Source organism: Furipterus horrens, unplaced genomic scaffold (assembly GCF_987537825.1).
Source record: "Furipterus horrens unplaced genomic scaffold, mFurHor1.1.pri manual_scaffold_6, whole genome shotgun sequence".
NCBI lineage: Eukaryota > Metazoa > Chordata > Mammalia > Chiroptera > Furipteridae > Furipterus > Furipterus horrens.
The window spans coordinates 28,942,175-30,073,024 of NW_028327176.1; the positions used below are offsets into that span (position 1 = coordinate 28,942,175).

Sequence of the window (1,130,850 nt, forward strand, 5' to 3'; positions counted from 1 at the left end):
TGGGCTTATTTATATAAATAAGAGTTAGGTTCCTCAGGTGGCTCATCAATGGTATAACAAAATGACATTGAATGAGATGACTTTATTTGAGGACCTGCTGTGTAACAAAGAATCGGTATTAAAAATACTTAAGAACTCCTATAGAAAAAGACAGCCCAAGAGGAAAAGTGGTGAAAGATGTGAATTGGCAATTCAAATAAGACAAACTACAAGTCAGTAAAAAGTCAGCGTCACTGCTCATTGGTAATATATTAAATAATAGTGGGATACCAGTCCAAAATTTTACTTGTAGTCAACAAACAACACTTATTTGTCTGAGGAAGTCTTATTTTTCCCTCTGTTTTTGAAAGATATTTTCACTGGGTATAAAATTCTGGTTGGCACGTTTATCACCCTCTACCTGCAGCACTCCATCACCAATAAATTTAAACAATAAATTTGCTATAATATTCTAATCTTTTAAAAATATTTTATTTATTCTTAGAGAGAGATGAAGGGAAGCAGAAAGAGGGGGAGGGGAACATCAATATGTGAGAGAAACATCAATTGGTTGCCTCTCATACACACCCTGACCAGAGGCCAGGCCACAGCCCAGGAATCTGCCTTGACCGGGAATCAAACTGGTGCTTTGTGGGATGATGTCCAACCAACTGAGCTACACTGGTCAGGGCAATATTTAATCTTTGTTCCTCTGTATATAATGTCTTTTTTCCCCTCCCTCTTCACTGTTTTCAAGCTTTTGTTTTTATCCTTAGCTTTCAAGACTGTGAATATGACATGCTTGCTTTGTTTCTGTATTTATTCTGCTTGGTGTTCTCTAAGCTTTAAAGTTAACTTTGGAAAATTCTCAGTCATTATTTCTAAAAATATTTTTCTGCCTTTTTCTTTCTTCTCTTTCTGGGATTATAATTTACATGTATTTTAGACCATCTGATATTGTCCCACAGACTTTGCATGCTCTGTTCAGTTTTTCTTTCATTTTTTTGATGTGTGTGCACATGCTCTACTGTGAGTAATTTCCTGAAAATAGATTTTCAGTTCAATGATTCTTTCCTTGACTATATCAAGTTTACTGATGAGCCAACTAAGAGCATTCTTCATCTCTGTTACTGTGTCTCTCATTTCTAGCATTTCCATTTTATTCTTTCTTATCATTTCCATCTCTCCACTGATACTACCCATCGGCTATTGTGTATTCTACATCTTCTCTGTTACAGTCTTTAACATATAAACTAGTTATTTAAAATTCTGTGATTATTCCAAGAGCTGTATTGTATCTGAAGCTGATTAGGTTGATTGCCTTGTCACCTGACAGTGTGGTTTTTAACGTGCTTATTTGTATGTTTCATAACTTTTTATTGAAAGATGGGCATCTTGCATGCAATAGTGAAAATAGAGGCAGATGGTTTTTATGCCTGAAAATAAGCATGCCTGTCCATCAGCTAGGCCTTTAGTATAGGGGTTTGAGTCCATTTATTTAGGAGATGCTATGTGGCAGACACTGTTGGTTGTTGCCCCAACAGTAATCTTTTTTTTTTTAATGTGTTTTATTGATTATAATATTACATTTGTGCCAATTTCCCTTCCCTCTGCTCCCCTCCACCCGGTGGCCCCCCTCCCTCCAGTTGTCCCCCCCTTTTAGATCATGTCCATTAGTTGTGCATACAGTTCTTCTCAACCTCTCTCTGTCTATTCCATTCCCTCCTTTCCTTCCTAAGAAAACTCTAGTATCAGTAAAGCATTGGGTGACAATGCCTTTAGGGAAGATAGGGCCTTTCTCCAATTTCAGCAGATGAGTCATGCGTGGTTTAAGCTAATCATGGAAATATGATTCCCCCTTACCAGTGATTGGTTTAAAAGAAGGTATGTGCTCCAGTCCACATGAATGGTGTTAGAGTGAAGACTACAGGAGGAGTCTGAGAAAGATGTCCCTACATGATAAAAGAAAGAGAGAGAGAGAGAGAGAGAGAGAGAGAGAGAGGTATCTGGAAGAGGTGATAGTCCCCTTCACCTGGTCTACCTTTCTGCCATGCTGTTTGAGGCTCTGGAAGCCATCTTGTAACCATAAAGGGGAAAACAAGGGAACCCAGCAGATACGACCAAAACCCCTGACGCGGTCAAACTATTGAATGTGTCAACCCTGGAATCACCTATCTCTGGATTTTGTAACATGAGAAAATGAAAAATTCCCTATTGCTGGTCTTAAAAAGGGAGATCAGTCTGAGAGTGACCCTGACATGTTCTCCCAAGGCACCCAGTACTGGCCCCCCAATCACACCTGTCACACTGAATGGTTATGGCTCCTCCCTAGATTGTAAGCTCTGTAGGGCGGGGACCACACCTGTCTTATTCCCCGCAGCGTTCCTGCATGGAGCCATGGACCTCACATGTGGTTAGTGCACAGTAAAGACTTGTTGATTAAAATATTACCATCTGCAGAGGATTGTAAGGCATACATGTAAAAAAATGTGTGTGCATCTTCACTAAGTATCAAATAATTCTCCACTAAAGCTCAAGGGAGTAGGATGGAATCACTGGTGAAAGGTTCCCAGAGGAGGTGCAAGTGAGCTGGACCTTGGAGGAATTGTACCAGAGGGGAGAGGACATTTCTGGCAGGATAGAAGTCAAGGTGTCAGACATGGGAACAGGAGCAAGTGAAGTAGCAAGGCTGGACCCGAGGTTTCAAATGAGGTTAGTGCTGGAGGGAAAACTGCATTTGTTGTAGAGAACCTTGAAGGTCAGGCTAAGGGGTTTGAGCTTTGTTCTGTAAGGAAAAGGAAGCCCTCTAAAATTTCTGAGTGTACCAGTGGCGTATGCAGAGTCAAGCTTCTGACCATTAAACATGAGAAAGCATGGGGTGAACTGGAGCAGGTGGGACGGAGCCAGGATGACCAGAGGTGGCCATAGAGATATTCCAAGTGTCAGCAGGTGGGGGTATTTGCTTGAGTGATAATCCCTCTCCTGCTTTTCCCTATGATTATAGAATAAACACTGTGGTTAGTCTATAAAGCAAAAACAAAAAGTGACTTTAAAAAGACCTGTAGAAAAAAGAAAGCCAGGCAAAGATCATTCCTCGCTTTGACTGTAGAGACAGAAGCTCCAGAAGCAGGCCCAGAAGGAAAGGATCTCCACGTGGTTCCTTTACCCACAAATCTAACCTCTTTAGAAGCCATCCCTTGTGGCTGAGGCTGTGAGGACAAACTTGGTTCCTCTTCGCAAATTCAGTGTCATTCATTGTTTGTCACGTTTTCAACCACAAGATAACTTGTCTGCTGTCCTTAAAAACGGTGACTTCTCTTCAAACTACAAAGTTAGGGTCAAAACAAAAGTGCATGCATGTGCTTTTCTCCTGAAATGCCTGAGGAGGGGCAGAAGGAGATATTTAAGATTTTCTTAAACTCCCACAGCACTTTAATTGTGGTGTCAGCCTGAATCTTTCTAACACCTTTCATGTGAGGTGATCAAAGCAATTTTATCTCTCAGATTTCAGTAAAGAGGTGAGATTTATTATACATTTGCATCAATGCTACCAACTCATATACCTGACAGCATGTCATCTTTTATCCCCAAAAATGAAGCCTTAAAATTCTACTGTCATAAGGTTTCTAGCTGCCTTGCATTTTAGCATTCCTGCCGAGTGTGCCGAGAGAGAAGGCACCTCGAACTCTGCTGACCCGATTGCGTCAAACACATCCTTTGTGTGCTTCGTACTAGGCCTCAGTTCATTTTGACAGTAAGGTCTGAGGTTTAAGAAATTCTCCACAGGAAAAACCTCAAAACATGGACTGTACCTTCCACTCACATCTGAGCCACATATCAAAACCTGCCTTCACAGATCAGCTCTTCCTGACAGAAAGGAAGGGATCGCTCTCTCTTCTGACCTAGGAACTGGCTGAATGCCCGGATACTGGCCATACCGTCCTTTTCCCTCCTGTGAACCCTCGCTGTCCATTTAGGAACATTCTCCCCACATTCTGGGGCTCAGAGTCCTTGGACTGTCTCCCCACGATATCCCAAGAACCTTCAACAGGGCTCAGCTAGCTGGGATCCACCCCTAGAGACCCCAATTTGTGAAGTCAAACTTCTTCACTACTAAGGAATATACATATTTTTAAATACTGATGCCCAATTGAATTCGAACTTCTGGGGTTGTGGTGGGGAAGGCTCAGACATCAGTTCAATTCTTACAACAACCCAGGTCTTTTTAATGTATAGCCAGGGTTCAGAACCACTAGGTAGGATAACTTCTAAAGTTCTATTATCTTTAATATTCTATGATTGTAGAGGTGCTAATGAATTGCTAGGGTACACTACTCCCCTCTTTCTTCATTGACAGAGACCCTGGAAACATGATGAATACTCCCAGGACAGCAAATATTGTTGGTGCAGTGGCTTAGTAGTTATGTACAATAAGGTTTAAGGCAGTACCTGGACTGAATGGCAAAGAAAGTTGTATCACCCAGTGGTATCTGCCACGAGCAATGGGAAAGAGAGGCATTCAAGACTTTTTCCCAGCCCATCCTAATCCAAAGAAGAGATCACACAGGAAGAAATTCAGACACAGAGGGAGATCAGTGCTATCCCGTGTTTCAGGTCTGCACTGCTGTGTAACAGAACCTTCTGAATCTAAGTAACTCAAAACAACAGCCATGTGCTCCTGACAGTGTGATGTGGACGAGGTTTACAGGAGATGGCTCATCTCTCTCCCGAGCAGTGGGAAGGGGGAGGATCCTGCCTGGCACTGCCCGATCCAAGATGACTTCACACTTCCATGTCTAGCACCCTGGCTGGAGAGGCAGGAATAGTGGAGAGGCTGACTACCCTCTCCAGCAGGGTAGTCAGACATCCTTACCTGGTGGCTCAAGGCTCTAAGAGAGTGAAAATGGAGACTATCAGGCATCTTAAGGGCTTCTTACAAAGCTCAGAACTGGCACAGCATTGTTTCTGCAGAATTCTCTTGACCAAAGCAAATTATGAGGCCAGCCCAGGTGCTAGGGGAGGAGAAAGGGCTCCACATGCAGGGAGGGGAGGGACTGTTGGGACCATCTTTCCAAACAATTCACCGTAGCCCTTACTCAGCTCACCCAACAGGTCCTGTTGTGTGAAGAGAGTATGTTGATATTCCTGATTAGCCATCCCTAATTTAAATTGTTTAAATATTAATATAACCACAACACATGCATATTATGTTCAGAAACACATGTTTACATTGCTGCCTTAGCTGATATCTAAATATTGTCAAATGTAATCATTCAGTAGATTATTACCTTCACCAGTGACTATCAGAAAGAGATAATATGGTTGAATTTTTACCCCACAGCCCATTGGAGGGATTGCATTTTGAAGCATTTAAGGATACAATGGGACAGAGGAAATTCAGAGTACAAAAGGAAGGTAGCTGTTTCTCCCACCCAAATTGGCAGATAGACAGTCTCATGGGCATTAGTTTCAGGATATTGAGCATAGCGACAATATTAAGAGCAGGAACCAGACCAGTGACTTAAAACCCAATTCTTCCAGGAAATTACAAGCCCAGTCCCACTCTGAGCTCCCCATTATATCCTTAATGCATCTGCCTCCTTCTAGAGGTTGTGTTCACTTGTCTAAGTCTTTTGTACCCCTTCACCTCATATGACCCCAAAGACTTCGGTGGGGATCTTTTTTATTTTAATTGCTCTTCAAATAGAACCCGGCCCTGGACTCTGTTCTTGAAACCATGTCAAGAATGGTGTGGCTGAGACCAACAACTCCAAGTGGAAAGATTTATGACCCAATGAGTTGGACCTGATTTCACATTGCAGTTCTACTGGTTAAAGTTCCAAGACAACTTCCTTTTGTTATTAAACAAAAATGAGACTTGGGGTGTTTTTTAAAACAACAAGACAATTCATATGAAGGCCACAAAGGTATAGTTGAAAGACTGCTTGTCCCATGAAGTTTACTGGAAAAAATATATGAATGATGTTGTAGACAGAACCACATAGACTATCCCCAATCATTTATCTGACAAGTGTTTATTGAGTACTTAATATGTTCCTGACATGGTGTTAAGAAGTGTAAAAACAGACAAAAATAGGACACCATTCTGGCTCTAATAGTCTGAATAGGAGAGGCAGATATTCAATCCATTATATTGCACATGATATATTAAGTACTCTAATAATAATGATGACAATAGTAAATATTTATATAGCATATACAATGAACCTGACATTGTTCTAAATGCTTTAACATATATTGATTCACTTACTTCTCAGAATAACCCTTCTATTATCCCCATTTCAGAAATGAAGAAGCTGTGTCCAAGCCAAGCCCCTAGTAAGTGGTAGAACTGGGATTTAAACCCACGAGGTCTGACTCTAGAGTTTTTTCTAGAGAAGATAGCTCCTAATTTGTCTGGTGGAGTTGGGCATCATCCTATTGAGGTAGTGAGTGATACTGCCATTTAAAAGGATAGGAAAACTTCCCCAGGTGAAAAAGAGACATTTACAAACTTGAGGGCAAACTTGGGGACTGATGAGAAGGCTGGTGAGCTGGGGTGTGATAGGGAGGTGAGTGGGGGGTGGGTATTGATGGTGAAGAGCCCTGCATATTGTGACCACAAAGGCCAAGGGTCCATTTGGACACCTCCAAGTTCCCCACATCCCCTGTTCGGAGAGTCACCCCTAATTCAGAACCATGTCCTCTAGACGGTATGTTGAAATCTGGAAAAGAGAGACAGAAACTAAGAGTCACAAACATCTGCAGGCACCGTTTCAGTGTGCAGAGTCTCTTAGCACGCATTTCTGGGTTGTGCTTCATGCTTTGCAGTTGAGAAAACAGACGTGGAGATAAATGACACCTGGTAAGTAAATCCAGAGCCAAGCCTCAGACCAGGTCTTCGGATTCCTTATCCAGTGCCCTTCCAACTGTCACCACCAGGTCCATCCCCATCACTGAACCCAAACATCTCCAAGTGTCTACTTGGCTAGTCCTGGGTCCAGAGGGCCACTGTCACACAAAAAGGATAGCTTGGGACATTTAGCCTGCTGCTACTCCAGGGGAGGCAAAAGCACCCTCAGTGAACCTGACATAAGTCTTGTCATTATTGCAGTCACAATGTGATCTGCAGGTCTTGGTGTCCTCACCTGCAAAATAAATGGTGTTTAAGATGATTTCCAAAGGGCCCATCCAGCCCAATCTTTGTCTGCCTTCATCACTGTCAACATGTAGCTTCATTCTTTTAGTCAACTGCTGTTTTTGGCCATCGCTGCGTGTCTAGTTCCACTCTAACAGAGCTGAGTTGACAGACTGTGCCATTAGAGATGGAAGCTCAGTGTCTGGGACACAGCCTCAGGCACGTCTGTATTCCAGCTGAGTTCCCCTCTTCAGCTGAAGCCAACCTTGAAGCGTCCAGCATTTCCATGTCCCACTGTGGGACCTGCTTTGTAGCCTGAAACAAGATACGTGTCTCCCTATTAATATCCTCACACTGTCTGAATGCATTTTAAAGGCTCACCGTGCTCGGCAACCTGTGGGCCTATTTTTGTTATTGTTGGTGGGAGCTGTGCATACTTGACTTAAAAGTTAGCACCAAATGCAGCTTTATCTGATCAGGGAAGCAAACATGAAAGCAGAGAAGGAACGGGTAAATTTCCTTCGCAGAGCAGACACCCCTGGATGCATTTTTCATACAGGAGAGTTGCATCAACTTGAATGAATGGCAGCAGCGGTTTTCAGCCAGCGGAGTGAGTGCCAGTGAGGTCACGGAGAGAGCAGTGGGCACTGCAAAGATCACACCTCAGACTGAGTCTACTGGGCCCAATGAAAGGGACATATGGCAGTGACCACATTAACTGGATTCCCTAATCCCCTCCTCTGTTTGTACAGGGCTCTTAGTTTTCAAGGAGTCTTTACATTCCTTAATTCATTCGACCACCTTAGCACCAGGAGGTGACAAGGGCATCAGTAGTCATCTCCAGTGACAGGAAGCTGATGTTTGGCAAATGGCCAAAATTAAATGGAAAGGAATGACAAGAACCCAAATCTCCTAACTCCTAGACCAGTGCTCTTTGCTCTGCACCATGCTGCCACAATCACTGGGGCTCACACTTGAACTTCTTGAAGGCAGAGACTGCCTTACTCATCACTATTTGCCTCAGGACTTGGCATACAAATTCAAGAAATACTTGTTGAATTTCTTGAACTCTAGCTTGATGAATGAGACTGGCCTTTAAGAATTTATTGAGTAGGGATAGGTAAAAGTTTAAGTCCCTATGGTGCCTGCCAGGTTCTACATGATCTGATCTCTGTTATCTTCCTGACTTCACATCCTTCTGCTTCTCCCATTGCTCTCCTCAATCTGGCCACTCTGGACTTCTTGTTGTTCCCTAAATATGCCAGACATAGCCCACCTCAGGGCCTTTGCACTGACTGTTCCCTCTGCCTAAAACACCCTTCCCCAAATGCCCTTATGGCTAACTTCCTCATGTCCCTCAAGTCTGTGTGCAAACATCACCTTCTCTAGAAGGTCTGCCCCCAACACCTGATCTGAATAGGTAACTCACCCCCACTCCAGTACTTCCAATTGCTCTTACTTTGCTCTGTTTCATTCACTGGTATTTTTTGCCTCCTATCACACTGTATACCCTTCTTATTATTTACAATTACTATTTATCATCTGCCTATAAGCTCCAGGAGTACAGGGATTTCTAATTCAATGATGTATCCCAAGGGTCTATAACAGTGTCTGGCACCCAGCAGATCCCCAATGAATATTACTGAATAAATGAGTGAATGGATTTGCAAAGTCACAAATACCCTTTTATTTCATAAAGAGGTTTCTTTCTGGTCTATCCAAGTGTATGTAAGTTTAACTGTGATGTAACTGACTTTTTGGTGCTGCAGGGTGATTGGGGAACAGAGCATCTGTCCCCTTATTTTTGTCAAGGGGTAAAGGAGCAGCTGTGGCCTGAGTCACTGATCAAGCTTCCTTTCCCATTGGACATGGGCCTTTTGACTCTAGAGAGAGATCTAAGAGAAACAGGGGCACAGATAGGGAAAAACAAACAAACAGAAAACATCCCTCATGGTAGATTTCAAGAGGGGCTCTCAGAATCGGTAAGGCACACCATCAAGGGTGCTACCTATTCTAGATATTGAAGAAGGGACAGAATGTGACACCAGATCTACTGATGTTCTCGCATAGGAGCCAGGACGGGGATTCGGAGCAGATGGACAGGCAAGGAGTTCAATGGGCAGGGCTTCTTCTAGCCCCAGGCCCAAGCCTAGGTGGAGGGAGGAGGGGTTTTTCTTAAAATTGTGGAATCTCACAAGCCCAGGTACAGACTGGCAGGAGAGCTGACTTCAAGTGCCTAGAACATCTGTATGGAGCAAGCTGGAGTCTTCACGGTAAGGGGGCTGCCAGGGTCCTAGGCTAGTCATCTGGGCAGGTCCCATGAAGGAGAGGAGCTGGAGCTCAGGAAGAAGGCTAGTGCCTTGCTCTGCTACCAGGCCAGCAGGACAGGCTGGCCTGGAGACCCTCAGTATCTCCTCCCTCACCCATGCCTGGTCTGGGGGCCGGGGACAAGCTGAGGTGAAGAGGGAGAGTAGGGTGATGGGGGAGAGCATCGAGCAGCCCCAGCTGTTAGAGAGGGTGTCTCAGCAGGGCTGACCCAGGTGCCCAAAGAATTCTGCTGAGAGAATTGGCTGAGTCTGGTTGGTCTCCATTTAGCAAGGCAGAGGGAAGGGGCTGAGGGCTGGGTCGGGGGCGAAGCCTGACGTCACTGTTTCAGAGCTGGGCGCTTGTTGCTGTGTCAGTTTCCTCGCTCCCTTTCCTCAGTGCAGGGCTGAAACAGCTCAAGGAGAGAGGACTCAGGAAACCTGCACGCGCCGTGCACACCGAGGGCCTTCTGGCCCAGCCGCGCTCTGGAAGGACCCACAGGCTGCTTTTCTACTCCCTGCCCTGACCAGGACCTGAACCCAGGCAGGCCAGAGGAGACGAGGCTGCAGCAAGCCCTCCACCTTACAGCTGGGTTCCTCCCCCCACCCCACTTCCCATCCCCCACCCCACCCTGTGCCCCTCCAGAGCTGGTTTATTTGAACTAAGAATTTAAATGTAAATATGCAACATCCCTTCCCCTCTTCCCTCCACTCAGCGGGAGGGAGCGTGTGTCCACCCCTGTCAGCTGCAGCAAGAATGCCCTGTGTGCAGAGATCCTATCTCCACCGAAGAGAGCAGAAATATTAGACGTGGCTAAATAAGAAAACACAGATTATTGCTGGAGACCCCTAAGGCCTACTTTGTCTGTGCAATAGTTTGTTTTACTTTTCACAGAATTTATTTTGGCTGCAGCCAGATTGATGGTGATTATATCTGAAATCCCTCCCACATATCTGTCACATAAACACTTCATTTAATTCAGGTTTGTAAAGAGCTATGGGCCAACAGGGAGCCGGTTTTCCGATTAATTAACAGACGCTAATGCTGGGCATCTTGTCCCATGGCCCAGAGGCTGAGGGTCCGAGAGGGCATGGCAAGCGGCCCTCGTCCCTTTCTCAGGAGTTTGATCCCTTGGCCGGTGAAGGAAAACCAAGGAAAAGTTGGAGGAGGAAGAAGAGGGCCTCTCACTGTCTAGCTGGCAGAGGAGAAGGATTCCAGACTGTGGAGTGGGCCAAAGTTGCCCATTCGGGCACAGCCAGAGGAGGAGGGGGGATGTATAGGCATTTTGAAGTCGTTGCAAAATAAACCCCAGGCTTCCTCGGAGTTTCTGTCGATAGTATCGCTGGATCCGACACCTCCTGGGAAGGGGAAGGGCCATAGGAACCGACAGCTGGGGAGGGAGGCCCCTACTCAGGCAGCTGTGGGGGGACCTGGGCCCAGAGCCTTGGCAACCATGACTCTGATTCCCCGAGCCCCCCAGACTGCCTACTCCCCAGCGGCGGCTGCGGCCCTGCCAGCGCCGGGCAGGATTTCCTTCTGTCTGGTGGGAGCGTGCCCCTAACAGGCCGCATATGCCCGCCAGCTGTTGCTCTCATTTTGCCACCACAGCCCAGACAAGAAAAGCATTATTTCCTCCTGGCCTTCTAATCTCCAGGCCTCTCTAACTTCACAGGCCTGCTTTGGGCATCGTTAACTGGTGCTTCTCTGGGGTGAGTTCTCCTTTGCTCAGAAAAGGCTCCTTTATTCTCCCCCTCCCACTTGCCTTTCCCTTTGACGTGGGTTCCTCCACTAAGGGGCTGAGAGTATGCAGGACTTCAACGTGCACATTTGGTTTTGCAGAGGCTTTATTTACATCCTTACTGATTAGGACAAGGCTGTTCCATCTGCAGGACGGGTCCCAAGCCTGGGAGAATTCCTGGGATCATTGCAAGAATGAACACTTTTCCAGCGTGCTAACCTCTGGTTTATACATACCATCTCATTTAATACAAATACCACCCAGCTAGTTTTGAACCCCATTTCACAGATGAGGGATCTAGATGGACAGGAAAAAAGATGAAAAGCAAGAGAACTCGACCCAGCAGAGGGTGAACTAGCTCTGAATCCGCAGCTACCTGAATCCATGTTCTAATACAGTCCAGTGCTCTGCCAAAAGGAGACAAGAATGGGAAGCGAGACTTCCTTGCTCTTGTCTTTGCTGCGCCACTAACTGAGATGACCCGGGTCAAGCCCCTAGCCTGCCCTGGGCCTTGGTTTCCTTCTGTGTAAAGGAGGGGTGGGTAGCACCCCCAGGCCCTGCCTTCCAGGGCCTCCTGCCCTGACTCCTGCCCTGATTCCACTTCCAAATAACTGCAAGAACTGGGCCATCCCTAACTCTCAACCTGCAGCAGACCGGAGGCCAAAACCCAGCTCCAGCCATATCCAGTTACTAACCAAACACTTGTGTTTCTTCCCAACTGAAACTGAAGGTGCCTGTCACTTGGGGCTCTTGACCAAGAGAGCTGATTTTTTAACCCTTTCACAACCACTGTTTTTTCCCCAGCTGTGCATAAAACACAAGGCATCCATTGGTCAGATGTTCCTCCCTTCAGGCCTGGCCCAGAGACCCCTTTTGAAAGGAGAAAGACCTGCAGGAGCCCAAGCAGGACACACCATTTTTGACTTAGCCAGTCCTAATTTTTCACTTCTGACCCTTTTTGTAAATGTCACTTTGGAAGTGTGATTCCTATTTCACCATCCTTTTAAAAACAAAGGGTGCCATTGTCTAAAGGGCAGGAAAGGAGAAGCAGGTTTGGAGGGAGAGAGGAAGGGGACAGGAGTCAGCAGAGTCAGAGGTCATGTCATGGAACAGGACTGCGTGTTCCCCAAAGGTGGAGCTGGGGAGGGCTGGGCTCCTGGGCAACGTTCTCCCAACCTGGACTCGCAAAGTCTGCAAGGAACTCCCCACCTAACTACTTCAGAGAGTCTTTGAACATTAACTCCTTATTTCTCACGACTCCCCTCACAGGACCAGACTAAGATAAGAGTTGTGTTCTGCACTGAATTTTATTGGCTTCCAAGATTTTTAAAGCTCCACCCCCAGAGCCAAAATCAAATAAACAAAAATAAAACAGATCAAAAAGCAACCTTAGGGTACAGTACTATGGACACAATGAGGATCCAAATTCCGAAACTCCTGGGTTCACCCCAACTTTAAGGATGTGATAGTCACAGCCAGGAAACCAACACCAAGCCTGCGTGCTGGCCCCCGGGCTCAGAGGCCTAATTGTCAGACTGTGTTTCCAGATGCAGGGTTCCTGCCTTTGGCACGAACTTTTTCTATAACAAATCCACTTTGGGGTCATTCATCAGTGCATAAATACACACCTGGGAGGTGGGGGACAAGCCCCCATTTTTCTGGCTCTATAAATATGGAACTCACATTTCTCCATTGACATTTGCAGGGGAATGATCGATTAGCGGGCCTTGCACCATGGAGCAATTTCAAATAAACGAGAGTGGTCTGGTGCATGCTCCAGCTCTCCACGCACGCCCTGCAGAGGAAATGAGCCCTTCCCTTTCAGCCTCTTCCTTTTTAGGTGAGCAAAAGCAAAGCCCCAAGGCTGAGAGGGGTTCCAGCTTCAAGCTTTTGGCTCAATGAGTGTGTGTTTGTGGGGGGTGGGGGTATGGACCCTCTATTGCATGTGCTACTCAGAAAATGGGGGCATTAGAGCTCTGAGGGCTCCAAGACCATCTGGAGACCAAAGAAACGGAAGTGGGTGAAACTCCTTCTGGGTGACTTCGCAGCGTCACTGGCCATAGGGACCTAGGGCCATCTCTGTATGTAAGCCAAGTTGGTGGTTGTCCAAATGGAAAGATTTGAGAGAACCAGTAGCACTGTTGCCTGACCCAAAATATTGTCTGCCTCTGATACATGGTTGACACAATTGGAAATCCATTTCTTTGGGGTAAACATGCTACCAATTTGTAACATGATGGTGGTGCCCTGGGAGAAGGTGGGAGTGGATTGGGAGGAGGGGGGTATGGGCTGGGAAGAGGTGGGGTGAACTGGAAGCCAATAACGGGAAAAAAAATGCACCAGAGCTAGAGAGGACTCAGAACAGGTCCCAGGACTAGACCGGGACAGTAGTGGTCCCTGAGGGAAAGCAGCTCCAGGCCAGTGCGGAAGGAGGGTTGAAAGTCATAACGTGGAGGCAGAGTGTACCTGGAGTCATATTTTTTTTACACGTTTGGGATTGAAGGAAGAGGAAAGAACTTAACCTGTTACTATATAAGACAACTAAGTGAAGGACTTTGCCGAGCCTTCAAGACTTCTGGGGCAGCTCAGGTAATACGCTATATGTGAAACTACCCTCCACAGTTGAGGGGTCCGGGCGGATGACACCTTGGGTCCTGACTATTAACTGGGAGGAGTCCGTGAACAGGAGACACCTGAGCCTTGCCGGGCCAGCCCTCTGAACCTTTCCAACATCTTGTCTTCTCTTTAGACCTGCAGTGACTGGCTTCTCTGCCACCATCATGGCCCACCCCAGGAAGTGCAGTCTGGAGCCCCGGGTGCCTGGACCAGAATGTTGTGGGGGAGCATTACTGACGGAGCCTCCTCCTCCTCCTGCTCCACCCTCCATCAGCACCAAGCAGGTGTCTGGCACTCACTGACCTTTCTCTTGAGCTTTTAGAGGGAAAGACCAACGTGGTGAGGGGAGAGCTCAGTGGATGGTTTGGGGGGAGAAATGAATTTCCCCAAAGAGGGCACTCTTCTTGAGTCCCTGCAAGCTTCTGTGACAATGTCATCAAGTGGGAGGCCATGACAGCCTGCCAGACTGGAAGTGTGCCTTTGGCTCACCAGAGGTTGCGGCGGCTGAGCGGGCTGGGGGCATCAGGCCTGCCGTCAGCACAGGAATTCCAGGTATGAGTTTCTGTCATTCCTGAGACTCACACACAGAGGAAACAGAAGCCCCAAGCTGGGCACCTTCAGCAGGTGAGGATGCCATACCAGCTCCTCCCCAGTGCGCAGCTGGTCCCAGCAGCTTCCGCAGGACTGAGCCACTCACGGGAACTTCTGACACCCCGGCCCCACTTGACTGCTTCTCTCTCCAAGCTCAGCCCCACAGTCATCAGCACAGTCATCAGTCATACACACGGTTTTATTGTTTCGGTCCCTTTTCCCACATGTCACCATCAGATTTGCTCCTTGCGTACAGACACTGGCCCAGCCAGGAGGGTCTTTGTACCCATGGCAGAGATGGGGAGAGAGAGAGTGCGCAAGAGAGCTCAACCGAGTAATAAGAGACCTTACTGTTAACTCAATGGTCCAGTTTCCCTGCTGTAACTCCTCCCAGTGCACCCCCACCTCCTCCAGTCCGCTGTGCCTGGCCTTTCTGTCCGCCACACCATGCAGCTGTTTCAAGGACTTCAATCAGAACCCAACTGATTAGAAAAAATTGCTGAATAACCACGGTGGCCCTTTAAACAAATGTCATCATCCACAGACAACAGATACCAACACACACATATAAACATGTGTGTCCTGTCTCCTAGTCACTTTAAATAAATGTTACCATAACACAGCTCAGCTATGCAGACTTTTATTTTTAATCAATATTGCCTGAAGCTAGCGAATAAGGAAGGAAATCACTGGGAAATGCATTATTCATAAGCTTGCCGGAGAGCTGATGACTGGCGGTGATAAAGGTCCCAGTGTGAGCTGAGCGCAGTCTGATAGCTCCCTATCAGGTCAATCTATCCAGCCTGCTTCCTGTTTTCGGGAGCAGGGATATCAGCTATCATCACTTTTCTCTTCTCCCTCATTTAGGAGAGAGGGATCTCTGCACCTGTGGGAGCTGAACTTGCCTTTTGCTCAGGTCATGAGCCTTGGGGAGAGGGATGGAGCTGGCAGGGACAGGAATGGAGCTGGCAGGGGGAGGGATGGAGCTGGCCGGGAGAGAACCAAATTCCTGCAGGAGGAAACTGATGAGAACTAATTAGAGCTCTGTCCTCTGTGATTCCTCAACTCACACCTTCCTGTGAGCAAGGGAGAATCCTTCTCAGCTTTTGAGAATTCTAATTGGCAAAGGAAAATAATCATTAGACATTAATCGATATAGAGCCCTTGCCTAATGGAATTCTGGGAAAGGTTCTCAGAAGCCTAGGCATAGAACTAGGTAGGGATGGCCTGGCCACCTCATCAGTCAGCTTCTCTGGCAGAGACTGGCCGCCCAGCCTGGAGAAAGAAGGGTGGGGCAAGAGGAAGGGTCCATGGGGCAGCGAATCCTGTGGCTTTACTCATAGATTCTCACTCATGAAGTTACCTCGGGCAAGCTATGCCACCCTGTCAGGAAAAGACCCAGATTGCTTCTGCAGTGTTGCATAAGCTTGAATGGGAGAGAAAGGGAAAACTGAAGAGCAAGAAAAAGCTATCATATTCAAATTAAATTTCAAATAATTAACAACTCAGACTCATGCATAACTTATACGCATCTGAGAAATGTGTTATGTAAGTGAGCACAAGTTCCAAAGAGCATTAGCTTCTGCACTATCACACACACAGAGGATGGGAGGCCCAGAACAGTAAACACTCTGCCGTGGAAGACACAGAGATCGCTGGAAGAGGGGACAATGGGACATTTCTAGCCCTTCCAGGCCAGCTACAGCCATTCTCGTTAGACCTCTGGAGGGAAGTAAGAGTCAGCCATCTGGTACAGTCTGTTACAGGCCCCCATGCTACTCCCTGCCAGAACTCCTAGCAGGCTGGGTGCCTGGTACTTCTCCACAGCACAGTCCAAGTCAGAGATCAGTGGGTGCAGATCCAAAGGTGAGGTGGGGGCAGGAACAAGGTCCAAAGGTCCAGTCCTCTAGCTGCCCAGGTGGCAAGCTGTGGAAACCAAAGAGGGGTCAGCACCTTTCAGTTCTGGTTGAATGGGCTGAGCCGGAACCAGCACGAGACAGAGCCTAGGGCGGCAGCGCTCTGTCAGTGTTTAGCTAAAGGTGAAACCCCTGTTAGAAATAGCAAACCATTTTCGCTTGTGAAACATCTGAGGTTACAGATTTTGTTCTTTTTAATGTTGCTTTGATATTTTCATGCATTGTACATATGGGGTCTTAAAGGAGTCAACAAAGAGCCACAAGTAGAAATCTTGTGGTCCCACTTACCACATCAAGAAGAGTTATTATAATTCCCATGACTGACTGTATTCAAGCACACGTTCCTAGAGTGTGTGACAACTGTTCTTTAAATTGAGTTCCCTTTCCCCCTGCCATCTTATGTATGCGAGAGCAGTTACTGAAGGGAAGTCTTGCAGGACTCTCAAGCACACAGAGCATTTTACATGCATATCACGATACCCATTGGGAAGAGGAAAGAATATATCCGAGGAGCAAATAAGGTTCACAAAGCCCATGCATTGGACTCTTCACAAAATACATGTCCTTCAGCCCCTTGCCTAGATGTGGCATCTGAGAGGCACAGCCTGGCAGCAAGCAGCGCTAACAGCAGTAACACATGACCTGCCGACAGCCAAGGATGTGCTGTGGAAACAGTTATTCTGTCTGTTTCCTTTCTGGGTCATGAGGCTGGGCCCATTAAGCGTAGGGATGGAAAAAAGAACACACACTAATAACAACAAAAAAAAAACCCTTCTCCTTCTCCTAATAGGCCCATAGCGTATCCCCATGTTACAAAACAGCGTAGAATAATAGAATGTGGCATAAACAGTTATCTACTAAAACTCATCTAGTCCAGTGTTTTTAATACAGGGGTTTCCCAGGATATTTTTGTCTAAGAGATGTTAATAGGTAGATTGTATAAAAAGTATCCTGTGGTCAAATTAGTTTGGGAGCTATTTAATATTCCCCTATATATTCACAATGTACATAGAAATATTTGCCCTGGCTTGTTTGGCTCAGTGGATTGAGCATCGGCCTGCGAGCTAAGTGTCGCTGGTTCGATCTTCCAGTCAGGGCACATCAGAGAAGGAAAACTCTGACTCCAAAAAACCTCCGCTGCCTTGCGGCATACCTCTTCAGGGGAAAGGCTAAGGGAGTAAACCCCGACAGAAAATCCGGAGCCGGAGTCCCTAAGGCAGTTCGACGTTGTAGTCAACACCGGCAACTCCTGCGGCGCACCTGAAGCCAAGCTGTATTGACTCCGTCTTTCCCTTGGACCCTTCAGCTGCGAAGAGAGGGGGGGTCTGATGCATGGGCAACAGCAGACCCTCCATATCACCCTGCCCAGGCTCTGTAGCTTCAGCTTCACTGGAGAGGACACTCCAGCATCATCACAAGATGTCGATTCAACACGGGAGGAGACAGATACCGTGTCACTCCTGAGTTGGACTGCACAGCCATTCTCGGCGGTGCAGATAGACTCTTAAGAAGCTACACCATCGTCTCTCGAGACGGACGGCTGCCGACGGACATAGAAATATTAAAGGCATGAGAAGTACTGCAGTAGATACACCTTAACTCTGATTTATTCAGCATCTCCCAAATTTATTTAAGGAGGGAATAATATTCCCTTCAGTGTAGCCAATAGCATACTATGGAATAATGTTATTTTAGTTCAATATATATCTGTCTCCTTCCTCATCCTACACCTCCCCAACTTCCCTATCCCCACTCCACACTACACATATACACCCACACACATTTACCAAAATCTCCAAAAGATTAGACAAATATGTAAAAAAAGCCCTCAGAAAACCTGCCTGAATAAGACAACCTGTTGTATGTGGCAAAAGCTTTAAAGACCCCAATTTTTCACCCTTTCTAGTATCCACACCCTTTGCCACATAATTTTGCAGTTCCTTCCATAAGAGGTGTTTGGTCATGTGACTCGGTTTGGCCAATAGAAATGACCGTGTACCAGTTCCCAGCCTGGCTTCAAGGGGCCAATGTGATTGCTCTTGCTTTCTTCCACCTTGTAAATTAGCAGGAGAACATGCCCAGGCCAGCAGGCTGAAGGAGGAAAGACATGTGGAGTAGAACCCAGTCACTTCAGGTGCCCCAAACAAGAGCAGCCTAGATCTGCCAAAGGCCAGTCAACCACCAGACATGTGAGTGAGCCCAGCCAAGAACAAGAGAAGTGCCTGGCCGACTGCCAGCTGACCCCAGAAGGGTAAGCAATATGTATGTATTGTTGCACACCACAGAGGGTTTGTGGTTGCTTGTCGTGCATCATGCAGCAGTACTGAGGCAACAGATAACTGGTACAGTGTAGCAGAAGGAACTTGGAATTCGGAGCCCATTATATTGATATTCAAGTCCTAGCTCCACTGTCTTTCACCTGTGTGAACTCAAGCAAGCTGCACAACTTCTCTTAGTTTTAGCATCTTTGTCTACTGAACAAGGATGAGCTCGGAACATCATCATCAGGATTAACCAGAAATCACATATGAAAGTTCCTAAAATAGTGTCTGGCACATGATAGGTGATCAGTAAATGTTGCTTCCTTTGCCTGGAATCCTTTAGTTGGATGCACAGAACTTGCAGCTAAGGCTAAGTACTTTGGAGTCTTCATCTGTACGTGTGAACAGTCTGGAATGAGAGCTCAGCGGGACCCCCAGACACAGGGGCCGTGCCAGCGTACAGACTGTTGAGCATCACTACTGCACAACTTAGTGATACAGCGCCAACTTCTTTCCAATATTTCAACTTCTCTATCAATAGTCTTCAAAGTTGCTTTCAAAGGTCACAGAGTAACCCATTGAATGAACAAGTCATCATTTAGTCTACCATTTGTGCTGTTTTATCATTTTTTCCTACTAAATAAGGAGAAGATATGTATTGCCAAGATAAATGAGGTGGTGAAATTGTAAAATAACATATAATGAACAAAAGAATAGCAAAGAGAAGACAAAAAAATTTTTAAGTTGACATTCAAAAGAATGGCCCTGCGTTCTCAATGGACAGTTAACGCCTCAGCCAGAATCCTGTGGAAGAAGACGTGTGGGTAATATATTCTTGAAAACTGTCTATCCTGAATGGTTAGAATGAAAGTGTTGCTGTCTACAGGAAAAAGCCTCAGTTGTCTGAGAAATGTCACTTCTGAGATGCAGCAAAGCCAAATAGCTCAAATTTACCTGCAGATTCTTCAAGAGAGGACAAAGATGAAGCCCAGCCTTTTCAGGTTTCAATGTTTCTGATTGGTGAGATGTGGCTGTTAAATCATCATGATCTCCACCCCTCTGAACCTGTTTTTATTCCTGGTCCTCTCAGAACAGCTGCATGGCTCCAGAGAAGGGCGTCTGCCTTTCTCCAAAGCACTGTGTGAGCTCACAGTCTTCTTAAAATGCTGTTCTCCCGCCTCCACTGCCGAGCCTTCCAGTGGAAACAGTGGGTAAGTCTGAAAACAGCCACGGCCAACTGGTCACCATTAGCTGATCTCTCGCTCCTGGAGGAAGTCGTACTGGCCTATAGCGGAAGTCCATTTCCAGTTATTACCACAAGACAAATGGCTTTTAAATTACATCCTAAAAAGCTAACAGGCCATTTGTCTTTTTAAGTAATGGCACAGAAATACTGTATTACTGCCATCCTAACCCTACAGAGGGGTTCTGCCTTGCAAGGGGGAGTGTGGGTAGGTGCACAGGAAAGAGTTCCAAGAGGCAGAAACATCCAAAGTAGGGAAGGATTTGATCCAGAAAAGCTGGCAGCTTTTCTAGATCCCAGCGGGAGCATGCATACTGGCTAGACCTCTGAGAAGGCTTTTCCTGGAAGCTGTCTGGATCAACACAGAAAACGAGAACTGAACTTCTGGAATGGGAAAGGTGAGCCTGTGTGAGGAGCATAGAGTGGGGAGAGACAAAGCTGGACGATGACCATCACCGGGCCTCAACCACCAGCCTGGAGTCTGGACTTTCTCCTCCAACATGCAAACTCAGGAGCAACAGACTTTCCAAGGAAGCAGCCAGATGCCTGGCCCAGCAACAAGAGCTGCTCTGACTCTGAGCTCAGCCTCTGGGCTTCCGGCTTCCCTACTCACCACCCTTGGGAGATCTTAAAAGCCAGGAACTGCTACCTCCACAAGGCCAGGCATTAACTCTGTGACATGTTATGAATAGGGAAACATTAAAGAAAGAATTCAGGCATTCCTCCTCCATGCTCTAAAGCCTTTGTTTACCTTATTAGTCGAGGCCTGTCAGTTCCCTGTGAGCTGACAGGTCTGGAGGGTGAAGGAAGCTGTCACCGCATGGTTTCCACGCTGACGGTCTGTCTCGCCTCCGTTTCAGCACACAGCCTGCCTGGAGGCACCAAGTCACGCTACATCTTTCAGATGTGGTCTCCCTAGGGTATGGCATGAACAGAGCCCCCGGTCTGGAGCCCGGAGAGTCACCAGAGGGGCCTCTGGGTCTGCCAAGAACAAAAAGCTTTCGGGGATGAACCTATCATCTCACATAGATGCCTCATCTCCTTCCTAGGGAAAAGATGCTGCTTACATGTAACTTTCTCCCTCCTGTTTTTTGTAAGAGACCAAAGTCCTATTCTACATGGAAACAGTCAGTAGCTCTATTTAAGATGCTCTGGATACTAAGTTCACATCCCTCAAACTGGAGCTACAACTCGCAGATATGCTCATCATACAATTATTAAGCATCACCTATGTTTAGGAAAATTGATTTTATAAAGATGAAGACTTTGAGGGGAAACCAGAACAGAACAGGTCCATGGAATACATGGGACACTAACAGGTGCCACAAAGGAGGGTGGGGATACTAGATGAAAGAAGGTGATGGGATTAGCCAAAGAACGGATGCATAACTCATACAGACAATAGCGTGGTGACAATCAGACGAAAGGGGGAGGGGAACAGGTGGAGGAAGGCAAAGAGGAGGGAAATGGGAATATCCATAATAGCATCAACAATAGAAACAAAGGAAAAAAATAAAATGCAAAATTTGTATGCATTTTAAAAAAAATACAAAAGTTCAAGATATTTACCTCCTATGGAATCAATCTAAGCCCCTAGATTCCTTGGGTTTATGTTTCTGCTCTTCTCTGATATGTGGGATGCTTTGGTGAAAAGTTTTAAGAACCGCTTAACATGACAAGTTACACAATAGTTCCTAGTATCCAGTTTCCAACAAGTCTACAGCATATGTCTGTGTCTAAGTTTACAGCAATAACAAGAAAACAATATTTATATGCTGGCCTGTATTCTAAGCACTTTACATGTATTATCTTCTTTATATATGGATACCACCAATGAAACAAGACCTATTTTTATAACTGCTCAAAGAAGTTAATTAAGTGATGTGCCCAAGTTCATGCAACTTCAAGGTGGTTAAACCAAGATTGAAACCCAGTCCATAAGACACGAGACCTTAGCCATTCATCGACACTGACTATAAAATGAAGGGGTTGGACCAAGTGATCTCCAAGGCCTTGTTTAGCTATGCACTGCTAGAGCTAAAGCACAAGGAACATGATAAAATAAAGAGAAACCCTTTCTTATAAAAACAAATCCAAGATGGTCAGGTCACCCTTTGCTTATTCTCCCCTACTTTTTGGTAGGTAGGCACTTTGAACTCGCTGTACTATTAAAACCAAGTTAGGCAAAGTGAAATCCAGGAGGACAAGGATCCCAGGGGACCCCTGAAGCATACACAATGCTGACTTCTGCAGAACGGGAGTGGCTTTTAGTAGACACACTCACTTAAAACAAATGGAGGAAACAACAATCAAGTGACAAACATGATGTAAAGAAAGCAACACCACTGAAAAGTGGACCCAAGAGAAATGTCTGCCTTCCTGTGGGCTCCTAAGGGGTTCTGAGCAAAATGGCAGAAGATAGAAGAACCAGGTACTGAAAGCCCACCTTCCTTCCACTTCCAAATGGTACTACTTGGCCCAGGCTGCTGGCCCCAAGACCTTGCCCTCTGGGCCTGTTCTTATACAAAGCACAGTCAAGGCAGGCTTGGTCTACTGGATCAAGAGAGGAAGCTTTCGTGAGAAGATGTGTGCAAGGAAGGAGAGACCCCACAAGCCTAATGGTCAGCTGACAGTTGTGGATGGCAGCAGGGGCCACAGGCTTAGTCTTTGAAAACATAGTGCTTTATTAGCATTGCCTTGAAGCTTCCCTTCTTTCACCTGTCTCTGAATATCCCCCATGCCCACCCCTAAGAACAATTCTCAGCTCCAGCTCCTTCTTCCTTGCAGCAGCACAGGACTCCCCAAAGTACACAGCTCAAAATTAGGCTTCCAAAGGACTTGGCTCCATGTGCCCAAGGATGTGGTATGGGGGTGGGGGAAGTGTCTTTAAAATATTTAGCTACTGGTACAACTCGGGCACCAACCAATCAGAGCAAGGTTCTCACCGGACACCTTCGTGCTGAGTTCCTACTGCCTTTTAGTTTTAACCTTCAGTGAGGTCCCTCCATGTGGGCCAGGTGGTCACCCTTTCACTTATCTTCTGTGGGTTTCTCCTGTTGGCAGCACCAGCCTCTCTGCCCTGATTCTTCAAACCCCACACGGTTCCCTCAAGTCCTAGATTCTCTCCAGCAAAGGCCACCAAAGCACATGACCCACACATCACTCATTCCAACCTCCAAGCTGGCACCCAAGCCCTTCCCTCCAGAAAGTCCCTCTCCAATCTTTACTGGCTACATCCTCCCTGCTCCCCCTGAGCTCTGCCTGTGGCTTCCTGATTCCACTAATGCTTGCCTCTGTGCTAACCAATGTTGTTCGCTTGTCTTCCAGGACACTTTAGTCTGGAATTGGCATTGGATGTTATGAAGCTCCAGTCTTGACTGGACATTGCCCTACAGTGTTCAGGTAACTGCTTTTCCCATTAGTTCTGCCACCGCACTGAGGCTATACGCTCCTGGAAGTCAGGGAGCAGGCTTCAGGTTCATCTTGTAACCCCATGGAGCCCAGGGCAGGACTGAGTACTCTGCAGGTGTCCATCCGCCACCTAGCAAACCAAACTAGTACATAGCCTGATATGAGTACTGGCCCTGACACTGGCAATCATCGCTATCCTGGCGCCACAGTTTCCTCATTTGTAAAAAGAGAGGTTGGGCTGTGGGTCTCAACCCTGGCATCACGTCAGAGTCACCTGGAGACTTAGAAAAAAAGTCTCAATAGCCAGGGCCTCCTCAAGGGCTTCTGTTTGAATAGTGTTGGGAGGGGCCAAACATCCATCTTCTTCCTTTCTGTAAGCATTCCAGGTGATTCCAATGTGCAGCCAAGACTGAGAACCACTGAATTAGATCATCAAAAACAGTCCTGTGCAACTCTGTGGTTTGGTGACTAGAACTGAACTGGATGGGATCCCAAGTGAGGTCATCCTTGAGAGCGGGCTGGGTTTACAGCTCTTCCTGACTCGCATGTTGGGGAGCGGCCACCGACGGGGCTGCAGCAACAGCCACTGTCCCGGCTCAAGTCTGGTCAACACCTACTTCTGCTATGGCGGGTCCTGGGGCTGCTCTTAGGAAGGGCTTATTCCCAAAGACTCTTCGACGATGAATGAAAGGGTTAAGGCCTCCCCCCAAATCTGACACCCCCTCCCCCAACAAATTACGTGCTGTTTAAAGTGTCAAGAAAAGTTCAGGCTTTTTTGGCGGGTTGTGCCAAAATTCTTGCCTGAACATATTGGATTATAAAATATGTGGATGTGACAAGCATATCTGACAGATCAGTTTGCTTCATAATAAAATGATCTTTAGAAGAAAAACGTTTTTTCACTGTTGTGGTTTCGAATTTTTGGGTTGTTTTGTGTGTTTCCTGAGTGTTTTCATTCTTTCTTCCTTGAAATATGGTCCTGACTTTGAGTTGTGACATCAATTAAAAACTAAGCTAATGAAAAAGCTAAATCCATGGGGAGTACATTAAATGGCACTTAGGAAAGTTGGTTCCGGCTCTTTTTCAAAGCCAACTCTTAGACACCAAATCATGCTCAATTACAGACCTTCGTTTTTCCGTGGATATAAAAGTCTTTTTGTAACTCTCCCTCTTGTGGGGCTGTGTAAATGGGGCATATTCATATTCTTTCTTTCTGTCGCTCTCCCTCTCCTCCCCCCCCCCGCCCCCCGCCTCTCTCTCACTTGTTGAAACAAGCATAGTAATTGCATTACCAGATTTCCAGGATTAACTTTTGGTTCAAGGAAAAGAGCTTGGTTTGAGCATGTATCTGTAATTAGAGGTGGTAAGGTAATTAGCTACACACAGCTAGATTGTGTCTACAAGGGGCCTAGAAGACAGGTCTATTTGTTCTGTTTCATCCAACAACTTAATCAAACAGTGAGTGCCTTGCTCACAGGCCTCACAGAACAAATATTTGCTGATTGATTGATTCATCCAACAACTGGTCAATTCAGTTAAACCAGCTTTTTGCTGTCCGGTAAGCCAAGGAAAGAAAAATAATTGACCTAAGTCTTTCACTTTTCAAATGGCAGCTTTGCTGCCTTACAGAAATAACTGCAGAAGGGCACGTGGTAAAGCTGCCGAAACCCACTTCTTTCCCTCCTTTTAACTTCTTTCCAAAATAAGTAGCATTTAAAAATTAATAGGCTACAAAATGAAGCTCGTATGAAAAGCTATGGAAGACATTTATCACTTTGTCTACTAAAGGCCTGCTCCCCTGAGCAGCCTGCCTCCCATCACGGAGTGTCTCCCAGGCACTGACGCCAGTGCATCCTTCAAGCAGAGCAGCTGGACCTGTCAAGGCAGCCTCTCAACTGTCAGGAGAACATGCAGTCACATCACTGGGTACTTGCTGTGGACATGATGCCAACATCCGGATGCCCAGGAACAGCCAGACCAATGCTGGTGCCGTGCCCGCCTCACAGAGAAACCCTGGCTTTCTTTATCACTCATTAGCAGACTGTAAAAGCCTGGCCTGGCTAGAAGTTCTCTGCTCTGCTTGCCCTGCTCCATCGGTAGGAACTCCTGGTGGGGAACTGAAGTGTTTCGACACACTTTATTTTCCATTCTGGAACCACTGACCAAGGAGATTTGTCTCCGTTGGGCTCAGAAGAAAGAAGTTTGCCCCATGGCAAGGCAGGGCTCCAGCTGCACACAGAAATGCCTGCCCCAAGGCTCTCGGTGGAGGCTGAGAAAGGGCAGGGAAGCGGTTTTCCGTGAAAAGCAATTTAAAGTGACATGAAGTTAAAGGCCAGGAGTCCAAAATGGGCAAACAGCCATCACCTGTGAGTAATCCCCTGAGACTGGTCACATTTAAAAAAAAAAAAATCCATCTCACAAATCGCCCAGTGTTTAACTTGAAGTCCATTTGTTAATTTGGTAAACAGTGACATGATATTGACAATATGACTTTAATCCAGGCAGGAAGGAAGTATCAGGTGTCAGGCAACTTTAGGCCCCTTCCCAGTCCCTCCTCACCTGAGGGTCAGAGAGAGGGTAGTGACAGTTCAGAGAGCAGGTGGAAAAGCAGTGCAGGCAGGGGCACCTTAACCCTCGATGTGCCAGGACCCACTTGCTTGGGGGAGAGAGCGGGAGACGTTGGAACTCCTCCTCCTCTTAGCATTTATAAACCACTTCTCACATTTCCTAATGACCTCTTCAGGACTGTCCTTAGAGATAATTCATTTTTTGTGTCAACTGGGCTGAGCCATGGTGTCCAGTATTTGGTCAAACATTATTCTGGATGTTTCTGTGATTGTTTGTTTGATTGTTTAGTTTTTTAGATGAGGTTAACATTGAAGTCAGTGGACCTTAGATAAAGCAAATTACCCTCCATAATGTGGGTGGGCCTCATCCAATCAGTTGAAGGCCTTAATAGAACAAAGACTGACCTCCCCTGAGCAGACTGCCTTTGGACTCAGACTGCAATTCTTCCCTGGGTCTCCAGCCTGCAAGCCAACCCTAACGATTCTGGACTTGTATCTCTATCGTCATCTGAGCCAATTCCTTAATATATGATATGATATGATATGATATGAGATATATATATATATATATATATAATATATACATATAATAAAAAGATGATAGATAGATAGATAGATCCTATGGGTGCTGTTTCTCTGGAGAGCCTAATACAACAGTAGTCCTATCAACCTCATTTTATGGGTGAGGAAACAGATTTAGTGATAACAGGAACCAAAACTGGGCCACTGCAGTGTAAACTGATCACTTAGAGACGGTGCATTGGGTCATGTCTCACATGACAACTTCACCATTTAGAAATGTAAAAGCCCAGCGCTGGGGAAAAAAGAAGAGTCAAGGCTTCAGCCTCTGCCATCAGACAATGTCTTCTTCTTCTTTTTTTTTTAAGTATATTTTATTAATTATATTGTTACAGTAGTTCCATTTTTTTTCCCCTTTGCTTCCCTCTGCCCCTCTTCTCTCCAGTAATCCAACTCCCCTTAGTTCATGTCCATGGGTCGTGCATATAAGTTCTTTGGCTTCACCCTTTCCTGTATTATTCTTAACTTCCCCCTATTTTGTACCAACCGATTATGCTTCTTAATCCCTGCACCATATCCCCATTTCTCCCCTTTCCCTCTCCCAGCTGATAACCCTCCAAATGATCCCCACACCTATGATTCTGTTCCTATTCTGGTTTGCTTACTTGGATTTTGTCTTTATTTTTTAGATTCAGTTGTTGATAGGTGTCACTTTGTTGTCATTTTAGTGTTCATAGTTCTGATCTTCTTTTTCTTAAGTAAGTCCCTTTGACATTTCATATAATAACAGCTTGGTGATGACGAACTCCTTTAGTTCTACCTTGCCTGGGAAGCACTTCATCTGCCTGTCCATTCTAAATGATAGCTTTGCTGGATAGAGTAATCTTGGTGTAGGTCCTTGCTTTTCATCACATTGAATACTTCTTGTCAGTCCCTTCTTGCCTGCAAAGTTTCTTTTGAGAAATCAGCTGATAGTCTTACAGGCACCCCTTTGTAGGCAACTCTCCTCTTCTCTCTTGCTGCTTTTAGGATTCTCTCTTTATCTTTCACCTTTGCCATTTTAATCATGATGTATCTTGGTGTGGTCCCCTCTGGGTCCAGCTCACCCGGGACTCTCTCTGCTTCCTGGAATTGTATGTCTATTTCCTTCACCAAATTTGGGGATTTTTTCCTCAATTATTTTTTCACATAAGTTTTCAATATCTTGCTCTTCCTCTTCTTCTGGCACCCCTATGATTCAGATGTGGCACATTTAAAGTTGTCCCAGAGGTTCCCAAGCCTCTCCTCATTTTTTTTCAATTCTTGTTTCCTCATTCTGTACTGATTGACTGTTTTTTTCTTCCTTATGTTCCAAGTCATTGATTTGAACCCCAGTTTCCTTCCCTTCACCATTGTTTTTGTGTGGATTTTCCTTCGTTTCACTTAGCATAGCCTTCACGTCTTCTCTTATGCATTTGCCATACTCAAGCATATCTGTCAAGCCTGAGAGCATCTTTATCACTGGTGTTTTGAACTCTGCATCTGTTAGGTTGTCTATCTCCTCATGACTTAGTTCTCCCACTGGAACCTTGATCCATTCCCTCTTTTGGGCCATACTTCTCTGTTGTCTCATCTTGACAGGCTCCTGTGTTTGTTTGCCTCTGTGTCTTAAGTAGAGCTGTCACTCCTGTTATGTTGTAAGGGGCGGAGCCTTAGGAATTCATCAATACAAGGCGACCTGTTTCACCACGTTGTGGCACTGTGTGGGGGGGAGGGGTTTGAGAGGGAACAATGTCACTTGCTCAGAACTCGCCCCTTTTCCAGGCACCTCTCCCACTTCCGCAGCAGACTGGTGCCCTAGTAACTGTTGCCCTGGCCACCGTTCCCAGAGTGGGTGGGTCTAAGACTGTGGGGCCCCTTTAAAAAAGCGGACTCTGCTGAGAGACCGGCAGTTTCTTCCTCCACCCCAACCCCCACTGGTTTGTACAGTCAGAAGCAATGAGGCTTGATTTTCCCCGGTGCTGGGACCAGGAGCTGTTCGGTCTGGTGAGGAGCTGGGAACGCTCCCCAGGTGTCCCTCCTGACTTTTTAAAACGTGTGACTGAGCTTTCCATCAGCCTGCCGCTGCTGCTGCTGCTGCTACCACCACACCACATCCTCTCCACCCTGGCTCCGCCTCTCTTTCCTGTCTGGATGAGCATTTCTTCTTTATATCTTTGTTTGTTGGCCTTCCATGCAGTTTGATTTTCTGGAACTTCTGCTTGTCTCTAGTTTTGAGGTAGTTGTATTCTTTCTTAGTTGTAGAGGGAGACGCAGCATGTCTGTCTATGCCTCCAACTTGGCTGGAAGTTGACAATGTCTTGATGATATCACTTCTGTTCTTGAAGATTTCTGGTAACCCCCCCCCCCATGCCCATCACCCATCTCTTCTTACTCCATTGCAGATTGAAGCTACCTTCTCTCTTAATTTAAACCCATTTTCTTTGGTGCTATCATCCACACTAGGGGGAATCGCTGACTGTAAAGTTTCTAGAAGGAGCCCTCATGAAATGAAAGACAATTTTAAATAGCACATAGCACAATACTCATAACACAGAACATTAAGAGAGTAAAAAGAATTAAACATTTGTGTTCATGGTCTCCTGTAAATGTGAGCTGGGCTTTGTAAACTGTAAGGCATATACAACAGGATGAAGCTGAGTGAACACTCAGTTTCTCAGGTATAAGAAGTAGATCAGAAAAGCTTCAGGTGCAATGTTGAGACTCTCTGTGCTAAAACTTAGTTTAAGTGAGATGGTAAGAGACTGACTGCTCTGAACTTAACTAAATAAATCCAGACTCCTGGTTTACAGTAATCACCAAACCCTCTCCTTTCTTATAAGTCAGTTCCCTTCTTTTACAAAGGAGAACTGTTTGGGTTGCAAGAAACAGAAACCACCTCCCACGAACTTAAATGCACGACTACAGGTCTTGCTGAACCTGAGGGAGAGAGCAGTTGATCCTAAGCATGGGACTGAAATCAGGAAATGGAAGGTCCTTGGGGAGCCAGGGGACACTCTTTCTTCCTCTCCCAATGATTTCATTCCTGTCTCTCTGCTAACTTGGTCAGCATAGTGGATAAAGCCTCCTCACTTATGCTAAATTTGTATTTCTCCTTTGCTCAAAGGAGAAGTTTTATTCTGGCCAAGAATGGAATCTCTCGGTCCTTACTCCAGGCTTTTGGGTAAGGAATTGTGACTGTCCAGGTTTTAGCCAGGTGCATGGCTGGCAGAGGACCTATAGCTGTAGGCCTTTGTGACCCATGGTAGCTATAGGATGGAGACAGAAAGTCACCCCAAAAGTTGTCAACCACCCCAGTGTTTCTTATACCTGCTCTGCATCCACATTACCTGGAAAACTTGGGAAACATATAGGCTGGCCATGCCTCCACTAGCTCAGAGGCCTTGGAGCAGTAGCCTCCAGCTGCCAGCAGCCTTGTCTACTTTCCCTGGAAAGTTTTACGAGCAGGAAATGACAATCAGTACATTCAGCAATAGCCTCCTCCTCTCCCATCACTCTCCTTCCCCAGTGATTTTAAGCAATCATATAAAGTCCCCTTTTGGAGAAACCATTGTGAAATTCCATCAGGCAATACAGAATAAGAAATGGGGAATAATATGCACCAGCCTTTTACCACATGTCAAGGGCACCCCTCACTCACGAAGTGCTTCCTACCAGCTGGTCACTGAGCTAGGCTGTTTAACATGCTATTTAGTAAACCTCCTGCCATCCTCAGTCCCATAAGGTACATGTGTTTCAGTCTCATTTGACAGATGAACAAAGTGAACCTCAGAGAGGTTAAGTGACTTGTCCAAGGTCACTTAACCAGTCAATGACAGAACCACTTAGTCATATGTCTGTTTCCCCTCAGATCCACAAAGCCAGGGACAATACGTCCCTGCTTTTGCTCATCCAGTATCTATCCCTAGCTCAAAGCATTGTGCCTGACACAGGACAGTTGCTCAGATATGTCTGTGGGGTGAATGTAAAATAAGTGAATGGCAGCTTGACACTCTTTGGCTAGGCCATTCCATGTCTCCTCACTGGAGTTTCCCAACCAGCCAACTGTTGTTTCTCAGCAGGCCCTGATGTGTTACCGGGGGTCTGAGATACATGTCCTCTCAGCTGCTGGGGCAGCCAGAGACCTTAGACCAGCAGCTTTCTTGGCTGAAAGCAGCCTTGTTGATTTTCCTTAGGACGTCCAATACTTATTCTGTTCTATGTGTGGTATGATGTGGGAAAGTGAGCACAGTCTCATTTAAAGAGTAAAGATTGGCCCTGCTCATCCAAAGATTAGAAGGTGGGCTGTGAACCCACCTGGCCCTTTCTATGTCTCCTAAGATAATTAGGAAATTGCTCTTGCTCCTCTGTCTTGGGAGTCACTGGATGACAGTCCTCATGAGCCAGCAGCTTCTTTCTTTCCAGCAAGACACCTCGAGGCTTCCAGATTTAAACTCAGACCCTAGTGGTGGGGGCTGGGCAGGGGTGCCCCTTGTGCAGGGATGCTGACCCAGGAAGAGAGCTGAGGCTGGTGGCATCTGGCATTCCTCATGCCTGAATCTGGGCTTCCGAAACACTGTTCCTGCCAGGGGATTGTGCTCATTTGTACAGAATCTGAGACAAAAATTCCAAAGACATAGACTGGAAACCAAAGGCTCTATCCTATTAATCGGCTGCTCATAACAAACATATATTTAAAAAAAGAAGGGAAGCCCTGGCTGTTGTGGCTCAGTGGATTGAGTATCGGCCTGCGAGCAAAGTGTCACTGGTTCGATTCCCAGTCAGGGCACATGACTAGGTTGCACATCAGGTCCTCAGTTGGGGGTGTGAGTGAGAGGCAACCACACAGTGATGTTTCTCTCCCTCTCATTCTCCTTTCCCCTCTCTCTAAAAATAAATAAACAAAACTAACTAAATAAATAAATTATTTTTTAAAAAAGAAGGGGTCTTGGCCCAAACCCCAGTGACTCAGCCAGATCAGTTCAGATTACAAATAGAAACAATTAGACCTTATTATGTTTATTAGATTCCTTGTCTCTGGTTGGCTATTCAGTTTCTGCACTTACTTGCTAATTTCTGAGTCAAGGAATCAGGGATCTCCCCAGATTAGGAATAAACCACAGCTGGACAGGCTGCAAAAATCAAGCCTTACTTAGCCTCCCCTGCATCCTTTGTGTCCCCATCTCAGGGTGCAGTGGTGAGGGGAGGCCAAGGCCAGGGGAGGGCTGGGTGACAAGGCACAGCATCAAGTGTGTCAGCTCTGCATCCAGCAGGCATCGGTTGGAGGCCTGGCTAGGCCACTCACCAGCTGGGCGATCGCAGGAGAGGCAGAACTCATATTTGGCCATTTTTTAACTTGTCTGTCCAAGCACCCCAAGCCCTTACCTTCCCCAGCCCCTGATTTCAGTTCTCAAATTCCTATACCTATCACTTCTAGGCAATGAGCAAGCTGGCTAAGAGGCTGTTAAGAGGGGACACTCATATCGTGAAGTAGTGTGGGTTTGAATGTATATGGACAGAACTTCAGCCCTTTCATCTGTAAAGTGAGAAGGGCAATAGCCCCTGCCTGGGTTCTGAACCCATCAGGGTTCATTCTAGCTCAGATCACCAGTCAGCTGTGTAACTTTGGTTACTGAACCTCTCCTGGCCTCAGTGTCCTCATCCATTAAATGGGGATTGGCCTGTGGAGAGAAGTAATGAGGTTGATGCATTTCCTATTTTGTAAACTGCTAATTCTTGTCCTTTGTTCACTTTTCTTTTGGGACACTTATCTTTTGACTTGGAGGAGCTCTTTATATATTTTACACTTGAACCCTTCCTTATCAGCGTCACATTTTTTGGCCACTGATTTATAGCATGTAAAGTCCTTAGAATGGTGACTGACATTGTCAATAATTTTATTGAGAAAGGGTTCCAAAGTGGAAAGTTCTAGAACAAGGTGAGCCATTATTATTTTATTATTACCAACAAGGCCAAGGCTGGACCCAAAGAAGAACTCCACCTTTCTGGATTATTGGAACCAGGTCAAGCTGGCTGGAGGCAGAGGGTGGTGTGAAGACAGATGTGGCTGTCGGGACTGCACTCCAGACCTGAGGTCTAAATGTTGAGAGGAACCAAGATCTTGAAAATAAAGGGCTCTTCTTCAATCAGACTACATCCTATTTTACTGATATCATACAAAAACACACACACGAGAGAGAGAGAGAGAGAGAGAGAGAGAGAGAGAGAGAGAGAGAGAGAGAGAACAGTAGAAAGGCTCACAGGAAAGACCGTCTACATCAGACTTTTGGATAAAACTAGGAGAGCAGTTTACCTGAAGAGTCTGCACTGGCTTGAACTGAAACCAGCCCAAGAAGGACCGGGTGCCTTTGTGTGAACAAGGGTCACAGCTTGCTATCAAGAGGAGCCTCTGAGAACAAACAAAACAGGGCAATGTGGTTGCCAACGGAAGACCCTGTAGGACCTACGCTTTCACATTCACTCCTCGTTTGTTCCTCAAAGCATCCCTCAGAGGTGTCCAGGGCAGGTGTTCACAGGCCATTTCATAAACGGGGAAACTGAGGCTCAGAAGTTCCCCCTTTTATTTAAAACCAGTTAGCAAATGGCAGAACCAGGACCAGGATCTGGGTCTCTTGATTCCTATTCATAGTTATTCATTCAACAAATATTTCTTGAGGCCCTACTTTGGGACTGGTTTGTTCTAACACCTGGGCCTGGAAGCTTTCAGAGTTCCTCAGGCCTTTTCATGTTGGTCTAATGTCCCTTGAATTCCAAGGATCAGAGTCTCAGGCTTCAGTGACCCTTGAAAAGGACCCTGGCCAGAATGGCATGCCTCAGGGTCTCCCAAATATTCCTGTATCATACGCTAAGGAAACAGAACACTGTCCTATGGGTGACTCTTTGCCAAACAGCTGGGCCATAGCAGCTCTCAAAAGACTGAGCTCGAGGCCAAGCAGAATCCTCCAGTTTCTTTGCTAGCTTAAGGGGTTTGTGAGTCTAGGAAATGCCTCTGGTTTCACTGCCCCAGTTGAAAACCCTTGTATGCCTTAGTTCCTGCTAACTCAGCAAGATGAATACAGCCAGAGTTTGAGCTGGTGGGGAAGAAGATGCCGCTTGTCCCTAAAGCAAGCTCCCTGGCACACTAAAGTAGCCCCTCTCCCCCCGCAGTTCTGTCTCACTTCATTCCTCCGACAGCCCCCCAACCACCACCCCTGGCACACTGTTCAGGGATCTTAGCACAATGAGGCCATGAAGACCCAAAGCGTGCCCAGAATCGGCTGCCACATGGCACTCACAGCCCCCTTCGCCCCTCCCTCACCCTCAGCAGCGTCTCCCTCCAGATCCACCCCTTTCAGGAAAAGTCTAATCAGCGGGCCAGAGCCGTGGTAACTGAGCTCAGACACTGGATCGGATGTCCGAGGGGCCCCTGCCGTAAACTGCAGGTCACATAATTCAACTTGATCCCTCACTCCATCCTACAATTTAGTGCTCTGGGGGACACACGGCTGATGGTGAGAGAGATAAGTCCTTGCGATGGGGCTGTGAGAGGAGGGATGGCTCTAAAATGGAAAAGTTACTTCACATCCAAAGAGAAGCGACCTGCTCAAGACCTGGGGGGGAGTAGGGGGAGGCGGGGAGGGGTTGCCCTGGTGGAACCCGTCACAAGTCCTTGTTTTTCTCTCTGACCCCCATCTGGAAGGCTCGACCTTTCTCTCTGTGCTCCAGGCAACCTCAGAACTGTGTTGAGAGGTTTCCAATCCCCCCTTTTCTCATCTGTAACATGGGAATAGCTTTCTGCTTCAAAAATAAGATAAGAATACGCATTAGTCCTTGGAAAGAAGAATCCTTGAACTGGGCAAGAGGTTATTTTCCATCCTCATGACCACATAACCGGAGAGAAAATGCTTTATTTTGCTCACAGGCAGTGATATTGTTGAGTGGGGATGATGGTAGGACTGGGATTTTCACTAAAGGCATAGGGGTGGATAGCTAAGAAGACAATGTCCTTTGCCATGGCTTCAGAAGAGCCTCAAAGCAGCTCCTCCTGTTTTCCCAGGGAGGAGATGGAGGGCCCTTCCCACTCTGACCTTGCACTGCAACCCCAGGAAACCAGAAACAAAGGGGCAAGCTGGACAGTTCGACAGGCTCTCCTCCTTCCATCTGCTCACACCCTCCCAGCTCAGGGATCACCAGAGCCCATCCTCCCAGCAGAGGCCCTTGTCTTTCGCTGCTCTGTACCCTGGGGTGCCATTTGCCCATCACACTTGAGTCTGGGCTTTTCATTTGAGCAAATATTTCCCTCCCACCAGTTGTGGCCGGACAGGCCCGATCTTGGGGCTGCTGTGCAGCACCATTTAGACACGTTGCTAAATATTTCCAGCTGCCTGGAGGGCCCTGTTCTATATGAGGTGAGACTCTGTGAGGTTTCACCGCGCAGGCGAGGACAGCCAAAGGGCATTCCCTCGGCTTTTTTCTACTGTCCTCCATTTGATGAAAGACTTGTGGTTAAACCTTTATCTTCCATAAACATTTAGAACGTGGTTACCTTGATTTCCATGTCTCATTTTCATTTTATTAAAAAAATGGGGTTCTTGCAGTAAAACATCTGATACTGTGGATGTTCTGCAGAAAACAGATGTTTCTCCATGTAATAGACGTCGGCACGCCCTTGCGTGCCCACCAGGCCTCACACTCCCACTCAGACGCACGCACGCACACGTGTGTCTCATGAAGGGCCAGGGCAGGGTCGGGTCCCACCAGGCCACGAGGCTTGAGTCCCTACAGTCACAGGCCCTTTGAGCGAAGAAGCCAGAGTGGTAACAAGACCTGAAACTGTAATTAGGGGTTTCTTTGCTTCTGCGCTCGAGCGGCACATTCCCCTCCGCGTGCCCTCCATCCCCTGGCTTCCTCACACGGCCCCGCACTGTGAAGGGAGAGGCTCATCTGAGCACCCCGGCTCCCGCTGCCTCCGCAGGGGACAGGAGCAGAGCTTAACACTGAGCAGGCACGGTCCTTCCCAAAGGCGCACACAGGTACCTGCGGACCGCCAGATCGGCCTTTGGCAGAGCTGCCAAGTGGGCCTTTTTTCCATCTTTCTTGTCCTCTTTTTCTCACTACAGTCCTAGGCTGAAAGAGGCCCACAGAGACCCAGAGCCTTAAGGAAAGGCCCCAATTTTTGTTTCCTCCACCCCGAGCATTCACGTGCTCTTGCCAGCTTAACCTCTCAGACACTGGCACAGCCTGGTTCACTCATTTTCCCAGGAATTGTGTACCCCGCCCCCTTTGGATAGTCCCCTGGGACTGTCTGAGACACCCGAGGCTTGTTCCCTTACCCAGTGATAGTTGCATTTTCATTGAGACCCTGAAACATGAAGAATTATCAAGACCCAAAGGAATTAACTCCCAACTGCTGAATGTCTCGGGTGCTAACAAAGATGTTTCTGGGCAAGAGGGGACTCTGCTGTGCTAGAGGTGGCACCTCACTGCCCACACAGCCCTGCCCACAGGATGTTCCAGAACTTGCCCTGCATTAAAATGCCTGGGTTCCCTGTCAACCCCATGACCCCAGCAGATTCGCATCCCCTCTCTGGACCACAGGCTGGCTCAGGGAAGCTGTACTTCACCTTTCTGAGCTCCTGCAGTTCCTGTAAGCTCAAACTGTGAGCCAGTAATTCTGTGAAATTATTTCCCCCAAATTATCTTTATTTATGTCTATCCCAGCTTATTCCAAATAGAATTTGTGAGAGCTTCTAATAGTGCACATAAGAAAAAATGATATTAGAGCAAATGACTGAGAAATAAGGGTAGAAAAAGAAGATGAATCCAGGTCGCTACATAAACTCTTTGCTAAGGGGAACTATAAATTAGGCTGTGGGCTTCCCAGGTGCGAGACAGAGCAAGGAAGATAATACTGTCGCTACAAGAGTCACAGTGCCACTCAGGTAAAAAACAAACCAGTACTCAGAAGAATCACAGATATTCCCAGGAGTTGAGACTTCAAAGCAATTTCTCACATGGGTTCTAAAAGGGACGACTGAGATATATAGTAAACCGGTGGTTTTCACCTTGGAAAACAAAAACTAACGTTTATTTTTTACAACATAAAGAAACCAAACAGACAAAGAATCACTCTGGCTGAAGGGGGTTTGGGCACAAGGCCTCCGTGCTGCATGCAGATGCCAAAGCAGCCCCTAGCATCACTCCATGAACAGTTCAGTCACCCTGGGCCCCACATGAGTCACCGTTTCCACACCTTACAGAACACAGGAGCCTCCCAGAGGACTTGTAAAGTGCATGGAACCCAAGGCCCCACAGCAAACCGACTGCATCAGAATCTGGGGCTGGAGTCTATGGGGTGGCCCAAGTGTTGTTTTGTCCAGGAAAGCTTTGGAAACACTGCCATAAACCAACATCACAACTGACTGGCTGAACTAGACAATAAAACTCCATTTGAATGGCAAGCCCCACCCCTGGGTGTGCAGCAGTCATTGTACAATGGGGCTCAGACGAGGTCTTGGCCAGGAGAAAGTCAAGACAAGACAACACTGAGTAAGCCATCGGCCATGGGCTGCAGTGAATGACCTTGGAGTGGGACAGAGAATTTCTCTAGACCCTCCCCGGCAGCATCTCCCTGACAGCATCTCCTCAACCTCCACAACCACTGCCCTTTCCCACCTTGCCCCTCCCAGCTCTCAGGTGAAGCAATTATTGCTGCACTCCCCTCAGAGACATATAGGTATCAGTGGTGACAATGCCTGGTGGGTGATAAGGCTGCCCCTTTTAGGCAGAAGCTAAAGAAACACAAACCACAGGTGGTTTGGACGTGTGCTGCACCTCCCCATCCAGCCAACCTCCATGTCTAAGCCAGGGCAGGCTCCCATAAGCCTTGCCATCAACACGTCACCTCCAGTCCAAAAATTCCTTTCATGGCTCACTGATGGCCACGTATTTTGTGTGTAGTTAAGAGCTTGGGCTCTAGAGCCATATCTGGGTTCAAATCCCAGTTTTCCTACTTATGATCTATGTGCTCTAGGCAAGTTCCTGACCTTCTCAGAGGGCTAATTTCCTCATCTATAAAATGAAGGTGTTTTCTAGGCAGAATATGCTAGGTGTGCTGCAATAATAAAATTTCAGTGGATTAAAACAATCAAGGTTTATTTCTTGAGCAAGGCTCTGCCCCTTATGATGTAAGAGGAACAACAGCTCTACCTAAGACATAGAGGCAAACATACACAGGAGCCTGTCAAGATGAGGCAACAGAGAAGTATGGCCCAAAAGAGAGAACAGATCAAGGTTCCAGTGGGAGAACTAAGTGACAAGGAGATAGCCAACCAAACAGATGTAGAGTTCAAAACACTAGCGATTAAGACGCTCTCAGGCTTGACAGATATGCTTGAGTATGGCAGATGCATAAGAGAAGACATGAAGGCTATGCTAAGTGAAACGAAGGAAAATCCACACAAAAACAATGGTAAAGGGAAGGAAACTGGGGTTCAAATCAATGATTTGGAACATAAGGAAGAAAAAAACAGTCAACCAGTACAGAATGAGAAAACAGGAATTGAAAAAAAATGAGGAGAGGTTTGGGAACCTCTGGGACAACTTTAAATGTGCCAACATCTGAATCATAGGGGTGCCAGAGAAGAGGAAGAGCAAGAAATTGAAAACTTATGTGAAAAAATAATTGAGGAAAAATCCCCAAATTTGGTGAAGGAAATAGACATACAATTCCATGAATCACAGAGAGTCCCAGACAAGCTAGCCCCAAAGAGGACCACACCAAGACACATCATAATTAAAATGCCAAAGGTGAAAGATAAAGAGAGAACCCTAAAAGTAGCAAGAGAGAAGCAGAGAGTTACCTACAAAGGGGTGCCTATAAGACTATCAGCTGATTTCTCAAAAGAAACTTTGCAGGCAAGAAGGACTGACAAGAGTATTCAATGTGATGAAAAGCAAGGACCTACACCAAGACTACTCTATCCAGCAAAGCTATCATTTAGAATGGACAGGCAGATGAAGTGCTTCCCAGACAAGGTAAAACTAAAAGAGTTCGTCATCACCAAGCCATTATTATATGAAACGTTAAAGGGGCTTATTTAAGAAAACGAAGATTAAAACTATGAACACTAAAATGACAACAAAGTGACACCTATCAACAACTGAATCTAAAAAATAAAGACAAAATCCAAGTAAGCAAACCAGAATAGGAACAGAATCATAGGTATGGGGGTGATCTGGAGAGTTGTCAGCTGGGGTGGGCGGGGAGGGGGAGAAATGGGGAAATGGTGCAAGGATTAAGAAGCATAATTGGTTGGTAAAAAAAAGACAGGGGGAACTTAAGAATAACATAGGAAACAGTGAAGCCAAAGGACTTATATGCACAACCCATGGACATGAACTAAGAGGGGTGGGATTGTTAGAGGGAAGGGGGGTACTGGGCAGAGGGGAGCTAAGGGCAAAAATTGGAAGTACTGTAACAACATAATCAATAAAATATACTTTAAAAAAATCAAGGTTTATTTTTGAGCAAAGTAATCTACAGGTGTAGACCTCCCAAGGCCGTTGTCCCCCACATGATCTTGACTCAGTTATCCAGACTCTTTCAGCCAAGAGCCTCCCTCACCTCAACCAAGTACCAGCCCTGTCTGTAACATACTTCCACAATTGGAATAGGATTTGGGGCAGGGAGGTGGGGTTGTGGGGGCTTGCAGGACTGTTAAATGCTTTGACCCAGAAAGGATGCACATCACTTTCATTCACTAATCACTGGTCAAAACTGTCACATGGCCCTGCCCCCAGCAAGGAAGGGTGTGGGGAAGCATAACCAATCTGTGCCCTGAGCTGGAGCACAAAACATGGGGGTAATGCTTAATGCATTGCTGGTGATAAGGAAAGGTAACAATTCATGTAACCTTTGGCATAGTTCCTGGCATACAGGAAAGGTTTAATAAATCTTCAGTATCATTATGTTGGCCTTCCAGATGCTGGCCTCAGCCTGGTCTCTTGCCTTCTCTTGCATTCTGGTCCTGACCAGTGTTCTAAGAATCAGTGACCTATTTTCTAGCTTGCAACTTCTTTTACCCTCCCAGTTTGGTGTTTTGAAGCTTTTCCTTTCAACCAATTCCACTACTCATCATGAGATCTGCATCAGCCATTATAAAAACTCTGGATGCTACAATGGCAAGAAGCCATGGACAATTTACCATTCAATATATAATCACAAGACAGCACAAAAGAGTGCATGTTCCAGCCCTGGCTGGTGTTGCTCAGTGGATTGACCACTGGCCTGCAAACCTAAAGGTCTCTGGTTTGATTCCCAGTCAGGGCACATGCCTGGGTTGCAGGGCAGGTCCCCAGTTAGGGGCGTGTGAGAGGCAACCGATAGATGTTTCTCTTGCACCTCGATGTTTCTCTCCTTCTCTCCCTCCCTTCCTTTCTCTATAAAAAATAAAATCTTTAAAAAACAAGAGTGCATATTCCAGAGGTCATTAATTAATTTTTTATCAGCATTATTATTACATACAGCGAGTTCAAGATCAAGGGGCAGGTGGGGCTATGAAACATCTGGGGAACAAGTGACAATACTGGGTTTAAAACTTAGTGTCCACATCTACAACATGGGGCTAGCTAGTGCTCCTGCCAAGCTCGCTGGGCCACTGAGAGGCTGTTGAGAGGACTCAGTAAGAGCAAGAAGCCTGTTCCCTTGTAAGTACCATCCAAATACAAGGCATAGTGTATACTCTGACAGGTGCCAAGTGCCACAGTGTTGGCCTCAGAAAAACTCATCAGCAGAGTCCTCTGAAGATCTCAAATGCTTCTTTTCTGTCCCTTGGGATCTACCTCTTCAGAGAACTCTGTTCCCCACACGTTCTTACTCCTTTGATAACTGATTCACAGTCAGCATGCACAGCCTATTTTCTTCCTCCCTCCAGACTTGGGGCGGGGAGAGGGGAGAATGTCAGATTATACTGGGAAGTGTGTGCAGCTTTCCAGGGCTTTCCCCACTGGGACCCCGAGCTCTGGGGAACAGCTTACCGCTGCCTTAATCATAACAAGGCTCACATCACCATTACACAACTTTAATACTGGCTTTTATGCAGGCATCTGGGGATGGATGTGTGTGCTTGTGAGCAATTTGTAATGAAAAAAAGACTGACCTGTAGCAAGCTGGGAGAAGAGGGGCCCAGAGCACCAGGCATGGCAGACTCCATCACAGGGGCCGCCCCAGCCTCTGGGGACAGGGCTGCTGCCCTGGGATGTTGAAGGCATATTTGATTTCTTGTTAAGTCCCACATGGCTTCCATTTCCAAGTGCTCTGAAAAAGAAAGTAATCAGAGCCAACAGACCCATTGTGTCTTTCATAAAGACATTCTTAATCTAGAAGGAGGTGAAGGAAAGAAAACTTGCACTTGTGGAAGGCCTACTATGTGCCAGGACCATGTCAAGGGCTTCATTTATATGTGGCATCTCATAGGAGTCTCACAATAACCCACTGAGGAAGGTTTTGTTATTATTCTTTGTGGCAGATTGCAAAAACTATATTTTTTGACTAGGTTTTGGCACAGAAACCCCCCAGGTTTTATACCTCACCCCATCAACAGGTGGAGTTTACTTCTCCATCCTTTGAATCTGGCATCAACTGTCCTCTTGCCAGGGCAGCATTAGAAAACACAATGCAGGCTGAAGCTTCCCAAGTGCTTGTGCATCAGGATTTGCCAGGTCTTGCTGCTCTGTGCCATTTTATTGCTATGTGAGCCAGCACAGAATAGCCTCCTGGAGGATGAGGGACCACACAGAGCAAGATCCCAGCTGTTCCAGTCAACCCACACGAGGCCACAGGCACAGCTGTGAGTCCATCCCAGACCATTCAGCTTCCTCCACTGAGGCTTCTCAGACCTGAAGAGGTGTCCAGCTAACGTAGAGAATGTATTAAGTGCTTATTTGTAAGCCATCACATTTGGGGTAAGGTCATGTGCTGCATAACAAACATTTTGATCAATGGTGGACCACATGTATGACAGTGGTCCCATAAGATTATGATGGGGCTGAAAAATTCCTGTCACCTGGTGACATCATAGCTGTCTTAACATTGTGCACAACTCATTACTCATGTGTTTGTGGTGATGCTGGTGTAAACAAACCTGCTGCTATATAGCACATGCAATTATGTATAGTACCTAATACTTCATAATGATGATAAACAACCATGCCACTGGTTTATGTGTTTACTATGTTATACTTTTTATCATATTGTAGGACTCTTTCTACTTCTAATAAAAATGTTTTCAGTAAAGCAATATGCTGTGTTGCACCAACAGCAATCTCATAGGTCTCATGCTTACTGTGTCTCTTAATGGTACCACTTTCCCTTGTGTTCAATTTAATCTCATGTTGGTTTATAAATTTAGCGTAGCCTAAGTGAGCAGTGTTTATAAAGTCTACAGTCATGTATAATGATGTCCTAGGCCTTCACATGCACTCACCACTCACTCACTGACACACCCAGAGCCATTTCTAGTCCTGCAAGCTACGTTCATGGTAAGCGCCCTATACAGATGTACCGTTATTTATCTTTTACACCATATTGTTACTGTTTCTTCTCTAAGAACGTATGTGTAGGTGCACAAATACCTACCATTGTGTTACAGTTAACGACAGTAAAGTAACATGCTGTACAGGCTTGTAGCTTAGAAGCAATTAGCCTACACCATACAGCCAAGGTGTGTGGTAGCCTCTACCATCGAGGTGTGTGTGAGTGTTCTCCATGATTCTCACAGACTGATGAACTTGCCTAATGACGTGCTTCTCAGAATACAGCTCCATCTTTAAGTGGCACATGACTGTGGTCTGTTATTCAGTAAAAGCGATCTGATACGTTCCACGTTATAGGTGAGTAATCTGTGGCTCAGAAAGCTTCAGTCATTTCTCTAAAGCTCCTCCACTGGCAAGTGGCAGAGAGGGATCTGCACCCATAATCATACTCAGTGTACTGCATTACCTGTGTTCCCCCACACCCTGCTGGCATGTGGAGTGGCTCTCGGAGCAAAGTCTCCTGAGGTATGCTGACCCCCACAGTCACTATCACCGCTCCGTTTTGAGGAAAGAGGGAAACCTGCCCATTCAGTGGAGAATCGCTGCTTAGGTGGGCCTCATGCCTTGCAAAAGGCACAGCAGAGACCCAAAAGCTTTGATCTATGTGGCATTTTCATAAATAGAATCTAATTTCCCTGCTGCAAGGTAGCCATGTGCAAGGTTCTCTATTCCTCTGACTCAGGGACCCTCAGTTCTGGTCAGGTGTAAGTGATTTGAAGACAAACTTTGTTTGTATTTCTTTTATTGTGATAAAATACAAATAACATAAAATTTGTTATCTCAATCATTTTAAGTGTACAGTTCTGTGGTGTTAAGTACATTCGTAATATTGTACAACTGTCTCCATAACTATTTTTATCTTGTAAAACTGAAGCCATGTCCCCATTAAACAGCAACTCCCCATTCCATCCTCCCCACAGATCCCTGACAGCCTCCATTCTTTCTGTGCCTGATTCTGACTGCTCTAAGTACCTCAAATAAGTGGAATCACACACTATTTGTCAGTATGTGATTGTCACCGGCTTCTTTCACTTAGGCTGATATCCCCAAGGTTTATCCATGTTGTTGTGTGTGTCAGAATTTCGTTCCTTTTAAGGCCAAATAATATTCCATTGTATGTATGTGCCACACTTCATTTACCCATCCATCCATCGATGAACACTTGGGTTGCTTCCATGTTTTAACTTTGTGAATAATGCTGCCATGAATATGGATGTATAAATATCTTGAAGCTACACCTTTGAGTGTATCTTGGAATCTCTTGTTCAATAGTTGTACTAAGGAGAATAATTTTGGATGTTTGAATTTAAATCCTGAGAAAAATTACCTTTCTAGCCCAACATCATGTCCCAAGAGGAGCCTGAGTAAATGTGGACACACCAGGCTTGGGGAGCCCCAGTTACAAGTTCTCTTGCCCTAGAAGTCAGTTAAGTCAGAAGAAATCTCCCTGGCACAGTCCTATTATGTTTGCTGGTCTATTCTTTGGCTAACCTCTGTACTCCATAAAAAACATAAAGGGCAGTTTAGGAGTTCTTGTTGTAGAGGGAGGACAGCCCTCCTTTCTGATGGAGAATTGGTTTCACTAGAATTTTGAAATAGCCACTGTTGTATCTAGGCATGCTGAGGCTCCTTTTCAGATCTCTGGCTTTCCCACTTTGGAATGAGCCCTATGTCCCCTCCCACCCCCTCCACCATCAAGGTGCTCCGTGCTCTGGAGTTACATCTTTTCTTCTCCACCCGCTCCCTCTCCCCTCCATTCCCCTCCAGACCTACACAGTGGGCCGCCTTTAGCTGTTTCTATTTTGTTTCATTTCAACAACTTCTCATATCTATTTAGAATCCCCAACTATCCAGAAGCACCAGCACTTTTTCACTTGTCTCTCACCTGGAAATGACAGCAGAGAGTTTGCTGCTAGCAACACGGACTAGTCCATCAACAACATAAAGTAGATTCTAATCACATCTGGAATTTCATATATAAACTCACAACTACAGTGAGGAGGGAGCTCGTATATACTTTGGGATCCTTCTCTGAACCTGTTCAAAAATAAAATGCATAAAGAGAAAGACATCTTTTGAGATGATTTATGAGGTTCTGTAAGAAACCTGGAATTTATTCTTCAAAGCAATTGAGGACAAACAAATTAGCAGACATAATTGCTTTCAAGAGAAAATTGTATCTCATTACAAACTATTGGATTTTTTAAAATGAGCTCCTTTCCAGCAGGGAAAACATCTGGATTCCCAGGGGCCATGGGCCATGCCAGAGCCTCTTCCAGCCCGAGACAAAAGACAGGTTTTGCAGTTTACTGAGGAGCCTTGAGTGAGAAAGGGCACAGACCAGGGAAGTGTGGAATGCTGTCTTTTTAGCATTGTAAGGCAAATCTAGTAAGAGCTGTCAGTAGCAAGCAATTGTTTAAAATCTCAGCTCCAAGTACACTCAGCATGACATTCAAGGCTCTCCAAACCCTAGGTCTTGCCAGCCCCATTTCCCACTGCCTTTGCTGCCAAACCTTCCTGGTCCACAAGAAACTCTTCCACCCTGGGACAACTTTCTCCCCTTTCTTCGCTGATCTAGACCCCAGGCTCCCAGGCCCTCTGCAGAGTGAGCTCCTCCCCACTCCCTACAGCAGGCTCTGCAGCAGCACGGAGGCCACTGTCCACCTGATCTTCTCTGCCTGTCTCCCACCCACTTTACTTCTAACAGGGCACAAGCAAGGCTCGCCCACCACCATGCAGGTGAGACTGGACTCTCCTACTCACGAGCCCCTGTCAAGGCTCATTCTCTGAGTCTTTGGAGGACAGACATTTTTCTCAGAGGCTGAGCCCTATTTTGGGGTGGCCAGCCAGGCAACTTAGTGGCCCGATCTATCGGGACTGATAAACATAGCAATCATGTATCAAGGTGGAGAAAACTGCATGTATTTGAACTTTCCTCAGGGCTCTGAGTCTGGAATGAACACGTTGACATAAGAGCAGGTGGGGCATGCAACAGTGGGTGGTCTCAAAACTGCATTTAAGGACAAAATGAACTGGAGGACTTTTATTCTCCTGAGAAGGAAACTCAGGTTGGAGCCAGGACAGAAATGCTTCAGACCAGAGGAGAAACCGCAGCTAACCTGCAAGATTCCCCTCTGTGTCCTTTCCTCCATGGCACTCCACTGCTCCTCCAAATGTAAAGAGAACATGTATTTGAAGAGAATCCACTGGAAATGGTGCCCATTTTGTCAGCTGGCCCCGTGTACCTCCTGTCTCTAACAGTGGCCCTGCTGACACAGGAACAGGGGTCTCTGCTCCTCCCTCCCCCAACAACGGGTGCTGCACTAGGCCAGGCCACTCTCTTCTGCTTGTGGGAGGAGACAAGGGCTGCTGTCCACAGCTGGCTTGTGAGTTCCACTCTGCAGCACACCCTGCAGGAGAAGAGTGGTCATTCAGGGCTTTCAAAGTGTCCCATGTCCAGGTCAGAACTCTCCCAGGACATCCTCAGTCAGGTTCCCTCTACTTGCTGGTGGCTTCCAATGACCAGGTCAGACCCTTGCCCCTGGAAGCCCCCACTTCCAGCCTTTGCCTGGGCCCTGGCTTTGGGTCTTCCTGAAGTTCCTTCAAGGACAGATCACCACAGAGATGCCCTACCACTGCAGTCATTCTGAGCACCCCAGGGACAGTCAATCCAGAACAGAACAGAGGTTTGTGTGCTCTGCTTCCTGAACTGCCTGCCTTCCCCAGTAGAAAAAATAATTGTTTGTCTGTCCTAGAGAATCAGCTACTGCAATTGTTAGAACTGCCAGGGGCTGTCCCTCAAACCACATCTGGACCTTCTGTGCCCAGTGCCCGGGCTGCAGGCATGAGCCCCAAGGAGAAGAACCATGCCAGCCGGCAGCAGCTTCACCACCACATGCTCCAAATGCTGAAGCTCTCCAAAATGCTGGTGTTTCCAGAAAATTTAGAGGCACTGGGTGGTGCCCTCATTCTGGATCTCATGCTTCCTGCCCCAGACACTGACTCCTGTCATCAGTTCATGGTCATTCATAAAAACACAATCTCTTGGACTATATCAAAATAAAAAACTTCAGTGCATCAAAGGATACAATCAACAGAGTGAAGACTCAACCCACGCAATGGGAGGAAATATTTGCAAATCATGTATCTGATAAAAGGGTTAATATCCAAATATATAAAGAACTCCTATAACTCAAAACAAAAAACAAACAATCCAATTAAAAATGGACAAAGGACTTGAATAGACATTTCTCCAATGAAGATATACAAAGATATACAAAGAAAAAAGATGTTCAACATCATTAATCATTAGGGAAATGGAAATCAAAACCACAATGAGATACTATCTCCTACCCATGGCTGCTACCAAAACAAACATACAAACAAACAAAACCCAGAAAATAACAAGTGTTGGTGAGTGTATATACAGAAAGGAGGTGATGGAGACGCTTCCTCATTCCCCAACTCTCCTATTCTCCTCTCACTTCCCTCTAACCCTTTCCCCCTAGGAGAGTGGAAACTACAACCACCTCCACCCTTTGCCTGGTGGCCCTCCTCCTCCCCATTCGAGGAGCAATCCCTAACCTCTGAGGCCCCTCCCCGTCTGTTGTGAATTTCGCACACTCTCGCAGCATTCTATAACTGTCCTGGCGCCTTTTCCCAGCCCACTATCTGCCACTACGTGAAATGAGGGAGGGTGCACTCTGGTCTTAAGGTCTTTGGGCAACTTGAGGACAGGAGGACAGTGGAATCATCCTTTCCTGGATGCAGTTGTCTCCTCCCAATCCATAACTCATCATCATGAGGACCAATTCCCTAAAAAAAAAAAAAAGAACTAAAACTAAACAACAACAAAATACGTTGGCTGCTCTTCAGGAGAAATGTATACTTCTCCTTTAACATTGACCTATTTGGGGAGATTTAATAACCTTGGCCACTATGCCCAAATCTCTTCCTAGAAGTGATTCTTGATCATAGACCATAGAAGGGGAGGGATTTGTTTTGTTAGTTTTAACTATCACCCATACACAGATAAAAGCAGACTGGTTTTATTAACATGGTGGGTGGGTGGTGGAAATCCCTGATCCTCCAGTACCCTGTCCTCTCCTGGCAGAGCTCCTAAATAAGGCTGCCAAATTTAGCAACTAAAAACTCAGGACACCCAGTTAACTTGAGTTTCAGATAAAAAATAAATAATTTTTAATATAATTATGTCCCAAATGTTGCATGGGACAACTCTACCCCTGAGATATCTGCAAGGCCTGCTAGGATGCCCAAGAGCCTCGACTGAGCCCACTGTTGTGGGTCATGTTGGTTTCAGGGGAGGGGATCAAAACACTTGACCTATAAGATTCCTCCTTTCCCAGATCCTGTGATTTCTTAGATACCAGCACAACATCAGGGGGGTCACACAGAACATGGGTCATGATTCCTGCCTACAGAGGGACCCCTCCTCCTCAGGCCTCAGCTCCTGCTTAAGGCCCTAACTGTGGTAGCATCCACATCAGCTCAGCAATTGTTCTGCGCCTTGATCCCTCCTCAGATGGGGATTTTCAGATGAGCACCAAACTTGATCACGTGTTCTGGCTCTGCCTCCAGCATCTCCTTTATGTGCTTCAAGTTTTCTACAACCATCACCAACACTTCTGATGACCAGTGTGTAGCCAAGGGCTTTGTTAGGACATCAGACTCCCCTCAGAGCAACACAGACCAACCTTTCCATGCAGCAGGAAGGCCTCAGGCTTCCAGAATGAGAATCCTTGTCAGAAAAGTAAACCAGGGGGTCCCTTCTTAAAAGCAATGAGCTGAGGTCACCACATCAGGAAGAGAGGATGTATTTAGTTTGGCTAAAGTCAGGTCCAATGGAGAGTATCTGTGAAAACCATCTCCAGGCTTGGCTAGGGGATACAGACCAAGGAGGAAGGAGGAGCTGGGCAGGGGACCCATGGAACTGGGATATAACAGACACAGGGAAACACAATCTGATGAGGTACAGGCGCAGGAATGCCCCCGGCCCTGGTGCAATAGACACACTGAAGCAGGTATGCAGATAAAAAGATAAAGATGCTGACAGTAATGCTAGATTCACCTTCCAAACTCATCCTTCTCTCAAACTTAAAAGAAAAAAAAAGGAAAAGGAAAGGAAAGAAGGGAGGGAGGGGAGGAGGGAGGGAAAGAAGGAAGGAGGGAGGGAGGGAAGGAGCATCAGAGGGAGGAAGGAAGGAAGGAAAGAAAGAAGGAAGGATGAAAAATAATAAGAAACCATCTCTACTTTTGTTTCCTCTTAAAAAGAAGAAAGAAAATGCCTGGTTAATGTGGGCATGAGGCACAGAGCATCCAGCCAGATTAACAAGTGAATTGACAAGTAAATGAAGGTCCCTCCCCTGTTACAGCCCCCTCTACATTTGAAACCAGAATATCTGGCTTCGAATCCCAGCTCTATTATTACTTGTGCTATGGCCCTGAGCAAGCCCCTCATCTCTCCAAAGCTTCAGTTCCCTCAACTATAAATTGGCATTAATAACTGTATAAACCTCACCAGACAACAGTAAGGGTCAAAGGAGATGACATGTCAGAAAGGGCTTTTGGTAAACTCTGAAGTTATTACCAAGAACTAAATACCACAAATGCAGTTCCTACTTTTTGGCGGGGTACAATCTAGACGTGTACTGTTTGATATGGTACCCACTAGCCCTGTGGCCAGTGAGCACGTATGAAAATTGACACAGGCTGTGAGTATAAAATACATAGCAGGGAGTGTTGATGTAGATGGACCCCAAGAAGTCAATACAAAAATACAAGAATCAAACAATAAAATGTCAAGCAGCACAAGATCAAGGTCAAGAGGGGCACGCAACAATTTATGACTGTTCAGTTATTGCCTGACAATGGCAGTGATATATTAATACACAAATAGTAACCAACCAGTGTGTTTTGAAATGCAAACTAAGTGTGTGTGCATGCATGCATGTGCAACATGCAGGTACTGTGTGTGTGTTCTGGACCTCTGTTGATGAGAAGAGCAAATTTTTGAACTCTAAGCGACCTGTAGGACAATCCAATCCAAAGCCTATTTACTTCAAATGAAGAATCTAAGGTCCAAAGAAGGCTGGGATTTAACCAAGACCACATATAGCCCATGAATGACCCAGTATATATTTCATTAGACCACAGTGGGTTTTTTAAAGCATTTTTTTTTTAAAAATAAAGAGTGCCTAAATTGAGCTGCACAATAATTCTAGGAAATAACATAGTCACATTTGGCAGATGAGAAAACGAAGGCCCTAAATGGCTAAATAAGTACAATTAGTGGCATCTTTGAGGCCAGTATACTGACTCCTCAACCCCATGCTCTCCCTCCTACCACAGGATCCCTCTTCTATGTCTGGAGGTTGGTCCAATAACATGTACTGTTGCCCTTCCCTGTGCCCACCCTCCACACCTCTTGTTCAGGACACACCCTTGAGCATTCTTCAACCTAATTAAATAATGGAATCACACTGATCCTTTCTTCCAAGGTCCAGGGGCACTGTTTCCTCTCCACCCCAGTTGTGCTTGGGAATGTTGACTTTGGAAAACGGCACCAAAAACACTCTGGCTATAATTTCCAAATCAGAAACAGGTTCCAAATCCTTATTCAGCAGAGAGCAAGAGATCTCAGAAGGGTTCAACCTGTTTGGGCCATGAGAACCTAGAACTTCTCTACATATAGCCTCCAGGGACAAATGAGGTCATCCAAGTCATCTTAAATCCACTAGTGGGTACCTGCTGGGTGTCCAGGATTAGAGAAGAATAAAATAAAAGTCTCACCTCCTAGTCATTCAAGGTTCAAAAGAGGAGAGTCACAGGTAGGCTGAACTTGAGGCCCTGTGCATGGTCCCAGCAGGAAGGGGATGGACACTTGGGTCAAAGCCTCTGCCTATCATTTCAACTGTCAAAGCCAAAGAACCATACTAACTAACCCAAGAGAGGTGAGAAAGTAAACACACTCCTTGCGAGGTGCCTTGGAGGATAACCCCGAGAAAGCCCGGGCCCCACAAGCCATCACACAAAATTGCCTTGTTTTCCAACGTGTGTAGAATCTCCACATGCTCACAGCCTGATGTCTTCCTTCCTTAAGCCCCTGGTACCTTCTAGGACCTGGCCACTTCAGTGCATGCTCTTTGCAGGTCTGTGCGCCCACCTACCCCATGCATTAGAATAGTAAGTGTTTACGTTCTTTATTGTCCTCACAGGCCTTTCCAACAAAGTTACATTTTTTGAATCCTTTATTGCAGGCGAAAGAAAGGCAAACATGTGCAGTGTGAAATTCCTGACACATTCAGGATATACGAGGGACATTAAAGGCACTGTTAGGATTTGATGACAGCTGCCAAGAATCTTTTCTATAATCATAAATGAGATAAGCATGAAGCCATGAAGACGACATAAAAATCCTGGCACGGTCCAGGAGCAGGTGTTTCCCCTGCTGGAGTTAACGATCCTGCAGGAGCCTACTGCAGACGGGGAACATGCGCAGGCACCCCCAGCCTAGGGCCCTGGGGGCCGGGGAGCCTCGGGGTGGCTCACTCATTTTGATATCCCTTCTTACCCACACATTTCCCCCAGTGATGTCCCTGCCTGGAAAGCATGCCCTCCAGGGTGTTCACCTGTTGGAATTCCTGCCAGCTTCTGAGGCTCCCAGGCTTAGTCAGACCTTTTTCCTCTGGGGAAGACTGCCTTTGAACTTCTCCACTCCTGCTTCTCCTGTGCTTACTGTTGGGAGGGCTTGGGTAATGCATGGGGCACTCACTCCTAGCTTCGCAGCAAGGCGCACGCTGCGCATTAAGGCAGATATTTCACTGGGCTCCTGTTAGCCGTCTCCATGAACAGTTAGGTACTCACTACCTCCGCTGCTGTTTATTCTCAAACTACTCCTCCCTTCCCTCCAGAAGCACAATGCTCTTCTCTGAAACTTGCAAAAAAATTGGTATTAAGGACACTCCCCACTCTGGTCTTATCCCAGTGGAGACACTCAAGGGAGCCAAGCCAGCCTCAAAAAAGCTGTGAGGTCCTCAGAGCTTAACTCAGGGCACTGAGCTCACTGTCCCCTCTCCCACTCCTCTTGCCACCAATCACCCCCACCCCCACCCCATCACCCCTCCTACACCTGGTGCTCTCCAATCTCCTTGTTGCTTCATCCCATGGGAGAACTCTGAGGGGCTTGGGGACGGTGCAGGGAGCCAGTGAGAGACTGCAGGGTCCGGGCTCTACCTGAAGGTGAGACTCCAATAGTGTGAGGATGGGTCTTCTCTTCCTTCACTCCAGAGCTAAGGCAGGACAGGGAACACACTGAAGGCCCTGAGAGGACTCTGCCCACCTCCCTAACCCCTGGGAAAAAAGGCAAGTCAGACGGAGGGGGCATGGGCTCTTCAGTTTGCCCAGGAGATGTGATGGGGAGCGGGGCAGCCCCTTGTTACAGAGGACTGGGAGGCTCGGGACCTAGGACAGACCCGGCTGAGATAGCCTCACCTCCTACCCACTGCTCCCCGAGAGAACTCTAGCTCCAAGGCTCTCATGGTCATTTGGACCAAGCTCAGTGTCAGGGGAAACGACACCCTATATTTCAAGGACCCTCATTTAACTAGAAATTCATGGTTTGGCCTGGAACGTCCCCCTGAGCTCCCAGATAAACATAGGATTAGAGTCCACAGACACCAATATTCAAAAGAATGGGGCTTAATGGTGGACACCTTTGGGCAATGCCTTCTGGGAAATCAGGGGAAGCAAGAAGGCCTCCCATGGCTTTTAGCTTTTCCATCTTGATCGTTACCTGCATTCACCCTAGGACTGCCCACCTGCAACCATGGTGCCCAGCCCAACCCTTCCCACTCACCCAAGTGATTCTTACTTCACCCCAGTTCAACACATCCCTGTCTACACCACTCATTTGCTGCATATCCTCTAACATCTGTAATGCAAGAGCTTAGAATAGGGGAGGGAAAGAACCAGGGAGGACCCACATGGATAAACAGCACAGCAAACTACTTGACTACATGAGTAAGTGTGTGCATAGGGACAGCGTGGCCAGATGTGTGCCCAAATGTAGTTATCTCAGGGTGAGGGGATTATGGGTGACTGGAATTTTCTTCTTTTAATTTCTCTGTACTTCCAATAATAAATATGAATCACTTGTATTAAAATTGTACAGTTTGAAGGTGGCATTTGGTAAAAAGGAAAAGCTAGGACTCACTGAGGGGCCTGGGGGACAAGAATTTCTGAAACAGGAAGAAGCTAAAAGCAGTGGCAATGGAGCTGGCTGGCCCTGTGGCCTGAGTGATCTCAACGCTAGTGCATACTGTGAGGGCGGCGTTCTTCTCGGCCACATGTAAATAGCTGCATGGGGCAAGAGGCCCACTCAGAGCTCTTTGTGGAGAAGTTAAGGGCTGGGTGAGCTACTCCATGGCCCACCCTTCTACCAGGACTGCATGGCCTGGGTTGTGCTGCTAATGCCAAGCAGTGGGGGGCGGGGGGTGTGTGTGGAATTTTCCAAGCTGCCTCCTTTCCTGAGTCTGCATTCAGTGCAGCTTCCCTGAGCTGTGGCCGAGCCTCCAGATGTGTTTATGTGTCTCGTCACCTCCCCTTTCTTCCCAATGAGGCTTCACTGGACTACAGAAAAAAGAAGAGGAGCAACAGGAGCTGGGTGTCGCCCATTCCAGTTCTACAAATCACAGGGGACCTGGCTTCTTTGTTTTGGTGAGCGGGCCAGCTGTGAGCTCTTTGCTTCAGGGTTATAGGAATAGGACTGTTTCCCTTTCTGAGTTTGGTGCAGCCAGGGGTAAGAAGAGGGATGCCAGGCTGAGGACTCCCGGGGACTGGCCTCTCAGCTCCCATTTCTCACTGCTGTTTTTGGGAATTCTAGCTCCCCAACAAGTATCTAGGATGGTAGCTGCCTATCAGGGAGTGGCAGCTCCCTGAACACAGGCAGTTGGATGTCACCCCTGTCCCAAGGCCTAAAACTGCTCCCTCTCTCCTGGGAAGAAAACCCAGAGGAAACAGCCTCATCCTCGGGGCTCCCAGGATGGCCAAAGGCCCTTGCCCCCTCCCCCTCCCTGCAGCTTCTCACCGTGCCCAGGACAGGCAGTATGTGGGCTCCTCAAACCCTCTTTGTGGTTTAGACCCTCAAAACCATCCCAGTGCCAGGCCATAAACCCTGTGCTACCACCACTCACCAGCCCCCCAGAGTGATGCTGTCTATGCTTTTAATTCTGGCTTAGATTAACAAGTTCTAGTTCATGATTCCTGTGTCTGCACTTTCTTCACCTAACTCTATTGGAGTTTTTCAAAATGGTACACACAATTTTGTTAATGGGCCAAAATTAAGGTAAAAAATGACCAGGCACCAAAAACACACTTATGGAATGATTAGGCTGGATGGGTAGATAGACAGACACACAGACAGATGAGTGGCAGGCTTCTTTCATGGTGGTCTTCCCACAGCAAGAGCAGTTCTTCTGTGCACTCATCCAACAAATATTTACTGTGCATGTACCAAAGGCTAGCCATTGTTCTAGGTCCTTGGCATTCATCAGTGAACGAACACACACACACACTCACACACACACACACACCCCCACACACACACACACAACCTGTATATTTTATCTGGGGGAGACCTATAAACAATAAACATTTAAAAATAAGAAATTTCATTGTATGTCAGAAAGTGATAACCACTATGGAAACAAAAAAAGTAGATCAGGGTAAGGAGGATTGGGTTGAGTGTAGGCCAGCTGCAGTGTATATGGGAGTCAGAGTAGATCTCATTGAGATAGTGGCACTTCAACAGAGATTGGAGGGAGGGGAGGGAGGGACTAGGTAAAGAACATTCCAGGAGAGCGAACAGACAGTGCAGTTTGTAAAGTGGAGCATGCCTGGCATGTTTGAGAAACTGCTATGAGGTCAATAGGCTGGAATGGAGTAAACAAGAGGAAGACTAGTATGAGCTGAGTTCAGAGAGGCAGAGGTGAGATGGGTTGGCAGATCCTGTAAGGTCTTAAGGAAATGGGGGGATTTGAATGGTTTTGAGAAGAGGAATGACATGATCTGATTTAAAATTTAAGATTCCATGCCCTGGCTGGTGTGGCTCAGTGGACTGAGTGCTGGCCTGGGAACCAAAAGGTTGCTGGTTCAATTCCAGTCAGGGCATATCCCTGGGTTACTGGCCAGGTCTCCAGTGTGGGGCATGCAAGAGGTAACCAACTGATGTTTCTTTCACACATAGATGTTTCTCTCCCTTTCTTTCTCCCTCCCTCCCGACCTCTAAAAATAAATTTTAAAAATCTTCAAAGATAAAATAAAATTTAAGACTCTCTCTAGCTGTTGTTTTGAGAATAGAATGTAGAGGATCAAAGGTCAAAGCAATTAGGAGGTTATTATAGTAATTCAGGTGAGAAATGATAGCGGCTCAAACCAGAATGGTAGCCAGAGAGATGGCGAGCTTAAATAATTGGAAGTCTGGAGTTGCCATCAAGTGAGATGGAGATGGCTGTGGGCGGAGCAGGTTTGCAAGGTAGGAGGGGATGGGGCAGCTCAGGAAAGCATGTTGAGCTTGAAATATCACCCAAGTAGAGATCTGAAGGCTGGGAGTATAAATTTAAATTTGAACGCCATCAGGGATATTTGCTATGCAAAGCTGTGAGATCATCAAAAGAATTAATGTAGATAAAGAAAAGGACCAAGGACCGAGCTCTGGAGTACATCAACTCTGAAAAATCAAGGAGATGAGGAAGAACTAGCAAAGAACATCAAGAACGAGCGACTTGTGAGACAAGAGGAAAACAAAGAGAGTATGTTGTTCTGGAAGTAGGGTAAAGGATACACATCAAGGAGGCAAAAGTGACCGACTGTGTCAAATGCAGCTGATCAACTGAGTGGTCAAGGCTGACATTTAACCTCTGGATGCAGCAGTATGAAGGTCGACAAGAGCAGTCTGTTGAGTATTAGAGGCAAAAAGCTGATCAGAGTGGCTTTAAGAGAGAATGGGAGGAATCCACACATTTATGTCAAGAACACACAATGGAGAAAGGACAGTCTCTTCAATAAATGGTGCTGGGAAAACTGGATGTCTACATGCAGAAGAATGAAATTGGATCAGTATTAGTCAAAAGTCAACTATGGAAACTACCTAAAGGTCTATGGAAGAATGGATAAAACAATGTAATGCACACATAAACACACAAATGGGATATTATTTAGTCTTAAAAAAAAAAAAAAAAAAAAAAGAGAAAGAAAATCCTCTCCTTTTGACAACATGGATGGACCTGGAGGACATTATGCTAACTGAAATAAGCCAGACACAGAAAGACAAATACTGCACAATCTCATTTATATGAGGAATATAAAATAGTCAAATTCCTAGAAGCAGAGAGTAGATAGTGGTTTCCAGGGGCAGTGGGGGGATGGGGAGGAGAATGAGATATTAATCAAAGAGTAGAATAGTTCAGTTACGTAAGGTGAATGAGTTGTGGAGATCTAACGAATAGCACAGAGATGATAGTTAACAATGCTGTATTATACTTGAAATTTGCTAAGAGTGTAGATCTTAAATCTTCTCAACACACATATAATGGTACCTATAAAGAGGTAAGGGACAAGTTACTGAGCTTGATTACAGTGATCTTTACACAATGTATACATATATCAAAACATTAAGTTGTACCCCTTAAATATAATAATTTTATGTCAAAGCTCTCAATAAAGTTGTTTATGAGAGAGTAGGTGGAAACAAATAGAAGATAGTGCGTAGAGACAACTCTCTGAAGTTTTGCTGCAAATGGGGAGCTAACAACAAGTTGCAAGAGAAGTGGGCTCAAGAGAAGGTTTTTTAAAATGGGAGAAATAATCACATGTACGCAAATGGAAATGATTCAGGAGATAGTGGACCATCGAGGATGGAAGAGAGAAGAGGGCCCTATGGCTGGAGAGACATTCTTGGGTAAGTGGGAGGGAATAAGATTGGTGTGCAGGTGGAAAGGTTAGCTCTAGAAAGGCATGTGGGAAGTTCATCAAGTCACAGCCGAGGACGTGCACATGTGAGGGCAGATGCGGGGAGGCAGGGGGCTGTGGTGGTGAAGTCTACAGAAGTTCTCTTTTGATTACTTTAACTTTGCTGCTGAAGAGGGAAACGAGATCATCAGCAGACGGAGAGGGATACAGTAGGAAGGCATGAGGGGGCTGGTGCACAGTGGCCATCCAGGGCGGTGGGGGAGAGAGTGGGCAAGGGGAGTAGAGGATGATAACCTGGCAGCAAAGGAAGGCCTCCTTGAAAATTATGGGCATGAATTTAAAGTGAGACCGCTTGGCATGGTTGTATCTGTCTCCCACAAACAGGCGTGGAGTGAGGAGTTGGCTTTCACTTTGGTTGTGGTTTTGCCAAGGCAGTAATAAGGAAATGAGAGGTGCAAGAAAGTGATTACGATTGGCCATGGAGTTTAAGTGGCATTCTTAAAAAGAAGGGTTTCCATTTTAGTAAGTGGGAACATGTGAGGTCTTTTACTTTGCCAAGAGTGAGCTGTAGATGGAAAAAGACTGAACCTCACTGCCCCAGAGCCATCATTAGCTGAGGAGGATTTAATGAAGGTGACCTACCCCCAAACTTGCCCTCATGATCTGCTTGCCAAGAGGTGAGGCATAGCACAAGGGTAGGCAGCAGAACAGGGAAGACAGGGGCTGCCCATAAAGCACCCCATTCACCCCAAAGACACAGTCCTCCCTGTCTTCTCGGTGAGCCTGGCCTCACTGAATGTGGCCCCAACAGGCCCACTGACCTCATTCAGGTCTCTCAGTAGCTTCACCATGCAGCTGCCTGTTCCTGTCCTCCTGCTTCCCTCTATGGCTGACCTTTCCCTGCCCCATTCGTTATTTCTGGGATGGCAGCCCCTCCTCAGTTCCTAGCTCCCAAATTCCCAGGGATTTCTGAATCTCTGCTTTTGGCCCATATGACCAAGTCTTTGCTGTTCTGACTTAGTCAACTCTCCACTTTCCTCACCCAACTGGTCTGTCCCATCAAACATGCAGGCTGGACCTCTGCACACCCACCCTACCAGCCAGCCTCCTTCCAGCCTACTCAGTCCTAGAGTTTGTTGGCTCAGCCTTGCCCACCCTTTGGCAGATAGTCAAGCTCTAGACAATAATAACAGTAGAAACTACAACAATATGGCTACTGAGGAGATCAGAAACTAATCTCCTTTGCTCACAGCCATGTTCATGTTTCTAGAATCTAGCTCAGAGCCTTATATATAGTAGGTACATCGGGTTGACCTTATCCACAGGGGATAGGCTCCAAGATCCTCAGCAGATACCTGAAACCACAGATATTACCAAATCCTTTATTTACTATGTTTTTTCCTATATATATTTATAAACTAGCCAATTTCATAGATAGGAGATTTACTCTTACTATAGATCTTATCAATGTCAGCATGTGATTCTTTTTTTCTTTAAGTCAAGATTTCACCTTTTTACTTATAGGAAGCACTTTACAGCTTTTCTTTAGCATACCAAATTGACAGCATCACTACTCTTGTGCTTTGGAGCCATTATTAAGTAAAATAAGGGTTTCTTGAACACCAGCTCTACAATATTGCATCAATTGATTTGATAACCAAGATGGCTACTAAGTGATAAGTGGCGGGTAATATATATGAGTATAGTGTGGATTCGTTGGACAATGGGATGACTCACTTCCTGGGCTGGAGAAGGAGAGCACAAGATTTCATCACACTACTTAGAATGGCATGTAATTTAAAATGTATGCATTGTTTCTTTCTGGAATTTTCCATTTGATATTTTTAGATCAAAGTTGACCACAAATAACTGAAACCATGGAAAGCAAAACTGCAGATAAGGGAGGAAGACTACTGTACTACAGTCAATATCTGGGGAATAAAAGAATAAATGAGCACCATCTATCAAGTGCCTATTAAGTACCAGAGAGGACACTAAGTCTTTTTCACACATGGTCTAATTTTAATCCTCCCAATAACCTCCTTCAGTGCAGGAGATGATACTGTGCCAATTTTACGGACAAGGAAAACTAAGGTACTAAGGAGTCACATAGCGAATATGGCATAAACAGAACTAGAACCCAGTTCTGTCTCTTTTAAACCCACCAGCTTATATGGATCCAGCCCAGTGAGTCCCCAAGGTCACCCTGCCCACCCCTGCAGACAGAATAAAAGGTTGAGAACACCCAAGCCAGAGCCCTCCCCAGTCAAGCCACATGTTACAACGCATGGTATAAGAATGGCAAGCTCCTGACTCCCAGAAATGTCTTTGGTTCCCAGCCCCCAGCTCTGGAGGCCAGACTCCAACAATGGCCCCGCCCCTCCAGGCACCTCTGTGCAAGGGGAGCCACATAAGCATCCAGAGCTTTTGCAAGGACCCCAGAAATGCCTCCTACTGATGACTCCCTTTAATCCCTTCCCTCCCATCGTGAATTCTAGGCCATAATCTCATGTATGAGGTGGGACTTCAGTGATTTGCCAGTCCAGACACCTGAAATGGATGCAAAGACTGCTAGTTATCCCCAAACATTCATTCTCTCTTTCTTTATAATAGAACTCCCAAATTTTAGATGGGCATATGACTACCCAGCTTGTTATGACCATATAACTATGTTGCAGGCAACAGGATAACATCAAATGTAACACAAGCTTTTTCTAGATCAGTGATTTTTAACAGGGAGGGATTCCTCCCCACCCCTGCAGAAACATCTTGTTGTTGCAGCTGGGTGGTGCTACTGGTATCTAACATCTACTGGGATGTTTAGCAGCAGCCAGGGATGCTGCTAAACATCCCCCCCCCAAAAAAAAACAGCCCCTCACACACACAAAAAAGCTATCTGGTCCAAAATGTCAACAGTATCAAGGTTGAGAAATTCTACCCCTGATCATGCCCTTAAAAGGAATATACATATCCTCCTTCACCCCTTTCCTCCAGGCTATGAGTTGAGAAAAATTAGAATAATGTCCTTGGACCTAAGAAACAGAAACCAGATGCCTAGGAATGGTAGAGGCATCATAACAGCCCTAGACTGCTGATCTCCACTATTACCATGAAAAAAAAAAATAACCTTCTTTGTTATAGCAGCCTAGCCCATACCCTAACCGATACCTTGAAATGGCTTACCCAGTTGTTAAGTGCCAGTCCCTGCTCTTTGGTCCACACTCCCAGACCACCGTCTAGTGCTTGTCCAAGTCTGTAATCCCAGTATAAATAGGATTTCAATTTAGCATAATTCCTCCTCTCCTATTCTTTTTCTCTCTCTTTTCCTTTCTTGTTATAACTCCCTGTGGTAGACAGAATAATGCCTCCCCCAATGTTCTATATCATTGGAATCCATGAATGTTGTTACATGGTGAAGGGAAATTAAGGTTGCTAATTAGCTAACTTTAAGAAAGATTTTCTGAAGTGATCATTTGCTGCTCTTGTTATGTTTATGCAAACGAACAGGATAAATTAAAAATGGACTTAATGTAGTCCCTTTAAAGACAAGGAGGGTAACCTTAGGGAGAAAAGTTATTATTCAAGGAAAATCACAATGATCAGTAGTAGAGTATAAAATAGGGCAACTAACCGTCTTAAAAGTTTCTTCTCATTTAAAATATGGTTTCACTTGAAAATTAAACCATGTCTGTGATATCATCAAAGATATTCAAGTTGCACACAAATAGAATTTCAAGTGCTTTGCAACTGGATGTCTTCCCAATAAGACAGTCTTACAGATTTAGAGACTTGTTTGTGGGTTATGTTACATAAATTAACACGTGTTTTCTGTTTTCAAAGGACATAAGCCTATGATCGCATTACCTGAGTGACTGTCTGTACGCATAAGCCTGACTTAATCCTCTCTGCAACGCTGCCTCCTGAGACTCAATGGTTTGGCTGAACTAAATGGCTGGGTTGGTGAAGAATGGGGTGGTCTGTGGGCTTCACTTTAAGACTGGTTTCTCTTTTCTATCCTAATGGCTTGGACAGAAAAGGCCCAGAGGTCTGAGAGGGGGAAAACCTAAATTATTTACCTCAGCCCAAACTAAGTATAATGGGCAAAAGGGTTTTGGACAGGTGAGATGTGCCTAGCACACCTTCCTCCAAAGAAGCCTTTTTTTTTTTTTTTTCCTAATGTGGAACATTGAAAAATTAATCCTTGCCTTTTGTCATCTAGTAGTTATGGATTGAATGATGTCTTTTAACCCTTTTCACCAAATCTGTTGCCCCCAGAACACAACAAGGACACCAGCCTGTTAAACCAAGCACGCCGTTGACCGGAGACAGCCAACTGACCTGGAGTCTGCACGATCCTTCCCCATGTGGGAAGGCCACCCTCCCCTCCACACCCCCACTCTTATTAGGGTTTTCTGGACCCAAGGGTAGGTAGGACGACGACCATGTCCAGCTTGAAGCAGCTAGAGGAGCTTGAGACTTTCGCCCATTGTCCTTTACAAGATTACAAAGGGTCCTAATATTTGAGAGGGGGGGGATAGTTAAGTTTTACGAACCAGGGGTATGGACTTGGGGGGGATTGCTGGGGGAGGGGGTTGCTGGGTGGAGGGGAGCAAGGGGGAGAAAATTGGAACTGTTGTAACAATATAATCAATAAAAAACAGTTAAAAAAAAAAAAAAGAAAGTTTTTCTGGATCATCCAGGTGACCCTGATGCACGCACCAAGGTCCTTATAGGCATACCTTGTTTTATCGCGCTTCACTTTGTTGCATTTCATAGCAGTTGCATTTTTTACAAACTGAAGGCAAGATCCTCCTTTAGCAAAAACATCACAACTCGCTTTGTTGTGTTGATCTGGAACTGAACCCACGGCATCTCTGAGGCATGTCTGTATAAATAGAAGACGGAGGTGAGACAGGGGCAGAGTCAGCGATGCAGTGTGGGAAAGACTCTGCCACCCAGTGCTGGCTTTGAAGGTGAAGAAACGCCACAAGCCAAGGAATGCACGTGGCCTCTAGAAGCTCGAAAAGGCAAGAAAGCGGATTCTCCCGCGGAGCCTCCAGAACAGCTCCAACCCTGCTGACAGGTAGTTTAGTCTAAAGAGACCCATTTAGGACTTCTGACCTCCAGAACTTTAAGATAATAAATTCATGTTGTTTTAAGCACCAAGCATGTAATGGTTTGTTACGGCAGCCACAGAAAACAAATATTCACACTTTATTTCTTTCTCTTTCTTCCCTCTATTCCTTTTTCCAATTTAGCTTCCAGGGCTCTATTTATTGTCCATGAAAGTCTGAGTCAGTGTGGAGCGGAGACCAAGGTCCCGGTGGGCCTATGTCTAGGGACTCCTTAAAAGCTCCTACCAGCAGGACAGAAGGAGCACCTGAGAGAAGAAATTGGCCAAGCTAACCCAGAGCATGGGCTGGGTCCAGTAATTCATGCCTTCAGGACTAATTCCTTTTATGATTTGCTTCCAGAAACAAACGTTTCATCTGTACCCAAGATCCTGAGTAATCAGCCTCGTCCTGCTCTTTATGAAATCCAGGTTATTACTAGGATTGTCCATGTTTCCAAAGGGGCCTCTGCCCAAAGCCAAGGTGATAGTCATACTAACTGGAGGTGGAATTAGCCAACCCTCTAATTCCAAAGTGTTTAGCTTTGGAACACAAAAAGTTAAACACCTTCTTGCAACACATTGTAAACATGTCAGTGTGTTTAACATGTTAACCGTCCTCTGTTCTCCTACCCACGTGTTTAGAAAAGAAACAGGTTATGATGTTTAACTAGTGAATGGATGTATGTGCTCATAGCAGCTAACACTTTTTAAACACTTGTGGATGCTTAAAATTATGATGTGTTTAAGATTTGAACACGTTTGCTTTTCTACACTCTTAATCCAATGAGGGCTGGCTACATTTTTTTTCAAACAGCAAGGTTTTGTCCACCTTGTAAAGGCCAGTCTGCAATGAGAAAGTCCTACAGCTGCCAATTGCTTTATTTTTATGATTTTCATTTTTGCATTTTCTTTTATACACAGACCCCCTTCTCAGGGGAAAACAATAACTAGGAGAGTGTAAATGATAGTCCCTCTTTAAAGGATGTCTAGAGAACCATCTAAAGTGTTTTACTGGCACCAACTGAGAGGCTTAACTGACTTCACTGCACAGTTCAAAAAATGAAAACCAAAGAAGCTCCAGTGATCTCCCCACTAATTTCCTTCCTCCACTCGTGTCCACCCTCTTCTCCACACCCCACTTCCAACCAGCCCCTCTTGTAAATGGCATTTTATTTTATTTTGTTTTTTGATTGTAGCTGACATTCAATATTATTTTGTATTAGTTTCAGGTGTAAGCGTAGTGGTCAGACAATCATATACTGTACAAAGTGATCCCCCCAATATTTCCAGTACTGTTTTTTTTTAAAAGATTTTATTTAGTTAGTTTTAGAGAGAGGGGGAGGGAGGAAGAAAGAGAGGGAGAGAGACATCAAAGCACAGGGGAAACATCGATCAGTCATGTTTCGCACACCACCAACCGGAGACCTGGCCCACAACACAGGCATGTGCCCTGACCCGGAACCAAACTGACAACCCTTCAGTTTGTGGGATGACACCCAACCTACTGAGCCACTCCAGTCAGGGCTCAAGTACTCTTGTAATGGCCTTAAATGGCCTATGAGTCTCTGCCATTGGATACCCTTTCCTACCCAGGCCACCTGGCCTTCTTTTAGTCCTTGATATTTTCTGCCCCCAGACCTATGTTTGGGTATTATGCAGTCATTATAAATGTTTATGACAAATATTAATAACTTTAAAACTATAATATTTAAAGCAAGTTGCACATTTATAAAATCTCAATCCTGAGAAAAATGTATGTAGAGGAGAAAATTCTGAAAACATTTACACCAAAATTTCAACAGTGCTTTTGGGTTTTTTTTTGTTTTTTTGTTTTTGTTTTTGTTTTTGAGGTCATGTACAACTTATTTTCTCCTTTAAAAAATAAAAATGTCCAAAAAGAACAAAGATGACTTTTGTAGTCAGAAACCTCTGCTGATGATACTAGCATGCCACCAGACTGGACAAGAGTGATCTGGTAGTCATGGAGGACCACTACTCTCTCTGAGCACTTCGGGACGTGTGGCTGGATGGCTCCTGCTTCCTTGTGTGCTCCACCCTCAGGCATTCCTTTCTCTGAGTATTTGCCATGAGTGAGCAGCTAAGATTTCTGCAAAAAGTATGGGGACCTGCGGGGGCCATCCTGGACAATGAGGTACAAGGTTAGAGATGTCATATTGATGGATGACCACAGGCTTCTGTACAGCTCAGCCAGGAGACAATCAGAAGAAGGGGTCCAGTGTGAATATGAAGAAGTGCACCATCTCTCCAAGTGGCCAGAGCCAAGGAAAAAACAAAACCCTCGGGCAAGGGTTGCTCCGCAGAGAAACAGTGCTGGTCTGAGACCACACCATCCCCAAGATCAAAATGACTGGCAGCCAGTGCAGTAGAGCGAGCAGGAGATGGGCACATTCAAACACAGCTGAGAGAAGTGCAAACAGGTAAATGCCATGCTCAAAGGTGACAGGTAGTCTGTATTAAGTGGTAAAAACATTGTATCCTGTGGCCCAGGTATTGCCCTATGAAAGAATTTATCCTCAGGTAGGAAAAATAATAATCTAAATGTCTGACTTTATGAGATTTGCACAGTGGAATATTATGCAGTCATTAAAAATTGTGGTTGAGAAGAACAAGAAAAGGAGATAATACAACATAGTGCTAAGTTTAAAAAGAATATAAAACAGTAAATATAGCATAATCCAATTTCATAGCACATAAATATGTAATCAAGTAAGTATATAAATCAATGTTCCTAGAAAAATGCCTGATTCACAGAAAAATCTTATAATAAGATAGAATAACAGGTTATTTGCAGGGATGGGGGGAGGTTGACATGGGAAGATATTTATCTTCATTTTTCAGATTTTCTGCATTAAGTGTGTGTTACTCTTAACATAGGGCTTTGGCATCCAAAGTCATTATTCCAAAGTAGATTCTGCTGATGGAACCTGGTTCTCCCTGGAAAGGACCCTGTTGTCCTGTTCTTCATGGCCACATGTGCACGGTCATTGGAGAATATGAACTTTAAAAAGGCTACACAGATTTTGCAAGCTCTTCCCTGCTAGTTCAGGACTGGGTACAAAAGAATGGTTTTAAGTATTGAATAGGCTTTGAAAGCCAGGAATACGATTCCTTTGGTAAAATCATTTCTTCAAATCCTTTTGAAATGCTTTTGCTTCTGCTCATTCCATGTGCAAGCAACTACCACTAAAGCTCTTGCCTACTCATAAGTTTTAAGCCTACACGCTGTTCTTCCACTTACAGATTGCTGGGCTGTGCCAGAGCTCGCAGTTTAATGGCAACTGTCTTGAGGCCATGGGAGGCAGCAGGCTGGGGTAGGAAGGCAACAGCTTAGTACCCACCTAGATCAGCAGGCTCAGCACCGCTGCATGGCAGAAGACTGATTTCACCCTCCGCCAAGTCCAGGGCTTCTCAAATGCCCCTTACCCTCTGCTTCAGCTTGAGGCACAGAAGCAATTGGTGTTTTACTGATTCTGATCACCAGTTCCAATGTGTTTTGGGGGTATTTTCACACTTCCAAGGAATTCTCCAACACCAGCTGGGTGTCCTACATTTCAACTCTATTTTGACACTACCTACTTGAAAACAGCATCAGATAACACAGACTGAGGGCTCAGTCCTACAAGACTCTGTCTCACCTCCAATTTGGAGGCCAATTGCAAGTCCAGGTTATCACTTGTGCTCTGAGCAACTGGCTATAAATCAAAGGTTCCCATGACTCCCTTTCTTGGGTTTGATGAATTTGCTAGAGCAGCTCACAGTACTCAGGAAACCAGTTTACCCACTCGATTACCAGTTTATTACCAAGGATATTAAAGGAGATGAATCAACACCCACATGAAGATACATATGGGGCAAGGTATGGAGAAAGGGCACCGAGCTTCCATGCCCCCTGCAAGCCCTCCACACTCCCGAGTCTCCTCTCACTGTTCACCAATCTGGAAGCTCTCCAAACTGTCCTTTTGGGCTTTTATGGAGGCTTCAGATTACAGAGGAATGCTTGATAGATTGGTGATAGATTCCACCTCCAGCCTGTCTCCCTTCCCCAGAGGTCGGGAGGAGGGGTGAGACTGGAAGTTCAACCCTCTAATTAGTTGGCTGGTCCCCCTTGGGTGACCTACGGGCATCCCTAAAGTCACTCGTTAACATGAAAGACACCTTCATAGCTCTCACCACTTAGGAAATTCCAAGAGTTTTAGGAGCTCTGTGCCAGGAAATATGCATTTCTTATTGTACATCGCAATATCACACTTTTCAAACCTGCAAGGCTCCAAATTACTGAGCTCTCGGCCATCTTAGATTTCAGGCTGCAGACAGAAGAGCAGCATCTTAGCAAAGCCACACCCCCTTCCATCTGGCCCAGCAGACCAGCCAATGCCGGCCTGATTTCACCTGACCCTTCCAAGATGCACTTAAAGCAACAAGACACAGCCCAACACACACTCTGAACCTCTCCCACCATTTCTACAACCTCAGGCAGCACGTGTTCTCTTCTGAAATCAGGCATGTGTGACCAAATGTTTTTGCCACATACAATAAGGGTCACTCAGCAGTATCTGAGTCCTCATGGGCTGGGACCTCAGCTTGCTTTAGCAACAAGTCAGGGTAGGTAGTAAAGCACTTACAACCCAACAAATGCTGGCTTTGCTAGGTGACTACCTTGCAGGGGACAAGCCTCACTTGGCTGTGTACATTCTGTAAACTTAGTGTTTGAACCACCAGCTTCATTATCATATTAGTCAACCTTAATCATTTCCTGGTCCATGTTCCTAGAGAGAGATTTTCTCCACATTTAAATGCCTGTCTCAAGAATTAGCAAATAGTGGATGGACTTAGCTGGAGTAATTATATCATGTATTGGTGACAGAAGCCTTGCAAGGTTGGAGGAGCTGACTCCTAATACCCAGAGTTCCTACCACTGTCATCTCCCAGGTCTGGACCATCCTAAAAGACCAAGGTGGTGGAGTACGTGAGCAGAAGGGCAGATGAGCCAGCGGCCTGTGGAGTGGGATCTGAGGGCAGGGACACCATAATGCTCCCATGCCCTGCTCTTCAGGTCTCTCTTGCCCCTGCAGACTCTATGGTCTCCCATTAAGGTTTTAGTTCCTTTGGATTAACCCGTTTCCCCTTTTAAGTATCTACGCCCAAGCAGGACAGCTGCGAGGACCCATGGTGAAGACATGGCACCTCCTTATCCATGCTCCAGCGTCCCCTGCTCATCCCTTTGCTTGTCTCCAGCTCCTGTCCCTGGCTACAACTTCCACATACTGCCCCTCCCTACTTAGCTCAATCCCTGGGACCCCTCCCAGTCACCATCCTGAGGGGAGTTAATCTGCTCATCACCAAGCACCTCAGAAGGGCTGAAGCAACAGCTGCTTCCCAAGAGGAAGGGGACAGGGCACCAGAAAACTCTGAGCAGGGGTGAGGATGATGCCCCCCACTGCGCTCATGGCTATAAGGACTGCTGCAGGGCCTGGCCAGGCTCCTCGTCCTTTACCTTCTTCCTCCAGGTCCTGATCCAAAGTTCATTCTCAAGGATGCTGCCCATCTCAGACTACGAGCTCCTGAAGAGGAGAGACGGGGACACTCCCAGCACAGGGCCAGACATAAATAGTAGTTTAAAGGTGACAAAGGAAAGAAGGGGGAGGACAAGGGAAGAGGGAGAAAGAAGAGGGGGAAGAAGAAGAGTGCCCTCTTATTCCGGCCGTGGGCCTTTCATGCTGAAACCTAAGGAGGTTGGCCAGGACCACTCCCTGTCTGTGGCCTCGCCGTCTGGCCACCATCACTTAGCAGAGAACTCCTGTGTGCTCACAACCAGCCTGGACTCACCGCCTGCCTGCACTGAGGCTGTGTGCTGTGTGTGCATCAGGCCCGGGCCTGCACCTCCACTACAGAATGCTCCTTCTCCTGCTTCCCTGTGGCGGCTAATGGGCTCTTGCTGCAGCCTTGATTGATTGGGTGACAGGGTGGCCAGGGGCTGAGGCACCCTGGTGGCTCTTGCCGAGGAAAGGGGAGTCCAGGGCACATTCCAACCCTGTCAGCACTGGCTCAGCCCCTTAGTGGCGTAAAATCTCACGCCTGGAGCCTGTGAGCCCTGGTGCCAGCTGCAGTTTTATTGGTGGTCTGTGACTTCAAAGGCCTCTCTTCCCGCATGGCGGAGCCAGGCAGGCTGCAGAGCAGGGGGCCTGAGCCTGGGCACCGGGAGTCCCCCTGGACCTGTACCAGCCTCCCCTGGCCTGCCCGACCTCTTTCTTTTGTATTCACAAATACCGCTTTCCCACCTTACTCTGCGACCACAGCAGATGGAGAGGAGTTATGCTAGTTTAGGGGACTGTACGTTTGCAGGTGTGACATTTGGAACCAACATCTGTTCAATGTCCCAACATGTTTTCCTATAGAAAGCCCCTACAGTGGCAAGACAGGAGGCTGGGCTGAGGCCTGGGTAACCCTGGCATCCGCTTGACATGTTCGTGCTTCATCTGTTCGGGGGGTGACACGAAGGCCTGGCCACCTGCCTCCCTGTTCTTTGGGGGCTTAAAAAGATCAGTTATGGGGAGCAGGCAGAAACTCCCTCCTGTTGCTTAGTCCACACTCCTGGCATCCCTCTCTGGCAATCCTGAAACTCAATAAAGTGTATAAGATAGACTCTGGGTTTGGGGTTTCAATCTCAACTCTGACATTTTTTCAGCTGTGTTACCTTGGGAGAGTTACCCAACCTCTCTGTGCCTCATTGGGATTAGTTAATATTGATGATGTACTCAACTAATTCCTGTGCTCAGTAGATGCTATAGAAGTGTTTGCTTGTCATTACCACACATAAGCCTCATCTTGCTCGTTTGTTCCACATGAACAAGCTTGTCTGCCAATGAGAGGACAAGCTTCCAGTGTTCTTTCCTTCTCCTCACAACACACACGGACACACAGGCACACACCCCGTGGTAGCAGGAGCAACCCAGGGGTCAGATCCTGCTCTGCCTTTTGTTTGCTATGTGAAATTGGGCAAGTTATGAAACCCCTGCAAAACAGCTTCCTCATTTATAAAAAGGAGCTAAGAACAAGGTGCTTCCCAGAGCAGTATGGAATTTACATGAAATTTAAGGAAAGCTACCAGTAAATATCAGGGTCTAGATTGTAGCAGGCATTTAATGAATGTTCTAGTCCCTTGGCTGGGCACATGATAGCTCAATAAACTACCGAGCTGGCTTGAGGTCTGTTTACAAAGAATATGTGTTAAAGTGGGAGGTCGCATCAAATCACAGGCCCCGCCTTCCACCGTCAGCCACACCTCCCATTGTGCCACATTTGGAACACACTTAGACTCTAACTGTATTAGGGGGACTGATGGGATTGACCCCCTTAAGGGCAAAGACTGCGTCTTCTCCCTCACACTTGCCAGCAGCTGGTCCAGCTCCATACAAACGATGCAAGACACGCCCCAGCAGAAGTGGCCCTGGCTGTCTGAAACCCTGTCCAGGGTAAAATTATTGAGAGAAAGCTGAAGAAGGAAAAGCTGCCCTCAAACATATCCGGAATCTTGCTGGAGATGGAAACTAACAGGGATGGAAACATGACAGCAGAAAAATACAGACCGTTTTGAAGTCTGCCCACCTGGGAGTCAAGCCACATTGAAAATCAATAAGGCATCAAGGCTGGGAGCTCAGAGAGCCAACTGGATACCTGCTTGTGCCTACTTTAAAGCAGGGAAACCTTTGAAGTTGCAGACGACCAATAAAAATACAGCTGGCCTTTACAGCTTCAACTCCTCCTGCCTTCACTTTTCACCAAGTTCCTGAAAGCTGCAGCCAGAGTCGCCAGGGCTGGAATGTTGACAAGGACAGTAGCTCCTGGCATGCCCTGGCTAGGGATTGGCGATTAACTGTAGGCACACTGGCACCTTCCCAGGACAACCCTGTCCTGGGTCTGGCCCTCACAGGCCGTGGCTGAAGTCCCCCAAAACACTTTAGTGAGGTTCAGCTCTGTTAGAAGCAGTCTAAGTCATGGCCAAGGTGAGCCATGGGGAAGCTCTCGTACAGGATTCCTCTACTCTATTTAGTGTGTTCTCCCATCTACACCCTCATTCTGTGCTCTCTTTTTAAAGACCTGTAACACCCAGAGAAGGACACGCCTGCTGGAATGATGCCCTCCCTCAAAAGACAGAGCAATTAAAGGAGAACAGGAGCAACAAAAGTTACAAACGGCCTTAGAACCAAGTTCCCAACCCAATGCCAAGGGTTTAAGATGCTGAAATGGAGGCTCTTCTCACTGTTCTCACTTTTCTACTTATCCCTCGTAGGACATTCTGTGACCTTACTCTTCATTCAATAAGCACATGGGTTCTCAGAACAGGGGGCTCATGGTCCACTCAGGGGGGCAGGACTTACAGACATAAACCATCCAACAAGAAAGCTACAAAGCAGCCTTAGAACAAATGGAAGATATTATACCGTACAACATATAGGGCAATGTCAGGACTAATGACCAAACTGAGCTAATGTCAATAAACAGAGAACTATTAGGAAATTCATTAATCAAGGTCTTGTTTATACTCCTATTTGTCAACCAAATTATTTGTTTGACTTGTGGCCTCCCTGGTTTATTACGGCCATTTCTGTCATCAGCAGAGCTGGGCTGCCGGAATTTCACACATAGGCAGGGCCTTTGTGCATCTTAGGTATGCTGTCTTGCTCGGCCTTCTCAAAGAACCAGAGCTCTCATCTGGGGCCAAGGTCTGTCTTCAGTTAACAAATAACTGCTCTTTGTAATCCAGTGGATCACGGGGCTTTAATGAACTGATTTGCTAATCACTGTTTCCTGTTTCCAGAAGTTGACCTCTGAAGGACCCTCCTGTTCTTCAGGGATTGTCTTCAGGAAGAAACTAAGGGCTGAAAACACAACAGCAGGGCAAACAGGGGAATTCTCAGCTCTCTGAGGACACTGGGGATCCTGTCCCAGCTGAATTCAGTGTTGCCCAGCCATCTCTCATTGTCCTCCCCCTTCCCTCCATCTGTTCACTTGGCTCATACTCGCCCCTCCTGCTGCCTTTTCCTAACCCCCGCTTTTCAAGCTCCTCCTGAAAACCCTTTCCTGACCAAGGAAGCCAACAAAAAAGGGCTTGTCCCCACCTCGGGTTTTTGAATGCTTCAGTCCCAATTATCAATTATCATCTCTGCTCTGTTGCCTTGGCACCTTTCATACACAACTTTGTGAACTAGGCATTTCTGCTAGAAACGAGGGTGTAAATTCTCTGAGGACAAGCCAGCCTTAAGTGTCTCCACATCCCTCCCTAGCCCCACGCCCCCACCAACTCACACATGCACTCACCCATGTACACGTGCAATGGCGACCAACACAGGGTACTCTGCTCAGTGCAATTGTAACTTTCGTAAGAGGTTTGGCCTCCCCGTCCCTTGGTTAAGGCCCTGCCCACGAGCAAATAGGGAATGATAATTTCTTTATTGGTAAGGAGCAACTGCCTTCCATATTCTCATCTCCTAAATTGAACTAATTTCTGGAGTTTCCACCTTCTCTGAGCCAGTGCTTCCTGTTTGGGAAATAAATGTCAAATGATTTCTCCATTCAAAGTGACAGATCGCAGTAGGTTTTGGGGCAGCAGGCAGGGGAGCCTGCCTTTTGAAAAGTAGACATCCTTTATTACTTTGAAGGGAAAAAGGTGAAGGGGTCTTGTGGGGAGTGGGCTGAAGGGTCGGGTTTCTCTAGAATTACTCAGAGTAATATCTATCCTCCGCAGCCACCCTATGAATGCTGACACACCTCAAAAAGCAGGAGTCTGGAAAAAGTGGTCAGAATTTCTTACCTTCTGCAAAAAGCTACTGTGCAGTCTGTTCCTTTGTAGTTTGGGTTTTTTTTCCCCTTTAAATCAAACCATCTTGGAAAAATCAGAAAGCAGATGCACCCATAATTGAATTTGGCAAGGGCAACAGAAACCTCGTTATAGGTGTTACAGGCCCTCGCACCCCAATTAACCTGGGGGACGGAGGGTCTGTGGGCTTCTCTGCACAGATGTCTGGGTGCGAGACCCTCGTGGGCAGGAGGTATATATAGGTGCCCCGAGACCCTTCTGTAAATGAAAGGCCAGGACCCTCACCCAGCCCTGGCATGGAGTCCCTCTCTGATCTCGGAAGACTCGTCCAGGGGAGCACATAGACTCCACTGCTGCTGGTGGACCCCAGGCTGTGGAGCCCCCGGCCCACCCGAGTGCAGACTGGGCCCACTCTGCGCCGACAGCCTCAACCCGGTGCCGAATTTTACTATCCGCCGTTTACCATTCTGACGGGAAAACAAATTTAAAACACCTGGAAATTTATGTCTCTGATGGGTCGACTCTAACACTGTTCCATTATATTAAATAATCCAGGCTGTGTGCTTCAAAGGCCGCCCGCCTCCGGGAGGCCACCAGGGCGCAGGGCCTTGTTAACGGCGCGGCCCCGCACGGGGACCTGGTGACGGAAACCCCGCACCTGCGTCCGACTGGCCGGGAGCCCGAGTCGGATCTGCAGCCGGAGACGTCGGCCTCCAGAGCACGCCCTTCGGCCTGCACGCGCCCTTGGCCTTGGACGCCGGCCTTCCCCTCCCGCCGTCCGCACTTGCAGCTGGGGCAGGTACTATTATCACCATTTGCACTGACCTGGGTTCAAAAGGTTGAGGTTTCCCTTCTCCTGGCGCAGTTCACTCTCTCGCTAACTGGGAGCCCAGGTTTCCTCACCTGCTTAACAGGAGCTGATGTTGGGCAGCTGTTCGCGCGGCCACACCCCGCTCTCAACGCCACCCCCCCCACACTTACCAGCAAAATCTCAGAAACTAAGCGGAGAGAAGGCTGGGGTTGGGAGGGACACCCAAATACTGAGATTGGGTGGCTAGAGGGGGTCAGAAGAAACTGGGAAACCAGGATCAAACAGAGCTCTTCAAAGCTGGAGCAGCAGGGGCTAGGGGATGAGGGGAAGGGCGCTCCAGCATCCTGGGACCATGGGGAGGGGGCCCTCAGCGCTGACACTGTGCGGGGGGCGGGGGGGGGGGGTGCGGGGGCTGAGAACCGCCTGCCCGGAAGACAGAAGGGGAGGACGGTGAGTTAGCTGCGCTTGGAGTCTGAAGCCAACAGCCTGGTTTATGGGCTCACACAACGTCCCCCTTGGAAACCTCCAGAAAATACTAGAGGGGTGGAGATGGGCTCTAAGATGTTCTCACCCTGTGGTGAAGGCTGTGAAGTTTCTCAACATTCGTGCTCCTCGTGCTCCGCCTGCAAAGTGGGGGTAAAGCCTGCTGCTCCTACATGCACGACTGTGAGGACCAGAGAAGAAGTTTCCTGAAAGCTCATTGTAAACCTCAGGTTATAAAATGAGGTCATGAGGTTGCAGTAGGAAAAAGGGAGGCGGCAAGCCTTGCACCCCTAACCCCCCTCCCCACCCCCCGCAGCAGAAGCAGTTGGGTGGAGGTGCTCTCACTCCCAGCTTCATTGCCGCCCCCCTATCCTGCTGGTCGGCAGGGCCTGCTCCCCTCCTCCCCACATCTCCTCTAAGTGTCTCTGTCAAGTGATGGCTCCTTCCCAGGGTCAGTGGTGTCACCACCCTTCTCAGCCACAGCGCCAGGGCACAGGGACAGCAAGACAGTCTCTTCTTTGTACAACTAAATGGTTTACTAGAACAGGTTTGCTCATTGGCTTCACAGCTGCCACTATATGGATACAAGTCAATAATCCAGAGCACTTTGCAGCCTGACACCGCCGCCATCTAACTCTGGCCTTGAACAAACACGTCACTTTACCTCCTCAGCCTTGTCACTTTGGAAATGAGGGCATTGGGCTGCATTCTCTGAAACCATCCCATTCCTGCAATGGTTCTTTTTTAAAATATATATTTTATTGATTATGCTCTTACATTTGTCCCAGTTCTTTTCCCTTTGCTCCCCTCTACCCAGTACCCGCCTTCCCTCCAGCAACCCCCACCCCCACTTAGTTCATGCCCATGGGTTGTGCATGTAAGTCCTTTGGCTTTTCCATTTCCTGTACTATTTTTAACATCCCCCTGTCTATTTTGTACCAACCAATTATACTTCTTAATATCTGTACCTTTCCCCCATTCTCCCCCTTTCCCCTCTCAGCTGATAACCTTGGCAGCTCATTGCCAATCAGAAAATAAGGCAGTTGCTCCATTTAGAAAACACATCTATACAAATGGGTGCAACTGACATGCTTGGGGGGTTCGTTCCTTTTTTAAATAATAATGATAATGCTTTCCCTTTATTGCATGCTTAAGTCCAATGTGCTTGCACAGTAGGGCACTTCACAACCCCTTGAGGTAGGTGAGGCAGGTACTAATGTCACTGCTTTACAGATAAGTAATGCAAGGACAAAAAGTTCCATAAACCATGTCTTCTGCGTGTCTGCCATGGTCTCACCCCTATCCCGTGTTGCTGTCAAACAGTCCTCTCGCCAACTATAATCAAACTTATACCATTTGCTTGTTCGGGAATTTTATTTTTAACTTAAAGGCATACATTGTGTTCCTGATTATAACATAAAGATAAAAAGCATGATATAAAAGTCTGTTTGAAGTATGACCTCAACTTAGAAAAAGCATGTATGTCACACTCACATAGAATAAAATAACCAAAATAAAATGTATCAAAACTATGTATTAACTATGGTTATCTATGGACAGTGGAAATGTGGTTAACTTTTTTTTTCATTTTACCTGTCTATACATTTTAAGACCTTTAAAATGAGCATGTGTTAATTTCAAATTTTAAAACAAGATATTTTTAAAATAGACTTTTGGTTCAGCAAACCGTGCAAGTGTTAGCTTCAGCTCGGCCCCACCAGTGTCATCGTGAGTTTCAAAATGGCGCCCATCCCATTGGGAATGGCAATTACCAAGGGAGAGCTTGTGGTTTAGCACCCCAAGCAGAGCCCCAAGTTAATGGCTGTTAGCCATTACCATGGCCGATTTCTCAGGGATCACTCCAATTAGGATCTTCTCTGTGGCTTACAACACCGACCCTCTGACTTCAGACAAGGAGCATCTGTGGCACAGCTGGAGCAGCTGGGTTGGAAAATCAATCACTGCCCAACAACTGTGCAACTGATGGCCCATCAATCAGAAACATAAGGCATTTTCTCCATTTATAAAACACATACATTCTCTTATGAACCTGCAAATGGAATAAGCAGCCCCAGCAACTCCAGTCCTGGAAACATGGCAGTGCCAGTCACTCCTGCCTGTGGAGAGTCACAGATTGGCACCAGCCGATGAAGCACTACTCTTGCAAGAGTCTCAGAAGACCCGGGGCCCCTCACCCACTGGTTCTCAAAGCCCCTGGCCACCTGAGGGACCATGAGTCCTGCTGATACCCACACTCGGGGCTGGTATGGAGAGTTTTAATGGCCTGACAGCCAGTCATGCTATAATTCCCTGAGAATGCATCAGTCTTTGAATTTGAGACCTTCCAAAATGGCCATTTTCTCCTTCCTTTCTTTTCTTCTTTTCTTTCTACCCTCCTCTATCCCTTCATTTTCTCCTTTTTTCCTTCCTTCCGACCTTCAAACATTAAAGGATAAATATCTTTTCCCTAGAGCACAGCCAGGCAATGACCAGATCTATGGAACTTCTACATTCACCCACCCACATTGAGCTGAATTCTGGGGTGAGTTTACTTTCCCGCCATCCAAAAGACTTTGCCACCATGCCTATACAAGACATGGCTCACAATATTTCAGAGGTGCTCAGTGACTCTGTTTTGAATAAATGCACGAACAAAAGAACTCATATCCAAGTTCATTCACTTGGACAAGCAGCAAAACCAGCTCTCTTCCCTACAGAACACTCTGATACTATTGTCTAGTGATATCTCCCTCACTAGCCCTTGGAGTAAGGTGATAGTCACTGTGCTTTAGCCCTGAATTGGGGCAAAAAAATAGCACAATGCCTCTAGTCCCTACTAGAATCACTAATATGTCCCTCTGCAAATCATAATAATGATGATGAACGCGATATACTTCTTTGTGATTTATAGATGAATTCATTTGATCCTAAAAATCTTGTTCAATTAATATCATCCTTACCAATATGTATGAGGAAACTGAAAAGAAACTAAGGGGAAAAGATATTTAATGAGTGATGCGCATGGCACCGTGCTACATACTTTGCAAATGTGGGATTGTTTATTCTTCAGGACAACCCTGAAGAATGTAGCATATATGTACGCACGCACACACACATATATATATATATAATTAGCCCCAGGTTACAGATAAGGAATTAAGGCTCAAAATGGAAAAAGAGTCAGAGAGGTGTGGCAAGATATACTAAGGTCACATGGCAAGTGATGGAATGAACTGGGATTTCAGTCGAGGACTTCTGACCCCATATCCTGAAAACATTCCCACTGTAGTTCGTGAACCAAAGTATGGTAGGGGCATAGTTCTTAAAGACATATGAGCTTTCCTGGTTGGTTGATGGCCTGAAGCTCAGGACTTGCTTTCAGAAGCAGAAGGATCAGAAAACCCCAGAATGACCCAATCTGAAGTTCAAACTCGCCCTGAGAATAGTGCCCCATTATCTCCCCTATTCCAACTCAGCCCTGAGGCTGAAACTTGGGGTTCTGGAGACACTATTACTTGCATAGGCAACGTTAGGTCATCTCCTCTCAGTCCTTGCCCTGTCACCAGAACTGTGAGCTCCACTTGCTCCTGAGGGGATGCTTCCTGCCTCCACTGGCTCACAGAAAGAAAGGTTGAGCTGCCTCTGCCCAGGGCTTTAGGAGCCTTCTGTACCCTCTGAGAGCAAGGAACACATGCCATTGTGTGGGCAGGAGGGAGGCTATCGTGGGCCCCATTCCCATCTGGAGAGAGTAATAGTGGCATTACTACAGTGTCAGGAAATGCCAGGCAGCAGAACCAGGCTGCCAAACCACACCGTGGCTGGTGGTGGTGACCTGTGAATCAACGAGGCAAGCAGTGAACAGGGAGCCTGGCTGGGCAAATGGTGTTCAGGAGTAATGATTGTAGTGAGCAGTTGTTGAGCATTTACATATGCCAGGTGCGAGGGTGATTGACATTTTCTGTATGTTTCCCAGGGAAGAGATGAGGCCCACTGGGAAGAAGCTAAAGAGAGGCCGATCTCGGGTTGTAAAGGGAAGAACACAGTTATGCAGAGATACAAAAGGCTGCCCTGCTGGGCAGTGGCTCCTCAGCACTGGAGGAGTTCAGACATAGAGAGGACAATCTCTTGCTGTGATGAGAGACAGAATCATGGAATGGAGGAGCAGAGGGTAAAAGTTGAAGATTTTCAATGTCCTTTTCAAGAAAGAGGTTTCTATGATTCTGCTTCATGTTTTAGTCACATGCCTCCTCTCTTCCATCCCTCAGATCACGGACTTGCTGATGTTTTCTAGCTCTTCCTGGCAAATGCTGTGTTCCAGAAGCTCCTGGAGGGGCAGGGACATGAAGCCTCCTTTCCTCTACATCTGCCTGCAAAGGTTCAAGACCATGCCCTAGAACTTCCCATAGATAGGGTGTTGTTAGTTCCTGCTAGTGCAGGGCTTCCTGCACTCCAAATCATAGCAATATTAGATAATCATAAGATTATCAGGAGACCTGAACCACAGGGGTTTAGCCATGACTACTGGACACTGTCTGGAATCCTGTGACACTGTTTAACAGAGGGGTAAGTGTGGGGGGTGGGGGGGGGAGAGGGAGAGAGAGAGGAGAAAAGAGCATCCAAAACTCCATTCCAAATAAGCTTGCAAAAAAAATTCCAGACACATGAGGAAAACTAATCCTCTGAGAAAAAAACCTAAAAAAGATCAGCAATCAGTAAATGAATTTACTCGGAATGAAATGAAAATAATTGAGGAATCTGAAAACAAGTTTAGAATAAGTATGTTTAGGTAAAGGAGGTAAAAGAAATAAAGAAAGGATAGCAGTTATATTTTTTAAATTATAAAAGAGAAGAAATAAAGAACAGAGAAATAAAGTAAACAAAACTGAAATCTTAAAAATAAAAAATATAGTTGAAGAAATAAAATATTTAATAGAATAAATTCTATATGGGATTCATTTAAAGAGAGAAATAAATTGGAAGATAGCACTGAGACATTTGTTCATTATGTAGGGAGAAGAAAATGGATAGATAGATCGATAGATATTGCAGATAGATAGATATAGATGCAGTTTAAGAGACCTGAGGATAGAGTGAGAGGCTCAAACATATATGTAATAGAATGTCTATTAAGAAAAAGAATAGAAGAGCCCTGGCCAGGTAGCTCAGTTTGTTAGAACATCATCCCAACACACCAACCTTGCGGGTTCTGTCTCTGATCAGGACACAACCAGTGAGGACATGGATAGGGAGAACAACAAAATTGATGTTTCTCTCTCTCCCCCTTCTCCCTCTCTCCTTGCCCCACCCCCACTCTCAAATCAATAAATTTAAAAAAATTTTTTTTAAGAATAGAAGGAATAACAGAAGCTGCGCTCAAAGAGATGATGGTGGGAACTTTCCAAAGTCAAAGAGCTAGGACTTCTCACTTTGAAAGTCATAACTGAGTATGGGATACTCAGGATAAAGAATAACGCCTGGACACATCATAGTGAAACTGTAGACCGTGCAAGGGAAAACTGTTTCCTTTCCTGCTGGAACTCAGAGCGGAAATACTGAGGAAGGCTGAGACCTAGAAGTGGTAACTTCTCTAGAACAAGGAGCAAGACTGGCCCCAATACCAGGAAGTTGCTGCTGCCCTCATCCTTTGCAGAGAGCCGGCCCCATGTACGGAGAGGGCCCCATTCACCTGCAGCTCTGGGGAAACCAGGTTTGTCGGCACATCCCAGTCCAGAGCTACGGTAGCTCTTTCTGGCGTTTGTGATGGACATGGAATCCAGAACTTTTTGTTGCTGAAATAATGTCTTTCCCGGTTCCCAAAGAAACAGGTCTTTTGGAAGGCATCAGATTCCCTCCCTCACTATTGACAACTGCTGTTTTTCTTTACTTTGTAACTTTCCATTTTTCCCACAGTATGTCACTCTGGAAAAAAAAATGTGGAAATGGGGTTTCACATGTTTCAGACAGAGAGCAAACTCCCATTGGAAAAAATGAAATCTGCAACCTGGAGCTCCAAGCCTGAGTCAAAGTTTCCACTGAATCCAGATCTCTATTTGCAAATCTAGAGGCAAAATTAAGTTGTGCTATTCCAGCAAATCGCTATAGCCATTCAGAATGCTACTCCTGGCTCCTTGGCTGGATCGCAAACCAATGCAGAGGCAAATTTAATTACCTGTCAGGAACTAAATAAAAGGTTTGCTTCATCGAATACTCCCAGTGTGCAGGACAGTTATGAAAACAAGCCTGACACTCAATTGATTTGCTGTTTACAGAGGCCCAACGTGGCGCCGAGACACTCAAGTGAAGCTTTTGGAAGTTGGAATATTCTTTAATGCCTTTCTTTGTCAACCGCCCCCTCTTCCTGAGCTAGATTCAAAGCCATGCCCACCCCCAAGAGCTCTTGCATCTGTTCCTAAAAAATATCCCACAATCTTTCCTTTCCAAACAGATGCTAAGGCAAGCCCCACCCCATTAGCTCATCTTCATCAGAAGGCTCACCTCTCCCAGAGAACTTCTTTTCTGGGGTTCCTTGCCCACTCATAGAGACACCCCTTCTGCCGCTTACCCCCAGCAGTGCTGGCCATCAGCGAGTTGTAGGAGGAAGAGAACTTTGCACCAGGAAATGTTGGGGAGCTAGGCTACTTTCACCTCTGTTCCTCTAATTGTCCATTTTCCCAACTGCAACGTGAGGAACCCCACCCCGTCTCCTCCGCTGGTTGTAGCCAGCCTAACTGTGATGGTGGGTAGGAAACACCTGGGTCCATATAAGGAGAGGTTATGCTTGCAGTGGATACATAGGATGGTAGTTTATTGCCCGGAGCCGGAGGGCCAGAGGGCAGGGGAGGAGCAATTTCTATCTTGCCGGGACTTGGAGGTAGAAGCCGTGAGCCACGCAAGGAGAACACGGGGGCAAGGGCGGGACTGTGCTGCGAGCTGGGCAGGCGATGGGCAGCTCCCAGCAGGACTAGCTCTCTCCTCGCTCTCCTGCAAGGCTTTGCAGAAAGCAGGGCCAGCCCACCCCTGAAGAGGCTACCAACGCAGCGGTAGGTTGTGAAATAAGGGTTTCAATTTTTAGAAAGCTTTCTCCCTTGGGCCAAAAGCCGGCAGGGTGCGTTTGCAGAGCCAGACTCCGTGTTGCTGTGTCCCTGGGACAGGCTGCTGCGCCTCTTGGAGCTCAGCTCCCTTATCTATAATAGAGTCTGAATAAGCACATAACGTTCTAAAGTGAAAAATTTCTCACCTCCCTTTTCAGATGAATATTATTTGGGGACAACGCCTTCAAACCTTCTTCATCCTTTATTCCTTTTCTTTTTATACAACTTTTTGTCTCCATAATTAGCATCCTGTATGTGCCCACTGTGTGTTCATCAGAGTAAAGAATGTTTGTAATTCTAATATATATTAGAGACTCTATTATAAATATTTGAGAAATTATTACTATTTTATGTACTATGAAAAGTTTAATATCTAAAAGAAAAATGATGGAATCAAAGGAATAAATGCTAAATACCAGGTAACATTGTGACATAGGCTGTGTTCACTCTGTCATGACAACAACTTCATGAATGCTTTGTAATGAAGAACGAACTGAAGAATGACCCAAATAAAAATTTAATTTAAAAAAAAGCCTTATAAAATTATAACACTAAAATAAACCTTCTGGAAAGTAAAAATAATAGTAATAAAAATAAGAAATATATAAAGTGAAAAATTTTATGTAAACCATAATTGTACCATCATTTCTGTCCCTTTCACCTAGGAGCCTGGAGGTCTCAATGATCGAAAGAGTTCAAGTGTCCCTGCTCTGGCCTTAAGGAAGGATATGAAAGGGCATCCTCAAGCCGCTCCAGAGACAGTGCAAACCGGTCAGGCTCTGAACCCTGGGCCACTGGGCTGAGTCGGCCCATTTTTCCACTTAAAGGCGCCAGGCTCTTGGTGTGAATGTCCTGGACTCATAAGGGATGGAGTAAAGGAGACTCTCCCCATCATCCCCAAGTCCTGACACCAGCCATGACCACCACCTCCAGCATGTCCTGGGATCAGAGGGGCCTCCTGTCTCTTTTTCCAGACCACTTACCACTCCTTCCTTCCTGGTCCTGTCAAGTTCCCAGACAGGCTCTGGCAAGCGCTTGACACAGCCGGAACAGGGCCAGAGTCTGTGGCTGTCACCTTTGCTTGACCTTCTATCACAGTGGGGGTCACACAGAGCTCTGTGCCCCATCCCACCTCCCTGCCTTTGCTCTCTGTGTCTTTCACAGATCAGCGTAAAGTGTGTCTCCTCCAGGAACAGCTCCTTGACCTCCCTGATGGCCAGAGAGTGTCCTGAACTTGTGTGCCTGCAGCTCTCACTGTGCTCACTACTGGCACTGAGCAAGCAGGACAAGCCCTGTGGCATGTCTTCAGCTGTCACACTACTGGAATGAACTCTAGGGAGGAAGAGGCATGTGCCAGCTCCACAGGTCTGCATCCAGGCTCCCCTCCCCATTCCCACTCCCAGAGGCACACCAGCTCCCGACAGGCGACAGGTGACTGGGGTAGATGGATGGCACTGGAGACCCCCGGCCACCAAAGAAGCATCCTGCTCCCAAAGGCCTAGCAGAGGCTGCACACAGCCTCACTCCTCCCTGGGCAAACGGTGGGAGGCCCAGACTCTTCTAGCACAGCTGGCCTTTAGCTAATGATGGACTAGTTCGCAGCTTTTAGGCATCCTTTTGTTCCTTTTTCCAAGAGCAGGGAAAAGGAAGATGCTCCCTGCCACATCTTAAATGATCTGATTACCAGGAAGGCGCTGCATTTTAAATTTCTCTCCATGGTGGGTTTTTATTCTTTATTTTTTTCCCTAAACAGTGCTAATAAAATCTCTAACCCACGTGGCAGCCCCAGTGCTTATCAATTTTAGCTGCCCTCAGGCGGTGCCAGTCTGTTTATACTATAAATAAAGGCTGAAATAAGCTTCTTGCTCGGTGCAGGCTCCCTGGGGAGAGCAGGGGGCTGGAATCGGCCCCTCCCTGCTCCCTCCCACCCCAGTTGGGAGAGGGGTGGCCCAACAGGGGCTTTGCCTGAAGCCAACTTCTTTGGACTTGAACAAACCACTACAAGGGTCTACGAGCCATCCCTGGAATTCCGGTTTAATTATTTAGAAAGAGCGCTTTTGCTCCCGCCAAACCTTGCAGCTCCCCAGAGCCTGCAGAATCATTGTTCAATGCTTATTACCGCCGCGGGCCCCCCCAGCACCGAGTGGCAGAGACCTCATTTCAATATTTACCACTTAGATCACTTAAGGGCTGTCAGCTTTAATAACATTTTATCAATTGGATACTTATATTATTCACGGCTTCATAAAAATAACAAGACCTGCCTTGGCATTTCAATCATACCAGCGCTAATTTCAGTGACTGCTTGGGGATTTCGTTTTTATTAACATTTAGATGCAACGTGACTGCTTCTCTTCCTGGATGCGCGGTGCGTGAGGTGGCTACGCAGGCAGGCTGTGGGGGCGGGCGGCAGAGGTCTCTGCCCTGGGCACGCAGTCTGGGCATCAACAGGCCAGGCTTAGACACTTGCCCCAAATAGGTGACTCCTTCATGGTGGGCGGGGTGGCTCAGGCATCTGTCAGTGAAAAACTCTGCTCCAGCTCTTGACAGTCTGGCCCCCAGCCTCACCTCTTTCCTCCCCAGCTAGGCTGCAGATACAGAGAACCATCTCTTGTGCACGGTCCGCCGGGTTCCAGAAGGCAGCATTCTCTTCTGCACGGATTGGTCTGTCCCCCACCTGCCTGGCCCCTACACAGCTTTCCAGGCTCACCTCCAAGGTCACCTCCCCCAGGAAGCCTCCTCAGCTTCCCCAAAGCCTGTATCCCAGTGTGTCTGTGAGTGAACCGCGTCCTCCTGGCCCTCTGGTCACTTCCGGCACAGATTCCCACGTCCTCTTCACCCGCAGGCACTGAGTTGTGGCCTTTCCTGAAGCCACCTCCACTCTCCCTCTGGTTTCTCAGAGGCGCATGGCACACACCACCTGACTTTGCCTGCATTTTGCTCTCTGAGAAAAAAGCCTGCAAAGCCTCTCTTGTCTTGAAGGTGTTTGCTGTCACTGGTAACTGCAGGCAACTCTGAGACTTCTGTTAGTTGTTCATCTTCAGCAACAACTCTCAAAGATGTTCCTTTTAGAGAAAATACTGCCTCATCCAGTGGCCGCCCCACCTCCAAGAGCTCTTGGCTCCATCGCTAACTCCCTTTTGCTGCTCCCAGGCCTCCCATCCTCCTCCGGCCCCCTGTGCCCTGAATTTATACTGTTGTTGCTGCCTCTTGACTGCTCCCACTGCCCCCCATGGTCCCCTCCAATCCATTCTTCTCACAGAGGCCAGTTTTTATATCGCTCTCCTGATGAAAACCTGTTAGTGGGTTTTTGCTGCTTTCAGAACCAAATGCCAAATCCTCCCCTTTGCCCGGGTCCCACCTCGGCTCTGCAGCTTATCCACACAGCCCTCCTCCAGCTTAGTTCTCTGGCACGTGGGTCCGTAAGAGACTTCCCCCACCAGCCTTCTCTCCCTCAGAGCCTGAGATACCAGCACCCCCAGAATGCTCTCCCCTCCGCCCCTCCCAGGGTAATGCCAGTCCCTGCTTTGTGCTCACCCCAGAGAGACCTGCGCCGAGGCCCGCTCTAACCCTGGTTTCTCCTTCCAGCCCACCATCCTCTCTCTTGGTCCCCTTTGCTACCTCCATGGATCACAATGTGCAATTTTTTAAAAATAATTTATTTATTTGTTTGTTTATTTTATTTTTAGAGAGAGGGGAAAGGAGAAAGAGAGGGAGAGAAAGATCACTGTGTGGTTGCCTTTCACTTGCACCCCCAACTGGGGACCTGACCTGCAACCTAGTAATGTGCCCTGACTGGGAATCGAACCAGCGACATTTGGCTCACAGGCCATTGCTCAATCCACTGAGCCACAGCAGCCAGTGCACAAAGTCCAATTTTTAAAACTTCTTCGTTGATTTGCTTTGCTCAGTGAACTCAGAGACTGTAACTGGCACAGGGTAGTTGCTCAGTAAAAATGTGTTTAATGAAGGGATGAATTATCCATTAGCTTCCTCCCTTTCCTTTATGAGAATTCTCCACACTCAGCAACCTTGCCTTGCACATCATCTTGAGGATACTGACGAGTACACAAAGGGAATCAGATTTATATGAGCCATTTAGGTGACTGGAAAATGCCCAGACTACGACTGCCCATGGTCCACAGCTGGGAGTTAGGGACACAGGTCCTGGAAACAGCCTGTGCCCCTTGTCAGCTGCGCTCCTCAGGCAAGTTCCCTAACATTTCTGTGCCTCCATCTGTTCATCTGTGATTTGGGGTTTGTGATAACCTACTTCATAGTGTCGTTATGAAGATTCGATTAACTGAGTTAATATATGGGAAGTACCTAGAACAGAGCCTGGCACATGTAAGTGCTCCATAAATGTCATCCACTATTATTTTAAGTTCAGAGTGGCCATTTCCATTTCCCATAGAGACAATTGCTCCCACTCCCTAAACGCACACCACGCTGCTCCTTTGGGTGGCTGCTGACATTTGCTGTTGAACCCAGGGAGGCCTCTTCAGGGGAGCTAACTGGCCTTGGGATGGGGATGAGATGAAGGTTGATAAATCCTTGCTGCAGGCTGACCTGGCAGATCTCCACACTTGGGGATACGGGCTTTCTTGCAAGAAGATGTCTTATTCCTATCCATTACGTGAAGTTATACTTCCAGGATCCCCATAGAAGAAGCCTGTTGTTTGTGTGTGTTTTTTAAAGATTTTATTTATTTATTTTTTAGAGAGAGGGGAAGGGAGAGAGAATGAGAGGGAGAGAAACATCAATGTGTGGTTGCCTCTCACGTGCCTGCAACCCAGGCATGTGTCCTAACTGGGAATCAAACCAACGTCCCTTTGGTTCGCAGCTGGCACTCAATCCTCTGAGTCACAACAGCCAGGACTAAACCCATTTTTGTTTTCTTTCTTGTCTTGAAGACTTAAGGGAAGTTAATTTCTTACAACTACTCCCATGATGGGGTTTCCACATCTGCATGACCCTTGGGGATAACCAGTGAGCCTGGAGAGATAGTAAGGGGAGACTGGAGCCGGCTTCTCTGGCCACCCCACCCTGAAGATTGGAGGCCGGCCTGGCCTCTGGGCTCCAAGCATATGCAGCTATTCCAGAGCTGCCAGGCTCCATTTGTACCCTGCAGGCTGTACTGATTCTGTCAGTAAATTTGTCTATCGCTTGAAGTTTCTATTTCTATTAAAGAGATGTTAAATGCCTCCCCTGGTGGCAGGCTCCTGAGTTTCCAGCGGGGCAGAGCATGTGAGTGCATGTGTGTGTGTGTATGTGGTGGGGGAGTTATGTGAAGTAAGACCTGTCCCTTTTGACACTCTGTGTTGCCTGGGTTCTATCCTCCCTGATGTTCTAAATTGCTAGAGAAATGGCCTTGACAGAACTGCCCATTGACAGACAGTGACTGTTGTTACAGACGGAGGTGTTGATCCTTCTCCAGTCAACAGCTTAATTGGGTCTGTGGAGATGAAAGAGTTGTCTTTACTTTGGGAGCTAATACTTATAGGCAGTCCTCTCCCCAGCCCCTGCACTGGAGGTATTAAGAACTCCAGGGCCAAATCAAATAAAAAATTATAAAACTCACTTCTCCACTCTACAAAAATCACTGGCAAACCCAGGCAGAACCCTCCAGACTGCGAGGTGCCCCATAGCGCAGGCTCCTTCATGGCCTTATTGTCCAGCACGGATTTTGGCCTACAGTGGGTGCTTGGAAAACATTTGTTGAATATTGAAAGAGTGGAAAGTCTGTTCGATGGTTCCTTCTCTAGCAGGAATCTCTATGGCGTCGTGGTTAAGAGCTTGGCTAAGAAGTCAGACAGATCTGGAATTAAATCCTAGCAGCCTCACAACCTTGTGGAAGTTGTCTAACATCTCTAACCCTCAGTTTCAGCTGTAAAATGGGACAATAATACTTAGTCTATGGAGTGGTTATTCTTAAAGCCTGTAGCATAGTCTTCGCACCGAGAAGCATTGGCTACTGGGAGCAGAGATGGTGGCAGTAAAGGTGGAGGTGACAAATAAACCTCAGTGCTTCTATTTCTATAGGGAGGTCCCCTGGGACGATTGTAAGCTATCTCCTTCCACAGACTATTCAGTTCTGTTAAGAATGCATTAGGCTCCCTCATTAGGCAAATGAAAATCACAACCACAATGAGATAATCCACTTTATACCCACTAGGATGGCTATAATCAAAAAGCAGAAAATAAAGCAAAGATGCAGAGAGATAGGAACCCTCAGACATTGCTGGCAGGTATATTCATAGCCACAGCCACCACAGAAAACATATCAGCAGATCTTTAAAAATTAAACATAGAATTACTATATGATCAGGCAATTCCACTCCTAGGTATATACCCCAAAGAACTGAAAACGGGCTCAAAACAGATACTGCACATCAAAGTTCATAGCAGCATTATTCATAACAGCCAAAAAGTGGAAGCCACCCAAATGCCTATCATCTAATAAATGGAAAAATAAAATAAGGCCTAGCCATACAATGGAATAATATTCAGCCATAAAAAAGAATGAAATTTACAACATGCTACAACATAGATGAACCCTAAAAACATTATGCTAAGTGAAAAAAATGCCAGACACTAAAGGCCATATACTGTATAATTCCATTGAAAGGAAATATCCAGATCACAGAACTCCATAGAGATAGAAAGTACATTAGTGGTTGCTATGGTTACCCACATCCCCACACACAACTATGGGGTATAAGGAGAGAGTGCTAATGGGTAAGTGAAACGAGCTCCAGGGGTCTCCTCTGACGGTGGGAGAGGTCATCGCACCTCACTGGACAGCTACCGTCTCGCCATGGCTCGCCTGCCCCACTGGGTGCGTGGGGATCAGAGAGACGCCTCTCGAAAAGTGGGCCACAAAACACCCGCACCAGTTAATTCCAAGCAAACAACAAGAAAGAAGCCTCCGGCTCTTCGCCTCGCTAGCTGGAACATCAGGACCATGTGCCCCGGACTTACTGCAGACCTTCCGTGGATCAAGGGTGCCAGGAAAACCGCTGTCATCGATAGGGAACTGGCACGACTACACATCGACATTGCGGCTCTACAGGAGACCCGGTTGGCCGACAACGGAACTATCAGAGAAACCAACTACACCTTCTACTGGCAAGGGAAGTCTCCGGACCAACCAAGACAGCATGGTGTTGGGTTCGCTGTGAAGAACACGCTTGTTAACTCCATAGAGCCACCCACAGGAGGCACAGAGAGATTACTTACCCTCCGATTGTCAACAACTTTCGGCCCAGTCAGCATTCTTAGCGCGTATGCCCCAACCCTCTGCGCCACCACCGAAGAGAAAGAACAGTTCTACCATGCACTGGACGAAGCGTTATCCAAGATTCCCAGAAGTAACGCTCTCTATCTCCTTGGAGACTTCAACGCAAGAGTAGGAGCCGACCACATGGCCTGGCCCACCTGCCTCAGAAACTTTGGGAGAGGAAAGATCAATGAGAATGGTCAGCGACTGCTTGAGCTTTTGTGTCACCACGGCCTGTGCGTGACAAACACATTCTTCAAGTGCAAAGAGATCCACCAGGTGTCATGGAGGCACCCCCGCTCCCGTCATTGGCACCAGCTTGACCTCGTCATCACCAGAAGAACGGATATTGGCAGCACCCTCCTCACCCGCAGCTACCACAGTGCAGACTGCGACACGGACCATGCCCTCGTGGTAAGCAAGGTGCGCATAATGCCGAAGAGGTTGCACCACTCCAAGATGAAGGGTCGCCCACGCATCAACACCAGTTGTGCCAGCAACCCAGTTAAGACCCAGCAATTCATCAACAAGATGGAAGATGCACTCGGCGAGGGAGTGGCGGCAGATGACATTATCGAATCCAATTGGCCACGTCTCCGCGACGCCATATACAACTCCGCCATTATTGCTTACGGGAAGAAAGAGCGGAAGAACGCTGACTGGTACGAGGCTCACTGGGAAGAAATGGAACCCGTGATCGAGGCTAAGAGGAAGGCCCTACTGGCTTACAAGGTCACGCCCACTCCCAGTACACTTCAAGCTCTACGGGCTGCCAGGAACAAAGTCCAGAAGACCGCCCGCCACTGTGCCAACACCTATTGGCTAAACCTGTGCAGAAGCATTCAGGAAGCCGCCGATATAGGCAACGCACGAGGAATGTATGAGGGTATCAAGAAGGCAACAGGCCCAATCCCCTCCAAGATCGCCCCCCTTAAGTCCAAGACAGGTGAGGTCATCACTGACCAGGAACAGCAAATGCGGCGGTGGACCGAGCACTACCTCGAGCTGTACGCAACGAAGAACACCGTAACAGACACTGCTCTTAACGCCATCCCAGACCTACCAGTCATGGAGGAGCTAGACACCCCACCTACTGCGGCAGAGCTCGGCAAAGCCATCGACCGCCTCGCTTGCGGGAAAGCACCAGGAAGCGACGGAATCCCTCCAGAAATCCTAAAGAGCGGGAAACCAGTCCTGCTACAGCCGCTCCACCATCTACTCTGTCGCTGCTGGAAGGAGGGTTACATCCCCCAGGATATGAGAGACGCCAACATTATCACCATGTACAAGAACAAAGGAGACCGCAGCGACTGCAACAACTACCGGGGCATCTCTCTCCTCAGCGTCGTCGGCAAAGTATTCGCCCGGGTCGCTCTTGCCCGCCTGCAGACCCTTGCTTCCCGCGTCTACCCAGAGTCCCAGTGTGGCTTCAGAGCTGGCCGCTCAACAGTGGACATGATCTTCTCCCTACGCCAGCTGCAGGAGAAGTGTCACGAGCAGCATAAACCACTCTACCTCGCCTTTATTGACCTCACGAAGGCGTTTGATCTGGTCAGTCGAAGCGGACTCTTCAGCTTGCTACGGAAGATTGGCTGTCCACCACATCTGCTTGCTGTGGTCATGTCCTTTCACGACAACATGCACAGCACGGTGTCCTACAACGGCGCAACCTCTGAGGCCTTCCCAGTCAGCAGCGGAGTAAAGCAGGGCTGCGTCCTCGCGCCTACGCTGTTCGGAATCTTCTTCTCCATGCTCCTCCAATACGCCTTTAAGGACTGCAGCGAGGGTGTCTTCATTCACACCAGATCCGATGGCAAGCTCTACAACCTGGCCCGTCTACGAGCCAAGACCAAAGTCAAAGAGGTGCTCATCCGTGAGATGCTCTTTGCTGACGACGCAGCTTTGACATCACACTCCGAAGAGGGACTCCAACAGCTAGTCACTTGCCTTTCCCACGCATGCAAGGAGTTCGGACTAGCCATCAGCCTGACGAAGACGAATGTTATGGCTCAAGGCACGGGGACTCCCCCATGCATCACCATCGACGGATACACCCTGGAGATTGTCAACGACTTCACTTACCTCGGGTCCACCATCTCGAGCTCTCTGTCAGTCGACTTGGAGGTCAACCGGAGAATCGCCAGGGCAGCCACAGTTATGGCCAGACTGAACCGGCGAGCGTGGAACAATTCCAGCCTCACTGAGAAAACCAGACTGCGCATCTACCAAGCCTGCGTACTCAGCACTCTCCTCTATGGCAGCGAGACGTGGACCACCTACGCAAGGCACGAAAGGAAACTCAACAGCTTCCACATGAGGTGCCTGCGACGCGTCCTGCATGTCGCCTGGCAGGATAAGGTCCCCAACACCGAGGTGCTGAAGCGAGCCAATATGTGCAGTTTGCATGCAGTTCTTAGCGAGAGACGCCTCAGGTGGCTCGGCCATGTCAAAAGAATGGATGCAGGCCGTATCCCCAAAGACCTCCTCTACGGCGAGCTAGCAGAAGGCAAGAGGATGACAGGGCGCCCAAAACTGCGGTTCAAAGACATCTGCAAAAACGACATGACACAATGCTCCATCAATCTCAACACATGGGAAGTTCAAGCAGACGACCGCCTAGCCTGGAGGCTCGCGGTCAGGCAAGGTACGTCACGCGCGGAGGCTGCGCGCAACGAGGAGGCGGTCCAGAAAAGATCGAGGCGGAAGCAGCGTCAGCAGCAGCAACAACAGCCATCTGCCTTCACCTGTACCAAGTGCGGCAGGGATTGTCACTCCCGAATCGGACTGCACAGCCATTCTCGGCGGTGCAGATAGACTCTCAAGAAGCTACGCCATCGTCTCTCGAGACGGACGGCTGCCGACGACGACGGCTAATGGGTACAGGTTTCTTTTGGGGATGATAGGAACATTCTGGAATTAAACCGTGATGAGGGTTGCACATCATCATATATACTAAAGACCACTGAACTGTACACTTTAAAGTAGTAATATCATATGATATGAACCCTATCTCAATACAAACAGCAGCAGCAGCCTGTACTGGGCCCAGCACTCACTCCCACTGCATCCACATGCCCGTGCCCTGCAGGAGGCCTCGTCATCACCACCTTGTTGTCTGAGACCAGGACTGTTTTCAAGAAAAAGCCACTCTAGTATAGCACTTTTTCTAACACTTTACAATTTGAAAATTACCTTTTCATTTGATCCTTATACCTTATATTTTAAAATTTGAACAGTGCATCCTATAGCCATGAAGACAGGAATTATCATGGCTATTACACAGATGTGGAAATTGACATTCAGACACATGAAGCAATTTGGCAAAGATCACCCAGCATATAAGGAGAAGAGCTGGAACTGAACTCAAGCCCTCGAATGCCAACAGCGTCTATTTCCCCTCCCGACAATACACAATTTGGCCAACAATGCTTTGAGATCCTCACAAGGACAACCCGCTTCCAAACCATCCTGACTTATCTGTGACTTCAGCCCCCTGACTCACCCATGTGGGCAGAATTCCTGACTCTATCAAGTTCCGGGTTTCCACACTGCAACTCCTGCAGCCCAGAGCGACAGAGCCTCACACAGGGGACTCATGAAACAGGTCAGTCACTCAATTCCTGCTCCTCCCAGGCAAGGAGTTGACCCGCAGTCCCAGTCACTTATCCACTTGGATGACAAGATGCTTCTCATTCTTGCTTATTACACAAAGGCAGACTCCCAGGATCCCACAGCTTTCAGCAGTGACTGAACGTCAAACCAACATGGAGTGATAAGGGAGTCCCTGTTCTCAGTTGTTTCCTTCCTGCCCCATGGAAGTCCCACAGCATTTGGGAGAAGACTTCTCACACCGTTCAGAGACTTTTATAAACAGAGATGAATCAGGTGTTGGGAGTAGCCAATCAGCGGGTCAAGGAGAAAAAGCTGGATGTGAAGAAGCTAAGAGAAAGAAGGGCTTTAAGTTCCAAATAGCTGGGGAGTGAGCAAATGGGAAAAAGGGGAAACCCAGGAACAGAGGGAGAATAAACAGAGTGTGGGGAGGGAACCGTGAGGAACCCAGTCTGCCTAGAGCACAAAGATGAGTGATGTGGCTGAATGAGCAGGTGGGAACCAGATTTAAAAGGCTGAGGCCACCAGGCTAAGGAGGAGGCCGCTCCAACAGGCAGGGGGAGCCTCTGGAACTTGTGGAGTAGGGGCCAGATACGGGAGTTCATGTAAGTCTCCACTGTATAAATTGTCCATATGGAAAAGCCATTAAGAAGAAAAACACCTGCTCGCAGGCCTCAGATGTAGTTTCAGTGGGTGGCCAAGAAAGGTTTAAGTGACCAAGTAGGAGGTTGCTTTGTGAGGAGTGGAGCTAACGGGGTGTAAAACTTTTGAACAGAAACTGACTCTGAGATGTTGGGGAAAGGTCATGAAATGCGAATGCTCTTCTTCATTTGACCCCACTGATGCCTCATCGCAATAGAAGCTGATTCCCTTCGGCGCTGGTTTGATTCAACGTCACACCAGATCATTTCTTCTTAAGGCTGAGAGTGACCCGGAAGTTGTTGACACTTCCATGTGCAGCAGAAGTTCCAAAGTAACAACCTTGCCAAACTGTTGACAAGCCTCTAAAGACTGGGTAACCCTCTCTATCTTTAGAAATGTCTGGTTTTTAGAAACTCTTAAAGTCAAAATATGACTTCCTGAGGTCTCTACTCATTGAACTCATTCTCAATAGCCACTCAGTGATTCTTGTCTTCTCTGTATTTCTTATGTGACGCTGACTGGAGACTCTAAATCGTCCTAGTCATTTTGCTCTTTTCTCGTTTCTCCGTTTTAGAGGAGAAGTTAATATTTTGTGTTTTCTCTGAGATATGTCTGAACCTCCTTTCCATGGCTTAGCATTTCATGGAAGACTTTAGCACAGACATGGTTTCACCTCCTCCTCACCCCCAAGTGCTGCATCTGGCAGCATAGCTATGCACGATGACGGTGGCAACGGGGACCTGGAACTGCACCTATCAGCTGGGTATAGCAGGTTCTGGAAGCATCTAAAGGGCATGGAAACAACAAGCAAGCAGCCATCAAGGAGTCAATCCCACAGGGAGGGTCAAGGAAGATCTCCCCATGGGTCCAGAATGGACATCCAGGGACTCGCAGTACCCCAAAGGCCAGCAGGCAGCACTGGGGAAGTTTTGCAGCAGGTGGCCAAGCTGCAGGCCCAGGGCCCTAGTCTTAAGGAGACTGATATTCTGTGAAGGCCATCAGTACCAAACGCAGGCACAGAGAACTGATCTGCAGATCTGGGTCTGGGTGACGGCCTTGGCCTTGGCGAGGCTGCTTGCAAGCTCTGCCGGCTTGGGAGTGAATCCAAGGGTGCTGCATTGAACAAAATTCTGGTTCCTTTCTGTTTGTCAGGCCACAGCTCCGCCCTTTTTGCTCTAGACAGGCTGGGCTCATCAGGATCCCCTTCGCACCCTTCGTTCCTCAGTTTCCCATTCCTCCCTTTCTCTCACTCCCCACGCCAACAATCTGCAATGGAAAGGCCTCCCTTCTCTTCTCAGCTTCTTCACACTGGCCTTTTCTTCTTGACCTTGCTGGTGGGGTGCCCCAACACCTGATTCATCTAGATTCTGAGATTCTGAGACTGTTTGCAGGAAAGAGTTGCACGACCCTATTACCAACATCAGTCCAGGGATAGGAGGGAAGAGAAGGGGCATGAATGCAGAGTATTTCCAAACTAGCCACACGGTCAGCTGCTGGAATGCCGGCCAGGGTCAGAATGGGAAGAGCATCTGATGGTACTTGAAGCTGTTGGATCAGAGCTGCTTCAACCCCTCCCGCCAGAGCTCAAGACCAACAGAACAGACTGCGACACAGCCGAGCCTGTACCGAGGTGCGGGAGAGACCGCCAAGGCTGGGAGACAGGCGCCCTGGGCAGCCGCGATCCTCAGGTCCCCAACAGGAGGCTCTAGTCATTAAGCCCTACAAATCCTGCTGATACTCGGCTTTGCTCAGTTTCGGTGGTAGTATTATGCATTCAGGAAGCATTCTGCAGAAGCAATTTTTACAGGGAACAAAAAGAGAATTCCATCTGTTTCAGGTCAAAAAAAATGGGTGTGGGGTGGGGAGGGGAAGAGAAATGAAAAGAGGGTGGAAAAAGTAATAGAGAGATGGACTCCTGTAATAGTAACTGGCAAAACATTTGAAACGTCTTATGTAAATTTAAAACTCTCATATCACTACTTGGAAGGTAATCCTGCATGTGAAACCTGTAATAGAAACTGGCTGGTTTCCTGTGAATGGCTTTATTGTAAAAATCCACATTCTTAATGAGGCACAGGGAAGTTGGATGAGGCCACCAGGATGGGCCACGGCAAAGGAGGAGTGTGGAGTGTCCTGAGCTGTTTGGAGCTTGTCAAGACATTTGAGTAGGGTTTTATGCAAATATTACCAGCCCCCAAATCAAATCACAATTATTTAACCCATTATCACTGATCCAGAGTAATAACAGGCCCATTATTCTTACCAGCCCTCACCCTGCCAAAATGAGGGAAAAAAAATGAGTGTTTACTTTTATTATTATGCATCCTGTTATGAACCCCACTGTCGCTAAGTGCACACAGCACCTTTAACTAAAGAAACTAATTGCAAGCCACTTTCAATATCTCTTGTTTTTTAATTTAATGCCCTCAGAGAGATATAATTGGGCTGGAGGGAAGAATTTTCACTGAAGTCATGAATTTGCTATATAAATACAAACAAGAAAGACAGCTAATACAGTAAGGGAATATGGGATTAATTTTGAAATTGTCTGATTAGTGGATTGCTGCCCATCAATAATTGCCTTATATTTTCCCAAGGCCCTCTCTTTATTAGAGTCTGGCACCGCATCTGCCCACAGTCTGTCAATCAGCCCGCGCAGCTGGGAGGGTCTGCAGAGAGACCACAATTGGAAGCCTGCTGGGGTGCCTCGTTAGACAAAGCAATATATCCCAGACGTGGAAGTGCTGCCACCTCAGCTCGGCTGCGAACATCTTTCTGCTCCATCCTCCAGGGCTGGAGCAGGGCCTCGCACCAACTTGGTCTGGTTTTTTTTAAAGGAAAGGAAAAAGTTGCAGTTGCCTCTTTACATGCATTTCCCAGGCCTGGGCTCTGTTGGAGTTCGAGGTCACCAACACCTTCCCCCTCACAGTGGCTGAGTTGCCCAGTCATGTCATTAAGAAGAGCTTTGCAACAGCTAGAATTTCTAAAGCAACATCAGTGTCACAGGGGACAATGAAATGCGCTTCATACATTCAAAAATTAAGAAAGATAATCAGAAGGGTTACGAGCAAGTGTGCAGATGGTGGGTTTCTAACTTAATGCTTAAGAGCTGGAATGTTCCTCTAGCGCCCAGAAACTTTCCTATTTTTCCTCTCCAGGCCCGATGCTCCCAGGTCCACAAAGACTTGATAAGAAAGAGATGAGGAGGGTCTGTTGACTGAGCCCACCATAAACATCTTTTCAAACCACACACGCGCGCGCACACACACACACACACACACAGAGTTACAGCCCCGCTAATGATGTGTTTATGTCATGTCCATTTCCAGAAATATTTATGTCTCTCTATCTTGCCAGCAATCAGTCAAAATATACAAAATGTATTTGCATGTAAAGATGCTTCTTTTCGAATCAAAATATGATAATAGAACAAAGATGGTTCAGAGCATGCTCTTTTTTGTTTTGTTTTCTTGTTATCTACTGTTTTCCTTTTCTGTTTGGTAAACTGAGCATTTGTTTTCAATTGGGATTTTGTTCCTGTGAGGTAGGAAATAAGATGAACGGGAGCCAAGGGCCCTGTAGCACCAGGACGGGTATGTAAACTATTGAAGGGCAATTTTCTCTCCATATCCGGGTCCCCGCTCTGCCCCGTAGCCAAGAATAGCCTTGACGCGGCCCTCTAGTCTGCACTGTGGACATCTGCGTCTGCCCCTCAGTGGCAGTCCACTGGGCCCAGGGCCCGACATCTGAAGGACAGAGCTTGACCCCATCCAGTCTTGAGTGATAGGCTCACTTCTCTGCTAACCATGGAAACCTTAGAACCGCATCAGTTTCACTTCCCTCGCTTCCCATTTGGGCCCCAGGCCTGGAGATTGGCAAACCGCCCTCCTCTGTTGTGTCTTCTGCCTTAAAAAGCCAGCAAGAACAGGGGCCACCCAGTGCTTGGACTGCCCGTCACCCCCAGTGGATGCATCAGAGGCCCAGGGCACACACTGCTGTGGCCTTGCCAATGAGTGGTTCTGGGCCACTCTGGAAATGTCTGCCTCCTTCTGTTGCGGAGGAACTCAAGTGTATCCCATGGAGTTGTGAGAACTGAGAGCTAGAATGGGAGTGGAAGCACTTTTTAAGCTGTAGTCTGGAGCATTCTGCCAAAGTAAGGGATATTTTACTATTAATAATACTAGCAAACTTTTTTAAAAAAGATTTTATTTATTTATTTTTAGAAAGAGAAGGGAGGGAGAAAGAAAGAGAAACATCAATGTGTGGTTGCCTCTCACATGCCCCCACTTGGGGACCTGGCCTGCAACCCAGGCATGTGCCCTGACTGGGAATTGAACCGGTGACCCTTTGGTTCACAGGCCAGCGCCCAATCCACTGAGCCACACCAGCCAGGTCTAGCAAACTTTTAATAACCATTTATGACAATGGTGTGGAGGCAGCTGCCTTGGCTGCTTGCTTTGCTCTGGAGGAGCTGCTGGCTTAGGCCACAAGGACATGGCACTCCGCTCACATGAGTGAGCTTCCGGGGACCGGATGTGGCTCAGGATAGCAGGGAGTCTTCTCACATGTCTGTTTCTCTTTTCCAGTCTCCTGCCCCTTCAAGGCCCCTCATACATTGAACTTTTTGTCACTGAAACTTGAAGGACATCACCATTTCTCTTCCTTATGAATGACAACCCTCAGGAGAGCAAAGCAGTGGCCAAGTCTTCCCGTCCAGACCCTACACTGGCTGTAAGGAGCCCCGTACTGCGTGCCTGCTACTCCCCGAACATGCCCACCCTTCCTCACAGGCTGATCTCACCACCTCCTCAGTAGGGCTAAATCTTCCATTTGTTTACCTTCTTCCCTTGCTTGCCTTATTTCCCTTCTGCCCTAGTTAGAAAGCAATGTTCCTTGTCTCCTAGGTGGCCTGCCCCGTATCCCCAAAACACATAGCATGGCAGATCAAATGTAAAAGTTGCAACATGTCCATACCCTCTTTCTAAAACAATCAACCCTGGCTCAGACACAAAATGGAAAGAATATACTACAAGTGGGCCTGAGGCCATCAGTTTGCTATTTCTGGGTCCAGAGGCAGGCTGCCTGCCTGTGAAGGGGGCTGAGACAGCTGCATGCCGCCTTGACCCTGCCTAGGAGAGGAGGTGGCCGCCAGGACCTGGATCATGACTAGATCCATGAGATTGCCAAGGTCACTGTGGGACAGAGGCCATAGCACCAATGTAGAACTGGTTTTGGACTGGGAGGCCCAGGAAACCAGGTGGAGACTTCCACAAAAGTGCTAGACCAGGATGGGTGAGCTTGGGGATAGCTTTTCTTTCTCCAAGTGTTGGCTCAGTCTTTGGACCTCTTTCCCATCGACACTCACTCTTTGAGAATTCCATCCAGTCCCAAGGCCCTAATATTATCAATGTGCTGATGATGACCATATGTACAACTCAACCTCTGCCTGAGTTCCAGATACTAACGAGGACATCTGCTGAGTATCCCAAAGTTCACATGCATACCTCTTGTTTCCTGTACCAATCGGCTCTGCCCCCACCTCTCCCCTTCTCAGTAATAGCAGGGCTGTTCACCCATCCGCTCAGGCCCAAAACCTAGAGTCATTTTGGAGTCCTCACTTCCCCTCACACCCTGCATGCCATCCCTCAGGAAGTTCTGTTGGCCTGAGTCAAAAGATATCCTGAACTTGATGCCTTCTTACCACGTCCAGCACAGTACCTGTGCTCAAAGCCAGCCGACACCTCTTGCCTGAATTGCTGTAGCTGTCTAGCAGGTCACCCTGATGTCCTAAAATCATAAATAAAAACCATGTCCCTCCACTACTCAAAACCCTCTCCTGACTTTCCCTTGTGTCTAAAATAGACCCGAAATCCCTTCCATGGTCTACAACACCCTACCTGATGTGGCCTCGCTTTCCACCAAGCCCTCCTGGGATCCAGCCACATGGGGCTTCTTGTTCTTCCTTGAACCCATCATCCCGTTTCCTTTCCACGTCGTGTTCTTGCCCTGGACCTTTGTATAGTTCCCTGCCTCGTTTCACTGTAGCCTCCTCCCAAACGTCACCTTCCGAAGAACATCTCTCCTGTCTACAATCACTTATCCCACATCCCTGTCACTCTTTACACCCTTCCCTGCTTTGTCCATCTTCACATTAACTGACTGAAACAATGTGTTTTGTTGTGGTTGACATCATGGATATAAGATCCACGAGGGAAGGGATTTTGTCTCTCTCATGCATTGTTATACCCCCAGTGCCTGACCGATACTTGGCACATTAAAACCACTCAACAAATATTTGTTAAGTGAGTAAATTAGTGAGTGAATAAATAAGCAATAAACTAATACACCATAATCCTCGTTATCATGTGCACAGTAACTGTCATGGAATAATTTTTAAGCCTGTGTTTCTTTGTGGGGAAAACAACGGTCCCCAAAAGAAAGAAAAATACTTGGTTGAAGACAGGACATCACAAATCATAAAGAGAAGCTCTAGCTCCCTTAAGAAAGTGAAACCCAGATTGCCAAATGTTAGAAAAGGATGTCATGGACCTTCCCCACCTTGAGGGCTCCAAATCATTACTTCTTTCATCCCAGTTTGAATTTCTCAAAGCAGAGCTGTGACCAGACTGCATTACTTAAACAAGATTTAACCCAAGGCCTGGGCAAGCTGGAGGAAAGGCTTGTTGTATCGTGAGCAGGGCATGGGAGTTGTGGGAGGGCCACAGAACAGAAATAAGGGAGCACTCCAGATAGGACATCTCCCTGAGGGCGTCTCGCTAATGTGACAGGATGGGCCACCTCGGAAAGGACAATGGAAAGTCTGGGTGGAGAAGGAGGGGTGAGAAATGGAGGCAGGGATGCACTTGTGCTTTTACTTGATCAGTCGCTTCCGTCTTCCTCATCACTCATGCAGGAGAGAATGTCTAATTCCCATTTTACGAGCAACACTGTGATTGGAGGCAGGAATTGAAACCAGGGCTGCAGAACTGGCAAGCGGATACTTTGGAAACACCTTGTATCTCCCTTCCACCAGTACCTTCTGAATCAAGGTCCCCCTCTCCAGCTGGGGCCTAAAGAACATCACCGGGTCCACTCCCTTTCCATGGTCTTTAATAGTCTGCAAACACTTGCATAGACTTGCTTTAAAACAAATGGTATCACCTTGATCCCCCAGTGATTGTCACACCAGAATGGGGGTGGGCACGCACAGGGGAAGGAATGCTCTGAAGCAAAGCTGCTCCCTAACGATAAGGCCCAAACCTTGCTGGAAACATGACTGATGATGTGGTAAGAGGGCGCCGGTACAGCACTGAATGCAAACCAGGAATTCCAAGGTAACTGATTGCACATAAAGGGCTGGGGAACTGACTGCGTATTAAGAACACAGTTTCCATTTACTCACTTGGAACAGAACAATCTGTAGCATAAAAGGAAAGTCAAATTTGGCAGGGCTCGCGGGGAGCTGGGGAGGAGGCCCGAGCAGAGAGAATTCCTACAAGAGATCCTAACTTAATCAATCACTTGCTTCAGGAGGTAAAAAGCCTCCTTCAGAAATAGATCAAAAGAGCTATATCAGGCCAGGCGTGCACACACCGTATCAATCTCTGGCCCAAGCATGCGAGGCTGCAGGCCTCACCTCAGAAGTGTGCCCAGAGCATCCTGGTTTTATTTGCAAATGCACAGGAATGGCCTGCCACGCAATCCCAGAGCCAGGCTGATGGGGCAGGGGCCATGTGGAGTCGGAGTCCAGGACCAAATGGAAATTCTCTCAGCTTGATTTTCCTACTGATATCATTCCTGTGCAACATACACTAAATCCATCCTCAAACTGACAAATTAGAGGGGCCCCATCTAAGAGATGCAAAAGGGTCTGAGGCAAGAAAGAAGGCCAGAGCAGGCTTGCACCAAGGACAGCGGAACAGCCCCTTTGACCCACATCTGCTGGACCACGAACTGGACTCTCTGTAACTGAGGCCGTGCCTGGTGCCCATCCCAGTGCTCCAAAGAGGGTCCAGAGGCCAGCCTTTGCTCACCTCCCTGCACACATTAGCAACCAGGTAGATACATTTTTTTTTTAATTTACACAAAAAGAATTAACCATGTACTTTGTTATCCATCTTGCTTCTTTTCACTTTATATCATTCTCCGCTTTATCCTTCATCTTGCAGATATTTCCATATTAACTTTGTTCCCATGAAAGAATTAAGCCCTAATGCCCTAAGGCCACAATGTGTGTCATGAATGAACTTCTCTCCTATGCATTCAGAATGGTACTAGTCATGTACTGTCTTTAGAAGAATTGAGAAAATCGTCACTCAAATTGCTTTTTGTTTTCCAGAGTTTGGATGAGGATCCTGACTCAGAAAGGCTGACAGTGTCACGTGGACTTTTAGGTTGCCCCTGCCCTCTTCCCCCCATTACAAGCAATGCTGCAATGAATGTCCTTGTAACATCACTTGGTGAGCTTTCGTGAGTAGATCTGTAGGGTAAGTTCCTAGCCCTGGAAATGCTCTGTATCTAGATTTTAAGCTCCTTCAGAATAGAAAAATGGTTTTATCTCTCTTGCTCCTTTACCTCACGAAGTCTCAAAATCCTGTATGTAGTAGGGAGTCAACAGATATTTGTTGAAATGAATGAATGAAAAAGATACAGTCCGTATCCTGAAATGACAGAGCCATAAGCACGAAAGACTGCGATACCAAATGGTTTATAACAAAGCAGTCAGCGAAACAGTACAAACCTGGTAAAACTGCTGCAGGAATTCCAAAGGAGAGGGTTGTAACCTTGGATGTTTACCCCTTTCCTTGCCCCGGAATTTTACAAAGCATCGCTAAACCCACATCTTGTTCTAAGGGGTCAGCTATGGCTAGGTCAGCTCTGCCTTCTTACGGCTAGAAAGAACAAATAGGAGGAAGGAGACCTGGCTCAGAACGGGCTCCTCTTGCTATCTAAAACGTTATTTCCTAGGTGGGCTTGATTTTGGAACAAAATTTTCTAGTAACCTGACTTGTTTAATATGTTTTTCAAAGATAAAAAAATTGCTGTGATTTTGAATTTTATATTTTCCTCTCTAAAATAATTTGTGTCAGAGCTACAAAGGATACACCTCACTGATAAAAAGAGGTTTCCAAATTCATACGGCAACATGGACATGAGGATCCAAGGCATCTCTATGGGATTTGGGACAACTTCTTTTTTGGAGTGGGGTGGACAACTGCTTTTGACTTTGAAGATAGCTGATATTTTAGTAACATGATGTCACTGATATCTCATTCGTGTTCCAGACTAACAGGTGAGGCTTTACTGTCACCATTTTAAAGACTGGGAAACTGAGGTGCAGGAGTTGAGTAAGTACTTGATGGTCTAATCCCTGAAATGCAGAGCTGAGCTTGAACCTGGGTCTTTTAGTTTATTTTCTTGCCTTTGCTCCCAGGATCCGATTTATTGTGAAGCTGAAGCTTCAGGCCCACATTTAATCCCCTCCTTCCAGGATCCTGGAGGGGCCCTAACATTGGGTTTATATGGCCATGTATTTTTGTGAAACCTGCAGAAATAAGATATTGAACTATAGTTAAAAGCAACTGTCTCTTTTGCTCTCTGACTCATTTACCTAGTGCTGGGTGGCCTCTGAGCAGCATAGAGCATTTTTAGGGTTGGGCTATAAGGAAGTTGAGTTGGGGACATGCTTAGTTTGGGTTTGGTCAGATATGTTTATATGAGTCACAATCACTTTTATGTCGAGTTATTGCTGGCTGTCCTTGTGAAAAACTGAACCAAACCAAACCAAGAGAACCTTTAATTTTAGTAAAATAATACATGCACATGGTACAAATCAAATAGAGTTTAGAGAAAAGCTGGATAATATTACAAGATTTATAACAAAAAGAAGTCCACCCTGACCCAGATAACTACTTTCAATTATTTTGGCAATTTCTTTGGACATTTATCTCCGTATTTTTAAACAATATCCTCATACTTCAATTTTTTTAGTAAAAAAACAAACAAACTTGTGGACGTGTAAACTTTTCTTACATAAATTATTTTAATGTGATTTATTTTGATATAAGTAAATACCTAAATTTGGTTCTATATATTTATAAATAGTAAATATTGTATTAAACATTATAAGTTAATATTTCATAATATTCTTTTCATTTACCCATATTACACATTATGTACTAATTCCTTATATTACTAGACAAAGTTATAGCTCTCTTAAACCTATCTACTTCCTCTCTCCCATTTTAATTTTTAGTTAAATCAATAGTCTATATTTGATATGACAAGGATAATATTTTGCAAATATTAAGTGAATATATTTCCCTTCTCAAATAATTATACCCAGAAGAAATGCCAGCACATGTTCAGCAAAAAGATAGGTACAAGAATGTTCACAGCAAAATTATTCATAATAGTCTACTAAAACCTATCCATCAACAGTAGACTGGGTAAGTCGTCAGCAGCCGTCTGTCTCGAGAGACGATGGTGTAGCTTCTTAAGAGTCTATCTGCACCGCCGAGAATGGCTGTGCAGTCTGACTCGCGAGTGACACGGTATCTGTCTCCTCCCGTGTTGAATCGACATCTTGCGATGACGCTGGAGTGTCCTCTCCAGTGAAGCTGAAGCTACAGAGCCTGGGCAGGGTGATATGGAGGGTCTGCTGTTGCCCATGCAGCAGACGCCCCCTCTCTTCGCAACTGAGGGATCCAAGGGAAAGACGGAGTCAATACAGCTTGGCTTCAGGTGCGCCGCAGGAGTTGCCGGTGTTGACTACAACGTCAAACCGCCTTAGGGACTCCGGCTCCGGATTTTCTGTCAGGGTTTACTCCCTTAGCCTTTCCCCTGAAGAGGTATGCTGCAAGGCAGCGGAGGTTTTTTGGAGTCAGAGTTTTCCTTCTCTGATGTGCCCTGACTGGAAGATCGAACCAGCGACACTTAGCTCGCAGACCGACGCTCAATCCACTGAGCCAAACCAGCCAGGGTGAGTATATTGTAATATACTCATATAACTGAGTATTTTATGTATAGAACAATGAATGAATTGTTGTTACATGCAACAACATGAATTTCAAAAACATGGTATTAAGAAAAAGAAACCAGACACAGTATAGTATATGAATCCAATTGCATAACATAAAACAGACAAAATTAATGTATTTAATTAGAAATTAGTATAGTGGATGCCCTTGAGTGACTATAAAGAGGCAGGAGGGAGCTCTGAGTGCTTATAATGTTCTATTTCCTGATATGGGTCTTTTTAATATGGGTATATTCGTGTTTGCTTTTTGAAATTCAACAGTATGTACACTTACAATTTTTTGTATTATTCTATAACTATGTTTTACTTCCATTAAAAAGTTTATTTTAAAAACGTCATTATAGAAAAGATATTTATACCTCTATTATTAAATAATATGTTTTGATCTCCTAGCTTTTAAAGATTTTGTTATACTTAAACTAATATCTGTGTCTTTATCCCTTCTCCTTCTAACTTTCGTTATTTTCTTTTCACATTATGTTGGTTTAGAATATGTACATCCTTTTCTCTAATCAAAAATCCCACATTTGTTTCAGTCTGGTTCCACCGTTAAATAGATGCAATGCTTACCATCAGATTATTTTACTGTAGTTTTTCTATCTTCTCTGAGGTAACTAAAGTGCATGTTCTTGTTTATCAAAAAGGACAATGAAACATGTTCTTGCATGTTTAAAACCATTTTTGGGTTGCTATAATATAGTATTAAGGATGATAGTTTGGCTGGGAATAAAATTCTTGAGTCATACTTTCTTTTCTCAGGAAGTATGTTCTATTATCTTTTAGTCACTCCGAGGCTTGTTTGATTTCACTCCCAATAGATATTCATTTTATTTTGTTTTGCTTTGCCTGCTTTCCCCCAAAGTTCGTTTGAGTTTCGTAATTTTACGATTTATCTCTTGATTGATCATTCTGACTCAATTTTACCTGGCTGTACCATTTCCATATACAGATTCATACTTTTCTTCTAGTTCAAGAAAAAAAATTTGAAGCATATCTTTTTAACTATTTCTTCTGTCCATTATTTCTGTTGCCATATTTGAAGGCCCTACATTCAAATCCTTAGCTTGTCTACTATAACTATTATTTCCCCTCTAAGCCCATACACAATCATTTGTTCTCATTTCATTTTTATATCTGTTGTCATTTCAATTCTCCATGTTAGTCTTAAATAAAGATGTATACCCCAAGACACACTTCCTGAGGGATATGCAAGCCTATATAATTTTAAAAGCATCAACTTCCATATTCTCAATTTCCATATGTACTCTTTCAAAAATTGATATGCCAGAAAATACACCTGAGGTTGAGGTGTTTTTGTTTTCCTATGATCCCTTTCACAATCACTCTATATCACTGATGAAGTTGAAACCTCCTTTAATTAAGGTACTGTAGCTCTCAGTAGGGCTTCATGTCTTTTCTTGAATACATTTATGTTAAGTTTGAAGTAAGGCATTAGGACCTGAGTATTTTGCCTGTGTTGGCTTGTTCTGAATTTAATGTAGAATGAGGCAGCAACAGAGATGACAAATTTTGTTTTATCTCTTCCCATCCATAACTACCATCAAGAATGCATTGCCCCTAAGGGGGAGTCTTGTGAGAGCATGCAAGTGACAAATTCATGACAAGCTCTGGCTCTTATCTATCTTGTCTACATATCCATTAATCTAAGAACTTTAGTATTAATTTGTTTTAAAATAATATATTAGTCTGCCACAAATCCTTCTTTCTGAATCCCCACTATTCTTGGTGATGAAGTTTGGAGAATACTCTCATTCAAGGCATGGACCATGCTTTGGCTCATTTGTCTACATTAGCAATTTTCAACTGGTGTTCTATAAGAATTTTTAAATGCAATATCTGACTCTTTAGTTAGGAGCACTGACCTCTTTTCCCTTAGACTGTCAAATAAAAAAAATGACAACAGCCAATACAACAATAACCATCCAGTGTGAATGCCCTGTCTTAAACCATAACTATATAGGTCATATAATAGAGTTGCATTTTATTGGTCATGTTGCATAATAAGGTTGTGTCTGATTGGTTAATTCATGGTACCAGAAACCCTTATATACAAGTATAGGCACTTGATTTTTTAAAAAGTCACTTTGGAGCATAAAGGGTAAGTAATTACGATTATAATAAATTTTTTGTAAATCAATCAAAATTATAACTATCGTTTTTTGTCTGATTGGCAAAAAATATATTTTGGGGGGTGCTGAAGAACTTTAGTAATCAGTTTATGTGTGCTGTGAGGTAAAAATGGTTGAAAATTGCTGATCTACAGGATTTTGAGGAGAAGGAGGTAAAAAGTTCCACACTAATTTTCATTGCTTCCAGCAGACTAGTGTTACATCTAGAAACAAAACATACATCTAAGTTGGGGTTTTACATTTTCTTGACCACACATTCAGATTGGTGGGGGAAACATCTTCATTAACTCTTGCCAAATGATTATGAGGTGCTATACGTTGATATTTTTAATTTGTGTATATGTCAATTTACTGATCAATTATTCTTTTTCACGATGTAGTTTTTAGAATTATATTATAAAATGTATTTATGCACATTTATATTTATTTATATGTCTATATTACTGTTAGGTTTTAACAAAATTGTTACAGGTCCTACTTAATAACTATCAAGCCATGAAGACATGGGGGAAACTTAAATGCATACTACTAAATGAAAGAAGCCAATCTGAAAGGCTTCATACTGTATGATTCCACCTCTGTCATATTCTGGAACAAGTAAAACTATGGAGACAGTAAAAAGATCAGTGGTTGCCAGGGATTAGAGGGGAGGGAGAGATGAACTGGCAGAGCACAGAGGATTTTTGGGTCAGGGAAACGACTCTGTATGATACTACAGTGGTAGATACATGTTGTTACATATTTGTCCAAATCCAAAGAATGTATAACACTAAGAACTATGGACTTCGGGTGATGGTGATGTGTCAACGCAGGTTCTTCAATTGTGACAAGTGTAGCACTCTGGTGGGGGACACTGATAATGGGGAAGGCCATGCATGCGGGGGCAGGAGTTACATGGAAAATCTCTGTACCTTCTATTCAATTGTGTTGTGAACTTAAAACTGCTCTAATAAATAAAGCCTATTAAGAAGATAGAGCATCTATCTCTGTACAGGTGTGTAGGATAAAATGTTCCCAAAACATAGCCTAGAACATAATATCCTGAACTTTACAAAACCAACTTATTCACTTAGGGATAATTCCGCCCCCTCAGGTTTTGATGTGCCTTTCTAATAATATCAGACATATGATTATAAACATGCTCCTTTTCAATTATTAAATTACTAACTTATCTCTATGAAACAAGTACCAACTCTTCAACTCTGTCTACCTGTCTTGCCTATCCTAGGAAACTGGAATTCAGCACGATTATATTTTGTACACAAAGGCTATACAATTTCCAATTTTATGTTGCTCTTTTGCAAATCTCAGTTTAACTAACTTAAGTTACAAAAAATGAGATTTCTATAAATATAATAATTCATATAATGTGAATCTTAGAAAGGCTTTTTTTGTAAATTTATCAGAAATTGAGAAAGCAAATGGCTTTAGAGACTAGAAAATGATTTTTTTTTTCAAATTACATAGTTTCTAATTTCTTGGTTTCAACAAAATTAAGGGGAAATTTAATCAACTTATCAGTGCTAAATCATCAAAAATATTTTTTTATGATTACTACATGATTTTGTCATATAGCTTGAAAGGATTTCTAAACCTCAAGTGACATTTAAAAAAATAAAACTCGTTTTACCTCCATGTAGTTATTCATACCAATGAAAACTAAAAGGAGGAATAAAGTTAACGCCAAGCCTGTCTCATTCTGAAAATAAATCATTAAGTGATGATTTTCTAATATATTTTAAAATTTGATCACTATTTATTATAGTTTATAAGGTTTATTTAATTATATACTTCTAATAATTACAATAACTCCATCAGAGTAAAAAATTAATATTTATAAGCCTTATGAACATAGGAAATTAAAACTAATTAAATTTTAATTTGTATATTTATTTACTAAGAAATATGATAGGGTAATCAAAACTGTTCAAGCATAAGGATATTGCACTGGGATATGGAAGAAGTGGAAAGATAATAGAAGTTCAAGGAAAAAAGCAATGACGTATAATATTTAACTATTAAAAAGAGCTTATTCATGTATTTGGTGCACATCAAAGCATTGTGATATTTAGACATGAATGGAGTTATGCAAACTAAGTTTAATATGGCTCTTGGGTTGTAGTTTGCTGAACCCTGGTCTAGATTTAAGAAAATGATGGGAGAAAATGTTAATAATGCAAAAGAAACTTTAAAAAATGTTATGTCTGTAGCCACTGCATTGTGAAAAGCAAAAAAGCAAACAAACAGAAAACCAATTCTTCCAGTATTCAGAAGCTGTTATTCCAATCAGCAAAGACATGTGTCATGCAGGCCATTGATGCGTGGTAAATGAGTGAAGTTCCAACACCTCTTCATTGTTTCGGTTTTATTTGACGTGTTCATGAAAACAAAAATATCATTTGGCATTCATGTCAGAACTACGCTTGGAGAGCCAACTGTTCCCCATTTATCAGCAGCACACACTACTGGATTGAAATGTGCGATTCCTTGTTCAGTCCATCTCCTTGGGTCTCAGGGAAACTTCTGCAGCCAGCCTATGCATCCTTCTCGCTGCTGTGCACAGTGGGTTAGGTGCCACACTGGGGGCGGATGAGTTCCTCAACTCTGAGAAACACCCTGGGCTGTCCTGAAATCTGCAGGCAGTGAACCCTCTGCTGCCTTCTGCATGCTCTCCTGATTGAGTTCCCCAGCTTTTGTTTTTGTTTCTGTTTCGTCCAGATGGAATAATCTTTGCCTTTTAATCAAAGTACTCACATTTAGAGTAATTATTGCTGTATTAGGGTTTGCATCCACCAGCTTACTATTTGTTTGCTCCTCGTCCCATCTGTTCTATGCTTCTTTCACTCTTCTTTCTTGCATTTTAGAAGAAAATTAATCAAGTACTTTTTACGACTGTTTCCTTTAGATGAGCCTGTTAATTATACATTATTGTACTATTATTTTCATGGTTACCCTAGAGACTACAACAATTATTATAATTTTCTAGAATCTATCATAAATTTGTATGTTCACCAATGCAAGGATTATAGCACACTTTAATTTCCTTTACTCTGTTCCTGCCTTTTGTGTCATTGTTACGAATTTTATTTCTACATATTTTAAACACCTCAAGACAATATAAGTGTTTTATATTGTCACTGTTTATTCACATATTCTTATGGTCTCAGTATCAGAGTAATGCTGAGCTCATAGAATAGGTTGGGAAGCAGTCCCCTCTTCTGAAAATATTTATGTAGAATTGGTATTATGTCTTCATTAAATGTTTGCTTAACTTCCCCAGTGAAGCCATCTAGGCCTGAAGTCTTCTTTGCAGGAAGATTTAAACTACAAATGCAATCTCTTCAATAGGTTAGCATAATTCAAATAATCTTTTCCTTTTGCTTTGGCGGTTTATGCTTTTAAAATAATTTATTCCTTTCATCTAAGTTGGTGAATTAATTATGACATAAAGTTGTTCTTTTATTCTCTGTCAATATGAATAAGCTCTGTAGTTACCTAATAATGCCAGCTTATTTTCTGATTTTTCTTTTTCTAGTCATTTTGGGTAGAAGACTACCCTTCCCCACTCCTCAAAGAACCAGTTCTTGGTTTCATTGACTTCCTGTTGCTCTGTTTTCCATTTCACCGATTTTTGTTCTCGTGTATTCTTTTCTTTCTTTTGCCTACTTTGGATTTCATTTGTTCTTCTTTTTTCAGTTTCTTAAGGTAGAAGCTGCAATCATTGTCAGGACTGAGGTGAAAGAATCCCAAAGAGAAGGGTGACATGTTTCGTAAACTTTTCTTTTCAATCACTTTACTGATCCTAATGACCTTGGTATAAAAGGTGACGCACCAAAGCAGGTAAGAACCTGGGAAGCCAATCAGACCTTTCGGCAATCTCTTAGGCTGGGAGACAGATATCAGACATCACTACCTACTACTGATGAGGACCCTTGTATATATCTCAGGCAGTTAAGACTGTGGAACAGTAATGCTTTAGGCACATGGCAAAGTTGGAAATAGAAGAGTATGCAAAAAAGATCAACACCCAACTTCAAATGAGCTCATCTAAGATTGTATTAGAGTGATCTATGTCTTCTACTCTAACTGCCTACCAAGTGGCAGGTAAATCTTCTCTGGGAGAAAGCGGTAGCCGGAGCCTCAATTTATATCTATAATTTTCATATATAATGTCTAGCATTCAATCAAGAATTACAACACATGCTGCGAAGAGATAGGACCAACTGACTAAAACCAAAGAATAAAACAGACTTTCTCAGAGACTCACAGATGAAACAGTTTTGCAATTATCAGGCATGACTTCAGAATAACTGTGATATGTTCAAGACAATAAGGCAAAATGGAGACTTTCACTAGAGAACCAGAATGATGATGAAAGAAGACAATCAAGTGTAGGTTCTCAAACATAAATTGCTAAAATTAAAAATTCAATAGAAATTAAAAACGGAATAAGTGCAGAAGAAAAAAGATTACTAATTAACTAAAAGATGGGCCAATAGGAGATATCCAGAGTGAAGCAGAGAGGAAAAAGGATTGCTCGATGGATGTATACAAATGTTAAAACTTATCAAATTGTCTACAAATATGTGGAATTTACTACATGCCAATTATTCCTCAGTAAAGGTATATCACCTATAAGGGAACAAGAATCAAAGTAGTATCAGATTTCTTTTCAGTAATATCATTTTCTAGAATATAATAGAGCAATACTTACAAAGTCCTCAGGAAAAAAAAATCCTTTTATCTTGGAATTCTATGCTCAGCTAAACTAGTAATCAAGTAAGAGAATAGATTACCATTTTCAAGCATGTAAGTCTCAAGGTATCTACTTATTATGTACATTTTCTAAAGATAAATCTTAAAAATGTATTCTAGCTAAACAACAACAAGAAAGTACAAGAAAATACAAGAAAGAAGACTGAAGTTTCAAGAAAGTGACTCCTATCAAGGAGAGTTATAAAAAGAAATCCCAGGATGACAGATAAGCAGAGGCCTACAAAGCCACCAGACCTATTTGAACCTCAGAAAGGCTACCTTCAAGATGACAGGAGATTTTATCAAAAATGGTGAAGATGGATTTTTTAACATTATGGTGAATGTAATATTGTACAAAATGTAATGTATATAATGCATCGAGTGAAAAAAAAAAAAAAAGAAAGGTAATTGAGAGCCTAGAGAGGGCACTGTACCAGAACTGTGAAGCAACTAAAATTTAATATACTTCTCTCAGAGTATAAGATAATTCATTTGACATGACACTTGAAACATTCTCTGTCAAGAGTTAGTGACATTGGATTATGTTTCTTTCTCTGAGGTTCCAGTAATACTATTTTATTCCACAGTTCATAATACTTATACGGTCTATAATAATTTAACCAACTGCTATTTTTCCAATTTTTAGAGTCAGTTTACAGACAGAAAAACAAATAAACAAACACAGACAATTAAAGTTGCAGAGGATATAATGTCTTAAATCTCAATGTTGTAAAAATAATGAAAAGCTAGCAGATGCTGCTGGACGAAAATAGAGAGAAAAGGGAAAAGAAACTGGAGATATATATATTTCCTTACTGTATATAGTGGTGAATAAAACTATATATAGTCTAAAGTTGATGGGCAAGAAAGATATTTAAATATATTAAAGTGAAAAATAACCAATAGAATAATTAAGCTAATAATAAAAATTATCAGTCTTTCATTTGAAGATGAGGAGTAAAGAAATCTCTGACCCTCTTATGGACCAAATATTTGTGTCCCCTGCCCTCCAGTTCATATGTTGAAACTGCCCCCACCCAAATGTGCTACTAGGAGGTGGGGCCTTTGGGAGGTAACTGGGATTAGATGAGGTCATGAGAGTGGGACCTCATGAATGGGATCAGTGCCCTTATTCAGAGTCAAGGAAGAGCTTGCTTCCTCTCTCTGCCCGCCACTGTGTGGGCGTATACAATGAGAGGCTGGCCATCTGCAATGCAGAAGTGGGCTCTCTCCAGAACCCAACCACAATGGCACCCTGATCTCAGCCTTCCAACCTCTAGAATGGTGGGAATAGATTTCTATTGTTTATAAGCCTCTAGTTTATGCTATTTTATTATAACAGCTGGAGCTAAGACAGACTCAATAAGAATAAAAATGGGATAAAAACTCCATGTAGAAGGAAATCAGGCAATGCTTATGATCTGAACCTTAATATTTATAAAGAAGGGAAAGGAGGCCAAGAGACGATACCAATGGCTGCAGATGAAGCAGTCAACGAGGCATAGGAATACACCCCAAGAAGCAAAAGCAACCAATCTTTGTTTGAAAAAGGCTGAGGTCTGCAAACTGACTCAAGAATTCTCCATGACAACCTTTGAAACTACAGACACGACATTCCTGTAGGAAAAAAATTTCAGAAACTTAATGGGTGGCATTGAAGCTACTAATTCTAGTCAATTAAAATTTTGTAACATCTGAAACACACTTGCTCACAATATATTCCACTAGACCTTACATATTAGGGACTTCAGTGTTAGAACTTATCAGCCTGGAGCTTATTCAAAGCCTCTGACATCTTTCTCACATTTTCTTTCCCCATATACCTGATCCAGAAAAAACTGTGTATTAAAAAATGAGGATAATCAAAATAGGAACCAGATATGGTTCAAAACCCTATAAATATAAGAAAAATATTGAATAATGTACTTTAAGTGGGTAAATTATACATGAATTATATTTCAATGAAGCTTAAAAAAAAGAACTAGGAGATAAAATCATTGCAGGAAATAAGAAGGCAAAAGAGATAAGAAAACAAATTCAGTATATGTTTAAAAAAATTACTGTGGGGTCGTTGAAAACTGTGACCAGACAACTTCTTACAGGTTCAGAGAACTTAGTGAAAAAGTGGCCTCCATGATTCAAAAGTTCAAATCACAGAAAAAAGGACTGAAGGAAGAAATGATAAAACAACATAGGATAAGATAAAATGAACTGAGCGAGTCCAGGAGAGATGTAGAAGAAAAAAGTAATGACATTTGGAAATGGAAATCGCAGAAAAAAAAAATAGATATTGTTGAAAGCAAGCTAAAGAAATGGAAAAATAGAGTAAAATAAAATAAAAGAAAAATCAAATAGAAAAAAGGAATTATAGAAAAAAAAATAGATGGAAGGCAGATTAGGTAGAGTTAATGCTCATTTATGCATTCAGAAGACAGAACAATCAAGCACACAAAAAATATCCAAAGTAAAATTCAGAAAACTCTTCTGAAATAAAATATTTGAGTCTATGGATTTAAATAGGCATCCATCTTCAAGTAGGAAGAACAAAGATTAATCAGCACTAGAACATGCCCTAATAAAGTTAATAAATTTCAGTCAGACAGAAAATCAAATCTCCTCAAGGGAAAGAGATAAAAATCAGGCCACTTCATGCTTCTTTAAAGCAATATTCAATATTGTAAATTTTCACTGTCTTCAAAATGCTCAGGCATACTATGAACCAAGAATTTTATTTCCAGCCAAAGTACAGTTCAAGCATAAAGACAACATGTAGATGATTTCTAACATACAAATACTGAAAGAACACAGTTCCTAGGAATCTTTCTTGGAAAAAAACCCTACTGAAAATAGCTTCTGTTAATTAAAGGACAAATGGAGAATGAAAATAATTAAGTGCCTGATTTAAGAAGTTGGAAAAAGAACATAATAACATTAAGAACAAGAGAAAGGAGGTACCATAAAGATAAAAACAACAATTAAAGAATTTGAAAAGGGAGAAGTTATAGAACAAATAAACATATCCTAGGGAATGGTATTAAGAAAAAACAAAAAAGCAAAAATTCAGCAAAGCTAGTCAAACAATATAAATAAAAAAGGAAGAAGAACCTAAATATTAAAGATAGGTATGGAGAAATATGCATAGACACTGAAGAAATTACACATATATAAAAGAATACAATGCTCTGCTTTATGCAAATATATGTAATAGATAATTAGCTAGAAAATGTAAATGATCAAAACTGATCCCCCAAAAGGAAGAAAATACAAATAGATAAATTTTCAGAAATTTTTACATGTGAATTCTATCAAATCCTTAAGGAACATGTAACTCTAATATTACTTAAATAGTTCCAGAGTATTAAAGAAAGTTTCCAAAATCTTTTTATCAATTCAGCATAACATTAACACATTAACACATTTCAATTCTTAAATATTGTAAATAAAATATTAGCCAATAGACTCTAATAACACATCAATCAAATATGTATGATGATCAAGCAAGACTTACACCAAGAATGCAAAGATGGCTTAATATTAAGAACTCTATTATTATAATACAACTTAGACATATCAAAAGAGAAATACTGCATGAACATTCCTATGGATTCTAGAAAGGCATCTATGAACATTCAATAATCCTTTTGATTTCACAAAAATTTATAAATAAAATAGGAAAGATGAACAATTTCTTAACATGAAAAGTTTACACAAATAATTTCAGAGGGCAGAAACTATACAGTGAAACACCGAGTCCCACTAAAATCAGAACCAAAGTAAGAATGTACATTATTACCAGTATTACTTAACTGTGTTTAGCTAATACTAGTCAATGTCAATGGAGAAGAAAAAGGGAAATATGTAAAATCAGAAAGGAAAGGGAAGAAAACATTACTATTTGTAGAGGTGATAATATTCTGGCAGAAAATCCAGGAAAATCGACTTTAAAAATCTTTATTACAAGAGTATGCGAAGATGACTGAGAACAAAATTAAAACACAATCACTAGGTCTCTGGTATACAAACAACAATCATATAGAAAAGATAACAGACAATATTCATTTTATAAAACCAAGAAATATAATAAGATACCTAGAAATATATTTTAAAAATGTGCAAGATTCACATGAAGAAAACTTGAAAATACTGTGAAAGGTCATTTTAAAGAAGACAAATAGTAAGACATTCTTAGATAAAGAGATGACATATGATGGTAATTTTCTCCAAATAAATAGTTGAATCTAACTTCTCAAGGAAAATACCAACACCATCATTTTGGGAATAAAGCAAGAAAAGAGTAATGAGGGAGGACTAGCCCTACCAGATACTGAAGAGCATTATAAACATTATAGTAATTAAAACTGTTTAGTATCAGCACAAAAACAGAAAGATCTGTAGAACAAAATAATGTCCCAGAAATAGTCACAAATATAATGTAGGGATTAGTTTCTGATAAAGTTGGCATTTCAAATCAGTGAGGTAAAATGATATATTTAATAAACAGTATTAGGATAAGAGGGTAGCCATCTGGCAAAGATGAAATTGGATTCTCTATTTTACTTACACCAAGTTAAATTCTAGATAAACGATTTAAAAAGAAAAATAAACATAAAGGTAACAGAAATGATGTCTTTGACTTTGTAAAAAATTATTTTTTATGGCAAAATATTCCAATTGCACTATTTTGCATTTCCAAATACTCATTTAGTTTCTTTTATCACACCTACTTGATCATTTAAAAATATTTTCTCCTTATTCAAATGATTCACGTTGTCCAATCCCTTCTTTCATTTAAATATATTAAACACACTTATTTTATAATCTGTGTCTAATAATTCCAATATGGAAAGGCTTTGTGGGTCTCATTCAGTTCTGTTTTTCTCCTACTGTCTCTTACTCATAGTGGTTTATTTCTTGTTTTGGTTTCGTTTTGCTTGTTTGCTCCTAAGTTTTTAACTGTGATATCATATTCCTGGAACTTTTCTGAGAAAATTCTCCTTCAGGGAAGACTTGCATTCCCTTTAGCAGCTGCCAAGGGGGCACAGTCATTTGAAACAAAATATTCTTGACTTGAGGATTGGGGAATCATGCATTCAGTATGAAACTAGCAGTGCTAAGGAGTACTTTTATTTTTGATAGGTGCTATTTTTCTTCTTTTTTAGTTCTGAAGTATTTTCTAACTTTCACTTTGATTTCTCCTTTGATTCATGGATTACTTAGAAATATTTTTAAACTTTCAATCAATTACTGTTTTCTGCTACCCCTGATTACCTTGATGAGCATTTTGCAAGTGAACCTTGATCAGGACTACCTCATTCAGGCCTCTGGCTTGGACTGGAATAACCACTACGCACTATTAATAGCTCGGATGTTGTCTCTACACTCGGGAGCAAGCTCTTTGTTCTTTGTTTTCTGGTTTTTATTTTGTTTTTTTAAAAGTATGTAGAGGCATGTCTAATTCACATCTTACAAAATGATTCCAGAGGAAAATTCACAGACAAAACCTCTAAGCGAGGATATCAATGGTGCATTCAGTCACCTGGCCTCACCTGAAACAATAGAGCCCATTGAGTCAGCGCAGCCAAACACGCTTCCTCGGAGGACACAGGCTTGATTTGTTTAATTTCTGAAAGGTCATCTGCCCTGGGAAAGGGAAGAGGAATTCTGCATTCTCTTCCACAGTCTGTAACCTCATCCCTGACAGCTGCGGGGACACGTGCACGGGGAAGAATCTCTCCTTCTCCCCTCCTCCCTTGCTTTCGCACAGAACTGTGTGATAGCCTGGGGTGGGCTTTCCTTACTAAGCACCATGCTCTCCTCAGAGAGTTGCCTTGTGAAAGTCACTCTTTCTGAGCCCCCTCAGATCACTAGACATGGAATTTTTCCCATGTAGGTTTCATCCTTGGATTGCCCTCAGTTCCTCAACGAGTCCTGATGAATGTGCCTGTCCGTGGCTGACTCTGAGTCAGTTCCTATTCACACTGACTTAGACGTTCCCAACACCAGAAGGCAAAAATCAAGCCAAGCCCAGGCTCTCACAAACTTGTACCTTGACTGCTGTAGCTGCCTTGTCTCTTTGATTTCTATCCCTCACCACCCCAATGCATGTACACATGTCTGCCAGAGCAGTTGTACTCAAATGTCACTGTGCATATTTAAATGCTGGCCATCCCCTTTGCACCACAAAAAAATCTTCAGTGGATCCTCTTTCCTTAGAAAATAAGGTATAAATAAAGAGAACAAGGAATGGTGAATAAAAAGGTTAACATAATAAATATATAACTATATACTTGCTTTACTTTCTTTTATCTGCTTCTTTAATAGAGATGGAAGTATGTGAAGTAATTTTACCAATGCATTAAGTTTGTAACATGTATAGGTGTAACACAATACCATATTTAAATATAAAATATAACATAACAGTAAGTACAAAAAGAGGGAGAGGGAATACAATTATATAGGAGTAATGCTTCTAAATCTCAGTGGGAAAAGTTGCTCTAAATCTGAAGTAGGTTCTGGTTAAGATGTAGTTGGTAAGCCTAGAGAAACAGTAAGAAAATGGCTCCAAAGATATCACAAGTAAAGAAAACTTCGGACTAACATCTTTTTGGAATACATATTCAAAAACTCTCAACAAAATACTATCAAACCAAATCCAATAACATATAAAAAGAATCATACCCTGTATAAGTTTGCTAGGGCTGCTTTAACAAAGTATCAGTGGATGGCTTAATAGAAATTTATTGTTTCACACAATTCTAGAGGCTAGAAGTGTGAGATCAAAGTATTGTCAGGGTTGGTTCCTTCTGAGGGTGCTGGGAAAGAATCTGTTCCAGGCCTCTCTACCTTCCGGCAGCTCCTTGGTTTACGGCAGCATAACTTCAGTCTTCAGATAACATTGTCGCTGTGTGACTGCATATCCAAGTGTCTCCTTTTTATAAGGACATCACACATTCCGTATGACCTCATTTTAAGTAAGGTCCCATTCTGAGGTCCTTGGGGTTAGAACTTCAACATATGAATTTTGAGGGCACACAATTCAACCCATGACATACACCATGACCAAGTAGAATTTATCCCAGAATGCAAGGTTGGTTTAACACCTGAAAGTTAATTAATGTCCTATACCATATTAATAGAATAAAGGACAAAAGCCATATGATCATCAATATATGCAGGAAAACAATTTTACAAAATTCAATACCCCTTCATGATTTAAAAATAAAACACTAAAAAAACTAAAAATAGATGGGAACTTCCTCGACTTGATAAAGGGCTTGTACAAAAAAACCACAAGTAAATCATACTTAACAATGAAAGACTGAATACTTTCCCTTTAAGATCAGAAACATGAACGTCCACTCTCACCACTTCTATTCAACACCGTACTGAAGGGTCTAGTCAGCAATTAAGCATGAAAATTAAATGAAAGAATTCAAATTGAAAAGAAGGAAGCAAAACTATCTCCATTCACAGATGGCATAACCTTGTATATAAAAAATTCAAAGAAATCCCTAAAAAACCATTAAAGCTAATAACTGAATTCAGTAAGCTTACATGATAAAAGATCAATATAAAAATTCAACTGTATTTCTACATAATTGTGGTGAACATTCAGAAAATGAGTATAAGAAAATAATTCCATTTATAATTGCAGCAAAAGAATAAAATACTTAGGAATAAATTTAACAGAAGAAATGAAAAACTTAAACTCTGAAAACCAAATATTATTGAAGGAAACGAAAGAAGATCTAAGTAAATGGAAAGAAATCTCATGTTTGTGGATTGGAACACTGCATATTGCTAAGACAGCAATACTCCACAAGTTGATCTATAGATTTAAGGCAAAAAATCTCAGCTGGCTTCTTTGCAGAAATTAACAAGGTAATCCTAAAATCCATATGCAAATGAAGGGATCCAGAATAGAAAAAAAAAAAAAAAATAGACCTTGAAAAAGAAGAACTGAGTTGGAAGACTCACACGATTTCAAAACTTACTACAAAGCTCCAGTACTCAATACTGTATGGTACTGGCATAAGAATAAAGATCAATGGAATAGAATTTATCTACAAGTTTATAGAATAGAGCACATATGTCTATGGTCAATTGATTATTGACAAAGATGCCATGATAATTAAGTGTGGAAAGAATGGTATTTTCAACAAATAGTTCTAAAATAACTAGATATCCACATTTAAAAGAATCATTTGGAGCTCTTCCTCACTCCATATACAAATTTACTCAAAATGGATCAAAGACCAAAACATAAGAGCTAAAATTATTAAACTCTTAGAAGAAAATACAGGTGTAAATCTTCATGGCCTAGGATTAGGTAATGTCTTATTTTTAAATTTAATCCTTATTGTATTTCTCCCATTACCATTTAGTCCACTTATATTCCCCTCCCCCCAGCAATCACCACACTGTTGTCCTTGTCTGTATCCATGAGTCCTTTTCCTTTTCTGTTCAACCCCTCCACCCTCGTACAGCACCGCCTACTAGCTGTCATCTGCTCTCCATCCATTAAGTCTGTCCCCATTTTCCTATGGTATTTGTCTTTCTCTGGCTGGCTTATTTCACTTAGCATAATGTTCTCCATGTTACATCCATGCTGTTGCAAAGGGTAAAATTTTCTTCTCTTCTATGGCTGAGTAGTATTCCATTGTGTAAATGTCCCATAGTTGGTTCATCCCCTCATCTACTGATGGACATTTGGACTGCTCCCACAGCTTGGTGATTGTAAATAATGCTGCAATGAACATAGGTGTGCTTCTGTTCTTTTGAATTAGTGTTTTGGGTTCCTTCAGATATATTCCCAGAAGTGGGATAGTTGGGTTAAAAGTCAGATACATTTTTAATTTTTTGAGGTATCTCCGTACTGCTTTCCACAGTGGCTGCACCAGTCTGCATTCCCACGAACAGTGCAAAGGGGTTCCCCCTTTCTCCACATCCTCGCCAGCACTTGTTTGTTGATTTATTGATGATAGCCATTCTGACAGGTGTGAGATGTTATCTCATTGTGGTTTTAATTTGCATTTCTCTTATTAGTGACAGTGAGCATCTTTTCATATATTAGCCATCTGTATGTTCTCTTTGGAGAAGTGTCTATTCAGGTCCTTTGCCCATTTTTTAATTGAGTTGTTTGTTTTCTTGGTGTTAAGTTTTGTAAGCGTTTTATAATTTTTTTATATTAACACCTTATCAGAAGTATTGGTGAATATGTTCTTCCATTCTGTGAAGCTGTCTTTTTACTTGGCTGATGATTTCCTTTGCTGTGCAGAACTTTTTAGTTTGATGTCTCATTTGTTTATTTTTTCTTTTGTCTCCCTTGCTGGGGAGATATATCCAATAAAAATATTGTTACCAGCAATGTTTGAGATTTTGCTGCCTATGTTTTATTCTAGGAATTTTATGGTTTCAGGTCTAACATTGAAGTCTTTGATCCATTTCGAATTTATTTTTGTGTGTGGTTTAAGAAGGTGGTCTAGTTTCATTTTTTGGCATGTATCTGTCCAATCTTCCCAACACCACTTATTGAATATGTTTCAATATTGTATGTGTTTGCTTCCTCTGTCAAATATTAATTGACAGGTATGGGTTTATTTCTGGGGTCTTTATTCTGTTCCATTGATCTATGTGTCTGTTTTAATGGCAGTACGATGCCGTTTTGATTACTATGGCTTTCTAGTACAGTTTGATATTAGGTAGCATGATTCCTCCAACTTTGTTCTTTCTCAGGATTGCTGTTGCTTTGCGGGGCCTTTCATGGTTCCATATAAATTTTTGAAATATTCATTTTGGTTTTGTGAAATACGTCATTGGAATCTTGACAGGCATTGCATTGAATCTCTAGGTTGCTTTGGGTAGTATGGACATTTTAATGATGTTAATTCTTCCTATCCATGAACAAACACAGTATGTGCTTCCACTTATTTGTATCTTCTATTTCTTTCTTCAGTGTCTTGTAATTTTCTGAGTACAGGTCTTTTTCATCCTTGGTTAGGTTTATTCCTAGGTATTTTATTCTTTTTGAATAAATTGTAAATGGGATTGCTTTCTTAATTTCCCTGCTAGTTCATTATTGTCATAAAAAATGCAACTGATTTCTGGATATTGATTTTGTACACTGCTACTCTGCTGAATTCATTTTTCAGTTCTACTCATTTCTTGATGGAATCTTTGGGGTTCTCTATGTACAGTTAAGTATCATGTTATCTGCAAATAATGACAGTTTTACTTCTTCCTTTCTAATTTGGATGCTTTTTATTTCTTCTTCTTGTCTGACTGCTGTGGCTAGGACATCCAGTACTATGTTGAATAAAAGAAGTGAAAGAGGACACCCCTGTCTTGTTCCCAATCTTAAGGGGAACACTTGTAGGTTTTGTCCATTGAATATGATGCTGGCAGTGGGTTTGTCATATATGGCCTTTAACCCTCCCACTTTGCTAAGACTTTTTATCATAAACGGCTGCTGGTTTTTATCAAATGCTTTTTCTGCATCTATTGATATGATCATGTGGTTATTATCCTTCATTTTGTTTATGTGGTGAATCACATTTATTGAATTGTGAATGTTGTACCAATCTTGCATTCCCAGAATAAATCCCACTTGATCATGGTGTATGATCTTTTTGATGCATTGCTGTAATCAGTTTGCTAATATTTTGTTGAAGATTTTAGCATCTATTCCATCAGGGATATTGGCGTATAATTTTCTTCCTTTGTAGTGTCTTTATCTGGTTTTGGAGTTAGGATAATGCTGGACTCATAAAATGAGTTTGGGAGCCTCCCCTCCTCTTGAATTTTATGAAATAGTTTGAGAAGGACAAGGGTTCATTCTCGGAGTGTTTGATAAAATTCACCTGTGAAGCCATTTGGTCTAGGGCTTTTGTTTGTTGTGAGTTTTTTTTGTTACTGCCTCAATTTCACTAGGCATAATCTGTCTATTCAGATTCTCTGATTCTTCTGGATTTAGTTTTGGAAGATCATATGTTTCTAGGAATTTACCCATTTCATCCAGGTTGTTCAGTTTGTTGGCATATAGTTGTTCGTAATATTTTCTTACAGTCCGTTGTATTTCTTTGCTGTCAGTTGTTAATTCTCTTTCATTTCTGATTTTATATATTTGGGTCATTTCTCTCTCTCTCTCTCTCTCTCTCTCTCTTCTTGTTTTTTTTTTTTTTTGATGGGTTTGGTTAAAAGTTGGTAAATCTTTTTATCTTTTCAAAGAACCAGCTCTTGGATTCACTGATCTTTTGTATCATTTTATTAGACTCTGTTTCATTCATTTCTGCTCTGATCTTTATTATTTCCTTCCTTCTACTCACTTTGGGCTTCATTTGTCATTCTTTTTCAAGTTCCTTTAAGTGTGAGGCTGGATTGTTTATTTCAGCTTTTTCTTGTTTTTCTGAGATAGGGGTCAATGCTATAAATTTCCCTCTTAGGATTGATTGCTTTTCCAGTGTCCCACAGATTTTGGATTGTTTTTTCCTCATTTTCATTTGTTTCAAGGTATCTTTTGATTTCTTCCTTGATTTTGTTGTTGACCCATTCATTGTTTGATAACGTTATTTAGCTTCCATGTCTTTGTGTGTTTTACAGTGTTCTTGTGATTGATCTCTAGTTTCATAGCATTGTGGTCAGAGAAGATACTTGTATGATTTCAATCTCCTTAAATTTATTGAAGCTTTTGTGTCCTAACATGTAGTCTATTCTAGAACACATCCCATGTGCACTTGAAAAGCATGTATATTCTGCTGCTTTGGGGTGAAATGCTCTGAAGACATCAATTAAATCCATTTGATCTAGTGTATTGTTTAAGGCTGCTGTCTCCTTGTCAATTTTTCTGCCTGGAAGATCTATCCATTGAAGTCAGTGAGGTGTTAAAGTCCCCAACTATGACTGTTGTTAAAATCCCCAACTATGACTGTATTTCTGTTGATCTCTCCCTTTATGTCCATCAAGATTTGCTTCACATATGTAGGTGCTCCTAGGTTGGGTGTGTAAATGTTTATTAGGGTTATATCCTCTTGGTGGGTTGTTCCCTTTATCATTATGCAGTGTCCTTCTTTGTCTCTTACTATAGCCTTAGTTTTAAAGTGTATTTTGTCAGCTATAAGTACTGCTACCTAGTTTTGTTTTTTTACTTTTCAGTTGCATGAAATATATTTTTCCATTCCTTTACTTTTAGTCCATATGTATCTTTCAATCTGGGAGGTGTCTCTTGGAGGCAGCATATATATGGGTCTTGTTTTCTTACTCATTCAGCTACACTATGTCTTTTGGTTGGAGCACTTAAGCCATTTACACGGTTTCTTAAAATATGACACCAAAATCATAAGCAATAAAAGAAAAATAGATAAATTGAACATCATAACAATTAAAAATCTTGTGCTTCGAAGACCATTATCAAAAAAGTTAAAAGAAAGCCCACTGAATGGGTGAAAGTTTTTGTAAGTCATATATCCAATAAAGGGCTTATATATAAAATAAAGAACTACTACAATGTAGAAAAACAACCTAATTAAAAAATGGTCAGAGTCTGAATATACATTTCTTCAAAGGAGATATACATATGGCCAATAAGCACATGAAAAGATGCTCAATATTTATAATCCATGAGGGAAATACAAATTAAAACCACAATGTGAAACCACTTCATACCTACGAAAATTTCTATTTTCAAAACTATAGATAATAACAAGTATTGACAAGGATGTGGAAAAACGTTATCTTTGTACATTGCTGGTAAGAATGTAAAATGGTACAGCCACTTTATAACATTCTGGTATTTTCTGAAAGGTTAAACATAGAGCATCACTTAATCCATCAATTCTACTCCTAATTATATACCCAAGAGAAATGAAAACATATGTCTACACAAAAATTTTTACATGAATGTTCATGGCAGAATAATTCATTAGAGCCAAAAAAGTGGAAAACAATCCAAATGTCCATCAACTGATAAATGAAATGTAGTATACATATAGATTATTCAGCAATAAGATATGAAGTACTGATACAGGTTACAAATGGAGAAACTTTGACATTATGCTCAGTGAAAGAAGCCCGTTACAAAAGACCACGTATTATATTCTTCCATTTATATGAAAAGTCCAGAAGAGGCAAATCCATTCAGTAGATTAGTGGTTGCCTATGGCTGAATGTGTGGAGCAACTGCTAATGGGTACAGGGCTTCTTGTTGGGGTAATGAAAATGTTCTAAAATTTATCGTGGTGATGATTATACAACAGAACTCTGAATATACTCAAAATCATTGATATGTATCCCTTAAACAGTGAATTATATCTCAACAAAGCTGTTATCAAAACCCAAATCCAAATAAGAGCAAGGTAAATTTTCTGGAGGCAAACATTTTTATTGCAGATTGTTTTCTTTGGTACTGGCTCTGTTCACTGGGGCCAGCAGACTGTATTAGTGAAGAGTTGGCCAAAGCCCAAAGGAACTGTCTTCCACTGTGCTTTGCCTTGAGCAATTTATTTTTAAATAACCCTTTGTCAAATTAGACATGCACAGTCTGGTTTTGCCTATCCTCTCCTAGGGCTTTTGATGTTTTTATCTTGGGGATAGGGTGGAGCACAGAGGGTTATGTTTTCTTCTTTGAAAGATGTGATGGGTTAAGGGCCAATTAATTGTCAGCTTTAGTTTTCTTGGTCTTTGACTCATGTCCATTTTCAACTCCAACAGCTTCCAGTATCAATTACACAGGAGCCAAACTCTCCATGAGGCAGGGAGATCACCCCACTGCTCTGAATTTCTAATTTTCTTTCTTAAATGGATGTGCAGCCTCCGCTCAGTGTTCTTAAGAGTTCTAGGTGGGAGGGAAGTGATCTAAGAGAACCTTGTCAACAGTGAAGAAATAGAGAGCTTTTAGTACCTAGGGTACTCAGTGCTGTTACAAATTGTGAGGCCAGGGATACATAGGTTCTGGGGCTGGTTTCCCTGAAAGCTGGTTGGGTAGCCTGGAGTGGAGTTGAGTTCCACAAGTATAGAGTAAAAGTAAAGGTAACTGGGGGGAAAAGGGAGGGATGGTGGGCATTCACCATCTAGTGGATCAGGCAAGCTAATTTAGTTTGGAAGAACCTCATTCTAATCCTGCAGAGGCTGTACGGGACCTACGAGCTCCCAGATTTACCCTGCCTCACTGTGTCACCTGCCATACCCCACGGCCCCCAGGCAGGAGCTCCACAGGAAGCCTGACTGCTACTCAGTCACTGCAGCTTGCAGTGAGGCCTCTATCACCCCTGTGCAGTGGGTCCAAAGTAGCTCCAGCACAAGGGTCTGACCCAACTGGACCCACATCCTTAGACACTGTCCACACAAGTCAAGCAATAAAACCTAGAGGTATGGGAAATCAATACCTGGTAGAGTGAACTTCACCAGTAAAAAAACAGAGACAGGAAGGAGACAACAGATAAACTTTTCTTCCCTACCTTCTCTCTGCCCTTCCACTCTGAGTCACCATCGTTCTGTATAGTGTCTTCAAGGACGACCTGGTGAAGAAACTGCAGTGTTTTTTTTTTTTTTTTATGAGGCTGTACATAGCACTTTGTTCTGCTTTCTCATCCTCCTGGATTCACTCCCCGTTTTCCCTTTTTCTTCCCTCCCTGGGATTATAAACCTCAAGAAAACCAGAGTACATAAACTTTTTCTCATGGTCTGTTTTCCAGAGAACCTGAGCTAAGGCAGAGACCAAAAATGAATACTCTATCTGGAAGAATCAAGGTAAAACAATACAAGATTCAGGTCTGCTGAAGATGGGGTCAAAATCAGGAGGTAAGGAATGAGTAAAAGGGAGAGGAAGTTCCCAATTACCACGAACAGTGGTGAGTACTCAAGGCTGCCAACCTCGTGGAACTTCTGACCCGCAGGGGAAGATGCTAATTAAATGCTGTTATCATATACAGAAATGGATACTCATAAACTGTGTGCAGGTAGTGAAGTTGCGTGGTGCAGGAGAGCCGCCGGTAAGAGCAAACTTAGTCTGGGAGTTCAATAAGACTTTTCTGAGAAAATGTCATATGGGGTGAGATCCAATCACTGGAGAGAAGAGCAAAGGGATGGAGGCTGTTCCAGGCAAAATGAACGGCATGGCACCTCTGAAGGCTCTGAAGTGAGAGGGAACATGTGAAGCTTGGGGAACAGAGAGAACTAGTCCCACAGAGAAAAGTGCCTCTCAGCCTTGGCTTTCACTTTCCTTCAAAATCTAAGCCCTTGATAAAGAGTATATTTTACATCTTAACCCAGTACCAACACAGAGAAACAACACACAGACACATGCAAATGAAACAAAGCTTTATGACAATATTTATCCTTACTCTACAGGGTTTCTTACAATAGCTCTTAACAGTTAACTGTGCAAATACAGTATTCCCTCACTTGTTGCAGGTAGTATGTTCTAGACCCCCCGCGATAGGTGAAAATCCGCGAAGTAGGAACTTTACATTTATTTTAGTATTTATATACTTTAAGGCTTTATAAACCCTTCCCACACACTTATAAACCTTTCCCAGTCTCTTATTAACCTTTTCCACACTTTTATAAGCACTACTTATGTTCTTAAACATATTCTACACTCTTAAACCTATGTAACTTTAACAACATACGTATACAGTACCGCAAAATCCCGGGATATAACCAAAAATCTGTGATAAATAATTAAATATAATATTTTTAAAAATCCTGCGATACAGTGAGGCTGCGATAAGTGAACCGCGATATAGAGAGGGACTACTGTACCTTGGTGAGTAATACCATTTGAACAATGTTCACTGCAGCTCTGTGCACTGGTTTACACACCTACAATGAAACATATTAAGGTAGATATGGAGGTGCTGGTATGTGAAGATATACATGCTATATGGTAAAGGGAAAAAGTAGAATATAGATAACTGGATCCCAATTTATTAACAATCTTTATTTATGAAAGAGTATATACATAGAAAAAGGCTGGGGATCAAATATAAAAGGTCACTGTGTCTCAAATTACATGAGACTTTTGTTTTCCAACTTTTATATTTCATTTTTGTACTTTTTACAATATAATTTCAGATGTTTCTTGTGGGTGCTGCTACAGATAAAGCGACAGTCTATCCTACCAGAAATTCCTTTTTTTTTTTTTTTTTTTTTCCAAATGGTAGGAGTTCTTTCTTTCTGCTATATAGTACTCCATTGTGTAAATGTACCACCGTTTTTTGATCCACTCATCTACAGATGGGCACTTAGGTTGTTACCAGCACTTGGCTATTATAAATAGTGCTGCTATGAACATAGAGGTGCATAGGTTCTTTTGAATTGGTGTTTCAGGATTTTTCGGATATAATCCTAGCAATGGAATTGCTGGTTCAAAAGGCAGTTCCATTTTTAGTTTTTTGAGGAAATTCCAAACTGTTTCCATAGTGGCTGCACCAGTCTGCATTCCCACCAGCAATGCACCAGGGTTCCCATTTCTCCGCATCCTCTCCAGCACAAGTTGTTTGTTGATTTGTTGATGATGGCCATTCTGACTGGTGTGAGGTGGCATCTCATTGTGGTTTTTATTTGCACCTCTCTGATGGCTAGTGATGTTGAGCATTCTTTCATATGTCTATGACCCTCTGTATGTCCTCCTTGGAGAGAAATTCCATTTTTTTGATTAGTTAAGTGAGACCAAATTTAACTAAACTGTCATTTTGAGTTTTAGCTTCCTGAAATTATTTTAATGCTGTGAAGCAAAGAACTTGAGCAAAGATTAGGTTTGACTTTCACTGTGCCACCTTCTCCTTCATTGCCAAGAGACTTCACCCTGGGAAGCCGGTGGGCGAATATCAAATGATCAAAGAACCAATCACAAGGACCAGAGTAAGACGTCCCAAGGCTTGCTCCCTTGGGGGAAGTCATTGAGGGCCTGCCTATGAGGAGATGGAAATTCTGTCAGAACCGGGAAGCTTTCAGTAGCAGGATTTCATCCGTCTATTACTTTTGCAAAATACTGGCTAAAACAAGACTCTCGAAGCTTGGTGCTCCAACAACATTGGGCTCTTCCATCGCTCTCTCCCTCTCTACCTCTCCCCCATCTCTCCCTTTGCCATTCTGTCTTTAACTTGAGATTTTTCTTCTAGGATTGAGCTACAAAATACTTAGACATGTCACATTAGATGAGCTATATAGTTGTGATGAATTCTCTGGTATCAGAGGTTTCCCTTAGTGTTTAGATTAATAATACAATTCCTTTTTTAGGTTTAGACTTTTCTCCTTAAAAATATTTCTTGGGGGGTATTATACTCCTTATTTAGATTCTTGACATGAAGTGAGAGAATAGCAAATCCTTCCTGGGGGTGGTTTTTAAATTTATTTCTAAAAAGGTAATTTTTAGCGCTGACAGGATCAGAGTCCACTTATCTTACTCGCCCCCTAAATAATAAACCCAGCCTTCACGCACAGAATCACCCTCACCATATAAAATGAGTGGGAGGAAATCTATATCTCTCTTCCTGTGGAACAGACAGCTTTGGCAATGAGCCCAGTCATTCAGAAGTTCTCCACGATCTGTTATTTAAATCCAACTCATTATGACTGATTTTAGGCAGGAAGCCAAAACGAAAAGATTGACTAAATATATTTTTGGTTTTTCCATCCTGTCCCTTCTTTCCATCTTCTATTCTAACACAAGTGCTAATTTGGAGGTTAGGGTTGGATGTATACACACCTCAATACAAGCACTCCATGAATCCAAAACAAGCATTCCAGGGGTCTTGTGGTATCAAATGAGATGGGATGACACCATATTCTGAAGTAGGCAGCGGCCAGGTTTAAGCCCAAAATGTCTACGATGTTTAGCTTTAAATATCCTTTGCTGCAGCTTGCAATCCAACTCCTCTAGGCTACAGACACCCTCAAATGATATCATATTCATCTTTCATTTTCAGCAGTTGGCACAGGTGTCAAATAAATGTCTTCTGAGTGGAAATTTAGGTCTCTAGGTCCATGTTTCCTCTATTTTTTCTTGTATTTCATCCACACCATGCCAAGTCGATCGCTTCTCAAAGCCTTTCTATGTTTGCTTGTTCTTCTTTAGAAGTTTTGTTTATATTTACTCCATCTAGAATTTATTTTTGTGTATAGTGTGACAATATGATTTTGCCACTTTTAACATGTTAAATTTCTATTGATTTTGAGTTGTTTATTCTACTCTTATGTCTATTCCTATTAACCAGACTGTTTAAATGATGGCAGCTTTTGAGTATAATTTAGTATCTGGTGGAAAATTCCCCCATACTATCCAAGTAAGTTATTCTTTTAAGTTATTGATTTGACTTTTTCCACACACTCTTCTAAATAACTTTTATTTTTAACTTTAAATAAACAAACAAATACACAAACAAAAGCAAAGCCAATTGGAATGATTGGAATTTTGGCCAAACTATATATATATAAAATAATTTTTGGAGGACTGATCATTCCACAATCCCATGTCTTCCAATCCAGGAATATGATACACATGAATGCATTCTGCTGTTATTATTTTAACATTCATCAGTAAAGTTTTATAATTTTCCTTCATATTGATCTTATACAATGCTTGTTAGGCTATTTCTAATTTTTTTTATAAGTAAAGTTTTTAAAAATTTTTATTTATTTTTTAGGGAGAGGGGCAAGGAGGGAGAAAGATGGAGAGAAACATTGACGTGTGAGAGAAACATCAATTGGTTGCTTCTTGCACAACAGCCCCAACTGGGGACCTGGTCTGCAACCCAGGCATGTGCCCTCGCCAGGAATCAAACTGGCAACCCTTTGGTCTGCAGGCTGGTACTCAATCCACTGAGCCATACCAGGCAGGGTTACTTCTCCATATTTAGGATGTTGTAATAAAAACTTTTATTCCATCATATTGTCTAATATGATTAAGAAAAACTGAACTTTTTTGAACATTTATCTTATATTCAACCATTTTATTTAACTCTTTTATTGGATATTTATTCACCTAATCAATCAACACATATTGAGTGCCCATCAAATAAATGCTAGGCATTTTTCTACATGGGGGTGGGGAAGATACAGTCAGGCACCACACACATGTTATTAGGAAATACCTTTTGCTGTTAACACCTTCCTCCCCTCACAATTTTGAAGTGAATGAAGCTTTTGTTTTTCACACATAATGTGAAGCCCAGAGTAGGCCGTTCCGGGCTATTTTAGTGACTCCACAATGCCAAGATGGATTCCCAAACTTCCATCCCATTTGGCATGCACTGTCTGACCCTGGCACTGCCAGCATTCTATCTGCAGCCCACGCAGGAAGGAGGGCAAGGGCAAAGGATGAGAGAAGCATGAGGGCTGAGCCTTTCCATCTTCCCTGGAGTCCCATCCCATGACTTCCGCTGATAGCTACGGGCCAGAACTGTATCACATGGCCATGGTCACGTCCACTTAGTTACACTATTGCTCTCCTCAAAGCTGAATTCTCTTAGTAAGGAAAAAGGGGAGAATTTTGAATAGGCATCCAGCAGGCCCTGCCACGAAAGACAAAATTCCTGCCCTTACAGAGGTGCTCAAACAATTTATAGCTGAGTGTATTGGATTTTTCAACAACTCAGTCCTTCCTTTAATCCCTTTTCTGTTTGATTTCCTACTCATTTCATTGGTGATCTTACTCAGTCTCACTGCTGCGAGTACAGTTACATACTGGTGACTACCAATTTACTCTTCCAGCCTAGTCCTCTCCCCTGAACCTCAGACTGAAATAGCCACTGTCTCCCTGGCATTTCCACTTGGATGTCTAATGAGCAACTCAAATTAACCTGTCCATAATGAACTCCTTCACCAAAACTGTCCTCCCACAGCCTTCCTTCCCAGATAACAGATGTCAGCAGATGACAATTTCATCCTTCTGGTTGCTTAGGCTGAAACCATCCTAGACTCCTATCTGTCTCACATCTTACATCCAATACACCAGGAAATCCAACTATATCCATAAATCCACCACTTCTCACCATTTCAACCAGTAACATTCTGGTACAAATCACCATTATTTAATGCCCGCATTTCTGTGACAGCCCTTGAAATCATTATCCACAAAGATAATCCTTCCTTAAACTCAGTTCCCTGACATCCTCTTCTCTAATGATTTTATTCTTGTCCCCTAGAGCTGCTACTTATTCCCGTGATTGAACGTTCCTTACCCTTTGTAATTACCCCCAAACTGCAATCCCCAAAACTGTAGTTTCAAAGTTAAGGATCCTACTTGTGACAACTATTCTTTTCTACCCACTTTGTCCTCTAGTAATCCCACTCTAACATTCCTCCAACTCCACGAGGACCAACAATCCATTAATCCTACACTTTTTCACTGCCCCCCGCCCCTTACACTGTTACTTTTCTTCTCACTGAGCTTAATTTCCATGGTCAATACTTTCTTTGTCCACATGCCCTCAACTTCCCCGCCCTTCTATATTGCACTCATTTGGCAAACTCCCAAACCTGATCTACCTCTTCACATAATTGGGACCTGTGCCTACACGGTTTATGTGGCTGAAGAAAATATATAACTGATCCTCCATTCAACTGATCACTAACCCGAAGTGAAACATTTAACGCTGCCTAGAAATTATTGAATATATTCTATTTCCTGAGGTTTTTCACTCTCTCATCTTTAGTGGCATTTGATGATGTTGCTTTATATTTCAACGTGAAAAATAAAAGCAATCCAGAGACCTTTCATGAGCTCCCAATATGGTATTTCCCTACCTTCATCTGTGTCTATAGATTCAATTGTCTCTCGTATTCCTATCTTAGAACAATCACTTGTGCACTAGATTCCATTTGAACTCATCCACTTAGGAATAGTATCTCAGTCATTATACTGTCTCCTGTATCAAATTTTCATATTTTACTGGATCATTTCCATTTTGTATATTATTTTCTCTCTCTCTCTCTCTCTCTCACACACACACACACACAAATACAAAACCTGTCTCTGCACTCCTTTTTCCTTTTCCAGCTTCTGTGCTATTTCTCTTCCTGAAAAAATGGCCTATATTCACCATCTCCAACCCAACGCCTCCTACTCTCTCTTAAACCCACTCCAATAAGCCTCTCATTTATCAAAAACGCTTGTTAAAGTCAACAAAACACTTATCCTAGTTAGCTTCTGGTCATCTTTTACATCTCAATCAAAACCCACTGAAATATTTTTCTACTAGGTCAATCCATCCATTAAATGCTGTCACCATTATATCACTTATCATGGTTGTAATTTTATATTTTTATGATTCTTTGATTAACAATACTTTTTTCCTTAATAGACTCTAAGCTTGGGAAAAGGAGACCCCGAGAAAATACCAGCTCAAAGGCACACCATGGATTATTGGTAGAATAAGGATTAGGATTAGTTGAATATACTGACAACCACCAAGCACCATGGTACACAGGTACATTCTGGGGGTTACAAGATGAATGAGACATGCCCCTCTTCTCCTAGTATAGGCCTTATAGAATCTTCACCATGTCAGGCTTTTTGCTACACACACACACACAAACACACACACACACATTCATTATGCTGTACAGCTGAAATGAATAAGATGGTATGCGAGGTCTGTCCAGAAGGTATCCAGCCATGTAATGTAAAAATAAGAGACATTTATTGAAGAAGATACAAGAGACAAGACATATTGTACACAGGACAATGGCGCCTTAGTCCCCTTCAAAGTAGGCACCTTGGGACCTCACACAGTTTTCCCAGTCGCCATCAGCTGCCCTGTTGTACTTTCCTGAATCTCATCAATGGTCTGAAATCTCTTCCCTTTCAAAGGTCATTTTAGCTTGGGGAAAAGCCAGAAGTCACAGAGCACCAAATCTGGACTGCAGGGGGGCTGAGTCACCTGGATGATTTGATATTTCACCAAAAAACTGTGTATAAGACGTGATGCATGAGCACACACATTGTTGTGGTGAAGCTGCCAATCACTATTTGTCCATAGCTGTGGCCTCTGAATCTCCTGAATAGTTTTCGCAGAAGAATGTTCAAGCTTAACACAAAATCTGATGCAGGTTCGTTGCTCTACTCACTCAGTCATTTTTATTGTGATGACCACACAGTACACATGCTCACTCAATGGTGTCTACCACCCCCACTGACTAGTACAGTGAGGTAGTCATTGTTCACACATGCACATTCCAGTCCACTCTCCTTGGCTGCCAGGTTACATCAATGTCATGCAACTGTTTTTGTAATATTAACAATGGCTTGTGTTTTTCCAGACAGGCCTCATATTATATCCCATTTTTAAAAAGCATTTATTTGAAATTACATTGCAGGCTTCAAAATAAAACTCTTTGATGCACATGAATCACTCATCACTGACCTACAATTTATGAAACAGGAAAAACATTGGGAGGAGTGGATAGGGCGATCAACTCAAAGTTATAACATTAAGATCCACTGTTAGTTGAAGACTATCAAGCAAGAAAGAAAAACCATTTCAGAAATGAAATTGTTAGAGAAACAGAACTTGAGTAATACAACTTTTAAGGAACCTACGGCATTAAAAAGATGTATGTCCAACAGTTGGAACGCTGCATACATTTTTAATTTATTTTAATTCTTTAATATGTTTTATTGATTATGCTATTACAGTTGCCCCAACTTCTCTCCCTTTGACCCCTCCACCTGGTACCCACCTTTCCCTTTGGCCCATGGGTTCATGTCCATGGGTTATGCATATCAGTTCTTTGGCTACTCCATTTCCTATACTGTTCTTAATAGGCCCCTGTCTATTCTGTAACTATTAATTTATCCTTCTTAGTCCCTGCATCTTTTCCCCTTTTTTCCCTCTTCCCCTTCCCAAAAGAGCAAAACACCAGGCAGAACTGTCCATAAACACACCCAATTAATCACTCTGTAAGTGACTTACTACTAAGGAGGTCATGATTTATTACTCAAAATGGGGCACTTTGGAAATAAAAAGAGGCACTATTAAAATTTATGCCAGGACACTAAATGTTTACCAGGCCTGTCCCAGGCAAAAAAGTAGGATCCATCATTGTCTTAGTAACCATCTTCCGCTCATCACACACAGAGAAAACCAGCAACTCATTCAGTCATACAAATGATTCCTCGGCAAATTAACCATAGCAGCCTGAATGGACAAAACACCGATCCAGCCTGGGCTCTATTTATGTCATTTTTACCCTGAATGAGCATGCTAACACTTACCATCTTCACTGAATAAAAATAAAGAGTCACTTGCTTTATCTACTTGTTTTCTTGCCCTTTCACACTGATCTATATTCAGTCTTTAGGAAGGCTGTTTCTATCTCAATCTGAAGTTTCATCCTAATGCTTAAGAGAGAATATATACTTCTATGTTAAGCTAAGTCAAAGAGAAAGTCATTCTCCAAATTTCCAGAGGTTTCAGTCTTCCCCCAAAGCGCAGCTGGCTTATATGAAACTTGTACAAGTGTGTGTCACCCCTTCTTTTATCAAAATGACTCTGAGGTCACCAACTGAAACATCATAGGGAAAACAAAGTCACTAGCCACAATACTTTATTGAAGTGATCACTACATATATCCTTCTGAGAAATGTTCTGAGCCATCCACTTGATGGTTACAAATGTATCAGGGTCTGTTTTATTGGTATATTTTTGCTGGGTTTGGCATGGGAAAAATCATGAATCAAATCAGAAAGGACTGATTTTAAAAAATCTATAAAAAGGAAGAATGAAACACTGCATTATTCAAATCAAGAAGACAATTCCATACAAGTCCAGCAAGGCAAATTGGCAAGTAGAAGTGAAATAATTTCTTATACAAAATGCAAAAAGTCAAAGGTGAATTACAAAAAATAAAATATTGGTCAGAAAATCATTACTACATAAAGCCACATAAGGATGACTATTAGTTGTTTTCTTTAAAGGGAAAATATATCAAACTATTTATTTTCTACTTATTCAGAAAGAAAAATTACGGAAGTTCTTGGAAAATACTTCTGATATTAGGTGAATTCTTTCTCCTCTGCTGTCTAGAAGTCACAAACATTTGACCTATTCTTGCCAATATGTGGAAACGAGGAAATAAAGCGTTTGGCCTTCAGCGGGACACTTACAACACCCGAATGAGGTCCAGAGTAATCCGAGATCGGGGAGCATCGATGTTGAGTACTTGGACCTCCACTCTTTCTCCAGGGCCCAGTCCAAGACTCCTTCTCTTCTTCGTCTTAGAGAGTTTTGCTTCTGTTATATTTCGTATGGGAATCAGCCCTGCTATCCCCACTCCTATATCCACAAAAATTCCAAATAAAGTGGCATTCTCAACTTTGCCTGTAAGAATTGTCCCAACCTGCAGATCTTTCAAGCAGACTATGCTTCTCTTGAAATCGGGTTTAACAAAATCTACAAGGAAAGGGGAAAAAGGAGATTTAGTGTAAATAATAAGGTACTGTACTTCCCAGACACAACATAACGGAGTGAATAAGTATTTATTGCATCTCACTTATGTGCCCAGACCAGTATTGAGCATTCAAGGACACAAAGGAGCTAAAGACAATAGGTCTGTCTTCAGAGAAAATGCATCCTAGTTGGAGAAACAGCATTTACACAGTAAAAACAATTCAAGAAAATTTACTCACTTTGTTCTCCTTAAACTCTATCTTGCTAACATGTGAACGTAAGTGCTCTATAAAGGACTCTTATTTTCCTCTTTATGAGGAGGTGATTAGAAAATATGCTTGTCCAACGAATACACAAGGCTAACTCACAGATACTGAGAAAGTAAGATCCTTCGAGACAGAAGATTGGGAGATTTTACCCAGGGCCTGGATTCTCAAACTTTTTAAGGGTGGTAGAAAGTAGTACACCAACATTTGGTTAAATGTGGATGAAATTCAAATGTTCTCCTGTCTCACTTCCCTTTACAAATTTGGAGCTCAGGATTTAATTTCTATCCATTTTGAATATATTTATTCAATCAAAATTTATGGATTCTTGATTATAGCTCAGAAACCCAGCTAGTACCTGGTCTGTCTTCTTTTAATTCAAGTTACCCAACAGTTATTAACTCCTATTATTATCTCCCGGCCAGGCACTGCTCACCCCAGCATATATTTCTCTGTTCATTAACACCATCACCCAAATGGGGGGCATAAAGCATGCCAAGGAATCATTATGGCTCTAGTTAAAACAAAACAAAAACAAAGGTTTTATGAGGGAGAAGGTTAGAACTAACAGTTTAAATGGGGCTTTTGGATTATCTCTGGATTCCATTTATCCATGCTCCTCTCCACCCCCTTTCCTAGGATTACTGAATGTTGATTCTAGTAACAAAGAACACATTCTATGCTTGGATCTCCTTTTACTAAGACCTCATTTTCCCCTCCACTCATTCCATTTCCTTTTCCTCCTCCACAGCTGTTGGCTTTATCCTGATTACTTGTTGAAGCGATCCTTTACATTTGTAGTAACAACTGCTCACCTCTCTGTTCCCCATCCTCAGCCCAACCACACTGAAATCATGATTTTTTAACAAACTCACCTTCTTCCTGTAAAACAAAACAAAAGCCCTCTTTAAACCTCAAATCTCATTTTCCTCATAAAATAGGAATATGCTAACACTGGAACTGATTCTGTAGAATTTCACCTGACGCCAAAGCAGTGAATTCCAAAAGCAAGAAACTTAACTGTAATGTAATGTTACACTGTAATGTTACACTGTAATGTTGACTATGTCAAAGGAAAATGAAACCAAGTCATTGATCGGGGTCAGAAGTAGGATGGTCTCCGAGGCCCCATAAGAATCATTTTTATGCTTGAAAACTATCGTCCCCACTTTTTCTTGTAGAGGTCCAGCTGGTACAGATTCCCCAAGGGTTCCTGATTAGCTGCTTTGTTTAATTTTACGTGGAAAATCAGAGTCAGGAACTACTTAACGTGTTCCTGAAGACAGCCTGGGCCACTGACAAATTAGAAAATGCTCCAGGTACCAGGCAAACTTTAACACTTTGTTTGGCAAGGTACATATTCACTGCCCAGTCACCAGGCTGCTTATGATGAACCCAATTATGGGAACTAACTAGCAACAGAATGTTAATAAAATAGGACTATGTCACTGAAAAAGCAGAACACAGGATTAGTAGAAGAATGAGGCATCCAGACGGGAAACACTTTGGAGAAAACGGAGAACAGAGATGTAACATAAATACTGTAGTGCAGAAACATCCAGAATACTACCTGCCCTTTCAAAAATACGACTATCTGCTTTCCCCTTGGGGATGTTTCAAGCATTAAAACAAAAAGTTCTCAAACGTCTTGAAAACCATGACTTACACTAGGGCACAGGTAAGTTGCAAGGTGTGTTTAAGGAGCCCTATTTGAAACTTCACTTGTCACAATAATAAAACTGCAGTAACCAGTAAGCTCAGTCCAGAGCCCAGGTGTATCTGGTCTCGGCTCAACCAGGGGTGTCGCAAGGGGAGGGTCGCTACTTAGCTATTTGTGACTTGACTGAGCCATATAATGTGAGAGCTGACCTAGGCCCTGAGCCCATCGGCACCAACACAGAACAGTGAAGACGGACGACAGCTCTAGAGCATGAGCCAACCTGCTAACGCAGGGGTAGTAGGCACACCACCCTCAAACCCCACCCTTTTTAAAACCATTGCTCTACCTAGTATTCTTGCTAAGTAACACTTTGGATGGACCTCCTGGAGGCTTCTAGCCTACGTTTTTGGCATTAGTCTTGGTGTTTTTATTTTATTTTACTTTTCTCCAACTTTAAGAAAAAAATATTTCAAACTTACTGAAAAGCTGAGGTAAAAGCACAGTGAGCTTGCTGGCTGGGTATGTTTTTATAATTCCCTGAAACCTTTTCAAAGAAGCATGTCTTAAGTACCTCAACACAGCCTAACCCAGAATGAAAAGAAGCAAGCCCTAAACATGTATCATAAAGCTGGTTATGAGGCAAGTGCAGATTCATTCAAATCTCAGGGCTTCCTATTCAGATTTCCTGGGGAAACTGACCTTTAATTCTTCCTCACCAGGTCACTGCTCTCAACAACTGTGGCTGTCATACATCCCTCACCATCTACCTGTGTTGAAAGCCGAGAGCACTTTTAATTAGAAGGAAAAATCAACAGAGAAAGTATCTTATTTGTTCAATGTGTTCATTGACACAAAATCTAGGAACTCAGAAGGCTGTACTTCAGGAAGAAGATTCACTTTTCAGTTTGTGAACTGAATGCTCTACCTTGGACTTCTGGTTCCTATTAGATAAAAAGGGTTACAGAAGGCTCATGAAAAACGTGAGCCTCCAAGCACACAGCAGCACATGTATAATGCATTTAGGGAATAAGCAGGGAACAAGGACTCTGGAGACCTGGTTTCTAGCTTTGGCTCCAGACGCTAACTAACTGAAATGACTGTGAAGGAAGGTCACTATGTTGGTTTTCTCATGTGTAGAACGGGAGAGCAGTACCTGCTTTGCCTGTGACATAGGACTTGTGAGGGCCATAGGAGGTAACAGGAGCTATGCATATAAAAGGTGCTATTTTTCAAGGTCAGTTGTTTACCTGTCCGGAAGTCAAAGCTCTCAGGTTGGCTGAGCCCATCTATGATGATCTGTAAGGTCTGTACTGTTGTTTGTAATCTTTCTGCAATTTTCTCTATTCCTTCCTTGTCAAGGGATGGCTTTAGTTTTTGCTGCATTTCAGGCTTTCCGATCTCACACAGTGTTCCTCCAACGAATGATAAAAACCTGCAGGGGGAAGAAAAGCCCAACACTTTTTAATAATGCTACTTATTTTCTAATTTCCTTATACAGATCACCCTAACATTCAGGCATCTCAATCGATCAGTTTTTATTTATTAGAAATCCACTATGTATCCCATGATGTAACAGACAGATCATCTTAGGAAAAAACAGGAGGGTGTGGGGGAGAGATGGATTTCGGTTCTTATGCTACTTTCCAATGAAGCACTTGTTCAGAATCAGCATCAGATACATTTTAAAGTGCAATGTTCATTAGAGTTTAGTATCATAAGGACACCTAGATTTGCCTCATGTTCCCTAAAATTTCGGTTAGGAAAACGTATTTGAACTTAAATTATTCTATACCATCAATGAATTGATGATACAAAATTCCCGCAAAATACCCACAAGCACTGCCAGTTTTTGAAAAATGAATTGCTCTATTCACGCACTGTTTCACTGCTTTTTACCTTTGTGTGCCCACAACGCCAGTGTTGCCTGTGCAAGCACACCATCGGCTTAATCATTTTCAAACCCTATCAACAGTCAAGCCTCACATGGTCTAATTTACATCAAGTACATTAAGTATATTCGACATCAGCAGGAAGAAAATACAGCAGGGCATCTCTTAAAGAAAAACCAACTCTCTTCTAAAATGGAAGTGATGGAAGCAAATAAGACTGCAATTATATAATCTTAAAATGAATATTATTTTTATAAACTTTATACATTATATAGCTGCAATATTTACAAAATACAAGTATCTGCCTTTCTCAATTTCCCTTTGCTATGTTTCTATTTCTATTGTTTGAACAGCTATCTCTCAATTACCTAGCTTTTGGAGTTTAGTAATAAATTAGTTAAGAAAAATAAAAAAAAAACAATTAAAAGGTTAAGATGTGTTTTCCTTCCATTTCATTTGATGATTGGGCTGTAGCTCACTTTCTTGATATCCCTTGGCTGGGTATTTTTCTACGTTATTAAGGTTCATTTCCTATGATTAATGGCACTTTAAAAATGTCAACACAGTAATCAGACAGTGATACTAATGCCCTCAAATCCATTCCTCTAAGGATGTCTCTGGAATACAAGAAGGGAAAAAAGGAAGTGTTGGAAGCTTGTCTATGAACAGAATTGGGATGTATCCCTTTTGGCAGGCTGCTGCATCATCACAAAAGGAATGCTCGTGATTTCCAGTGGTTTTGCATTGTTGTGTTCAACCAGAAAGGCCTCTTCACCAACAACCCACTACTGATAACCTGGGATCTGGTGGCGGAAGCTCTCGCACCTCTCAGTTAACCACCGGTCTCTGGGTTCAAATGTGCAACACTCCTGCGTTTCCACAGCCATATTCTTGGTCAAAAACAGACTCCCCCCAGACTAAAAAATTCTCTTGAGAATATATTTTGGTTAATGGTCTAATGAGAAGACCAAGTAGTTGGTGCCTGGTCTCCTGTGTCAGGAAGGAGCCTCCATCCAAACCGCTGGCCAGCGACACACACACTGTTGCTCTGTGTATCCACGGTGTCCCCAGCCCACCAGAGAGGCAGCCAGTATCTGTTAGTGCTGATGGATGGGCAGTAGCACATAAGGGCCCTGGTGACAGGGAACAGCTGCTGATGCTTTGACTGATGGGACAGGTGGTACATGACAACTTCTGCCCACAGCCAACTTCCTTGCTCAACTTTCAGAAGAATGGACGCCCTGCTGAGCAGGCTTCTCTGGTATTTACTCTGCTGCCTTGATTGCTCTGCTATTGCTATTTAGCAGAACATCGTTCAAATCCCCAAGACTCCAGCCTACAGCCAACTGTTAAAGTGCCAAAGAAGTGTATTTGTGAGCTATAAATCTCTAACCCTGAATAGCATTTTATAATTAATATAAGTGACTAGATGGCAGAGACTTCTCAAAGCACTATACCAGTGTTGGTCTCAATGACAGAAGCACTGGCTCAGGAGGTTTAAGGCTGTGTAAGTAACTGCTACCAAAGTCACTTCCACACAAAGAATTCGGTTTATAGTGATTGCAGATGTAAAAAGAAGATTGGTCTGTTTAACCTGAATGCGTATTTCATATACCATTTTCGTTTTCACACACAGAAGCCTGAGGGAACTGGCAACTGAAATCGATGAAAAAGGACCAAATCGTGCTCCTAGCTAATGCTTCATATCAATCAAACCTATTTTGAAATGACTATGGAACAAAGTCAAATGCTTCTTAATTGTGAAAACTTTTAAAAAGTTACAACAGGGTTGCAGAAAAAGGAAAACAGCACACAAAAGGGAAGAGGGACTATAAAATGAACTGGTAATGGCATTCAGATTGACCTCTATGTGACTGGATTTCAAATACATTTGACTGTGAATGAGCGGAAACAATGTTTTTTTACGCTGAATAGCCACTCAAACGTGTTCTTTAAATACCCTTAAACGTTTATTCTACATATTCTGAATGTTTACCCTAGAACTGAGTGTGATAAGCAATATCCAATACAAAGTCTCATTTTAGAATTAAGTATAAGTAATAGTCAATACAAAGTTCCTTCTGGCTCAAAAGTACCATAGAAAAATACACTGTACTTTATGATGCTTGGACACAGAATATAAGTGGACATGTACTGATAAATATGCACCAAGCATGATGCTAGTGCTTGAGAGAGCTTCTCCTTTAACCTTGATAATAATCCTAAAAGGTAGATGTCATTTCATACAAAAAAGGAACATTGAGGTTCAGGGAGGTGAAATAATTTTCGCAAGGCCACACAGCTATTTTCACTAACTGAAGGTTCGTGCCGTACACATCAGTGTGTGTCTTTTATAACTGCAGTTATGTCAAAAATTAAATTTCAATATTTAGTTAAGATATAAATCATAATACTTTTGTACTATTTCACCAACACAATTTAATGGCAGATTGCTTTCAAACATTAGACTGTTAACAGTGATAAGTCCCACAAAGAAGTTATTATATAAATGTATTTAAGTAGACAATTCTCTCAAAAGCCAATGAGTTATTAAAGTCAAAGTCTCATTTTCTCCACTGTCTTTGGAAGGCTATTTCAGTTTGCTGAGGACTGCTGTCTGAGCTGCTGTTTTTATTTAATATGTAATTCCACCCATCTTACTTAAAGTAAGAAAGTGGCATAAATGCAACAAATAAGCACATCAAGTTCCTCTAGCATGCAACTGCACAAAGTTAAAATACAGAACTTGCAGCAGAGATCATGCATGTTTTTCAAACAGAATGCTTTATAACCCAAAACCGTTGATATTTTCAACAGAAAATTGCTACAAATGCACTCAAAGTCTTTGTAAGAATTTTTCCTGAAAAATAAATTCTCAAAATTCATAAGAGTTCAGATATAGCCATGCAGTTTTATGTAACATTTCCAGCATGGAGAAAACAATTTAGGAGTCCAGGACTTGGTTCTTTAAGCAACATGATACCCCGCAGAGTGCAGAAGACCATGACGATGTGACACCATCACTTAGAAATGACTTACTATTAGCCCATATGGGTGGGCCAGGCACACAGGATTTATAACTCCACAAAGAACCACACCACAAGGGCCAAGGTCTAATTGTCATCTGCTTTTAACACTTTTAAGAGAGACGTTTGTACTTGTTTATTTTTATCCATTAGTTTTACTCAGCCTTAAAGTAATTACATCAATAAACAAAACATTAAATTGCAAGAGCAGTCATTTTAGAAATAAACAGGTACAGATGAAGCAGGTCATATGTAATAGAGGCAGAGTTTCAATGATGTACAATGAGAGCTGATACCCTAGGAGAAGACCTGCCCTTCTTAACTGTGACTGTAGATTGAGCAGCGGGTCGCAAATGAAAATTCTGTAAAATAGTCTGTTACACTAAAAACCACAGGTAGTACATATTTTTAAATCTGCTGCAATTAATATTAAAGACTGACTATAACTTCGAACGTGGCAAAAGAGAAAAACCTGCTCCCTCTCGTACCCTGTCCATGGGGAGCTGACCGTACACAGGGGGGCAGGGAGCAGCACACATTTTGTTAAGAAGGGAGCACTGGCTCGACTGAGCGCACCTGCTGTTTCCGCAGTCAGCTGGAAGGGACAGCGAAGTGAATTGCACTGTAGCCATCAGTAATGAATCTTCTCAAACTTCTAACCTCTTTATTAAACTGAGACCCTGAACTGGGCCAGAACCCTTAAAAATCTTAGCTGGTGCAAAATTCATGAGCAATAGTAAGTTCAAGGAGAATGCATTTATGGAGAGGCCCCCAGAACCACCTACAGTGCCGTAGAAGCTAGTAGCTAAGTGAGGATAATATTTAAATAGCTTTTCTTAGCACATTATCAACCACAGAAAGTTAGAGTGAGTCATTTGAATCATTTTTCACAAGAACTTACAGCTGACTGGCTTTTAAAAATTTACATACTGAAGACAAACTTTTAAAAATTATAACCCTTTCTGCCCTGGCCAGTGTGGCTCAGCTGGTTGGAGTGTCATCCTCTACACCAAAAGGTTGGGGGGTTCAATTCCTGGTCAGGACACATATCTAGGTTATGGGTTCGATCCACGATTGAGATGCTAATGGGAGGCAACCAATCGATGTTACTCACATTGATATTTTGCTCTCCCCTTTTTCTCTTTGTAAAATCGATGAAATATATTTTTAAAAATTCTTTAAATAAAAAAAAATTTTTTTTTAAATGTAACCCTTTCAGAAAGGGTAATGGGGTTCTAAAAGTCCTTGAAGAATTTGATCTATAAGTATAGTTTTAAATGGTATGCAGCTAGCTGGGTGGCAGAGGGGGCGATTTTAGCGTCATTGGCTTGGTACCATTTGAAGTCTATGGGGCACCTCCTGCATCTAAAGACACTCCTGCATCTATGAATAGCAGGGAAAACAAAACAAAACAAAACCCAAGAGGAACTGGAAAGGATAAGCTACTGTCAGTTAAGGAATGCAGTCTGTCTTCCAAAAAGTTTGTAAGTATCAGACCGTTACCTCCTTCTAACTTCAGTAGAACTTATTGTTTCCTTCTTTTTGAGAGGTCTGCTATACATGTATGGAAACTGGATATTTGATGCATGTTACATTAATTGTATGTAGAACAACGCATCCTTAGAAAGTTGTTTTATTTTCTTTAAGCAATTTAGAACACAGAATTAACTTTGTAAAAAAAAAAAAAAAAAAAAGAAGCCAGTTAAAATGTGCTTACACAGACATCGAAAAGATTTATGTTCATATAGTTACAAAGAAAATAGTTAAGACCAATGAAATAGCCAATGTCACAAAGAATAAATAGCAATGGTATTTATGTGGCTTTTCCTATTTCAGAACCACTTATAGAATGCTATATTGTGTGATTATAATATAATTAAAATTATAATTAAAAAAAACCAAATGTATATGAGCATATATATATACAAAGCGGGAGACATCATGTATTGAAATGCTGTGATTACTCTAAAGATTTCTATAATCCTGTTTCAGGAATTGCCTTAAAAATAAATGTATAAGTAACAAAGGAAAAACAGTTTTCTCACATTTTAAAAAACACAGCTCCCCATCAAAAGAACCAAAAATTACTCTTAACAACCTAATATTACTCAGCTTGATCATCCTCTTCCCGTTGAGTCTGGCTGTTTCAAACTCACATATCACACATCCTTAAATAATAAAGATTTGTTCAAATCAAGGCTCTTCAACGGAATGTGACAAAATGCTGGAGCCAACTGAGAATAATTTAGAAAAGCATATCCAGCTTTCTTCATTAAGTATTTATTTACAGTGGAGGAAGATCTGTGAAAGTTTGATAACAGAGCCTCCAATATAATGACATTATATTGGAATAATCTCCCACTTATATCTGCTCTTTTAGAGGCAAGGTAAATAGAGACTCTGAAAGTGCTCATAAAGATGATTTCATTTCATTTTCTCAAAAATTTATTGTGGCTGTAGATGTGCAGATAAAGGACTCAAAACTCATATTAAGTGACCTGCCCAAAGTTACACAGCTGAGACCACCAGGCTGTAACTAAGGTAAAAGTTGTCACACATCACATCTTCATTAGCACTCCTTACCCCTTTAGTTTGGGGGGTTTTCAATGCAGACAGAAGATTTAGGTCCCAGATAAAAATTTGGCTCCCAGGTCCACTGCCTGGGAGCAATTTATTATTTTTAAAACCAAATTCAAAAGGAGAAGGTTTGGCTCCGTTCAAGGCACCAAATAAGAGTTGGACCAAATTAAGTTAGTGGTTTCAAAGGCTGCAGACTCTCTAACAGCTCAAAAACACTGTTTAGAATTCATATAATTTAATTTACTGGCTGTAAAGCCATAACGTGGATTAGTGCCTGTGAATAGTTGAAAGAGAAGGGCAAATAAAAAAGCGGTACCCAGAAACACACGGGCTAGTGCCGGCAGAGACAAAATGAACCAGCTCCGGCACATGATGGGACGAAGCCCACGTACTAGGGTAACAGGACCTTCTTCCTTGGGAACAGCCTTTTTACACTGGATTCCATCCTGTCAAAAAATCCTCCTTTCACAAAGTTGAAAATGCTTAACACCTGCCATCTCCATGAATACCCTGGTCATCCTCTGAATGGACAGAGCCATTTTTATTCCATCTAAAGAGCATGCAATTGAGGTCAAAGTAATTTGCTCATGGTGACACAGAGTCAGAAGACAGGCTAAGATTAAAATCCATCATTCCACTGGGGACAGGAAGGAGGGAGGGAAGAGGGAGATGAGAGACTAAATCGATATCCTACTGAGTTTCAGGCTCCAGACTGAGTGATCTAAACCTGAAGAAGAAAAGAGAAGAAGGGCAAATACTTTGGCGATGGAAGAGACAAGCAAGCATGACTTTTTGGCTGGCCTGCCACTCCCTCACGCCTCCCCAGCTGAGTGCTGATTGGCTGCTCCAGATGTGCAGGAAATCATAGCTCCACATAAGCTAATGTAGGTAACTTATCGATACACATCCTAAAACATCAGTTATCAAAAACCAGCAATGATTCTGCCTTAGTTTTCATGTCTGAATCTGCCAACTTTTGTGAGACAAGTCCAGACAAATTAAAGATCTTTCAAATTTGCAAATAATTTCTTAGGTCTGTTAACTTAATTGTCATTTATTTTACAGCATTTGTATTTGGGTTTCTTTTCCGGCAAGGCTCCCACAAAGAAACATGTTTTTATCATTGCAGAAGTTAGTTGGCATGAGAACGCAGAATATAGCTGCAGTGAACTTTGAATGTGGGGAGGTGTGCTAGACATACTCAGCAGGCTAAACTGACTTACCCTTCAGAAAAATTACAAGCCATGGGGCTTCCAGGTCACAGTTGAAACTATGGATATTAAATCTGTGAATGTCATTGTTCTACTCCTGTTGCTTTGTTTTGAAATAAAAACAATCTGAACTTTTTGCATTTCAGCTGCTTATTAACCAGAAAACTTCTTTCATTTCTGGGCAGAAAGCTAAAGTTGGAAAGAATGTAATAAAGCCTCTGAAAGCGATTCTAAAAGAAGGGTTCAGAGACACTAAATCCTTGAACAGGAATGGGCAAGAAACAGACTGAGCTGTGCTCACTCATTAAAGGGCTTCAGCATGGTCCACTAGTCCTGTCTGTGTGGCAGAGAGCAAGGGAAAGCCTCTAAAGGGCCTCCCCACCCTGTTGTCCCCCAACTGCTTTTAGCCCAAGAGTCCAGTTGGGTCCCTGTACCTCATCACAGAAGACTTGCGTATCTGTTGGGTTAATGCCACCTTTCCCCCCACAGCCTTATTGAGATATAAATGACATATACTATAATTTGAAGGTGTAATGATTTGATACACTTAAGTAGTTGCAAAATGATCACCACCATATCATCAGCAAACACTTCGATTTGGTCATATAATCACCATTTTTGTGGCGAGAACATTTAAGATCTACTCACTAACTTTCAAGTATATCGTCGTCGGCAGCCGTCCGTCTCGAGAGACGATGGTGTAGCTTCTTAAGAGTCTATCTGCACCGCCGAGAATGGTTGTGCAGTCCGACTCGGGAGTGACACGGTATCTGTCTCCTCCCGGAAGTTTGTACCCTCTGACCAACTTTTGGTTTTAAAAACCTAACACAAGTTTTTGTATATTAAGAATAAACAGTGTTCGGTTTTTGTGCAGAAGATCCTCACCTCTCCAAGTATATTATTTTGTTGGGTTATGTGATTACTTCTGTCCCAAACCTGTATTTTGCATTAATGGTTGTATAAGGCCATACCACCCTGAATGCGCCTGATCTCTTCTAAATTAATGGTTGTTTATGCTCTGAAAACATACTTTCAACACTGATTGTAAGGGTCAGTAATAGGTACATCATCAATAATAAAGGAAATATCACAGATAATATTGCAGTGCAGATATTGGCACAAACCATTCCTTGATACACATTTACCTAGTCTGGGAGAATGGTACTCCGTGTCACATTCTCGCTACATAGGCTGCTAACCAATTCTAGAAACTAGTGTTTTAAAATTTCTCCCTAATGGCTGAAATGGAAATAATGATTAAATACTAGCTAATGCTTTATCAAAATGAGTGCCAAGAGGCAGTCTTGACATTAAATTTCCTGGCATTTTTCACGTTGAATCAAGAACATAACAACTTTCAAGCGTAACTATCTGGAGTGAATCAAATTCTTAATGCAGCAGATTCGTTGGGAGAGTGCCAGGTCCCCCTGTGACATGTACAAATCAGCATAATGTGCAGCGCAAAGCACGACCTCCTGGCACCTTACTCAAGGAAAAGGGGAAATCGGATACTTGCCTTTAGCTCTCTTGATCAACCAAAATGGTAGGACAAAAACAAAGAAGCATGGGGAACAGCAGCCTCTAAATTATGTCTGGGCTTCAGTCTATTCAAAACATAGCAGCAATTTTACTCCTGGCCCATATTACCCAACAATGAAATCACTCACACATGAGGACATCATCATCGTGACAATTTCTGGATGAGAGCAAATGGTAAGTAATCCTCTTTCATGGTCTGTCTTTGTTTTCTAGTCTGTAAAATCTAGGAAGGCTGGACTCTGAACTCAATACTCTGTGGAGGCATGAGATTCAATGTGGGGAGGTCCCCAAATCCCTTCAATCCTCAAGGGATTCTGAAAGAACGACTCACTCAGCATGTGGGACAGGCACCAGCAGAAAGAAGGATCTAGATGTTCTGTCAACAGTTCTGCTTACACAACTGTATTGACCTCAGCCAGTTTAGACGACAGAAAAAATATTTAGTTTGAAGTAAAGCTAGACATTTCATTCTGCTCCTTGACAATTAAGATTTTCAATTCCTGAGTAGTTCCCTTTCCTTAGTGTTCGTCTATGTAGCCATATTTACCTTTTCTATTTATCATTTATTATATCATTAAACAAATATTGCAATATTAATCTGCATTAAGGGCTGGGGACAGAATAAACCAGATTCATAAGATCCCTGCTCTCCTGGAGTTTATAGTCTATAATCATAACTAATCTTAAATTTAATTGCTACTAGCCTAGCAAATCTGGCATGAAATTCTCAGATGTATTATTATTATTATTATTATTATTATTATTATTATTATTTTGCCAGGAAAGGATAATTGGAGAGGCTCACAGCTTTACCTTAACCACAATATCCTACTGGGTCATTCTTTTGACCATCCAAGTCTATTATGAATAGGTGGGGTAAAGTGAAGTACTGAGGCCTACAGAAAAAAAAAAAAAAGCTTTTTAATTATAAAAATTTAAATCTATTATTTTTCCCTTGCTTTTATATAAGACTGTCTCTTAAGACCCTTGATCTCTAAGATCAATTCAATTTTCTTAGATTCTTTATGGTTTCATTTTTTACTCAATGAATTCTGTTATCGGCAGTTTTATTCACCACACAGAATGTGGGAAACAGTGTGGTAGCACCTTAATAATATAAAAAAGGAATAGAGGTGATTGATGTCCTCGAGGAGCCTTCTAAACTAGGACGGATAAACGTTACAAATGACCACAGCAGAGGTCATTAATTAGTAAGTGCCTTTATGAAGTACAAAGTTGTTCAGACGAGAACGGTCATTTCCAGACAGGGGTATCTCATAAGGTCAAGAATGACTTCAAGACTTTTGGACTGAGAAATAGAAAGAATGAATTGCCATTTGAGATAAGAAGAGCTGCTGTTGGAGCAAGATTTGGGGGAAGACTTGAAGTTCAGTTTAAGGCATGTTATTTGAGACATCAAACAGGCAGCTGGATGCATTAGTATGGAGTTTGGAAGAATGGGTTGGGCTGAGGATATAAATTTAAGTCATGTGCTTATAAAAGTCTTTAAAGCCATGAGACTAGAAGAGGTCACTAAGGGAGCAATCAAAGTTTAGTTCCTTAACTTCTTTCATCCCATTTCCCTCCATTACAATGAGCTTCCACTTCATCCTCCAGTGTCTCTGGTATTCATATTACTTTTGCCATTCATACCCACAGTTACTGTCTTCCATGCCCTCCACCCAATCTGTTAGCAAATCACATTGGCTCTACCTTTAAAATATACCCAGAATCTGATCACTTCTCACCAATTCTTCTGCTATCCTCTTAGTCTCGGTCATCATCATCTTTCACCTGATTACTGCAATTCGTCTAACTGGTTTGTCTCCCTGCTTCTACTACGACCCCTTCATCTATGCTTAACATGGCAGACAACAGAATCCTTCTAACATGCAAACCTCAGCATGTCACTCTTCAGCATACAATCTGGCTATGGCTCCCAATTCACTCAGAATTCAGACCAAGTGCCTATAATAACCTCTGAATGGCCTTTTGACCTAATTTCCTATTTTTCATTACCTTACTCACTCTGCTCTACCCACACTGGCCTACAAGCTATTCCTTGAACATGGCAGGCCTGCTCCCATATCACAGTCTTTACACTGTCTGATCCATCTTCCTGGAACACTCTTTCCCAGATATCGGCATAGCTCACTCCTTTACCTCCATGAAGACTTTGCTCAAATGTAACCTTGTCAATGGGGCCTGCCCTGACAGCCCTACTCATACCCATAACTGTAGTAAATCCTAATCCCCATTTATCTGCTTTTTCTCTTTTTCCCACAGCACTTACGAGCTTTATTTTACTATACAACTGATTTATTATACTGGTTGTATATTGTCTCTGTTCTTGAGAGCAGAGATCTTTGCACATATTCCAAGGTTGCAGAACAGTATTTGGAATACAGCAGGCACCCAGAAGGTACATGCTTGAATAAATGAATGATTCTGTGAATGATTCTGTCAATTCTAGCCCCAGTTAATGAAAAGACAGTAGTGCCATTAACCAGTCATTATGGGATGAGAGAGAAAGGCCAAGTCCCTTTGTTTAATTATCTGTCTTGTTTTTGTGTGGGGCTGGTGAGGAGGACTGATGTGAGGAGAAGAGGGAGTTACAAACGAAGGGATGAAAGGAGGATACAAGCTTTGCTTTTAGATATATTGAGTTTGAGTTGAAAAGTTATTCATGAGAAAATCTCTTGCAGGCAAATGGAAAGGGAGAGCTAGAGCTTAGGAGAAAGGCCTGGACTAGAGATGTTGAAATGTAGGACTGGAACTATCAGTGGAGAAGTGAGAGATAAAGGTAGTCATGTGAGTAGATACCATCGCCCTAGGGAGCCTGCCGTACAAGAGGAGAAGGTAGCGAAGGTAAAAAACAAACAAACAAAACAAAACAAAACAAAACAAAAAAACCTTGAAGACTATCTACATTTAGAGGGCCAGAGAAGATAGAGTATGAAAACAAAAGTCATGGAAGGTCAGTAAGCTGACGGTGTCAAATGCGGCAGAATGAGTAAGTGGTTTAAGGGTGGAAAAAGGCCTCTGGCTTCACAGTCAGGAGGTCACCCGTTGAAAGAGTAATTTCAGAAGTGCGGGAAGGATGGAGGCCAAATCTGCAAGGGACCGGGGAAAAGCAAGCAGTCGGAATTAGAGGCAGGGTACTCTCCTGAGAAGCTTGGCAATGAAAAGAAGGAGCGATGAGAAAGAGGTTCTGGGGGAAATAAGATGAAAGGTGGTGCTGCGTTTAGCTTTTAGGGAGTGGAGAAAGGGGCAGCCTCGGGAACAGTGTGTCTGTGGGACAAGGGAGAGGAGCAAGTGGTGCAGACCTTAAAGACATAGGAGTCATAAAATTTTATAAAGCTGTCACCAGCGACCTCACTCCCCAAATGTTCAGGGGTGAGGCAAGGACACAGAGACCAAGACAGCGCCAAGGTGGAGTCCTCAGCAGACTGTGAGGCGTGAAGATGGGGAAAACACGAGAAGGAAGGGGAGCTGAGGAAGTGTGCGACACAATGCACCAAGATACGGAGACAATCTAAAAAAGCAGATTTTCGGGTAGCTTTGAATTTTCTTAATAAATACTCACGTAAATGTGAGAGGACCCTGAAACAAGTAAAAAAGATTGAGAACAAAATAGCTTCAAAGTACTATTGAAGGAAAATCTATCTATAGCAATAGCAAGTTTCTTAATCCCGTGTTCCCCTTATACCTTCTATAATATCGATTCTTTTACTATGTTTTTTAAATTGACATTTTCTAAAGACCTTGCATTATTCCCTACTCTCTTTTCCCTCCTCTCTCTTACTTAAAAACCTCTTCTGGCAGAGATAGGCACATCTCTAGGATGAATATGCTATTCCTGCTCTATACCCCACTCTTCCAAAGTGAGAAGATACCAAATATGATCACTGTCAAGCTGCTTATTTTGAAATGCACACACCTCATTCTAAAACACATAATGAAAGGGAATTCTTTTTAGTGCAAAATTCAGGCAATATCATATCTGCAGCAAAACAGCATAAAATTCTATACACTCTAAGTGAAAAATTCATTTCCTACAGATCCTTTAATAAAATAAATAGGCAAAGTTTCCTTTATTGGAGGAGGTAATGTTTTCTCCAGAGGAAAGGCAGAGTCTAATTTCAGCCACGTGACAAGAGAGACTAACACTCACAGCTAGCGTATTCCAGATACTTGTTTGCTTCTTTCTCTCACTCTTTTTTTCCTTAAGAGGCACACATATCACAAATCACAATCCCCTTGAAACTTTTCTGTGCTGAATACATACTGTCTTTAAGGGTATGATACTCTTAATCTGAAAGACCATTATGATTACATTTAAATACGGTTCCAAAACAGCCTTTTAATTGTGACTTGGTTAAAAGCTCAGACAATGGAGTATCATAGATGTGGAGCAAATCTTGGTTCTATCAGCTGAGCTCTGTTAGATAATTTGCTTTACCCAGCTGAGATTCTGTACTGAAGAAGTAGGAATAATAATAGTACCAACCCTATTAGATTGCTGGCCAGGTGGCCCAGCTGGTTGGAGCATTGTCCCATATAACACAAGGTGTGGGTTTGATCCCCTTTTGGGGCGTGTACGGGAGGCAACGAACAGATATTTCTCTCTCTTTCGCTCTTAAAATCAATAAAACACATCCTTGGGTGAGGATTTAAAAAAAAAAGGATGCTGTGAGGTTTAAACAAGGTGATGCTTCTAAAGTGCCTGGCAATGGGGAAGTACCCAATGAATATTTGTTTTTATTGGACTATTAACTACTGCCCAAACCTGACCCGAACTATATTTTCCTGTCTCTAACACTTAAAAAATCTCTTTTCCAATACCTACTGGTTGAAATCCTTAAAGATATACCCCAAATGTCACCTTCTGCATGAAACCTTGTAAAATACTCTTATCAGATGTGATCTCTTTCTCCTCCAAGCAGCCTTTGTCCACAAAGACTAATTATTGACTTCTATTATGATTATTAGTGAGTAAGTTTTACCCTATTTTGGAAGACTCCTTGAGAATATAAATCAACTTCTATTCATTTTTATATTCTTCAGGCCCCACCACAGGGCTTTGCACATTCTAAATAATGAATAAAATCATAAACAATAAAACTCATAGAGTAAAAAGTAAAATCATAAAAAATGTGAAAAAAATGGGGATCATTGAATTAATCTTAGAGCTCAGAGATCTTAAGAGAAGACCAATTTACATAAAAGCAAGAAAAAGAATAGGTTTACTTCATAAAAATTAACAACAGGGTGGGGATTGACTGTGGGGAGGGGAGTAGGCAGGACAGAGGAAAGCGATGCGGGAAAAATTAGGACAACTGTAATTGAACAACAATAAAATAAAATAAATTAAACATTCATAATTCAAAATCATGATAGCAGAAATAAAAGGTAAACAAACTAGAAAATAATTTTAGTCCATACGACAAATCACTTTAACATTTAATAGAAAAAAATTTTAATAGAGAAGCCCTACATGTAAATAACATTTTTAAAAAGTCTTTATAAACAACAAAGATAGTAAAAAAAAAAAAAAAAAAAGGTGCAGACTTTTTTTAAACCACTAAATGACCAATATAGGTTATAAAATTCATGGTCTCAATTTTCTGTAATACAAATGTGAGAGAGAACACAATAAATAAAGAAAAAAAAGACTTAATGGCTTCAGATTTTTCTGAGAGTGAATCATTTGTGTTCCTACTGGTTTTCTGATATAACTAAAAATGACATTTACTGCAACGAGACTTTTACAAAACTGAAGTCAAACCAATGATGGCCTAATCACATCCTTAATGGCCTTTTCTTCCTTGGTAAGACACTTAGGTAACACTATATGAAAGAATGAACTACCTATGTTGAGTGATGTCTACACAAGTTTACTTGAAAGTCAGAAATAACCATTATAGTTCCAAAGCGGATAATGAGGATGGTAAGCTTAATTAGATGAATTACCAGCTTTGTCTCCAGATTTTAAAGGAGAGGAGTTGAACTCCACGCAGAAGAAATTTCTCATGCAACAGTGTGCAAGGCACCTACTTCCGAGAGACAAGGCTGCTCCCAGAGGAAGCACAGAGAGGGGAGAAGTCACCAGTAAGACTTTTATGCTGTACACGCAGAAACGAGACTTGTCCAACAGCAGAAGTTAAAGATTTCTCAGGCTTGAACATGACTGGTGGCATGATAAACCAGTATGCCACTTGGCAATGTATATCAAGAATCACATAAACTGTCAAATCCTTTGGCAGAGTAATTTCACTTCTAGGAAACCGCCATAAGGATCATTACTAGCACTACTATTACTAAATTACAGTTCTATCACATGATATAGCCTTTTTTAAAAAGGAATACTCGGAAACAAAAAAAATCTCTGCTTATATCAAAAAGCATATAGAAAAACATATCCTCTCAAACAACAAACATTAAAAATACAATTACTATGAGACCACCATTTAGTTTATTTTCAATATTAAAAAATGAGTACCATGTGTTAACACAACAATGCCCACTCTAACCACTCCTATTCAACACAGCACTGAAGGTCCTGACCACTGCAGTAAACAGGAAAAATAAATTAAAAGCATGAAGATAACAAAAAATCAAAAGAAGTAAAGATTTTATCCATTTGCTGACAACTTAAAAAACTAGTGAGTAAAATTTAGCAAGGGTACAGGACACAGTTACTATCAAGATCAATTATATTTTTACATATTAGCAGCAAATTTAAAAAATGTTGAAAAACATAAAATACATCTAAATAAAATACATACAAGACCTGCACAATGGAAACTATAAAATGTTGTGGGGCGAAATGAAAGAACACCTAAATAAACAGAAAGACATAATAAGCTCATGATCAAAAAGACTTAATAAATATTAGGAAAACATCAACTGTCTCTACATTTACCTACAGACTCAATGTAATCCCCATCATAAATCCACCAGATTTTTTGTTTTGTTTTGTTTTCTAATGAAAATTGACAAACTCATTCTAAAATATGTAGAAAAATGCAAATCATCTATAATATTTACAGTAATATTTAAAAAGAACAAAGTTAAATGAAATACTATCTGACTTCAAAATTTATCATTAAGTTACAGTAATCAAGATAGTGTGGTATTGGACTTCCGGCCAAGATGGAGGCTTAGACGGACACGCTAGGTCTCCCTCTACAACTATAGAGGAATACAACTACTTCAAAACAAAGGATAACTAGAAATTCCAGAAAATAAAACTACACGGAAGTCCAACATATGAAGTTATAAACCAGCGGTGCCATTTGGGCAGGTAAGAGTTAAAGTGGGCAGTGCTGTTTGCGGTGGCACCCGGAGCGGCTGGCGGAGCGGCTGGCGGCGAGGAGTCCCAGTGGCCAAGCCCCTGGCTGTGCGCGACTCCGGAGCTGGGGAGAGCGGCTACGCAAGCCCCTGGCGGTGCGCGACCCCGGCGAGCAGTCCCGGTGGCCAAGCCCCTGGCGGTGCGCGACTCTGGAGCTGGGGAGAGCGGCCGCCGGATCGCCTTGAACAGTGAGGCCCAGGGGGGCGGGAGGACGGATCCCGGTCTCCTAGCTGAATAACTGTGTGAATCCATCTTGGACCCCCGCCCCCAAAGAAAGCACCACAGGGCTGCGAAATAGGTCGCGGACAAGCAGGCGCCGGTCGCTAATTTGTGACGCGTACACAGGCACTGCCCCCGACAGCCAGCCCAAGAAAACAAAAAGCATCTGTCAAAATGAGGCAGGCAACTTTAGAAATACCGGTAACACAACTCACCAGGCAGCAGATAGAGAACCTGACAGATGAACAGATAAGAAACCTGTCAGAGGCTCAGTTCTGGGCCATTGTTATCAGGTGGCTTACAGAATTCACAAAAGAGCAGGAAAAAGATATGAAAGAAGCGAAAAACTTTCATAACGAAAGGAACAAAACAGTATACGAGACAGAAGGAAAGGAAATAAAATCCAGAGTTCATTTCAACAAACTGGAATATGGAGAAGGAACAAGCAGTCAACCAATGCAGCGAGAGGTAATGGGAAGCAACAACGAAAGGATCAGAAACCTCTGGGACAGCTATAAAAGGCCCAACATAAGAATCATTGGTTTGCCAGAGAATGAGGAAGATGAACTAGAACTTGAAAAATTGAGTGAAAATATAATAAAGGAGAACTTCCCAGACTTGGGAAAGGGAATAGACCTGCAGGTCCAGGAAGCAAGGAGAGTTCCCAAGAAACTGGACCCAGGGAGAACCACTCCAAGACACATTATTATCAAAATGTCAAAAATTAAAGATAAAGAGAGAATCTTAAAAGCAGCAAGAGAGAAGAAAAGAATTATGTACAAAGGGGTCCCAATTAGACTATCAGCTGACTTCTCAAGGGAAACCCTACAGGCAAGAAGAAACTGGCAAGAAATATTCAAAGTAATGAAAATCCAAAACCTACAACCACGAATACTCTATCCAGCGAAATTGTCATTCAGAATAGAAGGACAGAGAAAGTGTTTCCAGGACAAAATAAAACTGAAAGAGTTCATTAGATCCAAACCACTGTTATATGAGATGTTAAAGGGACTGGTTTAAAAAAAAACAGAAACTAGGGAGATGAAACAAAGGCAAACTAAATAGGCAACGAGAAGGGAAGAGGAACTGTGGGTACGGGAAGCATATTGGGGGGAGGTCAACAGGGAGGGGGAATGGGGAAAGGGAGGGAGATGATATAGGAATTGGGGATCAAGGTAGGAGGGAATGGAATAGACGGAGAGAGGTTGGGAGGAACTGTATGCACAACTAATGGACATAATCTAAAAGGGGGGACAACTGGAGGGAGGGGGGCCACCGGGTGGAGGGGAGCAGAGGGAAGGGAAATTGGCACAAATGTAATAATTTAATCAATAAAACACATTAAATCTGAAAAAAAAAAAAAAAAAAAAGATAGTGTGGTATTGACAAACAGATTAATGAAACAGAAGACAGAGCCAGAAACAGACCCACACTTCAACTGTCATTTTCAACAGTCACCAAAGTAATGGATAAAGGCAAGTTCTGTTGTTGTTTTTCAAACATGGTGCTGGAATAACTAAATGTCCATAATGAAGAAAGAAAATGAATCTTGACCCCCTACTTCAATTCATACACAAAATGTAATTGCATGACTTAAGATAGGCAAAGGTTTCTTACATAGGAGTTGGATAGCAATAACTATAAAAAGATTGATAGATTAGACATCACCAAAATTACAAACTTCTGCTCATACTAAGACACTGATAAGAAAATAGAGGCAAGCTATAAACAAGGACAAAATATTTGTGAAACATACATTCAAAAGGGATTAGTGTCCAGAGTATATATTTTTAAAATTCCTACAACTAGTCCTGGCCAGATAGCTCAGGTGGTTAGAGTGCCAGCCCGATACGCCAAGGTTGTGGGTTTGATCCAGAGTCAGGGCACATACAAGAAACAACTAATGAATATAGAAGTAAGTGAAACAACAAATCAGTGTTCCTTAATCTCTCTCTCTCTCTCAAATCATTAAAAAAAAAAAAAAAATTCCCCCGACTCAATAATAAAAAGAAAAACAACTCAGTTAGAAAATGGCTAATTGATATGAACAGATAGTTCACAAAAGAAGTATACAAATGGCTAACAAGCACATGAGAAAGTGCTCAATGCCATCAGGGAAATTAAATAAAAAGAACATAAAAAACATACTACTACACACATACTAGGATGGCTAAAATTAAAAAGGCTAACATCAAATGATGGCGAAGATAGGAAGTTACCAGAACTCTTAAGCATTATTGGTGGAAGTACAACTACATTGGAATAAAGTCTAGAAGTTTCTAAGACAACTAAACATTCATCTTACCTTATGACCCAGCAAATCCTGTCCTAAGCATTATTCCAAGATAAATGGGAAAAAAAGTCAAGAACAAAAACATTGTACAAGAATGTTCCTAGCAGCTTTACTCATAATAGTAAAAAAGCGGAAATAGGCAAATTTCCTTTAACAGGAGGAATAAACTGTGGCATATTCATACAATGGAATAGTACTCAGCAATAAAAAGGTACTTGTACTTGTTACAATATGAATAAAAATCTCTAAACATGATTCTAAAGAAGCCTTACACAAAAGAGTACAACTCTTTGGTACTGTTTATAGGACATTCTAGATGAAGCAAACTAATCTTTGGCAGAGAAATATCAGAACATATGGCTAGCTCTTGAAGGCTAAGGCAGAGAGTGTGTGGCAAGAGGTATAAGGGAATATTTTAAGATGATGGCAATTTTTTTTTTTTAAACCTTGAGAGAAGTTTGGGTTATACCGATACAAGTATTTATTTACTAAATCTTTATGTGAATTTCACCTCAAAAGAAAAAAATAACTGTCCTTACTTGTGTGGCTCAGTTGGGTGGACATTGTCTCACAAACTGAAAGGTTACCAGTTTGATTCCCAGTCAGGGCACATGCCTGGGTTATGGGTTCGACCCCCAGTTGGGGTGTGTATGAGAGGCAAGTAATCAATGTTTGTTTCTCTCTCACATTGACATTTCTCTCCCTCTCTTTTGCCCTTCCTTTTCTGAAAATCTTTTTTTTTTTTTAAAGAAAGGAAAGTGTTAATGTTACGAGCGAAAGGGGGTTCTTTCACGTGCCACCTTGGTGTAAAACCCAACAACTAGTGTTGAGGAAAACGGGTCTTTATTTACAATATTCCAACCTGGGGAGGACAGTGAGCACTTCAGCTCAGAGCCCTGCTCTCCCACGGGATCCAGCACTTCCCTTGCTCCCCAAAAGGCTAGAAGCCAAAAACATGCCCAGAAGTCCCCCATCCCTTATCTGTCAGCTATCTCCTTCAGGATCTGGAGTACGATGTCATCAGCCTCTGTATAACAGTCCAGGAAAACATGTGCCATGTTGCACTGGATCATGCATGGTTCTCCCTTTGCCCTTTCAAAGCTGCATGATGTTCTCCCTTTCCTTGCAAACCGTGTGGATCTCCTTTCCTCCTCTCAAAGCTGCATGGTGTTCTCCCTTCTCGAAACCGCATGGAGAACTTAGCTAAAATGTCTGCTGCCTATTTTTAAACCCCTGACTGACGCAGTCAATGTGGTAACCAGTTCTGACCATTCACAGAACCTTACGCAGGCTCCGTGTGCTCTTTTTGTACCATGCCATGGTCCAAAACCCTTCCCATCTTCTTGGGGCCTTGGAAGAACCAAAGCCATCTGTGTAACAAAAACACTAGCCACTAGCCACAGGCATGTGAAGGCATCTTAAAAGCTGTTTCCTTTTCCCCATCCCCCAACCCACATGCTCTGGGGATTTTTGGACACCCCCATTCTGTAACATTAAGACTGATATAATTCTAGTTAATAATATTCATGCTGAACTATTAGCTGAAAGTGTATTGATGTCTGTAACTTACTTTTAAAACACATAAAAGAATAAAATTAACTGATGGACAAATAGGTGGACAGATAAGTGGAAAAACAAGCACGGTAAAATATTAATGATGATATCTAGGTATAGGTATACAGGAATTCATTGTAGATTTTTATTTTCAATTCTTGTGTATGTTTAAAATTCATAATAAAATGTTAGGAGAGCCCTGGCTGCTGTGGATCAGTGGATTGAGCGTCGGCCTGCGAACAAAGTGTCGCTGGTTCAATTCCCAGTCTGGGCACATGACTAGGTTTGTAATGGGTCATTTTTTACTCTTTTCCATTTTTTGCGTTTTACCCCAGTGGCAGGTTATTTTTTTTGCTCATGTATCCTAGCAACCTTGAGGCCCCCCTTTGCTAGCTGACCCTAGTTGTAGCCAAGGACATGAGAATAGTTCTGCGCCAAGTGTTTATCAGCTGAAGCTCCTTCTAAATTAGAAAGTGTGTGTATATATAGTTTCTCACACCTGTGTAGGTTTTTTTTGTTGCTATCTGGCTACCCCAAGGACATGAGTATAGTTCTTTTGCCTTTAAAAACCTTTTAGTCTGTAAGGCGGGGTGGCTCTCCCATCTTCTGCTTCTGAAAGTGGGAAGACTCGTCCCTGGCCAGGTAAATAAACGTCATAAATTTATTTCTAAATTGCCTCTTGTCCCCTTTGCTCGCAAATGCTCCATAACAGGTTGCACGCCAGGTCCCCAGTTGGGGGCGCGTGAGAGGCAACCGCACATTGATGTTTCTCTCCCTCTCTTTCTCCTTTCCCCTCTTTAAAAACAGATAAATAAAAATAAAATAAAATAATAATAAAAAAAAAATAAAGTAACCTTGTTAAAAAATAAATGAAAAATAAAAACAACTTTGAGAAAAAAATAAAATAAAATAAAATGTTAGGAGAAAAACAAGTACCAGTGTTTTGATGATGATAAAATATTATTTTTTACTTGTTTTGTTCTATTTTCTAAGTTCTCTATAATGTGCTATATATATAGCCTATAATTTTAAACATTTTTAAAAGAAAGAGAACCAATTACATTAATTAAATAATCAAATATCAAATATTTCAAAACAAATTTAAATGTTCACTTTAGAGTCAATGAAACTTAAAATAGCCACCATTTTTAAGCCCACCACTACTTAACTCACAAAAAGCCTTAAGCTAGTTATGTAGCAAGTCACTGTTTTTGAACTAATTAAAATGTGTTGAACTAATCAAATGTGGTATTAAACGTTTTTTCTTTTAAAAATGCTTTACATGACTGTTCCCTTGTGCTCAAACTCACTACCCAACCCCCGTCATTCTGGAATAATGTATGCTCTTCAAAAGTACATCGTTTCTCAGACTCTGTAATAACCAAGCAGGGCAAAGTTTCTTAAGAAATCTGAGGGTTGGCTGTTTACTTTCAAAAGGGCATTATCTTTAGATAAGCATGAGCTTTAAGCCAGGTGCTAGTCATTTGTGTCTTGTTAATTTCCAAAACAAACAGAGGAGAGTGCCATGCAATTTCCATTACACACACTTCACCATTAGTACCAGGGTTTATTGGCTTGACACTGCTCCAGGAATAATGGTTTCATTCCTCACTGAAATAAAATAATGTGCCACATAACTCAGAAATGCGGAACTTCTGAAAAATGTTGTCATGTTAAACATGGTTATATACTTAAAGTCTCCATTATGCCAAAACAAAGGCCATTTACTGTAGAGAACTTACACGGGGCATGGAGAATTCTCACATGTGCCTCAGACTTACCTCCTCGCTAAGTCATATGATTCCGGGTGAATACAAGTTTGGTCCAAAGGCTCTGGCCTCAGTACAACATTTGCTGCAGTTTTGCTCTTCTTCTTGCCCTGTTTCTCATTTGTGACCTCAACACCTGCTGGAGATGTCACAGCAACTCTCTGATTTGGGCCTGCTGATTCAGTTTGCTGACTACTGTAAGCATGTGAACAAAGAGGTAGGGGGCGGGGTGGTCAGGTTGGGAAGAGAAGAAAAGAATCTTTCATTAAAAAGGTGCTTATTTTTCTGCCATACACAAACAGTAACCAGACTCTAACCATTTACTTCACAAAAATTACCAGATATTTGTTTAAACACTGTTACTGGATTTTTGTTACTTAAAGCCAAAAACATTCCTAACTGATTCATTCAGCCTGTATAATTGGCATTCTAGAAGAAAAAAAGAGAAAAATGGAGGGAAATAAATAGAAAGGAGGGAAAGAAGAAAGAAAAGATCATTTCCCAAAGCAGAAGAAAAAGACTCATATTTGACATAGTGTGGAGAAACTTACATGATTTTATAAGTCAAGAGAAAAAAAATAAAACATGTTTCTTCAAAAGGAACTAGAATCTGGCATCAAATTTCTCATTGACACTTGTAAGATGCCAGATCACAATGGGGCAATGTCTTAAGAATTTTAAGAGAAAATGATTTTGAATCTAGAATCATATACCTAGCCAAACTAGCATTCAAATAGGAGAGAAAATTAAAATATTTTTCAGATGTAAGGAATAAAGTGCAACCCATATAATTAATATACCTTCTCTGAAAAGAGTTTCTTAAGGATATCTACTCCAGACAAAATCAGTTCAAGAAAAATGATAATGGGTGCTACAAGAAACAATGATAAGCACAGAAACTATAAGAACTTATTAAGTTAAATAATTCCTCATGAATAATGTAAAAAAAGATACATAAAAGTAGTCTGAAACTAAAATCCCAGATTAACACATCATGGAAAGGTAGAAGGTTGGGAAGGGACCTAAGGTTCTAATCTTCTTCTGGAGGAGGACAGACATCAAAAGTCAGTCCAAGTTAACTTTAAATATAATCACCAGAGCACAAAAGGGATACAACATGAAGTCACTAAGGGGAGATAAAAATGAGCTGGAAGAACAAGGAGAGAAGCAAGGAAAAAAACTGGTAAGTGCCATGAATGGCATGAAAGGAAAAAAAATAAGAAAGCATGAGGAAGAGAAAACATGTAAGAAGGAAGATTAAGTCCAAACATATCAATGAATATATTTTAATATATTAATAAATGATTGAGCAAAACCATGAAATCTACTTGTTTATAAGAGTCACAGAAATTAATTAAATGCCACAGAAAAGCCTGAAAATAAAAATGTTTTCTTTTGGTACTTTTACAGTCTCACTTTTTCCATTTAAGTCTATGATCCAACTAGTATTTGCGTGGGTATAAGGTACAAGATGCAACTATAGCTTCCCCCACACATACCAAGTTCCTGCAAGTTGTCATAAAACCGCTTGCTTGATAATTAATAATTTTACTGACTACTTGAAACATCACCTTTATTCTGTTCTAGTTCCATATCAAAAATAAACTGTTTCATTAGTATAGCTTTATAATGTATTGTACTATCCAGTAGGGCTGGTTTTCCCTCAGTCTTTTCCAAAATAAAGATTATTTGTCCATATTGCCTTTATTATAATTTTTGTCAAAAGAAGAAAAAATACAAATAAATGAACCAGGTAATCTCAACATAGGATATACATGAACGCTCTTCTTTCGTAAATGAGGCTAAGAAGTTTATCCAATTTTTTTGCTTTTGTCCTAACAGAATTAAAAAGCAAAAATTAGTTCTTAATCAACAGAACTGATCATCAATGCTTTGGTCAGTTATCAGTGATGAGGGAATGGGGAAGCCCAGCCATGAGTAGGGGAACAGCTGTCAATATGAACTGGCCATTGTGAAGTCTTCTTTGTCACTCACCTTGTACCACTCCTTCCCTCAGGGTGCTCCAATCACACTGGCCCAAGTTTCGTTTTCTGAATACACAATGTTAGGCCTGCCTTAAGACCTTGCACACATCCTGTTTACTTTTCTGTGTGTGGCTGGCTCCTTAATTTCATTCAAAATTTGGCTCAAGTAACTTTTCAATGAATAACGTGTAAAGCAGTTGTACTGCTCCCCAAGATAGTGTCACATCTCTCTGTTTTCATTTTTATAACACTTATTACAGCTGAAACTATTTATTTTACTAGTTTATTTATTGTCTGTCTCACACATTAAAATTTAACTCCAAAAACACACGGAATTTGCCCTGGCTGGTGTGGCTCAGTGGATTGAGCTCCGGCCTGTGAACCAAAGGGTCACCATTGATTCCCAGTCAGGGTTGTGGGCCAGGTCCCCAGTTGGGGGCTCACAAGAGGCAACCACACATTGATATTTCTCACTGTCTCTTTCTCCCTCCCTTCCCCTCTCTCTAAAAATCAATAAATTTAAAAATAGAAAAAATAAAAATTAATAAAAATAAATAAAATAAATAAAAACAGGGAATTTGTTGATTTGTTCACTGCTGTATTCTAGTGCCTAGCAAATATTAGATAGTCAACACATGTTGAATGAAGAAATGAACAGACACTTAGGATTTAGGCCAATGAGTTGGAAAGGAGGATGATAATAGAACCAAAAGCGTACACTTTAATAATCACCTGCAAAATTTTTGAATATAATCCTGGTTAATTCTGATGAAGCCAGCACACTGTTGGAAAGATTTTGGACCCAGTCCTTTCACTTTCTTCAGCTGTTCTCGGTTGATGAAGGGCCCATTTTTCTCTCGACATTCAATGATATTCTTGGCTCGGTTGGCATTGAGTCCTGCAATATGCCTAAAAAATGAGAAGTGTGGCAGTTATAATAGTTCCAAGAGTACTGAAAGAAAAACTCTCATCTGAAAAGACAATGATGTAAAACATCTGTATCACAAAAAAATTGCAATTATATATTGTCATATTCTCTAGTTAAATTAACAAAAAAGGGAATTAAATTGAAAGACAAAGAGAAAAAGAGTTGTCTAAGAGGACTGAAGCCAGTAGAGCCATAAAGATGTTGGTGCCCTAGTTATTACTGGAGCAAAGAAAAGGACTGTTCCCCACAGTATTTCTCCACTATTCACATTCTTTATATTTCTGAATCAAGTAGTAACTCTGCCATTTCCTGTTGAGTTTACAAGGTGAGTTAAGAGCAGAAGTTACAATAGCTACACTTGCATTTCCTACCCTATTTTTTTAAATCAGCCTGTTCCCACTAATGTAAGAGACTTGAACTATAGAAAGGTACTTATCCATGTCATTTTTAGTATAAAAATATGAAAACTATATAATTAGATAGTTTGCTTGTTGTTAATTAAAAGATTACTATTCAAGAGACTCTTAATTCTATTATAGAATTCCACATGTGGAATTGTGAGCGCTTGTCGCTATGGTAGAAAAGCAACACCTTAAAATGTAAGGGATATTTTCTGCTATACCCATTTCAAAGGGAAAATGTTCTGATCTTTTCCAGAGGTCCAGAATTTTATGCTGCATCAACATATTTGTGTAATAAATGCAAACTGAACAAAAATACAGCTCTTCCAGTAAAAAAGACAAAGTATATAAGATGAGATTATCATATGATGAAGATTTTGATATGTGACTTGTGGAATCAAGGTAAAACTGTGGTAACCATACTTGAACCCCCAGAATTTATCCTTTAGTTACTGCCAACTTTGACAGATGTATGCAAGAGACTAAAGTAGTGAAAAATATCTACTCTCATGTGGTGGGAAACAGCTTTTTGCCATGTTAACCTTATTTAAGTTCTATTAGTGACACTAATGCACTCAATGGTAACCATATGCTCTTTGCTTTAGATTTTCAGTATTAAAAATGATAATGTGAATCGTTACAATTCTTTTCTTAAATGATGTCTTCCCTTCTGACTGATTACCTAAAGCAATATATAAACTCACAGATTTTTCTATACTTAACAACTTCGCACATGTGCCCCCTTGTTCCACTGTAACTGGATAACCAGTTAAACCCAAGATTCTGTGATCTTCAACGACAGATTTCTTGTCTCACCTTAACAAAACTTCTGAACAAATGTTAATATCCACTCCCACAAAGCTGACACATTCTTCTACAACACTGTCCAGTGTTGCCTTGAGCAAAGTTGGGGATACATCGTGCTTAAAAGACAAAAGTCAAATATCAATAAAAATAAAGAACATAAAATTCTTAGACTATTCCATTATTTTGCCTATCTAGCTGGCTGAGGTACAGCATAGTAAATCTCATCATTTCTTTTAAACAGCTTGTTAGCAGATAGAAGTAAGCTGAACTTAAGGAATCTGTGTTTTCTTACTCTCTAAATTACTCATACCCTTCACTCAAATATAATAGCACCAGCGTTTTTCCCTTTTCTGAAATTCTGCTTAGAGCAGTGGTTCTCAAACTATAGCTTGCCAACAAAATCACCTGCAGGGCTTGTTAATCACACAAGATGCTGGGCCCCCACACCCAGAGTTTCTGATTCAGTAGGTCTGGGGCGTGGCCTGGGAATCTGCATTCTAAAGACTCCCCAGTAATGTCATTGCTGCTGGTTCCAGAAGCATACTTTGAGACATGCTGGTTTCTACCATTTACTCACTGCCTTGTAGTGTTAGCTTCACTTGCATATGTAGTCCCTTAGTTCCTCTTAAGAGAAGAAAGTTTACATTATAATAGGAAGCAGTACACTACTAGTCAATGAGTTTGACAGTAAATAAAACCCTCACATTTCATCAAATGGAAGATACTATTATTTATATGAAGCACTATTATTTTATGTACCACTAAGAAAATACACTGCTAGTTAACAATGATAGAATGTTTTCCCATTAATTCGACTTTTTATTTTTTAATATTAAAAGACCTCTTTTAAAGTTTTAAAATTATGTATGATGCAAAGATAAAAAAGAAAATATAAATAATCTAAGCTGATTTTCTTCATATTCAGCATTCAACTGTTCTGAATCACTTCTTTTCTCAGTCATAGATGTCCAAGTTTTTCAATAGAACATTGAGATTTTCTTTAAAGCATTAGATGTTCATTCTTTAAACTTTGATAGTAGTCTCACGTTAATCTTAACAGTAAGCATCAACAGAAGAGAACAAAGTTCCTATTCTTACCTTAAAGTTTTATTGTTAAATGATTTGTTAACTAAAATAGTGAAGTTCAAGTCAGTCCCCAGGGTTAACAATCAAGTGTCCACAGAACATACACCAGTATTGGAAAGTAAATATTTCTTGGCTAACTGAAGCCAGATTACCACAATGAATAAGTAGTTCATAATATATGATGTTATTCATAATTTTAAAATTAAAGATCCTCCAGCTGTTTTCCAGCTATGAAACTGGAGGTCAGCATCCTTCTCTTTTCCATATGTCTTAGAGAAAAAAGGATATAGGTTCGATCCCTTAAACTCTTAGGAATACAATATAGTAAATAGGGCCCCAAGGTGTTGTGATTACATTATCATCTCTTAGCAACAGTAGAAGTTTTTGTTCTGAAGGCTGAAGGGTAAGGTAGTACTTTTTATTTCAGAGAAAGCCTACTTGATAACTGTCCAGGCCATGGCTAAAATATTTAAATGTAATTTTAAAAATCTAATAAGCAAACATAATCATGAAAACGATCATAAAGAAAAACCTAAGACCCCACTGAGAATCTGATCACTATTGAGCTACAGCTTTAAAGAGACAGGACAGTCTAGCCCTGAACAGTATAATGGTATAATGGCTCAGTTGCTAGGCGTCAGCCTGCAAAGTAATAGGTTGTGGGTTAGATTCCTGGTCAGGGCACATGCTGGGCTGTGGGTTCAGTCTCAGCCAGAGCCCACTCGATAGGCAACCGACTGATGTTTCACTCTCACACCGATGTTTCTTTCCCTCTCTTTCTCCCTCCCTTCCCCTCACTCTAAACATAAAACCTTTTTTTTAAAAAAAGCAGGATAATCTTTTTAAGAAATCTAAATAGACGAGAAACAGTAAAATGGAAAGAGGACTTAAGAAAAAAGTGAGGGTAAGGGACAGATAACAATGTAGAGGCAAGGACAATGATAGCAACAAGAGAAACTATCTGAGGAAAGAGATCAAACCCTAAACACACAGGAAAAACTAAGAACAATGGTTGAAAGCCAATAGAATAAAGGCAAACACAACTCCACATACTTCAAAGCACACGAGATGCTTGAGGTAGTTAAATGAGTAGCAATCCATGCAGCAGGCATTCTTGGTTGTCTATCCTACCTCTAGCCTCTAACCCCTTTTTCTCCTTGCAAACAGAAGCACGACTGTGTTTCACGCCTCTACCCTACCTCTGTGAGGCCATATGGTTGGGGAAAGCTGGCCACAGCTCCAGCAGATGATAATGACTGGTTAAAACCAGTGGTTTTCAAATTGAGGGTTGTGACCAATTAGTGGGTCATAAAGTTAATTTGGTGGCTTGCCACCAGCATTAAAAAAAAAAAAAAAAAAAAATTCAAGGAAGAAATAGAAAAGACCACATAGAGAATGTTGTATATGTCCTTAACATGGAATGAACAGTGCAATAAAAAATGCAGCCAGTTGAGACCAGGAGCATGTGTTTTGTTCAGTGATATATCATTTGATTTTCTGATAAATGATGGTCATTTTGACCAATGATTGATGGAGAGGTTAAAGAATAACTTTTCAGAGTTATGAAGCAAAGAATCAAATAAAAGTATGACTTACGGCCAAGATAGAGGCCTAGACAGATATGTTCCATCTCCCTCCACAACTAAGAAGGAATACAACTACCTCAAAACTGGAAATAACCGGAAGTTCCAGAAAATCAAGCTGCATGAAAAGTCCAACAAACAAAGACATAAGGAAGAAATACTCATACAGACAGGTAGGAGGGGCGGAGCCGGGGTGGAGAGGACGTGGTGTGGTGCTGGCAGCAGTGGCGGCGACAGCGGCAGGCCAGTGGAAAGCACAGTCACCCGTTTTAAAAAGTCAGGAGGGACACCTGGGGAGCATACACAGCTCCTGACCAGACCGTGCAGCTCACAGTCCCAGCACCAGGGAAAATCAAGCCTCATTGCTTCTGACTGTGCAAACCAGTGGGGGTTGGGGCGGAGGAAGAAACTGCCAGTCTCTCAGCAGAGTCCACTTGTATAAAGGCCCCCTACAGTCCTAGAACATCCATAGACCCATACACTCTGGGAACGACAGCTAGGGAAACAGCTAGAGAGGCACCAGTCCCATATGGAAGTGGGAGAAGTGCCTAGAAAAGGGGTGAGTGTTAGGCAAGTGGCATTGTTTCCTCTCAGACCCCTCCCCCACATACAGTGCCACAACGTGGTGAAACAGGTCACCCTGTACTGACGAATTCCTTATAACGTAATAGGAGCGACAGCTCTACCTAAGACACAGAGGCAAACAAACACAGGAGCCTGTCAAGATGAGGCAACTGAGAAGCATGGCCCAAAAGGGGGAACGGATCAAGGTTCCAGTGGCAGAACTAAGTGATGTGGAGATAGCCAACATAACAGATGCAGAGTTCAAAACACTGGTGATAAAGATGCTCATAGGCTTGACAGATATGCCTGAGTACGGCAAAAGCATAAGAGAAGTGAAGGCTATGCTAAGTGAAATGAAGGAAAATCCACACATGGGCAACAGCAGACCCTCCATATCACCCTGCCCAGGCTCTGTAGCTTCAGCTTCACTGGAGAGGACACTCCAGCGTCATCGCAAGATGTCGATTCAACATGGGAGGAGACAGATACCGTGTCACTCCCGAGTTGGACTGCACAGCCATTCTCGGCCATTCTCGGCGGTGCAGATAGACTCTTAAGAAGCTACACCATCGTCTCTCGAGGCTCTGTAGCTTCAGCTTCACTGGAGAGGACACTCCAGCGTCATCGTAAGATGTCGATTCAACACGGGAGGAGACAGATACCGTGTCACTCCCGAGTCGGACTGCACGACCATTCTCGGCGGTGCAGATAGACACTTAAGAAGCTACACCATCGTCTCTCGAGACGGACGGGTGCCGACCTTAAAGTAAATCAGTTTAAACACTGAAGAGAAAAAAAAAAATGAAGCAAGCTGAACTACCAGGTTTGGAAATGTTAATAATGATAGACAAAATTGAGGGAAAATATTGACTCCCATCAGCAATCTTTAACTTGACATGAGTCACATTTTAAATAGAAAATCTATAAATCTTTAAAATAAATGTGACATTAAAACAGATTTTACAAATAAAAAAGCCAATAAAAATGACAGACCTTAGGCGTATTCATCGTAATAATGTTCTACTAGATGTCAGTCTAAAACCTTCAAAATTAAAAATCAAACAAAAACACTTGAAACATCCATACTAGAATGGCTAAAATGAAAAAGACGAAGCACACCAAGTATTGGTAAGAATGTAAAGAAACTGGAATGCTCAACATATCAACACGATAAATGAATTTTAGGTCAGATTTGCAAAGACAGTTCATTAGAAAATTTATTTTGTATGGTTTAAATATAATTTATAAAACTGAACCAGATATATTTACATAATCTAAAAAACGCATTATTATTCAATATAAATTAAATTATATAAAATGCAGAATAAATTCCTAGAAATACAGAAATTGTCAAAACTGACTCAAGAAGAAATAAAATCTGAACAGACCTATAAGTAAAGAGATTCAATGAGTAATCAAAAATCTCCCAACAAAGAAAAATCTAGGATGAGAGACCTTCATTGATGAATTCTATCAAACATTTAAATAATGAACTCTAATTCTTCTCAAACTCTTCCAGAAAATAAAAGAGAAGGAAACACTTCCTAACTCACTCTATGAGGCCAGTATAATCCTGATAGAAAAGCAGACAGAGATACTACAAGAAAAAAAAAAATTCCAACAAACAAAAATAACAAACCAATATTCCTTATGCATATAGGTGCAAAAAGTTTCAACACAATACTAGTAAACGAAATCCAACAGCAATTTAAAAAATTAAACACCATGACATACATATTATGCATTTAGTGTATGTGAACTCAAGAAGCAGATACATATTTTTTTCCGTTGAAAAACAATCTCTTAGCATTTTTAAACTTTTAGTTTTGCAACTCCTCAAATTTAGAAAAAATTTTCAAGAGTAGTGAAAGAATTTCCTCATTCAAATAAATACTTCAGTGTGTATTTCCAAATACCAAGGACATTGCCTTACATACTATTCACTGTATAACAGTTAAAATCAGAAAAATTATCATTGATATAATATTACCCAACGCACAACCCATACTGAAATTTCATCAATTGTCCCAATTCTACTTTATAGCATTTCCTTCCCAGTGCAGAATTCAATCTACAATCACACACCGAATTTACTTATCTTTTTATACTCTGTGCTAGGCAGCTTTCAAGATGGTTCCCAATAACCCCCAATTCCTGGTACTCATGTACTTGTATAATCCTGTTTCTTTGAGTCTACAATTCATTAATAATTCTTGTCTATAACAACTATCGCTAAGATTATTTTACCATTCAAATGACTGAGTTGTGTGAAAAACTATTTTTAATCTTGATTCAATAAAATTGAGTCACATACAGTAAGCAGACAATCAATAGTGTAGTTATGAGACTTCCAGCCATGCTAGAGGCCTAGACTGACATGCTCTGTCTCCCTCCACAACTAAGAAGGAATATATCTACTGAAAAACCATAAAGAACCAGAAGTTACAGAAAATAAATGGGAGGTCCAACAGTGGTAAGCACAGACACCTGTAATTAGGAGGAGGCGAGAAGAGCCTGGGGAACAACCCTGGCTACAGACCAAACACGTCAGCTTGCGATTCCAACACCGGGGAAGGCAGACCCCCATTGCCTCGGACTGTGAGACCCAGAGGGCATGGGGACAGAGGAGGAGGCTCCTGGCCTCTCAGCTGAGAGTGAACGGCAGGAATCCATCCTGGACCCCCGTCCCCACACAAAGTGCCACAGTGTGGTGAGAAGGGTAGCCTGGTTGTGAGGAGTGCACAGGGCTCCACCCCTGATAGAACAGGAGGTGCGACAGCCCCGCCCAGGAAGCAGGATGGCAGGAATCATGATAGAGATCCCAATCACACAGCTGACCAGAAAGGAAATATATGATCTATCAGACCAGCAGACAGAAAATCTTTCTTAGGCTCAGTTCAGAGCTGTAGTTATGAGACAGCTTACAGACCTAACAGAGGATCTTAAACAAGACGGGGAAGGAATGAAGGCTAGTCCTGCTGAAATGAATGAAAACACATATGAAACTAGTGGTGAGGGAAAGAAAACCAGGGATCAAATCAACAAATTAGTACATAGGGAAGGAACAAACAGTCAACCAGTGCAGAAAGAGGAAATGAAAAGTGAGAAAAATGAGGAGAGGATCAGAAAACTATGGGACAGCTATAAGCGGGCCAACATCCAAATCATAGGGTTGCCAGAAGGTGAAGAAGAAGAACTAGAAATGGAAAAATTATGTGAAAAAATAATGAAGCAGAACTTCCTGAACTTGGGGAAGGAAATAGACTTACAGGTCCCGTAAGCACAGAGAGTTCCAAAAAAACTGGACCCAGGGAGAACCACACCAAGACACATTATAATCAAAATGTCAAAAATTAAGGATAAATAGAGAATCTTAAAAACAGCAAGAGAAGAAAATTACATACAAAGGGGTCCCAATAAGACTATCAGCTGATTTCTCAAAGGAGACTCTGTAGGCAAGAAGGGACTGGCAAGAAATATTCAAAGTAATGAAAAGCAAAAACCTACAGCCACGATTACTCTATCCAGCAAAGCTGTCATTCAGAATAAAAGGGCAGAGAAAGTGCTTCCAGGACAAAGTAAAACTGAAGGAGTTCATTAGATCCAAACCACTGTTATATAAGATGTTAAAGGGACTTGTTCAGGAGAAGGAGGAGCAAAACTATGAACATTAAAATGTAAACTGTATCACAACAACCAACAACAGAAGCCAGGGAATCGAAACAAAGGCAAACAAAGTAGACAACGAGAGTGGGAAAAGAATTATAGGTATGGGGAACATTATGGGGGGGGGTCAGTGGGGAGGGGGAAGGGGAAAAGGAAGAGAGATGGTTCAGGAATTAAGAAGCATAGTAGGAGGGAGTGGAGTAGATAGGAAGATGTTGAGAAGAACTATATGCACAACCAATGGGCAAGGACTAAGTGGCGGGGACAACTGGAGCGAGGGGGATCTCTGGGTGGAGGGGAACAAAGGGAAAAGAAATTGGGACAACTGCAACAGCATAATCAATAAAACATATTTAAAAAATAGTATAGTTACTATATGTGCTCATTGGCTTCATGCATTCTAGTTTGGAACAAATTCACAAACAGCTTATATCTATAGATTAAATTAAATCTTTCCCAATTTTTGAATTTGAGGATTAAAAAATTTTATGTTTAAGTATAAATAAAATAGTATTTAGCTTTATCACAAATAGTTAGGATAAGTATTTTCAGCAGCTTTTATTTTGAAATACGTTTAATTGTATAAAGATATATACATATACACAAATATCTATGTGATGGGTATAGTCATGGTATTATGAAATGTATTTTCTACTGTGTATCATAATCACAGTCATGAAAAATAATGATCTAAGCCAATCATGGTGGTCCCATTCCACTTATTCAATTATGGCACATAAAAAGTATAAATCTGTTGGGGTTTCAGAAAGACTTCACTCTCTTAAATATAAACTTCTGTGAAGAGCTAGTCTTTTCTTCTTTTCATTCAAGGATGACTCCTGGAACCAGGGTAAGCACCGTAGTCATGTGACTGGGACTAACTTGAGGACACGGCTGACTCGCTGAGGATGGCAGGCAGCACACATGGAAAGACTCTAGTTCTTCAATACTCCTTAAGATTCTGTATTAACCAGTTCTAAATTCATCCCTCCTCTGACCTATTTGTAATATTTTCTTATTGTTTAATAAAGAACAATAAATTTCCTTATTGCTCAAATAATAAGTTGGGATCTCTGATGTTTTTCTAACTAAAGCAATCATTTTATCTGGGGGTTCGAAGTCTAGCAGAAAGATGACAATAAAAACAACTAACAATAACTGTACTATCAAAAACACTCAAGATTTTACTGCCAAAAATTGTTATAAGGCTTTATAATATTATCTAATTTAATTCTAACAATTGTACAAAACATGCATATGGTTTCATGTAGCATTTTCATATATAAGAATTTATTCTAAGGAAACAGCAAGACATACGTGAAAAGGTGTGTGTATGTGTGTGTGTGTGTGTGTTCAATCTAAAAATTTACCCAGAGGGGAATGATACAGATAAATTATAAATCAGACACAATATAACTATTGTAAGTCATTAAAAAGTATAAAGTAAGGTAGAATAGACATTTTACCAAAATATCTTGTGAGTGAAAAGGTCCAAGATAACATACTGATTTGAAATACTTTTAATTCCTGTATCAGCTAAGTTGTGAAAAATATTTCTGCAAGGATTGCTGTCATCAATAATCTCGGATTTGGCCTACATTCTCCCCCAACTTTTTGCTTAGGAAAGTACTAAAGAGTTACCACTATTCTCTAAAAGTAAAAATCATATATGTTTAGGAGAGGAAATGCTAAAAAAAGTTCAAATGTTGTCCCCATAATAGTGTCTTTGACATTAAAGCAGATGCATTGATTTTGTCATTGTAAAAACATTTCCTCGACAACTATTATGTATCAGACACCGTACTAGTTGTGCTAGGTGTTGAAAGTACAGGAAAAAGCATATGAACTACATGTCTTCAAGAAGCTCAGCTTACAGTTGCTGAAAGCTGAGATGTGGCACATCACCCTGCTGGCAGGCAGAGTATAACAGACAAGAGGACCCCAACACTGACTGTGCTAATTGCCAAGGGCTAGATGCCAGGAAAAATGAACTGTTCTGTTTTTTAAATGTTACCTAACTCCAAATTCTTGGGCAAGTTATCTGAATTGTATAAACAGTCTGTTTTGAACTCAAGGAAGTATTGTTTTGGGCCACTACATTTTTACCTAAAATTTATGAGAATTTTAAAAAGAAATATAAACAGTCATTTATGCTAGTCAGCTTTTCTGAGGTCAGAATCCACATTCTTATTGTTCCTCTACCACACAATCCTGAAGAACTGCTGATCCAAACTGCTCATTTCTTTTTTGTCCTGAAGCACTAAAATTATGTCACAATTATTTTTAAAAAGTCCTTCCAGATGAAACATTGTCTGTGGACTACAGCTACAGCAACATTTCACACTGCACATTCCATTTTAAATTTTAATTTTATTCCCAGGTGGTTTTCTGATGTAATATTGTTGAGGATTTTCTTTAGTAATTATCACTCATTCGTGTCCCTTCCTGTCTATTACTATTGCCAAAACACAAAAATGCAATTAGAAACTAAAGATGCAAAAAAGCTTTACAGGGAAAGCTAATTTCAAATAAAGCAAGTTTATTTCCTCATCTTGTATCTACTTTTCTTTGATTGACATGTGACAGTTTAAAAGAGTCATCCCAGAGAGTGTGTGTTGAATGACCCATGAAAGACGGAACTGACAGAAGAATGGGAAACATTTGAGAAAACAGAATATGTGTGCTTAAAGCATAGTTCCTCCGCCAGTTCTTCAAATCTTGTATACAAGAGGTCTTTATATGCTCCCTTTAAAGATTAAGGCAATGTTCAGGACCATAAAAGTACTGTATTTAATTTTTAAAAACTTTTGTGTCCTAGCTCTAATGGATCATAGGTATTTACATGTAATAGACAAATACTCTTTAAAATTTTTTCAAATATATTTCTTCATATGCACATTCTTTTAAAAACAAGTATTTTTTTATACTAGCAGAACATTTTTATTTTTTAAATGCATATACTATACAATGAGCAAGTCATTGTACCTATGGGGCTCTGGGATTAAGATAGCAAAGGGCATTAGCCTTTCAGCATTGGAGGAATTTTTCCAGATCTGGAAACATAAAGTATGGCCAGTGATCATAAGAGGATAAAAACCAACACCGGAAGAGATTCTCTTGGTTAATCCTCCTCTTCTGATAACACAAATGGAAGGAGTGCTGAAGACCTCTTTATTGCTAACTCAATATTTAAGCACCCAGTGTGCATTAACTTATGCCATTTAACCTTAATCTATTTAATTCAAGCCAACTTTACAGAAAGACCCCTGGGACAATGGTTGTCTTCTTTGTTCTGTACAAGACAAATGGAAACTAATTTTAAAAACCCAACCTTCCATCCTGACTCCAGGCTAGTGTAGCCCCCAATCATCAGACACGGATTTTCTGGGGGTCTCAAAGGAGTACACACAGTTGTTCAGCGAGGTCTCCCTGTTTTGGACAGACGGCCAGAACCCCTGTGTTCCCAGGGCATTGTATAACCTCTGATATCTTCACTCAGCTCACAAAGCTCCAGTAGCTTTTCCGGGCTTGGACTACATATGCGCACCTTAGCATCTGGTCAAAGACATTTTGAAAGAAACAAGACTCCTACTTTTAGCTACGATGGAGTAGTTAGTATCAGAGTACTTTCCCCACTATAAACAACTACAAAACTGGCAAAATACTTAGGAACTAAGTTTACATGTTAGACAACAGGTAGCACAGGACTATGATTCCAGAGAGAGGAACTACATAAGATGAGCCCCACAATGGCCCACAATCTCCATCTGAGGACACTTGACAGACTATGGCACAGGGAGGTGGCACCAACAGAGTACGGCAGTCTTACTGAGCTGGGGAAGTAGCTGTGAGTTCAGGACTGCTGACCTGACTGGAATTTTAAGAGTAAGATACTGAGAGAATGGAGCCTTGGAGAGTGGAACTACAGAAATTTGTATGAGACCCCTGAAGTGTTTGGCTAAATACTCAGCTGCATATACCGAGAACGCTAGAACAAGACTATGTAAGACCAGGCAGAAAACAGCTGCCTGGAAGTGGGCTATAAAGAGATTCCTGAGATGGCATGGAGTTGGGAGACACAGGATGTTCTACCAGTCAGTGAGATGACCTCACTGAACATGCAGATACTCTGTTGATACCCTAGAAAGGCCAGCCCTTAGAAGTGGGGCTATTCTAGTCCTAGAATAAGGGCTACTCTACTCATATCCTAGCGAAGTTTATAAAACAATCCTTATCCAGATGGAGTCACTGGTATATTCTATCAAACATTTAAGGAGGAAATTATACCAATTCTCTACAATCTTTCCTAGGTGACAGAAGCAACCTCATAATGGCCAAAATTTAGAAGCAACCAAGATGTTCTTTGCTTAGGTAAGAGGATAAATAAACCATGTTACATCGAGAAAATAGAATACTATTCAGTGCTAAAAAGAAATGTGCTATCAAGCCATGAAAATCTATGGAGGAACCTTAAGTGCATACTATTATGTGAAAGAAGTCAATCTAAAAATGATGTGTACTCAATGATTCCAACTCTATCACATTCTGGGAAAGGCAAAACTACACAGATGATAAGATCAGTGTTTGTCAGGAGTTAGAGGGGAAGGAGGGAGAAATCAGCACAGCACAGAGAATTCTAAAACTGTTCTATGATACTCTAATGGTAGATACACACCACTACACATCTGTTAAAATTGATAAAAATGTACAACATCAAAAATGAACCTTAAAATAATCTACAGGCTTTGGATGATAATGATGTGTCAATATAGGTTCACAGATTGTAACACTCTGATGAGGGATGTTGACAGTGCCTATGTGGGGGAAAGCGGGTAAAGAGCTCTCCGTCTTTCCATTCAATATTACTATGAACCTGAAAACTGTTCTAAAAATAAAGGTTTGTAAAAGTTTAAAGTTTATTTTAAAAAACAACAATCCTTACAAGATTCAATCTGATCTAATAGTAAATTAACTGATTTGCAGAACAAAATTCAATACTTTAAAAGAAGAAACAAAATTTATACTCTCAATAACCTGACACCCACAATGTCTATCATACAATAAAAAATAACTAGACATCTTTCTTTTCAACGAGGCGGTGGAGTGCCATACATAGAGATGCAGATCTCTGTGAAGACCCTGACTGGCAAGACCATCACCCTTGAGGTTGAGCCCAGTGACACCACTGAGAATGTCAAACTAAAATCCAAGACAAAGAGGGCATCCCGCCTGACCAGCAGCGTCTGATTTTTGCGGGCAAACACCTGGAGGATGGTTGCACTCTCTCGGACTACAACATTCAGAAAGAGTCTACCCTGCACTTGGTGCTTCGTCTGCGTGGTGGCATCATCGAGCCCTCCCTCCGCCAGCTCGCCCAGAAGTACAACTGTGACAAGATGATCTGCCACAAGTGTTATGCCCACCTGTACCCACGCGCTGTCAACTGCCTCAAGAAGAAGTGCGGCCACACCAACAACCTGCGCCTCAAGAAGAAGGTTAAATAAGGCCCTTCCATAACCTCCTCTGGTCTACAGGGCAGTCTTCTGCCTAATCCCTGTGACCCTGGGGCCTCAATAAAGTTTCCCTTTCATTGACTGGAGCAGTAAAAAAAATAAAAAATAAAAAATCCTAGACATAAAAAAAGCATGCAAATTTGACCCATAACAGAGTGGTGATTGAGAACAGTCAGTCAATAAAAATCAGCCTAGGATAACCCAGATGCTGAAAATAGTAAATAAGAACTTTAAGGCAGCTCCAGGACTTAAAGGAAAATATGGTCATAACTGATAGATGGGAAATAGCAGCAGAGAAATGGAAGATACAGGGGATTTTTTGTTTTTGTTTTTAATGGAAATTCCAGACCTGAGAACTTAGTATCTACTAAGTGAAAACTTTACTGGACAACTTTAGCAGCACACTGGAGGTAAGCAGAAGAAAGGGCAGATGAACATGAATAAAATTCAATAGAAATTATCCTATCTAAAGAATAAAGAAAAAACAGAGGTGAAAAAAAGCAGAGTCTTAGTGACCAGTGGGACAATAATAAAATATCTAAGTAAGTGTAATTGAAGAAGAGAGAATATGGTAGATAAATATTTGAAGAAATAATGGCTGAAGTTTCCCAAATATTTTTAAAAAACATAATATATAGATACAAATCCCTCAGTGAACTCCAAGAAGGGTAAATACAACACAATAAATCTAGGAATATTATATACAAACCATTGGAAAACAAAGATAAAGAAAATCGTGAAAGCAGCATAGAGAAAGGACACATTACATACGGAGGGAGAACAATATGAAAAATGGCAAAGTTCTTATCAGAAACAATACAGCCCAGGGGACAAAGAAATGACATCTTTACATCGCTGCATAATAAAAAAACCCAACAACTAACAAATACATGTATTTGTATCTTTCTGTATCTGTATCTTTTGAAGATAAAGAAAAATAAAGGCATTTTCAGGTAAATGCGAACTCAATGCCAGCAGACCTGCACTACAACAAAATCTAGTTAAACGGAATTTTTCAAGCCAAAGAAAATTGACACCAGATGGTAAATTTTGTGTGTGTGTGTGTCTGTGTGTGTTAATTTTACTTATAAGGCATATGGCCATTTAAAGCAAAATTATAGGACTGAAGTTTGGGATTTATATACATGAAAACAATCACACAAAGAATGGAAGGTGGTGAGGTGGTATAATATTAATTCTAAGTAGATTGAAAAGGTAAGAATATAAATTGCAACCTCTAGGGCAGCGATTTTTAACTGGTGTGCCGTAAGAATTTTTAAACCATGCATTGCCTGACTATTTAGTCAGGGGCATTGACGTCTTTTCCCTTAGACTGTCAGATAAAAAAATGACAACAGCTAACACAACAATAGCCATCCAGTATAAATGAATCAAAATTATACCTATTTTTTGGTCACATCAGCAAAAAAAATTTTTTTGATGTGCCACAGATAGTAATTAGTAATTAGATTATGTGTGCCATCAGATAGATGAAAAAGGGTTGAAAATCACTGTTCTGAAGTAACCACTAAAAATAATGTAAAGTACAGGTAAAAGTCAATAGAAAAATTAAAATGGAAAAACTAAAAATTAATTGATTTTCTGCCAAAATCAGGCATAAAAGGAAGAACAGAAGATAGAAAGGCAAATGGGACATACAGGAAACAAATAGTAAAATAGGAGACCTTAATTCAACCATATTGATACACTAAATGTTAATGAAGTAAATGCTTCAATGAAAAGGCAAAAATTATTGATCAAGATATAACTATATGCTATCTATAAAAGACATATAGTAAATACAATAGAAATGAATAGGTTGGAAGTAATAGGATGGCAAACATATACCATGCAAATATTAGGACTTTAAAGACTACAGTGCCTTATATTAATTAGACAAGAATGACTCCAATGCAAAGAATATTAACGAATAAAATGTGTATAGTCTAATTACAAAGCTTCAAAACACTTGTACAATTCAACTGCTAAGTGTTTACCTAAGGGAAAATTTTATAGTATACCCTCCCAAACCTTGTATGAGAACATTACAGCAATTTTATTCATTAAAAGTCAAACTAGGAACAACTCAGGTGTCCATCAATAGGGGAATGGATTTATAAATATGGTATGTTCACATAATGTAATACTATTCTTCAACAAAAAAGAACTACTGATTTCTGAAAAAACATGGATGAATCCCACGGACATTAGGCTGAAGAACTTGGGTACAATGAAATACACATTGTATAGTTTCATTTATGTAAATTCCCAGAACTGACTGACGTGTAGTGAAAAAATGGGAACAAGAGAAATGCTCCTTGTGTGTAAGAAGGGGAGCAGTGAACTTTCTGAGATGATATAATTGTTCCACATCTTAATAGATGAGGGTTATGCATTTGTCAAAACTCACTGTCCTGCATCCCTGCCCATTTCTATATGTTGATTATACCTAAAAAACAAACAAACTGGAAGTAAACGAAAACCCAATCTTAAGTTTATGAACTGTTGAGGCAGGTAAGCATTTTAGGAGGGAACAGTGATGTCCCAACTACAGATCTCTCTCTTTGCCTTCTTAGCTCTAGAGCAGGTGGCTGGGGTACAAAATAGAGACCACTCCTGGTTTTTGTTCTTTGGAATCTGATAGTAGATGTCCTCCCCAGATGTCTCACCCCCAGAACCTAAAAGGTCATTCTTTTCTCCTCAGTCTAGACAGTAATTTTCAAAACCAGATCATTCTCAGCATTAACTACAGGTTCCTCTGTAGTTAATGAAAAATGCAGTTAGATGGCACAAGCTTCCTCGTTGGCTGCTTGTTTGCTCCTCATTTCACAATTATGAACGTAAGATACTGATCCTGCCTTAAAAAGTTCCCCAGGATGATTAAGACTTAAACAAAATGTGTAACTTAGTTATGAATCATGAAACTACAAAATGAGTCTCTTCACATGCTATCATAAGAGACCAGTGTTCCAATTTTAATCGAGTCTGGCTTTCATTCTGTAGGTGCTCTATGTCCCCTAGTGGATACATGTCGATATGGTGGAGAGAAAGATAAGGGCAATCCTGGTTACGTAAAGGCCCATAAATCTTAAATGCCTGCCTTGCTCACATACCTTTCCAAAATAATGCCTAAATTACCATAAATTAAAAAAAAAAAAACTTCTGGCCAAGATGGAGGCCTAGGTTGACACACTCCATCTCCCTCCACAACTAAGAACGAATACAACTACCGCAAAACCAGAAATAACCAGAAGTTCCATAAAATAAAGCTACATGGAAGTCCAACGTATGAAGTTATAAACAAGGGGTGCTCATCCACACGGGTAGGAGGGGCGAAGCCGGGGCGAAGAGGTCAAGTTGTGCTGGCGGCGGCAGCTGCGGCGATGGTGGTGGGACGGCGGTAAGCACTGACGCCTGTAGTTAAGGGGAAGTGAGAAGCGCCTGGGGAGCACCCCTGGCTGCAGACCAAACCCGTCAGCTCGCAACTCCAACACCGGGGAAGGCAGACCCCCATTGCCTCGGACTGTGAGGCCCAGAGGGCATGGGGACAGAGGAGGCTCCTGGTCTCTCAGCTGAGAGTGAACGGCAGGAATCCATCCTGGACCCCCGCCCCCACACAAAGTGCCACAGTGTGGTGAGAAGGGTCACCTGGTAGTGACGAGTGCGTGGAGCTCCGCCCCCTATAGCATAGGAAGTGTGATGGCCCCACACAGGAAGGAAAGGTAAACAAAAACTGTCAGGATGGCAGGGATCATGATAGAGATCCTAATCACGCAGCTGACCAGACAGAAAATACCTAATCTAAAGAAGCAGCAGGTAGGAAATCTTTCTGAGGCACAGTTCAGAGCTATAGTTATGAGACAGCTTACAGAACTAACAGCGGATCTTAAACAAGATGAGGAAGGAAGGCTAGTCCTGCTGAAAAGAACAAAAACACATACAAAACAAGTGGTGAAGGAAGGAAAACCAGGGATCAAATGAACAAATCGAAACATAGGGAAGGAACAAACAGTCAACCAGTGCAGAAAGAGGAAATGAAAAGTGAGGAAAATGAGGAGAGGATCAGACTCTGTAGGCAAGAAGGGACTGGCAAGAAATATTCAAAGTAATGAAAAGCAAAAACCTACAGCCACGATTACTCTATCCAGCAAAGCTGTCATTCAGAATAAAAGGGCAGAGAAAGTGCTTCCAGGACAAAGTAAAACTGAAGGAGTTCATCAGATCCAAACCACTGTTATATGAGATGTTAAAGGGACTTGTTTAGGAGAAGGAGGAGCAAAACTATGAACATTAAAATGAAAACTGTATCACAACAACCAACAACAGAAGCTAGGGAATCGAAACAAAGGCGAACTAAGTAGGCAACGAGAGTGGAAAAAGAACTATAGGTATGGGGAACATATTGGAGGGAGGTCAGCAGGGAGGGGGAAGGGGGAAAGCGAGGGAGATGGTATAGGAATTAAGAAGCATAGTAGGAGGGAGTGAAGTAGGAAGATGTTGAGAAGAACTATATGCACAACCACCAATGGGCATGGACTAAGAGCAGGGGACTACTGGAGGGAGGGAGAGTCACTGGGTGGAGGGGAACAAAGGGAAAAGAAATTGGGACAATAAAGCATATTAAAAAAAAAAAACCATTAACACATCTGAACTGGACCACACCAATCTGTCTTGTATAATCATGTATAAGGGCCTGGGCTAAAACATAATTCCTGACTTATGACTTATACATGAACAAATGCATATGAATCAGCTAGATATTTTGACCTAACATAGTATAAAGAAATTGACATTTCTATTATATGTCTCTATTTTCAGAGACGTTTAGCTTAGTCATAAAAGTGGACTTCAGAAAAATTTAGGGTGCAATGATTCAGCCACAAGAAAGAAATTTCCCTTCTAATAAAAGTAAAACCGTGTGTAGAAAATCTGATCTGAAAGTATTCTGTGCATGTGTGTGTGAGAGAGATCCTTGTGCACAGAAATTTTGACAGTCTCATGTTTAAATTGTCTGAGGGAAGGGCCGGGGATTAGAGATAAAAGGAGGTACTAATACAGAGAAATAAAGAAGTTTTTTCCTTCCCAAATTGTGGAAACAAGGTTCCTTGTTAAAATACTCAGTAGTTAAGTTCTAAAGATCCATCTTCTCTCCCGGAATTCACATACATGTACTCATAATATGTGGCCACACGTGCAGCCACATACGAGTTGGCTTCCAGTCCATTAATGCTATGGACAGTACATTTTTCCCAGTTCGACCTGAGGCTGACATTGCTGGAGCAGCATCCACAAAATGTATTTCCACAGAGTTGGAGCTTTAATATGGAAAGGTAAGGTTCCCTTTTGTTTGCATATCCCCCATCTCTACATGACTATGGAAGGGGAGCGCAGGAGGAGCTCCACAGGGTATGAAATAATCACTCCATACTGAGCCTCCTGCATTGGTGAGAGTGAAGGCAGGGCTCTGAAACTCTGTCCCCAAGTCACTATACCCCCACTTCCTATTTTATTTTTATCTATAGTACCTGCTATCATCTGCTACACACAGGTTTGTTATATGTGTAAGTCAAAAGTCAGGTTGGCAAGAGGATATATGGACTTTGGAGTTCAGGGAAGAGATCTGTGGTGGAGCATTTTGAGTATGAACTGTATAGCGTGCAAACAGGAGGATCATAGCAAACATCTAAAACCTTGGGAGGGAGACAGACTGTAGGGAAAGGATCCAGCAGCCATCAAGGGACTGAAGCAGAAATGTCCATCTTATAAGCAGCTACATAAATGAAAAACTGAATATAACTCTTTTGCAGTTGCTATATGCAATTAATTCTGAAACTCATCTAAAAGGGGGGAGATGATAACTACCTATCTGTTTTATAAGTATTGCCTTCAGAATCCTTTTTATGTACATCTAGCCATTTTCTTTGGATGAGGTGCTTAATCGTTAATGACAGGTACTTTGTAATTAAATATTTGTGATAGGGCTGAATTATCAAGAGAGAATTCAGAATATGGTGCAATTATCATTATCACAAAGGGGCAAAGTATAAAGTGTTACAGAGAAGCTATACTAAGCTGTCAAAGTCCTTAAAAAATCCCTGTAGAAGAAAAATCCATTTTATAGTAATAATACCAGAAAATAATTATGTGGGGTGCTAATAGGTGTCTGAAGTTTTATAATGCAAACTTAATTCCTCTTCACACCTCTGTGGTTGCTGTTGTTATATTATTATCTCAATTATACAGAAGAGGAAACTGAGGCTCAGAGAGGTTAAGTTGCCCAAGGTCATACTGCTGGGGTGTAGCTAAGTACATAGGGTCCATCTCTTGAGCCCAAGCTTTTAAACACTCTGCCCCCGCTTAGGGTAGGTAAAGTAGTGTCACTTGATCTAGCAATGCAAATTCTAGCCATCTTGCGTGGGTTGCATTTTTTTAAGTAAAATTTTGTAACAATCAGGAACACATTTTTTGTTTGCATGATAATATTTTCTATTCATTCATAAGACTTACCATGACTAAAAATGTTCTGACAAAATAGATACAATTTTTAAATTCCGTATAGCATTGTTCTTAATACAAATCTTATATAAATGTTAAGTGTCTATGCAATAACAAAAAAAGGAGATAGATTTCTGAAAAACACTACATGGCAACTTGCTTTGACAGGGCACTAGTCTTTTCTATTATGAAACTATAATTTACTTTCTCCAGTTTCCCTCCCCTCTAATTTTTCTATCCTTCTGTCACTAAGAAGGATCAATTACAGCATTTTATTTGATACTCTGAAAATAATTATATTTTGCCAGCTCAGCTACAAATGACAGATGCATTTCTTTCTCAAAAGAAACACAGCTTCCTTAGAATGTTTCCATTCCTGGCGGCTCCTTCCCAGCAGCAGAACAGTAAGTGTGGAGGAGAGGACCTACGTAGGCACACGTCAAAATCTGAGGAAAGGGAGTGTGTCCCCACCATTGGCAGTTCTCCCTCTTCCTCCTTCTGGGAAACTATATTGGTCCTGATGAGGTCCTAATTTTGATCTTAAACAGTTGCATTTAAAAAAATGTAAAGGCAAAGATTTTTATGATTACCACTTCTCTTTTGCTGGCAAACAATATAGGAGGAAAAAAAAATAACGTCCAAAAGTCTTCTATTGAAATCTCAAAATCTTAAAACTGAAAGGCTTTCAAGAGATCTTATATAGTATATCACCCTTCAATTCATAGATGAGAAAGTCTAAACACAGAGAAACTAAACAAAGTGATTCAAGTTAGGATAGTCTGTGTTACTGTATCTCCTACCATGAATAAGAACTACAACTTGAATTTCCTCAGTTTGGTTTTCCTATAGCCACATTTGAAAAAAAAAAAAAAAACACCTGAGGGCACAAAAGGCAAAGTTGAAAATTACTAACTGAAAGACAGTAGAATGAGCACAGTGGTTCCCAAATGTTAGCTGATGGCAAAGTTTTCAGCAGTGAACAGCAAAATGAAAAAAACAACATGAAAGTTTACCAACAAGATAAATGTATGCATATGCAATTTAAACAATTGTCCTTTACTATATACAATAATTATGACATTCCTATTTTGGTGCTAAAATAGTCCTTCCCTTCTTCTTTGTGTGAGAATAAAAAAAAAAAAAAAAAGAAAGGAAATACATCAGTTCTCCATAATTCTACTACATTAGTTATCTACTGCAGTGTAGCAAATTACACCCAAAGCTAGCAGTTTAAAAAATACAAATATTTATTATCTCCTACAGCTTCTGAGGATCAGGAATCCAGGAGCAACTCAGCTGGGTGGCTCTGGCCCTCACGAGGGGTTCTCATGAGGTTGCATTCAATATGTCGGCTGGGGCTGAAATCCTCCAAACACATCAGTGGGCTGAAGGACCTATGTTGGCAGAAAGCCTGAGTTCCTCATATACTGTTGGCCAGAGGCTTCAGTTCCCCCTCTGGTCTCTCCTAGGGCTGCTCGTGACATGAAAGTTGGCTCCTGCCCTGGTGAGTGATCCAGGAGAACAAAAGCATGCAAGACAGAACCACAGTATCTTTTATACCATTACTTCTTCCATATTCTACTGGTCACAAAGACCAGTACAATGTGGGAAGGGACTACACAGCAGTGATTAATATTGAGAGGCAGGAGTTATTGAGCACCATCTTGGAGACTGGATACCAGGACCACAAATTAAAAAAAATTTTTTTTACTAGTTAATGACCTCAAAAGTCTAGAAACTACTGTAGTAAAAAGGATATAAAGGATCATTGTTCTACTTATAACTAAAGCATGAACTAGAAGTAGGGAGGTCACTTAATTTTCTAGGATTCGGTTTCCTTAGAGAATAAGGAGTTGGGTCTGATAGCCTATTAATACCTTTTACTGCCAATGTACTACAATTCTATACTAGAAATGATAATGATGGTGGTAATGTTAACAAAGCTGATAACTTGCCCAAGGCCACTAGGCTAGTAAATGGTGGAGCTAAAATTTGAACTTCAGGCAGATGGACTTCCAAGCTCATGCTATCTTAACCTTAGGACATAAATAAAAATGAAAGGTAGTAAGGAGACTAAGCAAATAAAAAAACACCTTGCTATTTAACTCTCATCAACTGTATAAGAGAACAATTTCATCCCATCCCTATGAAGCACTTCAAAAATACTAATTTTAATATTATGAAGTTAGGAAAATATAATGGTCTACTTCACGAAACCTGTCTCCCTATCAATTTGTAATACATTAACGCTTTGTGTAATGTAAAATTTCTATTGTGAAAATCATCATGCTTACTATAATGTTATGGTATCACTTCCAGATGACTTTGGTACAGAACATCTACAGTCAAGAAAACTTCTGTGCAGGCTCAAAATGAAGGTGAGGTAGTGGTAATTTTTAATCTTGGTATTTTTCTCTCCTTTGTTTTTTCTTTCTTCTTCTTTCTAAGAATTACTTTTAATTTCCCAGGGAAACTTTATAATAGTTGAGCTTTTGATAAATCCTATACTCTAATGTTTTTAGAGAGGAATAGAAAATACTATACAAATAAATGGACAAAAGGCCATACTCTAATGGTTTAAAGTTCTTTATCCTCTTTAAGCAAAGAAAGACAATAATATGCCTTTGCTAACTAGCATCACATCCAAGATAATTTCAATTATGCTTTTTCTAGATTTCCTCTGAATGTACTTCACAGTCCCCCAAATACTAATGCTCTTTTGCACCAGAATCAGAAGCCACTAGAGGAACTTCTTTGGTATCAGTAAGAAACAAGAGAAATCCATGATCCTGTGATTGCTCAGTGTGCAGTAAAAGCAACATTCTGGCATAAAATCCAGGACAGAAGTCAGTTGGAAAGAATGATGCTCCATAGATAACATTATACTCAACAGTAAAAAGCTAGAAGCTTTTCCTTCAAAATCAGTAATAAGACAAGGATGCACTTTCTCACCACTTTCATTGAATGTAGTATTAGAAGTCCTAGCCACAGGAATATGACAAGAAAAAGAAATAAAAGGCACCCAATTGGAAAGAATAAAATAAAACTGTCACTATTTGCAGATGTCATGATATTAGAAAACCCTAAAGACTTTATCCAAAAAATATTAGAATAAATGAATTTAGGAAAGTTGCAGGATACAAAATTGACATACAGAAATCGGTTATACTTCTATACACTAACAATAAACTAACAGAAAAATTAAGAAAATAATCCCATTTACAATTGAATCAAAAAGAATACCTGGAGACTTCAAGCCAAGATGGAGACCTAGAAAGACACACTGGATCTCCCTCCACAACTAAGAAGGAATACAACTACCTTAAAACTAGAGACAACCATAAGTTCCAGAAAATCAAGCTGCATGAAGTCCAACAAACAAAGATATAAAGAAGAAATACTCATCCAGATAGGTAGGAGGGGCGGAGAGGATGCGGTGTGGTGGTGGTGGTAGCAGGCTGCCAGAAAGCACAGTCACACATTTAAAAGTCAAGAGGGACACCTGGGGAGGACTCCTAGCATCAGACCAGACCACACAGCTCATGGTCCCAGTGCTGGGGAAAATAAAGCCTCATTGCTTCTGACTCTGCAAACTGGTGGGGGTTGGTGCAGAGGAAGAAACAGTCCGCTTGTTTAAAGGTCCCCCACAGTCCTAGAACATCCACAGACCCACCCACTCTGGGAACGACAGCCAGGGCAACAACCAGAGAGGCGCCAGTCCCATACAAAGTGGGATAAGTACCTGGAAAAGGGGTGAGTGCTGAGCAAGCACCATGGTTCCTTCTCAGACTCCTCCCCAACACACAGTGCCACAACGTGGTGAAACAGTTCGCCCTGTACTGACGAACCCCTAAGGCTCTGCCCCTTACAACATCACAGGTGCGACAGCTCTACCTAAGACACAGAAGCAAACAAACACAGGAGCCTGTCAAGATGAGGAGAAAGAGAAGTATGACCCAAAAGGGAGAACAGATCAAGGTTCCAGTGGCAGAACTAAGTGACGAGGAGATAGACAACCTAACAGATGCAGAGTTCAAAACACTGGTGATAAAGATGCTCACAGGCTTGACAGATATGTGCAAGTATGGCAAATGTATAAGCGAAGAAGTGAAGGCTATGCTAAATGAAACGAAGGAAAATCCACACAAAACCAATGGTGAAGGGAAGGAAACCAGGGTTCAAATCAATGATTTGGAACATAAGGAAGAAAAAAACAGTCAACCAGTACAGAATGAGAAAGTCAGAATTGAAAAAAATGAGGAGAGGCTTAGGAACCTCTGGGACAATTTTAAACATGCCAACATCCAAACCATAGGGCGCCAGAAGGAGAAGAGGAAGAGCAACAAATGGAAACTTATGTGAGAAAATAATAAAGGAAAACTTGCCAAATCTGGCGAAGAAAATAGACATACAAGTCCGGGAAGCACATAGAGTCCCAAATGAGCTAGACCCAAAAAGGACTATACCAAGACACATTATAATTAAAACACCAAAGGTGAAGGATAAAGAGAAAATCTTAAAAATAGCAAGAGAAAAGCAGAGAGTTACCTACAAAGGGGTGCCTATAACTATGAGCTGATTTCTCAAAAGAAACTTTGCAGACAAGAAGGGACTGGCAAGCAGTATTCAATGTGATGAAAAGCAAGGACCTACAACCAAGATTACTCTATCCAGCAAAGCTATCATTTGGAATGGAAGGGCAGATGAAGTGCTTCCCAGACAAGGTAAAGCTAAAGGAGTTCATCATCACCAAGCTATTATTATATGAAATGTCAAAGGGACTTACTTAAGAAAACGAAGATCAAAATTATTAACATTAAAATGACAACAAACTCACAACTACCAACAACTGAATCCAAAAAATAAGAACAAAATCCAACTAAGCAACCAGAATAGGAACAGAATCATAGGTATGGGGATCATCTGGAGAGTTATTAGCTGGGAGGGGGAAGGGGGAATGGTGAAGGGATTAAGAAGCATAATTTGTAAATGTAAACTAGATGGGGGAAGTTAAGAATAACATAGGAAAGGATGAAGTCAAAGAACCTATATGCATGACCCATGGACATGAACTAGAGGGGAGGGGGGTACTGGGCAGAGGGGAGCAAAGGGGAAAAAAATGGAACTACCCGAACAACATAATCAATAAAATATACTTTAAAAAAATACCTGGAATAAATTTAACTGAGAAGGTTAAAGACCTGTACTCTGAAAACTGTAAGACACTGATGAAAGAAACTGAAGACAACACATAAATTAAACGATATATCGTGCCCATGGATTACAAGAATAAATGTCATTATAATGTCCATACTACCCAAAGAAAATTACAGATTTCAATGCAATCCCTATCAAAATACCAATGGCATTTTTCTCAGAACTAGATCAAATAACCCTAAAATTTATATGAAACCACAAAAGACCCTGAATACCAAAGCAATCTTGATAAAAAAGAAAGTTGAAGGTATTACGCTCTCTGATTTCCAGCCATACTACAAAGCTATAGTAATCAAAACAGTATGGCACTAACACAAAAAACAGACTCACAGATCCAGAAATAAACCCACAGTTATACGATCAATTATCTACAACAAAGAAGGAAAGAATATACAATGGGGAAAAGACAGTTTTTTCAATACTTGGAGGTAGAAAAATTGGCCAGATATATGTAAAAATAATAAAATAAAACCAGATGACTTTCTAACATCATATACAAAAATAAGTTCAAAATGAATTAAAGATAAATACAAGTCCTGAAATCATAAAACTCCTAGAAGAAAAGATAGGTAGTAAATTCTTTGACATTAGTCTTAGTGATTTTTTTTTTTTTTTTTTTTTTTGGATATGTCTCCTTGGGCAATGACAACAAAAGCAAAAATAAACAAATGGAAGTACACCAAACTAGAAAGTTTTTGAATAGAGAAGGACACCATCAATAAAATGAAAAGGCACTCTACCGAATGGAAGAAGATACTTGCTAATGATATATCTGAGAAGGGGTTAATATACAACTCAAAAAAAATTTTTTTTTTATTAAGAAATGGGCAGAGAACCTGAGTAACCATTTCTAAAGAGGACATACAGATGGCTAACACACACATGAAAGGATTCTCAACATCACTAATCATCAGGAGACTGCAAATCAAAATCACAACAAGATATCACCTCATACCTATCAAAATGGCTATTATCAAAAAGATAACAAATAACAAGTGTTAGTGAGGATGTGGAGAAAAGGAAACCTTCCTGCACTGTTGGTGGGATTGTAAATTGGTGCAGCCACTATGGAAAACAATACAGAGGTTCCTCAAAAAATTAAAAACAGAACTAGTATATGACCCAGCAATTAATTCCATTTCTGAGTATTTATCTGAAGAAAACCAAAACACTACTTTGAAAAGATATATGTACCCTTATGCTCATTACAGCATTATTTGCAATAGCCCGGATATGAAAGCACTCTAGGTTTCATCAATAGATGAATGAATAAAGATATGGTGTACACACACACACACAAATGGAATATTACTCAGCCATGAAGCAATGAAATCTTGCCACTTACAACACCATGGATGGACCTAGAGGGTATTATACTAAGTGAAATAAGTCAGACAGACAAAGCAAATACCATATGATTTGACTCTCATGTGGAATCTAAAAAACAAAACAAAGCAAAACAGAAACAGATTCATAGATATAGAGAACAAACTGATGGTTCCCAGAGGAAAGTTGCTTGAGGGGTGGGGGTGGGGGGACAAAATAGGTGAAGGGGATTAAGAGGTACATACTTCCAGTTATAAAATAATGAAGTCACAGGGATGTAATGCACAGCATAGGGAATATAGTCAACAATATCATAATAATTTTGTATGGTGACAAATGGCTACTAGACATTGTAGTGATCACTTTGCAAGGTATATAAATGTCAAATCTCTATGTTGTACACATGAAACTAATATACTATTGTATGTTAACTATACTTTAATAAAAATATTAAAATTAAGTTTAAAAAAGAAAGAATAACGTGAAATTTCTCAAAAACTTGCCAGAGTACGAACATGAAAAATAGAGGGCAAAATAACATTGTCAAATCTGCTCTCCATTTTAGGAACTCAAGGTAAGACAAGTCAGCTTGGGAATAGTAGGCAAAGTTTTCATTACTTCTCACTAATATAGTAGAAAAAGTACTGGAGGTTTCGAGCATTCAAGAGTGACAGTCGTCTTTCAGATAGCTGGAAAGAACTTGAGAAAAACATTTGTTGGAATAAGTGGAATGTGCCTTGGCTTCTGTGGTCAAAATTTCTGGGACTCAGCTGAAACAAGATTCTGGCTTAAGACTTATATGGTTTTCATCACCCTATAAACATTAACATTACTGATGCAGATCTGTCGCTTGAAATATTTTACCCATATCCTCCACTGCAAGGAATTTTCTTTTTACCCATTCATCTCTAGTGACAAATTTGTGGCACTTACAAATTTAAAAGGCTGTCAAAATCTAATAATGAAATCTTGAGGGGGGGGTTATGTGGGGGCACAGATCAGAAAGAACCAAAATTAATTTCAGAGGATTTACTACATAGGTTAGGGGTCACAATGAGGTGAATTTCTCTCTACAATGTGAAATCTACAGAAGCAATATCTTCCCAGAAGTAAAAAAAAAAGTAGAAAAGGAATGAGTACTAACCAAGCCATGGAACAAAGTTAGAAACACATTACAGAAACCAGTGCACAGATAGCACAGAAAATCTCACTGCCAGTGACTTAAATCCACACCAGGCCCATACCTGTTTTAATAATGGCTATTACTGAAAGTCAGACACGCTGTTTAACTACTGATAACTCACTAGGAACATTTTCCATCTTAACAGGGACTAAATTTGAAGGTTTGAGTCCTACAACTTTTCTTCAGAAGTGTAACCAAAATGGAAAAATAGTTTTAAAGGAAAAAAAGGCCAGTTTTTTCCCCTTGCCCAAGTCTCTACTGATGTACCTACTACTAGAAAGTTCAATGGCTGGGAGCACATTTTTGGCAAGGCCTTAGTCTTAGATGTCTTAAAGAAGGACAGTCAGAGGAGGAAGCTGCAACATGGCATATTCATGAAAGGGACACAGTTGAGGAGTGAGTTCATGTCTAGAGAGGCTGTAGCCTGGGATATGTCAGAGATTGTATTGGACAAGACTTGGGGCATTAATTCAAAGGCAGGCTATAAAATAGGTGCTTCTGAGAGAGGTAAAGAGTTAACATACCAAAGATTAACTCCCAGCAGGCTGACTTCAGCACACTGCCATGGAAATAGCTCAGTGCTTAAGACAACCCGAGAAAGTAGAGGTGGTGAAATCAGGTCACTACTTCATAATGTCCCCAGTGCTGGACCTGCCAGTCCTGGAAGTGCAGTTCTCCCTATCATGCCAGGGATGGGCTGGCGGTCCCCAACCACAAATGCTGAGGTGGCAGAATGGAAGTAGAGACAAAAAACTCTGCCACACTCTATCTCAACTGAAGCTTTCAGCCCCTACATACTTGCATACCAGGGGAGGGGCTGACCCTTAATCTTTAACCTAAAACCTCAGGGGCTGAGGACTGGAATTCTCTTCTCAAGTTTGAGATGTGGCCCTCTAAATTTCTTGTGTACAGTTCCAGATGCAAAAGGCTGGGAGGCACAGGGCGTGTGAGCATGCCGGTCACGTCATTTGGGCGTGTTTGCGGCACATCACTGTTTTAGTTTCCCAGGGCTGCCATAACAAATGACCGGAAGCTGGGTAGCTTAAAACAACAGAAATTGATTTTCTCACAGCCGTAGACCCTACAAGTCTGAAATCAAGATGTCCGAAGGTGCTGAAGGAGAATCTGTTCCCTGTCTCTCACCTAGCTTCTAGCGGAGCCGGCAGTCCTTAGTGTTCCTTGGCTTGTGGCTGCATCACTCCAATCTCTACCTCATCTTCACATAGGGTTCTTCTTTCTCTGCGTGTTAGTTTTCTCCTCTTAAAGGACACCAGTGACAGGATTAGGGCCCACTCTAATCCAGTATGACCTTATTTTAACTAATTTTATCTATGAAGATCCAATTTCCAAATACAGTAAGGCCACATTCTGAGTAGACATGAATGGGGGTGGGAGGTGCACTATTCAACCCAGTACACCTCCAAACTCAACACAACCAGTATCTTAACTATTTATTCCACCTAGCCAGTCAAATATTTATTTTATCTTCCCTCACCAAAGGAGAAAAGAATTGTATGGTTCTTCACTAAGTAAACTACAAAGGCCCAGGGAAAAAGTTTTCTGAAATGTGGCATGTAGACATTCCCCTGTTTAAAAATAGTCACCTCTCTTTAGGACATCGCCATAAAACAAACTCTACTACATATAATAAAGCTCCATTCAGCTTTGTAATGGTCGTTTGCTTAAATAGGAAGAGATCACCAAGGCTTTTGTAAGAAACTGGAAGTTTCTGTCCTAAGAGATACCAAGACAACAAATAGAAAAACAAAACAATCAAAAAAGGAGAAACAGAGATAGAGGAAAAATTCCTCTGCTTAGTACTTTTGGAAAATGAAAGAAAGTGTTGCAGCTAAAAACATGAAAAAAAAAAAAAACCCAAAAACAATACCACAAAAAAAGATAGAGATTAAGAGAGTATTTTTTAGAAATTAAAAATGATTACAAAATAAAATATTCAAAACAAAATGATTAGAAGAAAACATTGAGGGTTCCCTTAAAATAACACAGACAACAGAACTCGAGACCTGAAAGTTTCAGAAAAGAAAGATAAGGAGGTTCCATCTGAGAGGTCCCATATCTGCCTTTGTGGAGTTCAAATATACAGCACAAGATATTCTCCCAGAGAAGGGCATCTTTCGGTTATAAAGAAACAAGTGTCCAGCCTTATGAATGGAAAAAGACAAGCACCTAAAACTTTGAGAGATGTAAAAAACAGGTCACTTTCAAAGATATGTAAATCAGATCACCACCAATAGTACCAAATTATATATGACAACAGAATAGATGAATTAAAATTGCTGAGAAAAAATTATTTTCAACCTAAAGTTTTATACCCAGGGAAATTATTATTCAAGTGTGGGAGTAAAATACCTTTAAATACATACAAACTCAGAGCATTTACCTCTCACATATCTTCAAACAGTCATCCTTAGTGGTAGAATTGTACTTAATGCTTTTCCTTCTTTTCTAACTTTCCGTGTACTACTACTGTAATAAATTGAATTTGCTTACTAAACACCCTTTCCCTAAAGAGTTTAAAGCAGAGATTACTTCTGTGATTTTCTTTCTTTTCCCATCACTTGTAAATAATTTTAAAATGGCACATCATGTTTCCTAAAAGGGATTCAAATATAACAGGTAAGTAACTTAACCTTCATGAGATTATTAAAAATTTCAGAAAGCGTATATATTTTTGTTCCATGTAGAAATCAATTTTCTTCTAATTAGAATCCCCCAAATTGGTTTATTTTGCAAAAAAAAAATTTGATATAACAGGCATTAGGTATATCAGCCCTGACTTGTGTGGCTCATTTGACTGGGCATTGTTCCGCAAACCAAAAGGTCACTGGTTCAATTCCCAGTCAGGGCACATGCCTGGGTTGTGCGTTTGATCTCCAGTCTGAGCGTGTACAAGAGGCAATGGACTGATGTTTCTTTCCCTCTTCCACCCTCCCTTCCCATCTCTCTAAAAATAAATACCTAAAATCTTTTTTTAAAAGTTATATATCAAAGTATTTACCATATAGCTTTGTTTTAATACACTTACACAATTATTGCAGGGATTATGTTCCTGAATAGGGTATGTAACAGTAACTGGGTATATCAGAATTATATATTTGAAGTCAACATAATGTTATATAAGAAATAGGTATATTATTACTTAGAACAGAGAAAAACATTTATGCCAAGTGTCCATGGTAAACACCAGTATTTCCTCTTTATATATTAACACACAATGTACAATTATAAACTGAAAATGCAGTAGTTTATTGTTTAATGAAAGTATAAAAATATCAAAACCTTATCTCCTTTCATTTGTGACATGCATAAACAAGAATGGCAACTGTCACTGAGTTCTCATCTTCGATAATATAAGCATCACAATTAAAGACTTCTAATGATGCTAAAGTATAAACATTTTGCAGACAACTTAACTATAAAGAGCAAAGACTTTGAATCCAAGCAGACCTAGCTTCAAATCTTGGCTCTACTATTAAGAGATTCTTAACCTATTTGAGCTTCAGTTGTTTCACTGATCAGATGGGGGGAAAACAGCAACTAGCTTTAGAGAATGGTGAAAATCATATCATAAGATTAATTTAAGTTTTATTATAAGCCTGGCACATATGGGCTCAAGATATGGTAATGGTTATGATCAACATCACCACTAACACCACTGTCATCTGCTGGATGAGCAAAGCAAAACCCACAAAACAAAAGCTGGAGTGAACCACTCTGCTGTCGGCAAAAGCATGCGGCGGCATCAGGCACAGAGCAGTAGAAATAAACTATTTGCATCTCAGAGATCTGGGCGGTTACACAAAAGTCTGGATCAGGCTAGGGCTAAGAGAGAGATGGGCAGAGGCTGGTGGTACACTGGGCAGGCTTGTACCCTCTCCTAAGGGCACTCAAACTTCAACTGTTTTTAAAATTCCAGTGCTAACCAAGCAAAACCCTGAGGGGAACTGTTTTTCGCCTCCTGAACGAGGACCATTATTCACACCCTCAAGCTGCCCTGCAAGAAACTAGAAAGCAGGATCCCTAGATTCCAAGGGGTCACTGTCATTTTTCTACATTTCTCATTTAATAAACCTGTTTTTCTCCCAAAGGATAAAAGTTACATATTTTAATTATAGCAAATTAGGAAAGTGCACAGGTGCATAAAGGAGAAGAAAATAATACATATAATCTTGTCACTCAGGGGCAACTCCTCTTAACCTTTATGAATTTTTCCTTCAAATTTTCCTAGGCATAGTTTTCTTCTGTAACTCAAATACAAATCTAGCTTTTTGGTTGAATATTTGAACATTTTACTTTTGATTTTCTGGCAACTTAACATTAAGTGATTACAGCTTATTCAAGTATATGAGCACACTTTAGTTAACCCAGTCTTTTTCTACTGAACAGATCTTTGCTTTCTCAGTGTTTTAATCACTATAGGTAACAGTAAGAGTAGGTTTATGCATAAAATTAAAAAATTAATGCGCTTCCTTAGGACACAATCCCCCCAAAGGAATTGGTCAAAATAAAAAAAGGACATTTGAAGGTTCTTGATACATGTTGTTGATCTGCACACTGAAATAGTTATATATCAATTGATATTCCTCCAGAAAGATAGAGGAATATCTTTTTTGCCTACATGTTCAGCAGCTATGGGTCTACGGGTATTTTTAACGCATATGTCAAATTAAAATACCAAAATTGCTCTTCATATATCATTAAAACAGGGAAAGGAATTTAAACTCTTACTCAAGAAGTGATTTTGATTCTAAATTAACGCCAATATAGCTTCAAACTTATATTATTTTTACTAATAACAGGTTGCAATGTATTGATCCTCTGAAATCCTGTATATTAATTAATACAAATGGATATGCATGACTTGATGTCAATTATCTAAGTTATTTGGAAGCAAAACCAGGGTGAGATATTAAAGTCCATGGATAATATTAAAATTTTCATTCAGCCAATTTTTTCAACAAACATCAACCCTGAATCCCCATTTCAGAGCTTAAGAACACAAATTAAAAGTGTATCTTACAGCAACTGTAATGGCTACTGTACAGCACTAGCTCTCACTCTCGTGGATACACCTCAGAACATAAAGTCTATCTACCTAAGAGTAAAGCAGCAGCAATGTGCCAGCAACAGTTAATGAAAACTCTATAATCATCCTCAGTCAGTTATTTCAATTAAACTTGCACGGGTGTGATCAGGATCTACGGTGATTATCTGTCCTAGCCCCCTGTCTTAAGACAGGTGAAACCAGGCATCACATAAGATGTTAAGGGGGTTAATAACCAGAGCTTTACACTTCCTAATAGATAGCATGAAGCCAAAAAAAAAAAAAAAAGGAAAGAAAGAAAGAAAGAGAAAACAAAAACAAAAACCCACAGGTCTAGGATACTAAATTTTCTTATTCATCTCATGAGACTGTTATACAGAAATAAACTATAAGAACACATAGGCACTTGAAAAACTAAACGTCATTGCCACTAGATAATGTTATAAATTGGTGCACATTTGAAGCACTAATTATCAATTAAGTTTAAAAAGAAGATACTAAATTCAAAGTTCCTGAAGGGCAGGATCATATATTTTGTGATTTCCATGTTATTTATAGCACACTGCCCTTGAAAATGTAAACAGTTATCTGTTGAGTAAATAAATAAAATTAATAAGCTATATTTGTATTGTATCATATGTAAAATATGTTTAAAATGTTTTCACATTATGAAGGAATCTGTAAGTGTTAGTAGCAACATGTTTCTGAATGTTTTAGATTCTCTATATTGGAAGCAAAAAATTACATTACTCCCAAATTTTTGTGCTCTGTAACATACAAGCACACTGCAAAATAAGTGCGTATATTGCAAAATAAGTTCTCAATCAGCATCATATCTTAAAATGAAGCACTGTCCTAGTCCATTAGATATTCAAGGAAGGGAACAAGAGAATGACTACATATGTCAATTAAAGCAATTACAGAACAGAAAGATGTTGGGATGAATATCCATCAAGTTAGGTTTAGAACACATAAGAAGCATCAGAGTTTTAGAGGGGGAAAAAAAAAGGCAAAAGTGCCCTATCTTGGCTGAGCAGCACTATTAAATTCAGATGCAGGGTTCTATTTAGTTTGGACAGGTCCCAGCCACAGAACAAAGTCAGTCTGTCTTAGTACCATAACTGAATTCTACAAGTTAACAGCTTTTCATGAAAAGCTGCCATTTCAAAATGTCAATCAAATCTGAGCATAAGTGGGAACTCCTGCAGAAATAACCAGCTGCAGGTTTGAAAAACATTTTTCACTGAAAGTGGAAACACAAAAGATGTTTGAACGGGATCTCTTTTCATTCCTGTAACAGTAGACGGCCATTTTCACAACATCAAGGACAGAAAACAGAGGACAAAATTGCAAATAATGTCTTGAAAGGGCTATTTGCAGGGGTGATGACTGATTCAAGTTACAAATGACAGAATTATTGGCAAATGGGAACTCATTAATATGAAATTGTTTGTTTCTCATTAACTGATCACAGTTTTAGACTATTCTTTTAATTGCACTTGAATGATTACGCCACGCAGAATGAAATGTAGTCTCAAGTTTTGACATTTATTTTCAACCTCTTTAAAGAAATAGATGATGGTATCACCTGATTTTAGGGAGGGGTGTGGGATTCACCAACTATAGTTTATGAACAAATAAAAAAGAAACATTATTTCACTTTACAGAACGTCAAAGATAATAAAAATACTGTGCATCCTTTCTTCCAAGAAAAAGTCCTTTGTAAGCAATGATATAATAAAGTGAAACTAAATAACAGAGTAGTAAATATGATATACTACACGAGTTTATGTGGAAAGGAGACAGGACTTAAGGACCTGCACACGAGAAAACGAGACTCTGCAGGTCTTCTACCATGCTAGGTCCTCCAACATAGCAACAAGATTAGTCAGAAAACAGCTTATTAAAACTGTTCACAACTTGAAGAAAGTGATACAACGCAAATGTCCTCCAAGCATTTTCCTTTTACACTACACATTTCAACAAATCTTTTTTTTCATTTGTTAGCAACTGATAGAATTTAAATTCATAGAAATGATGACTACTCTTAACACCAATGCAATTATCTGTGCAGTAGAGATAATATCAATATTGACTTTATTTTATAGAAATTAAAGGTCAAATGAAAACTGTAGTTTAAAAGGCACTACCTATAACATAAGGTTCTATTAGAAACATTTTGGGTCCCACAGTTAATTTTTATTTATTTGGAAGATTTAGAGAACCTGTTTGAACTTTGTTTTGTTATATATATTTATTATACCTCATATTGTTGTCACTCAAATATAAAAACAAAAATGTAGTATTTAGAAATTAGACTCCCACCCCCAAATATATGCTACAATCTGTTCAAGCCAAAAAGTGCTATAATATGGTATTGGATACTTCAGGAACACTAGAGTCTGTCTTCTCTTATTTTTCAAAAAAAAAGTTCAATTCCTCTTATTTTCAGATTGTAGACTTTCTCTGTTCCATTGACACAAAATTAACAAACAATTGTCCGAAATGCAGATTTAATTAAATTTTAGTAGTTATGATTTAATTAACATGCTTATCTGAAGCCCACATTGTGATTGCCTGGTTTCACATACCTTTATCTATCGGGGACTTTCTCTTGGGTTCATAATTAACACCAGCAAAGCCTTCAAATAAGTACCTAATAATATCTGTATATAAAATAAAGTAGATATAATAAAGCTCACTAATCCCCGTTAATCTGTCCAAAAGAGCCACAACTCATATTCAGCTATATACACCAATCACATTCTCCATTATAAAGAAAAACACCCTTCATCCTACTTTCAGTAAATAAATTCAGTTTTCATATATATGTTTCCAAATATGAAATAGTTAAGCCTCGGCACAAGGGTATTTTTTGCTTTATTTTAAAAACTTTTCACTTAGTACTGTAGCATGCATATATCTTCCTAAGAGAATATCCAATATTTAGTTCCAAATACTTTTAATTCTTGTGTTCGAACAGCTGTATGAGACAGTAGAGCTTGTTTAAAAAAACTGGTGGTGAGGAGGTTGGGCATGACTTGGTTACCAGTCGTCACCCAAAGATAACAGTTACTTTTATTGGGGTATTACAAATGCAAATGGTGAATGTGGTATAAACTGTATACTCGATTTTAGTTAGAATGTCTAAAGCTATCACACAAGGCATTCATCTGCGTTCCCTGTTTATGGGAATGAAATATGTAGTCATTTGAAGTCCACAATATGTATACTGTGTTTGTAATAACTGCAGATTTTACAAGCACATTATTCTTTCCATTAGGATTAAAACCTCACCGAATAGCAATTTGTGAAAGAATTCTAGCAGGGCCCAGAGCCCAGAACTCTGACCTCTGATGAGATGCTTGGCAGCAACAAACTCTGGGTCTAGGCAAAACATCTGGTTTGAGTTAGACTTCCTGAAAAAATAGCCTCTGTACTGGGGAAACTGGTATTCACTCAGCTTTGTATATATACTTTGACTGACTTCAACACTGCTATAGAAAAGAAGAAAAGAGAGAGAAAAAGAGAGAGAGAGAAGAAAGACTCAACTAGAATGCTTGTCAATCATGATAAGACTCCTTGGTGGCCTCTCTAGAATTAAGCTCTCTCATTAGCTAGAACAGTCCTTCTTTCCATATTCCTTATTTTTTCCACATTATAGTGCATGAAACATACAATAACTTCAACATGAATCCAAGTTTGTTATTAGCAAACACAACAATACATTATTTTTCTTTTAATCATTCCAGGGAGGAAATCATCAGTTAATTTTAAGTTCATTCTGTTTACATATATGGAGGGAAAAAAGACATAACAATAATGTTCTGAGAGCTCCTATAAATTTGGTAAATGTTAAAACTCCAAAGTTAAATAGCTTCTAACTGTTCCTTCTCTCTAAACATGATAGATTTATAGGTAACAGCAATATTTATCAGGAAGAGGTTCTTCTGAGCTTTTTGCAAATTTGATAAAAATCACAATTAAAAAAAACGATTCCTCTAATATACATACTAGAGGAAAAATGCTCGGGACTAATATGCAGACATGAAACAACATTTGGAGATAGGACATTATTTACAGGTCGTCCTGCCCATTTCATCTTCTGATTAGCAGTTTAGTAGAATAAATGTGGAAATCCATCCACTGCAATTACAATAAACCCATCAAAAGGGAACTATTAAATTACTTCACACTCTAATATACAGGGGTGGGCAAAAGTAATTTACAATTGTAATACAAATAAATAATACAATAATTAATAATAATACAAGAATATACTCTGTGATGCGTTTTCAGAACTGTAAACCTACTTTCTCTCACTGCTGCATACACACAGTCTTACATAAAAGACTGAAGATGGCCCAGAACTTTGAATGGTGCCACAAAGGAAACGGGCAATCTGTAGCTGAGTTGTTTTCTATAACCAAAGGTTAATGTACAGACCTGACAGAAGCGTAGAAGCAGGGCAGTCCAATGCAGTATTCCCTACCTTGACTGTGAGTTGATTTGAGTTTCTAGTAAAAGCAGAAATATAACCTAATTTATCCCATTGTCAATGTGTGAGATTAAAGTTGCATGGTATAATGACTGGGAGCATGATCCACTGTGAAGGACCTGGGAGAGTTTTGTCAATCTCAGGTGGTGGTAAATTGCTATTTTACTTTTCTATATATCGTCTCAATTTAATTATTACCTTTGTGAATAGAAGTGCAAGCTCATTTAAATTTAGTCTTTTGAAAGGACAGTGTGGAACAGAATGCAAATTAATGGCTGTACATTTCTTTAGGTATGAATTTACTTTTCTACCCCAGTGGCATTGCTAAGGGCTCTACTGAATGCTAGCTAACATATTATTCAACATCAATATCACTCTCCAACAATTATCAACAGTTTGCAAACTCCACCTTTACAATATTTTAGGGAGATATTCAGAAGTAACTATAATTATTTATACTCTGCTTATGGATTAAAAATAAAATTTTATTCATCAAACTCAAGCCAGAGTCTAGCTGAAGTTTCTCAGAAGCCTCATGACACACATGCACTTGTTTGTCACATGCAGCATAGTTTTTAATGTATGTCACATCTATTAGTCAGCAAACTATAAACCTTGTACAATCTCCACATTATATAATTTTTAAAAAGAACATACATATTTCTACTACAGAGTCTTATCATCTCTATTCTAATCAGACTCAACAAAATTGTGGAAAAGTAATAACTTTGCTTCTCCAAACTGTTCACTGAAACCGTAATTTTTATATATTTTAATATAAAATGTTCATTTACCAGCTTTGCGTAATATCCCATGTAGTTTAAATTCAGCACTTCTTTTCTCCACATTCTTGCAATCTTCTTTAGTAGACACACCATACAAACAACCCCTCTGCACTTAGCTCACTCTAAAACTAAATGTTTTTCTAAAATATATTCATTGACACAAAATAAGTTAATAAAAGACGTGACAAACTTCTCATTTAAATGTAATTTCAAGAGAATATATTGTGAAATAAAATGCAGATTGATATATTAAAATTTCTACAGACATACATTTTCTTTTTACTCAAAATGAGGATAAACCAAACCTGTTGTTGTCCTTCATAAAGAAGGCAGAGTCATTTTCTAAACTGTGTAAGAATGCATGCAGAATTATCATACATATTTATATGTAGCCATATTGTAGTTATATGGTGGTAGATTTAGAAATAAAGTTTTTAGAATATAAACTTGCCTGGGATGCCTACCTAAATTATTTTTGAAAGACTGCATTCCTTTAAATCTAACCATGTAACAATCTATATTTAAGTCAGAGCATAAACATAAATGTACCTGACTCGACACTTGTAGTTTTTTCATTTTGTCTGATGATTATAAAAAAGAATGTTATAGAATTCTGAAGGACACTAAGAGAAACTCCCTGAAGCAAAGGGAAGAAGACTCCTCTGTCATCATCCTTAGGAAAGAAGTAGCAAACAAAACACTTTCTTCCTGATGCAACTTCAGAATGTATGTAGTTCAATCCTGGACACACAGATCAAGAACACTAAGTATAACAATGAATACTAACAAAAAATAACAGTAGTGATTTTGTATTTTAGTAGTATTTTTACACTGGAATTAAATGGCAAATTTTCTTTCCAAAAAGCATAAAGAGCATTTCATTGCTAACCCCCTGCATTTTTGAAAGCTATGGCCACAAAGGCACATTTATAAAATAAGCCCCCACTTGTTAAAACTGTAACATTGCCACCATCACTAGAATTTCACCTTAGTGACTTAAATAAATATAAATAAAGTAATAAACACTATATGTTTTATAGAGTTCTATGAACCCGAAAAAAAAAAAAATCACCTTACAAAATAACCTCCTGGCAAATGCAAAAGAAAAGCTAACTTCGATCTGCCCGTATTTTGAGTTCCCAGAATATAAGAAGCAGCTAAGGGAAACAGCGTATTTAACTACAAGGCATTTGCTTATTTCATTTTCCACATTAGCTTTCCTGTAAAGTAAGGGGTTGTTGGGGGGGGGGGGGCTATTAAACAGGAAAGGATGAAAGAATTAGAGAAGGGCAATCAAGATAATAAAAAATATTTGGGAGTTTAAAACAAAATATCTTTCATAGTCTATATTTTACGATGACCTTGGCAGAAATCTTTCTACTAACTGAGGTTAGCTATTGAAAATGAGTTCTATAAGAATCAGACATGATGACCTGCTATCCTAGGTGGTCAAAATGCCCAGCGAGTGAGTTACTCCCTCTGCTTTCCTAGTCATTGCGTGTTGGTAAAACTCTCCATGCTGCTGCTGTCAGATGGTTGTCGTGTGAACTGTTTTATTCAGAACTGAGGAATAAAAATTTTAATGGCTAATTTCATATGAACAACTTTTAAAACTATATTGTTTCAGACTTGTTAATATACTAATGGAGACGTTGTAAAGTTTGATTATAATTTTCGAGTCATCACCTGCATAACAGCAATAACAACACTTATTTTAAATAACTCCAAATTATATACAGTTGAGTAAATTTAATTTGTTTTCATTTAAGGTCTTCTAAAGTTGAGGCCAGCATGCTGAAGGAAAATTATTAAACTATCTATAACCCTGTGTCAACATATGATGCTACTGGGAATGGTAAGTGAATTAATTTTCCAAGGAAAATTAATTACTTATGACTTACAGTTGTAAAAGCAAACAACGTAATTCTGGATTAGGGCACATTTAATTTCTGTTTGTAGTAGCGATTAAATTAATTTCATATAATTCATGGTATGTAATGGAAAGCAGAACAAAAATGTAATTCTAGACAATGACTGACATAGAAAAATGTACATATTTATGAAGCCGATCCGAAAATAAAGGTCATGGACATTAATCACTGGATAATAAAACAGTATTTCTAATGGTTCTATAACAATGAATTTTTAGCACAGGTTTTGAGAAAGTATCACCAAATAGAAAAGTCTAACACAGAGAAACAAAACAGATCTAATATCCTGTAACATTTCCTAAATCTCCTTCCTGCCCGCCAAAAAAGTAGCTGGAGTAAGGATTTGCACAACTTTTATTCATAACAATAATTTTTGCTCACATAATTGGGGCAGCTAAAATTAAATATACCATTAAATGATTTGGGAATGAGGTACTTAAAATTACAACTAAATTCTCTTCTCCCGACATCCAAACAGACAAGTGGTTCTAAACTGGACCATCTGCAATACATCTGACTGAATTATGCACCTGGGTACCACTAAGACAATAGATCTTGGCTAATGGAGCTCTAAGAATATATGCACAGCTGCATATATGAAAATATTCATCTCTATACTCCATCACTTCTTACCTGTTCCAATTAAGTCAGGTGTTAATCTTTTAATTTTGAATTCCAACTTCATAGTACAGCTCATGTGTTAAGATAAAAGAATTAAATCTCGCTCTAATACTAATTGTAATTAAATAGTTTAAAGTAGCCATGTAAAATGTCACTGTCCTGGTATATTAAAAAACAAACACAAAATCAAAACATTTCATATTCTGGTAATAATCCTAAGTATACTGTCACTAGCCACCTGGTGAAATCATTGTTAGTCAAATTCCCCTGACATTTGGAATCATCTGGCTATGAGAAAGCAAGCATTTTTGACACGTTCTTTTAAAGTAAAAATATTTCTCTGACTTAGGCTTTTAGAAATAAGTAGATGTGGACTTCTGATGAAAAATAGAATATGAACACATTCAAATAATAGAAAAACTAAATGCATACAAAATAAATTTTCCCCTTAAGATTTTATTTTTATAGATTTTAAACTAAAGTATTCCCTTTCCTAATTGCACCATCCATCACAGAAAAGCACTTACTGTTTCTGTATTCCTCTTGCTCTTAAAATATACATTTACATAGAGAAAATTAATTTATGTAATGCATTTGAGATAAAATTTTAAAATTACTAAAAATAGTCTAAATCCCACTATAATTTTAAACCTATTAAAGGAAAGAGAAATTGTGATATTACTCTGGAGTTTATGAAAATAAAAATTGTGGCACTGTAGTCTTCAAAGAGAGTTTTCTGAAGTGACTCTGCACTGGGAAAAGATTTGCTAAGGAGAGAAACTTTTCCACCTCTAGAGAAGCTGTGACTTAAGCATAATTAGCAAACGTTTTTGCTCTATTTTGAAGAGTAGAACTAAATGAAGGAATAGAAACCTCCCCTTTCTGACTTGTTTTTCTAAAACACAGGGTTACCCTTATTTCAAAATGGACCTCCCTCAGCTTAATCCAGATTGAAAAGTGGTCTCTTTATTAATGTCCTAGATAGGTTCTCTTTAGGGTAGAAGGCACGTTCACCTTTCTGCAGCTGGTAAAGCTACCCAGGAGGCTTTATTTAACATCACCTTGGACTCTCAGAGAACTCAAACCTAACTTTATTTCCTTTCATTCTTGGCTTTGACCTCAGAACAGCGTTTTAAGAAGACAGGGAGGAAAAAAAGAAAAGAATGGAAGAACGAAATCACATCCTTCTGGATCAGATCTATGTTGCCGCCCACTGCCTCCCTGCATTGATGAAAGGAGAACACAGGGAAAAATGAAAGGAAGGAAAGAGAACACAGGACGCTGTTCTGATTGGCAATAGAGTCTACAGGACAGGGGAGGTACACTGATACTCCCCCCTTAGAAAACATACAGAACAGCTTCTGCATACTCTCCACTTTGAAATGAATTTCAGAAGTCTCTTTAGGCATCTTTCTTTTAATAGAACCCACATTCATATTTCAGTAGAATGACTACAGAGGAACCACTAATTTTTTTATCTAAACTATGATGTTTTAGCAAATGTTACATATGACCAACTCTAAATCCACAACAAGCCTCAAATAGTAAAGAGTTGGTAATTATATGATGAGAAACAGCTTGATCACGGGAGAGGCGAAGCAGGCTGTCAACAAACAAACAGCTGTTTCATATTGACAACCCATAACCCCAGTGTGCATCCTAACAAACTGAGGAGCCCGTTTCTGTTGTTTGTTTTTAACTATCCTACCCTCTTCCTCTCCCATCTCCAAAATACTGAGTTAATGTAAACATTAGATGTGAACCACAACAGAAGAATCAGGTATACAAGGATAACAAGTAAAGCACTATCGACTTACAAAAAATCGCGTAGATAATAACTAACAGAAGTTTAAAGTGCACTTTCCAATTCAAGTTCAAATGCCTGCCTTTCCCGTGCTACGCGTCCTGTCGTTCCTGTAGTGTCTGAGGCGGCTAGGGCAACGGGCTGCTTCCTCATTCCTGGGTTACGACCACAGCAATGCCACCTCTCGGGTCCTTTGTTCCGAAAGCCCTCCCCACAGCTCCTTCCGTCCTCCCTTTTAGAAGGCAACGAACATGCTTATACCTGCCAGTGTGAAGCAAAGGACTTCCAAGGTCCTTTGTAAGTTGAAATTAAATGATTTTAGGAATACTCAAGCTTCGCATATGAATAACTAATAGGAATAAATAAAACCCCGCCAAAGTAAATGGATTCTGCTTATTTGATGGTCCCTTCATATGAAATAAAATCACTTTCACATTTGTACCTTCAGGCATTTTCATGTCTTTAAAAATATACATGGAATATATATATATATATAAATTTCCTTTCAACACTCAGAAAGCAAATAGGTAATATTTTATTTTCCAAAAAGGCATAAAGATGAAGAAGTAAAATTACTTTCCCAAGGTCACACAGCAAATGTAATTAAACTAAGGGAAGCAGAGAGCTCCATCTGGTGCCCTGAGGCTCGGTGTTCTTTTACACTGAACAGCACTGAACGGAGGACGGGGCCAGTGAAAACATCTAAGCAATTTCAATTTAAGGCAGTTCCCTATCCATATAGGAGCTTCACTTCTCAGGGCAATTTTGATTAAACACATCCTCAATTCTAACTACCCAGCTGCAAGGAGGGGCATATGTCAATAAGCACAGGTCTGTGCCACAGGTATGACTAACCTAGTATTTTCATCTAGAATACAAATTTCCTTTGCAAACTTAATGATAAAGTCAGGATTTCTTAAAAGAAGACACCTCCTGACACACCCTCAACTACAGCGTTCCATTTTATTTAAAACCATGCCCTCACCATCCAGCAGTTCCGGCCGGATGTCTTCTGCATTCTGCTGCCATCACTGGGTCTGTGTTCAGTTAATGCTACTCTGGTAGCATGCCTATAAGTTTGTTTTTTGAAAAACTCATAAGATTGCTTAAAAATCTGTCAACACATATCTGGGTAGGTTTCAAATCATAAACGAGAGTAGAATCACTTTTTTAAACGCCCCGTTGTATTTCACACCGTATGAAGGAAGGGGCCCCGAGGAACGGACTAGTGAACAACCTACGTCTTCAAACAGCAGCGCGTAGGAGGTTGGAAGGGAGATGAGGAAAGGGGCACAGAGCAGAGAGGACACAGCAAGAGAAAATGTAAGGAAGGTAGGGAAGAATGCAGGGCACATTTGGATGTAGGGCTTCTCCATTATCCAGGCTTTTAAAACAACTGTTTATGCTCTGCATTGGTTTGAGATGGGCACTTAAAAGGAGGAGGAGGTGTAACAAACTTTTTAAAACCAAGTCCCAATAATAATTTCAAAATCTCATTCTTTTAAAAAATAGCCAAACCATTATGAAGACAAATACACTTTCAACAAATCAAATGCTAGCTTACATGATGTCAAACACAATGTTTCTTGGAAATGTCCAAATCATAGGTTAATTCTACCAGTGAGAATACTTAAAAGTCTGAAAGGCTCAACCAGTGTTACACTTACAATTCAATTCCTTTTAAAATTAAATTTTTAGTACAATTTGGGATTGTGGATGATCATTACTAATCACCATGGCTGAAGCTATCTCAAAGTGGACACATTCTTACCAGGACTGACTGACTGCTCATGAGGATGGAGCAACAACTTAGCCAGGGGGGCCGGTGCCCCCTCCCTGTCCACCCTGTTTACATAAACCACAGGCCTGGACCTCCCTCCTCTACCCTGTCTTTACACTACACAAATAATGTTTCTCCTGGCCTTTGCCAACTCTCTGGGGAAGTGCTATGAGGCAATGACATAATTTTTAAAGCAAATTTAGGGCTCTTAGGAGAAATGTGGTATGCTACTCCAAAGAAGAGATAAACTATAATACTGACTATCATCCTTACTTCTGTGGAAACTTGTAACATTCCAGATATAAAATGCTTTAAAGAATTCTTATCAATTAATGCCTGCCTGGTTTCTGAGTCTTTCTGTTTATAAATAGATGATATTTGGGGCATCTGAAAAATGAAGGGGTCTTTCAAGACTATTGCCAGAGAGATGACCTGTTTTCCACTCTCTCTAGGCAGGCTCACATTACCAGATGATGCTGGATATGGCGCAATTCCAGAGAAAACATTTTTTTGGGTCTTTCAATGGCTGTTTATAAGTATACAGCAAGTGCTTTGTATCCAGAGAACTCATTAGACAGACGGGTCTTCTTTTGATTCCATTCTATAGGCTGTGGACTTCTATGCGGCATCACCTCCTCACCTCCTCTGATAATCAACTCCCACTTCCAAGCAAACACTTATCAGAAACTATTATGCATGAGATTTATTTTCTTTTCCACTACAGCATCTGTTTATAAGTGCACCCTACAAAAGACCTGGACAACAGGTGCCACACCTGGTATCTGATACCAGGTAGTTATCCTCATTTGCTAAGGGTCTGTATATTGATTTATTTTATGGAGTCCTCCTCTAAGGTATGTGTGGGCTGCCTGAAAACCATAAAGATGTTACCCAGTTCCCTGATGCCCTAACACATGGATTCCCACCCACCTCCTTTTTTTTCTTCCTTAACTTGCTGGCATGGACTGTTTAGATCATTCATATTTAGTAAATGACCAAAATAAAATGGAGGAAAACATTTCAAGTTTAAAATTGGACAAAAACATTAGTTTGGGGGAGGGGAGAATAATTTTGTAGATAAACTTCATGCTCTGGTGTTGAAATTAAGGTCCACAAATCAAAAAGCAGTCATTTCTACAGAGCTAGGCTTTTCCACCGCTCTCTCAGTGAATCACGCTGTGGTTAGTTGAAAGTGCTGTTCACATAATAAATTAACCACCTCATTTCCTTCATCACCAAAATATACATAGCACCCCTATACAGATTTGTTTTAATAAAAGTAATAAAGCAAGCCCAGAGGTTATGGCTGTTATGACATAATCACACCTCTGAGATTTAAAAACACTCACTTGCACATCATGCCTCAAAAAGTCTTTGCAAACCCTTCTCCAACAAAACCTAACTGCACTCATACCCTCTGGCCCCATGTATTCCAAATAAATAATGAAACAGAAGCCTTGTATAGGTCAGGAGAAAATTCTCTCTTTCAATTATATATTTGAAAAGAAAATACATCTTTTTAAATAATATTATACAATAAACAGCTTGGGTAGCCTGACCTGGATTAAAGGAAATATATCACCAGGGCCAACAGTGTACGAAGACAGCCAACTAGCTTACTATCTCACCCCAAACCAAAGATGTCTCCTAGTTAGTTGTTCAAAAAGATAACACATGTATTTCTTTCTATGAAACTGATAAACTTTATTCTCTACAAATCCCAGCAAATTAACTTTTCTTACTCTAATGATATTTAAAATTATTGAGAATACCCCAGAAAAAAATAACTCTCACAAATTTTTTCCTCAAAATATCTTTGCCCTTAGAATTTTTTCCATGATCCCCAGAGACAAAGACAGTAACACAACCATACAGAGCATCAGGTAGATTTGGTGGAGGAATGTGTCATGAGTGAACTCATATCCTAATTTAATGAGGCCAGTTTTCCTGCCTCTGCACCACATTCAAATCACCTGGCAGGCCAGGTGTATTTCTTAAATTCCATAAATCTCACAGTCCTTTCTATAATATCATAGATTTTATACATACTTGTCACTATAACAATGACGATAACTTCCCCTTGAATTTAAAATGTACTATAATCTTATAAAGAATTAAATTTAACTGTGCTATCCTTGAAGACAATTATCAACATCCACCCCCAATACATATACATAAAGGGATGACTTAATCAAGATTTCTAAACAATATCAGGTATCAGATATTCAGGATATAGTTTTTAAATTCTCAGAAGTAGCCCTCCTAATATTTACACATTTTTCTTCTCTTCCCTATTACTATTATTATCTAGCACAATCTTATATTTGTTTTCAACAATTCCTTCTCATATGAACATTATTATATTCCAGTAGTTTATTGTACTGAATAAAGAATTATATCCAGGATTCTCTCTTAGTATGCCAAACAGTTATCCACACATAATTACATACAACTATTCATCAAAACAGAAAGTTATATTTTTATGAATGCCAGAATTAAATACTTTTGGAATAATCTTATTCCACTATTTTTAGTCTATATACTATCCATCCACACACAACCAATATCAGTCCTAAGTAGTATACCAACAACTTCCTTAAGGCTCTGTGAAAAAGACAAAATTATCAAGAACTTCCATAAAATTACATTTAAAAATGTTTTAATATGCTTTATTGATTATGCTGTTACAGTTGTCCCAATTTCTTTTCCCTTTGTTCTCCTCCACCCAGTGACACCCCTCCTTCCAGTTGCCCCCCCTCCAGTCCATGCCCATTGGTTGTGCATATAGTTCTTCTCAGCATCTTCCTATCTACTCCACTCCCTCCTACTATGCTTCTTAATTCCTGAACCATCTCCCTCCCTTTTTCCCCTTCCCCCTCCCCACTGACCCCCCCCCATAATGTTCCCCATACCTATAATTCTTTTCACACTCTCGTTGTCTACTTAGTTTGTCTTTGTTTCGATTCCCTAGCTTCTGTTGTTGGTTGTTGTGATACAGTTTTCATTTTAATGTTCATAGTTTTGATCCTCTTTCTCCTAAACAAGTTCCTTTAACATCTCATATAACAGTGGTTTGGATTTGATGAACTCCTTCAGTTTTACTTTGTCCTGGAAGCACTTTCTCTGCCCTTTTATTCTGAATGACAGCTTCGCTGGATAGAGTAATCGTGGCTGTAGGCTTTTGCTTTTCATTACTTTGAATATTTCTTGCCAGTCCCTTCTTGCCTACAGAGTCTCCTTTGAGAAATCAGCTGATAGTCTTATTGGGACCCCTTTGTATGTAATTCTCTTCACTCTTGCTGCTTTTAAGATTCTCTATCCTTAATTTTTGACATTTTGATTAAAATGTGTCATGATGTGGTTCTCCCTGGGTCCAGTTTTTTTGGAACTCTCTGTGCTTCCTAGACCTGTAAGTCTATTTCCTCCCCCAAGTTAGGGAAGTTCTGCTTCATTATTTTTTCACATAATTTTTCCATTTCCTGTTCTTCTTCTTCACCTTCTGGCAACCCTATGATTTGGATGTTGGCCCGCTTATAGCTGTCCCATAGGTCTGAGCCTCTCCTCATTTTCCTCACTTTTCGTTTCCTCTTTTCTGCACTGGTTGACTGTTTGTTCCTTCCCTATGTTCCTATTTGTTGATTTGATCCCTGGTTTTCTTTCCCTCACCACTTGTTTCATAGGTGTTTTTGTTCATTTCAGCAGAACTAACTTTCATTCCTTCCCCATCCTGTTTAAGATCTGTTGTTAGGTCTGTAAGCATTGTTATAAACAAAGCTCTGAACTGTGCCTCAGAAAGATTTCCTATCTGCTGATCCATTAGATCAGGTATTTGCTGTCTGGTCAGCTGTGTGATTGGGATCTCTATCATGATCCCTGCCATCCTGACAGTTTTGTGTTTACCTCTGCTTCCTGGGCGGGGCTGTCACCCCTCCTACCCTATAGGGGGCGGTGCCCAGTGCTCTTGTCACTGCTGGGTGACCCTTTTCACCATGCTGTGGCGTTTTGTGTGGGCGCAGGGGTCTAAGACGGATTCTTGCCGTTTACTCTCCACTGAGAGATTGGGAGCTTCATCCTCAGTCCCCACCTCATCCAGCCTTCATAGTCCGAGGCAATGGAGGTCTGCCTTCCCTGGCTTTGGAATCGCAAGCCGACGGGTCTGGTCTGCAGCCGGAGCTGCTCCCCAGGTGTTTCTCGCCTCTTTTTACATACGGGTGTCTGTGCCTACCTCGATCCCGCCGCCTACACAGCTTGACTTCTCTGCCCAGGCTACACCCCTCATACCTGTCCAGATGAGCACCACTTCTTTATAACTTCATACATTGGACTTCCGTGTAGCTTTATTTTCTGGGACTTTTGGTTATTTCTGGTTTTGAGGTAGTTGTATTCCTTCTTAGTTGTGGAGGGAGACAGAGTGTGTCAGTCTAGGCCTCCATCTTGGCCAGAAGTCCAAAATTACACTTTAATAGATAATTTCACTTTAAAAGAAACATTCTATTCCAGTGAATTCCATTGCAACAAAGATTTTCCCTTGATAAAGATAGGATCACACTATATGAGTCATAGGTCCTTAGAAATACTGAGCCACACAGAACATTCATATATAATTGCTTCCTTGATCTGCCCCTGAAAGAATTATTTCCATATAGAGTATAATATGCATTGTAAAGGGGAAGAAAGGAATAACGATATGTGCTAAGTTAAAGAACTCTAGTTCTTTCATCAAGAGCAATCCTTCACTTTCCACAGTAACTCTTACTCCAACTACATGACTATTCTAATACTCTATGCTCCTAAATTCTCCAACACTTTTCCTGAAAAAAAAAAAAAAAAGATTCATTAAAAAATACAGCACTGGCTGGTGTGGCTCAGTAGATTGAGTGCTGGCCTGTGAATCAAAGGGTCACTGGTTTGATTCCCAGTCAGGCTACATGCCTGGGCTGCGGGCCAGGTCCCCAGTTGTGAACACATGAGAGGCAACCACACATTGATGTTTCTCTCCCTCTCTTTCTCCCTTCCTTCCCCTTCTTCTAAAAACAAATAAATAAATAAATAAAATCTTTAAAAATATATATATATGAGAAGGAAAACTCTGACTCCAAAAAACCTCCGCTGCCTTGCGGCATACCTCTTCAGAGGAAAGGCTAAGGGAGTAAACCCCGACAGAAAATCCGGAGCCGGAGTCCCTAAGGCGGTTTGATGTTGTAGTCAACACCGGCAACTCCTGCGGCGCACCTGAACCCAAGCTGTATCGACTCCGTCTTTCCCTTGGACCCTTCAGCTGCGAAGAGAGGGGGGGTCTGCTGCATGGGCAACAGCAGACCCTCCATATTACCCTGCCCAGGCTCTGTAGCTTCAGCGTCATCGCAAGATGTCGATTCAACACGGGAGGAGACAGATACTATGTCACTCCCGAGTCGGACTGCACAGCCATTCTCGGCGGTGCAGATAGACTCTTAGGAAGCTACACCATCGTCTCTCGAGACGGACGGCTGCCGACGACGACGACGACGACGACGACGACGATATATATATATATATATATATATATATATATATGCATACACACTAGTAAGTAACATTTCAGGTTTACCCAACAAAAATTTTAAGTGAGAGGCTACAAAATTTTATGGTGTGTTCATAAAAGACTTCTAAAATACAATAAATGAGTAAGTATCCTGATAATCTACCATTCATTCATTCAGAAAATACTTATTGAATATATATTACATGCCAGGTCCTGGAAGCTGTGGATACAGAAGTGAAAATGCCTTGCCCTCATATACATTCCATAAAAAGAGACAGTAAACAAAAGAATATTATGATATCAGAAATGTAAAAACTAGCTGTTTGGGGGTGGGGGGGTTAGGGGCCTGTAAAACTGTAGTCTGCTACTTCACAGAGAAAAATATCCTGATAGGGGGACAACCCCTCCCACTACTGCTTCCTTTTACTACTTCCCAGCCACCTGCCATCCCAGGAGCTTCTCTCTCCTGAACTCTTGTCCATTGCCTTCTTTAGGTATTTTGTAGGCAAGTTGTGGGTGCTCTACAGCATCTTCATCCTCTCCCTCTCTACTTCTATCTCCTTCTGATCAGCACTTAAATATTCAAATCTTGACCTCCTTAAAAAAATTCTTCTGTAAAGACTTGTATACACTTGTCTCTAAATGCTCACCTTTCATTCAGTCCTCAATCTATTTCTATCTGACTTCTACCTCCACACTCCAGTGGAATTATTCTTGTGATGGTCACCATTAACATTTTTAAAAATTAAACATAAAAGACACATTTTCAGTTTTTATCCTATTTTTATCCTTGTTGTGTTTTATAATATTCATTTTTGCTTCTTCATTCTCCCATCTCCCTTAGACGCTGGCAAGTCCTGATTTTCCTCTTCCACTACGTGTACTGTAACATGTTTTCAAATCACCTGGAAATCTCATTAAAATCAGATTCTGATTCAATAGGTCTCGGGTAGGGCCCAAGAGGTTTTCAGTAGCGTCTCTTGCTACTCAAAGTATAATCCTCAGACCAACAGCATAGTATCACCTGGGAGTTTATTAGAAGCACAGGATCTCATGGCCCACCTTACACCAACTGAATCAGTATCTGCACTTAATAAACCCTGAAGGGGTTTGCACATTCAGGCTTGAGAAGCATTAGATAACAATGGTTCTCAAACCTTAGCCATTAAAACACAGATTACAGTGCCCCAACCCCAAAATTTGTACTCCTGCAGGTCAGGGATGGGAGTGCAAGAATTTGCATTTCTAACAAGTTCTCAGAAGATATTGATGCAGCTGGTCCAGCAACCATATTTTAAGAACCAATGGTTCTTATCCCTGCCTATACATTAGAATCACCTGATAAATTTTAAAATTTGTTATGTCCAGGGCCCACCCCCAGAACAACTGAAGTAAAAATCTCTGGGAATGTGGCGCTGCTTAGGATTTTTAAAAGCGCCCTGCTTAATCTTAAAGTTTCTAATTTAGATAATTTAGGAGTGTGTTAACGGTGGCAGGGGTCAAAGAGGAGTGAGTGAAAAGAAAATAATTGCACAGGACAAATGCTAGTCATATTACAGTACTATTGTTATAACACATTATATTAACATTCCTTAAACATTTGTTCTACTCAACTCTGCCCTGTAAATAAGCACTAGAAATATAATCTACATGTTTGTCCTACGCCATATCTCTAAAATGACCATTTTAAATATTGGGAAAAAAACTAATATTTAATTCTTAAAATTCACAGAAGAAAAATCAATAGTTGTGAAATAAAAATATTAAGATAGGGTTAAAAGTATGCATTAAAGAGTATTTGACTTGGGGCAAAATTAGGGCCTTAATGATGAAAATGTGAAAGAATATTATGAAGAGAAGTGAAACCTATTTTTCATTTTTACTAAAAAATGCAAGATTTTTTTCTGATTATATAAATCCTCACTGTGAAACACACACAAATGAATAGGAAGTAATCAAACCCAACTGAAAGCCAAAGCTACTGAGATAAAATACCTTTATCATTTGACTAAGCTTTCCTGCATCTTTTAATAAAATTATGACTTATTTAACAAAAAGTTATATAATAAAATATAAGGGACACTGTGTACCCACCAAACAACTTAAAAAATAAAATATAAATATAGTTGAAACCCCTGATGTAGCCCTTCCAGTTCCCATTCTCCTCCCATTCCATGCCCTGCCTGAGGTAATTACTAGCTTAAATTCCACTGCTTATTTCTGTTCTTACGACATATATTAGAATTTATAAATAGTGTATAGTATTATTTTTCATATTTAAAAATTTAATAGCAATCATATAATACTGTACATATTTTTTTTCTCTCTTAATATTATATAATATGAGGTTTATCCATATTAATATATGTAGCTCTAACTGGGTTACTTTCACTCATATATAATATTCCACTACCTGCGTATACTAGTTTTTTTCTGTTTGCCATATGATGGACATACTATTTCTACATTTTTACTACTATAAATAACACTTCAATAAATTTCTTTTACATGTCTTCTAGTGCATATATGAGAGAATTCTTCAAGGCTATGTATATCTGGCAACAAAATTATTGAGTTGAAGAGAATCCCTGACTTCGATTTAGTCAATTTCCAATCGCTCTTCAAAAGGGCAGCATTAGTTCATGTACCTAGAAGTACGTACAAGATTCCCAGTGCTCCACATGGTTGCTAACATCTAAATTGTCAGATTAAGTTTTGACAACCTGAAAGGTTTCCCATTATGGCTCTAGTTTGCATTTCCACAATTACTAGTAAGAGTTATCATTTTTTTCTTATCTACACTTTATTGCATGTGTCTTCTCTCTGTCAATTGCCTGTTCATATCCCTTGCCTCTTTTTCTGTTGAATTGTGTTTCTCTTTTTCTCTTTATTTGTAAGAGACCTATATATATTCTGTATCCTTTATAGGTTATATGTGTTGAAAATACCTTTTCCTGGTCTGTGGATTTTCTATCTATTGTTTTCTAATTCAGAGATGTTTTAGATTCTAAGCCACTAGAATTTATTAATCTTTTCCTTTATAGTAGTACTTTTATTTTATTTTTTTTAATGTGTTTTATTGATTATAATATTACATTTGTGCCAATTTCCCTTCCCTCTGCTCCCCTCCACCCGGTGGCCCCCCTCCCTCCAGTTGTCCCCCCCTTTTAGATCATGTCCATTAGTTGTGCATACGGTTCTTCTCAACCTCTCTCTGTCTATTCCATTCCCTCCTACCATGATCCTTAATTCCTATATCATCTCCCTCCCTCTCCCCATTCCCCCTCCCTGTTGACCTCCCCCCAATATGTTCCCCGTACCTATAGTTCTTTTTCCACTCTCGTTGCCTGTTTAGTTTTGCCTTTGTTTCAATTCCCTAGCTTCTGTTGTTTCTTGTGATGCAGTTTTCATTTTAGATTTCATTGTCTTGATCCTCCTTTTTCTAAACCAGTCCCTTTAACATCTCATATAACAGTGGTTTGGATCTAATGAACTCTTTCAGTTTTATTTTGTCCTGGAAACACTTTCTCTGTCCTTCTATTCTGAATGACAATTTCGCTGGATAGAGTATTCGTGGTTGTAGGTTTTGGATTTTCATTACTTTGAATATTTCTTGCCAGTCCCTTCTTGCCTGCAGGGTCTCCCTTGAGAAGTCAGCTGATAGTCTAATTGGGACCCCTTTGTACATAATTCTTTTCTTCTCTCTTGCTGCTTTTAAGATTCTCTCTTTATCTTTAATTTTTGACATTTTGATTATAATGTGTCTTGGAGTGGTTCTCCCTGGGTCCAGTTTTTTTGGAACTCTCTGTGCTTCCTGGACCTGTAAGTCTATTTCCTTCCCCAAGTCTGGGAAGTTCTCCTTTATTATATTTTCACTCAATTTTTCAAGTTCTAGTTCATCTTCCTCGCTCTCTGGCAAACCAATGATTCTTATATTGGGCCTTTTATAGCTGTCCCAGAGGTTTCTGATCCTCTCATCGTTGCTTCCCATTTCCTCTCTTGGCATTGGTTGACTGCTTGTTCCTTCTCCATATTCCAGTTTGTTGAAATGAACTCTGGATTTTTTTTCCTCACCATCTGTCTCGTATGTGGTTTTGTTCCTTTCGTTATGAGTGTTTTTCGCTTCTTTCTCATCTTTTTCCAGATCTTTTGTGAATTTTGTAAGCCACCTAATAACAATGGCCCAGAACTGAGCATCTGACAGGTTTCTTATCTGTTCATCTGTCAGGTTCTCCATCTGTTGTCTGGTGAGTTGTGTCACCGGGATTTCTATAGTTGTCTGCCTCATTTTGAGAGATGCGTTTTGTTTTCTTGGGCCGGCTGTAGGGGGCAGTGCCTGTGTACTCGTAATGACCCAGCGACCGGCGCCGTTCGGCAACCTTTCTTGCTGTGCCGTGGTGCTTTGTCGTCACAATCCAGCGACCGGCGCCTGTCCGCGACCTATTTCGCAGCCCTGTGGCGCTTTCTTTGGGGGCGGGGGTCCAAGATGGATTCACACAGTTATTCCGCTAGGAGACCGGGATCCGTCCTCCCGCCCCCCTGGGCCTCACTGTTCAAGGCGATGTGGTGGCTGCTTTCCCCAGCGTTGGGGTCGCGAGCTGCCGGGGGTTCGACTGCAGCCGGGATTATTCTCCCCGCCGCTGTCCCAGGTGCGACCGCAAACAGCGCCGCCCCCTTTCGCTTTTACCTGCCCAAAGGGCGCCGCTGGTTTATAACTTCATATGTTGGGCTTCCGTGTAGTTTTATTTTCTGGAATTTCTAGTTATCCTTTGTTTTGAAGTAGTTGTATTCCTCTCTAGTTGTAGAGGGAGACCTAGCGCGTCCGTCTAAGCCTCCATCTTGGCCGGAAGTCCTATAGTAGTACTTTTAATATGTCTAGTTTTGTTTCAATCATCCATGATAATCACGTTTTAAACACTGTGAAAATACCTTAAGGTTTTAGAAATCCTAACTGATTTTTGTGCTGAGGTATAAAAACTACAAGGTAAACTAAAGGAGAAACTAAAATTGATCTAGATTCATTGTCCAAGGTCAATACAAAGAATAAACAAAGAAAAGATAAAGGAAATTAGGTATTTCATTGTTAGTTATTTAAAATATCATTGGTAAAATTTCTTCAAATCACACATTTCGTATTTCTTTTAAAGATAAGCAATGGTTACACACACATGGCTTATTACACTCAGTGATTTCTAAGAACCTGAGAAAACTAAAGTTGATACTTCAATAGAAGAAGTGTAATTCACCTAGAAATGAAAAAATACTCAGAACAGAAATTTTAAAACCTTAAATTTAAAAAATAACTAGTAAATTTTAGTACATGACTTTAGTTCTTACTCTCAATAAAAATCAAATACTTGTTTCTGTTCAGATATAGAACTAGATCAGTTATGGTCAGTCACAAGTGAATTAGCTGAATTGTAAGGCTAAGTTTGAGTTTCATTCATAATACCCAGTAAAGCAGAGATTCAAGTACAGATTATATCTTGGGGCTTAAAACTAAGGTACAAGATTGTAAAAACATTTTGGCAAGGAACTCATCTATGTGAACAATGATTGATTTGTAGAACAATTCTATGTTTCACCTTTATGTTTTATTTATTTCAAAATATTGCTTAGTATCGGGGGGGGAATTCAGTCAAAAGTCATCTGAGTGAATATCCATGGACAAACTCTTTTCTGTATCCCACTGTATGAAAACAAATAATTAACGGATTAAAATGTTTAAAAGAAAACTGCACTTTATAATTCCTACATGTTAACTACAGTTATATAAGAGTTTTTAACAGAGTAAAGTCACCACTAAAGAGTTGTTTTTGCTTTTACCCAGAACTGATCCCACACAGGAGGTGGAGAAATAAAACACGAATTCCCACCTTTAATGTTTTACCATGAAAACTTTCGGCTGGGAAGATGATTTTCCTTTTACAGTGACTCCTCATTATCCAAAATAATGAGGAATAAAGATGGCCTGGATATAGAAAAACCACTAAGGGTTCCAAAACCTCATTTTGGAAAACCATTTCATTCTCTAACATCATCAAATGATTTAACAGAGAGGCACAAAAGGAAGAAAGAGAACTGTTCTGTCTTTTCTACTTTCCTGTGCATGCTCATTAACCAACAGAGGTGTTAATGAGCGTGAAAGTACCTAAAAATGGTCCAAAGAAGAAATAAGCAGCAAGTAAATCCAACTTACTTAAGTTGTGCTCTCAGGCTATGACAAGGCCAAGCTAAACCACCAATCCTCACGTCCCAAAGAATTCAACAGAGCCAGCCCTGCATCACCCTGCTCTCACCCTGGAGTGTTTTCTTGGGAGTAACACCAAGCCACTTTCCAGCAAAGTCTATAGGGGTCAGTTAGGGATATGTTGTCATTCGACCGCACTGGCTGTCTCTCTCTCCAGAAATAATGACAGGCATGTGTTTTTAAAATCAGCTCTCTCCATTTCTAAGACAAGGATTGGAGTACTGTCTTTAGCATTTGAGCTGTTATTAAACCAAAAGTATTTTAGTTTCTATTGAAATAATATTATAGCTTCTATTATTTCATCTCTTTAACATTCTTTCTTTGAACAGCTTTCCTTTTTAAAATTAGCAATGTCTGTCCAGCTTCAAACTACATATAAGTATTAATTTTATACTAAAAGCATTTAGAGGTCTCAACTGAAAAGAAATTCAGTCTGACTCTGGTTGTACTGGAAGTCTATTCTATCAAGGCTTAAAATTAAGTGGCCCATTGGCAGGGATATGAAACTAGATATATATCTTACCACAAAATTTATTCACACATATTCTCTGTAGAAGGTTTGAAAAAAGAAGAAAAAAATCCCTAATCACACCAAGAAAGATATATATCAGTCACCGGTCAGATATTTTTTCTTCATTGTAAATGCATATCTATAATTTTAAAACATATATTGATTTGATTCTGTATCAATAATTTTATTGCAATTTAAAAATATTACATCAAGAGTAATTTCTCACATCATTAAATCCTCTCCGAGCCTGGATATTTTTTTCCCCTTTAATTAATTAATTAATTAATTAATTAATTAATTAATTTTTTTGGTTTTTCAATTACAATTGTCCCATTTTTTTCCCCATTGCTCCCCCCCACCCAACCCACCCCCTCTCCCGCAATCATATCCCTCCCCGTTGTCCATGTCCATGAGTCTTTTATACACGAGCCTGGATTTTTAATGGTTGTATAATATTTCAACTGATGGATATACCATTAACTCATTTAACTATTCTTCTGTTATAGCTGCTCCCAGTATTTTGCCACAACAGCAAACTTGTATATAAATTCTATCAGCAGTTCTTATTACTGCCTAAGAAGAGATCCCTAAAGGGAGAACTACCAGGTCCAAGGGAAGCATTTTTTTAAAGTGTATCTTGATAGGTATTGACTATTTGCTAAAAATAACCATTTGCACTTCCATTAGCAGTATATGTGAATGCTCATTGCACTGTATCCTTCTCACTTGCACAGATATTTATCATTTTATTACTTTACTCAATTGTTAGATTGATATAATACCCCCTTGTTTAATCTGGGTTTCTTCAATAAAGAGAAAAATTCATACTTCATCTATGGTAAATGGTTATGTAGAGGCTCTTTAAATATGGGGGTAGGCAAAAGTAGATTTACAATGGTTCCTATGGAAAAAGACATGCAGGTTATGATTATTAAAATTTTCCATATAAACAACTGTAAACCTACTTTGCCCTCCCCTGTATTTTATGTAAATGTTTTATAAAAACCTACATATAAATGTGTACAGATCAACAAGAGAACACCAAAACCTTATTAATAAAATACATAGTTATTATAGGTACATATACATTGGTAGCAAATATTTTCCCTAGTTCATCATCTGACTTCAAATTTGTGTTAAATTACCCAGCAAAACTACTCAGAGGTATATATCCAAGAGAAATGAAAACACACATCATAAAAATCTGTACACAAATATTCACAGTAGCATTATTCATAATAGTCAAAATGTGAAAATAACATAATTGATGAATGGATAAATAAAATGCAATCTATACATACAATGGAATACTATTTGCCCATAAAAAGGAATGAAGTTTCAATACATGCTACAGCATGGAGGAACCCTGAAAACATGCTAAATGAAAAGAAGCCAGTCATAAAAAGCCACATACTATATGATTCCATATATACAAAATATCCAGAATAGCCAAATCTATGGACAGAAAGTAGATCAGTAGTTGCCTAGGGCTGGGGAAAGAGGGGCGACGGAGAGTGACTGTTAATGGGTTTTGGGGGGAGTAATAAAAATGTTTAAAAAATGAGTGGTAATAGTTTCACAACCCTATGAATATACTAAAATCACTGATGTACTCTTTAAGTGGGTGAATTTATGTATGTGTGTAAATGTAGGAATGTTATTATATCTCAATAAAGCTATTTTTTAAATGCATGTACTACTACGCGGCAATCTATTAAGACTCCTACAAAAAAGCAAATATGCCTCTTGCTCTAATTTTTAAAAGTTTTTAATACTGCATATTTTTAAAGCTATGTTATTAGGTAATATACAATGCTCAGGGTAATTATATCTTCTTGGAAGTCTGTATCTGTCGTTAATCTAAAATATCCCTCTTCAATTTGTTTAATGCACTTTGCCTTAAATTCTATTTCTCTGATTAAATTGCTATGACCTTTTTTCTTTCATGAAGAATATTTTTCTTCATATTTCTAATATCAAAGTTGCTTTTTTTCTTTACAAGTATCCCTTGCACATATACAGCTTAGTGCTATATTTTATTTATTTTTTAATCTGAGGTTCTAGGCCTGACCAGTGTGGCTCAGTTGGTTGGGAGTTGTCCTGCAAAGGGAAAGATCACCGGTTCGATTCCCAGTCTGGCACATGCCTGGGTTACGGTCAGGGCACATACGAGAGCAACCAATCAATGTTTATCTCCCTTTCTTTCTCCCTTCTTCCCCCTCTTTCTCAAAATAAATAAATAAATAAAATATATTTTTTAAATCTGAAATTCTATTAGTAGGGGAATTTAATCCATTCATATTTACCTATTACTTAAATTTATTCCTGTCATCATATATTTACAATACTTTATTTTCTTGGCTCTGCCTTTGGTTAAACTTTCTGCTTTTTATCCTCATGATTTATATTGAATATCCTATTTGTGATTATTAGTCATATATTTCAGGTAATGCTTTTCTAACAAATTACAGTTATAGAATCTGTATCTAAATTCTTTTCCTGAAAAAAATATTCTAATACTTTATTACTTCTTTTTATTCTACCCTCACATGTTGAGCTGATCTGATCTGGACTGATATATTTAAAGATTAACATTACAGATTAAAAGAAGAACTATGAGATTCTACTTTATACACATTTTACTCTGCTTGTGTGTATTGTAGAGCTCTACACTGTTTCGTTACCTCAATACTGTTTCCTCACGACATGCCTTTCCCTTCTTTGGGAATCCCCCCTGTCCCCCGTCCCAGCACTTTGTGGTCAGAAGTACTTCCATAAATAATTCTTTCAAAAAAGGTCTGTAACAATCAGAGGAGATGAATCAATACAGGTCCAAAAATGTTTTATTTTCCTCTCACATGAATTGTTATTTTGTCTGAATATAGAATTATAGGTTCAAAATAATATTTCTTCGCAACTTCAAAACTACTGCATTTCTATCACTTGTTTTTACCAATAACAGGACTGATGTCACCCTATTTCTTTCCTTTGTAGATAAACTATGTTTGCTTTCTGGAAGCTTTTAGACAATTTGTCTTTATTACTAGAATCTGAAATTTTATAGGTCGGCATTTGAGTGCAGATCTTTTGTTACTCTTTTATTCAGTCCTCATTAGGCCTTTCAAAAGACTTGTCTATCTTCAGGTTAGAGAAATTTTCTCCTATTATTTCTGTAATTATAATCCCCTCCATTCTCTCTATTTAATCTTCTATCACATGAATGTTAAACTTTTAGAATGTCCTTTACATCCTAAGACTTTTTGTTCATGCTTTCTACCTTTTTCAGTGTAAGACTGAATTCTAAAAAATCTCTTAGTTCAGTCTTCCAATTCATTAATTTGCTTTTAGCTGTGTCTTCTCTATTTATCCTGTTTATGTGGGTTTTTAAAATCCTGACAATCATATTTTTAAAGTCTAAGATTGGTCTAATTTCACTCAATCCCATGTTTGTTTTATAAATGCAATAACCTCTCTTGTCCCTCTGTGAATATTAATTTTACTTATTTCAAAGTCTGTTGCCTATTCATTGCTTCATTGGGTGTTATTTTCTGCTTATTAAGTTTGGTGTCTCATTTTCTATCACAAGTTTTCCTCAAATGTTTAGTGGTTCTTGGGAATGAGATAATTTCAGAGATCCTATCCGGCTGCCTGCACTATTTCTGTTTACCATCATCTGCTTGAAGTGGTAACGTGGGGAACGTGGGATATGATGCCAGTTATCAGTGTAGGTCAGGAATTTGTCTTGCCAGCATCAGGCTTCTTGAGGTCCCTGACAATCAAAGGCTACGCGAGGATCTCCCAGCCTCTCTGGCCTCTGTGTTCTACTGAGTACATGAGCTTGGATTCACAGTATAGTGAGGGAGGAGTTACAATGGACCTACTCACTCTATATGCACCCCCTTACCTTATACAACAGGCTCCCTCCCCACTACCTGAATGTGTTTCTGGTTTGAGAACACTATAGATCTATATATTTTGAGGTGTGGTCCACCAGGTTTTACTTTTCTATGGATATGATTCCTCAGGCTTAATATCTTTCAGGGATTCCTAAAATATCCATCAACCGGTGGGACCCTTTCTTGTTTCTTGTTTTCCCAGGCTATCATCAATTTATTCATATAACTGTGGGTTTATATAGGAACACACACACACACACACCTTTTTTTATGGGGTATGGAGTTGAGGATATGCCAGTGGTGGTGGTGATGCAGTTAAAGAGTATCATGAGCTCGGCCTCCCATCTTGATCACTTTCTCAGTGTCATTATTTGCTAAACAGTCTGTACTCCAATGTTAACATGGCTATTTCTCTAAATCTGACACTTGCATATCTAACTCCTATTTGGCATAATTTCCTGTATTTTTTTACAGGCATCTCAAATGTAACATGCCCAAAACAGAACTACTGATCTTATCTTTACCAAGTCTGTTCCACTCAGGCACCATCCACATCAGGACCTGGGAGCAAATTCTTTGCAACTCCTTTCCCTCACTTTTTACAAAGTAAGACCTATAAAATAGATTTGACTTCTTTCCAATTCTACTGCTATCAACTTTGTCCAAGCCACCATCATCTCTCACCTGGACTAAATAACAGCCTCCAAATTGGTCCTATTGCTTCTCATCTTCTCCTCTAAATCACTTGCCCCAGCGTAGCAGAGTCAATGCTTAAAAATACAAACCTGATCATGTCATTCCCCTGCTTAACACTCTTCTATTACTTCTCATTGCTGTTGAAATAAAGTCCAAACTTTTTCACGTTAAATGCTATCTCTGAATCCAAATCTGGAAACTAGGTCTTTGCTATTTACTTAAAGACTCCTTGAGGCCAATAGCTTATTAGCCTCTTTGGGTTCTATAAATGTAACTTTTCCCTTTTCTTTGTTCCACTATCTTGCTGAGGTATTCCATAACTTTAATTCCTCTTAACTACAATGCCTATATCATAAAACCGCTATTGCTGTATTCTTTAGATTATACGTATTTCTGTTAGTAGCTAGATCAGTCCTTTCAGTAACTATCCTTCTCAAATGAACAAGTCCAGTTATAGGTTTGGATGCCTCTTAGTCCAACTTGCTATCATATGGGAATGCTCCCAGTCCCAATATGACAGGTTACTACAGCCTTTGCCAGTGTGATCATGGGTAAAAATCCTAACTACTCTGGGATGTAGCTTCTATTTCTGTCAAGTGAGGGGGTAAGTTTGTATGATTTTTAAGGTCTCTTTCATTTCTAGTGGTCATGGATTCCAAGACCTAATATAATAGTTCTTTAAGAAAGTGCAGTACCTGTCATTCCAATTCCATGAAAATTATACAGAGGGTAATATTCTATTTCAGGTTTAAGAAGGACTTTCATCAAAGAGGAAAATAATTCAATTCAAGGTTTCTAGAGACAACTATAAAGTCACTTTGCCAAGATTTAGTGCTGTCCTCAATTGCCCAATGATCACAGCCTCAAGAATTGAAAATAAAACAACAACAGAAGCAATATTTCTACTATCACTCCTACACAGTAACAATTGAAAGCTTTTAGCTCATACTGCGTAATGACCAAAAATTAAATATAATAAACGGAAAACAGAGAAAAAAAAGTCACGGCAGGTACTTTATTGATCCTTTAAGCTTTTTCCTGAAGGATCAATAAAGATCAATAGTTCATACTGGCTTACACAAAGAACCAACATATTCCCCTTGTTCCATTAACTCCTTCAATTTTATAATACTGTTAAAAGGAGAGGATCTCCATCCACATTAAGCTACTAGTCAAATCTAATGTTTTAATAGCCTTTAAATCTGACTACAGTCAATGCTAAGTCTGGATCAGAACCATATACATCAGAAAAAAAACAAATTCCTTCTTTCCCTATTAACTTATAACTACTAACTATCTTCCCCCAAACTTAAAACCTTTGAAAACTGGAATCTATTGCCACTATACCAAGTTTGAGTACTGTTCCTTGTATTGATGGACTTCATAAATTAAATGATCCACATTGCTTTACCTGATACATTCCAACTCCAATGTGTTTTGGCTCAATTTTCACCAGCTCAGCTAATGGATCTTGTACACGCCTTGCTATGGAAACTGAAAAAACAGAATCAGAAAACAAGTATGTTTTAATGTAAATAGTATCCAGATAATTACCTATGTTAGTTTCCCATTATGTAAGTACTTAATTCCAACCCTCTTTATCCCCCCCAAAAAGACCAACAATTTCTCTCTCTCTCTCTCTCTCTCTCTCTCTCTCTCTCTCTCTCTCACACACACACATACACACACACACACACACACACAAAATGAATGTAAAATTTCAGAACTGATTATGCTACCAGAACCCGTAGGCATTCCTGAGCACAAATAGAGTAAAAGGGTTATACATTTGAAAAAATAAATAAAACACTTAGTTGCTACACTTACACAACTACCTGTTCATTCTTTAAATACAAATACAGAATACTAGAGCACCTCATACTTTAAAGAGCAAGTAGATATTTGTTTTACTTTTAAATAATCCTGCATTAGTATAAACATGACATATACTTGTACAGCAAATATACTTATTAGAACTAGATCCTCATGATGAATAAATGATGAAATCATATGTTATTGCAACCAGAGACCAAGTCAGTTGGCTAGTTAAACAGACTTGTATTGCCTTGAACATAATTGTAAGATTATCCTGTGAAGTGATGTGAGTCACAACTGCTTGTCTCCAAACACACACACACTCCTAATCACATCTCTTTCTTGATCAATCACAACTCATGTTCAAGAGATTTGAAAGTTAACTTCAAACATTCCTTTACTTGTGTTATTTTACTTGGTCATCATTTATTTTTACCATTTGTTAATAAGATTTCCTATCAAATTTAGCTTCAGTTTTTAAGATAGATTTAGCTAGAGAAAAGAAATTTAATATGAATCTTAAGAATACTTCTAAAGGCAGATTTTGTTCCCCAAGAAACATAGTTTCATTGAGCCTTACATATGAAAAGCTTTCATTTTCTAAACACATGAAAACTAGTCAGTGTCACCTACTCATATAAAATGTTGGATGAGATATAAATTCATTAAGTGAAAACATTAAGACCATCAAAGGAAATCCCATGCCTGTTTTCATGTTAAACTGTTCAAGACCTGGCAACAGAAGCCACCTCTTACAAGTGATTACCAGACTCCCCCACCACATCTCCTCAGAGATAAGATCTACTGTGAACATCAAGTTCACCGCACGGTCATTGAAGTCTTTCTCATATCTTTTATTATTACTCTGAACATATTGTGACAACGGCAGCTTACAAAGCAAGCTTAGAGAACAATAACCTGTGGCCATACAATCTATTTCTCCCACAGAAGAAACTGGGGTTCCAAGGCTGGCACATACACTTTTCTTATCCAACATCACAAAGGGTTAAGGAAAACCAGGTTTTTTAATAAGCACGTTTGTAATTACACATTGAAAAGAGATGTCCCCAGAAACACATGACATTCTCTAAAGGCAAAGTAAATATTATTTCTCTTTTTTTTATTATTATTTATTTATTTATCTACTTATTTATTTTTAGAGAGAGGGGAAAGGAGAAAGAGCGAAAAAGAAACATCACTGTGTGGTTGCCTCTCACTCGCGGCCCCAACTGGGGACCTGACATGCAACCTAGTCATGTGCCCTGACTGGGAATCGAACCAGCGACACTTGGTTCGCAGGCCGACGCTCAATCCACTGAGCCACAGCAGCCAGGGCTTAAATATTATTTCTTTATTCTAGCCTTTATCTAAATATATACAATAAGAATCACTGAACTCAAACACATACACATATAACCAAAATACATTGCTGACTTAAACGTAACAGCAACAACCCATATGGTAAACTAAATTAAGGATATAAGCATCAGAACATTCACTGTGTAGGAAGAAAGTATCAGAAATTCAATAAAAGGATATCAATAATAAGCAAATCTCTGAATCAACCCTTTCAGGAAAACCCACTTTATGAAAACCAAAACTCAGAAATTGGGTAGAGCAATTGCATAATTTGATAAATGTAGATAGATTCCCATATTTTCAAAATTTATAAAATATACAAAAGGATTTTAAACTATTTTCTACCTGGTTCCCTTCAAACAAATTCACTGCCAGTGTCTCCTTTGTCCATCCTAATATTGCTAAGTGCAGCAACAATGGATTGGAATTAATAGTTTCCAGGTGACCTATTGCGCCTCTGGAGTTACAATGTTCCCCAACCTTGAAATCGATCCTAATATTTCTAGAATTGGTATTTCCCCTTCAGATTCTGTCCCCTCTCTATAGCATAAAACCCAAGCTTGGAAGAGATGGGAGGCAAGGAGAGAAATGGATTGAAATAAACATTATCTAAAAGTAGAATTCAAAAAGCAACATGCCCAGGTTTTGGAGAGAATATGGTGCTGTTTTCCTGCTGCAGGACGACCAAGAAAAGTTATGCAATGGACAGCAATAATGCATGTCTGCAGGGTGAGAACGATCAGGCTGACAACAGATTCCTGAAAGTAAGAGACAGACAGTTCAGGCGAAAGGACTTTTAATAGGTTAGTGATAAAGACAATAAAGAGAGAGGAAGAGTTATGACCCAACACTTGGGGCACATTCACCTTTTGTGATAGAAAAGAGAAGAAGAAAATAACAGAAGAGGCAGAAATGAATGCTGAGGAAAGAAAGCACAGTAATAGAGGGTAAAAACACTTCTGGAAAATGCTGAATGCAGAGTTACCATATGTCCCCAAATTTTTACTCCTAGGTATATACTCAAGAAAGTGAAGACATGTCCACACAGAATCTTGTATGTAAATGCTCACAGTGGCATTATTCATAATAGCGAAAAATGAAAACAACCCAAATATCTATCAACTGATAAAATGCATGAACAAATGTGGTATACCTATTACAATGGAAAATTATGTGGCAATAAAAAGGAATGAAGTATTGATACATGCTGCAGCATGAATGAACCTTGAAAACATTACACTAACTTAAATATGCCAGCCAGTCACAAAAGACCACATATTGTAATGATTCCGTTTATATGAAATGTCTGGAATAAGCAAATTTATATAGACAGAAAGTAGATTAGTGTTTGCCAGGGGATGGGGAGAAGAAAGAAAGGGGAACTGATTAATAATGAATATGGGGTTTCTATTCGGGGTGATAAAATGTTCTAAAATTGAACAGTGGTGATGGTTGCACAATTCTGAATATACTGAAAATCCAAGGACGTACATTTAAAAAGGATAAAGTGTATGCTATGTAAATTATATCTCAATGAAGCTGTTATATATTTTTTAAATGCAGTTTGTCCAAGTGTATGGCAAATACTATTTTGCCCACATATAACATCAGTATTTCTCTGTATTACTGCCACCATATGCCATTGTTCAGGAAATTCTAGTCAATGCAATTGGACGAGAAAAGAAAAAAGGCATGCCGTATTTTTCACTCCATAAGACGCATTTTTTTTTTCCCCAAAAGTGGGGGGAAAATGTCTGTGTGTCTTATGGAGCAAATATTGCATCACAGATGTGTATTACCTGACCTGTCAGCGGCGGTGACAGCTGTTAAAAGAGGAAGCAGTGCGCCCACATGAAACCCCTGGGGACGCTTAAATGTCCCACTTAACTGCTGAAGCTCAGAGCGTCTGGTCAGTATGAAGATAGCGAAGAAAGTGATATCAGTGATTGTGGGCAACTGAGCTTCATAAATTCTGACACTAGCAATGATGAGTTCTTGGGGTTTCCAGAAAACTAGAAGAGTACTTGAACCTTAAAGTCTCTCCTCATTTGTTAATGACAGTGATGATGGTTCTTAATACCACTGCTGACTGCTGTTCACTTTACATGGTTAAAATATTATTCTGTTATATTTTATTAAATATTTTAGTACATTTGGTTCATAATATTTTTTTCTTGTTTTCTTCCTCTAAACCTCGGTGTGTATGGTCAAGTGCGTCTTATAGTGTGAAAAATACAGTAACTGCTGAAAAGACAGAAACTAGATTATTATTTGCAGATGATGACCATCTACCTACAAAACCTAAGCAAGCCAATTGAAAACAACATCAGAACTAAAAAGATTTCAATCAGTTGGCTGGTTTCAAGACACACAGGTAAAAATTGATGCTCCTACCATATGTCTTCAACAGTCAATAAAAAAATATCATGGAGGAGAATCTATACACTCTGTGTGTGTGTGTGTGTGTGTGTGTGTGTGTGTGTGTGTGTGTGTGTGTACTGTCTAAGAGTAAGAAAATTAAAATGTGCAGAACCTGAATGAACATATAAACTTAACAAAATGTTAGTGTGTTTCTATAGGGTTGTAAAAGTATTAATTAAATTACTCTTAACATTTATATGGAAAAAAAGAAATGCCAGGCAGAGAGCAATTTTTAAAAATTAAAGCAAGTTATCTCATATGCCGCAGTAATTGAGAGCCTCGCACTGTGGCTGACTAGACAGACCAACGAAAAGAGGACAAAAAGTACATACAGGAACTCAGTTTTTAATAAATGGTATTTGCTGAATAGTAATGAAATTCAATAAAGGAAGACAGTTAATAAGTGATATTGAAACAAAAAGTTAAGTATTAGAGGAAAAAGTTATGTTAGAAACACCAGAAGCAGGAGAAGGGAGCCCAGGCTGAGGGCAAGGTAAGCAACCAGAGCTGCTCCGTGTGGCTAAGAGGACTGTACAGGGCACAGCCATAAGCAGCAGCCCCGAGAGCAACGTTTCCTCCAAGCAGCAACACTTCCTACTCCCTTCAGAGTATTTCAGCATCTGTCCTTAATAGTGTAGGTTTTCCTTACATGATGGGTGATTCATGTCTGTCCTACAGGGGCAAGGTACTAAAAAGATGACTGTAAGTGCTTTGCTCAAAGGGGAGGTTTGTCAACTGTGGGCTTCACTATAGGGCAGCCTGGCCATTTCCTTGTGTTGGGTCAGAACTCCCTAATCTCCTGCACAGAAAATTCAGCTCTCTCTCAGGTCTGTACAACAGCATGTAAGTAATTACTTAATCCCTCTTTTTGTTTCTGTAGGTATCTCTACTCTCATTTATAACCTCTGTCCTCCGGTGTACAGACCTTCTGCTTAACCTTCTCCAAAGAATAGATCTCTAGTCTTCTGCAAAGGTGAAGGAAGGACAGACTCAAAATGTGTAGGATGGGAGGTCTGTTTTAGTTTACTGGTGGGACATTCACATAACATAAAATTAATCATTTTAAGGTGTTAATTCAGTTACATATACTTAAACACTGTGCAAACCACCACCTCTATCAAATTTGAAAACATTTTTATCACCCCAAAAGAAAACACTATACCCATTAATCAGTCCCTCTTTATTCTCCCATCTCCTCAGTCCCTGGCTTTCTGTCTCTACAGAATTGCCTATTCTGGACATTTCATATAAATGGAATCATACAGTATGTGACCTTTTGTGTTGGGCTTTTTCACTTAACATGTTTTCAATGTTTATCCATGTTGTAGCAATTATCAGTACTTCATTGTTTTTTTATAGCTCAAAATAACATTCCATCACATGAATATACAACATTTTGTTTATCCATTCATTTGGTATGGACATTTGGGTTGATTCTAGCTTTTGGCTATTGTACCCAAATGCTCATAGCAGCACTATTCACAAGTATTTGTTGAGTACCTGTTTTCAATTCTTTTGGGTATGTACCTAGTAATGGAATTGCTGAGTTATATGGTACTCTTTTGAGTATGTACCTAGTAGTGGAATTGTTGGGTTATACGTTATTCCATGTTTAAGTTGGTTTAATTGCTTTTTGAACAGACTTTCAATCAATCCTCTCACTTCAGACCCCTCTGCTCTCCAAAATACTTATAAAGATGCTTTATACATTTCTTAAAGTTATGAGGTTTCCATGATCTATTTCAGGTTAGTTCTCTGTTTTCCATACAATGCTGTCTTAGTATTGAACTTTCTCAAGTTGGCTAGATCACTTATTACTCGGCCATCTGTTTTCCAGCTTCAAAGCGAATGTTGCTGTTATCTCCTCTCCCATTCTCTTTATCTTAGAGAGTTTATGTTTTCATTCTAACAAGTTACTGTGATTTTAATGAGATTTTAGAAGGGAGTGAAGAAATAACAGGAATACTTAATCTTCCATTTTCAATCAGAAATACATAATAAATATTTTAATGCAATCTACTACTATTCTATCCATCCAATTTAAATGCCCCTCATGTACATGGTATTTATTATGGGAAAATATAAGCATATATAAGGATATATAGGGATAACCTCTGTTTTCGATAAGTTGATAAACTAGCCAAGAAGATGTAGTAATAATATGAAGGTCATTTGCTTACATATGTTTAACACTTGTATGAATATTGAGGTTCTGTTATATTCTTATGTGGTAAAATTATGAAGAGTTGAAAGGTAAAAACCACACCCACAAGTAGGTCAGGTCTCCAATGAAGTATAAAGTCATCCCTGGCCTTAATCACTACAAAAGAGACAGACTCTCACTCAGAAAACAGGAATTGAAAAGGAAGTGGGCCCTAGAAAACCAAGAATGAACACTCTCAGCTTCTTTCAATATTAGACTCCAAGACCAGACTTTGAAGCCTAAAAATGTCTAGGTAGATGTTCTGAGTTGATATGGATCAAACACATTCATTGCCATGTCGGCAGAAGCTGAGACAAAGAAGGAAGGCATACCTGCAGTGAATCACAAACTGAAGAAGACACAACTAGATTTTGAAATCAGAGTAATTAGGACCAGATACCAATTCCCCTTTTTATTATTTCCTATTTTCACAGAGCCCTGTTGGAATGTATCAATCCTGTCTCACCTACAATACTATTTTAATATATTACTTTTTTGCCGACAAAAAGCCATAATAAGTAATATTTTGTTATAATAATAGAGTATTTTATTATTTTTATGGACTCGCTAGCATTTAATTTTCCTAGAGATGTTCTGAGCTGATTTTTCAATATACTCTAGAATACCATGCAGTGTTCTTTAGAAAGAGCATTCTTCCTTAATTTCCAACCAACCACTTTCTAACACGCCTGCCTATTCTTATACATATATATTCTAAATTTCCTTGGATATTTAAATATTTTTCTTGTTACAAATACAAGTCCAAAATGTCAAAATCTCATGCTTTCGTGGTGGTGCATAGCTTCTTACCTGCACTTCTCAAGTTAGGGTCCAGCCCTGGCATCTCTTTGTTAGCTTCAGGGCTGACACTGTAGATTGATGCTCCTGCTTCACTGACGATACTGAGAAAAAATGAAAGGGGAATATCATTTTCCAAACTTTTGGTCCAATCTAAGAAAATAAATAAGATTAGGTAAGGAAAAAAAATCTTGCAGGGCAAAGTGCTCTCTTTATATTTCAATGATATGTAGAGCATTTAATTTTTCATTAACATAAAGTGATTAAGCAATGTTTGCTTTCTTCACATAGGAAATACATGGATTTGAACCCATAACAAAATAATTCAGTTGTTTTCTTTCAGTAATAATGAGATAGGTTATAGATGAACACAATAGATACCCCTTTGATGTCAACTACAAAATTTTTAGAATACACTCTTGACTGACATTTATAACTCCCATCTGAATTAGTCATCCTAAAGCATCTTGAAAAGCACATGAACATGTGTGGATATGTGCATATGTGAATATACAGAAAATCACTGCCATAAACACTGCCATTGTTATTACCTGATTATAATTAACCATTACAATGTGAAAAGCAAAGGGATCAGACAGGTATTACCCCACTTCTTTTCAGGAGGGTCTGAAATCATCTTTTTAATAAACTGGAAACATTTCACTTCATGCAGATGTTAAACCATTTCATTTCATCATTTATTTAATCAAAGCACCACATATATTATCCTCTTTCTTCCTTTTTTGGCTCCAAATACTTTTCAAATCACAGTGGGAACAGTCTTACAGATGATATTTGATCGGTTGACATTTGTACAGTTTATCGAACATTTTAAAAATAGAGGTCTTCTTTATGACATCACATGCAAACAAACATCACCTACCCTAAGTACTCACAATTCCCATGGCTCTATTATGTAACCATCTGGGTGTGAAGATTCAAAAGCAGACTTGGTAGTGCTGATTTTTACTTCACTCTTAGAAACCTTTCTCCCTTTCTCTGCTCAAAATTGATCTCAATTATGGCACAAGTTTAGTGGATAACTTTTAATGTCTTGCCCCATTGTAACAATTTAACACTAATAAGTAAAATGAGAAAAAGTTAGTTCGCTACCCTTGCTTTAAAGAACTCTTGACTGAACTTTGACAATAACTATAAGCCACTGAAACTTGAGATTATTTTGGGGAAGGAGAAAATTAATTAATTATATATATTTTTGCAACCATGATCTACTATTCTAATTTTTTTGTAGATTTTATTTATTTTAGAGAAAGGAGAAGGGAGGAAGGAAGAGGCAGAGGGAAACACTGATGTGTCAGAGAAACATCAGTCGGTTGCCCCACACACACTCCTAATCAGGGACCTGGCCCACAACCCAGGCATGTGCCCTGACAGGTAATCAAACCAGTAACCCTTCAGTTCTCAGGCACTGGCCTGAGCCATGCCAGTCAGGGCTTCTATCCTAAATTTAATAATAGGAAAGATGAACACTCAGCAATTGAAAAGGAAGGCAACTTATCCTGTTCCTCGTCAACACAAACATCACTGTACAATAAGAGTTAACCAAGTATATATTAAAACACAAAGCACAAAAATAGCGCTTTACAGACACCATCGCATTTTACGCTTTTGAGATTTTTTTTTTTAACAGATAAGTAGTGTGCCAAACATCATATAGCTTGCAGGCAACTGAGCTAAATTTGAAAACTAACCTGCTTGATTCTAAAGTCTGAGCCCTTAACCAGCACAAATAACTTCTGATTAGCTTCACAACTTCTCATTAAAATGAAAACCCACATTTTTGTGCTAAGCAACAAATGTAACATTGTCTTAAGGAAAAACGACTTTCTTAAACAACAGATCCATAAGAACTCATTTCTCTCTTTTTTTGTTGCCTTCACTTTTGATTAAAAGGTAAAGTGAGTTTCATTTTTATATACCTAAAGTAAGAACCTAAAGCATAAAGAAATTTGAATATGCTCTACAATTTCAGAATCTGACTTTAAGATTAAGTGATTTTTCCCCAAAATAATATTCAGATTATGCTTATCTTCTACCATATAGTGATCAAAGGAAGAAATATAATGTCAAATAAAGCTTGAAATAAAGAAAAGTCTTAGTATCGCATAATATGATGTATAAACCAACATACTAGCAGTGATTTTTCAGATCCATTATAACAGCACTTTCTAACCTGGGGCCTCTGTACTTCTGGACAGAAAGAGGCAGGATTAATCAAAATTGTATACAAAATGTTTGTGCTTAAGCATTTTTTTTTCTAGTTTCCATTGATTACTTAAAGAAATTCATTACCCCCCAAAAGGTTAAGAAGTACCACCACAGGATAAGAATATTCGATCGCCAGTCATGGAAAATTTGTTGTCAAACACAAACCGACAGTCCGTCTAACAAAGTTTTTTTCTCAAAAAGTAGAGTAGCCATCAAGTGCAGTTGGATCTATTATGGAGAAAATAATATTTTTGAAAAATTTCACTAGAAAATTTATTTTCTATCATTGCCAGAAGCCTCCAAAATTACTACTATTAAAGTAAAGGGAACTTAAATGGAAAATAAAAATTCCAATTAACTGTGGCCTTTAGCAGCTGGGTAGCTAAAAATTTGCTGGGTGATTCAATGTCTCTTGGAAGCTATAATTCTCAGGACTAAGGGAAACTGTTGCAAAGAAAAACACTCAGATAATAAATATTCTTCCAAATACCATACTGCCAGTCTCTTAAACAGAGGAATACAAAACAGATGTGACACACTGCACCCAAAGATTTTACATTAACATTAATATTAAATTAATACAGAATGCAATAAATTTCATATGCTTTAGTTATTAAATAGCATGGATCAAATAAACAGTTCAGGACCAAGCACAGATCAGAATGCTTAAATAATCTAAATGAATACAAAAGCCCCAACACTGATTGCTACAACATAAAATATATAAGGATCTAAGAAGTATATGTGGCAAGAATTAAATGAAACAAATCAAGCTGGGAGTGGTGATGATTTTTTTCCAGGAGAAGTTGCTAAGAACAGAAGTTATAATGTCCCCTCTCTTACTTTTTTCATTCCTATATGGGGTTCAAAGATAGACATTCAGTAGAAAGTATAATAGATTTTATACACCCCTTTCTGTGTATTGGGAAACTATTTAAAAGTTATTCCAATTATCTCTAATATATTTTGAGGAAAGCAAAAATAAACTATGCAAAATATTCAGATATCTGATGATTTAATAAGTTTTATATTTCACAAAACAAATTTCTCTCAGGTGTAAACAAATTAGGCTCATAACCTCAGCAGTTTGATTATTTTATTTATTTTCCCATAAAGCAGACAAGACTCTGAGTAGAATTTATTATTTGGAGGGAATTTAACTGGTACAGCTGTAACCGAACGAAGGTTTTGAGTTTATTACAGTACCCTGAAGCCACTTCATGTTGCTAGTTCGACAAACATCTTAGTAGATACATGTGATATCTCAAACTTCATATACTCAGAAGTACACTTCAGAAGCTACCACTGGACTTACATTTTACCAGACATATATTAATGTGCTAATTCTCTAGAATTAAATTGGTACTTTTTAAAAACATTCAATCTAATTCAGCACTATTCCAAGTCTTTCTAGGTTTTTTAATTTAAAAAAATATATATATAAACCACACATTCACAACATGAAAGCAAGTAAAATGCCCACAATATACAGATGCATTTATTAGTTATAAAGTATTTCTTCTCTTACTCTCCTTGACTGGTTTTGGCTACAAGGTTATATTGGCCTGTAAATGAATAGGGAAATATTTCTACCCTGTTTTCTCTGGAAGAGTCTGCATAAGGCAGAAATAATTTGTTCTTGAAATTAGATAAAAATTGTCTGTAAAACTGTCTCAACCTGGTATGAGAAAATTTTAAAACACTGATAAAAACTTTAAAGTAGTAAGAATGAAAATTTTACTTTTTTCAGATAGTTTTAAATTATATATGTGAATAAAGTTATATATGATATATATTTTTCCCATTGTATATGTTTTTTAATTAATTGCCATAGTTATTTATGGTATGCCATTATATGCTTTTTAATCTCTCCTGACTCTATAATTAAGTTTTATTTTATATACTTTTAAAGTAATTTTTAAAATTTTATAAAAACTGTTTAAGTTAAAAATACTAATTTTTGTTACCTTAAGTAAAATTCAGTGTTACATAAATATTACATAAAACTGTTCATTTATCAATTTTTTTTTTAAACATATGTTTAGCCCTGGCCTGGTCACTCAATTGGTTGGAGCATCATTCTGTACACTAAAAGGTTGCAGGTTTCATCCTGCATCAGAGCACATACCGAGTTTGCAGGATTGATCCCCAGGTGGGGCTTTGTATGGTAGGCAACCTATCAATGTTTTTCTCACATCGATGTCTCTCTCTCTCTCTCTCCCTTCCTCTGTGTTGAAAATCAATAAACATATCCTCGCATGAGGATTTAAAAGAAATTTTTTTAAACGATACATTTAAACTAGAAAATTAGTATCTCCACAGTTTATAAATCTCTTCTAACAACACAAGTTGTATGTTGATGAATCTTTTAAAACCAGGTTTGTAAGTGGTTTTCTTACACTAACTATTCATTCTGACAGTAAAAGAATGGCAATTTCTTTTACCAAATTGAGATGGGGGGAATTCTTTTCATCAGACAGAAAAACTAGCTGTTTCTTTAAGTTGCTGGGCTAATATTTTTCACACCCATTTATCAGGTAACATGAAGCCTCTTAGATGAGGCTCCTTGAGGCCCTCTCCCCATTCCCCAAATAGGAAAACAGATTTTTTGTTTTTTTCTGATTTTTGAATGAATTACATGCTTCCTTATGTTAACAGGAGAATTTAATGCAAAGGTAATCCACTTAAATAAAAATATTTATTTAGTAAGATATCTAAAATCAGACAGGATTTATTGCTTAAACAAATAAAAACTGATGATTTTAATTCTTCACGAAGTACACTAAAATTCCTCTAGCTTTATCAGTATCTAGCAGCTTTCTTTTCTTCCTTCTTCCCACTAAAAAATATGTACTAAATAACTACTAAATGCATAGCTCATTTAACTAAAGTCTTAAAAGTAATTTATCTAAAATCCATTCTTCCAAGTTTTCAGACTGAGAAACATTCCTATGAAGAGAGGGTTAAATGGCCTATGTTTCGCAATGAGTTATAGAAAGTGCTAAAGCAGTCAACACAGACCTAAATTCTTTGCTCTGCATATGAGATAACCTATTCTGAGGTTTGAAAGAATAGATGCCTGTATTTTAGAAACAGGAGACAAAACCAAAAACCAAACCACCATAAATAAAAGGAGCTCTGGATTTAATGTTTAAAGGGTAAAGATTATTTCTAAGAAAATATCAAAGCAATTTTAAAGTCCTTTATTTAGTGACAAATTAACATTTAGGGGAATCTCAAGTGAGCAATATTTAGTGTCATTAAAAACTAAGGTAATCAGGCACTGATAAAGATGCAGGGAAACAAGCAAAATCATACACTGTTAAAGATGCTTAAACTGTACAACTCTTTTGGATGGTAATTTGAAAACACAGACAAAGACTCGCAAAAATTTGCATTCTTTCTGAACCAGCCATTATATTTTTAAGAATTTATATGAGAAAAACTTTAAAATATCAAAAAATGTAAAGTGCTATCCATCATAGGGCAGCTCTGACTGAAGGACACTGAAAAGCAAAATGCCTATATTTAAAGGTTCATTAAATGGAAAACTAACCTGTCACTAAAAATCATTGTTGCAAAACATTAAGAGGAAAAAAAATGGTTTCAAAACTGTAAGTCCAACTTTGATATTTTTAAAATATAGGTATATATGAAAGAAAAATAGGTTATGTAATGTTAATATTACTTAAATGAGTTAGTCCTTTAATTGTATTACTTTATTTAAAATTTTCTTTAATAACCATGTAAATGCAATTACCTGCATCCTTATGTCAACATAAATTGTAATTTATTTGTAAACATAACAAGTTTAAAATTTTAGTTTGAAATGACAATTGTTAATTATCCAGGAAATATGATATCACATATGGGCAACATTGTGTTCTTCACCAAACTTTCTTTTCAAGTTATTAAAGCTATTTTGAACTTAAATGTGGGTAAATATACTATTTGTTAGTAATAATTTCCAAACATGGCTTCTAAAGGAGATCTCAAACAATAACATTTTATGATATTGCTATAACATAAAAGAAAGGTGACTAAGCAGGAAAGTCAAGAATAAGTTCCCAATTTGTACACACAGGCCAGATAAGAAGCAAATGTGTGATAAAAATTTTTACAAGAAAGTACATACTATGTATCCTTAAGTTTCACTTGGTCGTTGGCCTCTGAATCCATCCCCCACATTATCCTTCATTATCACCAAGGCATAATCAGTTCATTAATCAAAACAAAAAAGATGTGAGGTGATACAGTAGGATACCAGAAAATTAATTGTGTGACAAACTCTAAAGGCAAAATACGGTGAAACAAAAAAAGAGAAATAACACCACCCTCAAGATTTCAATGGCACGAAATGAATTGACCTTCAGGTATGTAGCACTAGCACCATCTGGTGGAAGACCAGTTAGAAGCATTTCTCCATTTACCAACGTTTCTTTCTTTTTTTCTCCTTTTTCCTCTTTTCTTTCCTTTCCTTTCTTTTTTCTTTTCTTTTTTCTTTCTTTCTTTCATTCTTTCTCTTTCTCCTTCCTTCCTTCCTTCCTTTCTTCTTTCTTTCTTTTTTTTAAGTTCTAAGCTATCTTTCAAAAGATGAGCTTTTTCCAAAGAGGAAAAAGCCTAGCAATGGTACAGTAATCACAGAGGACTCATAACAAGCCCGGGAGAACTTAAAATGTCTGCTAAACAAAGGATGAGCGTATACCCAGATGGGCATCTTATCCACACAGTAATATTTCAACAGTACAGAATTCCCTCAGCTACTTTTCCCCTCTGTGCCTCATGCCACATCAGATGAAAAGAAATTCACAACTACTGAGTAGAACTTTAATTTGGAGTTTGTGGTTCCTCAAAGCCCCAGCTACCTACCTACCTATCCTTCTGTGCCATAAACACAAGAGTATTCAACATGAGAATCTGATTCTGCTAAACAGCATATGTTTATGTTCAATGATGCTGAGCTCCTACAATATACCACAATGTCTCAACATTATACTTTTAATCATTTTTAATGCTGTCAATGACAGAGATGACAAAAACTGGTACCTTCTAATGCCATCGTAGGGGATAGCAAATTAAACTGAAGGACAAAGAAGATGGAGAGCTTGTCTATTTGCAGGTTGAATACCTCCACTGAGGTGGAAGCAATATCTAACAATGAATGGAGCCAGCAGAAATTGTCCATCACCACAACCCCCCATAGTAAGCATCCTTTTTATTTTCTTTCTCCCTTCCCTTCACCTTCTTCTGCTTTCCTTTAAGAAAAATCCCTCCTTTCTTTTTTCTCCATCTACCAACATGAAGTTGTAAGTACTACACAACATCACCAAGGGAACTCAAAGAAAAAACAGCTCCCAGAGCAACCACAGGCCTGGTACACACCTGGTGTCAGACTAAGCAAAAGGGCAAGGACCCCGCTGACTCTGGGAAAAGAAAAGCAGGCATGAAGAGAACACTCACTAATGGTGGAAGGCAGTGGTGTATGTAAAGCAGTGCTGTAAACATTCCATGCTCACTACTAACAAGACACAAAACCTAGGGGGGAAGGAAACAAATACTGATCTAATTTTGAAATTAAAATCGTCCTTTGGTCAACATTTTGAAATGTACTGCTTTAAAGAGCATGGTATCAATCCACCTGCCATACCCCACTGACACACACACACACACACATATACACATCAAAAAGTGTGTTTCTCCTGATTCTTGCAATTAACTCCAAAATTGTCAAGTTTTTGTGTACTCAATTTGTACTTACATAAAAAGATTGTCTTCATTCATTCTTTCCAAATGCAATTCTATTCAAATATAAATCAAGAGTTGCATATACAATTGTAGTCTTCTTACAAAGAGAAAAGTTTGCTTTATTTACTCTTTCATACCCCACCTTTGTTGTTTTATTTTTTTGCCATAAATACATCCATAGAGTTTATCCACTAATAAATACGAGGAATTCAGATTGCTATTGCATATACTTTTTAGAATGAAACTTCTTACAAAATATTTTATTCCTTTATTATCCATCCAACAGCAGAAATCAAAATCAGAATCACCAATTTAGAAGACATAATCTAATATTTTGCTAATAAGTACTTAATAATATTTGGTTAGCCAAAAAGTTCATTTGTTTTTTTTCCATAAGATGGCTCTAGTAGCACTTAGTTGTCTTTAATTTCATTTGAAAAATTTTGTTAGATTGTATTGTATCAGGGTGTATTTTAAAAAACATCAAAATTGGTGAATTTTGGTGTAGCCATTTTAATACTGAAGATGGAAGAAAATATGCAACATTTTCATCATACTATGCTTTATTGTTTCAAGAAGGGTGAAAATACAACTGAAATGTAAAAAAAAACAACTGATTTGTGCAGTATATGGAGAAAGTGTTGTGACTGATTGAATGTATCAAAAGTGGTTTGCGAAGTTTCACGCTGGAGATTTTTCACTGGACGATGCTCCACGATCGGGGAGATCAGTTGAAGTTGATAGTGATCAAATCAAGACGTTAACTGAGAATGAGCAATGTTCTACCATGTGGGAGATAGCTGACATACTCAAAATATCCAAATCAACAGTTATTGGTGAAAATGAAAAATGTGTCTTATTTTATGGAAAAACTAAATGGACTTTCTGGATGATCCCATATAATACTAATTATTAAAAATGTAAAGAACAACAAAAAAGGAGAGAAGCAAAGGAAGACAATGAAAAATAAAGACAGGAACTAAGATATATTTTACCAGCAACTAATAGTCCAGTACTTTCTACCTACAGCTGAATAAAGTTTTGGAAATAACAATGCTTTGTGTTGTATTCCCTACTAGTCTTGTAAACATTACTGTTGACCTCAGGGAACTCATACATTTATTGGTTTTCACAGTCAGCTGGTTGCCTACTCCTCCTTTACTCCTTAGTCTTACATTTGTTTTATCCCCTCAGCCCGCCTAACCTCTGCTTTTCTCTGAAGTGACCGTATTCCTCTGCAGAAGTCACCACACGCAGTGAAAGGAGACACTATCCACAAACCGCATCAGTACATTCACCAACCAGCAGTCTCTAGGCTGGATCACTAAGCCCTCTTCTGGAGCAGCCTTAGCCTTCAGAACTGCTTTCGGCCATCCAGGTCATGCTGGGTAAGGGTCGGGGGACAGCCCTGACAGCACATGCCATGCATTGGAAGGCTACTCTCAATCAAATCCTTTTCTAATCATGATTTTTGAAAGTACACTGAACAGATGGAGGAAAGACTGAGTTGTTCAGCTCATCCCACTGCTCCATTTACTTCGTATCTACAGTCAGATCTTTACTTTTTAGGTCCACTACACATTTCTGGCTCTGCTATATTACACTGTGTAAATATTTAGAAAAAATAATTCCTTTCAAGGATCTAAACTTCCACTATCGTTATGGCAAATGAACCTGTTTATGCTATGTTCGTTGAGTAAGAGCAAGCCTAAAAGAACTCAGGGATTTACTACCATATGTGGTACACAAACATCACAATCATAAAGCTTCTCGTGGGGACGTACCAAGAACATGAAAGGCCAGTTTATTTTTACTCCCACTGCCCTGTAATTTTCTTTAACTCTACAACAACACTCCTTAATTCAAACCTTTCCTACAGCTACAGGAACGTGGTTGACTGAATGTACATAAACTGTACCAAAAACTGCCCACATCTCCATCTGAACTTCCTTGATTCTAGAGCAGTGGTTCTCAAACTTGATCCTGCATCAGAACCTGCTGGAGTTTGTTAAAACACAGATCGACAGGCTCCACCCCCCCAGTTTCTGGTTCACTAAGGGCAAGACCACTGGTCATGCTGATGCTGCAGGTTCTGGAACCACAAGTTTATGATTTTGTCCAGGTATAATTTACACTTCATAAAATTCACCCATCTTAAGTGTATAATTCAATGACTTTTAGTAAATATTGTACAACCACCACCCAAATCCAAACGCAGAATATTTCTGTCCCCAAGGATCCTTTGCGCCCATTTGTAGCCCTCACTCTGGCTGCCAGCCCCAGGTACCCACTCGTCCACTTTCTGCCTCTATATATTTACATTTTAGCTTACATTTCATATCATTGGAATCATAAAATATGTGGTCTTTTCTGTCTGCTTCTTCACTTAGAATGTTTTTGAGACTCATCCACACTGCACCATCAGCATTTCATTTTTATTGCTGAATAGTATCCCATTGTTCTAGATATACCACCTTCTGTTTACCCATTCACCAGGTGAGGAACTTCAGAGCTGGTTCCAGTTATGAGTAATGCTGCTATAAATATTCATCTATAAGTCTTTATGTGGACATATGCCTTGTTTCTTTTGGATAAATTCTTAGGAGTGGATATGCCACGCTGTAAATTTATGTCTAACTGTTTAAGAAACTGTGCAGGGTGAATGAATGAGGGTTCCAGTTTGTTCATTTTCTTGATAATACTTGTTACTGACTGGCTTTTTTACTATAGCTATATTAGTGCTTATGAAGTGGTATTTACTTGTAGCTTAATTTATATTTCTTTAATCACTGATGATGCTGAGCATTACTACAATGTATTGGTTGGCCTTTTCTAATCTTCTTTAGTAAAATACCTAGTCAAATCTTTTGTCCATTTTTCATTGGCTTGTTTATGTCTCCCTGTTATTGACTTATAAGTGTCCTTTACGTAAACAGAAATCCTTTATCAGATATATGATTTGCAAATATTTTCCCCAAATGTTGGTTTATACTTTCGTTCTCTTGATGGCCTTTTGGAACACAAAATTTTAAATTTTAATGAAATGTGAGACTATACTTTGAGAAACGGTGTTCTAAAACCTCAAGTTTAAAACAGAAAACAAAAACAAAAAAAAACCAACCTAACCCCCTGAAAAATATGACAGCTGAGTGGTTTCCAGCTGCATAGGCAATATGTAAATGTCACTCACAGTATCTGCTTTTCTGTTTTGTTTTAGCAAAGCCTATCATAACTATCATGCTAAACATATTTACTCTATTCAGAAGGAAAAGAAAACTTGCAATGAACTGACTTTAATACATGATGGGATGAATAAGTTCAGCTGCAAATGGGCCTGGGGGGAGGGGACTGGTGGCATGCTGGCATGAAAGAACATGGACTGCTGAGCAAGTGATTTCAGCATCACTGACACCACACTCAAAGATATAAGAAATATGTCTACCTTATGAATTAATGGGAGCAAAGATAAATGGCAAACCATGGTAGAGATTATAGAAAACAGAATACTACCTGAAAAATACACTTGATTTATTTTGATATTTTTATCTAATTTTATTATTCTTCTTTACCTCAAGACCTTTTAAAATAATTCATATACCAGTACAGCCCATTCTTGGTTGAAAGTCTATTGTACCTTGAATTAAGAGGGGTCAAAGATGGCAGCAAAAATTCAAATCTTGTCTAGGACCATATTCACAAATATATGAAACATACTTTAAGAATACACAAGATATGTGTAGAAGCAATAGTAAGAATATTCATTTCCAAGGTGAAACCCAAAATACTATGTTTACTCCTTAATGATTATCGATATAAAAAATGTAAATCATAAGATAAAGAAACTTATACGAATACTATTTCTATACCCATGACCACAGACATATTCTATAACTCTAGGGAAAAAGTATAACAATAGAATAGCTGAAAGATGAAGAAAACCTATTTAAATTTTCTACACAAAAAACTTTCTTTATATAATTCAAGTTGACCTAGAATCCTAAGCAAGCTTTGTTTGCTAAAGAACTACCAGGATTCAACTGCAAATGTTTTTAAATATTTATGTTCCAACTCATGGATCCTACTGATAACATAAAAGTGATTAGTCCTCATTGCCTTCCAATTGCTGGAGATGTATTTTATATTTCTACTAGTCTTCATAAATTATACTACAAGGAACAAGCCTGTTAGCCAAATACTCATTCTCCCTCTTCCACTGAGCCACTTAAGTAAGAAGAAGCTGTCCAAAGAGATGTCAACGGATACAGTTTCACATGTCTCACAACACAGTTTGGCTCCCAATAAAGTAACTTACAAGGCATCCCATCTAACCTCTTCACATTTTTTTGTAATTCCATATAACCAGAGTCACTGGAACATTTCTCCCAAATTATACCAAATTAGGCTATCATCATCTCTGTGATGTAACTGAACTTGAGATCCAAAATAAAGATTATGATCTGAGAAACAAAGGGAAGAGTTTACTCAATAGCATACAACCAATTAAAATTATCCAGAAGATTGAAAGGAAAGACTACACAAAATAATGATTTTTAGGCCTTCTTTTATACCAGAGTTCAAGTCCCTTCCTCAATCAATTTGATAGAGAGTTACTAGAGAGAACAAACTCATCAGGGTACCACTTCTCCCGTCCTTTATTTACAAATCAGTCCTCTGGTGCTAGAATACTAAGATGGCTCAATGGAAAAAAGGGAAGCAGCAGCAAGGACCTCAAACAGGAGGTCTTACTCTTGACCATTTAAGATCTGTCACCAGTGTGTCCATCTGCATGGCAATATGATCATAATAGAAGACCATCCTCAAAAATCTGCAATTTCCTTGTGGGATTCTTAGTAACAATGAGGAGTAAGAACTACCCCCAACCCTCACCATGTATCCAGTAAAACACACACACACACACACACACAAATTCACTAAAACCTTTGCTTATACAAACATCAAATTACATCATACAAAATAGGTACCAAAAAGAATGAGAACACATAAATACAGTATTCCCTCACTTATCGCAGGTATTACGTTCTAGACACCCCTGCGGTAGGTGAAAATCCGTGAAGTAGGAACCTTACTTTTATTTTGGTGTTTATATATATCTTAAGGCTTTTTAAATCCTTCCCACACACTTATAAACCATTCCCAGTCCCTTATTAACCTTTCCCACTCCCTTATTAACCTTTTCCACACTTTTATAAATACTACTTATGTTCCTAAACATATTCTACACTCTTAAACCTACGTAACTTTAACAACATACATATACAGTACCGCAAAATCTCATGATATAGCGAAAAATCCACGATAAATAATATAATATTTTTAAAAATCCCGCGATACAGTGAGGCTGCGATAAGTGAACCGCAATATAGAGAGGGACTACTGTACATCCGAACCTTCTGTACAAAACCAGTGTGGCGCTCTCAAAACTAACAGAACTGTACCACTTCGGCAATTCATCCATCTATGAACAAATGCCCTCAGTCCAATCCTGAGAAAAGGAAGAACGATCAGTGGTACCTGTCTTCAGCTTGTCTGAAAATCTTGACATTTTTCAGCAAGTAAAGGTTCCAAATGGCAGGTGTCAGAATGTCTTAGCCTCACATGTGGTGCCAGAAGGCAGGAAAAGCAGCAGCAGCATGTGGCCATGTCAGAGCCATACGGAAGCTACCTAGAGAGCACATTCTGAAAAGAGCAAACCTCAGACTTGCTTAAATCAATCTAGTGCCAGATGCCACTATCAGAACAAAGCTCTGGTGCCAAAGATTAGCTGCCCAGAAAAACATTCAACTCAAGGCTTTCACAAAAGGGAAAATAGCTGAGTGCAATGGCACCTGTCCATATCCTGTCTGTCTGATAATTTGGTTAAACTAGCTCCTTCGATGCAGAAAAGAAAAAGGCCACAGAATGCTTTGCTTCATCTTAAAAGTGGGTATTATTTTCTCAAAGTCATTTTCAGTTATTTTAAAGGAAATAAAATAAATCTCCTGTATTTGCCTAATACCTACAGCTTTCTGAAAGTGCTTTAAGATCTAATAAGTCAAACTACCTTCCTATAAGTCAGGTTCTTAAGTACCCTCTTCATTTTACCTGTGGGGTAAGAGAGAACCAAAAAGTTAAAATGTAATTAGATGGAGATCAACTGAAACCAAGACTTAAAAAAAAAAGCCCCCAAAACCTGGCCTCTAGACTGTTAGGTCAGATTTCTTTCTGTTTAGATACCTACCCTATGCTCAGTCCTCTACTTCCAATCATCTTTTCACAGGTTTCCTAATAATAAGAAAGCCTTGGGCCTTTTGAAAGTTGTTTATAAAGGCCAATCAATAAGTATATTTGTTCCAGAGGTTAACATAACATGAAGGTCTACTTTTTTCTCCTCAGACCTTATCCATAAAATACTAATGATTTCTGAGGAATACTCAAAGCAGGAGATGCTGGAGAGGCATAACAGTAAGTTATTTTAAGGAAGGTGCATTCACCATCAAGTCACCTGCTTAGATATACCAAACACTAAACAAACTAGGATTTGCTCAAATGAGTAGTCAGTACATGGTTAATGATATAACCCGTCCATGAGAAAGAAAATTCAGTATCATTTAGGTTTTTATAATTCATTGAAATATACAGGGGATCAGTAGGCCAAAGATGAATACTTCAAAACACTGTATATCCTCCCATATCTCAAAAGACAAAGCACAAAAAAAAAGAGGACTTTGCTTGGATTTAAGTTAGTAATATTTTAAAATAATATAATGTCAATGTGTGCACCTTTGGAACCATGTAGAACAAGCATGATGTTCTAATTCTCTCACAAAGAAACTTTTTTGTGCTCTAAACTTACTCCCTATGGCTACCCCATTAAACTTTATTTATTTGCCTAACACTTGTGCCTATTTTCACACTAAAACAATTCACTGGAGTCCACATTATCTTGTCTTGACTAAGCAACCAGCAAGTACTATTCATCCACTCTGTGCAGTTGCTCAAGTAATTTCTCATCTTCTATTTTCAAATCTTATTTTGAGGCCAATTAACACATATGGCATAGAAAGGGTAAAAGCAAACACCCACATTCATATAAGGACTAATTACTCCCACATGTATAGTCTACATTTTAAAAATCAAATATGTTAAATAAAACTAAATAAATAAAAATAAATACTAAATAAAAGTAAAATTTTCTAAATTAATTTCTTGTTCACCATTTATTCTGCAGGCTTTCACTTCTGTAAAACAAGTTATTTTGATATGATTATTAGCCACATCTATTGTCTTTTTTTCTACACATTTTGCAGTCTTGATTCCAGACTGCCCACGTTTTTCTGCTTTACCCACTGAAAAGTAGAAAATTTTGTTTTTTTTTTCATCGACATGAATAAAAACCAACACCAACCCCTGCCCAGGAGGTCTGGAATATAACAAAGATGAATGTTACTATAAAGAAAGTGAGGTGCTATTGTCATTGCCCAAAATCATGCAAATGGACAAGCTTTGTACTGGAATTAGATTTGGTACATATTTCAACAGAAATATAAGCAGAACTAGGATAAACCAGATATAGTTATCTCATAATTTTCAATGTCATTGTGAAGAGCCATCAATTTTTCACTCCACAACAAAGCAAGGGTACAAATAGGGCACTTAAATGTAAGCTGGCCAGTGACACTCACTGCAACAACTTCTTTGATGAAGCCAAAGCACAAAAGACCATATTTATTAAAATAACTGAACATTCTTTAAAACGTAAAAATAAATCTAAACACAGTCAAATCTCCCTTTACATCTCTAAAATCTTTTAATATCTCTTGATATCCCTGACAATTTTAAATCTTACCTGTTAGACTTTATTTTTTGGCAAATGTATTTTATCTCAACAGTACTTAATGTTGAGACAAAATTATGGGAGTGAGGATTGGGATGAGGGGAACCCTAAAACTAACAAATGAGTAAACATAACATCTGGTCTAATCTTACCTAAAAGTAATGACAACTCACCCAATCCTTCCTAAGAGTTCCATGCTCCAAATTCTTAAATCCTTGTCAGAAGTTATTTATGTAATTTTAAAAACGCATATACTAAACAAAGTTAGAAGGTTGTTCAGATATTTAGTCACACTATATATACTCTTGAAAATTAAAAACAAACATAAAAATAATACAAATTAGAAGAAAACTAAACCTGTGTTCTTGGGATTCCTTAAGAAAGGGAAAGAAAGTTACAGCTGTGACTTAATAAGGACTTAACACCACGTGTAAAGAAAATCTGCGATATAATCTGATCCTGAAGAATTTAAACTACAGACTTCCTGATTCCCCAGCGCTGGCAATCACCTCCAACAGCAACTCTGCACAACGGCTGAAAGAAATTTTAAAATTATTTATTTCCCTGAAGTTTGTCTGAAGTATGTAGTCTCCATTCCAAAGTAAGTTTTAAACGACTTGATGTTGTTCTGAAAATATATGTTATATCAAAGAGCTCCAATGAACTTTTTCTGTTAATTTCAACTTTTCTAACTCAAACATAGGAAAATTATAAGTAAAATTACAATCTCTACAGTAATATTAATGCACATCATACATTCAGAGTCATATTTCAACATCACTTTCATCTGAAAGTTAAAAAAAGCAAAAAACAAAGAGATGATAGAATACAAACCTAAGTGCGCCTATATTTATGTAACTGACTTTTATTCTGGAGTAAAACTGAATAGTGTTTCTTCTTTATGAGCAACTATAAACAGTGACTTGCTAAATGAAATGGATGATTTTACTAAAAATAGATATAAAAATGACTTAAATCATAAGTCTTCAAGAAACAAATTATTTATAATCATGGGCATTCATACACAATGATATGAAAGATGTTAACCTTTTCCCCATATTTAAATGAGAAGAAAAAAGAAAAAAAAGAAGGGAGAAAAGGGAGGAAGGGAGGACAAAGGAAGCAGATAAATGTTTTCAGGGAAATGAGCAAGCGCATACACACACATACATCTACGAGGATGGCAAATTCAGTAAAGTATTTTTTTACTAAAATATTTTTCACCAAAACATGTAGAATACAAACTAATAATGGCTTATAAAAAAAAGTAACAGAATGTAACCAATCGACCCTAAACAGGTCTGCTTCTCCAAACTTTCCATCCACCCTAATCTCAGGGGGATATACTGGTAGTAAAATGAATGTCTTTTCCTCTCCTGGAATAAATCACTATCATCATGTGCAAGTTTGAGAGTATCCATTTCTAATCTTATCTAGTGGTTAAAAAACAAAACCTCACTTATTAGAAACACACACAAAGAAAAAACAAAAAATCCCCTTTCCTTTTCTTTCAACTTACTTCCCAGACTTAGAAACCAGTCGTCTGTCACCAGATATTTTTCAAACACATATTTCAGTTCCAATTTGGCCCTTTAAATATTCCCCAATGTACTTGGTGAAACACAAATTTCAAAGATAATTTTTTCAGAAATAAATTAGCTAGCATGATGTGTTTTTATACTCTACCTTTGCTTCAAGCTTTAACTTCATTTAAGAATGCAAATTTTCCATTATATAGAGTTATACAACAGCACAAAAAATAAATTGTATCTGAAATTAGTCTATGCCACCATTTTCAATGCTAGGGGCAAACTTTTAAAGCAAATAATAATTCTGAGTTGGAAGATGTAGACTATAACATAATTAAAGAATGAAGAGATGTAAAATTTACACATTTTTACCTGAATCTACTGTCCTTATGGAAAGCTGTATTTTTTTGTCACAAAGATTAGAATTTACTGCATTAGCCCCCCACACTGTAATATCTATAGAAAAAAGTCTTTCAGCGGTATAAGAGTATTTTAGGTGAAGCTCCTAAGAAAAGACCTGCCAAGAAGCTTGAACTATCATATTAAATGGATCACAGAGTTTACAAAGTGCTTCAGATGTTCAAAGACATTCCCTGTGCTGCTATCACAATCACAGCAAGAGAAGACTTCACTTCAGGCACATGTCTAAGTCGTTTCCCTGAATTGTTGCTTGTCAAATTAAAATGTCAAAAATTATTCTATCAAATGCTGTCCCTGAGAAATCTAGCTCAACCCAAAGAGCAGCTACCAGTTAGTAAAGTCAGGCCTTTAAATGGGGAAATTTTTTTCTTTTTCTATTGATACCTGAAATTAGCAGGGTCCAGAAAGAAAAGTTTCATCTCAGCAGTTAGTTTAAGTGCTACTGATAGCTATAATCACATGCAGGCTGCAGTTCCTTGTGAAAGGCTTTTAAAATGACCAAATACAAAGAAAAAAGAGAAACACAAGTGTTTTCATAGTGAATGACTACCTAGGATTAGAGAGTTATAAAAAGCCAAGGTTACAGATCCAGATATATATAAGTGAACTAACAAACCACAGTCAACTGAAATCCTTGCTTACTCTGTGACAAGGTCAGGCATTCATCCCTTGGCACAATAACCAACTGAATTTCAGGTTGTAGAAGGTGCTTCAGGAAAATAAAATCCACCACAAATCACTTAATGCTTCTCTATTGCCTTGGATGAGCAAATAAAATCCTCTGAGAAAACATTTCCTGTTCATTTTGTTTTTTCCAAAAGCTGCATATCACTCTCAGGCTGCATTGTAGAAGAAATATTCATTCATTAGTAGCCTAATTACACAGATGTTCTTTGGCAACCAATGATATTGTATCTTTTTCACCCGAAAGTCCACATTAATTTACATAGTACAACATTTATAATTTACCCAGTGAAGTTAGTGTCATGGTTAGCTACTGGAAAGAACTATTGATTGTCCATGAAATTCCCCCCAAAGCTCTAAAACTTGATTCCAAAGGACAGAAATACAGGCAACAGGACAAACAAGCTCACAAAAATAAGGCTGTTTACATGAGGCATATACTTACACTTTGGCAAAAATCATTATATGACCTGTAGCTACTATTATTATATAACTTGTGGCTACTAAGTAACCAAAAGGTTCATTTTTAACTGTGCAAGGGACAGTGTTAAAAACAAAAATTCAATGGTATATGATGAGGTCTGTCCAAAGAAAGTCCAGCCATTGTTAATATAACAAGAACTTGCACATCAACGTAACCTGGCAGCCAAGGAGAGTGGACCAGAATGCGCATGTGTGAGCAATGACGACTTCACTGTACTAGTCATGGGGGCGGTAGACTCCATTGAGTGAGCACGTGTAGAGTGAGCACGTGGTACTACGGTACTGTCTATGGCCATCGCATTCAAAATGACCAAGAGAGAAGAGCAATGACTCTGCATCAATTTTGCATTAAGCTTAAACATTCCTCCACAAAAATTATTCAGATGATTCAGAAGGCTGCAGCTATGGGCAACTGGTGATTGGTAGCTACCTCATGACTACCGCCCACTCATGTTTTCACATATTGTGCAGAGCTTTTTGGCAAACTATCAAATCACCATGACTCAGCCTTCTTACAGCCCATATTTGGCACCCTGCGACTTCTGGCTTTTTCTAAAACTAAAATCGCCTTTGAAAGCAAAGAGATTTCAGACCATTGATGAGATTCAGGAAAATATGACTGATCAGCTGATGGCGGCTGGGAGAACTGTGTGATGTCCCAAGGTGCCTACTTTGAAGGGAACTGAGGCGTCATGTACAGTGCTTCTTGTATCTTGTATCTTCTTAAATAAATGTCTCTATTTTTCATAGTATCTTGCTGGATACCTTCTGGACAGATCTCATGTATTTTCCTTCTGCACTTTTCACAAAAGCCTCTTTGATTTGAATTACCAAACATTTCCCAGTGTTTCTGCTTTCTAAAGTCTCCATTCCCAGATACTAAGTTTCTTGTGGCTCAAGTGATGACAAACAGGTCATTTCCTATTCACTCCACTTACCTCATCATCAGTAAGACTGCTAGAACCCAGTTATGTTAAGAATTTTTTTCAACAGCCACCTTCAATTACAAATGTTTGACATGATCACAGACTTTCAATACTAATCCCCTTTTAAGCTGAAACACCCACAAAAGGGCCCTTTGAGACACACAACATGGCTATTTTCTTTGGATTGCCTTATCCTGCTAAGGGGCTGAAATACTACATTTGATTCCTTTCTCTCCTCCCCCATCACTATCATCCATCTCTTATGCAAAGCAGCATGGAGACCCACATACTTTCTTCAAGCCCTGAGTCTTGACAAAAGGGGGTTTCGGTTAAAACATTATTTTTCTAAGTATGGTTCTAAACCTGAAGATTGTTTAAAGGAAAAAAATTTTAATATAATTGACTCTCATTTTCCCAAGTGTTCTACCTACAGAATATATTCTCTTACTTTAACACACATTTACATGACCTAAGTATATTGAATTTCCAAAGCCCTACTACTAACCACAATTCTAGACTAAGAAACTTTCAATCTGGTCTGCTCAGGAAAATACCTATCACTTAACCCAATGTAAAGGAAACCTGAATCTATATACGATAGTCTTACCAACATATTAAATTATATTTATCTGTTGAAGATATATTTTTAAGTTTCAAAGAATAACACAATTTTCTGGCACATCAAATTCAGGCGTTTATATCAAAAACCTATACCGAAGTCTCTACTATTTCCAAATGAAAACCAACTTGTGTTTTAAACAAAAAAGTAATGATTCTGCTTTATGTATAGACGAATTCCTAAAAATCTGCTCTTAACCAGAATTTTCAAAGTCAAATTCCATTTAAAATGCATTTGGGGCTAAAAAAATAATAAAATAAAATAAAATAAAATAAAATGCATTTGAATGCAACAAGAGAACTTTGTAGCTAAAGGAACCACAAAATGAAATTGTTATAGTGCAAAAAATAAAAAATTCACGGTAAAGCAAATGACTACCCCTTCCATTAGAATTTGCATACATGAACAATTCTTTTCACTAAGCCTGTACCATACCTATGTTTATTGTGGAAACATAAACTTCCATGTTCTACTGTTAGAGAAAAGAAAGGTCGGTACCCCTTAAACTGTATCTAGCTTATGTTCCCAAGGATAATTTGGGAAGGACCTCATGTTGGGAAGAACAAAGCAAGAATACAATAACCACTTACAAATTACCCTTAGAGTACACCCCCTCAGCTAAAAGGAAGCAAAATCAGAAAGTGAGGAGAATCAGGATGCGTTACCTCAAAATATGCCACTTTGACAGAATAATTATTTTAATATGAAAGAATCTGAGATACAGAAGGTATAGAGGGGATTCTCTGATCTCTCCTTCTGCCCTGAAGCTGGTCTTAAGTCACTCATGTGAGAGGTGTCTTCCCTCTACTTGGAGGAAAGGAGCATCCTTATCTCCAAGGATGAATGGATGGCCAAGAGGATGCTAAACTCAGAGGCCTTTTCTAAGATTCCCCTGGTTTACTACCCTTTTGGTCCCTTATCACACTTTTCTACAACCTTCCCTTCTTCATCAAAGATAGTACAAAAACACTTAGGCTTAATCATTTCTTTGGGTCTTTCATTTCAGTATGAAGGGTCTCATGTCATATCAAACTAATAGTAAATAAATTTGTTACTTTTCTCTCTGTTTGATTTCAGGCCCAGCCAGGGACCTTAATAGAGTCAAGGATAAATTTTTTCCTCCCTACAAAGGAAAGAAATCATGCTCTACCTTCAAGCTCTTTCCTTCCTTGTCATTCCACTATTTTTCTATAACAGAGCTCTAGCAATGGTCATATCAACAGGATGGCTCACCAAGAGGTGGAGAAATCTTCTCTTTCCTCCCCCACATTCTTCGCCATATAAAACTACGTTGGGTCAAAGGCAATCCCCCAGTGATTATTTCCTATCATCTGCTGAGATTCCAGGCTCCAAAACTGCCAGGGTACCGATGAGAACATACCAGTAGTATGCAGTCTAGTTCCATAACAAGGCCTAGTTTACCTCATGAAAGTTTTCCTCCTTGAAAATGCTCCTTAATGAAAAAAAATACCAACACCAAAAAGTTAATGAAACAGTTTTAACTTAGTATTGAGACAGTTAGTTTGTGCTGAATTCTAAAGCATTTAAAAGTTGAAGAACATGAAACATATTCAAAAGAGGTGTTGCATTCTACTTCCTTACTATTTATTCTGTCTCCAAGTACTATGTTATGTATGATTTTTAAAAATTCCTTAATGCTAAAAAGCAGATGAACATGGATTAATCTGAATATAAATTCAGTCGTGTTCAAAAGATTTTTGCTGTTGTCTCCACCATCTCCAAACAAACGATCAAAGGTAAAAGTAAATTTCAGAGTGTTACAAGTAGGCATTTATTCCCTTAAGTCAAACTCTCTGGAAATACTGGCCATGTTTAAAAATTAAAGGTGAAAAAGCATGTGTGCTGGAAAAAGCACAAGGTTTAAAATCAGAGAGCCTTATTTGAATCCCCATTCCACTAGGTCTTTCATCCGTATCAGCCTGCAGTTCAGTTTCCTCACCTGTAAATGCAAATAATACTTCCAACCAAGAGATCAGTGTGGGAAATAAATCGAAGGTGTAAATGTACTTGAGAAGCAGTAGTAAAAAGATGGGATATTATTTTTTAAAGTTTGAATTAAATAATTTACTAAGATCTACTTTTATTAACTTATAAGAAAAGTACATGATGATCTACATAGTATAACACAAAATGATTTACAATGAAGTAAAAAAAAAAAAAAACACTTTCCAAATAAATCTCCTAAAGTCAGTATTTGAAGGCAAGGTTACTTCCCTTTCCCTCCCTTCCCTCCCTCCCCCTCCCTCCCTCTCTCTCCCTTTCCCTTCCCTTCTCCTTTTCTTTTTTTTTTTTTTAACAAAGGGACAAACTATTTGAGATTCTTACTAAGAGTCATTCCTAGTTTAGGAAATCACATTCTATAAAGCAGTGATCTATTGATGAAGCATATAAGCAGGGATAATTTGGTGTGCTGAGGCAGCATACTGGATAACCTGAAGTACTAAGTAATACAAATATAATGTCACCAAGTAATGGGTATGAATCGCAACAAAAAAAAAAAAAAAAAAAAATTGAAATGTGAGAAAATTTACCTGGCAATTCATGACAGGAAAAAAGAAAGAAAACAAAAAAAGATTACTACTACACATCATTTCCTAAAGTGCAAAAACACAATTCAGAAACACATGCCAACACCGATAACTATGACTTAGTTTATCTAACTTTCAGGCTAAAAGTAGGCAGAAAACAATTTTCTTAGGTGCTTACATAATCCATCACTGAAATGAAAACAAATATGCGCCACATTCTGGACCCTTCACAGCAAGAACACAATGCACGAGGATGTCGGAACTGTCTGAGACCTCTGGCTTCATCATTATGGAAATCAATAAATAGTCTGAGTCCAGGTTTCCAGAAGAAATACCTATTTTCATTACAGACTGTCTAGAATAAATGCTTTTTAAAGTGTTCCAATTCTCATTAAAACCACCTTTAAAATTATTAACAACTTCCTCATACCTTCAAATTTTATAGCACTACCATTTTCAAAGCATTATCAACCAAAATTGATTATGTCTTAGATTATGATCAGCTATGACAGACTACATTCTTTATCAAATATCCTTATTCAGTCCTTTTATCACTGGATGTCACTCTTTAATTTTAACAGGAATTGCTGTATCTCGTGAGAAAACATACAACTGAGCGAGATGACAAAGACACTTGGAGTTTAATAGTGCTTTAAGCTCAAGAACAGCAAATTCAGGGAGAATCTGGGCACAGAGAGAATGGATGAAATTACATCCTACTGGACACGAAGTGTGAAACCACTTCAGAATGAAAGGACACTTACTACTGGCTACTACTGAGAGTTAGCTCCGATAGTGCCAGACACTCTTATGTTACATATGTATTAATTTCGTTAATATTCACCACAACCTTGTTATTATCTCATATAACAGCTGAGGAAAATGAGGTACAGTGAGGTTAAGTAATTTGCTGAAGTTTATACAATTAGGAAGTGGAAGAGTTCTAATATGAACAGAGATAGTCTGACTCAAGAGCCCATATCCTTAACCACTATTTTGTACTATATTCAACATAGTACGGTTATCCCATTAATCTTCCTATTTCTGAGAGGCAGGTACTATTATTCTCATCTTACTAATCAGGAAACTGAAACTCAGAGAGAGTAAGAAACTTGCCTAAAGTCAGACAGTGAGGAAAGAGCAGACCTGACGGTCAACTCCCATGTGAATGAAATTTGTGCTCTTAGGTAGTAAGCACTGTAGATCCCGCCTACCAGGGAGGCGGTGACTCCATCCGCACAGCCCCTCACCAATCACTGTGATACCTATTTCTCCACGTCTGGCTTGTCTATGCAGACTAACTCTTTAAAGAATCCTCTGAATATTTATGTAATTTTCCACAGCACCTCCCAACTTACTTCAGCACTGCTGTATGACATTATTTTGAACAGAATGAATGGCACAACAGTATTGTACAGGAATTTCCAGACTCAGCTGAAAACCCTTGTCAGCTGAGTCGTTTGTGAGTGGGAGAGGGAAGACAGAACAGAGGGACAAAGAGGCCTCAAAGCCCCAGGTCACGCCTCTCATTTACGTTAATCCACAGCACCTTGTTTAGAAACCACAGCCAAGAATGAGGTAGGCAATAATCTTCCACTTCACATTTTTACAACATGCCTGGGGCTTCCCTCAGAATCAACCAAGAAAACATCTTTATGTTTTCGACAGACTATAAAGGAATAGGTTGGAAAAGAATAGATCACAGAATAATGACCTGAAATTTCTCTAACTAAAGGGCACAGCTGTATTCAAAGAACTAAATCTCTTTAAACACAAATATCTGATCTGATTATTTCGTTTACATTAATGAGCCAATTTACAAGGTGCCAAAGCATGTAGTTTTTAGTTTGTACAGCTAAAATGTTTATTTAAATCTCATTTTGCTCAGAGAAATGGGGGACTGGCACTTTCTCTACAGTTTTCTCAATGTGAGCTCCTAAAAATGAAGGTGGCTAAAAAAACTGAAGTAAGGACTAGATGGACCCTAGTTACAGGACGGCATGGGAAAAGGAAACAAAATGTTTAGTTTCCTCAAATTAGATACATAAAAATATCAGTTATTTCCGGAAAGATAGAGGGAACAACCTTGCCATGCCCCCATACTCAAGGGTCCTCATCTCTACAACATGGCGCCCTTTACCCTTACCATCACCTCCCCTTACAGCCCACCCTTCCAAACGAAACCTCGGTCTCCACTGGCCCAAGGAAAGAAAGGCTTTACAAAGCAAAACAGAAACAAGTTTCTCCCAGGGGGTCACCTAAGGAATTTATAAGGTTATCTTTGATTAAGCACGATACTTTCCTTTATTTCTTTAAATATAGTCAACATATGTGTACTATATTATTTTTATGTCATAATTCCAGTAACTGCATGTTTGCTGCTTCAAAAACAAGTTTTGTGATTTCTACTGACTCAGACACATACAATATGCAATTTTTTAAATTATGTATTCATGTTCTCTGGAATTTTAACTCTAGAAAGTTTTGATACCTCCATTTAATGTATTTTTCCTCCAAGACGACAGAATTTGCCTCTGCTGTAAAGAGCAGTGGAGCACTCTTCTAATACTTTTACATGTTAACTCACTTAATCTTTGCAACAAACTCATAAAGTTGTCCTTCATGTTTAAAAGATATATCTAGCCCTGGCCAGGTTACTCAGGTGGTTGGAGTGTCATCTCATACACCAAAAGGTTGTGGGTTCCATTCCCAGTCAGGGCACATGCATGAGTTGCAGGTTCGATCCCTGGATAGGGTACATATGGGAGGCTACCAATCGATGTTTCTCTCCCTCTCTCTCCCCTTTCCTCTCTCTCTCAAATCAATAAACACATCCTTGGGTGAGGATTTAAAAAAAAAAAAAAAAGATGTATCAAAAACGTGACACAGAAAGGACAAACGTAAAAGAATAAAAAACTGCATTCCAGGCGATTACTAGTCAAAAGAAAGCGTTTCCAGTAAAGGAGGGTGCAACAAGAGGTCAGTGGTGGGCAGTGCAGAGAAAACAGCAGCAGGCTCGGCAGTCCCAGCGGGACTTCTGTGCTGGTGCGGGGTCAAGTAAGGTCTGCAGGCACGTATGTGCTCAAGCCAGAAACCTGGTTTTATGGAAGAGCATCTGGAATACACAAACTACTGAAAATGACTCAGAAAAAAACAGATTATCTGAATAAGCCCATAACAAAGAAAGACAGTGAATTAGTAATAAAGAAACTACCCACAAAAACTAACAAATAAACAAAAACAAAAAACCAGGCCTAGATAGCTTCACCACTGAGTTTTACCAAACATTAAAAAATAGACAAAAAAATAATATGAGTTCCTCACAAAGTCTTCCAAAAAATAGGAGGAACACTTTCCAACTCATTCTGAGTATTCTGATACCAAAAGCAAACCAAAACAACACAAGAAAGTTACAGACCAATATTTCTTATAACCATGGAGGCAAACATTCTCAGCAAACCAAATCTAGCAAATTTAAAAGAATTATACACCACGACAAAGTAACACTTACCCCAAGCACGCAAGGTTGGTTCAGCATCCAAAAATCAATTAACACAATACACCATAGCAACAGAATAAAAACAAAACTCATACAATCATCTCCAGAGACAAAGAAAAAACATTTGACACAATCCAACACGCAGAAAAAAAACAACAAATGCAACATCCTTTCAGGATAAAAAAAAATGGGATTAGAAGGGAACATCCTCAACCAGAGAAAGGGCTTGTAAAAATAAAACTCAAAGCTAACATTAGATTTAACGGTTTAAAAAAAAAAAGTTAGATGCTTTTTTCTATGATCAGATTTATAGTTTGAGAAGCTATATACAGGCCTAAGATAAAGATTCTATTCTGGCCACTTCTATTCAAAATTGTATTGGAGTTCTAGACAAGGCATTTAGGTAAATAGATGGATGTATATATAGATAGATAGATAGATAGATAGATAATCAGATAAGTAAATAAATAAATAAGGTATCCATATTGAAACAGGAAAAGTAAAATTATTTTTTATCTATCACAGATGACATAATTTTATATATAGAAAATCCTAAGCAATTCACTAAAAAACTGTTAGAACAAATTAACATGTTGAGCAAGGTTGCTGGATAGAAGACAGGTTATAAACATTAGTTATATTTATGTACAGTTGAAACGAACAATCCAAAATTGAAATAAAAATTCCATTTACAATAGTATAATACCCAGAAAAAAATTTAGCACAAAAAATGTAAAATATTTACTTTGAAAATTACAAAATATGGTTAAAATAAATTAAAGAAGATCTAAATAAATGGAAAGATATCACATATTGATGGACTGGAAGACAACATTGTTATAATGGCAATAATCCCCAAACTGGTCTACTTGTTCAGTACAATCCCTATCAGAATCTCAGCTGACTTCTTCATAAAAATTGACAAGCTGTTTCTGAAATCCATATGGAATTGAAAGGGATTCTGAATAGCCAAAACAACTCTGAAAAAGAACAAAATGGAAAACACACTTCCTGATTTCAAAACTTGCTATAAAGAAATGACAATCAAGAGAGTATGGTAGTGGCACAAGTGTAGACATATAGATTAATGAAACAGAACTGGAAGTCCAGAGATAAACTATACTTCTTTGGTCAGCTGATTCCTAAAAAGATGCCAACCAAGATCATCCAATGGGTAAAGAATAGTTTTTTCAACAAATGTTACTGGGACAACTGAATAGCTGCATGGAAAAGAATGAAACTGGACTCTTACCATACATCATACATAAAAATTAACTCAAAATGGATCAAAGACCTGAATATAAAAGCTAAAACTATAGAACTCTTAGAAGAAAACAAAGAAGTAAATCTTCACTTGGCAAAGAATTTTTACATATGACCCCAAAAACATGAGCAACAAAAGAAAAAAATAAAAAATTAGACTTCATTAAAATTTAAAACTTTGTGCTTCAAATGTGATAATCAATAAAAGTAAAAAGACAACCAACCCATAGAATGGGAGAAAATATTTGCAAATTATTTATCTGATAAGAAATTTGTACTGAGAATTATAAAGAACTCTTACAACTCAGTAAGTAGACAAGTAATCTAAACTGAGTATGGAACCTGGATATTTATCCAAGGAATATATGCAAATGGCCAATAAGCAGATGCAAAGATGCTAGACATGGTTAGTCATAAAAGAAATACCACTTTATACCCATTAGGATATCTACAATCAAAAAGTAAAATAGCCCTGACTAGTGTGGCTCAGTTGGTTGAGCATTATCCTGCAAAGCAAAAGGTCACCAGTTTGATTCCCAGTCAGAGCACATGCCTGGGTTGCAGGTTTAGTCCCCAATAGGGGCACATTCAAGAGTCAACCAATCAATGTTTCTCTCCCTTTCTTCCCCTATCTCTTGAAATAAATAAGTAAAATCTTTATTTAAAAAAGTGAAATAATAAGTGTGGTGAGGAAATAGAGAAGTCGGGGCCCTCACATTCTGCTGGCAGGAATGTGAAATGGTGCTGACACTTTGATTAAATAGTTTGCCATTCCTCAACCCATTCCACATGTACTTACCACAGGAATTTCACTCCTAAGTATATACCCAAGAGAAATGAATGCATATGTCCACATGGACATCAAAGTTTATAGCAGCAATATTCATAATAGCTCGAGTGGAAATAACCCAAATGTCCATCAACTAATGGAAAGATAAATAAAATGTGGTATAGCCATGCACTGGAACATTATTCAGCCATAAAAGAAATAAAGTTCTGATACATGCTGCAACATGGATGAGCCTTGAAAACATGCTAAGCAAAAGAAGGCAGTTACCGAAGACAAAAGTGGATTAATGGTTGCTTAGGGCTAAGGGCGAGGAAGTAGGAAACACCAGCTAAAGGGTATGGAGTTTCTTTTGTAATGATGAAATGTTTTAAAATTGACACTGGTGATTGTTGCACATATTTGTGTATGTGAATATATTAAAAGTCACTGAACTATACATCTCAAATGAGTGAATTGTACGGTGTGTGAACTATAACTCAATAAATCTGTTATTTAAACAAAATAGATGAATCAAGACTTTCAAAAATAACAAAACTGAAAACAACCCAAAAATCCATCAACGATAGAAGATAAAAATATTGCATAATTATTATTCAATGTAACAGTGAAAATATATCAGTTATACATATAAAAATGAATGAAATTATAAAATAATCTTATTTTTAAAAAGCAACTCACAGAAGAATACATGCAGTATAATTCTAGTTATGTAAAGGAGCCATCATGTAAAATAGCAATAGCAATGGAATTATTAACAGAGTTCAGGAGAGTGAGTATCTCTGGAAGAGGAAACAAGAGATGTTAAAGAGAAACAGGGATCTTCAAAAGCACTGACAATGTTGTATGTCATAAGCTGAATGGTGAGGGGACAGGTTATTTAATCATTATTACGATTGCTAATCACAGGTCATTACTGCTTAAATAATATATTCTTTTTTATTTGTATGGTATATATTTTAATCTCTTTAAATGAATACATAACATTTGGTTTTAATCTGGAAAGCATACCTTTCACTTTTTGTATCCTCTGTAGCCCTATGGAAGTGTTTTGTGCATAGAAAGGTCATGTATGTATATAAATATACATACATACTCTTATGTACATACTCTCTGCATATATATATATATATATATATATATATATATATATATGCTGGTGGGGAGGGGTTAATTTGTTTTAAATCAATTCAAATTTTTTGAGTGCCAACATGGGGAAAATAATGAACGAGGTACTAGCCTACAGGGATGAACAATGATACTTCCCCAGGTATAAACAATTATCCAAGTAACAGCTACATAAATGGGTACAGTATAAAGAAGGCTATATTTTAAGTGTCATGGTAGAAATACATAGACAGTTTAATGAGATCACAGAGGAAGGCAAGATTAATTCCAACTGCAGACACCTGAGAGAATTTCCTGGAGGAGGTGACCTGCCCTGAAGTATAGATAAGTTTGTGACAGGCAGAGGATGAGAAAAGGCCTTTCATGGGGAGAAAACAGTATGAACAATAATGATTACTATCATATACATTTAGCAGTTATAATAAAAAACAGTAGCTTCTAACATTTATTGATTACATATGTGCCAAGTATTATTCTAAATATTTTTAAATGTATTACCGCATTTAATCTTCACCAAAATCATGTGGTAGATACTATTATTATCCCCACTTTAGAGATGAAGGGGCAGAGAGATTTAAGTAACTTGACTATGGCAGAAGGATGAAGTTGTAATTTGAACCAGGCTCTACAGCCTGTTTTCTTAACTACAAAAGAGGTAGAAGAAAGAAACCCACGCATGTTCAAAGAACAAATATTACAATTTACCTGGCATAAAGAGTTATTGATATCAGAGGATACTTCTTATGAGGGCAAAGGGCACTTAAGTGGAATCCACTGAAAACAGGAACCAAAATTTCATTGTACATAATAGAAGCAGGTCAGGGGAAGATTTAAATAAGGGTAGCTTGAAAAATAAAATATTGAAAATGGTTTTGTTTTAGCTTATATTTAATAAAATATAGGCTTATAAATTATAACTGTACTAATTCTTACAAAAAAAGAATAAACTGTTGATTCTATTTATTACTTTTTAATTGTATAATTCCTTAATCAGTGGCATCAATGGTGTAATGTGAAGACTTGGATTATGAAAACCTGAATGATGAACACCATATCTTGGGTTGAAACGGGAGCATCAAGAGATTATATTGGAAAAGTAGTTTGAGGCCAGCTCAAAAAGGGCTTAAAATCTCAAAGGAAGAAAACTGGCCAACAGAAGACACTGAAGGGAAGAAAAGTAGGGGAAACATTGAAGAGGGAGAACAACAGCATTTGATGACATTAGAATGCAATATGAAGCATAGTAAGAAATCAAAGATTACTAATTTTGTGGCCAAGGGAACTGCTAGCCCATCAACAAAGGAGGGGCTCATAAAAGAGCATGAAGAAAATTAGGTTTGGGAGCAAAAGCAAGGAGTTAAGTTTGGCTGAATCTGAGACAGCAGAGGGATACTCAAGAGACTGACAGCAAGACACTGAAATTTTGAGTCCAGATCTCTGGAGAGAACTTGAAATCAGGCAGGAAGGTAGACTTAGAACCCACACTGATGCAAAAGATAAAGTCCCAAAAGTGAAGGAAAAAATTACCAAGGAAAAGAAGATATACAGAGAAGACAAAGGAAATTAAGATAATATTTGGAGCATTGTCTAAGGTTAGAAGTAAGAATAGGTGCGAGGATGCAGAGAAAGAATGGTTACCAGAAGGAGAACTCAGATTAGTTCATAGGGGTAGAAGATACATCAGTATATGAAAAGGAGTCCAGATGAGCTGGAGCTTAGAGAAGGCTACTGAACTGGATATAAAATGCCCATTGGATAAGCTTTTATGAATCTTTGACCTCGCAGTGCCTAGCACAAACCAAGGTACTCTGTAAGTATTTGCTGAATATGAATAAGTAAATGAATTTCGACAGTCAAAGGGAGAGACAATTATTGAGTATTACAAGAAGATTCTTGACTATCATAGTAAGGATGAAAGTAACTGTGAAACTACAGGAAGATCTCAGGCTTCTAACAGTGGAGGGGAACTTAATTGAAATATTTGACTTGTGTGGAACGAGAGAAAAAGGATTTTGTTTGTACTCTAGAGTTTGGTGACAAACTTTCCCCCAACATATTAAATTCAACAGGACAGGTACATTTTACATTTTATACTTAACATAGACAAACCTGTCACTTCTAACTGAGGAAAGGTAAAGAGAAGGAAGTCAAAGGGAAAAATGAGAAGAAAGCAGTAAGAAAATGGAGAAGAGTAGAAGCAAATTAAACATGAAAGAAAAAAGCCCAACATGTTCCTGGCTTTCTTTAGCTGCTTCTCATAGCTCCCTGCCAAAAACCAGGAAGAAAAAACTGACAAGTCCCAAGATCTGAAAATTTTAGCAGAGGTCCCTAACATCCTTCCAGTCTTTTTGTATCCAATTTTTAAAATGACTGATTTTTTTTTTTTTTGGTAGAAATTTTAATTATTACTTTTATCACCAAAGTCTAAACTGCCTAAAAGTAGTATTTCATAACGAGAATCAGATACAGATTCCCCTAAAGGGCTTAAGAGCCAGCACCCCCACACAAACCAATAAAGGGCAGACAGAAGAAAGAAAATTGGTAACTGGGTTCCTTTCATATAACCAGTGAATTTTAATTCAAAATAAGCCTACGATCTGGAAGAGAAGGAAATCACAACCCTAGAAATTAGAGCACTTGGCTTGAATAAAAATGAACATCCTCAAAACATTTCCTATTGTACACTGAAGACAGTACTGAGGAGTCTTTATATCTATCTCCCTCTTCCAAGGTTTAACATTTGGGCCACATCAACATCTGAATTTTGAACCAATGACACTCCAATATATTACTGAGTGTAATTAAAGATGGAAAGTGGAATATAACAAGGGTAATGATGGCAGCATCATGATTTAAGCCATACACTCTGAACTGGGAGTTCGGAGAGTAGTCTATCAACTTCTCGTGGTCCCTTGTAGTCCTAGATTCATAAAACTCATGTTAAAAGGAAATATAAAAATGCCGTGAAGAGTAGAATATTTAGGTAAATGAGATAATTAAGTAACCAAAAGAATCAGTCAAAAATACACTGATCAACTGCTAGGCTGGTGACTCATTTGCAAGCTCAAATTGCTTATCACTAGAAACCAATAAATACCACTTAACGATCCTTGGCCATGTTGACCCTTATCAATCAATCTTTAAACTAACTTATAGTTAATATGTTTGAATGATTAAATATACAATATTGGGTCAATTCATGTGCTTTAACTATGGTAATAATTAGGATACACAAAACCTCAGAACCTTGAAAACAAAGTGAAAGCAGGAGTCACTCTGTCAACCAAAAAGGACTCCATAGCTCTCGCCCTTAGGAAAGATAAAATGCTTGCAAAATAAGATGTTGATGACATTTTACACTTGTCTCCCAATTCCTATGACCATGATGGGTCACATCAAATTATTAAAAGAACATATCTTATATGCAAGAGAAGATGCTATCAGGTGTGCAGGGGAGAGGGGGAAAGGAATTAAAGAAAAAGGTGGCATGAATGGAAGGGTATACATCTCCCAGCTCTCATTCTACTACTGAGCTGACCAAAAAGTTCACTTGTTTTTTTTCCTTAAGATGGCTCTACTAATGCTTAGTTGTCTTTAACTTCATTCGAAAGTTTTGTTAAATTGTACTGTGACAGCTGTCATATCAACATGCATTCAAAAAAACATAAAAATTGGTGAATTTTGGTGTAGCCACTTTCACACCGAAGATGGAAGAAAATATGCAACATTTTCAGCATATTATGCTTTATTATTTTAAGAAAGGTAAAAATGCAACTGAAATACAAAAAAAAAAAAAAAAAAAGATTAGTGCAGTGTATGGAGAAGGTGCTGTGATTGATTGAACATGTCAAAAGTGGTTTGCAAAGTTTAGTGCTCGTGATTTTTCGCTGGACGATGCTCCATGGTCAGGCAGACCAGTTGAAGTTGATAGTGATCAAATAGAGACATTAATTGAGAATGATCAACGTTCTACCATGTGGGAGATAGCTGAGACACTCAAAGTATCCAAATCAATAGTTACTGGCAAAAATGAAAAATGTGTCTTTTATTTGATGGAAAAAAACCATATGGACTTTATGGCCAATCCAATACCTACTTCCTAATTCCTAACTACCCTCTCAACCCCAGGTCAATTTTCCTAATGCCCGGGGTGAGCTGTATATGGTATGGCAATGGCAGGAAGAAGTGCTGCATTTCCTAGATCAACAAATGGGGAAAATGTACCTCTCCCATCCACTTCCTCAATCACAGATTCAAAATGCCAAATGAATTGCATACACTGCTCACTGCCCGCATATACTAGGCTCCCTTCAGAAGACCTCTGTAGCTCATTCTGTGTTGACGGATAGTCTGTCGCAAATATCTGCTTTCCTTGAAAAGACCTTTACCAAACTCCTCTGTCACAGCTGTAGTGCTGATTTCTTATATTTTGCAGGCCAAAGACTTTAGTTCAATACATCACCAAGGAGAAGAAGTCTGGGCTGAAATTTATTTTCCTGCCATATACGAATAAAAATTAGTTAAGCAATTAAGTATAAACAAAACTACAGCATATCAAGAGGATATGCTATTTTTAAAGCATTTTAATTCTACAAATGCATTTTAACAAATCCTAATTAGGAAAAAATTGTATTATAATAGACTTTAAAAGACTTCTACAAGTTAAGTTTATGTTAGTAAGTTGAAAATAAAGTATAAATATGAAAGCAAGTTAATTTCGTTTTCTAAAACATTCTGTGATTTCTATTTTTCACTATTCAAGACTGAGATAGTTCTATAGTAAAAACATTAGGAATAGACCCACAATCCTTGTGATTATCTAAAATGCAAAATGCTTTTAACTATTTTTTTCTGAAGTAGGGAGAAACATCCAACAAATATTTATGAAACAAAAACAGAATCAAGAGTTTCAAAACTTGAGTTACAAGAAGTTCTACCGCTATGTGTTCAGCCTAGAATACAGACAACAGCCTCTAAAACACATGTTTCGGGGAAATATTCCACAATACATATGGCAAGACTTCTCTGAGTCCTGTTTCCCTTGTTCCTCTTAAGACTCAGTTTCCTATATTACTATGTTTAAAAGCTCTTTCTTAGATGGTTCAATAAAGAATAAACAGGCTGTGAAGTTAAAGTAGTTAAACAGCCTCTGCATAAGATAACTGACATTGCCTTTTATTCTTTCTTTCACAGAGGTTTGATGAATTTTCTTTGGTAACCCTCTTCAATCTTCTTACAGCCAAGAGGAGTACCTCTTCACTCTTAATCATAAACATTGCATTGGACTGAAAAGAAAAAAAAAAAAAAAAAACCATACTGGACCCAAAGAAAAACACAAAAACAAACCATCTTGGGAGGAGCACAGCTGAAAGAGAATATGTTCTTAAATTCTCATGTACTCTCTTCTCTGGCTAATATTGCCACCCACTCACCCACGACCATCACCACCGCCACCACAACCATGTCCTCTCCACCCTACCCTGAAACAACTGCTTTAAATTTCTTTTAGTGCAGCAAGCCATAGCTTGTAAAAGGATGCAAACCAGCTGAAACATTTGACAGAGAGCGTTAAATACCAGGGAATTCCTATCGACCATTTTACTTTAAAAGGTACTTTGATGTTGGCTATCTTTCATGTACCTCTTTCATGGCACATTAATAAAGAAAACGAAGCTGAAGTAAATCAAGTCCCAAGGTCACATCTAGAATTACAGCACTGTAGGTACCTGATGAAATACGGATTAATGCTGCATGAGTAGTGAATAAATAAAAGCACCTCTACCCACCAATCAGGCAAGTTTTACAAGTGCTTCTGAACTTTATTCTTCAACTAGACCTGAGACATCTTTAATCCCCCATGCATCTAAAACCTAATTATCATAATGTGAACCCAAATGTTAGGATTCCTTCAAAATGCAAGTGCTGTGAAGCAGAAAAGTAATGGGAATTAAGCTGGGTGTAACCTTAGAAATGTACGGATGTGGGGAACTTGAAAGTGGTATTTCAATAAGTTAGGAGAGCATTCATACAAAGATTTAGCCACATAAAATACATTGAAATCAAAAGATTTCCCCACTCAAAAGAAAAAAAAATGTGTATATATATATATATATATATATATATATATAAAACACAGAAGGTGGATTCAAGAACTCCTTTTTGCAAAAATCAAATTTTGGCCAAAGAATCTTCAAGTCCAATATAACCAAATAAAAAGAATCTCAACAACAAAGGATTCTAGTAATTCTGCATTCTTCTAATGAAACTGAAATGACAGACAGAACCACAGTGATTCTGTACAACCTAAACAGTTCTAAGTTAAAAACAAAACACAAAAAACTTAAATGTTTCCCAATAATCAACTAAATACACATTAGAGGTGCTGGCCAAAGGTGAGAAAGAACAGCAAGCTATTTAATGCCAAAGAAAAGAGGAAAATATGACTAAGAATAGACCGAAGAGTTAATCTCAAGGTAAAATTTAGCCCATTAGAAATCTGTTGATAATGCAGTCTTATCCCTTATACATCTAATTTATTCTAGGAACTATGATAAAAAAAAAAAACAGCTGAAATTACAGCCTATAAATATTGATACATTCATCTTACATTCACCACATGTCTGTTCAGCCTAAGTCAAGATTGCCCTGGGCCCTAACCAAAGATGGTTCAAGTCCCAAATGGTCTACCTACAGTCCTATAATATGGTTCCTAAATTCATCAAGTACACTGTTTATGAAAAGTCTATGTATAATTATTTCACCTACTTATTTATAAGCATTAGAATATTAAAAACTATTTTATACTAAACTGATATCCTATGAAAGCAAATACTATTCATCTGATGTACGCTTTAAAATATAACAAAACTATGTATATATGAAATTGGTTAACTCCATTCTACTTTCAAAATTACATCAAAATGTTAATTTATAGGGGAGTCTAGGAGGACCTAAGACTCTACATAGACAAGTGAAGATAGACAAAAAAATGTAAAACAATTGTTCAAAATAAGGCACTGTTTCTTCCATTTCTAAAGGTTATCAAAAACACTCATAGAATACCAAAGTTCATCAATTGTTACCTTAATGCTGAACATGTTGTTGTTTAATTTATATTTTGTTATTTTATAGCAAATACACTTGTCTAAACAGAACATCTGTTTTGGTTATAATACACTGTATCTTTGGCAAGAACTTGTAATAAAACTAACAAAAACAATCAAGAATCTTTATTGGATCTGGCAACAAAAGCAGATTTATAACCAAAACCTTAAGACGAGAAATGACCATCACTGGGCTCTAGGCCAGTTCTAATCTAAGTCAATAAACAAAGATCTGCAAGAGGGGCTACAGTTAAAGGGGGCCGGGGGTGGGGGTAGGTTGGGGGAACTCCTGCAGATATTTAAATTGGACTTAGAGATACAGAAACACATGGGTTACAAAATGGGTAAAACATTTTATTTTGATCAAAAACTGTCAAATTGAATCCAACCCCAGTATTTTAAAACTAACACATACACACACACACACACACACACACACACACACACAATTATTCATTCCTATGCCTCCTTTTCAACCCACTTCATTATGGTCTATTTAAAAATATTCTGGCTGTTTTGGGGGAAAGAAGGGAAGGGTGTAGTCAAGGAACGTGTATAAATGAACCAAGGACATGGACAACAGGGTGGGGACTGACTATGGGAGCAGGGGAAGGAGGATGTTGGAGAGATGTAGGCAGGGCAGGGAGAACAATAGGGAAAAAATTGGTACAACTGTAAAAGAATAACAATAAAAAAAATTTTTAATAAAAATATATTCTGGCTATTTCAACAAAATGAATATCAATTATATTGATTATAAAACAATTTTATTTTTAAATTTATTTAATATCACAAATATCCCAGAAAAGAAGCCTTATAAACAAGAGTCTAGTGTCTATAACAGTCACAGAAATGGGAAGAGAAATATCAATAGGCAAAAAGGCAACAAAATCCCGGACAATCACAGTGCATTGTCTCAAGCCATCACTGTAGAAAGAAATGAGACAAACACTGTATCATCTTAACTTGTTATTAAGCATAATAATCAAACAGACATCCAAAAAATAATTGAGGTTGTCTTAAGTTCCAAGGCTAATTCAGGGCCTTCATCACTATTAGCAACTGCAGGAGGTGAGATGTTTAAATGCAAAGAAACTGATTTTACATTCCACATGTAAAATGGAAATTATTGCACTAGTCAGAAATCAATAACAGCAATTTTAACTTTACAACGTTATAAGCTTTAGCTAAGCTTAATGATTGTTAAGAACTAAATTTCTTTAAACCAAAACAAAAGAAATTAGGTCCAGGTGGTTCAGGACATGGGAAATCTGCTGCACGTTACTGTGATACAATCTTCTTGGTCAGGTTTCAAGGAAACCCCAGAAATCACCCCATCAAAATCTCTACCGAAAATTCCTTCTAGCATCACAAAAGTCTTTATCCCTGTTATAGTAAAGTTCATCTTGTTAGGTTAGATCCAACAACTCAAGTATTTCAAAATATTTTCTGATCCTGATTCTAATAAACCTCAATGTCCACAAACTTGAAAAACATGCCTCCATACCTTGACTAAATTACTGATCAAGCATTAACTAATAGAATGTCAGCAGCATGCCCTTAGAGACCTCACGCCAAACATCAATCCATTAGATAACCAACATCTTTTTGGTAACAACCTAACCAAATCTCTTAATTCTTTAGTTTCTCCATAAGGGTATCAAGAGACTATCAAAAAATATGCTAAAATCTATATGTATCTAGCAGTCTAGTTTTCCTAACGAAAATGAAATGGGATAAGACCCAAAATGTTTATTTATAAAAAACATATGCTGGCCTTGGCCAGGTTGCTCAGTTGGTAGGAGCGCTGTCCTGCACAGCAAAGGATGCAGGTTCAATCCCCAGGCACAGCAAGTACAGGAGGCACCCAATCAATGTTTCTCCCTTATATCAATATTTCTCTCTCTCTCTCTTTCTCTAAAATCAATAAACATATATCCTCAGGTAAAGATTTAAAAAAAGAAAAATAGGTATTTGACACAGGACTTGTATTCAGAATAAATGTAAAATACTCTTAATGTCAGGAGGAAAAATAATCCAATTTTTTAAGTGAGAAGAATATCTAGACAGATATTTTACCGAAGAAGATATATAAATGGCAAAAAAAAAAAAAAAAAAGCAAACTAACATGCTCAACCTCATTGATTGCTAGGAAATGTATTGAAAACCACAATGAGATATCACTGTATATCCCCTAGGACAGCTATATCTAAATGACTGACCACGCCAAGCAGACATAAAAGTATAAGGTGAAGCAGCAAGTGCTGATGCAGAAGCTGTAGCAAGTTTTCCAGAAGATCAAGCTAAGATAATTAATGAAGGTGGCTATGTTCAACAACAGATTTTCAGTCCATACAAAACAACCTTATATTGGAAGAAGATACATTCATTACTAGAGAGGAGAAGTCAATGTCTGGCTTCAAAGCTTCAAACGACAGGCTGATTCTCTGGTTAGGGACTAATAACAGCTGGTAATTTTAAGTTGAAGCCATGCTCATTAACCATGCCAAAAATCCTATCGCCCTTAAGAATTATGCTAAATCTACTCTGCCTGTGCTCTATAAATGGAACAAGTCCCAGATGATAGCATGTCTGTTTACAACATGGTTTACTGAATATTTTAAGCCCATTATTGAGATCTACTGCACAGAAAAAAAGATTCCTTTCAAAATTTCACATCTATTGAGAAATCACTCCTGAAAGGAAGTTAAAAGATGTGACAAACTTCAATGCTGTCTTGCTAGCAAAAAGATTATGACTTAATGAAGACTCGGATGATGGTTAGCATTTTTCAGGACTAAAGTATTTTTTAATTAAGGTATGTACATTTTTTTTTAGAAATGCTATTGCACACTCAATAGACTACAGTATAATATAAACATAATATTCACTTTATCATGGTGGTCTGGAACCAAACCTGCTTTTCTAAATTTTAAGGCAAAAGATTTCCATTAGCTTCACAATTAGGCATTTTTCACAAATGAGTTAAACCTTCAAGGCTCAAGCTATTCCCTTCAATTTAGTTAAGGCTCTGAAAAGTACATCAACTTATTCCAAGCGACTAAGTTATGATTACTTAAATTATAATTTCCTTCTAGTAAATGGTTGATACCCTACTGTGTATTTCACAGATGTCTAGCACAAACCCTCAATTCTAATGGGATGTGGCTATGTACTTATCCTTCAATGACCAAACCCCTTGGCATATATCTAACCTCAAAAACTGTATCCCCAAACTTGTACTGCAGATCCCCCTCCCTTTTCTCATTCTTCCATTAGTATATGCATACCACACCTGTCGCAGGTTCGATCTTCCAGTCAGGGCACATCAGAGAAGGAAAACTCTGATTCCAAAAAACCTCCGCTGCCTTGCGGCATACCTCTTCAGGGGAAAGGCTAAGGAGAAGGGAAACTCTGACTCCAAACCTCCGCTGCCTTGCGGCATACCTCCTCAGGGGAAAGGCTAAGGGAGTAAACCCCAACAGAAATTCCGGAGCCGGAGTCCCTAAGGCGGTTTGACGTTGTAGTCAACACCGGCAACTCCTGCGGCGCACCTGAAGCCAAGCTGTATTGACTCTGTCTTTCCCCTTGTATCCTTCAGCTGCGAAGAGAGGGGGGGTCTGCTGCATGGGCAACAGCTGGCCCTCCATATCACCCTGCCCAGGCTTTGTAGCTTCACTGGAGAGGACACTCCAGCGTCATCGCAAGATGTCGACTTAACACGGGAGGAGACAGTTACCGGTTATAAGCTCATCCGATTGGCGAAGGAAACGAGCGCCAGGGGTCTCCTCTGACGGTGGGAGAGGTCATCGCACCTCACTGGACAGCTACCGCCCGCCTCAAGCTGGGCAGCCCCCAGCCAATTAGGTGCCGTCTCGCCATGGCTCGCCTGCCCCACTGGGTGCGTGGGGATCAGAGAGGCGTCTCTTGAAAAGTGGGCCACAAAACACTCGCACCAGGCAATTCCAAGCAAACAACAAGAAAGAAGCCTCCAGCTCTTCGCCTCGCTAGCTGGAACATCAGGACCATGTGTCCCGGACTTACTGCAGACCTTCCGTGGATCAATGGTGCCAGGAAAACCGCCGTCATCGACAGGGAACTGGCACGACTAAACATCAACATTGAGGCTCTACAGGAGACCCGGTTGGCCGACAACGGAACTATCAGAGAAACCAACTACACCTTCTACTGGCAAGGGAAGTCTCCGGACCAACCAAGACAGCACGGTGTTGGGTTCGCTATGAAGAACACGCTTGTTAACTCCATAGAGCCACCCACAGGAGGCACAGAGAGATTACTTACCCTCCGATTGTCAACAACTTTCGGCCCAGTCAGCATTCTTAGCGCGTATGCCCCAACCCTCTGCGCCACCACCGAAGAGAAAGAACGGTTCTACCATGCACTGGACGAAGCGTTATCCAAGATCCCCAGAAGTAACGCTCTTTATCTCCTTGGAGACTTCAACGCAAGAGTAGGAGCCGACCACATGGCCTGGCCCACCTGCCTCGGAAACTTTGGGAGAGGAAAGATCAATGAGAATGGTCAGCGACTGCTTGAGCTTTTGTGTCACCACGGCCTGTGCGTGACAAACACATTCTACAAGTGCAAAGAGATCCACCAGGTGTCATGGAGGCACCCCCGCTCCCGCCACTAGCACCAGCTTGACCTCGTCATCACCAGAAGAACGGATATTGGCAGCACCCTCCTCACCCGCAGCTACCACAGTGCAGACTGCGACACGGACCATGCCCTTGTGGTAAGCAAGGTGCGCATAATGCCGAAGAGGTTGCACCACTCCAAGATGAAGGGTCGCTCACGCATCAACACCAGTTGTGCCAGCAACCCAGTTAAGACCCAGCAATTCATCAACAGGATGGAAGATGCACTCGGCGAGGGAATGGCAGCAGATGACATTATTGAATCCAATTGGCCACGTCTCCGCGACGCCATATACAACTCCGCCATTATTGCTTACGGGAAGAAAGAGCGGAAGAACGCTGACTGGTACGAGGCTCACTGGGAAGAAATGGAACCCGTGATCGAGGCTAAGAGGAAGGCCCTACTGGCTTACAAGGCCACGCCCACTCCCAGTACACTTCAAGCTCTACGGGCTGCCAGGAACAAAGTCCAGAAGACCGCCCGACACTGTGCCAACACCTATTGGCTAAACCTGTGCAGAACCATCCAGGAAGCCGCCGATATAGGCAACACACGAGGAATGTATGAGGGTATCAAAAAGGCAACAGGCCCAATCCCCTCCAAGATCGCCCCCCTTAAGTCCAAGACAGGTGAGGTCATCACTGACCAGGAACAGCAAATGCGGCGGTGGACCGAGCACTACCTTGAGCTGTACGCAACGAGGAACACCGTAACAGACACTGCTCTTAACGCCATCCCAGACCTACCAGTCATGGAGGAGCTAGACACCCCACCTACTGCGGCAGAGCTCGGCAAAGCCATCGACCGCCTCGCTTGCGGGAAAGCACCAGGAAGCGACGGAATCCCTCCAGAAATCCTAAAGAGCGGGAAACCAGTCCTGCTACAGCCGCTCCACCATCTACTCTGTCTCTGCTGGAAGGAGGGTTACATCCCCCAGGATATGAGAGACGCCAACATTATCACCATGTACAAGAACAAAGGAGACCGCAGCGACTGCAACAACTACCGGGGCATCTCTCTCCTCAGCATCGTCGGCAAAGTATTCGCCCGGGTCGCTCTTGCCCGCCTGCAGACCCTTGCTTCCCGCGTCTACCCAGAGTCCCAGTGTGGCTTCAGAGCTGGCCAATCAACAGTGGTCATGATCTTCTCCCTACGCCAGCTGCAGGAGAAGTGTCACGAGCAGCATAAACCACTCTACCTCGCCTTTATCGACCTCACGAAGGCGTTTGATCTGGTCAGTCGAAGCGGACTCTTCAGCTTGCTACGGAAGATTGGCTGTCCACCACATCTGCTTGCTGTGGTCATGTCCTTTCACGACAACATGCACAGCATGGTGTCCTACAACGGCGCAACCTCTGAGGCCTTCCCAGTCAGCAGCGGAGTAAAGCAGGGCTGCGTCCTCGCGCCTACGCTGTTCGGAATCTTCTTCTCCATGCTCCTCCAATACGCCTTTAAGGACTGCAGCGAGGGTGTCTTCATTCACACCAGATCCGATGGCAAGCTCTACAACCTGGCCCGTCTACGAGCCAAGACCAAAGTCAAAGAGGTGCTTATCCGTGAGATGCTCTTCGCCGACGACGCAGCCTTGACATCACACTCCGAAGAGGGACTCCAGCAGCTAGTCACTTGCCTTTCCCACGCATGCAAGGAGTTCGGACTAGCCATCAGCCTGACGAAGACGAACGTTATGGCTCAAGGCACGGGGACTCCCCCATGCATCACCATCAACGGATACACCCTGGAGGTTGTCAACGACTTCACTTACCTCGGGTCCACCATCTCGAGCTCTCTGTCAGTCGACTTGGAGGTCAACCGGAGAATCGCCAGGGCAGCCACAGTTATGGCCAAACTGAACTGGCGAGTGTGGAACAATTCCAGCCTCACTGAGAAAACCAGACTGCGCATCTACCAAGCCTGCGTGCTCAGCACTCTCCTCTATGGCAGCGAGACGTGGACCACCTACGCAAGGCACGAAAGGAAACTCAACAGCTTCCATATGAGGTGCCTGCGACGCGTCCTGCATGTCGCCTGGCAGGATAAGGTTCCCAACACCGAGGTGCTGAAGCGAGCCAATATGAGTAGTTTGCATGCAGTTCTTAGTGAGAGACACCTCAGGTGGCTCGGCCATGTCAAAAGAATGGATGCAGGCCGTATTCCCAAAGACCTCCTCTACGGCGAGCTAGCAGAAGGCCAGAGGATGACAGGGCGCCCAAAACTGCGGTTCAAAGACATCTGCAAAAAGGATATGACACAGTGCTCCATCAATCTCAACACATGGGAAGTTCAAGCAGACGACCGCCTAGCCTGGAGGCTCACGGTCAGACAAGGTACGTCACGCGCAGAGGCTGCGCGCAACGAGGAGGCGGTCCAGAAAAGATCGAGGCGGAAGCAGCGTCAACAGCAGCAACAACAGCCATCTGCCTTCACCTGTAACAAGTGCGGCAGGGATTGTCACTCCCGAGTCGGACTGCACAGCCATTCTCGGCGGTGCAGATAGACTCTCGGGAAGCTACGCCATCGTCTCTCGAGACGGACGGCTGCCGATGATGATGATGATGACCACACCTTCTAGTTCATTCTATTTTCTAATTCTTTCACTATCCTAATGAACAAGGTAATTAGGAAGCAAAATTAATTTCTATATTTGCCTGCTCAAAGCCATTTATATATTTCAGTTTTCAGAGTAGAAACATTAAGCATAGGATCTGAATTAGGAGCACAAAATTATTTTCCATTTTCTGCTTCCGGATTTTAAGTGGCCTCATATACCCATGATACTCCAGAATGTAGTCAATGCTGTGATTTCTAGCAGTGTTTCCACTCTCAGCATAAATCATGCCAATTGTAGTTGAAATACAGGCAAGTAGTAAAGATTGTTTTTAATTCTTTTATAGTTCATTAAATATATAACTCTAACCATGCAATATTTCCATTTCAGAAATCATCATTTATCTTTGGCAAAATAGAAGTCTATAATTTGACAAGTATAAGTTTCAGTATAATGGAAAAATAAAAAATAGCAAGTCGTAGATTTGCCAAAGCATTAAGCAGAGGGGAAATTTTCCATAATTGCTGCACACAGTAATTCTGCTCAATAGTCTTACAAAGAATTATCTCATTAAAAATACAGTTGACCCTTGAATAACATGAGTTTGAACTACACAGGCACATTTACAGAGAGATTTTTTTCAATAAACACTTGCATTGCTTTCGATCCATGGCTGAGAGTCTGCAAATGCAGGGTACCAACTTTATGCATTGATCTATGCCATTTTATATAGAGAACCTGAGTGTCAACTGATTTTTGTATCTGTAGGGATTTGAAACCAATCCCATGTGGATACCTGGGGACAACTTAGGTTTTTAGGGAGACAATGTTATATGTGGGTTTTCAACTGCATGAGGGTTGGAGACCCTAACCCTTGTGTTGTTTGAGGGTCAACTATAGCTTTATCCTTAATACTTAACAATTCAAAATTATAAGTAATTATTGAAATGGACCTATAAATACAGAAATATGCTTAATATGAAGGAGGCAGAGATAAATAAAATCTGTTTTCCTTATTTAAGAAGGTTTCAATGTAGGAGAAACCAGATACATGGGATATAAACACAAATGTCTTATAAGGAGCTAGCTATTCCTACATTTCAATAAATTCTACCATTGCTATACAAAAGAAACCACTATTTTTTACAAAAAGGGAAAGGAATAAAAATGCAGAAAATAAGAAGTATAACAATTTAACATTAATGAAAACAAATATTCAGCTATACAAAAAATAAAATGAGTGCCTACTATGTGCCAGAGGATTGAAAATAGCAAATCAGAGGGAGAAGATGGCGGAGCAATGAGGGGAGGCTGTGTTCTCAGGCTCCCGAGACCCGTCTGCAGTTTGGGCTAATTGCAGACAGAACATCTCAGTTAGCAGCTGGACACTGGCAGGAGTCGAGCCATGGAACTCCTGGATTAGAGAAAATCCATCTGGAAACAACCTGTTTAGTGAGGATAGCGGAGGAAAAGGGGACGAAACAAGATTCCTGACTGTGGTGGCTGCCCGAGCTGCGGCTGGAAGTATGCAAAGGCTTTTTGGCGACCACAGGCTACCCCGGAGAGGAGTCGGGAAGAGAGCGGATCTCTGCCCGCTGGCAGAGACGGGACTCGACCAAGTAGCATTGGCGCCGAAGGACAGGAGACAGCATGCTCCCGGGCAAGTGAGAACATAACTCTCCTTTATATTTTTCTATAGTGGACGGTGGAGAAGGGAGGAAAGTTTGGGGGTGATAGGCCATTCTTGAGGAGCCCAGGCGCAGAGGCGCGCTCATCCACTCCCCAACCCTACCCTTGGGTCGCGGGGGCGCACATAGGGAAGTGCTCTCATTCACTGGCCCAGGTGCGCGGGGCCGTGAGTCCAGGCGTCCCTCGGACACTCCCCAACGGACATAAGATCAGTCCCCCAACGGACACAGGGAGGGCCCACTGAACATGCAGAGGACCGTGCACAGACACCCCTAGCCAGCTCCCGTGGGCGCCAGGCCCCAGGCCGGAAAGCAGACCACTAGCACAGGCTCTGTTTGTGCCCACCCAGACCGGTGAGGGAAGGCAGGCGGCTGCAGCACGGGAACAGCGGGCGGCAGTGACTCACAGACGCTCACTTCCACTGAGCACTAGTGTCCGCGGCCCCGCCCTAAGAGGCGAGAGACCAACTCCCGGAGCTCGGCTCAGCGGGACTAAGGGCACGGGCACGTGAACGCAAAAACACCTCAGCCCGGGGACAATAGGTGCCAATCGCGGGGCAAGCCCTCGGCACGCGGGGACACCTCAGCGTGAACGCAGAAACACCTCCGCTCGGCCCAGGAACAATAGGCACCAATCGTGGGGCAAGCTCTCGGCTGCCCGCGCGTGCAGGGACACGCGCGCGGGGACACCTTGGCTGGCTCCAGCGGGCAGCAAGGGAACGCGCCATGCCAGCCAGTGCGGGCGCACACCATTGCGGCAACCGCGGGCGCACACCATTGCGGCAACCACGGGCGCACACCAGTGCTGCAAGAAACAAGAACCTCTGAACCGCCACACTAGACCAGCTTCGGACTCAGAAAAAGAAGGCGACACACGAAGGCTAAAACGGAGTAAAAACATCTCTTTTTTTTTCTCTCTTTCTTCTTTCTTTCTTCTTTACTCTTTCTTTTCTTTCTTTCTTCTTTTTTCTTGGGATTTTATTTATTTTTTACTTTTTTTAAATTTTTTAAATTTTTTTTACTTCTTTTTTCTTTCTTCTTTCTTTTCTTTCTTTCTTTCTTCTTTTTTTGTTGTTTTTTTCTTCCAAAAGAAAAAAAAACTTTATCTCTAACGTGTTACATATAACCTCTCCTTCTCATCCTTTCTCTTCAATCGTTGTTTGTTTGTGTGTCTAGTTTAGCCCCCCTATCACTCTAAATAATAGAATATAATTACTATATAAACCCAATACAATACAATCCCACTTTCTTACTATATTATGCATTTTTCCATCCTTTTCTTCTATTTTTATTAATACACAATGTAAATATTACCTACTGGCTTGCATAGTCTCAACTATTATTAATCTATCACCCCCTCTATCAAAAATTATATTTTTCCTCCCTAAAAACAACTCTTATCTATTCTTCTTATAGTATAAAAGCTCTAATCTCTTTATATTTATATTAATACGGGCTCGTTGGCAGACGATAGCGGGATAGAGGGTGGGGGATATTTTTTGAGGGTGTGGGTCTCCTGCCTGGGCTGTGTGTTTATGTTTTTAACAGCATCTCCACAAAAGAACTCAAGACAAAGTGGATAGAGTGACTCCCAACCAACTAGCCAGAAGGAAGATCCGACCAAAGAACATCTGAAATATAACCAGACAGCATAAACAAACGATATAAAGGGTAACTCAAGAACATCAGGCTCAAGATATCAAAGAGATTGCACCACTGAAACCCCCCAATCTCCCATAAAGAATCTCATACCACAAAGGAGGGAAGTCAAAGCAGACCATCCCCCCCCCAAAAAAACAAATAAATAAATAAAAACTAACAAAAAGAATCCTACATGGTAAGACGCAAAAATAACCCCTCAATGAAAAGAAAAGAGGAATCCTCAGAAAGAGAGATAGATGAAATAGACATAGCCCAAATGTCAGACATGGAATTCAAAACAATGGTGGTAAAGAAGCTCAATATACTCAACATCCTTAAAAACAACTATGACAACCTCCAAGGAAGTTACCAGCAGCTCCAAGAAAACTACAGGGAACTTGCAGAGAACTACACCAGCATAAAAAAAGACATAGAAACTGTTAACAAGAACCACGAAGAACTGAAGAATTCAATCTCTGAACTGAAAAACACAGCAGAATCAGTCAAAAGCAGACTAAACAAAGCAGAGGATCGGATTAGTGAGTTAGAAGATAATGTAGAGAAAAACTCCCAGACAATACAGCAAAATGAAAAAAGATTTAAAAAATATGAACAAGATGTAAGGGAATTATAGGATAGCATGAGAAGAAATAATATCAGGATCATCGGAATTAGAGAGGGAGAAGAAAAGGAGCATGGAATTCAAAAACTGATAGGAGAAACAGTGACAGAAAATTTTCCGAACCTGACGAGAGAAAAAGTGATACAAGTTCAGGAAGCACAGAGAGTTCCAATGAAGAGGAACCCCCCAAAACCCACTCTAAGGCATATCATAATTAAAATGGCAACATTTCAAGACAAAGAGAGAATCCTAAAAGCAGCAAGAGAAAAACAACAAATAACATACAAGGGAGCTCCGATAAGGCTATCAACTGATTTCTCAACAGAAACATTACAAGCCAGAAGGGAATGGTCAAAAATATTTCAAGCAATGAAAAACAAAGGCCTACAACCAAGAATACTCTACCCAGCAAGGCTCTCATTCAAAATAGAAGGTGAAATAAGGAGTTTCTCAGACAAAGGAAGACTGAAAGAATACATCTCCACCAAACCAGCATTCCAAGAGATGCTAAAGGGTGTGTTCTAAGAAAAAAGAAGAAAAGAACAAGAGAGGAGAGGAACAGAGGTACAAATGGCAATGAATAAATACACGTCAATAATAATCTTAAATGTAAAGGGATTAAATGCTCCAATTAAAAGACATAGGGTAACGGAATGGATAAGAAAACAGGACCCACATATTTGCTGTCTACAAGAAACACACCTCAAAACAAAAGATTTACACAGACTGAAAGAAAAGGGATATAAAAAAATCTTCCAAGCAAACGGACCGGAAAAAAAAGCCGGGGTAGCAGGCCTTATATAAGACAAAATGGATTTCAAAGCAAGGGCAATAAAAAGAGACAAAGAAGGACATTTCATAATACTTAAAGGAACAATCCATCAAGAAGATATGACATTGATAAACATATATGCACCCAACATAGGACCACCCAAATACATAAAGCAAATACTAGAAGACTACAAAAAGGATATCAACAACAACACACTCATAGTAGGGGACTTCAACACTCCATTATCAACAATAGACAGATCATCCAAGCAAAGAAACACCAAAGATATAAAGGCATTTAACAACACACTAAACCACATGGACCTAACTGATATAAATAGAACTTTCCACACCAAAGAAGCAAAATATACATTCTTTTCAAATGCACATGGGACATTTTCAAAGATAGACCACATGATAGGACACAAAACAAGCCTCAACAAATTCAAGAAAATTGAAATCATATCAAGCATCTTTTCAGATCACAATGCCTTGAAACTAGAAATCAACCTCAGAGAAAAAAATCAAAGACACCCAAACTCATGGAGATTGAATAACATGCTATTAAATAATGAATGGATTAACAATGACATCAAAAAAGAAATCAAGAAATTTCTAGAAACTAATGATAATGAACACACAACAGCCCAAAACCTGTGGGATACAGCAAAAGAAGTCCTGAGAGGGAAGTTCATAGCAATACAGGCATATCTGAAAAGGATAGAAAAATCTCAAATAAAAAACCTAACCATAAAGCTACAAGAACTAGAACAACAACAACAAACAAAGCCTAGGACAAGAAGAAGGAACGAAATCATCAAGATCAGGGCAGAACTAAATGACATAGAGACTAAACAAACAATCCAAAAGATCAACAAAACTAGGAACTGGTTCTTTGAAAAAATAAACAAAATCGACAAGCCTCTAGCCAGTCTCATCAAGAAAAAAAGAGAGAAGACCCAAATAAACAAAATCAGAAATGAAAGAGGAGAAATCACGACTGATACCTCAGAAATACGAACGATAGTTAGAAATTATTACAGACAACTGTATGGCAAGAAATTTGACAATCTAGAAAAAAATGGACAAATTTCTAGAAACATACAACCTTCCAAAACTGAATCAAGAAGAAGTGGAAAGTCTCAACAGACCAATAACAAAGAAGGAAATTGAAACAGTAATCCAAAATCTCCCTGCACACAAAAGCCCTGGACCGGATGGCTTCACAGGCGAATTCTACAAAACATTCAGGGAAGAACTAACTCCTATCTTCCTCAAACTGTTCCGAAAAATCCAAGAAGAGGGGAAAATCCCAAACTCTTTCTATGAAGCCAGTATTATTCTAATCCCCAAACCAGGTCAAGACACAACAAAGAAAAAAAACTACAGGCCAATATCACTGATGAACATAGATGCTAAAATCCTCAATAAAATATTGGCAAACAGGATCCAGCAATACATCAAAAAGATCATACATCACGATCAAGTGGGCTTCATTCCAGGGATGCAAGGATGGTTTAATATTCGCAAATCAATAAATACATCTCCTGAACAAAATGAAAGACAAAAACCACATAATCATATCAATAGATGCAGAAAAAGCATTTTATAAAGTACAACACCCATTTATGATGAAAACACTCAGCAAAATGGGAATAGAGGGAGCATACCTTAACATAATTAAGGCTATATATGAGAAGCCTGAGGCCAACATCATACTCAATGGACAAAAACTAAAAGCATTCCCCCTGAATTCAGGAATTGGACAAGGTTGTCCACTCTCTCCACTCCTATTCAACATAGTGTTGGAAGTCCTAGCCACAGCAATCAGACAAGAAAAAGAAATAAAAGGCATCCAAATTGGGAAAGAGGAAGTAAAAGTTTCATTATATGCAGATGACATGATAGTATACCTAGAAAATCCTATAAACTCCACTAAAAGACTACTCGATATAGTAAGTGAATTTGGCAAAATAGCAGGGTACAAAATAAATATACAGAAATCTAAGGCATTTCTGTACACCAACAATAAAATATCAGAGACAGAAACAAAAAAGAAAATACCATTCACTATAGCAACAAGAAAAATAAAGTACCTAGGCGTTAACTTAACCAAAGAGATAAAAGACCTGTACTCTGAAAATTACATAACATTGAAGAAAGAAATTAAGGAAGATACAAATAAATGGAAGCAAATACCATGTTTTTGGATGGGAAGAATCAACATCATCAAAATGGCGATACTATCCAGAGCAATTTACAGATTCAATGCAATCCCTATTAAAATACCAATGACATATTTCACAGACCTAGAACAAATACTCCATAAATTCATATGGAACCAAAAAAGACCCCGAATAGCAAAAGCAATCTTGAAACAGAAGAACACAGCAGGAGGAATCACAACACCAGATATCAAACAATGCTACAAAGCCACTGTAATCAAAACAGTCTGGTACTGGCATAAGAACAGACATATAGATCAGTGGAACAGAATAGAGAGTCCAGAAATAAACCCAGGCCTCTATGGTCAACTAATATTTGATAAAGGAGGTAGGAACATAAAATGGAGTGAGAAGACCCTCTTTAACAAATGGTGCTGGGAGAACTGGATAGGGACCTGCAAAAAAATGAAACTAGACCACCAACTTACACCACACATGAGAATAAACTCAAGATGGATCAAAGACTTAAATGTAAGCTGTGACACCATAAAAGTCCTAGAGGAAAACATAGGCAAGAAAATATCAGATATCTCACATAACAATTTCTTCACGGATACATCTCCTAAAGCAAGAGAAATAAAGGAAAAAATAAATAAATGGGATTACATCAAACTAAAGAGTTTCTGCTCAGCAAAAGAAAACATCAGCAAGATGAAAAGGAAACCAATCATATGGGAAAACGTATTTGCCAATGACATCACAGACAGGGGGCTGATTTCCAAAATATATAAAGAGCAGATACGACTCACCATCAAGAAAACAAACAACCCAATTAAAAAATGGGCAAAGGACCTGAACAAACACTTCTCCGAAGAGGACATACAGAAGGTCCATAGACACATGAAAAAAACGCTCAACATCATTAGCCATCAGGGAGATGCAAATAAAAACCACAATGAGATACCATTTTACACCAGTCAGAATGGCCATCATCAACAAATCAACAAGCAACAAGTGCTGGCGAGGATGTGGAGAAACGGGAACCCTACTGCACTGCTGGTGGGAATGCAGACTGGTGCAGCCACTATGGAGAACAGTATGGAATTACCTCAAAAGATTAAAAATGGAACTGCCTTTTGAACCAGCGATTCCACTACTAGGATTATACCCGAAGAATCTTAAAACACCAATTCAAAAGAACTTATGCACCCCTATGTTCATTGCAGCACTGTTTATAATAGCTAAGTGCTGGAAACAGCCTAAGTGCCCATCTGTAGATGAGTGGATCAACAAACTGTGGTACATTTACACAATGGAATACTATGTAGCAGAAAGAAAGAAGGAACTCCTGCCATTTGCAACAACATGGATGGAACTAGAATGAATTTTGCTTAGTGAAATAAGCCAGGCAAAGAAAAATACCATATGATATCACCTAATACAGGAAACTAAAGAACAACACAAACAAAAGAACTAAATAGAACAAAGAGCAGAATAGCAGTCAATAGGGGGGATGGGGGAGGGAGAGAAGGGGGATAAGTAAGGGAAGGGTTTAGTCAAAGAACATGTATACATGACTCATGGACATGGACAACGGGGAGGGATATGATTGCAGGAGAGGGGGTGGGTTGGGTGGGGGAGAGAAATGGGGAAAAAAGGGGACAACTGTAATTGAAAAACAAAAAATAAAAAAAATATATATTTTTTTTAACCTTTTAAAGAAAAAAGAAATATGATAATATAAGATATATGTACATATACATATATATGTGCATATATATTCATCTGGGCAAATAAAGTTCTGAATAAAACAAAATAAATAAATGTTCAATAATGCAAAAAAAAATAGAAAATAGCAAATCACTCTAGCAAATACTTAAACAAATGACATGTATAATATTGTAGAATTTCTTTTCACAAACACTTCCAACTTTAAACATGTATGACTAACTAAGCCTTAGCATAGTTACATTCCACAAATTAATTCCAGTTTTTTCCCTCCTTTGGTAATTAAGATATGAAGTTTTGGATGACCTTCCCATATTATACAGGGTGAAGCAAAAGCAGTTTTACAGTTGTTCATGTGAAATATAATAATTAATAATAATATAAGAATAAACTGTGTTTTCGTATACTCACAACTACAATCCTACTTTTGTCCCACTCTGTATGTAAGTACCACAGTTTATAAGATATTTTAAGGATAGAAAGAACATGGGTCAGAGGGGAGTTGCATGGGTGGGTCAGGGTGCTTTGGGTTTACAAATTAAGAGGTAAGTCATGGTATATGTTAACCTATGGCAGATAGGTCAAAGCAAAAAGTGTTGGAAGGGATAGAGGGAATGTGCTGGATGTTTTTCAGGATGAGTAAATGACAGGATTACAAAAATGCATGTCAGATTATATGTTCAGGAGGTGCTAAAAATTTCTGCCAGACAGAGCATGAACATTTCGACTTAAATACAGCTTGATAACTTCAAAGTGTTATATGACAAAACAACTTCCTCATAAAGCCACGCTGAACTGGCAAAATGATACAAGATGAAATCAAATAGCTGATTTTCCTAAAACTCACTGTAAATTCTGATTAGTTATTTGCATTATTTAAGGACTTCAAAAGCTTATAAAAATATTAGCAAATACACCCCAACAGTATATTAAAAGAATAGTACACTATTACAAAACAAAATGCAAATAAAATTGCAAAGATGATTCTACTGTAGGAAATCTACTACTACAATTTAGCATATTCATAGATCAAAATAGGAAAAAATTTCACATGATTATAGTAAAATTCTGAAAAACCATAAATGTTTTTCATCCTTGGATTTAAAACTTAATAAAATAGTAATTAATATTCTTAAAACACTTATAAATGAAGACTATTTTCTTTAAATGTTTTAAAAATACATAAAAGACAGTATTGAACTCAAGAGGGCCATTAGAAGCAATCTGATCAAAGTAGAAGAGGTCCACTATCATTATTATTAAATAGCTTTTCAAAGATACTGCATAATACCATTAAACAAGAGAAGAAAATTCATCATCTCAGCAGATGATATGACCATATACCTAAAAATCCAAGAGAATCAACTGAAAAATTAATTATAAACAATGAAAGAAGTGTGTACTATGGTTGGGAAACAAAATTAACATTTAAAAGATGCTCCTTTATGCAGATATAAAGTAATGTAATACAGTAATTCTTAATAGAAACACAAAAAGAGATAAATACAAAAGAAAGTTTTAATATTTAATGTATGATAATTATAAAGAAAATTTCAAAATGCTACTGAAAGCAAAAGCAGTCCCCATTTTATTGATAAAGGAAATTGAAGCTCAGAGAGGAAGAGCAACTCATACAAACTTTGGTAACCAGTAAATGGTAACAACCAAAGAAGTACCCAGATTTGTCTGATGCCAAAGCTCTCTTCCTCTTTCTCCTACAATCACTGCTGAAAGTTCAATAAAGGGATACCCTATCAGTAAAGTCAGATGAAATTTAAGAAGTCTTCACTATTTAATATTTTTTTATTTTATTTTTTATTTTTTTATTATTTTTTTAAATTTTTTAATGTTTTTTATTGATTATATTGTTACAACAGTTCCAATTTTCTCCCCCTTGTTCCCCTCCCCCCAGCACCCCCCTCCCCCAGCAATCCCCCCCAAGTCCATACCCCTGGTTCGTAAAAATTAACTATCCCCCCCCTCTCAAATATTAGGACCCTTTGTAATCTTGTAAAGGACAATGGGCGAAGGTCTTTGAAATTCTAGTTATAATTACTATAAAAGTACATAAGATATTTATATCAAATTAATGTGAATAAGTTTTTAAAAAGAAATCAGAGAATTTGCCTGAAATAAACCAAATCAGCTGTCAGGTCCTTGTGTTAGGTTCTCCAAAGCCCTGGGTGCATATATGCAGTTCCTAGAACAGGGAAAATCCACTGTAATCTCCAAACCAAGCTGAACAAGAAGAAACATGCGGGAGAGGAGAAAAGCTGAGGTGGACTTTTATTTTAAATCTGGTACTTCCCTAGACCATGATCCCATGGCACCTACTAAAACCCACTGTTACCCTGAGTTTGTTCTCCTGATAAGTTAATTACACTCCTGGCACATGGAATACTATACTACACACAAGGCCCCTCTTTTCTGCCCTTTCTAAATGGGTTGAAGAAGTCTTCTTCCTGTGTTGGCTTTTTGGTTTTTCTTTTGTTCTGCTGATGCTGTCCGTCACATACTCATTCGCTGAGTATACTTTGTTATTAGATTTCTCAGAAAGAAGTGGGAGGTGGCTTTTGCGTGTTCTCCCCTAGATATCGGGCTTTTGTAACTACCTTATCTCCTAGAATCAGACCCTTTAGGAATTAATATTGTAAAACGGTTTAGAAAAGGTAAGCAAGCTATTTGAGTGCCAAAGGGAAAGTGAGAAAACTACGTAAATGAAAGCAGAACTACTACAGGAACAAGAATGGACAAACGGGCTGTGTGCATCCAAAGCTATTCAGAAGTTAACTGTATGCCCACATAAAATGAAAGCTTGTGATAAAGAGACAAATAAGAAAAAAACTTTAGGAATGCTTTTAAATTGTAATTCTTACCTTGGTGCTCAGTTCTGAAGGCCAATGATTCATAGGCATCAAAACTTGGGGAGAAGAAGGCTAAGTTATCCAGTTCTGCTTATTAGCCCATAGTTAAAAGAGAGACCTCACACTGTGTAAAGCCTGGGAAGTCCCATGAAACCAAGGAAGCCCTAAATTACTGCTTCTGTGAGAGGTTTCAGGATACTGAAACTCAAATTTCTGCAAGAGACAGATACTTTACATATTCCTGCGAAGCTCTTGGGAACAGCAAGAGGTGGTCTGGGGGCAAACAAGACGTGTATCTTTAAAAAAAGGGGGGGGGTGACTAAACATCACGAAGAAATGGAGAAGTTCTTTTGACTCTCAAGGCAAATAAACATTCCTAACATCCTTACCAGTAAACAACATCCAGTGGTGCAAAGTAATTTTTCATTATCAGGTCAGCAAAGTAAGCTTCTGTTTCCCGGCAGGCAGTTCCATTTCCAATCACCACTGTGCTGCAGCTTCAGGGAAGGAACAGGAGGAGACACAGGATGAGCTCAAGGCATGCTTCCAAATCAATCAGAAGAAAATGTACAGAATGCACAAATACTATTGTACAACGTTCATATTCTCTCATTTATCCAAGCCACTTCTCCACTGTTTCACAAGGGAGACAGACACATGTAATGAAGAGACAGACACTGCCTCTTCACTTGGTATAGCAGTCAGTGGAGAAACATTTTACTGTCACACACCTCAAGAACAGTCAGTTTTCTTCCCAGCTAACAGGAACCAAATTTATAATAGACATTCTGACTGAATTACGTGATGTGTTGTCAAATAATTTCTGAAGCTTCTAACTACCACCAGATCCGTCCCTCAGATCCATGAGTAAGAAAGGAAAGAAGAAGGAAGGAAGAAGGGAGGGAAGGGAAAGGGGAGAAGTACAGCCCCAAATAGAAGAATTAAATGTTCGCTTTGCTCATATTACCCCCTTTGTTTAGTGAAGGTGGCAGAGGAAGGGAGGAGCGCTTCTCTGGAGTCTCCAAATGCAGAGCTCTCCAGCAATTTGCCCCCTGCATTGTTGTATGTGGCTCCTTCTCTCTCACCAAGGCACTCCCCATGATCCCTCCCTCCAAATTAGGGGCTTCAAAGGTATCTCTGATTGGCTGAGCAACCGAAGTACTTAAAAGGTTACTTATTTTCATACTTGAAATTCAGCAAAAGCCTTTTTATTTTCTCTGCCTCTTGGAAGCCTCGTCCACAATGCAAGTAAACCACATCAGTATGAAGTATCTGACCTTAGGAAAAAACGAAAAGAATAAGCCAATTTATAAGACATTAAAAAATATAACACACCAATGATTTAAGCCAGTTAAAACAGAAAAGGGAACTGGTTTGTCTTTTTAAATGCAGTCTGAATCATTCATATTCACTAAATCAGATTCTCCCTAAGCACTATGAAGTTTTGTTACTTCCAAAGTTACAAGGACTATTTTGCTACATAAATCCATTACTGATTTCTAATAATACTTAACATCAATAACAGTAAAAGCTAACATTAACCAAATATTTACTATATATCAAACGTGATATTTTTATTTCTTCTTTGGGTTATAAGCATGTGAATTTCTTTATCATGTATAATTTTTTTCAACTGCATATTTATGAATGGTGAGCTTTTCTGTACTGTATTTTAGTTAAAAATATACTTAAAAATTTGAGGGTAACTACCTAAAGAATAGAAATAATAATGAGCTAAGTGACCAACTTAGGAAGTTAGGAAAATAACAATAGAATAATCTCAAAGAAAGCAGAAGGACGCAAATGATAAAGCTAAAAGCAGACATTAATAAAATAAAATTTAAAAAAACAGAAGACCAATGAAGTTGAAAATTAAAAAGCACTTGTTAAGAAAAACTTAGCAATACCAATCAGGAAAAAGAAATGACTGAACATACAAATAAGTATATCAGAAATAAAAAGAAGATATTAAGTACAAATTCAGAACAGATTTAAATAATACAGAGAAACTATTATGAACTTTATGTTCGTTTAGATTAACGATTGAAATGGATCAATTCTTATAAAAATATTACTTAACAAAACAGACTGAAGATGTGTGTGTGTGTGTGTGTGTGTGTGTAAAATTTAAAAAGAATCATCCTATAAACAACGCAAACATAAGAAAAGCTAAAAGTCATATGATAGCTCAATAGATGCAGGAAAAAAACATTGCTAAAATATACTTTATTATAAAAATGCATAGCATAAAAAGAGCAACTAGGATAGCAAATTCAAAACCCTGCAAAATCCCAAATTATGAGCAAGTGGGAACAATGTGCTGACAACTATCAAGACCTTCATGCATCAACAGTTCTGTTGGAGGAAGCAAGATTACATCATAAACCTAAGATAAGAAGAATCCCAAAAATGCCAAAAGGTACTTTCCTGGAAGTTAAACACGTTTGTTTGAGAACAGGACCTAAAACTGTGGGGGAAAACCCCTGCATATTCTATTTATAGGTCAGTACAAAGGCTGCACAGTAAGTTAAGAAAAGACTGGAAAACTCGGATCTCTATGAACTCTTGAAAGTAACAAATAGAATATCCCTTTCAATATAAAACCCACACTGAGGAGAAAACTGGTGCAAATCATATCCACGCTGAGCAAGGCAAGGGTAGTATAAGCAAAGAAACAAAAGTCCAGATAAAAGAGAAGCAAGTGAAATGGAAGCAGATTCCAGAAACTCTCTCAGTTTACATAGATACAGAAGTTTTTTTCCCAATAATTTTTGAAAAAAAATAGAAGTGACAATTCTAGAGATACACAGCTAAGAAACCTTTCATGACTCAGCCTAAAAGTTGAGGGACACTAATTTTATGTAACATTAATCAACAGAAAAGAATCATAGTCAAATTTTATACAGAATTATTATTATAAAACAAGAAATAAAAGACTACTATGATGTCCTCATCTACAAAACAGAGAAGAACTAGAGCCTAATATATAAGAACAAGCTACAAAATAAATTATAGAAAATGAGAATAACAAGTCAAAATTAGAAAACCTCATAAATGAGATGAGAGAACTCAGGTATAAATTACATATGAAAGAAAAAGTTATTTCAGATGAAAACCTAAACCAAAAGAAACACAAGAATGAATAAATAGTAAATGTCTTAAGAGATACAGAAGGTAAAAATAAGGGAAATTTAAAAGATCAAAACAAGTTAAAAGGTGAAGAAGTTTACCATAGAACCATAATCTATTTTTTATAATTATCAAATGAAAATTCCAAAACTTGAAAACATAATAACTTAAATAGAGAACTCAATGGATGGATATAATAGCAGATAAGACAGCACAGCAGAGGATTAACTTAAAGCCAATCAAGAGAAAATAAAACAAAAGAATGGAAAATAGAAGAGGAAGTTGAAAGGTCTAATATACATTTAATTGGAATTTGAAAAGGAGATGCAAAAACCTCTATAAACCCAAGCAGATTTCATGTCACAGATAAAAATAATAATAATAACAACATCATAAGAAAACTTCTGAAAACCTTAAAGAGAAAATCTTTGCAGCCAGGGAAAATAAGATTTTTGGCTGATTTCTCAAGAGAAACTGTAGTAGCATAGATGGATAGATAAAACCAAAAAACCCCACATCAAATATATGACAGAAGATTTGACTTTGGGTGGTGGGCACACAATGCAATATACAAATGATGTATCATAGAACCGTGCACTTGAAACTTATGTGATCTTATTAAGCAATGACACCCCAATAAATATAATTAAAAAATTTAAAAATATGTAAACCTGAAACAAATGAAATGACATCATTAAAGTACTGCCAGTCCTGAATTCTAAACCCTCCAAAAATATTCTTCAAAAATAAAGGCAAATCAGAAACTTTTTCAAACAAAAACTGAGATGATTGGTCACCAACTGATCGACATTGAAAGTAACTGCCCAGCCCTGGCTGGTGTGGCTCAGTGGAAAGAGTGCCGCCGGCCTGTGAACCAAAAGGTAGCCAGTTTGATTCCCAATCACGGCACATGCCTGGGTTGCAGGCCAGGTCTCCAGTTGGGGGTGTGTGAGAGGCAACCACATATTGGTGTGTCTCTCTGTGTTTCTCCCTCCCTTCTCCTCTCTCTAAAAATAAATAAATAAAATCTTTAAAAAAAAATTTATAAAGAAAAAAATGATCTCATATGAAAACAAAGAAATTTAGAAAAAGTTAAGAGTAATAGGGTATATATATATGAGTAATAGAAAAAACAGTCACTGGCCAAAACAATAAAAATGCCCTGTGGTATTTAAAATATATACAGAATTAAACATCACACAGGCGCCACCATCAAGGAGTACCATCGCCACTATGAACGAGGATGGCTTCAACGCAGATGAGGCCCACATTATTGTTAAGGAGTTTATAGGTGGGGTTTTGGGGGGAGAAGATTCTAATCAGGACAACACCAACCAATGGGCCACAAGCACAGTGGAACAATCCTTAGCACATTTGGTTAAGTTGGGAAAGGCTTATAAATATATCGGAACCTGTGCAGTGGTCCAGAGGACTGTGTACGGCTTTCACACAGCCAGCTCATGCTTTTGGGACAGCACATCTGACAGAACCTGTACCGCAAGATGGGGGAAAGGAACCATGAACTCTATCATCAATGTTTCTGCCATTGTCATTGTCCTGTGACAGACTACAAATGTTTGGTCAAAGCCATAAACTTAAGATTTTTGTCAGTGTATCCTTTCTAAAAAGAATAAGTTACTTATTAATATGCTAATGACAAGTGTGCAATATGCTTCAAAGCTATCAACAAAAACAGTATTTTAAGCAAACAAGCTCACAATAAGTTGGCAGATTAGCTCATATTCTCCACATACAGAATATTTTTACAAAGCATGCTTTTTATTTATTTTTGCTATTAAAAATTTTACTATTAATGCTTTTCAATTTTTAATTATAAAAGTCATATAATCACATGAAAGAACATTTGGCAATAAAAATTGTTATACCCTACATTCTTACTTCCTTATAGTATTTCCCTGTGTATCTAGTTTTACATTATTGTAATAGTATATTTATAATTTTGTACTTTAAGAAATTTTAATTTTTACTCTACAGAATCAGTTCAACAGGAAAAATTTAATGTTAACACAAAGCAAACACAGAAACATAACATGACATGAAAACACAACCTTATATTTATACCAGCTTTTCACTAATTATGTCCCTAAGGAGGTAGAGAAATCCAGTCAGATAATAAAATTCTCTTCCAGCTTCAGAGATATTAACAGGGATAAATACATGAACAAAAACACTGCAAGGATAAATCTGGAGAAAATAATAATTAGCTAATACTTCTTAATTTTGTATTTCTTCTCAATTGTACACATGACTTGATAATTGTTCTTTTTTTCTCTCAATATTGTAGTAGCAACTACTATCGATTTGTTTATATTTTCTGAGAACTATTAAAACTTTTTAAAATTTCAAAATCTTGGATTTATATTTGAAGGAGAATTAAATCTGGTAACCTTGAATTCCCTTGTTAAAAAAAATAAGTTATGGTGTATGATGAAAAGTATCAGACTAACAGCTGCCTTACAATTCACACATTCCATGTGTAACAAACATGTATTGGGTGCCTGTTATGAGCATATTTCTCTGCTAGTCATTGTATTTATCAATCTGTTACTCAAATTCAAGTTTCTTTTGGCACCTGTTCAGTTGGACAATTAACATTTATGTTTGGGGGGGAGGTGTTTTATAAGAGAGGGAAAAAAGTGAATTTGGTTATCCATGTGGAAGTAAGCAAAGTGAAAGGACTTATTGCTGACAGAATCATAGCTGTATTTTAAGAATTGCTCCTAGCAAATAAAAAAATGCATAAAATATGCAGCCCTTAGTTAAAGGTCTTTTTAGCAGTCTAACTGTACAAGTAGTAAATTTTATCACTGCTTTAGATACTACCATCTGTAAATAATTTTAAATACTTATGTGGGGTTCAAATTAATTAGAATGAAGTGTAAATTAAAAATATACAATCATTAGCAGGTTATTGAAAAAATCTCAGGGCCTATGAAATGTAGTTAAATTTATTTAAAACATAAAAGATGTGAAATTAAGGTACACAGCTGGCCACCAAATGCGAAGTCAATCTGCTATTTAACCTTGAAAACAAAATAAAGTTTGCATATTACAGCTAACACTAACACATACAGGGAATGGAACCATGATTCACTGAATTTGGGGGGAAACAAAACTTTGGTATTAATATTAATAATATTAAGATAGTATTCTTGTAGGAATTCTACGTGCATGTTTAATAGTTTGCTGAGTAACAATAACTGTTCAGTGTTTAAGAAGAATATTAAGAAATTACAAGGGTAGAGTTCATTGCAGTGATCGGCATTTTTGGCTGGTGGGAAATTCTGTCATTACCTTTATGTTACTTTACACTGCTGGCTCTTGAGTCCTTCAGCATCACAGTAGTAATCAAAACATCTGTGCAGTTCAGACTCAGTTTGATTATTGTTATTGAAGCCTGATCTTAAAAAAATAATAACCCAAAATACCTTGTGAACTTGTTATCTCTTCTGTTTCTAGTTATAATATAATAAAGATGATCTTCCTGTACTATAAAAAGTGTAAATAGGTAAATAGATAAGATAAAATAAAAAATAAAATGTATCACACATAAATCCAACACAATAAATAAAAGTTGATGGGGGGCAGAGTTGTTAAAGGTCTGACTTCAGTTAATCTTCAATATCTTCACTGTGACATAGAGAAGAGCATAAATAACAGTAATATATTGAGGATTCTGGTCATCAAATAAGACAAATATGAACTTTGATTCTCTGGTTCCCATATCCTAGTACACGAGAAAATCTTTTCTAAGACTTTAAAATTAACATTACTTCCAAGTCCTCATGAAATATATGAAGTGAAACATATGACCAACCAAACAACGTTAATATAAAAGCTGAAAGATATGCTTACTGGTAGGAGAAATTATAGCTAATTTGCAACCGTGTTTGTAACCAGGATCCACTCCCATCAAGGTGCGCCCTGGAACTGGGCTGGTTAAAAGGAGCTGACGAAGGTTCCGTCCAAACATCATTACAGATTCCTTCTCTGCATCTGATGTTAGTTTGGCTCTTTAGAAACAAATAGAAAAAGAAAAAGAGACTGTATTTAGTTTTTCATTCACCTACATTTTCTTCCAGAAAAAGAACAGAATTCATTCTGTACAGGAGCATTTATTAGAACAAAATTACTTGAGAGAGAAAACATCATACACAAAATTCTATTGAGTCTATTTTTACTAACAGCACTAACATGGTATCCCAAATAACTTTGTGGTAGCAATCCTGCCATGTTCATCATACCTACACTCCTCTATCTGCTCTCCCTTATATACAAAATCTATCATGTGTAGACATCTGTGTTTATGAGACAGGTGTATAATGACTTGGACATCACATGAATCAAATTAAAGTTCATCAGCAAATTAAAAATATAAACATATTAGAATGATAAGTTATTTAACCATAACAAGCCTCCTTCACAATAATTAGTTTTACACCGTCACCTACACATACCTCAGTGTTCCCTTCTCGCTCTATTCCATTCCCTACATCCACCCCTTTGTCATTCTCACACTGATCTGATATGACTACGGATACCACTACCAGTCAAGAACCATGGCTCATATAAATAACATCCCAATTTTACCCAAAGAAGTTAGTAAAAGTCTAATTTTAAAATTTATTCTAGGATTAAAATATACACCTATAATGGACTTAAAGACAATTGTAAACTAAGTTTTACACCATTCAGCTACCTAATAAAACTTTTTATCTCCTCAAATTCCTAAGAAATTATAAAAAGTATGTCATCTCTATTAGATAAGGTTAAAAAAAAAAAATGCATGCCACTGGCCACAAGAAAATTTAGAGTTCAAAAGCAATTCAAAGGACATTTCATATTAGTTTTGAGATAGAATTATTTACATAACTGAAGGCACACACAGCTAACTAATGTTTGCTTTACTGGCTTGATTCAGTTCCCCAAGGCTTTTCTCTCATCTGCTCTAACATTTCACGGCCATTCTGCCTGCATTCAGCCACGCAACATGAAAAATATCATTATAGGTATTTCTAGAGCTTCACTTTTAACTTATTTATTGAGTGAGCATTTGTTGTCAGTCTTGTATAAGGTACCATGATCGAGCATGAGAGATACAAAGCTGAAAGGACAAGATCCCCACCCTGAAGACCACTGTCTAGTGGAAGAAGCAAAAATAAACATGCAAGTTTAAAACAGTAAGTGCTATTCCAATGGAACCACATAGGAAGGATAGCTAAATGAGGAAGACTTTCTGAAAGAGTTGTCTTCTCAGGTGAATCAAGAAGGGTAAGTAACAGAGTTAGAAAAAAAAAGGTAGGGAGAGTAGATAAAAGGCATGGAGAAAATACTCCAGGCAATGGAAGCAGCTCACGGCTTATTATGGTGGAAGCAAGTAATTTCATGCTAACATAAAAAATACCAAGACATAGGCAAGTAATTTCATATGCTAAAGTTAAAAGAAGTATCAAGACAAAAGGCAAAAAGATACCAGATCACAAAGGTTAAGTGCACGTTCTTCAAAGAGTTTCGATTTTTTCCTGGAGACAAAGATCCATGGAAGGATTTTAAGTCTCAGGGTATGAAATAATCAGATGGGAATTTTAGGATGAAAATGTGGAATATGTATTGGAAGATACAAGACAGAGATCCTCTATGACCCTGGGATAATAATTCAGACAAAAATGATGATGTCCTGAACTAACCATGGATACTAACTAACCCCTAGTAACCATGGAGATAAACAGGAGTCAAAATTCAAAATATAATAAAAAATGGTTAACTGACAGCTTAAAGAAAGAGGTAGGTGTGAAAAATGATACATGAATGAATGGTGATGACAGTCACAGAAATAAGAAATGCAGAAGCAGACTATGCATTGTATATAGTCTAATGAATAAAATGGCTGCAAAATAATATAGTCTATATGTTCACCTTTAATACATACACATGAATGGAGAAAAGTCTGGGTAACGATGGTAATGTCTAGGCAGCAAAATTATGTGTTTTTTGTTTTACTGATCCTTTCAATTTTTCTACATTAGGACAAATTTCTTTTTAATTAGAGAAGTAATTTTCTTCTCTAAAAAATCCCTTGGCAGTTTTCCCCCTCAACTGCTGTTCAGGTAATTACAAGTATTTCTATCAAGAGACATGTCTAGAGACAATGCATGAAAAACAACTTATGGAATGAAATAAGATATATATTTTTAACCACAGGCATTTTAGAAAAAGAGAAGGAAAGTGCTCTTGCTTGCCACTAATGGAAGTCAGAGAAGGATTATACATTAAACAATTCCACAGCAAGGTGCTATCATTAAATCTAAATGAAATTATTCCATAAGCAGTGAAGCTACACAAATTGAATATACACAAAAATGCCAAAAGTGCCACTAGACATTATATGCAACATGAAAAAACAATTTAAGTAAGTTTCTTTTTCACTTTGTTGAGAACAGAATCCCTTATTTTTACATGTGATGTCCCAGCACTCAAAATCAAGAAACGTTACTCCACACAGACTTAAAGTACGATTCCAAAAGAAGCAATATTTTTAAGGGACATCTGGGCTAAAAAGAGTAAATCAAAAGAACAAATGACTTTGATAAAAAAAGAAGTGGGACAAGGGAACTGTGTGTTCTTTTTAATAGTACCTCCTCACTACCTGCTCTAAACACCTCCAAATTCAATGACCAGCTCCTGTAAAAGAAAAACAGACCAACATTACAAAGGCTGCTACAAATCCTAGTGAGGTTGAAGAGATGACTAGAAATGTATAGTTCCCAGAACCCTTGCTGAAACCTATAAACAGATGAGAATGAAGAAAATCTATAGAAGTAGGAAGGAATGCATGAAGAAATAAATGGCTGGTTTCTAAAGACTGCCTACCAAGACAAAGGCCAGAGGGAAAGAGGTTTTTGCCCCGACATTACTTTTCTTTCCATCTCTTCCCCTAAAAATGATTCTGCACCTCACCTCTTCTGCAGTTCTGCTTTGTAACTCTTAGTCCTTCTGCTAGACCATATACATGATCCCTTTAATAATCTAATATTTGCTCAACATTGCTGATAATTACTCACCCAAACAACTCCCATTTGGAGTGAAAAACATATTACCTTTCTCTCTTTATAGTAATAAATTCATCATGTGCTCCACTAATCCCCTTATACATTTTTTGGCTCACTTTATCTCAAAAATCTGCTTCCAACTAACCTCTCCATTAACTTCTTAGTTTGTTTCTCCCAAGCCAAATCTCTCATCAATAAAATCCTTTGTTTAGCTTTGTTGTCAAATTGCAAGACTGGTATTACAGAACTGGAAGAGGTACATGGTAAGGGGTCAAGATTTGATAAGTATATTGTAATTAAGAGCTATGTTTTGTGATCTATGCATGTCAATGACTCTTTAGATTGAAACCTAGGCTTAATTTTAAGACTTTGTGATTGTGACTCAGTTCTCTGGACGGGTTAGTAGATCAACAAATATTTACCACATGTTTTAATGGGCCTATTATCATACATAATAATAAACAGTACACAAAATTAAATCAGGCAAGATGCATACCTGAACTCTCTACAGAGGAGAGGATAAATAAGGCGTTTAAAAGAATCATCCACTGAATTGTGTAAGATCTTCATTAACTCTGGCCTTGCAAAGCGACGTGGTCTCCACCTGAAGGAAAAAACATCTATACTAAAACTGATGTACCAATAACAAGACCAGGAAAGTGCTCCTGGAAGAGGAGAGAGGAAGGGGAACAGAAAGGGGGTAATAACTTTACTGAAGCCAAAGTAACAATCTGTGAGGAGAGACTGCAATGTCTGGAAATTATTAACAATGGCATCTGGAGTTATTTTTAAAAACCGAGTAACCATGGTCACACATAAAACTTAAGCGAGGAAAAAACTTCTCTATTCTGGGAAGAGTCTCCAAAGCATTAATAATAATGGTCAAGTCTTAAGATATAAGAAAGTTACCAAAAAAATTACTAGAGCACTGGTATGGACTGAACTGTGTCCCTCACAAATTCATATGTTGATGCCCTACCCCGCAGTGGGATGATACTTGGTGACGGAGCCATAGGAGATAATTCAGTTAAGATGAGGTAGTAAGGGTAGGGTCCTCATAATGGAATTAGTACCTTTATAAAAAGAAGTATCAGAGAGCTCTGTCTCTCTCCCTAATAAGTGCGAGCACAGCAAGGCCATTGTCTGCAAGCCAAAAAAAGTGCCCTCACCAGGAACCAAACCAGCCTGCACCTTGATCCTGAATTTCACGGCCTCCAGAACTATGAGAAAATAAATTACTGTTGTTTAAACCACCTGGTCTATGGTACTTTATTAAGGCAGCCAGAGCTATGACAAACACTATCCTCTTTTCCCAGTCCTTTATCTCTTTAAAGTCAAATTGAGCAAAGGAGAAACCCTTTTAACGCTTGCCTCTTGTCACTCTTGATCAGAACTTACTCCATTACTCAGTATATTCCAGGCAGTGTATCCGCATACATGCTGATGAATATAAATGTAGGGAAGTGATTGTTAGTGGACACTGGAGGGAAAAAACTGTAAGAAAAAACGCAAGCTAAAAATGACAAAGAAATTCAGCTCTACCCTTTCTGTGTTCTCATCCATTTACAGCATCTCTGCCCTTGCCCTTCAATGGCTTTTCAATAGGGATATTCTCACCTCCCTTACTTAATCTCAGCAAGAAAATTAACTAAATTTCAGTTAAGAAACATTTAAGAATTTATAATCTAATATATCAAAAGTTACATAATTACAACTAATTGAATCTCTTCCATAAAGGGTATTATCTGAGGAGAATATAGTTTTGTTTGTCTTTTAATTTGAATGAAAGTGCTTTTATTTTTTTTTTATTTTTTTTTTAAGTATATTTTATTGATTATATTGTTACAATAGTTCCAATTTTTTTTTCCCCTTTGCTCCCCTCCGCCCAGCACCCCCCTTCCCCAACAATCCCCTCTCCAAGTCCATGCCCATGGGTCGTACATACAAGCTCTCCCGCCTCACCCTTTCATATATTCTTCTTCTTCTTTTTTAAAATTAATTAATTAATTAGTTAAATATTTTAACAATAAAAAATAACAATTCCTCCCTCTCAGACTTAAGACCCTTTACAATCTTATAAAGGACAATGGATGAAGGTCTCGAGCTCCTCTAGCTGCTTCAAGCTGGACATGGTCGTCGTCCTACCTACCCGTGGGTCAAGAAATCCCTAATAAGAGTGGGGATGTGGAGGGGAGGGTGGCCTTCCCACAAGGGGAAGGATCGTGCAGACTCCAGGTTGGTTGGCTGTCTCTGGACAACGGCATGCTTGGTTTGACAGGCTGGCATCCTTGTTGTATTCTGGGGGCAACAGGGTTAAAGGACATCATTTAATCCGTAACCACTAGATGACAAAAGACAGGTATTAATTTTTCAATGTCCCACATTAGGGAAAAGAAGGGCTTCTTTGGAGGAAGGTGTGCCAGGTACATCTCACCTGTCCAAAACCCTTTTGCCCATTATACTTATTTTGGACTGAGGGAAATATTTTAGGTATCCCCCATCTCAGGCCTCTGGGCTTTTTCTGTCCAAGCCATTAGGATAGAAAAGAGAAACCAGTTTTAAAGTGAAGCCCACAGACCACCCCGTTCTTCACCAACCCAGCCACTTAGTTCAGCCAAACCATTGAGTCTCAGGAGGCAGCAATGCAGACAGGATTAAGTGAGGCCTATGCATACAGATAATCACTCAGGTAATGAGATTGTAGGCTTATGCCCTTTGAAAACAGAAAACACATGTGTTAATTTATGTAACATAACCCACATACAAGTCTCTAAATCTGTAGGACTGTCTTATCGGAAGGAAAATCCTTGTCCTTCTAATATTCACTGAACTTGCATTTCTATTCTTTATATTTTTATTCCCCCCCCACTAAAAAATTTTCTGTTTGTTTGTTTTTCCACTACAGTTGTCTCACTTTTTTTCCCCCTCTTGCTTCCCTGCACCCTGCCCCCCCCCACAGTCAGTCCCCACCCAGTTGTCCATGTCCATGGGTCATTCATACATGTTCTTTGACTAGACCCTTCCCCTTCTTACCCCTTCTCTCCCTCCCATCTCCCCCTTTGTTACTGTTAGTTTATTCCTTGTTTACATACCTCTGGTTCAATTTTGCTCATTTGTTTGTGTTGTTCATTAGTTTCCTGTAACAGGTGACAGCATAAGGTAATTTTCTTTTGTTGCCTGGCTTATTTCGCTAAGCATAATTCTCTCTAGTTCCAATCATGTTGTTGCAAATGGTAGAAGTTCCTTCTTTCTTTCAGTACTTATTCATTGTCATTTTCCCCCTTTGTACTCGTGTTCCTCTCTGTCTCTCTGTTTCTTCATCTTCTTAAAGCAGACCCTTTAGCATCTCTTGCAATGCTGGTTTGGTGGAGATGTATTCTTTTAGCCTTCTTTTGTCTTGGAAACTCCTTATTTCACCTTCCATTTTGAATGAAAGCCTTGCTGGGTAGAGTATTCTTGGTTGTAGGCCTTTGTTTTTCATTGCTTGGAATATTTTTTGCCATTCCCTTCTGGCTTGTAGTGTTTCTGCTGAGAAATCTGATGATAGCCTTATTGGAGCTCCCTTGTATGTTATTAGTTGTTTCTCTCTTGCTGCTTTTAGGATTCTCTCTTTGTCTTTGAATGTTGGCATTTTAATTATGATGTGTCTTGAAGTGGGCCTGTTGGGGTTCATCTTCATTGGGACCCTCTGTGCTTCCTGGACTTGCGTGACTCTTTCTCTTGTCATGTTAGGAAAGTTTTCTGTCATTAGTTTTTCAAAGAGGTTTTCTATCCCTTGCTCTTCTTCTTCTCCTTCTGGAATTCCTATGATACGGATATTATTACGTTTCATGCTGTCCTGCAGCTGTCTTAGAACCTCTTCAGTCTTGTTCAGTCTTTTTTCATTTTGTTGCATTGTCTGGGAGTTTTTGTGTAGGTTGTCCTCCAGCTCGCTGATCCGATCTTCTGCTTCCTCTAGCCTGTTTTTAATTCCTTCTACTGTGTTCTTCAATTCAGAGATCGTATTTTTCATTTCCTCCTGGCTCTTATTGATAGCTTCTATGTCCTTTTTCATGCTCACGTAATTTTCTGTGAGTTCCTTGTAGTTTTTCTGGAGTTCTTTGAAGTTTCCGCTGAGCTCATTCAGCTTCTCCATAATCCATGTTTTGAATTCCATATCTGATAGTTCGCTCCCCTCTATTTCATTTAGCACTCTTTCTGGGGATTCTACCTTTCCTTTTGATGGGAGGTTGTTTCTCTGTCTCCCCATTTTTTTGACTCCTATTGTTTGTTGGTGCTTCTTGGAATGATCTGCACTTCCTGGATCTGCCTCTGGTGGCGTCAGATCATGTACCAGTCTGGCCCTAGGCAGCCTGTTGGAGACTCCCAGGGATCTACTGCTGTTGTCTGTCTTCTTTGATTGTTAATCTATTCAATCTGTGATTAGCTGTCAGGCTTAAGGACTGTGGGTGTGGCAGCTTAATTCCTGTAGGCAGGGCTTTTGCTTCCCCTCAGGCTGACGCCACTTGGAGGGGAATGGTCTACCCGCAGTACTGGGGATGAGTCAGCACTGGGACCCAGTCAGCTGCTCCTCCAGTTCTCCCCTCAAAGCCACCGTGCCAAATTCTCCCCAAGTGTCTCCAGCCCTCATTGCCTTCCCTCTGCTTGAGCCCAGGGTAAGTGGTGGCCAAAATATTTTCGTATGTGATCCACTTAAGAGCTCTTTTTCTCCTGCTGTTTCTCTCCGGCTAGCAAGAAAGCCTGTGGCTTTTCGCTTTTCACAGCTGATACTATTTTACTTTCCACTCTGTCGCTGTAGGCTGGGAAGCCCAGCTGGGGGTTTAGACCCTGCCCTTCTCAGGGGGAATCCCCGGCTGCTGAGCTGTTTCTCAGCCCCTTCTGCTGCCACCCGTGGGAGCCCAGCCAGCCCTTCCACGTCTCCGCACTCCCTACCGGTCACGTTGTGATGTAGCGGCCTTTTCTGTCTCTCCGTGGTTATAAGACTTCTCTCCAGCTGGTGTTCGGTTCGTTATTCCAGATGATTTCTCTAAAATTACATTGTAAATCCAGACTAGTTCTAGGAGGAAGTTAGTGTAGCTTCCACTTACTCCTCCGCCATCTTGTTTCTCTGAATGAAAGTGCTTTTAGACAGGACATACATCCTTCCTTCCACCCAAATCCTTGTTACTCCCTAATGTCACCTTTACCTGAGAGCATAAGAAGTAAGGAGAAGTAGGATATAAATTAGACACACATTATTACTATTAATTTGGGAAACCCAATGTTAAGAGAGACTCCCCTAAAAAAACATCTGAGATGGATTTTAAGTAGATGAGTGGATGAAAAAGCTGTGGTACATTTATACAATGGAATACTACTCAGGTGTAAAAAAAAAAAAAAAGTAAATCTTAACCTTTTACAACAGCATAGATGAACGAACGACCTACAGAATATTATGCTAAGTGAAATAAGCCAGTCAGAGAAAGACAAGTACCATATGATTTCACTTACATGTAGATTCTAATGAACAAAATAAACTAACAAACAAAATAGAAACAGACTCATAAATACAGATAACAGACTGACAGCTATTAGAGGGGAGGATGTAGAGTGGCTAGGTGAAAAAGGTGAAGGGATTAAACAAACAAACAAAAAAAGAAATCCCACAGACATGGAAACGGGAATAGGGGGAGGTAGGAGATGGCAAAGGAGGGATAAATAGTGATGGAAAGAAACTTGACTTAGAGTGGTGAACACACAATACAATACACAGATGATAAATTACAGAATTGCACCCCTGGAACCTCTACAATTTTATTAACCAATGTCAACCCAATAAATTCAATTTGTTTTTAAATCGTGGTTTAGAAAGCAAGACAAAGGATAAAAATATTCTGGGAAGAAACCATAGGGCATAAAATGGCATAAAATATCAGGATTCAGGGGACAGCGGTGGTTTAGACAGATAAGCTAGAAAACATGGCAGATAATAAGAGTCTTACACACTACACTGTGCTCTGTAGCTTGGGCAGTCCTGGGTTATGGAACAAAATGCTAGGAAGATAGTCTTTTGAGGCTAGAAGACCCTAATGAAATGATTTTTAAAAAATGTGTCTGATGTCTGCTCGGGTCATTCTCTTTAAGTGCAAACCAACCTTTCCTCTTTGCTTGTAGGAAAAAAACAGAAACCCTTAATATCACCTACCCAATGTCTCTGGAAGCACCAATAACCTTCTTTAAACTTCAAGATCCTTCTTTGGTGTGACGGCTCTGCTCCCTTCTCCCAGCCCCGCTCCTTGGAACAGAGCACTATGGGTCTATTTCTTCCTCGAGGATGCCTTACTTACACCCGTTCAAGGTGTACCTATTTTCTATTGCTACCACCTACTCCAAGTCACCATCGTCTCTTGCCTCCACATTTCCTCTTAGATCTTTTCCATTGTTTTCTATATCACAGCCATAATGATCTTTTAAAATTCAAACTGATCATGACATACCTCTGTTTAAACCCTTAACTGGTTTTCCATCACCCTTGAGATAAAGAAAAAAATCCTTAGCATGACTAAGAAAGCTAGACATGATCTGTCCCAAGCCTACATCTCAATCCTCATTTCTTTTTGCTTCCTCTCCCTCTTGTCTTTGACCTGCATAGGCACCCAGCTGTTAAGGTTCCTTGTTACAAACCTTTATGACACACTGTAACCTCTACATAGTCCTAACCACTTGCTCAATGTCTTTTTCATTAAAGGACATTGTCACCAAAGGCTGTCGGTATATTGATCTGATTTACAAGTGGATTTCCAACATCTAGCACATATCCTGATTGGGTAAGTACATGGAAGAGGTGGAGGTGAGAGAACAGGCACAAAGAAAGTTTAAAAGAAAAAAGACCAGGAACCCTGGCCAAGTAGCTCAGTCGGTTGAACATCATCCCATACACCAAAAGACTGTGGGTTCGATTCCCAGCCAGGACACATACCTAGGTGGTGAGGCGCATATGGGAGGGAACCAATTGATCTCTCTCTCATACACATACACAATCAATAAACATATCCACAGGTGAGGATTAAAAGAAAAAAGGAACCCTGACTGGTTTGGCTCAGTGGGTTGGGTGTCATCCTACAAAGCAGAAGGTCAAGGGTTTCACTCTTGGCGAGGGCACATGCCTATGTTGCGGACCAGGTCCCCTGTTGAGGGCATGCAAGAGGCAACCAATTGATGTTTCTCTCACACATTGATATTCCTCTCCCTTTCTTTCTCCTTTCATTCCCTCTCTTTAAATATAAATAAAATCTTCAAAAAAAAAAAACGAATTAGAAAAGACTCAAGCAATCATCTTTAGTCATTCAAATGAGTTTTAAAAAAAATTCTTGATAATGGTTCTTTAGTCTGAGAAAAGTACTTCAACCAGCTTTTGTTTCATTTCTTTAGTTCCCATAAAAATGTTTCTTCAATTATCTATATGAAGAGAAACTTGTACGATATGACTGAAAATTATATCACTACACCACAGTAGTGTAAAGTATTACAGTATAGGTTAAATATTATCACCAATTATTCAATCGAGAATAAAATAGAGATAAGCCCAGAAAAGCCAACAAAATCATTCCAAGGAAAACTATTCCTTGACATTTACTTGCTGTAAATAAAACAGATTAAAAGCATAACTAATATATCTTTAACTACTGAAGACAGACTCTGATACTGAGTATTACAAGTAATCATAGGAAAATAAGCTAGACGTTGTCCTCAATTTACTGTGATCAATTTATAAAAAATGTTCCTAAAAAGAAAATGAGCAAAATAAACCCACCACTTGTAATAACAGATACCATCAAAGGCTACACAATTACATGGAATATCACTTAACACTCTCAAATCTATGAGAACAGTATTACTCATCATTTTAAAGATAATGAAACTGAGAAAAAAAAATTAAGAAACATGCTCACAGTCACAATGGTAGGAAGGAATATAACTGGAATTCAAACTCAGAGACAGCCACTTAGGATTCTGCTCTTTCTATGACACTGTCTTAAAGTTTTATCATATCTTAAATTAAAATGATCTGATTTCTTAATACAATTTTTTAAATCTAGGATTTCATTTAGGTATTTTTTTTAATAGAAGTTATTTCTTTATAAAGAAATAAGCATTGATTTAAAAAATTACAACTACACAAAAGAATATACAACAGAAAGTTAAAATTTCACATAGAGCTAAGGAGTAGACCATTTGTATCTCTTCAGACATTTTTCTACACATACATAGAAATATTTTTGCCAATAATGAGATCATACTATGAACACAAATTATAGTTGTCTTTTTAACCTAATATGACATGTTTATATCTCAACTTTAGCTCTACCTCAATTTTGTCCAACAGCTGCACAAAATTCCATTGTATAGATATAACATAACTGACTTAAGCAATTTACCTAGTGATGAAAATTCAGATGTTTGCTTTACTTGACGGGTCCTCATTTGGCCATTCAACAAGCTGATCATTCATGGAATTGAATTTGGCAAACTGGCTTCCAATGAATTGATGCAAGAACTATATTGGGTGAGACAGCTGATACCCAAAGTACACAGCACTTGTTCTTCTCAAAGCACAATTCATTCTATTCTTCAGTAGCATTTCCAACAATCTCTCTAACCTAAGGTCACACAGAACTAGCTGGCGATGAGCATACCCAAAATCTACATCTCCTTACTGCTGGTCAATCCACTTTACCTCTTTGCATCAATTCTCTCATTTGTCAAATGGCAGCTACAAATCTGCTCTACCAACTAACCAACTAGACTCTTATGAGGATCAAACATATTCTAAAAAGTAAAACTAAAAGTTAAAACTGCCATACAACCATGTGGTGCATTTTTAAAGGTTCCCATAACAAATAAAAAAGCATAATAAAAAGTTATATAAGTTTGAAAGTCTCTGAAATATCCAATAAATTTAATGTTTGTTTCAATCATCCTTAATGTGCAAAATATTTTAAGTAAACTATATACAGTATGTTTAGAGAATTAAATTGTAATATCTAATAAATTAAATCTGTTTCAATTATCCTTAACAAAACATTTCTGATCTGTTATGTGCAGTATGCATTTCTTTATTTTTTCACAAGAATAAACATGCTCTTTATAGAAAAAGTATTAAAGTAAAAGCACCTCCCAGTTGTTTTCAATTTAAACATATACAACATAATACTTATTTTTTTAATGTAAAAATACTATATCCATTGTTTGTCATTGTTAGTTTCTCTTTTACATAATGAACATTTTTCCTCATTAGTACATATAGATCTCAGTATGGTATTTTAGAAACAAAAGAAAGGAAATTCTATAGAAGTCTATAAACAGACCTGTTTTGGATGCACCACCTACAGAATTCATTCTTAACTCCATCAGGAATGTTGACCTTGACTGTCAGTATCTTCAAATTTTCTCCACGGTTAATTGCTAGAATCTGAGTACAAACATATATGACAAAGAGGTTAATCCACAAAATATATAAATGATCAATTTAACCAGTCAACATTTATAAAACAAATCCGATGGTTATTCAACCTAGAGCTATATCAATTTATTATTCATTTAGTTACCAGAAATGTGAGTTTCACTCTGTATGGTGGTTCCCTGCAGAACTAGCTCTAGGGCTTGCCTTTGTTTTGTCTGTGTCAGAGTTTCCATGGGACAGAAGCAGCTTCCTGGGTTGCACTTGTTATAAGTATTTAGAGGCAAATGAATTAGCTGCAGTCTCAAGAAGTAAGGAATAACCGTTGGAAATAAGGAATTACAGTGAGAGCAACCAAAAAGCCTGGGAAGGAAGAGGCTGGGAAACAAGAGATACTTGAAGGCAAAGGCGCTTTTTAAAGTTCCTTCATATATTAGGAAATCTACAAGGCCACATGCACACTAAGGACTAAACATGTACTCTGAAAAGACCTGAGAAGAACTTAAGCTTTCACCTCTGACTGACCTTAGGGCTCCAGGCAAAGAAGACGTGAAAGCTAAGGCAGAGTTGTAAACAGCCCACCAAGCATTCAGAGTGCTTCAACACAGGGCCAATCTGCAAGGACTGGGAAAGTTTGTTTCTTGTCTTGGCTCCTGGCATCTAGGGGTGTCTCTGCCAGATAATTACTTCTCCACTAAGCTAAAGGAACAGAGACTTCAGTGATCAAACACAACAAATAATACAGACTTTACAAAAATAGTTTAGAAGCAACTAAACAAACAAACTCACAACAGCAACAACAAACCCTAAAGAGGGAGGAAAATCTGATTTTCAGTAATACGAACTTACAACATTCAAAATGTCCAGCTTTTAACAACAAAAAAATGTACAAGGTATGCAAAGAAGCTAGAAAGTATACCCATTTGCAGGAAAAAACAAAATGAACAGAATCTGTCCTTGAGGAAGCAGAACTGGACTTACAAGATAGACTTTAAACCAACTGTCTTAAATATGTTCAGATAAAAGAAAATCATAGAAATAAAAAGAAGACCAGGAGAACACTGTCTCAACAAATAAAGAATATCAATAAAGTGTTGGAAATTATAAAAGAGAAGCAAGCAGGAATTCTAGGAGCTGAAAAATACAACGATGGAGATAAAAAATTCACTAGAGGTTCAATATCAAAATGGAGCAAGCAGGGGAAAGAATCAGCAAACATGAAGACTAGTCAATTGAGATAGAATCTGGAAAAAAAAGAAAGACATGAATAGAGCCTAAGAGAACTGTGGGGCACAATCAAGCATACCTCCATACACACAGTGGAAGACCCAGAGAAGAAGAGAAAGGAACAGGAAAAATATTTTAAGAAACAACGGCCAAAATATTTTCGATTTTGATGAGAAACATGATCTACACATCCAAGAATTACAATGAACTCCAAGATAAACTGAAAGATATCCACAGCTAGAGACATTGAAATCAAACTGTCAAAAGCCAAAGCCAGAGAATCTTGAATAGAGTGAGAGATGTACATATGCAGTCTATCCAGAAAAAATCCAACCATTGTTAATACAATAAGAATGGTTTGTGAGACGTTGATATAACCTGAGAGCCAGGGAGAGTGGACTAGAATGTGCATGCATGCACAAATAATGACGACTCCACTGTACTAGTCAGTGGGGGCAGTAGACGCCATTGAGTGAGCATGTGTATTGTGTGGCTATCCCATTCAAAATGACTGAGTGAGTAGAGCAACAAATCTGCATCAGATTTTGTGTTAAGCCTGAACATTCCTCCACTGAAACTATTCAGACGATTCAGACGTCCACAGCTATGGGCAGCTGGTGATTGGCAGCTTCATCACAACAACGCACCTGCTCACGCATCATGTTGACGCAGAGTTTTTTGGCAAAACATGATATCGCCCAGGTGACTCAACCCCTCTAAAGTCCAGATTGGTGCCCTGCAACTCTGGCTTTTCCCAAAACTAAAATCATCTTCTGAGAGGGAACAGATTTCAGACCATTGATGAGATTCAGGAAATGAAGCTTAAATCCAAGCATACTTGTAAGCAGAGTCTAATAAGAAAGGTCCCTGGTCAGAAAGTCAAGATACCTGAGGTGTTATATTGCCAGCTATGCTAATAATTCTTGGTGTTACCTACTAATTTCTCTGGGTCTTGAGTTCCCCGTTAATGAAATGGAAGGGATATGACAATATTATACAAATTTATATGAAGACAGAAGAAAATATTTGACTTAAACTTAACTTTAATTCTTTAGTAAGTCAAGTACTAGGCAAATCCAAAGTATTACCATTATTACTACCACCAGCATGCACAAGTAATTTCCTTACTTACCTGATGATGTTGGATGTTTCTTATGTTGCATGAAAAATTCTGGTAGAGATGAAACTTATTAACATCTTTCTCATTTACTTTTTTTGAAGAGACTTTTGCCAAAGACGACTGAATAGCAATATATCTATTTTGGCACCTGTTCAAATACACAAATGTTTTTTTTTAAAAACAAGTTGTTATTAATATGTATAGTAAAGAAACATGTTATATGGAATAGGTTAGTGAAAAAGATAAGCCTCTACCAAATATAATTTTTTAAAATGATGCCCAATTATAAAAATATTATTGACCCATTAAAAGAGGACTCTGCCTATTCATGCTAGCGTAAGTCCTACATGTTTATTTCTGTATCAACCTAATCCTCCCATAAAAATGCCTAAATAAGTTCAGATAACATCTTCAGTAATATAGTCTATCTACAAGGCATCAGACCAGTAACTCTGGTATAGATATCATCCTTCTCTAACCACCAAGTAAGCCAGTCCAAACCAATTAAAAGCTAAAAATAGAAAAAACAAAAAATGTGTCAGAACAGCTTCCAATGGCAATGTATAAAACTGAACCAAATTTCTGCAGTATAATTTTCTGTAAAAACACACTTAAGAACCTGGGAATTTCTCCTACTTCAACTAATTCCTGCTAGGGCCACTAAAAATAGCAAGGTCTCTCCTTGATTGAACAAAACCCTGACTAGCAAGAGCAGTCAGCTGGTTCATATCCACCTTTCCCCTTCGCTGTCAGCTCACACAGCTAGTGATGTGCGGAGAAAGGAAGAGCAGACCTCTGTCCTCTCTTCTGCTAAATAACAGAAGAAGAAGGACAGCACATGAAAAATAGGTTTAAAATTATTATCTATTTTAATGAGGCATGAAATCCATAAGCCCAAGCAGGGTCTAGGTCAAAGGTTTTTCAAAACCTCTTACAAACTAGGACTGTGATATCCTGGGTAAGCTGCTCTCTATTAGCTAAAATTCATTTTGAGATCAGTACTTTCAGCCATATCTGACATGAAATATTCTGGTTACCCTAATCACTGGTTAACACCAGGAAGGAGATATTATAAAATTAAGTACATACATCACAATATGTTTAAAAAACAATGCTACCAACTCAAAATGAACATGAATCTCTCTCTAGTATATTTCCAGTGTAGTCCAGTGGTTTTTAACCTGGTTCCTTAGAGCCCTCCACTGAACTGCTTCAGTGTACGGAGGAAGAGCAGGTGGAGTTCCATGTTCCCTGCTCAGAATTCAAATAAGGCAACTTTACTTTTATCTCTGTTAGGCCCTGGCTGGTTTGGCTCAGTGGATTGAGCGTCGGCCAGCGAGCTAAGTGTCGCTGGTTCGATCTTCCAGTCAGGGCACATCAGAGAAGGAAAACTCTGACTCCAAAAAACCTCCGCTGCCTTGCGGCATACCTCTTCAGGGGAAAGGCTAAGGGAGTAAACCCCGACAGAAAATCCGGAGCCGGAGTCCCTAAGGCGGTTCGACGTTGTAGTCAACACCGGCAACTCCTGCGGCGCACCTGAAGCCAAGCTGTATTGACTCCGTCTTTCCCTTGGACCCTTCAGCTGCGAAGAGGGGGGGGGTCTGCTGCATGGGCAACAGCAGACCCTCCATATCACCCTGCCCAGGCTCTGTAGCTTCAGCTTCACTGGAGAGGACACTCCAGTGTCATCACAAGATGTCGATTCAACACGGGAGGAGACAGATACCGTGTCACTCCTGAGTTGGACTGCACAGCCATTCTTGGCGGTGCAGATAGACTCTTAAGAAGCTACACCATCGTCTCTCGAGACGGACGGCTGCCGACGACAACTTTTATCTCTGTTATATATTAGGGTTCTGTTGTTTGAAGCATTCTGCTACTTAAGAAAATGTCTGAAAATAAAGTTTTTAATGAACACTGGTCTTAGCACTAACCATGCAGCCCTTAACAGCATACATCTATAAAGAGTTACTCACAATTTCCTTATGAAGTCAAGTGTTTCTCTGTCTTTAGCAATCATGTCTGCTAAAATGTGCTGCACTCCCATTTCAATGTCCTGGAGTGCTGAAAGCCCTTTAAATAAAAGGGAAAACTATAGATTGGTTTTTAAGTCTATTATTAAATCACAATACATTTATTCCAATCAAAATAAAAACCCTAACCTGATAAGACAGAAAAGTATCATAGCAGTGACTAGCTTCCCTCTCCAACAAAACAAGTCCTCAAAAGCAGTAACAGAGGACCTTCACATACCATATAACCTAGTGGTGAAAAATGCAGCTCTGGAAGCAGCTGTCTGGTCTAATCCTCATTCCACCATTTACCAAATGTTTGACTCTGGGCAAGTTACTTGACCTCTCTGTGCCTCAGTTTCCTATAAAAGTAGACTAATCCCTACCTCATTTAGTATTTATGAAGATTAAGCATGTAATGGAAAATATATATTAATTGAGTCATATCCCAAGGCATACTTTCATTCTAGTTACAAAAATTCTCCTTCATAATTAATTTTATTAATATTCCTATTTTGGCTTATGAGGCATTTATTCATATTTTCAATGATTCATTTTAATTTCTCATATCTAATAAGCACAAAATAAGACTCATTATGGAGCTGTTCATCTAACCACTATGCTGGACACCTGAAACTAATATAAAATAGTATCGAATATAATCTGGAATTGAAAAAAGTTAAAAACAAAAAACACCACTGAGGTGGTGCCCTTTGCTATGGCTAGAGCAGTAGTTCTCAACGGGAAGTAGAAATTATCAGACATCCAAAAAGCTCATCCAAATTACATACCCTGGCTCAGTCCAACTAGGGAAAGGACTGAAAAGTCTTATTTTGAAAAAGTACCTTCCCCCATCAAAGAGAATTCATTTGGGGGAGCTTAATACAACCAAGGATAAGAGGAGTTCTAAGAGGTTAGCACCTTAATGAAATAGGTGTAAATAAAATCCACAGAACCAGAAAATCATATCCTTTGTCTTATAGTAGAAGCTTTCCAGCTGTAGATTCTTCAAACCTCCACAACTGTAACAAAAACTGAAGGGCAACATTTCTTTTCACTTTATCTGCACTAAGGCCATCTCTTCTTAAACACAACAGAACAATCAGCTACTCCCCTTGTCTACAATGTAGGAATATTCTAGATTTTCTAGGATATAATCCATTCATGGCATAGTGTTTTTTTATTCAAATTAAATTCTTGTTGGTCAGTGGCAAGTAAGAAAATTAAGTTGTATGTTCTATTGGGGTAAAAAAAAAAAACGATGAAAATACCTGGTTTCTTGAATATTTCCTTGAAGAATAATGACAATGATGAAAATGCTGCTTTAGAAAAATAGTAATATGAACAAAATAGAAACAGAAGCACAGTTACATGGAACAGACTGACAGCTGCCCAAGGGAAGAGGGGTGGACTAAATGAAAGAGGGTGAAGGGATTAGCCAAAGAGCACACATGCGTGACCATGGAGGAGACATCAGTTTGGGGATTGCCTGAAGGAGGCGTTGGTGGCTGGGTGGAGGTAGGCAAAGGGAGAAAAAGCGAGGACAACTATAATAACGATAAGATACAATTTTTTTTTTTTAAAGACTGAATTCCATCTCTCTTGATGTGTTTGGAGAAGTTATTTAAAAGGCACTAAAATAAAGAGAGCAGAGAAGTATCTTCCAGGAAAAAGAAGAATGTTAATAAGTTGAGGGTGATCATGAGTATGTGTGTAATATAAAGAATGAAGGGACAGCCCTGGCCAGTGTGGCTCAGTTGGTTGAAGCATAATCCTGTAAGCCAAAGGGTTGTGGTTTGATTCCCAGTCAGGGCACATGCCTGCATTGCTGACTCAGTCTCCTTTTGGGGCACACAGTACAAGAGGCAACTGATTGATTTTACTCTGTCACATCAATGTTTCTCTCCACCCCTCTCTTTCTCCCTTCCTTCCTCTCTCTCTAAAATCAATAGGCATGTCCTCAGATCAGGATAAAAATAAAGAAAGAAAGAATGAGGGGACCCAAAAAAGGCGGGAACATTCTAGGCAAACTTTAAATAGCAGTATCTAGATTGTTCAGAATTAATTATAATTCTTCTACATTTGTGATCAGAAAGAGGGAGTAAAGCAAACAGAAAGTCCTGATATATATGTCAGTACTACTGTAACTGTGCTGGGCTCTGAATGATTCTCATTATCAGAAGTATCACCCAGTACCCATCATCACATGTAGTCTAGAAGCATCACCATGTATGACAATTAAGAGAGATATGGTTATCAAACCTACCCAGTAGGAACTCAGTATGAGTGAACTAAGGAAAATTTGTAGCACAGGAGGTACGAAGTAGAATGAAAGGAAATCAACCATAAGAGGAAAAATGAAATAAGCAATAAACCCGTATGCATCTAACATTCTAAAAGCTTCAACATTCAATTTTATTAAAACGTATCATAACTGGGCATAGGTAATTCCCACTGTGGCCAATCTTAATACATGGCTATAGCATCTCAGCTATTAAACTATTAAATGTGGCAATCATTTAAAAATATAACTAAAAATACACATTTAAAAAAATAAACTTGAATTTTACTCATTTCAACCCATCTCTATACTCAAATAATACTAATCTGCTTTTCCTTTTTATTATTCTTTTTCAAAACAGATATTGAGATGCGTGTATTTGTATACGAAGATATATGCATTTTTACAGACACACAGACTCAACTTTTTTCATCACAAACTCACTGTGATTCTCTCCAGTTGCATATATATGATAGGTTTTGTAATCACATACTGCCCCCTACAGACTCTCCTGTTTCCTAGCCTAAAGAATGAACAGGCCAAAAGAAACCAGAATGAACCTTCCTCTCCCCATTAAACCCTACCAGCACTCCTGAAAAGGTCCCTCTTATTCAACAAGCTCTCACTCTAAGGCCCTCATGCTGACAATGAAAGCAGTGCATCTTGATGTGAATCAGTTATCACTTTCCTTGGGTTCTTCTCAGAAAAAAGCTCTGCCTTACTCCATTCCTCTCTCTTGTGCACACACACACAAAAGGACAGGGAGGTAACTTTCAGAAGAAGACAAACTCTTTACTCCTGGAGAGCAGGAGTGTGAGAATAGGACTTCATTTAATATGTACTTCATGTACGTCAAAACTGGAAATTCTTTCTAAAGAGTAGATATGACTTTATAATTAAATGCATTTTTAGAAATGGGATAAAAGTTTTAAAAGACAAATAGGAGAATCTTTATAATGTGAAGAATCATAATTACCCTTATAACTTTAGGATGTAAAGGGATTTCTTTAAAAAGCAAAAAAGCACTTATCTTAAAAGTAAAGATCAATACATTGCAAAGATTGATATATTAACGATAATAAAACTACATAAGGCCTTCTTCTATTTTCCAAGATACAGCATACAGAAAGTAAAAAGAGAAGTAATAAACTGGGAGAAAAGATTTGTAACTCATTTTAAAGAATACCTTAAAATGCTTATAAATTAATAAGAAAAAAGAGAAACACACTAAAACAGGGGTGAAAGTCTAGAACAGATACTTCATCAAAAGAGGAAAACTGAATGGCTAAGCAAGAGGTATATTGGGATTTATCTTGTGAGAATTCTTTGTTCTTTATATGGTATATATTTTTTGGACAGTCATTACTTCATGAAACAAAATTTTTAACATATATTTTCAAATTTAAAGAGAAACAGGGCTTGTCTCTTTAGGTAAAGCAGGTACCTTTTACAGTGGATTGAACATAAGACAGCAGATTGAGTGCTCCTGGATTCTCAAGCAGTGTCCTGGCTGCTTCTTCTAATCCCAACTGCCTTGCTCTCTGGGCTTTGGTGCCTTTGCTCCCAGTTTTATATGGAGCTGACTAGAAAAAGAAAACGTCAGAAAATATACCACATTTTTAGTTTTAAAAAGCAAAAGTTAAAATTGGGACACAATTAGAGGACATGGTGAGAACCCTAAAGACCTCCTACGTCAACCCTTTCGTCTTCCATTGGAGCCAAATTAATACTAACCAGGTAATACTGGCTGTATAAAGACGGTTGTTCCTTATCTGACTCATTACGATTTTATATATACTTAAAATTAGTTTTTTTGTTTGGACTCGCTCATTTAAAACACTCAGTGCCTGAACTGCAAGAACTTTAAGAGGTCCTCTTGACAAAAGCAAGCTCTTTAAAAACCTGTCAGCACTCAATGCTTCCACTTCTTGATCCATCTTCGCTCCTCAGCCTGCCCTCATCTGGCTGAAGGTGATATCAGAGACGTCCACCATGATCCCCGAGTTGCCAGATATACCTTTTCGCTCCTTATCTTGCCAAGCCTCTCTGCTACACTTAATTACTTAACTGTTAATTGTCACCTCCTTCTAAAACTCCTTTTCCTAGTCTTTGATGGTACCATCTGATTCTCCTCACACGTCACGTGTTCCTTCCACGTCTCTTCCTTACAGTCTCCCTTCCTCCGCCCACACTTCAAAGGTCGGTGTCCCTCAGTGGTCTACCCTGACCTGCCTACCCTACCAACTCTCCTTGAGTGAAATCTCCCATTCTCATGGTTTCAAATATCAACTACATGCTGAACACACTCACAACTAGGCCTTCAGCTCTGGATTCCCCCTTAAGCTTCACAGTGCAATAATCCTTTCTCCCTATTTGACTGGGAATTCCTTGAAGACAAGGACTACATATTATTCACTTTTGTAAATGCAAGTGCCTAGCACAAATATGCATATGATAGTTATTGAATAAAGAATATGTCTTTTGTTGAATTAATATCAATGACTGATGGTTTTAGCTTTTTATTTCCAGGTCTTCTTTAACTATAAACAAACCTAAATCATAATCGGTTTACATTCAAAGATAAAAAGGGCTCCTTACCACGTGTTCTAGTTCTTCAAAAGTTTTACAGTCCAGCAAGGCTCTTAACAAGCATTCAGACATCTTTCCCTCCTTCTTAATTTTCTGGATTGTACTACGAACCTTCTTTGCAACAGTCCTGAAAAGAAAAACTTTGGTAATATACAAGACCGTATGTCAAAATTTTCTCTCTGAAGCATCTCCAACTTACAGAAAAGCTGCAGGTAAAAAGAACTTTTTGTCCCCTCTGAACCATTTGAAAATAAGCTACCATTACAGTCAAGTATTTTAATGTACACTTTCTAGAAATAAGAATCTTGTCCTACATAACAATATAACCATTAAAACCAGTTAATTGATATTGATGTTGCTGTCATCTAATCCTCAGATTTCAGACTTCATTTAAATTTCACCAACTGTCTGAACAATGTTCTTCATAGCGAATTCAGTTAAGAATCATGGGTTGCACGTAATTGCCATGTATCTATAGTGTCCTTCAAGCTGAAACAGTATTTCAATCTCTTTTTCACTTCAAAGCCTTGATTTAAAAGGCTTGATTCAAGCCAGTTATTTTGTAGAATGTCCCAAAGTTTGGGTTTCTCTAATGTTTACTCACAATTTGATTCAGATGATAAGTCTTTAGCAAGAATATCACAAAAGTGATGCTCTGTTCTTCTTACTGCATCCAATGTGACAAACAGGTGTCACAATGATTTATATTTGTCCTACTACTAATTAACTTAAATCATTTGGTAAGGTAGTATCTGGGTTTATCCATAATACAGGTATTCTTTATTCCCTTTGTAATTATTTGGTAGTAAAGTACTTTGATTATCCCATTCCTCAATAAACTTTCAATTTATTCATTAATTTATTTATATCGCTATAGACTCATGATTTTTTATTTTTTTAGTGATTATAACCCATTGCTATCATTTTCATTTCTTTTAATGTTCAAACTGTTCTAGATTTGGCTGGAAGTAACCCCTTCAAGCTAGATTCTGTGTCCTTTTGACCTCTCTCCATCATTCTTTGAGCAATTTCTTATTCTCTGGCACAAGATACTCCAGGCTCATCTTTTATTTCCCTACCCCAGTCCTGATATCAGGAGAACAGTACTCAGACACCAACTTACGGGTGACAGGTGTACTCATTGTTATTGGATGTATACTCAGGATGAGTACACCTGGCACTCATAATTGGTTTCTAAATACAGTGGAACCTTGGTTTTCAAACAATTCGTTTCAGAAGGGTGTTCATGAAGCAATTTGTTCAAAAACTGAATCATGATGACTGATCATATAGATATCAACATGAAAGAGTTGTCAGCATGAAAGTTTTGTTTGACAACCGAGACATTTTTTTCTACGAACAACTTGGTCAAGAGTCCAACTGTTTGAGATGGGAGATGTTCAAGAACTGAGGTTTGACTGTACCATTTTCCACTACAAAGAACCAAGATTTCCCGGAGAAAAGCTGATTCCAGGAATCAATGCATGGGTAGGAGCAAGGCAAGGCACAGTTGTTCTACCACTTTATAATTAATTTTTCACTGTGAATATGCAATCCTATTGTTATATTTAGTGCTTCTCAATCTACCTGTTCCTATCTATAGGATCTGCCTAATAATGGTATTGCTAAGATGATGGGCAAAAGTCAGAGAGATGATAAAAAAATTATTAAAAATGTTGGAAAAGACAGTTAAATCTAATTATGAATAAAACCCGAAGGCAGAAAATTACAAATTAAAGATGGAGGATAGGTAGTCCTTATATTACAACCTGTATGCCTTTTAAAGTCCTGCAAGCCCAGGGGATGAAGCCTACTAGAGTCATTTTGACAAAAGACCAATGTCATATTGGCTTCCATACAAGGAAAAGGTGAGGCACATTTAGAGAAAATACAAAAAACTTTTCTTACTATCCATAATCATACTCTTTAATTTAGTTTTTTAATAGTGACCCCTAAGAAATATATTTTACCTTGCAAACGAGTATGTAGGTACATACATATATATGTGTGTGTATCTGTGTGTATTAGTGGAACCAATTTAGTAAGTCATTACCATTTAAAAAATGAAATAGAAAATATAAGCATGCAGTTTGTATAGTAAATGTTGTTTCATAAAAAGTTTCAATTATATATACACATTATAATATTTACGTTTACATACACATATATAAACGTTTATTAAACATTTACCTTTAGCATAAAACTGTACTCATATTTTCTATTCTCTATTTCATTGTTTAAGCGGTAATGACCTATTGAATTGATTTCACTACTCATTTATGAGTAACAATTAACAGATTAAAAAATCAATATAGAGAAAATGCCGAGTTTATGAAGAAAATAGAGACCTTATCTCATTACCAAAAAGAAATCTCTGCCTGATATAAAAAGATCTAAGCCCTGGTTAATGTCTCCAGTTACTTCAAAAAGCATTCCTCTACTAATACAAGCATGGAACTCTCTTGCAGAAGTGTTTTTCACAGAAAAAGGACAAAATAATAATAATAGTAGTAGTAGTAGTAGTAATAATAATAATCCCATACATACAACCAAATATTGTTAGAATATTTAAAAATTTTTAAATACACTATCCTTGCTTGTTTTTAACACTTCATTATTTCAGATCCCAAAACTCTCGGGTTTTCTTCAGAAAGCTTACTACAGAAAATGTAAAACTGGCCTTCCAGATATGACCCATAGATGACTTTGTTTGGCTCTGAAGTTTTTTACATAGAAACCCATACTACCAAGTTCTTTTCAGAAACAGAAAGATCCATCAAACTGGGTAGATAACACTGCATATCAGCAAGCTGCTGGAGAAGAGTAGAGGCCAGTTTCCCCTCTTAGGATTTGATCTCTAGCTCTTATCCCTTGCTATTTGATTATACTAGTCTGGTCCTAGAAGATTTGAATCTGAGATCATTTGATTAGTTAGTCATTTATACTTCTGGGCTGGATAACTGATTTTGTTCTCCACAAACTATAACTCTCCACATATAAGCATTTTAATAGGCATTTTAATCCTTCTGGCATTTAAAAAAAAAAAAAAAAAAAAAACCTTCAGCAAAGGGGTGGAAAAGTTAGTGAGCTGCAAGTTTCTTCAAAATCACAGGAAGCTTATTAGGCTTCTTATAAAAATAACTCAATACTTTTAGAATGGCTTAATGGCAGTGTTATATCCAATTTTAATCAGATTCTTTTTGTAGACTTAACACACACATTAACAACATGGTACCTGGCATATAGGAGACATGCAATAAATGCATGAATGATGAAGAGTGTTTTCATAAACTTTACTGAGTAATACAGAGTCTTACAGTCTTCATAGTTTCTATATCTGTCTTTCTGAGTTATTAAAGTAAGTCCATAGGCATAATTTTTAAAGGGTACTTTCCATTCTATAACCACACAAAACTTACAATCCCCTAATATAAAATGATCATTCCCTTTAAAAAAAAGAAAATATACATATTTCCTACCAACCTCTCTACTGCCAAAGAACTTTACATTTAGCATCTTTACAGTATCAAGAGGGCAGCTTTATGCAAGTCATTGAAGATTTAGACAAAATTTTCCTAAGTCTCTTGCTGGCAGTCCTAATTCTGTCATACCAAACCGTTTCTATGAGAGAAGATGACACTGAAACTCTCAGACACATACTTTCACTGTAAACCACCTTTCGGATACATGCCCAAGCTATGCATGAACACACCAGCAGAGGGACCCTGTACACCCCTCAATAAGTAAAGTAGAGCTGACTTCCTCTGTCAGAAGAGGACTATATCCAGACAACAATAATTCAGCATCACAGCCCTGACCAGCGTGGCTCAGTGGGTTGGGCATTGTCCCACCAAGCAAAGGGTCATCGGTTTGATTCCTGGTCAAGGCACATACCTGGGCTGTGGGACGGGTCCCGGTTGGGGACATGCAAGAGGCATGCCATTGAAATATATTGTCGTTCACTTCCTCACTGTTTCCCCTTACACTAGGCTAATCTCTTCCCACATTTCTTACCATAGCTCCTCTAGGGTTTGTTGAACTTCTCTCAAGTAATCAGCATCGAGGTTATTAATGAGCTCTTTCCGATAACGTACAATAAAGGGAATTGTGTTATCATCATTAAAGAGACGAATGATGTTGGCACAAACCCAAGGTTCGATATTAGTTCTTTCAGATAAAACCTGTAAATTAAGCACACTTAGTGATAAAATCCTGAAAATTAAACATCTATATTATAATGTATAGTTTAAAATACAGCATCAAATTATGTTCTCCAGTCACTTGGAAACTACTTACTGTGGTTAAAAATAAATAAATAAAATTTAAAGACTACATTAAAATATATATATATGTATATATAAACTGACAATCATAAAATAATCATTTCATTAAATCAATAAAATCCAATTAAAACCATTCTATCATTTATAGTCTACAAGGCTCAATGAGATATGCACAAAGATCAAGGAGCTGGTAACTCACTGCATTGGCATGAATGATGAGAAAAGGCACTTTCAACCACTGCTAGTGAGAAAGTACAATGGCATAACCTCTGAGGAAGAGCAATTTGACACACCTACCAATATTTACAATACATAAACACTTTGATGAGAATTTATCCTGATACATTTATTCCTCTTGAGAAGGAATTATTTATAGCGAATTTTTTGGAAGGATTGTTTCAGCAGAGTAAAAGTTTGACAAAACGTAAGTCTGCAATGAGAAATTGGTAAATAAATTATGATATGCCCACAGAGCATAATACCAGGCAACTACTCATAAATGAACTGATATAGAATGACTAACAAGAACTGGAAACATGGCTCACTTGTCTGGAAAGATAATTGGCTAGATGAGAGTTAGGATACAAAGATCTGTACCTTCTGAATTTTGTATCATACACATATAGTACTACATATTCGAAATAATTAATTATTTTTAAAAAGTCTACAAGTTTCAGTAAAATGTACATGTAAGCAGAAAAGTTTAGAGAAGTCAGCCTGGAGAAGAAAACAAATGAAATGCAATTTCAGTAACTCTTCTCAAAACCTAAGCAGATTTTTCAAAGTAAAGCACAAAAGGCATTAAGTTTTATTAGTATTTAGGTCTTGATGTGCAAAATCTATCAAAAATGGAAGAAAAATAAACAGAAAAATTATTAAGGAATTATCATAATCAACTGGTTCACAAAATCAAGTCAATGTATAAAATAAATTGAATTTCAAAACTAAAGATGGAATAAGTGGCTGAACTCCTGAGACTTTAAGAATACTCTCATTCCTCTGGGCATCTTAAAACACAGAAAAAGGCTGCACATACCTGTACTATGTCCCAGTTCATTTCCATCTTCTCTGCAATATTTTTGGCATCTGACAGACACCTGACAGGCTGCCCCTGAGGACATGTTTCAGTCTTCATTTTCTTTAAAGGCAACTGACCAGATACACAGTCATCTTCACTCTCCTCCTTCTTACAGGCCCCTTCCCACAAGGTGCTTGTGGATGGTGTCTCTGTACTATTGCTCTCACTCTTGAAGTTGCTGGCTTTGCTGGTTTCTTCTTCAATTTTCAGCTTTTTGGTCTTCTGAGCTGACGGTGATAGAGCTGAATTTTTCCGTTTTGTCTTTGTGGTTTTCAGAGTCTGCACAGTATCCAATTTATTTTTTCTGTCTTCTAAATCAACATCAGCCACAGCCACAGAACTATTCTATCAAACCGCAAGGAAAACACACATGAATTAGAAGATAAAAACCAATTGCTGTGGAATGTTACTCAGCAATGAAAAGAAACAAATTATTCACACAATAACTTAGCAGAATTTCAAGTAGATTAATGCTGGGTGGGAGAAAAAACCCATCTCAAAAAGTTACATACTATATGATTATATTTATATAACATTCCTGAATCAATCAATGGTTGCCAGAGTTCAGATACTGGGGGCAGGGAGGGGATGAGAGGGAGGGCAGTGGGGGGATGGTGGAAGGAAGCTGGGTATGGCTATGAAAGAGCAACACTAATTCCTTGTGGTGACAGATACACAAATCGACACGTGATAAAACTTCATAGAACTATACACATACACATACACAAATGAATACAAATAAAACTGGGGAAATCTAAATAAGATCAGTAGATTTTATCAACCTCAATATCCCCATTGTGATTATTTTACTAAGATTTGCAAGATGTTACCATTGGGGGAAATTGGATAAAGGGTACATGATATCTCTCTGTACAGTAGTCCCTCTCTATATCGCAGTTCACTTACCGTGGTCTCACTGTATCACGGAATTTTTTAAAATATTATATTTAATTTTTTATCGTGGATTTTTCACTATATCACAGGATTTTACAGTACTGTATACATATGTTGTTAAAGTTACGTAAGTTTAAGAGTGTAGAATATGTTTAAGAACATAAGTAGTGTTTATAAAAGTGTGGAAAAGGTTAATAAGGGAGTGGGGAAGGCTAATAAGGGAGTGGGAACAGTTTATAAGTGTGTGGGAAGGGTTTATAAAGCCTTAAAATATACATAAATACTATAATAAATGTAAGGTTCCTACTTCGCGGATTTTCACCTATTGTGGGGGCACCTAAAACGTAATACCCGCGCGATAAGTGAGGGAATACTGTATATGATTTTACAACTGCATGTGAAATTATCTAGAAATATGAGGTTTAATTTTAAAAAATGACTAAAGAGCCTTGGCCAGGTGGCTCAGTTGGCTCAGTTGGTTGGAGCATCTTCCCGTACACCAACAGGCTGCAGGTTCAATCCTCAATCAGGGCACATGCAGGAGGCAGCCAATCAATGTTTTTCTCACATAGATGTTTCTCTCTCTTTCGCTCTATATCCCTTCCTCTATCTCTAAAATCAATGGGCATATCCTCAGGTGAGGATTTTTAAAAGTAAATAAGTAACTAAAGGATAGGTCTACACATGCCAGAGAAACCAAAAGTTAAAACTTGCAACCTAGCTCTGGCCGGGTGGCTCAGTTGGTTGGAGCATCAACCCGTACACCAAAGGGCTGTGGGTTCGATTTCTAGTTGGAGTGCACACTGGAGGCAGTCAATTGATATTTCAATGTGTCTCTGTCTCTGTCTTTCTCTCTCTCACTCTCTCTCTCTCTCCCCCTCCCTTCCTTCCTTCCTCTCTCTAAAGTTAATAAACATATCCTCGGGTGAGGATTACAGGAGAAAATAGGGGGGAATAAACCTAGTTTTAAAAAATAGATAAATAAAAATAAAATAAAACTGCAATCAAAAATCAATCATTTACAAAGAAGAAAAAACACACATTGATAAAATCCGACAGGCTCCACCTGCCACCAATGTATGCAGAAGGATTCAAGACAGAAGAACGTATGACAGCAGGGTAGTGTCAGGCACTTTTCTTTAACAGGAGACTGCAAAGCAGATCATGTGTCCAGAGACCACTGGATACAGTGCCCCCACCCCGCACATCCACACTAAGTGACACCTCAGGTGTGAAGAATGAGACCTGGCACTTACTTGGGCTCTAATAAGATACAGACCCTGCCCACATGGAGTTAACAATTTCAGAAGCTGGCCTGTTTTCATTTACCCAAGTGATGCAGATGGCACAAACCAGAACAAAAGGACAACTACTAAACTAAATTCAGTTAAAATTCAATTTTCTCTCCTATCAAATATTTTTCCACAATTACTGACTACTGAAAATACTGGGAACTACTACAGTAAAGAGCACCCCACCCCAATGCCGACCCACTACCACCTGAATCTGGAAATAATACATACTAAACAGCCCTCTGAGTATTACATTTTCAGCTGAAACATGGTAAGAACAGAGAAATAAAAAAGTAATGACTCCATCAGAGTTGATAACAACCTGGTCAAATGAACTGACATAGTTAAAGAATATGTCTATCACACAGAGGTTTGTCAGCCATACAGGAGCAAAAAAGGATAGCTGTAAAAAGCAAATAAAATCAGCATTCTTCTAAGTAAGGTACAAGGAAGAGGAAAGCTGAGCAAACAGATTCTGGGTATTTCGGTCCCAATGGTAAGACAACCCTCCTGCAAGATGGACACATCAGACTTCCTTAGATTCATGCAATTCAACATTCAACTGTCACTGTGACAAGAATAGTGCCTAGACCACAGTAGGCATTCAATAAACCCAAATGAATGGATTTATCTAATTCCACTGAGCTGATGCTCATCAAGTAAATTTCTGATTACTATTTAGTTCCCTACTTATTTCACCCTCTAAGGAGAGACAATGTTATCATCAGAAGTACAAGTTCTTGTGATGATTAGACCAAAATATTATTAAACCAACAATTTGGTTTTGTACATCACTCTTATGAGCATGGCTGATGTCAAAACACCATGAGAAATGTATCGGTCCCTGAAATGCTGAGAAAATCATGTTCCTGACTTAGAAACCCAATTCTATCACTTACTATCTATGGACCACGAGCAAATCACTTAATGTCTCCTGCCTTGGCTTTCTCATCTCTAAAATCAGGATAATAATAATACCTGCCTCAAGGGGTTGTTGTGAGGATTAAGTAAGATCAACCAAGGGCAGTGTTTAGCATGTTGCCTGGCTAATGATAAGCACAAAATATTTGCTACCACCAAGATCATTACCACCACTACCACACCTAGACCACCTTCTAAAAGAGAAAAAAGAAGGAGATGAAGAAATTAAGAAAAAATAAAATGACTAAAGGTGAGAGGTTTAAAGTAAAGAGGGGGGAAAAAGCCAATAATAATATATTAGATGCTTAAAGATATCTTCTCTGGAGTCATCAGGCAAGATTTATCTACTGTTTCTCAGTGTTGTTCATAGACCCCTGGGGGGCCCTGAGACCCTTTCAGCAGATCTGTGTGGTCAAAGCTATATTCATAACAATGCTAGAACATCGCTTGCCTTTTTCACAGATGTTGAAATTTGCAAGGACTCCACAAGAGCCAATGGTAGCAAAAATCATGACAGTGTTTCCCAGCTGTACTAGCAGTCACTGTTCCCTTCACTGCCACACACTTACAATGCAACAAATGTCAGTATCACTTAAGAATAAAGCAGTAAAAAAATATTAATTTTTAAAATTTCGATCCTTGAAAACATACCTTTTTAATAATCTGTGCTAAAATTAGTACACTAGAGTACTTCTGCTGTATATCAGTCGGTACTGATGTGTAGTGGCTGTCTTGAGGAAAAGTACTCATGAGGCCGGTTGAGTTGTGAGCTGACCTAGCTTCTTTTTCCATAAAACACCACTTTTACTTGAAAGAATGATTGACACACTATGGTTAATCAGGTGTGGGTTTCTGTCAGACTGTCACTTCAAAGAAATACCTAACATTTGGACCAATAATAAAATTCAGGCTTTAAAGTGAAAATTAGAAAATTAGAAAATTTGTATCTGCTTCTGTGAGCTTGACAGTTTTCCAACAATACAATGAAATCAGTGATTATATTAACAAATGTGAATTTCTGACATTGTGTGATGAAAGATAGTAATGTTTAGAAGATACGCATAAACCAGTGAACCAAAATTTTCCAAATGACTAATATGTAATGTTATGAAATCATGCATGGGTAAAAGATCTATTCAAATTATAACACAGACCAATGGATTTTAATGTAACAGTATAAAAGTTCATTAATATGGTACCAGATACCACAATGGGAGAAACCTTTAAAATCCTACCACTTACTCCTGGCCTTAGCTCAGTTGGTTAGATCATCATCCTGATACACCATGGCTGCGGGTTCAGTGCCCGATCAGGGCACATATGAGAATCAACCAATGAATACATAAATAAGTGGAATGACAAATCGATGTGTCTGTCTGTCTGTCTCTCTCCCCACCCCACCCCGCCTTCCTCTCTATTTCTAAAAGTCAATCAATAAAATAAACAACTGCTTACTGAGTTTTGATAATCAAATAAGAATATCCACATTTCTTTGAAAAATCTATTTTCAAATAGCCATACTCCATTTTCCAAATACCAGGGAAGTAGCTGTGTGAAGGCAGGGTTTTCTTTATATAGTTCAGTTATTTTCTGTCAGACATTAAAGGTATTTGCAAAAATGTAAAACAATGTGATTCTTCTATTTGTTTTTTTGATGAATAAAATATATACTTATTTTTCATTAAAGTGTTATGTGCATCAACATGTAATATCTTTATCATTTTTAAATTGATTAATATTTTTTATATTTCTCATTAGTTTCTAATACAACAAATATTGACAGATATAACCCACATAAGTAAAAGTTCCTTGGGGTTCTCAATAAATTTGAAAAGTGTAAAGGTGTCCAAAGACCGAAATTTTTGATTAAATGGATCTACACTATCAAAAACATATGGAAACATTTCTCCATTTTTTTGAAGCTTCTAAGACTCTACTGCTCCTTCAGTGCGCAATAAGTTTAATAAGACTCCACAACAATATTTTTCCTCTTTGTATTTAACCTGAATCTTTGACAGACTGAACAATCAAAATTTATTTTCTTTTGCCTTCATGGGTTTTTAAAATCACTCTTAACAAACGGTTATTATGTAGTCTACAACTAAATCCAAGACTCCAAGAAGAATTTGACCGTTTTTCTTTTTGTTGTCTCTGTAAGTAGGAAGCTGTCTAAATCAAAAGGTGGCTCATTATATCTTTAACAGTCAAATCAGTCAACAGTCCTCAGCCTTAACCCTACCTTGTATTGTGTGAGCCTGACAAATAACTAGAAAGGGATAGGGAGTCAAGGGGAAGCTTCTTAAAAATTAGATATAAAAGAACATTTTTATACTACATAACGACTGAACCAATGGAAGAAAAGCTGACAGAAGAAAAGAAAGGGGATGACTGAGGGAGCAGAGGCCTTGAGAAGGCAAGAGGGGATGGGATCTAAAGCAGCGGGACTAACCCTTGACAGGAGCAATGACATTTCTCCCATTATAATAGCACAGAAATGAATGCAAAATAGCTAGCTTGGTTGTTAAGAAGTGAGAAATTTTATATATTGTCAAATACATAAAAGGCAATGTCATCAGATGAGACAGAAAATAAAGAAATTTATTTAAGCAAGTTTAAGAAAAGAGAAAAAAGTGGAAAAACAAACCTGCTGGGAAAAAATAATGAGTTGACCACATATTTCAGTTCTGAGATTATGAATCTAAAAGAACAAATTAGGTCATTTGTAAGACCCCTTCCAGCAATAGTCAGCTGCCTCAGGGTTTGATCAACCATGTATCATGGAAGGAAAGGAGGGCAAAGATGGTGAAACTGTTTGACGAAACGTGATTTAAACGAGAAATTATGGAATCTAGGCTGAATAAGATAGGAGAGAAAAGGGCTGAATACCAGTGATAGTGCTGGGATCCAAGGATTTGGTAGTGGTTCTCAATGCTGGCTGCACAGAAAAGTCACCCAGGGAGCTTTAAGAATATATATTACTGCTGCCCCTGCCTTCCCCAGTATTCTTTGCAGATTTAACTGGTCTAGAAACAGGGTCTAGGAACTGGCGTATTTTAAGTCCTCCAGTTGAATCTAATGTGCAGCTAAGATTGAGAACTACTGCTGAGAAGTTCTCACAAGGGTGCAAAATTACGGCCGTGAGAGGACTCGAACAAGTGAGCTGGAAGGAGAGAGGACAGTGGCACAGGAGTGGGATGGCTGAAAAAGAAAGGTCAGCGGTAGCCCAGTTCCTGGTGATGACAAGATTCAGGCTGAAATCATGAGATGGCTGGTCAATGCAGAGAAGAAAAGGTCACCGGAGATGAGATCAAAGAACAAAAAACAACACGATGTTAGATTCATCCACGTGGTGGGGAAACCACTAAGAACGATGACAAACGACGGCAGGTGGAATCTATGAAGCAGGAGCTGAAGTCTTCAATGAATGAAGAAGAGTGGGCTCATCAATGCCAGCAACATGGAGGGAAAGGGACAGAATAATGATGAATTTTGTCTGTGGTATTTGCTAAACCCAGATTTTAAAATTATTAGAAAGCCACTAATTCCAGCTCTATCCAAAATAGCATCTTCAATTATTTTGTTCTGTGGTGGTTACAGCAAAGCAAAATGCCAAACCTAATGAAATGAAATCTTATAACATGATCTACATGCTTTCACTGGCAGTTTTGAAAGAAATTCTAACTTCCTCCCAGCCCCAGTGAATGTCTCTTAGGTGGATTTCCACTTGAATTCTCTTTTCCCCTTTAAAAAATACACATATACCAAGTATCACTGGCAAAATCAAGAAATCACCATGACAAGGGTTGTTAGGTTTACCCACCTTGAACTAGACTTTAAAACTTAGATAGACATGTGTACATTCTACGCATTTCACTGAAGAGGGTCCTTAAATTTTATCAAATTCTCAAAAGATTTGTAAGCTCTGAGCAAAGAACCACTGAACTAAGATATATTTTCTGGGTTAAGAAATCAGTCTACTTAAGTACAACAGCTAGGCCATGCTTAATGAAAAACCTCCAAATTCTGCCAATGATGGTAGAAATCAATCCCTTCTCAGCTATAGGTAAAGCCTGCCCACCCACTAGTGTGCAGTGAAAAACTTGCATGCAAAGATGATGAAACACAGGTACTGGATAACAGGATAAAAGACTGATTCAAAAGCCCTAACCAAGGGCACAGCAAGGTCTAACAACATCCCTTCCTATACACAATAAATGTGTCCCTGGAAAGTCAGGCATCCTCTGTGTATTAAAAGTATTATTTTAAATGTACTAGAAAAACTGTTATTTAAAGGGTACCAGAGAATGATTCTAGAAATAGATAATTCTTCTTGTAATGCATAACTGTTTTTATAATCCAGGTTAGTGAAAACACACTGTGCTTATGGCAAGATACACATATCTACCAGTTGATAAATATTCTTCTCCTCCAGCACAGAAGATCAGATGGTAAATACTATTAAAACCCATGGCAGAGGACACTATTGCCCTGGAGGTCATTGTCATCTATCTGCTTTGTCCTACTATAAATAAGGAGAAAGTAACATCACTAATTAGAAAAGCACTACAGTGTCCCAGTATTCAGCTAAAGCACCTACCAGCTCCTTAACAACCACGCCTTCTGAGCCATCACTGATCTGTAGGGTATTCTTCTTCATCTGGGGCACCCTCTTTGGTTTAGATTCCTTTCGAACAGGTTGCTTAGGGTTTCTGGGGACTTTCTTTTGGGGCTCCCAGGCACTATCTTCCTTGTCATCTTCTTCAGAGGCAGATGATCTAGGAGTAAATTGACAGAAAAAATTTCAGAAAAAATGAAGCCAAATGTTAAAGGCAGAAAAACAGACATATAACTCTTCTTAAAAAGAATACGGTGGGAGATATTTTATATAAAATGGAGAGATGTGAATACAGGCTATGAACAGATACTGCTAAAAATTGAAACAAGAGTTAATCAGAGACCAATATAAAAATACCCACTGCTGCGCTGTAAATCACAAGTCTCTCTCAACTCACCATCACCTAACAAATATACACACACATATCAAGAAACAGGAAATCATTTATTACCTTAAGCAATTTACTGGGTCACGTCACACTATAGTCATTGTGAGATTTTCCATTTTAACAGTGAAAAACACTTAAATAATTTCCTAAGTGCTGATCAAATTCATTTAAACTGTATTAAGTTATTCAAACCAACCTAAGGAGTGGAAAATGGCTCTGGGAAACACCCTCAATATATAAAAAGCCAGTACCAAGACCCTTCCAACTGTTTTAATTAACCCTTTTTTTCCTTTCACAAAATGGATTTATTTCCTCAGTAGATGGGATCAGGTGCAACTATAGTACTTTTCTAACAACCCGAGAATTAAACTCATAGCAACAGAAAAGAAAAATCAGCATGTGAACTCTGGTAAAGGAACATCATGCTCCTGTCAACCCAGTTAATTTTATTTCTATTGTAAAAGACCAGTATTGGTGGGAAGGACAACTATTTCCTTCAGTGAGATTGGAGATCAGAGATACCTGGCTTTTTTAATAGTTCAAGTTCTGCCTAGAGGCAAAAACCTGATTGGATGACTGCCTAGCTAAATTATTAGCTCAAGCCACTGATAATCTGAAAGTGAGTTATCTTCAGAGGTAGATGCTAACTAAAGCCTAAGAGTAAGCAAAAAACAGGCAAACAAACAAAAAAAACACAGAAAATCATTAAACTAGCATAGCACAATAACAGTGAAATTAAAGGAATGAGGTTAAGAAAACCAAGGAATCAGAAAATCAGGGTTCTGTCCTTCATGCTATCACCAAACCGAGCAGAATGACTTCTTTCCACCACAACCTCATCATCCGTTAAGCAGGAATTATTAACCTTATTTCACATGGGGATACTGCAAAGGTTACATGAGAGGCACAACAGTGCTTTCGGCTATTATGAAGACAATCTGAGTACAGGTATTATTTAATTAAACACGAGGCAGTTGTAAGACAGCTAGTCAACTCTCATTCCTAATCATACCTGACCTCTCAGCGGCATCTGGCACTCGCTCCTCAGAGCCCGTCTTTCACGCCTTCCAGGACACCGCTCCTCTGGTTTTCCCTCTGCTCCTCTGGCAGCTTCTCCTTAGACCCTTTGCTTTCCCATCCTCCTCTCCCCAACCTTTCAATGTTGGGAACCTCAAAGACTTAGTCTTCAGCCCTCTGCTTCCTATGCTCTTTTATAGATGACCGTATCCTATATCTAAATATAGAGGAATCTCAATTTTGTCTCCAACTTGACCTGAGGTCAAGACTATGTCCACTTTCGTTTGATGTCTAACAATCATCTCAAACTTACCAAGTCCAAAACAGAACTCTTGATTTCACCGCCCTCACACCTGATCTTCATGCTATCACCAAATTCCTGTCTTTCCTTCACACCCCAAATCGAATCCATCAGCATATCCTGTCTGCTCTATCTTTAAAATACAACCCAAATTAGACCACGTCTCACCATTTTCACTTCTAGAGCCCAAGGCTTCTATAATAATCTCTTAAACGGATCCCCCTGCTTCCATTCTAACACCCCTGTAGTCTGTTTGCCATCAAGAAACCAGAATGATCTCTTACAAATATAAACCAGATCATGTCACATCCCTGTCCCCAAACACGCCAGCGGCTTCCCGTCCGACTTCAAATAAAACCCTAACACCTTGTCACAGCCTATAACATCCTACCCATTCTAATCTCACTTCCTGTTCCTCTCCTGGTGACTGGTCTGGCCACACTGGTGTTGCTGTTCCCTTAACAGTTCAAGCTCAGGGTCTTCGCACTTGCTCTTCCCTCACCTTGGAGCACTCATTCCTCAGCATTCCTCCGATCTCTGCAAGCTGCACTCCCAGATTTCATACAGATTTCTTGCCATACTCTCCAAAAGAAGTTTCCCAACAACCATATCCAAAATGTCCTACCACCACAACCACCCCTCATGCTCTCTATCTATCCCCCGCCCTGCTTTGTGTTTCTTTAGAGCACTATTACTGCCTAACATTAATCAGTCACTTATTTAATAAATTTCTTCAAGGCACCTCCTATTGTGCTCTAAAGCAGAAGTTCTCAAGTGGGGACAACTGTACCCTCACAGGGAGCATCTGTGCACCTGGCAATGACTGGAGACACCCCATTGTCACAACAGGGGAAGAGAGGGTGCATGGGGGATTGGGAAGATGCCATTGACATCTAGTAGGCAGATACCACGGACACTGCTAAATATCCTACATTGCAAAGGACAGTCCCCGCAAAGCAAAAAATTATCAGGCCAATAGTGTTGAGGTTGAGAAACCTTCCTCTAAAACAATACAGGGTGTGGCAAAAGTAGGTTTACAGTTGTTCATATGCAAAATATTACAATAATTAATAATGCAAGAATTAATAATGCAATTATAAACCTACTTTTGCCCCACCCTATATAAAACAACTCCCTGCTCTCATGAAGCTTTCATTCTAGTGTAAATATTATATTTTTAGTTCGTTACTCACTCCTTGTTCATCAGTACCAATACCTAAATGGAACTGGGACACAGCATGAGTTCAATAAATATCTATTGCATGAATGATTGAAAAAGACACAGCCTTCTTCAACGCAAATGAAGTCAGTGAAAGAATGCATTAATTTCCTAAAATATACATCACTCTCCCACCCCCATTAAAAAAAAAACAATGCACTTACAACTCAGAGAGGGAAGAAAATTCATCTGTGGACACTGCAGTCTGGACCTTTACTTTTGCTCTCCTTGGCAATGATGACATCTGGAAGAAGCAGAACATGAAATCAGCATGATCTGAATCACTTGAATGACTAATCACTTATTTTGTCTACAAAATGAAGTGCCATGCAAAACTAAAACTCCAATAACTCTGCTGCTAGAAAATGCCATAGGTAGAAAAAAATAAGAGGGTCAATCACAAGCCCAAATACTGGTTTCCCCTCTTACTGGCTGCCAATTATAAGAGCAGCTAACACCCTTCCAATGGTTTCAAAAGCCTGATGAGTGTGAGCCATTGTTGATAAAATATAAGCTCCTACAGGGTGATAATTCATAGTTTTTCATATTTATATGCTTGAGTAAACTGAGTGCTTTTGATGGTTTATCAGACAACAAATTATAAAGTTCTTTATTAAACTATATCTATAAACTATAAACTATATTAAAGTATATAAGAAACATTTTCCTCCCTGCCAGGCATAGCTCAGTTGGCTGAAATGTCATCTTCAGTTCGATTCCTGGTCACGGCACATACCTAGGTTACAGGTTCAATCCCAGTCGGGGCACAAATGGGAGGCAAGTGATTGATGTTTATCTCTCACATCGATGTTTCTCTCTCTCTCTCTCAAATCAATAAACATTTTTTAATTAATAAAAGAAGCCACCAGTGTTTCACACACTTTTAAAAAAACAAAAAAGGAATATTTTCCCCCTCCTATATCTTCTTACAGTATAAATAAGTCTATCCACAAAGTTGACAAACAATGTTGACTCACTGAATAAACAGTCACGTTATTCCTAAAACAAGATAATCCATTCCCTTATAAAAACCCAATATTTAAATAACAATCACTGAAGCCACTAAATATTTACCAAATTCAAAGGCCCAACTCTAAAAAACTTAAAGACAAATAACCAGAGACATCATATGATACAGGAAATAAACAGATATACTTTAGCTGATAAATTACCCAAACAATGTATGTCAAGCCACAAAAACTGTATTAGATTCTGACATACTTAGAACCCTTTAAACAAGTTTCTAAAACAGGCATATGTGTTATAAAGCCTCTGCTTCTAACTTCCACTTGGAGGAGAAAGAAATACCTCATAGAAATACCAAAGGGCTGTCACAAAAGGGAGCATGTTCTCCCACATGCCAAAGCTCAACTCAGTCCAGACAGAGCTACATATTGGCAGGAGAGTGCTTGAAGGAACTAGGACAGCAAGAGGAAAAGTCTCCAGGAAGTAGAGAGAATAAACTCCCATCTTTTCCTTTACCCCCTTTTTGGGATTTTATGTTTACGCAGGTCATTCTTCCTGAAATGAGTGCTTCTAAATACTGATCATAAAGGAACCGGCAACTTGGTTTCTTTGTTACATGTATTTCACCACTTGGTTTCTTTGTTACATGTATTTCACCAAAATAAAACAAAAACATAGGAAGTTACTATATGGTAGGGTAGCATTTCACACCAGGGCAGAAATGGATGGTTCAACAAGTGGTATTAAGACAACCAGCTTTCCCTCTGAAGGAAAACAAATGTTTAATTCCAATTGCCACACTATGAACAAAAACATTCCACACTGACAAAATAAAATACAAAATACGACCAAAAGAAGACTATTTTCATAATTTTGAGTGGAGGTGGGGGAATAAAGCTTTTCCAAGGCATGACTCAATTCCCAAAGCCAAAAAGATAAACAGATCTCACTACATAAAAATTAAAATCCCAAGTCAACAGTGAGAGCAATTGAAAATCAAACCAATCTACTCTGCAATATCCTTAAAAAAAAAAGAAAGTCAAATCACAGGAAGCAATAGCTGATACCTTGAAACTAAGGGTAAAGGGACCAAGGACTGGGTATAAGCTGTCTGAGGCAAAGGAATACCTAACTGTACTCCACCTCATGCCATTAGACAACTGCCCCAGGAGAAAGTCTGGAGGTTTAACCTGTGAAGAGGGTAAATCAGAGTCTCTAGACTGGAGGACACCAAGGACAGTTGTGGGCATGGGAACCACACGGACTGAATGTTAACCACAGAGAGCTCCTGCTCCCACCATCCCACCCCCACGTTCCTCCTCTTCTCCCAATAAGCTTCCAAAGAGCTGCCTGGCAGATCCTTAACCTCTAGGGAGGAGAATGGAAAGGCGCTTCCCTGGAGAATCTTACCAGCCAAAGACTAAAAACTTCAACAGACAGCCTACCCAGGTCATCCACTCCCACACCCCATTCTACAATATACCTGAATTCAGAATATTCCCACATAGACCACTATGCACCAATTCTAACTCCACACATCAGCCTTAACAAAAATATGTTCAAAATAGGGATAGACAAAAACTTGGCAAGCTCATAAAATTTTGATTACTCATTAGGGAAGACTGCTCTGAAAAAAGTATTTCAAAGTACCTCTGTTAGGCACTCTGGAGGCAATGTTACCGTAGAAAGATGAGCAGGATGCAAACAAGTTAGATGGGAAAGGAGAATATGCATGAATACATAGACCAATTTCAGGTAGATCAGGTTTAGAAAGAGTATATACAGAGCTTAGAACCTAGAAATTATTTCTGAAAAACTATCTATGCCAGGTGTACTCCCGGGGTATACAAACTAGCTTAAAGACCGATATTCTTAGGGACTGTTTCTCCATCTTCATTCTCCAAGGCTCCATTATGTGTGTAATAGGATTTGTTAGATTAACCAAAATTCCATCCATTTATATAGCTTTAAATACCTATATCACCTCCTTAACCCATTCCTGCCCCTTTCCCATCCCAGTAAATGGCACTGCCACCCACCTAAGATGGATGTTTTACTAAGTCAGAACTTTTGAAAAATTTTACAGCTTCATTGAGCTATAATTGACATGCAATAAACTGTACATGCTTAAAATGTACAAATTTGATAAGTTTTGACATATGTATACACAGCTCCAGAATCAAAATAATGAACACATCCATCATCCTCCAAAGTTCCATTTGCTAAGTGAAAGCCTTGCAAATCTCTTTTTCTTCCATCTCCCACACCCAGTCTATCAGTAAGTCATATAAATGTACCTTAAATCTCTATGACCTCCAGTCCGTCTTTAGTCCCCAATAACTCTCACCTGGACTTTTGTAATACTCTTTTAACTGGCCTCCCTGCTTCCACTCTTGCCCCTACAATCCATTCTCCACACACCAACCCAAAATATTTAGAAAATGCTTAAAACCCATTCAGTGATTTTCCATCCTCCATGTAGAACCAAATCATATTTTTTACCGTTGCCTTCTAAGGTGCCCTGCAAGACTGACACCGCCTACCTTCCTAACCATATTTACCACCTGATGTAGCTCCACAACCACTGTCACAAGCATGTTCCTGTAAAAAGCATGATTCTTTTCAACTTCAAGTTCACTCTGCCTGGAGTACTATTTGCTCTGCTCATTACAACAGACTGCCTCCTCATCTCTTACAGCTCAATATTTTACACTTAAAATGGGTGCCCTGGAATATTATAGGATCCTGTGTACTTCCTTTATACAGTACTGTATAACATAACCTATAATCCTTATTTGTTGTCTGCACTCCCCATGCTTACTTCATGGCAGTAAACACCATGAAGGAAGAAACCACATTAACCTTATTCATTTCTGCATCACACAGAGCCTGGCACTTCATAGCTGCTCTATAACTACTTATTAAATGAACATAAGAACAATGGCCTCTATAGAGGAATATACATTTGTTTTCCGCATCACTATTAGACAGAAATCACATATGGCACTCATTTCTTTCTTGAATAAGTGATGGTACAGAAGAACATCCCTGTTCTTAGTGGCTTGTGATTTTCCAGTCTACCAAGCTGTCTTAGCTCTGTGGGCATACGAGCTTATTTAAATCACTAACTTGGAGGTTTCTGTGATATCACTCAGGGACAAGGCACTAAATTGGAGCAAGTGAAAATCCGAAGGGCATGCCAGTGCCTTTCCCCACCCACTTCCCCCAGGGTGTTCTGCTTGCCTCCTTCTCCTAAGCTCCAAGGGCCCTTCTTTAGCCTTTGTTAACTTGTTTCCTGAGCCCATTTGTTTTTTCTGTGGCTCACTTCTTCTAACTCTGTGACTTTCTAAATACACTTTGTTTGTATATGAAAAAAAAATGAAAATCAGAAGAGCACAGAGAAACCTTCATACACACAAATATTAAAACAGGAGAAAACACAATTTAAAAAATTTAAGGAGAGGAGAGAACAGTATTTTCAGACACCTAAAAGGTTTCCCTAAGAGTACCATCAGAAATGTTCATAATGTCAGCATAAGTGCCCAACTGAGTAATAAAAACAAAATACTAGACCTGAAAAAGTCTCTATATTTTCTTTTCTTTACTTTTTATTTATTGATTTGAGAGAGGAAGGGAGAGAGGAAGAGAAAAAGAGAGACACGGATTTGCCGTTCCATTTATTTTTGCATTCATTGGTTGAGTCTTGTATGAGCCCTGACTAGAGATGACACCAGCAACCTTGGTGCATAGGGAGGACGCTAGCTCAGCCCAGCCAGATCCTGTGAGTTTAAGTGATTTACTCAAAGGGAAAAGCTATGTGGCCGAAGGAGCAGAACCCAGAGCCCCAAACACCAAGACTAGGTTTGTTTCCCATTCCACATACATTGTATTGATAACATGCTGTCACATGGGAGGTTCGAGGAAAGTTGCCTAGAGTTTCCATTCATTCCTTTCCTCAACAGTTATTCAGCGCCTCCTATATGCCAGGCACACTGCTGAGAATGCAGTTGATTCGGCCATGATCTGATAATGAAAGGATGCTTCCTCCCCTATCTCCAAAAATTTGAGCTATAAAAACAATCTAGGTTTGCCAGGGTTTAATTGGCTCCTATGCGCTGAGAGATGCATTTTGACTAAGCCGCGCCGGGGAGCTACGAGAGGCTGTCTGGGTATAAATTGGTAGATAGATACAGACTGCAAACAGTAAAAACTTCTCACTTTAATAAGGGACGTTATTTCCCAAATGAGCGCTCAAAACTTTTTTAATTTCCCCCCAAAATACCGGAGCCCGGACGCCGGGCTCATCCGACCCCGCAGGAACACCGCCAAGGAACACGCTCAGCTCACCTTCCCGCACCACGTAACCGAAGGCCCGGGATTCTGTGTGTCACAGCATCTTCCGGTTCCCGCCGGAAGTTTTTCAAACACAGGAAGTCCCGCCTCGCTTCTCCCTGACTGGCCGCAACAGGGCTGTGCTCCTTGGCTAGGGTGGAGCCCAGCTGACAGAGACCGGGCTAGAGAGTAGGGTGGGAACGCAGAGGTGGGGCTGGGGGGTCTGGAAACGCGGACCCACCCTCACATTTTGGATTTTTTTTTTTTATTGTCTTAACCTGCTTTACACTCTTTTCATTACATTATTTAAATTTGCAGTAGAAAAATGAAACACAGTCAAGTTGTATTCTTTCCAAAGTCCGTTTTTCTAAATGTCGTTATTTATTAAACTTCTAAGGGTATTTTGACCGTATTTCATTAATTCCTAAGCCCCAAGGTAAAGTGTGCTTCGGTCTTATGAAACTACTCAAATGTTCGGATAAGGACTTCTGATACACCTTCACACAGCCAAGGAGATTCACTCTATCTTAATGAAAGAGTGGGTCCTAAAGCCGTCGTCACCTTACTTTGGTCTCTCGGGCAGCTTGGTACACTGCCAGGCACACCGATTTGGAAGCCTGGTTCTTTCAGGCCTGTCTTTGAACCTGTTTCCACTGCCTCCCGCTCCATCTGACCCCTTACCTGGCAAGGTACCAAACGCAAGTTAGGGGTAAATACTCACCGAAGTAATTGGAGCAAACGCAGGTCCCAGTTACCTTAACTTCTTTGGCAAAAATGGAAAAACCCTGCCCCATTTCATTTTCAGATTCTTTGAAAGTGCTAATAACCTAGTGTCTGTCCTAGGTCAGCCCTCCTCCAGATACAATATTTCCCTTTCCCTTCCCACAAAACACAAAAGTGGCTCCTGTTTTTTATTTCAATGACACCCAAGTATCATAGCCTCATTTCCATCACCTAAAACCCACTTTTTTTCACTAATTCAACTTTTCAAAAGCTTTAAAGACCTTCCTAGCAATTCTTTCCCTTTGCTTTGAATATATTTTCTAAAAATCAGTTTTCAGTAGAAATAAAAAATAACTTGTTTTTTGATGATGTGCTTTTTACCAAGCACACTAAACTCTAAGCTCACAGAAACAGCCAAAAAAAAAAAAAAATTTTTGTAAAGGTAGGGAAATAAGACTGTTAGTCTAAATTAGAATTTAGCATGCCACAACCCTATGAATTTGTTTTAGAAGATTCCAAAAAGCAGCTTTCTATGCTAATGACTCATTTCCTAGGCCTCTGAGTACTGAAGAGCTGAGCAGGCTATTGAAATGACCCATGACTGGGCCTAACTACATACAGATTTACCCAAAGTGAACATAAATTTCACTGAATAATTTTTGCGATGTGTAGGAAATAAGACCTTTTAAATTTTTATTCTTCTATATCTAAGATCCTTGGTTGGTAAGGATCAGTTTCTGAGATCGTTTAGAGATTTTTTTTTTTTTTTTTTACTTCTTAATATGTAGTTTTTTGTTGCCTTTTGCAGTGGTTCCAGAAAGTCTAGAGCTGTATGCTACAATCACTGTCTGCTCCACAATTTCTAGTTCTAAAAGAATGCTAGCGCCCTGGAAGGGTAGCTCAGTTGGTTAGTGTGTAGTTCCCATATGCCAAGGTTGTGAGTTTGATCCCCCATGGGGGCACATATAAGAATCAACCAAAGAATGCATAAATAAGTGAAACAAGCTGATGTCCCCTCCCCCTTTCTCTCTAAGATCAATTAAAAAAAATTTTTAATACTAGAAAATACATTACAGTCCAGGATTATGAGAAGGGAAACAATAGTAACTTACTATTTACTGTTCACCTACTTTTGATGTCAAATTGTGCTATACAGGTTTACGATAGGGAAAACTATAAGGGTCAAGGTGAATCAATAATCTACAAAATCTTTTGGCATAATTCCTGCCCTAGAGGAATTTACAAGCAACACTGGAGACTAGATATAGTCACAACAGACAGACTCATACAAGACAGCTTATATTAAAGGGTTAGGTTGTGCATGGTAATAGCCATACTACAAAGTGAGGATGAGAGTAGGGATTGGCCAGCATAGTATTAGACCTTGACTCCCCTCTCTTGCACTAGGAATATTTGACTTTCAATAGGGTGAGAAAGAAAAGTACTCAAGTAAATAACCTAGTAAGTTTTTAGACATCTGGGAAAAATAAAAGCTGGAGCAGGGTCAACTAAAATTAATGTAAGTGGTGACCTACTCTAAAGGCAAGTAAGACTGTTCAGAAAACATTTCCTTTGGAATTTTGCAAAAGAGCCACCCCCACTAAAGCTTCAAGGGAAATTTGTAATCGCTAAGTATAAACCAGGCCCCCCCACAAAAACTGCCTTTTCTCTCTAGGACCTTACCCAAGCTATTATTTGGATCATAAGTGGTGAACTCATTGGTGTAGCCTGGAATAATCTGGACACCCCCCTGAGTCTATGCAGTAGGGTTTGGGAGTAATGAAAACATGCTTTGGAGGTTATTTATTTTATTGCTATAAAGTATATAGCTCCTCACATGATATTCATTAGTATGTTATCATTTTTTATGTTATTATCTATGCTTTCAAGTCCTTTCCCTGTGGGTTCTATCTCCCCAGGAAGACTGTAGTAATAGTAACTTATATTTGCTGATCATCTACCACGTGCCAGGTACTAAGTTAATGCTTTTATATGTATTTGTGTTTTTGATTTACATATCAGATCAATGAGATGTTGCTATTATCCCCTTTTTATAAACGAGAAGACCAAGGTATAGGGAAGTTAAATAACTCATCCAAAGTCACATCAGTTATTAAACTGCAGATCCAGGGTTTAAATGCAGTACTCTTAAAGACATCCATATAATACATATACCACCAACTCGAAGCGAATATCTTTAAAAAATTTTTTTTAATTTATTGATTTTTAAAGAGAGAGAAGAAAGGTTGGGGGGAAACATCAATTTGCTGTTTCACTTATTTGTGCATTCGTTGGTTGATTCTTGTATGTACCTGGCAAGGAGGTGGGGGAATCAAACTCACAACCTTGGCATATAAGGATGATGCCATATATGTCAATGCCACGGTTAACATTATACTCAATGGTGAAAGGTTGAAAGCTTTCCCTCTACATTAGGAACAAGAAAAAGATGCCCACTCTCACTCTCCTTATTCAACATGGTACTGGCAGTCTTAGCCAGAGCAGTCAGGTAAGAAAAATAAATAAAAGGCATCCAGATCAGAAAGGAAAAAGTAAAACTGTCTCTGCAGATATTATGATTTTTTATATAGAAAATCCTAAAGACTCCACCAAAAAATTTCTAGAACTAGTCAATGAATTCAGTAAAGTTGCAGGATACAAACCCAACATACAGAACTCATTTATAATTCTATATGCTAACAATGAAGTCTCTGAAAAAGAAATAAAGAAAGGAAGCCTCTTCTAGCCTATGAGGGCATGGACAAACTTTCTTTATGGGACTCCAGCAGGCAAAAAAAAAAGAAAAGAAAAAAAAAGGTGGAGGTAGGTTTGGATTCTTATTTATGGAGCATTTTCTAACACTCATACATGAGAAGGGGACCCTTAAGAAGAATTAACTAACTGATATTTGATGGTACTGTCAGAAATGTTGTATAGGTTGCTACATAGGACAAAGGATGTCTTCTTAGGGACATCCAAAGGCATTTTCTCTCCACCCCACCCCCGCCCTGTGGTACTGCATCCTGTTTTAGGACACCCATTGCAACTCAGAGTGGACCACAGCTGAGCTAGTGGTGTAAATGGATAGAGCCCCCAACCACCTCCTCACAGTGCTTTGAGACCACCCAAGGCCCTTCTGCCACTCCAGTGCCCTGTAGCACCTGGACACCATTGTCTGTCCTCAGCTGCAAGGCATGACCACCACGTCCACCTCACAGGTATGCCAAAACTACCACCGGGACTCAGAGGCCACCATCAACCACCAGATCAACCTGGGGCTCCATGCTTCCTACCTCTACCTGTCCATGTCTTACTAGTTTGACTGTGATGATGTGGCTTTGAAGGGCTTTGCCGAATGTTTTCTTCATTAATCTCATGAGGAGAAGGAACATGTTGAGAAACTGATGAAGCTGCAGAATCAATGAGGTGATCACATTTTCCTTCAGGATATCAAGAAATCAGACCATGACCAATGGGAGAAGGGACTGAGTGCAACGAAGTGTGCATTACACTTGGAAAAAAGTGTCAGTCAGTCACTACTGGAATTGCATAAACTGGTCACTGACAAAAATGACCCCCATTTGTGTGACTTCATTGAGACTCATTTCCTGAATGAGCAGATGAAATCCATCAAAGAACTGAGTGACCACATAACCAACTTGTGCAAGATGGGAGCACCCCCCAAATCTTGTATGGCAGAGTATCTGCTTGACTAGCACACCCGGAAGACAAGGAAGACAGCTAAGCCTTAGGCTGACTTCCCACAGCCACGGGAATGACTTCCCTGGTCACCAAAGCAGTACATGCATGTTGGGGTTACATTTTCTATAAGTTGTTTTAAATCATCCACTTGCATGCTTTCATTTGCACCATTCCTTCAAATAAAGTAATTTGGTACCTCCTCCCCTCCCCCCACCAAAAAAAGATTTGTTCTCTCTACATCAAATTATAAGCTATTGGAGTTCAGGACCTCTGATCAGTGCTGAATGCTGAGAAATGAGGTGACAGTGAAGGGACCAAAATTCTGCCACCGTGGAGCTGCTTCTCAGGATATTGATTTTAAGCTGTTTATTTTTATTTTTATTTTTTAAAATAATTTATTTATTTGTTTATTTATTTTGTTTATTTATTTACTTTTTAGAGAGAAGGGAAAGGAGATAGAGAGGGAGAGAAACATCACTGTGTGGTTGCCTCTAACTTACGCCCCCAACTGGGGACCTGACATGCAACCTAGTCATGTGCCCTGACTGGGAATCGAACCACTGACACTTGGCTCGCAGGCCAACGCTCAATCCACTGAGCCACAGCTGCCAAGGTAAGCTGTTTATTAAGATACAAAAGATTCAGAAAGAATCTTTGACCCTCTTCCCCCTTTCCTGCCCAAACAAGTTAGACAGGAAACCGCCTTCAGAAAGAAGATCTTACTAGGCCACCTTAGCCCAATTTGAGTTAAGTGGTAAATAAGAGGGCTTTAGGCAGACACCTGCCTATTAGCTAGATAACACGTATTCCAATGCTTCTGAGTCATCTAGCAAGGATTTTTCTGCCATATGTGTTCCACTCTCCCTCAACTACCTGAGAATCTCCCATTCTCACCTGTGAAGCCTAGTACCCTGTTTCCCCTTTCTCTTCTCCCCAAAAATGTCTCATATACCCAATGTTGCCACACTGTCTTGGAAATTTTTATGGAATGATCATCGTGCCTATGTGAATTCCCCATGCATGTGTATTAAACTTTGATTTTTCTCCTGTTAGTCTGTCAGTGTCAATTTGGTTATTATCCCAGCTAACATCCTGATGGGGCAGGGATTTTCACAATGATCTCATTTACTGGCTTCTGGGTTTTCAATGCACTTCTGTATACCTTCTCTTGTTTGGCAGGGATGCCTCGCCTCTTTTGTATGGATGAGGAGGACACTGAGACTCAGTGCCATTAAGTGATTCACTCTGAATCACACAGCTGGTCACCGGACAGGCAGCGATCTAGAACCTGGATCCAATCCATGTTCTAAGAGACATGTCACAAGAAAGGCTGAACTGCAGGTAAATAGATCCTGCTGGGCGGTGACCAGAGTTTTAGGTTAACTTCAAAGGTCATTAGAGCAAACAAACCAGTGAAGGAACGACTAGTCTTACTAAGTGCTCCCAGAACAGTTTTCCAGATATAGCTTTCTACCTGTCTCTTCTGAGCCAAGCTTATTAACTGAAGGAAAGTGTGTGGTTGCTTAATTTGAAAACTGGACAATTGGACAGTTTCCTGGAAAAGGAAATTTCTCTCCTAAGGGAGATAGGAGGCAATGAGAAAGAAGCAAGATTTTACCAAACTATGGGATGCAGGAAAGAAATTGGTGATAATAACCAAGAAAGGGTGTCAGGGCTAGGGTTTAAAAATTATATTCCTTTTGGCAGGATTAACCTTTTTCTTTTAAAACCTTAGTTGGTACTCCTGGGAAATTCGTTATAAGAACTGGGGGAAAGGGAGACTCTGGCTCTGCTCTTCATTATGCCACCCTGAGAGCGGCTGGCCCTTTTTCCAGGGTGGTGTATTCTGGGGGAGGGTGAAGTGAAAGCATGGGGGGAGGGGAGTGGGATAGGAAAAGTCAACAGCACAGACTCCTTTTGCAAACAGACTGCTGGCTCACACCTGTTCTGGTCACCAGACCTGGGTTGAAACATGCCTGCCAAACCCGAGGTAGGCAACTATTCTCACTTTTTCATTTCTAAGTGATCTGTGGTCCCAGAGTTACTGAGTAGCTCAGGTCTCCAGTGAGCCATGTTCAAGTCTGTCATTTCATATTCACAGTGGCATTTCTTCCTTGACCATAGCCCAGACCCATTTCATCAGAGGGTTGATTGCTCCTTTGCAGGGACTTTGGAGACCTTCTTCGGCTGCCTGTGGGGAAAGAGTGACAGAAAAGCATAAATCCAATGTTTCCTTCATTCATCTTGTGCTTTCAGTCTTGAGCCTTTTCTAATTTCCCCAGGAGGTAGCAATTTTTTGTGTAGGAAACATGGGCTTGGGAGCCAAATAGACCACCTTGAATTTGCTTTCTAGCACTTACAAACTGTGGTGTGATCATGGGCACATTATATCCCCTCTGAGCCTGAGTTTCCCGATATATAAAATGGGGAAAATGCTACTTACCTCATGTGATTTTTGTGAAAATTAACTGAGATGGTGTATGTAAATACCTAACACAAGACCAGTACTTGAGCAATAAACATTAAGCTCTTTGTCCTAAATTTCTAATCCTAGCTTTTTGCCAATTTCCAATTATGTCAGTTACCTACGCAGAGTCACCTGGGAGAGCGAATCTACCAAACATGTCCTTCTTCTTATGGAACAGGGCCTGCTGAGTTGAACCTCCAGGGATGAGAAAAGTTTGTTCTGAACGGTTTACCATACTGTTTCATCTGATTTCCCTGTGTCGAAGGTCTTGCATCTGAAAAACAAGGGGCTATAGGGAAGAGCAACATCTATAGCCAGAGTCGGGATGAAATGTGTCGCTAGAAGGAGTTATAAGTTCATGTTTGAGCAGGGAGCAAAGCTAACTGGCCCACTGAAGGTCAAGGTGAGGGCTCTGAAGAAAGGCTGACCCTTGTAGAGTTAGTGAACTTATCATGACCGGAAGACTTCCTCTTCTGGGTCTATTTCATTATAACACTCAGCAAACCAAGAGTGGCTGCTGCAACAAATGACCATAATCCAGAGTTTTAAAGCACCAGAAATTTTATTCTCTCACAAGCCTGAAAGCCAGGGTATGAAACCAAGGTGTCCACAGGGCTCTACTCCCTCCTTGCCTCTTCCAGCTCCTGGGGGTTGTTAACGTTCTTTGGCTTTCTGGGCTTGTGGCCTCATCACTCTGTCTTCTGTCTTCACATTACCTTCTCCTCTATGTCTGTGTCAATATAAAAGTATCAATTATAAAGATACTTATCACTGAATTTAGGGCCCACCTGGATAATCCAGGATGATCACCTTATTTCAAAATCTTTAACTTAATTATATCTGCAAAGACCCTTTCTCCAAATCAGGTAATAGTCACTTTCATGAATTAGGTTCCAGAGATTAGGACATGGACATATATTTGAGGGGGGTGGGGGGTCACCTTGCAACCCACTACACCACCTAATCCTTTTTAGAGATTTGACCAACTAAATTATGATAATCTGAGTCCAGGTATTACTCCTTCAAGGGGTATCTGCATCATAAATATCATATAGAAAAAAAAGAAAAGGGCAGGGATTAATTTAAAAGGAAAAATAACTACAAATGGCGATATTTCATGCACTACCAAGGAACTGTTTCTTTTCAATATTTTCTTCCTGGAAAGCTCCCCGAAGAGATACTCCCCCACCTCTTACTAAATAGTTTTGTATCATATGCTCATTACTAAACTAATCACAGACTAGAGGATGCTTTATACTTTCCAGGATTGGCTTAAGAGCCTCAGACTGATTAGGAATTCACTCCTGGGGCTGGGGATGTGTTGGGGGATTCAGTCACCACGACACACATAAAATCCCATCAACAGTAGAACACAACAATCCCAACAAGGAAGCAGGGGTCAGTGGATGGTTGTTGGAAGGCAACCACCAGTGTCTATACTCCATGTAAACTACCCCTGGCCCCCCCAGCTGTAGGGCTGACCCTGCCATGCACACTGCTCCACCACATGCAACATATCTGGTTGGGGGGCAGTTGACTGGAAAATGCAAAGAGGCATTTGGCACTTCTGTATGTGCTACCCTGACACTTCCGAAATTCAAGAGGCTATGGGAGGAGGCATTTGAATGAATTGCGACTGGATCCTTCTTTCTATATTCTTTCAGGAGACACCTGCCTTGTCATAAAGCAAATGGCCAACCATGTCCATTCGGTATTTTAAAAATACTGAGATTTCAAAGCAAAGCATGAGGAAAAAGAGCTCCTTTTCTTCTCAGAACTCAGAATGTCCCCTAGAAAAATGACTGACTATTCAGATATGGGTAAAATGGGTTGGCAGGAAGTTAGAGGAAGAAAGATCAAAATATCTGCATTTAAATCAACTTGGAGACTGCAGCGAACTTAGCCAGATCTGACTCAGCCTGATTTTGAACCTGTAACCAGCAGATAAAGGGTAAACCTTCTGCCTCCGGATAAAATGTCAAAACAGCAATTGTCCTGGAATAGCCTCAGCCCTTGAGTTAGCCAGGAACTCATCTCTCTCTAGCTCTGCACTCATGGGGTTTATATTTGCAGTTGATACTGTACAAGTTATACCCTATGAGATACTGCCTTGGATTGCCTTTTTACTCTTGCTTGTCCAATCTACTTCAAGTTCCATCAAAGCACAAAGTAAGCTCCCAGCACCTTACCCACTGAGCAGCAATGGTAAGGCCTGAGTCTGGGCAGCGGAGCACTGGGAGAAAAACTATTGCTTTATTGTGTAGTGGTGCTGCCATGTGATGTAGCTTAGCTCACTTGTCTCATTATGCCACAGACCTCCAACGGGCAGCCTGCTTTTTAAATTAATTGCTTACATTTCAAATTTCAAAAATAAAAGAAGAAAATGTTGTATTCAAATATTTATTCTGTCCCTTCCGTTTTCTCCTCTCCTTCCAGGACACCAATTACATATACAGTATATGGAGCTGCTAAAAGTGGTTCTACAGCTCAGTGATGACCTTTCATTAGAAAGATTTTTTTTCTCTTTATGTTTCATTTTGGATCATTTCTATTGCTATGTCTTCAGATTCACTGAATCTTTTCTTCTACAATGTCTGATTTGTCATTGATCCCATCTAATTGTTTTTATTCTCAGATATTGTCATTTATATCTCTAAATGTTTGATTTGGGTCTTTTCAATACTCTCTGTCTCTGTTTTGCCTTTTGAACGTATGGAATTCGGTTATAATAGCTGTTTTCATGCCTTTGCCTCTAATTCTAACATCTGTGCCAGTCCTAGATCAGTTTCAATGGATTTTTCACCTCTTTTATGGACATATTATCTGGCTTTTTTTGCATATGTGCTAATTTTTGATCGGATATCAGACATTGTGAATTTTAACTCATTGCACAAAGAATATTTTTGTTTTCTCTTAAATATTCTTTTTCCTTGTTATTGAATTTATGGGGGTGACTCTGGTTAATAAAATTGTACAGGCGCCCTTAAATACTTGTAAGCCCTGGGACACAGTTAAGTTACTTGGAAGTACTTTGATCATTTGGGGTCTTATTGTTGGGAATTGTTAGGCAGAGCTAGAGCCGTGCTCAGCCTAGGGCTAATGACTCCCCGCTACTAAAGTGAGAGCTTTCCAAGTACTCTACCTGATGCCTATGAAGCATGAGGTTCTCCCCTCTGGCTGGTGGAAAGAAGCACTAGTCCTGGCCCTGGAGCTGCACCAGGCACTACTCCCTCTAATCCTTGCAGGTGGTTTTCTACCAGGCAGGTAGTTTCCCCATGTACACAGTACACATACACAGATGAAAATTCAAGGGGGCCTCCTTCACATATTCAGAGTAGCCCACCTGTATAGTCATCGTCTCTTCAGGACTATATCATGAAAGCTCAGGCCACTCGGATCTCCTCAGACTGTCAGCTCTACCTCATCAGCTCAGCAGTTCCCCAGGCTCTATCTCTATACCCTCTCATTGCACTATGGCCCAGAAATTCTCCCAAAGCATCAAGCTGGGCCTGTTATGTAAGGGCTTAGTTTGTTCTCTGTCCCAGAGGGTTCATTTTCATTGTTGCCTGACAGCTGGCACCTCTTGATCCACCTGAGTTAAAAGTGGAAGGTTTTCTCCATTTAAAATTTTATTATTTATTTACATATCACGTAATACAGTAAAATAGTACATGTTTAAACTTTGCTACAACTTAAATCTATGAAGGTAGGGTTCCCAGTTCTCTCTGTATCCTCACTAGCACTTGGTACTTTCAGTTGGGTTTGTTGCTATTGTTTTAACTTGGAAAAGCTATCTGAGGGCTAACAAGACATGGTAGCAGACATGGGAGGGAAGGAGATATATGAGGGAATAGCCCGGTGGTGAGTTGTCTCTGTCTTCTTTTCCATACCTCCCAGTGTGGATTCAAACAAAGCCCAAGTCCCCAGACTGGGTGCCAGGCGCATCCTAAGGAAAACCTTCTCTTTCTGGGTTGAGGAGTAGGAAGAGGGATTTGAGGAACACCCCCTGCCTTTTCTATTTCCTTTATTTCCTGTCCCAGCCCCAGGCAAGCGCCAGACACAGAACTATGATTTTGTGATGGATAGATGGCAGCCTGGGACATGGTGGCAGTGGATGTCAATGGGCACCTAAAACCCAGAGGGAGGGGACTCTTTCTCCTTAATCATTGGAACGTGATCCTAAAAATATAGGGAGAATCCCCATTGCTTTTTTTCTCCTATGTGTGCTCCTGCCACTTGGCCCCAGATGTAGACTTGTTTTCAGAAAGTAAATAGCAGAGCAGGGAGACTCATGCTCTGGATTCCTACTCAGAACACCTGGAAAGAGGACCCTTGGAAACCAAAGAGGAGGCAGCTCAGGAAAGAATTCCATAACGTATGTATCAATTCCCAGACTCAGGCAGGGTCCTAATCTTCCATCAAAGACTTAAGAGAACTGAACTACAGGGTGTATCACCCACTTGCCTCCCAGACTGGTCACTGGGTGGCACTCACGTGGGACAGACCTGAATAGCACAGCAAAGTCTTTGGAAGTTGAACAGACGTTGGAATCATAGCCCATAGAAGGCAAATTAGAATTTACACCCTGAACTTAACAGGCGTATTGCCTATTAAAAACAGATAGACAAACAAAAAATTGATATTCGCCACAGGATTTAAATGTGACACAGAATCTCATAACATGATATTTACATGTCAGTTCAACTGTTTTGGACGCAATCTCTAAACATGTGAGAATCTGTATTCTAAAAACTATAAACTACTGATAAAGGAAATGAAAGAAGCCCTAAATGAAAAGGACTACTGTGTTCATAAGTCAGAACACTCAAATAGTTAAGTGTTAATTCACCCCAAACTATAGGTTTCAGATTTAGAAAAAAATATTACAGGATGTCAAGTTAAATTTGAACTTCAGATAAACAATGAATAATTTTAGTATAATTATGTCCATATAATATTTGAGATTTTATAAATCTTTTTATAAATATTTATTCATTTTTTAAATCTTAAATTCAAATTTAACTGGAGGATCTATGTACTACCTGGGAATCCTACAGGGCCCAAATTGATTTTATGAATTTAATATAATAACAATTAAAATCCCAGCGGAATTTTTTGTAGATGTAGGCAAGTTGATTTAAAAATATATGTGGAAAGGCTAAGGGCTAGAATAACCAAAATAATTTTGAAAAAGAAAAACAAAGTTAGAGGACTCACACTACTTGATTTTAAAACTTAATCTAAAGCTAAGTAATAAGACAATGTGATATTTGTGAAGGTTTAGACACGTAGAGCAATGGAACAAAGTAAGTGAGCCCAGAAATAGGTCCTCACAATATAATAGATGAATTTTTAAAGGTAGAGTCTTTTATTAATAAAAGGTTTACATAACATAAAATTTACCATTTTAACCATTTTAAAGTATATTGTACAATTCATGACCAACTGACTTTTGACAAGAGTCAAAAGGTAATTCAATGGATAATATAGATAATCCTTTCAATATATAAAACAGCTAGACATCCATATTAAAAAAGTGAACTTTAACGTAAATGTAAGAGTATAATTTATAGAAAAATTAACCATAAGCGGGTCATATATTTAAATGAAAACCCAAAAGTATAATTTTTTAAATTAAAAATGTCATAAGAGAAAAAGATTGTGATCTTAAGTTAAGCAAAGAGTTTTTAGATATGACATGAAAAATCATTAAAGAAAAAATGTTAAATTGCACTTCATCAAAATTAAAGCTTCTTTCTGCAAAAGACTGCTAACAATTAAAAGACAAGCTATAAACCGGGAGCGAATATTAACAAATCACATATCCAACAAAGGAGTTGTATTTAGAACATGGAAGTAAACTTCAAAACTCAACAGGAGGCAACCAGTTTTAAAAACAGTCAAGAGATTTGAATAAACACACCACCAAAGAGGATAATAGGGATGGCTGCAGGCACAAGGAAATATGCTCAAAACTATTAGTCATTATGAAAATGCAAATCAAGTATCACAGTGAAATACCTATTAGAATGACTGAAGTTAAAACAACAACAACAAACCCAACTGAAAATACCAAGTGCTAGTGAGGATGCAGAGAAACTGGAGCTCCCATACATTACTGGCAGAAAGGCAAAATGGTATAGATGCTCTAACAACAGTTTGGAAATGTCTTACAAAGTTAAGTATATATTTAGTATATAATCCAGTAATCTCACTCCTAGCGAACCCTTAAGAAATGAAAACTTATGCTCACACGAAAACCTATACTCAAATGTTTATGGCAGCTTTATTCATAATCACCACAAACTGGGGACACCCTAAATGCCCTTCCATGAGTGAAAGGCTAAGTAAAACATAGGACATCTGTAGTAATCTATAGGTTACTACACAGCAATAAAAGGGAACAAATTATTTATACACTCAACAACGTGGCTGAAGCTCAAAGATATTTTGCTGAGTGAAAGTGATAAAAGGTGACATGTAGTACAGTTTCATGTATTTGACATTCTGGAAAACGCAACACTACCTGGACAAAGACCTGAACAATGGCTGCCAGAGGTTAAGTGCTGGTGGACTTTCACTATCAATGGTAAAACAAGGGAATCGGGGAGGGGGAATGATGGAACTGTTCTGTATTCGAATCAGAGCAGTAGTTGCATAAATCTATACATGTATTAAAACTTCTAGAACTGTACACACACATACATACATGTATATTTTCTTCTTTGTAAATAAAATAAAAAGAGGATGTGTGTATTGAAGATGTATGCTCAAATGTTTTATTTTTTATTTTTGTTTTTAAATTTGACTGCTTTTGTTAGCCACTGAGTTTTTTGTTTTTTTTTTTTAAAGATTTTATTTATTTCCAGAGAGGGGAAGGGAGAGAGGAAGAAAGACACATCAATGTAGTTGCCTCTCACATGCTCCCAACTGAGGACTTGGCCTCCATCCCAGGCATGTGTCCTGATTGGGAATCGAACTGGCAACCGCTCAGTTCACAAGCCGGTGCTCAATTCACTGAGCCATATCAGCCAGGGCTCAAATGTTTTAAATGTTAAGGATGTATCATCAAAAAAGTTGAGAACTGGCACAGGCCTCTCATGTTACAGTTGGAGAAACTGAAGCAAGAAAGTGAAAGTTGCTTCATCAAGAACAAAAGGAGTATGAGGCAATCACAGGAGTGGATTTTCTCTTGGGTTACATATCTCTGATGCCTGTCTCTCACCCCAGGCCCACTCAATCAGGTTTAATTTAGCCTCTGTTTTTCTTTAGGTAGTTTTGAAATTCAGAGTTTTCTGTGAGAGACAGAATAGAATCATGGCCCCGTGGGGAAGTTAAAAACAAAATCCGTCTGAATAAAAAAATACATATCCTATTTTCACGGAGTGTGCAGTCGGCATGAACCTGGCTCTCATTGGACAGACCCATTGCTATTAAGGGAAATGGTTTTGAGGGTGCCTGACGTTGCAAAACAAACAAACACACAGTGGGCCCTGGAACTAGATAACCAATTGTGTCTGCCACCTGCTAGTGGTAAGAACCTGGGTACATTGCTTAAGCTTTTTTCTACCTTAATTGCTTCATCTATAAAAAGTACCCTAATTGTATACACTACTAAGAGATTTAAAAAATCTCATCTGCAATTATAGTATGACATAGTACTTTCTTGTTGTACATTATAAAATGTTAAACTGTGATTTTAAAAATGTGTCTGAGAATTGGAGAAATATGGTAATATCTATTATATTGGGTTATTTCAATGATTAAGAGTTGTTAAATGTTACTGCCAAGCACAGAGTTTTGAACCAATAGTTGCTAGTTAGCTATTATTGTTGTTATTGTTGCTACTGTTACTGCTACTACTATTACTATTTTAAGAAACAATTACATTGTAAAGTGTCCTTCCCCCTGCACTGGCCTTCTGCATGCCCTACCCATTTTTCTCTTGAATTTTCATGCTCTGGAACAGGCAGGTAAACACAGAATGTGTGGATGTCACCAGAGAACAATGTGGGAAACATTTACCACTTCCCAGTTTCTTTTGCTAGAGAAAAACCACAATGACATACTACACGTCATGTTGGCAAGGTCAGTTCTTGCACTAGCACTGTTCTTGCAAGTGTGTTGCACTGTTCCTGTCTTGTGGGGACAAGAGGCCATGACCAGAGTGGTAACCATGGAACGCTGGGCAAGTTGCTCAGTGCCCTTTCTATCCCGATTTCTTCTCTGAGACAGAGATAAATAATTACTACTTTACAACCACTGAGTGAGGCGGGGTACACATCAATTAGGGTTCCAGTGGGTTAAATGGCTGGAAAGCTCAACCACGGCTGCAAGGGGAAGCTGGTTAGTCACATGATTTGTTTCCTTATTATATTCTATTCAAGTTACTTGAAATTTTCCTGCAGTTCCCTCTCTTATTGTATGAATGTACAGTGTCTAGGGGGATACTCCATACTGGTCTCGGGGCCATTTGTAGAGGGGCTCTGGGCCCAGGGCAAATCCCTTTGTGTTCCTGGACCCTTCATACCAAAACCCTGCTATCCCAGCTACCTTGGGGGAGTTATCAGTGCTAAGGATAGAATGAATTAAAGAAAGAAATGTTCCTTAGGGAGTGAGTACAGCATATAAAGGAATTTCCTGACAACTTCTCTGTGTCAGTTACTGTACCTGCCTGAAATACAATACCCATTGTTACAAATGCCTTGTTACATTTGAATAAACCAGGGCCCATTGAGAGGCAGGTCATTTGACCAAGATCCTAGAATTCAACTCCTGAGCTTCCAAGCTGGATTCCACTCCATACTGCCCTGTGTTGAAGTGATGGGCACTGCAGGCCAGATGGGATCAGGCAAGTGATGGAGGAATGATGCTCATTCTTTCTTACTTCCTAAGTGTTTGTTGGGCTTGATGACAAAAAGTGGAATGAACCTCCAGCCTTTGGCTTCTGTTTTTCTTTCTTTCTTTCTTTTTTTTCCAAAAAAGGAAGCCAAGGTATCTGCTAGAACAAGGGGAGCAACATCTGAGGGAGCCCCAATCCCTTCCAGTTCCAATACTTTCTATTCTGGGAGTTCCTTGGCCATTCCTCACAACCCTCTCCTTAACTTTAAGAACTGACCCACAGTCTAAATCAAGAAAAAAGCAGGGTCTCTGTGGTCTGTGTGGAGGCAGCCCCTAACATTCCTTTACCTTCAAGTTCTAGCTTCTCAAACACCTGGACTGTATCTTACTCATCTCTGTTTTTTCTGAGTCCAGCATCGACCTAACGGGAGAATGGATGACCTGTTGCTCTAATGTAGTGATAGAAACAGAATTCTTCATTTTGAGAAGCCTCGTTGTTTAAACAAACATGACAGCACATTTTTTCATACAGCAGGTATGCGTTTGCCTAATTGCATTTGCTCCTGCTCATAATGAACGTGTGAATAAAGCCAATGGTCTCACGCCTTGCAGTCTGCCTCTCAATCTATTCTAGAAATCTTAGTGCTTTGGAGCCAGAGCCCCGAGGGAGCGGAAGATGCCCAGGGAGTCAAATTCGAAGCGTGAACGGTCTGGGAGCGCTTATTCCCGCCAGAGGGCGCTGTCGGCCCGCGGAGCAGGGCGCAGTTGTCAAGGGCTCCTTCGTGCTGTCTGGCCACCGCCCAGCCTCCCAGTGACTTGATCACTACAGTACTGGCTGGCGATGGAGTGCAGCGAGCCAACCATCGCCAAGGAGCTCATCTGGACAAGAAGAGAAAAACTAACAAGATTCGTGGTACTCTTATCTCAAAGTGACATCCTTGTGACAAATAGTTATAGAGCACAAAGTTGTGCCTACTATGCTCCAGCTATTGGAGAGGTAAGTATCGGGATGAGTTGTACTGTGTCTCCAAACTTAAAGCTCTTTCAAAGAAGTGGCAGAATTAAGACTGGAACCAAATAAGTAGACTGCAGTGCAGGCAGAGGTAAGGGCTGTAAGAAGAAGTGAGAGGAAGAGGAGAAGAGTCCCGTGAGGAGGAATAAGGACCAGGCCCATGGAAGGCTTGGGCCTTAAGAGAGGACTTGCCACTCAGCATCACATACTGGTTGCAACAGCAGCTGTGATTTTAACCAGTTCTGTTTTATATTGGTTATAGCTACCTAATTGTTCTTCACGACAAAGACACTATTCCCTACCCTGGAGTCCCAGTTCCTTGATCCTGAAAGGTAAATTAGAAGCAGCGATAGATTAATCAAATGCCTAGAATGTGTGAGAGAGATATGATCTAATCTGAACAGTCAGATTTGTCATCTGCTAATTGATAAGAGATCCACAGGGAGCGTGCAGAAACAGCTGTCACTCTTGGTACAGGTATCATAAAACCATATGCTGAAAATATAACTAATGGGTGTTAGAAGAGAAGATATGGAGAAATTGAGAAACAACAAATTCCTTTTGTTTTAAAGACACATATGACCAAAACAATCTCAGGCAGAACTCTTATCAATATCATAGTCCCTGGCGAATTAATATGTCTATAAAATTGTAGGGCACTAAGGCTAGTTAAACTTGGAACCAACAAATTAAAACAAACCGGGACCTTGGATTTACAGAAATTTTGTTTCCAAGGAAGTAAAATGTACTTGGAGTTATTACCATTCAATGGCATTGCATTGTTTCCAGCATGTGAGTATAGGAAAAGTAAGTAAAATTAAACTAGGAAGTGAGAGTTGATTTTAGACCTCTAATTAGTACTTTGGTTATTTAAAACTTTTTTTTTTTTTTTTTTTGCATGGCAAGTCAGTTAACTTCTTTAGGCCTCAATTTTCTTTAATGGAGGAATTTAATCATAATAAAGAATATAGATCAGGTGATTGCTCAAATACTGCAGAGTATAACAATCAAATCTTAGTTGGTTGTAACCAAATGCCTCCTTAGTACTGATTTGGCTCTGAAGTTGCTTGAAGGACCTGCGGGTCCTGTGAGGTTGGACACACTGAGGGAAGTGGAGAAGGACCTTAGGTGGCCACAGTTCTGAGAACAGGCAAGATTCTCCATGTCATCTGAAGTCTTTGGTATGCAGTGACCTAGGCCATTAATTGTGATCTTTGCGACCTCTAAATTACTACAGCACTTTTTTTTTCCCCCACTACAGCACTTTCTGATGATGACATTTATCTGTCATTTACCCTGTGCTCCCTTGAGTTATCTTTTTGCAACAGGTTTTTGAGGATAGGGTTTATGACAGTTCTCAGTGCTACTCACCAAATATTCCAGGCTCCTCACCCCTGCGAATGGGAAAACTTCCCAGTCTCCTTGTGGTTCAAGGACGGAGGCCACGTAACTGATTTTAGCTAACAACTAATTAACAGAAGCCCTTCTGGTGGACTATTTAATTGCTTAAGATCCCCAGGAGGTTCTTTTGCTTTCTACCTATGACCAGTCATGCTTCAGGCATGACTTTTCTGTTGGCTTGGATAAAAGAGTGACAATGATGTTGATGTAGAACAGGGCTCCCAGCCAACCCGCCATGGACTTATAGCAAGCTTGAGAATAATCTTTGTTATTTTAGGAACTTAGGATTTGGAGACTGTTATTACAGCAGCATGTCCTGGCCCATCTGACTAATAAATAGTCATTGTGTGTCATCATCATTGTTTCCCGAGTGTCACAAATGACATGGCACTCAGTAATGACTAAATAAATTACTGAATCGCTCTCTCTCTCCCACTGGAGTGGGGACTCATAGACTTATTTGTCCTCCCTAGAGCACCAGTCCCAGTGTCCTGGACATTGCAGGTTCTTAGTAAAGACCAGTGGATTGATTTATGTCCTTAAAAGTCCCAAGATGCAGCCCAACATCCAACATCAGATCCAAAGAAGATGTGGCATGTGATGTTATTTTCTATACGGTGATTGAAAGAGTGGGGCTCAGGGTCAAAAGAACTGAGGAAGAAAGGGCACAAGGTCATCTTCTGCCCCCATTCATCTTTAAGCTCTATGGTGTTGCATCTGATCCCTCCACTTCCTTGCAGGTGGAAGTAAGGCTTGGTCTCTGGGTCATTGCCACAGAGTTCAGAGAAGAGATGGAGCCAAAATAAGAAGATGGGGCAGGCCAGACATGAGCCAATAACAAGAGGGTGGGTCTGGGGTGGGGTTAGAAGCAGGGCTGGGACTCAGGTGAGCATTAGGCTGAGCAGGGCCACACCGACAAAACTCTGGAAGGTTTTTGTGTCATTGTGCTGCTATACCTTCTATCCTATGGCCCAGGTGGCTGAATTCTGTTCCATGGAGCATGTATGGAATGTATGACAAATCCTGGCCAGGCAGATCTTTGCAGAAGCCATTAACATTCTATAAATGGCAACAACCAGTACAGCAACAAGGACCTGAATTTTAACATGCCAGTCTAAGGTTCTGGCACCCCCCTCCCTGTTTCCTTTAAGTGCTCTAAATAAACAATATCCACAGACTGTTTCATTTTTTAAAGATTTTATTTATTTATTTTTAGAGAAGGGGGAAGGGAGGGAGAATGAGAGGGAGAGAAACATTGATTGGTTGCCCCTCACATGCTCACAACTGGGGACCTGGCCCGCAACCCAGGCATGTGCTCTAACTAGGGATCAAACTGGTGACCTTTTGGTTTGTGAGATGTTGCCCAACCCACTAAGCCACACCAGTCAGGGCTGTTTAATTTTTGATCAGATGGAGTATAAATCATCTTTGAACTTGGTTCTTCTAATATCCTGTTTTGGGGTGTGTATTCTGGTGGGAAATTACAGAAGAGAAATAGAGCCATCCTCACAAAATTGCTTTTTTAAAGTATTAACTCTGGTTATGCTCTCCCCTACTTTAGCATGATCAGTGTCTCTCAAGGAAAAACTTCAAACACATTTGCAGGCTCTACAAGTCCTTAATCATCTGACCCAACCTACCTCACCTCATCTTATTGACTGCCACATGACCGGTACACCTGGTCACTCACTCTGTTTCCATTTCTGCCTCCAATGCCCTTCCCTTACCTCTTTGCCTCTGGAAGAACTCCTCTAGGAAAGCCTAGACCTTATGGGCGGGGCCTTCCCAGGCATTGGGGGGCTGATCCTGTGTGCTCTCTGGGAGAGGCTGGTGTACCCCTACTTCTAGGGCAGCACTTACACGTGCTTTGGAGCTCTCTCTTTTAAAAAATACTGAATTTATTTACTCTTAGAGAGAGGGGAAGGGAGGGAGAGAAAGATTGATCAGTTACCTCTTGTATGCACCCAGACCGAGGACTGAACCAAAAACCCAGGCATGTGCCCTGACCCTGAATCGAACCAACAACACCAGTCAGGGCATGAGACTCTTGCCCCGTCAATCCTTTTTCCTATGAGGCTTAACTTTAAAAGAAGAGGAGCACCATCTTGGTCATCTTTTTAAAATTCTTATATCATTTTTCTTCCTTTCCTCTTCCCTCTCCCAGAGATCACCAGATGACTAAGCCATAGCTGGAACCCAAAGGACATTTTACTCAATGTCTACGTCAATGGCTGTCTGTCTTTTAAAACTAAGAAGGGGGACCCCAAGAAACCAAAATTATCTCCTGGAGGGCAGGACCCTTGTAGTATAGGCTTCCCCTGCTAGGTGAGTGTTCTAAAGACACATCTGTACCATCTGGTGTTGTTGTGAGAGGCTGCATTCGGCTTCAGTGAATTTTTTGAAAACTTTCAGTGCATCTGCCCATTTCATCATGGGTGATTTATGAATGCACCTGTTCACATCATGTTGAGTGTTCAGCAGTTTTTGACCCAAAACATTATGACCCCTGTGCCCCATCCTCCGTTCATGCCATCTCGGACCCGAGCAACATTTTTTTGCTTCCTTGGATGAAAAAAGTCCTCAAAGGGAAACGGTTTGCCAATGTGGAAGAGGTGAAACAAAAAACAGCAGAAGCACTAAAAGACATCAAAATCGACGAGTTCAAAAATTGTTTTGAGCCATGGAAAAAATCTCGATAGGTGTATTGCATTAGATGGAGAGAACTTTGAAAGTGACTGAAGTTTAAACATGTAAGAATAAATACAGTTTTTTAAATAAATAAATTCCAGTTTTTTTGGGGGGGGGGTCTCCCCTTGCACATACAGGGGCCAAGAGAAGGATGAAGTAAACAATAATTATTGATTGGAATTTTACATTTGAAATCTTCCTCCTTTCAAGTGCTTATTTTTCTTTTCACATGAAATCTGGAGCAGAAAGTTTAGACCTTCCTTCCAGGTAAATTTAAGGGTTTTCCCATAAAAAGGATCACCTAGGCACCTCCATGATGTCCCTGGAGAATATATATTTTCATTCAGCCAAGTTTGAGAGTAGGAAGGTGAGATTTATATAGAAATAAGGATGTAATAAGAGCAGGAAATTAGCAATGTTTGCATGTAGACTATCAGCATTCTCTCTTTTTATATAAATATTCATCCAATACAAAACGGGCAGTTTGACCAAGCCTTTTAGTTACACCACCCCTGTAACCCCCATGACAGAAAGAATTATAATTGAAAGGAGAGGTCACACACTGGTATTAGTTGCACTTGAAAATTGCAGTGTGATTATTCACATGTGTAACAAGCAGTCTGCTAAAGAGGCAGCTGCTGCCTTCCCGCAACCTTACTTAGGTCACAAGGAAGAATAAAACCAATGCTTTTAAGAATGTCTACATTCTTAAAAAATGTAGATGACAACAGAGCTTATCTAATATATTTGGGGGGTCTTGCCTAGGAAGGGATAGGACATGATATTACGCAAAAAGTTCAAGTTCAGTGTGTCTATAATTCTACACCTATTTCTTGTCTAACATACTGGAGAGAAAGGATTTTTGGCCAATGTTTTCAGTCCCTCTGCTTGCATGGCAAGCTAGAACTCACCCAGAGAGAATAGGTATGGAGCACTATTTACTCATGGATCTATAACGTCATGAAATCCTTCCCTTTCTAGACTTCCCCGCAGGGCCAGGAGTAGAGTGAGGCAAATGAAGCAATCATCTTGGGTACAAATTTTCAAGGGTGCCTATAATCTGAGTAACAAAAGCAATATTTTAATGCACTGTTTTACATGATTTAAGCTTTGGATATGTTCATGTTGAATTTTTACATACATTTTGATTTTTAAAAATATTGCATTCAAGTATTCTTTATCTTGCTCTCTGAGTTTATTGGTAGGTATCCTTTAAATTTTGTCTCTTTGTTAAGTATATCGCTCATGTCATTCTAGCACTGTCTCTGCTTCCCAAACGCATTTTCTGAAGATCAAGCCCTTTCTGCCAATTGTTTTCAATCACATGCCCCATGAAGGGGGAAAAATAGTTTAAGAAAAATAGAATGGTGGGAATAAAAAGCAAGGAGGAAAAAGTTCTTATGCTCAAGAGAGAAAAATTCAATAGCATTGAAATATCCTGCTTGTGCTTTGTCAAAATGACATATTTTCAAATATAATCGCCAGCTGGTGGAGGTGGCCAAGTAAGGCGTAACTTTTTCTGTGTGAACGGTATCTTTCGTCCCTAAGCCTGTATTTCGCACTCTCTCTGCCCTGCTGCCCCTATTCACCAGGTAGGCTTCTAGGAATAACTTAAAAGATCCTGGAGGGCAGCAACTGCAGGCCTTAGGAGACAGAGGATCTGCCACGATCACCGTGGGACTTTTCTGATTGTTATTGCGAAGTGCTGCACTTGGCATCCTATTGTCCCCGGGGACTGCCTCCTTTCTCGCCTTCAACTTTTTTAACCAACAGGTAATGATAATTATTTTCCGCTGAGAAAAAGTGGTCGAGAGATCGGCTTTAAATCTTGGTCTCCACTATCCAGTCGCGCCAGATAAACACACAGCTTAGGTAGATTTCTACAAACTCCCTGATTTAGCACACTGGTGAGGGCCGAGGTTTTCTTTTTTCCATATGCAGTCCTCCCCTCCCGCTTCCCCGCTCGCAGGTTGCGGAGATGACCTCTTTCCAGCCGAGTCCTTCGGAATAGTACTCCAGCCAGGGCCGCGCCCCGGGCCTCCGCGATCTCGGCCCCGCCCTCCAAGGTCCGCGTCCCACAGCGCGGGGCAGTCCCTCGCGGGGCCGCCTTCTCCGTCCCCTGCTCCCTGCGGAGGAAATTCTTCCCCAGCAGCCCAGCGCTCGCCTCACGTGACCAGCCGCCTAGGCCGCTTCCAGCAAGAGTTTAAAGGTTATGGAGGAAATTAGCACTGACAGGGTTTCTGGCCCCCCGGCAGGGTGCGCCCCGTTTTCCTGCAGCTCAGATCGCTGCTGTCGGCGCGCTGATCACAGCCATCTCCCCCAAAAGGGCAGACAAGGTCCAGAGTAAATATGAAGTCGCTTTGCAGAAAATAAACACACAAACCGAGCCGGGGTTCTACTAAACTTTCACTTGTCAACAAGTTCTCGCAGCCTGAGAAGTTCAGAACAGATCCCAAAGGGGAGAATGGCTCAAAGAAAGGGAAAAGAGAATAAATGTATAAAAACTCACACGGAGCACGCCCCTCCCTGTGCCCCCCTCCACCCCTAGCAGAGCCCAGCGTCTCTAGACAATGACAGACAGATCGGCCAATACTCCGCGGGCTCCCCTCTCTCGCCGCGGCCCAAGTGAGGGTGGGGGTGAGGGAGGGTCCCGCTTCTTTTTCCGTAGTGCGGCCCCCGCCTCTTTCCCACCCACGGTTCTGAAATAGTGTTGGCTGCAGAGCCCCGAGGAGATGCGCAGCCCACTCGTCTCCGGTGGAGAGCAGAGACCAGGTACCCACAGCACGCGGCACCCGCAACCTGGACCCCAACGCCGCCACTCTCCAGGGTCCCACGCAGGGTCCCTGGCTGGCTTCCTTGCCTGCCGCCACGACCGAGGCAAGGCTCGCCCGCTCTTCTTCGTCTTCTCCTCAGCTCACTTTTCCCGTATTGCTCCCCCAACCGGCAAAACTTTCTATTTCCCTAAACACTGGAGCGCGCGCGCGCGCCCCCACACACACACACACACACACACACACACGCACGCACACACTCGTCTCTGTCTCTCTCTCTCTCTCTCTCTCTCTCTCTCTCTCTCTCTGACGTCTTTTGCGCATTTCCTGCATTAGAGGGAGGGAGACTTGCTCCCACACCGACGGAGCGAGAAGGGACCGAGGGGGAGAGCGGGCGGGCGGCGAGCGAGCTGCAGCTGCGAGCAGGGACGCGGGGAGCGCGGCGGGCGGGCGGGCGCTGGCGCCCAGGAGGTGGGGCCGCGCCGAGTCACAGTTCTGGCCCCGCCGCCGCGCTGCGCACCGCCCGGTGCCGGCCTGCGCCCGGAGCCCGAGCAGCGGCCACTGAGCCCGCGCGGATGTGAGATTTCGGGCTCCTGGAGCCTCCCGATTGCCTACTGTGGCGCGGCGCTGTTTCGCCTAAGAGGTGGCGGCCAGGCTAGCTGTGGGGCTTGTGGATTTTTAAAAATTTGGCTCCGAGGCGGACCATTTCCTCTCGACATGCATCCTTCTGGATAGACTGAACATCCCTCGGTCCATCCCCCCGCCCCGCGCGGTCAGAGGCGGGCGCTGGGTGTGCGAAGAGGATCCGGGTTGAAATCTGCGCCCCGGGTTCTCGTCCCCGCCCCACCGCCCCCTCGCTCTCCCGGAGTCAAAATTTCCCGGGGATTATGTTTCGGAAAGGTAGGTAAGCGCCGGGCGCGGCGCCCGCTTCACGCAGCCGGGACCCGGAGAGCCAGTAAGGCGGCGAGACAGTCCCCGTGGCTGGTCCCGGAGCCGACCGCTCCTCTCTTCTTCTGGAGGTGCTTCTGGTGGTAGTGTGGGGAAAGACTTGCTCCAAACACGAACATCCCCCAGCTCTCCCCCCTCCCTGTTTTCCGTTAGGAACCCGGCGAGGAAATACATGCACTCGCTGAGAATTGCCCGCGCCAGGGCGCAACGCTACAAGGTGTAGGCAGAGTGTGGGGTGGGGCGAGAGGGGACTCAGGAGTCCCCGTGGCTCCGAGCACCCGGGCGTCTGTTCTTCATCCTGCCCTCAGGGCGGACGGAGTGACCCCGGCCCCAACTCCCTGCCCCGACCATGGTAGTGTTCAATGGCCTTCTTAAGATCAAAATCTGCGAGGCCGTGAGCTTGAAGCCCACAGCCTGGTCGCTGCGCCATGCAGTGGGACTCCGGCCACAGACTTTCCTTCTGGACCCCTACATTGCCCTCAACGTGGACGATTCGCGCATCGGCCAAACGGCCACCAAGCAGAAGACTAACAGCCCGGCCTGGCACGACGAGTTCGTCACCGATGTGTGCAACGGGCGCAAGATCGAGCTGGCCGTCTTCCACGATGCCCCCATCGGCTACGACGACTTCGTGGCCAACTGCACCATCCAGTTTGAGGAGCTACTACAGAACGGGAGCCGCCACTTCGAGGACTGGGTGAGTAGGATGCCTCCGAGTCCAGGAGCCCAGCTGTGGGGTCCAGGGTTGGGTGGTGGTGGGTAGGTGGCTGGGGGGAGAATCACGGCCTTGGTATTGGTAGTGAAGTGCGGGCACTTAACTGTCATCTGGAGTGTGTGTGTTGTATGTATACCCGAGTCTCAGTTGCCTAGGAGAAGCACACTACAGTCGTAGTTGGGGAGAGGTAGCCCTGTGGGGAAAGGGAGACCGAGACTTGGAAAGAGGGTCTGGCTCTCTGCCCTCTCCAGCACAGCCGGTGCTACAGGGAGCTTGCAAGCTGGGAGAGCCCTGAGGCTCCAGTGCTTGAAGGCTGGCCAGAATCCCGCGCCTTCCACAGACGCGTGGTGGGCTGGCTGTGTATGATTGTGTGTGGGTGGGTTCCTCTGTCCTTGGCGGGCCGGTGGAGCCCTAGACTGAAAGCTTCTTGCATGTCCTGGCTTTGTCCTCTATAGCCAAGCGAGGACCTACTTTATTTAAGCTAGCTTGTTTCTATTCTTTTGCATGGTGGTTAGTTCATCTTCTGACATGCAGGGAGAAAAATGTGTTCTTCTCTAGGATGTCCCCTCCGGTGTCCAAGAAACATCAGACGAGCTTGCTTTGCCCAGTACATTGCCCATCCATCCAGAATGAGTGTTGTATTTCAAAAATGGTTCTGTTTTTGAGTAATTGGAAATCAGTGCTTTGAAACCTACTTACAGTGTTTCCCTGTTTTGATTTTCAAGATACTATGTAATGAGATACGAGTTCTAAGTCTGAGATTGAGTTAATTGGTTACATTTCAAAATATTAGGAAAAAGGCCTTGTTCATGTACTATAAGCCAAATGCATTCAGCCTTGGCACCCAGAAAAGCAGGGAGAAGCAACCTTGTTTTAGCTGTTCTTGGAGGGATAGTGTTAAATGAGGAAATGAATTTCTGTATTTTTAGACTTGTTACCTATTTCCACCTAGAGCAGGTGTGGTTCTGGGTGTGTATGTTTTCAGGGTTCTTTGATCTACACAAAAAGAGAGGCATCTGCTTCTCATGGAGAGATGTAGAGAAATCACCTTCTAGTTATCGAGAACAGATAACTTGATGATTGTCCTAGGGTCATAGATTGCACATGAATCATCTTGGCAAATCACCTCACATATTTTTTCAAGGAGGTAGAGTTTTAGGGGAAAATCAGAAAAAGCCTGTTCTCTTTATGCTCATGGCTGTGATGTAGTCTGCCCGAAACCATGGTTACAGGGCTTGCAGGGGACTCCGGCACACCACACCAAGTGCAGCCCTGGATGCGTTGTGACTCACACTTTGGGAAGCAGGCAAACCTTTGTGGAATCCTGAAGAACACAGTGCCATTCCATTCCACCGATGCTCCTTACCTCTGCCTCCCTCCTGCCACCTGAGTCCTGCCCCATGTCCTTTCCACACATGATTGTTAGTCCTTTACTCATGAAAGCAGTATGTGTCTAAGGGGGAGCTGACTGAATTGCTCATTTCAGGGCCAGACCTTAACATTAAAAAACTATGGTTTTAAAGTTGTTGTTTTAGAATAGGAAGGAGGATAAAAACAACCCATGACTGTGGTTGTGAGGAGCTGGGGCCTTTTGCTGTGTATGCAGAGGAGGGAGTTGGACAGGAGACAGAGCAGGAGAATGAACAGCAGGTTTGCTTTTATCCACAAAAGAGATCTGGGTTGGAGGGAGAGGTGTCTGAGTGCCTCTGGTGATGCTTTCCTGGGGCCACCCAAACCCTGGGCACATCAGGACACTATTCCCACTTTTGAGCACTTCCAGTGAAGCGTGCAGTGGCCACTGGTCTTGTGTGGTTATCATTCTCTAAGGTTCTCAAATTCACGTTGGATTTGGCCCTAGACCAGATCATCTAGTGCACTGGCAAGTTTTACAGGCAAGAACACTGTGTCCCAGAGAGGCTGGTGGGCCCCCGGGGTCACATTACAGACAGGCGGGCTGGAGGTAAGGCCCAGCCCTCCTATGGCCCACATAGGTGGGGAGCTGAGCCCCCTGGTCTCCCTGTCTGTTCTCCCCGCAGGTGCATATACTATGCCCCTGAACATGTTTACTGTGCATGATCACTTAAACTGCTTCAAAGTCATGATCTCTTTTGCCTTATAGCAAGTGTGAATTAAGTATGACAAATATTAGATTAAAAAACTTGAGATACAGAAAGGCTAAAGTCATAGGATAATGCATCAAGAAGTGGAGTTGGTTGTCTTTGCTCATCTAGTGTTGTTTTGACTAGAGGAGGCTGTGGCCACTCTGGTTCCTCCAGCCTGAGAGTGGGCATGTATCAGCAGAGGTGACTGGCCCTTGGAAACAGAGACAAATTACATGTGGGCTGAATAAGGTCACCTTTCCCATTCCTGCTCCGGGGACAACTACAGAATCACACCTTTGGGTAGAATTCCCGGGCTCAGGCCTTTGTGCCCTTTACCTGGCAGTGATGAAGAGATAAACACCCTTTCCCAGGTGTGGCTAAAAACTCTGGCCTGAAGTAAGGAGCTGTGGAGGGCACAAGACAGCCGCTTCTCTCACTGCTGGGGAACATTTCATTTGCAGTGAATTCACGTGCATTCACCGACTTCCTGTTTGGTGCTCAGATTCAACCAGGGGAGTTGAGCACTCTATTCCGGAGGTAAAAGAGATCATGGGTGACTCTCAAGGGGCTTCCATGTCACTAGGGAAACAACAATAACTAGATACAGACGAACACTTAAGTAGCAATTAGGTTCTAAATAAGTATTTGAAAGAATTCAGAAAGGGAGTAGGCTAGGAGAGCTGGAAGAATCCGGAGGGTTCCTGGAAGGAGACATGCACCGGGTGTGAAAGGTGGGTAACATTTAAAGAGGTATTTACAAGGGGAGGCCCTGTTCCAGGGCCATGGGCACAGCTGGAATAAAGGCAGAGAGTCCTGTGGTCAGGGCTGGAGGACGGAGAAGCATGGCTGAAACTGTGGGTGCCTGTTGGAAAGGAGCAGCCGGGATCGTGTTTCCCAAACTGAAGACTTATTATCCGGGTACTGCCTGTGCTATTACTTAATAGTTTTCAACATGATTCTTTTACTCTCCCCTTGAGCCCTGATATTTTCATGGAATCACAGGTTTGGATACTGTAGTTGCAATTTTTTCTTCATTCCAATTAAAATAAATGTATGGCCTCTAAAAGAAAAAGAAAAAGAGTTCATCTCAGGTGTCTCTTGAAATCATTAGTGATACGGGGGACACATTTTGGAAATGGAGTAGGAGAGTTTAGAAAACTGAGGCAGATTTCAAAATGTTTAAAACCAGGCTGAGATAATTATTCTCCCAATAATGAGAGACATATCAGTTCTGATGACAAAGGGGGTTCTTTAGAGAAATCTTATTACAAAGAGATGGGAAGATTTCACTTGTGCTTGAAGCAGAATCCCATTTAACACTGTTGCTATAGCTTGACTTTCCAAGAATGAGATAATAATGTTGCTCAGGCTTTGGTGTGCATAAGAATCACTACCCTTAGGTGTGAAAAAGATAGCTACCCCTTCCCCCTTTAGAACTTTTCATTCTGTGGTTTGGGATGAGCACCAGGAGTCCTCATTTTTAAAATGCTGTCCTCAAGGTTTGTTCCAGGTCATACTTGGAGAAACACTGGGCCAGAGTAGCTCCAGGTAATTAATGTATCAAGATTTTGTACAGAGATGTTCTGAAATTTTTTAGTAGACCTTTGAAAGTCCTAAAGCAAGATTTGTAAGCATAATTGTGTGAACTAGAACTACGGGGATTCCTGTTAGAACCAGAGGCTGGATGCAGCTGCATTTGCGTTTAGGACAGATGGTAGGGAGGACAGTAAGTGGCCGAGAGGGTAGATGGAGCATACAGGTGACAGCTGGCTGGTGTCCGTCACACTCAGGAGTTTGCTCTATGGGTTTAACGTCTATATACTATACATCTATAAACTGAGCTCAGTCCCCCATCTCCCCACCTCCTTGTACCACTTCTGCCTCTGAAGACACATTTGGTTTGGGTCACTCCCTTGCTTCAGCCTGTAAAAGAGTGCTCAGGTGCTCATAATACAGTGGTAATGACAAAGTCATCTTTTGAGAGGTAGTTTAGCAGAATGCTTAAGGCAGAGCTCTGGAGCCAGGATGTTTAGGTTTGAATCCCACCAATCACTTTTATGACCTTGAGTGAACTGTTTAACCCGTGCTTCTGTTTTTTCCTCTGTAAAAAGTGGATGATAGTTGCAGTGTTATTTATCATAGCCAAGATCTGGAAGCAGCCCAAGAGTGTATCAGTAGATGAGTGGATAAAACAGCTATTAGACAATTACACAATGGAATACTACTCAGCCATAAAAAGGAGAAAACTTTTACCCTTTGCAACAGCATGAATGGGCCTGGAGAACATTATGCTACGTGAAATAAGCCAGTCAGAGAAAGACAAATACCATATGATTTCACTCATGGGTGGAATCTAATGAACAAACTGAACTAACAAACAAAATAGAGACAGACTCATGGATGGAGAGCCAGCTGACAGCTCTGGAGGGGCGGGGGAGGGATCCAGCAAAAAAGAAAAAGAACTCATGGACATAGACAGCAGTGTGGTGGTTGCGGTGGGGAGGAGGGTAGGTGGAGGTGAAAGAGGGTATTGGGGGATAAAAGGTAACAGGAAAAAAACAATAGAAAATGAACTATTAAAAGTGAGTATTAAAAAGGTGGATGATAGTAAAAAGTACTTAGCCCTAATAAAAGGGGGTTGATATGGGTGAGAGGAGTCAATACCTGTAAAGTGTATAGGCCAATGCCTGGCCCTTAGTAAGGGCTCAGTGGGTATTTCACTGCTACACTTATTATTAGGTCCCCTAAACCTCCCATGAGGATGGCCCTAGAGAGGGTTCTTTACTGAGTTGATTACTCTCTAGAACCTCAAGAAGCCAGCTTTACATTGTCTCCAAAATATTTCTCATCAGTAGGGACGAGACACTCAAGTTTCTGTTTCATATTTCTGATACAGCCCATTGACAGGGCTTCTCAAAATTATCCTGCCCTGCTGACCCTGGGAGATAAGCCTACGCCCTGCTTGGAAAAGTTAGGCTCTGGGGCTGATTCCCCTTTGGCCCCAGAATTCCTTAGGGAGATTCTCACAATGCAGAGGCCAAGGAAAGGCTCCTCTTGCTTTAGATGCTGATGGCCTGGGTGAAGCCTGAGGACACTCGTGGTTAAACAGGCCCTGCTGAGTGTCATCCTGATGGTGACCTAGCACACCTTGATATACACTCCTCGAAGGTGTTTAGCTTCAGGACTTTTGTAGGGAAGTCTTAGAGGACTTATGAAAATCTCTGTCATCTGCGAATAGACCCAGGTCTGGAAAGGGGGTATGGAAGGACTAGGAATGGTCTATGTGCCCTTTTCATGCACCTAAAGCTGAATTTGTCCCCCGACAGCTGAGTTTCCATGGGTCTCTTGCTACTCTATACCCTACTGACTCCTATAATTCTAACCTTCTGATTAACATTGTTCCCTTTGGTACATATTGGCTGTTTAACAACTCCTGTAAGGGTTAGTTCTTGCCCCAGTGCTATCACAGATCACTGCATGGCTTTGAGGCCCTGAAGTTAAAGGGCCTTGGGCCTTGTGGGCAGTCAGGCCTTGTCTGTCTGTCCTGTTTCTCCTATGTGTTTTTGACCAGCAGCCAATTTAGAGAATATTTTAGGCCCTTGTTCTTTAGATCCTCAGAGGGCCCCATTCCCTGGAAGCTCAGTTCTAACCACAGGATGCCTCTACCACTCACTAGTTATGTGCCTTTGGGAACGTGACTTAGCCCATTTCTTTAATCTATTAAAAACTGACATTTTTATCTGTAATTTGGGAATATAGTAGTTATTAGGGTTGTTGTGAGAAATAAGAGAATCCATGTAAAGCTCTTAGCAAAGGGCCAGGCTACAGTGTATTCTAACAATATTATTAATATCTGAAGAGTTATATGTAAGTATTGATAGTTTTAGAATCCTCACTTAGAACATAGACCCAGCGAAAGGTATTTTTCTCCTTGATTTATGAATGTATTTATCTGGAAAGTCTCGTGTAGTCTACAATTTAATTTAGTTATAATCAACAAACTGCCTTTTTGAACACATTACAATTACTTGAAATGAGATTGTTTTGGGAAGTCTAGAAATTGTGGCCAATGTAATCAAAGGTTAATTATTTATTGAAGCATATGAGTAATTAGAAATAGGGATATTTGGGAACTGCTATTTTGGTTTTACTGTACTAATTTCATCTAGTTTCAATGCTGTTGAGACTAAATTCCTAATTCCAGCCCATACCTGCCCTTGAACTTCTGAACTCACGTATGTGCCTGCTTTCTTGGCATTGCCATGTGATTCATACAGGGCATCTCAAACATAATTATGTCTAAAACTGTACACCTGATATCCCCTCTTCCTGCTCTAAGCCTCTCATAGTCTTCCGCATCCCAAGAAATGGCAACTCCCTCCTTCCAGTTGCACAGGCTGGAAACGGTGAGAAGCCATGTTTGACACCTCATATACGGTCCATCAGCAACATCTGTTGTCTCTACTTTCAAAATGTGCTCTGGATCTGATCATCTTTCTGACACCATTCTGGCGCAAGTCCTTATCATCTCACACTTGCATTATTTCAACAGCCTCCTAACTGGTTCCCCCAATTTAATCAGGTCATGTCACGCCATTCACAAATCCTGCAGGGGGAAAACCCAGGTCCTTATCGCAGTCTACAAGGCTAACTGGGTCAGGCATCCTGTAATGAACTCTCTGACCCATCGCCTATTACTCTTTACCTTGTTCACGCCTCTCCCAGCCATATTGACCCACTTGACACGCCTTAAAAATATTCCCCATGTTCCTGCCTCGGTCTTTGCACTTGCCATTCCATCTTTCTAGAATGTCCCTTCCCCAGGTACCCTCATAGCTCAAGTCTTTACCAAATATTAGTTTGTCAATAAGTCTTTTTCTGGCAGTCCTTTCTAAAATTGTTACCCTCTCCTTGACATTTTATGTGCTCCTTTCCTGCTTTATTTTGATCTTCAGCTCTTACATATTATATTTTTCTTATTAATTTTTATTGTCCATTTCTAACACCAGAGTAGAGGTTCTGTAAACGGCAGAAGTTTTTGTTCATGGCTGTATTCTTGGCACCAGAAACAGTTCCTGGCACACTGCTGAATGAATGAATTTCATTAAACTCCCATGTATTCCCTAACATATACTACGATGGATATTGAGGGCTTGATAAAAACAAGTTGTGTTGGTATTTCTCCCGCCCTTGAGGAGTGTGACCAGTTGAGTGAGTTTCTAAACAATCTTTCCGTACAGCTGAGAAAAGGAAGAAGAAAAGGATATTTTACTTTATAAAAATTTGTGTGATCCATAAAGATGTTTTTATGAGCGAATGCTGTATTATTTCCCAGGTGGATATTTCTAAGCTGAAGCATCTCATTGAGTTTGAAGTTTTAAAAGTAGCAATTATATACCTTCTAGATTCCCAGGGTCCATGCAAGATGCTGGGAAGAAGGGAGAAGAAAAAGGCTCACTTGTCCTTCCCTTGCAGAGTTTAAAATCAAGTTTAAATTCTCATGAGGGCTTTAGATATGAAACCCGTTGTAGTTGGCAGCAACAAGAAATGACATTTTAAATTCCGGCACTTGAACTCACAGAGCTCATTGAAGCATATGCAGACAAAGCTTCCAGGGGTTTCACTTAGATTAAAAGAACTCCAGAGCAGGCCTGCAGTATTTTGCATACATAAAAGCTACACTTGGCAAAACATTATATGTCTCTCCAAGTACCTCTGGGTATATATGGGCTTGTTAAGTAATTACAGTCTATTATAATGCTAATCAGTAGGGCTGCACCTGTTTGAAATCTAGTTTTCTGTCAGAACCCATGTAAAGTGGCCAAAAGTCTACTGTGCTGGGAGGACTGGGACAAGCACTATTGTCACTGTAGCTTCTAAACAGAATGGAAAACTGTAGAGGGAATGTGATTGAGCTCCATAATATCATGTCTGGGAGGAAGAGATGCACAAGCCAGATATCAAATACAAGGCAGAAAGGAGGACGTCCCCAGCCACCACCTCCTCCGGATCCCCTCTACATCACCTTGAAGTCTCAGAGAGGTAGTGTATAAGCCGGTGAAAAGTCATCTTTATTTGCCACCAAGGAATGAATTCATTGAGCTAATGATCCCAAGAAACAGATCAGAGTAGAAATGTAATCAGTTTCAAGAGGGTTTAGGAAAATCATGGTGAGTGAATCTCTAAATTATTGAGAGAAAATTAGTCTTTGATTTTTCTTATGTCCTTCCTTAAGAGAGGTGCTTATTTTTTCAGACCATGTCATCTCTTGATGCCAGTCATCTTTTCCCCAGCCAGATGTAAGCATCTGTGAGCAGGAAGTGTTTCGTCTTTCCCCACCCACATGGCCTGCCAAGCAGAGTATGGACCACTTAACAAGTCCGAGTAACCTACTCATTCATCAGTTGGTTGAAGAAAAGCCTGCCCCTTTGGGGTGTATCTTGTAGACGCTCAGATAGGCAGCATTCTTGAGTCAGACTGACTTAGATTCTGCTCTTTTGACAAGTTCATCTAGTACAGCCTAAAGAGGAGGAGGGCAGATGCCACTGAAGATTCTAACCATTGAACTAAGTGGTATGTTCACTCATTGTCCCAGCCATCTTTTTATCTATTTAGCAAATATTTATCGAATACCTTATTTGCCAGGCACCACGCCAGGAGCTAGTCCTTACTTTCATGGAGCATATAATGTCATAGGAGACACAATATGAATCAAGGAATAACATAAATATACTGGTATGTAAAATCCCACTAAAAGTAGAGCTCATCATGAGTCTTCCAGAGCTGGGGACACCTGGACCTCATCTTTTCAGGGCTGAATGATACTTTTCCCCCTGGGAAATGTATTGAATGGGGAATCAGGTGATTCTTATTAATCAGTGGTGTTGAACCTTAGATTCCACATTAGCATAGTCTGATGCTCTGTTAACAGGGAGCCTGACTTGGCTGTCTGCTTTATGGGCCTTGATTTTGCTCAACCTTGTATTTGATAATATTTCATCTTTATTGTTCTCCCTGAAGCTAAGTCTTGTCTCCCCTGAAAAAGTGCCAGCTTCTGCTTTTGTTCCCTCCTCATTTTTCTTCGTTGTCGTGATCAAATCATAAAGCAATTTTTGATGGCTTGCTTCCTGACCTAGTGTTCAAGACCCACAAAAACACATTTATTTTAAAATGGAACCCTCTCTCTGGATCACTGAACGACTCAAAGGAGAGTCTGAAAACAAACAAGCAAGCTGGATTTCTAGACTACAGTGTCTCTGAATCCATCCCCCTACTTTCTGGACTGATGATTATCCAAACCATTTTAGGCAGCTGAGAGAATCATCCATCAGCCAGCAAAGCTGGAGCATGTAACCGACCACTGTTTGCCAGAGTATCTTCCACTTGCTGGGATCAAAGAGGTTGAGAAGTGTTACACAGTCAAATGCACATTAGTATATTCAAGTCTTCAAGGCAGCCTAGAGCAAAGGGACTTGTACATCCCTGTGTGCAACCACACATTTCTGTGACGAAGATATTATCACAGACAATGCTCTTGTTTGTGAAAAACTTATTAGCATCATAGAAGTACTGTTTTGTGGACATGTCTTGAAAAACATAATTTGATGAAAGAAGGAATGGACCTTCCTCAAATAGGTCATTTGGGGATTCAACATTAACACACTTTTATGAAACAGTGAAGTTGAAGAATTGTGGGGATTCACAGGAGAGGGGATTCCTATGGGTTCTAAGTTAGCAAAGGCTTCTTGGTAAGATTCTGAGCCAGGCCTTGAATAAAATGGAACCTGAATAGACAGGAAAGGGAGCCCCCCCTAAACTGGAAGAAGAGCATAAAAAATGTTGACCAAGTAGTTTTTAGCATTTGGGGTTATGACGGGAGCCAGGAAACTGGGGAGATTAAAGTAGGACTGCAATCCAAAAATAATTGCTTCATTGAAAACACACACAAAACAAGACGAAACAACAAGCTATCTAAAGAAAGGGAATGGTGGATCGAATGGATATTCATTCATTCATCTATTCATCCATCTAGCTAGCCAGCCGTTCAACAAATATGTATTGAATACTTTCTGCGTTCTAGGAATTTGGCTTGGAGAAAAGTGTTGGACAGAATCACTCATGATATATTGAACTTTTGGTTATCAAGGAAATCTATCCTGAAGGCTACCCTCAATCTCCCACGCTGTGTTTTCAGTTAATTTTCTTTTGTTTATTTGTTGATGGAGATGGAAAATAGCTTTGTAGCACCCTTCATGTAATTGAATGGTGGCTTGTCCAGATTCATGAATCTGAAAAAGTACTGTGGGCTGTGGAGCCAGTCAGTCCAGGGTTGAATTCAGTTTTATCAGTTAGGGCTGCGTGGTATTGGGCAAATTATTTAACTTATCACTACCAGTCTCCTCATCCCTATAAGATGGGAATAATAGCTATCTTATAGATGAAACATGAAAAATGCCTGGCTTCTAACAAGTTCTTATTAAGTGGTAATTTATTATTGGTAAATGCCTACAATTAATATTTATTATCAGATGCAGGTAAAATTGTGTTTCTGTCTGAAGATTGTTCAGTCATTGCCAACAGAGGAGTTTCAAGCAAAATGTTTTCCCATCCCCACTTCCCTCCCTCTCTAGCAACAGGAAATAGGAACTCAGTATTTGCTGAATTCCAAGTGTGCAGAACTAGAATTCTACACTTCATTGACCCTTCTCAGTTGGCTCCTGGGGTGGGAATTGAGGTGAACATGGATTACCTGCCCTTGGCCTGGCTTTGGTGCCAGTGGATGGATACCTGAAGCATTGTGCCTTCTTGTGTTTTTAAAAAGCAGAGGCAGTGCTGCATTTTGACCCGAACATCACTGGCATTAGTTAATGAGCCTAATGTAGTACCTGAGGTTTGAGTCTTTTTATAGCCCATTTTGCTGTGATCCAAGTGACTTCATTTTCCAACCGTGTGTGTCTTACAGAAGCCCAGCCTCTGATGCAGTGCACATAGATTGCTCTGTTGTTCCTCTCCAGATGTGGGCAGTGCGCAAAGGTGCTGCTTTTGACCAGGACATCAGATTTGCTAAGGAGTAACCAGAGTTGAAAAATAACCAACCTTTTGAAAAGATGACTGTCTGCTCCTGGGGAGCATCTCTTTGTCCGTCTGGGGGAAGAGGAAGGAAGTTTGTAGTCATTTTAAGATGGAAGGCTTAGCCTCACATTAAAATAATTCCAGCATTACATTCCAAGAGCAAGGGATAGAGTGACCAGAGGTGAGAGTGTGCCTTGCACTGACCCTTGGGGCACTGGCTGTGTCTTCCAGCTCAGGGGGAATTTGGAAGAGGCTTAGCGTGAAGGGAAATTTAAGAAGAGGTTGTGATTTGGTCAAAGGTGCCCGATGTACTGCTGTCATTGACTTATTTTTTTAAATAGTTTTTTCTTGGAGTAAACATTTTAAGTAAACAACATCATTGTTTACAAAAAAAAAATAATTCCAGTATTAGCCAAAAGTAGGGAACATGCTTTTTGATCAGGGACCCCTTTGGAGAACCCTAGAATCACAGAGGTGTCCTCTGCCTTAAGGTTTGAAATTGAGACACCCATTGACCTGTTATGTGCCTCAGGACCCCACAGCTTCTCCATTTTCCCATGGTGAATATCCCGAGGGCGCTAGTCAGAGAAAGTGCTCCGTCCTAGCTGGTTTAGAAATATTTTTTTCCACTTTGTAAAAGACTATCTCATTTACGTTCCAGGTGCCTGGGAACTAATTCGTGATGACAGCTTTAGGGTTGGCTTTCATCTCTTTGTTAGTTTGGTTTCCTTGAATCCAGGGGATTTGTGCAAGAGTTGTGCAATGGCGCTAAATACCCTCTGGGGTGTGCGGAACCAACAGTTGTCTCCTCCCACCCCCAGTTGCTTGTAGGACGGGAGCCTAGCCTCATCACTCCACCAGCCATTCAGGGCCCTGCATGGTTCATACGCTTCCCCTTCCCTGGTTTCTGCTGTGTGGATCCCACCTGGTGTGTGTGCTAGGAACCGCTTCTGCCAGGGCTTGTTTCTGTCCTCCATCCCAACTTTTCTCTGTGCCCTGATCTCCCATGTCCATATTCCTGGAATACTCTCAGCACCCGGTCAGGTCTCCCTCCCCCATGGGCCTTCATTCCTAGAACTTGCCACAGCTCTTTTGAACGTTGGGATCCTGGTAACATTTATGATTTGTGCCCTCCATTGAAAATTAATGATGTCTAGTGTTGACCACTGGATACTCTCTGTCTCTGTTCTCTCACAGGGGCAGAAAAGGTCCCTGAGAGTAAAAACTCATGTCATTTTGTGCTTACACTGGCATATAGCCTTGCACATAATACATGCTTGATTGGTTATATAGATTTTAACATTTAATATAATATTTACACAAATAATAAATGTTCTGGGGTGTTTTCCTTTCTCCCATAGCAGAGAAGAATGTAATATTTTAAAAATCACACACACATACACACACCTGTATATACTTAAAATATTTTTAAAAAAATCCTTAACTGAGGATATGTTTATTGATTTTAGAGAGAGAGAGGAAGGGAGAGAGAGAGAGACAGACAGACATACATTAATGGCTGCCCCCTGCTTGGGCCCTGACTGGGATCAAAACCACAGCCCAGGCATATGCCCTGAGGGGAATCGAACCCACAACCTCCTGGTGCACCTTCAGCTAACTGAGCCACCTGGCCAGGGCCACACCTGTATATATTATTACTTTAAAAAAGATAAAGTCAAGGGAGGGTGTGGACATATGGGGAGGATTTTTATGATTTCAGCATTATTTAAAAAAAAACTGCTCTTTAAAGGAGTTTTACATTTATAGAAATGTTGAGCAGAAACTACAGAGTTCACATATACCCCCTCCTTCCCAAACACAGTTTCCCCTATTATTATATATATATGTGTGTGTGTGTGTGTGTGTGTGTATAAATTTGACTTTTAAAGTAAGGGGGTGGGGAAAAGATGCGGCTTAGCCACAGCATATTGAAGCAGGTGGCATCATGGCTTCATGGTTAAATGCAAAAGCTTTGCACTAGAGGGAGGCGGGTTCTAATTCTGGTTGCACACCTGAACCAATGGTGCAAGCTTCTGACAAATTGCGTAACCTCTGAAGCCTTCAGTTCTTCATCTGTAAAACAAGATCAGTAATATTGAATTGTGTTTGGCATAAACACAAAGTGCTTGTAAAAGTGTGTGTCACTGATAAGCACACAAAAAATGTCAGCTATTCTTATTATAATTCTATTGAAAGACTTTGTGGACTATGTGGTTTTGGAAATTTATTATGTTTATTACATTGTCATAGTCCATTTGATTTGATTCTGTGTGTTGAGGGTTGCTTGGGGCTGGGGGCTGCTTTTCACTTGAGGGGTATGACTTGGATAGATGGTAGTTCTCACGGTAATTAGTTTACACAGGAAGTGGCTGTGGTTTGCCAAGTTTGTGTATGCTACTTGCACTCAAGCATTTATATATAGGTCAGTATATATTTCCAAGGTCTTGCATTCACAGTTAGCAGGTTAATTCTTTTTCATCTCAGCTCTACCGCTAATGATTGGTGTGACCTGGAAGAAAAATTTAACCTCTCTGAACCTCAGTTTCCTCAGCTGTAAAATGGGACTAGTCATATTAACTCTGCCTACTTCACTGGGTTGTGAGACTCATTTAGCATACCTCTGGAAAAAATGGCACATGTCATACACATGGGAGTAGTAATTATGAACCATTTGGAGACTTGGGGCGGGGGATGGCATTTTCATCCAAAGTTTATAGATGGGAAAATTGAGGATAGAGGTTGTCCTGTTAGGGACCATAGTGGAGCTTAGATTTCCCAAATCCCTAATAACAATGAGCAGCATTTGAGTTTCTTAGCCAAACAGTCTGCCTTACTTTCATGTTGTCGGGGCTGAAGGTTTAAAACTGATCTCCGGGGTTTGTTTCTAGGAAACTGGAGTCTTAGAATCCCACCCCCGTGTGCAAGAGAACATGTCTCTCTCAGCTTCCTTATCCTTCCTTGGCTCTTAAAATTTTTTTCTTTATCACTGCTTATCATATGACTGTGCACAGACAACCAACCGTAAAGCTAACTATTTTAGGACGAAAAGGGAGGAAGACAGATAAGACAATGATTCAAAAACAAGCAGGAAGATGGAGTCACGTGGCTGTCCCCTTGTGGGTGGGACGTACAGTAGTTTTGTAGACTGAGACAGGCTCCGGAGTGCCCAGAGAGTGAATGAGGCCCATCCGGAATGTGCTGGGAGAGATTCAGAGCTCAGACAGAGTGCCCTTCTCACAGTTCCCAGGTGCAGGCCCTCACTAGAGCTGTGCCCCTGCCCCCAGGCTGAGGCCGGCCAGGCTGTGCTGGGGCAGCGGGGGCTCTAAAGGGGAGGTCTGGGCGCCCACCCCCAGGAATCTCAAAAGAAGAAATGCCCACTTGAAAAGAGTTAGAGGAAACTGGGTCCTGTCCTAACCTATTGGTGGAAAGGTATGAATCAGTGAAGCCTTTTTTGGAAAACAATTTGGCAGGAAGTATCTGTAAAAACTAAAATTAGAGAAACAAAGTATAATGAAGGTAATGCATGTGCTGTAATCAATTACATTTTGTGATCTATTTATCTAACTACTACTATTTAATATTTAAGATCCAGAGGTGGCTTGTTTGTGAGGCTGCCGAGGTGGCCCTGTGGATGTCCACACACCGTAAGGCTGCAATGTGCCTTCTGTAGTGGGATTTGGATTTTAGGCAAGTGAGCATAATTTGTCCCTTTCTGAATTTAAATTGGTTACGAACTTTTAGAATTGCTCTCTGCTTTTTGTAAATGATCTGCTTTCTTTTTGAGGGGGAAAGACATGAGAAAAGAGAATAAGAGCACATCTTGACTAGTTTTTCAAACTATAGGTCAGGATCCATCAATTGAGGTGACAAAAATCAATTACTTGATCTCAAATAGCAATTTAAAATATGGAGAAAGAACAGAACAACATTGAAAGGGTCAGAATGCATTGCATGAAGAGTGGTAAATACATGGTGGGGCAAAAGTAGGTTTATAGTTGTGAGTGTACAAAACGCAGTTTATTGTATTATTATTTATTAATTATTGTATTATTTTCCATATGAACAACTGTAAACCTACTTTTGCCCTTCCCTGTATGGCTTTATAGAACTTCTGCTTCAGTTTTATTTATATGAGTATTATTTATGTGATAATCTTTATTTTACCTATGGGTTTCAGTAAAAAATAAAAATGTTTGAAAGACGTTGACTTAGCACAAGATTTCTAACTCAGTATGTTTTTTAACAAGTAACCAGACAAATGAAGGTAAAAAAGTAAAGAGGATATTGGGTTCCCTGCACTCAATAAGCTTCCAATTTGCTCACCCAGATAATTCCATAAAGGCAGATGTGTTGCGATTGCCCAGGGGAAAGTTGTTGTTAAAGGCTTTGTGGAGGAGGTGGTTTTGAGGAATGGGTAGGATGGACTGGCTTTGAGAAACCTGCCTGACTACTCCCAGTGAACAAGGGCATCACAACGCAGGATGCAGAAGTATCTGATAGACTGAAAACCTTGTGTCCTCCGAGAGCTCCCATGTCCTGACACCCCTGCAAATGGCATTCAGTATCAGATAGTGGAGCATCAGGGTTCCTGGGCTGAACTGCCAGAAACTCGAGGTTAGAAATCTCTGATGCATGGTGGGTTTCTCCGGCAATAGCTACATTTCAGTCAGCACAGAATAGTTCGGGACTTTTCCATCAGGAATGTGGGGGCTTTGGAAAATAATGCGTTTTGACCTCATCATTCATGGGACTAGCACAATGTTAACACATTTATTCAAACATCTGTAGCTTTTCTCTTGATTTTCTCATCAAATTTATATGGTAGTAAATACATGTCTTACCTCTTAATTTGACATTTGAGGACAAGACACAGAGAAGTTAAATGATGAACTTGAAGCTGAGATAGGTGAATGAGCCTCTGGGCCACTTGGTTTTTAGAACTGGGCTAGTTCCTGCACACGTACATTTATTTTGTCTCCAAACACAACGAGTCCAGGAAATCCGGGGTGTATGGTCCAGAAGGTATTGTTACCAGTACTGTTATACATTTACTATCACTCATATATTTATACATAAGCTCTATTCAAATGGCATCAAGTGAATTAAAATTCTTTCCAACCTTTCTTTTTCCCTCCCTTTCCTTTTCTATTTTTCCTCTTAGGGATGATCATTTGGGGAAAAGGTTCATGGAATATTTTTTTCTCCAATTGAAAGAATGTAAAAATAGCTGTCAACATATTCATTAAATTCTTGTGTATAGATGAAAAAATGTAAGAGCTTGGAACTTAACTGATTTGATCAAAGTAAAAAATTCAGTACAGACAGAGGAACTATGAGAAAATGGGTGTCCTGGTTCCTAGTAATGCGCTTGTATGGCTATATCACTAGATCAAACATCATCCACCTACTACACTGCCATCATTGGTCACCAGCCATCCATCCACTTTACTGGTCATAGGTTAATGCCCATATCGTGTGTCCAGAACTTTACTAAAGGGGGAGACATCAACTTGTTCCACTTATTTATGCATTCATTGGTTGATTACTGTATTTGCCTTGACTGAGGATCGAACCCACAACCTTGGCGTATTGGAACAGTGCTCTAACCAATTGCGCTATCTATCCAGCCAGGGCTCTGATTTTTTAATTTATGTTTTCAATTTGCTTGTTAGTCATTGCCTGAGCTTGGGGCAGCTTATCAGACCATCCTTTGGGCTGACAAAAGTTGAGATAACCATTTGCCTATCTCTCAAGGGTTCGTTTTTACAGTCAAAGGAATGGTAAAACCATGATAAGGAATTAAATTGTTTTTTAAAGATTTCCCTTTTTGCTCCCCTTCCACAATTCTCCAGTGTATCAGGATACATTTACTTTGTAATTCAACCTACTGCAATACTTAAGATCCTTCCTTTCAAGTTGGAGCAGGGTTTCCCAAAATGTGTTTTGCAGAATAAAAGAAGTGAATAGGTCACACACACTCAAAAATGAAATGCCATAATCATGTAGATTTGGGAAATAGTGGAGTAAATAAAGCTAAACAATTCTTGCAGGACTTCTCAGAGCCTTTAGTATGCTAATTTCCATTAGTCTCTTGGATGGCAGTTGAGTGAATAGTGTTCTCAAACACGTTTGATCATGCAACGCTGTTTTAGAGACAGTACTTGTACCTCTTGAACTCTCTTGGGAAGTACTGTCTGAGAATCTGGTCCCTGTTATTGAAAGCAAATACTATATGCTTAGGGCTGTTGATCAAGGGAGACAGATAGGTGTGCAGGAAAGGATCATTATTAATTTTTGTCAATCTTTCTATCATTAAAGCCAAGTCTTTGTTTGATTTTTGTTTTTTTAAATCCTTACCCAAGAATATGTTCACTAATTTTAGAGAGAGGAGGTGGGGGGGTGGTGCAGGGGGTAGAGAGAGAGAGAGAGAAAGAGAGAGAGAGGTCAATCAGTTGCCTTCCATAAGCTCCCCTACCAGCAATTGAATCTGCAATGTAGGTATGTGCCCTGATAGGGAATTGAACCCACAACCTTCTGGTGTAGGGAATAATGCTCCAACCAATTGAGCCACCCAGATGGGGCTAAACTTTTGTTTTTACATGTAGGATCCCCAGTGTATAAAGGCATCTGGCTCTAAAGAAGGGAGGGAAGCCAAGTTGGACAACTATTATTATATGAAAATAGGAGTGCAAATAGGGCACTCATTAGGAGGATTTTCTAAATGCTACTCTAGTGGCTCATCCTTTAGCCAGTGACATTTATAAACGTAGTAGCAAAGCTAATGTTATGGTGTATATAGAATACCTGGGCTGAGGCCAGAGGCCCGTGGTGCCTCCTCCTTCCTGACCAGGTCAGGCTGAATATTATCCAGGTGCAATTTAACTCTTGTTTCTTCTCTTCAGAAACCATTGGTTACTTGGTTGTTGCTACCAATCAACTCTTTTGTGAAGGTATACTTTAATATTTCATTCTTTTGTGTTTATCAGAAAAGACTGTGGAAAATGCTCCTTGCAAATATTTGAGTGTGATCACTGGGCTTGATTTGCAGCCAAAAAGAAAAAAAAAAAAAAGAAAGAAAGAAAGTCAAGGAGGTAAAGATAAAGAGTGACCTCAGGTTTTCATGCCCTTGAGAACCCCTCTGAGCCTGAGGCCCAGCCAGGGTTCCTGGGATCCTCTTGGCTGATAAACTCACTTACGCTGAAGTTTATATATAATGAGTTTTACAGTCTGGCATTTTAGAAGAGTGATGTAGAGGAAGCAACCCTTCACTCAGACGGTAACATCTCTACCTCTGGAATTTTTAGATGTCAGTGACAGGTTAAGAGGAGTTTTTGGGTCACGAGGAATCTTTCAAACAAGGTACTCACTCCTGACCAGGCTGTGGCTGAGACCATGCCCTTTGCCAGGGGCTAGGGTCTCCATGGAAACCTTCAACAGTGGGTCAGATTGAAGTTTCAACTCACCTATGCTGAATGGACATATTTCTAGATTACTTCACAGTTGAAAGGCTTGTCTCCCCGCCCTCTGTGAGGCATTAGTGCTTTTCCACTTTAAAGGAAAAACAGGCCATAAATTACTGAGGAATTTTATGGCACTGTCCAAAGCACAGTTTGGAAGCCAAGGAAAAATAAAACTCCAGCTTCTTTATGGAAAGTCAAATGGAAAAGAGATTGCTTCCTGAAAAGAGGGGGGCACTGCCTGAAGGAGTGGCAGGAGAGGAGGCTTTGAGGTCAGCGACAGACACTCCTCTTCTGAGCCCTTGAGGCGTCCATGAGAATTCTGGGTCTTATCCTGACGAACTTGACAGCTAAGTGAAGCAGGCAGTTGAACAGTTTGGGAAGTGGATGAGAGAAATGACTGTTTTTGGTAGTAAGATTTTTGTGTTTGGATTACGCCTGTGGTAACTCCATTATCTTAATCTTCATTTGCCCCAGCAAGGCTAAGAATTCCTCATGTCGCCTATATACCCGATGCCAATTCGATGTTCATTAAATGTTGAGGGAAAGGAAGGTGTGAGGTGGGATTTTCTGAGACTGGCTGACAGGGGACAACTCCTGGGGACTGGACTTCATCATAAATTACAAATAGAAAAGTCCAGAATGTTGTATGTCGCAAAACAAAATAGGACCGGCATGAGAAAACAGTTTGTAGACATACTCTAAGCAGTCTCCTTTCCAGAATATGTTTACTTAGACCAGGAAGACCCAGGGAGCCCCATATCATCTTAACTCACGCCTTCAGCTCTTCTCAGCTCTCTTTTTCCTACGGTGGATAAACATGATGCTGTTTTGAAGTCTTTGCTTTCAGCTTATCTTTTCCTCAGGAGCAATGGGGGTATTGTGACTCGTTTGGGGTAAATATGGTTGTTTCACTGTGTTATCATTTTAGAATTGGAGCGAATCTAAATGGATCATAACAGTTGCATTTAATAAATTCTCCTGGGTATTGGCTAATTTTAAACCGGTCTGACAAGTTTTAAAGTTCATGTGGTTTGGGGAAATGCAGTGTTGCGTTTCCTAGTTTTGTAGCTCCTTGTTTCCCTCCTTCCTTGCTCCTTTTTAGCACACTGGTCTACTTGGCATGGTTATCTTTAAGCATCTTAAGCTGGGTGGAGGGATGGATGGGGAGGGGCTGGGCAGAAGGGGAGGGGCTGAGCAGAAGGTCCTGCGGTCAGTTGGGTTCTCTGCTTATTAGCCAGGACTCCTTGGAATTCCCTTATATCTTGGGAAGTTGGTCTTCAGCTCACAGAGGGCCCAGGTGGGAGGCTGGCTACCAGGAAAGCCCCAGCAGGCAGGATGGGGGACTGGGAGGAAGCAAACTTCAGCAGTATAAATGAAAGTATCAAGGCATTTTGCTTCTTTCCCTCAAAGTCTCTGCCTCCATTTCAGGCCCAGACATGGGATGCTTAAGCTCTTCCATGTTGATTTTCTGCTTTGGCTCTATAATCATGGTGGTTAATGGATGACAGTTGCTGATTTTTGTTTTCGTTTTTTGTTTTTTGAGAGATTATGTACTACCAGCATTGGGACATCTTCTGGGCCATGGGAAGTTCAAGGAGCCCCAAGATGTCTTCACTGGAGGGGGCTCATTTCCAGAATCATTCTCAGTCTAAGGATTGTTCCCCCCCCCCCCCCATTGCTTCTCTGCTGCACATTCAGCTCTATTGACATTTCATAGCTCACCTGTACAGGTTCCCCCAGCAACCTGCTTTTTTATAATTGTTTGCCTCTCAAGGCAAGTATTAACAGTGATTGAAGTGTTGCTCTGTGAAAGAGATCTTTAAAAAACCAAAACAAGTGCAGTAAAACCATTTAAATCTGTTTTGAAACATCTTAACAAATTCTTAAAAGACACAGAGCCTTTTCCTCACTAACCCATGCAGTTCAGAGTGACACCAACATGGATTATATTTTTACATTAAGAGGCAAAACTAAGTTCAAGACTGGAGTGTGGATAGAGAGAAGGATGTTTCTATATGAAATAAATGTTGACCTCCACACCAAAGGAAGCCAGGGAGTAGTGCCAACGGGTGCAGAGACCACGATGGCCTTTTGCATTCTCTGCGGGACACACACATTGTTCCCTTGTGCTGAAAGGTGGTAATGAAAAGGACAGTGAAAAGCTCAGTCCAGATTCTAAGGAGGCGTGAGTCAAGGCAATACATGCTCACCCTTCTGTGGTCAGACACTTCTGTGGTCAGTTACTGCTAGTTGTCTGACCACAGGAGGAGGGTGGTATCAAGCATCTCCTTCCTTTTCTGTTTTCTTTCTAATTTCTAAATCATTCATGCATTCATTCAACAAGTCTTCAGGGAACCCCTTCCATGTGCCAGGCCTCAAGCATGGACCTGGGGATATAACGGGGAACATGAGGAGTACATACGCAAATCGGGGGACAGATAAGCAAATGGGTCATTCTTGTATAGTATGAAAAGCCTGTGAGATATGTTATGGGATCACTTAAGAGGCGCCCTGACCTAGACTCTGTGTGGGGTTGGGGGAGGCTTTTGGGAGAAGGTGACATTTTAAGCAGAGATTTGAAAGGAGAAACTGAAAATAGTTTAATGTGACTGCATTGTGAAGTGGGTTGGTGGAGGGGAGTGAGCTGGAGGCATGGGGAAGAGTAAGATTTTTTTTTGTCAGCTGATGCCTTCCTGCCTTCTTTCCTTCCGTCCTTCCTTCTTTTTCTTACCCACCCCCGCTCTTCCCTCCGTTCCTCTCTTCCTGCCCCTCTTCCTTCCCTCTCTCCCTTCCTTTCATCCTTAAGATGTAATTAATCTTGGAATCACTAGGGACCGCCTTAGGTGAATAGCAATTTGTGAGTTAGGGCTCTATTCTGAGGGTAGCAGGAGAGCCAGTGAAAGATTTTTAAGGTAGAAATAGCCTGGTCAGATTTGAATTTTATCACTCTGGAGGATGGACTAGAGATAGATTTAAAAATTAGGGAACCATTGTAGTTAGCCGGTTAGAGGTGCTGGTGGCTTGAAGTGGGAAATTGGCAGGGCCGATGGTGATTGGAAAAGGGGAGCTGGCAGTAGACTGAATGTAGAGGTGAGGATGGCTACAATCTAAGATCAGCGCTGGGTTTCTGGCTTGAACACTGGGTACTGTTTACTGAGATGGGCAGGTCAGGAGAACAGGTGTCTTTGTGGGTGCTGGGGTACTAGATGACTGCTTTTGATCTGCTTTGGAGAATTATTTTTTGGAATACAACGGGCTGTTTAGCCTTGACTGGTGTGGCTCAGTTGGTTGGGCATCGTCCTGTAAAGTGAAGGGTGGCCAGTTCAGTTCCCACTCAGGGCACATGCCTGGGTTGTGGGTTCGGTCCCCAGTTGGGGACATACAAGAGGCAACTAATTGATGTTTCTCTCACACATCAGTGTTTCTCTCCTTCTCTTCCTCCCTTCCCCTCTCTCTAAACATAAATAAATAAATTCTTTAAAAAACAAAGAAAGGGTTGTTTAAAGTGGGGAGCAATGAGGACAATTGGAAGGTGAATTTTGTGATGGAAGGTGTGAAGTGATGGTGGGAACTGGAATGAACACATCAATAGCTTTTCTTGCACTTTCTTTTCTACCCCTACAGTGTAAATATTAGCCTTGTTTTCTCTGAGTCTGAGAAATCTTTGAGGACCTAACCAATCAAGTTGGTGGTTCATCCACTAATCCAGGGGAAAAGCTTTGTTTCTTTGTCCATGACAAGGCAGTTTCTACCTACCTGGTTTTTCTGCCTTCCTCATCTATTTCTTTATGGTTTTCTTGGGTTGTATGTGTATGGGAATAATTCATATTGAAATTTTGGACTTTCTTTTTTTAACCTTGAATAGTCTATCTATGTTCAAATGTGTACAGAATATACAATATATAGTTGACTCTTGAACAACATGGGGGTTAGGGGCACCATGTATAACATGTAATCCATGAATAATAACAATTGATTTCCCCAGAACTTAACTGCCAGTTGCCTTATGTTGAATAGAATCTTACCAATAACATAGTCAATTAACACATTTTTGTATGTTATATCTATAGTACTTATTCTTACAATATAGTATGCCACAGAAAAGAAAATATTGTTCAGAAAATCAGTAGAAGGAGAAAATACATTTACAGTACTATATGTATTAATTGAAAAATATCTGTGTTATAAGTGGACCCACGCAGTTCAAACCCATGTTGTTCAAGGGTCAACTGTAGTTCCTTTGAATTATATAATGCAAATATTCTTAAAATGTCTTTCTTTTAAATTATAAAAAGAAACCAAGATTAAGATTCTTAATTTTATTTGGACATTTGTTATTAGCATGATGTATATTTTCAGTAACATCAGTGAGGGATCAGGTTTTAACATTTATCCAATGTTGTTACATTCTGCAGATTGCAAATATTTGTAACTGCTATTATTAGCTAAAAAAATGCATGTGCTAGTTAAGGTGACCAGTTGTTTCTAAACTTCTTTCTAATTTTCAGGGCACAGAATAAACTAAATCAGAATAAACACAGTAAATCAGAGTGTTACATTAAGATGAGGAAATTTTATAAAGGTAAAAAGGCAAAAAAGTCTATATTAATGGAAACTCAAAAGGAACTCTTCTTTCAAGATTCTTTCAAGATAACTAAATTATTTACTGTCCAGAAATTTATCCTGGAATTTTCTGGAAATTTTTTTCATTTCTCTGAGTTTAAGCTTAGCCTCAGTAGACTCTGAGATTTCATAAATGCAATATATTTTTTAAATTTCAGAAGTCATTGGAAGAGGACTATATAGGTGGGCATCTGTGTGAAACGTAATGGAAGTAAAATGAAAATGATACATATTTTAATCGTTTTTGTTCTAGTCTCCTTCCATTATCTCATTATCAACAAGGTTCATCCTTGATGAGGCCTGGACAAGTGGAAAATTTCTCATTTTGAAATTTAGTTGTTTTTAATTGGTCAAAAGAAAGGCTTACATTGATTTTTGAAAGACAAAACATGTCATTGTTTTTTTCACTAATGCCTAACTTCTACATGGCTGACTGGATATTGTTCAAATTTTCCAAAAGAAAAAAAAAGAGAGAAACACCCTTATTTTGGATCAGAAGCCAGTCATGGAAAATTTCATTTTGAAAGGATAATTTTTCATAAATGTGCAAGCAGTAAATGGCAATGTGGCTACAATAGAATCTGCCTTTGGACTTCCATAGACAATCTCTTACTGTAAACACTGAACTACAGGCACATATATTAGGTTCAAATCACAGCAAAATATTGGAAGTTAATTATGCATTTCCATTGGGATTGAGACATTTTTCTCTAAGACCTGCATAGGCACAGGCTCCTATTTTATCTTTATTCCACATTAATTCGTACATTTTTACAGCATGTCTACTATGTGAAAGGGAGGGTTGCTACGGGAAATTCTGCCCTTAGTATTTGCAATCTAACCGGGAAAATAAAGTGCATGTGTATTAAAATCTTAAGTCTTTTTGTAATAAGTGCCAAACATGTGATACAGACAGGAAGTACTGTAGATGTAAGAAGGTCAAGCTCATGGGTGTATGGGTGGTAATAGTTGTGAAGTCCTCTTGGGAGGAGTGGAACTTGAGTGATGGGCTGAAAGGTGGAGAATACTTACATAAAGAAGGGATGGGATGAGCTGGTGACTACCAAGAGCAGGGAGCCTGGACTCTGTGGATGACTGTTGGGCCCTGCTGTGGGTTTGTTGATTGATTTCTGTAGGCACTTTGACCTTCCTACCTCTGGGTTCCCACCAGTTAGGACAGAGAGGGCTGGCTCAGCTCTGCTTTTCCAGTTCTGACCAGAGGGACTATACAACATGAAGGTCAAGTCTTCTTTGAGCAAAGGGCACAAGAAGTCTATTTTCCAAATCTAGGCTCTACCTGTTCCCCATGCTTTTACTCCATGCTGGGAAGAGATTTAGCATCTCTCTGAATTAATGAACCATTTTGAGAGCAATTGTAATAACTATTGAGAGAAAGGCAAAGAGAAAGACTCGGGTGATCAGGTTTGCATTCGGGATAAAGGTTGAGGGTATGGGTTTGAAGCTCACATTTATAGACTCAGCGCTGGCTGTTCTGGAAACAATGCAAGTCACTAGACTAATCATGAGGAGGTGGTTTGGAATTGAGGCTCTAAACCTCTAGTAAGTTGACAACTTTTTTGCGCTTGAAGAGTGAGCGCTAGCAATCTTAGGAGGCTTAGCAGTGATATGTCCTGATGGAATGGGCTCTGCCCCTCTCTCCCTTATCAGGAGGGAGAATGGAAAAAAGAAGATCTTGCTCTTGAGATACCCAAATATGATGCTCACCCTGGCCCTTTAGGTTCAAACCTGCTCCTTTGATAGTTTTCTCGTACCCAGGGTTAAACCTGAAAGTTGGGCTTGTTTGTATGCTCAGGACATGGAGGGCCAAAGTGGGAAAGTGAAATAAAGGCAGGCTGATGACGCTTAGCGCATTTCTACCGTTAGAACAAAACTCACATGCTCTCAGGAATATATTGTACATACATACATAACCAAGGCATCTCACTATTGAATGACTGTAGAAAACCTTTTTAAAAATGTATATATTATAGATACTTTCCAGCAGTCTTATACATTTCAACTTGTGAAAATAAGAAGATATAGTTGTTTCAAGGTGCTTATAATAAAAGCCAGACTAATGTACATAATATACTTAGTGTTGTCTTAGACACCCTGAAGTTCTTATTTTCTCTTCATTCAACAGTTGTTTATTGACTACCTACTGTGTTCTAGGCACTGCGTTAGAGATTTTAAAACTCTAGTAACTTAGCTATTACGGTCCATAAATATCATTTAAAGACATAGTGTTTTCTTCCTATATTCACTACAGTCACTCTTCACTTGTCTCAGAATAGGAAGTAATTGTGATTTAGTATCTAGGATAATGTAGTTATCCTATACTTTAGCTAGATGCCTTTTAAATTGCTGTTTGAAAATTGGTTCTATTTATACTTATCTATAAGCCAAGTCATGAAGTTTTCAGAGTGAGCGCCCAGGTAGGCATTTATGCAGCCAAGTAGAGGCTAATCAGATCTGTTTTTGTTTTACTTTTTTGACCTGTCATTAATGGCTTGTTTGACTCCCTCAGCAGTTTCATCTGTGTTATCTATCCTAGGTCGAAATTTATCTAGCTCTGTTGGTTATCCCTTCCTTCCTTGGCCTGTGGGTGAGACCAGGGCCTCTAGCACCTAGGGTCATTTCCTGGTGACACAGCTGCCGTGCCCACATGATTGGACACGGATGGGTAATGCCCCTGGGAATGCAAACACTGAGGGCTGGGAGAGGAGTGCATACCCTGTATGTAAAACAGCAAAATGGCTGTTCCGCCTAAACAGATGCAGGCAGCAGTCACTGCTCCTATGACGTGTACTCTCCAAGTCATTCATTGGCGCTTATTACATCCTGTTCTGGGTTATTAGTAACCTTTGCATGCGTTTTTTTCCCCTCCCCAGCTATACTGTCCATCAGTGTGGATCCAAGGGTTCCTCCCCATCCAAATTGTTTACCATTGCTCTTTAGGGGGAACAAACTTGATTTTTGTTTTAATTATGAAATGGGAGTGTTTGATTTATTAAAATATAAGTGTTGTTTATTCAAACCATTATAACTTGGCTAATCGAACTTACTTCTTAAAGAAGTAAGATTCTTACTTAAAGATTTAGTGAGGCATCATTGACATATAATAAACTACATATATTTAAGATGTGCATCTTGATAAGTTTGGACTTGATAACTTGATTTCTTATTCTTTTTTTCCCCTCAAAACAAAATAATCAGTGAGCACCGATCCTGTGTCAGGTTGCCTCTCTAAGAGTGAGAGGCAGGGATTTTGAAATGACACTTGTGATGATAAGTGGGTAATAGCTGCCAGCTGACTTCCAGAGCTTTCCACCCTGGAGCACAGTAGGCTTGCGATAAACCCTGGTCACGGAAGGCCATGTGTGTGTAGTTGTAAAGTCTTCATTTCTGTGCTCTTTAAGGAATATTTTACATCTTTATTGGTTTATTTTTTAACAGAGGATAGTTTTTTTTCATTTATTTTTTCCAGCTTTATTGAGGTATGACTGACAAATAAAAATGAATACATTTAAGGTGTACAACACGATGATTTGATACACGTAAACATTGCGAAATGATTACCACAATTAAGTTAATTATCATATCTGTGACCTCATGTAGTTACCTTTTTTTTTTTTTTTTTTTTCAATGAAGGATAGTTTATAATAGCCTCAGCAATTTAGGGCATTTTATCCTCATGACAAAGCCAGCAATGATTTTACTTTCCTAAGTGAAGGGATACTGGCTGGCTGAGGCCTGGTTGGAAGATTCAGTAAGTAAAGGAAGTTGATATGCCTGTCGTTGCAGAATCTCCTCTCTGCATCCCTCTTTGATTTTCATAAGGGCTGAACAAGTCCTGCGAGGTAAGTCAGAGCCAGGGCAGGCCAGCTGAATTTTAATTGACGCTAATTAGCACCTCCATAAACTGTAACACTTTTTTTCCCCTGGTCAGTCAGCCAAGCAGCATTAGGAAAGGTGAGACATCTTTCTCTGGAATCATCAAAGAAGCCAAACCATTTTCAGGTTCAGTCTCTCCAAGTCATACCTTCCTCAGAAATAGGGAGGAAGTGAGATAAGGAAAGAAATACCTGGGGGAGGGGGACAAGGTTCTAGAAGTGGTCACTAAATCTAGCTGTGGGCTCAGCACAGCAGGAAGAAAATGCTTAAGGTTTTGCTCTCAAGTGCCTTTGACTCTAGTTGGAAAGAATGAAAGATGGGATGTAATCAAGCCTTACTGTTTCATGGGTGCTGGGGAAGTGTTTCTCTGGAGCAATATTTGTGGCCATTTCGGGAGGCATCTTCTTACCTTGAACATGTCATTAGAACTGGAACTGGATATGGATGCCAAAAAATAAAGTTTAATAAAACAAGCAGTCCACAGACAGTCTTGAGTGCTCCTTCCCCTCTCCAGCCACATTTGCCTGGGATCCAGTGTCTGCTTTTCCTAGTGGCTGCCCCTGTTCTCCCATCCTTTGGCTGAGATATGTGGTTTCCATTGATGGGCAGCTAAATTTGCAGGCCATTGTCAATCCTTTGGGGTGTTAGGGGGACAGAAATAATGTGGGAAGCTACATCCACAAGGCCTTATTAGTCAGAAATTTCACTCTTCCTTGCCATCGAAGGCCATAAACAATTTCAGAGTACAACTGGCTTGGTGTTGGGGAGACTGGGGATGAGAGGGAGTCAGAGTTAGGCCAGGGCTGGACAAAATTGTGAAATTAAGTGGGGCTATCTTTATTCCCCTTCACTCCATTCAACAATGAGGTGGTCTTTTTCTATCTCATTGAAACTTGCCCTCTGCAATCAACCATTTAGACCCCAGTGTGACCATAAACCAGTGGCTTCCCTTTTTCAGGAAATTTGCCTTTTGAATCTGGGTCTCTTTGGTGAACTGAAAGGCCTTAGATTCTGGTGAAGCAATCGCAGGGAGCCGAGGAAAAGGCAGCGTGATTCTTAGATGACCCCCGGAGGGTAAGGCCTGCCTCCTGTATCCTCAGAAAAGCACCCAGGCACAGTCCAGGCCGGCTTTTCAAAGATCTGAGCCGGACCCACAGGAGGAAATACATTCTGGCTTGCAACATGGGGTGTACGCACGAGGAGTAATGGAACAATAATTACCCTATCTACATGAGAAGCACACGCTCCAACTTATAACCTATTATTTAATTTAAAAATGTGTTGATTGGACCTGCTAAATTGATTTCACAACCCACAGGTGGCATGTGAGCCACAGGGCCGGGCCGAACTGCTGTTTTGGGTTTCCTGTACCAGGGCACCTAGTCAGGGGGATAGTGGAGGCTGAACCTCAAATTACCTCTCTCACCAAGTGGACACGCAGACTTGGTGAAGGAAGGGGTGCCTTTTATAACATGCAAACGGATGGTCCGTGTGCCCAAGGCATGTGTGCATGGGGCTTGTGTGCCCCAACGCGGCACCATTTGTGATTTGAAAATAGGACACGTGTGGCTGGTAGTGTCCTGTCAGTGGGCACCGACCATGCAGGTAGAAAGTCACAGGTGAGTGGAGGCTAGATCTGGAGTAAAAGGATGCCCACCAGCGCTTTGGTGTGGTTAGAGCATCTGTTCCCGGATTTTTCCTCATGTTCCCTACGCTTGGTCGTCAAAAGTTGAGGAAGGCCCTGAACTGAGACAAAGGAAAAAGGGCCGATGTAACCTAAACACTCTCAGATAACCAAGATTTGTCTCGAGGGAAGAGCTGAACTTCTGAGTGGAAAAATTAGGCAAGAACACTAAGGAAAAATAAATGTAATAAAAATAAAAATAAATAATAAAGTCAACAAATGTTTGTTGAGAATGTCTCTGTGCCTGAGATGGAATTGTATGCTGCACTGCTTAAATAGCTTCTTATAGTCTACGTGGATTATAATAATTTATTTTTGAAAAAAAAGTTGAGGTTTGCCCATCTGAATGAGTGCCCTCATTTGAATTCTGTCATTTTTCTTCACTTCTGGTTAGTCACCGAGCAACATACATCTCCTGAAAGCAGAACATATTTAACTGCTGTTATTCAAATAATGGCCATTGTGCCAGGGGGGAGTGGCAGGAGTTAAAGTTAATAAAACAATTGCCAGGTTTCCTCAGGTAAGAAAATGTTTTCTTTTTCCTATGTACTTCTGATAATATCACGTAAAGCACAGAGGACTAACTGGCATTTCTTTTGTGTCACTCAGAATTCCTCATTCAGCAAGTGTTTATTGAATGTTCACTGTGTCTGCCAACCGCCAACGCTGACTAAGTAGGCACTAGGCATGAAGTAGGACAGACAAGCCTTTGCCCTCAGGGGAGTGTTGAGGGGAAGGGAAGGCTTACTGATGTGCAAGCACCAGAAGGGGCCCTGATACTCTCTTAGTGGTGATCAGTATGAGTTCCAGGAAATAGGTAGCAATTAGGATTGTGTCTGCATGTGATGAGAAACCTAAATTAACAGTGGCTTAAAGATATAAGATTTTATTTTCTCAATGGTAAGCAGTCTCTTGATCAGGGCTGATAGGGTGTTCCATGAAGCTGTCAGGGACCCAGGCTCCATCCAACTTTTCACTCTATCATCCTTAGGGCATGACCCTCATTCATGTGGTCCAATATGGCTGCCAGAGCTCTGGCTATCACATATTCATTCCTGGTGAAAGTGGAGAAGGGTGTATCGGCAGCCGTCCGTCTCGAGAGACGATGGTGTAGCTTCTTAAGAGTCTATCTGCACCGCCGAGAATGGCTGTGCAGTCCGACTCGGGAGTGACACGGTATCTGAAGGGTGTACTTTCTTCAATTTAAGGAAGGCTAGGAGATATAGTCTTTATTCTAGACAGTCACGTGCACAGCTAAAATTCAGGAGGTTTATTACTAAGGAATAAGGGAAGAATGGATATTGAAGTAGGCAACTAGCGGTCTTTCCCTAAGTATGGGGTGCAGTGGTGTAGGAAAGCTTTGTAAAGGGGGTGGGATGCAACTCAGGCTCTCATGGACTTGGTAGTATTTGGATGAGACCGACTGATACCATATACACTATAGACTAGATCCCCCTGCTGTGGCAGATGTGCCTGTAACAGAGCTTGCGAAGGTCCACCGTAGCAGCTTAGTTGCTACCTATCCACTGATAGAACCTTGACCACCCAGTAGTGTGTTTTGGTTATTACTGTTATTTTACAATTTCAGTAGGGGAGATTTTGAAGGAGTAATATATGGAATCACACACAGACATTCTTGGAATGGGGCCTTAGTCCCTTGTTTTGTACTTGTCATCCATAAGATACATACCTGGCCCTATGGGGTGTGGCAAATAAAGGGGAAGAGAAGGCAAGCAGAAACCCTGGGGGCCCTAGCAGGGGGAGTGCCATTGCAGGGCCCCTGAGAAAAGCTTTTCCTGCTTCATAACTTCCCTGCCTTGTTTCACCTAGATCCCTGAGGAGAAATCGGCAGTTTGATTTTCTCCCTTTTTCTCTTCCTCTAAGGGTTTTCAGAATACAGAATCACATGAGTTGCTGGGGGTCATGGTCATGCTGCCAACAAAATAAGGCTGTCTCCTACTACTACCTTTATTAAACATTGTTCTGTAGATACAAGCTGATGCACCAGGACAAGAGAAAGCTAAAGTACGCATGTGGAAAGTAAGAGGTGAAGTTATCATTATGTGCATTTGATATGCTTATATACTAAATGATATGCTATTTGTTATAAACAACAAGAGACCACAGTAAGGTGACTTGTGTGAAATAATACATAAATATAGCTTTAGAAAAAAACAACCAGGTAGCAAGTAGAGTGGCATCAAAGGCTCCCTTTATAGTAAGGATAAGTGAGAATAATTAAGGTGAACTAAATCTGCTGGATATTATGTATTTTAAACAATGCTACTTATATTTAAGTATGTGCTGATGCTTGAATAGACAGGAATATCAATACTACAGAATAGAATCCAGCACTAGACATCAATGTACGGAAACTTTGTCTTTAGATGCAGGTGGCATTTTGTGTCATAAAGAAATGATAGATTATTCAAAAATAGTTTGGGACAACTAGGTCGCCATCTGGAAAAACAAAAATTGGATCCATTCCTTGTTTTCTATGCCAACATAAATGCCAGATGGATCAAAAGTTTAAATATTAAAAGTAGTAGAAGAAAATAGAGAAGTTTTAAGTCTTGTTTTATCATAGGCTTCCTAGGTGTAACACAGAACCTGGAAATTACAAATAAAAAGATTGATACATTATATTTCATAAAAATAAAATAAACCAAGGCCTCACGGAGCCTAGGTCCCTGACAACTTCATTGACCATCATGAACAACATCAAAACATGCACAAAAAAATGAACTTAGATTCACAACAGAAACCAAAGGACTAATATCCTTAATGTATAAAGAGCTTTAATAAATTAATAGAAGATCAAAAATGTAATGGAAAAATGGGGAAAGACAAGAACAGATTATTGACTGAAAAAAATAAAATGACTCAAACATATAAAAATATATTAAACCTACAATAAGGTACTTTTTAAAACTATCAGAATGATAAATATAAAAAAAAGTTATCATTGAGGGTAGAGGGAACCAGACATTTATGCTTAATGGGAGCCTAAATTGGACTGACTTCCACAGTGGGTGTTTTGATAATCCTTCTGCAAATGAAAAATGCATAAACTCATTAACGCAATAATTCCACTTCCAGCAATGTTGTCCTTCAGAAATGTGTAAAGACAGGTATGAGAATATTTGCTGCATGTCTCAATGTCTTCATTACTCTGTTTTCTTTTGCTCAACTGTGAGGTGGAGATGGCACTTGTAATGGCTGGTATAAAGGTACCTTAGAAATCAGCTAGGCTGCCTGAAAGAAGAAGAAGACAGGTAGTCTTTAAATTTAGGACATTATTCTAATTTTCTACAAAAAGGAAGAGTCCTAATTGTCCTGTGCTTCGAAATGCCAGGGCAAAGTCAGACCCATTGTGCTAGGTTTTGGACTGCTCCTCTACTCAGATCCCAAGTTGCAAACACTTGGAAGGACTTTGTAGGCCAGTGTGCTGGGGAGGCTGGTGGCGTTTTTTCACACTGGGCGTCTAGAGATGGAGCACATGGTTAATGCTCCCTGGACTACTTGGGGACATTCAGCCTGGCATTCTGGCATGCCTCAAGGGCAAAGCCCCCCCTAGGACAATCTTCTTGGGTCCCAGCAGGTGGGATCCCGTCAAATTTGACCTTACTGTCACACCAACATTATTTTGACTTAAGATAATGACACAACCTGTTACATAGCCCATCAGCATAATTATAGGTAAGGAAATTGCTAAGGGAGATCCCTGAGCAGTTGCAGGCCAGAAGGAGATATTTTCAAGTAATTAATGGGTGGGCAGGTAAAAAGAATTAATATTAAAAAATAGGAACACCCTAGAATGAGATGTCTGAGCTAATATCTGTCTAGAAACGGGGATATACTAGAAGAAGCTAAGCTGAGATTCGTAGATGTTCAAACTTCGGTCTTTTTTTTCCCCTTAAAGTATCATTTTAAAAATACCATACTAGATTTACTTATCATCCCCTCATACATCCCCCACCCCCATCACCTTTTACCTAAAATAAGGCCTAAGAAAATAACCGTCCTGAGAGTTTATAAACAGCAGAGGCTAGAATTTAGCAAAATGAAGAGAATATAACTTGGATGAATACATTATGCATAAGAAATAGAGAATGGATCTGGGCTTTGTTAATGGCAAATGCCTAAACCACCAAATGATTGCGTCGATTTTGTGGGTTTTTTAAAAGAGACCAAGCATTTAGAATCTCCCTGATTTATAAAACACTTCAGGTATTGCATTGGTTAACTCAAGAAAAAATGAAGCACGAGGAACAGGAGTTCAGATAAAGCTTCCTGTCTGAGCTGGAAGAATATATTCTAATGACTTGTTATGATAATTTTATAAATTGCACCTATAGCTAATGCTTCTTGGGCCTTGGGTCAAAGGCATTAGCTGAAGACACTGTCATATCAGAAGGCTTGTGAAATGCCTGTAGAAGCCACAGTTAATTGGTTGAGCATCAGCAACATAAGAGGGTCGGTGCTGACCTTTCGGGAGCTCACGCTTCAAAGCAGATAGCACTGATGTGGCCAGAATATGAGAACACAAGGAAAAATGAACAAAATGCTGCAGGCGCAAATGAGCCATAAGCGTGATCTGTTTAAAGCAAACTCCATCAAAGAAAAGCAGGGTTAAAGAAACCTCATAAGTTAGCGATCATTTCTTTGCTTTTCATGTGTTTTTCATTTAAACACAAGTCTTGTAGCACATTGGGAATAGAATTTGATTTTCAGAAAATATCCATATCAGGAATTCCTTGTTTCAAGCCCGTAATATACGTGAAATAAAGAATAGTGATGTCTCATTTAACTAGGGAGTAGATTTCAGGTAACCCTGGGCAGCCAGAACCTGACTGTGAATAAAGAAATACCGTGGAAGAGCAGAAGGAATTGAACTGAAGGGCCAGACATCTGGCCTCCAGCCATTCCCTCCACCTCGATTTCCTTGTTGGTGAAATGATGGTATTCGACAGTTTTACAGTTGAAAATGTAATCTATGCTTTTTGTTTTTACATATTTATATATCTTATACTGAAAAGAGTTTAATAAATATACATTGTAAAGAATTCAAACAGTAAAAAGGTAGACAATGAAAAGCCATCCTTTTATCCCAGACTCCTTGCTCCCTCTCTAGAGGCAACCACTAGTATAGTTCCTTGTCTGTCCTTCCAGAAATATTCTATAGGCCTATTATGAATACGAGTATATCTTTCGACAACAAGTGGGATAAATGTCATGCACGGTCTTGCTTCTTGCTTTCTTAACACTTTTGGAAATTGGAGTCACTGGCTCATATTGATCTACTTTCTTCTCAAAGACTCTACAGTATAGTAATTCAGGTTCAGTAATTAATTTAACGAATGTCTTGTCGATGCATAAGTTATTTTCATTGATCTTCTCTTCAGTTTCCTACAACTCTAAATTTCTCTGACTGTCACATCTTGGTAAAGAAGATGTCTGAGTGAGAAAAAAACTAGTTGTTATAAATGACATGCGCTGAGCCTCTTGGGAGACAAAAGCCCGCCCATGATCAGGCCTGACCACAGTCACAAAGAGTAAGGTGAGGGTGAGAGGCGACCCTGTGTTCGAAGACGCGGGGGGTGGAGGAAGCCCATTTCGGCGAACTGGCTCAGGCCTCTTGCCACGTCCGTGTCACGTGTATGAGAACTGCTTTTCCTGTTGGGTTCCTGGTCAAAGGTTCAATGAGATTTGAGACAAAAATTCACTGCCTTTTAAAACAATCATATACATATTGGAGGTTTTTTTTCATTTTAAAATGTTATAAAAATAATCTTGGGTTGTAGAAGAACCCCTCAAAGACGGGGTTGAGCACACCAGGTAGGAGCTGGTAGTAGGAGTAAATAGAAGTAGGGAGATTGAGGGTACCAAGGGATTTTCTCTCTGTGCCTAATGATCAAACGAGACTAATCCACTCCAGGGTTTGGGGTGGGACGGTGGGAAGGCACCCGAGGGCCGCCTGTGCTCCTGGGGCTGAGGGGCAACTGCGAGTAGCAGCCTGGGCCCAAGGCAGGTGACACACACTACCTTAGGGTGCCAGCTAAGTAGGGACCCTGCACATTCATTTTGGAAAGAATTTTATGCTTAATATTTACCAAAAAGCTTCAAAGTAGTCATCATGGGAAAAGCCTGAACTTGGTTGGACTTCCTTCTCTTATGGCAAGTATTAGTTTTCTTTAAAGTCACCTACATGGGGAGCATCAGGTTCTCAGCACTGAGGATTTAAAGGCCACAAGCAGGCCCAGGTGGGGCCTCTGGAAACCAGTGAGCTGTGTCCAACAGTGGCCAGGCTGGGCAATGCACCTTTCCACCCGGCACAGGGAGGAATGGGCCACTTGCGTGTCTGTGGCAGGAATAGTTTTGCCGTCCCCCATCTCCCAATTTGATTTCCTCACAGAAACAGGGCCAGGTACACCTACTGCTGCTGTGCCGTGTCTCCAGAGAGATTGTGGATTTTCTTTCTGACTCCTGAGTATTATTTATGGCCACCATGCTGGTGGGGACCAAGTAACATAGGCCCAGAGAGGATCTCCCCTCTTTCCATTCAGAGGTTTTTCTGGAACATCCCCAACATGTTGATTTTCAGTGTTAGTTCAAAAATGAGAAATGAGAAAAACTCACTCTGGCTAGTTCAGCTGCCTTTACATCCCTCCCCCCCTCGCCAGCCTGTTCATTCCTGAAAGGCATTTGGTTCAAATGTCCAGTTGGTTGAGTTGAAAGCATTTTGCTGTCAGCATTGACATCCTGATAATTGTGTCCGGCTTCACTCTGTGTGTGAGGAGACACTGTCTTTATCAGCCTCCTTTCCCCACAGCCCTTTTAGTGCGTCTAATTTCTATTGGCTGGTATTTGAGGTCATTAGCGTAGTGGAACAGGGCTCTGTGCTAATGAGCACAAGGTCACAGCTTTGCACGAAGGAAGTCCCGCTGTCCTGGGGAGGACGCCTGCAGGCCTCAACAGCTGCCATGCCAGCGTTAGCACAAGGTACTAGGAAGCCAGGTGAAGAGGGCACAGGTGGCTTAGCTCAACCCATCTCTCTCTCTTTCTAGAGATTGTGGGTCAGTCAGCCCGCCTTGGGAAATTATGGTTTAAGTATGACCATAATTCAAGTCTAAGGGATTAATAATAAAGAAAAAAGTCTGCACTCGCCCTAGTTGGTGTGGCTCAGTGGATTGGGCATCGTCCTGCAAAGCAAAAGGTTGCCAATTCTATTCCCAGTCAGGGCACATGCAGGTAACCAATCCATGTTTCTCTCCTTCTCTTTCTCCCTTCCCTTCCCCTCCCTCTAAAAATAAATAAATAAAGTCTTTAAAAAATAAAAATGAAAAGTCTGCACTTATGGCCAAAGTTCCTTGGTGTGTATGGTTCATTTTTCTTCATGAATTCACCGAGAAGTTCACAAGTTTCAGGGGTTCTAAGAGTCCACAGAAGAATTAAGACATAGTTTCCACCTGTCTTAGTTTCCTAGGGCTGCCATAACAAAGTACCACAAATGGGTGGCTTACAACAAGAGAAATTTATTCTCTCACAGTTCTGGAAGCTATGTCTGAAGTCAAGGTGTTGGCCATACCATGCTCCCTCCGAAACATCTAGGTGAATCCTTCCTTGTCTCTTCCAGCTTCTGCTAGCCCCAGGCATTCCTTGGCTTGTGTCAGCAAAACTCCAGGCTCTGGCTCTGTCTTTACATGGCCGTATTTCCTCCCTCTCTCTTTCTTCTCTTCTTATAAGGACAAACAGCCATGGACAGAGTGCCCCACATAATGACTTCATTTTAACTTGATTACATCTGCAAAGATCCTGTTTCCAAAAAAGTTTTTTGGAAACAGGGTTAGGATGTTAACATATCTTTTTGGGGGACAGAGTTCAACTCATAATACTGCCTGTCCTCAAGAAGCTTCTAGTTCATTGGGGGAAGCTAATGGGAAAGAATGTTGAAATCAGTGCTAAAGAGGTCCAAGCACTGTGCCTTAGGAGTTCAAGGGAGGACACACACATATGTATCCATACGCACGTACATACACAGAGATCCACACCCCAACTAATGCCAAACACACATCTATAATGTGATGCAGAACTGATAAGTTGATAAAGGCTATGTGGAGGAGTTTGTCTTGGCATGTAGCCTCAAAGGATGGGAGAAGTGGGCAGTGAAGGGCATTTCATGCTGAGTGTGAGCAAAGTTAGGAAAGCACATTGGGCAGGCCTGGGAAGAAAGATGCTTCTGATAGAAACATGAGGGAAGGATTGAAATCTGGAGACTGGAGGCCAGTTAAGTGATTCTGCTGGAGGCCAAGGAAGCTCAGGAGGGTCTAAATTTGGAAATGGTGGTGGGGTGAGAAGTCAGAGAGGATCACAAAGAGTAGGGCAGGGGTGAAGGGAGGTGAGGGAAGGTGGTAGTTAATGGGGGAGGGGGAGATGGTCAGAGGACAGCTCACCCTTGGATTTCTGACAGGGTTGGCTTAGAGGACAGGATGGGGAGCTTGGGAGGAAAGCAAATTTGAAAAGAAGGTAAGTTTTCTTGTAAATATGTTGAGTTTGAGATAATTGTGGCTCCAGGCATAGGTGCTCAACAAAAACTTAGGAACTTGAGACTGGCCACCTAGGGGAGAGGTCCAGGTTGGAGGCAAGAATGCCAGCATGATGGTGAAATCACAGGAGTGAATGAAGTGACTGAGAGAGAGAGTGGACAGAGGCAGAAGAAAAGCAGGGCAAGGCCCCAACCTTAGGGAATGCCCAGGATGTGGATGGGGGTAAGAGCTGGCTCAGGTTGGAAAGGCGAGGGGAGAGAGTTGAGAGGAGACGGGCAGTACACCAGCAGGGCTGCACCCTGCCTTGAGTTGAGGAGAGAAGAATGAAAAATAAGGAGACTGTCAGATATGACAGTTGATGTTCTGTCTGAGAGGCTGATTGCAAGAAAACTCTCACTGAAGTGATTGGGGCAGAATCCAAATTGCAAGAGGTTAAGACGAGTGGGTGATGTGGAAGTAAGACAGTCAGGACAGACTCTCACTCCTGAAGAGTTTGGTAGGGAGAGAGAGGAGGGATAGTAACTGGAGGAAGCAGAGTAGAGAAGAAAGTTTTAGTTAGTCAGGAGAACAGAAAAGAGAGGAAGATTATTTAATGATCTAATTTCTAGAAAAGATGGCAGACTGTGAGATCGGTAGCTGGAAGAGAGGGAGAAGCTTAATTGATACTCAAGGGAATCTTGAGAATGATATAAGGGAATCATTGTAGGAATGAAGTCTGAATCAGGTGGAGATATTTAATCTATTAGGGTCATTCTTGAAATGGGCTCCACACCCCTTACTGAAGATTGGAGATTGACTAGGTGACCTGTGTGGACACAGAGTTTCGTGATTATTGACCTCTGCTGTACTTTACTGACGTGGGATGAAAGTGTACACCGCAGCACCAATAGCTTCCCCATCAATTATCTGGCTTTTTCATTTTATAGTGTTTCCAAAACTAAGGGATGGTTCTATTATCCCAGGTAGGCTTTCTCCAGCCCCCAAACTAAAGCCAGAAAAATGTCTCACCTGGAAAACAAAAGTGCTATAGAAGGCTGACCTGGAAATAACCATTTTCCTTCTGTCACCATCCAGGAAAACAACTATTCTTGCCCCCTCATACCTACCTCTGTCTAGATCCAAATTTCTAGATTGCAGTCTGGATCTAGGGAATAGGACAGGAGAATAAGGAGGGGTCAGGAAGCCTCAACCCCTTGCCATTCTTATTGGGTACCAAAGACAGCAGTCTGTCCAGCCTCATGCGAAGTGCTAACAGATACAAGAGTGTTGGGTTTCCCGCCTTCATGGGCCTTACATGGGACTTGGAGCCTGTGCTACACAGGTTGTGAAGAGAGAGTTCCCTGGGAAATGCAGATGTGCTAGTTTTGTGGTTCAGAAAAGAGAGGCAAGTTTGGTGATGGTTAGAGTGGTTGAGAAATGCTTTGTGTAAGACAAGAGTGGGACTTTGAATGATGGATAGTTTGCATTGATAGGTAAGAAATGCAATATTGCCCTGAACAGTGTGGCTCAGTTGGTTGGGTGTCATTCTGCAAAGTGAAAGATTGCAGGTTCGATTCCCTGGTCAGGCACATGCCTGTGTTCCAGGTTCGGTCCCCAGTCAGGGTGCATGTGAGAGGCAACCAGTCGATGATTTCTTGCACATCAGTATTTTTCTCCCTCTCTTTATCCCTCCTTACCCTCTCTCTAAAAATAAATAAAGAGTTCTGGTAAAAATGGAGGCTTGCCTCCTTGCACAACCACAGAAAAAATTATAACTAAACTACAAAACAACATCACCCAGGATTGTCAGAAAATTGAACCATATGGAAGTCTGGCCACCAAAGAATTAAAGAAGTCACATTCATCCAGATGGGTAGGCGGGGCAGAGACACGGAACAGGTGGTCCCATACCCATGTGTGGTAGATAAAAATCAAGGGGGATACCTCAGGAGAAAGGGATCCCAACCCCACACCAGACCACCTAGCCCAGGGTTCCAGTGCCAAGAAGATAAGTTCCCATAGCTTCTGCGTGTAAAATCAAGTGGGAGTTGGGGTGGTGGAAGAAACTGCAAATTTTTCAGGTGTCTCCTCTTAAAGGGCCCACGACGGACATAGGACTCCCTCTGGGCTCTAGTACCAGAGCAGCAGTTGGAAGGGCACCAGTGGCATACAGGGAGAAACTGAAGTGTCTGGCATCAGGGCGAGTGACGGGGGATACCTTCCTCCTGGACAAAACTCCAGAGGCCAGGCAGAAGGCATTTTCCTTTTTCTGAGCCCTCTCTCACACATAGCCACAGAGTGGCAACACCTTATCTGAGACTCCAGCAACTTCATTCACAGGAGTTGCCCCACCCAGGTGATTACTTAAGGCTCGACCCCATCTACCTAATAACACTGGTTATTAGGATGCCCAAATAACTCATTGTGTACTTCAACAACATAAAAAAGACCCAGGCAGAAATGAAGGTTACATTAAGTGAAATAAAGAAAAATTTATAGGGAATTAACAGTGGAGTGGATGAAGCCAAGAATCAAATCAATGATTTGGAACATAAGGGAGGAAAAAATATTAAATCAGAACAGCAAGAAGAAAAAAGAATCCAAAAAAACAGAGATAAGATAAGGAGCATCTGGGATGACTTCAAATGTACCAACATTTGAATCATGGGGTGCCGGAAGTAGAAGAGAAAGACAAAGAAATTGAAAACTTACTTGAAAAAATAATGAAAGAAAACTTCCCTAATTTGGTAGAGGAAATAGACATACAATTCCAGGAAGCACAGAGAGTCCCAAACAAGATGGATACAAAGGGGACCCCACCAAGACACATCATAATTAAAATACTGAAGATTAAAAATAAAATCTTAAAAGCAGCAAGAGAAAAACAGACAGTTACCTACAAATGAGTGCCCATAAGGCTATCAGCTGATTTCTCAAAAGAAACTTGGCAGGCAGGAAGGGACTGGCAAGAAGTATTCAAAGTGATGAAAAGCAAGGACCTACAACCAAGACTACTCTATCCAGCAAAGCTATCATTTAGAATGGAAGGGCAGATAAAGTGCTTCCCAGGCAAGGTAAAAAAAAAAAACAAAAAACGAAAGGAATTCATCATTACCAAGTCCTTATTACATGAAATGTTAAAGAGACTTATTTAAGGAAAAGGAGAAGATCAAAACTATGAATATTAAAATGGCAGTAAATTCACAGCTATCAACAATTGAATCTAAAAAACAGACTAAGCAAACAAGCAGAACAGAAACAGAATCATAGACATGGAGATCGTTCTAGGGTTATCAGTTGGAAAAGGAAAGAGGGAGAATAGGGGAAAAGATGCAGGGACTAAGAAGCATAATCGGTTGGCACAGAATAGACAGGGGGAAGTTAAGAATAGTGTAGGAAAGGGTGAAGCCAAAGAACTTATATGCATGACCCATGGACATGAACTAAGTGGGGGGGATTGCCAGAGGGAATGTGCGCTACTGGGTCCAGGGGGCAAAGGTGGAAAAATTGAGACAACTGTTATAGCATAATCAGTAAAATATATTTAAAAAATAAAAATAAATAATAAAATATCTTAAAAAAAAAAAAAAAAGGAAAAAATCCAGCATTGTCTCAGGGCAATGGCTGACGTGTTGGAAACAACATGGTGTATCCTTGAGACAGTGAGAAGACTGGCCAGACTGGAGGGCATTGCATTTGGGAGTGAATCGTGACCAGGTAGGGTGAACCTGGTTTGTGGAGGGCTTTGAATGCAAGGCTGCAGAGTGTTGACTTTTTCCTGAGAGTGCCTGGAAGCTACTGGAAGTAATAGAAAAAAGGTCCCATGAGGAAGCGGGTGTTTTGGAAAGAGAATTGTCTCTCCCTTCTACTTCAGTTTGGCTGTGAAGAGCTAACGGCCTCATGCAAGATATGTTGGCTGTGTTCCCTGCCCTTGTGGAACTCACACGAAGACAGTCCTTCCTTCCTGTTTATCCTCACTCTGTCAAGAAACTTCCCCCAGGAGCTTGGAGTTATTTCTCCAAACCATGCAGAATGCAGGTTATTGGAGAGCTGGAGGGGAAAAACCTGTTTTTCTGATTTTCTCTTTTTTTTCCTCTCACGTTGGTCTCTTGCCCTTATCCCCTAAGGATCCTGATAAAATTACTCTTTGCATTTTCCCAATTCCCGCACTGGTTTTAATGAAACCATCACCACCCACAGAAGAGGGCCCAGTCCCAAGCTGGAGGTTGAGAGGCTGACTTCATTCCAATCTTTTCTTCAGGAAATGGCATTTGTGTTAGATAAATACTCACTGCCACTTAACAAGATAACTGCCCATCACAGAGATCCTTGAAGAAATCCTAAAATAACAATAATAGAACATGTGCCATGCTTGTGGGATGCCAAGTGCTGGTGGGGACGGGGGTGGGGAGCAGAGAAAAGAAACAAATTTTAATGTCAGCCTGACAAGTTTATTATACACATCAGTGCTTTAAATAATTACTTTTTTAAATTATGAAAAAGGTGTTCTGGAGCCTGGCTAAATAGCAGCTGCAATTCCTTGCAAATGATTTTCTTGGGGACTCAAAAGAGACACCTTGTTTTTCCAGATCCCTGTGGGAATTTTGCCAGCAGGCAGTGAACACGCCCATTCTCTTACCTTCGAATTTCAAATTTCTATTGAGATGCTTTGTGTGTCTTTGTTCTCCTGTTGGCTTCTCCAATTTCTCCATTTCATGTCTTGGATCTGCTATTGTCCCCCACCCACTTCATTCCATATTCTCACAGCCTTTCGGAGAGAATCCACAGGGCCACATGGTAGATGAAGGTGCCATTTGGCCTCATGTTTTTTCGTTTTATTTGCAAAATTTAGGTTCCTCTGGAATAAGCAAAAAGCACGGAGAGGGAGCTGCCAAGACCACGTGGGTCAGTGAAGACCCGGGAATTTAGATGTCGGTTTTCCCACCCATTTGGAATTTTCTCACGGAAAGCAGAGAATGCTGATTGTTCCACACAGTGAACTTTGATCACTGTGTGGCCCCTTCTTCCAGCATCAGGCTTTTCATTAGATTTCTGACTCATCACAGAGCTTAAAGAAGCTTTAATGCCCTTGACTGTGCAGGTGAGGACCAGAAGTGATTGTTCAGGACACTGTTTGGCCATGTGACCAATCATGCGACCACAGCCTTTCTTCTCCTGTCACAGATCTCCTCTTCTCCCCTGGGACCCTTAAGCTCACTTCCTTTTCATTTTAGACTTCCTTTCCCCCTTGGCCTCTGTACCTGCCAAAAAGGGCTGTGTTTGGTACGGAGCTAAAGGCAAATCCTCCTCTGATGGCTCTCCCATTCATGTCCATGGTGATATGAAGGATTATCCTCTGAGATTAAAGGTGGATTTAGCTCTAATACTCAGGAAGATGCCTCCATATAAAATAAAATGCTCTGATATAGCTGCCGAGCGATTAGTTTCTCATTTTGAAGCCTGTGGTCTCTGGGGAGGGCTTGGGAGGTGAGGAGGGTGTGCTCCCCCCTGTACTGGCCTTGCCCTGACCTGCGACCCCCTAACATTCTGCTTGGCTCTGGTCCTGAGGTTGGTTGGTTTGTTTCTTTTTAACTCCAGAGAACTGTGATCTGGCTGACACGATTATCCTTTCTGTCTGCTAATGGTGTTCTGATCCTCTATTGGTCTTTGCCAAAGTTTGGATGAAAATCCATTTTCTTCTTCATTTAGCCAAGATAGATAAGGATGTTTGCTGTCAAAAACAAAACAAAACAAAACTAGAGGGGAACTGGCAACCAGCTCTCCCTGCCCAACAAAAGCAAAGACTTTGGAGGGGCAAACAGAGAACAAGCTTCTGTTCTGCCTAGTGTGGATTGGTTGGCACCATGTAGGTGGCATTTCCAGCCCCTTTATTCACAATGGCCCTGGCTGCCCCACACCTTAGGTGGCTTCCATTGCAGGAACCATCTTTACCTGGCTGCCGTCAATCCTCACCTGCCTCCATTCCCAAGACCCAAGAGGGAAGAGCCCTAGCCTTCCCTCGAGGATCTCATTTCTGGACTGAATGGTTACACTAGTTCAGCTCACCATCCCAATCCTTGACAAGATTTTTTTTTTTTTTTTTTTTTTTTTTTTTATGAATCAGCACCTATATATGAGGTCTATCCAGAAAAAATTTAGCCATTGTTAATGTAATGAGAATGATTTGTGCAACATTGATGTTACATAGCAGCCAAAGAGAGTGGACTAGAATGTGCCTGTGTGAACAAGGACGACTTCACTGTACTAGTCAGTGGCGGTGGTATACACTATTGAGTGAGCATGTGTACTGTGTGGCCTCACAGCAAAAATGACTGAGTGGGTAGAGTAATGGATCTGCATCAAATTTGCATTACGCTTGAACATTCCTCCACGGAAACTATTTGGATGATTCAGAAGGCTGCAGCTATGGGCAACTGGTGATTGGCAGCTTCATCATGACAATGCACCCACTCATGCATCACATCTCGTGTAGAGTTTCTTGGTGAAAAATCAAATCACCCAGGTGACTCAGCACCCCCTACAGCCCAGATTTGGCACCCTGTGACTTCTGGCTCTTCCCAAGACAAAAATCACCTTTGAAAGGAAAGAGATTTCAGACCATCAGGAAAATATAGAGGGACAGCTGATTGGTGATTGGGATAACTGTGTGAGGTCCCAAGGTGACTACATTGAAGGGGACTGGGGCATCTTTGTCCTACGTGCAATGTTTCTTGTATCTTCTTCAATAAATATCTCTATTTTTTGTATTATATGGCTGGATACTTTATGGAAAGACTTGTATTTCTGCAAGTATTTAGAATTTGTTGCCAGGTTCTTTACTTGTATGTGTATTCGATGTTGACAGTGAAAGAATTTGAGAACACTACAACTCTTGAGCACTTCATTCCCATCCAGAGTGAGTGAAGAACAGCCTTTGGACAGAGGAGACCAGTTTCCAATGAGGTTCTTAGCATGTGCCATCTCCCTGTAGACTTATTTTCCATTTCTAGACAGCTACCACTGGAGTGGACATCAGTCTGTGCTGGATTATTTTCCACAAATGCTCCATTGGGTGCCACGTGCAAATGTAATGTTTGGCTATGTGTCAGGCAGCCCACACTCATTTTGTGGGCAACTTCTTGGACAGGTGGTTAAAATAGGATTTTGTGTGTGATTATTTTCTTTATAGACTTATATTAAAGTATTCAGATTACTGGTAGGTGAATTTGATGGAATCTTTTCCTACCAGAATCCCAAGTTGTATTTAGAATCTTATTTTAGTAAAATTAATGTAATCTGGCTTGATATAAGACATAACTACTGTTGGCGGTGGGAGTGAAGAAAAAGGGCTGTTTTGAGGGAGTTGCCAGGACCCCTGGGCAAGGGACTGTGGCCCCCTGGTGTGGGGGGAGTGGTGGTGAGATTGGTTTTGCCCACCATCTCTGCGTATGGTATGGAGCTCAAGTAAGCAGCAAGTTAATGGACTTCCCAGATGTATACAATTCAGCAGCTGTTACAAACTACAGTGAACACAGAAAAAAATATTATAAAGGAAAAGGAAAGAGAGGAAGAGAAGGGGAGGGAGGTCTGAAACACAAGCAGGAAACAACAAGGATGAGATGCAGTTTTTCAAATCCAAGTTCTTGTATCTGGGCATGATGGCAAATGCATGTGTCCTAGGAATGCATCTGGAAAAAGCCAACCTGAGAAAGTCCTGAGGGTGGCCCAGGGCAGCCACGTGGATGAGACTTGTCATTTCTTAGAGTCTGGTTGTATGTGTAGAGCTGAACAGAACAGACAGTGTATAGACATGTATATGTACTTATACCCCCTTTGGGAGAATGAACATCATGAACTTAAAAATTCAGTTAGTGTTAGGTTAAAATTCATTTGTTGTCAAGTGAGTGGTAACAAATTACACTTTGTCAGCCAATTACAAGACCCTTTATAAACTGGCTCCTGGTTTTATCTTTTTAGCTTTATCTATTTCTGTTTTTACTGGACACCCAACACTGCAGGGAAGTGGTGCAGTTTGCTGGTCCTGAAACATAGTTTTCTTTCCCTCTGATTGAGGGCTCTGCCTCACATCACGCTGCCTTCTCTCATCCTCCTCCCGGTCTTACTGTCCTTCACGGGCAGCAGAGGGACTGCCCTCGATCCCCAGAGATGCCGTGCCCCCCTCTAGCCCTCTATGCAGACCTCTGTTGGGACAGGTATCCCACTGCTTTCTCATTACTTGGTTCCTCGTCTGTGTCTTTCCAGAGTTTAGATGCTGAAATATAGGAACAAGATGGGCTTCTTTTTCCTCTGTCAACTCCAGTGTCTCAAATTGTTCCACTGATACCATACAAGCTCCAAGGCTGGCTGAGTGAGGGGGTGAGTGAGTGATAGCGTGTTACAGAGTGAAGGAGTGGAGGAATGACCAGCATGCCTTTCTCAGTGGGACCACACGGAGCCCCTTGTAGGTGCAGCTCTGCTGTCCTTAGCTTTTCATAGGCCCAGGTGGCTTTAGCTGCAATGACTGTTTCAAGGAAGGAAGCCTGCCATGTTGTTTACGGGCCTAGATGGTTTCAAGAAGCAGATTGTGTGTGTGGCGCACAGGGTCGGGGAGTGGTGTTAAAGGTACGAAGTCGACTCCTCTGAAGGTAGTGGTTGTCACCAGCTGACGAAGAAGGTATAAAGTGGAAGCTCCACTTAGGGCCTGGAAAGGACTTGTGCCTATGCCGCCTCTCGTGTCTGGTGGGAGTGAAGACACCAGTTTCCCACACTGATGAGGGCTGGAAGCAGTGGGGGTGGGGCTGTGCAGTTGAGTGTGTTGTGCTGGGTGATTCTCTGGTTCTCAGAGATCGCCAGGCATAGACTGGGCTGTACAGGGGAGGCAGCAGCTGGGCCCAGCTTGTGGAAGGCATGGGTCACAAGATTAACGATTGCACTTAACTAACTAGGCTGCTTGGGGCTGAGGATGAAATGGTTATCTGTGTTTTCCTTCTAAGCAGCAGAGGACTAACCTCTGAGACACAAGGCGTGGATCCAGCTGTGAGCAAAGCAGAGAGGTCCTCGCCCTCTAGGGGCATGCAGTCTGATGGCACAGAGAGACAGCTATCAAATAATCCCCAACAAATGGAACATTGCAAAGGTGATAAGGACAATGAGAGAGAGAGAGAGATTTCGTGGTGAGATTCTGTAGTAGGGGGTCTGGGAGGTCAGGGAAGACTCCTTGGGGCAGGATGCTTGAGCTGTGATATAAAGGAGGGAGAGAAGAGATCTGGAGCAGAGGGAACTCAAGGAAGAAACCTAGTACTGTACTGATGGATTTCTTCAAGATATTTAAGTCTATGCTTCTCTTTACCTGAGGATAATCTCAGAAATGCAACTGAACTTCGCTTAGCCTAGGACCTTGTAGGACCTTGAGGCCGTCACTGTCTCTCATAGGTGTGTATTATGAATTGAATTGTGTCCCCTGTAAAGATATGTTGAAGTCCCAACCACAGCACCTCAGAATATGACCTTATTTGGAATAGGGTTTGCAGATCTAACTAATTTATGGTGAGGTCATTGGAGTGGGCTCCAATCCAGTATGATTGGTGTACTTATACAAAGGGTATATTTGGACACAGAGACAGATACAGGGAGAAGATGGTCATGTGAGCATGGAGGCAGGGATTGGTGTTCTGCTGCCACAGGACAGGGAATGCCTGGGGCTGCCAGAAGCCGGGAAGACTTTGGAGAGAACACAGCCTGCCAACACCTTGATCTCAGAGTTTGGGCCTCTAGAACTGCATGAGAGTAAATTTCTGTTGTTATAAGCCGCTCAGTTTGTGGTTCTTTGTTATGACAGCCCTAGGAAACTAAAACAGTGAGGAAGGGGAGACAATGAAGGGTTGTGTTGAAGATTAAAAATAATATATTTACACTCAGAACAAGGCCTGGGACATAGTAGATGCCCAATGAACAGTAACTAATGTTATCTTACTGGGTAGAAAACAGGGATGGGTTCCATTTTGTTTTGTTGGGTTGTGCGTATGTTTGTTATTTTTGTTTTTGAAAAAACTGGAAGTACTCAGGTTAAATTGGGTTGCCTTATATGTATATACTGCCGGTAGCTAAGCTTCTCCATGTTAAAAGAAAATGCCCCTCTCGTCTACCAGTGGTGAGGTCTTCAGCCGTTTATCAGGGGACAGAGCTTTAAAATGCTGGTGCCCTCGGAGGAGGGTCACAGTGATACACTAACAGGTAAATGACTGATGCCCAGGTCCTTTTGAAGAGCAGTTCTGACCTAGAGAGAGGAGAATACAGAGCTTACCAGGGCAATAAAGGCCTGACATCTAGAAGAGGCATTCTAGAGGGAAAACACAGTGAAGAAAGCCAGTTTTGCCTACCTCCTATGTTAACCCAGGCTTGGCCTCAGATGAAAGTATTGGTCCCTGCTGATTACCATTCCTATTTAAATCTAGGCTGATAGACGTCTGTCTTTTACATTGGTGTCTTAGAAAACATCTGGATTCTTAGAGATGTTGATGAATCTAGATTATTTTCTTCCCTCCTCCCTTGGTATCTAAAATTTAGGAATAACCATCACCAAGCAAATATAAAGATAAGTCAACCTACAGTAGGACGTGATCTCCTGAAGATGGACGCAGAGATTAAGCTGGTTTAGTCACTGGTGAGGAGGCTTTGACGTCAGGTGGCCTGGGGTTGTAGTCCCAGCTCTTGGACATATGAGATGCCTTTTCTCACTGTCAATGACCTCATCTGTAAGATAAGGATGATAATACCTGACCACTCCAAGCAGTTCCTGTAGTGACAACCAAATGCGATAGCATCTGTAGGTTGCCTAGCTGGTTGTTGGATGTGCTTATCCTGAGCTGTGGGCTTTATGCCTCCTGAAGGCTGATCTTTAGGATTTTGGTCTTCTTTTTCTGCTCTATTATTTTCTAGCTTTATTGAGATATGGTTGATGAAAATTATTATGTTATACAGTGTAATGATTTAATATCCAAATATTCAATACATTGTGAAGTGATTACCACAATCAAGTTAATTAACCTCACAGAGTTACCTTTTTTATGGTGAGAACACTTAAGATCTACTGTCTTAGCAAATATCAAGTATACAATGCTATGTTATTAACTGTAGTCACCATGATGTCCTTTATATCACCAGAACTTATTCATCTTATACCGGAAAGGTTGTACCTTTGGCCAACACCTCCCCATTTCCCCCATCCCCTAGCAGCCACTGTTCTCTCTGGTTCTATGAGTCTGACTATTTTAGATTCTGTGTATGAGCAAGATCATACAGTATTTTTCTTTCTGTGTCTCATTTATTTAACTAATGTCTTCCTGATTCATCATGTTGTATCAAATGGAAGGATTTCCTTCTATTTTATGGCCTAATAATATTCCATTGTATATATAGCACGTTTTAAATATCCAGTCATCCATCCATGGACATTTAAGTTGTTTCCATATTGTGGCTGTTTAAAGCATCTAGTTCTGTACTTGGTCGCATAAATATTTGTTTAGTGACTGTTGAATGAGATTTAGCTCATGTTCTGCAACAGTAGTAACCAAATTATGATTTTTTTTAGTAGTAGGGATTCCCCTCTACTTTTCTTTTTCGAAATAAAGCTCTAGGGGAAACCCAGCACATGCAGTAAGTTTTAGAGGAGCTTCTCTTGTTGAAAGAAGGGCAAAGACCGCCTCTTTTTCTTCATCAGAGGGTAGTCTGGAAGGTGTGTTTGAAAACCTTATACTGAAAGCAGAAAGACTGAAAACTGTACTGGAACTGGAAGGAATTTCTGCTTTTTGTTTTTATTTTTCAGGAAGTCCGTTCTTATTCGTAACTAAAAATCTTACAATTTCACCAGCCTTAGTCAAGTGGAACATGTAGGGCCTCAGCTTCCATGTAATTATTAGCCACATCCCTGGTGAGTTTTGTTAGGTGTCCCCAACCTGAGTTAGAGTCCAGAATGCCATTTCCTTTCCTCCTAAATTTTATTCCGTAGCCTGTCAACAAGTTGATTAGAAGCTCCTGGAGGGTAGAGGCACCTCATTTGGAATCTCCAAAGTACCCTGCCTCTCCATTTGAAGGACAAACAAAGGCCCTCTGTTTATGGAACTGATTCTTCTTTGGATTTGCATTTGCTGTCAAAAATAGAAAGCTCCACTTGTTCCTGTAAAGATTCTTTCCTAGAACATTTATTTTGTTTTCTTTTTTAAAAGACAATAATTGGGCTTCTGTCATATTCTTTGCAAAACTCTTCAACTATGCAGCCTGTTCACTCTCAACAAAACATTCGTATTCTTTCACCCATATGCTCACAGAAGATAAAGCTAAAATAGCTTCATTTATAGTACTGTGTTAAAATGACAAATATGTCTCCAAATACCAAATCATTGGAATAGTGCAAATGTAAATTCCACCAAGATTAGGTGGCATTATTACTGACAACATTATTATTCCTTTCGTCTGTTCATCCATACATCCATCCAACATTTATTGAGCATTTACTTGTTGCAGGTGCAGAGACATATCTGCATAGAAAAGGGCCCTGGAAGTCACGGCAGGGCGCAGCATATCGTATTTGAGATCATTAGCATTGTATGTCCATTTAATTCCATTCATTCTTTCTAGGATTAAATATAGAAAACAAAAACCCTATATGTACTTCGGTTAGCAAATGCTAAAGTTACTTTCCCGTATGAAATATGACTTGGGGTCTTTGAGTTTCCACAGCCTCTCATTCTGATGTGGGACATGGCCTTTGCCAGAAGACCAACTTGATTCCCGATACTGCCCCTGTCAGTTACTCTCCAGGTTGCTCATCTACCTTCTCTGAACAATGGGCATCAAAATGCTAGTATTGCAGAGGCTTTGTGAGAATTTAATGCCTGGTATGGTGTCTAGCATGTGTGGATACTTAGTAAATGTCAGTCTCTTCCTCTTCTCTCTTGATTTGTCAGGATTACAAACAAGGTGACAACAGAGTTTTAAGACACTTTGATAATACATGGACAAGGATAGATTTACAGTCGGGAGTACATAAAGTAGAGTTTATTCTTGTGTTATTTATTATTTATTGTATTATTTTCCATATGAACAGCTGTAAACCTAGTTTTGCCCAACCCTGTATAGTTCAGTGCCATATTTTAAGATTCTGTTGTAATTTCTATACTTAGCATTAATGTGACTTAGGAAAACCAGGGGTCAATAGCCGTACCTATTAATGCAGCGATTTTCAACCTTTTTCATCTGATGGCACACATAAACTCATTACTAAAATTCTGCAGCAGACCAAAAAGTATATTTTTTGCTGATCTGACAAAAAAAATCGGTATAATTTTTATTCATTCACACCACATGGCTATTGTGTTGGCTTCTGTCATTTTTTTTTTTTTTTCTTCCTAATCTGACAATCAAAGGGAAAAGAGGTCAGGGCCCCTGATGAAACAGTCAGGTATAAAAACTCTTGCAGCACACCACTGGTTGAAGATCGCTATACTGATGTATAGTGTTCATGGCCAAGTTTTCACGCTTGACCTTTAGTCATTCTTGGCCCCTTCTTAGCTCCCATTTTACCATCTGTTAGATGGGAGCATGAAAGGTGCCCTCTTATCCTCAGGGCAGTTATGTAGCACAGATGAGACAATGGGGTGAAGGGTTTTGAGAAGTATAACACTCACAGATGCCTGGGTCTCACCGTCATCAGTATTGGCTCAGTGTTGTTTTGGGAGGCTTATGGTTTTACTCCACATCTATTGCAGACTTTGTTTCTCAATCTGTGGAGTTTGGCTCTGTGTAACTCTAGGGATCTGAACTATTGTTGCCCTCTTAGGACATAATTTTATGTGGGGAGAAGCAGCAACCTTTATTTCACCTGCTTAAAATTCTAGTTGCAGAAAAATTTGGCTCAGATGTTCCAAAATAAACTCACCTTTGGGTTGAGTCCAGGAGTGGAAAATTTTAGCTGGAAACAATAGCTTGTCAGAAAACACAGGAATGACTCCAGACTGGGGCATATGTACCCATCATGAGCAGCTTCGTGTAACCCCACCATACCTTCCCCACCCCTCCCTGAGTATAAGTTACAGGCCCAATGGAAAGAGGGAGGCAGGAAAAATCTTTGGAATTGTCTGTGTTTTTCCACTGTCAGACCAACTTCAAGGCTTTGGCTTCTGGAATGATGGGTGGGCTTGCTTTCATTTTGTGGGTTTGATAACGTTTCACCATGTTAATTATTCCTCTCAGCTGAATGTCCTTTGACATGATGGGGGTCGTCGTCGGCAGCCGTCCGTCTCGAGAGACGATGGTGTAGCTTCTTCAGAGTCTATCTGCACCGCCAAGAATGGCTGTGCAGTCCGACTCGGGAGTGACATGGTATCTGTCTCCTCCCGTGTTGAATCGACATCTTGCGATGACGCTGAAGCTACAGAGCCTGGGCAGGGTAATATGGAGGGTCTGCTGTTGCCCATGCAGCAGACCCCCCCTCTCTTCGCAGCTGAAGGGTCCAAGGGAAAGACGGAGTCGATACAGCTTGGGTTCAGGTGCGCCGCAGGAGTTGCCGGTGTTGACTACAACGTCAAACCGCCTTAGGGACTCCGGCTCCGGATTTTCTGTCGGGGTTTACTCCCTTAGCCTTTCCCCTGAAGAGGTATGCCGCAAGGCAGCGGAGGTTTTTTGGAGTCAGAGTCATGATGGGGGTATAGGTAGCATTACCAGACATAATTCCTATAATCCATGAATGTCAAAAGCAAGTACTCATTTTCAGATCAAATGCTGCTGATCTGATTAAGCCTCCTGTCTTGCCTTGGAGCTCAGGATAATGAGTTTGTCTGGTGCAGTAGCTGGTGGAATCCAGGGGCTTTTTGAGAGGGTTCTGAGCCTGGGTGCTGAGCTTTTATAACCATCCAATGCATCAAGTTAGATGCATGCTTTGGAGCTGTGTCTGGCTTTCTGTCCCTCTGTTCGCTCTGTTGTGCAGGTCATTCTAGCAGACAAAGGGATCTCTGGCCGCCTTTGAATTTTCTATTGTTCGAGGACTAGAAACCATTTCTACCGGGGATTTCACCTGAATAGAAGTGTGTCTAGGTGAAAGTGTTGGGGGTAGCAGGTGGGATGAGGAGGAATGGAAGCTCTGGAGGGAAGGGATTCTGAGTCGATGCTGGCACGGAAGTGCCACAGAGCTCTCGGGAGGGAGAGCATTAACAGCTGCTGTCTTAGGTGGCAAGAGGAGGAGGCTATGAAGTGAAATTACTACACAGACTAGCCCTAGACTCTCAATGGAAAGCTTTTTTTCCCTTCTAACAGAACAAGTAAATTCACAGTAACGGTAATGAGAAAAGGAGGCTGTGACCAGGCCCTATTCTTCTTCAGGCTCATCTTCCCCTTCTTTTTCCTGAGTTCTCCACACCCTCGTTTCGGGTCTCATCCTGTGGTTCTGCTAGGTCAGTGGGACTTGAGGCAGGATCTGTCACCAATCTGGAAAGTTAGGCACCTGGAAACCTAGACTCAGTCCTTTCAGGAGTTGGACTGGAATCCAGAATGATCCCTGCTCTTGTTTCTGCTTTGAATTAAGTTTGCAGGTGTCCCAGGCTCTGCCATTCATTCCAGCAGTGTCTTCTCCCCTTTTCATCCCAAGGTAGAATTTTATATCGGCTGCAGGACAGGTTGGCCCCACCCCCGTGAATTAAATTCCAGCAGAAATAAAATGGGAACTCCTATCTTCTGCGAGAGAGCCTGAAAACACTGCAGGTGACTCGCAGGTTGGAAACTTGATCACCGATAGCAAGAAATACCCTTTTTTTGAACTGTGTCTTTTGTTACCAAAGTGCTTCCCCATTTTGTACTTCTGTGAGGAAGAAACCGGGCTACGGGGTGGTTAAGTGATTTGCTGAAGATCCCAAACTCAGTAAGTGATGACAGAGCTAAACCTGTTTTGCCTTTCACGGGTCAGTGGGAAATTGAATCGTTTTTTAACCTTTACTTGGGAAGTAGCTCACCCCCCCACCCAGTGTTACAGAGAGAATGGGGGTTCTTTCATGTGGCGCCTTGGTGTAAAACCCAACAGCTAGTGTTGCAGAAAACAGGTCTTTATTTACAATATTCCAACCTGGGGAGGGCTGGGAGCCCTTCAGCTCAGAGCCCTGTCCTCCCGCAGGATCCAGCACTTCCCTTGCTCCCCAAAAGGCTAGAATCCAAAAACATGCCCAGAAGTTCCCCATCCCTTATCTGTCAGCTGTCTCCTTCAGGATCTGGGGTACGATGTCATCAGCCTCCGTATAACAGTCCAGGAAAACATATGCCATGTTGCACTGGATCACGCGTGGTTCTCTCTTTGCCCTTTCAAAGCTGCATGGTATTCTCCCCCTACCCAAAAAGCCTGCCGCCTTATTTTTAAATCCCTGACTGCATCCTGTGACGCAGTGGGTGTGGTAACCGGTTCTGACCATTCAAAGAACCTTGTGCAGGCCCTGGATGCTCTTCCCTCACCATTCTCAGGTCAAAACCCCTCCCATCTCCTTTGGAAGAACCAAATTCGTTTGCATAACTAAGACACTAGCTACCAGCCATAGTTATGCAAAGGGATCTTAAAAGCTTTTCCCTTCTCCCCATCCCCCATTCTGCAGGCTCTGGGAATTTTGGGGGGAACCCCACTCTGTAACACTAGGACGTGGGTCCTGGCCAACTGTAGAATTCTGTGACTTTTGGACTGTGTATCCCTCATGGTCCAACAGATACCACATCTGAGCCTACGAGAGCTGGCCTCTGATGAGCACAGTGGAAGTCCCTAGTAGATTACAGTTTGTTATTTCACATGCACATCTTCCTTGATTAGAGCACGTGACCCAGAACATACCAGACTGCATCTGGCACAAGCCTGTGCCTAGAGCCCACCTCCTAAGTGTGGAGGCGGCTGCATCGCTTCTACTCATCAAGACAGAGCCTTAGCCAAGATTGTAATTGTTATCAAACATCAGAATTTGCTGGAGAGGCAGGAAGGGTGAGTGGATAATAACACCTTATATTCCCCTACAAAGCATTACACTTTCTAGAACCATTTAAACATTGATTATCTCATTCTAACTTCAGAACAGCCTTAATTTTCTCCACCTGACAGATGGAGATAAAATGGAGACAGAGAATTCGTCACTTGCTCAAGGTCACAGAGCAAACTAATAGCTGTCTTTGTTTCTTGCTCTTTCCCCTGTGCTGGCCCCTTTGGGGGGAGCCTTTCTCTGTCCCCTGAAGTCAAGGGTATTTGTTCCCTTCCAACATTTTCCTTGGGTCCCTGCTTTGAAACGCTGCAGTGGGGAAGGGAGAATGTTTCTTCTGTGGCCTTTCATATCTGTGGGAACAGTTTGTGATGAATATGAAATAAAATGGAACTAGCTCCTGCTTCTTTTCTGCACAGATGTCCTGAGAGTCTGCCCCTGACTTGAGAGACAGGTATGTAGGGGGTGTAGCTCTGGCTGTCCCCTTCTTGGTCCCGCCTTCCCCCCAAAAAAGCTGAGAGGTGGACCTGGGAATCCAGTTAGTCAAGCCATGGTGTTTCTGCCACAAGCCTCATTCCTGGCAATCCTGCAGTCCCATTTCTCCCCTCTCCCTATTCAGCAAACATGTGTGGGGCACCTACTCTGTGATGGGCCATGTGCCAAGAATGTTGGGGATGCCCCATGGAAACAGTGCACAGTTCTTGCCCTGAGGCACTTCCCAGCCTCGTACAAGTCTGTCCCTGTCACTCTTCTCTGCATGTCATAGCTTGACATCGAGGGCCATCAGATTCCCTTTTAAGTCTGCCTGGGAAGAGCAAGTCATTGACTTAAGCTGGGGCTCCAGACCAGGATTATCAAGTGCCACAGAGCAAAGCTGTGAGGTTGATTATAGCAGAAATGGCCTATGTGTTCACCAAAGCCTATTTCTTCTTATTCTTTGAGCAAACAACTAGACTATTCCTCTCAGCTTCCCTTATGGCCAGGTATGGCCATGTGGCTAAATTCTGGCCAATGGAAGGCAGATGAAAGGGATTAAAGTGCCCCTCCTTGGCTAGCTCATAAGAACCTCCTAGGCAAATGCCCCATGCGTCTTCTCCTTCCGTTGGTTCGAAGCAGCCAGTTGTCATCTTGGGGGCCATGGGTGGAAGGTGGCAGAGTACAAGTGCTCCTCAAGTCTCTTCTTAGAGGAGAGCTACACCTGTGTGGATGGGAGCACATAGTTTGGACTTTGCAATGAGCCGGGGAGATTTCGGGATTTACCTGTTTCCCTAATATGCCAGTTTCAGGGACAGAGACACTATCTTGAGTCAGGAACAAGGAGTCATTCTGGAGGAGACAAATGAGATTAAGGGACTTTTTGAGCTGCCTTTTCTGGACTAGTGCCCAGACCTAGAGCCACTCTTGGATGTGAAAACATAGCGGGTGAAGACCCCCAGTCCCCACTTTCTTGGGCCTGAGGCCTCTAAGGACTGCCAGAGCGTGATAGCAAGTGCTGGTCTGCAGCACCCAACTTGGGGCTAGCGCACTAGCAGGCTCTACCAGGCCAGGGTGGCAGCTGTTTCAACCAGACCGAGACCTGGATGCTGGGCTCTCAGCCTTTGTGGGGTGAGACCAGAAGGCCTATGTGGTATAAGATGGCCCTGCTCCAGCAGCCGTTGGTTCTTGCTCCTCCTCTACACTAGCCAGCTATGTGACCTTGGACAAGGCCCTTCTCTGTCCCACAGCATGATTCTTTCCCTGGTTAATGGGCTGGATGTGGGGCTAGATGATTTCAGACATTTCTGAGTGTGAATTTTGAGAACTTTAGTACAGACCATATCCCAGGAGGTTCTAGAGCTCCTGGTCCAGCCAACCCCACCCTAGATTCTAAGGCCGTGGCCCCACCTTTGTGTAGTTGCTATGCCATGTTGTTGAATAGCGCTCCACTTTCCCTGTGACACTGAATCTGTAACTGAAGAAATCTAAACACTAATAAAAGAAATAGAAACATCCCAGCCCAGCCCCCTGCTTCCATGAACCTAGATACTATAGTCTCCTCCAACATCAGACAGAAGATATCTCCTGTTTCCCCAGCCCATTTTTCTTACTTAATAAATACATATGCAGCTCTGCCTAGGTGTCTGGCACTGCACTCAGAGCTTTCCATATATTAATTCATTTAATCCCCATAACAACCTCATGAGGTAGGTACTGTCATTATCCTCATGTGACAAGTGAGAAAACCGAGGCCTAGAGAGATTAAGGAACACACTAAGGCTAATAGCTAGTAAGTGGGCAGGCTGAAATTTGAACCCAGGGAGTCTGGCTTTCAAGTCCATGCCCTTGACCATTGTGATATGCAGACTTTCATAAGTCCAACTGTCCCCCAGAGCCTCTAACCTGCCCTCCTGGGGGTTTTGCCCTCCTGCTTCAGAATCACTGCCCTAGGTGGTCTGGTCTCAGCTGAACCTCTGTGACTTTTTTTTTTAGCTTACTTTTCTTCTGTAAAATTTTCTGCATGCTTTCCTTCTTATGAAGCCTGTCCATAGATTAATGGTTCCATGATCAGGCCTCAGGCCAGGACTCTTAGTCCTGAGACGTGGCAGGAGAAGGCTCTGGACATTGTGGCTCCAGCATGGCCTAGAGTGTACCAGGGCCCCGGGGAGCTGCTGTCACAGAGATTTACAGCTGTGACTAACTGCCATCTTGTTTTTGGCAGGATGGATCAGTGAAACCTGGGCCTGACGGAGATTCCATTGTTTCCCACTCCTGTTCTCAGAGCTGAGGCCTGAGACCCTCACCTCCAAAGGATCGGGGTGTTTCATTGCCTGGCTGACAGGACCCTGACTTGTCTGCCAGACTGAGTCAGAGGTGCTGGGATAGAGGGGCACTTCTCTCTTCTCTGCTTAACATTGGGTGGGAAAATTCCACCAGGCAAAACCTATTCCACCTTGCATGTCAGCTCCTCTTCGTGTTCACTGTCCTTCCAGGTTGCTGCTTCCTCCTGGGCCCTCTGTCTAGTTTTCATACTTTTAGAATGAAGGGAGTGGGGAGACAGTTAAGAGCACAGGCTTTGTAGTCATACAGACCGGGGTTCAATGTGCAACTCTGCTACTTACTAGATGTGTAATCTTGGGAAAAGTAGCTGTCCTCCTCATGTCTTAGCTTCCTTACCTGCAAAACAGGCATAAAAAGAGTGCCTATCTCACAAAATTATTGTGAGGACCAAAGTAATACAACAATGGCTGAAAGGCACTTACCACAGTGCTGAGATGTAACAGGCAGGAGGCTGTGGATGTCATGACCAAGAATGGGGATGGGCCAGACTTCCTGGATGCAAATCATAACTGCATTACTTGCCACCTGTGTGACCTGGTGTAAGTTACTGAACCTCTCTGTGCCTCAATTTCTTCATCTGTAAAATAGGGGTAATAGAAGTTTTTATTTCACAGGATTGTTATAAGGATTAAATGGACTAGTATTTGTAAAGCACTTAGAACAATGCCTGATGCCTAGCAAATGCTATCTAAGTATTTGTTAAGTGAAATATGTAGGTACTCAATATATGTTGGCTATTATTTTGATTATTTTCTCATTATTATTGATAACTTTATCATAACCCTCATAAAGAAGGCAGGACAAATACTATTACAGTATTCCCTCACTTATCATGGGTATTACATTCTAGAACCCTCCGCGAAGTAGGAACCTTACATTTATTCTACACTATTAAACCTATGTAACTTTAACAATGTACATATACAGTACTGCAAAATCCTGTGATATAGCGAAAAATCCACGGTAAATAATTAAATATAATATTTAAAAAAATCCCACGATACAGTGAGGCCACGATAAGTGAACTGCGATATAGAGGGACTACTGTATTCACTTTGCAGGTGAATAGTTAAGTGATGGGAGCAGATCCCCTGTTCAGCACCTTACTATCACTTGCCTGAACAATTACATCTTCTTCTCACTGGCCTCTGTGCCCCCAGGTGCCCCTGTTAACCTCTTGCCAGCCAACCTACTGCCTGGCCCATCTTCCTGACAATGAAATCTGATCATGCCATTCCCCTGGTAATGCCCCCGATGGAATCCTGTATTGTTGTTGGCCTCCAGGGAGGTCCTCCCTCTGAGGCAAGGCCTATGAAGCTCTTTGGCTAATTTGCCTGGCTGATCCCACCCGACCTTTACAGTCCCTTCATGATCTGTTACACCTCCAGGGTCTGGGCACACTGCTCCTTTGGCCTGGAATGGCCCTTCGATGAAGCCCTCTTTCAAGTTTCAGCTCAAATGCCCCCTCCTCCTTTCTCTTACAGAATGAAGTCAGGCTGTCCTCTGGACTCCCAGCCACAAGGCCCTGGAATTCCATTGTGTGTACAGGTTTATTTAAGACATTGTCAACTCTGCCAATATACTTCCCTTTCTTTGATAGGCAGGGACCGTGGGTCATTTGTCTTTGGATTCACCCCATGTGCCTTCCTCCTGGAGCCCAGAGGTACTTCTGGCACATGGTAAATGCTGGCAGATTTTGAATGAATGGATGGGTAATGATGAGAACTATGACGCTGTCGCCTTGCATCTCCAGTGCACATCAGGATTGATCTCAAAGCTCTCACACCTTTGCACATTCCTAGTGCTGGTTTGTGCTGACCGTCAGTGCTGTCTTCAGTAAGCCAGCTCATCTCCTGGGCCTCAGTTTCTCTACCTGTAAATGATCTGCAGTCACCTTCACCCCAAAGGTCTTGTAAAGGTGAAGCAGATGCTTATTGAAGAATGGGTTTGGAATGGTGCGCTGCAGATACAGACTGTGTTGTTGTTTTGCACATCTTGCCCTTGGGCTCCACAGCCGATCACCTTGCCAGATGGGAGCTGCCATAGGAGAGCACAAGCCTGGGGGTGGCTGGTAATGTGTATTTGTCTGTGCTCTACCTAGTTGTGCAATGCCTGGAAATGGAGAGCTGTAAAGACACATTGTGTCCTGTGTAGCTGCTAGGATATGTGTCCCTGTCCTGTGTTACTGATCAGGAGGCCTGGCCCACGAGGAGCCATCCAGTGCGCAGGTGAACCCCGCTGCAAAAAAACTCAGTATGTGAACATCCAAACCAAGATGGGGGGGGGGGATCACTGATGCCATTAAACGTGGTTCTTCATTTGAAGAAAGGATCCATGGGCATTTCTTTATATAGGAACCCATATATGTTTATAGGTTAAAGAATTAAAATCTGCATAATAAAGGGGAAGACAGGAAACCCTAAAGCTGTGATATTAGTGTTGGTAAATGAGAAATGAATATAAAACACCTCTGAAAAAGTGAGTCTCTGGAAATAGATCTGGATTGGCAGACATTCCATTTATAGGCATCTGTTTCAGAAGTAGGTCTTGTTTTAACAGAGGGACTCCCATGCAATGCATTTTTATTCTATAAAGCGTTGGTTTGCAAACTTTTTGCATTTCTTGAAATAATAAAATACCTGCTCTTTCTCTACCTCCCCCTGCAAAAGGGGAGGGCACCAACCTAGAGTTACTCTCTTTTAATTTTACTAAGTTAGAACTAAAAATAATAATAATAAGTTTACTATCATAATTATTTCATAAACAGAGAATTTTAATTCAATGACTGAATAAGCATTTATTGAGAACCAGTGTGCCTGAAACACTGTGCTAAGTAGTGGCTGTTTAATGATGGACAAGACAGGTGTGGCCTGTGCTCTAATGAGACTAGAGCTGGGTGGGGAATTGACATGAAACAAACCATCAAATAAGCACTTGTAAGAAGGGCTCTGAAGAAAAACAAGGGGCTGAGATCAAGGTAAGGAGGAGTGTCTTGCCTTTCAGTGGCAAGGCCTTTGTATGGAAGGGACAATTAAACTGAGACAGAGAGGGAAAGAAGGAGCCGATATGGAAAGGGAAACAAGTGTGGCGGACAGCAGAAACTGCATGTGCAAAGGCACTGAGGTTGGAAAGGACTTGGTGTGCACAAGATAGAAAAGAAAAAAATAGGGTAGATTTATCACAGTATAAAGGATGGCTCTTTCGATGCAGTCAGCTTTATGCAAAATTCACAACAATGTCTGTCTTTCTGTCTTCCTTCCTCCCTCCCTGCCTTGTCTTACTGTGGCCTAGTAAAAGGTTTTCTTGGCCCAGCACTGCTAAGCCTGATAAAGAGGTCATGTCCTTTCCACGCGAGGAGTACAGATCATGTGGGGAGAGCATGGGGAGGGGTCAAGGTTAGACTTAGCAGATGTCTTCAGTGACTCAGGGGATGGGCCTTGAGCCTGTTGAGCTTGTCCTGGAACGTCTTGGTGTTCTTAGAGTCTAATTTCTGTGTCCCTCAGAACCAAGGCAGACTCAAGGCATTGGCCACTGGCCTGAGAGAATTAATAACTGTCATATATGTGAGTAAGCAGGCAGCCAGCCCTGCAGTCTGGGTGTTTGGGCTGAGTGGACAACCACAAGGCCGCTCACCTCTTGGCCTCAGGGTTTCCAGCATTCACAGGTTCCTCCCCAGCCTTTGTTGTTTTCCCTGAAACAGGCTGGAATTGTTCCCGGGCAGAAAACCCAGAAAACAAGACTGGCTTTTCCTCAGGCAAACGACACAAAGCTTTGAATCAAATGAATAACTCTTCACTCACTTAACAAATATTTTTTAGTGCTGACTGTGCGCAGATGCCCCTGGTCTGCACTTTGTCATCTTTTGCCATGAACTGTTCCCAGGGTATTGTTCTTGTCACCTCTGCCAGGCTCAGGCTCCTGGTGGGGGAGGTTTCTCCATCTGTTTGACCCCCTTAGTACCCAGTGCCCATGGACCCCCCTCCCTGGTAGGTGCTAGTGAATCTTAAATGATGTCACTGACTTTGGGGTCCTCAGGGAAATCAGTAAAGACATCGTTGGTTTCTCTCGCTGACCAAGTTTGGTTCTGACTCTCAGAGGAAATCTTCTCACTCCTGCCTTCATCCTCATTGTCCCTCACTGTCCTGGAGCTTCAGAGGAGTAAGGGACTCCTGCCATCTCTTGGCTTCTTCTGGAATTTTCTCTGTCAGTCTACTGTCTCCATAAAACAGCCTACTGTATTCTGAGGAGTTCAATCCCTTTCAGAAATAACGTCTGCATGGTGAAGGGATGAAGAAGGGGTGAGTGGGGAGGGGAGGACTATGTACAGGTGGATTCTGAGAACCTCCTGCCTTACTTGCCCCAGCTGGGGCCTCCCAGCCCTGGAGGGAAGGTGTTGTTCCCATCCTACACAGCAGGAAACTGAATCTGGGGGAGTCGTCCACCTTGCCCAAGGTCACTCAGCTGCTCGGTGGAGTTGCTGGGGTCTGGACCTGGGCCTGTCCGACTCCGGAGCCCATGTGTACGCCACACCGCAGTGCCCCGCTCCCTGTGCTGAGCTAACTGCCTTCCCGGGGTCCTGGTACATATGCCTTGGGCGGAGGGCCGTCTTGTTTCTCCCTGCTTCTCTCTTGGCTGCTGGTTCAGTTTTCCTTCCTTCTTGTCCTTTTTCCTCACCACTTAAACTGCCTTTCTCTGATGACTCACTTATTTCTTCTTGCTGCTGTTCTGAGGACGGGGGCTAACGGTTTGGAACTGGTGGGGCAGTGTCAGTGCATGGCCAGCTGAAGTCCACAAAGCTGTCTGTATGGCTGGTCCTCCCTTTCTGCACCTCACTCCATGGGCCTCTCACCTGAAAGCGCCCCTGAGTCCCTCCCTCCTGGGTAGAGGCCCAAAGACCTCCCTGCCCAGTCCTGTGCCCCACATTCTCAGCGGAGCCCCGCCTGTCAAGATCCTGTGTTGGTTTTTCACCTAGAAAGTGCCTTTTGAAGCCTGAAAACCCTTTCCCTCCCTTCTTACTCTGCACACATCTCTTATTCCCCTCCAGTTGTTACACAAGGGCCCAGGCAGAACTAGGATCCTTGGAAAGAGTTCTTTCCTCAGCTTTCAAAGGTCAAGGCTAATGCCTTGGTGATAGTCTGGCTGCCCCAACCTGTTCAAGGTCCATGAGTGATGAATGGAGCTCCCACTGTGACTGCCTCCCAAGCCTAGGCTGGGCCCAGATGAGGATGATAAAATTGCTGTCAGGAAGGAGGAGCTTAATCCTCGCATTTGTCACCGGGAGTGCAGCTTCTCTGGCTTCCAGGTTGTTTGTGTCTCTGTCTCATTGAATAGGAAGGAGAGCTGGGGCCCTGTGAGTTAGGGAGCAGCATTTGGATAACAGCCACTTTGGAATCTCTATCACTCAATCAGTTAATCAGTCCTCTAGCTACCTATTCATCATCCATCTTTTTCTACCTATCTACACATGGGCACGTGTGTGCAAACACAGATACATATGTATTTTGGAGCATTTCGCTTGCATAAGGAAACCTACTCTCTGTTTATGCCCTTAAACTCTCCCTAAAGCATAACTCATGCTTTGTGCATATTTGCACGTCCCACGGAGCTTGATGTGTCTCTTCCATCTGAGTTCTTTATTGCAGTGTGGGCCCAAACCTTTTTGGCACCAGGGACCGGTTTCGTGGAAGACAACTTTTCCATGGACTGGGGATGGGGTTGGGGTGAGAGGATGGTTTGGGATGATTCAAGTGCATTACATTCAAGCTCACCTCCTGCTGCTCGGCCTGGTTCCTAACAGGCCTGGACAGATATTGGTCCATGACCTGGAGATTGGGGACCCCTGTTTTAATGTATCTCAACTTCAGGAAAAGGATCCCAAGGCTTTTTTCCTAACAGCTGTGTTTTTAATGATGACAGTAATATGCAGCCCACTGCCATAATCTGCAGCTGACATTCACACTCTTTTGCTTTTGCCCCTGTGATGGGGACTCCTGAGGATAAAGAGGCAGCCGAGGGGCCCAGTACCCACTGGCCTGGCTACTTCTACAAGCTGGTCATTGTGACAGGTTTGCTGTCTGGGTAACTGGCCTTTGTGTCCTGCCCCAGGTTGTATCTCTGGTGCACATTAAAGGAAAGGCTCCTTTTGTGACAAGAGATGGGTCCCCTGCAGAGGTTAATGGCTGGTTGGCAATTTCCTTTCAGGGTGGCATTCATTATTTTGGTCAGTTTTCCAAGATTCTCAGACTTGCAGACCAAGACCATGGGTGTGTGGGGTTCCCAGCCTCAGCACCACTGGGCAATTAATGCTTTGTTGTGGGGCCTGTCTTGGGCCTGGTAGGATGATTAGCAGCATCTTTGGCCTCTAGCTACTATTGACAAATAGCACCTCCTCCCCAGTATTGACAAGTAAAAATGTCTCCAGACATTACCAAACGCCCTGAGTTGAGAGCCACTAGGTTAGAACATGAGAGAGGCTCCGGCCTTTTGGGGACAGTGAACAGTACCCAAGTGCTTGCAATTAATTTATAAAGCCAGGGTGCCAGTTCATCGAGTTACAAGGAGATTGGGTGCTATGCCAACTAGGATTCTAGGGTCAGTTCACCATCATGTTCTAGTTCTGGAGGCAGACTCCACAGAAAGCCCTATTCTAATGCTGGAGTCGGAGACAGGATTATGAGTTCAGTGATTCCATGGTATAATCGGGGGTGGGGCTGGGGGATGGGCAGTTCCTGAGGAACACTAGCTCTGAGCCCTGTTAATGGTTGTTCCACAAAGAAAGAGTTCTATGGTTAAATGAGTGTGGGAACCATTGGGTTAAAAGTCAAACAGGTTTCTTTATTTCAGAGCTTATCAGAGCCTTTAATATGCTACTGTGGGTTATAACTCTCCTGGTGTCTCCCAATCGTATTAAACTTGTGGAGCGTCTCTGTGTCTATACTTCACAATCTCAAGTTTGGAAAAATGGCTTATTAGCAGCAGGTGGAGAAGGCCTGCGGCATCCATCCTCACCACAGGACACTCACCTGTGGACAGGGCTGGGCTGGGCACTGTCACCTGTGTTGGGACCTCCCTCCTCCTTGGGTCTCTTTGCTGGTTCTTCTCTCCCCCTCACCCCCTCCAGTCGCACCTCAGCCTCTGACTTTCTTGAGATTATATTAATGTGTTTAATCTGATTGAGTGCTTGTCTAAGTGACTGGCTTTGCTTATATTTGCACTGATTCATTATTGTATTGCTCTTAAAGTTTTATTGACAGGGTGTTTTTCTTAAGGAGGCTATCAGTGGAGACCCGAGTGCTGACATCCCTTTCGGTGTCCTGTGGACCATGGAAAGGACTGTTTGGGCATCAGCCTGTCTTCATTTCATCCAGCTCATTCCCACTTGGGAAAGCAATGGTGGGCAGTGGACACGTGGGAAATGTGTACTTTAGTGGATGGACAGATGAGCTGATGGTGGGTTGCATTTAAAAGACAGGATCAGGGTTTTGTTTAACAAGTATTTCAAGGTGTGGTACACCTGACACCTATGTGCATGATACATAATGTATCGTATCGTATCGGCAGCCGTCCGTCTCGAGAGACGATGGTGTAGTTTCTTAAGAGTCTATCTGCACCGCCGAGAATGGCTGTGCAGTCCGACTCGGGAGTGACACGGTATCTGTCTCCTCCCGTGTTGAATCAACATCTTACGATGACGCTGAAGTGTCCTCTCCAGTGAAGCTGAAGCTACAGAGCCTGGGCAGAGTGATATGGAGGGTCTGCTGTTGCCCAAGCAGCAGACCCCCCCTCTCTTCGCAGCTGAAGGGTCCAAGGAAAAGACGGAGTCAATACAGCTTGGCTTCAGGTGCGCCGCAGGAGTTGCCGGTGTTGACTACAACGTCGAACCGCCTTAGGGACTCCGGCTCCGGATTTTCTGTCGGGGTTTACTCCCTTAGCCTTTCCCCTGAAGAGGTATGCCGCAAGGCAGCGGAGGTTTTTTGGAGTCAGAGTTTTCCTTACATAATGTATAGCTGTTAATTAAACACACAGAGCATGTGGATATGGGTTGGAAGAAATTTTTCTTCTTCCTCCTTTGCAGTCTAGATCTAACAAAACCCCAATTCCCCCCCAAAATGACAAAGATACTCAGATTGCCTGTCCAGAGTTCACACGGGGCTTCTTTGCTGGAGTCCCTTCCCAGAGATCACAGTCCAAGGCAGCGGAATCCGAAATCACACAGAAACAGCATCCTTGGCTGCCTCCTGTCTTTCTCTGATGGAGCTGTGGGCTGCCTGCCAGGGAGAACTAGTGCGAGAGAAGGGCTGGCAGATAGGAAAAGTGTAGGGAGGTGCTCTAGGTGAAAGAGACACAACCCCAAAGCTGGGAGCAGCAACTTTCCCACTCTCCTGGGAACTGAGATCACGTGAAGTGGATACACTATCATTTCAACCTGTTGGTTCGTAAGACAACTAACTACCTGGAGGTTGGAGGAGCTGGCATTCTCCTAGGGATCTGAGGAGACCCCGAACACCGCCCTCCCAGGAATGGATTGAAACACTGGACAGAGAAACACTGGGGACCCTCTTCTATGAATGAGTGAGGGCTTATGACCCTGAGAGGTCCAATATGAGGTGCAAGATACTGAGATGATAAAATTCATGTCTGAGATAGAAACCTGTGACATTTGAGTGAATGGATTCTTAGGTATATCCCTGCTTACTAAATGCCAATAATTCCTGCTCATCAAAAGCCAGTAGGAGGACATCCAAATGTCCTCCTAAGAGGGTCTACTGTCCCCTAGTGAGACCCAGACTTTATGTATTGAGTCATGCATCATTCATTCATTCACCTAATAAGTGCAGGTGATAGTTAAGGTCGGTTTTGTCTGTCTCCTGCAAGCCAGCACCATGCTTGGTGCTCAGAAAAATCCTTAACTAGGTGGTGTTGGAAGAGCAGGTTTCTGCCTACTTTGCATTTTAGAAATGAGGAAACTGAGGCTCTATAACTTGCCCAAGATTAGCTGGCTAGTTAAGAGGTAGAACATGGATTCAGGCCCATTTTTACAGTTCCATGTTGGTTTGAGGGAAGCAAGACACACCCACAAGGAGAGTTAAATAGCAACAGAATTTATATAACCCAGGATAGTAATGTGCTGGATGTCACAGGGTAGTGTATGATGCATGACTGGGTGGCATTGAAAAACTAGTTGTCGCAGGAGATCAGAGGATCCAATTCTCAGGGGGCTGGATCATCAGAAAGATTTAGTGGAGAAGGTGGGGCTTGAACTGGATCCTGAAGGTAGGTTCTGATGAGCAGAAAGCAGCAGCGTTGCTCAGATTTAGTTTCTTAAGAAACACAGAGGGGATGCAAGCATCTTTCACTTTTATGAGCTAGTAGTTCTCAAACTTTTGGGTCTTAAGACCAAAATTTAATTTATTCAAATTTAACTATTTAAAAATTATTAAAGACTCCAGAAAGTGTTTATGTGGGCCATATCTATTAATATTTACCATATTAAAATGAAAACTAATGCATTTTAAAATTAATTAACAAAAAAATAAACCAATTACATGTTAACGTAAGAGCATATTTTTGTGGAGTGTGATTACATTTTCCAAAACAAAGATCTTAGAAACATGGCATTGTTTTATAGTGTTGCAAATCTCTTTAATGTCTAGCTTAATAGAAATCGGCTGGGTTCTTCTATCTGCTTCTGCATTCAGTCTTTGGCCATATCATATGTCATGTAGCCTTTGGAAACTAACTTCACAGTACATTCCTGAGAGCGTGAGAGTGAAAGAGACCAAAAAAAAAAAGTGTTTCTGTTATTATGAAACTAATTCTGATTTTGCAGACCAACTTAAAAGGTCTCAGGGACCCCCTAGGGTCCTCAGACCACACTTTGGGTCCACTGCTCTGACCCTCAAGAACTTAAAGGTAGGCAGGACAGGGTGCTGAACTTGAGATGAAGGTTGTGGTGGGTCTTCCTTGGGAAATGGGAAGAAGCAGGAACACAGGTGAGACCCCATCCTTTTACTTCCTGGAATGATCCTGTGGTATCCTTCTTGTGTCTGAGTGGACTAACCAGGTGTGATTCAGCGGTGGTGACAGAGTTGGCCTGTTTCCATATTGAGTTCTAATCTCACCTTGTGTGTGTAACAAAGGCACCTCGTGACTCTCTTCAGAAACGTAGGCATGCATTGTTGTAGGTTAGGAGATAAGTTAGCAGCATTTAGTCTCCGTTTCCTGACCGAGCGAAACAAGTGGAGTATGAGAGGCCACTTCTGCCCTCTCGGAGCTTTCAGTCCACGTGGTTTACACATGTGGTTCTTGAACCCTGGAGAGTCTTGGAAGAAAAGCTGTGAATCCTCCCTGTAAAATATGCAGTGAGGGAAGAGAGGCCCCTGTGAGCCCAGAATCCCGTTCACATGTGTTTCCGAGGGGGTAATTAGAGGGTGCCTATAACGAACCCCAGGAATCTTTCAGGGCCTGAGGTTTAAGTGTTAATTTTCAGCATAGATGTGTTTCTGGCTTCTGTGCTCTAGGTGAAATGTGTGCTGCTTGCTGCTGCATGTTGGGGAGGTACTGTCCTTTTTCCTAACCCGTTTGCCCTGTTGATGGTCATGATACACCTTTCACGCTGCCCACTGGAGTTTATGCCACTCAGGACAGCTCACTGGTTTTGAGTTTAATGTTCCAACATATTCTTTTAATTTCTTCATGCTGTGATGACATGGCCTGTTCTTATACTCTTTAGGAGATCCTGCTTTTAGTTGTTTTCAAGCAGCTTAAACAGTTTAGAATTTCCTATTAGCACTGCTTGGCTTCAGATTCTAGACAGGGTACTGGAGTCTTCACTGCATAGTTTTGATTCTCAGGATATATTTTTCTTGTACAAAATATTGCTGGTTTCAAGAATCAGATATGTCCTGGGAGCTTTTGGCTTCTGACACTATTGTCTTGTGCTTCCAGTCCTCCTGTTTCCCCAGGTGACATAGAGAGCCTAGTAATGAGGCTGTCGGCAGTGAGAGGGGATTGGAACTGGATTCCAGTGCTGACTTTGCTGTTTGTTAGCTGGGTAGCCTTGGCCATGCCACGTAACATTTTTGAGCCTCACTTTCCTCATGGGAAACAATAAGTATGTATGTAAAGGCTTAATCTTGTCAAGCTCTGTACAGTTTAAGATTTGGGCTTTGTCTGTGACCTGTGCGGCTCCATTGGTTGAGTGTTGACCTGTAAAGTAAAAGGTTGCCTGTTCGATTCCCGGTCAGGGCACATGCCTGGGTTGCAGGTTCAGTTCCCAGTTGGGGCGCCTGCAAGAGGTAGCCTATTGATGTTTCTCCCCCCCCCCCTCTCTCCTTCCCTAACCCCCTCTCCAATGAATAAATAAATAAATAATTGAAAAAAAGAAAAAGATTTGGCCTTAGTACCCTTATTAATAGACTTGCTGTTCACTGAGCAAATTTTCTAGGTGAAGATGTATGCCTGGATGTGCGTCATAGTACTGTCCCTTATCTGCTCAAAGTGAAATTCATTATACAGTATATGACTCATATAGTTAATCTTTATGAGCCCAGTGGTCTTCTTCTGAGAAGAAAATAATATGTATACTAAGAATGGTGTACTTACCTGTTTAGGCCACAGGTATTTATTCAGTGTGAGACAAGTGCAAAGTGATAAGGGAGACACAATAAAACCCTTTGGAAGTCCTTTCATGAGAACGAAATGTGTATTGAGGGTAGAAAACAAGCAATGGCAGAATGTTCTTTATGTCCACTGAACGCAGAACAGTACCTGCGAATGTGTCTCCCCAATGGGAGAGATCGGTGGGATGCAGTATTGTCGTTACCCAGGAGAAGGGGAGCTTGATGTCTGCCTTAAAGGATGAGAGGATTTGCACTGGAGGGAGGGCATTCCCAGCAGTTCAGAGGACTGGCCAGGCTTCTGTGTAGCATCTGTCATTCTGCTCACATGTGCTAGCAGTCATCTGAGCCCTGATGACACTGGTTTCTTGCCATTGCAGTGGTCTTTGCCTCTTGGCTCCACAGTTGGGGCACATGTTTTCACACTGTGCCAAAACTCTGCAGAGCCAAGAAGGGCACCACTGAAGCTAAAGTCCTCACTTGCTTTAAACTAGGCTGTGGGCGGTGGCCTTGTGTGCACCTCATGCCTCACTCTGTCTTTCACTATATTTGTATAAGTGTGACTTCAGTTCTTCCTGGAAGCCTTTTGTAGCCCATCAAGGGAGTAAGATAACAGGTGAGAAACTGTTTTATATAAGTTAAGTGTGCTGTTGGTTTTGACCTCAAAGGACAAAGAACCGAGGTTAGATCAAGGAGAAATCTCTCCCTCTTTCTTTTAGGAGAAACTTAAAAAAAAATAAGACCTTAATTGCCTGCCTGGTGCCTAGATGGCCAGAAACTTTGCTGGGGTCTGGTCTAGCAAAGCAAAGAATAACAATAGGAGCAAAGCCAGGTGTGGTCAACCACCCCTTTACCCACCAGCACCCCTCCCCCAACACCCTCACTCTCAACACACTCTTCTCACAATCCTGTTGTGCAGGCAGCCTCCTTTGATGGTGGTGAATGTGCTACAGTTGTTAGGCCCACGTGGCATTTTAGTCTTTACCTCTTAGTCACAGACTTCTAGACCATCCGAGCTGGAAGGAATCTGAATTATAAGCCCCTGTTTTATGAATGAGGAACTGAAAACCCATGTTGTCTGACTCAAGTCCAAATCTCTCTTTGCCAGTTCATTTTTTTTTTTTTCAGTATCTAAAAAAAATAATAACTATCACTTCTAGAGGCCCCATACTACATGATTTTCGTGCATCAGGTCGTTTATTTCTTGTAACAACTGTGTGAGTGAGGTACGCTATCATCTCCCCTTTAAGGGTAAAGAGGCTGAGTAATGTGCTAAGAGTCAGATGTTAACAGGTAATGGTGCAGAGATTTGGACTCGGAAGGTGGTGACGACAGAGCACGTGTTCTTAACGGTTAGACTGTGCCAGGCTGTATTTCCCAAGTTAGGTTTCCTCTCTGCTCTCATTGCTGCCCCACTTTCCCTCTTTTCTCCTTTCCCCTCTCCCGCTAGGGACCTCACTGTTCTGCTGTGGTACAAAGGTAGGATTCTGACCATGGCCACCATGATGACTCAGAAGTCTGGGCCCTTTCCCTTAGACCCTTTTCAGTGGTTCAGAATTCTCATCCTGGGGATGTAAAAGGGCTGGTACCTTACCACTGATACTGGGAATCCTTGGCTGGTTCATTCAGGCAGTTAGGGCAGCAGAGAGCATAATGTTGTTCCTTCTTACATTGGCTTATGGAAGACTGAACAAGAGATGGTAGGGAAAAAGTAGACAGAAGACTCCATGAAACCCATCCCCAACTCAAGCACATGTCCTCTTAGGAGCGGTTGGCTGCTTTATCTTTATTGTCAAATAGTATGTCCCCAGGGCGGTTGCGGTAGCAAGGGAACCTAGGGCTCCTGTTTGCAGCTTCCATTATATGCACCCGCCTCTCACCCTTGCATTCTCTTCTCTCTTCCTTCTTCCCTTCCCAGACAGTGGTCTGAAGGATATTGCTCAGACCCTGTGAGGCTGTGATCACTGACTGTTGGCTTATGTGAAGTCTTACACAGCCCTGATGGATCTGCATGCTCAGAAATGCAGCTGTTTTTGAATCCATAGTAGAGATTCTGGGCCAGAAGCTTCAGCCTCCATGGAGGCTCACTTTCCAAGTTGGAGCAGAAAATATTCCAAGGGACACTGGTGGTCTTATTGATCAGCCTGCATGCTGACTCTGATGTAGGCCAGAGCAGGGACTGAAGGCTGCTCTGGTCATCCTTGATAGGGGAGGAGGCTTGGCGATGGGTCATATTTTGCATTCTTTGAAAGGATACAGGGTTATAATTTTATAATTCAATAACACTGACAAGTATGGGTGCTTTTGAGTGCCTTCGTGAACTCTGGGTTAGAAAAGAGGAAGAAAAGTGAAAACCACACATCAGAGGAACAGCACTGGGGTTGCAGTCACGTTGCCCAGGACAGTGAGCCTGAAGAGCCATGGGCTTAACAGAGAACAACGTTTTTAACTGTCAAGAGCTTCCATCGCTACCAGTTTTTCTGTCTGTTAAGAGACACTTCTCTCAAGGAACCATTTCCATTAGAAAAAAGAAATTAACTTTGTGTGTCTGCCCAACAGATCATGGCAGACAGAGAGCTGTTATTTGTAAAATGTTTTAAAAATAAATTCTTACACTCATGGCACATGAAAATGATATTCCCCAGATTTACCTAAAAGAGAACCAAGTCCCACTGGTCTGAACTACCACGCAGAGGCTGTTAATGAAAATTTTGAAGTGAAGGAAATAGGAATGTGGAAAATAGTGGAAGTTTGGCTGCTTTCAAACCAGGGAGAATTCTCAGGCAGAAGGCAGCTGCTGGGGGCAATCTGGGGACTGGTAAGAAAGTGGGCTTTGTTGCCCATTGATGACCGTGATTGGTTAGCATTCCATATCTTAGCTATTGGAAATAATTAAGATTTCCTTCCTTAGTTCTCACATTCATTTCTTGGATGAAAGAAATAGACTGAGAGACATTGAGTGTCTTGGTCATGATTATGGGGTAAGTGAGAGCTCTAAGCCTAAAAATGAAGGGTCCTCTACTCCTGGATTTTTCTACTATGGCAGGTGCCATCTGTGAGGCAAAGGAAACATTAGGGATGATCATTTGCTCCATAGAAGGCCTGTCCTGCCTTCCACCACAATCCTTGAAATTTCACCTTTAGAAAGTCTTTCTTGTCACTTAAATATTTTTATGACTAGGTTAAAATACAGATTTTTCTAGAGAAGGACCACACCATCTTACAAGTCATTTGAACATCCTTGTAAATGAAATTGATAAGAGCTTTAACTGCAACAGACTGTCATTGGCAGGAAGGACAGACAAAGGGCCCCACGTGGGGAAGTGGAGGACAGATGTGTTTCAGGAATCCGGGTTTTTCCATCGCTGAGCCCCCAATGCCACTATAAGTATATTTCACCCAGACTCATATGTTAAAATCTTGGGGTGTTTTGAGATTCTTTGTATACTGGTATCAACTCAAAAGACAGCTTGAGGCTTCAGAGTAGCTGCCATTCAACCAAATATATGTTGCTGCCTGTGGATGTGTTGAGTGTTGGAGGTGAGCAGACACCTGTAGAAGAGCTGGTTTTGTGGAGCAGCTGGGGAGTCAGGCAAGCTGGAGGGGAGATGAAGTGCCCCGGTCTGTGCACTCTGCCTTCCTGGGAGCAGCAGGACTTCTGGCCTGGGTCTGTAATGCATGTCAAGATGAGAGCAGAACCCAGTCAGCTCCTGCACACACCTCCATCCCAGAGCTGCTTTCCAGGAGCCCAGCCTCTGGTGGAAACAGTAGCCTGTGATGTGGGCAGAGCCCTTGGAGCTATAGGGACAGACATGATTGCAGCGCTGTTCATGATCCGTCACCCCTGCGACATGGTTTGGGGTTAATGTCCAGGCTGTCTGCGATCTCTGTTACCACTAGAGGTTTATATCTTTGAGTAAAACTTTGTCCATCATCCCGTAGCCTCTTCTTTGGCTCTATGCATTGCTTAGGTGTGAACAATGGTCTCAGAGCCATTCAGTCCCTGAGAAGGTCAGGCCAATGAATCTGTAAGACATGTGAGGCAATACCGTTTGGGGCTAAAGGCACAGAATTTGGATTGGCCTTTGCTTGGGTTTACAATCAGCTCCTCCGCATATTAGCTTTGGTGACAATGGACAAGTCATTTAGCCTCTCTGTACCCCAACTTCATCATTTGTGCAACTGGGTTAATAGTGATGTCCACCTGATAGGGTTGTTTGGCAGGTTAAGTGAAGTAGTAACTAAAGCAATTACAGGGTGCCAGCCACACACCTGTGTGAGTGTTGGCTCTTAGCAGATTAACAGAAAGAATCAGGAGCTCAGAGGAGATGAGAAGTGGCAGAAAAGTCAAGTGTTGGAGGCACCAAAGAGAAAAGAACTATTAAAACCTCAACATTGTGTGCATTTTGTCCAAAGGTGCATATGGAAATGAATGAGGCAGGCAGGCCAGGCCCTGTCCTGGGAGGTAAGGACAAGAGATGCGACTCATAAAGGCCAGGGCTTGGTTTCTGGAGTTGGGGGTGGGGGGAGTGAAGAAGGGAACTAGCACTAATTACTTACTGTGTTCTAGATGCTGGGCTAAGTCCTTTCACGTATTGTCCCATTTATTCCTTACCACAGCCATTTTACATATAGGTACTTTTATTCCGGTTCATAGGTGGGAAACTGAGGTGAGGGATGAAGTTGCTTTCCCAAGGTCAGAAAGCAATTGCATGACAGGCAGGGCTGGAAGGCAGGTCTGTGTGACCACATGACCCACGTGCCTGTGACTAGATTACACAACTTAAAGCATTGTGACTCAGTATTGTTATGTGCCAGGGCCAGAGGGGCATGAGGAGAAATTAGTTTCTTATAGATAAATCAGTCTGTTGGGCAAATAAGACAGAGAAGCTACCTCTTCCAGGAAGCCTTCTGTGATTCCCTCTGCTCTGGAGTCTGTCCCTTGCTCTGACCTCTCTGACACTGCCTGCATCTCCATCGGCTCTAAGGCTCCTCTAATTTCTGACAGGTGTGTGGCTACTGTGGGGCCATGCTTATTTTTGTTGCACAGTCAAGTTTATTTTATTTTTAATAAATTTTTAAAATTTATTGATTGAGAGAGAGAAAGGAAGGGAAAGAGGGGAGGAAAAAGAGGGGTGTGGGAGAGAGAGAGAGAGAGAGAGAGAGAGAGAGAGACATCGATTTGTTGTCCCACTCATTTATGCATCCATTGACTGATTGTTGTATGTGCCCTGACCAGGGATCCAACCTGCAACCTTGGCATATTGGGATGACACTCCAACCAACTGAGCTACCCAACCAGGCCCATAGTCAAGTTTCTAGAGAACAGAAAAGGCTGAGCCTCTTTCCTTCCATTGCTTTGCATGTTGCCTTTCCACAAGTATCCTCCAGCATGTGTACAGGAAGTTTCATGGGAAGAATGAATGAGTGGGAACACAAGACTGGGGTGGTAAGTGACTAGGTCCTGCAGCCACAGGTGCTTTAGAAATCTGATGGAGATGAGAATCATTTTGGGAAAGGGTGGTGAGGGGACACTTCACTGAAGAAGTAAGGCCCAAACCCAGATCTTGGAGAATGGGAACAAGTTGGGGGCAGGTAGGGCAGAGGGAAGAGGGGCATAGTCATTCTGAAGGAGAGCTGCCTTGTTTGAGGGAATGAACAGTTGTCAGTCATGTATATCTCTCCTCCTGTGTGTTGTGAGGGCCAAACCTGGTGACCATGGTCTCTCCCGCAGCCTAGAGGGCTGGACAGTTCCTAAGGGACTGTGGCTATGCCAGCCTTGCCAACGTGAGACCAAATGCTCCTCCCACACAGCTATCTTCAAAATGAAGTCCTGGTGGGAAGTGGGTGAGCAAGCGAGTGTGAATTACCCCTGGCCCACGTCTTGGCTTGCTCTCAGGATGCCTGCTTGCTTGAGCTTCCTCTCATCTTTGAGATAAATCAGGAACTCCCAAACACTCCTCATGGAATTGTCCTCCTGCCCACCCCGCCTCGAGCCTGACAGAACCAAAGCCTGCCACTTTTGGAACACTTAATGCCCTTCCTCAGAACACTCATACATATGTAGCCTGTCTAACCTTCGCACATGTGGGCCAGGAGGCAGGGCAGGAAGCAACGTGTCCATCCATAGGCTGGAGACCAAGGCCCAGAGTGGGGGCTGATTTGCCCAAGGCCCATGGCCCCTCTTCTCAGCTGCCTGGCAGAGTCTTCCTGGTTCTCCCTGATCTCCTGACTTCTTTTCTGCCTCTTTTATGATCACCTCTTCTTTCATCCCTGACACATAGGTGTTCCCCAGCATCTGCCATTACCAGGTCCCCTTCTCCTGTGGAGCCATAAGCCACATAGAAAGTCAGGGTTGGAAGAGTCAAGTCCCACCACCCTCTCTCTGGGAGGTTCTCCAAACTCTGCTCTGGGATCCCATCTGCTACTCGTCCTTCCCCTCGTTGCTCTGTGTCCCAGAACTTACCCTGTATGCTAAGTTGTTCACCTTTCCAAATAGTATACTTCTTGGACATCTCAACCTGGACATTATCCTAGCATCTCAATTCAACAAATCCAGAAGGAACTTAATATCCCTCCCCTCCTTAGCTTCCCTTCTTGACAATAATGACACCTCCGTTCTTTCTGTCTCCGCAGCTGGCGCCCTTGTATCATTCCTTTACCCCCTGTGCTCAGCAACTGCTTGCAAGTCCTGTCTCTTGTTTGCTAACAGCCTCTCATCCCGGAGTCCTCCTTCCCTCTCTCCTGCGACAGGCGCCTGCACCTTTCTGCCTGTGCTCCTGCGGTTTCCTCCTACCTGTCCTCCCTGCTGCCAGTCTCACTCACCTTCAGATTCAGCCTACACACCATTACCAGGTTTATAGTTTTAATGATGTTCATTAAAATCATTAATGAACATAGTTTTAATTATGTTATTTTCCTGATCAAATCTTTGAGGGTTTTCTCTTTGCTTTGGAATTAAATAATGACTTCTTGCCTAGCAAGTAGACTCTTCTATCATATTTACTCAGTCTTTCACATTTAATTCCTTTACACCTGTAGATAAACTATACATCTCAGCCAAGGGGCTTATTTGCTGTTTTCTGAATAAGCTGAGTATGTCCTTCCTCTGTGCCTTCCTTTGCTCTGCCTTGCCTTCTCCTAAATGCCCTTTCTTCTCCATGGGTGGAAATCCCATCTATCCTCAAATAACATGTCTTCAAAGATTTCTGATTGTCCCAACCAGATGTGTTTTCTCTTTCCTTTGAATTGCCTTTATGATAGAGACTGGATCTTATCAACACTTACACAACCACAGGTCCTAGCCTTGTATCTAGTAAGTATTGGCTGAACTGTACTGGATTTGAGCATCTTGGAAAAAGTCAGCATGAGTCTCTCAGAAGACCTAACTGATGCTGAGAAGCCTTAGAGGTTGGTTGTCATATGTGGCAGAACAGATGCTTTGCATCTGGACTGCAAGTTATTGGAAATTAAGATGCGATTGTCCTTAAAGGTGCAGGGTTGGGAGTCATGCTTCTAGAGTCTCAGATAGATGAATTTTAACATATATATCTGTGTAAATCACATGGTCCTGTCTGTAATTGTTATTTTATGAACCTTCCAACACCTGTAAACAATGAGGTGACCCATGTATTATTGTTGTCAAGCAAATAAGGGGACTGTATTGGTTCATATACCAATGCAGAAATAGATGGAAACAAAGTTGGATCAGGGTGCTTGTAGGATGTCATTACATTGCTCTCTTTGTCCCTCTAGGCTGCTGTCTCCTGGTTGGCTATAGTTACAGACCAGTTCTTCCCATGTGGTGGCAGAAGTGGCCACTAGCAGCTCCAGGCTTAAATTCAACATTAATATTTTAGGAACCCACAGAATGACAAGAAAAGGAATCTTTCCTAACAGCTTCAGCAGAAGTCACATCAAGGGTCTATCTTTGAGTTCATCATTATGGCCAAAGAGATATGATGCTCCGATTGGCTGGCTCAAGGCCTCATTGTAAGAGAAGGAAATTATGAGCATCAGAAAGGCTAAGGTGACTTACTCAAGGTCATGTAACAGACTGAAGTACGTGTCTTCTGACCAAAGTTTGTGTTCTTTGCATTACCCTAAGTTGTTTCTGGACAACCAATGCTTTTTTATGTCTATTTGTCAGCACTTTTTAATTTAGCGACAACCTTGGGCCCAGTTACAAAGATGGCAGATTGGCTCCTGTTTTCTTTTTCCTGGACCCTTTTTATCTGAAAACTCAGCTAATTCCCAGTTCCTTCTAATCCTTTTTCTTCCCATCCTCTTTGAGAACCTGATAACTGAGCTCAAAGTATTATGCTAAGTGAAAGAAACCAGATGCAAAAGGCTATGTGCTGCATGAGCACATGTATATGGCATTCTGGGAACGGCCGGCCAACTACAGGTTTGGAAAACAGATGCTAGGAGTGGGGTAGGGCTAGGGGACTGACTGCAAAGGGGCATGGGGGAATTTTTTGAGTTAATAGACTGTTTTATAACTTGATTGTGCTGGTGTTTATACAACTGTATCTATTTGTCCAAATTCAAAGAACCATACACTAAAAAGGGTGAATTTTACTTGTAAATTATACCTTAATAAAAACAACAACAAAACCCCCAGATCCTAGATCCTGATCAGGCCTGAGTGACAATGGGATTTGCATCTTAATGAGCATCAGAACTTTAGGTTGCGATGAACTAAATAGCTTTGAGATACCACCGTCATGTAATATCAAGAATGAGAAACCACAAAGTATTGTGATCATTCAAAAATAATTATGTATTCTCATTCCCGGGGAAGTAAACAAGCTCTCCCTGAGCTCAGTGCATCTTGTGCTGCCATCTGACCTGGAGCTGGGAAGCCTTGCCCACTCCCTTCCCTTGGCTGAGTCAGGGGTATGGGCTTCCTAGAGAATGGGGGGCTGGGATTGGTGCAGGGGGTTTAGAGCACAACATGAGGTGACAGGCTGATAGGTTGGGAGGAGTGAGAAAGTAGGATCATTCACGGTATTTAGCTTCCACCTCCTTAATTCCCACCACCCCAGCTCTTTCACCTTTGCCTGGTGCATTCTCTAGGAGCCAGTGGGATCCTCCCCCCCCCAACCCCCCCATACGTACATTGCAGCTTTTCTGATAATCCTTGGCTCCAGGATTCTGCCCAGGGACTGTCTTTTTGGCCTTTTTCATGCAGTCTCCATACACCTTACTCCATCAGACACCTCCCTCACTTCTCAGTCATCTTATTAATATCTGGGCATTTTTGCTTTTTCACTCCAGTCTGTTTATTCATTCCTGCTCCCCTAAATGGTTTTATTTCTTCATGCCCCATCCTAAATCTACCCGGTCTCATTGCAGACTGTAGCTGTTCAAAGGTACAGCGTGATGAGGAGATACTGTTTGCCATACACATTAGGCAGTGGTTTCTGATGTGTGAGTAGCCTTCTGCTCAGGGAAATCCTTTGCTGACAGGGAAAGAATAAATACTTTCAGTTGTAGGTATATATCACATTTTCTGATTTAAAACATCTGATAAAATATATATGAGCTGCAAATACTTTATTTTTTTTGAAATAATTCTCTTGAAAAAAATGATGCTCACCAACTACTAAAAGTACCATTCTTTAAGTTTCTTTCTTTCTTTCTTTCTTTTTTAATGTATTGATTTTTTAGAGAGAAAGGAAAGGAGAGAATGAGAAATATCACCTTGTTGTTTCACTTATTTATACATTCATTGGTTCTTGTCTGTGCCCTTGGCTGGGCATTGAACCTGCAATCTTGGCATATCAGGATGACACTCTAACCAACTGAGCTACCCAGCTGGGGCCCCCAGTTACTAAAACTAATATCAGGAAAGCTCTGGAGGTGGAACTGAGGCATTAGGAAGCTGGTCTCTGCAATCTCAAATGGTACTGCTTCCTTCTGTGCCTGTAGAGGAGCCATTGATTACGGAAGCAGGCTTGTGCCAAGTTGCAGGTAAGACCTGGGCTCAGGTAGACGGTGAGTGTTCAGCACATAGAGGATATTTTCGATGAGTTGGAAATCTGATGGAACAACACACCCTACTTGTAATAAAGCTCTTGGGAAACACTTCCTGACAGTAGTTTGCTTTTAGCATGCACAGGTCTGACGCTTTCTGGCTCTAAGTTGCACAAAACAACCCAGTCGGTTGTAGGGAGTGAGACAGGGCCTTGAGACCACTGGGGCTGAATATCAGGGTCTGGCTGGGGCAGGTAGTGCCAGAAGCACATGGCCTGGCTTTGGCAGAGGGAGAGCAAGGGCTCCTCTGGGGGAAGCCAGCACTGCCCTGGTGGAATGAGGCCTGTTCTTCTGCTCTGACCTGGTCCCCAGCCAGCGTCCACCAATCAGGTCACAGATCTTGCCAGCCCAGCCCAGCAGATGGGCATGTGCACGTTTTGGGCCTGTGCCCAGACTGGATGGCATTGCTGACAGGCTGCGGGCTGTGGTCTCGAAGGTCAGGTTCAGGAGTGAGCTCAATGCTAATACAGCCCTTGCTGGATTACCCCAGGAAGGCTGCCAGCGTGACAGCCACTGCTGCCAGAGAAGTACAGCAGGGCTCTCTGTTCCTGCACTGCCCTCTCAGTGGGCTTTGGGGAGAGGCCACGGTATACAGGGGTCTCCCGGTGAATCCCCTGCAGTTCTTGTTCCCTGCTCAGCCGCTAATGGCACTGCCTGTGTGCTGTGCTGTAGTGATGGTAGAAAGACAGGGTGTGGTCAGCCTGTGAGGACTTTTGTGTCCCTGTTTCCAGGTGCTCTCTAGAGCCTCTTCCTAGGGATGGAAAGAGTCCATATCCTTACCAGGTATGCCCTAAGGCTATGATAGCTGTGGGCTAGCCTCCTGGACCTGCCTCCTTAAAAGAGGTATAGACTCAGGTGCTGCAGGGGGTCTGAGACAGAGAGGACACTGCCAGCTGGCATCTGGGGACACAGCCAAGGCTTTCCTGGTCTTGAAAAGGCAGCCTTAGAATTATCCATGAGAGGGAGCAGAGGACAACAGCCTGCATGTACTCTTTTCTTTCCTTATCCACACTGGCCAGGTTAAACCTCCAAGAGTCAGAATAAACTGTCAGCCAAGGACAACTTCATGGAAGTCTTCCTCCTTTCCTGCTTTTTCCCGCCCCTCACAGATATAGGTCCAGGATCCTTCTAGGCTAAACTGATGCTTTTCTGCCTTTGAAGTTGCTTTGGAGAAAGGAACCAGGAGAAGCCGATGTCGGAAGTTAGCTCATCCCTTTCCACCGAGCCAGCTCTGGTTTATCTTTCAGATCCCACCCTGCCTGGCTACATCTGTATACATTTACTTACTCCTCATATCCGCATTGTGGGTGTGAGTATTCCCCCACTCCCGGCACTGCTGCTTTTCAAAACCCTGCCCTAAGCATGATGTTTCTTCGACTCTGTTTAGTCCAAATAGTTTGAGCCAACACACCCACATTAGCCGACTCTGCAGAGAGCTCGATTCCGGCCCTGGTCCCTACAGATGGTCTCTCAGCTTCAGAGCCATCAAAATAGGAAGCTGGCGTGGCCAGAGACGGCCAGAGTGCCAGAATGACCTCACTGCGGGGCCCTGGTGAAGGGTGCGGAGACTTGAATGTACAGGAAGGAGCCTGACTCTTGGAAGCCAAGCTGATTGTGGATTTGGCTGCAGTTTTTTTAGATAGTGCATCTCATGGATGATGTATGGGAAAGAGGCAGATAGTCCTGGGTTCAAATCCTGCCTCATCACAAACTGGGTAACCTTGGGTAACTTGCTTAATGTTTCTGAGTTCAGTTTCCTCAACTGTAAGATGGGAATAATAATGCCAACTGGGTTGTTTGATACAAGAGCTAATAGAGACAGTATGGGTAAGTACACAGCTTGGGAGCGGGAACATGAGAGGCTGTCAGTCAAGGGTAGTGATTGTTATTAGCACTATCAAGTGGAGAGTGCAATTTTGCTTTCCAAAAAACTTCCCTAGAGTAAGCAATGTTTTTCTCTCAATTCTGTTCACACATTAGACTCGTATGAAGTGGTTTTTTTAAAATGCACATGCTTGATTTTTCAATTCTGGTGATTCTGATTTGGGAGTCTGATGGGGTGCCCTAGAGGCTGTAGTTGTTAAAGTTCTCCAGGTAATACTGATGTGCCTCTGATGGAACCTAAAGGAATGGATTGCCCTGACTAGACTTTTAGATATGTTGTGGGGTGGGGAGGGGTGTGGAGGGGAGGTTTGCAGGGTAAGGAGGGTCACTTTCTGGGGATTCTGAGATCAATCACATCTTATAATTGTCCCTGTCTGTTATTGGGGGTCCTGAAAGCCACTTTATTCTGTACCTCTGTCCCCTTCCTGCAGCGATGTAGGCGGGTGGTGGCAAGGAGTGGTGGGGCCGGGACACAGAGCCCTGGGACACAGGTGCCCCATGTCTCATTGCACTCTGACAGGCCCGCTGCACCTCTCCCTGCAGTGGCCCCAGAACTTGTGCCTAGAATCACCGCCTCTGAGGCTTCCTTTCCTGCTCTGCTCTGCTCTGCTGTCTTTAGCTTTCTCACCCCTGCTCTAAGCAACTTCTCTTCCCTTCTGCCCCGTCTGCATCACTCACTCTGCCCTGTGGGCGTCTGACCTCCGGACCTTGCTGTAATTCAAGGAAATTTTCTAATTTAAACTGAAAGACCCGGAGGCTTTGCTTTTCTGTGTGTATTGTCTATGCAGATAACTACCCCCAAATGGAAGTGGATATAACACTAAAATTTTTTAATCTCATTTATAATCCTGGTCAGTTTTGTTTCTGGTGGTTAATGGGATGCCTGGGAATGGAGAACTGGCTCTGACCAGCCTTGACAGTTTGTCTCTTAGGGAGACCATGGATTAGACCCCCCCCCCCCTTAGGGTATCCCTGATATCAGAATGGCGGTGAGAAGTGGATACCAGGACAACATTAGGGTTCTTTCTGAGAATCAGGGTTTCAGTTTCTGTATTTGTGTTTACCTGATATCTATTTCTCACTTTGCCTCAATTCTCTCTAGCTCTGTATCACCATGCTAATTTAAATGGATGGCCTCAGAGGTCATTATAGATGAGTCACACGCTTGTGACTTTCACCATACTAATATGGCAGTCATCATGTGCCCACACACGATAGTTAAAAGAAATCAGGCGGTGGAATGGAAGGAAATCAGGCAGCAATCCTAGGTACGCCTGTCTCTCCTTTCTGAGAATTTCTCTTTCCCTCCTCTCCCCTCTTTCCTTCTTTCAGCTTTTATTTGTATTTGTAGGGAAAACTAACAGCTATATCCAGTTTCATGTCTTCAAATATCTCCTATATACTGATGGTTCTCAAATTTTTACTTCTGTTCAAACCTCTCCTTTAAGACTTGTATATCTGCCTGCTCTAATAGGCTTCTCACACTTCATATGACCAAAGTGAGCTTCTGGTTTTCCTCCCCAAATCTGCTCCTTCTGCAGTCTTTCCCAACCTCACTGTCAAGAAGACTGAGTGCCTGGCACATAGTGTCAATAAATATTTGTAGAACAAAGGATAAGAAAATGAAGAGTTCATACTTTTGTGCATGGAGTCAGGAGTGGATTGGTTCCCAGCTCTGCAGCTCATGAGATATGTGTCACCAGATGAGTTGCTCAACTCCCTGCCTTGGTTTCTACGCCATAAAATGTGGTGAAGTGACTCAGTCTGTCGTGGAGAGTACCAGGACATAGTGCAAGAGTTGTGCTGTACGAACACATTATGTCATGCACTTTTCCAGAGCACTCCGGGTCCCCTCTTCCTGCAGCATCAATGTACATTTTACCCATCTTTTTCAAGACTGCTTTACACATCTCTATCTACATCTCTGTCTACAAAAATGATTTCTCACCATGCTCCTTCTCTCTAAGGAGACACACTTTCTCGTTGTCTCAGGAACGTATCACATTCCTGCTTTACATCTTCTCTTCCAGTCCCAGGCCTGGAATGCCCTCCTCTATCTCCCAAGCCCTTCCAGGCTCTTCCGACCTTTCAAGGCCTCAGTTCCCATGCCCCCCCTTTGCCCCCCTGACTTTGCAGCTGCACTGATTTCTCCAGTACTGACCCACGTTGGATTGTACCCTGCCTCCTTGTGCACGTGTGCGTCTCATTTCCTCAGAGATTGGAACCCCTTGAGGCCAGGACATTTGTTTCTCATTCTCTTTCACCCTGATAGTGCATAGTATGAAATAACTGTACTTTTTTTGTAAATTAAAAAAAATTTGGTAAAATACACCTATCATGAAATTTACTGTCTTCACCATTTTTCATACAAATATATATTTTTTATTTTGTCAGGTACAGTTTACATTCACTATTATTTTGTATTAGTCTCAGATGTGTAGATTGGTGGTTATACAATCAAGTACTTTACAAAGTGTTCCCCCAGCCCAATATTTCCAGTACCCACCTGGCACCATACATAGGTATTACAATATTATTGACTATATTTTCTATGTTGCATTTCACATCCCCATGACTATTTTGTAATTATCAATCTATACTCTTCCATCCTTTCACCTTTTCATCTTCACCATTTTTAAGTGCGCAGTTCAGTATTGTTAAATATATTCACGTTGTTGCGGAACCATCGCCACCATCCATTTCCATAACTTTTCATCTTATAGAGCTGACGCTCTGTGCCCATTAAACACTGACTCTCCATTTCCCCCACTCCCAGCACCTGGCAGCCTCCCTTCTACTTTCTGTCTCTGTGATTTTAACGACCTAAGTACCTCATATTAGTGGAATCATCAAGTGTTTGTATTTATGTGCCTGGCTTATTTCACTTAACATGGTGTCCTCAAGGTTCAACCATGTTGTACCACGTGGCATAGTTCCTTTCCTTTTTAAGACTGAATAATAGTCCATTGTATGTTCATGAGTTTATTCATTCATTCATTTATCAAAGGACACTGGAATGCTTCTACCTTTCGGCTGTTACGAATAATACTGGTGAGAACATGGGTGTACAAATGTCTCCTAGAGGCTCTACTTCCAATTCTTATGTAAACTTAGAAGCAGAATTGCTGGAATATATGGTAATTTTATTTTTAACTTTTTGAGGAACCACCATACAGTTTTCCATTTGACTGCACCATTTTCCTACCAGCAGTGCACGTATTCCAATTCTTCTACATCTTTGCTAGTACTTGTTTTATTTGTTTGTTTGTTTGTTTAGATAGTAGCCACCATTTGCATTTCCCTAATGATTATTAGGGATATTGAGCATCTTTCCATGACCTTATTGGACCTTTGTATATCTTCTTTGGAGAAATGTCTGTTTAATTCCTTTGCCCATTTTTTAAAAAGTTGTTTTTAATTGTTGAGCTGTAGGAGTTCTTTATATATTCTGGATATTAACCCCTTATCAGATATCTGATTTACAAGAACTGGATACTTTTGGTAGGTTATCCGTTGCTAACCACTGACTATTATAGGATCTTGCACTCAAAGGTCCTGAAAGGCCAGCGGGCAGATGATAGGATAGAATTTTTTTGATCTGTGGCTATAGGCTAGGAATTGTCCATACTCGATCTCATGCAAAACTCAACAATCCTGTAAGGTATACGGTATCACTTCCTTTTTACAGATGAAGAAACTGAGGCTCAGAGAGGTCAAATTATTTATTCAAAGCCCTCCAGCCTTGTATGTGGCAGAACCAGGGTGTGACACTAACCCCCGTGAGTCTCCTTGCCTCCTGCGCCTTCAAGCTGCGTGTGAGAGACCGAGGAAGCTTCACACATGTGTTGCTCATCACTCTCATTCTCTGGATTTCATTAAAGAAACCCCTGTGCATGGTAAGCAGGCTGCTGCCAGCACCCCTGACTCTGCAAAATCTGATCCCTCTCCACGACTGCATCTCCGCAGCGTGACTCAAACACCTGGTGTTGCTTTACCCAGCCTTCATCGGGAGGGCACATGCTCTAGCTTTTCAGATCCGTCATCTCCATTGTCCTGTTCCTAGCTTAGGGCTTCTCAGAACTGCTCACATGCATTAATCAATTTGATTCAACAGGAAGTTCAGCCTGGCAGGCCAGGCTTTGTGCTGGGATGGGGGAAGGGAGGACAGTCCTGTCGTGAAGGAGTAGACGCCCCAGGGTGCACACAACTGAAGAGCCACTAGAGATGTTGTGCCTTGGAAAGCTAGTAATGGTGTAGTGCAGTCTGTCCGTGCTCTGAAACAGGGAGGGAACAGGATTTTAATGTGTTCTTGACCCACTGTGGGTGTGTGCTCAGAAAAGCCAACCTGTTCACTGTCAGGCCGAGCAAAACATACTCAGGAAGGAAATATGCTACAAACAAATTGTACAGCGTGATCCAAAGCTAAGGGGGGGCCATCTTTGGAATATGCATTTTTTTCTATCTCACTAGGCCTCGCTTTAGTTGGGATTAATCTCTATCACCGAGTGTCGTGACACATGGGTTGTGGCTCATGGACGTGGTTCTGCTAAAAGTCACATACCAACCACTTAGAAGCACATAAACTAAGTGAAGTCATTATGAGAGGGCCTCACCAGCCTCAAGGAGGGATTGCACCCATTCTAGGTATGGAATGGCATTTATATGATGTGAATTGTGTATCTTAGCACTTATATTGTAAAATAACAAGCCACATAATGAGCACTTAACAAATAAGTATTTTATGAACATGATTTCATTTCATTTTTGTGAAAATCCTGTGAAGTATAGGCAAACTGAATTTTCTGTAGTCTGTGAAGTATAGGCAAATTGAATTTTCTGTAGTCTCACAGGCGGTACATGATGGAACTCAGATTTCAACATGATTCTGCTTCATTTCTAGAGTTTTTGCTCTCAAATGCTGCACTAAACCACCTCTTGCTTATACATGCTACTGGAAGCTAGGACATTGGTTGAAAACAGAAGGTAATATAAATGCCTTGTGCCTTTGACCACACTTAGCATTCTTTCAGAGATATTTGTAGAGGACCAGGACTATGTAAAAGGATGAGAGCTTTTTTGAGGAGAACATCTATTCTGTCATAAAGGAAACCTTACTTGGCTGTGACCTGAGCTCTTTCAGTAGGGCTGATTTTTCTAGGCTCTTAAGTTCGCGTAGTGAGTAATATATCAACTTCAACAATTCCCTTGTCCCCATACCCAAATGGTTGTTCTTTCTTGTTAGGATATTTTTAATTGCGGTAAAATACACACAACACAAAATATACCATTAGTGACATTTGGGGCATTCACAGTTTTGTGTGACCATCACCACTGTCTCTAGGTCTAGCATATTTTCATCACCCCAAAAGCAGTCATTCCCTATTCCTCATTCCTCCAGCTGCTGGTAAACATTCATATGCTTTCTGATTCTATGGACTTGCCTACTCTGGATATTTCACATAAATGGAAACATATAGTATGTGGCCTTGTTGTGTGTTCTGTTAATTTTGCCACATATGGTTTCTCCTTTCCATACCAACATTTGTAGCTCCACTGCCCTAGTGGGGAGCTGTGACCCAAGGTAGGTACAGCTTTAGGATCAGAGAGACCACTTTGGGCAAGTTAGGTGACTTCTCTGAGCCAGTCAAAGTTGTTGGAGAATTAAGTGAAATGATGTAAAGCTTCTTGTTCTTGATCTTGGGCAAGTTATTTAACGCTTCTTTGCCTTGGTTTTCTTTCCCTACATCATGGGGTTACTCTGAGGATTCAAGGAGGTAATGCATGGACATAAGTAGAAGAGTGTTGGCATGTGGGAATTGCTCAGTATTAGTGCCACACTCTTGAATTGGTGGCATGAGTTAGACCAGTCCCTACGTCATTCACTGGAATAATAATGGAGGCCCCTCGGTGGCCTGTCTGCCCTCAGAGCCAGCCTGAGCATTGTCCCTGGAGCAGCGCTGATTATTCACTGTTCATCTCCAGAAACTTCTCTGACTTTCTGTTACTTAGACAGTAGAGAGTTCAGATTCCTTAACTTTGCATTGAATTCCCCCTGGATCTTGCTTTTTTTTTCTCTCCTCGTTTCTCTTCCCATCCTATCCCCCACAAACCCATGCCAGCCACTGCTATGGACTACCCTCAGTGCAAAGGCCCCCTGGGCCTTCCAGCCTTTGCTCCTGCTCTCCGCTGTGTTGGGATGACCTCCTACTCATCATCCTCTGACAAAGCTGTGCCCATGTCTTTCCCTCAGTTTTTCATCCATCATGATCATATATACATAACAGGTTGTTCTGAGGATTATCTGACATAGTACATGACAAGATGATGCACATTACCTAATAATATTAATTAAGATAAAAGCACACCTGTGTGGGAGACATCTGGTAATTGTTCAGGATGTGTTAATTATCTTCCTATCGTATCATTACATCATTCTATGAAGACTATTTGTACATGCCTGCTTTCCTAACAACACTGCAAATTTCTTGAGAATAGGGCCATATCTTGTAATGTTTACAACCTCACTTGTGCCTAGATAGAGTTTCCATAATTATTTATTAAGTTGATTCAAATGAGAAATCTCCTTGGTTATTCCCATCCCCTCTTTCCATTAGTGGGAGAAGCCAGTTGTTAATGAAGTCTGAACCTGTTGGTGGAATAGGCCCAATTTATTTGTCTTGACTTTCCAGGGTCCCAAACAACCATCCTGGAGCCCAGTGGTCCCCACGTTGCCAACCCACCTCCCAGCGACCCTGTCACAGGGCTGCCCTAGCCAGGCCCCCATGTGTGTTTAGGCCTTTCCCTCCTTCCTCTCACACTTCAAAACTTACCCATTCTGTGTCCCATCCTTGGTCCCGGGTCTGTGGTAGATAAATGGCTAATTAGTCTGACACTAATGTTGCCAACTTGCTGCAGAGAGGCCAAAAGTGCTGCAAACTAATTGCGTGCCCCTTAGCAAATTCCTTTGTCATTCGCACCCTAAACTGCTTTCAGATGCTGTTCCTGGATATTGCCTGCTCCTTCCTGGGCTTCCTGCTGTCTCCTCTCCCCTCCGGGCACCCCTGAAGGCGCTGAACTCCTGCTGATCTTCCCTCCCTCATTCTCATACCCACTGGGATGGCCTTCCCCTTCCCCTCCCCTGTGGTTAATGGAACAAGTCAGCACTGGGACTCAGAGAAGCCAGACTTTTCCTTCCCTTTTGCACTTATTGGTTGTGAGACATTAGGAAAGCCCCCTCACCTCTGAACCTAAGTTTTATCACCTATAAAGCTGGAAACTGGTCTCAGGGATCTCTGTTACTCAGCTACAATAGTCTGTGATTTTATGAATTAAATGCTGAAGCAGGGACTTGTTTTCCTGCTGCGTCCTTCCCCCTTCCTCTGCCCCACCTCATCTCTGCACCTGCAGGCATATTATCTTCTGTCCGTGGAGACAGTCAGGTCACCCTGACCCAGGTACCTCCCCCCACCTCAGTGTGCCTGGAAAAGCCGCCAGCCAGCCCGATGCTGTCAGTGGCGTTTGCCGGGTGGTTGGGATTTGGTGGGTTATGCAATCCATTTATGATCCATTTTAATAGAGTGTGCATCCTTTGATCTACAGATGGGGCGCCTGCTGTTTATGGGCTTTCTGGAGCTTGGATGTAGGGGGAGGGTCCCCAGGGTTTATTTGGCTTTCCAGGGCCCACGTGTTTAGTGAGACTGTGTCATTCTGTCTCCTCCCCCTACCAGCTTTCTGGGCAGGGCTGTGGGCACAGGACAGAGTTTGTCTGAGCACAGTGCGTGCATGTTTATGCTCCTGCTGTCTATATAACAGGCCCAGGGTGATGTCTGGTTCATCTGGCCCCTCAGGTTAATGAACATCAGTGACCTGAAGGCTTGTTAAAGCCCAGGTGGCTGGGTCCCACACTAGAGTTTCTGACTGAAATAGGTCTGGAGTGGATTTTGATGTTTTGCATTTCTGACAAGTTCCCAGGTGATGCCAAACTACTGTGCAGGGATCACACTTTGAGAACCAATTGCACCAAAGAACTGAAACTTTACATTCCTTTAAGTACTAAACAAAAATGAAACTAAAACATCTCTGACCATGTTTTTAGGTAAAATTTATTCCCATGTATTCCAGTCTACTGAAAAGAAATTTTAGTATTTTCTTGACACTGATAGACATAATTGTGACTATTGATTAATTGTGGTTGGCTGTAATTTGGGATCTTCAAAATCACCTTGAGGTTGGCCCAGGCTGTTTGAGTTTTTGGTTTGCATTTTACACTTTCTGACTCTTCCTGCAGGTTGAGTGGTCAGCCTCACGATAGCTGGTAGGCCAGGAGTGTATTTCCCCGCCTGGAGCTTTTACACATATTTTTCTTATTAAAATGTTCACACCTATAAAAGAAGAGCAAGTAGAACAATGAACTGCCATATACGCAACATCTGGATTTTTAACATTTTTGCTTTGTTTTGCAGAAGTATTCTAAAGCCGAGTCCAGACATCATTACATTCTTCTCTCAAATATTTCCGCCTGCATCTCTGAAAAATAAAGACATTTCTTGCATAACCATCAGGCCATTATCACAACAAACAAATCCAACAGTAATTCCTCAGTATCATGAGACACAAACCATACTCTCATTCCCCCAGTCAATCAAAAAACCATTTCCAGTTGAATTGGGGTGCAACTGACCTTTGACTGTGAGGTACCTTTCCCTTTGAATTTGCTATTTTGGAGGTCAGGAGATCTGCAGTGACTTGAGCTGGCAGTTGCTGCTAGTTATGCAAAGCTGATGAAATGTATCTGTACGAGGGAAAGTGTGCTTGGAGCGCGGCTCCATGAGAAGAGTGTGAATTCAGATGCAAGGGCTTAGAAACATCTCTATTGTCTGCGCAGACACTTTTACTTATTCTCTTATCTTTCATCTGGAGAGGCAAGCAGACCAGATGTGTGACTTCTAGATCAGTGAGTTGCTTTCATGTTGGAGTATGTTATCTGCTAGAATATGTTTATAAAGCAGCTAAGTTGCCCAGGGTTGGAAAAAGAGTTCCTGGCCCTGAGGACTTTTGGCTGTGAGTGTTCTAAAGTATCTGGGATGTGGGTTTTCTTCTCCACGGGCTTTCCTGTCTCCCTCTGTTAGTAATCCACCCTCCATCCAGGCTTTGCAGAGGGAAAGTGTTCCTTCAAGCTCCAGGCTCTGAGAACTCACACACACACCTAGTCCCGTTGGGTGGCCTGGTTTCCTGCCTGCAGTATGATAAATAAATATCAATGTACTGTCCCCGGCCCCCTCAGAGCTCTGCCTCCATGCTCATCCTTCACGTAGCTGTTTCAGACACGTTACAGGCTTCTAATTTAGCTTCCCCATCCCAATCAGAGGTCCCTTGCTGCCATTTAAATGCCACAGTGTACCCGTGGCTGGGGCTGACGTGGATTGGAAAGCAAAGCTGTCCTGTGTCATGCAGCATCAGCTATATGGCCATATGGCCCACAATGCGGTGCGAAGAGGGGCTGCCAACTCCAAGCTGGGGTGAGGGTGTGATCACAAGGCTGCCAGGAGGGGAGGACTTTCCTGGACAGGGAGGGACCTGATTGTCAGGGGCTTCGCGGGTATTTCGACCACTAGTTCAAGCTTGGGAGCAGCAATACTGTGTATGGAGATGCTTTGAGTGACCCAGCAAGGAGGGCCTGGAAGAGAGGGCAGAGTGCTTGGCTCATTGCCTGATTTCAGCCCAGCCTCGTCCCCTGTGCTGCCTCCCGACCCCCTGACAGCCCTCTGTGGGTACTGACTGTGGTCCCCAGCGTGCTCCATCAGGGCACCTTGTCCTTATCTTTCTCTGGATGGAAGATCCTCAGGGGTGGTGATGTTGACCACCTTGCTGTTTGGTACACAATGGCACTTAATGCGCAGCAAATACAGGGCAGGGCCAATGTATGTTTATAGTTGTGAGTAGAGTTTATTCTTGTATTATTATTTATTAATTATTGTATTATTTTCCATACAGACATCTGTGTACTACCACAGCCCAGGAAATGGAGGGAAGGCGGGTCTCTTTGAGGTGAATTAGGTTAAGCAAAGAGTGCAAAAGCAAATCTGAGTTGGTCCTGAATGTCATAGTCCACCTAACCTGCTCAAGAGAAGGGGCTTCATTCTAAAGTGACAGCTAATGACTACTCTTTGCCAAGACACCCATTGCAAGTTCTGCTTCTCACCTTTTCCTGCCTGGCTAACCCCTACTATATTTAGCTCAAATTTCTAATGGCAGTTACCAGGCCACTTAGAAATATTTTCATTTTAGCCATGCCTTATCCTTGCTCTAGACTTCATAGTATATGAGGGCAGCATTTGCCTTTTTTTTTTCTTCCTAATCCCCTTTTTAGCCCTGGCACTGTGGTTTATACATCTTAGCACTCAAACCTAGCTGCCCAATGAAATGCAAGCCTCCTGTGTTGTGTGCATATTAAAGAAGTGGCTCAAGTCATCGGGAGAACCTTCCTAAAGGAGGTTGGCACTGATTGGCATGTGGAGAAATGGGGAAGGTGGAGAGGAGGAGAAGGGGGGTGAGGGGAAGAGGAAGGGGAGAAATTTCAGTGTTGGGACGATCACAGGAGATTTTGAACCTCCACTGCTGGGTATAATAAAAAGGTATGGCTAATTAGCTTGGAACCATTGGCTTCTGGGTATTTACTGAACACACAGTGAACTGCCAAGAGCTATATAGACTGACCATAGGGAGGGGTGCCTACAAAATTCTTAAAAGATGATGCTCACTCCAGTTCCTGCCGAGGCTTATAGGGATGAATCCGGTTAAGACAGAGATAAACATTTGCTTAACAGATGGAAATTCACCCTATTTTCTAAGTTCTTGGACTTCAAAAAGCCATCTCTCCAAACACCAACCAGATAATGGAGGAGGGAGGAAGAACAGGATTACCGGGGTCCTCCTGCCTGCAGGCTCTGCTGGTTTAGCTGGAAAAGAAGTACGGAGATGGGCTGAAGAAGATGGAGAAGTGCAAAGTTTCAGACTTAGAAAAGTGTTGATTATACAATTGCTTTGGAAAAAAGTTTGGCAGTTCCTTAAAAAATTAAACATAAACCTACCATGTGATCCAGGCACTCCATTCTAGGTAGTTACCCAAGATTTTTAAAAAAGCATGTGTTCATACAAAGTCTTATACATGAATGTCCATAGTAACTTTATTTGTGTAACCAAAATGGGAAAGAACTCAAATGTCCATCCAGAGATGAATGGATAACCATATGGTGGTATATCCATACAGTGGAAAACTATTTAGAAATAAAGAAGAATTAGTATATGAATCTCAAAATAATTTTGCAGAGTGAAAAACGCCAGATCAAAAAATAAACATACTCTATGATTTCATTCATATAAGTTTCTTGAAAATAGGAAGTAATCTGGAGTGACAGAAAGTAAAACAGTGGTTGCCCTGGGATAGAGGTTGTGGGGAAGGAGCAGCAAGGGGGAGGGTACAAAGGCATTTGGGGAAACTTCTGGAGCTGAAGAATATGTTCATTATCTTGATTACAGTAATGATTTTACAGGTGTATATGTATGTCAAAACTTATCAAAGTTTACCCCTTAAAAGTGTTCAGTTTATTGTCTGTTAATTATACCTCAATAAAGCTGTTAAAACAAATAGTGGTGATTGAGTATTCATGCAGTTCAATTAAAGAAGCCATTACCGCAAGCTTCCTACATTCCCATTCCTGAATGAGAGTTAATACATTTTAACAGAAATGAGAGAAAAAAATGGGCAACCTCCAGGAGTTTAGGATGGCAAGGAAAAACCACTATGAAAACAGAACACAATTAAGGCACACCTTGGTGAAAGGAACTGCCTTTGAGTACTAGTCATGTTAAAGCTCTAGGTGTTGTAGGATGGGGGATGGAAGTCACTGAGCAGAGAGAATGATAAGAGCAGGGAGGTGCCAGATGAGCAAGGCCTGAAAGAGAGAATCAACAAGCTGTGCGTTGAATAACAAAGGGAAGGCAGGTGTAGGGAAGAGGAGAGGGTGCAATATGAGAAGGGCTAATATCAGGAACCAAGGCTGGATGGGCTGGTGGTCAAGGGCATGGGGGATGGATCCAAACTGCTTGGCTGTGTGTCCTGGCTACACCACTTAGAAACTGGGCAATCTTTGGACAAATTACCTCACTTCTCTGTGCCTCACTTTTCTCATCTGAAAAATGGGAGTATTAATAGTCCATACCTCATAGGATTACAGGGAGCATTAAGTGAGTGAATATAGGGTGGGGCAAAGTAGGTTTACAGTTATGAGTATGTGAAACACAGAGTTTATTCTTGCATTATTATTTATTAATTATTGCATTATTTTCCATATGAACAGCTGTAAACCCACTTTTGCCCCACCTTGTCTGTGAAGAGTACTTAGAACAATGCATGGCATAAATTAAGTATTCAATAAGTGTTATTGTCGATGCCATTATTATCCTCATTATTATTTCTCTTATTATGGGGCAGGCCCTGGAATGCCAGGATCATCAGGGTCCAAGCCATGGGTAGAGCAGGGAGAGTCCCTCAGCAAGATCTGCTCCTTGCTTGCCCCTGCTGAGGGCCTTTGTTCTTGTTGGGACAACTATGCCTGGAAAACTATTCCCTGAGATGTCCTCTGTAATTTTTAGTGCCCCTCATAAAATCTGACCACAGTCACATGTAAGACTAAAAGCATATCAGGTGCTTGGCAGCATCTGGTGTTCCTCACATCCCTCACATAGGTCTCTGCTCAGTTGTTACCCCATCAGAGAGGTCTTTGCTGACCATATCATATTGAAAATAGCATAGATATGTATCTATTTATTTGCTTCATTTCCTTCCCCCCTACTAGAATGTAAACTCCACAGAGACTGCATTTTGTCTACCGCTGTGTCCTCTGAGCCTGAGCACTTCCTGGAATGTAGCAGATGCTCAATAAATGTTTGTTGGCTGAAAGACTTGTCAATCTGTGTCTTGGGATGCATCACTTAGTGTCTTCAGGCCTCGGTCTCCTCAGCTGTAAATTGTGGAGTTTGCACACCTAATAAGTCCATCAGCCTGAAAGTGACATTGTTCTGTGGGGAGTCTGGTGTGGTGTTTTGAACAAGGGGGTGATGTGATAAAGGCTCTGGGGGGAGCATGTTAGAACTACAGGGTAAGGAGGGGTAGAGCAAGAAAGCCTCCAAGGAAAAGAGGGGAAGGGAGGACAGTGGCCATGGCCAGCAGGGCCACTGACATGGAGAACTGGAAATCACCTCTTCGTGTTTATGAGTTAATGCCCTGGTGGGCAAGGATTTGAACACTTACTTGCACTGGGGCCTTTGCTCATTGTGATGAATTGTAAGAGATAACGCTCCTTCCTGCCCTTCTGGCCTAGGCCAGTGTTGCTTAACCACCTCTCAAGCTTTTTATAACAGCTTTTTTTGAGCTATAATTCACCCACCATACAATTCACTCACTGAAAATGTGCAGTTCATTGGTTCTTAGAATATTCACAGACTTGTGTGACCAACACCTCAATTTCTAGAACATTTTTATCACCCCCAAAAGAATCTCCATACCTGTGAGCAATCATGCCCCATTTTCCTCTCTTCCATCCCCTGGCAACCACTAATTTGCTTTCTGTTTCTTTGGACTTGCCTGTTCTGGACATTTCATATAAATGGAATCATACAATAGGTGGCCTTTTGCATCTGGCTTCTTTCACTTAGTTTATTATTTTTGAAGTTCATTCATGCGGTAACATGTATGGTTAAATAATATTGCATTGTTTGGATATTACACATTCTGTTTATCAGTTCACTAGTTGGATATTCGAATTGTTTCTACCTTTGGGCTACTATGAATAATGCTGCTATGAGCATTTATATACAAGTTTTTGTTCCCCTCCTTTTATTAAAGCTCATACTTTTTGAGAATTAGGCATGTCCTGCCCCCACACACTCTTTGAAATTATAGAGTGAATTTGGTTATTTAAAGGTAATTTTGAAGATGACATATCATACTCTCCCCTCTCTCCTGCCCATACCCTGCATTTGAGAGTCCCTGCTCTAGACACATGTAGGGAATGGATATGCCGGAACAAGGCAGTGTTGGCAAATGCCAAATGAGTGGTATGTGGGGTCATCATTTCAATATGTCATGAGTTGTTCTGTTTGAAAGGGGGCCGACTCCAGGTTCTGTGCATAAGAAGTGCATTAGGCTGAGGGGGCGTGGAGGCTGGGAGAGGAGCTGACATGTGTCAGAAGAGGAGCCAGGCAGATGGCACTGATTTATCTGTGTCTGTGCCAGGCCGGGAAGGAGCCCGGGTCAGCTGGGAGCTGCCGCAAGGCATCCATGCTGCTCAGCTTCTGGGAGGGTGGGCCTCTGCCCTCACACCTGGGTTCCTTGGGGAAGCAGGGGTGGCAGTGGCTGGGAGGTGCCTGTTGTTCCTCAACTTCAGCAATTAACGCCATCTCTTTAAGGGCAGACCCCCTCTTAGTTCTAATCTGAAATGTCAGTTATTACAGCTGTTTAAGTATAGAAGTGTTTCGCTTATGCTCTCAGGAGCAAGACAGAAATAGCTAGTCAGTGTGGGTGAGTAATCTTCTAAAAGCACTCACAGGGATCATCTTTGTGTGGCGTGATGGACTGTTTGAGTGGATGCTGGAGTCTGGCATTTAGAGGTGGGGGCAGGGCAGGTGGAAAGTGTGGGGGAAATCTTGGGTTAAATTGCTCACAGTTTCTATACTGGGTGATCTGCACAGCATCTGATATTCTTTTAGTCCCAACTGTGTGACTGTGGTTAGATTATATGGGATGGACTCAAAAGCACAGGATGCAGCCCTTGAGGCTTAGGTTAGGTGCTAGTTAGGAGGAGCAACACCTGTGCGCAGGTAAAAGGATGCATCTGAAAGTGCTGCCTGGAAGGGGCCCCGTAAGAGCTGTCGCAGTTGTGGAAGGCGGAGATCACTGTGGTGGGGGGTGGTCAGGGAAGGCAGCACATGAAACAACGAAGATATTAGGGATAGAATGCTTTGCTTTTACTTGATTCTCAACCTGCCTTTGTCATCTAAGGATGGAAGCACCTTATACAAGAAGGTTAATAAACATAAGTAGAAAGTTGAGGCCACAGATGGAAAGAAATTGGCTAATCTTTTGGCTCTGATTGAGCACTGCACTTGGTTTTGAACTTCTTGGCATCCAGAAGATGAAAACCGGGTTAATTACACAGCTCTCTTGATGAGAAATGGAAAGACCTACCAGCTCTTGAGGGGAAGCAGAATTCTTCCTGGCATATTTGTCTAAAATCATTTTCTCCTGGAGGAGTTTACACAAAGGCCATAGGGACATAACGGACAGCAATTCTTCAGCAACAAAAGCCTTCGTAAATGTGGAGGATTGAACAGCATGGTGTGACATGTTGAAGGTAATTGGGCCAGTGGCTAAACTGGCAAGATCCAGTTATGTGGCTTTTGGGGGTTCTGACTTGAAGCAAAATGAACTTAGAATCATTCTCTAGAAGAGTACGTGGAGGAGAAACCCTGATGGGGCCTTGCTCGTGGAAATCCAGAGGGCATGCCTTCTTGGCCCTCATGCGATTATACCCGGGGGAGGGATGTACATGCTCCTGCCCTGGGTTCCCACTTTCCAACCTATAATTACCCTGTCTGGGTATCAGACTGGGTGCTGAGGGTTCTGGCAGCCAAGGGCATAAATGGAAACACACGTCTGGTTCCAGAGTCCAGAGCTGGTCTTGTCTCTATCACCAGCACCCCTTAGGACACTATTCTTTGGTCTATGTTAATTGAAGCTTTAAATACCTGCTCTTGTTCCTAACAAGTTCTCAAGTAGTTTGAAGTCTAGAAAGGGTAATTTTCCTTATAAAAAAATTAAATCCAGGATCAGAAAAGATTACATGCCTGCAGGGTGGCTTTGCAACTATTCATACTGTCAATAGCTAGCACTGGGTGAGTATTCTTGTCCCAAGCACTTTACCTACATTATATTTACATCATCCTCACAATTTCTGGAAGTATATGCTGTTATTATCTCCATTTTGCCAGAGAGACTGGGGCTTGTGTAGATTTAGAAGCACTCTGAGGCCTCCAGTCTGAGGAAGGCTCCAGCTGGCCTCACTTTGAGTCTGGTGGACCAAGTCTTGGCTCCCCGTCAAATCCCTGGCCCCGGATCTCTCCCTCTCCCCTCCACTGCCTCTTCTCTTTGGCCAGGGTCTTCTGTTCCAGGCTTGTCCTGGGCTCTTCTGCAAGTCCTTGGCCTTTGATTGTATATGAGATCACTTCCCTCTCTGATCTCAAAAGCTCTTCTGGGCCTCGCGCTGCCATATTCTGTCCCCAGAGTCACACCCTGTCTCACCCTTTCTGCTTGAGCCAGCATTGTCTGCATCCTGTCAGTCCCTTATAAGAATCATAAAAGCAGAATCCAGGTCTCTTCACATTTCCAGTCCACTGTTCCTTTAGGACCTCCCAGCAAGTTCCTGCTCACCATCCGGGGATGCTGCAGATCAGGGATTAATGATGAAGGAGCAAGCACGGTTCACGTTTCCATTCCACTCTCTCACCTGGGTCCCCTGGTGGGCACTCCATTCTCAGCCGCTTTCCAGGGGGAATGGCTGTCATAGGCTGTCATCATTTTATCATATCAAAAACATTTTTAAAGCACATTAAGATTTTCACTCTCATCAGTGGAGGAAGAGGAAAGCATTTTGCCAAGCGCTCTTACTTCTGAGGGCTGCTGGCTACCTTTGGACTGAGCATGCACTTATTCCTATGGGAAGAGATTATGTATCTGGGGATACTGTGAAATTGGTGCCACTTTGCTGGGAAAGCTGGTGACCTGCTGAATGACTCTTGGGTTTATGCTGTAATTCCTGCCTTTGCCCCTGCTCAGTCTTTCTTTTGCTCCCATCTGAACTTTGTCACTGGGGGTAGGATGGGATGGGTGCTTTCAGAGGCTCCAAAGGAGGCTCCTTTCAGAACACCAGGGCCCTCTTGTATTCTTGGAAGCTTTGAAGGACAGTATTTTCAATGGGATCAACACAGCCCCTTATGTTTGGCTCTCTCTGGAAGCACTGATACCTTCACTTCTTCCATCAGTATAATAGCTACCCTTTATGAGTGCTCATTTAGTGCTTTAAGTGTATGCCCTATTTAATCTGCACGGCAATCTAATAGATACCTATTAGCCCATGTTACAGATGGGGAAGTGGCAGGACCAGGACAGGAAGCCCTTGTGCCATGGGAGGCCCCCAAGTGGTCAAGGCTTGTCCTGGGAGAAAGACCTGCCTCCTTGAGTTGGTCCTTCTTTGGTCCCTGTTGATCTCCATGTGCTTTGTCTTGGGCCTGAGGTGTTTCCTCCTCAACTAAGGAAACCTTACAGCACAAAGCAACAGAGAGCTGCCTGGTGGAAGATTGTGCCCAAGCTTATACCAAAGGGCAGGGGCTGAAAATTCATAACATTCCCCATCCCCATCATTTGAACCCAGACCTAGTGCTACAAAGCCAAGTACAGGAAATGTCAAGGTTTGGAGCGTGTCCCATCTCTCTCTCTTGATGTCCTCTGGAGACAACTTCAGCCCTCGTTGATTTTCCTTTTCTCTGAAAGTTTCAGCATTTGAATTCTGTAATATCCAATCGAGGGATGATTCTCCGGTGTCCCTTGGTAACACCCCCTCATGCTGCTGTGGGTGTCAGGGGCCCCTTGTCTCTTTTGCTAACCTCCTGTCCAGACTCGGTGAGCCCTACAGTCAGGAAAGACCTAAGAGATCATGCGAATAATTTGATCTACTATTTTTATCGGTGAGGAGAAAGGCCAGGAACAGGATCTCTTTCACGGTGGAGGAAAAAATTATACAACCTTTTTAAAAGAATCCCAAACTATAGTGAACGGATTGGGAGGTTTGTGTATTGTTTGTTTTGGTGGATGCTCTGCTGCATGCTTGGGATTTCTCCATTTAGATCTGAACTCCTCTTACTTAACTCACTCCATTCTCCCCCCTATACTCTCATCTTGCTTATGTTTTAGGGTGGTTCTGATTTTTAGTATCAAGTCATAGAATCTGATAACTAGAAGGAAACTTTGTGGCTGTGAAGTGTGATCCCTTCAGAGCAGATGCTTTAGATTATTGTTGAAATCATTCTCAAGAAATGCTGATGGGCAGCCACTACTGGGCTGAAGTTAGTTCTTATTATTGGTGAATTTTCGGAGGAAACAAGAGTCGCGCCACACCAGCAGTAGTCATCTTTAATTAATCTGTTTTTTAAATACTTATTTTCTTATTTTGAATTTATTTTATTTTATTTATTTATTTTTAGAGTGAGGGAAAGGGAGGGAGAATGAAAGGGAGAAAAACATCAGTGTGTGGTTGCTTCTCATATGCCCCCAACTGGGGATGTGGCCTGCAACCCAGGTATGTGCCCTGACTGGGAATTAAACCAGTGACCCTTTGGTTCACAGGCTGACACTCAATCCACTGAGCCACACCAGCCAGGGCTATTTTTAATTTCTTAAGGCAAAGCCCCCTTATATGAATGTCGATAGGTGAACCTATTGACCTACTTAGGCTACGATTGTGTAATACAAGATGGGTGAAATTCTAATCCACTTGAGGAAATTCAAGCACATGTTCTACTAAGAGCCTGTAAATGAAGGCAGAAGATTTTATTTCAAAGAAAGAAGTGATTATGGTTGACAATAAAAGCCAAAAATAGGACCAATTTAAGGAATAATTAAATAATTAATTTATCTGCTGATTGGTTTCCGTCGCAACCAGGGTTTGGTCTTTAGGCATGACTATATGTGTACATGTGCAGGACAGGCAGTATTTGCAGCTTAAATGTGTGTAGTGTGATGGTCATGGCTAGGGACATTGAGATCTGAAGTTGAGTAAAAGAGATAGGTGACAGCAGGTTCCAACGCTCCAAATTTCTCTTTATTTCCTGTTTACTGTAGAAGTTGAGAAAATCCAGCCATTCATTTAGTAAATCCACCTAGAAATAAATTTAAGTTATTACTTCCATGCCTGAGGCTAAAGGTAAGGGGTTACTATTATCTTTGTACTGGAAAGAAATTGCCATCTGTTCTGTTGGAGATGAATTAGATTATGTTAAAGAAAACATTAAAATAATATATTGGAAATATTTATAATTCCTCCCTTTATTCTTTGTGCTCTTGCTCTTATATCTTGCAAAATGCTTTGACTTGAATGCTCTAGAAACACAACGACCTTGGGTCTCTCTTTGACATTAGTACTAAATGTGCTAAAGAACCTAGACCCCACTTGAGCCATAAGCCTTTCTCCCTGTGGCCTTGGCATAGGGCAGTTCTAGATGTCAGACCCTCAAAACCCACCTGTTGACGTAGACTTTGTTTTCTGCAAATCTTCAAGCCAGGATGAAGGAAAGACTTTACCCTTACTAGGTTCTTAAACCATGTATAACTTTAAGAGAAATTTAGCCATGTGTTTCTAATTAATTTTTACTTAATTCTTCGGTTCTTTTTTCTTCATTTAAGAAAAAAAAGTCACATGGTGCTGGAAATTATGCCTTGTGAAGAAGTTTTATTGACAACAAAAACTGTTTACTGAAAGGTACAACTAATGGCCAAGGCCTCTTGAATAGCCAGGTTGGGTTCTCAGGTGTGACTTGTGGATAGAATTCTGAGGAGATGCTTCATTTGAACTCCTGATGCATCAAAGTCACAGGGTAACCAGCTCCAAAGTGACCTCATTTTCAAATTCCACTCCTCCCTACAGAGCCTCCGTGCTGTGTAACAACACCTTTTGTGGTTTGCTTCCAAGGGTTTTCATTCAATACCAACTATTTCTCTGAACACTGCAGTCATCCGCTTCTACGTTTTCCTTATTCCTCCCCTTTTCCCTTTCATTTGGGGGAAATGCCTTATGAAAAGAGGTCAAGTATCTTGGCTGAAGTTTTGATGGCGCTGGAAATAGAACTCTGGACCGTTAACCTCTACACCCCAGGACCAAAGATGAGACCACCCATCAGGATCCTGACTGTCCCCAGAGCTGCTTCCCAGAACTGGGCTCTTGGCAGATTTCGCCTTTTAGAACATAGAGCACTGCTGCACGGAAGGGGATCTCCCCTTATCTCCTGCCCCTGCCCCACCCCCACCACCACTTGCAGGCAGAAGAGCTAGTCTTGACCAAGTTTAGGAAAGGGGAATTACATTGGGAAAATGTGGGTAGCTGAAAGAACTGAGGACATGATTGCAATGCACTCGGAAGTCCACAAGTTGTTTCCAAGCTGCCCCCCCTGCCCCCACCCCTACCTTCAGGAGGCCACTGGGAAACTTAGATAGATACTGACAATGGGAAAGATTCTTTCAGGACTCAGGCATGCATATCAGTTCCCTTGTGTTGCTAGCAGGTACTCAAGTTTATCTGTGTTAATGGGGATTTGCAGTGTTGAGTTGTGACAGATGGAAACGTGTAGGTCTGTGGGCTTCCTTGCCAAATAAGTTTCCTGCTTACCTAACAACTTCAGGCCAAGGTCATCAACTGCGGAGAGAAAAGAGGAGGTTGGTTGTTAATATGAAGGACTTACACCAATGTTCGATTGACTTTTTAGTTCAGGGTGCTGGGTAGACCTCTGTTGATGCTGAAAGAAGAATAGAGTAAGAGGCCAATCTAGCACCTTCTCACTTAAGTAGAGAGAAAGCTCTGTGGCCACTAGCATGTTGGTTCTACTCTCTTCTTTTCTCCAGCCTGCAGGTCTTCTGTTTTACTTTGAATAGGATCAGAAAATTTTCTAGAGAGTTAAGGCAGAGAAAGGCAGAGAAGAGGTAGTGAGAAAAGTCTGACAAACAAATCACAATAAGACAGAAAATGGGCCTGAGGTGTAACTGCTGAACCCTCAGTAACAAATCTGAATGGTGGCACTTCAGACCCTCAGATGCGCTCAGGGATGAGGGGCCTTTTTGGTTAGGGCTAGGAGCATTGCCTGAGCCTCGGGAATCATACTTCTTAGGTGCCTGTTCTACTTTCATTCAAGTTCCTAATGGTAGGACAAAAGAAAAGTCTGACTTTCTGTGAGTAAATCTGGGACGATGGTATGGCCCTGGCACACTTTAGTCTTCATGTCTGCCTCCCATGAAGATGTACTTTTACTTTGAAGGGCTCTGCAAAAACAATACGGAGGCAACAGTTTTTTTCAAATATCCTCCTTCTGGAAGGAGGGAGGAGCCCAGCCTCCTAATTCAATACATTGATGCTCTTTGTGGTTTTTTGTTTTTGTTTTTTCTTTTAAGGAAGAAGAGAGTAAAAAGTTTGCACAACAGTATCACTTTTGATCACCCTCTTAACAGGCATTTCTAAGCACTTTCAGAATGTGGGAGAGCGCTGATGTCAGAAATACGCAGTCTCAGCAACCTTGTTCTGGGTCTCTGAAAGTCTTGATCTTCCTGCCTCTTCTCATTCTGAGGGCGTTTAAGTAGAAAGAGAGTCTGTAATCATATTGCAGAGAGAGTCTATACAAGAAGACTCTGCTGTAGGCTGTGTAATACTGCACACTCAAACTACTGGGCCATACCTTTTTTCTGATCATTGCCCTCAGGTTCTATTAAGGATCAAAGGAACAGCCTTACAAAGAATGTGCCTTCACTCTCAGCAGTACTTATGATGACTGGCTGTCCATTGGCCATGGGTGCACACTGGGAAGGATCCATGAGGTACATTTCTTATTGGATGGTTTTACTGGATGAAAACTTAGGGCTCTGTTTTAGGAGTTCAGGACGTCTCTTGTCCCTCCCTCGAAAGTGTCACAGGTGAACTAGAAACACCAAGGGATAGAAAACATTTGTGGGAACAGTGCATTCATGTGAAAATGCCCTAAAGGACAATAGTTAGCTTGGTACCAAGCAGAAGAGTTAAAACTCTGAGAACTGAGTCTCCAGAAGCTTCCTAGAGAGGGGCTATTCCTTGGCAGTGGTCCCAGTGCCCTGGTGAGAGGCAGAAACACTGGCCTGATCTTATGGATGGTTCCCCAGACCCAGATGTCGGAGACCATGGGAAGCAATTCTGAAATGGCCAAGCTTTTTATGCCTTTTTCACCCAGATGTTTTCTGGTCTGTAGACACGACCTCTGAAGAAATTTGACAGTTTTGTTAGTGGGAAAAAGTCAAAACAATAAAGAACCTCAAAAAAGCAGTCCCATTGCTAAGTGTACATCATGGGAGCTCTTTCCCCCTTGGTTCTGTCCTGGCCTGGCTCTCATTATCTGCAGAGACATCTGATTAACTCCAAATGACATGGTCTAAGTGTTAGTCCCATGAGGAGGGTTTTGGAAAGAACAGTTCAAAACCATATCACATTTTCTTCCTTGGGCCCCTTCACGGCACTTTCTAATTGGGTTGAGAGATGAAAGACATTTTGTTGTTTCCTTCGACAAAAACTTAAGTAATACATAGTTGGCTAGAGGGATAGGAGGATAGGGGAGAGTTGGAAGGAGATAGTCAGGGCTGGATGATAATGCTAGACAGTTGTTTTCTTTCTTACCCGGATCCCCACTGGAATAGTGGGCCGAAGAAATGGACAGGAGAATGGATGTTTATCCAAACCCTCTGTGTCCTTCACATATCTCTAGTGATCTCACCCTTCTCGGAATGTCTCTGGCAACTATGGTCTTTACCATGCAGTTTAACACCAATTTTACCTTTTTTTTTTTTTTTTTGACTACTGTTTCTTATATCCAAATATCGTATGTCTACTTGGCAGTAGGTTCCTGGTGGCCTAGAGCTGCCTGGACATCTTTCTGGGGCCACTTTGCAGGACAGGACTCAGCCACAGATACGTACTGATCACTGAATGTTCTGCTGCTGACACATTAATCTCATCCAGCCCTGGTTTCAGTATTTGGGAGATTATGGGCACTTCTGGCAACAGAGGCGGGGGGCAGGATTTTAGTTGTTTGTTCCCATTTATAGGTGAACTGAGCAATCAATACAAATTTTAAAATCTCAGATCAGATTAGCTCATTTTAAACACCTGGAGTCTGGCTGGGGTTGTTCTGTGTGGGAGCCAGTAAGGCCCCAACTTCCTTTGTACACTCTTGGTGAAGGTCTTTTGATCTTCGCCCACCTCGTGCCTTAAAAACTGAGTCAAACTGCGTTTTGAGGAGCTTTTTTCTCCTTCCTCCTCATAGGCACTTTTTAGTTGTCATTTTCTCTTCTACCCCTTTTGTAAGGTTTTATGGCTGCCTCCCTTTGGCAGGACTGGCAGGAGTGTGCCCATGCATGTGTATGTCTACATTTGTATGTTTGTGTGTGTATAAGGCACTTGTATACATATGTGTACACATGTACACGCACCTGTGTGTACACACACCTGTGTGTACACACATGTCTGGGGGTGTCTGTAGCAAATCTGAGTGTTGTATGTGCGCACACACTCATGCATGATTGCTGGTGAGTAGCTCCTGAGTGAGTGACGTGGCATCTGAGGGGGAGCTTGGGCCCCAACAAAAGAATAATTTTTTTTTTTTTTTTTTATCCAGAGAATAATTTCTTTCTCACTGACATTAAGTTTGTTTTTAGCCTGTGATACAGAATTGTGGTGGGATTCTGTTTTTCTTTTATGGGTTTTGACCAGCTTGCTTTTAGCATAAAATGTGTACTCTGTGCCTACAAATTTTGGTGCACTTTGCTCCAGAGGGTCAGCCTTAGGGTCTGGGATCAACCCATTGTAGAGTAACCTGTGGGCATTTAGCTTTGGCAAAATGTGCACTTGTCTCCAGATCCTCCAATTCCAGCACCCTTGGTAAAGCTGTAGGTGGAGGTGGAGGGGGAGGGGCAGATAGAGCATGTGCAGTCCCAGTCTCCTGGTTCCTTGTTCTTATCTGGCTGCAACAGGCGCACACATACTGCAGGCTCAGTCAGTCAGTCACGCACATCCACGTTCCTGGTTGCCCATGTGAAAGTTCATGCACTACCACCTCAGAGGATTTGCAGTTCCACCAGAAGTAGGGTTCTGAAATGCTCAGCTTCCCTTATGCCCACAGCTCTCTTAGCCTCCTTCCTAGATGGCTCTTGTAGAGGGGACACCGGGCGTTGGCTAGGAGGTGGGCTCCACCCCGCTCTCAGGGACTGCCGTCTCAGTGCTGGGCAATGTTCTCCTGTCTGCCCCCCCACCCCCTACTGCCGCACCGCAGCTAAGGAATTGCTTCTCCTCCCTGGGGTCAAGCACTGTGCAGTCAGGCACGAGCTGGAATTACCATCCAGATGCATCGGCAAGGTGGAAATCCTGCTTCCTCTGTCTGGAAAACACAACACTGGCTGTGGCTTTTTTTATTTTAGGGACATGATGTCGCTCTTTTGTTTCCAAAGTCTGAGTATCACCTATGTGTTTCACATTCAGGAAGATTGTAGTGTGTGAGTTATTTTCACATTTTCATAGTCTGCAGCATTGGGCTATATTCTGAGCCATCAGATGTATGCTGATCATTCTGCAGTGCTGCTGGGGCTGGCTGAGGTGTGAGTTCCTGTTTCCCCGGCCCGCTGAAGATTGCTTTAGCTTTGTACCTCCACAGGAGGACCAGGCACAGCCCTGGTTCCACCCCTAAACCCTCAAAAACGCCCTGTGATTTAGACAGACCGTTGTTAGGGTTCTCTTTGCTGCGTAGGGGGATGATGAAATTGAGACAGTGAGACGCTCAGGGGCTGGGATGCCAGCTCTCCAACTGCACCCTCTCTTGACCTGTAAGGTCAGCAGTGCCGACCTCATCTGCAGAAAATTATTTCTTCCTTCCTAAAAATCCAGGCTGCTTCTTGCTATTCGGAGACAATGAAATCCTTCACCAAGGGTGAAAAAGACCAACGAAATCAAAACAAACCAAGGTTTTTTTTTTTTTTTTTTTTTTTTTTTTTTACACTTTTCTTGGGAAGTCATTAAGGAATTATAGAGCTGATTAATGTGGTGGAAAATATTTAAGTTTGGTCATTGTTTAGGCTGGCCAGTGCGAGTGCATTAGGGACTGATCTTGGAAAGCTCCGTGCTGTTCTGTCCAAGTGCCTCTTAGCTCTGGATAGCTCCAGGCCTGGATCTGCTGGCCCGCAAATTCAGGGAAGACGAGGGCCTCAGTGTTTGGGTGGCCTGTCGGTGACTTGGGAGCAGGGTGTGGGAGAGGTTGGTCATCTCAGACTTCCCCAGGCTGATGCTCTTTTTTGCCCTGTGTTGGCAAAGTTGGAGGCGACCTAGAGGATTTGGAAGCTGAAGGGAAAGCACAGAGAAGGACTCAGGAAGAAGGCAAAGTGAAAAGGAGCAGGCAGAATCTATTCATAGAGGGCTTTGCATGAAGCAGATCGTTTTTTTTTCTGGCAGATGCTTCTAGCAGTGGGCTGGGGAAGAGCTTCTCAGACAGCTAATGAGAGGTTCCTTCTCTCTGGTGCTGCCACCTCCCTCCACAGAGAGATGGAGAACCTGGTGGCCCCAGGTTGACCTCTCCCTGCAGCCACAGGGCAACATGTGCTCTGTGGCCCAGGTTTTCCTCCTTTTGAGAGCTGCCCTTTGTGACATGCACTGAATCCTGGCTATCTTCCCCTTCCTCCTCCTTTGTCTTCTCTCAGAACTTTTGTTCCGGTTTCGCTCTTGCCTAAGACACAAGGGAAGTGGAGTAGCTTAATTGGGATGATTCTGCCCAGAACTAGTGACAGGCAGGCTGTGTCCCTTCCTCTCCAGATGCCCCCAGTCTTCTTCTGCCCGCCACCCAGAAACCTTTTCCTAGAATCTCAAGTCTTGCACGGGTTGAGTTGCTGAGGACAGAAAGGAGGAGCTAGAACCTTGTATGTGACTTGAGCTTCCTGGCCAGCATCTCAGTTGTTGCCATGAGGACCAAGCCACAGGCTCCTACCTCCCAAAGGCACATAGTAGATGGGTGGAGGGACTGGAAGCGAAGGGCAACCTCTCCTCATATTATTTAATTATCCCAGTGGCTCTTGGAAATGTGATTGTCCCCATTTGACAGAAGGGGAAATTGATGCCAAGAGAGATTGAGTGGCTTTCTCAGCCCTGGTTAAGCAGGTAGTTTGGATAGTAGAGTCAGAATTAGCACCCACAGGTGCTGATGCCTAATTTAGTGTTTCCTCGTTAAGCTGCAGAGCGAAGGAAGAGCAAGGGGAGTCTGAGTAACTGAAGGAGAAAGGGAAATGGGAGTTATGGGAAAGAGAAAAGGGAAGTAGTAGAGCCTGGAGAGTTTGAGGAACTGGTGAGAGATGTTCTCATGAATGCCTCCCAGGGTCACGGTGAGACCCCAAAATGCACTTTCCCTAGTCACTTAAAAAAAAAGCTTGTCGATCACTTCTGGGCACTCTGCATGGTCCTGGGCTCATTGGGGATACCCGAGACTGAGAAGAGACAGGCTCTTCCCTCAGTAAGCTTGCAGCCTGTGCCGGACCCACATGCTTGGCAGAGTTACGTGCATAGCAAAAGATTGTTGATTGAAGAAACGCAAGGGGAGCATCTGCTTTGTGCTCAGCACCATTTGGAATCAAGTTGTGGATCCTGAGGAACAGACTCTGAGTGGGGAAGGCGATCAAGGAGGGCATTTCAGGGAAGAGGAGCATGAGCTAAGGAAGGAGGTCCCTCTATTCTTGGTGTGGAGAGGAGCTGAGAAGTAAAGTGTGAGCAGTGCTGCTGCCATGGCCTGAGACTCACTTCTTCACCAGTGACACCGGTCGCGTGCCCTATCTGCTAGTGTTTAGAATCAAGCTCACTTGAGTGGAATGGTGCAGGCAGTTGGCCTGGAGAGGTGTCTGGCCTGGTGTAGCCTAGAAAGGCTTTCTGAAGGAGGGGAGCATTGTCTTTCTCGAGAAGGGAAGAGTTCTCTGCCCAATGGTTTCCCCCATGGCTACTCTGTCCCTCTCCCTTTGAGTTTCCTTGGCACTGGTCGCATAAACCCGTGAGGGGTTTTCTGAGCAGGAACCCCCCAGGGTGGGTCTTTCATGACCATGAGTCCAAGAAGATCTGCCTTGGCTCCCACGATCTGCAGCCCTCCAATTCTGTTCTCTAACGGAAGAGCCAGCCAGAGAGGCCGTGCCACTGCCCCCAGCAGGAAGGTGGGTAATGAGGGAGTGGCAGGCAGAGAACACCTGGATTCCGGCTTGCTCCTGACCAGCTCTGTGACTTAGGTGAAGATAATGAAGAAGGTAGTAGTAGTCACCACTCATTGTGCCTGGGCCATGTGCTAGGTATGTTACAGACACTGACTAGTCTGATCATCACGGCAGCTGTATGGCGGAGGCGTGTCATTACCCTCCTTGTGCAGATGAGGAAACGGGAGCTTGCAGAACTCCTGGGCACTGGGTCGGGGGAGGGGCAGAGTTGGGATCCATGGCTTCCTGACTCCCAAGCCAGTGATTCGGGCCCACTGCCTCCGGTTATTCCCTCAAGGCCTTGTTTCTCTTCCCTGCAAGATTAGGACTTGAATGAACCGACTCCTTGGGCCCCTGTTGGCACCATCATTTCAAATTTTACACAGGGGTGTGCACAAGTAGGCAAACACTTTTGGGTATGATGAAGCTTCAGAAATGATGGGGAGGAGGAGACCCGAGTTGCTGAACCCCTGCTGGCCCCGCAGCGGCCTAGGTCTGGTTTCTCAGATCCTTTCTCCCCAGGTCACCCAGAGCATGCCGCTGCGGGGAGCACCTTGGGTGAGCCCGGGGCTGTTGCACCCAAAGCCACCAGTCCCCAGAGAAGAAGATGGTACATCGGGGTGGAATACCTGAGGCTCCCCCCTTGCAGGCCGGCTGGGTCCTTAGCATCCTCCCTGCTGAGTGAGGCCCATGGTCCAAGCTGACTGCTGCTGTCATCCCCCAGCAGCTGGGCAGAAATAGGAACTGCCTGTTGGGCCCCAGAGCCCTTCCCTCTGCTCTGCTTCCGCTCACCTGGGGGACCTGCCTGTGCTGCCCTAGGTGGTGGGGTCTCTCAGGAGGGACAAAGGACTGGAGGAAGCCAGTGTGCCTCAGAGTTCCAGGGCTGGCCCTGGCTGGGGTGCCTGGGGATGGCCACCCTTGTGGTCAGGGCCTGCCTCTGGCTCACAGCTTCAAGGCATCTGCTTCCTCAGCAGCTGCATCATGAGCCCCCCCGGGAAGGTGGGAAGCTGATGTGACACTGACCTGGCAGGGTGGCTCTCTGGGCCATCTGCAGATTCCAGCCTCCCCTTAAATGCACGTTTAGCTGAGTTGTGAACGCAGGACTGGGCCTTGGTGCAACTTTGGGGGTTGAGTGCTGCTTTTCTTTCTCCTCACTGAATCCCCCCACCTTCAATCTCTCCTGTCTTTCCATTGTTCTGAAGCCCCCCATCCTCCTCTTCCCCGCTCATGGTTATCTGTCTTGGAGAGAGCTGAATGTTAGGAATGAGGCATGGATTTTTTCGTGACCCTACAGAGCAGGGCAAGACGAGGAATGGCCTGCCACCACAGGGGTGTTCTGAAGCCATAGGCCCATGGAGACCACCTGCCCTCCATCCCTGCCTCCTGACAGATGAATCAAGCCAAGACGTCCAGTCACCCTGACTCTGATTCCCTTCTGGAGGGGCCCACCCAGCTGCATACCCCCAGAGCCAACGCACCCTTTCCCTGTGCTTGTGGGTCCTCGCCCTGCTCCTCCTGTTCCTGAGGCTGTCTCCAACTCCAGGGTATCATGCTGACATGGGCGCAGTGACACAGTCCCAGCAGGGTGTGGTGAAGGAAGTTGTTTTCATTAATGCTCAACAGGATAGTCAGACAACAACAACAGTGTAGACACTTCTCAGCTATTTACAAGTGGGCTTATCAGCACTCTGGATAATTTATAGCTTTCTTCTCCCAAGGTGGGCTTGGTTACCAATCGAAGTTGGCAGTAAGAAAGGAACTAAGATTTATTGAGGCTGTACTATGTACCAGGTGTTATCACAGGTACTTTACCCACATTCATTTGTGTCATTGTCCCCCAAACCTCATCTGTCCATGTTTTTATCCTGTTTGCTCTTGAGGAACTAAGCCTCATAAACTTTAAATAAGTCACACCTGGTCACATGGTTAAAAAGGCTCCTAGCCAAGCTCCTGACAGGTCTGTCTTGCTTCAGGGGTTGCTGTCTTTCTAGTGTGTGCATGTGTGCATGTGCGTGTATGTGCACGTGCATGTGCGCGTGTGTACGAAGACCAGTGAGAAGATGGCCTCCGTGTGGATTGTCCACCCTATTCTTCATTCAGTGCACGTGCAATTTGAGGCTCCTGAAGTTCCCCCACCAGCAAGTTTCTTCATATTGCTGTCAGTTTCAGGGACATTTTAAATCAAAGTGGTCTCAAAAGATTTCCATGTAGTTGTTGTTTTCCACTTATTTTCATACCTGCCTGGACTATGGAAAGAGGGTGCTGAAACCATTACCAGTTGGGAAGTTGAGGGTCAAAGAAGAGCATAAATCCAGAAGCTGACCCCTTCTCGGCATTTGCACCACCTCGCCTGAACCTCTGCAGTCCTGTCTGCTGTCAGGGCGACTGTCATGGCCTCCTGATTGGTCTCTCTGCTTCCATCCTTGCTGTCCCCCTGCTGTCCCAGCCAATGTGATCTTCAGATGTTATTCCTATGCTTGGAATCTCGTCATGGCGAAAACCAAAATCCTTATAGCAGCCTACATGGCCCTGCCCGGTCTGCACCCAATCCCCACCTCTCTGATTTTGTTTTGCATATTTCCCTCCTCATTCTGCTGTTCTTCTTGCTGCTTCTGGAACATACCAGGCACTTTCTTGGTTTTACACTGGCCATTCTCTATGCCTGGATGACTTTTGGTATCTGAACCTTTCCCTTTAAGTCTTTGCTTCAATGACCCCAATAATGAGATATGCCTTGAATGTCACCTTCCCCCATCCTGATCCTCCTTACCCTGCCTATCTATTCTTTTGTCCAGAGTCCTTACTTTACTCTAAAATATAATACAATTTGCTTTATTTGCAGCTATCACATAGGCTGTACCAGGACTGTGATCCCCGCCTCTTTTGTTTACTATATATCCCAAGTACTAGAACAGTGCCTGGCACATAGTAGGCACTTCAATAAATACTTGATGAATGAATGCAATCACATATCAGGTCAATGAGGGACTCATGACTAGAACCTGGAGTTTTACTCCCAAGATAAGGATCCCTCCAAGTGTTTTATCTTAGAAGAAAACAATTTTATTTTTGGAGATAAAGATAAACTTAACATGAGCATAGAAAGCAGAAGTTAAGTACCATGCAGGAAATAGGTGCTGTACTGTGCATGTATTATCTCATGCTGCCTGCATCTTTTCCAGGAGGAGAGTGAGACTCAAAGAAGATAAATGGATGTGATCATGGCCCCGGCCACTCAAATCAAGCTGGGTTTAACCTCAGGTCTGTGTGGCCTCAAAGCCTCTTTCCAATATGTCCTTGGAGGAAGCAACACTAATAACCTAGCTATTTGCCTCATGTTCCTGCCACCTGGGTGGAGAACCAGACTTGATACTGAGCTCACCTCAACGGGGTTCTGTTCCCCTCCCCCAATAGCACATGGGTTGGCCCTTCCTCCTTTCCTGGGAAGCCTTGGGTGGTGCTCATTAGTCAGGTTCTGGTGCTTGCCCTGTTCCAGCCCAAGTAAGTCAGGAGATTGCAGAAAAGCAACTGCAGGCTTTGGCTGCTTACTAAAGGGCACCACTGTGGCCCTCCCCTCTCTAGTCAGCAGGGTGGTTGGTTCCCTGAAGGCACTTTCAGGGGGCATGATCAAGACCATCCTCCTGCAGGCTCCTGCCCAATACATCCTTCGAGCTGTTGAGAGCCAAAATTAAATTGGTTTGAAAGCCTCCCTGAATGAATGTACACCCACACATTTTAAGACTCACTGTCCGGGTCATGCTAGGGGCCAACGAGGATTCAGTGAAAGGTGAATTCATTCTTTTCACTTAAGGAGTCTCTGTGCTACTCACGGAGATTAGATACACTATATAGAATTATTGATATTACGTAACCACAAAGCAGGAACATGAATCCAATCCATGAGCTATGTGCTGCGGATGTTCCCTCAACTGGTATTTTGGAAAAAACTATATACATATAAATGAGGTATTCTTTGAAATTCAGAGAGAGAAGTGTGGACAATGTGGCCAACTGATGGCTGGTCTTCATGTAGGACGAGAGGCACCACCCAACTATAGGTTTTGTGGCAGGAGTAGCATCATCTTTGAATATGAAGGACCAGGATACATCAAGCTAGGCCCTGGTGATGGTGGCCCACATCATTGTTGGTAGATAAACATTTTGCCCATATTGGCCAGGAAAAACCCTCCCATTGGCTACTATGAGGGGAATAATTAGAAACTCTGAGTATACCTTTAAGGCTTTGGAAGTTTCCATGGAGACAGGAAGGCTTCACTTAGGTTTTGTGTGGTAATTTAAGGCCATTTCTCATCCTTGCCTGGTCTCAGTACCAAGGGACCCAAGCCGGTTCACTGTCCTCAGCCTCAGGTCCTCATGGGCCATGGAGAAGTTAGCAGGGTTGTAACAGAGCCCAGCAGGACTGAACTTGTTCCTCTCACAGCTCTTGGATGTCATGTACCATTGGAATGTTACAGAGTTACAATTCTGTCTTCCAAGATATTAATTAGACAATGAATTCAGCACCTGATATGGGACTGAATAGTGAAGCTTCAGAGAAGAGATCATCTAATGGAGACCCTGCCCCTTCTTAAGGGCTACTTCCAACCTCCCCACCCAACCCCATCTCCTAGAAGACTTTCTTTCTTGACTGGCAGGCCCACCAAAGTCCTTGTTTTCTGAGCCTTTTCTTTGGTATTTTCCTTGAGGTCAGGGGCCAGATGTCATCATTTGAACCCACTGCAAGCATTGGCACTCGTTCTCACAATGCCCAATAAACCAGCTGGTGTGAGAGGACCCGAAACTTCTCCTGTAAAGAGAATCAATAACTAGGAACTTGCAGATTAAAGGAGCAAGGGTGACTTCTCTCGGGGCGTCCAGTTATACTGACCAAGCCTAGAATCTCATCCACATAATCTTGCTGGCTCTTCCTCAAGAGACTTGACTCTTAATTCCAGCACCAAGCTTGATATTTTCCAGTAGGTGGTCCATTTGCAGGCTTATTTGCTTATACTCAAGGCCTGTGTGTGAGAACTATTAATTCAGATGATGTAATCAGAACCACACAGGAGGCTTTAATGACACTACTCTGCCCCCTGCTCTCCCCCACTGCACCCTGATTCTGTTTAGAGAAGCCCAACTATTTTTCCGGGACCTCGCAGAAAACTGCTGGAGGAGGAGGCCAGCCTTCCATGGCTGAATAGGTGATGTCAGTTCTTTTCTGGACCAGAACTCTCCAAGCAAACCCCTCCCGAGAGCCCAGAACGCCACTCCTTTCTTCTGATTGAGGATCTTGTGTATGTGAAAGATCCCAGCCTTAATATGAAAAGTTTCCTTTTATTAGACAGAACCCAGGAGCCCTTAGGAGCAGCATGGGCTAGTGAGAATGCAGACTTTCGTGACTGGAAGGGGTCCTGGGTGCTGCATGTGTCCTTGATCTGGGCATGGTCACACAAGTGCCATCACTCTCTGCACTTTTCTGTAAACATATCTCATTTCCATCCAAAGTGAAGCAGATAAGAAAATTAGCAAGAGGATAATAAATGCAAATTCAGGGGCTCATCGGGGCAGAGGAAGGTAGAACGGTGGCATTGGAGAGAAGTGCACTGGCAGCTTCAAGGCCCCAGTCAGCTTTTTAGGTCAGATACTAGGTTCATTAGAATTCTTGTTTTGCTTCATAACTCACATAATATATATGTTATAAATGTTTTTTTGTATATGTTAAATAATAAGCTATATGAGGGTATAGAAAAGAGATCCTGCAGATTTTATGGTTGAATAGACCAGGGTTTGCATCTTGTCTGCCACTTACTGGCTGTGTGGGTCTTGGATGAATAACATAAGGTCTCAAAACCTGGGTTTGCTCATGTGCAAAATGGGGGTTGCAATCCATAATTAATAATTCAGCTCACATTTGGGGGGTGTATTAAAAGCAAAGTATAGTGTGTTATGAGAGTATAAAGAGGTGGGACAAAACCTAGTTGAAGAGGGAGGGGGTGGGCGTGGTGTTGCCAGGGAAAACCCTGAGAAGGTAATGCTTGAGCTGTATGTTGACAGAAGGCTAGTTTTTAGTATGTGCAGTCAGCACCTGGGTTCATGTCCCCTCCTACTAGGTCCTGTGTGGAATGTGAGGGGAGTGTTCCAGAGAAGCATGGAATTTCAGAGCCATGGTGGGCTTCAGAGCACATTATATAACCCACCCTCTTCTACCCTTAGTCCTCCTGGATTTTGTCAATGAAGGAAATTAAACCCAAGAGCTAACGTGACCCACTCAGGTCCCTCAGATGATGAGCCATGGCACTGGGACTAGAAAACACAATGCCCCTGTTCTGATAAAACACACTTCTAGAGCTTCACATACTTGCTTTCAGTCTTCACTAACAACTGTATGCCATAAGTACTGTTATTATTCCTTGTTTACAGATGAAGGAGTTTATGTCCCGAGTGGTTAAGTAACCCCATCAAGGTCAAACGGCTCAGGGTAGAATCAGGATTTAAACCCAGTTTGACTGCAGAGCCCGCACATTCCTAGTTATCTGCCAGAACCTTGGCTTGCAGTACTTCTTCTGAACTGTGGCGTTTCTCCTGCCCTCATGGAGCTCTGGTCTTTTTGGAGAGAAAAGATAGTAATACAACACAATACAACACAGATGAGAAAACCCAGCTGCATGAAGGGTTGGCTTTGGGAATAAGTTCATCTCCTGGGCTTTACTTTCTTCACTGGCAGCATTGAAGAAGAGCGGGGTTGGGTCATACAATGTTCTCAGAAGTCCACTGGATGGCAGGTAGAGTTCAGCCAGTTGCTGATGACTCTGTCACCGCTGGCCAGAGGAGTTCAGACTTTGTCCTGAGGCAGTGAGGAGCCAGTGTGTGGTTTTGGGCACTGGGACATGAAGAAGAAAGTATAGCTTTAGGAAGGTGGAACCCGAGGGGCGTTTACCTTCCAATTGCGTTTTTCTGGTGACTGACCTCCCAGGAGGACTGGCTGCTTAGGTCCATGGAAGCTGTGCTCTAGGAGTTCTTGATAGGAGGACTCATTGTCATTGGTTGTGTTCATGGCTCTTTTCAGATGAGGAAGGTTGAGTCATAGTTTGGACTTCTAGCAAGTTCTCATTCCTGACTGCAGTCCCCTCTTTGAGATGTTACCTCCACTTCTGCTCAACATCCTCTCTACTTGCTACCCGCCCTTCCCCTCATTTATTCCCAACATGTCTACCCATCCCCTACTGAGAGACCAAGGGATCCTGGATGGGATTTCATAATTGGTGTTACTGGATGATCTTCTAAGCTGGTGCATTATCGCAAGTTAATTTTTATTTCAGTATTATGAGGAAATTCCTGTAGAAATATTCTTTGTATCGGTCTCAGTAAAATGTTTGTTGTCTCCTTCTGAGGGCCCTCCCCTCAATTTGCATAATGGTGAGAAAACAATACTGCCACCTAGTGGGAGTCCAGAGTGTGACCTTCAGGGTTCCTCCTCCTGACCCCAGTACATTATTTCTGGGATTAATATTTAAACTAATGAGCAGTCCTGAGTGCAGTGTTCTTCCCAGTGTATGGCTCCAACTGGATTTTCAGGTCGCCTTTCCAGGCTCTTAAAACTTGCAGTTGCAAGTCTCAGTGGGGCTGTCTTGTGTACACTGGATCAAAGCTTTGGAACAGGTGCAGGGAGCTCTACTTTCCCTAATTCTTACAGCAGTCTAATGATGTAAGTACCTGTATCTCCATTTACAGGGGAGGAAATCAGGCTCAGAAAGTTTAACTTGGCACCTTTTTGAACACCTCGATTTACCCGAACCATGTAGTAGCCCTCCGAGGTAGTACATGGATTAGAGCCTGCTTTACTCTAAAAGTGTACTATCCAGACATGGTGGCATCATGTTGTCAAGTCTTGGCCATATTGCAGAAAGGGGAGACCTTTGCACCCTGAACTAATCCAGCAGGACTGCCTGGATGGAGGAGGTGGGTCTGGAGCTGGGATTTGGAAGGTTGCATGGAAGGAGAACATTTGGTAGAAGAAGGCACAGAGGTGGCTCAAGAGTGGGGGTGTCTGTGGGCAAGGGCAGTCTGCTGGTCCAGAGCAGAGCCTGGTGTCATGCAGGAAGGCCCAGGATTCAGAGCCCTTGAGAGCTAGTTTGGGGATCTAGGGAGTCACCATATCTACTCCCATGTGACATATGTAAATTGAGAAGTAACTCATGTTTGATGGAAGAAATTGAAACAATGCAGAGTACATAAAGTAAAAAAACATCTCCTTTCAGTCCCATCATCCCCCAGAAAATAGGATTAATAGTTAAAAGTTTGGTGTATATGCTTCTAGAAGATTTCCTATGCCTGTAAAATTAAATAGATAAATATGTTCACTCATATATATGTAAATCAATATATACATATATAACGAATTACTTGAAATAGGATTATTTTTAAACTACAATTTTATAATTTTCTTGTCATCAAAATTCAAAAACATCTTGAAATCATATTTTAGCTTTTTTAAAAGTCTTTTGCTATTGAAAATTTTGAACGTATATAAAAATAGACAGGTATACTAAGTCCACTCTCCCAGCTTCAACATTTGTCAATACCCGGTCAATGTTGTTTCCCCCCCACCCCTCTCCATAGGTTTTCCCCAACTGGATTATTTTAAAGAACGTTCCAGACATCATACAACTCATCTGTAAATATGTTTGTGTCTATCTCAAAAGATGAGAACACTTTAAAAAATATATGACCACAATGTCATCACAGAAAAAATCATGAATTCTGTTATATCATCAAATATCTAGTCAGTAGTCACATTTTCCAGTTGTCTTGTGAATTTTTTAAAGAAGCTAACATGTTTGAGTCACAATTAAAATAAGGTCCATATTAATGCATTTGGTTGATACTTTTTAAGTCTCTTGTTAGTCTTAGATTTCTACTCTTTCCTGTTCCTTTTTTCTGTTTTTGCCATTCATTTATTGAATAAAGTAGTCACTTGTCCTATAAGGGTTCCCACATTCTTGATTCTGTTGATTGGATCCCTGTGGTGTCTTTGAACATGTTCCTCTGTCCCTGCATTTCTTGTAAACAGCTGGTTAGTTCCAGGGTCTTGGGCAGCATCAGATTTGATTTCTTAGCAAAAAGGGTAGAGCTTTTTAAGCAGGGGAATGAAGTGGCCAAGAGCAAGAGTGGTGGCTTTAGGAAAGAAGACACTTCCCTGGCCTCCCCAAGGAGTCCCTTGGATTTGCAGGTGGGAGACAAAGAGGGTACATCCTAAACCTCCATAAGGTTGACTTCAGGATGCTTAGCTGCTGGGAGGTTTCATCTTCTCTCACCTTCCATGGGGACCTCTGGGACTCTCTGACCCCACCATCTGGTCATCCGGAGCTGACCAGCAGCTGGCTCTCACAGCAAGTGGGAGTCTATAGCTTTCCCCTCTTGTGGTTTTGCACTGACTTTCTTCCCTTCCTTCCGTAAGTCATATATCTTCACTTTAAAAAACCATAAAAGTGTTTTTCTTCTCTCTCCTCAACCAGTGTATCCCGTTGACACTGCCAAGCCACTGAGAACAGCTGAACTGTCTCAGCTCAGAGCTGGGAAAAGTCAGGACAGTGTTTGCAGAAATTACCAGTGCTGTTGAAATGCTTTGTGCAAAGTATCACATACCCCTGCAAAAGAATCACTTGATTTAGAAATTAAATGATGAGCTTTGAATCCCACTTCCTACCCCCTCTCCAGAGCCCATCTTCAGCCATGTTTTCCATAAATGGTCATTCCCAGTTTTTTAGTACTTTTGGAATAAAGCACATTTCTTAAAGACAGTTGGGTTGTTATTTTCTATGGATCGAAGACCTGGGAACAGAGCTGCTAACACAGGGCTTCCATGCTGACTGACATTAAAGTCACTGAACTTGATAATTTTATTTGCTGTGTAGTCTTATCTCAGTGAAATGCATGCTGTTCTTTAGGCTATCTGAAATATTAAAAATAGTTTCTCATCACTTTTTTGAGCTCCTAGGAGTCTGGGGTACCTGAGGGTGGGGTTTCTTACTACATTCCTCAGCCTCCTTGTGGAGTGGGGCGGGGCACCACAGGAGATAGCCTGGCCCAAGGTTCTGCCTGATCCATCCGCTCCTCAGTCCCTTCACTTAAAAAACAAAGTTATTATCTGAATCCAGACGAGTTACATCGTTTCTCAGAATCAGTTTTATGTGGAGGTGAGGTTTAATCCTAGTGTTTGGTTATGTCTGTTTGATCTTTATTGAAATTTTTGTTATTTCTTAAGATTTAGGCACAGAGGTTGTCCGTAATACGGGACATCCTTCATGTATGCAGCCTGTGAATTGGGGATTATTCCTCCTTAACCTTCCATATACACTCTTTTGAGCTGAGTAAGAGGAGGACTTTCTTGACTAAGCCTCCAATGCTTCACCAGGCCTCTTCCTTTGGTTCTTCTTCTGTCTCTGGCCCAACAAGTACTCACAGGCTCAAGCTGCACACTTCCTGGGAATCTACATTGATTTTGGAGACTGGATTTATGTTCTTTTGTGGAGGCAGTGTGATGGCATGGAACCAACCCCAGACAGACTTAGGTTCACATCTTGAGTTCCTACTCGGTAGCAATGTGGTGTTTGAGTCACTTAGAGTATAATCCTCAGTTTCTTTTCCTTTAAAATGGGTTGACAGTCCCTACCCCAGGACTGGCGTTACCATTCTAGCCTGTACATTTCCATCTCTTGGCATATACCACATGCTTAGTAAATGGTTGGCATTGTTACTGTGGAGAGGCAGAGTTGAATCCAGCCTCCAGGGCAGGGGGGATGAGAGAGACCTAAGAAAGAAGGCCAGTGTTTTCTGGATAATGTATGCTTTTGTTTGACCCTTAGATTTGGGGAAGATGGTTGTTTTTTATGAACCACTCACTTTTCTTCCTCACAAGTTATAAACTGAGTTGAGATAATCAGCTCTTTGTCCTATAACCTCTGGAGTGTTTTTTGGGTTGATTGATTATATATACATATATATGCACGTGTGCACACACACACACACAGCCAGGGATAAACTCAGCAAACCTCTACCCACAGGTTGGCATATGTTTTCTGTCAAGTCGTCAGTCATGGTTTCATCACGTTTGAGTCCAGAAAGCAGATTGGGTCAGAAATGGTTATGAGAAACATTCCCTCAGTTGACCTTACTCAGGTGCTTCCGCTTTGTTATTCTATTACTGTTTGTCCCAGCAAGTTTTGCTCTTACAATTTCAAGATAATCAATTTATTTTCATGCGCCTTCCCAATCCAAATTGGATTACACGTATAAACAGCTGTGTGCTGGCCCCGGCGGCCGGCATGCATTCCCAGGCTGGTGCTTGGCAGCCTGGGTCCTTGGGCAGGCTTAGGCTGTTTGTTTATTTTCAATTGAAGCTCTAAGTGCTGGAATGACTTCTACCTCCTTTCCACACAGCCATCTCAAAACCCTCTTTGTTCCAGGGTTATGGAGGACAGATACTCAGGGTTTTCATTAGTTGTGGTAAGAATGCCAGATCTCTAGGCATCATCCTGCTGGTTTTGCTGTCCTATGGTTAGCCTTTTTATTTAAAAAAATTTTTTTAAATCACTATGTGCATTTATGCACACATACACCCCCACCCACCCAAGGCTGCACCCTGAAGTTCACCTTATTGTTGGTGTTCCTTCCAGGAACAGAAAACGCCACTGTGTATAGTTATAAGGAAAATAGGACAAGGCCCCAGGGCAGGTACTGTATGTGGTTTCCTTTACGGGGGTTCAGCTTTTCCTCTCACTGGGGATTCTATCTGCATTTTGTTTTTTTACTTCCCATTTACCTTTGGTTGTATCAAAGTGGTTTTCTTACCGTTCAATCCCACCTGCAGTGACAGAGATAGAGTTCACTAGAACACAAATTAGTTTCCACATGCCAACCAGGAACACATTTTCCCTTGGTTTCCTAGATGTGGGGGTGTTCAGTATCCCACTCTGTTTTCTGTTCACTGATGGTGCTTCTCTTGGTGTGGTCCATAGACCATCAATGCTAGAATCTTCCAGGAGCTGGGGAACATGCAAATTCTTGAGCTCTATTCCAAACTTAAGTCTGAATCTCTAGCAGTGTGGCCCAGGCTTCTGACAGGAAAGTCCCAGAAATAGTGTTGGTCTGTAGATTAAATGCTATCACTGAAGATAATGCTGCTGCCTCTATTCATTTCTTTCTTTCCCTTCGAGGCTATGATCTTGAACCTTGTCAGGCTCTAACCTGTTTCATTTTGGTCACATCCATGTTCATCCACGTGTACCTCTCTATGTCCAGTATCTCTTCATTGGTTTCAAGACAATTTCGTGCTTGTCCTCAAGGAGCTTGGCATCTAGTGGAAGACATAAGCTGTGCTCATATTAAAAGATAGGTGACTATTGAAGGCAGAGAAGGCTCAGTGCAAATGTGCAGGGTAAACTCAATTTTAAAGGGAGGGAGAGGTGCTGGCCTTGTGCAGGGTCCTGAGGAAGGTGGGGTGGGGTAGGAGGTAGGCAGGAAGGCAGTCCTCAGAGGGAGCACGTGGCGCGCGGCCCACGGTGGGTGAGGAGGGGCTCCGAGTCGACCAGAGGAGCAGGCGGAATTGGGCTGGTTGTGAAGGAATGTGAGTCTTGGAAAAAGCTGCCTTTTGGGAAGCCTAAAGGATAATCAGATTAGTTGGGATTTAGGGGGTGAAATTGGCAAATCAATGCTCTAATCAGGATCATGTTGGGATTTGCAGCCAAAATACAATTTCCTAATTTGGCATATTCTTTCCCTTTCTTTAGTTCAGGGTGCCCTCCAATTCTACAATTCTCATTCCATTTGGAGGGTCTGAAGAAGACTAGAGGTTAAGTGTAGACAGGACATTCGATAACTTAAAAAACAAACAAATTTTTATTACGAAAAACTTTAAACATATAAAACATTATCATAACTTTTATTTAATAATAGTAAAGCTATCTCAGAGGCAGTATTATGTAGTTCAAGAGCAGAAAAAACAAACAAATCTATGGAGATAGAAATCAAAATGGGGGTTTCTTCTGGTTGTGGGGAGACATTGACTGGGAATGGGCAAGAGAGACGCTTTTGAGATGATAATGTTCTTTGTCTTTATTGGGGTTGGTGACTCAGGTGTAAACATTTGTCAAACTTAGCAAACTGTGTACTTAAGATCTGGGCATTGCACTGTATATAATTCTGCCTCACAAAATAGTACTGTCTTTTGAAGTAAAAGCAGGATCAAGAAGTGTCCTTGACCCCTCTTCCTTACCTGTTACTGCAACTTAGTGCCTCCTTGGCTCTGCTGTAGGAATAGGTTACAGCCAAGCTGCCTAGGGGCTGCCATGGGCCAAGAGTCTCACAGCCCTGCTGGGTCATCTCTCCAGGGACCCATGGCCTTCCACAGACACATGCTGGAGCTCTGTTTTTGAAATAAATAATGTACAGGGAACATCAGTTGCAGTCCTCTGGTGACTTATTTATGTTCTGTTCTGTTCCTTGCCCTCTGGTTCCAGGGAGCCTATGCTATTCTGGTCACCTGTCCAGTGTCTTTGTGTATCCCTGGTCTGGCCAAACAGTAGAAATCACCCCAAGTCTCCAGGAGGAGTTCAAGTGACAGTTGCTGTTTAACCACCTCGACCATGGGGTTCCTAGAAAACTGACATGACCGAAGTCGGAGTGCTTGCCCCACCTGTCATTTCTGTACACCATCATCACCCCCACTTCATCTCTTTCCGGCTTCTCCTAGTATCTCCTTTCAGCCATGTATTGTATCTTTAAGTTTCATCTGTGTGTGACCTAATTCACTGCAATAAGACAAGGTAGATGCAAAGGGGCCTGGCCCCTCTCCCAGGGACAGAGCAGGCCTTTGGGGGCAGGAGCAGGGTTCTCTCAAGCACTAGAGATTCAATGTAGAATGCAGAGTATTTTGTGTGAGATGTCAGAGGTGCGGGCTAGGTGGCAAGTGTCCAAGTTCATTATCAAATAGAGGGAAGGTTTTGCATGGGTTCCAAGTACTTGGTATATACTAATCCTCCAACAGCCTCACCAGGCAGCCACTCTCATGACACCTGCTCTACAGAGGTGGAAATCGAGGGCTCAGACAGCTTATACCACGGGCACAAAATTGCACAGATAGTAGAGCCAGGAGTCAAACCTGGGCGGGGGGGGGGGGGGGGTGGGTGTCCTGCTTCCAGAGCCTCAGAGGTGACTGTGAAGCCGGTTTCTCAAACTCATCCCGATTTCCCAGGTGGTTCCATCAGGAACTAGGATTTCATGGGTTTGGGAATCTGCACATCAAATAGAGACCCTGTGTGAATTCTACCTGCTGGCAGGTTTAGGAAGCTCTGCACCAGGCCCTTTGTAAGTGAAGAGCTGTTTCCCGAGCCGGGAGGAGCCTGGGCTGTGAGTGTAGGCTTTGCTGGGAACATGCTGACAGTGACTTCCTGACATCAGTTTATGTTCACTGCAACAGAGCCTAGACCTAGGAGCTGGATCAAAATGGGGTTCCAGGTGCAAGAGGCCAGTTAGCAGACCTATATAGTTTGGGGGATGGATTTGGGGAACAAATAGAAATCCTATTAGAATAAAACATAATGGAAATGGGGGAGGTGCTCATTAATACCATAAGAGCAGCTGGGGGCTCCACACTAGTCATCAATACTGGGTGACATTGGCCACAGAGCTTGCAAGTGGTTTGGGGGAGGGGATGTTCACTTGCAGGGCCAAGTAGGTTTCCAAATGATTTCCTAACCAGGTGTCTCATGGGACTTTGATGGGAAGGAGGGGTAACAAGACTATAGCTACCAAGAGCCCTTCAACCAGGGGTATCTCATTTTATCTTTGTAATGTATTTGGGTTCCATATAAGATTTCATTTAGAGAGGGGAAAAAAATTGAAAACAATGGTCTTACTGTATAAACAAAGTAAACCTGATAAATTGCTTAAGTGTCCGGAATTCAGGTTATTATCCACCCCAGAGTTTTGCATTTAAAAGAAGTATCTGGACGGTGGATGTGTGGCCTGGGAGAGCTGACGTTCTGTGCAAGGAATTTACAGGCTTGGAGACCCTGTGCAGTGGAGATACAGTTCATGGGAGGCCCACCCATAGCAACTGAACCCTACCGGCTAGGTAGGATTCCCCTGGGACTTAGCTGTGCCTGATCTTAGGTTTTCAGAGATGTTCTGTGTCATGGTGCCAAGAAACCCTGGGGTCAGGATCATCAATGGCATTTCTCAGGCCTCACTACCTTCTGACTCTGACAGGGAGAGGGATTTCTTCCTGGTCAAACCGAGGCTTTTCCTGCAAAATGTGTCCTGCAGAAGCCTTTGGCTACTTGAGATTCTCAGGAAATGAGGCATTCTGGGTGGCTGCGATGTACAAATAGCTAAGGATTCATCGTTTTAATCACACTTGCTTTTTGCTGTTGCTATTTTTGATGGAAGAAGCCATCACATATATTTCAACTTCCAGCAGTGGCATCAGGAACTGTGGGCTAGTCTTAGGATGATCGGCGATGTGGCACCTTGATCTCCACACAGTGCCTTTATTAAACAACCCTAACTAACTGTAATGCTTTTCTGTACCATCTCCACCTATTTCAGCTTTTCTGTTTCTTCCCTGCTAACGGTCACTTGTCACTGCAGTCAGGGACCTGCTTCTGATAGTCTCTCTCCCCTTTTCTACCCCCCCCCCCCAGCCATAACTCTAATTTGCTTGATTCTGATCTCCTGTTGGTTTAGAAACCAGACAAATGATCTTTGTTTGAACAGTGTATGAAGTGAGATGAAGCAAGCCCCACATGAGGACCCGAGGGATGCTCGGCCTGAAGGGATGTATGTGGACATCATAACATCCAACTTAATTGTTCATCCAGATGCCTTTATTACTTACTTCCTATTTAACCCTTTGAGTGCCAACATTGCTGTGAACAACGCTGACAAATTTTCCCAAAAGTGCCAGCGTCACTCCCAGTGACTCTTTTTTCGATGGCTATAAATATAAAAAACAATAGAATAATTCATATTTTATGTTTTGTTCTCTTTTTTTGTACCTCAGGTTATATATTTGGATATACATATCCAAATTTTGAATTACGCATGGCACTCAAAGGGTTAAGGTAGGCAAAGCAGTACTATCCTTTGGATTTCTAGATCTGAAGAAATAGATAAAGATGCATTTTCTGAGTTCTGCATCTTCCTAGGTTAAGGATAAGGTGATCAGAGAAGTGCATTGACTCAGATCAGTGGTCCTCAAGCCTGGCTGCATTGTGAAATACATAATATTGGAATACCAGAATCAGCCCCATCCCAGGCCAAGGAAGTCAGAATCCTTTGGGGTGAGTCTCAGGCATTGATACTTTTACACGTCTCCTTGGGATTCTAATATGCAACAAGTTTGAGAACCACTGATTTAGGCCCTGACATAGCGACCGTGTTTTCAATCCCGGCTCCCCGGGTGAACCAAACCACCTGGAGGAGCTGGGAAGGGTTTGAAAATATCCCTGCCAGGACTTTCTAATGAGCAGTCAAGATTGAGAACCACTGATCTGAGATTTTTTTTTGCCTGCGACATCGCTATTTATTAATCTGTCTTTTCTGAGAGGCTTGGAAATCTTTTCGTGTATCAGTATTTTTCTTGAGGATGACATCCTTTGTCTTTAGATTAGCTTTACAAGTCTACACCTGAATGGTAGCACTTGTCCCTGTGGATGCGACATGAAGGAAAGGAGAACTGTGATCAAACACCTGGGACACCACAGATTTGTCTCTGATCTTGAGAGTGGAAATCCCCAGAGCAGCTGTGTGTTACAGGGGCTCAGCAGTGGTTTGTGGAAGGATCAGCTTTTGTGATGGCTGCCTGGACAGAGAGCGCTTGTGGAACCAGCTCTGTTGTACATGTTTGTATTTGCAAAAAAATGCACAGATGCATAACTGAGAGCACCATCCTTCAGCCTTCAGATTAAATGTACAGCTGAATGAGGGATGCTGAAGAGCTAAATCAAGGCAACAAAATTCTCCAGGCTTGCATGAAAGCAATGGTTTAGACTGAGATCCAGGGACAAGGATCATGAGAATATGTGTCAGGTGGGCCAGAATATGAGAAAACTTGCAGGATGCGCTGAGAAAAACACACACACACACACACGTGTGTTCCAATCTCACAGTTTTAGATTCTCGAATTCACGATTAGGGCCTGTGATATATTTAGCCTTGTTATCAGTGCTTAGAGCAGGTTTTCAAGGCTTGTAGGATGTATCTATTAAAATAACCTATGTGACTGAGTAGCTGCTCACTATAACATTTTTGTTCCACTGAAATACAATGAGAGGAAATGGGGCTCCAGGAAATGGCCATTATATCAGGGGATCCAAAGCAGCACAGGGCCACTCCAGTATTTACACACATTCTGGCCATTGTGCTTGCAACCTTGGGTAACCCTCCACTTTTTTCTGCTCCTTTTTAATCTTCTGCAGACTTTGAAGGTTATCACACTTGAGGAGGGATGAACTGAGCTCTGGGCATTGTGGAAATTGATTTGTGAACATCTTTTGTATCTCTTTCTGTGCCTTCCCTGGAAGCTTTCAAGGTTGTTGATTCTTTAGCCAAGCAGTTGGCAGTATAACTTCATGGGCTTGCTGGTTGTGGCGGTGGTGACAGTGGAGAGGGGGTGGGTGATAACTCTCTGGGAGACACAGGCCTATATGTGATTGAACACCTCTTTAAAGGCATCTCAGCCTCCTTTTGTGTGGGCATCCCTCCAACCCCCGCCTTCTGTAGTCTCCAGCTCTTGCTTAGATGACAAAGGGGAGGTTTCTAAATGGGCTTGCGACAATACCTCAGGCAGGGGGAGGGGTCGGTCACAGTGGCCTGCACTCTGCTGACCCTTCCCCCATTCACATCAGATCAGTTTCCTGTGTCCATTTTAGGTATTGTGCTTTCTGAGAAAGAGGATCCTACTACTAAAAGGCTGAAATCCGCTGCTTAGAATAACAGCATACTAGATATGGAGAAGATCGCAGGAGTTATAAGTCCACACTGGCTTTGGATGAGCAAAGGCCACAGCCAAGCAGGTGGAGGTCCTAGTCCAGAGCCATTTCCCCCATGCATCCCATTTGCCATACCCCTGCCTGCTCCTGCACCCATGATATCTCGCTTCCTTCTTTCAGGGACACCTTTGAGCCAGTAGGATTCACACTTAACTGTATTTCTATAAATCTCTGTTTTTTTCCCATATCCTTACTTTCTTTCATATCTCTCTTAAAGAATGCAGTTAACTAATTGATCTTGAGGAACCAAATAGAAACCCAACTAATACCTGCTGAATTAATTTTTTTTTACTTAATTTAAAAAAAAAAAAAAAAAAACCTCACCGAGGATATGTTTATTGATTTTAGAGAGAGGGAGAGCGAGAAAGAGAGAGAGAGAGAGAGAGAGAGAGAAACATCAATGTGAGAGAGAAACATCTATTGGCTGCCTCCCGTATGCTCACTGACTGGGGATCAAACCCGCAACCCAGGTATGTGCCCTGACTGGGAATCAAACTGGCAACATTTTAGCGTATGGGAGGATGCTCCAGCCATCTGAGTCACCTGGCCAGGGTTAAACTCTGATAGCTTATTTGACCTCAGGATCTTTATGGGTAGCTATTAAAACAGTTGGACTTTCCTTAAAGACAGCCTTTTCTTGATGTGGGTTACTGGACTCATGTCTGCTCTGGTTGATATTTCAGCAGTACTGAAGCTCAGATGCTCATGGCCAGCAGTAGAGCATTATGGTTAAGAGCACAGACTCTGACCCCGGCTGTCTGAAAGGGAATTCTGACTCTCGGTCCTTGGCTTTCTCCTTTGTTAAATGAGGCCGATGGGGCCTGTGCCATAGGGTGTTGTAAATGGCCACATGCCTGGAGGTGCTCAGTGGACCCCTATTAAGTGCTCAGGAAATGTGTTATTGTCACTAACCTCTTCCCATCACTATCCTAAATACATGGCTAGATAAACCACCCCTCCTGCCGCCCCTTCACTTCTCTTTAGCTTATTCTGCCAGCTTTAAGACATCAAGAAAACGATGTCTGAGTGTGACCTCTGGTGCCAGACTATCCAAGATCATGTCCCACATCCACCACTCACTAATCTGTGACCTTGGGCAACTGACTTAACCTGTTGGCTTTAGGTATCCTCACTTGTAAAATGGGGTTAAGAATCGTTTCTTCCTCCACGAGTAGTTTCTAGGATTGAATGCAATTAAATATTCACTGCACAACATGTACTGGAAAGCTCTCTGATGACCATGAGGAAGCAGTGAAGGATCCTTCCTATTTGTTGAATCTGGGCGAATGGTGAAAACGTATAGCTCTGAATCCTTCTTGTTCTCGGTCTTTCCTGTGCTTCTTGTCTCTCCCACGTGTTCTTTTCCTCTGTCTGTGTTTGGTTAGATAGTTCAGGGGGAGGGAGGCAAGCTGAGAGAGAAGAAAAGAAGACAAATTTATACCCAGACTCCCCCAGGTCCCACGCTCTTTGCCAAGCCTGAGAGCTCCCAGGTGTTTTCCCTTGTTTCTCTGCAGTGAGAATCCCTGATCAATCCCAGTGGTGTTCCTCTAGCAGTGGTGAGGTTTGTGTCCGGGGGCAGCCTCGCCACACTCGTTTTCTCACTCATGCTCTTGCTTTTACTCCAGGATAAGCTACGGGGGCAGTTTGCTAATGCCACTTGCGGGGTTCTGTTTCCGCAGCCCTGCTTTGGTTGAGGCCATCAGGAACCATCAACAGCAACAAGAGTTGTTTAAATTGCCCCACAGATGTGTTTGGAACCAGGATCTGGGCTCAGCTGAAACCTGGGCAGTTGCCTGTGAAGGAGAGGACAGGGTCTCACACCTACTCATGAACAATCTTGCTCAATAGCCAGGCCAAAAGGACACTGAGTCGTGACTGTGCCAATTGTTGGTTTTTTGCTTCCTCCAGATTGGTTCTGGTTATCAGTATGTTAACAGAAACTAAGAGATTTAGATAAAATCCACAGCAATCCCACACCCCCATGCCCAAGTCCCAAAGAACATAAGATTCTGAGCATCCCCCAAACATTGCCTCATTGCTGTGGGCCGCAGCCCAGGGGCCCGGGCTGGTGACCCAGGGAGGCGCAGATGTTACAGCTTGCTGCAAATGGAATTGTTGAGCAGTCAATGCAGACCGCTTCCCCAGGAGTGTGGCGTCATTGACTTATGAATTATGGCCCTTTTAAACTCTCTGCTTGCCTTCTCAGATATCGATGTTTTAAAAAGCGATTTCTCATGTGGATCCTTTTCAGAAACACATGCACACGGCCTGAGATGGGCTCTTATGCCAGAATAAATGGAGCGGCGCACTCTGGGCTGAGGCTTCCTCTGAATAATGAATTATTCAGGGAGAGGTTTTTGTTTTTGAAAATGGCAAATGCATTGGCAGGATAGACAGGAAGGAATTACACTCCGGGCTGGGTTTCTTATCTTTTAGGGAGGGGTTAACCATCCTGAATGAAGCAAGAAGTTTTTCTTCCTCACTCATGCCTTATTCTAGCACATCTGGTTGCAAACATTTTCTGTGGTTCAAGTGCCTGGGGAAGAAAACTAGGCATCGCTGTTGCTAGAAATCTCAGAGCATGAAATGGCCCGACAACGCCGTCCCTAGAGGGGGATGTGTGACTGGTTTCTGTCCTTTTCCTTCTGGGGGTTTCTGACTTCCTCAGGCAGTGCCAATTTTGGATATTTGAAGCAGTATCCTTCTCCATTTTTAATTATTTGAAATAGTACCTGTAGCCATCATGTATTGTTTACCTGCTACGTGCTTGGTCACTGCTAGATAGCACAGTGTCTCATTCAGTTCTCATGGTATCCTACGGGGGAGGGGCTGTGACTGTCCCCATTTCTTTTTTATTGGGAAGAAACTGAACCTTAGAGAAGTAGATCACAGAGAGCAGAGTGATTCAGACATAGCAGTTTTTTAAAATCCTCACCCAAGGATACATTCATTAATGAGAGAGAGAGAAAGAGAGAGAGAGAGACATCAATCGGATGCCTTCCATACACGCCCTGACCAGGGATTGAACCAGCAGCCCAGGCATGTTCCCCAACCGGGTGTTGAACCTGAAACCTCTTGGTGCATGGGATGACGCTCTAATGAACAGAGCTACCCGTCCAGGGCAAGGCAAGACACAGTTTTTATTGTTGTTTGGTTGTCATTATTTTTCAAACTCTTTTCTTTATATGCCCCCCACTCCTCCCTGTCTGGAGATCAGCACTGCCAGGTCAAGGAGCCCATTTCTACCATCCTGAAGTGGTGAGACCAGCACCTCTTCCTCTCCTCCAAGTGCCTCCTGGGGTTTCCAGAGGCTGCAGCACCCATGCTCATGAGCCAGCCTGGCCCCCTGGCCTCATAGTTTCTGGCGCTCCTTGGTGTGGATGCATCTGTTGCAGGGACCATAGCTTGCACCCGGAGCTTCTGCCCTTGAGGCATCTTAGCACAGGCCCTTCTAAGTTCAGGCTTCTTCCCTCCTGCCTTCAATCTCTCCCTCCCCCACATCCATGCTCTGTTCTCCCTCAAACCTTAATGCTCGAATGCTTTCAATCTGCTCAGCCTATTGTCTGCTGCTGGCCACACTGGATTCCCTGCTTGGCCCAAAGATCATAGTCAGCTGCTTCAAAACCACACACACTGGCTCCCTCGGCTCTGAGTCCCTTATCAGTGGCTTCCTGGAGATTGGCCGCTCTGCTCCTTGCCACTCCCACTCCAGTGTCTGCCAGCCCCACCCTGGTGGCCAGGAGCAGAGCAAACTGGACATGGCATTCATTCGTCTCCGTGTATTTGTGCACAACAGGTTCCTGCTGCTTTTTTTTAGCACTGAGACATGACAGTGCCTTTAAAATGTTCTTATTATGAAAAATTCCCAGTGTTCAGAAAAGTTGAAAAGGATAGAAAAGTAAACCCAGCTTATTTTTCTCTAAGCGATTCTCCCATTTTCCGCCTCCCTTCACTCTAGTCTTACTTGCATTTCTTTGAATAGTTATTCTTCACACCTCTGTGCCTTTGCCTGTGTACTGTTCCTTCAATGCCCTCCCCTGCCCCACTCGCCTAACTCCAGTGGATTATTTGACTTCTTCAGGATCCCACCCCAATGCCTGGCCTAGGTTAGATGTCCCTCTTCGATGTTCCTAAGGTGCCCAGGCGTAGTTAGTGTCATGTGGTAGCGGAAAACACAACCCTGAAGCTAGACTCAAATCCTAGCTCTTCCTAGCTGAGACCTTGGGCAATTACTTAATGCTCCATGCTTTGATTTCCTTATGTGTAAATAGGCAATAACAATAATTTCTACTTCTTAGGGATGTAATGAGTATTAAATGAATTAATATGTGTAATGCACTGAGAACAATGCCTGGTACGCATACGTGCCATATATGTACAGGCTGGCTATTATTGCTCTCTTCTGATCGCATTTAATATTTACCAAACTGAAATTGTCACTAAACTTGAACTTCTTGAGAGGAGGCTCTGTCATAGCTTGACTTGGGCAATCTGATTCCAGGCAAGTCCACTTAACCTTTCTGGCCTCAGCGGCTCCATCTGCTAAATGGGGTTACTATAGCATCCACTTCTATGGGCAGCTGGGGAGATGAACTGAGTCAATGGAGGAAAAGTGCTGAGCACAGTGCCAGGTGTGTCATGGTCCATCAGGGTGAACTGTCATTATTAGCTATTGTGCATTTCTCTCAGGGATCATGTCAAGAATTGTTGAGCCAGAAAGAACTTCAGAGGTCATGAGGCTTTTTAATATGACAGCAAAAATAGTAAAAAAGTTTTAAAAAGTCATTCAAGGTCATACAGCTCTACTTGCAATTTATCTGAGATATAACAATACAAGGGAGTATGGGCCCAGGAGGATCCAACACACCGGACAACACAGACTTGAGAGGCAGTAGAGAATGATGCTTTCTGTGTAGTGTGCGCTGCTATCGCCTCTGTGTATCAGGTTGGTGGGTTTCATTAGCCTTATTGTCCACGTGGAGAAACTGTGCCCAAACCTATTTTATCTGAATTCATACAGCTGGTCCCTCAAAGTTCCAGGTCCAGGTCACCCTACTCTGTCTGCCACATTACTGTTTTCAGTGAGCCGAAGGCAGCTTTGGGATGAGGGAGGAGAGGGAGCTGCAAATCCCTGGGTCTTGCTAGAGTGACTCAGCTCTCCATGACTGAAGTGACTGCACATCCTGGTTTGCCCAGGACAGTCCCAGTTAATGCCTGTGGACCCATAGCACACCTCTTCACTCTCACAGCGCCCTTTCCAGAGCGTGCGGGCCACACCTCATGACTTCGTTTGTAACCTTCCAGCAGGCGTCTCCTGGGCATGGAGCTAAGGTCATGGCTCACCTCAGTTTAATCCCTTTGTGAACCAGTGGAGCCACTGTGGCCATGGGAGGAGCCCCTCAGAAAGCCAGCGAGCATCTGCTCAGGCCCTGCACCTGCCCTCCTCAGGGGGTCTTGTCTGCCAGGGCAGCAGTGTTTTGGAATGGGCGGCTGGAACTCCACACACGCTGGAAGGATGGCCTAGTGCTTGAGGGTTTTGTTCTGCTCCAAGCCCTGTCTTACTGAATTGAGACCACCTTGGCATCTTTGGTGGTACACTTGTAGCGTAAATGCTGCTATGCTCTACCTCAGTGGAGGTTGAGGGGGTCCAGGTCTCCTCGTGTGGCTCTGGCATTCAGATGGATTTAGCTAGGAGAAGAATGCAAATTGCTAGTACAGCAAAGCCATGTGCTGGGCCAACTGAGTGCCTTGATTTGCCAAAAACTAGGAATGTAGGTTTGTTTCCATTTCCTCATTTTATATTCCTGTGAAGAATTCTTGGGAATGCATGCTGTGATAAATCCAGGGGCTGGCTCTTTGGTGTGTAAGGTTTCCAGGAGGCATACCTTGGAAATATTATGGGTTCAGTTGCAGAACACCTCAATAAAGTGAGTACCACAATAAAGTGAGTTGTAATCATTTTGCTAGTGGAGTGACTTGCCTGCAATCTGTAGAAAAAATGCAACACCTATGAAGTGCAATAGAGCAAAATGCAATAAAACGAGGCACGCCTGTACTTTCCCCCAGTTTGATCTCAAAGGAGCACAGCAGGTCATTTGTGCCGTTTAAGTATACAGCTGAAACTACTGCTCCCTTGGATTAGGTTAAATGAGATTATAAAAGGCAGATGGGAAAAGTAAAAAAAAAAGGGTTTCCATTCTGGAACATACGAGTATAACATGAACTAGGTTTTACTATGTCCATTTTACAGGTATGGAAACTAAGGACCCCCAAAGTAAAGTTATCCAGCTAGTAAGCAACATAGCTGTGATTTGAACTTGAAAGTCTAAGCTCTGACCAAATGAACACACTGCCTCCTGCTTAAGCTCGTACACATGCCTGCCGCCCAACATTTATAGGACCTGGTGTAGGGGCTAGTGGAGATCTGCATACCATGTGTCTAAATATTGGAATGTTGTAAGTCAAACAAACCATTAAATAAAATATGTTCTAGCCTCCTAGTTTGACAAATATACCTCCAGAATGACAAAATTAAAAAATGTATAAAGCCAGAGTTTTATGATTGAAAGTCAGCCAAATATAAAGTTCAGGTTACTCATTTCATGGAAATACTTTTCTTGCTAAAATTCATTGTTTTGATCAGTAATTAAGTCTTGAATCTTTATAAATCAAGAATTTGGAATATTCTGTTTCAAACTGTATGTAGGTCATGTTCAACAGAAATCTTTTCTACATTGTTTTCAGTTTTTAAAAATGTGAGCATTTTCCTTCATCACTGATTTTCTATTTCCTTTTTCTTTTCAGTTCTTTTCTGAGCTCCACATTTTTTTTTCCTATGGTGATAATAACTTATACTTATTCTCAGTGATCTAAAGAATAACACAATAAAATATAATTATTGAAGGTATACAAAATTGATATATTTAATCAAATATGTCAGTTGCAATTAAATATCAAAATTGAAAAATTAAAGTTTACAAAAAATTTGTTTTTCTTTGAAAACATTAAAAATTATGCTGTGAACTAAAAAGGCAAAATGTCGATATAATTAATGAATATTAATATTTTAAATAAAAGTTATGTAAGTAAAGCTAACATTTTAACTTAACTTTTGAAAAATTAAATGTTATTAAAGTATTTTTTTTTTAAAAGTAAACTATCCACAATTTTTAAGATTCTAATCAGTATCAGTCTACTTGCTAATATACAGAATAGGTATGACCTTTCTTTTGCTGTGCCCAGCCTTGAGTTGATGCACACTGAAGAATAATATGAGTTGATATTGCTACATATCCCCAGCTGCCATGGGCAATCACTAATGCCACACAAACTCATGAGTATCTCTGGAACCATGAATTGGCTCACTGGGAAGTATACAAGGTTATTGGTTATTCAAGACTCAGTTGCATTTACTCATGAGATCTTTAAAGGAAGAATTGTTCAAGTTAATTAATTTGCTTCTTGTCTTACCTAAGCACTGAAATCACCCAGATGTCCCCATACCTCAAAGCTAGGTTTGTCTCCACGGCTCCACGCAGCATAGCCCACACATCTTCCTGGCACATGGATGCAGTTGGCTTTGGCTCTAAGCACCTAGGACAAGAGACGTGGGGCCTGAGCTACATTCGTGAAGAGAGTGGATATTTAGGGTAATGGGTCACGCTAGGTCTGTACTGTGTACCAGCTCTTAGCAGCAGAAATACCATAGGTTTTTTAAAAAACGAAACGTGTATATATTTGTGTTGGGATATTCAGGGCTCTCTAAAGTATTGGGCCCAGGGGAGGGCTCTTCATGCTCAGATCTACAGATGGTACCCCTCACAATTTGGTTTGTCCAGGGGACAAATTCAATTTCTTCTTGCTGAGGTGGGCTCAGGCAGGGCCAGGGCCGTCCAGTGCAGGCAGGATCAGGAGTTAGAGTTGTGGCCGCAGCTTGGTGCAGGAAACCCTCAGCATCTGGATGTCTGGACTTCTCCTTCACCAGGCGAGGAGAGTCTCAGTTGGCTACTGTTCCCACAGTATGCCCCGGGGAGGGAAGGGACAGAGATGTGGGTAATCCCCTCCAGGCTGGCCAAGTGGGGAGGGATTTTTCCCCTAGTTCTCTGGGTTGTGTAACACTGAGTAGATGGAGATAACACTTACAGGGGTGAGGTGAGGAGGGGTGGTACAGGAGAGCCAAGCTGCCCAAGACTGGATGGTGTGTTATAGCCCTGACATAGGCTGCTAGCTGGGGTGGGTGTTTTCAAGAGATAGGAGGGAACAGAATAGGCAAGAAGGAGCAGTGTGGGGTGTGAGCTTTGACCCAGCAGGGATTCCCAGCCTGATTCACATGGCCCAGGCTGGAGCACTGTGCTGAAGCCCCACCTAGGCTGTCCACTCCAGGGAGCGGTCAGATCAGGTCACCTGTGTCACTGGCCATGGTCTCAGGCCAGGCCTGGACGGCCCAGAGCCCCAGCAGACCTGCAGCACCTGGAAGGTGCCGAGGGAGGTTTTAATAAGCAGTTGGCTACTGGCTGTGGCAACAGGCATGAGAATTCAGTTTTGGACTTGAGTTCAAGGGCAGCCTCCATTGCGCAGAAGGACTGAGGACCAGAGAGAGGGAGAAAGGAGAGCCACAGTTCTGACAGAACTGGGCTGTGAGACAAGGAATCAAGTCCAGGCACTGAGCCTCAATGGGGGAGTTTCATCCTATGAAGTTGGAAGCAGAAGAACAAAATAAAACTCCCATCATTAAAATTGGGGAAGTTGGAGTAGAGCTAGCAGTAAAACTGGCTTCCCTCCTTCTTTCCTTCCTTCTACAAATATTCATGAATGGTCTCCTATGTCCCTCGTACTATGCTAGGCACTCACATGTTGGTATGAATGAGACATGGTCTCAGACCCACTCTTAACAGGTGATTAAAATCCACTACATGAGGTACCCAGAAGAGAAGGTCATTGCAATACATTGAGACCAGTGCAGCCATGGGAAGTGCACTGCTGACCTGTATCAGGAAAGATTCCTTAGCACAGCCGTTCTCAACCTGTGGGTCGCGACCCCTTTGGGAGTCGAACGACCCTTTCACAGGAGTCGCCTAAGACCATTGGAAAACACATATATAATTACATATTGTTTTTGTGATTAATCACTATGCTTTAATTACGTTCAATTTGTAACAATGAAAATACATCCTGCATATCAGATATTTACATTACGACTCATAACAGGAGCAAAATTACAGTTATGAAGTAGCACCGAAAATAATTTTATGGTTGGGGGTCACCACAACATGAGGAACTGTATTAAAGGGTCGCGGCATTAGGAAGGTTGGGAACCACTGCCTTAGCAAGTCTCAGAAGATGAGAAAGAATTTGCTGGTAAATGCCATTCTAGGCAGGGGGAACAGTGCAGGCAAAAGCATAGAGGTGAGGGACAGCATCAGAGTGTTCTGGGATCTCTAGGCAGTAGAAGATACGAGGTTTGATGGAGGGCAGTGAGAAGTGAGGCCGGAGAAGGGTCAACCACACCTGGGGGGGGGGGGTTTGCTAGGCTCAGGTGTTCCCCCTTGATCTCACAGACCATGATGGAAGCTAAAGAGTGGCCATTTTTAGTGCCTTGTTAGAGATTGGATCTTAGAATGATTTTTGCAGATATGCATCTGGAGAAGAGAAAACCGGAAGAGAGAAACCAGGTCAGTGGCTGTTCTCGAATCCAGGTAAAAGGCAGTGAGAGTGGAAACTGGGGCTGTGTTGATTGGAATGGAGGAAGAGGAAGGAGAAGTATTTAGGGGAAGAATCCACAGGAATGAGTGATTGGTGAGTGTTGACGGTGAGAGAGAAAGAGAAGCGGAGGATACTTCCCTGGTTTCCGGCTCCAGTGAAATACAAGATAGTGGGAATTTGGGATGAGGTGCTGGGAGGGAAGATGTGGGGTACAGTTTGGGAGCTGGTGGAGAGGGGTCTGTGGAGAGCCTGTGGGGGCACAGCGAGGTTCTGCGGGAAAGGAGGGTAGGTCCCAGAGAGGGTCCTTCCCTGCTGTCTCCTGGCAGTCGCCGTGGGTCTGAGGGTGGTGACCAGAACTGGTGGGAAACGAGTCAGTTACACCTTGGCTGCTTGTCTAGTCCTGTGACTGGGGCCAATTTACTACCTCTCCTCCATTCCTTTCTTACAAAACGTGGAAAATAATAACCTACCATCTATCTAGGTTGAGGTTTAAAGCAAGACTGTATTTTTGTGCGTGTGGGGATTTATTTTTTTAATATTGTATTTCATTGAATTTTTTACGTGTTAACACCTATGAATTCCACATACATCTTACAAAGATAGCCTATTATACTTCACTTGGCAGCATTTCTTCTTAATGATAGATAAAATAATGGTCCATCTTAAGCGATAGCACCTTACATTAGATGAACTGCTATAATTAATGTGTGTTTTGAAAACCTTAATAAAGTAAGAAAACTATAGGGGCTTTGACAGCCTACCTCCCTATGAAGATGAGGCTGCCTTCTGGCTTAATCTTCGCAACAACAAACACATCAAAATGTATTACGGCCTAATTCTAAACAAATGGCACAAACCCTCCAGGGAAGCTGGAATACTTTCTAATGCTCCACTCGGCCTCTAGTCAAGGCAGCAGACTTGATTGGTCTCTAAAAGCTGAAAGGTTTGAATGCACATGGGCTTTCCTTTTGTTCCTTCCACAGGGATTCAGTTCAGTGAATCTCAAACTTCAGTGTGAATTAAGGTCATTGGACATAGAAGCATAAACATACATAGCATTATATATATGGTATGGGTGATAAGGTTTTCTAGGATAGTTTTGACTATTATTTTAACTTTTTAAGTTCCTGACTTGAGACCACAACTAGCATCTGTGTATGATGCATCGTCACTGTTCTCACCTGTTTACTGAGGACAAGCGTTAGGTGAACTCTAACCCAACCAGAGTGGAACCAGCTGACTAATTGTACAAAAGGCATTGCAGATGTATCTCTGTGGACATAGGTGCAAATTTTTTGAAGTGACAGTGAAATATGGCTTGAAAGGTGGAACTTGACTTCTAAACAGTATGCCAAGGCAATTTTAAAGAAATTCAAGTTTTAAAACATCTTAGAAAATGGTTATTTTAGGGGAATCATTTTATCACCACAAGGCCTGAGAAAAAGGGGGATGAGGATGTTTGAATGCAAGATAACGAGATCCGTTCTGTGCTCAGGTGTTTGAATTGTACCAGATGATGTGGTCATTTAGCTGTGACCATTTTGTACCACAGAATGAGACATTGGGAATTAAATCTCATGGCAAGAAGGTTGGACAGTGCTTTGGGGTCTGGATGGGAGTATAGGAGCTGGTACCAACCCTGAATAGTCAGACTTCCAGGGTCACTAGTCAAGTTCCCTCTGGGATTCTGCCACGGAGGCAGTTCCAGCGTCCTTGGGTTCAGGTTGCCATCCAAGGTGGCATGTGACTCTGCTTCACCCTCTGACATTATCAGAGATGAGGGGAGGGTTTGCTTGGATCCCTTTGTCTGCTTGTCACATTTGACTTCAGAGAGTGTTCAAGGGAGACTTTCAACTTTAATCCCTCCCTGCTTCCTGTAATAAGCTGGCCTTTAATACTGAGTTGGCCAAAAAGTTGATTATTTTTTTCCATACAATGGCTCTAGTAGTACTTAGCTGTCTTTAATTTCACTTGAAACAATTTTGTTAAGAGTCTATTGTGACAGCTGTCATATCATCGTACATTAAAAAAAATCTTATCAAAATTGGTGAATTTTTGTGCAGCCATTTTAATATTGAAGATGGAAGAAGATATGCAACATTTTTGGCATATATGCTTTATTATTTCAAAAAAATATAATTGCAACTGAAATGCAAAAATAAAAAAGATTTGTGCAGTGTATAGAGAAGGTGCTGTGACTGATGAAACTTGTCAAAAGTGGTTTGCAAAATTTCTTGGTCTATTGACATTTTGACCAAATAATTATTTGCTGTGGGGGTGTCTTATGCATTGGGAGATGTTTAGCAGCACCCCTGGCCTCTACCCACTAGAAGCCAATAACAGGAGATAGTCAACTTACTCAAAATATCCAGCCAGATCAATAACGTTATTGGTGAAAATGAAAAAAAGTGTCTTTTATTTTATGGAAAAAACCATATAGACTTTTTGGCTAACCCAATATCTGTTGATGACTTGGATTTGGATGGTCCTGGGTTTGTTACCGCCCTTGGTGGTGATGAATGCTGGCTCGGCCACTGTAGGCTCAGCTCTATTTAGGCCAAAGGAATAAATGTTTAGCAAATGGTTTCTGAAATGTTTTAGAAACAGAGTGCTTCCCCCCCAAAAATATTGTATACACTGTAAATTTAGTTAATTTTAAACAATGTATTAAGCTTTTTTTTGGTGAGGTGTAGTCCCATAAAGTAGTCTGTCTAAACTTGCAGATTCTGCAGAATGTTGTTTAAGTGGGCCAAGCTAGAAGTTAGGATTCCTGGGGTCTCTTCCTCACCCCATCCCAGGAGAGAAACCTTTGGCCACACATTCGAGCCAAGCTTCAGATTCATTGTCTTGCAGGAACATAGTCCCCTTACTGGACCAGGGGCTCCTGGGCTATCTGTGACAGATTTAACTTTGTCACTACTCCCACAGTGTTCAGTTCAGTGTCTTGCCTGCTCTGAGGGCTCAGCGCACGAGCTAGTGAGAGCTTTATGAAGATGCTGCAGCCAGTAGAAGCAAACAGTGCAGTGTAGCCAAAGCTGAGAGCTGTTAGGGAAAATCATGAAGTGGGTCTCATCCCTGACTAAGCAGTGGCATTATCTGGAGTAACTTTAAAGAATACAAATGCTTGTTTGGTACTTTCTCTTTTAGATTCCACATATGAGTGAAATCATACGGTTTTTGCCCTTTTATGTCTGAATTATTTCACTGAGCGTAATACTCTCAAGATCTATCTATGTTGTTGCGAATGACAAGTTTCATCTTTTTATGTCTGAGTAGTATTCCATTGTGTGTGTGTATAGACATCACATTTTTTAATTCATTCATCTGTCAATGAACACGTAGTTTGCTTCCGTATCTTGGCTATTGTAAATAATTCTGCATGAACTTAGGGGTGCATAGATCGTTATAGATTAGTGTTTCCATATTTTGGGGGGAAATACCCAGAAGAGGAATTCCTTGATCATACAGTAGTTCTAATCTTAATTTTTAAAGGAACCTCCATATTATTTTCCATAGCAATTGCATCAATTTACATCCTCATCATGCACGAAGTTTCCCTTTTCTCCACATCCTTGCAAACACCTATTTTCTCTTTTTGATGATAGCCATTTTAACAAGCGAGAGGTGATTTTAGTGTGGTTTTGATTTTTCTTTCCCTACTAACTAGTCATGTTGCAGACGAAATTATAAAATAAAAACAAACTCAGATACAACAAAACAAAGGTTACTATGGGGAAGAAGAGGAGGTGAATTAAGTAACAGGGGTCAAATATATGGTAATGGAAGAAAACTAGACTTTTCTGGGCACTCACTGTATGTTCACAACTCTGCTGCTTAAATCCTCTGTGAAATTGGATTAGATATGTGGAAACAAAGAAGAAGAAAATGCAAAAGATAAGTCAAAGTCCCAATAATTAGAATAGCTAAGTCATAACTATCTTCCTCCTTTTCCAGTATGCTCTGTGCATTCATTTATCCAATCTTTATAGGAACCCAATGAGTTAGACACTATTTTTACAATCCCTGTTTTATAGATGAGAAAACAGAGGCACAGGGAATGGAACTTGCCTAAAATCATACACCTGGGTTCAATCCCAGTCTAGCTACATGGTTGTATGCTGTTAGCCACTACACATAGGACCTCTTAAGGAGTTCAGAGCCTGGTGAGGGATAGTGACACAATTAGAAATGAATTCTCTCTTTTTGGCTAGGTTTGGTGCCCTGTCCTTGCACTCATGTCCATTCAGTCAGCACCCATGGTGTTTGCTTGTGACTGCTCTTTCCTTGTCTGCCTCCTTGGGCCATGACTTCTGGAGAACAGGAGTGGGTCTTACAAGCACAGACCCTAGCAAGGAAAGATCCTCAAAAGAACTTTCACTTATTGAGAACTTATGCTAAGTACTTGCATGTATTATCTCATTTACCCAATCACAGATCGCCTGTCTTATGCAGAAAGAAATGACCTTTAGAGAGGCCAAAAACTTGCCCAAGGTCACACAGCCATCCAGCCAGCATGTCTGTTTCCATGCCCTTGAACTACCATGTCCAACTCAGTGAATGTTTTCCTAATTGAGCTCAAGGGCTTGAGGTTGCCGTGCAGGCTTTTAGCAGCCAGGAGATTGGAAGAGATGAGATTGGGGCCCTCATCCCAAACTTCAAGGGCAAAGTTCTTAAGCCACATGTACATCACTGAGAAGGTAGATTCTAGAAGGGTTTTTGCTCTGAGGATCCTGGCCGGTATATCAACCCAATGAACCCACGTGTGCAAGAAAGCTTGTGCACTGAAGAGCACCATTCAGATGAATGGCATTATTATTCCGTAGTGTGCATGTCAGCAGCGCTGCCCTCCCCCCACCCCGCCCCCAACGATTTCCACTGTCCCTCATCTCACGTTCACGTTCACTTCCTGCTCCTCTGTGAGCAGTGGGTGCAGGAGACATAGGCTGGTTAGAACAGGACTCAGGAAACCGAGTTCTCTCCTTTCACTTGATCATTCATTGATTCATTGACTCAATTATGGTAAGATACGTATAACATAAAATTTGCCATCTTAGCACCTTAAGTGTATAGTTCAGTGGCATTAAGTACCTTTACCTTGTTGTGCAAGCATCATCACGATCTGTCTCCAGAACTCTTTCTATCGTCCTTGGTACTGATTAAGCAACTCTCCCTCCCCACTCCCCCTTGTCCCTGGCATCTACTATTCTGCTTTTTGTCTCTATGAAATTGACTACTTTAGATACCTTCTATAAATGGAATCATGCAGTATTTGTCCTTTTTTTTTTTTTAACCCTCACCTGAGGATATGTTTATTGATTTTGGGGGGCAGAAAGAGAGAGACTGAGACAGAGACAAGCATCAATCAGTTGCCTCTCATACATGCCCCCATCGGGAATTGAACCTGCAACCTTTTGGTGCATGGGATGATGCTGCAATCAACTGAGCCACCCATCAGGGCAGTATGTGTCCTTTTTGACTGGCTTATTCTACTTGGATCACTTGATTTTCCCCCTTCAATTGTCTTCAGCTTGCCTGGCAGCTGAGGGAGGACCTAGGGCTGGGTGAAGAAGTGCCTGTGCCCAGAGGGACAGTGCCTGCATTGGGGCCTAAGGAGAGGAGGGCTGGGAGATCTCTGCCACCCCCGGGGCCTGTGAAGGAGGGTGGGGCTTGTCACTCAACTTCTGTGAAGCATGTTTAGAGGTTGGGTCCTTAAGGACATTTTGTCTAGAGAGTCATTACAGACAGTCCTTACTGAGACTGACAAGACTGGGCCAAGCAGACTTGAACAAACACTTCTCCAAAGAGGACATACAGAGGGCCCATAGACATATGAAAGGATGCTCAACATCACTAACCATCAGAGAGATGCAAATAAAAACCACAATGAGATACCACCTCACACCAGTCAGAATGGCCATCATCAACAAATCAACAAACAACTTGTGCTGGAGGATGCGGAGAAACGGGAACCCTACTGCACTGTTGGTCGGAATGTAGACTGGTGCAGCCACTGTGGAAAACAACTTGGAATTTCCTCAAAAAACTAAAAATGGAACCGCCTTTTGAACCAGCAATTCCATTGCTAGGATTATATCCGAAAAATCCTGAAACACCAATTCAAAAGAACCTATGCACTCCAATGTTCATAGCAGCACTATTTACAATAGCCAAGTGCTGGAAACAACCTCAGTGCCCATCTGTAGATGAGTGCATCAAAAAACTGTGGTACATTTACACAATGGAGTTCTATGTAGCAGAAAGGAAGAAGGAACTTCTACTATTTGCAACAACATGGATGGAACTAGAGAGAATTGTGCTTAGTGAAATAAGCCAGACAATGAAAGAAAAATACCTTATCCTGTCACCTATTACAGGAAACTAATGAACAACACAAACAAATGAGCAAAATTGAACCAGAGCTATGTAAACAAGAAGTAGACTAACAGTAACAAGGGGGGTGGTGAGAGGAAGAGAAGGGGGTAAAAAGGGGAAGGGTCTAGTCAAAGAACATGTATAAATGACCCACGGACATGGGCAACTGAGTGGGGACTGAATGTGGGGGAAGGGAGGGGCAGGGTGCAGGGAAGCAAGAGGGGGAAAAAAGTGAGACAACTGTAATGGAAAAACAAACAAAAATTTTTTTTTAGTGGGGAAATATGAAAATATGAAGAATGGAAATGCCAGTTCAGTGAATATTAGGACAAAGATTTTAAAAAAAATAAAAAAGACTGGGCCAAGCAGCAGCATCTAAGAGCGTCCCACAGGTCTGGGGAGATAGAGGACAGGCTGCCGGGTACAGGCCTGGCGTGGGCTGGGGAGCAGGTAGACCTGGCTCTCTTACTAGATGTGATCTTGAGCAAGCTACCCAGCTGGTCTCTGCTTTTTCATCTGTAAAATGGGAATGACAATCCCTACCTTGCAATGTTGCTCTGAAAGTGTAATATACATAGTGTTAGGCACTGTGGCTTGCACAAAGTGGGCATTCACAAATAGTGAAGAGAACCATCAAAGATGGGTGCTCATGCTCAGCATTTTTAAAGATGAACTCTCCACACAGTTTTCTTGTCTGATGATGATGGCTCAGAGTCATAGCTGCTGATTTCTCTTAAAAGCACGGTGTTCCACACAGAAATTAGAATAGGAATATGAATGATGGTGGTAGGTAGGGACTGATGTTTAGTAATCCTGTCTACACAAAAACAAAACAGCAAAGGGGACAGGAAAGCCATCTGTAGGCACAGAAAAGAGTGTGGTGCAAATTCAACAGCACCACTCCCATTCCATCTCCCCCTTGCGGAAAGACCTCTGGAGCTCCCAGCTGCACAGCATTCATGGCGCTCTACAGTCCAGCCCACTGGTTCTCAAAGTGAGATCCCTGGGCTAGCAGCGTCAGCATCTCCTGGGAACTTGTTAGAAATCCAAATCTGAGGCCCCTCCTATAGACCCACTGAATCAGAAACCACGGGGGTAGAACACAGCAAGCTTCTGATGCACAATCAAGTTTGAGAATTATTGCTTTAGTGTGTCCCCTACCCCACCCCCAGTTCTGAACTTGGAATTTTCTATCCCTCCACTCATTGAGATCTTACCCATCCTCCAGGGGTGCACACAGAACTCAGCTCACCTGTACTGCTCCTGGCCACACCAGCCAGCCAGCCCGTGGAGGCCACTCCCTCTCTGATCATCTGTAACCCTTAACATCTGGCCCACTCTCTGCTAATTTTATTGCCAGTTAACTTCTCTGGAGCCTGGTGTCGTCCTCCAGGTTAGATAAATAGATCCTGGCTGGCAAGAAATGGGCTTTCCAGTTCTTCTTTCCCCTCCAACATTCAGTGTGTGTTTTTACCATTGTGAGTACCAGTGGTAAACACTCAAAATATACCTACCCGATCAATGGACATTTGTAGGCTTGGAAGTTAGAGAAAATGAACTGTAAAAAATTGTCAAAGAAATACTGTTTCTGTCATCTCTGACGGTACATCACGATTAACGCTAACCGCCATGAGAAATTGTTATTCCCTGTATGCCGCCTGTTCACATCATTAGGGGAAACTCACCAGGTGTTACTGGAGTGCTGATTAAACAATTATCACCCCTCCCTGGCTTCCTGTTTGTGTGCAGGCTGGACAAGGCCAAAGTCACCAGTCCTGCCAGCCCTTCCCTCTGCCACAGAGTTAACTGCCAGGATTGGAGGCCCCGCTGCCGAATGCGGGGGGGGTTTCGGGGAGAGTTATCTATACACCAGCCCTGCTGAGCTGATGGTGCTCTCCAGGCTGGAGAGACTGTACTGTTCAAGGTAGAAAGAAGTATATAATTCTCAGGCTGGGTATCTTCTAGTCCAGTCTCAGGCAGGGAATCTGAGGTCCAGTGAGGGATGGTGCTTGGCTCAGTCAGTCACACCACTAATAAGGAGCAGAGCTGAAGGGGACACTGGCTTCCCTGATTCCTTGTTTAGTGCTCATTCTCCAACTGTTCCTGGGATTGGCAGGCATAGAACTAGAGTTCGTCCCCTACCCACTGCCGAGCCAGTCTTTCTAAATCACTCCTGCCCCCAGCCCCAGTCTGCCCAGAATCCTGTGCCTGATAGTACTCATCTATCCAGAGACTTGTGCCTCTGTGATTTGTGTGACTGAGACTGTGAGGGAGCTCCTTAAGAGAATGGTGCATGTTGGACTGATGGGAGAGGATGGGACCCCTCCTCATCCTGAAGCTCTACAGGCCTTCACATCGATCCCTACAGTCTGCTGATCTAAATTGTCTCAGGAACAAGATGGGATTTAAGGTGGGAAGTTTGTGTTAGAACCCGGGCAGTTGAGAACTTTGTGCTGATTTATCATCCTAGAGCTGGAATGGTAGTTAAATGTCACTCATAACTCTTTCTGATCCTAATGGCCACTTAGAAGGTGACCTTGAGAAGCATTTTGAGGAAGGACCCTGGGGCGGAGGTGGAAGCACCATGACTGATAAATGATTTCTGTCAAGAACAGTCTAAAGGAGAACTTGCAGCTACACAAATGTGAAATCACTACCTATTCAATTAGTAAAAATTTCTCTTGGAAGTTGTTTCATCGTTGAGTTTAGCTCTAACAGAAAACCTGAATAACAGGGACTTAAACGAGACAGACATGTTTTGCTTGCACATTAAAGTCTGGCTGAAGTCCAAGGAGGGCATGGGGCTCAAAAGTCTCAGGGACCCGGGCTCCTTGTATCGAGGGTGGTCTCAGTCTTGCTGTCTAAGATGACACCATCTGCATTCCAGGCAGCAGGAGAGTGAAAAGGATTGTGAAAGGATAATTTTTTGGAAAGGTGAAACCATGACTGCCACAGAAATGTAAAATAAACACATCGTAAAGATTTTATTTGCCTCAGTTAATAAGGGAACTAGTGAGATGTTATAGCTGGTTCAAAGGAGAGCTAAAGGCACATACACTTACAGGCCACCAAGAACGCTGAAGTGAACCTATAATTAAGTGCAGAACTGATCAGTATTCCCTGAACTACCAATTTTACCTCCACTGGACATCATTTGCATCTTTTTAAGGGGCGCTCACTGGCATTATTAACAGTACTCTACCACTCCCAGAGTTGTATGTGAACAGCTCAAAGACAACCCCAGTCTGATATAACACAGAAGTGTGCTCTAGACAGGACACCCACGATTCTTTTGTCCATTTCACAATTTTTCCTGACAAGATAAGGATGAAGCAAGTTGAGGGAGCACATCTGCTTTCTCTTAAGGAAAGTTCCAAAAACTTGCTACATATGCCTTTGCTTATATCCTATGGCCAGGGTTGAGTCACGTGGCTGCATATAGTTGCAAGGGAGGTTGGGAATGTGGTCTTCATAAAATTCTCTTGTACTGGAGAAGGGGCACACACATAGTGGGGAGAACCTTAGCCATTATCTGTGGTTATCACAGCATTGTTTTTGATAGCAGAAAATTAGAGGCAACCAAAGGGCCATCCGGTAATTATGGTACATGCATGCAATAGACTAATATGTAGTCATCCAAAGAAGGAGGCAGCCATGTAGGTACTGGTGTAAATATCTCCAAGATAGATTATTCAGTGAAAAAATACATGCAGAATACTGTGTATAACAAAGTGCTATTTGAGTTGAAAAAAATATATGACTATGCTTGTGAATACATAGATTCTCTCTGAAAGAAACAAGAGAAAGGAGTAACGGTTTCTGGTGACTGAGAGCCAGAGAAAAAAGGAGATTGACTTTTCATTATAATGGTTTTGGTACTTTCTGAATTTATACTATGCTCATGTATAACCTTTTGTTAATAAAATAAGTCACCTCTAAAGGAAATTGGAGTTGGTCTGAGATTGGGGTTGGGGTAAGGTCTCTAGGCTGTTACAACAGGTTGCCCAGGTATTGGATATGGGAGGCTTGGAGAAGAAGAAAGATGCAACCCCAGAATAAAAGGCACACGATAGGGAATATTTTTACCGCACATCCATCTGATTCTTGAATTTTGAGCCACATGGATTTAATATTATGTTAAAATCTTAATTCTATTTTAAAATATTAAATGGAATTTTAAAATTATGGTAACCATTACAGATGTTCACACCTCTGTACACCCTCTCTTCTATACCTTTATATGCCTATATCCGTATTTCTATATATTCTTCTCTAGGGGATTCCACGTTAGGGGAAATCTCCTGGCACTATTTGTAGTCATCTTGTTTCATGTAGGAAGAAGAGAGAACCAAGAGATAAGAAGCCTGGGTTTTAGCTCAGCCTCAAACCCTGATGAGCTGTGTGACTTTGGGGGAGTCATTTCACCTCTGGAGCGATCCTGCCTCAGTAAAACAGGCTTCCATACACTTGTTACATTTAACCCTACAGGAGCATTCCCAGGGTTTGTGTTTGGAGGAGGTGATCTGTCAACCCTCCTGAAAAATGTAAAGCATAATTCAGATGCAAAGGATTATTATTACCCACTGAGAGAGAGAGGAAGCCGCAGAGCTCAGATCTCACATAGGAAATTCTATCTTAGCAGAAAGGCTGTGTGAAACATGAAGCCTAAAGAGAGAACTGTGGAAGTGGCAGCCAGTACAGCCAGTATTTATGGAGCGAAGTGCATGTCGAGCTCGTGGCAGGGTGGGGGTAGGGTGAGGTGTGGTGAGGAGGGTAAGGAGGGGAGGTAGGGGGGCAATAGAGTGTGGTGGTGAAGACCACAAACTCCATGAATGCTGGCCCTTCCTCCCACCAGCTCGGTGACCTTGGGCTGGTGACTTGGCCTCTCTGTGCCTCAGTGTCCTCTTCTGTACAGTGGAGGTAATATTAGTACCTGGCTCATAGGCTTGTTGTGAGGATGAAGGAGTTAATAGATTTAAAACAACAATGCCTGGCATATGGCAAATGCTGTGAAATGATAATAACAGTACCTACCACAGCAGGTGATGATAATTACACATACTATTGATTGTGAAGCATGCAGTGCCAGCCAGGAGCCCAGTCAGGTGGCCTCACAGTAGGAGAGGTGGTGTTATCAGAGAAACCCTGGGTCTTCTTACTGACGCAGTAAAGAATTACAGATCAGCAAGCCTATTAGCGTGCATGCAAAATTTATTAGTGAATGGGGGAGCAGAAGCAAGGGTGGCCAAAGGCTGGGGTGGCAAGCTCATCCTAATGTGACCAGAGGGGCAAGAGTGCCAAGAAGTGCGAATCCTTTGTTCTGAGGACTTACATAGTTGGATGGGGGATGGGGTGAAGAAGTTACATATTGATTGACAGGTAAAGGTGGTGCTAGCTTCTCAGGACTTAGCCCGAATACCCAATGTTAATGGGCTTCTTCCTTTAGGCCCTCTGGGTCCTTTCCCTTTTTTGGGCCTTGGGATGTAAACACAGTTTCAAAGGCTTTCCTTCCCAGATAGTGGAAACAATACATAGAATTCCAAGGACTTTCCTCCTCCCGTGCTAACACGGTGTTTCTTGTGATACTGGAACACCTGGCCATATTATCAGACCAGGCCCAGGACTGCTCGGTTAGCATGAATCATGTCTCCCTCTGCTTCTCATTCTCCTGTAATAGTGGTTTGAATGGAAGTACACCTGTGAGCAGCATAATTCTCTGCTCTTGTGTAACTTACAGTCTAGTGGTAGAAAAGGCTCATGTGAAACAGCACACCACTGACAAAATAATAGTGTACAGGGTGAATATTTTAATACCAAATCCACATGCTAGAGTTAGTAAGCCTTGGCAGGTTACCAGGTACCTTAAGGAGAATTTTTAGCTTGGTTTTGAGAAACCAGAAGGGCAATTAGAAGAAAATGACTTAGAAAAGTCCATTTCTGGAGTTTCCTGGCCCCACTAGCAGCCCAGGCATGAGCCTTGTTTGGGATGGAGTTAATAAGCTTTTGGCATCTAGTTCCAGGCTGCAGAACTTCAGGGAATTTGGCATTATCTCCTCCCGTGTGCTAATCACCAGCCAGGAAGCCATTACACCTTCCGGAGGCACTTATCTAAGGTGATTCAGCAGCGCAGCTGCCTCTGTGGCCCGGGATGGGCTTGCAGGCTTCTCTCGGCCAGGGCCTTGCTGGCCAGCCACGTGTTGTTTTTTAAAAGGCCTTCAAGTGACCCCCTGGTTGCATTAGCAGGAAAGGGCTTGTGGAGTTAATGGCTGGGTACAGATGGCTTACTGGTGAGTCTTTGGCGTGAGGCAGATGCAGGTGCTAACGACAGGGCTGTCCCTCAGCAGAGAGCAGAGGGAGAGGCAGCTTTGTCTTCCTGTTTCCTCACAGATGTACGCCCAGCCCCCTGACTTAACACGTGGGGCATGGAGGGACCTCAGGAGACATGCTTCCTTCTCACTGACCCAGGGAGATGCAAGGAGGTCACATGGAGATGGAGAGGCGGCCACACCAGACCCAGAACTCAGATCATGAGAGTGCCCCTCTGGGCGGCCACACAGGACAGTGAGAGGGGAAAGGCAGGCAGAGCTGGGTTCAAACTGTGGCCTGTCAGGAGTTGTCCTCTGTAAAATGGAAATAATCCTCTCAGGTGTATGTGAGAAGTTGTTGAGGTGGTGTAAGTTACCTCACATGGCCCGTGGAGCACGCGTTCCAGAGCATCTGCATCGGCTGTCTCCCGTTTGGGCATAAATACAGCTGAGAGTGGCTGGATATTTGTGGAACCTAACCCTCCCAGAATACAATGAATTAAAACATGAGTCTAGCATACGTGTGTCCAACATGCATCATATACAGTGTCTCTTAGCAGGGAGCAGAGCCCCAGAGTAGGCAGGATAATCAGGAAAGGCTCCTCCCCAATCACCTCAGAAACTGATTTTGAGAGAACAATAAGATTTGGGTGGCTGGATTTCAGTTGGAGTGGTGAAGAAGGTGACCACTGTGCCCCCTCTCCCCCGCTCCAGCCATGGGGATGAGGCTTGTGGTGACCACCAGACCCGAGCATGACTTTTAAACTAGGTGGAGAAGAATCTTGAAGCCAGAGCTGGAGATAGGGAATGTCAAACTTGATGGGTTTGATCAAGGTCATGTGGCCAGGAATGAGGCAGAGTCATTTTGCCACAGGAATGTAGACCCCAGTAACCCAGGGGTCCCTGTCCCCTTGCCCTGCTGTGGAGGCTGTCAGGTGATTCCACAGAAGTGCTTGCTGCTGGACGCAGCCGAGTGTGGGCTGTGGCTGGAGGTCAGAGCCTGCCTCTGTCCAAATCTCTGGTTTCATTCCTGGAACCACTGCTGGGGTCTGAGCCCCAGTGGGATTGGAGGAATCTTTCATGCTGACAATCAGGAAGGCAAATAAAACTCATGGACCAAATATGCATGTGGACAGGGAGGGATGGATAACCCGGCATCACAGCCCGTTTGAGAGGAAATGAGCAGCCCCAATACTCCTGGGAGCCACACTCTGAGGTGCGAGCCAGGCGTTTTGATTCTTTCAAGGCCTCAGGCGCATTCAGGAGGTGGCTTAGGCGCCAAGAATATTTGGTGCAATAGAGTTGCTGAAATGTCCCAGCACTGGACAACATCTTGCAGGCGCTCTATTCTCTCTGGAGGAAGGGAGGAGAGGAGCAGGGCAGGGTGGGGGTGCTTCACAGCACCTCAGCCACAGGCTGCACTTGTCCACATAGGCCCTTAGGGGCAGGAGAGAGCCAAGAAGGGGTTTGGGAATGCCATCCCATGTCCCAGGCTCAGAGGCCGTGGGTAGCAACGTGACTTCCCCCCAAATGAACCACCAAAGGCATTGGATTGGGTGCTAAGTTTTTTTTGGCTCTACAGCCCCATGCTCCCAGCTCCTGCTTTGAAATGGTTCCAGCTGCACTCATTCAGAGCAGGGGAGCAGAGTTCCATGTTTCCACCCTGTGTCACATCCTCCTGTCCTCTCCATAGGAGAATTACCCCGTGGCATAATTTAGTTCCCAAGCCAGAACCTCATTACCACTTAAGAAGGCACTAATCTCATAAGAAGATTACACAGGAAATTTGATATAGCAGTTTCCCCCCTCTTTCTTTGCTCTCTTTGGTGGTTCAGGGGCAAGAATATGATATAAAAAAAAAAATTTTGTTTTACAGTGTTAGGCAAGAAATGTGTTTGGTAAAGTGTTGATTCTTGAGCCAAAGGAGAGCAGCGTGTTCTTGGAGCTGTGGCCAGAGCAGGCCGGCTGTGATTCCGTTCTCCAATGCTTAGGCGGGGCCTTCAGATCCTGCCCCAGCAGGTCTAGTCTCCCCTGGGACTTTGTCTGACAGGCTCCCCTTCTTACTTTGCAATTCATTGTTGTCTTCCAGCTCTCCAGCACTGGATGCTTGGCCTATTCTTCCTGGGTTCCCTCCCTGCGACTTTAGGGAGGTTAGTGCCTGGAAGCGCTTTCTGATCAGTCACTTTACTGGGAGGTAGCCTAAGTGAACTTCCTCCAGGCCATCGGAAAGAACCAGATGTTTCCAGCCACTGTCTCCACCCTCCGTGCAAGGAGAGCCTTTTATTGACAGACTATTTCAGCCCGTGTACCACTTTATTTATAAGCAAGGACCAAGGGGTGCTGTTGGGGAGCCACACAGAACTAGAGCAGAAAGCCACCACTGCTGCAGTTACTGCCATTAGAACTTGGGGTGGAGGGGTGGTGGGGTGGTGGAGGATGTCCAGCCCAGCCCTGCCTCTGCCACTTCCCAGTGAGGTGATCCGAAGCCAGTCATCCTCAAGTTGCAATCTTTTCATCTGAAACATGGGAGTGGTAGTAGCTGCCCCTCCCACCCAGTGCCAGCCCTGGGTGATGTTCCTGAGTGCCAGGAAGCATAAGTGAGAGAGGCGTGTTGATGATGTCTTTATGAATCTGGCCTTTAAAGCAAGACCCATCTCAGGTGTGGATGGGGCTCTCACTTAACCATTTCTCTTGGTCTGGGGGGAGCACTGGAAAGACATGGTGTTATTTATACATATAGTATTTAGTCATCTGTTCACTCATCACAACTACTTAAATTCCTACTACCGTTGTTGCCTGGCATAGCGGATATGGAAGCTTGATGCGTGGCTTTACCCCGTGAGTGTATGATCTCAGCATGTGCTTTAAAGGCCTTGTTTTCCTCCTCCCTGAGTCCCAGACCGACTGTCAGTGTGGAAAGATAGTTTGTCCTAATGATGAGGCTGAATGGTATTTGTTCACTATTCCCTGGACTGCAGTGAAATTTAAAGTTTTGGAGTGTCCTGGCCTTCTGGAACTAGGAAATCGGTGAGTGCTTTTTCTTGGGGATGAGTCCAGGTGGACTTTCTCCAGGATGCAGCACATACGTGGATGACTGGGCACCTCACCAGCATTAAGACCTATAGGTGCACATGCCCTCCTGTGCCACCTCAACAGAAGCAATCTGGCTGGCCACACTCAACTTCTTGTGAAATTCCTGGCTCGTGTTGTTGTTTTTTTCTTTTCAATGAATCTTTCCTTGTTCTTAGATTCCTGACATTTTATTATTAGTTTTCAAGACTTTGTTTTTGGAATACTCTTGCTTTTTCTTCTTCTCTATCTTCCCCCACCCTGCTCACGCCCTGGTCCCTCCCCACACCACACTGCATCCCCATACATTAGACTTGCACCATCTTGGCCTTCCAGTTGCCTCCTGTCAACCCTCCATTTCCCTTTTCCCAATTGTGAGAGGGTGAACTAGCCCAAGGTATGAATGAGGGGTAGGTTTACTTCTTTTCAGAAGTGTTGCGCTTTGAAAGAGAGTGTTTTTAGGAATTAAATAATAATACTCCCTAGTGTTGATTAAGATGCAAGAATTCCTTCGTATGCTGCAAGTGGGGGTGTAAATTGATGAAATATTTTTGGAGGACAATATGACAAAAAAATGTCAAGAACTTAAAAAATATACATTTCTCTTGACCCTGAAATTCCACTTCTAGGTAAGAATGATAGTAGATATGTGTAGGAGATGTGCTTTTTAGTGTTGTTCAATCTCAAATAGGGGTATATTATAGGTATTCAAAACTAGCCAAAATAATTGATTAAAATTTGCCTCATTGCTGCTGTGGATGACAGTGCAATCATGATAATAGAAAAACATAGTGGATAAAATGTCAAGATTTAAAAAATGTATTAAGTGATCAAATTTGCAGGTCATGTGATTATGTTTGGTTTGGTGTAGTAATGGTTGAGTGACTCTGCCTGAGTTTGAACCCTAGCCCCTCCACTTACAAGCTGTGTGACCTTGGATAGGTGTCTTAAGTTCTCTGAGTTTCAGTTTCCTCATCTGTAAAATGAAGGATGAATGATACCTACTCAACTGTTGTTGAGAGGATTAAATAAATCAAAACATGAAAAGTACTTAGACTAGTACCTGGCACATAATAACTAACATGTTAGCTACAGTTATTGTTAAAAACTATTCATACATACACATACAAACAGATATGAAAGACTGGAAGAATGTATTGCAAATTATCTTAAGGTAGTGAGATTATGCTGATTTTTTTTCTATTTTGTTTTTCTTTTCTACAATTGCTACTGTGAACTTTTGTAATAACAGTATTACTAAAAATCTATAGAGGCATAGAAAGTGGGAGAAAAAAGATAAAGATTGTTCTGTAAGGAAATGACTCAAATGACAGAAAGTCTGGGGAGAGAAACAACATGTGTGTTTCGGGTTGGGCACCCCTCTGCACCACCAGCTGCAACCTCTTCCTTTTTAATAAAAGCGCTAGCTAATCTCTTATAGGGTGTTATAATCTACATGTAACAGGTCTTTACAATTTGCCAAGTATCAACTTTCAAAAATCTTACATTTTAAAATCCTTCAACAACCTCGAACTCTGTCAACATTGAGGCTCATCTCTACTAAGTGGCCTGTCTGATGCCACCCTGTTAATAGAGGTGAAGCAGGAATGGAGTCCTGTGTTTTAAGGCCTAGGTAGTGCTCTCTCTACCTGGCTACAGGGAGCCTGGAGGGGTGGGGGCATCTTACCGCCTGCTCTCAGGGTTCTGAGCAAGAAGAGGCAGGGGTTCATTCAGTTGTGGTAGGAATCAGATGAGGCTCAGTCTCCCTGGAGTCCTGCAAAGTTTAAATCAGTCTTTAGACTCTAATAGGAGAAAAGAAAGGCACATTTAGAATTTGGTGACTTTCTCCCTTTCAGTGCAATAGGAATTACAGAATCATTTTGCGTTATCAATTGGTCCATGAGGTAAAATTAATGATCTGTCACATAGAAATTTAAGTCCTGTTTTTGTTTTTTGGCATTCATAGGACATGTTTTTGTTATATCAGAGTATTCATTCCAAATATTTAGGATCGAAGGCATAAACAATAATCAATCCTGTGGCTCTCAATCCTGGATTTGAGAGTTGACTTTCATCTGAGCCATAAGGATAATATTTATGAGATCAATACCCCACAGGAAGTTTTAGCAAAGAAAGAATAAACTAGCCTGGGTTTCAGTCATCATAGCAGATGTTTACTTAGGAAGGACAGGACTCTGGTGGGCAAGTCTCAGAAACTGTGTTATTAAATGAGAACATCTAAAGGGTTCATCTGACATTCGGGGATTCAACCTTTTATCCTCAGTTTTTTTCCATCTGCCTTATCTCCTTCTTTGCCAGCTCTTTGAGCTGATGGTTTCAATTCAGAAGAATTGAAACCTCAAACGAGCCTCTGGCTTTGGCAGAGGGTGACCACTGCATTTTAATACCAGGAGTTGGAGACCCAATTTTGATCTTTTTACTGCCCTGTTTTCTCCTTTGCCCTGCTTTACCACACACCACGCATGTTTCCAAAACATGTTTAATGATAAAAATCTGTATAAACATTCTTGAATTTGCCACCAAGTGTATCCAGTAGCTGGCAAGAATCTGGGGTGTTAGCTAAGGGGAGAAAGCAAGTGAGAACAGGTCAGTGTGATGGCCTGGATGCTTGAGTGGATATTTCATGTTTGAAATGTTGGAAGCAAAAAAGGAGGTAGGAAGGCAGAAGGATTTGGAGTGTAGTCTCCTGAAACAGAAGTACTGCGTTGAGGGTGAGACATTTGCTCTCCTCCCTAAACAAAACAAAGGAGGTATTAATAACCACAGTGATGATGGTGATAAATATCTGCTCTGTTAGGCATAGTTTCTAGGCATTGTATATAAATTAACAACAACTCTATGTTGTTTACCCCCAGTTTTCAAATTGAGAATGAGGCACGAAGGGAGTAATTGACTTGCCCAAGGTCACACTGCTATTAAGTGGAGCTGGAGCCCAGGAAGTCTGGCTCCCAAGTCTACATTCTGCACAATTTGGTATGGCTTTTCCTTGTCTTAAGAACTCACCTGGCTCAGAACTCTCCCTGCCCCCCAGGGCATTCAGAGAAAACACCACTCTTATGAGTCAAGGTTTATAGTGTGGATCCAAAAGGACACATTGTCCTCGATTATTGCAGCCGTGGAGCCGAGTGGCCACCCTGTTCTTCCAAGCCTGTCATTTCAGGGCCAAGTCTCTTCCTCCAGATCCCTCTCTGCCAGGCTGGCTGGTTGTTAGCGTGTGGTTTTTCATGTGCTTGAACCAGGGATGAGAGTCCAGGTGATGGAAAGGCAGCACACACATAGTACAGATGGGATGTGGGAGGTTGGAGGCCAAGGGCCAGAACAGATCTGGGTGACACTGTATGGCAAGTTTGTTTGTGAAATTGTTCACCTCAGAGCCTGAGGCACTGACAAAGGCTTTGAAATCCATGGTGGTGCACTGGGAAGTGCAGAATGTAACTTGAGTCATAATTCATTTTTCCTATAAAGTCTCAGACACAGCTCTCTGGGTAAATGACGAACAATGGTGGGACTGCAGAGAAGCAACAGTGCAAGGAGATAATTGCTTCAAGACGGGTTTGGGCTGACTGTCTTCCTCATGAATGGGTCTGGGGTGGCTGGTTCTTGGAAAAGCAATAGGGAGTAGAACAGGGGTTGAAAGTGATCACCAGTCTGGAAACTACAGATGATGGAACTTGGGTGCAGTCCTTTCACAGGCCTGAAATGCGCTCAGCAGCAAAATAAAGGAGGATGTTTTAAGGGGGCTGGACTGAAGGAGTGACTCTTCCATGGGATTTTCCAGCTGAATGTAATGTAAATATCATGGAGCTTCAGTTTTTCTTTGTATTACATCAGTTAACAAAGAAGAGTCATTGAGCATTTTTCAAGTGCCCAGCATTGTTCCTTGTGCTTGTGTCAGCGGGGAGAAGACAGATGCGAACCTGCCTTTGAGGGGCCCCAGTATTGAGAGGGGGAGCAGATTGCAAGTTTACATACATTTATATTTTATTTATTTTTAGAGAGAGAGGAAGGGAGGGAGAGAAACATCGATCAGTTGCCTCTCGCACGTGCCCAACCCAAGGACCTGGCCTGTAACCCAGGCATGTGCCCTCACTGGGAATCGAACTGGTGACCTTTTGGTTTGCAGGATGACGCCCAACCCCCTGAGCTACACCAGTAAGAACAGTTCATGTACATTTTATTTGGATTTTGGGGGTGGGGGGTTGGAAGGAACAAACTGTACCAAAGAAGGGAGGGTGGAATGAGAGAGGCCTGGTGTAGTAGGAGGGCAATATGGCTGAAGCATAAGGGGGTGGGAGCAAAAGTTGGAAATTCCAGTTGGGGACGAGTTTTAAGGAATGTTAAATGTCAGCAAGAGAAGTTGTGACTTGTGGCAGTAGGAATTATGAAATTGAAGATCTTAACTTTGGTATTTGGAAGTGAGGTGGCTAGGGGGACTTTCGTCCTAAAGTCTTGAACTAGGACCCAACTAGCAACTGAAAGTTTCTGTCTCTTCCTTCGTTGAATATTCTAAACACTGTTTTATACACGATCGTAGCTCCTGTGTGAGTTTACAGCTGAGGCAATTGAAGCTCTGAGAGATTTGTCCTGGGTCCTATGGGCAGAGGCAAGGCAAGAAACTTGGCCTTTGTGCTCCTCTCCCCCATGTTAACAAGCTGGGATCCTATGAGGTCCTAGCCCTAGTACCCACACCTCCAGAGAGCTCATTTCAGTCTAGTGACAGATCATCTAATGCAACTTTGCATGGAGCCAGTGTCTCTGAGCCTCAAGGCATGCGACAGCCAAGCTCAGGGTAGGAAGGTGGAGGGTTGTGCTCTGTGTTCAAAACTTCTAAAGTCAGTTTGGGATATTCATGCCTCTCAGGCCACCCATGCCCTATGGTGCTCTCACAGGTGGTAGGCATACTACCTTTTTGTAATATTTAGAAACTGGTTGGTTGATGGAAAGGAGGTGCAGCATTTAAAATGTATTGCTCATTTCCTCAACATTGGACACCTAAAAGTTGAAGTAATCATTATCCTTAAGTTATAGATACTGAAGGAAGAGACGGAACATCACTGCCTGGAGTGGGAGCAAGTGACAAATGCTCATTGGGCAGCTCCTATATGCAGGATATTTTGCTAAGTTCTGGGAACTGGGGGACAGGGGAGAAGGGGGAAATGTAAGGTGGGTAGGGCCAGTCATACAGGTGGAAAGAGTGTTCCTGATAGCCTAAATGATGCGCAGATGGAGAACGCAAGCAGAGGCACCAGAAGTCAGGCTGGGTCGTGGGAAAGAATGCCTTTGGAGTCCAGTGAAGGCTGATCTGGGGACAGGCACCTGTGGGAGTCCTTGGGCTGGATGGTGGGTAGGTGAGCCTAGCTGGAGCCATGGGCATTTGCAGTGACAAATAAGGTATGGGAGGGGCACAGGGGACAGTGTGGAGGACGTGATGCCATGTGGAAGAACTGAATGTCACCCTAAGGACAGAGGGAAGTTTGGCGGCAAGAGGTATCGTGACGATGCTAGAGTTGTACCTCCGTCAGTTGGGTTTCTATGTGTAGGGTGGATTCGTGCAGAGGACAGCAGGAATAAGGGAATATGAAGGGGCTGTGAGGCCTGATTCTATGAGGGCTGGCATTTGAGGCGGGAAGGGAACTGAGGGGCAGGCACGGCAGCTTGTGAAGAAGGGCTTGAGGGGATCAGGGACTGACGAGGTATGAGGACCAGAGGGTGGGAGGACCCAGGGATGGCTCCCTGTGAAGGACCTGGGAGGACAGGCTGCAGAAGGTTTGGCGCTTGTCCCACACTCTCTCTTTCCAAGCTCTTTCTGTTTAACTTTTCAGAAATTATTGTGTAAAGTCAGCATACATGATTTACTGTGTATATCAGATGTGTGTGTGTACAAAGGCACAGAGAGAGGAAAGCTAATTAATGTTCTTGTCCTCTCCAGGGGAGAGAAAAGTGACTTTGTAGTTTGGGGAAGGCCCATGGCATTTAAAAAATATCCCAACCCAAGGATATGTTTATTGATCTTAGAGAGGAAAGGGGGAGAGAGTGAAACATGGATCGGTTGGTTGCCTCCCGTATATGCCCTGACCAGGGATCAAACTTGCGACCTAGGTATATCCTCTGACCAGGAATCGAACCCACAACCTTTTGGTATACAGGATGATGCTCAAACCAACTGAGCCACCTGGTCATGGTAAGGCCCATGGCATTTTAAGAGTAGTTGGTTTCCAGGGAATGAAACTTGATTCAAGCCCAGAGAGAAGTGCTATGGCTCTTGGGAATAATTAGAAAACAGCCAAAATTGTGTACCCACTAGATAAGGTGGGAGGCCCAGGGAAGGGGACACATGCCCTCTGGAGCTCCCTACATCCTGCCTGCAGACTGTAGATGACTGCGCTGTTGGCCTGGAAGTAAAGGGTAATTGCCAGCAAAACCCACCTCTTCGTGGTTACTTTCTTCCTTTTGTTCCATTTTGGCATCTCTGCAAGGACTCCAGGCAATAGAGAGCTTTGTGCCACTAAGCTTGGCACTTTCGACCTGGTTAACTCAGATGGCTTGGCAGTTGAGGTGGTAAGCGTGCATTTGGGGATGCTGTGGGGCAAGAGGTACGAATCTATGTCACTGAATGAGTTACATAGTCAAGGGTTAAATATTTCTCACAAGACCAACCTCTCTTTTCTCTCTAAGTTGGGAGTGTTTGCTTTCTAACCTTCTCTCTGTAAGGACAGTTGCTTCATAACTTTTTATTTTGGTGGTGATTGCCTTATGCAGAGCTTAAACTCACAATGATCACTCCCCTTACCCCCTGCAATAAGTCCTGTGATCCATATGGAATGGCCCAAACAAAGCATAATACAGTGGTACCTCGGCGCTTGTCAGAACTCATGACGAGTACCCAACGATGAAGCATTTCCCCTTGTGGGGCAGCATCGTGACCCATACAAGTTCTAGCAAGTGCGAGGAGTCCCAAGCAAGCGCCGAGTCCTGAAATAATTTTTTCTTATCAAAATGCGACCAGTACAGGGTTTGACGAGTTCTGAAGTCAACAAATACTGAGGTATGACTACACTAGATAAATGAAGTCTCTCTAGTTTTCTGATTGGGATAGCTGCGTCTCTGTAACTAACACCTGTTACCCTCACCACCCCCCCCACCCCAATTGCTCAGCTGCTGTGTTAGGTCTGGGGAGACAAAGATGGATGGGAACCTGTCTGGGAAAAACCCAGCTTAAGGCTGTTCCTCCTTCTTGTCAAGCCCTGTGCCCCAGGCGGTTGGCATGGAGTGAGGTGGGCTCAGCGAGGCCTCGCAGCATTGGCGTGGACTCCCAGGGCTGCGGTTCTTAAGTCTGGAGAAATTGGCACAGACAACCATATCCTTCCCACTGCCTCTGATGACGCGCCGGGGGCTACCAAGTTTATCAGCAGTAATTTGATCCTCTGCTCTTGGTGCACAAAAAAATTGGAACTTGTTGGAAAATATTTCACACCAAGTGGTTGAGCTGTTGAAGTCACTTTCTCAGACAGGCTATTGCAAGCTTTTGGGTCCCATTAAACTGGGAAATCTGTGACTCACTGATCGGTTAATGATTGCAAGGATCAGAGAGTAACTTGAATTGTGAGAAGCAAGTAATGGGTTTTCTCATATTTGACTAATTGGGCCCCAGGGTATGTGTTACACTCTAGGGAGAATCAGCCACAGTGACAAAGTCAGAGGGAGGCACACAGGGGAAGCCACAAGTGGTCCATAACAGCAGTCCCCCCCGCAGCTGCTTGGTTGGAAGGCCACCAGCAGGCTTCCGAAGACGGCACCTTTCATCTGCCCGGGATAGAGAGCTTTGGGTTTTTCCTACCTGACTCTGGCTGCATTTGATTTATTTCCCAGGTTGTTCCCAGGGCCCAGTTCTACCTCTGGGGCCACGTCCAACTCTGCTGTTGGCAGCCACTGAGGCAGCCGAGAGGTGTGTACTCTGGGCAGCTGGTTCTGTTGTTGGGCTGGTGGTGTTTTGGCACAACAGACGCCAGCTTGAGGGTCACAGCTCCCAGGATGTGTGAGCTCAGGGTGTCCGGCTCAGCGGACGTGGACCGAGCTTGACACTCACAGGGTGTGGCTTTTCCTCTGCACTGCTGGGAGGGGGACAGGCTGTTTCACACTCTGGAGGCTGCCACAGCCTCTGTCCCAGCAGAGTGCTGACTTTGCACAGCTGGCTTTCTACAGGGGCACAGCTGAGCGTGGTCATGGAAGTTTCCTGGGCTTAGTGGCAGTGAGGTCATCTGGAGGCAATCAAAGGGAATCAGGGGTAATTTTCAGGCTTCAGCAGGACAGTCATATTGTTAACACAATTAGTTCCATTAATCCTCTCTAACCATCGAAGGTAAACAGACAGCCTTTGAAGTCAGGGAAGACATCATTATGAAGAAAGGAAAGGATGAAGTGATCGACTCCTTTTTTTTCTCCAAAGTACTTATTGTGAATCTCGAACAAAACATTAAAAACAATCACCACCTTCTGTATGTGCAGAAGAGGATCAGGCGAAGGGCAGGGGCGGGGGGCAAGGCAGGGGCGTCTATTCAGAGGTCACAGCTGTGACCTGGGTTTATTCATCTCTTTGTTCCCAGCAGGGTATTCGTTAGATTGGTGGGGGCAGGGGGTGGGAAGGGTTGGGGTTCAATGAGGCACCCTGCTCCCCAGCTGAGGTCTGTCAGAAAACCTAGGATTAGCCATGAGACACCAGTCCAGTTTGGATATTGAAGTGGCCCACTGCCTTCCTCCCTTTTCCTCTTCCTCTTCTTTATCTTATTCCAAGCATATACAGAAGTAGGCAGAGTCAAATAATGGCGGCCATGTATCTTCCACCCAGTGTCAACGGTTAAGACCAGTGACTGCTTCTCCATTTGGTACTTAGTGATCACCACCCCTGCCAATGATCACCACCCCTGCCTCAGGAGGGCTTTCTTATTTGTTGTGTGCTGCTCATCTGTCTGTTAATGAAGGAGCTCCCAGAATTTGTGATAGAGATCTCTTGTTGCTTCTTTCTCCTCCAATAGGCCAACAACTGAGGCCAATACGGAGGTTTGCTGAGCCCAGGAAGCTGCATCCAGGGCAGAAGTAGATGGAGGTGGGGGTGGGGGTGGGTGTGGGCTGTGGAGGCCTGGGAAGGCAGCAGGACCTGGGTTCATGGGGTGGGCTCAATGAATTCGTGAGTGGGATTACCTTTTCATTTCTGTTTTTAACTCTTCATAAAGCTACTTATCTTCAGCAAACCTGTGCACTCTGGAGCATGTTTATCCACAGGAATGAATGTAGGAATAATAATTTCCATACCAGCAGCTGAGTTAGCATCATCTCTCTTTCACTTGGCCTTCATTCTAAATCCTCTCCTTCCCTGTGTCTTGTCTCAGAGCGTGTGAGGTTGCCTCTGTGGGGACCTTGTGGCTCTGCAGCCTAAGAGGGCACCTTGCATAGGGGGATCAGTTACCAGCCTCTCTCGTGTTTTCCTGCAACAGGCCTGGGACTTGGGGGTGCCCCACCGCAGCCCCCTGTCACTGCCTCTTGACAAAATTTTGGAGGTGAGGTGTTTAATGGTCAAGGGAGGAACTCTCAGTCTATTAGAACAACAGCAGCAGGCAAACAGGCTTCCCAGAAACAGGAAATGCCTTTATGTTAACTTCAAGCATTATTTCAGTTTTTCTACATTTTTTCCCCTGTCACACAAACCCCACCTTATAACAAATGCAGTGAGTTAGTTCAGCAATGCATGAAGTCAATGTTACAACAGTCTTAATAAAAACTGTGTGTGTGTGTGTGTGTTTGTGTGTCTGACAGAGAGAGAGAGATGTTTTGTCATTTTTTTGAAGACGTAGAGAAAACCAAAAAAAAAAAAAATGCAAGGCTTTTAAAAGCCACGTGTCTGTGCCAAGTGTGTGTGTGTTTGGTGGCAGTGGTTTAGAGGGAGGAAGGAGAGAAATCTAAGCGGACCCCACCCAGGGCGGTAGACGTCAGGCCATCTGTTTAGATGTCTGGGCAGATCTCCCCTTGTCCTCCCAGTCTCTTAAGTGTTGGAAGGCCCCTGGGATCAGCTCTGAGCCCTCCAGTCTCATGGCTCAAACTAGAGATCCATATCCCTTATCCAAAACTCTACCGGCCAGATGTTAGAAGTTCAGACATTTTTGATTCTAGAAGTCGAATAAAATATGTATTCTGTACATTATAAAACACCCCAGCAGATTCTGGGGCAACCCTTCATGATGGAACAAATTAATATTCCTATAACAGTTGTATAAATATTCATACTAAGTAGAATAAATATAGATAATAAATAGCCTTGTGTCAGATTGGGTCAGGATTTGTTGCCAAATGATTTTGACCCAAACTTCAGACAAAGTCCAGTTTTTAGAGGTTCTTTTTTTTTGTAATTTTTAATTTTTTATGTCAGGATTATAGGTCAGGGATTTTGAATGTGTATCATCTATCTGCTAGTGAATACCAAAATCAGATCTTCAGCTTGGACCTTTTCCCTGAATTTCAAGGTCATGTATCTGGTTGTCCTTGGCTCTCTTGGAGCTGTCTCCAGCCGAGCCTGTCTAAACCCTGCTCCTAGTGCCCCTCTCCCCTCTGCTTCCCTCAGTCTCCCACTCACCCAAGGGCAGCTGTACGTTTTGCTCAGTCCAATAGTCTGCATGCCAGTGGGGAGCCCCCTCTTTATCTCACACACTGTATCCAGTCTATCGGCAATCCTTTTGGCTCTACCTTCAAAGTATCTTCAGAATCTGACTACTTCACATCACCTCCACTACTCCTCTCTCCTTCTAGCCACCATCACCTCTCACCTGGGTTATTATGATAACCTCTAACTTTCACCTGGATTACTGCCATAGCCTCCTTAGTGGGCTTCCTTCTTCCTCAGGCCCCAGTGAGCCTTTCAAAGTGTAAGGCACAGACTCACTGCTCAGCTCACACACTCCTCGGGCTCCTCATGGCATGAGAGCCAGAGCCCTAGTGCTGACCTGACTGTACTCTGCCTCCGACCTCATCCCCCACCGCTCCTCCCTTCACTGTACCCCAGTCACACCTGTCTCCTTCTCCTCCTGGCAAAGGCTGAGTCCTCTTCCACCTCTGAGCCTCTGCACTTGCTCTTCCCTCTGTTAATGCTCCTGCCCCCCTCCCAGACATCCACAAGGCTGGCTCCTTTGAGTATCAGGAAGACCTTCCTTGATGAATTAATAGATAAATTAACACACAGTCACCAAACCCAAAAACTTTGACACCTGCCTTTTTGAAACTAAGACATGAAATATTCTAAATGAAAACCAGCAAAAGGTTCAAGACACATTAGAAAAGCTCTATTAACTAAAACTAGCTTCCACTTAAATCTACTCTGGGCTGTAAACAAAGCATGGACTCTGATAAGGATAGATGTGAACGTTTTAAACTTCATTTTCCTTTGATGTCTTTGAAAGGCTGCAGACTTCCTTTGTGCCTGGGTAGTGGGTTATTGCTTCTGTTTATTTCAAGCCTTGCTTCCCTTAATTAAGTAGTGATTGCAGATGGCCCTAAACTGTACTCCCCAAGTAGATGCGAGTTCATAGGATCCCTTTTATATGGTTTATAATGCATCATACATGTGATACAGCTCTTTTCTGTTTGTCTAAAATATCATATTGAAATCTCACATCTGTGATACTCAGCATGGATTAAGGTACTACTATTCTGACATTCAGAGCTTGACCAGATGAGTTTCAGATCACTTTGCTCTGTGTTTCAGAAAGTATCTCCCCTCCTAATTCAGATGTTGTATGGGTTTCAGCCTGTGAATGTCTAATCTGTGTGTCCAGCTGCATTAGCCTGTTCATTTTATAAGGCCTGGGACTTCAGCTGTGGGTCAGTTACTCAGATGCCCGAATAGATTGTTTAATCTAACTGTTTATTGTGCCTAAGTTTCCTTACCTGTGAATGAGAGGATTGAGCTCCATAATGTTCTTCAAGCAACAACAAATTTATTATTTGTTTTTTTTAAATAAAAACTTATAGTAGAGAGTAGAAGTACAAAGTTTAGAAAACTATGGACATGCACTAGGAAAAAAATCACACATTATTCCACTTCCCTGTATATAACCTTTTCTTCCTTTTGTATATGTACCTATCCATACACATTGTATTTTTACAGAATTGGATTATAAACTACGTATTTACTTATTATCTCATTTTTTCTCCACTTAATGCCATATTTTAACATCTTTCCATGTCAGTAAGTATAATTCTACAAGATTTTTTTTTCACTATGACATGGTAGCTGATAATTTGAATATGCCACATCTTATTTAAATAGTTTGCTTTTATTGGACAATTAGTTTCTAAGTTTACACTCTCTAAAAATGCTGTAATGATCATTCTTGTATTTAAATTGTTTTTGCACATGTGTGATTTGGGATAAGTTCCCAGAAGTAATAGAATTGCTAGGTCAAAGGGTTTCGTTATAGAATGCTAAATCACTTTCGACAAATGTGCCGACTGCGCTTCATTGGCAGTGTGTTAGAGTGCCCGTTTCTCCCCACTCTCCCAGCACCGGGTAATATCATTTAAGATGACATGTTTTTGGATTTTCCACTCCAGGTAATCAGTTTGTTTCTTTGCCTACTCAAGACCCAATCTAAGTCATAGAAAAGGAAAAAGGTGGAGTGCGGATAAAATTCTGTAACCACCAAGTAAGCAGAAAGAAGCCATTATTAAGTTATGTCCGTGAGTTTCTGGGGATAAAAGTAGAGGACAGGGTGGCAACAAAGTAGAGGTACTGAAGAGCCCAGATTTCACAGCCAATGTAGCCACAAAATGTGGAACTCAACTACAGTTAGATAACAACGCTGATGTGTTTAATGTTGATAGATTAACAATAAAGACGGAGGATATGGAGGGGGAGGCAGGCAGAGAATGGGACGGCTGGAAGCACTCATGTCCTCTGGTTAAAATGTGGAGGGCCAGGGGATATCATCTTTAGTACATGAAAGGAGAAACTGACATTTGAATTGCTCTTTTGCAGTTGTAGGAAAGATCAGAGAAGGAACTGAGAATTGGGATGAGAATTATGAAGGGGGAAAGTGGAGGGAGATGGTGAGTGAGCTAAATAAATCTTCATCTGTCATATCAGCAAGACAAGGGAGAATGTCTGAAATAAGAAATCAGGAAATTGAGGTATAAACTTTATTTAGGGTCATGACAGTAACCACCAGGAAAACCTAAGTAGAAATTATTACAATTGGTTCCCTCTGGGGCAGGGGATTGTTGCTTCTCATTATTAGTTCACATGTGGTCTTATTTTTAAAAACTGAACACATTATGATACTTAGTGTTGTCTGTATTTTAATAAGCAAATAGCACAGAAATACATACTCTAAAAAGGAATTTTGGCTAATTTGATAGGCAAAAGAAGAGAAAAAAATTAGTCTTGAATTTTATTTCTTTGATTATTTGAACTAAGTGATTTTAAAGCTGACTATGACTCTTAAATTTTGTGCCCTAGCCAGGTGGTTCAGTTGGTTGGAGCATCATGCTGTACACCAAAAGGTCATGGGTTCAATTCCCAGTCAGGGCACATACCTAGATTGTGGGTTCAATCCCTATTTGGAGCCTGTATGGGAGGCAACTGATCGGTGTTTCTTTCTCACATTGATGTTTCTCTCTCTCTCTCTCTCTCTCTCTCTCTCTCTCTCTCTCTCTCCTTCCTCTCTTTCTAAAATCAATAAAAACATATTCTCAGATAAAGATTAAAAAGAAACTTTAGGCTTCTATGATTTTTATAAATGTTTTTTTTCTCATAAGACATAGTTTCAGATATATGATGAAAAATAATGGCAAATAGGACTGGATATACATAAAAGTCAGGTTACAACAATGTTTTCAGCAGGGCGTTTATTCCCCAAAGTTAGACATCCTGCAATGTATTTGTGTTTTGTTGTCTGAGTTTCCCAACTGTTTTGCTGTGGGTTTGGTATACTTTCAACTAAAAGTTCCAGGAGGACAATAAAGGGACTTTACTTTCTTCTTCTCCTTCATCTTTTTTTTTTTTTTTTTGTAAGCATTTATTTCAGCCACACTGATGACATATGTTGGGGAGCAAGGTCTCAAATGCTTCTGAGGATAACAGGTTTTTCTTTTCTTTTGTTTCCCCCTTTTACTCCCTTTCGCCCAGTACCCACCTTCCCCCAGCAATCCCACCCCCCTTCGTTCATGTCCATGGGTCATGCATATAAGTTCTTTGGCTTCACCCTTTCCTATATGCTTCTTTTTTTTAAGTTAATTATTTTTTATAACAATAAAAAATAACAATTCCTCTCTCTCAGACTTAAGACCCTTTATAATCTTATAAAGTTCGAAGGTCTCGTGCTCCTCTAGCTGCTTCAGGCTGGACATGGTCGTTGTCCTACCTACTCCTGGGTCCAGAAATCCCTAATAAGAGTGGTGGTGTGGAGGGGAGGGTGGCCTTCCCACATGGGGAAGGATCGTGCAGACTCCAGGTCAGTTGGCTGTCCCCAGACCACGGCTTGTGTGATTTAACAGACTGGCATCCTTGTATTCTCTGGTTCAATTTTGCTCATTTGTTTGTGTTGTTCATTAGTTTCCTGTAGTAGGTGATAGCATATGGTATTTTTCTTTCATTTCCTGGCTTATTTCGCTAAGCATAATCCTCTCTAGTTCCATCCATGTTGTTGCAAATGATAGAAGTTCCTTCTTTCTTTCTGCTACATAGTATTCCATTGTGTAAATGTACCACAGTTTTTTGATCCACTCATCTACAGATGGGCACTTAGGCTGTTTCCACCACCTGGCTATTGTAAATAGTGCTGCTATGAACATAGGGGTGCATAGGTTCTTTTGAATTGGTGTTTCAGGATTCTTTGGATATAATCCTAGCAATGGAATTGCTGGTTCAAAAGGCAGTTCCATTTTTAGTTTTTTGAGGAAGTTCCATACTGTTTTCCATAGTGGCTGCACCCGTCTGCATTCCCACCAGCAGTGCACTAGGGTTCCCTTTTCTCTGCATCCTCACCAGTACTTGTTTGTTCATTTGTTGATAATGGCTATTCTGACTGGTGTGAGGTGGTATCTCATTGTGGTTTTTATTTGCATCTCTCTGATGGCAGTGATGTTGAGCATTCTTTCATATGTCTATGGACCCTCTGTATGTCCTCTTTGGAAAAATGTTCAGGTCCTTTGCTCATTTTTTAATTGGGTTGTCTGTCTTCTTGCTGTTGAATCATATAAGTTCTTTATATATTTTGGAGATCAATCCCTTGTCTGAGGTATCATTGGCAAATATATTTTTTCATATGGTTGGTTCCCTTTTCATCTTGCTGATGTTTTCTTTTGCTGAGCAGAAACTCTTTGTTTATTCTCTCCTTTATTTTCCTTGCCTTAGGAGATATATCAGTGAAAATGTTGCTATGTGGGATATCTCAAATTTTCCTGCCTATGTTTTCTTCTAGGACTTTTATGGTGTCACGTCTTATATTTAAGTCTTTGATCCATCTTGAGTTTATTCTGGTGTATGGTGTAAATTGGTGGTCTAGTTTTATTTTTTTGCATGTCCCTGTCCAGTTCTCCCAGCACCATTTGTTGAAGAGACTCTTCTCACTCCATTTTATGTTCCTTCCCCTTTTGTCAAATATTAGTTGACCATATAGACCTGGGTTTATTTCTAGGCTCTCTATTCTGTTCCATTGATCTATATGTCTGTTCTTATGCCAGTACCAGACTATTTTGATTACTGTGGCCTTGTAGTATAGTTTGATGTCTGGTATTGTGATTCCTCCTACTGTGTTCTTCTTCCTCAAAATTGCTGTGGCTGTTCAGGGTCTTTTTCGGTTCCATATAAATTTTTGAAGTATTTGTTCTAGGTCTGTGAAATATGTCATTGGTATTTTAATAGGAATTGCATTGACTCTATAAATTGCGTTGGGTAGTATGGACATTTTAATGATGTTGATTTTTCCCATCCATTAACATGGTGTATGCTTCCATTTATTTGTGTCTTCCTTAATTTCTTTCTTCAGTGTTATGTAGTTTTCTGAGTATTGGTCTTTTACCTCCTTGGTTAAGTTTATTCCTAGGTACTGTATTTTTCTTGTTGCTATGGTCAATGGGATTATTTTCTAGTTTCTATCTCATATTTTATTGTTCATGTAAAGAAATGCCTTTGATTTCTGGGTATTAACTTTGTACCCTTCTATTTTGCCAAATTCACTTATTAGGTCAGGTAGTTTTTTTCGTGGAGTCTATAGGGTTTTCTATGTACACTATCATGTCATCTTCAAATAATGAAATAATGACAGTTTTACTTCCTCTTTTCCAGTTTGGATGCCTTTTATTTCTCTTTCTTGTCTGATTACTGTGGCTAGAACTTCCAAGACTATGTTGAATAGGAGTGGAGAGAGTGGACATCCTTGTCTTGTTCCTGACTTCAGGGGGAATGCTTTCAGTTTTTGCCCATTAAGTAAGATGTTGGCCTCAGGTTTCTCGTATATGGCCTTTATTATGTTGAGGTGGGCTCCCTCTATTCCCATTTTGCTGAGAGTTTTCACCATAAGTGGGTGTTGTACTTTATCAAATACTTCTTCTGCATCTATTGATATAATCATGTAATTTTTGCCTTTCATTTTGTTTATGTGGTGTATTATGTTTATTGATTTGTGAATATTAAACCATCCTTGCATCCCTGGGATGAATCCCACTTGATCGTGGTGTATGATCTTTTTCATGTGTTGCTGGATCTGGTTTGCCAATATTTTGTTGAGGATTTTAGCATCTATGTTCATCAGTGATATTGGCCTGTAGTTTTCTTTCTTTCTTGTGTCTTGACATGGTTTTGGAATTAGGGTAATACTGGCTTCATAGAATGAGTTTGGGAGTCCTCCCTCTTCTTAAATTTTTTTGAATAGTCTGAGAAGGATAGGAGTTAATTCTTTCCTAAATGTTTTTATTTTTATTTTATTTTTTTTTTAATTTTTTTTTTATTTTGGTTTTTCAATTACAGTTGTCCCCTTTTCCCCCAATTTCTCTCCCCCACCCAACCCACCCCCTCTCCCGCAATCATATCCCTCCCCATTGTCCATGTCCATGAATCTTTTATACAGGCTCTTTAATTAAACCCTTCCCTTACTTATCCCCCTTCTCTCCCTCTCCCCTCCCCCCTATTGACTGCTATTCTGCTCTTTGTTCTATTTAGTTCCTTTGTTTGTGTTGTTCTTTAGTTTCCTGTATTAGGTGATATCATATGGTATTTTTCTTTCTTTGCCTGGCTTATTTCACTAAGCATAATTCTCTCTAGTTCCATCCATGTTGTTGCAAATGGTAGGAGTTCCTTCCTTCTTTCTGCTACATAGTATTCCATTGTGTAAATGTACCACAGTTTTTTGATCCACTCATCTACAGATGGGCACTTAGGTTGTTTCCAGCACTTAGCTATTGTAAACAGTGCTGCAATGAACATAGGAGTGCATAAGTTCTTTTGAATTGGTGTTTCAAGATTCTTCGGGTATAATCCTAGTAGTGGAGTCGCTGGTTCAAAAGGCAGTTCCATTTTTAATCTTTTGAGGTAATTCCATACTGTTCTCCATAGTGGCTGCACCAGTCTGCATTCCCACCAACAGTGCAGTAGGGTTCCCGTTTCTCCACATCCTCGCCAGCACTTGTTGCTTGTTGATTTGTTGATGATGGCCATTCTGGCTGGTGTAAAATGGTATCTCATTGTGGTTTTTATTTGCATCTCCCTGATGGCTAATGATGTTGAGCATTTTTTCATGTGTCTATGGACCTTCTGTATGTCCTCTTCGGAGAAGTGTTTGTTCAGGTCCCTTGCCAATTTTTTAATTGGGTTGTTTGTTTTCTTGATGTTGAGTCGTATCAGCTCTTTATATATTTTGGAAATCAGTCCCCTGTCTGTGATGTCATTGGCAAATATGTTTTCCCATATGGTTGGTTTCCTTTTCATTTTGCTGATGTTTTCTTTTGCTGAGCTGAAACTTTTCAGTTTGATGTAATCCCATTTATTTATTTTTTCCTTTATTTCTCTTGCTTTAGGAGATGTATCCGTGAAGAGATTGTTACGTGAGATATCTGATATTTTCTTGCCTATGTTTTCCTCTAGGACTTTTATGGTGTCACGGCTTACATTTAAGTCTTTGATCCATCTTGAGTTTATTCTCATGTGTGGTGTAAGTTGGTGGTCTAGTTTCATTTTTTTGCAGGTCCCTATCCAGTTCTCCCAGCACCATTTGTTGAAGAGGCTCTTCTCACTCCATTTTATGTTCCTTCCTCCTTTATCAAAGATTAGTTGACCATAGAGGCCTGGGTTTATTTCTGGACTCTATTCTGTTCCACTGATCTATATGTCTGTTCTTATGCCAGTACCATACTGTTTTGATTACAGTGGCTTTGTAGTATTGTTTGATATCTGGTGTTGTGATTCCTCCTGCTGTGTTCTTCTGTCTCAAGATTGCTTTTGCTATTCGGGGTCTTTTTTGGTTCCATATGAATTTATGGAGTATTTGTTCTAGGTCTGTGAAATATGTCATTGGTATTTTAATAGGGATTGCATTGAATTTGTAAATTGCTTTGGGTAGTATGGCCATTTTGATGATGTTGATTCTTCCCATCCAAGAACATGGTATTTGCTTCCATTTATTTGTTTCTTCCTTAATTTCTTTCTTCAATGTTATGTAATTTTCAGAGTACAGGTCTTTTATCTCTTTGGTTAAGTTTACTCCTAGGTACTTTATTTTTCTTGTTGCTATAGTAAATGGTATTTTCTTTTTTGTCTCTGTCTCTGCTATTTTATTGTTGGTGTACAGAAATGCCTTAGATTTCTGTATATTTATTTTGTACCCTGCGATTTTGCCAAATTCACTTATTATATTGAGTAGTCTTTTAGTGGAGTTTATAGGATTTTCTAGGTGTACTATCATGTCATCTGCATATAATGAAAGTTTCACTTCCTCTTTCCCAATTTGGATGCCTTTTATTTCTTTTTCTTGTCTGATTGCTGTGGCTAGGACTTCCAACACTATGTTGAAAAGGAGTGGAGAGAGTGGACAACCTTGTCTCGTTCCTGAGTCCTAAATGTTTTTAAAATTCACCTGTGAAACCATCCAGTCCAGGGCTTTTGTGTGCCGGGAGTTTTTTGATTACTGCTTCAATTTCACTAGTTGTTATTGGTCTGTTCAGGCTTTCTGCTTCTTCTTGATTCAGTTTTGGAAGATTATATGATTCCAGAAGTTTGTCTATTTCATCTAGGTTGTCAAATTTCTTGCCATACAGTTGTTTGTAGTAATTTCTTACAATCCTTTGTATTTCTGTGGTTTCTCCTCTTTCATTTCTGATTTTATTTATTTGGATCCTCTCTCTTTCTTTCTTGATGAGCCTGGTTAAAGGCTTGTCGATTTTGTCTATCTTTTCAAAGAACCAGCTCCTACTTTTGTTGATCATTTAAATTGTTTGTTTAGTCTCTATGTCATTTAATTCTGCTCTGATCTTGATGATTTCCTTCCTTCTACTCACGCTGGGCTTTGTTGTTGTTGCTTGAGTTCTTGTATCTGTAGGGTTAGATTTTTTTATTGGAGATTCTTCTATCCTTTTTAGGTAGGCCTGTGTTGCTATGAACTTCCCCCTCAGGACTGCTTTTGCTGTATCCCATAGGTTTTGAGCAAGGTCTCAAATGCTTCCGAGAATAACAGGTTTTTTAAATTTAATTTTTAATTTGTTTTTCAATTACAGCTGGCTTTTAAAATTATTTTGTATTAGTTCAGATGTACAGCATGGTGGTTAGACAACAATATACTTTACAAAGTGTTTTCCCCCATATTTCCAGTGCCCACCTGGCACCATACATACTTGCTACAATATTATTGACTAGAAGGAGCTTCACTTTCATTGTTCCTGTGTCCAGGAAGCAACTGTGTCATCACACACACAGTGTGAACTCCCTGAACAGCTCACAATGTGTTCTTTCCACACAGTCTCCTTGAGCCAATGCCATTTGCTGGGCAGCGTGCCAGGCCCAAGGTAACAGGACATTGGGTTCAGAGTTGGAGAGCCCCGCTTTAATCCAGGCTCCTCTTCTTCAAGTTGTGAGGAGGTGGGCTCGTTACTTAAATCCCCAGGCCTCGGTTTTCTCATCCCTGAAATGGTTAAGGATAAGGATATTGCCTCCCTCACCCAAAGAACACATGTAAAGTGCTCAATAAAAGGTGTTCATTAGAACTGTAATTATTATTAAGAATAAAATAGTCTCTCTTCTTGAGAAGTTCCAAGGGATTTAATAACACTTATGTCTAGATTTTGAAGGGAGTTAGGAACTGAATGTCTTTGTGCGCAGTCGTTAATGGAAGGTTCTGCTGAGCTGTCATATTACAGAGACAGAAAACTTTCTGGTCTGAAGATAATTTTTCTAGTTGCACAATCCTGTTCCACGTGGACCCATTCAGTTCCACCTGGAGTCTCTAGTGATGACCTGCCTTGTGCCCAGCCATCAATCGGGAACTGCGGAACCCCTAAAAAGAGCACAGGGCTCCATCCTAGAGGTGTTCACTGTCTGGGCAGGAAATAATGATAATGACTGGACAGCTTACATTTATAGGACACTAGCTGTGTGCCAGGAATAGCTCCAAGTGCTTAAATTAAACCATCTCATTTAATCCTCCCAACACTATGAGGCAGGTGCTACTGACAATCCCCATTCATAGATGAGGAAATCAAAGCAAGGGCCACACAACTTGTGGCAGGCAGAGCTGGGATCTGAACCCGGGTAGGCTAGCTTTAGAGCCTTTACTCTTAATCACTGCAATGTGTTGGCTTTAAAAACTAGGAAACATGGAATAAAACACATACGTACCAATACATCCAATGAGAGAGACTGTTGCAAAGTAAAATGCAAAATGCAAAGTGCAGATGGGTAGTGGTTCAAAACACTGGTTCTAAGTGGCTGCACTTACTGCTGTTTGCTTGCGCTCCCCATCTCCTCTTAGGTAGGACACACAGTCATGCGCTCTCATTTCACTGGAAGGGAGATAGAAAAACTGCACTGTGACCGATGGATGCTTTGCAAACCATTGCACACTCAGTATTAGGTTTGGCACCTTTGAATGTTTTCTCAGTGCAGGAAAGCATTTGCGTACACATGGAGTTATTTGTTTTTAGCCACCTCTGTCATCATAGGGAGCCAGCTCCCTGGGTCTATTTCTGAGCCTGCTGCAGAGAGGAAGCAGGTGCTAACTTGCATTGCCTCCACTTGTGGCTTGTGGACAGCTAGGATCTGTGATGTAGGCCTCCTGCCCAGCCAGCTGGGCTTTCACACGGAGATGCTGGCTGCTGCTGCCCTTGGTCCCTGTGGCCTGGTTTCACAGGATGGGAGAGCACTGTGTCAGCCAGTATTGAGGGATGTTATTTAGGATGTGTCTGGTAACTGAAGCCAGCTTCTTTCTCGGGGATTGGAGGGTAGACATAGCTAGATAGCAAAAAAAAAAAAAAAAAAAAAAGGCATTGACTTAAGTTTTGTAACAAGTTACCTCAAGAACATGATTTCAAAAATCAAAATGATCTGAAAGAGCATAGAGTGAAGAATAAGTCTCCTTTTCTGATTTCTGGTCACCTAGTACTGAGGCACCTCCTGTTGACTGAGACTCCTAGAGGTAATCTTTGTGGAACAAGTGTGTGAAAGAGGGTGTGTGTACCCCCATGCACACACCCATTTTATTCACACTGTAGCCCCGCGTAATAAACACATTACACCTTGCCTTTTTTCCTCATTTACTATATCCCAGAGATAGTTCCATATCAGTCAGTACATTTAGATCTTTTCATTCTTAAAGGGCTTGCATTGTGATCTCCCAAATGCACCATAATTTACTTAAGCAGTCCCCTATTCATGGATATTTAGGTCTTTAAGGTCATTAAAAGCCGTTCTAGAGCATTTGGTCTAATTGCCTCATTTTGCATATGAGGAAATTGAGATCCATGCACACAAAGACAGATTTAAAAAACTCAGCAGTCTCTCAAATCTACATTTTGGATGTGTTTTTCTTGCTCTTATCGTATTTTGATCACAGAAGACCGAAGAAGGTGGCTGTGCCTGTGAGTGCATTTTGCACACGTGGGTGGGTGTGTGAATGTGTGCCTACACAGGTAGGTGTGCATTCTGTTGTGTGAAGAGGTACTCTTGAAAAACTCTGAATGAATCCTTTTTATTTTTAAAAACGGAATATGACAATTTAAATGCTCTGAGGGTGGGAAGATAATGTGTTATTTAAAGGAAACTTGTGGGGCAATCCTTATGTGAAATGATGGCTATTTTTTCCTTCTCAAAAAACGACTTCATTGAGGTATAATTTACACGCAGAAAAAGTGCATCGATTTTAAAAGTATGGCTTAATGCAGTTTGCCAAAGGCATACATTCAGGTAGCCACCAACCAGTCACATGGAAAACTTCCATCTTCCCCAAAAGTTCCTCTCTGTCTTTTTTGTTTTGTTTTGTTTTCTTTCTTATTTTTTAATTGAGTATATATTTTAGTATTGCAAAATACAATACCGACAAAATCTTTCAATGATCCACTGTGCCTCTTTGTGCTCCAACCTCCAAGAGGTCACTGATATGCTTTTTGTCACTGCAGGTTAGTTTTGCCTGTTCTAGAACGCCATATGAGCAGTGCCCATTTTTGTTGCATGTACTAGCAGTTCTTTATTGCTGAGTAAAATGCCATCATATGGACACATCTTTATTTGCATATTCATGTACCTGTTGCTGGACATTTGGGTTGTCTCCAGTATTTGGCTGTTAGGAATGAAGCTGCTAAGGACATTTGTGTATGGGTTGATGGCTTTCCAAGTAAATCATCTCCATAATTAGTTGTGAAGATCCAGTTTAAAATCAGGCCACCCATCCATTGAGCCAACATGTATAAATAAGTATTGAATCCCTTCTGGGTGCTGGACAGAAAAGACTCTGCTCTGCAGGAATGGATGCTAAAACCTGAATAATACTTCTGCATTGCCATGGAAGGTGTTTGAAAAAGAAACAGTCTTTCTTTTATTTTGTGAAAGTCAGTGCTATTGGAGGCCTGTTATCAGAAAGGAACCTTAAAATATTTAATATTTACATGTGCGCCCTCTGCTTTTCAAGCAGTTAATGCACTCTGCCAGTAGGGCTGGTAGCAAACTCCTCCTCCAGTGAAGAGTCTTGAATTGAATTAGCTGTTAACCTCAAAATCTGCTCCCAGCAGCGGCTCAGGAGTTGCCCATGTAGTGTCTTAACATTGTGCTTTCCAAGAGCAGGAGCTAGAAGGATGCCTGCTGCAGGAAGCTCTCCTGCTCTGTCTAGCTTGCCTCTTCTATGCCAGGTGCCTCTGGGGACCGTAGCATGCCCAAGGTGCTTCCAGTGGAGAATGACCAGCCATAAAGGGGGTGCAGAAGTTCAGCAGTGGGTCCTCTGCTTTAGGAAAGAACTCCCGAGTCTTCTCTCTTCTTCTCCCTTACACCTCCTTCTTCCTTACTCCCCTCCTTCTCCAAGTAAAAAAGAAACAGTCCATTATTTAAGACTTAGTTTGTGTAACTTGGGCAGTGCCTCTCTTCCTCCTCCTCATACTTTCTGGATCCATCTTCTTCTGACCCACTCTCGCTTGTGGCCTCGAGCTTCTAGGCCCCAGTATCTGACAACAGATGGAAAAGGAAGTGAAACTCACATTGGGCATGTATATGACCTTTGTGGGCTGTTGGGTTGCCTAGAGGCCTCCTGTGAAACTTGAGCCCATGCTTAGGAGGAAGCTGGACTGTGAATTTCTGACCTCTTTGCCTCGAGCTGGATAACCCCCAAAAGACAGGTACATAGATTACCTGTGGATCACCGTGGCATGCAGCCGTAACACTTAAGCTGCAAAACTGGTGGGGTGCTAGCCCGGTGGGCAGGTTTCTCACTGGGCAGGTGTGATGTGGTGGCAGGAATACTGGACTGAGAGGGTCAGGATTTGGGGGTGCCACTCATCTCCAGGCTGCCCAGCTCTAGGGGACTCTTTCAGGTGGATGGTGCCCCCTGGAGTTGGGCAGTGGTGTGCTATCACTGTGTTGGCTAGTTACCGCCCTGGACTTCGGTGTTCTCATACATGCAATGGTACTAATAATACTTGTTCTCTTACAGATTGTGAGGAGTACATAAAATAATGTGTGTAAAGGGCTTTGTGAACGGTAAGACACCACCTCCACAACAGTGCCTTGAGCGTCTTTGTGCTTCTCAGAGATTTCTTTTTCCTGGGTCCATGGACGGTTTGGGCCTTGTTCTTAGCTCAAATGAGTGGCGCTTTGTTTATGCCCAGACCTCCCCCAAGGACTGGGGGGCAGGGGGGCAAAGCGTGAGAGGCATTGCTGTGCTTTAAACTGACCCGACTGGGAAGCCAGTCACTTGCAACCGAGAAGGAGATGAACCCGCAGAGGCGTGGAGGAAGGAGAACCCCAGGACTGGACTGTCAGGGAAGGCTTTGAGGGCCAGGCAGGGCTTGAGTCGGGAGCTCTGTCACAGTCATCTCTCCTGCATGCTCCAGGCAGCGCTGGGTGGGAACCCAGCTTAAAGCTCTCTGAGCCCTGGTTTCTCCATCTGAAAAGTAAGTAATATTGCTGACCTCACGGGAGATTAAATGAGCTAACACCGGTAGAGCACGGAACACAGTGTCTGAGGCATAGCAGGTACTCAGCCGATATGGGGCCACCCTCTCCTTCTTTTCCTTGAGCAGCTCACGGCCCTCTGATGACCATGGCTAGAGCCTTTCCTGTCCTGGGTTTCCCTTGGGCTGGACACCAGACTTTTACCTTATATGTTTGATATTCACAACAACACTGTAAAGTCATTAGATATCCTGAGACATCCTGAAATAACATATAATAATATTAACTTTGGTCAGACAAGAATTATTAATATTTTTTTGGTTGGAGGAGAAAACTTGATATAGTGGACAGAACGTTGCCCTAAGTGGCAGATTTGAGGGCTGCCTTTTTTTATAACAACAGCACCAAGTACTGAGCATTTCATGCCAGGCCTCAACACTAAGCACTTTACCTTGATTATTTCATTTGGCATCATGACAGTCAAATGACACAGGCCTGTTATTAGCCCCATTTCATGGACACAAGACCTGAGGCAGAGAGAAGGTAGTAGCATGCTTCCGGCTGCAAAGTCAGCAAGTTCACCTTTCGCCACCATAAGCCAAGTATCTCCTGAGGGCCATGTGCTTTGCATGGATGTCTCATGGAGTTTTCACAACCACCCATTTCACAGATGAAGAGACTGAGGCCGAGGCTCCGGGCAAGTACGTACGTAGTTGCCTGAGCTGGGGAGTGACATAGCTGGGATCCAGCCCAGGTCTGACTCAAAAGACTGCCTCTCCCCCACTGTTCTTCTGCCTTACTTGTGGCTACCCCCCAGCTGGAGGGTAGCCAAGGGCACTGGAGCTTGAAAGAGAATCACCGTCAAAGGAACGGAGGTAGTAGCTGTGAAGACTCATCAAGTAAAGGTATGAGGTTCAAGGAAATTTGATAAATAGGGTTGCATCAGGGAGAATTGGGAGAGACCTGGAGGGCAACGAAGGAGCTTAGAACTAACGCTGAGATTGACTGGGAGGAGGGAGGAGGCCTGCTTTTATGCAGTGCCAACTGCCTGGCGCTGATGCCCACTGACGGCTTGCAGGTGTTGCTCAGGGCAGGACACCTACATTGCCACTTTATCTGGGCCTCATCATTGTGAGCAGAATCTGTGATTAAACTAATGTTGTCATGAAGTTGCACCATGTTGCCACCACCTTTCGTACCTGTAACCCCTGCACGCATCCTTGTTGAAGGTGCACCACCCTGGATGCATTCTCAGAGCCTCCTCCATCGGCTGTCTGGGGCTCAGCCAGTGCTCTGCGGCCGTCTGCCCAGGCTGCAAAGCTCTCTGTTGCTTTTGGCATGTTTAATAGCTTAATTTCTATTTCTCTGCTTGGAAATGCAGTTCACCAGCATTGAAGCAGCAGTGGGTGCTAAAATGGTTTCTGATTGCTATCTTGAATGTTAATATCCTAATACATTTTATCGGCAGTGACCTGTCCCCCCTGCCACGATCTCTCACTCCCCTTTTGGAAAGATAGGCACGCTGCCTGCCTTTGGATCTGCCTCACAGTGCATCTCATTCCTTAGCTGACTCCTCCCTGCTTTTCACAGATAGCATTGTACTTCGCCAAGGAAGTCCACAGTCATGGGAAATCTCTGACTTAGAGGGTATGAGAAAGCGTTTCATTTTGCTGGCGGGGTTTAATAGGGATGATCTAATCTCTACAAGGCATACATTATTTAAATTCCATGCTTTTGGACAAGGGGGCCCCTGATATTTTTGAAATGTGGCAGGGACGGGATTCTGGTTTGGCTCTGATCAGCAGCGCGAGCTGTTTTTGTTGTTCTTGTTTGTAATTCAGTGCAGGGTCTGGCTTAAGCTTGTGGCGGGGTGGGGGTGGGGCGGGGTGGCTCAGTACTTAGTGGTGAGGGGGCTAGAGAATATTTTCTCGGCTCAGAGCTCTAAAATCACAGACTCCTGGGGCAGAAGGGATGGGGAGAGTCATCTTAGGGCATCGCCAGTTTGTTATGTGGTTCGCAGCTGCATGTCGTGCTGGACATCCCAGGTACATGGCTCCCATAGGGCAGCCTGAGAGCGCCCTGCACCTCCGCAATCCCTGCCCTAACAGACCACCTGAAATATCACCAGGGGCATCACCCAGGAAGACCCCTGTTGATGAAAGTGAATTTTTGAGGGAAGCCTTAAGTACTCTCAACCATGGAAGGCTGAGTCTAGACATCACCTGGAGTTCATGGATGGCTAGGGGGGAACCTGGATTGTGAGTGGACCAAGAGTGGCCGTAGGGGGTGGGGTTCTGCAGAATGTCAGTTCAAGCTGAGCTTTTTCCTTCACAGGGAAAACGTGGTGCTCATGGTACAGCTGCCTCTCTTTTCCTCTTGCCTCATTTGAATGTCACTTTAGTACAGAGTACCTGCCTTCCTTCCTAGCAGGGATGGGGCCTCGGAGGGGCGAGCGATCCCAGAATAGGTTGTGGAAGTTCTGAACTTAGAGTCTTTCCCCCCTTCCTCAGACGTTTATTGGATGTCTCCTGATTAACAGACAGTGAGCTAAGCACGAAGGATGCAAATATGCTTCTCATGCTCTCTGTCTAGCAGAGGAATAAACATATGGACCACGGAAGGCAGCTGAATAGGAGCCATCGTTAAGATGTGCGTGTGTACTGTGGGAACACATGTGGGGGTCATTAAGTCTTATTGGGAATATCTGGAAAGGCTTCAGAGAGGAGGCCATAATCAATGTGGACCTTGAAGGAGGAAGAGTATTCACCAGAATCACCCTTCCTAAGTCACAATTGCTAAGAGTGTGCCCGCTCTTTGCAGGAGACAGTAAAAGAGAAAAGGAGGGGTAGTGGTTCCAGCCCTCAAGAAATTCACAGCTTGTTGGGGAGACTAGCCTGGAAGTGTAAGCCAAGTAAAGCCCTGCAAAGACAGATGGGATTGTGGGGGCAGGGGTAGGCAACTGGGGGCATTCGGTGACCCAGAGTTATGACTCTCTCATTGAGGACAGTTCCTGTAAGCATGGTTCAGACCTTGCAAAGGTATCTCAACTACAAATAGGCCCAGCTGTTCTGACTTTCCTTCCATCATATGACTTCATCAGCCTGGTTGTGCATCGGAGTAGTTAGCTGGATTTGGAGGTTGGGGGAGGAAGTGAGGGTGAGTGGAGAAGGTCAATGGTAAGACTTGGGCGATACTGTCTTTCTCCATAACCCTGATAGAATCTGGACTTTGCAAAAATGCATGTGCCAACACTCAGCCTGAGCCTGGTCATGGTCCTTCACTCTCACACAAACACTAGGCATGTTCCCAGTCTTTGCTTATGCTGTCACTTCCACCTTGAGTGCCATCCCTTCCTTCCTTCATGGTGTCTTCCCAGGCTGCTCTTCTCCATCCATGTCAGGCTCACCAGACTCTCAGTTACTCTGGCTCTCATCATGAAGCTGGCTTCAGCGTTGTTCTCTGTTTTTGAACTCCCCAATGAGATTGTAAACACTTGGAGAGCAGGAATAGTGTCTTATGCTGCCCAAATTTCCCCTGTGAACAGTTGTTTAGTACAAAGAACATAGGTTTCTTTACACAGTTTGGGCAGAATCTCAGCATTGCCACTTACTTGGGAACTTTGAGCACAGTTTCCTTAACTATGGAATGGGACAGTGCAGAGTTGCTCAACCTCAACACTGTTGGCGTTTGGGGCTGGGTCATTCTTTGTTGTGGGGACTGTCCTGTGTGCTGTAGAATGTTTGGTAACACCCACAGCCTCCACCTAGTAGAAGCCAGTAGCAGTACTCTCTTTTCAGTCATGACAGTCAGAAATGTCTCTTGATACCTTTATGTCCCCTGTGTCAAGTGCCCCTGGGCCAGGTTTCCCTTGTGTGGCGAAATTGCTTCCAATGGAGAACCACTGGGATGACCTACCTGTTGGATATATATCAGACCTTCTAGAATGGCATCCAGAACATCATGACTGGCCTGTAAATGTGGATTCTCCTTTGTTCCTAGTTCACCTGGCACTTGACACTTGGCTGATTGAAGAATTGAATGAAGCTGTGACTCTTAGGTTTCAGCAACTTGGGGTGGAAATGTCATGGATCTCTTAGGTTGCCCCCACAATGCACTAACAGAGTCACTGTCCTTTTCTTAATTGCAGATCGATCTGGAGCCAGAAGGCAGAGTGTATGTGATCATCGATCTTTCGGGGTCGTCGGGTGAAGGTAGGAGAGAGGGACCTCAGCCTTGTTCTCCTCCATTGTCTTCCGGGCTCTTCCTTCCCTCCTTGGCTGGGACACTTTATAGTGACATTTAATTAACTGGCACCCTTTAAAGGAAAAGGTTATTTTGAAGATGCTTATGCTTGTGTACCAAAAGGGACCAGCCATCTGTTAACTTTGGTGGAGCAGAGGGAGTATTTGCAACTCACCAAGTGAGGCCAATGAAACAGGCGTTCCTACACCATGGTGCGCCAGGCAGGCTTCAGGGGGCGGCAGCCTCTCCCCGCAGGCTCCCGTGGGGTTTGTGTGTGTGGTGGGAAGGAAGTAAAACCAGTTGGTCTAACGGTATTCAGAAATAAAACAAATAAGGTGTCAAATTTCAGAATCTTATTTCTGTAGAGCTTTTATGGAAGTGTTACTTTTTTTTTTTTATCAGTTCTGGAAAAAGTCCTACTCTTACAAATACTGGGGTGAGGGGCCGTCTGCTCATACTGGCTGATTACTCAGGGAATAGATGTTTTTTGATAGTTGGATATTTCTTCCTTCTTCTTGCTCTCCCTGCTCTTGAACCTGTCTTTGCCCTCTTACTGCCTTTAGGAGCTTGCAGGGTGGTGAGGACTGAGCCGCCAGGGTAAAGGGAAGTTTAGATAATAAAACCCTGGCCACACTGGAATGGGGAGATGATAGCAGACTTGGGGTCTCAGAAGGTTGGGAATTAGGAGTGAAATTTAGTTATTGGGACATGTTTCTTCTACTCTTCTCTGTGAGGAGGAGGATGGAACAGTTGGGTTTAATGTCATGGCTAAAAGATTGGAAAACCAAGGCTGGTTCCTCTTGGCAATGAGAACAAATGAGGTTTAGGGTCTGTGGCCCAAACAGAAAGAAACAGCTCACTTAGGTCCTGACTGGTAGATTTGAGTCTTTTACAGCATCGCCCCTGGATACTGGGGATTACAGATACAAAATCACAAACCCACATGGTCTCCCCTACTTTAGGGAGGAAGCTCTAGTGTAAGGTTTAGTATGGGAGGAGAGATTCTGGGAGCAAATTTAAAGGAGTGGGTCAAATAGTGCACTTGACAGTGGTGCCTAATGATTTTCATTTGGCTGATTCATCACCCACTTTCAGTAGGTATTCAGAATAATTCAGTAATTGTGTGTATATGGGGCTCATAATAGAATTTGGTTCTTTTTAAACTGCAGTTCTTTGGCATGGGTTTAAAATTTGAAACATCCTTCTAAAGTTGGTCTCTTAGATTTTCTGTTCCTGGTCGCAATTACATTTTGGTGTTTCCAACTTTACTTCTCTACTCTCAGCTCAGAAAAGCCCAGAATAGAATCGTAGGTTTGGGGATTCAGCAACATGTAATATGAAATGTACCCACCACCCAGGTTAAGAAAGAAAGCACCCAGTAAGTTGAAACCTTGCATTGCTTTAAAAAAGACATGTGATCTCAAATCTGCTAGACTTAAAAGTACATATTTTTATCCATGGTTGGGGATCTGCATATGCTGAAGACTCACTTAAATTATCTGGGGATTTTTGACTATGCAGGTTATTGGTGCCCCAATCCTCCTTTGTTTGAGGGTCAGCTGTACAGATATATCTCATTTTATTGTTCTTTGCTTTATTGTGCTTCACAGATGTTGCTTTAAAAAAAAAAAAAAGTTGAAAGAAAGCCTTTCCACCAGCAAAAAGATTACAGCTCACTTTATTGTGGTGATCTGGGACCAAACCCATGATATCTGTGTATGTCTGTATACTGGTGAAACATTTGATGAGCAAAATCAATCCACTTTTTTTCTTACATAATCTATATGCAATGAGATAATTAGTTAAATATGTATTTCCTGTGCCAAGATGCTGGGCAACTAATGGGAGGCTTGGATTTTTGAAAAGATTAATGACTTGCGAAATTATAGAAGACATTTTTTTTTTTTTACGTTAGAGGGAAAGGATATGGACAAATGAATGAATAAATAAATTAGAAGCAATTGGCTTTTTTTTTTTTTTTTTTTTACTTCTGCTTCTGTGGCTTATTGTATGTGAATGGCCAAAGCAATTCTCATTGGGCTGAATTCTTAGTTTACTTAAAAAAAAAAAATCTTTCATCTAAAATAAATGGAGTTTACTTCAGAAATGCTGACACATGCCAGAGTTTATAAAGTGCTAGCATGTGTTGCTCTGAAGAAAAGGAGGCATTTCTCTGTTCTTTTTTCCTTGCTCTTGGTGGATTTGGATTCTTTCTCTGGGTGGTGGGCGGACTTCCAACAGTGTCGTCCTAAAACCTGATCATGTGGTGCTCTGTGCTCTATGCGTCTGTTCTCCTGGTCCTGCTGCTGGGACTTTAAGGGCTCCTGGTCCAGAGGTGGGTTTGTTTTTGGAAGGGTTGAAAGGGTGAGGAGAGGAGTGGAGGATGTGTAGCCAGCACATTTGTCACCTGCACTGCATGAGAATAGTCCAGTGTGAAAATGGCGCCACAGCTAGTTCATGGACGTTCGTAGATTCTTGTCTAAGTCCCTTTCTTTGGTGAAAATGCCTATCTCCGTACTCCTCAAAAGGAAGAAAAGAATTGAAATGAGGCATAACCGATGTTTTCACCACTCTATTATTCTGCCACCAAGCATCCCTTCCAATGCTCCAGTTCCATCAATGGAAAAAATACATTTATAGAATTTGCAATAAAATTTACAACATGTGCGCATACTGCAGAACTCAGAGAAAGGTGTGGGGGTGAGATGGTGTGAGTAGACTGCCTTCTTTTAGGATGTGCCAAAGGAGTCTTTCTCTTACTAACCCGCTGCAGAAAGCCTGGATGTTGACGTCTGCTCGAGTTGGAGCTAATGTGATTTCTAACTGTCTAATAAAATTGCACTGCTTGCATGTCCTGTGCACTTCACCATAATGGGATTTGGCCAGCGTGTGCTTTGTCTAAGCCAGGCAGCCTAACCCCAGATGAAAGGGGTCAGGCTGGATGACCGCTAAGGTCATCTCCGGTCACGTGATTTTGTCCTTTGGTATAATTTGAGTAGGTATCTATCAGAGCTCAAGGCTGAGGGCTGGCTGCTACCTGTAGCAGGTAGAAGGGGTTGAAAGAAAGGGACTGTTCTGATAGGTACTGTGTGAGGCATTTTACATCATCCCAAGTAGCAACCCTTTTTGGAAGGCTTGCGATCAATCCTCCAGTCTCAGGTGCCTCTGAGTGTTTTGTTTTTATCATCATTAATAACCACGTGGCTTCCTGGTAAATATGGCACTGCAGGTTCACCAGAGACTTAAATCAGAGCATAATTAGCTTAGGTAACAGAAGCATAAACAGCAATATAATTCTCAAATGAGCAAACTATTGTTCCCTGCTGTGCACCATAGTTAGTATTTCTTCCTTTGTTGTGAAGCAATTTGTCTGTTATTTCCATTCTTCATAATAATATGACACTGCACCCTGATTTGCAAGCTCCCAGAGTAGGGGCAAGCAGTCTGGCCTGGGACTTTCTAGACTCTTCTTTCCCTGTCTTCCATCCGGGTGCAATGCTCACCTCGGAGAGTTCTTCAGAGTCTAAACCAACAGCAGAAAGAACAAGAAGTAGGCCTTACTGGTATGTTTGGATCACCAAACTGTTTCTTCCATAAAATGAAGAATAATTTGAATGATTTTTGCGCCATATACATCATAAATAATGCTGTTAAGTCAGGTCCTTGGGTGACTGCATTCGTGGAAACAGAAGATGTGGAGGGGGCAGGATCCACCCTCTCCCCTTCTTTTCTGCAGCCACATGCAATAGAAAGCATCCAGTCTCCTCTCTGGAACTGGCAGCAGATAGAGCGGGAAAAGCATAAGAGTTCACCAATCCTGGATTTAAATCCTGGCTCTAGTGCTTACCAGTTTAGAGCTTCAGATTTCTCACCCGTATATGGGGATAATCATACCCAGGATAGGTACCATGTATGATAGGATTGTTATAAAAACAGTGCCTCAGTGCTGTGCCCTCGCACATAGGAGATGCTCAGTAAATGCCCAAAGGCCCTGCAGACCCGAGGGCAGGGAGGTGGGGATGGTTCTAACCCAGTGCCCACAAAGGAGCAGCAAGCAGGTTCAGAAAGAGAACAGTTCAGAGAAATAGTTGGAGGGCAGGTTTCTGACTCAGGGGCATGTATGTTCGAAAGGTTCAAGAATAGAGCAAGGTGACAAAGAGGTAATTTACAGACTAATACATCTGGCAGGAGCTATGGGACTGCTTTCTGAAGTGTTCACACCTCGCCGCAGTATTGCCCCATTCTCCCTCTTTCCCGTTCTCCCTCTGTCCCTCTCTTTCCCATTCTTCCCCAGTGAAGCTCCCTCTTTCCCTTCTCTTCTCTCTTTTCCATACTACCCCCAATGAACTATTTCCCAGAAATATATCCTCTAGCTTGTTTGTGTCCTGTGGCCCTTAATGTGAGAAACGTCTTCTTGTCAGCCTGGGCTGTGGCTTCCCTTCCTCAGTGCAGACTGAGAACATGTGGCCCCCATGCTCGCACTGGCCCTGGGTAAAAACCCTTTATCTATTTGAAGACTGTGATTAAACCTCTCTTTTTCAGGCTGAATCAATCAAATCCCTTAGCCTTTCTGATGGGGTAGTTTAGAAATCTTAACTCATCTTTGTGGCTCCCTTTTGATCTTTTTTTCAAGTTGCGCAGACAGACATCATCAAACCAGCTTTGCTCCATTCTGAAATGATAATGTGTGTAGATCAAGTGCCTGACAGTATGACCTCCATGTGGGAGATGGCGACATTGAGAGGTCATGTGATATGCCCAAGGCCACAGTGCTGATTACATGGCCTTATTGGGTCCAGACCATGGGTAGCGATCCTGTGCCCTGCCCTGAATCATGGCCTGATAATGGGTTTGCTAACAAGGCAAAGACTTCCCTGCTGCTCTTTTTATTTTAGTTCTTTTCTCCAGCAAGCTTTTTACAGAACTATAAAGCTAAACTTATTAGCTTTGAACCCAAAGGTGGCTCAGAGAGTCTCATTCATTGAAAAAGCAGATCTTTTTCCCATTCTCTTAGAAATGGAAATGCGGTTGGTCCCAGTTCAGGAATGGCCAGCTTCTTGGGCTCTCTGAAAGGTGGATCCATTACGAAGCATTGGTTTGTACCTAGACCTGACACAGCCCCCTACAGGTTAGTCATCTCTCTTACCTGAGCCCATGGCAAACATTAGAATGCTGCCCTCAGGACTAAAATAGAGGCGGAACGTCTTGAAACTTGGCCTCAGCCAGTGGGCAGCTTCTATCTAGAAAACATCTCTCGGATCCCAGCATCCCACTGAAGCTTCTCTTGGTAATATTACCTTGTTCCTTCAAAATTTGACATTATATAATACAATGCCTTCTCATTATCAGATAGTTAGAAAGAATCATTTGTTGACATGAACAGTATTCACCCATGAGCTTTCATCAATGCGCCCAGCTTGGTGCCTCTCCTGGATTTGGGGAAGGGGAAGTGGAGAGGGAGGTGTACAGCAAGAGATGGCATTGACAAGAACACATGGCCTCGCCTTCAGGAAGCTTGCAGTGGAATTAGGGATCCAGAGCTTGCAGACCAAAAGCACTAGAGAACAATGCAAGGCAATGTCACATTGTGTGTTCAGTTGGGACTGCTGGGAGTTCTTTAAATGGGAATACATAGGGGCTGGAATAACGCAGAAAAGCTTCATGGAAGAAGCAGGGCTTGGGCTTAAAAGAAGTGAGGTCGACTGGATTGGCAGGGAAGGCTGTGGGGAGGCCATTCTGAGCAGAGGGGATCATGTCATCACTGTCAAAGACAGCTTTGATGCTCTTATTTTTAGAGAAGTCTGGATAGACATGATAAATTAAAGAGCTGCAAATTGTGTTCTCTAGGAGCTTTCAAACAAAGACAGTCATCAGTGTTGCAGACAGAAATTTTTATGCTATGCCAACAAGAAAATGAAATGTCTTAAATGATTAAGCTGTGTTTGAAGGGGGAAAGGCAGTTCTTCCTGGATGTGTTTTCATGGTCAAGGCCTCTCACCCACCTTGGCCCCAAACAAGGAGGACCGTTCTAGGTCAAGTTTGGTCAAGTCTGAGACATTGAGGAGAGCACATTTTATAAGCCTGGGACTTAGATGATTATAAGGTCAGGCCCCAGTACAGACAACCCTTTGTGGTCTTTTCTACACACTCTCTCTTTTCTCCCCTAGCAATCTCGTGGCATCTCATGGTAAGCACTCTACCACCCCCAGCCTTCTCCTCCTCTCCAGCCTATCGAGCTAGTGTCCTGGCACCAAGCCCCAGTACTCCTACTTTTTCTCTTTTCAAGTTCTGTTCAGTCCCTAATGAGAAACATTGCTTGAGAGGTTAAAGAGACTCTTCACCTTCCCAAACAGCAGACTTCAAAGTCAGACACAAGCTCCAAAATGCTGATAGGTCTGCCTCCTGGGTGGTGGCTTAGGCAATGAGGTCCTGGTCTGGCTCACTGCATAGGCTTCCCAGACATCAATGGGCCTGTGGGATTCGCTAGGAGCACGTGGAGAGAGACAGCCTTGGGGCTTGATAAGAATGAAAATAACAAAATCCAGATGTTCAAAAACATTGATCTTGCAAAGTGTGCCCCACATTCCCCCCAGCATAACTGCTTTCTACTGATACTCAGACCCAGGGAGCAGGTCCCTTAGTCTCCAGATTTCTGGCTCCATCTTTTGTTCCATGGAAATAAGTGCTTGTTCCTAGAAGTGACCCTGTGTACCAGATGTGACCAGGGGAGTCAGCTTAAAAGCAGTGAGCACCAAAGCTCCATCAAAGGGTTTATAGTGTCACAGAGAGACAATGCTAAAATACTTGAGGAGAAATAAGCCAAGAAACCCTCATTTCCTTCCAAATAGGCTCTAGAGGCACAGCAGTTCCTTGGAAATGAATCATCCATGGATAGCAACACCAAATGGCAGCCATTAGCGATGAAAAACAATTGAATCCTGAGTGTTTGGAGAGCAGAGCACTTTGGGATCACTCCTAAAGTCCCCTTCCCCTTGGCCATTATGGAAGCATAAATGTGTATTGTCTATTGTCCTGTGGGCCTGTTTTACTAATGAAGTAATTGAAGAAGGAATAGTCATGTTAAAGAAATAAACTTACAGAAGAGGTGAGTTTATAATAGAGCCTTAGTCAAGAAGTGAGCCCTGTGTTTCTTGGCATGGCCTCCCATTCTTTCTCTGTTGTCTTGCTATATATCATTTCTGTGTCTTACCAAGAAGATTGTTTTTGGAAATTCATGTTTGTAGCTCAGATCATACTGGGTCAAAGTGGCCTGTAATTTAATCATTTACTCTTGTTGATATCATCATGATTTGGCTTAAAACAAAAGCATATTTCCATTCATTTAACCTAATTTAGAGAGTTGTCCTTTAGGACCAATTATTTTATTCTTTTATCCAGTTGAAATTGGCCAGCGTTGACAGTCTTATTGATTTTCCTTATTACCTAGCTTTGTTGAAACATTCAGTTTTCACCATCAAGTGCATTCACCATCTTATTTGAGCTGCTAACTGGGGCTTTTATCTTCCTTCTTTACTGTAAACCTTGGGTGGGAAATTGTGGGAGCTTGTGAAAGTGTGTGCATTTGCCTAGGTACACACAGACGAGAATGAATGTCTCTGAATCACCTGCTCTGTCTCTCCTTCGGCCTCGCTTTCGTTCACTGGAAACATCACTTAGTTGCTTATCTAAGATATACTAGGCCCTGGATGTGCAGGGCTAATAGGTGAGCAGTAGTATGTTTTAGCTGTTAGTAGAACAGGGTGCAGTGGGACCACCAAGGAGACCCCTTTACACTGGGGGAGTAGGCAATCCATAAATGACATCCGCCAACACTTCCACATGTCCTCAGCAGCTCCCCGCAGCAGCCCTGAAAGGCAGGTAGTAACAGGTACCCCCTCTCCTTGGGTGAGGAAACAGGGCCACTGTCCACTGAAGATATATCCAATCAGGTGATAAAATAAAGGAGGACTAGAACTTCATTGACCAAAATTTGAACTTTTCAGAAATATCTCTTGATTTGTATATTCATTTATTCAATACATAGCGATTGGGCACCTATGAAAGTTACTTTTTAAAAAAAATTAATTAATTAATTTATTTTATTTTTAGAGAGAGGGGAAAGGAGAAAGAGAGGGAGAGAAACATCACTGTGTGGTTGCCTCTCACTTGCGCCCCCAACTGGGGACCTGATGTGCAACCTAGTAATGTGCCCTGAATGGGAATCGAACCAGCGACACTTGGCTCGCAAACTGATGCTCAATCCTCTGAGCCACAGCAGCCAGGGCTATGATAGTCACTTTTATCAGTGCTAAGGGCACAGAAGCAACAATATAAACAAATCTCTGCCTTTAGGGGCCATCCATTCTAGTGGACATGCATGAGTGTGTGTGTTTGTGTGTGTGTGGGGGGGCGTTTCTTGATAAGTACACATAACACACTGGAGATAGGAGTTGTCTCTAGGGAAGAGAAAAGGTGGATTTAGAGAGGAGGGACCCTTTCCTGTCAGTGCCTGTAATCTCGTTTTTCTTTCCCATGTATGTGTATGAGCTATTAAAACAATTACTTAGAAATTTTGAAAAAATTAATTAGGTGGAAATGTGCCCATTCCCATACAACTCAGAGACAGTGACTTACCCATGGCCAGAGGCTATGACAGGCTCCCAAAGAGCCCATCAGAGAGGAATGACCCATCAAATCCATAGAATGACACAGGGAAGGACAGAGAACTCGAAGAATAATGCTCTACATTGCCCCATTGACACCTCTACTTCGTAATGGGATATGCAGAAATTAGGGATTCCATCAGATTGTGCCTGTCACCGAGGACTGAGTGCCCCTGTATGGAGAGGCAGGTAGGCAAGGTAGCTGGCCCACAGAGTGGGTGGTGAGTGACTGATACATGAACAGTATTTACTCCAGGGAGCCACTTGCCTCTGAGAGCTGCTGCTGAGGGCCTCACCTCTCCCTGGATGGACAGTCCCACGGTGGTTTTTTTTATTGGTGCCAGAGAGTACTCTGCAGTATTTAGGGTTAGCTGCTACTCAAACCAAGCTTGGACATCTCCAAAGACCCAGTGGCTTTAACAGCTGGGTACCTTCTACCCAGCTAAGCAGAGCAAATCAGCTGCCTGTAGGTTATTTCTACTCTCCAGGTACTCAATACCTGTTTTTTTGACATTGAAAATAACTGTGATGTTTAGTATAATGGCCTCCAGTATTAGCCAGGTGTGAGTTCTTTTGGAATTGTCAGGAAGAGCGAACTCAGGGGAAGTTCAGTTCACTTTCAGGTGTGGGGAGTAGGATTTCCTAGACACCTGCATTGTAGTTCCTTTTCCACAATTAGCTAATTACTTGATTTACCAATTAACTGAGCAAACATATACTGAGAGTCTGTTGTGTGCCAGGCACCAGGCTAAGAGCCAGCGAAACAAAGATGAAAAAGCCGTAGGCGCTGCCCTCTAGGAGCACCCAAACTAGGACATGGCAGCAACAAGTCACCTATTCTACCTGGGCCTTGGTGGCTTCCTCTGTACGTGGAGAGGATGTGGGACTAAGCACCCCTTCTTCCTGTCTAATTCTGAGTCCCAAGCAAGAGGAGTTTGCACACAGACACCTGGAAGGGGGAAGGGGAAGAGAAAAAAATTTTAAAGCCAAATCTCTATGTAGAGATTATTTTGTTTAAGAGTAAATGGATCTGCCAGGTAAGTTTTGTCATCCCTGTTTCACATATGGGAATAACGAGGTTTAAGGAGTTTCAGACTGTGAACCCCCCAGGATCCTATGAAAGAGCAGATTCTGACTCAGTGGGCCTGGGGTGGGATGCTGCATTTCTCACCAGCTCCCAGGAGATGCCAGGCTGCTGGTCCCCGGCCACCACTTGGAGTAGCAACTGCAAGACCTGTGAATTCCCTCTGAGCCATGCTGAGCAGGCAATAGGCAAGTTCCAATTGTGCTCGGTTGAAAATTAAGAGGGAAATCTAATGATCTCTCTCTTTCCCAAGTTGCAACCATTTAGTGTTTTTTCCTCCCCCATTTTCCTTTCTTCTGCCAAAGGAGTTGAGAAGGCACTTGGTATTCTGAGGAAGGGTGGGTAATGTCCAGGTCTTATTTTTCCAGTCCTGATTTTAATCATATTCAGAAGGTCAAAATGGATCGCATAGTGTTCTTCAGCTAGGAGACCGAGAACCAATTTATACCAGGAAGACAAAAAAAGCAACCAGTCAGGATATTGGATTTTTGTGTGTGCGTGTGTGTGGTTTTTTTTTTTTTCTTTCTATAAATACCCTCAAGTATTGAGCGGTGCTTGAATTTGATCCCACTGTGCTAATTTTCTCTTGGTTCCTGGGGCTTTAATTAAAATAAATCACCCAGGGACCTTGCTAGAACTTACCTTTATGTGATCCTCCTCTGAGTAGGCGAGTTGCACCTGCCTTTTAATGTGTGGGGTAATGCCGAGGGCGTTCAGGATTAGGTGCTGAGTACACAGTAGGGGCCTAATTTTTACTTGTTGGATAAATGAATGTGTGGCTAAATGAAATAACAGGAAAAAATGTCACTTTAAAGGGAAACAATTGAGAAAAACAAGGTGTTTGGCCTGACTTGGCTTTGGGTAATCAGTTGTTTCATATCCCAATCAATTTCATGGGTGTGCGTGGGCTTGCATGTTTATGCTTTCTGTGCCTGGTATTTAAGGCACACACCAAGTCCCCAGTTATAATACCCTGACCCCTCCCTGTTTATTCAACTACTTCTCTATGCTTTCAAAATTTGATTTCAAGTTTTCCTTTCCACGTTGGCCCACATGCTCCCACCTGCTGGGCCATGACACTGTATTTGCTCCCACACTCTTCTTTGTATAATCATGTACTCATATGCTTATATTGTCCCTGTAACTAGAGTCCTGATTGTGCCCTGCCCATCCCAGTAAGCCACAAGCCATTCAAGGGCAGAGGTTTCTATAAAATGGGCCCAGAGCTGAGAGCTGGCCCAGCACCTATGGGCCTACTGGCTGGCCTCACTATATAGCAGTGTTGAACCTGGAGCACTGTCCTGCTATTCAAATTACACAAAACCAGCCTGGGAACAAGGGCCATCTCTGAACTTGGACCAAATCCCTGGGAGCCATGAGTATTGCAGGGCCTCACTAGTGCTGGGCACAAGGCCCTAGTTAGTTACATTAAATTTGGCATTAGGCAGCTTAATGGTGAGGTATAATGGGAGTAACACCTTTCTTTTAAATCAGAAGCTTGGATTCTGTTCCTGGCTCTCCTACTAACCAGCCAGTTGAAGGTGAACAAATCATTGAGTGCTTCTGGCCCTCAAGTGAATTGTATTGACAGCATATTAAGATACTTTGATTCAATGAATGCTCAGGGATTTCAGAATCTCAGATTGAGGACTTTCTGAATACAGGTGTAAGTCAGTAAGAAGGTTTCCTAATCTCTCTTTATACTTTCCACCAGACTCAATTATTGCTGGCCAAATCATGGGATCCTGTGACCAAGTAGAAGAGGAAGAGAACTTGTCCCGGGGCTCCTTAAGGCAGTTCAAGGACCATAAGGGTAGAAATTATAGCAAGGCGGCTTTAAGCTTAGTTTAATATATGGAAAGAGACTCTAATAGACAGAATTCATCAGCAGTTTAATGCACTTGAACAGTAAGTAGGGAGCTCTCCATCTCTGGAGGTATTCAAACAGTGACCAAGTGTTTTAAAATATAGAAAAGATTCTTCTAATGGTCTTTTGTATGATCTAAATATTTATAACAGATAACTTCCATAAATACATACTAATGGAGGAGAATAAGGCAAATGTTTATTTTATTAAAAAAATTCCAGGCCCATATTGTAAAAGGGCAGAAAAAGAGTGGATGAAATAATGGGAAAAAGGAATAAGTTGGATCTTAGCATCTATTTAAAGAATAGTTATATATTTTTTTAATTTAGGCAAAAATGGAAATGTAAGAATTGAATCTTGTTTCCAAAAAACTAGGGAAGGTCTTTATTTGAATGGACCCTAAATGTGTACCACTCTTGTAAAGAACGTAAGTAGAAAAGTCTGTTGTAATATCAGTAGTTGACCCTAATTTTCTCTCATGCGGATATGCATGTGAAGTTTACTTATTAAAGAGTAGTCCATTGGTGTGTGTCTCTGAAGAGGTCCACCTAGGGGACGAAGAGTGTCAACAAAGCCTCCCAGTTTTAGGGGAAACATCGTTTTGTCAGGCTGTCCATGCCTGCTGTGAGGTAAGGATTTTCTCCACAAAGTCAGGAAGGAGGACGTAATTGATATTGCAGTGTGAGGCAGGGCACCAGCAAGGTGGTTGTCTCCTCCCTATTCCTTTGACCTACCTTTCGTCTGATATTTGAAATCTTATCTTCCGAGTTTTCACATTGATGGTCATTTAAGCTTTTAATGCTTATTAAATAACTCAAAAACAGAAACAAAAAAAGGACCAACCCTTTTAGGAAGATGAAAACCTAAGCTCTCTTGAATCTTCTTGTGTATAAAAGACCCACAGCTAGGTTTATAGGTAGTTCCTTCATTTTGCACAGTGCTTTCTAAAAAGGTAGCTGAAGGTGGAAGTTTGAATGACCGAGTTAGATGTTATAATGGATATTTAATTCCCAGAGAACTAACACATTATAAAATTCTCGCATTGTGTCTCATTGTTTAGACACTGTCGTTGGTGATATTCCTAGCATCTCCCCCCTCACTTTGTCTTCTGGGCATCCTGTCAACCTGCTTAAGTGCTGGGAAGGTTCCACTGAGGCTAAACAGGGGCCTCTACAGCCCCCTGAGGACTCTTCACTGGTTTGCTCTATTAGACTATTCTCTGAAGTAGAAAAAAAAGGCATCTTATCACAAGGGCCAACGTTTTCACGTTTTTCTTTACCCGTTAGTTTTATTTAGCAAAAAAAGGGAAGGAGGCAATAAAATACACATATTCAAATACTTGCACAAACACCTACTTTGGACTAAACGCTGTGAAGGCAAGGACCATGTCTATTTTGGTCTTTGCTGTACCTTCACGGTCTGAGACAGTGGCAGGATGTGCAATAATTTTGAAATGTTTGTTCCATGAATTAATGAGTGGCTGCTGTCCAGGTAAGTATGGTGAAGGTGTGGAGGTGCCTCAGTGGCTTGGCAAACAGAGAGCACCACTGTGAAATGTCATGGCCAGCTCATGGCTGAACGTTTGAAGGTTAAACATATGAAAGTCGAGAACTGCCTGCAGTAGGGGGGGTTTGAGGTCACTGAGGTTGTCAGCAGAGCAGCTGGAGCCTGGAAGACAGACTTCACCTGCTTAATTACAGATGTCCACTAGCTACTCGACCTCTCCCGGGCTGTAATTACAGCCCTTGTGCCCACTACACTGACAGGCCAACCAGAAACACCTAGCTCAGCCTGGACAGGGACCTATTTTGCTTTTATTTTTAATTTTTTAAAACATAAATCAAACCAGGGTTCTTCCGATGTAACATTCACCTCCTGTATGGCATGAGGCCTTCAGTTTCCTTGCCTTAGAAAAGGAACCAACGGTCATTTCTTTGACTTTGGAAAGCATACCCACTGTGGTTTGTTTTCCTTGAATCACTCTGTCTTTTGGGATTAATTTAAATCGGCCCTGCTCTCCCTCCCTTCCACTATATTTGTTGTGAAATTATATCATTATTTATCATGTGTCCTATGTACCCATGATCCAGACTAAGGAAAAAAAATCCATGCCTGGTGTCTTTGCAGCCCTCTGAGCCCCCTTGCTGCCCTTATCTTAACCCTTTCTTCCCCAAAGGTAACTACTATCCTGAATTTTGTTATTTTCTTACATCTCTTTGTGATTTTACCACCTATATGTACGCTTTAAAAATATATATTATTTTGCTTTTACTTACGTTTTAGCTTTATTTAAATAGTATCAATTCCTGCAACATTATGCTTTTGAGATTCATCCATCTTGATGTGTGTGACTGTGGTTCTGTCATTTTTATTGCTGTGTCTTCCAGTAACATATCAAAATTCATTTATTCTCTTACTCATAGACATCTGGGTTGTTTTTAAGTTTTTACTGTTACAGACAGTACTGTATCCTGAGGCACACTCGCATGAGGGGTTTCTTTAGGTTATTAACTAAGCTGTGGAACTGATGGTTCAGCATGTATGTCTATGTTCAACTTTACTAGATAATGATGCATCGTTTCCCAAAGTGATTGTACCAATTGATGCTACCACAGACATACTTGCAATTTCCAGTTGCTTTATATTTCATGAATACTTGGTATTGTAAGACTTTTAAATTTCTACCAGTATGATGGGTGATATGTCAGTATAGTTTTAATTTGTACTTCTCTGATTATTAATGATAATGAGAATCTTCTCATGTATCTACAGGTGTTTGATCTTTTCCTGAAAAATATCTGTTCATTCCTTTTATGCATTTTTCTATTATGCCTCTGTCTATTTCTTATTGCTTCAGAGGCAGTTATAGTTGTTGCAAATAGCTTCCTCTAATTTGTGGCTGACATTTTCATTTTCTCTATGGTCATCTGGTAAATAGACACTCAAAGGATGAAACTTGTGGACCTTCAACAAATCATTTTACATGTTTGGGCTTCTGTTTCTGCTCAATTAAATGAGCATACTGGTGCGTTCCCTCACTGCAAACTCAACAGTGAGTGATGGCACAATGGGTTGATAGGCATGAAAGCACATTTTAAAAGTAAAGCTCCATACACATATGTAAAGTCTAATCCAATTTTCTTTCTATATTGTCATACTGGATAAAGATATAGATATAAACATAGATATATATTTACCCATATATATATTTTTAAAATTTTTAACCTTACCCGAGGAATTTTTTTTTTCATTGCTTTTTAGAGAGAGAGAGAGGAAGAGGGAGAGAGAAATATTGGTGCAAGAGAGGAGCATCAATTGGTTGCCTTCTGTATGCCCCCAGACCAAGGATTGTACACATCCCAATTGGGGACTGAATCTGCAACCTAGATATGTGCTCTGACTGAGAATCAAACCTGCAACCCTTTGGTTATGGGACTATGCTCCAACCAACTGAGCCACACTGGCCAGGGCATGCCTCCATTTTTATAACATAACATACTCTCTGGGAATACTTTTTGTTGTTGAGCTGCTGTTTTTATTGTACTTGGTACATTTTGAAAGTATTTATTTGTTCACTTATTATCGTTTGTCCTCTAGAGGACAAGAGGGCAAGAATCATTCCATTGGAAAAAATCATTTTATCATTGTATTCCTAGCTACTTGGAATAGTTCCTGGCACATAGCAGATGTTCAATAAATATTTCTTTAATGAATGACTGAATCATTGGTGTTAGTAGGAGATATGATATCATTGCCATGTAATCACCTAAGTGCTGTTTTTAAGATTGGTTTCCTGTTCAGGAAACTTAAACTTAGGTAGTATGTTGTTCAGTGTATCTCTGACCTTTTTCTTTCCAGAAAGGATGGGCAGAGCCAGAGGGAGGGAACTGTACTCTTGGGAGCTGAGAGCTCAGTTTTTAGATTTGTAGCTGGGAACCCTGATGGGCTGGCACTCCTCTGAGGACCGATTTCTCAGGTGAGACCAAAATTTCCCAGGCTGTTGTCAAGTTTGCTGGTTTTTCAAACCTGGTTGGCTTTTGCAATGATGCTATAGACACCAGAGCTAGTAGTTTGGGGGAAATGCGTGTGCATGTGGGTGCTGGGGGAGGGGGTGTGGTGGAAGGGGTGGAGAGCCAGAGCTGGATGGTGGCTGTGGATGAGGAGTGATGGAAAAGGCAAGAAGACGGTCACCACACAAGTCTGCATCAAGGCCTGCCCACTTTGGAGGGCAGTCTTCAGAGAGCTTTTGATGGCGCATGGTGCACACTTGGGGAACAGGCATTTCTTTGTAGATCTGCAGGGCTCCTCTGGCTCCCATCCAGCCCCTCAGTGGAACATCTGGAAAGCCTTGGCTCCTCCTCATGGCAAAGCCTCTGAGCCCTGGAGACAGAGATCAATGACCTCTTCTTGGCTGCTCCTTAACCCATGTCCCAGACAAGTGTTTTGCTGGGAACCAGTGAGGAACGCAGATTTTTGATGCCAAGGCTCATGTGCTGTTGCAGTAAGACTTTCACTTTTGATAAAAGGGTAGGGGCAGAGAAAGAGTCTGGGTAGGGAGAGCAGTGAGCATATGGCTTTTCAGGAAATCAGAACCCAAGTGGAGAGCCCTGGCCCCTACTCACAGGTTTTCTGGCTGGGGAAACAGCAAACTGAGCTTGTTAATGCTCCTTCATGCTGGGGCTGATATCAGGGGTTGGCTTGAGGCTAGAGATCAGTTTGGTTCTGACCCCCACAGGCAATCCTTGCAACCCCTGCGAGATAATTTTGAAAAAGTGCAAGGCGATATTTTTTTGTGTGCACATAATTTATCACATACCGAGTTGTACCGAAGACAGTGAAAAGAACTTATGATGTAAAATAGATTGGGGTAAATATGCCATGTAATTGCCTGCTGTGCAGTAATGTTTTATAACCCATGTGTTAGGTTGGCACATTTAATATTTAGCATAAAAATATATGTACATACAATAGGAAAAATATAGAAAGGGTATAAATTCCCTTAATCCACTTGCCAATAAATGGCCTCTTTCTGCTTGGGGTCAGGTATCCAAGATCAGTGTCATTACCATTGGTGTCATTAAAAGAAAACTTATTTCCTTCTACCCTCTTTCTTGCACATGGTAGGTACTCAGTAAATGCCAATTGAACTGCTGGTGGGATGTAACTGGAGTTTCCCTTGACCTAGACATTTTACTGCAGGTTTATTCCACTGGCAAACCTGCACAGGTGGTGCAAAGACAAATTGCCAGACGAGAAAAAGCAAAATACTGGAAACAAGTGCAAAGCCTATAACTAAGGCACATTTTGTACCTCCCTAAATGGAGTTATCAGCAAGTGTTACAAGTTTTTAGGCTTATTTTTATGTATTAATGGGGAAAGATGTTAAAAATAAGTGGTTACATTAGAAAAGTATGATTCCATTCATGCCAAAAAAAAAAAAAAAAAAAACAACAAAAAACACATACACTAGACTTGTTTACATACAAAAATTTTTACCTCTGAACAATGGCAGCAACTAAGCAACAAAGCAAAAGTCATGTTTGCATGCTGTCCCAGTCACATGTGCACTGTGCTCCCGGGCTCCAGCCCTGGTAGAGGCTACTCTGGCGCTGGAAACTCTGATCCTGTCCCTGATCAAAGCATTCTGGCTGAGCACCATTATGAAAAATATGGCCTCCCGGTTCTCAGTTCTGCTCCCTGGTGCCTGCAGGCTCTGCAGCCCCCATCCCCGCAGCTTGCTGGGGCCCTGCTGGAGGAGAAAAAGTGGGGCCAGACGGACGGTATGTGCGATTTGGGTGGCTGTGGGGATGTGGGAGAGGACAGCCAGACTCACAGTTTGTTCTATTGATGTGTGGTTACTGGAAGGAGGGTATATAGAATTAGGCTCCCCATTTCTTAACAGTTTATTAGCATTCAGCCTACAGGCTATTTTGTTTGCAAGACCTTGACTCTTTAGGAAAATGGAGGGTCTCAGGGCCACCCACTGAGCCTCCTATATAATGTGGCTCTTGGTAGATCCCACATAAAGATAGGAAAACTCAATTGCATCCTCAAAGAGCTTAAAGTTTAGTCCTGGAGACAGACTTGTCTGCAAACACAACAATGCCAGGGTAGATTAACTCTTGCAAAGGCTCAAAGGCTGCTCTGTTATGAACCTTTGAGGGCTGGAGTGGTGCCTACCCTCCCTCCCTCCCTCCCTCCCTCCAGTTGAGGGCTCACTGGTCAGCTCTGGGGATGCAAAGATGAGTCACACACAGCTCTACTCTAAAGGAATTCACGGTTTACTAGTAGGAATAGCATTGCAAAAGAGTCAGTGCAATACAGTGTCGCAGATTTAAGAGCTCTCTTTGTTCAGGATTCATTGGGGCTTAAAGGATAGGCTGGCCAACTCTACCTGGCCTTGAATAGAGGCTTGGAGGCAGAGATGGGTCTCTCCTAATTGGGAGGGGACATCAGTGGTCACACATGCAGGCTTCCTCTGGATGTTAGGAGATGGGCTCTGAACCTTGGGCAGGAAAGATGGGCCTGGTGTGCTTGGCTGACCTGGAGTGTGTGGTAGGCAGTATAGCCTCGTGTTTGGCAATAGATGGGCCAGTTGGAAGACCGTTAAGGTTTAAAGCTTGATCCTGTCTCTGGCTCACCTAGACTAGCCCCTCATTTTTCCAGATTGCAATTTCCTCACCTGTAGAATGGCAACAATAAAACTGCCCTTCCTTCAGCCAACTTTTTTAGAGGAATCTGAGTCTCTGATTGTCATTTAGCTGGTTAGAGAGTGAGCTGGGATTTGGCATGGAATCTGAATGGTCCTACCCCTGAAACAGCTGCATTCTGTTCTCTCCTGTTTTCTGCCTTTGAATACATGTCTTCAGCACCAGCTCCCTTGGCCTAGGGGCCTTGAATCCTCTCACCCTGCATGCAAAATCTTCTATTTATTCTGGACATGCATATTAAGGGCAGAAGGTCTGTAGCTTTGCCCCAGTCCTCAGAAGAATTCAAGACTCAAAGAAGCTTATCAGAAATTCCAGTAGAAAATGGTCTTGGGTCCCACCATGCCACCCTGGTGGCACCTTTCTTCTTGTTCCCCTGTCCCATCCCACACACAGTTTTAGGAATAAAATACTTGCCACAATAGACTGTTCTAAGCAATTATTTTTCACTTGAAAGAAATGTAAAACGTTGTAATGGAAATATTTCTAAAATGTAAACTCATTGCCTTCTCAAGGAGAATGTACTGAATACAGCCACGGGATTTAACAACTTGGGCCTTTTTATAAATATCAGTTATTGTCCTGTACTTTTCTAGGGACCCCAGGTTGCTTTCTCTGTTTAATTTCTCCTCACTACTCCTAGTTACTTTCCTATGTCATGGATCATAAAGAGATATCTTAATTTATGTATAATTATTTGCGTGGGAGCCTGAGGATAGCTGCAGCTCCTCTTTTGAAGGAAAGTGCTGTTTTTATAATCATTACTTGATGCGTGGGCAATGTGGAGCTACGTTCTAGACTCCAGAGCAGTGGGCTTTTGACGTGCATCAGCATCACCAGTGGGTGCTGGTTAAAATACAATACAGCCTGCTGGGTCCACTCCCAGCATTTCTGATTCTGTAGGTCTGCAGTGAGGCCCAAGACTTTGTATTCCTAACCAACTTCCAGGTCATCTGAGGCCACTGGTCAGCGAACCACTCTTTGAGAACCACTGTTTTTAAGTATTTCTCAAACTTTATAGTGCATATAAGTCATTTGGGAACCTTGGTAAAGTACAAATTCTGATTCAGAAGGTCTGGGGTGGGCCCCGAGATTCTGCTTTTCTAACCAGCTCCCAGGCGATAGTGGTGATGCTGGTCTGTGGAACGTGATTTCTATAGAAGGACTTTAAAACTGTGGTTCTTAATGCTGACTGCGTGTTAGAATCACAAGAAGACTGTGTAGAAGAATGGAGGAGGAGGACGGAAAGAAAAAAGATTCATATCCCTAAACAAATAAACCCAAATCTCTGGGGGTGGAGCTTGGGCATAGGTCTGGCTCCCCAGGTGACAGGCTGTGCACTCAAGGTTGAGAACCTTGTTCTCAAGGTTGTGAACTTGTTGAAAGTTTGTCCTCTGAGTAAATCAAGTGTTGCAGTATTGAATATTTGATTGACTAATCATTGGTCTCCAACAGTGGTTTCATATTTGAATCATCTGCAAAGCTTTATAAGATATTGATACCTCGATGAAATAATGTGTGGGATTTGCTTCTAAATCACGTGGTGGGGGGAGAAATTGGGTGAGGGTATTGATCTTTGCTATCCAATATGTCGCAAGCCACGTGTGGCTATTTAAGTGGAAACTACTTCCAATAACGAAACTGAAAATGCTGTTTCTCTGTGACATTAGTCACATGTGACTAGCAGCTACCACATTGGAGAGCAAAGACATGGAACACCTCCATCAGGCACTTTCGGGGTGAGGCTCAGGGAGGGGTGTGGTTTTGGCAGCTCCCCAGGTGACTCCAAGATTAGCCAGGATTGAAGCCCACTGGGCGGGCTGAAACGGTGGGCTTGAGAACGGCTCGAGTCAGCTGCGTTCGTGCCCTGTGTGGCCTTCCCACCACTGTTTAGTGCCTTGTTTTCTTTTTCTCTGGTTAAGGAGGATGGGGAGATACTTGTCCTGCTTTTCCCTCAAGACATGTAGTAAAATATGGAGAGAAAAACAGTTGAAAAATCTTTGGAAAATGTCAAGTGCTGAATACACCTAACAGGTTATTGCTTTTCCTGGTTGAAGGCCCTGGAGTAGGGTTGCCAGATATTACCACTGAAAACACAGGAGGCCCAGTTAAATTTGAATTTTAGGGAAACTACACATATTTAAAGGAATTTTTAGTATGTTTCATGCAATATGTGGGAGATACATGTACTAACCACTTAATCTGCCTTTATCTGGCAGTCCTGTCTTGGAGCCTCTTTCCCCACTGCAGCCGACGGGGATGGGGGCCCTGAGCTTTTCATTTGTAGCTGCACATGCACTCGCTACCTTTGATTAGGGGATTTTTCTGTTAACTGTCATTGTGAAGGAAGGCCTTTCCAAACCTCTTAATTTGAGCCCAGGACAACAGAGAGAGTTAGAGAATTTGGTTTTTAAATTGAATGGTAGACTACTTCTCCATTTATTTAGGTCTTCTTTGATTTCTTTCATCAGAGGCTTGTAGTTTTCCTCATTAGAGACTGTATACATATTGTACTAGATTTATACCTGAGTACTTTTTGAGGGGTGCTAATGAAAGTGTTTTGAATTTCAAATTTCATTTGTTCATGGCTAGTATATAGGAAAGCAATGGATTTTTGTATATTAACTTTGTATTCCACAACCTTACTCTGATTACTTATTAGTTCCAGAATTTTTTCTTGTCAGTGATTTGGGATCAGCAGTTTCCATGGAGAGGAAGGGAGGAATGAGCATGTAAGAGCACAGGGAATTTTTAGCGCAGGGGGACTATTCTGTGGGATACAGTAATGATGGACACTCCATTATGTACTTGTCAAAACCCATAGAACATATGACACAGAGGAATCCTAATGTAAACTGTGGACATTAGTTAATGTATCAGTAGTGGCTCATCAATCATAACATGCACCATACTAATAATATAATAGGTAAATAATAGGGGAAACTGTGTTCATAGAGTGCAGGGGGTATTTGGGAACTCTACTTCCCAATCAATTTTTCTATAAACCTATAACTGCTCTAAAACAAAGTCTATTAATAAAAAAAAAAGTTGATAAAGGGCCTTAATGAAATGAATATGCTCAGCTGAGAGAATGACCTGCCTCACTGTTTGATCTGGTGATGAACCTGGGTGGTCCCTAGTTTCTTTCTTGGTGGCCAGGCTAAACATGCTGTTTTTTCTCCCTCTCTCTGGGAGGGATGTAAGCTTCTAGAATAAGAATGAAAGAGATTCAGACAATGGTTACCATATTCATAAAATACATTATAATCCCTGTCACCAGGAGAGTGGCTAGGCAGGTGTGGGAAGAAGTGGAAGTCTTGATTTCTCATCTGGAAATGGGGATGATAATTCTCTCCCTCCTCAGGCTGTCATGATTAAATGAGGTAAGACGTGTGATGTTTTGGACATAGGGTGAGTTTTCTGTGATTACAAAGACCCTAGGTCCTTGCAGAGAGCAAACCCAAGGGAGACCAACAGCACTTAGGAGGAACAAGTTTCCCAGCAGATGGTGAGTGCTTGACCTGTACCCAGAAGTGTTAGGGGTAAACAATGGGGCCTGGTTGTCAGCGACTTTGTGGAAGGGACTTCTGGGAGGATGGCATGCTCCAGGGGCCTCTAAATGCTTCTTGTCTTTCAAGATTCTGGGTTATCTTGTTCCTTTCAGAGGGACTGTCGTTGGATATAAATCAGGCATCCCATTTATCCTTAGAGATAGAAAGAGACCCTCTCCTCTCCCCTCCCCTCTCCTCCTTATGTGGCTGGCCTGGCCTTCTGGCCCCACACCCACCCTTGGAGAGGGAAACCTTCCTTGTGTATGGCTCTGGCTTTGGGAGCATTTTATGCTCTCCCAGGTGGGGACAAATGGAAGGTCCAGCTGGGTCACACATGCACCTGCAGCTGGGGCCTGGTGTGTTTGTCCAAAGGTGCATTTAAGTGGGTGAAACCCTTTACCTGTTGGAGATTAAACACACTGTGAGACCTGTGGTTAGATAATCCAGCACTGCAGAAAAAACTATAAATAATTGCTCTGCTGCTTTGTGCTTCTTCTCTTCATTGAAATTAAAACTTGTTTTCTCAGCAGCAAGAGCAATAAAAACATCTTCAGAGGAGGAGTTGGTTCTTTCCTGACTCCTTGAGAGCAGATGATTTAGAGGCATCTCTACAGGAGATTAAATGGAATTCAGGTAAACAGCTGAAGGGTTTACATGGGATTACGTTTTTTAAAAAGCCATCCTAGGCAGTGTTTTCCTTTCCAGAGGTGAGGGTGCAAAGCAGCGGATTTGGAAGCTGGGTCAGTAGTGAGGATTGGACTTCTTCACGGTCCCCTCCTGAGACAGTGCCTTGGAGAGAGGACACAGGAGACAGGCCTCTTTCACACATGCTGGAATCGTCCCCTTAGATGCTGAGATGGTTGCTGTCTGGGTCTGGCGACCAAGTGCAGAAAGGGCAACCAGAGGACCTTGGACCAGCCGGACCCGCAACCCGCAGCACTCCTTCCCTCATTCCAGAAATGTATGGAGCGCCTACCTTGTGCCAGGCACTGTATAAGACACTGGGGCTATTGCATTGACAAAACACACATGCTCTCTGCCTTCATGGCACTTACATTCTGGTGGGGGACACAAACCACAGACAAGATAAGTAATAGTAAGTTACATGACTGTAACTGCTAAGCAGAAAAATTAAGCAGGAAAGGGGAATGTGATTTGTAGGGGTTGGGGACTCTGAGACATTCGGGGTCGAGGGAGACCTTTGGGTAGAGTCCTGCAGGAAATGAAAGCATGAGCCAAGGACACCGGTGTGACTGGAGTGGAGAGGAGGAGGGAGAGGCAACAAGGAGCCAGCTCATGCAGGGCTTTGCTCTGGAGTAAGGGTGGGGGCTGTTGGAAGGGTCTGAGCAGAGGAGGGGCTTGATCTGGGTTTGAACAGGATTCCGGCCACTGTGTATGAGTGGACAGCAGAGGGGAAAGGGCAGGATCAAAGGTCTGTTAGGAGCCACTGCCGTGAGACAGGATCAGGGTCATGGCAGATAAGAAGTTGGTGTTTGGATATATTTAAGCAGGTAAATTGAGAATGATATTGACATGTTGGAAGTGAGTTATGAGGTAAAGAGAGAAAATGAGTATGACTCGGATTTTTGCCTGAGCAGTTGGTAGGATGGAGTTGCCATTACCCTTTATGGGAGAGCCTGCAAGGGGTGGAGGGGCTATTGTGGAGCTACCTTTTGATCATGTACCATCTGAGATGTCTCTGTGATATTGAGGGCAGGTGCCACAAAGGTAGCTGGGTGTGTGGCTCTGGCATTGAGGGGAGACATCCAGGCTGGAGATATATACATTTAGGAGTCATGAGCATGTAGGTGGTCTGTGGATCTATGAGTCAGGAGGAGAGCATGGCACTTGGGATTTGGTAGGGTCCTTAGTGGTTGCATAGTTCAAATTTGTCATCTTCTCAATCACATAGAAGTAAAGGGTTATACCCATAGTTATATCTTGACTTAGGTGCAAAATCTGGATTAGAATCCAGGTCTGCTAACACCTACCCAGATACACCTCAGTACAGTGTTTGACTAGAGCTATAATGTTGGCTGTACTTTCTGGGAGTCTGTCTGGACAACAGAAGTTGGCTCACACACGTGTGCTCTCTGCTGTCATAATACGGGATACTCCCCAGTCTCCTAACCTAATCCCTAGAGTGCTACTCAAGAATGGTGTGGTCCGTGAACGGCCTGCTATCGGTGGTGAAGAGAGAAGACCACAAGTTGACAGTAAGCACTTAGAAACTCTCACGACAACTTGACATTGCCACAACATCTAAGAGCGACATCAGTGACCTCATCTTGTTGGACAGGGTATGGACAAGTTAGGATGTTAATATCACATGGTGACTCATTTGTGGTATGAGCTACATATTAGTCATGTGTACTAGGGCCATGTATTAGATTGCAAATAAAACAAATGAGAAACACACGTCTTTCACCACAGATAGTTTGAGAAGCACAGCCCCAGCATGATGCCTTCTGAGCGAGAACACTCAGTAAATGCGTTAGATGTAAATGCAGAATCTTGTGTTGCTTTTCCTGTTATGGGAGATTCAGGCCATGCCTTTGGCCAAATGAAGTTAGCAGTTTTCTTTCCCCACTGGAGCATCTCCGCTTCCTTCTTCCTCCTCCTGGAGGGCCTGTGATGCCACCATCCCATCTTCCTGGAGACAACACGTGGCTCAGTTTAGTGTCAGTCTTCCCTGAGAGCTGTTCTCTGGCCAGCTCCCCATGTCTTAGCGTGAGCCCAGCTGTATGTACTAAGGGATGCCTACAACACACAAGAACTGAGTCTCATCTTGACATTTCCAGGGAGGAGATCCATTTTGGCTTTAGTCTGGAGGGAGGCTCTGAGCTATTGTAGAAAGAGCAGGAGTTTTGGAGGGAGACAGACCTTGGACAAATGCCCTGGTTAAACCCTTCAGAGACTTAACCCTTCCCTCTCCATTAAATGGAGCAGAAATCTCTACCTCATAGCAATGTTGGGAGATGAAAGAGAAGTATAAGGTGCCTAGTAGAGAAACTGGCACTGAAGTGTTTGCCAACAGGAATTCTGTCACATCACACAATGTGGGTAACTTCCTACTTATGGACCCAGACTTGCCTCAGTTTCTATCTCTCAGACTCCTCATTCTGAGACCTTGGGGTGGTCCCTTTTCTCCCTGGCCCTCCCTTCCCTGTCTGTAGGGCTTCATGGTCATTGTGCTAGATAGATCTCAAGTTGCTGAAAAGACCAGTATGTAGGGTATTCACTGACAGCTCCAATGGCTTCTTCATTCCTGCTGGTGACAGAAGGAGGAGGCTGTGGGGGCTTCTGTGATTGCCTTGGCTAGTCCTGAACTTGTACCTGTCTTTTCACCTCCCACCCTGCTGGGTGGCTGAATGAGGGATGAGATTCTTCAGCCTAGAGTGGGCTGCCAGCTCTCAAGCAGGCCCTCCTTGCAGTTGGGCAAGGTCTCCCTGGGCTGTGTGTTCGACTTGCCACTTACCTCTGAGCCAATTGCCAACTGCCATTCTTTTGAGGCTCCCTGCCTCCTTCCTTCTGACTCTTTGACTTGGGTCTTTGAAAAATCACATTGGGCAGTGGCCGTGGGGTGTGTCAAGTATCTAGCTGGCATGCCCTGCTTTTTTATTTTATTAAAGTGCCATTTAATTAACCCTTGCCTTCAGGCTCAAAATTCCTTGTGATTAATATGGCGTTGGTGGCTTGTTGTTCCGCTGTTCACAGAGAGACCATTCCTACTTTCTGCTGGCACTGGATCTTAGAGACTTCAGGATATGCCACAGAACAGATGGCAGCTGGGGATATTTGGGTCTTAAATGCCTCATTCTTTTTTCTGGTTCTGATCTATTTTAATCTGAGGGGATTGCTTATATCTATTTGGCCTATGTTTCAAGCAGGTAAGAGTAGCCTGTTTTTCTTATTTCCGTAAGAGCAAGCATATGCAGATATAAGTATATGAATTGTAAAATATGTATAATATGTGTATATACACATATGTACACACACACACACACACACACACACACACATATATATATATATATATATATATTTCATAATTTAAGGGAACCCATGAAAACCAAGTGCACCTGTTTGGGAATTTTCAAACAGGTGCATCTGGTCTCCACGTGTTCCCTCAGATGCTGCTGCAAGATTGAGCATGTGGATGGTGTGGGCATGAGTGACAGGTGCACAGGCCCTCAGGTAGCTCCTTCAGGTGAGACCCAGAGCAGAAATGGTACAGCAGAGTCTGGGAGGAAAGAACAACCAAATATAGACGTCCTTGTTCATTAATAGAGAAAGTTATACATTTGAGGCCAAGGTAATAAAAAATAAGCGATAGTAGCTCTGAAATCAACAGTGGTCTAACAGGTCTCCCTACTCCCATTCCCTCTCTTGTTTCATCTTCTGCAGTCTTGCCTGACTGGTTTTAAATTCACATCTCATCAAATCACTCTCCAGTTTAATATCCTTTAGCAGTTTCCCATTATCTGAAAAATATAAACTTAAATTTCTTTATCAGAATACAAATCCTCCATCATCTGGCCCCTGTGGTTTTTTAGGTTATTTTCAGCTTACCTCAAAATGCACACTATAGTCACATGATTTTCCAAATGAATCAAGTTGCTCTTTTCTCTTTAAGTATATTTTATTGACTGTGCTGTTACAGTTGTCCCAATTTTTTCCCTTTGCTCCCCTCCGCCCAGTACCCCTCTTATCTCTAGCAGTCCCACTTCACTTAGTTCATGTCCATGGGTTGTGCATATACATTCTTTGGCTTCACCCTTTCCTATATTATTCTTAACTTCCCCCTGTCTATTTTGTACTACTAATTATGCTTTTAATCCCTGCACCATTTCCCCATTTCTCCCCCTCCTGCTCAGAGCTGATAACCCTCCAAATGACCCTCATACCTGTGATTCTGTTCCTATTCTGGTTTTTTGCTTAGTTTGTTTATGTTTTTATTTTTTAGGTTCTGTTGTTGATAGTTGTGAGTTTGTTGTCATTTTAATTCTTAGTTTTGATCCTCTTTTTCTTAAATAAGTCCCTTTAACATTTCATATAATTAGGGCTTGGTGAGGATGAACTCCTTTAGCTTTACCTTGTCTGGGAAGCACTTCATCTGCCCTTCTATTCTAAATGCTGGCTTTGCTGGATAGAGTAATCTTGGTTGTAGGTCCTTGCTTATCATCACTTTGAGTACTTTCTGCCAGTCCTTTCTTGCCTGCAACGTTTCTTCTGAGAAATCAGTTGATAGTCTATAGGAATCCCTTTGTAGGTAACTCTTCTTTTCTCTTGCTGCTTTTAAGATTGTCTCTTTACCTTTAACCTTTGGCATTTTAATTATGATGTATCTTGGCATGGTCCACTTTGGGTCTAGCTTGTTTGAGACCCTCTGTGCTTCTCGGACTTGTATGTCTATTTCCTTCACCAAATTAGGGAAATTTTCCTTCATTATTTTTTCACATAAGTTTTCAATTTCTTGCTCTTCCTCTTCTCTTTCTGGCACACCCTATGATTCGGATGTTGGCATGTTTTAAGTCCCAGAGGTTCCTCAGTCTCTCCTCATTTTTTTCAATTTTTGTTTCCCATTCTCTACTGGTTGGCTGTTTATTTCTTCCTTATGTTTCAAATTATTGATTTGAACCCTGGTGTCCTTCCCTTCACCATTGGTTTCATGTGGGTTTTCCTTTGTTTCAGTTAGCAGTAGTCTTCACTTGTTCCCTTATGCATTTGCTATACTCAAACATATCTGTTAATCCTGTGAGCATTGTTATCACAAGTGTTTTGAATTCTGCATCTGTTAGGTTGGCTATCCCTTTGTCACTTAGTTCTCCCACTGGAAACTTGATCTGTTCCCTCTTTTGGGTTATACTTCTTTGTCTCCTGAACTTGACAGGCTCCTGTGTTTGTCTCTGTGTCTTAGGTAGAGCTTTCACTCCTGTTATGTTGTAAGGAGCAGAGCCTTGAGTATTCATTCGTATAGGGCATCTGTTTCACCAGGTTGTGGCGCTATATGTGGGGGAGGGGGTCTGAGAAGGAACAATGCCGCTTGCTCAGCACTCACCCCTTTTCAGGCACTTCTTCCACTTCCCATATGGCACTGGCACTTTTCTAGCTGTTGCCCTGGCTGTGGTCCTCAGAGTGAGTGGGTCTGTGGATGTTCTAGGACCATGGGGGCCCTCTAAACAAACGGACTCTGCTAAGAGACTGGCAGTTTCTTCCACTGCCCCAACCAGAACTTGTTTTCACAATCAGAAGCTATGAGGCTTTATTTTCCACAGTGCTGGAGCCATGAGCTACGTGGTCTGATCTGGGGCTGGGATCACTCCCCAGATGTCCCTCCCAGCTTTTATAATGTGTGGCTGCCCTTTCTGCTGGATGGCCACAGTTACTGCCTTGCTGCTGCTACAGCCACCAACATACCATGTCTTCTTCACCCCTTCTCTGTCCCTCCTACCTGTCTGGACGAGTATTGCTTCTTTATATCTTTGTTTGTTGGGCTTCTAAGCAGTTCAATTTTTTGGTAGTTCTGGTTGTTTTAGTTTTGAGGTAGTTGTATTTCTTCTTATTGTTGTGGAGGGTGGCGAAGCATGTCTACCTATGCCTCCATCTTGGCTGGAAGTCCAGGTGTTAGGATTTAACATGAATTCTGGGGGGGGGGGGGCACAAACATTCAGTCTGTAGCTCAAATAAACAATCTAACTCTTCTTTTAAAAGAACTTGAAAAAGAACAAACAAAACCCAAAGTGAGTAGAAGGAAGGAAATAATAAAGATCAGAGCAGAAACAAATGAAATAGTGTCTAAAATAAACTACGAAATATCAATGAATCCAAGAGTTGATTCTTTGAAAAGATAAAGGAGATCGACAAACCTTTAACCAGACTCATCAAGAAAAAAAAATTTTGCATAGCAAAGGAGACCATCAACAAAATAAAAGGACGACTCACAGAATGGGAGAACATGTTTGCCAACACATCTGCTAAGGGGTTAACATCCAAAATTTAAAAAGAACTTACAAAAGTCAACACCAAAAAAGTGGGATTGTTTTCTTAGTTTCCCTTTCTAATAGCTTATTATTGGTTATACAAATGCAATTTATTTCTGAATATTAATTTTGTATCTGCTACTTTACTGAATTCATTTGTCAGTTCTAGTAGTTTTTTGATGGAATCTTTAGGATTCTCTATATCCACTATTAGATCACTTGCAAATAGTAACAGTTTACTTCTTCCTTTCCAATTTGGATGCCTTTTATTTCTCCTTGTCTGATTGCTGTGGCTAGGACTTCCAGTACTATTTGAATAAAATTAGTAAAAGTAAACATTCCTTCCTTGTTCCTGATTTTAAGGGAAATGGTTTAGTTTTTCCCTGTTGAGTATGATGTTGGCTTTGGGAGGTTTTTGTTATTTCTACCCTCTTAATCTTGAAAAAATCTTCCAAATTAAATTTTAATTTTCCAGGATTGGCAAATACCTTCAGGGTTAAAGTGGTTCCTTGGATTCCTGGTTCTTTATTACTATCTTCTCTATACTCTGATATGTTAAAGAAGAATTTTAACAATTTTATCCAGCATTTTAGAAATTATTTTTAGTACTAGAGTTGGCTCAAGTATCCAGTCTACCATTACCAGAAACTGGATGTCTCACTGTGAATGTCACTTCTTCAGAGGCTTGGCTGAGCCCAGTCTTATTTAGGTCTCACTGTTATATACTAGCATAACTCTATTTATTCCTTTATGACATTTATCACTATTTAATTTTTTTTATTTCTATGATTAAAAAATCTGCCTAGATAGCTATGTGAGAGCAGGGATTATATATATAATCAGTGCCTAGCACAAGTGGCTAGTTCGTAGTATGTGTACAATAAATATCTGGTCTCTAGAAAAACGAATACTACAGAGTATTTATTGATATGAATGAAGGTACTGGCTAAATGAAAAGAACTATGGTGGTTTGAATTCAGTTCTGTAAAGAAGCACTATTTGTCACATTTTCATAGATAAAGAAGAACTAGATATTAAGGGTTCAAAATAGCTCTTTCAAGATTTCAGGGTGCACTTGCCTTCAGGAACTGCAGCTGGCATCTTACTGTGCCCACTTTCCCTGCTCTGTACATTATTTGTTGGAAGAAGGAGAACCACAGAATTAAGACAATCCATACATAGAACATGCTGTGTTTTAATTTTATCTTGTACATACTGAAAAACAAAGGATGAGGCAAATGTTGCAATCTAGGTGTACACATTTAAAATTTACAGACATTCCCAGCCTCATTACTATTTTTTTGATAATAAATAACACCAATGACCTTTCCGTACTCAAGTCAGAAATTTATGACTATAGTTATATTTTTACTGGAATTTAAAAGTCATTGTATTCACAGTGCTTAGTAGGTTCTCAGTAAATGTGTATTAAGTAATTATAATTTTAATAGCCAACTCTTATATAATGCTACTACATCCTAAGAATTATTTTAACCATGTCATGTATATTAATTCATTTCATTATCTCAACAATGCCATGTTGTAGGTGCTATTATTACCCCTATTTTTACAGGTGAAGAAGCTAAGGCCCAGGGTGAGGGAATAACCAGGTGTCACAGTAAGAGGCAGAGCCAATATTCGAACACAGCCCTTCCAACTCTGGTGTCTGTGTTCTTAGTCTTACGCAGTACTGTTTGCAGGGAGCAAGACTGAAAAATAAGTGGCTTTTCTGAGGCTACCCAGAGCTATATGCAATTGTCAGTTTAACCAGAGACCAGAAGCTCAGTGGGAGCTTGAGGACCTCTGGGCGTATGGAGCTCTGTGCACTGTTATAGCTCAGTCATTTTCCTGTCTTCATTGGATTTATGAGTTATTTCCAAAATGTTGATGTATCAGCTCTGACTAGCTAAGGAAAAGGTGTTTCTGTGAAACATAAGTAAGTAATTTTTGAAAGTTTAGAGATGAAATTGCTCCATTATAGCTATTTCTCCTCTTTGGTGACCAGTCTGACTCCCTAACTCATTTGTGGTGATATAATTAGTACTACCTGGAGAATACCCTTGCCCTTGTGCTCTCAATCAAACAGTGGTCTGAGGCAGTGACCTTGGGGGTTGCTTCATTGGATTAGTTTTATTCTGTGGTGTTGGGCCCCCCTATGACCACTGGGATGGAAGATACAAAGATGTCTTGGGGACTTGCATTCAGCAACTCCAGGGAAAAGGGATGTTTGGGGAGTTGTTCCTCTAGAATAAGCAGGTGTTGATTGGTTCCCTCACAGATGCTTTTCCTCACCTTGATTTTGGGTGGGCATTTTTCTTTCTTGAATTATTGAAAAAAAATGGCCTAATTCTCAATGGCTTCCTGACCCTAGGAACCTGTCCACAAATGGAGAAGAATAAAGAGGAAAATGAATGAAAAGAGCCTGCCCTATGAGCTGGGATTTATGAGTCCCCCTGCCCCTTTGGGCCTGCACTGAGCTTTTCTTTTTAAATCTTCATGTGGCACATTTAAGTCTGCTGATTCCAGGGCAGCTGTGGCTTCTGTCATCGTCTCTGGCAGGACGAAACTGTGTGGAGGAAAGCAGGCCCCATTCAGGACTTGCAAAGTTTTTAATAAACCTGGCCACTACTCGGAAATGTCGAGGTTTGCCATTGGTTTATCTAGCAAAGCTGGACTGAAACCACACTCCACGGCAGTGTGTGGCAATGACCAGTCACTGCTAAAATAGTCTGCTCTCTGGGCCTTAAATCTTAGGGAAGAAAAGTCCTCACATATTCAACCTCACATTTTAGTACTATTTTGAAGTGTTCGCTCTCCCTCCTTCAGCCATCCACATGTGGGTTCATTGTGTGTGTTCACTGCATTTTAACTCTGCCATTTTGGGGACCGCCTTAAACAGATTGCTCATGAATAGAGCCAAGTATGGATTTTTGACTTTGTAGAGATTACCTGGTCATTGGGTTTGCATTGATTGGAAGCTGCAGTGCAGTTGTGGAACTCTGCGGCCCTGCAGGGATGACTCATGACTGGCCCCTTGGTGTGGGTGTCAGAGTTCATGACACCACCAGCTGTGGCCGGCGGCTAGTGCCCGAAGGGAGCCAGGCCTAGAGTCTGGAATGCTCCTCCTCTGGTAAGCTCCCTGGGAGGTGGGCTGGTGGACGCTTATTGGCCTTTGTCCCCATCACACCGTTTCTAAAATACCTGTTCTTGTGAATTGTCATGAACGAAGACTCTTGTGAACATCTAGAGGCCTGCGACCAGCACTGTAGTAGGTGGAGGGGAAAGTTTGGGGAGGTGGCCTGGAATAGCAGCCAGGAAATGGAGGGGGAGGGTCCTGTGTTCAAGTCCTGCCTCTGTCATTGGGCAAGTTACGTGACCTCTCTGACTTCAGTTTCCTCTTTGGTAGAAAGAATATTCTTCATCATTTGTTGAAAGGATGCCTATAGTTTAATTGATGAGTAAATCAAGACTCACAAGTGACCTGCCCAAGGTCTGCAGTATAAAGACAGGGTGACAGTGAAAAAGAAGTTCTGGATTCAAGTCTAGGTGCCTCCCGTATGGCCCTTGTGGCCCCAAACGAAACATTTAGTGTCTTGTCTGGATGCCTATGACACTGTTATAGAAATAAAGGGAAGCAGTAGATGTCTTGTAACCTGTAAGGAATTTTATAGCCACAAAACATTTCCACCTTTACAGCTTCTTGGCCATTAAGAACCTTAGAGTTCCTGGCCTGAAGTGATTTTTTTAAATGTTTTTGTATATATATATATATATATATATATATATTTTTTTTTTTTTCTTTTCTCTCCTTTAATTTATTGATTTTAGAGAAAGAAACAGGAAAGGGGGGTGAGAAGAGAGAGAGAGAGAAAGATTGAGAGACAGAGAGAAACATCAGTTTGTTGCTCCACTTACTTATGTGTTCATTGATCGATTCTTGAATGTGCCCTGACCTAGGATAGAACCCTCAACCTTGCTGTATAGGGACAATGCTCTAACCAACTGAGCTGCTCAGCCAGGGCCTCATGGCTGGTTTTTCTAATTACAGAAGTCACACTGACTCGTGGTAGAAATTCAATGAGCATAGAAGGGTGTAGCCTGGAGCATGAAAGACACCCCTGCCCCCAATCAATTCTACTCCCCAGAGATGACTTCTGTTTACTTCTGTGTAACCTTCCAGAAATTGTCTGGACACATGGACCCACACAGACTTATACTTACATAAGTATATAAGCTGCACATACTCGCTCATATGTGGGTCACAGTTTTTTTCACCAAGAGCCCAAATGGTGAAGGTTCAGGGGTGTTCAGTATTTTGGTTTTTTGAAGCAGTGCCATGGTGAGCAGAGCTAGACTGCTATCTCAGTCCCCCCGCACCGAAAACAAATGTTGACAGCAGTGCCTAGCGGCACAAAGCTTTCAGTATTATCTCCCTTGCACTTGGCAGAATCTCTCCTCAAAAAGAATTATGTTGCTAATACTGTGGTTTTCCACTGCTCCACCCAGTTAAATTTAATCACACCATGTGACTTCCAAATAAAATGATGTGTGTGTCTGGAGGGAAGGGACCTGACAGAGCTTCCCTTTTTTTTAGATCACAGAGAATACAGCAAAGCTGTCTTCAGGAGGCCCTGCATTCAGAGCCCCTCTGCCTGGGACTTTTGTGTTTGCAGCTCATTCTCTTGTCATTAAAGGAAGCTGTTGCCAATCATCAGGTGGTAGAGGGTGGCTGTGTGTATTTTTAAATGTGTCTTCCTACACACAAAACAAGTGCAGCCAACTTCATTTTAAAGAGCACTTCATCTACATAAATGCATCTATCCCTTTGATTGCACTTGGCCTGGCTGTTTGGGCAGTGCATAATCATACCGTAACATTTCTTTTCTGCCTGTCATTGACAACAAATGAGGTTTAGTTCTCTAGTTAAAGCAAACACTTTCAGCATCCTAAAGCACATATTTTGGGGTTGGAGCAACTCCTATGATTCCAGGCTGCAGTGTGAAATGGTTTCTCTTATGGTTAAAAAAATACACAGATGTATGGTTTTTTGCTGCTTTGGTTTTATGTTGATATTTTCTCAGAATGTTATTTATGTGTAAGGAACTTTAAAAAGCTAAATCTTATTTTAAATGCACTAGGGTGTCTTAAAAGAATCCTGTGGCATTACAGTTACATGTTTTCTTTTAATGAAGGTTTTTTGTTTGTTCGTTTTTTGTTATGTAAATCCAAGAATCAGGTGTGGAAGGAATGCCTCCGCCTCTTCAGGGCCTGGATACTTCCCTCAGGACTCCAAGTCCTCGAATTCCTGCTCCTCTTCCTCTTCCTCTCTCCTCTCTCCTCTTCCCTTCCCCCTCCTCCACTTCTCATTAAGAGGGCTGCCTGGGCCTCTTGCTACCAGCCTAGCTCTTCCTGGCAGGTGTAACTTACCTGACCTGGCCTGTGGGCTCTGGGCTCCATGTTCTTGGTGACTTCTCTTCTGGACCCTAGAATGCATGGTGAGTTGGTTGCAGAATTGTCCTCGGCAAAGGGAATTCTGGCTGTTGGTGACTCTCACTCCTCTTCTGTCACCTGTCCCGATTTCTAACCGACTCCCTCTGCACACTTGGAGCTCTGAGCTCCTTCCCCTTGATCAGGCCACTGCCTGCTTTCCTGTCTGTTAAACCGTTTCTTCCTGAGAACCCCTGCCATGTGGCTGTCTGTTATCTGAGAGCAGCACTTAGAGATTGTGTCAAGAGCATTAGCTTCAAGGGTACACGGCGTTTTAAGGCTAGCAGTGAAACAAACCTGCCACACTGATTTCCTGTTGTGTCAAAAACTGAAGAAGCAGGAGTGATGCTTCCTTCAAAACAAACAACAGCAACAAGCCAAGCCCAGAACTCCGTGGGTCCGGGAAATATTCCCGCCATCTTGTAGGACAGCACACAGAGACGAGTGACATGAAAACAGTGACCTTCCAGTGAGTCTTGACTGTTGAAGTGAAATAATTTTTTTTGAAACCTTTCCACTGCTTGGCTATCATCTAAAGGAAGCATTGCACTTTGAGTGCTCTGATTTTTTAATGAAGCTTGTAAAACTTTGTCTCTAAATGCCAGTGTGCTGAAAAGTGTGAGTGGTAAAGATTTGGCAAGTGTCTTTAAAAGTATGGGAAAAAATGTTTTCTGTCTTGGTTATGATTCTTGTATGCTAATAATATTAATTAGTAGTATGCATGACATTCTTTAATGGAATACTCCTTTTATTCCCCTACGACCTTTTAGGTCTACTGACTTCCTTCCTGTCTTCCAGTGAGGTGGATGATGTCACTGTCCCCACATGGAAGAACAGGGGTCTGCAGCTCAAAGAGCTTAAGTGACATGGGCTGAAATTAGAACGTGGGTGTGTTTCTCTTCTCCTTCCTGTAAACTCTGATGACTGGGTTATGCATGGTTTCTACTCACTGGCTTCTAACATACGGTTGCGGCGTTACTGCTTAGGAGGCAGGCGTCTGTGCTGACTTGACCTGGAGTGCATACTTGCTTGTAGAAAGTCAGCTTTGCGGGTTTCTAGACTTTTGGATGCAGTCAGCCATACCGGAGGCTTCCTACATGGATGGACCATCAAGGGGAGACTGAAAGTTTAGATCATCCTTGCTGGAACACAGCTTGCCTTGGAGTACTGGCCTTAGTTCAGTAGCAGAGAGAATTTACTATAGCAAACTTAAGGAGGAAGGGATTTGTGGTAGGCAATTAAATGGCTTGAAGAATTATGAAGAGTTCTGAAGACACAGGTCTCCAGATGGAGGTTCCGGGACTGAGTACCCCAAAGCCAAACTAAAGAGCTGGAACCACCAAGGAAGCTGCTTCCTCTTTCACAGTTGGAAGCACCTCTCCAGAGCCACATTGGGAGTGCCATGATTGAGAGGCTCCCATGATCAGAATCATGTCACACTGCTATGATTCACACATGCAAATGGGTGTCCTGGTCCTGCTTCCTGACACCCATGAAGCTGGCACCTAGATGCGGACACCTTGGCTAAAACTGTCATAGAAGAACCAAGTACCTCCTGGACTTTGCTTGCTGAGAAAAGGGCAGCAGCAACTGCAGAAGTGTGGTCTCTGCTTCACTTCTATTTTCCAAATTTCACACAGGCACATCTGATTGGGCCATCCTGACACACATCTGGAACCTTAGCTGGAAGGGTTTTGGGAGATGTGGTTTTAGCTTTCCATCCTCTGCAGGGCATGTGGACACACTAGGAGGAAGGTAGAACGTGTGTTGAAAACCAGTCCCTTGTATGCTCTGTGATCAGTGATCAGTAGAAATGGACCTTGATATCCAGAATCAGCTGAAGAGGACAGAACTGAGGTTATAGCCAGAGCCTGGAGTGGTTGTGCATCTCAGGGGTTGTGTGTTGATGACCCCCAGATAAACAGGTGACAAAAGGCCACAGGATTGCCTCTGGCTTCTGCTTAACTTGGGGAGCGTCTAGAAAACTGTACTTTCACTGGATGTTATTAGAGGAAATGATATATTAAAAAATTATCTTAATTGTAGTTTTGACTATGCTAAGGTGTGAGTGAGTCCCCAAATAAGGATAGCATACAATAGTTCCTTAGACTTATTTGGCTATAGGAAAGCCCCATTTTTAAAAGATGCAAAACTAGTATTTCCCAACATTCTTGAGAAATGCTATTTCAAAGAGGAAACAGGGATTACCTTGGAGGAAAGATTTGTTTTATTTCCAAGGAATCACTTCGCCAGTTACCGTAACGAGCAGAGTGGGTGTGGAAACGGCGTGAGCTGCATGGTGGAGAGTCTCACCCCTGCCCCCTCTCTGCTCTTTGGGCTCAGATCCCTCAGTGGTGATTGCCTGGTGAAGCACCCTCTCCCCCTGAAATAAGCACTTGAATAAATGGAGGTTTTGTATTATCACTAAATCTCAGCTGTTCCTAAAAACATGGAGCTCAGGGCTTACCAGGTCCAGAGCAATTTTTACCACACAGTTACCAGAGACCACAATCCCCTTTCTGTTCATGCTTAGTCATTTAATTTTAATATTATTTGGTCTTTTAAAGTATTTATTGTGGAACATTTCAATATCAAAAGTAGAATAGTATAATAAATCCCCATGTGCCTATTGCTAGCTTAAGAGTTATCTACTCAGGCATGATCAGCCTTGTTTCATCTGTACTTGTACTTATTTTCTCCTACCCCTGGATAGATAGTGAAACAAAAATGAGTATAAAATATATATTTTAGAGTTACTCTATTCCTGTTCTTTCTCTACCTTATTTCTTAATACTTTACAACATTTTGTAAACATTGCAGCAGTAGGACTTTCAGCTCATGTGGAGGGCTTCTCAGAGTTTTGCCTAGGATAATAAATTATATTCAGGTCACACTACAGGTACATACAGAGTGCGTGCTCTGCCCAAGGTGCTGTGCGAGGTGTGGGAATGGAGCAGGCTTTGTAGGAGCGGGCAGATGTAGGAAATGTCAGCCTGCGCCCTCATGGCACTTGCTGTCCGGTTAGTCATTGCAACAATGACAAACAGCAGTGAGCATAAGTTAGGTGCCCATGGAGCCTCTGTTCAAACGTGCTAGAGTGGTTCAGCAGAGCAAGAGGATGTGTGGTCTGGGTGTTTGGGGAAAAGGCTTTGAGGACGGGTGCAGGGCATGGATTAATTTGATATTTTCATCCATGGGATTCTGCCTAAAGGAATTTGTTGGGGGTCCTCTTGGGTAACTACAGAATTGCCGGCCTAGAGTGAGGCCGGAGAGCCTCACTCAGACCACAGGAAGTTCAGCCGGAGCTGGACCACGCAGGCTCACTGGCTCAGTCGCACCCCTGGGCTGGCCATCACCTCTGGATGCCTGCTCTGGGACTGAATCCTGAACTGTCCTTATATCCTTGTCACCCTTCAAGTTTCACGTCTCAGGTGGAAGCGTTTTGTTGGTGGAGGCAGGTCACACACTTGAACAGTGGCTGCCAGGGGGAGGCAGAAAGGGGGTCTGGCTCCTTCAGCCTCCCTAGAAGACATGAGTCCCTGCTTTCGTCAAGAAGCAGGGCTGGGGGATCCTCCCCAGGTAGAAAGGTGTATAGTTGCTAAGCACACAAAGGGATGAGTGTCTAATCTGAACATCACCATCATCTTGGACTGCTTCCTCTTCGCTGTTCCCAGCACAGTCACCAGGTCTTCCTTTTCTTTAAAAAATGCCATTTGCCTCTGTTGGCTCCTATTTTTCCATTTCCATGGCAACTGTGAGAGCCCAGGTATCCTAGCGCATCTCCTGTGTGGCATTTCTGCTTCTAGTTGCTCCCACCTCCAGTCCTTCCTACACAGTGGTGCTACTCCACCAAAACAGCGTGGTGGCTCCAATAATCTTTGACACCCTCCTGTTGCCTGGGAAATCAAGGCGAACTCCTTACATTGGGCCTGCCTTCCACAGTCGACATCTGGTCTCCATTTTTAGCCATGTTTGTCATTCCGGAAACCCTCCTTCCTGGCTAAGCAGGTCCCCAGACACATCCTGTACCTTGCCAGCTCTGTGCTTTGCTCAGTGATGCTCTGCTTCCAAAAGACCATCTCCTCTGCTCTCTGCCTGACAGAATCCCTGTTCCACTTGGGTTCTGCTGACCTCCCCAGAGAGAGGTGCCTACTTTCTTTCAGCTGCTGTGGCATATGTGTGCATTGCTCACTGAGTCCTTTTATGTCTCACGTCCTCTTAGTCCCATGTGCTCCGTGGACAACATGCTACAGGCTTTGTATTTCTCTTGCCTGCAGTCACAGTGCCTGCACATGGGAGCACACCAGATATTTGATTTTCTTTTTTTAGAATGAGCAAATGGAATAAACCTTAGAAACAGGGAAGGTCCAGTATAAAATGCAGAGGTAGAAACGCATTGTCATAAGTTGAAGTCAGGCAAGCTGGAGTGGGAGGTGAGTGTGGGAAGATGGGGTGGTTAAGTGTCTGTGGTATAAAGCAAATGGAGACACTGGCTGTGTGTGCCTGGGTATACTTTGAGTGCCCGCGTGGTTTAAAAGGATGCTCTAGAGGTGGCCCAGAGTTAAGCAGCAAGGTTTTAGAGACTCAGGCGTGTGTGTCTGTGTAAATAGAAATGAGTAGCATGTACGTGGACAACACTGGTTGCCGAATAGAATGTGGATTTATCCACACACCCTGATGGCAGGTGGCTTATTCTCACAGCTTGCGCTTTGACACATATCCTTGTGCTCTTTGGAGAAATGTGTAACAGTCGCTGCTGAGTCCCTGGGGTTGCTGTTGACTGATGACTTCTCAAGGGAAACATCCCCAGGTGGCTTAGGGGATGAAGGTCTGCCTGGGCTTCCCGCCCACTTTCCCATTAGCCTCATCCAGCTGTCCAGAGAAGCGTTGAAAAGGGCCCCCCCGGTTTGGGCTGACTCTTCATGTCCCTCATGGAACCCTCAAGGCCACGTGCACAGCAAAGTTCAGGGAGAGAAAAGCGAGAAGGGAGGCTTGAGAATGGTTGAGGCTCCTAGAGAGTTCAGCTGGGCAGTTTCATGGAAACAAAGGAGAAGTGACGTGTTTCTTCAGAGAACATGTGGAAGTTGGTTATAGAAGGGAATGATCCTTAAAAATGACCGCTGCCCAGTGGGGTCTGTGTGCAGGGAGCTCACGGGAGAGGTTGTCCAAGAGGATCAGCCTCTCTCTCCCTCGTCACAGCCTGACTCATGTCCTTCTGCTCAGGGCCTCCTGAGTGCCCAGCTCCTCCCACCTCAGGGGTCACTCTTGTTTGGATGCTCAGTGATCCCACTGCAAGCACTCGCTTAAGCTGTAGGTTATTTTTCTCTTTCCCAGCTAGGCTGGAGCTCCAAGCCTGTGGCTGGTTTATTCTATATTCACCCAAGGGGCATTAGCTCTGTGCCCAGTGCAGGTGGGAAGGCCACTGGAGGAGCTGGGGCTTTAGGGCCATAACCCTGCCTCTCCCGCTTCCAGGTGAAAGACTTACAGCCTCTCTAAGTCTTCTCATTTGTAAAATAGAGTAGAGAGGGTAATGTGTACTATGCCCAGACAGAGCAGGCACTCAGCGAACACTGGATGGCCACCCCTCTGACATCCTGCAGCCCATATATGTTGTCACACAGGACTGGCTCATAATAGCTGTTCCATACATGCATGTTTATTGATAAAGGATGATGAGAGTTGTTGTGATATCAGTTTTTGAAGATTTCTTTTAGAGCTCTGATTTTAGCCTGCAAGCATTCAGAACTAGAACCACCAGGGGGAAGCCTGGAACTTGTCTTATTCAAGGTGATTAAGGAAACAGAGTGTTTGATAAAGGAAGAGTAAGGGAACTAATTACCTCACTGAGCAATGACTTGGTGCCAGGTAGAGGTATCTTGAGGGGGAAGTTGAGTGTCAAATAGTGATAAAAATGAATAGAGTGGTAAGTTTAGGATAAGGGGAAAAGAGATCGAATGCCTGGGAGTTAACATTGAAGCATCTCCTAAGGTGAGGCAGCCTGCAGGGTGCTGGGGAGGGCAGACGTCTGTCTGCAAGTTACTCTAGGTGTCAAGCCAAAGTTTCCTTATCCCTGCAATGGGGGGAATAATGCCATTTCACAGAGTTGATGTGAATATGGGATTCGAACAATGTATAAAGAAACACTCTCTGTGTTGCCTGGCTTGCAGGAGTTCCCTTCCACTCCCCTTAAAATAGAAAAAAAGAAAAGAAAAGAAGGAGAAGAAGAAGGTCATTTTAAAAGTGAGCTCATCGATGTCATCAAGCTGGATAAACTGAGGAACTTAGGCAGAGAGAGGTGCTCATGAGGGCGTCGCTGTAAGGCTTTGGCCACGTGTCGAGAAGAATGCTGAGAAATGACATACGTTTCTCTGTTAGGGTACATCTTCACAAGCTGATGTCTGTTCTGTTTTCTTTTCTTCACTCATGCTCACTACAAGGTGCAGGTAAGCTCCTCAAGAGCATACATAGCTGTGGTAACAGCAGCTCTCCAGCCACAGTGAGCCGGATCCCTGCGGTACTGACTTTGGAGTTTCAGTGAAAAAAGAGGGACTTTCTATTAATGCTTCTATTACCCAGTGAGCGTAGGCCTGGCTGATGTCACTGGGCTGGACTCACACTGTTGTGGATACACGATGCAGCCAACTGAGGCACGATTGCCACATGGTAATTTTAAAAGGAGTAACTAACTGTAGGCCACCAGGAAAAGTCTGATTCATTCTTGTTTAATTTGGTTAGGGGAAAAAAAATGCTTTTCTGAGTTTATGCAAAGTGATCATGTTTTATTCATCATTTGGTAGAAGTCACTCCTAAGGCACGCAGGGCAGATGATATCTGCTTTTCCATCTCAGCCGAGTTCAGTTTTGCTGAGCCTTTGTGCTCTGTCAGGGAAGAGGGCATGGTTCCCATCCCAGTGCATTAGGAAAGCAGGAGCTGTCTGGGCATGCTGAGATGTGCGCAGGGGCAGGGGCGGGGGCAGAGAAGTGCTGGGGGCCGCAGAGGGTGGACTCACTCATATAGAAGGGTGGGGGCACGGGCAAGGGGTTCCAGAGGAGCTGTCTTTGGGCTGCAGCTGAGGCTCACTGTGTGACTCTGTCCCCGAGGAAGGCCACCGGAGCAGAAGGGCATTTCTGATAAGAGTCCCAGAACTTTATGATGGTTGTCCTGGGTGTGCCTACACCGGTGCGCTCACCACAGAGCAGTGTTTGTAACCTTGCAGTTGCCCCTGCGTGGAGTAGGAGAGCTGAGTGCTGGTTCTCTCATTTTCTGTCTGTCTCTGTTACCTCCTCCAAGTCACTTAACCTCATTAAGGTACACATTAACGCTGTAGGTTGGTTAAAGGGGGTCCTCATCCCAAGCCTATCTATAGAGGGTTTGCACAGGCACTAAGGGCAGAAATTCGAAAGTCATGGGCCGTAGGTGACCCTAGCTGAGAAGGAGCTCAAGAACCTCTTTGCTCCATTCTATCTCCTGGAAACCTCACCTCCCAGTCCTCCTACAAGGATATGACTACCTAAATGCCTGTTTTTCCATGTCAGTTTTTTTGGGTCCCCCTTCCCTAGTTTTTTATATATTGTATTTGCACATTTGAACCAAGAAATGGGCTCTTTTTTTGGTCAACAGCATAATGTACATATTTTCCTCATAAGACAAGTGGCAATTTTGGATGTATATACCCTTATCAAAGTAGTGAAGTACACAATTACTTTTATTTGAATGGATTATGGAGAAAACATATACAATGTACATAAATATGTCCATGTTTGTAGTAACCAGAGGTGACCCAGCTGTAACCCAGAGCTTCATGGGCAGCCTTTAAGTGAAAGGTGTATGAAAAAGATAATGACCATTAATAATTGGATTGGTGGTATCAAGAAATATATGTTCTTTGACAAAGCTAGAATTATATTAAACACTCATATACTTTAGAGAACTTCCCATTTTTTAGTTATATAGAAGTATAGGCATTATTATGTGTTTTATTTATCTATCTATCCATTGGTCCATCCATCTGTCCATCTGTCCATCCATCCATCCACGCACATGATCTTGGCCAGCATTTTCCAAACTGTCTCATGGAAGGTGAGAACTTGAGACTTCTTGTCGGACACTGGCTTCCTTAGGATAAAGCTGGGAGACTGCTCCCTGGGCAGTGTATTGGATGGTCTGGTGAACGAAGGCTCCTCTTTTGGTCAGGCTGCCCATCTTGGTCCATGCTAACAGGAATAAATCATTTGATGGTTTGTATTGTACATTAAAAAAAATCTGAGAAAAGTTTATGTAGGTCAGAGGGATGAATGAGTAGCTAGTGTTACAGAACATAATGCAACTGAGGATCTGAGGGGCAGAAAGGCACTTTAGCCCACAATAACTGCCAGATGTGTGGAGGTGCACCAGAAGATGGTGCCACGTTTTCCACTGCTGCATTTGGTGACTTGCATGGCAGGGGTGAACTCTGCCTCCTCCCTTGGCCTGTCTGGCTGAAGTAAGAGGGGTCAAGGTCAGTTTGGTGATACGTAGATGGAGGGAATGTTGCAGAATGGTGTATGATTCAAGAGAAACAGCTCTTGAGCCACCCAAATATCTTTTTATTGGTCTTCCAGAAACTCCTATCACTAGAGATTCAATTCTTTCCATTAAGAATTGGCTTTTAATAATAACCACTGATGACCAGGGTATGGTGAGAAGGATACCCCAATAAACTGCTGGGAGGATATAAATGTGCCCAGTCTTTGGTATAATTTGGTAATATGTATGGCAGTCATTTAAGAGGTATGTATCTTTTCCTACCCAGCAGTTCCACTTCTACCAATTTGTGCTGAAGACATAGCTGGGCAAGCACCCAAAGGCACATGGACAGCTGTCCACTGTGGCCTCATTAATAACAGAGATAACTCATAATAGCTTAAATCTCTCTTTTTTTTTAATTTTATTTTTTGGTTTTCAATTACAGTTGTCCCATTTTCCCCCCATTGCTCCCCCACCCACCCAAAATCTCTTTTTTTATTTTTTATTTTAAAGTATAGTTTGGTATGCTTATGCAATAAAATACTATGAGATTATTTCAAATATTGTTGTAATATTATCTTTAACCACTTGAAATGATATCCAGTATTATTGAATTGCAAGAAGAAACTTCCAACTAACATAAGCTCATTTTTGTAAGAAAAATAAATACATGCAAATAGAAAACATGAAAAGTTATACATTAAAATGATAAAATTAGTTATCTCTGAGAATGTAATTTTAAAAACTTTTTAAAATTTTAATAAAATAAGCATACATTAATGCTATGAAAATAAATGTTTTTTAAAGGTAACCTTTCTTAAAGTATAAATATTCCCTAAGTGATAGAAAACTGTATTAGTTACTTATTGCTTCATAACAAATTGCCCCCAAACTTTGCTGTCTTACACAATAAACATTTGTTAGCTCCATGGTTCTGTATTCAAGAGAAGTTTAACCTTGTTGCTTCTGGCTCAGGGATTCTCATGAGGTTGTAGTTAATCTTCTGATTGGTACTACAGTCATCTGAAGGCTTTGATGGGATTGGAGGAACCCCTTCCAAAATGACACTGTCACATGGCTGTGGGCGGGAGGCCTCAGTTCCTTGCTATATGAGTGTGTCTGTATTGCTGCTTGAATGGCCTCACGACATGGCACCTTGCTCCTTCACTGAGAGCGATCGAAGAGAGTGAGCAGAGGTGAAGCCACAGTGACTCTTAGGACCACTTATCATCGCTTCTGTTTGTTTATTCATTAGAGTCAAGTCAGTAAAGCCATCCCACACTCGAAGGGGGAGAATTAAGCTCTATCTCTTGAATAGAGGGGTATGAAAGAATTTTTGGACATATTTTTAAACAAACACATGAACTCATGTGCCATCATTTAGCCCATGAGTGTGATTAGGATCTATCTATCCACTGAGAGTGGTCTTTCCTGTGAGTGGGTAATTGGGAACAGTCCTAAAGTATGAAAGTTTGATTTTTGAGATTAATATATGCTTGGGTAATATTTAAGGACCAGGGAGCCACTAACTGAAAGAGGACTGGGCTTTTGGGATTGGGCAACTTGGTTGTACAACATATTACTCACATACTGTCAGTAAGTCAGGTTTCCCCTTGGTTTTCTTATCAGTTATGCTGGGGGTCAAATAAACGAATGCAGCTGAAGGTCTTACATAAACTGAGACAATAAAGGAAGCTGGCTGTTGCTATCACCGTTCCCTCTACTGTTGTTATTGTTGGAAGGGGAACCAGTGCAGGAGACGGGGAGAAGGACAGAGACATGGATTTAGGCGTAGACAGAGGGAAATGAAAATCATTCTAGTCAGATTAGCATCTCCGAGGGACATCTGCACAGCAGGGATGGAAAAGGCCTGTCTCAGCCCCAAACTGACATGAGGCCTTGATAGTTACAGGGGTTTCTGTGAAGGACGGCTGTCTTGAGTATTTAGAGAACAGTAAGGCCTAGTCTATGAAAAAGGCAACAGCCAGGGTGGGAAATGCCAGGAAGGCAATATTCTCTCACCTCCATAACCAGGAAGCTCCCAATCTTCTTAGATTGGTCATCCATTCATTTACTGTTTCGGGAAATATATAGTCATTCCCAGCTGGGTACCAAGCTGGGGAGACACAGTTAGCAAGGCCCCACCTTTTTCTCTGCAGCCTCCAAATCTAGCAGGAAAGACTCTCGTGTAAACATTTCAAGTAGAAGACTGAGCCTTGGCTGGTGGCCTCATTCCCCAAGCCTGGATTTGAGTTTCAGGAAATAGTTTTCTCAGATGGCCTTACTCTCTCAGAGGTCACATAGCTCTGAAAATTTTATGTCTTTGGAAATTAAACCTTTTCCCCTCCACTGATGTTTATAGGCTTGTAGAGTGTTGGGCAAAGATAAAGCCTGGCAATTGCATTCAGATGGCTATAATTTCCACTCCTCCTTCCTTCCAAGTCTTAATAGCCAACACCACACAGTTTCCAAAAGGCCTTTCATGCTCTTCCAGGAGTGGCAGGGCCTATAGTTAGTGCCGCAGAGCAGCTCCTGCCGGAGATCCCTCTGGCTGTTGGCCGGGGCTCTTTGCAGTAAAGATTGACACTGATTTGGGGGGGAATGCTACCCAGGGCTTGGTTCTCTTTTCTTTTACTTATGTTTCTAGTGTGAGGTGACTCTAAATATTCAGAAATGTTCTTGTGCTGTGAACCTAGACTGAACTGTAACATAAATTGTTTGCAGTTAGCTGTTCTTGACCTCAGACTGTGCTTTAGGTGGTAAACCAAGTCGTGCTCAAAGTTCCTTCTCATTAGATCCACTAAGGGATCTACAGCAGGTGTAAGTGCGAACTGTTGCTTCAAATAAAATTGAATTGGCAAAAAGAAAGAAAGAAAAAGAAAATAAGTGATGATGAGGATGTGGAGAAATTGGAACCCTTGTGCATTGCTGGTGGGTAGATAAAATGGTGCAGCCACTATGGAAAACAGTAAGGCAGGCATTGGCCTCAAAAAGTTAAACATAGAATTACCACAAGATTCAGAAATTCAACTACTAGGTGTAAACCCCAAAGAACTGAAAGCAGGGACTAGACAAATATTTGCATACCAGTATTCATAGCAGCATTTTTCATGATAGGTAAAATGTGGAAACAATTCAACTGTCCATTGATAGATGAATGAATTAACAAAATGTAGTATATACATACAACGGAATTCTACGTAGCCTTACAAAGAATAAAATGCTGGTATGACATGGATGAACCTTGAGGACGTTAGGTTAACTGAAAGAAGCCGGGCACAAAGGGTCAAGTCTTGTATGACTACACTGACATGAGGTTCTAGAGTGGTCAAACTTACAGAGACAGAAAGTACAATAGAAAGGTGGTTGCCAGGGACTGGGGGAAGAAGAGGATGGGGAGTTAGTGTTTAATGAGTGCAGAGTTTCGTTTTCAGAAGATTAAAAAGTTCTGAAGATGGTGATAATGATTGCACAACAATGTGTATCCCTTCATGCCACCAACCTGTACACTTAAAATGGTAAATTTTATGTAATATATATTTAACACAATAAAATTTTAAAAATTTAATGTAATTTTTTTACAAATGTAGGCTGCCAGGCCCTGATCTAGACATGTGGGGATATAGCCTGGAGCCAGGCAGAGGGCCTGATTGCAAGGAAATCTTTTAGATTGTTCTCTACCGATAGGGGATGGATGATAAAATTTAGCAAATGAGGAAGGCAGTACAGATGCTACAAGGACTTTGCAAAAGGTAAAAGCAGGTAATTAATGTGATGAGCAGGTAATTAATGTGATGGAGAACCATGTCTATGTATGAGTGGGTGGGGGTGCTTTAGCTGGGGTGACCTGAAAGGACTCTGAAGTGTTGACACTTGGGCCAAATCTTGAACAATGAGAAATTATTTGATCCATCAAATGTCACTGTATATACCTGGATTCCATTTTACCTGACATCTCATTGAGATTTCTGAGATACAGAAATTGCTACAAAATCCAAAATTTATTATGATTTTGTGCTTGTAAACCAACAGTGCCTGTGTTGAGTATTCTTAATTGATTGCTTGAGATTGAAATGGGGACAAGCAAGGCATTAGTGGTTTAGAATGTTAAAATCTTTCTTACCGATTACCCAATGCTCAGACCTGGCAGCGTTTTCACCCAGGGCATGTGTTAGCCAGCTTGCCTATTTTTCATTTCATTTTTTTCAGGAACTGAATCCATTGAAGTTTGCCATGGGCCTTCTTGCAAAGACTTTTATACGTTTTAGAAAATAATTGGTTTAAAAAAATCAGTTTATTAGTGATATTTTTTATCACTTGTTTATTGTTCAGAAGATCAGTCTGTTTCACCTTGGAAACCAAGGCTATTTATTTAAAGCATTGAATGTGGAGTTTGAAGATTTTGCTTGATTGTTTGTTTTATAATTGACTTGAGATGGAAAGAAATATGCTTCTGGGACAATGAAGTGTGGACACAGTTGATTTGTACAACATGTTTAGATTTCCCATTATGCATTTTAGAGACATCCCTGTTGTTGCCCAGATTCTTTTTTTTTTTTTTAAGTCAGTGTCTTGGAGTAGAAGATGATAGCTTCCCGAAGACTATGGAAAAGCAGTTGAAAAAGTCTGCCTCACCTGGGCCTTGATTTGTGATGGAGCACACAGGAAAATGTCAGTAAGACCCTGAACTCCAGCCAGGCACATTAAGTAGAAGAGGACAGTGACTTCAGAGTTTGAGAGCAGGCCATTTTGTAGCCTGTTTTTTTGGTTTTTTGTTTTTTTATAAGAGTGCACAACATCTTTGCTTTAGGGCAGTGATGTGGTATTTCCCAGGACAGAAGCCTTGAAATCATTGAAGGAAGTTTGATTTATAGACTAACTGGGGAGTTATTTCAGCTTCATGAAACTTTCTGGCCCTCTCAAGTCTTTCCCAGCTCTACTGGTCTGGGTCAGAGTTGGTGTTCCTGCCAGTGGTGTGGTAACCAATGTGAGGGCACACAGTGCCTGGCTAAGAAGGCCATTCTGAGATTAGTCTTTTATCTTTCGTGGTGCATGAGAGAAGCCAGTGCATGGGTCCTTCAGAGAAACCATTGTTTCTGAAACTTGCAGCAGTTGGAACACAGGTGCGTGAGGACACGAAACTGCCACCAGCATTGACCGAAGGCCTGCTGGATGAGCAGCCAATCTTGCACGAGGTTGCTATGGTTAAGCCTCCAAGTAACTTCAAGTCTGGTTCAAGAGCCAAAATATATAGAAATGAAAGGATTAGAAAATAATAGCAAAAAATTGTTGGGGACGAGGAGAATTCCTCCTCACTACTATTCTTGAGTTCTTATAGCTGGACCAATAATAAAATTGACATGACTTGATTACTAGGACAAAAACCAATTTAATAATGTTCACGGGAAGATCACAATATGATGCTCAGGTCATAAAATGAAGCTCAAAGGAATTAACTAACGAGGGACATTTTTATACTTTTAGACAAGGAAACAACCAAGTTGTGAGAAATTGATAAGACAAAGAAGATTGATGCTGATTAGAAAGGAATCTAATCAAGGTTAGAGTATTCATTAATGAGGAATCTAAACAAGTAGTAAGGTAGAAGAGAGGTGGTACGATTTGATTATACAGACTTTTCATTTCTGTGTTAACTAGTGATAAGGGAGGTTTACTTCCTACATTCAAGAAGACAGGGTAGGGGAAGAGGGTCAAGGTGCCCTTCTGGTACTGGCTCCTGGCCAAGTAACTTTAATTCAAAGTGGTCTGTATGCCATTGTGTTGTGGGATATTTGGGGGCAGCCTGTCTTGGCACCCGACAGAATCTAATCAGAATATTTGGATTAATGTCCCGAGGCCACAGGATATGTGAACCAGTGTGCTAAGAATGGTGCATTGGCAATAGCTGCTGAATGAAAAATCACAGAAACGAAGAAGGAGGTGGTTGCTGGGGGCTGGAGAGGTCAGGAGTTCATGGGGCAGGAAGGCCTCATGGAACAAGTGGAGGTTGGGTAAGACCTTGAAGGAAGACCATGACCAAACAGTTCTAGGAGCAGGGCGAGGAAGACTACTGAAGAACCCAGAAGAACCCCAGACCTAGACTAGGGGTGGAAGGAAATATTAACTCCAGAGTGAGTTGTGTTTGAGGAACCTTCATCTGAAATGTTCTCTGTAGGGTTAATAAGCTTCAGGTGGGGAAAGTGCAGGCCAGTGGGCTGTGTGGTCAAATAAGTTTGGATAGTGCTGGAAGAAGCAACTAAGTGGTTCCTTACTACGAGACCCCTCAGGCCTTTTATATGCTGAGGTTCAAGGTTCACAGTGACTTTCCTAGATGGGTATATACAGCGTGCAGTTTCCTGCTCACTCAACCACAGAACCACGATTTTTCTTTTTCCAGGAGGTTTCTGCAGGAATAGAGTTTCAAAGAGTATAATTAAATTGAGGAAATGCTAGCCTAAATAATTTTATTTCAGTGTGTTTTTAGTGCAAGTCACTAGCAATAGAATCATGTTTTCAGTGGTCTGAAAGCCCAAGGGGTTGACTAGAAGGGAGTTAGAGGGACTTTATTTAAAGAAACCAGTGACTAAGTGGTCCTCCAAGGATGCCCAGCCTGGAGTAAAATACTCTAGGGTCATCTAAGTTCAGAGGTTATTCCTCAATAGTAGATGCATAATGTGGCCTTTAAACAAAATTGTTTTGTTAATGTCAGTCCTTTCCTTCTCTTCTAATATGGGGAAGGATTTTGTATCAACAGCACAGTTTCACCATTAAGGCAGAGGCCTGGGTCCCCGTAGCTGAGGCTGTGAGTGAAAGTGAAGTTCAAAGACCTGGCAGGATTGAGGTTGCCAGATAAAATACAGGATGCCAATTATATTTGCATTTCAGATCAACTCTGCATACCTTTTCGGTATACCTATGTTGCAAACAGTTCCTGGAACACACACACATACAATACATTGTTTATATGAAGTTGAAATTTAACTGGGCATCTTGTATTTTTATTTCATAAATCTGGCACCCTCCTTCAGGATGCTTGGGAGAGCCTAGACATAAGACCAGAAAATGATTTTAAAAGGTAAAGGCAAGATTAACACAAGTATGTTCTAATTTCTTGAGAGCCCAGGCCCTCCCACCTGGGAGATGGATTGCGCTATCCTCACACTCCCTCCCCACTCCCCCCACTCCCATTCTCCTCGGTTTGGGAGAGTTTATATATGACAGGTTGTAGCCTGGGAGGTATTTTATTTGGGTCACACACTTTTACAAACAAATAAATGGAATAGCCAAAACCTTACTCAACACACACACACACACACACACAACAAACACATACACACAGAGATTTTTCAGCTCCAATTAAAAATGCAAAAAGTCACAGTTTCATAGAAAGAAGTCAGTTGTATCTAAACCTAGAAGTCTTGAAACTGAAAGAACTAGAAGTTCCCTGCGCATAATGAGCGCAGCGCTGGTGGGCCCTCTGTCTGTCTAGAACAGTCATTTTCAACCCTTTTCATTCACAGCACACATACAGTAATTACTGAGATTCTGTAGCACACGAAAAAATACATTATATTCTTTGCCAGTTTGCAAAAAAAAAAAAAATTGGTATAATTTTGATTCATTCACACCGGATGACTATTGTTTTGTTAACTGTTGTCATTTTTAAAATTTTGACAATCTAAGGGAAAAGAGGTCAGTGCCCCTAACTGGATAGTCAGGTGTTGCATGTTGTAGAAATCCTTGCGCTGGTCTAGGGAGGACCTCAGTCAGGGAGAAGGTAAGAGGATAAAGTTACTGTGAACACTCCCACTCCTGATTTTTGGAATCGAAAATGTAATTGAGGGCACCAAATTATTTCACACATAAGGATGAAACGATGGTCTAAATGTATCTTTCTATTGACCCTAGATGAGATGAGAGTTGAGAAGGGAGAGATTGGCTTCCCTGGACTGCTGGAGGCTCTGGGGGTTCTTTCCCTCTTAAACAGGGAAATGTCTTAGCTCCACGTCCAGTGATGATTACGAAGAAGCCAGAGCTTACCAGCTGGCTCTGCTCAGGGACAGCATCAGAAGGAAAGAGGGAAAGGTCTTCCCATGACCTGCTGGGTGGCTGGACCACCCGCCCCAGCTCTGCCCTTCTCCTTTCTGCTTCAGAAGCCCACCCTCTCTGCAGTCCTTTGTGGGACAGGCTCCTGACAGCCCGGGGTGGGGGCAGCTCCCATACTGTACATGTGTATCAGTGGGCCCTGGGTGAGGAGTCAGGGGACACTGAGGAGCTGCGCTATGGAAGGCATGTTTGAGGGCAGGGCATGGAGCTTCTGCTGACCATTGTTACAAAAACTGGCAGGGACTTCCAGTCACCTCGGAGGGTACAGTGACACACAGGATCACTGGCTGCCACCAGCGTTAATCACACTACTGGTGCTTGCTGTATCCTATGGCAACAGCAGTGCCTTGTTAATTCAGTGATGTTGGGGACCGACAATATTACAGGCTACTTCACAGTGGCTGGGGAAAACCCCGGGTCAAGAGCATACTTGATTTATGGCCAAGCTCCGGAACCTCTTTGCTTGCTCTCCAACATCCCCACCCCAGTTTTGGAATTTGGTATTGTGAGGAGAGGGAAGCTCCAATAAAATGTTATTCTAGAGGTGAAGCTGAACCCTGAATAATGAGTCCATTACATTCCACAATCAATATCCAGCTCCTAAACATTATGTATGTTGATGAGCTGATGGCTGAGGGAATTGGAACCCATTTTACTGGGGCCAAATTGGTTGTTGATGGGCCACAGTAGACTGTGACTTTAATAATCAGCTAAAAACATCCTGCACCTTAGTAAAACAGAGCTTCAGCACGTCAGAGCCCCGTGCGCTTTCTTAAAAGTCAAGGCAGAGCAGGGTTTGCACTGGGCCCTGCATCATGGCCCTGTGCGCTTTTCCCGCGGGACCGACCGGCTGGCCGGGGCTCGGCTGATGCCTCCACTGCTGCTGGGGTGAACAGGGGGAGACAGGCAGGGGGGAGGGAGGAAATGGGATAAAACTACAACTGTGTGTTGAAGGGCCCATGAGGACTGACTTGGGCCCCGTATAGTCCACGAACACACATATTACATGAAGTGCTCACCCGGCTCTGTTCTTCTCATCCCAGAGTCATGAACTAGGTGAGACGTGGTTCTCACAGTGGGCTGTGGTTTCTGGTAAGGTCTTTAGTTCAAGAGGCTCAGTGGGAAGAGGGCTGTGTTTGTGCACAGCGTGGTGTGGTGCATGTGTGCGTGTACGTCTGCATGCAGGGCTGGGGTCAGGGGGAGGGCTGCTTTCAGTGAAGCACCTCAACTCCCCCCAACCCCCCCACCTGTGTCCCAGGTGTGGAGCATGACATGGTATCTGGTAGCACACTGGAATCCAATATGAATTCTCCTGCTAAGTAGCTGGGCCAAAGCCAGTCAGATGGTCACCAAGGGTGAGTTGAGGAGTCTTGTGCGCCCTGACTGTGCTGCGTCTCCTGCTCCCTTGGGCTGCTGGGCATGTGCGTGCTGCATCCACGAGTCTAGCACCACTCAGAGCACAGGCAGCTCTGACCTGCCGGGACCCCAGGGCCGGGATGCTGCCAAGGTTCTGAGAGCAGGTTTCTGGAGGCAGGAAGTTGACACTAACTAGGTTCATTAAATCCCTACAGATCTTCAGCTGCAGAATTGATCTGAGATACTCTGAAGATTAAGAATTGTGCATTTACTAAAACAAAGCCAAACCACCGACAGTTAAAAGAAAGTGAGCCCTTCCTAGTGGCGGTACTGGGCCCAGCACCATGTTGGATTCTGAACACAGGCCTGGCCGGTGTGCTCCTCAGGTCATCCTTCGATCTTACCCTCTGCTGGGCTGTGTGGAGAGGAGCCGTTTCTGCCCAGACAGGGTGATGTGCTCCCACGTGTCCCCTGAGTATCAGGCAGCAGGAACAGAAGCCATGATCTGTTGCTGCTGTCCCACCCTCTGTCAGGTGGCAGCTGTGGGTGTCAGCGTTCCAGCAGCTTCCCAGATGCCTGGCTGAGTGTGCAGCCCAGCAGAGGCACGGGGCCAGTGCTGACTGGAAGTCCTGTTCGATTCTCCGAACCTCTCTGGAAATGGGTCCTGCCCTCCCTTGGCTGGGGCAGTGTTTTGCCGGGTGTCTGCCTGTCTTCCTTCTCTGTGAAGGGAGGGCTGTGCTGGATTTCTGCTTGTCAGCCCAGCCCCAGAGAACCGGGCAGGGGCCCTGGGTGAGTGCAGGGGACACAGATCGCGTCCCACTCATGCCCTCCTGTAGGCATCGTGCTGGGTGATGCCCCTGGTCAGCTGCAGAACAAGGCAGGGGCGGGATAAGTGTGGTGAAGAGTCAAGATAGTCATGGGGTGTGTTCAATTATTAAAGAACAAAGGTTAAAATGGTTGAAGTGATTGGATCAACAATGAAGGAGAAAACCTGAAAGAGAAAAATCAAACTTTCAGTATCACAGAGCATCTGACGGAGAGTGAAAGGGTTTTAAGTGGACTGATCCTTGGCAAAGGGAGAAATAAATCAGCCCCCTGTTGAGCGACTTTCAGGAATTAGCAGCAGGCAATTGGGTATTGAGGAAACATTTGAATGTACCAGATTGTGTTTGGGTTCAGAGGCCAAGAGCAGTTTTGAAGTCCTTCTGTGTGTGTGTTTTTTCCCCTGGGGGAACTCTCCTGCAGAATTAGGAAAAAATTGGACTAGACTGGGTTTTTCCCTGACCAGGAGGTAACCAAGGTGGAGCCTGTGTCCCTGAAGTCTCCACCAGTCACCCTGTTAGGTTTTCTGTGCCATGGAGGCAGCCGGTGAGGATTTCGCTGACTTTTGTCACACCCATTGTTCCTCCCCAGAGTCAGTCTCCACGTCCTTGACGGTTCTGGGGAGGGTTCTGTCCCAGGAGGGAGCAGCGGGCTGGGAGCACAGGGCTGGCACGGCCAGGTGGGGCACAGTCCGAGGGCTCTGCCTGCTGTCACGGCACCTCTCTCCCCCTTTCCTCCCAGGGGCCTGCAAGCAAACACTGGGACTCTCTGGGTCTCTGGGCCTCATCCTGACATGGGCGTACTGGTGGTACCTACCTCACAGCCTCATTGTACCGGTTAGATGGCAATGTTTGTAAAGTGCTGAGAACAGGGCCTGGCATCAAAATAAATAAAACAGCTTGTCTCATGTCCCTCTCAGTTTTCACTTCCTCTGATTCTGTTTCATATCATCTATAGACCTGGAAGCGGGGGAGGGCCATCATGACCCTGTTTTGGAGGTGGGGAAAGCACAAGCAAACCCTGGAGATATTTTCCAGAGCAGGTGGCTGGTTGGTGGATGAGCGAAGGTGGAAACCAGAACACTGAGTGTGTGACTGTCCCACGTCAGAGGAGGAAGGAATTGCATGGAGTCCCGCAGCTCTTGCTGTCTCCCCAATTCCCCTCCGCTTCCCTCAGTTTCCCACATGGGCCCGCTCCCCAGGTGCAGGATGAAGACAAATGAGAAAGAACTCCTCAGCGCTAGGAAGGAACTGTGGCCCAGGCACTGAGCAGCCTGGCAGGGGTGGGGTGAGGGGGCTGCAGGGTCTGGGCTCTGAGGCCCATGTGCAGCCTGCTCCCAGAGGCTAAGGAAATGTGACTGGAAGTGACCACTCCAGACTCTCCCGTTCTTTGGATAAAGGCCTAGTAGACTGGAAAGGCACGTTTCCCACATCATCAAAGGGGACCAAGGCCACAGGTGGTCCTGGGTAGAGAGAGGAGAAAAGTGTCATCCATAGGGGCCCATCTAGCCTATTGGCTTCTTGCTGAAAACTAGCACACCCTGGGTGGTGGTCCTGCTCTGTACCCAATGATCAGAATGCAGGGGCTGCCATCAGGACCAAGGCAGGTGGGAGAACTTCACCAAACAGCTGATCAAGGAGTCCTCACCCCACCCCCTAATGCTTGGATACCAGAGCAGTGCTTCTGAAACTTGAGTTGCACAGGAGTTACCTGCATGTCAGGTTACAATGCAGATTCTGACTCAGTGGGTCCGCGGGTGGCCGCAGACGCCTCTCCTCTCCCCAGTTCCCAGTCTTGCTGATGCTGCTGTTCATGGACCCTGTCCAGGCAGTGAGGGACTAGAGGATATATTGGCATGGCCTGGATGTCTTTCCCACCAAGAGCCCTCACTCCTTGTGCACTGGTTTTATTTCTCTTCTCACACCCACAGGTTTCTCAGCACCAGCCAGATGGGAACAAGACTGAATGAGGCTAATAAGGTCCCACTGGGGCAAAGTGGGGGACCTCTCTGAGGGAGCGTTGCTCTGGGTCCCCTGTGAAGTGAGGGAGAGGCAGAGTGTCCTCCAAGGTGGGTAAAACCCTGGAGAGAGGGGAGCAGGCAGACTGTGTGATAGCGAGTTTGTACCTCCGTCCTCTGAGCCCGGCAGTCATCTGTTCACGCGGCTTTCTACTTAGCTCTGATTCCTGTGTCTAATCGATTGGCTCCTCTTTGTGCCACATAAGAATGCGTGACTGAGTGTTGACCTTGAAGCCAACTGGGCACGCAGGCTTCTGTCTTTCATCGTCTCTTTGAACTTGGGAAAAGGTTAGGGAAGATAAATAGCAAGCCGTTTTGTTAAAATAACGTTGCCATTAGTAATGCAACTGCTTTGCATTAAATCCTGCACTTATTAATAATATGATGATAACAGTACCACTTCCTTCCATTTGTGGATTATATTATGTTTTCCAAGGCACTTCCACAGTCATTATCTTATTTGATACTCAAACTGCCATTACGAAATGAAAGAAGATTATTGTCCCCAGGAAACTGAGGCTCAGACTGGTTTATGAGCTTGCCCAAATTCACAGGGCAGTGGTAGCAGAACTGGACGCACACATATATTCTTATTCAAGGGGCTGTTGACAGTTCTATGGACTTGCCGATACTGTGGGTCATAATTAACGCCATCCGAACATTCTGACTTAATACCAAGGAAGACTGAATGTGTGGCTGCCTATAACTGGCACTTAGGACTGTTCCTGAAATGATACTGAACATATTGTTTCCAAAGAGCATAGTTGAGAATTCTCTAAAGTTAAAAAAGGTGTTAAAATAACAGGTAAAGCAAACAAAATCAGCATAAACAAATAAAACCATAGGTAAATAATCTACAGAATGTGTTTTAAACTATTCAGTCTCTCTCTCTCTCACACACACACACATGCACACACGCATGCATGCATACACGCACATGCACACTGTGCTTAGTTTTCCTGGCTAGGTTAATGCTCCACAGCGTAGTGTGCAGAGAGCCTTCCAGGCAGCAGTCGGTCATGCAGTGCTTGTTCAACTTGTTCCTGGAGCGTCCCCTCCAAGTCACCATACCTGTCTCCTTCCTTCCTACAGGCATTCTAAGCCACTACCCGTGACAAGGTGGGACAGACAGGAGGCCAACCACAGCTTAATTTTCCCCACACCTTTTTTAGGCTCTCATTCCACATGCTGCTTAGGGTTGCCATGGCAACAGTCTACTGCCTTCCCCCTCAAATAGAACTAGAATCACACTTCTGCTTATGTGCAAGGGAGAAGTAACAGAGTAGCATTTCTGTCCATGGCCCTTTCCAGTAAAATCACCCCCAGGTGAGTGGCCAGAAATGAGTGAGCTGTTCAACTAAATTCACTCCATAAGGTACTTAAAAAAAAAAGCAAAACGAAACACCTAAGAATAATCACTTGTAAGTTCCATTTGTGGTTAATGATTCTAGGAATGTCACGGCTAAGTTGTTGTTTAAAAAAAAAATGTCACCGTGCACATGGAGCCTGACCATAATAAAACAATCGTTGGTCTGGAGTCCCAAGGGCTGTATGCAGAGTTGCTGGGGAATGGGAGGAGGTGATGGTAGGAGCCCAGAGAGTGTTAAAACAGCTACCCTGCCCTGAAAGGATTTGTTGTTCGTGGGGGGACTGTCCTCTACTCAGAGATGCTTCCTCTGTTCCAACGTGGCACTGGGTTCAAGCTGCTCCATGGAAAGGAAGCTGGGAGACCTTCCACAGAGGCAGGTCGTGGTTCAAACTCTAACACTTATTAGCTCAGGGTCTTTGGGAGAGGCTCTTAATATCTCAGAGCCTCAACTTCTATACTTTTCAGTAAGGTGGTTATGAGCATTAAACAGGATGGTGTGTGTTATTGGAGAGACTAGCACATGTCTTGCATATAGCAGGTGCACAGTGAACACCAGCTCCAGACCTCTTCCCCTCCCCCCCTATTGGAGGAAGTGGGGCAGTGATGGAGCTGGAGAAAAGAAGGTTTGAGGGTTGGGGAGAACACAGCCAAGTCTTGGGGTTCGAGCTGCTGGCCTGGGCAGGGAGCAACGAGCAGTCCTGGAGGTGCTGGAAAAGGACACATGCTGAATTCTGCTGTGCAGCAAACCATGTGGCATGAAGACCTGCCAAAGGGAATGCGTGCTTAGGGGAGCTTGTTGAAGGTCATAGGTGTGTAGAAGAGGAGTGGGGGATAAGGAATAGGAAACAGAGCAAGAAGTGATGCTGATCAAAGACTGAATGTTTTCTGTGTTGGAGACCTGGGCAGATTGCTGTGAGCAGCTCACCTCTGTGGTTCGGTTTTCCTACCTTAGTATCCCAAGAAATACTGACCACTGGGGAGTTCAGCCTAAAGGTATTTTCTTTACAGATTTCCCCTGACTGAAATGGCAGGAAAATGCTATCAATCACCATTGGGCACATACGGGTTATTTAAAACAGAAAGCCGTGCCTTTTTCCTGGAAACACCTTCCCCAGCCCCACCACTACGCAGCCCTCCCACCATTCCTCAAAAAACTCATCACTGAGGAAATGGGCGGAGGCAGAGGCATCGCCTGCACAGTGCTAGGTAGCGCGCTGTTCAGAAGTGCTGTGCTGTGCATGCGAAACCTCGCAGTCTCTTGGGAGGATGGGTCAACAGATCCCAAATGAGGCTTGAAGCAGCTGTGACTCTGCGTGTCTAGGAGGGCCCTGCCCCTGGGCTGCAAATGGTTCTGTAAACCCTGGAGACCAGACAAGAAATTGCTTTTAAAGAATATTCTTTGTAAGCCCTGCCTGGAGGCAGAACGATGGATTGTCAATCTTTGTCAGTCCCTTTTCTGAGAGTTTAGGAATCCTCCAGGCCAAAGGATAATTAGGCCACTAAAGTCACCTGGCTTCAAGGACTGCAGATGCTGTGTTGGTGCTGTGGTCACTGTGGTCACCGTGGTCATAGGCAGGGATGTTGACAAACAAACTAGAGGGCAATGGAGAATTTTTAGTTTGCCTTGGACTGGGACAGTATTGCCCAAACCTTTGGCAACTGAGTTGTTAAGAGAGTGAGTGTGCTTTGGGGCTTTCTCCCTCCCCACCTTCCCACCCCCCAGAGTGGCTTCCCACCTATGAGGCATATTGGTCGTAGCAACAAGGAAAATACGAGTAATAAAAGCCAGTATTTTCCGGTGCACTTTCATAATTTTATTAATCTTTCCAACACTCTGAAAGGTAGGCAGGGAAGGTGTTACCCTCTGTAATAGATGAGATGAGGGATAAGTGACCTGCCTGAAGCCACACAGCTAGTCAGTGACAGATGGAGGCCCCATCATTCTTGCCTCCCCAACTGCAGGCAGCGGCCCTGCCCTCTGAGTGTGCTCCAGGCACAGAGAAGGCAGGAGGGAAAAAGAGAAGGAAATTGTAGCCTTCACCTCCCATCCCTTCGGGCCTGTTCTGCCTTCAGTTGGTGGAGGAGGGGCGCTTTGCCTTGGGACTGTTGATTCCTGTCAAGGGCTGGATTCTGCCACATGATGCAGGGCTCTGATTGTGGAGGGTTAAGGCGCACAGCCCCAGCCTTTGACAAGGGCAGGCATCTGACAGTTCTAGGCAGTGGCGATAATTCAGGAGGCTGGCAGCAGTATCCCTGGAGACAGTGAGAGATGGGCTTTGCAGGTGGCATGGAGTGGCCTCAGAAATGCACTGTAGAAGCTTATCTCCCTAGAAATCAGCACTGAATCAGCCAGGACCCATTCTTGGTTCAGCTAGGTGGAACTTGAAGGCTTCTAATACAGAGTAGATTTCAAGGAAAAAGCTTGGAAGAGAAGAGAGCCTGTGAGACAGAGGGTTTGGAAATGACAAGATAGACTTAACTTAGCTCAGGTGTTTGGAAGGGGCCCCATGTACACATGCAGTCTTCTGTCTGGAAACCTTGTGAGGGCCACCAACTAACCACACCAGAACCCAGAATGCGTATCCTTATGACATTCACTAGGGCACTCTGGGGACATAGCAGTAACATGGTGACTGTGTTGAAATGGAGCCGCTTAACATAATGACGGGGCTAGACAAGTCCTCTCATCACATGTGTCTTCTCTAATCCCCAGATTATAGAGAAGGAAGGTGGCTTATGAATACTTTGTATAAGGAGAAGCTCGGCCAGACACCAAGTGGAGCCCTGGGTTTTGGGGTTCCTTGGATTACATGATTCTCATTTGAGAGCTGCTCGAAGTCTCTAATGTCCAGCCTAATCCAGCCCCAGCTTTTGGGATGAAAGGCCTACGTCAGCATCAGTAGACCAGTTTTTCTGTCCACCTGTCCATCTACCCACAATTCAATTGGACAGCTCTAATATATTGAGCACAGTCTGGGTTTCTGGGAGATAACCTGTAGACATTGTCTCTGCCATCAAAGCATTTCATGTATAGTCAGAGAGAGGAGCCAGATGTTCAAACGGATGTGTTATAGTGAATTACAGTATGTACCTCTCAACCTTGGTAATTCCAAGGCTTTCCTGATAATGCCGGCCTGCCATAACTTGAGCGTCTAGTCCTCAAGTCCTAGAAAAGCAAGGCTCCCTCCACCCGCTCTGTATATCTCTCATGCATAATTTTCTCAGATTTTATTTGTGACCTGCTAACTTAATGGAGCCTAGTACTTTCCTTAGTGGGTAGAAACCATTAACAGTGCCAAGACCTGTTAGCAGATGCAGTTTTCTCTGCATGTGTAGCAAAGTGTAATTCCCATTCTGATTTTCTGAAATAACTATTGGTGACTTAAATTACAACTATGCGTGTGGCATCATGCTAGGTGCGCTGAGGGTATTAGGGAATTTACCAAACAATCATTAGGGAGATGATAAATCCATCTATATGGGAATTCAAAAAATGATGATACTAGCCTTAAATATCTGATAAGATGGGTGATGGTAGGTCCAGGGACTGAATGCAAAGCACAAGAGGAAGTGACAAGTTCTGTTTGGACATATGAAGTTGCATATGTCTTGAGGACATAGCATCCAAAGGACTGGTGGTTTTCTGGATCTGGAGCTTGGAGGAGTGTTTTGTGCTGCAGATTCAGATTTGGGGAATCCTGATGCTGTGATGGGCAAGGAAGTGTGTATAAAGAGAAGTGTGTCTGTCAGAGAATCTGACAGAAAGCCCAGCCAAGGACAGAGCCTGAGGAAGCCCCAGTTGCATGGACAGGCAGAGGAAGAAGAACCTGCAAAGTAGATGCAGAAGCTTTGACCAAAGAAGCAGGGTGGAGGCTGATTCCCAAACCAAAGAGCATTTTAAGAAAAAAGGGGTAGTTAGCAGTGTCAAGTGTTCAAGAGTGATCAAATGAGATCTGAGCAGCAGCACCCATTGGTTCTTGGTGTCCTTGGGCAGAGCAGTCTTGAGGGGAAGTTAAGGGCAAAGGCCAGTGTGCAGTGAATTGGCTAGAAAGGACCAGTGGAAGAGTGAGGGAATGCAGGGAAACCCCACTTTCAGGACTCTAAGGGGAGGAGAGAGCATGGGTGAAAGCTTCCAATATTACCCCAAAATGTGGGGGGTTTATTTCCTGTTTACAGAGAAGGCTGAGCTCAGAGAAGTGAAATAATTTGCCCTTTTTTACATTACCATTATACACAGAAACTCCCACCCCCACTCCAAAGAAGGTTCTTAAAAATGTTTTCCAAAGGTATCGCAAATAGAAAATGGCAGAGTAGGCATTCAAATCCTCGTATACCGGGCTCCCTAGTGAGGTAACGTGGGCATCACCTAGGACCTCATTAGAAGTGCAGGTTCTCAGACCCTAGACCTACTCATAATCTGCATATTAATAAGGTCCAGGTGATGCACGTGCAGATTAAAGTGTGAGAGGCACTGTTCTGAGCTTTCCCCTGTATTACCTTTTAGTCATCCAGGTATCAGCTAAGGAGGATCTGAATTATCAGGTTTACAAAGAAGCAGAGAAATAGGTGGGAGAGGCATGCTATTTCCTTCTTTCTCTGAGAGGCTGGAGACATGTGTATGTCCTCAGCTGACCTTGAAGAGCTCACCTTCACAGGGAAGGTTATCCACCGGCCCCCAAGCCCTTCCACCACACCAGGGCCACAGTGGCCTCCTTCACCATAGGGTGATGGGGCACTTTGGGCTCTTAGCAAAATTTTGCTACATTTTAAATTAAGAGTTGTTTTCTTCAAGTAATATTGCAGATGCAAAGAAGAAAACACTCTTTCAATAGCTAGCATAATTAATTGCACATATTAGTCTGATATTTGCTGCCTCTCCAAGGGAAGATAACCCATGTGCGGGGAGGTTTGATCAGATATTTTGCTTCTAAAGGATTCAGTAACTGCCAGCCTACCTGTAATGTTTTTAAGTACAGCAAGCATCTCTTTAAATATTTTTTTGCACGAATGCCCACTTCAGGGTTCTTCTGGGTCCCTTCTCATCTGTACCTTAAACAACCAAACCACATACATGCAAAATGCTAATAGAACCTAAACCCATGGCTTCTTTTATTTTCCCCTGTAGGTACACACTCTTTTTCTCAACTTTACTTTCTGTTTCTTGGGTCCTTGGAGGTTGTGTAGTTCAGTATTTTTCAAAGTGATCCATTTAGTTGGTTGTGAAATGAATTTAGTGAGTCTCAACTAACTTTTCAAAAATGTGTACAAAATAAAATAGAAACTATCACAATGCGTCATGCAGTAGGGGCGGCTATTGTGTCATGAAACTTGTGTCAGTCGTGTAAATATGTGTGTATCCTGAGTTTCTGTGCAAAAATGTCTTCCATACTATGGGTCATGGTCAAAAAGTATGAGCACCACTAATCCATTTCATTGGTTCCCTACTTATAGGATCACTGAAATCATAGTGAGTATGTGTGTGCATGTTTTAAGTATCTGTTTCCAGGCCAGTTTCCACCTATGGGTGCAGTCATCTGTATATGAAAGCATTCCCAGAGATTCCAACCGTCAATGATGTTGAAGATCCGCTGGTCTGGTTCAAACTCCCACCCTAAAGAGGATCCCCTGTATATTATTTCAGGTAGTTGAGAATCAAGCCTCTGGGTACCAGTGTTCTCTCCCTGTTCACACCAGGCATATGTGTGGAGAGCCACAGCATGCAGAACAGCCCGTACCTTGTGGGACGCACCTTCTTATTGGAAACTTCTCCTGGGGTTTGATCCAAACCCCGGTTACTGGGAGCTGCCACCCTCATAGACTTTGGGCAATCCCCTGGAGCTCTGTGGAGTAAACCTGTCATGTCCTGCACATTGATGGCCCTTCAGAGACTAAAAAGCAGCCTTTGTTTTCTCCTAAAGCTTCCCTCTGCCCCCCAACCTAAGCAATCCCCGGGCCTTGAACCATCAGTTACATTAGAACAGTCTTCCTCAGCCTACTTTAGCGTCTCTGAATGACTTGTGTCCGAAGGCTAACACAGTTCACTAAATACAGTGGAAACAACACCGAGCAAGGAACTCTGCTTCTGCCAGTGCTAGTGGTGTGACCTTGGGCAAGCCACCTCATCTCTCTGACCTTGTTTTCCTCATTTGTAAAGTGAGGCTGCTTGGCTAGGTGACCCACTTTCCAAAGTTCTGGTTTTAGTATTAACTGGGAGGAGGAGGGTATATGACTCTCAAAAGCAGATATTATTCCCGTTTTCATGTTAAAGTCAATGAGCCATAATCACATTAGGAATGTTTTAAGAGTCCATAGGGTTTTTTATGGATGGCAAATTAATCAAGTGTTGCTTTTATTGGCTGGGCATACGCAGCAAGGAATGAATACCATGCATAGCTTTCCAGGAGCGCTCAGCTTGGGGGCTACACATGCAGACCCAATAGAGGACCCTTTCTTGAGCTTCTCCTCAAATTTGTTTTCCCTCATTATCAGACACTGGGGGAAAAAAATGTCCTCTTGTTAAGATTTACTACAGTGTGTTCTAGACTAAAGAGATTTTTGTCCTTTCCCTACACCTGAATTTTTTGCAAAATCATATAAAATAATAGAGGAATAGGGCATGCTGTTCTTTCAGCCCAATGACTTTTTTATTTTATTTTATTTTTTACAAATAAATAGATTTTTTAAGTGTTCAGCTGGCACATCTGTTGTTAGCCTCCAAGCACATCTTTAAGATCCATGGCATATATTTGCAAGAAGAAAGGTTTTAAATATTAATAAGATTGGGAATTGGCTGTTTTGTATAAGTATTTTAGAATTCACTAAAGCTCCAGTGAACCCTAAAGAACTCAGCCCTTCATTACTGGAGAGCCAGGTTCCCTGGGGACCTTTCTGGGAGCAAGTACTTCCTACATGTAGAAGGAACAGAGGACGAATGAAAGGTGTTGGAGCTTCCTAGAGATGGATGTGGATTTTCAATTCTCCCCAAAGTCTGTTCCAAAGCCACCCAATCTTTCCCACATTTGCCAGTTAACACAGCAGAGGGTGGTGCTAGCGGGGCCATGTCATGGCCTTGTTTTGGTGCGGCTCAGTGATGTGTGTCCTTGGTCTCGGGGACACGGCAAGAGATGTGGGGGGACTAAAGGAACTTAGAACTCAGAAGGGGATGCCCCTTCTATAGCATCTTACCTACACCCTATCTCTGAGAACAGTAATGCCATCAGCCAGATAAAGTACATCAGTTTTCCAAATTTGTCTCAAGTTATCACTTAACCATGAAAAGATGGCAGAACTTCAAGAGTTTAAGATGGTTCTGGGGCTCATATGAGCAATGCCATGTTGAGGAGAAACTCTGTAGACCCAGAGAAAGACCAGCTTGGTATCTGGTGGGTTATGAGTTGGTCTTTTCTGTCACTTCTTCTTTCTCCTTTACAAGTTATCTAGAAAGAAAAAAAATTTTAGTATGTAGTGCTCTTATGGCAGGAGAGAGCAATAGTTTCCTTCTATTTACAGTGAGGAAACTTATTACTTGACAAAGGTAAGTCCACAGTAATAGTGTTTTCTTTGGGGATTTTCACTTCCTCTCCCACTGAGTATTTCTTTAGCCAAATATAGAATCTTAGGTGCTCTGATCTCTCAAGGCTACAGTTTTGAAAGAGCGTGTATCCACAGCAAGGCCCTATTATGGTGTTTACTTACTCCTGCAGGTGAAACCTCATATGGCAGCTGTTGAAGGGTTGTAGGTGGTAGACTTCCTTCCCCACCCTGAGTGGGGAGTTTGTAAGGTGGGCCTTAGCTTTATCTCAAAATCTAGTCTCTAAAAGTGCTTTACTCTAACTTTTTTCAAAATTATAATTCAGTTACTTATTTTTAGTTTAGCCCTTGATCATTGTACCAAACAGTATTATCAGCAATTCATGTCTGAAGTTAAGCCTCTACTATTCAATGAACATTTCGCAAGGATGGTGGAGGGAAACAGGGCCAGAGTCAAAAAGCACCAGACTCTTTGAAGAGTCAAGGTAAAGGTAGCCATCGTTATTAAGGGTTGTGCGTGCAAACACTCAACGCTTAGATGACCACCATAAAAGACCACGTAGCATTAAAGACCAGAAAGGGGTTCAGACAATTAATGCAATGGGAAGAGAGGAAAATCATCATTTAAGTCATTTTTAGGTTTCTCTGGTTCCTTTAAAACCAGATGATTCCAATTCAGCCCAAGTCCCTGAAGCTTTCATGGTTGTATAGAGTAAACCAATCTGTCCACCAGCTGGAAACTAAAAGCACATATAGGAATTCTTTTTCATGGGCCAGATTTATTGCCGGCTTGAGTCCTCCATGGTGGGCCTGGGAAGACTAGGGCTGAGGCATACAGGAGGCTGCTGGGGGTAGGGGGGAAGGTTGGCAGGGGGGCAGCGGGGTGGGGTTGGAGTGAGGAAGGCAGGGGAGAAGCACAGGTTCTCAGAGAGTCTACCCCATGAGTTTGCTTTGTAGAAGCCCAGAGGACAGCTGTTATACGGGAATACGTACTGTAGAGGTTGGGTATCTCACAGCTCCTTTCAGTGCTGGAGTTTAGTTCCCCTTTCTTGTCAGGCTTTGTCTTCAAGGTGCTTCCTTTGCAAATACAAATATGGGAGGGGCAGAACTGAAAAGGCAAACAAGGCAAGATCCGTGGTGGAAAGGAACACACACATACATATGCACACACACATACATACACATATGCATGCATGCACACACACAAGAGGAAATAATTCAAAATACAGAGTGTTGTGTTTGGATGGTAGAATCCTGAATGATTTTTCTTCCACACCTGTTTAAATTCACAGGTGTTCTTTAATAATCTTACATAGCGTTTACAATGAAAATAATAGAAAAAGGTAGCCATTTGAGAGCTGTCACAGGCAGATGAAAATGGGGCTGGTACTGACAGTGTGTGGGCTCCAGTCCCGGGGAAGGCGTCTGTGAATTAGGAACATGGGCCTGGCTGAAGGTGCAGAGAGAGGAATGCATCACTGCTCCAGGGGCCTGGAGGCACTCACCAGGAAGAGCTGGCAGGATATGGCAGGGGCTAGGGTGTCACAGCTGGGACTGAGAGTGTGTCACCCAGAGAGCGGGTCAGAACAAGTTAGGCCAGGAGTCAGCCCATTTTGGCTGGGTAGGAAAGTTTATGTAAATCAGGGTTGTTATATGGAAACAGCTGGTTTCACTTTAGTTTATTTGAAAACAAGAGGACCTCAGGAGTGGGAAGATGAGGAGAGGTGGATGGAAGAGACGATGCCTTTGGCTCACGGGATGATATAGTACAGACAGCCTGTCCAGTGCATGAAGGCAGACAGACATCAATTTAGCATCAGTTTAGTTTAGAAGACCAGGTGTGGGCAGGCTGAGCTGGATCCTCCAGCACTGGCTTGGCCCCAGAGATCCTCTTCCTTTCCAACGCATGTGACCTCCAAATAGCTTGGTGAGGGAGACCACAGGAAAGCCAGCGCATGTCAGGGTGTTTGCCTTCTGCCCTCCAGTCTCGCCGATTTACTGACTTTCCACTGAAATGTGTGCTTATGCCTCGTTTTGGCCAGGATTTGGGAGAGAGCCTGAGCCTCTCGTCCTGTACCTCCATTTCCTGTGGTGAGCCGCCCGGTGGGCTGCTCAGTGCTATTTGGCTCATGCTTTGGAGAACAGTGAGAAAACCCGGGGTGGGGAAGGCTACCGGAAGGCAAAGGCCACGGAGAAGCTGAAGAAGGCAGCTCAAGGGCACCCAGATTGTTGTTAGGAATCACCTTTCCTATTATAAACCTAGGCCTTCTGTGGCTGGAGGTTAGGGGCTGGAGGAAAGCACAGCAATGACCTAGGGACTTTGGCCACCACCTGCATGGGGTTTGTTCTGCCAAATGGAAGCAGGAGGAAGTAAATGTTAGGACCTCTCTGAAGAGGTAAACAAATGCATGTGATGTCTTCACTGTTCAGGCAGAGGCTAGCGCCAGTGTCCATTAGGTGTGGAAAGGAGATGAGTGGGCGAAGCAAAGTGGCAGGCGCTGGGGACACAAGCACTGGCTTCCCTCTTCCTGGCCCTGCTAATGGCCTAGTGACCTTGGGCGGGGCATCCGACCCCAGGCTTTCTTTCATGTGAGTGCATGATGTCCTACCTAGTGAAAACACACACCTGTCATCTTCATTTTCTGCTGCCCCAGGGTCAGTAGGGCAAGAACTAGTACTCCCGCTGAGAGATAAGGACACAGCTTTCCTCTTTAGTGTTCAGGCGACCTCACAATCAAGTTTCCCTTTGACAGGAGAAAAACTCGGTTCCTAAGGTCGCATGGAGAAAAATAAAGTGATATCAGCTTGAAAAGATGGAGTGCACACTAAGGCCTCAGCTTTAGGTTTTCTAATTTGTCCATTCAATTATTAACCAGAATGTGTAATGGTGCAGCTGCTTAGAAAACAGTCTGGCAGTTCCTCCAGTGATTAAATGTAGAATTACCACATGACCCAGCAATTCCACCCCTAGGTTTATTTCCAAGAGAAATGAAAACATATGTCGACACAGAAACTTGTACATGGATGTTCATTATTTGTGATAGCCAAAACACAGAGACAACCCAGATATCCACCAACAATTTAACAAATAAAATGTGAAATATCTAAGACAAAAATTTTAAGTATATTTTATTGATTATGCTATCACAGCTGTCCCAGTTTTTTCCCCCTTTGCCCCATCCACCTGAAACCCCTCTTCCCTCGAGCAATACCCACCCCCCCAACCAGCAATCCTGTCCCACCTTTAAGTTCATGCCCATGGGTCCTGCGTATAAGTTCTTTGGCTTCTCCATTTCCTTTACTCTTCTTAATGTCCCCCTGTCTATTTTGTATCTCCAATTATTCTCTTAATCCCTGTACCTCTTCTCCCATCCACCCCTTTCACCCTCCCTGCTTATAACCCTCCATATCATCTGCATATCTTATGATTCTGATCCTGTTCTAGTTGTTTACTTAGTTTGCTTTTGTTTTTTAGATTCAGTTGTTGATAGTTGTGAATTTATTGCCATTTTAATGTTCATAGTTTTGACCTCTTTTTCTTAAATAAGTCCCTTTAACATTTCATGTAATAAGGGCTTGATGATGATGACTCCTTTAGCCTTACCTTGTATGAGAAGCACTTCATCTGCCCTTCTATTTTAAATGATAGCTTAGCTGAGTAGAGTAATCCAGGTTGTAAGTCCTTGCTTTTCATCACTTTGAATACTGCTTGCCAGTCCCTTCTTGCCTGCAAAGTTTCTTTTGAGAAATCAGCTAATAGTCTTATGGGAACCCCTTTGTAGGTAACTCTCTTCTTTTCTTTTCTGCTTTTAAGATTCTCTCTTTATCTTTAGGCTTTGGCATTTTAATTATGATGTGCCTTGATGTGGTCTTCTTTGGGTCCAACTTGTTTGGGACTCTCTGTGCTTCCTGGCCTTGTATGTCTATTTCTTTTACCAAATAAGGGATTTTTTTCTCCCATTATTTTTTCAATTGAGGGTTCAATTTCTTGCTCTTCCTCTTTTCCTTCTGGCACCCCTATGATTTTGATGTTGGCACTTTGGGAGATGTCCCAAAGTCTTCTTAAACTCTCATTTTTTTTGAATTCTTGTTTCTTCATTTTGTTCTTGTTGAATGTTTATTTTTTCCATATGTTCCAAATCATTTATTTGAATTCCTGCTTCCTTCCCTTCACTGTTAGTTTCCTATGGATTTTTCTTTATTTCATTAAGTGTAGTCTTCATTTCTTCTGTTATGCATTTGCCATATTCAATCATTTCTCAGAGCACCCTTATCACCAGTGTTTTGGACTCTATTGGTGATAGGTTGGTTATCTTCTTTTCACTTAGTTCTTCTTCTGGAGTTTTGATCTATTATTTCATTTGGGCCATATTTGTTTGTTGCCTCAATTTGACAGTCTCCATGTGTTTGCTTCTGTGTATTAGGTAGAGCTGCTGCACCTGTTAAGTTGGAAGGGTTAGATCCTCAGGTATTCATCAGTGCAGGGTGACCCGTTTCACCACATGGTGGCACTGTATGTGGGGGAGGTGTCAGAGAGGGAACAATGCCACTTGTTCAGCACTCACCCCTTTTCCAGTCACTTCACCTACTTCCCATATGCAACTGGTGCCCCTCTAGCTGTCGCCCTGGTGATGGTTCCCAGAGTGGGTGGGTTTGCATATGTTCTAGAACCATTAGGACCTTTAAATGCACTCTCTTGAGAGACAAGCAGTTTCTTCCACTGCCCCAACCCCCACTGGTTTTCACAGCTAGAAGCAACGAGGCTTTATTTTCTCGATGATGGAACCATGAGCTGCTCGGTTTGGCCTGGGGTTGAGTTCACTCACCAGGTGTACCCCCAGCTTTTATCCACTACATGCTACACATAATGTGGGACCGCTTTTTCCACTGGCAGCAGCCTTGCCACTGCTGTCTTGTCACTAACACCATAGTCTCTCTGCCCTGGCTCCCTGGCTCTGCCCCTCCAGCCCGTCTGGATAAATATTTCATCTTAAGTCCTTAGTTATCAGACTTCTATACAGTTTGATTTTCTGGCAATTCTGGTTATTTTTTGTTTTGAGGTAGTTGTAATCCTTCTTATAGTTGTGTGAGGAGGCGAAGCATGTCTACCTATGCCTCCATCTAGGCTGAAAGTCCTTAAGGGAATATTATTGAGCCATAAAAAAGAATGAAGTACTGATAATGTGTACAACAGTGATGTAGCTTGAATATATTGTAGTAAGTAAATGAAGTCAAGTTACAAAAGACCATGTGTTGCATGATCCCTTTCATACAAAATGTCCAGAATAGGGAAATCTGTAGTGACAGTGAGTAGATTAGTGGTTGCCTAGGGCTGAGGGTGGGGAATTAGAGGATTAGGGGGGTGATAGCTAAAGGATAGGAGGTTTCTTTTTGAGGTGATGAAATGTTCTACAATTGACTGGGGTGATGTTTGCACATATCTGTGAATATCCAAAAAACCATTGAATTATATGTACACTTTAATAAATGAATTTATAGTATGTGAATTATACATCAATAAAACTGATTTTTTAAAATTAACCAATTAATTGCCTCCCCCTATCTCACCCCTCACTCCTCCCCCTCCCCCTTACCCCAGGCATATGCTTGTAGTTCAGGCAATTTCAACAGGCAGCCAGGCTTTCAGCTCATCCCTGCCGAGGTGAGTTGGCTGATGAAATGAGAGGGCAATGAGCTCTGTGAGACACAAGTGACCGTGCCCTAAAAAATTTACCTAAAAATATTGTCACAAAATAGGAATAAATTAATTGGGTAGATGTCTTCAGTGACCCTGAGGAGATTGAGGAATATGGGCCAAATAAAGGTGTCAGGGTAGGTGGCATGTATTTTACATGGCAAAGCCTGTAGAGGAACTCTTGAGGTTTTTGTGAAGAAGAGACTTGCCGCCTGGGGAATATGTATGTGGAATTGCAGCTGTTGAAATTCCTGCGGCCTCTGAGAGAAATTGTTTCCAAGGTTTATAGAAAATGAAAATGAATAAGGTACAATTGCATAAAAGGAGTGAACAAGGCCCTCTTAAAAGAAAATATGGGAGAAATACAATGGTTGACCTAAATTGAGCACTTATTCTGTGCCAGGCACTGTTTTATAAGTGTTGCATGTAATAGCTTGTTTTGTCCCTCACAACAAGCCAGTGAGTTATTTGCCATTATTGTCCCTATTTTCCAGATTGAGAAACTCAGTCATAGTTAGTTGGGTCACCTGCCCAAGGTTATCCAGCTAGTAAGGAGTGGCCCTAATGTAAAACTGACAGGGTGGTCCTGGTACCCAGAGTCCCTGGGTCCATCATCTCTGTGAGCAGGCTCATGTAGTTACTCTTATGTGCTGGTCAAACATCATAATTTCCCACACATGCTATTCTACACAAAGCTGGAGTTGCATAATGCCACTGGGCCATCACCCTTCTCTGAGACCTGTGTGGGGAGAAAACCCAGTGTTCTCTTTATTTTGACATATCCTCCTAGAGGGGTGCCTACTGGCTCACAGAAAAGGCTCAATACATTCTTCCTGGTTTTATTTTATTTTATTTTTTCCATCACCATTTACCACCCCCATACCCTCTTCCACCTCCACCCTCCCTAATTAACACACTGTTGTCTGTGTCCATGAGTTCTTTCTTTTTTTTTTGCTTGATCCCTCCACCACCCCAAACACCACCACCCCCAATCTGAGCTGTCAGCCTGCTCTCTATCTATGAGTCTGTCTCTATTTTGCTGGTTATTTCAGTTTTTTAAAAAATATATGCTTTATTGTTTATGCTATTACAGTTGTCCCAATTTCTTTTGCCTTTGTTCCCCTCCACCCAGTGACCCCCCTCCCTCCAGTTGTCCCCCCTCTTAGTCCATGCCCATTGGTTGTGCATATACTTCTTCTCAACATCTTCCTATCTATTCCACTCCCTCCTACTATGCTTCTTAATTCTTGTACCATCTCCCTCCCTTTCCCCCCTTTCCCCTCCCCACTGACCTCCCCCCAAAATGTTCCCCATACCTATAATTCTTTTCCCACTATCATTGCCTACTTAGTCTGCCTTTGTTTCGATTCCCTAGCTTCTGTTGTTGGTTGTCGTGATATAGTTTTCATTTTAACGTTCATATTTTTGATCCTCCTCCCAAACAAGTCCCTTTAACATTTCATATAACAATGGTTTGGATCTGATGAACTCCTTCAGTTTTACTTTGTCCTGGAAGCACTTTCTCTGCTCTTCTATTCTGAATGACAGCTTCGCTGGATAGAGTAATTGTGGCTGTAGGTTCTTGCTTCTTATTACTTTGAATATTTCTTGCTAGTCCTTTCTTGCCTGCAGAGTTTCTTTTGAGAAATCACCTGATAGTCTTATTGGAACCCCTTTGTACATAATTCTCTTATTCTCTCTTGCTGCTTTTAAGATTCTCTCTTTATCCTTAATTTTTGACATTTTGATTATAATGTGTCTTGGTGTCGTTCTCCCTGGGTCCAGTTTTTTGGAACTCTGTGCTTACTGGACCTGTAAGTCTATTTCCTACCCCAAGTTTGGGGAGTTCTGCTTCATTATTTTTTCACATAATTTTTCAATTTCTAGTTCTTCTTCTTCACCTTCTGGCAGCCCTGTGATTTGGATGTTGGCCCGTTTATAGCTGTCCGATAAATTTCTGAGCCTCTCCTCATTTTCCTCACTTCTTGGTTCCTTTTTCTGCACTGGTTAACTCTTTGTTCCTTCCCTATGTTCTGATTGGTTGATTTGATCCCTGGTTTTCTTTCCCTCACCACTAGTTTCATATGTGTTTTTGTTCATTTCAGCAGGACTAGCCTTCATTCCTTCCCCATCTTGTTTAAGATCTGCTGTTAGGTCTGTAAGCATTATTATAATCAAAGCTCTGAACTGAGCCTCAGAAAGATTTCCTATCTGCTCCTTTGTTAGATTAGATATTTGCTGTCTGGTCAGCTGCGTCACCGGAATCTCTATCATGATCTGTGTCATCCTGCCCATTTTGTGTTTACCTTTGCTTCCTGGGCAGGGCTGTCACACCTCCTATGCTGTAGGGGGCAGAGCCCCATGCACTTGTCACAACCGGGTGACCTGTTTCACCATGCTGTGGCATTTTCTGCGGGGGTGGGGGTCCAAGATGGATTCCTGCCACTCACTCTCTGCTGACAGACTGGGAACCTCCTCCTCCGTCGCCATCTCCTCTGGGCCTCACAGTCCAAGGCAATGGAGGTCTGCCTTCCCCGGCTTTGGAATCGCAAGCTGATGGGTCTGGTCTGCAGCCAGGGGTATTCCCCAGGCGCTTCTCGCCTCCCCCTAAATACTGGTGTCTGTGCTTACCGCTGTCCTGCCTCCATCGCTGCTGCTGCCTCGGACAGCATAGCTTGACCTCTCCACCCCGGCTTCACCCCTTCTACCTGTCTGGACGAGCACCACTTCTTTATAACTTCATATATTGGGCTTCCATTTATTTTCTGGAACTTCTGATTATTCCTGGTTTTGCAGTAGTTGTATTTCTTCTTAGTTGTGGAGGGAAACGGAGCATGTCAGTCTAGGCCTTCATCTTGGCTGGAAGTCTCCTGTGTTTGTTTACTTCGATGTCCCAGGGAGAGCTGTCACTCCTACTATGTTGAAAGGGGCAGAGCCTTAGGCATTCGTCAGTAAAGAGCGACCTGTTTCACCACGTTGTGGCGCTGTATGCGGGGGAGGGGTCTGAGAGGGAACAATGCCACCTGCCCAGCATTCGCCCCCTTTCCAGGCACTTCTCCCACTTCCACACCAGACTGGCGCCCCTCTAGCTGCTGCCCTGGCCATTGTTTCCAGAGTGGGTGGGTCTGCGGACGTTCTAGGACTGTGAGGGTCCTTTAAACAAGTGGACTCTTCTGAGAGACAGGCAATTTCTGCCTCCACCCCAACCCCCACCGGTCTGCACAGTCAGAAGTAATGAGGCTTGATTTTCCCCGGTGCTGGGACTGTGAGCTGCGCAGTCTGGTGAGGAGCTGGGAACGCTCCCCAGGTGTCCCTCCTGACTTTTTAAAATGTGTGACTGCGCTTTCCACCAGCCTGCCGCTGCTGCCACTGCTGCCACCACCACACCGCGTCCTCTCTGCCCCGGCTCCGCCCCTCCTAGCTGTCTGGATGAGTATTTCTTCTTTATATCTTTGTTTGTTGGATTTCCATGCAGCTTGATTTTCTGGAACTTCTGGTTGTTTCTAGTTTTGAGGTAGTTGTATTCCTTCTTAGTTGTGGAGGGAGACACAACATGTCTGTCTATGCCTCCATCTTGGCCGGAAGTCTTAAGGCTCAATACATTCTTATTGCCTTGGACTGAATTGATTTGGATGTATAATAAATGGAGGTGGTTAACTGATTTCTAGACTGTGTTTGATATTTGGTATCTTGGTAGTTGATAGGCAAAGAATATATTATAAATAATATTTATCCATATGATCCTTATATAGAGAAAATGAACTAAGGTTTAGATGAGATTATAGGTGGGCAGGTGCTCTGAGATCTCAAAATTAAACCTTTCTACATAGGGACATTCTTGCTTGCCAATGATCTGATGCTCCTCTGGGAGGCCAAGTTGAAAGATCTGAGGTGGAGATGGCAGAGTGTCTATTGACATCAGTTTGAGTTTGTCTCTGACTCTGGGAGACTGCTGTAGCCTGGATAATTAAAAGCCATAGAATTGATTTGGGACACAGACCAGTTAAAACCTACGACAAAGGAGCTGTCTGTCCCCAAGGACCCCTCTAGATTAATGTGATTTGGCTTTCCTATACTTCCCATTGCCCAGCCTTCAGGCAAGAGGTTTGTGAACTGACCAATAGGGAGAAAAGACTCCAGTTTCTCGATTCCCTTTTCCTGCGGTCTTGCCATGCACCCGTCTGCAATTTCACATTGCTCCATTCATTGGTCTCTCTCTCCATCCAGTTTAGCTTTATCCTAGAGCAGATACCTTGGTGTATCATAGTATTGATGCTATAGCTCCACAGAAAGGCAAAACTTCCTCCAGACAGTCATTTTGCTCATTTGTTCTTCACACGAACACAGTGGTGAACAGTGTAAGTACTATTATCCCTCCTTTAGAGATGAGGCCTGGGAAGCACCTTTTCAGGGTCCCAGAACTGGTTGGTGGTAGCTGCTCTCCAGCCCAGATATCCTAGGTCTAGAATCACTACATGCTCTCTGACCCTGTATTTTTGTTCTATACTTCACAGCATCTGGGAAAACTTGCGTTCCATAAAAATCTGCCAGACAATGGTTTCACAATTCCTTGTTCACTTTCCTATTGTGTTTAGTGTAATTTAGTGGGAAAGAGCTGGACAGGAGCCCCCAAAAGTCTTTGTGCTGGCTGAGTTGCTAACTGACTATGAGACCTTTAAAGGCCAAGTTCCCTTGTGCCCTCAGAGAGTATGGAGTCTAGAGAGACAGAGACAGAGGAGTAAGAAGTTAAGGGCAAGGAAGTGCTTCAAGCTCCCTGGAGGGGTCCTCCCTGGAATTGTAGCCTATCAATTTCTTCTGTGACTTCTGAACAACCTGCCACCCACTCCCTTCCCACTGACTGTCTTCATTAAACTCTTCCTCCTGGGCTGCCCTAACTAACCCCAAGTCCATGTGGCTGGTCTGCCTGGAAGCTGGCTGCCCACGATGCCTCCAGCTCAGACCTGAGCTTACCACCGGGTAAGAGCCGCTCTCTAATAGAGACACACAAGCCAAGCTGATCCTCCAGCTTGTGTTGCTAAGCAGCTTGGCTTTTGGTTGCCCAGAGATTGTCATGGAGTTGAGACCACACTGTGAAAATGTGTGTATCTCACCTGGCGCTGGGATGTGCTTGAGTGCCTAAGGACCACCAGGCCTTTCTCTTGCAGCTCTGATTTAATGATAAATCCCTGCAACTTGAGAACACACCCTTCACGTATTACTCATTGGTAATAATAAGTGCACAAAGATCATGTTCTGATATCCCCAGGTTTACAGGGATCAGCAATTCTTTCTTCAGGATAAAAGGGAAGAAAATACCACATGCCTTTTGTAAAGCAGAATAAAGCAAAGAAACAGAAATTGAGCCTTTGTGCTTATAATGGAGGGGAGGAAACGGTGCTTTCAGATTTCCCTCAGACTGTTTATTGGGATGGGGAGAAATAATCAGGGGACCAGGCCTTGCCGAGTGGAGAGCGTTTTAGAAAGTTCCTGTGGGAAAGACTGTGGCACTAAGCGTTTTTTAGGAAATGGAGAAATGACAGGTTCCTGGACCCCTGCGCTGGTGCTGTGACACATGTACCTCTTCTTCAGGTTTTGACAGCTTTCAGATCTGGAGATAGGGGTGCTGGATAATTCAGGCGGCTTTCACCAGTTGTTCCTCCCACAAGTGTGATCATGTGCCCAGAAGAGGGCCCAGGTGGACAAGCCGTGAGCCCGGCCTCTTGAGGCTCACGCTGGGGTCTGGGGGAGGGATGCCGACTGGGGTGGGTAGTTTCTGTGGCTCTGGCCTATAGATTGTCATTTGGACACTGGCGTTTGAGGCAGAGCCCTGGGGCTTCTCCATTTCCATGAACCAGTTAAGTGTGTTTGTTGCCTTTACGAAGTTCTCAGCCCTATTTCAGATGCTGTGGCAGATACAGAGCTATAAGACAAGTGATGTCTGCTCCCAGACAAGTTCCACATGTGGAACAATGTATGCAGGGGTATAAGTTAGTGCTGACTTCTGTAGCACAGCTTCGCGAGGTAGGAACGCAGAGCAGGGAGCTCTCTCTTGGGCTTCCAGGGGTTTGAAGACTCCCTAGGGGGTGGGGCTGGAGCTGGCCTAGGAGGATAGATTTCTAAGAGCCAGGGTGGGGGAAGAGGGAGAAAATTTCAGGCAGGAAGAGCCTTGTAAGCAAAGGTGAAGTGGTTGGACTGAGCTTGGAATATAATAAAAATGTGTGGGAACCACACTCACCAGAGCTAAATGTTCTTGGTTGCGGCGGGCAATGCAGGGAGGAAGGCTTATTGGAAGTTTTTAGAAGAGTGACATGAATAAATTAACAGTTAAACATGAGTTTGTATGTCCTAGGCTCCTTGGGGTGTGTGTGTGTGTGTGGAGAGAGAGAGAGAGAGAGAGAGAGAGGGAGAATGAATGAGAACTAGAGTGTGAGCCCTCCAGCCACAGGCCTTGATTCCCAGTAAACAAATGAGCCAACCCACTGGGTCCCATTCTGCCTTCTCCTGTGACTTACATCTGTCACAAACGTCCATGAGGACCTACCTCTCCTTGTGGGTCGGGAATGGGCAGTGGCATTGACTCTTCATCCCTGGCCTGGCGCTTGAGTTGCTAAGTAATTCACATCTCAGTCATTGTAACAAAGGCAAACAAACATACTTTTGTTTGGGGAGAGGTAAAACAAATAGCTCTACTGCCAGAAGAAAAATCCTGATGCCAGATTTGAGGCTTTCTTCACCAGACCAGTTGTTTTTGAGTAATGGGCAGATGAGGGACTGAAGGTGTGGAGATCCTAAGAGAACAGTGGTTGGGGTGGGTGGAAGGGACCCTTCTTCACTGTCTGTGGAGACCGGATAGCAGAGAGGTTGCGATGCAGCCACTGCCCAGACCGGATCTGGGCTCTGCCACTTCCCAGAAGTGGGACCTTGGGTTAGTTATTTAACTCACCAGGGAAAACACTAGTGTCTACTTCCCTGCCTCCCCAGCTGGTTGCAGTGCTTACAGGGGTGTGTGCATGGAGTGTTTGGAAGCGTACTTGGCCAATGACATGTGTTCAGTAAACAGTTACCTAGAGATACTGGCGTTCTGTTACTGGCCTCAGCCACAGTGTTGAGAGAAACGAGTGCTGTGATCTGCACTGGTTGTGGCACAGGTCCACAGACAGTGATTGATGGGAGAAGCAGGCTTGAACGTGAACTTGGAGCTTGGATTGAGGACCCAGGCCAGTTCCCAAAGCCAGGCCTGGCTGTGCGGAAACCAGCAGAGCTCTGGATGCCTCGGTGCTCGTTAACCAGCTGGGATGTGGGCCACTCTGAGGACAGAGGACAAGGCAGCCAGGGCTTGGCAGCCAAGAGTTCTCGAGCAGACTCAGTGAGGGGAAATGGAGGCACACTGAAAAGGAGTAGGGAAGATGACGCTGGCCAGGGGGCGGGGGGCAAGATGTTTTTAAAGGTATCCAACCCTGCCTCAAGGGTAAACTTGCTAACATAGTAAAATAGAGAAATCCTTGAAACCTCATACTGGGTAACCAGAGCTTGGGGACTACTTTTAAAGATGTCCAGTTTCTCGTTTTTGAAACATATGACATACCAAAGGGTGAAAGCGTTCTCCTTTCCTTTCTTAAAGACCCCATAAGCTGCTAGCAAACTGGCCTGAAACTCATTTCATCTGATCTATCCAAGCATCCTGCATTTTTATTGTCACTTATTATCAGTAGGTATTTCCTGTGTGCCTAAGCTACGTGCAGCTCAGCTTTGAACCTGCAGGAGGTGGCTGGAGCATAAGCTCAGGGAGCTCACAGGATGGCCACGGATCACTTAGACTGAGGTTAGGCTTCTCGCTTCTCGAGAGCTAAGATCTGTCATGCTGATGAGAGAAAGCTGCTGTGGGCTGGGGAAACTTTGGCAGACTGCCAGGACCAGGTGGGGCTGGGGTAAGGACTTAAAGGGTCTCCATAGCAGACAGAAGGATGGGGCTGACCTTCCTGACCCCGATGCAGGGGTACCCCAAGGGAGGGGTTCAGTGGGGAATCAAGACTAATTTAAGTGGGTGGAATCAGATTGGGAGAATTCAGTGGGGCAGAAGATTAGAACCCTTCGTATCATCTACTTTTGATTGGGAGTTTCTAGAAGAAAATTGTGCCAATTTCTCCCACATCCCAGGAGACTGGGGACTTGCATCTTACAGACTTGTGCAGTATAAATAACTCAGAAATGTTGAGAAATGACAAGGTTGGCAGGCAGGAATTTTCGGTTTGCTGCTCAGCAGCTGATTGAAGTTGCTGGGGCTTGCAATGATATGCATGGAAACTTGGCTGGCTAATTTTGAATTCTCTTTTCTCTAGGGCCCTGGCCAAGGTCATATGGGGCAGAGGGGTTATCACTCTTTATTTCAGGGCAACTATCATACATAACCACTTTCTTCAAAGAAAAGCCTGGCACAGATAAATTTCCATTACACAGCAAGTCAGGAAGGAGCCAGGGAATTTAGTGAGTCATGTGTGTGCCCACATCCTAAGGCTCCTTTATTATGATGGGATGATGGTTATGGAGGTGGTAGTGGTTGCTGCAGTAATGATGTTGGTGACAGCAGTGGTGGTGGCAGTGGCAATGACTGTGATGATGGTGGTGGTGGTAGTGATAGTAATAGTTATGATGATAACGATTATGGAGGTGGTAGTGATAGTAATCACAATGATGGGGAAGACTGTGGAGGGAATTGTGGTGGTGATGATAGTGGTGGCAGTGATGGTGGTGAAGAAGAGGAAACCTTGCACTTATAAATTATTGGCAGATTATATAGCTATTCTGTACAGGTAATCTTATTTGAGCCTGAAGCAAAATCATAAGGTAGACAGAAGGTATTTTTATCTCCACTTGAGATACAGAGATTCAGAGAATTTGTAAGCCAGTGGTTGCTTTATTTTATTGTGTTTTTTTAATAATTGCAGCACTGTGTCTGTTGTCAGTGAGTATCGAATGATACTCAAGGCTAGAAGTGTTCAGGTGACGAGGGGCTCCTGTGGTCCAGAGGCACCAGAAAGGGTTTCTGGAAATAGAATTTTTGGAGTTCTTTATATAGTTTTGATACGAATCAGTTATGAAATGTATGATTTATAAATATTATCTCCCAGGCAGTGGCTCACCTTGTCTTTTCTATCTGTCAGAGCACAGACGAATCCAATTTATCAGGTTTTTTCTTTCATGGATCATGTTTAGTTGTCCTAAGAACTCTTTGCCCACCCCAAGACCTTGAAGAGTTTCACCTGTGATTTCTCCTAGAAGTTCTATAATTTATCTCTAAGATTTAGGTTTATAATCCATTTGGGGGATAATTTTTATGTATGATGTGAGGTGAGGATTCAAGTTCATCATTGTGTATTTGGATGTGCAATTACTGCAACACCAGTTATTGAAGAGACAACCCTTCTCCCTTTGAAGGATCTTGGGTCTCTTTGTTGAGCATTGACTGAATACCCATAAGTATAATAATATATTTCCATGCTCTCAAATCTATCCCATTGATCCGGATGCCTACGTTTGCATCAGCACCACACTCTTGATTACTGTGGCTTTAGTAAGTTTTGAAATTTAGTATTATGAGACCTCCAAATTCATTCTCTTTTTTTTTTTTCAAAATTGTTTTGACTATTCTAGGTCCTTTGTTTTCATCTAAATTTTAGAAGCTGCTTGTCAGTGTCTACAAAAATGACGGTGGGGATTTTGGTAAGGATTCATTTCAATTTAAAGATCAATTATTAAAAAGTGCTAACTTATTAATATTGAATCTTTCAGTTCACAAACATAGAATTTCTCTCCCTTTATCTAGATCTCCCTTAATTTTTCTCTGCAGTGTTTTGTAGTTTTTGATGTACATGTCTTGTGTATTATTTGCTAAATCTACTCTTAAGCATTTTATTCTTTTTAATGCTATTGTGAATTAAATTTTCTTTATTTAATTTCCAGGTTTTTCTTTGCTAGTAAACAGAAATACTGTTCCTACCATACATATTTATAAATATATAATATTTCAATAATCCTAATTATAGTATTTCTCTACATATATTTCTATATAATTTACTTCAAGTGTTTTTTATAAATTGATTTTGTAGCCTGCAACCTTGCTAAAGTAGTTTATTAGTTCTAATGTTTTTGAGACTTTCTGCATGAAGGATTATTGATCTGCAAATAAATACAGGATAACTTCTTCCATAATCCAGAGGCCTTTAATTTCTTTTTCTTTCTTTTTCACCCTTCCCTTATTGCATTGACTGGAATCTCTAATATACCATTGAATAGAAGTGGCAAAAGCAGGCCCATTAGAAGGAAACCATTCAGTTTCACCATTAAGAATGATGTTAGATATGGGTGTTTCATAGATTCTATTAATCAGATCAATGAAGTTCCCTCCTATTCTTCGTTTTTGTTTTTTGTTTTTTTCCCCTGGGCTCTCTATTCTGTTCCATTGATCTATATGTCTGTTCTTATGCTAGTACCGGACTGTTTTGATTACCGTGGCCTTGTAGTATAGTTTGATATCAGGTATTGTGATTCCTCCTATTGTGTTCTTCTTCCTCAAAATTGCTGTGGCAATTCTTAGTTTTTTTAATATTTTTAATTTTGAATCATAAATTGATGCTGAGTTTGTCAAATGCTTTATCTACATCTACTGAGATGATTATTGTTTTTGTCACTGAATCTATTATGGGATATTACATTCATTGCTTTTTGGATATTAAACCAGCCTTATATTATTGAGGTAAAACCCACTTGGTGATGGTGTGTAATTCTTTTTATATATAGCTGATTGTGGTTTGTTAATATTTTTACATTTAATTTATAATTCACACATACGCGATCATACGGTATTTGTCTTTTTTGTCTGACTTATTTCACTTTTAATACCTTCAAGGTCCATCAATGTTGTTGCAAATGGCAAGATTTCATTCTTTTTTAAGCTGAAAAAAAAAAAGAAATATATATATATATATATATATATATATATCTCACAATTTCTTTATCCACTCATTCATGAATGAACACTTAGGTTGTTTTATATCTAGTCTGTTATAAATAATGCTGCAGTGAACATGGGGCTTCATGTATCTTTTCAAGTTAGTGTTTCTATTTTTTTAATATCCAAAAATGAAATTGCTGCACCATATGGTAGTTTTGTTTTAATTTTTTGAGGAACCTCTGTACTATTTTCCTTAGTGGCACCACCAATTTACGTTCCCACCAACAGTGCACAAGGGTTCTCTTTTCTTCATATCTTTCACAACATTTGTTATTTTCATCTTTTTTGATAATGGCCATTCTAACAGGTATGAGATGATATCTCTTTATGGTTTCATTGCATACACCTGATACTTCATGAAGTAAAGTACCTTTTCATGTACCTGTTGGCCATCTGTATATCTTCTTTGGAGAAATATCTATTCAGATCTTCTGTGCATTTTTAATTGGATCTTTTAGGGTTCTTTGCTATTGAGCTGAATGAGTTTTTAAAATATATTTTGGATATTAACCCCTTTTTAGATGCATGATTTGCAAATATTTTTTTCCATTCAGTAGGTTGCCTTTTCATTTTGTTGATTGTTTTCCTTGCTGTACAGAAACTGTTTAGTTTGATGTAGTTCCAGTTGTTTATTTTTGCTTTTGATGTCAAATTTTTAAAAAAATGTTGCCAAACTGTGTGTTAGGGAGCTTACCAACTATGTTTTCTTCTAGGAGTTCTATGGTTTCAGCCTCATATACAAGCCTTAATCCATTTTGAATTAATTTTTGTTTACAGTGTCAGACCATTGTCCAGTTTCATCTTATGCATGTGGCTCTGTGGTTTTTTTCAATACCGCTTACTGAAGAGACTTTTTCCTTACTTCTACTGTTAGTGGAAGGAAGGAACTAACAAAGCTTAGAGCAGAAATAAATAAGAGACAGAGGAAAATAAAAAAGATCAATGAAGCTAAGAGCTGGTTTTTTAAAAAGATAAATAAAATCGACGAATCTTTAGTTGGACTCACCAAGAAAAGGAGACAAGTCAAATGAAACCAGAAATGGAAGCGGGATGGTACAACTGACGACACATAAATACAAAGGGCCATAGGAAACTACTATGAACAATTATACTTATACCAACAGACTGGAAAACCTAGAAGAAAGGGATAAATTCCTAGAAACATACAATGTACCAGGATTGAGTGATGATGAAATAGAAAATCCAGACAGACCACTTACTAGTAAGGAAACTGAATCATTAAGCCAAAAGGTCCCTGAGGTGGAGGTGCCTCCAATGCCCCGGCTCAGTTGGAAACTACTCTGTCCAGCAGAGGTTTCATGACAATGGTGGAACAAATTTACCCAGGACACTTTATTATGTCTGGGGGATGGAAGGTGGCTGCTCTCTCTAGGGGAGAACAGCAATTAGACCTCCTTTCCTCATGCCTTTTATTAAGGAGGATATACATGGGAGATACAAGGTCAAAGTTCATGAATGATCAATAGCTTCTAGGTGTTTGGATTACAGTTGAATTGTCAACAGACTACATGTACCAATACAGAGGGCACAGTGACCAGTCTGCGTCAGGGTCTATCAAACATCTTGATGCCACACTGGCATTAGGTGCAAGGTTTCATACTTTTCTTGCTAGAGATTGTTTATGTTACATTAAAGATAAGGAAAGCAGAGCAAGCTCTAAAGCATAATAAGCATTCTTTAAATCCAGTTCCCATGGAAACCCTCTGAATAGTTTTCGGTTATGTTTCACACGCAGCCTTATGTTGAGACTTAAAGACAAGCACAGCCGGAATGCCGGCGGCAGATCATGTTCAGCTGGGGCTACAATTCCCTAAACCACAAGGAGTGGTTGCCTACAGGTACCAACAAACAAAAGTCCAGGACCAGATAGCTTCACTGGTGAATTCTACCAAACATTTAGAGAAGAGTTAATACCAATCCTTTGAAACGTCCAAAATACAGAAGAGGAGGGAACTCTTACAAACACATTTTCTGAGGCCAGCATTACCCTGATACCAAAACTAGACGAGGATGTCACTAGAAAAGACCATAACAGACCAATATCCTTGATGAATATAAATACAATAATTCTCAACAAAATATTAGCAAACCAAATTTAACAACACATTTTAAGTATCACACATGGTCAAGTGGGGTTTATTCTGGGGATGCAAGGATGCTTTGACATCCACAAATCAGTTCATGTGTTACACCACAGTAAGAAAATAAAGGCTAAAAATCATATGATCATCTCAACAGATGTAGAAAAAGCATCTGACAGAATGCAACATCCATGTATGATTGAAAACTCTTGACAAAGCAGGTATAGAGGATTGTGCCTCAACATAATAAAGGCTATATATGATAAGCACACAGGTAACATGCTCACCAGTGAAAAACTGGAAGCTTTTCTTCTGTAATCAGGAACAAGACAAGGATGCCCACTCTCACCACTTTATTCAACTGAGTATTGAAAGCCCTAGGCGAAGCTTTTCATTCCAAATTGGAAAGAAAGAAGTAAAACTGCCACTATTTATAGATAATATGGTATTATATATAGGAAACTATCACAATTCCACCCAAAACACTGGTAGAACTAATAAATTCAGTGAAGTGTTAGAATACAAAATCAACACAAAAAAAATATGTTGCATTTCTATACACTAACAACAGACTATCAGAAAGAGAAATTAAAAAATAGAAATAGGATTTGGGTTTATATATTTGGGCTGAAAAATAGACAAAGAATAGTCTAAGGTGTTAGAATGTGTGTATGTGTGAGTTTACACGTATGGAAGGGGATGTTGTTAGAGAAAAGGGATGTTAAAAGTAAAGATATAATTTGTGAACTTAACAAATTTAGTTGGATTTCCCTGTGTTTGGAACCTAGAGAAGGGAAGGAAATTAATATTTGTTGATTCCCAATATGCCAGACCCTGTGCTTCTAATATTCTTTTTTAAAAAAATGTGTACTCTTAATATACATTATCTAATTTAATCTTCACATGCTCTTTGAAGTGCAGGTATTATTGTCACAGTTGAAAACAGATGCATAAATAGAATAAATACCTCTCTCAAGGTCATCTAGTGAAGCCACATGAATCCAGGCCTGTCTGACCCAAAGGCCATAACTTTCTGCAGCATCCCTGCAGGGCCTAACCAGGACCCAGGTGTGCTAAGCACCATCAGTAAATGCTGGTCCAAAGGTACGCAGCCTGGAATACATTACACAGTTCTGCGGCTCATCCTGAGGGGCGTTGGAGAAGGGGTTTCAGCTCCAGCACTCAAGTCAGCAAGAGGTCATATTTACCTCGTAGAGGCTGGTCCTCTCTACTGCAGTGGTTTTGAATACTGGTCTTCCCATTAATTGGTAAATAGCTAATTTCTGATGAATGCTGAGGGGAAATATAGCTTTATTTTTCTTTAGTTCGAGGAAGACTTTTCCTTAGTGACTTTGGGTGGTCTTTGAAACAGCCAAGCCTTCATTCTGTGTGCCTTCTGTGGTAACTACTGCCTGTTTGTTGCATCACCTGGAGGACGAAGAAGATGATGGATGGACTGAAGGGCCCCAATATCCGTGGACTTGCCTTCAGTGAGCCCAGGACCTAGGGAAGGGTATCTTTCTTTTGCACTCTAAGGTAGCACTCGACTCCTCAGCTTCTAGGGTTCCCTCCTACCTCCCTCCAAGCCTCACTGGGCTCTGGTTCTGCAGGAGCTTGTTCTGTGCTGTGTGTGACCTCTGAGAGTAGGTGGCTTTCAGAGCCCTCCGCATATTTTGCTTGGGGAGTATAATCATAAAGATGAGGAATGTAATGTTATACTTTTCTGGACACATTCGTTGTTCCATTTTGGTCCCTGCATAACCCTGTATATAGAAGTGAGGATAGATATTTTTAACATGTGGATGCCGATCTTGAGAGAGGTGAAGTGTCTTCCCTAGAATAATAGGAGTTGATGACAGAGGTGGGGCCAGGGCGACGTTTTCTCATTCCCACTTCATGCTTTTACTGCCTCCCACTGACAGTGCTGATGAGCTTCTTTTTTTTTTCTTCCTTCCTAGAAAGGCCTGCAACCTGTATAGTAATGCACAAACCAGCATTAGGCAGTCTGCAGCTGATGGAGCCCCTGGATCATTTTGCACCTGAGGTCAGCCACCTCTGCACCCTCTCAGTGGCCATCTGGGGGCCTCTCTGTGGGTGCTTGGCTCCACCTGTCCGAGTTGTGCTTCTGGCCTTCATGTGCTTGTTGTAGGAGGAGCAGCCCTTGCCTACCTAACGCATTGCAGTTCAGTTTGGAATAGTGCGTTCTTTCTGCTTTCCCCTTTTAGAAGGGATAGATTTAGCTCTGGCACACCAAACACAAACCCTCACTTCATCTCAAGAGCTCTCTTTCCATCCACCCCTCCACGGGCAGGCTATTTACAGACTTGTCATCCCACCACGCGGGTCAATCTACCACTGAAATGAAAGGAAGGAGAGGCCCCAAGCCAACGGATTTGGGCAGATGAGCCTTATATAACACGTGCTAAAAATATGCAGCGAATTGGAATGGAAAAGCGAAAAATGAGTTGTGCTTAAGCCTTTTGTCTGAGACATAAAAGAGAGACAGGGAAGTGATTTCTCCCAGTGGAAGATGCCCATATATAACTAATTTTACTCTTGTGCATCCTCTCCATTTTGTGGCTTCTTAACCATGTTCAATTCCCACTCTTCCTCCCATGGGACTGAATCTGGGCAGCAGAAACCAAGACTAGGGGAGAATCATAGAAAAGATGCAGAAAGCTGCCTCCCCTTATGGCAGGATGAGACTATTTAGAGGCCTAGCCAGATGTTAGGGTGGTAAAGAAAGCTCCCACCTCTGACGCCTTCCAAATCCAAACACTGGGAAGACCCACATTATCGAAGCGTCTTTTCTGCCCTGGAAATTATTTAACTTCAGGGATTATTCTAAAAACTGAGGGGAATACTATCTTCTTCCGGCTCCATCTTCATGTGCCAACAGTAACCTCAGGACCTTACTCCATCAATTATGTCCTCTCCTTTTCTTGCATCTTTCTTCACTCTTTCTCCTGGATTCTTCCCCCTGCTTACAACGTGCTCGGTCCTCCTTTGTCATTTTGGATTGTGTGTGATTAGTGTTGAGGGCCTGCATTTTCTATAGTGCATGAGCACCCTGAGGTCAAGGCCTTGGTATAACCCAATGCCCAGCATAAGGCCTGGTCGAAGGTGAGCACCTAATTCTTGCCTGTTGAGTAAATGAATCATTCAGTGAATTTATGAATGAACAAACCAAAATGGAAGTGTTATAGTTTCTGAAAAATACAGCGTGAGAGATGAACCCTGCTCTTATTATTCACGTCTGAATCTGTTCTCCTTTGGCACGTCCATCCAGCTTATCGGTCACCTGATTACTGCTTGTGTGACACCCCACAATGAGGACATGAGGATTCTAAAGACAGTTGAAGTAGATGACGTGGAGTGACTTAGAAACAGAGGAAGGTTAGATTCAGTGTTTAGAAAGCACGTGGGATATAAGAGGTATGGAGATGATGAGGTACTACTCATCAGTTTTAAAGTGAGGGAATGAAGGCTTAAAGGTGTTCAGAACATTTGACCAACAGGACATGGTTAACTAGTGCTAGATCCAGGACCATGCCTACTGGTTCGTGTTAGCTACTCAGTGAGGCCTAGAAATGTACAGCATGTCTTCAGAACCTAAGTTCAGAGCCCTCCCCAGACACCACCCTCCCCCTTGCTAGGGAGTAAGGGACCATCGACTGATCCACCGTGCAGGGCAGCAGCTCCACACCGGTAGCTCCGGGGAGGGCTCTCACTGCCTACCCTCCAATCTGAAGCTGTATTTGGTCTGTGGAGGGCATGGCAGTTGCAGTTATTCCCATAACGAACTGTTGCCTTATGGTCGGGAATACACATATCACCATCACTCACGTGATTTAGTCCACCTAGAATTCACTTAATGCATCTGTTGTTTGTCTTTGTGCGACTCAAAACTGTGTGGCTGCCTGGAACTGAGACACAGGGATGAGAGGGCAGCTCCACAACTTCCCACTGTGGGGGTGTCTCCTGGGCAGCTCTGCCTCACTCTTCTTGTGGCTTGGGGTTCAGGTCTTCCTTAGAGCCCAGGAGACAGTCTACTATCCTTCCAATAAATTTCCCTTGTGTGCCGAAGCTGCTGCTTTTAGTCTCTGTTACTTGCAATGGAGAGAATCTGAACTAATCTGACGTAGGAAGAAAGCAGATTCTTCGCTTTTCAGCTGAGAGAACAAAGCTCACAGAGAGAAGCTCAGAGGCCCTGCATCTCGCAGGCAGAGCATGGCAGAATTGAACTGCATCTCAGTCTTTGGGCTCCCCATCCAACACACACATTGTCACCTCTGCAAGTCACAGCAGGACTGAGAGCTCCCAGCATCTGCCTCCTCCAGCAGTAGGAGGCTCCAAGTGGGTGTTGAGTTGGAGGAAGGAAGGAGACTTGACGGGAGGGAGAGCCGAACAAGAGGCCTGTAACAGTTAAGTGTGGCATCCAGTACATACTTGTACTTAGAAATGTGTAATGCTTTTTCTAACCAACCCCTGCCCTAACTGGGATATCAAGTTATTCATGAGTGATGGAACTTAATCAAAATATGAGTTGTAAAATTAATAAGGAAGAGGCATCTGGTTCATGGAAAAAAAACAAACTTGTGGCTGCACAAAGGATTCCTGCTGACAGATCATAAAGGCATGAGGTGCAATTCTCTAGGAGCTGGCTTCAGAAAGATTTGAGGAGAGGAAGCGCGGAGAGGTATCCAGTTCTGCTTCCTGCCCTCTCCTCTCCTTAGGGTCAGAAGTGTACACGGGGTTTAGGAGAAGACAACACAGATGCTTGCCTGTGTGCTGCTGGCCACATGATTGTGCCCCGATCCCATCTTTCCTCAGCTTTATCTCAATGCAGTTCATCCTCACACCAGTCCTAAGAGATCACTGATATCCTCACTTTGAGGTTGCTAAGCAGAGGCCAGGGACATTATATGACTTATCCAAGATCTTTCAGGCTTCAAAACCCAAGCTCTTTATTATGGAAAAAATAAATAAGTATAAATAAAATTTTAAAACCCAAGCTCTTTTGTTTATTGTAAAGGTGCCCCTGGATAGATATTTTAATATTTCTAAGTCCCTGCAGTAGGTGATAACACATTTAATGTATTATAGCATTGTCATATAATTCTAGTATTAGGCTATATTGTTCTGTGTGTATGTGTGCATGTTGTGTATAATTTGAGTCTGTGACATGCCTGGCCCTGGGCTAGGTTCTGATTTATAGGACATGAGTATCACCAGAGTCCCCATTTCAGGGAGCTTACAGTTAAGGGAAACACTCATCAGAAAGTTAACTAACAGAACAAGGCACCATGTGATTAGATGCCAAGGTGAATGACAGAGGTGGTCAATGCCCTAACAACACCTTCTGGTGCCATCAGCTCCTTGACCTCAATTGTCCCCACTCCTGACGACTCCCTGATGGTGAATTATGCTCTCGATGAAGCTGCCTGCATTATTTCACTTCACCAATGTTCCATTACAGCTTAAGTTACCCACACTCTTGTGTCTTCAATATTCCATAATTGAATATTTCATTACATGTACTGCTACATATGACTGATTGTTCTTTTGTCAACTATTTAAATTTAAAGTGATGTGTACACAGAATAATGCATAGTTCTTAGGTGTACAAAGTGACTACACCGTGTGATCAGCATTCAGAGGAACTAGAACCTGACCAGCTCCCCCTGTGTTATCGTCTCGTCATTACCCACTCCTCCGGACACCTTCACTTCTGAGAGCGAAGAAGGATTTTACTTGGTTTTGAACTTTAGGTAAATGGATTCATATGGCATATACACTTTTGTTATCAGCTTTCTTTCATTCAGCATTACGTTTATGAGGTTGGCCCATGCTTTTGTGTGTGGATTATTCATTTTCATTGCTGTAGAATAGTCTATTGTGGTAATATATCTATCCATTCTACCAGTGATTGTTTCCACGGTTGGTACAAATAACTCTGCTGTGGACATTTTAGTTCATGTCTTTTGGTGAATAAGTGCACACATGGGTGTTGCATGCATACCTGGGAATGGGGTTGCTGAGGCATGAGGTTGCTGCTGCTCAGGTTTAGGAGACAGTGTTCCAAAGTGGCTGTACAGACGGACGAACATCCCACCACCAGTGTGTCAGAGTTCCCACTGCTCCACAGCCCTGCCGAACTTGGGATTGTTCATCCCCTTGCCACCTCCTGCTGTTCTGGTGGATGTGTTTCGGTGTGATTTTTGTTTTTACTTATTGTGGTAAAATACACATAACATTCAGATTTACCTCTTTTTAAGTGTACAGTTCACTGGCATTAAGTATATTCACTTTGTTCTATAAGCATCACCTCCACCTATCTCCAGAATATTTTTTGTTTTTCCAAAATCTAACTCTGTAACCATTAAACACAAACTCCCCATTTCCCCCTCCCCTCATGCCTGGCAGCCACCATTCTACTTTCTGTCTCTATGAATATGACTACTCCAAGCACCTCATATAGTCTGCAGACTGGTTGTTGCAGTACTTTGTGGTCGAGGGCACGCAAGTAATTCCAGCAGACAGAATGTGGGACGGTCAGAAGGCTGCCACAGCTCGCTCAGGCAGGTCAGCACTGAGCAGTGCAAGAACCTTCCTTTTACTGAATTTTGAAGATATGCAAATCAATAGGGAGGGTCCAGGAATGAGCTCACAGGCACACTCCAGGAATGATTACAATGTACTTGAAACTTACAACAGAGGGAAAGCTTAAAGGATTAACTGAAGAGAAAGCTTCCTGATAAACAAGTCTATATATCCTCTATAGATTCAAAAACAGAAAAACAGAAATCCAATCACTTATTCTTTTAAGGCTATGGAACTGATGCACTGTTCCTTAAACACCAACAGAAAGCAATCAAGGTTAAACACCATTTGTGCTTAGTTTTGTTTGATTTTCTTATCAACATCAGGAAAGATGGAGTACTCAGCAAGATTCTTTTTAAGTCACAGCATGTCTTTAAGATCCTGAGGCCTGAGCAGTCAGAGACTGTCAGCACCAGCGAGTCCAGCTCGCTTCTCGGACTGAGAGGCATGTAAACATACCTCAGATTAGAAGTCTTGATTTCCAGCATCAACTGGTACAATAGTAGTCCTTTTGTGACTGGCTTATTTCTCTTAGAATACTGTACTCAAGGCTCATCCATGTTATAACAGGCATCAGAACTTCCTTCCTTTTTAAGACTGAATAATATTCCACTGTATGTACATACCACATTCTCTTTCTCCATGCCTCCTTTGGTTTTATTCTGATTTTAATTTGTATTTGTCTGATAACTTTGCATTTCTCTTGAGCACCTTTTATATGATTATTGGCTATTTGGAGGTCCGTTTTTAGAAGTGTCTGCTCAAGTCTTTTGCCCATTTTTCTATTAGATTGTCTTTTTCTTATTGATCTATTGGACATCTTTATTCTGGTTATGAGTCTTTGTTGAACATATGAAGTGCAAGTACCTTCTAATCTGTGGCTTGCCTTTCACTCCTTAAGAACATTATGATAAACATAGGTTCTTCATGAATGCAGTCAAATTTATTCATACTTTTTGTGTTCTATTTAGAGAAAATGCTATTCACCCAAAGATCAGGAGGATATTCACCAATCTTTACTGCCAAAAGCTTGATTGTTTTACATTTCACCTAATGTGACTGCCTTTTCAATTGGAGTCGCTTTTTAATTCTAGGTAAACTGAATTGCTTGCGTCGCAAACCTGGGACTTAGGCAGCACTGTAGTGAAACCATGTTACCTTGGGCCTTTGCAACTGGGTCAAGTGATATGGGCATTGCTGGTGCTCCTTGCTGGAGCTACATATTTGTTTCTGAAGAGTTGCCTGTAAGTTATATCTAATAAATTTGGCGATATTATAAATGCTAAGTTTTTGACTTTTGAGACATTGCCACCAAAGTTTAGGGGATGTTCTCTTAACCTGTCTCTGCTTTACTGACTTTCTAAATTAACTCTGCCTCCTAGTCCCTCTGACTGATGCCCACGGGTGTACTTGTACACTCTCAGTATAGTGTACCAACGTGTTCTCTAGAACACCGTGCACGTCTGTCCCCATTGTTGTAGTAGTATATTTATCGAAAATCACTTGTGTTTACTGTTCTTATTTATAGTTTTGTAATTTTGATCCAATCTTATAGCGTAAAAGGAAAAAGTTTCTATGAAAAGAATTGAATGTGTTAGAGTCAATGAAGATGAGTAGCTAATAGAACTGCTGTTGAATTATATGTGAGAGAAAACAACGCAATCTGGGGGAGGGTTGGATAATAAAGCTCTAAAAAGAGTCTCAATTTGAATTGTTTTATAAACATCTCAAGGTTTTGCTCCACCACAGAGAACTGTAAATTAGAAACTGTAGATAGTCTATTCTCTACAAGAAAAGTGCATAAAGACCTTGGCTTTATGTTACTGACCAATGGCTATACATATTTATTTTCAGGTAAATGCTTTAAGTTTTAATGTATGCTGTTAAAATATTTAAAGTGTATTTGTCTTATTTTCTCATGATTCTCTGCTTTAATTGACTTTTTATTAAGGATTGTTTATTCATCACAAATAAAAGAGCAGAGGGAATTGGAGCCACACACCCCCCCAAGGGCTCAAGCTAGAAACTTCTTTGAAGTAGTTTTGTGTTTTTTAAAAATAATAATATTAATACTTCAAAATTTGCACTGTACTCCATATTTAAAAACAAAATAAAAATGTTTTTTATTTCCAAAATTGCCACCACCCCTCCTCCAATCACAGCCTACTGAAGTCTTCTGCAGTAGTTGGTGATTTAAATCACCTCCTAATTTATGTGTTGGATCAGTGCTGTTGGGATTCATCCTATCTTTAAGGTGGGCCCACCTGTGCCCTGGAGCTGGAGCCCAGGCTTGCATGCACCTCCCATGTCTGGGGATGATGGGTGTTTGGGCCACTGGTCTGTCCCCTAGGTGTGAACATGTATATTTGTGGTGGTGGGTGTGGGAGACTGTCCGTTCCAGAAGCTCGGCACTGCTCTGTCCAGGACGGAGCCAGCCTGCAGCTCAGCATCTCAGGCTGGATTCTTAGGGAAGCTGGCAGGCACTGAGAATAAGCATGCCGTTCATGCCTAGGACAGACAGGCTATTACCCCGCCTCCAGCCTGTTGTCCTCCAAGGTCCTCCTTTGGGGGTTATTCAGTTGCTCCCCTGCTGGCAGGTTAGGAGATTGTTTTATTTGTGAATGGCGTTAATTCAGTTGGCCTCCACTCCACCCTGCTCCCCCTCCCACGGTGTAATAAGAGCATCCAGTGCCCCAGGCCGTGGTGCTGAGAAAGTGCTTAGAAAGTGAGGAGGGAAACCTCTGGGGCCAGCACCCACATAGTTTTGAAACAACCAAGGCAGATCAGCCTGAGTCACTGCCTTCGTGGCAGTGGGCCAAGCTGCGAATCATCCTGTAGCGCCTGTCTGCTCGTGGTCGTCCAATGCGTTTTCTTACTTTACCGAGAGACGCCCCACCACCAGATCCAAGGCGTTGCCTCGCGCGCCCCCGTGTGGCCCTGGCGAACGCGTTTAGTAAATGCAGTCAGGTTTTTCTTACACCAGGGCTAGCACCCTCCCTTAAAAAAGCAGATATTTTGCATGATCATTCATTACTTATCACTATTATTTTTTTTAATTTAATTTTATTGCTATTATTTCTTAACCATTAAGCATCCGGAAGGCCTTATTCAACTTCAGTTGTGAGGCATGGTTTTGGGGGCCCATGGATTTTCTGTGGGTGTAGCGTATAGCACGTCCCAGTTTTAGGAGACTTCCTTCAACCCACAGTCTCTTACAGGTGTGTGTTTTTATTAAAGGGGCAGGGACAAAAGCTGTTGCTCTGCCTGTCCTGCTTACACTTTCAGGCTACAATTAGTAGGTGTTTGCCAAACACTTGCTAGGGCTGTGCATGGAATCTCCAGCACCAAAACCAGGGCCTGGTATGGATGGGAGGCTTGTATTTTGAACTCCACAGATGCTAGGCCCTTTGGCCAGTGATCACGAGAGACATGATATGCTACTTAGGGGATAATCAGGGTGACCCCCTTTGGAGAGAAAAGATTAAATTTCCATCGATATACGTTTTACCTACTCCTTAAAAAATCTTCCTTTGCATGTCGTTGTATAATTGTACTTAAATAAGAATACCTGATTGGGGGAGGACTAGGGGGTGGGGCGGGGTTGTAGCAGATGCTGTTGGTCCCCTAGCCATAGCTGTATCCCTTGGACTGCCACTGAGGTCCCCCATAGAATACCTGTGACTTCCCATGTCTCTCTGCCTGAGGGTGACCTAAGCCATGGGGTTAGAGGGGTTGGGGCTAAAACCTGATGGGCCCATAGTTTAGGTGCTTTGGTTTTAAGAAAATTCCTCTTAGGTATCTGTCATCATCCCAGTAACAGCTACCACTATTAAGTGCCTACTATGCTCCTGATACTTTATACTGATTACATTCTAGGTCACACTAACTCTAGAAGGCAGACATTATTATCCCTTATGTTAGAGATGAGGAAACCGAGGCTCAGCAAATGGCCGCAGGATCTGGGAGCAGACACCCGGCCTGCTCACTGGCCTCTCTACAGGGAGAACAAGCTCTGCTTTCCTCACCATTCATGTCACTTAGAGGCCCCAACCCTCAAATCTCAGTTGTCCCTCTTCTCTCTGCCCTCCTTCCATTTCTCTTGCATTGTCGGGAGCCCGTGTGGCCCCAGAAACAAAGAGCTGTAACTTCCCATGCAACCATCTGCTCAGGAGAAAACAGGAGCTCTTCCTCCTCAGGGCAGCTGAGGGGGCGGTTTTTTACCCCTTGGAGAGGTTTTACGAATGGAGAAGCCAGTGTACATGGCTTAGCTGAAGGAGGTGCTAAGTGATTCAGTGCGTCTTGTGGGCTTTTGAGAACTAGGGCAGTTGTGTAGTTTACCCTCCGAGAGAGGACACAATTGCAAATGAAAGGTAGCACTCTTCCTAATTACTTTGGGAAAACAGGCAAAATCTAGGACTTTCTAGGGCGAATCAGAACCTGGACTCCCTACCTGCTCGGCAATGCCCCTGAACTTCCCACCTTGCTTCCTTGGTTAACCTTTGGGGCTCTTTCAACATTTATTACCTATGCCCTTCTTCCCCTCACCAGTCCCTTGTGGCCACTGTTTGTTCAGTGAGCAAACCTTTTCTGGCCTCCAATATGCATTCTTTCCTAACTTGTGGACCCCTCCTCTTTTGCATAAATGTTTCATTTTCCTGATTAATTGACCACAACTAGTATCATGCCTTATTCAGCAACTTTCAGAACAAAAAGGAACGAACATACAAATTTGCTTAAACTGGGAAAGTGTATACTTAGAAAATTGAGCCAATTTTCTTTCTCAGTTGTTTACAAGTCTCAAAACCATTGGCCCTGTTTGTGAGATATTAGACTGTAAACCCCTGAGGGCAGAGGCCGGTCTTCTCACCCGGTCAGGCATGGTGGGCACCTCATTCCTAAGCCGCTGTGGCACTTCTGGCTCTCTGCCCTCCTGGAGTTCTGTGGCTGGGTCAACACTCAGGAATCTGGCGCAGAACGCTAATTCCCCACTGGCTCCGGCCGCCTGGCCCAGAGAAACCTGGCTCAGAGCACCCCGCCAGGGTGGAGGAGGTGCTGGACTGCCACTCTCTGAGTTATTTCTTCTGGAAAGTGTAAAAACACAAACATAGACCTCTATATATTATGCTCCTCTGAGCCTCATTCATACTGTCGCTGCAAGTCTGCAGCGAAATAATGGATATAGATGTGTTTGGGGAAAGAGAAATTTGATACAAGTGTGAAATGTTATTAAACATCTTAAGAGTTTATCTTGGTAGCGCCACAGTAGTGACAGACAAAACACAGGCTGGTATAAAACTAGCACCACCACCTTCCTTGGGGTTCGCCATTTCATCCCCCAGTGAGCCTCACTCATGCCAGGTGGCTGAGCTTTGGAGCTGACCTTTTCGCTGCCTGTCATCATTTCATACCAAACTCCCCTGTGGAGCAGAGACTGGGCCCTCTCTTTCACTAGATCGCTAAGGCTTTCAAACAGACATTCTCGATTCCGTGTCATTAAGGAAAAATGCAATGAATTAAAAAAATGTTTTCCTTAAGTGGTTCCAGCAGCAGTTAGCTAATGCACTTTTAAGGCGTGTTTGTTGTACGTTGTTGAGGGAATCTGCCACCGTTTCTGAGAGGTGGGATAACCCAACGCTGTCAGCAGGTACGTTCTGGAAACATGAAGAACCCTTGCCCCCATATAATCTCAGAGTCTCAGTCTCCTTGCTCGGTTGACTTCATGCTTTAGAGCTCATGTCTGCATCTTCTCAGCTTCTTCCTTTTGTCCCTCACTTATTGGCTCCTAGAAATTGGCATCAGTAACGCACTTTGGAGGTTGTCCTCAAGGGCAAGCAGGGCATGTGTGTGTCTAGGAGTGGGATGAGAACCCAGATTAGGTGCCATTGTGGTTCAAAGGAGTGGCCTCCAAAGTGAATTTGCATGCAGCACAGGATAGGTGAAATGGGCAGCTGGGATATGGGAAAGAAGCAATAGACCTTCCATTTGTATTTTCTTACCTAAGAAACAAGAGGATGATTTTCATTTTAGTATTTAATGTATGGATTGCTAGTAGTGCACGCTTATAATTTATAAGAAAATAAACCTACATATCAAAAAAGGTTTTACTGGTATTTACAGTCAAAAATGTTTGAAGACTTCTGTCTTAGTCACTCCAAATAGGTCAAGAAATGGAAGAAGCAGAGAGTATGTCCATCAAGCAAGAACAAAGGTGATTATTGCATCCAGGTCATGTCCATATACCTGTGCATGCACACTCATGCACTCACAGGCTCTATACACACCCGCATGCACTCGCACATGTGCTCACACACCCACGTACTTGTACTGACACACCCATTACTCCATACACACTACACCCACCTCCACTCCCACCCTTGCACAAGCACAGACACTCCCATACTCCCTCCCATTCTCATGCTCAAGGACACAAACACACACGACACACTCTCAAATACATACATTCACCTTTTGCTTAATAATCTACAATGACTGAAAACTTAATAGACACCTATTCCCGCCTGAAGAGGTGACTTGTGTGGTAACCCAGAACAGGGATACACATTCCCCGGATCAGAAGGGGAAGGAGTAGCATGGCCAGTCCCTTGGAGGGCTCTAGTGGCCACTTGTTGATCACTTAGCCCATTCTGATGGCCAGGGTCAGACCTGAGCACGTGGCGTATGCACATGGAAGCTTAGGCATTTTCTGCACATTCAGCAAATATTGGGGTAGAAACCATCGCTGTAACTCCTGTGGATTAGAAGGCCTGAGGGCAGCTGAGAGGAAAAGACATGGCCTCCAGCCTTAAGATACTTAGTGTCTGGATTGGAGATAATACAGACCTGTGTCAAATTAGGCACTGACAATTATTTATAACATGCTGGACTGTGCAGTTCAGAGGAAGGCGGGGCAGGAAGGAGTGGGTCAGTGGGAGGACTTTGAGGGAGGAGCAGGATTTCAGCTGGGCCTTGGAGGATGGGCAATTAAATTAAAAAGGAGAGGGAAGGGAATATTCAGCCAGCTCAGTTCCATCTGTGGAGGGACCAAGGACCTGCTGAGCTAGTCATTTATTCTGAAGTGAGCAGCGGCCGGCTCATTAGGCAGTTCGAGCATATATTGAAGGAACCTAGAGGGAGTCTTGTGATGGAAAGTTATTGACCTAGACAACCTTTAAGGCCCACTTGAGCCCTGGGATTTTATGGCATGACAGCCTTTCCTGGCTGGCTCTAGGTAGGAGGTGATAAATCCACTGGTTATAGGGAGGTTGTTCACTGGGATAACAGACCCTTGTTGCTAGGGAGGTTTAGCTTTTTTATACTGATTAAAACAGGGAACCAAGGTAATAGGCTGCTGCGATTAGCTGGAAGTTCTGTCTAAGTGGGCTCCCCATCTTTCCAAATAGTTATCAAAGTAGACTCTTGGAAACCAAACCTAATTGCTGTTCTGAATTGGGTACCTCTTCTGGAGGCATGGCACCCCTGGTATGGTCCATGGAGATATATGGAAGCTAGACATTAAAAACAAGTATTTTTTACTTCTCATATTCGTCTGAGGCAGATTCGGTAAGATATAGATTCCATTGCTACCTGTTAAGTGTTGACAGAATGAATCACTGTGCTAGTTAGGTTCCAAAAGCACCAATTAAAGAAACATTTCTGGCCAAAGACAGTGCTTACCTGGGTGCAGCCTGAGATGCCTGGGGAAAAGTTACATGTGGACCAGGATATGACGTCATGTGGTTGATGACTTCCAAAGTGCAGATGAGCAAAAGATAACAATGAAGGCAACATCTCCATTCTAACATCCATTTAGGTGACATAAGTGAGCAAGATGTTTTTTCCACTGCTCAAAACAGGTTTTGAATTTGTCGATTTTAATGCCTTTTCATGCTTCTGCCATTTTTTGTTTCACCTCTTCCACATCAGCAAAACGTTTCCCTTTGAGGACTTTTTTCATCAGGGGAAACAAAAAAATAAGTCCCTCAGGGAGAGGATTGGGTGAATAGGGAGAGTGGGGCATGGGGGTCATGCCGGTTTTTGGTCAAAAACTGCTGAACACTCAGTATGGTGTGGACAGGTGTGCTCATAACCCATCATGAAATAGGCAAACACATTGAAGGAGTCTTCAAAAAAAAAATTCGCTGAAGCTGAACACAGTCTCTCACAACAACGCCAGCTGGTATACTGATACAGATGGGTTCCCAGAACACTCACCTAGTGGGGAGAGCCTGTACTACAAGGGGTCTGCCCTCCACAAGATAGTTCTGGTTTGGGGGAGATCCCCTTGTATAGCTTATGTATGTTCACATCTGAAAGAGCACGAAGCCATTGTGATGTGTACAGTCCCTGTAGCTCTCGGGAGGGGACCAGCAACCATTGGCGAGGAGTGTGCACTTAGTAAATTGCATTGGCCTAATAATGAGGTCCTCGTGACCTCACAGGAAGAATTAGAATGTGAATGGAATACCAATTTCCCTCTTCCTGTGTTTGGTAATGTAAGCACACAGTTTCTTGATTCTGCAATTAACTCTTGGGCAAGTCATTTAACCTCTTTGAGATTCCAATTTTTCAACAATAACATGTATTATGATGCATCATGTATATTACAGTACATATGTAATTAAATAAGTGTAGTTGTGTCAAAGCTCTCTGTAAACTTTCGTTTTAATTAAACATGTTTTAAAAATAAAACCATACATACTTTGAGGAGAGCACTGAACGATACTGAGAGCTCTGTAAGGAGTGAACTTAGAAGCTGCCTGAGCTCCCTGTCTTCTCACCCCCACTCCCCAAAAGTTAGCTGCTACCCACTGCATTTCCCTTCATTATAGAGTAGTTCAAAGTGCTCTGCAAACACACATTACTATTTTAATTTTTACTTATTCCAGATAATCTTTCAACTTTTATAGTATTTTCTAAATTGACAGCTCACCTTTGCCAAAGAGAATGATTGCATCTTGTGGGCTTGGACCCATCAATGAAGATTCAGGAATATTTAAGAGCTCATTTTAGGTAATTATCTACTTTTGAATACTACAGGAGGTAAATTCCTTTGTTAAAGGACATAATTCAGTTTTCCACAAACCTGACAGATACTCGTTCAGTTATTTCTCCATTTTGTAAAGGCTTTTGTACTTACATGTACAAAGCACTTAACTGGTCTATGAAAGAGTACAAGGACTATAATCGTCTCAGCCAGGAGACAGGAACTGCATACACAAACTTGTATGTAGTACGGGGTACATGTGCATACAGAGGGGTGCAAATAGAAGGCCACAGGAGTTCTCCATGAGCCCTTTAGCCAGGGCTCAGGAGGGGCTTCCCGGGAGGAGGTGACATCCGAACTGGGCCTTGCAGGTAAGTTAGAATTTAGACATACTAGATGAGGACTAGTTGTCCTACAGAGGTGAGAATTTCTTCTTTCTACATCCCTTTTTTTCTAAAATGTTTTCCAGCTTCCCAAATGCTGTTGAGGAGGATAGAGGCATACAAAGTTCTCACCAGCTATCAGGATATAAAATATGTCAGCCCAGTTGCACTATCTTGGCGCAAACCGAGCCTCCATGCCTGATTTCTTGTGTCCTCTTTGTCAAGACTCCCAGTTCACAGAGGGCCCCAGACAGCTACAGGGGAGGCTGTGTCTGTATTAAGTAAACAAGGGAGAATTTGGAGTCACTATGCAGTGAAACTACCCTATCTAGGTCATCAACAGAGGATTGTTTAGGTTGCTGGAGCCAGAAAAGAAACAGGAATGTGTTTGGTTCACTTTCATGGTTTTACAAGGTTTGGAGACTGAGGCACTAAGCTGTGATGTGATTTTCTCGAAGACAGTGAGTGGGGTGATGGCTGAGCCAGGCATGGAAAGAACCCAGGTGTCATGAATCAGTTCCAGTGCTCAGCCACCATGACACTCCCACGGGGCCATCACATGCAGATTCTTGCCCAGATTCATTGATACACAGCCTTTTAGGACAGAATCGCTTATCTGGTGACTCAGTTTCCCTCTCCATTCTGCTTCAATGTTCTAGTTTCACGTACTCCATTCCAACCTGTTAGCGCCACTTTTGTTTTATTTTGATTACTTCAGTTTCCAGGACTGTAGGGAAGAGCCCTGGCTTCCCCAATGGGTATTTGACATGTGAGCTCTGTATGGAAGTCTTTGAGCCAGTAGATAAAAGAGCTCGAGCTGGCATGGTAGCTACACCGGTGTATATATTTGTCAAAACTCATCTACTTGTACACTTAAGATCTTTGCATTCCACTCTATGTAAATTAATCCCCAATGTTAAAAAATGCATTCTGATGACTTCACTTATAAACCCTTGGACATTTAGGTTAGTGACTTCTACCATCTCCAAAACCATTTTGTGAGGGGTACTGAGGAGGCCTTCAGTCAAGTGGAGACACTTGTTTTTGTGTTCCCAGCCATGTCTTTTGGTGCCTATCTCTCCAACAGCGGTTCTCCCACTTCCTGCTCCTCTTCCACCCTCCCCTTCCCTGAGCCTGCGGCTGCCACAGGTTCCTCTGATGAGACAGGGAAATGACTAACGCACTAATGCACTCAGACAAGGACATGTTCTGGGAAGATTTCCATCTTTAGAGGAGGACCTAAGAGGGTCACACAACCAGAACCACAGCTGTCATTTATTATACTATCTTGGCATATTTCACATCGTTTCACACCTCCCCCGCAGCTATCTGGTGCATTTTGTCACATAGTACATGCCAGGCACTGTGCTCAGTGCTTTCCAAATACTACTTTTATATTACTATATCCTTATACAGCTCTTTAAGTCTTTGGCTGTCAGACTTCTGTACAGTTCGATTTTCTGACATTTCTGTGTTTGTTTGTTTTTGTTTTGAGATAGTTGTAATCCTTATGGTTGTGTGAGGAGGGGAAGTTTATCTACTTACGCCTCCATGTTGGCTGGAAGTTCTCTCTATCCTTATAGATCTCTTAAAGAGAGGTTGTGTAAATGGACTGCTGGTAAGAGCCAGAATTAGAATCCAGGCATGTGACCCCCAAAGCGAGCATCTTGAGAGGCAAGAATGACTTGCTAATGGTAGAATGTTGGGCACCAGTGGGAAGGCCATTTGGCGAGTGGCTTCTCCATTTTCTTCCATGTGAAGGGCCACTTATGCCTATCTGTGAGGCTAGCACTGGATGGCAGTGAAGTTAAACTAAGCAATGGAGTGGATTCAGTAATCAGCATGCGCAAGTTGCTTTGTTTTTATTAATGGCTAGGGCTGCCATTAATCCCTCATCTGCACGGGTGGGGTTGATTATGAACCTGACAGAGGCCCTCCCAAAGTTTAAGATCTGAATGCCAAGCAAAGTGACTGGAGTTTATAGAAGAGCCCCAAGGAGCCCCGTATCTCTTAAGTCCCTGCCTACCACTGAGCTCCAGGCCCACGAGACCCTTGTTAAGACCATTGGTGATTGTGAGTCATGTGGTCAATCTTGGACTAAGTGTGCAGAAGGGCCAGTTGGTCTCTTTGCCTTCCCATTTGTTTTCTGGCTTACTTCACTGGAATCTATTTTTTATTTAAATTTTATGGAAATTAAATGACTTATAAATGACCCAAGTCAAAACCTTGGAACATGCTGGCTTAGGTTTCTCCAGGACTTTCAGGGGAAGTGAGTACGGCCAAAACATCTGTCCAGAGGGGAGAGAAAGCGAGGTCCTAGAGAAAAGCGCTGTTGAACCCCAAAGACCTACCCTTAAGCTTTTGCTCCAAGAAGGTCAACAATGGCAAGCAGTGTGGGGAGTCACCCTTCCAGCCCAGCCCACCACATCGTAATTGTTTTGAGATCTACGCTGGTGCCCTGGGAAATAGGCAGTTGTAAGAAGTGCTTGTTTAAGTGCCGTGAAGATGAGTTAAAAGGTCAGTGGAACCAGATTATGATAAAGGTACCAACATGGTTTACTGGGTTAATGTCCCCTTGCCAACCTTGTGGGGCTTCTGTGGAAAGTAAGTCTGGATAAAAGTGGGTATGACCACATTCTTGCTCAGTTCTAGATGGTACGCCAATGCAAACCTTAGCTATCACCACCCTCCAAGGGCTCCAACTCTCACACACCATGGGATGAAAGTAGCCTTGTCTTGGCTTGCAGTGGCCACAGAGCTCCAAGAATTGCTGTCTGATGTGACCTCAGCATACTGTCACTGCCACCCTCAGAATTAGAGACACCGACTGTGAAGTCAGACTTGGGTTCAGGGTCTACTTTGTCACTTTGTGTTGTATCATTATTTAACCTAAGTCTTAATTTTCTCACCTGTAAAATTAGGGTAATAATGTTCCTTCGTTGTATGTGGCTGTGAGGACTAGTGAGAGAATTTATGATAAACCACCAACCACCACGCTGGGTGCACAGCAAGAAATCTTTGGTGCCTGTTGTTACGACAGTTATGGAAGTGCTTCCTCCCTCCTAGCCCTTTGAGCTTCATGGCTTCTGTAACCCTCACCTCCCGTTACGGTTCAGTTTGCAGGACTCAGCCCTGCTACCCCTGGTCCTTCTCTGGCCTCAACCCCCTGGGTGGGTAGCCTGGCTCTGCCTTGACCAGGCTTTCTCTAGTTGGGAGCCACTCTGACCCCACAGCAAGGTCCACACCCTGGTTCCCTCTCAGTGTCCCAGGGCTTTCCGTGCATTTGGGTCTGTTCTTGAGCCCAGTCCTATCTTGGGCTTCTTCTTCTGTGACTGGATCTCCCTGGTCAACTGGTCACCTGTAGGCACCTCTTTTCTGCCATTCTTCCCAACTCCAGCCAGTCCAGCCAGCCACCTCCCACTTATGATAGAAACCCTCCTCTGCTCCCCTTTCTCTCTACCAGACTGCACCAGTGGTCAGCTCTACCCCCTACTGATGGCTGGTTCCTGGATCCCAGCCCCTCCCATCTGGCCTGTCCTAGCTACCAGGCAAGTCCCAAGTATGACCCACTAGACCTAGACTCTATGAGACATTTAGCTCCTCTAAGGTCACCTTTCAACCACCAAAAATTATTCTCATCAGAATAGAGCAGAAGGAAAACTCTCTGAGCCTCTTTCCATCACATAGTGTATTTATTGTTATTGTAAAAACAGTATCATATAAATAAAATCTGCTTTATCCATTCAATGGAATATTATACAGTAATAAAAAGGAATGAAGCACCAATACATGCTACAACATGGATGAGCCTTGAAAACATTCTGCTAAATAAAAGAAGCCAGACACAAAAGGCTATGTATTGTATGGTTCCATTGTATGACATGCACAGAATAGGCACATCCATAGAGTCAGGAAGTGATTGCCAGGATCTGGGAAGAAGGGAACTGGAGGATGCCTGTCAAAGGATGTGGGGGTTTCTTGGGGGGAGGAGGGAGTGAAATGTTCTAAAATTGACCGTGGAGATGGTTGCACAACTCTGTATATACTAAAAACCATGATGTTACACTTTGGTCAGTTGTATGCTATGTGAATTATATCTAAAAAAAAGAGATTATCCAAAAAAGACACTTAAGGGTTAAATGTATCTAAATGCTAAAGAAAAATTTAAAACTACGTTTATAACAATACACGCCAACAAAGTATTTAAATTTTTAACTATCTTCTAATTTTCAGCCACTGGAAGATATGGTTTTGGTGTGCTTCTGTCACTGTTCCTTTTAGCAAACATTTGTCCATTTTGTTACATAGTCTTTAGAACTCTTTGTGTTCTATCAGTTTGATATTTTGTCTAATTATTTTGCAGTTGGTAGGCATTCAGGTTTCCAGCTTTGTTGCATGTTGGTTATTACTATAGATAGCATTTCCATAGAACTAAAAAATTTCTTTAGAATTACTTCTTCGGAGTGGGACTATCCAGTCAAAATTTCTTGCAATGAAATTTATATTCCCTTTCTAGCCTTTACCCAGTACAGTTTGGAGATGGGAAAATGGTTTAAAGAGGAGGAACTCAGGGAACAATGCATGTGTGAGGTCAGCAGCGTCCTCTTTGCACAGTGATAACCCTTCCACCTCATCCTAGACTGAGTTCAAGTGTTGCTCACATAGAAATGTCTGCTGTGTGCATGTTAGATACCAGCTGATAGCTACCGCTGTGGGGAACAATCAGTCTATAAATTGCATTTGTTTTAGAGTTGTGCTGTGCGAGAGAGTCACTTAGGAGTGTTCACCTGTCACATATATGCTAATGTGACACATTCAAACAAGTGGACACACAGAAGCTTTAAAAAATGTTGAAAATATTTCAAAAATAGACAAAAAGGCAAGAATAATCTACTTAACCCTAGTTAGAAAATATAAGAATTTAGTATTTGCTTCGGATCTTTTTCATTGGCTTTTGTTAAAGAAATATTACATTGGATACAGTCAAAGCCCCCCTGTAGAAAGTTTTAAGCTGTTCCTCTCTTCCCTAAGGTAACCAACCTCTGACTTGAAATCGGTATTCATGTTTATTTTTGTTTTCATTAATATGTGTTTATAAATATTTGTTTTGTGCATTTAATTTTGTATAAATGGTATTATACTATACATATTCTTTTGTAACTTTTTAAGCGAACATTTTAAAACATTTGTCTCTGTTGACATAGATCCGGGTCACTCATTTTACCTACTAGATGATATTACTTGTATGACAATATCATACTTTTTATCTATTCATTTGTAGGTGGGCATTTCAGTTGTTTTCAGTTTTTTACTACCACGGTGTTGCAGTGAACATCTTTGTGTGGGTTTTTTTAGGGGCGGGTTGTGTATGTGTTTGTATTTCCCTAGGATATTTACTTAGGGAGCAACTGCTGGGTTATAGGATCAATGCATCATCAGCTCCGTTCATTATTGCTGTATTGTTCTTCAATGTGGTTATATTAGTTCACATCCCCACTGACAGTATCTAAGTTATTTTCTTTTCATTCTTACCAACACTTAGTACTGTCAGATTTTTATTTTTGCCAATCATTCAGTAGAATGTGGCATCTCATTATTGTTTTAATCTGCACTTCCCTGATTACCTGTGAGGCTGAGAATCCTGTTAGGATTATTGGCCAACTGTATGTCTCCTGAGTACAAACTACTCATAAATTTTGCTTACTTTTCTTTTTTAATTGTTGGTGTTTTTCTTATTGATGGGAGGGGTTTTTGATAAATACAGAACTACTAAATCTGAGTCTCTTATGTGTTGTAAATGATCTTCTAGTATCTGTGGCTTGTCACTGTAATTTGATTTGTGGTGTCTTCTGTGCAGTTTTACATTTAATATGATTATATTTGTGCTTTTTGCATTGTTTAATAAATCCTCTATTTAAATGACAGAGATATTTTTCTATTTATTTTTTAAATATAGTTTTCGCGTTTTACTTTTTTACACTTGGTCCTAATTCTGCCCCCCCACCCCGCACCCCAATTTGACAACCTGTGGACGTGGATCATGTTGCCGTCAGATCCATGTTTTCCTCATAGATCCTTCTCTCTGTGTTCTATTCCTTTAGTCTGTCAATCCATGCCCGAGCCAGTACACATTGTTTTATTTGCTTTAGCCATGAAAGAAATGTTGATATCTGGTAAAGTGTGCTCCCATTCTTCATTCTTAATTTGTTACTTTTTCTTTCTTTCTTTCTTTCTTTTGGCTCTTTTTGGTCATTTTTCTTCTATGAAGTTTAGGATCAACTTCCCAAATTCTATGAAAAACCTGTTGGGATTTAAATTGAAAATGCACTGATTTTTGAATTATTGATTTTTAAAAATGATTATAGATCAATTCAGGTTTTAATTTCTTTCCAAGTTAAATATTTTTTTAAAGCTAAACACTTGTCTAAAATAAATCCTTAGAAAATATGCCCCTAATTGGTATCCTGGGGAATATAACAAAATGAATTTTTGACCAAAGGCTGAAGCTATCTTTAGCTTAGTTTTTCTTTTTTTCTTTCTTTCTTTCTTTTTTTTTTTTTGTTGGCCATCATATACCAAAAACTAATGCTTAAATAATAGGCATGTAAAAACAGATCACTGCTTTATAGCTCAGGTAATTTATCTCCTTTTAATGGACATCAGCCGATCTCTGGTCTTTAGATGAGTGAATTTGATTTTTACCTTTTCTTATAAAAACTTAATCTTAAAACTTGCTGTCAGCATATCAGTTGCATTGGGAAATGTTTTTTCCTGCTTCTCCCTTTCTAATTTTGAGCTGATAAAGATGTCACAGCACATTTGCATGGGGAACTCTGACTGGGTGAGGAGAAAATAAATAGCTTTTAAGGTCAGTCACCGGGGTTTATTCTTGACTCTGCCCTGTTTCCCCAGAGACTCCCAGATGCCTGGTTTGATGATGCCCTAGGCCAAGTATCTAATAAGTAATGGAGTAAAAATATTACTGTTGGCACATGGAGGGCAGAGAGAGATGAATACCCAGGAGGTGGGATGCAAATCAGCATGTGTCTGCCTACATGTCTGCTTAGTCTCTGTGGTTCGTGCTCCTGTTGGCTCAAGGTGAGAAGTTTTCCATGATGCCGTGTAGCATCTAGAGGACAAGTGGGAGGGTCGGCGTTCCTGGAGGACCTCTGAGAGCTCGACTCCCCTAATGACATGCCCTCAAACTACCGGGTTCATTTCTTTGACCTTTTGTTGCCCGGTGGGTGGCCCCAGATTTCAGGTCTGGGACTACATTCACTTGGCCACCATGATGGCCCCAGTGTACTTGCACTTGCTCTGGTGGAATCTATCCCTGGTCATGATTGTGAGTTGTATGCCTGTCCTCTCCACAGCTTAATCCTTACCCAGCACCTGGATGATCGCTCTAAACCAGAGTTCTTCAGACACTGTTTGCTGTCTGGTTCTGTGCTGGCTGCACCAGCTTTCCTGGGGTGCTGATTGGAATTACAGACTTTCAGGCCTCACCCAATGGTGCAGGAGTCTGAGGTTGCACCAGCTTCCCAGGTGACTAATAAGTAGGCAGATCTGAGAACCACAGCTCTACACTACCTCAATCCGAGGCTCTAGGGAGGAACCAGGTCTTCTAGGAACAGCTTCACGTAGGCTGTTCAGTCAGTAACGTTGCCAGTCACAGCCATCTTTTCAGATACTGTCCCTCTACTTTGCAAGTCTTTGGGCTTCCATAATTCCTTCTTAACCCTGACTTCTTCACTGGAACTAGGTGATATTTATGAGCATGTGATCGCCACACCTGAGCTAAGCTTCCTCTGGGCCCAGAAGTATATCTCTCTTGCCATGGAACCACACTTTGATGTTAACCACAAGGTTTGTGCTTTGCTGCCCTTAAGTTGAAAGGCCTTGCTATCACCAGGGCCAGACTAGACCATGCGGCATCTAACACAGTGGGGGCCCCAACTGAGCAAATGTAGCAGAGGGTGAGTGCACAACCTACCCAACCACACACGGGGAGCTCCGTTCTCTCACACCTTGTCATGCTGGATTAAAGCTCTAATAGAGCATGTTTAGGACTGTAAAATTTAACAACCTCAGGTGATCTGGACTCTCTAAAGAACCCGAAAATCCTAGAATTCCAGAGCTGAAAAGGACATTAGAAATCACCCAGCCCAATATTCCCATCACACAGGTACCTGAAGCCCAGAAAAGGAGAGACTCTCATCCAACGGCACACAGTGAGGTGGTGGTGAGCAGAAGAAGCTAGGCCCCCACCTCACAGTGATGATGCTCAGTTCATGACTCCACACGGCTCCTGGGCCTTGTAACATATGCAGCTCACCCGCTGTTCTGTGTATGGAAGTGGCTCAGCACACACAAGCACACTCAAGTTTTAAAGCAATAAAACACCCGCCTTTTGCTGAAAGGAGCACGAATTACAGAATTTATTATACTATGTCCAAGAATCCCTTGTTAAGGGTTCAAACTAAAGGAACATAAAACGACCTCTATTTTACATTGAAATTACTAGGTTAAAATTTAGATTTACCAAACAGTTGAATTAAGATGTAATGATTAGCATTTGCAAAAAAAAATGTAGGCATTCTTCAAAGGCACTCACCACACAGCTCTTGATATAGCACTTAATGTACATTTAAATTTGGGTTTGATTGATTGCAGTTCCATTGACATGCAGCTTTCCAAGGACTTAACTTTCATAGGAGAAGGAAGAACACTGAGAAAGCGCTTTGTCTAAGCTGGGCATGGAACGCCAAGGTTCTATTAGACAGCCAGTTTCTGCTTTCACAGAGCTTACAAATTAACACAGAACACAGTAGCCAAGTAAAACTGTAGATTATAGTATGAGAATTTGTTTTACATGGTAATCTGGGTTCACCCCAAGACCCAATTTCACTGACAGAAAGGTCAAGCCAGCTGCCTCTTTGGACATTACTGAGTGGTATTTGTGATAATGAAATTCTCAAATAATTGATAACCCTGCAAATGCCCTTGCCCAGGTGTCCTCAGTCTTTAGCATTTGCATTAGATTACACAGAAGGTACTCAACTCTGAAGCACCTGCCTCTCCTTCATTATCCCAAGGCCCAGGCAAAGGCCCATTTAACACCTGGGTGATTTTGATGGAACACACAGGGAAAATCTCAGATCAGAAGGGACTTGAAAACACACAGCCATCCCTGTCACTTTATCTTGTGGAAGCTGAGACCAAGGCTAGAGAAATGACTTACTCAGGGGTCACCTGTCTGATTCATGTCAGAACCAAGATCTTATTCTCTATGGCCAGACTCCCAGTCAAGGGCACTTTTCATTCCCTGAACACCAACTCGCTTTCCTTCACCCCCCAGAATACATACCTCCCCTGGGATACCTATTTCTGAGTCATACCCAAAAAACACTGAATCAAACACTCCAGCGTCACCAGCTCCATCAGTGCTGTTGTCCTCCACGCCTCCTCTCCTGATTGCACCACTGCCCACCCTTTGCATCCGTGCTGCACATTATTACCGTCCCCCCTTCCCACCCCCGGGTGAGCTTTAAAGCAATACCACTGCCCTGTCCCCCAGAGACTGTGATTCTGTTGCCTGTAGTGGCCCCCTCCCCGCCCCGCCAGCTCTGGCATAGTTCAGTACTCTCCGGGTGGGTCTCACTGAGAGCTAGCATTGTCATGCAAAATGAGTTTTAATTATTCTCATGTACCTGCTGACCCTAATTTACAAGCACGTGTGGGTGAAGCACAGAGAGGGTCAAGTTTTCAGGGAGGTGACTGGATTCACCGAAGGCATACAAGCAGCACCCCTCCCCTGCAGTCTATCTAGTGCCTTGGCCTAGTAAGAAAAATAAAATCCATAGAGAAATGCCGTTTTCTGTATAGCTCTTCCAGTTTTTTGGAGTAAAAACAAGTGCCCTCATTGCCTGATGAAGGGCAGGGAAAATAAGAACACGGACTTCTTTGCGGCCAAGTTCACCAGTGGTTCTCAATTTTGACTCTCAGCTAAAATCATCTGGAAAGCTAAAAATTCCCCTGGAGAGCTGACGACTTAAACGGTATCTCTGTGGGCGAGGCCAAGGTCTGCGCATATGTTAAAGCTCCCATTGTGATATAGGAAGACAGGCTCAGGGTCTCTCCCTGGGAGAACAGAGGATGAAGGTAATCATAAACGTGGGCTTCTCCTCAGTTTCCCAGGTGGTGAAAACCCCAAAGGACCACCTGAGCTGCTGAGGGGAGGGCAGGGTGTCTAGCCTGCCTCCTCTCACCTGGGAGTAAACAGTCCTTCCCTGAGCCCCTCACAGAGCTGGCTCTGGTCTCCGCACAGCAGGTGTTCCGGGAGTGAGTGCGGGATTCCAGGGTTCTCCTGTTAAGGGGTGCTGTTGTCCCTTTTGAGCCTCCGTGCCCTTCACACGGCCATTCCCTCCATTGCTGATCTCTTTTCCTAGTCTTAGTCACCTGCTCTCAGGAGATGCTTACCAGGCTGACCCAGGAGTTTTGCTCTCTTATTTCAGAGATTCAAGAGGTGTTAGGGCTGCAAACTCCGCAGGGACCTGGAGACAGCTTACAGGAATGCCTCCAGGGTCACCCTCTCTGCCGCTTGTGGCTGGCTGCCTTGTTGGAGGGGCAGTTTAGAGGCCCAAGGATAAAAGGAGTCTCTGTTGCTCTTATTTTCTTTAGGACTATTTTCTGACTCTCTGTAGGTAATTCTTGGGATCCAGAGGGACACAGAGAAAGAGTCTAGGGCTGTTAGTGATTCTTAAAATGCACTCAGTTATTGCCTGGGCCAGTGTGTCTCAGCTGGAGTATTGTGTGGTAAGCTGGTGGGGTTGGGGAGGCAGTCTTGAGTTCGATTCCTGGTCGGGGCACATGCCTGGGTTGCGTGTTTGTCCCTGTCAGGGCATGTACAAAGGGCAGCCAGTTGATGTTTCTATGACATCAGTGCTTCTCTCTCTCTCTCTCTCTCTCTCTCTCTCTCTCTCTCTCTCTCTCTCTCTCTCTCTCTCTCTCTCTCTTTCTCTTCCTCCCTTCTCCCCTCTAAAGTCCATAAGCATGTCCTCTGGTGAGGATTTTTTAAAAACGCACTCAGTTGTTGGCCCAGCAACATCCGTATCACCTGGGAGTTTATTGGAAATGCAGATTCTCAGGCCCCACACTAGACCTCCAGAATAAACACTCAGCAACCTGTGCTTTAATGGCCTTCCAGGGGATTATGATGCAGGTTCAAGTTTGAAAACTGATGGACTAGTTTTGTTTTATACTCACTGATATACTGGCATGCACATGTCTACTTTATTTGTCTGGCTCAAAATAATGCCTAAACTCACACCTTAAGCTATGACTAGAAAGGACTGGGCTTTGGAAAAATTATCAGTTTGGACAATGATGCTCATAACTTTCCAACCCTTTTCAGTGCTCTTCTCCCACTTTGAAGGCCTTAGGGGTGCACAGGGTCTTTGTCCAGACCCAGTGGTTCTGGGCAGTGAAGGAAACACAAACTCATTCTCACACACAGTTCTGTGATGTTGTTGGAGGGATCTTTGTATCCAAACCAAGTGAGGGCTGATGGTTTTCTTATTAAAACATCAACAGAGTCCAAAGAGATTAATACCAGTTAGAAAATATATGAAGAAAAAAATTTCTTTGCGATCACATATTTTTTTTTGTTTTCATTTATACTTAAATTTTTTTGTTTTCCATTTATACTTAACTGTAAAATAACCAAAGAAGAACTAATAAAGTGTAACATGAGTCTCAGAATATGATGGCAGTAACCCAGAATGATGTTCTTGCATCGCTGTTCTGCAAGATTAAAAGACTAATTAAATCGGCCTATATAATTTAAGCATAAGCATGCATGAAAATAGGAAACATTCATAGAGGATGCATGTTAAGTCAAGATGTTTGGCCAAAGGCTTCTAGAAGAAAAAGAAATGTATAGAACTTAAATATTGCTAAAAAAAATAAGTAAGAATAAAAAATATCCCAACCCTCATTTCAATGTGCTGTCACAAAAGGAATCTCATAAATAGAAACAATTACATATCAAGAAATGCATGTATTTACTGACTAGTATGGGTCCTTTAGGGATTAGTAGATTGTTTAGAACTGGTGACAAGTTTTATTTTGTGTAGACATTTTACTCACCTTGTATGCAAGGAAGAAACTCACAGAGATTTTGAGGTATTCGTGGATGAATTGCTTATCTTACCTACTATTGTTGATATTCAATATTTTACTCAATTAATTATGGTTAGAACTAGGCAATGCAAGTGTTGGGGTGAGGTTGGGGACAAGGACTCAAAAGAAATCCTAAGAGCTTCTTCTGCTCCTATAGTAGATGGAGAAACAATGTGAACACCACGTTAAACATTCAGAAAGTGGATATTATGATACATGTTTAATGAATGGATATCAAATTGAATAGTCAAAGCTCCCAAGTGCCATGATTGTTCAGAGAAGAGTGATCCCTGAGACTGCTGTGGCTAAGAAAGGTTTCATGGAAGATTTACATCTTTAAGGATGGGAGATATTTCAATCCGGAGAAGGGGGGAAGGAACTGTGTTCCAGGAAGGAGGACTGATGTAATTAGCTTGGAGTCAGAATAAGCGTGACTTCTGTGAGGGGTGGTCAGGAGGTCCACCTGGTTCGGGTGGTGAGAGCATAAGAGGAAGAATGAAAAGTCCTCGGACCAAAGGTGGAACCCAACAGCGGAGGGGACTAGGTTTGTACCAGACCCCAGCTGGCTCTGGAATCACTTGTACAGTCTCTTCACGTGAGTTCTTAGCTGTAGGCGTTTAAATGCTTTAGGCAGATGTTTGTTCCAAATTTTCCTCAGGGTCATTTTTTGTAGTAGCTCTTGACTCAGGGCTAAGGATATAGTAGGTCCTCCCTAATTATTTTTTTCCCTTTTAAAAATTAAACTAAGGTCGTATTTACTATTTAAAAAGTAGCCCATGTTAGCATACATTTCTGCCAGTTTTGACAAATGCGTAAGTCATGTAACCACTACCATGATCAAAATATAGGCTCCTGTGGTTCCATCCTCCCCCACATTCTCCCATCACCTTTCCCTTTCATAGCCAAACCTTCTCCCCACCTCCAGAAACCACTAATCCCTTTTCAGTGCCTAGAGTTTGGCCTTTTCCAGAATGCCATTTGGATGGAATCATAGAGCATGCAGCCTTTTGCATGTGGCTTCTTTTCATTTAGCAGGGTACATCTGAGATTCGTCCACGTTGCTGAGTCTGTCAGTCATTTATTCCTTCTTATGGCTGAGTAGAAGTTCCCTGTATGGATGTATGTACACCAATTTGCTTGTTTATCCATTCTTCAGTTGAGGGACATTTGGATTGCTTCTGGTTTTTAATGATTACAAATAAGACTCTTACAGATATTTGCATATAGGTTTTTGTGTAATGCAACTTTTATTTCATTTGAGTAAATACCTAGAAATGGCATTTCTAGGATGTGTATGGTGAGTGTGTGTTTGATTTTATAAGAAACTGCAGACTGTTGCCCAAGTGGTGAAACTGTAACAGAACCCCTGGGCTGCTCTGATTGAAACAGAACCCACGGGCTGTTTAGTTAGGGTCCCGATTGCCCGCCGCCAGAATCATAACTCTGAATACCAGAGTTTGGTGAAAAGAAAAAGAATTGTTTATTTACACAAAGTCCTGCCTCCCCCTCCCAGACCTTGCCAGTCTTAGGAAAGTCAGAAACACCGTTTCCCTACTTCCCAGGCACAGTTCAGCTTTACCAGTAGCTGCCAATCACTCAGTTCTGATTGGGGAGGTCCTTTCTGTGCTGTGGTGCCCTCCAGCTCTCAATGCAGGACCGCCTTGATTCTCAGCCTCCTTGTAAACTGCCTTCTTCCTGCAAACCGCATGGATCTCCTCTCCTTCTCCAAGCAGTCTGGCAAGAGCCTCTTCTTAAAGCCGCCTGGAGATCCCTTCTCCAAGCCAGATGGAGGGAGCCCACAAGAGCCAGAGAGTGAGGGCGTGAGGGCCAGAGAGAGCCTGAGAGAGAGAGCCTCCTAGAGCCAGAGCCAGCCCAAAATATGTCCGCAGCCCCTTCCCTCTTCCTCCCTGCCTCCTCTCTCCCCCTGTGTCCTCTCTTGCAGTGGGTGTTGCAAACAGTCCTGACCATTCACAGAACCCTACGTAGGCTCTGCAGGCTCTGTCTGCTTCTTCTGTACCAGCCCACAGTCCAAGATCCCTCCCATCTTCCTGAGTCTTGGAAGTAAAGCGGATCTTTGCAACAATGTATCCAGCCACTAGCTCCAGGCATGCAAGGGCATCCTGAAAGGTGCTTCCTGCTCCCTATCACCCAGCCTCAAACTCTGGGGTTTGTTTTTGGACCTCCCCTGTTTCTGTAACAAAACCATTTTCTTTTTCTACCAGCAATGTATGAAAATGCCAGTTAATTTCCATCCTCATCAACTCTTCATATTTTTATGTTTTATTATTATTGTTAAAGTAGTCATTCTAACAGGTATAGAGTGGTTTCATTGTGGTTTTAATTTTCATTTTCCTAAAACCAATGCTCAGCATCTTTTCATGCGCTTAATTGCCTTCCATATATCTTTTTTGATGAATTCTTTGAGATCATTAACCTGTTTTTTAAATTAGTTTTTAAAAAATTATTGAGTTCTGAGAGTTCTTTATATATTCTAGACATAAGAGCCTTGCCAAATATGTAATTTGCAAATATTTTTTCCAACATGGGAACTTGCCTTTTTATTCTTTTAACATTGTCTTTTGAACAGAAGTTATTAATTTTGGTGAAGTTCAGTTTATCAATCTTTTATTTGAATTGTGCTTTTGGTGTCACAGCTAATAAATCTTTACCTAACCACAAGGTCACAAAGATTTTCTCCTATGTTTTCCTCCAGATGTTTAGTAGTTTTAGGCTTTATATTTTTGTCTGTCATCTATCTTGAGTCTATTTTTTTTTTAAATCTCCACTTATCCCTTCAAAATTCCCTTTGTGACAATAGAGTCTATTTTTATACAAGGTGCAAGGTATTGATCAATGCTTATTTTCTTGCCTGTAGATATCTAATTGTTTGAATACTATTTGTTGAAAAGACTATAATTTCTCCGTTCAATTGCCTTTCCGTCTTTGTTGAAAATCGATTGAACATGTATGTGTGGACTAATCACTGAGCTCTATTCTGTTCCCTTAATCTATTAGTCTCCCAGTTTTTTGTTGTAATGGTGGGAGTGATGGTCTTTTTAGCTTTCTACATTCTGAGCAGGGCCCTAGTTACTTTTTAAAAATAAGTATATCACTTATATCAATAGATGATTCAGGTAAGGTGGCCAGTGTAGTTGCAGACCAGCAGCATTAGCATCCCCTGTAAACTTGTTAAAAATGAAATTCTCAGCCACTCCCCACACCTGCTGAAAGGAACTCTGGGGACAGTGCCCAGCAGTGCGTGTTTCAGTGAGCCCTCCACGTAATCCTGATGCATGCTGAAGTTTGAGAATCACTATTATTTGAAGGAGGTAAAGGCCTCAGAATTTAGATCACTTAGAAGAAAATGGTGACAGAATTTTGTTAATGGCTTGATCTAGGTTCTTCCATGTCCTAATTCACATTTGATAAGACACTGTGGCCGTTGTTTGAAAGAGAGATGATCTTTTTTTTTTTTGCCCCTTCCTTTCAGCCTTTAAAACATGCCTCTGATCTCCTTTAGCCATCACACTCCAACAGGAAATGAGATTTCCCCTTCAGAAATGAGAGGCTGATATCCAGAAGGGTTTTCAAGTAAGACATCAACTTCAGATAGAGCCAAGTCAAGGGTCTAATGGGTGTCCATTTCAGGTTAATAGGTTGAGAATCAGCCAGTAGTTCTGGTTAATGAGTGGTCAAGCTCCAGGTCATCTTCACTCTGAAATCAACTGGAATTCTCTTGAGCTGCAAAAATGGGTGTTGAATATTGTACAAGCTTTTAAAAAGCTCCAAGCTTTCCCAGTGTAAGAGCAAAATCATTGCCCTCTTCTTCCAAAGGAGTGGTGGAACTCTCCTTTCCACAGATCATTTGGACCAGGCTGCGAGCCAAAGGCCAGCACAGCTCCAGAAGAGAGGAAGGATGCCTTCTTCAACACGTGCTCTTTTTTCCTCAGGAAGATGCTTTGAAAGAACAAGGATATAGTGTCATTATCTTTATTTTCATTCTTTCATTTTTTAAAATCCTCACCAGAGGACATTTTTTTCATTGCTTTTAGAGAGAGGAGATGGGGGGTAGGGGTGGGGGGAGAGAAACATCAATTGGTTGCCTCTTATACGCTCCCCCACCAGTGATCAAACCCACAACCTATGCATGTACCCTGACTGGGGATTGAACCCACAACTGTTTGGTGGATGGGATGGTGCTCCAACCAACTGAGCCACACTGGCCAGGGCTTTATTTTAGTTCTTACACTACACACTCTCTGTCTCTCTCTCTCTCTCTCTCTCAAGCTCTCCATTCTAATTTTCCTATAATAGATTTGATCTGGGCCTTTGCTAACTGCTGTGTTTGGAGAAAGAGAATAATGTTTATTAAAAATAACAGCAATAAACTACCATCTTTGTAGCCTTAGGATAGAGGAGGGAACTGACCTGGAGAAGAGAATTTTCTTTTACGGCTAGGGGTTCCTGCCAGACACACAATAGCTTGGGTCAGGTTTAGGGGATGCTTTGATCTGAAGCTTTCTTCCTTGCTTGGCTCACGCAGATACAGACGTTTTGTTCCAGGAGGTGGGTGCCTGTGTGAGGACTGTATTTACTTCTGTGTCATATCTCCAATCTCCTCCTGCCTTTCCAAGTTCAGCAGGAAGAGACTGGAATCAATACACGTGGTCTGAAAAGAGGGGCTCTGGTCTTTCTGTCCCCCCCACCCCTGTGCTCCCTGGCATGTGGCTTGTGGCATGAAAGTGAGTTGTCTCTCTGAGCTTTTGTTTTCTGTTACTGTGCCAGCAGTCTGGTTTCCAAAACAACTTTCGGAACTTCTCATCAAACACCATATTCACTTGAAAGAAATTGGCCTCTCTCCTGCCAATCTGTTAATAATTTTCCTCAAAGTTTTTTTTCATTTACACCATTTGAGAAGGAAATTTCATTTTTTAAAAGTCTATAAACCACCTGTGAGAGAAATATGAACACCATACTCAAATTTTCTTAAGTGCTTTTTCCAGTTTCCATATGAAGTGAAAAGGGTGGTGTTCATTCCATAGTCTTGGACATGTGGTGTATGGTGGGGAAACCCTGAACTTTGGAGCCAGACAGACCATGGTCCAAAATCAGGCTCTTGCACTTAATAACTGTGCACCCTTGGGCGATTCACTTTTATTTTCTTAGCCCTGGTTTCCTCGTTTGTATAGTAGAGATAATAATGCCAATCCCATAGGGTCCTTTTGAGAAATAGAGAAAATATGTTCTAATCACATGTTATACAGTAAATGGTGCCTATTATTTTTATTATTAAATTCTTTTTTAAATGGGCTTTGTCTTTTGCTTGAGATACGCCAAGCACCCATTAGCCTTTGACTATAAACTTTCCAAAGTTTATCTCCTGCCCCCACTCTCCCTGCAGGTCCTACAACCCTGCATGCTCCACAATTTTCCTCTCTTCGCAGCACAACTGCCCCAAAAAGGAACTGAAATTCATCCATACTAAACTCATAATGGCCCTCCCAGAGGATCTGTGTTTTAACTGGGCTTAGAGCCTCAAGCTTAAGGGATAAAGCTAACACAGTGGAGCTAAAAGCAACAGGGATCATTTTGTTTTTTAGGACACCAGTATCTTTGATTTCTCAACTCTTAGGAGCCAGGTCAGCCTAACTTACTTTTACTGTTTATTACCGGGATCCGTGTGACAGTGATTCTAAGATAACCTGTCCTGTCAATATTTATTCTTCCTTTCTCTCTCTGCAGAGTCAGGATTAACCCTTTGAGGTCCATATGTAATTTGAAATTTGGATCAACATGAGAAAAAGTTAGATCAATATATAACCTGAGGTACAAAAAAAGAGAACAAAAGATAAAATACAAATTATTCCACTGTTATTTGTATTAATAGCCATTAAAAAAAAAAGTCGCTGGGAGCGACGCTGGCACTTTTGGGGAAATTTGTCATTGCTCACAGCGACGTTGGCACTCAAAGGGTTACAGTGTAACACAAAGTATAGGCACAGCACCTAGCACCCAGGAGGCACTCAGTAAATATTTATGAAAGGAATGAACAATTTTCACAGTTAAAAACTACTTTTTTCCATGTCTAGCCTACATCTCTGCTGCTTGGTTTATCTCTTATCTCTTAAATTATATATTCATTGTTGCATAACATATCACTGCAACTTTAGCAGCTTCAGACAATAATGAATATGCACTCTCTCATAAAGTTTATGTTAGTCAGGAATTTGGCAGCTTTGGCTGGACGGTTCAGGCCCATGGTCTCTCCTGAGGTTGCATCTGGGTTGTGGTCACCTGAAGACTCAGCTGGGGCCAGAAGGCCCAGGTCCAATGTGGCTGACACACATGGCTCACGGGGCAGTGTTGACCCTTGGTAGGAGGCCTCAGTCTCCCACCGGACGTATCCCTCCAGAGCTGCTTGAGTGCTCTTGTGACATGGCCGCTGGCTTTCTCTGGAATGAGTGATCCAAGAGAGAGCAAGGTGGAAGCCTCAGTGTCTTTTATGACCTAGCCTCAGAAGTTACACTCTGTCATTTCTGCAAAACCTTTTTGGCTGTACAAGTCAGCAGGTCATCTCTATTTGTTGTAGGAAGAGCCTCCACAGAGGTGTGGATACCAGGAGGCAGTGGTCACTTGGGGTCATCTTGGCGATTGGATACTATACCTCTCATTCAACCCTTTCTTATTTCTCCCAGAAACCCAAATTTCTTCTTGTCTCTTTCCTCTAGATGGACTTCAGTTCTCTCTTAGGCATCTCTTGACCTACTAGGGATAGCCAGACTTGCTCACACTTCAGAGGTGTGGAGGCAATATGCTTTGGCCAGAGGCAGTGCTAATCCATCGCTAGGATTCTTGAGACTCTCAAGACTGTGTGGTAGACCTTCACCTCAGCTTAACCTTTGCTGCCTAGTCCCAGTTACTGCTTAAACCAAGACCGACTGAATGGGCAGGCAGGTAACTTCGCTGTCTGAAGGGCTCAGGTTTCCAGGTTTGAAAAGTGCCACATTCTATATGTAAAGGTACAACTCCTGGGTTGTCCTTAGGTAATAAATTATAGGGTAGGAGTTGGGTAATGTTGAGTTATAAATACTTCTTCCCCAGGGCCCTAGTGACCAAGAATATATGCCTGCAAGAAGTTTGCTGAGATTCATTAAAGCCAGGGCCCATGGCCAGTAATTTTTTCCCTCTGGACATAGATAGCGTACTTATTTGGGGAATTTCATCTCCACTTATACTTTATTAGCACTAAGACCTAGCTAACTGGATCTCCCTTAAGAATCTCTGGTCTCAGAATATTTTCTAGGTTCATCAAAATGGAGGGAAAAAAAGTTTTCTCCCTTCTTTTCCTTTTGGCAGTTTCATTTTCACTATGTGGGAATTTATAGCCATGCAGCCCCAAATTTATCAGATGTCTCTGTTGTTTCATGGCACTATGAAAAACATATTTTTTCCTCACATGGTGAGTATTCTTTCCCCAACATTCTCATATCACTATGGAAGACAGCCCAGGAGGAGATAGGAGTTTCTGAGGCCCTAAGAAGCAATAACTGGGAATTCATTTGGTTTTCTAGACTGCAGCGTTGCCCCACTGGGGAGAGGTACCAGCATCAGGGGTTGGGTGGGAGTGGGACACACTGTGTGTGTGTGTGTGTGTGTGTGTGTGTGTGTAAGAGAGGGAGAGGGAGATGGAGATCAGAGCAGAGGTTGGATTATGGGATACTTTCAGTTAATAATAAAAGTATTATTGCTTTTGACCTTCTTATTCCCATCTTCGCATGCAGAATTTTGGTCTCAGTCTCAATGGAACAAAAAGTTGTAAGAAAAAGTTTAATTTAAGCGGGCTTTGACAACAAGAGAAAAGATGTAAATTTCACAAGAGCTATGGCCATTGTAGCCTTGGGGCTTATTCACCTGTTTATCTTCTTAAGGAAGGTCCATCCCCCAATGCCCTGCCTGGGTCACTAGGAAGGAGGGTGGAAAGAAGGTGATCTCACGTCTTGGTCAGTATGGACTGAAGCACTGGGCAGAGGAGGCTGTATTACTTAAGGCAAATCCATCTGCTTCCTGAGAAGGTATGGAGTTCATTTAGCCAGCTGCCACCCTGGGCTTTGTGACTTAATCATCTTTTCTTTATCTTCTTTCTTCATCTCCTTTGCCTTACCATTCTTTCACTGTGTTTTATTTTCTTCTTTTATTAACTTCTGGTTATCTGAAACTGTCCTTCTTTCCCAGGTAGCCCTAATAAAATACCCACCTGGTCAGCCACGTGGGAACCCTGCTGAGGCATCCGCTCTCTCTGGAATGGGCCAGGATTTTTCTTTCAAATTTTAACTTTAAAACTTTAGTGAGTGCTCAAAACCGCCTTAGCAAAGATGCTTGGGGAAACCAAAACGTTACTTCATTGTGGCATTTGGGGAAATCGTGCTGGCACTTAATTTTGAGAAGCTCTCTAGAGCCCAACTTAGGTAGGTGAGGGCCGCTAGGGCAGTAAAGGGTGTGAGGTTTAGCTCACTCTGCTTGAACCTCCCTGAATTCTCCTGGCCGCTGACTGGATCATATGGGATGGCTTATAGCAACTCCACTGGATAGGTGTGGGTTTTTCAATAAATAACCCCATAAGCCTTTTGGCTTAGGTGCCCATGGCATTGAAAGGCTTGTTATATACGATATTGGAAGTGTGGCAGGTGGGGGGCAACCTTCACTTGCACTGGCACTTCCCCCTACCCAGGACCACCAACTAGCACATGGGAATATACAGATGCCCTGCTGGAACTTCTGACATTGTTTTCCCACAGGCATTTTTTAATACAGCATTTCAGAAATATAAACAATGGACAGAACCCGGCCTCATGGACATGAGCTGCATAGGGCTCAGGTGCCCAAGAATTCAGCAACAGCTCAGTTTCCTGTTATATGAATCACAGGCCCATCGCTGGCACCAGCAGGGACTCCGACTCCACCTTTGGCGGGGGCCCCACTTGGCTGATTTCCCAGCCTGGGAATACTCTTGGAGCTTTTAGCAGGTCTGCGTGGAGGGCTTTTGCTCTGTGGTTTCCTTCTGGCAAATAGTGACTTTTCCTGGGTACCAGAGGCATCCAGTCAAGTTTCATTGACACCCATATGTAATTTTGAATTTTTGAATGGATGGAGGAGGGAGGGAGGCAGGAAGGGAATAAATGAAGGGGAGTGCAGATAGCAAGGAGGCAAGCAGACTTCCTGCCTCAGTAAATCCCTGTTCTCCAGTGGTTCTCTGTGTCCACCTGTGCTTTGCATCAGAGCATGGGGTGGAGGGGTTGGGGAAGGGGGTTGCCCTCCGCTTCCTCCCTTGGGCTCTTCCTCAGCGACCATGCCATTGTCTGGCCATCACTGTTTTACCTCAGTTTACACTAGTGCTGCTCTCCCTTCCTTATCCATGTCAGATTTTTCACAGTTTTTCCTATAAAGCCCAAAACTAGCTGAAGTTCTGTTTTAATAAGTGGACAGGGAATACGCAAGATCATGAACGCAGACTAGATAATTCAGAAAGTGAGGAAGAAAGAGAAGACGGTTTACGTTAAGTCTGAGATGCTAATCTTGAAAGGCCACCAGTGCTCTTGTGATTAAATCACACACAGAAGAACACACGCAGACAGTTCCGAGCCTCTCCTCCCAGACGTCTCTGATCCACGTCGTGTGGCTCTGGGAAGAAACAGATAGCATGGACTGAGCTCTCTCAGGGAATTCATTGCTGTTTCCTCTTTCCTGTTTTGAACAGAAATTTTCTTTAATGTATTGTGTGAGTACAACATGTGCAACATATTCTTTGGCATTACATAAATATTTACTTAATAGTTCAAACTGTCATGAAGCATTTATTTCACTTAAACATATTATAGCCTCCTTTCCTCGTGGCAAATAAAAAATAAAAGGCACCACTCCTTTGGTTTTCAGCACCTCATTTTCTTTTTCTCTTTTTTTCTCTCATTGATCTTACTTCTTTATTTTTTCTTTTTTTTTTTTTCTTTTTACCAATAAGACCATAAAATCAAACCAGAGAATTATTGTAAGGGAAAGTTAACTCTTCAGAGATTGAATGGGAAAGGTTCCGTCTTGCTTCTGTCCGGACCAACCCCTGATCCCTGTTGTCTGGAATGTCAAGGTATTTCCTTGCTTTGCGTTTGGAGACCTGTCTGTGAAGGACCAAGTCCAGAATATCGTGAGAAGAATAATGAGAGCGGCCAAGCGTCTGTGCCTAGAACAGGGCCTGGCATCCAGGATCCATGTAATTAACATTTTTGGATGAACAGTTTATTTTTGACCCTTCAGAAAGTGTCAATGTGTAGATTTGCTTATGTTGTTTGAGTATATTTATCCTTTTCCTTTTTTATTTTATACAAAGACAGACTATACACATGTTTCTTGGTTTTCTTTTTCCATGTGTTTCTCGATGGACTTAGCGTATCTGCTTTTTTAAACAACTGCATTAAGTTCCCTGGTGTAGGCGTACCATGAATCAGTTCCCTTGAGCCTTCTTTTCTAATTCTTCAGATGAGAGCAGGGGTGGACGTGTGGAGACATGGGTGGACAGCAGCAGGAGACCTCCATACGCGAAATTGGGTACAAGTGGGACCCAAGCCATTGTACCATCTTTGGGAGGCATGAATGGATGAGCAAGGGTGGGAATTCTTGAACTGACATTTACTGTTTGTCAGCTGTGTGACCTTCAACAAATTAGTTATTTAATCTCCTGGAGGCTTGATTTCTTTGTACACTGAGAGTGGTACCAGCTCATGGCATTAGAGGAGGATGTATGTAAGTTGCTTACATGTCTCATGTATATGTAATAGTACCTCATTGGATTTCTAATAACATGAATATGCAATAAGACTTCATGGGTATGCAATAGTACCTAATGTATATGTAATAATACCTCATGATATGTAATATACCTCATGTATATGGAACAGGACCTCATGTGTGTGGCACAGTATATCTTGCGTGAGGAACAGAACCTCACATGTATGGAACAGTACTTCGTGTGTAAGGAATGCAATAGTACTTCATGGATGTAAAATGCTTAGAATGGTACTCAGCATGTGGCAGGGCCCTATAAATGGTGGCTGTAATTTTTCAAGTTCTCAAAACTATCCAAGGGGTTTGACAGCTATTTAGACAAAAACACTAGGATGATTGAATTGGTTTCTTTGTGTTGCGCCAATACCTGCCTTGAGGACTGGATTCATTATTTGCTTGAGCTGGGCTTCTGAGGAGGTTTGCAGCCTTTTCTTACATGCCACATCTCTTACTGCTTTTGTCCTACAGCTGAGCAAGTGTTCCTGCCCAGCCCCGTCTTCCTGACAGTTTTCCAAGTCTGAAGATAGAGCCTGTTTTTCTAAAGCACCTAATGGATGGGGTGGGGGAGATAACGCTGGCTCTTTTATACTCACAGTGGCAGGTGTGGGACATCTGGAGGCAGCTGGACCCCAGCAGGGTGGGGACAACAAGGGGCTTTCAGTAGGTTGTGCAGCGTGGGGGTGAGGCTGTTTCACTCTTCCTCAGCAGTGAGGTGTCATGTTGGTGCCAGGGAGAGAGAAAGAAGTGTATCAGCTTAGGGTTTAGGAAGAGCCATTACATTACCCACTCTTAAGAGATTAAAAAAAAGAGGCCCAAAGAGATTAAACAACTTGTTTGAGGACCTAACGCAAGTCTGTGGCAAAGAAATACGAGTCTCTTAACACCTATTTCAAACATACTGGCAGAAGAGGTCAAAAGAGAGAGGTCCGAAAAAATAAAGACCCCACAACATACTTGCTTGAGGGAAGGACCTTATGTGCCCTAAACATCAAGGGTAGGTGACCATGCTGCAGTGAGGAATGACAGCGGTGTCTAGAGGTGGCCAGTCATGCATACAGGTCAGTCTGGTTAAGGATCTTGGCAAGGTTGATGCTTGGGTTTGGCAGTCTTGCCACATAGACCAGGAGTTCGTAAGTCTGGGCCCACTAGAAATTCTCTGGTGGCTACTCCTAACCCAAAATGCACCCCCAGAGCACTGAAATTCAGGGTACCCTCATGTGTGTCACCTTGGCTCCCTTTCTGTGCAGGAAATAAGGCAGGGTGAGGGAGGTGATGGCAGAGTGGTGAGACCTTCAGTAATTAGATGGGCCAGAAAAGGTGCCACATCTGCTGTGTGACAGATGCAGCCATAAACAGAGCGGGAAAGCTTGGTTTTGCCTCAGAAGCTGCAGCTAATAAATGGTCACACTGAGTGGGCGTGGCTGAGTGCATCCAATGACAGCAGTGAGCCTCCTTCAGAGCAAGGCACAGGTGGAGGGGGCAGATCACAGGTGGAGGGGCTAGACTGGGGCAATTCTTCACTTAGTTCAGAACCACAGGCAGCTGGGAAGCTGGGAAATGTGTCCTGTGTGTCCTGCTCTCCATGGCAACATATGGTTTCTTCTTTTCCTGTTCATGGCATGAAGCCCCCACCCCTGCAGCATGAGGGACCTTCCAACCAACTAATGCTTTAGGCAGAGAGAACTGCTTTTAAAAGTCATTAAAGAACATTAGAGAAGAGTGTTTTTTCAAATATTACAATACATAATCCCATCATCCTAGTATTGCATAATAATCCATATGTTACTTTAACCTGCAAATGTGTTTTACATAGGGTTGTGTTGCTGTGCAGTCTCTTTTTACATTTTATCACATTTCCCCATTTTTCTACATAGTATTTCCTCACCATTTTTAAGTTGCTCTGCATAGTATAATATAATTTATTAGACCATTTTCCTAACGTTAGACAATCAAGTTGCTTCTATTTGTTGGCCAATATAGATATGCAGTGGGGGAACATCTATAAGTTATAAGTGTATAGCTTTTAGTTTCTGTTTAATTATTCACTTAGAGTAAATTCCTAAGGAGTTGCCAATCAAAGGATCTGAACCTTTTTGTTGTATCTGCTATGCATTGCAGCATTGTTTTCAGAAAATATTATGTTACATGGTCTGTAGCAATGAATGAATAAGTCAGTTTCATAGCAGCCTTCCCATTAGTGGATAATACCATTTTAAAACAAATTGTTTCTTAATAAAATACTAAGGATTGTAAGAGAATATTATAATAACTATATGCCAACAAACTGGACAACTTGGACAAAATGGGTAAATTCCTGGAAACATACAATCTTCCAAAACTGAATCAGGAAGATTCAGAGGATCTGAATAGACAGATTACACCTAGTGAAGTTGAAGCAGAAATTAAAAAAAAAAAAAAAAACTCCCAACAAACAAAAGCCCTGAACTAGATGGCCTCACAGGTGAATTTTACCAGACATTCCGAGAGGAACTAACACCTCTCCTTCTCAAACTATTTCATAAAATTCAAGAGGAAGGAAGGCCCCCAAGCTCATTTTATGAGGCCAGCATTATCATAATTCCAAAACCAGATAAAGACACTACAAAGAAAGAAAATCATGGGCCAATATCCCTGATGAACATAGATGCTAAAATCCTCAACAAAGTAATAGCAAACAATACAGCAATGCATCAAAAAGATCACACACCATAATCAAGTGGAATTTATTTTGAGAATGCAAGGTTGGTACAACATTCTTAAATCAATAAATGTGATTCGCCACATAAACAAAATGATGGATAAAACAACATGATCATATCAGTAGATGCAGAAAAGCATTTGATAAAATCCAGCACCCATTTATGATAAAAACTCCGCAAAGTGGAATTAGAGGGGAAATACCTAAACATCATAAAGGCCATATATGACAAACCTTTCACTGCCAGCATCATACTCAATGGGCAAAAACTACAAGTGTTACCCTTAAGGTTGGGAACAAAACAGGGATGTCCACTTTCACCTCTCTTATTCAACATTTTATTAGAAGTCCTAGCCACAGCTATCAGACAAGAAGAAGAAATAAAAACCATCCAAATTAGGAATGAAGAAGTAAAACTGTAATTATTTGCAGATAACATGATACTGTGCATAGAAAATCCCAAAGATTCCACCAAGAAAATACTAAAACTGATAGATGAATTTAGCAAAGTAGAAGGATACAAAATTAATATCCAGAAATCAGTTGCATTTTTATATGACAATAATGAACTAACAAGAAGAGAAATTAAGAAAACAATTTCATACACAATTGCTACAAAGAATAAAATACCTAGGAATAAACCTAAACAAGGATGTAAAAGACCTGTACTCTGAAAATTGCAAGACACTGAAGAAGGAAATAGAAGAAGATACAAACCGTGTTCATTGATAGGATGAATTAACGTCATTAAAATGTTCATCCTACCCACAGCAACCTGTAGATTCAATGCAATTCCTATCAAGATTCCAATGACATATTTCACAGACATAGGACAAATATTTCAAAAATTTATATTGAGCCACAAAAGTCCCCACATAGCAACAGTGATCCTGAGAAAAAAGAACAAAGTTGGAGAAATCACGCTACCTAATATCAAACTGTACTATAAGCCCATAGTAATCAAAACAGCCTGGTACTGGCATAAAAAAAAGGACATATAGATCAATGGAAGAGAAAAAAGAGCCCTGAAATAAACCTACACCTTTATAGTCTATTAATATTCAACATAGAAAGCAAGCACATACAATGGACTAAAGATAATTATTCAATAAATGGTGTTGGGAAAATTGGACAGATATATACAGAAAAATGATATTAGACCACCTTCTTACACCACATATGAGAATAAATTTAAAATGGATCCAAGACATCAATGTTAGACCCAAAACCATAAAAATCATAGAAGAAAACATAGGACACAAGATCTTGAACACTGCTCATAGCAATATTTTATCAGAAGTGAAACAGAAGAAAAAATAAACAAATGGAACTACATTAAACTAAAAAGTTTTTGCACAGCAAAGGAAATCATCGACAAAATGAAAAAACAACCCACAGAATGGGAGGACATATTCACCCATATATCTGATAATGCATTAATATCAAAAATTTATAAAAACTTAACAAAACTCAGCACCAAAAACAACAACAAGAACAAAAAATAAAAAATAAATTAAAAAATGTGCAAAGGCCCTGAAGAGACACTTCTCCAAAGAGAACATACAGATGGCCAATAGACATATGAAAAGATGCTCATCACTAATCATCAGAGAAATACAAATAAAAACCACAATGAGATCTCACACCTGTCATAATGGCCATCATCAATAAGTCAACAAACAACAAGTGCTGGCAAGGATGTGGAGAAAGGAGAACCCTTTTGCATTGTCCGTGGGAATGCAGACTGGTGCAGCTACTGTGGAAAGCAGTATGGAGTTATGTAAAAAAATTAAAAATGGATCTGCCGTTTGACCCACCAATCCCACTTCTGGGAACATATCCAAAGGAACCCCAAACACTAATTCAAAAGAACATAAGCACCCCTATCTTCATTGCAGCGCTATTTACGATTGCCAAGATATGGAACCAGCCCAAGTGTCCATCAGTAGATGAGTGGATAAAACAACTATGGGACATTTACACAATGGAATACAACTCAGCCATAAAAAAAGAAGAAAAATTTACCCTTTGTGACAGCATGAATGTAGCTGGATAACATTATGCTAAGTGAAGTAAGGCAGTCAGAGAAAGACAAATGCCATATGATCTCACTCCTATGTGGTATCTAATGAACAAAGCGAACTAGCAAGGAGAACGGGGACAGACTCATACATGGAGAGCAGGATGACAGCTAGTGGTGGGGGGCGTTAGGGAGTAGAGGGATTCAGCAAAAAGGAGGAAGGACTCATGGACGTGGACAACAGTGCGGTGATTGCTGGGGGGCGGCGTATAAGAGGACTAAACGGTAGTGGAAAATATATAATAAAGATTAAATTAAAAAATAAAAGATGTGGTAAAAAATAAACTTACAGTTTCCTTTTCAAAATTGTTTAATATTAAATGGTAAGTTAGTGGTATATCAAAATTGTTCTGCTTTGCATTTTAAAAATTCCAAAAAGAGTGACTATTTTATATTTCTTTTATACATAGTATGTTCATGTTATTTACATAGTTATCTATAGGGGGTCTTGATGTATATATTTGGATTTGTTGATACATAGACCACTGTGGTGTTCTTGACACTTAATTGGAAACTAATTGGGAGAAAATCAACAAATTCAGATTGTGGGAGACAACATTCTAGACTTTTCGTAAGTGTATCATAAAAAGGAAAGAAGTCAAGAAAACTGTTCCAGATTAAGGAGCCTATAGAGACATGGCAACTAAGTGCAATGTATGAGCTCTAATTAGCTCCTGGATTAAAAATTTTAAAACAACAACTATAAAGGGTGTTTTTAGGACAATTGGAGAAATTTGACCATGGATTATATATCAGATAATGTTATATCAGTGTTAAATTCCTTGACTTTAATATTGTGGTATGGAGGAGACTCTTTTTTCTTAGGAGATAAAGGGTGATGTATTTAGGGGTAAATTGTTACTATGTTTACAACTTTCAAATGCTTTAGCAAAACTATATATGTTAATATACATTATATGTAATATGTGATTAATATAATTAAATTATAATTATATAATTTTGTTAAAATATTATATTATAATATAATATGTAGTACTGTTAATTATATTATGTTCATCATAAAATATATTAATATACTATATAAATTTTTCATTATGTAGTATATTAATTGATACATACACATATACATTTATAAATCAATGTGTCACATTCACACTATAGTAGTCCCTTTCTATATCGCGGTTCACTTATCATGGCCTCATTGTATCATGGGATTTTTAAAAATATTATATTTAATTATTTATTGTGGATTTTTTGCTATATCATGGGATTTTGCAGTAGTGTATACGTTTGTTGTTAAAGTTACATAGATTTAAGAGTGTAGAATAAATGTAAGCTTCCTACTTCACGGGGGGCGGGTCTAGAACGTAATACCTGCAATAAGTGAGGGAATACTGTACTACTAATTCTCTCTCTCTCACATACACACACATAATGCATTACCCGTACCTCATAGGAGCTGCATTTTAATAGAGACCCTTCATAGCAGTGGGAAATCTGAAGACACCAGCTTCTATTGGTGATTCCTGATTCCAGCAATGTTATTCTCTGAGGCTGAGGAATCCTTTGGCTTTCCTCCTCATGTGGTCTAGGCTATTCCTTCTTTGTGTGGGGGAGATGGGCACAAAGATGCTCTGCCCAGACCCTTGGCTCCCTTGTGCAGAGGGATGCAGAACTGGGGGTATTTCCACAGGCAGCCTTCCCCCGCCCCCTTTCTTCTGTTACCTGTTCTCCTCCTTCACACACCAGGCATGGACATGGGTGGGGACTGGGGTTTTGCATGGGACCTCCCTGGGAACATGAAGCTTACTGTGTTCTTCCTTTCCTGTAGCCTTCTGTTTTCCTACATCTTGACATAAAACCAACTTATATGGCAGTGTGGATGGGCAGGATAACAGCGCCCTTTGGAGAAGTTCAGTCAGACCCCAGCTTGGCAGGAGTTGTCCATGGCTCTCTGTGTCACCTGCCCCCAAGATCCCTCCACCCTGCCTGGTGTCAGTGCACTTCTCCCAGAGCTCTTTAAAACTAAATGGTTACTGCATTTACCCATTAAATCAATGTAAACACAGTTTAGAACACTTGGTGCTGGTCATCTCTGTAGAAGTTGAGAAATAAGGCCCTCAGGAATGGTTGTGACCCCCCATTCCTACAGTGCTCCCTTGAGAATGCTAGATTGGACTCATCACCATTTTAACCAAAAATACAATTTTCCAGGATCAAAATGACTAATAAATTTGATGGATTTGTAAATTAAATTACATCTTAAATGCATTTAGAGGGCTGGCTTACTGTTTAAGTATGTTTCTTGGTGCATCCTTCTGTGAAGGAATTGGAAGGATGCCTTTTGCAAAGAGAGTTCCCATCTGCTGGCCTCAGCTGCCCAGAACTGGGTTTTATAGATTAGTTTTATAGAAAGTAAGGGCTACCAAATAGATTTTTTTTTTTTAAATCACCACATTTATTGTCCAGCTTATAAAAGTTGTAGAATATTCTAAATTCAGTGAAAAGTGTGAAGAAGAAATGAAAACCACCTACAACGCACAGTTGAGTGACGATTGCCACATTTCTGTACATGCGCGTGTGAAACAGAACTGAGGTCTTCCTGTGAGAATCTGGTCAGCTGGTCTCGGTCCCTAGTTTGTAGCAGGGTAGGAGGTGGTGGGTCTCCACACCGAGAATGTTGTCAGTGTCCGTGACTTTTTGAAACCATAAGCACCTGTTGAAAAGGAAAGGGGGCCAGGCTGGGGGCTGGGATGCGGGGGCCGCAAGCAGACCCCCCACCCTCCGTGTCATCAGTGTCTGTGCTGAGGATGCAGTCTCCCGTCCACACTCTCCTGATGGCTTGGAGGCTGCCTTCCCCTAAAAGCCCCCACTGGCCCTGTATTCCCACTCTTGCTTTTCTCCCGCTCCAGTTTTACTCTCCCTCCTCCCTACCCTCTCTGGACTGACCAGGTGCCCTGGGGTGGAACAGCTGCTTGTCTCACACACGTGACCTCCACTGCAGGGAATCCTATTTTCAAAGAGGGCCAGCAGGGGTAATGCTTCCCCACCCCCTGGATTGCCGTGTTATAGTGTGATGTCTGGGGGGGGGCGGTGTTAGAGCCTTCCCAGTGCCTTTTAAGCTATGCCATGTAGGTGACCTTCCGGGGCCTGAACTAGTCCTAGGAGCCTGGCAGGATACCCAGAGCCTGCACTCTCCTGCCCTTGGAAGAGCCATAGGCAGCTATGAGAGCCACTCATATGAGAGCTTTGGGCCTTGCTGTAGGGAGAATGGACTATCCCTCAGAGCAGTGTGTGGCTTCTCCCCTGTTCTCTGGATTAGAATCTGGGCTCCACCATGAATAGCTGTATTAACGGGACAGGTCACTTCCAGTCTCTAGTCCTCAGTTCGCACACCTGCACAATGGAGTTAAGAGCAGTACCAGGGTTATTGTGGCGATTCAGCGGGTTACTACATGTATTACTGAGCATACTTTGCCACAGAGTACGTCTTTGATAAACGCTGGCTATTATCTTCACTGTGTTACTCAGCTCAGGCTGCATTACCAAAATACTGCAGACTGGGTGGCTTAAACAGAAGAAATTTCGCTCTCTCAGTTCTGAAGGCTCCAAGTCAGAGCTCAAGATGCCAGCATGATTGGGTTCTGGTGAGGGCCCTCTTCCTGACTTGCGGATGGCTACCATGGTGGCAGGTCTTCAGCCTTTAGAAACTCAGCTCTCATAGTGTTATACTTCCCTCTCCTTCTCACCGTTGAGAGAAGGCTCTTCATTGTCCTAGTCTAGATAAGAGGCAAGAGGAAGAAGAGTCGGGTTTATTAGGCAGCCACTTCTCGGATCCAGGGGGCTGGGTGCCCAGGGAAGTCACACTGTTGACTCCACAGCTCCCTGTGGGGTGGGCATTGTCATCACCATTTACAGAGGGAGACGCCTGCAGAGGCTCAGGGTGAGGGAACACTGGCTGTCCAAGGTCACACTGCTCATAAGTTGCAGTAACATTGAACCTTGAGCCCTTTGACCCCACACCCTTACGAGGTGGAGCTGGTGTGGGAGTTGTGGAGCAGCCATGCCTGGAGCTGAACTGGGAGTGGGATGGATACTGAGGGTGCAGCTGGTGTCTAAATTGCAGTCTGGGCCTTCCCTCCTGTGTGCTCTCTCGCTGGAGCTGAGCAGCGAGGCTCCTCGGACCCCCTGTCCCTTCACCAGCGAAGGCTGCTCCCCACATCCCATCCTATTTCCAGGCACCCGAGGATGGAGTTGCTCTCCTGTAGGTCACTTTCAAGGTGTGCTAACCCAGGCTGTGTTTTCTTCTCTGCTCTTGTCCTTCTCCAGCCCCTAAAGACAATGAAGAGCGCGTGTTCAGGGAGCGCATGCGGCCCAGGAAGCGGCAGGGGGCCGTCAGGCGCAGGGTCCACCAGGTCAATGGCCACAAGTTCATGGCCACCTACCTTCGGCAGCCCACCTACTGCTCCCACTGCAGAGATTTTATCTGGTAAGGCCCTTTCTCCCGGGAACCTGTAGTTATGCCTTCTCTGGAAAGGAAGTTGGGAGATTACAGACTTTATGTAAAATGTGCAGATGCGCTTTATTTCTTCTTTATTCAGTTGTGGAAGACTTTTCTGGAAGACTGAGTGTGTGGTCACTGGGGAAGTAAATGGAAAGAAACTATAGTTCCTGGTGACTGTGTTCTTAGAATCATAGCACATATCACATTTAAGGAGTTAAGATTTTATAATCAACAATGGTATTGTGATTGTTGATTCTTTAAAAAGAATCCTTATTTTTAGAGAGAATTATTTATAAATGATAAGAATCTGGGATTTGTTTTAAAAACTAAGGTGGGGAGGGGAAAAGGACTGGCAGTAGAGATGAAACAAGTCCAGCCAGGTATTGATCATTGTTGGAGCTGGGTGATGGGTAAGTAAGGGTCCAACTCCCTATTTTTGTATGCTGTTGAGTTTTTCCATAATGAAGTTAAAAATACTCAATATCCAATATTGGTGCTACTAGGATGCTGAGGTTTCAGAGGAGTGAGAGAGCAGTGTTTGCTGGAGAGCTCAGGGAGGGCTTCTTGGAGGAGGTGTCATTTCTCTTTTCATGCTGACTAGGATTTTGATAGGCAGAGCTGGGTAAGTAATAGACCTGTTTGGAAGGTGGAGAAGCATAAGGAACACTGGTCTTGGGGATTGGAAGGGGACTTTTAATGAATATCCACCACAAGCCAGATTCTTTCTCAGGCACTAAATATATTTAATTAAATCTTCCCAGTGTCCAATGAATCCCAGTCTACTAACAACAGTACTTAGGCTTAGAAATGAAAACAAAACTAGCATGCAATCCTCCAGCTGGGAACTGTCTGATTTCTACCCTGGTGAGCACAACTCAAAGCTCATGCTTTTCCTGACAGCCCACCAGCCTTTCTGGCAACCTCTCTGAGCTCTTTGAAGCTGACTAGAGTTTGCCCACACAATTGGATCCAGCAGGCAAGAGTGAATGAGGCCCTGATTGCAGTATGAACCCAGCTGGGGAACATTTGAATTGCACACTCAAGAACCCCCTGGCTTCCCAGGGTGTCTGGGAGTGGCTCGTCCTGTCCTCATGGTGTTCCAGAACCAGTCATTGAGGTTGACATGAAGATCTGAGGTGACACAGCTCAGAGCAAACTCAACCCAACTGAAGAAATGGCACCCCTCTCCCACCCATGGACAGGTCTCAGTTCCTGGGACTGACTCAGTCCTCTGACCTCTGTTTTCTATATTTCGTTCATGAATTGCATGTGTGGAGGGAATAGGCTCTGAAAGCCGAGTCTTACAGATTCAGGCCTCCTCTAGGCCCACAGCGAACACCACTGAGCTCTGGGTTTACTGAGGTGTAGCCTGAATGACTTCTGGCTCCCCCCCAAACTGGGCTGGAATTTCAGGGAGCTCCCTGACCAATTGTCGTTGGTGCACTGAGGACAGGGATCAGGCCAGGCTGATCGGATGGTGTCTCTGCTGACCCTAAACTGGCCCCAGGAGACTCTATTCTGGCCATGGAAGGAAAATTTAATGTTGGCCTCCACCCGAATAGTACATTGAACCCCCAGTCCTGGCCACAGACTAACTTTGATGACTTCTGGAATGCCAGGGAATGTGCCTGCCAGCTGTAGCCCTCCTCCATGATCACCCACGAGGCCTGCAGAGAGCAAGCAGAGCCTTTGTGGCTTTCCGGAGCATTGCTGGTCCCACTGGAATGGCTTTTTTTAAAGCAAACCAAGCCTGGACACCGACCAAACTTTGCACTTCCTTCCAAGCGCTGGGGCTGCCCTTCTGAAGGAGCCGATTTCGGGCAGCCTGCGAATGGGAGGGCAATTAATTACACTGCTGGTGAGACTCCAGTGTCCTTGGTGCCTTGTGGGTGGTGACCAGGATGGGGCAGCTGTGTGTGGTTTCTGACCTACTACAATGTCTTAAAGGGTTGTATTCTTCTTTTCAGGGGTGTCATAGGAAAGCAGGGATACCAGTGTCAAGGTAAGAGATACTGTATGAACTCAATCCCTGGGGGCCCATGGGCCATCCAGGTCGCTGATGCTGCAATGCTCATAGGAAATGTGTGCTGTGCTTGGTGTCACTCGGAGTCCCTACAGTCCCCATGCTCATGCGCCCTCTTTGAGAAGCTGAGCCCTTTCTTCCTGGTCGCTGCCTGGCCATGGCTGCCACCTGCACATATGGGAGTATATGTGCGGCAGTACATGCAGGAACAACCTGTCTCCAGGTGTCCCAGGGGTCTAGCCTGTTGTGGGTGGCACTCCCATCTTTCCTACTGAGACACATGTCTCAGTCAGAGACTCCGTGAAGGTCCCGCTGGGCTCTGCACCAGGTTCAGTGTGTGCCACCCACTCCCTTACTCTCTGGCTCCCTGGAGAGCTCCCGCATCTGCTTATTCACTCTGCGTCACCAGCCGTCCTGGCCAACTGTCTTTTTTGTCTCTCCTCTGGAGTCATTAGCTCTTAAGCATTTAAACTTCAATTGAAGTTATTGAAGTTTGCTTGTTTGCAGTTCACTGACTACAAATGCGGGGCTGAGCTGCCAGAATTGGAGGGTGGGTATGCGGCGTGGTCGTGCGGAGGCCTCTCTGAGGTCTGATCCGGGAGATCATTTCATCTCCTCACTGAGCCACTGGTTGACTTGGGTCTCACCCCTGGGGACCCGGGTAGATTCGATTGGACATTGCTATGTGTACAAACAGTAAGTGGCCTCTCCAGCCACTTACCGCCCACATGGCCCTGTGACACTGAAGACAGAGCCACAGGCCACTTCTTGTGGAGTTAGTAAATTACATGGAAAGTTTTACATTTGGCATGGAAGGCCACAACCAGATGAAAGGCTGAAGCACTTCTGTGCCACGAAACATGCATTCTCCCGCTGTGCATGACCAGGCCTGCCATGATCCTGGTGGAGCACAGGACAGCAGCAGCGCCTCTGACAGACAGTGCTTCGTGGACGGGAAAGCGTTCCGTGGCCTTGGCATCCAGGGCTCCTGGAACTAGACAAAACCACCGATGCCCTTAGCATATAAATGGTTCATTCTTCTCCAGAGCATTTAGGACACTAGAATGCTTGGGGGTGGGGGTGCGGGGGGTCTCTGGTGGCAAAGTGCATGAAAATGACTGCATAAAGGGTTTCCATTACATTAAGACCCGGTGACAGAAGGGAAATGGCTACCCTTGTCCCTTCACTGAAGCCTAGTTAAGTCTTGGGGTGGAACCTCCCTTTCCCCACTTGTTGCTCAGCCTTTCCATTTTTTGCTGTTTGCAGTTTGCACTTGCGTGGTTCACAAGCGATGCCATGAGCTCATAATTACGAAGTGTGCTGGATTAAAGAAACAGGAAACTCCCGACGAGGTAAATATTTATAACATTGAAATGCTGGGCTTTCTTCACTGCCACCCTGCCCTCCACTGCCTCCTCCGTGGTTCCTTAGAAAAACCTTATCTCTCTGAGATTCCATTGCTTTCTTCCTTGTGTTGATCAAAAATTAAGGGAGTTGTCCACAGCCTTCCGGCGTGAGGCAGAACCTACAGCAGGAGCATAGCTCAAAGTCGGTTTTACATCTGTGGATATGAAGCCAAGAGCTAAAGCCCACAGGGAAAACGTGAATTCTTTTAGGCCATTATCTCATCGGAACAGTGAAGTGGGTAACTGACATGGCAGTGGCCCCACACCGCTCATAAACAGCGGGGGAGACACAACACACAAGCAGAGACCTTATCTTTATGGGGTTATGGGAGAATGGAGTGGAATTAGCAAACCCACGAAGCACTTAGGAGGCGGAAAGAACCACAATAATAATAATAGCAGCTGACATTCATTGGGTACTTACCATGCCCTGATGTAAGCACTTTATCAGTTAAATTATTTAATCCCTTAACAACCTTCATGCGATTGATGTCATTATCATTTTACAACAGAGAAAATAGAAGCAAAGAGAGGTCAAGTTAACTTGCCCCAAATCACACAGCTAGTATGTGAAAGAGCCACATTCAAACCTAGGTAGTCTATTCCAGAGTCTGAGCCCTTGACCACTACACTATGTGGTCTCTTAATCTTACAAACTAGGGTCCACTTGACTCTTAAGGAAGTTGCTAAGGGTAAAGAAGCAAGAAAATTCAAAAGCAAAGCTAGGTTTCTTCTAACTGACCTTTTGGGAGAAGAATGGGAATGTCAGTATAGGTGTTATCTGTATTCACAATCATTGGTTTCAAAGCCATGTTTTAATTCTTGGTGAAATAAATAAAGACTACATAATCACAGGCCATTAGAATAGGGGGTCAGAGAGAGCATCCCTGGCTGGGCTTATAATCAGGTGGATTTATAATTTGGGTTCCAAAGGGAATGACTTTCGGAGACCTATCAGCTTCTTAAAAATAATTCAACCAAATGACATCTTGGCATCCCAAACATTTCCTGTCTCTGTCTCCTTTTGATCTCATATTGTCTCTGGGAAACAACAGGAGACAAAGCTTAGATTGTACCTTCCATGTTCCTGAAGGGCAGACAGCCCAGAGCACCAAAGCTGTGTGCAGGGTTTCTACCTTCATAGATGAAATTGTAGGAGGCCACCACCACCTTAGTCTCTTAACACCTCGTATAGGATCATAACCCAAAGTATTGTGTTACCCTTGGTACTTTTACAAATAAGTGAAAGAAAGAGATGGCTTGCTTGCTGTCTGGCTTTATTCCTTCCTATGGACATTCCACTGAGCTTTTATTGAGCACTTCCTGTGTGCCAGCCATTGTGCCATATCCCACAAAAAAGAGGAATCTCACAGGTTTCCAGCTGTGAACCTCTGCAGGTTTCTAAAGCTCTTTCCCACCTCCTTCGAGGGAAGACTCCCATCAGAGACCACACCATGCAGGTTAGCGGGTTTGAACTGCATAGAACCCAACTCCATCTGTGACCTCATTCTGATGGTCTTTCCCTACATTGAACAGTGAAAAGAAGTTGCCACTGAACTATGTTCCTGCGCTTGGCCTGTGTTCCAAGGCAGATAAATTGCCAGGGATTGGGGAAGGGGCCTTTGAGTTTCTTAGCTCATGCTGGTACTCCCTGAGGCCAGTCTCTATTAGTGCTGGTGTGTCCCTGGGCCATCAAGGCAATGGATGTGCTATCTGCCGGGCATGGCCCTTCTGGGGACCAACCTTTGGTTAATTCTTTTGTGTATCCACCTACAGTGTTACTCACGTGCACACACACCTCATGCATAGGTACACGTAGACCCCAAACACGTGTCACTCTAAATGCCAAGTGTCTAATGTCTTCCTATTAAAGGTGCTCTGCTGACAGGCTCCCTGGAACGTTTGCACCATGAAAACTTGGCCAATGCACTTGCCCTGTCTTGTGTGTGGGTATTAGCACTTATAACTCATACCCCTCCCTGCACTTTCCAGGCATGGTGACCAAAGAATGCTCTCTGTGTCACCTTCCTTCCTTCCTTTCCTTCTTTTTTTCAATCTTTCAATTCTCTTTCTGCCCTTTTCTTCCTCCCTGTGTTTTCTTTGTTCGTCTCACTCATACCTCTGTTTCTGAGCCTCACTGAGTAGGAATGTCTGTTCCACAGTCACTCTGATTCTGTACCATGCTCTTGCGTGTGCTCCATCCTCCTCCTGTCACCGTCCTCTGATACTGTAGCATCCTTAGTGCTCACAACTAGGGGCACACAGCTCTCCCGCCCCACACCGACCTCCTTATCACCTGGGACTCTTCCCCACCACTTCCCCTTTGTCTGTCATCCATATCTATGAGGCTACTCCTGGGACGCCACGCGTCTATTCTCAGTATAGGTGCACCATGTCACCAGCATTCGCAGGAATAGAGTGGGCACAGTGATCTCCAGCATCCTTGCAGTGAGCAGGTGGGTGCAGAGTTGACATGATTGTGTGCACAAATAGGCACACTTGAGCAACGAATCTGAGGAGGGGCAATCACTGTTGTTTTCAGTAAATCTGGGGGTCTTGTACCGGGGCAAGGCCCTAGTTGGTAGCCCACACATCTGAAGCAGGGGTCAGTGAAATTCTGGTCCAGTGGAAGGATTGACCATTCCTTGCTGCTGGGTCATAGGGAACTCATTATGAAATCGCGACCCTGAGTGTGTGTGCACATGCAGCATGCCTTTGTGTTTGTGCTCAAGTCCACATCCATGACAATGTCTACATCTGTGTCCAGCTGCCATCCCCCTTCCTCGTCCCCCACAGGGGCCTTCAGCTCACCAGTCCACAGTGAGCCAATGATAGCTTCTTTGTTGCCTGCTCTTCTCTCCTTGGTTCCCAGAATAGCAAGAGCAACTTTCTCCCCAGCCCATGGGGTCTCGGGTGATGGACCACTGCCTGTTTAGAGAGGGACTTGTCTCCTGGGGCCTCTCCACTGGAGCCGTGAGTAGAGAGTAGCTCCATGGAGGGGCAAGAAGACGCAGAAAGGCAGACCCTGCTGATGACCCCTTACTTCTGTGGACCACTCTGTTTCCCGCTCCTTCCACCCGACCACCCATTTCTGTGACATCAGGTGGGAAGAGGGTACCATCGTCATTTGCCAGATAAGGACTCTGAAGCCCTAAAACATCAGAAAACCGGCCTAAGACCTCGTGGGTGGCTCCGAGCAGAAGCAGGCCTACAGATCAGAGACCTCGACTCCTCTCCTCACCCCTTCCTGTCCACCTTGTCACCTTCTCATTACTCCTTTTATGTAATCAGTAAGTGGCAGCATAGTGGTTAAAAGGCTTGGGCTCTGAGTTTAGCCTCGTGAGCACTGAATCCTGGCTCTGCCCCTCATCAGCTTATAGCACGTTTCTGACCCTCCCTCCATCTGTAAGCGCAGGCTAACAGTGGTGCCTACCCCGGGGGGGAGGGGGGGGAGGTTTAACTGAGCTGGTGGTGTCTCCTCTGAGCACTCATACCGTAGCACCCTTAGTGGTCACCACTCTGTATTAGCGGTCTTCACTGCTTTTGTAATTTGTCCCGCTGGCACCCTACAGGTTCCACAGCTGGGCTGGGTTTTCAGGGTATTTATAGAATTCAGTGTCCACGAAAAGACTCCTTAGGCATGGCTTCTGTGCACAAAGCAGCATTGAAAGCACATGGTGACAGCTCTTTAATGGCCAAGTGTGAGGTGCACATGGAGTGTTGTGTGGCTGGAGAGGTAGAGGCCTGAAGTCCTGGATGGGACTGCAGAGTGAAACAGAGTGGCAGAACATGGGATAAGAGCATCAGGAGCAAAGGCCCTGGGGCAGGAGGGAGGCTTTCTTCACCTCATGTTTCAGGGCAGTTTTCAGAGCCCAGTTAGGGCCTGCCACCTGCAATGACCGTGCCTTCTGCAAAGAAGCTCTGTAGAAGGTCCAGCAATGAGCGCTCCAAGATGCACAGGAACTTGGCCATGACCCTGTGTTTTGCTGTCCCTGCAGGTGGGCTCCCAGCGGTTCAGCGTCAATATGCCCCACAAGTTCAGTATCCACAACTACAAGGTCCCCACATTCTGTGACCACTGTGGGTCCCTGCTCTGGGGCCTCTTGCGGCAGGGTCTGCAGTGCAAAGGTAAGGAGCTCCATGTCCCACCTCAGCCCCCCTAAATCCACATGCCCCTGTTGTCTTCTTTAAAATCTTTGTTCTCATAGCCTCAAAAGCAGGTTCGGGTTTGGCGGGATGGCTGAGCACAAGCTCTTGTTGAGCCCTCATTAGTCAACTCTGCAATTTTGTTAAATAATCTCTGTGCAGACACCAGCCAGGAGAACTCCACCGAGGGAGCCCAAGGAGGAAGGTGTGACCTCACCTTTTAAGATAGTTAAAAAGCTGGGGAGTCTAAAGGGATCTATAAAAGCATACAAAATTTTAAGGATATGATACATTGGAGCAGAAGGGAAGAAATATTCTTGGAGTTAGGCACTGACATAAGTGATTAATATTTTTCTGTCACAACCCATGGTTGAGAGCTTACTCTTAGAAGGAGCCATGCTGGAATGCTGTCACATAAGACATTTTATTGATCCTTCATAGTAGGCTTGTGATGTAGGTGATATTATCCCATGTCACCAGTGAGGAAAGTGAGGCTCAGAGACTAAGTAACTTGTTCATGTTGCACAGCTTGTTAGCACAAATAAGGTTTGAACTTGACTCTTGAGCCTTGGGTTCCTTCCATTCTTCTCTGCTGACCTGCCTGTGAATTATCTTCTGCACAAAAGGCTATGCTAAGTGTCACAGGTGAAAGTATATAATATAGGAAGGAGAGAATGTACTCTGGGGGCCTAAACAGTGGCCAGTTCCATATGCTGGTCCATCCACTCAGAATTGAAAAATCGTGAATTATTAGGCAGGAATATTGCATAGCTATTATTTAAAAACAGTGTTTTATTATTCATACTGAACACATTATTAATAAATTCCCATTGTGAAAAAATTAGAAAAAGAGGTAAAGTATAAGAAGGAAAACCGAGGCCATGAGCAAATTGGTCATTGACAGGATCCCAATGGAAAATTATCAGGATTGGAAATAGGGAAGTGTCTTCAGTGGGAAGAAAGAGGAGGCAGATAACTTACATGATACTGAAGAGTAATTAATGGGATGTGGTGACCAGGTCCCACTGGGAGGACAGTGACACCATTTGCTCGGATGGGAGCACAGGAGAGGCTACAGGGCTGGAGGCAGGTGTGGTGGAGTTGAGTTGGGGACATATTAACTTGATGTGCCTATGGGAAATTTACATGGAGCCGTCCAACTTCTGGACATTCTCATAGAAATTAGGGAGTAGAGGTTTAGACCAAGCATTTCGATTTGGGATTTGTCAATATCTAAGTAGTAGTGAAAGCTTTAGGGTAGGTGTCATCCCCAGGAGCAGTCCCTTTAGTGTGATGAGAGAAGCTAGCACCTTGGGGGTTGTGGGTGGGGGTTGGGGGGAGGTTACCAGCATCCAAGATTCAGCCTGCGAAAGCAACAAGGGAAGGACCTCAGAGGCAGGAGGAAAAGTATCACGAAATGGCACTGTGGAAGCCGAAAGAGTAGAGTATTAAAAAACAATTAAGAAGGAAGCAATGGGAGGTATCAAGTGTCCCAAGAGGTTATTTAAGATAAGAAGTGAATGTAACAACAAAGAGTCACTCGTGGATGTAACAACAAAGAGTCACTAGTGGCCTCCGCAGGAGCTGTCTCTGCGGGACGGTAGAGATGGAAGCCCAAATGCAAAGGCTGAACAGAGGATAGAAGATGTAGCATGTTCAGAATATATTATATAATTAGGAAAAAGATGGTGGAGAAGGAGAGATTAGTGCACCAGGAGGAAGAAGGGACCATTGGTACAGCAAGGACGGAGAAGGCATGAACCTTGGGGGGAAGGTGGAGACCCCTCCTCCCATATGGAGGGAGCCTGGGCACAGATACATTTGCTGGATCCAGTCCGGGACATGATCCAGGAAGAAGTGCGGGCACAAAGTGATCATCGAGGGTCCGAATCTGCTGAGGGCGTTGCCACGCGGGCTCCCTTATTTTCTCAGTAGATCCTTTGTGAAGTTGCAGTGGAAAGTAGGGGTGTGGAAGACATGAGGAGGGCAGTGAATGCTGGCAATGGCCGTGGTGGGAACTGAGCACCACCTGACCCAGCACGGGAGGAAGTGCTGACTGTTGACATGTCTGGTGTCCTGCGGCAGGTGTCCTGTGGCATGTGCCCGGGCATCACATCCCCCTTTCTGGTATTCCAGCCCCCTACTCTGAAAAAAAAGGAGCCTGCCAGAATCCTTTTTGGCACTAAATGCCATTAAAATAGGAGAAGAGTAAGAAAATCAAATGTGAAAAAAAAAAAAAATAGAGCAGGAATCTTGAGTGTTTTTAGCAGAGGAGTGCTGAATTTTCAGAGTGTTGCAGAGAGTTGCTGGGAAGCACAGGGCCTGCTTTGGATAGGACTCAGATGAGGCCATGTCTGGGTTTTAGCAAATACATTCATTATTGATCTATTTAGGGAATTCAAGTGAAGATACCATTATCTCACAAATATTGATGTTTTAAGAAAGCAACCCAGACACCCGGACGTCGCTGCTAGGCTGCTGGATGACCCTGGGAGCAGGGCCCAGAGACAGTGTGCTCAGCGCTGTTTTGGCAGCAAATACCCTCAAGCCTGCTCAAGTAGCGCACTGGAGAGTGAGGCTGCCCACAGCAACGCCACCTTTGCGCTGGAGCCCAGGGGTCGTGAGGGAGTCGGGACACATGGAGACTAGAAGGCAAAGGCTGCTCAGAATTTCAGCCCCCCTGCTCTTCTGTTATCCTGGCTTGGCCATTTCCCCTTGCTCCTTACTATGACCCTTCCTTCCCGCCTCACCTCCCTTTCCCCTCCCCCTTCCTTCCCCTTCTCCCTCCCCTCCCTTCCCCTCCCCTCCTTTCCTCCTCCCTTCCCTCTTAGTAAACTTTATTTTTTTTAGGATGGTTTTAGGTTCACAGCAGAAGGTACAGAGATCCTGCCTTCACATACCCTGAACTTCCCCACCATCCACATCCCCCACCAGCGTGGTATTTTTATTGCAATGGAACCTGCATTGAGACATCATAATCATCCAGTGTCCATAGTTTGCATTGGGTTCACTCTTGCTGGATATTCATTGTGTTTTGCAAACATATAATGACATGTATCCACCCATATAGTATGATACAGAGTAGTTTCACTGTCCCCAAGTCCCATATGTTTCATTTCTCTCTTTCAATTCTTTTTCAACCTTAAGACATTTTGCCCCTACAGACGCCTTGCCTGGAGAGAGGGTTTTGGCCAAAAGAGGCCAGCAGGGGACGGAGCAGGGGCTCTTCTTGCCAGGATCTAAGCCTGGTTTATGGCTATGATTGAAAGAAAATAAATCAACACTTGGTGACCCCCCTTCCATGCATGGAATGTTTTCATTTGAGGAATGCTGGGTAGCAGGCAGTTGGCCAGTCACAGTCTCTGGAAAGCTTTGAGTGAAATTTCCAGTGTGATCAGGACTCCCAGTTCCCTATCTGGTGGCAATCGGTGCCCAGTGTGACCCTGTGGAGCTCCCCCTCGACCCTCTGTTTCTCATCTTCTGCACAGGACTTTGCAGCGAGTCACTCTGCCAACCTCCTTCACACAATTACACAATTTCCTGATCACAGTTGTTTGTTCTCAGTTTCCAAGAATGGCATGGGTAGACTATATAACCTGTTGTGAAATTGCCCTGACTCACCCTGAAGGGCCAAATTGCCCCCACATACATTTCTGGGGGGGCTCCTAGGCCTGCCTGTCTCCCCGGGCACCGCTTTGTCATTGTTCTCAGCAACGTATGCTTGCTTTGGGAGAATTCCCGGCAGCCTGACCCGCCTCACTGCAATCCTAGCCCTAATCGCAGCTGTGAAAAGGGTGCAAACATGGAAACCAAAATGCAGGCCAGCGGGCCTGAGCGCCCCCATGTGTCCTGAGGACAGCATAACTGCTGCAGCAGGTAGTAGGAGCTCAACAAATAGGTGATGAAAAATTGGATGGTGGTAGAATAATGCTTCTCCTTTCCAAAGAGGCCCAGGCAGGCTGCTGTGTTTCTTCCCAGCACAGTTCATCCGTGCAAAAGTGGCTGGAAATGAACAATGAGAGGCCGCCTGCAAAGAGAAGCCCCAAGGGCAGCCTAGGCGACAAGCGGCAGCCCAGCAAGAGTGATGGGGTGAGGAGGGTGGGAATTTGGATGGTGTCTTGGGCCCACATTACTATAAATGAACCTCAGGTTTCTTGTGGTTCCAGCTGGCACATCCACTTTGTGTTACTGCCTCCTGGTGTCTCTCTCCTGCCTCCAGGAGCCCAACTGTGGCTGCCTGAACTCTCCAAGTTCCCTGTCTTCAGCCAGCTCTGTCCTGTTTCCAGGATTTTGAAAGCACTTTCAAAGTCAGTCTTAAGTCATCCATTTTAATGGACATGTCACTGAGACTTTTTTTTACATGTTAAGACAACTACACAGCTCACCCAGGAAAATAACAGTTTTTAAAAATAAAAAACAAAGTCCTCAAAGACCATTTCTATTTTGCTAACCTGCCAACCCAAGCTAATTGTTAAAACAGATCCAGATTTTCAGCACCAGAGGGCGCCAGTGGTTAAATTATGTGCACAAGCTGGCCTTGCTAAGAAATTATCTCAACTCCCGTAGTGCTTTCTGTTGCCTAAAAAAGAAAAGAATAGGGTGTTCATGGGGTTGGTGAGCAGGTGCAGGTAAAGTGAACTGAGTGGCAAGGGTAGTTGATTTTCGGCTTCATTAGTAATACTAAGTTAATCAAGTACCCACCATGGCCAAGTTTGGGTGAAGCTTTCTTGTTTGTTTATATTTTCTGAGAAAGTTCCTTCCACCAGCACACCCCCCACCTCCACCTGTGGTTCTATAGGCATCTTCAGTTGAACTCTTCAAGCCTGGGTTGGAGACCAGGAGGTGTCCCTCCCTCCTGGCCAGTGACCAAGCCATCCAAGGCCAGCAGATTTAGCCATCCTGCCTGCTTTCATTCCAGAAATAGGGGGGTGGGGGAGGGGCGTGTGTGTGTGTGTTTAATAGACTAAGTTTTAGAGCAGTCTTAGGTTCACAGCAACATTGAAGGGAAGGCATCGAAATTTCCCATTATATTACTCCAACCCCCCACACAGACAGCCTTCCCCACCAGCAACATCCCCCACCAGAGTGGTACATGTGTTATAATTGATAAACCTACACTGACACATCATTATCACTCAGTTTACATTAAGATTCACTCTTGGTGCTGTACATTTCATGAGTTTGGACAAATGTATCATGCCATGAACTTACCATTATATGATAGTATCATACAGAAGAGTTTTACTACCCTAAAAATCCTCTGTGCTGAGTCTGTTCATCCCTGCCCCTCGCCTAATCCCTGGCACCACTGATCTTTTTAGTGTCTCTGTAGTTTTACTTTTCCAGAATGTCATATAATTGGAATTGTAGAATATATTGGTTCCTTTCACTTAATAATAGGCATTTAATGTTCCCTTGTCTTTTCATGGTTTAATAGCTAACTGATTTTTAGTGCTGGATAACACATCCCGTTGTATGAACGTAACACAATTTAGCCAATCACCTACTGACAGACATCCAGGTTGCCCACAACCTAGATTGACAATTATGAATAAAACTGCTGTAAACATCGTGTGCAGGTTTTTGTGTGGAAATAAGTTTTCAACTCATTTAGGTAAATACCAGGAGTGTGATTGATGGATTGCATGCTAAAAGTATGTTTAGTTTTGTACAAAAACTGCCAAAATGTCTTCCAACACAGCTGGACCATCTTCCACTCCTACCAGCAATGAATGAGAGCTCCTGTTGCACCACTTCCTCACCCACGTTTGGTGTCAGTGTTTTGGCTTTGGGCCATTCTAATAGGTGTGTAGTGGTAGCTCGTTGTTTGAATTTGCAGTTTCCTAATGATATATGATGTTGAACATCATCTTATGTGCTCTTATGGCATCTGTATGTTTTCTTTGGTGAGGTTTCTGCTCAGGTCTTTTGCCCATTTTTTAATTGGGTTGCTCATTTTCTTATGTTGACTTTTAAGAGTTCTTTGTATGTTGTGGATAAATAATTCTTTATCAGCATTAAGTATGATGTTAGTGATAGGTTGTTGTAGATGTTCTCTTTCAAGTTGAGGAAGTTCCCCTTTATTTCTTGATGGCTGAGAGATCTTATCATGAATGGGTTTTATCAAATGCTTTTTCTGCATCTATTGATAGGATTATTTGGTTTTTCATCTTTAGCCTGTTAAGGTGATGGATTACATTAATTGGTTTTCAAATGTTGAACTAGCCTTGCATAACTGGGACAAATCCCATTTGGTCATGATGTCTCTTTCTTTTTATACATTGTTGGATTCCATTTGCTAACACTTTGCTGAGGGTTTTCACATTAAATTAATGAGAGATATTGGGCTATAGTTGTCTTTTCTTGTAATGTCTTTATTGGTTTGGGCATTAGGGTAACGATGGCCTTGTGAAAAATTAGGAAATGTTCTCTCTGCTTTCACTTTCTAGAAGATATTGTAAATAATTGATATAATTTCTTTCTTAAATATTTGGTAAAATTTACTAATGAACCCATCTGTTTATCTGTTTTGGAAAGTTTTTAATTACTGATTAAGTATCTTAGATATGGGTCTATTGTCTATTTCTTGTTTGAGTTTTAGCAGATTACATCTAGCAAGGATGCTTTTGCTGTATCCTGCTTATAATAAGTTATATTTTTGTTTTCAACCAGTTCCAAATATTTTAAAATTTCTCTTTTGAGTTTTCTTCCTTGATCCATGTGTTATGTAATTTCCGAGTATTTGGGATTTTTCAACTACCTTTCTGTTATTGATTTCTAATTTAATTCCATTGTAATCTGAGAACAGACATTGTATGATTTCAATTCTTTCAGCTTTGTTAAGATGTGGTTTATGGCTCAGACTATGGTCTGTCTTGGTAAATGTTCTATGTGAGGTTGAGAAGAATGTGTATTCTGCTGTTGTTGGATGAAGTAGTCAATAGATATAGTAATCAATTATATCTGATTGATTAATGGTGCTGTTGACTTCAACTGTGTCTTTACTGATTTTCTGCCTTCTGGATCTGTTCATTTCTGATAGAGGGGTATTGAAGTCTTCAATCATAATAATAGATTCATATTTTCCTTGAAGTCTTTTTTTTCTTTCTGTATTTTGTTGCTCTTTTTAGGTGCAGACACATTAAGGATTTAACATATTAGAGAACTGGCCCCTTTATCCTTATGTAATACCCTTTGTTATCACTGGTAACATTCCTTTCTCTGAAGCCTTCTCTGTCTGAAATTAATATAGCTACTCCTGCTTTTTTTAAAATTAGTGTTAGCATGGTATATTTTTCTCCATACCTTTTATTTTAATCTATGTATGTCTTATAATTCAAGGACATTTCTCATAGACAACATGTAGTTGGATCTTAGTTTTTATCTATTCTGACAGTCTCTTTTAATTGTATTTAGACCAATGAGGTTTAAAGTGATTATTGATAGAGTTGAATTAATTACTTAACATTTTTCTCCTGTTTTCTATTTTGATGCCCTTGTTCTTTTTCCCTGTTTTTGTTACTCATTCTTTCTGCCTTTTGTGGTTTTAATTGAACATGTTATATGATTCCATTTTCTCTTTTCTTAGCATATTAGTTATTCCTTTTTTACTTATTTTAGCACCTGCCCTAGAGTTTGCAATATATTCAATGCATTTACAACTAATCCTTCATGGGTAGTGCAAGTAACTTATAATAACAAAATAATCTTAATTCCTTTCTCTCACTCCTTATATCATTGCTGTCATTCATGTCACTTATACATAAGCATATATATTTATATGCATGATATATATAAGCATACATAATCAAATACATTGTTGCTATTATTTTGAAAAATGTTACCTATTTGATCAATTAAGAATAAGAAAAAAACTTTCTATTTTAATGTCACTTATTCTTTCTTTGGTGTTCTTCCTTTCTTTATGTAGATCTGAGTTTCTGACCTATATCATTTTCCTTCTCTCTGAAGAACCTCTTTTAACATTTCTTGCAAGATAGGTCTACTGGCAACAAGTTCTCTCAATTTTTGTCTGAGAAAGTCTTTAGTTCTCCTTTACTTTTGAAAGATAATTTCACAGGGCACAAAATTCTATGTTGTTTTGTTTTTGTTTTTGCTTTTCCTCTATATACTTTGAAATATTTCACATCACTCTCTTCTTGCTTGCATGGTTTCTGAGAAGTCAGGTGTAATTTTTATCTTTACTCCTCTATAGGAAAGGTGTTATTTCCCGCTGGCTTCTTTCAAGATTATTTTTCTTTATCTTTGATTTTTTGCAGTTCATATATGAGGTGGGACAAGATGGCTAGAGCAGGCTGGGTTAGGATCTGATAAAACTGTAACAGTTTAGGGTCTGGAGTGCTCTGGTGAATTTCAAAAGGTTCCTTTTCCCTCCTTCTGCCAGAGCAGGGACCTTCCCCCACAATATTCACTATGAGAACCTGGTCAAACACCTAGTAAAACTCACGAAAGTGTGGGATCTGCCTAGAGTTTTTGACCTTCAAACTTGTCCTCTCTGAGACTCCAGAAATTTGCCAATTTCATTTCAGAATATCCTCTCCTGGCCCTGGTTCCCGCAGGCGGTTTCTGTTCCAATAAGTTGTGATTCACTGTAGTTGCCTGTCTCTCCTGTTTTGGGGGCGGTGTTTTGCCCTGCGACCTTAATTCTCTGATAAATCCAAGAAGAGTTACTGATTTTTCAGTTTGTTCAGCTTTTTACTTGTTAGGGCAGAGTGACTAATTCTAAGCTCCTTACGTGCTGGACTGGAAACCAGAATAGTTTGTTTTCTCTTTGATGTCCTAAACCAAGGACAACTGTGATGTGGGCAGAATGAAGACATTCAAGCATGGCCTTTGTGCTGTTAAAATCAGATTTTAGATTTGAAAGGTGCCTCGGAGATCACTTCATTCAATCTCCTCGTTTTCAGATGTGCATCTTAATTGGCTCAGTTTGGGTAATAAGCCCACCTTTCAGCAGAATGGACTGTAGACATCTGACCCCTTTGGGTTTGCAATCCAAATGAACTTTTCTTCCGATAAACCAATTAAGTTCTACTACAGTCAGTGTTCTCTTCCCTGAAAGGAAATTTAAACGTGACATTTATTTACTTGATAAACAGTGCTTATTTGTGTGTGTAGTTTGATGGATGATTTTAGTTCTGTGTGATGGGATGATGGGCGATTTTTATTTTCCTCTTTTCATCTTTCTGCATTTTCCAAACCCTATTAAATGAATATGTAGTACTTTTACAATCAGAAGAAGTCAAATGCTCTTTTAGGCCATGAACATTGTTGAAGTTTCTTCTCCGTATCTCCTTACAGTCTGCAAGATGAATGTTCACCGACGCTGCGAGACCAATGTGGCTCCCAACTGCGGGGTGGACGCAAGAGGAATTGCCAAAGTCCTGGCTGACCTTGGCGTCACTCCAGACAAAATCACCAACAGCGGCCAGAGGAGGAAAAAGGTAATGGGCCCCTTGGTGGTGTTCCTGGAACTTTGTGTGGCCGGCATCTCTGTGCTGGCTTCCTGAGAGGGTTTGGGAGTGAGGCCATAAGACTGCTGGGTTTGAGACATTGCATTCCAAACAGCATGTGTTTAAAAGAAAAAAAAAAAGAAAAAGAGGCTGGGCAGGTAACATTAAAGTCTCCTTCAATTCCAAAAGTGGAGGGAAAACAAAACTAGCTGGAATTCCCTGTAGAAAAACAGGGCAATTCTAGACAAGGAAATAGGCTTATCTGCCTCCAGAACCAGCATGAAAGCAATGTCAGTGTTTGAACTTTGCCTCTGGTATCACTGTAATGAGGTTAAATGGACGAAGACTGTAACCACATTCTTTTCTAAGGAACAAGCCAAGATCTGTGATAGTACCAGCACTCAGCTGCCTGAGGAATATGGTTAAATGCCCCATGACGTGAAACATCTGGGCTGCTCTTTGGAGACAAAAGCCCTCTCTCGATCCACGAGACATTCTGAATGTCAGGAGGAAGAGATCCATTTGCTAAAATGTTGTTTTGCTAAGTCAGGGTCCATAGATGTAAACAGAGCGAAAAGGTTTTGTTCGAAGGCCCTTCTTATTCTTGGCTGCGAACCTAGAAAATTTAAGCTGTCTTTGAAAAAAAATAAGTTATGACAAAATTAGAGCCAAGTTCATTGGGCAAGAGATTCTGGTGGAGGTAGCTGGGCGGTGGCCCTCATTGCCCAGTATCAGACATTTTCAAGCTTTTACTAGAAAAGTGAATCTAGCTCTGAGTGCCTCTACCATCTTTACTCCTAAATGTTTCTTCCAAATTTTGCCCTAAAATGCCTTCTGAAGGGTCCTCTGTTTCCCTTCTCATTTTAGAAACTGCCACATCTTTTCCCTGGTGCCTCTCAGAAGCGCCTTCTCCCTTTAATGGGAAGAAGTGGATTGTTTTCATTTTCTTAAACTGCTACTTCCCTACCTTCCCAATGAACAAAGCTGTTTTGCAAGAATTGCAGTGGGGAAAATGTTTCTTTTTCTGGTTACCTGTGAGATTCTGTGCTTCTGGTGGCTCTTCTCAGAGCATTCCACTGGTGGAAACAAGACTTACGTTATTGGCCCAAGTCATTGAATTGCAAGCAGAAGGTCAGCACCCAAGAGTGCTAGGGCCCCACTGGAAGAGGCTGGTTATGCAAACACCGTGTGAAGACAATATTGGACGTACACACATTGAGAACCATTTTTAGACTTTTTTCCTTGCTAGAAGGGGGAGATTGAGGCAGAATCTTTATTGTCACAAACAATTTAAAGAAAACTCAGTACCTACCCTTTCCCCCGTATTTACATGAGCTATGCCAGTAGCCAGGTGTCATCTGTCTGTCTTGGATTTGGGAAACCTGATGGTAAGAAGCCAACTTGGAGAAATCCAGAAAGAAGCAAAGTAAAAGATTAAGGGAGTTCAGTCCTGCTATTTTTATTGCTGCAATGCTTCTGATGCAAAAGCTGGGCAGAATCAAGTGAACCACGTAGAAGCTCAATTTGGTATGAGAGGATGGGAGGCAGGGGCCCTTGGTCAGAAGCTAAAAGGCCCTCTTTGTAGGAGTGTCAGGGTTGCTGGAGCTTTCATTCCCTTCATCGTGCCCCTTGCAAGTAGTCAGTCCATCATCTAGAAAGGACATGTGCCCACAGTTGTAGACCAAGCAGGAAAGGGAACAGAAGTGCCTGTGGTCTCTTAGTCCAAACTTATGGCTTTAATGGGAACTTAAGATGTCTATGCCAGCAGTTGTGTAGAAAACAGAGTTCACTGAGAATGTCCTGTTAAACTTTGCCAACAAATATCAATACATCCGAAAGTATTTACTGAGCATCTATTATGTGTATCATTTTGTGTAAGTCAGCATGGGCAATGTCAATACCACATTGGATAGAGTTTTACCTTCAAAAAACATAGTCTACATAAATAGAGAGCCCTACACAGTATACACATACAGATATTATTAACTATAGCTGAATAAGATAATGAGTAAATGCCACACTAGTGTGTTAGAGACAATACATATCATATTGGGTGAGGTGACTTGCATTGCTTGGACAGGCAAGGAAGGTTTTATGGAAGGGAGCATGGTTGAGTTTTGCTTAAAAAAGATCAGTTGTATTTGGACAGAATAAAAATTTTACAAACTGAAGTCTTTTGTTTTCTTCCCTTCAATTGGCCAATGAGACCTCGAGACTGTGCTGTCAGGTGATCCGTTCAGCAAGTGTTACTGTGTACCAGGTACTCCTTTGGTACTTGGTATAGGATCTTGATGCTTTGGACCTCAGGGAAACTCACCACCCTCCCTTCTGATGCCTCTCTCCCCCTTTTTCTCTCCCTCTCTCTAGCTCATTGCTGGTGCTGAGTCCCCACAGCCTGCTTCTGGAAGCTCACCCTCTGAGGAAGATCGGTCCAAGTCAGCACCCACCTCCCCTTGTGACCAGGGTGAGATGCCCAGATTTGCTTCTTTATCTCTGAGCCTGGCTGTTGGATGTTCCAAGGAGCTCAGACCTCTCTACCCAAGAGTGACCTGTGTTAGCCGACACAGCCAGTGGCCTGGAATGCCTTCGGTCACACTTTTCCTGTTGATTCATTAGCTGTTCTTTCACTCTACAAGACTTCCTTGAGGGCAAGGCACTCAATGCCTTTCTGCCTTTAATCCCTGCCAGGCCAGAGTAAGAGAGGAGAGCGTGGGATGCTGTGGTTCTTTCTTTTTCCTGGTTCTCAGTGTAGAAGCAGGAGGGGGTCCAGCCCCTGCTCTTACTACTCTGCCCCAGTGTCTGCCCCAGGCCCGACAGCATCACTCAGTTGAGTTTGATTTCCTTCCCCCTGACTCCAATCATCACACCCACAACCTGAGATCAGGACAGGAGTCAGGGTGGGTGAGTGGGGAAGAAACTGCAGGAAGTGGGCAGGATGGCAGCTCTGGGCCTTACTCCCCTTGAAGCTCAGCTCAGGCTATCTCCTCCTTGCCTGATTCTGCAGGCAAGAATGGCGAGGCTGCGTGGGGACTTACACATCTGAAACCTTCCCCTCTGGTGACCAGAACCAGGCATCACTGGCAGGGAAGTATGCTTCTGTAGAACAGGGCTGATCATCATCGCATTAGAGTGCCTTCATTTTTTTTGTAACCCCCTTTTGTATTCACTATTTGAATTTTATGCTCACATCAACTCTAGTCTGGTGTTCCTTTACTCTCCCCATGTTACTGAGTGGGAAGTGGAAGTCCAGAGAATTGAAAAGGTTTGTCCAAGGGTCAGGATCTAAGCCAGGGATAAGGGTGAGACAGCGCCCCTCCTGACTTAGGGATCCCACGCTCAGACTCTATACCACCAAACCCTCCTTGGAGTTTCATCACTATGACCCTACTCTTCTTACCCAAGAGAGAATAAAACAGCTGCAGAGGCAGCATGCCAGTCCTGAGGCCACAGAATAATTGATCTGAGTCTCTCTTTGTGCTGCTCTAATGAACCTTCTGCACATTTATACTGGGTATCATTCCAAAGGAGGCTCAACCCATTTGTAAGTTATCTAATGAGGCTCTGTGACCTCCAGACCAGTAGGTGTTGCCCCAGACCAGTGTGGGTGTTTTCACGTTTCCCTTTTGAATGCTGAGACCTCCTTTGAGAACTTCAAGGAGATGAGGTCATATGGTACAGAGACTGTCTGTGAGAGTGAGCTAACCAGGTTTCTAGGCCTGGTTCCTGCCCAGTGTGCTCTGCAGCCTTGGCAGGGCACAGTACCTCTCAGGGCCTTGCTCTGTCCCCAGTTAGTGCAGGTACCAATATTATCCAGCAGTGACATGAGCACAGATGACTGTGAAAACCCTCTTAGCAAGACGTGGCATTATTACAAAATAAAGAAGGCACGGATTCTCTTCCCCGTATTGTACAGGCACAGACATTTTCTTCAAGCTTTAGTATCCCTGAACACCCAAGTTCTGTCTTCCAAATCCATTAAATAACTTGCCTTGGAAACTGAGACTTTTTGCTCTATGCTGAGACTAAAAGTCATACTTAGTTAAGAGTATGTGGTAGGAAACAGCTGTAGGGTCAGAAGCTCTCCTCACCCCTCCCCTTCATACGGGAGCCAAACACCAGATCTAAGAAAGATCTCCAGGTTCCTTGAGTGAGCTCTCATGGGCCTCAGAGCCTCTGGGAAGAAGCTGAAGATTTCTTGATGTCAAACAGCATCTGATCACTTGTGCCTGATTCTGATTCCCAAGGGTTAAGAGTCCTCCTTCTGTAATCCCAGTTTTATTGACAAGTGTCTTAAAATTGGATTGTGCTCAAGATGCCCATTTCTATACAGAGTAGTGTGTGTCTTGGTGAATTAATAGCTAACGATAAAGCTTCCTCAAAGAGAAAAGGTCAAAGGATCACCCAGCGTTATCATCCCCAGAGAGTTCACGTGGCACACTCCGAAGGAGGCAGGACTGTATCACCATTGTGAAATTGTGCTGAGGAATCCCTGCTCCATCTCAGATAGATTTGCAGCATGTCACTTGGGAAGCAATTCTTTGGTTAATGATAAGCTCCTTGCTGATTTTGTTAAATAACCTTGTATGAGATGGGTCTTTAGACTAAACCTAGCAACAAAGCCAAGCAAAGTCCTTTAGAAAGTGAAATAATTTTATTACCAAGATGAGAGTTCTCAATTAGTCTCTAATCTTCAAAGGAAACTCAAAGGTTATCCATGGCCTTTGGAACTCTGCAAGGTTCTAGAGAGAAGGCTGAGATTCTTGCACTAACCAAGAATAATTGAATAGGCTACTAGCCCCTTGGGGCTTTCAGAGAGACGGGGGGATCCCAATCTAAGCTGAAGAAGTTGGTTGGTGGGCTGTGTCCCCCTCCTCTTTGCATGCCTAGGCCCTGCTGTTCCTTAGGTGCCCATGAACGTGTGTAGAACAATGAAGGAACCTAAAGGAATGCCACACCAGATCAGTTGCTAAGAAGGAGCCAAAAAGAGGGTTGCCGGCTCAAAGGGTTGAAATTCTGAGTTTTGAGTCCTCGTGGGAAGGGCTCATGAGGTGTGCACTAATGCACTCTCTTGTCTCCCTTGGCCCTAGAAATAAAAGAACTTGAAAACAACATCCGGAAGGCCCTGTCATTTGACAACCGAGGGGAGGAGCACAGGGCGGCAGCATCCTCGGACGGCCAGCTGGTGAGCCCCGGCGAGAACGGTGAAGTCCGGCAAGGCCAGGCCAAGCGCTTGGGCCTAGAGGAGTTCAACTTCATCAAAGTGTTGGGCAAAGGCAGCTTTGGCAAGGTCTGTGGCCTGTGTGGGCGGAACTGCTGATCTTCTCTGCCCTGTGGCATCTGTCCCCTCATTTGTTTGATGTAAGATTAAGCGATGAACCTTTCCACCCGGTCTTGTTATGTTTTCCTCACTACTGAGTGGAAGTGGCCTGAGATCAAGCACATGGAGCTGGGGTGCTGCTCGTAGCTAGTAGTGGGACTTTAGTGTAGGCATTTTACCTCTTTGGGATTAGTGTGTGCTGCCTGTCAATGGGAACAGGAACCAAGTGACCTAGTGGGTCAGAAAGCACTTCGAAAGTTTACATTGCTTTACATATGCTTGGCATTTCATTATCAATACTAGCAACAATACATCTCTTCCCTCCTCCAGAGTCATCTGAAATTCTGGTTTTAATTAATTGCAAAGACTTTGAAAATAAACTCTAGAATCTCTGCCCTCAGTGAATTCAGGGCTCAAAACAAATCTTAGCATGTGTTACTTTGGAAATCTACTATTGTGTAACTGACTTTTCTGGCACTTACTATGTGTTTTGTTTATCCTCTGCTTGTGGCAAGGTAGTGGGGATAACCACCTCATATCTAGAATCAGGATCCTCTGCCTGCAGTGCCATTGTCCCTATCCTGCTCCCCACTGAGAGAGACACAGTGGTGGTGGTGGGGGGGGGGCATGAATGCTCAAATAAAGCATTCTCACCCCACCGTTCTGAAGGTGGGGTGAGATGGAACAATAATTCTTATTCATTTTAGAAAAAAGATGGAAGGGCAGAGAGCCTAGGAAGCTGGCTAACATTTCAGCTGTGATCCCAGATGATTCCATGGCTCTTCAGCTCTTTGCAAAGCAATGCCTGAGAGTGGATTGGCGTTGTCTTTCCAGGACCTCCCAAAGCAAAGGGGCCCTGCCCTGGAGCGTCTGGCAGGGGTGGGGGCTGTCACATGCCCTCACCTGTCAGCCTGTGAGTCAGGAGGCTTGCTGAGGGACAGAGCCTCCTGTCTCCACTCCACTCCAAAGAGAATGGCTTTCTGAAGCCCCAGGGCACAGGGCCTGGTTCCTGGCCCATCTCACCTGCCCCATCTCAGTCTGAGATCAATGCAGCAGGAAGGTAACCGGATTGACTTGAATGGCAAAGGCTGAAGTAATCACATTCTTTAGATACTGGCTAAATAAGAAGCAGACCCCAGTCCCCTAGCAGGCATAACTCCAGAATGTGAGCAGGTTTCACTGAGCGAGAGTCAAGGGAAACGTGCAGGGAAGCGTGGAAATCTCCAGGTTTCCTTATGGCGGATGTAGGCAGGATGGGAACTTTGATGACTCCGGAGCAGTTTAGATTGTTTCTTAGGAAAAATCACTGTCAAAGTGAGTCAGTTTTAAGGAGTCTGTATTGTATGTGGGTAACTAAAGGTCTTCAAGTTAACATCCTGAATTCCCTCATTGAACTTCTGAGTGACTGCTTGTTAGTTCTAACAACTTATCCTGGAACTAAACTGAGGAGTTAGTTATTGAATGGGAGAAAAGCTGTCACATTTGTAGAGAAATCAGTGCAAAAATATCAAGAAACAGAACTGTTAATTTGTTCTCTGGAGAGGGAGTCATGCTCTCAGCTTTAAAACTATGGGAGAAACCACAAAGGTAAACAAGGACAGAGTCAACTACAAAAATATAAATAATTCTATCCAATAGGAAAAAAATAACAGAAAATTATAAAACAAATTTAGAAAAACCCATACAGAAAGTAAAGTCTTAGTATCTTTATATACCAAGCTCATACAAATCATAAGAATATAATATAAAACTGAAGATGACTAGACAGAGGAAACTGCCAAATAGTTCACAGAAAAGAAATACAGTTAGAAAAAAAATATTTAAAAATTTTTATTGCAAGTTAAAACAGCATCAAGGCAACATTTCATACCCATTGCATGAACAAAATAACATTTTAAGGGGAAGCACCCAGTGTTAGTAAATTGCCATGAAATGAAAGTACTTCTCCATTGCTAGTGGCAGATTATATTATACATCCTTTTTGAAAATATTAGAAATGTGCAAATATTTAACCCCATAATCTACTTCTAATGCTTTCTATCTTGAGGATATGACCCAAAAGAGAGAAAAAAATTATATGTACAAAAATTCTCTATGCAATTTTTATATAATACTTATTAATTACATGTAATTCAAGTGTCTGATAGCTAAGAGGTTAAAAAATTGTAATATACTTACTTGAATTGAGTATCAGAAATCACAAGAATGGTGAAGACTACAGAAAAATGTTTATGAACTACTGTTCAGTTAAAAAAATACTGTATAGTTAAAATATATACTGTACTATGTTATAATTGCAAATATAAGTGTATATGAACTTATGAATAATTATTTAACATATGTGCATTGAACTTTTCTTTGCCTGGACACTGTGTTAGAGATTAAAAATAAATAAATGATAATAGCTGTATTGGGATGGGTAGTTTTTTCTAAACGTTCTTCAAGGCTGTCATACTATTTAAAATGATAGGAAAAAGGAGTCAGTTTTTAAGCTTGTGGTATTGACACGTGCTTCTTCTCTTTGTTCCCTACCTGTATACACTGACAGGGGTGGTTTTGATTGATTGCAGGTCATGTTGGCAGAGCTCAAAGGCAAAGATGAAGTATATGCTGTGAAAGTCTTAAAGAAGGACGTCATCCTTCAGGATGATGATGTGGACTGCACAATGACAGAGAAGAGGATTTTGGCTCTAGCACGGAAACACCCGTACCTGACGCAACTCTATTGCTGCTTCCAAACCAAGGTATGTTTAGGAAGAAGCTGGTGGACCGTCATCTTGGAGTAGCACTGTGGGACAAGTGGTATCTCAACAGTCAGGTGAAAAATCAAGTATAGATCCTCTGCATTCTTTCTCAAAAACCTTGTAAAGTGGAATGGATTTTACCCTTGAAAAAATCAGTATATCTGAACAGCATCCTCTTTTTTAAGGGCATGGTATTTTTCATTCAAGGCTATGTTTGTGAGGGGATGAGCGAGCAGTAGAGCTCTTTGAAGATGTATCTGGACAAAGCCAAATGACTAAACCCAGTGTTTGCTCCTTGGAGCAGCCAACCGGTGTGCTTAGTCCTTGCTCTGCTCATAACTTACTCTCGCTCTGCAAATCACTAAGTTCTATGTTGTCTTCAGGTCAAATGAAAAAGAACAAAGGCCGCCCCTACGGCTCTTAACTTGCGTAATGTCATACGAGGTAAAGGATGTAGACAGGTGCTTAAAATACCATGGTGAAATACAAATATACGTGACATTTTAAGTTTATCATGTAGGAACCAGAAGGTGGCAGTAAAGAAACGAAGATAATTATGGAGTCTGACCTCTGAGTTGTTCCTTATTCCTAGTTAAGAAGAGAAATGTCAACATTCTTTATGAAGCTCTTATTGCTTCTTTTTTAGGAAAAAACAAATTGAGTGTTTTAGGGTGCCTTATGGATTTGTAGCCCTTGGCTTCTTGTAAAGGTGAGGGCAACCTCACCTGAAACTCTTACCTGTGCCCATTTGGAGCCCAGACAGTGAAGTATACCATGTTGAAGAATCAATTCCTTACTTCCTGACAAGGTCTTACCTCCATTTTATCATGAATGACAGTCTTTCTGCTTAGAAGTCGATAGTTACTCATTTGCTCATTTGGCAGACTTTTTAGTTTATTATATTTTATTGAATCAGTCCCATGTGCCAGGTGCTGGAGACAGAGCAGTGAGCAACGCACAGTCCCTGACTTAGAGGAACTTACAGTCTCTTTGGTACACTGTTTCCCAAAGAGTATTTCTCGGAACCCTCCTCTTGAGAAACTAAGAATAAAGGACTCTGTAGCCCATAGTTTGCAACACTACAGTCTTAACCTCTCTTGGGATGTTTCAATATGCATTTGCTTATTAAAGTCCCTGAGAAGACCTGCAATGGAAAAAAAAAAAAATGATTACCTTTATTTAATCTATTGTTTCCCAATTATTTGATCCTGACTCTACCCCACCATTCCACTTTGAGACCACATCTAATGGAATTTTTCTTATTTCTCTGATCCCTTAGAAGAATAAGAAATATCTTCAGAAAATCTGGAAATACCTTTTCTGTTTCAAGTATAGGACTTAAATTAGCTGTCCTTGTTTTTGATGTGTGTTATGTAATGCCTAAGATTCGTGGGTCTGTGCATTTGTGTATACACATACATACGTGAAGCCCAGCTTGGTAACAGCGGATTAATCTCAAGGTCAACTTTCTTCTTTTCTCCACTTGAGCATAATTCTAGATTAATGAGAAATGTATCCAGTATTTCTTTGTCTCCCATGTTGTCTATCACAGGGCCTCATACCTGGTAGGTGTTCACTATCAAAATCGGAGGGTTGGAATATTTTTAAAAATTATCTCTAATACTCTTTGTGCCAGTGAGAAAATCAGATTTCAGAAAAGTCCAAGTCTTTTGCCTACAGATGCTCTGCATGGGCTGAGTTGGACTTTAGCCATCTGGTCTCTGGGACTCCCAGTCCAGCGGGGCCTTGCTCTGATACCACATTGTTGCTTCATATGCCTGACCCAGCACAGTGTTCCCTCTGTGGGGCGAACCCCTTCTTCCTTTACCCCTAACAGGGCTGCCATGCCTTTCACTGTCTGAGGTGCTTTCCTGGGCAGGGATCCACACTGGCATTCTCCCTTTGGACACATCGCTAAGAGACCCAACATCCCAGGAGGTGTCCAGTCTAGTTGTGGGACCCTATGAGACCCCTGTACCTGGTGGGGCTTGGGAAGTCACCATGGAGAGTCAGCTGTGTTTAGTAGTCATAGTTCAGTCTTCCTTTAGTTTCACTTTACCCAAAAAAGAAAGGACAGTTCATCTGAGCCACTGCGAACCTGATTTCAACTAAGGCTCTATATCATGATTAAGGAACACCAGACCTGATTGTATAATGTCATACACAGTAAAGGATGTAAACAAGTGCTTAAAATGCCATGGTGAAATACAAATATAGGTGGCATTTTTGCCTTCTTTTTGAATTTAGACATGTAGAGCATCAATAATGTTTCAAGTTAGGTTTAGATATTTTTAGGTGAGCCTTTATTTTTTTCAGTCTCTAGGATGAAAACAGCCCCTATGGGAACATTCCTGATGGGCTGAACATAGCTTCTGGTTACTACGCAGGTTGCTGACGGCACTTGGAATGCGTGAGGTGCGGGTACCAGGTCTGGTGGGATGGCCAGTGATTGCGCAAACCCATGGTATCGATCACGAAGTCAGGTCACGGGTTAGTTCTGTTCACTACAGCCCACTGAATGACCAAGTTGCAATTAGAGGGACTGGGCCTTTTCTGTACCAAGCCCGCCTGCACTTGGCTCTTTGTACTCTGATCATTCTCTGTGGGATCTGGAAGGGAAAACGCCAGTGAAGTGGTTCCAGCTTTCCAGGGCTAGTGAGAAAAGGCAGACAGGTGAATGAATTAAGTGAAGAACATTAATTATAATCAAATTTAAACCAGTGTTTGATTTGAGTTCCCACTCTGCTCTGTGCTCGTTGGGGTGCTAGAATAAACTGAAACAACTACAGAAAGCTACAAAATTGTATTTAATTAACTATCTACTACATGATATGAAAAGGGGATAAGAGACTTCTAACTCCAGTCGAGGTGGAGTAGCCTCGTTCCTGTAGGGTTCTCTGTCTTACAGCTGAAAAACCCCAGGCATAAATCTTTATTTTATAAAGGCATTATGCTCATCAAGACTGACGAAGCCATAAAGAATTATAGAAGTTGTACTGTCTGCATGATATGCATGAGAAACTAAAATTTTCAAATTTAACACTGCCAGATGATTTAATGGGTGGTGTTAAATGAGGAGCAGTGTTTAATATTTCACACACACATAATAATTGTTCCTTGGTTAGAAAAAAAAAGGTATGGCCTGTAATTATTTAAATGAATGTACATGTATTTACTGAGCGCCTGTTACTGTATTAGACACTGTCAGATTCTGGGGCTACAAAGCTCAAAAGATACCAACTCTAAACTCATGGAGGTTACTGTCTAGAGGGGAGAAAGACATGAAGATTGATATTCTATAGCAAGGTAGCTCTTCTAATGGTGCCATTTAGGTGATTCTTTTGAAGCTCTGCAGAAGGTAATTTGGAAGCCTTCCTGGGAGAGGTGGAATCTAACCTGGACCCTAAAAAATGGGTAGATTTGGAATAGGATAAGGGCAAAGAGATGGTTGATAAGACTGAGAACTTACCCCAAATCTCATTTTTATTATTGATTTTCCAAAGCTAGAATCCCCAACTCATTCTGTGCCCTACTTCTTCCAAGGAAATGACAATGGCTGAACAACAGCGAGGAAGGAGAGGAAGAAAGGAAGAGTCTTTTCAAAATAAAGAAGGGAATTCCTGCATCTTCAAGATCAGATGCCATTGCTAGAGAGGAGAGGGTAATACTTGGAGGCCCTGCTTTATTCAGCTGGGCACCCAGCTAGGCTCTGAAAGTTATGTGCTTGGTAAATCAGACCTTAGGGAGAAGAGTGAATGTAGGAATTGCCCCTGGGTACCCAGTCTCCTAGAGATGGGAAAGCCACTGAGTGGTAGGTTTGTTTTGCTTTTGTTTTTATAATTAGAGGAACTAAAATTCTCAGGGAATTTTAGATTTTCTGTAGGATCCCCGTTGTAATCATCTCTTCCAACTAAAACCTGACTTGAATAAGCTCATCTGTGATTCTTCCTCATTAATATCCTCTCCCTAATCATTCCCATCCCCTACCCTTCGGCATTTCCCGCCAGGCCTGGGAAGCCAGCTCAAGGAGGGCTCTGCCCCTGTGAGCTACTGTGCAGGAAACTCAGGGTGAACTCCTGGCGAATCTCCCTTGGCCAGCCTTCCGTGCTGCCCTGGGGGAAATGCAGAATGGAAAAATCCTTAAAAAGCAACTGGAGACGTTTTTCAGATGATTTTTGATAATCGGTATATGCACGGGTAAGAACCGCTCAGAAGGAGCGTTGACAATTCAGGGAAAACTTTTAGTTTCAAGGAACTCTGATACATATTTTGATCATTAATTCTGGAGAAGAGTAAACATGAATGCAGAAAAGAACAAAGTTAAAAATTTGGCCTATGGTAGTTTTTTTTTTTTTTTTAAAGAGAGAGAGAGCTGGTTATGTCAGATGAAATCTATAAGAGCCAGGAAAACAATTGACTGAAGTATGGGTCTCTTCCCTTGGGAACACACTGTCTGAGGCAGTATGATGTCTGAGGGACTGGGGGTAGGGGTTGGGGGTGGGGGTGTTGGATTTTGTGAATGTCTCACAGGAGTAGATTGAGATGCTCAACAGCAAGAGTTGGTCTGCGGGTCAGGCAGCCAATACAATTGCCAATAAAAGATTTCATATGGAGATAGCCTCAGTAGTTTTTAACAGATTTCAGAGAAATGAGCTCTGCTTAGCATTGGCAGAATCAGTTGTCAAAGTGATCAGACTCTAGCAAACTCCATCTCCTTAGTTCTGAAAATCATACCTGCCTGAGAGTGAGGGCTGGTCAACAGTGCCCTTTCTTTTAATCAGCCAACAAAGGCATCTTCCGTGAGGGTCTACAGTGTACAGATCATTGCAGGGCATGACAAGACCTTTATGCTAGGGCCCCTGTCAAGTCTGTGGGGTGATGAACTCTACTTCCTTGAGGATGGATGGAGGGCCGTGAGGACTGGCAGGGGAATGAGAGAGGGAAAGAGGAAGGTAGAGAGTGGGGTCGGGGGACGTCTGTGTGCCGGCAGGTCAGGGATGCCCAAGCCAATCAGAGAGAATAGATCACAGTTTTCATAATCCAACAAGGCTTCATGGAGGAGGAGGACCAGGTCCGGAAGCATAATAGGAAGTAAGAATTCTGTGTAATAAAACAACACGCCCCCGGGGCAGAGAGGTCTATCTGGTGGCTCCTAATTTAGGATGCTGGTGACTTATGTAACTTCTTTGCCTCTAAGGGAATCTTGCATTTGAATAGGACAGTTGCTTTTACAAATCCCTTCACTTAATCAGTCTTCCCACCTTTTCCTAATGATGCCTGTGTGAGGCAAGGATGAGCACTTCCCTGTAGGGTTGAGAAAACAGGCCCAGCCGGGTCTCACAGCCTGTGTGTAACAGCACCAGGATTGGAATCCAGGTCTTCAGATAGGACGTTATTTTGTCTCCAGCCCCTCCCTCCTGTCCAAATTCTCTTCTTCAGAAATACTCACATCTAGGTCCCCTCTCCCCAGGTCCCATGTGCTGTCACACACGTGAGAAAGGGTCTGTTTTACTTGCACTCATGAGATTGGAATTAAAAAATAATAATTATGCCCATTAAGCAAGCTGGTGAGCATCGCAGGATCTATCAGCCTGTTTCCAGAAATGTTTCTGTTTTTTGCAAGAGCAGAGGGAAGGGTAGAGAAAGAGGCATGAGCACAGGAATTATATCCAAAATGGGCTGGAGCAGGACAAGGCCCTCACCCTTGTCCATTCAGCTAGCGTTTATTGAGCACCTACCATGTGCTGTGCATGGGCGTCATGGGGGCAACATGCTTCCTGCTGAGGGATTTAGTGGTGAGGAAGCTAGTATTTCCTAGCCTCATAGGAATCCGTTTATTGGTCCACAATATGAAAAACGCTGGCCTCTGTCTAGTGTGCAGAACTCATTGCTTTGTTTTCCTTCAGAAACTGTTGGTCTGGGCTTTTTAAAAATAATAATATTGAATATTTAATTTTTTATCACAAAAAAATTGTTAATTGTAAAAAACTTGGAAAATTAAGAAAGGACAGTAAGAATAGTTCTAAAGACTTAACATTTTGATGTGTATAATTCCAGTTCAAAAACACCTGTTCATACATTTATATTTATAAAATTGGTACCATACTCCTGTATGAAACTATTTCACCAAGTGATATATATTGTAACTACTTTCATTGCCACTAAATATTCTTCACCCAAATGATTTCTAAGTTTCTACATTATCTGAGGGATTTTTGTAGAGAAATCCAGCATTCAGGGCTTGTAGGTCACCAGTCAACCCTTGAGTCCCTGTACAGCTGACGCTGGCAGGAAGTGAATAAGAACACATTGCCTGGGTTGCCCAGAGATGGCATTGCCTCTGTGCCACAGAACCACCTCATGCCCTTTATATTCCTCTTTTTCTATAACATAAACTTGAGTGCCATTTGTAAAGAATGTGACAGCAATGTATTTCATAGGTCAATCATATGAACAAGATTTAGATTCTTTTGACATTGCATTTGTATGTCTGTAAATTTGTCTCATAGACGTTGTTTCACCAGTAAGGAGTAAGGAGTACTGTATAGTTGCCCATTCTCCTAAACTATTTATGTATTCTTCTAAGTTGTAGTTTTTGCCTTAGCTTTTTGATTTAGGTGCCTCGGGAGTTCCCCTTTGCATGTACATGCATGCACGCGCAGACACTCTCTCTCTCTTTCTCTCTCTCTCCCTCTCTCTCTCTCTCTCTCTTCTGGACACATTGGCCCTGTGTGGCGAGAGGATGTTCATGCTCCTCTTCTTACTCTGTTCAGAGAAATTCCACTTTCAGCTGCTTAATATATTAGTATTGCAAGTAGAATACCATTTGAAGAAAGGATTTTATTTTGAGAAACAGTTTAAAACCACTGTAACTTCTGCTGAGAGTTTGAAGTAACTCTTGATGATTTTCAACTACCCAGATGTGAACAGAGGTGCATAAGCAGGTGTCATTTTCTGAAGGTTTCCATTACACATGTCCATCCACTATTAATATGGACATGTTCCTGAGACTGGAGTAGAGATAGAATTTTGGAAGCAGGTTCAAAATGTACATCTCTGGCATTCTCTGTGAGTGCTGTATCTCATTTGGTTGGATCACTAAGAGAGGTACCTGTGGGAAACTACCTAAAAGCAAGTGCTTAGAGCATTTTGGCTCACTGAAGGTTTTCCATTCTAGAAAGAGCGAGAGCATGGAGCTGGGATATGACACCTCTCCATTAATAAGCATGAGAATCTGCTCTGTGCCAGAACCTTGCTAGATGTCCTTGGGAGATAACAGTGGCTGGGACTCTTGTGTTCAAGGAGAGATGACAATATATATCGATCAGTAACTTAGAATAAAGGTCGTGTGTGATAGGGAGAGACTTAGTGAGCACCTATTATGTGGCAAGCCTTGTGCAGGAACTGATTTCATAAATCTTACACAAGTCCCATGGAGTGTAGGGATTGTTGTCATTTCTCTGGGCAGGTGAAGAAACGGACTCAAGGAGGCTTAGCTATTTGGCCAGGGTCACACAGGTAGTTTAGTGATAGAGCTGGGGTCAGACCAGTGCTCCCCACCCTTGCTCCTGTGGGAGAGGATCACCACGGAGGAGGAATGTTCTCGGAGGAGGAGTCTGTGGGTGGAGGGTGAGGAGCAGGGGACAGCAAGTTTCAGGGAGGAAGGAGTTTGCAGGAGGAAACCGCTAACCTAAGAAGAGTATCAATGTGTCGTGCTGAAACAGCAGGCCCCCACCCGGAGACCGGGAGGAAGACAACTTTGTTAGGACATGATTCTGGCTAAACTACGGACTTCTTCCGAAGCCAGATATGGAGTTTGGACCTATTCTGCAGGTAAAGGGTTCCTTGAAGGTGTGACAGGAAGTGACAATGTAGGAAGCACAATGTGGCAGCTCTGTGGTGTGGCTTAAAGAGGAAAATAAAAAGCGGAGATACTGGTGAGGAGGCTGTTTCAGTAACTCACACAGGTCCGCAGGCAGTGGGAAAACTTCCGAAAGCAGAGTAGTCAGCGGCCATTCCATTTCCTCCCGCATCTGGGAAGGCTGTCTGATTGTAGAGGAAGGAGCACGCTCCAGTTAATACTCTAGAAAATATTGGTTGTGTAACACTGGATGAATGAGAAACAAGAACTTGCTGCCGGTTGGGCCATATGACTTACATACTTCTAAGGTGCCATTTGCCCACAGTTCAGTGGGTATATAATGATTGAGTTTAAATAAAAAGTTTCATTTTGAAATCTAAAACCAGAGGTCCAAGTTATCTAACCCGTTTACCAAACAAAGCCAGTTTCCTCATTGGTTGACGTCAGATGGCCCATATCCCCCCAGTGCCATCTATTGGATTTCAGGATTTACCTTTTTTTGTTGTTGTTTAATGTATTTATTTTTAGATTCGTGCTGAACTTTGCTAGTGGACTGATGTTGCTTTACACGTGGTGCAGTTTGTAGAGAAGCTTCTGCTCAGTTTGTTGAGATTATTCAACTTAAGCAGTGGGTTTTTCTCATATGCCCTGAGCTTTGTGTCCCAGTGGTCTCAGGTACTTCAGATTACTCTGCTGACCCTTATTGCTTTGGCTTTGATGATCTTGCCAGGTGGTGGTTATGTCCCATTTGGATACTTGTGTCCCTGTGTGCCATATTAATTTGTAGTTAACACAGGATGCAGGAAAGAGGGCACAGGATGGGTGAAGAAACTGTGGTTCTAGCTCTGGCTTCTGCCACTGACACTTGTGAGACAGTTCTCTGGGCATTTTCTTCACTCCTAATAAAAGACGCGGAGAGAACACAGAGGGGAGTTAGGCGACATGATCTGTAAGATTCCTAAGTCTGATTGGAAAGGTCTGTGAAAATACAACTCTTTGAGAACCACCCATGGGACCATGACAGACTTGTTTCTAATGTACTAGTGAACAGTGTTTCTGTCTAGTGTTCTTTTTCCAACCTCAGTTCAGTAAATATTCCCACCTGGATCAAAGTCTTTATGTCCACAAGGCTGTCCTTCGACATGAGGGTTCCAAATGCAAACGCACTCTCAGTGACTACTGGTCCTGCATCAGAAGATCTACCAGGAGGTGTTTTAGTTGTCTTATTAAAGTACACTAGCCAGGACAGTCATCACCTTCCATCCTTGACTCCGTACTAGCAATTAGTGCAAAAATTTATGTAGTACTCCTTATTTGCCAGATTTACATGTATTAGCCCATTTGATCTTTACATCAGCCTTCTGAGGTAAGATTGTTATCCCAGAGAGAGGTCGCACAGCTAAAAGTGGCAGATCTTGGGTTCAAACCCAGTTACACTAGCCCCCCCTCATCTTCAGAGGATCGATCCCAATACTCCCTGTGGACACCTGAAACCACAGATAGTACTGAACCCTGTATATACTCTGTTCTTCCCTATACATACATACCTGTGATAAAGTTTAATTTATAAATTAAGCACAGTACGAGATGAACAGCAATAATCAAATAGAACAGTTCTAACAATATACGGTAATAAGAGTTATAGGAGTGTGCTCTCTCCTTCTTTCAACATATCTCATGGACCTGTGTTCCCCTTGTGATGGCGTGAGAGGATCCAGTGCCTCAGTGTGAGGTGAAGTGAGGGGAACGACACAGGCCCTGTGACGTAGCATCAGGCTGCTATGAAGGTGACCTGAACACAAGTACTGGGATTCTGCAACAGTCAACCTGATAACCCAGGCGACTACTAAGTGACTAATGTGAAGACAGTGTCAACAGTGGGGCTACTCTGGACAAAGGGATGATTCACATCTGGCTGGGGACAGAGTGGGAAGGCATCAGCTTTTATCATGCTACTCAGTATGGTGTGCAATATAAAACGTAGGAAATTTTTATTTCTGGAATTTTCCGTTTAATATTTGTGGCCCACAGTTGACTGGGTAACTGAATCCCCTGAGAGCAAAACCATGGGGAAGGGGGGGCTACTGTAGTTGGCTTCCAGAAACTTCACTGTGTCTGATGACCAGGAGAGAACAGGCTCCTGAGGATGATGAGCTCCCAAAAGACCATGATGTATATAAGATGACAGCTGCTTGATTTACAAGGTGGGGCAAAAGTAGGTTTACGGTTGTGACTATGCAAAACAGAGTTTATTCTTTTATTATTATTTATTAATTATTGTATTATTTTCCATATGAACAACTGCAAACCTACTTTTGCCCCATCCCATACAGACGGGTGAGCAGACTACTTATGTCTGTTACCCAGTGCATCCTGGAATAACTCTTTGGGGTTAGTATTTTAGGCAATCTGAATTGTATTGGGAAAGTAATAAAAGGAAAAACAGCCCCTCTTCTTCCTGTTATGAGAACTTTTTTGGCAGAGGCAATAGGAAGTTGAAACATCCACTTTTGACCCCACCAGAGCATTTTATTTTTACCGTGACATTCCAGGGAGAGTGCCAGGAGGGATCACAGGCAAAAAGAATTCACCTCGTCCACCCCTGTGGTGTGGCAGGAGGTACACATTAACTTCTTTGTTGGGCCAATATGATATTTACGTGTGATTCATCAGCAGTATGTAATCCGTTTTATCGGGAACACTTGTGTGCAGGTTGCTAGGAAACTAAGCTCATTATCCAGCCCTCTCGGGCTTGGTTTGGGCCTGACCCGCTGATAGTTCTGCGGTGGCAGTGGGGTCTGTGGCCTTCCTCAGGCCTCCAAAAGGAGCATGGAAGTTGCAGTTCAGTACGAGTTCGAGGTGGGAGTGGTGGGGATAATGATGTCTTTGTTCTCAATGTCTCTTCCATCCATCATTTATCTTAACCCATGCCTGCTGTGTGTTGTTGTCCAGGTAATAGCTTAAATCCAACCCCCTTTATCAAGCCCTAACTTATGAGGATTTTTCTAGATTCACCAATGTTAACCCTAAACATGCACAGACAACCAAGTGAAACACAATGTCATTCACGTTGAAATACTTCCATACTCTAATGCACCCAGAGTTTTGTACCTTTGGGGGAATTTACTAGGGATATGGGAAGTATTTCTCAATGTAGTACCTTGGAAGTGAACTTCGCAAAGAAGTGTAAGTAGGTCCACTAGAAGAAAACTTGAAAATAAAAGCTGACCTTTAAACATAAATAATTTAGGTGTCATTGTTCACCTTACAAAAGCCAACTCAGTCTATAAAATGTTTACAAAAGAATTCCCTAGAAAACACCTTGGACTGGCAAGATCCATCTGGGTTGCCAGGTGGAGCAGCTGACGTGTAGAGGTATCCGGCAGAGTAACAGAATTATGAAGCTTTAACACGGCAGCCATGGAGGAGGGGTATAGGGAAGGGAAGATGCATGGAACACGCACCATGAGTCAGGGGTGAAGGGTTCTGTTTTAGAATATATTAGATGCTTGGTATTTTACAATATCTGCAATATCCTCAGCTCAATACCGGGTATGCCAGGGATTAAATAAATAAATAAATAAATAAATAAATAAATAAAGGACACAATCCTTGTCCCAAGAATGTCTAGTCTGTCTAGGGAAGCAAGACTTGCACAAGTGAGCCAGAAAACGAGGTACGATTCTGTGAAAAAATGAGTGGTACAGAAATTATCTTAAAAGGCAGAGAAAGAAAGGACAACAGTGGGCTTGAGTCGTAGGCATACTCCTTCCAATTGGAGGGACACTCTCCCTTCCCATATGAAGACTTTGTCACAGGAGTAAGACACAGTGGTGAGAGCCCATGGGAATCAATGGGATTGGATCTGTGTGCTCATGACATTGTATGGAAACCTTTGAGACAGATGTAGATGCTTATGCAGTTCAGCTCCTCCCATCCAGCGGCCTCTCCCAGTGTTGATCTCTGCAGCTTTAAATCACATTAATCTCAGGAGAAAAAATCAGCTCATCGCCAAGGGAACTGAAGAGAGCCTGTTGTCTTGGGCACTGGGTAAACACAGGAAGTCAATATCTTGTGGATGCCACAGGCAGGAACAAACTAGGTCCTTCCAAAAACTTTAAGTCATAGATGCTTCCAGCTCAAAGGTGATTGCTTCGCCTTTATATCCCCAGAAGGGTGAGTTCTGTTGAGCTCTTGAGCTACTTGTTAATTCCTGAATCTTGAAGACACAAACTTTAGCATAAAATGCAAGCATTCAGACGTTCCTTCCTCCTCTGTGGGAAATGGTGCTAACATTTTGCAGGATTATGGGAGTAAAAGAACCATTTGACCCAATAGGCATTTTGGGGGGGAGGGAAAAATACAAGGTTAGAGGTTTTTTGTTTTTGTTTGTTTGTTTTATCCATACAAATTGTTCAGACGTTAAGGTAAAGATGTGAAGCTTAAAAGATGTCCAACTTAAAGAAGGACCAGAAAAGGAAGGTGTGTGAGCAGTTGGACAAAACCAGAAAGAAACGTAAGAAACTGCCCAAACATTAAGACTATGGTGCTTGAGGGGAAAGGTCTCTTTTTTGGAAGACAGTATCATTTGAAAGGTTGGCATGTATTCCTTTGATCTTTAAATCTATCAGAAATGTCCATTTGGTTTAAGGAAATGATATTTGAATTGAAAAGTTGAGGAACTGACCACAGCCTACCTAAATGTGGCAATTTGCATCTAAGGGAATAGAGTGATTCAGTATAGTTGCCGTGTCTTGATCCTTTAAAGATAGTTGAGGGACTTTTGTTATAAGGACACTTTTAAAAGAGGAAGAGTGATACCCCCTTAAGAACTGAGGCCTGAACCATAAGAACTGGTGGTTAAAAAGGAGGAAACACAGATAAAAGATGTTAAGTCCCAGAAAGGTACATGCAGCATAACTACGTTTATATAAAGTCCCCAAACAGGAAACGCTAAACAATATCTTGTTTAGAGATAAACACACTGGTGGTGAAACTATGAAGAAAAACAGGGCAGTGATGACCAGGGAAGTCCATGTGATGATGATCCTAACCCCTGGGTGGGAACGGAGCGGGGGAGGGGAGGGGCTGCAATCTGAGAGGTTTAAGGGACTTCTGAGGACCAGCAATGAGCCTCTATTTGCTTTATTGGACTATTCTTTGAAATATGTGTGTATCTTTTATATATTCTTTTGTGGGTATACTTTATAGTAAAATAGGGAGAAGGGAATGAGACCACAATGGTATCCAAATTGCATATATTAGCATCTTAAATAATGATGTCCCTCAAAAAAAAATCCTCACAGTAGTAAAAACTGAGCTTGAGCACAGTGTCTGCATATCATTATTTTGTCACAAAAGTCTTGATTTTCTTGTTGCCTTTGGCAGCGAGGTCTGTCTCAAGGACAGGAAGTGTGGCAGCTGGTCACAGGGTTCGTTTAGCTGAAAGGATGAAGCATAGTCCCATCTCCTGACCCAAGACCAAGGCCAAGCTGGTGCTGAAATCAAGGGGTTATCCAGAGAAAAGCTGGCCTACCTGTAGCCCAGCCTGGGGTCTCCCTTTCACAGGTTGAGAACAGGGAGTAACTCAGCCTAGCCTTACTTTTTTAGCACTCAGCTCCTTAAAGGAGAAATCCTCCCTGATTTCCACCACTTTGGTGCTTCTCAACATTTTATAGGCCATGGCTTAGTAGCTGAAAAGATGTACTCAGACATTTCATTTGACAATATATATGATGAAAACCATAGACATCTTTCCGTTTTCCATCTACAAAATTATAAATTAATTCTGCTTTTAAGCTGTATATATACGTGTGCTTTCAAGATTGTGACATATCTATGCTCGGTTGGGGACATGTCCCTTCCTGTGCCGCCCTCCCCCATACCCACCGCCCATTGAAAATAGCCTTCCTTGGTGCCATCACCAGCAGCAAACATTTATAGAACTTTTCCTATAAGCTAAAAATAATAGCGGCTGACATTTTTGCAGCACTTGCTACGTGCCAGTCATTTTCCAAGCCCTTTACACACATTGGTTAATATAATCCTCGCAAGGGCTCTGTGAGGAAGGTCTCCTGGGGCGAGGACAGGTAGAACGCCTTCCCAGTCTCACACAGCTGGGAAGTGGTGGAACTGAGACAGGAGCCCAGGCAGCCTCCACTAACATGGTCCTACTGCTCCCCGTCCCACTGTCTGAGACAGCATGCCAACAGCTTGATAGGTGATTTGCTCTCACCACACCTGTGATGGTTTCTTGTTTCCCCGTGTCAGGGATAAGCCTATTGAGGTTCACAATTTCATTTCATGAAGGGTTGAACGAAGCCCTGAAAGTGGTTTGGAGATGGAGCCCATGAAGATCTCCTTTGTTCGTTGTCCTCACCTTCTTTATGCCCCTCCTCACACCATCCCATAGCCCCCGTGGAATGAAACGTCCTCCTGTCCTCTCCGTATCCTCTGTAAACAGGGTGCTTGGCTCCTGGGACAGGAGGAAGGAGCAGATCCTAGAGCAAGAGCATGAGCAGGCCTGTTCATGTCCTGCTAATTGCTAAAACATCATGGAAAGAAGTTTGTCTTATTATGGGTTTTTTTGTGGGAAAGCTTTTCATACAATGCTGGCTGAGTCCTGAGCTTTAAAGTAAACAACTACATCATTTTGCACAGAGAGTCAGGAAAAAGGAAACCGTAAGAAAATACCAGCTCTTCCAGCTTTCTCTCTCTCTTTTTAATAGAAGGGGAGGAAGTGACGTTTAGGGGGATTTGCTGGGGTCCGTGCATAATGACTTTCTTCTCAAGCTGTCTGAGTCAATGCCTCCTATACTGTGCTTTCTGCTCAGTGCCCTCGCTGGGGTGGCAGGAGGAGAGTCTATCCACAAAACGTGGCTCGAAGCGTGTATAAATCCTTTAGAAAGTTAAGCTACTTCTTATCAGGTAGTGGTGAAAAGTCCTCACTTGCAAAATTTCCGGGTAGCTTAGTGGGGTGACCGAGCTGACAGCACTTTGTGGTCATTCCATCCTGGGGTGGAACATATTTATGTCTGTCTCTGCCGTCTGAGAACAGGGACAATGTTCCAGGCATCCCCCTTTCACGTGGAGAAGACAGCACTGGAGAGCCTTCCAGATAAGGATCCTCTCAGAAACACAGCCAACTTGCTGAGAAACACCAGTGCCCCAGCCATAAACTTCTTGGCTAATATCTGCATCCTTCAAGCCACACCAGGGACTCTAGATGGCCTTCTTGGTGTCCTTATCAGATTTAAGCTTGTCCTGTCATCTCATAATTCCTCAGGATAGCAGTATTTGGCTGGGGGTCAGGGTCAGGGGGGTTAGGAAGTGGGGGAGACAAGAAGGACAGGAGAAGCAGTCATCAGAATCACCTGTGGCCTCTTACAGCCATGCACCCACACTGAGAATTCTAAGTGCTGCCCCTTCTCCTCCATCAGAGACGACTAGGAGTACGTATGAGATGTCAGGGTGCTGCTACCTTTAGGATTACTGAAATGAATGTCTCCTGGGTCACTGCTGTAGTAACACTTTCCTATATAGCAAACTGTAACTGAATGGTAACGATAGCAAAAAGGAATTATTCACTTAAACGGCTCTGCCCTTCCCGCCTCCTAGCCCACCACCTATTCCTCTTAGTCCCACACGTATGATGTGGGATATTCCCTGTTTTCCTGCCCGACAGACTCTAGCATCCTGCTATCTTTGTCATCCATAGAATAAGTTTCTCCTCCCTGAAAATAGTAGTTATCACTTTGTGTTTCCTTTCATGACAGGTGGGAACTTCTCTGGGGTGTGTGTCTTGCACTTGTCCTTGAACTCATTCCCTCTAGGGCATGCTATTTTTATACAGCTTCCTTGTGAGTGATGTAGGAAGCTCCGTATGAACAGGGATGACTACTGAAATGGACTTCCTTTATATACTAGTTTAGGTAGCAACAGGAGCAGCAGGTTATAGTGGGGCAGCCATTTTGATTTTTATTTGAAATGAATCACTCGTGGAAGGAGTTTTACCAATAGGCTGAGAGGGCTTGGCCACTTTTACCACCCTATTCTGAGACTCTGGGCACTGCCCACGGCCTATAAAATAAAATGTCCTTTGTCGGATCTCAGCCTGCCCTCTTCCACCTCGCTGCCATGCACATTCCAGCCTGTTCCCTTCGCCTGGGTTCCGCAGCCACGTGTCTCTGATCACCTGACTCTCCCGCCACCATACCCTCTCACAGCCAGCCCATGCTGTGAACCCTTCTGTCCGTCTGAACCCTTCAGTGGTTATTAATTACTTATTAATTACTCTTTTCACTTGGAACCCAGCATATACAACCTGTCTGTTAGATTTACATAAAACACAAATGACTTATCTCCCCAAACCAGCTATTAAATACCCAAAGGCTGATGCAAACTTCTGCTATGTGTGTGTGTGTATGTGTGTGTGTACATGTACGTGTGTACCCAGAATAGGTGCTCAGTCAGTGCATTCTGTGGTAGCAATGGTAGTGAAAGCGAATGTGATCACACCCAGCAGGAAACATTTGGGGAATTAAAATCGGCTGACTTATCAGCTACTGTCTTGCAGCTAATTCTTCATTCTCCCTCTTTCAGTACATGGCTGTGAAATACGGAATAGGATTCTAGACTATGCACATTGCCCCTCACAGGCCCATCCTAACTGATCCCTATTAGCACAGGAGGGAATCACCTTAGACGAACTCATTTCTCAGCTCCTGTGGATCAGGGTATCTCATTTTGAACAGTGACTTAGTTTTCAGGAACCTATTATTTTGTCTGTTTTTTTTTTTTTAACCACCAGCAAATATTCAGGTGAGTCTTGGTTTCCTCCTGCACAAGGTGGAAGTAGCCACGCTCCCTCGGAGGGCTGCCGTGGGAATTCAGTGGGAACACGGGTAGCCATTAGCACCGCACCTGGCAGACAGGGCACTTGCAGCTCTTCAGCTGCTGTTTAGAGTCCTCCATGCATTAGTGCCTCACTTTGTCTTTACGGTACCTGTGAGATATGCGGACAGTAGGATACTTCCCTGGTATAGATGAGGAAGCAGGCACACATCAGAGCAGGGACATGTTCAGGGGCCCATGGTTCATGATCCATGCCAGCTCCAGTGCTGCTGCTATGGCAACATTCATGCTGGGGGCGATGGGGAGAGGGAGCAGCCTTCTCCTATGGAAGGAACCCCTGTACCAGGCTTCTGCCTGAGAAAACTACCATCCCTCTCAAAATGGGCATGCGTTTGTTGGCAGGAATTGCCCTCATTAGGATCAGGCCACCCACCCCTCACTCCCAGCCTTCCAGAACCTTCTCCTCTGCTTGTCTCAGTAGTAGGACTTGTTAAAGGTGACCGTGTATTTTCCTTGCATCCCAGTTATCCCAGAATGTTCGGGGGTAACTTGGGAGTTTGTATTGGCTAGGCTGGCAAGTGCCCGGGTAGTGATGGTGTGCTGGAGTTTGGAGTCAGATCGGCGAAGCAAACGGTGATTTATGAAAAGCCTGGCAACCCCAGGCAGAAGTTCCTCATCAGGAGGCTGGGAGAAAGGGATGAAGTGTTTTAATCCTCTCTATTATTTTTTCATTAAGAGTGACTCTCCGATTAGTTATGGGTAAAGGTCTCTCCCAAGGTGTGTGCTTTTGGGGATATTAATGAAATTTCATGTTTCCCAGCTGAGGTTTCCACCTCTGTGGCCTGCCAGTGTTTTCGGCTGTAAGAAAGGAACTCTTTGCCAAGAATGCGCATGTACTGGAAACAGGAAAGTATGGAAAATGAAGTAGCTATCATCAGTGCTGCTTCTAAAGGTCAAAGTTTCATTTATAGAACTGGAGCCATCCAGTTGGAGGAGAAAGGCCCAGTCTCGTCTGTAATCAGTGTGAAAGGTACAGAAGCATGGATCATGCGGCGATGGTAAGAGATCAACATTGACAAAGATCAGTCATTTCTGGGAGGATTACAGAGGAGAAAAGGTGAACCAGACATTAGTTATGGACCAAGGCATATCACACTATCAGCAGGAATGACAACACATCACCACGCCAACATGGGGACAGCCAGAGAGGAGGCAGGTAGCCGCTGCTCCCTATCGTTTTTACTCGGCGTGGTGGTGGAAAGTCCCACAGAAAGGGCAGCTTTGCTTGGTCGCCACAGTCGAGCCCCACACCCAGTCTCCTGATCACTGTCAGACATGGATCTTGCTAAGTGGATTATTGCATCGTCCCCTCTGGCAGGGTTCACAGACACTAGGGTGCATTGCAGCTCTCAGGGAGCTGGTTGAATGGCAGGCGATAGGTCCCACCCCTGGCGATCCCAACTCAGTAGGACTCAGGATTTGCATTTTTTAGTGCAGGGTAGTCAGTGACCACACTTTGTGAAATACTGCCTGATGGTGGCATAGCCACCTATTGTTGGAGAGAGTTGGCTTTAACGTCGATCAGCAAGTGACTGCTCTGGGCACTGTCCTAGGCCTGCTGGGGTTTGCAGAAGATTCACAAGTTATGAGCCTTCTCCTCATGAAGCGCATGTATGAAGCGGAGTGGGCAGTGCAGGGCTGGACAGAATCCAATGGTGGACTGATGGAGGGGTTCCAAGAGGGCCCATGAGGCATGGGAGGTGTGCTCTAGCTGAGCCTGGAGGACTGTAGGCTTGTCACTGATGACTCAGAGGGGAAAGGGCATTTCTGACAAGGGGCCACCAGTGTGAGGGCAGCCTTGTGCTTGATATTTCACCAGCCTGAAAGCATATGTCTCAGGTTCTAGAAATTCATAGGCTCAGCAGGCATTAGCCAATGCTCCCTGGAATCAGGTGTTAATGAACCTGGAATGGGCACCAAGACTGGGCAGTGATAAAGGGTGTATTGGGGCACCATCAACTATGATCTGTGGGAGTTCAGAACCTCAGTATTCATACCTTGATGTTGCTTATAAAGCATGTTTCTAATTTTTGAGGCACTTACTTTTATGTGATCCTTAGGTGGAACTCAGGAGACTGTCACCCCCTTTCCTGGGTAAGAACACAGATGGGATACTCTTGAAATTCCAGTGATAAGGGGTGGCATTGGGTCTCTTGTGCAGGCCCTCTGTGACTCAGCTGAGAGTGCCCTGCCACCCCACACTAACAAGTTTGCAAGGCTCCTAGAGTCATTTTTAGGGCTCCATTTCTGTAAAGTAACTAATAAAAATTTAAAAACAATTTTTTTCTCTTCTACTTAGCTTTAATATTCCTCTAATACATCTTGTTCTTTGCAGATAGCTGCATGATCTGTGCCCCACCCCCACCCCCCCACGCACAACACACGAGTCTAATTTCTTCTTTCTTCACCCCTCCTAAGACTTTGTTCCTCTGTGGGACTATGCACCACCGTATGCGTCTTCATGTGGTAGCTATGTCTGCGACAATATTGCCCACCAAACTGGACTCTAAAAGGAGGAGAGGAATTAGACAGTACTCACACATTGTTTTTCTTTTTCATCTGCTCTGACTTCTAAGCGTAGGGCCTAGTGGGAGATAAAGCGGAACACAGAGGTGGGTGCTGTGTTTAGAGGGACTTGGATAGGGATGAAAGTTGTGAGAGAACAGTGGGCACTTGGATGTCCCACGTTCCATTCCACCAAAGAGGCAGCTTGACCCAGGCCAGGGAAGATGCCAGCTCTTGAAAGCTTCCCAGACCCTGCCAGGCCCAGTCCCTTCACCCTGTCTCGGGTTCAACCCCTCCATCGATGACTCGAACTTTCCTGTATCCCTTCCAGTGATGACTGTCACACTGCCAGGAGCACAGACCAGGTCCCGTCCCAGTCACTCTTCCCAGACATAAATCTCTGAGGTCTGCAGGAATTCTCCTTAGGTCTTCTGGAACCACTGGAATCCCACAGGCAGGAGGCAGGCAGCTATTCTTACGAGAAGTATTGCTCAGTTTCTGGACTAAAAAGGCGTTCGAGAGCTGAAGATAAAGATCCCCAACTCCAAGTCAGGCATCTCTGCAAGCAGACCCTACGACTTGCTCACCTCTTTCCTTCCATCTGTGATGACCCACCCACCCGTGTGTGAGAAAAGCAGGGAGGCATTGGTGCCATAAGACATGGCAAAAAGGATTACCTGCTAATGCCATTTGGTTTAGAGAGGCATTGTTACATCAGATACTCTGAAGGAGTTCAAATGCCCCCAGGCTAATGCTTACCTCTCCTGCTTGGTAACACTATAGCTGAGTATTATTTTACTTGTCATTTTTTAAAAGAGGGAAGAAAATGCCCAAGCTATTATTCAGCCTAGTAATACTACTTTTGAAAGAAATAACCACAACTCTAAAACTTTACTTCTGTGGGCAGGATATCCTGAGGCTCTTGTTTCTTCATAGGCCACCCTTCAACCTACAGAAACTGGTCTGGGTTACAGTCAGGTTGCAGGGAGTATTAAGGGGCCTTGGGGAGTTGGAGAGCAAGTCTTGAAGATGGCAGCTTAGCTCAAGCAAAGAGGAAATGATCACCGATTTCAAAGCCAGACACATGTGTTTCCTCTATTTTGAGGGATGGTTAACTATGAGCAAATTATTGAAACTCCTTGAACCTTTGTTTTCTCATCTTAAAAAGATAAATGGGACAGATGTTAGCTAACGCTATAGTGGTAATCATATTGTATTATATAAATATAACAAATCAACACACTGTACACCCTAAACTTACACAATTGTATCTCAATAAAGATGGGAAGCAAGGTGGATAGGATGATAATGACCAAGTCCTAGAAGTCCTTCAGGGTTTGGATATGATGATGTAGATGGAGTGTCTAGCATAGTGACCTGAGACCAGTAGGGTGTGGTACTGAGTGGCTGGAGGCCCTTCTTCTGTATTTATCTTCTTTATAAGCCAATAATACTCTTGGTATAATTTTGAGAAAGCAATTCAAGAGGCTACATAGCATTTAAAATTCTTTTCAGAAAACACACTGGCAGCAATTGCCAAATTATTGAAGTTCCCAGACGAGGGAGCAAATGTCAGGCCTTGGCAAAGTGGGATGGGGAATTTCTGAGTGTGATATTTGAATAAAGAAACCTAAACTAGGGGAAAAAATGTTTCCCCAGATCTTATCATTGTACAATGAAGAGTTCTATACAAACTGTTTGTCCCCAACCGCATGTTTACTCACCAATGGGCAGGATATCTTGCAGGCCAAAAGTTCAAACTACTGTTAGTTCCCAAGTGACGTGTGAACTTAAAGTGAACCGGCTTCGGAAGAGGCTCGAAAAATGTTGCGACCCACAAATGCTCCTGCCTCCCGGATGATTTCCAGCGCTTGCCATGGTCTTTGGTGATAGGGCGGTTAAATGTCCAGAAAGTTGAGATGAAGGCATAGTGATAACAACTTCTCTCTCGAATACATATGCTCTCACACATAGCACTTTTCCAGATATTTCCTTGTGAGTAACCTTCTTGTTCCATTACATCAAGCTTCCAGGCTTAGTCCTACTTCATAATGATAAACACAGCTCCTCCATCAGCTCCCAACAGTGGAATGACAGAAATACATGATTTATTTTGATTTTTAAATGTTGACTGGCTTTGGATTTTTGTATTTTTCGCTATAGCAACTATGAATATCTTCAAGTCGGGAACTAGATCTTACAAATCAACATTTGAAGTTCCAGCTCAGTTCTTGGCTTCCAGTTCATATTCAGAAAATGTCTTCCTATTGCAATTTGTCTAGTTCCGTTTAGCATGGTGGTAAGGTCATGGCCTTGGTTTAAATTCCACTTCTGTTTTAACTAACTGTGTGATTTAAGTCAAGCAACTTAACGTCTCTGTGCTTCTGTTTCTTTAGCTGCAAAATGAAGAGAACAGTAATAAATAAGGAAAATTTTGAGGCTTAAATGAGTGATATAATGTGAAGTCTTTAGTAAGCCATATGACACACGTAATTTGCTATGACTTTTATTATTATTCTCTTCAAGTTTACCATCTGTTGTTCTCCTGCCTGCTACCCAGTTTCCCTGTGCCTCACACCTCCCTTCTGTAAGAGCAGTTCCAGGGAGCTTAGCAACCTGCTGTCAATTCTGATACCATTTTCTTTTCATAATTGCACTTGACCTTTATTTTTAATTCTGTATCACAGACAGATCTCTTTCATTGATTTTTATCCAATTTTTTCTACGTTCACTCTAGAATTCTAAACTCCAGCTTGGAAGACTTGGCAGATTCTGCCATTTCCCCAAGACTGTTGACAATTTATATGAAAAGCCTCCTTGTGGGACTCGTACCACATTCTGCAGAGTTACCCTGAAGTCGTAAGTCAGTGGTTCTTGCCCATCCCCAGAATCTCCCCAGGCCCCAGTTCCAACTGAACTGGAGGGAGGTCAGGAGGGGGTATGTTTTTAAAGTAGCCCAAGCAATTCTAACCTGAAGCCAGAGTAGACAGCGCCACTCTAAGGTGTTCAGAGTATGTCTTCTGTCTGTCTTCCAGTTACTCTTGAAGTAATCAGATTGCAGTCTATTTGCTGTTCACGCTTCAGAATTCCTGCTCCCTCTGTGTCTCTTTTGTGTAGAAACCTCTCCCTGGAATGACCCTAGTTCTCCAGTTCTTCCAGCTACAATCTAGTCATCCTTTGTGGCCCAGTCAGTTCAGACACTGTGTTTGGCTCAGAGAATCCAAAGAATGCACGAGACATAGGACCTGCCTTCAGGGAGCTTCCAGTCATAGTTGAGAAGTCAAAACTTTCTGAGATACCAAATGTCTACCTTCAGTAGGTAAAAATGACAATTCTAGAAATAGCACAGATTTGTAAGCATGGCAGCCCTGAAGCACAACCACAGTAAATTCAAGAAGAAAATGAATCAATCTGGGATGCCATGGAGACCCACAAAGAACCCCAATGAATGTAGATGGTGGTGGGACCCCTAACATCCTCTTCTTAGATCAGTGGTGAACATGAGCCATAGAGGAAACTAGCAAGCACAGAGTTGGGTCTAAACAAAGGCCTTATTCTGAATGTTAATATTGTCATCCTTAACTATTCTTTGAATAAACAATACATACGAGGAAAGACACTTGAAAGAATATTAGTCATAGCAGACTTCTGGAAGAGGGACTGAGTTGATCCAGAGTCCCAACTTATAGCTTGGAAGAAAAGTTGTTTGTTTGCTTGTTTTTAAATAACATGAACCAATATCCAGCCAGAAAAACATGATTAGTAGAAAGAAAAGGGACAGCATAGCTTGAGTTATATTTAGCAACAATTTTTTGGAACATCAGTGTGGGGACTTGAAACTCTGACAGGCAGGTTTATTTAGTTCATTAGTCTTTCTCTTACCTGATGCTGGGGCTTTCATCAGGTCATATATACTTATAGAGCACATATATCACCTTGGGAACACATTGGGTTTTAAAGAAAGAAAATCACATATGCATTTCTCCCTATACCTGTTCAAACTCAGGTTGCATCCTTGCAGGCCTTCCGAAGAAAGGCAGAGAAATTCACAGTGCAGAAAGTTGTAGCACTTGCAAGAACTAGGAGAATCTTAGCACAGTCTTGAATAGCCTTCACTAGTATTGGCCTGAGTAACCATGAAGACAGTGACATTGGGTTTGTTTACAAAACTAACTGGCAAATAACAAACAATAGCTTCTTGCTTAATATGGAATGAACAACATAGTACTGAATGTTTTCTTGTTAATACCTGTCTGTGTGCATCATTGGCAAAGTATAGATCGGTTTACATTACATTGCTTAGTGAAATTTAGAATTCTTTGAGTTGGAGGAATTTACCCTAAAACTTCATGGCACTGCCAACAGTTTGATATTGAAAAAGCTTGTGTCCATTTTAACATGTCAGCTTGAATACTCTTATTTTCTACCCTAAAGATATTGTATGAGCTTTTCTTTTCTGTGGTTACCACAACATATGACTTCTATATCACAGGTTGTAATATCCTTTGATGTGGCAGTTCCTTTTCCAGGAATCCCATTTTTTATTTTTTGTGGTATTTTTTTATATGTGAGTAGTAGCTAAACTCCAAAAGCTAACTACTGGGAATACCAACCAGTTAATATTAACATTATTGAATATAGTATTTTAATGTGAAAAGGAAAAGTTAAATTAATAAGTTAACAGTTTATTATAGACCAGTACCGGCTGGTCTTTATAGCCTGTGAATCTTAGCTGGGTAGGGCGGTAGCTTCCTCTCCTTATCCACATCTGATCTCTGTGAGTTCCCATTTCCTATTCCCTTTTTCTCCTCCAACCTCCCAGTCTCCCCAAAATAATGTTTCCCCTTTTTATTCTTGTTAAGGGGAGGGAAAAAGGTTTTTCCCATTTGTTTAATGCCTAGATCAGTTGGAGTTTTTCAAAAGGAACATTAGTAAGAAGGAAAAATAAACAGAAGTAAACAAGAGAGGTCAGAGTGCAAGATTCTGTTCCAAATATAAATAAGGTCTAGCCACAGTGTAGAATGGACGGCCCAGCTTAAAAGGTATATATGCCAGCCTATGGTTCTTTTCCCTTTGCCTTGGGAGAGCCAGGGTCAACCCCACCACCACCACCCCTTTAAAGCCCATGGTATAAGGCCCCTCTTGGTCCTTCTATTTAACTTCAACCAATGGCATGAGTCCTGAGCACTCTACTGTTAAGTAACTAATAGTAACCAATGGGAGAAGAGCTCTCCCCCAGATCTCCTCCACAGAAGTCTTCCATCCATGTTATAAAATACCGGAGGCGAGGGGCAGGAGCTCACTGCCGAAGGCCCAGCTGTAGAGACCCTTTCCTAGTTCCCCCAGGTTCACCAGTGTCATTGCTCCAGCCTGACTCTGGGCTTCTCCGTGGACGTGCTTAGTCACAGGCCTGGGCCTGGGCAGCACTTTAATTTTCAGACATCACTATACCAACACTGTTATTTTGTGTGTAGCATTTTTAGGAGAAGGAGAACTCAGTCAAGTTTCACAAATGATATTGGCCTCTATAGCTCCTGCCTTTTCAAGCCCTTTTAAAGTTGTAGTTTCCTGAGAGACCCTCTTTGTTTTATAGCTTCATCTGAAACTCACAAAGTGACTTCCCATCCAAATTAAACATTTGATATGGGAAAACATTGTGGGGCCTTCAGAAAAAACAGTTTCTGAAAGGTGTTCTGTAAATATGGGATTATTCCTATGCTTTGTGCCAAAATCATGTTAAATAAAACAGTTTCAGATCTGTACTTTTACTGACCCAAAGCCCTCTTTCATCACAATTATGTCCTTAATCTGTTCTAGGATCATTGCCATAATCTTATCACTCTAATTATAGCCCCCAAAAATGCAAAATATGTTATATAACTCAGAGCTTGTTTGGACTTCTTATAGACATGCTTATATGGCAAGAAAAACAAACTTCAGTCCAACAGTGAAGGGTAAGAGTCATACATGTGGTAATTATTGCAGTTTGTTTTTTTGAAAAAGTAATACTAGAAATACCCAGTTGATACCATTTTGTAATATGTTACATTACAAAAAGGGCAGTTGCATACTATACTCCCAGAGGTATATGGGTCTGAAGGCAGTGGTTGCCTACCAGGTGTTATGGTAAGTAATGGGAAAATCCATCAGATTTTTTTATCATCAGTTAAAAGCAATGAATCCTTGGTTATGTGCATGGGTGGTGGGGCTGTGTTGAAAGTGAAGGGCACAGGCAAAGGTTTTGGGCAACTAAGATGGTCTTTGTTGAGAAAGTAAGGTAAGAAAGGGGTTCTGTTACTTCTCATTGTTTCCCTGCAACTCCGTTATGGAACTCTAGGTGAAGAAATTGGAAAGGAATTTCTATTTCTGTGTTCATGGATCATTATAGCTGTTCTCAATTTGGCTGAAAATGTGTTTTCATGAGTGAAATAGTGACTTTTATGCAGGAGTCTCTCATGTATCCTCATGGCAACTATCTCCAAGCAGATTCATAATTCTGAAGGGGGAAGACCTCCTACACAGACTGTCTGTTGGGCCCATTGGCTTGAGTGTTGTGTCACATCTTGGGCTCTGTCCTTGTTAGGATTTCAGGCCAGACACCTTGGATCTGAAATGCACTTCTAATTCTGGTCACCAATTATACACATTAAATTTAAGCATAAAATGGAGTCTCTGCAAAACTCTGGTCTAGAGACTAAGAATATGAAAGAAGGTAACTTGGTCCTTAGTGATATGAGTATTTATTGAATGACAGACTGAATGGCTGAATGAACAAAAGAGAGGGGAAAAGTCTGGGTTTGGTCCTGAAGGTACTTATATTTTTATCTAGCAAGGAAGATATAGCTAATTCCCAGTTATATAACAGCATTTGTTAGAGAAAAGGGGTATTGATGGAATCTAGGATAGTTGGGGAAGGCATTCATTCATTAAGAAGGTGGAAGGGCAACATTTGAATCCTTGGAGATGAGCAGTAGGGGAACACTATGAGTCATGGATCAGCATAAATAAAGTCTTGGTGGCCGGTATAAGCAGACAGAGAGAATGGTGGGGTAGGGTCAGAGTTAGGAAGGATAAAGAGGACTCTCACCTGACAAGGTGGGGAGGGGCAGAAAGACGGTTTGGGTAAGGAGGTTGGGGCCAGATGATGGAAGACTATAGATTCTGCTATGAGAAAAAAACTGCCTCATTGAACGACATGGGACAAAATAGGAATGTATTTGGTCCACAGTCTTCCTCTGGCTGAAGGAGCAATGTGAATCCATCAGTGAGTCTAAAGCTCCATCTCTGACTCAAAATAGACTTCAAAACAAAGGTCATAACAACAGACAAAGAAGGACATTACATAGTACTAAAGTGACTAATCCAACAAGAGGATATAACAATTGTAAACATATAGGTACCTAACATAGGGGCACCTAAATATATAAAGAAAACCTTGGTGGACATAAAGGGAGAGATCAATGGTAATACAGTCATAGCAGGGGATTTTAACACCCTATTGACATCATAGGATAGATCTTTCAGACAAAAAATCAGCAAGTGCATATGAAGCAGCCTCTAGAATAGACCACATGTTAGGACACAAAAAAGTCTTCATACATTCAAGAAGATTGAAATCATATCAAGCATTTTCTATGACCACAGTGGTACAAAACTAGAAATCAATTACAATGAAAAAAACTGAAAAACAGTCAAATACATGGTGGCTAAATAACATGTTACTAAACAATGACTGGGTCAACAGTGAGATCAAGAAAAAATCAAAAGTTACCTTGAGACAAATGAAAATGAACATAAGACAACCCTAAACCTATGGGGCACAGCAAAAGCAATCCTAAGAGGGAAATTCATAGCATTACAGGTCCACCTCAGGAAGCAAGAAAAATCTCAAATAGACCATATAACACTACACCTAAAAGAACTAGAAAAAGAACAACGAAGTTCAAAATAGAAGGAAGGAAATAATAAAGATCAGAGCAGAAATAAATGACATAGAGACTAAAAAGCATACAAAAGATAATGAAACCAAGAGCTTGTTCTTTGAGACGATAAACAAGACTGACAAACCTTTAACCAGACTCAAAAATAAAAAAGGAGAGAAGATCCAATTAAATAAAACCAGAAATGAAAGAGAAGTAACTGACACCACAGAAATACAAAAGATTATAAGAAAATATTATGAACAACTATATGCTAACAAATTGGACAACTTGAGTGAAATAGATAAATTCCTAGAAACATATAATCTTCCAAAACTAAACCAAGAAGAACCAGAAAATCTGAATAGACCTTTTACAACTAATGAAGTCAAAGCATTAATAAAAACAATCCCAACAAACAAAAGTCCTGGTCTGGATGGCTTCACAGGTGAATTATACCAAACATTCAAAGAAAAACTAACACCTATTCTTCTCAAACTATTCCAAAAAATTCAAGAGGAAAGAAGACTCCCAAGCTCATTTTACAAGGCCAGCATTATCCTAATTCCAAAACCAGGTAAAGACACTACAAAGAGAAAAGTATAGGCCAATATCCCTGACACACAGATACTAAAATCCTCAACAAAATATTAGCAAATTGGATCCAGCAATACACTAAAAAGATCATACACCATGATCTTGTGGGAATTTATTCCTGGGATGCAAGATTGGTACAATATCTGCAAATCAATAAATGTGATACACCACATAAACAAAAGGAAGGATAAAAATCACATGATCATATCAATAGATGCAGAAAAAGAATTTGGTAAAATCCAGGACCCGTTTATGATAAAAACTCTCAGCAAAGTTGGAATAGAGGGAACATACCCCAACATAATAAAGGTCATATATGACAAACCTAGGACCGGCATTATATATACTCAATGGACAAAACTTGTGTTTCCCTTAATATCAGGAACAAGATGAATATCTCTGCTTTCACCAGTCTTATTCAACATAGTACTGGAAGTTCTAGCCACAGGAATCAGACAAAAAGAAGGAATAAAAGGCATCCAAATTGGAAAGAAGTAAAATTGCGATTATTTGCAGATGACATGATACTATATAGAGAGAACCCTAAAGACGTCATCAAAAACTACTAGAGCTAATAAAGAATTTAATAAAGTAGTAGGATACAAAATTAATATTCAGAATTGGTAACATTTTTATATACCAACAATGAACAATCAGAAAGGAAAACTAAGAAAACAATCCCATTTATAATGGCAACAATAAATAAATAAGTAAGGTACCTAGGAATAAACTTAACCAAGGAGATAAAAAACCTGTACTCAGAAAATTATAGGATACTGAAAAAAGAAATTGAGGAAGATACAAAGGAAGCATATACCATGTTCATGGATAGGAAGAATTAACATTGTTAAAATGTTCATACTACCCAAAGCAATGTGTAGATTCAGTGGAATTACTATTAAAATACCAATGACATGTCTCACAGGACTAGAAAAAATATTCCAAAAATTTATATGGAACAACAAAAGACCACAGGTAGCCTCAGCAATCTTGAGAAAGAAGAACAAAGTTGAAGGTATCACACTACTTGATATCAAACTAAACTACAAGGCCATAGTAATCAAAAGCATGGTACTGGCATAAAAACACGCATATAGATCAATGGGACATAATAGAGAACCCAGAAATAAACCCACACTTTATGATTAATATTTGACAAAGGAGGCAAGAACATACAATGGGATAAAGACAATCTATTCAATAAATGGTGTTGGGAAAATTGGAGAGGTACATGCAAAAAAAAAGAAACTAGACCACCTTTTCACATCATACACAAGAATAAACGCAAAATGGATTAAAGGCTTAAATTAAGTTGTGAAACCATAAAATTTTCAGAGGAAACATAGGCAGTAAAATCAGACATTCCCTGTAGCAATGTTTTCTGATATATCTCCTTGGGAAAAAGAAACAAAAGAAAAAATAAATAAATGGGACTATATCAAACTAAAAAGCTTTTGCACAGCGAAGAAAACCATCAACAAAATGAAGAGACAGCTCACTGAATAGGAGAATATATTCACCAATGCTACATCTGATAAGGTATTAATTTCCAAAATTTATAAAGAACTCACCTAACTCAACACCAAGAAGACAGACAATCCAATTAAGAAATGGGCAAAGGGCCTGGATAGGTACTTCTCCAAAGAGGATCTACAGATGGCCAATAGACATATGAAAAGATGCTTGATGTCACTTATCATCAGAGAAATGCAAATTAAAATCAATGAAATATCATCAATAAATCAACAAAAAACAAGTGTTGGCGAGGATGTGGAGAAAACTGAACCCTTGTGCACTGTTGGTGGGAATGCAGACTGGTGCCGCCACTATGGGAGGTGGTATGGGGTTTCCTCAAAAACTAAAAATGAAACTACTCTGTGACCCAGCAATTCTAATTCTGACAATATATCCAAAGAAACCCAGAGCACTAATTTGAAAGAATATATGTACCCTATGCTCACTGCAGCATCATTTACAACATCTAGAAGCAGCCCAAGTGCCTGTCAGTAGATGAGTGCATAAAAATACTGCGGTACATTTACACTCTGGTATACCACTCAGCCTTAAAAAAGAAGGAAATGTTACCTTTTGGGATAGCATGGATAGAACTGGAGAGCATTATGCTGAGTGAAATAAACCACTCAGAGAAAGACAAATACCATATGATCTCACTTACATGTAGAAACTAAGAACAAAATAAACTAACAAACAAAATAGAAACAGGCTGATAGAAACAGAGAACAGACTGGTAGCTATAAGAAGAGAGGAAGGTTGGGGGGATGGGTTAAAAAAAATGGTGAAGAGATTAAGAAAAAAGACACAAGAAACAGAATGGTGATAACCAGGGGGTAATAAGGGGGGTTAGGAGAGGTGGAAAAGGGCAAAGCAAGGATAAATGGAGGAAGAGAGACACTTGACTTGAGGTGGTGAGTGCACAATGCGGTATGCAGATGTGTTATAGAATTGTGCACTTGAAACCTGTATGGTTTATTAACCAATGCCACCCCAGTAATTTTTTTTTAATAAAACTCGATCTCTGAGTAGTGGTCCCACAGCTATGTATGCTGGCAGGTGTAGGGCAGCACAATGGCTTTGTTATTCTCACAGCGTGATTCAAGTATCTTTCCTTACGTAACACTTGGACCAGTGGCTACATCAGCTTTTCCATCCAGCATCTGTTGTTTCCTACAGTGTCATGTCTCACTGAAGGCCAGCAGTAGCCTTAGTTGAGTTCACGTGGTGGTGTGGGGACTTTCATTCAAGTGTGACAGCTTAATTTTTATCTGGAGATGTACAGTATAATCAATACTATTGTATTTAGCTGTGACACAGTCCCGTTTTTGTTCCAGTGCTCAGACTTTTCTCTTCATGTGTGTACTCTTGAGTTGAGGGGGCTGCTGATTTAGTATGCTGTTTTTCAGCCTAGGGTTTGCATCCTTTAATGTTTTTAGTGCACAGTCCTGTAGACACCTGGAATGCCCAACAGCTCCTAACAGCAGTAGGAATGCTGTAGGGTCACCACACACACAAGTTTGTAAAATTTATGCTACTTTAATTATAGATGAGGGCAGACGAGCTGTGGACTTGCTCCGTGCTCAGGGGTTCTCTGCTCTTTCCTGCCTGTCCAAGCAGGGGAATCTCCTCAGGAGGAGGGCATCACTGTACATGAATGAGACACTAGTATAGGCTAAATCATGAACTTGTATCTTATAATTCAATAGTGTACTTTATTGTGCATTATGCATTTGTACTCACATTTTATTTTACAGAGCACTATACATAGAACCAGGTTTGCTATATACTACAGGCGAGTTCAAGTGGCCTTTTTCAAACCCCAGGTTTGACTAGTGGGTCATGAAATTTATTTAGTGTTTCTCCATGAACATTTTTTATTTAATTAAATAAAATAGGATAGAAAACATAAGAGGGTACCCATATTTCCTGCATGTGGTAGAGATAACAGTTACATTGGAAAACAATTTCAGCTACTTGTGTGTATACATGTATGTATGTGTGTATAGAAAGTATGGGTATACTGTCATATTTTCTACACTCATATATGTGAATAAGTTGGCCATGTATGTGTCTACATATATGTTTACTGGGTCATCAGCACTGCGTGTTGTTTTAAAAAAATAAAATGGGTTGAAGGGATGTTCAGAGAAGTTCTGGCCATTCCCTGACATATGCCATTTTGCCTCCCATGCTAACATGTCTCTCACTCCTGCCTGAGACAAGCTATATATCACTGCATTCACTGGTTTGCAAAGATGGTAATATTGGAGGGACATCTCAGGCTCTGATGAGAAGGGTCTGCGTGTTGGTTTCAATCCTTCTTTCTTCTGCCTCTGAAGTATCAAGGATGTCCACTCTGCTGTAGAAAGTGGGATGTTAGACTGAAGGTCTTGACCTGTGTATGGTGTGGGGCCCTATGTATGGCACAGGGAACTGAGTCAGCAGGTGGGAGACCAAAATAACATCTCTGGAGGGCAGAGACAACTCCTGAAAGGAGACCTGAGTCACAGAGGACATCCTCAGCTGTCATGAAAGATGGTCTCTGATGGTAAATGAAATGCCTCCCCCATCTTCTGGAGAGATCAGTGCCCCCACCCACCCAGGAAGCTATGGCTGGGACTCATTCCTGGTGGAAGACCTGGGGTGAGGGCCACGGAGGCAGACCCAATTCCTAAAGGGTCAGCCGCCATCCTTTGTTCTGAGCAAACCGGGTGCTCACATGTTGACCAGGCAGCCAGTCTCTGTCTTTAGCCTGGTTTGGCATTCTCCAGCACTCTGGCATGGCTCTGGGGCTTGTCCTACCTCTAGGGCTATAGAAATGATTTTTCCAGTGATATGTGGTGACATATAGCTCCACAAGGCAGTCTTTCTCAGAAAGTGGCCCAGAGAACTTTTGCTTTACGTCAAAATCACCTGCTGAAGTGGAATCTCTGGGCTGGTTCCCAGGTGTTTTTAACAAGCCTTCCGGGGGTTCTTCTGCACATTAAAATTTAAGAATTTAAGTTTTAAGGTTTCTTTGATATACATATTACACTGAAAGATGGAAAAATTTAAACATGTAGGGTGTATTATTTCATAACAAAAAAATGTTTAAGGTGGATTAATTTGGATTCTCCTTGGTCAGGGTTTTTACATAGCTGGTTGAAAACTTAAAAGGGGGAGGGATTCATCTGTTTATAGAAGCAACAGTATAACATTGCCCTTGGGTCCTCCACCTTGAGCAAGATTCCTTCAGGAACCTTTTTTGAAATACCATCTTACAAAGAAGGACTTGGATGGGATTCAAGAGGTGCTTGAGAAACCCTGTGGCTTTTCTTTTTTTTTCTCTTCTTTCTGGAGATTCAGCCTTTCTGGCCATGTTCATCCTGGTTAGAGAAGTTTCCCGGCACAGGATTCAGAGCAGGCTGGACCAGGCAAGCCGATGGCCAAGGGCTCCCACTGAGCTGTCCCACTTGTCTGATCACTCTTTGCTAAGCTGTTTTCCAAAAACTCATTGGACAGAGAGTGCAAAAATCTTTTCTTAATTTAAATAATTGTTCTTTTTTAATTATAGTTGACATACAATAATAATTTCAGGTCTACACGTCAGTAATTAGTCATTACATAATAGTGCCCATCTGACACCATACATAGTTATTAGGATATTATTGACTGTATTCCCTATGCTTACCCTGGCTGGTTTGGCTCAGTGGATTGAGCGTTGGCCTGCGAGCTAAGTGTCGCTGGTTCGATCTTCCAGTCAGGGCACATCAGAGAAGGAAAACTCTGATTCCAAAAAACCTCTGCTGCCTTGCGGCATACCTCTTTAGGGGAAAGGCTAGGGGAGTAAACCCCGACAGAAAATCCGGAGCCGGAGTCCCTAAGGCGGTTTGACGTTGTAGTCAACACCGGCAACTCCTGCGGCGCACCTGAAGCCAAGCTCTATTGACTCCGTCTTTCCCTTGGACCCTTCAGCTGCGAAGAGAGGGGGGGTCTGCTGCATGGGCAACAGCAGACCCTCCATATCACCCTGCCCAGGCTCTGTACCTTCAGCTTCACTGGAGAGGACACTCCAGCGTCATCGCAAGATGTCGATTCAACACGGGAGGAGACAGATACCGTGTCATTCCCGAGTCGGACTGCACAGCCATTCTCGGCGGTGCAGATAGACTCTTAAGAAGCTACACCATCGTCTCTCGAGACGGACGGCTGCCGACGACGATTCCCTATGCTGTATTTTTACATCCTCATGACTATTCTGTAACTATGAATTTGTTCTTCTTAATCCTTTCATCTTTTCATCCATCCCCTAAGCCCCCTTCCATTTGGCAACTGTCAAAATGTTCTGTGTCTCTGAGTCTGTTTCTCTTCTGCTTCTTCATTTTTTTTTGTTTTTCTTTAAGATTTATTTGTTGATAGATATGTATTTATTGCCATTTTATTATTCATAATTTTTATCTTTTTTTTCTTTATTTTCTTCTTAAAGAAGGCCCTTTAACATTTCATGTGATACTGGTTTGGTGATGATGAACTCCTTTAGCTTTTCCTTATCTGGGAAGCTCTTTATATGTCCTTAGATTCTTAATGATACCTTTACTGGGTAGAATAGTCTTGGTTATAGGTCCTTGCTTTTCATCACTGAATATTTCTTGTCAATCTCTTCTGGCCTAAAAAGTTTGTGTTTAGAAATCAGCTGGTAGTCTTATGAGAGCTCCCTTGTAGGTAACTAACTGCATATTTCTTGCTGCTTTTAAGATTTTCTCTTTGTCTTTAACCTTTTGCATTTTAATTATGATGTGTCTTAGTGTGGTCCTCTTTGGGTTTGTCTTGTTTGGGACTCTTTGCGCTTTCTGGACTTATATGACAAGGTCTGTCCGGAAGAAATCCAGCCATTGTTATTATAACGAGAACAGTTTGCGTAACATCGATGTAACTTGGAAGACAAGGAGAATGGACTGAAACACACGTTCATGAACAGTAACATCAAAAGTGTACTAGTCAGTGGGGGTGCTAGACACCGTTGAGTGAGCATGCGTACTGTGTGCTGTCACATTCAAAATAACTGAACTAGTATAACAACAAATCTGCATCAAATTTTGTGTTAAGCTTGAACATTCCTCTGTGGAAACTATTCAGATGATTCAGAAGGCTGCAGCTGTGGGCAACTGGTGATTGCAGCTTCATCATGACAACATGCCTATTCATGCATCACGTCTCGTGCAGAGTTTTTTGGTGAAACATCAAATCACCCAGGTGACTCAGACCTCCTACAGCCCAGATTTGCTGCCTTGTGACTTCTGGCTTTTCCCAAAGTTAAAATCACCTTTGAAAGGGAAGAGATTTCAGACCACTGGTGAGAGTCAGGAAAATATGATGGGGCAGCTGATGGCAATTGGGAGAACTGTGGTCCCAAGGTGCCTACTTTGAAGGGGACTGAGGAGTCATTGTCCTATGTACAATGTTTCTTGTATCTTGTATCTTTAATAAATGTCTCTGTTTTTCATGATGCATGGCTGAATATCTACTGGACAGACCTCGTACATCTATTTCCTTCACCACATTAGGGAAGTTTCCATCATTTTTTTCAAATAGGTTTTCAATTTTTTTCTCTCTTCTCCTTCTGGCACCCCCTTGCTGCAATTTTTGATACGCTTGAAGTTGTCCCAGAGGTTCCTTACACTACCCTCTTTTGGGGGGTTGAGGGGGGGTTCTTTTGTTGTTGTTCTGATTGGGGTGCTTTTTACTTCCTTATATTCCAAATTGCCAATTTGATTCTTGGCTTCATCTACTCCTTGTTGATTTTCTGTAAATTATTCTTCATTTCAGTTAGTGTATCTTTAATTTCTAGCTAGTACATTTTTATGGTTCCCATATCCTTTTTTATGCTGTTGAAGTTCTCTCTAAGTTCATCTATTCTTCCTCTAAGTTCATTGAGCATCCTTATAACCAGTGTTTTGAACTCTTCATCTAGTAGATTGCTTGTCTCCACATTGTTTAGTTCTTTTTTTGGAATTTTGTTCTGATCTTTCATTTGAGACATGTTTCTTTGTCTCCTCATATTGGCAGCCTCCCTGTGTTTGTTTCTCTGTATTAGGTAGAGCTGTTATGTCTCCTGGGCTTGGTAGAGTGGTCTAATGTAATAGGTATTCTATAGGGTCCAGTGGTATAGCCTCCCTGATCACCCAAGCTGGTTACTCCAGCTCCACCACCCCCTACCCCACCACCATATGGGCTGTATACCCTCTTGTTGTAGTTGAGCCTTGATTGCTGTTGGCAACTCAAAGGGAGGGATTTACCCCCAGGCTGATCCGCTGCAAGGGCTGCCTGGGACAACCAACCCCCATAGAAGATTAGTTATGCAGGGGCCCACCCCATGGAGCAGGACTTACTTCAATGGGGCTCTAGTGCCTGCTGAGTTTGCTCCTTGAGTGTGTCACTGTGGAAGTGGTGGAGTGGTGTTTTGACATGGTCTGAAGTTGTCCACTGGGTGTGCTGACTCCGGCACTTCCTGGGAGATGTAGGCAAAGGTCAGCTGCTGCCTGTTTTCTATCCAGGCTCATCTGGCTTGAGCTACAAAGTAATCTGCAGCTGGCTGCTACTTTTGCTAGGCTTGGTGATGCCCAGTAGAGGCCAAGCTGCAAACTACGGCTATCTGCTGCTAGTGCTGGCCTATGTCCACTTAGCAAGAGGTAAAGGGCACACTGAGGTCAGATGCTGCTTGTTTGAGAGATTTTAGGAAAGTCTGAATCATGAGCCAAGACAGGCCATTTGTATGGAAAAGGCACTGGAAACAGCTTGGGTAGGCCCACAGGTTTGGTGAGGCCCGGGGTCTCAGGGAGTCACCAGGGTAAGGAGAACAGTGACAGCCAGGTTAATGGAGTTTCAGATATGTCACCAGCCTATCAGCTCTGTCTGGGAAGGGCTAATCAAAGAAACAATGGCCTCTGCCAACACTTTTGTCTGGGAAGATGTCGTTCCCCATTCTGCCGCTAGCTCTCACCCTGATGCCAGTCACTTTAGTTCCTTCCTGTATGTCCTTGGTCCATTTTAAGCTGCTACCCCAGCTCTGGAGCTCAGAAAGAATGAGTCAGAATAAGTATGTGTGTGGGCCCTTTAGAAGGAACTGCCTGGGACTTCAGCAACTGTCTCATCTAGCCTCAATTTCAACTAGTTTTCAGAGCCAGAAGTTCTGAGGACTTCTCTTCCCCGACATGGAACCCTGGGCTTGAGGGCCTGGTGTGGGTCTGGGACCCTCACTCCTCAGAGGGGACCTCTGTGGCTGAGATATTCCTCCCTATTTTTATCTACCATTCCTGAATGTGGGACCAGCCCGTTCTGTGTCTCCATCCCTCCTATCAGTCTTGATGTGGCTGCTTCTTCAGATCCTTAGTTGTAAGACAGCTATTTAGCTAGATTTCAGGTAGTTCTGAATGATAATTGTTCTGTAATTTAGTTGTAATTTTTTAAAATTTATTGTTTTTTTTTATTTTTAAGTATATTTTATTGATTATGTTGTTACAGTAGTCCCAATTTTTTCCCTTTGCTTCCCTCTGCCCACCACCCCTGTTCCCTCCAGCAATCTCACCCCATTTAGTTGATGTCCACAGATTGTGCATTTAGTTTTTTTGCTTCACCCTTTCCTATATTGTTCTTAACTTCTCCCTATCTACTTTATACCAACCAATTATGCTTCTTAATCTCTCCACCTTTTCCCCATTTCTCCTCCTTCCCCCTCCCAGCTGATAACCCTCCAAATGATCCCCATACCTATGATTCTGTTCCTATTCTGGTTCGCTTAGTTGGATTTTGTTTTTATTTTTTAGATTCAGTTGTTGATAGTTGTGAGTTTGTTGTCATTTTAACGTTCATAGTTTTGATCTTCTTTTTCTTAACTAAGTCCCTTTGACATTTCATATAATAAGGGTTTGGTGATGATGAACTCCTTTAGCTTTACCTTGTCTGGGAAGCACTTCATCTTCCCTTCCATTCTAAATTATAGCTTTGCTGGATAGGGAAATCTTGGTTGTAGGTTTTTGCTTTTCATCACATTGAATACTTCTTCCCAGTCCCGTCTTGCCTGTAGTTTCTTTTGAGAAATCAGCTGATAGTCTTATAGGCGCCCCTTTGTAAGTAACTCTCTTCTTTTCTCTTGCTGCTTTTAAGATTCTCTCTTTATCTTGAACCTTGGGCATTTTAATCATGATGTGCCTTGGTGTGGTCCTCCTTGGGTCTAACTTGTTTGGGACTCTCTGTGCTTCCTGGACTTGTATGTCTATCTTCTTTGCCAAATTTGGCGAGTTTTCCTTCATTATTTTTTTCACATAAGCTTTCAGTTTCTTGTTCTTCCTTTTCTCCTTCTGGCATCCCTATAATTCAGATGTTAGTATGTTTAATGTTGTCCCAGAGGTTCCTAAGCCTCTCCTCATTTTTTTCAATTCCTGTTTCCTCATTCTGTACTGGTTGACTGTTTTTTTCTTCTTTATGTTCCAAATCATTGATCTGAACCCCGGTTTCCTTCCCTTCACCATTGGCTTCATGTAGATTTTCCTTCGTTTCATTTAGCATAACCTTCACTTCATCCCTTATGTGTCTGCCATACTCAAGCATATCTGTCAAGCCTGTGAGCATCTTTATCACCAGTGTTTTGAACTATGCATCTCTTAGGTTGCCCATCTCCTCATCTGTGAGATGGCAATCTCCTCGTTGCTTAGTTCTCCCACTGGAACCTTGATCCGTCCCTCTTTTGGGCCATACTTCTCTGTCTCCTCATCTTGACAGGCTCCTGTGTTTGTTTCTAGTTGTAATTTTGATACAGTGGTGGGAGGATGTGACTACTGCATTTACCTGTTCTGCCATCTTGACTGGAAGTCCAAAAGAGTAAAAAATCTGATCTCCAGTTGGTTGTGAGAACTCTAGGCACTTAACTTGACAAGGTCTCTTTAGGGATTGATACATACAACTGATACATGGTGATACAGTTCCTCTCTTTTAGAGCAATGAAGGAAAATGGCTGGAACAAGAAAAAGTCCAGACATATGTCATGGGAAATGTTGTTCTGGGAGGTCATCATGCCCTTTACCCACCTAGCAGGCCATCAAGCTCACAGTGATGCGCATTTAACACATGAGGCAGTTAGTTGGCATATCCTGGGTAACTTGCTGAGTTACAGATCACCCTGAATTTTAAGCCATTAGTTGTTAAGTGAGAAGCTATACGTTTCAAAACACTGAAGTGGATCAGGACAGACTTGACAATGTCAGTTGTTTCACTTGCTCGGATCGTCAAATCAAAGCAATTCTCTTTCTCCCCTCCTCTTAATTAATTAATCAATTAATTAACTCACTTATTCTTGAGTGATATTGCTGAATGACTCAAAAGCAAAAACTTGGGGAAAAATTTTTAAGAGAGAGGATATTTTGGTCTAAAAAAATCTTATCAAAGCATTTCCACTTTGATTACTGACCTTTACCTACATACAGGATGTTTTCTGTCACATTCCAAGCAAATCCTGGGAAACTGAACTTGACTTAAAAACGCGATTCCAGCAATATGAGGTGATACATATTATATGGATAGCTCATTTAAGTGTAAAAAGCGTTTTAAAAGTTATAAGGCCAACATACATGTTAACTATTATCAACAGTCACAAAATCAGTGACTCTTAATTAAACTCATACATTTCTGCTCAGTGGGCAAGAACTCCACAGATAAGCCCACCTGCCCACCATGGTGAGGTTTAATGACTTAACATAAGGGAACATTGGGAAAACGAGGATAATTAAGTTCTATTTTCTGTTCTTCTAACGACTATAGTGTCTTAGGGCAATTACATGATGAGGCCTTTGAGCCTCAGTTCCCTCATCTGTGAAATGGGACAATATTCCTTGTCTTCTTCATTCACAGAGATACCCTGAGACGTAAAGGGTGGTGTTTTGAAAAGTCCTAAGAATATTAGTAAAATGGAAAAGTCCCACATGGGTTCTTTTTGTATTTCCCCATTGATTTCCCTCTTCCAGGTATTCTTCACCTTCAGCTGAGACTCACGTGGCATTCACTGCACTCAGTGTCCCACCAGCACCCCTCTGCCCGCACTTCGACCGAACAGATGGCTTTCTGAGCAAGAGTCTGGGTCTTAGCACACAAGGGTGGGGTTGGGTTGCCCAGTGTAGGGATCAGCCCAGTTGTCCTTGATTGCATTTTTTTCCCCTAATGCTTGACCTTTCTCCAGGGAGAGAAAGGAGATAGCTGGAAGTGATTAGCTCTGCATGGGGGTTTTGCAGGTGCTGAAGGAAACCAGTGTTGGGTAAGCTATTCCTTCAGGTAGGAAGCACTTTGGGCTTTGAATGCAAAAGGACCTGGTCAATAAACTCAGAGCCTTCTCCACATGGGGAAATTCTGCCCATCCTGCAAGACCTATGACTCTTTCCCTCTTCCTTCTCTCTCCCAGAGAGAATGCACTGTCCCCGTTTTCTCCTCCACACGGCACAAATCACAGAATGTAAGAGTTGGGCCTGGGTTATATGACTCTCTAGTGGTGCCTGATGCCTGACCTTGATAGGAGGAACTCAGTAGCGGCTCTAAAAGCAATTTAGTTGGCTCTCCCTGCATCCAGAGTCCCAAGGCTTTCCTTGGAGTCCCTTATGAAGGTGACTTGAACTTTATAGTCAGAGGTGGAAGGCAGGAGGATAAGGCCCTTTTTCCTTTTTTTGGACTGAGCTTGGGACAAGATTTTCTCTTCAGGCCCCTCCTTCCTGAACTTTTACTTACCCCATCCTTCGCCCTATTTAGTGGTCTCCGGGAGCCTCAGGGTTTCTGCTTAGGGGCTTCCGAACAAGTCACTAGTTGCAGAATGATCCTGGAGTATGGTGGGAACCTCCCACCCCTGGACTGGTGCTGCCCTGGCTTTTTCCATCCTGGCAGTGCACATAGCCAAGCCCTCTGTTAGGCCCCTGCTGGCTTAAGATGGTCTGAGATAGAGTGGGATGGAACAACATGCACCAGATTGGTGCAATGCCCTTTACATATACATTCTGCAATTAACTGTGAGCCCAGACCAGAGGTCAGACCTTGAAGAGCCAAGATGATTTAAGCCTGAATTGTTCCTAAGTACTCTGGTGAGGAGTAAGCATCTGCAAGTTTTGTAGCTACTGCAGGAAATACCTTCTGGTCCCCTTGTAGCTATGAGAAAGTCCTCTCACTTGATTTCGTGTGTCACCAAGAGTTGAGAGACCTCACCTCCATTTTTCTGCTATGAACCATCATAAGTCTCACCTGCTCTAGAAAGCCTAGCTTCATCTCCCTATTTGTTTTGCTCTGCCCGACTCCACATGCTTAGCACTTCAGGACATACCATCTTACATCCTGTGATTAATTTCTGTGGTTTATATTTCCCCATCATGATTGTAAGACCTTTGGGCAAAGACCAGGTCCCCCTGTCTACTGAACGTGACACAGTGCTGTCCCCAGCGAGTGCTCTGAGAGGTACCCGGAGTACCATCATCATGGCCAGTGCTGAAGGCTGGAGGGTAAGAACCGAGCGCCCTGCCTAGTGAGGAAACGTCCCGTCCTTGCAGTCCTGTGGGCTTGGCATTTCTTCCACTGGCCTACTGTTGCTCCCTCCACTGCCTGTTCACGGGAGATGGCTCACATGAGCCATCGCCTCATGTGCACATTGCCAAATCTGTAAAGTCACTTCCCTTAGACCATGTCTACCTTTCACAAGAAAAAGGCTGAAGGAGGAAAGCTTAACAGAAGCACACCACCAAGACTCTAGCCCTGATACTTTCTTATGAGCCCTTTGTGATTGTAGAGTTTATGAAATTTAAGCCAACAGTCTTCCTCCTAATCCCCCAGCCAGCCGTGAGAAGCTGTCTGAGCCGCCCCTGCTTGCCTGTCCCGGGCACACCTAGGCTCCGGTGTTCCACTCCTTAAAAGGTGTCTGATTTCTCTAATCACCTCACAGTTTTAATGGCTTTCAACCGTGTGGGTTTTAATGGAGAGGAAACATTACTTCTAGCCTCTTGGTTTCCTTTCCCACCTCCTCTCCGTCTCCTTGCCCCTCCCTAGTGAGCTGAATGGATTATAAAATGTTAGGTGTGGCCGTGGGGGTTGCGAAGAAACAAGGATTTTGTTTCGCCCTCCCTCGGCCTCCCACAGCACTGGCCTTTGGTGACATTCCAAAGGTAATCAGGGGCAATTTCAGGACACTGACCCTGTGGAAAGAACATGACCTGGTAGCGCTTCGATTTTTTTTTTTTTTTTTTTTTTTCAGTCATGTCCTGGGAATAATTTGGGGGCAGGCTGGCACATTTTGAATGTGTCTTCTCTCATTTATCTCCCCTTTTGTCAAAGCCTGACTTCTTCAGAATACAGAACAACAAAATCCCTAGTGCGTTTGCTCGATGCCCATGGGCAGAAGCAGCTCCTGTGTTCTCATCTGAGAAGCTCCACAAAGGCTCTGATTCTCAGTGATTCTCTCCTTCCCACATTTCCAGCCTGTGCCCAGTTGGGAGAGGAGGAGGGAGGGAGGACAATGTGTGTGTCATGTCAGGTCGGATGCCGCTCTCTCAGACAGGTGCTAAAAAATTACAAAATGTTGCTGAGAGGAATTAAGGGAGATCTAATTGGAGAAACGATCTCTGTTTATGGATTAGAAGACTCGCTATTATTAAAATGGTATGTTTCCCCAAATTGGGCTACATGTTCAACCAATTCCTACCAAAATCGTAGCAGACTTCTTTGCAGACATTGACAATCTGACTTTAAAATTCATATGGAAATTCAAAGGACTCAAAATAGTTAAAGGAATGTTGAAAAATAAGAACAAAGTTGGAGGATGCATGCTTCCAGATTTCAAAACTTTCTGTAAAGCTATAGTATTGAAAACAGTGTGGTACCAGCCTAAGGGTAGATCTCTAGATCAATGGAACAGAGAGTCCAGAAAAAAACCCTTACCTTTATGGTCAATTGATTTTCAACAAGAGTGACAAGATCATTCACTGTGGGAGAGGATGGTTCTTTCAACAAATGATAGACATTGAAATTCTTCCCCCACACCACATACTAAAATCAATTCAATGTGGGTTACAAACCCAAACATGAGCTGGTCATACAACTTCCTAAGGAGTTACAAGGAGGGAAATGTCGAAGGCTAGGGCGCTGGCAGGAAAGGTATAAGCAAGAATGTAAGAGTATCTTTTTGTCAAGAAAACCGCAGTGATTTCAAAGAAATAACGGATGTGAGAGAGAAAATAATAAAACAGTGAAAACACACTGAGAAGCCAGTCCTGAGGAGGAAACATCATTCTTTCACTGTTTGGACTCCACTAATTATTTGCAACCTAAGACATTTAGACCTAATAAGGGACCTTACTATATTATAAGGGAGTTAACTTTTTTAGCATGAAAGAGCTATTTCTTATTTAAATTCCTTTTTTTCCCCTTATTTCCTCTGTGTAGCTTCCCCCCCCCCCGCCCCCCACTTGCAACCTCCTGGTGAGCTAGGAAGAGTTTTACCACCTTCCTTTTAGCTCACACTTACTTCATGCTTGCTCTGTGCCAGGCTCTGCTCCCAGCACCTAACAAATTACTAACTCACCAGATTCTCATCACAGTCCCAGGAGGTGGGAACTGTGATCATTCCCAGTTTGCAGATAAGAATATTGAGGCACAAGTCATTTTTGACTTGCAGCTATTACAATAGAGAGCTGGGGTACAAATTTGGGCAGTGGGGCTAGAGAGAGGACTGTGGCTCCTCACCATACCCTCTTCTGCTTCTCATCACATGCCTTTGACCACTGAGGAAGCTACTGTGCAGGCACACTAAGTGATTGTTCCAGGTTGTACAGCAAGTTCCGTGTGACCTCATCTAGTTTTTTTCTACTGCCCGCTAAGGACACACATCTCACATATGGAAGGTATTAGGTAGAAGAGTGTAGGAGAACAAAAAGTCTTCAATCCTTAGGGCATCTCCTGACAAAATATACAATCTCTGCAATTTCAGCCATGCACTGAGTCCCAGGATTCAAAGGCTTCCCTTAGAAATTTAGTTCGGTCTCTCCATCTGAGTTAAAGTTCATCAAAAGCTATTATATAGCTTCTGCTTGTGCTTCTTCTGCAAGAGGAAGCTCACTACCTTGTAACTCTTAGTTATTTTGATCCCCCTTCTAGATAGAAAATGCTACTTTTATTTTAAGCCCTGGTTGGCATTGGCCTTGCTGTGACTTGCATTCTCCATCGTCTGGAATAATGCTCAGTAAGTCTAACTTTTTTATATTCCATCCTTTGTAGTTAAAAGCAGAACTCAGGAGCCTCATTTTCTGGGTTCGAATCCTGACTCTGCCACAAGCATTCTCTGTAACCTTAGGCCTTGGTTTCCTTGTCCGTAAAATGGAAACAAGCTGTTGAGAGCAGTGCATCGGATAAGCCACATTGTAGGCACTCACTGGCTTCACTATTGCCATATTTGGAAACAGTAAATGCATTCTATCTTAAGCTTACTTTTTCACATTAGTATCCCTGATTCTTTAAACTATTCTTTTACTACATCTAGTGACTTGCAGGCCCATCACTTTGAGGTCTCTGCCTTCTGGATGTCTTTCATCTTCAAATATCTGTCACAAAAGACAGAAGGCAGAGCCGAGCTCAGGACCCCCTTGACTGTCTGCCCATGCCCTTTTGTGAGTTAAGCACCCAGTAACTTTTAGGTGGGATTAATTTGTCCTAGTGAGGCCTGTTGCTAAAGCTGTTCATGTCATAGTGTTACTTGGAGGGATTATGTTGTTCTTTCCCCAAACCCTTTCTTTTTTTCTTCTCAAAAGGTATTGTGTTGATTAAGAAAGAGATTGGTAGCAGTTAGTGAATTTAGGTGTTTTCAGACTTTAGAACTTTTCTTCTTATACCATTATTGTTATTCATTAATAGCTTTACTATGGGTTATCTAAAAATAAATATTGGATACCAGTCAAGTCTGGAGATAGATTTTGTCCTCATCACACCATCCTTCAAGTGGTCAGTGGCATAGCTGAAATTACCTTCTCTCATTATTTTTATTTTTTATTTATTGATTTTAGAGAGAGGGAAGGAGGGATAGAGGGAGGGTAGGGAATAGAGAGAGAGAGAGAAACATTGATTTGTTGTTCCACTTATTTACACATTCATCAGTTGATTCCTGTATGAGCCCTGACCAGGGATCGAACCTGCAACCTTGGCAAATCGGGACGAAGCTCCAACCAGCTGAGCTACTTGGCCACGGCTACCTTCTCCCATTCTTAAACAGCGTTCATACTTTTTTTTTTTAAAGTGGTAAAACTCATGTTTTAATCATAGTGAGAAATGATTCTAATACTAATGAGAAAACTCAAGTATATAAAACAGGTGAAAGCGCTTCTGCTCTGACTGAAAGGGGGGACTTGGAACTGTTTGATTACTATGGCTGCACAGGAGGTCACCTTGAAACTGGAAGGCTCAGCTGGTTGGTTCTGGCTAGGGCAGTCAGATCGTGGTTTGAACAGCGGGGGCTGAAGCAGCTGGGAGCTGACTGGGCCTCTTTTCAGGAGTCTCAGAGCCTTTCTGTGTGTTCTCTCGGCATGGGCTGACTTGGGCTTCCTCACAGCATGGTGGCCTCGGGGCAGCCAGACGGCTCACATGGTGGCTGAAGGCTTCGAGAGAGAATCTTCCTGTGAACAATGTGGAAACTGCGTTGTCCTCTATGAGCGTCCCATGGCATCACGGCTGCCCCCAAAGCCCACCCAGGTTCGAGGGGCTGCAGAATGAGAGACGCTGTTGCCATGATCTGGAAAGCACAATCTTCTTCCCATGGATTCCTCCTGATAGAGAACTCTTTAAAACATAATTGATATACTGATTGCTGTGAAGTATTAGAAAGAGTGAGATTTGGGATCAGAAAACAGAGCCTGTCTTTTCAAATTCATTTGCTGAGTCGCTGCACTCCAGAGCCTTGTGTTTCATTTTGTTTGGGTTTGCGATTTTTACTCAAGCATTCAGGAGTTCAACTTGCTCCTCCAGAAACATGGAGATTTAGATAGAGCTGCCTGGTCTCGCTGGCCAAGCTGTTGCAAGGATCGGTTCGGAAGAGCAACCATTTGTGAAAAGAGCCGAGTATAAACCTCTGCTAGGATTACTCACAGTGACTCCTCTTACCCTAGCCAACCACAGCGGCAAGAGGCCATACACCTGGCGATTGACAGGTGAAAAGCAAAGGTTAGATTTAGTCCTCAAGAGTTACCTTCTGACCCAGTCCCTTTCCTCTGCCCTCTGTTGGCCCTTACTTTTCAGTTTGCAACAGCAGAATAAGGGGCGAATTCATGCCTCGCTCAGCGCTTTGCCGTTCGAGCTGGAAGGAACTATAGAGACCACTTAGTTCATAAAGTGGCCTTCTCCAGCTCACACGGAAATTAGACCAGGCCTTGCAGCTTCTGTGGGGGAGTAAGGGACTTTAGCTTTCTCTTCTGACAGGACACAAATGCCCTGGGCTAAGTGGCAGGTCAGGACAAGAGGAGGTCAGCTGGCCACGCTGTCCCCTGAGCCTCTAGAAAGCTGGAACAGGACTGGCTGGGGGCCAGGTGCTCATTGTGTGGGGATGGAATGAAATGTTTCCAAAGGAACTGGCTCATTGTTTAAGATGCTAAATATTTATTTGATCAAACCAGACTTCAGCTGAAGAAGCCAAAGAGTCTGGATTTTAAATCCCCCCAACCTGGCCTGGAGGGAGCAGGCAATGGGGAAGTTGGGGTGAGAGGTGTGCCCAGCCAGAAAACTGTGGCAAAGATGTCACTGCAGGACACACTCTGCATGTCATCTGCAGAGGGGAGGGTTGGGCTCCCGCTGCCACACGGACAGACCCAGGTGCTTCCAGTTTTCCAGATGTTCTTTCTAAAAGATTCACCAGATGCCATGGGTTCAGTCATGTTGAAGGACGCTTTGTACTGTTACTTAGAATGACACATTTAAGGGAACTAGAACTGTATTAATGCCTGTCTGCCTGCACTTTCATTGTTTTTCTTTTAGCCAGTAAAGCTCTGTTCAGCAGCTTCTTGAGTCCCGTGGCCTCAGCTCACAGATGGTTGCATCAACCAGGGTGATCCCTGGGAGCCGGCTCTTTTAAGTAACACACACGGCTCTAAGTCATCATTAGAACTTAAAAGGTGACTAACCCAGAATGTGATTCAGACAAATCCACCTTTGAGACCATTGGAATTTGTCTTACTTTTGCAGGGATCAGTGATTCTGCTCGTGTTTCCAAGCAGATGTGTGAGGCGTTCCATCCTCTTGGTTACTCCGTCCCAGCCTGTGCACCTTTAGGTTCTCCAACGCCTGCATGTGGTTTGGGTCTTCTGCTCGCCACTTGCAATGGGCTCCTTTAAGACGATATCTGAATTATTTTTTAAATAAACTAAAATTAAGAGATGTTGAACATTTTAGAGATTAGCCAGCAAGAGTGTTTTCTTGTGACTAATTTGACATTTCCTTATTGCTTTATGCTCAGGGTCATGCGTTTGCACTATGACCACATACATGCCAAAAATGGAAACCAAACAACAACAACAAGAAAAAAGATTTTAAGGGACTAAAGAAAAAATAGGCATTGAATTAATTGAATGTGAATTATTCTATATTTCTGTTACAGAACGGCAGAGCCTGTTTTGGGCTTTGAACTGTATGCTATTAAATGTTGGGAGAAGTAGTTTTACTGTATATCTTTTCTCTAAAGAAAATACAGTTTCAATTTAGGAATGCAGTTTTGCTCCCCCCTGTCCCCCCCCCCCCCGCAAGAAAACTGAAGTTAACAAGAAAAATGATTGAGGAAGAAAGTTCATGTATGATCACTACACATAAGTTCAGACAGCCCTCGCCTTCCATGAGCACTGCCTGGACAGTCCGATGAGCTGCGCCACTGGCGAGAAGACTCCAGGGTCTCATGATGCCTGCGTAATGAGGCTTTGGGTGGGCAAAGCAGTGGAGGGTGAAGAGCTCCACTGCCCAGCATAGCCCACATACACGCTGAGAAAGAGGCCGCATCCAGAGGGAAATGGACAAGACCAGAGAAGGCAAATAGCACCCACTGGCACTTGCCCCACAAGGCGATCCTTCCCTCCAGTGCTGCTGGAATCACAGAGGGCGAGTGGGAACAGAGCCATGGAAGACTTCTGTATGCTTATACGATGTTCACCCATCCTAGTAACTCAAAGAATACTTTCTAATCCCATCGGTCTTATAGTAAAAAAAATTTTTTTACTTGTGTCCTATTCATTCTGATTGTTTTCCTATGATTTATTTAGCATTGCTTTCTCTGGTTTGCTGTTATTCTGCTGAGGCCAGTGTCCTAGTGCAGTAGTTCCCGGCTGTGTATAGTAATGGAATCCTTCCTCAGAATGAAACCTACAGAGCAGCTCACTCTATGAAATTATAAAAGGGAATTCCCTTTTTATTTAAGTGAGTGGGGGACTTGGCTGCTGGTAGCTGGCTTCCAGTGGACCTCCCTGGCATCTATGATTCCTAGAGTAGAGTCTGAATTTCTTCTTTTAGTTGTTGGAGGGACATCAGGACCTGCAGTCAGAGTGTTCTGGAGATTAGCAATGCACTTGCTTTTCTGAGCATCCTTTCAGCCTCTTGCTCTTATTCAGGTAGGAACTAAATATTTCTTGCTTTTTTTTTACTTTTTAAGATTATGGTTATTTATCTTTAGAGAGAGAGGAAGGGAGGGAGGGAGACAGAGAAAAAAGAAATCAATATGTGGTTGCCTCTTGCATGCCCCCAACCAGGCATGTACAACGCAGGCATGTGCCCTGACTGGGAATTGAACCAGCAACCCTTTGGTTCAGAGGCCAGCACTCAATCCACTGAACCACACCAGCCAGGACTATTTCTTGGTCATTTACTCAGTATAAAGCTCTGTATCGGATGCTGATGATGCAGCAATTAATAAGATATACATGATCCCTATCCTCTTGCTGAGGACAGGGTTTTAGACTTTGAGGAGCAAAGTCTGTCCCAGTGCATGGGCTGTTTATGTGTTCTGGTGACAGGTCACTCCTATCCCCGCCAGAGTGCTTCCTGGGTGGATGTGTCTTACCCAGTCTAGGGTCAAGTGTCTTCATGCAAAGCATTCCCCATAGGAAGCCATGAGAAGCCCAGTGTGCCAAGGAAGTCCTGCTGTGATTCTAAAACTCTCTCTGGGAATTAGGGACTGGAAACAAACTATGGGGACTAAGGTAAATAAGGAGGTTAGACAGATGGCTGAAGTTCTTTGCAATGTAAGAACTTTTTGTTTTATTTTGGATTGACTAATTCTCCTCACTACCCATATTCTTTTAACTGGGAATTGAAGAATAAAAACTCAGCTTATTAATGTAGGTTTTCCCACATTGGAAACAATAGCAAACAAATCTTCAAGCATGTCTCTCATTTTACTAAGTGTATTCTTGGAAATAGCATCAGAAATCATTTTCTTTCTCTCCAATCAGTTGCTGAGTAGCTTGCAGTTAACTGCTTTTGCCACTAGAGGGTGATCATAATTGGAAAGATATCATGGTGAGGGTCAATATGTTAATAGAATCGGCGAATATTGATGAAATAGCAACTGGTTGTTATGTTTGAGTGATCCAGGGTCAGAAAGAGCAAATGAAGACCTAAAATACTTTAGACTGAGATAAGTGAGTGAATTTGTAACATTCAAGGAGAAGAAATTTTGGAATTGCCCCCATTTCCTGCATTGCAGTATTTTTTTATGAACAAGTCGAAGTTAAGCAGGAAAAAAAAGAAATGGACAAAAATTCAGGGGCAGAGCTGTGCTTCTCTTTTAAAAATAGATACATAGAAGCATGTGTTTGTTTCTACTGGGTGTTTTTGTTTTACTTCTAAAATGAGAACAGCTGAAATAATTTCTGAATTGTTCTGGACTTTTGAGCACAGACTCCCAGATGGTTTCTGTGGTCTGGGCCCTCAAAAACCCACCTGATGAGGGATGAAACTCATCTTTGCAAAAAAAAAAACTGTTTGATTTTATGTGAAGCAGCCCATTTGTTTGTTTTCTCTGCATTTGAAAATGGAAGTCAAGCTTGCTCCCAGGACAGGGTTCTGCAACTGTGACCATCTTGAAAGGGGAAGGAAGAGATTTGCAGTGTGTTGCCAGACAAAGCGTCTGTCTCTGTTCTTTCTGCTGTAATAATCCTTGTTAGTTGGTGACTCCTCTTTTGACTGAATTGGAGTAGGATTCTCCTAGCACACTCACAGAAGAGGTGCATGATTAAATAACTTGGGAAGAGGGTAAAGGATTCATTTCTGAGACCCTCTGAGTTCCTCTCTGGGCCCCAAGAGTTGTTGACTATAATGAGGTTTTAATCTTCAAATTCTTCCTTTGCTCAGTTTTGCTATAGTATCAGAACGGTTAACTGCTTTTAAAATATAGTCTTGTTTCTTTGATACCCCAAAGTCATGTGAATATATTTACATATGAAGTTCACATGAATTTCAGTTAACAATGTGTTTCTTAATACTGACTAATCGGCAACCCCAAATTAATGAAATTTCCTTGCACTGATAGCTTCTTTTATTAAAAAGGGGGGGGGCATTGGATGACAATGGAAAGAACAGTCTTGGCAACAAAGGCTTAAACCATAACCCAAGGGATTTAGATTATCATCAGCTGCCTGCACCAGAAGCAAAGTCTTACTGAATGCTATCTCTTTTCTAGATTAGATACAAAGAAGAATTAGAGAGATACAGGGAAACATTTTCAAACCCTGGTTATACTCTGATCTAGGTGACAGTACAAACTGTGGGAATTGAAAAGCACCTTGTTGGTCTAAAACTGGCAGCATGATGAATTACTACAGGAGGCAGAGTTACAGTTACAGAATTTTGTCTGATTCTCTTGGTTTTCTCTTTGGGCCCCTTGCTACTTTATGCTTCCTTGTCTCTCTTTGCTTGTCTAAGTCCCCAATGGGTGTGATTGAGGGGAGAGGAAGTGTGGGTGGGGGGCTATTGTTGCTGACAGTGAGCTTGAGCTTTCTACAGATGTTGCTCTTCATTTTTAACCAGAATATGAAGGAGAAAGTGTTGACTTTCTAACTTGCAAAACCATGCTCTTAAATTATTTGACCCTTGCACATTCTTGACTTCTTGAAATAGTTTATTGAAATTCTTCCAGATTTCAGAGCTAGGATCATAGAGTGTATGATAGTAATTCTCCAAGCTTCTTTTATTCAGACAGGTAAAGGAATGGGGGTTGGTGTAATTCCTAGTTTATTTAAGCCTAAAAGCCTACTAAGAGAAAACGGGGAGGCCACTGTTTAAAACCTTGAAAGAATGCTATTTATCTAGTATCCAAAGGGCAGGGAATGTGTCTATGGGTGAACTAACTCCTCCAAAAGCCTGATTGAGAAACAGTGTTTGAGGTTTGTCATAGTTTCTAATATATTCTTGAAACAGTCTTATTTCCCAACAAGTGGAAAGCACATGTCATTTCGCGTGGACTTTCTCTGACTTCACCGACAGACCTTCTGTCTTATCATTGGTCCACTTAAGCTTCCCAGCCCAGAGAAGAACGCAGCCATTTTGGTAAATGACTTGCTGCTCTTCCCATCTGAATAGCCAAATATTATTTGTGTGTGAGGACCATAGTTCAGAGGAGAGCTGCTGTAACTACTCTTCAGATTTTAGCAGAGACCCTTTTACTTCCTATTCTAGAATCAGATACTGCTGACAAGTCTTGGCTTTATAGTAATGCTCAAGATATGATGTCACTAGCAGTCAGAAATATATGGGGGAAAAAAGAAAATTTAAATATTTTCCGATTGGAAAACTCTACTGAAATATCTTCATTCTATTTTCAAGCCATAAATAAATGCTCACAGGTGCTTTGAGTCATGGTGCCGATTCCAGGAAAGTGTTTGCGCAAGTTTAGAAAATAGAGCAGACCAGTTGATTCATGCTGAAGCAGTGGCTGTGTCTCCTGGGAAGCTGAGGCACCCTGTGCGTACCGGGCTGGTGCGACGCTGCTCTTTCCTTTGTCTTCACTATCTCTGAGACTATGTGGCTGCCGTTCCCTTTCTGCCCCCTCCCATGTGCAAAGACTCAGCAACAAGCAGCCCTCCAGAGATTACTCCTTCACAGACATTCCGAAGGGTTGGATGCTGATCACTCCACAGCATGTTAACTTCTCATGTCCCTTGAGAAAATGTAGGAGCAGCAGACTGTGCCCTAGGGGAGGACATGGAAGTGGTAAGGGACTTCAGGGTTCTGCGGGGTGCAGGGAGAGGGGATAAGAGAGCCCTGTACAATCAATATTGGGTGAAGGGAAAGGACTTATAAACTTCTTTTCCTGTCTTTTGTCGTTTCCCCTCTGTTTCTGCCAGCATACCCATTTGAGGGCCGGCTTGGCTAAACTCATCCCAAAGGAAATGTGGAAGAAATAAGAATCACCTCCCTTTATTTAGATCTTGCCTTCCTTCCCTTCTTTCTTTGCCCCCAAATTATGAATGGAAATAGATAAGCAGAGGTTGAATTAGGGCTAAGGCGGTAGGTTGCCTATTGATTTTCCCAGTCCCTGGTGGGAAAGGGGGTGGGGAACCATCTACTCCAATTAGAAATCCTAGACTTCTACTCATTTAACAGCTTTATATTACCTAGTACATTTTGTCCAAGTAAATTGTGAAAAGAAGTTATTTCTAGCACTTGGGGCAGAGTCTGTGAACGGATCTGTTTCTATCTCTCGTAAATTTTCCATTTGGCTGATCAGAGCAGGGCAGAAGTCTTGCTGTGCTGTCAGGGTACAGGCCACCGTTGTCACTGGCTGACCCTGGGCTGTGAGTTCGTGGGAATGCTGTCCAGGGCCTCTCCGAGAGGCAGAGAAGGAGATGAGGGAGCTTTGTGGTGAGGCCTGCTTTTGGGTTGGTGGGGAACTCTTGCTAATTATTCTTTTGTCAGTGCTTCTGTTTTAACCAAGTTGGCAGAGTTTTATCTTATCCAAACAGAAATACACAGCAGAAGAAAATGAATTTGGGCAATTAGAATTGGTGGTACATCTGAATTATATGGAATATGTTCAAAAAGGTGACGTCATATTCTGTGCGTGAACAGGAAACATGTTGTTGCCAGGTAGAAATTCCTCAGGACCTTCCATTATAAAATTAACCATTATAAGGGTAATTTTAATGAGCACATTTGCAAAATAGATGGGTGCTGTCACTGTGCTTAAAAATATGTGTTCTTAAATGACATACATTTTCATGCACTTGAATTGGCGATTAAGTGGCCAAGCCATGCATTTCTTTATAAAAATAAATTTTCAGTTTGCTTCTGTTTAAGATCTCACAACATCCTATTTGAGCAGATGCCAGCCAGATGGATGAACTGCACTATATAGTGGGTCCTTGTCCATGAAAATAATTTGGTTCAAACAGTTTGGTTTCAAGAGAAAAGAATAATACTAAAGCAATGGTTTGGAGTCCTGAGAGAGGACAGAGAGGCAGTGAGTTTTGTGCTCTTGCTCATCCCTTCTGCGTGATCAGTGCATATTCAGATATAGGCCCAGACTACGTGGTACAAAATGAAACACCAAGTATAATTTCAAGGATAGGCATGTCTTGAAGTTCTGAGAGAAAGAGAATGCACAGTTTACATGTTGGAGGCGACACTGCCTTGCACATGGTAGAAGATCAACAGATATCTGCCAAAGATTGATTGGTACTTATGAAATTAATGTGCCAACTTTCCAGTTAGTGTAGCAGAGTCTGGGAGCACAGAGTTGCAGATTGCTCCTTCTTATGAAATCAATTTGCTTCATAACAGTTCCTTAGCTTGCCTCCTACTTGGCAGACCAAGCATCTGACACAAAGTAGAGTAACAGTAAAAGTCATGTAAACTGGAAATATATCCCCTTTCCAGGCATTTGTTTAGAATTTCCTGGCACTGGATTGTTTGTGGGTCAGTATTGCAAAAGAATACACATTTTAAACATAATACTGGGGTTAAAAGCAGTTTCCTCACCAACTTACTGATTATTTTACTAATTAGGGGATTACTCAGAAGACAAGTGGAAGATTTTTGTTTTTGTTGTTCATGAGAAACACTGGTGGTTTGCCTACACTTTACATCATTGGTGGGTGGATCCTCTCTGTGGAATTCGTAAAAGAAGGGTCATGAATGTGTATAAACCTTAGCTGGTCTGTATCCAGGATGAAGACAAGAATCCATTTAGGTGAGCTGCTTAAGTCAATAGCCATCTAATTTATGCACATGTCTACTTCATTAGGTTCAGTAAAGGGATTCAGAAAGAGACCTCAGGGGCTGCCCTGGAAGCCAAGACCATACAGTAGTCTTGAACTGGGTTGTCTGAAGTAGAGGTGCTCACCCACCTTGGTAATTCAAGCAATCTTAGCTGAGCAAAACCAAAATTATATTAAATATACTGATGGGTAAGTCTAATTAGTCTGTCATTATTTATTGATTGATTATTGTATATATTTAAGGTATAATTCCTGCTCTCAAGGACTGAGAAAAGTCCAAGTGAAGAAGGAGGGCAGAAAAATAACACTGAGTTAAATAACCTCTGTGCCTTAACAATGGTATAAGGTTACAATGTACAGGATATGATTAATCGTCACATGGGTGGTTGAAGTACTACTATGAATTCACAAGAGGAAGAGTTCTCTCAATGCTGTCTTCATTGGAAAAGGCATCAGCAAAGAGGAGAGTGGGAAGAGGAAGTGTTTGATATGTGGAGAGGGGGAACTTGGAGCAGAGCTGCCTGGGTGGTCCAGGAGTGACCAAGAGCAAGGGGTGGTTGCGATATGAAAAGAAAGACTAGGTGAGGTTCTAACCTGAACTACTCAAAGTCTGATCTTTAGGCTAGCAGCATTGTACCACCTGAGAGTTACTTAGAAATGTGGAGTCTCAGGTCCCAACCTAGTCCTACAGACTCAGAACCTTGGGGGATGGGGTGTAGGAGTGTGTGTGTGTGTGTGTGTTTTTAGGTGTGCAGTGGATTCTTTATGCATGCTAAAGTTTGAAAAGCACTACTATAGATCCAAATGACAATGAAGACCCTTTGAAGGCTCTTGAGTGATGATGTGGCATGTTCTTTAGAGAGCTGACAAGCCAGGGCATTTGGGAAAATGGCTGTTTCATAGAAGCCTTGCAGTCTTCTCACTTACTATGCTCGCCATCTGCAAGATGAACTCTATCCAAATTGCCATTCATCTAACTGTTGAAACTAAAGTCAGGTTAAAATACTAACTTTAATTTTGCCTACAGTATCACAGAGTTGTCCTTGGCCCATGGACTTGAGAGTGGTGTTTGCTTCTGTTATTGTGGATCACATGGTTCTGGGTATCAATATTTCCCTTCACTCCTTATAGTCACAGAAGTAATTTAGATGTTGGAGTTTGCCAGAAAGTAGACCATATAAAAGACATGACATTGTATTCACCTTGACTCTAGGTTGACCCTAGAGAGGGCAAGGGTTCTGGAGAGAACAGATCCCTATCCTGCTCCTTTAAAAAGCAACAGAGTTTTTGTCCTAGAGATTCCAAACCACTTTTATAAATATAACCTGAGCAAAGGATTCATGTGCAGACCTGAACACTTGGTCTTGAACCTTAGCCCCAAGCACCTTTACTTTTGGTGCATAAAATATGAGCTCTATTGTCAGCTTTATTGAATGATGCCAAGGGTAACTCTCATAGTGGAAAGAGGCCTGGCTTTGCGACAGAGAGACCTGGGTTCAAGGTCTGGCTATATTACTTAGCCCCGCAACCTTGGGCAAGTCAGCTACTCCTCTGAGCCTCTTTCTTTATGGAAAATGCTGATATTAACACCTGCTTTCAAAATTCTTGCATCAATGGCAAGGTAACTCATAATTCACACGTGGTAGGTGCCGAATAAATGACAGCCATTATTAATCTCTCCTTGTTCATTGTCTCACATTAACCTTAGATCATAATTTTCTAAGAAAAACAAAAGGCCAAGATGGAGATGGTTTGCTTCAAACAGCTGGGTCTCCTCACTGGTCCTTATGAATACCAAATGCCAGTGTGACTTTCCTGCTCCTGGAATACTCAGACCTTACTCATTTTTATACCCTCCCTCCTTGAGGTCCCAACTCTTCCATGGAGCTTTCCTTCATTATTGCTTCATCACAAATCCACAAATAACAAAATACCATCCTGTGGTGGTAACTTATATTCCATTGGAATTTCTCATTCCTTCAACTAGATTGTAGTCTTTTTGAAGGCTCTCTATAAATACAAACTAATTGGCTAATTGGACATTTGTCCATCACTGCACCATATGCAGCCACCAAGTGCAGGCTCGTGAATGAAAAATTAGAATTAATTTCCTGAACAGGATTTTTTTTTCTTTTTGCCACACACCTATAATTAAGGATAATTTATTTTAATTCTCCATGAAGTAGCTACTAGTGAATATTAATTTTACAGCTGGGGAAACCAACACCTCTGTTTGGCCAAGTTCCCATGGCCAGTAAGTACAACAGCTGAGCCAGGATTCAAACGCAGGCAGACTGGGTGCAGTGGCTGAGCTTGGGCCATGTAGGTGAGGATGTGGATGGAGTAAGTTATCAGAGCATTCAAAAACACTCATGCCAGACTGTCTCAAACAGGATTGAGTACCATCTAGTCATGAACTGTTTTTGTTGAGGCTCTCACGCTCCCAAGTCTTTTTTCCCATTCATGGCATTAACAAGTCTGTTCAGATCATGGATGTCTACATTTAGAGAAACCAGCTGCCAATCTGAGTTGTTGGGCCCATGGCCCATATCACAGAGGCAACTCGCTCCTGAGACTCCCACTTGCTTTGTCTACATCACCACCTTTCCAGGTTGTTAAGAGCAAATGGTGTGTGGACAGGTGAAATGCAGGCTGTTTCTGTTCTGCTTCTACAAGTATCCATGCCTGCTTAATGCGGGTTACAGGGTGTTGACTGGAGTCTGTGCTCATAGATTTTCATAAAAGAACACAGGCAAGAATCTAGCACCTTCTTACAATGGCACGATCGTGATTAAACAATTCCTCGGAGAGGACCCTGTGCTATTACACCAAATATTTATGAGTTTATCTCAGCACACTGCTCAGTATTCTGAGTAAACCTTGGTAGAAGTATGGAGATCAAAGAATTTAATAATCAAAAAACTTACTTTCACGCTCTATCTATCATCAAATGAAAGTATTAGTGAAGTGGTATGGAAGTCCTCTTCAACGTGCCTGCAGCCACCAGCCATGCCACTTAAGATTTAAAACAACGTGACCAAGTGTTCAGAGTCCACAGGACTTAGTTGTATCTGTATGTTAGTGAATTATTTCCAAGTTACTGATTTTCCCCAGGTTAGTGCATTTTCATTTGGGCTTCGTTACAGGAGGCAGAACATGAAAGGGGATTGAACACAGTAGTGATGTCGACCATGCTTTCTTGCCATCACACAGTGGTCTGTTTAGTTCAAGGCAGCCATGTATATGAATCCAACAACTTCTCTATAGGACTAAAAGACAAGAAATACAATTGCATAGTGAAAGCACAGCTCTCTAGCCAAAGGTGGGAATTTCAGGCCCTTGATTTGATTTCATATGGCCTTAGAGTTGCAGAAACACGGTAAGCACAATATCAGCAACACAGTAAGGGTTGTATTGTGACATCATTGAAGTGGCTTGGATGCTCCAGCATGGTGTTCAGCATTGTAGGGACACAGCAGGTGCAGGAGACATGGCCCTGGTTGCTCCAGGAGATGCTTTCTGTTCTACCAAGGAAATGGAGTACAGAGGGAGGGTTGCTCGCTCTTTTTCAAAAATAAGACATTTAGGACAGTGGAAATAGGGAAGAGATGGAATAACTTCAGGCTACATTTTTTCCAATCTACCTTGAACTCTGCTTCTAGAAAAAATATTTTTTTATCCTCACCCAGTATATGTTTACTGATTTTAGAGAGGGGGGAGAGAGAGAAAAAAACATCAATCAGTTGCCTCCTATACATACCCTGATGGAGAATCAAACCCATAACTTAGTATGTGCCCTGACTGGGAATCAAACCTGCACCATTTTGGTATATGAGACAATGCTCCAACCAACTAAGCCACCCAGCCTGGGCTAGAGTAGTTTTTTGTTTGTTTTTAACATCAGCTTTCATGATGCCATTTTACAACTCGAAAGATTTCTAGCGTTCTTTACTTTCCACCTGTGTTTTCAGAACTACCTCCCCCCTACCGCTGCCAATCTGTCTTCATCCTGCCTATATCCAGAGTTTATGCACTGTTTTCAGAGACACATGCAGTGTTCACTTCTGCTTCCTGCTGCCCTGCAGGAATGTGCCTCTAACTTGCCAGGCCGCCCCCCGCCCCCATTCCTCCCTCCTCCGTCCTCCGTCCTCCCAGTGTTCAAGACCTTATTCAAGTGGTCTTTCCTCTAAATTCAGACTTATCTCACTAAATTGCTGTAGCAATGGCCACTTTCATCAATACCACTTGTATTATGAAAAATAAAATGCAGAAAGGGTTTTCATTTGACTTTTTCCTATTATAGGCTTCTGTAAGAAGTAGGGCCCGAATGACAGGCAGTTATTCTGTAGTGGGGCTAAGAAAATATGACCCAGGTACAGGGGTGTCATAATCCAGTTTGATGCAAGAGGGTTTAACCCCAACGATGGAGCATTCTGTCTTGCTGTCTGTGGTTTCCTATCTTCAGTTCCTAGCTCCTGGAAACCAAAGCCATAGCTCATGTCATTGTCCACATCTTCCAAGCCCTTGTTTTGGGGTTGGGTACCCAGGAGAGCCCTGTTGTGTTGATAGGTGAAATGATGTAGACACGCAGAGGATAAGGAGATGTGACCAAGGGTAGAGTGAGGACCTTCAGATGGCACGTCATAGAAGTCGTTCCTCCTGTCACCGGCACATCAAAGGCGAACTGTTCCAAGTCCAATCTTTTGTTGGGTGCTCATGTGAAATGGATTCAAAAGCGATAGAATCTTTGCACATATAAACAGTGAACAGATGATGAAGAGTGTGTGTCCAAACAAACCCAACTGGCAGGACATGCAGTCCTGCGGAGAGGAAGCCTCGGGCTATCCATCACACCTTGGAGGATGAACAGGGTGGGTCTAGCTTTCCCTTCAAAGGCAGGAAAAGTTAGCACTCTGGGAAAATGGGGCCCAATGGGGATTTCTGATACATGGTGTGGCCCTTCCGGCTTGCAGGTTGTTATTAGCTATTCTTACCCTAAATGGCCATGACATATAATCTCTTTCCTAATTTTATTATTTTACTTGGTGTCACAAGATCGTAACTGTTTAGACATTCAGGTGAGATTAAGGGAGGAGAAGGTGGAATAAGGCTCTTAAAATCTTTGATTACCTCAGAAAACATATTTGCTTACTTTACCAGGAAGCTAGTGTTTTCTTTTGTTTTGTTTTTTGCCGATGCCAAGAGGGGATTAATGAGTAGCTGCTGGGTTTGCCAACTTTCTTTTGATTTCAGTTTATGTAATGAGGCAGTTCCCAGAGTGACTTGAGGTTTCACTCTGCATCAAAATATGCTTCTCAAATGTGTTAGGTGTGGAGGTCAGAGACAATGCAGACACATTGAATGGAGGGAGGGGAAGTGAAAAACTTATCTTGCTTTAAAACATTCCTGTGTGGAAAGGGTTGGTTGTGCTTTGGGGACATGTACATCACTCAGCTGTGTTGGGTAGAAAGCAGATTAAAACTGAGGTTCAAAATGGGCCCAAGTTAGAATAACTCAACATGGGGAAGTCAACTGTGGTTTATTGTTGAATTTCCAGCATCTGGAGCCTTGTCCATGGTGAGCGTTCAATCACTCATGCATTTGACAAGGACATACGAGGAGCCTACTGTGTGCCAGGCTCAGTTCTAGTTGCTGGGGATACAGTAAAGGTCCACACTGACAAAATCCCTTCCTCATGATGCTCACATGGAGGGAGTGTTGAATGAGCATTTTATGGAGTGCCTCCCTAGGTTCAGAGTTCAGAGCCAGTGGTGGTGGAAGAAGAATAAGACGTGTTCCTCAGGGAACTAACTGAGCATCTCATGGGTAAGTGAAGATATCTGTCCACAAGACAAAAGTGCTCTTCAAAGCTGTAACTGAATAGTGGGTCCTGATACAGACAGATTCCATGAGGGCAAAATGGTCAGAGGGGGCACCGTCTCCAGATTCCTCAGGCAGCAAGCTGACTCGTCGTTAAGTCCCTGCACAGTAGGAATTCGCAGCTACAAATGTCAGTACACCCTTTGGTTCCTTTTCTCTCTTATAGTCCGTAAATTTATTTATTCTTCTACGTTCACAGTGCTTGTTTTTAAAAGAAATTATAGCAGTTTTTCTTTTGGGTTAAGCTAATTCCCTTTAAAAAAAAAAAAGAATTTTCCACAGTTCCTGCCTGCATTTAGTATACCAACTACTGGGGGAGAAATACATAAATTAATTAAACAGATAAAACTTCCACTGTTCTGAATGCTACAGTGGAGAGCATAGCACATATGAGGGGGATTTGATCTTGTCAGAGAAGTCAGGGAGAACTTCCTAGAAGAAAAGATGGCTGCACTTCAGTCTGGAGGATGTGGAGTAATTAACAAGGTGCAGGGAGAAGGGGAAATGTTCCAAGCAAAGGCCCTGTGGCAGGAGGGAGTTTGCTGTTGCGGCAGAGAGAATAAGAGACAGCTGGAACTGAGGTGACTCAGGAGGCAGATAGGGCCAGACCATATGGGCTGTATGGCATATCAAGAAGTTTTCTGTTTAGTCCAACAGGAAGACTTTAGAAGAATTAATCAGTAGAATGAGGGAAGGGAGGGGGATAGGTTACAATCAGAATTTCACTTCAGCAGGGTACCCTGCCTGTAGTGTGATCAGCATTTGATGGGGCGACTGGAGTCAATGTAGGGAGCATCTATTAAAGGCACCTACAAGAATCTAGACAAGAGATGATAACTGCCTGAGCCAGAATGGTGGCCATGAAGGTGGTGGAGATGGACAGAAGTAGACAAATATAACATGGACAGAACAGTAAGTACAAAGATACAATCGGTAAATGCAACAGGGCTTGGTGGTGGAGGTAAGGGATGAGGGATAGGGAGGTATTAAGGTTGACTTCCAGGTTTCTGACTTGTACAGTTGGCTGAACGGTGAAGCCAGCCATGAAACAGGCACCTGGATGGGAACCGGTTTGCTGGCGGAAGATTATGAAGTCTGTTTTGAACATGTTGGGTCTGAGTGCCTTTGAGGCACCTAGTGGGAGATGTCAGAAATGCAGCTGGATAAAGGGGTCTGCAGCTGGCAGGAGAGGTCTGGGATGGAGGTAGACATTTGTGGATCCTCTAAGTCAAGGTGCATTGGATACTGTGGGTGTGAATGACATCACTCAGCAGTTACAGGGTGAGCAAAGGGGAAGGTCTAGAGCCAGCCACGTGGGATTCCAACACCTAATGGCTGGGAGAGAAGAAGCCCTCAAGAGGAAGCAGAAAAATCCCTGCCAGAAACATAGGGAGAAAAACCAGCCTGAAAGCCAAGGGAAGCAAATATTCATTAGAAGAGACGGTGATCGGGGAAAGTGCTGCTGAAAGGACAGGAAAAAGACTTGATAACAATAATAATAGTGGCTATGGTACCGTCAGAAACAATAGTAATAGACAATCTTTATGGAGCACCAATTATGAGCCAGGCATTTTAACATATAATTTAATCCTCCTAAGAAGGTTTTAAGGCAGGTCCTATTACATCCTCATTTTTACAGATGAGAAAACTGAGCACAGAGATATGAACTCATTTGCCCGAGGTCACTCAACCAGTAAGTGATGAAATCAGGGTGGGAGCTCTTTCTCACTCCACAGCCACTATTCTTAAATGCTGTGTGTCTGGTGTTAGAGGAAAGAGAGCAGCAAAGAAGGGGGAGCAGAAAGGGCAGGTTATTCTCCTTTAAAAATGTAGGTTCGTTCAAACACAGCCGAGGAAATGCTTCATAGTCTCCAAAGCCCAAGTCCAAGTCGGTAACCCTGAAATGGTGTTGCTGTGGCTATTTTTGATGGTGTGGTTCAGCCAAATTAGGGCATTATTGCATACATGACGCAGCTGTACTTGCCATGTGAAAGGCTTTCCGCGAGTGATCTAGGGAAGTGCTTCTCAAAATCGGGGTCCCCGGACCAGCAGCATCAACAGCGCCTGGGAACTACAATGCAGATTCTCAGGCTCCGTTCCCAGTCTCCTGAATCAGAAATAGAAACAGCCGTCCATCCACATTCTAACAAATCTCTGTGTGATTCTGATACACAAGTTTAAGAATCCTTGTTCTTGGGGATCCTTGACAAGAAAAGAAAAAAAAGGAAAACTCACATAGCTTGTAATCCATATATCTCACAGATGCAAGACTCCTTGACAGAAACCAGAGGGAAGAGTTAACAGCTCCCAGCCCTGGCTGCTCGTTGGAATCATGCGCAGAGCTTTGGAAACTCCTGATGCCTGAGTCCTCCCCTCAGAAACTCTGGTTCCATGGGGCTGGGGTTGTTCTGAGTGTCAGGTTTTTGAAATGAGGGAATGAATGATTGAATGAATGGTTGGTGAGGCAGCCTCTATACTCCTGAGTACAAAATTGAACTCTGGGAAGAAAATGAGACAGATCTTGAAGGGGAAGGTCAGGGCAAATGGAAGAGAAGCTAGACCTTGGGTCCCTTTTGAATACCACTAAAGCCTAAAAAATTCTGGAGAAGCCAGTCTGAATTTGTAACAATGACAGTAATAAAGTAGATGTGCTATCAATTTCATGAATCAAGAAGTATCACTGTGATTTTTACTCAGTCTTAATGGAAGTGATTCTATGAATTTTGACTTATGCTAATGTTCTCCTAGGAGCTTCGTTTAGGACTCTTATCTATGTATTAAAAAGGTTCTCTGCTCCTTTGGCCTCTCAGACATCACCTTCCATCCCAGCTGACCTGATCAGTTCACCAGTCCCTAAGCATTCCCACATCCAGGCACTTGTTTGCATACCCCCACCCTTCTCTCCAGGCCCCGCCCCATCTAAAATCCTACAAGGTCCCCTGGTTCAGAGAGTGCGCCCTCCCTTCTTCCAACCCTTTCAGCACCAGTGTCTTTAAGGCACTGTGCTTCTATTTTGCTTTTACCTTCCTGCCCACTTTCCATCTCCACTCCTGGACGATAAGTCCCACAAGGACAATAATGACTTAAAAATTTTTACATCCTGCCTAGCATAGTACCCCACCTGCTAGTCAAGAAACTGTATAAAACTGCATTTCAGTCCATCTTCTTTCCCATGATCATGCCTCGTGATAAGCAGGCACCACCCCACAAAAGCTGTGGCTGTGGTCTGGCTCTTTAGGAGGCTGAAGCAGGAACCCAGAAGGAGTGTCATCCAGAGTGAAAAGTGGTCCTCATCGGAAGGGGTCTCATAGCCTCTGTTCTATGCTACTTTGTATTAGTTTCCAAGCCTGCCTTAAAACAATAGAAATCTATTCTTTCACAGTTCCGCAGACCAGAAATCTGAAACGAGTGTCACTGGACCAAAACAAGGTGTCACTAGGCCATGATCCCTCCAGACTCTAGGAGAGAGTCTTTTCTTGTCTCTTCCAGCTTCTGCTGGCGGCTGCATTCCTTGGCTTGTGGTCGCATCATTCCAGTCTCTGCCTCCTGGTCACATTGCCTTATCTTCCCTTCTCAAATCTCCCTCTTATGAGGACATTTGTGATTGCATTTAAGGCTCACCCTGGGGATCCAGATAATTTCCTGTCTCAAGATCCTTAATGTGTCACCTGTAAAGTCTTTTTCTTTTTTTTTTTTCCTTTTTCTTTTTATTGGCCATTAAAGGGAATGTTCACATGTTTAGGGATTAGGATATGGACATCTTTTGGAGAGTTCATTATTCAATGTAAAGGTAACTGGAGCCTCCAGACCTGTCCAAGGCCCTACTGCATGGTTGTGACAGAAATAGGACAAAAACCCCGGTCTCCTTTATGTCAACTTTGGGCTGCTTCTGCTAAACCAAGTGAGTGCCCATAAAGGTAATACAGAGAAGGAGGTTTTAAAATAACACCTCAGGCCCTATCTTGTGTGCTGTTTTCACTCTTCTCTCTGGATCACATGTGTGCTTTCATGATTCATCCACCCGATCCGTACCTTCTTCCCCTGCTTGAGTCCTGGTTTTGTCAGGATGCCGGCCTGTGTAGGTAGCTGCGGTGGAACTAGCTAAATGACCTTTCCTCCTCTTCTTTCAGGACCGCCTCTTTTTCGTCATGGAGTATGTAAATGGTGGAGACCTCATGTTCCAGATACAGCGCTCCCGAAAATTTGACGAGCCTCGTTCCCGGTTCTATGCTGCAGAGGTTACGTCAGCGCTCATGTTCCTCCACCAACATGGAGTCATCTACAGGTAGCTCTTCTTTCCTGCTCTTTCCTGAAAGTGAAAAAATAAAAAATTCTCCAGACGCTTGAACTGACTATGGCTGCTACCCAACGGGTGTCCCTGCTTTAGATTAGTTGTTTGTTTTAATTTGCTTACAGAGGACTTTTGGGAGGGGGAGACTGTTTATCACTATGAATGTTAATATTTGAATAGCCCCAGGAGACCCACTGCTTATGCCAGTTTTGATTGAAAGCCCAAGAATGACATTTTAAAGGCCTGGCGCCCAACGACCTTGGGTGACCTTCATTTTTTTCTCTCCCCACCCTCTTCCTTCAACATCAGGGCATTCTCTACTTTTTCCTTCTGTGCCATGAACTTCCTCCCCTTCCCAACCTCTTGCCACTTCCTGAGTTTGTTTGGCTTAGTTGTCTCCAGCAGATAGAATCAGAGAAGGAGGCACTGCTTGGGGGTCTCAGGGTTTATGATCCTGGCTGAGGAGAGGAAGGGAACTAGACAATATCCAACAGGAAGTGACTCTTTGCAGATCATCTAGTCCCTTATTGCTGCCCTGTCCCCAGTCCAAGAGAACATGAGACGTGAAGTGTGCGCAGGCGCATGCACACACACACTTTCCAGTAAGGCAGCGGGACTATTGACGCAGGCTCTCCTGTGAGGTCAGGAATTCTGGAAGGAGTAAATATTTATAATTAGCGACAAGGACACCAAAGTTCCTTAAGGTTTTTTCAGTGACTGTGAATTTCTTGGTTTTTGCTTTTTTTAAAAAAAATTGGGTTGAAGAATAGCTGGCTTGGTTCATTCCAGAACTTAGTCACTCACAAGAACTTGACAGGTCAGTAAAGCTCCCACTCCTGGGAGCAGTGCCCAAACTAAATGTTCTTAAAGGGTTTCTCACCAACCCATACTCCAGGCTTTGCTTTCTGCTGACATTCCTTAGCTTCCAGAAGGATGTGCACCTACCTCTCTGCTCAGAAATGATCAGAGGTTCCCTTTGGGCTGCATGATAAAGCACATACTTTCTAGCCCGCTGTTCATGGCCCTCCACATTGTGAGTTCACGTGCTTGTTTCCTATTGATGCATGGCAAATTACCAGTCATAGTGGCTTAAAACAACACCTATTTATTATCTCACAGTTTCAGTGGGTCAGCAGTCCAGGCATGGTGTCCCTGGGTCCTCTGCTCGGGATCTCTCTGCTGCGATTGACATGTCAGCCAGGCTGCATTCTTGTCTAAAGTTTGGGCCCCTTTTCCAAGCTTATGTGGTTGTGGGCAGAAATCATTTCCCTGCAGCTGTAGAATTCTTGCGGCTTGCTTCTTCAAGGCTAGCAGGAGAGAAGGCCTCTTAGGCCTTGAGTCTCTAGGTAAAAGCCTGGACCTTACTTTAAAAGAATTATTCGTTTAGATCAGGCCTACCCAGGATAATCTCCTTTTCATTTAACTCAAAGTCAAATGATTAAGGACCATAATTATAGCTGCAAAATCCCTTTGCCTTTGCACTATAATATTACATAATCACAATAGTGATGTGCCATCATCACTTCTGTGGAGGAAGGCATGAGCTCACTGTCTACTCTTCCTAACTATGGATTTTAGAGATCTCTTTCCCTCCCTACACACTTGAACACCCCGTGAGAGGTGATTTTGAAGGGTGGCCCTTGTTTCCAAAGTTGATTCAGGTAACTTTCTCCCCCGCTACAACCTGCTCAATGCTTGCGTGTTTTTCTCTGAGCTGCTCAATAGCAATGGCCGACTCCCTGAGAGCACCCCTCTGTCCATGCGACATGAAAAAGGGAGATTGTATGACCTGCCTCAGAGGGCAGCCGGGGACCCTGGGAAGAGAACCGAGGCTTGGCAGACAGCCCAGAAGCCAGGAACACTGGAGGGGTGTGGGGGCATGGCCTCTGCCACCCTGGCCAAGCGTCCTCATCTGTAAAGTGGGGATAGTTGTGGTGCCTATATCATGAAGCTGTAGGGGTTCAGTGAGCTGATAGGTCTAAATAATTTTGAATAATACTTGCCACACTAAGTTCTCAGTTAGCTGATGTTATTTATTACATCTTGAATTGATTTTTATTAAGATGTATTGAAAGAACATTGGAGGCCGGCCCAAAAGGGCGTGGGGCCACTGTGAGCTCAGGGCCTTTCCCTGCCTTGGTTTTGTGGTGCCTCCCGAAGGTCCTGGCCGCCGGGTAGTGAAGGAATAAACAGAAGTAATTGCAAGAAAAGTGTTTGCTCCTCACACACAGACATTGAAACAGCGTTTTTATATCGTTTGAGGCCGTGAGTCCAGAGGACTTACTCCGGCTCGAAGAAGGGGTAGTGACTTGCTCCCCCTCTCTGCCAGGACCTGCTCCTGGAAGGGGGCGGGGACAACAGGGCACCGAGCACCGGGTGAGCGGTGCTTTGGCGGCGGGTCTCCATCTCTCCACCCTGGGGTATCATCCTTTCGGAGGAGGGAGGAGGGGCTCCAGAATGGCTGAGGAGAAGAAGCTGAAGCTCAGCAACACTGTGCTGCCCTCGGAGTCAATGAAGGTGGTGGCCGAGTCTATGGGCATCGCACAGATTCAGGAGGAAACCTGCCAGTTGCTGACAGATGAGGTCAGCTACGGCATCAAGGAGATTGCACAGGATGCCTTAACGTTCATGCACATGGGGAGGCGGCAGAAGCTCACCACAAGTGACATTGACTACGCGCTGAAGCTAAAGAATGTTGAGCCACTCTATGGCTTCCATGCTCAAGAGTTCATTCCTTTCCGGTTTGCCTCCGGTGGGGGCCAGGAGCTTTACTTCTATGAGGAGAAGGAGGTTGACCTGAGTGACATCATCAATACCCCTCTACCCCAGGTGCCCCTGGATGTCTGCCTCAAAGCTCATTGGTTGAGCACTGAAGGCTGCCAGCCACCTATCCCAGAGAATCCACCCCCAGCTCCCAAAGAGCAGCAGAAGGCTGAGGCCACAGAACCTCTGAAGTCAGCAAAGCCAGGCCAGGGGGAAGATGAACCCTTGAAAGGCAAGGGTCAAGGGGCCACTCCAGCTGACTGCAAAGGGAAAGAGAAGAAGGCACCACCCCTGCTGGAGGGGGGCCCTTTGCGACTAAAGCCCCAAAGTATCCACAAATTGTCTGCAGAACAGCAGCTGTACTACAAGGAGATCACTGAAGCCTGTGTGGGGTCATGTGAAGCCAAGAGAGCGGAAGCCCTTCAGAGCATCGCAACAGACCCAGGGGTCTATCAGATGCTGCCACGATTCAGCACCTTCATCTCAGAAGGGGTCCGTGTGAATGTGGTACAGAACAACCTGGCCCTGCTCATTTATTTGATGCGCATGGTGAAGGCACTGATGGATAACCCTATACTGTGTCTAGAAAAATATGTGCATGAATTGATTCCAGCTGTGATGACCTGCATCGTGAGCAGACAGCTGTGCCTGCGGCCAGATGTGGACAACCACTGGGCACTCCGGGACTTTGCTGCCCGCCTGGTGGCCCAGATCTGCAAGCATTTTAGCACAACCACTAACAACATCCAGTCTCGGATCACCAAGACCTTCACCAAGAGCTGGGCGGACAAGAAGACTCCGTGGACCACACGTTATGGCTCCATTGCAGGCCTCGCAGAGCTGGGACATGATGTGATTAAGACTCTTATTCTGTCACGGCTGCAGCAGGAAGGGGAGCGGATCCGCAGTGTCCTGGATGGCCCTGTGTTGAGCAACATTGACCGAATTGGAGCTGACCACATGCAAAGCCTCCTCCTGAAGCACTGTGCCCCTGTTCTAGCAAAGCTGCGCCCACCGCCTGATAATCAGGATGCCTATCAGGCAGAATTTGGGTCCCTCGGACCCCTCCTCTGCTCCCATGTGGTCAAGGCCCAGGCCCAAGCTCCTCTGCAGGCTCAGCAGGTCAACAGGACCACTCTGACCATCACTCAGCCCCGACCCACACTGACACTGTTACAGGCTCCTCAGCCTGGCCCTCGAACCCCTGGCTTGCTTAAAGTCCCTGGCTCCATCGCTCTGCCTGTCCAGACACTGGTGTCTGCGCGAGCTGCTGCCCCACCTCAGCCTTCCCCTCCTCCAACCAAGTTTATTGTAATGTCATCGTCCTCCAGTGCCTCATCCACCCAACAGGTCCTGTCCCTTAGCACCTCAGCCCCTGGCTCAGGCTCCACTACCACCTCTCCTGTCACCACCACAGTCCCCAGCATGCAGCCCATTGTCAAGCTGGTCTCCACCGCCACAGCTGCACCCCCCAGCACTGCCCCCTCTGGCCCCGGCAGTGTCCAGAAGTACATAGTGGTCTCTCTTCCCCCAACAGGGGATGCCAAAGGAGGCCCCACCTCCCATCTTTCCCCAGTCCCTCCCCAGTCATCAGCCCCCTCCCCACCTGGGAGCACTGCCCTCTGTAGGGGAAAACAGGAATCTGGAGATAGCCCCCCTCCAGCTCCAGGGACTCCAAAGGCTAATGGCTCTCAGCCTCCTGGATCTGGCTCTCCTCAGCCTGTACCTTGATGCTGTCACACATCTGCCAACCTTCTTCTCTCCCCTAGATTTCCTCTCTCTGTGCGCCCGTGTGCACACACAAACACATACACATACACACACGCTGACACGCTGGGTGGAAGTAGTGACCTGCTTTCCTCACCTTAACTTTCTTTTTAGATATTGTACAGCCAGCTCCTCAGAATAAAAGTTTGATTAAAAAAAAAAGAACATTGGAGATCTTTCATGCAGCCCAGGCTTCAAAATGGAGTTCTGGAATCACAGGAAAATGAATTCCTTCCTTCTTTCTTAAAAAATTATACTCCTTTTTAAAAAAATTATAAAAGTAGTAGTCATAGGAAAAATAACAATTCAAGCAGCAAAAAAGGTGTAAAGTCAGTTTTCCCTTCACCAACTTCATAGCTCCCCAGGGTAAAACTGTTGAACAGTTTCTAGAAAATTCAAGAAATCTTTCTGAGCAAGTTACTGAACCTCCTTGGGACTGGCTTCCATTTGAGAAGCTCAGATAGTGCCGGCCATGTCTCCTCCACATGGCAGCTGAGAAGGATGGCTGGAAGTCAGACTGTAGAGGTGAAGGTGAAGGCATGACAAGGTACTTTATTTATGTAAGTTATTATCAATGATTAACATTTGTTACTTGGAGGACAAAAATTTAGTCTTTTCTAGCAGAAGAGGAATTTGTAAGTTATAAAGCTATCGAGCTCCTTAAATTCTCCAGGACTTTCAATCTTTTATTTTTTTTTTTTTTCCCTCACCCAAAGGTATGTTTATTGATCTGTAGAGATAAAAAATGGGGACAGAATGAGAAAGAGAGAGAGAGAAACATCAGTTGGTTGCCTACTGTACGTGCCCCAACTGGACCAGGCATTGAACCTGTAACCTAGGTATGTGCTCTGACCGGGGATTGAACCCTCAACCTTTTGGTGTAAGGGATACTGCTCCAACCAACTGAGCCACCCGGCCGGGACAAGACTTTTGATCTTTAAATGAGCTGCCATCATTGCTCTCCAAGAGTCAGTCTGCCCTGGGAGCCTATTGTGCACCTGGTGCTAGAATTGGGTGGGCAGTAGGGAGATAAGAGGAGACGGAGGGTGTCTCTGCTTGAGCCCAGTCTAGATCATGCTGTACTCAAGAGGTGCTTAGAAAAGGCTTTCTGTGTTGATGATGATGTTTATAAAAAGTCAAATAAGAATTAAGAGCAGGGAACGAAGATGGAATCAAACCTCAGAGCACTTAATAAACCTGAGTATTAAATGTCTTGTCCTTTCCAGGTCTAGGGGACAAAGCCTGAATGGGAGGGACTTAAAAGGGGTTTCCCTGGAAACAGTTGGAGACACACTGAGGTCTCTAGCTGTGCTCTCCAAGTTGGGCCTCCCTGGAGCATGCATGTGAAACTGTGACATGAACTGTGGTCTTGCCTTCCTGCCAGTCAAAGAGAGAAAGGGTGTGTGCCTGCCTCGGTCCCTGAAATCATCTCCTGCCCTTTGGCACAGTGGGCATTTTCTGACTTGATGAAATCTCCCTTAAATTCTGTGTTAACATATGGAACGTTTAATATTTAGACTCTCATCTTCTTTCAGTACATTTTCAATTACTCTAATGCTAATACAAAGCGGGGTGGAGGGAGTTGAGTTGATCCCTTTTTCCTCCTAGTCTTCTAGGGCCTGGCCCTTAGGAAATCATTTAGAGCACTTGGGGCTCTTGTTCCCCACAGAGCTTTGTTCTCAGCTCTCGGCATTTCCCCACCTGTAGAAAATGACATTTAATTTTTATTATAGTTTTTTAAATGCACTAACTTTATTTACATCTTCTTACAGTCCCCAGTATTACATGTGGTAAGAATCCTTATCTCCTGCCATCTTCACCAGAAGTAGAAAGTGATATTTTAATATACAGCCCCTAAGGATCTAAGGGCTGGGTATGTAATGGGAGGATACAGCGACTACCATGGCAGGAGTCTCAGGTGTGCACGGAAGGCCAGTGAGGGCCTCAGCAATGGTCTAATCCAACTCCATTTTATAGGTGGACTTGGAAGCCAGAACAGGGCAGTGACTCTCCCAAGTTTACACATGAGGTGCTATAAAGCTCAGATGTTATTTTAATCAAAGATGTACATATAGATAAAGTCAAACTGTTTGAAGAAATAAAGTCTTTTTCTGCCCTCCCCTCTTGCCACCTCCCCAAGTTTCCCCTTCCACAGAGATAACCACTTTCAATTATTTTAGCTGACACTTGGGTATGGACCTGTGTATTTCTAAATAACATGCATTTATTGTTCCTTTTTTAAAACTTTATTTTAGGCATTATCTAGCAACTTCCACTATGAAAGTGAGAATTTACTTCTCTGTCCCCTCCCTTCCCATCCTCCCATTATCTCACTAGAGTTTAAAGTAATTTTCATTAAGGGATTATACATTGTATACATTATTATGACTGTGAAATATTACTTGGAACCAAGCCATGTGGTAAGATTTAATTACTTTTCCTTTCCTATACAAATTTCTTTGTTTTCCCTGCAGATAAGAATTATCTATAGGTTCCCTATGTGGTCATTATTAATTCAACTCAAACTTTCTACAGACTGCCTACATTTCCCTTCAGGATGTTTAGGTGCCGTAGGTATTCTCTCAAGTTTGTATTCCTGGATAGGCTTCTCCCAGAGCCTGAATACTTGTCGCCAGTGCCTGCGTCACAGCTGTTACCCTGAGCTCTCCCTGCACTCTTGTCCTAGTGCTTCCTTTGGTCACCCTCTTACACGGAAACTCCAGTCTTTTTATTCCATGTCTTCTCTTTCTTGATATACTCCCTCGGAGTGGTGAAGCACCCCCGGCAGTTTTCTGAGAAAGAGTATGGGAAGTAAATCTTTCAGGTCTTTCTTTTATACCTAAAATCACCTTTATCTTACTATCAAACTTGGTTTTAAACAGTTTGGCTGGGTATAGAATTCTAGATTGAAAAACTATTATTCCTCAAGATTTACTGTTGTTCCATTTTCTAACTCCCAGTGCTGCTATTAAGAAGTCTAAAACTATTTTGATTCTTGATCTTTTGTAATAACATATTATGTTTTCTGGAAGCTTGTTAATTACTTAATGATGTGGTGTAGACCTATTTTCATCCATTGCACTGAGCCCTGGATAGACCATTTCTATTTAGAAAGCCATGTCCTTTAGTTCTAGAAAATGTTTATTTCTTTAATGATTCCTTCTCTCTTTTTACTTTCTGGAACTATCATTCAATATTGGATTAGTCAACTTGGGGGTTATAGTAGACTAATCTGGCTGACCACTTATCTGGGGAACCTTGACTATCAATATTTGTGGACCTTCCCTCTGAGAGTGCTCAGAGTACCCTGGGAAGCCACTCCCAGAGTCCTGCCTGAAGAGAGCGGGCTTGGCAGCCAATATGGAGGGAACCAAATGAGGGAAGAGGGCCAATGCTCCCAGAACATACGTGTTCATTTAATTTGCTTATTTTCAGTTCCATACACTGGTGCCTGTCCTCTCTCCCTGTTCCACTTTGGGTCTGAAGAACCTCTGTTTCTCTTCTATAGAGAATAAACCCCTGGGGGCAGAGAAGTGGCTCTGCAGAGGAACGAAGAAAATCTAGTTTAGAATTGATTTTCAACCAAATATCTTTATTTTGTCTCTCCCCACATCACCCTTACCCCAAGAAGTAACTGTTACTACAGATTCCTGAGTTTTGGTAGGAGATTCTGCAGCATAAATTAGATCGTTCTTGACTCTTCCCATTGCTAGTTTAGGAATCGGCTTTTTTGGGGGGGTCTGCTCAGTCATTTACCACTCATCCCTTTGCCTTCCAGCTTCCAAATCTGTGTTACTATTGTTTCTTCTCATGTTTTCCTCGTTTTTGTACATTTAAGCCTTTGTGTATAATTCTGGGAAGAAAAGGAAAATAGCTGTAGGTATTCAAGCTACCCTCTGTATTCAGAAGTCAATAATAATAATAACAAAAGTAACAGCAGCCACCACCACAGCAATAGTAGCAACAACAGTAGTAGCAAGACACTTATTTAGCCTTTGTGACAAGCCAGACAATTCTGAGCACTTTGTGATTCATTTAATCATCACAACAACCCTTTATGGTAGATCCTGCTATTCTCCCTGGGATTTGTGACCTTTCCAAAAGAAGGAGATCCTGCCCAATCCCACCCGATCGCTGCCACTGTCAGGTCACCCTGTCCTATCGCTGCCAGCTGTGGTTTCACATGGGAAGCAAAGTTGCATGTTGGAGACAGCGCTGAATTTGGAGTCAGAGAACTGGGTTGGAATCTTGGGTCTGCCTCATCTTTGTTGAAGTTTTCTTTGGGGGGCGGAGCACAGAATTCTTAAACTGTTTGAAATGTAGTTTCCTCATTGTACCACGGAAATTAAAACACAAACCTCCCCGGATTGTTTTGAGTCTTACATGAGAAAACATTTGCAGAAGTGCTGAGTACAATCCTTAGTACCTAGGAGGCTCCTTAAGTACTGGTTGGATGAACAGGAAGCATAGGGTTATGGAGTCAGAGGATGCTGTGGCTGAATTATGTCCCCTCCAAGTTCATATGTTGAAGTTCTAATCCCCCATACCGTAGAATCTAACCATATTGGGAGGTAGGGCCTTTAGAGAGGTAAAAGATAAAATAAGAGCATATGTGTGGGCCCTAATCTAATATGACTGGTATCCTTAGAAGAAGAGATTAAGACAGAGAAATATTTACAGGGGAGACGATGTAAAGACCCTGGGGGAAGACCCTTTACAAACCAGAGGGAGAGGCCTCAGAAGAATCCAGTCCTGCTAGCACCATGATCTGAAACTTCTAGCCTCCAAAACTGTGAGAAAATAAATTTTTGTTTGTTAAGGCAGCAAACTAATACAGAGGACCCAGGTTTAAAGCACAGCATTGCCACTTACTAATGGTAAAGCCCTGAGCAAATGACTTAATCTCTCTGAGCCACAGTTTCCACATCTGTAAAGTAGAGCTGATGATAGATAGTAAATAAAATAAGAAGGCCAGGCAGGCAGTTTGGGCATAAATGGAAAGAGTTAAATAAGTTAATGGACATAGAAGGGCCCTGGGAAGTTATCTGGGGCCCAGCAAGGCCCAGGGAAAGTACAGACACATTGGCAATAATTACAATGCAGCAACACCCCTATGTGGAGGGGAGCGGGGTGGTGGATATGGGAGGTTGTGTCCCCCATGCAGGTTCAGGGCCCATGCAGGGCAGGGCCCAGATTTCAGGCCCAGGCAATACTCTAGAGAAGGGAGCCTCTCCTTGGCACTATTTCACTACCATGAGCACTTGGGGACCATAGGACAGGATAACTAAGCACTGATCAGTGCACACGGCAGCAACCAGTGGGCTGCGACAGCTGACATATATGCTTGCATTGGAAAGCTGCAAAGCCTGATTTGGTGCCTCAGCCTCCCTGCTGGGCTCACTTCACACCTGTCCATCTTCGTGAGCGCCCCACCCCTACCATCTGGTCCCTATATAACACGTTTCAGCAAACAAGCTGACTTTAGAAATTTTGGCAATGAGTCATTCTGTCCCCCTATACCATGTGTAATTGAAGGGCTTGTCCCCCTGATAAAGGAATGCTAAATATTGGCATGGGTTTTTTCAGGAGTGGTCACTTTTTTTGTGGGTCCAGGTTTACTTAGACTTGAGACCTTTACCCTGCACTGTTTTCATGGTGTTACCTGCTGGTGGGTGACAGTGTGGGTGGGTCGAAGTCACTGTGACATGATAGAGGGGAGGGGAGGAGAGAGTGGAGACTGAAGTGGTCGGGGTGAAAGACAAGTTTACATTTCTGTGGCGAAGCCATGTTACTGCTGACCACCAGATCAGAAGTAGAATTCTGACTCCCACTGACATTGTAGGTTCAGGGCAAACAGGAGGTTTGGGACCAGAGGGGAATTCCTGATTAAATTTGTTTGAGTGTTTCAGCTGGCAGCATGTGTTCAAAGAAAAAATTATCAGGATTCCTACTTTCATGTCTCTTGTGATAACTTCCATAGAATTCAGGACCCAAGATGGTAGTTAAGGAATCCTGGACCCAAATTCTTATCTCCACGGCTCTCTAGATATGTATATGATCTTGGGCAAGCAACTTACTTCTGTAAACCTGAACTTCTTCATCTGTACAATGGGGATATTACCTCCCTCAAAAAGATACTGTGAGAATCAAATGCATGTTAATACATGTAAAGTAATCACGATTATGTCTGAAGCAGAGTAAATACTCACTCAGTGCTAACTGCTGGGCTTCCTGTTATCATCGTTCTATTCCACAAGTGGTTGAGTGGCAGTTGATAAGATTCACTTTGTCCATCTTGAGAATTTACCCAAATGTATCTTGCCAGTTGGCAAACTGATGAAAACACTTTGTCAGGTTAAAGTCTTCCAAACAACAGCGAGTTTGAGGATTTGGGACCTATCTTATAAAGGAAATTCAATATCTGTGCATTAACTTTTATTCTTTGAGTATGTAATGTTCTACAGAAAGTTGAAACCTTGGAAACATATTAGTGCAATGTGTCTGACAGTAGAGCCTGAATTCTCCTAGGTTTAGCCATTTTGATGTTGTTTCTTCAGTGTCTTTGGTTAATGACTGAGCTACTAAAAATGAGAATTGTTTTAGCAAACAGTGGGCGGCTTTGCCACATGTAAGGAGAGTCTGCGTGAGTGGCTGAGCTGGTCCTGCCATCCCTGTGGGCCCTGGCTGAGTCCAAGATAACTTGGGGTGGGGTTGGAGTGGGGTACCCCTTCATGTGGAGGTCATAGGGGCTACACTTAACTGGTTTTGCTTCTCTCGGTGGTCATGCGGTAACTAGCTGGCCATTCCTACAGATTAATTGTCAGCAAACAAGGAGTTGGGGTACTTTCTTGCTCAGGATTCTGCAGTGACTCCATGTTGTCTCAGGACAATGGCAGGCTCATCTGCCTCTTACCCGACGCCATCCCCAGGCTTGACCCACTCACAAGCTTCGTCTCTGGGACTTGCACACAAGTTTCTTTCTACATCCCTGTCTTTGCAAGTGCTTGTCCTGCTGAGCTCCTCCTTAAATCTCTTCTTGGGTGTAACAGGTGTCCTCATCTACACAGCCACACACAGTGTGCTTTTATCACCTAGATTCTGAACAGCAGCAGTCACAACATGACCCCTCCCTTTGCCTAGGAATACCATACCTTTTCCTGGAATACCAGACCGCCTTTTTTGCTTTTTATTTTTCCCAGCTCTTCCCAACCTTTAAGATTCAGCTTCAGCTCATTCCCCCTTATCCCATCAAGCAAGGTCAGTGTCTTCCTCCTGTTAGCATTGCAGCTGCTAAATTATATTAGAGCATTTCTCACATGGTAGTGTTAACTGTTTCTCAGATTATGCTAAGCTTATGGTTTTACCCAATGGCTCTTGATTTCTTGGCCAGCCTATTCAAATGTACCCAGAAAATACCTATGGGGAGGTAGAGGAATTTTCTAAACATATTTGATCACAGGATGTGTTTTCAAGTGCACTTCTTGCTGGACCGACACCACCGTCAGCCTCCTTTCTGTGGGCCCTGCCCCATTCCACGGGTGTTTTTGTCCTACACAGGGTCTCGTTGGTGAATGGGACCCTGTGTAGGACCAGAATGCGAATAAACCTCTGCCTCAGGCAAATTACTCCTCCTCTCTGGACCTCAGTCCTTACATGATTGGATGGTTTGGCTCTGTGATCCCAAGATTGTTGGTCTGGGAATGAATTGAACAGAATCTGAAAATGAACCTCTGAAATGGCCTCTCCCAATGACCTCAGGGAGGCTCTGGAGGGAAGTGAATCCAAAGAGCAAGAGTGCCCAGTGCCCTCTGTGAGGGCATAGAGGTCCTGGCCCGCGATTCCCATGATTCCTTGGGATGTGAGATTTCATCCACAGGTAGCCCTTGCTCTGTTCTCTGAATATCAAATCACTGTAGGTGGGTTCCCCTTCTATAATGTATGCACAGTCCTCCCTTTTAATCAAAACTAATAGTTTTCAAGGCTCTGATGTTGCCAAATTGAGTGTTAATTCCTATGCGGTGCAGAGCTCCGCTGAGGGGCCAAAGCCCACCACATAGGCAAGAACAGGCTCGGAAGCACGGCTGCTTGCTTAGAAAGTCGTGGTCCTGTCAGGAGGGAGAATCTCACAGCCACGGGTCGGAACCCTCTCACAGGTGGCCCATCTCTCAGAGGAAACTCCCTTCCTTGTTGGAAATCTGCTAATATAAAAGCATTTATCCGAAAGGGATTTCTGTTTGGGTTTGTATCTTTTTTTGAGAAGCAACCAAGAAGAAGTCTCTGTTGTTTGGAGGACAGTATGTTTAAGCAGACACTCATCTGTTCAGCCAACAATGATGATTAAGCCTCCTTACTGTGTCAGAGGTAGGCCTTCCAGAGGCAATGAAAAGCAAAAGACACATTCTTCACCCTCTTGGCTGTTTGGGTGGGGGTGGCAGACAGTAATAAAACAAGCAGTAACAATAAAAGCTGATAAGGATGATGATAGGGAAAAGATAGGGTGCCAGAGAACCACATAGCAGAGATAACTCAACTAGTTGGAGAAAATCAAGGAAGGCTTTCTCGGGGGAGTGACCTCTCCCAGGGAGGCCTGCTGGGGTAAGTAGGAGTTGGCCAAAGTAAAAGGGCATGGGAGAGTGTGCCAAGGACTGGGAGCAGGATGTACGAAAGCTTGGGGTAGGGGGAAGCCAAGTGGGTCTGTGGGTCTAAAGAATGTCTTCATGCCTGAAGTTCAAAACACAAAGGGAGACCCTGTGAGCAACAAGGCTTGTGGGAGACCAGGAACTCCATTCCGACAGGCCGTAGAATGACTGTCAAATGTAAGTTCACACTGACATGTTCCTATATGTGAGAACTGTGGAAGTGAGGCCTACTATTTAACAGAATTTCGGAAGTGGAAGGAAATTTGGGGGTAAGCTACTCCAATTCCATCTCCTATAGATGAATAAACTGAAACTCAGAGAAGTTGTGTGACTTGCCCAAGGTCATTCAGTTTCCTGGTGACACAGGCAGAACCATGAGTTGGGGCACACAGATTTTTTTTTTTCCTAGTGTGTTAATAAACTGACTCCAAACCAGCCGAGACACCTGATTTATTGGTGATTTCCGTGGTATAAACATTTCCCGCCATGGCCAAGTTCAAGCTCCCATGTTTGACAGTCAGCTCATGTAATTCCTGAAAATTTAACAATCTGACTTGTACCAACTATAGCACATTGAAGGGAAAACTGATCATGCACATCTCTTCCCAACTCCATGATCATTAATGTTCTATTGGTAGTTTGAAATCTGTCATGGTGGGAAGTATTTATAAAATGGAAATCAGCAAATGCTGCAGATCAAGGTTTGTTCTGCCTGAAAAGGTATATGGTTAAACATTTACCAATATATCACCATAAAGTGAATCTACAGATTAAGTTAGGCACTGCTGTTCAGATCAACTATATCGTTATTTATTTTCTGCCTGCTTGATCTATCACTGAAAGAGGGCATTTGTCCATTTCTCCTTTTAGTTCAATTTTTTTTCTAACATATTTATTGAGATAATTCACATACCATACAATTCACCCATTGAAGGTGTAGAATCAATGGTTTTTAGTATTATCACACAGTTGTGCAACCATCACCACAAATTTAGAATGTTTTTGTCACCCCACCAAAAAAAACTCCTTTCCTTTTAAAAATTATCCCCCCAATCCTCCCATCATTCCCCAAACCTCTCACCCTCTCAACACCCCCATCCCTAGACAACTACTTACCTACTTTCTCTAAAGTTTTGTCTATTCTGGACATTTCATATAAATGGGACTATACACTGTATGGTCTTTGTGACTGGCTTCTTTCATTCAGGCAAGGAAACTGAGACTTAGAGAGGTTAAGAAACTTCCCTAAGGCTAGTTCCATATTTGTAGGTGACAAGTCTGGGATTCAAATACAGGGCTGTGTGACCTCAGAGTTTTGAAGTTAACTGTGGACTACAGAACAAATAGGCCAAGAGAACATACTTGCAGTAAGTAAACACAAACAAACAAACAAAAACCCAGTCCAGAACTATATTCCTATGTATTTAGACTAATTATCCTCAACTGTGATGCAGTGATAAAATTGGAGTGTCTAAATTAGCTGTGAAGTCCATAAAGTAATTGGGTAGTACTAATACAGTAATTATGGTAATGGTTAACATCTAGTGCTCACTGCCAAACCAAATATGGTGCTAAGCCCTCTGATGCAAGGTCCTAGTTAAGACTCACAACCTCCCCGTGAGAGGGGTACTATGACTATGTTTCTCAGATTCTAGAATATACTTTTTTTTTCACATCTTATCAATTTTGAAGTTAAGATGAATCTTACAATTAAAATTAGCAATTTTTCTTTTTAATACAAACACAACAGAAGAAGAGGGAAGGAAAAGGAAATAAAGGACAAATGTAATGAACAGAAAAGAGTAATAAGATAGTAAATCTTAGTCCCACAACATTAAAAATTACTTTACATGTGAATGGTCTAAATTCAGAGTGAATTTAGAAAACAAAACAAGACCCAACTGGATGCTGTCTATGAGACTCTTACTTTAAATGTAAAAACTCAGATAGATTAAAAGTAAATGGACAGAGAAAGAAATACCATGCTAACACTACTGAAAAGAAAGCTGGGCTACGTATATTAATTTCAGATAAAGCAGATTTCACAAGTGAAATTATCAGATCATGATAAAGAGGCAAATCACGATAATAAAGGGGTCAGTTCTTCAAGATGACCTAAAAATCCTAAACACGTACGCATCTACCAACAGAGCATCAAAATAGAGGCAAAAACTGATAGAACTCAAAACCACAATGGGATATACATCACATCCACTTGGATATAAAATTTAAAAGACAGACAATAACAAGTATTGGTAAGGACGTGGAGAAACTAAAACCTTCACCGTAGAATGGGGTCAGGACCTAGCAGGAACCCAAATCATAGATATTATTATTATTGTTATCAGCTGTCATCCTATCTCTTCTTCTAAACACGAAACTTCTTGTGTAGCTTGGTCTCCCTTTTTGAGCTGGAAACTCTAGGCAGGAGTACTTTGGAGCTGATGAGGGCAGAAGGTGTGTAGAAGAATTTAACCATTAGCTGAGGAAATGCCTTAAACTATAGGGATAAGTTTCTCTGAGAAGACTTGGAAATGGGGTGGGGAGTAGGGGGTAGATCTGCTTCCCAGGATGCTTCCTGGGGACTAGGGGGTAGAGCTGCTTCCCAGGAGGCTTCCTGTGGGAGCTTCCACTCAGCCCTGGGGAGGGTGAGCTTCAGGGCAAAAGAGCTTCCTGACTGATGCAGACAATGGGGACAACATGGCAGTGTCCGCCCCTCTCCCACCCACCGTGAGCAGCCAGTGCTGACGAAATGCTGGCTATGCACTCATCTCAGGCAAGGCTGTAATGGGGACCCCAGATGAGTGATTTTGCTTTGCCTTTGCAGTTTTGTCCACAGGAATATTCTAGATAACTGTTAGTTAGTTGTTTTCTTTTAAGTCCTTATTTAATTTTCTCTTACAGTTTTGTTGTCTGAATCTGCAGTTTTGGCTTAATGGGAATGAATCGCTGACTCTCTTCACTCTCCAGCCACATTTTTAATGTCTGAACACTATACCAGGCTGGGCCTTGGGACCCAACAGAGCAGGGAGAATGGCATTCACAGAAGAATCCTACAGAGCAGGGCTGGTTTCACAGAGGCAGCTGGAATGTCCATGGCATAGGCCTAGACCTGTGCAGGGCTGGCTTGCCCTAAGAAAAAAATTCTGTGTGTCTTAGATTTCTGTGGTCAAGGGGCTTCGATCATTATTTTTCTGAGTTAGGGCTTCAACCTCCCAGAGGCTGGACATTCACTGGCCAAGGAGGTCGAAAATAATATTGCCCTTCTAGAGTCCAAGATTTGTAGAAGAATCTAAAACTTTTTCTCAACAGAGCCCCTTTGCCATGCTTAATGATTCTGTGAGAATTGTGTGATATAGTAACATGAGTTTTAAAATTATGGCAAATTAGAGTAATTGTCTGAATGACTTAAGCCAAAAAAGTGTGGGATTTGGATAAAAATAATTTGAGGCCTTAATAATATGTATTTAGGAATCCCTTTTCCCAAGATTATATGTTCCAGAAGATTCCAGGAAACCCTGTCCTGTGGGCCTGGGCTGCAGCAGAAATGCAGGGACAGTTCCACAAAGTCATCCAGCCTGTCCTGGGTGACACCCTCCACGTGCATCACAGGCCTGGAGAATTTCTCTACCTGATGTTCCTCCTTGACCATAGTGGAATTCAAACCTTAGTCCTGGCCCCAGAGAGTTATAAGTACTTGAATAAAGTGGCAAATGAAATATTATTTCACAAGTTATCAACCATCCAAAGCACAACAAAGGTTCCAAGCTTAGCCTGTCACCTTGACCTCTCATCGCCTGACCTTGCAAGCTTCCAGACAGGGCCTACTCCCAGACACAGCTTCCCATCATTTCCAGGTTCCTATGAGTTAGTTGAAGTGATGGTTATTGGTGAGAATCTCAAACCCTAATTTGTTTTTTTTTCACAAAGAAGTGCATATCTCATAAAACCAAAATCCTCAGTGAAAGATGGCCACCCAGTCTGTCTTGTCCAGAGATTTCAGCCATTGAACACATACCTGGAAAAATGAGCTGAGGGTTGTAGAGAACCCAGAAGCCTCACTTCCCTGCAGATTCCACAGCATTCTCCAGTAAAGACCCTTTATTGCCTAAGGGGCCCATTTGTGTGCATACAATGCAGTGTCTAGGTGACTAGGTTTCTAACCATCAACTAGACGTAACTTTGTATGGCTGAGGCCAGACTTGGGAGCTAGCTGTGTTTGCACCATTACTTGCTTCAAAGCTACCAAGTTCTTTTTGTGTGTTTGTCTGAATTATAAATCAGTGTTTTCAATGGCAGCAAGAGTCAGCTATAAGTAGGGCCTGCTTGGAATCAGACTCAGGCTTCGTTCCCCTTTGGAATTAGCACTTCGTCACAGAAGGTACCCTGGGGAACGCAACTCAGAGAGTTTTCCCATCATTTGTCGCCTTTTCGTTTATCATGATACATGATTCTTTCTTACTTTTAGGAAGCAAAGGCCTAAGGTTACAGAGGGAAAGATCTTGCCGTATAGTGTTAGAGAGGCAAAAGGATTGGGGTGAGCTTTTTCCTGAAAGGTGAATGAGCACTTGCCCAGTGGCTTATGGGATTTCAGAGTGTAGGTAGGGATCTCAAAATGTTTCACTTTTGTTAGTCTTGTCTCCCCACTAAATTGTTAGCCCTTGGTTAGGGACCATAACCTAACCTCTCCTCCACTCAAGTCCTCTGTGGTGCCCAGCATAGGGCTGTGTACAAGGTAACCCTGCTTCTGGGAGAATATTCCTGTTTGGCAGGTGAGCACATTTCCACAGATGGAGAAAGTCGAATGGGAATTGCCCTTTAGAACTTCTCAGAGAGTATTGGCCACTTTGGAACTACAACCCACAGGAGAAGCCTAAGGATGCTAATCTAAAATATCCCAATGAATGAGTAGTAAACAGTTTGGTAACTATTACCTGGATGCTTTCATTCAAGTTTCAATTAAAATAAGATGATGAAAAAAAGTTGCAAAAGGCGATTGGAGAGCTGCTAGGGTAACCTTGTACCTTTGACATCTTGGAACAATTATGAAATAAGAAGGCTGGGTTACACTGAGCATGTGTTCTTTCCTCCAGTACCCACCATCTGCCCTTAATCAAACCCAGGAGGGTCAAGTAATTGATGGGATTTGGTCTGTGCTCAACAGTATTAATCCCTCAGCCTTCATGTGCTTAACTAGCCAAGTGTATGGTCCATATGTTTGTCCATCTCTACTCTCTATGTGGCTGGCCAGAGACAATAATTTTAAAATTACAGACAATGCTTTTTCTAAGAAGAATGTCTGTTTAAAAAAAAAAACTCCTTGAAAGCCAGGCTAGAGAAATGGAAAGATTAAAAACATTCTAGATTGAAATTAGAGGAAAGAGGAAAAGTAGCTAATGCAAATGTACATACCATAGTGGTTAGGTTTAGAGGATGGAAAACCAAACTGTGGAGAGCAGAAAGACATTTCACTTGGATTTAATGAATTTTGGGGTGGTTTTCTTGCAATTGCTTATAGGGAAGCCAGTGGTACAGAAAAGTAGAGGTCAAATTTTATATAATAAGAAACATGAAACAAAGGGTTTTATCTTTAATAGCTAAGAGCCCAATTTAATGATTGAAGAAAAGTGAGAAAAACAATTGCCTATCACAAGTACTGTAGAGTCCTGTTGAATTAGCTCTTCCAGAAAGCATGGGAGGGCACCAGGAGGCTGGGAGTTTCTCAAGTCTGCCATAAGGAAATAGACTGCTTTTTTTTTTTTTTTTTTTTTAAGTAAACATACCAGAGTTTATACCGCCAAATGAGTATTGTCATCTCCTTTAAAAGAGTCCTCCCGGGAGACTTGATTCTCAGGGCAAAGATACTGCTTTTACTTTGAATATTTGTACTCTCCTCTCTAGGTTTTCCTTTTACTGGTCTCTTATGTGCCTAATAGTCCTCCTTTGGAGGTAAATCTGATTTCTGAAATCATTTTATATCAAAAATAATGTGTGCCTATATATAAAATAGAAAGCACTCGATTTTTCTAAGTGACTTCGAAATCATGGATTCTGAAGGAAATTCCACATGAGGTCCAGAAAGCAAGTGGGCAGAAGCAGCAGCCTCAGTACTTTCCGCAGTGACTCCCAGGAACCCTGGCATGCAGCATTGCCCACCTGTGAGCCACACACACCTGGGAGGGATGGGATCCTGGCTCTGCACGCTAGTCAGTTCTTTTCCTCTTCCGACCTTCAATTTCCTCGTTTAAAAAATACCTATTATGAGTATTAAATGAGGTAATGCTTGAAAAACACATAGGAAGGGCTTAATAATTATTTATTGTTACTATTGTCTTATAATACCTTAATGTGGAGCCGAATATGTGGTAGGTAATCACTTAATATTGGTCGGCTGGTTGCTAGGTTGATACTGAAGATGTCAGGTCTTGGCTTGAATATAGACCTGTATTTGAAGACTAGGGTCACCTGAGGTAACTGCAGGTGGATGAGGAAAACATCTCTAATCCTTAATCTTGTAAAACTACTCCAGAATGGCATTTATTTACCTCAAAGATCCGCCCCAGCTCTAATAGTTGATTAAATTGACTATTACATCAAACAATGGAACTAATATGAACAATAAGAAAAAATGTTAAGTAGCATGGATAATTGAAGAATAAACTGTCAGAGTCAAGTAACCCTGTAGGTACAACTTAGAGGAGAATGCCTTGAATGGTCACCTTAGGACAGTTTTGGGAAGTTGTCAACTGGAGAAACTCCTCTGTGGCCTCGTCATTTAAAACTATTAAGTAATTTGTTTAACTTGGGCATGAGAGGATCACCAAGAAGAAAACCTACCTGAAAGTCTCAAAGAAGAGTGGGCACTTGCGTAGTTGTGGGACAGGGTGGAGAAAGAGTAAATACCCAAGTTTGGCCAAAGATCTTGTCACCTTTTTTGTAATGATCTTAATTTGGTAAAGAAGGCCTTCACAGTTTTTCAGAAAGTTTGAAAGTGAAACTAGATACTGGCCACTGTGAAAACAGTATGTGAACTACAAAAACTGGTGTAAACAAGGCATTAAAAATGAGGAAAAAAGGCAGAGAGCAAAATAAAGTACACTTTTCATGGGAAATCTTGAGGTAACAAAAGAAAAGTGGAGATGAGGCTATTAGATTATTACTGCATAACAATTGACTTCAAAGCTCTGAATGCCATCTTGTAACCACAGAAGACAGAGCAGGAGGAAATGGATGTACAGCCAGGCATGGAAGGTGAGGCATAAGCAAAAAGACCTCTGGCCCTTGCTGGGGATAAAACACAAGAATGAAGATCCCTAGTGATGGATAAGAGTAGCTGTGGGACCTGGGGGTTTTGGCATTGTCCTGTCCAAAGGAGGCCTGGAGTATGGACCCCCAGAGAACTTCTGAGAAAGGTGATATTTGACCCAAGACCCTCTCATTTGAACAACTCAGTTGAATGTCAGCCTGGGGCAGGTGAAGCAAAACTTTCCTCTTAGGATGCAGGAAACTAAATAGTATAGAATGGGGGGGGGGGGTTGTTTGGGATATTGGTTCCTGGGAAAGGAGGGCAGCAAAGCACTCATGGAGGTTTTCCTTTCACCGGCTCCTTGGAACCATGGAGCCAACCCAGTAAAATTAGCAGAGAGCTAAGTAGGCAGATTTGTGGGTTTGCAGGCATAATTAGTCCTGTTTTTCTCTCATCTTGACCCAACTAGAGTTCACTGGGTATGTAATGGAAAAAAAACATCCAGCTTGATATAAAAATACAGGAAATGCCTGCAATCACTGCTGATTACAGTAGCAGCTTTCCTTCTGTTATTTTTGTGAGGGAGGAAAAAAAAAAAAGGGTTTGTTAGGTTTGGTTTGGTTTTTCTTTTTTTCTTTTTTTCCCTTTTCTAAATGGAAGAAACAATTTGGGCTATTTTTTTTAGGGCATTCAGTACTCTAGCTAAATGATGTCACTTAATCTTTATAATTGGGGGTAGGGGGCCAGAAGACATTCAATTCTTATCACAAGCAAAATTCCCGTAAGTATTAAATGCATTCAAATGGTCCCAAATATGGGCTATTCGCAAAGAGGGCTCATGTTTTCTGAATTCCTGTCATTTCTGATGGCCCTAGGATGAACAAGATGAATTTCATTTTGAGCTTAGTGCCTCCTTTTGCAGGGTGGTTTACATTAGTTCCGGAGAAGTAATGCTGTTTCCAGCTATTTCTTGTCTCAGAAACTATCACCTCTTAGCACGTGAAGACACTCCTGCAACAAGACTAAACTGATGGGCTTAGAAAGACACCTGTTCCAGCAGCAGAGAGAGCTAGACTCTCACCCAGAGCTAGCAAGAAGCATCCCACCCAGCCTGTTGCTGGAATTCATTTATCATGTCTTAATTTTGGCTTTAGGATTCTCAGTTCCTTTGCTGATATTTGGGTAGAGCAGTTGAATTCTGTAGTTACATTGTGTCTTTTAAAAGGCCACCTGGGAACTTGTTGGATTCTCCTGGCTTTCGGTTGGTGGGTTCCCTGGGAGTTTGCAAATGGCAGGCCTCTTGGACACAGCCCAGGATCTGCTGTGTTCTGCCTGCAGCCAAGAGGCTCCTTTGTTTCTGAGGTTCCAGGAGGTGTTGTCTTTCTGGACAATAGACTTAGGAAACCCAATTCCCCAGCATGGAACTCAGGCAAAAAAAAATAAATGAAATTGGCTCTGAAGTGGCAGCACTGTTTACAGGGGAAAATGCTGAATGTGGGTTCAGAACATTATATCAGCCATACATAGTTTCTTCACCCCTCTGATGAGATTGGACCAGATGATTCTCTATGTTCTTCTAGCACAGTGGTTCTCAACTGGTGTTGATTTTGCCCAGGGGACATTTGGCAATGTCTGGAGGCATGCTTGGTTGTCCCAACTTGGGAAGGGGGACTGCTGCTGGCAGCTAGTGGGTGGGAAGCCAAGGGCGCTGCTACACATCCTCTAGTGCGCAGGACGGCTCCCCACCACTAATTGTTCCACCCAATATGTTCGTAGTGCCGAGGTCGAAAAGCCCTGTCCTAGCTCTAAAGGTCTATCATTATGCAATTGTAAAGGCTTGGAGAGACTGTGAGTTAAGGTTTATGCAACCTAGGTGGAATGCAGCCAGAAATGCTGTGTTCCCGACCCTGAAGGAATCAGATCAAGATGGTAAAGGCCTTTTGAACCCCTTTGAAGAGAGAGGAAGGCATAAACGAGAGACTTCCATTTGTCATTTCTTTTTCTCCACTCAACAAGGTTCTACAGTGTAACTTCTCAGATTATATCGAAATTTCTTTCAAAGGCTACCTCTCATGATTGAAAAAACCAGAGGGTTTTTTTTTTCCCTGTAAATATTAAATCAAGAAAGATTTAATCTGAATGTGATCCCCTCTCCTTATTAATGTGTTAATACCAGTTTCCCACCACTGTGGTCCTCATGTGTGTTTAACATGAACATGTGGCAATATCCTTTTGAACGGCTTGGATCCATTCCCAAGCTAAAACCACTTCTCCCCAGATTAGTTTTATTTCAAACAAAACAATTTTACCATCACAACTCCATCTAGCCAGGGCACCTTATTACCACCCCACCCTTTCAGTATCTTTATGGGGAGGTTTATTCCAGTAATGGTTTGGTGTTCTTGACATTAAAAGGATTAAGAATATATACATAGACAATTTTCATTTCCATCTCAGTGCACCCATCGTAAAGTAGACATTGCATTGTTTATGGCCTCTTGGGACCAGACTGCCTTGAATGTTTTATGGCATGAGATCAGTCTGAGGAGGTACCAGGCCCAAACCCTGAGACAGGCTCCACCCTGCACACTAGAGAAGTCACCTGGTTCTGTTCACTCGGATGTACCCAAGGTACCCAATACATTCCCTCATTATCTTTGACACCCACAGGTGGGTACCTTCTAATACCTGCCAAGTCCGTACAGGACAGCAAGCAGGCTTCGAGATGGCCTAATTGCCCTTCAGAATTTAAAGGATCTGGCAGTGTGGGGGGCTTGCAAGAGATGGCTAGAAAATGTTGACCAACTTGCTGATGGGAGATTGTGGGTTGAAGGTGAGGCTCACCAATGTCAGTACAAGGTTCATATAGCACTAGGCATTGAGCATATGTCAATTGGCACATTTGGATTGAAAGAAGACCAACATGCCTGCTCTGAACACCTACCCCTGTGGCTTCCCATACCTAAATATGTACCAGAAATGACACTCATGGATAACTCTGTACAGGAGTTAAGATCTGACCATGGAGGGAAGGTAGCACTATATTTCCAGCCAGTCAGCCCAGCCATTTAACAAAATCCCCCTGAGTCAGATTTATGTGTAACTTAAAAGGAACAAAGCAGACCAAGGGAAAAATCATTTATGCATGCCCTTATTGTTTCTTTTCCTTTTTTCCCCATTTTTCCTCCCTCCTCTCCTCTCTCCCTCTCATCCTTCCTTTCTCCCATTTTATTTCTTTTTCTTATTAAGGTGTAATAGGCCTACAGTAAAGTCCACAATTCTTAGACATCCACAGAATTTTACTTGAATATACACCTGTGTAATCCAGACCAAGATATAAACTATTTCTAGCACCCCAGCAGGCTCTCCTGCGCCCTTTCAGTCAGTACATACCCCACCCAGAGGTGACCACCATTCTGACCCATAGTTAAGTTTTACATTTAGGTCTCTTTAAATGACCTTCCTGGTGAAACACCCTAAATAGCCCTTTATTGTAGCCCTCTGATCTCGCCCAAGTCTGGGTTGATATGTAAAGCTCCCCTCTTTGAAAATAATTAATAATTATTATTGAGGGGTTAAACTGCCTGGCAATAAGCATTTTTCCTATATTCTCTCATTTAACCCTCGGGAACACAGCCTGTGAGGTAGACAGTATGGTTCCCATTTTACTGATGAAGGAACTGAGACTTCAAGCTGTAACATGAAGCAGAAAGGTCACATCACCAGGAAGTAAGAGAGCAGCATTGGAACCTGGCTCTGACACCGGAGTCTGTTTCCTTTAGCTCTGTGCCAATAAGTGTGTGCCGCCATTAGACTTACTTACAACGGCTTGTGATGCCAACCGTTTTTCATGTAAAATTGAGTTCAGTCCTCCCTCATGAAGCTTGAGAAGAGATTCTGGAAAATTTTACAAGACCAACTTGCCCCTGGTCATTGTGGCAATGTTTACTGCCCAGTGGTCATAGATTATGGAACCTCTCTCTGGAATGTATGTTTAAACTTTAAGAAGAAAGTTTACTCAAGTTCACTAGCAAAAATGTGCAAATACAAGGAAAGGAAAAGCCTAACAAAGGAAAACACTTGAGCTACCCACCCCTTCTTTTTCTTTTCTTTTTTTTTTTTTTTTTTTTTTTTTGCCTACACACTGTTGAAAGGAAACTCAGAGTAAAAAGATAAGCAGATCAACACACTTTAATGTCTAAAACTACTACCTCCAGTTGTGGGACAGTTACTAGGAAAAAGTAAGACTGAAATAAGCTGCAATGAGATAATGAAGATAAAAAACTTGGGGGGTGGGGAAGTCAAAAGTATTATTCAAAAGCAAGGAATTACTTTTATTGGGGGAACGGATGTTTTCACCTGTTTACTCTCAGAATCCTCAAGAATTCTGTACCACATAGCTCAAAAGCAGATGTTATGATTTTTATTGTATCTTATTCCTTCTTGACCGTCTTAAGGTGTTCGATGGTAAGGATTAGTGTCTTTCTAAGCACAAAGAAATTAAGTTACCAACAATGAATGAAGAAAATAATGTTTCATGAGGTATATACTGATTGAAGGGGAATCAAACTCAAGGCATTGCTGAATTCAAGCAACTGATAGTTGTCAGGGGATTTCACCAAGCCATACTAGTTTGGAAAGTGGTTTTTAAATGTTTGCTTGTTAATGAAGAAATGCTAGTGTCAAGCAGTTTACATTTCTAATCCTATTGGTGTTGCTGGCCCCAGAGACTCATAAGGAATATGAGTAGACAACCATGTTAGAATTTCCCTTTACATAATAGTTTAATCAATTGATATTAATATAATCAAGCCTATTCTCAATTGAAAAGTTATTTGATCAATACCCTTGGCACTGCCGTATAACTTTATATTCATTCCCCAATTGGAGATTCCTACTTATGTTTTAAAATGACCATGAAAACTCATGATCCTGCATTTATGTTAGGGCTTCTGGGTAGGGAAAAGAGTTCATATTCTTTGAACCCAACACTTTATTAATTGATCTCCCTTTGACAGACTACGAACTCCTTAAGGACTGGGAACAAGTCTTATAACTCTCTGATCTTCCACTACATCAGCAAAGATCTTTGCATAGTCAATACGAGGAATGATAGGCATGGCTGTGTTACATGTTTATGTAATGCCAGGTGGCCCTTAACAATTAAAACTATTTCTAGCAACCTCCACCTAATTGGTAAATACGTCGAGTCTTGAACTTTCTTATGCACAATTAAGTCTTTTCCGATAAAAGGGACTTCTGATTTGAACTATCCCACTGGGGCACAAATAAGATACTCTGGTAATTATTTGCTATGGTGTCATGCCTACGTTAGCCAGTAATTATCCAATACTATCTCTGTAGCAACTTCTCAAGTTCTTTATTGCCTTGCTTAGTTACATGTATGTGTATATACTTTAGAGCATTAGAGTTTAATTGATTTATTATTACATTTATTTAAATATTAGTAGAAATGTCTTTGGAAAGAATATTTGGGAAAATAAATTGATGGTCATAACAATAGTCCATCCATTCTGCATAACTCAGTAATCCAAATTCTTATAGGAAGAAAAAATAGGCATAGTCCCCATTATAAGACTGACAAAGAGGATTGTTTGGTTTCTGATACGGGTTTTATAGAGCCTTTCTCTGAAACCTTTTGTAAGCTGAAATGGTGTAAAGCAAAAAAGCAATTAGGTTAGGACACATCTTGCTAACAGATGCACACAAAAAATAATTGAGATAAAGTACAGATGTCACAGGCATCGTTCAGAGCTCTGGAGGCTTGATGCTGAGGTGCTGAGTGTAGCTTCCAGGGAAGGCGCGTGGCAGTGCCGCTCCCACTGCTCTGGATGCGCTGCCTCTGTAGTAGCTCGCTGTCAGACAAATTCTGAGCGCTATTTTTTCTTTATGCTTTTTTTTTTTTTCCTTTGGTAAAAACAAAATATCTCTTTGGATTTTCTTTTTATCAAAAATGGGTTCGAATTTAGGTAATTCATAAAAGCAAAGAGGCATGAAGCGACTTTTGTAAAATAGAGGAAATGATACCTGTATACCATGATGCTCTAGAAATTTTTTTGGAACCAGCTGATAAGTGAAAATAACAAGGACTTTTGGGGGACATTTAAGGTAACAATGACTGGGTATTAAATAAAAGTTTGAGTTTATGGGAATCAACTTGTCTGGAAAAGAAGAGGCTTTTCCAAAGGTGGTATATTGGACTAGGGGTCATTTTATACCATGTAGGGCATAAAGTGGGGTGGAGGGGACAGAGAATCAATTTCCTGGATATGGTTAACTGTATATTATCAAGAAGGAAATGAATTAGTCATTGATTTCATTTAGCCAAATGCAACTGACTGATGGGGTTTTTTCACTTTTCGGTGCCTTTGAATAATTCCCTTCTCCCAAGTTCACACATGCCAATAAATATAAACATAAAAAATAAAAGTACAGCGACACTTAGTAGGTACATAAATGAGGACCTTCTGTGAAAAACAAAAGTTCAGCCTATGACAATGAGTCACTCCTAATTCACATTAGGATTAAATAAGCAGGAAAGTCCAAGTCCATACCTTACACGATTACTGCCATAACAAAATGGAGTGTGAATCAAAACCGGATTGTACATGTCTTCATTGTGTCTAAGCGAAGTACCTGTTTAAAATGATTAAAAATTATTTAAGGCGAGTTAATCTGTGCAAACAGCATAGCAGATGTAAGCAACAGGGACGGGGCTGCCAAGCCAGAGTCCTAATAACCCAGCAGGTTGGTTCTTGCAGAGTGGGTACAGGCAGTGTTCCTTTATCAGATTGGCATCCAAGCTGTGGCACAGGCAACACTAAGTTTCCAGGAGAAAATTATTTAATGCATCTTTCTTTAGTAAGTACTCCACAGTGTCTGCTGTCATGGAAGCTGAGCCCCTGAGTCCACAGAGAGCTCTCGGGATCTCCCCTCCGTGCCTGTATTCGTTCTTAGCCGTCAGATATCTATCAGGTGCCTACTACATCCCGGGTACTATGCAAGGCAAGGTCCTGTGGGGACAGAGTGGTGAACTTGACTCAGTGCCTCTCTCCCTGTCCTTCATCCCCTCTCTGTGCACCTCACTGCCTAGTGAGGGAGACAGACCGATAAGTAACATTCACATTTCATTGTCATGAATAGTATGGCAGGGGTGATCCAGGTGCCTTGGGACCCCATAGCCCATGAGAACTTCTTGCAGGAAGTGATGGGAACCAGCCAGTGATGGGGGGGTCTGGGGAGAATGAGTGTTGCAGGCTGCGGGAACAGTTTCTGCAAGAAACCCCAGAGTGAGAACTTGTTAGTCATACCTTTTATTTGACATTTGTTAATACTTAAATATGTATTTCCCATTTTAATACCAGATTTAAATCTTTTTCCTGGTGGAAATTCTTTCTTAATGTTCTTGGATCTCCCCCACAGAACCCAGCACAGACTGGTAGATGGTAAGGCTTTGACAGAGGTACCTTCCTTCCCCGGCCCGTGAGGGGGTGAACACTGCTGTCACATGCTGTCCCAGCCTTTCCTGGGGCTGCTGGGGAGAGATCGGAAGGGTGCAGAGGTGGCAGGCACTGGACCAGGGAGAGGGGCGCCACTGAGGAAGGACGGGCAAGATGAGGAAATGCTTGGATAGTGAAGCCACTCCTCACTAATGTACAGTTTTTTTTAAAAAAATGTTTTCAATTACAGTTGAGATTCAATATTATGTAAGTTTCAGGTGTACAGCATAGTGGTTAGACATTTATATAAATTATGATACCCTGATAAATCTAGTACCCACCTAGCACTCTGCATATTGATTACAATATTATTGACTGTGTTCCCTCTGCTGTACTTTACCTCCCTGTGACTATTTTGTAACTGCTAATTTGTACAACTTATAAAAACCCTTCAACTTTTTCACCCAGCTCCCAACCCCCTCCCATCGAGCAATGATCAGAATGTTCTCTGTATCTCTGAGTCTGTTCCTGTTTTGATTATTTTGTTTTATAGATTTCACACTTAGGTGAAATCATATGGTATTTGTATTTCTCTGTCTGACTTATTTCACTTAGCATAATGCCCTTTAGGTCCACTTGTGTTGTTTTAAGTGGTGAGATTTCATTCTTTAAAAAAAAAAAAAAGATTTAATTTTAAAGGGGGGAAAAGGGAGAAAGAAAGGGAAAGAAACAATAATATGAGAGAGAAATATCAGTTGGTTGCCTGTTGTATGCATCCCTACTGGGGACCAGACCTGCAACCCAGGCATGTGCCCTGACTGGAAATTGAACCTGTGACCTTTCGCTTTGTGGGACGATGCTCAACCAACTGAACCACACTGATCAGGGCTTATTCTTTCTTATACTGAGTAATATTCCATTGTATCTATGTACCACATCTTCTTTATCAATAGTCTGTATTTTGGCTATTGTATATGAACTGTCCTTATTTGTCTTTTGTCTTGTGATAGCCTTTGTGTTAAGGTCAATTTTTTTCTGATATAAATATTGCTACCCTGGGTTTTGTTATTTTTTTCCATTTTCATAAAGTATCTTTATCCATCACTTCACTTTTAGTCTGGGTGTCTATCGATCTGAAGCGGGTCTCTTGTGGGCAGCACAGGTATGGGTCTTCTTTTTTCCATTCAGTCACACTTTGCCTTTTGATTGGAGCATTTAATCCATTTACATCTAAAGTAATTACTGATAGGTCTGTGGTTATTGTCATTTTATTATTCATATTTTGATCTTTCTTCTTCATCTTCTTCTTCTTCATCTTCTTCTCGTCTTCTTCTTCTTCTTCGTCTCATTTTTCTTCAAGAAGTCCCTTTAACATTTCTTTTACTACAGTTTTGGTGGTGGTAAACTCCTCTAACTTTTTCTTATCTGGGAATTTACAGGTTTCTTAAGGCCCAGCACCAGTGGACTTGTCCTCTATGAACTCCTGAAATGTGGGTGTTGTTGAGCTTTAAAAATTAGAATCATGGACAACAGGGTGGGGATTGACTGTGGGGGGTGGGGATGGGAGGGTTAGGGGAGAGCAATGGGGGAGAAAATTGGACAACTGTAATAGAAAAACAATTTTTAAAAAAATTGGAATCAGTTGTGCTATTTTAAGCCACTGGGCCCTTACCCTTGGAGGTGAGGGGCAAAATACCAAAATAGAAAGGCTTGATGTCCAGGAAGCATGCTGGTTGGAGCCTTCCTGGTTAACTGTGTGGCTTCAGTTTCAGTTCTTTGCTTCCGGGTTTGTTCATTTCAAAATCATTGATCCGTGCTCTTAAACAATTTGTCGTTGATCCTTTCTTTGCGTATCACTCAAACCCTGGGTTCTTAGAATCTTTTTAATATATTGTCTCTTGAAATGATTCCTCCAGGTTTTAACAATATGCTTAATGTTTTTTCTTATTTTTCAACTTGGAGTAGAAGCAGCTTTATAGACACTGTTTTTTGTTTTTTTTTTAAAGAGAGCCCTAAACCAGCATCTGATCCCAGCCTTTCAGCTTCTGCATGTCCATGGGTCATGTCAACATACGTTGGGTGTCTACTATCTGCCCCAGCCTTCTCCTAGAGTCACAGGGGCCTAACGCACTTGGTGTTGCTGGTTCTGTTGCCCTTGACTGATGGTAGGTGATCAACAGGCACTTGTGAATGTGTGGTGGCCACCAGGGCCTCCCCACTCTCAGACCACACTGGCCAGGCTCTTGAGTTCCAGGTTGGTAAGCCTTTGATGGTGAGTGGCTGTCATCAGGACAGGCTGCTACCACTGATGTGCAAGGAGTTTTTAGACTGGCCTGGGACTAGGGGTTGAGTCAGAGGTCTTAGGAGTAAGCCTAGCTCTGGCTACTTGAATAGACAAGGAATTTGCTGAACAGAGAAGAGACGGGTTGCAGATACAATGGGAAGTTGGAAAATGAATAGGAAATGGGCAGGGACCAAGGGGGCTGGACACAGCCATGCCTTCTACACATGAGCATGGGACGCCACAGCCTGGTCAGCTCACTCCCTTCACCTTCATGCTCCTGCTTCAGAAGTCACAGGGAGTATCAAAATGGTGTCTCATATCCTCTCACAACTTGCGCACTGAGGTCCCCTCCCCACCTGTCCATGACAACATCCACTACAATGGGGAATAAAGGTGAAATCAAAGCAGCAAGAGTATGGCCACCACTCTGTAATTCCTCTTTGTATTTCTTCATTCTGGTTTCCCCTTCTGGTTGTCGCTGTTTGCTATTGTGTTCCTTCCTTATGGTGTCACTTGTAATGTAGTTAGTCTGAAAAAAAACATTCAAATCTGTTTATGTGGCAGAAAGTCATTTTGTTGTAGGTGAGGGAGGAGTATGAAACCAGTGGTTTGAATGATCAAGTTTGGAAACTGCTCATTAAGGGGAATTGGAACTATTTGTCAAGCACCCACTCGGTGCCGGAAACTGTAATAAATTCTTCACATATTACCTCACTTAAGCATCACAGTAAACCTTTGAAATGAGTATCGTTATCCCTGATTTAAAGGTAAGGAGCCTGAGGCTGAGTGAGATTCAGTCTCTGTGTCCACATATCGTTAACACGTCAGAGCCGGAGTAATCTTCAAACTCAGGTCCGTGAGATGGCATAATCTCCTGCTCCATCTCAGGCATCTCAGCCTTACTCATCCTGTGTGGCATCATGGAAAGTCCCTGTTTGGGTAAATGCTCCCTGATCCTTATGTCCTGGCCTTTAACCAGTTTTCCTAGATCTCTAGTTAAAAATAAGATTGGTAAGCCAACGAAATGTTCCTCTTGAAGACCAGCTGGCCACACCCCTAAAGCCCTTCTGGATGGCGGGGTGGGTGATCCTGCAGTAACACCACTGCAGCAGGACCAGGCAGTCAGTATTTACCGACCCCTCCTGGCACCTAGTACTGGACCACGCGCTGTGGGCCAGAGGAGGGCGCAGACAATGGAGCAGGTATGGGTCCTTCTTCTTCAAGGAGCTTACAGCTTCTCAGGAGCTCCTTCAGTGCCTGTTTTCTCTACCACCTAGTTTAGACACACGTGGAGGGTGTAGTTATGAGCTCCCTCTGCAAGGTGCAAATTTGGGTTCCCCACATCCATACCAGCAGTGGACTTCTGTGCTAGATATTCACCCTCTAAGTCTCAGTTTGGTCAGTGATAGTGATACCCACTTCAGAGAATGTTTGAGAGAATTAAATGAGGTCATCCGTGTGGGCCACACTAGTAAATACTCACTAGATGCTATCATCGAGCGCAGTGGTGGCTTACTGGCTTTCCCCTTGTTTCACCTGTGGATGGCAGAAGCCAGTCTTAGAATTTCTGGCTCTTGCAGTCATTGCACAGAGGCCGGGGCATTTAGAAGGCACTCAGTAAATACTTGTCACTTAATGGAAGAGAAATACAGGCATGGAGCAGAGTGACTCCCCACCTAAGCGTTCATAGCACTTTCCTTCCTTAACATGTCACTTATTATTCTGTTAGCTGATTGTCTCTTTCCGTACTGGAATGTAAGCTCCATGAAGGCAGGGAATTTGTTTCCTCCATGCCAAGAACAGTACATGTCACACAGGAGTTGCTCAGTAAATATTTGAATGCATGAATGAATGGCATTTCCTATGAAAGAGGACAAGCTGGCTAGAAGCCTGTGGGCAGCCTCTGCCCTGGAACCTCCTGAGCCCCAGGGCTGACCGTCCGCTGTCCCATGGGACACCAGTCAGCCTTGGGCTCTTGTTGGATGCCAAGCGCAGGAAGCCGCCTGTGCCTGTCTCTAGCCCTGGCTGCAGCCAGCTCACCTGCAGGGCCCAGGGCAGAGCTTTTCAGACTGGCAGCTGCTTAGTTTGATGTTGTAAGACTCCCTGGGAATTGCTGCCATTTGGATTTATGATTTTAATTGTTTTATAGTTTATACTTGTGCCCTGCAGTGATTTTCCATTAAATCAGAACACTTATGTTTCAGAAAAGAGCAGGTATGGTTGTGGATATGTATCTCTTAACAGCAAATCTCTGGCAATAAACTGCTTGATAGTTATCAACAGATTAGGAAATTGACATTTGTTTAATTAACCTCCATTTGGGGCTGTGAGCACATGAAAATAGTTTTTTTTTGTTTGTTTTTTATTTTTATTTTTTAGCCTGAAAGGATGATGGATTTTACATTTGTATATTCTAAGGCTTCAAGAGTGATTGTTGTTATTTTTATCTCTGTTAGCATAAAGCAGTATGTAAAAATCTATTGCAGATCTGGGAAGAGACCAATACCACATGTAACTTAAGAAGTCAAACTTCTATTGATTTTATGTAAAATATATACTATACTACATGTATTATACTAGATACACCTATATTATAAAAAACATAAATGCATATATAATACTTATACCAAATATTTGTTACACATATTAATGTTACTGGATGCTTTATCACATACACTTTATTGTATACATATAAGAAATGCATAGCTCTCAACATCTCTATATATTGTGTCCATTAATCGTACTGTGTATTTATTACATATATGTACTTTTATATATGCCTTATTATATACACACACAATAAAGTTGCATGATTAGGAGAGAAAAAGAGGTTGAGTTACATGTTGCCTGGGCTCATTCTCACACTACACATCAGCTACTTTATTGCACATATACTTCTCATATACAGGCAACACATAACTTATAACATTTCTCTATATAGCTGTATCTCCCTATATTAATTACACAATTATATATGTAAAATAAAGTACATATTTATATATAATGAAGTAGTCATGTAATAAAGTATATAATATGCTTAAAATAATATAAAGGTGTGTATATATATATATAGAGAGAGAGAGAGAGAGAGATGTCGGGAGTTATGTGTCGCCTGGGCACATACAGCATGCTAACCACCTTTTTAGTTTCCAGTAAAGTTTCAGTTTGTGCCATAGCACTTGCTAAATAAATTTGCAAATCATGCTTTATTTCAGAATGGATTATTTGGAGGACTTACTCATTACAGTTCTGAACCACCAACCAGTCGCACATTCCTGTTTAATCTGGTCAAACCACTTGCTTTCTGGCTGAGAACTGTTTCTCTCCCCGACTGCATCACTGTCTCCACCTGGTCGGACTCATTTGCCTGGCCAGCTGGATTACCCCACACACTGGCTTCCTTGAAATCCAAATTAATATATGCACTCAGTACAGGCAGCAACTGCTACTTGTCATGGCCCTCAGGGTAGCTCAAGAATGGTAAAGCTATAAATACTAAATCTCAGGGTCCGCTCTGTTGTGTGTATATATCCCGATGCCCTCAATTCACTTCCATGACCTTGATTGTATTGAAAGAGACTTTTTATCACTTTTTCCCAAAGGAGAGATAGGTCAACCTTAAGTTTTGGTTTTTTTTAATTGAACTTAACTGACTGCTATTTTAGCCACACCTATGCCCAAACAACCTGCTCTAACGTGAGGATAAAATGCAGCCAGTGATATCCAGCAAAGTCAAGGAACGAATAGCAGTCAGCATTTGAGCTGGATGACATCGAAAAAATCCAAGTCTTGCCTCAAGAGTGGTCCTGGGGTTAAGGGAAAAAAAGAAAGTGGTTGAATCAGCCTGGACTTAAGAGGCAGGGATGAGGCAGTGGCCACTTGGGGGGCCCTGGAGGGGACCAAGACGCCCTTCAACCAGGATTAGAGAAGTGTTATCGAAACTGTGCCCATGCCCCATCTCCTCCAATAACTCTCCAGAGTCTCCTGAGCAGTGTATGCATCCAATCAATATAAGCAGGTTCCCTGGGGTAAGTTACATTTCAAGCCATAGTGCCACCTTAGCTTAATGATATTGAACAGATTTGCAAGTTATTCAGAAGGGCTCACAGTCTGGGCAGGGTGATTTTTATGAAAAGGAAGTGAAGAGCTGTCCAGAGTACAGCCTTCCCCTCAGATGGAGCAGTATGTAGGAAGCGCTAGGGACAGCAGGCAGAAGGCAATGGGCCCGGTGGAGTGGAGAGAGAAGGGCCCAGGAAACTCAGCTGTTGTTGAGCTGGAGCCCCTGTGCACCCACTGACCTGGAGGAGAAGGAGAAGCTGCTGAGTCCTTCTTGGTCAGAGACTGGAAGGCTCCAACCAAGAAAACATGGAGCTCCGTTAGGTTTTCTCTGAATGAGGGTTCTTACAAGGAGATGATTACGTCTTGTACAAGGGCATGTCTCCCTACTGTCACTGACAGAATTGTTACTTTCCTTCTATTTTCTTTTTTTTTTTTCCTTTTTCCCATTGGTGAGTCTGAAGTTTATGGTGCTTTTCTTTACTAATGCGCTCACTGGGCAGACCCTGGCACGTGATACCTATATTGATCTGGAAAGTTTCTTAAAAAATGCCATTATTATTATTATTTCTAAATTAGAATCTCAAAGCATAAAAAGAAAATATCAGTAAATATAAATAAGACAAATAACTTTATTTCCCTTGGATAAAAAGATCTCTGAGTTGCTGAATCACCAAACTTACGTCAGCATGTCAGTGACTTACCATGCCCTATAGTTGAGATGCCCGCCTCCCTGCTGGGCTTCCTGGTCACCTCAGTCTTATAAGTTTCCTCTCCAGTCATTCCATTGCAGTTCCTGCCCATTCATGTTGACTTGTCCACAGACTAGCTCTAGCCCTCTTCTCGTCTCACGCTATATCCTCTTCTCAGAAAATTTCACCCACTCATTAGTTCTCCATTCCAACCCTTCACGTATCACCACTGGCTCAGCCTGTCCAATTAGATGTTTCCAAGGCACCTCGGACTTAGAATGTGTGAGATGAACTACTGGTAGACCCCTGCCCTCTCTCGGCAAAACCTGGACCTCCCTGGTGCATAGTAAATACCCAGGAAATATTCATCAAGTAGAACAATGGAGGCTGTCTTTAGCTCTAATTGTCCTTGTTTTATCAAGTCTACCAGAATGTGCCCACTCTGATGAAAAACAGGGATCTTCTTCGCCTGCCTGATGCCCATGGACCTGTGTCTCCTCCCTGTTTATCAGCTGTGGGCCTACACCCACAGACACATGTGTGGGTATGAGCACGAGCCGAGACCCTTCCGCAGAGGCACGTGTATGCTTGTGCACACACGCGTTCACATTCTGATTAGCTGAAAAGCACCACGCGGACTTAAAGCAAATACCTTTCATGGCCAAATTAAACAAAGACAAATGTAAGACTTCTTTTTTTAAGAATAATAAAATCTGTTCTCTGTCCCCTCAGAGGTCAGTCCATTTCAGCTTCCTGGCCTTGCGTGAGTCCTCTGAGATCCTCCGTAACTTGGGTGACCCCCACTTCACAGGAAGACGTGCTTCCCCTACATCCCCTTCTACTCGTGTGGAGCTCCAGTTGTGTCTCCTCAGCTCTTTATCTGGGCCGGGGTGACGTGGGAGGTGCTGACCACTCTCCTAGCATATGGCTCCTCGTGGGGCTGGACATGGAAGACCCAGGCTTACTAGTGTTGGCAGCTTCTTGTCCTGACAAAGAAGCTCAGAGAGTGGCTTTCTGGCCTTCCCATCTGGGAACTCTGGGCCCTGCGTAGCGTTCTACAGTCTACTTCCGCCAGGCTCTAGGCACGCCCCCAGAAAGGTTACTCTTGGTCCTTTCGCTGCAGTGGCCCTTTCTGTGATGACAGAATGCTGGCCGGCTTTCTAGCTGCAAATCACCGGGCCCCCCCAAAAAAGGCAAAACCGGCAGCTCTTGCCTTCTAAGGGCAATGGCGGTGTCCTGTTCGTCCCTCTGGTATAAAACTTACCATCCCAAGTATTCTTGCCTCGTGTCCATCGCTCCCATCCAGACCCCTCCCTCAGGGTAGGGACTGCGTCTTCTCTCAGGGTATTCTCATGAGCTGGCGCAAGAATAGACTGGGAGCCATAACTCAGTATACATTGTGGGGCATCACATACCAGGGCCAAGTAGGCAGTGTATTAGTAGTTGTAATCATGCCATTAACTAGACTGTCATTAAAATGTACTTAATACAGACCCTTCCCGTTATCTTATCCAGACGTTCAATGAACATCGAGTGTCAGGCACTGTGCAGGGCTCTGGGGACCAAGCTGTGAACTTGAAGTCGCAGTCCCTGTTCTCATGAAGCTCACTGGGGAAAAATCAAGGATAAAAAACAAAGTAATTACAAATTGTGATCACTGCTGCAAAGGGGACTGAGATCAAAGTAAGGGGCTGGGGTAGGCAGGGGTGGGAAAAGGGGCAGAGTCCTGAATGCTGAGGAGTCTGTTCTCCAGGGCTGGACCAAGGAACACAGTGGCACCAAATGACAGGGAAAGGAGGACCAGCCCCAGAGCTGGAGTTAGGCACTTGAGTTCCGCTCTGACTGCCATGGACGCTCCTGGAAGTTAGCACAGGGGTTCTTCCTGAGTGTAATGGCAGAAGGGATTGGATGGTTCAACATAACATCAGGTTCAGCTGCCTCTGATGGCTTGGGCCTCAGTTTTAATAGTGTTTAATAATAATAATGTTTTAAGAGATCCATATGTTATCTGAAAATGTATGTTCAGGTCATCTGGCTGCCTGGGGCCATGATCCACAAATCACCTCTCTACTCACTCATTCTTTCATCCGTCTGACCAACAGGTATTGAGCAGCTAGGATGCATCAGGCGATGGGGGTGTTCCGGGCTCTGCCGTCATGGTTCCATTGTGGAGGATAGATACTCACAGTGGGCCTGTGCCGGGGCACCAAGGCAGGAGACAGCCTTAAACGTCTGGGAACCCCCCTACCAATCCCCACAGGCCCCAGGTTTGGATTGTGAGGGGGTGTGGTGAGGTATGAGACTAAAAGACCAGGCTGGTAGACTGCAGAGGCTTCTCACACCATTCTAGGAAGCGTGTCCATGGGGCATCATTAAAGAATACAAGGAGGAGGAGAACTTCATCTGATTCAGAGTTCATCTAAAATGCCTGCTGGGCACTGCTTTGCTCCAAAGTGGAAAGGGAAACATTTGGCGTCCAACAGCCAGGATTTCAAGTTCAAGTTTCTTGGGACTCCAGCTGTCTTTTCTTCCCAGGATCATAGGCAAGAGGCATCCTTGGGGATTAACTCATCCAGCCATCTTATCTCATATTTGGGGACAGTAAAACTTAGAGAAGTGGCTTGTGTGAGGTCACCACGGTGCTTAGCCCTGGTCTGAACACTGAACCCCCAAATAGCAATTTCAAGATGCCAGTTGACTGATAGTCTAGAGAGGAATGGGAGCACTATCTGTATGGTGATGACAGGCAGGGGACCTGCCCATTGCTGGGGACACAAGTCAAGGCCTATTTCCCATCAGTGGAGGTCGAGGTTTTATTCATGAGTATTACAGATAAGAATTTGTTTTAAATGCTGTGGATAAAATAAGAAATTGGACGGCCTTGCAATCAGATATGCTATTCTGCTGCCTTAATGCCCAGGTATGGTCCCAGGCTATTTGTTTTGGCTGTGAGTGAGGATGCCATTTCACACCTCGGGTTTCCAGCTGTCACTTTAGTAGCTGAAGGTCTGCTCTCTTCAGACAAGGGGTCATCCGTTTGGTCAAAACAGCATTATCTAGTTTATCAGTTATATCTTGTAACCATGTTGCTGCAAGTCAAAAACAGCTGTCACCCCAACAGCATCAACTGTGTTCTCAGCCCCACAAAAGGGCAGGAGTGTGGATACAAACTATTTTTCCTCCTCAGGCACCAGGGCAAGTGGTTAAGGGTATGGGAGTCAATGTGGGGCAGACCTGACTGTCCCTCACCACCTGGGCCAGGTAGATACCCCCTCTCCCTCCCCAGACACACAATCTTCTTCTTCACCTTTAAGGGAGTTAATAGTCTAACCAGGCTCATCAGCTATTTGTGAGATAAAGTGAGACAAACCATATAAGGGACTTCACACTGAGCCTGACATACAGAAGCATTTGGAAAAAAAAAAGAAAGTTATTATTTTGCTCCTAAATGATTGAGCTTTTTCTGCTGAAAGGCTTGGAGAAGGATTTCCCTTCAAACTGGCCCAGAGTGAGATATTACCATTGACTTTCCGGTGTCACCACTGCAATGGAGAATTTTGAAGTCAGTTACCTTGGCTCTGAAGCAACTTGTGCTTTTCTGTGTGATGGAGAGGCATGACATGCCTGTTCCCAGGCTTTTTGCTCCCCATCCCATCTGGCCTGGGTAGGATTTGGGTGATCTGGCATTGCTGGGAGAGTAGGAGGGGCTGTGCAGAGAAAGCCGAGGGGAGGATGCCAACATTTGCCCCAGTGCTGAGGGGAGTCTGGCTATATTGAAGGGGAAATTGTAGTCCTCCTGAATATGTTGTTAGATTTACGAAGGTGTTTGGCAACATCTATTAGAGCCTGTATTCCCATCTGACATACCACAGTCATTCACAAGTCTACACTATTTATCCAAAAACAAGCAGAGTTTCTTCATATACTCCCGCAGGGCCTGTTCTCTGGTGATCCAGATACTTGACATCTGCAAAGTACTATTTCTGATCTTTTATCTGGAAGTCAATGGAAGAATTTGCTGTCGTTAGTGTGGCACCCAGGCCTGAGTGCTGTCGGATTAGCATTCCAGAGGAGTCGAGAGTGCGAGGGAGCAAGGGCTTCGGGACTGGAGCCTGGGAGAAGAGACAGACCCTTGTGGGTCTCTTCCTTCAGGGCAAGTGTTCAAGTCAAGCAATAATTTCTTTCAATTTATTCTTATGTATGATGGCTCTCATGTGTGCCAGCCCTTTGCTGAATGCTCTGTGGTTTACAGAGAGGAGTTTTCTGGCCCTTATTCTTGGGGACTCTGCTCTCAAATTGGGAAAATTAACTTTTATAAATTTTTAGAGGAGACCACTGAGGTGCCATGTTAAGTTCAGCTTTGTGAGTTGTGTGCCCCCTCCCCACAAGTTCTTTGTCTGTCAAGTGAGGGTGATGACAATACCCTCTGCCCTGATTGCTGTGGGCAGTAAAGGAGATAAGGTGAGGGACAGGGCACAGTGAACCCCAGAGCACAGGGATGGATAGAGAGCCGCAAAGCACAGCAGTTCCCATGGCTCTGCAGGGAGGCCCCCACTCCCGACCGCATGGCCGCCCCAGGTCCTGAGAAGCTTGCTGAAATCTGGAAGCTGTCACATCAATCCTGATCAGTAAGACCAGTGCAGCTGGAGCCCTTCTCCCTACCTCCCTGCTTTGCTTTCTCCCTGGGGCACTTGGTGTTCCCCTGCAGTGCCATTCCCTAGGCCCAGGGGAAAGGAGCTCCTGATGTTTGCGCTGGGCTAGACTGGAAGTTCCTCTCTCTCCCTCCCTCTCCCTCTCCCTCCATCTCCTTCTCTCTCCCTCTCCCTCTCTCTCATCCTTTTCCCTCTCTCTGTCATTTAATTATTATTCATCACATTCTTCCATATGCTACAGTTGGATATGCTTTCTATTTTTTGTCTCACAGTGTCTATCTCAGTGGCTTTATACATAATAGAAGGTAGTAAGTATTTTTTTAAAATTAAAAGTCATTGTGGATCCAGTGCCTTGTCGTCACAAAGGGTGTGTATTTTCAGAAATGACTGTGTAGGATTGCAGGAGGGGGCAGGATTTCTGAGCTAACTACCACCTATCGGGCACTGTGCTAGAGCTTTACCTCTGTTATACCATTCAGTCATGGCAGGATTGTCCCCATTTTATAGATACAGAAACTGAGTCTCAAGGATAGTAAGTAGCGGAGTTGTGATTCTGCTTCAGAACTCCTTCACTTCCTCTCTGAACATCAGGAAGAGGGGTTTGGGGAGCCACCCAGCATTTCAGGTCATAAATGTAGTTTCCGACAACTGCTTACACATAAGCCAGACACCGAGTTAGATGCATAGATGGCTATGAGGGGAGGCCATCCTCAGAAGCTGAAATTACCCACAGTTCTAGAGATATCAACAGTTGCTTTGTTATCACGTTGAAAGTATACTTTTGTTAAAAGTGAAAGTAAAAATTGACCTACCACTACTCTCTCAGTGTGAGACCATTTCTTCCCTACCTCACAGAAAACTCATTTAAGGGGTCTTCGCTTTTACTCACAGATCCCAACAAGGGAGCACAGTTGCTCTTAAGAGTTTTCCTTCATAACATTAATGACTAGGTCTTTCCCCCCTCTAGTTTTATAGAAATTCTTTAAAAAAAAAAAAAAAAGGTACATAGTTTTGGGAATTTCCCCGCTTGCTGTCTTTTGAGTTTCTGGATGAGATCTGTGCTCCTACCCCACGGGAGCCTGGCTTATACCATGCGGCCCCTAAATCAGTTCCTCCCTGTCAGTGACTGTGACCTCTCAGTCTCTGTATTCCCCTTCTCACCACGAAGCCTTCCTTTCGCAGCGCAAAGCAGTTTGGGTCCAATGAGTAGATAGAGATTTCCAGCTCATGGATTTTACATTTGATCTGAAAGGTGGTCACGGACAATCATGTGGAGTCTGTCTCTTACCAGCCAGGCTACCTTGTGACTTTTCTGATAGCTAGACCATTGCTCTCAAATCCCTGTTTGGCTTAAAGATCTGGGCCAGACCACCTTGGAGCCTGATCACTGCTAAAGGCTTAGATCAGAGTAGTAGTTGTCCACCAGAGGCCCTGCAGGGGATATTTGGCAATATATAGAGACATTTTTGTCCCTTACAACTGGGGGAGTGAGGAACGGTTTGCTAATAGCATCAAATGCATAGAGGTCAAGGATACTACTTAACATCCTGCAGTGCACAGAACAGCCCCCACAACAAAGAATTACCCCGCCCCAAAGGTCAATCCAGCTCCAACATGCCAAGGCTGAGAAACCCTGGACTCGAGAGGCTCTGTAGGGCCTGCTCCCTCCCTTCTTCCCCACAGCCCATTTGGCCCTCTGGCAGCTGAGGTGGAAGGGGTTGCATGCAAGTCCTCATTCTGGTGGAGAATACCGTACGGTGTAGCCTTCAGTCTAGGTGCCAAGTGACAAGGGCAATGATAAAGGCATCCTACTTAAGGAAGAAATACTGGGAGGGAAGCCCCAGCAAAAAACATCAGGGACTACCAAATGATGCTTGCTATCACCATTATTATTTAGCATTGTTCTTAAGATTCTAGTCTACACAGTTAGACAAAAGAAATAAGAAATATAAAAACTGCAAAGGAGGGGGTAAAAATGATCACTAACTACAGATGATTTGGAAAGCCCAGGAGAATCAACTGAAAAACTCCTCTATAGAAATAATGTCCAGTATAGTGGCAGGGCACAGAATGATAAGCAGAAATCAATAGGTTATATACACAGAGGCAACAGAATCGAAGATAATAATGGAAGAAAATACCTCATTTATAGTAAGAACTTAAAATATAAGATACTAATATATTATTCAAAGTGGATTCAGTTGCAATTAACATATAAACCCCAGACAACAGCGCTTTCAATAAGATATGTTTATCTCTTTTTCATATGAACATTATTTGGCGGTGGCATTCCAGTGACCATTCCTGGGGCCTGGTCCTTGTCTTTTTGGTCAAAGGGACATTTGCTAGGACTCCAGGCATTATGTCCGCATTCAGGCAGCAGGGTAGAGGAAGCAGAGTAAGGCTCTTCTTTTTAAGGAGACTTTCTCACATCTGATTGGCTAGAACTTAGTCATACAACCACACCCAGCTCTGAGGAAGGCTTTGAATTCTAGTTTATAGCTCTGTCACTATGTGCATGGCTTTAAAAAAACTCTCTTACTAAGGAAAAAAGTGAGAATGGATATTCTCACTTGTTACATAAAATGTAACAAGATACGTACAAGATCTATAGGAGAGAACTTTAAAATCCTCCTAAAGGACACAGCAAGACTTGTACAAATAGACAAACAGTATTATTGGATGGGAGGACTCAACCTCATAAAAATATCAATTCTCCCTGAGTTAATTTATAACTCTAAACATGCTTCCAATAAAATCACCAGCAGGATATTTTTTAAAACTAGACAGATGATTCTAAAGTTCACTTGGAAAAACAAACACACAAGAGTAGCCTATAATTTTGAAAAAGAAGATAATAAGGGGACCAGTCCTAGTGAATATTAAAACATATTATAAACCAAAAATAAGTTAAAAAGCATGCTAAATATCAATATTATAGAGTGAAGAGTACAGAGTAAATCGAAATACATGTGGGGATCTAGCACTAGTATTTGAAAAGGTGATATTTCAGTCAATGAGGAAAAGATATGGATTGTTCAACATATGGAATTGGGACAACTCATAAAGTTGGATCTATACTTCCCACCTTTTATCAGGACAAATTCCAAAGACATCAAAGACTAGTTTATAAAATAAAAGCATCAAAGTAATAGGAGAAACCTTGGGAGTATGTGAGTATGATTTCATAACTTTGAAATGAGTAAGCCCTTTTGAATTAAGACATAGAATCCAAAGACCATAAAAATAAAACTCAGTTAACATAAAAATAAATATCAGCATGGCAAAATCAGAGCAAGCAATGTCAAAAATAAATGCCAAAACAGTAAACTAGGACAAATACAATTTTTAACCCATACCAAGCTCATCCCTAATATAGAAAGAGCTCCAGAAAATAAATAAGTAAATAAAAACACCACAAAAGGAAAATGGGCAACAAACAGTTCACAGGAAAAAAATACAGATCTCTTTAAAATATATGAAAAATGCTCAAACTTATATAGAGAAACTTAAGCATATATTGAGATGCTATCAGACTACCGGAAACTTGCTAACACATCATGCTAGCAAGCAGGCACTATCACATACTGCTGATGGAAGTGTAAATTGTTCAGCCTCTAAGAAGGTAGTTTGGCACCATCCATTGACAGCCACATTCTTGTACTATCAGATTCAGAACTTTCTTTTCTAGGCAATGTGTACAATTACTTTCACATACATGCAAAATGTCATACACAAGTTTATTCACTGCAGCCTGCTTCAATAGCACAGTATTGGAAACATTCCGAGTGTCCCCCAGTAAACATGGTGGAGTATGATGCAGCTATAAGCAAGAATTCAGAGGCTCCTTATGCACCAAGACTGAAAGATCTCTACTAAAAGCTAAGGGGAAAAAGTAAGATATGAATGACCGTGGATAGTAAGCTCCATCTAGTTAAAAGGGGGTAAGTGAAAGCTAGCCCACCTCATTTTATTGCACTTCACAGATAGTGTCTTTTAACAAATTGAAGGTTTGGGCAACCCTGTGCTGAGCAAGTCTATTAGCGCCATTTTTCCAATAGCATTTGCTTACTTCGTGTCTCTATTTCACATTTTGGTAATTTTCATAATATTCCAAACTTATTATATTTGTTATGGTGATCTGTGATCAGTAATCTTTGATGTTACTTGTGTAAGACCCTCCATCAGCAAAATGACTACAACTTGCTGAAGGTTCAGATGATAGTTAGCATTTTTTAGCAATAAAATATTTTTAATCAAGGTATGTACATTTTTTAGATATAATGCTCTTGCATACTTAATAGACTATGGGGTAGTATAAATACAATTTTTATATTCACTGGGAAACAAAAAAAAAACTTATGACTCACTTTATAGTGGTGATCTGGAACCGAGCCTGCAATATCCCCAAGGTACATTTTCTCATTTATGCATAAAGTGTGAGCAAGAGGAGGCACAACGGTTAAATAAAAAGCAATTGCCTTCATGGGAGGAAGGAGTGTGAGAGGAACAGATGCAGGAGAGAGAGTATATATTGTCCTTTTATACTTTGGATTTTATAACCATATGAATATATTACCTATTGAAAAATTTAAATGAAACTATAAATAAACTTAATAAGCAAAGGCTAATCATATTGGCTCATATATAGCGAAAGGGATTTTCCTGCCTCTTTTTCCACACTATTAAAAAAAATGACCCCACTCCTTAGAAATGTCCCCAGTCCTCAAAAGTGCCCTGACCTTGTATTTGAGAACCAAGTAGGCAGGGATTAATAGCTAAGCTGAAGTCCTTCTTTGCAAAGCTGTCAGTCAACAAATTTGATGCGTACCTGCTCTGTCCCTCACCATGACCTAAGCACTGAGCACCGTGGGAACTCTCAAGAAGTAGACAAGCCCCCTCACCCTGCCCTGCAAGCTGGGCCTCAGAGCCAGCAAGCCTGGGAAACAGTTGTCCCTGACCCCCTTTCCCAGGGAGACTTAGAGTTCCCTAGTGAAGAGGCAGCACTTCAAGCCAACAGGTGGGAGAAACATGGGGCAGGAGCCAGAAGTAGAAAGTCTGGGATCCTGGGGCAGCTGTGCTGGGAAGGAGCAGGGAGGGGAAACCAGGAGGGGACCACAGCCCTCAGCCAGCTGGGAAGCAGGCGGAATTGCAGGGATGCCCTCTCCCTTCAGCAGCCCTCACCGCTGCCCCGTGTAGGGAAGGGCGTTTTTCCTCCTCTTTTCTCTGTCTGAGGAAGCATGGCCCTGGGCATCCTTGAGCTCTCCTACTGACTGAGAGCCCAGGACCAGACAAAGGTCATCCCAGTGCTAATACTGTTTTTCTCTTTAATGAGACTGAAGACCCCCAGAGGAATAACGTTCTAGGAAAGGCCTTTCTGGCCCCCAGGGGTCTTTCAAGCTTCACTAATCTACCTGTCACAGAGGAAAAGAATGTAAGTCACTGTCTCAGGGCTTGGTTTTGGGTGGGAAGTCAAGAGTTTTCGGGAAATACATACAGCAGAGGGGGACTTGGAGTGATTGGTGGCAGGATTTCAGGCGTCAATGGCAGGACAGTGGGAAGAACTGAGACAGGATAGTGAGAAACTAGAAAAATTCCTTGGCGAGTAGAATAGGGAAACTGAGACAGGTGGCTAAACACAATGACCGAGTAATTTACAGCCCACTGCAGATGGTCACCAGGGGGGAGGCCCCTAGTGCCTGACAGGAGCCAAAACTGGGAAACCAAGGACCTCACTGCCAGGGTTACCTCTTCTCCCCTGGCCTTTCCTCCCTGGAGATAACATCTAGGCCTCAGTAATGTTTCAGCTCCAGGCCCAGAAAAGCAGCAAAACCAGGTGGGCGATACCTGAACCAACTGCAGTGACTAAAGACCCTGTCCATTCACTGACCAATCCGTGAAGACCATGACCCTGAAAGGGCACACCTGGAGAACTGATGAATATTCTACTAAACCCTCCCCCGAGACCTCCCCTAAGATTCTCACCTCCAAGAAAGAGAGAAAAGCCTCAAGAGGAAGAACCCAGTGGTGCTCTCCCTCTGGGGAGCAGCCTGTGCCATTTCCTCCTTCTCCCCCCACTTCTTTCTTCACAGGCATGCGTCTCCTAAACTCTAAGGCAATGCGCAGCTGGCAGCCTGCCCCAGGCTAGTCCCCTGCACCTGTCCCTAAGGCCCCCTTTTCTGTGACTAGCTAGTGAGCTAAGGCAGCTCAGCCTAGGCTCTCCTGTTGCTTCTTCTATGCTAAGCCCTTCCCTGTTTCATTGTCCCCACCTTTAAGAAATGTATCCTCATAGCCGCCTGGACTCATGTTGTAAAATCTTTTTTACACGAAGTCAAGAACCCACATGCTACCGTTGGTCCTCGACAGACCCTCTCAGGGCCAGGCCCCTGTCTGGTGACAGAAACCTTTGGCCTGGGACCTCCCTTCACCAAACAGAGGGGTGACTGCTTGCTGAGCACACTCCTCTGAGGTGGCCACCCTAGGCCTTCAGCAACAGCAGCAGCTTCTTCCCGCAGGGGTAAGGGGGCAGGAAGCAAAGGGGTCTTGCGCATCTGGCCCAGGGCAGGGAGAGAGCAGGAGGTGGGGAGAAATAAGACATCTCCCCTCTTGCCCTGAATAAGAGCGCTGAGCTGAAGGAAAGGCTGAGCCTGATGGTCCGGAAATGCTGAGTCTCAATTTTCAGAACAAGGGCAAGGTTCAGGCTGGCGTGGAACTTCTGAATCTTTTCCATTCATACCAGTTAGAACTAGTCCTTTCTATGACATAACAGGGGCTTTAAAAGAGAGTGCTGTGAGTGCCCTGGCATGTGTGGTCCTTTATAAAGAAGGAAGAACACCAACTTCCGGAGCTGGGGATCCGAGTTCAGGTCCTAGTACCACTGACACCCTCTTCACCTTACAGAAATCCCTTACCTTCTTCTGGCTGCTATTGACTGATTTCTGCCCCCGTATTAGCTGAGTGTGCTCTTCCTAGCTCTCAGTATTGTTCAGAACGTGAATGTGGTTTGTAGGCCCTAGTTCTTCCCACATGTTGTTATTGTTACTATTACATGCGTGTAGCCATGGTCATCATTATGCCTGCACTTGGGTCTTAGAAAGGCAACTCCAAATTAGAGAGTGTAGAGGGGCCGTAACTCACTGGACCCATAGATCCACCTCTCAAGGACTCCAGCATTTGCTGGTGGGCAGACAGGAGACCTGGTTTCCTCTAGTTCAGTTTCCTCATGAAAGAAATGGGTATGCCGTAACAGTATGTAAGACCTGCTACTTTTCTCTCTCTCTCTCTCTCTCTCTCTCTCTCTCTCTCTCTCTCTCTCTCTCACACACACACACACACACACACACACACACACACACATGCGCGCTCGCGCGTGCCTAGGAGCAGGAATGTATCTGGTCCAACTTGACAGATAAGGGAACAGAGCAGTAAGGTGACTTGACCAGGACCAGGCCACCACAATGATTAAAACCCAGGCCTCCTGTGCAGGAACCAAGCTGGTATTCCTCTCACTGCTCTCTACCTCCAGCCAATGCTGAGCCCTGACCACACACAGTGGCCAGGGTAGGGGGTCAGTGACCTCAGTCACAGTGACTGGGCTGGTTGGGCTCACTGTTCTTTCTGCAGTTTGTGAGCATTTGCTTAGAGCAGCACATTTTCTGTGCTCTTTTTCTCAAGAAGTCCCAGCTGTAAGTGGAAATGGGGCCGTGGGTGCAAGGCAGGCAGGCCCCAAATGCTTCCTGCCCCACCTTCGAACTCAGGCCTGGATTCCTGATGGGGGAGGGGTGCAAGTCCAGCCGCCAGCAGGCTAGGGAGAAAGGTCCCTCTTACTCTGTGTGCAGGAGAGTGGGCCTTCTTTGCAAGACCACAACCCCCACCCCAGAGTGACTCCTGAGGAAGTGCCAGGGTTGGGAGGGGCCTCCTCTCAAGAGTCTAGGTCCTTCTTTGGGATGATTCTGGGGTTTGAAGACTTGGTTGGTTTGGAATTCTTACTCAGAACCCCAGGTTTCACAGATCTTACACAGACCCCCAAACTGTAACACAGACCACAAGGGAGCTGCACTGATTGATCCAACTGTCGCTCATGCACAGAACCACTTGGGTTCCAGAGGTCCTGGTTATTGCAACCAGTGCCCTTCCATCCTGCCCCAGCTCCTCCCCTGACTCAGCCCGCCTGCTCCTGGGAGGTGGGTCTTGGAAATACATGGAGCACTGCAGCATGGCTCCCATGCCCTCATGTGAATGTCAAATGCCTCTCCCTGGCATTTGAGGCTCTTCGACATGCCTGTCTCGCCTCACCATTCACTGGGACCCAGTTTTCTGGTCTCTTCACTACCTTTTGCATCTACTGTATTGGCCTTCCCCTCCTTCCCACTGCTTTTTTTTTTTTTTTTTTTTTAAGGATATTCAAGTAAGTAATAGGATCAGATTTGCATTTTAATAGAACACTAAGTATTTTAAGAGACTTTATTTTTAGAGAGAGGGTTAAGGGAGGAAGAGAGGGAGAGACACATTGATGTGAAAGAGAAACGTTAATCAGTTGCCTCTCCTAGAAGTCCCAACCAGGGACTGAACCTGCAAACCAGGCATGTGCCCTGGCCAGGAATCGAACCAGTGATCTTTTGCCTTTCAGGACGCTGCCCAACCAACTGAGCCACACCAATCAGGGCTTACCTTTTCTTTTTCCAAACTGTATCATCTGTCCAGTCGTCTCTTGAGAGTCGCTGTTTCCTGGGAGCCCTCTTGCCCACACCAGCCATCAATGGCCTCACCCAGAAATGCAACAGCTCACAAAGGTGGTGCTCTGGAAAGGAGCAGCTGATTCTTATGTGACTTATATCTGACTCCTGGATGTTAACATGTGTCAGTCTTGTTCCTCCAGGTGATCTGCATGGTAAACTCATGAAGACAGGGGCATAAGTTGCTTCTTTCTCTAATATCAAGATCTAAATACTATGAATTTCAGCACATGCTATAGCTTCAATGAATAGCTACTAACTTTAATCTATCACACTGTCGCAATCCTGGGGTTGCAGAAGCTCCTCCCTCATGTTGGAGAGAATGGAGGCACCTTTGGGGGTTGGCCATCATGGGCAAGACACCTGGACTGAAATTGGTTGCTAACAGGTCAAGCCTCCTCAAGATTTTCCTTTCTGTAGCAGATTTTCCTGAGATGTGCACCTTTCTGCCAACTCAAGAAGACTGTATTGGGATGAGTGAAGCATTAAGCATGTGGTTCTGGCCTATCTTGCAGGGATTTGAAACTGGACAACATCCTTCTGGATGCAGAAGGTCACTGCAAGCTGGCCGACTTTGGGATGTGCAAGGAAGGGATTCTGAATGGTGTGACGACCACCACGTTCTGTGGGACTCCTGACTACATCGCTCCTGAGGTAAGACTGTGTGTAAAGGGCCACCTCCTGCTGCTGCCACGGCTGAGCCTGCGGGTGCTGGGTGAAGGCTCTGGGAAACCAGGACGGGTCCAGGGAAGAAGGAGTAAAGGCTTGCTGATGTCTCTGTAGGAAGTGGTAGTCATGGGGGAGATAGTGGGTGAGTTGAAAGTAGCAAGCAATTCCCCAAATCCGGGCAGGCCCTCCTGAATATTTCTCTTATTCCCGTCCAGAACTACCAGTGGAACTAGGACCAAGGGAAACTTGTTGACATGTATCATTGTTTTCAATTCCAACCTGAATAAAGGCGCACCATTGATAAAAGACTATAATTTGCCTACAGTAAAACCAGGAGTAATTTGCTATTTCTATTGTGGTGGTGATTCTATAGAGGGAGTGCACAGGGTCAAGGAGGAGCAGGAGATAAACTGCCTCTTTATAAATGGGCATCAGAAATGTTCATTTTGAGACTCACCAATGGGTTGCCTTGTGTGAAAGTTATTTAGTTGTTTTGTTCATCATAAAGTGCTTGCTTGCCTTGAGTTTCAACAGTTCCAGCTTGCCTGGCTGAGAGATACCTAGTTTGATTGATTCTGATTGAAGGCATAGCTTATCATACGTACTTAATAAAAATGGTCTTGAGGAAGTGACACGTGGAAGATAGGAAGGACGTACCAGTCCCCATGAAGCATTGCCCACGGTGGATGGGTGTGCGTTCGCACATTTGGATTTCATTTCCTTTCAGTGGGCCTGTTTGAGCACCTGCTAGACACAAACCAATGTGGGGAGAAAGAATTGACTAAGACACTGGTCTTTCTCCTGAAAGAATTTTTGGTCTAGAGGGAATAACAGGTAGGCAAACAACTAATTGAGCAGAATAAATAGGTATGAAATACAAGATGGTATCCTCAGGAATCAGGAAAGGCTTCTTGGAGCACCTGGTGAATGATTTTGAGTTGTAAAAAATTAGCAGGATTTCCTTTGGGGGTGGGGGTGGGGAACATTCCTGAGAACAATGGGGAGGATTGAGTGGGGGCAGGGCAGGGGTGGAGGTACAGCATCCCAGGGCTATGAATCCTTTAGGGCAGGAGCTGTTTCTAATCTGGGTACTTCCTGGATTTAGCACACAAATCTGGCTCTTAGTAATAGATTGTTGAATGAATAAATGAATGAAAACTTGGGGCACTCCAACATGAGCAGAGACTAAGGGATGAGAACTTTCTTGACTTTTTTTAAGAAGGGGAAGCAGTGTAGCTAGAGCACAGGATTTCTAAGTGCTCTTAACAATGAACAACATTAGAATAAAGGACCAAGGAAGATGGCCTTTATCCTTCAGGATCTGTGGACCCACTAACGGCCTCCCAGTACTGAAGGGCCATAATCAGGCCTGTCCTGGGAAGAAGATGGGCCTGAGCTTTGTGGATCAGAGGACAGAGTGAGAGGGAAGGAGAGTTGAGAGACTTTCCACAGACCTGGGGAGGGTCATAAAAGTGAAGCTCAAATAGGTAAATTCTCGTTAGAACCTCTATCTTCTAAGAGATCTGAAGAATAGAGATTTCAATCTCCATTAGTGTTCCCTTAGCAGGAATACCAGGAATCTAACTTTCAAGAAGAAATCGGCGAAAGTCATGGCTCTCAACTAGGACCTGCTTTTTGAGCATCTCCCTCATTCATTCTTTCTCATAAGAATACTTGGTCCCAGTTCCTCTGAGCTGATGCCAGAGTCAAACAGTTGACAGCCCCATGTAGTAGTTAAGGACCCAGCTCAAGCCAGACATTCCCTTTACAATAAACAGGATACCCACATGACTTTCATGAAAGGTCATCCACTGGCGAGACTCACAGTGAACAACTCTGATCTCTGTGTAAGAGACCCAGACACTCTCCCTTCCCATGGTACACCCATGCCCACTATGTAGAATCACCTCCACATATGAAGTGGCTAATAATCCCTGGTCTTACCATAGGCAAGTTACAGCTGATAAAGGTATGGCTACCTTTCTCAAGGGCTACGGGGAAGATTAAATGGAAGTATGCCTCTACTCTAGCATGCATTTAGCACACTGCCTGGCCCATAGCAGGCACTGGGTAATGAATAGGGGCTCCATCAATACCGTGTTGCTGGGTTGTGCATTCGAATGGGAAAAGCATAGACCTGAGACTTGAGTTCCCAGGCTGAACTTGACCACTAATGCCCTCATGTGACCACATGTTTCTGACCCTCAGGTTCTTTACTTTTCAAATGGGAATAACAATTCCTGCCTGCCCTACCCACCTCATCAAGCTGCTTTAAGAACCTAATGAGATTAAAGCATGGAGCATGAATATGCTTCAGAAAGCATAAGCCTCTATTCAGGAGGAGGGGTTGTGGGGTGGCAGGCTCACCCGAAACTAGAGATACCTCCTGAGGCACTATCTCTGCCCCAGAGCTTCTCTTCCCACCATGTACACTTGGCTAACCCCCATCGCACCCCTCTCCTTTCTCCATGCCCAACCCCCTCGCCCCAGCAATGGTGGCCAGCCCTGGGTAAAACCTGGCATCATCAGACCCAATGCCTCCCCTTCTCTTCTGCCCCAGCTCTGACCCACTCAAGGGGTTGGCTGCCACGCTGGGTCCCTCCCATGGCGTGTGAAGCCTTGTCCTTCTCACTGGCTCCATCACAGACAAGCCGATTAGAAAGCAGATAATTAGGGCCAAGCCTAAAAGGAGTTTTACAAAAGATGCCACCCAAATGGGAAGGCTCTGGAAGAGGCCTGGGGAAGGTTGGGCAGGGCCACTCTGTGGTTCCTACAGCGCCATCCTGTCTGAGCATACACAGGCCACCTGGAGGCTACCTCCCATCATCCTGTCAAGGCAGAGAACTCAGTTGTGCCACCCCCTGGAGGCTGGAGGGTGGCCACCTTAGCACTTAGAGTCCCCTGAGCCAAGAAGAAAAAGGAGCATATGCCCAGTAAGGCACACACAGCAGGCACATGTGGCAGCCAGTCTCCCGAGTGTGGGAATTGGGCTGGTCACAGCGGGGGGCTCAAAAGAATACTAGAGCTCTTACTACATGCTTACTTATAAATGCCCTAGAGAGACAAGAGACCATGAAAAAATAACTAAAATCATGGTAATATGTGGAAGGTGCCTGCAGATCTTAGGGACAGGTGAAGGTGTTAGGATAGGAAAAAGACTGGAGAGACCCGAGAAAGATTTCTGGAGGAGATGGGTGATAATCATGACCTTGAAGAACAGAAATTGGTGGTCCTGTATTGAGACAGTGTGGGGCACTGAATCTTTCAAGGTTGAGAGAGGTACTGGCTTTGGCTTTGGACCAGAGCAGCATTACTGGCTCCTCAGGACAGTGGAGACTATAACTCTGACCTCAAACAGATACCACGTGCTACCCCTGGGCTGGGAGGCCAAAGATACTCACCAAACACATTACTAGCCCCAAATAATTTAGAGCTGGCTGTATTTACTTATATTCCTTTTCACTATAAATTCAAACTATTCCTAGAACATGTTTTTACTATTTTCAAAATCCTTCTACTCAGGTCTTTTAATTTAATCCCAAGCAATCTGTGGTCTCTAGAAGGGTGTTTGGAGTAGACCACACAAAGCCCGTATCCTAGGGTTCAGCCTCCTCTTCCTTGGCTGCCTTTAAAATTTGACAACTGAGCTGGAGCCTTGTTCTGGAACAAGTTATGTGAGAAGTTACCTGTCTGAGGTGTCCTGCAAGCTGCAATGATTAGCCATGGCCTTTGCCACTTGGGGCACCTCAAGTAAAAGGAAGGGGGGCCTGAGGCTTTATAGAGGCAGGTAAGTGAGGGACTCATCAGCAAATGATATGAGAGTCATGAGAAACGTTGGAGATGGGTCTTGCCTTCGATTATGCAAGAGCATAGTGGTCCTTTTTGATTAGAACACAAAAGCGTGGGGAGACTTATTAACTATAGTTTCTTTTCCAAGGGCAGAGGACTCAGGTTAACTCAACATTGTCACCATTTAGAGAAGACTAAGATTCAGCTCACCTTTCCACCCAGTGAGCCATGCATGGACTGAGTGTGAGGCGGGAGACCTGAATTTCCTGCACACAGTCACTTGGAGCTTGCTTGTCTCTTTTAGTCTGCATCTTGTCCCTCTGACCCCGATTTTAGTGTCAAAAATATGCATTTTTTTTTAACTTGGCTATAAACACAAGTCAGGAACCTCATCTGGTGTTCAAACAAAGAAACAATGAATTGTCCCCCCTGGGGATGGACTATGGGTATTGACTTTGGAAAGTTGTTAGTTGGCTCCTGACATAGTGATATAGTGTCTCCCAGACTCAATTTTCACTGAATTTACTGATGCAGAACCAGGCTTTATGTAACACGCGGCTCCTCTCTGCGGAGGAGCAAGCCGGAAATGAAGGTGCGAGTCTGCCCATGGGAGTGTGTGGCACAGGCGAGGGTGCGGGTGGGAGTCTTGGCTGGGCTCTGACATTGCTCGTTTCCTGAACAGATCCTGCAGGAGTTGGAGTACGGCCCCTCAGTGGACTGGTGGGCCCTGGGGGTGCTGATGTACGAGATGATGGCTGGGCAGCCCCCCTTTGAGGCCGACAACGAGGACGACCTGTTTGAGTCCATCCTCCATGATGATGTGCTCTACCCCGTCTGGCTCAGCAAGGAGGCTGTCAGCATCCTGAAAGCTGTGAGTCCTTGCCCTCACCATCTCTTCTCGCTCTGTCCCTCTCTTGCCCCCCAGCCTCCTCCCCTGTCCCCTTCCTCTCTCTGCCTCTCTCTGTGGCACCTCTGCTCACCACTGAGTGGAAGGAGTTGAGGGCCGTCACCACTGGGAGCTCAGGCCCTATGCGGAGGGCTGCTGCCAAGAGAATGGGGCCTGGACAAATCGCTCTTCTTGCAGAAAAAAGACACTGTGTTTGTGTTTGGCTGAGGGGGAGCTCTGTACGCACGGGTGTCCTCCAGTGAGTGTTTCAGAGGAAGCAAAACCAACCCGAACTGTGCTGGTATCGGCCCTGCCACTTCGGCTCTGGGACTAGACCCTCCATTCACACCCGTTGCCATGGCCTGCCTTCCTCTGGGGCCTGTGATGGGGAAGAGAGGAGGGCTCTGCGCACCCGCGTCCACGACAGCATCGCTGTGGCCAAAGAGCTGGTCCAAAAAGAAGTGTCTACCCAGGATCTATGCAGCCATTCTGGATTCACACATGTAATAGAGACTGTCCCCAGCGCCACAGATCACCCCTCACATGTGAACATGCTTCATACTTGCTCAAGGCAGCTGTTTCTACAACAGAAGACACTTGTACTGAGGCAAACAAGTGGTTACCTATGTCCCTGGGAAGACTGTGGATGCCGAGTGCTGGGAAGCTAAGCAGACCAGTTTACCTGAGAAGTCACCCCACTCGGCTGAGGCAGGACCGTGGTGACAGCCCAGAACCCTTGACTCCGGTGCTGGCTGCTTTCACTAGTCAGTTCACAAAATGTGCCATATCCGTGTGCTCTCTCTACCGCGATTTACTTTTCTTAATTCTTTCAGTCACCTCCCAATACTTCCCTAGTTATATGTAGTTTACAAAGAAGTTTTAAAACGCTGCAATAAATGGAAAATCAGTATCATTCACCATAATTAATTAACATAATTCATCATATGACAATGTTTAAAAGAACCAAAATGATTTTGTAGGTGTCTGGGGGGCGGGGGGCACATTCCATATTTTGGATAATGCCACATCAGAACATGTTGCTTTTTGCTATAGTTAGGATTTTTTTCCCCTTCCTTTATCCCTTCCCTCATTTTTTCCTCCCTTCCTCACCAATTTCCCTTTCTTTCCCTCATTCTTTCCTTCCATTGATTAATTCAGTTAATAGGAAACTACTGTCTACTGGGTGCATCCAGCAGGCCAGGTATTGTGCTGGGTGCTTAGTAAGTATTGGTGAATATGGTCAGCCATCATCCCTTCCAGTAGGGCTTCCAGTCCAGGGGGAGAAGGTGGGCAGTAAATAAAAAATACATCCATATGTGGTCACACTTGGGGTAAGATGGGTGAAGGAGGCAAATAGGGTATGTCTTTTCACTCACTCATTTATTCAACACATATTATTGAGTCCCCAGTATGTGGCAGGCCCGGTGCCAAGCTGGCTAAGGGAAAACCTGTGGCACTCAAGGCAGCAGAACAGCGGCCCAGCAGAGCTGGTCACTCAGCCCAGACTCTGAACACCAGCCCGACACACCTTCCTGGGAGCCCCCCTGCCTGCACCCCAGCGGAGTCCTTTCATTTCTGTGACCCAGAGCCGTGTCAGTGTCTGGAGATATTCTTAGCTGTCACAACTTGGAGCAGGGGATGCTTCTAGTAGCTAGTGTGTAGGGACCTGGAAGGCTGCTAACCCTCCTGCAATGCACAGGACAGCACCCCTGTAACAAAGAAGGATCCAGTCCAAAATGTCATTAGCCCAGAGGTTGAGACACTTTGGCCTACAGACATCCAGAAGCCAGAGACCGGTCCGTGTCCCCAGGCAGTGAGGGTGAAGTGTCTGAGAAAAGGCATCTCCCTCCTGAGAACACCACTGGCTCAGCGGCAGCTTCCTGAGGCGGTGAAACCTGTGTGCTTAGCCACAGCCCCAATCCGTCCCCTCCCCAGATGGGAGGACAGGAAGAGCTGAGGAAGTGAGGAGCAATCTTCTACGCCCTTGGCCTTGGGACCCTTCACTTCCTCTCATTGTCACTTGATTCCAGGGCCAGGCCAGGTTTTCCATGACTCCAGCCACTGAGCTGGGCCTCCGAGGGCTGCCACCTCTGTAAAGATGGCGCAGAGCTCTAGAGAAGGCCATTGCATCATAGGGTTATGCAGGGCACAAGCTCTGCAGTTGTAAGGGGCAGTCCTGCTGCCTGCTGTCCTCACCGTGGTGCCCTGAGGCCCGGCCGTTAGCCTCCTGTTCAGTCATTTCAGTAGTGAGTGCACTAGAGGAGCCAGGCACTGAGCCCGGTTCTGGGAACAGAGGACTGATCCTGTATCATAGACCTGACCCAGGGAAGGAGATGTTTAGACAAATAAACAAGAACCATGAGGTCCCAGGTCTCCACAGAAGGGGGCAATCTGGGGAGGCTTCCCAGAGGAGGCAGCATTCTGACTGGTTCTTAGAGGATGCACAGGCACTAGAGAAGAGCATCAGACTGGGGGGGGGGGGGGATGGATGAAAAGGCCAGCAAGATAGGCTAGGTTCAGACTAAGAAGTTTCCGTGTGCCAAGGAGTGTGGGCTTTATCCTGCAGGTGATAGGAATCTATTGGAGGTGTCTAAGCAGGCACAGCCTCTGCTGACTTTGATTAGAAAGATGAAGTGCGTTGGTACCATTGCTAACTCACATCCACCGAACACCCCCTTACTCTCATACCCATGGCTCCCACCCCTCCAGTAGCATTTGGTCTGTGCCCATGTGCTTTCGTTTCAGGGGTACCAGGCAAGAAGAGATAGTAGAGGCTCTACCAGTTTTTCTTGCTGATGATGCCTGAAATTTTACCATTATAGATTCATTCCTTTGGCTTATAGTTTGTCCTCTTTAAGTTCCTTTGTTAAATGCAGGCATCACCTTCACCCTATGAAATACCACAATTTGTTTCTAACACATGCACACACATATACCCTGACCTTTATTTTAAGTGGCTATCAGAAATATTTCTACCTACTAGCACTGATTTTTTTTCAAGGTTATATTGCTACATATCTGCTCATTTAAATTAATATTTGCCATCAGGACTGACTCATTTAATAGGAATGAGTTCTCGTGGGTGTGTGGGGTCATAGGGCACCAGCCAAAAAATGTAAAACCCATCAATGTGTTTTTCATGGACAAGCATTGAGAAGCAGTAAGCCCTTCCTTTTCTTGTTATTTCGAAATCTTCTTATCTACATGTGCATTTTGTGCTAGAGATTACAAATTCAAATCTTTAAAAACTGGGAGGGCCCAGGTCCAGAAAAGGGAAAGGGCCAGGAGGTGTCTTTAATAATTGACCTCAATATGAACATCTGATCCTCTTTTCGTACCTCAGAAAGGACTGTTGACCTCTCCATGTAAGTGGCTTTATCGGATCTCAGTCTCCCTGAGGAGAACACTTGAGAATCTGAAGGCAATGAGGGAGTTAGTAAGAGCCTGAGTTTCTAATCCAAACTGGGTACCTTGCTGGCTGTTCAACCTTGGCCAAGTTAATTAACCTCTCTGTGCCTCAACGACCTCACTTATAAAATAGGAATAATAGTAGCTCAAAGGGTTGCATTTGGCTGAAATGAATTTACACAGACACACACACAGTGTTTAGAAGGGTGGTAGGCACAGAATAAGTTCTGTGTAAGAGTAGCGTGCACACGCGCGCACACACACACACACACACACACAGTGTTTAGAGTGGTGGTTGGCTCAGAGCAAGCTCTATGGAAGAGTTAACGAGCTCCCTGAAGGGTGAAGGCCCTGAAAGTGCAGAAAACGGTTGGGAGGCGATACTGGAAGGCACTGCCTTGGCTGACTTCCATCCTTCCCTCACAGCCTGTGCCTGTCAGGCCTTTGTCACTAATTCTGCCCATGTCCTCATCCCCACAGTTCATGACCAAGAACCCCCACAAGCGCCTGGGCTGTGTGGCAGCACAAAATGGTGAAGACGCCATCAAGCAGCACCCGTTCTTCAAGGAGATCGACTGGGTGCTTCTGGAGCAAAAGAAGATCAAGCCACCCTTCAAACCTCGAATTGTAAGTAGGGCCCGGAGCCCCCCACACCGTGGTGGGACCTGGGTACCGTGCGTGGGAAGATGGTCTGGGCACATTTTACAACCAAAATGACATGCTCATGAGGCAGCCAGCGTGCTCCCTAAAAAATAGTCTGTGCAGCCCTAAGAGTCTCCTCTAGAAAATATGACAGCCTACTGCCATAACCAAGATGATGATGTATATGGGACACAGAAGAGCATATTTTACTTTACTAGAGATTTACTTCTTTGTTTTGATCAAACACTACAAATGATACTAATTCTCCATATATGGTAGCAATATGAAGTTTCTTTAGAAGTGAACAGGCTTGTTTTATCAACGAGTCAATTTAAAGAAAAATGTTAACTAAATAATAGTCACAATCATTATGTGGAACTAGCACAGAGCATGAAGTTGTGACTCAGTGGCGGACATTTGAGGACTGTCCCATGGGGACCCCTGAGGGACCAAATCTGAAAGAGGCCAGTTCCTTAGGCCACGCCAGAGATCTCCTGTCCCTTCTCTGTCCTGCTCTCCCTTCTGACTTCACTTCAACATCAGCGCTCACTTCCTTCCAGGTTCTCAGGCCCGTTGGGGTGGTGCCAGGGGAGGGGGTGCAGGAAAGGGTGTTTGGAGCTCCGACTCTGGAAAGAGGAATAGAACTGTTGAGTCTGGGCTTGACGCAACATGCAAAGACCGTGTCCTGCTATGGCAGTGACCTGCTGGAAGGGGACAGGGCTGGCGCTGCTCCCCTTCAAGTTAGCAAAAACACGAGTGTATGTGTGGTGAGGAGGGGGTATCATAATTCTGTTGGCTTTTAGCATGAGGCTGAAAATGGAGTAGCCAGCTGGCTTGCTTACTGGGAGTGAAGAGGGATGTGTAATATCAGCATCAACTCTGCAGAAGCCCCAGTCAGCCCTCAGTCACCCCACATTGTCAGATGACCCCTCCTCCTCGCTGTCAGGTACACAAAGGACCCTCCTGTGCTTTGTGAATCATCAGAGAGGAAATCCATTATATTCCATATGGTTTTCTGGGGAGCGATTATTGATACTGCTGTGCTTCTCAGAAATGTTCTCTTTGACGGGGACGGGGGCTGGTAACTGAGCGGAAGGGTGTGGTCTAGGCCTCAGCCGGATTCTAGAGCGTGGTGGGTCGACTTTCCCTAGATGCTCCGTCCTCTCACCATTCTTCATTTGCTTTCTTCTTTGGTTTTACGATTTCTCACTAGCCAGCACACAGCTTGGAAGAGGCTAGATTTGGGTTCATTTCCTTTCCTGGCTAACATCACCACACCCCTGCCCTCTCCCCCACAGCTCTGGAGCCTGCTGTGCCAAGCCCAGGCCGGGGCTTTGGGTCAGGGCTTTGAGTCAGGGCTCATGGTACATGCCAGCCTGCCGAAGGCTGCTTCCCCCTCCCCTGGGTCTGTGCAGGTGGTCTTCAAGGATAAGATTAGCTCTTCCCCTGACAAACTGAGGGGAAGTAGGAAATCAGAGGCCAGTCAGAGGGGAAGAGAAACTGGAGTCTTGATCTGAGGGTGACATATTTATTTAGGTTTAATCTAAGTGAATCCACCCAAATAAAATTGGGAAGTTGAGCTAAGGAGTCCAGGCCCAACAAACAGGAACCCAGTATAGGATCAAGGACTGATCAGCCAGCGCAGGTCTACAAAATGAGTTAAACCTCAAATTGAATTTCAGGTCAACAAAATGACTTAAAACTAAGCCCGCGAAGAGCTAGGGCAAGGCCGGAGGAGTAGCTCCTTCCTGTGGGACCATCTGCAAGAGGCATGGAGGGGAGAGAGGACCTGGGGTAGGGCAGAGGCAGGCAGCAGGTCTTTGTGGAGAGGCCACGTGGAAGCAAGCGGTTAGGAAGATCTTTAATGATAAAAAGCACAAAGAAAGTTTTTAACTGTGGGTTCACGGAGACGAGTCTCTCACGGACATGGAAGAGGTGGCAGAACATGGCACAAATCCAGCGGGGGGAAGTACTCTGAGATGCCAGGAGGTTGAGCAGCTCCGGTCCCCAAAGCCCTTCCCAGAGCCCTAGCAGTGCTGGGGTTCCTCACTGGGCCTTCCACCCTCTGGTCTGAACTCCGAGCTGGGGGAAAGCGCAGCCCCGAGAGGAGTGGCCCTTGCAGCAGCACCTGGTTTCCCCAGAGTGAGGGAAAGGTGTAAAGAGCAGGTGTGAGGTTTCTGTGGGCCGGAGGGATGGGGAAGGACCAGACACAGAGGAAGGGAAAAGAGTGAGGAATGGATCAGGAGGCCGAGCCCATAACCTGATCCACTACTTTGCAGGCCTCACCTGGCCCAAACAGGCAGGGATCCTTGTAAAGCTGTCCTTGGCCAGCAGTGCAAGTGCCCCTGTGGGTAGCGGTGAGAGGGGTCCCTGGGGTACCAGCAATAGAAGTACATCCTTGGGTCAGCGGGTCGGGACCTCCTGAAGGCCAGGGGACTCCATCTCCACCTAGAACACAAGGGATCTATACTTTCTTCTTCCTTCCTTGTACCTCCAGAGAACACCACCCCTACCCCACCCCCGGGACCAGAGGGCAAACTCTGCATGCTTCCTTTGCTGAGGGGCTCAGGTACGCTCAGAGGGCTTACTGCCCCCTGAGAGGACAGCAGTGACAAAGGGCAGCGGTGTCTGGGAGCTCCCACCAATTTCCAAGTGTCCTAGCCATCCTGCAGCCTGACTTCATCCCTGCCTTGGAAAGCGCCTTCTCGGAAGGCTCCTGCTCACCCCCCGCAGGCCCCCAGAGTTACCCCACCACTGCTGGGGCCACTGGAGAGGGCATTTATTCCATTGATTGGAATTGGGTTTGGAGGAGAGAATTAGACCACCTGAAGGGAGGATAAAAGGGGAACCTTACCTCGTGCAACACAATGTTTCTGATCACATTTTGAGCTGAATAATGTTGATGCTTCCAGAGTTCTCAGCTACAGGTCTTTAAAGACTTAAATTATTTAAATATATGATCACATTTATATCCTTCGGACTAGAGATTTCTCTTTGGAAAAATACCAAAATTGGGAAAGAAAAGAATAGTCCTCACCGAGTTAGCAGGTTGGAAACATATCCCAAACCTGCCCCTAAGTGGAAAGCTCTTTTCTGAAAAGCATTCATGGCCCCCGCCTGAGTCACCCATGGGCCTGCGTGTAGCAGAAGTGAACTGTAAGCTGAAAGAAAGCCCACTGCAGTGATGACCGTACTGGACTTCTCATCCCTGAAAGCCGTGCAGGACCAACGGGAAATCTCATGGAAGGTTTTTACAAGCCTTCCCCCTCCTCTCATCCACTGAGGATTAGTCCCGGGGTGTGGGTGCCTGCCTGGCTCAGAAACCAGCTGTGAGGACAGAGACCAGCTGTGAGCACAGGTTTGTGCTCCACAAACAGGGTCAGCCTTACCCTCAGGCAAGAGAGGTCGCCATCTATTTTTGGCCATTGGAAAGACACTGGAAAGCGGTGGTCTGTCCCCACAGAAGTTGTCTTCCCTTCATGGGACAGGGAGATCTGTCACAAGACAGGCTTTCAGTGTCACAGACTTGAAGTCTCATCAGGTGCCTTCCAGGGACAGCTGGGAGAGAAAGGTTTGGACAGAGGAAATGAAGGAAAGCTGGTCTGGAGGCTGGCATTGCGAGGATATAGCCAGGAAAGTAGGTTGCAAGCTGCCATGGACGGAGTGAGGCTCTTGGATTTTAGGGACAGATTCCAAGTCAAAGAAAAGCCACCATGAGAAGCGGGGGACAAGTGTGAGCAAACATCACCAGCCTTGCAATGTGGTGGTGGCCTTAAGAAGACACAGTGCATGTGTTTAGCAGACAAGGAAACCAGGTGCAGACTACCCTGACCCCAACAGGGTGAAGCTCCCCAGGGTATTGGTCAAGGGCCCGGAGTTTGTGAGGGAGGGAACGTGGGTCTCCCCTGTCCTGGGCCAGTGCCACTTGCTCCCTCACCATGCCCACTGGCATCACACAAGAATGCCCCCAATCCCAGAAACCTGCTGAACACCTCCTGTCCTACCACCCAGCTGGCCATACTGACTCTGACGTGGGGCGTCTGTCTGATTCAGGAAGGAACTGGTTTTGCCTGATGGCAGGTGGCAGCAGTGAGGCTGGTAAAGGTCATCCAATCTAGGACTTAAAATGGAGTGGCATGTTTTCCAGAGCTCCTACCCATCCCCACCTCCATAACACAGATCCCCTCCTTGACAGAACCTTCTGGTGGGCACACTGAGCCTGCACTCTTCCCAGGCTGGTGCAGCTGGAGACTGGTGTCCCCAGTTCACCCCCAGGGGGGCTGAGGATATGGCAGGAGAACGAACAGTTCCCAGGCTCCCTCCCCAGGGCCTCCCTCTCCGAAGACAGCACAGAGGAGATTGTCCAGATCACAGCTGGAATTCGGCCTCTGGGCAGGTTCTGTCACATACCTTGGCTGGCTGCTGTCCCCTCCAGGCCTTTTCCTTCTTGAGATGTTTGCTGGTACCTGCACCTCCCTGTCCAGCCCCTGCCTGGACTCTCAGCTGTCCCTGGTTCTCTGGGTTTCCTGCCTTGAGGTTTATTTCCACTCCTTTGCACAGCCCCCGCCCCAGAACGTGTTCAGTGGCCTCTGTTTCCACGAGGGGATTTTTCTGTCACCATCCTCCCAGCTATAGTGTACATTCTCCCTCCTCCACTTCCCTTTTTATCCTCCTCTTTCCACCCACGCACTCAACTGATGTATAAGCAATGTGCCATCGATGCAAAACCAAAGACTTGGGGCCACCAGGTACTCAAATGAGTTTTCCGGGGGTGTCTGGCTTCAGAGCAAGGACACACACAGTGGGTGGCAGGCAGCCCAGCAGTGAGTGCAGGAATTGAAAAGCCAACAAGGCTGGAGCCAAGGCCTTTGATGCTGGAGAAAATCTCCAAGCGTAGAATTCATTGGTCTATCCCACTGGGGATTTGGGTCCAAGACGAGGGCATTGTCTAGTTGCCAGTAAAAGTAGCCCATGTAGCATTTGTGTTGCTGGTGGGTTTGCCTTTCTGAGGACCACAGAGGACAGAGGTGATATGTTTGATGTGGCTGGAGGGCATCACCTGATCTTACAGATCTCGGAGGTATTTTGGTTCACTCCCAACTCCCGTCCAGCATATTCCTCCCAACACCCCTGCCCCCAAGGAAAAAAAGCATCAGGTCTGAGACTATGGCCCCTGGGGCTTTGGCACCAACATGGGGGGAAGGCAGTGGAGGAGAGAGAGATCCGCGCCCCCAGAAACCTAGCCGTCCTCAGTGAAAGCCAAAGGCAACGAGGGAAAATACTGGCCAAGTAAACTTCTCTTTGTGTACGTGTTCTCTCTTTTCAAGTTTGCTTCAGTGTGACTGTCCCTCTTTAAGGTAAGGCCTCCAGAGAGGGGAGTCTCTCCAGGTAGGTGACCCCTCAGGCCCGGTGACACGGAGGCCCCTTTCAACCTCATGCTCCGTTTCCATCCAGCCATCCACACTGCATGGCGGGACGCCCAGGGAGGCCTTTCCTGCATGCTCCTGCATGACTGGGCTGTGCTGGGACAACACTGGGAAGTGGGCTCGAGACCCTCACACCCTCACCAACTAGTGGCCTGAGGAGGAGCCCTGCTGGCCAGGCAGCCCCTTCCCCTACAGTCAGCCCACCAGCCCAGGGGCCATCTGATGGTGTGGACAGGAAGACAAAGCTCAGGTGATCATTAGACACTGTCCTCATCATCCACCTGGCAGAGCAGAAGCCGGACACAGGTGACTCCTGCAGCCTACCAGTTAGGACATGCCCCGCGTACTGTCCACGCTGTGGTGAGAGCCTTTAGTCCCTCAAAAAGCTGGGACCCTGGCTCAGGGCTAGAAGTTGTGGGAGAAGTCCAGGAACCTATTTTTGGTAGCTGGCCCAGGTGGCGGTATGGTACAGTGGACATGGTACTGGCTTTGACCTCAGAGAGACTGGGGTTGAATAAAATTGCTGTCACAGGGGAGCCACGTGAATCTGCAAATTCACTTCAGCCCCGATGTCTGGCCTCCTTGAGCACCCCCAAGTATAGGAGTATAGTACCTCCTCACAGAACCATGGACTGGGTTAGCGAACAAGCCCAAGATACTTTGCTCACTGTAGATGCTCAGTGAATTTTATTTCCGCTCTCCCCATTCACCACCCCCCACCCCAGCCTGTTAAAGCCCCTCTTTTTCTCATCCCAAGCCTCCCAGAATCAAGACTTAAGGATGGCAGGAGGTGGTATGAGGTTTGAAGGCTGGGCTGTAGAATCAGATGCAGCCAGGTTCCAGTTTGGGCTGCAGGCTCTTGGGAAAGTCACCTCACCTCTCTGAGCCTCAGACTGCTGATCCATAGAGTGGAGACAGTAGTGTCTACCACACAGGATTGTGTGAACTGCGTTGGACCCTTCCTGATGTGCAGTGAGCACTGGGGATGCTGTCCTGCTGACAGTGATGGAGACAGTGGGGGTCAAAGCTTAGGGAGGCTGCACTGCGCATCATACCTGTTCCAAAGGGGTGGAGGGGCCAGGGATTCAGATGAAGGATGACACCATGCAGTCAGGGAAGGAGCCACCCCAGGACAGAAAGGCATCTGAAGACCGGCAAAAAAGCCTGCAGTTCAGACGCTGCTGAGCTGGGAGAGTCCTAGGAGGAGGGAGGAGGTGCAAGCCCATCCATGTATGACTCACCCCAGATGCCAGAATCCCCAACCCTTTTGCAGCCTTGGAGTAGCACCCCAGTTTCTCACACGATCTGACCCCCCATTACTCTGTGAACTTGCGCACCACCTTTCCTTTTTCCATCTTTGTTCTCAGCAGCGTTTCTGCTGAGCACAGCTGGGCTGCGCCTGGTGCCCCCGGTGCCCCACCCTGAAACCCTGAAATGGTGACCGTCTTTGCTGAGACGCCATGCTAGCACAGCAGGTTCCCAAGTATTTCTAAGTGAAGTGGCCTCACGCGGGCCGTTTTGATGGAGATTTCTGCAGCCTGGGGCGAGGGGGGCACCTGCACTTTTGTTCTCCTCCTCCCACCATGCAGAGGGGGGTAGGGATAGAACTTGAGCCCTGGGCTGGGCATTTCTATAAGCCCCAAAAGTTTCATTTATGACTCGATGGCTGTTAGGTTGAGATTTGCCTTCATGGGTTCATCAAACTAGTATGTATTAAGTTTAATCTCTTCCCTGCTCCACTGCCACTGGAGGTAACAGCTGCCTGGGCACATGGGACCTACTGGGCTGTGCCTGATGGAAGGAAGGAAGAACAGGAGCAGTCAGGGAAGAGTCACTAGACTAGCTGGGTCTCGGCAGAGAAAGCCAGGAAGGGTTAAGAAGAGAGGACTACCTGAGCAAAGTCATGGAAAACAGAAAGGCATAATTCAGATCAGCTCTTTTTGGCAGGTATTCATTGAGCATGTGCTTTGTGACCTCTGTGAAGCCCCAGAGGGGAAGGTTGAGATACAAAAAATAGAATCCCCTGCCATCACCCTAGTATCACCACCATGGGAAGTTCAGATAGCAGGACAAGACGCTATAACAGGAATACTAGGCAACAGGGTAAAATCCAGGACTTGACTTGGGGAGGGGAACCTTGAGGTTTGGCAGGGGACAGAGTGGAAGAGTTGGTGTGAAGAAGAGTCCTCCCCAGACAGGCTGGGAGGCAGGGCCTCCATGTGTCACGGGAGGCTCTTCCCACCTGCGGTCTTGTAGAAAACCCTGTCCAGGTGGGGCCACGTGAACAGTGCCCTCCTGCTCATTTCTGCACAGAAAGCCAAAAAATGGTCTGGCAGCCAGGAGTGGAGGGGTAGTGGTCAGAGGCTGGGTAATGAACATAAAAGTAAAAGCAGACAGAACATGAAACCTTCTCATGGAGGGGTTCGGTCCTCTCTCCCTGAAGCCACAATTTGCTCTTTGAAGGAAGCAGCCACCAAGGGACACTTTACAAACTGATTGGGTTTCCCCCCACCCACACCAACCTCCAAGTCCAGTGCTGCATCTGTCACAAGGGAAAGAAGCTCTTGGAAACCCAGTTTTGCATATGGGGGGAGGGTTGGTGCCCTGTTTACTCCCCGTTATGTGAATGCGGGGATAGCAGATGGTTAACAATTGGATTTGGCCTAAACTTGACACTCAAATGTTATTTTAGAATTCTGGGATTTGACAAACACACAGTAGGTTTGTGAAGGTTCATTCAGGTCCCACATCAACCTCAGTGTCTTCAACGTGAGAAGACCTGGCCTATGAGCCACCGACGCTCCATGTTATTCTGGCTCATCTTTCTGGGATCTACTCCCCACTGCACAAGGGTTTCCTTGGAGCACAGAGCCTGGATGCCAATGGAATGTTTCAGGTTTGTGAGCCCAGCTAGGTGTGGAGGAGGGGAGAGGACGGGGAGGACAGTGAAATATGTGTCTTGCCTTAAGTAGAGAGATGAGAAGATAAGCCAGAGTAGGTTTATCATCTGAGATGACTTACAAAACAAACCAGACCTTAACTGGAGGCACCAGGCAGACGCCCTCCTCCTCCCCACAGCCAGTGTTTAAACGTAACAGGTCTTCCTGAGAGGCTTGGCAGGTTTAGGCCACATGCACCCAGGTACCTGGGGTATGGGTGTTCCACCTGATGCTTCAGAACAGTCACCCCAAAACATGGGATTCCAGAATTTAGCCCCCACCTGCATCACAGGCAGTGAGTTCAGAGGAAGAAAATGTTAGACTGAGCTAGGTGCTCGTCCCTGCTATTAGTGTCTGTGAGACCCTGAGCAAGTCATCGAGTTTCTTTGCTCCCTGAGCAAGCCACTGAGTTTCCCTGCTCCCTTCCTGTAAAATGAGACCTTACCCAATCCCCAAGATATCTTCCAGGCACAGCCACTCCATTTAAACATGCTCTGTCAGGACAGGGATTTGAGGACTTTAAAAATCAACATTATTGTAATAAAATCTACTTAGAATAAAATTTACTCGTTTCAGGTGTACATTTTGATGCATTCTGACAAATGGATATACCCACAGAACCATGAGTACAGCGAACAAATAAGGTGTCTCTAGCCCGCAAACAGTTCCCAGGCACCCTTTGCCTCAGGCGGTCCCTCATCTGCCTCCATCACCGCAATAGATTCATCTTTTCTAGAGTTTCACATACATGGAGCCATGTAGTATGCACTCTTCTGTGTCTGGCTTCTTTCGCTCAGCATTGTGTGTTTGAGATTTGAGAACTATGTCTTTAACGTATTATTATGGAAAATTTCAAATAGGTACCAAAGTAAGAGAGAACCCCCATGTGTCCGTCACCCACATCAATTAGCAAGACCTGATTAACTGGTTGGGGGAAGGCTTTTTATCTGTTTTATTCAGAGCTGCATCCTCAGTAACAGCTCCTGGCACATAGTAGGAATTCAGCCTACATTTGTGGAATGAATAAACTGTGTAGACCTACAGTGTTTTTCCAGAGAATGTGTGTCTCTTAGCCCCATGTCTCAATTCCCTTCTCACTTTGATGGCCCCAGACTGATGCCAGTGTTTGCCCAGAGCTTCGGGGGCGATAAGAGCCTGCATTAGGAAACCTGAAATTGTTGAATGGTAAAAGGAGGTGGGTGACCTCATCTTGACTTGAGAGGCATGTATTAAAGTGTTTGCAGTTCCTGTTTCAAAGCCAGCAGGCAGAGCAATAATGAATCCTGGGCCAAAAGTGCTGATCTCTATCTAGAACATTTTCATAAATAAGGAGGGAATAAATTAGTGAGTGGAGGAATGGGGCTTTTGCCAGAACCAGGTTGGAAAGTGTTTTCTTTGGGTACCAACAATTATCCCTGGAAAGCTAAACCCAACAGCTGTCAATAATGACGCTGCTTTGAAAAGCAGACAATAAATGAGAAAGGGCCCCGTGGTTAGAAGCAGAGTGGGGTCACGGTTGCATCTGTGCCTCCCCACTTTTAGCTGGAGACGCGGCTCCTATTGCAGCACTGGGCATGGGTCCTGCCGCAGCACGTCCGCCGCACTGGGCCAGCTCGCTGTGCAGCCTGGCTCGGGAGCTCAGGCCTCGGGCAAGTCACGGCAGGCAGGGCTCGCTCTCCTCCTCAGGGTTTTTATTCCTGGATATCCACACTGTGTTTTCGATACTTGTTCAGTTCCAGGCACTACTACTGGGTGCCCCTTTACCCTACTTTGGGGTCTGCCCAACAGTGGGTTATAAAATCAATTTAGTGGGCCAGGTGCAGAAAATCTTTTAATGAAGGCTAGGATGGGATGGGATGGGATGAGATGGGACAGGATGGGATATTAGACCAGAACACAGAATGCATCACATATAGTGAAGGTAGTGAATAGCTTGCTGAATATTTCATTGGGGTGGTACAATGAGGTGCTGTGCATTTGGTCATATATAAAATGTATTTCTTACTATTGCCTGTAATGGAAAATTTTGAAGGAAGATGCCTTTTTACACCCCGATGTCTAAGAAATGACCCCAAGAGGTGTCATGAGGATGGTGGCCTCATGCATGGTGAGGGGCACAGGGAAGAACGCAGTTGTTTGTTAGTTTATTTCTTTGTAACACAGCAAAAACACTACTGGCAAAAGCCATTCAACTTTTTGCACACGTGAATGCATGGACACCTCATGGCAGGAGGCAAGATGGCACATGCCGGGGACAGGGGCCCCGGGGTCATAACAAGATGAGTTAATTTCTGGCTCTGCCTCCGGCTGGCATACACCTTGGGCAAGCTGTTTCCTAATCTTAGCAGTTGGGGCTGTGGCCTCGAGGTAGGGTGGCACGTGAGGTTACATGAGTCAGGCAGGCAAAGAACTTAGGGAAAGTCTCCATCTGTGAGCTTTATTACATTTTCACATGAAGAAACTGAGGCTGTGCCAAGCCCTGTGCTGGTGCTAGAACTACAAAGCAGGCACCCAAGCAGGACTAGCTTCTAGCCTCGTGGACAAAAGTTATCGAACAAGTCATCATTTAGTTCCAGTTACAAGGAGTGCCAGGATAGGGAGGCATGTGGCTTTCGGGATACATGAGGGGGACCAGACTGGGATGGGGGTGGCTCCCCAGGAAGGGACATTCCTTCCCCACATAGCAGCATGAGACCCTTCTCGTTAGCAGCCTCAGGAATGGTTTTCAAGTTCCTTGGCTGCATCTGGGGGAAAATCGGCCCTCCTGTGTCCTTGTTTCCAGTCCTGGAGGGTGCTGGCTCACCTGTGGGAGAAAAGCTATTGCTCTGTGCCATCCTCTGAGGACCAGCAGGATTCATGTAATGACCTGGGAGCTGGCAAGGCCGGGCTGTGGCAGCAGCACTGCTAGCAAGGGAACACAGCAGGCGTGACTGACCCCGAGACACTACCTGCCTACTCGGGAGCCAAGATTCACGGGGCACTTAGACACCTCTCGGCCATTTCTAAATTCCATACTGAATGTCATTGAGGGCCAGAGGTTCCCTGGACAGGTGGTAAGGACTCATCCAGAACCATGGGCCCAAAATGAGTGTATGCTTTATACTTTTGTTACCAAATTTCAAAGTCAAATAGTCACAGCCACAGGTGCGGACCTGCACAGGCCTGGGAGGGTTTGAGGAAGCAGGTATTCTAAGCACTGCCCTTCAGAAATACCAAGAAATACCTCCCTCCCTGAAAAGAATAAAGAAATACTGTGTAGAGCTAAAGCTTTGAGATAAATGGCTTTGGCTGGTCTTAAAAGACCCCTCTGGAAAAAGCCTTCGGTACACAGTCTGCACCTGGGCAACTTGACCCAGCCATTTCCACAGGGACACCTCAAGCTTTCTTGATGATCCAGTAACAAGTGGCCCCGGGGAGTGCCCTGTGCTGACCCCTCCCTGCTCCGGTTGGAGGGATTTCAGCAAAGGGGGACGTCTCAGGTCCTGAGAATGCCTGTTTGGGCTTTGTCTCTATGTGGATCCCTCAGAAGGAGTTACTGTAGCACGGAGAAATTCAGGCTTTGTTGGATGGGGAACATTTAAATCTGTGGTTCTTAACTTAGCAGTGAAGTCACCTCAGCCCTTTGAGAATCTGATACAGTGAACTCTCTCCAGGAAAATCGAAATTCACCCAGACACACAGCCACTGTGCTGTGTTTTATGAGGTTCCAGGAAGCCCAAGGCCCATTATCTGGGGCAGGCGTTGGCAAACTCCGGCCTTCGGGCCAGATCCAGCCCACTGCCACTTTTTATGCAGCGCTCGAACTAAGAATGGTTTTTGCATTTTTCGTAAATGGTTGAAGACACCCTTTGGTGACAGGTGAACATTACAGCAAGTCCAAGCGTCATTGTCCATAAAGTAAATTCAGCTGGAACACAGCCACGCTCACTGCTCACTCACTTCCGTCTTGTCTGTGGCTGCTTTTGTGCCATAACAGCAGAGTCAGGTGTTTGTGACAAGGACCCTGTGGCCCACAAAGCCCAGAATATTGACTATCTGGCCCTTCACAGAAAATGTGCTCTCTCCGCTTTAGGAGTGGGAAGCCAGGTTAAGAAGGCTTGCTTCAAATACTCTGCTTTTAATTAAAATGATCAAGCCATGGAATTTAGAGGTAGAAGTGGCTTTGAAAATCACCTTGACAAGTTCCCCCTTTGCCAAGGGCAGACAAGGACTGTGTTCCCTGCTTCTCTGGGTTCAGAGAGTTGTGTCTTGGGTTCTCCTTTCAACTTCTGTAGGTTTCTAAACTGGCACTGCTTTCCAAGTGACTTTTGGGCATTTGCCACAAGTGTTCGAAGTTTGATAACAACTTTTATAATGTGGATCCCACCCTCTGCTATAATGTAAATCTGGGGAGCTGAGTCTATAGAGCCCTGTAGACAGCCGATTCTTAGGCCACATTGTAGCTGGCTGAACTCCTGGGCTCACTGGAGTGTTTGCTAGGTGTGAGGGAGGCGGTTAGTGTTAGCTAAGAAGAGTTTCCAAAGTAACTGTTCAAATAGAATTTGTAGAATTGTATTTTTTTATATAGCCCAGCAATGAAGAGGGGATAAGGAGAGAGGGGAAGTAGTTGAATTCCATCAAATGGCTGATATGACAGAATTCAGCTGTGGTTGTCTATTCAGAATGCCTGGTGGTCTGAGAGATGTAGTCCATTTTTAAAATATATGTCCGTATACTGACTACCTCAGGAGTGAAGCAGCTTTCCCTTAGAAGTGGTTTGGACAGGAGGCAGCAGGCCAGATTGTAAGGGTGGTGGCATTCAAGCCACCGCCTGAGGCTTGGTGGCTCTTCATCTCTGCACACCAGTGACAGGGGCCACCACGTTGCCATGACACTCTCCTATGGAGCAGGGAATGTCCAAGAATCAAGTGGCTTCCCATTTTTAAATGCCATGAAGCTAACCGTTTGTGCTTAAAAAACAAAGCGGTCTTGATTTTCTCTTCCCCTCCAAGGTGGAAGCAACTTTACCAAATAGAGTAAAGGTCACACACTGGAGAACTGCGCAACCCATTCAGCCAGGCCACGTTTAAAAATCAGAAGATCTAACCCGAGTCTCTGGTGTCATCCTCCAGAACAAGAAGGAAAACATGGCCATGGCTGGTCAATTCACAAGGGATTTCAAAACCACACTCCCAGGTGTGCTGGTGGGACTGGGTGTCAGCTTTGCAAGAGGGCTGTGTGTGGAGGGCAAGGTGAAGGGTTCTGAGCCTGACCCTGTCTTACACACTATTTTCATATACCTCTTGATAGAGAGATGGGAGGCATGCCAGTCAAATTTCAGGATGATCAAAAGCTGAAGGAAATAGCAGATAAGAAGATGGCAGAATTATCATGACATTTGCATGGTACTTTAGAGTTCAAATGAGCCTTACTTAGAGGCTCTCATATAACCCTCCACAATCTAGGTATATTTATGATCCCACTTTTTGGTAAATAAACAGATTCAGAGGGGGAAATGATAGAATCATTATTTATAGTGACCTTTGAAAAGCTAGAAATAAATATCAAAATAAGAAATCAAGGTCAAATATAAACGATTACATTTGGATTAGAAAAGTCATTTTTGGAAAAACAGGGGTATGTATTAATTTCCTGAGGCTGCCACAGCAAAGTGCCACCAGCGGGAGGATCAGAATGGCAGAAATGTATTGTCTCTCACTTCTGGAGGCTAGAAGTCTCCACTCAAGGTACCAGCTGGGTCCTGCACCCTCTAAAACCTGCAGGGGAAGAATCCTGTTTTTCCTTTCAGCTTCTGGCAGCCCCAGATGTTCCTTGGCCTGAGACAGTGTCACTCTGTCTATGGCTCTCACATGGCCTACTCTCTGAGCATGGCTGTCTCTGTGTCCAAATTTCCCCTTTTTATAAGGACACTGGTCATACTGGATGAGGGCCCACCCCAGTGACTTCATCATAATTTGATTACATCTGCAAAGACTTACTTCCAAATAAGGTTACATTCTGCAGTACTGGGAATTAGGATTTGAACATATCTTTTGGAGGGACACAATTCAATCTATAACAGGGTTCAATTGGATTGATAAAACTGCGATTTATCACAGCTACTTGAGAAATGATAATGCATTGATACTATCTTAGATATCAGTTTAATTTTAGGCTTTCCTCCAAGTCCAGGGTCTGTGGCATGGCTCAGACCAGAGTCGGGAATGGATCAGCCCTGGCCCCCACTTTCTAAGAAGGCAGTAGATGGAAAACAGCAGGGAACTGCAGAGAGAAAGGGGCAAGCTGGATGCTGTGAAAGGTTACACAGGCTCCTGGGGCCAGATGAACTCTGTATATTTTGCCTTGTCTTGTGTAAAGAAAATTCAATGTCTGACTAGTTCCTGGTTAACACAATTAAAAGGGGGTGGGGGGGGAGAGTTATATTTAGAGAAATTTCTAGGTAAATGATAGTTAACTTGAAGTTCTGTTCCAACCCAGCATTCCAGCCGGTCAAGACACTCTACACAGTCAGGTTTAGTTCCCTGATGTTGCTCAAGCATTCCAATTGTTGAAATTCTTGCCTTTTCCTTTAGAATATTTTAAAAAGGGAAGTCAAGCTTCAATAATACTATTGGCGTTTCAAAGCTAGGAGCAATTTTGGGTTTGACTGTTACAGTGAATAAAATTATTTTGAGGAGGTGAATGTTCAGGATCTGTTGTGTGAGAGGGTATCAGGGAACATGCACTCATGATCCAGGAGGTGCCATGGGGACTGGGAATGGGGGGCATGGGGGTGAAACTGGTGTCAGGGGAGAATTAAGAGGGAGGAACCTGACATGGGACCTTGAGGAAAGCTGGCTATTTGGAGACCATGGGGAGGCAGCATGTCTCCCCAGTGCTGGTCACAATTCTGGGCAGGGCACCCCTGGCTGGTGGTCACTCTGCCTATGTGCTTGCTGTCACGCCGGGCAGAGGTGAAGAGGTAGGCAGGGACCAGCAAGGCGGCCACATGAAAGCCAGCCCCGTGCCCCAGCCTGGAAGATGAGAGAGTTTTCTCCATGCTTTAGAACAAAGTCATCTGTTGATCTCCTGGCGATCCAATGGAGACAGAGACAGCTATCACTGCTCCTCTGAAAGCTTATGTTTATGACTTCAGTCCAGTGAGCGCTGGGAGAGAATTGCACCAGCCACGTAGGAAGCAGGCATGGAGGCCACCCGTCCCTGCCTGCGCAGGGGTCCAAACAGGACCACACCTGGCTGGGCCCCCAGGGCCCAGTGGCCTCAGAGGGATTTATAAGATGAGCTCAGTGACTTTGCTTCTCAGGAGCAGTTTCTCAGGAGGATCAGGAGTGACTGTAACTTTGTTTCCACAAGTTCTCCTTCCCTCCCCTGCTGCAGACACCAGAAACGTGCCCTTCCTCCAAGGTCACCCCTAGACCTCTCAAAGCCAAGACCTCACTTCTGAAGGGATGCCAAAGAGAGTAGGCATGATATTTTCCCTTAACCCCAATCACCAGGGTAAGGGACAGACCCACTGAGTCCCTCAACTCCCCTTAACCCATCTGTCTTGCCGCAGTTTTCCCAGATCCCCACTGAACTTGTTTCTATCCTGCACAAGCTGGCAGGGAACCCTAGTGCCCAGGCTGACTGCTGCTGGGAGGGGAAACCCCGTTAACCAGGCCTGAAGCGGCCCATTTCTCTGGGCCCAGTGAGGCTGCAGCGGTCAGGCTGTCCCGCTCCAGGCCCTCCGTGGATTCGATTCCAGCCTTCTCCTCACTCCACCCCTGCTTTCCCAAATGGAAAGCCCCTCTGGCAAGTCAGCTGAACTTAGATCACTTTGCTGGCTCTAGATAAAGTAGCAGCAAGAGAGGTGCCTTCATTCATATTTTTTTAGTAGATATTTACTGAGCACTCACTATGTGCCAGGCATTGTGTGAGGCTTGGGATGGAAGGGTGAGTTCAGCTCAGTCCCTGCCCCCAAGTTGCTCACAGATTAGTTGAGAAGAGGAGGAAACCCAGTGCTGAGTGCTGTGTTACATCTGTAAGAGGCCTACAGTGGCAAGGAAGGGCCTCTGAACTGAGATAGGAAAGGTGAGCAAAGAGACCCAAGTGACAAGGAGGGGAGAGGGTGTTCCAGGCAGAGGACTAGCAGTGCAGAGGCTTGGAGGCAGGAGCAAGCCAGTGAGTCCAGAGGTCTTTGTGGGAGATGAAGCTGGGCGGGCAGGCAGGAGCGAGATCCTGAAGGGCCTTATAAGTGAGTGTGTGTAAGAACCTGGGGCTTTCCCCAAGAACCTCAGTTCCTGGAGGAAGTACTAGAATGTTTGGGCCCTAGCTCAGCACCCGTTTAGGATTTGGAGGCACGCAGAAAAATGTAAGACCTAGTCCCTGCCCCCAAGAAGCTCATGGCCTTGACGGGCAGGTCACATGGACTGTTTTGGGTCACACAGCCACGCTATGCGTGGTGTCTCCCATGACGCAAAGCACTAAGACTCGGAGGCGGAGTGGGAGCTCACATTTACTGGGTGCCTCTCATGTATCAGGGGGCACCAAGGCGCCCAGTGTTTGGCATGTCATTTAGTCCTCAAGACACCTGTTGCCACCTGTATTGTGCAGATGAAAAGATCAAGGCTCGGAGTGTGACTTCACAGTGTCATGTAACCAGGAAGGGACGGCATGGGGTAAAAGGTCAGTCAGCCAGTGCCCTTGGCCTCCATGTGGGCCAAGGGATGGGGGAGGGCTTTGTGGAGGAGATAAGGTCTGAAGAGTTAGAAGGCTGTTCCGCGTGTCCCCGTGCCACCTCGCAGGCTGTGCAGTGTGGGCTAAGAGTCTGGCTGAGACATGAGGGGAGGCCTCTGGGGTGACTGGGGAGGTAGGTAAACAGGGGGCACTCTGGAAGTCTGCCCATTGGGACCTTGGAGTCAAGTCTTATGCCTGTGAGGGAGGCGGCAGCTTTTCAAAGAATAAAATCAGTGAGTGAAGGATATAACCCCCGGTCCTCCCCAAATGGGAGGATGCTGTGCCGCATTCACGCTAGGGATAGGCAGTGGTGTTTCCCAGAGAGAATTGCTTTGGAAAACTTCCCGTGTCTCCAAGGTTCATCATCAGGAATTGCACATAGTGGGGATGCTGGCTATTTGAATTGGAAATGAGTAACTGACATACACCAAGAATGTCCAGGGAAAACAGCGCCTGGGCCTGGTCGCCTAAGGGGGTGGGGAGCCAGGTATGTTTTGCTGCAGAGCTCTGGAGGAATGGCACGCCCGCTCACATACCACAGATGATTCCGAGACACCTGGAAAGCCCAGAGCTGAGCTGATGGCCCCCCAAGCCAGCTCGCCAGGGAGCTCGAGGCCCTCTGAGAAGGACATTCCTCGCTGTGTTGCCTGAGCCTGATTCCTGGGACATAATCAGCGAGTTGTGAAACTCAGACGTAATGTGGAATCTATGTCTGTCACCACGCTCAGCTGACCTGAGGAAACAACACCAGTTTCCATGATGAATAGTCACCCGTGACTGATGGGTAAAGCACAAACAGGTAGACAATCAGGGAGAGCCAATGCCAGGGCATCTGCAGATTCCCCAAGGGGCTCCATGCACATTCTGCCCCTCGTCAGTGACCAGTGAGGGTGAGCCAGCAGAGAGGTGGCCCTGCCCTGAAAGCACGGGAGACCCTTGGTGATGTTACGCTGAGTTTTCCTGCTGCCTGTCCCCATTGCCTCTCTTCTTCGCCTAACTTGTGGCACACTGGTCCCCTTTGCCCTCCTTCCCCCATTGAGGATGCTTCATGGTCCCCTTCCGGGTTGATCCTCAGTGCTTCCCAAGTCACCACCACCTTCTCCCCATCCCACTCATCCTTCTGGACTCAACTTCACACATCTTATTAGACCTGTCCTCTGTAACCCCTCCTCAGTCAAAGTGCACCTGTCCCTCCTTCGATAGAGATCTGCAGGAGAGGCGTCAGCACACCTCTCCCCAGGCACTGTCCACCAACCAACATGCGTCACTGTGGGGATGATGGGCTTTGTTGTTCTTCTTTGAAGTCAGTCTCCATGCAGGGCCCCCATTTTCCTCTTGCTCTGTGCACACTGGAGATGGAAAACAGATAGCCTTCATGCCAGGGCTGGCCTCCCTGCTGGAGATGACGAAGGACGAGACTTTCCCAGTTCAAGGGCAGCACATACCTCCTTCAGCGGCAGGTCCTGGTTCCGTCCTTTGGGTCTTCTGTATCTCCCTTCTGTCTCCCCTCCAAAGTCTCTGAGACTTACCTACTATGCAGCTCATGCCCAGGGAAAAGGTGCCAAGCCGCACGGATGGGTTCTGGAATATTCTCTCATCCCTGCTCCATGCTGTCGCTCTGATTCTGATTTCAGTCTGGGGCAGTTTGAACACAGACTCCCCTGCTGAGCCTGCCCAGTCCCCATTATGCCCTCTCTCCTTGACCCACAGCCCAGTGCCACTATACCGGCCCACTGGCAAGCCTTCCTGGCTTTATTTTAGCCTGGTGGCTTCACCCGAAGATCTCCTGATTAATTGTGACCCTTGCTGTGTCTTCCCGCTTCTCCAGTGTCCAGCTTTCCAGACATTCCACACTACGGGAGGCGTCCTGCTGGGACCCGGATTTGAGTCTGGCTCTGCCCTTAACTAGTTGGGTAACTCTGGCAGGTCACCAAACCTCTGTGAACTACCGTTTCCTCATCTGCACAATCAGGATAATAGTAACCTATACCAGGGATCAAATGAGCAAATGAATGTGAAGGTGCTTTGTAAACAGTAAGCTTCCCAAACCAGGTTCTGCAGAACTCTGCTTCAGGGAGAAATATTAATAAACTATTCAGGAAAAAAAACAATGATGCCATGTTTGGGGAAGGCTGGCCTGAGAATGTGAATTGGGTTTCTTGACTCTAGGAAGACTCAGAGCCTTTAATTTTGCCAAGGTGCATGGCAAATGGCCAAGAGCAGGCTGCAAAATAAAGATTTATCTCAAAACCACTTTTTTCATTGACTACTTATTAACATCTTGTAGATTACTGGCTTCCATAGAACATGGCATCTATTAACATTATTCCTCTTACAAATCATAATGCTAATCTTTCCACAAGGTTTATTCCATCACCCAGGTCACTAATCCTGGGTAACACTGGTTAATCTGTGTCTGAAAAACATTGCCAGAGGCCTTTCAATCTTCTCAGCAATGTGCTGTGTATTGTGGGGGACCAGGGCCCTGGCACTGAAGGCCTCTGCAGTATGACTCCACTCTGACCTCTTGCCAGGCTCATGCCAGGCTCTGCCGCAGGCAGCTCGGCAAACCCAACATCCTGGGCGCACATATATTGTGTTCCTGGCCCCTGCCTTTGCCCATCTTTCTTCCTGACAAGGTACCTTTCTCCCATCTCTACCAGCATGATTGCAACTCGGTCTTCAAGTCTCAACCAAGCCCCTACTTCTCCGTACAAGTTTTTCTAACCACTGCAGACTGTTCCAGAAAGGAATACTGGCTCCCAGCTCATCTGTAAGCCCCTACAGGGCCTATGCTTCCTGATTTTCTCCCCCAACCAGGACCTTGATTACCATGGGCCTTACTTTGGGAACTTGAACCTCCAACTGGAGATGGGTCCTTTTGAGCTTGGCAGTCAGGGGTGGGTTTATTAGCACGTTGAATTATTCAGTACATGTTTATGGCTGGGGAACCCAAGGTTGAATAAGATGAGGCCCCTGCCTTTCGGGAGCTCTTAGTTGAGAGAAAAGCATAAACAATTCATTGCAAACTAGAGTGTTGTGTGTAATAACAGAAATAATGTGGGAGCACAAAGTAGGGTTCATGGTGAGAGCAGATCCAGAACAATGCAGGTTTCCCAGAAGACATTCCCACCCCTATCCATTTGCCTACTGTAGGGACGGTGTCATATGGAGCAGACACAGCAAGGTTGTGGGGTCTACCTTCAGGGGAGTAAGGGCACTGGAGACTTTGGGGGTGGGGGTATGAGTCTGTTCCCTGGGTCACCCGAGAGGGAGATCTCGATGCAGCCGGGGGGCTAGGGCAGATGCTGGAAGGGGGAGTGTGAGATGGGAGCTCTACATCCCACTCCCACACACGCGCACACACATGCGCACAGTCTGTGGGAATCCCACTTCCCTGCTTTTCCATCATACCCTCACTCCTTCCTTCTCATCTGAACTCATTTTTGTCCTCTCCGAGTCCTCTTTCACCTCCTGGTCCTAGGGCCATCCATCATGACCTCATTGGAACAGCTCTGTGTCTGCTCTCGGTAGCTAGTGGCCCGCTTTGGTGAGAGGCTGGCCAGCACAATGCTCACTCCCTGTGGGGGCCCCGGGGAGGGCAGTCAGCCTGGAGTCAGCGCTTTCTCTTTTCTTCTCACAGAAAACCAAAAGAGACGTCAATAACTTTGACCAAGACTTTACCCGGGAAGAGCCAGTACTCACGCTTGTGGATGAAGCAATTGTGAAGCAGATCAACCAGGAGGAATTCAAAGGCTTCTCCTACTTTGGTGAAGACCTAATACCCTGAGAGGCCCCTCCAGGTGGGGTTCAGTGATGCTGCAAGAAGGGATTCTGAGGAGATCGCTGTTTTCCAGAGGGTCTTGAACTACTCTTCCTCCCCGGAGCCCCAATCCCTGTCCACTCTATTTATTGTGTTCCCTGACCCCAGGCCGGCTCCTCCCTTCTTCCGCCTGGTGACCAGAAGGCACTCTTGGTTCCTGACTCACCACCAGAGCAGAATCGTGTCAGGTCAGCAGTTAGCTGGACACGTTAATGTGTTTGGTCTGGAAAAGCCTGTTTCCACTTCTCGGGGGCTCCTGGCAGTAAAGCAATGTCAGTTCTTGGACTGCGAAGGAAAATTTAAAAAGTGAACAGGAAGGCTCAGGCTCTGCTATTGGGCACAGAGTTCCAGCAGCTCTTGCTTCTCGTCCCTCCAGTTCCCTCGCCTGCCATCCTCTGCCTTTCTGTCCAGGAGAAGAGACTGTGCTTCCTCAGCATGAGGGCGGGCACCCTCGAGGTGTGCCTACGACGGACAGAGACTGGGAGACGCACAGGTCGGCCGCCTGTGCTGGTGCATCTGGATGGCTGGTGCTTGCTTGCTTTGGGTTTGGCTTTGGAGCATGCGAAGCTGTGGAAGCATGTATCTCATGGAAGAAATCACTCCCTGTAGAAAAAGAAATTGGACTTTGAACTCTATTAGCATTTGAAAAATATATCCTCAAATTTGCTAATTGGCCAAGAGATATAAATTCCATTATTAATACAGGTTGATATTAAAGGGCTAATATGCAACGAGAAACCAATTGTGCAAGGTTTATGCTCTTAATGCGCTAAGGGCACATGGGGGCTGGACGAATTGAGAGAAGAGGAAACAAGTAGTGATCCTCATTGTTACAGTCTGGCTCAACACAAAGGCCACCACACCGATGGCCAAGACCCTGGGGTTCCAGCAAAACTCGGCTCCCAAATTCTCTTTCCAGTTTCATCCTAAGTTCCCAGTATAAACTCTATTTATTTTCTGCAGCAGTGTGTTCTTTTTGCGCACTTCTACAAAATGGTAGTACTACTGTGTTGTGGTTTTTAAACATTAAACATGTAACGTTGAATATGAAATATCTGCTTTTGGAACAAGCAAAATGAGGTCAAGCGTGGGTAATGCAGAGGGTGTCAAGAAACTGAAAAGCAACTTGCTTGAAAACTGACAGTGTGGCAGGATGGACTCAGAGGCTTGTTTCTGTGTGATGTGTAAAGGCAACTCATGTGGACACTATTTAATGGATGCAATGTTACCTCCTGTAGATATGCTGACAGTGTTACATTCTTTGATTCCCAAGGGTTCTCTGTGGCTTTGTGCATATGTTTCCCAGAGGGCATTGGATTATCTCTTTTCCTGAACTAATTCAGCAGGGAATGGAATCCATTCCAACCATTGCACGTGGATTTCCCAGCTGCCCCTAAATATATATACTTGTGAGTGGCAAAGTGGCACTAATGAAGCTTTTTGCCTTTTGTACATTTGAGATTTTTGTACATAGTGTTTGCTGCAAGGCCTGTGGAATTAATTCATTGAATTTAGAGGTATCAACTGCTGCATGTTCAGGCATATTATAAAACTTTAGTCTATGAAAGAATAATTCTAATAATGTCCAGGTGCAATACTCTGTATGTGTACTGGTTCTAGTTATCGAGATATAAGGTGTGTTCGTTTCTTTGCAGGGGGCAGGGGGGGGCTCCTTTGTATTGTTTATTGCATTTTGGTTTGTTTTAAAAGATGTAAACACATATTAAGCTATGTTAAATCTCCCATATAGTTCTCCTGTGCTCTATTATGCCCTGATAGAGATGGGGAAGAGAAAGGAATGTTTGTGGTGGTGGTGTCAGCGACAAAGCTTGGACAGTGACTAGATGGAGCCCATGGGGAGTTGGTGTCCATATTTGCACCTGGCTGGTCATAGCCTTTGTTACTAATGGTGACATTCAGTTCTCTTTTGTTTTTATTTTTTAAAAACTCAGGTGTAATTATTATCTGTTCTTAATGATAATTTCAAGTATTATGCTATATCAATCTGTGTGTTTGGCATCAGTGAAGTGATGAAGAACAATAGATTAATTTAATTTATCTTCGGTAACTTGATATACTGGGGAGAGACTATCTTCTGGAGTTGAGTACAAGCACAGAAGCATCTTCATGGTGGCATCATCTCATTTTTTAGAAAGGCACGACAAGACTGCCCATCATACTCATACATCACTACTGCGCTCTCTTTTTCTCTGCTTCCTTCACCGTGATGAACTTGGAACAACCAAGCAATCTCTAACTGCAATGCCAAACGGCTTTGTTCAAGGGGTTGGTGGTGTTCCCGTGTCGGCAGGGGTAGGGCCCTTCCAACAGGACAACTGGCATTTTGGCTGGGAAGGCAAGTACTAATACATTCCACCCTGCAGCTCCAGGCAGTCAGTCAATAGGTCTCCTGGCCCAGAGACACCCCTGTCAGTACCCAAAGCTCCCCGCTTGCTGGGACGCCTCCTCCTTGGGGCTGCAGCTGGTAAGTTCTCACACTGGCCCATTCAAAGCCCATCGAGTCCACCGAAAAAAGCTTGTGTGTTCCTTGAGTATTCGTTGTTTCTTTTTAGTTTTCACAAGAGTTTGGAAGCGGACACACTGTTACATTTATGCTGATCCTTTCTCATCTTTCCAGGCCTTTCTTTCTCTCTCTCTCTCACTCTCCCCCCCACCTCCCTCCCTCCCTCTCTCTCTCTCTCAAGAAAAAAATGGAGTGTTAAAAAAAAAGCCAAAAAAATATATGAAGGATAGCTGTCCTCCTGTGTTCTCTCATTATGGAAGTAAGAAACCATGTGAAGTGGAAACATATTTTCCTCCAAAGGTGAAAAAATGTATTCTTGCTTTAAATAAAAGAGAAGACTTTAAAAATTACCTCTTTTTAAATTATGTGCAAAATAATTCTGGCTAAGTAGAAAATGTATTCAATTTTAGGGATTTGTTTTTTGTATTGTGATGCTTTATTTGTACTTTTATTTTTCCTTTCTGGATGTAATTTTAATCTCTTGCCATTCATTAGTGTTATTTCATTGTAAACATTATTGTGCCAAATGTACTGTATTCAAAAGGATGTGAATGTGTATTGTTTCAGAACCTAATAAATACAATAATGTTAAATCTTATTTCTCAGTCCCAGTGAACATGAATATCACATCACATCACATCACATCTCCATCACCATCACCATCACATCACATCACATCTCCATCAACATCACATCACATCATCATCACAATCACATCACCATCACATCACATCACATCACATCTCCATCAACATCACTTCACATCATCATCACAATCACATCACCATGAACATCACATCACAATCACCATCACATCACATCACATCACAATCACAGTCACTTCACAGTGTTTACTCAGAAAGCTACTACAAGTTGCTTCATCTCTCTTTTATCTGCTATCAACAACCAGAGGCTTTGTTATTAGCATAAAAAATTCTAGGAAAAGATTTCCTCAAGGAAAATGCTGGCCTGTTAATTAGTATAAAGGATATCAGAAAGATGATACTAATGGTATTTGAGATAAGTAGATTGGCAAAAATACTTTAAGACAAATCTCTATGTTTAAAAAACATGGACTATAAGAACCTAGAGATTCTTCAACTTTCCTAAAAGTTAGGGAAATGAATATTGTAATTAAACTGCACCAGAATGACTAAATCAAAAAGGCACACAGAGAAGTTTTACTAAGGATATGAACCAATCAGAATTTTCATTGTTTCTGGTTTGAGTATAAAATGGTACAACCACTTTGGAAACCTTGGCCAGTATCTACCAAAATCAAATAGACTCAACAGAAAAGTAGTGACTGTAAAATAGGTAAATGTGGAATGTTTCTGCCAATAAAGCACTATATAACTGTGAGAATGATTTATAACTACAAACAACAGATGAATCTCACTACGTAATGTTGAGTTTAAGAAACCAGGCACAAAGGAGCAGTCCAGATTGTATGATCCCATTTATATCAAGCATAAAAACAGACCATCTATGCTGCTAGAAATCAATCAAGCCCGTGGCTGCCTTTTGGGGAGAAGAGGTGGTGACTAGGAGTGGGCACCAAAGTGCTTCTGGAGGGCTGATTATGTTTTCTGAGCTAGGACCTGGCAAAATGGCATGTTCGCTTTGCGATAACTCATTGATCTGTGCACTTCTCCATAAAGAATTACCCCCTAATCAAGGATAATCTTTATCTCTCACCCATGAAGATGGCACTTGAGGCTGGATCTGTAAGCTGCCTGTCTCTTTGCTGTCTTGGAGGCATCTTGGTTGCCTAGCTCCCATGGACAGCCTGATCCTGTGGCTGGAACAGGGTGGCCTTTGCCTTGAGGAACTTCCCCCAACCAACAGCCAGCTGCAACTTCAGGGAACTTGCAAAATGTCCACAGACTCTACTGCACGTGCTTGCTAATTAATGTCTGTCCACGTGTCAGAATGTGCTCTGTGAGGTTGCTAGGGAGTAGCTAAGTCTCCCCATCTCAGAGCTACTGAGATCTTCCAACAAGAGCCCACCAACTTGGCTTAGGGAGTCTGCAGCAAGAGAGCTTTGGCTTCAGCTCTTTCGTCTTGGGCAGGTAACTGTACCTTGCTAAACCTGTTGCTACATTTGTGATATGGTGGTAATAAGACCTACTACTTCAAAGGCCTGTTGTGAAATATTAGTGAGTACTATTGCTGTTATTTTTCTTCCTTTGATGAGAGCGGAGCCTGAGTCATGGGGAAGAGTGGCTTGGTCTATACTGAGCGCCACTTTTCTTTTCTCTGATTTGCTTTTCCTCATTCCCCTCAGCACTGCTGACACCCTCACCCCACCACTGAAGGGCCTTCCATGAGCCATGAAGGGAGCACAGCCAGCAGGATATGAGGCAGGTCCGATGCAAAAAATAAAAATAAAAAGCAGGGTAAAGCAGACAAGAGGGGCAAAGATAGCACTGCAGATGATGCCAGGGAAGTCAGGGAAGGGGGTTAGGTTTGTGCTATCCTGGCAGCCTTCCTGGAGGAGGCAATGTTGAGTACACACTTAAGGATGAGAAAGATATGGGTAGACAAAAGTCAGAGAAGGGTTTACTCGGTGGCCATTCAACTATGACTGGCATGAAAGGCTAAAGGGGTTGAGGGCTTGAGTTCCAGGCCATGCTGCAGTAGCCTTCAATATCATTTCTTGGCATGTGATTGTCAAGGTCATGGCAATCCTTCAAAGTGGTTTGGTGGTGACTGTAAGACAGACAGACCTTCAGTAAAGGCGCCTGTCTTTGTGTGTGAGGCAGAATTCATTTCACTGCCTACTCTTCCCCAATGGATCAGGTAGATGCTGCCTAAAGATTGAGGTCATGCTAGCCCCAGTTCTGGGATTCGCCAGGTAAACACTCACTCCCTCTCTGGCCTTCTGGCCCCTGGAGCAATCAGGCTCCTATTGGCTGCATAGAGACTCTGCAAAGGCCCCCTCCTGGGCACCAGTCAAGAAATGCCACTACCTATGTTTCCTTCTTTAGGTTATTAGTCATTTAAGTTTGACATGTATTATCTTCTTTCTTCCAGACATTGTGCTAAGCACTTCACAGGGGTAATTTACTTAACTTTCACAAAAATTGCATGAAGTAGATAGAATCCCATTTTATAGATGAGGAAACGGAAGCTCAGAAATAATATAACTTATTTAGTCCTTACAACTCCATGAAACTGTTGTGTTCTCATGTCCATTCTATGGACAAGCAAATGAAATTGTTCAAATTCTCAGACCCAGTGACAGTTCAGGTCAGGACAGGACAGAAAGTATTTACATATAGGAGAGATGACACAGAACTATTCCTTCTCTCATTTATTCCACAAATGTTCATAGAGTTCCTACTATGTTCCATCCATTCATTTGGACGTCGGTAAACAAAACTGACAAAAATCCGGCTCTTACAGAACTTACGCTGGGGCAGGGTGTTGACGGACACTAAGAATAAATACGACCATTAAGTGGATCATATAATGTGTTGGAAGATCCAGCCCCACCCCCCACCCCTCACATTTGAAGCAAGAGTACAAATGGAGATCTAGACCATAGGGCTCAATATTTTATAAGTTATAAATCAAACTATTGTTAAGTAAAATATTTTCTAGCCCCATCTCTTGACAAAGACAGGTTGGAATTTAGGGAGTAGGAGGCAAGAATGAGGGAGGAGAGACGAGACTGAGAGGGAGGAGCCAGCAGGGGCCATGCGAGGCCACTCACCCACCACTGCTCAGGTGAGCCTTGGGCCTGGCCTGGTCCCTTCTGGGGCTCTGTGAGTCAGCTGACTGCCTCCAGCAATTTGAGCTCAGCAGATGAAACCAGAAAAAGGGCTGGGCAAGATGGTCCCTGCCCGCCCTCCCTTGCGTCACCCCCCTCCTACCTAAGCCAAGGCCAGCGCCTCCTCCTGAGCTCAGCCTTATCATCAGGTGGGATCCAAGAGCCCTGTCCTGGCCAATACCTGTTTAAACATCGCGGTCCATGCTAATATCCTTCCTTAAAGGTGCCTGCTTCAAACATCATCCATCCCAGCCTTGCATGGGGTGTTCATTTGAATCTCCTGTGGGTATTGGGGATGGGGGGCAGGTGCTCCTGGGTGATCCCTGGCAGGGGAAGAGGAGAGTCTATCCTCCCAAATCAAATCACCATCCGGTGAGGCCATAAAAGACCCAAGAGCTGCTGGAGCCTAGGCCGTGCCAGCCTGGGGGTGGGGGAAACTGAGGTGTCTGGGGGGGGCGGCAGCAGCAGAAGTTGATTAGATTGCTATGGAAACAGATGCACCCCTGTTCTCTTGCCCAGGCACCCCTCTCCCCTTTGTGCTAGTTGGAGGGAAGGAGACTGGCCTCCAAGGGACCTGGAGGGTAGTACACCTGGAAGGTGGTAATTACGCTTCCCATTTGAGAAATGAGGGCGCTGAGGTTTGGTGGGGTCAGAAAATTGTCCAAGCCACATAGCCCGTGGGACACAAGCCGGCGATTTGGATCTGCTTCTAGTTGGTGCCAACGACCTGGCTTTTCCCACTGGGTTGCTGGTCACTGTCCCCACACAGGTCCTGCCCTCTTTTCATTTTCTCTTTCCAAAGACACTTCACCTCCATTGACATGATGGGATTGTTTAAGGAATTAGACTTGTGTTGCTTTTTCTAAAGGCTTTGAAAGGGAATACGAAAGCACTGCCAGGAAACAAGGCAGAGGCTTCTGGGGGCTCCTCCTCTCCTGTTCCATCCTTTTTCCTGTGCCACCTCCAAGCAGGGCCTGAGAGCTGGTCCTCGAGCCAGCAAAGCCTGCATCTTCTGCCCTCAGACACTCCCCCCACCACCAAAAAAAGAAACCATCCCTCCGGACTATTCAGAGCAGGAAGCCCAGTTTTCAGCTCACTGGAAAACAGGAAATGCCTCCGAGGGTCTGAAGTCTTTTTAGCCACTGCTCCTTCCACACAGGACCTGAGTCCCAGGCAGTTGCTGAGGACAACCCTAGGAGCAAGATGACCCTGACCCTCTAGCCCTGACAATGTGACCCTTAGTGCCACTCAGGAGCCGCCTCTGCTCCTGGAGTTGGACCCAGTTCTCCTGGGATACTCGACATTCTGGACTAGGCAAGAGGCTTTGGGATGCTGGGCAAAGCAGCTAATCTGCTTTGCAAGGAGCAACTACTCACCACCCCAGCCAATGACTGACCTCTTCTCCCAACAAAATTGACCTCTAACCCCATCAGAGATTGGCTGACCCCCAACAAAACCTGACTTCCAAGCCCCTTCCTATGGTTGACTTCCCCATCCTGCTACAGACGGACCCTCTAACCTTGACCTTGTCGGAAACTAACCTTCAGTACTAACGACAGCGTAGCTTTCTAACACTGGCCACAGACCAAATTCAAATGCTTGCCAGCCTCCTTGTCCATTTATCCCTACTTATTGAACTTCTGCAGAGTGCTGGGTGCTGTGAGCCCAGCACAGCCCTCATGAACCCTACAGCCTTGGGGAGGCAACAGGCCTCACACAGGAAGCTCTGATCAAACTGTGAGTTGGTTGGAGGGGAGTAGGGGAGCAGGAGCCTGGTCTGAAACCTCTAACCTGCTGGGTGACCTGGGGTTGGCCACATCACCCCCATGTGTTCATCTGCAGTGGGACCATGTGCCCAGGTGATGTCCAAGGTTCTGACCCTTAGTGGCATGTGCCCATGGTGGAAGCCTGAAGTGGGCTAGGATGTGAGGTAGCATTGTCAGGGTCGATGTTACTCTTTGAAGCAGGGAAGTCAAACTTGAGAGGGTGTAAGTGTGGTTGGTGAGGGTTCAAGAAATCCCTCTTCTGTTTGAACATTGGTTTCCTGGTGCCATGCACATGGTGGGGGCCTGACTGAATACCAGTGATTCTTCTTCCTGACTCAGTTTTTCCATCTGTAGAGAGCCAGGACACCAGCCCTTTAGGACTTGAGACCTGGATGAACATGTGCTGATCCAGAGAGAAGACTTTACACTGATGGGAAGACAAAGTTGGGTTCCAGCTATATGTTTGTTGACCCCAGAGGTAGAGGAAATGGGATGGTTTGTGATTAAGACCACCCATGACCCAACACAAGAGCTACAAGGTCACAGTCTGATTCCCCAAAGAGCACCAGGATAGGGGTAGGTAGAGTGTGGTTTGGCTCTGAAGGGAACAGACCACCCCCCGAAACCTTGCCTCTGTCCTGCCATTATTAACTTAATTAATATGTGAACCTGTATTAAGAGAACACTGCCTCCAAGTCCACAGTCAGGGAGCAGCGACTTCATGTGCAGGCATTGCTCTGCCCCTCACCTGCCCATTACTTGTCACGGGCCACCTGCAAAGGGCCTACTTCCTTTGCCAGCCCTCCACCCCTATCAGCTTAGAGCAGGACACCGAAAGAAGAGCAGATGCTGACTGGAGAAAGCCACCAGAGCAGCTGAAGATTGATGGGTCTAGAGTAGCAGTTCTCAAAGTGAGGTCTCCTGGGGTCTCTAAGACCTTTTCATGGGGTGTATTGGTAATCTATTGCTCTGTAACAGGTTACTCCAGAACTTAGCAGCTTTAAGCAGCAAACATTTACTGTCTCACAGTAAGACAGGAATCCAGGCATGGCTTAGCTGGAGCCTGTCCTCAGGCTCTCTCTCTCACAGCCTACAATCCAGGTGTCAGCTGGGGCTGCGGGCTCATCTGACGACTCAACTAGGGATAGGTTCTGCTTCCAAGCTCATCGCCATGGTTGTTGGCAGGATCCCGTTCCTCACTGGATATCAGCCAGAGGCCTCCCTCAGTTCCTTGCCAACGGGGAGCCTCTCCACAGTACAGCTCACAACCTCAGAGCAAGAGATCAAGAGAGGGCCCAAGAGGGAAGCCACAGTCTTTTAACTTAATCTTCAAAGTGATGTCCCATTGCCCTGGCCCAGTGGCTCTGTTGGTTGGAGATTGTCCCATACACCAGAAGGTTGCAGGATTGATTCCCAGTCAGGGCACATACCTAGGTTTTGGGTTTGAGTCCCTGTCAGGGTGCATATGGGAGACAATCAATTGATAGTTCTCGCTTTCTCTCTCTCTCCCTCTCTCTCTCTCCCTCCTTTTCTCTCTCTCTAAAATCAATAATAAAAACTATTCTTGAGTGAAGTTAAAAAAAAAAAAAGAAGAAGTGATGTCCCATTGCTTTTGCCTTATGTATTCCTTTAAACCAAAATATCTGGTGCAACCCACACCCAAGGGGAGAGGCCACAGGTGTGAAGACCAGGAAGTGGGGACCACTTGACCCATTTCAGGGGCTGCCTCTCACAGGGGATCCAGGAGGCTCTTTCCAACTGCGTATCTCAATGATGCTGCATTTTTTTTGTATTCTTCACCTGAAACACCTCACAAGAGACTTAATGCAGAACCACATGTAAGAATCCAGCTGTCCTCTGTTAGGCTGCACGTTAAAGAGAGTCGCAGAAATGGAAAACAATGCCACTGTATTGATAGCTATAACCCATCACATAAAAGTTTTTGGGGGTCCTTATAATTTTTAAGAGTATAAAAAGGTTCTGAGTTCAAAACGCCTGAGCACTACAGTTCTAGAAAGATAGAATTTAGATACTGCCCAAGGAGGGCTACCCTGGGGGCGGGGGTGAAGGGGTTAGGGAGTGGGACACGCCTGGGAGAAGCCTCACGGCAGCCACACATCCTCCGAGGTCTGGACGCCTGGGGAAGGGGTGGTCACACACAGCGAGGGAGGGGAAGGGCTTGTAGTCTCACTTTCACTTTCTGTGTCGTTTTGTGCACAGAGTGTCCCTGAGTGTTCGCCTTTTCTGCATCTGTGTGCCTACAGGTTCATGATGCCCACATATTAGCTGGCATGTGTACATGTGTGCCTGTGCACGTACAGGCCTGTCTGGGCAAGCACATGTATGTGTGTGCATGGTCCTGTTTAAGCACAGGTTTGCAGAGCCCCTGGGAGTGGGCAGGGCTTGGCCCACAGGCCCAGGGGCACCTGTGGAAGGAAGGGTGGCAGAGGGCTGGGTGGCAGGGACCACCACTGGGCAGTGTGTCCCTGAAATCCCCTCTGCCCTCAGCCTCTGCTCTCAGCATGACTCTCAAATATTTTCATCTGCTATGGGAACTTCCTGTTCAGCTTCCTGTTGTTCTTGGACTTTTCTTTTTTAGTTTTTAATTTTTTTTTTTAAGGTTGTAATTCTTTAATCCGCCTTTTTGTTTTGCCTGGAGAGGCACTGTGGTCCCCAGTCACCTCTGGGAGAGGTTGAAAATATCCTGCCAGAGCAGGCCAGGTCCTTGGCTAGAGTTGAATTGAGTACCAGGAACTGAGTACCAGGAATAAACTCCTCTTTCCATTTATATAAACTGGGTCTTTAAAACGCCAATTTATTTTGCAGAAGAAGCAGAGGGGCAGTGGTTCGGGTAGAGAGGTCTGAAGGGGAGCAGCGTATACCACCCCAAAATATGCCTCTTGGGCCTAAGGAGCATTTTGAGCTGATTATTTTAATAGGTGCTGACACAGGAGAAGATCCAGAAACCGAGTAGGAGTTATCTTTTTTAAGAAAAATTTACATTTGTAAATGAAATCCTCATTTGTAAGGGTATCCCCATCTCTGTACTAAGGAGAGCCTATCAAAGACATTTTTTTTTTCATCTGGGAGACTTAGAGCTGGGCAAACTTTGTTTTTCATGTGTTTCCTTTTCTCGCCTTCCTGTGAATTGCCTCCTTCCAGGCAGCAAAGGCCCCAGACCCCTTCAGTTTCCTTAGCTCAGGATAATGTATAAGCCTCAACTGTCTGGCCTTCTTTTGAGTCTTCCTGGGGCTTCTGTACATAACGTACATAATTAAATTTGTTTTTCCACCTATTAATATGTCTTATGTCAATGTAATTCTTAGACCTGCTATACAACCTAGAAGGATAGAAGGAACAATATTTCCTCCCGTATTGGTCTGGAGGTAGAGTTCTCTGGGGGTCAGGGGTCCTGACCAGGGCTGTGCCCCAGGTCTGCAGGGCTCAGTGACACCACCATTGCCTGCCCCCCTCTGGCCTCTGCTGTAGCTTCAGAAGCTGCAGAAGGGAACGCAGCAAACAGCGCATTCAGACAGCAGCCAGAGCCTGCCCTCAACTCAGCCCAGCAAGGCCCCCAGCTTCACCCCTTTGGCCAGTGCTCTTCCTCCAAGTGCCTGTCCTCTGCAGAGACATGCCTGTGTCCTTGCTGCCCCTCTGCCAATGCCCTTCATTTCCCAGCCAACCTCCACGGAGTCAGATTCTTTCCAGTTGCTTTGAAAGGCCCCTGGGAAGCCTTTCCCAGCATCCCCAGGCCTCAGGGAAAAAGCTTTGTCCACAGACCTCATCCCCACGGTTCCCACCACCTAGAGCTCCCGGGGGTTGGACCATCCTTGTTTCTGGGCCCTCTGGCTTTCTTATGAGCTCTCACAGCCCTGGAATGCCTACAGGTCCTCCCCAGCCTCCTTCAGGGCAGTGCCCTGGGTTCTGAACCTATTCCTGTTTTCTCTCTGCTTCTCCTATAGATGCCTCTAAAAGGCAGGTCCCAGTTTGGTTTTCTCATCTATTTGCCCGGTCTGTGACCTAGCACAATTCCTCCTATTGAATAAGGATTCTGTGGTTGTGGTTGTGGTTTTCTTTACTCTCCCAGTGCATGGATATGACAAACTCATTCATATTCAACTAATAATAGCTTATGTGCTCCCCCCACCCCCAAAGGGATTTGTATTTTAGCTGGAGAGAAAAACTAACCCAGAGGAATGAATCCCTGACTGTGGAATTTCAGACACCCTGGAGGTGGGAGTGGGATGGGAGGTGTGCCTGGGAGCTCCAGTCAAGCCTTGAGCTGTCTCTTTCACCCCAGTTGAAGGCAGAGCCCAGCTGCCTGCTTGGAAAGGGAAACCAGTTTCCTCCTGCGGTTGGTGGCCCCTTGGTGGTCGTCATCAGGACCTAGGCGAGGGCCAGCTTTACCACTTCTTAGGGCTTTCCTTCCCCAGGCTGGCCCTCTGTGGGCTCCTTGAAGTGAGTGTTCATGCAACTGAGACTGTTGCTCTGGGCTCAGCCCCAACCAGCAGCATCCTTGGAATCTGGCTTATGAGCAAGGATAAGAGAACAGGACACCACTTGCTGGTTAAACCCTCTCCTCTAGACCTTATCTCTGCCTGGTCACCTTTGTCCCTGAAGACTGACCCTCTGAAGCACTGCAGCCTAGAGAGGCGCAGTGTGGGCTGTAACCTTTGACCCACACACGCCTCCAGGGAGTCTCCTTCCTCCCTTACTTGCCCCTCCACACGCATCGCTCAGGACCCACTGAGGGAACTTCCCCCAAACTAGCTCAATATCCACCACCGACCTTCATTTGGATCGACACGGCCCTCGTCTATTCCAGGCTCCCAAAGCCCCAGGCCAAGGACTCAACCTGGTAGTTCCACTCCAGCAAGCTGAGACTCCCTGCTCTTACCTGCTTTTCTCTTGGTTTGCCTGCGTCCTCACCTTTCTTATAGATTCAAGAAGACTTGATTTTTTTTTTTTTTCAGTTCAGCATTTTACTTGTTAGGGTCATGGCAATATATGCAGAATCAGAAACTAGTAGTTGAAATCCCTAGTTTAAAAGACTTTTTTTGTTGTTTGTTTGTTTATAGATGAGGCATTCACAAGGCTCGTGAATCAAAAGGTAGAGAATTATGTAATGAAAGTTCCCATCTGCTAACAGTGGACTAGGTATCTCCAAACTATCCTCTTGTTGAGAATAGCTAAAAAAGCAAAACATAATGTTTTTAAATACATGTTTCAGAAGCATCAAAGAACTTGTCACGTGCTGAGGAATTGCTGGGAGACAAGGAGAACCCAGAGCGTTAAGCCAAGTCATTTGTAGCCATCTGTTGCCATGAGATTATATACCTGAAACCAACCTGAACTCCTACTTGCCTCGTGAAGCTGGGACAAAAGTCAGAGCCAAGAACTTACCAGAAGTAGGCACCCCTCATCGTGTCTTCAGGCTAAACCAGAAATAAACCAGTTCTGGAACCAACCTGTAGCCCTCTTTTCTATCACGTGGAGGTCTAGACTGTCTTAAGTCTTTAATTTGGATTAAGGTGGTTCCTGACAGGAGAAATATGTATGAACCTAGCAAGAGCAAACGAAGACCCATTGTAGAGAAGATAACCTTGTTCTGGATGTAAAACTATCCCTCAAAATAATTTTTAGATACACTCTGCCCATCTTTAATCAAAAATAATCAAACACACAAGGAGACAAAGGAGTGAAAACTTACAGAAACAACAAACAACAGAAATAGTCCACCCATCTCAGGAAGTAAGAAAAAGAATAGCAAGAAAACCCTAAAAATGTAGAAAAGAGGAATAATAAAGATCATAGGAAGAATTAACAAAATAAAAACAATCAAAAGAGAGGAATTAAAAAAGTAAAAGTGGTTCTTTGGGAAGACTAATAAAGTTGATAAACCTCTAGCTAGACCAGTCAAGAATGGAAGAGAGAAAGTATACCTAAAAAGCATTATAAAATTAAAAGGCCACATCATTACATTTTCTACAGATATTATAAAGACAATAAAGTAATATTATGAAAATTTTGTCAATACATTTGAAAATTATGTGAACTAAAGTCCTAGGAAAACTCAACTTGCTTAAATTGTCACAAGAAAAATAGAAATCCTAAACAATCGTATAATTATAAAATAAATTGAATCAGCAGTTTAAAATTTTTTTCACAAAGGCAGCTCTAAACTCTGGATGTCACTGGTGAGTTCTACCTAACATCTAAGAAATAAATCATTGCAATCTTATGCAAACCTGCAAAAAAAAAGGAAAAAGGTATATGCTCCCCATCTTATTTTATAGGAGTAACAAAATCTTGATATCAAAATAAGACAAACTTAGTTGGAGAAAGAAAATTACAGGCCCATCTTATTCAAGAAACACAGATGCAAAAGTTCTGTGCAAACCTGAATCCAGCTCTATATAAGTTGGGTGTATTTGTAACGTGAGATTGGTTTTACACAGAGTTTCTCCACCTGGGCACTATTGACATTTGGGGTTGGATAATTTTTTGTTGTTGGGGGGCTATCCTGTTCATTCCAGAATATTTAGGAGCATCATTGACCTGAGGTTACTACAGATACTAGTAGCACTACCAGTCTCATTTGTGACAAGCAAAACTGTCTCCAGACATGGACAAATGTCCCCTGCAAAATTGTCCCTGGCTGAGAACCACTGATTAATATGATCAAATCAATTAATATAATTCATCGTATTAATAATTACAAACCAAAAACTCATAATAATTTCAATAGCTGCAGAAAAATGTTTGGTAAAAGATAAACATACAGTTGTGATTTGAAAAACAAACACTCAACAAATCAGGAAAGAGGCAGATACAGCACTGCAAAGACACAAATCTCCCTTCTTTTTCTTTTTTAATCCTCACCCAAGGATATGTTTATTGATTTTAGAGGGAGCAAGAAATGGTAGCGAGAGAGAAAAACATCGATAGGTTGCCACCCTTGTGTGCCCCAACCGGGGATCAGACTCACAACATTTTGGTGTACAGGACGACGCCCCAGCCAGCTGAGTCACCTGGCCAGCAACCCCCCACACACACAAACACACACACTTTTTTTTTTTTTTAACAGAAGGAAATTTATTGGTTCAAGTAACTGGGACATTCAAGTGGTGATTTTAATATGAGGAATGGCTGTATTTCAAGCCTCCGGCAGTGTCAACAAGATACTGCCTCTGTGCTGGCTCTTGTTCTATTCACTTCATACTTAAGCAGCTCCCTGCACACAGTCTCCGATGGCCACCAGCAGCTCCAGGCTTTCGCCTTCCGTGTCCTGAGTAATCCATTGCTACGTGATAGTTCTAACGAAATCCTGAAGGTGAGTCTTATCGATCATGTCCGGCTCATCTTTTCAACTGCAATCAGGGTAGGGGGCAAGCCCTGTCTAACCCCACAGATGATTTCCCAGGGGAGAAGAGATACTCTTTCACCAGCAGTAGAAATGCTGAGCGAGCAAAACAACAGCTGTCTAATAGAGAAAAATGTTTCAAACTTTTCTCCAATGAAAAAGTCTCCAGTGAGTACTACATAGTTCATGTGGCCATGAGTCCAGGGGTGAATTAGCTGAATGGTTCTGGCTATGGGTTTCTCATGAGATGCAGCTGGAGGTTAGTCAGGGCAGCAGTTTCCTTAAGGCTTGACAATAGCTGCAAATATGTTTCCTAGGTGGCTTGCTCATAGGACTATTAAGGCCGTGGTCTTTGTTAGTGGAAGGTATCAGTTTACCAACGTGAGAGTCTCTCCATAGGGGGACTTTAGTGTCTTCTTGAGATGACAGCTGGCTTTCCCCAAGCAAGTGATCCAAGAGCCCAAGAAAATGTCTTTTATGATTAGCTTTGGATATTCTCCATCATCTACAACATCCAGCTGGTCACAGAAGCCACCCCTTTCAATATTGAATGGGACTACACAAGAGAATAAATACTAGGAGATGGGGATAACTGGGAAGGGACAAAAAAAAAAATCAAAGAAATAATAGAAGAAAATTCATTAGGTGAGAAGCTTATGAAATTCTAGATTGAAGAGTTCTTTAAATTTCTAGCAAAATGAATCAAATAGACCTCTTCCAATGCATATCATGAAATTTCAGAACACCGAAAGTCAGAGAAAATCTCCTAAGGTTCTGGGTAAGAAGGAAGCAAGAAGATGTCACATACAAACATTTAGAATCAGAATGACTTCATAATTCTCAAAGGCAAGTTTGTAAGACAATATAATGAAGCACTGTATTTATGTAATATACAATATATGCATCATATATCACAGAAATGTATGCTTGAAACTTATATGATCTTATTAACCAATGTCATTCCAACAAATTTAATTTAACAAATCAAAATCAGCCTTGGCTGGTGTGGCTTAGTGGATTGAATGCCAGGCTGAGAGCCAAAGGGTTGCCAGTTCGGTTCCCAATCAGAGCACATGCCTGGGTTGCAGGCAAGATCCCCGGTTGGGGGATGGGAGAGGCAATCACACATTGATGTTTCTCTCTTTCTCATTCTCTTCCCCTCTCTCTAAAAGTAAATAAGTAAAATCTTTTTTAAAAGTCAATGTGAAAAATGATATAACATAGTAGAAGATACTTGTATTCTGTATAAGTAATAAAAGATTAGTATCCAGAAAAATAAATAAATAAAATTCTGATGAAAAAATATTTTAAACATAAAATTTTATACCTAAGACAAACCATCAATCAAGTTTTAATGTAAAATAAAGACACTTTTAGATATTCAAGTTAAGAAAATTGTCTACCACATAGCCTTTCTCAGAAACTTTGGGAAAACAGAAGATCCAGGAAACAAAGGATTCAATATAAGGAAGAGAAGAAGAAAATCCCCAAAATGATGGAGAAAGGAATTCCAAGGACAACAGCTATGTGCCAGGTGCAGAGGGCAAAGAGAAGAGACTTGAACAGGTCGGAAGGTTCAGGATATTGTTCCATGAGCAGATTAAATTGGTTTATACAACTGGGAGAGAGTTTGAAATTGATCTACTGATGAGGTCGTCAAAACGTAAGATAATGGAAAAATAAAACAGGTATTAATTCCAGTCAAAATAAAACACTGTGCAGGAAAGATAAAGCAATTAAAATTTACTACATGTCTCAACTGGAACTGAGACTTACAAAGACACAAAACATGTAAATAGCGATGTAGCTAAATTGTGATGTGGGTGAACACACCAAATGAATCCACTACAGTTATTGAAAATAAGTGCCTCTGGGGAGCAGCAATTCGTGGAGAATATGGGCACAGAGGTGCTAATTTTCACAATAAGCCTTGTATAACTAGTGTGAATCTTCCAACTATGTTCACGTAACTTTAATCAGAATAAAACTAAATAGAGAGGGATTCTGAGAATAAGGCAAAGTAGGAAGCACCAGGAACCTGTCTCCCCACTGAGAAAACAATTACCCTGATGTGACAGTTTTGAAAGTCTGGAGTCTATTGAAGGCTTGAAACTTCCAGGGAAAGCCTTGAACAACAAAATTGCTATTAATTTCAGTCAAATTCAGCTCTTAGCACTGTTGTAGCAACCAATCCCCCCACCCCCACCCCCACCCAGCCTCCTGGCAGGCAGCTGAGCACACATATTCCAGGAGCAGCTTCAATGGAGCTTGTGGAAACCAGGGTGGGCAAAAAGGACCCTGTCCTCAAAATCCCAGAGATCTGTGCTCTGATGGCTGACTGCGGTGTCCGATCACAGAGGGGCAAATCAAGAGGTGGGTGGCCATGGTTGCTGCATCTCCTCCAGCTGAAGTGACTTCCAAGGGACTTAATGGACTGTTGTCTTCTTATTCTTCCCTTTTAAATTTCTCTTTTTTCCCCTCTTTGGAACTAGACATTAAAGACTAGAGTATTCAAACGCAACGGAAAAGTGAGGAAGTGACCGCACATGCCCAGAGAAGGGTACAGGCTCAGAAAAGACCTGAGAAGAACTTAAGTTCACACCTCAGGCAGATCCACGGCAGAGAGGCAGCCTATAATCATTAAAAAAGCCAAAAACAAAATCAACAATTAAAAAAACAGCAAACCCTAGGGAAAGGGGAGGATTTTATTTCTAGACTTATGACATTATTAGATCCAAATGTCCTGTTTTCAACAACAACAATCATGAGGATACAGAGAAGCAGCAAAGTTTAGCCCATTCAACGGATAAAAATTAAATCAACAGAAACTGTCCCTAAAAAAGACCTGATAACAGACCTACTAGACAAAGACTTAAAACAACTAACTTAAAGATACTTTTAAAAAATCAAAGGGACGTGTGAAGGAAATTCTGTATTAACAAGCTGAAAATATCAATAAAGACATAGAAAACTTTATTAAAATGTGATTTTCCATTGGGATTTAGGTGCTGCTCTTGGGAGCAGGCTGCAAGCTAGTCTTAGGGTATAAAAGGCTTGGGACACAGTGCTGAGGCATAGGATCAGGTTCATCTCACGGCACAGGGCCTTCAAGTATGCGAAGTCTTGTAAGGCTGGTCTTGAGGTACCTGTGCCTGAGTTTCCCTCCACAAAGCTGCTGCCAGATGTCCCAGGAGGTGGATCACAGGTACCTGAAGTTGCAGAAGCCACCAGAGGTACATTCGCCCATCTTGTACGGCCAACAGCATGATTCCCAGTAGTTGGTGACGGGAGACAGCTCAGCAGACACAGCCTGCCTGTTGAACCAGCGGTTGTTGAGTTCAACCACTGCCCACTCTTTATCCACCTTACACCAGAAATTGACATACCCAGTGCCCATGAGGTGGCCCCTCAGGTTGTTCCTGAACTTCCTCAGCTTTTGTTTATCTGGGAATGTCTTGATTTCTCCCTCACTTCTGATGGACAGTTTAGTCCAATGTAGGATTCATGGTTGACAGTGAAGGTGGAAACCCCCTTAATATTCAGAGATAAATAAATAAAAAAGGGAGAAAAGATAAGACCCAGAGAAAAATAGGCAAAGAATATGAATAGGCATTACAGGAAAAAGTAATATAATCATCAATAGGAACATGAGGAAGTGCTCCAACTCATTCATAATTAAAGAAATGCAAATTAAAGCGATGTCATGCCAATTTTCAGTAGCGTGTTGGCACAGAATAAAGTAATTGTATATTCATCTTCCGCAAAGGTGGGGACAGATTAGCAGGTAGGTGGGGCAGACTTCATTGAAGGCCAACTTGGAAATATCTATGAAAATGTATAATGCGCCTGCTCTTTGACTGAGCAAGCCCTCTTCTGGGATTTTATCCTACATGTATACTCCACAAGTATGCACTCTATGTTCAAAGGCATTCATTGGAAATAACACCAATGTCTACGCATGTGTAGCTGAACAAATAATGTATCGTTCTCATGGTGTCTTACTCTATTCAGGCTGCTGTACTATAACAGAGTAGTGGGTGGCTTATGAACAACAGAAATTTTTTTTTCTCACAGTTCTAGAAGCTAGGAAATCCAAGATCAAGGCACCAGAAGATTTAGTATCTGGTGAGAGCCTGCTTCCTGGTTCATAGACAACCGTGAGGCCCCTTCTCTCTGAGTCCTCACATGGTGGAAGGGCTGAGGAGCCTCTCTGGGATTTCTTTTATAAGGCCATTGAATTCCATTCATGAAGATTCCATCCTCGTGACCTAATCACCTAACATAGCCGCCCCTTCTAATACCATCACATTGGTGATTAGGTTCAACGTATGAATTTTGAGAGGACAAAACATTGTCTATGACACATGGAATCCTCTGCACCATTAAGAAGAGATGATGCTCTGGGTGTGCTCATATTGAAGAGAGGACAAGATAGTTTATGTTTAAAAAGTTTCTAGTAGTATTTATAGTATGAGGCCATTTGTGTGACAAATGGAGAAAATAATACTTGTAATGATCTGGCACCTACTTGATGGTCATTAGAAAGTACTTAGCTATTTTCTCTAATGTAAGCTGCAAAACTAAACAATGATTGTAATTCAAAACAAAACACAAAAAAATCATTTGATAATGAGGCTCACTTGCTGCAGAGGTCATGTATAATCTTGACTTTACATTTTTGTGTGATTTACCACAACTTTGTTCTCATTCATCAACTTAATAATGGCTCAATGTAATCAAGTTGAATTTGTAAAGGAAATTCATATAACATTCTGCTTTCATATATTTTGCATGTTTTACTTACTGAGCTTTCTTTTAAAAAAAAGAAAAGAAAACAAAAAACTTTCCTTAAAAAGAATCTCATTCTTTAGCTTCAAAAAATCTTAGAAAATAATATCCCCCATTTCTTTCCCCAGCTGGCCTGTGAGTTTCCTGATCCAGTAAGACCTCAGCAGATTTGTTCTGGACTAGAATTCAGGAGACCTGGGTGCCAGTCCTGGCTCAGCTGTCCAATAGCTGGATGACCCTGAGTAAGTCCCTTAGCTTTTCTTAGTTCTTTTTCTCAGCTGTCATAAGGGCCACAGTACCTTTCCCATCTACTTCATGGGGCCATTTTGAGGCATGAATGATGGTTACATAACTATAACCTGTAAAGGTTTTGCAAATGAAAGGCCTTTGATTTTGATAACACGGAAGATCCCCTCAGAAGTTAAACATTTCTGTTTTCTGGTTTTCCCAGAGGGGAGGCAAGCCTGGGTGTTTATCCAATAAACCTTGAGTGCCTTTCTGGAACAGGCACTATGCCAGGGGCTGGTGATCCAGACTTAAACACAATGCAGTCCTTGCTCTCTAAGAATTCAGTCTGGTAGGAGAGATGACCAATAACTTTAGTAAACTGTGAGAAATGCAATAGAACCTCTACGAACAAAGAGCGGTGGGCCCCAAAGGAGTAACTGTCTCAGGCTGGGGAGGCAGCGCTGAAAAGTGACATTTGGGTGAAGCCTTAAAGAACATGTTAGAATTTGCCAGGTGGAGAATTGACTGATTGCTGGTTGAACTTGGGCAGTGCCAAACCTTGGATGAATTTCTCACCTAGCTTTATGAAACCTCACCTGTACTGTGTTGCTATGAGAAACGTGCTCTCAGCCACCTGTCCTATTGGAAAGTATTTGTGAAAACATGTTATCAACAGGTTAGGTGTATTTTCCTCCCAGGAATACATGCATTTGGTCCAGAAAGTGATGTGGGTCCCTACACACACAAAGGAATCCTCATCATGTTTTAGTTTTATGGCTTACAGGAGGGAAAGTAGCTAAGTAATCAGATTCAAACTCAGGCCATGATCTTGCCAATCAATTGCCAGGTTGGTCCTCACAGCAACCCTCTGGAGGGGGTAGCAAATGAACATTGGCCATTGGGAGCATTCTGGGACCCCCGGCTATGCTTCCTGACTCCTGCCCCAGTTGAGGCTGTTACCTCGAGGTGGAGGTCATATCCCTGACAGGCAGTGGGGGAGATATTTTGGGGTAGGGCTGTCTCTCTGGTGCTTCTCAAATCTCATTTTGGGAAGCAGCTGCCCACTGGGCCTGGGTGTCAGGCCTGCCCTGGCTGGGCCTGCGACCCTGCTGTTCTGGGAAGCTACTTGGAAGGAGATGCCTCTCCTCTCTGATTGTCTTCACCAGGAGGTGGGCTGGACACTGTCCACCTTAGTCTGCTCCAGGTTAACTCTTTTCCTGCTCTTGTTCAAGGAAGTGACAGGGAATGAGCTCCCTGGGCTTGACGGAACATTTGGGGCAATAGGGAATACCTTCCTCTTTTATGGACTGCTTGGATTCGATCACTGGCCCTTCTGTGGGTTCACAGAGAGGAACAGAATAATTAATAAACTTGAACAGTGGTTAACCAGGGTACAGTCACGTCCAGATAGACGTTCCTTCACCACCTTCTCGAAACCCACTGAATCTTTCTCAGTCGGCTCATCTGTGTCTCTTGGTCTCTGCCTGTCTTCCTCTGTCTCCTTGCCTCATTTGCCCTCGGGTGTCTCTGTGTTTCTGTACTGGCTCTCTCTTCCTCCCTCCCTTTTTCCTCTCTCTCCCTCTGCCTTTTTCCATCCAGCACTCCCTCTCATCTCCCTTCCTTTCTTTCCTTCTCCCTCCCCCTTCCCTCACTTCTCTTTCTGCCCTCACCCTGCCTCTCACTCTGCCAGCCTCAGGGCAGACCTGCACACTTTTAGAATTCATTGTCTTTGCTGAAGAGATTCTTTAATCACTTGTTAAACAGTAGGCAAGTTGCACTGTGTATATGCCAAGAGAGAGCAAAGTCATCTTAATTTAACTTTTGTTTTAGCCATTGGCCTGTGGCTGGAGCAAAAATAGGTCTCCCTGCTTCTGGCACACACACCGCCCTACCAGAGCTGTATGCCAGCCCAGCTGGCAGATATACTGCAGGGGCCAGAATCCTGTTACCCAACCCAGGGGTGGTGCCAGAGCTCTGCCAAGTCAGGCCTCCAGGCCAAAGCTGTGGGCTGCCCTGAGGCCTGAGGGGGCCCAGATCGGCCAAGGCTCCTGCCCACCTGGCCCATGGCTGTGGTTGGTGCTAGTTAGCTGCCTCCCCCACTTCCCCACTGGGGCTGCAGGAGGGGTTCAGGTAGAGCCCAGCCCCCTCTCCATTTGTCACTATGCCCAGTGACACCACAGCCCAGGCTAAGCTGTCAGGTCAGCACCCAGCCCGGTACCATTAAATTTATTGGACTAACATTTGAATGGGATTTAGTTACATAATGTTCTTACCTCATAACAAGCTAGTAGAGGAGCTTTTATTGAGTCTTTATAGTGACCAAACTAAGGCTAATAGAGGTTAAGTTATCTGCTTAGGGATGGAGCTGGTCCTTAGGACTCAGGCATTCCACACCCAAATGTTCCCAAACCAGGTCCCACAGCCTGCCCAGGCCACTCCTTCAGGCCAGTGGACTACGCTGTGCACACACTTTTATCTCTAGTCTCTAGGGAGATCCTTGGGTAGAAGTTTGCTAGATGAGGGTGCACCACGAGCATGTAGGCTGGGATACCACCGCCATGCCACCACCCGGCCTCCATGAGTGTGAGGTCCTCTACAGCGTAGGATAGTGCTGGGGGTCAGAAGAAGGGGAGAAGGGACTCTGGGCTGAAGGCTGGAGCCCTCTGTACCTGAACCACCACATTCAAATTCATTCAAAACTTTGAGTACTAGGTATTAAATTTGAGCCTGGCCTTCTAGGTCCCTGTGAATGTGTATTTGTGAAGTTTGGAGGATAGAATATAGTTTACTTAATAATTTGTTAACTCAGTTTTAGCTTTGAAATATTGAGGCTTCTGTTCACTGGGCTGCCACTAGACTTATGAGGTCTGGGCCCCCAAAATGTGAGAGGTGGGCCTATTGAACACCTTTTCACATGCTCGTTGGGTGTTAGGATGTCCTCTTTTGTCAAGTTCTAGCCTCTTGCTTACTTTTTTATTGGTCATCTCATTCACATTCGCATGTCTTTGTGCGTCAAACCTTGGAAATCTATTTGTCTTTAACCAAAAGAGAGAACAGAGCTCCAGACAGTGTCACTCAGCTGTGTCATCATCTCAACCCATCCAAGAGGTTGGTCATGCTTTGCAGGTGAAAGCTTTCTCATTATACCTGCCATTTTTCTATGTCCTGATGCAAAATCCCTCCTGAGCTCTACTTGAATGTCTTATAAGGTCCTGCAACTCAACCCATTCTCCCAAAACCTGTTCTTCTTCATGGTTTCTGTGCCCAGGAGCCTTTGACTGTTTCCTCTCATCCCCACTTTCCCATCTGGTCTTTTTACCTCCTTAAGATTGCTAGGTCCATCCATGTATTTCCACCCCACAAGCCCTTGATGGTGTTTGATTCATTGTGATGTTAGTTATAAAGATCAGGTTGCCTCCTGTAGCAAAGATGGGGAGCCAGGTGCACAGGCAGTTGGGAAACACAGATCTCAGCTGTGTAGCTAGACCTTCTGGCAAAAGCCAGGAAAAGCCACCAAGGAAGACCAAGGTGCATAGCAGGGTCAGGGCTCCCGAGGCTGGGCCTTATTTTAGAGGTGCAGAGCGTGGCCAACTTTTACCTCCTGAACACTTGAACTCTGCTTGTCACAGAAAGACACACCCTCTTTCTCTTCTTCCTCTGCCTTTTCTTCTATTCTCACCACTAGCTCAATGTCTTTCTGTTTCTTTCTCTACTTTTATCACTCCCCTGCCCCACCCTGGGAAAGAATCTATTGACCCGATTAGTCTCCATATTCCTTGGGTAGAGTGTTCTTGCCAGGCCACCATGGAGCAGGTGCCCAGCCTGATCCAATCCACTGAGAGCAAGGATGTCGGGTCACAGGGTAAGCTGGTCTCCTCATCCTGGGTGGACGGGCTGGGCCCTTTAAGGCCTGGCCTGCCTTGTGCATCAGCCAGACCCAAACCCACCGTCTCCAGAGGTTTAGCTATTTGTGAACCCACGGTACAATTCCAACCTTCTTCATCTTTGCTTATTATGCTGGAACCCTCACCAGCCACACTCAGCTTTCAGGACTCAGATCAGATACAGACCCTGGCCTTCCCTTCCCAGGAAGCCTCCTCTAAACCCCTCTAGCTCTAATGAATACCACATTCTGGGCCCCTGTGGTTAGTTGCTAATAATATCTTGTTAGCATCGATTTCCTTCTTTCTTTTATTACTGTGAGTTGTTACCCGTCTATGTCCCTAATTGAGTTGTAAACACTGGGGAAACGGAAACTATTTTATCCATCTTTATGTATAGTCCATTATGCGCAAGGTGCGCATAATGCCGAAGAGGTTGCACCACTCCAAGATGAAGGGTCGCCCACACATCAACACCAGTTGTGCCAGCAACCCAGTTAAGACCCAGCAATTCATCAACAAGATGGAAGATGCACTCGGCGAGGGAGTGGCGGCAGATGACATTATCGAATCCAATTGGCCACGTCTCCGCGACGCCATATACAACTCCGCCATTATTGCTTACGGGAAGAAAGAGCGGAAGAACGCTGACTGGTACGAGGCTCACTGGGAAGAAATGGAACCCGTGATCGAGGCTAAGAGGAAGGCCCTACTGGCTTACAAGGTCACGCCCACTCCCAGTACACTTCAAGCTCTACGGGCTGCCAGGAACAAAGTCCAGAAGACCGCCCGCCACTGTGCCAACACCTATTGGCTAAACCTGTGCAGAAGCATTCAGGAAGCCGCCGATATAGGCAACGCACGAGGAATGTATGAGGGTATCAAGAAGGCAACAGGCCCAATCCCCTCCAAGATCGCCCCCCTTAAGTCCAAGACAGGTGAGGTCCTCACTGACCAGGAACAGCAAATGCGGCGGTGGACCGAGCACTACCTCGAGCTGTACGCAACGAAGAACACCGTAACAGACACTGCTCTTAACGCCATCCCAGACCTACCAGTCATGGAGGAGCTAGACACCCCACCTACTGCGGCAGAGCTCGGCAAAGCCATCGACCGCCTCGCTTGCGGGAAAGCACCAGGAAGCGACGGAATCCCTCCAGAAATCCTAAAGAGCGGGAAACCAGTCCTGCTACAGCCGCTCCACCATCTACTCTGTCTCTGCTGGAAGGAGGGTTACATCCCCCAGGATATGAGAGACGCCAACATTATCACCATGTACAAGAACAAAGGAGACCGCAGCGACTGCAACAACTACCGGGGCATCTCTCTCCTCAGCGTCGTCGGCAAAGTATTCGCCCGGGTCGCTCTTGCCCGCCTGCAGACCCTTGCTTCCCGCGTCTACCCAGAGTCCCGGTGTGGCTTCAGAGCTGGCCGATCAACAGTGGACATGATCTTCTCCCTACGCCAGCTGCAGGAGAAGTGTCACGAGCAGCATAAACCACTCTACCTCGCCTTTATTGACCTCACGAAGGCGTTTGATCTGGTCAGTCGAAGCGGACTCTTCAGCTTGCTACGGAAGATTGGCTGTCCACCACATCTGCTTGCTGTGGTCATGTCCTTTCACGACAACATGCACAGCACGGTGTCCTACAACGGCGCAACCTCTGAGGCCTTCCCAGTCAGCAGCGGAGTAAAGCAGGGCTGCGTCCTCGCGCCTACGCTGTTCGGAATCTTCTTCTCCATGCTCCTCCAATACGCCTTTAAGGACTGCAGCGAGGGTGTCTTCATTCACACCAGATCCGATGGCAAGCTCTACAACCTGGCCCGTCTACGAGCCAAGACCAAAGTCAAAGAGGTGCTCATCCGTGAGATGCTCTTCGCCGACGACGCAGCTTTGACATCACACTCCGAAGAGGGACTCCAGCAGCTAGTCACTTGCCTTTCCCACGCATGCAAGGAGTTCGGACTAGCCATCAGCCTGACGAAGACGAATGTTATGGCTCAAGGCATGGGGACTCCCCCATGCATCACCATCGACGGATACACCCTGGAGGTTGTCAACGACTTCACTTACCTCGGGTCCACCATCTCGAGCTCTCTGTCAGTCGACTTGGAGGTCAACCGGAGAATCGCCAGGGCAGCCACAGTTATGGCCAGACTGAACCGGCGAGCGTGGAACAATTCCAGCCTCACTGAGAAAACCAGACTGCGCATCTACCAAGCCTGCGTACTCAGCACTCTCCTCTATGGCAGCGAGACGTGGACCACCTACGCAAGGCACGAAAGGAAACTCAACAGCTTCCACATGAGGTGCCTGCGACGCGTCCTGCATGTCGCCTGGCAGGATAAGGTCCCCAACACCGAGGTGCTGAAGCGAGCCAATATGAGCAGTTTGCATGCAGTTCTTAGCGAGAGACGCCTCAGGTGGCTCGGCCATGTCAAAAGAATGGATGCAGGCCGTATCCCCAAAGACCTCCTCTACGGCGAGCTAGCAGAAGGCAAGAGGATGACAGGGCGCCCAAAACTGCGGTTCAAAGACATCTGCAAAAAGGACATGACACAATGCTCCATCAATCTCAACACATGGGAAGTTCAAGCAGACGACCGCCTAGCCTGGAGGCTCGCGGTCAGGCAAGGTACGTCACGCGCGGAGGCTGCGCGCAACGAGGAGGCGGTCCAGAAAAGATCGAGGCGGAAGCAGCGTCAGCAGCAGCAACAACAGCCATCTGCCTTCACCTGTAACAAGTGTGGCAGGGATTGTCACTCCCGAGTCGGACTGCACAGCCATTCTCAGCGGTGCAGATAGACTCTCAAGAAGCTACGCCATCGTCTCTCGAGACGGACGGCTGCCGACGACGACGACGACGACGACGATGTATAGTCCAAGTGCCTAATACAAGGCATTGAAAAGAATAAGCTTTCAGTTAAATACTTTGTCCGATAAGTAAATGAATAAATTATCTGGATAAACCAGCACAGCCAATTATCCCCAAATTATTTCTCGTTTCTCTTAGAGCCATCTTATACATTTTTTTTTTCACACCAAGAACTATTTTAAAGCCCTGGAAGCTCAAAGACCCCCTCTATCTCACCCTGCACCAGCTTCTCCTCCATGAGACCAGGGTTCTTCTCTCTGTCCCAGTGGGCAGCCCGTGGCGGGGGCAGCAGCGGCCACCCAGGAACCTGTGTGGTCATGGGATCCGTATGGAGGGTCTGCCAGGGCAGCCTGAGAAGCTGGGAAGCAGCTGGGCTGCAGTGGGGCCTGGGCAGGGCAGGAGGGGTGGGCGGCTCCAGCGTGCTCTCCCTCACGTCCTTGAAGCTTCCCCTGTGCTCTGACTCAGCTCCAGCATCTCAATTCGTGGATGAATGCCCTGGTCCTAGACAGAGAGCCAATTCAGCCCAGCAGGGTTTCTGGAGGGCTCCCAGGAAGGGGAGGCCCTGGAGATGGCCAGGGGGCAGTGAAGTTGGGGTGACAGACAGCCAGTTCACTCCAGCTGCAGCTCAGGGCACGTCCTCCTCTGCTCCCTCCCTCACCCCACATTTTTCTGGTGCCCTCAACAATCCCCAGCTCTATGAGGCAAACCGGAGACATGATCATACCTTGGGGTGCTAATATCCTACATCCCCTCCCCGATCCTAATCACTTAACCCCACATCCAGTTTCAGTGTGTACAGTGAGGGTGTGCAAGGGTACACACTCCTGACAGCAGATGAGATGAAGCCTCTGTTCAAGGGTCTCTACACCCCACTGGGCTGCCACTAAGAGCTGCAGGGGGATTTGAGCCCCTAACTGAGCTCAAAGAGCCCCCAAAGGCAGGCTTGAACTTATTTCTTTTATATAATATAATTATATCAAAACTTGATATCATTTCATAAATTAACATCAATAAAAGGGACACATCACTTTGATCATTTTTGACAATTTGGGTACAGCCACTATGCAAGTCATAAAATATCCCCGTCTCCCCAGAAAGGTCCCTCACACCCTTTTCCACTCAGCCCCTTTCAACCGTATTTTATTTACATCACCTTAGCTCAGCTTTTTAATCTGCAGCAGAGGACACATCACCAGACTCTACCCGCATGAGTAAATAGACCATGGGCAGCACCTAGTTCAGAAGCTGAGGGGCCCTATCGCCTCCACCACACTTCCCGGTGGCCCCACCCCACACCTGCACCAGGTGCCACATGACAAGTCAGTGGGATCAACAAACTGCAGGGAACCAAAACAGGACTTGGAATCAGAGGATCGGGGAGAAAGCTCTGGGTTTACAGAATGTGATTGGGGCAAGTCACTAGATCCTTGGGAATCTCGGGTCCCCTCAGCCTCCTACCCGGAGAACTGCTGGGAAGATGAAAACCAATTTTGCAACCAACTTTATAGAGGCAGGGCATCAATTAATGAAATATTTAACTCAAATAGCTAACATTTACTGAACTTCCTTGGGCGCCAAGTATCACGTTAACAAGTCGGGGGCGGGGTACTATTATTTATCCCATATAAGTAAGAAAATTGGGGCTCAGAGCAGTTAAAAGATGGCCCCAAGCCAAACAGAACAGGATGGAATTAGTATTTGACTGTAGGCAGCCACTCTAGGCTCACTCTTGACCCATTATACCATTCTTCTCCCCAGATTTAATTGACAAAAATGAATGGTAGTTGATGGCAGTCAGTAAACGTAGGTGTGCAAATGCTCCTTGTTACCATTTCTATCAGTAGGTTTTGAGAGCCAGAGAACTAGATGACCCACCCCACAGGCCTCACTCCCTGGCTGGTCTGTCCTAATTCATTTCAGAATCCTAGCTGCTGCTATGATCAGACCCATAGACTATTGCATTTTAGCTTCAGAGACAGAAAGTCCTTCTTCATATCTAACTTCAGTCTCACTTACTGTAGTATAGCCAACATCCAGCTCACCACTGGACTTACGCAAATTACAATATGCATGAAAGCGCTAATCAGCCTTTTGCCCTACGGGACACCCAGAGGGCTGAGGCCTGAGGGAGCTGGTCTCCACAGTCCCCTCCAGTCCTAAGCATGTAAGCCCTAGGGCTTCTCTAGGGACAGAGAAATAGGCAGGCAGGAGGTAAGGGGTCGAGGGAGGGTGTCTGAGCTGCCTCTTCCTGCTCCTCTGAGCTCCCGCAGTGGTCCCTGTGTCTGGCTTCTTCCCCCTGGGAACCCACTGCCTACCCCAGATGTCACCCCTATGTCCTTGCAGCATTTTCACAAGGCTTGTCAGGGAGGGTCTGGGAGATAGGAGAGCAGAGGGTCTGGCCAGGTCCCCTGGGAGAAATGCCTTGCCTTCCGGATTTGAGCATGGGGATAAAAGCCTACCGGCTCACTGCTTGACCATGATCAGGCCAGCGCTTGTCTTCCGCCCCTGCCCATGGAGAGACTGTCACTGACCTTAGCAGTGCTCAGAGGCTCAGAGGATACCAAGACAGGCAAGGACTTGGCACAGCAGAAGCTGAAGTTCGGCCCAGGGAATTATTTGAGGCACACTGATGCAAAGGGCTCAGACTCACCTAAGGGAGCTCAGGGCCAAGGACCCGGCTTACTGGCCACTGGAGTAAACTTCCCAGGGAACCCTCTGTGACAAAACATGAGCCAGAAGGACAAACAGTTATCCCGTTCCACAGCATACCCAAACCAAAGGGCTATGCTGTGTGCAGTCTTCTGTTGGCCTCCGTGTTTGTGAACGAGGGTCTCTGTGCTATAGCGTGCAAGAGGACAGCTCTCTGATGGCTGGGAAGGGTCTATTCAACAGCGTGTTTCTCTGGGCATCTTTCTACACGTGTCCCACTGCATGGGGTTGGATGGATCTGTGTATGTGTAGATGTCCATGTCATGGAGTGTCTGCTTTTTATAAAATGATCCATAATTTATTGTATCTGTTAAATAGAAATGGGGCACTTAGTCTCTAGGCATCTGCAGACACAATGATTGTGTCGGTTATGGACTGTGAGTGGATGTCCACAGCGCTCTAAAGCCACACACACGCGCCATTTCTCAACACAAATATCTTAGCCTGGTGCTCAAAGTCCTCCACGCCTGTGGCACACATAAGCTTCTGTGGCATAATTGTCCCCTTTTTCTGGGCATAAACAAGAGAGACTGCTACTTCCTAGCCATGTGACTTTGAACTTGGCCCTTCCCCTCTGAGCCTCATTCCCTCAAATGTAAAGTGAGAAGGGAAAGTGGCTTGAAAACTATAAAGCATGACACATACATGAGGAATTTTCCCTGCTCTTTGGGTTCAGGGCCTCCTCTGTGCCTTTCTTCCTGCTGTCCCTATGTCCCCACTCCCTGAACGCTCTCCCTTCCTTCTCTGAATAGTTGAGCTCTGTCCATGCTTCCTTCCCTCCTTAGCTCCTCTCTGCCTGCAACTATTCTTCTCTGTTCCTGCTTCTGTGTGGATCCTGTTTGCGTATCTGTGTGTGTGTTGTATGTGCCTCTGTGTGTGTTGTGTATGCCTCTGTATATGCACTTGGGCCCGCCCTCTCAATGTACCTTTAACTCATTTATTGAGCACCTGCTATACGCTGGGCATAGCGCTGAGTACTAGGGAGTCAGCCATGAACAAGACAAATGCAGGCCATCACTAGCCCATTGGGCATCTGTGCAAATTAGGAAAAGGTACTCCTATCAGATGCAGTCCCCTGGGTACATAGATTGATGAATAAATGATGCTTTTGCACAAAGAAAGAAAGAAACCTTTCCTTCTGGCAGATGTAGCCCCAAATCAAGTCCCACAGCAGAGGAAGTGGATATAGGAGCTGGACTTTGGCCCCACTCACCTCCCTTGGCTAAGTCAGGCATTCAAAACACACACACACACACACACACACACACCCTCAAGACAGCAGTGCAGGAAGGCTCCTACCTACACTTGGAGGTAGCACTTGAGCTCTGGGTGTGTCTCTGCAACTTCTAGGGCAGTTTCTCTCCTTCCCGCATTGTTCATGTTTGCCAGCGAGATCCCATGCTCCATGTGGTCTTCCCTCCGTACAACAGGGCGGAGTTGAGCTGTAGGAGCAAGAGAACCAGCCTTCCTCCAAATCTTCTGCTTCCGCTTTTTTCCTGCTCTTGAAGGAAGGACTGGGCGTGGGACAGGGTAAAGTTTCCCTCTGGCTGGGAAGCTCTGGAGGACCCCACCAGATCCCTAAGCTCTCTTAAACTCATACCCATGCAGAACACGATGAACTTGTTTGTTCTTTGCTAAATAGGTCTTGCCTAGTCTTGCCTCTGCACTTTTGCTCAGGCTCTTTCTCCTGTGGCATGCCCTCCTGCCCTTCCAGACTGAGGGCTGCCTGGGCCGCAAGTAGCAGTGGCAGCTACCTGAGCAGCAGCTCACTGGGCACCAGCTTGGTGGAAGCCTGCATCGCACACGTTGTGGACCTTGGTATACATGTGTGCATTATACACTCAGTCTCATTTAATTCTCCCAATAATGTAATGAAATAGGCATTATTAACACCTCAGGTTTCAAGACAAGGAAACCAAGGCCCAGAAATGTCCAAGAACTTGCCCAAGACCACACTGCCTTCCTAGAGGATGGAGACCATTGCAACGGGACTCAACTGTGCCTGCCTCACAGGTTTGCACACTCAGAGCTTCCAGTCAGCCTCTGACCTCTGCAGCCCGCGGTCCCTCTCCCTGTGCAGCTGCCATCCCACCGTGTTCTCCTAGCTGCTGTCTTGAAAATATATACTTTCAAAACATAGTACCTACCTCCCCAACTAGATTGCATGCTACTGATGGTAGGGACTGTGCTTTTTTTGAGGGGGGCCATGGAGGGGGAGCTGTGCTTTTTATCCATTTGTTTTCCTAAATCCTCATGCCTCCAAGATGAGAATAATAGTGTTAAGGACTGACCGGCACCCCTGTCCTCAGCTGCAAGATCATGGCAATCAATGGCTTTGTGTGGTCTCAGCTCAGGCACACTGTGGTGGGAGGAGAGTTTCCTGGTTTGGGAGGAGGCGCTCTAAGGCCCGACTATCCCAAGGTGCTTCTGTAGCTCTGAGGACAGGGATAGAAAGAGCAACTCCCTCCATCCCCCATGGATCCTGCACTCCAGCCAACCCTTCACCTCTAAACCCCACCCCCTCCCCCCACACACCCAGGATGTAATGCTCTGTAGTCCTGCGTGGGTAGGAAGTGGGAAAAAGGAGGGTTTCCCCAGCTCCTCTTCAGCTTTGATACAAAACTATGTGGCCCTTCCAGTACGTTCAGGAGTCCCATTCCTACAGAGGCCTCGATGAGGTGGGGCTGACCCCTGAAGGCCTCCTGGCCAGCCACCTTGGAGGTGCCTGACAGCAGCCTCAGGGTCTGGGCCAGGTGGTGGCTGTGGGCTCTATTCTCTGCAGCTTCATCTTGTAACCCGGCTTAGGGCAAGCACCCAGCACTGTGCAGGAGTCTCTGAGTTGCATTTCCTGCCCATGGATGGAGGAGCTAAATACACCCGGTCTGCTCACACAAGGAAACAGGTAATAAATTCAGAAAGTAGGGCTGGATACTATCAACGCTGTATTATGTTCAGGAGGGTAGAACATGGTGGGTTGGCAGGGTCTGAGAAAGCAATGGTAAGAAAGGAATTGGGCTTGGTGGGTCCGAAGATCGGAAGGTCGTCCTTGGCAGGGAGGAACAACATGGTCAGGGTGATGGTGATGCACACTCACTGTTCCACAGCTCATGGGTTTGACCTCCTAGACAGTGCAGCGGACGACAAGTCCTGGTATGAACACCCTGTGAGCACACCGGGGCCCAGTCAAGACAGACTTGACTTCCAATAGTGATGCTGCCACTTCCTAGACTTGCAAACATGTGATAGTGACTTCACTTCTTTGAGACTCTGTGTCCCCACTTATACAGCAGAGATGGTCATTCTGACCTCTGAAAGTTGTTTACTTCTGGGTTCATTATTCTTTGGAGTGAGATAGTAGTCTCTGGAGAAACTTCCACTCCTTCCCTGATTTGAATAAGGTGGAAGATGGTACATTCCCTGACTTCTATCACAAAGTACTTATTCCGATGAGCTTTGCCCAGTGTAGTGGGATCGGAGGAGAGCAGGGGATGGCCTTTGGAATCTTCAGGGCTCACTAGAGACACTAAGATTGGCTCTGGGGAGGCCTTATATCCAGGGTAGTGTGGACCAACTGCATGGGCTGCAGCAACTCATGGAAGGTGGGGGTTTGGGGGGGAGGGACGGGCAACAAGGTCTGGGTGAGTCAGGGGATGCTTGCTGTAGAAGCTGGCACTGTTGACTGGTTCAGATGTCCAATCATATTTCATGTGGGTAATTTTTTCTGCCTTTTTTTTGATTTTTGATGTTAGTATATTAGTAGTTATTTATCTATTGCTGCCTAACAAACTAGGCCAAATCCTATTGGTCTCTGAGGTCACACATTATCACAGACACTGCTGCTATTCATGAAAAACAAGTCCAGCCCCTAGGCCTCACTCAAGGGGAGGGGAGGGGAAGGGAGGGGAATTAGACTTCACTTGTAGAAGGGAGGAATATCAAAGAATTTGTGAAAATATTTTAAAACCATCACAGTTGGGGAATTCTTTTCCCTTTTAACAGGGAAAATTTCAAACTCATGCAAAAGCAGAGAGAATAGTATAACAAACCCCTATATACAGTTATGAACAATTATGAACACAGGCTAAGGGAGTCTTTATCCGCTTTACTGAGGTATAAGTGACATACGATAAACTGCACATATCTAAAGTGCACAATTCAGGAAGCTTTGACATTATGTTTACACCCATGAAGCCATCACCACAATCAAGATAATGAGCACATCCATCCCCACTGAAAATTTCCTTGTGCCCCTTTGTAGTCTATTCTTGACCTCCCACCCCACTTCATCCCCATTCCCAGGCAACCCCCGATCTGCTCCCTGATATCATGAAATAGTTTAATTGTCTAAAATATTATATAAGTGAAATTATATAGTATGCACTCTCTTTTGTTGGGTTCTCTCAATCGGCCTAATTGTTCTGAAATTCACCTGTGTTGTTCTGTGTACCCATAGTCTGCTCCTTTGTATATCCAGTCACCTGTTGATGGACATCTGCATTGTTTCCAGTTTGAGGCTATTACAAATAAAGCTGCAAGTCTTTGTGTATACATCTGATTTCATTTCTCTTGGGCAAATAGCTAGCAGTGGAATGACTGATATGTTTAAGTTCTTAGGAAATGGGCAAACTCTTTTGCAAAGTGGGTGTCTTATTTTACATTCCCACCAGTAATATATGAAAAGTGAAATGATATGATCAGTCTTTTAATTTTAGGCATACTAAAATTAGTAATGGCATTACATTGTGGTTTAATTTGCTTTTCACTAAGGACTAATGAAGTTTAACCTCTTTTCATGTGCTTATTTGCCATTCCTATATTGTCTTGGTTTAGTGTCTATTGACATTTTTTGCCTGTTTTTTTTATTGGGTTGTTTGTTTAGTTCTCACAGAATTTTGAGAGCTTTGTATATATTCTGGATAAAAGTTCTGTCTCAGAAATGTGATTTGCAAATATTCTCTCCCAGTCTGTGGCTTGTCTTTTCACACTCTTAAATATCTCTTAAGGAGAAGTTCTTAATTTTGATGAAGTATAATTTATTCCCCCTACCCACTTTTTAAAATTCCTTTTTAAATAAAAGGGATTATGTTTTTAGTGTTGTATCTAAGCAATCTATGCCAAACTCAAGGTCATAAAGATTTTCTCCTATGTTTTCTTCTAGAACTTCTATAATAATTTCAGATTTTACATTAAGATTTATGAGCTATTAGAGGTAAAAAAATTTTATGGTTCAAAGCATAGATAAAAGTTTTTCTTATTTGTTTGTTTTTTAGTATACATATATCCAGTTTTTCTGGCGCCATTTGTTGAATAAAGCTATCTTTTTTTCTACCTTTGTCAAATTGGCCACATGTCTGTGGATTTATTTCTAGACTCTACACTGTTCCATTAATTTATTGAACTACCTTTAAACCAATATATACTGATAATTATGCTAGTTTTCTAATAAGATTATTTTTGTCTGTACTTGAGATATAATTCACACATCATAATATTCACATTTACAGTATGCAACTCAGTGGATTTTATGAATTCACAAAGTTGTGCAACTATCACCATTGTCTAATTTTAGAATATTTTCATCATCCTAAAAAGAAACACTATACACATTAGCAGTCACCTCTCTACCTAACCCCCCACCAGGCCCCTGGCAACCACTGATCTGCTTTTCTCTCTGTAAAAATACATTTAATAATATGGCCACTCCTCACAACTAAACTTTCTTTCCTTCTCCCCACATTAGGTAGTAGTAATCCTGAATCCCTCTTTCTTCATGGCCTTATAGTCCTTTTTGAAATATTATATTTTATTGGTTATGCTATTACAATTGTCCTGATTTTTTTCCCTCTTCCACCCAGCACCTCTACTCCTCAGGCAATCCCCCCACCATTGTTCATGTCCATGGGTCATAGGAGTAAGTTCTTTGCCTACTCCATTTCCTACTGTAGTTTACATCCCCATGGCTATTCTGTAATTACCTCTTTGTACTTCTTAACTCCCTCACCTATTCACCCATTCCCCTACAGCCCCTCCCATCTGGCAACCATCAAAATGCTCTCTGTATCCATGATTCTGTCTCTGTTCTTCTTGTTTGCTTAGTTTGTTTTTTAGATTCAATCGTTGATAGATATGTATTTTTTGCTATTTTATTGTTCATAATTTTGATCTTCTTCTTCTTCTTAAATAAGGCCCTTTAACATTTCATATAATAATGGTTAGATGATGATGAACTCCTTTAGTTTTTTCTTGTCTGGGAAGCTCTTTTTCTGCCCTTTGATTCTAAATGACAGCTTTGCTGGGTAAAGCAGTCTTGGTTATAGGTCCCTGTTTTTCATGACTGAATATTTCTTGCCAGTCCCTTCTTGCCTGCAGTTTCTTTTGAGAGATCCACTGATAGTCTTGTAGGAACTCCTTTGTAGGTAACTCTCTGCTTTTCTCTTGCTGCTTTTAAGATTCTTTCTTTATCTTTAACCTTTGGCATTTTAATTATCATGTGTCTTGGAGTCAGCCTCTTTACATCCATCTTGTTTGGGACTCTGTGCTTCCTGGACTTGTATGTCTGTTTCCTTTACCAAATTAAAGAAATTTTCTTTTATTATTTTTTCAAATAGATTTCCAATTTTTTTCTCTTTCTCTTCTCCTTCTGGCACCCCTATGATGTGAATGTTGGACCTCTTGAAGTTGTCCCAGGGGCTACTTATACTTTCCTCATTTGGGGGGAATTTTTTTTTCTTCTTCTTGTTCTGATTAGTTGTTTTTTGCTTCCTTATGTTCCAAATCATTGACTTGATTCTTGGCTTTATCCACTCCACTGTTGTTTCCCTACAAGTTGTTCTTTATTTTAATTAGTGTAACCTTTATCTCTGACTGGATCTTTTTTATGCTCTTGAGGTTCTCACTAAGTTCCTTGAGCATTCTTAGAACCAGTGTTTTGAACTCTGCATCTGATAGGTTGATATCTCCATTTTGTTTAGCTCTTTTTCTGGAGTTTTGATTTATTCTTTCATTTGGGCCATGTTTCTTTGTCTCTTCATTTTGGCAGCTTCCCTGTGTTTGTTTTTATGTATTAGGTAGAGGTGCTTTGACTCTGGGTCTTGGTAGAGTGGCCTAATGTAGTAGGTGTCCTGTACGGCTCAGTGGCACACAAGCTGGGTTCTCAAAGTGCACACTTTATGTGGCTGAGTACATCCTCCTCTTGCAGTTGAGCCTTGGTTGCTGTTGGCAGATCAATGGGAGGGATTTACCCAGGTCAGTCAGCTGCAAGGACTGGCTGTGACCACTGACCACCAACCTCCACCCTCCATGGAGGATCAGCTGTACAGGGGCAGGGTAGTTGTGCTCCAATGTGGTCTATAGCTGCCCACTGGGTGCACTGGCTCTGGGGTTTCCTGGGCGGTGCAGGCCAAGGTCCGCCCCCACCTGTGTTTGGCCTGTGGCCACTCTGCCTGAGCTATAGAGCAATCTGAGATGGCTGCTGCTTGTGCCAGGGTTGGAGATTCCCAGGCAGAGCCAAGCTGTGAATCTAGGCTGGCTGATGCTAGTGCTGGGCCTGGGGCTCACTGAGGCCAGCTGTTGCTTGTTTGAGAGGATTTAGGAAGCTGTGAAGCCTGAGCCAAGACCAGCCATTTATATGGAAAAGCAGCTTGGGTGGGCCCATAAGTTGGGTGGGGTGGAGTCTCTGGGGATCTCCAAGGCAGGTCAAACAGTGTTAGCCAGGTTAATGGAATCTCAGCTATGGCACCAGTTTGCCAGCTTTGTGGGAGGAGGGTTTAGAAAAGGGACAATGGCCTCTTCTAGCCCTGATGCCAGACATTTCGGTTTCTCCCTGTATGTCACTGGTACCTTTTAAGCTGCTACCCTGGTACTAGAGCTCAGAGGGAGTGAGTCTGAGTCAGTGAGTCCATGTGTGGGTTCTTTAAGAGGAACTACTTAGGGTTCCAGCAGTTTCTTCCACTGACTCAATCTCCACTGGTTTTTGCAGCCAGAAGTTGTGGGGACTTATCTTCCTGGCACTGGAATCCTGGTCTGGGGGGCCTGGTGTGGGGCTGGGAGTCCTCACTCCTGAGATATCTCTCCCACATTTTTATCCATCACACGTGAGTGAGGGACCAGACCCTGCCATGTCTGCACGCCTCCTACCAGTCTAGATGGATGTGGTTTCTTTAATTCTGTAGTTGTCAGACTTCAATTCAACTCAATTTCTGATGGTTCTGAGTGACAATTGTTCTGTATTTTGTAATTTTAACACAGTTGTGCTAAGAGTTGAGCCATGTCTGCCTATGCTACCATCTTGACTGGAAGTCTGTGCTCCTTTTTAAGAGTTTTTATATAATTCCTAAATTGCTATTTTAAAATTTTTACCTATTTGTAACTTTGATGTAAAAATATATTTATAAAAATGATGTCATGTTCAATGTAATCTGGGGGGAGGGAGATTTATTTTTTTCATTGCCATTGTATTGCTGAGTTTTATTCATATTGTTGTCTATTACTAGAGTTTTTTAACCCCTGTGTGGGAATATACCACAGTATAATCTTCCACTCTCTGTAAATGAACATTTGGGTATTTCCAGGTTTTTGCTATTGTGAATAGTGCTGCTATGAATACTCTTGCACATGTTTCCTGAGTACATGTTAGTGAGTGAAAATCTGGGGCATAGGTTATGTTAATTTTCAACTTCAGGAAATAAGACAAGACTGTTTTTTTCAAAACGGTCCCACAAACAAATTCCCACTGGCGATGTACAAGAGATTGTGTGGCTGTGGATGCACATACTCTCAAACTTGGTATTGTAAGATTTTAAAAAGAATTTCCCACTGAATGGGTGTGAAATGGTGTTTTATTATGGTCTTGATTTGTGTTTTTCTGATGACCAATCATGTTGAACATCTTTGTATGTTTACTGGCCATATGTGCTTCCTTTCTGTGAAATCCCTGTTTATGTCTCTAGGTCATCTTTCTGTTGATTTGATCAGTTCCATCCCTTTATTTAAAATGGTTATGGTTATATATGTATGTGAATATCTAAACCTTGTCATTTGTGTATATTGCAAATATCTTCTCACAATGCATAACTTGCCCTGTTATTCTCCTTAGGTTGCCTCTTGAAAAAATAAAAAACTTAATATAGCCAAATTTATTTATTTTTTATATGTTAACCAATGCTTTTTCTGTTTTGAGACATCCTTCACCCCAAGGGATAAAGGATCTTCACACATATTTTATGCTAAAGTTGTGTTTTTGATATTTGGTCCTTAATTCACATGGAGTTATGAAGAAGGGATCTGATTTAATCTACTGCAATTTGAGTGCCATATTTTTCTAGTTTTATTTATTGACTATTCCTCTTTCCCCATTGGTTGAATGTATGGCATCTATCATTTACCAGAGTCCCATGCTGCATGAATCTCTTTCTAAACTGCACAGGTATACCACACTGTCTTAACCTCAACAGCTTCAAGATAAGTCCTCATTCCAGGATGGTAATTCTCCTGCCAGATCATCTTCTTCAGAAGTGCCCTGAATATTCTTGACCCTATAGTTTTCCAAATACATTTTTAAATTATTTCTCAAGTTCCAAAAATAAACTCCTATTGGATATTCAGTGGAATTATATTTAATCTATAGATCAGATTAGGAAGAATTGACATCTTTATGATAATCAGCTTTTCTATTTACAAGTATAGTAATTTTACCATTTATTTATAGTTTTTAGGTATTCCTTAATACCATTCCCCCAATCTTTAACATGTTTTGTTAAACTTATTCCTAAATATTTAATATTCTTTAATGCTATTGTAAATGATACCTTCTTTTCAGTTGCATTTTCTAGTTATTTGCTGCTGTAGATAGAAATGCAACTGACAATTAAATATTGATTTTATATCCAGGAAGCTTAATGAACTTTCTAGGCCCCTAAATGTTTTGTATCTAATCGTGTTAATTTCATTACATTCAATATAGGCGTGAGCCTTTCCACTTTTTTCCTCTTTGGCACCCTTTGGGTCCTTTCAATCTGAGGTTGCAGATTGCTTAGTTCTCTCTTTTTTAATTTTAGGAAATACATCTATATTATTTTATAAAATGTTTTCTCCCCTTTTATTTTTTCTCTTTCTGATAACTCTTAATCCAGATATTAGCATTCCCACCTCTAAAATCTGTATCTTCTAACTTTCTTTGCCTGTTTCTATTTCTTTTTCTATATGGGAGTTTTTCTTCAATTTATCTTTTGGTTTATGAGTTCATTTCTCAGCTGTAACAATTCTGCTATTTATTCATCTATTGCAGTGATTTACAGCAGGTGTGCCATAAGAATTTTTTAAATATGCGATACCTGACTATTTAATCAGGGCCACTGACCTCTTTTTCCTTAGATTGTCAAATAAAAAAATGACAACAGCCAGCACAACAATAGGTGTCCAGTGTAAGTGTAAATGCTCTGTATTGAACCATAAATATATAGGTCACATAATGGAGTTGCATCTAGTTGGTCACATCTTATAATAAGGTTGAATCTGTCTGGTTATTTCTTGGAACTAGAAATCCTTATATAAAGTATAGGCATCTGATTTTTTTTTTAAAAAACTCAGTTTGGAGCAAAAAGGGTAGGTAATTGCTTTTTTTTTTTTTTTTTTTTTTTTTTTGTAGATCCATCAAAATTATACCTATTTGTTGGTCAGATCAGCAAAAGATTTTTTTTTATGTGTGTGTGCCACAGAATTTTAGTAGTTTATGTGTGCCATGAGATGAAAAAGGTTGGAAATTGCCGATCTATTGTGTTCTTTCTTTTAAATAGTACATGTTCGTAACTAATTTAAGGAGTGTTGCTCCTTAAAGATGCAAATCTTACTTTTGCATGCAAATCTTACTTCAGCTACTCACTCATCTGTCTGAAGAGCAATCAGTGGTTTCCCATTGGGCTTCTGGATTCTTAACTTGACTCATTTAGGCATCAATCAAGTGTGAATGAATCATGATGTTTTAGGTGGAAATAAATGATAAAGATTTATTTGTTCAAGGGTCTTAGGTTTGCAAACCAGAAAAACAACTAGGCAATAACTACAGTGTTCCAAATAGAAATAAAAGCTGAGAACTTTATAGTAAAAAGTACATTCTTGAGAAGAATCAGTCCCACATTCTTAGCCTCCGGGTTAATCTGAGATGGTAATCTTCCAGATGTCCAGTTGCCTAGATAATGGATGTCAAGCAAGTTGGACAGGTGAACATTCTTTCCTAAGTCCTTCAGGGGGTATTCAGAGGGTTCCCTGCAGCATGTACTTACATACATATCTCCAGGCATAACTGGAGAGTCACAGTTTAAGTTCCCAGGTTAGTTAAAGCAAGAATAAAATTGTTTCCTAACACTTCAGCCTACTTAGTTCTTAGTAATCAGCAGCTTGACTGCAGTGACTCCATTTCTTCACTCTTTCCTCCTAGGAGAAAGGGGAATTTATTATAACCTTGACCTCTACCTACTTCCTGGCTCCTCTCCAAATGCCTAAAGTTGAGAACAGCTAATTTGGCCCCATGGAGAAGTGGGTGAAATGCATCCACTTGTCTTTCTCCATCCAGCTAGATAGGCAAATTGGCTTAGTAAATTAGGCTACATCTTACTCTACAAACATGGCCATATTACTCCCCTTTCTCCTTGACTTCCTTCATACAGAAGTTGGTGAGCTCACAAACTTTGGATTTGGGCCAGAGGGGAGCAGGAAGTCTTATTCATCTTAGAGTCTGAGGTTCATGCTTCAACCAGCTTTTGTTCAAGATCTGCACTTGTGCAATTAATAAGTGTAATTTTGATTCCTGTTTGGCTCCTGTTCCTTCCAATGGGAACCTTCTGGTGCTGAGAGGAAGAGTGGAGAAATGATCAGCAGGGCAGGTGTCTGACTTTCGAGGATTTCTGACCATAATGCATCAAAGAAAATAGCACCTCTTCATCCTTGATGGTCAAGGTTGACCAGCTCCTCTATAAACTGGATCCTGCACTATCATGGCAGTCTTCTTGTCATTTCACCTCAGTCTGTGGTGTTCCTGACATACTGGTCCTTCCGGACTGTCCTCAACATTTAGCATGGTATATATCAAAATTAAATAGAAAGTCACCCCCGCCCCCATTTCCTGGATATAACTTAGAGAAGCTAAGTAATTTACCGAAAGTCACACTGATCTGGGATTGACTTCAGGTTGGCCTGATCCCTAGTCCCTTCTCTCCACAGGACAAGGCAGAGAGCCGCTTTCCCTGGCATGGCCCCATATGCATCCAGAGGAGGAAGCTTGGACTCATGCAGATTACGTGCCCTGACGCTGACAGCTTGCTTGTCTCGTCCAGTTATCTGCCATCTATCTTCCTTACTAGCGGAGATACTGTGGGCATAGTTCTTATTAAATTAAGCGTGGAATGAAATCATTTATTTATAGTCTTTTACCTGTCCTTTTCCCCAGGGCAGTTCTTTGCTAAGTGATTTCTCACATTTTCCGAGTGACTCAGTAACTTTGATGGGTGGTGTGCCTGGAGAAGATGGAGGGAGGAGAGAAGCAGAGAGAGCGCTAATAAAGACTGAGTCGGTAGTCGGAAAAGAAGAGCTCAGGATACGAGACATGGGGAATGCCCTCTGCTCCCCAAAAGCCTGTGGGAGCTACTGGAAATGACTCCATGACGAAGTATTCCCTTCCTGAGCTATTCCCTTTTAATTGCTGATTTCCCCTAAGAGAAAAAGCAGCTGTTCTTTGCTGGGGCAGGAGGGCCTTGAGGCAGAAGGCAGGTCCTGTGTTCCTAGAGGCCTGGAAAGCAAGTTGGAAAAGTGTTAGAAAGTAGAGGGGCATTGGCGCTAACACCGCAGGCCGGATTTCACCCAGAGTGGAGCGTTGAGGTGGCTGGGCTCCTGGGAAGGAGCAAACCTCCCTAGAGTGGGATTTGAAGCCTGACATAGAAGAACCAAAAAATTGGCCAAGGTCTCATTGCCACTGCTAACAAGGTTGTGAGAAACTCCACAGTAAGAGTGAGGAGAATTTGTCAAGAGGAGAGGCGATTGGATTGGAAACCAAGACAGTGGGCTGGCGATTCCTTTGCTCTCTGGACTTGAAGTCCCCATATGTGTCCAATGGAGGTGTTAATCTGATGGCCAACCTCATCTCTCAGCTTCCCCTTTCCTGCACCATGCTCCAGCCAGGGACCTCGCTGCTCTTCCTTCAGCACAGACAGCAAGCTCGAGTCTCTTCCTTCCCTACTGCCTCGAAAGCCCTTATCCAGCAGTCTCCTTGGTTCACTCCCTTACTGTCTTCAGATCTCACCTTGATGTTCACCTTGTCAGAGAAGTCCTCCCTTACTGCTCTGTGAAACAGCAACTCCTCCCACTCTCTCTTTCTGTATGATGCTTTATTCTTCTCTGTATGTGAACACTATCTAACATTTGATGTATATATGCATATGTGAATTTTTGTCTTTCTCCATTAAAATGTAAATACCACGATCATAGGGACAGTGCGTGGTTATCTGTGGTGCCTAGAAAAGAGCCTGGTGCATAGTAAGTGTTTCATAAATCTTGTTGAGTTAATGAGTTAGAAAATGATTAGAACCATTTCTATTCTTTGCTGGGAGTCTGCTCTGGAAGGGCTCAAAAAGTCAGTACAGTCAGAGGAGAATGTTCCAGTCACCGTGATGATGGAGTCTGACAGAAAACGCTAAGGGTTAGCTGAACAACCATGTCACTACAGCTGTGTTGTATTCTAAACAATTAAATATTTTCCAACTGGTGGTTCATGCTCCCGGAGACGTGGCTGTTTAGTACATTTGAGGTTGTTGCCTGTTAAGTTTTTTTTTTTTTTTTTTTTAACTTCAACATGTCTCCTCTATTTGCAAACAAAAGGACCTAACTCATACAGAGAGGTATAGAACTGTCCTCATGCGGAGCCTGGAAATTCAGTATTATGTTTAAAATTTTTTACCTACTTGTTGTCTTGACCAACCTCAATTTGTATTAGGTTTCAGGGAATCAAAAGAAAAAAATGATAATATTGTCTAAAAGCTTTTGATGTTATAGACAACATCTCTTGAAATAACTCTTTCTTTGCATCTCTGGTCATTTTCTTTGGCTCTCTTCCCAACAGTAGAATAACTGAGTTATGCACAAGTGTAAGGTAAGGTTTTCCTTTTTTTTTGTTCCAAATTATTCCTCATAAAAGAGGGAATCACTCATTGTCAAGTGCTTATGAATGCTTTTGTCAAAAGCACTCTTTTTAAAATTATAGTTATACAATATTATATTGGCTTTAGGTGTATGATATAGTGATTTGACATTTATAAACCTTACAACGTGATCACCACATTAAGTCTAGTACCCATATCTGTGACTGTACAAAGTTATTACAATATCATTGGCATATTAATATCCCCTGTGCTGTACACTACATCGTCTTGGCTTATTTACTTTGTAACTGGAAGTCTGTGTCTCTTACTCCCCTTCACTTTCTTTACCCATCCCCTCTCTCCCCCTCCCAGATGGCAGCCATCAGTCTGTTCTCTGTATCTATTTTGTTTCTGTTTTGTTTTATTTGTTTGTTCATTTGCTTTGTATTTTTAGATTCCACATATAAGTGAAATTATATGGTACTTGTATTTCTCTGACTTACTTCACTTAACATAATACCCTCTAGGTCCATCCACAGCAACATTCTTTAAATTATTTTTAACAGCAGAGAGCTGTAGGAGGAAGATACATAAATTCAGGGCTTCTTAACCCTGGCAGGAATCTTCCGGGAGGCGGCGGGGAAAGGAGGGCTGTTATGAAATACTGATCATGATGGTTGGGTCCCACCTGAGATCAATCATATCAAAATTTCTGGGCAACGTTGTTGGGCATTGCTCTTTCTCAAAACTTCCCAGCTGTATTTGTGTGCAGCTAGGGCTGAGAGTCCCTGTCCCTAAGATGACCTTAATCCTTGCTAATGTATGTTTATAAAAGTCACTACTCAGAGACAGTGTCCAAGGACCTAAAGAAATTTAACTTGGATTTTGTCATTATTCTCAGGAGTGTGACTTCCTTCTCTTCTTATCAACCCATTCTCAGGAAACTGACAAGCTTAGTCACACTGAAGTGTCAATGACTGATAGTGGCCATGTGTTAGTTAGCCTTTTGACAGGACATCCCTTACCCTAAACATGAGAGCCATGGGCGCCTTCTGAATCCACGCCCCTTTCTCTCCTATCCCTCTGGCTTCCTCCCCTAAGGGCCCCATCTGGATTCTTGAAACAGGCTCTTTGGCTTCCAACCATAAAAACAGGGCATTCCAGAGCCATAACCAGCTCTGGGCCTATGAGTAGCACAGTGTCCCTTTAATTTGCTGCTGGAATTGGGCAGCATCTGAGATCAGGACCTTTTGAAATATTTATCTGCTTGTTATTTATCTGGGCAGGCTGTGGAGGAGACGAGAGGTCCTGGGAACTATGCCCAGAGCCAGAGAAAGCACAGGGGAAACTTTGCTAAATTTGTTTTAATAACTTTTACTGTACTTTTTTTTTTATTATAAAAGTAACAAATGCTTACTAGAGAAAACTCAGAATATGCAAAAAAGTATAGGGAAGAAAACAAATCATCCATGATCCCACAACCCAGAGATAGCTAATGTTCAGAGTTTGGCATATTTCCATATAGACCTCATTTAAGCACATACTCGTGCACTGTGCATAATTATATATAGTGTTGCATCCTGTTCTTTTCCTTTAACATTATATCATGAGCATATTTCTATGTCATCGAAAGTTCCTTTAAAGCATAACTTGGAATGGCTCCATAACATTCCCTCATTGGCTATCTTACAATTTATTTAACTAATTTCCTATTCTTGGATATTTAGGTTATTTCCGAGTTTTCATTTTAATGAAGAAAAATGAGGCTAACATCCGTCTGCAAATCTTCTCATATTTCTAACTAGCTGTTGGTTTATTCTTTGGTCAGAAAGTTGACATGCTACGGAGAAAAGCACACTTTTTTCCTTTGTACATTTAAAATTTTTTGACGCAACATTCATGTAACATAAAATTCACCATTTTAACCCTTTTAAAGTACGCAATTCAGTGGCTTTTAGTACATGGGCAATGCTGTGCAACCATTACCACTAATTCCAGGACATTTTCATCACCCCAAAAAGAAACCCTTCTGTATCCATTACACTGTCACTCCCCAGTTTCCACTCCCCCAACCCCTACAACCACTAATATCCTTTCTGCCCTTACAGACTAAAGTACATAATTCTTTTTCTATTGTATTTATTTGTTATATGTATGTATGTATGTGTGTGTGTGTGTGTGTGTGTGTATGTATTTATTTATTTATTTAAATGTATTGAGTTGATTTTGATTAATAAAAGTATATAGGTTTCAGGTGTACAATTCTACAATGCTAAAGCACACTGTTCTTGTAGTCAGAATTACAATGATACAAACCCTTACTCACCTGCTGACCAGCCTTATGACTGTAGGGATGTCCACCTTCTTCAGCCTCAGAATTCTCATGTGTAAAAACTGAGTTCCTGGCAACTTAAATGAGATACAATCTGGGAAAACTCAAGGCACCTGGTAGATGCTCAATAATTTTAAAAATAAAGAAATCATAGGTGAAATGGACTTTTGGAAATAATGTAATCAATCTACTCTACAGATGAGGAAACTGAAGCCTAGAGGGAATGAGGAGCTGGAGTTTTCCCAGTGTAGCTGTGCTTGAGCTTATGTCTGCACTAGTTTGCATGCATGTTTTGGGCTGACAATGCTCTGCTTGCTGGGAAAAATACAGTTCACACTTCTGATGGTTACAGACAGCTCTCAGCTCTACAGGCCAGCAGCTTGCAGAGGCCCCCATGGTTTCCAACGCACCTGGCCCCCAATAAGTGTTTGCGGACAGAGGCATCTGGTTACCGCTGTACCATTGTCTCTTTTTGTGTTCCCCAAACAATTGCAAAGGTGCTAAATAAACCAAAGATGACAGTCAAAATATCACTCTGCAGGTGACTTATTAGTTACAAAGTGAGAAGGGTAACTTTACAGTGGGGAAACCTGTGGAAACCGCCTTAAGTATGTGGTCAAGCTTGGCATCACCAGGAAGGGGACAAACTGGCAGCATGTGCCTCCCAATGTGATGCACTGAGAAGGACACAGAGTCATGTATGTGGTATTCTTGCCAAAAATGTCTGACCTACTCGTGAGAATACACAATCAGACAAAGCCAGTGATGGTCTCCAAACGACAGGCCTGGGACTCTCGTAAACTGTCAATGTCATAAAGGACAAGGACGGCAGGGGAGCGATGTAAGATTAAAGGGCACTAAAGATGTGAGTGGGGGGGGATTAGGTCATCAATTTAAAAAGGAAAGTCACAAAGGCAATTACTATGACAACTGAGGAAGTTTGAATATGGATCATATATTAGTTAATGTTATATCATGTTTAGTTTCTTAAATGTGGCAATCATATTCTGATTATGCAGGAATACATCCTGTTCTTAGGAGAGACATGCTGAAATATTTAGGGGTGAAGGATTATACGTTTGCAACTTACTCTCAAACATTCAGCCAAAAAGGGAAGTTTGTTTAGAAAGAGAGAGAAACAAAGCAAATTAGTAAAATGTTAACTATAGGAGGGTCTAGGTGAAGTTGGAATATGGGTATTCTTCTTACTCCTCTTTCAACTTCCTTGGATTTGAAATTTTTCAACATAATAAACTTAAGATAAATAAAAATTGAAAAATAATTGATTCTAGCCCATCAAAACATACCACATGAAATTTACAGTGTTCAAAATTTTTTGAGCCATCCTTAAACATTGAGGAATTTTATTTTAAAATCTAATTTCCAATATCTTTTAGAAAACTATCAAATCTGGTCACATGATACTCACATTTCCAACGGGACAGTAATTGGTGCTATTGAGTGGCCTCTTTCTGATTTAAAGGGTCCCTCACTCCAAGGATGCATGCCAAGGCTCTTACACTCACTGACATTGACTAGGAAAGCCTTGATTATGGAGAATTTGCACATCAAGCTCTATATGGGGAAGGAAAGGGCTCTGGATCAGAAACCTACAGAGTGGGCTGAGTTGCCAACACAGTTGATCACATCAGGAGACCCCTCACAGCATGACTATGGCACTCCTCCCAGACAGATGGCTTACTGAGAATGGGGGCTAAACCTCCTCCTTAACATTTGGAACCCCCCCTCCCAGGCTCTGTTCTCACCAAATGAGGGACTTTCATGAGAGCAGAGACCATAGGCTTCTGACTTTATGTTATTTTCAGAGAGAGGTGTTTGCTAGGGCACACAGCTTTGAGAACATGCACCCAGCTAACATTCTAGGAATCTCAACCACACCATCATCCATAATGACCACTCCTAACAAAATATTTTGCTCGGAAGCCTGTGGGCTATTGGTGGCCAACCCATAACCAAAGTGCACATGGTCTTGGCCAACAAATCACAGATCAAAGTAGGCTGAGGCAAGAGCAAAACCTCTTGTCTACATAGATTATGATACTTAATTGGCTAAAATAAATCTAATTAGGATACACCTACACATGTCTCAGATGACATGATCATAGTAGGATAATGTCCTTGACACTCGCAGAAGAGAAAGAAAATTCCAAATCTGGTTTCAGCTTTACTGCAGACCCACTCTGCTATGTTGGGTGAGGTACTTAACCCATTTGAGCCATCATTTGCTTCATTAATTGATTGGATATCATTATTCCTGCCTTGCCTATTTCATAGGGATGTTGTGATGAGAGAATAATGCACAGGAAGGTTGGAAAAATATTTTAAAATACTAAATGCTACTGATTTACTATTTGGGGAAGATGCAGGGTGAGGCCAAAGTAGGTTTACAGCTCTTTGTGTAGAAAATAATGCAATAATTAATAAATAATACCACAAGAATAAACTTGCTGCTTCACAACTGTAAACTTACTTTTCCCCACCCCGTATTATAAAATTTTTCTCCTAGAGACATCTCCCCCGCTTCAAGTCATCTAGTTCATTTTGCTTGTTTTTATCATTAGCTCTTCTTACTCAAAACTTTCCCTCACTTCATCCTGGAATTCCTAAAGTTTGCAGTGACAGCTTTCCTTGAAGACTCTAGCCCGAAAATGTAGATGAGGCATGAACCCTTGAACCTCAGGACTTCTGCAGGAGTAGCAATGGCCTTACCTGTCTCTTTAGCCCACAACTCTGCCCTGGACCTGGCACCAGCTAGAAGGATAGTACTGATTGAATAAGTGAGTGATTCAGGGATGTGGGTGGGCCCTGCCTGCGTTGGGGAAGGAAGGAGGTAGGACAGGAACCAGCAGCCAAGTTCTGCACAGCAGAATGTTGCAGAGGGTAGAGAGGAAGGGTCTGGAGACGGGGAGAAGGAGAGAAAGGCTTTCCACTTTGTTGTATCAGGAGCTTCTGGTTTGGGCAGCCTCCCTCTCTCACATTGGGTGATCTGGGAGCCACATGGGTAGTAGAGGAAGGGTTAATAATCATCTGAAGTCAGGCATGGTTGAGAAACCTCACATTTTATCTGCAGGTCTAATAGGAAGGGTCTCCAAAGCCACCTCTCTTCAATTCACTGGCTGAGATGGAAAAAATATTCATCATAAAGCTGCCCAGTTTTACTCTTTGGGTTTGTTTTAAATTTCTTTGGTGTGGGAAAGATGTGGACAGGGAAAAAAGACCCCAAATCCTCAAGGCTTTCCAGTGTTAAGAAAAGAGGTGAGGAAACCAGCATGGGGCTGGGGGAGCATCAGGCACTAAGGACTCTGAAGAAGGCATTCTTAGCCCAGCCATGGGGGCTGTGGCAGCTTCCTGGGACAGTGAAGAAGGGGAATAAGGGTATTTAGATCAGGGTTGTTTGAAACCAGCTGTTTTTAAGAACCTTTTTTTTTTTTTTTTTTTTTTGCCTGTGTGTAAGCACACTCTTGTAATAGGAACAATTTTACTTTTAAGTTGTTACTCCTAAATCCTAATCTTAAATGCTTCAAAACAAGCAAAGAGTTGGGAAGGTAGGATAGAAAAATGCAAGCCATGTAGGTACTCATGTAGAATTACAAAACAAGTCCTTTTCTCATCTGGTAATTAGAGTTCCCTCCTCCGTCTCACTCCCTCTGGTGTGGTCACATCTTTTGGCAACTCTATAGCACTTATTCTATTTGTGACCTGTGACACAAACCCCTTTCTCCTAGTATTAGTTATTTCCTTTATTCAACATGAATCTGTTTATTGAGCACCTTTTGTGTGCCAGGCACTGTTCTAGGGTCTAGGATACATCGTGAACAAAACAGATAAAATTGATGCCTCATAGGGCTTATATTCTAGTGGGAAAAGACAGATACATAAAGGAAAAAATAAAGCAGCCTATGTTAATAACATACATCAGATGGTGATAGATACTGTGAAGAAATACAAAGTAAGAAAGGGAACTATAATGTGCATGTGTGGAGGGCGTCGGGGGCAATTGGGGGTGTCTCATTGAGGATTGGTTTGAGAAAGCCCAAGGAGGCTGAAGAGTGAGCCATGTGTTGATCTGGAGAAAGAGTGGTCCAGGAAAAGGCAATTGCAATTGCAAAGCCACTGAAGCAAGAGACTGCCAGCAGGAACGGGGGGAGGCGGTGGGGGGACTGGCGTGGAGTGGAGTGGAGTGGAGTAGTGTGGGGCATTAGTGGGAGATGAACCACATCATGCAGGACCTCAGAAGCTATTGTAAGAACATTGGCTTTTATTTTTCCAGTGGAGCCGTGACATGATCTGACTCCATTTTAACAGGTTCACTTGTGTTGAGGAGAGATTGTAGGGGACATGCGGAGAGATGACAGCAGTTTGGACCAAAGCAGCTGTGTTGTAGCTGGTGAGATGTGGTCAGCTTCTGGATATGTCCCAAAGCAAAGCCCGTAAGTCTTGCTGGTGAACTGAACATGGTTAGAAGAAAAAAGAATAAAGTCAAAAATGAGTCCAAGGCTTGAGGACTGAGCAACTGGAAGGGTGGGGTCACTAAGTGAGGGGAAAGGCAAGAAGGGCTGGTGGGGACTGGGGAAGAGCAGGAGTGTGGCTTTGGGCATTTCTAGTTTGAAATGTCTATTAGACAACCAAGAGATGACAGGTGGGCAATTGGATATAAGAATACAATTATGGCAAGTGGTCCAGGTCGAAGACATAAATTTGGTGACTATCAAATTTGTGCTTGGGTAGGTCTATTAGGACAAAATCTATGTCTTAACTATCTTCAAACCCCCACCCATGCTAGGAGTCCCTATCCCTTGCAGAGACTCAGTAAATATTTATAGACTACGTGGATATATCTGTCTGTAAAAATAAAGCCAGGATTAACTGAGTTGTGGAGACAATGGCAACCCCTCCCCCCATTGTGCAGAAAATGTAGCAAAAGCCCAAGATCTAGAATGAGCTGATCGAGACATGAGTCCTAGTTCTGCTGCTTAGAACTGGGCAATCTTGGCCAAGTTACTTAACCTCTCCAAGCCAGTTTCCTCATTTGTCAAGTGGGAGCAATCTCAATGGCTACCTCAAAGGGCAGTTGTGAAGGTTAAAGGAGATCATGAGTGTGAAATGTACAAGCACCTTACAGATGAGACTAGTTGTGGGAATCAGTCAGGGACTGGTAAAGACCAGATTCTGCCCCACAGGCTTATTGCTATCTTCTTGTTCACCATAAGACTTTGAGTAGGTATCCCAAGCTGGGATTCAGGATGCAGCGGCCAGATTTTCCTCCCTGCTAAAGAGAGGCAGTTTAACATCATCAGTCTCCCACTGCACCCCACCCCACCTAGCCCAGCCCAGGCACTTTTCTGGAGGCTGAACTCTCCCTCCTTACCTTGTACAGCAGTGGCCTCCAAACTGCCAATAGTTTATCTACTACTAGGGTAAAACTAGAAAACACTGGACCACTTATATTTATTTTTTATCTTAAGCAATGAATAAATGAAAGATTTTCAATGTCAGTCATCAGGGATATGCAAATTAAAGCCATAATGAGATACTACCACACACACCTTGAAATCAAAACAAAAGCAAGAAAGTGTAAGTATGCATAATTTTGATAATACCAAGTGCTGGTAAGAATTTGGAGCAATTGGAACTTTCACATATTTCTGGTGGGAATGCAAATGGTGTAGCCACTTGAAAAAACAGTTTGGCAGTCCATTATAAAGTTAAATATATACTTATCATATATGATCCAGCAATCCTACACCTAGGTATTGACTCAGGAGAAACAAAAACTTATGTTCACACAAAAAACCTGTGTGTGGATGTCTATAGAAGCTTTCTTCATAATTGTCCCAAACTGGATGTCCTTCAACTAGTAAATGAACAAACAAACTATGATACATCTATAAAATTGATGGAATACTACTCAGCAGTAAAAAGGGAAAAGATATTGATTCGAACAATATAGATGAATGTTACATGTATTTTGTAAGTGAAAGAAACCAGAGCCAAGAAGCTCTATATTATATGATTCTGTTTCCATGACATTCTGGAAAAGGCAAACCAGTAAGAATAGAGAACAAGTCAGTGGTTGCAAGATGCTAGGAGGAGTTGATGACCAAGTCAACCGGAGGGGATTTGGAGATGATGGGATTGTTCTGTGTTTGTGTTTGAGGTGGTCAATACACTGCTCTATGCATTTTCAAAACCCATAGAACTGACCATTATAGAAAGTGAATTTTATATTATACAAATTAAAAATAAACCAACCAGGATGTGGGGTGAACTTAGTGTAGAATACAAATTGTAACAAATGAACTTACCTATATTACACGTAAATGACATCACCAAACTGAAGGGGGTGGGGAAGAAAAGAACTAATCTACTTAATTTCAGAAAACAATATTTTGACTGGCTATTGTAAGGCTAATGAAAAAATGAACCATACACAAATAATGTGATTAGTAAATTTGTTTCTCACAGGGATATGCATTAGTTATTCTGAAAATGGATATACTTGGGTTGAACAAATAAGTAAATATGTTATATATAAGGGGAGCTAGATTTCTCACTGTCACAGAACGAAGTTACCAATACAAGAAGGGGAGGCTAGAATGAACTCTGTAGTGTTGGATTGGATTCACAAGTATCAGCATGAACTCTGTGTTCATTTGTTTGTTTGCTTTTGTGGTACAATACGCATAACATTTACCATTTTAACCGTTCTTAAGTGTAAAAATCAGTGGCAGTAAGTACATTCATGATGTTATGCTATCATAACCACTATCCATTTCCAGTACTTTTTGTTCATCCCAAACAGAAACCCTGTAATCATGAAATAATAATTCCCCATTTCCCCCTCCCTCCAGTCCCTATTAAAGTCTATTCTACTTTCTGTTTCTATGAATAATCCTGTTCTAGGCGCCCCATGTAAATGAAATCATGCAATATTTTTCCTTCTGTGGCTGGTTTATTTCACTTAGCATAATGCTTTCCATGTAGTAGCATGTGTCAGAATCTCATTCCTTTTTAAGGCTGAATAATATTCCATTGCATGTATGTACCACATTTTGGTTATCCATTCAGATAGCTAGCTGCAGAAATATAGAAACATGCATATCCATGTATTAGTATACATATATGTTTCCTCTGCTGAGAGGGCCGAGAAGCAATGACACTCCAATAACATTGAGCACACCCAACACCCAGATCTTGGTTTATAAATACTATTCTCCAGTAAAAGGAACTAGGGCTCTTTGGAGAAGTGGTTGATTCCAGGCCTTGGGTGGGGAAAATACAAGATGAGCCTGGAGCATCTTGTGGAGCCAGAGAGTAAGGAAGTGCTTGTAAAAGGTTGGAGGTGGGCGGGGTGATAAGGGGGTGAAATGGTAATGGAAAAAATATAAAAAATAAAATAAAAGGTTGAGAGAATGTTAAAAACACACAAAAGCCAACTTGAAAGAGGCACCAATAGCCAAACCTAGAACAATTCAAGGAATAAAGGAAATAATAAGAGTAATAATAATAATCCTGGATTATAACCACTTCACTATGCATAAATTCATAGTGATGTAGAGAAATAATTGATTAAATAAATAAATGGAAGTGAAAGAATGGCTCCTCCTTTGAGAAGAATTCCAACTAAACAATGAAGAAAAAAATGAAGGAAATAGAAGAAAAAACACTATTAGACCCCGCAGTAATAATTGCTACAGGCCATATCCACACAGATGCTAAAATTAATGGGCAAAATTTTGAGGAGAACGTGGATATTCACATAATCTCAAAGTTCCTCTTCCAAGATAGTTATCAGTTATAAAGGGAAAAAGTGTAGTTTGACAGTGGGGAAACCCAGCAGGCACCACCTTCACAAAGTGATCCAAGTGGGCGTCACCAGTAGTAAGACGTGGCCATCCTGGTGACTTTGCTCTGATACACAGAGAGGAGCACACTGGCTCTGTGGCATTCTTGCCAAAAACGTGGAACCACAACCTAAAACATCAGAAAGCCTCACACCAGTCCAAATGGAGAGAAATTCTACAAAATGTCACCCATTGTGTAAGGCCAAGAGAGACAGAAACTATTACAGACTGGACCAGGGGACAAAGGCAACATGACAACTAAGTGGTGGGAGATACTAAACTAAATCCCAAATCAGAAAATATATACATATTAGTGGAAAAGCTAGTGAAAATCCAACCAAAGTCCTTAGTTTGGATAATAGTATTATACCCATGTTACCATTTTAGCTTTGATAGTTGTCCTGTGATTATGTAAGAAACTGGGAGAAAGGGATATTAAAAACTCTACTATTTTTGCAAATTTTCTATAAGTCTAAAATTTATTCAAAATAAAAAGGTAAAAAAAAAAGCAAGAAATAAAAACTTTCCTCCTCTCTATATGTTTTAAAATACACACTATATTAGTATAGCAGTGTATGTATATTAAGTTATAAATTAACAGTGATAGATACATTGGTGATGTGTGTACAAACTTATTTAACTGATGGGGGCTCGTAGTTAAAAAAGGTTTGGAGACCACTGCCCTTCATCATGAACAAAAAGCACTGCAGATACCTAGAATAGTCAAAGTCAAAGAGACAGGAAAGAGAAAGTTAGTGTTTAATGGATGCAGAGTTTCAGTTATGCAGATGAAAAGAGTTCTGGAGGCAGATGGTAGTGATTGTTGCACAATGTGAATGTACTATATGCTTAAAAATAGTTAAGATGGTAAATTTTATGTTGTGTGTATTTAACTATAATTCAAAACAAAACAAAACAAGGACTACAGAGTTCATCATTCGATGCTGCCCTATCTCACTTTTACATATTTATTGCAGATTAGACTCCATGTGATCTGGGCCTGATGCAGTTGTTCTCTGAGACAGAGCTGAGTATTAGTACGTGCTTTATCCACAGATAGGGATCGACATGAGATGGAAAAGGTCAGAGTGCAGAGAGAAAAATTCTGTTGACTTGGGGGAAACTATTAACAAGGCTTCATTGAAGGTTATCTTAATCTCCCAGAGACAAGACAAGCCTTTCTTCAGATCTCTGGGGGCCTGGTTACTGGAGGCTCAGGGGTAACCTGGAGATGCATGCTGCCCTCCATCCTCCTTCTCCACCTTCCTAAGGGGTTGGCTTGGGCTCTGGCTATTCCTTGGTTCCGTGAGCTCTTCCTGTGGGATTTACGCACAAAGCCATCTGTATAGGCATTGCGGTCATAAACAACCCTCAGATCTCAGTGGTCTGAAATGTCAGAAATGTATTTCTTACTCATTCTTCACGTCTACCAAAGGTTGGCTGGGGCTCTTCTCTGTGATATGGTCCCTCTGGGATCCAGGATGCTGCTGCAGCCACTATCGGGAACACTGTGGCGACCGTGGGTGCTGGCTCTTGCAGCCTTTGCCTGGAAACAACCCCGGCCACTTCTGCTCACATTTCATTATCTAAGGCATGTTGTATGGCCCAGCATGGCTTAAAATAGGTGGGAAATTACAATCCTGCAGGAAGAGCACTAGCTTTTGGGGAACAGTAATACAGTCCACTGCCCTGACCCAGCCCCTCAACACTTGTCTCACCCCTGAAGGAAGAAATTTGGGGGCTAGAGAGAACCTCATCCCCACTCCCACCTTCACCCCACACACACATTCTGCCCTACTAAAAGAACCTTTAATGCCTCTACCTTCTGCAGGTGAGGCCTCAAAGCCCAGTTAGGGGAATTTGTTTGGGGTTTAGAGGTCTCTGTGGGTCCCCTCCATGTCTGTTCATTTTCTTTTCCATTTCCACGCTCCAGGCTGTGTCCCACCCTGGTCCTTCTGAGGGCAGACTCATGGACATTGAAGAGGAACACATGCGGGTTGCCCACAGGGACCACGGTGTGACTCACTGGCTTCCCAGAAGCTAGTCAGCATACTGTTGATTAGTGATGCCCAGCCTATTTTTCCCTCTGCCTCTACTGGGAATCAGAGGCTGCAATCCTGGAAGATGAGGGGAATCCTTATCATTTATCTGCATTTTTCAGGGCAATAGCACTATTGTTTTTTCTCTTCTTTTTCCTTTTTTGACAAATGTAATCCGAGCAACAGATGAAGACAAGGGAGCATGCAATGAGCGTGTATCTGTGTGTGCCTAACCTCTGTGATTTAGCTGGATTTCAGTTTAAACTAACTTAACAAATTACTGACTTTCTATACACATTCGTACATACCATTCTTAAAATAGCCAATTCCCATTGTGCATTTAAAATACTAAATTGTTTCACAAACTCTGATTTATACCCAACTTTTTGGGATCATTGTTCCTTTATAAAGCAAAGCCTTACTGTGCTGAGGTTTCTCAGCAAATTCCTAGAACGACAGACAATATGGAAATGAAGGGTCTTAGATACAACAATTGGAATATTTGTGACTCACCCCAAACTTGCTTCCCTTTTGGGATGGGGATTTCTGGGAGGAAACAGATTCATTCATTTGCCTCACAAATATTTGTTTGGTTGAGTGGCTTCTAAGAGCTGAATACTCTGATAAGTACTGTAGAAAATTCAAGGAAAGATTAGCTCACATTACTCCCTGCTAAGAGTTTACAATGTGGCCGCTGGATTATATTTTATTTGTATGACATTCTCAAGATATCTTCCTGCCACAAGACCAGATGAGGTAACCGAGGCCTAGAGAGGTTAGGCCTCTGGCCCCACAGTACACTGATAGCCATGGCTGGAACCTCCTCATGTCTAACTTCAAACTTATTCCACCAGACACATCCCTCAGCAGATGAGAGCTGCTGATGCCCCTGGACCCTTCAAGCAAACCGTACCCTTTTCTCCTGGTGCACCTCCCCTTAAAAGTTGTCCTTGGCCCAGCTCCCTCCCCAACCTGTGGCCTCCCAGGACCCAGCCCTGGCCCCAGGGAAAGCAAATCAATCATACATAGAGTGTTCAAGCTCTGGCTTCTCTCTTTGCTTAAGTTAATCTTTTGTTATTGTTTGGCACTGACACCTTACTAAACCAGAGTAGACTATAATTGGCCTGTGAGTAAGGTAAGGGTAATGGCTTTGCAGAGCTGGGCATGCTCATTTTCTGGGGACAGAAGCCAGTACCTTGGTTTACCTGGGTCTGGTGGCAGTGGCAGTAGCCTGGAGTAGTTCATCAGGACTTGGGAGATCTGGGCAGAGGTGCTGGGTGAGGGAAGCTGGCTGATTCGGGACTTCTGTGGGCTTGTTGTTTCTCTCGCTGAAGGATTATCGCTCTAATCATAAACACCCCTGCAGTTACAGTTTGGGATTTTAAGAGGTGATGTAAGTAGCACAGGCCCCTGCCTCTGGACAAGATGTCATTTAAGCTTCATTTTTTGCTTTCATGCTTTTCCCCTCATCTGCTCACCTTTATTAGAATGTCCCCCTGTGAAAACATTGTTCCCTCCTCTCTTTCTGCATTCATATCTCAATTCCAGACCTCACACTACACCCTGGTACGGTTGGGAATGTAGAAGGCAGGATCTTGTACTTCTTGTTGTGTGCCCAGACCCCAGCATGGTGCCTGTCACACGTGGATGCTCACAGTCCCACAGAATGGGATCAAATACTTCTTCCCTGCCACCTGCCAAGAGTCTTATGTCCTCCCTCAGTGATTCCTGCCCAACGCCCCCAGCCAACTGCTAACCCAATTCTTTACTCCAGAAATAAATTACTGGATGGGAGATGGCATTGTCTTCCTGACTCTCGTGGTTTCCATGAGGAGGGACTTTTCTGTACCTCCTGGCTATCTGCCCCACCCATTCCCCCAACCACAGAGGGGAACTCTGTCAACCGTGCCCCCACGGGCATAGGGTGATCTGGGTGCCTAGAGCCTGGCACCCTGTTGCTCCCTATTCCTAGGGCCTCCTGACATGTATGGATGCCAGGAGCCAAGCTGCAGAGTGTTGTTAGACGCTGTGCCCAACCCAGTGTCATTGTCCAGAGTCAAAATGAGTCATCAATCAGATTAAAAATGGCTTCTTCACTGTGCCCACAGTCCCCTAAAGGAAATCTTGAGTCGGGGTAGAAGTGAAGAGAGTAAGAAGCTGACAGGGAGCTGGACTAGATTCCAGGCGAGACAGGAAGGATGGAAGTCAGGACCCCCAGCACCCATTCTTCTCATGTAATTCGAGCCCCCACCCCATGCAGCTCTCTCCCTGGAGACAGGAGTCCTGGCAACACCTGTTCACAGCAAACATGTGCTATAGCTGAATTTTGTGCCCAGTCCCTGAGATGAGACTATACGGTGGGTCATTGAAACTAAATAAAATACATATTTTAAGGATTTTAGGTCAGGCTACACTATTTTCTGAATTTAATGGAGACGATTCCTTAGCCTTCCATTGCCCAGAGGAGTTGATACTTGACAATTTTCATGGAGCAATTTTTAGATGAATATTCCTGGAAAGAAGTCATGAAATTTCTGAGTTCAATGTGAGCCCCAAATGAAATAATTTTAGGAGGTCACTCCATCTTCAACCAACTCTATAACACAGCTGAGCAGGAAGTAAATAACTCTGGGTAATTTTATAGCTCAGTTAACTCCAAGCCATAATTTCCATGGCTAGTGGACTGACCATTTATCAATCTATAAAGAATTTCTCTGTCAAGCAAACCTAACCATTTTTCTCTGATGTGTCAGAAGTATTTCAGGAAACTTTGGGATTTCAAAGTACTCTTGGGAACGTCATTCACCTTGCACAGACCTGTTCAGTCAGATAGTAACCAGCCTGTGGGAGGGGCCAGGGCATGTAGCCTAGAGAAAGAACGGCGCAGTCTGTTACAAATATGCGAAGAGATGCCTTGTGGATAAAGGCCAGACAAACAGTGCATCTCAGGGAGCAGAGCTGTGTTCGGTGGATGGAAATACTGAGCTTCCTGCCACTGGGGAAGTTCAAAAAGACACTGCATATGCATCAGTCAGAGGGGATGTTTGTTCCCCATGGGAGTTGATTCCCAAGACACTTCCCACCTGTTATGGACTTGATGTTTGTGTCCCCAAAATTCCTATGTTGTAGCCCTCACTTCAATGTGTGATGGCATAAGGAGATGGGGCCTTTGGGAGGTAATTCAGTTGAGAGGAGGTCAGCGCCCTTATAAGGAGAGGAAGAAGAGACACTAGGGTTTCCTTTCTCCACCATGAAGTGAGACATTAGCTGGCAACAAACCAGAGAGTGGGTCCTCACCCAGAATCAGCCAGGACCCTGATCTTAGACTTCCCAGCCCCTAGAACTATGAGAAATAACTGTTTGTTAAGACAACCACTCTTTGTTTTTTTTGCAACAGCAGTTGCAACTGACTAAGACACCATCAGAGAGTCACTGATTTCAGAGAGGCTCAAGAGACAATGCTGAGTCCACACCAACCTTATGGGACTCTATTAGATGCGCAGAACATTATAAAAAAGAAGGAAGATTTCTCCTTTATCTGCCACAAGAGTAGGATAAAAACCTCCTATGGTTTAGATTTTCATTGGATTGTGGATAAACAGAAATCTGCAAAATTTTCACGTGTTTTTCTGGGACCTGGAGGGTGCTATTTAGGGCTGCTGAGTTTTATTGTCTCTTATGAATCCATGAGCATCTTCATAAATTCCCCCACTCACTCAGAAACTACAGTGATAGATATAGGCCCGAGTCACCGGACAATATGGCCTCCACCCCTCCTGCCAGAGACCACCTCACGTATGAATATCCCTTCACCCACCCATTCGTGTGGCAACAATTGAGGTCTAGCTCAGAGGCAGAAAATAAAACATGCAGGAAGCCAAGGAAGTGGGCCAGGCCTTTCTGTGGGAAGAACAGGTGGCTTTCTGGGTGGTAAGACTAGAGTCCCTTAGACATTGCCTTTGCCCCCAGCCCCCACACTCCCCCTCCCTTGAAACCCCCCCACCAATCTCTTCGGCCCACAAAACTGTCATGGTGCCCTGGTCTCCCAGCTGGTTAAACACAGCACCAAGGCTGTGACCCAGGATGTTTGTTAATTTAGTAAACCTCCAAGAGCCATCGTGGGGAGAAAAAAAATGAATGTTGTCACTCTTCCTTGTGTATATTTTATTATTAATCTTAAGATATTTTAAAATTACAGAAAAGTGAAAAGAATAATATGAACAGTATCCACACTTTCACTACTTAAAATTAAAGCTAAGATTTTTTCCCCTTTGCTTCAAATCATTTCATTTTCTAAGAAATAAACATTTCAGACAGGCTGAGAGCCTTTGTATTCATAACCTGGTCCTATCCTTATGTTTCTGTGGGTTTGTATAGCTTTCTATTTGTCTAAAAAATAATAATAAATGCAATGTAATTCTAAAATTACAAATGGGGACCGGACCCCAAGATATTTTCAGTGCATGGGGCCCCATGTAGGGGGTGTCTGAGGTCCAGGAGCCAGCTGTCACACAGTAGAGGAGTGGCCTGGAGGTCCCCACATTCTTTCTCCTTCTCTGGGTAGGAGGAGGACAGGCAAGTAGGGGCCACTTCCTAGAAAACCCCACCCAGGCTTCCTTGACTGCACTGCCTTCCTGTGAGCCATTGTGCCCAAGTCCGGCCCGGCATTGAGGGGAGGGTTTCCGGGACCCATGGCCAGGCAGCCTGGCAGGGCGGTCCCGCCCGAGGAAGCACTGGATTCTCCAAGTGGCACGTTCGCCTCCGGCTGTGCCAAGTGCCCCACTGGGCAGGAGAAGGGTGGATGGCACCATGCTGGGGTTCAAACCAGGCCATTAGTGGTTTGCAGTGGAAACCGGGTACACACACTTCTTGGCCCCTTATTTTTCCTTCCTTGCTTCCTTCATTCCCCTAATTATGAGCACTTTTTACTCCCAAGCTCCGTGTTGGATACTGGAATTGCAAATACAGTTTCTGCCTTCATCCATTCATTCATTCATTTGCTCATTTTTTCCTTCCACAAATAGTTATTGAGCCTCTGCTTGTCCCAAGCACTGTTGTAGGTGCTGTGGATGCAGGCAGGGAACAAAATATATAAAGATCTTTGCTTCCTGGAGCTCCCATTCTAGCAGAGGGACAATGAAAAATAGACATAATAAGTATGTCACACAGGAGATGGTAAGTGCTGCAGAAAGAAAGAGAAGAGTGGGGTGGGGAATTCAATAGTGGAGTGGGGGCTATCTGGAGGAAGAGCATCTAGGTAGAGGAAACAGACTCTGCAAAGCCCTGAGTGAGGTGGAAGTGAGTTATAAACAGAGGCTTTTCTTTCTCAGGCACCTGTGCCTCACCTGTGCATGTGATCTGCAGGATAATTTACACACCTTGGGAGGCCCACAGGCACCCTCACTACTTGGACCCTGTTTCTCTCTCCAGGCTCATCTCCCACCCCTTTCCTCTTGCCCCAGCAGCTTGACCCATGATTTGTGGTTCCCCGCAGTGCACCATGCTGCTTCAGGCTTTGGCACATGGCAGCTCCTCACATGCCATACGCTTACCTTCCACCTGTGTCCACTTGACAAGCCCTTACTCTTCCTTCAAGATTCTATTCAACATCACCTTCTCCATGAAGCTGTTTTGCACCTTTCCCTGAATGTTTGAGCCCCAACCTCTGCTTGCATGTCATCTGGCACAGACCTTGACTGGCAGATGTCTGGTTGCGTTGCATTTATGTGTTGACTTGTCCAAAGCCCAAGTGGGCTGTGGCCCTGCCTCCCTCGCCTGTGTGTCCCCAGCACCCAGCACCTTCCTGGCACAGAGCAGGTGTTTGATGAAGGCATGTTGACTGAGTGCCCAGTGCTTAGCTGCTTTGGTCCCCTGAAAGGGCCCTGGGGGCCTGAGTCAGGCAGTCTCTTGTCTCCCCTTGGCTATTTAACAGACTGTATTCACAGCTGTAAACTCCCAGGACACGGATTTCCTGTGGGTGAGGCACTGGCATGGAGAAAGGCCTTCATTTTAACCTCAGAAAATGACTGGCTTCGGGGACATTGTTGTTGGAGAGAATAGGAGAGGCTGCCCTTTTCCCTGGCTCCACCCCTACCCTGAGTGCTAGTCTGTGGCTTGCCACACAACTCCTGGAAACCCTGGTCAGAATAATCCTTCCTTTCCCTCTCCTGGGGACTCTGAGCACTCCTGGGGGGCATTGGCAGGTGCAGAGAGTGGAGTGAGCTGGCTGGCCAGCCACCACTCAGCCCCAAAGGCCTGCCCAGCCTTCCCTTAAAAGCCGCTGTCCTTTATTTCCTGTTCCCACTTCCACAGTCCTAATCCATGTCCCTGTCTTTGCACTTGGATGGACGGCCTAGACGGTCTCCTGGCTCACTGCCTTGTCTTCACCCCCTAAGAGTTCCTGCCCTCTCCTGTCAATAGCAGAATCATCTTCAGAAACTTCTTTCCTGGGTTCATTCAATTATATCCTGTTTTCCCTGGCTTCTTTGCCTGGGTGTTCTGCCAGTTCCAGACTTGGGGGTAGAAAGAGAAGAAAGGAACTACCCATTTATAAGGAAGCTCACCTCTCACCCCTTCACTGCATGCAAACTTTACTTCCCTACATGTCACCCCTGAGAAGAAACCTTGTGCATTGTTTGTCTGAGCAGAGAGAAACAGGTGTCATCCCTGTTGCTTTGTCCCTGATCAGCAAGGCTGCCCGGAACTCCTGCCAGCACCTTGCCCAGAAGGAAGAGCTGTGGGAAGGAGCTAACAGACCCATTGGGGAGACAAATGTTACTCAACGGAAGGAACACAAGACAGAGGCAATGGTGCTTAGGGTTCAGAATGGGAAAGCTGGGTGTGGGGACAAAGGGAAAGGGAAGGGATGATCTTGCATTTATCGAACACCTATTGTCAGTCAGGCACTGTGCGAGTCACATTCACATCTGTTACCCTCATCTAATCTGCCAACAATCTTGGGAGATGATTGTCATTGGCGACATTCCCAACAGAGAAGTTTATTTCCTCTCACACCCTTTCTCCATTATTGTTTTTCCTTTTTATTTCTTCGTTTGGTCATCAAGTAATTAGTATTCATTATAGACATATTGTAAGAAAATAATATAAAACTGCAAGGAAAGAAAGAAAAATCCACCCTAATCTCACAACAAAGATATGAGTATAACAATTAATAGCACTTACATATGTATATCCCGGTTCTTAAAATTGATTTTGAAGACATGCAATATCACATGGTATATACAACTATTCTCTTTTTAAAAACTGACCTTAGTGACAAAAATATTTTCAAGTCATTAAAAATTCTAAAAATTCATAGGTAGTGCCTTCACAGTGCCCTGTTATATGGATTACAACTAGTTTCTTAACTGTTCCCCAACTGCTGAACATCTGTTTTTCTATCTTTTGAAATTTAAAACAATGGTTCACTAACATCTTTGTACCAACACCTTTCTCTGAATTTCTGATTATTTTTTAAGGATAGCTTAAAAGAAGTAGAGTTACTGGGTCAAACAGTGTAATTGTGATTTTAAATAGTAGTTTTATTTTCTGATTTTAAAAGTAATAGCTGTTTATTGTGAAAAATTCAGAACACATAAAAAAAGAAAATGTCATCTATAAATTTTCAAATTATTAACATTTTGGGTGTTTACTTCTCAACATTTTCCCCAATGATATATATAAGTGTAAATAAATATAGCTTCATAAAAATTGGAATTATACAGTATATACAATGCTCTATCCTGCTTATTGGCAAGCATTGTATTACAACCATTATGTTATTATCTTTGAAAATATTTTAATAGCTATGCAATTCCACTTTAAGAATGCAGCATATAAATTTGTGTTAATATTCTCATAGCCATTTAAATTGTTGTTTCTAAACTTTTCCATTAATAACTCTGTTATGAATATGTGAATATCTGTGAATATTAATCTTTGACCTCATTTCTGATTATATCCTTCAAATATATTCCTAGAAGTGAAATTACTAGGTCAAAGTATACGAGCATTTTCAAAGTATCGGGACGTATTCCCAAATTGTGTTCCAAAAAGCATTCTTATTAACCAAACAGTGACTGACCATCTTACCATACCCTTTAAATACTGCTTATTATAGATTAAAATAATAATAGATTTTCATTAGCAAAATGTGCTTCACTTCTTTATTTTCACATTTATTATTAATAATATTAAATGTGTTTAATGTTAAATATTCTTTAGGGGCTGTTATTCTCAAATGACTAGCCTCAGTCCATGCTGTGGAGTTCCCTAAAATCTCTGAAAGGGCCACAAACCCCAAACAAGCAGTGGCTGGCCTAGCATTTCCTGTACCTCTTGCTAAGCAGACCCCAGCCTGGCACTAGTGGCAATTGGCCTTGATTTGCACCAAAGCCCCTCCTAGGTGCCTCCAAGCCCAGCACAGGCAGCTACCAACTTCAGATCACTTTGTAGCTACTACCAGGTGGCCCTGGCCCAGGCACAGGCAGTGGCTGACAGAGGCCTGCAACAGAGCTCCTCCCAAGGGTCCCTAGAACTAACATATGCTGTGACTGGCTTCAGGCCACTCCAAAGCACCACCCAATTATCTTCACAAATGGCACATCCAAAGGGTGGATTCAGCAGACACCAGAGACCCACTAGAGTAAATCCCACTCTGTGGGGTCAGCCCCTACACAACAGCTCATCCACTACAGTCACAGCCAGTCCCTATAGTCAGCCTAAAATTCAGTTCCACTCATTGACATGACAACAGCAATCAAGGTTCAGCTACAACAGAAGGGCACACATAACTCATACAAGGGACACCCTGGAGCACCTGACTCAGGTGACTAGGGGACTGTGCCAATGGGCCTCATATGACACCTACTATGTAAAGCCACCCTGCCAAGACTAGGAGACATAGAAGATCTAACTAATTTGTAGAACCAAACAAATGGAGGCAATCAAAATGAGGAGACAAAGAAAGATGTCTCAAACTTAAAAAAGGACAAAACTCCAGAAAAAGAACTAAACAAAATGGAGGCAAGCAATCTATCAGATACAGAGTTCAAAACACTGGTTATAAGGATGCTCAGAGAACTTAGTGAGAACTTCAACAAAGAGATAATAAGCATAAAAAAGGACATAGAAACCACACAAAAGAACCATTCAGAAATGAAGGATATAGTAGCTGAAATAAAGAATGCACTAGAAGGAATTCTTGTATTCAGCAGACTAGATGAAGCAGAGGATCAAACCAGCAATTTGGAAGATGAGGTAGCAGAAAACACCCAATCCAAACAGCAAAAAGAAAAAAGAACTTTAAAAAATTAGGACAGCTTAAAGGGCTTCTGGGACAATATCAAGTATAACAACATTCTCATATTCTGGGTACCAGGAGGAAAAGAAAAAGAGCAAGGAATTGAAAAATCTATTTGAAGAAATTATGACTGAAAACATCCTTACTCTGGCAAAGGAAATAGACAAACAAGTCCGGGAAGCACAGAGTCCCAAACAAGATGAGCTCAAAGAGGCCCACACCAAGACACATCATAATTATAATACCAAAGGTTAAAGATAAAGAGAGAATCTTAAAATCAGCAAGAGAAAGACAGTTAATTACCTACAAGGGAATTCTCATAAGACTCTCAGCTGATTTCTCAAAATAAACTTTGCAGGCCAGAAGGGATTGTCATGAAATACTTAAAGTGATGAAAAACAAGGGCCCACAACCAAGATTACTCTACCCCACAAAGCTATCATTTAGCATTGAAAGAGAGAAAAAGAGCTTCCTGGGCAAGAAAAAGCTAATGGAGTTTATCACCACCAAACTAGTATTACGAGAAATGTTGCAGGGACTTCTTTAAGAAAAAGAATTTTTTTTAATGATCAAAAATATGAATAATAAAATGGCAACAACTACATACTTATTAATAATTACTTTAAATGTAAATGAATTAAATGTTCCAATCAAAAACATAGGCTAGCTAAATGGATAAGAAAAGATCCATACATATGCTGCCTACAAGAGACTGCTTCAGACTGAAAGACACGCACGTGTTGAAAGTAAAGGGATGGAAAAAAATATTTCATGCACATTGAAATTTAAAAACAGCTGAGATAGTCATGCTTACATTAGACAAATAGACTTTAAAACTAATGCTATTAACAAAAGAGAAAGAAGGTCCTAGCAACTCCACTTCTGGATATTTATCCAAAGAAACACAAAACACTAATTTAAAAATACATATGCATCCCTATATTTAAGGCAGCTTTATTTAGAATAGCCAACATATGAAAGCAGTCTAAGTGTCCTTCAATGACCTAATGGTTAAAGAAGACATGGTGCATATATGCAATGGAATATTACTCAGCATAAGAAGGAATAAAATCTTACCATTTGCAACAGCATGGATGGACCTAGAAGGAATTGTGTTGAGTGAAATAAGTCAGACAGAGAAATACAAATACCATATGATTTCAGTTATACATAGAATCCAAAAACAAAATAAATGAACAAAAATAGAAACAAACTCATAGATTCAGAGAATAAACTGATGGTTACCAGGTGGGAAAGAGTTTGAGGGGCTGGGTAAAAAAAAGATGATGGGATTAAGAAGTACAGATTGGCAGTCACAAAATAGTAATGGGGATGTAAAGTATAGTATAGGGAATATAGTCAATAATATTATAATAACTGTGTGTGATGTCAGGTGAGTACTAGACTTACCAAGGGTATCACTTTATAAGTTACATAAATATCTAACCACTATGCTATATACCTGAAACTAATATAATATTGAATGCCAACTGTAACTGAAAAATTAAAAATAAAAATTGAGCCATGAGACAGGTATAAAAAGGCACCAAAAATGATCACTAATATATAGCAGTTGGAATAAGTTAAGTTTATTTGTTCAAATGCCTAAGGACTTTTCTTATTAATATTTGTGGAGAAGACAATTAAGATTTGTTTTGGTCCTTGGTAAGGAACCTTTGAGCCAGAGAAACAGTCAGTTTGTGCTTTAAAAAAAAAACACTCATTTTCAGACTTAGGAATTGAGGATGGTTAAGATAGGTGTGCTTTGAGCTGCTTCTAGAGTTACACTTTTGGTTTCACAAAGATTTGTAAGCTAAGGACAGCTACTCTCAATTCTCCAAAGAACTGGGTTTTAACTTAAGTGACATCACAAGTTGATCTACCCATGCAACTATATCATTCATAATTTGTTTCTTTCCCTTTGGGTACATAGTTTTATTTAACTCAGGGGAGGAGGTTTTATTCTTTAAAAAATTCTATTGGGTTTTGATTCTTGAACTTTCAATTTTGCCAAGTTTCTGAACAAAAGAATTATTAAATCCTCTCAAGTATCTTGTCGGGTTTCAAGTAGGAGAAACAGTAAAAAATTGTGAAGTACCTACTCAGATGGCCAAAGCTTCTTTTAGGGTCCTTTTAGAGCTGATCTTTTAAAATGTTCTGTGGTCTCTTAGAAGGTTCTGCATATTAATTAAAGAATGCATTCCCCCCTTGAGGTGGATTTTTAACAAAGGTTTTCCTGAAGGACCATTAGAGTTGTAAATTATTTGCTAAGTTGATTCATTTTATTAAAAACGCATGCGAGGAGGAATCAAAATGTTTTGTATACATAACTAGAGTTCCTAAGGAGGAAACTGTTGGGGAACTTTTATTAGAGGTTGAAGATCTATGTTAAAGACAAATTATCCTGAAAGCTATCATGACTGGACAAAAAGACAAGAAATGTTAAGGCTATCTTTGAATCATTTAACTTCCTAAAGGCCTCTAAATACTAATTGAAAATGCTTCCCATTCACCGTGTTTAGCATTTCCAGGACTCTCTAATTATGCATGTAAATATACTACTTTTGGAATCTCAAAAGATCCCTGAAGTGGCCACTGTAATTCCAAATTGTTCTTTGTATCAGAAGTACATCAAGACAAATCGTTCGCAGCAGGCGGGATGTAAATTCAGCAGGCATTCCAGAATGAAGTTGTCTCTCCCAGGCCGAATTAGCAGATGCCTCATTACAAAAACCAGTATCAGAGGACCCAAGAATAGAAGATCTGAGCCTAAGCCGAGGGAGGAGGGAGGTTCAGAACAGAGAGAACTCACCACTGGAATCCCAGAGCACAAAGGGCTCAAGCAGTTCCCTTGCTCAGATCCAATGGTGGAACCAGAACTGAAGCAGACTGTTATGATTCTATGACGCTGATGCCATATATGTCAACCAAGCACTAAAGAGTCAGAAAGCTTTGGATAGAAATGCATAGCAAAGATTTATTCAAAGGTCTTAGAATTTGCTAACAGGAAATACGACCAGGCAATAACCAGAGTACTGTGAGGAAGAAAGAGCAGCTCAGAGTTCTAACAGTAAAATCTACATTCTTGAGAGTCCTGCATTCTTAGCCTTTGGATTGTTCCATGACGGTCATTCTCCAGATGTCCAGTGGTCTGGATCATGAATGTTAGGCAATGCGAACATGTGCGCATTCTTTCCTAATTCTTCTTTCTTTCCTAAGTCCTTCGGAAGGTTATCTATAGGAACGTATATATCTCCAGGCACTGATGCACAACTAAACATTTCCAAAGTTTTAGTTCCCAGGAAAATGAAAGCCAGGGTAGAATTTCTTGCTCATCTCTTAGACTACTTGATTTTAGTAAATTAGCAGCTTGACTATAGTGACTCCGTTTGATTTCTTCACTTTTTCTTCAAGCATGAACAAGACAAAGCCCCTGAGCCCACCAAGCTGCCATTCTGATGGTGGGAGACAAGAAACAAACATGGTTCCAGAGAGCAAAAATTCCAGTGGTTCAGAGAGGCCTGGCAGTCTGGGAGACCCTGGGGTTGAGGAGAAGGAGGCAGGTGGTGAAGACCCAGGGCAGGGAGAAGTGGAAGTGCGAGGCACACCTGGAGATGGGCAGAATGCAGCCAGCACAGCATGAGAGGTGGGCAAAAGAGGAGCTTAGAGGAGAACAAGCAGCTGCCCCAGGTAAGGCACCTGAAACGTATTCTGCCTCTGACGGGAATCCATTGGCTGGTATAAACAAGGGAGTGACAGGATCTTGTTCAAGATGTAAAAGATGACTCTGGCTGCTGTGTAGAGAATAGTTTGTAGCAGTGACAAGAGAAACCAAACAAAACCAAACAATGGGCTGAGAGATAGGAGCCCTGGATTCCTCAATATGCTGTGTGTGATCTTAGATATGTCCCTCAGTCTCCTGTGTTATCTGTCCTGAAAATGCCAATGGTAATGTCTATGCTGTTTATGTCACAGAGACAGGGCAGCAATCAGTGCTAGACCATTTTTTAAAGTTACTTTTAAAGAACAAAGGGCTATACAAAAGCAAAGGCGATGGTATCTTCTTGCCCCCTCGGTATATTAAACACTCCCTAAATTCAACTGATTAAGTGGGGGTCTGTATAATAATCACTTGAGCTAATTTCCTCCATGAACACTGTGGCTTCTGAAACTTTACTCACTCAGAGCTAGTTAGCTAATTTGGTTCATGAGGCCAAACTCAACCGAGTAACCCCAGTGCCTGCCAGATCCTTTTCCTCCTAATCCCAAATAATCAGACAGCTTTCAATAGGATGTCTCTGATCAATACCAGCCCTCTGAGAGAGTGGCCCTTCCCCGCCACAGGGGCTGCTCATGGGAATGAGAGCAGCATCTTGGGATGAAAACCAGCTTCAAGCCCACTGAGTTGCTTCACTTCTCTTCCGTGATGCTTTTTCTCTACAGCTAATAGGGACTAGAACTTTGTCCTGGTTCCCTCACAGGGAGATGTGGAATCAACAGAAGCTCCTGGGGACACATGTTGGTGTTGACGTGCCAGCTGTATTGCCTCTGCCACTGAGAGAAGTGCTCCTGTTGTCAGTGGATTGGGAAAGAATGTGCCTTGGCACGTCACCATGCACCCAGCCCAGACCCTGCGGGTTGAGTTCCAGCAGAAGAGAAATTTTTTGGAAAACACATGTACACAAAGCAAAAAAGGAAACAAAAGAAATTTAAAAAACAACCAAACAAAAAAGGTAAGAAGCCAGACTCCAGTCAGTGTACACTTTGGATGGTATTTGGGTGATTTTTAGCCTAAGCACTAGATATGTGTTCAAGCTCACTTAATCCTCACCTAACCCCTCCAGGTAGGTGTCATTAACTGACATTCACAGAAAGCAATGGATTTGTCCAAGGATGTCATCTGAGCTCCACCACTGGGAGGGGGCCCAGGTCAGCCCAGTTCCAAGGCCTCATGGGCCCCGGTCCTCAGGCTAATAGTCCTGAAGCATTCAGGGTTCTTCTCCATCATTCTTTCCGTGAAGGCCAGCATTCCAGACATCCTGGGAACCCCTCAGGCCAGAGATGATGGAGGACATGCTCAGACCTCTCAGGGTTGGTTTGTCATTCAGTCCTTCAAAAGACAAATAACCGATCATCCAGCAAATATTATTTGAGGGCCTGGGAGAGAGGTCTGGACGGGGACGGGGAGGCAGGAAGGGTACAAACTTGAGAATAATTCAAGAGCAAGACACAGCCACATCTCTGCCAGTGGAGGGGCAGTGTCAGCCCCTAAGGAAGGAGCTAACCAGGGTTAGGGTGAGGTAGTGTTTATGGATATAGAAAGGTGGCAGAGGCTGTTGTCACGGGCTCAGCTGACACCATAGGAAAGCTGGAGGGCCTGGCTACTTCCCTTCCCGGGGCCTGGCACTTAGGGCCCTGGATCCCTCTGGAGTGTAGGAGAAGGCCAGGACAGGGCCATTGGGAGTGCCAAGTACAGCCTGTACCCATGTCTCAGGTTGACCCGGGTGACCCTGGCCCCACTGTCCGTTTTCCCTACAGAGCCAGCCTCTCAGCATTGCCAGCTCCTAGCTGGTGACTGGCTGGGTGGCTGAGGCTGCCCAGGGCCTGGGCACAGGGACCGTGTTGGGAGAAGGGATTTCTTTCTATGTGGGGGAGGTCCCTGGGGAAATGGGAAAATCAGTGGGAAGGACAAATTCTTGTGGAAAGACTGTGTGGGGCTGGTGTACTGCCCTCTGAAGTGAGCGTCTCTGAAGGACAAGGTGACAGGGTGTGGGGCTCAGCTGCTTGGGAGGGAGGCAGAAGAACCTGCCCTTCCTGTCAGGTGGGCCTCCCTCCCTCTCTCTTTCAACACTATTTTAAAAATGTAACCAGAGGCTTACCTTGTCCCCACCCATCTGTTCAGAGAGAAGGAGGGCAGTTTATCTAATCAGCCCTCCCTTAGTGGGTGGGAAGGGGAGAAATGGACCCTTCCCTCTGGCAGACTAATGTAACAATAGCAGAAAGCAGAGGACAGGGGTCCTTCCTGACTCTTAAGAAAAAAAGCCTCTTAATTTTAGTATAAAATGATCTCAACTAAAAACTAAGTTTTGTAATACATGGAATTGGTATTATCTTAGTGTGCAAGATTTATTTTTTTTAGTCTATGCTGAGACTGTTTTATCTTGCTAACGCTCTCCCTTTGGAGATCTATAATGGTATAAGAAACTATGATATCACTAGGATATTAACATCCACACTTGCATTATAGTGTATAAGGTGTTTCTAGGTGCAGTATCACATCCGATCCTGTCCCTAAGTCTGTGAGGTAGGAGTTACTAGTATTCCCATCTTGCAGATGAGGAAGGTGACGCAGAGACGTTGACTGCGTGGGTGGGCACCTAAGAAGGGGAGATCTCAGCCTGGGCTCCAAGGCTTCAGACTGCGAGCCCCACCCAGTGGGCTCCACAGCACCTGCCTGTACAGAAACTCTGGGCCCCAAGGATAAAAGGAAGCCCTCTAAACCAGCGGGTACCCAACCTTTTCGGCACCAGGGACTAGTGTTGCCTGCAGCAGCAGCAGGCGGAGCTCAGGCTGTCATGGGATCACAGCTTTGCTCACTCGCCTCCGCTCCCCTCCTGCTGTGTGGCCCCATTCCCAACAGGCCTAGGACCAGTAGTACCAGTCTGCAGCCCCGAGTTGGGGACCCCTGCTTTAAACCACCTCCTCTTTCAGCTTCACCCCAGTCCGGAGCACCTTAGCTCACACAGACCTGGTTCACTTGGATCAAGCCCTTAACGTTACATAGGGCTTTAGACTTTTCCCATCCCATGTCTCACTTAACTTTTCACCTTGTAAGAAAGATAGGTTTCCTTTCATTTTGGAGAAAAATATATGTAGGAAGAAATGTGGGAACTGGGCTCTGTTTGTTCCTAACACCTTCTCTCCAGCTCTGTCCGCCACAGCTCTCCGCACCTGCTGTTCGCATGCCCTGCCCAGCACCACCCCTAAGGCCTACCAAGGTGCCGCGTCCTTGGCCCTGGCCTGAAGGACTTCCAGTCATCGAAGCTGGCTGGGCCATGACCTCCCACCTGCACTTCTTTTCACAGTTCTTTGTGAGCCGTCCAGCCAGGCGTGTGGACAAGAGCCTCATCAGTTCTGTCCTCTCTTATGCAGAGACTAATGGAAATGATCTTCTTAGCCTCGTGATCACCATGGCTGGGAGAAGTCTGGTCATTGAAAACCTCAAAGTCAGAAACCTCCGGAGAACAATGATATATTCACCGGGAAAGAGGAATGGGAAAAGGGGAAAGAAGAAATGGAGAGGAGGAGATGAAGAAGAAGAATACACACAGAGAGCAGCTTGAGGGTGGGATTGCCCAGGGCAAGAACTGAGTGGAAACACAAGCATAGGTCTGGGGATGTCCTCTGGGTCCACTCTTCCCAGCTGCAGGGATTTTCTCATTCCTACATGTGAATAGCCCCTGAGTAGGACTGGGGTGGGGAGGGGAGTTGGATATGTCTTTGACACATCCCCGAGATGTGATGGCCTCCCCCGTCTATACTTCCAGGGCTACATACAGAGACCAGTGTCCCCTCCAATGGCAGGGCTGTAATAATTGGCTCCTTGCTTAGAGGAGGCCTACTCAGGAGATTCTAGAATTCACAGAAATTATTCTCTCCTTCAGCTGGTTATTGTGCAAAATTTCAGTAAAAAGAAAGCTTGAAAGTTTTACAAAAATTAAGTTGAAGAAGAAAGATAAACTGTTCCAATGAAAGATCAAGAAGGTACCTGGTGACTGAGCCAAAGGTTGCCCAGGTCAAGGTCATCTACTCTCTGCTTCACAGATGCTCTGACAGTTTGCAGAAAAATACTCACCGGCGCCCTTCACTGTCATTACTGCCATGATGGCCACCTAATTATTGGGAACAAGGCCATGAGGAAAGCTGGAGTGTCATGGCTAGAAAATGAGGGTTACATCCCATTCCTCACCAGCACAGGTGACACTGCCATCCTCAAAATGCCCTATCAGGCATTGTAAGTGCTGTGCAAAGCCAGTAATAGCTGCTAATCTCAGATGGACAGTAATAACTAAGCTTCCTCGAAGGAGCTTTGGCAATGGTTCTGTATCCCTGTCCTTTGCTCTGAGCCTTAAGAGAGAGTACTTAGTTGCTACCTTCAGCCCAGATGCTCTTCTGCTCCTTCTCTGGCTAACAAGCTCCTTGTCACCCTTCAAGATCCAGCCAAAAAGTCACCTTTTCTGGATGTTCTCCCTAATAGTCCTCACCCGTAACCAAGCCAACAGAATCATTCTCCATTCTGAAGTCTAAGCTGAGTTTCAACCACAGTGATGATGTGAACACTCCATAAATGCTAAAGAATGGAAGAATGAGTGAATGAAAATAGTTAGGGAAAGATTAGACTACAACCAGTCAAAGGGGATGATGCCTCAAGTACAATGGAATTTGGAAAGTTGCATTTTATAAACTCTATCATTTTATTAATTCAAAAATGCAGTGTCTATTCCTAATAGGAAAAGTTAGCTTGGAGTTGTCTATGAGTCTTTCCAGTACTCTTCTGATTATGGGCACAATGAACTCTGGTTTCTCTGCCTTGGGGTCACTTGCCTAGAGATTTACTACTGGCATGCTTTTAGGTCAGAAGACATCTCTCCACCACAAATTGCTGTCTGATCAGGATCCACTTTAATTTAGCCCAAGGTAGAATAATTAGGAGGGTTAATGTGCTGTGATGTAAAATTAACCAACTAAGATAGGGCATGCCAAGACCCATTGTCTAAAGGCTTTGAAATGTCTGTGTCTCCTCTTCATTCCACTGGGGTACATCATTGAGCACATTGGTTAGAGTTGCTTTGCTACCCCAGGATTCATGCACCAGACACTACACCCATCTGAGGGAGACCAAGAGAAAATCCTCAGTTTCAAATCTTAAGTATGCACAGGTACATTCTCATCATTGTTATCTGTTTTCTTCAAAGGGGAAAGACAGAGATATGCACTCTAGATAAATGAAAAGTTTGAAATAAGGTTTGTGTGAGAACTTGTTTCTCGGCACTTGAGTAGTACATGTGCATATATACGTGTGTTTGCGCAAGGGTATTTGGGGCATGTGTGTGTGCTTCAGAAATTGCCCCTGAAGCTCTCCCCTCTAACACCAACACTAGAGAAGGACACAACTTCAGTTCCTACATTGATGCATATAGAAAAGGCCTTTACACAGCCATGGAAATCATAAAGAGGCAAACATTTTCCTCATTCTTTGTATATTGATATGTTTTGAAATCAAACCCCTGCAGTGTCCAGATCCCCTGAATGCCATGTAACCATCCTTCTCAATTAACTTAGGTCCAAAGCCTCAGTTGTCTTGCTATCTCAGACCACTTCTTGAATCTGCAGGGGGTTTGCTGTAGAGACACGGTGATGACTTGGAGGTAAAAATAATTTCTGAGTCTGTGAGGCCCTTCCTTCCCAATTTCCATTTCACTTCTATTAGCTTAAATCTGAGATTTAAGCCTGCAGACGGACCAGATGTGGCTATGATTGGTCAGTGCCTAAGCTCCCTTGAGGTCCTTGCTGGCTGCTCTGCCTGCTGCTATGGGAGTGGTTCGAGGCTGGCAGGACAACTGTTCTAAATGAGATGATCAAGAGAAGTCGAGGCAAGGACATGCTAAAGACTAACTCCTGCCAAGCCAAACTTTAGCAGAACATCTGCATAGACAAGATGCCCAGAGTGTTTAGTTCCCCATGGAAGCCCTAATGACACAGCTGATGGGTCAACTCTAAGCAGTCCACAGGTGGCCTCACATCTCTCCTAGCATGGGCCAATGGGGCAGCGACCACCAATGAATTCAGTGAAGCAAAGTATTCAAATGCCAGAGCTTAAATTGACTCTTAAAGATCCAGCCCACTCCCTTTACAGGAAAGAAAGCTGAGGTCCAGAGATAGAAACTCATACCAGATTGCCAGTTCCTTGATGGATGGAATATTGTTCATCGATCTTGGTGTCCCCAATGCCTAACAGAGTGCCTGGCATACAGTGAGCATTCAACAGATGCTGACCAAGTGAATACTGTATGGAAATGAATGAAGAGATGAATGGATGAATGAATGAAAATATCAGATAAGAGTCTAAGTTTCAAGTAACAGAATGATCTCTAGCTCATTTGAGAAGAAATGACTGACTAATGAGGGTTCTGGGGATCTCGCAAGATCCCTGGGAGGGCTGGTGAGCTAGGCCCAGAGATTCAGCAACCAGGAAAAAAGCCTAAACTGGAACCAAGAGAACAGCATCATTGCCACTGCAGATGGCTCTAGTGGGCATGGCCAACCCACCAACTCACAATTCTGGATGTCGGTGCCAGAATTGCTGCCACCAAGATGGCATCCACTTTGCAAGGTGCCTGTTTCCTTCAATCACTGGATTCAAAGTCCGGACAGGTGTATATCATTCAAAGAAGCTGGATCTACATCCATACCCAGGCTTCCAGCGAGGCTGAGAGTATCTGGTGTTTTTACTTTCTGCAGTGAAAGGAAGACTTTGCTTCATAGCATGAGTGAGGAACTCCCCAATCATAGAAAGATGCTAAAGGGCTAAGAAGAAAGAAAGATGTCCATTACCATGAATGAATTAACAAAATGTACAGTGCAAGATGTTAGTATATTGTGCACTTGGCTGACTCTTGCAGTCTCCTCATCTATTATTTCTGGGAGTCTCTGAAGCATTTTTCTGTCTGTAGCTGTCCTTTGCATCCCAATCTTCCACAGCATTTCCTGTGATGTCCATAGTTAAGGTCTCCCTCAAAACTGGGTCAGTACCCTTGCCACTGTCTCCTGGGCTCATGCTTCTTATTTTTCTCAGCCATTTCTTGAGTTCCTTTCAGAGAGTCACTAGCATTGCTGTGGCTTCTGACATCATCCCCATGCACAGACTTGAAGGGGCCCGAAGACCCCTAAAATAGTTATGTTGAACAAGTAGGGTTTGTATGGTATAATTAGAAAGCAACATTATTATTTTCTCCCATTAAATGTTTAAGTAGACTATTTGATGGATTATTGAATTCCTACTTTGCATCAAACCTCATTTACATCCCAAGAATTTTCTAATCATGCTTAAGTAATAAAAATAAACATTCCTTTGCTCATACTTAATAAAAGTCTGAGTCTAGTGAAATAATGAAAACTCAAGCTTCATTTCAAATTAAAGCTCTGACTTCCCCAACTCAGACTTTCTTCAGCCTGTGTGGACAGGAGGAGAGACGATGTCTGTTACTTGCAACTTAAATCTTGATGGCTACATCATTTGTTCAGTTGTCCATTTGTTTATACATTCATACATTCATTTGGTCAGCATTTAGTGAGGGCCATTTTATGCCAAGTGCCCTGCTAGCCATTGAGGATCCCATCATATTTCCTCACCTAGCACCTCTGCTCCTATCTCCCTCAGAGCCTGTCTTAGGAGTAAGAGAGGTCTGTTGTTTTTATTTTTGTTGCTGTTGGCTTTTTGTTTGGTTTGTTTGCTTGTTTGTTTGTTTGGGTTTTTTTCCCCTAACATGGGTGTAATTTCTCTTTGGTTTTCTCTGGTCATGGCAGCTGTTATTCACTTCAGTGTTAGTTAATATTCTTCGAATATACCCCTGCTGGTCTCCTGCAACTGCAACCCTTATGGCTCCAGAAGGACCCCCTTCAGCTGGTGACTTGTGATCTTCCCTCAGCTTCTACTTCCAATGGCATTGCCCCCTCCTTCTGCTGAGATCTCTTTGAAGAAGCTTACATGGACAGGGTCCCCTTCAACATCCTAGATGGGTATTCCTCCTGTGGGTACCCTGTCTGTTCTGCAGACATTGTGTACTGTACTAGACCTTGTAATGCTGCCTGGATCGCCCTTCTGGAATGAAGGACATAGTCTCCCAAGTGCTGTTGTCAAAGGTCTCATCCTTTCTCCAAGGGCAGCCTAATGTCTTGGGATCTCAGTTGAAACTGATCTTGGAAAAGTCCCATTTTAACACTTGTTACAGGCCAAAGCCACACTACAGGAGGGAAAGGGTATCTCTGACCACCCCCCCCCCACTTGGTGTAATTCTTAGTTATCTAGGCTTCAAGCCCAATATCCTCATTTTTAGTGACAGTAGTGCCTTATTTCTGTTGTGCATTTTTCTCTCTAAGGTGGGGTTGGTATGTCCTTCCTATTGGCCATTCCCTTCCCATGTGAGGTATTTTAACACCTCAGTGACTTTACCCACCCACAGGCCAGTCTAGGTAAGGCTTTCCTAGGTCCTCGCAGTGCCCATGGCTGGGACACTAGCTTTTTCTGCTTTTTCACTCACTCACTCACTCACTCACTCACTCATTCCACCTTTCTACTGACCACCACCAAATTCTTACAGCACCTCTTGTTTAGACTGTATGATTTTGCTCTCAATTATTAAGCATATGTAAATTGTATATATGAATTTAAAAAATAATTTTGGAATCATTACTACATTAAAAGATGCTTATTGAGTTCAGAAGCCTTAAAAGATGAGTAAGTGTGTATGTTATAATCTGGGAAATACAAAGTGCACACAGCTAGACTGGTTCCTCCTGGAAGGACATGGATGCCTTTCCAGCACATGGATGCCTTCTAGTTTCCCTGAAGCAGCACAGCATGGTGGTCGGGAGCCAATGACTCCTTCACTGTTAGCTGAACAATAGAATGATGAACATACAAGACCTTTTATGGACAAAAATCTCATCCCTAGACCTAGAAATGGGAGACATTAGTCTCTATGTTATTGATAATCCAGATTTGAGGGGTGGGAGGAGCTGTGATTCTTTAAAACTGGAGCCCTATCAGTAGGGGGCGGGGGGGAAGCTTGATCCTTTTCTCAATAAAAAAAAATCACATAACTCTTTTTGAAAGATGACAAATTCTGGATCTGTGACATCAAAAGTCACAACAGTTAATGGTAGATACAGCATATGTCTATGAGAAATATCCCACAGCTTTGCCCTAAAGCCAAACACAGGGGGTATGGTTTCCTGTCCTGGAGTTCAGTGAGGAGGAGTGCGAGGATAAATTTTGGGAAGTCACAACTTAAGAGCTGGTTTTGTTTAGAGGGATTAACATGCAAGGGAAGGGGTGACTCAGTAAAAGTGTTTTAATGGAGGAGGAGCCATGGCCTCTGCCAGATTGTCCCTTCCCCCACCTCTGCTCCCTAGCCTGCTTGCTCTCTCCAGCCCAAAATCAACTAAATGGCCAGGCCAGGGTCAGGTGGGTAATCCTGGAGATGACATACGTGGTAGGACCAAGACTAGTGCAGGGACTAGTGCGAGTGAGGGCCCTCTCTTTCACCCCAGGAGCCTCTCTTGCTTTAATGCAGTAGAAGTTGTAAAATACTAAAGAAATAGCCCAGCCTTCCAAAATCTCTTCTGCTGTTAGATCCCACCCATTCCAACCTGATTCACAACCACATCCTGGACCCTGGCATCGGTACATTAATAGGCTTCCTAGGGCCCTCTTTCTTCCACCTGCCCACTTCATTCCAGGTGCCTGCTCTTTACCGAGTTAGTTAACTCCTTATCTCTGTCCCATCCTCCTAAGGGTGTACGCTCTAGAGGAGAGAGGAAGCTAGAGAGACCCAGTCTTGTCCTTTGTTATAACATGTGGGTATTTCCCTGCTGCCACAGCCTTTGTTACCTACCCAGCAGTCCGGTCTAGAGTTGGGAGGCAAGTGGAGAGATTTGTTGGGAGATGGGCAGTTCGTTCCCATTTTAAGCGGCCTGACAGCTTTGCTTATCGATGCCCTCTGCTGCCCTCTGTGGCCAAAACATCGATGTCTCTAGAGACACTCTTCTAAGTCCTGGGATCCAGCTCTCCCCACCTTCATCTTTTAAAGCAGTTCTCCTTCAGTTCTCTGTGGGTTTTAAAAGGTAAAATGGGACACTCTTAACTGCCAGCCTTTGTCTGGTTTATACTCCCAGCCCCTTCCTGCAAAGTTTGTTGAACCAAATCCTGGAAGAAATCTTAAGAGGTCATTGGGTTCTTTGGCTCTGCTCTAAGCAAGGCTGGGTCTGCTACTTCTGGGAATTATACAGGCTTTTGGTGACTCTCTGGACACTGCCAGAATCACAGACTTCAAAGTTACTCACTGGGATTTCCACAAAATTTGTTTAATTGTTTTTATTAACTTGGAGACCTTTCACTTAGAGGACAAAATCCCAGTTAGAAAGATGAGCAGGCTGGCCATGGGGAAGGAGCTACATTAAAATGGCTGATATGTTCCTCAGTGACCTTTTACCTTTCTTGTTTTTTTTAACATCTAAAAAACTAATTTCATAAGCTCGAACCCTGCTGAAATGTTCTCTATGGGTTGAAGATGTCGCTTTATTATTTGCAAAAACAGCCCAGGACTCAGTGGTTTCTCCTTGCTCTGGCAGTGAATGGCTTTGGGCACCTGGAAGCCATCAAAGAACCCATTTCTTCTTCCACTACAGTCCCAGGTGAGATGAGTATAAGCTTATTGTTGATTAAGGGAGAATCAACCATGTCTTACCAATTAGAATTCCTCATTGAGATAAATATGTGTCCGCTAGGATTGGCTGTCTGGAGAAGCCCTGTATAAATCACCCTATTGCTGAAACCCATTAGCCACAAGAAATGGCTCCCTAGAGAAATTTGCAATTTTTGTTTGAATCCCTTGACTGTCAGGCCTGACATTTGATTTTAAAGTCCGTGGGCACAATGCTCATTGGCTCCAGCAAAATGAAAAAACGTGCCCGAGTTTCCAGTTCTTCACAGGTTTTTTTCATCTCTCTTTAATTCTGCTTTCCAATGCCTTCCAAAGGCTCTTGAAAGATATCCCTGCCCCTCTTACCACGTGCAAGGGAAAAAAAAGCACATGTTTATTTTGTATTTTGGTGGTGACACAAAACTATACCACCAAAATTCCGCTTAGGTACAATTATTTTTTTCTTGATTTTATTTTTGTGTTGTGGTAAAAATGCATAGCATTGAATTTCCAGTCTCCACCAATTTTAAGTGTGTAGTTCAACAGTTAAATATACTCACATTGTTGTGCAACAGATCTCTAGAACTTTTTCATCTTGCGAAACTGAAACTCTATACCCATTGAGTACTCATTCCCACCCCTTTCCCTGCTCCCCCTCCCCAGCTCCTGTAACCATCTTCCTGCTTTGTTTCTATCAATGATTACTTTAAATATTTCATATGAGTGGAATCTTACAGTCTTTATCCTTTAGTGACTGGCTTATATCACTGAGCATAAAGTCCTGGAGGTTCATCATGCAGATTGTTGTAATATAAAATGCGGCGAGGCTAAGTGGGGGACGGTACAGCAGTTTCCGGTGGAAGGGAAGATCAGTTCCCCGGCCCTTGCTTTCTCTTCCACTCACACTGGTGGAGCCTGTGTGTCCTGTCAGAGTTTTAAAGAATAAGAGCCTCCAGGTCCCTTCCTGGGACATCCCTGCTGGGTCACAGTAATCTATTGATAGGTAGGGAATGAGGTGGGGTTCTTGGGAGACTAGCTGAGCGCGGGGCAGCGGTTCAGGTGCGGGTTGAAGGAAGCATTTAAAGCTCAGCTGAAAAAATTCCCAGAGCTCTGACTGGTTGCCCCTTAGACCTCGGATCTCCGCTCACCTAACACGTGCAGTCTTCACATTCCTAGGATTTCAGTTGGACCCTGGAGACACATCGGGCAGGCCTGATATCTCGTGATTGGAGGACACGGTGTCAACTCTTGTCCCAAGATAGCCCTAGGAAGCCAGACTCACTTGACCAATTCTGAACTAGCCAAGTGGCCAGGTGTTGGGAGTAGGGTGTGGCAGGCCCGACGGTTCAGCGGCCCTACTCTCCCCACTCCCAGTCAAAACCGGAATACCTCTCAGCCCAGTCCCGCAAGCAACCCACATGCCAGTTAAGGGAAGGAAAGAACAGGAGTAGCCCTATCACAATTTCACTGCACGGTTTCCCCCAGACCCGACAGGAGCAGGTGATCCGTCTCCCTGTTTCTCTCCAAAAGGCAAAAATCAGGACGTTCTGCCTGAAGGGGGGCACCCCATCGCCCTGTCTCGGAATGCTCTCCACTGGGCCCTACGCAGCGGGGCGAGGGACCGCGCAGCGGCTCTGCACATCGCGTCAGTGCGCGGGACCCTCTGCGCTCGCGGTCCTGCGCTCGTCCCAAGGGCATGGCGGGGGTAGGAGGACACCAGCGCAGAGGGGCACTCCCAGAGCCGGACTTCTTGCTGTCGCTTAGCCCACATAAACTGCGCCTACCTGGCGCGGAGTCCCACCTTGCTACCTGCCAACCTCATAAACAACTACTGCAACTGCGGAGGGTGGAGGCGCGGGGGCGGGCCGCAGCGGAACCGAGCTTTGGGGCAGGGGGCGGGCCGCGATCGGAGCCGAGGATGCAGCGGCGCCTCGCCATTGGCCAGGACGCGTGGGCTGCCGGGGCTCGCGGAGCGGTGCGGGCGGGGCCTCTGGGCGCGCGCACTCCTCGTGCCCTCCCCCGCGTGGGCCGCCAGAGTTTTTAAAGTGGGCAGGCAGCCCCGGGAAGCAGACATTCTGGAGCGGCTCGCGGCACTGCTCCGGCGTCTGCTGCGCTCCCGCCCAGCTCTCCTGAGCCGGCCGTACAATCCTCGGCAGTGTCCTGAGACTGTATGGTCGTCTCAGCCGCCGCGCCCGCTCGGCCCCAGATTCCTCTAACTTGTTGGAGCCACTTTTTTATACTCTTTATTTCTTTTTGAAAACCCAGGACAGTGACTCTGTTTTGAGGGGGTGGGGAGGAACTTCGGTCCCTTTCTCGCTGCCCTCTTTTTGGCGTTTGACAGCCTCCGCCCACTCCTTTCCCTGACCCCGCCTCCCGGTGCAGGTTCCTCCGTCACCTTTCTCCACCCCTCTCCCCCACACCTAGCCAGCCGCCAGCAAACTTCCACCTGACTGTGTGGAGCTCTCAGGCCTGCGAGCACCTTTAACATCGACCGGACCCTCAGGGAGTGGACGAGGGCCACAGCGAAGGCAGCGGCTGCAGCCCCGCAGGCTGGGGAGCCCCAGTGCTCGGCGTCTCAAAGGGCCACAGCGACAATGACAGCTGACAAGGAGAAGAAAAGGTAAACGGGCGTGCGAGTCGGCTAGGGAGCTCGTCCGAGGCGGTAGGCGGACTTCGGGGGCCGGGGCGGCCGAGAGCAGCTGGTGGAGGAGTGCAGAGAGGTCTTTGAGGCCCGACAATGAATTTGGAAGGGTTTGGTGGGGAGAGGAGGGAACCAGGTGCTCCGCCTGGAGACGCGGTGCTGCGGCTTCGCAGCGGAGAGTTCTGTGGCCCGAAGGAATCGGGGACCTGAGCGTGCAAGAGGCCAGGAGGCCGAGGGAGATGGCCCTGCAGGTTCGAGGTGCTCCCGTGGTATGTTCCAAAATTGCCCCCGCCGCGCCTCAAACTGCGGGGCCCGCAGATTGAAATGTTTCTTGGTTGATTTAGCTCAGGTCAACTTTCGACTTTAGGTCTCGTTAGCGGGGCAGCATCCACTCAGACCCTTTGGGTCATTCCAAATGAGTTGCTGTGTCCTCTGCGTCCCAAATTGGCAAGGGGTCGGGGTCGGAGCGCGGCCCTGAGACGCGACCGGGCGGAGGAGCCAAAATGCCGCAAAGGGCCCTCATTCCGGGTCCCCAGATCCCACTGAAACTTGGAGAGACCCCCTTGGTGGTACTGCACCTTGACTCCGCGGGAGAGAGTGGGTAGTGGGCCGGGCGCCCTCGCGGGGGCAGTTGTCTTGATGTGCGCGAGGTGATGGCGACACCGGGTGCTCCCGGCGGATCCTGGTGTTTCTCTCCCAAGAGGACAGAGAAGGGCAGCCGCGAGCTGCCGGCTGCTGCCTGCCCTCGGGAGCCTCTAGGCACTGGGTGAGAGGCAACTCCGGCCAACTCTCACTGCCCTCCTGCCCCCTCCCGGCCGCTCCCCGCCTGTCCCTATCCCGGCCGCGTCCCGGCGAGGGTGAGAGCGCACCGAGCGGCCGCGCAGACTTGGGCACTCCTTAGCTTCCCGCAATCTTGCGCAGCTCGCTGCCAGACTCTCGTTTCTCCTTTCTGTACTGGTGCTGCCCGAGCGGGCTGGAACTTTCAGCCCCGCGCTCGGCCGCGGCTTGGCAGGGCTTGGGTTGGGAGACTGGGATCGTAAGCATAGTTGGCTGAACGACCTGAGAGTCTGGAGATCAGCTGCTGGGCGGCCGTTGAGGTGGTGAGGACATAGGGGACCCAGCCACGAAGGGAGGGGATGACTGGTCTTGAGCCGGGGGCCCCGAAGAGCTCAATGCCTGCGTTGATTTGCTCTTGTTCTGAATTCCACTTCGAGATTGGAGTCAGAAACCGTGTATCCTCTGGCTGAAAACGGCGGGTTTTCACCTCTGAGCACCGATAAGTGTTTGATAAAAGGGAACGAAAAGCACCCGTTCTGGCCTGGCGCCCGGTCCCTTTGCTCTCTGATCGCTGGGAGGAGGGGTCTGAGCCCAGCTACCTCTTCCCTACCGCAGCTCCCCCTCCCGAGTCACTGTGGCACCCCACGCCTGAGACAGCGAGGGAGCCTTGGCCCGGCCACCCTGGGCCCTGAGACCGCGCCCCCAGGGCCTCGGAGCGGCTCCTGGAGTCCGGTGTCTTTGAAGCCCAGCGAAGCGGGGAGGAGTGTTTAAGATTCCGACGCATTTTGTAAAACCAATGTAGCCTGCATCATAATACCAATAATAAAGATTGAACAATCAAATAAAGTTATAGTTCGCTCCTTTGCTAGCTCCCGCCCGGAGCAGGCGTGCGCGGGGACTTACGCACATTTAAGATTGTAATGCCTAGTGGTGAACTTGACAGATGTGTGAAATGTAGCTTCGCTGCTGCGGCTGAGCGCTGCTTCTATGCTTTTAACCGGTGCAAGAAACTTAGGAACAGGGGACAAATATTTTCAACATACTCAGCCGTATGACCTCCTTCGTTAGAGATAGAGGGAGCCAGAAGGGGAGCAGGGGGGGAAAAAGTGGGGTAATCAGACTCCGAATTATTCGTGAAAGCTGCTAGTTTTAAGAACCACTGCCAGGATTGCCTGCGGGTTGCCTAGGAGGCCCCTGCGGATGCTTCAGTGCCCAGTGTGATTGTCCTTTGTTACTTGCCTTGATTTTTCCTTGCAGTCTGGCAAGAAAAACAGCGTGTCCCTCACCATCCAGAGTCCCTTGAGGGGTTGTCCAATTCCTGTTGGGCTAATTGTTTAGAGACATATTTACTTTTCGGGTCTGGCTGTTTGCTGGCTGCAGGCTCCTTGCAGGACAAAGGTGTAATTAAAATATGTGAACCAATACATTGAAAGTTAGCATAAGGCATGAAGAGGCTGTCCTTAGCTCTCCTGCAGTGCCTCACAAGTGCAGTGTGCCACCTCCAAGGGGGCCCCCAGAGGATGATTTTGCACATCATCAGTTCTTAAAGAGTTTTGATCTTTATAGTTCAGTAGAGCCATTTCTTCCCCCAAATTCAAGATGCATGGTGCTTGCAATGTCCCTTCTAACAGCCCTTTAAGAAGTGGGCAGGATCATTTTGTTCCAAAATGTTCATGTATTGATGGATATGTTAATATTTAATAATAAAGAATTTGCTTTCTAAGAGTTGGCTGGCTGGCCTTGATAGAAGGCACCAAAGTGTACTCTTCTGGTGGTAGTGGGCCTTCCTGGTAATATCAGAGATGGTCAGAAACTGAAGCTTGGCAAGGGTGCTGCACTCACCTCTCTGCACTGATCTGTCAGGAGTGAAGTGGAGGCCTCATTAGTCAAGGTTCGCGATTCGATGAAGAGCTGGAAAGGGTCTGGGGTGACTAACCTGTTGAGACTATTTCTGAGTCCTCTCTCTGGGAGAAAGAGAAAAGAGTCTGGAAGTTTTTAGGTACACAGAGATTGGAAAGTGGATAATCAGGGATCAAAGTCCATCCCCAAAGCCAGACCCAGCTTAGGACATCTTCTCCAACAAAGGCTCATATCACTCATTGTGGGACCAGTGGTGGAAGGAGTAAGAGACATCTGAATCAGAAATTTTCGAACTCCCTCCTCCTCCCCGGCCAGCTGGATATAGTTGTTTCTCTGCTAATGTGAAACCCAGGTCCACCTTTTTCCAATACTGAAGGCAGAAATGTGGTTGAACAGTTTTTCTCAACTTATGTATGTTTTCTATAAATATTCGTTCAACATTTGATCTGTCTCTGTTGCATTACCAGAATTCAGGTCCGGGTATTTAACATTTAATTGACACAGCTTTCATGAAGTTTGAAAACTTGCCATGGCTACAGGATTTTTCACTGTTGCTGATGGGAGCTTAGAATTACTTTATAAGGGACCGTGAAAATCATCTAGTCAAATGTTTCTCTTTCTGGATGAGAAAATTGAGGCCCAGAGATGTTAAGTGACCTCTAGTCACAAGGGAAGTTAGCATGGGTAAGAATCAGAACTCTGGTTCATTACTCTCAATTAAGTATGTATTTTCCTATTGTTGGTAAAATAGTACCTCCAGTTCTGGATTGCCTCTAGACAGTGAAGATGAATTCCAAAGGATTACAGTGCCCCGCCTCCCCCCAAAAGCACTGAATCTTGTAGAAAGAAGACTTGCTTTTCTAGATTACAAAAGACTTCAGGCTGCACCAGGATTCTATTTGATTTTGGGGAAAAACAAAAAGAAAGTAGAATTGGTGCTGGTCCCAGTTTCTGTAAACTTTGGGAAGTATGAATTCATTGTTTTAGTGCTCTCCCTCTATTTCACTTAGAAAAAAAACTTGACTTATATGTGGACCTCATTAAACAAAACCAATGCAAGGGCTGTTCCCCAGTGGAGCAGATTGCTTTGTAAAATAGAGGAGACATTCTGTCAGAGGAGACATTCAAACATTCCTATGTCAAGTTAGGTGGCATTTCCACTAGGAGTGAAAATCATGAGGCTAAAACTGTTTGATTCACTTCGAATGTGAATCTATTGATCTGTGTGTGTGTGTGTGTGCACGCGCGTGCGTATCCCGTGATCCTCAACTATCTAGGAATCTGTGGTATAAAATGTTTACAAATAGAGGGAACCAATTAGATAATCTTAGTGCTCCAGGATTTTAGCCCAATCTATTTGAAAATATTTGCTGTCATTAATTATCTCAAGATTTAGGCTTTTGTATTTCTCACGACATCTATCTGGTAGTATTTGCTTTTTCGTATTTTCTCCAGTTCTGTTCCATACCAACTTTTAATTTTAGCCTAATGAATCTTCCCTTTTGCTTTTACTACTGAGCATAGCTGATAGTTCATAACAGGCAGGTCTTTTTCCAATAATGTAAAGCTAGCAATGTTTGTTGACTGGGCCTCCAGTACTCCACCCTCTCCAGTACTATGCTGTCCATCTTCATGATGAACACCAGCTCTGCCATTCACACCATACTATAAATCAATAAGACAACAAATATATTTTGAACACCCACTCCTACTCTGGATAAAATACTGAAGAGGAGACTGAGAAATAGGGGATATGGTCCTTGTCTTCAAATTCCTTAGTTTAGTAGGGGGTTGGGGGAAGACATACAGGGAAGTTTAACTAAAACTACGGGTAGCTGGCAGCTTATGAGTGACTTTTCTGTTAGGATTAAATATTTTGAAGCTCAAGATAAGTAGCTCTCAGTAGCATTTCAGGCAGTAGTAGCCACACACACACACACACAGGCACACACAATTATTAAAAAGCATTGTATGTGTTTGGGAGTAGGAGATTTGGTTCATAGTTTTCCCTGGAATCACCCATGGTAGGTGCTGACCACCAGCATAAATACTGACTCTGAGGGCAGGTCAAATTCCAGTAGTCAGTGTTGGGGCTGATGAGAGTAAAGAAGAAGTGGAGGGTTCAAGAGTATTCCCTGCTGTGTACTTCGACACCATAGTGAGAAAGTCCCTCAGCGATGAATGTTTGCTGTTCTCTACACACTTGCGTTGGGCATGGAAGGAAGCATCTAGTAGGGCTCCAGTAGGGATAGGCCTTGAGACTCCGGTCCTTCTGAGGCTAACAATGGAGGCAGCTATGACTCCAGGGAGGCCAAGGGAGAGGGAGCTTCCTAAGGCGGACTTTGTGAATGGGCTTCAGAGGATGGACTGTGAACCTCTGAAATTCCATGCAAGGTATTATGTATATGAGCACCATTTTTTTGCTGAGGGAAGTCTGTTCGGCTCTCAATAGCCTTTCAAAGATTCTGTGATTTGGAAGAGGCAAGCACTGGCTCTTAGATGTCTCACTCGGTGTCTGACTTACATATCAGTGGCTTTCTGTTTGAGTCCCAAACAGTTCCGATGTTTCACTGCCAGTAGCTCTCAATGTCTTACAGGTAGGTTTAGGGTTGGTTTGTGCATCCAGTAAAGATTCTGTGGTACAACTTAACCTTACTTGTACCCATGTCTGACCTCAGTCATGGAAGGAAGGGGAGCTGAGATCCCTGCACAGTTATTTGGAAGTCATTTTATGCACTAGGAATGCATGTGGGTGTCCTAAGTAAAAATCCTATATGCAATAAGACAAAATGGAAAAATCAGAACACTTAGTCTTATTTGTGTAGGCACTGTCCTTCGAACTTCACATGGGTCATTCTTTTAATCGTAATAACAACCTTGTGACATAAGCCCAGTTATTCCCCATTTCACTGATGGGAAAACTGAAGTATACAGAGGTGGATTGGCAAAGGTCAAATAGGTAGCATGGGCGGAGCCAGGATTTAAACAGGGCAAAATGTCTCCAGAGTCTATTCTCTTAACCAGTGATGCATACTGTCTTATCTTCCCTAAGATAGCTATAAAGTGTTTATTACCATTTCTGACTCGTGGTAAGTACTCAATAAATGATAACTGCTTTTGTTGTTGGATTTATAATTATTATAATTACTTTCCTTATTGTGACTCATCACTTGTATTGAACCTTGCAATCAGACAGGGATTGAAGATCTGAAGAGTGGCCTTGGCAGTCCTGAAAATTCTTCTTTTTCATGGGTTTTCCTCAACTTTGGCAGGAGGTGGTTCTTTCTTGCCCTTAAGAAGTTCAAAGCTTTCCACCTCCCACCCTTAACTGGTGGCAAGACTTCAATAATTACTTTAGCCTTCGGACTCCATTGTGCAGAAGAACCTGTTAGAAGGTTCTTCCTCTGTGGCTTCTGAAGAACCATCTCCAAATCAAGATGCACAAGACTTCCTCTGGCTCTTTTGATCTTTTGAAATTTCAAGCACAGGAAGGAAAGAATGGATGGGGGAATAAAGAATAGCTATGATTGTTGCAATAATAATGTTGCATTTTTATAGAGCCCTTGTTCTCATGAGCCCCGAGCTTTCACAGCCATCACACCATTGACCTCTGCACTGTGAGCCTAGAAGTCTTCTTGAGTTTTCACAGTGCTGTAAACACACATAGCGCAGAGAGAAGCAAGCCCCGTTGGCAATTGCACATCACTCTGTGTGTGGTAGGCATGCATAGGTGCATGCCATTCACAGCTCTGTGATTTTCAAGTAGCAGTTGGGTACAATTTCGTGCCAGCTATCTAGTTCTGCTGCGGGAAGCCACAGAACCAATCTGCAAGCATGAAGTCAAGAAGAGTGGCCGGGGCCCTTGAAAATCTCTGGTGCTGAGGAAACACACGTAGAACCGACCTTATCTACTTCTAAGTGGCCTTGTTTTTGTTTTTGTTTTTCTCCTAATTTCTCAAGAAATACTGGTTTGCTTGACTGCCTTAGGCTGTTTCTAGGGGCCACTTGTACATCAGCCAAATTCTTATTGTGCTCACGACCACCGGAAGCATCATGCGTTCCCAGGAGGCACAGCCCCTCCCCTTAAATGGAAAAATTAGTCACTTTTAAAGTTACAAGTAACTTTTGTGCGAGATAATGACTCTGGGAAAGTTCCTTTGCTCACTTGGAAGGCTATTTCAGAAAGGGTGGTTTGTCAGTAAGGCACATTATGCCATTAAAAATATATATATATATATTTATTCGCCGTTCACCCACCTTGCATTTCTCCAATTCTACAAAGCCACAAAAGTGGGTTGCTCCAACTCTCTTCTTATAGTCCTCCAGCGAGTCCCCTCCAGTGCACCTCCTCTCGGTGGCACCCTCCAATGAAAAATTCATACCTGAGAGGTTAGTGCTAGGAATCATAACAGAGAGAAATTTTGTTGGTTTAGGCTGTGGGATAAAACAAAGTGGGACGACAACTCCGTTCCACTTCTTTCATGAGTGGGAGGCTGGCAGTTAACCCCCACTGCTGTGTGGCTGCCCACGAATGCTGTGGGTACAGCTGACATTATAGTCTTTTTAGAGATTAATTGACTCTGTAATAGCTTTTGTTGATTCTTTTGGCCTCATTTTCAGTCTGAAGTGCTCTGCTCATGACTTGGGACTAAGGGGAGTCAGTGGTTTGCTATGAATAAGAGGACATGAGCTCTGTTTGAGACAGTTCAAAAGCATTTTATAAATTCTTTAAGTTATACATCAATGAGCCCTGGCCGATGTGGCTCAGTTGGTTGGAACATCATCCCATAACCGAAGAGTTGCTGTTTTGATTCCAAGTCAGGGCCCATGCCTAGGTTGAGGGTTTGGTCCCAGGTGCAGGCGCATACAATCCTCAGTCCATATAGGAGACAACCAACCAATGCTTCTTTCTCACATTGGTGTTTCTCTCTCCCTTCTTCTCTATCTAAAATCAATGAAAAATGCCCTTTAGTAAGGATTAAGAAAAAATATATCAATGAAAGTATATGGTTATTTTTGGTAGTAATCATTTAAATCACTGTGCCTAGCCAGATGGTGCTCTCTCTGTGTCTCTTGATGTTATATTTATATTAACAAATATGCATATTTTACTCTTAATAAGGTAATTTTCATATTGTCACCACTTTGTATAAGTTTTGTCTTGACTGCCTCTAGGTAGGGGGCAGAGGAAAAGAGGGCAGTACATTATCCTAATATTTGGGAAACTGAGCTACCGAAAGATCAAACCACACCATCTGCAATGAAATGTAGAATTGGGTCCTTGTAGCCCTGGTGAGACCCCTGCGTATCACCTTGGGCTCCTGTGACAAGGTAATGAGGAGGCCGGAGCACAAAGGGGATGACTCAAACTTTAATACTAACTATTCTCATTACTAATGAGTAATTACGGCAAATATTTACAGGCCTCCTTCCTACCTTTACAACTTCCTGTTGCTGAAGCACTTTGGAGTATTGAGAAAGACTGTCCTGGAAAAATACATCATACACAGTTGCAGAAAGAGTGGCTCTAAGCACACACTCAAAATCAGTTGCCTGGCTCTGTTTATGAATTCTATGTGCAAACAACAAAAAACTATGCTTGTGAGGGACTGTTTGAGAATTCACTCTTTGAATTTCCAAACAAGATCTTAAAAATTAATTCTGGACTATAAAATATATGGGGAAATGGTATACAATATGTTTCATTATATTTTTAGAGAGTATTCTAGAAATAACAGGACTGTGCAAGTTAGTAAATTTTTGAATTAAAGCACAAGTCCTTTAATGAACACTCTCTTATGAACATATGACCTCTACATTCTTTTTCTGAATGAAAACAATCTTGTTTAATGGTGTAAAACAGGACATATAAAATATTCCATATGTGGGATTTTGGGACTTAGAAGAATACCGTTTACAAAGATTCTAGAATACATCTTGATAATGTGCATTTCATTTGATTTGGTCTGAAAAGCACTCAGTGAAATTGCTTTCTTCAGTAAGTGTGTATAAATCACTGTACCCTTGTATTTCTCTCCTGTGTGTCCAAGAGTTCTCAGATGCTATTTTAGAATGGCAGCATTCACTCCAGCATTGGCTGCTGTTGATGAAGCTAATTTTGGTGCCAGGGTAAAGGGAGAGAGAAGTCACCTGCAGTGCCAAAAGGACTTTCTGATGCCTGGGTTTGGAGCAGTGTGGTGTTACCAGACACACCACATTTCACCTTTAGAACTTTTATTTGTGTGCTTGCACAACAGATGTTTACCCAGATATTAAGATAAGAAAAGTATGAAGGTCACATTTCACTGGTGACAAGAGAGCTTCTATAAATGTAACCATATCACCCTGCAGCAGGAGTCTGTCTTTTATTCTATACCAGGGACTTGGGGGAATTAATGATAGGAGGGGAATGAGAGCCAGCTGAGGTCCTTCCTAGTTTTTCAGCTTTCTTGCATTCACTCTAGATGTCCTGGCTAACCTGGCATGCTCCTTCCATTTGGTGAGGCCCTTTGGGTTGGTTAAGAAGTGAGGAGTAATCTTAGTCCATTCTGTGGCCTCCCCAGTCTCTGGAGTCTTCTGATGTTTCATGGGTATTAGTGACCTATGCATTTGCCTGCTATCTAACAACTAGGAAGCATTCTGGCTGCTAAAATGCCTTTCCTAGCCCTTCAGAAGAGGTTTGCATGGTGTTGAGACTAGCTCTGTTTTAGGCCTATTTTAGGCAGGGTTGTCCTGTTCTCAGAGCACAAGAGAGTCTTCAGGGTGGGAAAGCATTAGCTAGGCACACGCAGAGCCTGAATGAACACATGGATCCTTGCTCCAATTTTCTTCCCAAGAGCAGTCTACAGGGCAGTGGGAATTCATCTCATTGACAATAAGGGATCCCAACCCAGCTCTCTCACCCCACTCACTATCACCGAACATGCCTCCTGAGCCCCAACTCTGCAGACCTCCTCCCTCTGCCCCAAAGACTTGTTCACCCTGTGTCACAGGACTCATTCCCAGCTCTGTCCCCTTGCCCTAGTCTCTCCATCTTGGATGCTCGTTTCCTCGATTTCTACTCAAATATTCCCCACTTTCCTAGTGTGAGCCTAAGTCCCCCAGTTCCTGCAATCCCTTCTGTAGTAATTCCCACGCTGGTACTGCCCCCTCCACTTATTTCTGACTCTTGGTTCTGTTTGCCAAAGAGCCTGCCTGATTATATTTCCTTGTTATCTGATGACATGTTATGTGTTCTTGTCTTTCCAACAAGATCGCATGTTGTTCAAGGGCAAGGATGTCTAATTTTCTGATTTGTCCTGTAATACCTTGCCTATTTTGAGTCCCTAAAATCATAATTTTTTAAAAAAATCATAGAATTGCTTTGTTGTTGTCCCTTGGGTTTTTGGAAATCCTGCCTCTTGGGCTCTGCTGTTCTCATTCATGTAGATTTTAATCCTATACTCATTTTGCTATAAAAAGAAAAAGGAAAGGAAAAAATCAGGAGGACCATAAGCAGGTCTAGTTGACAAATAATTTTACATCAAAATCAAACATTGGGCTAGTATTATGCCAGTGCCTTACTTCAAGAATGCCTAGTACACCAGGCAAGGAACAGCCAAACAAAGCACTCCAGCTTAATCTCAGAGTTTAAGAGGGCAGGCAGGAAAGTGTGTGTAGGAGGGTCCCAGCTTTCACTCAGAAACTACCTTCCCTGGGGAGCCCTCCCTGATTAGCAGCACATTGGTTACCCCTGTATTTATATGCTCTTCAGTCTGTATTTTATTATTTGGATGATGCTCTCACAGCTTGCTTTTGTTAAGTGTGTGTGTGTGTGTGTGTGTGTGTGTGTAAGGGTATCTGTCCCTGATCACCACTTAGGTGGTAAGTCCTCCAAGAGCAGGAACCTAGTCATCTTTTTCTTTTCCTTCCCACAGCACCCAGGATAGAGGCCTACATTTAGGTGCCCAGTAATTGTGGGTAGACTCAGTATTTCTGTGTCAGAAACTTTGGGAGCTCAGTGCAGAGGGTTAGAGGCACAGACAGAAACCTTTGCTCAGAGCAATTTACCCATCCTCCTTGGTCACCCACTCCCCATGTATGTAGTGACTTTGCAGGGATGTTGGCGTCATCACTGTGTATCAGTGTTTGTAGGCTACCTACCAAATTCAGGTACCATACCATGCAGTGAGGTTACAAAGAGACATTAGATGGACCCTCTGCCCTCAGGAGGCTTATAGTCTAGTTGGCGAGTCAATAAGTTTCTAAAATTATTTTCATAAAACATCACAAGATGGTTTTGTTAATGGATGCCCTAGGTCCATCTTTATGATGTTGTTATCTTGCTAGGCAGTCAAAACTATCTCAGATAAGACATTAAGCAAACAGTGAAAGACTAGCAGTAATTAAGTGAGAGTGAATAAGGATAAATAGAATCTTATGTGTTGTGAATAGCATATATTAGAGGAAGGTTTAATGGAGGAACATTAAGATCTAGGTCTTGAAGTTTAAGTAGAACTTTGATAGGCAGTTGGGTTTGGAACATTCCAGTTGGGTCGAACTGCTTGAGCCCAACAAGGAGGCAGGAAGAAAGAGGGTGTGCAGGCAAGGGCTGTTGAGCTGAATCTGGAGCACAGGAGCTGGGGACCAGGCTTGGGCTGGTGTTGGGAAATTTAGGCGCAGTCCTTCCTGAGTCATGTTGTGATGGAATCCTTGGGCTGCCTTGGGGCCATGTGAGCTGTGCATGCCTCCCTTGGGAATTAGTGGAACCTGAAGAAGCTGCTCAGGGCACCTCCATTATCTTCCAGTCAGGAGTCCGCCTCCAGGGTGAGCACTGAGGGTTGGTTGGAGAAGGCCATGGTTGTTCTCTATAAGAATGACCTCAAAGTTTGAAAATGCCCCCCTCTTTTTGTTAGGAAATCACTCACCTGAAGATGTGCCCAAATCATTTCAGAATATATACTTTTTCAAACTTGACCACTTCTCAGGGTAATAAGTGTTTCCCAGTGTGCAACAGGGGGCACTAGAAGGGAACAGCTTACCATAGTCTAACATAGCGTCCTAAAGGCTCGGGTTAGGTACAGTGACCCTCATCCAGTGCTCTCGTTTTGCTGGTCAAGTCTTCGTCCCCTTGAGAATTTGCTATAGGCTTTCATTCTATCCCTTCTTATCCTTTCTCACTCCAGATCCTAGGTGTTTGAGTCTGATCACTGTAGAAAGATAGGACAGTTTCTTCCACACTCCTCTACTTGTAGGGAGGCGGCCTAATCCAAGTCAGACCACCCTTTTCGTCGTCTCTGCCGGTAAGTGTTTGTTGTGTGCCCTGTGTGGAGCACTGCAGCCAGGCTGTTCCTGAGCCTGCTCCCTCCCTGCCATGAGTCACACCATTCCCTAAAGCCCGAGCTCTGACGTTCTTGGCCAGATGCTGCCAGAAGAGAAAGCAAAAGGAGCCATCCTTCTGGAGTCACCTGGATAGGGCAGCTGAGGCTTTTCCCCTCCCCCAACAGGTCTAACCTTTCCCCTAGAGGTATTTAGAAGCTCTTAAGGTCATGGCTGGACACTTGGGAGCAGGGCCTTGGCCAGAGATTCCAAATCACTGGAGAAGATCCCACACCAGCAGAGGCCAAGCGAGTTACTGAGGGCACCGTGTCCAGTGGTACTTTGAGGGAGACCGCGGCTCCTGAATGCTCTTCCCTTGGAGTTAATCCCATCATGACAACTGTGTGTCTCCTCTCATTCCTCTTCTCTCCCCTTTGTCATCAGTACATGGTGGTAGAACTGGGAAGCTGCGGCCCAGCACAGGCAGGACTGCTTTATTGAGTGGTATGCTCAGTAATCATTGAAATACCTGCTCTGTGCAGGCTGCTGAGCACTGGGCCTGAACTCAGAGAGGGGCCTCTCAAGCCAGGTGGAAGGAGCCGCCCTCCTCTGGGACTTGAGGGGGCAGAGAGCTGCAGGGCCTGTGCAGCCCAGCCCAGACGTAGGGGCCTTGGGCATTCCCCAGGAAGCAGCTTCAGGGTCGTCCTAAGAAATCCATAGGCTAGCAACTAGTGTTTACTTGGATCTAGCCAAAGCGGGACGTTTGAGTATAGCTTATACTTCCCACAGCTGCAGACAGGCCTCTGGAAGGCAAAGGAAGGTGTCCTAACCAAGCTGTGACTATACCGTTGGAGTATGAAACCCGTAAACTTACCATGTTTTTTTCTTCTGTCTTCCTTTCCAAACTAAAAATTCCTTTTGAAACTTCCAACTTTGTTTCTGCTGAACTCCTAGCAAACTGCTTTCCTGCTTTCCCTACCTGGCTCAGTGAGGTAATGGGGCCTGGGCACACACGGGAGTGGTTTGGTCACTGTGGCCACTGGCCAGCTTCAGGCCTTGGGAGTCTGAGATGACTTCTCTTCTGAGCCATTCATTCAAGCCCATTAGATACCATTTTCCATGTTCAGATCTATGTAAACCTTATGATTCTGGGCCACCCATAGCTCCTCCTATGGATCCAAATATTACAAGGGTAATTATGACAGCTTAATTCTCCTTGGGTCAGAACTTCCTGGACAAGGCAGAGTACATGTGTATTTTGAAAAGGGACACACTTTCACCCTCTTGAATTCCTCCAAAATGGGTGTCAGGGGCTGACCACGCAGTTCCATATTTCTTAGCCTTTTCTTTGCCAAACAGATTATAAGTGCTCCCAGAACCACCTTCTTTTGGGTCTCTGGCAAAGCCTGCCTGCAATTGAGGTTCAGAGAAGCACTCAAAAGGCTCTAGGAATCTGAAAGACTGTTCTAGATCCTTTTCTGACTTGTGTGATCTAGAACAGGTAATTTAACCTCTCTGCACGTTTCCCATTCTTAATTGGGGGTAGACACACTAACTGCTTTCTAACAGGACTTGTATGAGATTGAAATGAGCTAGAGTTTCAAGAAAACCATGCATTTAAAAAGTATATTTCACTTTTAAAATCTTTTTGCAACCATTATCTCACTAGAAAGACCTTTGAAAAGTTGAAAGTGCAGACTATTAAGGCATCATTATTAACAAGCACAGTAATATAACCATTTGGGCACATCATTACCTGTTGGTGTGACTTGACTGCAGTTGGGAGTCTTAGAAGAATCTAAAAAGAGATGCTTGTTCTCAGGCCTTTAAATCCACCCCCCTCATCCTCACCCCCTGGCTGGGCTTTTCAGGGTGATAGGCTCTTTCCAGTGATTTTAGGATATGAGTTATATTTTCTCCTGTACTCTGAATTATGAGGAAACCTGACAACACCAAGAGACCAAGGAACCCTCCAGGACCCCTAAAAAACAGTCTAACCTTGGGCGTGCCCTTTTCCATGCCTGGCCTGTTCTCCTCTTGCCTGTGGAGACAGAGGGTCCACAGCAGCTGCCATCTTGTCATGAGGGGCAGTCTGCCCTTTGATTTAGCACCCCCAAATCTCTAGACCTAAAGGGCTGGATCCACACAACATCTGCTCAGGTTCCACTTGTTGCTTTACATCTCACATGCAAGACATCAATTCTCAACTTCCAAAGGGGCTAAGTGCCTGACCCAAGTTCTTGAAAAGGTAGACCTAGAAATGAGGGACATGCCAATGCCTAGAAGGCCTGGACCTGCAGGAGTCACTAGAAGTGGGAAGAAGCTTTGGATGTGAAGAGCCTGGCTCTGCCACATAGTGAGCAGGTCACTCAACTAGGGCCTCAGATCCATCATCTGCAGCACCCCTGATACCTCTTGTCCTTGAGCTTGTCCTTCTCTCAGCCCTACCCCAAGACTAGCCAGCTGACTTGGGAGACTTTCCTCAGTTAACCTCCATCCCTTCATCTCTGGGTTTTTCTTTTTGTTTGTTTTTGTTTTTAACAACTAAGGCACAAAAATGAGATTCCAAAATCCAGAGAGTAGTAAAGCCTGTGTTAAGAGATCCCCAGTCCCAGCCTCTTTCCACTGACCATTGCTGTCTCTCTAGGTGCCTTATTTTTCTGTCGCGGTGATGCCATTGTTTGTCTTATTTGGCAATGTGTTTACATCAGAGGAGTAGGAGCCATTGTGTGTTGGTGGCGTCTGGAAATACACAACAGAGTCCCAGGAGAATGTCACTGTCGGTCCTTACCATAATTAGCAATTGGCAGGCCCGGGGTAGTGACTGGGTGGGTGTCATCCCCTACGTGGCTGGTTCTGCATATTGAAGCACTACTGCCCACTTCTAACAGAGGCAAAGGGGAGTGGGGTCCTAGGACAACAGCCCTACTTCTGGTACTATATCTATCCTCCCACATACCCCTAAGCCCTTTCAGCTTGGGAAATGCCTTGGTTATGTGTCTGGTGAAATCCCTGTGGCCTGATGGGAACAGGAGTGCTAACCAGCTGGGTGACTTCAGGGCTTCAGTTTCTCCATCACTAAAATGGACCAGTAGGTGGGAACTGGACAAGATAAACTCACGTATCCCTTCTAGGGTTCCAATTCCACTGTGAAGTAGTCTTAAGTGGAGCCTGGTTCTGGCTCCTATTTCCAGGTGCTTCCTTAGGGAAGGAAGAGGGGAGGTTATAGGTGAACAGTGAGGGATTGGAGGAAGCCTCTCCAATTCTCCTGTAGTTCCCCCCTCTGTAATGGGAGGTTCTGTTACAGTAGAGAGGAGCAAAGACTTGGAAATCACTACTGGGCATGGCATGATGCCAGAGAGAAGGGTCTGAAGCTGCTTCCACCACAGCAGCAGGACCATCATTAAGGTGGAAGTGGGTTGAAGTGGGACAGAATGCACACTGCCCAGTGGTTCTGCAAAAGGGAGCAGCTGTGTTATCAGGAGGGACAGCGTCTGGTCTCCTAATGGCAGGGAAGAAGGAGGCGGGCTGCCAGGGTGAGTGAGAGTACCCTAGCTAAGAAACCCGGTTCCCAGCTCTGACACCATGCTGCAGTCTGTCATGGACTCATTCAGAGCCTCAGTCTCCTGATCTGTCAGATGGCTGGCTGCATTAACCACTGCTTTCCCAATTGGTTGCAGGCTGGGGAAACAAACTGCTACAAAAGAGGGGCTTGTTACTGCTGTGATTCATATCTGCATGTATATATATTTATGTATGTACATGTGAACATAGCTGCAGTGCTCAGGGTTGATACTGATGTAAGAAGATTGACACGATCTTGACTCATACCTGAAAGTACTGCGTCTTTTGATCTGAGGCAGAAGGGGTCAGGGGAAGGAGAGAGAATTGAGTTAGAAAGCTGGTAGCCTTGAGAGAAACAGTCTTGAAAATTACTGAATGGAGTTATGCGGTATTGGGGAGGAGGGGGAGTGCGCTGTGGGGCAGAGGTGAGTCACAGTGCATGACTGTTGGGGAGTCACCTTGAAATTGTGCCAGAAAAGTAGAAATACTGGGACTTGGGTTTATCTGCATTTCATCAGGTACATCAAGTCCTGGAAGGCTTCCCACTGGCCAGAGACCTGAGGTGGACGGCTCTCCCTTGCCGCCCTGGGAAGGCTTTCTGCTGGCTTCAGCCCCGCTGAGCAAAGTCCGCTCGTTCACTGGAGTTCACACAGACTCTTTGCCAGGCCTGCCCAGAATCCTGTCTCCTCTGACTTCCTGTGCTCTTGCATAATATTTCCTTGCTTCTTGAATGGCTGCCCCCGGTGCGGGGGCAGGTCACTGACGCTGCTGCATGGGCAGCAGGATGTGGAGGGAGGACGGGGATGTGGGGACGTCACCGAGGGGTGCACTGGACCCTGAGGATTGAGGGCAGGTGGGACAGGGATCTCCAAATTACTTGGCAGAAGATTTTAGCATAAGAGGGGTTAGGGAGACTGTGCAAGCGTACACACACCAGTCCCTGTAAGTTATCTTTCCTGTAAAATTATTTTTAAAGTAGCTAAGTTGTTTTCTTCTGATTATAAAAAATATACATGTTCTCTGTGAAAAGTCACAGTACAGGAAGGCATCCAGATAAAAATAAAAAATCAGCAAAATTCTACCACCCAGAGGTAACCACTGTTAACACTTTGATGAATGTACTTCTTCTACATAATAAATATTCATATGTAATTACAGAATATTCTTATATTATGTGCTCTTGTGAAAACGTGTTTTCTACACAGCAATGTGTCAGAATTATCTCTGGCTACCAAGGGACATGGATTTAATATGGCTGTATTAAGTTCTATGTATAGATGTATTATAACGCAACCACTATTCATTGACGTGTCCAGGATCAGAAAACAACCTCTTTCTAATCAGCTTACAGATTATTCTCAAACCTGAAAACAGCCTCTCTTCTATATGCTGGACCAATGTGTTAGTTAGCTCTGGTGTCCCAGAAATAACTACAAATTAAAAGGTTTTGTGCCCATGTAGGCCTTACTCTAGGCTTAGAATAATTCATGTGATTACAGAGAACAGGCTGTGGCCATGCAGGCTGTCAGGGCTGGGCCGTGCCTCCCAATGTAGCCCATGTGTCTGCTTTGAGAAGCCATTGGCTTCTTTTTCTTTTTCTTCAGCAGCATTACTGTGCCCAAGATTTCAAGTGAGCTCCATTTGACATTTTAATTGGTAATTGCCCTCCTGAAATTTTGTGACATAATCTATATCTTTTTAGAGGTTCCCTTCCTTCTTTACACAGTAGTGTGTATACACTATACTGAAAACTTCAATGCAGTCAGTATCATTCATGTTTGTTACAGTTAGAAGATCTAAAAAAAATTTTTTGGCTGAAATAGATGCAATCAATACAATATTTCTCTCCCATCCCTGAAAGCTGTATATTTTTAAGAGTTGTGATGAGCTTTTTCTCGTCTATGGCTGATTATGGTTGGATGTGTGGCCTAAATTTGCAGTAAACTTTAGCATAAAGATGACTCCTTCATTTGGGAGCCAGGTGTCTATAGCATTTGCTTGTTTTCTTTGAATCATTTTTAAGTTGGATTGGATATTTCTTTGATTTAATCAGAAGTTTTAATATGAGGCTGGGGCTCATGGCTTGTGGTTGGAAATTGCTTGTTAGGTTTACTTTTGTTTCCTAGAGCTGTTTCAGACTCTTCTTCTACAAAGGTCAAGAGCTATCCCCATTATCAAAAAGCATGATAATGCTAGTCAGTTTAAACACATTTATTTAAAAGCTCTCAGCCATCATTTAAAACAAAAAATTGCAACAGAATTGAGCATTGATAGAAGCCAAGTATTTTATCCCATTTTGTTTATCTCCAGGGAAGTAATCTAGTATAACAATTTGCACAATTATAGTTGCTCCTTCAATTTATTAACCCAGGACTCCTTTTTCTAGAATTACTGGCCAGAATATTATTACGTCAAATTTTTTACTGTACTCCTGAGAAATCAGGAGGGGGATAAGAGTTAGGAAGAGGAAAATAATATCATCTTTGCCTGCTTTACAACATTGTCAGCATGTAGGCCTTTTAGCAAGTTGATTCTGTAATTGCTCCCTTTCTTGGTCATTACCTGGTTTTGGCGGGGTCTTTGCCATGTGTGCCCATTTGGGAAGTGGGGAGGGACAGCAAGACTGAATTGATTCTCAGAATTAGGAAACAGGACTTTGTTGAAATTGATATTCTGTACAGTGAACGTGCAGCAGCTGTTGGCATGGCAACACCTACGTGGAACAGCGCACGCCGCTGGCAGATGACTTTTGCAGTACTCAGTGTTAATCTGATAAATGGCTTTTTTAATAGTAGTTTGTGGGCTAATGGAAAGGTCGAAGCAAACCTTCATTAACGGGAAAAAGGATGGCAATTTTTAAGTCACCGAGTGCACACACAGGACAGCCACAGCTAAAGCGTTTCTTTTCCACGGCAGATGTGCTTAGAGCGTGGCAAGCCGAAGCACATTGGGAATACTGTTTGCCGTGAAAGGGTGAAGCTGCCGTTCTCATGTGAGATCTCAAGCATGGGGAGGTTTTTGAGTCCATTTTATTTAAGACGTTTACTTTGTGTGAAAGTTTAGGGGTCCTGTAGAAGGTGTACATTGTGTTGTTTTTCCTTTGGCGGTGATGGGGGGCGGTGAAGGTGGTTACCGCTTTCGCTTTACTGTGCTAAAATATATACAATGTAAAATTTACCATTTTAACCATTTTAAGTATGCAACTCGGTGGCATTCAGTACATTGGCGTGTTGCCCCGCCATCACCACCCTCTGTCTCCAGAACTTTTCCATTTTCCCCAATTGAAGAGTCTGTCTTCGTTAAACACTAACTCCCCGATAACCACTATTCTGCTTTCTCTATGAATGTGACTATTCTCGGTGTCTCATAAAAGTGGAATCATGTAAGATTTGCCCTCTTGTGTCTGAGTGATTCCACTTAGCCTAATGTTTTTAAGTTTCAATCATGTAACATGTCAGAATTTCATTCCTTTTTAAGACTGAGTAATATTCTATTGTGTGGATACATCACGTTTTGTTTATTCTTCTGTAGGTGGACATTTGGGTTGTTTCTACCTTTGGCTATTGTGAAGGACACTGCTAGGAACACGGGTATACAAATATCTGAGTCTCTGCTCTTGGTTTTGGGGGGTATATATACCTAGGAGTGGAATTGCTAGGCCATATGGTAATTCTGTGTTTAATTTTATTGAGGGACCACCAGAGTACCTTCCACAGCAGCTACACTGTTTTGCGTTCCCACCAGTAGTGCACAAGGGTTTCAATTTCCCCAAAGCCTCACCAGCACGTGTTATTTTCTTTTTCTTTTAAAGCCATCCTAGTGGGTGTTAAGTGATATTTAATTGCGGTTCTAACATGTATATCCCTAGTGATTAGCAGTTTATTAGCCTTCATAGATATGTTTCCACTATGGCCTGTGTGGGCATGGAAATCACTGCCACATTGTCTGTACCTTTGAGGTAAATGAGACTGTCAATGCAGTGACGCTTATTGGGAGTGAAAGGTGGAAGGGAGGGAGATACCGTGTGATTATTATGTACCGTACAGTCACCTCAGTGGGCCTGTTTTCAAAGTTTGTACTGTGGAGCAAGTGAAACTATTTTAAAATAGAGACTGAAGTTAACGGAAACTCTTTGGATGAGATTTAACGTAGGAAGCCTGCTGTGGGCTGGGCCTGCCCTGTATAATCCTTCCTGCCTGACTGTGAAGTGTGGGCATAAGTGTCCGTCTTCCCTGGGAATAATCATTGTTGTCATTGGCTACAGAAGCCTGAGCCCATCCTCTTTCCTCTCCCTGGGGAGGAAATCCCCCAGACATCTTGCCAAGGGCTTTCTTAGGTCCTTAAGCTACCCCACTATCTTATTTCACCACCTGAAACAATATACACACCCCCTCCTCTTCCCCATCCCCTAGGTTCTTGTGTTGACTGCTTGTATTTTGACCAAAAAAAGAAAAAAAAAAGAGGAAAGAACTTGGAATTAATTGAGCACTTTGCTAGTCACTGTGTAGCCAATGAAAACATGACTTCCATCTTTAAAATAAGGACTTTAAGACTTACAATTTATTATGTAACTCTTTACAACAGGAGTTCCAAACTTTAGCATGCATGAGAACCACTTGGAGGGCTTATTAAAATTCAGATTGCTGGACTTCATCCCCAGAGTTTCTTATTCAGGAAGTCTGGGACGGAGCCTGAAAATTTGCCTTTTTAACAAGTTCCCAGGTGATGCTACGCTGCTGGTCTGGGGACCATACTTTGAGAACCACTGCTTTACAGCAGCGCTGCGGAGTAGACATTATCCCCATGTAGAGCGTCTAAATTGTCGAGAGGCCAAGTGACTTGCCTCGAGTCATATAGTCAGAGTACAAGGCCCAGATTTGAAGGTGAACATTCTCACTCCAAAGCCTCTGCAGTTGCCATTATATCAGGAGTGGCAGGTGCACAGCCCTTGAGCATCCCTCACCTCGTCCACCCAGGACAAGCAGTGTTAATCAATCACAGCACCTCCGAGCCCAGAGCCACCCTTGGTATTCTTGACACACTCACTGCCCCCAACAGCCACACATACCCATCAGTGGGAGCTGAAATTAGTTAAACCTGTACCAATGAATATAACCTCTCTAAGATGGAGACATTAGCAAAAAGCAACCTACTGACATCTAAAGAGAGCCCTAGCCTGAGCTCCAGTGTGCTCTGCTTAGGAGGGACGTGGTTGGTGGGGTGGAAGCTGCAGAAAAGCATCGTTGTTGCAGGCTGTGCTGGGACCCCATGGCTCATCAAGCGAGTCTGCATTCAGCTCTCAGGCAAGATGGGATCCTCAGCTAGGAATCCTTACTCTTAAAAAGTTTAAAATGTAGATGATATTAATGAGAGTTTTTCTAAGCTGCCATAATTTGTCAAATTCATCTCTGCTGCATTTTACTCAAAAGTTGCGAGCCATTATGTGGCATTAAGTTCAGTAATGGATAGAAAATAGCAATCAATACTTGTTAACAAACATAAACATAAAGTAAGTCCCAGAGACAACTATATCCACAGCTGATGAAATCTCTTAACAAATGGACAAGAGGAATAAGCAAGACTGAACAGAGATAACAACTTGCATTTACATAGCACCTCTGAGTTTCAAAGGCACCCATAGATTTGTATCTTCTTTGCTTTCTTATAAAATGAGACACTAGTAGAAAACTAGTCAAATGGACAGATCAAGGGAATAATTCTTTTTTTCTTCTAAAAATCGTGCATTGTATCAGGCACTGCCACTGTTATGGCCCTCGGACCCTTGCTTATAGTTTTCCAACGGGAGTTCATGGAATTCAAAGCAGAATTTTACAAAGGTCAAGAGTTTTCTAAACTATATACCTGAGTGATGAAAGGAAGCTAGTTGTGCCGGGTGTGATTCTCCTGTTTTCTGAAATAAGCTGCCACTGTCTTTGGCATGTTTCTGCTGGCCGACGTGACACCTGGCTCTTATCACCACCAGCAATGAAGATTTAGTCTGTTTCAGTCACGTGTACAGGGAGCTATCTAGTCTCGTTTGCTGTCTGTAAGCAGCTTAAAAGCAAGGCAGGCTGAATTCTGTTTTTATATGCCTCGAGTGCCCCACACTACTTACTTAGCAAGGCCTATGTGTAGTAGATACTTAATAAATATTGATTATTGAAAAGTACAGGTGTTCTTTTAAAATCTTAGGGAAAAGAAACGACTCAATGATTATTAGCTACGAGTAGGATGTGCTTATGTGTATACATCTACTGTGTCTATCTGACATGAGAGTATGTGTCGGTTGGTATTTGTGTATATATGCTTTTTAAAATGTTGAGTGACTTTGCATGTCAGATCTAGATTGGGCACCTAATGAGGTTAAAGGGAAGATTGGAGCTGAGGGCATGTTCAAGCATTGAAAAAGGCATCGTAGGGAAGGTGTATGTTGGAGGAGGGGAAGGTACCCCTGAGAACAGACTGGTCCAGGACGTCTCTGGTAAAACCAGGAGGCAGTTAAGGGACCATTTATGTTTCTTACCTTGAAGAGTCTTCCCTGGTTTCACCTTGTTGTTTGTTTTGAGAGGAAAAACTGCAGCACTTGACCATCCCTATCTCAGAGACTCCCTTTGTATAGAAAATATAACTTTCTCTGCACATTCTCAATGCCTGTATTTCTACATGAGCATACTCATAGTCATACTATCTTTTTAAAAATAAGACTCCTTGTGTAGCCTAATTGGCCAAAGGAGGAAGGAAACTTCATCCAACGATATATCCTGAGACAACAAGAAAGCTTCCCAAAATACCGCATGAGCCTTCAATGAAACCATTTATGAGGCTGAAAGTCACACACACACAATAGTGGTTCAATTGGCCATTGAAAGCCATTGACCATGGTGACGCAGGTCAAATGAAATTGATCAGTAAGTACAGATTATTTAATGGTTAAAAACTTGAACATAGAGCCTCTAGAGGAAAAAAAAAAAAAAAAAGTGCTTTTATGATGTCCCATCCTGGCTATATACATACTTTGACAAATCCACCTTGGTTTGGGAATAGTACATAGATGCTGGGAGCCCAGACACAGGAAGGACAGCATCTCTGCTGGCTGTGATGATGTGTCATGGTGGGCAAGACTGGGGTTGGTTAGAATAAAAAATGGTCATCTTTGGGCAGCTTCTGGATGTCAGGCTTTCTTCTCATTAAGTAAGTTTTAAAGCCATATATTAAAAGAAGCTATGTAAGTAGGAAACTTACTCCACCTAATAAAAAGCTTTACAGGAGAGGCAGAACTCTCCTTTTGGAGCCTGTTTTGTTAAATGTCAAGGTAGGGAAATCCAAAACTGGTTAATGTTTCTGCCCTGCACTGAAAATAGATTCAACTGAAGCCGGTCTCGTAGCCTGTGTGAACCGTACTTCTGTCCCACCTGGTGTCTGTACAGGCCTAAGCTAAGTGTTGGATTGGGAAGTTCCCCATTGACAGAGAGGTGGTTTAATATTTAGGTATGTCTGTAGCTCATTTAACATTGAAAGAGAAGAAAAACTATCCAGTTTATCCTTAGGGTGGATTGAACCTTTCCAGATGGAACCAAGAAATTCCCTAAGGACAGACTGGAGGAGCCTACCTCCTCCCTAAAGTCACAGAGAAGGTGGCTCCGTTGAACCTGGATGACCCATTGCTCTCCAGTGGGCAGTAGTTCTGGGTGTTCTAGGTCAGAGTCTTAGATGATAAATAGTTCTGAGAAATCATTATTGTATTGCATTAGAATATTAATATCCTTTGAAATTCTTTTAGATAATTATTTGGAAGGCGGTGGGTGTGCTGTTTTGCCCCATCCATTGGAGATGGGAGAGGAGCATGTAAGAAAGCATTAAAAAAAAAAATACTGCTGACATGGGTGTCCCTGGGACTGGGGGACTAGGAGAGACATTAAGGGTGTGCTTCCCTTGCGGCAAAAGCCCTAGTAGTTTCAGGGTGAGCATGTCCTGTAAGCAGGTGAAGGATGACATGATTTACTCTGGTGGTGACCTCCTAGTAGATCAGCTGCCATTTGGGGTGAATCATATCAATAGAAGGTAATTGTATGGAAGCTGGTCCACCTTTTCTATTGCTCAGTAGAAGAATTCTGGCCTGTGGGCCAAGCATGCTGGGCAGATGTTGGAGGTAGAATTCCATAACCGTCTTCTCCATTCCTGCCATTTGCTACAGAAGAGCTCCATTGGGATGGGCACCATCACATCCAGGTTGTTGTATGTACTTTCACCTATAGCTGGTGCATGGATAAAAATTTTGGTAAAAAATTTGAAATTCTATTACCATGATGCTTTTTTCCCCCCAAGAATCCATGTTAGGGCTTTTTGCTTTTAAAAATAGGATACAAAATCTTGATGAAACAGAAAACAACTATCTACAAAGTTAGTGAAAGCCCCTCACCTCCACCCTCTTTAAATCCTGAAGAGAGAAAATAACTGAACTTGTAGCGATTACTTCCTGCAAAGAAACTGTAATTATGAGGCCCAGTCAGTCTTCATAAGAGGCAGCCCTGGAATAGCAGAGATGCTATTTTGAATATTTGAGAAAAGGGTGACATTCAACGAATGGAAATGACTCTGTGCTACTGGCATTGGGCAGTTCCCTCCAGGCATCACTGCCCCTGGGGATAGCCCAGCTTCCTCTCCTGTGTGGGTTTGGGAAACACTGGAATCTGCTAGTCATTGCTGACTCTCCCACCAGTGGGGGATCAACTTATGCTCCTGTGAGAAGCTGGGGGAGTAGCAAATCTGCTTTTCCCTTAACTTCTAGTCCTGGCTGCCTAATATAAAGGGAAATAAGACTTTTTGAAGTGGCTTAAGGATGGGGGCCAGGATGGAGTCTTCTGTACAGTGTGAAAGAGTAAGGAAATAAAAACCATGAATAGGCTGCAGAAAAGAGTAGCTGGATCACCTTCCTGTGGAAGGAACTTCCCATGTGACTTCATGGTTGTGCAACAGTTGGGCAACGTTTGGCCAGGGTGGAGAGTCCTTGGCAAAGGCTTTTGTGCTCCTAGTAGATTCCTATCTCCCCCATGGGGAAAACAAGTGTAGGCAAACCTCGTTTCATTGCTCTTCACTTTATTGTACCCCACAGATGTTGCTTTTTTACAAAATGAAGGCAAGACCCTCTACCAGCAAAAGATTACAGCTTGTTTTATTGTGATACTTGCCTTATCGTGGTGGTCTGAAACCAAACCCACAGTGTCTCCAAGGTATACCTGTATTAAAAGTTCTGCACAGCATTTTGGGAGGTGGAAGTTGATGGCCTTACCTAGCCTAGCACACTATAATTGAATCTTCTAGAGTTTTATTTGACAAACACCCATTCTAGGGGAGGCACTGGGCTGGAGACCTTTGGGTGTTAAAGGAAGATCAGACATCTTTATTCTTGCCCATAAGAACTACAGTCTAGTGGGAACTGAGGAGGGGAAAGACAAGCATGCCAGTGATCACAGTCAAGGCAGGAGATGGGAAATGCTGTGCTAGGGAAGAGGGGGAAGTGGTTCTAGGGGGTCCAGAAGAAGAGAAAGGAAATAGAGTGGTAGAGCCAGAGAGCCTGGGTCCAAGTCCTGATTCAGTTGCTTCTTAGCTGAGGCATCGTGCAAAAGTTAAACACTCTGTACCTGTTTCCTCAACTGCAAAATGGGGGGTCATTATAGTATCTATGTCAGAGCATGTATCTTCAGGCACATGAAGTTGGTCTGAGCTCCAAGACTGGAAAGGAGGCACTATGCTCACCTTGAGTTAGTGACTGACAACCTGTAAGCTCCAGTTTCCTCATCTGTATGTTAAAGGGCCTGAATTGGACTGGATAAATGCTAACATTTTGCTTTTCCTAAAATGCTGTTATTTTGTAACTGAGTATATATTAAGTGCCTGCTGTGTGCCCAGTACTGGGCTGAGTATGGTGGAAAAAAAGAGAAGGTAGAAATATGTGGTCCCAGCCCTCAAGAAGCTATAATCTAAGTGAGGAGAGGCCATTACTATTCAGGAGACCGTTACCAAATTAAAGAATACTAGAAATTAAGACTCAGTTGTATGGTGGTAAGAGATTAGGAATAGAGTTTAGCGTGGACAAAAGTAGTCAGATTTGACAGCAGCCATACACCCAATATATAGAACCACAAAGACCATAGACAGAAGCTCAGACTTTTTTTTACCAAATCCCAGAATTCTGAAGCTTGGGACGTTGCATTAATATTTAAGTTAAAGTCAAATTGTAGAAAACCAATGGTTACCTGTTTAGGATTTAGACAGGACAAAGTTAAAACTCCTTACCCAAAGCAGTAGTATGGCCTGAAACTATATAGAGACTTACATTGATTTTTCATGTATTCTTAGATGATTATTCTAGTAAAACACAGTGCCTGGCACAAAGTAGGAACAACACAATTGATATGTTGAATGATTTGTGGAAAAACTCAGTGCTCTGCATGCTTCAGCTTTGAACAGCCCTGAGCATTCTGGTGATGTTCTCAGCCCCTCCTCTAGAGGGCAGCACACAGAGGCAGCCCTGTAGAGCCCTCCAGCCAAAGCTTTCTTAGAGTTCAGTGTAGTTACCTTAGGCAAGGTGAGTTATCCTGCTCCCTAAGGTTTCCCCACCTTAGGGACCACAGGGTCTCTTCCCAGCAGTGTTTAAATACAGGTTTTGAGGAAATTCGGCAACAGCCTCAAATTTCTACAGCAACCTGACAATCTCAGAGTTCCTCAAGGCAGATATACAGACTGAGCCATTACTTACCCTGGCCTACACAGGTGATAAGGGGCTTAACAATACTTGGCAGAGACTGCTACATGCTAAAAGCAGTGTAACTGTGAGGTCACCCCAGCCTAGCAACTGAAGGCACCCCCTGGCAGGGGTGAGCTGACCCTTGAATTGGCCTTGAAGAGTGAGTAGAGACACTACTCCTCACTAACCAATAACCAGATAGGTCTGGTGCTTTATAATGGGGGAAAGAAATGAGATGGAAGAGACAGATGAGGCACAAGCATGAACTCCTTGGCCTCAACCAGTAACAGAGAATTCCCACCCATCACCTAAGCAGTCAGCGATGGCCTGCCTGGCTTGATAGGCTCGTTCATGACATCCTGGCTTCGTATGAGTGGACCACATCTCATCTTCTTCACAGTCAAGAACCCAGAAGTCCTGGTCATACTTGTCAGTACCTTTTATTTATACAGCACCCTCCATGAAGCTGCAAGCACATACTCAGATTTGCCATCAAAACATACCTTCACATAAGCACCCACAAAGGTGGGGGGGGGCAGATGGGGTCATGGAGGTTCAGAAGGGTGAAAGGTGCAGTGACTTGCCATTATAACCCTTCAGAGAAAATCAGAGATGAAAACCAGTCAGAACTCAAGTCTGCTTTCCAGGCCAGTATTCTAAGCACCTTTCTTCTCTCCCAGATTTTACCCTCATCTCATTCCCCCTCCTTTGCTTTCACAAAAAAAAAAAAACAAAAAACAAAAAAAGTTGTGGGTTTTTTTTTTCCAAATAAGCAAGATGGAATCAAACTTTGCAATTTCCAAATGTATGAAATAAACATTATTCCTAATGAGTCTCTGGGAAAGGGCTCACCTTTGAACTTGGCCAAGGATTATGGAGGAAAGAAAAGTTTTAAGAACTTGATAGTATGTTAGAGCTTCCTGGATTTTTTAAGTCACGTTACATATTACATTTTTTTTTTTTCCTTAATAAGGTCACCTCTAGAAATCCTTCCTGGCTGATGAGACTATGCCCAAAAGTGGAGACCTATGGTTGGCTGCTTACGTTGGTCTATGGATTGTTATCTGAGTGCTAGGCAACAACAGAGTATGAGGTGCCGTTTCTAGAATGCTCCTGCTTTTCCTAGGACTCAGCCTCTGTTCTCTCCATCCTTGCACAGCCAGAGAGGAGCATGTCGGCTCTCCTAGTTGGAGGCAAGGGGAGAGCCAGGAAAGAGCAGGAGGGTAGATACTCAAGGGCAGCTGGCAGCTGAAAGGTAATAGAACTGAGGAACTCTCCCTCCAACACCAGTTTTGTTTTGTTTTTTCCCTCAGAGACCTTGCCTGTTCAAGTGCTCATCTCTATTTCTATCTCTAAGGAGAAATAAGAATAGCAAGATTTCTCTAAAAAGAAAACAAAAAAACTGTCCTACAGAAAAAGTACCACTGGCTATCTGTATAGCCTCTGCGTGCCTCCAGTGGAAGATTAGACATTTTCATTTTCCTGATTATCTGTCCCCTCACAGCCAGCAAGTTTGCCTATAGGCAGCAGGATGAGTCATTGCCAGAATGACTTAAATCCAGCTAAGAATGTGTAACTGCTGAACGTATTCTGATTCAGGTCCCAGAACATTTGTGGCTGCCCTGTGTTTTTCTGTAACACATAGAAGAACCAGTCATATTTTGTTTCCCTTTTCTTGAAACTTTTCCTCCAAGTTTCCATATTAATGCTTTTAATCATGGCAGTGTCAACCAAACAAGCTCTGTGCTCACCCACCCCTGTGATGGCATGAAGGGCACCAGGTACTCCTATGCCCACAGAGGTCTCGTGGCAAAGGCTTTATGGAATCCAGACACCTGCATGATCATATCTAAGCTGTTTCTGCCTCATAGCAGAGGCTACCTTTCTCTTCTCTCCAATCCCTGCACACAAAGCTGGGCACCCAGAGGTGCTGAGTCCACACCACTTATCTTTTAAAATAAGCCATCCTGCAAAGAGCAGGGTTCTCTTGTGGCCTTGGGGTTTGTCAGAGGTTGTAGAATTAGCAACTTAGCTGTGGCCTCAGAAGTCTTGGCTCTGGCCAGGCAAGGTCTTTGCACTAAAATAGGCTCAGTGCCCATGGAGATAATCACCTCTTGTAATATCCGCACAATCATCTCATTGTCACAGCACAAGGAATGCAAAAATAGGAGAAATGCCACATAAGGGTTGCCCCGTGGTTCAGCTAACGCATGATTCTGCTCCTGGCTGAGGGCACACTGGGACACCTCAGGAGGGATGGTCCCAGCCACTGCTCTGGAGGTCAGCCCTGATGGGTATGGCCTGTGCCCCTAAAACCCAAGCCGAGTGCCACTTTAGCAGGCCTCACACGCCTCATTCTGTTCCCTTTTCTTGGGACCCTTTCACTACCTCTTAGTCCTGCTTATTCCTGTTTGTCCTTAAAATCGCAGCAAGAAAACCCAGCATAAGGCTCCCTTTCCCCCTGTTTTGGGTGACAGCAGGCTCTGTGCTCTCAGAGCACTTGTTCCTGATTTTGGCAGCAATGGCTTCCACACAGCCGAGTGCTTGATATGTGTCAGGCATGGTTCTAAGAAGGATACTTTTATATATCAGTTATTCCTCACGAGAGCTCTCGGAAGCAGGGACTTTTAGAGTAACTCTTTACAGGACACAGGGTTTAGAAAAACGGAAGTAGCTTGCCCCAGGTCACAGGGAAAGGGCCTGAGCCCCCAAGCCCAGGCAGTCCATCTGGCCCCTGTCCTGGTCTGCCTGTTTGTCTGTCTCCAGCACTAGGCTGTGAGCTCACTGTCTTTCCTTCTGTATCCCCAGTGTCTGGCACGGAGTTAGAGACCCAGTAAACATTGGGTGAATGAAAGCTAAGGCTCACCCAACATACACATCAGGTGGGATATTAATTCCAGAGAGCCTCACCTCTTGCAGCTGTCAAAATGCAAAAGGGTACTTGCTCTTTTAGCTCAGTCATGGCTTTTTAGAATCCTGATTGCTTCAGAACTTTCTTTTAGGTGTTACAGACTTGAGGAATGTCGCCAATTGCAGTGGGTATAGGACAAATTTGTCACAAACTTTGAGGCAATGAGATATCACTCCAATGTAATCAAAGCTACCTCTGGCATTTTTTTTAAGGATTTTATTTCTTTTTAGAGAGGGGGAAGGGAGGGAGAAAGGGAAGGAGGGGAAAATCGATGCAAGAGAGAAACATTGATCAGTTGCCTCTCATATATATGCACCCCCACCAGGGACCGAACCCGCAACCCAGCCACGTGCCGTAACAGGAATCAAACTGGCGACTTTTCGCTTTGCAGAGGGACAGCAGAAGGGTGCCCAACCAACTGAGCCACACCAGTCAGGGCTACATGTGTCATTTTTAAAATAATTAGGAGAGAGGACTAAGCTGGAACACTGAAAAGAATATTTCTGAGTTAATTCCGGAGAAATGGACCTTTTTCTCATGCACACGGGCAGCAGGACTTGGAGTGTCCCCAGCACAGTTGGAAGACGACTCACAAGAGCCCCTGGAGTTGCACAACGACCCTCCGGTCTGGTCCTCCCACACTCGGGCTAATCTTGTAAATCATTTCATCAAACACCAATGTGGTGCAGTCTCTGGGGCTTCAGGGACTTTGGGGCTTTTCCCCCGGGCTTAAAGTCTTTCTCCGCTGCTGACTCACATGTTAATGATTGCTTTCCACAAAGTAGACTTAACGTTGTGACCGCCTGCCTGGATACTATACAATTGTTTTAATCTGCTGGGTAGAACTGAGTCTGCAGGACGCCACTGTGTGACCACGGTCCCCTTTGGGAGCAGCCAGGTCAGTGAGCAGCACAAACACAGAAATCAGCCTTTGCTTTAGAGTCACTGGACATTCTGCCCGGCCCAGGAAATGGTGGGTTAATGGCCCAAGGTTGACTGACCAAAATCTCTTGAGAAGTGTGGCCAAGAGTTTCAGTTTGGCTGTCACCATCAGCGTTAATGGACAGTACTGGCCTTTCAAAGAAAGAATATCAACTTGTTTTCCCTTTGACTGCTGGGCTGGATAATGAACTAAAAATGACATTATCTCTAATAAAAGTGATTTGCAGAAATCACTGATAGAATCTCAGTAGCCGAGATTGGCCATTAGTAGGTTAGCCAGATAAGGGGAGCAGATGGGTTCTATTAACCCCCTCCTGGTCTGGTGTGTGTGTTGGGAGGTAGAATTGAGGTTTGGGGACTAGATTTTTAAACATTAATGGAGCATGCTTATTCCAAAGTGGGTCATTCTCAACCTCTCCTTGCTGACCTCTGTGGTTGTCATTAGGTTTTTAATTTTTTTCTTAGGATTTTTATGTTTATAGTGGTTTTTTGTTTTGTTTTGTTTTGTTTTTTGCTTGGTTTGGCTTGGCTCATTTTCTCACCTCCATGTTACATCACCAAAGGGTGCAACCCTGGCCAAGCCCTGGCATCCTCCCTGGTAGAAATCTGACTCCAAGAAGCGCATCTACATATGTGATGTGAAGGCTTTGGGTGATGGGTGGTGTTGGCGACAGATTATTCCGTTGTGTCAGGCAGTGGGATCAGAGGCAGAAACCTCCCTGATGTCATGGGGGGGGGCGCACCACGTCCAGGCTTGTTCACCAGTGTCAGTGAAAGCTGACTGGCATCTGGCTGACTACACACCCCATGCCATAGGGCAGTAGGCACAGCCAGCAACTGCTGTATGAAAACACCCTTAGGGGATGGGGATCAGCTTCCTGGGGACAGTGAGGAGTCATCGGGTGTTAGGTAACTGAGGGATGAATGCAACCACTCTCACTCCTCTGTATTAACCCACTTTTCTTTGGAAAGCACCAAAGCATTATGGCTGCAATCCTAACCCTGCAGTTAATGGGGGGGTGGGGAGGTCGGCAAGGGGGAGGCCGGATTATAGCTGGTTTCTCATTCACTCCAGCCCTCCATACTGTATCTAAAAGAACTAGAGAAGCTGTTATGGTTGGGGTAAGGTACAGTGCCAGGCTCTGGGATATGTAAGAAATTTCACATTTTGCCTGTGCCCTCAGAAAAGGCCTTAAAGATAAGGAATGATGAGGTGATGCTACCTTGCAGTTAAGTGGTTTAGATCGATTCTCCAGGTGTTCAGGGTGGGAGTAGGAGGGGAGGTAAGTGTGGGCTAGGTAGAGTGACCAGGAAAACCTCTGTGGAGGTGGTGGGCCTAGGCTGGAATGTTGGGAAAGAAGGATTGCATTTCCGGTGAGGGAAAAAATACCTGGGTGACAGACGGAGGTGCTGAGTGGTGGGTGACGGTACAGTGTATAGGCTGGCTGGGACAGGTAGGGTGCTTGCAGGCTTGTGGGAGCTAGAGTTGGAAAACAAGTTTGAGGCTGGCAGACCTCAAGGGACTTGAGATTGGACTTCATTGTGAGAGCAGTAGGGAGCCATTTCCATTTTGAAATGCAGAGGGATATCCTGAAGCAGTATGGGGGGATCGCGGAGTTGTTCCTGTGCCTGAGTTCTGATTAACATTGTATTCTATTTGATCAGTGGTTAAGGAGGCGAGGGGTGAGGAGAAACAGCTGGAAGATTGGGGCTAAAGTATTTGAAAATAAACAAAACACAGCTGGAGACAGAGGAGGCGTGAGCCTTTGATGAAGTTAGCTTTTTGTCCCATAGGTAGCATTTATGAGTTACTGTTCAGCAAGAATGCCTTGCCGAGATCTCTGGATGAGCTGGAGCTTCAGCCTGTGCTGGCCCAAGGGTGGCTGCCATATTTAGAGTTCCTACCAAAGGAACTCGTTTCCCTTGGCTTTGCTGCCAAGAAAGAGGGCATTTCATACCTGCTGTACCATGTGACAAAAGCTCCATCAGCAGAAGAGGAATCCAGGTTGGGTTCTGCCCTGCCCATCACCTGGCACATCAGCCATAACTAATCAATGACATGGGCAGTCATCAGGTCATCTGACTTCATTTACCTGTCCTTTTGTTGTTGAAGGCCCTTGTCTGTGCTTGGCACCTTGTGGATACTCAATGGTGCTTGTTAACTGAATGCATTTACCCACTCAGACTTTCCCTGTCTTGCACCCTGTTCTCTGGCAGGGGCACCCCTGTCATGGGCACCCTTGTTCATGCCCCAGCAGCATCTCTGTCCTTCTCATCCCTCCTGCCTTCCCAATTGCTTCCCCATATCTGTTCCTTCTTCCAACCCCACCTCCAGCACCGACCTCTCCCTCTCCCAGGATTGTCCAGCCTTGCAGACTTCCTCCTCTAACTCCCATTGCATCACTGACTCCAGGACAGGACTTCAGGATTTAGCTCTTTACTTCTCCACAACCTCCCTGAGGTCAGGAATAGCTGTGCCATGTTTCATTCCATTACTTAACAGCCACAGCACATGGAGAGGTGTTCGTAAATATTTGTTGAATGAGTAAAGAAAGCTATTGCTGGGGGCGGGGGGGTGGGGGGGGGACTCAGACCTATATTCCAAATTGCTCCATATTATCATTTGAGAGTGATAGTAACTTGAGGAAGACTTTTTGGCATTTCCCATGGCTTTTGATGACTCCTCTACAAAGGAATGGAATGTAGCTTCCTAAATGTGCGTGATAATCTCGCATCTCATTGTAGTATGACAGGGCAGAATCGGGAGAAAGCACGGGCTTTCCCTATGGTCTTGGGTCACCCCCACAGCTCCGGGCATGTGACCATGTAAATAGGCTGGAAATCAGGGTTCTAAAGGAAGCCCAGGAGAAAAAAGAGTCTCTGATATTCTCTCTGGCTCCTTTCACTTTTCCTTTGCTTTCTCTCTTCTTCTTTTAAATAGGGAGAAGAAAAGGGGTTATGGGATAGGGGGAGGAAAGCCCCACCCCCTTCTCTTGCATTTGGAAATACTTTAAATACCAGTCACCACAAGTTCTGGCATCAAATTGGAATTCCTAAGGCAGATCCCAGGGTATTTCACTATTAGCATATGATTAAGCGGCAGTCCCTATTAAAAGATGAAACAAATGTTATTTCCTTTGAAATTAAAGTGTCTGAAGTAAAGAAGAGAGAACTGACCCTTAAAATCATATCCTGTACTTGAAAAGAGCTCTCTCCGACAACTGCCTATCCCAGTTATGGCTTTTTAATTTTTTTTTCGCCCAGAATGTCTGACGACACTACCAGGGGAATTTCTGGCCCCTCCTTTCTGAATAAATCCAGCGCTGGCCCCTGAGGCGGCCCAGTTCTGTTTTCTCATGACACAATGATTATTTTTGGCATTGCACATATTTTTTCTAATGTTATTACTGCCCCCCAAACCTCCCCACCTTGGGTGCATTTTGAGAAGCAATTGTTTCTGCAACTGCATAACTCAGGGAGTTAATTTTAGTTCAGTGCCATGAAGCAGGGAGCAGGAGCGAGGAGGACCTCTACTTTTACCCCCTTTGCAGCACCAAGCCCCCTCTCTGGTGCAAACGCAGAGGTCTTCTCTCCCCTACTCATGAAAGAGTATGCTTTCACTAGGCTCTGTGCTCACCATTCATCCTTTTGGCCAGCAAGGCTTCAGGGGATAACTAGGTGATGCTGGGGGCTGCACCTCCGGGCTGCACCTCCGGGATGGCATCTTAATGACTTGGCTTGGCGGGATATTAGAACAGCCCCATTCAGAGTGAGCTCACTCCCTGTGTAGTTGGCTCGCTCAGCCTCCGTCCATAGATGTTCTCTTGTTCATGCTGCATGAGGAAATGGAGATTTCCAAGTGGGAAGCAGCCTTCCTAATGCTTTAACTCTTCCCTGAAGGGAAGGGGCGCGGCAAAGAACTAAAATCTAAGCTGGCCCAGCTGCAGCTCCCAGGAGAGGAGCAAGGCCCCCGGGCTGGGGATGGAGGCCAAGGCAGCTGGGATCGCTTTTTCTTTCCTCCCGGAGAGGGAAAGGAGAAGAGTAAAGGGCACGCTTGAATTGTACTTACAATCGATTAGCAAATATTTACCCAGTTTGTCTGCCATGGCCCAAGGTCTTGTGATGAGTGCACAGAAGTAAGTGTTGTGTCTGTGCCCTAACCACCACCCCCGGCCCCCCACCAAGGCACCAAGCTCCTTACAGTCCTGTTATAGAAGCAGGAGGTTTGCAGAGAAAAGCCTGCAAGACAGGGAGGCCTTTAATGAAGGCAAATGAGTAATGTGGGCAGGAAGCGCCTTGGAAAAGAAACTGAGGGCGTCCTGGGAAGTGCCAGGGGGAAGTAGAGCTTGAATTGGCCCTAAGGATGGAGTTTTAATAAATAACAAAGGATGAGATGATAGAGGTGGGGAAGATGTAAAGGAGGAGACATTAAAGTATGGCTTAGTGAAATCCCATAAAGAAATATAAAACCACAGTAAGATTCTTCTTGACAGAAGAGGAGACCTGGCTTGTTAGACTTTAATGGTTTTGGATTAGGATGGCACGAGGGTAGCACTAACCCTGCCACATGTTGGCATCTCTGTTGTGTCCTTGGTCTCGAGATCTCATGAGTCCTTGGGTCTCTTTCTATTGAAAGTGTGGTCACAGACCAGTAGAATTAGCACATCTGGGAGGTTATTAGAAAGGCACTCAGGACCCAGCCCAGACCTACTGAGTCAGAAACTGCATTGTGACAAGATCCCGGGTGATTTGTGTGCACAGAGTCTGGGAAATGCTGACTGGTGACCATAGGCCTCTCTAGGTCAGATCCCAGATTTGATTCAGAGTTGGGCACACATGCGCGCGCAGGCGCGCAACTTTGAGTATCTTTGCACTATGGCTCTTCCCAGATGAAAACCTTTTATTCGGATTAAGAATTAGAATAGAATTCTTATGAAAAATCTAGAACAGTGAGTGACTTTGAGGAATTCACAGAAGAGAACTCATTTAAGTGGTTTTTATCCAGTGTCCTCCACTTGTACCACTCTGTGCTTTAGAGGGTACCGAAAGAACAGATGGCAGGGTCCTTGCCCTCAAGAATACATGGTCCAGTTAGGGAGACAGAAGCTATGGAAGTGGAATAAACATAGAGCAACATGGGGCTGGATCGTGCAGAGTGGAGACTCTGAAGTAGGGTGCAGAGAGGTCTGCATAGGTGAGGCCTTCCTGGAAAAGGTGGACCATGCAAAGGCCTGAAAGGTGAATGCAAATTAGTTGGGCCAATGAGATGAAGAGCTTGCTCTCCCGGAAAGGTGTGGGGAGGGGGAGAGGCAGGGGTTATGGCTTAGGGGCTGCAGAGGCAGTAAGCTACTCCCCATTCACTCCAGAGAGAGGCTGCTTCATGCTGGGGAATCCGTCGTATATCTTGGGCACTTCTTTTTCCTTGCTGTGCAATGTCTTTGTCCGCATTCTCAGCTGAGGGCATTGTCATAGGAACAGCATGGCTGTACACGCAGAACGGCTTGAGGTTGTGCTGTCGGAAGCTTGTGGCACCCAAAGGAAGAAGGCTGCTGATGGGTAAAAGCCCTGAAGAAGGCAAACCTCCAATCAGACCTGGTCAGAGCTTGGGTGTGGGGAAAGAGCCTCAAGCCCAGGGAAGGGGCACCAAAGAAAACGGCCTAGTGAAAATGAAACACTTAACCTGTGGCATCTGTAGATTCTGCTAGGAAAGTAAGAAAAAAAAGAAAAGGTTCCTCAATTGAGGGCTGAGCTACGGCAGGAAGGGGACCAGGAAACCTCCTTTGCTGCTTCCCAGATCAAGAGCTCATCAAGTAGTGTCTTAAAAGACTGCCTGCCCCCAGCCCCCAACAATAGAGCCAGCTCAGCTAAACTTTTTGATGCTGCAAGAGGGACCTGTCTACGTTTGTTTTGGGAGAAATTGCCCAATTTCCATAAAGAATATGGGATTTAATGTGGGACTCAGGGTCAAAGGATAGGTGTGAGTGCTGGTACCATCACTGGGTGCCACTGGGCATGTCACTAACATCCTGTGGTTTGTTTCTTCATGTGTGAAACAGGGATGGGGCCATACCTCCCTCACATGATCGTTTCAGGATGGAATCAGAGGCAGTGAGATGAGAGCTCTTGGTCAGTCTGCAAGTGCTGCACGTGGTTCTCTCCCAGCTGCCGCAGCTGCAGCCTGTCAGCTTGCTGGGGGTCTGTATTCCGTCAGCTGGAGTCTGCACAGCGTCGGGGTTGGGCAGGGGCAGGCATCAGAGGCCAGGGAGAACAACGGAGGGACAGGCAGACACACGCTGTGGCTGCTCGCTGTCCTCCCCTCCTCGTGGGCGCACGTGCCACTGAGTGTCCCCCATCAGGGCCCTGGGAAGGGTGGGGTTTGAGGCAGATGGAATGAAACTTTACTTTTACACTGGGCGTGAGGTCCTGCTGATAAACAAGCGTGACCATCTTCACAGAACTGGATTCTCCAATTTCAGTAGGTGGTCATTTGTGTTCAGGTGCTTTAACCTGGGTATTGCGCGAGGGAAGGAGGAAGCCTGCGGGAGCCGGCGACAGGGCAGGGAAAGTGGCTGAGATGGTGTGCGCAGCCTGGGCGCCTGCCTCCCCGCGCCCGCCTCTGTCTGCCTCCCCAGCTCCGGGCTCCTCACTCAGTCACAGCAGCCGCGGTCTTGAGGCGCTGGTGCTGCCAAATCCACCTCCCCCACTTCCCAGGGCGTCGCTGTGAGAAAGCGGTGGGGAGCTGGGAGCAAGTGGATACATGCCATCTTGTATTATAAATAATAATTTAAAATGCAACAGCTGATAAAAAGGTAGACATCATAGTATTCTTTGTAACAGCTAGAAATTGGAAACCGTATCTGAACAACAGTCAAGTGCATTATAATCCACCCACACAGCAAGCTATTGCTGGCTGTTATAAATGTTTAAAGAGTTCTTTAAAATATGATAAAATGTTAAGTAAAAAGCCATAAATCCAATGGGATTTCCATTTTTATCTTTATGCCTTTCTGTATTTTCACAGTTGCCTACACTAAATATGTATTGCTCTTATTTCCACCATAACCCTTTTTAACAAAGGAAGTGATCTGTTAAGATAAACTAGGTTATGAGGTGGTCATGCATGGTGAAGGTCTGTATTTCCAACGGTGTGACACGTCTCACGCTGGTTGGCAATGGGCTCTCTGTTCATGTGTCCTTGAAATAGTCAGAGCTCAAGAGTTTTGCTCCAACTCCACACATTCCCATTACTGTTCTGAGCCTCAATTTTCCTCATCTCTAAAATGGGAATCGTGATACCTGCTCTTTCTATCCTGCTGAGTAAGATTTACAGATTTATGTATTAAGTGTTTTATCATGAGGGATACAAGTGTAAAGTGGTAGCATCCATTAACATGTTGAATAAAGAGAACCCTGCTAACACTTGGCCTTGGTGAAGCTAAGCACAGGGACCTGTGTCACTGTTACCCCTGCACACGCACGACTTCTCCCAGCTGGGCTGGGGACTGCACCTGTCCTCCAATTATGCAAGGAGCTGGGTGATCTGGAGCCCTGTGGGGCTGCTCAGTAATTGGATCTGCGGCTCTCTTCTTGGAGGCTGCCTGGAGCAGAGAAGGCCACAGATAAGCATCTCCAGAGGGCCCGAAGCAGAATTGACCATTAGAGGGCTGTGCTGGGTGGGCCTCTGACATTACTGTCAGCTCTGAATGCAGTCCAGGCCCTCCCTCCAGGGGCACAGGCCATCAGAGTGAGGGGGTGTGGGGGGCGGCGCAGCCCCAGAGGAGGGGAGCTTGGAAGGTTGAGGTATTGAGCTATGAGACACTTTTCAGGATTCCTCCTTCAGGGATGGGGTGAGTGAAAACATCCATTCCTGTAGTAGCCACCCCAGCCCTCACCTCCTCTTATATTCCTCTTTTCGGACTTTCAATATACTATACTAGTCTTACCTCCCAGTTGAGCTGTGGTCTCTTTCAGGAGAGACTCTGCCCCTTACCTGCTTTCATATTAAAGTGTATCGATGCTTTTCCCCCCTTGTCCAGGTGTGTTTGATCTGCTCGGTTCCTCTTGAATTTGCGAATTTGGCTGGCCTGTGTGCATGCCTTTTCTTCCCCTATTAGATTGCCCTGTTAATCACCACTGCCTTTGGACAGACATGAGACCGTCCCCGGAAAGCTGGTCACCCATGCACCACCCTCTTCTAAAAGTTTTGCCCTTCCTTTCAAATTGCCTTCAGAGCCAAAGACCATTCTTTTGAAAACCTTCATTGTGGCAGGCCTTATCTCTGAGGGCACATTTTAGTTTTTCAAGCAACCAAATCCCATCCATAGCCAAGTCTGGCGACAAAGGGGGTGGGTAAATGGGATAATATTGTTTGGGGTCTAAAATGAAGTATGTTTTATGAAGTGTTATGCCTGATTTTCTTGTATGGGTCTGGAACTAATTCTGAAAAGAGCTCCCAAAATACTTAGTACAATGGCCACTTATTGGGAGTGAAGTTTGTACCTCCTCCCAACGTGGCTATTTTGAGGGGCAGCTGCCTGTTAAGTGGCAAGTATTCAAACCCCTGCCTCCTTATTTTCCCCTCCTTATTTTCGCCTCCTTCTGTCAGTTACAGCATCTGGTACAGTGAAAGTCACCTGCGCTCCCAGATAAATAACTGTTTGGTTTTTGATGGTGACTCCAGATTTGCTAGCTGTAGTGAATATGGACACAGTGTATTTCAGAGGGAAAGAGTATAGTTAGGTTTATGAAGCAGGCTGGGTGTCAGTCCTCCAAAGGCATGTGATCACACCGTCAGAAACCTGTGGTTTAATAAGCCCCCAGGTGGTTCTGCTGTAGGCTAAAGCTGAAAACCAGAAATGGAAGGAAAAACTGCATAATTTAAGTGAGAATCAAATGAAGTTGTTTATGAAACATACCTAGGTCCCAGTGCTCAATCAATTTGTTTCCTTCCACTTCTACCAAAAAAGAAGGTGGGGGCGGGGGGGCTTGTTCTTTTGAAGCTGACTGCTTCGCAGCTGTAATTTCCAGCCTGGCTGCACTGGAGAATCACACGGGCAGCTTTAAACCCCTGATGCTCAGGCTGCACCCTAGACCTGTTCCACAGCGGTCCACGGAGGACCCAGGCATCGATTCTTAAGGCTCCTCTGATGATTCCAGGGAGTAGCCAGGACTGAGAAGCGCTGGCTTTGGTTCCACTCTGATTTAATCCCCAACGCAACCACCCACTCTGTGTGTGAGCCAGCCATTTGTCCCGATCTCTGGGACCTGAGGCTCGGATAGCCTTTGTGCAGCAGCTGCACAGCCTCACTGAGGGGTCATGAGAGTGTCTCCTAATTACATTTTACCTTCATTTTCTCCATTCACAGCCCTTACAAATTGATACCTGCTTAGAATTTCACCATCAACCAATAGACTCATCTAAAATGGGTTAAATTAGCTTCAGCCTCTCTCCCAGATGCTTCTAAGCCTTCTGAAACCTTATAGGTAACAAATATATATTGGGTTGGCCAAAAAGTTCATTTAGTTTTTTCCATATGATGGCTCTAGTCATGCTTAGTTATCTTTAACTTCATTCTTAACAATTAGATTGTATTATGAGAGCTGTCATATCAGCGTGCATTTAAAAAAATCAAAATTGGTGAATTTTTGTGCAGCCATTTTAATATTGAAGATGGAAGAAAATATGCAACATTTTTGACACATTATGCTTTATTATTTCAAGAAAAGTGAAAAAGCAACTTAAATGCAAAGAAAAGATTTGTGCAGTGTATGGAGAAGCTGCTGTGATTATACAAATGTTTGCAAAGTTTCTTGGTACTATTGACATGTTGGCCAAATACGTCTTTGCTGTGGGGCTGTCTTATGCATTGGAAAGGTGTTTTAACAGCACCCCTGGCCTCTACCCACTAGAAGCCAATAGCAAGAGATAGCTGATATACTCATAATATCCAAATCAATAAAGTTATTGGTCAACTTAAAAAATGTGTCTTTTATTTTACAGAAAAAACTAAACAGACTTTTTGGCCAATCCAATAGTTTTGGTATCCTGATGACCCACAGGCATTAAGCGCAGGGGTCCTGATCACACTGTAGCTCGTAAGCAACCAACCCCACTGGTGCAGCTGGTGATGTCTTGGAGGCCCCACCAGGCTGTGCTCATCTGGAAGTCAGAAACCGGGATAATCTTGCCCAAGAGCTGATAATTGTTCCATCTTGGAACAATGATGCAAAAGTTAAGGAGACATTTTTAAGATACTGAAGCGTTGGGTCAAGAGGCTTTTCCTGGTTGAATGGTAGCATACACCTGCTGGAGCTTCAAGACAGTCAGTTCTGTTTTGCCTTTGACTGGCTGTCTGGTCCTTAAGCGGTTACTTCCCTTAGTTGGGATCCAGTGTTTCAGACTTTGAGTTTCCAAGTTGGGGGGACTTAAGTATAAATTTGTGTGTACTTTAAAAAAAAATCTTCTCCCTAGGATATATTTTTGTTGATTTGAGAGAGAGAGAAAGGGAAGGAGGGAGAGGGGTCGGTGAAAGAGAGACATTGATTGGTTGCCTCCCATACGCACCCGGACTGGACCCAGCATTGAACCCACAACCTAGGGATGTGCCCTGACCAGGGATCAAACCCACAACCTTCCAGTGTATAGGACAACTATCCAACCAGCTGAGCCACCAGGTCAGGGCTCTTCTTCAGATGTTAACCCTCTTCTTCCTCCTACCCTGTATGTGAACATCCAGTTTATGGGGAAGTGTCTAACACAGCACTGTGCATTTGGAGGTTATACAATAAGCAACAGTTTCCTTGCTGCCGGTGGAGAAACCTTTGATCCTGGACCCAGAAGAATTAGGTTGGAGACAATATCTGTGAGTAAGTTACTTAATCCCTCTAAATCTCCACTTCTTCACCTATTATATGGGAATAATAGTTCCTATCTCTTAGGGTTGTTGTGAGACTCACATGAGATAACACATCTAGAAACAAAAAGTGTTCTCTGAACCCTGCAAATACCATAAAGGTATTGTTATTTGTCCTTCTACGATCAGCTGAAATCCTGCAGCCCTGAAGAGCCTTCCCAGACCTTGTTTACTCACACCAGTTTGTTTCTTATCTTAACCACCTGTAGTGTTATTGTTTGTACTTCTGTAGTTAATAGAGATGTTTCAAGTTGTTGGCTCCCTATCTAGACTGCATTCTCCTCGAAAACAAGGAATGTATGTCTTATTCACTCTACAGTTCTACAAGGTCTAGCACAGAGCTCAGTAAACACTTCTGCGTCTGCGTGAGGGGCCCGCTTACCCAGGGCCAGGTTTACGTTGTGTGTTCCATATACAAAATATTGTGTAGGACCACCCAGAGGTCACTAAGAAAGACAGGAGCTGCGACTTTGTCAAAAAAACAATTTGGAGTAAGAAATATATTTGAGTCTTTTCTGATGATTTGGAACAGTTAGGATAAAATATCTGTCTGAATGTGACTAATACTCATATTAGCCAGATAATGGAATTATTATTATCTGTCATGATGGTTTTCATTTGTGGAGAGCTTTCTAGTACATATTTCAGACATATTGTGGGTTCAGTTGCAGGACACAACAAAATGAGTATCGGAATAAAGTGAGTCGTAACCTTTGCTTATGGAGAGTCTTGCCTTTCATTTGTAAAAAAATGCAACATCTTTGAAGTGGAATGAGGTGAAGTGCAATAGAGCGAGGATACTTCCACGCCTTCTACACTCATCTCAGTTGATCCTGACAAATAAGGCATGGGATCTCTCCCATTTTACAGAAGAGGCTATCAGGCTACAGAGAATGCTTTTTCTTGTTCCAAACCAGGTAGCTAGATAGATAGCCTTGTGAGCAATATATTAAAACATCAGTCCTCCTAACATCCAGCCCCCTGTTCTATTTGCTAAGAGACATAACCTGTGATAAATTGTGTGAGAAAGACTGTATATGCATCAGTTGCGCTTGGGGTAAGGGCTGGGGGGTGCCTTACCTTCACACTTAGCGTTAATAATACTTGTTCTTTAGTGTTGCTAACTAAATCATGGCAGTGTTATACATTGTTGTCTGTTCTTCCAAGAGTCAACATTAGACAGATATCTCTGGGCTGTGTCAAGTTTAACTAGATAATTTAATTAAAGTCAGGTTAGTCTCCAGAGTGCAACTGTGAAAACAAGGTAGCTCAGATGGAGCTCATGACTTTTGAACCAAGAGTCTGCGTGATATTCTCAATCTTCTTTTTCTAAATGTTAAGATGTTGCTGCTTTTTAAAAATTTCTTGCTAAAGCCATTATCTCCTACCATTAAGCAGTGGGAAATGTTTTGGCCTCGGAAGAAATGAATTCTAGCTCTAGCTCTACCACTAATTAGCTGGATGGCTCTTCATTAGTCACACTACTGAGGCGGACCTCAGTTTCCATATCTGTGAAGTGGGGCAGCAGCAACGCCTGCCTCACCCATCCCACATGTAGGTTGAAAAGGTGGAATTAGGGAGCACCCAGGTTTCTCAGGACTTCTAAGTGTCTGCTCACTTACAGTTTCCAAGGGCTTATGCAGACATTTTCTTTGTGACCTTGGGAAACTTACATATTATATCTGAGCCACAGTTTCCACATGTGTAAATTGTGCTCACAATACCTACCATATTGTGTTGTTAGAAGGACTACAATGAGGTAATATGTGTAAGGTACCTGGGGTAGTGCCAGACACTGAAGTGGGTGTCAAGAAATATTTACACGGTTCAGAGAACGTAGTAAGACCCAAATGTCAAATGCCATTGCCAGATAGAGCACCGACTCCAGACTGCCTTTCCTCTCCCTGGTTCACTCTGCTTGGTCTGCTCTTCCATGCGGAGGAAGGGACAGTGGCAAAGGGAAGCTCTGTGCCTGCAGATGTTGCCGTTAATGTCACAGCCTGTCCTGGGGATATTTTCCATGGCAGGATGGCTTCTCTGGATGCCCCTAATGTCTGGTCATACGTTGATGTTGCTTTTGTCAGGGAGTGCAAGGACTGGCACTGGAGGATGGAATCCAGCATCCAGGATGCTAGCTCTCATGGCTCAGAGGCACGATGTGTACAGTTTGAGCGTCCAGTCCCCTCCCCACCCTTACTTCCTGTGCCAGGAGGCTTGGAAACCTTGGACAACTGCTTTTGCTCAACAGTCAGCGTCCTGGATTAAAATGCAAATGGGGGAAAGTAATATATAAACTGTCATTAAAAGTCTGGCACAAAAGCAATACAGTAACCAGGGCAGATCTGAGAGGGTGGGGATGGGTGGGGTGCAATGGAGAGAGTTCTGCGCAGTGGAAGTCGGGGGGGGGGGGGGAGCAGGAACAGGGGTTGGGGAAAGAGAACATAGAAGAGAGTAGGACCGGGAAAAGGTGTCATCCATTTCACAGTTTTTCTGAAGGTTCTTCTTGACCATCAACAGCTATGGGACATTCTTTCTGCAGTCTGAGTAAATGATGTTTAATCCATCCAGGGAGCTGGAAGTTCTGCTTTTTAAAATGAAACATGTTGTAAAGTCAAAACAGTGCCCCTGCCTCAGATCTTGAAAGATTTGAAAGGCATGTCAACATTCCATGAATCCCAAAATACTGATTATCTGTCCAGATAACAGGATGCAAAGCCAGCCAAAAGGAACAGCAGCCCCTGGTTTGGAAATCTCAGATGGGAGGACAGAGGGAGTGAGCTGGAGCCGGTGGGATGAGGCCTTGAGGGTCATGAACGGCATTGAACACTTTTTTAAAAAAGCAAACTTGTTTATAAACCACGCAATACACGCTATTTATAGAAATGTAAGAAAATACAGGTAAGCATGAAGTAAAAAAAAAAAAAATCCACCTTAATCTCACTAACTTGAAACTGCTAACATTTTTGTTAGCACTTTGGTTAAGACCCTGGATTCTGGGGTCCACCTGCCACAGGTGCAAAGCCCCGCCTCCTCGCTCACTTGCTGAGAAGCTCAGTAAATTAGCATCTGTGGACCCATTTCCTCATATGTAAATTAGAGATTATAATAATAAAGACTTCCAGGGGTAGTTGTAAGAATTAAAGAAGCTCAAGTAGTAGTGCTTAATGTAGTACCTGTAATATAGTAAGCACGATATACGTGATAGCTATAGAAATAATCATTATTATTTTATTATATTTCTAGACTTTTTCTAATATAAAATGTAAGAACTATTACATATTTCTATGAAAACCAGGTTGTACCGTATATTTTTATGATGTTTTTACTCTTGTGTTCATCTTTTCATGGACAGGTTTATTATTAATATTAGCTAATATTGATTGCTTCCAGTTGGGGTAGGCCTGGTGCTAAAGATTTTACATAAATTGTCATACTGAATTCTCACAATAACTCTTTGGGTTATGAGTACTATTCTGACCATTTTTCAGAGGAGAAAACTGAGGCTAAGCAGTTTAACTAATTTGAGTGTATAGAGCTGGCAAGGGGAGAAGTTAGAATTTTGACACAGAGAGTCTGGCTTTTAACTTGCCCCTGTTAGAATGGTATATGGGCTTTATAAGAAGACCCAAGATTTTGTTAGAACTTCCTCAAAGAGGCAGGTTTGGGTGTGTGTCATCTCTTCCCTTGTCCTACAAAGAAGAGGAAAATGAGCGGGGGACAGGCTCATAACCCTGTGCTGGCAGCTATAGGAAGAAAACACGTGCTCACTCCTCTGTAACCTTTGGCAGGTGTGCACTTGGGGACACCAGACTAACATGTGTCTGGCTGCCTGTTCTTCTTGGGCTCTAACAGCATTTTCAATTTTTAGCATGGAAATAACTCTCCGATACAAAATCGCTCTAAGGTCCAGTACCGGGCTTACTTTTTTCCTAAGTGCATTGTCTCTAGAAGGGGAACCTTGAAGCAGTTTCTCACCTTGTTTTCCAGTTTCCTGACACAGCCCCCTGGGTCACTGGCCATAGCTTCCCCTTACTTCCCTCCCCTTCACTGCACATTCACCTCAGGCCCAAGGTAACCCAGGCCCAGGTCCAAGGCATTGCCAGTGGATGAACTTAACTGGCAAGTCTTTGCTCAAACACCACCCCTGTGAAGCCCTGTCTAGCACATCGTGGGCACGCAGGAGGAGGCAGGCAGATAAGAAGACACGAGCGCGCAAGAGCAGAACTGACAATAGAAAAAGTGGGTTGTGTGGCTGGGACGGCTGCTGGGAGCCCGTATTGGCTCAGCGTGAGAGTTTGGTGGTACCATGCATGAGTTGGGGGCCCTCCGGGTGTCTTGGTCAGGGGCGTGATAGAATGAGAGTGATGTTTTAGGGACTAACCCCTTCTCTCTCAATCTAGGAGTAGCTCAGAGAGGAGGAAGGAGAAGTCTCGGGATGCAGCGAGGTGCCGGAGAAGCAAGGAGACCGAGGTCTTCTACGAGCTGGCCCACGAACTGCCCCTGCCCCACAGCGTGAGCTCCCACCTGGACAAGGCCTCCATCATGCGACTGGCTATCAGCTTCCTGCGAACACACAAGCTCCTGTCCTCAGGTGAGGCTGGTAGACACCCCCGGGAGGCTCCATTGTGCCAGAGTCCCCACCCAGGGATTCCCCCCCATGGCAACACTATTGTTAGTGCTTCATCCCTTCGTGTTACACATGTCCTTCCCAGCAGTGACCTTTACAGCGAATACAGCCATGAGATGATGGGACCGTGGAAACCCATGGGCCCCTGGATGCTAAGGAGGAGAGAGAAGGCTGGGAGAACAATGCAGCATTTGCTCACCTCTCAGTTGCCTTTCCATCTGGCCATGTGACCTACACTCCACTCCAGACTTTATCCTTAGGAAGTATTTTTTAGTGCTTATCTTCCAACTGCCTTCTCCAGAAGGGCAGAGGTGTGTCCATATGGTCTTTTTCCCATAGCCAGTATGCCAGGCAAATTATCTGGTGTCTCTGCTCTTGGGCTTCTCAACTGTAAAAAGGGGTTAAAAACACATATTGCACAGGGTGTTGGTGAGAATTAACAGAGATGCTGTCTGTAAGGCACCTGACCCAGCCACACTCATTCACAATGGGGAAACTTTGATGGATAACCTCCCCATGAAACCCACTCATTCTCACCCTCCCTGGTATCTCTGCAAGTCTGAAGTTCACAAAACAATTTTTTTTCAACATTTAGTCTTCATGAAGCTGTTTCCTGTTAGTCCTGACCAAAAAGAGGTGGCCTGAGGAGTTTCCCAGTTTTAGGTCCTATGTGACATTCCCATTTAGTCTGTCCATCTCCTCATAAGGAAGCGGGGCAGTGGGCCATGTCCTTCCTTGCCTGTTGTGGCACTACATACAGGTGGGCAGCATCCAAGGTAGTGAGCACGAGGGAGGCGGGCAGGGACGGGAAGGTTCTTTGGTGGTTGGTTTTCAGTTTTCCTGAGTGAGCCGAGTGCCTTGGAGCCGGGTGGATTCTGCCATCCTGTTATGAAGTGGCTATTCTGGGAAGGAAACCCTGAGCAAAGGGAATCCAGTGTGAGGCTGGGAGGCCAGAGTGACATGTGCTATTCTGGGCCCTGGAGCACAGGAAGGATATGGGGGAAAGACTTTCAGAAAATAGGATGACAGCTCAGTGGGTCCGAGGGCCAGAGGACTCACTCTGTGCTGCAAATCTAAGAAATCTTGGAAAAGTGCAAGCAGGAGGGGAAAACTAAGGGCAAAGACATGCTCTGGAAAATACTTCCAAAAAAACAATGCAGAGCTCCAGCAGTTTCGTATGATACGCACCACAGAAAGAGGGGATGATGGGCTGAAGTGTAAGAAAGACCTGGAGATGCCATCTCAGGGAACATGTATACCTTTCTATTAAAAAGGTTCATCTTCCTGGACAGGTGAGGGCCGTGTCTGGTAGTGGTGGGGTCACCTTTACATTTACACAGAGTAGGCAGCGGAGGATTTAATGACTGGATAAAGACCCTTTTCAATATCCAGAAATGTCTTCTCGACTTCCTGGTACTTGAAATTCTGCTCTTAGACTTTAATTCCTTTGCATTAATCATTGCTTCCTTCCACCACCAACAGAGACCCCCCAAAGGGGTCATATTATAGCCCTGGGATACCTCTCTGATTGGATTTGGACATGTAGCACATCTCACAGATGATGAAATGTGAAGTACAGGAAAGCTAAGGTTGTGCAAAGTCACACATTCAGCACACAGTGAGTCTGCATCAGGAAGACCAGTCATTCTGAATCTTGGTCCATGGGAAAGACAGGCCCAGGAGGGCGGGAGCATTCTGTACACCTGGTCAGGTGAAGATGTTGACAAGGGTATGTGGGGAAAAGGAGCGAAAAGGCGGGGGAATCAGAGTTAAATGGAGGGGCCTCGGGCCAACCCTGAGCCATGGGGTGGGAGGAGGTCCTCACACATTCGGCGTTTCTGTTCTTTCTCCTGGTCACGGCCTTGTTTTCCATCTTCCCCCATATGTGAGCCTCTCAATAGTTCAGAGGGTGATTTGCAGAGGACCGTGAACCATCTCAGCATGTCTGCTCGCATCTGTGTTGACATGAACCCCCTGTATGCCAGACACGCTAAGGGAGATAGGACCAGAGCGGCCACAGCATGACCTCACACATCCCCGCTCGGGAGCTGTCGCAGCTTGTGGGCGCAAACTGCCTGCCCTCTGGTGGGGCTCAGCCCCAGACCAGACCGAGTCCTCAGCATGCCAGCTCTGGTCCTCTCTGTCCCCAGGTAAGAAATGACAGCAAAGGATGACAAGCGATCTGGTCCTGGTGTCCTCGAAGGAGCAGTTCTCATAAAACAAGTGTCATCGGGGGTGGAGAAGAGAGATGGCTTTCAAAACCCCCTTTCTCTAGTCTCCTGCCACCCGTTCCCTCAGCCAGTTGTTGAAATTATTTCCGGGAATTGTGTAGGAGACAGGATCTTTTTCTTTTCTTGTCATATTTTTGCTTTTTCAGCACAGGTGGCTCAGTGAAAAGGAGTGAGGACTTGTGGGCAGACAGACCTCTGTTGGAACTTCAGTCTGGCCGCCTTCTTTCTCTGCAACCTCGCAGAAACCTCTTTACTGTCTCTGAGCTTGACTTTCCTCATCTGTACAAAGGGGATAAGAGTGCTAAGTGTTGCTGTTGGAGGATTGAGAGAATGGATAGAAAAACCCGCATCCTCTTGCCTGCCACATATTAGGCTCTTGATAAGTTATAGCTTAGAAATCAAAATGACCATGAACAAGTAAACTGACTTATAATAAGTACATATAAATAATATATAATAACTATACTATAAGAATACTATTCTCTTACCTGCCTTTCAGCAATTTCTGTCAAAATGCAGTTGCCAAGCTTTTCCAAGTCAAAACAGATTCATTATTGAAACATTTCTAACAAAGGTGAGTGCTGATGTTGGTTCATTTTGTAATAGGAAATAGCTAGTTGCATACCTCAGAGTTCAAAAGGCTAAAAAAGGCCAGGTTTTGCTTTAGAAAAGTTTATTCTTTACTTAGTAACACGTTTCCCTTTGATTTTCACAGTAGGCTGTTCTGTGTGGGAATGTTGGAGAGGAAACCTCAGCGCTAAGAAATTCAGGCTAGGAGTCTGAGCTGCCGATGGAGATTTGTATCACAGGAAGCAAACTGAAACAATAGCTTTATGATATTAGCTTCCACGCTGGGCCGAGAACAGAACACACTCTGACGGGAACATCGGTGGAAATACCACTTGATTGTCTTAAATCCTCTTTCAAGATGAGTTCCACACACTGTGACCAAGTCAGGGTCACTGCTGCATGTGAAGGGCACTGCACAGCAGTAAATATGCAAAATTGGCTTCTCACCGTAAAACGGATTTTTTACTTCCCCACACTCCTATGTGGTGAAATCAAATTCATTTTATATGAGAACTGGAGGTTCACATGAAGCAAGTTTTCTAAAGAGAAATGTCAGGTTGATTATTGATTCATTGGCATTTGCTCAGGGAAGACCTCAGTCTTAATAAGAGATTATGACTGTGAGCTTTTCGTGCAGGAAAAGTGGACCCAAAGGGTGAAAGTTGCGGAGGCAGATACGGTTTCTGGTGTGTCACTTTCAGAATTATTTTCCTAGGGTTTCACTCCCTGCTTTTTTACTCCCCCTCCCTTGCCCCATTCACTCTCCGAACTAAGGCCTTTTTCTCTCCTGTTTGCAGAGGAGCTGATAAGCTGGTTCATGCTAGGACGTTAATATCTAAGAGCAGCTAATGTATAATCTGTTCTAGAGATGCTGACCTTGTTCAGGTCATTTTCTTAAAACTTAAACCAAAGAAGGATCTGGTCAATCAGTAGGTATTTGTTCACCCCAGTCCTGTGTTACAGCTTATGAAGGTTAACACAGAGAAGTAAGATAGGATAGTAAGTTATGTACAGAACAAAAGAATGACCCTCTAAGGGCGGACTTTCAAGGCCCTTTGGGTGGCCAGCAAGGTCAGATAAAACCAGTGCCTTCTGCCAAAGATGTGAGGGTTAGCCCAAACCTACCACCTGGTAATGGTGGAGTGTACATGTATGGCTAATGATCCAGTAAGTGATCCAAAAACAATTTCCTTGTGGCGACTGAGACTGTTCTCGCAGTCAGTACCCCCAGGAATCAGGGGGAGGGGGTGTCTGGCCCTGGGAAAGCTGGGGGACAGAAATGGATTTAAAAGGAAAGCCTGCAATGATCACTAAGTGGTGATTGTCTGCTGAGCACATCTGAACTGTTTCGGTCGGAACAGTCAAATTCGTGCTGGAACCGCTCAGAATAGAAAACAGAGAGGGAGAAGGACACTGGTAGAATAAAAATGCATCCTAACCAGCAGCAGCACCTTGTGACCGCCTGGTCTCAGAGCCCCGGCCAGGAGTATCTGCCCCACCACTCTGCCCACTCCTCCCAGTGCTCCTGGGGTCCCGCCCCACACGGGTGGTGCTGCCTGAAGGAAATGAGCGATGCTCCGGAAAAAGTGCTCCGAAACCTCAGCCCGCGCATATCCTGGCTGTGGGGAGTCATCAAAGCCTGTTTACAGGGGCTATTTTTAGCATTAAAGAATCTTGTGCTCCCTGGGCTGAGCAGAGCTGAGCAGGCTTCATCGCAGCAAAAGACCTCTGATTTTGGTGACCTGCCCCTCTTCTTTGGGGTCAGGCTCTGAAGGGTCTTGGGAAGCAAGTAACTGAGACCAAGACCCCAAGGAAATTTTGAGGCCCCCACTGGCAGCTCATTGAGCACCTGCTGTGCTCCCCTTTCCTCGGCACCAGGGGTCCCCCCTCCCTTGTGCAACCTTACAGCAGTTCACCTTTGTCTTCACTGCCATTGGAGAGTCCTGGGGTGGGGGAGGAGTTGGTCTTCTACCTCTCCCCATATCCCTGTACTCCCTACGGCAGGACTGAGCACAGAGTGGGAAGCCCTTGGTGACACAGGGCAGACGCATGCATAGTAGGAGCATAATAACTGCATAGTTCATGAGTGAATTTCCCATGTGCCTAACACTGAGTTGGAGATTAAAGAGACATTAGGGAAGATGCTCAGAGGAGCGAGCAGGAAAAAAATGCAGAGAAGTCTTCAGCGGGGCCTCTTGCGTGAAGGTCTGCCTCTACTCCACCGTTTTCACCCTCAGCTCCAAGCTGACAAGGAGCTGGCGAGACTCCTTCAGAAGCCCTCAGGAGGATAAGCAGGTGTTGTGGGAGCAAAGAGCTCCACAGAGGAAAGAGACCTGGCTGTCCCCGGGACCCCAGAGGCCCACCTGCTGGCTTCCTGGTCCTCTAGCTATTCTGACCTCAGTTCCAAGATGTTCTGTTTCGTGGCCCCCTGAGCGCCCCCTCCCTCCCTCCCAGCAGCCAGCCAGCCAGCCAGCCAACTGCTGTAGCCAATTTCGCCACCTCCTGGGAGCCAGCATATTGGGCATGGATGGAAACCAGTTTAGCTGTGTCGGAACTGTTAAAAACAGGAAATTTTAAGCAGAACTATTTCCTCTGGGCCTAGTTAACCCAAATAAGGTTGTCTTGGGATTACTCCAGATTTTGAAGTCAGTGTTGCCACTGAGATCAAAGAAATTAAGGGAAAAAAACCTTCTTCATAGGCCAGAAATCACAGGGCTGGCCTCTTGCAGTCTGGAGAAGGTGGTCACCTCTCTATCGGGTATGATTTAAAAGGTGCTGAAAACCTCCCATCATCCATCCCAGAATAGGTCACCACCTGCCAAAACTGGCTGATTTTCCCAGCTTTAGGCTCATTGGTAGGACCTTGAATTAAGGTGGTAGTTCTCAATCTGTGGTCCTATTGTCAGCAGCTTCGACATCACCTGGAAACTTCCTAGGAAAGCAGATTCACAGCCCCCACTGGAGACCTACTGAGTTAGGAAGTAGGGGGATGTGGCCCACTGGAGCCCGCTTTGCGAGGGTGTGACTTGTACTTAGAAGGGTCTTGGGCTTGGTTTAATTTTTCAACAAGAGTTCCCACATTTTAACTTTGCACTGAGCACCCCCGCCCCCCCCCCCCCCAAATTATAGAGCAGTCCTGGGCCCAGAAATCCTTGTGTTAACAAGCGTTCTGGGGGACCCGAGTACTTGCTGAAATTTGAAAGCTCCGAGTTAGGTCATCATCTCCTAAAGCCTGTGTTTAAATGGAGATGTTAACTGAGGGCACTGACATTGTCAGAGGCATCACCCCTACCTGGCCTTCAGTTCATTGTCATCAGTTTAGCTACTTAGTAAGATAATTAACAGACACCAAGTAAACAGGGATCAAGTGTGGGTGTGGGCATGGGCGTGGTGTGAGGCCATTCCCAGATGGTGTCCCCTCCCATAGGCTATCCTTCTGAACCAGTGGAGAGAAAAGAATTTCCCCCCTCTTGTTCCATGATTTTAGCAAAACAACGGGAGCCACCAAAATACTACTCTATGTAGCTCAACTCTTAACTCTAAAGGCTGGCCTGTTCTATTCCTCTGCAGAAATAGCAGCATCTGTGACTCTGGCACATTCGCTGATCCTGTGTGCTCACTCCATGCCCCCCATTTGGGCACGTGACAGTCATATGGTTGTCAGCATGCATTTCCAGAAAAGTCTACCTGATGCCTTTGCGCCATCCCTGGCAGAGTTCCGTCTAGGCCGGTTACATCTGCATTAACACCACAATCAGATAGGCCATTCACCCCCTGTCTCTTTACAGTTTGCTCTGAAAATGAGTCTGAAGCTGAGGCGGACCAGCAGATGGACAACCTGTACCTGAAAGCCTTAGAGGGTTTCATTGCCGTGGTGACCCAAGATGGCGATATGATCTTTCTGTCTGAAAACATCAGCAAGTTCATGGGACTCACACAGGTGACACCCTCCTCTGGCTCTTCAAAGGGAAAATGTTTCTGTTGGTGGGTAGAAATTAGTGGAAGGTTCTGATCACATCCTAGCCTCACCCTATATGGAGTCACCCTGCCCCCCCTCTGGTCTCAGGCCACACGCCTCAGGCCCACACTCCCACCACCTGGTGTTAAGTTTGGCATTGCTGGTGTCCATCCTCGTGGACAGCTCTGCCGACTAGATTCACAGGCCAGCCTTTGTGAATCAAGGCTCTGACATCGATGATAGCCCTCTCCTCAATCCGCATGCCTGTGGACCTAACACTGATCTCTCCAAATCCAGAAGGTGACTTAGCTTCCTCCTGGAATCTTCTACTTCAGCGTTAGGACTAATGAAGTCCAACCTTGCTTTTTGAAACAGGTGGAGCTAACAGGACACAGTATTTTTGACTTTACTCATCCATGTGACCACGAGGAGATCCGTGAGAACCTGAGTCTCAAAGATGGTAATGTATTCTTTCTTGTGTGTCTCCTTCCTTCTTGTGCTACCTGGTGGGGGGCGGGGGGGGGGGGCGGGTGGGGGGGGATCTGTATTCCCTTTGTATACCAATGTAGGAGTAATGGATCACGAGTATCATGATCAGAAAAAACTGGCACACAAAAAGATTGAAGCAGTTGTGAGATGAGATTAAGGGCACCAAAGGGACATAATACTCAGGAACATCTTCTCAGGCCCTGCGTGGTGCATGGTAGCACACTAGTAGGGCCCTCCTTTGGGTTAGGGCAATGTCTCCAGGAGGTTTCATCCCCTGGAGTTCAGCACCTCTGCCAAATGTGAGACCCAAACCAATAAACCCATCTGTACCGGAGCGTCCATGGGAACTGTTACAGCTGTCTATTGCTATGTAACAAACCACCCCAAAATGCAGCAGTTTAAGCAATTACTTTGTCACCTCTCACAATCCTGTGGGTTCTGTGAGTGGTTCTTTTGCTCCATGTTGTATCGGCTGAGCTGCCCATCATCTGGGGCTGGGCTAGGTGGGATGTGACCAGGGTGGCTCACCCACTTCTCTGGGATGGTGTGGCCAGAGGCTGGGGCTCAGCTGCTATGCTGGAATAGCTGGACCTCTCTATCACTCCATGGAGTCTCAGAGCCTCTCTCTCTTCACCTGGGGTCTCCAAGGCAGCCAGACTTCTTACAAGACAGCCCAGGGCCCCCAAAAGTGCTAAAGTGGAAGCTACCAGGCCTTCCCAAGGCTTAGTCCTGAAGCTGGCACAGCTGCACTCTGCCCCATTCTGCTGGTTATAGTTACAGCAGTCCCTCTCTGCATCGCGGTTCACTTATCACGGCCTCACTGTATCACGGGATTTTTTAAAATATTATATTTAATTATTTAGCATGGATTTTTGGCTATATTGCGGGATTTTGCGGTACTGTATACATGTTGTTAAAGTACGTAGGTTTAAGAGTGTAGAGTATGTTTAAGAACATAAGTAGTGTTTATAAAAGTGTGGAAAAGGTTAATAAGAGAGTGGGAAAGGTTAAGAAGGGACTGGGAACAGTTTATAAGTGTGTGGGAAGGGTCTATAAAGCCTTAAATATATATATAAATAAATAAATGTAAGGTTCCTACTTCACGGTTTTCACCTATCGTGTGAGGTGCCTAAAATGTAATACCCGAGATAGGTGAGAGAATACTGTATAGCACAGCCCTGAGTCAGTGTGGGAGGAACTAAGCAGGCGTGACTGTCAGAAGGCTGGCTCATGGGAGCCACCTTTGGAGAATAGCTAACCCTGGATCCAAAGACTAAATCTGGTCCCCTGTGGAGACATAGGGCAGGTCGTTTTTGATGGAAAAGAAATGTAAAAGGTCTAGTGTATTGCATCCTGCCTGTGGGGCATCCAGCAGATGCTGGTGGATGGCAGGGCCCCTACAAGCAGAAAGAACTTTGCAGTGACACTTGGAGTTACTGCTTCATCTCATATAAATGGGGACATTCAAACAAATATGTGAATGGAAATATTATCAAGAGGACTGAGGCTTTGGGCAGGAGCAGGGCTCCGTGACTTTCAAGATCCCTTTGGAACCTGACATCGATCACTGCCCTGGGTAGATTCTGCCCCTGTCTAAACACCCCCTTTAACAGCTCTCCCCTGTCACTGCCATGGTTGTGCTTGTCCAACCTGCATAACAGAGGCAGTGGTACTAAGCCTGCAAGGTCTGGCTATTGTTCCCATACACGACACAAAATCAGACACTTCATCAGCTCACTTCCACCCTTGTTACAGACTGAGCTTGTGATCTGGGCCTGGAAAATACAGAATAACAACCACCTCCACAGCTCAGCCAGCCCTGACTCTCACACAGCCCCTCTGCTCTCCACCGGAAGGCCTCGGATCACCCAGCTCCTAGAGTACACAGTCTGGAGAGCACTCCATGGGCTATTCAGTGTCTTATCTGTGCTGCTGAGAAAGTCCTGTCTGGTTCTATGGGGAAGGGCCTACCAGACTTTCTGAATCCCTTTCTAAAGCAGGTGCTTGAAGCCTAAGAAAACCAAAGTCTCATATCTTCTGCTCCAGAAACCCTTTGGTCCTTGAGAAACTCTTTGGTCCTTGGGTTCTCAATCTCCATTCAACCATTGACCTTAGTCTCAGTGTGACCATGTGACCTGAACCAAGTTACCTCATTGGTCAGTTCCTTGGAGTCTTCCTTTTCAAATTGACAGCATTAGACCAGGCAAAGTCTACGACCTTCCAGCTGTCAAGTGCCGTGATTCACAGCATGATCCTAGTCTATTGATCTGAGTAGAACTTTAGGTCCCTTGGTCAATGTAGTGAGGACTTGTGATCAAACTCAATAAATCAGTAAGCAGATCCTTATTGAAGGTGCCGGCCTGAGTGGACTCGTGATCTGGAAGCAAAGGGTTAATGTGAGCACCTAGAGGAAGATAAGACCAGGAGGCAGATTGAGGAAAACTTTGAAGGCCAGGTGGAGGGCCTTGAACTTTATCCTGTAGACAGAAGGGAGCTATTGAAGGTTTTTGAGCAGGGGTGGGGTCATCTGATTGGAGCTATGTTTAGAAAGATTAATCAAATGGCAGAATGGCCAGAATCCAGAGGCTACCAAGTTAGGAAGCCGCAGTAGTAATAACCCAAGCCATAGCCACAGTCATCTCCAACGCTGGAACTGGTCCTGGTGGGAGACCCAGGCCCCAAGATACCAGACTCTTATGATATGCCAACCCTGCCTATGAAAATTTAAATAGGAGGGAACATCATTAAGTGTGGAAGGCATGGTTTTATGATCATGATGGAGGAATACTCTTTCTTAAGAAAAAAAGAAAAAGATCCACCATCTGGTCCATTATTTAGTGGGCTCTCCTAGGAATGTTTAAGATAGATTCAAAGGTGACATAATCACTGGACACACAGATCTTTGGGGATATCACAGCCCTCTGGAGGTTAGGTGCTGAGGCTGGTGGCCATGCCTGGAGGGAAGAGTTTGAGTATTTGAAACAAGGCTCTGGATTGTTCTCTGATGCTGGGCAGAGGGCAGACATGTACCTTGGGAGACTCAGGATGGGGATCGTGGGTTAGGCAGAATATAGACTTGGATAAGGGACTCAGGTGACACTGCATTTATCACTTTGTTTTGTAGAAAGCGGAGAAAGTTCTGAACTGGCAGGCTACTTGGAAACTATAAGGAAGGAAGCTATATTGTTTGTCTTGATGATTTATTTTATTCTGGCTGAGAAAGGATATCTGTGTTGAGTTAATTCTCTGTGTGGACTTGTTCACTAAATCCCAGGAGATTTCTACCAGAGGCCTCTCTTGAGCTTGACATTTGTCACTTTAGGGAGAAAGCTGATGGCACATTATCCTGAATGCAGCCATTACTGGTTGAAAATAGGACACAAGAGGGTTCAAATTCCTGTGGGACAGGAACAAGGAAAAGACAGGAGTGTCTGAGGGACATCTCTAATCTGGAGTAGTTGTAATCTCACCCAGACGGTCCCTTGGAATCCCTCCTGGGAACCTGGACCTGCCCCAGCAGAGAGTTGCTGAGATTATGGTAATAGCCACTCATTGCCTTGCTGCGCTGAAGGGAGCACCGACCACATACTAGGCACAATGAAAATAAAACAGCATAGCACCCCTACCCTTCAGGGGCTTAGGCTCCAGTTGGGGAGGCAAGCTGTAGGTGAGAAAGCTTTGTCCACTGGCCAAGAGGGTCCTCAGCGTTCATGGAGGGCCACAGGTGCTAAGAGGGCAGGTAGTTGGGAAATACAAACAATATGTTGCACAGACAACACTGTGACTGGGTCGCTCTTCTGTATGGAAATGAAAGCTAAATTCAACTGGTTCCCTCCACTCTTCCCCACCCAGGCTCTGGTTTTGGGAAGAAAAGCAAAGACCTGTCCACAGAGCGGGACTTCTTCATGAGGATGAAGTGCACAGTCACCAACAGAGGCAGGACCGTCAACCTCAAGTCAGCCACCTGGAAGGTAGGGCAGCCTCAGGCATGGGTTGGAGCCCCACATGCTCCCCCCATGCCGTGTTCCACATCTGACCTTCCCTGGCTCACCTCCAGGTCTTGCACTGCACCGGCCAAGTGAAGGTCTACAACAACTGCCCCCCTCACAGTAGCCTCTGCGGCTACAAGGAGCCCCTGCTCTCCTGCCTCATCATCATGTGTGAACCCATCCAGCACCCGTCCCACATGGACATCCCCCTGGACAGCAAGACCTTCCTGAGCCGCCACAGCATGGACATGAAGTTCACCTACTGTGATGACAGGTAGGGCCCAGGAGTGTGTGGGCTGTGGGCAGAGTGTGTCTTCCTGTGTGTGTGTGTGTGTGTGTGTGTGTGTGTGTGTGTGCGTGTGTGCGTGTGCATGCATCAAGTTGTGCCTGTGATACAGGTATGGGTCTGGGGCATATGTCTTGCATTGCTGGGCACCAGCATGTGGGCCTTTGTCACTTCCACTGCATCCATGCAGCTAGGGGGTCCCTAATACCATATTTGGTAGTTCCCTGTTGATGGAGCATCAGGGTCTGTGTGCAGAGCTGTTCTGGTGTGCGACTCTTGTCATTGCTGAGCGTTGTGATATGCACATTCCTCCACATATGTGTCAGGCTCCTGAGGAAATTTCCAGGCCAGTCTGCTTCCCCGGGAGATGAGTTGCAAGAGATTTCCATTAGCACTTAGGCGCCAGCTGGGAGCTTGAGGCTCTGGCTGGGAGACTACCTCATGGCTATGTGGTTTGCGTGTGTTCTCTTCCATTACTGAGCTCTTCCCTCAGTCTTTGCTCCTCCTCAGTCACCTCTGTTTTGGCCACTGTCCAGCCTAGTTTTGAAGGCTATTCGATGAAGAGACCTAAGCCAGACTCTAACCCCCAAAGCCAGGCCTAACTGGAAATTCTCTTAGGTTAAGCACATCAACTCTGGGGTGAGATGGCCCAGGTTCATATCCAACAGGAAATGCTTCATGTACCTGTTGTTCTCACCCTGAATGGTTTCTTTATAAAAGTTGTCAAAAGAGGACCTAAGACTGCACAGGCAAGCTGTGTCAGCTCTCATTCTTAGCTCAGGGCTTGGGTTGCTGAGGGAGCTCTGGGAGGGGATGTTAAAGCTGCATGGAAGCTCCTGACTGCCCCACTGCCCTGCCTCTGCCTTCCCCTCTGTGCCCTGGCATTGGGAATGTGGGAAGATCAGAAAAAGGAAGAAGGAAGATAGGGGAGAATAGATGCCATGAGCAAGGACCACCATCAGGAAGAAGGAAGAGCCAGGAGAAGCGAGTGGGCCCGGGTCAGCCTGCATGAAGTAAACGCCACTGTGGCTTACTGAGTAGTGTGTCCCAGATGTGCCCTTCAGGGCAGAAATCACTTAAGCTGACCTCAGCATCCAGACTTACTATTGCTTTCCAGAGTCACAGTTCTTGTGGTTACTCTTCACCACTAGGGTTTCTCAATAGACCCTGAGATCTCAGCTTCCCCGTGTCTGAAATGGAGATGATCATACTTTCTCCACCTGTCACACAGGATCATTGTAAAATGAGATCACAACTATGAGAGAACTTTGAAAAGTATAAACACCGTAACTGATGTGAGGCTCTTTGTTACTTTATCTATCTCCCTGTCCTTGCATGCCCCAAAGCAAGTGTCACCACTAAACTCCAGGGGCCAAGATCACTTCTGGAGGCATGTAGTGGCTGAGGGCCTGGAAGAAGGAGAGACCACCAGCAAGACACTGCCTTACCTTCCTAGCCAGCAGGAAGCCACCAGATGCCAGAAGACAGCTCCTGCTCAGCCTTCCCAGGCCCATTCCCCTTTCTCCCACCCACCTGACATCCAGGATGCTCTAGCTCTCTTTATGGATGGGGCCCTGCTTTCCAGGCAAGGCTGAGTTTCTTTCCCCTGATTCTAGACTAACCTGATACTAGCTGCTGCCCCTTCTTAGAATTGGCCACCACTCCAGGACAATTAAAGAATTTTTGTAACAGTATCCTTGGGTCATTCCTGTCCCACCTAGTGCCAGGACTCAAGGCTCTTGGAGGTAGTGGGTGGTTAAATAAGTAGAAAGAAGGGCTCCAACCTCATAGGGAGAAAATGTCATGTATGAAGACTTTTGCCCTGGAACTGGCATCGTCAGCATTGATTATAGTTGTTAGTACTGTTATTATTGTAATGATGATGATGATTAGAAAGAAAGATTGTTCCCAAGGCAGGCACCAGAGAAATCCGTGTGTGTATACAGTTATTTATTAGATGCAGTCTTTCAATTGAAATGAATATTCTTAACAGAAGAGTTTTGTAACGTGCACCCCCTGTGTGGTCTTCCGAGATGGCAAGGGAAAGCCCGCTGCAGAGCCCACCAGTCTCTGGCTTCACAGTGAGCTAGTGTCCACAGTGCGTTCACCACACAGCTTGGGAGCAGCTATAGTGCTGTGGACAATGACAGCTGCATGTGGCCCCTATGGATGCAGCATGTGCCCCATGTCACCCCACAAGCCCTGGGAAAGAGCCCTACTGTCCTAGATAATAGAAAAGAAGGATATTTTTTATTTTTAGCTTAAGACTAGGGTCCTTGTTAAAGTGAAGGAAAAAAACCCTCTGGAAAGGGTAATTTGAAGTTATTTTTTATTCATTATCTTGTTTTGAATGCGACTCAGGTCATTTCCTGAAAGCAACCAGCCTTTGGACAAAAGAGAAGTGGGAAGACCCATGAGGAATTGGGGGCCTGAGGGTGGTGGAAGAGGAAAAGGACACAGCAAGGGAAGTGACCCCGCACTCACTGGTTAGTTGGGTTCAGGACTGGTAGGCAGAGTCCATCCTGGCTTGAAGAAGTCTGTGATTTAGGGCTTGTGACTCAGAGTGTGGAGGTTGATACTGCATGTAAGTTCTGCTGGACACAATGCACTTTCAGCAAAATCTTGCCTTTCACGAAACCTAATTACATAGCCCAGCGTTGATTTCAGTGGTGCGGAGAGATGAATGCAGAGGTACTTGAAGACATAGAATGCTGTGCTACACAGAAGTTGTGTTTAACTGATTAGCAGATTAGTTAACAAGGGCACAGATGTGGCTTAGACCATCTATAAAGTGACTATTTTAAGTTCTTAATCCCTGAGTGTTATTTCTCAATTGCTTTGATGAGGACTGGTATTTTTTAGTTTTGGTAGCTTGGTGTGTTTTCATTGTTTCTATTGGGATGGGGAAAAGCATATTCACAGTCTCATTCTCTCTCTCTCTCTCTCTCTCTCTCTCTCTCTCTCTCTCTCTCAATACCCTTCCAGGATCAACGTTTCAAAACTAACACTTGCACATGATAGCCAATGTGGGGGGAGGGTGGGCTTTCCATTCTAATCATGGAATTCACTAGATTTAATGACATCTGACACACATGAAGGGCCATGATTTTTCACAAAGGGAATTATCTTCCCGTTAGGAAAATTAGAATCTCATGAAAATGTAAGACAATCAGAATCCAAACAATCACTTCTGAGACCGTTTGGTACTTTTTGTTAGCTGTATTGAGGTCACAGACATAATCAAACAACAACAACAATAAAAGGGGAGTCATGGGGGGAAAAAAGAAGGGAGAACAGAGAGGGAAAGGGGGGATAGAAGTTTTAAAAAGAAAAAAGAGGACTGTAACCATGTCTGACACTCTCACATTTTCAAAATCAATTCAACCTGAAACCACCTGAAACATCTGAAACTCCTGAAATTGAGTGAAGGAATGCAGATGATTCAAAATGCATTGTCCTCCTTTTCATAAAGGGTCAAAGGACCATATTAAGTCCTGTATTAATTATCTGAAACATAATAAACATTTTAGAATTGAACTCTAATAGTGTATATATGTCAATCACATTTAGGTGTATGTGGTCCAGTGCTCTAGACAGGAAGAGTCACGTTGAGTAACAAGATTAAGGAAGGAGAATGTCCCAGTGTCATTAATGATCTCATCTCCATTCATGCTCTGTTCCCTAAAATACTGAGCAACCAATTAATAAATTCTTGTTTATCGAGCACCTGCTATGTATCTAATCCTGTGCCAGAAATTTTTTTATATTAAAGAAGTAAAAGAGATGGTTCCTGATCTCCAAGAGTTTACAGTTTGATACACGAGCAACTTAATGAAACTGCAGTGAGTGGTACAAAGTAGAGTGTTCCATTCACCCAAAAGGAAGGCAAAATGTGTTCCCAAAGTGGTTTAAAATGGGGTGCTTCTCCAATTCAGGTGGAAGTGCCATCTAGTGGCAAAAGAGAATAACTGGGAGGGAAGCCAAGCCATGGAGGAGGGTAGGGTAAAATCTACATTTCACATAATCCCTCTGTGATTTTGTCAGTTTTATGAGTATTCCTGTATCTTTTAAATAAGTTTTAAAAGCAAATTATGTGGATAGGATCAGTATTACTGAGGGTCAGATGAGGGAAGTCATCAAAATTACAGTAAAAAAATTGAAATTAACCAAGAACATTATGTAATCTTTATAGGCAAAGAATTTGAGGGCAACCCTGTTTTTGTTATTAAGGCAGCATAGGGCATAATAATACCAGCTGCTTAATAAGTTTAATAAGTTAAGATTATATACTTCCATTGCACATTAACACATTTAACAAATTGTTTTTTACTTTTTAAAAGATGGGTGACATTTTTAAATTTAAAGTGATCTTTCAGGTTAATACATTACATGTAGGCTATAAAGTTTAATATATAGTCTATTCTAAATATTTTTGCCTTTTCTCTAATTAGCCTTTCTCAACACATCTTTGCAAGAAGGTGTAGTGTGTTTCTTTAAATCCCTGAGTTAGAAGAAACTTGAAATGCTGCCCTTGTATATCTCTGTCCCCTGCAAATGACAAAGTTCTGAGATCAGCCTAACAGAGGCTGAGCAGATATATGAGAAATGCTTATATATTATCCTGTCTAGCCCAGTCTAGGTGAAATACTCCCTGAAAGGGGCAGCTCTACAATTCTCTTTGGAATTCATTTCCAAGTTTTCTAGACCTTGCAGTTCAGAAAGTATCCCTTCTACACAGTCTGCCTCTCTCTTGCTACAGTTAAGCAAATGTTCTCTAACTGTGTGTGGGTTCCAGGGCAATGAACGGCAGCCGTGGTGTTTGGTGGCGCTCAGAGCAGGGTGAGTCCAGGATTGAGCCAAGGCCACCTTCTTGTGAATAGATTCACCAGCTCTTAACACACCACACTGACAGGCTGGAAATTGATGACCCACTAACTACAGAGCTGGTTGTATAGATTTCACATATGTGATATTCGAGGAGAGCACACGGGTAAAAGTGCTATTGTTTAAAGCAAACAAAATCTGGATAAAATATATTAAAACAGAAGGCACTGAAATCTGTTAGTGAATAGGCTGGATATTAGAAAATGCAATTTCAAAGCTGATGTGTACATATAAAAACCAAACTGAGTCACAGCAAGTGTTGCCTGAGAGAGGCCGTTGCAGGAAGGGAGGGTGGAAGGAAAGAAAGCAGACTTTAATACAAGTATGGTTTATTAGCAAATATATTCTTTGAAAAAACAAATAAGTGGTTATAAAGTACTTAAAACTTTTATCCTCTTTAGTGGTTTAAATACTTGAACCTATCTTCTTGTTTTTCACGATTAATTTCCTTAGGAAGACCTTTACTCGTTGGCGGGGGCGTGGGGGGTGGGGTGGGCAGGGATAGGAACTGCAGTCAGACTTCTTTTGACTCCAGGCAGCAGCTTCTGAAGCCAGGGAGCTTGCTGCTTGTCCCACAGGGACAGGCACCTGGCAGTGTCACGGGGAAGAGGGGCAAGCTGTCCTCGCTGCCTCTCGAGGTGGTGGCCCTGGCTGGAGCCTAGAGAATGGTTTTCTTCCCGGTGCTTGGTCCCAGCTAGTCCATGTTGGAAAGATCCTCTGAACGTTTTTAAGGGGGAAGAGCAATCAAGGAGCAACGAGGAGCTGTCCTTTTACATTGCAAGGGCCTGTCTAACCTGAAACCCAGACCCTGCCCGCTTGGCCCATGCATTTACTTGGGTTAACACTAACTTCAGGATTTAACAACTTTCTCTTCCTCTCGATTTTGTTCTCTCTTTTTCGTTCTTCTTCCTCTGCCTCCTGTAGCTTCCTGTGTCTACCTCTCCCTCCCCACCTCGATCTGTTTATTTTTCCACTTTATTATTAAGGAGTGACTATTCTTCTCATTTCCGAAATCTGGTAAATTGAGCTCTTTTACATTTTTCCTCTTCTCTAAGAACAGAACAACCCAACTGATGAACTTTTTACATTTATAGGTGACCCCAACCTGGTTTATTTTTCCCCCCAGTGAATCAGGGGCTCTTAATGAGAAAGAAAAAAAAAGTTTTTCTGCCCCTGAGGAAGAGAGCAGATGAACCTGTGTTATCACAGTCCAGCTCTGGCGGCTTCTCTGGGACCCTGGGAAATGAGCGGGGAGGCCCTTCTGCACTGTGGTGGCCGTCCCTATAAACAAGCTGGGTTCGTTAACCTCACACTGGCGTCTGCATGCCTACACATGAGGGCGAATGACCACCAGCTTTAAGCTGGGGTTTCCTGGCTTTGTGAAGTCAGACAACTTGAATGTTCTTCCATTGTGTTTGGGATATGCGTATTTCCCAGTTTTTATAGTCTGTTTAAAGGAATGAAGAAGGGGACATTAAATATTTATTTTCGTTGACAAGATAAATGGAGGCTGCTACTGGGAAGATAGCTGGCTATTCTGAAATCTAGGTTTGTTTGTCCACTTCTAGAACATGCCCATTGTGTGCCTTTGAATGGCTGGTACATTAATTAGACTGAAAATGTTTTATTATGAAGCTGATGATAACAAACATTTGCTTTGAACATTTTAATTTAAAGGTCCTAATCGTGAAAGAAAATTGAACTTCTTTAGGGAGTAGAATCAAATCTTTCCCTGAATAGCCTCCTTTTTGACCCATCTAAATAAGAAGCAACTTATCTGGCAAATCTGGGAGCCTGTAAATGGCCAGCCCATTGTCAGCAGGGCCCACAAGTGCAATTCTGATTCCCAGGCTAATCTCGAAAGGTCCTGAACTGGCAGAAAAGATACTTGGTTGTGGGAAAGGAAGGACCAGCGGTCTTCCACGGTCTCCTTGTCCTTCCCCAATATCCACCTCGATAAGATGCTGTTGGGCACCAGCCCCAGCAGGCAGGGTGGCAAAGAACATGTCCATTGCCAGTGAGGTCAGAGACTCTCTGCTCAAGGCCAAGTGAGGGGACAGGTCCTCCTGGTCTGAGACCAGCTGGCTGGCACAAGGAGCTGCTGGAATCTCACTGGAGAACTATCCACTGGGCTGAATCTGCTGAGACTAAATTTGTTTGTTTTTTTCTCTTTTTTTATTATATATTTTTTCCATTGCCATGTAGTCCCCTTATACCTTCCTCCCCCCAGCAAACACCAAACTGTTGTTCATGTCCATGAGTCCTTTTATTTTTTTTTTTTTGCTCAATCCCTCTACCCCCTAATCCCACCTCCCTCCACCCCTTAACTGTCATCCTGCTCTCTCTCCATGAGTCTCTCTCTGTTTTCCTTGTTAGTTAAGTTTGTTTATCAGACTTCACATATGAGTGAGATCATATGGTACTTGTCTTTCTCTGACTGGCTTATTTCACTTAGCATAATGTTCTCCAGGTCCATCCATGCTGTCGCAAAGGGTAAAATTTTCTTCTTTTTTATAGTCAAGTAGTATTCCATTGTATAAACATCCCGTAGTTGTTTTATCCCCTCATCTACTGATGAACATGGGCTGGTTCCATATCTTGGCATTTGTAAATAATGCTGTAATGAACATAGGGGTGCTTCTGTTCTTTCGAATTAGTGTTTTGGCTCCCCTCGGATACATTCCCAGAAGTGGGGTTGCTGGTTCAAAAGGCAGATCCATTTATAATTTTTTGAGGTATTTCAGTATTGCTTTCCACAGTGGCTGCATCAATAGTGTAAAGCCATATCACCCTGAACATGCTAATCTTGTCTGAACTGAGTTGAGACCTAAGCTTCTCAGCACTGATGGGCTGTCCCTCGTTTGGCAAAGGCTTTAATCCCCAAGTCTCACCTAGGCAGAGAACTTGCCTCTTCTCTGCCCACATCGAGACAATACACACCTTCCAGAATGTAGAAAACATGGATTGAGCTTCATGAGGGTTTGTGCCGAGAGCTGTATGTGTGCGCACACCAGCACACACCGAGGCAGCCAGTCATGTCTAGGAAGAAAAGTGAGAATCAGTGCCCGATTCCTTAGCAGTACTGGGACAGACGGGCTCTAGTTATACCTTGGGTCCTAACAGAGAATCGACCCACTAGTCAGCTACTCAAGTATTTACCCAAGTAGGGGACGCCAAAGGAGAAAGTGGTCCCTGAGGCCGGGGCTGACAGCTAAGGTAGGATGTGGAGAGACAAATGCACAAGGACTTCATGAGGAGACATCTGCAAGGGCTGGAGGAATTGGAGAGGGCTCCAGGGGATGGTGAGGCCTTGAGCTGACCCTGCGATAGTCAGAACTTAGTGCAGTGGTGGTGGTGGCAGGGGTGAGGCGTCAAGGTTCTGCAGCAAGAATGAGTTTTTACCAGGTATGGAGAACTGCAAGGAGAGGACCCCCCAGGAAAGGGGGTACGAGACATGCTAAAGGTTAGCTGAAAGTCAGATTGCATGGAAGATAGAGACTAGATTCTGGGGGGAACTTGGAAGTTAGGCAGAGTTATTTACTCCCGAAATGGCTGGAAATAGGGAAAGCTGTAGATGTTTACATAGGGGAGTGGCAGGATACTTTACAATGATTTCTTCAGATGATGTATACAAACCCCTTTGGAGGAGGAGAAACAGTGCTTCTGCTTTCCTCTCCTTGTTACTAATCTCCAACATAGGTGATAAATGACAGGGCCTTGCCTAAAAGTCATGCGTTCTGAAATAGAGCATGGAATGATTAGAATAGCATCGCATCTAACTTGCGATAGGCCAAAGAACTGTGTGAAATAACAAAGACTATGAAAAATAATGTTTAGGTACTGCATGGGAATGTGGCTGATCTGGTGGTTCTTGGGCAGGGCTGGTTTATTTTAATGACTCTAGCTCAGAGCAAAGGGTCCCTGGAGTGTTAAGTGATTCTTATGGTTCTCCATCCTTGACTTTTCTCTGCTCACTTTCCATCAAAAACAAACACCTTACAGGATGAAGCAAGGCACCCATAGGAGAGCCAGCCCTATCGTTTCAGAGCTGCAAGTTCATCAGAGAATGTATTGAGGAGGCACATTTCTATGACTATGACTTTGTATTTCTTCCTCTCAGTACTTCCTGCTCTCCTTCCTTTCCTCGAAATAGGGAGGGACAAGTAGAAGAACCCATGGAAGGCAGACCCCATGCCCAGGAGGAGTCTGAGGTCACCAGGTAGCGCATGAGGAGCGCCCAGGGGAGTGGAGCTTTCAGCACAGAAGGGTTTTCCCTGCCCCAGGTTCATGGGTCACACACAGACGAAGGTCATCTCCATACCTTTTCCCTGATTGGGGCCATGTAATTTTCACTTTTTATTTATATTACCCTCTACTAGATTAAGCTTGATCTAGTAGTCAGGAGGCCCTGGTTTTCATTCTTGCTCTGTCCCTGGACAAGTATGGACATTAACAAATTGTCTGCCTTCCCTAGGTCTCCCTCATCTGCAAAACTGGGGGGTTGGGGGATGGTGAGAGCCCCTTCCATGGTTGTTGGAGACTAGGCACATGTGTATATTAGGGCTGGGGGGAGAGAATCCCCTGAGGAGCCCCTTTGCCTTCCTACCCAAACATGGCTTCAGGAAGCACAGGAAGAGTAGAGTTTGGGCGGACCCACAGTTGCAGGTTGACCACCGTGTGTCTTTTGCTTGCATGACTAGTGTGATCAGGAGGCCTGTAGCGTTTCCATCTGAATGTGTGCATTTGACTTACCTTCTGGGTTTAGCTCCTTGGGCCCCTGCCCATATTTGTGTGGTTTCACTTCCCTACATGCTTTTTTTTTTTTTTTTTTTTTTTAAATTCAGAATCACAGAACTCGTTGGTTACCACCCCGAGGAGCTGCTTGGCCGCTCAGCTTATGAGTTCTACCATGCGCTGGACTCAGAGAACATGACCAAAAGTCACCAGAACTGTAAGTTCCTGGAGTGCCCCGGTGGCTCCCTCGTGTCTATGGAATTTGGCCTTGAGTGGGTATGACTGCTGAGATAGGAGAAGACCCAGTCACTTCCTTCACAGAGCCACTATCCTGTGTAGCAGAAAGACTCACACGCTCAGGACAATTAGAGAACCAGGCTGCCAACAGCCTGTGTGACACCTTCATGAAAATTAGGAAGAGGCCTCTTCCTCCAGGGGGACACACCCCCATCCACCATCTGACTTGGGGAGTAGCAGGTGGGCTGAATCTCAGCCCCCACGTACCATCCCCACTGAGCAGCCTTGCAGACAGAGTGAGCGGTCTGCACAGCCCTGTGGAACAGCCCCGTAAAGGGTAACACATGAGGGGAATCACCTTGGGGTATGTGCTCTAGAAGCACATACATGCATTCAGAGAAGAGGAGGGCCGGGAAAGTTCAGGAAAGGGGTGGGGCACTTGAGTTGGACACCTTGCAGAACAGGGGAGGATTAACAGAAGCGAAGGTAGGAGGGCACAAATGTAATAGATGTGTCGAGCGAGGCAGGCCAGGGCCCTCTAAGAGCTCGCTGGCGGGATCAAGGGAACTCAGTTGGAGGAGGCTGTGTAGGCAACAAGTGCTGTCATATGGGAACTTCTTGGCAGCCTGAGAGAAACCTGAGTTATGAAAGGCTTCGTGAGCAGGACTGTCCAGTACAGCTTTCTGCCATGAAATGTTCTATACCTACCTAGTCCGCATGCGATCTATGCTGTACTTGAAATGTGTCTAGCGCAACTGAGAAGCTGACTTTTTTTTAAATTTAATTTTAATTAAAGTTAAATACCTACACTTGCTGTGACTGGTGTAGCCCAACTGGTTGGGGTGTCAACCCATACATCAAAAGGTTGCAGGTTTGATCCTGGGTCAGGGCACATATGGGAGGCAACTGATCAATGTTTCTCACATCAATGTTTCTCTTTCTCTCCCTGTCTCTCTCTCTCTCTCTCCCCCTCTCCCTCCCTCTCTCTCTGAAATCAATAAACATATCCTCAGGTGAGGATTCAATAAATAAATAAATAGCTACACCTGACTAGTGGCTACCATATTGGAAAGGGCAGTTCCAGTGCATTCACTTGGTCATAGTCCCAGTTCAGGCTTCCCATTTGCAGGTGACCCAAGACAGTTTTCTTGAGTCCATACAGCCCATCAACATGCAAGGACTCTGGGCTTATAACTCTATTCCTGGTCCGCTGAGGGACATAGACATTGATAGGCTTGATCCCTGCCCTGAGGGATCTCATTTCTGAGGGAAAAGGCAGGCTGTGGGCTCCAGGGGAGCCACTCATACCTTCAGCCACAGCATCTAGCATAGTGTTAGATAGAGCACAGGCTCTAAGTGAATGATAGACCCAAAGGCATAAAACATGTTTGGAAAGGAATGCTTCAAAATAAGTGCCCACAGTGTGCAGACAGAGGGGCCAAGAGGATTACAGGAGGATTGAAAATGGGTAAATCTGGGAAGATTCCCAGTGGCTCTGCTGGTCTTGAGCTCCCGGGATCAGCTGTGGCTTGGAGCAGCAACAAGAAAACTGAAGTACAGGTCTTTGTCCATTGTTCCTAAATGCACCCATCTATCCCAGGTTAGGATAGCTGAAGTTCTTTAGAGCAGCTCACAGATCAGCAGCCCATAAGTGGAATCTGAGCACAGTTAATATTGTCTTATAGAGCGAGGTTTTCTCTTTCTAACTGGGTTTCTCTGCTGCTTCCTCGTGGCTTTTGGGTTTGATCTAACAGTGAAACAGGCCCTTTATGATATCTCAGAGAAGTTTCTCATTGCGCTACCCAGCAATCACACAAATGATCCAGCCGCATTTATGGACCCAGGGACCGGGAGGGAGGTGGAGGTGCTTGTATATGCACAGCCCATAAGGATGGGTGAGATCCAGCCCCAGCCTGCCCTTGCTTTGAAATTGTAGGATGTGGTTCCAGCCTTCACTTTGGCTTTCCAGGCCTTCCCTCCTATAGATGTGAAATTAGGGGGAAATCCAGCCTTTGTCATCGGCCAAGAGTGAAGTCAAAGCAGGCAACAAGCATAAACTTTCCTAGGAATTCTTGGAGGACAGTATTATACAATACTTTGTCTTTATGGTGGGAAAGTAAAGGAAAACTATCCAAGGGAACAAAAGTGATGACTTCTCTCTAGGCATATAAGAATGACTTTTTTTTTTACGTCTTAGAAAAGCTTTGATTCATAAAGAAAGAGCTGGAATAAAATTTGTCCTATCAGTTTTTTACTGACTCTAGGGAAAATGTGGTACTTTTTATTGAATCTGTGTGTTTAAGCATTAGGCCACTTAATGGCAATTGACAGCCCAAATGGAAATCACATGCTCCCTTCTTCCCCTGGTGGGACCAGGTAAAGCTGCTCTGAGCTCAGAGGCCTGGACCCAGCCAGCAAGCCCAAATCTAGTCAAAGGAAATCTGCATGGATTGGGAATTGGGTTAATGCTGGCTAAAACAAGAATCTCTCTCTCTCTCTCTCTCTCTCTCTCTCTCTCTCTCTCTCTCTCTCTCTCTCTCTCTCTCTCTCTCTCTCTCTCTCTCTCTCTCTCTCTCCCTCTCTCCCCCCTCTCCCTTTCTCCCTCTCTCCCCCCCCTCTGCCCCCGTCTTCCCCCTCCCTCTCTCCCCCATCCCTCTCTCCCCCTCTCCCTCTCTCCTCCTCTCCCTCTCTCCCTCTCTCCCCCTCTCCCTCTCTCCCTCTCTCCTTCTCTCCCCTCTCCCTCTCTCCCTCTCTCCCTCCCCCACCTCTCCCTCTCTCCCTTTCTCCCTCTCTCAGTTTGCACAAATACAGTAGCACCATGGCCCCACACTAATACTGTGAAATAGCCCAAGGCCAAGGTTGGAGGCTGGTCCACGTTGACACACCAGCATCCGAGTTTCCGCACGTATATGTCTTAGCCTGTGACCATTTACAGTTGAAATTGCTGGGGAAGCTCAGCCCTCAAACCAGATTCAGATAATTGAAAGCCATCATTTCCAAATGGATTAGTAATTTATACATTGTTACTCAGACAGGAGAGGTTGGGGGGTTGGTTTTCTTTGTTGTGTGAGGACATTATGTGCTCTTAGGAAAACAAAATTAAAGGTCATAAAAAGCCTATCTACCAAGTAGCAGGCCCCTCACCCAGGCCGGCATTAATGAGCAGATGATTAGAAGGCAGGCGTAATTATATTCTCCTGACAGAGCAGGCCCTCGCCTGCAGTCGCTAGAAATGTAGTTAAAACCTTTGCTTGCTGCACTTTTAATCAAGAGTAAGAGCCCTGAATTTTGTCTGCATTAACAACCGTCTAAATAAGTTAACTCCAGCTGCTTGAAATTGTGCAAGAATCATTTTGCTGCAGCAGGGGAGCCTCGGTGGAGCAGATAAAGTGAAAGCAGGGAGGACAGAAGTTATTTCTTTGGTCTAAGTGTCCGTGAGGGTTCAGGACAGGGGCAACAGCAAACGGAGCCTTCCCAGCGACTTGTGGCTCAGGGGAAGGTAGTCAGAGAGTGCTGGCCTAAGAACCACAAGACCGTCCTCTAGTCCCAGATGATGTTAAGCAGGTCACAATCCTTCTGGCCTTAGTTTCTTTATGTAAAAAAGGTAATCTCTTATCTTCCCTATAGCACAGGATTTTTTGAAAAATACAACTACCTTGGAAAATAATTCGTCAGCTTCTTATAAAATAAACATATACTTAGCATACAACCCAGCCATTACAGTCCTAGCTACACCCACAAGAAATGAAAAGTATACCCATACAAAGGATTGTACACAAATGTTTATAGAAACGGTATTCATAATAACCAAACACTGAAAACACCTCAAATAGCTATTGACAGGTGAATGGATAAACTAAATATGGCATATCCATACAATGGAACATCACTCAGCACTGAAAAGGAACAAATCATACATACCTGCAACAACATGAGGAATCTGAAAAACATGCTAAGTGCAAAGAAGGCAGACCCACAAGGGTACATACTCATGTAGGATTCCACTTATGTGCAAATGGAGAAGAGAGCGTTTCAATATTTAGTGACAGAAAACACATCAGGGGTTTCCTGGGACCAGGGGTAGGAATGGGGATTGACTGTCAAGAGGGACGAGGCCTGTTCTGATGGGGTCGGGGTGATAGAAAAGTCACCATACCTTCGATTGTCATGATAGTTACAAGGGTGTCAAAAGTCATTGCACTGTATGCTTAAAATTGGTGCATTTTTAATTGAAGAGAAATTAAACCTCACTCAAGTTGTCTTTAGACATAAGCAAGCTTAGATAGGAATCTTTAATTTGGACTAAAATCTTGTCTGCAGTTTCCATGGAGGAGGCCTTTCAGCAAACCACTCAATAGTTCCAAGCCTCAGTTTCTTCAGATGTAAAACAGGAATAGTAATAGATGCCTCATGGTGTTATTGTGTCCAAAATGAGGTGATGACAAGACCAATAGTCCTTACTGATGCTTTATGTGCCAGGGCCTGTTGCGATTACTGTGCAGAAATGAATTCATCTTATGAGCTGGTTTTGAACATGGCAAAGCACTGTACACATGTAAGTTATGGTATTGCCTGCACCTGGGAGGTGCTTGTTAAATTTTTAAAGAGGATACTATCTGTAAAGGATGACAAGCAGCATTAGTATGAACCAAGCTTCATTCTTCAACCACACAGGGGTGGGGAGTGGAAGAGTGGCCCATCAGCCATTAGGAGAATCTGGGTATTGTCCCACAGGGCCTTTCACACATTATCTATAGGCATGTCCTGTAGATGTATCTGGCCTGGGCGCTGTCCATGTTGTGACTTTGGAGAAGATTTGTCAGTGATATTTGGTCCACGTTCTTACACCCGATAGGGCAGATTTGGCCCTTAGTACAAACAGTTGTGGTATACTACGTAGCTAATAATGATAATAATAATTATTATTGTCAATGGTCATTTTGCAGGTGAGGAAACCAATACCAAGAGAGCTTGTTCCTTTCCCAAAGTCCCCAAGATTTCCTAATCCTGCTACCATGCCTCCTTCCAATTCTCTGTGATTTGGGGGTCTCTGAGTTGGGATTATGAAGAATGAATTCCCAAGGAATGAAAATAACAGGGCAGTTCAGAAAACTACCAGAAATTCTAACACAAGTAGACTTTCATTTAAAAGGATTGATTGATTCCTTTTTAATGGGACCAGATAGAGCACTCTGGCCTGGGGAAGAGGACAGTCTGGAATGTGGGAGCCCTTCCCCAGTGTCTTTATACAGTAAACACAAATGTTAAATGAACATCTGGAACAATCTGGAACTGGAAAGAATTCATAAGTGGGCAGCCTAGCTGGGCAGCTGGAGGAGAAGGAGCAGGAAGGATCTATCATGGTTTTGAAGAGGCTGAGTGTAGGCTGCTGGGGTCCCAGCCCTACTTCAGCCCAGTCGCTTACCTCTGCCTTTGCTATGGGTCACAGGCCTTCTGTGGCCCTACAGTGGCAGGCCTGACAGATGACTGGGATCAAGGATATCATTTTTTTTTTTAACAGCATTTATTCACAAGCTGAGCATTGCTGGCGGGTCTGCTACAAAGGGCTACTCTGAGGCTAGGCTTTCTCCATCCACCCCCAATCTGGAGTGCTTGACAGAGGCAGCTCCCCCTGGTGTCCCTGTGGGGCCTTCTGTCCTTGAACCCCAGCAGGGGGTAGGTGGGGGGAATAGGGCAGAGCTAGTTAGTCAGTAAGCAGACTTATCAAGGGACTGACAATGGGCCTGTCCCCTCTGGACAGCCTGGGGCAAGTCACGTAACCCTCTGGCCCTCCTTCCCCTGTATATAACATGAAGAGTTGGGTGCGATGATCTCTAAGCTCCAGTCCTCATGCTCCGCTGCCTAGTGCTGTCCACTTCCCTGCAGACTGCCCTCCCCTGGGGTCTCCATTCCGCCACCTCCCTGACCTCAGTCTCCCTTTCTCCTCCCATAGTGTGCACCAAGGGGCAGGTGGTGAGTGGCCAGTACCGGATGCTGGCAAAGCATGGGGGCTACGTGTGGCTGGAGACTCAGGGGACAGTCATCTACAACCCTCGCAACCTGCAGCCCCAGTGCATCATGTGTGTGAACTACGTCCTGAGGTGAGTGTGTAAGGGCCAGGGGGGACCCAATGTGCGGGGGCCCAGATCCCCAGACTGAGGATGGCAGGCCGAGGGAAGGCCCAGCCCATCCGAAGGCTCTTGGCGAGCTCTTTGCGGTGCTGACCCTTCTGATCCAGAGGACTGCCGTGGCTGTCTCGGGAGCACTGGGACACTTGGATTTCTCTTGCCCAGTGCTTTTTCTGTCCCTTTCCCTCATCTGTCTTCTGTGTCATTCTTCTGACCCATGTGGGGAGCAGAACAGACTCAGCACTTAATGAGTATTTTTGAGTGGAGAAAACTACTCGTGTGTTTTTAGAAAAGCAGATGTGACACCTTCACTATAGTTCCTGGGAAGAAAGCTGGGTAAAGTCATTGCTAGAGTGAAGCAAACAAACACTTTCAAGTCTGTCGACACCATGCAGCACCTGATTATAAAGGCAGATTCGTAGTCCGAGGGCCCTCTCAATGTCACTACCTCAACTCCAAGCTTCCGTTTGTGTGGCTCTTTACCAAATGATGACAGTGTTCACACCCATGTCTTTGGCTTAGAGGCTTAGGCATCAGGGTTTCCCTGTGTCTGGGGAGCAACAGGATTTTGCTAGGAAATGGGGAAGGTCTGACATGCCCTCTTGTCCCATCAGTGAGATTGAGAAGAATGATGTGGTGTTCTCCATGGACCAGACGGAATCCCTGTTCAAGCCGCACCTGATGGCCATGAACAGCATCTTTGACAACAGTGGCGAGGTGGCTCTGTCTGAGAAGAGTCACTTCCTGTACACCAAGCTGAAGGAGGAGCCAGAGGAGCTGGCCCAGCTGGCCCCCACTGCGGGAGATGCTATCATTTCTCTGGATTTTGGTGGGTGCATCTCAGCTGAGTTGGGGGTTGTTGAACCCTCTTGGGGTGGGGGAGGTTTTCACCATAACAGGCCTCCCTGACTACAGCTTTTCCTTAACCAGAGATACCCCTGTTCCTTCCTTGAGTCTCGTTAATCATCTGTTATTGGCCAGACTCTGTACTGGGTGCAAAAGAACCTCGCACGCACCTGCCACGGAGTAAGACCGAGCTACTTCTGACCTCATCACCTGCTGACTCAGGAGGGGTTATGGATTCCTTCCTGAGGAGTCATTTCTCCACTGTCGGGGGTGGGAGTCTGAGATGAGAGGGGGACAGCAAGGGATCTGCTCTGAGGCCACGGGCGTGATTTCACAGAGAGCGCAGATCTGCACCTGCACCTTAAAGGACTAATTGCTTTTTAGGCAGAGGGCCAAAGTGACCTAATGTTGGGAGAAATAATTCCAGGCACATGGACGGAGAAAAGATTCAGGCCCAGACTTAGCCCCTGTAGGCACTACTTTTTAAAATGCATGCCGGTCCCACAGGGATATGAGTCCTTAGAGCCGCAGAGAGAGTTGTGAGGCCCTCCTGTGCCCACACTGGAAGTACCTTAATGTGTCCCTGGGGGACCCTTCCTCCCCCATGTGTGACCCACAGCCTTGCTGTGGCTGTAGAAGGAATAGGTGCAGCTCCTGTGCTTGCCCTGGACTATCTCGGCCCCTTTAGATGTGTTCTTGAGAGGCCACATGAGAAGAGCAACTTGAGAGAATCAGAGAGGACAGTCCTGGGACGAGAAGTCTCTCAGCTCCCTGTTTTGTGGTCGTACTGAGACAAGCTGCCCAGTTCTCTCGTAACCTCATCTACATTCTGGATTGCTCTTCAAGGAACAGCGGTCCCTGATACATTTAGTGTCTGAAAATTAAATGCTCCTGGAGGGTGTCCTCTTGAAAGGGAGTCTGTACATTGACTCAGAGCCACAGTTGAAGGCCCCTTTGTCCCAGCTAAGCCTCAGAGCACTGAGTGCCTAGCTCCAGGCATGATTTCCAGACTCTGTGGGGATTTCTTGTGCATCCTTTGGGCTTCCTCTGCCCTGGGGGTGAGCCAGTGGTGGTAGGTGTTAACCATGCCAGACCCTTGTCTCCACAGGAAACCAGAACCTGGAGGAGTCATCAGCCTATGGCGAGACCCTCCTGCCCCCCAGCCAGCCATGGGCTGAGGAGTTGAGGAGCCATGGTGCCCAGAGCGAGGGGGGGAGCCTGCCCGCCTTCACCATGCCCCAGGCAGCCGCGCCAGGTGATACCAGCCCCAGTGCCACCAGCAGCAGCAGCTGCTCCACGGTGAGCCCCCCAGAGGGAGGCCAGGGAGACAGTGGGTTCCTCCTCTGGCTACTGCCAGATGGTTGGACAGTCCAGACAGAAATACTGCCCTTCCCCCACTCAACTTATCCCAGAAGCAGTGACACACACCTGCCAGGTATTCAAGCTGTTTTCTTCTGCCAGTACCCATCCCCATCCCCATCTAAATAAGATCCTTGAAGGCAGGGGCTGAGTTGCACACAGTTTTGAGCCCCCAGCTCCATCTCTGCACAGGGCATAGAGGTGTCCAGTTTCCAGAGCCCTGCTGGCCATGGCCTTTAGCCCATTTGCTCCTCTGGACAGGCTCATTTTAAGAGGAGAAGAGCTGGGTGGATTGACCTAATTCCCACAGCTCATAGGGAGTGGCCCCATTACAAGTACTTGTTGGGTGGAATGAAGTTGATCTGGGCTGAAGAATGTATTTTTCCTTCCACTTTGGACTTTGGGGAGACTAGTGTCATACCCTTGACATCATCACTCTTCTCCCTGGCCCCCAGCCCAGCAGCCCTGAAGACTACTATACGACTCTGAATGATGATCTGAAGATTGAGGTGATTGAGAAGCTCTTTGCCATGGACACAGAGGCGAAGGACCAGTGCAACCCCCAGGTAGGCAGTCATGGAGAAGATCAGGGAGGCGTGTCGTGCCTGCAAGCCGCTGCTGGTGAAGGCTCACATCCGGTCTGCCCCTTTGTGGCAGAGATCAGTGGAGGTGCTTGGCCAAGGCCATGGTCCCTAACTGGGTGAGGGTGCAGGGAAGTTGAGCCTGTAGAGGTCCCTTCTCCCACCTCCACCCTCTGCTTTACCTGGGCCAAACCCAGCTCTTCTACTTTTAACTCCTACATTGTTTATCTCCTACTGACAGAGCTTTCTCAGGGCCCATGAAAACTAAAACTACAACTGAAATTTTCTTTCAGGACATTTATAAAGGACACTAGATGTATAAGACTAAGCATAGGGAATAGTTACTCCCCTCACAAACTTAATCACCTTAGGAGTCTTTGAAATACTATTTTATTTCAAGTGCATTTAAGAAAGGACATCTGATGCATAAATTTTTATTTACATATCACTTTTCAAGAAAGCATTTCTTGTATAAGGCCAGATGCTCTTGCAAAAACTGTGTAAATAGGGCTAAGGTGAATGGATGGGTGCACGTTTCACAAAACCCGAAGGAAAATCATTCATTCCCATTTGTCTTCGTCTGGGTTATTCATTCAAATTTCCACCTGGCTCCTCAGCTTGTCTCTATCCTGCCTGGCAGAGGTTCCAGCTATTCTGCCAAACGTCCCCTGTTCCAGCCCTTCCCTGTCAGCCCTCCCTTCTCGCTCCTCTGAACTCCACTTAGTACTTGACCGTAGCTGTCTGCTCTGTCTTTAGCCAGTTTGTTTCAGTGTAATCATTCATGCATTAAGCACCCCCTCCCCCCGCAGTGAGGGTGTCATTCTCTGAAGGTAGAAACCTTTTCTACATCTGCTTATGGGTATTCCCTGTGGTACCCAGTATGATCCTGGGAACGTGAGGGGCCATCTCTGCGGACCTGCTGATTGGGATGAAAGTCCCTCCTGGGGCCACTGTCTCTGAGCAATCACAGCTGTGTCTGGGCCTGTGCCGAGGCACATGAGGAAGAGGAGGCTGAAGCTGCCCTTGGCTCTCTGGGAGCTGTTGTGTGCACCACAGGCCTAAGGACTGTCCCCTGAGGACGGGGCAGTCACTGTGGGCCAGAGGAGGCAGGGACAGCTTTGTGGAAGAGGTGGGGCTTGCCCAGGCCTCGTGAGAGAAGATGGGGTTTGGGCAGGTAGAGTGGAGAGAAGAGAGCATTTGGGGATGGATGGGGGAGGTGACACCAGCATGGTATGTGGAGGGATGTCCAAGTGGAGCCTCATGGCACAGGCTGAAGAGGGGTTGAACTTCTTGGCAAAGCTAGCAGAAGAGTCAGACTTCCTTTCTGGTGGACCATCGGGAGCCAATAAAGGCATTAAATCAGGGGAGCACCCCTGCCGAGCTGTGCCCAGGGTCAGTGGCTGTAGTGGGGAGGGAGGAGGGACAGAGACAGAACAGCGTGGGATGCGGCACCAACTGCTGAGCATCTCTGCCTTTGCTCTGCATCTCCTCAGGTGGATTTCAATGAGCTGGACCTAGAGACACTGGCGCCCTACATCCCTATGGATGGGGAAGACTTCCAGCTGAGCCCCATCTGCCCAGAGGAGAAGCTCTTGCCGGAGAACCCTCAGTTCATCCCCCAGCAGTGCTTCAGTACCATGACGAGCATCTTCCAGCCACTGGCCCCTATGGCGTCACACGGCCCCTGCCTCCTGGACAAGTATCAGCAGCCACTAGAAAGCAAGAAGATGGAGCCTGAACACCAGCCCCTGTCTTCCATCTTTTATGATGGCGGGAGCAAGGTGTCCCTGCCACCATGCTGTGGCCAGGCCAGCACTCCTCTCTCTTCTTTGGGGGGCAGATTCAACACACAGTGGCCCCCTGACCCACCATTACACTTCAGGCCCACGAAGTGGCCTGTTGGAGATCAGCACACTGAGGCCCTGGGGGCATCGCCGCTGGGGCCCCCTGTCACCTCGCCTCATCTCTCCATGTTCAGGAAGAGGTAAGTGGCAGTGACCCTTGGCTGCTTCAGCCAAGGCTGTGCTGAAAAGGGCGGGAACAGATTGGCATCCACTGGAGGGAGATGTGGGGCCCAGAAAGACTTCCTGCGCCATCACCAACCCCCGCCCCACAGTGGCTCTCTGAAATCCAAGAATTTAGGCAGCAGGGCATCACCCTGAGATCTGGCGTGTGACCTGCAGCCCCCAGGGCACATTGGTCACACTGCCCTGGGGCATGTGCCCTTGACAGAGCAGCCCACAGTGGGAGCAACTCAGGCAGGGTGGGAGGGACAGAAGAAACCCACCCAAAGACTGATGTCACCTAGCTGGGCAGCTGCCAAGAAGGCCAGACCTGGAGGCTGCCTGGGTACAGCTGGTGGACAGGCACCTGTGGAGGGAGCTACAGGTGACTTGACCCGTTAGCATCGCACCAGGTAGAGGAAACTGAGAAAGGACACAGCTCAGGCCCTGGGCCCACACCCTTCCTCTGAGACTCTGCTCTTTGGGTCTTAGGGCCACCACGGCTGTGTTAGTTCAGGGAGGGCCCTCCAAAGGCCCTGAGTTCAAGGAAAGGTACTGGGTGGCGTGGGCTCCAGACTCCCTCACAGCCCCCTCTTTTGGGCTTGGCAGGTCTGCAAAGGGCTTCGGTCCTCAAGGCCCAGACGTGATGAGCCCGGCCATGGTAGCGCTCTCCAACAAGCTGAAGCTGAAGCGGCAGCTGGAGTATGAGGAGCAAGCCTTCCAAGACATGAGTGGGGTGAGCCATCTCCTGACTGGCATCGCCTTGGGTTCCCTCCACAGCCCTTGGGGAAGGCTGGGCAGGGAATTGGGGCTGAGAGCAGAGACCCAGGCTGGCAAGGAGCTCTTATACACTGTGAGGCTCAGTGTGCCAGCCAGGGACAGCGGGAGGGTATGGGGGATGGAATGTGACTTTTCAGAGAGAGGGAGCACCAGCCTGATGGGCACAGCTGTCCTGAGCCTACCCCACCCCCGACTTAGCTTGAGGGTCTGGTTCTCTGGCCCTCTCCCCTCTACATCTGCCCCTCCCACACCCAGGGGGACCCTCCAGGCAGCAGCCCTTCACATCTGATGTGGAAAAGGATGAAGATTCTCAGGGGCTGTGGGAACTGCCCTTCAATGCCCGACAAGCGGCTGAGTGCCAACATCCCCAGTGGTGAGCAGCAGGCCTAGGCCTCCTGGGGTGGGTGGGGACTCAGGGGCCCCTCCTGGTTCTTTGCCTCACTCACCCCCTGCCTTACCACCCCACCTTCCACACCCCCATCTTCCCCTTTCCAGTTTGGCTCAAAGATCAGTCAGAAATCTCTGTGCTTCAAGGCCCCAGGACTGGTTCTAGTTCTGGTGACTCTGAGCTCCTTTTGTGAAGGAAAGGAGGGTGCTGGGGGCTTCAAGTCCCTCCCCTCCCTTGGGTCAGTGCTGCCCTCACTCACTGACATGGATCTTTCAGATGAGTTCACCCAAAATCCCATGAGGGGCTCAAGTCAGCCTCTGAAGCACCTGCCACCACCACAGCCACCGTCTGCCATGAGCCCCAGGGAGCATGCCAAGAGCAGGTTCCCGCCGCAGTGTTGTGCTTTCCAGTACCAGGACTACAACCTGCCATCGGGTCACAAGGCGGCAGGTGGGTACGCTCGGGCTGAAGCCTCCGTGACAGGGTCTGACGTGTATGGGAGGGGCAAGGGCCAGGGGATGGGCATCGCAGGCGGCAGGTCTCAGCTCAGTACGAGGGTGAACTTGCTGCCCAGAGAGGTCATTGCCTTAAGAGGGGCGAGCGCTCCTTCCCGGAAGTATTGCAGCAGGAGCTGGCAGGCCATCTGTCTCCAGGGCTTTAGAAGGACCCTTACAACAATCAGCTGACATCCAAGGCTCTTTCAATCCAAAGAGTTCCCAAGCCTGTGTCTTGTACTCAGTTCTTCATGCTACCAAACTGCCTAATGCCCATCGCCCGACTGGGGCCTCACTCTGAGTTCAGGTGGGAGCTGAGCTGAGGACATGCATGGAGAACGTGCTGCTGGAGAGGGGGCGGCTGGAAAGCCATGGGAGAGGTTGTCCTGTTGGACCTTCTGGAGGGTTAGTCACCTGATGGCTGCCTTCTATCCTGGGTCTCATTAGTCTGTTACCATCTTGTGAAACATAGATGTTGTCACAAGAAGGTTACTCCTTAGCATAAACAAAGTTTGAGGTTGTGGTGGAACATGCCAGACCTCTGACCTAAAAGAGGGAATTTCCTCAGCAACATGGTTTGGGGCAAATTGTTGTTCAGTGCTCCAGAATCCAGTCTTTAGAGCCACCAGACAGCCCAGGCTTAAATCCCAGCCATACTCTTACCAGCTGGAGGGCAGAGCAAGCCACACCTTCAAATGAGAGGTCTGCATTCAAAGTCCTGAGTTCTGGTATAGCTTGCATTCAGTAAACAATAACCAGCCCTGTATTCCTGCTGTGAACTCACGTGTTCCCTTGAACCTTAGAAAGCAGGGGAAATTGTTTCTGACAGTATGTAAAAAGAAGCAGGGATTAGAAAGCAGTAATGAGCAAGTATCTATTGCTACCATGGGGCTTCAGAGAGGCATGAGACCTGCCCTCACCAGTCCCCGGGTGTGAGGTCCAGTGGGGGAGGCAGGCGTGGACCGTGGGAAGGGGCCATAAGCCGCCAGGGGAAGGGAATGTGGGACCTCACATACAGGGACCCAATGAAGGGCCTCCATGTCCCCCGAGTGCCTGGGTCTCCCTTCCAGGGAAGTAGGTTTGGGTGCTATGAGATTCTACCTTTGCCCCTCCCTGCAATGTGTGCATGCACATGTGTATGCACATACATGTGTGTGCAGAGTAAAATACATGTAAGTGTGTGCTGTGTGTGCAGCTAGCAGCTGGTTCAGCATTCCCTCTCTCTACTTGGCCTTTCTCCCTGCTGCCCGTGTGGCAGACACAGGGTCCCAGGCTCTCACTGATGTCTCCTCCGCCAAGGCCAAGAAGCCTTCTTGGGGGCTCCCTCCACACAACCCCCCTCCCCTAAAACGTCCTGTGTCTGCACCACACTCTCTCTCCCTTGGGGTTCTCTCCCTAGTGAGATGGGTCCAGAGGCAGACAGACACATTCTCTGCTGGGTCCACCCTCTGAGTGTGGAGTAGTTGGCTCAGGTAAGATACCACAGAAGAAACACAGTGACATTAGTGCTGCCCCACCCGTACCCCGAGTCAGGAAAACTGGCAGCGCCTCGTGCTCTCTGCATTGTACCCCTCTCATCCCCGATAGCCTCTTAGGGAATAGAGCCTTTTCCGGATGTTTGATTTAGTTTTTAAACCATGGCACCAACCATTCTTTCAGGTATGGCAAGCCGGCTGCTCGGGCCCTCATTTGAGCCCTACCTGCTGCCTGAATTGACCAGATATGACTGTGAGGTGAACGTCCCTGTACCCGGAAGCTCCACGCTCCTGCAGGGAGGGGAGCTTCTCAGAGCGCTGGACCAGGCCACTTGAACGAGAGCCTCCCACCAGGGCAGGCCTCCCGCACGCCATCCGCCGGCTTCACTCTCTACGTCTATTTTTGCAACTAGGTATTTCTAACACCAACACACTTTTTACAAGATGTACTTACCTGGCAAACTCACCCAGGTTACCAAGTAATGGCCTTTTTTCTGAAGATGCTCACTTTATTATCTATATTTTTAAAATACACAATTGTTTTACCTGCTGTGTTTTATTCTGTCAATGAAAATATTCTTAAAGTTTTTAAGATTCCCCCCCCCAACTTCAATTACTTCTAATTTATATTATTTGTAGGCCTCTCTCTCATACACACACCATATTGATACTAACAAGTTTGGTGTATGTTTGTTCCACTATAGGGGAAGCTTTGGCTTCATTTAACTAAAAAGATTGTGTTGTTGTTGCCAAAGAGAACACAAACAAAATAATTTTGCTTTCAAGCCTGATTTGTGGCCTCACCCTCTCACGGTCCTCCTTTTTTTAAAACTTATCACCATACTGTAAATGTCAGTCTTTTCCTTTCCGCCAACTCTTTGCTCTAATTTTGATGACTTTTGGGGAAAAAAAGAAATGTGAAGGGTGAACTCCAGTGTATGTGGTGATCTGTGAAAGTTGCACAGCGTGGCTTTCCTAAACTGGTTGGTGTTCTCCCCCACCCCTTTTGGTGGATTTTTTTAATTATTATTATTCAAAACCATAACTGAGTTTTTAAAAAATTTATATCTGGGTTAAGTGTTTATCATATATATGGGTACTTTGTAATATCTATAGACTTAGAAACGGAAATGGAATCCTCACAGAATCACTTTAAGATTTTTTTTAAGCTGTTAATTTTCTTTTTCCTGCTGACACCGCAGAATTGTACAGCCCTCCCACGGGCCCGCACTGACACTGCTCATGGTTATCTGTGTTGGCTCTTGCTTTGGGGGTATGCCATAGCGTGACAAACAATCCAAGAAGTGGAATCCTTAGTGGGAGCACTGCGAGCTGTCTTCTCCTTGTGTTCTGTATGTATTGTGTATGTATGTATATATTATTATTGCTGCCAAGAGGGTCTGATGGCACATCACGGGCTAGGGGTGTTGGGGGTGGGGCAAATCTAAGGGAGAGGAAGTGCTTTCATTTTTCTTAAGGTTTTGTTGCTAGCCCTTCCAGGGCACTGAGCTATGTGGCTCTAATGGGCTTTCCACGTGGCACATTTGGATATTTCCAGAACTACTGTGAGATGGCTAGGATTGAATTCATGAAAGGAAGTTAGGATTCAGAAATGATGCAGCTTACCACCTCGGAGCACACGGAGCTGGACTGAGAGAGGGTGCAGAGAGTGAGGGAAGCTGGTCCTGACCAGCCCCATCCCGCTGCCCCGTCCTCCAATTACCCTGCCAGGCCAAGGTTCAGTGCCCTCTGCCTGCGAGCAGCAGGCAGACCTCGGGCACAGCCCCAGCCTCAGGCCCTCCCCCAGGTCTGTTTGTCACTTGAAGTGACTTGTATAGGTAGGAAGCACTGGAAATAGAGTGTTCTCACAGCACTTTAACTCACTGGGTAAGAGGGATGATACTTTCGGTTTTTAAATATCAGTCCTATAGAACTTCTCTGTCATGGGTACAATGAAGAAGTTTCTAGAAACACACACCTAAAGCACAACGGGCCAAGAATTGGGTAAGCCTGGATGGACTATGCCAAAAACAAAACAAAATATCAATTTAAATTTCAAAAGACTCTAAGTGATAGGAGAAAAATCACCTATTCACTGTGTTGCCCAAATCATACTTAAGCACCACGGCTTTGTTCCCCACATGGCGACAGGGCTTGAAGGGTTACTGCCATGTAAATGCTGGTGTTGATTCCTGTGTGCGTTGCCTCAGCATTAAGGGTATTTTACCCTTGCAGTTTTACTAAAACACTCTGAAAAATATTCCAAGCTTCAATATTAACTTTTCCTGTCAGTGTAACGATTTCATGTACGTTATTATTTTGTTGAATTCCTACTGACAACATTATTACTATATGGGAGCTTAACTTTATAAGGAAATGTATTTTGACACTGATATCTTATTAAAGTATTCTGATCCTACCACTGCTGGTGGTACTTGTTTCCTGTGGATTTATCACGGTGACCCTGGCGGAGAGCAGAGCACATATGAGTTTCCCGAAAACGGACATGGGCGCTGATTGGTGTGAGACCACTGAGGCCGACGGACAGAAGATGGGTGAAGGAAGAAAGACTAATAGTAACACCTGGCCCTGCCTGAGACGCAAAGCCATGCTACATCGTCCATGTTTCTGTCTGCCACGGGGCCCTTTCTGTATCCAGTGGGGGGCCCAAGGGAAAAAGCCATGGTCCCTGCGTTCAGAAAATGACAGGAAGCAATTTGAGAGCTGTGCTGGCCTGTGGGTTGGCGGTCTGCATGTGTGGTGAAGGGAGAGCCTGGGCTCGGCAGGCAGAAAGGACTTCAGGCTGGAGGTGGCAGGGCTGAAGCGGGGACCTCCCAGGTAGGACATGAACGGGAAAAGCAAAAAATAAAATAAAACCTCAGCCAGAGAGAGCGCAGTGAAAGCCCCAGATTAGACGTGGGCATGCTGCGTTCCCTAATTCACATGTTACCTTTCCGGACCCTGACCTGCTTGTGCACAGACAGCTGTCTCCGTGGCGTGACTGGGGGGTTGGGGCAGGCCCAGCAGCCGCCTCTCTCACAGGCATCAGTCCCAGAACCAGCGGGTCCTGACTCCTGCTCTTTGTTGGCCTCACAGTTCAGTCCCCACCGCGTGGTCTCCCACTTACCTTATTAGCTCTCCTCAAGCTGGGCAATCCTGAGAGCACCCAACTCACAGAGGAAATAGGGTCAGATTAAGTGGCTTCCATGAGTCACACCCTGTGAATGGAAGAAAGCAAACGTAAGCCCAGCCTTAGCCATGCTTCTCCTCTCACACCGCCTCTGCCGGCGAGGGCAGCGGGGGAAGGTATATTATTTTAAGCTAAACTGTGTCTTCATTGCCAAATAGAAAGTGCCTGTCTTTATTACTTTAGCCTTTCCACATCCTTCTGGTCCTTTTGATTACTCTCCTCATCTCTTCTCTCCCCAAACTTGGGAACTTGGTGCCTGGACCTTCAGATCGGATTTGCTGGGCCCTGCCCAGCTCCCACTCGTCTTTGCCTGCCATCTCGGACTTCCTGAAAACCTCATCTGTTTTCTTTTCTGAAGCTGTTCTATGAGTGCCACATCTCAGCCAGGCCTTCAACAGCAGAGTTGCCTCTGAGCATTGGCAAGTTCAGGACTCAGGCATGGACCAACACCATCCTGGATCCCAACAACTTGAGCGAGTGTGAGTCTACAAAGCATCCTTGGCCTTAACCCCCTGAAGATGGTGATTGTATCCTCTAGCTCCCAGGGAGATGGAGGCAACTCCAAGCTCCTGCTTCCAAGCCCAGCAAGAGGGGTAGGATTGGGGGGAGGGGGCAGTGAGTGGTGGTGCACCAAGGCCATTGTCCTCAGTGGATTGCAGGAACTTGACCTCTAGACGTACTCAAGCTCAAGACAAGCTCTCCCTGCCTCCTTCATGTTTTGTCTTGAGTAATCCGTGAAGACTGACTTAGATGCTCCAGAGTTCATATTTTACTTTTCAAAATGCAGGTGGCTTAGGAGTAGGTATGTGCCAGCATGGCCAGGTGCGCAGGGACAGAGGTAGGGCCCCTGTGTAGAATTAACCATCATTTAGCCACTGGGGGCTCCTCTTGACTCTAGATATGTTCTCCTCTAGGCAAGCAAGCCCTGCAAGGTGTGACACCTTCCCAGCTCCTGCCTTGGTTGGCAGCTGCAGGATGAGAAGAGTTTCCAGGAGGGGCACTCAGACCCAGAGCTGAGAAAGGAGGCAACTCCCCACCGACCCCAGGTGGAGAAGGGCCAGCACTGGCTCCATCTAATCCACACAGGAAAAAATTTACCCACTCCTGAAGCTTGGTCTCTAATGTGCATTTCAAACTGGGGATGGGGAGCTTGAACTGTGGGTTTTACTAGCAATAGAATGCAGGCCCATTGCCTTCACAACATGCAGGATTCAACCATCCACAGCCTGCTCTCCTCAGCCCTTGCCCATTCTCTGCTTTCTGTGAAAAAGAGCTTGTATCAGGATGCCTGCCTGTATAAGAGTGATCAGGTTAACTTGGCTCTCCCATTCCTGAGGCAGGCGTGGCCCCAGCAAGACAAGACTGGATGTATTCTCCCAGATTGACTCAGAATGCTGAAAAGGAGTAGGCATATATCTACTCCTAAGTTCTCAATCAGCATACAGTCATCCCCACATGCATGGCTCTCCCCACCACCACCACCACCGCCACTGCCTTGCAGGTCTCCAGCCTCTTCCTTGTCGCTTCCCTTGAGGCACTTTCAGTTCTTCCAAAATGATCGTGATCATGGCATGATCCACATTGCTTCAAAAGTTCCTCTGAACTCAGTAGCCCCCATGGGAACTGTTTGGCCTCTCAGTAACCTTGGTCAAGTCTAAATCAGTTCCTTCACTTCTAGACGAAACCTCTTGGCTTCCCAGGACCCAGGAGAATAGAGGGACAGTTGACCCTTGAACGGCACAGGGGATGGGGTGCTGACCACCAACACAGTCGAGAATCCACATATAACTGAAGTCAGGGCTTTGCATATACAGATTCCCAACCATGAATCAAGAATACTCCCCCAACCATGCACACCTGCACACACACTTTTTCTTAATGATACTTATTTGATGAAGCCATGATCTCTCTACAAGAGCTCACCAGCTAGTGGTGGAAACAAAAGTAACCCTTAGATGGCTCAGACCCTTTGAGATGGTGTGTAATAATGGAGTCCCATGGCCCACATTTTCCCACGCAGTCCCAATCTTGGATATTGTGCTTCAATGTCCCCAAGAATGCACTTTACTTGGGCCAAGGACCCCCAACTTGGGTTCCGGAAGGAAGAAACTTATAGAGGCAGCCCCATTGCTTTAGGGTGGACTCTGGGTCTTATGGGAGTTCAGAGGAGGCCAGGAGAGATCAACCTGGGCTCAGGAGTAGAGTAATCCCCCACCGGAGCTGGGAGGGAAGAGGATGGAAGAGGTGGAGTGGTGGGTGGTAGGGGGAGAGCATTCCAGGAGAAGTGGACAAGGGGGACAAAGGCATGAGGCCAGACCAAGCAGCACATGCAGAAGAGCCCAGGGAACAAGCAGAACAGGGAGCTGGGATGGAGGGAGAAGGCAGCAGGGTAGCCTAGGAACTCATAGCACAGGCCTGGAGTCAGACAGACCTGGGTTCAAATCCTGGCTTTCCAGCTTCTAGTTGTGTAACATTGGGGAAGCCCCTTAATGTCTGAGAGCCCATGTCAGTTTCATGTGAAAGGACCATGGTAATAGTCCTGACCTCATTGGGTTAAGGCTAAAGATATAAATTTTCACATCAGCACTAGGTAAGTTGGCCCTGACTGGTGTGGCTCAGTGGGTTGGGCATCATCCTGCAAAGCGGAAGGTCACTGGTTTGATTCCCACCCGAGGCACATGCCTGGGTTTGCAGGTTCAGTCCCTTGTTGGGGCACATATGAGAGGCAACCAATCAATGTTTCGCTCTCACATTAATGTTTATCTCCCTTTCTTTCTCCCTCCCTTCCCCTCTCTAAATAAAATTTAAAAAAAAAAAAAAAAGAGGTAAGCTGTACTTAACTCTTTGAGATTGGATGAAAGAGTAGAGTCCTAAGCTAGAGCCCTGGGCCATGTCCATGCTGCTACAAGTCACAGGAGGAGCCAGATAAGGAGAAAAAATTGGCTCTGGGGTTGGGCAACTTGGAGATTATCATTGACCTGGACCTGAGCCGTTTTGGTGGAAAGCTGAGGACAGTAGCTTGATTGGAGTGGGTTTAGGAATGAGCCGGCTGGGGTGAGGGATAGAGATCACAGCAACACACAATTCTTTCCAAAGGTTTCCCTGTGAAGGGAAGCAGGAAAATGGAGTGGAGCTAAAAAGGGATAAGGGAAGTACTGTTTCTTTTAAATATTGAATGAACTTTTATCTTAGAATTATTTCAGATTTACAGAAAAGTTGCAAGCATACTATAGAGTTCCTGCACCCAGTTCTCTCTATTGTTAACATTACTACGCTACATAGTAATGGTTGCCAGAGGAGGGAGGGCTGGGGGAAAGGAGGTAAAGAGGATTAGAAGCACAAATTTCCAGTTATGAAATCAGTAAGTTACAGGGATATAATAATGTACAGTGTAGGGAATATAGCGAAGACTATCATAATAACTGTTTACCATGACAGATAGTTAGTTACCAGAATTATTATGATGACTTTGTTGGGTCTATAAATGTTGAATAACTATCTTGTATTCCTCAAGCTAATATAATTAATACTGTGTATTAACTATATTTTCATTTATTTAAGAAAATCAAAATTTGAAATTTCAGAGGTGTCTGAAATAATTTGGAGGAGGAGGTCTGAGGAAGAAGGGGACATGGATGTTGTCAGGGTTGGCAAGGTGGCATTACAATGACAACGAGCACAGTGATGGAGGAGAGCTATGAGCTGGGAACTGAAGTCACTGAAGGAGGAGTGACCAGAGGCCAAGGTTAACAGCCATGAGGAGAAATGAGAAGTTCAATGACATGGGTGACAGGAAAAATGGAGAAGTGGTTTGAAAGCACTATTGAGAAGCTAGAAGGATCCCCTCCATTTCCGGGCCCTGCCTGGTACCTGCCTGTAGGAGTGAGAAGCGGCCTCTCCCTGTGGTCATCAGGGAGCAGGGGCCTCAGTAGAGTGGGGCTCCAGTTTAAAAGGAAGGGGAAGGCATGGTCATAAAAGAGGGGAGGGTCTAGGAAGTGACTGATGTCAGAGCTCCAGAGAGTGCAGTGGAAGGATCTGGAGGGTGGGGAGCAGTGGGAGATGGGAGAGAATGAACTGTCCAAGGACAAAGACCAAGTGGTGGCAAATGACCTGGAAGCCCTGGTCTATGGAAGAGGTGGAATATCATCCTGCAGATCTCTTAGTGATTCAAGCCAGAAGGCTGGGGACATGGCAGGGAGGTACAGCAGCTCCTCTGCCATATCTGTGGGACTTCCTAGGTCCCCCTTATGTCTTGCATCACCCAGGAACCCTCATACAAGAGAATATAAGGTGGGTTGTTGCTTTCTAAGGCAGGTGTGGCCAGGGGGTGGCTCGCCCTCTCTGCCTGCCAGAATCTTGGTTTTAACCCCTGAGGGTGGGCCCAGCATTTGCAAGAACAAAGGAAGACAGCTGCAGTTGGAAGACCCACTGGCCCAAAACAAAGGGACGTTTTCCAATCCTCATTAGCCTGGTTGAGGCGAGGGCAGCTGAGCATGAACATTGACATCATTCTGGGGGCCAAGGCAGGGCTCCAACTAACGACTCCAATCCAGATGAGAGAGAGAACTCAGACTGGGATAGGTTGGCCTGGATGGATGTGGGAATCCCAGGGGGAGTGTGTCTGCTCCTGCTGCTTCTTAAATATGGAGAGGAAGCTATGCTGACCAGGGGGTCCAGCCAGGAGGTTCAGTTATGCCCACCACCCCACATATCAAGGACGTGAAGTTTAAGCACCAACTCTGAGCCTTACTGAGCTGTGGGAACTGATAGTTCCACAATACCCTGGGCTAGGCAGCAACCCCAATATACAATGTCGCTCTCTGGGCACCGTAATTTAACAGACATATAGACACACAGAAATCTGTTAAAGATGACTGAAATGGAGATGGGACTTGCAATTGTGTCACAACAGGAACTTGAGACAGTTTGTCCAGAAAGAAATAAGATTAGGGCAACTCAAAAGCCCACCTTCCGATATCTACAAAAGCATAATGTGTAGACTTATTCTGGGTGGTCCCCCAGGTTAGCACTTGGTCTGTAGGTTCAGAAAAAGTTCTGCTTAATGCAAGTATGCTCAAGAGTAAACCTCACTCCTCCCCTGTCAGCGTTTGCTTGCTCAGCATAACAGGGAAAGAAGAGCTCTCCTCTAATCACCAAAGAAAGCTATTTAGAGAATGATACCTAGCAAAGATAAAGAAAAGCTATAATTTCAAATCTTTGCTCAGACCCTTGTGTAGATAAAACCTGGCTATCAGACATAGATGGTTCATAGAACTCAGGATGAGCAGAGAGGAACTAACACTGTCCCTTAGATATTACTCTCCATCTGGGCAGAACAAAGTACAAATTATGTTGAATTTAGACTTTAAATAAATGTTTTTCTTAATATGTATGTATACTGGATGGTCACTAAGAATTACTGGGGGAGACTGTGGGGTCACATCTGAAATCAGTGAGCAAAGCAAAAACCACCTGAGTCCAAACGAACGACCCTTGAGAATTCCCATGGAAGGTGTGACCAGGCTGGAAACTGACCCCACACCTCTCAGGCAGCCCAGCACAGCCAGTTTCTCCTCCAGTGTTGGAACAGTTGTAGTATCTTCAGATGAGCCCCAGATGAAATACATAGTTGGCTTACCTCTAGGGACCATGTTGTAAAGAAAAGGTAGGTCTTTAAACAGAGCTACACCCAGCACAGCAAGGTGCTCACACCTTGACAGGGGTGTGGTGACACACACCCTGAGGAAATATTTGATCCACAACTCCTTTCTCATCCTATCAGAGACATTGTTCACTTCCTGGAGTGGTCAATGGACATAGTTACCCACAGTCAGAGGGAAGATCCAGATATTGAGGGGCCTGTTAACTGTATGTACCCTTGAAATGATGTGATGAAAATGACACTTTACCTCTGTGGATCTTCATCCCCAAAACCCATAAAACCAATCTAATCACAGGAAGAACATCAGGAAAGTCCAAATTGAGGGACATCCTATTAATACCTCACCAAAATTGCTCAAAGCTGTCAAAAGTCATCAACAACAAGAACACTTGACTAATTGTCACAACCAAGAGGCATGATGATTATATAACATAATTCCATACATGGGGTAAAAATAAACATTAGTCAAAAACCAAGGAAATTTGAATAAATTATGTACTTAATGATATATCAGTATTGCTTTAGTAATTATAAAAAACATAGCATAGTAATGTAAGGTGTTAATAAGAAGGAATGTGGGCACATGGTAAATGGTAATTCTCCGTTACCTTTGCAATTTTTCTGTAAGTCTAAAACTTTTAAAAAGTAATGCTTTATAAAAAAATGTCAGATAAAAACAAAGAAATACAGAATAGAATGAAGAAAAAAGAAAAGGATAAAAAATGAGTAAATCTAAGAAAATATTGAGTGTTAAGACAAAATAACGATAATATATTGTGGGGTTAAAATAAACATGAAATTAAACATGTAAACAATAGTACAAAAGATGGGAAGGGGTAAATAGCATTGAGTGGCTTTTAATCTTTGCATTGTCTAGGAAGTGGTAAATGTAGTCATTTACATTAGACTTTAATAAGTCGAGGTAATTGGTAGAGCGATCACTAGATAAACAATGTGCAAAATAATGTGTAACTAATAAGCTAATAGAGCAGGGAAAATTAATCTTTAAAAAAATACATGATTATTCCCAAGAAAAGCAGAAAAGGAGAGAAAGTGAATATAGAGTAAGTGGGACAAATAGAAAACAAATAATAAGATACTAGATTTAAATCTAAATATATCACTAACTACATAATACAAAAACGGGTTAAACATTTTAATTAAATGAAAAATGTCACTTCTTGTCATGATGGAGGCATAGGTAGACATTCTTTGTCTGCTTGTGCAACCACAGAGAGAATTACAACTAAATCGCAAAAGAAATAATACCCAGAACTGTCAGAAAATCAGACTGTATGGAAGTCCAATAACCAAGAATTTAAAGAAGCCACAATCATCCAGATGGGTAGACATGCGGAGACAGGCAGAGAGGCAGCGGTGGTGGTGGCAGCAGCAGAATGAGCAGTTCCACATTCATGTGTGGTACATAAAAATAGGGAGGGATACCTTGGTAGCAAGTGATTCCAGCCCCAAGCCAGACTGCACAGCCCAGGGTTCCAGTGCCAGGAAGACAAATCCCCATAACTTCAGGCTGTAAAAACCAGTGGTGGGTGGAGCAGCAGAATAAACTTCTGGATTTTTAGGAGACTCTGCTTAAAGGGCCCACACAGTCTTAGAACGCATGTAAACCCACCCTCTTTGGGTTTCACTACCAGGGCAACAGCTGGAAGGGCTCCAATTGCATACAGAGCATAGTTGAAGTGACTGGAAATGGGGTGAATGCTGGGAAAACCTCCAAAAGTCAGGCAGTTGAACTGTCCCCTCTCTGAGCCCTACCCCCACAAAGAGCTACAAAGCAATGAAGCAGCTGCCCTGCCCTGGTGATTACCTAAGGCTCCACCCCACACAAATTATAGATGCCTCTTCTACAATAGGCCACGCAACTAAGAGAGGGAGTCAAAGCGGCTCTACCTAATACACAGAAACAAATACAGGGAGGCTGCCAAATTGAGGACACAAAGAAACATGGCCCAAATAAAAGAACAGAACAAAACCCCAGAAAAAGAACTAAATGAAATGGAGCTAACCAACTTATCAGATGCAGAGCATCCAGTGATCAGGATGTTCAAAGAACTTATTGCATACAGCAACAACAAAAAGGAAGACATGAAGGTTACACTAAGTGAAATAAAGAAAAATCTGCCTGGAACCAACAATGAAGAAGAGGAAGCCATGATTCAAATCAACAGTTTGGATCATAAGGAAGAAATAAGCATTCAACCAGAACAGCCGGAAGAAAAAAAGAATTAAAAACAAAATGAGTATAGGCTTAGGAATCTCTGAACAACTTTAAACATACCAACATCTGAGTCATAGGGGTGCCAGAAGGAGAAGAGGAAGAGCAAGAAATTGAAAACTTAGTTGAAAAACTGATGAAAGAAAACTTTCCTACTTTGGCAAAGGTAATAGACATACAAGTCCAGGAAGCACAGAGAGTCCCAAACAAGTTGAACCCAAAGAGGACCACACCAAGACACATCATAATTAAAATGCCAAAGGTTAAATATTAAGAGAGAATCTTAAAAACAGCAAGAGAAAAGCAGAGAGTTACCTACAAAGAAGTTCTCATAAAGTGGATTTCTCAAAAAAACTTTGCAGGCAAGAAGGGACTGGAAAGAAGTATTCAAACTGATGAAAAGCAAGGACCTACAGCCTAGATTACTCTATCCAGCAAAGCTGTCATTTAGGATGGAGAGGCAGATAAAGTGCTTCCCAGACAAGGCAAAGCTAAAGGAGTTCATCATCACCAAGCCCTTATTATATGAAATGTTAAAGGGACATATTTAAGAAAAAGAAAAAGATCAAAACTATGAACAGTAAAATGACAACAGACTCATAACTATCAACAAATGAACCTAAAAAAACAAACCAAGCAAACAACTAGAACAAGAATAGGACCATAGATATGGAGATCATATGGAGGGTTATCAATGGGGAGGGGGAAGGTACAGGGGTCAAGAACCATAACTGGTAGGTACAAAACAAATAGGGGGGCGTTAAGAATAGTATAGGAAATGGAGAAGCTTAAGAAGTTTTATGCATGACCTGTGGACATAAACTAAGCAGGGAGGGGGCAGGGATTGCTGGAAGGAAGAGAGGTACTGGGCAGAGGGGGTCAAAGGGGAAAAACTTTGGACAACTGTAATAGCATAATCAATAAATTATACTTAAAAATAGGGAATACAGACAGGAGAAGATAAAAGGACAAGAAAGATATACAATCACAAAACTTAAAAAGCTGGTATAGCTTACTGATATTAGATAGGTGGACTTTTAGGAAGAAGTATTACTAAAATAAAAAGTGACAATGTAACAGGAAGATACTATAATTAATTCTATATTTGTATGCACCTAACATACCTTAGATATCAATACTAGTACAAGGGAAAATAGAAAACCCATAATGATAGATGATTTTAATACATGTCCCTCAGTGACTGATAGAACAAGCAGAAATAAAGTAAGGATAAAGAAAATAAAAAGGAGAAACAAGATGGCGGAGGAGTAAGTGGAAGCTACACTAACTTCCTCCTAGAACTAGTCTGGATTTACAATGTAATTTTGGAGAAATCATCTGGAATAACGAACCGAACACCAGCTGGAGAGAAGTCTTATAACCACGGAGAGACAGAAAAGGCCGCTACATCACAACGTGACCGGTAGGGAGTGCGGAGACGTGGAAGGGCTGGCTGGGCTCCCACGGCTGGCAGCTGAAGGGGCTGAGAAACAGCTCAGCAGCCGGGGATTCCCCCTGAGAAGGGCAGGGTCTAAACCCCCAGCTGGGCTTCCCAGCCTACAGCGACAGAGTGGAAAGTAAAATAGTATCAGCTGTGAAAAGCAAAAAGCCACAGGCTTTCTTGCTAGCCGGAGAGAAACAGCAGGAGAAAAAGAGCTCTTAAGTGGATCACATACGAAAATATTTTGGCCACCACTTACCCTGGGCTCAAGCAGAGGGAAGGCAGAGAGGACTGGAGACACTTGGGGAGAATTTGGCACGGTGGCTTTGAGGGGAGAACTGGAGGAGCAGCTGACTGGGTCCCAGTGCTGACTCATCCCCAGTACTGCGGGTAGACCATTCCCCTCCAAGTGGCGTCAGCCTGAGGGGAAGCAAAAGCCCTGCCTACAGGAATTAAGCTGCCACACCCACAGTTCTTAAGCCTGACAGCTAATCACAGATTGAATAGATTAACAATCAAAGAAGACAGACAACAGCAGTAGATCCCTGGAAGTCTCCAACAGGCTGCCTAGGGCCAGACTGGTACATGATCTGACGCCACCAGAGGCAGATCCAGGAAGTGCAGATCATTCCAAGAAGCACCAACAAACAATAGGAGTCAAAAAAATGGGGAGACAGAGAAACAACCTCCCATCAAAAGGAAAGGTAGAATCCCCAGAAAGAGTGCTAAATGAAATAGAGGGGAGCGAACTATCAGATATGGAATTCAAAACATGGATTATGGAGAAGCTGAATGAGCTCAGCGGAAACTTCAAAGAACTCCAGAAAAACTACAAGGAACTCACAGAAAATTACGTGAGCATGAAAAAGGACATAGAAGCTATCAATAAGAGCCAGGAGGAAATGAAAAATACGATCTCTGAATTGAAGAACACAGTAGAAGGAATTAAAAGCAGGCTAGAGGAAGCAGAAGATCGGATCAGCGAGCTGGAGGACAACCTACACAAAAACTCCCAGACAATGCAACAAAATGAAAAAAGACTGAACAAGACTGAAGAGGTTCTAAGACAGCTGCAGGACAACATGAAACGTAATAATATCCGTATCATAGGAATTCCAGAAGGAGAAGAAGAAGAGCAAGGGATAGAAAACCTCTTTGAAAAACTAATGACAGAAAACTTTCCTAACATGACGAGAGAAAGAGTCACGCAAGTCCAGGAAGCACAGAGGGTCCCAATGAAGAGGAACCCCAACAGGCCCACTTCAAGACACATCATAATTAAAATGCCAACATTCAAAGACAAAGAGAGAATCCTAAAAGCAGCAAGAGAGAAACAACTAATAACATACAAGGGAGCTCCAATAAGGCTATCATCAGATTTCTCAGCAGAAACACTACAAGCCAGAAGGGAATGGCAAAAAATATTCCAAGCAATGAAAAACAAAGGCCTACAACCAAGAATACTCTACCCAGCAAGGCTTTCATTCAAAATGGAAGGTGAAATAAGGAGTTTCCAAGACAAAAGAAGGCTAAAAGAATACATCTCCACCAAACCAGCATTGCAAGAGATGCTAAAGGGTCTGCTTTAAGAAGATGAAGAAACAGAGAGACAGAGAGGAACACGAGTACAAAGGGGGAAAATGACAATGAATAAGTACTGAAAGAAAGAAGGAACTTCTACCATTTGCAACAACATGATTGGAACTAGAGAGAATTATGCTTAGCGAAATAAGCCAGGCAACAAAAGAAAATTACCTTATGCTGTCACCTGTTACAGGAAACTAATGAACAACACAAACAAATGAGCAAAATTGAACCAGAGGTATGTAAACAAGGAATAAACTAACAGTAACAAAGGGGGAGATGGGAGGGAGAGAAGGGGTAAGAAGGGGAAGGGTCTAGTCAAAGAACATGTATGAATGACCCATGGACATGGACAACTGGGTGGGGACTGACTGTGGGGGGGGGCAGGGTGCAGGGAAGCAAGAGGGGGAAAAAAAGTGAGACAACTGTAGTGGAAAAACAAACAAACAGAAAATTTTTTAGTGGGGGGGGAATAAAAATATAAAGAATAGAAATGCAAGTTCAGTGAATATTAGAAGGACAAGGATTTTCCTTCCGATAAGACAGTCCTACAGATTTAGAGACTTGTATGTGGGTTATGTTACATAAATTAACATGTGTTTTCTGTTTTCAAAGGGCATAAGCCTACAATCTCATTACCTGAGTGATTATCTGTATGCATAGGCCTCACTTAATCCTGTCTGCATTGCTGCCTCCTGAGACTCAATGGTTTGGCTGAACTAAGTGGCTGGGTTGGTGAAGAACGGGGTGGTCTGTGGGCTTCACTTTAAAACTGGTTTCTCTTTTCTATCCTAATGGCTTGGACAGAAAAAGCCCAGAGGCCTGAGATGGGGGAAACCTAAAATATTTCCCTCAGTCCAAAATAAGTATAATGGGCAAAAGGGTTTTGGACAGGTGAGATGTACCTGGCACACCTTCCTCCAAAGAAGCCCTTCTTTTCCCTAATGTGGGACATTGAAAAATTAATACCTGTCTTTTGTCATCTAGTGGTTACGGATTAAATGATCTCCTTTAACCCTGTTGCCCCCAGAATACAACAAGGATGCCAGCCTGTCAAACCAAGCATGCCGTTGTCCAGAGACAGCCAACCAACCTGGAGTCTGCACGATCCTTCCCCTTGTGGGAAGGCCACCCTCCCCTCCACATCCCCACTCTTATTAGGGATTTCTTGACCCACGGGTAGGTAGGACGACGACCATGTCCAGCTTGAAGCAGCTAGAGGAGCTCGAGACCTTCATCCATTGTCCTTTATAAGATTGTAAAGGGTCTTAAGTCTGAGAGGGAGGAATTGTTATTTTTTATTGTTAAAATATTTAACTAATTAATTAATTAATTTTAAAAAAAGAAGAAGAAGAATATATGAAAGGGTGAGGCGGGAGAGCTTGTATGTACGACCCATGGGCATGGACTTGGAGAGGGGATTGTTGGGGAAGGGGGGTGCTGGGCAGAGGGGAGCAAAGGGGAAAAAAAATTGGAACTATTGTAACAATATAATCAATAAAATATACTTAAAAAAAAAAAAAAAAAAAAAAGAAAAGAAAAAGACAACCCACAAAATAGGAGAAAATATTTGCAAATCATGTATATGATAAGTGACTAAGATCCAGAATATATAAAGGATACCTACAAGTCAACAATTAAAAGAAAAATAATCCAATTAAAATGGGCAAAATATTATAGACATTTCTCCAAAGAAGAAATGCAAATCAATACCATAATCAGATACCATTTCACATACCACTAGGATGGCTAAAATTTAAAAAATGGACAATAACAAGTGTTGGTGAGGGGAAGCTGTAACACTCTTACATTTCTAGTAGGAATGAAAATGTTATTGCCCTTTGAAAAACAGCCTGGCAGTCCTCAAAATGCTAAGCATAGAATTACCATTTGACCCCAAAATTCCACTTCTACATAATACCCAAGAGAACTGAAAACATATGTTCACAAAAAAGCTTACACACAAATGTTTATAACAGCATTATTCACAATAGCCAAAAAGTGGAAGCAACTCAAATGACTATCAACTGATTAATGCATAAACAAGATATAGTATATCTATACAATGAAAATATTATTCAGTCATATAAATTAATAAAGTACTGATATATGCCACAACATAAATGAACCTTGAAAACATTATACAATGATGCCAGGTACATATGAAATGTCAAGAATAGATAAACCCATAGATACAAAAAGTATGTCAGTAGCTTGCCAAGTGCTGGAAGAAGGGAGAAATGGGAAGAGTTCCTTTTTGGGGTGATGAAATGTTCTGGAATTAGATAGTGGTGATGGATGCACAATTTTGTTAAACACTAAAAACCACTGAATCGTACAGTTTAAAGAGTGAATATTATGGTATATGAATTATATCTCAATAAAAATATCAAGTAGATAAAGATAGGAGATTGAAGTACTCAATTAAGAAAAAAAAACCTAACTGACATATGTAGAACCCTTGCCCAATGACTACAAAATAGACCTTCTTTTAAGTGCTCATGGGGAATTTGCTAAAATTAGCTATGTACTGGAGGCAGCCGTCCGTCTCGAGAGACGATGGTGTAGCTTCTTAAGAGTCTATCTGCAGAAAGAAAGAAGGAACTCCTGCCATTTGCAACAACATGGATGGAACTAGAGAGAATTATGCTTAGTGAAATAAGCCAGGCAAAGAAAGAAAAATACCATATGATATCACCTAATACAGGAAACTAAAGAACAACACAAACAAAGGAACTAAATAGAACAAAGAGCAGAATAGCAGTCAATAGGGGGGAGGGGAGAGGGAGAGAAGGGGGATAAGTAAGGGAAGGGTTTAATTAAAGAGCCTGTATGAAAGACTCATGGACATGGACAATGGGGAGGGATATGATTGTGGGAGAGGGGGTGGGTTGGGTAGGGGAGAGAAATTGGGGGAAAAGGGGACAACTGTAATTGAAAAACCAAAAAAAAAAAAAAAAAAAAAATTAAAAAAAAAAGAGTCTATCTGCACCGCCGAGAATGGCTGTGCAGTCCGACTCGGGAGTGACACGGTATCTGTCTCCTCCCGTGTTGAATCGACATCTTGCGATGACGCTGGAGTGTCCTCTCCAGTGAAGCTGAAGCTACAGAGCCTGGGCAGGGTGATATGGAGGGTCTGCTGTTGCCCATGCAGCAGACCCCCCCTCTCTTCGCAGCTGAAGGGTCCAAGGGAAAGACGGAGTCAATACAGCTTGGCTTCAGGTGCGCCGCAGGAGTTGCCGGTGTTGACTACAACGTCAAACCGCCTTAGGGACTCCGGCTCCGGATTTTCTGTCGGGGTTTACTCCCTTAGCCTTTCCCCTGAAGAGGTATGCCGCAAGGCAGCGGAGGTTTTTTGGAGTCAGAGTTTTCCTTCTCTGATGTGCCCTGACTGGAAGATCGAACCAGCGACACTTAGTTCGCAGGCCGACGCTCAATCCACTGAGCCAAACCAGCCAGGGCTCAGCTATGTACTAGGCCACAATATTAGCCCTAAGTAAGACTTAACACATTTCAAAGGTTTAAAATGACTCAGCATAGTCCCAGATCACAATGAAATTAAACTAGAAATCAGTAGCCAAATGCAAGTTTAAAAATCACAGGTGTTGAATTTAAGCAATACAGTTCTAAATTACCCATGGGTCAAAAAATGTCACACTGGAACTTATAATAAAATATACTTTAAGTAGTAATAAAAACTTCTGGAATTCAGTTAAAGCCATGCTTGAAGGGAAATTTATAACTTTCAATGAATATATTAGGAAAGAAGAAAGGATGAAAACCAGTGATATAAGTATTTATACGAAAAAGTTAGAAAACAAACAGAAAATTAAAACTAATAGAAAAATAAGAAAACAATAAATATGAGAGAAAAACAATGAAATAGAAAACAAATGCAAAACAGAGAAAAATCAACAAAACTTAAATTAGTTCTTTGAAAGAGTAATAAAATTGATAAAAACCTTGCAAGATATATCAGGGAAAAGTGAACAAATTATTAATATCAGAAACTAAAATTAAAGATTATCAAAGAATATTAGAAACAACTTTATGCCATTAAATTAGATGAAATATACTCTCTGAAAATTTAAACTTATTAAGCCTGGCACAAGAAGAAATAAAAAAATGTGGGTTCCATTATTTATTTTAAAAACTGAATCCTTAAATAAAACTTCCCCATTAGGAAGAATAGTCCCAGGTGGCTTCACCATTGAATTCTCCAAAATGTTTGAGGAAAATCACTTTCTCAAATATATTTAACAAATAGATTTTAAAAGAACACTTTGAACACATTTAAGAGGCCAACACACCCTTGACACCAAAGTCTGACAAACATTTAACTAGAAAAAAAGTTTACAGGAGGCCAATTTCTCTCACAAGCATCTATTCAAATATCTTCAACAAAATATTACCCAATCAAATCCAGTAATATATGGAAAGGAAAATGTATTGTGAAAAAGATGAATTTATTAAAGGAATACAAAGTTAGGTTAACACTGAACATTTGGTCAAGGTAATTTACCATATTAACAGAATATTAAAAATCAATAAATGTAGAAAATATATTTGATAAAATTGGAAATGCAGTATTTACGAAATAACTCAGCACACTATTAATAGAGAGGAATTTCTTCAATCTGATAAAGGGCATTTATTAAAAACTTGCAACAAATATTATATTTAATGGTAAAATACTTATACAAATATAACTTTCCCCCTGAGAGAAACAACATAAAGATGCCAACTATTATCACTTCTATTCAACACTATACTAGAGGATCTAGCCAGTGAAATAAAATAAGAAAAATAAATAAATGGCATGAGGATTACAAAGGAAAAAACTAATAATATACAGTCAACATGATTGTGTAGACTGTAAATAATATACTCAGTCATTAGTAAAATGCAAAAGGATCTTCAGATAAACTATTAAGGTTTATTAATAGCTTACTAAGCGAGATTTCTGAATTCAAAGATGATATAAAAATCAACTGTATTTTTATATACTAACAACAAATAACTGAAAAGTTACATTTTAAATAACATGTACTGATTTCAATAAAATATTAAAATATCTAAAATAGTTCTAAAAGATGTATAAGAGCACTAAATATAAAACTTGAAAAATATTGAGGAAAATGCCAAGATAAATGAAGAGCTATCCCATATTCATAGACTGGAAAAGTCCATATGTCTAAAATGTCAATTCTTCTCACATTTAGCTATATAATAAATGCAATACCAATCAGAATATTAGAGTTTAGTTTGTGTGCATAAGTGTGTTTGAAGTCAAAAAACATATCCCAAAATTTATGTGGAAATTCTAAGAGCCAAGAATATTTGAAACAATACTGAAGAAGAAAAAAGTTGTATGACTTTCATTACTAGATATTAAAACTTATTTTTAAGTCACAGAAATTATGATTGTGTGGTATTCCATAAGGATAGGCAAATGACAAAGAGAACAATAAAACAAAAAACACAGTCCAGATATTGACCCACTCGTATGTGGACACTCACTCTATGCCAGAGGTAACATTACAGAGCAAAATTCCAGGAACTTCTGGCCAAGATGGAGGCCTAGACAGACACACTGCATCTCCTTCCACAACTGAGAAGGAATACAGCTACCTCAAAACTAGAGACAACCGGAAGTTCCAGAAAATCAAGCTGCATGGAAGTCCAACAAACAAAGATATAAAGAAGAAATACTCATCCAGACAGGTAGGAGGGGTGGAACTGGGGCAGAAAGGACCTGGTGTGGTGGTGGCAGCAGTGGCAGGCCATCAGAAAGCACAGTCAAACATTTTTAAAAGTTGAGAGGGACACCTGGGTAGCGTTCCCAGCCCCGTACCAGACCGCACAGCTCACAGTTTCAGCGCTGGGGACAATAAAGCCTCATTGTTTCTGACTGTGCAAACCAGTGGAGGTTGGGGTGGAGGCAGAAACTACTGATCTCTCAGCAGAGTCCGCTTGTTTGTAGGGCCCCCCACGGTCCTGGAGTTTTCACGGACCCACCCACTCTGGGAACAATGGCCATGGCAACAGCTAGGGAGGCACTGGTCCCATATAGAACTGCTGGAAGAGGGACGAGTGCTAAGCAGGCAGCATTGTTCCCTCACAGACCCCTCCCCCACACACACAGCGCCACAATGTGATGAAACAGGTCGCCCTGTACTGATGAATACCTAAGGCTCCACCCCTTACAACATAACAGGTGCAACAGCCCTACCTAAGATACAAAGGCAAACAAACACAAGAGCCTGTTAAGATGAGGAGACAGAGAAGTATGGCCCAAAAGGGGGAACGGATCAAGGTTCCAGTGGGAGAACTAATCGATGAGGTAAAAGCCACCTAACCGGGAGATAGCCAACCTAACTGATACAGAGTTCAAAACACTGTCATAAAGATGCTCACAGGCTTGACAGATATGCTCAAGAATGGCAGACACATAAGGGAAGAAGTGAAGGCTATGCTAAATTAAATGAAGGAAAATCCACACAAAACCAATGGTGAAGAAAAGTAAACCAGGGTTCAAATCAATGATTTGAAATATAAGGAAGAAAAAAACAGTCAGTCAGTACAAAATGAAAAAACAAGAATAGAAAAAAATGAGAAGAGGCTTAGGAATCTGTGAGACAAGTTTAAACGTGCCAACATCCTAATCATAGGGGTGCCAGAAGGAAAAGAGGAAGAGCAAGAAATTGAAAGTTTATGTGAAAAAATAATGAAGGAAAACTTCCCAATTGTGGCAAAGGAAATAGACATACAAGGCCAGGAAGCACAGAATTCCAAAGAAGCTAGACCCAAAGAGGACCACACCAAGATACATCATAATTAAAATGCCAAAGTTTCGAGATAGAGAGAGAATCTTAAAAGCAGCGAGAGAAAAGCAGAGAGTTATCTACAAAGGGCTGCCTATAAGACTGTCAGCTGATTTCTCAAAAGAAACTTTGCAGTCAAGAAGGGACTGGCAAGAAGTATTCAATGTGCTAAAAAGCAAGGACCTGCAACCAAAACTACTGTATCCATCAAAGCTATCATTTAGAATGGAAGGACAGATGAAGTACTTCCCAGATAAGGTAAAGCTAAAGGAGTTCTTCATCACCAAGACATATTATATGAAATATTAAAGGGACTTATTTAAGAAAAAGAAGATCAACACTATGAACATTAAAATGACAAGAAACTCACCACTATCAACAACTGAATCTAAAAAATAAAAACAAAATCCAACTAAGCAAACCAAAATAGAAACAGAATCATGGGTGTGGGGATCATTTGCAGGGTTGTCAGCTGGGAAGGGGGAGGGGGAGAAATGGAGAAACGGTGCAGAGATTAAGAGGCATTATTAGTTGGCACAAAATAGACAGGGGGAAGTTAAGAATAATATAGGAAAGAGTGAAGCCGAAGAACTTATATGTATGACCCATGAACATGAACTAAGGGAGGTGAGATTGCTGGAGTGAAGGGAGATACTGTGAAGAGGTGAGAAAAGGGAAGAGAAATGCAGCAGGACTACTGTAACAACATAATCAATAAAATATACTTTAAAAACCAAAAAAAAAGTGTTATTTCAATAAATGTATGAAGTCAATAGGATCTGGGAAAAGTTATTCTTAGCTCTTACTTCATACAAAACATAAAATTTCAGGATGGAATAGAGATCTAAGTGTGAGCAATAAAGTTTCTAGAAGATAACATAGGAAAGTATCTTTATGACCTCAAAGCAGGCAAGACTTCCTAGACTTTTTAAACATGAAAAGGCAGTCCACAGCATGGGAAAGAATATTGGCAATATTTACATCTGACAAAAAAATTATGTTCAGTATAACTCCTCAAAGCAATTAAGAATCCAATAGAAAAATGAATAAAAGACTTGAATAGACACTTCACCAAAGTGTTTATGTCCAATAAAAATATGAAATGGAGCTCAAACTCAGTAGTCATTAGGAGAATGAAATTTAAGAACACAATGAGCAATCACTTACACATCCACCAAATGGGTCAAGTTGAAAACTGTCAACCCCAAGTCCTGGAGAGGACATGAAGGAGCGGGAGCTCTCATACAGTACTGGGGGAAGTGAAAAAAGGTACAAGCCCTTAGGGAAATGGAACAGAAGCCTACTCTTTTACCCAACTTCTCTCCTCATAGAAATACTCAAGGGAAATGAATGCATTTGTCCTGCAAGACAAGTATACGAACATACATAGGACAGGTATAAAAACATACATAACAGCATGATTTCCAATGGCCCCAGACTAAAAAAAAAAAAAAAATTCTACCAGCAGGAGAACGGACAAATAAGTTGTGTTACATTCAAAAAATAGAATATGGTGCAGCAATGAAAAAGAACCAACTATTGCCATGTGTAAGAACATGGATAAATTTCATAAATGCTGAAAGTTAGAAAACAGAGCAATGGATTACAAGCTACATCATTCCATATATAAGTGCAGTACAGGCAAAACTAGCCTATGGTATTAAAAGTCAGATATTGATCACTTTGGGGCAGAATGGTGAGTGGTGAGAAAAAAGCACTGGAGGGGGGCCTCTAGGTTACTGTAAAATATTCTCTTTCTGACCTAGAAGGGAGTTATATAGGTATGTTTCACTTTGGAAGAATCCATCTAACTATACACCTAAGATTTGTGTGCTTTTCTGCATGAATTCTATACCTCAACAAAATTTTATCAACTGCAAAAAATTTTCATAAATACCAAATTTTGTGTGGTATTAGTGCATTTGGGGAAACAGGCTCTCTATGTTGTGGATAGGAGGATAAAGTGTAAATATATTTGGAAGGCAATTTGATCCTATTTATACAAATTAAAATGCCACATATGTCTTTTAAACTTACTGGGTTTTTTACAGTTATACTTCCACATGTGCACAAAAATACAGGCACAAGGATATTCACTGCAGCAAATGTTTACACCTAAATGTTGGGGGCAGAGGGGTAGTTAGAATAAATTATAGGGCAGCTAAACAATAGTACACTAGTGTTGAAAGCAAACAAGCAAATGTTGGTCCAATCTGGCCCATATCCTCAAGCCTCATTCTAGGGTTACTTCCCCTGGAATGTCTCTGGAAGGACACACCAGGAATGAGCCATGGTGGCTGCCTCTGTGGCCCGGCACCAGGAAAAGAGCTACAGGGTTGTAGGGGAATCACCCAGTTGCATCTTTTCAATTCCATACCAATTCTGTCAGTGTGTCAGCTCATTAATCCAAACAGAAATGTGGTCTTTGCCTCATGATGGTTACCAGGAGTGAAAGCACCCTAGGGTGCCAGAGAGGGGCAGGGACCCAGAGGCCATCCAGCCTAACCCTTCACTAGGCGCCATGAGGAGACTGAGGCGCTCATGGACCACATTCCTTCCGGAGGTAAAATACATGATCTGGGAGACACCATTGCCTGCACCGTGTGTACAGGTGAAGTGTCAGATATAGCAACGAAAACTCCAGAAAACATGCACAGGAAAAGTGGGTCTTCTGGGGGAGGGTGCAGGTGACAGGGCAGGCAGAGGAGGCTGTCACCAAGGGTCCTTCATGGCATCCTGGACAGACCAAAGGCAGGGGGTAACTGGAGGAGACTACTGATAACATTCTCCTGCTTCAAAGGGGGCTTGATGTGAAAGAGCTGGCTGAATGTCCAGTCGCTCTTTTAACTGAATCTTTATTTCCATATCCACCCACCCATTCAATCCATCTATCCAGCCAGTCAGCCTAATGGGCAGTGGGCTCTGGGCCCAGCACAAGGAATATAACCATAAACATGATCCTTGTAGAGTTTATGAGTTATAGCATGTACTGGCCCAGCTCACAGGTAAACTGTGATGGTCTATTGATGTGACCACCAACAAAGATTTTTTAAAATGTTCTGTTGTAGTTTAATGAAATGTGAATGTAGCCTTAAAGGGTATTTTTGGTCTTTGTGCTCACTTGAAATGTATCTTTTTGATTAACTCCTCAAATTTAGCATGGTATAATTGAAGTATGCTAAATTGTACATATTTAAAGTGCACAAGTTGACCAGTCTTGGCATACATACATTCACAAAATAAAACAATCACCAAAATGGCAAATGTCTCCATCACCCCCAAAAGTTTCCTCCTTCCTTCCATCCCCATCTCCAGACAACCACCATTCCAGAGAAGTCTTTCTGGAAATAAGTCTGCTATGACCTGGCTATGTTCCTCGTAGGACAGGGGTGAGGGAGGATAAAAAAATGTCAGGAATGAGGTAAGTGTATAGATAGATGGAATAGGCCAACAGAATTCTGAGAATTACAAGAACCACCTACTGGTATTTCACCCTCACAGCAAACTTAAAGGGAAGGTATTTTATAATTATCCTCCTTCGATAATGAAGACGTGAGCCTCAGAGCAGGCTGACAGCTGTTGGGGGTAGGGGGCTGGGTGGACAGTAGAGTGAAGGGACTGAGCATAAAAGAAGAAAAGAGAGAAAAACCTCATGGACAGGGACAGTGATGTGATGACTGCCAGAGAGAGGGAGGTGAGGCGAGGAAGCGAGGGGGATAAATGGTGACAGGTGGAGACATGACCTGGGGTGGTGAACACGCCATACATTGTCAGATGTTGTGGAACTGTGCACCTGAAACCTGTATAATTTTGTTAACCAGTGTCGCCTGAATAAACTCAATAAAAAGGAGGAGGGAAAAAAGAGTTGGTCCAAAATCACTGAGGTAGTAAGCAGCAAAGCTGGAGCTCAGTTGGCCTGGGTCCACAGCCCACGCGGGCTCAGCTGAGAGCCTTCTCTCCTGGCCCTACAGCCCCACCAGGACAGACTGAACTCTCTGAGGGCCCCACTGCGCCCCAGGGCTCCCTGCCCTGTGCGCACTGAGCCCACTCTGTGCCCTGTGGTAATCTTAGCTCCCTTCCCATAGTCAAGCAGGGAGTTAGCAGGGCCCAGGGGCTGAGAACACTGGTTCGCCAGCTAACGTGGCCTGGCCAGATCTGAGGACCTGAGGCTGCGACCAGGAAGCCCCATCCCCTGCGGGGGTACTTCCTGGGCATGTCCCTGAGCTTCAGCTCTCTGGAAGAGGTTTCATGCTAGGGATATTTTAATGCCAACTAAAACCAACGCAGCAACATGCACAAACACTAAATGTTTTGCCTTTAAAAAATTATAAAGTAACACATAAATGCTGTATTCTCTCCCTGGCCCCCACCTATCATTTGGGATCTGAGAGTCAAGCAGGGGCTGAAGGGCAGTGAGCAAGTCAGGGATGGAGCATGGGGACCAAGAGAGAGGCAGATGAGGAGGTGGGGATGAGACGACCAAGGGAGGGACATCATACTTGGTAACTTAAAAAATAACCAACGATGTTCCATTTGGACAGGGCCATTTTGACACATCCACACCAAACTGCTATATCTTGGTGGCTGACAAAATGTTCCAAGCCCTCTCTGAACTTCCACTTCCACAGGAAGTGTGGGGGAGAGGTTGCAGGAAGCATCTGGGAACAAAACAAGTTTAAAGGGGAAGGCTTCCTGGAGGAAGAGCCCACAATGCCAAAGCTCACAGACCTCTGTTCCTTCAGGGGTGTACATCCCACTGGATGGGACAAACTGAAGGGAAGAATTGAGTCAAAAACCTCGAGTGGTTGATGTTAGAGCTGCCAGACATCTGGGGGGCAGACACTTGGGGTGGGCAAACTGATTCCTGACTCAATTTCCTCCTCTGCACAAAGGACATAATCCTTAGCTCCGGGGTCTCAGTGGGGACTGAGTGGGGAGGGCCCCCAGTGCACATGGGAACTCATTCAGTGGTGGGTCCCTGCTGTCCCACGGTCACCCCCATCGGCACCCCAGAAACACAGGCTGTCAGACTACGGGAAGCTTCTGGGTGCTCTGGGAACTCTACACTGGCCTCAAAGTGCCCTGCCTGGCCTCTGACTCATAATTTTGGTTTCAGAATGAATACATTGCCAGAAAGATATTTCCTTTATTCTGTATACGGATTCCTTGATTAGAATCATGTAGGGACAGGATGGTCCCTAGTTCTGCATTTGGATTCCTTGCTACTCTGTGTCACTGGAGAGAAGGCAGCTGTGATGGCAGAGGAATGTCCCCAAGGGATCCATTGCTGCTCTGTTTCTGGTCCTCAGGCCCCCAGCCCCCACTCTTATTCACTCTGTCCTCTGGCTGGCTGGGCAAGATCTGACCACCCAGCCTTCTCCAGAACCAAAGAGACCAGAAAACCAGAGTCTTCTGGCTCCTTGTGGCTCCTCTGCTGCTACCAGACCCAAGCAAGAGCTGACCATGTACCAGTCACAGGCGAGGGGGAGGAATGCTTCAAACCGAGGAAGAATGAGGCTGGGCGGGGCTTCTTGGAAGAAGCAAGTCACTCTCTTGGCTCTTTTGTTTTTAATAAATATGTAGTAGGCACCCACCAAGTGCCAAGCACTGTGGGCGACAGGGATGTGGAAATCAGTAGGACATGGTCTCTGACCTCCAGAGGCTCATGGGAGAATGCAATAAGACAGACTGTGGCAAAGGAACAGTAGTCACCAGCACAGAAGGGGAAGCAACAAACAGCCCGGAGAGGCTGGGGGTGGCAGTGGGGCACTTCATGGGAGGGCAGTGCCCGTGCGGGCCCTGGAGTGTGCTATAGCGGCCGGGCACAAGTTCTAGAGTTGGCTGCTTGGGTTTGCACCCAAGCTTTCCCAGTTACTAGTTCTACAAGTTCAGTCAACTTATTAACCTCCATGGCTCAGTTTCCTCATTCTGTAAATGGCACCTATTTCATAAGGTTGTTGAAAAGAGGAAGTGAATTAATACCTGTAGAGCACATTTAGAACATTGTTGGCTCCTAGATTCTGTATTTATTAATATTATTGTCTCAAAGGAGAAGCAGGCATTTAGCTGAGGAGAAAGGGTCTAGGGAAGGTGCTCCTGGAACAGGGATGGCAGGACCAGAGGCAGAGAAGTCAAAAAACGTGCTGTGTCTTGGAATGGTTGCCGCATGGCGGTGTGTGGTGAAATGAGGCTAGAAAGGTAGGCAGAGGTCCGGTGCTGCCGGGCTGTGTGTACCGCAGAGTGTGAGCTTGGTCCTGCAGCTGCGGAGAGCGATTGGAGGCCTTGTTGTAAGGATTGGATTTGGTGGGTGGATCACAAGGCAGCTAGACTAGAAGAAGTGAGAGTGGAAGTGAGGAGCCCAGTGGGTAGCCCACTGCAGCAGAAAAGAGGAATAAAGAGGTCCTAGCTAACACAGCAGCAGCAGGAGTGGAGAGGAGGTGAGTTCCTAGGACCTGGAGGTGATTGGATGCAGGATGAGGACCAGGCAGCGTCCAGGATGACTTGGGTCATCATAAAGCCATTAGTCATAACAAGAAATACTAGTGCAGGGGTGGGTTTGGAGGGGAGGGAGGGTAAAGAAGAGAAATAACAAAACAATAAGTTCTGAGTACTGATGTGGGAGCTTTATATAAGTTATTTCATTTAAACCTAACATTGCCCTTTGAGAAGGGAGCTGTTATCATCCACATTTACAGCTGACAAAATCAAGTCATAGGATGATTGAAAACTTGTATTGGAGCCATGGTGTGGTCTGTAGAGCCTGCATTATTTACCCTTCTGCTCCACGCTGACCTTGAGACGCTGGTGTGTCTGTTGCTTAGCAGAAGTGAGGTGGAGTGAGAGCCATGGGGGGATGAGATCCTCAGGGAGTGTAGGAGCGAGTGAGGAACGAGGAGGGCAAGGGGGATTCTGAAATGCCGGGGATCCTAGGGGGGAGGTCCAGCAGCCAGGAAGCTGCCCAGGGGGATCCAGACGCACCCTCTTTTCCCTTCCCTCCAGCCTGCTGGGGGGAATCCAGCCCTAGGACTGGGGGTCCTGCCCAGGCCCCTAGAGAGCACACAGACAGCACTGGCACTCTCCCGGAGCCTGGGGTCAGTTACATAACCTCCCCGAGCCGGTGAGGCAAGCCTTACCATTAGCTTCCTCCCTCAGAGGCACTGGGAGGCAAGGGCGGCAAGGATGAGGCTCAGTTTCTGGAGACAAAACTAATTATTCTAAGTGGAGGTATGCCAGCCCACACTGGGCCATTGGGAGGTCCAGTTTTGTCTCCCAGTCCACATGCAGACAGGGCTGAGGTTCTGTCAATGAAAGCTTCTCAAGGTGTTCACCTCAGCCTCAACAGCCACTGGCCCAGGTCCCATTTGGGTGTGTCATTGGCTCAGGTGAGCACTTGAACTCACTCTAGTGTCCGTTCTCTCTCTCTCTCTTTCTCTCTCTCTCTCTCTCTCTCTCTCTCTCTCTCCCTCTCTCTCTCTCTCTCTCTCTCTCTCACACACACACACACACACTGCTCTTCCCCAATCTGAGCCAAACTCACCTGATTTCTCCTGACATCTAGCTAAGAGTTGTCAATCAAGAAGATCCATGACTGGTTCAATAATTCACATAATGAGCTTCATAAATTACTGGGGAATGTTCCAAGTTCTGAGATTTCGGCAGCATTTTCACCTTGGGAAGAAGTTGAGGATAAGAAAAAGGGGGAGATTTAGAGCTGGGGGTGGGGGCAACATTGCCCTCACCCTCGATTAAAATCCCTCCTCCACTCTGTTTCCAATTACATACAGTGTCAATGTTTGGCCCCAAAATGGTGACAGAAAAGTGAGACTATACACAGAGAAGTGGGGACCATGAAACATAGAAAGTGTGTCCTCAAAGGGACCTTACAGATCATGAGTCCAGCTCTCTCATTTACAGATGAAGAAATCATTTGTCCCATGACCAGCTAGGGACACAGTGCAGGACATTCAATGACCACTCAATCCTCACTTTATACAGACTCCACATAAGGACTGGAAGAGGCTAACATTAATATGCCCACGAGCCTAGCCCAACCTCTGTTTCTGGAGACTCTCCAGTGCTCTCACTCCACCCCCTCCTCAGGGCTCTGTAGGCTACACAGAACTGCCTGCAACCCTGTTTCCCACATGTTGCAGAGGACTGGAAAGATCTGGGCTTGCCCAGGTTGCTGGAGCCCATAGGACATTAGAAAATAACACTATTGCATCCAGGAAGCATGGAGAATCTCAGACGAGCTGGACCCAGAGGGGGCCACACCAAGACACATCATGATTAAAATGCCAAAGGTGAAAGATAAAGAGAGAATCCTAAAGGCAGCAAGAGAGAAGCAGAGAGTTGCCTACAAAGGGGTGCCTATAAGACTGTCAGCTGATTTCTCAAAAGACACTTTACAGGCAAGAAGGGACTAGCAAAAAGTATTCAGTGTGATGAAAAGCAACCGACAACCAAGATTACTCTATCCAGCAAAGCTATCATTTGGAATGGAAGGGCAGATGAAGTGCTTCCCAGACAACGTAAAGCTAAAGGAGTTCATCATCACCAAGTCATTATTATATGAAATGTCAAAGGGACTTACTTAAGAAAAAGATGATCAACACTATGAACACTAAAATGACAACAAATTCACAACTATCAACAACTGAATCTAAAAAAATAAAAAAATAAAAAAAAAATCCCACTAAGCAAACCAGAATAGAACAGAATCATAGGTATGGGGATCATTTGGAGGGTTATCAGCTGGGAGGGGAAAGGGGGAGAAATGGGGAAATGGTGCAGGGATTAAGAAGCATAATCAGTTGGTACAAAATAGGGGGAAATTAAGAATAATATAGGAAAGGGTGAAGCCAAAGAACTTATAAACACGACTCATGGACATGAGCTAAGAGGGGTGGGATTGCTGGAGGAAATTGGGGTACTGGGCAGAGGGGAGCAAAGGGGAAAAAAATTGGAACTACTGTAACAACACAGTCAGTAAAATATACCTTAAAAAAGGAAAAAATGAAAATAACACTATTGTGATGTCTAGACAGGGAGGGCTCTCTGCAGGGTGAGCTCTGTCCTGCTCCCTTACAAACACCCTGGACAGCCCATGAATCTCCCAGGAGCACCTGCTTTGCCTGGCAGACCAAGAAATTACACATTAGGGCAGCTAATTTCTCCAAGTCCTTACTTCTGCTGGCACAAAAATGAATAGCCCAAAGTGGGCAAGAAGAAATAAAGCCAAGCGTTCTCCTGCTCCTGATTTAAAATATTTAAAAAAAAAATTTTTTTTTCTACCATGCAAATAACAAATAGGCCAACTCTACTTTCCAGCCAAATATTGATACTTCCTTGAAATTTGGAGCTAAAATATCCACACTTTGGCAGGGAGAGACTTGTGGTTTTGGCCAAAAGCTATCCTAAGTCAAATACAGCCATTAAAACTATGATTTTCAAATAAAAGTTACAGATTTAGAGTGACTTTCTGAGCCCCAAGTTATTTTGACTTTTCACAAAACAAATCATGAGACCAATACATCACCACACTACGTTGACAACAGCGTCGCAAATTGTTGTACTATCTTTAGTATTTTTGATTTATAACTATATAATTTATATATAATTTATAATTAAAGAAACAATATTAAATTATTCACATGTATCTATACTTAGGATTTTTAAACAGCCATATAAACAGACAAGAATGAACCAGTTACTCTCACGTATATGGCAGGCAATATGCAAGGTGCCCTTTCCTGAAATTCTCTATTTTACTGAATGTTGATTGTATTAATCTCCCAAGAAGCCTGTGATCTGAATCAGGCAGACCAAGCTAACTAAAAGATAATATAGCACAAAACCACAACTTTAAAAGTTGTCAGTGAAACAATCCAGATGCTCTCTTTCTTCAGTCACAGCCAGGCCATAATGAAATACCCATATCTTTACTACTCTTGTCCTGACGTTGCCCCCAGATGTGACAATGCATTCTAACATGGTAAAGCTGTGCCTAGGGCCTGCCTGCACATCTCGTAAAACATTGGACCAAGAAGCCCCAACTTAAAATTCATTGCACAGAAACTGACATTTGTTTCAGAAGCAATACTCAGTCAGCTCTCTTGAGTGAGCTCAGTGGGCTGAGAGTAGCCTTCTCTAAAAGGGACAAAGTGACACCAGATACAATGGCCTATAGAGACCATTATAGGCAAGGAGAGATTGGATCCCAACATTCTGAGCAGCTCTTTTTTTAATCCTCACCTGAGGATATGCTTATTGATTTTAGTGAAAGAGGAAGGGGAAGAGGGAGGAGGTAGGAGAGAGACAGGGAGAGAGGGGGAGGGAGACAGAGACAGAGAGAGAGAGAGAGAGAGAGAGAGAGAGAGAGAGAGAGAGAGAGAGAAACATCTATCGGTTGCCTCCCATATGTGCCCAGACCAGGTATCAAACCGGCAACCTAGGTATGTGCCCTGACCGATGACTAAACCCACAACATTTTGGTGCATGGGATGATGCGCCAACCAAATGAGCCACTCAACCAGGGCTCTGAACAGCTCTTCAATGGCTTGCAGGGGCAAGACCTCTTCTCAAGATGATGTCATATTTACTAGCAAGTAAAGAGGGACCAGATAGAGAATGGTCCAAGTTCTGCAGAATTTGGAGCAGCTGACCTTGATTTTTGCCATGAGATGAAAAAGGATGAAATCTCGTATGATTTGTTCACTGCTGTATTCCCAGTATCTAGAACAGGGCCCACTGCACAGTAGATAATCAGTCAACACTGGAGAAATCTAATGGTGTATTAAATTCAATATGAATTTATTGTCTTAACAGTTTTAGGAGCAATGATCATTTTAAACAGGCTTTAGCTCGAATTACAGTATCCTTTTTAGAGTATTTTGCTAAGTTTGGGGCACTTCATTGTATCAAGTAGAAAGGCAATATCCATTGAGTTCAAAAGAGAGTTGAGCTTATTCTGACCAAGATAGAGTAATATAGCCTAGATTTACCCTCCCAGCTTCAATGACAACAACAAAAATCTGAAGGAAAAAGGAAACAACAGTTTGCAGACTTTGGCTGTCTGGCAATGCAGGACAGGAACCCCTGAGAGATGAGGAACCAAGTGAGCACCACAATGGCCCCAGTTGGCCGCTGGAGAGCACTTACAGGCCACAGTATGGAGGGCGGGAAGCCAGGCAGAGTCTGGCAGTCTGAGCTGGGGAGACAGAGCTGGGAGTCTGGTGAGTCCAGAGAACTAGAGTTCTTAGAGCAGAGTAGTGAAGGAAAGAGAGCTGCCCAAGGGAAGGGAAGGGGGAGACCCACAGATCTGCAGAGGGCCCCCTCTGAGTACTCAGCTAGGAAGGAATCAAAGGAGGGGCAAGATCACTGTACTCACATGGGGCTGGGAGTAATTTGTATTCCCATCGGCCATCATAGAAAACCTCCCAACTCATGACAGATAAGGTAGATGACCCTAGACAAAAGGTTATGATGTCCCCTCCTAACTGAAAGCAAGCCTCAATAGTATCAAACTATTTCTAAATAACTTAATTGCATTCCAGAACAAAATTTAAGGATACTTATAGGAATACAAGAATATCCAGCACACAAAAAGATAAAACTCATAATGTCTGACATCTGAAGTAACAGGAAAGTATAACTCATATGGGGGGGAGGGGTATGGAAGGGGTAACTAATCAATAGAAATAGATATGAAAATAATATGAATAGTAAAATTAGTAGATAAAACTACTATTAAAATAACTAGTATAACTATATTCCATATGTTTAGAGGAAAGATTGACTATGTTAAGTAGAGACATGGACAATGGAAAGAAAAAAGATGCAAATCAAACTCTAAAAATAAAATCATCAGTGTCTGAAATAAAATAAACACTAGGTAGGATTAACAGTAAATTAGACATTGTCTAAGATTTGTGAGCTTGACATAGTAATATAAAGTACCCAAAATGAAACAGAAAGAAAAAATGAACACCAGAGCATCAGTGAGCCAAGTGAATAAAATTTATACACTGAAGGGGTGGAGGGAGGATTGAAATACTCTTTGAAGAAAGAATGGCCAAAACTTTCCCAAAATGATGCAAATCATAAGTCCAAAGATACAGAAAGCTCAACAAGCCCTAAGCAAAAGAAAAATGAAGAACACCAAAGAATATTGTAACTAATGACACAAAACTATTAAGATAGAGAAAATCTTAAAATCAGGCAGACAAAAAAAGAGATATACTATATAAAGAGTAATAAACATAGGAATTACATCAGAATTTTCATCAGAAACAAGACCAGCTAGAAATCAGTGGAATAAAAATCTTTCAAAAACAAAGTAAAGACTATCTCAGTTTACAAAAGCTGCAAAAATTCATCAACAGCAAATCTGCATTACAAAAATAAAAATGTTAAAGTCTTCTAGGCAAAAGGAAAATATATCACGTATATAAAGAAATAAAGGCTTAATATGTGGATGTATATTTAAAAGTTTATTTCATGTTTAGAGTCTCTAAAACAGAATTAAATATTTAAAGCAAAAAGAAATAGACATGTTCTGAGGCTTATAACACATGTAGAACTAAAATGTCTGACAACAATAGAACAAAGGTCAAGAGGAAGGAAACGCGACTGTTGTGAGTTTTTTATATCATAGTACTAAAGGCTATTATTAGAAAAGAGGAAATGTCTGAACTCAGTGATCTCAGCTTAAAAATTAGGAAAAGGAAGAAAAATTAAACCCAAATCAATAGGACAAAAAATAAGAAAGATAAGAGCAGAAATCAGTAAAATAAGAAAAACCAAAACAGAAGAGTAAACCAATGAAACCAAAAGCTGGTTCTTAGAGATGAATAGAATTGATAATCTCTTAGCCAAATGAATGAGGAATAAAAGAGCAAAGACACGGATTGCCAATATCAGGAATGAGAGGTGACATCACTATAGATACTACACATAATAAGCGGATAATAAGTAAATATTATGAACAATCTTATGCCAATAAGTTCAAAAACTTATATGAAATGGGCATATTCCTTAAAAGACATAAAATAGCTAGAGCTGATTCAAAAACCAAAATAGCTTTATACCTTTTAAAGATATCTCCAGGCCTCAATGGCTTCATTGATTAATTCTACCAAATATTTAAAGAATAAATAATATCAATTGTACAAACTCTTCCTAAAAATTTAAGAGGAGGGAATACTTCCCAATTCACCTTTTGAACCCAGCATTATCCTTATGCATACACCAGATAAACACTCAAGTAAAGAAAATCATAGATCAGTGTCCCTCATAGATACAGGTGCAAAAATTCTTCCACTCTCAGCCATTTGAATCCAATGGTACATATAAAGAATAATACATAATGACTAAGTGGTGTTTATCCCAGGAATGCAAGGTTGGCATAACATTTGAAATTCAATCAATATAATGCACTAGTTTAACACATCAAAAAATGCATATAATCATATCAACAGACACAGAAAAAGCACTGGATAAAATTAAACACACATTCTTGATTTTAAAGCTCTCAGCAAACTAGTGGTAGAAGAGAACTTTCCTAAACTGATAAAGGGCATCTACACAAAACCCACAGCTAACATCTTAATAGAAAAAGATTGAATAATTTTTTCTCTAAGATTATAAATATGCAAAATTTACTGCTCTCACCACTTCTAGTCAGCATTGCATTAGAGGTTTTAGACATTGTAATAAGGTGACAACAAAAAATAAATGAAAGTCATCCAGATTGCAAAGGACCTCTCTTCCCCTGACCTTTCCTCCCTGGAGATAACTTCTAGGCCTCAGCTGTGTTTCAGCTCCAGGCCCAGAAAAGCAGCAGAACTAAGTGGGTGATGCCAGCACCCACTGCAATGACTAAAGACCCTGTCCTGTCAATGACCAATCACTGGAGCCCATGACCCTGAAAGGGCACACCCAGAGAACTGATGGATATTCTACTGAAACCCTCCCCTGAGACCTCCCCTAAGATTCCTGCCTGCAAGAGAGAGAAAAAAGCCCTAAGGACAAAGAACCTAGCACCTGCTCTCCCTCTAGGAAGCAGCCAGAACCATTCCCTTCTTCTTGTTCTCCACCCACTTCTTTCTTCACAGGCTCACATCTCCTTAACTCTATGGCAGCTGGTAGCTTGTCCCAGGATAATCCCCTGAACCTGTCCCCAAAGCTCCCTTTTCTCTGAGTTCCCAGTGAGCTAAGGCAGCCCAGCCTATGCTTTTCTGTTGTTTTTTCTATGCAAAGCCCTTCCTTGTTCCACTGTCCCAGCTTTAATAAATGGATCCTCATAGTCACCTAGACTCATATTATGAAATCTTTCCTACATGAAGTCAAGAATCCACATGCCACTACTCGAACCCTGTCCACTAACAATGGGGGCTGGAAGAGTGTGTTTCTCAGAAAGATGGTATTGACTTAGAATATCCATATTAAGTTTGCAAGGAAAACCTACTTGGCAAGCTTTTTTATTCTACCTTGGAATCTAATCCATGTAGGCGAGGGCCCCGAGTGGCTTCATCCCAGCATGTGGGTTCCATCTATCCACCCACCCAAGCCCCTGAAGGCTTTATGGCCCTATCCCTGCTGCATTTGAGTGCCATGGGAGTGCACAGCTGATCTGTGCTGGACCAGTAAGGAACACTGTCATAGAGACTGACAGACGGGGGGCGCCTTGCTCAGGGCTTCTTGGAGCTCTCAGCTGCCCCATGTCCTCCACGGGAGTGAGAGACCTGGCGCAGACACCCAGACAGCAGGCCTTCGAATCCTGCTCCCAGCTCTTTCTAGCACCAGCAGCATTCCTACCCTTCCTGAGTCTGTGGCAGTCACAATTTATGAGATGAAATTCATACCACATAAAAGTGTACTATTTAGCGGCATTGAGCACATTCATGAGGTTGTGCAACCACCACCTCTATCTAGTTCCAAAACACAGTCATCATCCCAGAGAAAGACCCCATGCCCAGTAAGCTGTCATTCCCACTGCACTCCACTACCCCGAGTAACCACTAGCCTACTTTCTGTCTTTATGAATTTGCCTATTCTGGACATTTCATATAAATGCAGTTATACAACATGTGAGTTTTGTCCCTGGCTTCTTTAACTTAGTGTAATGTCTTCAAGGTTTACCCATGTTGTAGCATGTGACAGAATTTCTTACCTTCTTTTGGCTGAATAACATTCCATTATTTGTATACACCACATTTTGTTTATCTGCTCCTCCACTGACGGACATCTCAGTTGTTTCCACCTTTTAGCTACTGTGAGTCGTGCTGCTATGAATGTACAGGTACAGTTTTTGTGCCAGTCTCTGTTTTCGATTTTTGGGGCATCTGTACCGAGGAGTGGAATTGTTGGGTCATGGAATTTCTTTCAAGTTTTTGAGGAATCACCCATTTTAGTATTTTCTTTTTGCTTAACGTTGTATATATTATATTTCCATCATTTTTATCAAGAAAACAACATTCTGGTCCATTTGTAATGCATTAATTCCTTTGCAAATGCCTGGTCTCAAACACCCCAACAGTAGCAACAAGATGGGGTCCTAGACTATCCGGTTGCTTTGTCCTGACTACCTGTGCTTCACCTTACCTGCGTCCTTTACACCTCACTGCTCGCTCCCAGCACACTCCTGCTCCCCTTGGTGCTGCTTGGGCTCCTCGCTCCTCTTGGCTCCTCCCTGTCCCCACCAGCAGACATACCCTGTAACCACCACCTCCTCATCTTCTCTCCCGCAACAGTGCCGAACTGTGGCCCACCCAAAGTCCTCATGAAGCCTTCTCCCCATGACCCTACGGCCCCCGGGACTCCCATCCTCCTAAGAACATCCACAGCCCTTATTACAGGCTTCCACCCAGGTCAGCCCTCACTTTTGTCATTTCTGCCTACTGCTCCTGTAATTTCAGGTGTCAGCAATCTCTGCCTCCTCTTTCCCTGATGGCCTCCATAGCCTCCAGCAAGTCAGGTACTCAGTACAGCACAAACAGTTGGCTGATATGAAGCAACAACCTCTCTGATGCAATAACTCTCCACCTCTGTGCAGAACCCAGATCACCTGTGTGATCACAGTCAGTTTCTTCCCCTCTCCAGGCTTTTGCAAACACAAATGGTATTTTTCAGTGCTGACCTCACAGGCAGAGGTATTTTGAGCATCCAAAGCAATAAAGGTCAATGACATTTAATAGTTGTGAGCACAAGAACACTTGTAGGGATGGTTAGATCAATTTTACAAATGAGAACATGGAACTGAGAGATTAAGAAAGTACCTGAGGTCAACCTATCAGTGCTGATGTTGGGTTCTGATCCAGGCCAGTCTGACTCCAAATTCTAGATTCCTTTCCCCACACAAAGCTGAAATTGCATTGAAATTGCAACATAATAGACTATACACTGGCAAGATGGTGAGGAAACAATTAATGAATTAAAATTCTACCTTATGCTGGAGACTGATGAAATTCTTTTGAAAAGCAACTTGGCAATAAATATCATTCCACCACTTGACTTTGCTAAATTTATTCTTGAGATATCAATTTTAATATAAATAAGTATATGCATCAGGTATTCATTTCTGCTTTACTTGCAATAACAGTAAGTTGGGAGTAATCTCAAAATCCAAATTCTAGGGGGTTGGTTAAGAAAATTGTGGTGTTAAGGCAAAACAATATTATTCAGCAATGGTTCTCAACTGAATACAATTTTGCCCACCCCCACTCTTGACACCCCCCCAAGGGACATTTGGCAATGTCTGAAAACATTTCTTCTTGTCCCAATGGAGGAAGAGGTCAGTTCTAGTGGCATCTAATGGGAAGAGGCCAAAGATTCTCCTAAACATTCTACAATGTATAGGACAGGCCCCAAAATGTCAATGGTGCTGAGGTTAAGATAGCCTGTTATACAGAAATTACATATTATTAATATGAAGACTTTATGATTTGATAATAGAAAAAAGTAGAATTCTAAATTTGGGGTACACTGGAATTTTAACCACAGAAAACTATATATCTTGCATATGAGGGAACACTAGATGGAAACATGGAAAATTTTAAAAATATGTTGGTGAAAAGGGAGATAAAACTCACTCTTATAAGTTTTCTCACCCTGGCTGGTGTGGCTCAGTTGGTTGAAGCATCATTCCATGACCAAAAGGTTGCGGGTTCATTTCCCAGTGAGGGCACATACGTAGGTTGCAGGTTTGATCCCCGGTTTGGGTGTACACAATCCCCAGTCCGGTGTGTATGGGATGCAAGCAATCAACATTTCTTTCTCTCCCTTCCTCTCTCTCTTTCTTTCTCTGTAGAAGCAATGAAAAAATAAAGTTCTTGAGTGAGGATTTTTTTTTTAAGTTTTAATGATGATATTTTTTATACTAAACAAAAAGTGGAAAAAAATGAAGCAAAACTTGCTGCAGGTATGATTTGCAACTAACATTGTGTGTGGCACATTTTTGTGCTCAATAAATACTTTTGGAAAGAAGTAATATAATTTTTTAACAGAAGGTTTGTAACCAGTCCCCTATAATTTGGATTTTGAGATTATAAGAAAACAATGTATTGGTACATGTGACTTGGACAAAGAAGAGTAGATCTGATCTCGGGTCAGATGGATCCAAGAATTCAAACTATGGTATCTTAAACCTGTAGGTATGTTCTGTGATTTCTCTTCTCCTCTGAAACTACCACCATACACCCAGTCTCGGAGTGTGGCCCTCATCCTCTACTGCACATAGCCTCCTCCTGCAGATGGAGGACAGAAAAGGCTCTAGGCTTAACATCATTTTGAGTATCCAGCTATGAATCCAGAGAAAGAGAAATCTATCTTATCTTCCTTAAAGAAAATCTTAAGGAAGGTTTCTAATGGCTGTGTCACATTTATCCATTGGGCCGATTGCTATGGTTGAATGCTGTTAATAGAAGGTAGAAACAGAACTGACAGGAAAGAGGGCTAGCCAGACCCCCCCCCCCCAAAAAAAAAAACAACAACAATGACATCTGCTATCCTCATGAACTGGAAAACATTTGAGTAATTCAAATAATCTAATGACGCGGACATATGAGGTATGAAGACAAGAGCCCAAAATGTCTAGGGTTTCATATTATCAAAAAATAATGAGGTATTTTTTGTGGATTGCTTTTTCCTGCAATAAAAGAAATAGGTTCATGGAATCATAGCGCTGAAAGGGGCCTGATAGAGAGTGTCATGATCAACCATCGTGTCCTAGGCCTAGGCCCTGGATATCTGGACGAAAGGGAGAAGCCATCCTTGTCATTCAGGTCAGCCCTGCATGGCAAGATGGGACAAAAAGATGAACGTTGGCCTTCAAGGCTACTCATTGAACTGGATCCCAGAAAAAGTGGACCCAGTGAATGAACTGAAGGAAGTATTTTTTAAAACAATGGCTTTCAAAATGTTTTTTGACAGCAACTTGATAAAAAAACACATTTCAGATTGCAATTCTGTATATGTACAACCATACAACAAAATTACATAACTGAGATTTAAGTTTGATGAAACTCATCCTTACTACATGTGATGGAATCTGACACTTTTTACTTTATTCTATTGTATTTTATCAAAAAGTATTTTTGGTGACCCATTAAATTATTTTCAACTCAAGACCCACTAATGATTTGAGACCAGGATTTGGAACATCGATTAAGAGGGCTTTGGAATACCTAAGGTCCCACCCCTTACAATGTAACAGGTATGACAGCTCTACCTAAGACACAGAGGCAAACAAACAAAGGAGCCTGTCAAGATGAGAAGACAGAGAAGTATGGCCCAAAGAGGGGAATGGATCAAGGTTCCAGTGAGAGAACTAAGTGACAAGGAGATAGCCAACCTCGCAGATGAGGAGATAGATAACCTAACAGATGCAGAATTCAAAACACTGGTGATAAAGATGCTCATAGGCTTGACAGATATGCTTAAATACAGCAAATGCATAAGGGAAGAAGTGAAGGCTATGCTAAATGAAATGAAAGAAAATCCACACAAAACCAATGGTGACGGGAAGGAAACTCGGGTTCAAATCAATGATTTGGAACATAAGGAAGAAAAGACAGTCAATCAGTACAAAATGAGGAAACAAGAATTGAAAAACATGAGGAGAGGCAAGGGAACCTCTGGGACAACTTCAAATATGCTAACATCCAAATCATAGGGATGACAGAAGGAGAAGAAGAAGAGCAAAAAATCAAAAGCTTATGTGAAAAAATAATGAAGAAAAACTTCCAAAATTTGGCGAAGAAAATAGAGATACAAGTCCAGGAAGCACAGAGAGTCCCAAAGAAGCTAAACCCAAAGAAGACCACACCAAGACACCTCATAATTAAAATGCCAAAGGTTCAAGATAAAGAGAGAATCTTAAGAGCAACAGAGAAAAGCAGAGAGTTACCTACAAAGGGGTGCCTATAAGACTATCAGCTGATTTCTCAAAAGAAACTTTGTAGGCAAGAAGGGACTGGCAAGAAGTATTTAAAGTGATGAAAAGCAAGGACCTACAACCAAGATTACTCTATCCAGCAAAGCTATTGTTTAGAATGGAAGGGCAAATGAAGTGCTTCCCAGACAAGGTAAAGCTAAAGGAGTTAATCATTACCAAGCCATTATTATATGAAATGTCAAAGGAAAAAAAGAAAAGAAAGAAGAGAGAGAGAGAGAGAGAGAGAGAGAGAGAGAGAGAGAGAGAGAGAGAGAGAAAGATTTAGTATGTGGCTCCCTTGGTCCTACCTGTGGATGGTGCTTGAAGTTTCCACCATCAGACCCACCACTAGGGACTGAGGCATGGAAACACCTTAATCTGGAGAAATAATCTCTGATAGAGATTATCTGGAGGAGGAAAATGCTGCTGGGGTTGGGCATGAGTAGTTGACTAGAAAATCTGAAAGAAATGCAGACATGGATTCATTCTTTCAATCAAAAGCTGTTAAATCATCTGAGCTTCTGTTTCATTGTTATAAAATAGTTAAAAATGTTACATGCCATAAAACTACTGTACCTAGATATGAGCATACATTGCCTTATGTGATGCTCCCAGTGAGGCCAGGCACCTACTGTGATAAAATGTTTCATTGTTGTCCATTCTTGGCTTCCTTCCTTGAAAGATGATTGCATATCCCACCATTCCCATGTGACTTAAGAGCTTTCCTGTAGGTGGGGTTCACACTTGCTTGGGGCAATGGGATGAATGGAAATAACAGGGAAAAAGCCTTGGAGACAGCGCACATTTCTTCCAGTCCTGCAGCTCGCTCCTTCAGCCAGGACTCATCACAAATCAGGGATTCTCCTTCAGCGGAGTCTCGCATGAGACATGGAGCAGAGCCACAGCTGACCCACTGTGTTCACAACACAGAAACAAATCTATGTTTATAAGCCACTCAAGTCTGGGGCTTAATTGTGACAGCAGCAAAACAGGTTAATAGAGACCCATAAACAGAAGGAGAAGCAGGAGGAATAGAGAACAAGGCAGAGCAACAGGAGAAAAGGAGGCATTTTTGAGTACCTATTGGTGCTTAGAATCGTGTTGACATCTGTGAGGGATGTAAGACCAAGGTTAGAATATACGTACTTCCCCTAGAAGTTTGAAGTCTGGCTGGAGTGGAGCCATGATGAATAAAATGACCTAGCCACAGGACAGCAGAATTTAAAGGCAAAGTGTGCACCAGACCTAAGGCTCCAGTAATTGCAGGTATGGAGGGATAACTCTTCATGGTGTGGCAAGAACTTAAGGGACTGAGGGAGCCTTGAAGGACATGTAGCACTCAGGAGGCTGCTGTAGGCTGAGCCAAGGGCACCGAGCACAGCATGAGGACAGCTCAAGGGGACAGACCCAGGCTGAGGAAGACCATCTCAGTATGAGGAGTCTTGGAGGGGTCATGGCAAGTAACCTCTACCTCTTCATGAGGATTGTATAGAGCTCACCAGCCTACCTGTCTCTTTAGTGGGTGAAACAAAGTCAACTAATCAAAAACCTGCAGGTATGAGCAGAGCCACAAATATGCATGCACTGTGGGGGCTCTGCCATGCAGGAGGTGGGGGTGTGTCCTGAGAAGCTGCTGGTTCCCCCAGAGGTGAGGCAGACTGGGGCTGTGGGTTCTTGACAAAGGATGTGCTTGGTTTTGGTTGTGACTGCAATCATCTACCCAGTGTGATGGCATTTCTGGTCAGTGGGCCTAGATTTTCATTTCTAGAACATCTCCATGATTTCCTGAGAAAACTGAACTTTGTGGCCTGAGTGTATTGCCTGTGAATGTTAGAAAAGTTTTGCAAAATAGATGTAAACAGACGCTGACCTATGTTCTTTGAGGAGAATGCCTGCCCTTTGCTCTTTCCTCTGGAATGTTCCACATACCATGATGACCTTCATCAAGGGAGAGTAGGCTTTTATGAATTCAGGCTTGCCCTGACCTGCTCAGATAGAGATTCGTGCCAATTACAAATATCCATACAGTACAATTAGAGTTTTGTTTCAATGAGAATATTGTGCTGAAGGAAAAAAGTAGGCAAAATCAATAAAGGTAGAAAGAAGACCACAAATTTGACAGTATTCTTCCCAGGGCAAATGCACAGATGGTAATATTGGTTATAAGTTGCCTGGTTCCTAAAAGGTAAAAAACAGGTGCCCAGGTAAAGCACAGGTGTACTGGCACTGAAACTAGAATCCCCCACCCACAACCCAATGTAGTGTGTTGAATTCCAGCTTTAATAATGACCCACCATGAATACAACACCATGTTTCAAGGGGCTGTCCTTCAATACAGACTAATAATACAAATCAAAGTTCGATTCATCAGAATGAATTATTTGAAAAACCAAGACAATGCAGTCCAAGTCTACAACCATCAGATGGTATCCTTTGACCCAAGGATGATACTCAGAATATAAAGAAAAAGATGAACTGCTTATCCTTCAAGTAATTCCCCGTGAACATTACTTCTTAAAAATGAGATTCTAAGAAACAACAAGTGCTGGCGAGGATGTGGAGAAAGGGAACCCTAGTGCACTGTTGGTGGGAATGCAGACTGGTACAGCCACTGTGGAAAACAGTATGGAATTTCCTTAAAAAACTAAAAATGGAGCTGCCTTTTGACCCACCAATTCCACCGCTGGGGTTATACCCTAAGAATCCTGAGACATCAATTCAAAAGAACTTATGTGCACCCCAATGTTAATAGCCATGCTATTTACAATAGCCAAGTGCTGGAAACAGCCTAAGTGCCTTCACTAAATGAGTAGATCAAAAACTGTGGTACATTTACACAATGGAGTACTATGCAGCAGAAAGAAAGAAGGAACTCCTACCCTTCATGAGGCATGGATGGAACTGGAAAGTATTATGTTTCATGAAATTAGCCAGGTGGTGAAAGACAAATACTGTGTGATCTCACTTATAACAGGAACCTAATGAACAAAACAAACAAATGAGCGAAGTAGAACTAGAGGCATAGAAACAAGGGATAGACTGACAGTGATGAGAAGGGAGGTGGGGGAGGATAAGGTTTGCGGGAGGGGGGGATATGGTTAAGAAACAGGTATAAATGACCCATGGACATGGACAAAGGGGTGGAGACTGACTGTGGGAGCAGTAGTGGGGGTGGGGCAGAGGAGAGCAACGTGAGAGAAATTGGAACAACTGTAATAGAACAGCAATTAAAAAATGTGCTTCTGATTAGACTAGCGGCTCCACAGTTGGAAGTTATACTACCAAGCAAAAGCTTGAGGTTCAGATAAACTATTATTTCCATGAAAGGAGGACTGGATATGCTCTGGCTATAAGCCAAGTATAGGGTAGGGCCAATGTCCTCTTTTGCCAAGTTACGGAGCCTAATCAGGTTTGGAGCCAGCATGAAAGTTCACTGAACCTCCACACAGAAGGGGGCCAAGAGGAGCAGCCAAGTTTCCCAGAGGAATTAATTTTGCATCTATTCCAACCTATGGCAAAGTCCCAAAGTCATATGCCATAAAGACCAGTCACTGCATGTTAGCCTAGAAAATGTTCAAAGCAACCACTACCAATTGCCCATTAAGGCCACAAAACATTTAGTAAAATGCCCAGGACATTTGGAATCTTACTACCAGTTCATAGATTTAAAAAAAAAAAAACTGCCTAGCTTGCCCCAGTGAGCAAAGAGCTATACATAATTATCTTTACAAGTCATGGAATGAGAGTGCTAGTGGGAGAAAAATGGGGGAAGACTATACCAATGTTAAAAAAATAAAAAGTTCTAGCTATGACTATGAATTATTGTCTTAAAATAGATACTTGTCATTTTTTCTCAGCTTTGGGCTTGGAGGAAGCTTAGGTGCAACTCTCTTTGGTCATCCCAAATCCGGGTTCATCCAGCACCAGCCACCTCTACCATGCTGCTGAAGTTGGGCCCCAATGAGATCAAAGTCATATAACTGAAGTCCTCCAGGGGGAAAGTCAGTTTCACATCTGCCCTGGCTCCCAAGATTGGCCCCCTGGGTCTGTCTCCAAAAAGGTTGGTGATGACATTGCCAACACAACCAGTAATTGGAAGGGTCTGAGGATTACAGTGAAATTGACCATTCAGGACAGACAGGCCCGGATTGAGGAAGAGCCTTCCACCTCTGCCCCCACCATCAAAGCCCTTGAAGAACCACCAAGAGACAGAAAGAAGCAGAAAAACCTTAAGCACAGTGGAAATATCACTTTTGATGAGATTGTCAGCATTGCTTGACAGATGCAGCACTGATCTTTAGCTAGAGAACTCTCTGGAACCATAAAGAGATCCTGGGGACCACCCAGTCTGTGGGCTGCAATGGCTGCCACCCTCACGAGATCACAGATGAAGTCAGCATCGGCACAGTGAATGCCTAGCTAATTAAGAACTACAAAGGGAAATATTTCAATTAAAGACCATTTGACAATCAAATAAATGAATAGATACTTGTCCCCACAAAGTCTTTTTTTTTTTTTTAGAGAGAGAGAACCTTTATTAAAGCTGGGGACAGTGAAACAAGGAAGGACTTAGGATATTGGATATTGGAAGCAACTGGAGAGCCTAACTAAGCGGGGCTGCCTTAGTTCTCTGGAAATGTTGCAGGAAAGAAATGAGCCTTGGCGGGGCTGCTTTAGCTCACTAAGAAGTCGGAGAATCCCCACAAAGTCTTCTGATGACGTGAAAAGAAAGTTCTCATTTGTTTTTCCCCTCAGCTCCACTGTGCACAGCTCACTCAGCTCACCCAATAAACCCCGAAAGTCCGTTTCACTTTTCCCTTCCCACGCAAGCATTACGCTGCCAGTGCAGCCTTTCCAAACCACCACTGGCAACTTCAACTGAACGGGCTGATCACACAGCATTTAAGTCCAGGAGGCCAGTCCTGATCCCAAGAAACTACGCCATTGTCCCCATAAGAAATCACAATTCACATCTGCCAAGCTGGACTCGTCCCATAGGCGGGTGAAGGAACAAAGTTTCTCCTGCTATTCATCTAGAACAATGAATTTGGAACACAATTCAAATTAGCCTTGAGTGTCTTAAGAGAGAAAGATTAGCTTATATACCTTTGATTCCTCATGGCACCTAGTAGGGTATTATGTGCGCTGTGGGAGTTCACCGATTGCTGTTATTCGGTGAATATTTACTTTATTACAGGTGCTGCACTTGAAGCTTTACATAATTTATTTCATGCATACATTTTGTCACTTACTCTAACAATTCTTCTTAAAAGCTATTATTATCCTCATTTAAAGATGAGAAGCAGAGGCTCTGGCAAATCCATTGACTAACCCAAAATAGTACAGCTAATAGGTAGCAGACTGGACTTTCATCCCAAGACCGCCCAATGCTAAAACCTGAGCTCTTTCCACTGCACCATGCCATCTCCCCAAAAACACTCCATGAAAGCTACAAGCTCCTCCAGGGACTGTTGAACCAACGGGGGGAGTCACAGTTGGACAAACCTTGGCTCAATACCACATAAACCTTCTAACAGAAGGTCCAGCAACAGAATGCATCATGAGGTAGGAAATAATTAGCATAGAAACAATGTTCTGTCTGAAATAATATAGAGAGGGGTCACTACTCAGCTTGAAAAGCTGGACTAGGCAATCTCAATCTCTGAAATCAAATGACAAAGACAAAGTCAGATCCTGAGAAATGAGGCTAAAGCTAACACTGAGTTTCAAGGGACACAAAGGTGAAAAAGACACAATTCCCAAAAAAGGGGAAGGCTTATCATCTGAGCTTGGTATTAAACAAAAATAGGCTTTCAGAAAATGGGAGTGAAAAACAGTTGAATATTATGCCTAGATCCCAATGAAGGGAACAGGATATTAAAAAACAGAATGATGAGAAATTATAGAAGATATTTAGAGAAAGAGAGGGCACATCACAGAAAGTAGTGGGATAGAAGCATAGAAGGGTAATCTGAGGCCAGATTACAGAGAGCTTCGAATGACTAAGGGATCTGGATTTTAGTTGATTGCACTTGGGAGCCACCGAGGCTTTTGAACAGTGAATGATTTACTCATGGTTGTGGTTTAAATAAAGCCACGTGAATCCTCAATAAAATATTAACAAACAGAATTCAACAATGAATAAAAATATTTATATACCAAGACCAAGTGGAATTTTTTCCAGATAGGCAATGTTGGTTCAGCATTTAAAAATCAATCAATGTAATCCACCGCATGAACAGGCTAATGATGAAAAATTATATGACATACTAATTGATTCAGAAAGAGCATTTGACGAAAAGGTAAAAACCCTTAGCATACTAGGAATAGAGGAGAACTTCAGCAACTTGACAAAGAACATCTACATTAAAGTGTACAGGTAACATCATATTTAATGGTGACAAATGAATGGCTTTCCCCCTAAGATCAGGAACAAGGCAAAATGTTCACTCTCACCATGCCTTTTCACAATCATACTGGAAGTCCTAGCTGCTAAAATAAGACAAGGAAAGGGGGTGTGGGGTGGGGGGACGTATACAGATGGGAAAGGAAGAACTAAAACTGTCTTCATTCACAGATGACATAATTGCCTATGTAAATAGATCAACATGGCACCCAGTGTAGGGGGAACCCTTACTAATTTGGTAGTGTGAGTTTTAATCAAGAGTGAAACTGCCCTGGCTGGTGTGGCTCAGTGGATTGAGCTCTGACCTGTGAACAAAAGAGTCACTGGTTCAATTCCCAGTCAGGGCACATGCCTGGGTTGCGGGCCAGGTCCCCAGTTGGGGGCATGAGAGAGGCAACCACACATTGATGTTTCTCTCCCTCTCTTTCTCCTTTCCTTCCCCTTTCTCTAAAAATAAATAAATAAAATCTTTAAAAAAGAGAGTGAAATGAATTTCTTAAGCTCACGCTAGAGTCAAGACCTGCCAGAGCCTACCTAAAAAAGAACAAACAAGCCAACAAGGAAAAAAAAAAAAGCCAAACTCCCAATTTAAATAGCAGCTTGAACTGAGTTGATATGGATGTCAAGGCACTTAGATGAAAACTGAGGAATTTCACTAAATGTCAGATAACAAGTCACCTTTTCTGCTTAGGCCAACTCAGTGGCACTGCGCTCCCTGTCCTCCTCCACCCCAGAGATAAAATTCTGTTCTAGAGGGTAGGGTATGATGTGACAGCTGTGTGCAAATAAGCTGCTTTATAATGGCAATATGTTTACTTCATCTTCTTCGTTTTCTTCCAAGCTCAACCCAAGAGATTCGGATATCACTAGAAACAAAAATGGCCACAGTGTAATCCAATATTTCCCTATTTCTGTGATGCTTTGCAAGTGAATATGTGCTTCTGTAAGTATCAAACTGGAGCAGGAAGTTTTAGAACAATTCCATCAATGAGACTGTTGCTGAGTACTGATCATGTGTAAGACTCAACAGGGAAAAAAAGGAAGTTGAAGACAAATTAGTACAAGTTCTAGTCCAGTGGACCAATCTGAGTTCTGAGTTTTGCACCATCGCCCCCAACCATGTGACAAGCATGTTTCTTATCTCACTGAGCCCTCAGCTTTCTTGCCTTTGCATGAGAATGACGTGAATACCTACCTCACGTTGTGAGAATGAAATGGGAAAACACACATGGACCTGGTTGGCTGCAAAGGGCTAAACAAATGTTAGGTTTGTTTACCCAGTTGGTAAGGCAGAGCCCACCTGTGAGAGCATTAAGTGTTCAAAGCAGATATCGGGCAGCACAAACAACAGAGGGAGAATGTTGTGGGCTGGGGTGGGCAACAACAGGGGCAGCCCGAAGGGCTGAGGTTCCGGGTGACTCTGAAAGGATTCAGAGCAGAACTCAGATAGGGAAGAGGAAGGAGTTTCCAGTGTAAGCAAGGTACCCAAAACAATTATTGGATAGTGAATGAATGCACAAAAAGCCCAGAGAAACAAATAAACAAACTGAAATGTCCAAGATATAGTCTAGAGGCAATGAATAGACCCAAGATTAAAATTGGAGTTGGCCCTTGGCTTGGAAGAAATTTTCTTTAAGTGAGTGAACACTCAGTGCCCATGTGAACACTCAGGAACTTTTTAGAGATGGGCATTTCTGTTCCCCTGGCCCTACAGAGGCCGCAAGACTACAGAAACCACACTGTGGCTGGTTTGACCGCCTGGTACTGCACTATCTTTCTGACCCATCTGTGACCTGCATATTTGGGTGAAAACATTTCCTGTAGCCCTGGTGGGACAGGACAGCTCTTACACCTGCTGACATATTTAGACCCATGCATTATCTCAACGGCCACTGTTCTCTTTTGATAACCACCATGACACCTAGATTGCTAAAGTCAGCTTCCTACACAAACCACAGTGCAAAAGATTCTCATGGGAAAAAAAAAAGTGCCAAGGTGTCTTTGACCTTGGTGCTTGTGTTTTTAAAATGAAGTGCTCGGGTAAAAATAATGGTCAGAGGGACAGAGAGGTTTGGGGTTGGGGGGTAGGCACAAAGGCAGAATCCGAGAAGAGGCAAGGGAGAGAGGTAAAGGCAGCAGAAACTAATGGAAAGAACCCTAGAGATTTGAGTTCTACTTTAGGGCTTGTAGTTAATTTCTCTGTGATCTTGGGCTGGTCACTTAACTTCTTTGGGCATTAGTTTTGTCATATGAACATCAGGAGATTGATGGAAGTAACCTCTAAGAATTGTTCAGTCCTTACTTTCTAGGACAGCAAATAAAAGAGGTCCTGTTTTCTGTGCTGGGAAGAGGTGAGTCAAGCCAACTCTTTTTTCTGATGCGCCTTTATCCATTCTTCCTCTCCCAATCCCTAATTACGCAGAAAAGTAACTCTCCAGCGTTAAAGAGCCAATGAATAACTAAAGTTGTTTGGAATAACTAGGTTTGTATTTTCTGTCTGTTACTCTCTCACTATCCCACAAAGAAGAAAACGTCACTTGCAGGAAGGTTTTCTCTACACACCGAGGCTTTCAGTGGGCTTGATCACCAAGTCCTAAACCCAAAAATGTCACTCTAGGTACCACACTGTGCTAGATGTTGACATGCTGGCCTTGGCCTGCAGGAGACACACTAGAATGGCAGGGGTCTGCGAACTTTGTCTCATGAGAAGCAAGTAGGAAGCACGGCATGTAGGCTGGAAAGGAACAGACTCGAGAGAAGCACAGTGACGGCTACGACCAGCTGGAAGGTGGACAGAGAGGTTGGGTTGGTTTGGTGTTGGTTCACAGGGCGGAACTCAGGACCACCAGAGAAAGCTCCAGTGGAGGCAGATGATGTCCCCACTGGAAGAAGAGCTTACCCACAAGCCAAGTATCTAAGGATGTCTCATGGGGGTAGTGACCTCCCCACCCCAGGGAGTGTTCCAGCTTTATGCCCATCTGCCAGGAAACCCCAGAAAGTACACACTCAGCAGGGAAAGGGGACAAGGGTCCTTCCTAAGGCTGAGATTCTGTGACTCCACCACTGCTTGACTCTGAAGCTCAGCAAACGTTCACCTTACTCTCTAGCTGTTTCGGGGACTTTTTTAATTGTTTTTTTACTTGCCTGAATTCTTGCAAACTGAATCGTGCACTGTGTGACTGTACTTACTGCTTTTTCATCAATATTCAAGGGATCAGGGATGCCCAGGCTTTTGGTTTGGCATTCCCTACTTGCTACCTCTTCTCCCAATCAGAAGTCCCACCAATGTGATCAGTAATAAAACATTTCAGATGCAATAGAGCTCATTAGTTAAAGGTTTTGTAAAGCCAATTATCCCTTTGCATACTGAAAAGTGTTGTAAGTTTGGATTTTTCTGTTTAGACTATTATAGAGAGGGCCCCATCCTTCTCATGTTGGACAAAGAAGAATAAAATACGGTCAGCAATGCAGCATCTGAGCCAACCTAACCCAGGACAGTGGAGGGGACTCAGAACAAACTCCACAGTATCCAGGAGAACATACCACCTCAAGTGTCATCCTGGGAGGATGAAGGACAACTGTCTGTCACCCACTCTCATACTGGCTTCACGTTTCTTCGCCCACTTCTGGAACCCTTGACTTAGCTTTCATTTCTCAAATTGTTACCTAATTTGTACCTAAGACATTTCTCTTGCAGAAATCATTAAATTTGACATGCCATACCATCTATAAACAGAAACCTCCTAGCTCTCCAGTGTAAGAGGAACATTTCAGTAAGGTCTGCACTGCTCACGCATTGAAAGTATTATGCAGCTCCAAGCAAAATTTCAACTCCATGAACCAAGGTATAAAGATGCCAAGGCCAGGTAAAAAACAAAACAAAACAAAAAGAGCTTTACATATTGTAGGGTCATAATTGTACCAAAGATGCATGCAGATGTAAAATGCTATAAAAAGAAAAATCAGTTAAGGCAAATATTTGAAATTACCTCAGGGGAGATTTATTTGAAGGGCAGGTTCTCTCTCTCCTCTCTCCCCCAATTTGAGTTTTTTATTAAACTCTCTTAAAAGTGGTTGCATGCCAAGAAATAATATAAATGAACAAACATTACCCTTTTTTTCCAGCACTGCCTTTTGAAGGTCAGTTTCCCTTCCCCTGAAACACACTCGCGTGTAAACTGGAGCTGATTTGACTAATCTGGTTTTCTTTGAAGTTGCCACAGCCTGTTCACTCTGAAGCTACAAGCATGGGAGAAACCTCATGAGAAGATGACAATAGCCTCATGCTTCATTTTCCTAGCCAGGGAAAATTCTAAACCCCTCCCAACAGCAAGAGGCTGCTCTGTGGCTCCCTCAAAGTTCAACACCCTACAGACCCTGGACCTGAAGCATGGACCTCAACTCTGTCCCTGGAATGGGACTCCTCACTGCCACGTGCTTAGCTGAGTTCTCCTGATGGAGAGTCAAGTTCCCTCAGTGCTATCTTTGTCTTCTGGTGTCTTCAGTCCTTACAGATGAACACACGGCCCTAGAAGGGCTTTGAAATAGGACCCTCTCTCCTCAATCTTCCTGAGTTACTGCCACACTAACATTCCCCACAACCTAACAGTTGGGGAGGGATCCCTCCCACTTTTGAGGAAAGCCACAGAACTTTTACTGGTAACTCCAATGTTGCAGATCAAGGCCAGGGCACCCCTCTCTCCCATCTCCCTGGAGACAGCAGTCCCTGAAAATACAGTGCAGGAGCCTTGGGTGGCTCACACCCCCACAGGGCCTGATGTCCCCTCTGTACAGTGATCCCACAGGATCTCTCCAGAGAGAGATATGCAGACTTTTCTAGGCCCTTACGTCCTAAACCTGGACACTAGATTTTATTCACCTGGTTTATAAATCATTATCAATTTTACTGGAGTTGTTTCATAACATGGACAAAGTCCCCTGTGTTAGCTGACTAGAGCATCCAGACCAATATCTGCCCTCTGACACCTGTTCTAACTCCACGCAGTTTAAGATGGGCCCTTTCCCAAACTCCAGCCCACACTGGGCCTGCCTCTACACGTCCTCTGTGGGTCGCACGCTGACGGGCCATCTTGTCTCTGATTGTCCTCTAACCAGCCCTGTCTCCTCCAGTGGACTGAGAACCCCCGCTGGGAGGCCCTGGAATCAAGACCCAGGGGATCCAGCACTGGGTAGGGGCACATAACATGTGCTCACTGGGGACTTAAGGAATTAAACTTGAAGCCGAGGCATTCCCAAACACCCTGAGTAGCCCTTCATAATCCCATTGGAATGCCATCCATGAGCTTATCGGTAACGCTCAAATCAAATAATTTGTCATACGAATCCTCCCAGGTATTTGCTTCTGGCATGTGGGTGGCAGACACAGTCCTCTTTGCCAAACTGTCCGTGATACCTAAAATATAGAACTAGTCCTCTGACCACAGAGGACTGTTAGGAGTTTAAGTAACAGTTAGAGCACACGCATTACGGGCCCTGCCTCCTGGGCACCTCACCTCGTGCTGGTGCAACCACACTACCCCAGAGGCAGCCGCCTGCTGAAGCCCACTCTCCTGTCTCCCCATTCACCCCAGTGTCTCCACTTCTCCTGTTTCTCTAACTGCCAGTGTCGTTGGGAGTCTTTCTTCCCATCCTGACCCCATTTACCTCAGGTAACCGAAATGAGAATCTTCTCAGGCTCCCTCCAGCCAGTGACCCTCGAGATGTGAGGATGTCCATAAGCTTAGTCTCCACTGATCAGAGTGGGACAGACTAAGCGGCTCTCAATTCAAGTTGTTCAGACTTTCAGGGGAAGCTGCCCCGCGTGCCTTACACCAGAGCCTCGGTCTCAGCCTCAGCTCTGAAAGTCCTTCCTGGGGGCGGAAGCAGAGACCCCGGGTGCATGGGGTCTCCAAGTCACTGCGCTGACTCAACCACTCTCCTGAGCCTTGGAGGGTCCCTCACAAGGAGAACGCTTGTGTTTATCCACACCGAGCAAGGGCTAGCGACAGCACACACACACTCTTAATCCCTGCCAACACCTGCAAAGCATGTCGGACCTGGTGATTTCGTTTTTAACATCTCCAGATCGCCAGTCCTTGGAAATTTTCCATCTGCATCTCAGCTCAGAAGGATAAACCTTTCCCCTCAAGCATTTGGCATTTATGGAAAGGAAGTCTCCTTGTTATGAAACTTGAAAGTTATTTTAATTGCAGAAAACATGTGCAAAATACTCTGCACTGGGGCACATGAACACACAAGTGTGCACACTCATGTGGAAAATGGAAAAGAAAGCCAGCCAAGTGAAAATCCGCTTACATATTCCATTTAATTAATACTGTTTCTTTCTGAGTGAAAAGAAAAAAAAAAAGGCAGTTTGTGTCTTGCAAGGAATTTGTTCATTTCATCAACTTTACTGACATTAATTTGTTTATAATATCCCCTTAGTACCCTTCTTAGTAGTGATAACACCTCTCTTTCCTGATATTGCTCATCTGTGCCTTCTTTTTTCTTTTCCTGATAAATCTGACAAGGGGTTTATCATTTTTCTTGATTTTTCTCACAGAGCTGTTTCTCTATGGTGTTTATTTTCTTTTTTGCTAATTTCCTTCCTAGCCGTTGTAATTTCCCTTCTGCTTGCATTTGGGGTTTTATTTGCTCATCTTATTCTTTTTTTCTCATTTTTAAAATTTTATTGTTGTTCGATTACAGTTGTCCCATTTTTTCCCTCATTGCTCTCCCCTGACCCGCCCACAGTCAATCCCCACCCTGTTGTTCATGTCCATGGTTCCTTCATACTATTATAGTTCCTGGACTAGACCCTTCCCCTTCTTTCCCCCCCCTTATTCTTCTCCCCGCTCCCCTCTGGTTGCTCTCTGTTTGTTCCCTATTTCCATGTCACTGGTTCTATTTTGTTTATTTGTTTGTTTTGTTCATTAGGCTCCACTTATAGGTGAGACCATATGGTATTTGTCTTTCACCACCTGGCTTATTTCACTTAGCACAGTACTGTCCAGCAGTTAAGGTGCAAGCTGAGGTCATTGATTGGAGGCCTTCTTCTTTCCTGACGTAGGCATTTTAGTGCTGCAGCTTTCCCCCAAAATGCTACTTTGGCAGCATTTCACAAATTTTGAATTCCTATGTTTTCATTTCCATTCATAAAATAAAATATCTAACAGCTTTTTATTGCTTCTTCTACCCATGTATTATTTAGAAGTGTGTTATACAGTTCCCAAATATTTGAGGATTTTTCAGATATTCATTCACTGATTTCTAATTTAATTCCATTGAGGTTAGAGAATATACTTTGTATAATTGAGGCTTTTCGAATGCATGGAGATTTGCTTTATGGCCCAGAATATGTCCTCTTTTGGTAAACTTTCTGTGAATATTTGACAAAAATGTATATTCTGCTGTTGTTGGGTAGAGTGTTCTATAAATATCAATTAGGTCATATTGGTTGATAATGTTCAAGTATTCTATATTCTTCTTAGTTTTCTGTCTACTTGTTCAATCAATGATTAAGGGAGGGAGGTTTTGAAATCATTAACTATAAATATGGATTTTTATATTCTTCCTTGCAATTCTATCAACTTTTGATTCATATATTTTGAAGCTCTTTTATTAGATACATAAGTGTTGAGGAATGTTGTCTTCTTGGTGATTGTCCTTTTATCATTAAAAATGACTTTCTTCATTCCTGGTAATATTTATTATTTTGAAGTTTACTATTTGACATTAATATAGCCACTATAGTTAGATTTAAAGTAAAGGAGTAAAAAAGATATACTATTTGCATTTTATTTTTAAAATGGGTTTCTGTAGGCAGCATGCAGTTGGGCCTTGCTTTTTTTAATCCAGTCTGAAAATCTCTGCTTTTTAATTTGGGTGCTTACACCATTTCCACTTAATGTGAAAAACTTGGAGACGTCTTAGATGAAATAGACAAGACAGACACAAACCATCATTTCTTTCTACTCAAACTGCTTGCAGAACCTTTCTTTAACATTTCTTACAGTGAAGGTCTGCTGATGATGAATTATTTCAGCTTCTTTTTAGGTCTGATATTTCACATCTGTTTTTGAAGGAGGTTGTCATTGGATAAAGAATTCTGCATTGACTTTTTAAATTCTGTACTTTAAAGATGTTGCTCCCTTGTCTTCTTACCTACATTATTTCCCATGAGAATTATCATTCTTACTTTTGTCCCTTTGTCTTTTTTTCCTGATGCCTGACTGGTTTTCTCTTTATCATATGCCATAAGCAATTTGATTATGATGTACATTGGTCTCATTTTCTTCATTTTTCCTGCACTTGGGTTCATAGAGTTTCTGTGGATTTATAGTTTTTAATCAAATTTGGAAATTTTTAAGCCATAATTCCTTTAAAGATTTTTCTGTCCCTTCTTCTCTGATCTCCTGTGAGGTACCAAATGCATATGTAAATGACTATTTGAAGTTGTCCCACTGTTTACTGGTGCTATTCACTTTTTTTCAGCCTTTTCACTAGTTTCATTTTTAGTAGTTTCCATTACTGTCTCAAGTCCATTCATCTTGTCTTTGACAATGTACTATCTGCCATTAAATCCATCTAGTGCATTTTTCATCTCAGACATTATAGTTTTCACCTCTAGTTCAATTTAGGTCTTATGTCTTCCATGTCTCTACTTACTATGTTCACTCTCTTCTCTAGCTTTTTGAACATATGTGATTATAGTTATAATAGGTGTTTAATTTTTGTTTACTCATTCTCTCATCTGTCATATCTTGGCCAGTTTCAACTAATTGGTGTCTTTTTTTTTCTTTTTTGTACTTTTTGTTTCTTTGCATTTCTGGGAATTTTTTATTGGATGCCAGATATCGTGAATTTTGTCTTGTTTGTTGCTGAATATTTCTGTATTTCTATAAATATTTTAAAGCTTTGTTCTCAGATACAGTTATTTGGAAACACTGATCCTTTCAGGCCTTCCTTTTATGCATTGAACTACAATTGGTCTAGGGTCCAATCATTGCCAAGGGAAGATCCTTCTAAGTTACTCTAACCCTAACCCCGTAAATTATGAGATTTCCAAGCTTACTATTGGGCTTAAGCACTATTCTTAACTAGGTGTGATCTCTGGTGGCTGTTCCCTCTGACCCTTGCAGGTGGTTCTTTCACAGGTAGTTTCCTCACATGCATGTACTAATCAGTACTCAACAGAATACTTGAGGATGACACTACAGATCTCTAGACTTCTTTCTCTGTGCAGTTCCCTCCTCTCCTATTGTCTATTCTGCAAAGTCTAGCCACCTTGGCTTCTCCACATACCTAGTTCCATCTCTTTAAATTGAGAAGTCAGTGTTTGAGACCCCCTTTCCCCCTATCCACATCCTGAAATGTTTCTCCAGGCAGTAAACCAGAACAATTGTAGGATTCACTCATTTGTTTTCTTTCAGGGATTACTGTCCTTTGCTACTGGATGTCCAAAATCTTCAGAGCCACTGTTTCACATATTCTACTTGTTTTTCTTTTTTTAAGTTGTTTCAGGCAGAAGGGTCAATCCAGTCTCTGTTATTCCATATTGGGCAGAAGCGGAAGTCAGTACGTACTGTTGATATCATTTTAATGTATTATATTTCATAGATATTTAAAAAGTAAAAAATATGGGGGGGAGGGCCATGGGATATCTGCTCCTAAATCAGACGTTAAATTTCAAAGAAATGAGAAAATTATTTTGCAAGGGTATAAAGGGCCAGGGTAGCAAAATACATTCAAGTACCTCAGTTAAATATATGCAAACTTTAACTCAAGGAGTGGCAGAGCTTGTTGTAATCTTGGTGAGGTAATAGACTGTCACAAAAATTAGGCAATGTATAAACTGCTATTGAATGCATAAGAATGATGGCTTTTCAGTGTCTGTTTGGAGGCCAGGGACCAGAGCCCTGCTCCAGCATCTTGGGGAACCATCAAGCCCCATGGCCAGGGTCATCTTAGGCAAGCATGAAGCCCTGCTTTCTCTGGTCAGTGAGAAACTTGGAACATGATATCAGAAGCCCCAACCCACTCAAGTTGAAATGAGGTCATTGCTTCCTTATCAGATAAATACCTTTCTAACCCTAGGAGATTTAAAAATATAGATATTATTAAATAACTCAAATCTATACAAAAGGTAAAAATGTTACTTTTAGGAACATTTTTGTGTAAATTAATATTCAAGTTCATATAATGTTTAAAAGAATTTACATATTAGAGTATCCAACAAATTAGACTTGTGATTCTAATATAAAATGTGTGTTACTTTTAGACTTATGATTTTAAACTGAAAACTCTAAAATGCTTTATTAAGTTTATACAGTAGAGTTACCATATTTATACGTTTATTTTTGGAAATTTTTTCAAGTATTATATAAATCAGAAAATAATATTGATCAATCACATTTGGAGCACTTAAAAATAAAAATGAAATATACTAAATCTTAAAGACAGTTTTACTATTTTAGAGCAGTGATTGTCAACCTTTTAAATCTTATGGCACACACAAATTACTAAAGTTCTGCAGCACACCCAAAAATATATTACATTTTTTGCCAATCTGACAAAAACTAGGTATATTTTTATTCATTCACACCAGATGACTATAGTTGTGTTGGCTGTTGTCATTTTTTTTTTTATTTGACAGTCTAAAGGAAAAGAAATCGGTGCCCCTGACTAGTCAGGTATTTCATGTTTTAAAAATTCTAGCGGCGCACAGATTGAAAATCACTGTTTTAGAGGAAATTATAATGGTCCTCTTTAATGTAATTCTAAATATTTGCTAGATTGAGAAAGAGAATTATGAAGTTGTAGGTTAAACTTAAAAACTCAAGAGGAAAACTAGAGTTTCCTACCTAATATTAATATAAATTTTGAAACAAAAGTAGACCCTGAACACTCTTTCATGTGACAATGCTCCCTTCTTCCACCGGAACACCACAAAGCTTCCCTCATTGTGAAACCCATTGGTGTAAGCTCCGGGCAGTCAGTGAAGATTTTTCATGATGCTCATGATAGCTAACCCTAATTGAATGTGTCAGCCAGTGGTCACCGGTGTCAATTCCACGCCAATAGGAATTCCCAATTTGGGGTGCAATGAAGAAAGAAACTTTATTTAGTGCAAACAGCTTGACAGTGATACAGCATGGCTGTGAACAGAGCACTGCCACAGAACAGTTCTGGGGCCAGGTGGTCCTGGGGCCCCTCTCAAGCAAGACAGCTCTGCATTTTGTGCTGCACTGGTTTGCTCCACTCTGCAATGGTCTGCTTCCCTCTTGCTCTGGTAGGATATCTCCAGTGTTTCACTCAGCCAGGGAAACACAATCTTCATTCTTAGGTGGAAAGATAAAGTGCGCTCTCCCACTGGAAGGGGTGCTGGCTTGTATAGATAGGAGTCCCCGCCCCTGCTCCCTGATTAGTCCATCGTCATGCAAATGAGGTCTCTGAATCTTTGCAGTTTTATTGGCCCTAAAGGCATTGTCCTGATTGGTCAAAATAGAGTCACTGTGATTAGTCAGAGCTGTGCAGGTCTGATTGGATAGAGAAAGCTTTTATTCTGTTGGTTGATATAGGATTCCAGGAACCTTTACAAGGGCTAGCTCAGGTGGCAGAAACTCAGTGTAGGCAGGCAGTTTAGTACAGGGACTTCTCTGTGAAGTCCAGTTTGAATTAGAGACCCCGGTGTAGAAAATGTTTGCTAGGCTCTGCTTTCCCACCCCGCTCAGGGTTCACAAATGCTAACTCTGTACCAACCACGGTTTTTTACAGATTCACTCACTAAACTGTCATGATAGCCCTCTAAAGTAGAGATTATTTTTAGTCCTAGTTTTACCAGCAAGGCAACTAAGGTTCGCAGCCAGGATGTGGTAGAGCTGGGATCCAAACCCAGACTTCTCAACCATTATGCCATGTGCAATGTGATCCCTTTGTGTTTCATTTTGTTTGCCTTGGTTTTCAAAGTGCATTCCAGCAACAACACAGAGCATGGGTCTGCAAGAAGATCCAGTCAGGGAGACCAGCTGGAAAATGGCTGTTCCCATCCAAATAATGAGCTAGGACCGTATTCCTAGAGTTGGAGAAAAGAGGACAGATCAGAGAGGAAAGCTGGGAAAGGGAAGCACCCACTGGGCTGGCTGAGAGAGAAGGATGACCCTAGGTTACTGTGAGGAGTTGGGTGAGGGCACCAGGGAGAACAGGGAGGGACAAAGTGGGGAGAAGGAAAGGGCTGCATGAGAAGTGCCTGTGACAGCAGTCAGGAAGCTGCTGGCCATGTGGTCTGAAGGTTAGGGCAAAGACAGGGGTTTAAAAAAATGCAGAGGCAAAACTTTTATTAACACTTCTAATGATATAAAAAGAATATTGTGAAGCCAATTCAACTCATAGCTAGTTTTTGGCTAAAGCTATGGTTTGGTTTGGTTTGCATTTGCTAATGTTTACAGATCTAAGGCTCTCCAGGGCTCACATGGAATCAATGTGTGAACTAGGCCTGCCTTTTATGATCATCCTCAAAGAGAAAACTTTGTAGCCAACTCTATCAGAAAATCCAGCCAGTCCTCCTTATTCAGAGGACCAAAACTGAGCATTCCCAAACCAAGTGTGGTCGATGCCTGTGCCACATGCAGAAGGATACCCAAGAGTGTTAAACATGGTACCTGCCTTGAGGAGGCTACCAACATTGCTCTGTCCCTGGCATGCGAATATCTGCTGACCACCAGCAGACTAAGGGGACCAGTCTAATATGCATTAATGAGTCCTGAAGTAGCTTTCATAATTTAGGATCTGGTCTTGCCTTGAAGTTGCCAGGTTCTAGAAACTTTGTTATTTCTTCTTTTATTCACTTGCATCATCAAAGGGAGAACACATATAATCATTTTTCCATTGTTTGAGCAGAACCATTACAGTTGTTGAGAAGCAATAATTGAGTTTATCAAATATAATTACCTCCACTCAACCCACCTTCCCTTCAGTTTGCCTCTCTCAATCAGGAAGAACCAACTCCACCTTTCACAAAGGACACTTGCATATTTGAATGGCTTCCCAGGAGTCTTTGAGTGGCACATAATTACACTTAATTTAATATTTTTGACATTAGTCCCTAAGCCTTTGATCCAAAGCCTGTATTATTGTGACATAAGGAAAATAAAGCTCCATCTCAAATTAAATATTTGCCTTTGCGTACAGTTTGCTGTTCATTGTACAACTGATCTCCTGTTAGCACGTTTGGTTTCCAGCAGCCCCTTTTGGGCTTGGCATCTTTTTCCAGTTTTTGTGTGTGTGTGTGTGTTTCTCCATCAATTGTCAGGTCACCAGGAGCCTGGACACACTCAGGTTTCAGGGTCACTTTCAGACCTCAAGTCCCCAGGAAATGGTAATCTAACATCTCTTTTATTTCCCATGTGAGAGACAAACACCATCCTGACCTTGAATTTAGGGGATGGGATGTTCATGTTGAAATCCACATTGGTGGGGGGAAAGTAAAGCTTGAACAAATTTGTTTCAAGTAATGAAACCAAATAAGTCACAATCTGGCCAACTTTTCATTTTCAAACCAACATTTATTAAATACTTGCAACATGAGAGTACACTAACCTATCCTCAAGGACCTAACAATATTGTAAAAGAAAGAGATGGGAAAAGGTTAGTAAGGGCAAAAGCAAGAGGCCACATCAAACAGAGGCTGTCATAGACAAGCAAAAATTATGCAGATGAACTTCAGAAAACAGAACAAACTTATCAGGCGATTTCTCTTTGGCTTTGGGGCAAAACCCCATCCCATTGTTCCTGACCTCCCCTGCCCCATTGCCACAATTCTTTAGGGACCGCCTAAAAGGAATTCTGCCTCACTTAGATTGAGGAGTTTATCATCCAGACCCACTGACTTCTTTTTCACCCAATTCCTGCAACCACCTCATGGGAATTTGCATTCACATTCACTGATATCTAACATCCCAGTCTCTGGATCCTTAACATTTTCAGCTCCAAGGACCTTCACCTCCTTTCCAGATTGGGCTGCTCAACTTTCTGGTCACACCTCTGATATTACAACCACCAAGAGCCACTTGATCTTTGAAGTCTTACCCTCAGTACTCCACTCCCAGGTCACAACCTCTGGTTCCTCCAGCTCTAGGGTTCCCTCCCTGCATGTACATCTGACCTCTCACCTTGACATCTGAGCTCTTGACTCTGTCTGGTTCTCCATATCTATCAGCATCTACTAACTTCGCTTCCTTTCATTTAGCCAGGAACTACAAGTTTCACTTCGATTGTTCTCATGAAAACCACATCAGCTTTACCACTTGCTTGTCTTTCTGTCATGTCCATCCCATAAACTCCTAATCTTGAATTTATATAAATATCCACCTTCTATACCAGGGTTACTTTTAGTGCTCACCACCATGAAGGGTGCCCCACAAATTTACAGCCTCAGCTACACCCCTGTCACTCTCAGCATCTCCACACTTTCTCCCATTCCCCCTCCTTCCCAACTCAACTACCTTCCTAGTTGACCCTAGTTCTTATTTTACAGAATTATAAATTAAAATCTCTCAACCTCCTCCCCCTTTATCACTGCTACATCTGCCCTCAGCACTGCCCCTCCTCAGCGGAAAAGGCAATCTGGATATTCAGATACATCCAATATCACCAACTTTCTCAAGGGTCTCCATCAGGAACAATTCCTCTTCCGTGACTACCAACAACCTATGAATTCCCACTGGATTCTTCACGTCTTCCTGGAAACAAGTTCATGCTTTTCTTTAAAAAAAAAAAATCCTTCAACCCATCCCACCTGTCTCTCACCACACAGTAAGAACACCCTTCTTCCACAGCCAGGCTCATGGTCTAGTTTGTCTCAGCTTTCTCACTTCCAATCCACTCCCCAGCGTGGGGAATCTGGCTTCCACCCCTCTCACGCTGCTGAAAATGCCTAGTCAGCATCTATATATAGATGTCTCATGAACAGCTCAAACTCAACATGTCCAAAACCAAACTTCTGATCTCCAAACCCGAATCTTCTTCACCCACATTTCTTGCCAACTCAGTTGAGGGTAATAGCATCCCTCCAGTTGCTTATGCTAAGAATTCAAAACAATTCTTTTCTTCTTTCTTTCAGACCCAATAGTTCAATCCAATCAGGAATTCTGCTGGGTCTACCTCCAAAATATATTTAGAATTTAGCATTTATGACCACCTTCAGTGCATCGTCCTCACTCAACAGACGATTGTTTCTTACCTGGATCACAACAGCAGATCTCCCCATCCTTCCTATACTCTAATTATCAATGCAGTAGCCAGAATACCCTTTTTAAAACATAAATTATACAATGTCATTCCTTGGCACAAAACATTCCAGTGACTCCCCAAAGTCAAAGTCCTTCCAATGGTCTATCAGAACCTGGAAGATCTGGCTCCACCTTAACCCTTACCTCCTTGACTGTATCTGCCTATTCTCCCTCACTCACTCCCCTCCAGCCACACTGGCTTCCTTGCTATTCCTAGAACATGCAGGCACAACCCATCTTAAGGCCTTTTCACCAGCTGTGCCTTTTGCCTGATAATGCTTTTCTCCCCAGATATTCACATAGTCAACCTCTCACCACTTTCAAGTCTTTTGTCACGCATAACTGTCTGACCACCAGATTTAACATTCCAACCCCTGCACATTTGATTTCCTCATTAACATGTCCAACTTTTTTTTTTTAATCTATAGCTCTCACCAGCTTTTAGCATGCTATAAAATGGCTCTTTGTTCTGTCCCTTCTTTATTAGCTGCCTCCCCTCACTAGACAGAAATCATTTGCCAATATATCTCAAGCTCTAAGAACAGTGCCTGCCATGCAGTAGGCATTCAATGTATATATGCTGAAAATGAATTGAATTACCAAGGTCATTGGTGATCTTCTACCAGATCCAAAGGGCCCTTCTCAGGGCTCACCCTGTGGATATCCCTGCAAGGCTGACGCTACTGCCCATTGCATCTCCCTTGACCTTCTCTCCTTTCATTTTCCTTCCACGTCCCTGGCTACTCCTCCCTGCCTGCTTGCAGGTTCCTCTTCCTTTAAGGAGCGATGGTCCTCCCAGCTCTACCTTCAGTCCTTCCTGGTGTTCACATGCTCCCTAAACAAGGCCATCCACTCAAGGTTCCAATTGTCACCTGAACAGTGATCCAAAATGTATACTTTCAGAAAGACCTGTCTCTTTCTCCAAGTTTCAGACCTGTATAAGCATCTGGTTACCAGAAAATCTGAAATTTGCTGTGGCCAACTCTGCTCCTCTTCTGAGGTCCTTTTCTCAGTGAGCACCGTGTGCACAATTGTCCAAGCCAGAAACACAGGTGTCACCCTAGCTTACTCTCTCCCTCTAACCCTCTACATTTGATCAGTCACCTTGTGTCCACCCCCACTGCCATCTCCTAGCCACCTCTTACTGGAGCCACCCTACAGGCCACTCTGTGTCTCTCTGCTCCCAAACATACCCCTCCAGCCCATCCTCCACACTGTCTCCGTGTGGTCAGGCTGCCGCCCTGCATCCCAGCCACCTGCAGGGGACAATCTAAACTCCCCTCGGGCAGGAATGCCGGCCTTCATACAGGTCCTGTGAGTCTGCTAGCCTCCAGCCACTCCCTTCCCACTCCCAGTCTGACAATCCAGAATTCACATGCACAATCTGCCCTGAATGTGCCCCGCCTGCTCATGCCTCCAAGCCTCTATGCACGTTTTTCCTTCTGCTGGTGTTGTCCTACCACTGACTATCTGTCTTCAGACATCACATTCTTCAAAGTTCAGGCACATCATCCTAAAGCCTTGGCAGGGTCCCCCAGGCAACCCGCAGCATTCCGCTCCTTCTCCGGCCATGTTTTGTACATGCCTCCACCATGGCAATTACCCTGTAGCCCTGTAATTATACTAAACCCTCCCTATTGATGGTTGTGTGGGTCAAGTGATAATAGGGGAAAGGCCTTGGTAAGCTGTAAAACCTCAAATAGATTGAGTCAGGAGGGAGGTAGGAGCCAGTAGGGAGAGAGACCAGGAAACAGCACTTACAATACAATGCAATGAGATCATTACTATCATGGATCTATAGATGTGGAAATCAAGGCTCAGAAAACTTCAAGCTTCAACAAGGAGCAAAAAGACTTCAATGTAAGCACCCTGTTAACCCAGGAGTATCAGTCAGGCTTCAAATACAGGAAACAGAATTCACCCATATGTGTTAAACAAAAATTCTGTACCTTAAGGAATTTGGTGTTGACAGAATGGATCATGGAAAGAGCAGGAGAAGAGAGCTCCAGGCAGGGCCATCAGAAATGCCAATTAGAACCTGACACCCAACTTGCCCACCAGGGGAGATGCCACCTCTGCCACAATCAGGTTGGCAGAGAATCGTGGAAATCAAGAACACACCACCAAAACTCCAGTCCCAGGAACAGGGAGGTACTGCCACCCCACCCATGCGCCATGACACCCGTGGAGCTAGTAGCTGCACATTGAGTTCCAGCTCACACCCAGAATCATACTGGAAGCTGGCAAGAGTCAATGCTGCAGGACAACAAGCCCCCTTCACATCCACCGCCAGGTATTGCATTAGGGCATCAAAGGGGGGAAACTAAATTTAGAAACCTAGGAACAGGGGGAACCTGGGAAATGCCGTTTTTAGCTTTCCAGCCTCTCGGTTACAGGAAGACACATATGAGTTTGAAATGGATGCCAAGTGCCAATTCAGGGCATCCAGCCCACAGCACAAAGAGAGAACTGCATGAAGGGCCACACCTTGTTATGAGAAAGGTCCTCTCAGGGGAGACAGTGTTTGTTTGCTTGTTCATTGTTTATGTGTTTTAGAACAAAGAACTGAAGGACATTTTAGTTGCTGGTAAAAAGATAAGTTTTTCCTAACATGAAGTGCTGAAAAGTTCCTCCTGTGGGACATTCCATAGCGGACGTAAAATGATGTTATTCATGGTGCAGTGTCTTCAGAGAAAGGCAGAAGAAACATTCACGGGTTGGTTCTGAAAGTGACTTTTGCTACAATGCAAAGGCATAATAACATGGACATGGAATCAGGGACGTCACTTGTCTCCCTATATCTGTCATTAGCTAGTCTGATCCTTAGATCAGACTCTGTCATACTATGCCTATAAGTTTGAGGAGGAGCCTGGGGACTCTATGCCCCTTCTACTAGGACAGCTGGAATTGTATCTGTGCTTTTTGAAATTCACATACAATCCCCTTTTAAAAGAGGGTTTAATACCCGAAGAATCCTGAAACCCCAGTTCAGAAAAACCTGTGCACCCCTATGTTCATAGCAGTGCTATTTACAATAGCCAAGTGGTGAAAACAGCCTAAGTGCCCAAATGTAGATGAATAGATTGAAAAACTGTGGTACATTTACACAATGGAGTACTATGCAGCAGACAGAAAGAAGGAACTCCTACAATTTGTGACAGCATGGATGGAACTGTAGAATATTATACTTAGTGAAATAAGCCAAGCAATGAAAGAAAAATGGCATATGATATCACCTAATACAGGAAACTAATGAACAACACAAACTAATGAACAAAATTGAACAAGGAACAGAGTAACAGTTATCAGGGGGGAGGGGGGAAGAGAAACAAAGGGGGTAAGTAGAGGAAGGGATTAGTAAAGGAACTAGAATAAATAACCCATGGACATGGACAACGGGGTGGGGATTGACTGTGGGAGAAGGGGTGGGATGGGGGGGCACAATGGGGGAAAAAGTGGGACAACTATAATAGAAAAACAATAAAAATGAATTTTTTTAAAAAGGGGTATAATTGCTTTTAAAATATTTGAAAATTAGTCTTTGACCATCTCTCTTAAAAGTTATTTGTTACAACCAGATTTTGGGAGGAGCCAAACTCTGGACAATGTGAGGTTTGACACCAGCCCACAAGACCAGAATTCTGTTCAGCTGTTCAAGACTGATTCAAATGCTTTGGAGGTGCCCGCGATGGTCGATTTTGCAGTGGCCTTTTCCAAATCACAGTCTGGGCATCTTTCTTTACCATCACCCATGAAGCCCAGGTCCAGGCTGGGATGCTGACACAAAATAAATTTCAGGACAACAGGGTACAAAAGGTCCTAGAAAGTCCTCCAGCCAGGACTGTTATGTTCCAGGTGAGAAAACTGAGGTCTGGAGGGAAGAAGAGACTGGTGAGCCGCAGAGTGCCCCACCCCCACTCCACCCCTCAACTCCTCCTTGTGGGCACCTACACCGACCTTCTTCTGCCAGTTCTATACTTAGTCAATGTCATGCCTGCATCGCGACTCCCTTAGGAGCAAAATACACACCTCACAATGCTGGCAGTGTTCTGCGGGGTGCTGGGCATTTACTAGAGATTAGTGATTCCAAGGAAACTGCAGCACATAAATGTCTCCATCCATCATATGAGCAGCTGCCTGAAAGAACCTGACCTGGAGGAACAAAAGGCCTCCCGCTGCCCTGTGCTTTTCCCAGAAAACGACCTACCACCTTCATTGTTTCTCTCCCTGTTCTTAGACAGAACTCCCGGTCTTGACTCCCAGACAGAGCCTACCAAATGTGGCTAAGCTTCCTCCTTATCCAGCAAAAATGGCCAAGACCTGGCATTGCAGGGAGAGGGACACCACCACTGGTAATGTGAAGCCCAGCCATAGCCAGGGATCTTCCTGCCCAGGCCAAGGTCAGATCGCCTGAGAAAGCCAGGCCAGCCAGCCTGGGGTCTTAAGCTGATTGGCAGCTAGAGGCTGAATCAAGACACCGGGTCAGGGTGAAGAGCAGGTTCTGAAAAGCTAAGGTTAGAGTATGAGGTGAGTCTGCTGGAGGAATCGTATCAATGGTGAGCATTCCCTCTCCTCCTCACCTGTCACTGCTTATATTTGGCCAGATGAAACCAGACACCTCAGGTGAAATCCCCTTCAAGCTGAACCTTCTCCCTTCAGCACGCTTTGCCTCTACGGCCTTTCCTGTTTCTTCCATGGTACCACCATCCTCCTGATCTCTGAGGCCTGCACTAACTCAAGTCCTGTCGACTCTCCCTGCATAATGGCTTTTATATCTGTCCCCTAGGTGCCACCTTGGCCTCCCACACCAGTGTTTCTGACCCAGAGCTTGCAACAGTCACCCAGCTGGGCCCTTTCCCTTGGTCTCTCCCTCTCTCATACACAAACAGTCACCTTAATCTTTATGTGATCCTTGCCCCAAAGTAATGAGCCCCAAAGTAATGTGCCCCAAAGTAATGAGCTGGACTTTATTTAGACACTCCAGAGTTGGACCTCATACCAAATTTCCATATTCGTATCTCCATTATGGGCACACTTGCATGTGTGCATGTACATACACATGGAGCTTTCGACTAAGCCAGAATGGTGTACCTGTCATTGTGCCATTGTACCCCCCATTCCCCACCTGGCACCCCCTCCCCCATAGTGTGCACAAGTCTAAATCCCTCTCATCCCCTTGTTCCTTCACCTCCCAGGCCCACAGAGAGCCCTGTCCATCTTGAATGCACACCCCGTTTGTCATCTGCACCATCTGCATGAACGTGGCCTCCAGACAACGTGGCCTCCAGACAACGTGCCCTCCAGACAGGGCATGTGCTGTGTACGATCTCCATACCGCAGGAGCAGAAACTGTGCCTAAAGAAATAACAGCTTGGTCTCCAAGTCCACACAACAATGGGTTGTCTCAGCATAACGAGGCCTGGTCTCCAGCCCAGCCAGTCATCTCCCGCCCCGACTCCCCACCCCCAGAGGCAGAGGAACCAGAGTGCTGGGAGGAGGAGGGAGGAAGGGGACAAGTGGAGTGGTAGAGCTGTCACTCAGTCATGGGCCAAAGACCCTGAGGAGAAGCCATGACTAATGGGCCGATCCCCAGTCAGCCAGAAAAAAATAGGGCAAGCTCCTGGTTAAGGAAGCTCCCAGAACAGCACCCACCACGTGATCAGCCAGACCTGGGGCAGGAGTGGCCGCTTCGTCCCAACAACCCACTGCTGGGTGGTGGCAACACAAGGGGGCGGGGTTTCTGGTTTCCTGGGTGGTATGCAGCAAGCAACTGCCATCTCTGCGTATTTCTATGTTATCACATTGACTTGGGGGAGTTCCACACCGTTCGTCAGACTGTGTAGGAAAGCACAGTCGCCAGACCTTCAATACAGGGCGCCTTTGTCCGCTGCTGACACCCTGGCCTGGAGCCCAGCTCAGCTTCAGGGGAGGATTTAGGTCAGAAAGAAAATGAGGGTGGGGGTGGCTGCAGCCCTAAAATCTGCTTCAGCCCAGGAACAGGAAGACCTTTTACCTCTTCCCATGTCTCACCCATGCCCCTGGGGCAGGAGACAGGGAGCAGGAGAGGGCTGGCTTTGCCTTAGTATTGTAATTACTGCTGACTTTAAGGAGAAAATATCAGCAGGCCTCAATAGCCCTGCAAAAGAGCTATTTGTCAACTTCCCATCACATTGGAAAGTCCCCAGGTCGTTCTGCTAGGCCATCACCTCTTTCCAGTCAGCTCAAGCTGGAAAAGTCTTTACGTACCTCTTCAGAGTGCAGACTTGTGCAAACAGGGATGAGATGTGAGAGAAGCTTCCAACTGGGGAGGTGGCCGCAGAACTGGGAGTGATTTTCAAAGCAAATGCACTTAAAGAGACCAAAAAAAAAAAAAAAAAAAAACCCAAAAAACAAAAACAAAAAAAACCTTGTCCAGAGTCATTTAAAATCGAAGGGCTATGTCAGCTCTCTACTAAGTTCATTTTCCACACCTTGCCAAAAAACACTACTCAAAGAGGGTTTATGAGGAGCAGCTATGTCACAGCCTGCTAAGGCCATTTTTTCACAGGGAGCACAGGCAGAGAACCAACCTCGAAGGCCAGTTCTTACCTTCCATGCTCATTTATTGGGTTAGCTGATAGGTTTCAGGTTTCTGCAACTCTTATGAAAAGGGGTCACCTGTGCAAGGCCTGCTGCCACACGATGCTTTCCTGCTGGCCTTGCCTGCCATCTCGTGGACAAAGGAGGTCCTGCTTCCAGGAAGAGGATTCTCCTTGGGCAGAAGCTTCTAGAACAAACTTGAAAATCAACCAGGGTAGGGCTGTGAGAAAAAAATCTTTAAATGCTAAGAGACCAGAATAAACATACCTCAGAGAGAGTGCAGGTTCAGTTCCAGAACACAGCAATTGAGTCTCACAATAAAGTGAGTCGTAATTTTTGCTGGTGGAGACTTGCCTTCAATTTGTAAAACATGTAACATCTGTAAGCTCAATAAAGCAAAGTGTAGCAAATGAGAAAATTTCACTTTCTATGGCAAAGATGCATTCTTCGTTGTTGTCGTTTGTAATCATTTCCAGTGTGTCTCACCTCACTCCTCACTCAACAAGCATGTAAGTTGAGCACCTACTATGTGCCAGATGTCACGGTAAGTCCTGGGGTAGAGATGAATCAGGCAGCCCTGTCTTAAAAAAGGAGGAGGAGGAGGAGGAGAGGGAGGGGGAAAAGGAGAAAGAGGAGGAAGAAAAAGAAAAAAAGAAGCCTAAAGTCTCTTTCTATGATTCTTAAATTTTTCTTAAAAAAATTAAGTTTACAATAAAAGAAGCCTGAAGTCCAGAGGTGCAGAAACATGTGAGCCAATAGTAACATTTCTATGTTTAGTGCCACAGGGGGTGTATCACATGATGCAAGACCCCAGAAGAGGAAGTCTGCTTGGGGAAGAAAGGAGAAATGGTCCCTAGGAACAGAGGAGACATTTGACTGGTGGTCAGCAGCACAAACAAAAAGGCAGAGAAGGTCCAATTAAGTCTCATTGAACCTAAAACTCTGACCACTTCCCTCGCACTCCACACTGGTCAGAAACAGTGTTAGCAGAACACCGGTCAACAGAGAAGGGGACGAGGTGCAGGGACAGGGCATCTTCTTGCAGATGACATGGAGGCCGGCTTCAGGGCCATTGGCTCCGTCTGTGGGTGTGAAGCACTAAGTGCTGTGGTCAAGAGAAAGTAAAACACTAGACTTTGGAGTAAAAGAAACCTGGATCTCAACCCTGCTGCTTAACAGCTGTGTGACCTGGTCCACGCACTTAACCTCTCTGAGCTGCAGTTTTTTCACCATAAATCAGGATAATAATAACAACCATTCCCAAGGGAAAGTCAATGAGGCAATGCATGCAGAGCCCAGCCCAAGGCTTCCCACATACCAGCCCCCGTAAGTGACTGGCTGTGCTACCATCAGGGCGTAATGCCAAGTCCTAGTGTGGTTTTTCTGTAGAGCTGGGTATTTGTTCACCTGTTTCCCCGAGGTTCCCCCACACCTCACAGGGGTCTTCAAAATGGGGTTATCCCACACTGCACGAGACATTCTTATACTAAAATATTAGTTGCTTATCTGAACTCAAATTTAGCTGGTCCCCCTGTAATTTTAGCTGCTAAATCTGGCAACCCTTCTTCCAATCCCAGGCCGGGGGTGTGATCCAAGGTAGCCCAGGTAGATGATGGCTTGGGGCTTCCATGGAAGCCCCTCAAAGCTGCAGGGACCTCAACCAGCTTCCACAGGTCAAAGCTTCATGATGATTCCCTCTCATTGGGACCCCAGCCCCTCTCAGGCAGCTCCCCTGTGAGTTCTGCAGGAAATCAATTCTAAGGGTAGGAAGCACAGATCACACAGGGGAAAATGATTCCAGAGCAAAATAAGGTTGGGAAATCACACTAAACAGAAGTACATGGTTCCTTTATTGCCAGACATCTCAGACCTTGAATCTGCTGGTGTGAACTGGAGGTTCTAGAAGAGGGGATGGTGGATAGCGCTTCCCACACAGAGGTGGCCATAGAAACTCTGCTTTCGTGTGCATCACTTAGGACTTGTTTTGGGGGAAGTGACAGCTGAAAGCCAAGCGCCATCTAAAAGTCCTATAAACTGCAGGCAGGACCCAGGCGCTAACACAGTCCCTGTCAGAGTGAACGAGTCTGGATTCTACCAGCAATAAAAGCAGCCTCTTAGCCAGCAAAGACAGCAGAGCCATGGCCCACATGTAGGTTTTGTAGGCGGGTCCCACTCTAAGTGCTTGGATTTTAAACTGATGGGTGTTCATGGTCTTGTGGAGCAAAGACGGTTTCTGAGAAGCTTTCCCCAAACTCCCCACTATCTCTCCCATCCTTCTGCTTCTGCACCTAAAATTCCATCATGTGGGTGTAGAGGGTAGAGGCTTTGACACCAGTCCAGATGCAAACATGCCCGGGAAGAGGGGCTTGTTGAGCCACCAGCAGCCACCAGACGTGCTGTGATTCAGTGGGTGGGGTCCCTCTCAGGGCTCAGCTCCAGTGGCAGCTCTGTTTTCCCGGCAGGGGAGTTACTGAGACACAGAGCAGGTGCACAAGCTGAGGGAAGGAGCATGCGTGGCTGCCGGGGAAGGGGGGTGGGGGGCAGGGCCTCCTGGGGCAGGCAGAGAAGAAATACAAGCTCAGCTCTTTCAGAATTTACCAAGCTCAGGCCTTACATGAAATCATATAAAAAGCTAAATCCAGCAGGAGGCTCAGTTGGTTGGAGTACCATCCCTGTATGTACACCAAAGGATTAGGGGTTCTATTCCCAGTCAAAACACATACCTAGGTTGAAGGTTAGATCCCCAGTTGGGGTGCCTATGAGGGGAGGCAGCCAATTGATGTTTCTCTCTCACATCTATGTCTCTTCTTTTCTCTCTCTCTCTCTCTCTCTCTCTCTCTCAAATCAATAAACACATTTTTAAATTAAGGGGAAAAAAAGCTAAACCTAGGCCCAAAAGGACAATGCCTCACATACGCTAGAGGCACATAACTGGTTCCCATTGGTTTGCACCTCCCACCCCCATTCCTGCCTTGGACGTCCACCTATTCCCAGGCCTCTAGTCCCCTGTGTGGCTGCATAGCACTGCAGGCACAGGTCAGCCTCAGGTCCAGGCCTCCTCTAACCTGGCCCCCAACTCTGGTAACTGAAGTCCCCTGCTGCCCCAGTTCTAAGACCTGAGTGCTTGCTCTTGTACCCTCACCTTTTCTAAGCCCTGAATTTTATTCCCTGCCAGACCCTCCCCTCCTCCTGTCTTAATTCTCTGCCTGCCATTCCTCTTCAGCTCCCCACCCAACATACCTGTAGCTCTGCATCCCTTCCAGAATAGGGGGTCCTACCGCAACCCCCTGGACCAACCAAGCTGTTTCCTGCCTGATGGAGGGAGTCTGCAGGGGCTCCACTCCACCTGCCTGCCGGGAGGGCTGATGGCTGCTTCCCCTACATGTCCCAAATGCGAATGCCCCTCCTGTGGCCCCTTCAATCATCAGTCCCTCTCTGGTGGTTCTGTCTGGGCTCAGTTCCCAGGTGTCTCTGTTGGTGATGTAGCCCTCTCCACCTTCATCTCCTCCCGGGAACACAGACTCCACACGCCAGTTATGCAGGTTTGGGTTGCCACCAGTCTTTCCCTTGGGCTGGAACCTCTCCCGTGGGTCTTGTGGGTTCAGCTTTTCTGCGCGACCTGATCATTCTGGTAACAATGGCCCGCTGCAGCCATCCAGAAAAACTCCTGAGCTGAAAGCCTCCCGGTAAGGACAAGCTGGACCACCAGAGGGCAGTATTGGCCAACACTAGATTCACAGTGTGGCGCCTGCCTTCCCGTGCTTAGCGGGGGTGGAGGGAAGCAACACAAAGATGAGAATAAAGTTCTTTATGGGAATAAGTTTATTTTATGTAAACTTACGTGAAATGAAAAAGGGGTGTCATATAAAATATTCAAGGCTTTTTGGGGGGACAACTTCAACGTCAGTGTCATTACCTCGTCCAGCTGAGCCTTCGGACTCTCCACTGGAAAGCATGGGTAGGAGGCCAGGCAGAGCAGCTCTACCAGCTGATACACCACAGGCCTCCAAGCCCACCCGCTGTGAGGTAGAAGCAGTGAGAGCAGGCCTGGTGGAGCTGCGCAGCAGTAACTGCCCAGCTTTTTAAATGCAGACGCTGCACCCTGGAGGCTTCCAATGACTTGCCAAGGTCTTGGCGTATCTACAGCAGGACTGGGGCCAGAACCCCAGGACTCCTATCTCTGGTGTACACTAATTTCCATGGCACTCCACTAGGCCACTCCTTGGACCCCAGATGAATTAAGCAGGAGTTGTTCCTGAGAACCACTGTGGCCTAAGCCAGAGGTCTCCAAGGCAGCTTCCACCTCTGAAGGATGGAACGAGGATTTCAGCCTTAAGCACGTTCTTCATTGGAATGTTCCTCCCATCAGGAGCTCCCACCTGGTTAGAACCCAGGCAACTGTCTTCTATTTAGGCATCTCTGAGCCACCACAGTTGGGCTTTGCTTAGCCGGCTCAGTGCATGATTAGGTTTATAGCAAGTAGATTAGGGGAAAGCATCTTTGGGAAATTATGCACAAAATTCCTGTAAATAACAAAGTTCCCACATCCGTCTCCCTGCTTCCCAAAACAGAGTTAAACTTACAAGACTTTGATTTATATCCTGCTCTGTGGGGATTCATCTACCACTAATTCACCCACATCAAAGCAGCGGGATCAAACAAGGGAAGCATATAGGAAGCGGGCGGGGTCTCTGGTTCTGCTTGGGGTGTGTAAAGACAGAAGGTGAAGCTCCTTGACACAGGTCTGCCTACCTGTGTCACATCACAAGCCAGAAGGGAGCCAGAGCCTGGCCAGGGCCACGCCTCAACCAGCCCTTCAGTGGCACCTACTGGGACCAGGCATGTTCTCTGCTGTCACCCAGCCTCTAATCTAGGGGAAGAGATGACAAGCCTCCTATCATTTTAACACCAAGTAGCCGGGGACACCAAGCACACAGTTTCACAGGTAATAGTAACTGGGACGTGTCCTGAAGGCTGGACGGGATTTTCACAGGTGGAGATCATGGAGAGAGTGTTCTGTAGGCTGAGGAAACTGCCAGCAAAAAAAAAAAAAAAAAAAAAAAAAAAAAGCCAGTAAGGCAGGCAAGCTAGAATGTGTTTAGGGAAGATCAGGAAGCGATCCTTCTCTCTCCAGCTTGATTAGGTAGTGCACAAAAGTAAGAATTGCACATGATGATTATTGATACTCCCTCAGTACCTACCTAGCACAGGGTCACGAACCTGGAAGGGGCTTGTGAAATATTGTTTTGGGTGAATTCTACGAAGGCAGGACATTCCCCCAGGGCACCGAGGCAGGTGTGTTGAAAGGAAATTGAACTCCTGGCATGTCCCTGCTATGCCAGTTGTCAATGAATTGCGTCTCAGCTGCAAATCCACCCTCAGTGGCCTGCTCCTGGTCTTCCAGCTGAGCGCTATAAACATTTCTTTTGCCAGTCCACGATGTTAAACTTTGTCAGCAGAGGGCGCTGGACAGACATCGCAGGAGGAAGGGGGCTTCTCTTTCTGGTCCTGGGGCCCCTTTCTTTTTTCTTACTGCCTTGATACTGCAATGCTTGACCAGTAAACCTACCTAGTGTCATTCCCCTCCCATGGGTCCTGAGACACCTTAGCGGCAGCTTCTCAAGTTTCCCAGCAGAGGTTCTCTCCTGTGACTTGCGGGCAAGTTCAACACCATCCCCAAGGCAGCTTCCTGCTCAGTCTGGTTGCCCCCTCAGTGAGTAGTTTCCTGTTTGCCAGCCTTGAGCTGCTTGACTTGGACTTGACCTCAGAGAGCTTTTACACCATTCAGAGGCCCAGCCCCACGCCGCACCCCACCCCCACAATAAGATCTGAGTTTTGGCCTCTGAGGAACACCTCTCTCAAATGTATTCCTTTCTGTAGTAGAGTTCTCATGACCCCTAAGTAACCAGTTCCTACTGCTAGTTAAAAATTGTTTTCCTGTTGGAATTACTGTGTAGTTTCTGTCTCCTAATGGGACCCTGATTGATCCCACGCTCATACACACGCCTTCACACACATCCCTGCATATGTGTTGGGGCAGAGGGTCAGGGGGCAAGGCCCTCCTCAAGCAACTTCTTGCTCCCTCCTCAGTGGGGTGTCCTCTGAGCATCTAGAGTCACTTCCTCCTCTCCAGCACCCCCGTATCAGCCAGAGTTCAGTCAGGAAAACAGACACCACTCTCAGTACTCCAGCAGGAAGGGATGTCACTTGGGTGCTTTGGTCTTGGTTTCACCTGTCCCTAACTGTCATTGTGGCCAAGTGGTTTTGCCTCTCTGAAACTCAGTTCCCACTCCTGTAATGACAGAGATAATAATAGTACTTAACTCCTATGGTTCCTCTGAAAGTTACATAAAATAATCCATGAAAATTACCGGTGCCTGGAACAAGGTTAGTGCCCAATAAATGTAAGCTATTATTAGTGTTCCTATTATAACCTTCTAATTGCTCCAGCACATCTGAGCTGAAGTGTCCCAAAACCACAGCAGTCTGTTGTTGGGGCAGCCAGGAAAGGAGGAGGACATCTCAGCAGTAAGACATTCGTCCCAGACAAAAGATTACCCTAGGCTGGTAGGGGGACCAGGGTGGGGGCGATGATGTGCTGGTGGGATGTGGCTCAGTGGCTCCAAGACACCTGCTTGTCCTCAACTAGCACAAGTAACACATCCTAAACTTCCTTCGCCCACACTGAGCAGAGCTTCCTCTTCCAGACACCTTTTTAAAATTCTAACTGAAAATGTAATATATGCACATTGTTCTTTTAAAAGTCAAAGGGTACAAAATACTCTGCAATTAAAATATTGTTCGATTCCCAGTCAGGGCACACGCCTGGGTTGCTGGTCAAGTCCCCAGTTGGGGGCATGTTAGAGGCAATCACACATAGACGTGCTTCTCCCTCTCTTTCTCCCTCCCTTCCCCTCTCTCTAAAAATAAGTAAATAAAATTAAAAAAAAAAAGAATAGCGCCCCTCTCCCACCCAAAAACCCTCAACCCCTCAACTCTCCCACTCAGAGATAGCCAACAGCTGTCATGAACCATTCTTATGTGTCCTTCCAGGCATATTTTCACATTTTGATACATGTGGGAGCACTGTTTTTGCTTTTCCACTGAATACTATATTTGGGGGGAACATTCCATATTTGCACTGATGCATCTACCTATTTGGATTTTTTTCTTTAAGCTTTTTTTTTTTTAATGCATTCTCTTTTTAGTTATCTTATTCTTTTCCATTACCGTTTTTCCCCCTCTTCCATCTCCCCCCACTCTCCTCTGCATGCTCTTCTTGATATGGATCCAGCACTAATTATTTAACCAGATCCCTTCTGGCAGAAAGTTTATTTCTTTTCCAGTCTTTTGTTATTATAAACAGTGTTGTAATAAACATCTATGTACACACTGCCTTCTTTCTTTTTTTTTTAAAGTAGAAAATCATCTCACCTCTTAGAGTTGGAGCCCCCAAAACCATCTTCATGGTCTAACCCAGGAAAGGGGAAAACCTGCATTCCAGTCCTCGTTCAGCTGCTAACGTCCCCCATCACTTCATCTCAGGCTCCCTGCTTGCCAGGCAGCAATAATTGTACCTGTTTTAAATTGCCTCACAAGGGCATTCTGAGAATCAGATGAGATCATGTGCATGAAAGCGTGTGAGTGCTGTGCTAATATACAAGTCTCTCCTCTGGTTATCTGCCAAGCCTACAATTGACATGTTGCCCTGTGACTATGCCCACAGTCTTCAACCTGAAGCCTGCTGCACACGGTGCCCCTTCTGAGGGCCACTGAGCCCACACACAGCTCCTGCGCATGGACAGCCCCAGGCCGCTGCATCCTACACCGGGTGTCCCTGCCCTCCCTGCCTTTGTCCTTCCCGCAGCCGACTGGCCAGACTGGGCACCTTCCCCATCTGTGGTTGCCCAGTGGCCAAAATGAAATGCTCTGCTCACACAGAGGCAAACCAGGGCTTTAGGATTCTTGCCTTTGGAAAAGTATACAAGGAAACAGAGTTAGAACAAACAACGCAGAATGCACAGAGTGGCCGTGCGATCAGGCTCATGAAGCTGAAGTGACAAGCAAGCAGCAACTGGGAGGAAGCAGAAATCCCGCATACCCTGAAGCTGTGAGGTAGGAAAACTGTTAGGAGGATCATGTGATGAGAAGTGAGGTGATACAAAGCAGCAGAAACACCAGAGCCAGCCGAATGGGAACAATGACAAGGCACATGAACGTGCACCGCCCTGGCTGCTGAATCCAGCACAGTCCTCAGTCACCCAAGTCCCTGTCCTGCCTCCATCGTTCTCTCATGTGGCCTTACTTACTACAACATCCCTTTCTCCAGGCTCAGTGAGGGAAGGGACTCTTTCCACACTGCCAGTAGGGCCAAACCAACCCAAGGCTTATGAGACCTACCTTCCCAGCTTCCTGTAGAGTCCCCTAAAGGACAGGTGTATGAGGACTCCACTTTGGGAAGGGGAAATGAGAATCCTAAACTCCATTTTGCATTAGAGCAGATTGCCTTGCTTAATAAATTAATGCAGTTTCCTGGAGGTCCACCTCCTAGGGAAGGGCAGAGAGCAGAAATGGAGAGGCAAATGGTAACAATTATTAGCTGAGACTTTGTTCTCACAGGTCCTTCCCTCTTGCCTAGATTCCATTCACCCTTCATGTCACTAATACCAAATGCAGGTTCAGCAGACTGCTGGTTCGGAAGCCAATACTCAAGAGACAGGTGCTGGTATAAGGGAAGATGGTTTATTCAAGTGCCAACCACCTGAGAAGATGGGAGACACTTCTTGTCCCAAAGCCGACCTCAACATCTCCGTGCACACAGAGGTTTTTACAAGGAGGAAGAGGGAAAACAGAACAAAGAGATCGAGGGGAGGGGGTTGACAAGCTCTCTGCATGCAGATAAGCACAGTTGATTCTGATAAGGACCTTGAAACTGGTCGATTGATGATCTAGTGTGCATCACCCTAATATAGGGTTGAAGGTCAGCAAGTCTCCTGGAGGTGAAATGCCTGAAGGTCGAGTCTGTATCTTTTTGAAGTCAGTTCCTAGGATTCTTATACAAATATGCTGTTTATCTACAAGCTACGTAATAGAGTCAGCATTTACAGAAACAATGTCAAAAGAATGGTGGGGTGGGTTACAATTCCCCATGGTTTACATCCCCTTAACCAAAAAACTTGCCCTGGCTGATCCAACCATATCAGCACCGACGTTCTTGACCATGATGACAGATTGCCTTTTGTGCCCCAATTCTTCATCCTGTCTCATAGCCCACTTTTTGCCCTAGGTCTTTGCAGTTCCTGCCACTCATTTCATCATCCTTTGACTTTGGGTTTGGCCATAAAAACATCTTATATTATTGGCCAAAAATGGTGGCATGCCAGTTCCAAGAGCTCTTGTGCTATTTCCATTGCAATAAAAGAGCATACCCAGGCCAGCCCACTGCTCCCCAAAAAGAAGACAAGGGACATGTGGAGCAAAGCTGCCTTGGCCAAACCGCCTAGGTGAGCCCAGCCAAGATCAGCCAAGTCTTAGACATCTTAGCTAAATAAATGTGTGTTGCTGTTTGCCACCGAGATTGTACGGTTGTCTGAGATACAGCTGCCATAACTACGCATAGCACTTATTGTACATTTCTATACTCGGTGATTCAAATAGCACTTTATTACTTCTTTGTTTCTTTGAGCAGGTTAAAATTGCCAGATTTAGTGACTAAAAATACAGGATCCTCATTTACATTTGAATTTCAGGTAAACAATGAATAATTTTTGTCTAAGTGTGTCCCATGCAAGTTTTAGAATGTATGTATACTAAAAATTACTTATCTAAGGACATCCTATATTTCTCTGACAAGCCTCCTTCAGGTGCTTAAGGATCTACATCTTACACAATAGCTGTGAGATAGTTCCCATGGCTGCTATCACAATTCTGGGAGAGGAATGTCCTGTTCAGTTAAAGGTTTGCAAGAAGGTAGATATGGAGCATTTTCTTCTCTCCAATGACAAACCCACCCCTTCCAATAACGATATAATGGTTACCATTTACTTAGCCCCTGTATAGGCAGGTAGTGGGCAAATACACATCTTATTTTTATGTCAGTGCTATAATGTAGGGAAGTAGCTAAATCCTCATCCCCTTTACAAATAAGGAGACAGCTAGAGAGAGTAACAAAGTTAGAATTGAATCGCAGCCCTTTCTCTTTCCATAGTACAACCCTGCCTCCAACTACCAAAAATCTTTTATGTCATTTTCACAAAACTGAAGACAGCAAAGTGTATTCCCCACACCCCAACCTCTTCGCTGGCCCCCTTCAATCCATTTGGTGAACAACTGGGGTTGTATTAATTTGCTAGGGCTCCTGTAACCAAGTATCCCAGACTAGGTGGCTCAAACAACAGAAAGTGATTGTCTCAGTTCTGGAGGCTGGAAGTATGAAGTCAAGGTGACTTGAGGCTGTGAGCGAAGGGTCGGGTCCAGGTATGTGACAGGTAATGTGTCCACTTGACTGGGCCATGGGGTGTCCAAATATGTGGTTAAACATTATGACTGGGTATGTCTGTGAGGGTGTTTCTGGAAGAGGTTAGCACTTGAATGGGTGGACTAAGTAAAGCAGATGGCCCTACACACTGTGGATGACCATCACCCAGTTCTCTGAGGGCCTACATAGAAAAAAGAAAAAGAAAAAAAAAAAAAAGGTTGAGGAAAACTGAACTGGTTCTATTGACCTGACTGCTTGCGCTAAGTATTGGTCCCTTCCTGGCCTTGGACTGAGACCTGTACCACAGCACTCCTGGTCATGAGGCCTTGGGGCTCAGGCTGGCTTTCCTGGGTCTCCCACTTGCAGAGAGCAGATTATACCTCTTCTCAGCATCCAGAATCACAAACCTTATAATAAAGCATATGTATAACACACACACACACACACTCACACCCGTCCTATGGGTTTTGTTTCTCTGGAGAGCCCTGGTTCATACAAAGCCTCTCTTCTTGGTTTAGAGATGACCACCTTCTCCCTTATCTTCATGTTATCTTCCTGCTGCACATGTCTGTGTCTGACTTTCCTCTTCTTATAAAGACATCAGTCATACTGGATTAGAACCTACCCCAATTAATTTAATCACTCTGTAAAGACCCTATCTTCGAAGGTCACAGTCTAAGGTACTGGGGGTTAAGACTTTAATATGTGAATGGTGAGGAGAGACACAATTCAGCCCTTAGCAAGGTTTGTGGAGCTCATTATAGCTCATCTGCATATATTTTGCATTTAAAAGAGGACCCCAAGGGAGTAGATTTCAAACAATGGAATTCTGGATTTCAAGTGGTGGAATTCTAGTTTTCAAAGCAGTCCTTAGGGATGGCAAAGGCCCATCCTGCAGTTCTTCACAATGGTCCTTCTAAGGTGTTGCAACCTCTGCCAAAGGGGCCCTAGCAACTGGTAGAATGTGGGTTATTGTGATGGTGGCCCACCAGACCATGGAATCTGGTGAGGCCAAACACTAGTGCCTCGGGAGAGGTCCTTTGGCCCTGACTGGCAGCATCGTGGCTTTCAGGATGACAACAGAAGGCAGGGAGATGATGGAAGCCCGGGGAGCGGGAGAAAGCTGCCCAACCATCCCCAGGCTGGTGCCTGATGACCCCATGTCTGAAGGGAAGTCAAAGCCGAGGGCTGCTTTGGTAAGGGTTGGGGGGGGGGTCCTCATCTCACGGCCCCAGCTTGTCCCCTCGGGAGGAAAACTGCTGTGGGGAGCTAAGTGCTGTGAGATTCCAGCCTGCTGCTAAGAAGAGAGGGGCTGCGCACCCCATCCCCACTGGCATCCAGCTGTAACAGGGGGCCAGGGGGCCCTCCAGAAGACCCTGAGGCCACTTGAAGCTGACTTTGGTCTTTCCCATGTACCTCCCCATTTGGGGCCCTTTCCTGCCTTTGTGGATGGGATACAGCTCCTCCATAGCCCTTTTGTTGGTCCTCATATCTTTAGGTTCTCTCAGAACAGACCCTAGATTTCTTCCTCCCACTGTAGCCCCCAGAAAACTGGGTGTGGAATTCTTGTCAAAGTTAGATGGAGTGGGGGTGGGGGGGAGTTACCACCAAGGTGATCTAAAAAGCACCAGGAAGAGAGCCTTCTGCCTCAACGCCCCAGTGCCTCCTCTTTCACCTTGAGGGTTACATTCCTTTGTCAGCTTGTCCCCTCCTCCTTCTTAACTTGGTTCCCGAGAACTCCGTGTACATGCATTTCTAATAAGAACTCGGCCTAGATCTTTACAGCTCACAGCAAGCACGCGTTCTAACACTGCAGTCCATTGTGGTCTGGGGCTCTGACAGTGTCCTGGGGTGGGAGGGGCGGCAGCCCCATACTGACTCCTCACTGTCCCTCAGCTTCCCCCTTCCCCACCTCAGGAGGCAGAGTCCCCTAAGCCAGACTCTTCCTGCGACTTCCTGGAGGAGATGGACACTTGTGAGGACAGAGGCTGCTCGGGGCCACCTAAGTTGCTGTCCCCCAAGGCTGGCCCCACCACCAAGGGCCAGGCGGGTGATGGACCTGAACTTGCAGAGCAGCCCCTGGCCCCGGGGACCCAAGGAACTGAGCGCAGTGCTGAGATAGAGCTGGAGAAGGTGCGCATGGAGTTTGAGCTCACACGGCTCAAGTGCTTGCACCAGGAGAATGAGCGCCAGCGGCAGCATGAGGAGGTGATGGAGCAGCTGCAGCAGCAGGCGACACCCCGCCTGGTAGGTGACAGGGAAGGGGCGGAGCTCCACAGGTCCCACCGAGGGCCAGGGCTGACTCCAGGGGTGAAAGGGGCCCCTGTCTCTGAAGCCCACCCTACCTGCTTCACGGCTACACCCTGCCCTGGGTCCAGAGCTGGGCACTCACTGCTTTAGAGCTTCCATGCTAAGCTGAGAGTTGACCCTGCCTGGAAGGGGCTCCGCATTGTCCACGCACCTGCCCACGGCTCTCCTTCTCGGGAAACAGTCTCCAACATTTCCTCTGTGTCTAGATTTCCACCACTGCCCATTCCTCTCTGCATCTCTTTTGAGATGCAATGCTTGAGCTAGACCCAGAACCCCTTATTGCAGTCTGGCCGTGGATTTTTAATAAAACCATCACCTCCCCTGATCAGGGCTGCATTTGCTCTGTTGGACCACTCTGCCTTGTTGTTAACTAAAACTTAGACATCTTTTGGCAAGAGATGGACCGTTCTCCCCAATCTGTACTAAAGGGGGAAGAGAATGCCTACTTGCGATTAAATGGGATGTGAAGTGCTTAGCGCTGTGATTGGGCCATCATTAGCACTAAATAATGGAAGATGCTAATGTTTAAAATAATGTCATCTGGGATTTAAAATCAGACAGTCTTGGGTTAAAATTCTGGCTCTACCACGTATAAACTGCGTGACATTGAGCAAGTTACTAATCGTCCTGGAGCCCGTCCCGCGGGGTCATTGCGAGGATTAAATGAGAGAATGCATGCACGGCACTTTGCAACGAGCCTGGCACATTAGGTAAGCTCCCCATAAATGTTAGCGATTCTCATTTTTATGTACTCATGCAATTCACTTTCTTGACCCAAATGCAACAACTCGTGCTCATCATTTCTCAATTTTATTGGAATACAATGTATGCGCTATGCTTCCCAGCTCTGAGTCATCCTCAGTTCTGAGAAACTGGCCTTCTGTCTTTATCCAAGTCATTGCTGTAACTGTTGAGGAGGATATGACCTAAAGGAAATAGCACTAAAAGATCTCCCTACAGGTTAGCAATGTTCCATTAATCACCACCCTTGCGTTACACTTTATCCAGCTCACACTTCACCACTTTGTCCAAAAAACTACCCTGAAATACTCTGTCAAACGGTTTCCCAGAATTAAGATATTGCCCTACCTATAGCATTTCCCCAATGGACCGGTCAAATTTTTTTTAAAGAAATAAAGTTGGTTTTGCATGATTTGTTCTCAGCGAACACATGCTGGCTGCTTAGCAATTATCATTTTTTTCTTGCTCACAAAATACCTCCTTAATTGTACACTAAATGATTTTGCTGAGCCAAGTCAAGCTAATTGAATGGGGATTTCCAGAATCTATCTTCCCTGCCCATCTCCCACCCTTTTAAAAAATCTAGAAACTATTTGCCTGTCTCTAAGATTCTGGGACATTTCTTGACATTTTTGACATATCACAATTAAGTTTCATCTCCAAACTTGTGGTTTTATCCTCACTATCCTGGAATAAAAGTTGTTACAAGTTGAAGCTCAAAACTATTGAAAGCAGGTATATGTGTCTCTTTCTTACCATATTTATTTTCACTTTTTAGTTTGAAATTTTTTTCCCCTTGCTGTAGAATGCTATCTGCTTTCTGTCTTCCACTCAAAAGACAGGCCACTGACAGTGTTTTCTAAAAGGCTGAAAGGTTTCACAAATGCATGTTCTGTTATTAAAATCATACATGTCACCCGCCAGCATTTCAGACTGAACACACATGCAGATGACAAAAGGCGGCAGGAAGTCCACAGGTCTGGAGCCACATGGAGTCTGCAGCGACACCAGAGATCTGCCCAGCCTCCATGCCACTAGCGCACCAGGGTTTTTCCCCCGGCTTCTGACGTTCCTTGCTATTCCGTCAGAAGCAGGCACCGTCGGAGCCATTTTCTTCCCCCTCACTTTGACTTAGTTGCCTTTACATTTTATGATGTGGTTTCAGCAATGCTGTGTCCAAAACCCCAGTCTCTAGCAATAGTTCACAAAAGTGTTTTGACTGAAACGTGGAGAGCTGACTTGATATTTAAACTTCTCTCCACTCTCTCCTTTTCTGGGGGGACGGGTGGGTAGATAAATTTCATTGTACTGCAAAATACCTCTGTGAGTGTGTTTCTAGCTAGCTTAGGGAATCATAGTCCCTGCCATCTGTCTGCTTACAAAAAAATGTGGCATGATTTTAAAAGATATTTTAAAGAATAAACCAGGGGTGGTATCTTATAAGCTTTTGCCTTACTTATATGTCAATGTTTTCTACAGTTAAAATGGGCTCTGTCAGGCCTCAATTATATAGATTCCAGAAAAGAACAACACACAGCAGAATCAGCCAGACGACCCAAGCTGCTGTCCCCCATGCCCAAGATTCTAAGGGTTTAGAGGGGCCCCACCATCACGCATCTCTCACCGCCAGTCCTCAGGAGAGACCAGACCTGGGCTGAAGGATCACAGACTGACCCTGTGTGACATGGGCCAGGACCAAGAGCCTCAGAAACAGTCATTTGTGCCCAAGAGACAACCTCTCATTGGGCTACTGTCCAGAAAACAAGGTGTTAAGTGTCAGGACAAACCATCAGAGAATATGCTGAGACCTGGCATCCGGATCCAGGATCTCAGACAGAGAAGACGCCCTACCTGGGTGACTCTAAGGAAGGATGAAACAGAGAGAGGGAGGCCTGAGTCAGGAAGAAGAAGAGCAGACTCCGGAAGTAAGCGCCCATGAGTGCCCTCTACGTGCCAGAGACCTTGCTAGGAATTTCTTATTTCTTGCCTCTTTCTCCTCATAATCTCGTGAGACGGGCAGCATTACCCTTCCCTTCCCTTAGGTGAGGAAGATGCCCTGCCAGAGGTCACATTCAGGAAGGCACAAGAGCAGGTTGCGGCCCAGCTCCACCTGGTGTCCATGCCCTGGTTTTGTCAGCTCCACTTTCTTCCTTCCCCCACAGTTCTCAGGAGGCCTCCAGGACCTCTTGCACCCCCAGAACCAGTTTGCCATGTTCCTGTACTGCTTCATCTTTATACACATAATCTATGTCACCAAGGAGATGATCTTCTTTCTCTTCTCCAAGCACTACTTGTTCTGCATCGCGGCTGTTTTGCTCTGTTTGATTAAAAGCTTATGGTCATACTTCTAAGTGCATTTGTTCTCTCCATCACTGGGAAGCTCCTTGCTAGTTATCGGGATGTGACCCCAGTTAGCCTGAGCTGTCCTGCCTCCTCCCTCCCTGCACCTCCTGCCCTAACATGGTGCCTCCATGCAATTAGAACTTGATGTTAGAAACGGTTTGCTGTCAGCGTTTTACACCTTAGTGGCAGGGGCACCACTGGCAAGGGTCCATGTAGCACTGGGCCTGAGCAGGACTGTACACCTATAGTCTTGCCTGGAGCCTGCCCTCAGGCCACATGCAGAAATGCTGAAGCTCTGGGAGCCCAGGACATGCCTGTCAGAATCTGATTGGCCAAGGCTGCCCCTATCACTGAGCAGGGAAGGCCTGGGGGAGGCAGGGGAGCAAAATCTGGGCATCCTCCTGGGGGCCTTGGGAAGGAGGAACTGAACACCTGATTGGGCCCAGAGCAAGTGTGCAGGGCTGCTCTCACGGACAAGTGGGAGGGGAAGTAAAATAGGCCACACAGCCCAACCCTCAAATCACACACACACACACAAACATACACACACACAGAGAACACAGTAAATAAACAATTGTCTACAATAGATTTGCACACACCTCCCCTACCCCAAATAAATGGACAACCTAAAGAAACAGATTTTAAACATTAGAAGGCTCATGGGAGGCACAAAATGAATCGACAGCCCTGGCCATATGGCTCAAGGTTGGACATTGTCCCACAAACCGAAAGGTCACTGGTTGAATTCCAGGTCGGGGCACATGTCTGGATTTCGGCCAGTCTCCAGCGGGGGGCATGCAAAAGGCAATTGATGGATCTTTCACACATCAATATTTCACTCCCTCTCTTCCTCCCTCCCTTCCCTTCTCTCTAAAAATAAATAAATAAAATCTTTTTATAAAAAATGAAGCTGCCAAGTGCACATGTAACCAGGAAAAGAGCTTCACTCCCCACCCCACCCCTACTCTGTCACACACACCCTCAGCCTGCTGGCTGCTCCACTGACCCCAGCAGCCCTGCCTGGAATGGTGGCTGGCCGGCTGGCTAAGGTATAGGAGGCTTCAGGGATAAGGAAAAACACTGAATGAGGCTGGACAGCTCTGCAATCAATCAAGTCTTTAGGAAGCCCTCCTCTTCCCAGGCGCAGGGCTCTGCCCAAAGAGGGACAGAAGATTAAGTTTCTGTCTGTGGCTCTCTGGGTGATGCTGAGTGAAAACATGAAACATGGGAGTCAATGTTAGCACATGTTATCCTGACATCTAAGTTTGTGGTGATTTCTCATCTTCCACTCAACTCAACGCAGCCACCCCCATTGGTAAAAAATATCAAGTGCTGTTTATAGCTCCGTGTGACAGGTTACTTGGAAGTAATAAAACCATCATTTCTCATGAAATTGCTCACTAATAGGTTTTTGCTATGAGTCACTTCTCATGACCATCTTATTTGATCTGGGTTTTTGGGATTGAGGCAAAAGAAGGTCAGGATATTAAAAAAAAAAAAAAAAAAAGAAGGCCCGTATGTTTACCTTGTTATAACAGACGGAATTGGGAGTTTGTAAAAAAAATACCAAGCTATAAGGTCATTTAATCCATCACCTGTTGCCAGGTAAAACTGGGCTTTAATACATTCATTTTCCTCACAAATCTTCAGAGAAAGACTTAGTTAACTCTCCTGAGCAGTTAGCACCTCATCTTACCCCCTTACACCTCCTACTGTGATTAAAGAGCCAGTAGCATAAGACCTTTCTTCTGGGAAAATAAGAACAACTCAGACTTGGTACAGGTCTCCCAGTCAAATGCAAAACAAAAAATCAGAAGGGAGAGACACAAAGGTGGAGAGGAAAGGATAGAAAACAGGCACAGCTGAGGGGTTCCCACGTGGGCAGCGAGTCAACATCCAAGCACTTCATGAGCACCCCCAATGTGCCAGGCACTTCACGAAGGGCTTTGTGGAGGCTGCCTTCACCAGAACCCTGGGAGGCAGGAAGGTCTATTAGCCCCCTTTCACAAATGAGGATACTGAGGGTCAGAGAGGTTAAGCGACATACCCAAGATCATCTTAGATCTCAAGTCTGACTCCCAAGGACATGATCTCTCTACACTACTATGCTCCCAAGATCCTGACTTAGAGGATCTCACAACCTTGCTGGGGACATGAGGCTGTGACACATGAAAACATAAAGATGCTATCCATCAGTGGTGAAGGAGATCAAAGGAGGAGAGATCCCTGGAGCCCAGGCTGATGGGACGTCTTCTCAAAAGAGCGACCCACAGGGGCAGGCAAGCTCAGGACCAGTGGAAAGGAGGCAGGAGCACTGAGATCAGGATGGGAATGCATAAGCTGTAGTCAGGGAAAAGAAAAGGCTCATGCTTGCTCTAGTGGATGGTGAAAAGTGTAACAGGCCTGGAAAATTAATTTGGGGCCCAATTTTATAGCCCTGAATGTTAGTCTGAGAAATTAGGAACTCAGTCCCTTGGGAAATAGAAAATCCCTAAAACTTTTAGAGATAGTGACTCCCAAAAAAACGGGGGGGACCCCTTTTCCCCTCTCTCTCTCAGAGGACCATGTTCTTGCCTTGAGCTTTTCTCTCCATTTCCAGTTCAGGAACACTCTTCCTACAGTCCTGTGTGTGAGGATTGCATTCACTCTAAAAGAAACCCAGCCACAGTGGCTTACCGAAATAAAGGTTTATGATTCTCACACACTGAGAAATCCCAGGTAAGGCAGTCCATGACTGATGAAACTGTCCTAGGAAGTCATAGAGATCTCAGGCTTCTTTTTGCTCTACTGTCATTAGCACACAGCTTATACCCTCCTCACTCCATGGCTTTCAGCCTCATGACCTCAAGATGGCTGCTGTAGCTCCAGGCATCAGGTCCACAACTCCAAGTCAGAAGGGACAGGGAGGACCCATCTTTTAAAAGTTTTTCAGAAAGACTCACCTAGAGACTTCTGCTTGTATCTCATTGCCCAGATGGTCCTGTGGCTGCTCCTAGCTGCAGAGCATCTGAGGTGGTGAGTTTTGGCTTGTTTGTTTGTTTGTTTGTTTGTTTGTTTGTTTTGCCTGGACACTGTTGCAGAATTGAACAAATTAGGATTCCGATCGTATGGAGGAGGGCAGGGTGGATATTGACTAAGCGACTGAGTCTACCATACCCTGCTTTTAGGCCCAGCTCCCATCCCCTTCCAAGCACTGAGCCGAGTCGGTGGAGGCTGAGACACTTGGGTGGAGCACAGCTGCAGTCAATCTGGGCCTGGCCCACTTCTGTCTTAAGGCCTCGTTCACATACCACAGCAGGAAGGTCATGGTTTTCTCTGGACACATGACTGGAACAGCTTTGCCTTCATCCTCCTGACCTCTGCCTGAGGCCCCATGACCTTACACAACCAGGACAGCAGCCTGGCCTGGGGACTTAGAAGGGCAGGCCCCTCTGTGCTGAGTAGCTTCAACAAAGATGCAAGAGGAGACAAGTTCACCCCTAGATCCCTCCCCTTCCTGAGTCCCAGATCCCACAGAACAAAGTGCCCCTGACATCTCAACATCTCGCCTGTCAGCCCACTCACGCCGAGCTGCTAAGGACTGAATGCATCACAGGGCCACACAGGACACCCAGGGAAGAGGAAATGGGCTGTGTCTGTTTCTAATCCCACTTTAGCAGCTGACTGACGGCAGCAAGTCAGCCTCCTAGGCTTCATTTGGGTAGCCTATAAGTTATCTAGACTCTAACTCCGCTTTTAAAAAATTTAAAAAGAACCAAAGGCTTGGGTTGGATTTAATTGATCTGTGATGGTATCCAGGGGGTTAGGCAGACTTGACAGTGCCCCATTGGCTGTAATGGGCAGCCACATTACAAAACCTAAATCCTTGCTATTCAACATGCTATCTGAGGACCAGCTGCATTCACATCGCCTGGGGCATCTTAGAAAGTCTGGGGAGCTCTGTGTTCTAAGTGACAGGACTCAAGTCCACCTATGCCTTATTGTAAAGACATTGCTCTTGACCTGGAGGGTCTGGGGGAGAGAGGTTGCAGATATCAAGGCAAGATGGACAGAAGGAGAGAGAGAAGATAGCTGAGTAATAGGCCCTGGGAGGGCTACAGGAGCTTCTTACAGCATCAGGCCTCCTCCTGTGCAGTTTTGAAGTCCTTGCTCTGGGCTTCTGAGGAACCAAACGATTTTTCCCAGCACTCCAGGATTCATCAGAAACTTCTGACTCTCCCCAGGCCTGTCTCTGCCTCTGTCCCTTTTTTGATCCATCTCTGATGTGCGTAGCTTTGGGGAAATCTTGCTAATATACATTCATTCATTATTTAAAAGTTGCCACTGTTCCTTCAGGAAGGTTAAGTGTGATTAAAAGGTGGGATTTTTCCACAGGGCACAGCAGAAAAGCTGGGGCTTCCGCATTTTTAAGCTGTTTTGGCCAAGCCTTGTTGCATAATTTAAAGTCTGTATCTTATTTAGACTTAATTAGCCAAAGGAGCAGCAGCTGCAGGTTCATTAGTCGGTATTTATTAAGCGCCCTCAGTGGGTTTGGTGGGCTTTTAAGGGGAAAGTGGAGAATCAGCCTCAGGCTTGCAAATTTCCTACATTAAAGTAGGAGGGGGTTACAGATGTGTCAGAAGGTAGACATTTTTGTTCCTCAAGGGGAACAAAGGGGTGGCATCAAAGGGCCTGAGGTCACGGGACAAATCCCCACAAACGACCTTCTCCTCAGCTGAGAGTGGGTGATGCTACCTCGAGTGGTGACAGGTGCATATGATAAGGAGGTGCAAGCTCTTGGTAAACACAAAGGGATGCAAATCACAGGTGTTAGTGAGAGATGAGCAGGAGAGGGGTAGTGATGCCCACTTGCTTTTAAGAACTGGGAGGAGCGGCTGCAGAATTTGTGGGCCCAGTGCAAAAGGACAATGCAGGTCTTCAGAAATATTAAGACTTTCAAGACAGTGACAGCAGAGCCTGAAACCAAGTGTGCTTCCCACCCCCAAATGCAGGGGTCCTCTCAGCTTGGGCCTACACCCAGCACAGGGGCCCTTTGATCACAGAGTCCCCCTGAGCCACTGCCTGGTGGTCTGCCCATGAGGCCAGCCCTGGGGGTAATGAAGGAGAGCCCCTGAGGTAAGGGACTTCGGTGGTGCCTCTCAAATCCCACCCTGAGAGACTGTGTCCTTGGACACCCCAGCAGCAGGAGGGAGGGAAGCAGATGCTGTGCTTTCTGAAAGGGGCTGGGGAGCCCTGGAGTAGGCCCAGGGGTGGAGGAGGCTAAGGCCTCCTCTCTCCCAGGTGAAGTGGGACCCTGCTTCACCTGCGGGCTCTGAAAACAGCATGGGAGGGAGCAGGAGCACCTCTGCTTCCAGGTCGCGCCCCAGGCTTGCTGCTGCTAATCGCAGGGCTAACAAAGCCTCAAGCGCTCTGGCATCTCCAGGTTCTCCCCCTTCCTGGCCTCTGCTCCTAGCCCCATTCAGCTGATCATTTTGCTATGGGCTAGAAAATCCAAAAATAAAAGAATAAAGCTCAACTTGTACCCCATGAGCCTCATTTGTATCAAATGACACAGTCACTTTGCCTCAAACTTTTCATCAAAGGGCCTTTGTAAGGTCCTGGGACAGAAAGCAAGCCTTGGAAGCCAGCCACCAGGATGCTGGCAGAAAGTGCCGAGCAAGGCAACTCTGACTGAGGAGGTGGGTTGGGTAGGATGGGAGTCCCCAGAGTGTTTTTTCCCCCAACCCAGGAAGGGCCGGGGCTCTAGCTCCCTACCATGAGCCGCTCTTCTCCTAGCGCCCAGCTGTGGTTTCAGCTAGGATACACCAGAGCAGCTAATAGTGTGGTTACAGGGAGCAGCCCGGTGATGGAGGCCCCATCAGTTCTTGAGGAACAAATGAATGGACCATCCAGCACACAAAACGATGCAATCAGCAAGCTGAGGGAGGTTCTGTGAGCTGAAGTATTCGGTGAAGCTTCCCTGGAGGGAGTAGCAGGGAGCACACAGTCCCTACTCTATATTCTGCCTGTCCAATGCACGTAATGTCTCCTCATCTCACCCATGTCCCCACCCCACCGCACCCCATCCTCCGAGGCAGCACCATGACCGCCCTCACTTTGCCGCTGAGAAAGCAGACTCAGAAAGGTTCGGAAGCTACCTGAGCTTCCTCTGCCGGAAGGTGGCAGAGACCAAGTGTGGCAAGAGCTGCAAGTTGGTTTAGATAAAACAGTACAACATGCAGATGATGTAGTACAGAATTGTACACATGAAACCTATACGATTTTATTAATCAATGCCACACCAATAAATTCTATTTTTTAAAAAAGAAATAATAAAAAAGAAAAAGAAGAAGAAAGAAAGAAAGAAAGGAAGGAAGGAAGGAAGGAAGGAAGGAAGGAAGAAAGAAAGAAAGAAAGAAAGAAAGAAAGAAAGAAAGAAAGAAAGAAAGAAAGAAAGAAAGAAAAAGAAAAAAGAAGAGAAAAGAAAAGATAAATAAATATATGTCTTGTCTACTTGGGTTTGCAGATGAAGCTTCAGAGCTGCTTTGATACCCCTTTTATTCTACTCATTCTCTCACTGCCTCCTACCAAAGTCTGTGGAGGGAAATGTCTTTCCACGGGGAGAAGGATATAAGTCCTCACTCGCTGGCCCAACCCATTTCATACCCCTACCATTTTCATGAGAAGTAAGTGGGAGATCCACGCTCAAAGCTCTGAACAGCTTCCTCTGGATCCCACCCAACATCCTCTACTTTGTCCCTCAAGTCAGGTGAGTGGGTCTGTAGCTGGCCTGGGGGGTCTTCCCTCTTGAATCAGCCATGCCTAGCTCTCTCTCTGGAGAGCAGGATGCTATGGGAGGTTTAAGGAAGAAGATGAAAGTGGTCAGACCCAGAAAGAAATCTCACAGTTCGCACTCACTGATTTTCACTTCCGGGCAATTTCTGTATCCTCACATATACCACGCCCCCTGGATTCAGAGCTGCCCCGGTGGGTTCCTAGAAAATGATGTGCTTTGATTGGAAGACTCTACAAGCAGAGCAAAGTGGTATAAAGCTCACCGGCTCTCAGATACCAAGCTAACTTCAGGGGAACTTCGGGTGACTGCCCTGAGCAAAGCACCCTGTCTGGACCTAACAAAAGTCTGTCGGCCCACCAGCTCACAATCTCTGAACTTGAGCTACGATTTCCCTTATGATAGAGTCTGTTTCACTCAGAGACCTGCTGGGGGATTTCTTTAAACAAAAAACACTGCCAGTACAAAAATAGAATGTGATTCACTCAATCACAGGGTTTAAGCATAGAAGCAGCAGCAACGGACCCTTCTGTTCACAAATTGCCTCACCTTGAGGTGTTTCAAGAGACAGATAGACCTCTTAATGCATTTCAAATCAGGTTAAAGTGGCAAAAATCTATTTTCATATACGACTTCTTGAAGAAAGATGGGAATTTGGCTCAAGCCTGGACTAGGATTAAAGAAGGGGCCCAGAAGCAGAGAAATAAGGAGGGAGAGTGTGTTGGCATGGAGGGCAGAGCTGGGTGCCCAGACTGAGTTATGTAGAGGGAGACTGGCAAAAGCTCTATGAAGTTGGTCAGACAGAGCAGTGGGGCCTGGGGACCAGAAACAGCCATAGAGGGGAACAAGAGGAGGAAGCATCATTAGTTGCCATGGTGATAAAGTAATAGAGCAAGGGGGAGAAGTGAGGGAGGATATCAGAGAAGAGCTGTGTTGTGCTGCTCCCTACAACTCGGTCTCCCCTCTCTACCAGCACCTAGTCTGAGCCTCCCTAGCCCCTCTGATACCTTCCCCGCCTGACTTGGCTCGTCCCTGGCATGAGTAAATTACTGTGAAGTCATATCAAGGACGTATAGATCCTAAACACAGTGGGCTGGATGGCTACCTACTTACTGTGCCTCTGGGTCTCAGAAAACCTCTTGAATTCAAAAATATTTTTTTCACTCTTCTGCCATTAAGCATATAATTCCACATTTAGGACAAATTTTCTTAAACTAAGGATTTGTTGGTATTCAATTACAAATTCTCATTAGGAAGGATAATATCTTGAATACCAATATCTAGAATCTAATAAGAAAGTAGTTTATCACATGTAGCAGGGATCTCAGCTGCAGCTTCAGGGGTCCATTACTCAGGTTCAGACATATCTGAACATGTATGATAAACTGGTAGGACAGGCCAGTTCAAAGGACAGTTCCAATGACGTCTGCTAGATGAGTGTAGCATTCATTTTTCCCTTGATTTTCTTTTGGAGGTACTCCTTGTTCCTCAATCTTTGTCCAGAAGGCCGACTGCCAGTCAAGGGTGGGCCCAAGGCCTAGAGCTGACCGATTGGAGCATTCGGTTTCCTGGCCAAAATATAATACTAGCTTCTTGTGTCATCATGTGATCTAAGCCTGACCAACGAGTCTTAGAACCATGACTTTTGCTGCAACTCTTGGGAAAGTAGACTGTCTTTCCCTGGGTACTAAGCTGATAGAATATATGCCCAGAGCTGCAGGTGGCCATCTTGTTCCACGTGGGGAAAGCCTACCTGAGGATAAAACCAACAGAGAGAAAAGCAGAGCCAAGAAAAGAGGAGAAGACAGATAGGGAGGGGGAGGAGGAGAGGAGGGAGAAAGTGAGCCCTTTTTGGCATGATTTCTGCCCCTGGATCCACCTAAACTAAGAGACATCCTAAAATTTTGCCTTTGCTATTAACTTTGATTTGCATTGGGTTTCTGCCCCTGGGAACCTGAAGTTCTCAGCCATGCAGGGCTGTCCCATTTGGCTAAAGAGAGAGGGTTATGGGTTGGAACCTGGGCTCAGCAATGGCCAGAGGAGGAGGTTTCAGGGCATCTGTCCCAGCCTGTCCTATAGAGAGAACTGTGGGGACGAAAGTAAACAAGGGTATTTGGGACACATGGCGAGGAGTGGAGTTCTCTCATGTGTCCCTCAGCAGGAGAGGGAGCCATTTGCCCAGTTCTTGGGGGAAAACAGCCCTGCTCTGGCACCATGAAGAGTGGAGGCATGGATGACAGTGCTAGGGGAGGTGGCAGCATGGCTCCACTGAGAGGGTAGACCCAGTGGGAAACTCCACAGACAAGCATATGCCATGCACGCCTGGCAACACAGAGCGCTGCGCTCAGAAGAGGGTCCATGAACAGACCGTGAAAGGTCTGGAACACCCCCAATGTCCATCAACTGATGGGTGGGTAAATAAGATGAGGGATATCTACACAGTGGAATATTATGTGGCAATAAAAAGGAATGAAGTACTGATCCATTCTATAACATGGATGAACTTGAAAACATTACAGTGAAAGAAGTCAGTCACAAAGGACCACACACCATATGATTCCTTTTGTATGAAATGTCTGGGACAGGCGAATCTGTAGAGACAGAAAGTAGATTAGTGATTGCCTAGGGCTACAGGGATTTGGAAGTGACAGCTAAGGTTCAGGGTTTCCTTTGGGCTGATAAAATGTTCTAAAACTGATTGTGGTGATGGTTATACAGCTCTGAATATACTAAAAGCCATTGGATTGTACACTTTAAATAGGTGAATGAATTATGGATATATGAATTGTATCTCAAAAAAAAAAAGAAAAAAAAAAAGATTCTCGAGGTTCCTGCCTATCTGTGTGTGGTGGGGGTCAGGAGGATGGAGTTGGGGGGTGGCCTCTAGAAGGCCGAGGACACATCATGTAGCTGCCGCTACTCTGGAACTGCACTTCTGCCCTTAGATCTGATCAGAGGGACATCATGCTGGGCTGGCACTTTAAGAGAGCTCCACTCTGACTCTTCTCTGCTCTCTCCCTTCCTCCTGGGGTAAGGAGTCTGTGCAGTCAAGCAGATGAGTCCTCCATGTTCACACCTTCTTCTTACACCCTGCGTATGCAGGACCCAGGAACTCCTTGCCCCAAAGGTCCCAAATCTGTTTCTAGAGCCTGCGGGCCTCTTCCCCGGGTCCATCCTCCCCAGGGTAGACTGACTCGATGGTGACAATACAAGAGGTGGGATGGGAACTTGGATGTGCAGGCTGGAATGCCCTCCAAGGGTGGGGCAGAGCAGGAGGAGAGAAGAAAGGGCAGGCCACGGGTCAGGAGTATGAGAGGGCCGGGCAAAGTCTGGGGCCGGCTCTCCCACAATCACCATGCTCCAGCATGGTGATGTGAAGAGTACGGAAATTCTCAACTCCACTTGAACTTCCAGGTCATTATGAAAGTATTTTTTTTTCAAGATAGGAGGCTAAAACATTGAACAATTTGTTAGCTAGCTTTAAAGTTTCTAAGAAATTTAAACACATGGGTTGTGAACCTCCATTTGTCCTCTTGCTCCTGACCCCCACAAAAAAGAAACATTTGACCTGCTGGGAGATGCTGCATTTGAGAAAGAAATCTATCAGAGCTTTTCTTTCTAATGAATCCTGGTGTGGGGTTTGCCCCAGCTGCATTTGCAGATTTAGGAAGCACAGTTCATGGATTCCTTGCTCCAGGCTAAAGAGAAAGCTGACACATGCCTGCCCACAGCCTTGAAGTTTAATGATTTCTCTCAGTGTTTCCTCAGCTGAGCCTGGGGCTTAGGCAGGTAGTGAGGTGCAGGCTGAAGAGTGGGGTGGTTGTATAAACCACACCAGGAAGCCTGTGTCTGTCTGCCTCTCTTGTTTCTGTTTTGTTTTGTTAAGATAAAATGTAATGGAATCCAAATGGTGAGAAGTTCTAGCAGAAGCTGGTAAGAAACATCGGACAGCAGGGCTGGGGCCTCCAGAGAGTATTGCTCATGTTTCTTCTCATCTTCCTGACAGCCCCGACCCCCGGGGAGTCCTGTGCTAGTGCCTTGAGCTAAGGACCTGCAGGACACATGGTCTCTCTCCTCCAAGAAGTCACCATCTGGTTAAGGAAGTAACACTGACCCTGAAGTCATTAAAACACGTTGTAAAAAAAACAATATCATTTAAGGTGTGACATAAAGTCTTTTCAAGACTAGAGATCATCTCATCCAGAGTGTCTTCTTGGCACTACTGACATTTTGGGGCAAATAGTTCTTTGCTTGGGGGTGCCTGGGGAAGGGTGCTGTCCTGTGCATTGTGGGATACTTAGCAGCATCTCTGGCCTCTACCCACTGGATACCAATATCAGGCTCCCTGCCCTAGTTGTGACAACAAAAATATCTCCAGCCACAGCCAGACCTCCCTGGGGATCAAAATGGCCCCCTGTGGAGAGCACCGCCCTCATGTAACCCCCCAACCACCACCATCTCCAGGGTGATTAATGTTTGTGGACCAACAGTCCAGCAGGAAGCCTGCGAATGAGTAGAGGGCTGTGGGCTGGAGGAGCCTGGGTCTTGCAGGAGGAGGTAGCACCTGAATTGGGTCTTCAAGGATGGTAAGATTTGGCTAATCCAGCCGGATGGCCAGAGAGGGGAAACAATGTATGCAGAGGCAGGGAGGCTGGAGCCAGCAGCGTACCTGCCACAGTCACGCAGCAGTGCAATGCCCAAAGGTGACTGGCTGAGGGGACAAGTGGCAGCTGCAGTGAAGACCACCTGCCCTGGCTAAGCCATGCCCCAGGCACTGGGCTGTGTCCGTCCAGAGGAAAGGGAGCTTTTTTCTTAATACAAAGGTGTCTTGTGCTCCCCGACTCATAAGCTCCTGGTGGTGCATCTGCCCAGTGGAGGCCTTTTTCTAATGACACTAAGGTGCCATAGAGGCCAGCTGAGGACCGTGAATGAGCACACTCTGGGTCGGAGAGGAGAGGCAGGCCAGCAAAGGGGCCAGCACTCTCTTGGGGTCTGATGGAGACTCTAGCTGCCCCGGTCATTGTTGGCCCCACTAGTTCCTTTCCACCCTGACTGGTCTGTGGGCACACACCCTGCCCTGCAAAGGCCCCACATGGAAGAATGAGAAGGAAGTTCATTCAAGAGCTCAAAGCAGGTTGAACCAAAAGGAGAAGGAAAGCTCCGAGAGAAGAATCTGGATCAGGAGACAGACAGCACCCAGTGTACCCGGGGTTCCAATGGCTGTTGGTCCATTGCTCTGCCTCTTCAGCTGAAAGGTCCTACAAAGAGGGAGTCAACCCCCCCCCCCAGGGAGGTCTCCTCTGCCTAGAGAACCTTCCCTCCTACAAAGAGACCTTCAGAACCTGCAGAAACCCCTCACCCCATTACCTTCCCTTCCTTTGCTCATCGATCCCGGCAATGGGCCAGATCAAACTAAGGTACAGACACTCCTGGGGATACATGAAGACTCTCCAAAGGGTGCATATTTAGGCGTGGGTCTTTTGAAGAGCCTCACACTGCAAGTCCTCCACTTCTACAAGCGCTCTCTCATCCAGGGGTCCTGTGTGCACGCATGGTTGGGGGCGACTGCTGGCTCTCTCGCAGCCTCCCCTCTCATGGCCACCCTCCTCCCACTTCCCCAAAGGAAGGCACACTTCCTACGCATCCTAAATCTTACTACAGTGTACTGAGGTGGGAAAAAACACACAGTAAACAAAGGGACCATCTAAACCCTGGTATCCATGTTGGAAAAAAGGAGGGGCTCATGACTGGGCAAATCCGCTAGCTGCCAATTCTCTGCTATTTTAATTCAAAATGCAGGAGAATCTATTCTACTTGTCGACTAATAGATTTTTAATGATCCACTTGTGATCTCTGGCATACAGCTCAAAAGGAGTTGTAAAATTAAGTGGCATTACTATAACAAAACTTACATGCCTTTGTACTTTTGTGTTAAAAGGTTTCTCAGCTCAGCTCTTCTATCTAGTACAAAAGAATAAAATAAAATAAAACAGAAATAGAATGCTGAACCCTGACCCCTTCTAGCAATGAGTAATAGTCATCCAAGGATATATGAACTAATTAGTGTGGGAGAAAAAAATAGCTTCATCTCATTAAGAGATGCATTTCCAATTAAGCTTTATTTTTTATGTTTCCTTAGTATCTATTAAAATTTCTAATAGCATTTGTTTTGATTAATTGTGTACTAGTCATCATGGTACAGATCCAGATAAAATATTCTCTAGCATTTAGAGTCTATGGTCACAGGAAGTTTTAAAAATAAATTCATTTTATATGCACAGCTTTGTTGGAGAGAAGTATGGTAGGGTGATACATAAAAAACACTCAATCATAAAAATTTGTTGAATGAAAATATAAATTCAAGGAGAAAAAAGAGAGATAAAATATTTTCCGCATTTAAGAAAGAACTTAATGTATTTTTTAAAAGGATGATGGTGGGTATCCAATCATTATAGTGTTGCATTTAGAAACATTTTTCAGAGTACTAAAACAGTTTTATTTTAAAATGTCAATATTTGCATATACCAGAAAGTAATCCTATGTGTAAGTATCTATGCTATGAAAAATTTTTTGAATGTTTGCTTCTAAAATTGTGCAAAGAGGTACATAGATTTTCAAAATTCTTTTAGGAGCTTGCAAGGAAAATGTTTAGAGTACCAGTGTCACCGAGTCTGGCTCTTGCCTGCAATGAATGTGAAATCAACAGCTGTGAGTATTCCCTAAATTTGGGGGCACCTGTGGGCACCGTGGGAGCCAGAGGAGGATTCTCACTGGTACCCAGGTGGTGGGAAATGGGCCAAGGAGCTCCGCCTTCATCCTATCAATGCTTTCCTCAGGGCTTTCTTTGTTTTCATGTTTCATTTTAAGTATTCCTCTAAAAATTTCATGCTCGCCACTACAGATGCCCCATCCTCAGGCCTGTGTGAAATCTGGGTTTTTCCAAACTGTCTCAAATCCTTCCTTTCTTCCGGAAGCTTTCTGGGGGGACAGTGCCCCCACCCCCACCCCCAGCCTCGCGGTGGCAGTCTTATACCCCTTTCTACCAGGCACCCACTGTTTCCTCCATCTTTCTGCTGCTTTCCGCTGGCCCTCACTCCTCAGCTAGGCCATAAGTTTCCTCATCTGTCTCCACGTCCCTTTCATCAGCAGTAAGAAAGACGTGGATAATGAAAATCAAGCAAGATAAAATTTGCAGAGTCGGGCACCAAGCCTGGCCTGCAGCCAGAACTGGGCACCCAGCTGCATTCAGCAAATACTGGCTAATCATGCAATTAAATATTCTCCCTGGCCAGTGATTACAGAAGTCTGGCCCTTCTAGCATCCCCCTTCTTCTTCACCCGGGAAAGCAAAGACAGTCACCAAATCCCCAGGTCTCCTGCAGGTAACTTGCTAACTGGGAGTGACGAAAACGCCCTCCCCCTTCTACTGCCACTCCTGGGTCCGCGGGGGGGGGGGGGGGGGAGAGGGCGGGCATCAGAGAGCTATGAGGTCATGCCTGGGTCACGTGACCGCTGCCGCATCTGTCAACTGTGGTACAATTACTGTGACAGTCAGGGCTTGTGACATTCAAACCAGTATCCTTCCCTCCTCCCTCTCCTGAGCGCTGGCCCCTTTCACAGCAAGGGACCGTCTCAAAAGTCTAGGACCCTGAAGGGTATGGCTCAAATGCTACAACTTAAGGTCTGGGAAAGAAAGAAGTGGAGAGGGTAAAAAAAGTCCAAGATTGCACTTCTTGCTGCTGCAGTTTGAACACCACACTTAAGCCCAGGTTCTTTAAAATATTTCCTGCCAACCCAATCTGGCATGTGTGTTAAAGGGTCTTAAGAGTCGTCATATTCTTTAACATACTAATTCCAGTTCTAGGATGCTTGCCTATGGGAATAATTCAAACTGGGGCAAAGTTTTAGGTACACAAAATTCACTGTCCTGTTATTGAAACTAAAAAATATATATGATGAAACTGACTAGATTACAGCATGAAAGAGCAATATAATATTGGATGGTCATTATAAATGCTGGTTTCCAAGAATTTTTCATGATATGGAAAATGCATGAAAAAATGGCCGTAGAGAGTATTTGCTGAGCATTTGTTATGTGCTAGATGTTTTGCTAAATGCTTTGTATAGATTGAGTCTTAGGCGACGGATACTATTACAATCCTAAAAACTGCGGCCTCGTGAAGGAACTTCCCTAAGGTTGGCTAGCTAATAAAATATGAAAATTGAGGCTTAGAGTTCATTCAAAGGGCTTAACTGAGTAAGTGGCAATGGGAGGATTTGAACTGAGAGTGTCTGAGTCTAAAGTCCACTCTCTTAACTCCCGTGCTCTCAACTGCCTGCCACAATAGGAACTAGTAGAAATCAGGATGCAACACTGTACATTTACACCATTAGGTCAATAATGAGTACTCACATGTGTGCCCTTACACACATCATATGCCAAGAAAAAAAAGAAGTAGAACAGACTCCACATTTTCACGATGGTACCTCCCAGTTGGACGATTACCAGTGCGTTGAATTTTCTTTATGCTATCCTTTATCTTTAATTTTTTCTACAATGGATGTGCATGAATTTAACAAATAGACAAAATGTTATATCTAGATAAAATCCACTAAAAAGCCATGTGCTGATTACAGGATTATTATTTATTATAATGAAAACTTGAAAGTAGCTCAAATGTCATTTCTGTTTGAATGATTAAATAAATTATAAAACATAATAGGTGCGAAAATTTGCAGGCATTGCAAATGAAGATAAGAAAGACCAAGTAATATCATTATGTGAAAGATCAAGATATCAAATGGTAGGCATATTATGCATAATTATTTGAGGATAGCACTGTGAAATCTGAAAGAAAATAGAAAATGGTAACTGTATCAGGATGGTAAAATGATATGTGATTTTTAAAACTGTTTTGAACTTCTAAATGTTATTCTATTTCTTGTATAACAATAAAAATATTTTCATGGAGTTATGGTTCAGTAATTGAAATTAGCATGAAACACATGCAAATCTGTTTTGCCTTTCTGTTTTATCCCATTTCATGCCAAAACACTCCGGTAAGAATAGGCTTTTTCACTCCCATTTTATTGGTAAGAAAGTTAAGGCAAAGAGGAGGTAAGTGAGTTTCTTGAGGTAAACTAGGAAATAAATGGCAACCCTGGAACTAGAGTCTCCCACCCCAGGACTCTGACCTGCAAACAGCACCCATCCTTATGTAAATGGCTACATGGCACTGCCTGAAGGATACAAGCTACTGTTATTAAGACCCCAAACTCTGAGATCCAAGTGTGGATTCTCTCCAATGGGTGAGAGCCTGGAAGCAGGAATTGCAAGCTATTTATGCTCTTTGTCTCCAGGGTGGGAACGCCTAAAGCTTTCTCCATCCACCCTCCAAACCACTCCACCCACGCCCACACACACAGCCTGCCTTGTCCCCAAAACAGGCTCCCAGGAAACATGCCTTGCCCATGGATAAAGAGAAGGTCAGTAGATTTTCAATTTGTCTTCCCCCACTCTGTTTAGGCTATAGCCCTGCTCACAGGCCTCATCAGAGGAACTAGGACCCCACAGGCCAGCATGCACCAAAGGCCAGTTGCAAACCAGGTGGGCACCAGAGAAGAAAGCCTGGAAAGAGAGAACAGAAGTCCAGGGTCAACAACAGTGGGTGAAGCTAGCAGCGGGGAGATGGGAAGCTGGGAAACTGAGATGCCCTAGAGAACTTGGTCATAAGGCCTTGGTCTCTCACCTAATGGACAAAGTGTGACCTGCCAGGGTCACACAGCAGTCAGAGAGAGTAGGAGTGAGCCCAGCCCAAAACCCCAGGGTATCAGTCAAAGGCCAGACCAGGACCCCACAGAACCAGGCTCCATCATCCATTCAACATATCTAGTGTCATTCCTGCTTACCAGATCTTTCTGTTCTCATGGGGCCAGAGCCAGTACTCTATCTCCAATGCCACCTACGCTGGGGATCAAGTGACCCCATAGTGCCAGGTGAAAAAAATCTGGGAAGCCACTGGCCAGGAGCATGCTCTGTCTCCAGGGAAATAAACCCAAATTCCAAAGCACATGGACCAGACCAATGGGCTGAGAGTCCAAGGATGAGAGCTGAAAGATGTGTCCAAGTCCAAGGATCCTGGGCCCTGGTGGCAAGAAGGTTCCAGAAGGCAGAAGGTGTTGGGAAGAGGAAGGGCTTAAGTGATCCAGAAAGAAAGGCCTGCTCTAAAAAGCTAAGAGAAACCAAAAGATTCCAAAGTTAGGGTAATGTCACAAAAAGCTAAGAGGGGGAGCTAAGCCTACGTTTACCCATCCCAATGTCAGGGTGGGCCCTTACTAAGGAGAAAGGGGGGTGGGAGTGCGTGGATGGGGTATTTCTATACATAGTGCATTTAAGCATCTGTTCCCATCTTGGAGTTGAAACCATGGATTACCTGCAAGTTGGCAGTTCCTGCTACTGAAGATAAAGTGAAGTTAATGGTACTTGCTGTAAGAAAAGGGATATCATTGGCCCCAAATGCTGTTTACTGGACCTTCCCTGCGGTGGGTGGGGAGAGTGTTGCCTATGAAGAAACCTGTGCACTTGTCTGAGCTGGCAGATGACTGGCTGGTTTGCGATGCTTTTTCTGTGGAATCAGTGTGGTTTCCTTTGTTCCAAGAAGGGGGTGGAGCAAGTTCTGCACTGGGGACCTAACAGAGAAGCTGATACATTTTACACAGTAAAATGAGGTCACGCCCCTTTCGTGATTGCAAGCTCTCAGTGACTTTCCACTGTACATAGAATAAATCTAAATTCCTCAAGTGTCAGCCACAAGTACTGTATGATCTGGCCCTGCCCCTTCCGGTCCCCTCACTCCCTTAGTGAAGCGCCGCTGGTCTCCTCTCTGATCCTCAAATTGGCATAGTTTGTTCTGTCTTGGTACCTTAATTTGTGGTTCCTTCTGCTCAGAATGCCCTTCCTTCCTGGCCACTCCCACCCTCCTTCTCTGCTGTCCACATGGCTGGCTCCTTCTTAGCCTTTAGGTCCGAGAGGCCCTCCTTGAGCAGGGATCAGGGAGTCAGGGAAGGCCTCACTGCCCCAGCCTTGGACTTCTGCACAGCACTGAGATCTGCCTGAAATCACCAGATGTCTACTTGTTTGGTGTCCCCCTCCCAGTCCTGACTCCTCTGACCACCCCCGCCCCACCCATCCACATTAGAATATTCCTTTGTGAAAGTTGGGCCCTTCACTGGCCTGTTCCCTGCACAGGATGCCAAGCCTGGCAGAGCGCCTGACGTTTGGTAACCACTCAATAAATGTTTGTGGAATGAATGAACGAATACATGAATAAGAGGTCTGCTGATTGGAACTCAACCAAGTGAAAACCCAGGGCTCAAAGGCCAAACTAGGGAAGACAAGAATCTTCAAAATCCTCACTGTTTCCCTTCCTCCAATGGAGCCCCTGCGCATCTTGCTTCCACTTTCTCTTACAAGCCTCCCCTGCCCCCCCCAATCCCCCCCCCCCCCCCCCCCGGCCCTGCCCTGTCTCTTTCACAGAGCTTCATTAGCACCTGCTCTATGCCTGCTCTGGGCTAGATACTGTGCCACCTTCCTATCCACTCTGCTCCTCAACATGCCCCTCTGTTCCCTGACCTCCCACAGGGTCCCAGTCTTTCCCTGGGCTCCCTCAAGTCACATCCATCATACAATCACCCACTGGTACCCTTTCTCTGTGGGCCTTCAATATAACGAAGGCCTGAAGCCAGAACACCCTGGGAAAGAAAAATGAAGGAGTCTCTGAAGATCCAGCTATAGCCATGCATTTGCTAACATATCAGTCCTACAAGGAGCCGAAGTTCTGGAGCTTCAATACACATTAGCTGTATTGACATAAAATGAATGACAATAACACAGTCTTTTCAGGTTTTTTCTTTACAGTCCCAAGTGTCTTATTAGGTCATTATGACCCCAGAGTGCATCCTTGCTTCCTCTGAGCTTCAGATTCAAGTGAACCTTTGGCTCTCAAGATCCCCTTGAGTTCTTAACACTCTGGAACCTTCAGTATGTGAATCCACTCAGGTCTGTAGCTGCCAGGATGAGTTAAATACCACCCTCCGTGGCCTCACGTCCCAGTGACAGAAGAATGTGCTCAATTCCATCAACCCAAGGGTGTGTGGGAGGGTGTGGTGGCTGGGCCAAGGACTGCCTGTCAGAACTGGAGGTTCTTTCCCTGTATCAGTGGAGAGAAGTGGAGCAGTCGTCCCACTTCCCGGGGAAGGGCTGCTGTCCTGACGGGAGAGGCTGCTGGGTGTGCTGTGAGAAAGGCAGGAAAGCATTGGGGGCTGTGAGAGTGAGGATTCATCATGCTTTCGAACTGCTTATAAAGGTGGGGGTGGGAGGACTCGATTCTTTCCCAGCACTGTCAATAACAGGCATGATTTCAGGATGAGGTCATGATTTGGAAGGGATAGGAAGGGGCAGACTTGAGCAATTTCCCCCTGAGAGCTCGGTGGGGGGCTTATGATTGGCCCAGAGCAGATCTGCTGAACTCCAAGGTCCTGGGACCCCAGAGACAGAGAAGAAGCCATGCAACATTTTCTGTTTTGCTGGTCCACTCTCCCTGCCTTCTCTGAGGTTCTAGCCCATGTTCAAAGCAACTCCTTTGTTTCTGGCTCTCCAGGAAGCTCCAAATCAGAACTCACTCTACACTCTCTCTCTAACAAGTTACCCCTGCCGACAGGTGGAGGCCTCAGTGAGGGGCAGAGCCTGGCTGCCTGTGCTTTCAGGAGCCCCCAGCCCTCCCCCAGCAGGGAGTGAAACTACCAAAGCAGCCTCACCCCAACCAAGCCCAGCCTCTGTCTGCATCAGCAGCAAACAGCTTCTCTTGCACCTCAGGAGGAAGTGTTAATGAGGAGAGTGGTGGGGTAGGGTTGTGCGAGCCTGTGGCTGTAACAGTTTGCTCCTTTTAGCTCATAGGGATTGAAGCAGGACATGTAACACTAATAAAAAAGTGCCCATATGCTTGTGCAGTCAACAACAAAGTGCCAGGGCATGCATTTTTAAAGCAAAGACCGCTGCAGGCAGTGACAAGCAGCCCACCCCGCAGGTCAAGGCTAGTGTTGGGGGCTATAGAAAGGTGAGGGTTAAGGTTCACCTCCCATGGCTGAGGCCTCTAAAAAGGACCCAGCCTCTAACTTTGCACCCGGGTCCAAAGCAAAGCTCTTCCTCCATTTACTTCTGAGGGAGGGAAAAGATTCAATAAAGCCCCAGGTTTGCCCAGGAGGTAGCCAAGATCTGACCTCGTGAGGCAGAGGTCAGCCCTGCTTGAGTTCAGGCTCATAGCCTTCCCCTGGGAGCCGCAGAGAAGGCTGTTCCTGTCAAGCACCATCCTGGCCTACATGGCAGGCCCCCATCTTCCCTACCCCGCCCCCATCTCATATCCTTGTCCCTTTCTGTGGCATGATCTGTGGGCCAACGAGGAGACTCTGAAGGCCTCCATTCAGAAACTGGAGAAGGGGTGGGGGGAGGAGGGAGAACACAGCAACCACAAATGTCTGTTCAGAACCTGCTACGTGCAAACCCAACGTCAGCACGGAAATACCAAGGCAGCGGGGAGTGCAAGGAAGGAAGGAAGGAAGGATGAACACTGTGCCTGCCCACATGGAGCTGAGTCTAAAAAGACAGGGCAAGCAGAAAAAAGGTGCTACCAGGAAGTAAAGGTAGTGCAGGAAAGTACTCAAGATCAGCTGCGGTCCTGGCAGCCAGCACTGTGGGAAGGACAACGGGCTCGGTTGGCCACCAGCTTTTGTTTTGCTGAGGGGACATTATGAGGGGGGAGACTGGAACCCATGGGTTGAGAGGGCTGAGGAGGAGGAGGTTGGGGAGAAAGAGAGAGCACCTGGCAGCTTTGGGAGAGAAAAAAATTGGGGAAAACAGAGATGTTTAAGTGAGACTTAAGGAAACCTTTGCCCCACAAGCACTAAAGCTACCTGACTTTCCATTTTTTTGGAGATGAATTAATGTCAACACCCTGACAATGGATTGGGGCCAGCTCAGAGGGCCAGAGCTGGGGTAGGCCAGTGGGGTCCAGACACTCCAGGTTACAGCAGGAAGTGGGGTTCCAGTTCCAAGAAGGGGCAGTGGCTGGGGGCTAGGGGCTGGGTTAGCTGGGAAGGACTGCTTTGCTGGGTCCAGAAAGATGGCTAGAACAGAAGGTGGACGGCTCTGAGAGTAGGGGGACCCTGACAAGAAAATATTGTAAGATGGGGAATACTACTTGGCCTGAAAAAAGAAGGAAATGTTGTCCTATGTGACAGCACGGATGGGCCTGGAGAACATTATGCTAAGTGAAGTAAGCCAGTCAGAGAAAGACAAGTACCATATGATTTCACTCATTGGTGGGCTAACGAACCAAATGAATTTACAAGGAAAATGGAGATAACCTCATAGACAGGAAGCAGGCTGACAACTATAGGGGTGGGAGGGAAGGGGCTGGATGGATAGAGCAGAGGGGGAAGAACTCATGAACATGGAAAACAGTGTGGTGATAGCTGTGGGGGAAGGTTGAGGAGGATATAGGGGGCATAAATGGTGATGGACTTGGGGTGGTGAACACACCGTACGGTGTACAGATGATGTGTTGTAGACTTGTGCACCTGAGACCTGCATAATTTTGTTAACCAGTGTCATCCCAGTAAATTCCATTGAAGTTTTCTTTAAGTAATAATAGTATGAGACTGTGATGGAAGCCTCAAGTCCTGGAGAAGTGAAATGATTTATTCAGGTGGGAGGAGGGGCGGTGGAGTGGGCAGGACATATGGGTCACTGATTCTAATCTCTCTCAGTCTATGTATCAATGAATTTGACCAACCTCACAAACGAGCAGAGTAGATTATTTATCATCTCTCACTTGGGCTCATAAATTGCCCCCCAAAGGGCAATTTAGTGTGCAGTTCTTCCCTCCCACCAATGTGTCTTCCACATCCAGTGACACTAAAATAATCTTTGAAAGGTTCAGTTCCCACAGCTTCATTCTTATCTAAAGTCCTTCAGTGACCCTTCATCACTCGCGCACCAGAATCAGTCTGACTCCACAGCAGGGCGTGCAGCACCATGGAAGTGGGCTCTCTCCATCTTGCCCCTCATCCAGGGTCACCCCCCTGTCCCCTCACACTCATCACAATGACCTACACACAGTTCCTCTATGCCACTTGCTTTTCCACACCTCAGGTGCTTTGCATATGCTTTTATTCCTTTTTCCAGAGTACTTTCCCCAACTCCATTGCAAACACCCCAGAAGCCTTCTAGGACCCTCTCTTCCTGTTATAGTATTCCCACAGTACCTTGTATATGGCACTAGGCTGACACTTTCACGTTGTATCATTACCACCGTCATCATCTGTTCACGTGTCTGTGACTAGTGAAAGGACAGGACCAGATCATATTCTCTGCAGCCTGGAACCTAGCACAGGGCCTCACTCATTGATGGCATTCAGAAAACGTTGAGAATTTGCAACTCAAAAGGGCCCACCTAGGAGACACCCTCTGGGAACTCAGTCTAGCTGACAAAGACCCCCTTTTCTCTGAGAACAGCCCCCAAACACCAACTGGACCATCGGTGGACATCTGACCTCAGCTGGGCCAAATGGACTCTCAGGAAAGTGGAATTGACCCCAAGAGAAGGAACCACAGCATGTGAGCCCGGGAATGCACACATTGTGAGGCATGCTTACTCCATCATTTAAACTGGACAATAGAGAAAGTCACTCCTTAAAGAAAGAAAGTGTCATGGCCATATAGAGGATTTCAGATGGCTTTCTGACTCCCAAATCTAGCCTTCTCCTGAGACCATGATAGAGTCCTGTCCTTGAGTTCTGGGAGACACCCTGTTTAGTAACAACCTGTCCCCAAGTTTGTGTTGGAGCTTCATAGGATTTCTGTTCCCCTATACAGTCCTTACAGCACAAGCCAGCCTTTGCCCTTGGCAGAGTTACTCGGGGTTTTTCTCTTCAAAAAAACATTTATTTTAATACATAAATTACCTTCAGACATAGATTAGACTTTAAATCAACATGTCCATGCAGAACTGGCCACATAATTTATAGGACTCAATGCAAATAAAAATGTGGTATCCTATGTTCAAAAAGTACAATTAGAAATACTAAATACAAATATTTATTTCCTTTCTTCTGCATTCTCTTTTTTGATTTGTCATAGTGTTTATTTGCTATTTAAAGTTTCAGTAAATAAAAATTAAAATTTTAAATCATCAACATGAATTTTATTACTTATCTTTATATTGTGCAATGCCCATGTGGAGAATCACCAAAATTACAATCTATATCTCTTGGCTCCTCCCAGAGTATTCATCAAGTTGGTGGGAAGAGACGGCCCCAAGTCTCTCCAGGCACTGACTGAGCTATTTGATGGAAAACTGACAGGCACAGGGATACTTTACTGGGCAAGTGCAGACCCTCATGAGCTCCTGTAGTTCCCACCTTGAGACTCAGGCCCAGCAGACTGACAACTGTTGCATCCTCCTTCCCACAGATATATGTGCTATGCCCTGGCTGGCATCAGGGAAGTCCAGCCAGGCATCTCTCATTGCAGCATGCTGGCTGACCCAACCCACGACAGACAAGTGAACCCCAGGGTTTTTAAACCTCCACACCAGGATTTGCTCAGCATTTGGTGGGAGAGATACCCACCCTCATTGACTCACCTGCTGAATGTACCATGGAGCTGCCAGCCAGGGGTGCAGTGGCCGCCATTATTATATCCAGTCATAAGACCCTGCAGAGCATGCGCACATCACCCTGACCCTCCCTGCATGCACACCAGGCCCTCGCCAGGGGCAGAGGACAGCAGTGGTCACTGAATGAGGGAGGGGAAGGGTGGGACACAGAGAGCTGAGAAGTGGTGGCCAAGAACGCATCCCAGGGAGATGTGTGAGCCAAGCCTCCATGCCCCTGGTGCATGATTCAAAGCTCCATGGGGCTTCACTTACCAAACACATGTTCAAAGATAAAACTAAGAATCTTAAGGCAGTGGCTACAGAGCATTAAACCCCAAGCACTGCACTCTTCTGAGCATAGACCCCTGTGTGACTGCACTAGTTACATATGCCCGTGAAGCTGGCCCTGTACACACAAGGAAGCTTGCCAAATCTCACTACATAGCACGAGTACAGAAAGTTGAAACAAAAGAAGGAAAACACTTCACATAATAATAAAGAAATTTAGAGCGCTCAGACCCGTAAGTCAAAAATACTACTTACATCTCACCTGGGGGGTGAGCTAAAGAATAGACTCTTGCCTTTACTCCCTTCAACCCAGACTACAAAACTGACCAGAAGTTATGGTATGTATGGGTGAACTGGAATTAGATTTCTGAGCATTAAGCCAGGCTTTATTCCAAAGTACAGTGCCTTTAGCTATTCAAAGGGTATTTCATAGAAGAAGATAGACTAATATCAGAGCAACAAACAGGAGGTAACATGACCAGTTTCCTTTGCCTTAATAACTTATTCTTTTATGGTTTAGCAGTTCATTTCCCAAAGGTTTAATCAAAAAACTTCCTGTTGGGATTGGCTCCAAATAAGGCCTTTCGTATTTCTGGCATATTTTGCTCGGCTAAGAGATCCAGTCGACTTTCTAAGGTATTGGAAACCTTTATTCTCTGATTTCCACTGTAGACCTCCACACCTCCTGCTGAATTCATAGCCAGGTGTACCTCTCGATCAACTTGGACTTTCACATGCTTTTGGGAGACTATCGTGTACTCAGGGATGGCTTCTTGCACTGCATCCTCTACCAGGAAGTGGTCCTGTGGCCTGCAGCGGACAGTCACCACAGGCTCCAGCAGTCGGAGCAGACCCTGGAGCACTAGTTGATACAACAGCCCCTTGTATACTTCTGGGTCTTCCACGATCCTGATGAGTCTGAGCTTCACATCATTCAGTAACTCTGAGACGAGGTCATTCTGGGCTCTCAGGACCTTCAACCTTGCTTGATTCCTTATGGTGGACATCTGGATTTTCTTCTGTTGCTCTATCTGCTTTTCCTTTTTCTCATAATACTCCGTAATCTTCAGTCGTTGGGTTTGTACAAGACGTCCTTTCTCAATGTTGAATTCTTCCTCAGCCTTGGCATCTATTTCTTCTACCTTCTCATTGGCTTCCTGCTCAATGAAAGCCATCATGTGCTTAAACCGCTTCTGCACATCGACATCATTCAGGGCCATGGCTCCTCCTGGAAAGAGACAGAGGGAGATCTGGCAGACCCTATGGTTCCTTTGATTAGGGCAGAGGTTCAGGGGAGTCTCCAGAGTTCCACTTCCTTAAATGTGGAGTGGGTAGAGGGAAGAAGAAGAGAGTCAGCATCCAAAGGGAAGGAGCTTGGAGACCATCTGTCCACCACTCATTTCACAGATAAGGAAACTGAGGCCCAGAGAGGGAAAGCAACCTGTCTGAGATCATACCTTAGAAGAACAAAGACTTAAACTTGGATTCCTAGAGTTCTCTCTCTACTACACTCACCAGCTTTTGGTCATCAATTAATAATGAGACAATTAGGGCAGACATAATCCAGAAGTTTTCCAGTCAGTGATGGCTCAATACTCAGGAAACATTACTACTGATGCCACAGAAATAAAAAGAATTACAAGAGACTACTATGAACAATCATATGCCAACAAATTGGAAAACCTAGAAGGAATGTACAAATTCTTAGAAACATACAATCTACCAAGACTGAATCATGAAGAAATAGAAAACCTGAACATATCTATAACTAGTAAGGCGATTAAGTCAGTAATTGAAAACCTCTCAACAAATAAGAGCCCAGGACTAGAAGGCTTCATTGGAGAATTCTTTCAAATACTTTCTTTTTAATTAATGCCGATCCCTCTCAAGCTCTTCCCAAAAAAAATTAAGAGGAGAAAACACTTCAAAATAGATTTTATGAGGCCCACATTATCTTGACACCAAAGCCAAAGATACTACAAGAAGTAAGACAATATCCCTGATGAACATAGATGTGAAAATCCTCAACAAAATACTAGCAAACTGAATTCTACAGTGCATTAAGAGACTCATACATCAAGAACATAAAAATATCAATGTGATATATCACATTAACAGAATGAAGGATAAAATTACACGGTCATCTCAATAGATGCAGAAAAATCATTTGAGAAAATTTAATGCCCTTTCATAATAAAAAAACACTTAACAAACTAGGAATAAAAGAAAAATATGTCACACTCAACAATGAAAAACTGAAAACTAAGATCAGGAGCAAAGCAAGGATGCCCACTCTTACCACTTTTATTAATGTGGTGTTAAAGGTCATAGCTATAGCTATTAAGGAAGATAAAGAAATAAAAGGCATACAAATGAAGAAGGAATAAGTAAAATAATCTCTATTCCTAGCTGACATGATGTTATATCTAGAAAACCCTAACAATTCCACACACAAACACACACAAAAGTTAGAACTAATAAATTCAACAGTTGCAAGATACAAAACCAATATATAAAGATCAGTTATTTCTATACATTAAAAATCAATAATCTGAAAAGGAAATTAAGAAAATAATTCCATTTACAATATCATCCAAAAAACCCAAACTACTAGGAATAAACTCAACCAAGGAAGCTACACACTTATACATTAAAAACTATGAAACATTGCTGGAGGAAATTAAAGAAGACAAATAAATGGAGACATCCCATGTTAATGGATTAGAAGACAATATTGTTGAGATGTTTGTACTACCCCAAACTATCTACATTCAATGCAATCTCTAGCAAAATCACAATGGCATCTTTTGAAGAAATAGAAAAACAATCCTAAAAATTCATATGGATTCACAAAGGACCCTGAGCAGCCGAAACAATCTTGAGAGAGAACAAAGCTGGAGGCCTCACACTCCTGACTTCAAAACGTATTACAAATCTATAGTAATCAGAATAATATGGTGCTGGAATAAAGACAGACATATAGGCCAATGGAACGGAACAGAGAGCCCAGAAACAAACCCGCACATACACAGTGAAACAATTTTTGACAAGGGTATCAGGACAACACAATGGAGAGAGAATAGTGTTCTCAGCAAGTGGTGTTGGGAAAACTGAATATCTGCATACACAAAAATCAACTGAAAAGGTTTAAAGACTTAAACATAATAACTAAAATTGTAAAATTCTTAGAAGAAGACATCGAAAAAATGTTCATAATAGTATTGGTCTTGGCAATGACTTCTCGGCATGACACCAAAAGCATAGGCAACTAAAGCAAATGGGACTATACAAACTCAAAATCTGGGCAGCAAGGAAAACAATTAGCATAGCAACAAGGCAACCTGTTAAATGGAAGAAAATATTTGCAAACCATATATCTAATAAGGGATTAATATCCAAAATATATAAGAACCTCCTACAACTCAATAGCAAAAAAAAAAAAAAGGAAAGAAAAGAAAAGAAAGAAAAAGAAAAAAGTTAAAGAATAGATATTTCTCCAAAGAAAATAAATGCCCAAAAAGTATATGAGAAAATGCTCAATATCACTAATCATCAGGGAACTGCAAATCAAAACCACATTGATATGTCACCTTACATTTGTTAGGATGGCCATTATCCCCCACCTCCCAAACCGCCCCCCCCAAAAATGTGCAGAAAATAAATGAGTTTGGGAGGATGTGGAGAAACAGAAACCCTTGTGCAATATTGGTGGGAATGTAAAATACTATAGCAGCTATAGAAGATAGCATGGAAGTTCCTTTAAAAGTTAAAAATAGAACTACCATATGATCCAGCAATCCCTCTCTGGGTATTTATCCAAAAGAATTGAAAATAGGACCTCAAAGAGATATTTGCCACCCTTCCCCATGTTCATTGCAGCCTTATGCACAAAAGCTAAGAGGTGGAAACAATCAAAGTGCCTCTGAGAGTCGAATGGATAAAGAAAATGTTGTCTATACATACAATGGAATATTCTTTTGCCTTAAAATATGACAAGGGTATCCTGTCACATGCTACATTATGGATGAACCTTGACATTAAGTGAAAAAAAAAAGCCAGTCATAGGACAAACACTGCATGATTCTGCTTAAATAAGGCATCTAACATAAACAAATTAATTAAAGCAGAAAATAGAAGGGTGGTTGCCAGGGCAAAGGGGAGAGCAAGTGGGAGAGCTGAGGTCAACGGATAATAGAGTTTCAGTCACGCAAGATGAAAAAGTCCTGGAGGTTCACTGTTCAGCAATGTGCATATCGTTTATGATACTAACAATACAATACTGTAACTTAGAAATTTGTTAAGAGGGTAGAGTTCATGTTATGCGTTTTTTAACACAATACAAAAATAGCATGCTCTTCCAGAAAGATGCACCACTCCCCAAGCTTGGTGGAAAATGACCCAGTGGTGGTGACAAAGACCAAGACTTTGGGCTCAACCTCACAAACTGTTATTGGAAGTTCCAAAGAAAATACCCCCACTATTTTGGAATGAAATTTTTTTTAAACTGCACTTTTGTAAATAGAGCAAAACATTCTCTGCTCCTAAATAAGACAGGGCAATTAAATGGTTAGAAAAAAAAAAAAATAGGCTCCCTGGGTAACACTGCTGGTCACCAGCTTTGGGAGCCGCTGTCAATGAAAGCAGAGAGAGCAAGAGATCCAAGAAGCCCCAGGTTATGTGTGTAAAAGGAAAAAATGTACCAGACAAACCCTCACCAGTCCGCTGCCAGGGGCCAGCCATTGCTCTGACGCCTGGAGCCTGCAGGCAGAATGTGGAACTTGGAATGCACACTGGAACCTGGCACTGTTTCTCCCTTCTTTCTGCAGAGGACCCTCACAGCCTGCCCAGGCAGCTTGATCCAGAGAGCCAGGCTGTCCCTGAGGAAGGCTGGCCAAGTCTGCAGGAGGAGGCCAAGAGGGATTTCCCTGGCACACAGGCCATGCTGGGGGCTTCCCTTGCATACTTGGAATCTCAGTTCAGCTGGCATAGTGTGGGCTTCAGGGCTGGGGTGGGCGCACCTTGACCAAGCCATCAGAACTGGATACATGTGTGAATCAGGCAGCCGGTTTATTAATTTACTAATGAAAAACACAGCTGTCGTGTTGGCAGGCCTTTTTTCCCTGTATGTGAGTCGCATGGGAAGGCGATCCAAAAGCGGTTCAGTGAGAAACCAGAGCCAGCAAAATTTGCCAGATGGTCCTTAAGGGGACCACACCCACCACAGGGGCCAGCCTGCTCCAGTGGGTGAGGGAGGACTTCTCCAGGCCCAGACAGGGCTGCCTGGGGCCGCGCCATCTTCCATGGGGTGGGCTCCGGAGTCAGACTGCTGGAATTCAGATCCCAGTGCTGCACTTACCATTCTGTATGACTTTGGCAAAGCAGCTCACCTTTTGAAGCCTTAGTTTCCTTGTCTGATTAATGGAAATAATAGCATCCCCATCATAGGATTATTGTGAGGATGAAATAAAAGAAATGAGTGTTTAGCATAATGCTAAGCATGGAGTTAATTGTCATGCTTGATAGTTATCATCATTACTCCTACTGTTACTACTATTGTTAGTACCTCTTCTCCTCTGCTCAGACCTCCTTCCTTTTCGCAGTCACTCTCTGTATTCAGAGTACCTGTGACTGATTTGGTTTCTACTCCCTAGAGGAAGTGGAAACACAGCCTAGTCTTGCCTCCTTGTATTAAACTTATTAGCCCCGCTTGGAGTTTGGGAAGCTCCCAACACATCATGGCATCTTTACCCACAGTCTTAAGTGGCCCGGCCACATCCTTGGTGATGGTGGGTGAAGTCCTGGTTTCTGGGGCTCTGGGGCATGGTTGGTGTCACCTCATAGCCTGGTACTTGTCCCCACACTCCTGTTTCTATAGAACTCATCAGTGCAGGAACTTAAAGGCAGCTGCAAAGTGGGGCAGGGTTAAAAGTTAGGATTGAGCAAGTGTCCCTGCAGGCATGCAATGCCAGTGTTATGTGTCTGGCAGGTGTAACTTTCAGTCTGTCTGGGATGGGGATTAGGAGGCCACATGGGCCTGTGGCTTGAGCAAAACAACAGAACAAACTGAGAAATGTGAATCTCACATGTCTGCTCTTGCGTGAGAGCCCACTCTGTTCTGGTAAGGCAGGCTAGCGCTGTACGTGGCAGCAACCTTGCCTCTGTTTGAGGCCAGGGGCAGTATCTAGGGCTCTTTAATACACCCTCACCCCCATAAACTATTCAGTACCAGGATCTTTTCATCACCCCCCAAACACATCAGGCTCTGCCCCACCCCCAACAGCTTCTGCTCATACCATTCTCTTAGCTAAAATGGTCTCCTCTGTTACTCTTTATTTTCCTAAATCCCACCTATATTTTCAGGCCTAGTTGGAGCCCCACCATCTCCTTTGACCTCGGGACCCCTTCTCAAAATAATGACAGCATAGCTATTCTCCAGATATAACTCAGAGCTGGATTCAATGTCTCGTTTTGTTTTTGTTTTTGTTTTTGTTTTTCCCAGTTACTTTGTTTCTTCCAAGAAATTCCTTGAAGACAAGAATCTCCTTCTTTAGCAGGGGCTGGGTGCAGATGGGCATGGGTTAAAGTAGATTGATCAGATTAAGAGCTGGAGAAGGGGGAAGACTTTTCTTTTTTTAATTGTGGAATAGAATACACATACAGAAAAGTGTATAGGACATAAGTGTATGGCTTAATGACTTATTATCATACCATACAAATATCCTGTAACCACCACCTGGGGCAAGAAATAGAACATTGCTTGCACCCCAGAAGCCCCTCGTTATGACATGAGGAAGACATTTCAAAACTGATGCTTTTGTATTTGTAAGCACAGGAGGATCGTTAGAGGAACTGTGAGCTTGGGAATCTCTCTTTACCAGCCCACACGCTTGCCTAGTGAGCCTGTGTGGGCCCTCCGAAGGTAGTGCAGAACCATGAGTGAGAGGAGGGGCTGGAAGGAGGGGCTGGAAGGAGTGCCTGGTGGGCAAAATGTGTGTGTCAGCCTGGAGCCCTGCCCAGACCCTGAAGCAACTAACTGTTCTGCATTCCAGCTAGGACTTGTAAGCAAGTCCAAGGGCAGACGTCTGGGTGTGGGCTCCCTATCCCTGGCCAAAAGTGAGGCAGCCCAACCTGGGCCTCCAGATGCTCAGAAATTGCAGAGTGAGAAAGGGAAGGGGCTTTCCAGAGCCTGAAGCATGGGGCAAGTAGCAGAGCCCAGGAAGTGGGTAAGAAAATTTAGAGAAATACTGAGTCCTTAGGGGGATTTCAAACACTAAATATGTGGGAAGGGGCATCCCCTTTATTGGTCAACAAATGCTGGATGACCATCCATCATGCGCCAGGCACTGTGTAGGCACCGGAAGGGGAGGAGAGGAGAGTGAGACTGTGGCCCTGCTTCTGCAGCCTGCAGTGTAAGGGGCAGAGGAACCGTCGTCGTCGGCAGCCATCCGTCTTGAGAGTGTCCTCTCCAGTGGAGCTGAAGCTACAGAGCCTGGGCAGGGTGATATGGAGGGTCTGCTGTTGCCCATGCAGCAGACCCCCCCTCTCTTCGCAGCTGAAGGATCCAAGGGAAAGACGGAGTCAATACAGCTTGGCTTCAGGTGCGCCGCAGGAGTTGCCGGTGTTGACTACAACGTCAAACCGCCTTAGGGACTCCGGCTCCGGATTTTCTGTCGGGGTTTACTCCCTTAGCCTTTCCCCTGAAGAGGTATGCCGCAAGGCAGCGGAGGTTTTTTGTAGTCAGAGTTTTCCTTCTCTGAAGAACCAAAGTTACACCTAGACTAAATGTAAAGATATAGAAAAATATATATCATGCAAATAAAAAGGAACAAAAAGCAGGGGTAGCAATTGTTTTTTTAATTACAGTTTATTGATAATGTTATTACAATTGTTCTAATTTCCCCCATTTATTCCCCTCCACCAAGCAACCCCACTCCCTCAGGCAATCCCCCCACCATTGTTCATGTATATGTGTCATGCATATATATAAGTTCTTTGGGTACTCCATCTCCACATCCCCATATCTATTCTGTAAATGCCAGTTTGTATTTCTTAAGCCCCTCATCTCTGCATCCATTCTTCCACACCCCACTCCATCTGACAACTATCAAAATGCCCTCTGTATCCATGATTCTGTCTGTCCTGCAGAGGAACCAGCAAGCAGGTAATCACCTGACAGTGTGGGATGTAAGGAACCAGTGGTTTCAAGAAAACTCAGGGAATGTGGGGATCCAGTTTCTAAGTCCCCTTCCAAGTTCATCTTGGGGCCTTTTACAACATATTGCCCTACAGATGAGGTAAGCCCAGTAGTGGGAAGTTCAAGACAGGCCATCATTGACCACAGATGCCTTAACTTAGAGGCAAGTCACCTAGCAAAAGTAGCAAGTTGGCAGTATTCATTAAGGAGAACCTATCAGAGTAGATGAGAATCAATTGAGTCTTTATGGACACCTGACTCTATGCAATACCTTGGAGCTTCCAGAGAGAAGCTTGGTTCGGAAATGGGGAAACATATTTGGCCCCTAAAACGGGATGGGATTAGAGCCAGCAAAGGACACAGGCTGAGTGGCTGCAGGCTTCAGCTGAAGGAGCGGTCCTGTGGACAAGGGGAAAGAGGACACCGAGGGACCCATTACTGTGATAAGCAGAGGGTCAGGTGGGCTAGATGGGGAGAATGCTGCAGGCCAAGGAGGTCTGTGTGCAGAGAACAGATTGGTCTGGCGGCAGCATGCAGGCCTGCGGTGGCTGTGGGAGTGAGCAGTGTCCAGAAAGACAGTTGGAATTTAGCTGCGGAAGGTTTGAAATGTCAGACTGAGATTGGGGCATCAGGCAAAGGAGACCCATCAAAGGCTTTTGAGCAGGGCTGGATCTTGGCCAATCCTGGGTTTAGGAAGATTAGCAGAGGCAGGAGAGTCTGGCAGCAAGCCAGATGCCAGGTGGAGGCTGTGCATGGATGAGGACTCAGGCAAGAACAGAAGGACGGAGCTTTGGGGGGGAAGGAGATGTGGTACAGAGCCAGCTGGCAGGTCTGATGAGTCAGGGTCAGGCCCTGGCGGCCTGCTGCTGCTCACAAAGCTGAGCAGCTCAGGGTGAGGATGGGGAAAGCAGGCACCCTGCACCCTGCACCCTGCACCCTGCTGCCGCCCTGCAAGCTAAGGGAGAAAAGCAGGAGCCAGAGAGTTCACTGGGTCTGGAAGTAAACGGAGACACCCAGAGAAAAAAAAAATCAAAACTGTCCAGAAAACTTCCTCTTTTTCTCAGTGCTGATGAGGAAGGGGACATATACAATTTTATTCCAAGAACTCCACCCCCAGTGGCAAAGCAGGCTTTGATCAGGACATGAGAAGCTGATGCCTGCAGGGGCCAGAACCCTGCAGGGTAAGAAACATTTCTCCTCAGATAATTTACGTACAGAATTCACACCATAATTTCTCCTTTTCAAACACGTGGAGGAAGTTTGTTTGAAAGCAGTGGGGTTCTCTCTAAGAGGAATTTGCTTCAAAGTTGCATAGCTAAAAGGGTTTCAGTCATGGTTTCCTCCCCAAAAGGGCCCAGGCCTCTGGCACCTTAAGAAATTTGGACTTTGGGGTCATAACATCTGATATTTTAGAGAAACGAAAATTCCATTTTAAAAGAAAAAAATGCATCTACCTTTTTTCTGTGTTTTATTGTGGTAAAATATACATGACATAAATCTTTACCATTTTAACCACTAAGGAACGTTCCGTGGCCTTAAGCACATTCACATTGTGGTGCTATCACCACTACTACCTGTCTCCAGAACTTTTCATCTCCCCAAACTGAAACTCTGTGCCCATTAAACACTAACTCCCCATTATCCACCCCCCAGCCCCTGGCAACCACCATTCTATTTTGAGTCTCTATGAGTTTGACTATTCTAGGAACCTCATGAAAGTGGAACGATCAATATTTGTCCTTTGTGACTGCCTGATTTCATTTAACATACTGTTTTCAAGATTCATCCAGGTGGTCGCATGTTCTCTATAAGGCTGAATAACATTCCCTTGAATGTATGAAGCACATTTCGTTCATCCATCTGTGGACATTCGGGTTGCTTTCACCATTTGGCTGTTGTGAATAATGCTGCCAGCAATATGCATTTACAAATACCTGTCTGAGTCCCTGCTTTCAAGTCTTTGGGATAGATACCTAGCCATGGAATTGCTGGATCATATGGCAATTCTGTTTAATGTTTTTTGAGGAACTGCCATACCATTTTCTACAGCAGCTGCACCCTTTTGCAATCTTATCAGCAAGACAAAGGGCTTCAATTTCTCCATATCCTCCCCAATCCTTGTTATTTTCTGGGTTTTTTGATAGTAGCCATCCTAATGGGTATGAAGTAGTATCTCACTGTGGTTCTGATTTGCATTTCCCCAATGATTAGTGATGTTGAGCTTCTTTTCACGTGCTTATTGCCCTTTTGCGTATTTTGGGCAGTGAAATGTCTATTCGGGCCCTTTGCTCATTTTTAAATCAGGTTGTTTCTCTTTGTTGTTGTTGAACTGTGGGAGTTTTTTATCTTTCTGTGGTCCTGAGCATTCACCTCCAGCTGCAAGCCAGGTAGCACTCCGGCAAACAGAGCCCTACTGTGGGGTTTTTCAAAATGTGAACCATGCGACCAAACAGAATACAAAATCTAGAGTTCATTGCAGACAGTAAGGTTAAATATTGTGCAGTCAAACTTTTATGTGTCATGCATATGTCTGTTTAGATGTATGTATGTATATATTCTGACTCACAGTGAAAAATATATTTGTTACTGTGATTTGCAGTACAAAATGTTTGAGAAAAACGGCCTTCAAGTTAATTAAATCTGCCCTCCTCACAAAGCAGTTACGCAACTATTTACTCTTATGCAGACCCTTGGAAAGTCTCCCTCAATCCACTTATGCAAGTATTCATCCCCCAAAACAGTGCTCTTCTAAGGAGAGGATGGGAGTGGTCTGAGATTCTGGCTATATGAGTATAAGCAATTTATATGGTTAATGTTTATTGATCATGCCCCACCCATGTGCTGAGTAGTCACGGGACATCATGGGATGGGAATTCCTCCAAGGCAGGACTCTCTTCCCCTTCTTCATACCAGGGGATCTCTGAGGGTAGAAACCAGGCTGCCCATGAAATAAGAAGTCTCTCTCTTGGCCTCAGATGCCTCCATGGGCTTGGTGTGGTGACAAGTGCGTAGGACTCTGCCCCCTCAGGTTTCAGTCCTGATGTCACTCCTAGGCTGGGCAATTTCAATGACATCTCAAAATCTTTCTGAATTCCATTTGGATAAAGACACAAAGCCTCACCTGTAAAATAAGGATGTTCTGTTGCCCTCTGAATGGAGCTGCGAAAGCCAAATTATGTAAGGAGTAGACAAGCTTTGTGAAGTGCTAGGTAAATGTAAGGTGCCATCACACTGCCCCTCATCCTGCCCCACCTAGAACCAGTCTTCGAGCTGACCATGGGGAGGGAGGCCCAGACCAGAACCCCAGGAAGTCTCCAGAAGGCTGGGAGCAGGTATGAGGTCAGCAAGGAGCCCCAGGACAAGCCTCCAGCCTTTGAGCTGTGGGCAGGGACAGCCCCAAGCAAGTGCAGATGCTCTGCTTGCTCAGAAGCACACAGTTCTCAGCTTGGGACATACTCAGATGCCAAACACCACTTTAATGTTGACTTAATTCTCACTGTGAAAGGTCTTCTGCCAAGGGACACATCTCAACCTCTGACACAGGGAAAGTTCTGGCTTGCAAGGAAGAGAGTGTGTTCCTCCAAATCTGTCCCTCACCATGGATAGGAACTTCTGTGATGACCTTATTGGGGAAAGTATTATTTCTGACTTGTCTTAATACTTCCCACAGAGTCCAGCACATAGCAATCACTTAATAATAATTATTAGTTGAACCTATAGATGTATAGATGGGTGGTGATGGGTATAGTCTCCTCTACAGACTGTCACAGCTTGAGGGATTTGCAACACTCTTTCAGAAGAAAGAGAGAGGAATGGGAAGGTGGAAAGAGTGCCGCACTGGCCTGCCCCAGAGGGACATGTCCTTCTATCCTGACCATGTTCCTAGAACACACAGCTCAATGAGACCTTGAAGCCCTGACCAGTGTGGCTCAGTTGGTTGAGCATCATCCTGCAGAACAAAGGGTCGCTGGTTCAATTCCCAATCAAGGCATATGCCTCAGTTGCGGGTTCCGTGGGGGTGCATACAGGAGGCAGCTGATTGGCGTTTCCCTCTTATATTTCTCCCTCCCTTCCTCTCTCTCTAAAAATAAATAAATTACATCTTGAAAAAGAAAAAGAACTTTAAAAATGTAAGATATTTAAATGAATTTCTCAGAGTCTTCTAGTTGAGTCTATTCTACTCAGAAAGGTGATGTGAAAACCCGGGAAGGGTCCCACAATTGTAACATGTCCCATAATCAGAGATGACACACAACAGAACAGCTAACCAACCAGAGTCGTCCTGCGTGAATTGCAACAGGGTCCTTAAGGGCCCTTGCTCTGCCAGGCGTTAGCTATTTATGTTGAATCAGAAGGTCAGAGGGAGGCAGGGAAAGGCCTGGGGTGACTAGGTAGCTGGGGAGTCAGGGCAGGGAGCATTCACTAACCAGCATGAAATTAGTTCACTTTTTAAAAATTTATTGTTGACACTATTACAGATGTCGGCTGTCCCCACTTCCCCCCTTTTTCCCACCTCCACCCATCGTCTCCCCACTTCCCCCGCTTCCCTCTGGCCACCATCACACTGTCATGTCTATGAATTATGCATATATGCTCTTTGGCTAATCCCTTCACCTTCTTTCATCCAGTCCTCCCCCCAACCCTCGACAGCTGTCAGCCTGTTCCATGTAACCATGCCTCTGTTTCTATTTTGTTTGTCAGTTTATTTTGTTCTTTAGATTCCACATAAAAGTGAGATCATATGGTATTTGTTTTCTCTGACTGGCTTATTTCACTTAGCATAATGTTCTCCAGGTCTATCCATGCTGTCACAAAAGGTGAGATTTCCTTCCTTTTTTTTTTACAGCTGTGTGGTAGTCCATTGTGTAAATGTATCACAGCTTTTTTATCCACTCATCTACTGATGGGCACTTATGCTGTTTCCAGATCTTGGTTGGCTGTTGTAAATAACACTGCTATGAACATAGGGGCACATAGGTTCTTTTGTATTAGTGTTTCGGGTTTCTTAGGATATATTCCCAGGAGTGGGATCACTGGCTTAAAAGCAGTTCCATTTTTAGTTTTTTGAGGAAACTCCATACTGTTTTCCATAGTGGCTGTACCGGTCTGCATTCCCACCAACAGGGCACTAGTGTTCCCTTTTCTCCACATCCTCACCAGCACTTGTTGATTTATTGATGGTAGTCATTCTGGTAGATATGAGGTGATATCTCTATGTGGTTTTAAATTTCAGCTCTCTGATGATTAGTGACATTGAGCATTTTTTCATGTCTATTGGCCATCTGTATGTTCTCTTTGGAGAAGTGTCTATTCGGGTCCTTTGCCCACTTAAAAAAATTAGATTGAATTCCTAGTGTTGAGCTGTATAAGTTCCTTATATATTCTGGAAATTAACCCCTTATTGAATGTATCATTGGCAAATATGTTCTCCCATTTAGTGGGTGCCTTTACCTCTTCTACTACATTGTCGTAAAGGGGTTAAAGGTTAGCCTTGCCCCTATAGAACCTGTTGGAAATTTCTGCCTTTAACTAAAGGCCTTAGGAATGCACAGTTTAGGACACTGCTATCATATTTTTTGTTTTATATCCTCACTCTTTTTCTCTGTGTGTTTTAGTTTGGATAGGTTCTGTTGTTATGTCTTCAATGTCACAGACTTTTTTTCTACAATGTCTAACCTACTGTTAAAAACAGCCAGTGAATTTTTCCTTTCAGGTATTGTATTGTTTGATTCTAGAATTTGATTTGGTTCATCTTTATACCTTCCATTCCCCTCCTCTCCATCTTCACATTTTTCTTTAAGTTCTTGTGTATATTTATACCTTTTTAATTCTTCATCTGCTAATTCCATTATCTCTCATTTCTGGGTTTGTTTCTATTGACTGATTTTTCTCCTGATTACATTTTCCTACTTGTTTACATATCTACTAATTTTTTTGTTGTCTTTTTTCCATTACCTTTTTATCCCCCTTATACCTTCTTCCACCTGCACCCATCCTCCCTACTAACTTTTGACATTCTGAATTTTATATTGTTGAATGTCTCTATTTTGTTGTTGTCTTGTTTTTTTTTTAAGATTTTATTTATTTACTTTTAGAGAGAGGGGAAGAGAGAGAAAAACATGCAAGAGATACATTGATAGGTTGCTCTCACAAGCCCCCAACTGGGAACTGGTCCGCAACCCAGGCATGTGCCCTGACTGGGAATTGAACCAGCGGCCTTGTGATTCACAGGCCAGCGCTCAATCAACTGAGCCACACCAGCCAAGGCAGCGGTTGTCTTTTTTAAAATGATGAAATGTATGTTGCCTGGCAGTTATGGTAACAGTGGATGAAGTTGTTCTTTTTGAGGCTTGTTGGGGAAACATAGAGTTATTTTTACTCTAGGGCTAATTTGTCCCTTCTGGCAATGTATAACCATTCTGGAGTTTCTATTGAATCCTCTGGACATTCTACAAGGTCTCTTCCCATCAGCTGGTTATAACTCAGACATCTCTCAATTCTCCCTCAGCCCTGGGAACCGACCAATTCATGTTCCCTGATAGTTGTTTGCCTAGCATTATGGAGTTTCACTCTCCGCATGTACAACTTAGTATGCGTGGCAGACTCAAGAGGGTCACAGTGGTACTCTATCTTGAAAAGTCTCTTCAGCTATCTTCTCAACTCAGCAAAGCTACTGTGGTCTACTTTGGTTCCCCCTCACTGTGCTGCAATGCAGAGAGCACTTCCAGCAGAAAGTTAGGGTTATAGTAGAGCTTGCCTCACTTGGTCTCTCCTTTTAGAAATCACGGTCCTGCGCTATGTGCTATCCAGTCTCTGAAAAGAGTGGTTTCATATATTTTGTGCAATATCTGAGTTACTTACGTTAGGAAGGTATTACAGGTTGAATGTGCCTGCCCCCCAAATTTGTATGTTAAAGCCTAAAGCCCAGAGTGTTGGCATGAGTAGGTGGGCCCTCCCGGAGGTGATCAGGTCACCAGGTCAGACCTTCATGAATGGGATTAGTGCCCTTATAAAGAGGCTAGACAGAGTTCACTAATCCCTTCTACAATGTGAGGACACAACAAGAAGTCACAACCCAGAAGAGAGTCCTTACCAAACCATGCTGGTACCCTGACCCTGGACTTCCAGCCCCCAGCAATATGAGAAATACATTTCTGTTGTTTACAAACTACCCAGTCTGTGGTATATTGTTACAGCAGCCAGCACACACTAAGACAGAAGGTAGGTATAGTCCCAGTTACTCAGTACAGCAGAAATGGGAACCTTTGCATGAAGCACAATCAATATTATAGTTCCCATTTAAATATAAGCCAGCTCCCGCACACCACTAATCCTGCACTCTGTCTACCCTAGATGGCTCACCATTCCCAAGAAGCTGTGGGCTGTTCCTTCTTGCTCTGGTGTGTGGCTGTCTTTCCCAGTCACTCTTATCTTGCTCCTGTTAGCCTCTTAAACTCCAGGCCAATGACACACTCCTGCAAATCCTGCCTCAACACACCCAGAGCCTCCCCTGCACTTCCAGAAGCCTGTTCTTTCTCCTATACCACAGCACTGATCGCATTAAATAGTAATTACCTATTTGCTCCTTTCCACCTCCCCCTCCAGCTATTGTGGCTTTCCAGCTCTTTGTCCCCAGCCCAGGAATAAAGCCTGGCATCTAGTAAACCCCAATAAAGGCTTGTTTAATGACACACTGGATGAATCAATGAAGAGTAGGAACTACAAGGGAAAGAGAAGGCTGAGCAAAGATTCACTGTTCTCACACAAACCACTGTGTGTTTTGACATTTGAAGCTGACACAAAAGGAGAAAAGCAAGCACAGAGTCTATGAAATGCTTAGAAACAAAGTTGATTTCAAACCCCTGAAATTTGAGAATTGTTGTTATCGTTCTTTTTACCACTTGAGACATTATTCTCTTTGCCCGTCAGATAGTGAGGTTTCTGTTAAGATTTGTTTGGTCGTTCCAGCTAGCCCAACTGTGGGCCGACCTGGGGCTTCCAGAATAATTCCCCACCTCCCACTCCACATCCACACTAGTGGAATCAGCCAGAGCTCTAAGTATTCCTGGCAGTCAGTTTTGGCTTTTCTATGGGCCAAAGGGATGAGGTCACCATCGCCAATGAAGTCACCTCTGCATGATTCATCTGACATCAGTTCCCCACGTGAAGTACTCTTGACATTTTCAGAGCTTGTCACAGACAATCCAGAACTTGGGGTTCCTGACATTTTTCAAGGTTCTAGAACTGATCCTCCAGCTCCCTGGATCCCTAGTAAATATCTGCCCCAATAAGAACTGGGAGGCTGGAGTCCTGAACTGGGGAAGACCCCAGGAAGCCTCCATCCTCCAGTCCTGGGACAGATCTTGTCATCCCTCATAAAGGCCCCCCATGTCTCCAGCATCTGCTTATCCCCTTGTCACAAAGCTGTAACCAGGAGCTCTCAGGACACATGCTGAAGCACCCTAGAGCTCTCAAGGGTGAGACCCAGTCTCACTCCTACCAATGCATTCACATTTATAGATGAGAGAGCTGAGGCCCAGAGAAGTGGGCTTGTAATTAGCATCACAGCTAGGACCAAATGGACTCTCCTGGCTGAGTACACTCCAGTAGCTCCTAACCTCTTCTGACAGAGCTTCCTTTCAGAAAACTAGTCCCAGAAAACACTGCCTGAAGAAATGGTCCTGTAGGCAAAGGGAGCAAGTCCTTTCTTCCCCTCCAGAAGTGGCAGACAATGGCCTCAAACCAAGATCTGACTTCAACGCTGCCTTTCTTGTCAGTCATACAAAGTCCAGATTCACTGCCTAATCTAAAGCAACCGGCAATGCAAATGCCCACCCACACTTAGATGCATTGGGAGGGGTCTGGTGAGATCTTGAGTGTGACTTCTCCAGGAACTCCCAATAAATAATCCAGGGAGTCCTCCTGGGACAATGGAAATCAGATTTGGAATTTTGAGAGTTGAGACCTCAGAAATGAGGCACAGGGATGTAACAGGGAGCATTTGCCCAAATGAAATATCCTTGAATGCTGGACTTAGCTGGAAGCCTTTGGGGTAAACACTGCAGCTCTCTAGGTCTGTTTGCCTACCTAAAACCTGCGGGAGTCTAAGGAAGATGGTCCGTTGACCGATGGGCTCCCTCTCCACATGAATAAATGAAAGGAAGTGGTTTTCTCTCATGTCAGCAGGGTGTGGGGTGCAGTGCCAGTGTGGAGCTACCCACTCTCCTCCACCCCCCACCCTGTGCCTGATGTTCAAAGCAGCACTGTTGGTCAGTGAAGGGGACCTGGGCAGCCAGGTGTTTCCAAGCTTCGCCCAGGCAGCGGGACAGGGGTTGCTGCCTAGATCACAGGCCAAGGCTCAGAGCACCCCAGTGTATCACTCCTCAGAGATCACAGCCTGACACCTTTGAGGAAACACTGGGGACTGCAAGGGGGCCTCAGAGAATGTCTCTGAGGGGGAACAAAGGTACATTGGTCGCGTCCACAGCCAGCGGTGTCTGCCTTTTCGGGGTGCTTCGGTGAATCAACATGCTGTAACTCCCTTAGTCACCAGTTTGATAGTAAATGATTTCAAGCTTCCGCAGCGAACAGCATGGTGGCTGTGGGAAGGGGGCCCGAGCAGTAAGCTAGGAGTCCCTGCTTTCCAGCCCAGGGAGCACCCCCACCCCTCCTACATCACATCACGTACCTTAAACCAAACAAATATTTAACCCTCTTATTCTTCCTTTCCGAATTCTAGTTCTGTTGTGCATTTAGAGGCCCATGGGATGGCTCCTGCCTTCCGGGTGGAGTTTAAATCTATATGTATAATTTTGCATGACTATTGCGTCATCGTGGGGGTCGTCG

At 43.2% G+C, this 1,130,850-nt stretch overlaps 5 protein-coding genes and 4 pseudogenes across 8 annotated transcripts; 7 read left to right on the forward strand and 2 right to left on the reverse strand.

Annotated features, from left to right (window-relative positions):
• Positions 1-130,306: 130,306 nt before the first annotated feature.
• SRBD1 (S1 RNA binding domain 1) lies at positions 130,307-336,871 on the reverse strand. 3 transcript variants are annotated; one of them, XM_090281239.1, is made up of 21 exons: positions 336,820-336,871; positions 331,671-331,750; positions 328,564-328,741; positions 320,818-321,204; positions 319,513-319,679; positions 315,508-315,625; positions 314,354-314,492; positions 310,593-310,689; positions 308,629-308,764; positions 306,178-306,281; positions 297,327-297,434; positions 293,637-293,794; positions 287,818-287,908; positions 287,021-287,128; positions 231,160-231,251; positions 223,963-224,045; positions 162,567-162,673; positions 161,154-161,330; positions 158,449-158,628; positions 136,250-136,434; positions 130,307-133,079 (listed from the first exon to the last, which is right to left on the reverse strand). In XM_090281239.1, exons 2-21 carry the CDS (start codon positions 331,748-331,750, stop codon positions 132,790-132,792), a joined length of 2,985 nt encoding a protein of 994 aa, XP_090137365.1. In that variant the 5' UTR covers positions 336,820-336,871; the 3' UTR covers positions 130,307-132,789. The 3 variants fall into 3 exon arrangements, with proteins under 3 accessions (XP_090137365.1, XP_090137364.1, XP_090137366.1); XM_090281238.1 differs by having other exon boundaries at positions 158,449-158,631; XM_090281240.1 differs by lacking the exon at positions 297,327-297,434 and having other exon boundaries at positions 158,449-158,631.
• LOC150005904 (ubiquitin-ribosomal protein eL40 fusion protein pseudogene) lies at positions 174,572-175,050 on the forward strand (annotated as a pseudogene).
• On the forward strand, positions 288,930-291,323 carry LOC150005905 (dynein light chain Tctex-type 3 pseudogene; annotated as a pseudogene).
• A 3,850-nt stretch (positions 336,872-340,721) lies between the features above and the next one.
• LOC150005906 (ferritin heavy chain pseudogene) lies at positions 340,722-341,279 on the forward strand (annotated as a pseudogene).
• Positions 341,280-360,903: 19,624 nt separating this feature from the next.
• PRKCE (protein kinase C epsilon) lies at positions 360,904-843,882 on the forward strand. 2 transcript variants are annotated; one of them, XM_090281241.1, is made up of 15 exons: positions 360,904-362,054; positions 542,178-542,241; positions 673,178-673,337; positions 675,320-675,354; positions 676,642-676,727; positions 680,780-680,909; positions 690,249-690,391; positions 692,768-692,864; positions 695,488-695,687; positions 698,288-698,461; positions 762,009-762,163; positions 810,979-811,117; positions 815,604-815,792; positions 819,696-819,842; positions 840,581-843,882. In XM_090281241.1, the coding sequence occupies exons 1-15, from the start codon at positions 361,707-361,709 to the stop codon at positions 840,725-840,727; spliced, it is 2,214 nt and encodes a 737-aa protein (XP_090137367.1). In that variant the 5' UTR covers positions 360,904-361,706; the 3' UTR covers positions 840,728-843,882. The 2 variants fall into 2 exon arrangements, with proteins under 2 accessions (XP_090137367.1, XP_090137368.1); XM_090281242.1 differs by lacking the exon at positions 840,581-843,882 and adding an exon at positions 834,389-834,627.
• On the forward strand, positions 764,576-766,699 carry LOC150005908 (transcription initiation factor TFIID subunit 6 pseudogene; annotated as a pseudogene).
• Positions 843,883-922,869: 78,987 nt separating the features above from the next.
• On the forward strand, positions 922,870-1,005,072 carry EPAS1 (endothelial PAS domain protein 1). Its single transcript, XM_090281243.1, has 16 exons — positions 922,870-923,436; positions 968,869-969,059; positions 975,685-975,836; positions 976,230-976,314; positions 980,196-980,314; positions 980,401-980,606; positions 990,347-990,453; positions 996,427-996,574; positions 997,216-997,430; positions 998,556-998,746; positions 999,262-999,372; positions 1,000,881-1,001,371; positions 1,002,000-1,002,126; positions 1,002,426-1,002,543; positions 1,002,835-1,003,008; positions 1,004,712-1,005,072. The coding sequence occupies exons 1-16, from the start codon at positions 923,411-923,413 to the stop codon at positions 1,004,861-1,004,863; spliced, it is 2,613 nt and encodes an 870-aa protein (XP_090137369.1). The 5' UTR covers positions 922,870-923,410; the 3' UTR covers positions 1,004,864-1,005,072.
• Positions 1,005,073-1,084,718: 79,646 nt separating this feature from the next.
• On the forward strand, positions 1,084,719-1,089,047 carry TMEM247 (transmembrane protein 247). Its single transcript, XM_090280727.1, has 3 exons — positions 1,084,719-1,084,841; positions 1,085,563-1,085,892; positions 1,088,859-1,089,047. The coding sequence occupies exons 1-3, from the start codon at positions 1,084,719-1,084,721 to the stop codon at positions 1,089,045-1,089,047; spliced, it is 642 nt and encodes a 213-aa protein (XP_090136853.1).
• Positions 1,089,048-1,113,330: 24,283 nt separating this feature from the next.
• On the reverse strand, positions 1,113,331-1,114,283 carry ATP6V1E2 (ATPase H+ transporting V1 subunit E2). The gene has a single exon (XM_090280241.1). It carries the CDS (start codon positions 1,114,028-1,114,030, stop codon positions 1,113,350-1,113,352), a length of 681 nt encoding a protein of 226 aa, XP_090136367.1. The 5' UTR covers positions 1,114,031-1,114,283; the 3' UTR covers positions 1,113,331-1,113,349.
• Between the last annotated feature and the right edge of the window lie 16,567 nt (positions 1,114,284-1,130,850).

What these genes read in the sequence shown, in the direction of transcription:
- SRBD1 (XM_090281238.1), bottom strand. Translation starts at nt 331,750, where the DNA reads ATGTCATCATTGCCAAGGAGAGCAAAAGTAAAGGTCCAGACTGCAGTG. An exon ending in GCGTGGTTGTTAAGGAGCTG is followed by an intron (nt 321,205 to 328,563) that starts GTAGGTGCTTTA and finishes GCGGTTTGATAG; the next exon opens with AATAGTTCTGTGGCTGTGGC. An exon ending in GAAACATCCAACATCATCAG is followed by an intron (nt 306,282 to 308,628) that starts GTAAGTAAGGAA and finishes GTTTGTACTCAG; the next exon opens with ATTCTAGCAATTAACCGTGG.
- EPAS1 (XM_090281243.1), top strand. Translation starts at nt 923,411, where the DNA reads ATGACAGCTGACAAGGAGAAGAAAAG. An exon ending in GCTGACAAGGAGAAGAAAAG is followed by an intron (nt 923,437 to 968,868) that starts GTAAACGGGCGT and finishes CTCTCAATCTAG; the next exon opens with GAGTAGCTCAGAGAGGAGGA. An exon ending in ACACAAGCTCCTGTCCTCAG is followed by an intron (nt 969,060 to 975,684) that starts GTGAGGCTGGTA and finishes GTCTCTTTACAG; the next exon opens with TTTGCTCTGAAAATGAGTCT.
- ATP6V1E2 (XM_090280241.1), bottom strand. Translation starts at nt 1,114,030, where the DNA reads ATGGCCCTGAATGATGTCGATGTGCAGAAGCGGTTTAAGCACATGATG.
- PRKCE (XM_090281241.1), top strand. Translation starts at nt 361,707, where the DNA reads ATGGTAGTGTTCAATGGCCTTCTTAAGATCAAAATCTGCGAGGCCGTG. An exon ending in CACCTCCCCTTGTGACCAGG is followed by an intron (nt 692,865 to 695,487) that starts GTGAGATGCCCA and finishes CCTTGGCCCTAG; the next exon opens with AAATAAAAGAACTTGAAAAC. An exon ending in CTGACTACATCGCTCCTGAG is followed by an intron (nt 811,118 to 815,603) that starts GTAAGACTGTGT and finishes TTTCCTGAACAG; the next exon opens with ATCCTGCAGGAGTTGGAGTA.
- TMEM247 (XM_090280727.1), top strand. Translation starts at nt 1,084,719, where the DNA reads ATGACAACAGAAGGCAGGGAGATGATGGAAGCCCGGGGAGCGGGAGAA. An exon ending in CAAAGCCGAGGGCTGCTTTG is followed by an intron (nt 1,084,842 to 1,085,562) that starts GTAAGGGTTGGG and finishes TCCCCACCTCAG; the next exon opens with GAGGCAGAGTCCCCTAAGCC. An exon ending in AGCAGGCGACACCCCGCCTG is followed by an intron (nt 1,085,893 to 1,088,858) that starts GTAGGTGACAGG and finishes CTTCCCCCACAG; the next exon opens with TTCTCAGGAGGCCTCCAGGA.